The sequence below is a fragment of the Pelophylax lessonae genome (genome assembly GCF_965119305.1).
Source record: "Pelophylax lessonae genome assembly, chromosome: 4".
In the NCBI taxonomy this organism is placed as follows: domain Eukaryota; kingdom Metazoa; phylum Chordata; class Amphibia; order Anura; family Ranidae; genus Pelophylax; species Pelophylax lessonae.
The window spans coordinates 163,092,967-164,246,399 of record NC_138771.1 but is presented as its reverse complement, the minus strand read 5'-3'; the positions used below and the strand labels follow the sequence as shown (position 1 = coordinate 164,246,399).

The 1,153,433-nt window shown below is 42.9% G+C and overlaps 3 protein-coding genes and 1 pseudogene across 4 annotated transcripts in view; 1 reads left to right on the top strand and 3 right to left on the bottom strand.

Annotated features, from left to right (window-relative positions):
• SLC35B4 (solute carrier family 35 member B4) overlaps window positions 1-1,650 on the top strand; it is a 74,063-nt gene extending 72,413 nt beyond the window's left edge. The window contains exon 10 of the mRNA XM_082254341.1: window positions 1,136-1,650. Coding sequence (XP_082110467.1) covers window positions 1,136-1,382 — 247 coding nt within the window. The 3' untranslated portion in view covers window positions 1,383-1,650. The remainder of the gene's footprint in view (window positions 1-1,135) is intronic.
• Window positions 1,651-21,511: 19,861 nt separating this feature from the next.
• On the bottom strand, window positions 21,512-193,444 carry LRGUK (leucine rich repeats and guanylate kinase domain containing). The gene is made up of 20 exons (XM_082254330.1): window positions 193,180-193,444; window positions 174,831-174,938; window positions 168,218-168,299; window positions 157,381-157,481; window positions 155,364-155,445; window positions 153,628-153,752; window positions 136,129-136,272; window positions 133,769-133,849; window positions 119,440-119,526; window positions 115,417-115,523; window positions 111,054-111,173; window positions 80,480-80,576; window positions 71,597-71,710; window positions 69,296-69,497; window positions 67,500-67,610; window positions 59,874-60,019; window positions 59,698-59,786; window positions 59,440-59,574; window positions 41,691-41,866; window positions 21,512-21,810 (listed from the first exon to the last, which is right to left on the bottom strand). The coding sequence occupies exons 1-20, from the start codon at window positions 193,345-193,347 to the stop codon at window positions 21,623-21,625; spliced, it is 2,463 nt and encodes an 820-aa protein (XP_082110456.1). The 5' UTR covers window positions 193,348-193,444; the 3' UTR covers window positions 21,512-21,622.
• LOC309553314 (large ribosomal subunit protein uL11-like) lies at window positions 169,794-170,453 on the bottom strand (annotated as a pseudogene). Its single transcript has one exon. The product of its transcript is annotated as a large ribosomal subunit protein uL11-like (transcript).
• A 60,920-nt stretch (window positions 193,445-254,364) lies between the features above and the next one.
• On the bottom strand, window positions 254,365-1,063,529 carry EXOC4 (exocyst complex component 4). The gene is made up of 18 exons (XM_082254329.1): window positions 1,063,404-1,063,529; window positions 1,047,832-1,048,021; window positions 1,046,124-1,046,318; window positions 979,574-979,758; window positions 937,695-937,801; window positions 927,794-928,037; window positions 917,458-917,635; window positions 838,975-839,120; window positions 833,243-833,331; window positions 698,788-698,881; window positions 546,394-546,613; window positions 466,675-466,811; window positions 451,886-452,041; window positions 406,807-406,985; window positions 349,590-349,731; window positions 332,261-332,439; window positions 329,168-329,327; window positions 254,365-254,789 (listed from the first exon to the last, which is right to left on the bottom strand). Exons 1-18 carry the CDS (start codon window positions 1,063,469-1,063,471, stop codon window positions 254,552-254,554), a joined length of 2,907 nt encoding a protein of 968 aa, XP_082110455.1. The 5' UTR covers window positions 1,063,472-1,063,529; the 3' UTR covers window positions 254,365-254,551.
• Between the last annotated feature and the right edge of the window lie 89,904 nt (window positions 1,063,530-1,153,433).

Here is a 1,153,433-nt window from a genome sequence, read left to right as displayed (position 1 = left end):
TAGGAGGTAGTACAACCGGGGGAATCCATGGTGGAAAAGGATGTGGGTGTTCTGGTAGATCATAAGCCTAATAATAGCATGCAATGCAAAGCTGCGGTTTCCAAAGCAGGCAAAATCCTTTCTTAAATTAAAAATATCCAGAGAGAGAGAGAGAGAGATCATTTTGTCCCTGTACAAATCATTAGTAAGACCTAGAGCTGCACGATTAATTGTAAAAAAATTGCGATCTCTATTCACCCCCCTGACGATCTTAACATGACATTTGCTCGATTCTTTACATAGCTATGAGGGAGCAGAAAACAGCTGTCAAAGAAAAAAAAAAGAGCCTCTTGCAAATGCCTATCAACATTAGTCTCCCAGTTAAGTATAAACGCAATGAATAATACAATGTATCTTTTTGTTCCGTCTGCTGGTGGAGGGAAATTTACCCTCTTAAAATCTGTTTTTTTGCTAGAAAAGTACTTGGAACCCCCAAACATTTATATATATATATATATATATATATATATATATATATATATATATAAATATAATTTTTTTTTTTAGCAGAGACCCTAAAGAATAAAATGGCGATTGTTGTAATATTTTATGTCACACTGCATTTGCGCAGTAGTCTTTCAAACGCAATTAATGCACTTTAATAAGAAAAAAAAAACAAAACAGTAAAGATATCCCAATTTTTTTTTTATAATGTAAAAGATGATGTTACACAGAGAATCGTGATAGAATCGTGATCTTTATTCCAAGCAAAAAAAATCCTGATTCTCATTTTATCCAGAATCGTGCAGCTCTAGTAAGACCTCATCTGGAATATGCAGGTAAATTTTTGGCACCAGTTCACAAAAAAAGGATATTGGAGTCCTGGAGAAAGTGCAGAGAAGAGCAACCAAACTGAAAAGAGGCATAGAGGAGCTCCGCTGTTAAAGATTAGAGGAACTCAATTTATTCTCTCCGGTGAAGAGTTATTCACTGTGCAAATGTACATAAATTGTTTTTGGTCATACAGTACATCCAATCTAAATGTTGTGTATTGTGTTAGGACACAAGGTTACAGTAGGTGCTTTAAAAATGTGTACTGTGGCCTATTGATTCTTCCTTTTTCTTAGTGTTTTTTTGTCTTAACATTTTTTACAAGATATGTGTGCATCAGAGGAGTGTTTATCCTTACTACGGAGTGTCCTTCACTCACAGTTACCCTAGTTGTTACACTTCGAAAATTTCTCAGCCTCATCTTCTCCATTCTGTATTTTAAGAATCCGTTCACTACATGGCACTGGGTTGGTACCTTATTTGTGTTTTTGGGTACACTCCTGTACACCGAGGTTTGGAATAGCATTCAGGCTGCACCCAGCAAAGACAAGACGGACACAAAGAAGGAATAAATATCTTTAATGTGTATCATGCAGAATGCTGCAGCTGACTAGGTGGTATTGTAGAACGCGGTGTTCTATTCCTTCCACTAGGTTTAATGAGTCTGTGTGATGGCTTGTTATTCCTGTACAATTTTAAAACAACTATAAGGCACTAGAGCGATTATAATGGACTGATTAACCTCGTAGTCTTGAGGTTCAGGATTTTAACGACAGGGCTATTTTAAGTTATGTACTCGTAGAGTAGACAAATAAGGTTTTGATTGGAAAAAGTGACAAAGTATGCAATGTTTAAATGTGTAGCCTGAAAAAAGCTGTGAACTTCAAGATTCTATCATGTTAATTAAATTATTTTACTTCTGTTATTTTACTGTTACAACCAGAGGGGAAGAAAGAAAAACTTGAGCAATTAGGTCTATTTTTTTTTTTGTTTTGTTTTTTTTAAGGCAAATGTATCAAATACCTTGTGGATAGTTTGGAATTCAGTATTCTTGCCTAAGTGACATAAGCTGATCGGATACCTATAGTAAAAAGCGTTACATGTTCTGGTCATTATCTTTATTTCTGAATCGGACTACAGGATAATCCAGGCCAGGATGTAGTAGGTGCTGGACACAGACCTTTTTGGATAATGATTACATCAGCAGTTTAGACTTTACATAATGTAGTATGTAGAAGAGTTGTCCTCTGAGTAAATATACGTTTGACCATAGACAGATCTCTCACAGTAAGAAAGGAGATGCATGCTTGATTCATTTACTGAGCTCAGGGACCAGCAATGATCCTTGCACAACATTGCCAGTGGTACACTCACTGTACTTTGGATTCTTGCATAAAAAAATGAAGGGTTAGCCCCACTGATGGAGTTTATCTAACTTGATAAAATATTCGTGCAATTACAGTTGCCTATGACTACTGGAAATGCACACTATCACCTTCTATTTTAGTTGTTGCAAGAAGTACTTTCAAATTAGAAGAATTGGTTGCTTTTGGGGGGCTTTATGAAGTTAGCGTTATTTAATCCATGGTGAAATCATTGATATTCTTCTATTAGTTATGTACTGGCATTTTTCAGCAATGAAAGATTGATATGCATTTAATGGCTCTCTTCTGAGTTATACAATGAAATTGCTATGGTCTATACAATATTCAACAAGTGCCTTATCCCACATCCTGCTTAACACTTTGCAGACTTGGCCTTTCTTATTATTTCTTTTAAGACAAAACATTTTATTACTAGAAGGCATCTGAAAATTTGAAAATAGTCCCACTCTTAGTGCACAGTATGGGAAACTACAGACTGTAAAATGTACAGCTCCAATGTATGTTGCATAAAGAGTTGTAGATAAAATATACAGTGAGGGAAAAAAGTATTTGCTCCCCCGCGGATTTTGTACATTTGCCCACTGACAAATAAATGATCAGTCTATAATTTTAATGGTAGGTTTATTTTACAAGTGAGAGACAGACAGAAGAACAACAAAAATATCAAGAAAAACACATTTCAAAAAAGTTATGAATTGATTTGCATTATAATGAGTGAAAAAAGTATTTGACCCCTTTGCAAAACATGACTTAGTACTTGGCGGAAAAACTCTTGTTGGCAATCACAGAGGTCAGACGTTTCTTGAAGTTGGCCACCAGGTTTGCACACATCTCAGGATGGATTTTGTCCCACTCCTCTTTGCAGATCCTCTCCAAGTCATTAAGGTTTCGAGGCTGACATTTGGTAACTCTAACCTTCAGCTCCCTCCACATATTTTCTATAGGATTAAGGTCTGGAGACTGGCTAGGCCACTCCAGGACCTTAATGTGCTTCTTCTTGAGCCACTCCTTTGTTTCCTTGCCCGGTGTTTTTTTCTGTCATTATCATGCTAGAATACTCATCCACGACCCATTTTCAATGCACTGGTTGAGGGAAGTAGGTTCTCACCCAAGATTTGACAGTACATGGCCCCGTCCATCGTCCCTTTGATGCAGTGAAGTTGTCCTGTCCCCTTAGCAGAACCCCCCCCCCCCATGCATAATGTTTCCACCTTCACGTTTGATGGTGGGGATGGTGTTCTTGGGGTCATAGGCAGCGTTCCTCCACCCCCTCTAAACACAGCGAGTTGAGTTGATGCCAAAGAGCTTAATTTTGGTCTCATCTGACCACAACACTTTCACCCAGTTCTCCTCTGAATCATTCAGATGTTCATTGGCAAACTTCAGATCTGTACATGTGCTTTCTTGAGCAGGGGGACCTTGCGGGTGCTGCAGGATTTCAGTCCTTCGGCGTAGTGTTACTGATTTTGTTTTCTTAGTGACTATGGTCTCAGCTGGCTTGAGATCATTGACCAGATTCTCCCGTGTAGTTCTGGGCTGATTCCTTACCGTTCTCATGATCATTGAAATCCAATTGCATGGAGCCCCAGATCGAAGGAGATTAAGTTATTTTGTGTTTCTTCCATTTGCAAATAATCCCACCAACTGTTGTCACCCTCTCACCAAGCTGCTTGGTGATAGTCTTGTAGCCCATTACAGCCTTGAGTAGGTCTACAATCTTGTCCCTGGCATTTATGGATAGCTCTTTCGTCTTGGCTGTGGTGGAGAGATTGGTATTTGGTTGCTTCTGTTTGACAGGTGTCTCTTATACAGGTAACAAGCTGAGATTAGGAGCACTACCTTTAAGAGTGCTCCTAATATCAGCTCGTTACCTGTATAGAAGACATCTGGGAGCCAGAAATCTTGCTGATTTGATAGGGCATCAAATGCTTATTTCGCACATTAAAATTCAATTCAATTTAACTTTTTTGAAATGTGTTTTTCTGGATATTTTTGTTATTCTGTCTCTCACTGTTAAAATAAATCTACCATTAGAATTATAGACTGATTATTTCTTTGTCAATGGACAAACGTACAAAATCAGGAGGTGATCAAATACTTTTTTCTTCTCACTGTAGATGATGAAGGTTGGAAGTTCCTATGGGTATCCATTGGTCTCTTTATCTTAATACTACTTGTATATGCATTTTAAAACACGTTGTCTTGTGTTTTCTATCTACCTTTGTGTTTACTATTTGTTTTCCCATCCTTTGGATATATTTTCTGGTATTTTTTATTTGCAAATAGATTGGGTATTTAAATGTGGGAGACTACAGCTATTCATAAAGAATAACTAAGGGTTGTTCTTCATACACCGAGTCCAATATTTGCACAGGGTTGACTATTCCGATATGCCTAAAGCTGGATACACACTATCCAACTTTTGTGGTTAGATTTCCTTCAGATTTACCTTTTCTATGTAGTGCAAGGGCCTGCCAGATTGCATACAGATTGAAAGTGTTTAGGTTTGACCTCATATTATATGGTTTTGGTAATTCTAAAGGAAGAAGTCTTCAGAAAATCTTATAGTGTGTATGGCCCATAAGTCTGTTAGGGTTAACATTTACAGGGGCAGAACCTTCTTGAGCTGGATTGGGAAAATGTCCATATCACTGCTATTTTCTGCTGATGATACACAGAGAAACCAAAGCTGCCTTTGATTATCTATGTAGTGGTTTCTAACTTGCACTGAGCAGTGGATATACATGTCAGATGAAAAGGGATCTTCATAGTTGCTTTATCATTCCTGTAAAAAGTATAGAACTTAACTTAATGAACTTTTAGGAAGAGGGTGTTTGCAAGCCTGATTAGTGGAGCACAAGTGCAGTGCACAGGCTTCTAAAGATTTCCTTTAGGTACAGACTTTTGGTTATGGAGCTGGAGGGAGTATCAATATACTACAGGAGATGTAATTATCAATGGACTGCAGGCATGGTGATCACAAGTCCCTTTTTGCTGTGATCGCATTCAAGTGACTTTATCCCCCAGAAAAAGAATCCCTGGGTTCTGGCGCTAAGGGGGGAGGGAAGTGCTCTTGGTCACATGTTCCAATCTAAATATGGGTGTAATATGGCATAAAAGGTAGATAAAGCCTTTTAGCAAGCACATGATCATGCAACACAATATGGTGGGGAGATGGAACAGCACTTGACTTTTCTTCAAGGAATCCATTAGAGGGTTATGACTGGTGTTGATCTGCACATACAACTCTTATGAAGCCAGTTCAGAACAGCCAGGTAGTGTGTGCTACACTGCAGACACCAAGTTATGACACCTGGATTTCTGGAGCTCTGTTTTTTAAATTACAAAATATTACGCTCTTTTATAGAAGGGAAAATGTGCATGCAAGTATGTGCTCTTTTTGTTTACGAATTCCTAGTGGGGATCACCTAAAACACTCTGAACAAAGAGACAGAGTTTCTTGAAATCCCGACCACCTTAACCACTTATACTCCTTTTTTCTGCATTCCATTCCTCTGTTGGGGATGCAAAATAAACTGTGAGTAAGCTTGGTGTAGGTTGGTGTTTGAAATTAGACATGGTTCATCCTCCAAGTGTGTATAGCTGCCTGTTCAACAGAAGCCAGTTTCATGACCAGCTTCTATTAACCTTCCTAGCGGTATTCCCGAGCGTGACTCGGGGTTAGATTTTAGAGCCAAAAGCGGTAACCCCGAGCCACACTCGGGGTACCGCTAGGAAGATCGCTGGATCCTGGTAGAGGTTTTACTTACCTTTTCTCCGGGATCCAGCGAAGAATGCGGGCGGTATGCGGAGGCTGGGTGGAACCGGCGGCAAATTCAAATGTGAAACACACCAAACACAATGATACCATTCAAAATAAAATAAAATCACATTACATTGCCCCCCAGTGCCCTTTCCTGCAGTTTTACTGTATTTTTTATGTGTGTGTGTGTGTGTGTGTGTGTGTGTGTGTGTGTATATATATATATATATATATATATATATATATATATACGGAATTCTTGTGAATGAGCAGCCCAAACCAACTGTATACATTTTATATATATATATATATAATAAATGTATACAGTTGGTTTGGGCTGCTCATTCACAAGAATTACATGCAAAATAATGGTACCGCTTTCAGCACCTAAAATCCAAAAGAATCATACCGCCAGGGAGGTTAAACAGCCTTGCTGGAAAACCCACATCCCATGGCTGCGAGTACTGATCAATGTGTTCTGGTGGGGGGCAATCCCCTGTCAGAATACAAAGGCACAGCGGGGGAGATCGCCACCACATTATCACTGGTGTAGGTATGGCGATCCGTCAGTTTTTTAACAAAAAAAAAAAAAAACGGAATGTGTGTATCTAGCTAAATGTGTTAAAATGCATTTAAAACAATCTATTATGGTTTTAAGCAACTGAAATACAGAAAACTAAAACTCAAAACTGTTATTATTGGTGAAAACTGTTATCAGAAGTACTCTGTGTATACGCATACAAGGTACATTGAACTGTGGGCAGGAGAATCTTTTTTTTTTTTTTTTTTTTTTCTTCTTGGCAGTGTACTGTATTTTAATAAAAAATTGTTTGCATATGATTGTTTGAATGAAGTTTATTTATAGATTGAATTGTGTCTCCGATTCATAAAGCCAACAAGTAGGAGTGTTTGTGAAAAAATACTTGACCTTTATTGAATGAAACCTTGAAAACACCTTGCTTTCTGTCCTTCAGAAATACTTGTTTTTCTGTTTTTAAGATGTAACATACTGTATCAGGGTTTACTTTTTTTTAGGCTGTGCAAGCTTTATTTTAGAAAAGTACATTTACTAAGAATCTCTTATGTTTTATGTTAGAGAGCTGTGGCATCATGTTCCGTGTATATTATTTTTTACTTCCACAGTCTTAAAATCATGTGTATTGGCATCAGTGGTTTCCATCCTAGCAGTGCACAAGACCATGCTTTTTTTTTTTTTTTTTTTTTTTTTTTTTTTATTTTGCCCTAATGGGGATGGGCATTGCATACAGCCTCTCATAGTCATTAAAGGCTGTGGGCGTACTTTGGGTGTACACCGTTGCCCTTGTAAATATGAGTATAGCACACAGGGTTATTAAAAAACAACAAAAAAAAAAAAAGATAATTTTCTATTTTTTTTTTGCATATGCCAGTACGATAAACATGTGTTTACAATAGTACTGGTGGATAGATGAGGCTTTATGGCATGCCTGAACTTCCCAGGTGGAGGAAAGACAGTGGCAATTACATTGAAAGGGCTCAGCCGCCCATGTGCAAAAAGAGCCCTAAATGGCAAAATACTGATGTGTTTGACCCATAGACATACTTATGTTACAAAAAAAGAAGCAAACTACCTAGAATATGATGTCCTTGCTCAGCTGTAATACTAGATTTTTAGCCTACTAGCTTTGTTTCCTTTTAGTCACAATAGCTATACCTTGTACTGTATATATGTAAGGTTTGACTGACTAGACAAATCTTTATTTTAATATTGTGCATATCTCTTCCGTCACAGTTTAGAAAATGCTTCTGTCTACATTTTTTTTGCATATAAATAAAGCTGCCACTCTACTCTTAAATTTGTTTTTATTTCTTTTTTATTAAACTAGAAAATCTGTACTGTTGCAATAGTAGGTGGTCTTATGCGTATGGTGTTTGAAAGAGAACCTGTCTGTTACAAAAGAAGGCTTGAATATGCAGCAAATCTCTTTTTCTCTATCGCTCATTGACAGACGTAGTCCTCGGTGATACAGCACCTTCGGGTTATGTTGCCTCCACAGGAGTAGGACTAGACAGGAAATAAAATGCTCTGGCCACACCCTAGGGGCAGTCCCCGAGGGTATATCCTCTCTCTCTCTGCCACAGCAAATCAGTTTTTTTCTGTCTAGTCAGGAGTAAGGACCTAGATACCTTGCTGGGATCTTCGGTCCTGGCAGGATTTTTTTCTTAAAAAGATTTTTTAGACAGCTTTTTTCTCCAGTGTTCCTGTGAGATCTTCAAGCAAGAAAGCTGAACTGGGCGACGGGCTGGATGTTGAGATCCGGTGGTCACCCCAGTTCAGCCTACGAGCGCGTGCAGGCCATAGCTCCGCGCTGGGTCGGCCGCGACATAGTCCCACTGGAGGGACTGACCCCGCGAGTTAAACGTCTCGCTGAAACGCCAAGGACCATGAGTCACGGCGTCCCTATTGGTCGACAGCCCTCCCGCCCCGGTGGAGAGGGGTACTGTCAGGAGTTGGTGCCCGCCTGGTTCCGGTATGGTGAGTAGTATGTTCCCCCTTTCCTCTGACGGGTCTTGTGGTGAACGCGGGCCCCTCTCTGTATGGTAAGGATGAGTTCCCCTCTATCCTATAACATGGCACAGATCCCCCTACTGTGAGTGTGATTTTTATGTGCAAAAAGCCAGGAGGCTTGGTTTGGGAGCTGACAATCTAATTGTAAACATGTTAAGAGATTGTAATCAGTGGCAGTATGGGAATCTTACTGTGATAATATAAGTATCCTACCAGTCAGAAGCCAGGGACATGTAGACTGCTTTCCAAGTCAAGTCTCCAGCAATAGCAGGCCTTCCAACGGCCATGCGGTCCGCCAGGGTCCGGTACCGCCGACCAAGCTAAATCCCCATGTAGAGAAGGTGTTGTGATGCTCTGCAGTCACGCCGCTATTCGGTACAAACCGCCGCCATTGTTTGCTAGATCGCACGAGGCCGCCATTTTGGCGTAGCCTCGTGTCTCCAGCATGGGGGCGGCCATGTTTGAGGTGATCCAAACACCTCGTGGAGCTAGGGGAGGCGCCGGAAGGCGTGCAGAGGGGCGGAGCCGCCTCCTTTCTTCCTGGGCAGCCAGCCAAAAGACTTCCTGTTTGTGAAGACAGCGCTGTAACCTGTTGCAGTGAACTCTGAGCATCAAGTGGTGAGCCTGGGGGTCTATCTCTCTCTCTCTCTCTCGATCGATAGGGATCCCTAGCAGGTAACACTGAGGGGCTTTTGTGGCGCTGGGGGTCTGGAAAAAAAAAAAAAATTTTTTATTTAAGTTTGGGTTGTATTTTCCAGGTAGTTACTGGAATAATCATGGACCCTGCCACACAAATACCCCCACCTGTTTCCCTCGAGGGGGCCACGGGACCCGCCGGTGCACAGAGTATGGATGCATTTACAGCAGTTTTCGAGTCTATGGTGGCTCGGGTGGAGTCGGCCTGTCAGGGACGGGGGTCAAGAAAGCGACACCCGCCTACCCCTATATTATCTGACACCTCTGACTCAGATTCAGAGACGGTCACTGCAGCTGCAGGTCCCTCTGCAAGGGCTGTTATCTCAGGTAAAGCTCCCTCAGACAGTGAGGAGGACGTTCATTCTTCCGCCATAATTCAGGAAGAAGCATTGGTGGACGCACTAGTTGTGGCGGTGCGGGAAACCTTAAGACTTGAGGTTTTACCGGCAGAGGCAACTGAAACAGAGATTCCCTTTGGTACTAACAAGCCCATCAAAACGGTGAAGGTTTTTCCTGTACCCAAGTGTTTTGGTAATAAAATTAAAGGAGAATGGGAGCATTCTAAGCGTACCTTTACTATTTCCAAGCGTATTGCTAGACGCTATCCGTTTGAGGAATCCCTCATTAAGAAATGGACGGTACCACCAGTGGTGGATCCACCTATTTCCAGGCTGAATAAAGCCACGGTTATCCCAGTGGTGGACACTTCGTCCTTTAAGGATCCGGTGGATCAAAAGATGGAAGCGGAGTCCCGCACTATCTTCTCCCTGATAGGGTCAGCATTTAGACCAGTAATTGTTATTGGTCTAGTTTCCCAGACACTAACGGAATGGGCGAGATTGGTACGCCAAGACCTAAGGGGAAAAGATATCCCCCAGGGAACATCTGATTTGATGGAACAGATTATACAAGGGCTACAGTTTGTCTGTGACGCAGCCTTGGATGCTACCCCCCTATTAGGGCATGCATCTATGTCAGCGTTAATCCTCAGACGTGTGCTGTGGTTAAAATGCTGGTCAGCTGACCTAGGTTCCAAAAAGACCTTGACGAATCTCCCTTTTCAGGGGAATCGCCTATTTGGGGCCACCCTAGATGAAATCATTAAGGATGCCACTGGGGGCAAGAGCACTTTCTTGCCACAGGCTGCTAAAGCTAAGGGACCTCGCAACAAGCGAGGACCTTTCTTTACCGCCCATAAAGGGTTCGCATGCCCGGCTGGAACAAGCGGGAAAGGCAAGACTCCTCCAGGAGGGTTTAAGAAAGGCTGGTCGGACAAACAGAGGACCGACTCAGCCAAACCCGAAGCAAAGGATTACACAGCCTGAAGGTGCGCCCCCACCCGGGTTGAGGGTGGGGGGACGTTTTCACTGGTATTCAGGACATTAGATCGAGCATCGACTACTACTACCGGTGCGATTCTTCCCTTCCAACATTTAAGCACTACAGGGAGCGGTAGTCACCGTTCCCTGAATAGATCTTTTCCTTTACCTTTTCCTAAGATTAGTCTCAATTCCCCACAGGAATCGGATCTGGTTGACCAGACAGACCAAGAAGCCTCTAGCCGGGTGACTTCGGTCCCTGAGGTTCAACCAGGAAAGATCACCGTTCCTGATAGGAATCAGGTGTCTGATAAATGTGTGGGAACAGAAGATGACCAGACTTTCTCGGATGGTCGGGGCCAGATAGCTCTAGGGACGCCTGGTTCAGATCCAGTCAGCGCCAGTGGTCCTAGAAATTCTAGGATGGCCTCGTCAAGCCGGCCTGGCCGACTTGGACATGCTAGTCGCAGACGTTCCGTGGGAACTTCGTCTCAGGGAGTGTCTGCGGTCTCAAGGACCAATCTACCATCGTGCTTTACAGTCGCTGGTTTTAATGGCCTGGCCATTGAGACCCAAGTACTGAAGGACAGAGGGTTGTCAGCTTCAGTCATTCCTACCCTTATTAAAGCAAGGAAAGCGACTTCCAGCAAGGTCTATTATCACACATGGAAGACTTATATCGCGTGGTGCGAATCTTTAGGATTTCCTCCACGTACCTATTCGGTGACTCGAATATTGGCCTTTTTGCAAAAAGGGGTTGAGCAGAAACTATCCTTGAGCACCATCAAGGGTCAAGTTTCAGCATTAGCAATCTTCTTTCAGAAACCTTTAGCTACCAAGTCCTTGGTGTGGAATTTCATCCAGGGGGTGCGGCACCTGGCTCCACCAGTCCGCGCGCCCTTACTGCCCTGGGATCTTAATTTGGTTTTGTCGGTTCTACAGAAACCTCCCTTTGAAAACATCAGGGAGATTCCCTTGCTTACTTTATCCCAGAAGGTGGCCTTCTTGGTGGCTATCACTTCTGCTCGCAGGGTGTCAGAACTGGCTGCTTTATCATGCCAGTCCCCATACTTAGTGATTCATAGGGATAAGGTAGTACTTCACCCTAAGCCATCCTTTCTTCCTAAGGTGGTTTCAGATTTTCATCTGAATGAAGATATTGTACTACCTTCCTTGTGTCCTCAGCCCAATCATCATCGGGAACATGCGTTGCATTCCTTGGATGTGGTTCGGGCAATCAGGGTATACCTGAAGGCTACGGAATCGTTCCGTAAGACGGATTCACTTTTTGTGATCACGGATGGCCCCAGAAAGGGGTTGCCTGCATCTGCCGCGACTATTGCCAAATGGATTAGACAGACGGTGGTACAGGCTTATTCTATTAAGGGTCAGAGTCCTCCGTTCCCTGTTAGGGCGCACTCCACTCGAGCGCTCAGTACTTCCTGGGCCTTTCGCCATCAGGCGTCAGTGGTCCAGGTATGTAAGGCGGCCACCTGGTCGTCGGTACATACCTTTTACAAAATTTTATAAAATTGATGTCATGGCATCGGCGGATGCCTCATTTGGCCGCAAGGTTTTGCAGGCCGCAATTTGAGGAGACCGGTGGTCTACCTCGAGGGTTTTTTTCTGTTTGAAAATTTTTTTGTTGAGTCTCATCATTAAGGATGAGCATTGTAAACTTCTAGTTGGCACCGGCTGGGCCTTCTAGATTTGGATTTGATTTCCATTTTCCCACCCCTCATTTGTGATACTGCTCTGGGACTTCCCGAAGGTGCTGTATCACCGAGGACTACGTCTGTCAATGAGCGATAGAGAAAAATGGATTTTTGTAAAATCTTACCGTAAAATCCTTTTCTCTTAGCTCATTGACAGACGTAGTACCCGCCCCTCTGTTTTTGAGTTGGGTTGGGTTAAATTCTCTAAACACTGCTTTTGTGACATAACTGATTTGCTGTGGCAGAGAGAGAGAGGATATACCCTCGGGGACTGCCCCTAGGGTGTGGCCAGAGCATTTTATTTCCTGTCTAGTCCTACTCCTGTGGAGGCAACATAACCCGAAGGTGCTGTATCACCGAGGACTACGTCTGTCAATGAGCTAAGAGAAAAGGATTTTACGGTAAGATTTTACAAAAATCCATTTATTAGACAAAGCAACATATTTTTACCACAGTAATCAGTGGCCAGATTTTCATTCTAATTTGATACAGGCTTTTTTACTGGCCTTGCTAAACAATTCCACTTAACCAGAGCATCCTAATCAAATATTTACTATCGGTAGCATATAACCGCTACAATTGTTTACATACATAATTTAAAGTTTCCATTATGACGTACCCTGATGCATTAGCCAATGAAACTGCCCATCTTCCACCAGCCAATAAAAACCTCCGCTTCACAGGAAGAGGGGCTCATTAGCTGAACTTTCAGAAATGTATAGAGAGTTTTTGCATGGTGCCTGTGATAGACTCGCCGGGGACAGAGGCTTTTGGAGGGGACTGCAGGCTAGCACCTTACCTACTGACTATGGGCCCTGGCTTTTAAGGGAACTCTACTCTTTGGGGGGTGTATGCTGGGGGGACCCTTGGAGTAATGTTACTTTGGATTCGAGTCCTGTTCTCCCCAAGACACACAAACTCTGGGACTCTAGCCCCCTGGGTCCCTATTAGGGCCTATCTGCCCATTACCTATCAGAACTGCTCCACACAGTCAGACACATAGGAGTTGCTAATATCATCAGCTCAACCACCTGTCTTCCACACATTTGTTATTTGTGCTAATTCACCTATTGTCTGCTAAGGGATGTGTTTACACTTATATTAATGTGCATTGTTCTTTGGGAGCTCAATGTCAGCAAGTCTGACCTGGAATGAGATCCCTGATTGGTTGTCCAGGTGGTCAGTTTAACTTAATGTTTAGCTATGGTAATTGTATTCCTGTGTTAGTTTGTTCAATATAGGGTTCCAGATCTCATACAAGCTAAGTTGTCACCTTGTCTTGTATTTTATGCGGCTATAATATCTGATATCTATGTTCAAGACTGGAGGAAGCGGTATACTGATGGAAGCACTCAAGCACAGTGTAGGTCGGTTCCGTCACAGTGCCATATTACCAGAGAAGAGTGACTTCATGGCAACCTCCTTTTCCTATTCTGTAAGCTTTTATTTTGTCCATTAAAAACAAAGCTGTTGACCAGTCAAGTATAAACCTTTCCATTCCCATAATGCTTCAATTTTTTGGGGTTTTTTTTTTTGCAAGTGCCCTAGGATAAATATAGATATAAGAATAACATTTTTCTTCAGTCAATCGTTTAGCTACTTAGCGACCGAGGATTGCAGGGCTAGCCTGTAACAAGTTCTGCATATAGTACTCCAGAGACCTTAAGTGTACTGGGGTCACAGATCAACAGCAGAACTGATCTTTTACCTTTAAGTTTGCTGATACCTGTATTTCTACTAGCTTGTGGTTTGTCCTTCCCTCCTTTCTGCTGTGGTTCCTGTTATACCAGTGCTTCCATAAACGTGCACTCTTCTTTTGTTCTTGCTTTAGGCATCACCTGGTCTCAGCTGCTGATTAATATACTTAGCTATAAGGCTAATCCCCTGTCCAGCCTGGCTTTCTGTCTCTCACTCATGGCACATACAATCAAAGCAAAACCCTTTGCCTCATGTCAGGCTGCAGCCAATCAGAAAGGCTTCCCCTTCTTGCCTTGGCAATTTAAATTCAGTGCAGCTCTTGATTTATGGTCTTGGGAGTATGCTGGTAATGGGGGAAATGAGTAACTGGAATGTGACATGTTCACTGGTTCTGCATGTGAAACTCTAGTACTTAGGGCACACTCACGCAGCTCTCTCCGGTGTTTTTCCCTCATCCACTTTGTCCAGAGAGGAATTTTCTTGTTATTTTGGATTTTATAATTAAAATCTCTAGCATAATAGATGACTCAGAACTGAGAAACAGACTGAAGCAGAGGGTATAGGAGTATGATAACATTCCTGCAACAGCTGTGGTGCAATAATCTCATTGTTCCTTTTTTGGTAAGTTTATGCCTGAGGAAACTGATTACATAATTCTTAGGCTTAAATTTTGGTTCTTGTTATTGCATGTTAAAAATTGGAGCAATCGGCATCTAGGTCAAGGTCCTAAGACTGTCAAAACTTTTCTAGCACATTCATTACTGAAACCTATTTTATACAAGTTCAGGTTACCCCTGCCAATTTTTTATTTCCTCCACAATGCTTTGCTGAAGAATATCCTATGGAGAAGACGTTTACTTAACCACTTAAGCCCCGGAAGATTTTTCCCCCTTCCTGACCAGGCCCTATTTTGCGATTCGGCACTGTGTGACTTTAACTGACAATTGCGCGGTCGTGCGACACTGTACCTAAACAAATTTGACGTCCTTTTTCCCACATTTTTTTTTTTTTTTACATTTTAGGCCAATATGTTTTCTGCTGCATATGTTTGGTAAAAAAAAATCGCAATAAGCGTATTTTTGATTGGTTTGCGCAAAAGTTATTGCGTTTACTAACTAAGGGAAAGATTTTTGGCCTTTTTTTATTGTTTTTTTTTAATTTTTAACGAGTAATGGCAGCGATCTGCGATTTTTTTTTTTTTTTTTTTTTTTTTGTGGGACTGCGACATTGCAGCAGACAGATTGGACCCTTGACTGACATTATTGACACTTTTGGGGGTACCAGTGACATTACTACAGTAATCAGTGCTATACATATGCACTGTTACTGTAAAAATGACACTGGCAGGGAAGGGGTTAACTTTATTAGAGAAGGAGGGGTTAAATGTTTCCCTAGGGGCGTGCTTATAACTGTTATGGGATGTGGCTGTTTGTGTAACTACAGAGATATACGATCCTACATAGCAGGACCGTATGATCTCTGCACTTACACAAGGGAGAATGACAGACGGCTTTGTTTACATTAGCTGCCTGCCTTTCTCCCTCTGTACCGGAACCATCGCGATGTTCGCCGGTCACAAGCGCGGGGAACACAGTGAACAAGCGGGGGCGGGAGCGGCTCGCCCCTATTGGCTCGCAGGCAAGCGACATACCCATACGTCACTTTGCCTGCACGGGGCTGACCGCCGCAGTATATGTACTTGCGGCGGTCGGCAAGTGGTTAATAAGTGGACCTTCCCTAACAAAACGCTGACCATTTTTGTTGATCTTCTTCCAATGTTTAAGGCTCCGCTCCGTTCACATCTAGGTGTTTTTGGGTGATTTTCTGCTCTAAGCCTCAGTTCTAAAAACGCCCCAACATGACAAATCCCATTCAGTTTAACGACCCCTGTTCACATCGGAACATTCTGTCATCCTACACAAAACACCCTTTGCTCAAAAACGTACATAAGTTTTTTTGGCAAGCTACAGTTTTTTTTTTTTTTGTCACTTGTCAACCTAATAAAGCCTGCACAAAAAGGCCTGTAAAAATAGCAATGCCTAGATGTGAATGGAGCCCTAAGGCCAAGCTGGCAAGCATCTTGAAACCCTTTCCAAGTCTTTGTTTTGTAGGCCCTGTCCTGCAACCTGCTGTTACACACTCCCAATGTGTGGCTGGGCGATTTTTTATTTGGCTCAGTGTTTTTGTGATCAGCCTATTGGCCATGCTCTCCACAAAGAATACCAAATCTCCTTGCTGCCTTGGCAGAACCCCTGAGTTATGGAGCCAATGCTGCTGTTCCTCAAGCAGAAAAATGTCTAGATTTTTATTCAAACCTGTTCACTGTTCCCAACCCAAAAAGGGGTACCTGCCCAATACTGGATCTTAAAGCTTTCAATGTCTTTATTAAGCTGACTAGAAGTATTTTTTTCATTCAACCTAGCGGGCTGAACTAAAAAGCAGAAATAGCTGTACTAACGCAAGCAATGTTAGTGGGGTGAAGCCCAAGTCCTAAGAGACAAGGGGTCTGTCTTTCCTGCACTCCTTAAATCTAGGAAGGTCTAACCATACAAGGTCTGTGGTTGCACAAGGGCAGCATACTTTGCTGCAAGGCAGGTAAAATGTATTCCAGGAAATACTCCATGGGATGTATCATTGACCATCCTACAATCCAGACTGGATCAACAATTGGCTTTGAGTACCATTTAAGAGAAAAATTCCAGCTCTCTCAATTTGTTTCAAATACTTATTACTTCTCACTTCTTCATTGAGATCTTTGCAAAAGGGTGTAGTTCACAATGTTCTATTTTTACAGGCTTCAGTCTGCACTTTGAACCTGTTATGGATATTGATTTCCTGTCTACTCTGACTCATAAGGTTGTTCTTATGACCATCACCTCTGCTCAGCGACTGTCTTTGAGTTTGCAGTCTTGCCCTCTAAAGAACCCTTCCTGATCCTTCCCTAGGACATTGTTCAATCTCTCTGCCCTACTCTGGTTCATCCTGATGAGATTTCCCCCCTTTGATTAGATGTGGCTAGAGCTGTTGTATTCCACCTCTCTACAAGCAGATTGTGCTTGATAATGCCCTGTACACACTATCAGATTGTCTGCAGACTTACCAAAACCATATAATATGAGGTCAAACCTAAACACTTTCAATTTGTATGCAATCCGGCAGGCCCTTGCACTACATAGAAAAGGTAAATCTGAAGACAAAAGTCTTCAGATAATCTGATAGTGTGTACAGGGCATTAGAGCTGCTGAGGAACAACAGCTGTGAAGCGGTAACTGATGTAAAACGCATCACTTCTGGGTTTATTAGGCACATAGGGAATCAGTGAATGAATCAAAAATATAAAAAGGACACCAAGCTCACGGCTATCGCCATGAGCTTCTTTTAACTACTTAAAGTCCAGGAAATTGAAAAACAGCCTAAGGACTTGGAGTGGTTAAGGAACCCAAGATCAAAGGTAACTAGACAACTGGGATGTCCAAATACAATTAAACTTTCGGGATAAGCAACACGGCAAACAAAAACACTGACAAATGCACAGAATAACAGTGTATAAAATGGGGGTAGTCTGCAAGACCTTGCACCTAAAGCTTGCATCAGGTAATCTGAACATCTGTGCATTTATTATTTTTCCCTGTAGGATCCTGGAAAGCATAGCACCTGTAATCATGGGTGTAAGGTCAGGCTTCTTGCACCCAAGCCTTGCAGCTTTCTGCCCGCACCTTCATTCAGGCTGTCTGTTTGAAAGCTGCAAGGCTTGTGAATAAAATGCAAGAACGCTCCTCATCACCCTCGCAGTTCATTCAGAACTACAAGCCATCAGCTACGGTGGCTGACTGTACTTGTAGTTCATTCACATGCAGACGTGGTGGATTCCATGCATACATTTCTGATGCCTTCCAATCCAGAATGGGGCAAATGCTTTCTTGGGCTTTGACATTGGTGAACAGGTTTGAGTAAAATCCTGTACCAAGCAGCTTGCTATGGAGGCACTTGGAGAAGAGGAGGAGCCGAGAGTGCTGACGGGAGACCCCAGAAGAGGAGGTAAGGGGCCGCTCTCTGCAAAACAATTGCACAGAGCAAGTAATTATAGCATGGTTTTTTTATTTTAGGAAAAAAATGTAGGTTTACAACCGCTTTAAACTTTTTTTTTTTTTTTCTAAAGAGATAAGACATCTATCCTATCCATCCATCTATGAAGATTTAATTCCTCTTTAATGAATGATAAAGAAGTAAACATAACCATTATATTTGTGTCAAATGTCACAATATTTAATAAAGAAGTAAGCATAATCATGATGTTTTTTGTGTCAAATGCCACAATATTTAATGCAGCTATCAGATTTTTGGGTGGGTGGATTGGCCCCTTAACAAATGGTGACATCCTTAGGGTTTGCATATGCAATCCACACTGCAAACTAGTTACTTATTCAGAGATTTTACATGAGCCTCAGCTATATTTTGAGTATGTAGATGTTAGTAAAACAGACATACATAATAAGTATTTACTAAATATAATTTTCTAAGCAATGAAAGTAGTTTACAGTTTATTGAATTACAATCAGTCAATTTTGCAAAATGTTATAAATAATGTAATCTTAGTTATTGATTGCCCAGGCAAAAGTGCAATTTAAATGTACATGGCCACGCTGTAATTTTGTGCAAATACATTATTGTCCTAACAAACCAAACATCCCCAGTAAATGGTTTTCTTTGTAGACTTCCACTGCAGACTTCAGACTTTGCGAAAAATACTAGATGCCTGGCTGCATCTGGCTTCAGCACTTTGAGTCGCTGACCCAAAAGAAAAAGGCAGCAAGTACAGTATCTCACAAAAGTGAGTACACTCTTCACATTTTACTATATTTCTTCATGTGACAACACTGAAGAAATGACACGTTGCTAAAATGTAGTGAGTGTGCAGCTTGTATAACAGTGTAAATTTGCTGTCCCCTCAAAATAACGCAACACGCAGTCAATAATGTCTAAACCGCTGGCAACAAAAGTGAGTACACCCCTAAGTGAAAATGTCCAAATTGGGCCCAATCAGCAATTTTCCCTCCCTGGTGTCATGGGACTCGTTAGTGATACAAGGTTTTAGGTGTGAATGGGGAGCAGGTGTGTTAAATTTGGTGTTATTGCTCTCACTCTCATACTGGTCACTGGAAGTCCAACATGGCACCTCATGGCAAAGAACTCTCTGAAAAAAAAAAATTATTTAAAAAAAAAATTGCTCTACATAAAGATGGTCTAGGCTATAAGAGTGCCAAGACCCTGAAACTGAACTGCAGCACAGTGGCCAAGACCATACAGCGGTTTAACAGGACAGGTTCAACTCAGAACAGGCCTCACCATGGGGCGGGGGTCAGCCTGTCAGTGCTCAGACCATATGCCGCACACTGCATCAAATTGGTCTGCATTGCTGTTATCCCAGAAGGAAGCCTCTTCTAAAGATGATGCCCTATAAAGCCCACTAACAGTTTGCTCAAGACAAGCAGACTAGGGACATGGATTACTGGAACCCTGTCCTGTGGTCTGATGAGACCAAGATAAACTTATTTGGTTCAAAAGATGTCAAGCGTGTGTGGCGGCAACCAGATGAGGAGTACAAAGACAAGTGTGTCTTGCCTATAGTCAAGCATGGTGGTGGGAGTGTCATGGTCTGGGGCTGCATGAGTGCTGCTGGCACTGGGAAGCTACAGTTCATGGAGGGAACCATGAATGCCAACATGCACCATGGGATACGGGAGCAGAGCACGATTCCCCTCCCTTCAGAGACTAGGCCACAGGGCAGTATTTCAACATAACGATCCCAAACACACCTCCAAGACAGCCACTGCCTTGCTAAAGAAGCTGAGGGTAAAACCCTGTTGAGCATCTGTGGGGCATCCTCAAACAGAAGGTGGAGGAGCGCAAGGTCTCTAACATGCACCAGCTCCAGGATGTCATCATGGAGGAGTAGAAGAGGACTCCAGTGGCAACCTGTGAAGCTCAGGTAAACTCCATGCCCAAGAGGGTTAAGGCAGTGCTGAAAAATAATGGTGGCCACACAAAATATTGACACTTTGGGCCCAATCTGGACATTTTAACTTAGGAGTGTACTCACTTTTGTTGCCAGCGGTTTAGACATTAATGACTGTGTTGAGTTATTTTGAGGGGACAGCAAATTTACACTGTTACACAAGCTGTACACTCACAACTTTACATTGTAGCAACATATCATTTCTTCAGTGTTGTCACATGAAAAGATATAATAAAATATTTACAAAAATATGAGGGGTGTACTCACTTTTGTGAGATACTGAAGAAATAGAACTAGTGAACTGTGTATATTTGTTCCAAGTCAATTACATAAAAAGTACTGAAGTCACTGATTTGTGACAGCCAGGAAGCCAAGATTGAAGATTCGATCACGTGAAAAACAAATTCCTGTTTATTTTATCTGAATATGATTGGGTATTTAAAGTGGACACGACTATAATTTATTGAGTGAACATTCTCATCTGCTTCAGTAAATTAGCCTCTGTAAGTCAACTAAAGGTAAAAAATGTATTTTGAATATATGATATTAACCACTTGCAGACTGCGCACAGTATATTTACTGCAGCAGTCAGCCCCTCACAGGCAGAGCGACGTAGGTCTACGTCGCTAGCCTGTGAGGCTCTGGCGAGCGCGCGCGCCGCCGGAGGCGCGCTCCCGCCCGGTCACGGACCCCCCCCCCGCACGTGTGACCGGCGGACCCGACGTCCGTCGGTCACTCGGCTATCGTCGGGGGAAAGGGAGAAAGGCAGGCGGCTAGTGTAAACAAGCCGCCTGTCATTCTCCCCTGTGTAGAAACAATGATCATACGGTTCTACTATGTAGGACCGTTGATCATTGTTCCTACACCTCAAGCCACAGCCAATCACTGTTAGAATCACGCCCCTAGGGACACACACAGCCCCTCCCTCTCAAATAAAGTTAACCCCTTCACTGCCAGTGTAATTTTACTGTAACAGTGCATATTTATGGCACTGATTACTGTAGAAATGTCACTGGTACCCCCAAAAGTGTCAAAAATGTCAGTCAAGGGTCCAATCTGTCCGCCGCAATGTCGCAGTACCGCAAAAAAATCGCGGATCGCCGCCATTATGCGTTTAAAAAAAAAATGACAAAAATCTTTCCCTTTGTTAGTAAACGCGATAACTTTTGCGCAAACCAATCAAAATACGCTTTTTGCGATTTTTTTTTACCAAACATATGTAGCATAAAACAAATTGGCCGAAAATGTTAAAAAATTTAGATTTTTACATTTTTTGGGGGGGAATTTCATATAAAAAAATGTGAAAAATATTGTTATTTTTGCAAAATTGACACTCTTTTTTTGTTTATAGCGCATGATCAAAAAATCGCACAGGTGATCAAATACCACCAAAAGAAAGCTCTGTTTGTGGGAAAAAAAAGGACGTCAAATTCGTTTAGGTACAGCATCGCACGACCGCGCAATTGTCTGTTAAAGTCACACAGTGCCGAATCGCAAAATACCCCCTGGTCAGGAAGGGGGTAAAATCTTCCTGGGCTTAAGTGGTTAAATAGCTCTTGAAACAGCAATTCAGCAAACAACGTTTAATGCAAAGCATATAGGAGAAAAATTAAAAGCCTGGCATTGTCTTTATTAAGGAGTGTAGAAAAATAGTGCCAAAGGGCTAGCTGAATTAACTTGGAGACTTCTTTCGTCCTGATGGAATAGGTGGTAGAATGGGCTTGGTATTAGACCCTGGACGGCTTGCATGAGCAGAAAGCAGCGATGAGCAAGATTTGGACTTTGATGTTCTGACATCAGAGCGAGTGGATGATGGTAGACGTGGTGTTTCTGGAGTGTTGCCCACACTCTTTTTATCACCTGTAATAAAGACAGCATAGAACAATTATAGAAAATAAACCCCACACATATTGGCTTGTTGAGATAAGCACTGCCCAATGATGTATAAAGTGCAGTAATTCTTGTTTCAGTTTAGCACAATCAGGTTTTTTTTTTTAATCCTCTGTCTAATTTTTATTCCTGCCTAAGTGTCCCAGCTGACCAATTTTAACCCTCTTTGTCCTGGTGACTATTGGCGTCCAGACAAAAGTGAAGGAAAATATAGAATTTTAAAACTGTAATCCAAAATTTTAGTCGTCACCAGAGCAAGAGGAAAGAATAAATCATTCAACTAGGACAAAATTTGGGTGACCGCTTTCTAAGACAGAAATTACCCTTTAGGGGAAATTTCATCGAATTTCCTGTCACATCTCCAGAACAGGAGGTGAAGGGAAATCTTGCAGTTGAGACAGACTTTGAAAAAAAAAAAAAAAATGTTTATGCTTACACTTAATAAATGGCAGGTGACTGCTTTGGTATGCTAAACTTGCTTAAAGAGGTTGAAAACCTCAGAATTTAAAAAAACAAAAAAAAACAAACACCTGAAAGAAAAACACATAATGAGCTAGTATGCATCGAAGCCCCGCAGTGCCAACCGCTTACCTGTCTCATGGGCGACATGTTCTGTCGCCCTTCTCCTGGGTTTGCGGCATCCGGCCATCTGATTGGCTGGAGCCGCGATGACGTCACTCCCGCACATGTGCGCGGGAGCCGATGGTAACGGCATGGGGCTCTGAAGGAACGGCACGTTCCTTCATAGCGCATGCGCCAGTGATGTCACTGGCTGCATGCAAAGTAAATATCTCCTAAACGGTGAATGTTTAGGAGATATTTACAGTACCTATAGGTAAGCCTTAACTATAGGTACAAGTTGCAGAGGAGGGTTTACTTCCTCTTTAACCACTTTACCCCCAGCCCTATTTCGGACACTTTTTGTTCACAAGTTAAAACCAGTATTTTTTCCTAGAAAACGACTTAGAACCCCCAAACATTATATATATTTTTTTAGCAAAGACTCTGGAGAATAAAATGTCGGTCATTGCAAAATTTTTTGTCACGCGGTATTTGCGCAGCGGTCTTTAAAACGCCATTTTTTTGGAAAAAATTTGAAAAATCACATTTCACTAATTTTAAAAAATACTAAACAGTAAAGTTAGCCCATTTTTTTGTATATTGTGAAAGAACATGTCACGCCGAGTAAATAGATACCAAACATGTTACGGTTTAAAATTGCGCCCCCCCGTGGGATAGCGACAAACTACGGTCAATAGAGATCTCAATCTGCGACGCTTTAAATTTATTTAACGGTTACCAGTTTTGAGTTAGAGTGTAGCTCTTTTTTTTAAATTATTGCCCACGCTCTGGCGATCGCGGCGATACCTCACATGTGTGGTTTGAACAGCGATTTCATTTGCGGCTCGACTTGCGTATACGTTTTTTTTTGTGCGCGAGCTAACGGTGACAGGGGCGGCTAAATTTTTTTTTTTTTTTTTTCCTATGTATTTTTTCTTTCTTATTAACTTTATTACAGGTTTTTAAAAAAAAATAAAAATCTGATCACTTTTATTGCTGTCACAAGCAATGTAAACATCCCTTGTGACAGCAATATGTGTGACAGGTACACTTTATGGAGGGATCGAGGGTCTAAAAGACCCTAGACCCCTCCACTACACTTCCCTGTATGCAAAACGCCAAAAACGGCATTTTTGCATACAGCCGTTTTTTAAATCTGCCGCCTTTTGCGGCACAGTAACCCGGATGTGACGTCATGGACGCCGCCTCCGGGTTACGTCATCGGAGACCCGATCGATGCCGTTTCCGGCATTCATCGGGACTCCATCCAGCCGGCGGACGTGCCGGCTGGGTGCTCGGGGCTCCCGGTGGGACGGGAGCCCCGAGCAAAGCCGCGGAAGGCGGCGGGAGGGGGGGGGACGTCCCCTCCCGCCCCCCCGGGTAACGATCGAGTGGCTCCCGAGCCGCGTCGATCGTTACCGACGGAAAGCCGACCGCCGGCTTCAAACAACGGTACCGGGATGATGCCTCTAGCTAGAGGCATCATCCCGGTATAACCACTCAAAGTCAGCCGACGTAGATCTACGTGGCTGGTCGTTAAGTGGTTAAAGTTTGCTTAAAGTGGTTGTAAACCTCCGTCATGAAATGTGAACAAAGCACCTACTGTATATCTGTAGTGTTTACTTGTCTCTCTCCAAAGCTCTAAGTGTGTTTTTTCTCTGGTGCTTTGTTTTAGAACACAGTGATATCCAAGGGAGTCCAGCTTAGGGTGGTGACTCATAATGGGATCCAAAAGGAAACCATCTGTTCTGGAGAACAAGACACAAGTCCTGGGCATATGGACACCCCAGCATGTGTCAGGACAGGGACTTCCTGAGCCATAGAGACCATCTAGTTATCTCACCCAGAGCCCAGGCCCCCAGCAATAGAGAGGGGGGATTAAAGGAACTGAGAATCAACAAGAGAATGGGATACCCTGTCAAGAGCTCCCTCAATGCCCTACAGACTGTTGATAGGGCGAAAAAGGAAGAAACTCCCATGTCACATGGAGTATAAGCCTTTGTAGCAAGATTTTAAGCTGCACAGCTTTGCCAACCAGTGACTAAACTACCAACAACAGACACCTGTGAGATCCTATCCAGCTGAAGCTTGCAGGTATTAGACCCTTCATTGGGGTTCTGGCTGCAAGGTACAAAAAGCTGACTTGGAGGTTGTCTGAGCACTCCAAAATGGGGATGCCAGCAAAGGACACTAGGATAAACACAAAGTGCAGTGCTCGAGAAATAGCAGATCCCCACCTTAACAAGGGGCCAGATCCTTGTTAAAGTAGGGATAGCCAGATATGTTCCTGTTTGACCTTGTAGGTCAGAGAGTCCCTTTGGGAAGGAAAGATTCTGGATAGCACCAGTGGTACCAAGAGGAGGGATTCAACAGTACAAGTATATAGGATTCTCCTGAAAAAAGGAAGTGGGACTCTGCATAGGGTACAAATCCAAAAGCCATGTACCGACTTGGACAGGGCCAAGGGTTTCCAGGTGTGGGGAACCCAGGAAGACCTGGGAACATGCATTGATATTGAGGGGGCATCAGAAGGAGGTGCCAGAAGAAAAAGGATTTGGGCTAAAGGGGTGTCCTGATCACCCAAAGAGCAGGCTGGTCCTCCAGATGCAAGGCACTATGCACTGCATCAACAAGCTTTGAAACACCCCCCTGTAAATCTCAGTCAAAAGCAATTGACTGCGGTGCCCCTGTCTTCAGAGACAGATTGCTGGGAATAGGTAATCTTAGTTAAAGGTGGTGACAGGGCCATAGGCCTGGCATGATTTAGGGGCTTGGAAGGATCAGAGAGGGTGGGGCCCGGGGATGTGCTTGGAGCCTCTTCAGGAAGAGTGCCCCAGTAGCTCAGCACAAACAGCTAAGAGGTCCTGAGTGGACGTGTAGGAGGACTTGCCTCACCCAACAGAACTGGGAAAGGCTCTGATAATGACAACCCTATAGCAATAGAGGTTCCAGTCTCTAGATCACAGGGCCCAGTTCTCTATGAGTAAATGTCCTCAGAATCATTAGGGGAATACTGGCTGAGGTCACTTGTGGCAGTGGAACTGTCCTTTGTATTAGGGAAGACTTTCTGCAGCTGCCAAGGAGTAATGCAACTAGGTCCTGGGTGAAACAAGACCTCAGGTACTAAAAACACTGGCAGCAGGTAGCCTGAGGTGACCTTTTTACTGTAAGCAGGCAGAGGAAAAGGCTGGAGACTGGAGATCCATACAGAGTAAGCACACCACATAACAAAAATGTTTAAACAATTAAGTTGTATTAGACATATACATACAATTATACAATAGGTACACATAGCCAAGTATGTCATATAACTTTAAAACATAATACAGCGTAGGTATTCGCACAACCTTTAATTCCATCAAACAAAAATGCATGCATGTATATAGTTGCAGTATGCATCTCTAAATCATTAAGCAGCTGATGTTCAGAAGTACATACAGGAATTCAGTACCCAGAAGAGAAGGATAGCTGAGCCATACCCTGGTAAAAAGAAAAAGGGGGAGGAAAAACTCAATGTTTTGGGGGTGTGAGAACCCCCTTTCTCAAGAATCTCTTGCCTGCCAATTCCTCATATTGGAGTAAAAAAAAGCTAGACATTCAAATAATCCCACCCACACCATGAGATCCCAGTTTTTTTAACGAGCATTCAGAAGCGATCAACGCATAGAGAGGAGAGGACTGTACTCCATGATTAGGAATAAACAGGTAAATAGTTTCCTATTATCTTAATCATACAGTACAGGACATTGCCATCTTAAGAGCCTTATAGGCCCCTGGGTAATGCATTGCACTGGGGCCCCCTGCCTACTCTGGGCGGAGCAGCGATAGCCCGGCGGCCAATGGGAGGGGCGCCTGGAGGAAGAGGACAGGGCAGAGAGGAGTCCGGAGGAGGTGAGCAAGGACATGCATTCATCATGGCAAGAGAGCACAACTACCTGGAGTATATACCTTACTATATACATATTACATGGACCAATATATACTGCAAGAGAGTACAACTAGGCTGGAGTATATACCTTACTATATACATATTACAGGGAACACTATATACTACAAGAGTCTCTTATAGTATATAGTGTTCCCTGTAATATGTATATAGCAAGGTATATACTCCAGCCTAGTTGTACTCTTGTGTAGTATATATTGGTCCCTGTAATATGTATATAGTAAGGTATATACTCCAGGTAGTTAGTTGTACTCTCTTGTAGTATATATTGGTCCCTGTAATATGTATATATAGTAAGGTATATTTACTCCAGGTAGTAGTTGTACTCTCTTGTAGTATATAGTGTTCCCTGTAATATGTATATAGACTATATACACATTACAGGGAACACTATATACTACAAGAGAGTACAACTACTACCTGGAGTATATATATCTTACTATATACATATTACAGGGACCAATATATAGTAAGGTATATCCTCCAGGTATTAGTTGTCTCTTGTGTGGATGGAGAGAGAGAGTGAAAAAAAATAAATAAAATCAAGCAGCCTGGCAGCTGGGCTGACTGCCTTACCTTTTACAACGGCTGCACATGAAGGGAGAAGTTGGGAGGAGGCGGAGCCAGTCTTCTAGGCGCATAGAGGAGGACGAGCCGACCGACGAGGAACTGTGCATCATGGGTCTAGTGCAGGACAAGGCCATCTAGCGCCCAGGGGCGGAGACGCCAAACTGCGCCCCCCCAAGGTGTAGGTGCATAATGGGCAGTGCCAGGACAAGGTCACCCAGCAAGGATGGCAAACTGCGCCCTCAATCCCCCCCACCCACCCCCATGTGTACAGTTCACACCTCAGTCTCAGAGTGGCACCCACTGGGAATGAAGGCGGCTGCTACGTCTTTTCCTCTCTGGTCATGCGATATGTCTTTAACCCACTGTCGCCTGAAAATGGGTCACAGGAGTGCGTGACTAAATGCACTCCTGTGATCCCCAGGAGAAGTATAGCTGAAATAGCTTTGGCTAACCTTCTCCTTTAAAGAGGAGCAATGGGGGGGTGGGTAAAAATGATGCTCAGCTGCATGTTTTGCTGCCCCCAACCGCACGTGTAAACGAGCCCTAATAGTTGGCTACAGCCAGGAAACATGGTGTTTAGTGGAAAACAGCAGTACATAATGACACTGTACCTGTACTGCTCTGTGTTTTTTGGGTTTAGGCAAGGCAAATCAGCTTCTGTCCCCTCCGGCCAGCCCATCCACCACCTGTAAGGATTCAGCATTTTTAGATATGCACGAGTCTAGCCCCGGCATTTTCTGCATCTTCTGTCTGCTTTTGTCCACGCCTCCCGGCCCGCCCACCTCCTATCAGACCTATAGAACAAAGGCTAGAAAAGTGTCACAGGTGCTGGGTGGGCGGGCCAGCTAGTGAGTGGGTGGGTCAGCCGGCGGGGATAGAACCCGAGGGAAATGCCTGGACAAGACACGGGCAGATCAATACTAAAGCCTTACAGGAGGTGGGCAGGCCAGGAGGCGGGCACAGATGCTGACAGAAGATGTGGAAAATGCCGGGGGGAGACTCGTACGTACATACTGAATTCTTACAGGTAGTGGGCGCACGCCGGCCGGCGGGGACACAGGTGGAACGCTTTAATCCTGTCACTGGGATAAAAGAAGAGTTGACGCTCCCAACCCGCCCCCCCCTTAACACTGCGCCCAGGGCACATGTTCCCTCGCACCCCCCCCCCCTTGTACCGGCTATGCATGGGTCTGCTCTGCTCTCAATCAGAACGTGACGTCACTGGTTGCTAGATGCCAATCGGCCTGGCCTTAGCAACCAGTGGACTCTAGCCACCGGCGGACAACGGGGGGGGGGGGCGGCGGGGCCCGGCCGACAACGGGGGGGGCCCTAGACCACCAGGTAAACAAAGTAATCTGGAGGATTCTGGCCAGACTGGCCTGTTGACAGTTTACCACCATATGTGTGGGCTGTGGGGCCCCTTAGCAAGTGGGGCCCCCGGGCAACCGCCAAGCATGCCCAATGGAAAAGACGGCCCTGGTACGGCCCAGGACCTGTATTCATAGACCATGGGACATCCCCAAACAGTAACTCAGGAGGTGGGCAACAACATGGTAAAACATCAGTACAGGACCTGTAGTCATGGACCACAGGACATCCCTAAACAATAACCCTGGAGAGGCTGAGCTGAATGCCAGTTTAGGCATGAGGGCGGATCCCGACCATATGGTTGTGATCTTTCCCAAGCTGGATTTTGAAGCACCCTGTGGCTGAAGTTCGCATTGACCTGGCCTGAATACCCACCTGGTAGAACTTTAAGAATGTGTGAAGAGAGGACCAGGTGGTGGCTTTGCAAATCTGGGATACAGATGCTTGATGCTGAAAAGTCCAAGAGACCCCAACAATGGAATGAGCTAATTTGGGGAAGGGAGGAACCCTTTCCTTAAGGGCATAGACCCTGAAAATAAAGTATGTCATTCATTTGGAAATGGTGGATCGGAAAGCAGACTGTCCTCTATAAGGACCTCCAGGCAGAACAAAGAGAGACTCAGTCTTGTTAACAGATGCCATGGCTGGTAAATGGACCCTGACAGCCCTGACCACATCCAAGCAGTGTAAGGTGTTTTCCATGTCATGTTTTGGAGCAGGACAGAGGCAAGGGAGGACAATATCCTAATTTATGTGTAGCGAAAAGACCCCGTGAGGTAAAAGAAGGCTTCGGTCTCAAAACTACCTCACCCCTCTGCAAAACAAGAAAAGGCCCTTTACTCAGAAACAGGCCTAACATGTAATGGAGATCAGAAAGACAATCTTACGTGTGAGGTCTTCCAAATGCATGTCTCTAATTGATTCAAAAGGGTGTCTGCAGAACACAGAATACCAGATTGAAATCCTGAGGTGACACAGGTGGTTGAATTGGTGGATTTATTTGAGCAACTCTATAAAGAAAAGTCTTGATATGGGATTGAGAGACAAGACACTTGTGTAAGAGAATGGATAAGGCAGAAACCTCTCTGCAGCGTACTCAGGGACAGATGCTGGTCAAGACCAGACTGGAGAAAGGCCAAAATAAGAGTGATAGAGGATTCGCTAGAGTTCCTGCTCGGATTAAGATGAGAGTCAGAAATACCCCGATAGTTTAATATTTGGGTTTTACCAGTTCTCGTCGATATGGCCAGGGAATGGGAAGCAGGATAGATGACTGTGGGCCAGAAATTCCGGTCTGTTTGGAAGAGGCCATGGCTTGTCAGCCAAATGTCCGAGTTAGCAACATGTCTGAACCAGAATTACCAGAGCGTCTACTGCAAAGGCCTGGCTACAGATTTGTTCAGCTTGTTGTTAAACCGGGAGGCCAGGATGTCCACATCTAGGTTTTCCCCACCTTTGACAGGGATTTTGAAAGATCTAGGGGTGCAGAGATGCATCCCCAGGGTCTAGCCGTTGGCGGCTTAGGAAGTCCATCTGCAAATTGTCAGAGATATCTGCGTAGCCAAGAGCTGGAATGTAAGTTTCCCACCCAAGAAAGTAGCAGACATGTTTCTCTCCCAGAAGTTTGATTTCTGGTGTCACCCTGATATGGTTTATGTAATCTACCACTATGGCAATATCCAGCTATACCAGAACTGGGTGACAGGTCAGAAGAGAGGTCCAATGTTCTAGAGATAATCTGATTGGTCTCAGTTCCAGAATGTTGATGAAGTTTTGATTCCTCTCGAGACCATATCCTCCGGACAGTCAGGGAGTTGTAAACCCTGCTCAATCCTGTAAGGCTGGCATCCATTATCATCACCTTCTAAGGCATGTGAAGAAACGACTTTTCCAATTCAAGGGTAGGATTAGGGATCCACCATGTCAGGGAGACAATTGTCTGGCTGAATAGAAGCACTGGGACATCCAATGATTGAATTTGCTTGTTCTGTGTTGTAAGTATGTTGCATTGAAAAAGTCTATAGTGAAACTGGGCAAAGAGAACTGCCTCAAAGGAGGTTACTGCGAACCCTCATGCAGAAGCAATCTGAGGGGCGCCATTTTGACCTGAGGGTCTGCATGTGGCCCAAAGGGAAGCAATTTTTTGATGTGGAAAATTCTGGCTTGGGCTGTTTCCAAAATTAGACCCAAGTACTCCAGTGTGAGAGAGCTAGAGAGCAGATTTTGTAATGTTGGGAGCATGAAATTGCCTAAAATGTCTTGGTATGCTGACACCTTAAGAGTTTCCTTCACTGGAACTGAGGGTCCAAGCCCAACCCCTGAAAAACAACCCCACACCATAATCCACCCTCCACCAAATGATTTGGACCAGCGCAAAGCAAGGTCTATAAAAACCTGGATGAGCGAGTTTGGGGTGGAGGAACTTAACTGGTCTGCACAGAGTCCTGACCTCAACCTGATAAAACCCCTTTGGGATGAAGTAGAGTGGAGACTGCAAGACAGACCTTCTCGTCCACATCAGTGCTTGACCTCAAAAATGCGCTTCTGGAAGAATGGTCAAACATTCCCATAGACACACCTCTAAACCTTGTGGACAGCCTTCCGAGAAGAGTTGAAGCTGTTATAGCTGCAAAGGGTGGGCCAACTCAATATTGAACCCTATGGACTAAGACTGGGATACTTTTAAAGTTGATATTATGCGTGTAAACGCAGGTGTCACAATACTTTTGGTAATATAATGTATGTGTAAACAGGCATCTTATTGAACTACTAATGAAAGAAATTCCCCATCTAAGAGAGGCAATGACAGATCTCATTGATTCCATCTGGAATTTTGGTACACAAAGAAATTTATTTTAGGGATTCTAAGTCCAGTACTTGGCAGATGCCATAATTTGGTCTTGGGACTGTAACTAGGTTTGAAAAGAAACCTTGAAACTGCTTTTTTTTTTTTTTTTTAATATGTTATACTTACCTGCTCTGTGCAATGGTTTTGCAAAGAACAGCCCCAATCCTTCTGGAGTCCCCAGCCAGCGCCCCTGGCTCCACCATATTGGAGAGTGTCCCATAGAAAGCCACTTCCTATGAAGGCACTTGGGGCTCGATCTCAAGCCACACTGCCTGCATTTATAGACACAGACAGAGTGGCCCAGCCCCACCCCCTGCTTCTCATCACAAGATTTGATTGACAGCAGCAGGAGCCAATGACTCCTGCTGCTATCAATCTGTACTCTGAATAGGGAGGAAGCAGAGCGAGACACTGATTTTGGGCACAACTCTAGAGTGAGACTGGGCTCAGATAAGTATAAAGGTGGGTCGGGGGGGGGGGGGGGGAGTCCAGTGGTATAGAAGTTTTTTTTACCTTAATGGAGAGAATGCATTCTTTAGAATCACTTTAAATCTGCCTTCATTTTGGTTGGAGGCTGGCAGATTGGAAAGCAAAAAGCAAGGAGGCTGAGACAGAAAGTCTATTTTGTACCCCTCTGAAATGATGTATTGGACTCACAGACCTGCTATGTGTCCGATCCACACTTACGCGTATGCAAACACACGCCCCCCCCCCCCTCCAAAGTAAGGAGGGCTTCTAGGTAGGCTTGGTGTGGGCTATCACAGTGAACAATCATCTTGCAGCTGGTGCCTGTGTTATTTTTCCTCTGTAAAGAGGAGAGACAAGTGACTTCTCTTCTACAGAGTAGAAAACAATACAATGTATGTATTGACTTACCGTAAAATCCATTTCTTTGATGTTCATTGATGGACACAGCTCCTGATATTCATAATAATTTGGTTATACTGCCCCCTACAGGAGTAGGACACTAGGCACAAAAAAAATTCTGGCTACACTCATGGGCAGTCCCAGGGAGTATACTCCCTCTCTCTGCTATAGCCGCTCAGTTTTGTTACAAGTAGTGTCAAGAGAATTCTAACTCCACAGAGGGGTGGGTGCTGTGTCCGTCAATGGACATCAGAGAAATGGATTTTACGGTAAGTCAAAAATCACATTTTCTCTTTCGTTATTTGACAGACACAGCTCCTGATATTCATAACCATTGGGATGCCCCAAAGCAGTGTTAAACATGAGTGGTGAAAAATTCCCAAGGCTAAACATTAGCCAACCAGACAACAGGAGCTCAACCAAACAACTGGAGCCCACCTGAAAAAAACAACACACCCTCAAAGAAGATCAGGTCCTCTCAACAGCAGGCTGCAAAACCTTGCAGCCAAAAGAAGCATCCGCAGATCCCAACACATCCACTTTATAAAACTTTGCAAAAGTGTACACCGACGACCAGGTGGCCACCTTGCAAGCCTGAGTCACTGACGCCTGATGCCAGAAAGCCCAGGAGGCACTAAGCGTCCTAGTAGAGTGCGTCTTGACAGGGAAAGGAGGAACCTGACCCCTGATGGAATAGTCCTGAACCATTGTCAGTCTGATCCATCCGGAAATGGTCGCAGAGGAAGCGGACAACCCTTTTCGAGGTCCATCCGTGAGCACAAAGAGAAGGTTTGACTTCCTGAAAGACTCCATAGTTGCCAGGTACACCCTAATTGCCCGGACCACAAGGCATGCCAGGCAATTTCCTTTGGATGTTTAGGACTGGGACACAGGGAAGGCAACAAAATGTCTTCATGCAAATGAAAATCAGAGACGACCTTTGGAAGGAATGACGGACAGGGGCGAAGAACCCCTTTATCCCTGTGAATCACCAGGTAAGGTGAACAACAGGATAACGGTGCCAGTTCCGACACGCTGCCCCCAGAGGTGATAGCCACTAAAAAGGCCACCTTCTGGGACAGTGTAAGCAGGGGAATCTCCTGAATATTTTCAAAGGGAGGCTTCTGTAGAGCTGAAAGCACCAAATTAAGATCCCAAGGCGGCAACGGAGCCCACACTGGAGGAACCAAATGTCGGACACCCTGAAGAAAGGTACGGACCAGGGAGTGTGTAGCCAAAGGTCATTGGAAGAAGACCGCCAAAGCGGATACCTGGCCCTTGATGGTACTCAAGGCCAATTTCTGTTCAACCCCCCCATCAAGGAAGGTCAAGATCCGAGCCACTGAGAAGGACCGAGGAAGAACCCCAAGAGACTCACACCACGCAATGTACGTCTTCCACTTACGACGGTAGATCTTCCTAGAGGTAGATTTTCTAGCTTTCAACAGTGTAGGAATCGCTAAACCCCTTTTCTTCAGCACTTGGCGTTCAACAGCCAAACCTTTAGGGCCAGCGACTGTAAAGCAGGATGGAAGATTGGTCCTTGGGACAGCAGATCCTCCCTGAGAGGAAGCTGCCAAGGAACATGGGCGACCAGCCGCACCAGTTCGGCGTACCAAGCCCGGCGAGGCCAGTCCAGAGCCACTTAGATGATCAGAATCCCTTCTGCCTTGATCCTGCATAGAAGTCTGGCCAGAAGCTTGAGGGGAGGAAAGGCGTAAATCAGACGATACTGATCCCACAGGGCCACCAGCCCATCTGTGGCATCCACAAGAGGATCCCTTGACTGAGCCGCAAACCCCTGCACCTTTCTGTTGAGCCAAGATGCCAACAGATCCACCTCAGGGGTGCCCCCCGGAGACACAGCTGATGAAGCACCTCCGAATGATGAGACCACTCCCCGTGGTCCAACGCCTGCCGACTGAGGTAATCTGCCTGCCAATTTTACACCCCGGGAATGTGTACAGCGGAGAGGGCTGGAACAAACCATTCTGCCCACCTTAGAATGCCGCCAGAACACTTCTTGTGCCTCCTTGGTGATTGACATAAGCCACGGCCGTGGCATTGTCTGATTGAATGCGCACTGGGCAACCCTGAAGACGATCCGTCCAATGATCCAGACACGGTCCGATCCCTCGAAGTGCCAAGACATTGATCGGGAGTCTGGACTCTTCCAGCGTCTAGATCCCCTAAACAGAATGCTTCTTGAGGACGCCTCCCCAGCCAGGCAGGCTGGCATCCGTGTCGACCACTGTCCAATACAGGGGGGGAGGAAGGATTTTCCCAACCGAAGCGCCAGAGAACGAAGTCACCATATCAGGGACTCCTTCGTGCCCGACTCAGCCAAATCTGATTGTCCGGAGACTGCGAAGTCTTGTCCCATTTGGTTAGAATTTCCCTTTGCAGGGACCTCATATGGAACTTTGCAAATGGAACCACCTCAAAGGTAAACACCATCAGACCCAGCACCCGCATGCAAGTCCAGAGGGATGACCATTTGTTGGACAGCAGGAGGCGAATTGCAGCTTGCAATTTCTGGAGTTTGTCCAGAGGGAGCAGCACTCTGGCTAAGGCCAAGTCCAGAGTCAGGCCCAGACAGTCCAGCTTTGTGGACAGAACCAGAGCAGACTTCTGAAAATTCAGAATCCAGCCGAACTCCCGCAGAGTTCGTATTGTGATATCAAGGTTCCAAGGTTCTCTCAAGAACCAGAGCAGAGGAAGACTCCGTTCCCAGAATGAGATCTTCCAAGTAGCTCAGTGCCGCGATCCCCCATTGGCGTAGCAAAGCTAGCATCGGGGCTAACACTTTTGTGAAGGGTACCACCACAAATGGATAGTGCTCCTCTCCAACAGCAAAGCGGAGAAAACTCTGGTTACTGGCACATATTGGAATGTGAAGGTAGGTATCCTTGAGATTGATAGAGGCGAGGAAATCCCCCTGATGCAGGGATGCCACCACTGTTTGAATGGACTCCATTTTTAACTTCTGTACCCACACAAAGCAGTTTAGCTGCCAAAACGGAGAGATGAGCCATCAGTGGAGCCGCATTCAAAGAGGCATCGCATATAAACGGAAGCCCCTGGACTAGCTGGTCTGCCAGCTCAGCAAAGAGGCAGGGGGGAGCTGTTCCCCCTCCAGGTAACGGTACAGGAGCTTATCCCTCTTGGTCAGAGTTTGCGACATTAGGGCAATGGTGAATACCGGCCTCATTGCGAACCAGCCAGAGTGTACAAAGTGCGGGCCACAACCTCTAACTTTCAGTCAGCTGGATCCTTAAAGGCCGGGGACTCTTCATCCGGAATCATGGTTGCCTTATTTAATCTGGAAACTCGAGGTCCACCACCGGTGGCACAGTCCACTTCTTAGGAAGGGACTCCTCATAGAGGTAACGCCTAGTAAAGCGTTTATTTCTTTAGCGAGAATTTGGTAAAAATAGGCAGGGAAAGGAAACACCTTTGCTGCTTTGGATGGCTTGTGAGTGTCAAAGGGCACCTACGCCTCCGTCGCAGCTTCAGCTGTGTCCTCCATCTTCAAGGTCTCACGCACAGATACAATCAGTACATCCACCAGCGCCTTTTTGTGCGCAGTTGCAGACATGGAGGGATCATTCTCACTATAAGAGGATTCCAGGAGAGTGGTTGCAGACCCAACAGGGTGACCCACGTCCGCGGCGGCCAAATAAGATTCAGGATCTGATGAGACAGATGAGGCAGGGGAAGGCGGGGGGCGCATTTTGCTAGCCCGTCGCCCGCAAGCCACCTCCACCCAGGACACAAGAGACTCCAGGACCGTCGTCAGTGCATGGATTGATGGTTGGGACCCAGAGGGCCCTGCAGCCTCAGAGAGGGGATCAAGTGGGGAAACCTGTTCCAAAGACTCCATGTGTCACCAGGGGGACCCGACAAAAAGTGTAAAACACTGCTAAGGGACAACCCCCACCGCGCAGGCAGCACCAACCGGTCTCCAGGCACAAAGCACCAAGCGATCCTCAGCAGAGAGGGAGAGGACCCTACCAGACTCACCACCCGCAGAAACAGGCACCTGCAGCCACCAGGGGAATCTGCACTACACGTGCAGTGATCAGGAAGTAAAATGATCAAGGAGTCAGCACCAGGGGATGAGGAGGGGCTCCCACCGCCGAAGTCACCGCCCACAGGGCTCCACTGTCATGGTCGCCACTATTTCCAATTGCAAACCACAACAAAATGGCCGCTGGACTACACAAACATGGCTGCCGTATAAAGAAAAACACAGGCTACAACAAAATGGTGGCCCAGCACGACACCAGGAGGCTTACAGGGACCCAGGAGGAAGACAAGGCCTCAAGGACAGATCCAGGCAGGACAGGGGGCCCTGGCAGGAGTCCCCACCAGATACAATCCCCCCCCCCCGCACAGTCAATCATCCAGTCGCCGCCCGGGCACACCCCATCACCAGTTATTGCCCTAGGCCCCAGGAAAGTGGCCAGACCACCCAAACAGCCCCAGCGTCACGGGGGGGGGGGCAGAATGAGGGACTCAGCAAGGGGGGGTGCCTGCAAGAAGGAGGGGAACCCGGGGTTCGACCGTCCCAAGGAGGGGCCCATGTCCACCCCAAAACCCTCCAGGTGGAGAGGGGGGACAGCTACTCACCATAACAGGAACCAGGTGGGCACGGCTCCAGACAGAACCCCTCTCCATTAAAATGGAGGGCTGTCGGCCAGGAGGAACACTGTGACTTGGGCTGAGACCCGGTCATATGCAACTTTGCTTTAACTCACAGGCCATCCCCTCTACAGTGGGGCTATGTCCTGGCCGACCTAGTGCAGAGCTGAGGTCTGCGTGCGCTCGCTGGCCAGACTGGGGTGACCACTGGATCTGGATTATCCAGCCCCTTGTCCAGCCTGGCAAATGATTGTAGATCTCACAGGAAAAGTCCAGGAGAAAAAAACATTTCTATCTAAAAATAAAAAATTGCCAGGATAAGAAATCCCTGCAAGTAACTAGGTCCCTACTCCTGACTAGGCAAAAAAAAGAGTGGCTATAGCACAGAGAGGGAGTATAACCCCTGGGACTTCCCATGGGTGTAGCCAGAAGTATTTTCTGCCTAGTGTCCTACTCCTGTAGGAGGCAGTATAACCCAATGGTTATGAATTTGAGGAGCTGTGTCCATCAATGAACAAAAGAGAAAAAAAGTCTGTTTAAGAAAAAAAAGATTAACTAGTGCTTGACTTGGTTTAGTGTGTTTAGTTGTCAGTGTTGGTGGAAGTTAGTATCAGTGTGTCAGTTAGTGGCATTGTGTTAGTGTAAATGGCAGTGTCAGAAGAAGTGTGGTTTAGGAAAGAAAAAAAAAGTTTTATATTTAGTGTCAGTGTGTTTAGGTAGGACAAAAAAAACAACAAAAAAAAGTAATATTGTTTCTTGGCCCTAATATGGGTACAAAGAACAAATAATGCACACATATGTGGTATTGCCACGATTTCTAGGAGTAGGAGAATTTATTATGCAGGTTTGTTTTTTTTTGGTGATGGGTCATGGTAAAGGCATTAAAATACACTGCAAGACTAAATTTTAAAATGATATATATACATACATATATATATATATATTATATATATATATATATATATATATATATATATATATATATATATATATATATATATATATATATATATATATATATATATATATATATATACTGTGTATATATATTTTTTAAACTATTTTGGGCCAGTTTTTCATCATAAAAAAAATCAGGAGATATCCATTACTATTTACAACCAAAATGAAAGCCCAGTTTGTCCTGAAAATATCAAGGTATAATCCATCTGGATACAAGTAGTAGCGATGATATGTACAGTTTTACTAAACCGTATCGTGTCAAAGTTTCAAAATTGGGCTTGGGCGTTAAGGTTTGTTTTGACCTTAGTCATAAAGGGGTTAAAAAACGCAGGGCTTTTTTTCAGCTAGAACTTGGCGAAACCTTTGGCACTGGACCTGTGCTCGTGACTCATTACAGTCACTTGTAAACACAGAAGCCTGGCTTCTGTGTCTATAATTAACAGAGCTCCTCTCCCAGTGGCACCACAGAATCCTCTCTGCCCTCTTTTCCCCCTCCGTCTCTCCCAGCACTCTTCAGTGTTCCTGCTCAGTACCTCTAGTACTGGCTACAGAAAGAGTTCAGAGGTGGAGGAGGACCATCTCTACTGCTGGCTAATGTTGCAACATTTTCAGAGGGGAAGAGAGCTCATTGCCCAGCCTCGGAGATACCACCAGGAGGTATATAACTTCCAGTAGTTTGTTCCATGATGTGTATGGGGAGGTAAACTTAGTGGGATATTGTGGGAAGTCAAGAGGGTGAAAAGGTGTTAAGGTAGGCAAGCTGTTGAGGGGGCAGGGAGGGAAAGTGTTAAGGTGGCAGTGTAGCAAGACAGTAAGGTGCCAGTGTGGCAAGGTGCTAAGGTGGCACTCTGCATCCTGAACATACTGCCCACTGTCATACCCTTTGCACTCATTTCCTACACATTAGGTCATATGCACCGCACTCCTTTCCTGAACACCGTCATACACACTGCACACACCGTCATTCATACCACACTCCTTTCCTGCACATACCATCATACATTGCATACCTAAATGAATGGTCCTCACACAAAGCACTTTCACAATGGCTTACTGAATGCACAACTAAAAAAGGTGTCCCTGAAACGTTATATGAGATGTTGGTAATTATGCAATCTGTAGGTAGAGCACTTCTGTACTCTACACGTAACGCACTCCTGGTATTTAACAATGTCCCTTTAAGACCCTCCCACTGTTAGGGCAATTTGGCGACACCCACCATTTCATGAGGTGTACTCTCCTGCCGCGAAGGGGGCTGGGAGTTCCTGCACTTATTTTCTGATAAAGAAAAGCCCTGTAAAAGTATATTTGTAAAGGTAAGAAAAAAGATCACATAGCCTATACTGCATGTACAGTGGGTACGGAAAGTATTCTTAAATTTTTCACTCTTTGTTATATTGCAGCCATTTGCTAAAATTATTTAAGTTCATTCTTCTTCCTCATGAATGTACACATAGCACCCCATACTGACAGAAAAACACAGAATTGTTGACATTGTTGCAGATTTATTAAAAAAGAAAAACTGAAATATCACACGGTCCTAAGTATTCAGACCCTTTGCTCAGTATTTAGTAGAAGCCCCCTTTTGATCTGATACAGCCAGGAGTCTTTTTGGGAAAGATGCAACAAGTCTTTCACACCTGGATTTGGGGATCCTCTGCCATTCCTCTTTGCAGATCCTCTCCAGTTCTGTCAGGTTGGATGGTAAACGTTGGTGAACAGCCATTTTTAGGTCTCTCCAGAGATGCTCAATTGGGTTTAAATCAGGGCTCTGGCTGGGCCATTCAAGAACAGTCATGGAGTTGTTGTGAAGCCACTCCTTTGTTATTTTAGCTGTGTGCTTAGGGTCATTGTCTTGTTGGAAGGTAAACCTTCGGCCCAGTCTGAGGTCCAGAGCACTCTGGAGAAGGTTTTTGTCCAGGATATCCCTGTACTTGGCCGCATTCATCTTGTCCCTGCAGCTGAAAAAACACCCCCACAGCATGATGCTGCCACCACCATGCTTCACTGTTGGGACTGTATTGGACAGGTGATGAGCAGTGCCTGGTTTTCTCCACACATACCGCTTAGAATTAAGGCCAAAAAGTTCTATTTTGGTCTCATCAGACCAGAGAATCTTATTTCTCACCATCTTGGAGTCCTTCAGGTGTTTTTTTAGCAAACTCCATGCGGGCTTTCATGTGTCTTACACTGAGGAGAGGCTTCCGTCGGGCCACTCTGCCATAAAGCCCGACTGGTGGAGGGCTGCAGTGATGGTTGACTTTCTACAACTTTCTCCCATCTCCTGACTGCATCTCTGGAGCTCAGTGATCTTTGGGTTCTTCTTTACCTCTCTCACCAAGGCTCTTCTCCCCCGATAGCTCAGTTTGGCCGGACGGCCAGTTCTAGGAAGGGTTCTGGTCGTCCCAAACGTCTTCCATTTGAGGATTATGGAGGCCACTGTGCTCTTAAGTGCAGCAGAAATCTTTTTGTAACCTTGGCCAGATCTGTGCCTTGCCACAATTCTGTCTCTGAGCTCTTCAGGCAGTTCCTTTGACCTCATGATTCTCATTTGCTCTGACATGCATTGTGATCTCGAAGGTCTTATATAGACAGGTGTGTGCCTTTCCTAATCAAGTCCAATCAGTATAATCAAACACAGCTGGACTCAAATGAAGGTGTAGAACCATCTCAAGGATGATCAGAAGAAATGGAAAGCACCTGAGTTAAATATATGAGTGTCACAGCAAAGGGTCTGAATACTTAGGACCATATGATATTTCAGTTTTTCTTTTTTAATAAATCTGCAACAATGTCAACAATTCTGTGTTTTTCCGTCAATATGGGGAGCTGTGTGTACATTCATGAGGAAGAAGAATGAACTTAAATGATTTTAGCAAATGGCTGCAATATAACAAAGAGTGAAAAATTTAAGGGGGTCTGAATACTTTCCGTACCCACTGTATATGCATGATTTTTTTTTTTTTGTGATCCTGCTGCTATTTTCAAGAAGACAATGTAATAAAGAGAGAAGTTATTCCACCTAGTCCTACTTTACATTAGATTTATACTTTATACATACTGATACCAGCAGAAAAAAACACAAGTTAAAGTGATACAAATAAACGGTTAAAGTGGAACTCACCTCAGCTCCAGTGATGTGGCATCCCGAAGCTCCCTGTCCAGCTGTTGACATTTTTGGCCAGCCAGCTTCTGGGTCTCAATTGCCAGCCGCTTTCATTGGCCAGGCAGGAATGATGTCACTCTCACGCATGCGTGTGAGTTCAGTCAAATTCTGCATTGCGCAGCTTACTGTACAGGGGCGGACAGGCAGGTAAGTAACTTTAATGCAGAAGATATACAGTAAACCCCCCTCCATTGCGGGGGTTACGTTCAGGACCCAGCCGCGAAAAGTGAAATTCCGCGAAATAGAAAAACCCTATTAAAATGCATTGTAGGCATGATTTTTTTACTGTCACTGTACGTGTAAAAGCATTTTAAGGTCTTTAAACACACTTTTAAAACAATAGAAACTCATTAAAACACATAAAAGATACTAAGAGACAGAGCAAGAGCTATGAAAAACACAAAAATCTTTCATTTTTAATAATTTATATAGTAAAATAACATTACAAAAAAAAACGCGAATTACCGGGACCGCAAAAACTGAACCGCGATGTAGCGGGGGATTACTGTAAAGCAAGTCTTTTCTACATTATCGTTCCTGCCAGTTCACCTTTTTATATTTTTGGCCTAAAGTTCCACTTTAACCAAGCTTCTGAAAAGCATTTCTTTATACGTTTTTTTTTTTTTTTTTATAAATAATATCAATTTCAATTCACTTGTCCATCAGATTTAAGAACATAAGTTGAATTTGGTTTTACATTTAACTGTACTAAGAAAGCCAGTAAGCTTTATATCTTTTTGATGCTTTAGTTGGTTCCTAACACTTATCAAGAAATCTAGGCAATAGACTGAGAAACATGTGCCCACAGGGTGGGTGGGAAAAGGTAACCTTTAAAATAATAAAATAAATTGAGAAATGGATGTAATGTATTTGGCTATATTAGCAGCCCACCAAAAAATAAGGAATGAAATAATACAAACCTGAAAAACTGTCTCTCTCTTGTCTAATGCCAGAGAGATCCAATGGTTCTACGTTTTCTTGTGGAGGGGACTGAATGTTGATGACAGGCGTTGGTTGAGAAGATGATCTTCTAGCAGAAAAGGCACCAGCTGAAGACAGCAAGGACAAGCCAGAACTAGGCCCGGAGTCCCTGGAACTATGGCGACAGAAAAAAAAAAAAAAAGATACTTCATATAGTCATTGTATTTTCCCTTACATAGTTGTAAATTACATAATATACACAATGTCCAGATGGTCAGAAGTAATTACATTTGGATACTTGGGCTGATTGCAAGATATACAGTATATCCAGGTAAAATGGCACATAAAAACTTCATAATTGTGGGTCAATAAACAATCTTACATGCCCACAGCAACACGGTCTTGAGGTGATGGATTCAAACACAATCAGTATTTTTCATCATGACATTCTACAGCTACAGTACAATGTTAATGTTCATGGCTAATAAAAGTGAGAACATGGTCTGGTATCACTTTTTTTTACATTGTGGCATTACTTTTTCTTTTAGAGTTAGTTGTGAGGTCATTGTTAGATTTGCCTCAAGTGGTAGTGAAATATAAAAACTGTATATATCGGATAAAAGTACTTACAAAATGAGTGTTGTGATAATTTATAAGACACTATCATAGTTGTCAACAGTCACATATTAGCTAGGAAACTCACTGATTTTAGTCAAATGTCCTGGCATGTCCCTGCCCCGGTCAGAGTCCTGGAAATCAGACTCGCTCACTGACACAGGCTGTCACAAGTCTCCCCTGTACATTGGGACTTTGGGAGGCCCTGTGGTAAGAGCACATGTCGGAGTGGAAGCCAGCAGCACTGGTGAGCCTGTGGATGGTGAGCAGCGCTTGTCCAGCCAGGAGCAGGTAGATCCTTCTCCTCACTATAGGCAGTAGACTTCCAGGGTAGTAGAGAAACCCTGACCTGGGCACTAATGAGACTGCACTGATGGGCACTGATGAGGCTGCACTGATGGTGCTGCACTCATGGCCACTGTTGAGAATCCACTGATGGTAAAGGAGGTCTCTGATGTTACAGAGGGACCTTGAAGGTAAAGGTTTTTTTATATATAATCACTCAAGTAGTGCAGCGCAAAAAAAATAAAAATAAACTAAAATAAATGCAATTATCCATAAAATTATAAATAAATAATAATAAGTCCATCTCAAAAAGGTCCACATATTAATGCCCGTTGTGAATATGTGCTCCCAAATGGGGCCTGCAGGTGTCACTGTGAGAATCCCTCCACCACAGATATTAGCATCCTCTCACCTTCTTGCTATGACAAATAGGTCTCAATACACCTTTCCCAATATGGGGACACAAATCCTCCAGTGGGCACTCAGTAGCAGCGGTATAAATCCATTTGTGAAATGTAAAGATAAATAAAGCAATATCTAGTGCTCTCCATTTAGTATCACACTTTACTATAACAAGATAGAAAACGTACAAGTCCAGCACTTGTAACAAGTGCAAACGATGAGTGCTCTCAATACAGTCTGTATACCATAAGGATGGCCGCGGGTGACATCACACGTAGCTCCTCTCCCATATGTGTTACGTCCTAGGCGGGACTTGGTCAGCGGGAATGGATCCTCATAGTCTACCCACTCCTAAATACACTTTCAAGCACCATGGTAACCGGTCACCTACAATTGAAAATTTTTAATCTAAAAGCGCAGCTGCCCTTCAAGACATTGGAGGGGGGTAACTTCATTCCGCATTTGCAGAGATTAATTTTGGATATTTGATACCAAGGTATTGGCCCCTGCTGGCTTAAATGTTGAGTTTGACTTAAATTGTTTTATTTCTGATAGATAGTAAGTTTTACCGTATATTTTTTGCTTATAACATGTACATTTTTTATGTATATATGTATTTTTTTTCTTTATAAATGCTGTAAAGGGATGGCCGTGGTGAATGGCACAATAAAAAGACTTTAACAAATAGTTTTTTTTTAAATATTTTCATTTTTTGAGGTTGGGAGCCCCTTTTAACATTGGTACTTGTAGCACAGTAGAGGAAGTGTTGTTCCCTCCCATTATATGTGTTATTCCCTAAATGGTGTTTAATTATTTAAATAAGTGACATTAAAAGTGACGGCTAGTAAGAATCCCCTTTAAAGGTTTTATTGTGTCCACTACACCGCTGATTAATAATTGACGAATTCCCAGGGAGTGATCATGATTAGTGGTTTAATCTTACTGGTCTCCTCCCACTATTGGAGCCGAGCAGGCCGCGTTGTTAGATTAATCAGTTTCAGTTGTAGCCATCCGGTTACCATGGTGCTTTAAAGTTTATTTAGGAGTGGGTAGACTACAAAGCTCCATTCTCACTTACCAAGTCCCACCCAGTACATAACGTGTACGGGGGAGGAGCTACGTGTGATGTCACCCGCGGACACCCTTATGGTATACAGACTGTATTGAGAGCGCTCAGCGTTTGCACTTGGTACAAGTGCTGGACTTGTACGTTTTATATCTTGTTTTAATAAAGTGTGATACTAAATGGAGAGCACTAGATATTGCTTTATTTATCATTACATATCACGGATGGATTTATGCCGCTGTCCACTGGAGGATTTGAGTCCCCATGTTGGGGTAGGCGTAGTGAGACCTATTGGTCATAGCAAGGAGGTTAGAGGCTGCTAATGTCTGTGGTGGAGGGATTCTCACAGTGACACCTGCATGCCCCATTTGGAAGCACTTATTCACAGCAGTCATTAATATGTGGATCTTTTTGAGATGGACTTATTCATTATTCATTCATGCTTTTACGGATGATTGTATTTATTTTAGTTCATTTACTTTTGTTTGCGCTGCAGTACTTGAGTGATTATATGTACTTTTAAGGTGTTGTGTTTTGGTATTGAAGTGCTCAGCTTGCAAAACCTATTAGGCCATTAATTAAGTTTTCCCCGCTGAATATTTATTTTATTTTTGATTTACTATCCAAAGATCTTTTTTTATCCATCAGTTACTGGAATGTGAGAAATTGGGTTTAAAACTTCACTGCCCAATTTCTCACAGTCAGGACAGTGCTACATGTCAGCTAACAGCACTCTTTTACTTTTAATAACATACTGCTCTGCCTACACTAGCTTTCTGTAAAACGTGTCCCTAAAATTTTCTTGAAAAGATTGGCAACTATGCGTTATCCTTGGTAAAGCATTTTGCATTTGTATTGACAGGAAACAATAATAAACCCAAACCTAGAGGTGGCAATCCTAGACGTCATTGCTACCCCTAAAAAAATGGACCTACCCCTCTAGTAGGGATGGTGAGGGTAATGCAGGAAGGCCTTGACAGTTAGCAGTAATAGGGGATTCTATGCCATGTAGCATGTGGTGGACTAGGTAGAAACATTTCTGGGAGGAGCCAGACATGATCCAGCTGTCTTAATCTGTTAGGAGTAATGCCAGAATACATAGAAGATAAAGAATCTATAAGAATCAATTTACAGAACTAGGTTAAAAGTTGAAGGGAAGGACCTCCAAGGTTTCATACTCTAGAACATTGCCTGTGCCATGCGCAACACAGAAAAGACAGAGAGTTAAATGCATGGCTAAAGAGCTGATGTAAGAGGGAAGGATGTGGTTTTCTATAGCAGTGGGCTGGCTTTTTCTGGGGTAAAACCTACAGTGCATTTATAAAGTATTCAGACCTCCTTCACTTTTTTAAATTTTGTTATGATGCAGCGTGATACTCCAGTTGTTTTAAATTCATTTTTTTTCTCAATAATCTACACTCAGTACCCCATAATGACGAGGTGAAAACATAATTTTAGAAATGTCTGAATTTATTAAAAAGAAAAAACCTGGAATATAACCTGTACTTAAATATTCAGACTCTTTACTCTTTTGTTGAAGCACCTTTGGCAGCAATTACAGCCTCAAGTCTTTTTGGGTATGATGCGACAAGCTTTGCACACCTGGATTGTTGGACGTTCTGCCATTTTTCTTCGTAAATCCTCTCAAGCTCAGTCTGGTTGGATGGAGACCTTTGGACAGCCATTTTCAGGTCTCTCCAGAAATTTTCAATACGGTTCAAGTAAGGGCTCTAGCTGGGCCACTCTAGGACATTCACAGAGTTGTCCCTAAGCCACTCCTCTGTTGTCTTGGCTGTGTGCGCATAGGAAGTAAACCTTTGGACCAGTCGGAGGTCCTGAGCGCTGTGGAACAGGTTTTCATTGAGGATATCCCTGTACTTTGCTCCATTCAGCTTTCCTTCAACCCTGACAAATCTCTCAGTCCATGCTGAAGAAAAACACCCCCTTCACTGTTAGGAAGGTATTGGGCAGGTGATTATATACAAAGTTACATCGTTACTGTGGTTGAAAAAAGACACCAGTCCATCCAGTTCAACCTATGATGAGTGTGTGTGTATGCTGTTAATAGTACATCGTAGACCCCTGTATGTTGTGGTCATTAAGGTGCCCATCTAAAAGTTTTTTGGAACTATCAATGCTCCCTAATGATACCAATGCTTGTGGAAGAGAATTCCACATCCTTACTGCTCTGATGGTAAAGAACCCTTTATGCAGTTTAAGATTAAACTGCTTCTCTTCTAATTTTAGTGAATGGCCGCTTGTCTTTTTAAACTCCCTTTCACTGAAAAGTTTGTTCCCTATGCTAGAGTCACCAGTACAGTATTTGTACATTGATATCATATCCCCTCTCAAGTGTCTCTTCTCCAGAGACAAAAGGTTCAACACTTGTAGTCTTTCCTTATAGCTGAAATCCTCCATTCCCCTAATTATCTGTGTTGCCCTTCTCTGGACTCTGGACTCTCTCCAGCTACAGCACATCCTTCCTGAGGACCGGTGCCCAGATGGCATACTCGAGGTGCGGCCGGGTCAGAGTCTTGAAGAGTGGGAGAATTATCGTTTTATCTCTGGAGTGAATCCCCTTTTTTATACATGCCAGTATTCTGTGTTTGTGTTCCTGGCTCCAAAATTACTCTCTATACAAATTAGGAACAATGGTCTGGCTATCACCTGGAGTTCATTAAGGGCCCTCAGGTGTAAGCCATCTGGTCCAGGTGACTAATTATGTTAAGTTTTTCAAGTCTAGTTCTGAGTCTGTCTTCTGTTAACCATGCAGGTACTTCCTGTGACGTGTTATTAACATTACAGTCTAGGTTACTGTATCCCCATGTTTCCTTTGTGAAGACTGAGGAGAAGAATTTATTAAGAGCCTCTGCCTTCTCTCTTTGTCCTTTATAGCCAGATTTCCTTCATCATCCTTTATGGGGCTAATATGTTCTGGCCTCATTTTCTTACTATTTATATACTTAAAAAATTTCTTGGGGCGTTTTTTTTTTTATCTTTTTCGCTTGTGTTTTATCTTAGCCACCTTGATTGAGCTCTTACATTTCTTATTGCTTTCTTTGTAGTGCTTGAATGCTGCCAATGACCCCTCAGCTTTGTATTTCTTGAAGGCCTTTTCATTTGCTTTAATATGCAAGTTTACGTTTTAGTTTAGCAACACAGGGTTTTTTTAGCTCCTTTAAACTTATTCCCTGTCAGAATGCACTGGCCAATACCTTTATTAAGTATGTTCCTAAAGCGCTTTCATTTTTCCTTAGTGTTCTTTGTTGCTAGGATTCTATCCCATTTAATATTATCTAGCATAGAGCGCAGTTTAGGGAAGTTGGCTTTTTGAAGTTCAGTGTCTTTGTATTACCCTTATGTTTCCTATTTCTGTGATTTATACTGAAACTAATTGACCTATGGTCATTGTTTCCTAAGTTGCCCCTTATTTCTACGTCCACAATCAGGTCTGTATTATTCGTAATCAGTAGGTCTAGTAACACATTGTTTCTCGACGGTGCGTTCACCATCTGATCCATGAAGTTGTCTTGCAAAACATGTAGGAAATGGTGAGCCTTAGACGAATGTGCGGTTCCTTCTGCCCAGTCGATACCTGGATAATTAAAATCCCGCATTATAATGACATTTCCCATCCTTGCCGCCTTTCCAAGCTGTGATAGGAGGTCTGCCTCCCCCTCCTTCCTCTGGTTGGGGGGCAATATTTGGTTTCATCCAGACATAACGTTTAGGATAGAGGCCAAACAGTGCAATCTTGGTATCATCATACCAGAGAATCTTGTTCCTCCCAGTCTGAGAGTCCTTCAAGTGCTTATTTGTAAACTCCAAGAGGGCTTTAATGTGTTTTGCACTGGAGAGAGAATTCCATCTAGCAATTTTGCCATAAAGCCCAGATCGGTGGAGAGCTGCAGTGATGGTTGTCCTTCTGGAAATTTGTCCCATCTCCTCCGAGGATCTCTGGAGCTCAATCCATCAGTGACCATCAGGTTTTTGGTCACCTCTCTTACTATGGCCTTTCTCCCTGATTGCTTAGTTTGGCCAAGCAACCAGTTCTTAGAAAAGTCCTGGTTGTGCCAAACCTCTTCTATCTAAGATTAATGGAGGCCACTGTTGTCTTTAGGAACCTTCAGTGCAGCAATTTTTTGTAGCCTTCTCCAGATTTGTGCCTTGCAATAATCCTGTCTCTGAGCTCTGCAGGCAGTTTCTTTGACCTTATGGCTTTTGCTGCAATACAGCAAATGTATGCATTGTCAGCTGTGAGGTTTTCTGTAGAGAGGTATGTGCCTTTTCAAACCACGTCCAATGATTTTATTTACCACAGGTGGACTCCAATCAAGGTGAAGAAACCATAGGTGTGTGCAGCCTATTGCATTAGGGTGTGCACCCTAAAGCTCAAACACATAGACGTGTATATACTGATGGTGTCAGTAGGCTAGAGATCGGTGTCTGTAGTTTTATTGCTATTTTTTTATTCTTTTTTATAATTTTTTTTTTTTTTTTGTTAGCCTAGTTAGGGAGCTTTGGTGAAATATCAGGGGTCTAAACAGGGGGAATCTGCACCACAAGGGGTGATTAGGGTGTGCCCAGGCACACGCCTATGGAAGAAACATATCAGCAAAGTATTTTTGAAAAGGGTCTGAATATTTATGCCAGTGTGATATTTCAGTTTTTCCTTTTTCATACATGTGCAAAAAATTTTAAAATTCTATTTTCACTTTGTCATTACAGGGTACTGAGTATCAGGCTGCAACATAACAAAATTAAAAAAAGCAAAGGTGGTCTGAATACTTTAGAAATTCACTGTATATGCTAAAGATAGTTTGTACCTAAATTAATATATTTTTTGTTCTTTTAGCCTGTGCTAAACAGCATGAATGAATGAATCTCCTGCTGTGGCTACTGTTTTGTGACAGCTGTCAAAATTACCAAACAGTACCTGCATTATTATTATACAGTGACATAACGCGTAGGAGGAGTTGAGTGACGTCAGCGTTGCTTGCTGCATCGCAATCCGTGCTGGGCGGTTGAGAATTTGGGACCGGATGCAGGCACTTGGCTCACAGTTTTCTGCACAGCTCTTTGATTTTTCAATTAAAGCATTTCAGGCAGAATGGTGTGGAAAGGGCCATACGTAGAGTGAATTTGGCTGGATTCAACAGGGACCAGCGAAAATAGGCTTCTTGTATGGCTAGCTTAAGACTACACTAGAGGAGATACTTCATACAGAGGTCACACACTAATAGAGGGTGGAATGATTGATGATGGGGGGCAGGTTGGCTATGGATAAAAGTGTTTATTCACCAATGCCAGTGGTCTGCCAAGCAAAAAGGAGTGTTGGAAGCTTTGGTGAGAAGTGATCTAAAAGTGTAAAAGAGGACCGTGTTGATGGAGAGTGTGATGGTGGTGAGGCACTAAAGATGGAACTGCATATGGGTGTGCATACTGAGAAGATAATGATTGGAGTTTGTTCTAGGCCATTTAGGGTTAATGAGGAGTTGAGATTTAGCTCCTTAAACAAACTGGAAGTACTGGGAAGATGGTGTTGATGGGTGATTTTAAATACCATGAAATTGACTGCTGTAAATGTACTGCTAGAACAGTAAAATAGTGGAAATTTATAGACTTATTACACAACAATAAAAACAGAAAAATACACCATTTGACACTTCCCCAACTTTCACCTAACCATTAACTATAGTGGGGTGTGTTCCCCCTACAGAAATTACCTCATCCTAAAACAAAAAGGGAATACAAGGGATAAACACACACTCTAATTACCGTATAAAACGTATTTTATAAATATATAGTACTCTTTACTTTATATATACCCTCCCCTTTCCCCAAAGCAGGCAATTGTCAAGGATACTTAATTAAGAGCCACATTACATTCATATATATTATATGAATGTAATGTGGTTATTGTCCAAGTTTCCTTATGAATAAACATATGCTCTAAAATCTGTATGCTAGATAAGAATAGGAAACTATCAGATAATCTTTTGAAAATACAAATTCTTCTAGAAAATGAATAATTTTCTAAGCAAGTTTCTCATTATGGCATTACAACTGATAAGTCACCTGGTAGAGTTTTGACAATTGTCTGTTTGAATTGTATGGCTTGGGAGGGTATATATGGAGTAAGGGGTACTATACATTTATACATTTATAAATACATTTTGTATGATAATTAGTATTTTTGTATACTCCTTGTATTCCTTTTTTGATTTTTTATTAGGATGTAAAAAGACTAATTTATGATGCTTTTTTTAGAAGCCACAAATAAAAATGATGTTCTGTTGGACCTGTTAATCTCTGTGGAGCTTATTACTAAAATTCATATAACAAGAAAATGTGGGTATTCATGACCATAACATGATTAAGTGCCGGTTCACACTAGTGCGGCTGCGGCGATCGCATGTAATATCGGAGCGCACTGCTCCTTCATTACATGCGATCGGCTGTGCGGTTCAAATTCAGCCATACAATTTGTATGGCTAAATTCGCACTGCACCCGCAGCAAAGTCGCACATGACCCTTTTTTTTAGCCGCATCAGGATCGGATCGCACAGTGGTTCACACTTGTGCGATCCATCCTGTGTGAACTGTAAAGATCGCACTGCGATATGCGATCAAACTGGGGGTGTCGTTAACATTTCATTGACACCCCCAGCATATCGCATATGGCAGTGTGAACCGGCACTTAATTTAATTTAATTTGTAAAGAATAAGCACATACTAGAAAGATGTTCTCCAAGACTCATATTGGAAGGGAATTTGTGTAAAAAAAAAAAAAGAAAAACACAGAACAGAAATAGGAATGTATAAAATGGACTGTATGCAAACATGCTGCAAAATACAGCATATCCAGAGAGAATGAGTTTAAAAGGCTTAAAGAAGTACATTACAGAGATTTTAACAAACTTTCTTGCACAGTCCTATCCTTTTCTGCTCTGAAGAAAAAGCGGTTTGTTCTACTATGTCCTTTAGATACTGATTTTGCATGGGAGTGGCTGCTTCCTTATAATCAGCTGGTGCGCTCTGTAAACTGATGAGAAAAGCTGCAGGGCCTGCATTCTTTTGTAAATATTCAACCCTTGTGGAATATCCAACCAAAACTAAAATTTATATTGCAGTGGATGCCTAAAATTTGATTTGTAGCTTAGTGCAGACTTATGTGAAAATTAGGGAGCCAATCAAATAAAAAAATTACGTTTCTGGGGGTGTTCTGTACACCAACAGTGTACAGAATGCCTCCATGTTACCATATTGCAATAAACTTTACAGGAAATTACAGCGGCTGCAGAGCGAAAAAGAAAGGTCATTTTAATAACATTCATTTACATTATCATTTGCACAGCAATTGTATATACAGTACCATATTTTATTTTTCCTTGCTATATTTTTTCACAAAGGTGGAGTTACCCTTTAAGGTAAAATGTATGTGGCTTACATCTAATGTTAAAATACCATTAAAAAATAAGAAAAGGGCATTTAAAAATATAAAAGAAAGCACACTTTCAACATTTGATAGCTACAAAGAATAAAACAACAGTTGATGTCAACCGCTTGCCGACTAGCCGCCGTAGTTTTACTAAGGCAGATTGGCTCTGTCCCGCAAAACGACATACCTGTACGTCACTTCGCAGGACCGCTAGGGGGGGCGTGCACATGCTCATTGGCCACATGGGGAACCAATCAGTGGGTACGGCGGCTGCGATTGCTGTCGGGCACTCGCAATCGCTCCCTGTGGGGACAGTACGGCGGTCTGCCATTGTAAACACAGGAATCCTGCGTTCCTCCTATTTAGGAACATAGGCCTCTGTGTTCATGCAGCAAGACAATCCCCCCACAGTTAGAAAGCACCCCCTAGGGACACATTTAACCCTTTGATCGCCCCTGGTGTTAACGCTTTCTCTGCCAGTATCATTAGTATAGTAACAATGCATATTTTGAGTACTGATTACTGTAGTAATGTCACTGGTCCCCCCAAAAGTGTCATAAATTTCAGTTAGGTCTCCAATCTGTCACAGTCTCGCTTAAAATCGCTGATTGCCGCCACTGCTAGTAAAAATATATAAATATATAAAAATTACATAAATCTTTCCCCTAGTTTGTAGATGCGATCATTTTTTTGCAAACCAATCAAAATACACTTATTGGGATTTTTTTTACCAAAAATATGTAGCAGAATACAAATTGTCCTAAAATGATGGAAACATTTGATTTTTAAATTTTTTTTATTGGGAATGTTATATAACAGAAAGTTTAATAAGTTAAAAAGTTAAAAGTTAATAAACTTTTTGTTTATAGCGCAAAAAATAAAAATCACAGAGGTGATCAAATACCACCAAAAGAAAGCTCTATTTGTGGGAAAAAACGTACATCATTTTTATTTGGGTACTGCATCGCATGACCGCGCAGTTGTCAGTTAAAATAATGTAGTGCCGTATCGCAAAAAATGGCCTGGTCATTAGGGGGTGGGGGAAACCTTCCGGTCCAGAAGTGGTTAAAGAATATAGCAAAATATTGATGTTAAAGGAAAATTAGCAATTCAAAAATTCCAAATTCACAACACGTTGCGAAAAAGTAAACAAACACCAAAAATTATTGGAATAAATTAAAAGTAAAAAATATCAGGTCTTCTAGTTGAAATATGCATCAACATATGTGTACTCTGGATTGTGTTGTCTTGATGCTTTTTTCAATAAAATTTCTTGAGATAAAAAAAAAAAAAATAAATAAATCAGGTCTGCGCGTGTAGGCTTTTTAGAATATAACTCAAAGTTGGTGATTGGGGATATTGTGAAGGTAAATCTACTGTTGGGGAATTTAGAACTTGACTTTAGTCAGGCTACAACCTGGTGGTAATGGTTTTGTTCCCTTCAGCTACTCCAACCTTGTAGAGAGTTCATTACCAATAATGTGTGCACATGTAAAAGGTATATTTTGCTATGTGGAACAACTAAGAGTGATTCTGGGTTATCTTGATCCAAGTGAGCTGGTAATAGCTACATAATGAGACTGTCTTCTGGAAATTCACAGAGTTTAGGGGAATGTAGAAGGTTTTATAAGTGGATTGGCTGGTTTAATGAGGGATATGCCATATGTTAATTAGAGCCTTTTTTGCATAAATGTTTAAAATGTTATAAATATATCTAGAAATGTAAACAATTTAGCACTTTCTTCTTTGTTGTTAAAGTGTCGTGTGACAGTGGTCTGGACTATTCTATAAAATTATTTTATTTTTTGGGGCTCAGGCCCATAATGGGGATAGTACTGCCATAGTCTCAAATTAACCACAATGGTTCAAAAATGTATCTTGCCTAGAAACAGTAGATACAATAAAGTTGAATAAAGCAAAAAAAAAAAAAAACAGTTGCCCTCAAAGAGTTGAGCTCTGTTATTTTGAAGCCATTAATTCCAATTTTCTTTATCGTACATCAAGGGACACAGAGCAGCCATATTCATTCCTATATGGGTTTTTATAAGGGTTGTACGCCACCTATACATGAATGGACACTGGCAACCACTCAGACAGGAAGTCCCCCCATAAAACCCCTCCCATACAGAAAGTACCTCAGTTTTTTTCAACCAGTGCCTAAAAGGTGATGTGCACAGTGGAGAAGCTCTCCACATTTTTATGTTTTTTTCAAAGAAGAAAGAAGATTATGCTACAAACCCCAATCAAAGATCTCTGAATCTAAAGGGATTAGCATTTAGATCCATTTAAAAGACTAAAAGGATGGTACCTGAGCCTTGGGAAAGGAGATACAAGGTTTTGCCTGTAATGTTGTCCTTTTTAGTCACTGGACCCTGGGATCCAGACCCTTGGTAAAACCAAACCCCAAAGGCGCTCCGGCAGGGTGCTCTACAGGTCTAAGGGAGTGGCCCCTCAAAACAAGGGGACCCAGTCCTTGAAGGTCGGCAAGTGACAGAAACTCACTGTGAAGAGTGGTTTCTTGTTACAAGACTGAATCCTGCGGCGGCATGAGGTTATTAGGGAAGATGGAGTCCTCATTCAAAGCGGTCCCTTATGCTCAATACCAAGCCAGACCTTTATTATAGAACAACATTCTGTCAGCATGGCCCAGAAAGGTCCAGTCCCTAGATATGGGTGCATGTCCCTGGTACCAAGAGTACGTTAGAGTCTAAGTTGGTGGTTGCTAACCTGAAATTTGGAAAAAAGGGAATCCTTTCTTCCAGTAGTCTGCAAAGTAGTGACTACAAACGCTAGTCTCTCAGGCTGGGGAGCAGTTCTGGAGGAAGCCACTATCCAGGAAAAGTGGTCTTGGGTAGAAAAGAGTTTTCCCATCAATATCTTAGAAATCCAAGCAGTGTGTCGGGCTTAAAATACTGGATGCCCAGACTTCAGGGTTACCCTGTCAGGGTACAACTCAACAATGCCATGGCTGTGGCTTATATCAACCATCAGGGAGGCACCAAAAGACAGTCAGCCCAGAAGGAGATAGATCTCATCCGGTCCTGGGCAGAGAAATTTGTTCCATGCCTATCAGTTGTTTTCATTCCAGGAATAGAAAACTGGCAGGCAAACTTTCTGAGTCTTCAACAGATGTTTCCGGGGGAATGGTCCTTACACCCCGAGATATTTGCATTGATCTGCCAACGCTGGGGGATCCCAGATGTAGATCTGTTGGCATCCAGGTTCAACAACAAGTTGAAGTGATTCGTGTCCAGGACCAGGGATCCACTCGCAGTCGGAGTAGATGCCTTGGTGACTCTGTGGGAGTAAGTTTCCCTGATCTATGCCTTTCCTCTGGTGCAGCTGCTGCTGTATCTTCTATGCAGAATCCAGGTAGAGGGAAAACCAGTAATCCTGGTGGCTACAGCATGGCCCAGGAGGTTTTGGTATGTACAAATTCTAAAATTGGCAGTGGCAAGGCACTTGGGTTCTTTCACTATGTCCGGACCTGCTCTGTCAAGGTCCGATATTCCACCCTGCTTTACAGTCTCTAAATTAGACAGCTTGGCTATTAAAGCCTTGATCTTGAAAGAGCGGGGCATATCTGGCCCTGCAGTCTCTTCCCTGATAAATGCTAGAAAACCAGTCTCTAGAGGTATTTATTACAGAGTCTGGAAATCTTACATTTCCTGGTGTGAGACCAGGAAATGGCATCCCTGTAAATATATGATCGGGAGAATTATACCCTTCTTGCAAGCAGGGGTAGATATGAAATTAGCCTTAGGCACTATTAAGGGTCAAATTTCAGCCTTATCTTTTCTTTTTACAGAGACCGATTGCTTCGCATTCCTTAGTCCAAACCTTCGTTCAAGGGGTGCTACGTATGCTTCCACCAGTGAAGCCACCATTGTGTCCTTGGAAACTAAATTTGGTGTTGGCAGTTTTACAAAAAACAGCCTTTTGAGCCCATGTGGCATATCCCTCTGGTTCTGTTGACCAGAAAATTGGTATTTTTGGTTTCAGTAACTTCAGCCAGAAGAGTATCAGAATTAGCAGCTCTTTCTTGTAAAGAGCCATTCTTGATATTGCATAGCTCCAGTATTGGCTGCTATAAGGTCTCAAGGGATATCAGTGATAGGATATCTAGATGATCTATTACTAATAGACCAATCAGCTTCAGCTCTAAGCCAGAATGTGTTCCAGACAGTTCAGTTCTTAGAATGTCTGGGATGGATTCTGAACTTGGCAAAGTGAGCATTACAGCCAGTCCAGCGTTTGGAATATCTGGCTTTCCTTGTGGATACAATACAAGAAAGGTCACAGACCTGAAGGATCTGGTTTTGATCCGTAAGAAGGAAGAAGTAACCTTCTGTATGTTTTTACAAGATAGGGTGATTCTACGTCCACACCCAGGTTTTTTGCCCAAGGTGGAGTCTGCTTTTTGTTTGAATCAGGACATTATACTGCCTTCCTTTTTCCAAATCCACAAACAGCAGAGGAAAAGTTATTACATTCTCTTGATACAGTACGTGCATTCAAGATTTATTTGAAAAGGTCAGTTCAGATTCGTAAGATCGACCTTTTGTTCGTGGTGCCGGAAGGGCCCAGGAAAGGGCAGGCAGCATCTAACTCTACCATTTCTCAATGGATTTGCCAGGTTATTATCCAGGCATATGGTTTAAAAGGGAAGGTTCTACCTTTTCCAGTAAAGGCACACTCTGCCAGAAGAGTAGGTGCCTCTAGGGCAGTTCGTCATCAAGCTTCTATGGTGCAGATTTGCAAAGCTGCGACTTGGTCATCAGTGCATACGTTCACTAGATTCTATCAAGTTGATGATAGGACCCAGGAGGAGTCTGCATTTGGCCCCAGTGTTCTGCAGGCAGCTATGTAGATCTTCTGTGGTCTGATGTTGGTATTTCATGGTGTACCGGCTCCCCTCAAGTGCATTGCTTTGGGACGTCCCATAAAGTAATGAATATGGCTGCTCTGTGTCCCATGATGTACAATAAAGAAATATGGATTTTTCCTACAGCTTACCTGTACAATCTATTTCTTAGAGTACATCATGGGACACAGAGGTCCCTCCCCTCTTGTCTGAGATGTTTATTGCTTGCCACAAAACTGAGATACTTCCTGTATGGGATGGGTTATATGGGGGGGTCTTCCTGTCTGATTGATTGCCATTGTCCATTCACCTATAGGTGGCGTATAACCCATATAGTAACCCATATAGTAATGAATATGGCTGCTCTGTGTCCCGTGATGTACTCCAAGAAATGGATTTTACAGGTAAGCTGTAGGAAAAATCTATATTTTAGAGACTCTTTAACCACTTGCCGACCAGTCACTGGGACTGTACTGCGGCAAAGTGGCTCGATTCCGTCCAGCGACGTAGACCTACGTCGCTGGACTCCTCCCCCTGTAGGCGGCGCTCACGCGCCGCCGGAGGCGCGCTCCCACTGTTTTCAGTCACAGCGGGAGTCGGGCCAGGGGAGGAGCGGCGGCGATCGCCGCTGCTCTTCCCCGATCGTCGGGGGAATCGAGTTTGGAGATCCGCCCGCTTGTGTAAACAGAGCGGGCGGATCTCCTAAGTGACAGACAGTGACAGATTGCAGGGTTCAGCATAGCTGAACATGCGATCTGTCCCTGTGTCACTCAGTCACCTCCCCCCCACACGTTAGTAAGCACCAGGCATAAATTAACCCCTTCCCTGCCAGTGTCATTTTTACAGTAACAGTGCATATTTATAGCACTGATTACTGTAGAAATGTCACTGGTACCCCCAAAAGTGTCAAAAATGTCAGTCAAGGGTCCAATCTGTCCGCCGCAATGTCGCAGTCCCGCAAAAAAAAAAAAAAATCGCAGATCGCCGCCATTACTCGTTAAAAAAAAAAACACCAAAAATGACAGAAATTTTTTTCCTTAGTTAGTAGACGCAATAACTTTTGCGCAAACCAATCAAAATACGCTTATTGTGATTTTTTTTTACCAAACATATGTAGCAGAAAACAAATTGGCCAAAAATGTAAAAAAAAATGTGATTTTTACATTTTTTTGGGGGGGGAATTTCATATAAAAAAATGTTAAAAATATTGTTATTTTTTCAAAATAAACGCTCTTTTTTTGTTTATAGCGCAAAAAGTAAAAATCGCACAGGTGATCGTTTGGGTACGGAGTCGCACGACTGCGCAATTGTCAGTTAAGGTCGCACAGTGCAGAACCGTAAAAAGTGGCCTGGACGATAGACAGCAAAATCCGCCGGTGGTAAAGTGGTTAAAAACTAGCTTGGTACAGATGAATTGGTGCAAGGCCAAAGTTGTGCCTATATTTAAAAAAGAATCAAAATCTTTACCGAGGAGAGTGCGAGAGGGAGAAGGCGAAAGAGAGAGAGAGAACGAATATAATCTTGCCCCTGTAAAAAGCATTAGTACAATTTTGAGCACCAGTTCACAAAAAAGATGTTGGGGAACTGGGGACAGTTACAAGTGACTAAACGTTAAAGATAACGAAATGAATAAGAGGCAATGAAGATTTTCTGAAATTAATGTATTATCCCCTGAGAAGAGAAGTTTAAGGGGGATATATTAATCATGTATAAATACATAAATGGTTCATAGTGAACTTGGTACAAAGTTATTTGCTTAGAGGGGGCACTCTAAATCTGGAGGAAAAAGAGTTTTTATCCTCTGTATATGTAAAGGCTTCTTCACAGTGAGCACTGTGAAAATAGGGAATAGAGTTCCTCAGCAACTAATTCTAGCTAGCTCAGTTTATTGTTTAAAAAAAAAAAAAGCTAGATGAATTTCTAAATGCACACAATATAACTTTCTACTAACATTTAAAAACACCAGAGATTGTTAATCTAGGAAATATCCAACTGCCTTAGAGGATCAAGAACAATTTGATCCCGTTGATGAAAAATGGACCATGCTTTATAAGGGTTTTTGTACCATCTATGGGTAATGGATTCTGTTTATGGAGGTTTTCAATGTATTTATTTACAATTTTTTCCCTCATGGTTGAACTTGACGGACTTGTGTCTTTTTTTTAACCTAACTATGCAACTATGGTTTTCTATGGTTTTATGTGTCAGGCCATGTGCATACATTTGCCAACTGGTGCAATTTGAATGGCTCATGCAGCTTTTGAATTGCTGATCCTCCTGATAAGTTTTGATTTGCTCTATTCAATATAATATTTATTGATGTTGATCTGTCTCATTGTGAGATACTAAGTGCTACTGCATCAGTTGTACATACCTCCTAAAAACACGCTAATATGTTTTGACAGGTGCTGTTTTGCCTAGGAAGTATGATAAATGGTTTATTACCATGCTGTGGTTGGCAAGAGGTGCTGGTCTATATATTAGCAATAGCATCTATGTAACTCAGCATTTTGATTCAGCATTGTGATTTGTAAAAGTATTAGTATTTTGGATATGGTCTCAATAGTTTATCTTTTACTTTCCCGCCCAAGAGTGGAGTGCTGATGATGTGGGGGGAATGCATTTTTAGCAATGTGGTGCAGGCTTTCAAAGTTGATAATATTCAATTAAAAGTGCAGTATGTTGATATGTTGCTGAGGACACAGTATACAGTATTGTGTCTTAGACAAAATGGAGGCAGACATCACTTTTGCTGGAAAACTGTCACCTGTTAAGGTCTGCATCCAACAGACTTGTGGTTGTCAGTTGCAAAGTTGTAGACTCGAGTCTACCTGCCACTGCAAAAGCGCAGGAAGTGAAAGTGCAAGTGGAGAAAACACTTGCTGTCCGTTCCTGGGATCCATGAATTATGGGAATTGACTATGTAACCTTTTTACAAAGTGCCCATATCAATGCCACAATTAAGCTCATATTATATATTTTATAAATATTAGGTCAAAGTTTACGACATATATAAGCTTCAGAATGCCAACTCCAACCAAACTGATATTTCAAGCACAATTCTTTATCATTTACCTGGTCTCAGGGCTGGCTGGTGGAAAACTACGATCTGCAGTTACGTTACTACCACTTGGTTTCATTGATGAGCATGATGTAGGGTCTAAAAGGCGGCGGTGGGTGCCTAATGTTGCTGGAGCAGTTACTGGACCTCTACAAATATACATCAAAAATAAACAGTGGATCAGATATTCACATTATCAGCCAGGTTCATACATGTTACCATTATGTTGCTTGCATCCATACTCAATTATATTACAAGACTATTAAATTCACCTCTGAAACAGCTGGGTGTATGTTCCAGGGGTCTTCCCTGCTAAAGCTTGTCTTGCTGCTTGCTGACGTCTGCGAACAGAGGCCTCCTCCTGAAATCAATAATCACTGCTAAACATATGGCATATATTTACATATAGATGATATACAGTCTGGTAATGACTAAAAGAGTGACTTACTGCAGGTGTTTTTTGAGAGGAAACTTTGGCTGAGACTTTAGCAGAATAATTTCTTGCAGCAGAATCCTGAAATTCATTGTTGGTGTAGTTCTGGGAGCCTTTAGTAGCATCATTTTCTGAGGATCCAGTCAGAGGTTTACCAGAATCTAAATGCATAAGAGATAAATTAGGTCAATGCTTTTACATATTTACAACATATGGCATAGAGTATTTAAAAAAAAAAAGAAGTAGATACTCTTTCTGTTAAATGGAAAAAATATATTTTACATTATTAGAGTAGTGTTGACCTTAAATTGTATGTACAGGAACATTTTTTTTTTTTGTGGATAGAGTAGGGATTGCTTAGTAGTGATGGACGAACATCGGCCGGGGCGGTTCGCGAACGTCAGCCACAAACTTTCTCAAATGTCGGCGAACCGCAAGTTCGCGGCTGGCCCCATTGACTTTAATGGGAGGCGAACTTTAAAAACCTTTAGGTCATATTTGCAGCCACAAAAGACTTACTAGCTGTGCACAAATAGTCCCACCACATGGACAATGTCATAACAGAAGTATTGCAATTGGAAAAGTTGCCCTTAATTTTTTTTTTACAGCAGAAAAATGTTTTTTTTTTTTTCCCTAAATCAGCCAGAACTGACAGCAGCCGGTAAATACATGTCAAATACATATAGGGTCCATTCACACATCTGTAAAATGGGTCCGCATCCATTCCACAATTTGACGGAACGTTTACAGACCCATTGATTTTCAATTCCAGTCTGAAAAATTAGGCATTGACAGGATAAAGAAGTAAGTGTCGGCCATTCCAGGCCCCAAAAATTAGCCCGCATGCGTTTACCTGACAGCTAAGAACGTTGTATTCTGTGGCTGAAGGTACATTAGGCATTCACAGGATAAATAAGTAAGTGTCGGCCATCAAAGAACTCGGACAGGACACTGGACGGGGGGCAAGCCAACAGTTCCATTGCAAATTGTGCAAGCTCTGGCCAGAGGTCAAGCCTGCCCACCCAGTAGTCCAGGGGTTCATCACTCCTCAGAGCGTCCACATTGGCCGTTAACCCGATGTAGTCGGACACCTGTCGGTCTAGGCGTTCCCTGATGCTGGATCCGGAGTACAGCTGTCGATGGGTCAGCTGAAAGAAGGATCTCATATCTGAAGTGACCAACACATCTTCAAACCGCCCTCTTCTTGCAGGTGCTGTTGGATTGCTACCCGCAACTGTTTCTCTGTGAGTGGAAATTCCTCTGCCAGCGCACGCAAAAGCAGAATGCGGTATTTCTCGCAGCAAGGCCTGGAAGTGCTGCATTCTGACCGCCCTCTGTGATGGTGGTAACATTTCCGCCATTTTTTGTTTGTACCGGGGGTCTAAGTACGTTGCCACCCAGTACTGGTCCTTGCCTTTTATGCTTTTAATACGGCCCCATTCGCACTAAACTGGATGCGGTGTAGTGGCCTGGCTCCAGCTCATCATCCAGGGTAATCTCATCCTCGTTCTCCTCCCCCCATCCACGGACAACACCAGGGATCCCAGACAGGTTTAAAGCATGCTCTTCTTGCTCCTCCTCATTTGCCCCGGCACCATCCTCCTCTGACTCCTCTTCAGACTCCTTGTTGACTTGTCTCAGATGGAGTAGTACCCCCTGGGAATTCATCCAACATTGCGACTTCCTCATCTTCCTGCTCCTTCGATGGCTTGATCAATGACACGATGTAATGCACGCTCCAGAAAGAAGGCGTAAGGTATGATGTCACTGATGGCGCCCTGGCCGTGACTGACCAGTTTGGTGATCTCATCAAATGGCTGCAGAAGTCTGCATGCGTCGCACATGAGCAGCCACTGGTGAGGTGAAAAAAACCCAAGCTCCCCAGAACCTGTCCTGCCGCAGAGTTTCTTAAGGTGGTCGTCCCTAGGTGAGTGTTGGGCTTACCGCGACTTATGCGTTGACTACAAAGGCTGCAGATGGCAACACTGTTGTCAGCAGTGGACACATTAAAAAAGCCCACACTGCGGAGCCATGTGCCGGCGTCCAGGGAGTGCCAGATGTGACTGTACATGGTTGAGGGCTCGCTCCTGATACATTTGCAGTCTGCTTTGTCCCTCCTGTGCAATGCAAGTTCTGACTGCTTCTCCTCCCTATCTGCTGGTCCGTCTCTCCCTCTGAACTCCCCTCCTCTTCCTCTCTTGTGGCCACCCATGTGACATCCATAGACACGTCATCATCCACGTCACCTTCCCCACCACTAACATTTGAGATCTCGGAGTAGGCAGCAACAGCGGGGACCAACCTCCTTGGGCTGATCTGGGTACTGTCATCAGACTGCTGAGTGGCGGCTGTTGCTACCTCCTCTTCCTGATCCGATGCCAACAATGGCTGCGCATCGTAATGACTTGTGATGGATCGGAAAATATTTCCAGTGACTCAAGCGGAGGGTATATGGTGGTGGTGGTGTTGGTGGTGGTGTCTTTGGGGGTGCACACAGAGTGAAGAGGGTGCAGATAGAGAGGATGAGGAGGGTGCAGAAGAGGAAGGCTGAGTGAGCCACTCAACCAAGTCTGGTGCGTCCTTTGACATAATCGAACGCACCTTCTGAAACTTCACACTTTGGCTCCGGCCTACTGCTCCTGCCCTACCCCTACCACCCCTGCATAAGGGCCTGCCTCTTACTCTGCCTGTCATTTTTAAAATTACCCTGTGACAAAAGTCTCTAGAGAAGCGCAGTATATGTGGAACAAGGTATATAACACCCTGCTTCAATCAGTGATATTGGGGGGCCACTGGTTTATCACACCAGTTCTCCAAAAAATTGGCCAGTAACTAATGTCACTGTGTGTAGCACAGTTAACGCAGCAAAAGAGGCCACATTTTTGCAGGACTAAAATACACTGTTATAAAATTATACTGTTAAATAACACCCCACTTCAATCTTTGGTATTGGGGGGCCACTGGTCTATCACACCAGTTGTATAAAAAATTGGCCAGTAAGTTTGGCACTGTGTGTAGCAGAGTTAACACAGCAAAAGAGGCAATATTTTTGCAGGACACAAATACACTTATAAAAGTATACTCAGATAACACCCCACTTCAATATGTGGTATTGGGGGGCCACTGGTTTATCACACCAGTTGTACAAAAAAGTGGCCAGTAAGTTTGGCACTGTGTGTAGCAGAGTTAAGAAAATCCAAAAAAGTGCAGCGCTAGTGAACATTAAAATGTAAATCAATGAAAAAAACACGTGAAAGTGAATAATCCAAATAATATTATTCAATAATGGTAATATCTAATAATTTTTTTGGATTTTCTTTGTATCACAATTTTTTTGTCAGTTGTTTTGTGTAGGAGCTCCTTTATGGTTAGCACACTATTTTTCCTTTTTTTACTGTAGCAGAGTTAACACAGCAAAAGAGGCTATATTTTTGCAGGACACAAATACAGTTATAAAAGTATACTCAGATAACACCCCACTTCAATATGTGGTATTGGGGGGCCACTGGTCTATCACACCAGTTATAATACTTTTTTAAAAGTGCTTTTGTCACTGCTTGTAGTATTGCTGCAGAAACGCTCAACACACCAGTCACAATGCTGCACAGTGCACAATACAAATCCACTAGAATATGCTTTCTATATTAGAAAGTATATTATATGTGTATTACACCCCTATATAGTGCACTGCACACCAAAGGATAGTACACCTATACCAAATACCAGTCCTTAAAAGGACTTTTGTGGACCTTAACAGAGCGATTTGTGTCACTGACGATCTGTCCCTGGTGCACACAGCAAACCTCTCCCTACACTGACAAAAAGCAGAATGTGAAATGGCCGCCAGGTCAGGTCTATTTATAAGGTAGGGGGTATGTCCATGTGCTGAAATGTTTCAATTGGCTGTGCCGTTCCAACTGACGGATGTGTCTTGGGTCAAAGTTCTCCCCAATGTAAACTAATATGGCCGCCGCGAACAAAGCCATATGTTCGTAAAATCGGCGGGCTGTGAACAAGCAAAGTTCGCCGCGAACCGACCGCCGGGTGAACCGCAAGGCTATCCCTATTGCTTAGAACTCTTGTCGTCAAGTTTTATTGATTTTTTTTTTTTTTTTGCTGTGTCAGTCCTGCTGGGAAAAGCTCCCTTTACTTTGTATCCTGAAGATACAACAGAAGGCGAAAGGAAATCTCTCTAAAGTACACTATATTACCAAAAGTATTAAGACACCTGCCTTTACACACACATGAACTTTAATGGCATCCCAGTCTTAGTCCGTAGGGTTCAATATTGAGTTGGCCCAACCTTTGCAGCTATAACAGCTTCAACTCTTCTGGGAAGGCTGTCCACAAGGTTTAGAAGTGTGTCTATAGGAATGTTTGACCATTCTTCCAGAAGTGCATTTGTAAGGTCAGGCACTGATGTTGGACATGAAGGCCTGGCTCGCAGTCTCCGCTCTAAATCATCCTAAAGGTGTTCTATTGGGTTGAGGTCAAGACTATGTGCAGGCCAGTCAAGTTCCTACACTACAAACTCGCTCATCCATGTCTTTATGGACCTTGCTTTGTGCACTGGTCCAAATCATTTGGTGGAGGGGGGATTATGGTATGGGGTTGTTTTTTCAGGCGTTTGGCTTGGCCCCTTATTCCATGGTTTGTGGATCCACAGTTTGTGGATGGCCCCTTCCTGTTCTAACATGACTGCACACTAGTGCGCAAAGCAAGGTCCATAAAGACATGGATGAGTGAGTTTGGGGTGGAGGAACTTGACTGGCCTGCACAAAGTCCTGACCTCAGCCGAATAGAACACCTTTGGGATGAATTTGACGGAGACTGCGAGCCAGGCCTTCTCGTCCACATCAGTGCCTCACCTCTCAAATGCGCTTCTGGAAGAATGGTCAAACATTCCCATATATATATATATACTCCTAAACCTTGTGGACAGCCTTCCCAGAAGAATTGAAGCTGTTATATCTGCAAAGGGTGGGCCAACTCAATTTTGAACCCTACGGACCAAGACTGGGATACCATTAAAGTTCATGTGGCAGGCGTCCCAATACTTTTGGATTGAAATTCAGCCAGTCCCTGCTGAACCAACTGAATTTGGATATCCATGTATGGCCATCTTTAGTTCATGTTAGTCTGGCACACCCAGTGATGCAGGTTCACATGTAAGCCATGGAGTTGGTCTAGTTGGCTCAAGAGAAGTGTTAGTAATTTTTATCCACTCTCTATGAGTAAGAACCCTGCACACTGGCTGATTAAAAGCACTTTTGTGGAGCATATTTTCAATTTATTTGTTAGCTTGGGCGGTACAAAGAGGGATATACTTCTTTCTAATTTAGTTTCTAACTGGCAAGCTAAGTTACACAGGATTTTCCATCTGATTTTATGAACACACTGATCCCACTCCTGCACAGAAATGATGCAATCAATTACATGATTTATATATACACAATATCCCAAGGTATTGTGCAACATACATAGCCTGAAAGTATATTTAAAAGAAGTATTATACCACCAGGGCCCAAGAGTCCATCTTTTTTCTGCATGGGAAATATCAGAAGATTTTAGGCAGAAATGAAAAATCAGGATTAGCAGAAAATCTTGTTATTTAAATTTGTAGGGTTTTACTTAAACATTAAACCTGATTTAGGGCAGAAAAGGGATCAGGCACCAAAAATATCAGTGGCTACAAAATGGGAAAATATGTAGTTGCAGCTGATGATCTACAGATCTATGCAGTATAAAATGTAATTTCTGAGTTTCTATCAGGTTTAATAGGTCAACAAACTATAAATCAGCGCAAATCTACCTACTATCATATATATCCTATATTATCTTAGAAAAAGTGCCATAGTCATACTCCATAATATAGTGAGATAATATAGTGAGATATAAAAAAACTTACTCTAAAAATCAATTCATATCTGTGAAAAAAATTGTGAAATCAATGTGCAGTAGCCAAACATTTCATATCATAAAAAATGTAAAGTATAGATAAATATATAAAAAAACACAAAAATCCATAAGCAACGTCCATAAAACACTATTCCTATTAAGTTCCCCAAAAATGAAACTGCAAAACAAGTCCCAAAAATTCAATTAAGGTGCAGGAAAGTGAATATATTCTGTGCAGTATAGTGTGCCAAAAAAGCACACCCGGTGTGCTTCTTTTACCAATCACCCAAAACTGACTCACCAGATGGAGTGGCTGGTAAAATTATAAACCAGCTATTACGCCTTTAGATATATTATCCAGCAAGCAGGTCCACAGTCCACTATGTGTTAACCCCGTCACACAGGCATTCTCATAGGAGCAGATAGGGATATGTCACATTGGAGGGAGTAAAATAAGTCCACATGGCGTAATTCCGTAAAAAAACTTCTAATTTATTTATAAGAAAAGACGTGAAGACGTCAAGTGACGAAACAAGTAGGGCGGGACCAGGACGCTGGACAACACTGCGCTTGAATTTTTGGGACTTGTTTTGCACTTTAATTGTTTGGGACCTTAATAGGAATATTGTTTTATGGACATTGCTTATGAATGTTTGTGGTTTTTATATATTTATCCATGCCTTACATTTTTTATGATATGAAATAATTGGCTACTTTACATTGATTTCACCATTTTTTTCACAGATATGAATAGTTTTTTTTTATATATTTTTATACATATTGTGATATTGATTTTTAGAGTAAGTTTTTATATCTCACTATATTATCTCACTATATTATGGATTATGACTATGGCACTTGTACTTTTTCTAAGATAATATAGGATATATATGATGGGTAGGTAGATTTTCTCTGATTTACAGTTTGTTGACCTATTAAACCTGATAGTCAGAAACCCAGAAATTACATTTATTTGAATCTAGCTCATCAGTGCAAGCCTTTCTGAGTAAATTATTGACATATAGCGAGAAGGACATTGCTGAGGGCAAAATAAGTAGATAGGGATAGAATGGAATTATTGGGAGAATTGGTGTACAAATAAAAACATAGAGGGAATAGGAGAAGGGTTGGAGCCTCCTGCTGTAGTAGGCTTGAACTGATAGTTACAGTGACTAACACAAAAAGTTATTTATTTATTTTTTCAGAAAACGATATAGACAAGGAAGAAGAATCGGGAGACGAGGCCCCAAAAAATTAGATCACTCGCAAGGAGCAGTCAAAAATTGAACATGTAACAACACAAGACATACAGAATAAAAGATGCAAGAACAATTGACTATAATCAAGCTAACGGGATGTACATTGTCAGAAATTGAGTTACGGGCCAATAGAAAAAAATTCTATAGTTAATATTACATATAATAATATATACAGCATTTAACATTATAACATTAAATGTACAGTATATATTTTACCAATCCCAGAAAAAAGTTGGTTAACAAATGTGCACATATTGATAATTATTTATATCATGCTGATTGATTTAGCATGTTTATTCAAGAAATCATGGAAAAGAATATGCATACATTTAAGAGGTCATCACAGAAGAATAGAGTATACTTGCAACAGCAAAACAATAATTGATTTAAAATTGCCTTTATTTGGCTGTTGTGGCTGTTCAGCAAAATAACTTATCTCTACTGTATACTGCCGTATTGCTACAAATTACATAAATATAATTACCAGTTCCAGATTTAGCTCTGGTTAAGCTCTGACTGGATTGTCCTGGCTCAGTCAGGCCTAGGTACTCTTTAACAAGCAATCTTAATGCACTGTAGGCTTCATCTAAATCATCTGCACAAACAAAAAAAAGTCAATAAATATCTTTCACACTACATTTTGGTTTAAATTAGTAAATAATACAAATCCACCAAATGGACAAAAGTATAGAGATGCCCTTTCTATTTTTTAAGTAAATGTATCTCCGTGAAGGGCATTGTGAATACTACAACAAACAGTACAATACATTTTTTTTTACTATTGTGCATTCTAATCTTGTGCCAACAGTTTGAGGAAGGCCACTTTCTGTTCCAGCATGACTATATTACACTGTGCACAATGCAGGGTCCTTAAAGTGGAGTTCCACCCAAAAGTGGAAGCTCCGCTTATCTGCTTCCTTCCCCCCTCCAGTGCCACATTTGGCACCTTTAGGGGGGAATGGGTACCTGTTTTTGATAGGTACCCATCCACACTCCTGGGAGATCTGGCTGCGGTGAGATGCGGCGAGGTCTACCGGAAGTTCGCCCCCCCCTCTTCCTACCTCCGCTGCCGGGCCATTTACAAAGCACAGCGTGCTTCACACATGCACAGTAGGGAACCAGCTGTGAAGCCTTGTTAGTTTCCCTTACAGTCAATGACGGCGGCAGCACCAGAGAGCCGATGAAAACATAGGCTGGGGTGCCAACATCACTGGATTCCAGGACAGGTAAGTGTCCTAATATTAAAAGTCAGCAGGTACAATATTTGTAGCTGCTGACTTTTAATTTTTTTTGGGGGGCTGGACCTCCTCTTTAAAGACGTGGTTTGAAGAGTTTGGTGTACCTGCGCTTGAGTGACCTGACTAGAGCCTTGATCTCAAACCTACTAAACACCTTAGGGATGAATTGTAATGCCAATTGCAAGCAAGCTATTTTTGATCAACATCAGTACTTGACCTCACAAAGGCTGTTATAGTTACAGGGAGGAAGGGGCAACTGCATGTTAAAGCGGAGTTCCAGGCACAGAGGTAATTTTTTACTAAACATACCCCCGGGACAGTCAGGGCTAGCACATTCCACAATGGCTAGCCTCTGATCTGTCCCGGTTCGCACTTACCTTTTAGAAGAAATACTTACTTATAAAATTTCTTCCACAGCGTTGCCATCTCTCTTGTGGGCAGCTGAAGCCGGCGCGGTCCTCTTCTGTGTCTTCTTCCGCGTCTTCTTGTCCCAGAATGCGCCTGCACCGGCCCCTCTCGTCACTTCCGGCACGGCGCCGCATTCCTAAACAGCTTCTGGGCATGCCCAGAAGCTGTTTAGCAGGGGAATGCGGCGTCGCCCGGAAATGACGAGTGGGGCCGGTGCCGTCGCATTGATTCCTGGGAGCTATGACGTTCAGCTCCTAGGAATCATAGCGAGACAGGAAGTGACGGGGTGAGCCGCGGCTCCGAGGGAGGAAGTACTCTGAGGTGAGTATCTTCGATCTTCAATTACAAGGTAAGTAAACAAAAAAAAAAAAAATAACTATCCAATTCCTTTTAAGGTGAGGTGTACCTAGCGGAGGGGCACAAAAAAAAAAAAATCGTTTTTGTGCCCGGAACTCCGCTTTAATGTCTATGGTTTTGAAATTGGATATCTAACAAGGTCATATAGCTGCAATGGGCAGGTGTCCACAAACTTTTGCCCATATAAGGAATTTACATATGAGATCACATTACACACTGCAAGATGTTTGTACTAAAGTGTAAAAAAAATAAAAAAAAAGGAAATAAATGCTATTACCTGTGTTGATGACGGCATCGAAGTAGCCTGGGCAGTCCTGGTGTATCTTTATATACATATCCACTCTAGACACAGCAACATCTATCTCTGGTCTAGTAAATAAACCTTTCCTCCTCAGCCAGCCTTCATACTTCTCCTTGTTCATTGGCAGGAGCAAAATGTAGCGTGGTTTAAAATAGGAATTCTTCAAACTTCTAACACCCTAGAACATAAATATCAACTCAAGTCAGTTTCATAAATTATTTTATGTTTTTAAGGCAGAACTCACAGCAACGGGGAAAGCTCAATAAATGGCTAGTACTGTATGTGAAATAAAGGTAGACAACAATGGAAAAGTAGCCACTCAGGTGCAAGTAATTGAATCCTCAAAGGTCGGGTGCACATCCAGTCCGCGGCCTGAGCAATAAATACATGAAAAATGAGATAAAGGCAATGCCCCCTGTAGTGGCAGGCCTCTGAGTGCCAGAATTTCAAGTTAACATCTATGGAGGGGAACACAGGTCACATCACATACGTCACCACATACCAGTATCTGCTGGCCTCATCTGCTGACTATTGGCAAGAAGAACCGTTACAGCATTAAATCATCACTGCACTAGGGGGTCACCCACTCTTAGTTCTATTTTCCTCCTGCTACTCACATCCTCTTGGTTCCTTTGAGGCCATCCATGCTAGTTTTTCTTAACCATTTGCATGCATGGCAATGACTGTAGGTTCCTCATGTACACACAATTTGAGTGATAGTAATGTTTCTTGAGCTCCTCTTACTGCTTTGCTTGATTTGAACTATAATAATGTTGCAAAGAGCCATTGGAGCTTGAGACAGAGCAGAAGTAAAGACACTTACAATAGTATTTCACATCTCATTAACCTAGCACTTGTTTTATTCTATTGATGTATGCTGAAAGATGTGGTAAAAGGTTGCCCTTGCTTTAAAGGGTAACCACTTTCGTGGGGAAGAAAATCAGTAAATAAAGAAAAAACAATATAGTGTATACAATTGCGACACAAATCATATTGCAATTGAATGTTATTAAAAATTATGTTTCCTTTTCAATCTGCAGCCATTGTAATGTTCTGTAAATGCAATGCAATATGGCTACCTGGAGCTGTTTTGTACTCAGAATGTGTACTGACCACACCCCGGAAACATAATTTCCTGCTTGTGTGATTGGCTCACCAATTTTCCCAGAAGTCTGCCTAAGATACAAGTCAGATTTCAGGCATCCCCTGCAACAAACATGTCATTTTTGGTGAGATACTCCCAATAGGAACACGTCCAAAGGGATGCAGGCAAAGCAGATTTACTCATTAGAGCCATGCAGCTGCCACAGCTGATAGATAATTATGAAACCATTCTCATTTGACCCACTCAGTACAGAGAAACAAACAATGATTTCTTCAGAATAACAAAAGGTAGGAATCTTCAACAAAGTTACGCTTCAAATTATTTGCACAGGGTGCAGCCGAGATGCATGTCAGGCTCAAAAGCACTTTTATGGAGTTTTGATGAGTCTTTGAAAAATGTGTAAGAAATGTATACTGTGCCATTTACTAAACTAAGAAAGGTTTCCACAGTCCAGTTCTGTGTTATTCTTTCACAGTATTGGTACTTATCTGTCAGAAAGACAAACTGCATCAGCACCCAGCCACAGTGAATGACCATGAAAACAGAATCCAGCTGGACTTGGATGCCTCTCTATATTTGATGTTTCTCTATCTAAAGGTGTTTCTGTAACCAGAGTTTTAATTGTCACGGCACAAAGGTCATATGGTGGCACAAAGTCCAAATTTAGTTAGAAGTCATAAATCTAATTAGAATATTATTTTATCTCATAAAAATAATAATGTCATGTAATAGTTTATTATCATAGTGTTTTATCTCATATGTATTACTTCTATATAAACAGTATAAAGTTCTTCTTTAAGACATAGAAGGTTCATAAGGGTTCACAAGCTATTATCCTGAGCATCTAATTAGAAAATGGTTTGATTGATCTGTCCAGAGTAAACTATAATATGATAAGTGGGTACTGCACTTTGCACATTCCCATTGCTCCTTAATAAAGGTAGATGTGCAGGCAGGTCCCAACTGCTGAAAGACTTTTTTTAATAAACTTGTATGGACCACTTCAGCATGCATGTTTATGCTGGAGGATGGCAGAAGGAAGGAGAAAATCTGTGGCACTGTCTTTTTCAAAAAAATATAGCAATCCATATGACCCAGTACCAGTACTAAATAAACAAAAAGTCGCTCTTTGTAGAATAACTGGATTTATGAAAATACAATGCAAGAAACACCTCTATTTCCATGTGAGTGCAGCAAGCAAGGCCTTCTCTTGCAACAGACTCCACGGCCTCTCTGCTCAGACCATAGTAGTGACCACTGTATTTCATGGTCAGGACAAACAGACCCTAAAAGAAGACAAAACCATATATTAAACATATAATGATATGAACTGGAAATTAGTGAAATTAAACTAAAATATAAGTACACGTATTGTGAATTGGTAAGTAACAAAATATTTATGTCAGATATTCTCATTTTTACATTATTAAAGTTTCAGTCCATCCAAACTAGATCCCTGTTTTTTAAAACAAATGCTGGCGTGTTCAATCACCAGCTGTGTCTTTTATATTCTGTGTACTTCAGCAGTGAGATCTATGACAGGGCAAGCCATCTGTAAAACACATTTCAAGGTGGTCAGTGCTTTTGAAACATGGCTTTGTCAGATGATTGCTCCCAAATGACAGTGATCACCATATGGGATCACAGACATATTTCAAAAGATGTTTTCAATCAATCAATTTCAATTTATAGATCTTGTTAAAATAATACCGATTGATGTTGCCAGGGAGATATTTTAGAACTTCCTGTTATAAAGTGACAACTGTCTCCGAATTGTACTATTGTATTGTCACCCTGACACATGCTGCTTGTAGAGACTAAAGTGGCCATGCTGATATAAATTTTTGCAGGCATGGTCCACCGTTTTAAGCCATCAGTGAATCAGTCAAGAGCAATGATGTGCAGCCGATACTGGAGCATGTGCATGTAGACAGGGGAGGACTTTATAGAGGGTGGTCAAGATCAGCAGTGCCGAGACAAAAGAATAAATACAATTGTACAGCAATATATTAAGAAAAGACATGTCAATTGACTCTGAGATATGGTGCTTTAGCAAATAAAACTTTCCCAGTTAGGGTTTACATCTACTCTTAAGTAAACAGGCCAAAAAGTTTGTCTTAAAGGGTGTGTTCAGTATTAGGAATACACATTCTGGTTGAGGCTATTGTCTGGTGGTATGCATTTTATTATTAAACAACACATTACTACATTATAATTATTGTCACGTATCTAGATTAGGATATTAGCTACAAATGTACTCTGTATAATAATGCAGTTTCCTTGATTCTCTTTACTCATAATGCTTAAACTGTTAACACCAATTTATGGTACTTTAGTTAAAATATTTAAGACAATTCTCTCTTTTTTTTTTTTTTAGTTTTACAAAGAGTGTGTCCCTGTGAAGGAGATTCACCTACTCTGTATGCTCTGTTTATGGATATCACCAATAATCAGCCCCCGTTCACATCGGGGCAATCTGACATGTGATTTGACATGTCAAATCGCATGCCAAATCGCCATCTATTGCCAGCACTGGCACCATCTGAATCTGAATCCGTCGTTCAGCTGAACTCGCACAATTTCAAACCCGCATTCAGTGTGAACCTAGGCTAAAAGAAAATCAGACACACACTAATAGAAAATCTAATTTTGGATGCATACGGAGAGTTTATTTTGTCTATTTTACAATTCATATTATTTCACAATGTTTTCACATTTGATGGTTCCCACTACCTCCAGGTGCAGGGCGTAGCGATGGGCACATGTTGTGCCCCATCCTACGCCAATCTGTACCTGGGGGAGTGGGAACAAGCTCTTCTAAATGATGACATGCTCTCGATGTATACGGACCACATTAGATTATGGGTCCGGTACATCGACGACGTGTTCATGCTTTGGCATGGACCTGCTGAACTTCTGGATGCTTTTATGAACCGTATCAACAAAAACGATTTCAACCTGACCTTTACAATGCAATACGACATCTCTTGTGTCACTTTCCTTGATGTCACAGTCACCAGGGGGGGAGGATGGTGTTCTCCACAGTGGGCTCTATCGCAAGCCCACTGCTGGTAACACCATCCTCCACGCCTCAAGTTTTCATCCATCTACACTGGTACAATCCATTCCTTATGGACAATACCTTCGAGTTAGGCGCAACTGCAAAGATCTTATTAGTTTTCAGAAGGCAGCTGACGACCTGAGACAGAGACTTTTAAACAGAGGATACCCCCCTACCACCTTGAAAAAGGCATATAGAAAGGCCCTGATGCAAGATAGAACTTCACTAATAACCTCAAACACAACAAGACCAGTCGATCAAACATTAAGAGTGATCATGAAATACTCAGAACAACACACTGATGTTAGGAAAATTGTGGGGAAGTATTGGCACTTGTTGTCCCTCGATCCCATCGTGGGCAAACATGTCCCTCCTGCCCCCCAGATTACCTTCAAAAAAGTCCCTGCCCTGAAAGATCAATTGGTACGCAGCGAATATACAGCCTATAATGGGCGAGATCCATGCAAGGCTAAAGGCACCTTTATATGCGGGGCCTGCAAATACTGTAAATTTATGTTGACCAAAAAAAACCCCACTCTCCCGAATGGGCAAATCTTTGTACCCCAGCATTTTGCCAACTGCCGCACCCACGGGGTGGTTTATTTACTTCTCTGTGGGTGCGGTTGTTTTTATGTTGGCAAAACAAAGCTGGACTTCACCAAAAGGGCCAATAGACACATAAAAAGTATGCAAACCTGCAACCCAGATCTCCCACTTGGCCGACATACCAGATTGGTACACGCAGGGATTTTTCCAAAAATTAAGTTTCTGATTTTAGACAGAGTCCACCCCAGTTCAAGAGGGGGGGATTGGAACAAGACCCTCCTCCAACTTGAACTGCGGTGGATTTACCGTTTGAGGGCCACAGAGCCTCCTGGCCTAAATGAGATGATCTCATTCAAGCCATTTCTTGAGGGATTCACCTCAGGAGGCATGGAGAGCTAACCAACCTCTCTCCTGCCCCCTATGTTATATATCCTGCTTCATCATTTGCCTTATAAAGGGAATCCTCTTTTTATATTTATTTTTAATTTTAACCTCACCAAGATCTTACAATATAAGCAGTCTGTCTATATACCCACTTCATTTATTAACATCTTTTTCCTTTTCTCTTTATTTTCTTTTCTTTTCTCCCCCTTCCCTCTTCCCCCTTATTATTTAATCTGTGTGATTACCTCATTGTATTAAACATGTTGTTTTGTGATTTTTACAGGAACATCTACCTGCCTCCGTGGAATTATGGATGCCAATATTTTGTTTTTGTTTTCTCTTTATCCCTGCTTAAATGATTGACAATCTATATATAGACATGTTTTGAACCATTACAATGTCTTTAATAGATCGGTAATATACATTTTTGATATGAATCCTCATTTTTTGTCAAGTTTTGTGAGCAGAGAGCTACTTTCTCTGCTAATGCTATGGGTACAGCCCGGCACGGCAAGGCGAACGCCACCTCGTGACGTCCGCCAATGATGGCAGCAGTCCTTTACAACTGGACAATGGGTTAATCCCATTGCGCATGCCCAACGGACTCCGTCCGACGCTCTCAACGTTGGCGGAAGTCCGAGCCGTGTCGGTGAGACGCACGGGCCGACGTCACTTCCGCCGGATCATTTCCGGCGGTGAGGTTAACTCTTCACTTCCGCCGGATCTCTTCCGTTAGGGGGTGGGTCCGGCCCATGTGACTCAGGAAATCCTTTTGGCGGTCAGCTGGACGCTATAGCCGTCCAGCTGAGACTGTTCTCAGCTGATTAAAACCTCCCTATTTATACTCCACGCCCGGCGTCGGACCCATATGTTCCTTTGCCGAGCATGGAGCAACATCTATTCTGCCGATTGATTTACTTGGCCAAGTCTGGACTCAAAAAGGTATTTTCACTTACAATTTTCCTTTTGGACAACTCTGTTCTGTGATATGTATCCTTGCTGGCCCCACTGTTTCCGAGATAGCTGCAACACTGATACAGAGAAACAATTGTACTATATACATATATTTCTTTTTCTTATATTTAATGTTTTACTGGGCATGTTTTGAGGAACAGTGAGGCCTCCAGGATCAACTTTTTTCACCTTACAGAATTTGTCACCCATATCAGTGGGCGATCCCCGGGCAGAATTTTTTTTTTTTTTTTTTCCCCCCCTTTCTTGTTTTTGGGGGCTTTCTGTCTTTGTCCCTAGACTTGGTCAAATGACATATTGTCTAACACGAACCTTTTCTGGCTTATGCCCAGCAGGACTGCCTCTTTTTGGGATTTCAGCTGTCCCCACCCAGACTGACATATTGGTTTGGTAGCAAGCAATCTTGACTGGATTCCAACTCTACAAATCAAAAGAATTCCTTCTTTTTTGGTTGAAACCGATTCTATTAAATCTAACTGGCTTACCATAAACCCACGCTGGCACCGTTCATGTCCTGTTTTTTAGCCGTGCAGGCAGGCATTTTCGTTTTAACCATTACAGTGAACCATGTAAGTGCATAATTTTTGACTTCATTATTCTTTCTTGCAAGATTGAATTTATCAACATATATAATTCATACAATTGCATTGATCATTCACAGACCACCCTCCCAAGGCACCCCTGAAGAAGGAGTGTGTCTCCGAAACGCGTCGGGTGTTCATTTATGGGGGTCTCATGGTGAACGCTTCACTTTGTAATGTGATGTATATCCAACTTTGCCCGCTGCTATTTTTCATGTTTTAAAAATTGTTTGTATAATTATATTTAATAAAGTGACATTTGTTATTTTTACCTATGCGTATTTTCTGAAATATCAGTGCCTTAAAAGTCCCACCCACAGGGGAACTCATTCTTTTTTTTTGATTCTTCATTCGGGATGTGGCACGTTAGGGACCACTCTACATGAACTACACATGTTTAATTTAGGCTAAAAGAAAATTCCATATTTTGGGTTGTTGTCTGAACAGGAATGGCAAGGAAATCTTCCAATGGGACACAGATGGAAAAAAATAAAGTTCACCACACAGCCGTCTGTCATTCTCCCTTAGATTATCACAGAGGCTATGCGATCCTGCTAAATAGGACTGCATGTCTCTGTGATGATCTCACAAGCCACGCCCCCTGACAGTTAGAATCATGCCCCTAGGGACACACTTAACCCCTTGATCACCTGTAAAGTTAACCCCTTCCCTGCCAGTGTCATTTTTACAGTAACAGTGCATATCTATAGCACTGATTACTGTAGTAATGTCACTGGTACTCCCAAAAGTGTCAAAAATGTCAGTTAGGGGTCCGATCTGTCCGCAGCAATGTCGCAGTCCCGCAGAAGAAAAAAAAAAAAAAAAAAATCGCAGATCGCCGCCATTACTAGTTAGAAATAAAAAACAATAAAAATGACATAAATCTTTCCCGTAGTTAGTAAACGTAATACATTTTGCGCAAACCAATCAAAATACGCTTATTGCGATTTTCTTTTACCAAAAATATGTAGCAGAAATCAAATTGGCCTAAAATGTTAAAAAAATTTTGATTTTTACATTTTTTTTTTGAGAATTTCATATAAAAAAATGTGAAAAATATTATTATTTTTTCAAAATTGTCCCTCTTTTTTTGTTTATAGCGCAAAAAATAAAAATTTCACAGGTGATCAAATACCACCAAAAGAAAGCTCTGTTTGTGGGGAAAAAAGGACGTCAATTTCATTTGAGTACAGTGTCGCACGACTGCGCAAATGTCTGTTAAATTCACACAGTGCCGAATCGCAAAATAGGGCCTGGTCATTGAGCTAGAGAACCTCACCTCTCTAGCCATTCCAATTGCCACTCTCTTTGCTTTTTTGTTGAAGAATCCCCATAATACCATATCGGATGTTATTTTAAAGGCAGTTTAACATTTGTATCCTGTCCTATAGGTGTCTCTTGTAGAAAAATTATACTTGCCGAGTACCTTTTTATTTCTTTTAAAAATGTAATGCCTGTTAACATGGCTATTTAAACCTCTTACATTATTTGATAATAGTTTAAGTTATGTCTTACTTTCTTTCTCCCTTCCCTCTGCTCCTTTCCCCATTTGCCATCCTCTCCCTACCTAAGGCGGGTGCAGGCACAGAGTGGGGTTTCATCACCCGGGGAGGTCCAACCAAAGTTAAGAAACGAGGCATTAGAGCATGGGCATCTTTCAGGTATTTGGCACAGTATGGTTTCCCCCTCCCATCCTTTTTCTCCCCCCCCCCCTTCCCTCTCCCACTTGAATACTAAGATTCTTATTTTGTATAGCTTTTGACCAATTCTTGGTCCTTGAGTAAACTTCTTCCCTCTCAATTTGGGTCTGTTCAACCACTCTACTCATCCTACCCAGGGTGGAAGTCTCACTGGCGCCTTCCTTAAACCTCCCTCCCTTCTCTTTTGGGGAGGAGGCTCAGAGCAGGCCAGGTATCCAGGTTCCCATCACTGTAGCCTTTTTACCCCCATCAACCCCGCAATCTCCCCTCCACATGCTAAAGCAATTTTAGTTAGCTTTTGAACCTCTCTCCTACTGTATCTTTATTTTCTCAGTCCTCTGAGATCAAATGCCATTCTTTTTCTAGATGTTCTTCTACTCTTTTGATCTCTGACCATCCTGGGATCTCTGGCACAATAAGATCTAACTTTTTACAGAAATCTCTTCAGGGAATCTCAACCTTACTGAGCAACTCCCGATCCGCCCAACCAAGCATGCAGGGAATCCCCAGTTATATTTTATGTTCTGTTTTCGCATCTGTTACAGAAGGGGTCTGAGCAATCTCCTTTACTTTAATGGTTCTTGTGAAAGATCAGCAAAGATCTGAAGGTTTACCTCTTCATATTTTAACGTTGCATCTTTCCTCAGACTTACCCATACTTGCGCTTTGCTCTCATAGTTTAGGAACCTCACTATTATGTTCCTTGGAGTTTCATCTGAAGTGCCGTATGGTCTTCTAATCCTATGTACTCTTTTAATTTTTAGAGGTTCTGGAGTGGATTGAAAATTCTTCCCATTATTTCTATTAAATCTTCTCTTTGCGTTCTTTCGGTTTGCTTGGTCCTTTATTTTATATGACATATTCCTTTGTTCTATTTGTAAATTTTTCCTTTCATTTTTTAACTCTTTATTGCTTGTGAATGAGTATCTAGTCTCTTTTCTGTTGCCTCAACTCGTGTCAGTGTATGGCCCAGATCTCTATGCAATGTTGCTATTTCTATTTTTAAGAAGTTTTCTAGCTTTGCAAACATATATGCCATTTCTGTTTTTGTCGGTAGTTGGGATGTTAGACTTTGTTCTTCCATATGTCCAATTTCACTATTGCTATCCATCTCCAGTTCTCCTCTTGATTGGTTTGATGTATTAGAACCCGCGAGAGAATTGTTGTGTCTATTTTTAATATTCCCTTTTACCTGTCTGGCCCGGGCCCCGACTGTTTCTCTGTTACTGACTTGTCTTGGCAATTTCCTTGAGACATACTTTTTATGGTCCCTGGACTTGCGCTAATGGTGGGCGATTTTACTGGTCCGCTCATTTTTGCTGATTTTCCCTTCATTATAGTTATTTTCTTTCCTTTTCTTTGGTTACACTTCTCCCGACACACACACCCAAAAATTCCCAGCATTGTAATTTTCAACTGAATATCCAACCAAATGTACCTTTCCAGTCCAGGTCAACAGGGGGGCTACTTCGGGCTCTTTTCTCTGAATTCCTCCTGTGTACTTTAGGATGAAACTGTTGCTATTCCTAGGAAAGAGAATGGGTGTCTATCACCCCTCTGTGTGTGGCAGTTTAGTGCTTGTGTACTCGATACGTTTTCCTGATCTTCTGTTTGGATGAGCCACAGGAGACTTGTTAGTGTATACTGCTCTTTAAATCTTTTTTTTTTCTATATCAGCTTGTTGGCTAACCAGTGGTTGTGCACAGCCTCTCGGCCTCCCGGCCTCCGTACCTCTCCCCACTAGCTCTGCTCCACTGCCTCCTGTGTCCTCTGCCGAGCACCTCTGAGCCACGTCAAATCCGGTTGGCCTCGTCCCTCCGAGCCCTTCCGAGTCACCAACCATCCTGATCCATCTCTCCTCAGGTCACGCTTCGGCATCTGTGTGTCATGGCTCTGACTCCAGGAGGGACGCCACACTGCTGCTCTCTATTCCGTCTCCACCAGGCACCCCACCACTGACCCACAGTTAACTTTCTGCACCAGCGATTCCAGGCACACAGCCTGAGAAAGACCCTCCACACTACCCACAGGCAAGGGGTATCAGGAATACAGACATGGGGTTTATAAGGGATAGCAGGCAGACGGGGACCTTTTTAAACGGGTCCTACATAGCATGGATGGGAGTTCCCAGAGCTCCTAGCATAAGCTCCTGTTCAACGCCATGTTCAGGCTCCTCCCCCCATTGCTAGATTTAATTTATTTTTAAGTACATACATTTTAAACAGATACATTATATTGTCTTCAATATTAATATACAATCTTTAATCCACAAAAAAACTTTTATGTCAGCTCCATGACAGGGTACGCTATGAAAGCACTGCAGAAGTACTTTTTTGATAAAAGTGTTTTTTTTTAACTGAAAGTTCCAATGTCTGGAGTATGGAGAGTAGGCAACCTCTCTGCCTCCCCATGTGACAGCAACCAAAGACTGAATAACCTATTGCAAGGCATGCGCACTGGCATTTGGAGGGAGCGCCGACAACGGCTGGGACATGGGAGCCTATGAGTAACATCACCACTCCCCAAAATTCCCAGTTGCTGTCCAGCACTCTCCTCTCTCCTGCAGCCACCATTGGCTAAAAATAGATAATTTTATATATTTTTTTCATGCAGATAAGTCAGCATAGGTATTAAAAGAGGGGGGGGGGGGGGCAATTTTAAGGCTAGTTAGGTTTAGGCTTTAATTCTTCTTTAATGTTTTTCAACCTAAATGTGTACTTACATTAGGTGAACTACAAGGTTTTATGTGATTAAAAAACATTATTAGATGACATAAAAAGTCCTGTTTACAAAGAACGGGCAATTTCTTACGGAGCATGTCATATCCTCGAATATCTCAGGGGTGACAAAATGGTAATCAAACCGTTTCTCTTCTCCAAAGTAAGGATTTCTGGTGGTGTGACAGGGGCTGAAACAATACAGAAATAAAAGGCATTTTAAATGTAATTTCTAAGCATATAATATATAGTTTCCTATAATAATAGTTTCTTTTTTAAAAACTGGTTCAGCAAAAACACTTTGGCCTCAAAGATACAATAGGTATTTTTCATGTTTTTGTGTCTCTGAATGCAGCTCTATTTCAGCTAATGCGTCCATGCATATTGTGGTGTTTATATTTGAACTTTAAAGCACAAAGTAAAATGCCTTAAATCTACATTTGGGGAGGAGCTTGCTTTCATAATTTACGCACATATGCACATAAACACGTGCGTAAATTCTAGCCAAATATATACACCTGCAAACATGAATAAATGAGCATAATTACACATCAAAAGGAGTTGTACGTCTAATTTTTTTGCCAGAACGTTCCAGCTAAGATGGGAGTATTTTAAAGCAGTATTAAACACAAAACCAAAAATATAATGAAGAAGATTAACTAAAATTGGAGAGTGCAAAATCTGGTGCAGCTAAGCATGATAGCAAATCAACTTTTAACTTCAGCTAGTTCAAATAAGCTTTGACAAAAAAAAAAAAAAACTGGAAGCTGATTGGTTTCTATGCAGAGCTGCACCAGATTTTGCACTCTGCAGTTTTAGTAAATTAACCCAATGTATTGCAGCTTACCAATCATTAGATGTGGTGGCTGCATTTGTTTTCTTTTTAGGCCTTTTCCCGATTGTTTTTTTTCTGGTGATCTGGCCAGTAACACACCTCCTGTATTAAAGTTCCCTATTCTGAACAGGGGGAACATTTGGACAGCAAGATTGTGAATCTGGTGGGAGGGGAGTGTTAGATATGGGAACTGGCTCCAGGGGAGAGTTCAGAGGGTGGTGATAAATGGGGAGTACTCGGATGGGCGGGTGTGGAAAGTGGGGTCCCCCAAGGTTCTGTCCTGGGGCCAATCCTGTTTAACTTATTCATAAATGATCTAGAGGAGGGGATATCCAGCACAATTTCGGTATTTGCGGACGATACTAAACTAAGCATGCCAATATCTTCTATGCAAGATGTGGAAAACTTACAAGAGGATCTGAGCAAAATAATGGGGTGGGCAACTACATGGCAGATGAGGTTTAATGTTGAAAAATTTAAAATAATGCACCTGGGCATCAGTAATGCGAAAGCAAGCTACTCTCTGGGGGGAACCTCTGGGTGAGTCTAGGATGGAAAAGGACCTGGGGGTACTGGTAGACAACAGGCTTGGCAGTGGCATGCAATGCCAAGCCGCTGCAAGCAAAGCGAACAGAATGCTGGGATGTATAAAAAAGGGGATTCACTCCAGAAATAAAGAGATTATTCTCCCTCTCTACAAGACTCTGGTCCGGCCACATCTGGAGTATGCTGTCTAGTTCTGGGCACCGGTCCTCAGGAAGGATGTGCTGGAACTGGAGAGAGTCCAGAGAAGGGCAACATAAGCGGAGCAGACACGGACAAGCCATCCGCCTGCTCAGTGGGGATCAGCAGACAGATTCCCCGCTGAGCAGGCGGACTCCTGGCAGAGTCTGCCTGATGTGAAAGGGGCCTAAAGAGAAAACAAATTCATCCATCACATCTAAGAAAAAATGCTCCACTGTCTGTTCTCCCCATCCCTAAACATTTAGGCTGGTTTCACAGCAAGGGGTCCGGTGCATCCCTGTTCATCAATTCAAGTGCGAATCAGGTCCGAGTTTTTGCCTTAATTTGCACCTGTATCGGAACCAAAGATGCACGTAACCCTTTTTAAATCTGGATCGCGGCCGCCCCAGAGCCAGTCACACTCTCCTGTCATGCGAATTGGATGCGGGGAAACCCAAGACCAAGAGCAGTGGGAGCCATAGGCTCCTGCTGCTGTTTTTCAAGCGCCTGTAAGGAGGGATCAGGGGCATGGCTTACCAGTGCTGTGTATGTCTATGGATGTGCACAGCCTTGTTCAGGAGCATGTATGCACACATGGGTGCCTCCAAAGCTGGGCAGACAGCACCGGTAAGAGACTGTAAAAGAGGAGGTAATATTCTGTGGAATATTCTTGCACAGAGCCGGTATATATATATATATATATATATATTTTTTTTTTTTTTATGTTAAACCCCAAAAAATCCATTACAATCACTGTAAGAGTAAAATCATCTGAAATATATGTAAACATTCCTTTGCGTCAATTGAGACAACACTTGCGGTGAAGCTGCTCACTGCTAGGCTTTCCTCACCCTGTTATTTTCACAGCCAGGTTTACATCTCATCTTTCTTCACTATCTACAAGAAGCAGTCCAAGCAGTGACATGAGAAGCATATGTGCTGTCACCCTTAGAGGAAGCCACCTGTGACTACACTCTTACTTTACCTTCATGGAAGTAACAACCAAGAGTATACTGTATGTGTCTCATAAGGAGTATAGTTGAGCTTACATCAGCTGGCTGATTAATTCTTCTGTACAGAATGTAAACCAGAAAAATTCCAAAGATCCACTGTATAACTTGAAAAAGGATGTTACGTGTTCAACTAAGTTATTGTTATGGTTTTAATTCAGCAACGTTTAGATTCTGACTCCCATGCGGTGTCTTTTGCCTGGGCTCGGCCAAATTAATTCAAGATGGTGCATATGGCCTTCATCATATTTCAAAGTAATGTTTTCCTTACTAATCTTCTAAACTAAGCATGATTGAGCACAGTGCCCAGCTGTGAGGTTAATAAGTCTATGATCACAATTTTTTTTCTATCTTTAGTCATATTTAAAACGCTCTACATGCTGCAGTTACACTTTAAAGAAAGTTCATCAGGGTGTGGCAAACTGAATATGTTTCCGACAAGCACATCTAGATATGAGAGCTATTTTTTTTTCTATTTAATAGTGTGCAGCAATTCCCACCATTCGCCAATCATATCCTATAGTACCTTCATAACAGCACAATGAAGGAATTTTGCATTAAGCTTGTTTTATGCTACAACACTCCTTCACGGTATCTGCAATCCAAGCTAAAGCTGTACAGTGCTATATATATATATATATATATATATACATATACATATACACAGTATATAAATACTGTTTAAAAAAAGTAAAGGAACATTTTTTAATCAGAGTAAAGCATCAAGTCAAGTAAACTCCTCACTTAAGTAGCAGAGGGGGTTGTTAATCAGTTTCAGCTGCTTTGGTATTAATGAAATTAACAACAGATGGGCAACAACGAGACAACCTCCAAAACAGGAATGGTTTTACAGGTGGAAGCCACAGACATTTTATTTCCCTACTCATCTTTACTGACTGTTTTCACTAGTTTTGCATTTGGCTATGGTCAGGGTCACTAATGGTAGCATGAGGCGATACCTGGACCCTATAGAGGTTGCTTAGGCAGTTCTTCTCCTCTAAGATGGCACATCAGCGCGTGCCATTTCCAGAAGGTTTGCTGTGTCTCCCAGCACAGTCTAAAGAGCATGGAGGAGATTTCAGGAGACAGGCTGTTACTCTAGGAGAGCTGGACAGGGTCGTAGAAGGTCCTTAACCCATCAGCAGGACCGGTATCTGCTCCTCTGTGCAAGTATGAACAGGATGATCACTGTCAAAGCCCTACAAAATGACCTCCAGCAGGCCACTGGTGTGAATGTCTCTCACCAAACAATCAGAAACAAACTTCATAAGGGTGGCCTGAGGGCTCCACGTCTTCTAATGGGCCCTATGCTCACTGCCCGGCATTGTGGAGCACAATTGGCATTTGCCACTGAACCCCAGAATTGGCAGGTCCACCACTTGCGCCCTGTTCTTTTTACAGATAAGAGGAGGTTCACCCTAAGCACATGTGACAGCTGCAGCACGGTGGCCAAGACCATACAGTGGTTTAACAGGACAGGTTCAACTCAGAACAGGCCTCGCTCTGGTCGACCAAAGAAGTTGAGTGCATGTGCTCAGCATCATGTCCAGAGGTCGTCTTTGGGAAATAGACATAGGAGTGCTGCTAGCATTGCTGCAGAGGTTGAAGGGGCGGGGGGGTCAGCATGTCAGTGCTCAGACCATACACCGCACACTGCATCAAATTGGTCTGCATGGCTCTCATCCTAGAAGGAAGCCTCTTTTAAAGATGATGCACAAGAAAGCCCGCAAACAGTTTGCTGAAGACCTGCAGATTAAGGACATGGATTACTGGAACCATGTCCTGTGGTCTGATGAGACCAAGATTAACCCTTTTTGGTTCAGATGGTGTCAAGCATGTGTGTCTTGCCTATAGTCAAGCATGGTGGTGGGAGTGTCATGGTCTGGGGCTGCATGAGTGCTGCTGGCACTGGGGAGCTACAGTTAATTGAGGGAACCATGAATGCCAACATGTACTGTGACATACTGAAGCAGAGCATGATCCCCTAGTTTGGGAGACTGGGCCGCAGAGCAGTACTGCAACATGATAATGACCCCAAACACACCTCCAAAATGACCACTGCCTTGCTAAAGAAGCTGAGGGTAGAGGTTAAGGACTGGCCAAACATGTCTCCAGACATAAACCCTATTGAGCATCTGTGGGGCATCGTCAAACAGAAGGTGGAGGAGCTCAAAGTCTCCAACATCCACTAGCTCCATGATGTTGTCATGCAGGAGTGGAAGAGGGCTCCAGTGGCAACCTATGGCCACACAAAATATTGACACTTTGGGCCAAATTTGGACATTTTAACTTAGGGGTTAACGGCGGTGTGTTGAGTTATTTTGAGGGGACAGCAAATTTACACTGTTATAGAAGCTGTACACTCACTACTTTACATTGTAACAAAGTGTAATTTCTTCAGTGTTGTTACATGAAAAGATATATTAAAATATTTACAAAAATGTGAAATACTGTATGTATGTGTGTATATACAGTGCCTTGCGAAAGTATTCGGCCCCTTGAACTTTGCGACCTTTTGCCACATTTCAGGCTTCAAACATAAAGATATAAAACTGTAATTTTTTGTGAAGAATCAACAACAAGTGGGACACAATCATGAAGTGGAATGAAATTTATTAGATATTTCAAACTTTGTTAACAAATAAAAAACTGAAAAATTGGGGTGCAAAATGATTCAGCCCCTTTACTTTCAGTGCAGCAAACTCTCTCCAGAAGTTCAGTGAGGATCTCTGAATGATCCAATGTTGACCTAAATGAGTAATGATGATAAATAGAATCCACCTGTGTGTAATCAAGTCTCCGTATAAATGCACCTGCACTGTGATAGTCTCAGAGGTCCATTTAAAGCGCAGAGAGCATCATGAAGGAACACACCAGGCAGGTCCGAGATACTCTTGTGGAGAAGTTTAAAGCCGGATTTGGATACAAAAAGATTTCCCAAGCTTTAAACATCCCAAGGAGCACTGTGCAAGGGATAATATTGAAATGGAAGGAGTATCAGACCACTGCAAATCTACGAAGACCTGGCCGTCCCTCTAAACTTTCAGCTCATACAAGGAGAAGACTGATCAGAGATGCAGCCAAGAGGCCCATGATCACTCTGGATGAACTGCAGAGATCTACAGCGGAGGTGGGAGACTCTGCCCATAGGACAACAATCAGTCGTATACTGCACAAATCTGGCCTTTATGGAAGAGTGGCAAGAAGTGCTTTGGGAGGGGTTGAGTCTCCAACCAAGTGTCTGGGTTTTGCCAATAACAAGGTGTGCAGGTGTTCACAGCCTTTATAATCTAGGACCTGACTCTCTCTCAATGAAAGAGGTGGAAGTGTAGATAGAAATTTATTGCAACGTGAAACCAAGTGGATATTTAATTTATCGGCTATTCAGTATTCTGGTATAAATGAATCCATTCGTTTCAAACCCTTTCTTGGCTAGGTAATGTCAATTGTATTTATTGCTGATTCAGTACAGGATTTCTGATGCTGGCCAGCATTTTGGATTTTGAACCCTTGTTACAAAGTCCCCTTTTTCTAGGTGCCTATATTGGCACATGACATATATTTCGGTAAAATTGCCTTACAACAATTATATGTTTATTTTTTCAGATGTAGTTCATCTACCTTTCAAAGAACAAGAACATTTTGTGATTTGCCCATTGGATATTTTTTCCTGACCCCTGCCGTCATGTGGATGCGACTGTGGGTGGCAGACCCTAAGGTGAGCACATTGGGGGACCCATTGGATCCGAGCCTATTTCCAGCCTCTGTCCTTGTTGCCCATATGGGCACCCGCGGTGCCCTACACTTATTTTCCAGGAAAATTGGTCCAACCTGGTCAGTAGCAGCACCGCTTTCAAACTCCCAGGTGTCCTTCAATGGAGTTTCATAAAACCTCTTCTTTCTAATTTTCATTTCTATCACAATACTGACTGATTTACTAACTGGGTTACTCTTCTTCTTTATGACCTTTTGTGTCTTTAGATTTTCCCCATTATACAGGCATTGTGGATATATCTTTTGAAATCCGGCCTTTAATAATGCTGTCAGTTTCATTTGGATCCATTTCAGATTGTCTCTGGCGATCTGTTACCTCCTCTGCATACATTATGTCCGGACCGGATGTTGCCATCCCCGACCTTCCGGTTCCGGCGGAACAATGCGATGCGGTCGCGTCTTGATGACGCACTTCCTCTTCGGTCTCCATTGGACCACTGGGCGTACCTCGCTCTCACTCCCTCGGTGACGTCAGACGCCGAGGGAGTGGAGAGGGTGTATAAATGCCGGCGCAATACGGTCAGTATTACACTAGACCACCGGGGAACGACATATGAGCTTCGAGACCATTTGCGGTAAATGAAATCTTCTAAACCCTGCTTCTCTCCTTACATCTTTTGTATATTAGATGCTATGTCCTTCCATGCCTCTCTCTTCTTTCTCCTCCCTTGCAGTCTCTTTCATTTTGAGCGTACTATTGGAAAATTTGTTCAATTACAATGGCGGTGAACTTTTGAATACTGCATGATAATCCATGTGCCCAATTTTGCCAATTTTGGGTAAGTATGCATACCCTCAAAACTTGACAGACCCGCATTGCGTTTGTCATTGTTATTAATAAACTCCATTTTTCTCTTTAAGGGATACCTCCCATTTGGGGATACTAAGGAAACTTTGTTTTCCCTCCCTGCTTTTTTACATTGGGGTACCTAGTGAATCAACTGCACATTCATTATAATCAGGTGAATATTTTAGCCATTTTTCATCCTGATATTTAGTCCTATACAACTGGAGATATAGTAATCTTGGGTTGAAGTGTATTTCCATGCTCTGGTCTCATTATTTCTACCCATCATTCCTAGCTTGGCTGTCACCCTCTCTATGGGTCAACTTTAAGAGGTTGGATGTCTCGGTTCCCCTCCCCCTCTGTGCTCGCTTGGGTGGCGTCAACTTTATTGCCTCCACCTTCGGCATAAGAAAGGGTTCAGGTCATCTTAAGGTACTTTAATTGGTATCATTGTCTTTCTAATATGTAAATCAATTGGGCACTCAACTTTAGGACCATTGAGATAAGCCCTATGTATATACACATGCTATGTCTTTTATGTTCTTTCCTTTTGTTACCTAGAAATGTTCACTCTCGAGAAAGGTCTATGAAAACTCCTGAAGAAGCTATTATGAAGATGGCGAAACATGTAGAGTTGATATTTTCGAGTGCATTTTCTTGATTTTATCATTTTATATTGATGTACTGTCTTGTCCTCACCTCCTATGTGTAATAAAATGTACAATTTTTGAGAATTCAGATTTTTCTCCATCATTTTGCACCGTTAAAGTCCCACTTTGCCCCCTCTATTGTAGCTACTTTAAACAAAGGGTGCTTTCTACTTCATCTCTAGCAATATTTCTTTAAAAAAGGACCTGACAATAGTTCAGGGCTCCACCTGAGAGACAGAAGGTCTCAACATAGGGGTCAAGAAGACCCAAATCCTTCCCCAGAAGTCAAAGAGGCTGCACAAGCCAGCCACAGCATTTATATCTACAAAGCACAGGACCAGATGGTGACAGAGCTGCAAGGAGCTGGAAGAGAGTTGAGGTATAGAGTGTACAAGAGCAATGAGGTGCTGTGTTTGATGGTCTGAAGGACCAGGCAACAGGCCTAGCCAGTGATGCTGCTAGAGAGAGTCACTAGGCTGAAGTTGTTTATGTTCATGTAGATGAGGGAAACCTCTGCGTGGGATCTGTATGAATGTTTTTCGGTTTTAATAATAAAGTGGGCCAAAAAGCCCTAAACAGCACTTTTAGAGTGGACTGAACTCACAGAGAAGCGCTACAATTGAGTGAAAATCCCAAAACCATCACTATATACTAGACATGTGCGATTTGGTACACTCACTTTAGTTTTTTGGACGAAAGTTTAATTTTTGGAGATTCGGATGTATCCCAACTTCCAAATGGACATAGTAACGAACCTGAACAAATCTAAAAAATGTTCTAGTGTTCAGTCACACCGAATGTGGCCTTGAAATAGTATGACTTCACTTGAAATCGCACAATTCCTAAGCTGCATGTCAGTGTGACTTCAGGTGCGACTTGGAAGACATCTGTGTGACTTCATGCACAAATGTCTATGCAAGTCACATCTGAACCTGCAAAAAGTAGTGCAAGATCTACTTTCAAAATTGGTGCGACTATGATGGACAATAGGGTGCATTCTGGGCATTAAGATAAAAATGCCTTGTGTGTGCAGCAGCCCCCCTAATACTTACCCGAGCCCCCTCTCCATCTAGCGATTTCCACGAGTGCCTCAGCCATCCAGGATTCACTCTCCTGATTGGCTGAGGCACAGCATCGATGCCGTTGGCTCCCGCTGCTGTTAATCAAACTCAGCCAATCAGGAGAGAGAGAGGGGGCGGGGTTGAACAGCAGCTCTGTGATTGAATGGATACACAGAGCTGCTTATTTTACTTAACAGGGTGGAGGGGCCAGGAGCTTTAGCCAGGGACCTGAGAAGAGGAGGATCTGGGCTGCCCTGTGCAAAACCACTGAACAAAGGAGGCAAGTATAATAGGTTTGTTATTTTAATAGAAAAAAAAACCTAGACTTTACAATCGCTTTAAGGAGTGGGCGGCCGCCATGTCCTTAACAACCATCACTCATTTGCTGTCAGCAGGATGATCCCGCATGATGTTTAGATGTCATTTAGCAAGTGACGCTTCACCCCACCCCCACTTCTATACTTTTTTTTTCTTTTTTTGGTGAATGGGTATGCCATACTCATTCACATGGGGGGAGGGGGGCAGGATCTGAATCTTCTAGATTTTGATAAGCCTCCTGCACGCAGACCCCCACAACCACCGCCCAGGGTTGTCGGGAAGAGGCCCTTGTCCCCATCAACAGAGCCCCTCCTGGGGCACTCATTTGTCCTCCTCTCCTTTCCTGACCAGCTGGGCTCCATGCTCGGATAAGAGATAGTATGGAATTTGGGGAAGGGAACCTACACCATTTTTTTTAATGTTGGCGTGGGGTTCCTGTAGTGTATTAACACAGACCAGGCTGTACAGGTTGCTTCTTTATTCACTGAACACCACGCATAAACTGAACTTCAGCCACACCCAGCTCCCAGACATATACATAATTGTAACATTTTGCAGACAGCAACTTAACCCGTTGCTTACCATACTACATTCCCTCCTCTCTTTGAATAAAACATAACATAACATGCACAACGGATTAATAAGATTAACAAAATGCATGGATGAACAACTAAAAATCTAAACTATAAACTCCTGACTATACACATAGTCCTTAAGGTAGGCCGGTGGATTAGTTGCTCGTTTTTCTCTTGGCCATTCCGATGTGGATGGTTGTGGATTGAAGTCTGGATCACTGGCAGTACCATCACTACTCTTTGCCTGTTCGCCGTCTTCCGATACTTGACCTTCTGGCTCAATAAATTTCTTCACAAATGAGGAATTACGCACTTTTGTGTGTCCATCTAAATCCTCTAAAACCACTTGAGCACCTCTTTTCTCCTTTACAACATAAGGCTCAGGTTCAAAGGACGGAGCCAGTTTGTTAAACCGATCATTTTTAAGCAACACCTTATCACCCTGTTGAAGGCCACTAGGTTGACAATGGCGGAGGTGGTTTGCATACTGTGCGGCCCGGATCTTCCTTTCCTCATCAATATGCCGAAAAGGTTTCTGACTCGTAGGAGGACCCCCAATGTCTGGCAATTTTGTCCTGAATTTGCGACCACAAAGAAGTTCCGCAGGACTAACTCCAGTGACAGTATGCGGAGTTGTGCGATAAGCCAAAAGAAAACGCCACAATTCCTTTTTCCAGTCTCTTCTCTCTAAATGAGCAATACGCAAAGCTTTTAGCAAGGTTCGATTCTGGCGTTCCACTTCCCCATTAGCCTGTGGCCAGTATGGAGTTGTACGATGATGTTCAATAGCATTTGATTTCAGGTAATCCTGAAATTCCTGAGAAGTAAATTGGGCACCATTATCACTCACAATCCGTTTAGGCAACCCATGAGACGCAAAAATGCTCTCCAACCCCTCAATTACAGTTGATGATGTAGCTTTAGTGAGAACTACCACCTCTTGCCACCTTGAATAATAGTCCACAACAACTAAAAGATGGTGTCCAGATGGAATGTCACACAGATCAATGGCTAAATCTTCCCATGGTCCCTCAGGTAGAACAGTGTGAGTTACTGGTTCTGGTTTAGGTTTGCTGCCCACCAACTGACATGCTCGACATGAAGAAACCAAACGTTCCACATCCTTGTCAATTCCTGGCCACCAGACTTTCTCACGTAATCTTTGTTTGGTGCGTACAATGCCTTGATGGCCCTCATGGGCTAAATGTAATGTACGTTTCCGTAAGTCTTTAGGCATCACAATACGATTGCCACGTAAAACTAGTTGTCCTGCAATACTCAGCTCTTGTTTGATTCTGTGATAGCTTGGGTCACAATCCACCCAAACCCCTTGTCTTACACATTTTCTCAACCGAGCAATTTCCGGATCCACAGATGATAATTCTTCAACCTCACGTGGTGTCAATGCCTGAGGCATGGCGTTAGTAGCCACAAAATGAATGTACTCTTCTGCTAGGTTATGAACAGGTGCTGAAGACTGAGGCAATCTGGAAAGTGCATCTGCTGCATTAGTCGGTCCAGGTCTGTACCGCACTGTAAATCGATACGGTAACAATCTGAGAACCCATCTTTCAATTCTGGCGGATGGTTTTGAGCGTGGCGAATATATCACTTCCAGATATAAAAGTAAATAACCGCGCTAAGCCAAAAAAGTAAGCAGCAGCTGTAGCGGGAGTCACTAGATAGATTGTATATAGAAAGAGCTGCGCTAAATTGATGATAAACTAGGGTTAACCAGCACACAAACAAAGTAAACAGTATACTAGCATATGTATTAAAGTACACCAGCAATGATTAGGTGGTCATAATCCTGCAAGCATAAAAAATCATCAAAAAATCAATATCAACATAAAAAATCATCAAAAAATCAATATCAACAGTGATCATATAGTTGTGTCTTGCAGGCATAGATTAAAGTCCATCAAATAAAGTCCATGAAGAAATAAGGGGGTGTCCAGTGAGAAGAGGAAACACACACCACTTCAACGTGCTTATTTCACAAACGGTGCCGCATGCATAGAGCTCAAGTTAGGCTTACCAGAGCTCACTGGAATATGAGCATAATACACATATCCACTAATAGGGCAACCAGTATCCAACGTGTTTTACCGCACTGCCACCACTGTATTGCTGAACAGATGACCCCGAGCAGATGTAAGAGCCCCTCAGCGTTCCACGTCCCAATAAAGAGAAGGGAGCAATAGTGTAGTACGTACACACAGTTTATTTTTAACAACGGTTAAAATCACTTACATAGAAAATAGTAACAAGCGCTTGTATGTCTCTCGCTGCCGCCCGGCTTCCGGGTTGCGTCTTGGTGACGTCAGCACGCCTTCCCTACGCGTTTCGTGATAGGTCTTCTTGGGGATGCGGGCGGCGCGCTGACGCACCACTTAAATAACACACAACGGACTGCCACCTCCGGTGTCACCGGAACAGGCGCAGCCATCTTAACTGCTGGTCTGCCAATACCTCTAAGGGTTAGCATCCTGGGCATGGCGGAAGAAAAACAGAACACTAAACCTCAAAATCGGAATCACCGGAAGGGGCTAGACCCGTCTCAACATACAGTAGATCATAATAATAAACAAACCTCGAGCAAGTACAGAGCTGCCCGTGATGCTGCATTAAAGAAATTTTGGATGTTGATAGGGTTAGCAGATTACCTTAGCACCGCTATATGGAACCCAGCCCTCATGTAAACAGCAGCCTATTCCACCATATTAAATACTGGAAAGGCAGATAATAAAAGCCAAATCACAAACCATAAATCGCTGAAGTTATAAATTATTGCATTAAGTGACCCACAGATGGGTCAATCGATAACCATATAAATTAAAAATATAGAAATTAATTATAACTTAGTCCACTAATGGTAGACGAATTAGATGAATGGGCATCACTCTAGACTCAAATGAAGACCATTCACAATTTGACTATGGTTACAAGTATGCATGGCTATAATAACAAAGGTTCTGATTATGCAATAAGTACCCACAGATGGGCCAATCTATAACCATATAAATTAATATATAAAAAGTATTGTATAAAAAAATATATAAAATGAGTCCACTGAAAGCAGACATATTAGATAAATAGGCGTCTATCTGGGTTCAAATAAAGACCATTCCCAATTAGGCAATGATCCCGATATACATGGCCACAATGCAGCATCATGGGAAACCTCTGGACACTCAACAGTATCAACCCAAAATTATAGATACCTATTCAATATTTTTTTATACAATACTTTTTATATATTAATTTATATGGTTATAGCGGTGCTAAGGTAATCTGCTAACCCTATCAACATCCAAAATTTCTTTAATGCAGCATCACGGGCAGCTCTGTACTTGCTCGAGGTTTGTTTATTATTATGATCTACTGTATGTTGAGACGGGTCTAGCCCCTTCCGGTGATTCCGATTTTGAGGTTTAGTGTTCTGTTTTTCTTCCGCCATGCCCAGGATGCTAACCCTTAGAGGTATTGGCAGACCAGCAGTTAAGATGGCGGCACCTGTTCCGGTGACACCGGAGGAGGCAGTCCGTTGTGTGTTATTTAAGTGGTGCGTCAGCGCGCCGCCCGCATCCCCAAGAAGACGTGACCTATCACGAAATGCATAGGGAAGGCGTGCTGACGTCACCACGACGCAACCTGGAAGCCGGGCGGCAGCGAGAGACATACAAGCGCTTGTTACTATTTTCTATGTAAGTGATTTTAACCGTTGTTAAAAATAAACTGTGTGTACGTACTACACTATTGCTCCCTTCTCTTTATTGGGACGTGGAACGCTGAGGGGCTCTTACATCTGCTCGGGGTCATCTGTTCAGCAATACAGTGGTGGCAGTGTGGTACAACACGTTGGATACTGGTTGCCCTATTAGTGGATATGTGTATTATGCTCATATTCCAGTGAGCTCTGGTAAGCCTAACTTGAGCTCTATGCATGCGGCACCGTTTGTGAAATAAGCACGTTGAAGTGGTGTGTGTTTCCTCTTCTCACTGGACACCCCCTTATTTCTTCATGGACTTTATTTGATGGACTTTAATCTATGCCTGCAAGACACAACTATATGATCACTGTTGATATTGATTTTTTGATGATTTTTTATGTTGATATTGATTTTTTGATGCTTGCAGGATTATGACCACCTAATCATTGCTGGTGTACTTTAATACATATGCTAGTATACTGTTTACTTTGTTTGTGTGCTGGTTAACCCTAGTTTATCATCAATTTAGCGCAGCTCTTTCTATATATCACTTCCAGAGGCTTGTGGTCTGTGATGATTTCAAAATCAAGGCCGTAGAGATAGGTGTGAAACCTTTCACATCCCCAAACAACAGCCAAAGCTTCTTTCTCGGTCTGAGAATAACGTCTCTCTACATCAGTGATCTGCTTGCATACTGAATAGGCCTGTAATCGCCTGTGCATTGTCTCTGAACCAAGATGGCGCCTAACCCCACAGGGCTAGCATCGACAATAACTTGGGTGTGTGCAGTAGGATTGAAATAAGCCAAAATTGTGGCGCAAGTCAGTCGTCTCTTAAGTTCATCAAATGCACCTTGTTCCAAAAGGCCCCACTTCCAAGGGACTGCTTTGCGAGTCAACAATCTCAAAGGTTCACTGACAGTCGCCATATCTGGAATAAACTTAGCACAGTAATTCACTAGCCCAAGAAAACTGCGTACTTCTGCAGGGTTTTCAGGATTTCTGGCATCAGACACAGCTTTAATTTTACAGTCCTCCGGACCAATGCCCCTGTCAGACAGCACATGGCCCATAAAAGTCATTTTATTCATTTGAAATGTGCACTTCTTCTCATTTAATGTTAACCCTTTCTCCTTCAAGCGAGTTAGCACTGCACGGAGACGTTCATCGTGCTCCTGTGTGTTTGTTCCCCACACAATTATATCATCAGAAATGTTATGCGTGCCTTCACAACCATGTAGCACTTGCTGAATCACATGTTGATAGGCCTCTGGTGCTGACGATACGCCAAACATCAACCTCTTGTATCTAAAAAGACCTTTATGGCTTGCAAATGTAGTGATGACTCTAGATGCTGGGGTCAATTCAATCTGATGATAACCCCATTTCAAATCCAGTTTACTGAAGACACTTGCCCCATTCATTGCATGTAGAACATCTTCAATAGTGGGAATTGGATGTCTCTCTCTCTGCACAGCTTGGTTAGCACATCTCATGTCCACACAAATCCGAATATCTGTGCCCTTTGGTACAACAACTAACGGCGATACCCACGGAGTGGGTCCTTCCACAGGTTCAATAATGTCAAGGTCTAGCAGCTCTGCCAGTTTGTGCTCAACAGGTGATCTCAGGCTATAAGGAAGTCTGCGTACTGGCTGTGCAATAGGCTTTACATGTGGATCAATGTGAAGCTCCAACTGAAAATCCTTTAATTTTCCAAACCCAGAGAAGCAATCTTTAAATTCCTCTTTCAATGCAGAAATAGCAGGAGACACCATATTCACTCTTGCGCTGCCTACATCACGGCCAATCTTTAACACCCCTAGTGCCATTGCGGTTTGACGGCCAAGCAGAGGCGACCCTGTGCCATCTACAACATAGAATTCGGTCTGCAATGGAGGACCAGTCTCATGTGTTTGAACAGAGGTATAAAATTTGCCTTTAAGTTGTAGTGGTGTACTTGAGCCATAAGTATAAATCTGTTTAGTGGTGTTACACAATTTAAGGTGATTTTCTCTGCCATTAAGACTGTGCCAAGAAGCTAAGTCCATAACATTGCATGTAGCTCCAGAGTCAATCAGCACTGACACATCTGTATTTCCAATCTTAATGGTTAATGTCCCAGCTTGCAGAGAACACAGGGAGAATATAATTCACAGGAGCACTCTCTTTATCCTCAGCTATAACATTTACTTGTGCTGATGGTCCTTTGGTTTTGTTATCTCTGGTTGTACTTCTACACACAGCTGGAAAATGACCTGTCTTTCCACAAGCATAGCACATTTTATTCTGTACCACAGTGCAGTCCTGACTTGTGTGTCCCTCTCTGCCACATTTACTGCAGGTGATATGTAAAGTCCTCTTTGGAAAACTCTCTTTTCTACTCCAGGTATTCCTATTATTATAGGTAGGTTTGGAGACTGTATTGACAGATGCAGTGTCCTTGGTTTCAATATGCAGAGCCTGGAGCTCAGACAGTTCAATGGCTCTTGCAATCTCCTGCAGACTAGTAAGTGTGAGACTAGGTTCTCTCAATAATCTCCTCCTGAGGTGCACAGATGTGCATTTCTCTATGACCTGATCTCTGATTATCTCCTCAGTTACAGTCCCAAAATCACAAGACTTTGCCAGATATTTCAGCCTAGTCACATAACTGTCTGTGGTTTCTCCCGGTTCTTGCACAGCCTGTCTAAACTTATATCTTTCATAGGGAATATTTTTCTTTGGCTCAAAGTACTCACTCAGTCTATTCATGGCTGTCTCATAGTCTGAATCTTCCCCTGTTGCTCCCAGGGTTTCAAAAATGTCCTGAACTTGAGGTCCAGCTAGATGCAGCAGCATGGCTCTCTTCTGAGCAGGTGCAGTCACTCCAGTGTCTATAACATAGAGCTGAAATCCCTTCTTCCACTTGTCCCAGCGCTGTGAGAGACTAGTGTGGTCTCCAGACACATCAAACGGTCTGATAGCCGGTAAATCCAGAAAGCTAGCCATCCTCGTCGCCAAAATGTAGTGTATTAACACAGACCAGGCTGTACAGGTTGCTTCTTTATTCACTGAACACCACGCATAAACTGAACTTCAGCCACACCCAGCTCCCAGACATATACATAATTGTAACATTTTGCAGACAGCAACTTAACCCGTTGCTTACCATACTACAGTTCCCCATCGAGATTCATACCAGACTCAAAGGGCCTGGTGTGGTCGGATCAAAGTCTGATCCCGTTCATTAAAGTTGCATGAAAATCAGATCAGAAGTCATACTACTTTCCTGTCGGATCAGTGTGAACATATCCTAAGACAGGAAGTGTTTTTTTAATCTGTTCACCAGATGAATATAAAAGGAAAAAGAGCTGCAATGTATTACATTTTTGTTTTGGGTTTAATACCTCCTGAAGTCAGCACAGCTTCCCCACATTCACCAACCTAAGTGAACATGCCTAATTGCTTTAGTCAATTAAGATTTTTCTCTCTAAAAGTGCTGGCTCCTGGGCTGTCACTTCAAACCTGGATTTACTACCCAGTGAGTCAGAGCCCTGAAACAAGTATACAGCAAGGAGTAATATTGTAATTAAGGGTCTATTGCCCCAATTGCTTAACGCCCATTGTATTTCATTAGCCTGCATGCACATGGGCATTAACCTCCCTGGCGGTATGATTCTTTCGGATTTTAGGTGCTGAAAGCGGTACCATTTTTTTTGCATGTAATTCTTAAGAATGAGCAGCCCAAACCAACTATTTACATATGTTTTTTTTTTTTTACTGTGCATTCTTCTTTATAACATCTCGGGTATGATAAAGTTTGAAACACAAAATCATAAATTATAATATAATAAATAACTATAACTAAGTTAAAGTATGTATATATATATATATATATATATATATATATGTGTATACGTATATAAAGTACAGTAAAACTGCAGGAAAGGGCACTGTACTGTATCAGTGTGTTTGGTGTGTTTTACTTTTGAATTCTCCCCCGGTTCCACCCCCCTGCGAACGTCGGAAGCCGGGGCACACAGAGGATTGGGAGGAAGATCCACCACCGCACACCACCAGGATACATCGCTGGATCCCGGGGGCAAGGTAAGTAACCCCTCTACCAGGATCCAGCGATCTTCCTAGCGGTACCCCGAGTGTGGCTCGGGGTTACCACTTTTGGCACTGAAATGTAACCCCGAGCCACACTCCCCCCAGATTGACAATTCTGATGTCTGATGTACACCTCTTCTCATTCCTCCAGCGTTCTCACTAGTACAGGAGGTGTTTTACTGGCCAGATCACCAGGTGAAAACAGAGAGGAAAAAGCCAAAGAAAATAAAACTGATGTAGCCACCACATCTAATGACTGGTAAACTGCAATATGCCCTAATCTGGTTTTGACACTGTAGCCAGTCTCTCCCTTACTACATGTCTAAGCCCCGGTGAAAGAAACGTCAGTTTAAAATGAGACTGCTTCAGTGGCCTGTAAAGGCAATCTTTTTAGAGTGTAATGGCAGTTGCTGAAGCTTAGATTATCAAGTTGGGGAAAGTCAGGTACCAGTAACAAATGGAGCTAAATCAGAGAGGATGCAGAAGTGGCTTTCCTGAATATTGAAGATAATACCAGAATCTTGTGATGTCTAAATTTAGGCAGGATGTTTCTTCTTTTTTTTTTTTCTTAAGTTTAAGGCTGGGTTCACCGAATGCAAATTGGATGGGGGTTTCCCCGCATCCATTTCGCATGACAGGAGATTGTGACGGGTTCTCAATGGAGCCAGTTTACAAATCTCCTGAGCAGCTGCGGAGCGGATCGCACATCCTGTGCGTCTTTGGCTCCGTTTAAGGCCTGAGTCCAGCCAAAAATTTGGGCCGGATTCATCCCTGAAACAGAGAATGGGGACGCACCGAACCCCTGCTGTCAGCAGAATCTGTCTACACTGTGAACCCAGCCCTAAACTAAGTGGAAGTTCGCCGGAAGTGAAATCCACCTCCCAGGTGGCCTCACCTCCCTGGGGGGGGGCCACCATTACGACACATGCGCAGATATAACCACGCTTTTCCCAGCCTTTGGGTTCTCACAGAGCCCATCAGCACATCTGTGCACGTACATGTGATTTACCATGTACGTGTAAACACAGCCAATTCTTCAGACTTTCCTGGTAGCAGCCTTTGTGCATGGGCAGGAAACCTCGTGCATGCACAGATGCCTGGGGGTCCTGGCCATGTATAACGTAACAAAAAAATGGACTGCACATTGATTCCCAAAGAAGAAGTTTATTAAAGCGGAGTTCCAGCCTTTTCTGTGTTTATTAAAAGTCAGCAGCTACAAAAAGTGTAGCTGCTGACTTTTAATAAACACACACACACACACACCTGTCCCACTGTCCAGCGATGCGGCCACCCAAAGCCTCGATCCTCTCCCTCTGGTCTCGGTGGCGCCGGCATCACTGGTGTGGGCACCTGGCTGTAACAGCTTGCGGCTTCACAGCCGGGTATGCACTGCGCATGCGTGAGTTGCGCTGCCATCTTGATTGGCCGGCAATCTTCTGGGACCTCTGACATGTCCCAGAAGATTGCAGGAAGGGGGAGAGGAGAACATCCGCTCAGGGTGCCACGGTTCTCCGAGCGGAAGTGGGAGCGGGTACCTGTCAAAACTAGGTACCCGCTCCCCCCCCCCCCCCCCCCAAAAAAAAAATGACATGCCAAATGTGGCTTGTCAGGGGGTTAGCAACTACCTTAAGTGGAAGTTCCACTTTTGGGTGGAACTCCGCTTTAAATAAAATTAGAAACCAAGGATAAGGCTGCACAATGTCCCATATAACTGTCCTGGTAACTCAAGGATCAACAGCTGCTGAAAGGCATTCAATGTCCTTTACTGGATCAAATGACATTGAACTTACTCTTGGGAGAATCTATGTGCGTTCCTTTTTTGGTTATGTTATACATAGTCCTATCTCCATCCCAGTTTAGGTGATCATATGAAGCAGCTGGCCCTTTCTGACATTGAATGCAACCATCGCTTTTTTTTTTTGATTTTTCATTTTGTTTTGGGGGACCTGGCACATGTGCAGATGTTCTGCAGGGCTCTCTCAATACCCAAAGTCTGTGGAAAGAAATTCTCACCTAGGCGAGAATTATGGAACTGCTGCTTTACAGCACACATTATTATTATTATTATATAGGATTAATATAGCGCCAACAATTTTCGCAGCATTTTACAAAGTTATATAATAAAGTAAGTTAAAAAGAAAATTTCTGATAAGCCACTCACCCACAGTCCCCCACAACCACAGCCCAGGGTTGTTGGGAAGGGACCCTTGTCTGCATCAACAGGCATGTGGCCTGGTGTGGTTCAGGAGGGCGCTTGCTCATCCCCTCCTTTTCCTGACCTGCCGAGTTGCATGCTCAGAAAAGGGTCCGGTAAGGATTGGCGGGGGGGGGGGGGGACCCATATCATTTTTTTTTTTAAATTTTGGCAAGGGGTTCCCCTTAAAATCCGTACCTGACTCAGCTGACAGCTGATGGGCCATCCATTGTTATGGACGCTGCGGCTGGCTTCCCGGTCCGCTCATTAACAACCAGCTATACACAGTTTAATGAAACAGATAAAGAAAAAAAAAATGATGCGCCTAAAAATGGTATCAACTGCAACCGCATAAATGGGAACCTAGGGTAAAGCTGAATTTCAGGTATGCATGTACAGTTGTGTTCAAAATTATTCAACCCCCAATGCAGTAAAGGGTTTTAGGGAATTTAGTGTACATTTGTAATTGTATTCAGAATGAAATCCTACAAGGACTTCTTAAAGAACCATATGCAACTAAAATGACATCAATTGGTTTTGTAATACAGTAGTAAATGTTTCTTTTGTGAATTCTTCATTGACACAATTATTCAACCCCTTAAAGACTACCACTCTGAAGAACAGAGATTCATTGAAGTGTTTTCAATCAGGTATTGAAAACACCTGTGGATGTCAGGGAGCAGCAATAAAGCCTAATAAGCACCAATTAGGTAGCTTTAAAAATTACTGTGATACTCAGCTCCTTCTAGACATTTACTGGTGTGGTTACAAACATGGTGAAGTCAAGAGAATGGTCCAGGAAGACAAGAGAAGAGGTGATTACTCTTCACAGGAAGGGCAATGGCTATAAGAAGATTGCAAAGATGTTAAACATACCAAGAGACACCATAGGAAGCATCATTTGCAAATTCAAGGCAAAGGGCACTGTTGAAATGCTACCTGGTTGTGGCAGAAAGAAGATGCTGACTTCGACTGCTGTGCGCTACCTGAAGCGTAGAGTGGAGAAAAGTCCCCGTGTGACTGCTGAGGAACTGAGAAAAGATTTGTCAGATGTGGGTACTGAAGTTTCTGCTCAGACAATACGGCGCACACTGCGTAATGAAGGCCTCCATGCCAGAACTCCCAGGCGCACCCCCTTGCTGTCTCCAAAGAATAAGAAGAGTCGACTGCAGTATGCCAAAAGTCATGTGGACAAACCACAGAAGTTTTGGGATAGTGTTCTGTGGACTGATGAAACAAAATTAGAACTGTTTGGGCCCATGGATTAACGCTATGTTTGGAGGAGGAAGAACAAGGCTATGAAGAAAAGAACACCTTGCCTACTGTGAAGCATGGCGGGGGGTCAATCATGCTTTGGGGCTGTTTTGCTTCTGCAGGTACAGGGAAGCTTCAGCGTGTGCAAGGTACCATGAATTCTCTTCAGTATAGATGACAATGTGATGCAGATATTGGATGACAATGTGATGCAGTCCGTCACAAACCCGAGGCTTGGGAGACGTTGGACCTTTCAACAGGACAATGATCCCAAGCATACCTCCAAGTCCACTAGAGCATGGTTGCAGATTAAAGGCTGGAACATTTTGGAGTGGCCATCACAGTCATCAGACTTAAATCCGATTGAGAACCTCTGGTGGGACTTAAAGAAAGCAGTTGCAGTGCACAAGCCTAAGAATGTGACTGAACTGGAGGCTTTTGCCCATGACAAATGGGCGAAGATACCCGTAGATGGCTGCAAGACACTTGTGTCAAGCTATGCTTCACGTTTAAAATCGGTTATAACTGTAAAAGGATGTTGTACTAAGTACTAAGATTGAATGTCACTTGGGGGTTGAATAAAACTGATAATGATATGAGCACAGAAAATACATTTGTGGTTATTTCATTATAAATGTTATGTTATATTTGTCTGACCTACACGTGCCTCTTTGATTTAATTGTAAGCAGGATGACTGAATGATCAAAATCAATGTCAAACTGGCCAAAACAATCAATTTCAGTGGGGGTTGAATAATTTTGAACACAACTGTATGTATTTTTGAACCAATGTATTTATAAAACATATTCATACACGTGTCATACTTGGCCAACCCCCGTGGAGGTTGGAAATCACTATAGTAGACACTGCTACTACAGTGATTGCCTCTGGCTTTAGGTCCAATGCCAAGTGGCTGCCTTGCTACTTATTGAAAACAGAGGGTCATTTGTTTGGCATGATGGCATTCAGAGAAAACTTTGCATTTTCTCAAAATTCAGAGTGTAGTCTAAATGGCACCCATGCCAAGTGAGCAATCTCCTGTGTTCATTAAGCAGCGGGCAGGTGCTTGGCGCAGGACCTGCAAGCCAGTGGCAATTATTGTAGTTGCGTTTACCACAATGACTTCCAGCTTTCACGAGGATCAGCCAGATATGACACATGTATACTTACATTCGTCCAACCTGGAACAGTGTAACTATGCAAAAGTATGCATACCTGTAATGCAGCTTTAACTCATAAACGTATCACATAAAAAGAGAAATGGTCTGTGATGCATTATATCGCAGAAATATGCACAACTTTATGTACTGCATAAACTCCCAAGATTATACAGGATGTACATATTATAGACTGCAAACATTTCCAGGCCTAGACATGAAGATGTTTTGACCACAGCCTTAGCTCCTCAACATTTTAAACACTTTTTATTTTTTGCGCGGATAACACAACTAAATGGCAGCAATAGCTTTTATTGCAAAAGAGCATCTTACATTAAGTTTACTGACTAAATATAATGCATAACATATGCCATCATTTTGGGCATTCCAGGCATTCAAGCTTCAAGCGGCTTCCTAGCAGGAAAGAAAGCTATTTCGTTTTAAGCTTGACGTAATTCTGCTCTAAGTATTTGTGTGAACTTGTGTAAGATTTAGTATTACATGTGTTTAGCCTCCTGCGTGGACCCATCTGTGGATAAAGCATCTTGAAAAAATGTGAATTCCACCATGCAGAAAGATGGGCAAGCCAAATTCAACAGGTGTGCACTCCTTTTATGATGTAAAAGATGGTCACTGCTGTCCTTTTAAATCTTAAAGTGATTGTAAATGATCACCTTGTAAAATAACTTATTCAGTTTGAAATAGAAATAAAGGCAAAACATTTGTATATAGATGTAAAAAACATTAGATACACTTTTTTCTATTTTTTTTTATAGGTGATCATACATCCTCTGGTCTCAGCTGCATAAGAGCTGGGGGAGGAAAACCAGCAGCACATTGATCTTCCCAGTGAATGGCTGATCTGATCATTGAAGCAGAGCACACTGAATACCCCCAGAACTGACCACAGTGTGTTCAGAAGAGCCCAAATTGTGTAATTACTTGCATATAACCCTTCAAAATGGACACACTTGAGGTTTCCTGTTCGGCTCCCATAGACTTCAATGGGGTTCGCCGTTCGGGTAAGAACATTTCCCCAGTTCGGAAGTTCTGCTGCGAACCGAACAGGGGGGTGTTCGGCCCATCCCTAGTAGTAAGATTCTGAGAAAACAAAGAAACCTTTGTGACATATACACACCGGGTCCACATACCTGCCAGCCAATATACATTTAACATGCTGGGGCTCTGTCACTGTGGAGTGATGCAGTTTATGCCCAGCTCAGCAGTGAAAGGTTGCCAAATCAGGTGTAAAGCTGGCCATAGATGATTCAAATGGGACTGTGTTGATGGGGGAATCAAGTGTTTTTTCTCCTACAACACCTGGTTGCAGAAAAGAACATTGCATCTTCTTTAGCCGGCCTTTGACTCAGTGGAGGCAAGTGCATGTGGACCCAAAAAAGTCTGTGCAAATGAAGACTGAGGAACTAAGTAGTCCAAATAGCCAGAGGGCAGAGTTATTGTAATCATTGTGGATACAGTATGTGGCTCTGAGTGTACTGAAGTATGATTTGTATCCTGCGTAAGGCTGAACCGTCACATGGGAAACCTGATGTAAAGGAACATTCTTTTAAACAAAAGATGGACAAAAAAACCCTAAATGCAAGTTGGCAAGTTTATTTTTTATTTTTTGGGCCAGATCATAATGAATAAAGAATATATTTACAAAACCACTATACATCATTTTTAGAGTGGCACCCTATTGCTGGTTTTCTAAGTCTAATGCCATCCAGGGTCACTGCATGTATGCACCAGGCATGCTCCCCTTGTGTTTGCTTGGATTTCCTATTTTTTCTCTGTTTTCTCCTATACCACTACATATCCTCATATTCCTCTCATTCTATATCCTGAACTGCCAGCTAGAGATTCTGGGCTTCCAAAGTAGTCCACTAAGGCTACGTTCACATCTTGGCGTTGCTATTTACAGGCGTTTTTATGGGCGTTTTTATGGGCGTTTTTCAGGCGTTTTTGTGCAGGCGTTTTTGTGTAGGAGTTTGTGTGCAGGCGTTTTTAGGTTGACTAGTAATCAATGGAAAAAAATAAAAACGCCTGTAATCTGCCCAAAAAGAAGCTCATGTACTTTTTTGAGCGTTGGGCATTTTGCTTAAAACGTTAAAACGCTCAGATGTGAACAGGGGCCATTGAAATGAATAGGATTTGTCTTGTTGGGCGTTTTTTGAGCTGATCCTAGAGCAGAAAAACTCCCCGAAAATGCCCCAAAACGCCTACATGTGAACTTAGCCTAAGTGCTGTGCTTGGGAAGCAGGTAGAAGTGATTGAGTGACTGTACCCTACCCACACCAGTTTTGCTAGACATAGAATGGCTCACTGTTATCAAGGCACCCACCTAGGTTGCCTTGTGGGTCACCCAGCTTTGTTTATGATGTGTGTCTGTATGAGTTTAGTGGACAGAGGCTGGCGGTAATGCTTTACATGAGTCATTCACTGGCAGTATATAAAATTAACATTGATAATGGATTGTTTGATAACAAAATATAACATTACAAATTTAATAAGGGCTAGCAACCGATTTACATTTAGGGGTGCTCGACATAGGGTAAAGCATCTGGAAAACTCTGGGTTTTACAACGGTCTACATAACTTAGTGCAGTTAAGAAAAACCATGATGGATAGTCAAAACTGTATATTGAAAATGTGACAGATGGATAAAAGAACATATGTATGCTGAAAAATCCTTCAAAAACACACAAGCATAACCACGTCTGCCAACAAGCAGAATGGCTTTTTACATCTTTTTTATTGAGACACGTGTTGGACAGCAATGTTGTAAATGATCGTTCTAAGGTTTATTGTGCAGGGTTGCCTAAAAAGAGGACAGAATGTATATCACAAAGCTTGGTCGGTGTAGTGGAAGAGCCACCCGGTGGTAAAAAGTAAGATTGCAGTAGGATTACAGGTGAACTGACCACAGCACAATAATACAAGTTTATTTATTTTTTTTGTTCTGTTTTTCAAACCAAATAAACAGACTAAAAATGTCCACTGCTAATATTTTAAACGTAAGTGCCGGGTCACACTTGTGCGATGCGGGAAGGCTGCGAATTCGCAGCCTGTTCCCGCATCGCAAACACACATCTGGCAGTTCACACTGCCATATGCGATACGCTGGGGGTGTCAATGAAATGTTAGCGACACCCCCAGTTTGATCGCATATTGCAGTGCGATCTGACAGTTCGCACAGGATTGAATCGCACAAGTGTGAACCACTGTGCGATCCGATCCTGATGCGGCTGAAAAAATGCCTCATGTGCGACTTTTGTGCGGGTGCAGTGCGAATTTAGCCATACAAAGTGTATGGCTGAATTCGCACTGCACATCCGATCGCATGTAATGAAGGAGCAGTGCGCTCCGATATTACATGCAATCGCGCACACGCGGAAGTGTGAACCGGCACTAAAGGCATTTAAGGTGGCCATATTCTTCTCTCATTAATTCAATTAAAATTCCTGTACAGAAAATACATTTTATAAAGAGTTGTACTTTTGTTTCATTTAGGTGCACGTAATATACAGTAACAATATGCATGTTTTCAGTGAGGTTTTTGGTCTTTTCCAATTATACAATTTTTTTTTAGCACATGGGAACCATTATTCTCAGACTTGGCAGCTCCTGCAAGACCTATGGGAACCTTTAGCAAATGTGATATTATTTGACCCTTCAAAATGTTTCCAGCATTTGTATAAAATTGTAAACCCAAAGTGGAACTTCAGTCAAAAGGCTAAATACTCAGTTCAAATACATGCATGTGATTTTTTTTCAGCAACTCTTGTGATTCACACGTCTTTGCCAAACTGCATAACCTGTAAAATTGCTCTGCTATTTTCTGGATCATCTCGCTAATTGCATTGACGCTCAAGTATTGCCCAGTGAGCAGGCTTGAGGCAGGAGGGGGACACTGCATGGCAAAACCAAGAACTAGGCATGTTCCATCTCTGGCTACGCATTGTGTGTGTGTGTGTATATGTGTGCAAACCCGATTCCAAAAAAGTTGGGATGCTGTACAAATTGTGAATAAAAACAGAATGCAATGATGTGGAAGTTTCAAATTTCAATATTTTATTCAGAATACAATTTCGATGACATATCAAATGTTTAAACTGAGAAAATGTATAATTTTAAGGTAAAAATAAAATGATTTTAAATTTCATGGCATCAACACATCTCAAAAAAGTTGGGACAAGGCCATGTTTACCACTGTGTGGCATCTCCTCTTCTTTTTATAACAGTCTGCAAACGTCTGGGGACTGAGGAGACAAGTTGCCCAAGTTTAGGAATAGGAATGTTGTCCCATTCCTATCTAATACAGGTTTTTAGTTGCTCAACTGTCTTAGGTCTTCTTTGTCGCATCTTCCTCTTTATGATGCGCCAAATATTTCTATGGGTAAAAGATTTGGACTGCAGGCTGGCCATTTCAGTACCTGGATCCTTCTTCTACACAGCCATGATGTTGTAATGGATGCAGTATGTGGTCTGGCATTGTCATGTTGGAAAATGCAAGGTCTTCCCTGAAAGAGACGACATCTGGATGGGAGCATATGTTGTTCTAGAACTTGGATATACCTTTCAGCACTGATGGTGCCTTTCCAGATGTGTAAGCTGCCCATGCCACACGCACTCATGCAACCCCATACCATCAGAGATGCAGGCTTCTGAACTGAGCGCTGATAACAACTTGGGTTGTCCTTGTCCTCTTTAGTCCGGATGACATGGCGTCCCAGTTTTCCAAAAATAACTTCAAATTTTGATTTGACTGACCACAGAACAGTTTTCCACTTTGCCACAGTCCATTTGAAATGAGTCTTGGCCCAGAGAAAACGCCTGCACTTCTGGATCATATTTAGATTTGGCTTCTTTTTTGGCCTATAGCGTTTTAGCTGGCAACGGCAGATGGCACGGTGGATTGTGTTCACCGACAATGTTTTCTGGAAGTATTCCTAAGCCCATGTTGTGATTTCCATTACAGTAGCATTCCTGTATGTGATGCAGTGCCATCTAAGGGCCCAAAGATCACGGGCATCCAATTTTTCGGCCTTGACCCTTACGCACAGAGATTGTTCCAGATTCTCTGAATCTTTGGATGATATTATGCACTGTAGATGATAACTTCAAACTCTTTGCAATTTTTCTCTGAGAAACTCCTTTCTGATATTGCTCACCTTTTTTTCGCCGCAGCATTGGGGGACTTGGTGATCCTCTGCACATCTTGACTTCTGAGGGACACTGCCACTCTGAGAGGCTCTTTTTATACCCAATCATGTTGCCAATTGAACGAATAAGTTGCAAATTGGTCCTCCAGCTGTTCCTTATATGTACATTTAACTTTTCCGGCCTCTTATTGCTACCTGTCCCAACTTTTTTGGAATGTGTAGCTCTCATGAAATCCAAAATGAGTCAATATTTGGCATGACATTTCAAAATGTCTCACTTTCAACATTTGATATGTTATCTATATTATGATATGAATAAAATATAAGTTTATGAGATTTGTAAATTAGTTCATTCCTTTTTTACTCACAATTTGTACAGTGTCCCAACTTTTTTGGAATTGGGTTTGTATATGTATATGTATGGGTGTGTGTGTATGTGTGTGTATATATATATATATATATATATATATATAGCCTCTGATGAAGTCTGTGACGATGCGCGTAAGGGTGTGACTACGCGGCTCTAGTTACACCTACAGACCATTCAGGATCACCTTCTCCTCATCAGTACACTGCGGACCGGTGGCTGGGTGAGAGATGTGGGTGATTTAGGTCCCCCGCCGACAGCTATTTTAAAGTGTTTTGATTTTATGATCTGTGTAAGTGCATTGTGTGAAGTAGGGTTACTTGGGAATTATTAAAGTTCATGCTTACTACACTATGAGCTGTTCCCTCCCCTTTTTCCATGCTACATGATCTGTGCTGTTTGGTGGAGTGTGTGATCCAGCTTGGGGATAAAGATCTTGGAGCCCTTCTTTAATCTACCTGCTTGAAGGGGATTGTTTGGAGATCGGTGTTAAGCCCAGGAGAGTGAATCCTATTCGGCTGAGTGTATTTCACTCCAGGGTCCAGCCAGTGAGTTCCAAGTAACATCATGTGGAAATGACCGGCTTTTAACCCATTATCTTCCGGTGAGTGTGTGACCATTGGGAGAGGCTGCACGTGGTGTGGTAAAGGACTATGAAGTTTGACCATTAGACTTCCCTCACATGGTGTACTCAGTGATCCTTCTATATGGACTGATTATTTGATGGCATTATGATCTGACAGATGTTTCGATATAGATATATACATTTTTCATATCCCATTACTACAGTATTATTACCTTACTTCCTACATCAGGCGATATATTAGCATACCCTACCCAGGAAGCTGCCATACCCCTAGTCGAATGTGCCTTAACTTCAGAGGGTGGTTTGAAGACGCAAAGATTCATATACAATTTGAATGGTTTTGACGATCCAAGAGGATACGATCCTGGATGGCACTGCCAAACCCTTCTTTGGACCAATTGGGAAATCAAAAAGTTGATCCTGTCTACGGAACTCTTTAGTCCAGTCCAGGTAGGTAGATAAGGAGGAAACCAAGTCCAGCTTCCTCCATTCATCATCTGCTTCATCCATCGGAAAGGCCGGGCGCACTGACTCCCAATTAAATGAAAAGAAGTTGCCAGCCTCGGAAGAAAACTTTGTACCGGTCTGAGCACAACTCTGTCTTGAAGAAACAGACAATATGGTTCCCTACAGGAGAAGACACATAATTCAAGGACTTTTCTGGCCGAGGCAATGGCCGTCAAGAAAACCGTCCTTAAGGTCAAATTAAATAAGGAGCAGCCGGATCAAATGGAGGCGCCAACAATGCATTCAAGACCAAAGACAAGTCCCATTTGGGAAAAAATGGTTTCACTGAAGGTCCAATCCTCATGGCTGCTTTCAAAAACCAGACCACTAAAGGCTCCAATGCCCATCTCTTATTTGTCAGGGTTGACAGGGCGGAAATCTGGACCTTCAAGGAATTGTAGGCTAATCCATTGTCTAGGCCATACTCCTGGGACTCCAAAATATTTGACACCGAAGGAGACCCAGAATTCCAATCCCTTTCTGCACCGAAAGACAAAAAAATCCTTTCAAATCAGGTGATAAGTTGAATTTGTTGTCCTCTTCTGAGCTTGCAACATTGTATCTAGAACTCAATCTGAACCCTTCCTTGACAGCTACCCTAATATAAGATTTCACCTGTCGAGCATCTGCCGCATTGTCTCGCGCAGCTTCCTTGAAGCAAGAAGCACATACAAGCTTCCCTGGCAGAACTTGGTCAGAGCAAGCCCAACAGGCTTTCTCTTCTGGCTGGTTTAGTGAAGATGCCCTGGAAGATGAAGAGGATCTTATTCTGTGCTTACACCCTGATTTACTCTTCTTGGAGGCCTTTCGATGCCGTAACCTCTCTCGTCCAACATCAGTGCCTGACCTCACAAATGCTCTTCTGGAAGAATGGTCAAACATTTCCATAGACACACTCCTAAAACCTTGTGGACAGCCTTCCCAGAGGAGTTGAAGCTGTTATAGCTGCAAAGGGTGGCCCAACTCAATATTGAACCCTACAGACCAAGACTGAGATGCCATTAAAGTTCATGTGCGTGTAAAGGCAGGTGTGCCAATACTTTTGACGTGTGTGTGTTATATATATTTTGCTGTCTATGTCCCATTGAGGAAATCTCCTTATACTTCCTGTACTGGAAATACAGTGAAAGGTGGGATTTCCCTTTCCAGACAAAGTAAGGGGAATTCCCCTCTTAGACAAATGTCAATAGAACAGGTGACCCCATAGGAAGATTTACCCCGACTTGCTGTTCTCGTTACAACTGTAAAAACTTGGATTTCCTATCAGTGATAATGTTCACCAGGACAAATACAGGAGTGAATCAACACTGGAGGGACACAGACAGCAAAGAACATTTATGAGGGGTTCTAATCCTTCACAACACCACCTAAAACAAACACAAAAAAGTTTTGATGCACATACATTCAAATTTAGGAGTATACTGCAAAATATACAAACAAAAATGAGTGAAATTATCTACGTGATTTACTAAGCTGCACATTCCAAGACCTTTTTATATATTCATAGGTTCTAAAAAATAGCCAAATAGTTTGAAATATGGAATTCTTCAAATGAGCAAGAACAGAATCCCTTCAATTTTACATATAACTATCCAGTTCGAGTCACTGTTATATGGTTTTCATTTCTCTTGTGGCTCTGACCTTATGCATATTTAATTTTCAAAATCCTTTATGTGCTTTCTCCCACAGAGGTTTAAGGTGTAATATACTACTGCAGGGCTGTTACAATAGAAAAAGCACTGTGGGCTTATGACTAGGATAATGACTTCAAAAGCCTTTTTTATCTAGCCCACTATGTTAACAAGGTTCGCTTGATTTTACTCTGGATGGTGAAGCACTTAACATCTCCTTGTAATTGAAAGCATACTGTGTCCTATGGCAGATGGATATATCTTACCTGTAGTGGAAGAACTCCTTGAACTCTCTGCACATTCTATGTGCTAACTCACGCTTCCCACAGGACTGGGGCCCTGTCAGAACAAGCATGGGATAGGGGGTATCCAGATTGGGCAATGTGCTGCAACATAAGAAGTTGGCTTGTCAGTGTGATTTGTAGACATATGTCAAACCTTTACTGAAACTACACATGGGGAGCTTAGCAAGGAGAGTAAATAGGAAATACATATCTTATTATATATGAAGGAAAACACATGGCCAGAATTTATACAAATATATTTGAAAATAAAATCTAATATATATGTAATGCAGTGCTCACAACAGATTGATAAAATTAAAAACTGACCTGTAATTGGTCATTGTTGACTACATTTTTTTCATTTAAAAATGGGTGTACTTGCGCGCTGCTATGTTGTGTTATTGAGTGCTATAAGACTACAAAACTAAAAACTTACAAAGCGGATCGCTCACACCTATACACACTCTCTAAACGTGTATCAATGTGCAAAATGGTATTAAAAAGTGGTGCTGCGCTCCCAAATGCTAATGTTCTAGTATCCCTTTAAATCTGTTTGCGTAGATATTTTCAGAATCAGCATATCATATCAAACCATATATACCATAAACAAAACAAAATAAACAATGCATCAGTCCATAAAGTGTCCTTTGGTATGAATTTGCTTGCATATGCTCAATCTTTCATAAAAAAACAGGCTTGTGCTCAACATATCCAAATTGACTGCTTCCTTAACCACTTAAAGCCCGGAAGGATTTGCTCCCTTAATGACCAGGCCACTTTTTTCAACTTGGCAATGCGTGACTTTAACTGACAATTGCGCGATCGTGCGACGCTGTACCCAAACAAGATTTACGTCCTTTTTTTTCCCCACAAATAGAGCTTTCTTTTGGTGGTATTTGATCCCCTGTGCGTTTTCATTTTTCAAAAAAGAGCGACAATTCTGGGAAAAAAAAAATCTATATATTTCACATTCTGATATATAACATTCCCAAAAAAAATTTAAAAATCTTAAAATGTTTTAACAATCTACATATTTTTGGTATTGGTATTTGGTATTTAACAATGTTTTAACAATCTACATATTTTTGGTAAAAAAAAAAAAAAAAAAATCGCAATAAACATATTTTGATTGGTCTGCGCAAAAGTTATTGTGTCTACTAACTACGGGAAAGATTTATGTCATTTTTTATTGGTTTTTTTTTTTTGTTTTTTTTTTTTACAAGTAATGTCGGTGATCTGCGATTTTTTGCGACATTGCGGCCGACAGATCGGACCCCTAACTGACATTTTTTACACTTTTGGGGGTACCAGTGACATTACTACAGTAATCAGTGCTAAGAATATGCACTGTTACTGTAATAATTCCCCTGGCAGGGAAGGGGTTAAAGCGGAGTTCCGGCCACAGAATTGTTTTTTTTTATCAATACTTCCCAAACTATCACCCCCCCCCTATATACATCAACTAATCCGTTTTTTTACAGTATAGTAATCGATTGGCAATTATAAAATCATACTTTATAAAATGTGTCCTGAGCGCCGCCATCTTTGTCCGGGTTCCCCTGAAGCCGCTGTGTGTAAATGGATGCCCTGCTTCCTGGTTCGAGATGGAGGGGGGCTGGTGAATGCAGCGCAAAATCTCGCGCATGCCCAGTATTATGCGATCGGCATAGTATAGGGATGCCTATCATCGCGTTATTTCCTGTTTGCAAATAACGCGATGAGAGGAGCGGCCAGCCGCCTACATCACTGCCCATTGCATCCTGGGAGTGATGAGTAAGAGCTCCCAGGACGCATTGCGGGACAGGAAGTGAGGGCGCGGGCCGCGGCCGCGGAGGGAGGAAGTGGAAGGAAAGGTGAGTATATTTTCTTCAATAATAAGGTAAGTAAAAAAAAAAAAAATCGTAACTACCCATTTGTTTTTCAGGTAACAAATAGCAAGCGGATGGCCCCAAAAATCGATTAGGTCGATTTTGTGGCCGGAACTCCGCTTTAAATGTGAGCCTAGGGGAGTGATTCTAACTGTGGGGGGCGTGGCTTCTGAAATGACCATAGAGACATGTGATCCTATATAGAAGGATCAAATGGGCTGTAGGTTCTTCTCTCTCAGCGGGGAATGATCGCGGGTGTCAGGCGGCAATCGGAGCTGCCTACCCACTGCACCGGCTTCCCTGCTAATGAAAATATGAGTGTTTTTATATTTAGGGTTTAATAAAACGGCTGTTTTAAAATATAAAGCACTATGTCCAGCTTTCTCTCTTTATGATTTGGGTGAATGGAGAGGATTTGGGCATATGGAGATAAGTGTAAGAAGGAGGATTCTAAATTCAAGATTGCCACCAAAGGATGAAACAGTATAAAACAGATCCCCAGAGAGAGAGACAAAAGCACATATAGACCATTGGTTGGTCTTATCCCCCAGGTGAGGGCACATTGGATGAGGGAATTATCACTAATATATGTGGATGATTGGAGCACATAGTGGTGAACACTAATTAAGGAAGCAGTCATTTGGATATGTGAAAACAAGCCTGTTTTTTTTTATGAAAGATTGAGCATATGCAAGTGAATTCATACCAAAAGACACTTTCTGGACTGATGCATTGTTTGTTTTGTTTTGTTTATGGTATATATGGTTTGATATGATATGCCGAATCGATTCTGAAAATTGCTATGCAAACAAATTTAAAAGGATACTGGTACATTTTTTCATTGTTATAAATAAAAAAACTGTAAATTTTTTGTCATTGCAAAACATTATGTGAAGGTTTAAAGTGGTTGTAAACCTTAGACATAAAATATGAACAAAGCATATTCCCTTCATAGTGTGTACTTGTCTCAATCCAGAGCACTAAGTGTCATTTCTGTCTGCTGCCCTGTTCCTCTGCTATCAACATGAGACACTTCTGACAAGTTTTCCCGACTCCAATAGAAAAATGGTGACTGGGAGGGACCTCCAGCAGATTGACAGCCTCAGCTCTGTTCCTGTGTGAAGGGGGTGTATCCCTTCCCTCCAATCAGCTCTCTGTCCCCGCTTTTCAGAGCTGAGAGATCCTGTGTATATTCTGCACTTTGAATTGATGTAGGGGAAAGACCGTTGTAGATAAACAGGTACATCGTATGTAAGAGGATTTGTTTTATCTCTTTGTATCATTTGAGGACAGTCACTTCACTGGGTATATGTAAGGGTTTATAACCACTTGCCGACTGCGCTAGAGCCAAATGATGGCTACAGCGTGGTCGTCCAGTTCTGGGAGGGCGTCTATTGACATGCTCCCAGAACAACGCCTCCTGCTCGCCCGCTGTGGCCTGCATCCGGCACACTCTGTGATCGTGGTGTCTTTCGGACACAGCTGATCAATCACAGCAGCCCTTTACAATGTATCCAGCTGTGGTCAATCACAGCTGATCACAATGTAAACACGCTTGCAGGTTATCGGCATTCCTCTCCTCGTGCTGTCACAGCATAAGAAGACCTGGTAACTGGCCAGTGTAAAAGGGGACATCTACACTAATAGTCAGTGTCCTGATGATCAGTGTAGCCCCAATAGTGCCCATCAGTGCTGCCAATCTGTGCTGTCCATCAGTCCTGTCGTTCAGTGTCCATCAGTGTCCTTCAGTACTGCCTATTAGTGCCCATCAGTGCCTCCTCATCGGTGCCCATCAGAGCAGCCTCATCAGCGCACATCAATGAAGGAGAAAAATGACCGTTTGCAAAATTTTATAACAGAAACTATGAAAAACATTTTGTTTTTTCAAAATCTTTTATCTTTTTTTGTTTGTTTAGCAAAAAAAAAAAAAAAAAAAAACAGTGGTGATTAAATACCACCAACAAAAAATCTCTATTTGTGTAACAAAATGATAAGAATGTCATATGGGTACAGTGTTGCATGACCGCGCAATTGCCATCAAAGTGTGACAAGCTGCAAATTGGCTTGGGCAGGAAGGGGTGAAAGTGCCCAGTATGCACATGGTTAAAGGAACCCCATCATGAGAGAAATATGTAGACCGCCATTGTGGACCTGTCCTCCTGAGAATGCTTGCTGTCTGACTGTCATGCGGATGCTTCGGCTCCGATGCTTTCTCAGCTACTGATCCAGAGCAAAATTTAGAGGCATGGATTCCAGATCTAAATTTCTAGATTTAATTTGTGGCATGCTTGTTCTGGGTCAGTGATTAAAGTATTGAAACCAGACAGAACCAATCACCTAGCATTTTAGGGGGAAAAAAAACAGCGATGTCACCACCAATATTTCTCTCATGAATTAGGTACATTAACAGTAGACACTATTATTAAATGAAAAATATCACATTATAGCATTTGAGATATTAACACTACTGAAATTACCTGTCCAAAATCTTTTGTGGCTGGATCATGCTGTACATAACATTGGCCATATGATCCCGTGCAGCAATTACTTCTGGTGGAGGATCATACTTATTCACTGCTGCTACCTGAGTAATGTCGAGACAGTAAGACAACATTATTATAGGACAAAACAGGCTATTTATAGATAACTCCTATATGCATTTCTATTTATAGGCTTGCCAATTTGTTTCTTCATATATAAAACAGTTTTCAATTTCAATTCTCAGAGGAAAATTGCACGCTGTCTGGCCAATGTTAGGGCTCCTTCTAACCCTGTGCAGGGACCTGCGTTTTTTCTACACTGCAGGTCTCTAGAAGGGCACTTAGAAAACTATTGTTTTCCATGTGCCCAGCTTCCATCACAACACAGGAAAATGCAGTGCTATGATTTGTACACTTCCAATTAAGTTAAAAATTAAGTTTAAAAAAAAAAAATGTAAACAACTTGATGTACTGAAACGGTGCATTGTACAGATCCCTCGCTGCACGGCAAAACTAACAGCAGATCGTACTTGTGAATAGGCCCTTAATGCAGCCCATGTCCCCATACCTCACCAGATAAAAGGCACCATCTTTACCTGTTCTATAAGGTATCAGAAGGACTTCAAAAGATGGCTTGGTTTACTTGTCATAAGGTCATAATAGCATAAGGATTTTACCATATTTATTTATATAAAGGTACTGAGATTTTTACAGTTTTTTTTCTGCATTAAAAAAAATGGAATTGACAATGACTCCGCTTTAAATTTTGTTCAATATTGAAGAGAATCAGGTTTTATTTTATTTTTTTCATTTATTTATTTAAAAACCCAGTTCCATACCACCTTCATTTGGGTCACATACCCCAAGGTTTATGGAAACTCCTGGTTAAGACCCCTGTGTTAGGAAAGCCTTACTTTTTGTCAAGGTTTCTAGTTTTGTGGAATGGTACTGCACAAGGCATTTGATTGTACCAAGACGTCCTCAAGATACAGCGCAATAACCATATCACTCCATAAATATGCGCAAACTGTTGGCGCTATATAAATCCTGTATAATAATAATAATAATAATAATAATATGCAGCATAAAGCTCCAGCCATCATTTCAGTACTAAAAAAGAATGTCATCTTAGAGCTTAGATCTTACAAATCAACTCTATACTAACCACTGTGGCCTAACTACCATTACTAGTGTTTCTTGATGAAAATACACAAATTGCATGAATAAATAAAGCTTGATGCCTTTTTATAACCCCTTCCCACCTAGCCCCGACATTCCTTTATTTCGCCCAATATGCCTGGTCCAGCAGGAAGATCACGTGCCAACAGTGATTGGCAGATTATTACTAGATCCCATGAGCTGTTTCTTTGACAGCTTGGTCTCTATGCTACAGATGCAAACGTTCAGTGTGTACCCATTAAAGCCCACCTTCTTTTGCCAACGCACAAATGCATTAAGTGGATGACAAGAAGTTACATTTTTGACCTAAATAATATTTAAAAATGCTCACTATTTTGTTCTGGGCCCTATCGCGGGTGCAAACAACAAATAATATACACATATGCAATATTGCTGCAATTGTTGGGAACAAGAAAATTTATTTTGGGTTGTTCTTTGGAGGTAGGTTATATCAGCAAGAAATATATAGCGAATTTAAAAAAAAAAATACACTTTTTTTTTTTTTTTACTCTTTTGAAATATTAAAAAAAAAATAAGGGGATATCCATTAACATTATCACCAACTAGTAACGTATTGTGAAAGATGGGATTTTTGAGGCACAACTATTATAAAATATACTTTTTTTTCCAAATTAAGTTTACAATATATTAATATACTAAACAAAATCCCATAAAATAGATCCATAATACAAATTTACTTCACTTTCCGCATTAATTTTATTCTGTTATTTTTGATATGTCAATAAATATCTACCATTTTTGCCCTTTAAAGTCCCACCTTCTAGGGGGTTGGTCTCTGTTGTTATTAATACAATTTTATTTATCGGTTTCACCTGAACATTTTTTAAAAGAAAAATGTTTTGGTGAAGCCGATAAATAAAGATTGTATTATGGATCTATTTTATGGAATATTGTACGGTATATTAGTATGTTTTTATACTTATTTTTTTATTTTTTTTTTTTTAATAGTTGTGCTTCAAATCCCATCTTTTACAATATGATACTTGAAATCTACAATACAGGGGTGTGGCACTTTACAATTAGATTAGGATTATAATAGGGATGCACCGAAATTTTCGGCCAAAAATGGGCCTATCCCATTTCGGCCGAAAATGGGTTAAAAATGCCGAAATTAATGGCCGCTGCGAGGAAGGAGGAGGGCGCAGCGCAGGTTTGAAAAGACGCGCCTCTGGCCGGCCGCCCGCCTCTCAATGATGTCCCTACTACTACGATCTGTGCATGAAGTGACATACCAGGAGGGAGGGCGGGCGAGCGGCCGCTAATAGCTGTAACTATGTGAGCCTTTCACTTAACTTCCCTGTCAGCGGACGATGTGCATGAATGAACTGACACACAGGACGGGAGGGCGGGGGGAGCGGCCGCTAATAACTGTAACTATGCGAGCCTTCATTTCCCTGTCAGCGGACGATGTGCATGAATGAACTGAAGTGACAAACAGGGCGGGAGGGCGGGGGGAGCGGCCGCTAATAACTATAACTATGTGAGAGCTTCACTTCCCTATCATGCGGGTATCTCCTCTGACAGGGAAGTGAAGGCTCACATAGTTATAGTTATTAGCGGCCGCGCCCTCCCGCCCGGTGTGTCAGTTCAGTTCATTCATGCACATCGTCCGCTGACAGGGAAGTGAAGGCTCACATAGTTACAGTTATTAGCGGCCGCTCGCCTGCCCTCCCGCCCGGTGTGTCACTTTATTCATGCACAGATCGTAGTAGTAGTGACATCACCGGGAGGCGGGCGGCCGGCCGGCCAGAGGCGCGTCTTTTGAATGAAGGACACCGGAGGAGCTGAGTGAGTAGGAGAGGACGCTGGGGAGGGGGGGGGGGAGCTGAGGCAGCTTACCAATGGTATTAGTATTAATTATGCAGCATGAGGGGGTTGAGGTATTGTCACTGCTGGTCACTGATGCATTAGTGACCAACCAGTGGCAGTTAATTAACCCCTTTGTGCTGCATTAGTGCAACCAGTATCAGTGCAACCAGTGTTAATTAACACTGATACTGGTTGCACTAATGCAGCACAAAGGGGTTAATTAACTGCCACTGGTCGGTCACTAATGCATCAGTGACCAGCAGTGGCAATACATTAACCCCCTCATGCTGCATAATACAAATACCATTGGTAATTAAATTAACCACTTGCCAACCCATCACAGTACATATACTGTGACAGGGTGGCAGCGACAGGTGTACGTCGCTGCCTGTTTTTGGTGTATGCCCCTGTTCTATCTATTTTAAAATTATTTGGGGGAAAAAGTCATTTTTCGGTTTCGGTTTTCGGCCAAGGGCATCCTGCATTTTCGGTTTCGGTCCAAAATTTTCATTTCGGTGCATCCCTAGATTATAACATTTACCACCAAATGAAAGCCCATATTATCCTGAAAAAAAACAAAGGTAAAATTCACCTGGGTACAAATATACTGCAGTAATAAATAGTTTTGAAAAGTACAGTTTCACAAAAAGTTGCAAAACTATGTTCAGGTATTAAGATTTGTTTTACTTTTGTAATGAAGGGGTTGATCATATTGTTCAGTTAAAGCTCTAGAGGTTGAACTTTGTGTACCACAATCACAAATACATTGTGTAAATTAAAAAAATAAAAAAACAGACAAAGCAGGGTTTTCATAAACTTAATGGCTATTGCAATACATTTTTTAAAAAACTGTTGAGCTAAGAATGACATTCACTAAATAAACTCTGTACCAAGATGTCTTTCACAGTGCCAAAGATCGCCTATATTCCCTTGACGAGTCACCAGTGTAATTACTTGGCAACACTGATTGCTTTGGGAAGTCAGGTGGAAAGCAGGTGCTAAGATAAATACCTTCTCCTCAACTTTGATCTTTTTCATATCCAATTCGGTTAATCTTTGCAGCATAAACAGCACTGACAGCCAGTATTCATCTTGTTCCTGGAACAGACACGCAAAGATACCTCATGATAAATTAAATGTTTTAATACAGATAAGGGATATAAATTATAAACTCCTACAAGAAATCAAACATGTTCAGTAGTGCACAAAGTAAAAAAATAAAGTATAGCAACACAAAGATATTAATCATGGGAGACTATTTTATCAAGTTCAAAGACGCTTCGCTTGCAACAACTATGTACTTATATTTATATCATTTTGTTACAACTGGGTGTACGCTGTGGGACTGTTATGAAGAATTATCTTTGCCAGATTGCCCCAATCAATAAATCTACACGTTTTCCTTATGTCTGGCCCAGGAAGCCTGGAGCAGTTTGTTCCTGGCACTGGGGTTCTGGCACAAAAAACAAGCAAATTATGCAGCTCCCCAAGAGATCCAAAAACACTGGCACATTTATATAGCATGGCATTGTGCACTGCAAATGTGCATTATGCTTTGCTTGCTGTGCAAGTGAAGCTACATTCATTTTGAATAAATAGTTAAAACAAAGTGATGAAGGAAGGGTAGCACAGCCACATGACCTGTCAAAGTCAAGTGACAAAGGGATCGTTCACACTAGTGGTTGAGCTGTACTTTTACCATACATAACCACTACCCCTTTTAGCTGCAGAGGCAGTGACCGGGGGTGTACGTATGCTGTGGCTGCAGCAGAAAATGTACCCGCCAAACGAGACCCGTATAAGAGAATGGAGCCACTCTTCAACTGCCCTGGAATCGGGTTCAATGGGTTAAAGCAGGCGGCAAGGAGGGGATACAACACCTCCTTACTACTTGTCAAATGCTCTCTGAAGAACGACCCGGACGTGGATGGGAAAAAGAATTTCCCTTAATCGTGTGGTTACATGTATGCAGCTAAGGCAGGGGTTTGATCGGGGGAGGACAATTTATGACAGATTGGTTAAGTCAGATCAATATTGACCGCCAGCACCATCAATAACATTCTTAGTAATAATAGCTCTTACACCTGTCTTTGCTGTATACAGTGTAGCAGCATGATTAGAGGTAAATCTTTATTTTATCCACAAAGAGGTTACAATATACCTATAAAGGATCATTACATGGGTCAATCATCTTATGTGATATATATATAATGAAATGCCCATGTGGGTTATTATATGCAGGAGAAACCACAGAGAAAGTCAAGGACCGTATTGCCCGACACAAATATTCCATCTGGGATAAACTTGTTAAGTTACCATTGGCTAGACATTTAATTGAGATAGGCCATACAGTCTCACATCTCAGATACATGGTGATTGACGGTATACCATGTAATAGATGCGGGGGAATAGAAATTAATCCTAATTGAAAAGGATTAAAAGAGGTGCATGGAAGCCAGCCAGCCCCCAGTCTGATGTACTCACCCTCCAGTCTGCCACCAACCAAGTAGACCTGTCTCAATATACATAAAGAACAGGGGTTTAGTTGACACGCATTTGCAAACGCATATGTAAGCTGCAGAGCCACGACACGGCACCCTATTATATCTGCAGTCCCTAACACTTTTAAATGTAAGTGTCTCCACTCTGGGAGCACATGGTTGCTAATGGGTGGATAGGAAGCAGGTGGGAGGGAGCAGCCCAAACTTCCCCCACCCACTTCCGTCCATGACTGGTATGGTATCTCAATGCTCTAATAGCAATGTTCTTAAGATGGTACAAACTGAAAAACGACCAGCTGAGAAGCATACACCTCCAATCCCTTGGCGGATGCAGTGTAAAACACAGATTGGGACTTTATATGAGGCAGTTTGCCTGTAAAGCTCAGTGCCTCCATCCCTAATTTCATAAAGTATTTGGGACTTTACATGAGACAAGCAGGTCATGCTATGGTCTCCATCCCTGTATATGAAAAAACTGGGGTCAAATTAGACTGCATCCACCAAAAACGCACGAAAATTGCACGGTGGGACTTTAAATGAAGCACCAGCATGTAGGCGAGGTGCCTCCATCCCTAGTTGCATAGACAATGTGGGCTATGTGGGACTTTAAATGAGACACCGGCAGGTATGCCCAGAGTCTCCATCCCTGTATCAGAAAAAAGAAATTGAAAAGGATTAAAAGAGGTGCATGGAAGCCAGCAGCAATGTTCTTAAGATGGTACAAACTGAAAACGACCAGCTGAGAAGCATACACCTCCAATCCCTTGGCGGATGCAGTGTAAAACACAGATTGGGACTTTATATGAGGCAGTTTGCCTGTAAAGCTCAGTGCCTCCATCCCTAATTTCATAAAGTATTTGGGACTTTACATGAGACAAGCAGGTCATGCTATGGTCTCCATCCCTGTATATGAAAAAACTGGGGTCAAATTAGACTGCATCCACCAAAAACGCACGAAAATTGCACGGTGGGACTTTAAATGAAGCACCAGCATGTAGGCGAGGTGCCTCCATCCCTAGTTGCATAGACAATGTGGGCTATGTGGGACTTTAAATGAGACACCGGCAGGTATGCCCAGAGTCTCCATCCCTGTATCAGAAAAAAGAAATTGAAAAGGATTAAAAGAGGTGCATGGAAGCCAGCAGCAATGTTCTTAAGATGGTACAAACTGAAAACGACCAGCTGAGAAGCATACACCTCCAATCCCTTGGCGGATGCAGTGTAAAACACAGATTGGGACTTTATATGAGGCAGTTTGCCTGTAAAGCTCAGTGCCTCCATCCCTAATTTCATAAAGTATTTGGGACTTTACATGAGACAAGCAGGTCATGCTATGGTCTCCATCCCTGTATATGAAAAAACTGGGGTCAAATTAGACTGCATCCACCAAAAACGCACGAAAATTGCACGGTGGGACTTTAAATGAAGCACCAGCCTGTAGGCGAGGTGCCTCCATCCCTAGTTGCATAGACAATGTGGGCTATGTGGGACTTTAAATGAGACACCGGCAGGTATGCCCAGAGTCTCCATCCCTGTATCAGAAAAAACGAATTGAAAAGGATTAAAAGAGGTGCATGGAAGCCAGCAAGAAATTAATCCTAAAAAAGGGTGAGTTTTATTGGATCCATTGGTTAGACACTTTGTTCCCCAAAGGGGTTAAACTCCTACTTTGATCTGTATTTATTCCTTTATTTTTGGGTTAGTCTTTAGTTAGCTGAACAACTACAATATCAATTGGGATTTAATGTTAAACATCTTTATATTGTTTTTCTAATATTCTCAATTGTGTATATTTTCTTGGTACAGGCCGGGCGGTCTTCCCGGGTGAATCCTTATGCAGTGTGGAGAATCAATAGCACTTGGTAGTTTTTCTATTTTGGATAATGTATATTATACCAATTGAAAAAAAAAACGTGATTAATTGTTTACTTATTCATTAATTGGTTTCAGTTGGCCCACCCTTTGCAGCTATAACAGCTTCAACTATTCTGGGAAGGCTGTCCACAAGGTTTAGGAGTGCGTCTATGGGAATGTTGGCCATTCTTCCAGAAGCGCATTGGTGTTGAAAGAGAAGGCCTGGCTCACAGTCTCAGCTCTAATTTATCCCAAAGGTGTTCTGTCGGGTTGAGGTCAGGACTCTGTATAGGCCAGTCAAGTTCCTTCACCCCAAACTCACTCATCCATGACTTTATGGACCTTACTTTGTGAACTGGTGCACAGTCATGTTGGAACAGGAAGGGGCCATCCCCAAACAGTTTTCTACAAAGTTGGGAGCATGAAAATGTCCAAAATGTCTTGGTATGCTGACGCCTTAAGAGTTCCTTTCACTGGAACTAAGGAGCCAAGCCCAACCCCTGAAAAACAACCCGACACCATAATTGCCCTTCCACCAAATTAATTCTCAGAACATTAGAATGTGGTTCGGAAGTAGTTCAAGATTTCATCTGCTTTTAACATTTGATATTGGAATGAATGGCCTTTACCAACCAAAAATCAAATACTGTACACTGTTGGAAATTTGTACATCCTGCTCCTTCTAATTACCTCATCACTGGGCTCACCCACTGCATTTTCAAAATTGTGCCTTTTTTCCTGCATGAAAAGCAGGCACAGCAGGCTATTCAAATAAATAAGCTGCTGTGCTCCCAAAAAGACCCATGATATTGTGAACCAGGCCTTGAAGGCTAGGTTCACCTTTAATCCCTTTATGACGACGGATATGCACATGTAAGCATAAATGCAGCTCCAGAGAAAACCCACTTTAGTGAGGCAACAAATACAGTATGTGTACATGTGACAGGAAGGGGCTAAAAAAAATAAATAAATAATAATAAATGTACGTGTTTTTGCAGAAAAAAAGTATTTTTACTTTTTTTTTTTCCCCATGATCCTGCAAAGCGATGGACCGGTTATCAGTGATTTATGGATGTAATGTCAGGTTCCTGCAGAATCTCCCTCTGGCTCTCTGCCCGTATCTGCTGTCAGTTGAATAGTAAGAGGATTCAATGGAATAGGAGTGAGCTGATTATCACATACGTAGTCCATTGAGAACCTGAAGTTCAGTCATTTAGTTCAGTAATTCAAAGATCTCTGCAAATTATTGATGAGGCTGTGCACAGCTGTGAGGAAGAAGAACCCTAAATATGGATGTAATATGTAACATGGTGCAAAAGGCACTAAACCCCCAGCCTTAACCCCAGTACCATCCTAACCTACAAATTAATCCCTAAGGCCCCCTTCACACAGGCCTGTCAGTTTTTCAGGCAGACCTGATCGGACACTCCATGCACCCCTATGGAGCAGCGGATGTCAGCGGTGACTTGTCTGCTGACACCCGCTGCTATCTGATTTAATTCTGTCTGGGAAATCAAGACGGTTGATAACCCTATCTTCCATCCGTCTGGAGGATTGTTTCGGATGGGATCGGATGAAAACGGACAGGCGGTCCATTTTTATCAGCTCTCCCATGGAGGAGAGCGGGGCTCTGACAGGTCCGTCTCTGCACAGCGAGCAGGAACGGACCTGTCATCTGCCTGCTCAGCGGGGATCGGCAGATTGATCCCCGCTGAGCAAAACGCAGTCCCCTGAGCGGAAAGCCAGTGTGAAAGGACCCTAACACCTAACTAACCCAGTAAAATACTCACCTTGTTTTGCACTGAGAACAGTGCCATACCCTCATAGTGTCTACACCAAAAAGTAAGAGAATCAAGAGAACAATGCTATTCCATGAATATCACCATTTCCATCACTGAAATAGTTAAAAGCAGTACTATGTCAGAGGGCTGCATTGTCCATATTCAGCATTTTCTGTCTATTTATAATAACAAACAGATGTTTTTTTTTATTATTATTTTTTAATAAAGAAAGAAATTGTAGTGTGTGACTTAAGGGGTGGTTCACACTAGGAATTGCACAGATTTCTTGTGCGATTCACATGCAGTTTAGTGCAGAGCGGTTTGAACTCATTCATTTTGAATAGGCAGAAATCTCACCGCACCAAAAACGCATTGCAACCGGATTGCATAGTATTTGGTAGTATGCGATCCAGTGTAGGCAAATGTACTGTGTTTGCGACTTACGTTTGGGGTGTTGTTAACATTGACACCAGTTGCATATCAAAACTGCAGTGAGTTTAAAAGGCAGTGTGGCTAATGCATATGGAACTGCCTTATGGTTTGAGTGGGGCCTAAACCCAGAGTTTCTGAAACCAGTCCCCAGGGTCCACAAACCGGTCCTGTTTTTCTCACCATAAAGCAACAGGTGAAATGATTAAAAATTATTACTTTTCTGAACATTGAATAAATGATACAGCTGGAAAATGCCTGGAAGTCTGGAGAGGATAACTAATGTGGTCCCCAAAATAAAATGAGAAACACTGAACATAACAATGCCACCAACTCTAAGGTCAGTCTCTACAGTAGGGGCAATAAGTCAGGAAGACGAAGGAGAACTGCCTAACATCACCAAAGGCATTATCATTGATGACATAATTAAAGACATCATCAATACCACCAATGACACCATCATCACAACCACAGATGACATCATCATCATTGATTAAATCATTGATGACATCATCGACATCATTAATTATACAATCATCGATTACATCATTATCATCATCGATGACATCACCACAATGACATCGCCATAGATGGCAACATTACCAACAATGACATCCCCGAGGGCATTACCATTATATGGGACATCATCATCATCATCATCATGTCATCATTCTTAATGACATCATTGTCAATAACATCAAAATCGTAATAGGTGTAGTAGTAGTCTTTACATATGCAATGTGCTCCCTTTTATCAAGTTTATGCATATTTTATCGATAATCCTTACTATTCTATTCATTTGCAGAATTTCCTACACATCTGTGGCCTTAAACAGGAACCTTAAAACCATAAATATGCGCTCACCCTTGTTGTGAAATTAAACCTATTGTATATTGGAAAAATATGGGGGGTGCCATTTCTGACTTCTCCATCTGAAAACACTAGTTGCTGGGCTGCCATGCTGATCCAAAGAATTCAATACTTTTTAAATGGTTAACCCACAACAGGTATAGAGATCAGAAGTTTACATTTTACTCTAATCTGTATGCTTGTTTTAGGACAAACCATGTTAAAGTCAGTGGTTTAGTCTAAGCACCCGTCACACCAGTACGAATTCGTACCTAAAGTAGCATCTAATGTGTTTCTATGGCACTTAATCAAGGGCGTCCGCAGAACTTGTTTTTTTTTTTTTTGGGGGGAGGGGCATTATTTTAAGGTCACCCATGCTCCGCCCCTTTTCGCCAATGTCATGAAGGCAACGTCAGTCGCCGCGTTAGCTGCGACTTGCGAGTATTTATTTTTAAAGGGGAAACGGCAGAATTTATTTTTAAACCGTTTGTTAACCTAAAAAAAATATTGATCCTGTTCCCTTAACCACTTGCCTACAGTGCACTTTCACCCCCTTCCTGCCCAGACCGATTTTCAGCTTTCAGTGCTCTCACACTTTGACTGAGAATTACTCAGTCATGCAACACTGTACCCATACAAAAATTGTGTCCTTTTTTTCACACAAATAGAGCTTTCTTTTGATGGTATTTGATCAATACTGGGTTTTTTATTTTTTGTGCTATAAATAAAAAAAGACTGAAAATATCGTGAAAAAACGCATTTTTCTTTGTTTCTGTCATAAAATTTTGCAAATTAGTCATTTTTCTTCACAAATTTTGGCCAAAATTTATACTGCTACTTATCTTTGGTAAAAAAAAACCCAAATAAGTGTGTGTGTAAATATGAAGTGGTGGCGCTGCTTATAAAGTGCAAACAGGTATATATAAATATATAAAATGAAACAAATATAATGTAGAAACACAGATGTGATTGAGGAATAAAAATATAAATATAAATGGTGGATATGTAAATAATACCACAATATAGTGAAATTCCAACATAAAATGGTATTGGGAATGAGTTAATATGAAATATATGAAAAAATATAAAAATATAATAATAAAATGAAGTAAAATATAAATAACCACCAGAGTGCGTAGTATAAAGAGCAAAGTACTAAAATATGTATATCTCTTAGTATATACCTAAAATAATAATATCAGCATGTTGCAATAAAAATACATAGGCAATGGTATAATATAAAAAGTGTGCAAAAAGTGCAACAATTAAATTGGGTGTGCGGGAAACTTTTCCAGAAAAAATGAATAAAGTGCGGGAAACTATTTTTACAAAGTGCAACAAGAAGTGATGTGATCTAAATTCATGTGATAAATAGTCCGTATAATAATAAAGGTGCAAACAATATTATGGGCAAGCTCAATGTGCAAAGAAATATGAACTCCAAGGTAGAAATAAGAAATGGTATTAGATCAGATCAGCTATTAAGATAAGTCCATATATAGATGGTTGTGCCCCGAGGAGTGGTGAATGGATAAGTATCCAGCGGTGACCCCCAAGGTGGGTGACTGGCGAGTGGCGGGGAAACCTCTAGTAGAAAAACCTACTCACCAGATGTACCCACCCCACACAGGGGTATAGGGCAGGTACTGTAGTAATATCCTGTTGGTCCTGGCTCTGGGTAGTGGTTCCCTTCCTGGGGGAGATGTAGTATAGGGTCCGCAGGGATATCCTAAAGTGAGATCCTATCCGATAGTAGGATATCCAACGATCCGTGGGGTGAACTGATATGGCCACTCAAAGGTATGTGGATGGAGGGATCATATAAATGGAAAAGAACTCGATAGTGTAATACCGTTTTTAAAGTTTATTCCTTCCAGCAGTAACATAAAAATGGGTACTCACATAGATAAAATCAGTAAACAGCGAGGTAGTGGCGTCCCGGTACGCAATGCGTTCCAACTGGAGACCGGAACCGGAAGTGACGTGACGGCGCTGTACGCGTTTCGTCATGTGACGTCTTCTGCAGAAGACGTCACATGACGAAACGCGTACAGCGCCGTCACGTCACTTCCGGTTCCGGTCTCCAGTTGGAACGCATTGCGTACCGGGACGCCACTACCTCGCTGTTTACTGATTTTATCTATGTGAGTACCCATTTTTATGTTACTGCTGGAAGGAATAAACTTTAAAAACGGTATTACACTATCGAGTTCTTTTCCATTTATATGATCCCTCCATCCACATACCTTTGAGTGGCCATATCAGTTCACCCCACGGATCGTTGGATATCCTACTATCGGATAGGATCTCACTTTAGGATATCCCTGCGGACCCTATACTACATCTCCCCCAGGAAGGGAACCACTACCCAGAGCCAGGACCAACAGGATATTACTACAGTACCTGCCCTATACCCCTGTGTGGGGTGGGTACATCTGGTGAGTAGGTTTTTCTACTAGAGGTTTCCCCGCCACTCGCCAGTCACCCACCTTGGGGGTCACCGCTGGATACTTATCCATTCACCACTCCTCGGGGCACAACCATCTATATATGGACTTATCTTAATAGCTGATCTGATCTAATACCATTTCTTATTTCTACCTTGGAGTTCATATTTCTTTGCACATTGAGCTTGCCCATAATATTGTTTGCACCTTTATTATTATACGGACTATTTATCACATGAATTTAGATCACATCACTTCTTGTTGCACTTTGTAAAAATAGTTTCCCGCACTTTATTCATTTTTTCTGGAAAAGTTTCCCGCACACCCAATTTAATTGTTGCACTTTTTGCACACTTTTTATATTATACCATTGCCTATGTATTTTTATTGCAACATGCTGATATTATTATTTTAGGTATATACTAAGAGATATACATATTTTAGTACTTTGCTCTTTATACTACGCACTCTGGTGGTTATTTATATTTTACTTCATTTTATTATTATATTTTTATATTTTTTCATATATTTCATATTAACTCATTCCCAATACCATTTTATGTTGGAATTTCACTATATTGTGGTATTATTTACATATCCACCATTTATATTTATATTTTTATTCCTCAATCACATCTGTGTTTCTACATTATATTTGTTTCATTTTATATATTTATATATACCTGTTTGCACTTTATAAGCAGCGCCACCACTTCATATTTACACACATATTTATATAGCCTTTTTTGGCTATATTTTAAGTGAGGCTGCAGCTTACTTGTGCACGCATTTAATTTATCCTCTGACATCCTTAGCGCGGATTTATTTATATTCCAAATAAGTGTGTATTATTTGGTCTTTGTGAAAGTTATAGAGTCCACAAGCTATGGTGCGAATCATTGAAAATTGATCACACTTGATCACACCTGATGTACTGAAGGCCTATCTCATTTCTTGAGACACTAAAAGGTCAGGAAAGTACAAATACCCCCCAAATGACCCCTTTTTGGAAAGTAGACATTCCAATGTATTTAATAAGGGGCATGACGAGTTTTTTGAAGTTGTCATTTTTTCCCACAATGCTTTGCAAAATGAAGATTTATTTTTTTTTTATTTTATTTTTTTTACAAATTGCCGTATTAACAGGTTATTTCTCTCACACAGCACATGTATACTTGCAACTACACCCCAAAACACATTCTACTACTCCTCCTGAGTATGGCGATACCACATGTGTGAGACTTTTTCACAGCCTGGCCACATACAGAGGCCTAACATCCAAGTAGCAGCGTCCGGCATTCTAGGAGCACAAATTACACATATCATTTCCTGACAACCTATCGCACTTTTGAAGGCCCTGGAGCACCAGGACAATGGAAACCCCCATAAAATGACCCAATTTTGGAAAGCAAACAGCCCAACGTATAATTTTTGAGGCATAATGAGTCTTTTGAATATGTCATTTTTTTCCACAAGTTTTTGGAAAATGTGGAAAGAAAATGAAAACACATTTTTTTTTACACAAAGCTGTCCATTTATGCAATATTTCTAACACATCGCATGTACAAAGCAAAACTTGCACCCCAAAATACATTCTGCTATTCCTCCTGAGTATGGCGATACCACATGTTTAACACTTTTTCACAGCCTGGCCACATACATAGGCCTCACATCCAAGTAGCGCTTTACACAAAGTTGTCCATTTATCCACCTTAAGACTGGGCCTATTTTTGACACTTGGTGTTTACAAGCTAAAATCATTTTTTTTGCTAGAAAACTACTTTGAACCCCCAAACATTATATATTTTTTTTTAGCAGAGACCCTAGAGAATAAAATGGAGATCGTTGCAATATTTTTTATCACACCATATTTGCGCAGCAGTCTTCCAAATGCGATTTTTTTGAAAAAAATTCACTTTTTTGAACTAAAAAATAAGAAAACAGTAAATTTAGCCCAATTTTTTTCCATAATGTGAAAGATAATGTTACGCCGAGTAATTAGATACCAAACATGCCATGCTTCAAAATTGCGCATGCTCACAGAATGGTGCCAAACATTGGTACTTAAAAATCCCCATAGGCAACATTTTAAAAATTTCTGCAGGTTACTAGCTTAGAGTTACAGAGGAGGTCTAGGGCTCAAATTATTGCACTCGCTCTAACGATCGCGGCGATACCTCACATATATGGTTTGAACACCGTTTACATATGTGGGCGGGACTTGCGTATGCGTTTGCTTCTGCGCGCGAGCTAACGGGGACAGGGCGCTTTAATTTTTTTTTTTTTTTCCCTATTTATTTTATTTATTATTTTTTTATTTTTACACAGTTTAAAAAAAAAAATGTTTTGATCATTTTTATTCCTATTACAAGGAATGTAAACATCCCTTGTAATAGAAATAGGCATGACAGGTCCTCTTTATTGTGAGATCTGGGGTCAAAAAGACCTCACACCTCACAACTACACTAAAAAAGAAAAAAAAAAAAAAAAATTGTTGAAAGAGGAAAAAAAAAAAGCAAAAAAAAAAAGCGGCCCTTTAAACCGGTTGCTAGGCAACGTCTTTTGACGTAGCTCCGGTCCTCCAAGACCATAGAGTTGAATGAGGGCCATTTTGCCCTCACTCGACTTCCTGTCTCTGAGGATCCGGGACCGGATAGTTTTCCCCGCTGCCGGCGGGTCCGGTAAGCTGGGAAAACGTCTGGGACGCGGCAGGAGGGGGGGGGGCACCTCTTCCCCTGCACCGTAAGGGTAATTCCGCGGTGAATCCGCCACTGGGACCACCCTTATCTGAAAGCCGACCGCCCGCCGTTTCAAAAAATACCGGGGTTATGGGGGCTATCTGCTGCCATAACCCCAGTATTTAGCTTTTAATGGCCAACGCATATAGTCGTTAGGCGGTCAGTAAGTGATTGCATGTATATGGCAAACAGGTGACGATGACTGACGGGGTGACAGGTGACGATGACTGATGGGGTGACAGGTGACGATGACTGATGGGGTGACAGGTGACAATGACTGATGGGGTGACAGGTGACAATGACTGATGGGGTGACAGGTGACAATGACTGATGGGGTGAAAGGTGACAATGACTGATGGGGTGACAGGTGACGATGATTGATGAGGTGACAGGTGACGATGATTGATGAGGTGACAGGTGACGATGATTGATGGGGTGACAGGTGACGATGATTGATGGGGTGACAGATGACAATCACTGACGGGGTGACATGTGACGATGATTGATGGGGTGACAAGTGACGATCACTGATGGGGTGTCAAGTGACGATGACTGATGGGGTGACAGGTGACGATGACTGATGGGGTGACAGGTGACGGTGATTGATGGGGTGACAGGTGACGGGCGATGGTCACTGATGGGTGACAGGTGACGGGCGATGGTGCACGGCGGTACTGATGGCAGTCTCTGGTGACCGGTGAACTTTAGGCTACGTTCACATGTGAGCGCAGCGATCACGGGCATAATCACTGCGATTCTGCCCGCGATCCGGAAATCATTGCAAATTGCGGGACGCCTGTGCGTTGCCCGTGATTTGCAATAGCACCCCAAATGCTGTGCGATGTTGCTGCGATTTCCGCCTGCCGAATCGCGGTAACATCGCGCAAACAACGCATGACGCTCCAAAGAAACTCTTGTACCTTTTTTGGGCGTCATGCGTTTGCGCGATGTTACCGCGATTCGGCAGGCGGAAATGGCGGCAACATCGCACAGCGTTTGGGGTGCTATTGCAAATCAGGGGCAACGCACAGACGTCCCGCGATTTGCAATGATTTCCGGATCGCGGGCAGAATCGCAGTGATTCTGCCTGCGATCGCTGCGCTCACATGTGAACATTATGTGTGTCAATTTCTGGGCACTGATGAGGTGACTGTTGGGTGACAGGGGACATTGGGGGGGGCTGAGGACTGTGTGGGGACCTTTATTAGTGTGATTTTTACTTTGTGACAAGGTATACAGAGCAGTAACTCACTATTTCTAGCTCTTCTCCCCTCATACTGGAAACTGTATGAGGAGAGAAGAGCTAGTAACACTGAGTTACTGCTCTTTGTTTACATTTTGTGATCGGCTGTGAATGGATTCACAGCCGATCACTTAGTAAACAGTCACTGTCAGTGACTGTTTACTACCGCCGGTGACAGCTGTGTTCCTACGGAACACAGTGCCACCGACATGACCGCGCTGCGCGCTCCCGATCGCGCATGCGCGGTCATCTTGTGGGCGCCTTCATTGTGATCGGCTGTGTCATTGGAACACAGCCGATCACGTGGGAAACAGCCACGCCCATTGGCTGTTTCCCCCCTGCCGGTGACGGGGGGTGTCCCGGGGACACCCCGACACCGGCAGTGCAGGGTGGCGCGCACGCGATCGCGCGCCTGCCCTGCTTAAAGTGCCGCCGTCATATGACGGCGGCCCAGGATAATGGTCGCTTCGCTCCGCCGTCATATGACGGCGGGCGGGCGGCAAGCGGTTAAAGAATGTTTACAGCACAGTGCTTGTGCTGTGTAATTTGGCCCCTTCTATCACCTCAAATACCTTGCTGATTCTGCCAGTTTCTACCCTCCCCTCTGTAAAAGGACCACGGTATATCATGGCTGCTGAGCCCTGACACCGTGGTCAGTTTACGTGCCTACATCATCCGCAGCCCTCCTGTCCTCCTCTGTCCTCTCTCCCACCTCCCTCCCTGCCTGTCTGCTCCTGTGTCAGTGCCTGCCCCCTCCCCTTCTCCTGCTGCTGTGGTTCCATTTAAAGTTTCATATCCTGTCTACAGTCTGTTTAGAAATCATATGTGCCCCTGTGTATGTGTTTTATAAAAAAATAAGCCGTTCTTTACCAGTTTTTAGAGCGCCGCTCACCGTTCACGTGACCTGTGTGCCCATGCCACAGGGGCATGGGCACACAGGATTATTAAACAGATCTGGCAGGATGGTATAAAGTGGCTTAACAACCACTTTAAAGGGGAAGTTGCCCTCCCCCCCCCCCCTGGTGGACGCCCGTGGTCTTAATAGGTACGATGATTTGAAGTAGTGCGATTTAAGAAGTAATTCATGTATTACTTTCTCAGGACTTCAGCACGACTTCACTGACACAGACTATGTAATGTAAATCATGCTGCAAATCGTACCTGTGTCTATAGCAGCACTACTTGAGCCTGAAAGAAACTATATATTAACCCTTTGCTAGTTAAACTTTTGTTCATAACAACACTGTTCCTCCCTGTGACATAGACAGCCCCTCTCACCTAAGGTCATATTAAATCATTACTAATCTCACTGAAGTAGTGCTGAAGAAGAATTAAATTGTGGTTGAAGTCGGGCTTTAAATTGCACTACTTTACCCGGTGTGACTGTAGGCTTACAGCCAGAGAGGTAGCATTTTCTGGTTAGGAACGACACATTTTCTTGACACTGGTTTTCGGGAAAATAAGTATCCTAAGTGACATTTGTAGCCGTGACACTCACCTGTACTGGATTTTGTAGGAGATTCAGAACATGGAGGAAAGGCAGGTATTCAATGGAAGCAATTTCACTAATATGACAAATCTGAAACAAAAGAGGTCATATTTAATGCACCTAGACATCAATAATATATCTGCCCATGCTTTTCTAAACATCAATATAGGCAATATTTATTTGTAAGAATACAATACACATCAGAAAGGCTCTGCACGCTGTTTTCTTCTATAAAGGAAACATATCTCAAACTATACAGAGCCTGCTATTCCTGCCCATACCTTCATAAAAGGACCTAGGCATCTGCCTTGGCTCTATATAGGCAAATTCCTATTTCTGAGATCTGCAGACGTGTGACAGGTCTGTTCAGATATTTTGGAAGACATATATAATATTTACAGAACAGATATGTACTATGGTGTTGTCTATAGCAACAGAGTTGGTTATATCACTCATTCTTCTTGCTCAGTTTGGAACAGACCAGCAAATGTTGCAATAGACAGCACAAAATTCACATGTATAGTAGTGTTTTTTTAAAAGCGTCTCCCATTAAGTTCCCGATGTTCATTTAAATGTTGCTGCTTCAAAATAGAAAAAAGTCATGAGGTTGAAGACAAAAACTTTTGGCTGTTTGGGGAATTTGTATTAAAGCAATACCAATTTAAAGTGTAACTCCACTTTCGTGGGGAAAAAAAAATAGCATACACAACTAGCCAATAAATATTGTAATATAACCTTAATGACCTTTTCTTTTCAATCTGCAGTGCTGTCATTTTCTGTAAAAGCAATGCAAAATGGCAACCTGGAGGTGTTCTGTACACAGATGGTGTACGGAACACCTCCCAGAAATGTAATTTTCTGCTTGTGTGATTGGCTCACTAATTTTCCCAGAAGCTGCAGTAAGATACAAATACGATTTTTTGGCAAACTCTGCAACAAACATTTCAGTTTTGGCAAAATACTCCAAATGGGTTAATGTCTAAAGCATAGTTGCCAACATTCTCAAAACATTTTTAGGGACACTTTTTTGTCTGTAGGCGAAGTATTTTAATTAGGGGTGGGGCATTTATTTGTAGGCGTGGTCTAGTCAGAGTGGAAAAATGTGCACCGCTGCAAAAAATAGGCGCGGTTTGTACTATGATAAATATTGGGGGTGGCTTAAGGGGGCGTGGTTAGATAGAGTCTGAGATTAAAGAGGGATGGAGAAAGAAGGAAGAGAGAGATGGAGGGAGAGAGAGAAAGAAAGTAAGAGAGAGAAATAGGGAAAGAGAAAGAAAAAAAAAAAAAAGAGAGAGATAGGGTGAGAAGGAGAGAAAAGGAAAAAAGAGGGGGAGGGAGGGACAGCAGGCCCAGATCCTACACCACAATAGCAGTGTATGCCAGAACATTTAACAATCAGCAGATAAAGATACTCCAAACACCATACCCCCCAGGCAGATCCCATCAAACAAACACAAGAGATGGTCAGAGACTGCAGACGTGATACAGGAGATGGTCAGAGAGTGTGTGGACATGATACAGGAGATGGTCAGAGAGTGTACGGACATGATACAGGAGATGGTCAGAGTGTGCGGACATGATACAGGAGATGGTCAGAGAGTGTGCGGACATGCTACAGGAGATGGTCAGAGAGTGTGCGGACATGATACAGGAGATGGTCAGAGTGTGCAGACAGGCTACAGGTGACTGCAGACCTACTACCAGAGATGGGGGATGGGGAGATGGGGTCAGGGATTGTGGACATGATAGAAATGGTCAGAGACTAAGGATACAGATGACAGAACAAAGCAATCAGGAGAACTTGTGTACAGAGAAGATGGGGGGTGATAATCACCTTCAGTCCTATCGTGTCCCAGTCGGTCCCTGGACTCACTCCTCTGCTCACAAGTCTGGCCGCTCCATACACTGTTGTCTCTGGGGGGTGTGCCTATATCATTCAGGGTGGCACTTTGATGTCATGTGCATGTGCCCCCTGCCCAAACTCGAACGGCCGAGCTAGCTCCAGCGGCACATGTGCATATCTAATGTTGGCCCGTGTCCATGTTTTTACAGGCGGAAGTTGCGGCCGTCCGGGACAAAGCCAATTTTCTGGGAAAATCAGGACTGTTGGCAACTATGCTAAAGGCATTTGGACCCTGCAACTTATCTCATTAGAAGACTGCAAGTGCAGCTGCTGATCGCTAATGAAAAAGTTACTCCCATTCAAATTCACTGTGCACATGGACACCGACAAACAGCTATTTCTTCAGAATAACAAAAGGTAGCAATCTGCAACAAAGTTTGTTAAAATCCTTTCAAAGTACGTAGGACTGTTTTTTTTTTCCTCTTTAGGTTATAATGGCACCATAAGAACAAGAGATGTAACTTACTCCATTGTCTTGCAGGTTAAGTGTATGTAAAAGTTCCAGTCCCTCTAGACCTTCGAGACTGGATAGCTGGTTAGACGAGAGGTCCAAAGATTGTAATCTTTTAAGATTTTCCAACCCGCTGATCTTCCTAATCTCATTGGAGGCCTGCAACATAGGAGGTGCAAAGCATTAAAAAACATATGTTTGGCTGGCGTGAAATCATCAAGAATATTTAATAAGGTGCGGCTCTAGGTGCGATAACCCATATTAATCAGATTTTAGAGAGTAGACTGTAGAGAGTAGAGAAAGATGATTTTTCTCCATAAAAATCTGGCTTAAAGCAAAAGTAATCAGAAGTAAGTTACTGCTTAAAAAAAAAAAAAAAAAAAAAAAAAGACAAAACGTACAATATATCCAATACCATGTGGAGGTTGCTAATAGTCATGCACATGAGAAAAACGGTTCTCTGGTCTGTTGAAACCAAAACGGAACTTGCTGGCATTAACACAAAAGGCTATGTGAGACAGAAAGCCCATAAAATCACCTATAGCCAATGCATAGGAAGCGAGATTTCAATGTACATGGTTAGACAGAAGATAGGCAGCATGTTGCACTGGAATGTGAATTCCAATGCTCCCTGCTGTAGCGGCACTGTACTCGTCTACATTATAAAGTGCTGTGTGTAAATGAATGAAAAGAACAAGAATACATTTCTTCTTTCCATATGTGGTTTAACGTGTAACTAAAGGCAAAACTTTTTTTCATTTTGAATAGAGTACGGGAGGGTTATAAGCTCTTTTAGTTTTGTTTTGCCATCCCTCCCCCATTGGTGAGATTTCCCTTCACTTCCTATTCCATAGCCAGCACAAGAAGTGAGAAGAAATCCCTCCAAAGTGAGGGAGTCCCGACACGTCACCAGGGGCACCAGAACTAGTGTCCCCATTGGAAGAATTCCCCTCTATTACAGTTCTGGCGTCAACCCCAAATTGGGGTTTTCTTTAACCACTTACTGACCGCCCTATAGCAGTTTTACTGCTACAGGGCGGCAGCTGTGCGTCGAATCATGTATATACAGTCAGGTCCATAAATATTGGGACATCAGCACAATTCTAATATTTTCGGCTCTATACACCACCACAATGGATTTGAAATGAAACAAACACAATGTGCTTTAACTTCAGACTTCCAGCTTTAATTTGAGGGTATTTATATCCAAATCAGGTGAAAGGTGTAGGAATTACAACAGTTTGTATATGTGCCTCCCACTTTTTAGGGGACCAAAAGTAATGGGACAATTGGCTGCTCATCTGTTCCATGGCCAGGTGAATGTTATTCCCTCATTATCCCATTTACAAGGAGCAGATAAAAAGGTCCAGAGTTCATTTCAAGTGTACTATTTGCATTTGGAATCTGTTGCTGTCAACTCTCAATATGAGATCCAAAGAGCTGTCACTATCAGTGAAGCAAGCCACCATTAGGCTGAAAAAACAAAACAAACCCATCAGAGAGATAGCAACATTAGGTGTGGCCAAATCAACTGTTTGGAACATCCTTAAAAAGAAAGAACGCACCGGTGAGCTCAGCAACACCAAAATACCTGGAAGACCACCGAAAACAACTGTGGTGGATGACCGAATAATTCTTTCCCTGGTGAAGAAAACACCCTTCACAAGTTGGCCAGATCAAGAACACTCTCCAGGAGGTAGGTGTATGTGTGTCAAAGTCAACAATCAAGAGAAGACTTCACCAGAGTGAATACAGAGGGTTCACCACAAGATGTAAACCATTTGTGAGCCTCAAAAACAGGAAGGCCAGATTAGAGAGTTTGCCAAACAACATCTAACAAAGCCTTCACAGTTCTGGAACAACATCCTATGGACAGATGAGACCAAGATCAACTTGTACCAGAGTGATGGGAAGAGAAGAGTATGGAGAAAGAAAGGAACTGCTCATGATCCAAAGCAAACCACCTCATCAGTGAAGCATGGTGGTTGTAGTGTCATGACGTGGGCATGTATGGCTGCCAATGGAACTGGTTCTATTGTATTTATTGATGATGTGACTGCTGACAAAAGCAGCAGGATGAATTCTGAAGTGTTTCAGGCAATATTATCTGCTCATATTCAGCCAAATGCTTTAGAACTCATTGGACGGAGCTTCACAAAGCATACTGCGAAAGCAACCAAAGAGTTTAAGCGAAAGAAGTGGAATGTTATGCAATGGCCAAGTCAATCACCTGACCTGAATCCGATTGAGCATGCATTTCACTTGCTGAAGACAAAACTGAAGGGAAAATGCCCCAAGAACAAGCAGGAACTGAAGACAGTTGCAGTAGAGGCCTGGCAGAGCATCACCAGGGATAAAACCCAGCGTCTGGTGATGTCTATGCATACAGACTTCAGGCTGTAATTGACTGCAAAGGATTTGCAACCAAGTATTAAAAAGTGAATGTTTGATTTATGATTGTTAATCTGTCCCATTATTTTTGGTCCCTTAAAAAGTGGGAGGCACATATACAAACTGTTGTAATTCCTACACTGTTCACCTGATTTGGATGTAAATGCCTTCAAATTAAAGCTGAAAGTCTGCAGTTAAAGCACATCTTGTTTGTTTCATTTCAAATCCATTGTGGTGGTTTATAGAGCCAAAAAGATTGGAATTGTGTTGATGCCCCAATATTAATGGACCTGATTGTATATGTGATCCTGCACTTCTGCCTGCAAGAGGTGCGTGCATGCTGCCCGGAGGGCCGCTTCTGCGGTGATTACTCATTTGAGGGATCCAGGCACTCGATGTCCATCGGCACCCTCCGATTGTCGGGCAGAGCAAAGTAGGAATTAAAATCCATCTATTCCTCTAGTAAAAGCAGCACACATAGTAAACAGAAATACTGGTTAGGCGCACAGTTAACCCCTTGATCGCCCTGGATGTTTAACCCCTTCCCAGCCAGTGTCTGTATAGTGCCTCATGCAGCCAGGACTATGCCAAAGACTGCTGGATTCATGTCTCTGTCATTCACTGCCTAACATTCCTGGATGTTTGTAAGTGTATTTTTTACTTTTAATAAATGTATTTTAAGTGGAATTACACTATGTTTGCTTTGTCTGGGATTATCATTTCCATGTAATCTGGGGAGGGAGGCCCTTTGACTGCAAACGTGAACATCCTCTACTGCAGTTTGAAGACCCTCAGGATATCTTATGAGCCTATCTGTCCCTCTTGTCATATGACAAGTTGGGTCAATTTGTTCCGGTGAGCGTAATCTTATGTCTTTCCTCTTGGTGTTGGGATCGGTTGTCCTATGTGGATCACGCACATCACCCTGGAATTGATTTTTACGTTTTTGCACTTAGGACTTTTATGATATTTTAGTCACATTGTTCACTTTAATTATTGTACTTCATTGAGTATTTTTTTTAGCGCTGCACGTTATTCTATATATTGTATTTTTCAACACATGTCAGTTGAGTGTGTTAGCTGCTTCACATTTTTGAGTTAGCGCAGTTTATTTATTTCTCTTTTTTTCAGTGACAGTGCATACTTTTAGCACTGATCACTGGTGTCACTGGTTCCAGCAAAGTGTCAAATGTGTCAGTTTGTGTTCGATTGTTCACCACGATATCGCAGTCCTGCTATAAGTAACTGATCGCCATCATTACTAGTATAAAAATAAATACAACTTTGAGTGTATATACCCCATAGTTTTTAGACTCTATAAAGTTCACGTAAACCAATCAATATACAGTGGGTACGGAAAGTATTCAGACCCCCTTAAATTTTTCACTCTTTGTTATATTGCAGCCATTTGCTAAAATCATTTAAGTTCATTCTTATTCCCCATGAATGTACACACAGCTCCCCATATTGATGGAAAAACACAGAATTGTTGACATTGTTGCAGATTTATTAAAAAAGAAAAACTGAAATATCACATGGTCCTAAGTATTCAGACCCTTTGCTGTGACACTCATATATTTAACTCAGGTGCTTTCCATTTCTTCTGATCATCCTTGAGATGGTTCTACACCTTCATTTGTGTCCAGCTGTGTTTGATTATACTGATTGGACTTGATTAGGAAAGCCACACACCTGTCTATATAAGACCTTCCAGATCACAGTGCATGTCAGAGCAAATGAGAATCATGAGGTCAAAGGAACTGCCTGAAGAGCTCAGAGACAGAATTGTGGCAAGGCACAGATCTGGCCAAGGTTACAAAAAGATTTTTGCTGCACTTAAGGTTCCTAAGAGCACAGTGGCCTCCATAATCCTCAAATGGAAGACGTTTGGGACGACCAGAACCCTTCCTAGAGCTGGCCGTCCGGCCAAACTGAGCTATCGGGGGAGAAGAGCCTTGGTGAGAGAGGTAAAGAAGAACCCAAAGATCACTGTGGCTGAGCTCCAGAGATGCAGTCAGGAGATGGGAGAAAGTTGTAGAAAGTCAACCATCACTGCAGCCCTCCACCAGTCGGGGCTTTATGGCAGAGTGGCCCGACGGAAGCCTCTCCTCAGTGTGAGACACATGAAAGCCCGCATGGAGTTTGCTAAAAAACACCTGAAGGACTCCAAGATGGTGAGAAATAAGATTCTCTGGTCTGATGAGACCAAAATAGAACTTTTTGGCCTTAATTCTAAGCGGTATGTGTGGAGAAAACCAGGCACTGCTCATCACCTGTCCAATACAGTCCCAACAGTGAAGCATGGTGGTGGCAGCATCATGCTGTGGGGGTGTTTTTCAGCTGCAGGGACAGGACGACTGGTTGCAATCGAGGGAAAGATGAATGCGGCCAAGTACAGGGATATCCTGGACAAAAACCTTCTCCAGAGTGCTCTGGACCTCAGATTGGGCCGAAGGTTTACCTTCCAACAAGACAATGACCCTAAGCACACAGCTAAAATAATGAAGGAGTGGCTTCACAACAACTCCGTGACTGTTCTTGAATGGCCCAGCCAGAGCCCTGACTTAAACCCAATTGAGCATCTCTGGAGAGACCTAAAAATGGCTGTCCACCAACGTTTACCATCCAACCTGACAGAACTGGAGAGGATCTGCAAGGAGGAATGGCAGAGGATCCCCAAATCCAGGTGTGAAAGACTTGTTGCATCTTTCCCAAAAAGACTCCTGGCTGTATTAGATCAAAAGGGGGCTTCTACTAAATACTGAGCAAAGGGTCTGAATACTTAAGACCATGTGATATTTCAGTTATTCTTTTTTAATAAATCTGCAACAATGTCAACAATTCTGTGTTTTTCTGTCAGTATGGGGTGCTATGTGTATATTCATGAGGAAGAAGAATGAACCTAAATGATTTTAGCAAATGGCTGCAATATAACAAAGAGTGAAAAATTTAAGGGGGTCTGAATACTTTCCGTACCCACTGTATGTTTATTGGGATTTTCTTTAACAAAAACATGTAGCAGAATACATTTTGGCCTAAATTTTTCAAGAATTCAATTTTTTTAATTTTTTTATTGGATATGTTTCATAGCAGAAAGTAAAAAAAATATTGAGTTTTTTTCAAAATCGTCAGTCTTTTTTTGTTCATAGAGTAAAAAAATTAAAAAAAAAACCCCAGTGGTGAATAAATGCCACCAAAAGAAACCTATATTTCTGGGAAACAAAATGAAAAAATTGTATTTGGGTACAGTGTTGCATGACCGCAAAATTGTCAGTTAAAGTAATGCAGTGCCTTATCTCAAAAAAGTGGCATGTTCATCTTCCGGAGGTCAAATGGTTAATTTTCACTTTTGATGATAACAGTAAAACAGGACATGTTGAGAGGATAAATCTCCCTAATGAGGGCACAGACAGCAATACAAACTGATAGGTGTTCTAATCCCTCTCCACCAGGGCCGGACTGGCCTATCGGGATAGCGGGAGATCTCCCGGTGGGCCGCCGGCCCTGGGGCCGCTTTGAGACAAGGCCGCCAGCAGCGCCGCTTTAAGCATTGGCGGCCGCTGCATTGATTGGGGCCGCTCGCCGGTCGCCGCTGATTATGGTTGGCCGCTGCAGGCCTGCACTGCCCCGCCCCCCGCTGGGCTCCGTCTCTTCTACGTCAGCCGCTGTGAGCGGCGTGACGTCACGAGGCGGCTGCCCCTGCGCGGCGGATCGCCGGGCGGTGCTGGTGCGGTGCATGAGCTGAGGCGAGCTGACTGGCTGTGGCTGGCGCGGCTGCTAAGGAATGTCTGTCACGGTGCCGACAAGGATGGTCCCTCTTCCTGTGAAACAGACAAGACGTCATGCTCCACATGTGATGTGATCGCAGGTGAGGGGGCTTACTGAGGGGTCTGTCTGTACTGGGAGGGGGCTTACTGAGGGGTCTGTCTGTACTGGGAGGGGGCTTACTAAGGGGTCTGTAGTGGGAGGGGGCTTACTAAGGGGTCTGTAGTGGGAGGGGGGCTTACTGAAAGGTCTGTAGTGGGAGGGGGGGCTTACTGAGGGGTCTGTACTGGGAGGGGGGCTTACTGATGGGTCTGTAGTGGGAGAGGGGTTACTGAGGGGTCTGTACTGGGAGGGGGGCTTACTGATGGGTCTGTACTGGTAGGGGGGCTTACTGGGGGGTCTGTACTGGGAGGGGGGTTTACTAAGGGGTCTGTACTGGGAGGGGGCTTACTAAGGGGTCTGTCTGTACTGGGAGGGGGCTTACTAAGGGGTCTGTCTGTACTGGGAGGGGGCTTACTAAGGGGTCTGTACTGGGAGGGGGCTTACTAAGGGGTCTGTCTGTACTGGGAGGGGGCTTACTAAGGGGTCTGTCTGTACTGGGAGGGGGCTTACTAAGGGGTCTGTACTGGGCGGCGTGACGTCACGAGGCGGCTGCCCCTGCGCGGCGGATCGCCGGGCGGTGCTGGTGCGGTGTATGAGCTGAGGCGAGCTGACTGGCTGTGGCTGGCGCGGCTGCTAAGGAATGTCTGTCACGGCGCCGACAAGGATGGTCCCTCTTCCTGTGAAACAGACAAGACGTCATGCTCCACATGTGATGTGATCGCAGGTGAGGGGGCTTACTGAGGGGTCTGTCTGTACTGGGAGGAGGCTTACTGAGGGGTCTGTCTGTACTGGGAGGGGGCTTACTAAGGGGTCTGTAGTGGGAGGGGCTTACTAAGGGGTCTGTAGTGGGAGGGGGCTTACTAAGGGGTCTGTAGTGGGAGGGGGGGCTTACTGAGGGGTCTGTAGTGGGAGGGGGGGCTTACTGAGGGGTCTGTACTGGGAGGGGGGCTTACTGATGGGTCTGTAGTGGGAGAGGGGTTACTGAGGGGTCTGTACTGGGAGGGGGGCTTACTGATGGGTCTGTACTGGTAGGGGAGTTTACTAAGGGGTCTGTACTGGGAGGGGGCTTACTAAGGGGTCTGTCTGTACTGGGAGGGGGCTTACTAAGGGGTCTGTCTGTACTGGGAGGGGGCTTACTAAGGGGTCTGTACTGGGAGGGGGCTTACTAAGGGGTCTGTACTGGGAGGGGGCTTACTGAAAGGTCTGTAGTGGGAGGGGGGGCTTACTGAGGGGTCTGTACTGGGAGGGGGGCTTACTGATGGGTCTGTAGTGGGAGAGGGGTTACTGAGGGGTCTGTACTGGGAGGGGGGCTTACTGATGGGTCTGTACTGGTAGGGGGGCTTACTGGGGGGTCTGTACTGGGAGGGGGGTTTACTAAGGGGTCTGTACTGGGAGGGGGCTTACTAAGGGGTCTGTCTGTACTGGGAGGGGGCTTACTAAGGGGTCTGTCTGTACTGGGAGGGGGCTTACTAAGGGGTCTGTACTGGGAGGGGGCTTACTAAGGGGTCTGTCTGTACTGGGAGGGGGCTTACTAAGGGGTCTGTCTGTACTGGGAGGGGGCTTACTAAGGGGTCTGTACTGGGCGGCGTGACGTCACGAGGCGGCTGCCCCTGCGCGGCGGATCGCCGGGCGGTGCTGGTGCGGTGTATGAGCTGAGGCGAGCTGACTGGCTGTGGCTGGCGCGGCTGCTAAGGAATGTCTGTCACGGCGCCGACAAGGATGGTCCCTCTTCCTGTGAAACAGACAAGACGTCATGCTCCACATGTGATGTGATCGCAGGTGAGGGGGCTTACTGAGGGGTCTGTCTGTACTGGGAGGAGGCTTACTGAGGGGTCTGTCTGTACTGGGAGGGGGCTTACTAAGGGGTCTGTAGTGGGAGGGGCTTACTAAGGGGTCTGTAGTGGGAGGGGGCTTACTAAGGGGTCTGTAGTGGGAGGGGGGGCTTACTGAGGGGTCTGTAGTGGGAGGGGGGGCTTACTGAGGGGTCTGTACTGGGAGGGGGGCTTACTGATGGGTCTGTAGTGGGAGAGGGGTTACTGAGGGGTCTGTACTGGGAGGGGGGCTTACTGATGGGTCTGTACTGGTAGGGGAGTTTACTAAGGGGTCTGTACTGGGAGGGGGCTTACTAAGGGGTCTGTCTGTACTGGGAGGGGGCTTACTAAGGGGTCTGTCTGTACTGGGAGGGGGCTTACTAAGGGGTCTGTACTGGGAGGGGGCTTACTAAGGGGTCTGTACTGGGAGGGGGCTTACTAAGGGGTCTGTCTGTACTGGGAGGGGGCTTACTAAGGGGTCTGTCTGTACTGGGAGGGGGCTTACTAAGGGGTCTGTACTGGGAGGGGGCTTACTAAGGGGTCTGTCTGTACTGGGAGGGGGCTTACTAAGGGGTCTGTACTGGGAAGGGGCTTACTAAGGGGTCTGTACTGGGAGGGGGCTTACTAAGGGGTCTGTCTGTACTGGGAGGGGGCTTACTAAGGGGTCTGTCCTGGGAGAGGGCTTACTAAGGGGTCTATCTGTACTGGGAGAGGGGTTTACTAAGGGGTCTGTACTGGGAGGGGGGTTTACTAAGGGGTCTGTACTGGGAGGAGGGTTTACTAAGGGGTCTGTCTGTACTGGGAGGGGGCTTACTAAGGGGTCTGTCTGTACTGGGAGGGGGGTTTACTAAGGGGTCTGTACTGGGAGGGGGGTTTACTAAGGGGTCTGTCTGTACTGGGAGGGGGCTTACTAAGGGGTCTGTACTGGGAGGGGGCTTACTAAGGGGTCTGTCTGTACTGGGAGGGGGCTTACTAAGGGGTCTGTCTGTACTGGGAGGGGGCTTACTAAGGGGTCTGTACTGGGAGGGGGCTTACTAAGGGGTCTGTACTGGGAGGAGGCTTACTAAGGGGTCTGTACTGGGAGGGGGCTTACTAAGGGGTCTGTCTGTACTGGGAGGGGGCTTACTAAGGGGTCTGTCTGTACTGGGAGGGGGCTTACTAAGGGGTCTGTCCTGGGAGAGGGCTTACTAAGGGGTCTATCTGTACTGGGAGAGGGGTTTACTAAGGGGTCTGTACTGGGAGGGGGGTTTACTAAGGGGTCTGTACTGGGAGGAGGGTTTACTAAGGGGTCTGTCTGTACTGGGAGGGGGCTTACTAAGGGGTCTGTCTGTACTGGGAGGGGGGTTTACTAAGGGGTCTGTACTGGGAGGGGGGTTTACTAAGGGGTCTGTCTGTACTGGGAGGGGGCTTACTAAGGGGTCTGTACTGGGAGAGGGCTTACTAAGGGGTCTGTACTGGGAGGGGGCTTACTAAGGGGTCTGTCTGTACTGGGAGGGGGCTTACTAAGGGGTCTGTACTGGGAGGAGGCTTACTAAGGGGTCTGTACTGGGAGGGGGCTTACTAAGGGGTCTGTCTGTACTGGGAGGGGGCTTACTAAGGGGTCTGTACTGGGAGGGGGTTTACTAAGGGGTCTGTCTGTACTGGGAGGGGGCTTACTAAGGGGTCTGTACTGGGAAGGGGCTTACTAAGGGGTCTGTACTGGGAGGGGGATTACTAAGGGGTCTGTACTGGGAGGGGGCTTACTAAGGGGTCTGTCTGTACTGGGAGGGGGCTTACTAAGGGGTCTGTCCTGGGAGGGGGCTTACTAAGGGGTCTGTCTGTACTGGGAGGGGGGTTTACTAAGGGGTCTGTACTGGGAGGGGGGTTTACTAAGGGGTCTGTACTGGGAGGAGGGTTTACTAAGGGGTCTGTCTGTACTGGGAGGGGGCTTACTAAGGGGTCTGTCTGTACTGGGAGGGGGGGTTTACTAAGGGGTCTGTACTGGGAAGGGGCTTACTAAGGGGTCTGTACTGGGAGGGGGCTTACTAAGGGGTCTGTCTGTACTGGGAGGGGGCTTACTAAGGGGTCTGTCCTGGGAGGGGGCTTACTAAGGGGTCTGTCTGTACTGGGAGGGGGCTTACTAAGGGGTCTGTACTGGGAGGGGGCTTACTAAGGGGTCTGTACTGGGAGGAGGCTTACTAAGGGGTCTGTCCTGGGAGAGGGCTTACTAAGGGGTCTATCTGTACTGGGAGAGGGGTTTACTAAGGGGTCTGTACTGGGAGGGGGGTTTACTAAGTGGTCTGTACTGGGAGGAGGGTTTACTAAGGGGTCTGTCTGTACTGGGAGGGGGCTTACTAAGGGGTCTGTCTGTACTGGGAGGGGGGTTTACTAAGGGGTCTGTACTGGGAGGGGGGTTTACTAAGGGGTCTGTCTGTACTGGGAGGGGGCTTACTAAGGGGTCTGTACTGGGAGAGGGCTTACTAAGGGGTCTGTACTGGGAGGGGGCTTACTAAGGGGTCTGTCTGTACTGGGAGGGGGCTTACTAAGGGGTCTGTCTGTACTGGGAGGGGGCTTACTAAGGGGTCTGTACTGGGAAGGGGCTTACTAAGGGGTCTGTACTGGGAGGGGGCTTACTAAGGGGTCTGTCTGTACTGGGAGGGGGCTTACTAAGGGGTCTGTCCTGGGAGGGGGCTTACTAAGGGGTCTGTCTGTACTGGGAGGGGGGTTTACTAAGGGGTCTGTACTGGGAGGGGGGTTTACTAAGGGGTCTGTACTGGGAGGAGGGTTTACTAAGGGGTCTGTCTGTACTGGGAGGGGGCTTACTAAGGGGTCTGTCTGTACTGGGAGGGGGGTTTACTAAGGGGTCTGTACTGGGAGGGGGGTTTACTAAGGGGTCTGTCTGTACTGGGAGGGGGGCTTACTAAGGGGTCTGTACTGGGAGGGGGGCTTGCTGAGGGGTCTGTACTGAGAGGGGTGCTTGCTGGGGGGTCTGTACTGAGGGGGGCTTGCTGGGGGGTCTGTACTGAGAGGAGGGCTTACTGAGGGGTCTGTATTGTATTAGGTATAGGGGGGGGGACAGCATTGTATTAGGGGGAGGGAGGGTCAGCATTGTATTAGGGGGAGGGAGGGTCAGCATTGTATTAGGGGGAGGGACGTTGCGCTGGTATAATGACGCAATGCTATGAGGCTGTTATGTCATTTTTCCAGGGCTGGTTTTCATACCCAGTCCGGCCCTGCTCTCCACTCTATCCAAAATTAAAAAGAAAAGTTTTCACTTTAGTTACACTTTAAGTAGCACAATCAAGAAGAAAAGATTAAAGAGGTAGTTAAAACAGGAGTAACTATAGGATTAAAAAAAAAAAACAGAAACACACAAAAAGGTAACAGCCCTGTGTCATTTTTTCATTTATGCCCCAGGAATTTATCATTGTTCCGCAAGAAAACAACATATTTTATAAGTACATCAAACAGAAGTTGTGCACATGATGATGAGGCTAAAGAAGGACTTTAAAATGAAAACATACAAGTCATTATGTTTGAGATACCATCTCCTGCTGTTATTTAATACCATCTGACAGGGACATAACCACACAGAACAGCACAGGAAATGACAGCGGAGCACACAGATCTATAGCATATGGCAGGAAACAGAAGTTATAAAATAACATATTAAAATACTCTCTCTCAATACCTATATCCAGCCTGATCCAGGGTAATGGTATTGAATTTTATTAGCTAACACATACATTCAAAAGAGGTTTTCAAACTATTAAAGAAAACAACTTGGTTGGTTTCTTATGGGGATTGGCACTATCTGACTTATAAGCTGCTTGTTAGTTCAAGGGAAGTGAGGTAGCTGCCTTCCAGGTTCAGATCAAACCCAGTTCGGACCACATTCAAGCTCATCCCTAGTCTTGAATAGGGATGAGCGTTGGTTCAGTCTGAACCTGGAAGTTAGTGGTCATTGCTGGGTCAATGCACTACAGATGGGAGATAACCTGCACCGCAGCTGCATAACATTGACTTAATATGGTCATGTGCCCAATGATGTTACAAGCATCCCCACCCATTTCTCTATGTCAGCTGGGGCAGGGAGCTTTCTGTATGCAGTTCATTGGCCAAAGAGTGACAGTTAACTTCCAGGATTAGAGGAACTTGAGTTCAGACCAAACCCAGGTCAAACCCAAGATCATTACTAGTCTTGAATTAGTATGCAACTTGTAAGTAAAGCTGGGTACACAGTAGAAGTTTTTTTTCAGTGCCGTACTAACACAAGCGATGTTAGTGCAACAATCCCCCTCGCTGTGCTATTGTATTCTGTATTCTGACAGGGAGACTGCCCCCCTGCCAGAACACACTTATCAATGGCTGCCAGTGCTGATGGGATGCAGGTCAGATGCCCGGTTTTCCAGCATGCCCATTCGACAGAAGCCAGACATGAGACTGACCTCTGTAGAACAGACAGCTGTACACATTTTGTTCATTACACTTTTTCAGTTTATTTAATGCTGTTCCTTTATTATTTTTTGGGATACATGATTTTATATACATTCAGTCAAATTGTACGCTTATAGTGTTCTTCTTTTGTATGTTTTGATATTTTCCACCACCCCTTTTTCGGGTCATGTGACCTTTGGGGTCAACCATGTGATTTAGCCTACACTATTTTACTGTTTTGTGTCACTTGCTGTATGTGTTAGCCATGATTAAGGCCTGATTGGCGAAACGTGAAACATGATTTCGGATGATTTTCAGGCCAATGTGTACAAGGCTTAAGACAATGACAGCTTCCAGCAGGTGAGCTTTGAGCTTACCGACAGATTCCTTTCCTAAAGAGACCTTGAAACATTACTGTGAAGGTATTAACCATCACTGGGAGTGAAAGACTGATAGTTTGGATTGCTTCAAATGGGGTCTGTATTTACAAGCGATGCTAATGTGCATTGTACTTCAATGTCAGACAGGCTCCCCCTATTGTTTGTGTTTTGAGATGGAATGTGTATTGTGTTAAAGTCGGCCTGTCCCATTGTTAAATGTTAATGATCTCACATTGTTCTGTTCAGATGGTTAGATAATTAGTTTAGGTTAATTCGGTTTCTGTATACAATTTCATCTGCATATGTTAATGTAATCATTCAAGCCCTGACCTGTGTGTAGTAATTTGATGAGGAAGAGGATGTGCTCATGTGTGTATAAATGGAGTGTGTGTCTGTTTTTACCCCTTTATGAAGTCTCAACTCATGTTTGGGGGGGGAATATGCTACAAGGGATTGCTATGCTCTTCATACTCCCTTGGATAATCACTAAGCTCTTGTAAGAGCTTGTTCCTGCTTCACACTCTGAGGAAAGAGAGGTTCACCCACTGGAACCTGGAGCCTTGTCGTAGGTCCAGGGTGGGTAGGGGATGGTGAGACCCCAACCAAGCTGCGGCGGTTCGTGAGGTCTGAGGTGGTTATGGTGTCTGGTGGAGTGCTTGGAGCCCTCGGGAAGCACTAGGAGCATCCGTCAACAGAGGAACACAGTCAGGGTGTCGGTTGATCCGTTACATTACCCATTCAGGGAAGTCTCCAGATGTAGTTATACTGCCACAAAGCACTTGCCCTGTAATTCATTAGGAGTAGATACTCTTTAGAAATCTGTCTCATCATAGTTGGACAAATGGCGGATCTTGCAAAGATTCATGTACATGTTGGTAAGGTGTATATACATGTCATAATTCTGAAAAAACTGATGCAAGCATCTCTCTTGCCAAATGGTGGAGTATTAAGGGTAGAGAAGCTATCTGGAGAAGTTGGATAACTTTTGTCATTTTAGAATTATCTCAAAAAGGTGTGACACAATAATTACATGTTTGACAATTGTCAATCCCAGGGAGCAGGGCCCTGAAGGCTGCTGGAAGTCTGTATATATTCTGTGGGACACTGGGCTCGGGGTCTTTTCCTGCAGAGGATAAGTTCAGCTTGGAGGGCTGCTATTCTCCAGGGCAGTGCTGCCATGTGCTTGCTGTTAGTAAGGCCTCAGGTAGGCAACCTGAGGGCCCTGGATGCCGAAGCTACAGAGAGCTGACTGAGGGGTTGTCTGATGAAGATCTAGTCTGCTATCACTGGAGAAAGGTGTCGCCTGGATGTTGGAAGGAGGCAACCAACTGTCCCGGGAGAATTTTAAGAGTACAGAGTACTGTGGAAGATCTTAGAGACGTTTGGGCTGCTGCCACCCCTCTTGTGCTAAAGAATCAGCTGTGTGTTTGCTAAAGGGAACATTGGCTGGTGTCCTGAAGAGCTCAGTCTATCTAGTTCTCTGTGAGGGGACTCTACTTTTTGTGCTCTAAAGAAAGAAGCCTGCTTTTACCTACTTCTTTTGCAAACCAAGTCCACAGTTTGCTATATGCAAGGACTTCTGCTTCAGCCTTACAGAAAGGAGTTCACTGTCCTTAACCTGTACACAGTTTCTGTTTTTGGAGTACCCCCACTTAATTTCCCTCAACCCTATCCAAGTTCTTCAAAAATAAAAAATAAAACACAAAAACAACACCCTAGACTGGTTATTGAGGAAAAGTGTGGCGGAGATTGTGTGTCTGGCTGTTGTGCAATTTGCTGGGGAAGAACCTGGACAAAAGTCCAGTGGTTCCTATAGGAGTAAGCGCTACATGCTATAGCACCATATAGTAAAAGTGTTGCAAATACAAACTACTTACATTTTTTGAATGTTCCAGCATTACCAAATAAAAAGTGTAAGGGTTCTCATGAATTTAGCGCAGGGCTTCGCCTACATACATCACAAAAGTGTTGCAAATGCCCTCTCTGAGTATGGGTATGAGGGAACCATATGATTCTCCCCCCCCCCCCCCCCCCCCCGAATAATGCAGTGCTTAGGCCAGTGGCCAATTGTTAGGCCCAAACACTGTCACATTATTTAGGTGGTTGGTGGGGGAGGGGGGGTGACTTCATCACTTCCTGTAAGCGCCAGTACCATATTGTAGCTGGGTTCAAACACTGCAAAAAGTCCCTCAGTGCCTGTGCTAAAAAAATCACAGAGATTAAGAAGAGTAATTCACATTGATAATACAAAACACTGGTCTGACCTCTCGAAGTGAAAGCAGCTCATTTGTAACTGAGCCAGACATGCGGTCCTATTGGGTGTATGTTCTTGTACTTACAAAACTGTTTACAGTAAGTCATAGCAGCAAAGAGAGTTTCCCTTTGGTTCAGACCTATATAGCTTTGACATGCTGAGACTCGTAGGAGGCCACCAACAGAAAGAAAAATTCAGGTTTCTACAAATCTTTCTTCACAAATGAGCTATGCAGACCCCAGAATACACATTTCACAAAATTAGTAGTATTAGTTATATAACTATTTTAGAAATACCTTGGAAAAATACAGTTCTTTCACAGAAGGGTAAAGCTAGCCATACACCAGAAGAATTTTGTTCGAACATTTCTATTTTCAGAATTCAAATTTTCCTATACTTTAATGGAATCAAACTGATGATTTTTGGCTCTACTATAAAAACAATTAAGGGGGCAGGATGGAAAACTTCTTAACTGCTTCCCACCTGCCCACAATACATATATGGCGGGGTGGGAGCTTCATTGTTCTGAGCCGACGTACCCGTACGTCACTCACAACAAGTGCCCGCACGCGGTCCAATCCTGTGATGGCTGTGATCACAGGACGAGATCAGGATATGGGCGCTGTGATTGGCCCTCCCAATCACGTGATGGCAGGGTCCAATCACAGCCTTCATAGTGTAAACAGAGACATGGGGGAATTTGCAACCTCTGTGGCAGCTCTGTGTGTAAGGGATGATTTTACACACAGAGCTGTCACAGATCCCCACACATAGTAGGCCAAGCACCACTATCCCTGTCCCATGAACATCTGTCATTGTCCCTATCACATATTTACCAGTGCACAAAACATCTGTCATAGTGCCCCCATCACATCTGTACCAGTGCACAAAACATCTACAATAGTGTTCCATTGTGACATCAACATCTGTCAGTGTGAATGATCAACAGCTGTCATAGTGTACAAAAACATCTGTCAATGTACTAGTGTCCCACCAATAAATAAAACATTTAAAGTGCCCCCATCCCCCCGTACTCGCGTGCAAAGGCCAACGCACACTTTGGTCCCGTACGCATTCGTAAACAGTGATTGCGCCACACATGTGAGGTATCCCGGTGAACGTCAGAGTGAGCAATAATTCTAGCACCAGACCTCCTGTGTAACTCTAAACTGGTAACCAATAAATGCTTATAAAGTGTCGCCTATGGAGATTTTTAAAATACCACAGTTTGGTGCCATTTTACAAGCATGCGCAATTTTAAAGCGTGAAATGTTTGGTATCTATTTACCCGGCGCAACACCATATTTTATATTTTATCAAAAATGTGGATATTATATTGTCTCTGTGTGCATTGAAATTAATTCAAATGTATTTATGCGTTAGTGTGTAAAATTGCGTTAAAAAAAGGCTGCTCAAATACCGTGTGACATATAATCTTGCAAAACCCACTATTTTATTCTCTAGGGCCTCTGCTCCAAAAATGTATAATGTTTGGGGGTTCTAAGTAGTTTTCTAGCAAAAAAAAAGATTTTTACTTGTAAACAAAAAGTGTCAGAAGAAGGCCTGGTCTTAAAGTGGATGACGCCTAAATAATATGACGTTTTTGTGAAAAAAATTAATAATAATAATTTCTTAATTTTTCAATGAATTGTGGGAAAAAAATACAACTTCAAAAAACTTGCTATGCCTCTTACTAATAACTTTGGCCTGTCTACTTTTCAAAAAGAGGTAATTTGGGGAATATTTCTACTCTTTCCATAACTTGTAGACTCTATAACTTTCACACAGACCAAATAATATACACCGATTTGGGGGTTTTTTACCCAAAAAATGTAGCAGTATAACTTTTGGTAAAAATTTAAGAAAAATTCAAGAAAAACTACTTTTTTTTTTTGCAAAATTTTATAGCAGAAACTAAGAAAATTGCATTTTTTAGTCTTTTTTTTATTAGCAGTGGTAATTAAATACACCAAAATTAAAAAAAAAACCCAGTGGTAATTAAATACACCAAAAGAAAGCTATATTTGTGTGGAAAAGAAAATGATAAAAATTTCAGTTTGGTACAATATTGCATGAGTAATTCTCATTCAAAGCGCGACAGCACTGAAAGCTTAAAATAGGCCTGGGCAGGAAGGGGATGAAAATGGGCAGTATTTTTAGGTGGATAAACAAACAAAATTCTAACAGTGAAATTCTATTTATTCCTTTTTTGAATGTTAAAAGCAAATAAAATTTTTAAGTACTTTTGAACAGAATTCATTAAGTCTCTGATGGCATTATCAAAAGCATTGAAGAGAATTTTGTACAAACGTTTGTCAATCTACCAGCTTAAAAGAATAGAATGGATAGGTGTAAAGGTCAAAGAGAGATTATCCAAACAAAGGTGGAATCGTACCAGATTTAGTGTTTTGATTGGTAGGTTACCAAATTCACAGATGTTACATATTCTATTGTGTGCCAAGTTCAGATGTGTCAGACTGGTGCATTTCTCCAAGCCAGTTATTTCCTGGATATTATTATCTGTACAGAACAAGTAATCAAGGAAACAATGTTCATTGTATTGAGAACAAAAAAAAGTCTAAGAAAAATCAGGAAGCGTAAGAGTTGGATTGCAATTTGATATAATGTGATATGCACAAATCTATGACAAATCACCCAAAGTAATAATACTTTTTTTTTTTTCAGTTTAAAGCAATCCCTACCTTTGCCTATACAGAGCAAAGTGAAAAGGTCACTTAAAGCTGAATTCTAGGCATCCATGACAATTTTCTTTTTAAATACAAGCAGTGTAAGTATTTGACTTTGACCAGGTATCAGCCTCCTACAGTCACTTCATAGCAGAGATGGAGGGTGAGAAATGGAAACATTACAAGGAGCCAATTAGTTAATATGCTGACAAGAAGCATGCTGATAGAGACAAGCTCATTGCCGCGTTACGTCCCCTTTTACTGTCCAGTCACAGGGTGGGTCCAGGATGACCCAGAGCTCAGAGGAAGATGGCTGAGTTGTGCCGGTCATCTGACTCAGGACATTTAACAGAAGAGTTTTGTTCTGAGTGAGAAATATCTAAAATGACAAAATATTCCAGCAAAAGTTGGTTGTCACTATCTTTAATGGGCTATTTTATTTGTGCCAGGAGTTACATTTTAAATAGTTTCCTTCCCAACAGCATTTAGTCACCTTTGATTGCTGCCCCACTGCTCCCAATCTCCATCCGGACTAGGGAAAGCAAGCCCTAAATAAGCTTCAAAACAACTTCTAGGATCTTACACAGGGCTACGAACTTCTTCTCCAACCCTATGTGACTTTTCTGAGCCAATCGTGAGGCACCTAGCACAACCCCATGGAAGAGGAGGAATGAGTCACATGCTTACTAATAGTTGGAACAAAGGGGGGAGGTAAGGTTCACATGAAAAATATTTAATGTTTTTAAGCATGGCAAAGATGCAAGTATGAAATACTGTTAACATGTAAAATATTCAGCAGTTCCATATTTTATAGTTATTATTGATTCATTTCGTTCTTAGATATCTGCTTTAAAGGTGCATTTAAAGGTTACCTTTTATTCACACGATTTAAAATCTTTTTAAAGAAAGAGTTTTCTAAAACTGCTCAAGCAGTTTGTCCTAGACCATGGCACTTCTGCTGGACTGTAAAAATAGTGTCTACAATAAAACTGACCCCGAATCTTTTATTCTGCCAAAATCTGCCTACAAGGGAAGTAGGGCTCTTTTGGCCCTACTTCTCCTGTAGGTCACAGGAGTGCACTTCATTCTGCACTCCTGTGAACCATTTTCAGCCAACAGCAGGCTAGAGTTCCTCAGCTGGCCCAAGTGCTGGATTGATCTGACTTTAATGTTGGGATTCACCCAGTTGCTTGGACCAGCAGCTGGCTCAGTCTATCAACGAGTCGCTGGGAGACTGAGTCAGCTGCTCCCACCCCCACCACAGGCAGTGTAGAGAGCTGGTGATTGACAGTCACCAGCTCTCTGCTCAGTGAAGACTGAAAAGTGAGTGATTAGTGGTCTTTGATCTCTCCACTGATGTGAATGTTTTTTTTTTTTTTTCAATTCCCATACATCTCTTTTAATCTGATATACATTTTACAAGGTTTCACTAAGCAAAGGATACTGTTTAGTAAGATTGTTGTCAGAGCCTTGTGAGCAGATAAATCCTTCATGTCAGTTATCTGATTAAATGATAGATTGACAACCTGGAAAAAAAAAGGAATACATTTCTACACTGAGTGTATGATTGCATGCAGTTTACTGTATATACAAGAAAGAAAAGGTTCAGAGCCTCTTCACAAACTTCAGATTTCAAAACGACCATCCTGAATATTTTGCTGACTGAATTCCATTTCTGTTACAAACCTCAAAGAACCCTACAAATGATATCAGTCAGAAGGTATTTTAAAGGATCAACAACCAATATAATATTTAATATGCAAAATGGGTAATAATGTACATGTAGTAAATTCAGATGATCCATTCAATTTTAAACACATACTTTAAAAGAAAACAAAATTAGCAGCAGAACAAAATAAAGTAATGAATCATAACTTACAACCAGCCAAAAGAACCGAAAAAGGACTTGTTTCACATAAAACACCGCCAATTTAGCTCAGTTCCAGATGACACCTTTGTTTTGGACAGAGTCGTGAAGGCTTAAAACCAATGTTAACCTCTGTTAACACTATTGGGATCTCCTTTTGGGGGATTTCTACTTCTGTCCTGTATATTTATTGGGTGTCAGTTAAAAAATGAATAGTAATTCCCATCAATTGGCAGCAAAACAAACATTCTGCAGAGCCTCTGTTGAAATGTTATTGCCATCTAGTTATTATTATGATTAATATTATACAGGATTTATATAGCGCCAACAGTTTGTGCAGCGCTTAACAAAATGAAGGCAGACATTACAGTTACAATACAATTTGGAACAAAAGGAATCACAGGGCCCTGCTCGTTAGAGCTTGTTCCCTTGGTGCAAGACAGAAAACAGAATTGAAAACCTTTTCAGCATATAACTAAAAAGAAAGTTAATGACTGATGCTGGCCTCTAAACCTGGTCAAAAATGGATCAAAGTTCAGCTGGTTCAGCAGGGACTAGCCAATTTCGATTTGTTTTTTTTCAAAATCCTTATTGAATTTTCACAATTGTACAACAAATGTTATTGTCTAGAAAGAAAATCCAGATAAGAAAACCAAACGTTATGTTTTTTATAATATTATAAAAAAAATAAACCGCAAAAACAAGATAGAAAGCAATCATAAGACTTGACTTTGTCATGTCCAAAAGACAATAGCCAACCATGTTACTATTCAGTTTGTTTATCTGAACTTCCAACAAAACTTTCAAAACCACAGGCCAAGGACCCTGTGTCTTAGTACGTTTTACTGACTCTGCCTGGGATAAGGACTAGCCGAATTTTGATCCATCTATGGCCATTCTAACTCAGCAGAAGTTGATCTGTTGATTGACTTCTATCGAACAGGAATGTTGGAAAACTTGACGATCAGCATCTACAGACACTGATCAGTGTATTCTGATAATGAAGGAGTCCTGCTGTCTGAATACAATGACACAGTGGGGAGGATTACTCCAGCCACCTTGTTTGCGTGGATGAGAAAATCAAGCCTAAGGCCCCATTTACAACTGAGCGATTTTTTTTTGCTTGAAGCTTGTAGCTCTAAAACGCTCAATAAGCCAAATCCTATTCATCTCAATGGCCCCTATTCCCATATGAACGTTCTGTCGTCTGAAGCAAAATTCCTGTCGCTAAAAAAAGTACATGAACTTCTTTTTGGCAGATTGCAAGTGTTTTTGGTCCCATAGACTTCAATAGAAATGCCTGACATGGGCGTTTTTACAAGCTTTTTGTCGCTCGTTTTCTGCTCTCTTCCCTTAATTTCCTCTCCCTATCCTCCCCCTAGTGCTTTCTATTGGCTAAACAAAAATGCTTTTAATACGCTTCTAAAACTCTTTAAAAACACTGTTAAAAAAGGTGCAAAAACGCTTAAAAAAACACCACCCAAAAAAATGCAAGTAAATTGCTAAGCTCAGGTGTGAATGGAGCCTTAGGGTACGTAACACATTTTAATATAGGCCACAGAACGTATGCATTGTTATGTTATTGTGAACTCACCTTCAGATTTCTAGGAGGATCAAAATCCAAAAAAGTACTCAGTCTGTTGTTGGAGGCATTCAGTTCAGTCAAGTAAGGCATATAACTGACACAGGATAAATCTGTAAGGCAATCAGAGTTGTAAGCATATTCTAAATCACAATTTTTCAAAACCTTTAGTATGTTGCTCAGAGGTTGGCGTTATTGCTTAGCATAGCATAGCATATGAAAAAAAAACAAGGAAGACTAAAGTGTAGATCATAGGGCACAGAATCGGTTGGATATTGCAAGAGTATTCTCAACATTTTACAAAATAAAGGCAATGCGTTCAATACAAGATGTTTCAGAGAGCTTATCACTCCTCTATAGAAAGTATTTTTGGCTGGTGTCTAAATATCATCCAGCAACAATCTAAGCCGTGTTTAAACATTTGATTGTTCACAGAGTTTTGCTGCATATGTGAAAGGTAGGTGCTATTTTTGCACCATGGATAAGACAACAGGAAATAGGACTGGCTTCATCACAATGATACTTCAATGGCACATTGTAAAATGTCACACTACATTTCGCTTAGGACCAGTTGCTATACATTGGTGTAAAATAAAATGTCATTAAAGGTGTGGACTTTTCATTGATAAAGACAATTGCTCTTATTACACATTATCCTGATAAAAGGGAAACTACATTTTTAAAAATATGTTTTAATCAGTTTTATTTTTACTATATGGTATATGTATTTTTGCATATAAACATTTATTACATAAGAGTTAATTCTAGACCAACCAGGGTGCCCAGAGGCACCTTGGTGTGCCTTCGGACTTCTTCAGGGGTGCCTTAGGAAAATGCCTAAAAATGTATCTCAATAATTGTATACAAGTTACACAAAACCAGTTTTCCATTATGCACATTATGACTTTCTAGACACTGGCATCCTAACAACCAATGATGTCATCAGTTGATAAGGAGGATGTCTGTCGCCTCCATACCCTCCTTGTTTGACCCTTCTCTGCCTCTCTCCCTCAGCACTGGGGTCACATTAGGTTTGGAGAGAAACTGAGGGAGAAGAAAAACATAGGAATACTAGTTAGTACCCGTGTGTAAAAGTGTGTTTGCTTTGGAAAAACAAATCACCTGTAACGTTGGGTGTCCTACGTTTGGATGTTGCTGCATTGAGTAAAACTATTAGAATAGTTTTTTACATTTTAGAATGGGGTGTCTCAGGACTGTCCATAATTTAAAAGGGTCCCTCGAGCTAGTCTATAATTTTAAAGGGTGCCTTGATTTAAAAAAGGTTGAGAAACACTGTTCTAGAGTACAAAGGTTTGCTAAAAAAAACACAGCATAGCAATAATCATATTCTTTCAGGTAGGCTGGATGTAAATGAAACCTCGGACAAAGCATTTAGATAAGAAATGTGTTGCTGCTTAACATATTCATGTTTGTGCATGTGCGTGTGTGTGTGTGTAAATTTCAGATTGGAGTATTGAGCTGTGTAAACTACAGGCTTTTTATCACAGGTGGTAAGAATTCCCAAAAAAGGGGAAGAGTCCAACATTCAATCTGCTAGAACAAAAGAAGAATACAAAGTACTAATCTGCAACACTTTAGGTTTATCAGTCGTAAAAAAAAAAAAAAAAAAAGAAATTATATAATATATATATATACATACACATACACACACACACACACACACAATTTAGGCCTCATGCACACTGAAGCTGTCAATCGCCCATTTTACAGGATTTAGATTTTTTTTTTCTGCCCCAAACAGCCCTGTATTTTTCATGATGAATATAAGACAAAAGGTAAAATGTTTTAGGGTAAAGGGTAAATAAAATTTTTTAGATGTTTTATATAACATGGCAAATTTTCACTTTTTTATATTTTATATGCATATGTTATATTTTAAAGTCTCATTTTGAAGTAGAACTAAACGGCAAAACTTTTTTTTTTACATTTTGGATAGAGTAAGGGAGGGTTATAGGCCCTGTAAGGTTTATTTTTGCCATCTGTGTCCCACTGGGTATATTTCCCTTTTCTTCCTATTCAATAGCCAAAATAGAAAGTGAGAGAAAATCCCTCTAAAGATAGCGAATCCCGGGTGTGTCACCAGAACTAGCATTTCCATTTTTTTTTTAAATTCAACACTATTCCTGGTCTGGGCACAACCCAGAATTTGGGATTTTTTTTTTTTTACTTTTACTTTCAATAATAACAGTACACGGGACATATAGAGAGGGTGAATCTCACTAATGGGGGCTATAAGCTGGGGAACAGGTAGCAGGTGCAAAGCTCCCTGGGATGAGCAGTCTTTCAGGCACAGATACCAAATCCAGTGTGGTAGTGACAAACAGTGTGGTGTTTATTGGTGCTATATACAAGTTTATATACAGGTGCTGTACAGTGCTTTAAGGAAAACAAGCAGGAATAATAATAATAAAGAAAGCCTAGCCGTGTCCGGCGCTTACTACACACAATGCAGTCCCTCACTAACACAGACTGAGCAAGCCTACAGCTTGTCAGCTTCCAAAGACACAAACCGGTAGTTTTACTGACCTTCCGCTCTCATAGACAAACGGTGTCTGTTTTCCCAGGCTGAGAGAGAGCTGCTGTCTGTCTCAGGTGAGTTTAAATTGGCCTGGGGAAGAGGACCAAGATCTGAACTGGATCATGGACCAGAGATCCCTAAAGGTATACGAGAGATGCCTGGGTGATGTATAAACCCCGAACAGGACTTTTCCTGGCCCTCTCTGGGACACTCTGCTACATATTCCCCCCCTCCTTGTTTCAACCCCAGGGTTGGAACACCTGTGGCCAACAGGAGTGAACACGGGACAGGGCATCTAAATTCCCCATCTCAACACCTGGCCTGTGTTTTACAGTGAAGGAGTAATCTTGTAGAGCCAAAAACCACCGGTTCACCCATCTATTAGTCTCCTTCTTTTGGGCCATCCATTTCAGAGGAGCATGGTCAGTTATCAAATCAAACATGCGCCCTAACAGATAGTACCTTAGCGCGTCCAAGGCCCACTTTATGGCTAAACATTCCCTTTCAATGACTGCATACTTTCTCTCGTGTTCATTAAGCTTTCTGCTCAGGTATACCACAGGGTGTTCTTCCCCATTGTGTACCTGTGACAATACGGCCCCAATACCTACATCAGACGCATCCGTCTGAACCAAGAAATCCTTTGAGAAATCAGGGGAGTACAACACTGGCTGTGCACAAAGAGCCTTCTTTAAAACTTGGAAAGACTCCTCTGCTATTGGGGACCATTTCACCATTACTGATTCTTTCCCTTTTGTAAGGTCGGTCAGTGGGGCAGCTAGAGTTGCAAAATTCGGGATAAACCTCCTATAGTACCCTGCAATCCCAAGAAAGGCTCTGACCTGCTTCTTGTTTGCAGGACGTGGCCATTCTTGGATGGCTTCTACTTTGTTTAACTGAGGTTTAATGACTCCACGACCAATAGTGTAGCCCAAATACCTGGCTTCTTCTAAACCAATGGCACATTTTTTTGGGTTTGCTGTAAAACCTTCCTTGAAGAGGGAATCCAGAACAGCCTGTACACGGGGCAAGTGAGACTCCCAGTCAGTGTTATGTACCATTATATCGTCCAGATAGGCAGCTGCATACTGTCGGGGAGGTCTTAGAGTCCTGTCCATGGCCCTCTGAAATGTCGCAGGGGCATTTTGCAACCCAAAGGGCATTTTTTTTATACTGAAATGAACCCTCTGGGGTAACAAATGCTGTCTTTTCTTTGGCGCTACCAGTCAGGGGTATTTGCCAATATCCTTTGGTCAAGTCTAAAGTAGTTAGATAGCGGGCTTTGCCAAGTCTGTCTATAAGTTCGTCCACTCTGGGCATTGGGTACGTGTCAAACTTTGTCACCGCATTGAGTTTTCTGAAGTCGTTACGATGGGGCTAGACCAGTCACTATTTGATTTCTCAATGACATCTAGCTCCAGCATCCTTTTTACTTCATCACTAATGTCCTTTCTCCTCGCTTCGGGAATTCGGCACGGTTTGAGCTTGACACGGACCCCAGGTTCAGTAACAATATCATGCTGAACTGCTGAAGTCGTACCAGGTAACTCTGAAGAATTTCTCTCTATTCCTTATCAGGAACTCTCTAGCTTCATGTTTTTGGGAATAAGACAGGGTGTCTGGAATCGTGACCTCAGAGACCAGAGGGGACTCAGTACCCTTAGATGTTACAGGGACGGACCTCGCAGTTAAGGCCAGCCTATCCTTCCAGGGCTTTAACAGATTAATATGGTAAATCTGCTCTGGCTTCCTTTTTCCTGGTTGATGCACTTTATAATTGACCTCCCCAACTCTTTCTAATACTTCGAAGGGACCCTGCCACTTAGCTAGGAACTTGCTCTCGACGTAGGAACTAACACCAGGACCCTGTCACCAGGTGAGAAGACATGGAGTCGGGCTCCCCTGTTGTATATTCTCTGTTGGGCTGCCTGGGCCTGCATTAAGTGTTCCTTTACCATAGGCATGATCGCTGCAATCCTGTCCTGCATTTGAGCGATGTGCTCAATGGGTGTCTCCCATAAAGCAATTCAAAAGGAGAGTATCCCGTAGAGGACTAGGGTACTTCCCTGATGGCGAACATCAAGTATGGAATCAAGAAGTCCCAGTTTTTTCCATCCTTGTCCACAACCTTTTTTAACATACTCTTTAATGTTTTATTGAAGCGTTCTACAAGGCCATCAGTTTGAGGGTGGTATGCGGAGGTTCGCAACTGGGTCACCTTAACCACTTTACCTCCGCTCACTTTGCTGCTCGTTCCCAAAGTGGCTCGTTCCCATCCAGCGACGTAGACCTACGTCGCTGGACTCCGCCCCTTGTGGAGTCGCCGCTGCTCTTACCCGATCGTCGGGGATCGAGTCTGGAGATCCGCCCACTGTGTGTAAACACAGCGGGCAGATCTCTGAAGTGACAGGCAGGGTCAGATTGCAGGGTTCAGCATAGCTGGATCTGTCCTTGTGTCACTCAGTCACTTCCCCCCCACACGTCAGTAAGCACCAGGCATACATTAACCCCTCCCTCTCCAATAAAATTAACCCCTTCCCTGCCAGTGTCATTTTTACAGTAACTGCATATATATAGCACTGATTACTGCAGTAATGTCACTGGTACCCCCAAAAGTGTCAAAAATGTCAGTCAAGGGTCCGATCTGTCCACCGCAATGTCGCATTCCCGCAAAAAAAAAAAAAAAAACGCAGATCGCCTCCATTACGCGTTAAAAAAAAAAAAAAACACCAAAAATGACAGAAATCTTTCCCTTAGTTAGTAAACGCAATAACTTTTGCGCAAACCAATCAAAATACGCTTATTGCGATTTTTTTTACCAAAAATATGTAGCAGTAAACAAATTGGCCTAAAATTAAAAAAAATTTAGATTTTTAAATTTTTTTGGGGGGGAATTTCATATAAAAAAAAAATGTGAAAATAGTTATTTTTTCAAAAATGTTGTTTATAGCGCAAAAAGCAAAAAGTAAAAATCGCACAGGTGATCAAATACCACCAAAAGAAAGCTCTGTTTGTGGGAAAAAAAGGACGTAAATTTTGTTTGGGTACAACGTCGCACGACCGCGCAATTGTCAGTTAAAGTCGCACAGCGCCGAATTGCAAAAAGTGGCCTGGACGTAAGACAGCAAAATCCTCCGGTGGTAAAGTGGTTAAATAACTTGCACAACTCTTTAGTTATTCGTGACATAAATGGAGTGCCCTGGTCCGTAAGGACCTCCTTAGGGATCCCAACGCGACTGAACACCATGAACAACTCTTTAGCAATGTTCTTAGCAGATGCCTTGGGGTAACGTGTAGCATAATCCACGATTACAAGAATGTGTTGATGACCCCAGGCAGACTTGGGGAGTGGACCTACGAGGTCCATGGCGATCCTCTCAAAGGGCACTTCAATAATGGGTAAGGGCACTAAAGGACTTCGGAAGTGGGGTAGTGGGGCTGACATCTGACACACAGGACAGGATTGACAATAATTGTCAATATCTTTCTGTATCCCAGGCCAGTAAAACCTGCGTAACACCCTTTCAGTGGTTTTTTCAACCCCTAAATGACCTCCCAGTAAGTGTCCATGAGCCAATTCCAGCACCACCCGTCTGTAAGGCTTAGGGACCACCAACTGTTCACCAATTTCATCGTTCTTTTTATATACCCGATACAATAAATCTTCATTGCTGCTGAAAAAAGGAAAACAGGGCCTGTCCCCTGGTTCAACAGGTACATCATTAAACATTACTATATTCTCCCAGGCCCTGGCAAGGGTAGGGTCTTTTTTCTGCTCGGTACCAAAGTTTTCCTTGTGTACATTAAGATCAGCAAACTCCAATGTAGCCTCAGGGTCAGCAGAAGGTTGTCCACCTGGACTGGCTGTGGGGACTTCCTCAGGCTCCTCCAGTTCTCCTGCCATAACAGAGAAAGGAAAATCCGGGGAACCTTGAGAGAAATCCCTTAAACCCACATTGTCGGTGATGGCCAGGGGTTCTGGCTCCACCACTGAGTCAGTTACTGTGACCGAGTCTGGATGATCCCAAAGTTCCCAAAACTTAAGGAAGTCTCTACCAATGATGGCCTCGTGCACTAAGTGGGGTACAAGTCCAACCGGATGGGTCACCGTACCTAAGTCAGTTTCAAAGCTAACAGTGGCTATAGGATACTTCCGAGTATCACCATGTACACAGATCACAGAAACTTTTTTAGCATTTAAATTCACAGTTTCAACCATTTCTGCTTTAACCAAAGTCACTAGACTTCCTGAGTCCAGCAAGGCCGTAATAGGCTTATTAACAGTCATTTGGCATATGTGTTTTCCTACACTTGGTGCAGCAGCGCATGAAACAGCAGCAAACATAGACTGCCTTCTCAGAGACATATCACACTGCATGGATTCATCTGTCAATGAACAGTTTGCTGCAACATGACAACGGAAGCACCGGATGTTAGCCCAGTTAGGTTTGCTGACAGGCAGTGGCTTCCCTTGTTTGGGACACCAAACTTCAGCTCTGGCACCAAAAATCCTCCCCCCTGTCTCCTTGCCATGCTGACCACCCACTTCCCCTGGAAAAGCCTTACCGGTTGCCTGGGGAGACCTTGGCTTTGGGTGGAAAGTCTGTGCGGCTGTAGGGGTGGTGACCAGGTTCTCTGCAGCATAGTACCTCTCAACAAGCTCCACCAGGTTGTCCGCCGACTTGGGGTCTCCTTGACTCACCCACTTCTGCAAAGGAGTTGGTAATGACCTCAGGAACCGATCCATGACTACACGCTCCACTATTTGTGGCCCAGACAAGGACTCCGGCTGTAGCCATTTTCACGTCAGGTGGATTAGGTCAAACATCTGTGATCTTGGGGCCTCTCATCTCGGAAGGACCAGCTGTTGACCCGCTGGGCTCGAACAGCCAAGTTGACACCGAGACATGCCAGGATTTCCTGCTTGACCTTTTCATACTCTCCTGCATCCACGGACTCCAAATCGTAATAGGCCTTCTGCGATTCCCCAGTAAGTAAGGGAGCGATCAATCCTGCCCACTGGGTTTTGGGCCAGCCTTCCCTCTCAGCGGTTCTCTCAAACGTAACCAGAAAAGCCTCTGGGTCATCATCAGCAGTCATCTTGGACAGGAAGCGACCAACATGGATGGCTGAGGAGCGGTCTCTAACCGTTTCTGTTTTCACAGCAGACTCCTGTGCAAGTGTCTGCACCACCTCAACCAGCACCTTTCTGTCTGCTTCTGCAGCACTTGCCAGTTTTTCAAACATCAACTGGGTTTGATTTTGTACAGCACCAATCTGTTGTTGAATCAAAGAGTTTGCTTGCTGTTGTGCAGCGTTTGCTTGCTTCGTTTGTTCTTGTACAACACCAATCTGTTGTTTAAACAAAGAGTTCGCTTGTTGCTGTGCAGTGTTGGATAACACCAACTGTTTGAGGATTTCCTCCATGTTTAGTCACTCCAGGTACTGGCCCTTTAAGTAGTAACTTACTACCACTGCCCGCAGGCCTCCACCATATGTAAGCTGGGGAACAGGTAGCAAGTGCAAAGCTCCCTGGGAAGAGCAGTCTTTCAGGCACAGATACCAAATCCAGTGTGGTAGTGACAAACAGTGCGGTGTTTATTGGTGCTATATACAAGATTATTTACAGGTGCTGTACAGTGCTTTAAGGAAAACAAGCAGGAATAATAATAATAATAAACAAAAGCCTAGCCGTGTCCCGGCGCTTACTACACACAATGCAGTCCCTCACTAACACAGACTGAGCAAGCCTACAGCTTGTCAGCTTCCAAAGACACAAACTGGTAGTTTTACTGACCTTCCGCTCTCATAGACAAACTGTGTCCGTTTTCCCAGGCTGAGAGAGAGCTGCTGTCTGTCTCAGGTGAGTTTAAATTGGCCTGGGGAAGAGGACCAAGATCTGAACTGGATCATGGATCAGAGATCCCTAAAGGTATACGAGAGATGCCTGGGTGATGTATAAACCCCGAACAGGACTTTTCCTGGCTCTCTCTGGGACACTCTGCTACAGGGTACAGACAGCATTTGAACCCTGACAGATGTTCTAATCCCTCTCCACTCTACCCAAATATAAAAAAAGAAAAGGTTTGCCTTTAGTAATACTTTAACTATATTTGGCCATGCATACAGTGGGTAAAAAAAAAAAAAAAGACTCAACCCCCCACACCTTTATAATAATTACATTTTTTTGCTTTGCAACCTGAAATGAAGACAGAGACAGTTTTTGTTTTATCCAGCTGTATTTACTGCAATTTATAATATCCAAGTGAAAGATATAACAGTAGTGCAAAACAGTGAGTTTACTCCACACCAAGAGGGCTTTTTGTGCCCACATTTATTTAAAATAAAGCACCATGGATGTCTTCCCACACAGGGGGTTCTCACCATCAAAATAATTCAGACTCTACTCTAGTTTGTGTCCAATTGGTCCAATTATGTCCTGATTAAGACATTAGTGGGGGAATCTCACCATCAATGCAACACAACATAGGATTCAGCCTCTCGCTTCTTTATCAGCCCTGTGTCTCAGTCCTCCTGACCATCAAACACACTTCTCAATGCTCGTGCACGCATGCTGTGCCTCACCTCTGTGTCTTTCCTTGCAGCTTCCCATTTGCTCTGTCCCTTATGGAATCCCTGTCAGCCTCAGGCCTTAATCTGTCCTGTCCTGGACAGTACAGTGCATACGAGCACCCCTCACTGCTCCCTTCACACACCGATCCCCTCTATAGGGTAGGGCACTGACCTCTAACTCTGTCTCCAACATGAAGCCAGCACACACCTGTGCCATTAGGCCCCTTTCACACAGGCGCACAGCCTGACGGAGTCCTTTCTGCTCAGCGGGGTTCGATCCGCCGATCCCCGCTGAGCAGGTGGGTGACAGCTCTGTCTCCGCTCTGTGTGCAGAGATGGAGCTGTCAGATCCCCGCTGTCCTCTATGGGGAGATCGGATGAGAACGGACCGCCTTTCCGTTCTCATCCGATCCCATGCGATCCTCCAGACGGATGGAAAATAGGGTTTCCATGCGTCCAGATTTCACGGACAGGATCGGATCAGATAGCAACGTAGCAACGGGGAGATGTCTCCACTGACACCCGCTGCCCCAAAGGGATGCATGGAGCATCCGATCAGGTCCGCCTGAAAAACTGACAGGTGGATCGGATCGCCCGTGTGAAAGCCTTTGTGTGCTTGTTTCCTGGAAAACCTGGGCAAGACATATAAAAAAGTGGCATGGCCTCTCGCTGCTACAATATATATGGTATATATACACCTTACACACACACACACGCACACACACACTTAAGTTTGGGTTAAACTAACAGTATGTTTTAGGGTTGCTGGTATAAAGAGAGACAATCAGAAGAAGCATACTGAACATTAGAACATATAAATTCTGTACATGCCATGTCCTTCATGGGAATCAGACCCAATACCCAAGGCAGTAAAGTATGATTACTTTTGTAATTAAAGGCAAATATAATGCAGCATCATAATTGTTGATCAAACCAACTAACTGCAGTGCACAGATCATTGTGTGCATAGCAATTTAACAGTATGGAGCATGAAAAGTTTATCATTTTTGGGATGTTCAACACAAAAAAATACATTTGGAGATTATGCCAAATGTATTTCAGAATAAAAACAATTAGAGATGTGCAGGACTAAAAAAATGTGTTTAGTTTCAAAATCATTCGTTAAGTAAGTCATTTTGTTTTGTCTTGTTTGTTATGTTAGAACGATTCATTTTTGGAATTAAGTTTTGTATATTCGGATTTATTTAGCATATTAGTTGTTCCAAATCAATTCGTATTTTCAGAAGTTAAATCAGAATACTTGGATTAATTAGTTATGTTATTTAGGATGCTTCAAACATTAAGGCTCGGTTTACTCTGCTAGGACCCCCAAAGTCGTGCAACTTTCAGTGCAACTTGCTTGCGACTTTTTATGTGACTTTGGCCAATTATAACAATACAGAGTATGACACATATTATTGAACTTACAAAACCCTCTGAAGTCAACTGAAACAAATTATTTCGTTGTTTTTGTTATAATTTATTTCAGATTCAATAAAGTTTGTTACTATTGTGATTTGGAAAATCAGATACATCCAAATCTCTGAACAAAGGAAATTTTCTCCGAATTTTTTGATTCGTAACAAAATGAAATCGCACATGTCTAATGATTTTAACATTTCTATAAGATACATTTATTTGACATAATTACATATCAGAATGCTGGTCTCTTGGGCTGTCAGCTGAAGAATCAAACAAAACGTCAAAACAATATACTGAATTTCTAATGATACATACCACTGATTTCATTGCCGGACACATCCAGATTTTGCAGGTGTACATAACTACAGAGAATCTTGATATCGCTCAGTTTCTGATTCTACAATTGGAAAAAAAGAAAGGTTTGTTCAGGTTGCTGGTCACCCCATGAACCATATCATCACTCACTAAACCATCATGATTCATATAGTCATAACACTACTGAAAAGAACTTAAAAACAATGGGTGGGTAGAAAGCAAAGAGAAATTATATAATATTGTTTGTGGTTTCATTGAAGACTAAAATATACATTTTTGCATGCATTTCTAGAGTGTTTTTATTTGCCTAAAGTCTTTGGACTGCCTATCTGGATAGTACTTAAATATGTTAAACAGTTTAACTGCTTGCCGACCGCCTGCCGCAGATATACTGCGTGAACCGCCGTACCTGAACAGCAGTTCGCGAGAGCACTCCTAAGGGACGCGCGCCGCCAGAGGCGCCCGGCCCCATTAGGAAGGGGGGGGGGAGCTGATCCACGGGACCGGAGGCAGGGATTGCCGCCGGGCACCCGCGATCGCTCCACGCTAAAAGAGAACGACGGTCTGCTGTTGTAAACACAGCAGACCATTTGTTCTCGCTGGAATGAACACATTTAGGACATATTTAGGATCACAGGTCTCTGTGTTGACTCCAGAAGTATCTCCCCCATACAGTTATAAAACACTCCCCTAGGCTCATACTTAACCCTTTGAGCACCCCTGGGTTAACCCCTTCCCTGCCATTGTGTCATTATTAAAGTAACAGTGCATATTTTTAGCACTGATTACTGTAGTAATGTCACTGGTCCTCCCAAAAGTGTCAAAAATGTCAGTTAGGGGTCTGATCTGTCCGCTGCAATGACGAAGTCCCGCTAAAATCACAGATCGCCGCCATTACTAGTAAAAAAATAAAAATGACATAAATCTTTCCCCTAGTTTGCAGGCGCGATAACTTTTGCGAAAACCAAATCAAAATACGCTTATTTTTTTTTACCAAAAATATGTAGCAGAATACAAATTGGCCTAAAAGAATGAAAAAAAATTTGATTTTTAAAAAATTTTTTGGGAATGTTATATAGCAGAAAGTGAAAAATATTGTTTTTTTTTTTTTTTTTTTTTTTTTTTTTAGAATTGTCGCATTTTTTGTTTATAGCGCAAAAAATAAAAATTGCACAGGTGATCAAATACCACCAAAAGAAAGCTCTATTTATGGGGAAAAAAAGGGCATCAATTTTTTTAGGGTACAGCATCGCATGACTGTGTAATTGTCAGTTAAAAGAACGCAGTGCCGAATCGCAAAAAATGGCCTGGTCATTAAGGGAGGAAAACCTTCCAGTCCGGAAGTGGTTAAAGAGGTCCCTAATTCAAAAAGTCTCATCTGCCTGTAATAAGAAGGAAACAGTCTCTCAGAAGAGCACCTTTTGTTTCACATAATCATTTGACCCAGTCAGTTGTGTTAGATTTGATTGTCAGATTGGGTGTCCATCTCTCTATATAGCATGTTGATGTTACTATGGGGTTGATTTACTAACACTGAAGAGGACAAAATCTGGTGCAGCTCTGGTAGCCAATCAGCTTCTAGAGCATTTTTTTTTCTTATTAAATATTAAAGCTCTTCTAAGATTTAGCTCGCTGGGCATTCAATGTCGCCACTGTTGATATCGTCAGTTATATCATGTGCGGGTCTGGCATCAATATTGCAGCCCACAGACTGAGCTGTGCCCAGGATCTCCTTAATGGTACCAGATAGTTCTCTGGCCAGAGAACGATTCCTCTTCTGACGAGCAATGCTGACAACTTCATCAAACATGATGCTTCCGCTGTGTTTAATGTTCTTCTGCTTCTTCCTGTCACGTGATGGCTCCTTCAGGGCCTTGATGATCAGAGCAGAGGCAGATGGCACAACCTCAATCTGGGCCTGCCTGTTCTGGATCGTCAGTTTGACAATGATCCTCAAGCCCTTCCAGTCCCTTGGCAATGTCATCACCAACTTTTTTGGGAGACAAACCCAGAGGTCTGATTTTGGGGGCCAGAGCTGAGGTGGCCCCTACCTCACCACCGGTGCATCTCAGGAAAATGATTTTAATTTCGTTGGGGTCGAACTTAGGAGGCATGTCTGTGCCGGACTAAAGGGTTTTCCATTTCTCTCGGACCGGTTTCGGTGTCGGATGAACCCGTATTCGGGACGACCGAAGAGCAGTTGCACCTCCACCAGTGGGGAAGCGGGAGCAGAAAGAGCAACCAATCAGCTTCTAACTTCAGTTTGTTCAATTGAAGTTTGACAAAAAAAAAAATCTGGAAGCCGATTGGTTTCTATGCAGAGCTGCACCATATTTTAGACTTTGCAGTTTTAGTAAATCAACCCATACGTGCCTAACACACATTTAATGATAACCAATAATGGCAGCGACCAGTGCTGATACGAAGCACACAGGGGTCTTAAAATTGGTCAGTGGCCTGCCTTTTTAGGCCTTTTTTTAAGGCACCCCTGAAGAAACTCAAGGCACCCTGGTTTAAAAAGGCTGCCTTAGATAATGCAAGAGGCCAATGCGCACTCTTGATTTGTGTTTTAGGGTATTTTCGAAATTTCCAGGATTTGAAGAGTGCGGAGAGGCGGTGAATTCTTTTGAGGCATCATGTGAACGTGATAAGTAAATGAAAAGAATTCCCTATGTGAGAAACAGTGTTGCTCAGCAATGAGCATGGCATAAGTCCAACAAAGTGTTCTGTATGTTAATTGTACTGCGGAATAAAAGTGTATCTACCTGTACCCCGTAATACTCGAGTGCCAGTAGTCTGTTTGTATACAATACTATCTTACGGTAGTCATATGGCACTTTTCCACTGCAAGTACCGGCTCGGCTCTACTCGGCCCTGCTTGGCCCGGTTTGCTTTTCAACTGCTGGTACTGCATGGTACGGTGTTGGAACGGTTCGGTACGGTATGGTTTGCTTTTCCACTAAAGTAGTACTAAAGTTAAGTGGGTGGGATAACAACGGGGTGGGCGGGATTCTCTGACCAATCAGTGGCTAGTAGTGCCTGCACGCAAACGATTGTGGGATATGGTACCAGTTTGGTACCTGTTGGAACCACAATCGAGTAGGTACTGTTTTTTCAGAGGCGTACCGTGCCGTACCGTTCGGTTCCATGCAGTGGAAAAGCGCCGCCGTACCGTACCGAACTGTTCCTACACTATACCATGCGGTACCAGCAGTGGAAAAGCACAAAAGCGTGCCGAACCGTTCGGTTCCATGCAGTGGAAAAGCGCCAATAGACCTGGAATATGTATGCAGTTCAGGAGTTCCCTCTGACTTTCCTTGCCGCACGCAAATTCTGACTAATAACTCAAAGTCATGATACTGACAGCCCCTTCCCTCATGACAGGCGTCTTTTAAACTGAATAGTTCAGCCAGATGGCTTTTCAAGAAGGCTGTCAAACAAACCAATACATTTATAGATATTTGCCAAAGGAAGCGAGCCGACAATATTTCATAAATCAAAGCCAATGTATTTTTACAGTATAAAGGATTTATTCAAGGCAGGAGAATTCGTCACTAGGCCTCTAGCATGGAAAAGAAACCTTGCTTTAGACATCAAAAAGGATTTCCTTCTCTTTGCAGAATAACAGCCACAGCAGGAGCTTATTATAAATCCCATGATCCCCCATGTATTTTTCTATTGAACACTGATAATGTCACCAGAGAACACATTACAAATAGCTTTGGCAAGCTCTTGTCGAGAAAATGTTATGAAAGTCTCTTATATACTGGCACACCAAGCTTTTTTTTTTTTTTTTTTTTTTTTTTAAATAAGAATTTACAACTTCATTATATTTAAAGCTGAACGCCAAACAGTTTAATAATACATAAAATTAATGTTTGTAATTAATGGATTAATACAACGATAAACTAATGCCATTAGTAATTTTCATTATTTGATCTTTACCCTTTTTCTTTTTTACTTTATTCTCGTTTCCTTTGTGATTTATGACAATTGTCAATATTGCTTGATGCAATTTTTTTTGGAATACCAATAGAGCTTTAAAAAAATATTTGAGAACTGTTTTATCTATAACAATGACAGGAGGTTGGGACAAACACTGCCAGAGGAGCTTGAGTGCTTGCAGCAGAGGTTATTTTTCCCTTTGGAATAAAACCATATGAATAAAAGGTGACCATTATAATCACTCCTGGCGGTTTTCAAGTTGATCCAAAAGCCTCTCACTGCCAGTTTTGCTTAACATCATACTCTGCATGTAAATGTGTAAAAAAAAAAAAACCATAAAAAAGGCATTCTGTATAATAGTGGTCCTTTAACTTGACCTTCACGGTGTTACAGTTCCGCTTTACTTCCAAAACGTTCTTTTACAGAAACATTCAGAAATCTATTATATCCTTTTAGAAAAGCCTTGTAAGACAGGTTTATAGAGCAAAACACCCTGATACAGTATACAGGTGGCTCTAAAGGCAGAAGGTTTGTAAAGTCTATTTGCATTATTATTATTATTTTTATTATTATTAAAAATAACAAACATGTTATATTTACCTCCTCTGTGCAGTGGTTTTGCACAGAGCAGCCCAGATCCTCCTTTTCTCAGCTCTTCCCTCCTGTCTAGTGCCCCCACAGCAAGCAGCTTGCTATAGGGGCACCCGAGTCGAGCCGCAGGTCTGTGTGTCCATTCAGACACGGAGTCGGGGTTCGGCCCCACCCCCTCACTCTCTCCTGATTGGCTAAATTACTTTGATTGGTAGCAGCGGGAGCCAATGGTGCCACTGCTGTGTCTCAGCCAATCAGGAGGCAGAGCCCTGGATGACCAAGGCACTCAAGCAACATCGCTGGATAGAGATGGGCTCAGGTATGTATAAGGGGGGGCCTGAGGGGTGCTGCTGCACAAAGGCTTTTTATCTTAATGCATAGACCACCACTTTAACCACTTCCCGCCCGCCCTATAGGCGATTGACGGCGGGGAAGTGGTTGCATTATCCTGACCGGACGTCATATACGGGTAAAGGAGAGCCGATCTGCGACTCTCCTGACAGGGGGGGGGCTGAACTGGTAATCCGATCATTAATTACCAGTGCAGACCATCGGGGGGGGTGCCACTAGAACCACCAGGGATGCCCACCCATGACTCCAGGGATGCCCACCCTTGACCCCAGGGATGCCCACTATGGCAATCAGGGCGTAGGGAGCCCACCAGTGCCCTCCCCATCAGTGCTGCCCACCAGTGCCCATCATTGCCATCTATCAGTGTCACTCACCAGTGCCAATTATTTCCCACCAGTGCCACCTATCAGTGCCGTCTGTCAGTGCCCCCCAGTGCCGCCTATCAGTACCCATCAGTGCCCCCCAGTGCCGCCTATCAGTGCCCATTAGTGCCCATCAGTGCCGCCTATCAGTGCCCATCAATGCCGCCTATCAGTGCCACCCCATCAGTGCCACCCCATCAGTGCTCATCAGTGCAGGAAAAAACTTATTTATTTACAAAATTGTATAACATAAACAAAAACTTTTTTTTATTTTTCAAACTTTTAGGTCATTTTTTTATTTGTTTAGCAAAAAAGAAAAAACCTTGCGGTGATCAAATACCATCAAAAGAAAGCTCTATTTGTGGGGGGGGAAATGACATAAATTTGGTGTAGGTACAGTGTTGCGTGACCGCGCAATTGTCATTCAAAATGTAACAGCGCTAAAAGCTGAAAATTGGCCTGGGCAGGAAGGCGGTGAAAGTGCCCAGTATTGAAGTGGTTTATGCATTTAATGAATTAACATATAACTAAAGACAGAACTTTTTTTTTTTAGTTTTGGATAGATTTGAGAGGGATTAGAACCCCTGTCAGTTTTTATTGCGGTCTGTGCCACCGGTAAGGAGATTCACTCTCTCGATTCGTCCTGTTTACCATTATCAGTGAAAATGAAAGTGAAAGAAAATCCAACCCAAATTTTGGGTTGTACCCAGAAAAGTAACAGAGGTAAAATCTTCCTATGGGGACACTAGTTCTGGTCATCTAGGGGTCCCCAAGAAATTCCCTTAGTTTGCTGGGTTTTCTCTTACTTTCGGTTTGACTATGGGATAGGAAGTGAAGGGAAATCTCCAGAATTGGACAAAGATTGCATAAACAAAAAACAGGGATTATAAGACTCTCTTTCCCTATCTAAAATTAAAAAAAAAAAAAAAAAAAGTTTTCCCCACAGTTCTACTTTAAGTTAAAAAAATATTTGGGTGCAGCTCCCTTCCCCACGCACCCCATTATACATACCTAAATCTCACCTTGCTCCAGTGATGTGCATGGGTAGTGGCTCATTGCTCACACAGCAGCGGGAGCCACTGGCTCCTGCTGCTGTCAATTACAGCCAGTGAGCCATTGAGGAGAGAGCGGGGGGCAGGGCCAAGCCGCGCTCCAAGTGTGAATGGACAATGTCCGTTCACAGGAGCCCCTTGTTATTGGCAGCACTTGGTGGGGGGACCCAAAAAAAAGAGGATCGGGACTGCTCTTTGCAAAACCATTACACAGAGCAGGTGAGTTTGACATGCTTTTTTATTTTAAAAATAAAATAATGTAACTTTTAGAACCACTTTAAACTCTGTGAAACTATGTCTGTTAATACTTACAGATATGCTTAGATGCAGATACACTTGTTCATTTCCAACAGCTGAGCAACCCAACACTGACAGTCCATCAGAAACCCTTTCTTCATTTAGCACTCCATCGAATGGTTCCTTGACACAAAAGATCAAGTATTACAGATAAAAAGAAAAATAATATTGTTTTTATACATACAGTTAAAAGTAAGAATACATGTGACTCTTGTATTAAGACAATATTCATTTATCTAAGGCCCTGTTCACACCCGAGTGTTTTTCAGCTTGTAAAACGCTCATCTCTGAAGTTCCAAAACACCCAACAAGCAAAATCTCATTCATTTCAATGGCCCCTGTTCATTTATGAGCATTTTGTCGCCCAAGGCTCAAAAAAGTGCATGAGCTTCTTTTTTGGCAGATTACAAGCGTTTTTGGTCAGATGTCAATGCCTGCCTCCAAACACCTGTAAAAAACGCCCAAAAAACCCCCAGAAAAACGCCTAAAAATGATACGCCCAGGTGTGAATGAAGCCTAAGAGTTTGGTTTAAGCAATGAATATATTCTAAGGTAAATTTTGAAGTTTCTACTGTCAAGTGTCCCTCTATCCTTTCTGTGGGCTACAACCTAAAAGTATGGCAAACCCTAGAACATGTCATATTGCAGCTTAGCAGTCCTTACATGTGGTGGCTGCATTTGTTTTCTCTGTTTAGGCTTTTTTTGCACCTTGCAAGCCTACCAGTAACGTACCTTCTGTCCTTGGATGACAACGTTCACTCACCCTACTGTATCTATAGGGGGTTTACATGACAATCAGCAGACTGACAGGAGCTGCGGCAGTCTGCATGTATCCACACATTGAGCCTGCATTAAGGGACAGATGATGCAACTGATATGCGCTAAGGACAACCCACTAAGGACAACCACCACCAGGGCCGCTGATAGGGGGGGCCACCAGCCCTCTTGTAGGGGGTGTCGTGTCGAGGAATGCCCTCCGTCGGATAATGCCCGGGTCGGACTGCGCATGCTCCGTAAGTGACGTCACCCTGTCAGAACAGCTGATCGGCTGGGGTTGGCATGTGCGCAGTCCGTCGGGGGCACAATCCGACGAGAGACAGAGCGGGGAAGAATCTAATGTCAGATTCTGACTCGCTCTGTAGCGCGTGCGCAGTCCGTTGGGGGCATTTCTCGACGAGAGACAGAGCGGGGAAGAATCTAATGTCAGATTCTAACTCACTCTGTACGATGATTACACATATGAAGATTCTAACTCGCTCTGTACGATGATTACACATATGAAGATTCTAACTCGCTATATGTAACTATATATATATATATATATATATATATATATACATACATACACACACTATATATAGTGTATATATATATATATATATATATATATATATATATATATATATATATATATATATATATATATACACACACACACACATATATACACACACACACACACACACACACACTATATATATACATACACACTATACTATATATACTATATATATTATAGTAGTATAGTATATATATATATATATATATATATATATATATATATATATATATATACACATATACACACATACACACACACTATAATATATATATATATATATATATACATATACATACATACACACACACTATAATATATATATATATATATATATATATATATATATATATACACATATACACATATACATACATACACACACACTATAATATATATATATATATATATATATATATATATATATATATATATATATATATATATATATAGTAACTATATATATATATATATATATATATATATATATATATATATATATATATATATATATATATATATATATATATATATAGTTACTATATATGTATATAACTCATATGGCACACATTAAAGGGGCACCCTGAAATACTACGATCAGTACTCATATGGGACACATTAAAGGGGCACCCTGAAATACTACGATCAGTACTCATATGGGACACATTAAAGGGGGCACTCTGAAATACTACGATCAGTACTCATATGGGACACATTAAAGGGGCACTCTGAAATACTACGATCAGTACTCATATGGGACACATTAAAGGGGCACTCTGAAATACTAAAGGGGCACGCCGACTGCAATAATAAAAGGGCACTCTGGAATACTAAAGGGGCACGCCGACTGCATTAATAAAGGGGCACTCTGACCGTGGGTCATAAAGGAGCTATGAGACTGGGACACATAACGGGGCACTCTGATAGGGACACTGATGTAAAGGAGGACTCTAACGGGGACACTGGATGTAAAGGGGGACTCTGACGGGGACACTGATGTAAAGGGGGACTCTGACTGGGACACTGATATAAAGGGGGACTCTGATAGGGAAGCACTAGATGTAAAGGAGCACTCTAATGGGGACACGGATGTAAAGGAGGACTCTGACAGGGACACACTGGATGTAAAGGAGGACTCTAACGGGGACACTGGATGTAAAGGGGGACTCTGACGGGGACACTGATGTAAAGGGGAACTCTGATGGGTCACTGATGTAAAGGGAGACTCTGGGACACTGATATAAAGGGGGACTCTGATAGGGAAGCACTGGATGTAAAGGAGCACTCTAATGGGGACACGGATGTAAAGGAGGACTCTGACAGGGACACACTGGATGTAAAAGGAGGACTCTGACGGAGGCACAGACACAGGCCAAATTACGGTGGGGGGACATGAACTGCATGACAGCGGGGACACAGGGTGGATGACGGCAGGGACAGGGGCTGAATGACGGCGGGGACAGAGGCTGAATGACAGGGGGAAACAGGCTGCATGATGAGGGACACACTGATGAGGCACAAATGAGGAGGCACTCATTGGCATGATTTAGACACAGATGGGCATGAGACACAGGTGGGCATAAATAGGGCAGAGATGGGCATGGATGAGGCAGAGATGGGCATGGATGAGGTAGGGGCGGTGCCCATCGGTGTGTACAGCGTGCGAAGAGAGAGCTAAACCAGACATGCAGCGTTCTGTTGACAAATGATCGCTCTGTCATTGGATGGAGCGATCACATGGTAAATGGCCCCTGTCGTTGGCCCTTTAACACAATCCCTGGGAAGCGCGATTCGAATGTCTCTGTACGCCCTCCCAGAATAGGCCGACCATGCTGTAGCCATCATTGGGCTATGCCCTGGTCGACAAGTAGTTAATCCCCATAGTCTTAGCTGTCCGATATTACCCGGGCTTTGCATTACTTATGTTCTGCAATATTTGGCCAAACTCGATCACAATGCCAGTCTCTGTGAAAATTAGGCATTGCCCCCAAAAAATGTGTGTGGCTACTGGAGGTCCTCTAGTATACGTTTGCCAAGTATGGTGCCCTGAACCCCCGTGGTTTGGGCTCTACATTTATAGAAGCTTGGCCTGCTATGTTAATCTATGGCAGAGTCTTAGTCTGGAAATTTGAGGGGCTACAGCTAGGACCCCAAATGAGTCCGGGGGCCATATTTGGCACACAGGTAGGGGGGTCCTTCCTTTACCACCCCAAACATTTTGGGGTTTGTTAGCTCAAAATTTCCTGATCAACTTTTTCTAGGGCCCTTTGAGAGTATGTGGCCCCCGGGCCATACGGCACAGCAGGGAGTGCTGGATACCATTGGACTATTCTGCGGTGGTCAGCTAAAGTCTACCCCAATGCAGGTCCCTGTGAAAATAAAGTATTGGCCCCAAACAAATGTATGTGCCAAATTTGGTGCCCCTGAGCACCGTGGTTCGGCTACCACAGGGCCCTACATTTAAGCTAGCCTGGCCCATTATGTTAATCTATGGTGCAGCCGCGATCAGGAATTTGAGGGGCCACAGATCGGGCCCCAAATTAGTCCAGAGGTAGGGAAGGTCTTCCTTTACCACCTCTACATTTTTGAGGTCGCTAGCCTGAAGTTTTATGGACAGCTTTTTAGGGGGCACCTTGGGAGTGTGTGGCCCTCTGGCACTAATGCGGAGTGGGGATTGGTGAGTACTGCAGGAATCAATGCTTAATTGTTACAGGGACCTGCATAGGGGTCGATTTGGCTAACCACTATGGAATACAGGAACTGCAGAGCAGCGCTATACAGATACTGCTGAATAGCTAAGAGTCCAGCTAAGAGTCCAGGGATTCCTGTGATATCCAGCACTCCCCGCTGCATGGTACGGGCCGAGGGCCGCAAACTCTCAAGTGGCCCTGGAAATAGCTTGGGCCCCAAATTAGTCTGGGGGGCCATATTTTGCACGGAGGTAGGGGAGGGCTCCCTTTACCAAGCATTTTGGAGTCGCTAGCCCAAAATGTACTGGTCAACTATTTCCAGAGAAAAGGCTCTGAAAATATTGTTAAATAGCTAAGAGTCCAGAGATTCCTGCAGTACTCACCAATCCCCACTCCGCATTAGTGCCAGAGGGCCACACACTCCCAAGGGGCCCCCTAAAAAGCTGACCATAAAACTTCAGGCTAGCGACCTCAAAAATGTAGAGGTGGTAAAGGAAGACCTTCCCTACCTCTGGGCCTCTGGACTAGTTTGGGGCCCGATCTGTGGCCCCTCAAATTCCTGATCGCGGCTGCACCATAGATTAACATAATGGGCCAGGCTAGCTTAAATGTAGGGCCCTGTGGTAGCCGAACCACGGTGCTCAAGGGCACCAAATTTGGCATATACATTTGTTTGGGGCCAATGCTTTATTTTCACAGGGACCTGCATTGTGGTAGACTTTAGCTGACCACCGCAGAATAGTCCAATGGTATCCAGCACTCCCTTCTGTGCCGTATGGCCCGGGGGCCACATACTCTCAAGGGGCCCTAGAAAAAGTTGATCAGGAAATTTTGAGCTAACAAACCCCAAAATGTTTGGGGTGGTAAAGGAAGGACCCCCCTACCTCTGTGCCAAATATGGCCCCTGGACTCATTTGGGGTCCTAGCTGTAGCCCCTCAAATTTCCAGACTAAGACTCTGCCATAGATTAACATAGCAGGCCAAGCTTCTATAAATGTAGAGCCCAAACAACGGGGGTTCAGGGCACCATACTTGGCAAACTTATACTAGAGGACCTCCAGTAGCCACACACATTTTTTGGGGGCAATGCCTAATTTTCACAGAGACTGGCATTGTGATCGAGTTTGGCCAAATATTGCAGAACATAAGTAATGCAAAGCCCCGCTTTACGGATAATATCGGACAGCTAAGACTATGGGGATTAACTACTTGTCGACCAGGGCATAGCCCAATGATGGCTACAGCATGGTCGGCCTATTCTGGGAGGGCGTACAGAGACATTCGAATCGCGCTTCCCAGGGATTGTGTTAAAGGGCCAACGACAGGGGCCATTTACCATGTGATCGCTCCATCACATGACAGAGCGATCATTTGTCAACAGAACGCTGCATGTCTGGTTTAGCTCTCTCTTCGCACGCTGTACACACCGATGGGCACCGCCCCTACCTCATCCATGCCCATCTCTGCCTCATCCATGCCCATCTCTGCCCTATTTATGCCCACCTGTGTCTCATGCCCATCTGTGTCTAAATCATGCCAATGAGTGCCTCCTCATTTGTGCCTCATCAGTGTGTCCCTCATCATGCAGCCTGTTTCCCCCTGTCATTCAGCCTCTGTCCCCGCCGTCATTCAGCCCCTGTCCCTGCCGTCATCCACCCTGTGTCCCCGCCGTCATGCAGTTCATGTCCCCCCGCCGTAATTTGGCCTGTGTCTGTGCCTCCGTCAGAGTCCTCCTTTACATGCGTGTCCCCATTAGAGTGCTCCTTTACATCCAGTGCTTCCCTATCAGAGTCCCCCTTTATATCAGTGTCCCAGAGTCTCCCTTTACATCAGTGACCCATCAGAGTTCCCCTTTACATCAGTGTCCCCGTTAGAGTCCTCCTTTACATCCAGTGTGTCCCTGTCAGAGTCCTCCTTTACATCCGTGTCCCCATTAGAGTGCTCTTTTACATCTAGTGCTTCCCTATCAGAGTCCCCCTTTATATCAGTGTCCCAGTCAGAGTCCCCCTTTACATCAGTGTCCCCGTCAGAGTTCCCCTTTACATCAGTGTCCCCGTTAGAGTCCTCCTTTACATCAGTGTCCCTATCAGAGTGCCCCGTTATGTGTCCCAGTCACATAGCTCTTTTATGACCCACGGTCAGAGTGCCCCTTTATTATTGCAGTCGGCGTGCCCCTTTAGTATTTCAGAGTGCCCCTTTAATGTGTCCCATATGAGTACTGATCGTAGTATTTCAGAGTGCCCCTTTAATGTGTCCCATATGAGTTATATATATATATATATATATATATATATATATATATATATATATATATATATATATATATATACACACACACACACACACATACTATAATATACTATACTACTATAGTATATATAATATACTATATATATATATATATATATATATATATATATATATATATATATATATATAGTGTATATATTATATATATACACACACACACTATATATAGTATATATATATATATATATATATATATATATATATATATATATATATATATATATATATATACACACACACACACACACACACATACATACATACATACTATATATATATACACACTATAATATACTATATAATATACTATACTACTATAATATATATAATATACTATATATATATATATATATATATAGTATATATAGTGTATATATATATATATATATATATATATAGTTACATATAGCGAGTTAGAATCTTCATATGTGTAATCATCGTACAGAGTGAGTTAGAATCTTCATATGTGTAATCATCGTACAGAGCGAGTTAGAATCTGACATTAGATTCTTCCCCGCTCTGTCTCTCGTCGAGAAATGCCCCCAATGGACTGCGCAGGCGCTACAGAGCGAGTCAGAATCTGACATTAGATTCTTCCCCGCTCTGTCTCTCGTCGGATTGTGCCCCCGACGGACTGCGCACGCGCCAACCCCAGCCGATCAGCTGTTCTGACAGGGGGACGTCACTTACAGAGCATGCGCAGTCCGACCCGGGCATTATCCGACGGAGGGCATTCCTCGACACGACAGGGGGCCCTGAGCACACAGGGGGGCCCACACAGAGAGGGGGATTAGTGATGGACAACAAATACAGAAATCTTCCTCCAGCACTTTGAGAAAGACAGTCGTCCCTCACTAATCCCCTCCGTTGTGTGGGCCCCCCTTCCAGCACTGGCTCTAATGTTATCTCTGCTCAGGAGTTTATTTGTAACTTTGCTTCTCTCTCTCTGTCTCTCTCATCACTGAGCTCCAACTGCCCATCCTGTATATTTTTCTCATCTCATCTTCATTTTTATTTAACATAGTTTTTTTTTTTTTTTAGATTTAGCAGGAATTATGTGAATTATGTTATATTTGTGATAATAGTGATCTTGTTGTAATTTTAGCTAAATACATCTTTAATATTTTCTTGGGGGGGGGGCCCTGCCAGGTAGCCTGTACGGGGCCCCGCGATTTCTAACAGCAGCCCTGACCACCACTAAAGAGAAAGCAGCTCCAGGTGAGCACATTACCATCCATCCACAGCATAGCCATGGTTTAGTTCAAAGTGCTACCACAGCTCGTCTGCAGATACACAATCAAAAGAGATCTGGAATTCGCTGCAACACTTCACCTTTATCGATCCTTCATGCATAAGACATCACAGACAGTGCAGGGTACAGTAAAAGTTGACGTGTTTTGGGCTGTCACTAGCGCCTACTCGTAACCACATACACAAAAATACAATAAATCACCCGTAAAAACTCTATACCACCATGAGCCCAATTACACTAAATGGAAAGTCCCTCCGATCCCTATCAAGGGCAGAATATGTGGGAAACACTTATAACACATTCAGAAACAGGTGTGGACCATAGAGAATCTTACTTGAGTGTTAATAAATCAAATAAAACAAAAAAAAAAAAAAATGAAAAATCTCCATGATCTTATCCAGACACATAATTACTAACTACATCAGTAACACACTAATGGAAATATGACTGTGGAATACAGTAGAAATTAGCACTTTCCAGTTCATTGCTGTTGGAAATGAACAAGTGTATCTGCATCTAACCATATCTGTCATTATTCCATTAGTATATTACTGATATAGTTAGTAATTATGTGTTTGGATTAGGATGGTTAGGACAAGGGGGCACTCTTTACGTCTGAAGGAAAAGAGTTTTCATCTCCAAAGATGGAAAGGCTTCTTTACAGTAAGAGTTGTGAAAATGTGGAATAGACTCCCTCAAGAGCTGGTTCTGGCCATATTGTTTTAACCACTTGCCGACCAGTCACGTTGACTTTACTGCGGCAAAGTGGTTCATTATCGTCTGACGACGAAGACCTACGTCACCAGACATTCCCCTCTCTCGGCGGCGCGCGCGCCGAAGGAGGCTCGCTCCCGCTGTATTCAGTTAGTAAAACAGCAAAATCCTCCGGTGGTAAAGTGGTTAAGAAAGGCCTGGATTTTTTCCTAGATATACATTGTGACGGACCCCGTACTGAAGAGGAGCATGTCTGCTGTATATCCTTCTTTTGTCTGGTACCAGCATGATCCAAGATTCCTTAACTCACCCATTCACTTGTCGAGACATAGTCTAGGGTGGCGCAAAAAAAATCAACTGTCTATTGACACACAGGTACAAAGAGATATACACTCAGGGGACAATCTCCCCTTCTTTGCATAATGACACAGGGAGGGGGTAAACTACATTCAGAAACATGAAACCAGTACATTTAAACTTTTCAACAAATAATTTAATCAGTAACTGAGCACCCAGACAGCCTTTAGGAAGGGCTACTGGAGAAATACTCCCTCCCATCTAGCAACTAATAGCTGACCGTGATTTAATTAACCCTTAAGCTAATCCACATAGTCATATACTGTACATATCATAATAGTTTGCTTCCAAGGCAGACCAATAGAACAATTAGATACAGCCACTTAGGAATAAACACTTAACAACCCCCACCCCACCTACATACCTAAAACTATGTAGCAATGGTCTATGAGACACTCCTACAATATTCTAGCAGTCAAAGGTGGAATTATTTATCTTCATATATTTCTTGAGGGAGATTGCTCATAAATGTTACTGTCCCAAGTGAAGGAGCCCCTTCAACGTTCAACACAAACCACACATAAAGAACCTTGGAAAACAGGGGTAAAACTAAATGCTGAGACCGGTGTGGTTGGACTGGGAGTCTGGTTCGTGCAGACCCGACTTGGGTTCTTGGGTACCCTGTGGCCCTAATAGACACAGGGTGACTTACACATAAGAGGGCCCAGGGGAACTGGAAAATTAGTTTCCAGAGCTCTCAAAAGGTAAGCTGGGTTCCACAAGCCCCCCACCCAAAGTGACTCCCGTCGCACACATAATATAACTGGATGCTAACATTTATAGGTAAAGTTGATCCAGGGAATATCCGAATGCCTCTTGGGGGGGGATCAGGAAGGATTTTTTTTCCCCTGCTGGAGCAAATTGGATCATGATTTATAGGGGGTTTTTTTTTTGCTTTACTCTGTGGGTATAAGATTATATATACACACTAAATTACCAAATGTTTTGGGGCTCCTGCCTTTACACATGAACTTTAATGGCATCCCAGTCTTAGTCCATAGGGTTCAATATTAAGTTGGCCCATCCTTTGCAGCTATAACAGCTTCCACTCTTCTGGGAAGGCTGTCCACAAGGTTTAGGAGTGTGTCTATGGGAATGTCTGACCATTCTTCCAGAAGCGCATTTGTAAGGTCAGGCACTGATACTGGACAAGAAGGCCTGGCTCGCAGTCTCCGCTCTAATTCATACCAAAGGTGTTCTGTCAGGTTGAGGTTAGGACTCAGGCCAGTTAGGTTCCTCCACTCCAAACTCACTCATCCATGTCTTTATGGACCTTGCTTTGTGCACTGGTCCAAATCATTTAGTGGAGGGGGGATATTGGAGTAGGGTTGTTTTTCCAGGGGTTGGGTTGCCCCTCAGTTCCAGTGAAAGGGGTCAGCATACCAGGACATTTTGGACAATTTCATGCTCCTAACTTTGTGGGCACAGTTTGGGGATGTTATATTCCTGTTCCAACATGACTGCGCACAAGTGCACAAAGCAAGGCCCATAAAGACATTGATAAGCAAGTTTGGGGTAAAGGAACTTGACTGGCCTGCACAGAGTCCTGACTTCAACCCAACAGAACACCTTTGGGAAAGAATTAGAGTGTAGACTGCAGGCCAGGCCTTCTTGTCAACATTAGTGCATGACCTCACAAATGCACTTCTGGAAGAATAGTCAAACGTTCCCATAGACACACTCCTAAATCTTGAAGACAGCTTTCCCAGGAGCTAAAGCTGTTATAGCTGCAAAGGGTGGGCCAACTCAATATTGAACCCTACAGACTAATGCCCCGTACACACGTGCAGATTATCTGAAGACTTTTGTCTTCAGATTTACCTTTTCTATGTAGTGCAAGGGCCTCCCGGATTGCATACAAATTTAAAGTGTTTAGGTTTGACCTCATATTATATGGTTTTGGTAAGTCTGCAGACAAAAGTCTTCAGATAATCTGCACGTGTGTACGGGGCATAAGACCCGGTTCACACATACGCTCTGACTTTGTGAGAACACATGTCAATTGACGTGTATAAATTAATGGTTCTCTATGAGAGCTGTCTTAACTGGTCCGACACAAGTTGGTCTGACTGTAAAAGAGGTTCCCGCGCTACTTTGGTCAGTCTTTGGTCAGTTTTCAGACTGTTCATTATTACTTAAATTGGATCAAAGTCAGATCATCATTTTAATTGATCCTTCTTGTGGCATTCGACTTGTGCTCTAAGGATCTTAAAGGGGAACTCCACACCAAAAAAAAAAAAAAGAAAAAATGTGCCCTGGGGCCTGGCACCCTTTTTTTTTGGCATGGGGTTGCCATTCAAGATTTATACCAGACTCAAAGGGCCTGGTATGGTCACATCAAAGTCAGATCCCATTCATTGAAGTTGCTTGGAAGTCAGACATGAAGTAGCAGGGCAAAGTTGGACCAGAAGTCATACTACTTTTGTGTCAGATCAGTGTGAACATAGCCTAAGACTGGAATGCCATTAATGTTCATGTGTGTGTGTGTGTGTGTGTGTGTGTGTGTGTGTGTGTGTGTGTGTGTGTGTGTGTATATATATATATATATGAGTACACCCCTCACATTTTTGTAAATATTTTATTATATCTTTTCATGTGACAACACTGAAGAAATGACACTTTGCTACAATGTAAAGTAGTGAGTGTACAGTTTGTATAACAGTGTAAATTTGCTGTCCCCTCAAAATAACTCAACACAGCCATTAATGTGTAAACTGCTGGCAACAAAAGTGAGTACCTACCTAAGTGAAAATGTCCAAATTGGGCCCAAAGTGTCAATATTTTGTGTGGCTACCATTATTTTCCAGCACTGCCTTAATCCCCTTGGGCATGGAGTTTACCAGAGCTTCCCAGGTTGCCACTGGAGTCCTCTTCCACTCCTCCATTTCGACATCACAGAGCTGGTGGATGTTAGAGACCAAACGCTCCTCCACCTTCTGTTTAAGGATGCCCCACAGATGCTCAATAGCGTTGAGATCTAGAGACATGCTTGACCAGCCCATCACCTTTACCCTCAACTTCTTTAGCAAGGCAATGGTCGTGAAAATGTCCAAATTGGGCCCAATAAGCCATTTTCCCTCACCGCTGTCATGTGACTCATTAGTGTTACAAGGTCTCAGGTGTGAATGGGGAGCAGGTGTGTTAAATTTGATGTTATCGCGCTCACTCTCTCATACTGGTCACTGGAAGTTCAACATGGCACCTCATGGCAAAGAATTCTCTGAGGATCTGAAAAAAAAGAATTGTTGCTCTACATAAAGATGGCCTAGGCTATAAGAAGATTGCCAAGACCTTGAAACTGAGCTGCAGCATGGTGGCCAAGACCATACAGCGTCCATTTCCAGGACAAGTCCAACTCAGAACAGGCCTCGCCATGGATGACCAAAGAAGCTGAGTGCACATACTCAGCATCATATCCAGAGGTTGTATTTGGGAAACAGACATATGAGTGCTGCTGGCATTGCTGCAAAGGTTGAAGGGGTGGGAGGTCAGCCTGTCAGTGCTCAGACCATACGCTGCACACTGCATCAAATTGGTCTGCATGGCTGTCATCCCAGAAGGAAGCCTCTTTTAAAGATGATGCACAAGAATGTCTGCAAACAGTTTGCTGATGGCAAGCAGACCAAGGACATGGATTACTGGAACTGTGGTCTGATGAAACCAAGATAAACTTATTTAGTTCAGATGGTGTCAAGCGTGTGTGGCGGCAACCAGGTGAGGAGTACAAAACAAGTGTGTCTTGCCTACAGTCAAGCATGGTGGTGGGAGTGTCATGGTCTGGGGCTGCATGAGTGCTGCCGGCACTGGGGAGCTACAGTTCATTGGGAGAACCATGAATGCCAACATGTACTGTGACATACTGAAACAAAGCATGATCCCCTCCCTTCGGAGACTGGACCGCAGGGCAGTATTCCAACATGATAATGACCCCAAACACACCTCCAAGACGACCATTGTCTTGCTAAAGAAACTGAGGGTAAAGGTGATGGACTGGTCAAGCATGTCTCTAGGCCTCAACCCTATTGACCATCTGTGGGGCATCCTCAAACAGAAGGTGGAGGAGTACAAGGTCTCCAACATCCACCAGCTCTGTGATGACATCGTGGAGGAGTGGAAGAGGACTCCAGTGGCAACCTGGGAAGCTCTGGTGAACTCCATGCCCAAGGGGTTTAAGGCAGTGCTGGAAAATAATGGTGGCCACACAAAATATTGACACTTTGGGCCCAATTTGGACATTTTCACTTAGGGGTGTACTCACTTTTGTTGCCAGCAGTTTAGACATTAATGGCTGTGTGTTGAGTTATTTTGAGGGGACAGCAAATTTACACTGTTATACAAGCTGTACACTCACTACTTTACATTGTAGCAAAATGTAATTTCTTCAGTGTTGTCACATGAAAAGGTATAATAAAATATTTACAAAAATGTGAGGGGTGTACTCACTTTTGTGAGATACTATATACATATACACACACACACATACACATATATATATATATATATATATATACACACACACACATATATACATACACAGTGCCTTGCGAAAGTATTCGGCCCCCTTGAACTTTGCGACCTTTTGCCACATTTCAGGCTTCAAACATAAAGATATAAAACTGTAATTTTTTTGCGAAGAAACAACAACAAGTGGGACACAATCATGAAGTGGAACGAAATTTATTGGATATTTCAAACTTTTTTAACAAATAAAAAACTGAAAAATTGGGCGTGCAAAATTATTCAGCCCCTTTACTTTCAGTGCAGCAAACTCTCTCCAGAAGTTCAGTGAGGATCTCTGAATGATCCAATGTTGACCTAAATGACTAATGATGATGAATAGAATCCACCTGTGTGTAATCAAGTCTCCGTATAAATGCACCTGCACTGTGATGGTCTCAGAGGTCCGTTTAAAGCGCAGAGAGCATCATGAAATACAAGAAACACACCAGGCAGGTCCGAGATACTGTTGCGGAGAAGTTTAAAGCCAGATTTGGATACAAAAAGATTTCCCAAGCTTTAAACATCCCAAGGAGCACTGTGCAAGCAATAATATTGAAATGGAAGGAGTATCAGACCACTGCAAATCTACGAAGACCTGGCCGTCCCTCTAAACTTTCAGCTTATACAAGGAGAAGATCAGAGATACAGCCAAGAGGCCCATGATCACTCTGGATGAACTGCAGAGATCTACAGCTGAGGTGGGAGACTCTGTCCATAGGACAACAATCAGTCGTATACTGCACAAATCTGGCCTTTATGGAAGAGTGGCAAGAAGAAAGACATTTCTTAAAAGATATCCATAAAAAGTGTTGTTTAAAGTTTGCCACAAGCCACCTGGGAGACACATCAAACATGTGGAAGAAGGTGCTCTGGTCAGATGAAACCAAAATCGAACTTTTTGGCAACAACGCAAAACTTTATGTTTAGCGTAAAAGCAACACAGCTCATCACCCTGAACACACCATCCTCACTGTCAAACATGGTGGTGGCAGCATCATGGTTTGGGCCTGCTTTTCTTCAGCAGGGACAGGGAAGATGCTTGAAATTGATGGGAAGATGGATGGAGCCAAATACAGAACCATTCTGGAAGAAAGCCTGATGGAGTCTGCAAAAGACCTGAGACTGGGAAGGAGATTTGTCTTCCAACAAGACAATGATCCAAAACATAAAGCAAAATCTACAATGGAATGGTTCACAAATAAACATATCCAGGTGTTAGAATGGTCAAGTCAAAGTCCAGACCTGAATCCAATCGAGAATCTGTGGAAAGAACTGAAAACTGCTGTTCACAAATGCTCTCCATCCAACCTCACGGAGCTCGAACTGTTTTGCAAGGAGGAATGGGCAAAAATTTCAGTCTCTCGATGTGCAAAACCGACAGAGACATACCCCAAGCGACTTACAGCTGTAATCGCAGCAAAAGGTGGCACTACAAAGTAACTTAAGGGGGGCTGAATAATTTTGCACGCCCAATTTTTCAGTTTTTTACTTAACAAAGTTTGAAATATCCAATAAATTTCGTTCCACTTCATGATTGTGTCCCACTTCTTGTTGATTCTTCACAAACAATTACAGTTTTATATCTTTATGTTTAAAGCCTGAAATGTGGCAAAAGGTCGCAAAGTTCAAGGGGGCCGAATACTTTCGCAAGGCACTGTATATATATTATACACACACACACACACACACACACAGACACACACACACACACATACACATACAGTATATATATTTTTTTTATGTATTGTTTTCCCTTCTATTGATTTAACTAAATGGACTTGTGTCTTTTTTAAGCCAGACTAACTATGGAGAAGCTCATGGTTTGCACACATATAGAAATTTTTCATTTTTTTTTTTGTTTTTATTTTATTTGATTTATTAACACTCAAGTAAGATTGTCTATGCTCCACACCTGTGTTATAGGTAATTCTTACATATCCCGCACTTGATAGAGATGGGAGGGATTTTCCAATTAGTGTAATTGGGCTCATGGAGGTATAGGGTTTATAAGGGTGATTTATTGATTCCAGCTGCAGAAATCTGCTGCCCTGCCATAATTGCAGGTGTGAGTGAGCCCTAAGCCATTTACATCAGGGCAATTTAACATGCGATCAGACATGTCAAATTGCAGCCTTTTGCCAGCAATGGCACCGTCCGAAACGGTGCCATGCCAACTTTGCAGAGCTGCACCGATTTCTGAAAGACGTTCCTGCAGTACTTTTGGCAACTTCAGGGGCGATTTTAACAGACATTCAAAATCGCCCCCAAACTCACAATGAAATGTGGGTTTGAAATTGTGCGAGTTCAGCTGAACTCGCACAATTTCAAACCCGTCTCCAATGTGAATGAGGGCTTGTGAAGAGCTTGTTCCCACTACCTGCAAAGGAAAACCGTATGTGTACATGTGCAGGCTGTTTTTTTTCTTAACCACTTAAGCCCCGGAGGATTTTCCTGCTAAAAGACCAGGGGGTATTTTGCGATTCGGCACTGCATGAATTTAACGGACAATTGCGCGGTCGTGCGACGCTGTACCTAAACGAATTTGACGTCCTTTTTTTCCCACAAACAGAGCTTTCTTTTGGTGGTATTTGATCACCTGTGCGATTTTTTGATCACACGCTATAAACAAAAAAAGAGCGACAATTTTGCAAAAATAACAATATTTTTCACATTTTTTTAATATGAAATTCCCCCAAAAAAAATGTAAAAATCTAAATTTTTCAACATTTTCGGCCAATTTGTTTTATCCTACCTATGTTTGGTAAAAAAAAAATCCCAAAAAGCGTATTTTTATTGGTTTGCGCAAAAGTTATCGCGTTTACTAACAAAGGGAAAGATTTTTGTCATTTTTGTTGTTTTTTTTTTTAACGCGTAATGGCGGCGACCTGCGATTTTTTTTGCGGTACTGCGACATTGCGGCGGACAGATCGGACCCTTGACTGACATTTTTGACACTTTTGGGGTTACCAGTGACATTTCTACAGTAATCAGTGCTATACATATGCACTGTTACTGTAAAAATACACTGGTAGTGAAGGGGTTAACTTTATTTGGGAGGGAGGGGCTGTGTGTGTCCCTAGGGGCGTGCTTTCTACTGTGATTGGCTGTGGCTTGAGCTGTAAGGACACTGATCAACGGATCTACATAGTAGATCCGTGTGATCAGTGTCTTTACACCGAGGAGAATGACAGGTGGCTTGTTTACACAAGCTGCCTGACATTCTCCCTCTCCCCCGCCAATCGCCGAGTGACCGGCGGACATCGGGTCCGCTGGTCACACGGGAGGGGGGGTCCGTGACCGCGCGGGAGCGCGCCTCCGCGGGCGCGCGCTCGCTCCCCAGACCCTCCCAGGCTAGTGACGTTAATTAACGTCACTCTGCCTGGCAGGGGCTGACCGCCGCAGTAAATCTACTTGCGGAGGTCGGCAAGCGGTTAAAGGAAGGCACAGTTTCAAATGTGTCCCTTGGACACCAAGAAAATCAAACCAGTCAATTCTGAAGGAAATCAACCCTGAATATTCACTGGAAGGACAGATCCTGAAGTTAAATACTTTGGCCAAATAAAGCAAAGAGAGGAGTTATTGGAAAAGACCCTGATGCTGGGAAACATGGAAGGGAAAAGGAGAAGAGGAGGACAGAAAACAAGATGGATAGATAGTATCATCGAAACGATAAACATGAAATTGAGCCCCCGTTCACATAGGGGCGACGCTACTCGGAGGTCGCGGTGCGAGCAGCGTGCCGCTACCTCGGAGCGGCTGCCACGGACTTCATAACATTGAAGTCTATGGCGGTCGCCTCCGGGTCGCCCCAAAGAAGCTCCGGGCCCTTTTTCTAGGTCGGAGCGACTTGTGTCGCTCCTATTAGAACGGGTCCGCAGCTTCCCTATGGGAGGCGACCTGCGGCGACCTGTGAGTCGCCCTAGTGTGAACCGGCACTAAAGTAGAAGTCCACCCTAACACTAAAATCCCTGCATCTACAGACATCAATTATCTAACACTAACCTATCTAACCCTGTAAAGAAGAAATCTGTATACCTTTTTTTAAACCGATCCCACGGTGAGCTGTCAGCTGAAGCTTCGCTGTGGAGGCGGGTGCAGAGGACACAGCTGACAACGGGAGCCCCATAGTAAGTCTATGGGTGATGTCACTTCCCATTAATTTCACAGCCATTGTCAGCTGCCGTTGTCCGCTGTGTCATCTGCAGAGCTTCCACCGCTGAAAACTGCATCAGGTTGGCGTCAAAAAAATGTATACTGATTTCTTCTTTCCAGGGATAGATAGGTTAGTGTTAGATCATAGATGTCTGTAGATGCAGGGATTTTAGTTTTAGGGTGGACCTACAATTTAAAGCGGAGTTCTGGCCATGAAAAAACATTTTCAATAAAAATACCTCAGGGCTAGCACATTCCACAATGGATAGCCTCTGCACTGTCCCGGGTCGCACTTACCTGCAAGAAGAAATAAATACTTACCTTTAAAATTTCTTCTCCAGCGTTGCCATCTTGGATGTGGGCAGCTGAAGCCAGCGCGATCCTCTTCTGCATCCTCTTCCGTGTCCTCTCCTCCCAGAATGCGCCTGCACCAGCCCCGTTCATCACTTCCGGTGCGGCGCCGCATTCCTCCACAGCTTCTGGGCATGCCCAGAAGCGGTTTAGCAGGGAATGCAGCGCCGCACCGGAAGTAACGAGTGGGGCAGGAGCATTGATTCCTGGGAGCGATGACGTTCAGCTCCCAGGAATCATTGCAAGCCAGGAAGTGACGGCGTGGGCCGCGGCCGGCGAGGGAGGAAGTGGAAGAAAGGGGAGTATATTTTTCAATAACAAGGTAAGTAAAAATAAAAATCGTAACTATCCATTTCCTTTTCAGGTGACGAAATGTCGATTTTGTGGCTGGAACTCCGCTTTAAACAAGCTCTGGGAGGCAGTGAAGGACAGAAAAGCCTGGCTTTAAACAACTGAACAACAACATTATCTCCCAATGTAAGTGATTGTAAGCTTGTATTGTATCCGTCACCTTCTAAGGGGATTTGATGATCCCAGATAATCACTGTCAGCCATGTTTGCACCAGTCAGGTTAGATGCTCAGGCTGCCATGGTAACCAATAAAAAGAGGTCTATTCTAGGTGCACAATGAGTACCAGGGAGAGATCTGATCAGCAGCATTCATCCTCCATGTTCTCACTCACAGCCTGTCCACCTTACCTCCATGCTGTCCTCCTGTTGCTCGCTCTCAGAGTCAGACTCCCTGGGGTCCCTCCAGTTGTCAGGGCTGGGACTCCCCCACCCGCCATCGCTCCTCTCCTCCAGGTCTCGGGCACTGGCAAAGGAGAATTCCTCCCGGAGCCCGGGGCTCAGGAGGGTCAAAGCCATGTCCAGAGCCGGACAACACACTCCTTTGTGCCGCGTTTCCTTCACTCAGCTGACGGGAGACAGATCGCAGATCCAGGAGCCGCCATGTTGTATACAACTCGGTAACTAGGCGACGCCGGGCGAGGTGACGAGCAATGCATGCTGGGAGGTGTAGTTTCGAGGAGAACACCTGCCTATGATTGTTTTCCTTCTATTAGGAAGCGCTTTTCTCAGGGGCAGGCGAATGTTGTCTTGGGGGTGGGGGAGGGGGTTTGTCCCTGAATGTCTTTTATTTATTTTTCTTTGGAAGTTGCATAGGGTAGAAGAAGTGGTGAATAATTCGGTTGTTGTTGAAGGTCCTGTCACTGCACCCACCCTGAGTGAGGAGGGGATGAAGGAAGGAACCAATTGTTTCCTATGTGTCCCATGCACATAGGGTTTTGACATAAAATTTTTATTTCGTTTTAACCACTTAAGCCCCTGGAAGATTTTACCCCCTTCCTGACCAGGGCCTATTTTGCAATTCGGCACTGCGTGACTTTAACGGACAATTGCGCGGTCGTGTGACGCTGTACCCAAATGAAATCGACGTCCTTTTTTTCCCACAAACAGAGCTTTCTTTTGGCGGTATTTGATCACCTGTGCGATTTTTTTGATCACGCGCTATAAACAAAAAAAGAGCGACAATTTTGCAAAAATAACAATATGTTTCACATTTTTTTATATGAAATTCCCCCAAAAAAATGTAAAAATCTAAAATTTTTAACATTTTAGGCCAATTTGTTTTATGCTACATATGTTTGGTAAAAAAAAAAATTGCAAAAAGCGTATTTTGATTGGTTTGCGCAAAAGTTATCGCGTTTACTAACTACAGGAAAGATTTTTGTCATTTTTGCTGGGTTTTTTTAACGAGTAATGGCGGCGATCTGCGTTTTTGTTTTTTTGCGGTACTGCGACATTGCGGCGGACAGATTGGACCCTTGACTGACATTTTTGACACTTTTGAGGGGACCAGTGACATTACTACAGTAATCAGTGCTATACATATGCACTGTTACTGTAAAAATGACATTGGGAGGGAAGGGGTTAACTTTATTGGAGAGGGAGGGGTTAAGTGTGTCCCTAGGGGCGTGTTTCTTACTGTGATTGGATGTGGCTTTGTGTGTAACAGCACAGATCAACGGTCCTACATAGCAGGACCGAGTGATCAGTGCTTTTACACAGGGGAGAGTGACAGGCGGCTTTGTTTACATTAGCCGCCTGCCTTTCTCCCTCTCCACCCGACGATCGCGAGTGACCGGCGGACATCGGGTCCGCCGGTCACACGCGCCGCCTTCTTTAGGTACGAGCGGGGGCGGGAGCGCGCCTCCGGCAGCGCGCGCTTGCCCCCTATTCCCTCCCAGGCTAGTGACGTACCGGTACGTCACTTTGCCTGGGAGGGAATGACCGCCGCCGTATATAGTCGGGCGGCGGTCGGCAAGTGGTTAATCATCTTCTCACTAAAATGCCCTTTTAGTTTTAGTCGTATTTTAGTCACCTGAATTGTTTTAGTTGACTAAAATGTACTGGAGACTAAAATTTTAGTCGACAAAAACAATTTAGGTGACTAAAATACGACTAAACCTAATGGGTTTATTTCATCTATTTATTTATTTCAGTACTTATATAGTGCTGTCAGTTTACACAGTGCTTTTTTTTAGTTAAAGCAGAGTTCCACCCAAAAGTGGAACTTCCGCTCTTTTGCTTCCTCCCCACCTCCGGTGCCACATTTGGCATCTTTCGAGGGGGGGGAGGGGGGAACGTGTTCTGTCCCTCGGAAGTTTGGCCCCCGCCTCCGAGCCAATAGGAATGCGCAGTGCGCTTCGCGCATGCACATTAGGGACCCGTCCATGAAGGCACAAGGCTTCACTGCCGGGTTCCCTTACCGGCAATGGCGGCAGCAGCACCCGACAGTCCATGGAAACATAGGCTGCAGTGCCGACATTGCTGGACTCCAGGACAGGTAAGTGCCCTAATATTAAAAGTCAGCAGCTACAGTATGTGTACAGTATGTGTAACTGCTGACTTTTAATTTTTGGAGGGGAAGGCGGAACTCCACTTTAAATTGTAATGCATAAATCCACTTATGTGGGGGGCAAAAAAATAGCAAATAAAGAAAAAATAATATAGCGTATACAATTGCGACACAAGTCACATTGTAATTTAATGTTATTAAAAATGACATTTGCTTTTCAATCTTCAGCCGCTGTAATTTTCTGCAAATGTAATATGGCTACCTGGAGCTGTTCTGTACACAGAATGTATACTGACCACACCCCAGAAACATCATTTCCTGCTTGTGTGATTGGCTCACTGATTTTCCCAGAAGTCTGCCCAAGATACAAGTCACATTTTAGGCATCCCCTGCAACAACAATGTCATTTTTAGTGAGATAATCCCAGTAGGAACAGCTAAAGGGATGCAGGCCCAGCAGAGTTTCTCATTAGTGCTCTGCAGATGCACAGCTGATTGATAATTATGAAACCACTCCCTATGTTACTATGTGTTTTTGCACGTGCAAAAGCAAGATATATGGGGGTACCATTAAATATTAATGGCATAGCTGCACATCTGCAAAAAAACTGCATGTTTTTGTGTGTTGCAGAAAAGTGTGCATCTTTGCATGCAGTCCTGCAACACACACTTCAGAAACTAGCCTAAGGGCTCTTTCACACAGGTGGACTGTTCAGATCCGCCTGTCCGTTTTTTGCATCCCTATGGGGCATCGGATGTCAGCGGAGACATGTCTGCTGACATCTGATCCGATCCGTCAAATATCAACGGATGGAAACCCTATTTTCCATCCGTCCAGCGGATCGGATTGGATGGGATCGGATGAGAATGGGCCGACGGTCCGTTCCCATCCGATTTCCCCCATAGAGATGCATGGGGACCTGACAGCTGTGTCTCCGCACACAGCGCAGAGACACAGCTGTCATCCTCCTGCTCAGCGGGGGATCGGCAAATCGATCCCCCGCTGAGAAAAAACGGACTCCGTCCGACATACGGAGTTTGTGAAAGGGGCCTAAGGGGGTCGCTCTGACTTTTACTGCATCCTTAGATCAGATAGTCTAGATTGGGCCCTGGGGCATTCCAGTGATCCTCAGAGCTCAGGTGGATGTAGTACTTCGAACTGATCAAACACCATGGCAGACACCATGTAGGCTCATACAAATTTAACTAAATCAAGTGGCATTTTGACAGTAGAGTGAGGACTGGCCAGAGAGCGATTATGTTGACATAGTTGACTAGCTAGAACATGTTTTGCAATACATGCAAAACAAGAATCCCTGTTTTTATGTAAAGTTTGAGCACAGACATATGTTCATTTTTCGTTTTTTGGAGGAGTGCACAAGTGCATTTATTTCCAAGTGCTATTAATATTATTATTATTGTTTTTTGACATAATGCAATATAACAGCTAAAGGGTTAAGGTTTTTTACTCTAATGCACTGCATGCAACCCCTTATACTTGCCTGAGCCCCATCTGGATCTAGCAATATGTATGGGATCAGCGGCTTTCTAGGGCCTCTCCTCATTGGCCCCCACTGCTGTCAATCCAGCCAGTGAATGATTGGTGAGGGCTGGGCTGAGCCACACTGTGTATGAATGGACAATGTTTATTCATGGGAGCAAGCCTGCTCGAGTGACTCCATAGCAAGAGGCAGAGTACTACTCTGGGGAAGTGATCAGAATTTTATTACACATTACGATTGCTTGTAACAGCGAATTTCACTGCTATAAGCAATATTTTTCTTTAAATAAATTGATTTATTCAGTTTTTTTTTTATTATTAGCTTTAATTGGACAGAACTAATCACATGGTACAGAAGGGTTGTGATTGGCCCTGTCTGTACCATGTGATTACAGCTAGCAACACAATTGTACACAATGGATGGCATGAAAGGAAGCCATCCATTGTTTTAAATTGTCATGTGATCTGCTGTGATAGATCACAGCGATCACGTGGCATTGGCAGCAAACTGGTGCACTAATCAGTCATTGGCTGTGACAGATTGTGCCACAGTGCAGCCCCATCTGGGAGGACATCATATGACGTACACCTGGATTAACAAAAGGCCTGCCTGGCCATCATTTTTCTATAGGCTGGGCAGGAACTGGTTAAGCTCCCTAAAACTGAATAGTTTTTTCCTATACTAGAATCACCATTGAGGTATTTGTATATCACTATCATATGTCCTCTCAAGCGTCTCTTCTCCAGGGATAATGTTTATAGTTGTTCCTCGTACTGAGGTCCTCCAGTTTAAGGGCTCTTTCACACGGGCGTTCCTTTTTTTTTTGCCCGATCAGGTCCTTTTTTTTTTTTTTTTTTTTGTAACGGACACGGATGACACTTGTGTCATCCGGTCCGTATGTCCGTTTTTCATCCCATCCGTTTGCGGATGAAAAACTGACATAATGCATGTCTATGTAAATACGGATGTCTGCGGATGACACCACTGACATCCGTTTTTGCTTCAGTTCCGTTTTTTGAAAGGAAGAAAAAATAGGGTTCTCCTCCGTTCAAAAAAACTGAACTGAACTGAACTGACAAAAAACGGATGTCAGAGGATGATCATCTGATGACATCCGTATTTACATAGAGATACATTATGTCCGTTTTTCATCCGCAAACGGATGGGATGAAAAACGGACATACGGAACGCCCATGTGAAAGAGCCCAAAGGGTTCCTATTTTACTCCCCTTAATCTAACTGTATTGATTGGTGGTTATATGTTATGTCCTCACTGTCTACTGTCCATCGGAGTGTTATAGATAAGAAAGGGAAGAATAGTGCTTCTAACAGGTTATATGAAGTATAAATATGCTGTAATAGGCGTTTATAGGCACATGTAGAGAAGAGAAAAAGACTGGTCAGTCATTATGGGTATTAAGTTAGTGAGGGAATGAAGAGTAAAGGTCCGTACACACGTACCGATCGTCGGCCGAAAATCTTCGGCCGACGACCGATCTGCCGATTGTAGGCTTGTTAGTATGCTGCTTCCGACAGCCGACAGCGCACTTTCGGCCAAAAAGAATCTGTCTTGCAAGCATGAAAATTTTTGTATGCCGACACCAGAGCGGCCGATTGTTCACCAGTCAGTACAGAATTCGGCCGACAGACAGCAGATTTGCAAGACTGGGCATGCTCAGAAAAGAAAAAACACAGGGAAAGTTAACCATTACATGACATCACTTCTGCAGTCGGCTGTAGTCGGCGGACAAAATTCTTGTGCAGTCTTTTGCACTTTTCAACAGACACCGACAGCCCTGGACAAAAGACGGCCGATCGTTTGGCCGACGATCGGTACGTGTGTACGGGGCATAAGAGAGTGCTAGAAAATGTATGCACCAAAAGTGCGGTTCTGCCTATCCTGAGCCCCTAGATAAATGGAACAGGGATCTACAATGGGTATCTGGGTTACCAAGTCCACAGGTACTAAAAGGCCATACACACTATATAAGATTTTCTGAAGACTTTTTTTCCTTCAGATTTACCTTTTCTATGTAGTGCAAGGGCCTGCCAGATTGCATACAAATTGAGTGTTTAGGTTTGACCTCATATTATATGGTTTTGGTAAATCTAAAGGAAAAAGTCTTCAGAAAATCTTATAGTGTGTATGGCCCATAAGAATCATGCAGAATAAACAGCTAGAGGAACAGTTATCTATTTGAGCAGGACGGATCAAGGGTGACAGACAAATTAACCCTAGACATAAAGGGAAATTTTGATGTTAAAGGAGTTGTAAAGTCAGAAGGTTTTTTTTATTTTAATGCATAGAAAGCCTTTTGTGTATAGCAGCTCCCCCTCAGCCCCCCTAATGCTTACCTGAGCCCCCTCTGGATCCAGCGATGTCCACGACTGTCTCAGCTGTCTGGGACTCCCCTCCTCATTGGCTAAGACACAGAAGTGGCGGAATTGGCTCCCGCTGCTGTCAATCAAAGTCAGTTAGCCAATGGGGGGAGAGAGGGGGTGGGCCTAAACACAGCTCCGTGTCTCAATGGATACACAGAGCTGTGATTTGGCTCGGGTGCCCCCATAGCAAGCTGCTTGCTGTGGGGTCACTCAGAGGGAGGGGCCAGAAGAAGGGGACCCGAAGAGGGACCTGAGAAGAGAAAGATCCAGGCTGCTCTGTGCAAAAGCAACTGCATAGAGGAGGTAAGTATAATGTTATTTTAATTGAAAATAAAAAAACAAGACTTTACAATCACTTTAAATTATGGGATGAAATTAGAGTCAGGCATTACAACTAGTAAATTCTAAAACATGAGAAAAAGCCAAAATAGAGAAATGAGAGTCAAACTGTATAGGCATAACATATTTTTTGGCCCTGGCCCAAACAAAATACATTACATTTGGTTAGAGAGGGTAGATGGGATGAGCATTATGGCTTCCCATTTAATCCTAGAAACTGGAGTAAGCGAAGTATGTAAATAGTGCAGGGGATATCCGAGAACAAAAAAAGGAAAAGCAGAATTTAGGGGAAAAGTAACTTAAAGCGGAGTTCCACCCAAAAGTGGAACTTCCGCTTTAGGTAGTTCTAACCCCCCGACATGCCACATTTGGCATGTCATTTTTTTTTGGGGGGGGAGCGGGTACCTAGTTTTGAGATGTACCTGCTCCCACTTCCGCTCGGAGCACCACGGCGCCCTGAGCGGAAGTTCTCCTCTCCCCCTCCCTCCCTGCAATCCTCTGGGACATGTCAGAGGTCCCAGAAGATTGCCGGCCAATCAGGACGCGTAGCGCAACTCGCGCATGCGCAGTGCGTACCTGGCTGTGAATCTGCAAACTGTCACAGCCAGGTGCCCACACCAGCGATGCCGGCGCCGCAGAGCAGAGAGGGAGAAGAGCGAGGCTTCGGGCGGCTGCATCGCTGGACCGTTGGACAGGTGAGTGTGTTTAGGCTGGAACTCCGCTTTAAGCAGGGACAATTTGAAGAGAGTTAAAAGAATGAAAGTAAACGATATGCATGTGTTGTGTAAAATTAGGGAAAATGTAAGTGATTTTTGTGAGATAATTGTGTATGTGTGTGAATGGTTATGCTGGGTCTCTTAGTTCTACATCTTTTGTGTGTCCTGTTTACTCTATGTATTTGTTCTCCCCTCACTTTTCTCTTTCTGATGAAATAATGTGCTGGGATGAGACAAACAGTGCATTTAAAAAAAAAAAGAGAAGCGTCCTCCTTTAAGAAAATATGTCTGTGTAATTGAAATGAAGGGTGTTATATTATGATTATCACTCGAGTATTCATTTCTGATATGATATGTTAATTTTATTAATGATATGGATATATTTTAATTGGTTTAGACAACCTTTTGGTTGTAAATGAAATACAAGTAATTGGGAACATTTGTTATATGGGGTTACTTTTGATTAAAGTGGAGTTCCAGTCATTTTTGTGTTTATAAAAGTCAGCAGCTACAAAAACTGTAGCTGCTGACTTTTAATAAACACACGCTCACCTGTCCCACAATCCAGCGGTGTACTCACCCCAGCCGTTTTCACCCAGTGTCCTCCTTCGGCGGCACCAGCATCTTTACTATGGCCACCCGACTGTGACAGCTTTTGGCTTCACAGCCGGGTGCCCACCGTGCGCACTGTGACCGGTCCCGAAGTCTTCCAGGGCCTGTCACTTGTCCCAGAAGACATTCGGGAGGGAGGGGGGAAAGAGAACTTCTGATCACCTAAGGTGACCGGTGCGGAAGTGAGAGCAGGTACCTGTCAAAATCGGGTACCCGTTCCCTCCCCCTCCTCCCCAAAAGCTCAGTTTCACAAACAGGAGTTTGGGGGGGGGGGCCCTAAATGGAACTCCCACTTTTGGGTGGAACTCTGCTTTAAAAAGAGGTTATTAATTATAATACAGCTGCCATACTACTTAACAAAGCCAAGATGGATGGGATACCTTTCCTACGAAAATTTAATCTAAAGGTCTGATAATAACTGAATGTGCGGTCCATGATATGAGAGTAATAAATACAAATTAAATTATAACAGACCCATCACGCCAAGTCCACACACCCTGTTAGGATAGATGCCATTTGCAGTCAAGCTGTTTTTGACCCGGCTGATGATATTTCTGTTCTTTCATTTGCAGATTGTTGGTACTTTTTGTTTATTTATTTTTATTTTTGAAATCCAAAGCAGAGTGTGTGGTTTGTGAAGTGATGTGTCCCTTTATCTGCAGTGGTAAGCTCAAGAAACATTGGATTTACAGACATCTCTGCATGACCGCACGGTATAGTTATAATATATTCTGTTATGACATCAGGAAAATAATGTAAGATGGAAACTAAGAACTTGTATTATCTTGCTAAAACTAACAGTGCAAGCAAAGAGAAATTATAATATTGCCAGGAAAAGGTTGTCTTTTTAAAACATTAAACTGGAGTTCTTACACAAAGAGCATGATACGAAAAAAACAAGCCATTGATATATATTTCATGCAAGCTGGACCCAGTATTGAAGGGTTCACCCAGCTATATCCGATCAGTAGCTGTATGCAAGGTGCTACTAGATAAAGTTACACATTATTTTGGTCAATTATTAACCTTTTAATTGTCCCACATTTCTGCTCAGCAAATATTGCAAATAGCCAAACTAAATATTTGTCTAATGAAAGGTTCACAAAAAATGGATTTTTGTAAAATCTTACCGTAAAATCCTTTTCTCTTAAGCTCATTGACAGACGTAGTCCTCCTTGATTAATATCAACTCGGGTTATACTGCCCTCTACAGGAGTAGGACTAGACAGGAAAGAAAACGTTCTGGCCACACCCTAGGGGCAGTCCCAGAGGGTATATCCTCTCACTTCCTGCTACAGCAAATCAGTTATGTCACAAAGCAGTGTTTAGAGAATTTAACCCAACCCAACTCAAAAACAGAGGGGCGGGTACTACGTCTGTCAATGAGCTTAAGAGAAAAGGATTTTACGGTAAGATTTTACAAAAATCCATTTTTCTCTGTCGCTCATTGACAGACGTAGTCCTCCTTGATTAATATCAACTCGGGACTTCCCAAAGCAGTGCCACAAATGAGGGGTGGGAAAATGGAAATCAAAATCCAATCTAGAAGGCCCAACTGGTGCCAACTAGAAGTTTAAAAGGCTCATCAATCAAAAGATGAGACTCAACAGAAATTCCAACGGAAAAAAACCCTCGAGGTAGACCACCGGTCTCCTGAAATTGCGGTCTGCAAAACCTTGCGGCCAAATGAGGCATCCACCGATGCAATCACATCAACTTTATAAAATTTTGTAAAGGTATGCACCGACTACCAGGTAGCCGCCTTGCACACCTGGACCACTGACGCCTGATGGCGGTAGGCCCAGGAAGTACTGAGCGCTCGAGTGGAGTGTGCCTTAACAGGGAACGGAGGATTCCGACCCTTAATAGAATAAGCCTGTACCACCGTCTGTCTAATCCATCTGGAGATAGTCGCGGCAGATGCAGGCAACCCCTTTCTGGGGCCATCCGTGATCACAAAAAGTGAATCCGTTTTACGGAACGATTCCGTAGTCTTCAGGTATACCCTGATTGCCCGCACCACATCCAAGGAATGCAACGCACATTCCCGAGGATGACTGGGCTTAGGACACAAGGAAGGTAGCACAATATCTTCATTCAGATGAAAGTCTGAAAACCACCTTAGGAAAAAAAGATGACTTCGGATGAAGAACTACCTTATCCCTATGAATCCCCAGATATGGGGAATGACACAATAATGCAGCCAGTTCTGACACCCTGCGTGCAGAAGTGATAGCCACCAAGAAGGCCACCTTCTGGGATAATGTAAGCAAGGGAATCTCCCTGATATTTTCAAAGGGAGGTTTCTGAAGAACCGACAACACCAAATTAAGATCCCAGGGTGGTAAGGGCGCGCGCACTGGCGAAGCCTCCTGGATGAAATTCCGCACCAAGGAATGAGTAGCCAGAGGCTTCTGGAAGAAGATTGCTAATGCTGAAACCTGACCCTTGATAGTGCTTAAGGATAGTTTCTGCTCAACCCCCTTTTGCAGAAAAAACCAAGATTCGGGTCACCGAATAGGTACGTGGGGGAAAACTCCTACGATTCACACCACGCAATATCAGCCTTCCATGTGCGATAATAGACTTTGCTGGAAGTCGCTTTTCTTGCTTTAATTAGAGTAGGAATAACTGAAGCTGACAATTCCTTCTCCTTCAGTACCTGGGTCTCAATGGCCAGGCCGTTAAAGCCAGCGACTGTAAAGCACGATGGAAGATCGGTCCTTGAGACCGCAGATCCTCCCTGAGAAGAAGTCTCCAAGGAGCGTCCGTGACTAGTCTTGCCCAAGTCGGCGTACCCGGCTTGACGAGGCTAGCCCGGAATTACCGGGATAACTGGAGTTCCCTCCACCTCTATCCTGCGGAGAAATCTCAGCAGTAACTTGAGAAGGGGGAAGACATACAGTAGCTGATACTTCCCCCTACGGGGCACTCAGCGCGTCTGCTGCGTCCGCTAGAGGATCGCGGGTGCGAGCCCTGTTGAGCCAACCTGCCAACAGATCCATCTCCGGGGTGCCCCAATGAAGGGACAGCTGGTGAAATACCTCTGGATGAAGAGACTATTCCTCTTGATCCAGAATCTGACGGCTGAAATAATCTGCCTGTCCACCCCAGTGATAATTATCGCGGAGAGAACTGGAACAACTGTTCCCCCAATAGGAATGTTGGCAACTTCTATGGCCGCCAGGGCACTCTTGGTGCCCCTTGGTGATCGACATAAGTCATGACCGAAGGCATAGTTTGATTGGATCCGAACCGGGCTGCCCTGGAGCTGCTCGGTCCAGTAAATCAGACAAAGTCTGATCGCTCTCAGTTCCAACACATTTATCGGTAACCTGGAATTTATCAGAAGAAATGACTTCCCCTGGCTGAGCATCGGAGACCGAAGCCACCAGACCAGAGCCTCCCTGGTCCGCTCGCTCAATCGGATCCGATTGTCCAGGGAATCGGAATTCCGATTCCATTTCCATATGAGAAGAATCTCCTCTTTGGAGAATTCGGGTATGAGACTGGGCAAACGGTACTGCCTCTAAAGAGGCGACCATCAATCCCAGCCAGTTGACGGACAGCAACATCCGAATCATTGACTGAATCTTCTGGAGTTTCTCCGCATGGAGAAACACTCTTGCCAAGGATGTATCCAAAATTAGGCCCAGATAGTTTAGTCTCCTGGTGGGAACCAGGGATGATCTTTGGGAAAAGCAACGAAAACGCTGATGTCCTGCAAAGATGGTGATATGAAGATAGGCATCCTAAATGTCTATGGACGCCAGGAAATCCCCCTGATGCAGGGAGGCCACCACTGTATGGATGGACTCCATCTCTTCCAAGACCAGAATTGGACGCACCTAGCCCTTTTTCCTGGGCATTGTGAACAGGTTCGACTAGAACTCCTCCAAGGAATGGGAACTACCACTGCTTGTTGCATCAAGCTGTCCCCCGCAAAGCTTTTTAAGCGACCCGGGGATGTCGAATATTGGAAGGGAAGAATCGCACCGGTGGAAGTGATCGAAACTCGATCTTGTATCCCGACCATATGACCTTGCGAACCCCTTTATCCGGGATTCTGGAAAGCCCTGGATCCGGAAACCGGTGAAGACGTCCCCCCACCCTAGAGATGGGTGGGGCCCATTCTGTCAATCCAACGGGATAACAGTGGCTTTATTTAGTCTGGAAATCGGTGAGTCCACTATTGGTGGTACCGTCCATCTTTGTAATGAGGGATTCCTCAAAATGATAGCGTCTAGCAATGCGTTTGGAAATAGCAGGGGCTCGTTTACGGACGACCCCATTTGAGCAAGGGAAACCCTTCATCATTTTGGTAGGCTTGCTAGTACCAAAAAAGGAATATGAGTCTCCGCTACCTCTGCCGGTGTAACCTCAAGATTTAAGGTTTCCCGGACAGACACAACTAGTGCTTCCACCAACGCTTCTTGTGCTATGGCGGAGGCAGAAGCGTCCTCCTCACTGTCTGAGGAGACCGTACCTGAGACAACAACCCCAGAAAAGGGGCTGCAATGACCAGCTCAGAATCCGTATCTGAGGTATCAGATGACATAGGGGTAGGCGGGGGTCGCTCTTCTTGACCCCCGTCCCTGACAGGCTACCTCCACCCGGGATACCAAAGACTCCAAACTGCTGATAATGCATCATCACAAATGGGGTACTGGAGGGTCCTGCGGCCACCCCGAGGGGATCAGGTGGGGATACATGTGTGGCAGGGTTCATGTAACAAGACACTTGCCAGCAAACACAAAAAAATTAATTGCAAGAAAAAAACTTTTTTTTTTTTAACTTAGTCACCCAGCGCAATAGCGCCCCTCAGTCTACCTGCTTGGACCCCTCAGAAAGAGAGAGAGAGAGACCCCAAGGCTCACCTGATGCACAGAAGTTTCTTATCAACTTGCTTCCAGCACTGTCTGTTACAGACAGGAAGTCTTTGGCTTGCTTTCCCTGGGCCAAGGAGGCGGCTCCGCCCCTTTACACGCCTTCCGGCGCCTCCCAATTACTCCACGAGGTGTTTGGTCACCTCAAACATGGCCGCCCCCATGCTGGAGACACGAGGCTACGCAAATATGGCGGCCTCGTGCGATCTGCAAGAAAAAATGGCGGCGGTCTGTATAGGATAGTGGCGGCTTGCAAGCTAGCAGCGGCCTGCGGGAGGTGTGCATTCGGCCTGTGCGGCCTGCGGGAGGCTGTGCGGCCTGTGGAAGTGACCGGCTTTCTGGAGGGATAGCGATCTGTGGCTGCAGTAACTCAGGCATAGGCATCGGCCTGTGTACACCTTATGACAGGTAGGATACCTCTATCCTCATGGTAATGCCTTTTAGTAGTTTGCCACTGACTTTAGTCACCCTTACAGTCATATAGTGACTTTAGATCGTCAGCTCCCAAACCAAGCCTCCTGGTTTCTATTCACAAAAATCACACTCAAATTGGGGATCTGTGACCTGTTATAGGATAGAGGGGAGACCCAGAAAACCGAGTGTCCGACCATCCCAGAGAGGGGCCCGCGTCCACCAACAAACCCGACAGGGGGAGAGGGGGAACATTCTACTCACCATACCGAAACCAGGCGGGCGCCAACTCCTGACAGAACCCCTCTCCACCGGGGTGGGGGGGCTGTCGACCAATACGGACGCCGTGACTCTGCTGGTCATTGGCGTCCAGGCGAGACGTTTAACTCGCAGGGTCAGTCCCCGTCCAGTGGGACTATGTCGCGGCCGACCCAGCGCGGAGCTATGGCCTGCACGCGCTCGTAGGCTGAACTGGGGTGACCACTGGATCTCAACATCCAGCCCGTCGCCCAGTTTCAGCGTACTTGCTTGAAGATTTCACAGGAACACTGGAGAAAAAAAGCTGTCTAAAAAAGTATTTCTAAAAAAAAAATCCTGCCAGGACCGAAGATCCTAGCAAGGAATCTAGGTCCTTACTCCTAACTAGACAGAAAAAAACTGATTTGCTGTAGCAGGAAGTGAGAGGATATACCCTCTGGGACTGCCCCTAGGGTGTGGCCAGAACGTTTTCTTTCCTGTCTAGTCCTACTCCTGTAGAGGGCAGTATAACCCGAGTTGATATTAATCAAGGAGGACTATGTCTGTCAATGAGCGACAGAGAAATATGAATTTGTATTGTTGTTTATGTACAAATCTATCAATGAAAAATGTGTACATTTAACCACTTAAGCCCCGGAAGATTTTACCCCCTTCCTGACCAGGGGGTTTTTTGCGATTTTTTTTTTTTTTTTTTTTTTTTTTACTGCGTGACTTTAACGGACAATTTCGCGGTCGTGCGACGCTGTACCTAAACGAATTTCACGTCCTTTTTTTCCCACAAACAGAGCTTTCTTTTGGTGGTATTTGATCACCTGTGCGATTTTTTGATCATGCGCTATAAACAAAAAAAGTGCTTAATTTTTGCAAAAATATTAATATTTTTCACTTTTTTTTTTATATGAAATTCCCCCCCAAAAAAATGTAAAAATCAAAATGTTTTAACATTTTCGGCCAAATTGTTTTATGCTACATATGTTTGGTAAAAAAAATCGCAAAAAGCGTATTTTGATTGGTTTGCGCAAAAGTTATCGCGTTACTAACAAAGGGAAAGATTTTTGTCATTTTTGGTGTTTTTTTTTTAACCAGTAATGGCGGCGATCTGCGATTTTTTTTTTTTTTTTTTGTGGTACTGCGACATTGCGGCGGACAGATCGGACCCTTGACTGACATTTTTGACACTTTTGGGGGTACCAGTGACATTACTGCAGTAATCAGTGCTATATATATGCACTGTTACTGCAAAAATGACACTGGCAGGGAAGGGGTTAACTGTATTGGACAGGGAGGGGTTAAGTGTGTCCTAGGGGCGTGATTCTAACTGTAGTGGGACAATGCTATTGGTGTAAAAACAAAGATCAACAGGTTCTACATAGTAGAACCGTCTGATCTTCATTTTTACACAGGGGAGAATGACAGGCGGCTTGTTTACATAAGCCGCTCTGCCTTTCTCCCGCTGTACCGACGATCGGCGAGTGACCGGCGGACATCGGGTCCGCCGGTCACACGCCCGCACTCCTCCCTGAACGAGCCGAGGCGGGCGCGCGCCTCAGCGGGCGCGCGCTCGCCCGCTATTGGCTCTAATAGCAGTGACAGGCGAGTGACGTAGATCTACGTCACTCTGCCTGGCCGGGGCTGACTGCCGCAGTAAATGTACTGTGCGCAGTCGGCAACCGGTTAAACCTAGCCACCTTATTGCCTTTCTCCCGCTGTACCGACGATCGGCGAGTGACCGGCGGACATCGGGTCCGCCGGTCACACGCCCGCACTCCTCCCTGAACGAGCCGAGGCGGGCGCGCGCCTCAGCGGGCGCGCGCTCGACCGCTATTGGCTCTAATAGCAGTGACAGGCGAGTGACGTAGATCTACGTCACTCTGCCTGGCCGGGGCTGACTGCCGCAGTAAATGTACTGTGCGCAGTTGGCAATCGGTTAAACCTAGCCACCTTATTGCCTGTATTGTAGGAGGCAGGAGACAAACCAAACTACATATGTTAAATTGATGATGTTGGAATCAGCTGCTGTGAGCCCAGTGCAGGACACACTCCCTGAAGACCCAGATGTTTGATTTTTTTGGTAGATTTGATCCCGGTTTTATACTAAAGCCCCGTACACACGCACAGATTGTTGGCCGTAAATTGTTGGCCAACGTCCGATCTGCCGATTGTAGGCTTGTTAGTATGATGCTTCCGACAACCAACTGCGAATTTTCGGCCGAAAAAAATCTGGTGTGCATGCTTTAAAATAGGGATGCACCGAATGTTCGGCGGCCGAACATTATTCGGCCGAAAATAGAAAAAATAGCACTTTCGGTGTTCGGCCGAATAAGTCAAAAGGCCGAATAATTTTGTGCCGAATAATAGGGCTGAACGATAGTCGATATTATCGACTATCGTTCTGTGGCCGTAGGCGATATTCATATCGCCGAGGTCACGATATTTACAGGGGGAAGGGACTCGGAGGAGGACAGGAGGACTCACAGACTTCCGTGAAGCCGGGACACTTCAGCGGTGAGCATACATTACATTACTCACTCGTGCACTGCAGCCCGCCCCACACATTCAGTGAGTCTTACTCTCCTCCCTAGTTTTTTCAATGGCACATTCAGGAAGCCAATCACGCCGTGATTAACTGCACAGCGAACCAATCACGCGTGCCTGCACACCTGATTGGTTCCGCTGTGCCGCTACTCACGGCGTGATTGGCTTCCTGAATGTGCCATTGAAAAAACTAGGGAGGAGAGTAAGACTCACTGAATGTGTGGGGCGGGCTGCAGTGCACGAGTAAGTAATGTATGTATGCGGCTGTGCTCCTTTCCAGGCTCCTACTAGTCCACCTCCAGCCTCCTACTACCACCACTATGAGAGACTGTCTGTCACTGTATAATCTGATCGAGTCCACACTGACACTGACTGACTGTCACTGAGTAATTGATGTTACCACATTAACCCTGACCTGCCCAGTGCCCTGTATCTGCAATTAAAATTTACAAGGCTGCCTGCATGCTTCCTGATTTCCATTCCCAGCATCCTTCCCAATCCCTACAGTGTCACTAACATTAACCCTATGGTACAAGGCTGCAGTGTGCACTGAATCCCATTCCCTACAGTAACATTTAGGGAGAGAGAGAGACATGAGAGGACAAGAGAGAGAGAGAGAGAGAGACATGAGAGGACAAGAGAGAGAGAGTGAGAGGACAAGAGAGAGAGAGAGAGAGACACGAGAGGACAAGAGAGAGGACAAAAAATTGGCAAAATAAATGGAAAAAATGCGAAACACCGCGTTCGGTATTCGGCCTTCGGCCAAACATTTTATTATTATTCGGCTTCGGCTTCGGCCAAGAATTTCATTTCGGTGCATCCCTACTTTAAAATTTTTGTTGGGCAACAAAAAACGGCCGATTGTTCCTCAGTCAGTACAGATTTCGGCAGACAAAAATCAGATGAGCATGACTGGGCATGCTCAGAGAAGAAAAAACACAGGGAAAGTCAACCATCACAGGACATCACTTCTGAAATTGGTTTTTGTTGGTCAACAAAAGTCCAGTGCAAGTCTAGAGCACATTTCAACCAACAAACAACACTGGACAAAAGTTAGCCGATCAGTTGGCCAACAATCTGTGCGTGTGTACGGGGCTTAAGGATGGCAATACCCATACTGAATATGCAGTTATCACCCAGAAGGACACTCTGTATTCAGTCATTGGATTCTTTTTCCCCAGCTCAAGAAGTAAGATATTTTTTAATCTGGTGTAGACCATGCTAAAGGGCCATACTGCCAGAAAAGTGTCAGTAGACTTTGAATTCCCCCAATATCTGGTTTCAAACATTTAAGATGGTAAATCGTGTAAACTCTAACAATGTGAACAGATAACTACTCTCTGCCTTTCATTAGTTAGCATTGTTCCCTGCAATCCTAGTGGATTACAGTGGAGAAGAGGGGGGGTGGGTGGTATGTAGGCCTAACCAGATTTACATAGTCCTAACTGCAGGAAGTGAGCTAATGGCAGGATTACTAGGTTAAAATTAAGGGAAAAAGGTGTATGCTTTAAGATTGCAATTATGTGGGGTTGAGACTGTCATATTAGGTGCTTTGGTAGCCGTTAGGATTGTGGGGCAGAGAAGAAAGCAACATAAGCATACCTGATAGTGACAGCAGTCCCAGCAAGCAGCCATCACCCACACAAGAGTAGAAAAAGAAAATAGACCAGCCACCATTTATTAGACTAGGCTTCAGCAGAAAAGAAAAAGCATATTCGACATAATAATATGGAACAACATAGCCATAGTGGATCCTGTGACTATACCATTCTCTAATAAATATATATATATATATATATATATATACTTTTTTTTTTTTAACCTTTTGCCTACAGGGCACTTATACCCCCTCCCTGCCCAGGCCAATTCTCAGCTTTCAGCGCTGTCGCACTTTGAAGGACAATTGCGCGGCCACCCAAATGACATTTTTATCATTTCATTGGTGGTATTTATTCACTACTGGGTTTTTTATATTTTGCTGAAAAAAACAAAAAAAAAGACTGGAAATTTAAAAAAAAAAAAAAACTGTTTTTGTTATAAAATTTTGCAAACAGGTATTTTTTCTCCTTCATTGATGTGGAAGGCGGCACTTATGGGCCCTGATAAGGCTGCACTGATAAGGCGGCACTGATGGGTGGCACTGAAGGGCACTGGTGGGTGGCACTGATGGGCACTAATAGGTGGCACTGATAGACACTGGTAGGTTACACTCATAGGCAGCACTGATTGGCACTGATAGGTGGCACTGACCTGCACCGATAGCTGGCGCTGATGGGCACTGGGGCACAGATGATCCTCTCCTCTTTTGGACAGATGTCCCTCTGATAGCAGCCGGCGATCTGATTTTTTTTTCTCCTCACGCTGACAGCGTGAGGAGAAAAGAAAACTGATCTCCGGCTGCTGTTTACATCCCGTAATCAGCTGTCATTGGCTGACAGCTGATCACGTTGTAAGGGGCCGGGACTCGCTGATCACAGAGGGAGCTGCGCGCACTCCGCAGGCAGCTCATGCACGGGAGGAAGTACATGGACACCTTCCTGGCAATTAAGTTCTGCGCTGTAGCCGGCTTTCGGCTATAGCGTGGGCGGGAAATGGTTGACATTCACATGTTGCCCAAATACAAAAGCAGAGGGATTACAAGCTTTAAAAAAAACACTTTTATCTGCACTTTCACTGCCAGGTTCATACATTGTACGAATCTGGCAGTGGGGAGCTTTACATACCAGGACGGTGTGTATATACAAGTCAACATCTGACTTTCAGATGGAAGAAGTCTGGCCTCTCCCCAGCCACCGGATTGCCCCCCGCATGCTCACCTCCACCATGTATCCCAGGTTCCGCTTGCTCATCTGCAGGCCCAGGACTGGCATAGAGGGTGCCGCCAGGTGAAGTGGAGGGAGCTATGAGGACATGCGTTCACTCTCCTTCCCTACTTCCTTGTAACCTGGAAGCGGTGTGTAAAATGTCACTTCCGGGTCCCCCTTTCACTTACCGTTGCCAGCATGGCTGGGAAGGAATCTGCCATGCGAAAAAAAGTTAAAAATTGAAAAAAATGTAAGCTACAACCAAGCACAAAATCCCCTCCAAAACATTTTTGAGGCCCCTAACCCCCACATACAGTACACACACGTACAAAAATAATAGAACACATGCGTCATGGGCGCCTACTCACAAATATGTTGATTGTGATACATATGTTACATATCGCTGTGCATGCAAATGATAAATATACAAAGAAATTGTGCATGTGTCAACTCTGTTTTTGAACTATGCTGACTTTACACTGTATATAGGCTAAAAATAACATTGGGCAGTTTATTTTTCGCCCTGCAGTTGTTACAGTGAATAACATTGTTTTAACCGATCAGAATAGATCAGTATACCTTGAAAAACCTCAGAATGGCTGTCAAAATCAATCTGTATTTGGCAATCTTTTGTTACAAGCATAACGTCTATTATATTTCAAGTGTACATCCACAGAGTACAATGATTAATAAGGAGCTCTTTGTAAGACAAGCTTGAATGGATGATACAACACTTGATAAAATTATCAGCATCATCTGACTGCTTCAGAGCATCAGAAGAAGCAATCTGCATATTTAAAGCTCCTTTTTTCAGGCTTATGCAATGTTCCTGCCATACAGAATAGAATGTTTGTGATTCTGTTGAAAAGAGTAAGTAATGTGGGCCTCCTAGAGACATTATAGTAAAGCACCATTACTACAAAGTGAAGGAAAGCGTCATGCAAAAGGCCAGAAAGCTACCCTCAATCCAATTACTTTGCCATGAGGGTCAAATCTTTGCTGACATTTTACCTGCAACTGTTCAAAAGCATTGATCCTTTAAACCAGTGGTCCTCAACTCCGGTCCTCGGGGGCCCACTAACAGGCCAGGTTTGGAAGATAACTAAATTACATCTCAGGTGATCTAATTTCCTGCTCAGTGATTCCAGTATTCTAGTCTGCATCTCCCCAAGGTAATACTTAAAATCTGGCCTGTTAGTGGGCCCCGAGGACCGGAGTTGAGGACCACTGCTTTAAACTACTGCTTCAACCCCTACAACAAAAGGGCATCCGGTATCGATGGTCATTTCCATTTCGTCTCACATTTCCTTATAAGGGCAAATCCTATTAGTTTTCCAACTTCTCGGATGGAGAAGCTCTACTCAAACGTCTGCGTCTCATCTTCACTTCACCTCCCCCATAGCCAGGCTCACATACTTCCTCTACTTCTGGCCGCGGCACCCCTGTGGAAATCTCCTCAAAATAACAGAAGTCGCACATGCCACCAATCCAGACCGCCATGAAAAATCGTTGAGTCAACATCTTTGATTCACTTTTTAGAAGAACTTCTCTATGGTTCTCTCCTTATATCTTGGGTTCCTCATACATGATTGCTGAACATTTGTTTTGTTTTTTATGTTCTTTTCATTCCAGATTTTAGTTTGCAAGCACCTTCTTTCAACAATTTTACATCAACGTTTACGGTAGACTGTAACTACATAACTATACAGGGGCTGTATTAACCTTATCCACTAGAGGTCCTGTTAGCTCATATCTCGTCAGGAGGCAATTAAAAGATGATATACGGCCCTTCAGTGGCTAACCCCCCCTAGATAGTGAATTTCCCCTCATCCAGCCGGGAGTTGTGATGACACATAGCACTCAAACTTAGCGCAGACACAACTGATTTAATTGCAAGTTTCGCTCATATTTAAGGCACGTTTTGAGCAGGAAAGACTGCTCCAAACTGGTTTACAATTCATCAGTCAAACTAACAATAGCACATATCTCACAGAACAGTACATGAAAGGCTTTTGTTTTCTCTATGCATCTGTGTCAATATGAGGTATCTTGTATCTGAATCTGTGTTTTGTGGCAGAGTCGCCCCGTCTGTATTCAGTTGTCATGTGTTAATGCAAGCAATTGTCAAATGTGTTTAGGTGGTGTCAGTAATTTCCATGTGCAGACTTAACCCTGTCAAGTGTCCAAATGAATGAATGAAAAGGTGTTTAACATGTCGTCTAAATGCAAAATATCCAACTGTCTGGTGTCCAGGGTGGATGAATGAGTGTCAGTCTGGCTCGTTACTATGTAAATGCAAGGGCCCACATTTCATCATAGAATGGGCATAAACTGAAATATATATGAAATATAATAAGGCATGTTAATACAATCTTTCAGGTCCCCAGTCTGCCACTGTCACATAAGTTTTTTGTGTTTCTAACAATTCCAGTATAACAAGGTTAGAATTCTAACCTTTACAATCAAGCATTCGTTCTTTGTTGTCGATACACTTGATGCTTATCTTGGTTTGAGTCGGTGAGCCATGCGCCTCACCTCTATTCATTACCGGGTGGTGGCTTTGGAAATCTTAGGCCCCCTTTTTGTGGCCTGCAACCGACTGTTGCCTATTCAATATATATTTTTGGTACAATAACTGTTTTCTATGTAATGTTTGATATTGTTCTCATTGAATTGCACTAAAGTTTTTCTTTTTTGGTCCTTGTCTCAGGTACTTGCCCCCTCTTGGGCTTACAATCTTTTTTCCTCCCTTTTTTTCTTCTGGTGCTCCATCTGGGTGTCAACAATGCTCAAAATCTACGGGTACGCACTATTAACATGGTTTTCGAGAGGTAAGGTAAGCGATCCTCGTCCCATAACACATCATGGCTAATGTACACACAAAAAGACCTACCAAGCTCATAACACACAATGTACAGGGCCTTAATTCACCCATAAAGTGGGAGCTAAGATAGTGTTCGTACAAGAAATACACTTTTTATCATCCTATAATCCTAAATTCTTTTACAAACACTACCTAACCTTTTTCTTCGCAAATGCAGCGGACAAGAAAAGGGGAGTGGCTATCTGTGTGGCAAGGATCTTGGCTTTTTCTCCTTCACAGTCATTGACCCAGAAGGCCAGTACCTTATGGTCAAGGGAGATCTAGAGGGCAGCTTAGTGACACTACTTATTATTATTACGCTCCAAATAAGGATCAGCTCCCCTTTTTTTCAAATCTACTTCAACAACTGTCCCCCCTATTCGAGGGTACGTTAATAATGGGAGGAGACTCAAACATCACTTTGGACTCATCATTAGACAAAACACGTCCTACAGGGTGCCAAATCTTGAAGCCCACACGTTTGGGCACTAGATTTGTGAAGCTTTTGCACGATAAAGATTTAGTGGACATCTGGAGAGAACATAATAGCACAAAAAGCGATTTTACTTACTGTTCTCACGTCCATTTGACATACTCCAGGATAGACCACGTCCTTACGGACACCAGGTCTTTACCTCCATGCACATCTTCAAAGATTTTAGAGACTCCCTGGTCAGATCACTCAATATCCTCTTTCCTCTTATACCTGGCGGCTGAATGAATCTCACCTCAGCAATCCCTCTATTTGCCTTGATATTGAAATGGCTCTGAAGGAGTTTTTCTCTCTGAACGATCCAGCATAAACATCCCCCTATACACTTGGGTCGCCCACAAGGCCACGATCAGGGGTATTCTAATTCAATTGGCCGCTAGATACAAAAAAACATTATAACATAAACAAAAAGAGGATTAAACAAAAAGAGGATTAACCTATCAGCCCTCTTCAAAAAACACAAACTAAACCCTCAAAAGGACTTACATAGGCAGGTCGAAGCCGCCCGACTAGAATTAAATGTATGCCTTTACTACAAAGGCTGAAAAAACAACTACGCTGGACACAAGCCAGGTTTTATTCCCAAACCAATAAACCAGGCAGACTCCTAGCGCCAAGACTGGCTCCCAGACGCCCCCCCCCCCACAATCCCAAACTTAGGAAATCAAACAGTTCCTATACGCAACCCTAAATTGGTGCTGCAAGCATTCCAGACATATTACAAAAACCTATATAGCGGCAAGGGCAACTCTGTCCAATTGGAGTTCATCGATTTTGTTGACCAGCTTCCTATCCCGCCCCTCACTGATGAACAAAGGGATATTCTAGATAGAGAACTCACAGTGGAGGAGGTGCTGACCGCCATCAAACAAGCTCCCTTAGGCTAAACACCTGGACCGAACAGATTTACAACCCTTTACTACAAAAAAGTTGCTCCCTTACTGGCCCCAACCTTAACAATAAGTTTTAAAACCATCCAACAAGGCGACTCACTAGAAGCAGACTCATATAGAGCATTTATTACCCTCATTCCTAAACCACACAAAGTGCTGATTTAAAGATTCCTGGAAACAAGTCTCTCGCTTATCGGGGGCAAATACAGCAGGAGGGATCTAATTTCTGTTCTGTTCCCAGAGCAGCGGCAGGTCTAGTAAAGTGTTACTGTACTGGATCTGTAGAGGCTGCCCATATGTCATGCAAGAGTGCACAAAGCCCAGATCTGTGGGATGCCACATTTATGTTGTAATCTCAAGACTTTCCCTTAGAATACGGAATGGTTGAGAGATACGCCATCCTGCGAAACAAATTAGAGCCAAATCCTGCAGTTCTGGGTGGCCAAGTTTTCTCTTAACACCATCCACATCTGAGAAAACCCGTAACACCATCATCTGCCAAGGCACTAGGTCAGCCTTACCGTCAAAACCTCCCACACCTTTTTCAACCTTACCATAAACACCACCCACACCTGACAAGCCCACAAGCTTACAATGCTCTGTAGCCTGCCTTAGGCTGGCCATACACTATACAATTTTCTTGTTCAACTTTCCTTTAGATTTACCAAAACCATATAATATAAGTTCAAACCTGAACACTTTCAATTTGTATGTAATCAGGCAGGCCCTTGCTCTACATAGTTGAAGGTAAATCTAAAGGAAATTGAATAAGAAAATTGTATGGTGTATGGCCAGCCTTACTTGCATCATCACACACATGTAACAAGCCCCTCAATGCCCTTAGTTGGCAGCAGCAGGATGCATCTTTACCAAGGTGAGGGGTATGTCAAACGAGGAACACAGTGAGAAATGCCTGTTAGCACCAAAAGTCATAGCCAGTGGATTATTTCCTCCATATACAGAAAGCCAGCATCTCACAGAGCTCTCTTTAATGAGGAGTTTAAAGTTTGTCTCTTTTATGCTTTTCTTCCAGGGTGTTTAGAAAGAAGTTACCAGCAGGGCTCAAAAAGGTGGAAGTTTTTGTCTCTTTGTGAAAAATGATAAAACATTTGTGAACAGATCAACACCTTCATCTGGTTAGTGTTTGTTAATCCCTTCCTCACTATCCCACTCACATCTACGCCTAGCATGCCCTTCAATATCTTCACCTACCAAGCCAGTGCTGCAACTTTTACCCTCAACATAACCATAGTCTGCCATGGCTCTGTGGCCACTTTTACCCACAGCACAAGCCCCATACTCTATCACAGTTCCCTGGCCAAACATACTCACTATACTGCCTGTACCCACAACATCACCCCTATCTGGCTCACCCTTCCCTAAACACCTCCTGTCTCTGAGCACCTTATGCCTCACTCCCACATCCACAAAACCACCCCTATTCTGACATTGATTGTGGCCATCTTTAACCACACCACCACCCTAACTGTCCACATTTGCCCTCAACACTACCCACATCTGGATACCCTCACACATTATCTGTATCTACAACACTGCCTCCATCTTGCCACCTTCACCCACCATGCTACTATTGTATACCTGGGATTTGTCCTGTATACCACCCAGCATCGGCTGTCCACCCATAACCAGAACACCACCCTCATCTGGTTACTCTTACCCACAATGCCACCCTTATCTGTCCACCCATACCCCCAGCACCACCCTCATTCTGCAAAGCTCTGTGACCACAGCTTACCCACCACATTACTCTATGGGCACTTATCTATCCATCACCAACCCCATCTGGCAACCACTCTTGTCTGCCTACCTTGTTCCCAGCATTACCTGCATCTATCTACCTTATGGCCACCTTTAACCCAAAACACCCCAACAGCTTTACTGAAGCATCAACCCAAGCTTGCCTGGTGTGTTAAACAACCGCAAACTTAGTGGCGCAGCATGAAAGCTTGCATTTTAACAACGCCAGGTTGTAAGCTCAAATTTTGGAAGTGGCCTATAACCCTAAATGCAACATTATCTATTCTACTAAGGGATCATTTCAAGTCTTTTTCGGGATAGTTCTCCTCTTTTGCACTGTACCCATTTTCAATCAGCTCATGTTTCAGTGTGTTTGTGGCTCAAATAGCTAGTAAGGTGCGCTGCATACAGTGAGTCCACTTGATCAAACCCATCAATAGGGCTGTACTGAAGGATCAACTCCAGCTTTCCGGGCATAGCACACACCAATGTGCTCAGTAGTGCAGCATTTAAGCTTTGTGTACACCAGGTTGTGTCCAAGTCTTGAAAGCAGCCTGTATATTAAATGGAGAAACAACATAATCTATTCTACCAAGGGATTGTTCAAGCCTTTTTCTGGCTAGTTCTCCTCTTTTGCAATGCAGACATTTTTGTCCAGCTAACACTTTAGTGTGTTTGTAGCTCAATTAGCTTATTCAAGTGTGCGGTAGACCCACAGGAGCAAACCCATCAGTAGGTCTGTACCGAAGCATCAACTCCAGCTTGCAAAGCACAGCATGCAAGATCGCAGCTTAAGACCCCTAGGTTGTGAGTTCAAATCTTGTAAGTGGCTTATAACCTTAAATGCAGCATTATGTATTTTACTAAAGGGATGTTTCAAGCCCTTTTCAGGCTAGTTCCCATATTTTGCAATGTAGACATTTTCATCCAGCTCACACTTCAGAGTGTGTTTGTGGCTCAAATGGCTAGTAAGGTAGTCTGCATGAGTCCACAGGATCAAACCCATCCCATAGGTCTCTACAGCTCCTCATACTACTTTTAGCCCATTTTTTTTGGGGGGGGAGGGGTCAATCACTGACTCACAGCTCTGCAAACACTAGGTTGTATAGTTTTTAGTTTGAATCTGGGAGGTCTGGCTTAATGCACTATGCCAGCCTTTTTCAACCAGTGGCACCCTGGGGAGCCTTCTGGGTTCTTCAGGGATGCCTTGGCAAAATACCTAAAAATTGCCAACAAGACAGCAGGTGGATCAAGATTGTTACACAAAGCCACAGGTTTTAATTGTGCAGCACCACAACCTTGGGTATTGTGCGGACCAGCTACTCGCATCCTATCAACTGAGGATGTCGTATGTTAATTGGGGCGACATTGGGCACGTGGGGATGTCCTTGTTTGCCCGTCTCCGACAGTAATGGGGTCACATTTGTTGAATTAGTGGCTGGCACACTAGTCAGCAAAAAAAGTTTATTTGCTTTGTAAAAATAAAACTATGTTAATTTAGTTCTTTACATTTTAAAATGGGGTGCCTCGAGATTTGTGCATTATTTTCAAGGGTGCCTTGACTGAAGAAAGGTTGAAAAACACTGCACTATGCACCAAGATAGTCAGAGATAGGAGTGGCCATTGTGTGTTCAGGTACAGGTAGTTTTGTGGGTAAACGTGACAAAATAGGGGTGACTGGGAACAAATAGCATTGTAGAAAAGAGCAGCTTTAAAGTCATAGCAGACAATGTTTGTGTGTACAGGTTGTCATAGGATTGAATGACTCAACGTGTGGCACATTGTGTCAGTTGATGGTTCTACAAATACCAGATTGCAAGTTTTAATCCTGGATGCAGCACTGCCCTAATGCAAAGACAGAAGACACAAGCATCTGCTGCTTTCACATAAAAAATGTCAACTGCATCCCTTTGGTATGAGTGGGTAAATATTCCCCACTTTTGTAGCAGCGAGATCGGGTCTGCACTGATCTTACAGAAATCTATACAAAAGTGTACTTCTGATATTTTTTATTTCACATATCTTGTAAAGCGCTTACTTCTGTAGGAGCCGCTGGAAATTTGCCCACCTTCTTCCTCAGTGGATTGCCCTACAGGCAGGCACACAATCCCAGCCACACTTTTCCTCAATAACCAATGTAGGGTGTTTGTTTTTATTGTTGGAGAACTTGGATAGGGTTGAGGGAGATATTCCAAAAACAGAACTATGTACAATTTAAGGACAAATAACTCCTTTCTGAAAAGGTGAACCAGAAGTCCTTGCTTGTAGCAAACTGTGGACGTGGCTTTGAAGTTGAAATAGTTAAATACAAACTCCTTTCTTTATAGCCACAATGGCAAAGTCCCTCCACTGAGAACTAGATAGACTAAGCCCTTCAGGACACCAGCCAATGTCCTCTTTAACAAACACACAGCTGAGACTCTAGTACAAGAGGGGTGGCAGCAGCCCAAACGTCTCTAAGATCTCTCACAGCAGTCTGTACTCACAAAATGTCCCAGGACAGTTGGTTTACCTTCTTCCAACTTCCAAGCAACACCTTTCCCCAGTGATATCAGACTAGATCTTCAGCAGACAGCCCCTCAGTCAGCCCTCTGTAACTTCGGCATCCAAGCCCCCAGGTCGCCCAGCAGGGCTCTTGAACAGCAAGCACAGGGCAGCAGCCCTCAAGGCTGGACTGATCCTCTGCAGGAAAATACCCAGAAGCCCAGTGCCTCAGAAAATGTATGCAGACCACCAGCAGCCCTCAGGGCCCTGCTCCTTTAGATTGGCCAGGGCTGAATAAATATTCATGCTGCCATCTGCAGAGCTCCACACTTACGTTCCAGAGAATTCTAAAAACTCTGGAAAGCAGAGGGAGCTTTCAGGCTGGCAGCAACTGAGAACATTGAATTGACCTAATTAATCAGCTGCACTGATTACAATGAGCACTACTAAATATACCTAAAAGGATAATTACAGCCACACTGGTTACAGTGAGGCAAGCTAAATTTGCCTGTAGCAAAAAAAGGGGAGATGACCGCACTCCGATGTAAATCAAAAATTGGAGTAAAATTTATTCCACATCAAACAAATAGGCAAACTGGAACAACACACTGTGGATGCAGGACACAAAGGCAGACGCGTTTCACGACTTAGGGATGTCGCTTACTCATTGCCAGCTCCATTCTGTGTGTGCAGCTACCACAGATAAACCCATACAAGCAGCTGTAAACATTCAGGTTCATTAATTGATTGATTATCTGAATAGGTGTCGGCTACAAGTCTGTGGATTTAAAGTGCACAAACAGAATGGCCCCAAACGAAAACAAATACAAATTCAAATACACAATAATAGTGATATATGTACAAAAATACATCAATTTCAAAATATTCATTTAAGACAAAAAATGTGCATTTGTGTTGAACAAAACTCAGTATTATTAAAAATACATAGATGTAATCGTGCTAAAATAAACCTGTATACAATATATATATATATATGTATACTTATGTGAACTGTGAAATATTCAATATACAAAAAACATTTTTAATAGTGTGAGTATGTATCAACAGATCGATACTCGATCAGAAAAGTTTTCTAACCGATGTAAATAAATCCCCAATATAATGATATAAGAAACGAAGTACGTGTACCCTGTTGGAACAACATGTGAAAAACATGTGAAAAACATGTGAAAAAATATATGGTACTGGGTAGACTTCGTACATGAAAACACTGTTTAAAGTGAAGAATTATTGAAAAAGTGTATATATATATATTCAAAAGAGGAAAAATTGTATATATTGAAAAATATATATGTGAAAAATATATAGAAAATTCATGGAATGTGTATAAGAAGTAATTAAACAAATAAATGTGTATATATAGTGATTAAAAATATCATGTTTTGAACTGATTAGATGTAAAATATACATACACATATATATATCATGTTCCAGTATTTCACAATTATAAAGACCACATAGAATATCTTGCGTATTAACACAAGATATACTCTTTCAATTCATTCCACAAACAGTGTTTAAAACCATAATAAAGAGTAGATAGAACTCACAGTGTTACAAATGTTATTGGAGCTAATTAGCAACCCAAACATATATGATTCTAAATAGAACCATAAAATATATCGATATATAGATAGTTTCTAAACATAACAAGTCAGATTATAGATTATGGATGAAAAAAGTCATAATGTTTCTATATGCTCAATTACTGAAAAATATGTATTGAAAAAGCTACTATTTCCCATTCCACAAGGGGAAAAAAGGAAAAGATTATAAAATAATCTTGGACGAACCTATATTGAAGTAGAAACAGACTGGTTGGCTAATTGTATTGAAAATATATATATGTTCAATTATGTGTTAAATTTATTACACTGAAGAACATATCTATACAATATAAGCCTGTCATATATATTTGCATAGCAATTTTCCTTGTATGTATGGCTCATTGAAGCTATATGCTTTGAAGATGGATACAAAGAATATAAAGGACATGGGATATGGCCACTTAATTTGTATGCATAAACATATAGATACATATATATATATACACCATATGTCTAAGCATAACACATTTTTGAAATTTCTCTAGTAAATATTGGCTTTAAATGTCACCTATCAAAATCATGTGTAATATGGATATTTATTTTAACATATATAGATGGAATGTATATATCTTTTAATACTATGTGTAAAAATGTGTCACGTCCCACTCGAAGTTCAAGCCTTCGGGTATTCGTGTACGGAGCATAAATATCCAGAAAACCTCCCTTTTACAGAGGATCTGGAATAAATCTCCTCCTCTCTTGGGTTTTAGAACTTTTTCTATGATTTGAATCATTACTAGTGAAGTGTCACCTCCATGAAAGTCATTAAAGTGACGGGCCACATTTGTTGATTTTACACATCGAATATCACTTAAGTGCTCCCTGAATCTGTCTTTCAGTTTCCTAGTAGTTCTACCTACGTATTGTTTCAAACAGCCTTTGCAGGTGATCAAATATATAACATATTCTGTGTTACAGTTAAAGAATTTGTTAAGTTTAAAATTCCTCCCACTGCTTGAAGACTGAAAATTTGGGCTTTTCAAAATGTGGGGACAGGTTACACAGTCCTGCATTCCACATTTGAAATTGCCCTTACAATGTAACCATGTCGATGATGAAGAGGTGGTTTTTGTAGAAAAGAGGCTGGGAGACAATGTATTTCCCAGTGTAACCGCTCTCTTTGCTACAATATTCACACCCTTGTTTAAGATGTTATCACATATTTGATCTACATGCAAAATTGGCAGATGTTTTTTAATAATGTGTTTTATCTCATTAAATTCCAAGCTATAGGGAAGCGCTAAAGTAACAGAAAATGTATTTTTGTTTTTATTTTTGATGTTTTTCTTTTTGTATGATTTTTTATTTTCTGTTGGCACCCTTGAGCTATTAGGATTAGACTGATAATCTACCGCTATTTGATTAGTTGCTAATAGTAAATCAGTACGGTTCCTCTGGAGGGCCAGATGGTATGCTCTGTCCAGCATCCATCTGGGATATCCCCTCTGGAGAAACCGTTGATACAGATGGACCGATTCTTTCTTAAAGGTATCAATGTCACTACAAATTCTTCTAAGTCTAAGGAACTGTCCTACCGGTATACCTTTAATTGTGTGGAGAGGATGTCCTGACTTGGCATGCAGTAAACTGTTACCCGCCTGGGGTTTTCTGTATAAGGTGGAAGTGACTTTATTACCTTCATGTTGTAGGGTCACATCAAGAAACTCTATTTTATCCGGGTTAGAAAAACCAGTAAAAGTAAGATTTAAATTATTATTGTTCAAAAAGCACACAAATGTGTCAAGGTCAATGGATCTATGGCATATGAATAGTAGATCGTCAATATAGCGAAAGTATAAAAATGTTAGTTCCCTATATGGGTTATTACCTCCAAAGATGCGGGACCTCTCCCACCAACCCATATAGAGATTGGCTAGGGAGGGTGAGAACTTGGCTCCCATCGCAGCCCCGCATCTTTGGAGGTAAAAGACATCATCAAAGGCAAAATAATTATGTGTGAGTAAATACTCAAGAACTTCCACCACAAAATCTTGTAAAACAGTAGACATTTCTGTAAAGGTTTCCAAACTGTATCTCACCGCTTCCAAAGCTAAAACATGTGGGATAGACGAGTACAGGCTGGACACATCGCATGTGATCCAGCTGTAGTCGTCTGACCATACAAACGAATCCATAATTGTTAGCAAGTGGTTGGTGTCTTTTAAGTAGCTGGGAAGTGTGTGTACTATATGTTGGAGTTGTCCATCCAACCATTCTCCCAATCGCTCGTTCAAGGATCCAATGCCCGCTACTATTGGTCGACCTTGTACTGTGTCCAATCCCTTATGGATCTTCGGTAAATGATGGAATATCGGTGTTACTGGAAACTCAGGGATCATATTTTCAAACTCTCTGATGGAAAAAGCTCCTATAGTGGCCCCTTTTTTCACCAATTTATTTAAGACCATTTTATATTTGCTGGTTGGGTCACTCATGAGGGTTTGATAGGTTTTAGAATCCGATAATTGTCTCAAGGCTTCCGCTTTATATTGTGCTTTGTCTAAGACCACAACAGCTCCTCCCTTGTCTGCATTTTTTATAATGATTGAAGCATCTTCCTGCAGAAGTTTTAAAGATTTTCTTTCCTCTGTGGTCAAATTGTCCATATTTGACTTGACATATGAGGGTAAATTAGATGCCAATTTAAAGATATCGGTTTCAATTAGCTTTTGGAATTTATCCATTTCTGCAGACCGGGATTGTATGGGATAAAATGAAGATGGTGTCTTTAAAAGGACTCGACGGGTTCCTTCTTCTCTATCAGAGTAGGATGTAGATGACTCATGGATCAAATCCTCCAACTCCGATATAGCACATTGTTCCCGAAAAGAAAAAATCGGAGCATTTATGGGGCCGTGTGTGGAAGCATTAAGATCTTGATCGGATCCTTCTATAACATCTTGATCGATATCAACATGGAAATGTCTCTTCAAAGTAAGGTTACGAATAAATTTATTGATGTGTAAAATCGTATCAAAGGGATCTAGATGTGTATGGGGACAAAAATTCAGTCCTTTAGATAATAGAGAGATCTCATTGGTTGTGAGAACTCTCTGAGATAGATTTAACACATTTGTAGACGTTATCTGCGGTGTGTCCTCAAATTGTATTGGCCATTTGAGTTTTCGCTGATGTTTCTTTCCTCCTCTCCTTGTTTTGACTTTTTTGTTTTTTTCTTTTTTGTTGGATTCCTGCCCCTCTTCTGTTCGTTTTTTGATCCATTATATGGACTAGAATTGGATCTAGATGTATGTGTGTAGTCAACAGAAGTGTCAGATGACGTATAGGCAACCGATGTATCTGTGCCTGTTGTTTCTGGATCCGAGAAACTCACTTTTTTCTTTGGATAATGACGGTTCCAAGTGTTCGGTTTTTTCCAAATATAGACATTATTTGTCTCATAATCTACTTTATCTCTCATTAATTTCTCTTTTTTACCGCTGATGGTATTTGTTTCTAGCTTGTTTATTTTATCATTTAACTTGCGGTCAAGTTCTGTGAATAGAGAATTACTTTTCAATGGAGATATTTCTTCTTGTAATTTGGTGATTTCATCCTGTAACCTCTTTAGTTCCAAAGTTTTTGAGTCTATTATGAGTTTCATGAGATTAAAGGAACAGGTGGAAAGAGTGTCTGTCCATTGCTTTTTTAGTTCTTCATTGAAAAGATCAAACGTTGGAAACTTTTTTATCCGTAGACCTCTTGGGATACGTTCCACATCCAGGTATTCAGTAATTGTGGTCTTTTCCCAATAAGCCCTTATTTCTTTGACCATAAATTTTTCCAATTTATGGAATAGTGATTTTATAGAAGTTGAGCCATCTTCTCTTGTCTGTTTTAAGGTGGCGTGTGCATCGTTCCTGAAAGGATTAGTATTTAAATTTCTGAGAGTTCTACTCGTAGAAGGTTCATCCATGTCCTTGTGTGCAAACTCACAGGTGTATAGATGTATTCAAAAGCCTTGTTATTTCAAACAATGATGTATCGGAATATAAACTCCAAAAAACATGTAAATGTCCAGAAAACTCACTCACCGAGCTGGTCTGTATACACGGAGAGATAGCTGAAATCCAATTGGGAAAAGACCGCTCCAGGTGGGCTGGATGTCAGGTGCTGGTCGGATCCGTCAATCCGGAATCACATGTAGCAAAAAAAGGGGAGATGACCGCACTCCGATGTAAATCAAAAATTGGAGTAAAATTTATTCCACATCAAACAAATAGGCAAACTGGAACAACACACTGTGGATGCAGGACACAAAGGCAGACGCGTTTCACGACTTAGGGATGTCGCTTACTCATTGCCAGCTCCATTCTGTGTGTGCAGCTACCACAGATAAACCCATACAAGCAGCTGTAAACATTCAGGTTCATTAATTGATTGATTATCTGAATAGGTGTCGGCTACAAGTCTGTGGATTTAAAGTGCACAAACAGAATGGCCCCAAACGAAAACAAATACAAATTCAAATACACAATAATAGTGATATATGTACAAAAATACATCAATTTCAAAATATTCATTTAAGACAAAAAATGTGCATTTGTGTTGAACAAAACTCAGTATTATTAAAAATACATAGATGTAATCGTGCTAAAATAAACCTGTATACAATATATATATATGTATACTTATGTGAACTGTGAAATATTCAATATACAAAAAACATTTTTAATAGTGTGAGTATGTATCAACAGATCGATACTCGATCAGAAAAGTTTTCTAACCGATGTAAATAAATCCCCAATATAATGATATAAGAAACGAAGTACGTGTACCCTGTTGGAACAACATGTGAAAAACATGTGAAAAAATATATGGTACTGGGTAGACTTCGTACATGAAAACACTGTTTAAAGTGAAGAATTATTGAAAAAGTGTATATATATATATATTCAAAAGAGGAAAAATTGTATATATTGAAAAATATATATGTGAAAAATATATAGAAAATTCATGGAATGTGTATAAGAAGTAATTAAACAAATAAATGTGTATATATAGTGATTAAAAATATCATGTTTTGAACTGATTAGATGTAAAATATACATACACATATATATATATCATGTTCCAGTATTTCACAATTATAAAGACCACATAGAATATCTTGCGTATTAACACAAGATATACTCTTTCAATTCATTCCACAAACAGTGTTTAAAACCATAATAAAGAGTAGATAGAACTCACAGTGTTACAAATGTTATTGGAGCTAATTAGCAACCCAAACATATATGATTCTGTGAGAGGGGGAAGGGGATAGAAACCGGGGAAGGTTGGCCCATTAGATTAGATAGCTGGCTGCTATCCAATCCATTTAACCCATAATTGGATGGCCAAAAAAACCCCAGATATTTAGAATCGGTTTGTGTATGGGAAATAGTATAGAGAAACATCCAATTTAATCCAATTCTGGCAAAAACACAGATTCTAAATAGAACCATAAAATATATCGATATATAGATAGTTTCTAAACATAACTAGTCAGATTATAGATTATGGATGAAAAAAGTCATAATGTTTCTATATGCTCAATTACTGAAAAATATGTATTGAAAAAGCTACTATTTCCCATTCCACAAGGGGAAAAAAGGAAAAGATTATAAAATAATCTTCTTGGACAAACCTATATTGAAGTAGAAACAGACTGGTTGGCTAATTGTATTGAAAATATATATATATGTTCAATTATGTGTTAAATTTATTACACTGAAGAACATATCTATACAATATAAGCCTGTCATATATATTTGCATAGCAATTTTCCTTGTATGTATGGCTCATTGAAGCTATATGCTTTGAAGATGGATACAAAGAATATAAAGGACATGGGATATGGCCACTTAATTTGTATGCATAAACATATAGATACATATATATATATACACCATATGTCTAAGCATAACACATTTTTGAAATTTCTCTAGTAAATATTGGCTTTAAATGTCACCTATCAAAATCATGTGTAATATGGATATTTATTTTAACATATATAGATGGAATGTATATATCTTTTAATACTATGTGTAAAAATGTGTCACGTCCCACTCGAAGTTCAAGCCTTCGGGTATTCGTGTACGGAGCATAAATATCCAGAAAACCTCCCTTTTACAGAGGATCTTGAATAAATCTCCTCCTTTCTTGGGTTTTAGAACTTTTTCTATGATTTGAATCATTACTAGTGAAGTGTCACCTCCATGAAAGTCATTAAAGTGACGGGCCACATTTGTTGATTTTACACATCGAATATCACTTAAGTGCTCCCTGAATCTGTCTTTCAGTTTCCTAGTAGTTCTACCTACGTATTGTTTCAAACAGCCTTTGCAGGTGATCAAATATATAACATATTCTGTGTTACAGTTAAAGAATTTGTTAAGTTTAAAATTCCTCCCACTGCTTGAAGACTGAAAATTCGGGCTTTTCAAAATGTGGGGACAGGTTACACAGTCCTGCATTCCACATTTGAAATTGCCCTTACAATGTAACCATGTCGATGATGAAGAGGTGGTTTTTGTAGAAAAGAGGCTGGGAGACAATGTATTTCCCAGTGTAACCGCTCTCTTTGCTACAATATTCACACCCTTGTTTAAGATGTTATCACATATTTGATCTACATGCAAAATTGGCAGATGTTTTTTAATAATGTGTTTTATCTCATTAAATTCCAAGCTATAGGGAATGAGCCATACATACAAGGAAAATTGCTATGCAAATATATATGACAGGCTTATATTGTATAGATATGTTCTTCAGTGTAATAAATTTAACACATAATTGAACATATATATATTTTCAATACAATTAGCCAACCAGTCTGTTTCTACTTCAATATAGGTTCGTCCAAGAAGATTATTTTATAATCTTTTCCTTTTTTCCCCTTGTGGAATGGGAAATAGTAGCTTTTTCAATACATATTTTTCAGTAATTGAGCATATAGAAACATTATGACTTTTTTCATCCATAATCTATAATCTGACTAGTTATGTTTAGAAACTATCTATATATCGATATATTTTATGGTTCTATTTAGAATCATATATGTTTGGGTTGCTAATTAGCTCCAATAACATTTGTAACACTGTGAGTTCTATCTACTCTTTATTATGGTTTTAAACACTGTTTGTGGAATGAATTGAAAGAGTATAACTTGTGTTAATACGCAAGATATTCTATGTGGTCTTTATAATTGTGAAATACTGGAACATGATATATATATGTGTATGTATATTTTACATCTAATCAGTTCAAAACATGATATTTTTAATCACTATATATACACATTTATTTGTTTAATTACTTCTTATACACATTCCATGAATTTTCTATATATTTTTCACATATATATTTTTCAATATATACAATTTTTCCTCTTTTGAATATATATACATATACACACTTTTTCAATAATTCTTCACTTAACAGTGTTTTCATGTACGAAGTCTACCCAGTACCATATATTTTTTCACATGTTTTTCACATGTTGTTCCAACAGGGTACACGTACTTTGTTTCTTATATCATTATATTGGGGATTTATTTACATCGGTTAGAAAACTTTTCTGATCGAGTATCGATCTGTTGATACATACTCACACTATTAAAAATGTTTTTTGTATATTGAATATTTCACAGTTCACATAAGTATACATATATATATATTGTATACAGGTTTATTTTAGCACGATTACATCTATGTATTTTTAATAATACTGAGTTTTGTTCAACACAAATGCACATTTTTTGTCTTAAATGAATATTTTGAAATTGATGTATTTTTGTACATATATCACTATTATTGTGTATTTGAATTTGTATTTGTTTTCGTTTGGGGCCATTCTGTTTGTGCACTTTAAATCCACAGACTTGTAGCCGACACCTATTCAGATAATCAATCAATTAATGAACCTGAATGTTTACAGCTGCTTGTATGGGTTTATCTGTGGTAGCTGCACACACAGAATGGAGCTGGCAATGAGTAAGCGACATCCCTAAGTCGTGAAACGCGTCTGCCTTTGTGTCCTGCATCCACAGTGTGTTGTTCCAGTTTGCCTATTTGTTTGATGTGGAATAAATTTTACTCCAATTTTTGATTTACATCGGAGTGCGGTCATCTCCCCTTTTTTTGCTACATGTGATTCCGGATTGACGGATCCGACCAGCACCTGACATCCAGCCCACCTGGAGCGGTCTTTTCCCAATTGGATTTCAGCTATCTCTCCGTGTATACAGACCAGCTCGGTGAGTGAGTTTTCTGGACATTTACATGTTTTTTGGAGTTTATATTCCGATACATCATTGTTTGAAATAACAAGGCTTTTGAATACATCTATACACCTGTGAGTTTGCACACAAGGACATGGATGAACCTTCTACGAGTAGAACTCTCAGAAATTTAAATACTAATCCTTTCAGGAACGATGCACACGCCACCTTAAAACAGACAAGAGAAGATTGTCTGTTTTATAAAATCACTATTCCATAAATTGGAAAAATTTATGGTCAAAGAAATAAGGGCTTATTGGGAAAAGACCACAATTACTGAATACCTGGATGTGGAACGTATCCCAAGAGGTCTACGGATAAAAAAGTTTCCAACGTTTGATCTTTTCAATGAAGAACTAAAAAAGCAATGGACAGACACTCTTTCCACCTGTTCCTTTAATCTCATGAAACTCATAATAGACTCAAAAACTTTGGAACTAAAGAGGTTACAGGATGAAATCACCAAATTACAAGAAGAAATATCTCCATTGAAAAGTATTTCTCTATTCACAGAACTTGACCGCAAGTTAAATGATAAAATAAACAAGCTAGAAACAAATACCATCAGCGGTAAAAAAGAGAAATTAATGAGAGATAAAGTAGATTATGAGACAAATAATGTCTATATTTGGAAAAAAACGAACACTTGGAACCGTCATTATCCAAAGAAAAAAGTGAGTTTCTCGGATCCAGAAACAACAGGCACAGATACATCGGTTGCCTATACGTCATCTGACACTTCTGTTGACTACACACATACATCTAGATCCAATTCTAGTCCATATAATGGATCAAAAAACGAACAGAAGAGGGGCAGGAATCCAACAAAAAAGAAAAAAACAAAAAAGTCAAAACAAGGAGAGGAGGAAAGAAACATCAGCGAAAACTCAAATGGCCAATACAATTTGAGGACACACCGCAGATAACGTCTACAAATGTGTTAAATCTATCTCAGAGAGTTCTCACAACCAATGAGATCTCTCTATTATCTAAAGGACTGAATTTTTGTCCCCATACACATCTAGATCCCTTTGATACGATTTTACACATCAATAAATTTATTCGTAACCTTACTTTGAAGAGACATTTCTATGTTGATATCGATCAAGATGTTATAGAAGGATCCGATCAAGATCTTAATGCTTCCACACACGGCCCCATAAATGCTCCGATTTTTTCTTTTCGAGAAAAATGTGCTATATCGGAGTTGGAGGATTTGATCCATGAGTCATCTACATCCTACTCTGATAGAGAAGAAGGAACCCGTCGAGTCCTTTTAAAGACACCATCTTCATTTTATCCCATACAATCCCGGTCTGCAGAAATGGATAAATTCCAAAAGCTAATTGAAACCGATATCTTTAAATTGGCATCTAATTTACCCTCATATGTCAAGTCAAATATGGACAATTTGACCACAGAGGAAAGAAAATCTTTAAAACTTCTGCAGGAAGATGCTTCAATCATTATAAAAAATGCAGACAAGGGAGGAGCTGTTGTGGTCTTAGACAAAGCACAATATAAAGCGGAAGCCTTGAGACAATTATCGGATTCTAAAACCTATCAAACCCTCATGAGTGACCCAACCAGCAAATATAAAATTGTCTTAAATAAATTGGTGAAAAAAGGGGCCACTATAGGAGCTTTTTCCATCAGAGAGTTTGAAAATATGATCCCTGAGTTTCCAGTAACACCGATATTCCATCATTTACCGAAGATCCATAAGGGATTGGACACAGTACAAGGTCGACCAATAGTAGCGGGCATTGGATCCTTGAACGAGCGATTGGGAGAATGGTTGGATGGACAACTCCAACATATAGTACACACACTTCCCAGCTACTTAAAAGACACCAACCACTTGCTAACAATTATGGATTCGTTTGTATGGTCAGACGACTACAGCTGGATCACATGCGATGTGTCCAGCCTGTACTCGTCTATCCCACATGTTTTAGCTTTGGAAGCGGTGAGATACAGTTTGGAAACCTTTACAGAAATGTCTACTGTTTTACAAGATTTTGTGGTGGAAGTTCTTGAGTATTTACTCACACATAATTATTTTGCCTTTGATGATGTCTTTTACCTCCAAAGATGCGGGGCTGCGATGGGAGCCAAGTTCTCACCCTCCCTAGCCAATCTCTATATGGGTTGGTGGGAGAGGTCCCGCATCTTTGGAGGTAATAACCCATATAGGGAACTAACATTTTTATACTTTCGCTATATTGACGATCTACTATTCATATGCCATAGATCCATTGACCTTGACACATTTGTGTGCTTTTTGAACAATAATAATTTAAATCTTACTTTTACTGGTTTTTCTAACCCGGATAAAATAGAGTTTCTTGATGTGACCCTACAACATGAAGGTAATAAAGTCACTTCCACCTTATACAGAAAACCCCAGGCGGGTAACAGTTTACTGCATGCCAAGTCAGGACATCCTCTCCACACAATTAAAGGTATACCGGTAGGACAGTTCCTTAGACTTAGAAGAATTTGTAGTGACATTGATACCTTTAAGAAAGAATCGGTCCATCTGTATCAACGGTTTCTCCAGAGGGGATATCCCAGATGGATGCTGGACAGAGCATACCATCTGGCCCTCCAGAGGAACTGTACTGATTTACTATTAGCAACTAATCAAATAGCGGTAGATTATCAGTCTAATCCTAATAGCTCAAGGGTGCCAACAGAAAATAAAAAATCATACAAAAAGAAAAACATCAAAAATAAAAACAAAAATACATTTTCTGTTACTTTAGCGCTTCCCTATAGCTTGGAATTTAATGAGATAAAACACATTATTAAAAAACATCTGCCAATTTTGCATGTAGATCAAATATGTGATAACATCTTAAACAAGGGTGTGAATATTGTAGCAAAGAGAGCGGTTACACTGGGAAATACATTGTCTCCCAGCCTCTTTTCTACAAAAACCACCTCTTCATCATCGACATGGTTACATTGTAAGGGCAATTTCAAATGTGGAATGCAGGACTGTGTAACCTGCCCCCACATTTTGAAAAGCCCGAATTTTCAGTCTTCAAGCAGTGGGAGGAATTTTAAACTTAACAAATTCTTTAACTGTAACACAGAATATGTTATATATTTGATCACCTGCAAAGGCTGTTTGAAACAATACGTAGGTAGAACTACTAGGAAACTGAAAGACAGATTCAGGGAGCACTTAAGTGATATTCGATGTGTAAAATCAACAAATGTGGCCCGTCACTTTAATGACTTTCATGGAGGTGACACTTCACTAGTAATGATTCAAATCATAGAAAAAGTTCTAAAACCCAAGAGAGGAGGAGATTTATTCCAGATCCTCTGTAAAAGGGAGGTTTTCTGGATATTTATGCTCCGTACACGAATACCCGAAGGCTTGAACTTCGAGTGGGACGTGACACATTTTTACACATAGTATTAAAAGATATATACATTCCATCTATATATGTTAAAATAAATATCCATATTACACATGATTTTGATAGGTGACATTTAAAGCCAATATTTACTAGAGAAATTTCAAAAATGTGTTATGCTTAGACATATGGTGTGTATATATATATGTATCTATATGTTTATGCATACAAATTAAGTGGCCATATCCCATGTCCTTTATATTCTTTGTATCCATCTTCAAAGCATATAGCTTCAATGAGCCATACATACAAGGAAAATTGCTATGCAAATATATATGACAGGCTTATATTGTATAGATATGTTCTTCAGTGTAATAAATTTAACACATAATTGAACATATATATATTTTCAATACAATTAGCCAACCAGTCTGTTTCTACTTCAATATAGGTTCGTCCAAGATTATTTTATAATCTTTTCCTTTTTTCCCCTTGTGGAATGGGAAATAGTAGCTTTTTCAATACATATTTTTCAGTAATTGAGCATATAGAAACATTATGACTTTTTTCATCCATAATCTATAATCTGACTAGTTATGTTTAGAAACTATCTATATATCGATATATTTTATGGTTCTATTTAGAATCTGTGTTTTTGCCAGAATTGGATTAAATTGGATGTTTCTCTATACTATTTCCCATACACAAACCGATTCTAAATATCTGGGGTTTTTTTGGCCATCCAATTATGGGTTAAATGGATTGGATAGCAGCCAGCTATCTAATCTGATGGGCCAACCTTCCCCGGTTTCTATCCCCTTCCCCCTCTCACAGAATCATATATGTTTGGGTTGCTAATTAGCTCCAATAACATTTGTAACACTGTGAGTTCTATCTACTCTTTTATTATGGTTTTAAACACTGTTTGTGGAATGAATTGAAAGAGTATATCTTGTGTTAATACGCAAGATATTCTATGTGGTCTTTATAATTGTGAAATACTGGAACATGATATATATATGTGTATGTATATTTTACATCTAATCAGTTCAAAACATGATATTTTTAATCACTATATATACACATTTATTTGTTTAATTACTTCTTATACACATTCCATGAATTTTCTATATATTTTTCACATATATATTTTTCAATATATACAATTTTTCCTCTTTTGAATATATATATATATATATATATATATATATATATATACACTTTTTCAATAATTCTTCACTTTAAACAGTGTTTTCATGTACGAAGTCTACCCAGTACCATATATTTTTTCACATGTTTTTCACATGTTTTTCACATGTTGTTCCAACAAGGTACACGTACTTCGTTTCTTATATCATTATATTGGGGATTTATTTACATCGGTTAGAAAACTTTTCTGATCGAGTATCGATCTGTTGATACATACTCACACTATTAAAAATGTTTTTTGTATATTGAATATTTCACAGTTCACATAAGTATACATATATATATATTGTATACAGGTTTATTTTAGCACGATTACATCTATGTATTTTTAATAATACTGAGTTTTGTTCAACACAAATGCACATTTTTTGTCTTAAATGAATATTTTGAAATTGATGTATTTTTGTACATATATCACTATTATTGTGTATTTGAATTTGTATTTGTTTTCGTTTGGGGCCATTCTGTTTGTGCACTTTAAATCCACAGACTTGTAGCCGACACCTATTCAGATAATCAATCAATTAATGAACCTGAATGTTTACAGCTGCTTGTATGGGTTTATCTGTGGTAGCTGCACACACAGAATGGAGCTGGCAATGAGTAAGCGACATCCCTAAGTCGTGAAACGCGTCTGCCTTTGTGTCCTGCATCCACAGTGTGTTGTTCCAGTTTGCCTATTTGTTTGATGTGGAATAAATTTTACTCCAATTTTTGATTTACATCGGAGTGCGGTCATCTCCCCTTTTTTTGCTACATGTGATTCCGGATTGACGGATCCGACCAGCACCTGACATCCAGCCCACCTGGAGCGGTCTTTTCCCAATTGGATTTAAGCTAAATTTGCCTAACAAAACACATCCAGATCCACTAAACACAGTGAGCCATACTAAATCTAACTAATCCTTGCAGCTATCCAGGAGGGGACTACACTTACAATGGTATTGTATTGCAATCCTAGTTCCTCTCTTGTCTCCCTGTAAATCAAATGGCTAATTAAATGTTAGGAGAACTGGGGGGTCTATAAATTCAATCCCAAATGCTGTACAATGCCTGGTACCACCTAGATTTTTGGATAGTTGAAGATGACAGCTCTGAAAAGGCCAGATTGTGAGTTGTAATCCCAGATGCAGCACTGTTAAACAACTCCCTTTCACAGGGAGTTCACTGCTCTGCTTCACTTCCTAAAGGAGAAGAAAAAGAGGCCTGATCTTACCAGTTCTAGACTAAAGGGTACTTCTCCTGCCTTTTTAGGAATCAGCAAAATTGGTGAACATCATTCACCAATAAAGTTCTCTAAAATGAAGTTGCAAAAATGGGAATGTGTAGGTAAGCATCGCTTGATGTTCACATTTATGCGGCTGCGGTTAATGCTTTTTTGCGGTGGGTTTTGCCACCCAAGTTTTGTATGCCTTTTTGCATGCAGTTTTCATGCTTTTTCCACTTTTTTTTTTCTCTCTTTAACAAACTGTGAATCGCTGGTTAAGGAGCAGGCCTCAACACCAATGAGTCATCAGCTGACAGCTCCCCTGTGACATCACCGACCAGCATGCACTGATCAATGATGTCATGTGGACAGTGCCACCAGGTGACATTGCTGGGTGGCCCCGCCCCTTAGCTATTTTAGAAATGTCAGACATCTGAGCTTTTTTTTTTTTGGGGTCAGTGGGAGCCATGATTGATGATGGATCAACATCAGGGGGACATTGTTTGTTTTTTTATTTTTTAGTAAAGGTCTTGTCAAAAAAATGGATTTTTGTAAAATCTTACCGTAAAATCCTTTTCTCTTAGCTCATCGACAGACGTAGTCCTCGGTGATACACCACCTTCGGGTTATGTTACCTCCGCAGGAGCAGGACTAGACAGGAAATTAAAAAGCTCTGGCCACACCCTAGGGGCAGTCCCAGAGGGTATATCCTCTCTCTCTCTGCCTCAGCAAATCAGTTATGTGAAAAAGCAGTGCTTAGAGAATTTAACCCAACCCAACTCCAAAACAGAGGGGCGGGGACTACGTCTGTCGATGAGCTAAGAGAAAAGGATTTTACGGTAAGATTTTACAAAAATCCATTTTTCTCTAGCGCTCATCGACAGACGTAGTCCTCGGTGATACACCACCTTCGGGACGTCCCAGAGCAGTATCACAACTGAGGGGTGGGAAAATGGAAATCAAATCCCAATCTAGAAGGCCCAACCGGTGCCAACTAGAAGTTTACAATGCTCATCCTTAATGATGAGACTCAACCAAAAAAAAGAGAAAACAATTTTTTTTTTTTTTCAAACAGAAAAAAAACCCTCGAGGTAGACCACCGGTCTCCTCAAATTGCGGCCTGCAAAACCTTGCGGCCAAATGAGGCATCCGCCGATGCCGTCACATCAATTTTATAGAATTTTGTAAAGGTATGTACCGACGACCAGGTGGCCGCCTTACATACCTGGACCACTGACGCCTGATGGCGAAAGGCCCAGGAAGTACTGAGCGCTCGAGTGGAGTGCGCCCTAACAGGGAACGGAGGACTCTGACCCTTAATAGAACAAGCCTGTACCACCGTTTGTCTAATCCATTTGGCAATGGTCGCGGCAGATGCAGGCAAACCCTTTCTGGGGCCATCCGTGATCACAAAAAGTGAATCCGTCTTACGGAATGATTCCGTAGCTTTCAGGTATACCCTGATTGCCCGAACCACATCTAAGGAATGCAACGCATGTTCCCGATGATGCTTGGGCTGAGGACACAAGGAAGGTAGTACAATATCTTCATTCAGATGAAAATCTGAAACCACCTTGGGAAGAAAAGATGGCTTAGGATGAAGTACTACCTTATCCCTATGAATCACTAGGTATGGTGACTGGCATGATAATGCAGCCAGTTCTGACACCCTGCGAGCAGAAGTAATAGCCACCAAGAAGGCCACCTTCTGGGATAGAGTAAGCAAGGGAATCTCCCTGATGTTTTCAAAAGGAGGTTTCTGTAGAACCGACAAAACCAAATTAAGATCCCAGGGCGGTAAGGGCGCGCGGACTGGAGGAGCCAGGTGCCGCACCCCCTGGATGAAATTCCGCACCAAGGATTTGGTAGCTAAAGGCTTCTGAAAGAAGATTGCTAATGCTGAAACTTGACCCTTGATGGTGCTCAAGGCTAGCTTCTGCTCAACCCCTTGTTGCAAAAAAGCCAATATTCGAGTCACCGAATAGGTACGTGGAGGAAATCCTAAAGATTCGCACCACGCAATATAAGTCTTCCATGTGTGATAATAGACTTTGCTGGAAGTCGCTTTCCTTGCTTTAATAAGGGTAGGAATGACTGAAGTAGACAAACCTCTGTCCTTCAGTACTTGGGTCTCAATGGCCAGGCCATTAAAACCAGCGACTGTAAAGCACGAAGGTAAATTGGTCCTTGAGACCACAGACACGCCCTGAGACGAAGTTCCCACGGAACGTCTGCGACTAACATGTCCAAGTCGGCCAGGCCGGCTTGAGGAGGCCAGCCTAGAATTTCTAGGACCACTGGCGCTGATTGGATCTGAACCAGGCGTCCCTAGAGCTATCTGGCCCCGACCATCCGAGAAAGTCTGGTCGTTTTCTGTTCCCACACATTTATCAGATACCTGATAGTTATCAGGAAAAGTGATCTTTTCTGGTTGAACCTCAGGGACCGAAGTCACCCGACTAGAGGCTACTTGGCCTATCTGGTCAACCAGATCCGATTCCTGTGAGGTATCGGGACTAATCTTAGGAAAAGGTAAAGGAAAAGATCTTTTCAGGGAACGGTAACTACCGCTTCCTGTGGTACTTAAATGTTGGAAGGGAAGAATCGCACCGGTAGTAGTGGTTGATGCTCGATCTAATGTCCTGAATACCGGTGAAAACGTCCCCCCACCCTGAAACCGGGTGGGGGCGCACCTTCAGGCTGTGTACTCCTTTGCTTCGGGTTTGGCTGGGTTGGTCCCCTTCTTGAACCCTCCTGGAGGAGTCTTGCCTTTCCCGCTAGTACCAGCCGGGCGCCCTTTATGGGCGGTAAAGAAAGGTCCTCGCTTGTTGCGAGGTCCCTTAGCTTTTGCAGCCTGTGGCAAAAAAGTGCTCTTGCCCCCAGTGGCATCCTTAATGATTTCATCTAGGTTGGCTCCAAATAGACGATTCCCCTGAAAGGGGAGATTGGTCAAGGTCTTTTTGGAACCTAGGTCAGCTGACCAGCATTTTAACCACAGCACACGTCTGAGGATCACTGCTAACTTAGATGCATGCCCTAATAGGGGAGTAGTGTCCAAGGCTGCGTCACAGATAAACCGTAGCCCTTGTATGATCTGTTCCATCAAATCAGATGTCTCCTGGGGAATATCTTTTCCCCTAAGATCTTGGCGTACCATCTTCGCCCATTCCGTAAGTGTCTGGGAAACTAGACCAATAACGATTACTGGTCTAAATGCTGACCCTATCAGAGAAAAGATAGTGCGGGACTCTGCTTCTATCTTTCGATCCACCGGATCCTTAAAGGACGAAGTGTCCTCCACTGGAATAACCGTGGCTTTATTCAGCCTGGAAATAGGCGGATCCACGACTGGTGGTACCGTCCATTTCTTCATGATGGATTCCTCAAACGGATAGCGTCTAGCAATACGCTTGGAAATAGTAAAGGTACGTTTAGAATGCTCCCATTCTCCTTTAATCTGATTACCAAAACATTTAGGTACAGGAAAAGCCTTCGCCGTCTTGATGGGCTTATTAGTCCCAAAAGGCCTCTCTGTTTCAGTTGCCTCTGCCGGTAAAGCCTCAAGTTTTAAGGTTTCTTGCACTGCCACAACTAGTGCGTCCACCAATGCTTCTTCCTGCATTATAGCAAGAGAAGAAGCGTCCTCCTCACTGTCTGAGGGGGCTTTACCTGGGATAACAGCCCTTGCAGAGGAACCTGCAACTGCCGTGACCATCTCTGAATCTGAGTCAGAGGTGTCAGATGGTATAGGGGTAGGCGGGGGTCGCTTCCTTGACCCCCGTCCCTGACAGGCCGCCTCCACCCGAGCCACCATAGACTCCAAAATTGCTGTAAATGACTCTATACTCTGTGCACCGGCGGGTCCCGAGGCCCCCTCGAGGGAAACAGGTGGGGGAATATGTGTGGCAGGGTCCATAATAACTCCAGTTACTTCCTGGATAATATAATTCAAAAGTAAAGAAAAAAACTTTTTTTTTTTTTTTTTTTTTTTCTGACCCCCAGCGCCACAAAAAAGCCCCTTGTGTTACCTGCTTAGGGATCCCTATCGATCGAGAGAGAGAGAGATAGACCCCCAGGCTCACCACTTGATGCTCAGAGTTAAACTGCAACAGCTTACAGCGCTGTCTTGACAAACAGGAAGTCTTTTGGCTGGCTGCCCAGGAAGAAAGGAGGCGGCTCCGCCCCTCTGCACGCCTTCCGGCGCCTCCCCCAAGCTCCACGAGGTGTAGGATCACCTCAAACATGGCCGCCCCCATGCTGGAGACACGAGGCTACGCCAAAATGGCGGCTCGTGCGATCCTGCAAGAAAATATGGCGGCGGCCTGCTGAATGTCGGTGTGCTGCACACAACACTGTCTCTGCCTGGGGATATGGCGTGGTTGGCGGTATCGGCCCCTGGCGGACCGCATGGCCGTTCGGGAGGCCTGCTAATAGCTGGAGATCTGATTTGGAAGGCAGTCTACATGTCCGTGGCTTCTGACTGGTAGGTAGCTTATACTTAACCCATAAGATTCCCAGAATGCCACAGATTACATCTTTTAAACATGTATACAATAGATTGTTAGCTCCCAAACCAAGCCTCCTGGCTTTTTGTACACAAAAAATCACACTCAAAGTAGGAGGATCTGTGACATGTTATAGGATAGAAAGGACTCTTTCTTACCATACCGAGAGGGGCCCGCGTTCACCACCAAACCCGTCAGAGGGAAAGGGGGAACATACTACTCACCATACCGGAACCAGGCGGGCACCAACTCCTGACAGTACCCCTCTCCACCGGGGCGGGAGGGCTGTCGACCGATACGAACGCCGTGACTCATGGTCTTTGGCGTTTCAGCGAGACGTTTAACTCGCGGGTTCAGTCCTTTTAATGGGACTTTGTCGCGGCCGAGCCAGCGCGGAGCTATGGCCTGCACGCGCTCGTAGGCTGAACTGGGGTGACCACCGGATCTCAACATCCAGCCCGTCGCCCAGTTCAGCTTTCTTGCTTGAAGATCTCACAGGAACACTGGAGAAAAAGCTGTCTAAAAAAATCCTTTAAGAAAAAATTCTTGCCAGGACCTAAGATCCCAGCAAGGTGTCTAGGTCCTTACTCCTAACTAGACAGAAAATAACTGATTTGCTGAGGCAGAGAGAGAGAGGATATACCCTCTGGGACTGCCCCTAGGGTGTGGCCAGAGCTTTTTAATTTCCTGTCTAGTCCTGCTCCTGCGGAGGTAACATAACCCGAAGGTGGTGTATCACCGAGGACTACGTCTGTCGATGAGCGCTAGAGAAACTTGTATTGTGTTTTTACTCACTTTTTTGGTGAATGAGTATTATGTACCCCATACTCATTCACATGGGGGGGATCTGGCTGCCTCCTTGTTATGGGCTTCCAGATTCCAATAAGCTGCCCACCCACAGACCTCCACAACCACCAGCCAGGGCTGTAGGAAGAGGCCCTTGTCTCCTTCAACATGGGTATAGTTCAGGAGGAGGGGGACACTCGCTCGTCCCCTCCCTTTCCTGACCTGCCGGGCAGCATGCTCAGATAAGGCTCTGATATGGATTCTGGGTGGGACCCCATGCCGTTTTTTTACAGATTTTTTTTATTGCAGACAATTCTTTTTACATTCAGCTGTCAGCGGATGGCTCATCAGCTTTCCGGCCTGCCCCAGATATACGCAGTTTGTTATAAAGAAAAAAAAATGCACGTAAAAACGCATAAAAAAATGCAACACTTGTGTTTTTGGTGCGGGGCCAATGAAGTCTAATACACGCAAAATGCAATCTGCTGCAGGAAAAAAAAGTCCCTGACCCTTTCCAAAAATGCACCGGCTGAAAAACGCATAGATGTGAACGTGTATCATAGGAAACCATGTTAAATGTATTTCTGCAAAACGCACTAAAAAATGCATAGCTATGAACCTAGGGTTAGGCCTGAAAATCCCCCAAAAGGAGAGATGCAACAAACAATCTGGCATCAGTCATGCAGAACTTTTGAATCCATAGAAACAAGGTGAGGATCTGCAGATTCAGAATTGCCTGGAATCCTCTGTTCTATTTCAGAATCAGTAAGAGAATATAGTGGAAGTCCTAAAATCGTCCTGCTAATGGTACAGGGATAACGACATCACGAGATAAGAGTTGCTGAAAAGCAGCACACGGGTCTGCCAGCTGTATTGGGGAAGGAATCAGAGCATAAAACTCCAGTTTGTAACTCTTGAAATTGACATCCTGGATTTAGACAGTGGTGTCGGAGATTCACAGGGACCAAAAGGCTGTCAACAGATGTCCCCTCACTCCCACATATCACTGAGAAGAGGTTGATCCACCAGTCTTGACTGGCTTAGTAAATTCCTGTCTGAGACATGGCATTGGAACACTGAGAGACCAAAAAAACTTTACCTAACTTAGTAGAAGGTAGAATGCCCACTGGAAGAAGAGCTACCCTTATTCTTCTAGGTAGGAGAGTACTCTTATCCCTTACAAATTCCTGGATGTACTGTATCTATCCAAGGAAGAGAAAAACTGGTGTTTGCCTTCAAAGGGTAACAACTCAAACTGTTGCTGGCGTGGGTGTTCAGCTGACCAGCATTAGGGTCAGAGAATCCTGCCTATGTGAGGGGAAAGAAGATACTTTCTAGAATTTGTAAAAGTGCATCTGCCAGTCTATTTATGCAGTAGATTAAGGCTGTAAATAAAATGTCTAACTGACTTTGGACATATCCATCTGTAAGAACAAAGCTAGGATTGTGTGTTATGTCTAGACCAGGAGTCTCAAAACTGCGGCCCTTTGCTAGCCTTTATCCAGCCCTAGGGGCACTCTTCCAAATGATATGAGACACTATTACTCCTACTGCTAGCAACAATGGGTCACTTTTTTTTCCACTGATACCAGTTATGGGGCACTACTTCTCCTCCTCCTACTGATCACTATCATTGAGGCCATTTTTACCCTCACTGATGCTGGGCCCAGGACCTTTTCTTCCCCTAATGGCCACAATCTGGCTTCCCTAAAAGTCTGAAGGACAGGAAACTGGCCCTTTGTTTGAAAGGTCTAGACAGTAATCGTCTGACAAACTGCCGTAGCTGCAACTGTGTGTTGCGAAGGCAAAGAGAACTATAATTAAGATTTCAACCTTTAATCTACTTTGTCTATGAACATGGGGTCATCCTCAACAAGGGTTGTCAGGGTTCTGTTAAAGCAAGAGATAGCAGGATTCATCACAAGAAGTGCCCACTTATAAACTTACAGCTGGGATTCTTTGGGTGAAATGTTTTGGCTGAGTAAACATCATCTCCAGTGAGGCCAGTTCCCGTTTATGACAGTCTTTTCCAGCAAATAGATTGTAAAGTCACGACTGGTCAAGGGAAATTAAGGGATCCCCTGCTGGATATCCTAACAAGAGTGTACCTGTTAATAAATCTACCTAACCTAAAAGTAGCCTTGGCCAGGTGTGGCATCCCAATACAATGCCTCAGAAGAATAGGGATCATCCTCAACTACTACCTCCTCTTTGGGCAATGTGTTTGGCTCTAGGGCAATCAAGACTGACTCAGGAAGGGAGGCCTAAGGGGCACAGATGTGATTCTTGTTGGTATAGGCCTAATATCTACCTCATGATCAGACATTGTGGCAGAAATACCTCTCTAGAGAAAGAGAGTAAGCTCTCTTGAGGGGTCCCAGCTGCATTTCTTTTCCTTAACAGTGTCCATTCACCTGAACGTAGTTGCATATACAGTAACCCAGCTGTAAGGATTTAAAGAGACTGTGTTTAGTACTGTACAATCAGGACATCTCTATTAGGCAGCAGGAAATTGTACACTGTGTGCACAATTATTAGGCAAGGGAGTATTTTGACAAAATCATCATTTTTATGCATATTGTTCAACTCCAAGCTGTATAAATTTGAATGCTTATTGGATTTAAACTAATTAGATGATGTGTATTTATGTAATGAGGGAGGGTGTGGCCTAAGGAGATCAACACCCATATCAAGGTGTGCATAATTATTAGGCAGCTTCTTTTCCTGTAAACAGTAAAGAGGGTCGCAAGAACCGTGTTGAGAAAAAAAAAGATGCAAATTAACTGCCATAGATTTGAGAAGAATCAAACGTGAAGCTACCGGGAATCCATTATCCTCCACTACTCTCATATTCCCGAACTGCAACCTCCCTGGAGTGCCTAAAAGGACAAGGTGTTTAATGCTCAGAGACATGGCCTAGGCTGAAACTTGACCACCCCTGCACAAGACACATGAGTTGAAACGTCAAGACTGGGCCAAGAAAAATCTGAAGACAGATTTTTCAAAGGTTTTATGTACTGATGAGAGGAGAATGACTCTTGACGGACCAGATGGATGGGCATGTGGCTGGATCAGTAATGGGCACAGAGCTCCACTTCAACTCCAGCAAGGTGGAGGTAGGGTATTGGTATGGGCTGGTATTTTAAAGAAGAGCTAGTGGGACCTTATCAGGTTGATAATGAAGTTCAACTCCCAAACCTACTACCAGTTTTTAGAAGACACTTTTTTCAAGCAGTGGTACAGGAACAAGTCCGCATCTTTCAAGAAGACCTTGATATTTATGCAGGGTAATGCCCCATTGCATGCATCAAAGTACTCCACTGCGTGGCTAGCCAGTAAAGGCCTTAAAGATGAAAGAATCAGGACATGGCTCCCTTCCTCACCTGACCCAAACTGTGTTAAGAACTTGTGGGCCCTTCCTAAACTGGAGATTTACGGTGAAGGAAAACAGTACACCTCTCTGAACAGTATCTGGGAGGCTGTGGTTGCTGCTGCACAAAAAGTTGATGGTCAACAGATCAAGAAACTGACAGACTCCATGAATGGAAGGCTTATGATGGTTATTGAAAAGAGGGGTGGCTATATTGGTCACTGATTTTTTTTTTTAATGTCAGAAATGTTTAATATTAAATTTTGAGTTTGTTTATTATTCTCACTTTAACAGATGTAAACAAACAAGTTTTTCATTGCATAATAATTCTGCACACTAATAGTTGCCCTAAGGCCCTGTTCACACCTGAGCTTTTTTCAGCTCGTAAAACGCTCATCTCTGGAGTTCCAAAACGCCCAACAAGCAAAATCCCATTCATTTCAATGACCCCTGTTCACATATGAGCGTTTTGTCGTCTGAAGGAAAACGCCTGAAGCTCAAAAAAGTACATGAGCTTATTTTTTGGCAGATTACAAGCATTTTTAGTCAGATGTCAATGCCATCCTCCAATCACCTTCAAAAAACGCCTGAAAAATGCCCAAAAACGATATGCTCAGGTGTGAATGGAGCCTAAGAAAGCCAAAACCTCACTTTTACTTTCGTAAATATTAAGGTTTATTAACATTTTTGATAGACCGAGAGCATTGTAGTTGTTCAATAAAGAAATAAATCCAACTTGCCTAATATTTGTGCACACAGTGTAATAGCAGAAGGTGGAACTCTTTCCAACTCACACTTTGTGGTAGGAACTCACTCCAAGAGCCATAAATATTGGTTACCAACATTCCAAAAATAAAATAAAAATTCCTTCATACTGTATATAGGCTAATTCAGAATGGTAGTCAGAATTGCTTTCTGAACTGCACTTCAGCTGAACAGTGCACACTAGCAGTAGAAAAAAAGGTCAGAAACTCTAGTTGAAAAAGCAGTATTAGAAAATGCTGGTAGTTGCTGGTATTGCACAAGAGTTTAGGAGAGTTTATGAACATTTTCTTTAATAAGCATTTTTTTTTTCCCCCCAAAAACATTCCCCTCTGCTCATTTTTCAAACTATACTTGAAAATGCCAAACAGCGTTTATGCATGTTTATAAGTGTTTAGAATTTTTTCTGCCTGAAAATTCTTCTCAATGCCTCTCTTTTTCCTGCCTCCAAACTTTCCTCTTAAAATATGCCTCTAAACGCCCTAATGTGCATGGACACATAGGATAATATTTAGCTGCTTCTACAGGCAGAAAACGCAAAACTCCTGTAGACGCAGCGATCATTGGTGAAGAAAGATACATACAAAAAGTAGAAGCATTTTGCACTTTTTTCTTCTTGGACATAGAAAGCCTTACAAGAAAACCTATAATGGTTTTGGGCCATCTTTTTGTTTAACTATATCCATATTTAACCACTTCTGGACAAGAAGATTTTTCCCCCTTAATGACCAGGCCATGTTTTGCGATTCGGCACTGCGTTACTTTAATGGACGCTGTATTCAAATAAAATTGATGTCCTTTTTTTCCCACAAATAGAGCTTTCTTTTGGTGGTATTTGGTCACCTGTGTGATTTTTATTATAGTGACAATTCTGAAAAAAAAAAATATATATATATTTTTCACTTTCTGCTATACAAAAGTATACAAAAAAAAATTAAAAATCAAAATTTTATATTTTAGGCCAATTTGTATTCTGCTACATATTTTTGGTAAAAAAAAAATCGCAATAAGCGAATTTTGATTGGTTTACATAAAAGTTATTGCATCTACTAACTACGGCAAAGATTTATGTTATTTATTTGTTTTTGTTTTATTTTTTACTAGTAATGGCGGCGATCTGCAATTTTTTGCGGGACTGCAACATTGCGGCGGACAGGTGGTACCCCTAACTGACATTTTTGACACTTTTGGGGGGACCAGTGACATTTACTACAGTAATCAGTGCTAAAAATATGCACTGTTACTGTAATAATGAAACTGGCAGGGAAGAGTTTAGTGATCAAGGTGTTAAATGTGAGCCTAGGGGAGTAATTCTAACTGTATGGGGGTGGGGCTTGTGAAATGATCCCAGAGACCTGTGATCCTACATAGAAGGATCACAGGCACTCTGTGATCATTCCAGAGAGAAGAACGGTCTGCTGTGTTTACAACAGCTGACCGTCCTTCTCTCTCAGCAGGGAGCGATCACAGGTGTCAGGCAGCAATCGGAGCACCCTGCCCCATGCATCAGAGTCCCCGCTGACGAGTGAGGGTGGGAGCGCGCCGCTCGCCCCCTAGCGACAGGAGTGCGCCTGGCGTAGACCTACGTCAGTTCGTGCAGGAGGGCCAGCCTGCCGCAGTAAATCGGCGGTGGACAGTTCGGAAGTAGTTCATGACAAAAAAATCCAAAGCACTAGAAAGCATAACAGTCATTTTCTATTTTCTCCAAGACTTAGACTGGGAGGTAATATTGGCATCGATGAAGGCAGAAAAGAAATGGGAATTTTTCAAAAAGACTGTATGCAAACTCACTGCAAAGTATATTCCCATGAGCAGTAGATTTTAAAAGGCTAAAAATAAAAACTATGTGGCTCATACCCAAAATGAAAAAAACTATAAATAATCATAAAAGAGCTTTTAAAAAATGTAAAAATAAAGGAACATTATAATCGTTTAAATGTTACAAAGAATATAACAGAATATGCAAAAAAGAAATCAAGGACGCAAAAATTCAAAACAAACAACAGATTGCAAAAGATAGGACAAAACCCAAACAATTCTTCAAATATATTAAAATTAAAAAGGTCAGGTCTGAGCAAGTAGGCCCTTTACAAAATAATTTAGGGTGGGTGACTGGGGATAAAGGTAAGGCAAATTTAATAAATACATTCTTCAGCTTTGTGTATACAAAGGAACATAGGGGAGCTCATGTCCATTATGGGTATGACATTGTTACAGCCCCAAATGATCCACAATGGCACAAAAATGGTCCAGAAATATTTAGATAGAATAAAGGTGGATAAAGCACCTAGACCAGATGGCATTGACCCATGGATCCTAAAAGAATTGAACTCCATCATTTCAAAGCCAGTGTTTCTCATTTTTAGGGATTCTTTAAGGACTGGGATAGTACCACTTCATTGGCGTAGGGCCAATGTGGTGCCTATATTTTAAAGGGATCAAAGTCTTTACCAAGCAACTATAGACCTGTTCGTTTTACTTCTAATGTTGGGAAGATACTGGAGAGTTTACTAAAAGACCACATAGATGGGTTCTTGCTGGAAAAAATATTTTTTTTTTCTTGGCTGAAATGGATGGACTTGTGGTCTTCTTTCAACCTATGACTGTTTTACTTACTATTGTGATTCTGTGATTGAACCAATTAAAAATTAATAAATTAAATTATTATTTTTTTTTTTACATACTGTCACCAGTCAGAATCCCTGATCACCACCACACCAGTCTTATGATGACGTTGTACTGGATCGGTGACCGTATGTAAAATAAAAATTATGAAAAAAAAATATTTATCTTATTTTCCAAAAAGCTGTGACAAAAAAATGACAACTTTTAAAAACTTGCCATGCCTTTTACTAAATACCTTGGACTGTGTACTTTCAAAAAGGGTAATTTGGGGGGTATTTGTACTGTCCTGGCATTTTAGGGCCTCAGGAAATCACAGTCAATCATTAGGCTGTCAGTACATTAGCAAGATTAATCCATTTTCAAATATATATACCATAGTTTGCAGACTCCATAACTTTCACACAGACTAAATAATATACACTGATTTGGGGGTTTATTTTTTTACCAAAAAAATGTAGCAGGCTACATTTGGCCTAAATTTACGAAGAAAGATAATTTGTTTGAAAAAATGTTATAACAGAAACTAAGAAAAAGGTTTTCATTTCATAATTTTCATTTATATAGAAAAAAATCCAATGGTGATTAACCCCTTGCCTATTGGGCACTTTTACCCCCTTCCTGCCAAGGCCAATTTCGAGCTTTCAGTGCTGTCACACTTTGAATGTTAATTGCGCGGTCATCCAACACTGTACCCATATGCAATTTTCATTTTTTTCATCCAAATAGAGCTTTCTTTCAGTGGTATTTGATTATCACTGGGTTTTTTATTTTTTGCTAAACAAAAAAATACCGAAAATTAAAAAAAAAAAAAACATTTTCATAGTTGGTTTTTACAAACAGGTAATTTTTCTCCATTGATGTGCGCTGAGGTAGGCAGCACTAATTGGCACTGTTGGGACTGCACTGATAATCAGTGCCCTGATGATCAGTGTAGATGTCCCTTTAACACAAGCCGGTTATTGACTCTTTTCTCCCTTCCTCACGCTGTTAACAGCTTGTGTTTACATCCAGGATCAGCTGTCATTGGACACAGCTGATCATGTGGTAAAGGGCCCATTTACTCAATCTATGATAAGCTGAGGCCGAAGGACTCAGCGATCACAGAGCGCACCGCCCACGCTCTGGCATAGTGATCACAGGAGGGCGTCCAAAATAAGCCCGTGTTGCAGCAGTCTTTTGGCTATAGCACAGGTGGGAAGGGGTTAAATACTACCAAAAGAATGCTCTATTTGTCTGAAAAAAAATTATAAAAATTAAATCTGCATACAGTGTTGCATGACAGCGCAATTACCAGTTAAAGTAGCACAGTGCCACGTAGCAAAAAAAATACCCTGGTTATGAGAGGGGTAAAACCTTCTGGTGGTCAAGTGGTTAAAGGGAAGTGCCTTGATGTCATTTTTGACAATTCCTATCTTAGGTTAAGCAGTCATTATTATGAAAGTGCTTTAGAACTGTATCCTGTTGGCTTTTATTGAATAAAGGAGAAAAACTAGAGGAATACTGATGTACGGTATTATTTTATTTGCAAATGTTTAAGATGGTATAGTGAAAACGAGCCAGCCCTACAGCCCTGACCACAAACCCCCATGATGAAGAAATATATTTTTAAAAGCCAAAACATTTTCAGTTATGTGCTCTGGATAACATTTGTGTTTCCCTGCATAAGCAAGGGCATTGTCTTTCAGAATAATAATTGCAAACCTGCGAAATTGTTGCTATTGTGTTCTTTTCTGTCCATGCAAACCTGACTTGATATTATTTATTATTACACAAACTGTTTTCCTGTGTGCCTTGCAACATGATGACAAAAGTTTAAAAAAGTAATCCTAATTGTAAAGGCTTAAAGTAGAACTATAGGGAAAACTTTTTTTTTTGATTTAGGATAGAGCAAGAGAGGGTTACTACCCCTGTCAGATTTTTTTTCGTCATCGGTGTCCCATTGCAGAAATTTCCCTACAATTCCTGTACCATAGCCAAAACAGGAAGTGAGAGGAAATCCCTGCAAATTAAGAGAATTCCTCTGGGACCACCAGAACTAGTGTCCCCTTTGGAAGATTTCCCCCCCCATTACTTTTCTGGGGACAACCGAAAATGTGGGATTTTCACTTTCAATGATAATGCTAAACAGGACACATAGAGGGTGAATCTCCTTAACAGGGAAACAGACAGCAATAAAATCTGACAAATGTTATAATTCCTCTCCACTCTATTTAAAAGGAAGAAAAAAGTTTTGCCTTTAGTTATACTTTAAGCTTAAAGCATATGTCAAGGCAAATGGAAAACATATGCAGTCCACCTCAGCAAAGTATGCACTAACTTTTTGCTGCACATTTAAGGCCTGAAGATTAGTTAAAATCTTCACACATTATATAATTTCTAATTCCAGAGATCATAGAGAATAAAATGTTTTCAGTTCCAGTTTTTAGAAGTCACACAATATTAGCCGTTTATGAAGCCCATATTTTCAAATTAAAATACAATAAACTTAATTTTAGTGCATACAAACACAGTATATAACAATTTTTTTTGTAAAATGTAAAAGATGAGGTTTCATCGAATAATTAGATACCCAACATGTTAAGTCATATACTTTTGCACACCTGTGAAATGTTGACAAACGTTGGTGCCCAAAATGATCCATATACAACACTTTAAAAGCCCTTACAGGTCATGTGCATTTACATATTTTTTATGTCAATTTTTAAACATTTTTTTAAGCATAACTTTATTGCTATCACTAAGGGGGCTAATAGCCTCCTATTTGATAACATATAACTTTGGCAGTTCTCTTTAATAAAACCATCTATTAGAAGCCCTGAAGTCTCCCCTGCGCTCCATTTATGCTAATGGAGCATGGATAGTGCTCCATTAACATCTTTCCTCACCCAGCACTCCTGGTAAATGAATGCTTTGAATCAGGAAGTGATGTAATACATGTCGCATTAAAGTCAACCATATCACTTTCAAGAAAAAGCTGACAGTTGGTTTGTAAAGTATACACACATTCTTGACAGTGTGTGTAAAAGTACACACATACATTCATGGAGGTGTATGTTAAAGGGTTAAAGACTCTACAACACATGTCAAAGACAAGGCCCTAGGGGCAAGATCCTGTACTTCTCCATGCTGCTGTGGAAATGCCCCTCCCCTCCACCGTCTCAGCAGTTGGCAGTAGAGTGGACGACAGAACGCCTTCTACAGAACCTGCATCTCTCTGTGCAGCCACAGAACCCCCTCATATCTGCCTCCCCTGGTTTAGCATTCAGCAGACTTTGGCAGCTGACTCCAGCTCTTCTCTGGTCCTCCTCCAGACCCAGCACTTTCAGCTTCCTCCTGACAGCAGCGCAAGATAAATGCTCTGCACTGTGCTGTTAGGGAGGGTGGGCTCTGGACATCTAGTCTTACAGATACAACCGGCCCTTTGAGAGTAACCATATTGCTGAAGCGGCCTGCAATGAAATTGAGTTTGACCCCACTGCTTTTTTTTGTCTTCTAGGAATGCACTGAGCTCCAAAGTTCTGTTTTGGGCAGAAAATACATAGCTTTTTTGTGGACTGGTCTTTTGCTAAACTATTCAACCAACCCTACTCTCAAATGTCCACAATTATGCTATAGTGTAAGATAGGAACATGGAGAGCACTTTGAGATGACATTGGAAGTGTGGAGAGCACACAGAACAACTCTGAATTTCTGACTAGATCAACAGGATTTTTCTGCACTTAGCAGACAGATACAGTTAGGCCCATATATATTTGGACGCAGGCACAATTTTAGTTTTTTTCAGGTATTTACCAAAACATATTCAAGCTATAGTTATATAATGGATATGGGCTAAAAGTGCACACTCTCAGGTTTAATTTAAAGCGTATGTACATCCAAATTGGAGGAAGAGTTTAGGAATTATATTTCTTAACAATAGCCACCCCCCCCCCTTTTCAAGGAACCAAAAGTAATTGAAAAATTGAATCAAAATCTGTTTCATGGCCAGGTGTGGGCTACTCCTTCATTATTTCTTCATCAATTAAGCAGGTAAAAGGTCTGGAGTGGATTCTAAAGCTAGATACACACTATACAATGTTGTTTGGATTTTTTCATTTAGATTTAACAAAACCATATAATATGAGGTCAAGCCTAAACACTTTCAATTGGTATGCAATCAGACAGGCAGACAGGCCCTTGCACTGCATAGTTGAAGAAAATCAAACAACAAAAGTTGTATAGTGTGTATCCAACTTTAGTGTGGTATTTGCATTTGGAATCTATTGCTGTGAACCTACATCATGCGTTCAAAGGAGCTGTCCATGCAAGTCGAACAGGCCATTGTAAGGCTTCAAAAACAAAACAAATCCATCAGAGAGATAGCAGCAACATTAGGATTGGCCAAATCAACAGTTTGGTACATTCTGAGGAAAGAAGAACGCACGGGTGAGCTCAGTAACATAAATCGGCCTGGACGTCCATGGAAGACAACAGTGGTGGATGATTGCAGGATCCTCTCTATGGTAAAGAAAAACCCATTCACAACATCCAGACAAGTGAAAGCGGAGTTCCACCCAAAAGTGGAACTTCCGCTTATATGCTTCCTCCCTGTATTTGAAAGGCTTCACTGCCGGTTACCCTTACCTTGAATGGCGGCAGTAGCACCCGAGAGCCAATCTGATAATCGGCTTTGGGCGCAGACATCGCAGGAACCCTGAATAGGTAAGTCCTAATATTAAAGTTAGCAGCTACATAATTTGTAGCTGCTGCCTTTTCATTTTTTTTGTGGGGAGCGGGAACTTCTCTTGAAGGACACTCTCCAGGAGGTGGGCGTATCATTGTCAAAGTCTATAATCAAGAGAAGACTTCACGAGCGCAAATACAGAGGGTTTACCACAAGGTGCAAACCATTTATAAGCCTGAGGAATAGAAAAGCCAAATTAGACTTTGCCAAAAAAAAAAAAAACATCTAAAAAAGCCAGACCAGTCCTGGAAAAGCATTCTTTGGACGGATTAAACTAAGAATAATCTGTACCAGATTGACGGGAAAAAAAAGTGTGGAAAAGGGTTGGAACAGCTCATGATCCAAAGCACGCAATGTCATCTGTAAAACATGGTGGAGGCAATGTAATGGTATGGGCATACATGGCTTCCAGTGGCAATGGGTCATTGGTGATGGGACAGAAGCAGCCGGATGAATTCTGCAGTGTTTAGAGATATACTGTCAGCCAAGATTCAGCCAAATGCAGCAAAGTTGATTGGATGGCGCTTCACAGTACAGATGGACAATGATCCAAAACACACTGAAAAAGCAACCCAGGAGCTTTTGAAGGAAAATAAGTGGAATATTCTGCAATGGCCGAGCTAATCGCCTGATCTCAACCCAATTAAGCATGCATTTTAATTGTTGAAGGCAAAACTAAAGGCAGAAAGAGCCTGGCAAAGCATTAGAAAGGAGGAAACCCAGTATTTGGCACTGTCCATGGGTTCCAGACTTCAGGCAGTCATTGCCAGTAAAGGAGTCGCAACAAAATATTAAAAATGAAAATCATATTTGATTATATTAATTTGTCCAATTACATTTGAGCCCCTGAAAATGGTGTATAAAAATTGTTGCAGTTCCTAAAATTTTTACTTGATATTTATGTTCAACCCCTTGAATTAAAGCTAAAAGTCTGCACTTCAAATTAATTTGGATTGTTTCATTTTCATTTTATTCCGGTGGCATACGGAGCCAAAAGTATGAAAAATTTGTCTGTGTCCAAATGTATATGGACCTAACTGTATAACAAAATGATTTCAATGGAAATGTAAACCAATAAAAAGGGAGCAAATAAGATACTAATTGCTAGGGTTTACATACTCATACTCTTGATAGCATTTTTAGGTAAATATTTGGGGCAGTGTAAAATGCATACACATTGATGTTAACTATTGCAGGAAATGTATTTTTCCCCCAATTTTTCCCTACCTAATTTAAAAGTAAGAAATAAAAATGTATGTATCCAAATCTGCTACCACATTAAAGCCGTATCTGTCCCCCCAACAAAATGTTAGGGCAGGAAAGAAAAGATAACATTTATATGATGTACAATTATGTCCAAAATAAAAAAAATGGTCTGGGTTTCAAGTTTGGAGAGTCTCTGCCTATGGATCGCCCCTCCCTGATACGTTTCACCTTTACAGGGTTAAAGGCTCAGGGACTGACATTATTAAAGGGAGGGTAAAGTGATTCTGTAACTGTGAAAAAAGACAAACATAACAAGACAGAGGCCAGCACTGCATGCAACTTAAATGTAATGTATTAGTAATCTGTGTATGTTTAATCATTACTTTATAAAATGCAAAATTTGTTAAAATACAGAACATGCATATATAGAGAAATTCCTGCAAAGCATACTAATTAATGTGCACTGTAACAATATGTGATTAACTCTAAGACTAGAAAGTCATCATTTAATGAAATTGCAAAATATGTCCCATTAATATTATGATTAGAAAAAGCATGGCAGACGACAGAGCGAACAAAAATGTGCTGTTACTGGTATATATAACATAATATCCATCATCTCAAACAGTGGTTATCTTCTTGTCCTTAGTGGCTTGCTTGATGGCTGCCTGTTCACAGATGATCTCCTTAAGTCGTTGCAGCCTCATGTTCTGTGTCGTTTGGTCACCCACACCAGTCTGACTGCGATGTAGGAGACTGAGAGCATTGATGTATTCCAGCTCTGAGTATTTCACTCCTTGGTCCACCACTAGGTTCAGCAACTCATCAGCAGTGTTATACATCATTTCATAATACTGCCTGCATTGTAAAAAAAAGACAGAATTTAGAATTAATGAGGTTTTCCACATACAACTAAATACCATTACTTTTGTTCACATATAAATGCATATTATAGTAACTATTTTTTTTTTTTTTTTTTTTTATTGATCTTGTCTAAGATATCTGCATTTATTTTGATTAGATACCACAAATTTCCCCCCATCCAATTGTAGTATACATCTGCATTTCTTCCTTATAGAGCTGTCATAAGATTTCAGTTCTAAACAACAGTTCCTCATATGCTTCTATCTTTATACATCAGGCAAGCTAGAATAGGTTACTTCTGAATATTTCCATAGTAGAAACCTTTCCGCCTCATCAAATGGCTCAGGTTAGATTGCTTGTCTCCTATGAAATATGGAGTCTTAAATTGTGGAATAAAGGTGATTGCATGGCAGCAACATTCCTAGGTACAAGTCTTTCTCTTGAACATCCTATTCACAACAGCAGCCAGAAGGCCCCAAACTGATGACATCACTCTTTATAAGAAAGCTTTATTCAACCAGAACACATACATGGAGAATCTCTGCCTATGGACCGCCCCTTCCTGATGCACTTCACCTATATGGGCCTAATCATAGAGACAGCCACAATAGTTTACAGAAAGCAAGGAAGCAGCTCAGAGGAAGGAAAACGAATATTTGAATTTTTATAACGTGCGTTACTGCTGTTAACACCATAAACTATACTAACATTACAGGAGCACTATGGGGGTGTAAAGTAAATTCACAAGTTGAGGGCCTATTTGAGCAATGAAAAGCTGACCAAACACATACAGATTTTTATCTGTTCAGCCTGCAATGTGCTACACACAGCACAGATGAGCAAAATTCCAAGTACAGCTATTGCATTTTGACAGCTGACCCTGCCAGCTATCATAACACCAGTACAATTTTCCACCTGGCTCCTTTAATTTTTCAAATGAGAGATGTTGGAAGGGAGGTGGCCAACAGGCCCCACAATGAGCTAATTTGCTCCATGTATGGCCATAATGAAAAAATAAGAATAAAAGACCTGAGTGAGGTTCCTTTCACACGGGCGGTGTGCCCGACGGAGCCCATTCTGCTCAGCGGGGGATTGATCCGCCAATCCTCGCTGAGCAGGTGGATGACAGCTCCATCTCCACTCTGTGTGATGGGACGGAGCTGTCAGAGCCCCGCTGTCCTCTATTGGGAGATTGGATGAGAACAAACTGCCTGTCCGTTCTCATCCGATCCTCCACATGGATGGAAAATAGGGTTTCCATTCGTCCGGATTTCACGAACAGGATCGGATCGAATAGCAGTGGGTGTCAGTGGAGATGTCTCCACTGACACCCGCCGCTCGATAGGGCTGCATGGAGCATTGGATTAGGTCTGCCTGAAAAACTGACAAGTGGATTGGATCGGAAAGCCCGTGTGAAAGGGCCCTTAGGCTCAGCCTCTCCTGCAATAATCTAATACATCAAGATCCACAAATAAAGGGACTTGAGGGACCACATGGTACAGTATCTATACTCTTATAATTGTAATATTATCAAAAGGCAACACATACACCATAGTACTAATAAAAAATAAAAATAATTGGGCTAATTATGTAAAAAATCCCAACCCCCAGCAGCAGCACATGGAAGCACCCCTAAAAAAACGAAATGCATCCTATAGTTTCCAATAGTTTGACTATGTACACAGAGTCCACATAAACTAAAGATGGTGATGTAATCCTATAGGAGGAAGAGACCGGTGGTTTTCCACAGAAAATAGAGTTCTTTGTGGTTAATCTTATTATAACTATAAGGCTCCAATGGGTCTATTGTGTCATCCACAGGTGATAATATGCTCCTGCAATAGAGGAAATTCTACCAGATCACTTAAAACATTGAACTCTCATAATATGTATGGGGGCACTATTTTTCCCACTGACACCAGGGCATTTTCTACTCCCACTGGCCATAGTTCGGCCTCCAACGTCTTAAAGAGAGTAAATTGTCCCCTTGCTTAGGAAGTTTGGAGACCCCTGCCCCATCGTTGGTATTAATGGGAGCAATAGTGCCCCCACTGTTGGTGTCAGTGGCAGGAATAGTGCCCCCCATCGTTGGTGTCAGTGGCAGTAATAGTGCCCCTATCATTGGTCTCAGTGGCAGTAATAGTGCCCCTATCATTGTCAGTGGTAGGAATAGTGCCCCCATCGTTCGTGTCAGTGGAAGGAATAATGCCCCTATTGTTGGGGTTAGTGGCATGAATAGTGCCCCCATCGTTGGTGTTAGTGGCATGAATAGTGCCCCCATCGTTGGTGTTAGTGGCATGAATAGTGCCCCCATCGTTGGTGTCAGTGCAGGAATAGAGCCCCTATCATTGTCAGTGGTAGGAATAGTGCCCCCATCGTTCATGTCAGTGGAAGGAATAGTGCCTCTATTGTTGGGGTCAGTGGCAGGAATAGTGCCCAACAACTTTTTTTTCAGATCCTCAGAGAGTTCTTTGCCATGAGGTGCCATGTTGAACTTCCAGTGACCAGCATGAGAGTGAGAACACCAAATTTAACACACCTGCTCCCCATTCACACCTGAGACCTTATAACACTAATGAGTCACATGACACCCGGGAGGGAAAATGGCTAATTGTTGCCTGCGGATTAGACATTGATAGCTGTGTGTTCAGTTATTTTGAGGGGAAAGCTAATTTACACTGTTATACAAGCTGTACACTCACTACTTTACATTGTAGCATGTGTGTCATTTCTTCAGTGTTGTCCCAACGAAAAGATATAACAAAATATTTAGCAAAAATGTGAGGGGTGTACTCACTTATTTCAGATACTGTAACTGATAAACCGAGGGATAGGACCTGCATGTTGTTCACATACAGAAATAATAAACTAATGGATGGGACTGATATAGTGTTCAGATACAGAACAGATAAACCAAGGGATGGGACCTGTGTGCTGTTCATTTAAAGAACATACAATAAATAACAAAAGGGTGGAACTTGCATGTTTTTTTTTTATTTTTATAGACATACATCTGACGGACCTGCTTACTGTACAGATACAGGACAGATAGACTTATATGTGCTTCACATATGGAACTAATGAACCACAGGATTGGACCTGCATGGTGTTCACATACAGAACAGGTAAACCAAAGGAAGGGACCTGCCTAATGTTCACAATACAGAACTGAGGAGCCAAGAGATTGTACTTACATGTTGTTCACAATCAGAACTGATTAACCAAGGGTTGGGACCTGCATATTGTGAACATACAGAACAAATAAACCAAGGGCTGGGGCCTGCCTGTTATTCAGATATAGAACTGATAAATCAAGGGACAGGACCTACACAATGTGCAGATACAAAGCTAATAAAATAAAGCAGGCTATACACTGCATGGGTTTTGACCAGATCCTGATGGTCCCATTGGTCCACTCCCCCCCCCCCCCCCATTATTCTTGAACTGAAAAGACAAAGGAGCCAGACAGAAAACTGTTGGCCAAGCAGCAGCTGCATCTAATCAGATGCAGCCTCTGTGAAGGCATTTTTAAAGCTGGCTGTCAAAATACAGTAGTTGTAGGGGGGAGATTTTTCCATCCATGCTGTATTTTTGTTCAGCTTGCATACATGATAGTTTTTATTACTTAGAATTAGATGCCCACAGACAAAAGTAAACTGACTATATAAGCAAAGTAATGATTGTGGACAGGTTTAGAACATCATCCCTCATGATAATCTATGTGTACCTGTATTGGCTGCTGTATATTCCTTTGCTTATATTTATTTTCTTAATCACTTACTGGCCGTCAAATGATGGCGGAGCGGAGCGGTGCAGCTCTTGTTCAGGGGCTGTTACATGACGGCGCACCAGAACGGCCTCTCTTACGTGCCCGCGGGGGTGTGCAGTGCGGCGATCGTGGCCGCACCAAGTTGCTAGGACATGGCGCGAGCTTGATCTTGGTAAAGAGCCAATGACATGGCTCTTTACCCATGTGATCGGCTATGTCCAATCACATGTAAATGAGGAAGTGCCGTTTATCGGCTCTCCTCACACTGTCAGAGTGTGTGGCGAGGAGAGCCGATCAGCAGCTCCTCCTCAAAAGGGAGACTAGGACAGGTAATCAGGGCACTGATCATCAGTGCCCTGATTACAGAAAAGTGAAAAATCAGTGCCCACAATCAGTGTCCATGGTGCTGCCAGTCAGTGCCTGCTCATCTGTGCTGCCCATCAAGTGTCCGTCAGTGCCGCCTATCAGTGCTCATCAGTGCCACCTATCAGTGCAGCATATTAGTACATCCTCATGAGTGCCATCTCATCAGTGCAGCCTATCAGTGCACATCAGTCCTGCCTCATCAGTGCACATCAGTGAAGGAAAAAAATGACTTATTTTCAAAATTTACTCACAGAAAATAATAACTTTTTTTTTTTTCTAAATTTTCTGTCTTTTTTCTTTTGTAAGAAATAAAACACCCAGCGGTGATTAAATACCACCAAAAGAAAGCTCTATTTGTGTGATAGTCATTCAAAGTGTGACAGCGCTGAAAGCTGAACATTGGCCTGGGCAGGAAGGGGGTGAAAGTGCACTGTATTGAAGTGGTTAAATACTGTTTATGAGTTATGGAAGACACAATTGCTAAAGAGGAACACTGCCACCTTCAGGCTGCCATTGGAACACTGCCACTTTCAGGCTGCCATTGATTAAATAGTGTAATTGTCAGAATCTGATGCACTATTTAAAAATAACAACAAAATAAAAAAAGAAAAAAGAAAATAATTAGTGTTTCAAACAAAAATAATATATGTTCTTATAAAAGCTATTTATGCATGCAAATTAGTCATTATTGCCACGTTATCCGAAACATGCTATCGCTGCTAAATTTGGCCTGGGCATTAAGGCATCAATAACATATAGTCACAAAAGAGTTAAACAAGGGTTTTCAAGCTTATTAATATTAGGAATATTCAAAAATGAGTCCAGATGAACATGGTGGCATGTGGATTACTGGAAAGGCTAATTGGAAAAGTGTGATTTCATTTGGGGCACATTATCGGCCACTTTTAAACAATACAATAGAATAAAATATGTAGAAAACAATTTAAGTGTTATTGTGTGACCACAGAGATTTTTATCCAGCATTATTTGACTTCACTGTTAAAAATACGTTTGCAAGATAATAGTCAATGAATGATGTACAGGAATATAAGCTTTCAAAATAATTATGCTTTTGACATCAATAAAAAATAAGAAGGAAAATAATAGGAAAAGAAACAAAAGATAAATCCGATTTTTCAAAAAGAAGAAACAGGTAGCAAAATCATCCCAGGAGCTGCACAAGCTCATGTTTGCTATTAATACCTCTCTATTTAAATGCTAATTCTCACCTTTCACCCAGCACCGTGGGAGGAGAGCTTTTAAAAAAGATCCAGAGATTGCACAATGAAATCCTAATTTCTCAACTTGATTCAATCTTTGCTCTACAGGATGACCTCAGCATTATGCCGGGTCCTCAGATATCCTTTTATTACACTGCATCAAAACTGCATTAAATGTGGGTGGCCCTAGTTATGCATTCACCCCATGGGTCAAATGAGGAGTGTCAGTCACCCAAAACCTAAAGTGTCACTTGACAATTTGTGGATGAATCACAAGTTGGCAGTAAAATGTGTTATCAGGCGTCCACTGTGAATGAAAGTTAACCCTTCTTACCTTAGGGAACTTGATATAGTCTATGTGTTTACAGTAGTGGTTGATTACTTTTACCACTTGAGTCCCCAAGCAATGTCTGTGTTCCACACATTACAGTATCTGTTTTAGGGCTTGCAGTCAGCTATAATATATTATACATCATTTTTTTGTGACAGATGTTGCTTTAATTTAATAACAAATTATAGAAAAAAATAGTAAAGAAATTAGAAAAATGTAATTTTCCAGTAATTGTTTCCAACAAATTTACACTGCCCGGCCAAAAAAAAAAAAAAAAAAAGTCACACACGTTGGATCACCTTTAGCTTTGATTACGGCACACATTCGCTGTGGCATTGTTTCGATAAGCTTCTGCAATGTCACAAGATTTATTTCCGTCCAGTGTTGCATTCACTTTTTTACCAAAGTCTTGTATTGATGATGGGAGAGTCGGACCAGTACGCAAAGCCTTCTCCAATACATCCCAAAGATTCTCAATGGGGTTAAGTTCTGGACTCTGCGGTGGCCAATCCACGTGTGAAAATTATGTCTCATGCTCCCTGAACCACTCTTTTACAATCTGAGCCTGATGAATCCTGGCATTGTCATCTTGGAATATGCCTGTGCCATCAGGGAAGAAAAAATCCATTGATGGAAAAACCTGGTCATTCAGTATATTCAGGTAGTCAGCTGACCTCATTCTTTGGGCACATGCAGTAACTATCCAATAGGATAGTTACTGCATGTTTGGTTTAGTTAGTTGCTTAGTTAATTCCAGGTGGTGCCTTTTTTGTTGGCCAGGCAGTGTATAAGGTTTGCAAACCTCCATATTTTACTGCAAAATATAATTAACAAAGTCTGTTGACTAAAGTAATATCACATTAGTGCAACTTGTAAGGTAGTGGAATGTTAAAGGTCAAAGTTGATGTAATAGTTTTACTTTAGGAAATCTTTATTTCCTTTTCGATACTGCACTGCAATGTACACCAGAGGGTTGTTAATATAGTACAGCCATAGGGTAGGCTGCAAAAGCTCTGTCCTGGCATCTATACTGACAGAAAATGCTGTGATGTCACTATACTACCGATGTAAACATAAAACAGAAGTGTGTTTATATTCACACTGGTAGAAGTATTGGATCGTTTCAACTTCTTGGCTTAGCACTGGACCCTGGCTGTAAAGTAATTTGGCACTGTAGCAGCTACCAGCTGGAAACTGGAGTCAACATGAATCAAAGCATATATTGGCAGCACATCATGGATCTTGAAAATACCATCTAACTGTTAATCACAGTGATCACATAACAGCAGTGGATGCCTTTGTCAGGCATGTGATAAATGATATGGTATGAAGTAATCGCAATAACCCAGGCACTAAAAAAGTTCCTGTGGCTATGTCTTTGCGGTATCAAGCAACAGGTGCGACAGCAAATGTTTAGCTTACGTCGGTGACAGAAGGTGATGGCTTAAAGTTCACTGTTAGGAGTCCTATAAGCACTATGTCACTAGCCAGAGAGGAACTTCTGGTAGCGACGTGAAAGGAAAGAGCCAAATTTAAATACATTTTATAATAATGTTACCTTTAAGATCGAATAAAGTGAGACATAAAAAGCTAGGGAAAAAACACTCAAAGTGCAGATTACCCCAAAACCTGTGCTTTCAAAACTACTTGTGTGCTTAGCACTGATGTGTTCTTTTAGGGTAAAATGATATCATGCAGTGTGTAGGACAGATGCAAGAAATCATCTAACAAGACATGTATAACCAGGAACCTGTATGTAAAGATACAGGGAAACCTAACATAGTTATTCAGGTTGAAAAATACACTAGTCATTCCTGAGAAAAAAAACAGTCCATCTAGTTCAACCAATAATTGATTAATAGGAAGGCAAAAAATAAAACAAACAATAAAGCATGATCTAATTTGCTCAAGTGGGGGAACAACATTCATTCTAGGGCTGCCACGACGCGTCGACGTAGTCGACTACAAAAAATCGTCGACGTGCGTAAAAAGCGTCGACGCGTCAGCACGTGACGTGACGTCACACGCATCTCGCGCGAGTTGCATTAAAATAGCGGAACAGCAGCGGTAATGGCGACATCTGATCCTGGGGGAGAAAAAGCCAGCAGCAGCAGCGGTTCCACGTCAAGCAGCAGAGTACCAGTACCACAAAAGGCTTCCAGCAGCAGTTCCAGCAGCACAGTTCCAGTACAAAAGACAGCGAGAGCCCGATCACGGTCGTCAAGGGTATGGGAATACTTTCAGCAGAGGCCAAATAAAATGGTCCTCTGTTCCCTTTGCAAAAGTGGAATGGCATACCACGGCAGCACAACTGCTATGCACGAGCACCTCAGAAGAAAGCATTCTGGCGCACTGACCACAAAGGACGAGCCATCTTTGTAAGTACTAGTACTACTAATTTCAACAATATTAATTAATGCATTACATTGCTAGCTGATGATTGCTTAGGCCGGGCCAGCTCACTTTTATTAAATGGACTACAAGGCATTTTGCATTTGCAGCCCTCAGTGTCTGTCTTGTGGATCCCTCAGGTTATGATTGACAACAAGTGCAATGATCTGACCATAATCACCAGCACACCTGAGAGCTATTTTGACTGTCACTACACTCTGCAGCATTATTAATTACAACATTGGCCATGGATATCTCAAAATTCTACTAGAAAAAATACAATTAATATTGTTAGCGTTGAGGCTGAGCATTCATAGATGTGTAAATTGGTAATGTTATTAATTATTATTATTATTAATTATTATTATTGTTGTTTTTCCTCAGGAAGAGGCAAAGCTGTGTACAAGATTTTTTCTTTCATAAAAAGGATGTCACTGCTTGCACACCCCAAGTGGCCATTACACTTACCAATAGCATACTCAACATGATTGTAAAAGATATGAGACCTCTTTCTATTGTAGACGGACAAGGATTTCGTGAGATGATCAGCACATTTTACCCAGGATACACACTTCCCTCTAGGTCCCATTTCACGAAGCTGATGGAGAGGAAATATTAGGAGAATTTTGAAAGATTGAAAGCGTCAATCAAAGATGTCAAATCCAAAATATCTCTCACCACAGACGCATGGACCAGTATTGCCACAGAGGCATACTTGGGTGTCACATGCCACTTCATTAATGAAGACTGGAAGCTTACATCCTACAATCTGACCACTATGCCACTTGAAGATCGCCACACAGCTGAAAACATTGCTAACTGGGTGGAAAAAGCAGCTGAGAAGTTTGAGATATCCATGGCCAATGTAATTGCAGTTGTTCATGATAATGCTTCAAATGTTGTCGCTGCTCTGCGTATTTTGGAAGAAAAGCATCCTGGCATCTCTTCTCTCAGGTGTGCTGGTCATACATTGCAGCTAGTTGTCAACCATGCCCTGAGGGATCCCCAGATCAGCAAGACACTGAGGGCTGCGAAGTGCCTTGTGGAACATTTTAAAAAAAGTGAGCTGGCCACTACAAAGCTTAAAGCAAAGCAACAACAAATGGGTACCCCTGATCATGCACTAATAAATGATGTATCTGTAAGATGGAACAGTACTTTACACATGATCAGTCGCCTGCTTGAACAGAGGTGGCCTGTGACTGCCACACTTTCCGATCCTGATGTCACACCACGAGGGAAGCGCTTCCTGGATTTAAAACATGATCAGTGGAGCTTACTTGAGGAAGTGGAACAAGTCTTGAAGCCTTTTGAGTGTGCTGTTTTCTTGAGTGGAGAGTCCTATGTGACTGGTTCCGCTCTACCTCCTTTGGTAAAAGGCCTCCAGAAATCCATACAGAGCACAATTTGCGAGACAGCGGCAGTCAAGGCTTTCCAAAATGTTGCTGCACAGGAGATGACCACAAGATGGGAGAGGGAAACTAAATTCAGAGATGACGGAGGAGAAAATATATGTCTTATTGCAGCAGCTCTGGACCCCAGATTCCGCAAGCTAAAATTCCTGGCAGCAGAAGATAGTTTAAAAGTTCACCTCAAGGTCCAAGCTCTTGCTCTTGAAGAGAAAAGAAGATATGAGGAAGAGCAAACACATCAACGTCAATGTGAGGAACAGGTTCAGTCAGCCAGTGCAATGAGTCCAGACATGAAACTTTCAGAAAAGAGGCAAGTGTCTATGTTGGACTCTTTGCTCGGTTCAGATTCAGATGAACCCCACAGTAATGGTGAGGATGACACTGGTCACATCCAAGATCCAGAAATTCACAGTGAAGTTGTGAGGAATGAGATACACATGTACTTTAGTGAGCAAGCCATTCCAAAGGAAGACAATCCACTGAAATGGTGGAAGGAAAATGAAGGGAGGTTTCCCATCTTGGCCATGCTGGCAAAGAGTTACTTGTGTGTGGCTGCAACATCAGCCCCATCTGAAAGGCTTTTCTCAGTTGCTGGCAACATTGTGACTAAAAAAAGAGCAAGCCTAACTGCAGAGCATGTCGATATGCTAACCTTCCTCCATTGCAATGCTATATTATAGGTACAGGCCCCCAACCTGTACCTGTTGCACTCTCTTGGGTTGTATTGTTGGACTTCTTTAAACTACAAGATGGCTGTTGGCTGCCTTCAGGTAATCTTTCCTCAGTATTGGCCATTATAATTTGCACAGTGTTGAGCGGTGCTTGCTTTTTGTTGGACTTGGCTCCTTTAAAACTATGTTAGTTTTTAGGTATGTTTTACATTTACAAGTAACACACACACCAAAAAAAATACTGGTCAAACACTGTATATGGAAAACATACCTAAAAAGTAACCAAGTTTTAAAGGAGCCAACTAGTCCAACAAAAGCACTGCTCAACACTGTGCAAAAGTAATGGCCAAAAATAATGGCCAATACAGCAAAAGATTACCTGAAGGCAGAGAGCTGACTTGTAGTTTAAAGAAGTTAAAGTGTTAGGCAGATATGGCATTTTTCATGCCTGATGCCCTAAAGTGTTTGGCACTTTATGTGTCTCTTGTATTTTTTCACAGTTGCACAAGTTAGTGTTGTTGAGCACTGCAGTCCTTTATAATTTATATGGCATTTTGAATGCTTTTGGTTTTGAATTAATGGCATTATTCTTGCCTGATGTTAAAGTGTTGTTTACATTTTATTTTTGCCACTGAAACTTCAACCACATTGAAGTATTTTTTGGAAAAACTTTAATAAAAGTTGAAATATTATATTAGAAGTTGTACGTATCATTTTTTGTAAAGTTATTCAAAGGATTATTTAACTAATCAAAGAAAGAACACTAGATTAAGCAAGAAAAGAAAAAAAATTAAATAATCGTTAGATTAGTCGACTAATCGTAAAAATAATCGATAGATTAGTCGACAGACAAATTAATCGTTAGCTGCAGCCCTAATTCATTCCTGATCCTCCATGAAGCAATTGGACATTCCCTGGATCAACTAACCCTGGTGTTATTACCTCTAATTATTAGTATTCAGTTATATTCTGTGCATTTAAGAATGCATCCAGCTATTTTTTAAAACAATCTACTGAGCTGGCCAGAATCAGCTCTGTGTATACAAAGGAGCATAGGGGAGCCCATGACCATAATGAGGATGGCATTGACACATCCCCAAATGATCCACAATGGCTCAAAAGTGATATGGCCCAGAAATATTTAGACAGAATAAGGGTGGATAAAGCGCCTGACCAGATGGCATCCACCCACACATCCTAAAAGAATTGAGCGCTATAATTTAAAAGCCTTTGTTTCTAATTTTTAGGGACTTGGTAAGGACTGGAATAGTACCACTGGATTGGCGTAGGGCTAATGTGGTGCCTATATTTAAAAAGGGATCAAAGTCTTTGCCAAGTAACTATTGACCTGTTAGTTTAAGTTCTATAGTCGGGAAGATACTGGAGAGTTTAATGAAGACCACACAGATGAGTTCTTGCTGGAAAAAAATATTTTCAGCATGGATTTATGAAAGACAGAAGTTGTCAAACAAACCTGATTTCTTGAGGAGGAGGTAAGTGAAAACGTGGACAGAGGGGTGGCTGTGGAAGTAGTATACTTGGATTTTGCAAAAGCATTTGACACAGTTCCCCACACACGGCTACTGTGTAAGGTAAAGTCTACAGGCTTGAAAAGATCAGTTTGTAAATGAAAAGATAGAATTCAGAGAGTAGTGGTTATTGATTCTTACTTGGAATAATCTAAAGTTATCAGTGGTGTACCCCCAAGGTTCAGTGTTGGGACCTTTACTTTTTAATATCTTTATAAATTATATAGGGTCTGGGATTAAAAGTACCATTTCAGTCTTTGCAGGTGACACCAAGCTTTGCAGTGGAATACCTTCTTTACAGGATGTCTCCAACGTCTAAGCTGACCTCATTGGGCAACTACAGTGCCTTGCGAAAGTATTCGGCCCCCTTGAACTTTGCGACCTTTTGCCACATTTCAGGCTTCAAATATAAAGATATAAAACTGTAATTTTTTGTGAAGAATCAACAAGTGGGACACAATCATGAAGTGGAACTAAATTTATTGGATATTTCAAACTTTTTTAACAAATGAAAAACTGAAAAATTGGGCGTGCAAAATTATTCTGCCCCCTTAAGTTAATACTTTGTAGCGCCACCTTTTGCTGCGATTACAGCTGTAAGTCGCTTGGGGTATGTCTCTATCAGTTTTGCACATCGAGAGACTGAAATTTTTGCCCATTCCTCCTTGCAAAACAGCTCAAGCTCTGTGAGGTTGGATGGAGAGCGTTTGTGAACACCAGTTTTCAGTTCTTTTCCCAGATTCTCGATTGGATTCAGGTCTGGACTTTGACTTGGCCATTCTAACACCTGGATATGTTTATTTGTGAACCATTCCATTGTAGATTTTGCTTTATGTTTTGGATCACTGTCTTGTTGGAAGACAAATCTCTGTCCCAGTCTCAGGTCTTTTGCAGACTCCATCAGGTTTTCTTCCAGAAGGGTCCTGTATTTGGCTCCATCCATCTTCCCATCAATTTTAACTATCTTCCCTGCACCCTGCTGAAGAAAAGCAGACCCAAACCATGATGCTGCAACCACCATGTTTGACAGTGGGGATGGTGTGTTCAGGGTGATGAGCTGTGTTGCTTTTACGCCAAACATAAAATTTTGCATTGTTGCCAAAAAGTTCGATTTTGGTTTCATCTGACCAGAGCACCTTCTTCCACATGTTTGGTGTGTCTCCCAGGTGGCTTGTGGCAAACTTTAAACGACACTTTTTATGGATATCTTTAAGAAATGGCTTTCTTCTTGCCACTCTTTCATAAAGGCCAGATTTGTGCAGTATACGAATGATTATTGTCCTATGGACAGAGTCTCCCACCTCAGCTGTAGATCCCTGTAGTTCATCCAGAGTGATCATGGGCCTCTTGGCTGCATCTCTGATCAGTCTTCTCCGTGTATGAGCTGAAAGTTTAGAGGGACGGCCAGGTCTTCGTAGATTTGCAGTGGTCTGATACCCCTTCCATTTCAATATTATCGCTTGCACAGTGCTCCTTGGGAAGTTTAAAGCTTGGGAAATCTTTTTGTATCCAAATCCGGCTTTAAACTTCTCCACAACAGTATCTGGGACCTGCCTGGTGTGTTCCTTGTTCTTCATGATGCTCTCTGCGCTTTAAACAGACCTCTGAGGCTATCACAGTGCAGGTGCATTTATACGGAGACTTGATTACACACAGGTGGATACTATTTATCATCATTAGTCATTAAGGTCAACATTGGATCATTCAGAGATCCTCACTGAACTTCTGGAGAGAGTTTGCTGCACTGAAAGTAAAGGGCTGAATAATTTTGCACGCCCAATGTTTCAGTTTTTTATTTGTTAACAACGTTTGAAATATCCAATAAATTTCGTTCCACTTCATGATTGTGTCCCACTTGTTGATTCTTCACAAAAAATTACAGTTTTATATCTTTATGTTTGAAACCTGAAATGTGGAAAAGGTCGCAAAGTTCAAGGGGGCCGAATACTTTCGCAAGGCACTGTATGTGGCAAATGAGGTTTAATGTTGATAAATGTAAAGTTATGCACTTGGGGGCTAAGAATATGCATGCGTCATACATACTAGGGGAAGTAGAACTGGGGGAATCCATAGTGGAGAAGGATCTGGGTGTTCTGGTCGATCCTAAGCTTAATAATAGCATGCAATGCCAAGCTGCAGTTTCCAAAGCAAACAAAGTCCTTTCTTGTATTAACAGAGGCATGGACTCCAGAGAGCGAGATATCATTTTGCCCCTGTACAAATCATTAGTAAGACCTCATTTGGAATATGCAGTTCAGTTTTGAGCATCAGTTCTTAAAAAAGGATATCAGGGGACTGAAGAAAGTGCAGAGAACAACCAAACTGAGAAGAGGCATGGAGGAGCTCAGCTATGAGAAAAGATTAGAGAAACTGAATTTATTCTCTCTTGAGTAGAGGAGATTAAGGGGGGGGGGGTATGATCAACATGTATAAATAAGGGGTCCATATAGTGAACTTGGTGTTGAGTTATTCACTTTAAGGTCACACCTAGGACAAGGGGGCACTCTTTACGTCTAGAGGAAAACAGATTTTGTCTCCAAATACGAAAAGGTTTCTTCACCGTAAGAGCTGTGAAAATGTGGAATAGACTCCCTCCAGAGGTGGTTTTGGCTAGCTCACTAGATTGCTTTAAAAAAGGCCTGGATTCTTTCCTGGGTGTACATAATATAAATGGGTACTAATATTTATAGGTAAAGTTGATCCAGGGAATATCCGATTGCTTCTCGGGGGACCAGGAAGGAATTTTTTTCTCCTGCTGTAGCAAATTGGATCATGCTTGGCTGGGGTTTTTTCACCTTCCTCTGGATCAACTTCAGGTATAGGATTGTGTATATGGGATTATATGGTTGGGTTTTCTTTACTGTTTTTTATTGGTTGAGCCAGATGGACTTTTTTCAACCTGACTATGTAACTATGTAAGAACCAGTTCTTATTCCACATTTTCACAGCTATTACTGTGAAGAAGCTTTTCAGTATATGAAGGTTAAATCGCTTTTTCTCCAGACATATGAAGTGCCCCCTTTTCCTCTGTAATGACCTGAACGTGAATAACTCTGCACCAAGTTCACTATATGGACCACTTATGTACTCATACATCTTAAAAAGGTACAAGATGATAGGGTTTTTAAGGTGCCAAAGAAACAAGACAAGACATTTTTTATATATGTAAAAAACATTTGGTTTTATTGATACAAAATATTAAAAGCAAGCTTTTACATGTTTGTCAAGCATAAAATCAATTTTTTTCTCGACATGTTTCGCTAAAAATGGATTTTATGCTTGACAAACATGTAAAAGCTTGCTTTTTATATTTTGTACTAAGCTTTCTTTTATTTATGGCTTTTATTATTTTGTATCAATAAAACCAAATGTTTTTACATATATAAAAAATATATTGGTTTGTTCCTTTGGCACCTTAAAAACCCTATCATCTTGTACCTTTTCAATTTAAAAATGTCGTCCTAGGGTGTGGTGCGGTTTACTCTTGGACACTCATCTTTATTACTTAATAATCATACATGCTAGCTTTAGAAACTGCAGCTTGGCATTGCATGCTATTATTAATTCTAATCTACCAGAACACCCAGATCCTTCTTCACCATTGATGACTCAAGCTGTTCTGCTCCTAGGATATATGATGCATGTATGTTTTTAGCTCTTAAGTGCATAATTTATCAACAATAAACCTCATCTGCTACATAGTTGCCCAATTAAATAGTTCATTAAGGTCCCGTAAAGAAGTAATTCCATTGCATAACTTGGAGTCATCTGCAAACACCGAAATGGTACTTTTAAAGTGGTTGTTTCCTTAAAGCAGGCTAAACAGCACAGTGCTGTCTAACATGTCCCTCTGTAAGCTTTAAAATACCTGGTTGATCCTGCCTGTTCCTGTGTCCCCATCTCTGCTGACCATGATAATCATGGGTGCTGAGCCCTGATTATTGTGGTTAGTTTACATGCCTCTGTCATCTACAGCTCTCCTCTCTCTACCCCCTCCCTGCCTGTCTGCACCTGTGTGTAAGCTGTCTTTGCCCCCCCCCCTCCTGCCACTTATGCTAGTAAGTTAAACGTTAAAAAATTTCACTGCCGACCCCTCTATTTTTAATGAAGCTATAACACACTGTGTACATGCTTGTTGAAAATGAAGCCTCTTAATACTTTTTTTCAGATATCTTTGGGCCAGTCACATGACTCACGGTCACTCTCCTTCCCATCTAAGGGTTACAGCGGGAGGGGCTGAGCAGCCAGCACAGCAGTCACGTGACCTCCCAGACTTATGTCAGAGGGAGATCTTGGTACCTCCCACTGTAGCCCATAGATGAAGTAGGAGTGTGGCCTAGAGTCATGTGACTGGCCTGAAGCTATCTGTGAAAAAAGATATTCAGGGGCTTAGTTTCATTACGTTTCATAGCCTCTAGAGTGGAGGACAATGAAAAATGATAGAAATAGACTGGAACACCCGAGGCACACATATAAGTAAGGGACCAATGTCGCCTGTGACCAGAGCACTGTAGGCTACCTGACAATTACGAGCAAGTGAGTCAACAGCAGTAAAAGGTTACAGAAAATGGATGGGAATGACTAGGTCATCATAGAATGGCATACAACATACAAGTTAACAGTGCCAGCAAGGTTAATACACCCCTGTAGAACAGAAATGGTAAACTGCAGTGTACGAATAGGTCATCCAGACCACTAATCAAAAAAAAAAATAAAAAGTAAGGGAGGACCAGTGATCAGCTTTAAGCAGAGAGCTATCAGTGAGAAAATCCAGACATTAAAGTGTGTTTAAGGGCTTCCTGTCCATGTTTGGCATCATGGCAGCAAACATGACCAAATAAAGAGGTTCCCTTGCAAGAGTAAGTAATCACAGTCTAATAAACAAAAAGGTGTAGCCTTCTAGTAAGTTGTGAGACACATTGGGTTTGCTCAGACCTGCAGACAAGTTCCATCAAAGTCTGTGTGCAGCCTGTCTCTAACACACACACTGCTTATTCCAGGGAAAGACAAATAATGCCCCAGGTGGGGGAAAAAAGGTGTGGCAACTACTTAACCCCCTGTATACATCAAGAAACCAATCACTGCCATCATTTTATTTTATCAAATGCAGCCTAGATAGCAGGTAAACTCCACAGACAACTCTTCGCTGGATCAACAAGAGTTATTTCTCCCAGGAGACAGAACCTGCAATAATACCATACAAGCCAACTGCAGAGAAGAAGTTAAAGGTTCAAGCACTCTAGATTGACAAACAAAACATTACTTATGAGAAAAACTGAACCCACAATTGGCCCCCACAGACCAACTACAAGGCAGGTAGGACAATGACCAGAACACCATAGCTCACCAGCAGTGGGCAAGTGACACATTACCAGCAAGGGCTACACACTGACAAACTATGGAGCAGGCAGATTGAACAATTAAGGAATGGAGAGGTCATCAAGGCCATTGCAGAAACTGGACACTAAAGAGACCGAACCACCAGGGTTAATCAAGAGACCTGCTGCAGAACAGCATACAATGATATTTGTGCAAGGCTAGGTCACCACAAGCCACTGTACAAATGACAAGGGCATAGTTCACAAACAATGTGTACTTATAGACCGACTACAGAGCAGTAGGGGATGAATGGCTTTGCATAACTAAGTTACCACAGTCCTGCACAGCCAGCTGTGGCTCAGGAAACTGAGACCTAACACAGCACTATGGCAGCCCTAGTGACTTCAGCAGGAAACTCGGGAAGTAGCTACATATTAAAAATAACTCCAAATTTAAAAAAAGCACATAAAACTGGCACTCTGGCCCATAGCTGCAACACACAGTTTAAAGTGTCACAGCCAGCATATCAATGGAACCCAGGGGATATGAACACAGGTTACAGGGGAGGGGCTGTTAGCCTGTTATTTAATACAGAAGATCATCTCCTTTCAGGAGCAGGATGTTAAGAACAAGCCTCATCCTGGCTTAGTCCTCTCCATGAATATATCCCCACATGTGTTTTCAGGAACAGGGCTCACTGGCTGACGGACCATAGCCCTGGACCTGTATAGCACCCTAGAGCTAGCACAGCACGATGCATTATGTACCAAGGTGAGCGTCCATGCAGAAAGTGCCCAAAGGACAAAAACTGACGCTAGCTTAGAGTGGTATGGTTTATATTGGGGAGGTCCCTGCAGCTTTCCTTTTTGCCAGTGTGCAATGAATACCATATGGGGTGTTTGTGGGGGGCCCCCCGCTGCACATTGGCGCCATGCAGACACGCCCAGGGTGTGATGTCACTAGGTGTCGCAACGTTGAGGAGGTCCTTTCCATCTGACGCCTTCATATGGGGTTAGGTGTCTGAGGCGCCGTCCCATTTCTGGTGCTCTAACCGGATTTGGGACGTGCTCTCCCCATTCTCCCCACGCTCGGCATCTGCATGACATGAGCGGGGACCCACCCGGGGCCATTTGTGATATAAGCTGGAGGCTGACTAGATGACCATTGCCTTTGCTCTTTTCAGCTGGTGAGTTATTGTGGACCGTTTTGCCAGACTATGGATCCCCACATGTAAGACCTCAGGGTGGCTACTTTGGTTACTATTTCCATTTTTATTCACATTTATACTTACCCATCTGGGGAGTTTCACATTGCTACAAGTTTGTGTTTGTTTTTTCCATGTTCCCACTAGTTTCCTCTCCCCCCCCCCCCCCCCCTTGGACACTGGGCTCACTGATTTCCTGTTCTATCCTTTTTTTTTCACATGTCACATCCTATGGATATCAACAAAAACATCTTCAATTAACATATACTTTGCACATGTTAATATATTTTTTTTATAGACCAGTGTTAGCTAGATGTGCCACTACCAATTCTTAATGTATCTGCACCATTTGGAAGCTTTGTTCGTCCTCCAGTTGTCCTTCTGGCCTATGTGGGTCACCCTGCCACAGGCCCCGGGATAGACGTTTTCAGGCACCCTCTGCTCACTTGGCTGCTGGGCTTACTTTTGAGCTGACTTGTAAATAACAAGGCTTCAACCCCCCCCCCCCCTCCTTTGGGGAGCCATTTGCTTTTCTTATATGATATTTTTACTCCAGTACTTACTCCCACAGATATTTTTCTTGCATCAACGCCTGATGAAGTGGACAGGGATCCACGAAAGGAGCAGGATGTTAAGAAATTTTGTGTGCTATATTTTATGTAATCATGTATCTCTATTAGCAAAATAACATTAAGTATACAAATACCAGGATTATATATGAATTCATATTGTTATCATTTTAATCTATTCTGTATCAGCTCATTTTAATGTGTCTAATCATTGTATTTGAAATCTGTCATCATGTACATTTCGGACTATGGAATGTCCAAATAGTTTTAATAAGTTTGAAATCATGTGTACCCAATATATTATGTTAGAAGGGATCCGCCTTCCACGATCCATGTACAGGACCTTGAAAAAATGGGATTTTTGACTTATTGTAAAATCCATTTCTCTGATGTTCATTGACAGACACAGCTCCTGATTCTTCTTAACCATTTGGTTATACTGCCCCCTACAGGAGTATGATACTAGGCAGGAAAAAAAAGGACTCTGCCTTTGGGCAGTCCCAGGGGATATATACCCACACTCAGTTTTTTTACAAGCAGTGTCAGAAGAAACCCAACTCCAAAAGAGGGGGGGGGGGGTGGAGGTGCCGTGTTTGTCAATGAACGTCAGAGAAATGGATTTTACGGTAAGCCAAAAATCCCATTTTCCCTTTCGTTCATTGACGGACACAGATCCTGATTCTTCTTAACCATTAAATGTCCCTAAGCAGTGTTAAACATGTGGGGTGGGAAAACAGCAGAAATAAATTCTAACCATAGCCTAGCAGGTAACATGGAGCTCAACCAAAACAACTGGAGCTCACCTTAAAAAATAATGCACCCTCAAAGAGGACCAGATCCTCTAAACTACAGCCTGCTTTGTGGCCAAAAGAAACATCCGCAGACGCCAACACATCCACTTACTAAAACTTTGTAAACGTGTGCACAGAGAACCAGATGGGCGTCTTATAAACCTGCATCCAGGAAAGGGGAACACCCTCGCCCCAGTGGAGGACCTGTGGTTCCAAAAGGGACCGGCGCCTCCGACCATGTTTCACATTGCATGCTCTGACACAATCAGTGCATCCACCTGTGCCTTTTCATGCACGGCTAGAGAAGCAGAGGAAACATTCTCACTGTCTGAGCACTCAGGGTGCATGGATGCAGACCCAGTAGGGTGACTCGCGTCTGCGGTGGCCAAAACAGATTCAGGATTTGATGGACAGAGGAGACAGGGGAGAGCGATGGACGCTATATACTAAGGTCACCCGGAAAAACATTATCAGGGGAGGGCTACCGACTGTGATCCCGCAAGAGGGGCGCCGACCCAGGGTCCACGAATGGGGGGGGTCGCCCTCCGAGCCCCTCCGCACATCAGGAAATAGCCCCCTTAAAAGGGGGGCCACACGCTGTGACGAGACACGCAGGCAGGGTATCCTGATGATCCTGCAGTGCTAAAAGGGGTAGGTGCCGTCCACAATAATGGCATGGTTGCTATAAAAAATTAAACCGCCCCCACAGCGCCACCCCTTCGAAGGGAGGTGGCAAGCTGGTCCCATGGCTTAGCAGGCCACAAGCCGTGGCCTTAATTTGTGTGGAGGCCCAGCCACAAGTGCACTCATCCCAGCTAGTCTTACTGGGCCACCCCTCCAACGGAGGCCGACTCGGCCGCATGGCCTAGTAGGCCACAAGTCGTGGCCTAAATTTATGTGGATGCGCAGCCGCCTAAGTGCGAGCCTCAGCGGAGCCGACCACCCAAGGGGAGCGGAGGGGACGGGGGCTGCCCAAACAGAGGGTAGTGGCTTCAGCCACCCTCACTGGGGCTGCCCCACATAGCTCCCGACCAGTAGGCCACAAAGCTGCGCCCTAAATTTGGGGCCGGATCTGGCCGTGTGAGACACAGATGCCAAACCATTCACTCCCCCAGCCCAACAACTGCAGCAGGGAGCCCAGAGGACATCCCTGCCGAGTCGCCAACCCCCAGGGTAGCAGGGGAACCCTACTCAACCCCCATTGTGCACCAGGAAAAACGCTGTCAGCAGCAACTCCATCAAGCACCCCTTAAGAGCATGTGGCAAAAGCCAGCTCATAACCTCACCCGGGGGGCCTAAAGATCTACAGTGACTAATGAATTTTTAGAGGGCTGGGGGGAGGGGGGAACTCAGGATCAGGAGTCCCACCATGCCAGGGAAGGGCTCACATCCATATATATTGTGACAGGAAGTCAGGTAAATCTATGGGTGTTGTCACCGACGGGAGATATATTTCTGCTTGGTTTAGACAATTCACCAATTACTATCAGGTGTCGGCTGCAGAGGTAGGCAGGAAGGTGTACGGAAGTTGAGAAAACTTTCAGCTGTTCAGAATGAGGCAATTAAGACCTCTATAATTTGTCCAATGGGAGTCTATTGATTGCTGTCTCCTGAGGCTGTGTAAGCTGGGGAGAGCAGTCAGATGAGAGACTTCTAAAGGTGAGGTGTTGAACTTTTTCTGTGTAAAGAAAACACAAATGGACATTTGAGTGTTTGCTGTAGGATCAGCAGTGTCTGCCCAACTGTAGGTTGGGAAGACTCCTTAGGTAGGTTCCGGTGTGTGAGAAGGTAGACGCCCACAGCGGCCAGGATTTATTTTGTGTTTTATTTTGATTTTTTGATGTTTTTGCTGCATGCACTTGTTTGACGAAATTGGAAGAATAAACCATAAACTGTTGTTTTCAATCACTCCTCGGCTATCTCCCTGTGTGACGAACCCCCCAAAAGGGGTTATCCACACCTGCTACCGAGCTAATCCCTCACATATGGTGGAGTGCCGCGGGCAGTTAAAGTAAACCCAAAATGGAGGAGATACTGAAACAACTGATTATATCGAATGCAGCCCAACAGCAGGCAAATGCAGCTCAACAGCAGGCAAATGCGGATTTTCAGCGGAGCTTTGCAGCTCAACAACAGGCTCACCAAGAGAGCATTGCAGCTCAACAACAGGCTCACCAAGAGAGCATGGCAGCTCAACAACAGGCTCACCAAGAGAGCATGGCAGCTCACCGAGAGGCCATTGTAGGCTTGGAACAGAGACAACAGCAGCAAATGGAGGCCATTGTGAAACAGCTTCAGAGACAGCAGACCGAGGCTGGGAGTCAGGCCAGTAACATACCGACTTTTCGGGTAAACCACTTATTGCCAAAGATGACTACAGATGAGGACCCTGAGATGTTTCTGACCACGTTTGAAAGAACAGCGGAGAAAGAGAGTTGGCCTAAAGAACAATGGGCTGGACTAGTGGCCCCCCTATTAGCTGGAGAAGCCCAAAAGGCATATTTTGACTTGGAACTTGCAGATGCAAAAAACCATGATTGATTAAAAGTGGAAATATTGGCACGTTCTGGGGTAACCTTGGATGTCCGTGCTCAGCGGGTCCACAGTTGGAGTTATCAGCTGAAGAAACCACCCCGGTCGCAGATGTATGACCTCATCCATTTGGCTGCAGCCAGAAATTCTGTCCGGACCAGAAATTTTGGAGCGAGTAGTCATGGACAAATTTCTTAGGTCTCTTCCTAACACCCTGCAGAAATGGGTGAGCCATGGTGGTCCGGAAACCGCAGACAAATTAGTAGACCTGGTCGAAAGGTACCTAACAACTGAGAATTTGACCTCTTTTTCCAGAGATGCACAGACTTTTCACCCCAAGACCAGACCCTCCCCACCTATAAGTAAGACTGCGTCAGGGGATGGGGGTGGAGAGAGGATCCAAAGAGCAACTAGAGGTATTAGCAGGACTACTACTAATGTTTGGCGAGAGCGGCCTGGAAGACCCATCCCACAGGAGAGGACCTGAAGGTTGATTTGTCACCGTTGCCGGGAAGAGGGACATGTAGCAGCGGTTTGCCCAGCGGATGATGAACCCATGCATTGTGACTTTCTGACAGAGAGACGACAGTCCTTTTTTGCAACCACATACACTGCAGTAAAGGGGAATGAGAAACCTTTATATAGAATGTGTTTAGATGGTAAAGATGTTGTGGTATTGTTGGATTCAGGTAGCCTGGTCACCTTAGTGAGAAGTGATCTAGTGGTGGAAAAAAAACTTACATCCTAGGAAAATGGCTGTAGTTTGTGTACACAGGGACATTCGAGAATATCCAGTGACTACAGTTACTTTTGAAACATCCCTCGGTATCCTGTGTCACCAAGTGGGTTTAGTTCCCAAACTGCCACATGACGCCATTGTGGGAAGGGATTTCCCAAAGTTCTGGGAACTCTGGGATTGCCCAGATTCCCCAGTAGGTGGTTCTTCTGAGCCTGAACCATCTACTCCAGAATCCTCTAACTGTGAGGATTATCCTGAGTTTCCGTGCTCAGTCTTAGCCGGGGAAACACCAGTCCCTAGGGAGGAGCCTGCTACCTCAGAAGAGGAACAGCGGCCGTTAGGGTTGGATGACCTTAAGGTGCACCGAGAAAATTTTATCACTGAGCAATTGAGGGACCCCACATTGCTAAGAGCCCAGGAGAATGTAGTGAAGATAGATGGGGAGCTAGTTAACCCTGACGAGAGGATTGCCCTCCCTTACTTCATTATTAAAAGGGACCTCTTATATCGAGTGTCACAGAGGATAGAGGACACCGTTGAGCAACTGGTAGTGCCTAAACCGTACCGCAAGATGGTTTTAGAACTGGCCCATGGGCACATTCTTGGGGGACATTTGGGAGCAGGAAAAACCCGGGAGAGAATCACCCAGAGGTTTTATTGGCCTGGGATCACTAAGGAAGTGGAATTGTACTGCTCTTCCTGTCCAGTGTGTCAGATTATTGCACCCATGCCCCATTTCCGCAGTCCGTTGGTACCCCTGCCCATTATCGAGGTCCCTTTTGAGAGGATCGCCGTGGATTTGGTTGGGCCCTTACTGAAGTCCACTAGAGGGCACCAGCACATCTTGGTAATAATGGATTATGCCACCCGTTACCCAGAAGCGATTCCTCTCCGAAATACCTCTGCTAAAACCATAGCCAAGGAGTTATTTCAAGTTGTCACCCGGGTAGGTCTGCCTAAGGAAATCCTAACTGACCAGGGCACCCCGTTTATGTCTAGGGTGACAAGAGAACTTTGTAAACTCCTGAAAGTGACCCAGTTACGTACCTCAGTATATCACCCTCAAACAGATGGGTTAGTGGAGAGGTTTAATAAAACGTTAAAACAAATGTTGAGGAAGGTGGTGGATAAAGACCGAAAGAATTGGGATTATCTGCTCCCTTATCTGATGTTTGCCATAAGAGAGGTTCCCCAATCATCCACAGGGTTCTCTCCGTTTGAGTTGCTGTATGGGAGGCACCCCGGGGCCTACTGGACATTGCCAGGGAAACATGGGAGAGTGAGAGTTCCCCTCATCGAAGTGTGATTGAGCATGTGGCACAAATGCAAGATAGAATTGCCCAAGTGATGCCGATTGTGAAGGCACATTTAGCCCAAGCCCAGTTGGCTCAACAAAGGATTTACAATCGTGGGGCCCAGGTCCGTTCTTTTGCACCTGGTGATAGGGTGTTGGTCCCCACGGTCAAAAGTAAATTCCTAGCCAAATGGCAGGGGCCCTATGAAGTGTTGGAGAAAATAGGGATGGTGAATTATAAAATTAGCCAACCGGGAAGACGAAAACCTGAGCAGCTCTATCACGTGAACTTGTTAAAACCATGGAAGGATAGAGAGTCCTTGGTCGCTGAGACTACCCGAGTTTCTGCTCCAGTTAACCTGGCTGTCCCTGAAGTTGGGATAGCAGAGACTCTGTCCAAAATTCAGAAACAGGAGGTTAAAGAATTTGTGCTCCGTAATAGGGAGAAGTTTTCAGACCTGCCAGGTTGGGTCTCTGGAGTTAAACATGACATCATCACCACACCAGGGGATAAGGTCAAGTTAAAGCCTTATAGAATTCCAGAAATCCGGCGAGAGGCCATTCGCCAGGAAATTAAAAAAATGCTTGAGTTGGGGGTGATAGAAGAGTCAAATAGTGATTGGTCCAGTCCCATTGTCTTAGTGCCCAAACCAGATGGAAGTTGGCGGTTTTGTAATGATTTTCGCCGCCTGAATAAAATCACTAAGTTTGACACCTATCCTATGCCCCGCATAGATGAACTAATTGATCGCCTAGGCACTGCCCGGTACATGACCACGTTAGACCTTACCAAGGGTTATTGGCAAATTCCTCTCTCGGGGTTGGCCAGGGAAAAAACAGCATTTGTAACTCCAGACGGATCTTTCCAATATCGGAGGATGCCTTTTGGGTTACAGAATGCTCCTGCCACATTCCAACGCACCATGGATAAGACCCTTCGGCCTCATCAAGCCTATGCTGCTGCATACCTCGATGACGTGGTCATTCATAGTGAGGATTGGGACTCACACTTACCAAAAGTTCAGGCTGTGTTGGATTCCATCTGGAAGGCTGGATTTACAGCCAATCCAAAAAAATGTACCATTGGGCTAGAAGAGGCGAAGTATCTGGGGTATACCATTGGTAGAGGTATAATCAAGCCCCAAATAAATAAAGTTGAGGCTATTAAGGATTGGCCACGTCCCACCAACAAGAAACAGGTTCGTGCATTTTTGGGGATTGCAGGTTATTATCGCCGTTTTATTCCCCATTTTGCCTCACAGGCTGCTTCCCTGACCAATTTGACCAAAGGGAAGGAGTCTGTCATGATCAAATGGACTCCCGAGGCAGAAACAGCTTTTCAGGCTTTAAAACAAACCTTATGTAGTCAGCCAGTTTTAAACTCGCCTGATTTTTCACGAGACTTTGTGGTCCAGACAGATTCATCAAATGTGGGTTTAGGAGCTGTACTGTCCCAGATTATCAATGGGGAAGAACACCCTGTTATGTACCTCAGCCGAAAGTTGAAGGCCCATGAGGAGAATTATGCCACCATTGAGAAAGAGTGTTGGGCGGTGAAATGGGCCTTGGATTCTCTCCGGTACTACCTCCTGGGTAGACAGTTTGAACTGGTGACGGATCACGCCCCATTGAAGTGGATGGCACAGAACAAGGAGACCAATAGGAGAATAAATAGGTGGTTCCTGGCCCTTCAGGAATTTCGTTTTGTGGTAACGCATCGCCCTGGTGTTCAAAGGGGGAATGCAGATGGTTTGTCCCGAGCACATGCGTGCCTGGCAACCTGTGTCCCAACCCTAGGTTTGAAACAAGAGGGGGGGGGGGGGTATGTGACAGGAAGTCAGGTAAATCTATGGGTGTTGTCACCGACGGGAGATATATTTCTGCTTGGTTTAGACAATTCACCAATTACTATCAGGTGTCGGCTGCAGAGGTAGGCAGGAAGGTGTACGGAAGTTGAGAAAACTTTCAGCTGTTCAGAATGAGGCAATTAAGACCTCTATAATTTGTCCAAAGGGAGTCTATTGATTGCGGTCTCCTGAGGCTGTGTAAGCTGGGGAGAGCAGTCAGATGAGAGACTTCTAAAGGTGAGGTGTTGAACTTTTTCTGTGTAAAGAAAACACAAATGGACATTTGAGTGTTTGCTGTAGGATCAGCAGTGTCTGCCCAACAGTAGGTTGGGAAGACTCCTTAGGTAGATTCCAGTGTGTGAGAAGGTAGACGCCCACAGCGGCCAGGATTTATTTTGTGTTTTATTTTGATTTTTTGATGTTTTTGCTGCATGCACTTGTTTGACGAAATTGGAAGAATAAACCATAAACTGTTGTTTTCAATCACTCCTCGGCTATCTCCCTGTGTGACAAACCCCCCAATAGGGGTTATCCACACCTGCTACCGAGCTAATCCCTCACAATATATATATATATAGTATATAGTATAACCCAATGGTTAGGAAGAATCAGGAGCTGTGTCAGTCAATAAACAAAAGAGGAAGTATTCCTACCCCTTGAAATTTTCCACATTTTGTCATTTTACAACTAAAAAAAGAAAAAGTGTTTTATTGGGATTTTATGTGATAGAGCAATACAAAGTGGCACATAATTGTGAAGTGGAAGGAAAATGATAATGGATTTTCAAAATGTTTTACAAATAATTATTTGAAAAGTGTGGTGTGTAATTGTATTTAGCCCCCCCTAAGTCAATACTTTGTAGAACCACCTTTGGCTGCAATTACAGCTGCAAGCCTTTGTGGGTATGTCTCTACCAGCTTTACACACCTAGAGTGTGACATTTTTGCCCATTCTTCTTTGCAAAATAGTTCAAGCTCTATCAGATTGGATGGAGAGCATCTGTGAAAAGCAGTTTTCAAGTCTTACCATTGATTTAGGTCTGGACTTTGACTAAGCCATTCTAACACATGAATATGCTTTGATCTAAACCATTTCATTGTAACTCTGGCTGTATTTTTTGGGTCGTTGTCCCACTGGAAGGTGAAACCTCTGCTCCAGTCCCAAGTCTTTTGCAGACTCTAACAGGTTTTCATTTAGGATTGCCCTGTATTTGGCTCCATCCATCTTCCCAACAACTCTGACCAGCTTTCCTGTCCCTGCTGATGGTGTATTCAGGGTGGTTAGATTTCCACCACATGTAGCGTTTTGCTTTTAGGCCAAAAAGTTCAATTTTGGTCTCATCTGACCAGAGCACCTTCTTTCACATGTTTACGGTGTCCCCCACATGGCTGATCACAAACTGCAAACAGGACTTCTTATAGCTTTCTTTCAACATCTTTCTTCTTGCCACTATTCCATAAAGGCCAGATTTGTGGAGTGCATGACTAATACTTGACCAGTAGACAGATTCTCCCACCTGAGCTGTGGATCTCTGCAGCTTCTCCAGAGCTACCAAGGGACTCTTGGCTGTTTCTCTGATTATTGCTCTCCTTGCCCGGCCCATTAGTTTAGGTCGACAGCCATGTCTTAGTGGTTTGCAGTTACATAGTTACATAGTAGTTGAGGTTGAATAAAGACAATAGTCCATCCAGTTCAACCTGTGTCGGTGTGAATCATTTCCCATACCCCTGAATGTTAATGTCCTTGACATGTATGTCCAAGAGTCTTTTAAAAGTAGCCATACTCCCCACAGTTACTACCATTTGTGGCAGAGAATTCCACAGTCTTGTAGCCCTTACTGTAAAGAACCCCCTCCATAGCCTGAGGTTAAAACGCTTCTCCTATATTCACATTGTATGGCCTTGTGTCCTCATGCATTCCTTGCGACTGAATCGTTTTTTTTCTATGCTCTGATCACCGTTGAGGTATTTGTAAATTGCTATCATGTCCCCTCTCAGGCGTCTCATCTCCAGGGAGAATAAATCAAGCACCTCCAAACGCTCTTCGTAATTAAGACCCTCTAATCCCCTAATAACTTTTGTTGCCCTTCTCTGTACTCTCTCCAGCTCCAACACATCCCTTCTGAGGACTGGTGACCAGAACTGGACAGAATACTCCAGATGTGGTCAGACCAGTGATTTATAAAGTGGAAGGATTAAAGTTTTGTCTCTGAAATACATCCCCTTCCTTATGCATGCTAATATTCTGCCGGCTTTGGCAGCCGCAGCTTGACATTGCATACTGTTGCTAAGTCTATCTTCTACTAAGACTCCCAGATCTTCCTCCATTTTGATACCCCCAGAGGTTCCCCCCCTAGCGTGTATTTTGCTTTTAGGTTATTAGTCCCTAAGTGCAATACCTTACACTTATCCACATTAAACCTCATTTGCCATGTAGTTGCCCACTCTGTTATTTTGTTCAGGTCATTCTGCAACATTTCTGCCTCCCAATGTGAAGTTAGTTGCCCTGCTCAATTTTGTGTCATCTGCAAAATCTGAGATCGAGCTACTGACCCCATCCTCAACGCTATTTATGAATAAACTGAAGAAAATTGGACCCAGAACTGAGCCTTGGGGGACCCCACTTACCACCTCAGACCAGTCTGAGTATGCATTATTTACTACCACCCTTTGGACATGCCCCTTTAACCAGTTCCGTATCCAAGAGCAAACTTGTGGTCGATTCCTGTAGACCTTAATTTATAAAATCAACCGTTTGTGGGGAACTGTATCAAATGCCTTAGCAAAATCCAGGTACACCACATCCACAGGTCTCCCACTGTCTAGCTAACAGCTAACCTCCTCGTAGAATGATAACAGATTGGTTTGACAGGAACGCCCCTTTGTAAACCCGTGCTGATTACTGCTGATGATATTATTGATTTTAGCAAACTCTTGGATATAGTCCCTTATCATCCCCTCCAGAAGTTTACATACTATTGACGCCAGGCTGACTAGCCTATAATTACCCGAGATATGCCTCTGCCCTTTTTTGAATATTGGTATCACGTTAGCTTTTCTCCAATCACCTGGTACAGTTCCTGTCATAATACTGTCAGCAAAGATCAGGAACAGTGGTCTAGATATAACCTTACTGAGTTCTTTAAGTACTCTCGGATGTACACCCTCCGGGCCTGGTGATTTATTGTGTTAATTTTATCCAGCCTTTTCCTGATTTCATGATTTCACCCTTTGTTAGCCATAGCAGAAAGTCATGTGAAGTACTGCTAACCATACAGTCTTGGTCAGTATACCCCTCTTTTTCTTGTGTAAAGACTGAGGAGAAGAAAGCATTAAGCACAGTTGCCTTTTTCGTGTCCTCTGTAACCATCCTCCCATCATTGTTAATTATGTGTGCAACATGCTCTGACCTAGTTTTTTTTGCTGTTGATATATTTAAAGAATTTCTTAGGGTTATTTTTACTATCCTTCGCTATTTGTCTCTCAAAGTTGATTTTAGCTCTTTTGATTTCGTATTTACATTTCTTATTTAATTCCTTGTATTGTATGAAAGCCAATAACGTCCCCTCCGATTTATATTTCTTGAAGGCCATTATCTTTACTCTAATAAGGTTCTTTACATTATGGCTAAGCCAGCCAGGTTTGGCTTTGCCTCTTTTACATTTATTTCCCATAGGAATGCATTGTGAGATGCATTTGTTTAGTAGATTCCTAAAGCAATCCCATTTTTCCTCTGTGGTTAGTGATCCTAGGGTTTTGTCCCAGTTTATTTCCTCTATCATTGAGCACAGTTTGGGAAAGTTTGCCCTTCTGAAGTTTAGGGTTCTTATGTTGCCCTCATGCCTTGCTATGTTGTAATTTACGCTGAATGCGATCGACCTGTGATCGCTAGAACCCAAGTTGTCCTGAGATTAGGTCTGGGTCATTAGTAATTAACAGATCCAACACTGCATTCATTCTAGTAGGAGAATCCACCATCTGAGACATGTAGTTGTCCTGTAAGGTTTCCATAAAGAGACAGGCCTTTTGTGAGTGTGCAATCCCCTCTTCCCAGTTGTGCCATACTCTTTCCATTTTCGGATGATGGATTGAACAGTGCTCCATGAGATTTTCAGCTTCTTTTTTTTTTTGTTAATACCTAACCCTGCTTTGAAATTCTTCACAACTTTATCCCTGACCTGTCTGGTGTGTCCCTTGGCCTTCATGATTCAGATTGTTCACTAAGGATCTTTAACAAACCTCTGAGGGTTTTACAGAACAGCTGTATTTATACTGAGAAAACATTACACACAGGTGGACTCTACCTGCTAATTAGGTGACTTCTGAAGTCAGTTGGTTCCACTAGATTTTAGTTAGGGGTATCAGAGTAAAGGGGCTGAATTCAAATGCACACCACACTTTTCAGATATTGATTTGTAAAAAATGTTGAAAACCATTTATCATTTTCCTTGCACTTCACAATTATGTGCCACTTTCTGTTGGCCTATAAAATCCCCCAAAAATATTTTGTACTATTTTGGTTGTAACATGAGAAAATATGGAAAATTTCAAGGGGTATGAATAATTTTTCAAGGCACTGTATCCTTTCTTTGTATGTATATTTAGGGATGGAGGCATATCTCTTTTGGTACTTCAGACCACAATAATTTTTGTTTACTGTATCTTATTTATATTAAAAAATAAACGTTCATTTCTCAAAACCATTTATACAGAAGGCCCAACATTTTTAGAGATTCCGAAACATAATAACAATTGGTGTTGTACAAAGTACATGAGCGCTAAATGTCAATTTATACAATTGCTTATAGGTAAACTTTACCACTACTTGAAGCTTGTTAAAATCCATAATAAAGTTACTTAGTAAAAGCTAGCTGTTCAAATTGTTCTTTCACATACTAAGCCAGTATGTAAAAAGCTGTAATGTGAAAACAACACTTGCTCTTTAAAGCCTAGTACACACAAGCCGAATGTCAGGACATTGGCCAGTTCAATAAAAAACATTCAGACTGTGTGTGTATAGCAGCTGGTCCGACAGAAGCCGTTCTTTTGACTGACTTCTGTAGGACAAGCATGCTGGAAAACCAGTGGCCGACTGGATCCCGATCAGCACTCTCAGCCAATGGCTGAGAGCACTGACCGGAGTGTGTTGTGGCAGGGGGGCTGCCCTCCTGTCAGAACATGATAGAACAGCAGGGGGGGTAGCTGTACTAACATCAGATTGTTAGTACAGCGGATCCAACCAGAGCGGTTAGTGGTGTGTACTAGGCTTAAGGGATAGATCCTCATGCTCCCAGTAGTCATATACACATTAAAGACTGGGTGGTTTCTCCTCCTCCATATGTCATAGATGTTAGTAGTTGGGAGGAGCACATTCCCAAAGATAATCAAGAGCACAAGTATGGAAAAAAATACAGGATCTACCACTAACTACTTTTAAAGAAATAATCTTTAGGGCTATCCTTTCTTTGCCCTCTAATGAATCTCTGAGCTGGGCAGCATGGTACTAGTCTTTTAGCACTCTTGCCTTGTAGCTCTTGACCCTGGGCCTGAAAGTCTCCTTGTTTGCATGAGTTTGCGCAAGTTTCCACTAAAAAAACAAAAACATACTGATACCTCAGGGTCCATTTACAGTACTTTTGGTGTAGTAATGGGCATCTGGCTTCCTCCCACATGGCCTCCAGCGTGTGAAAGTGTAGAAGAGGCAGACTGTAAGCAACTTCAGAAGACCAGGACTGATATGATTGGATCTATGTACTCTGTATGTTGCTATGTAATATGATGACACTGTATAAATACAGTAAATAAGCATGCAGCCAGTGAAATCTGAACACCTCACATGCATAAATATACTGCACTCCATATGAAATGAAGAATAGCCATAACAGCTGTGGAGCTTGCACCTTTAATAAAACAAGTTGGAGTTTTTAGAGATCCAAAAGGTCTTCCATTAGAGATGCTAGAAACATTTTTGTATAGGATGAACATGGTTCTTCAAATCATGCCTTACTTTTCTAGAGTGTAATAAATACACTTTACAACACAAACCTGTATTTACTGTGTACAGTACAAAGAGCTTTCTTTCAGCAAGATAAAACAGCAAAAAAACAGCTTGGTGATACTTGAAACATTAAGAAGCCCATTACGTGCAATTAACTCAAATATTTCTTTTAAACCTACAGATACGGGCACTGGGTTTCATAAACTTCACAACCATCTAAAGTACAGCCTTTTTAATTTTCCACATTGAACTTTATGGGGTATTAAATAAGCTCTCTCAGCACTTATCTAAATCTTTAATTAGTTCTATAATATAGTGATGATATCAAGCCTAATTAAATTTATATAGATAAAGAGCTCTGGAAATTATAACCGACTGAACTGAAAAAAGCAGTCCTGATAATAAATTTAATGGTTTGGGTTGATAAGTGGAATTTTATATCACTACATTTTAATTCAATTTACGTGTTGTGTTTTAGCAGGCTCAGAATATGGAAATCACAGAATGGGCAGGTAATCTTTCCTGAAAAGATTGCTTGAACCAGTCCAGCTGCCCATCTAAAGCTGGGGTTATTAATGGCACCTCTTCTAAATAAGCTTCGACATTTGCATATTTACTGCATAAGGAACAGAAATTATCTCTACCATATGCCACTTTGTAACTATTTCTTCAGTCCTTCCCCATCTTATGCATAAATTAGGGGGGAGCATTCATAAGAAGAGGATGCCAGGGAAGAGTCAGCAATTCACCATAAGGCTTTTGTAAAGCTAGCTTTCCTCAGCATAAAATGAACATGATTTGAGCTATCCTTTGGGAATTATGATTAACCTGCCATTCTCTTCACCCAGTAGAGGATCAAGAGACTTAGGCAGTGGGATGTGATGAAAATGTGCAAACACGTAAAAGCACAAAATGGCTGGTCTGTAATTTGATTCCCTGGTGGTCCCTTCTTTATGGTGGTCCCGTATGGTGATAGTCTATTCCAAGCATTTTACAGCCTTGGATAATAATTTCAAAGCCTAAGTAAAAACTGCCTATAAAAGCTCATATTAATTAATGTAGTGTTACAATTTTATTGCCAAGCTAATTATGAGATAACATAACTGATTATTACAGCTAACAGGCTTCCGTTCTGCAACACAAGGATAATGCAGCCAATTATGGCTCCTCCGACATTGATGGGTTAAAGTGGTTTATGCTGATAGGCTCTCACAGGCCCCACAGGAAGCCAAGATAGAGTGACGTTAACAAATTAGTCTCTGGAGCCAAAGCTGAATGAGCTAAATTAAACATAAGTTAACTAATAACATTTTTTGATTGGTGCGCATTGACCTCTTCAGGAATGAAGTATTGTACAATGAAGTCAATTTTATATATTTTTTTTATTTAAAGGGGGTTTATAGGGATGTTTTTGAACTGCACACACATTCCTATGTATAAATGTGTCAAAATACAAAAATGCACTTTTTGCATTATCTTTTCTATCTGTTGGTTATTTTAGCCTTGCAAATGCAATACTGTAAAAATGTGATGTGTTCCTTACATAAATGTTAAAACTTTACTATAGAGATCAAAAGCACAACCATTGGTCCCTCCACGCACGCCAACGTGCTAAGGGAAATCTAGATTCTGAACTCTTCTTCAGGCCCCACAACCAATCGATGAGCAATATCCTGCTCAGGTGTAAGTGCTTTATGTGAATCCCAGACAGGTGCTAGCCCCGACTCGCCACCGTGTATATCAGGAAAAATAGAAGTGGCCACACACTCCTGGCTTAATACAAATGAAAGACCTTTTATTTCTCCAAGAAGGGACAAACAGCACAGGGACTTGACAAGTCGGTAACGCGTTTCACACTTAATCATAACATCATAATATCCGATTCCCTGTGTGGTTTGGCCCTTCTTGGAGAAATAAAGGACTTTTATTTGCATTAAGCTAGCAGTATATACTAAAGCAGTTATACTGGAATTATGGTTGAGACTACAACCATGATCCCAGTATCATTTTTTACAGTCACCGTTTCCTTTCACGGTAAAAGTAACCCTAGCCACTATACAGCCGTTAGATTACTTTTACAGGTAGGAGAATGGGATCCCACCCTCTCCCTCCAGCCTTTACGGGCTCCCATCTGGTTGCGGAGCTTGGTAGGAATGGAAACAGCGGCATCGACTCCCTGCACACTGATGTTGTTCCTTCCCCCCCGTGTGATGAAACCGGAAGCGACATACATACACACACACACACAGACAAAATGGCAAATGTCAATTGGACTGTTTTGAGACATTAATTGGCCAAGAGAGAGAGCAGCAGCTACAGACATGCATACTGAGCCTTGTAGTTACACATACAGTACGTTGTATCTCTCTCTTCACAGTGCTATTTGGTGAGCAAGACGTCAGGAAAATCTTTTGTTTATATTAGGTCCAGCTTTTCTGCATCTGAGAAAACACCAGGCATCACAAAGACACACAGAAAGCAAATGTTTGCTATGTGCCCCATTTACATCACAATGGAACTGACAGGTGCAGACCAGTGCAGCAAGGAAAAATGCAGCACGTGTGGTGCATTTTTCCACATTGCAAATGTGTTCACCTAAAATTACTTTGGAAACTGTTGCAGTGAAGAGAGAAAATAAATGTAATTTCCATAGTTCAATAAAGTTAAAAAGATACAAAAAGGGAAATGGTGCCTTGTGTTGTAAAAAAACACAAAGCACTGCCCCCTCCACTGACACAGAACAAATAAAAGTAATATGCTAAAACGAAGCGCTTTAGTTCTATTGAGCCCTTAAAGAGACATTATCACTTTTCTCTGACAGTGTAACTCCACTTTTGTGGGGAAAAAAAAAATCACAAAAAATGTATACAGTATCTTACCAAAGTGAGTACATCCCTCACATTTTTGTAAATATTTTATTATATATTTTCATGTGACAACACTGAATAAATGACACTTTGCTACAATGTAAAGTAGTGAGTGTACAGCTTGTATAACAGTGTAAATTTGCTGTCCCCTCAAAATAACTCAACACACAGTCAATAACGTCTAAACCGCTGGCAACAAGAGTGAGTACACCCCTTAGTACAAATTTCCAAATTGGGACCAATTGACATTTTCCCTCCCCTTTGTCACGTGCCTCGTTAGTGTTAGAAGGTCTCAGGTGTGTATGGGGAGCAGGTGTGTTAAATTTGGTGTTATCACTCTCACTCTCTCATAATGGTCACTGGAATTTCAACATGACACCTCATGGCAAATAACTCTCTGAGGATCTGAAAAAAAGAATTGTTGCTCTATATAAAGATGGCCTAAGCTATACGATGATTGCCAAGACCCTGAGCTACAGCACGGTGTCAAGACCATACAGCGGTTTAACAGGACAGGTTCCACTCAGAACAGGCCTCGCTATGGTCGACCAAAGGAGTTGAGTGCACATGCTCAGCGTCCTATCCAGAAGCTGTCTTTGGGAAATAGACATAGGAGTACTGCCAGCATTGCTGCAGAGGCTGAAGAGGTGGGGGGTCAGCCTGTTAGTGCTCAGACCATAGGCCACACACTGCATCAAATTGGTCTGCATGGCTGTTGTCCCAGAAGGAAGGCTCTTCTAAAGATGATGCACAGAAAAGGCTGCAGTTTGCTGAAGACAAGCAGACTAAGGACATGGATAACTGGAACCATAACCTATGGTCTGATGAGATCAAGATAAACTTATTTGGTTCAGATGGTGTCAAGTGTGTCTTGCCTACAGTCAAGAATGGTGGTGGGAGTGTCATGGTCTGGGGATGCATGAGTGCTGCCACTGGGGAGCTTCAGATCATTGAGGGAACCATGAATGCCAACATGTACTGTGACATACTGAAGCAGAGCATGATCCCCATTCCTTCGGAGACTGGGCTGCAGGGCAGTATTCCAACATGATAACGACCCCAAACACACCTCCAAGAGGACCACTGCCTTGTTAAAGGAGCTGAGGGTAAAGGTGACGGACTGCCCAGGCATGTCTCCAGACCTAAACCCTTTTAAGCATCTTTGGGGCATCCTAAAACCGAAAGTGGAGATGCGCAAGGTCTCTGACATCCACCAGTTCTGTGATGTCGTCATGGAGGCGTGCAAAAGAACTCCAGTGGCAACCTGTGAAGCTCTGATGAACTCCATGCCCAAGAGGGCTAAGGCAATGCTGGAAAATAATGGTGGCCACATAAAATATTGACACCTTGACATTTGAAAATAGGGGTGTACTCACTTTTGTTGCCAGCAGTTTAGACATTAATGACTGTGTGTTGAGTTATTTTGAGGGGACAGCAAATTTACACTGTTATACAAGCTGTACACTCACTACTTTACATTGTATCAAAGTGTCATTTCTTCAGTGTTGTCACAGGAAAAGATATAATAAAGGTACTGTGTATATATAGCATATACAAGACAAGCCAAATTGTAATATGTTATTACCTTTCCTTTACAATCTTCCTTCATTCTCTTGATCAACTGTGGGTATGGGATTGTGTATATAGGATTGTAAAAAACAAAACAAAACTAACTATGTAACTATCTGCAGGGCTGTAATTTTCTATAAAATGCAATGCAATATAGCAACCTGGAGATATTCTGTACACAGATGGTGTATGGAACCCTCACAGAGAATTTCCTGCTTGTGTGATTGACTCAGTGATTTTCACAAAAGTCTGCACTAAAATACAAATCAGATTTTGGGCATCCTCTGCAAACAACATTTTGGTTTTGGTGAGGTACTCCCATAGGGTTAATCGTGTCTGAAGACATTCAGACCATGCCACTTTTCTCATTAGAACTCTACATGTGACTACTAATGAAAAAGTTACTGCCATTCACATTCGCTTTGCACACGGACACCAACAAATAGCTATTTCTTCAGAAAAACAAAAAGGTAGAAATCTGCAGAAAAGTTTGTTATAAAGCTTGCAATGTACATAGATCACCCAGAGAGAATGTTTTCTTCCCAAAAAAAGTTGAGTTACTCTTTAAAGGGGTTGTAAAGGCAGAAGTTTTTTTTTATCCTAATGCATTCTATGTATTAGGATAAAAAGCCTTCTGTGTGTAGCAGCCTCCCTCGGTCTCCCTAATACTTACCTGAGCCCCCTCTCTATCCAGGGATGTCCATGATTCCCTTGGCTGTCCAGGATTCTCCCTCCTGATTGGCTGAGACACATATGAAAATTCAATGCAACTCTCTTGTTTCACCACATGCCAAAGGTGCTCTATTGGATTGAGATATGGTGACTGTGGAGGCCATTACAGTACAGTGAACTCATTGTCATGTTCGAGAAACCAGTGGGGAAATGATTTGAGCTTTGTGACATTTTTTTGTGCATTATCCTGTTGGAAGTAGCCATCAGAAGATGGGTAGACTGTAGTTATAAAAGGATGGACATGGTCAGAAACAATACTCAGGTAGGTTGTGGTGTTTCAATGATGCTCAATTGGTACTAAGGGGCCCAAAAGAATGCAGAGACAATATCCCTAACAACAATATACCACTACCACCAGCCTGAACCGTTGATACAAGGTAGGCTAGATCCATGCTTTCATGTTTTTTATACCAAAGTCTGACCCTACCATCTGAATGTCACAGCTGAAATCGAGACTCATCAAACCAGGCAATGTTTTTCTAATCTTTTATTGAGCAAATTGTAGCCTCAGTTTCCTGTTTCTAGCTGACAGGAGTGGCACCCGATGCATTTTCGTCTGCAGAACTGCCACTTACTGGATATTTTCTCTATCTTGGACCATTCTCTGTAAACCCTGGAGATGGGTGTGCATGAAAATCACAGTAGATCAGCATTTTTTTAAATACTCAGACCAGCCTGTCCTGCACCAACAACTATGCCACAAAGTCACTTAAATACCCTTTCTTATCCATTCTGATGCTCGGTTTAAACTTTAGAAAGTCGTCTTCACCACGTCTAGATGCCTAGATGCATTGAGTTGCTGCCATGTGATTGGCTGATTAGTAATTTGTGTTACCAAGCAATTGAATAGGTGTACCTAATAAAGTGTCCCGTGAGTGTAGAATATAGGGAGGTTACACAATCTCTCTTTCATCTCCTCCTAAAATGTCCCTAAACCCACATCATAAATAACTCTCACTAAATGCTGTACTACATGTTGTTCAAAACTCACTATCATTTTTGCAGTGATGAAAACTAAACAGGAAGTACACCACATTTTTGTCCACTGACGAAAACCTTAACGAAAATCAATGCCATTTTCGATAATGAACTAAAAAAAATTGTAAATATGAGGTAGGGACTTTTACCCTTGTAACTTCCAGTTTCCACAGAGCTTCATCTGCTTCCTCTGGATGAAGCCTGGCATTTGTAGATAGGAGGCTGTCCAAGCAGATGGTTAGACCATCAATGGCTGTTATCTACAGCCTGAAGCGGGATGTTCTATTAGGATGGCGGGGGCTGGGCTGCGTAGTTAACCCTCTCACACACTGCCTCTGTAGATATACACCTGCAGGGCTGGATGGATCTCTACTAGTCCAGTGAGGTAAGGGCTGTGTGTGCTGTCTGTGGACACACTCACACTTCATACTGATTTAAAGAGGCACCCTGAAGGGGTTTTCAAACGCGTTTGAAAAATTTCTGCACAAATACCATGTGACATAAAAAGTTGCAATGACCACCATTTTATTCCCTAGGGTCTCTGCTAAAGAAATATATATATATATATATATATATATATATACAGTGCCTTGCAAAAGTATTCAGCCCCCTTGAACTTTGCGACCTTTTGCCACATTTCAGGCTTCAAACAAAGATATAAAACTAATTTTTTTGTGAAGAATCAAAAACAAGTGGGGCACAATCATGAAGTGGAACAATTTTTTTTGGATATTTCAAACTTTGTTAACAAATAAAAAACTGAAAAATTGGGCGTGCAAAATTATTCAGCCCCCTTAAGTTAATACTTTGTAGCGCCACCTTTTGCTGCGATTACAGCTGTAAGTCGCTTAGGGTATGTCTCTATCAGTTTTGCACATCGAGAGACTAAAATTTTTGCCCATTCCTCCTTGCAAAACAGCTCGAGCTCAGTGAGGTTGGATGGAGAGCATTTGTGAACAGCAGTTTTCAGTTCTTTCCACAGATTCTCGATTGGATTCAGGTCTGGACTTTGACTTGGCCATTCTAACACCTGGATATGTTTATTTGTGAACCATTCCATTGTAGATTTTGCTTTATGTTTTGGATCATTGTCTTGTTGGAAGACAAATCTCCTTCCCAGTCTCAGGTCTTTTGCAGACTCCATCAGGCTTTCTTCCAGAATGGTTCTGTATTTGGCTCCATACATCTTCCCATCAATTTCAAGCATCTTCCCTGTCCCTGCTGAAGAAAAGCAGGCCCAAACCATGATGCTGCCACCACCATGTTTGACAGTGGGGATGGTGTGTTCAGGGTGATGAGCTGTGTTGCTTTTACGCTAAACATAACGTTTTGCATTGTTGCCAAAAAGTTTGATTTTGGTTTCATCTGACCAGAGCACCTTCTTCCACATGTTTGGTGTGTCTCCCAGGTGGCTTGTGGCAAACTTTAAACAACACTTTTTATGGATATCTTTAAGATATGGCTTTCTTCTTGCTACTCTTCTATAAAGGCCAGATGTGTGCAGTATACGACTGATTGTTGTCCTATGGACAGAGTCTCCCACCTCAGCTGTAGATCTCTGCAGTTCATCCAGAGTGATCATGGGCCTCTTGGCTGCATCTCTGATCAGTCTTCTCCTTGTATGAGCTGAAAGTTTAGAGGGACGGCCAGGTCTTTGTAGATTTGCAGTGGTCTGATACTCCTTCCATTTCAATATTATTGCTTGCAAAGTGCTCCTTGGGATGTTTAAAGCTTGGGAAATCTTTTTGTATCCAAATCCGGCTTTAAACTTCTCCACAACAGTATCTCGGACCTGCCTGGTGTGTTCCTTGTTCTTCATGATGCTCTCTGCGCTTTAAACGGACCTCTGAGACTATCACAGTGTAGGTGCATTTATACGGAGACTTGATTACACACAGGTGGATTCTATTTATCATCATTAGTCATTTAGGTCAACAATGGATCATTCAGACATCCTCACTGAACTTCTGGAGAGAGTTTGCTGCACGTGAAAGTAAAGGGGCTGAATAATTTTTCATGCCCAAATTTTCAGTTTTTTATTTGTTAACAAAGTTTGAAATATCCAATAAATTTGGTTCCACTTCATAATTGTGTCCCACTTGTTGATTCTTCACAAAAAATTACAGTTTTATATCTTTATGTTTGATAATGTGTTTATGTGGCAAAAGGTTGCAAAGTTCAAGGGGGCGAATACTTTCGCAAGGCACTGTGTATATATATATATATATTATATATATTAGAGATAGACCGATATGTTTTTTTTCAGGGCCGATACCGATATTTTGGTCACAACGTATCGGTATCGGCCGATATGGGCCAATATTTTGTACATTGAAAGTTTTGAAATAAAGACATTTTTTGACACAAATCTGGTACTGAACATGTTAATTAATGTTTAATGCTTAATGGCTGGCTTGCTGGCAACCTGTGGTGGGTGGGTGCTGTCTGGCACCCTGTGGTGGGTTGCTGGCTGTCTGGCACCCTGTGGTGGGTGGCTGGCTGGCACCCTGTGGTGGGTGGGTGGCTGGCAACCTGTGGTGGGTAGCTGGCTGGCTGGCACAGGGGCTGTGGGTGGCTGGCTGGTACAGGGCCTGTGGCTGGCTGGCACCCTGTGGTGGGTGGGTGGCTGGCTGGCACAGGGGCTGTGGGTGGTTGGCTGGCACAGGGCCTGTGGCTGGCTGGCTGGCACCCTGTCTGTGGGTGGCTGGCCGGCACCCTGTGGTGGGTGGCTGGCTGTCTGGCACCCTGTGGTGGGTGGCTGGATTGCACCCTGTGGTGGGTGGCTGGCTGGCACCGAGGGTGTGGGTGGCTGGCTGGCACAGGGTCTGTGGGTGGCTGGCTGGCTGGTACAGTGCCTGTGGCTGGCTGGCTCGCTGGTACAGTGCCTGTGGCTGGCTGGTACAGGGCCTGTGGGTGTGGGTGGCTGGCTGGCACCGGGCTGCTGTATGTGGGTGTACGGCTGTAATACACTCCCGCGAGACTAGTCCCGACCCCAGACAAGGCTGTCCAAGGTGAGAGAGGCGGCCTAAGAAGGCAGAATGACGTCACAAAAATATCGGCAAGATCGGCCAGTTCCAGGTCCAGTACCGATATATCAGGGAAAGTGCATATCGGCCACCGATATATCGGCCTTGCCGATAATCTGTCTATCCCTAATATATATATATATATATATATATATATAAAATGTTTGGGGGTTCTGAGTAATTTTCTAGCAAAAAAATTATGATTTTTACATGTAGAAGCGGTCTGCCAAAAATGACCTGGTTTGGAAGTGGTTGAAGATGTAAAGATATAGTGTGTATGAAAGTTTTCAGTGCTAATACTCTGGTTAATATTCCTTCTCAAATATAATTTTTTTAAAAATGTTTATAACTTGTTAATGCTTAAAGGTTTACGTAGCGAAATGCTGCTGTCACATGCATAAATCCATCAAATTATCCCATGGGGCTGGCAGAGTCACACGCTACATTTTTACAGCTCTGCATGAATATGCAATCTTGATGCTAACACGGATGCTGTCACTTTTTCTCTTCCCCAAATGACAATCAAAACTTTCCTTCTCATATGTTACTTTCTTGTAATAACTGTGGACTTGACAAGATCTTTAGTTTTTGTGAAAAAATACATTTAAATTAACTCTTTAAGGGCAAATGCAATTAATTAAAACTGCTTCATGAATTGTAGAACAAATATATAATAAATAAAATCATAAAAATAACTACTTTGGGGCCATATTAAGTATATTCTTTCAAGCGTTTTTTTTCTCCTTATACATAGTTATTCTACAAATTAACACCTAAAACAGGGTGTGTACTTGACACTTACAGTATGTTACAGTGCCTAAAGACAGCACAGCAGTGACTGTTTGCTTTCAAACAGAACAGAGCTCAAACTGCAGTACTTTCAGTCAAACAATTAAGAATAGTTGGGTGAAAATGTGACAACCTAATGGTCTACACAAAAATGAAATTCCCATGTCTACTGAATCACAATACAATGATGAAGTCACTGCACTTTTAATCCATTGATACTTCCAGAGGCTTAACTAGAATCTTCAGGGCCCGGTGCAAGAAACCATTAGGAGACCCCTGGCCGGGGCCCTTCCCTTTAAGTCTGGGGCTCTTTCCACTAATCCTGGAGCCCTTTACTCTTGTTGCGGGGTCTTTTATTACGGTCCCGCAGTGGGAACCTTTCACAAGTTCTGCAGTGGGCCCCCTTCCGGACATCTTGGGGCCTCCCCACGGTGGTGTTATGTCAGGGCCTAGTTGCAAATGTGACCTTTGCGATCCTGGAAGCTCACCCACTGGTGTCAGTCGTTTTTATTTTTTGGTATTTTAATTGTATTATTTTATCATTTTATTTTTTTTTACAATGTCACTGACTATGAGGAAAAAGTGATTTTGCTACATGCTGCCCCCGACACACCTCCTATCCAGGTGTACAGGGGAGCTGCACCGGCCCTCTGGAGCATGGGGCCTGGTTGCAATTGCAACCCCTGTAGTTACGCCCATGGATACTTTCTCCAGCTCTTTGACAGAAGGTGTGTACCTCAGTATGGATCTGTGGCTAGAGGAATAAATTTGCAAGCATTTGTGCATTGAAACTGATCACAGCTGCAATTCTTTGCTGGCTCCAATGCAAAAAAATGAATACATAAAAAAAATAGGTGTAATATATCATTTTTGAATTTGTTGTTTGCTATGGTAGTTAAAAACAACTGATCAAAAGAAATGCAGCTTCATCACAGAAAACATAGAACTTTTTTTCTAATCTAAAAGCACAGGAAACAATAATTTAAAAATATAGAATTAGACACAGTTATATTTTCATGGTAGGGATAAATGACAACGGAGCTGTTTTACCTATCAAATCGTTTTTCTTTCTGTCCATCCAGTCCTGATAATTACACAGGCCTGCTGCACAGACAGGTTAGTGACCTGACATTTCTCCACAGCAAAACAATAAGTTACCCCCCTACTCACTATGCTATCTCCTTCTTGTCAGCATGTGTGCTACAGCAAAGTTGTATGTAATTTTTAGGTCTGTCTGTCCAATCATGAGATTTACACAGCTCTGCCTTTGGCTAGTGTGACAGGAAGTCAGGTAAATCTGTGGGTGTTGTCACAGATGGGAGACACATTTCTGCCTTGTTTAGACAATTCACCAATTACTATCAGGTGTCGGCTGCAGAGGTAGTCAGAAAGGTTTAAGGACGTTGGAAAGCTTCAGCTATTCATAATGAGGCAATTAAGGCCTACTGATTGCTGCATCCTGAGGCTTTGTGCGTTAAGGAGAGCAGTGAGCTGAGAGACTTCTGAAAGTGAGGTGGTGTTGACTTTTTCTGTGTGAAAAGAAAACAAATAGACTATTGGTTTTCTGCTGTATGACCAGCAGTGTCTGCCCAGCAGTAGGTTGGGACAGACACCATAGGTAGGTTCCTGTGTTGTGAAGGTAGACGCCCCAAGTGGCCAGGGTTTATTTTATGTTTGTTTGATTTATGCTGTTTGGATGCTTGCACTGGTTTCCAGCAAATTGGAAGAATAAACCATAGACCGTTGTTTTCAACCACTCCTCGGCTGTCTCTCTGTGTAACGAACTCACCCAAGGAGTCACCCACACCCGCTACCGAGCCAACCCCTTACACTAGGTATAAACTCTGTCACCTATGTAAGATTTTTATTAAACACAATCTTTAATCAGCAGGTAAAATTAAAGTAGTTCTAAAGTTAAAAGGTTTTTTACCTTAATGCATTACCTGCAGCACTGTGCCCGTCTGCAGCAGCGCTAGTTTTTCTCCCTACTCTCAGAGGACAAACAGAGCAGTGTAAGTCCTTGGCTCCTGCTGCTGTCAATCAAATCACTTAGGATCAAGTGGGGGGCAAGATCGAGCAGCGCTGTGTGTGTCTACAGATGCACAAAGCCCCACTTGGAAGCACACCTGCATGTGTGCCCCTATATCAGTCAGGAGAGGAGAAACAGACAGTGCCGGCAGTAAACCCCAGAAGAGGAGGTAAGCAGAAGAGGGGGCAAGGTGCCGCTCTTTGCAATATCCTTGTACAGAGCAGGTAAGTATAAGCTTCTTTTTTCATTTTAGATTTAAAAAAATACCAGCCTTTAATATCACTTTGAACAATGGACAGCTAATACAAATCAGGAAACATTGCAAATGTTCTAAAGTCAGAAAGCCCACTGTATTTTAACAGGCTTTTTCTGAGCAAAATTATGTCCCATGATTCTGTACCTCTCTGAAAACTACAGCTGGCGGTACTCAAAAGCATCTATGCAATAAGCATTCAAAAAACAAGGATACAAGGATAGTGGCAGCAATAGACATGCAATAGTGCAACCAACAACACACGGTTCACGTCAGAATAAAAAATGTAACATTTGACTTTCAAAATAATCCTCTGCCTTTAAAAATGTAAAATAAATATTATGCTCTTATCTCTTAACTTATCTCTATCCCAAACCTCCTTCCACTTCTTGATAATTTTGCTTGTATCTCTGGTCTGGAGGTTAATTACTCCAAATCAAGAGCCCCTAAATATTACTCTTTTGGTGGTGGATAGTAAAGTGTTACGTGCATTGTTTCCCAATCAATGGTCAGACCATAGCTTGAAATATTTAGACGTATATCCTACTAACCACCCTGACTCTCGCTAGAGAGAGAACAACCCTTTATGTTGACACATTTATCCAATTTAATGTCTACTCTAAATGGTCATCTTCAAATCTCCTGGCTAGGCAACATCTCCACAGTAAAGAGGACCTTGCTACAAGTAATGATTTACTTATTTAGAGTGCTTCCAGTTAGTTGCAGCCCTTCTTATTTTCTTTGTATATTGCAACGTCAGGTGTCTCATTTTATTTGGGGGACATCCCAACCTCGCCTTCCTAGGTCAACCTTACTGCTCCTAGAAGCAGGGCTAGGCATAATGCATTTCTCCAAATATTATCAAGTGGCCAAGTTGGCTACTCTCCTAAAATATCACACTATTCATGAAGTTCTCCTCTAGGTTAGCTTGAAAGCAGTGGACTTTGGATAAAATTTAAGTTGAAACTAATTTCCGCACATGCCCTGATGCTATCCTTCCTTCATAATCCAGCATTTACCAGGCATTTGTTTCACCTTCCAACACTGCTCATGCCTGTGTTTACCGCTTTTGCAGCATCTGGTCACCTCCACTGGTTTTAAAGTGGAAGTAAACCCTCCTATCGTTTTCAGCCAAGGAAGCTGCCATCTTGGCCTCTGTTTAAGTGAGCAGTTATGACACCAGTCATTGGATGGTTTGACAGTTTAGTTGAGAGCACAACCAATGGGAGTGTTACATTTCCGGCACATTTTTTGAAACTTTTAAATAGATGGGTTTACTTTTCATTGCTTGCAGGAACAGCATAAAATTCCAAGTTTGGAAGTTTTTCGGTACCTCCAGGTTAGGCGATTCATGCTCCAAAAATACAGTCTCACTCAAATCTTGGTTCCATGACCATGTTCAAGCATTTATGTACATTTGATCCCAATGCTAAAGGGACGATTTCTAAATTTTAAATGGCCTTATTGTCCAATCCAAAGCCCCCTTTACCTGTGAATGTTGACAGATGGATGGCTGACCAGTCACTGCACCTTACGTCCAAGGACTTGGCCAGAGACCCATAAGTTGTCATAAACAATCTCGGCATTGGAAATTGTCTTTAAAGTACTGTCTAGGTGGAATCTAGTACCACAGCGGATAGCAAAATATGTCCTTGGTTATTTGTCTACTTGTTATTGAGGCTGTGGGGAGTCAGGTTCATATCTTCACATCTAGTGGACTTGTCTTTTGGTGTGGTCCTTTTGGACCAAAATTTTGTTTTTTTTTTCTTACCCGATTGTTTAACACTGATATACAACCTGACCCCCAGATTGCCTTGTTGACTAGTAAACTGTTTGAGCTGTCTGATTCAAATTTTGACTCCCCTAATTTCATCACTGCTGTTAAACAGACGATAGCATGACCTTGGAAAATACCTGTATTTTGTATTATCGCCACCAAGCAGCAGGTCACTCAGGGAATGATCCACAGCAAAACTAAAGCAACCCTACAAGATAAAGTTAGACACTACACCAGAATTTGGCAACCATGGGTTTCCAAATTCCTGCCCCCTTATGAATCGCTTTCGGAGTCCTGATGTGGGTGGCCAGTTCACCAATTGATTACTCTGTTTGGTGCTGCTGCCACAACCCCTGGCATCGCTGTCCATCCTCTTCTCTCTCTCTCCTCCTTTCTTCCTCCCCTCTGGCTGTATATTCCCCTGGTATCTAACTTTCCTTTACAAAACTCTGAGCTATGACGGAGGTAGGACACCCATTATACTAACCTTGATGCTTTACTCTATATTAAACACAATCATACGTTAGGACTTCTGTTCTTTTACAAATGCCCCCAGGTACATTCAGAAAAAATGCTATGCTTTTCTCCAACCTTAGCTATATATATGGTATAATTCATTTTGTGACAAAACTGTATATCTCCCAGAGGCATGTGCATTGATCCTTCAATTAAAATGTGACCCAGATTCAGCCGCTGTTGGCTGACGTCACAGAGCCGATCCAGGGTCTGCAGGGAACCCAGAAATAATGTTGGGATCTGATCGGCAGCTGGCGCAGCCTCTCAGCGTGCCACTGAGACCATAAGCTAGCCGCTCCCGCTCCTTTCACAGTTGGGCCCTTCTGTGAGCGCTGGAGAGGCAGAGCACAGAGGGGTGACTGACAGTCACCCCTCTGTGCTCAGAGCGGACACAAGAACTGAGCAATCGGTGGTCTTTGATCGCTCAGTCCTTGGTGTAAAGCCTTTGGGGGACAGTTGCAGCATCCACCTAGATGAGTATGAGTTTTTTTTCTGAAATTCTGCACTTTTCTTTTAAATGAACTATACCTACAGCTTATGGTGCATTAGCATGATCAATGACTTTCAGAAAGGTATAAATAAAAGAAAAAACAATAAGGCATATCTGGCATATTTGACACATTTTAATTTACTGATAAAATCTGGGTAGACACAGTGAAGCCCTTATCAACAGTATACACAACAAAGATAAATATAAATCAAATATAATCAAATAAATTACAAATAATTGTCTGCTACTAGTTCTGCTGAGGCACTAGTTACTTTGTATATACAATCTATTAAGGTGAGGGTTTCCAAGGTTTGGTTGTTATAGAAAATATATGTCTATGTATATATAGTGAGACGTTCCATGCTGAATTTATCGTACTGCCACTTTGCGTGTGTGTGTATATATTTATTTTTAGATCTTCTGTGAGAAATTATTTCTCTATCTGTTGCCTTCTGACCTTACTGTGTTGGGGCCACCAAGTGGAATGTTTTGTCCCCTGGTTGGCAGTTCTCTCTTTGTGCCTAAAGTTCTTGCAAGGTGAGCCTCCCCTGTGAATTTTTTGACTGTTCGGTTCAATACATTTGATGGTCTATTTTATTACTGATATTACATATCTAATATCCTTAGAATCATTTAATCTGAGCTCCTTTTTCAAGACCATCTCCCTTTCATCTGTCTGTCTCCATTTGTTTCCGATAGCCTGTATTATATTATTTTAGATGCGTATTGCTGGTATTATATTTTAGTATCTATTGGGTGGTCCAATATGCACCCCAGTATAATGGTTCATTGCAAAGCCAAATATATATATATATATATATATATATATATATATATATATATATATATATATATCTGTATATTTTTCTTATTAGTTTCCACTTACCTATAATTACACCCGAGTTCCGCACTCACCCAGGAGACTTCCATTTGGCACTGCCATCTTTGGTGTTTGTGTGAATTTTGCTGAGTATGGATTGCCAATACTTCATTGCATTTGGATGATAATATATGGGTTAGGATCTGGGTCTATATTTGTCCTTATTTATCTTTTTTTTTTTGAGGTTATATGTACTTAATTGTACATTAACATTTATATATATCATTTTTGTGTTGCCTTTTTTTCTCTGTATTATTTGTGGGTTTGTATTTCCTTACAGATCCAATATTCCTCTTGAGTCACACTCCTGAAGTAGCGGATAACCCACGAAACATGTAGAGTATGATTGGAGATTTATCATTAGGGGTCCTCCAATTGGGGGAGATACCTTAGTCAATACCCAATCTACATTAGAGGAATTTTTTTTTTCACAACCAAGTTGTTTGCTCGCTTTGAAGTAGACAAACTTGTTGTCTTCTTATTGTCCAATTCTCCCCTTTAGGGGGTATTCTTTTAATACACATGCATGTAATAAACTTTTCTATTTTTTAAAATACCAATGTGTTGTGAGTTCATACTGTACCATGAAAGTCCTCAGTTCCGTTAATCAAGCATTCCAACCATCTCTGCAAGTCCTTATAATGGTGCTGTTAGAAAAACTGATATTTGGTGGTGTTGCAGCAAAGGGAGTTCCATGGTAACATGGAATGTGCTCGATTTCTCCACACGCGCCCTCCTATTTCACTCACCGGAAATCTCTCCCTTCAGAAGGGGCAACCAACATACACAGCTCCCCCTGGCTGTATATGGATATCCAGGACGTTATCTCCTTCCAATCCCCAATGTTGCAACACCACCAAATATCGTTTTTTCAAAAAGCACCATTTTAAGGACTTGCAGAGATGGTTGAAATGCTTGATTAACGGAAGTATTATCGCTTACTATATATAGACTTTCCATCTAGAGCACAGATTGATTGATTGATGTTTTAAGTGTAATAGGTTTGATATATTAAACTGGGCACTTTCAAAATATTATTGCTTATTTTGCACTAATTTATTTTTTGCACTCATTTTCCTAATATGAAGATATGGTAAAATTTTGACACACTGTGATTTATCTGCACTATGTAGATTTTTTTGATATTATGAGGTCTTGTGAAAGATTGGATTTTCACAATTAGTTGGTTTTAACACTATTGCATTACATACAGAGCAGTGCCAAACCCATTTTTCGCTTAAATTTCCACATCAGACACTACCCCGGTAGACGGTTTAAGTGGGGGCAGCAGCTCTAATTAGATTATTCTAATTTTTTTTTTGTATTTATTATCCATAGCGCGGATCGCACACACACGCTTCCATTATCCATATTCTGTTGCCTTTTATGTGTGATTTTCCATGCATCAAAATTAAAAAGAAAGTATGACGACGCTGACATCCCTCAATGTCTAAAATATCCTTAAATACAAACAATTACCAGTTCATTACACTGTAAAATATATTTATCCTGTATTTAAAACTACACATGTATTTTGTCAAAGAAACTAATTTTTTTAATATTCATTCTTAGTACTAATGCTCCTCTGTGGTTGGCAGTTCCCAAAACAATGGGCTGAACACTGGACATCTCACTACTCTCTGCAACCAGCTACCAAACAGGAGCTCTGACAAGATTTAAGCAACGAGTAGCTCTAAACGGCAATGGTTAATACACCTGCCACCTGCATGCTATGCAGAAACGTTTCCCGATTGTACCATATGAACCTGAGCCCTTCTCTTCATAAAGATACACTAGAGATACATGTATTGCACACACTGAAAGTAGGAGCATACCCCACACCTTGAATAACCAAATTAATTTAATTCCATATTTTAACTGCCATAAATAAAATTGATAGGGAGCTCAAAAGTATTTTGTGGTCATTTATTAAGACAACATATGCCACCCTGTTTCCCTTTTTGCTCTATTGTGAGAAAAATGATTCAAACAACAGTTGTTTCTGACTTGTAGAGCAAAATATGACAAGCTTATGTTCTTGAAAAGGACTTGCACCCAGAGGACACTAGGTGGCAGGATTAGCAAAGGAATTCTCTTTAGAACGCCGTGGATACAGAAAATGCCCCATAGCCCTATAGCTGTGCTAGTCCAACTATAATAACTTTGCACAAATAGAAGAAATAACTTGCCGTTTTGTGGAACCATCTGGCACTTTTGAGCGCAAAATAAAAAAAAAATCAACTTGTCATAAATGGACCAAATTATTTTGACAACTTCACAGCATACCAATAAATGTCCCACAGATTTTCCAATCTCAGCGCGCACTCTAGAAACCAGCAAGAAACTGTTATAGTCATAACGGATAGTCCTGGAAAACAATTTTATTGACAATCAGCTTTTTAAAACCTAAATGCTGAAATCTTATAACAAAATCCACCAGTGATTCTGTACCATATATGGAATTGTTGCTTTGGAGATCAGTTTTCTTTAAATAATTGCTATTTCTAATGGATTCTTTTGGCTCTTTGCACATTCTCCTATAATAGGAAACTATATTATATATTTAATAAATGCACTTTTCAGCAAATACATATTTTTTAATTATTATTTGCAAGATTTACCGAAGGGTAATTTCTCAAATTATTTTAAAATGTTTGCATGTCTGCTGTTTTATTATTTCATTTATGGATTGGTTATACACCTCTTATTGGTCACCTGTATATCAGATAAACATGATTTACACTCCTTGCTTAAAGCAGGACTTTGATCCAAAACAGTTTTGCACAATGTGCCAAGAACATGTACTCACCTTTAAAAGTATATAAAACATCGATCCCTTTTATACTGTTACTGGCATCTGCCAGACGACAAAGAATACATTCTAGGTGCCAGAATGCTGCAGTTAGTTCAGGAAGAATGGCACTGCGAGGGTTGGATCTCTAGTAAGTTATTTTTTAATAGGTTTGCTTTACGCATATTTCAAAGATGTGTAACAGGTTTATCCTTCTTACACGTCAAAGTTCCTCTTCAAAAAGCCAGTACTTGCTCGATGTCTGTCTTGCCATTGGAGAGACTTTTCCTTTATTTTCTGTGTGATCAGCAGCACAGAAAGTAAACAGAACCTCTCTAGCAAAGACAGAGAAAAGTAAAACCACTTTCTGTCTATAGGCTGAGGAATGGATATAAATAGGAATGAGGTTTAGATTTGCTGCCATTATGGCCATTGATGGATTGAAATGTGGCCGGTTCAACAGGGACCGGCTGTATATTGATCCATCTGTCTATAGACTGAGGAATGGATATAAATAGGAATTAGGTTTAGATTTGCTGCCATTATGGCCATTGATGGATTGAAATTTGGCCGGTTCAACAGGAACCGGCTGTATACTGATCCATCTATATGGGCAGGCTGGTTGTACAGAAGTTGATCTCCATTTGTCTTTTTTTCTTGATCAGTGCCACAAGTTATAGCAGACAACACTGGTCATTATATTCTGATGGCTGGGAATTCTCCCTTCTGTCAGAATACAATACTTGGCGGAATGATTCTCCTGTTAAACACCAAGTGCATTGATGGGGGAATCTAATCATTTTCTTCCCTTCAACCTACTGGTTGAAAGAAAAAAAAATGCATCATGTATGGCCTTGCCCTAGTGGTGAAAGCTGTGGGGTTCGAAATTCACAGCCCTGGCAAGTGCAAATTCACCTGACTAATTTTTTTTTTTTATAACTGTAATGCACTGCAAGAATTTGAACCTCATCCAAAAGGCTTAAAGTGGAGTTCCACCCAAAAGTGGAACTTCCGCACATTTGCTTCCTCCCCCCCTCGGAAGTTTGGCCCCCTCCTTCTTCCCCCGCCAACGAGCCAATAGGAATGCACAGCGCGCTTCGCGCAAGCGCAGTAGGGCCCCACCCTTGAAGCCGCAAGGCTTCACTGCCGGATTCCCTTACCGGCAATGGCGGCGACGGCAGCACCAGACTCCAGGACAGGTAAGTGTCCTAATATTAAAAGTCAGCAGCTACAGTATGTGCAGCTGCTGACTTTTAATTTTTGGAGGGGGTGGAGGGGAAGGCGGAACTCTGCTTTAAGGAAGTCAACAAGGAGATTTTAAATAGGCCAGCCACTGCAATATAAAATGCAAATGGGTTCAAAACAGCCATAAAGGTGTATTTGTAGAAAACTATTTCAGAGCAATTCCTGTGAAACTGCACGTAGGGGCAAACATAAATGTTATTAGGCTATTTACTCTCCAGGTTGAATGTTTGTCTTCATACGGAATAAAGTGAATCAAGAAAATACCATAATATGGTCATGGATGGAGCTGTATTTTTATCCGCCTCTGACAACTGCCGCATGTGTTCAAGGGTTTCCTTCTCTGCAGCAAGCCACCCACATCCTCATGCCTTTATGTCAACAACAGCTCCTACCACAAACCCGTAATTTAAAGGATATGTATTCTCCAGGTCACCCTCAAAGCCATATGAAAAGGCACTGGTACGTTGTACATGTCCTCCATGTCAGAACCCAAATTCCCATGCCTTTTAAGACAATAGCTTGCCTATTAGTCCTATAAAGAGACAGAATTTACTTATAATATCCTACCCCCTATAATAAACTTATAAAATAGGATAAATAGGATAAACTTATAGGATTCACCGCTAACTATGGGTTCACTGAAATGAAAACAGGATTCTCTGAACCCACGGCAAATGAAACCCAGGCAATTTTTTTTCATTCCTTGTTACAAACTATGTCAGGTTTTCACTACTGTTGGGAAAATTCTCAATTCCTGTGCAATCACCAGGATAGAAATTAAAGGAAAATGTCCTAAAAAAGAAAATAAATAGCTGCAAAATACAACAGGGGTATTAATACTTCTCTACTCTACACAAAAGTACACACTACAAAATAAAAGTAAAAAATTTTCCCGACATTTACTGAAAAATTAACAAAAATTAATTGGGCACCATGCACCTATTCATAAACTACAGTTTCATTCATATTTACCTGGCAGCAAAGCACAATCCCTGACATTTAACAACATCTGTTTTTGAACTAGAAAAGATGCCTACTGCAACACGTGTCCTTTTCAGAAAAGGATGAAATTACCTTCCCTGCACATTCATTGAACACATTTTCAAACTTGAAGAATTTACTAAGGCCATGCATTTTATAACAAAAATACATTGCTTGCTTGTGGAGAGCGCAGAACTTTAGTTTTTTATACAGTTGAGATACACAGAGAAATGCTCGTCATTCCTGCAGAAATATCCAGCTTAGCAATCCTGTCATGTCATCTAGAATCCCCCTATAAATGGGGAGGCTAGCGTGCAGCCTCTGCCATGCTGATGCCAGACTAAATTGGGAAAGTGCTTTACCAGGGATTTCCCAACAATAGGTGTACCCCACCAGTAGCACAGCCCATGGGAAGCACCTAGGTTGCTGTCCACTCCCTGGTCAACACCAAACCAGTTTATCGTGTGTGTCACATTAAAATGTAAATAAATAAAAATAACATTTAAACAATATTTTATTTTTGATGATTTTTACTAATACTTACATTATAGGTTCCTTTGACACCTAAAACTATCCTTCATTACATTTACTCAAGTACTGGCATGCAAAGCAGCACAGGAAGCATGGCTAATATCAAAAATAAATATCAAATATTGTCTGAGACAGGGGGGTACCAATGAGAATTGCCCTCTAGAGCATCAAGCATAAATGCTTTGGGAGGAGTACAAGTGTTTTTTGGGGAGCCCCGTAGATAAATGCAGAAGAGCATGGGGCTGGAATCAACAAAGTAGGGGGGCTTCACTTGCATTGTCTCCTTGTCAGAGGGATACCAACTGGCATGCCTGGTGTGTTGGGCTAGTTATTTTAGAGGGAGGGAACACTTTATTTAAAATTTGTTTCCTGGGTTAGAAGTTGTAACTGTAAAAATGGTAGAGACAATCCACATTTCCTTGTTACACATTCTCCCCATAAAAACAAGTGAATGTGGGCATGGAATTCCAAAGAATGTGATCAAATGTCAGAAGGGAAAAATATTTTAAAGGTGTAATAAATTGCCACAGTGCAAATATACCTAAAAAAACTGACGTTTTCCACATGTGCATGGTGAACAGTGGCACTCCATGATTGCACTGTATTTACACTACAATAAAAGATTAGGCATCCATCAGATATTTTAGGCATCCCTCCTTTATCAAGGGGACAGCCACCTTTATAATGGAGGACCCTAGGTCCCTAAAACATTGGATGAATACATAATGTTTTCTGCAGAGTACTCACAACACAATTTTGCCTATTCTGCAGGGTACTTACAACACAATAATGCCTATTTCATTATAAAAGATTTGTCAGAGAATTTGCTAGCAAATCCTTTGTAACTAGGCCCCATAGTATCTTGTTTTCAACAAGTGAGACTTGACCCACAAACGTACACCAAAGCACTGTCCTGGGGCAATACTGCCAGGAAGCAGACCTCGCATAGGTATTCAGCAATTTTGAATGCCCCAAATGCACATATATATGTATATTTTCTATACAGAAGCACAATGTTCATCAACAAGCTTATTTACATTAATATGGTCTCATTCACATTCTGTAACCCTGTATCTAAAACAGACTGTAAATGTATTTGAGTGGTGGATTCAGTAAGGCCCCATTCACACTAGTGCGACTTGTCCCGCGATTTTGGACCGCAAAATCGCATGACAAGTCGTTTTCCATTATTTTCAATGAGCCCCATTCATATCAGTGCGTTTTGAAGTCGCACCGACTTCAAAGTAGTTCCTGCACTACTTTGCCACGATTTTAATGCATTTTGAGGCATATAGCCTTGCCCATGCTTTCAAAATCGCGGCAAAAATCGCGCCGCGAAATCGTGGCAAAATTGCGTTGCAATAGTGTGAAAGGGGCCTAAATTACATCAGTTCACTGGCTCTGCTATCTTCCTACCCATTTACAAAAAAATCAGTTAACCCACTTCTGAGACAGTTTAGGCACAAGTCACTAGGATGGATGAATTATTTTCACTCAACTCCTTATTTCATTCCACAATTTTCTCCTAAAAATGTCCAAGAATTTCACAAGTGTAATCATTTTTGTCTTTGAAAAACGCAATTTAACTGGTAAATTTTCTTATGCATCTTTATTTGATCACCAACTCAGATGGCTCCTTTTCTTACTTTATTCAAGATACACACCTATTGGAACTCACACAGATTGGCAGCAAGAAGAAGGTAGTATTTAAAAAGGGATAACCTGTGCAGTAATCTTTGTGAATTTACTTTTACACGGACTTTACCATAACAGCCATTAAAATAAAACTGACAGTGATAGTCAAACAACACTACTTACAGAGCAGGCTAAATAAAGTGGGATATGGACTATATGGACTAAGGTACTGTATAAAAGGCAATATTGTCTGAAGAAATAATTTATATGGTTACAATTTTTAGTTTTTTTGACAATTTAAACAAATATATATTATCTTCATATAATCTTTTTTTTTCTCTTTCTCTCTCTTTTTCTTTTTTTTTTTTTTTTTTTTTACTTTCTTATTAGGTTCTTTTCTTATCCTTTTCTTGGTATAGGATATTCAAAAATAAGAAAAATGAGAGAAACTGGGGGAAAGCAAGGTAGCAGTTTTTTTTTTTCAATATGGGAGGTTATAATTCAAATGCAAGAGAAAGACGGTTAAAAGTGAATAATAATGATATACGGACTGTATAAAGATTATGTTGAAATTAGCTGTGAAATGTTATCAATGAATGTTCCCTTTGTTTCTTTGGTATAAATAAATAAAATTTAAAAAAAAAAATATTATCTTCATAAACAGCAGAAATCTAATTCACATGAGTACTATACTTATGTAGTTTACAACTCACTGAAAAACGTAAGTTATAAAAAAAGAAAAAAAAAATCTGCATTACAAGAGACGGGGTCAGAAAAACTGAATTTCTGTCTTACTATAAAAACCCTTTCTCTGATGTTTATTGACGGACACAGCTCCGTATCTTCCTTGACCCTTGGGTTATGGTGCCCCCTACAGGAGTAGGACACTAGGTGGAAAATGAATTGCCTACGCCTATAGGACAAACAAAGTGGGTATACTCCCACTTCCTGCTATAGGACTTCAGTTTTGTAAAATGCAGTGTCAGAAGAATACATAACCCAACTCAACAGAGGGGTGGGTGCTATGTCCATCAGTGAACATCAGAGAAAAGGATTTTATGGTAAGACAAAAATCCAGTTTCTCTTTCGTTCATTGACAGACACAGCTCCATATCTTCTTTGACCCTTGGGATGTTCCAAAGCAGTGTCAAAATGAGGGGTGGGAAAAGAAACAGCAATAAACATACTTCCCAAAAAAGCTAAATGTAGCCAACCAGGTAACACAGGAGCTCAACCAGGAACAACTAGAGCTCACCTGACAAACAAATTACACCCTCAAGAGGCTTAAGCCTCTCCAACAGCGGCCTGCAAAACCTTGCAGCCAAAAGCAGCATCCGAAGAAGCGAATACATCCACAGACAACCAAGTGACCGCCTTGCAAACCTGGACCACTGATGCCTGATGATGGAAGGCCCAGGAGGCACTAAGCGCCCTCATAGAATGCGCCTAAGCAGGAAAAGAGGAACCTTACCCTTAATGGAATAGGACTGCACCATCCTCTGCCTGATCCACCTGGAAATGGTCGCAGCAGATGCAGCCTGCAAGTTACGAGAACCATCCGTAAGGACAAACAAGGAATCTGATTTCCGAAATGACTCGGTCGCCGCCAGGTACATCCTGATTGCCCGAACAACATTCAAGGAATGTAAGGCAATCTCTTTAGGATGCTTAGGACACAAGGAAATCTACACAATGTCTTCATTCAATTAGAAACCAGAAACGACCTTGGGAAGGAACGACTGTCAGGGACGAATCACCACTTTGTCCCTGTGAACCACCAGGTAACGTTACCGACGGGACAACACAGCCAACTCCAACACCCTGCGTGCAGAAGTAATAGCCACCAACAAGGCCACCTTCTGTGTCAAAGCAGGCGGTTTTTGAAGAACCGACAGTACCAGATTAAGGCAACAGAAACCTTACTGGGGGAACCAAGTGGCGTACCCCCTGAACTAAAGTGTGAACCAAAGAATTTGTGGACAATGGGCGTTGGAAGAAAATAGCCAAGGCGGAAATCTGGTCCTTGATGGTGCCCAGAGCCAAACGCTGATCTACACCTCTTTGGAGAAACTCCAAAAGATGAGAAAAGGAATGGGGGGGGGGGGGGGTAACCCATCGAGACTCACACCAAGTAATGTACTCCCTCCAGACTCAATGATAAATCTTCCTAGAAGTATATTTTCTAGCTTTCAACAGCGTAGGAATTACCGATTCCAACAACCCTCTGTCCTTCAGCACCTGACTTTCAATAGCCAAGCCGTTAAAGCAGGATGGAAGATCAGTCCTTGATCCAAAAGATCTTCTCTGAGAGGGAGTCTCTAAGGGATATTGGTGACCAGTCTTACTAGATCTGCATACCAAGACCGGCGAGGCCAGTCAGGAGCCACTAGAATGACTGGAATCCCTTCTGCTTCAAATCTGCTCAGAAGCCTTGGCAGAGGTTTAAGTGGAGGAAAGGCATACATTAGATGATACTGGACCCAAGGGGCCACCAGAGCGTCTGTGGCATTGGCCAGAGAACCCCGAGACCTTGCCACAAACCTATACCTTCTGATTTAGACAAGAGGCCAACAGGTCCACATCGGGAGTCCCCCAATGGAGACACAGTTGTTGAAACACCTCTGGGTGAAGAGATCATTCTCCCTGATACAGCGCCTGCCGACTGAGGTAGTCCGCCTGCCAATTTTCCACCCTTGGAATATGCACCGCAGAGAGGGCTGGAACAAAACGTTCTGCCCACCTTAGAATGCTGGCCACTTCTCTGGCCGCTAGGGCTCTTTTGGTGTCTCCTTGATGATTAATATACGCCACAGCCGTGGCGTTGTATGATTGAATCCTTACCGGGGGCCCCTGCAGACGATCCGTCCATAGGGACAGGCAGAGCCTGCTCGCCCGAATCTCCGGGATATTGATTGGCAGACTGTACTCCTTTAGATTCCAAACCCCCTGAGCCGGAACTGTGCCCAAGACGCCTCCCCACCCAGACAGGCTGGCATCTGCGGTGATCACCGTCCAGTACATGGGAGAAAGGATTTTCCCTGCTGAAACGCTGGGGGAGCGGAGCCACCATATCAAGGACCCCCTCGTACCCCAGCTCAACAGGATCAGATTGTCTAGGGACTGTGGATTCTTGTTCCAATTGGCAAGACTATCCTTATGGAACATAGCAAATGGAACCGCCTCGAAGGTGGAGACCATCAAGCCCAGTACTTGCATGCAAGCCCTGAGAGATGACCGCTGATTGGATAACAGGAGCTAAATTGCATCCTGCAACTTCTGGAGTTTTTTCTCTGGGAGAAATGCCGGGGCTGAGGCTGAATCCAGAGTCAGACCCAGGTAGTTCAATTTCCAGCCGAACTCTTGCATAGTTTGCACAGTGATATCCAGATTGTCTTTAAAAGCAGTCGGAGATATTTGCTCGCAGAAGAAGGTCGTCAAGGTACCCCAGTACTGCAAACCACTGTTGCTTTTGCGAAGCTAACACCGGGACCAACACTTTTGTGAACACCCGAATAGCTGAGGTGAGACCAAAGGGTAACACCACAAATTGAGAGTGCTCCTCGCCCACAACAAAGCCAAGAAAACGCTGATGCCCAACATATATTGGGATATGAAGGTAAGCGTCCTTGATATCGATAGAGGCCAGAAAATCCCCTTGATGAAGGGATGCCACTACAGTGTGGATGGACATCTGTACTAGTAGAGTTTGTCATTGCTTCCCATTTCCTACTACCCACTACTGTGATATGTGTGTTAAGATGCACATTGTTTTTTCTTTGTATTCTGCCAAACAAATACACTTCACAATATTGATGCCAGCAGTGCTCTCTTGCCAGTTTTAACACCAGCAGGTCGTTCACCCATCAATGATGAGTCCACAGTGTATGTGCAATAATTTGTCTGATCAGCCCCCACAGAACGAGCCAATATTAACTCCTTAGTCACCTACCTCCAGTGTTAACCCATTAGTAACCTTTCAGCAGTGTATGTTAATTTTACCCTCAGTTATCAGCTCATTAACATCCCCAGTTGTCATACCCTACACACTCCTCTCCTGAAAATATTGTCTGCTGTCACACAATCCTGTCCTGCATTTACTGCCTACTGTCAAACCAGCTCTCCAACACATATTGCCTGCTATCTTAGCAGCCATCCACACTCCTCTCCTGCACATAATGCCTGCTGTCATACCATATCAGCCATCCACACTTCTCTTCGGCTTATACTGCTTGCTGCTATACCAGCCATCCACACGCTTCCTCTGCACATATTGCCTGCATATATTTGGCATTGTTTATCATACCCCCAACCTTTCCCATTTTGGGACAAACTCCCTTTTCCTAGTAAAAATAAAAAAAATATGTTGTGGATTTATTTACTGTGCTTTGATGACATTTTGCAGTAAACTCCACAACTGAAAATGACAATCTTACTTTAAGTTTTTTTTTTCCTGCATCATTCTGTGTGAAAGTACATTTACAAAGCTTAGTGTGTAATTAAACATATACTTGTATGTTATGATGCAGCTTTTATTAGGTTTCTTGTCTGTCACTCTCAGAGATATGACAGTGGCAAGCTGTGGCATTCTGCAGCATTTCTGAAGATAGCTGGAACACAGACAAGCAGAGAACATGCGTGGAACAACTTTCATTAACAAAAGCAGCAGGGGTTCCCGTCCAGAGGCTCCTGTCCTATGGATAATTCATTTCCTGTTGTACATACGACTCCTGACACATTGTCACTGAGGGATAACAAGACAAACTGCAGCAATTAGCACCCCCCTTTTACAAGATTTGGCAGCTGCACTTGGGGAAGTTGCCTTTATGCTATAAAAAATAACAAGGTCAAGACTATTTGTAATATTTAAATGGACAGTGAAAAAATGAATGTGAAACCAAATAAGCATGAATAATTAAAAATGAATGATCCAAAAAAAGTTGTAATTGAATTATCTACAAATAAAACCAGATATTAGAAAATGGTTTCTGCAGGAAAATAAAATCAGAAATGTTATACAGTTTACATGGATTTAAAGGATAGGTTTACCTTTAAAAGAAAATTAAATAAATGCACATTTTTTGAAGGCAAAAATAAAGGAGCGTTTACTTTTTTTTTAGGAGCCTGCAAAGCATTGCAACAGCGATAAGCAGATCTGGTGCCATGCAGGTCTCCTGTAGACTGTCAGTTTAGGCTGTCTGCCCATACATTGTATGGGCAGGCAGTTTCACAACGACAGGAAGAATCAATAAACTACCAGAGCACTTAACAGTGCTATAGTAGTTAATTGAGAACTATAAGCAAACAGCCGCAAAGGATGCCTTACTTGTAGTTCATTCAATTCACATAACTAAGAAGATATGGCCGCACTCTTTTCAAAAAGTGACAGCTGGTAAGGGGAGCTTCTCCCATACTGCTGTCACAGGGAGGCAGCGGATCTCCAAGCGGCTGTAGGATCGGAAACAGGTTACATGTTACACCCTTAAAATGAGTGGAACATGTAACATGTTCCCGAAGGTGAACTTATCCTTTATTACATTTGAAATGAAAGTATACAAAGACAGGTTTTTGTAAGGTGGCCCTAAAGGACCCAAAAACCTCCCCAATAAACAACTGCAAAGCACAGAGGAGCCTTATTAAAATAGAAGATCTTCACAAGTCATTGTGTCAATTTTAACCTGGGAACACTGTGGTACTGGGTGTAGTTCTTCTCACTGTGGCACCAGAGATGCTGAATGGCTCCCTATCTGATCCCTTGCACAACTTTGCCTTGTATATTTTTTCTGGTGAACCGTGAACACTTTGTTCCTCCTGAGAACTTCATGATTTAAACCATGTCTCTGTACTTCCTGTTTTCCAGATTATTGTTCTCTCTCCAACTGATATCTTGTTCCTTGCATATCTGCTGCTGTCCTTAACTTCATTACCACTCATCATCAACCCTTGGCTTCTTCATCGACTATGCTTCCATCCAATCCCATCCAGCTACTACTCGTTACTGACCTTTTGGCTTTTTCATCAACAATGCTTCTGCTAATTTCTTTTCTGCTTCATCGGTTACCTGACCTGCTCTTTCCCCACTGTGCAATCCAGAGGAACCTGACTTGGCATTAGCACGCATCAAAACTCATCATATTCTAGACATAGTACTGACAAATGGGGATTAGCTGTCTGATGTTGAGGTGGGAGAAAATGTGGGTTCTAGTGATCACCAATTTCTTTGGTTTGATATTAAAAGAAAAGCTGAAAAATCATATACAAAAACAAAAGTTTTAGGTCTCAAAAGGACACATTTTGCTGAAATGGGTAGATTTCTAAAAAATGAATTGAAAGGTTGGAATAAAATGACAGGAGTAAGAAATCAGAGGGCACTGTTAAAGTCTACCATCCTGAAGGCAACTAGGAGATGTTAGGCAAGTTAGTAAGAATGATGGAGGAAAAAAAATGGTTCACTAAAGAGGTAAGTAGGATTACTATTACTACTAAGGAGAATAAATCAGCATACAGAAGATTTACGGAAACAAGAGGTGTAGCTGACAGAGAAGAGTATAAAAAATAGACAAAAGGAGGACAAACACATTATCAGTGCTGCCAAAGCACACAACAAGAAGGAAATTGCTGAATCTTTTAAGAAAGGAGATAAAACCTTTTTAGGTACAGCAGTGATAGAAAGGAAAAATACATTGGGATCACTAGATTAAAAACTGGGCACAACCATGTGTTATGTTCAGGGAGAACTGGTTGTAGCAAACCATTTCAACAAATACTTCTGATAAGACTTCTCAGAAATAAATTGCATTACCAATAACAAGTTGGGGAATCATATTGGTTCTAGTAATGACGGTTCATTTTTAAAAATTTCTGGAGACAGAGGTTGCAGAGGAACTGGCTCGGTTAAAGTTCAATAAAGCAATGAGTTTTAGGAGAACGTTGAGGTATAGTTGTTGGACCATTAACAGATCTTTTTAAAGAGAAAGTAAACCCTCATAAAAAAAAAAATAGAAAAAAATCCCATAAAGACAAAGGCATAATGAGCTAGTATGCATCACATAATAGCTTATTATGAAATACTTACCTTAAAACGAAGCCCTCACAGTGCCGCCCGTTCAGCGACAGGACGGCCGACATGTGCATGTGCGCGGGAGCTGCCGTTCACGGCATAGGGCTCTGAAGAAATGGCACAGGTGGCCGTACCTTCAGAGCGCATGCGCCGATGACGTCATCGGCTGAATGCACTGTAAATATCTCCTAAACTATGCATTATTAGGAGATATTTATAGCACATATAGGTAAGCCTTAATATAGGCTTACCTAAAGGCAAAAGACTTTAAAGTGGGTTTACAACCACTTTAATCAATCTCTTCTAAAAGGAGAAGTTCCCCTTGACTGACAGCTAGCTAACATTGAACCTATCCACAAGAAGGGCAGCAAGGTAGAAGCTGGCAATTACAGGCCAGAGAGTTTAACACTGGCTTTAGTCAAGTTAATGAAATCACTCCTTAAAAGAAGGATCATTGATCACAAAAGAAATACAGAGGAAAACAATTCAGAGGTACTTATTTCAAGTGATTGCAAAATGAGCAAACAGTGTGACCAGGCAGTGGAAAAAGCAAATAGAATTTTAGGATGCATCACTAGATGGGTCACCAGCAGGAGGAAAGAAGTTCTGAGTCCCTATATAGATCTTTAATGAGACCTCATTTAGAATACGGTGTCTAGTTCTGGAGACCTCACTTACAAAAAGATATTGATGAGATAAAACGAATCCAGAGAGACGGGTAACAAAAATGGTGAACGGTCTGGGGGATAAAATCAGTGGTGGGATTCAGCCGGTTTGCACCGGTTCCACCGAACCTGTTACTAACATTTTACAAGTTCGTGGAACCGGTGGAAGCTGAGAGGGGTGGCAGAGACGGCTCTTTAAATAGGCAGTTGCTAATTAAAGAGCCGTCTCTGGGGGTGGACAGCAAAGGTTCCGAATCCTGCTCCACTGCACTGGCTGCTCCTTGTCTTGAGTCCCCCCCCCTTCCTGCTCCACTAAGCACAGTCTCCTCCCCAGCCAGAGTCCCGACCTCACTCCCCCTCTCCCTCCCCCCCAGTCAGCTCCCACGCAAACGAACTTTAAGCACACAGCCAGGTGCACTAGGAGAGCCAGAGGACACAGCAGGGTTGTCTGCAAGGCCAGCCCCCCTCCTCCCCCTTCTCCCCTGGGGACAGGGACCCCTTCTCCCCTGGGGACAGGGACCCCTTCTCCCCTGGGGACAGGGACCCCTTCTCCCCTGGGGACAGGGACTCCTTCTCCCCTGGGGACAGGGACTCCTCTCCCCTGGGGACAGGGACCCCTTCTCCCTTGGAGACAGGGACCCCTTTCCCCCTGGGGACAGGGACTCCTCCCTTGGAGACAGGGACCCCTTCTCCCCTGGGGACAGAGATCCCTTCTCACCTTAAGGCTTCTCCGTGGCTATCTCCCACCAGGAGCTCTTTCCCTACAGGGAGTCCCGGGGGACCTACTGCTGCCCGACGGGGATGAAGAGACCCCTGAGGTGAAACTCACACAAAACAATTTTGTTTATCATTTTAGGCCAATTTGTTTTCTGCTAAATCTTTTTGGTTAAAAAAATCCCAATAAGTGTATTTTGATTGGTTTGCGCAAAATTATCACGTCTACAAACTAGGGGAAAGATCTATGTCATTTTTTTTTTTTTTACTAGTAATGGCGGTGATCTGTGATTTTTAGCGGGACTACAACATTTCGGCGGACAGATCGGACACCTTTACTGAAAGTCTGAACTGGTTACTAAAAGTTTTGAATCCCACCACTGGATAAAATATATCAGGAGCAACTTCAAGAACTTAATATGTACAGTCTGGAGGAAAGAAGGGAAAGGAGAGACATGATTGAAACCTTTAAATACATCAAGGGGGTAAATAAGGTTCAGGAGGGCAGTAATTTAAATATGAAACCAAAATCAAAAACACAGGGACATGACCTCAAACTAACTGGAGGAAAGTTCACAACAAACCTTATAAAGTATTATTTTACTGAAAAGGTAGTTGATGCTTGGAATAAATTTCCATCAGAGGTAGTGAGCCAGTCAACAGTTAATGGCTTCAAACATGCTTGGGACAAACATAGATCTTTACTTAAAGTCAACAAAAAGAAACAACTTGACTTGATAGACCACTTGCTCTTTTTTTTATTTTTACTTTTTTTTACCACTTTTCGGTTTCGTTCTTCACCATCAGGAGCACTGGGAAAGACCAGCTAGTGCTTAGACCCTGAGCCTATATCATCCACTAGGGGGATCTGCTTGAATTTGTCCAGGTGATCGCTCGTGAACCTCTCTACTGTTACAGCCACTGGCCCTGAGCCTGATCCCAGACTGTTACAGAATAATCTGGCCTTATTCTGTCATGGTCAGGTGTATTTATATATCATCTAAAGTGTCGCAGCGCATGCTCCACTGAAACCAATGCACCAGCTTTGGACCAAATTTAGAGGGTGCGAACCCTGCACACACCATGGCAGAGGTCTTCTTCTCTGGACAGGCTCCAGTGAATAAGACCTCATCTTGGCTTCACCCTCCACAGTGTTCATACCCCCGATAGGGTCTCCAAAGAGAGTGCTCCATTGGCAGACTACAGCTCCAGGCCCTAATAGCATCCTGCAGCCAATTCATCATGATGCTCCATGTGCCAAAGAATCCAGTGCCCAAACAAACTTTACAGGCTGGCCAAGCATCTTCATCCAAGGGGGTCATGGTACAGTCCCTCAAGGAATCAGCGAAACTGGGCACTGAAGTGACTCTGGTGCAGCTACGAATCTTACCAGGAGAATTATCATTCGAGAAAAAAAACTTTATAAGAGCTAAGATTCTAACTAGGAGTGGATGTTCCTGTTTTTACCAGTGTCCAATCACTTCAAGGTGGCTGCATTTAAGCAAAGATTAAGTACTGTATTTTTTGACTAAGAAATTTTATTTTTAAAGAAGAATGCCAAAGTAAAAAAGTGTCTTTTTTATGTAAATACACTTTTTTATCAATTAAATCTGCAAACTGAAAATGGCACAAATATTTTATAATGCTCAGGTCACCAAGGGGTTAAGAGCATGTCCACCTTGTAATATCTCCTGCGATAAACATTTCTGCTGCTTGACATCTGATTGCCGCTGTGTAAACTGTTGGCGCTATATATATACTGTACAGTGCCTTGCGAAAGTATTCAGCCCCTTGAACTTTGCGACCTTTTGCCACATTTCAGGCTTCAAACAAAGATTTAAAACTGTAATTTTTTGTGAAGAATCAACAAGTGGGACACAATCATGAAGTGGAATGAAATTTATTGGATATTTAAAACTTTGTTAACAAATAAAAAACTGAAAAATTGGGCATGCAAAATTATTCAGCCCCTTTACTTTCAGTGCAGCAAACTCTCTCCAGAAGTTCAGTGAGGAACTCTGAATGATCCAATGTTGACCTAAATGACTAATGATGATAAATAGAATCCACCTGTGTGTAATCAAGTCTCCGTATAAATGCACCTGCACTGTGATAGTCTCAGAGGTCCGTTTAAAGCGCAGAGAGCATCATGAAGAACAAGGAACACACCAGGCAGGTCCGAGATACTGTTGTGGAGAAGTTTAAAGCTGGATTTGGATACAAAAAGATTTCCCAAGCTTTAACCACCTCCCACCTGGCCATAGTACATATACGGCCAGGCGGGAGTCTCATCCTTCTGAATGGACGTTCCGGAACATCCTTCAGAAGGAGAGAGATCGCGCCGCCGCGGGCACGCGCAGCGGCGCGGTCTCGATGTGCCTGTGTCCCTCGGACACAGAGCAACATCATTCGGCAGGAGGGCCCTGTGATTGGCCCTCCTGATCACATGACGGCTGTGTCCAATCACAGTTGTCATGTAATGTAAATAGAGCCGTTGTAACGGCTTCGATCTCTTCTCCTCCTGACAGATCCTGTCAGTGAGGAGAAGAGGGATGATCGGTGCTGCTGCGGGGGTGATCAGTGAGTATTTCTAATTACTCACTGATCACAGGGGGGGTCTGTGCTGGTAATCAGAACATTGATTACCAGTGCAGCCCTGGGGGGGGGGGGGTGCCACTAAGCCACCAGGGATGCCCACCCATGACCACCAGGGATGCCCACTATGGCCACCAGGGATGGCAAGCAGGGCTCAGAGAGCCCCCCAGTGCCCTCCCTGTCAGTGTTGCCCACCAATGCCATCTATCAGTGCTGCCCACCAGTGCCGTTATTGCCATCTATTAGTGACTCCCACCAGTGCCCATTATTGCCCACCAGTGCTGCCTATCAGTGCCCATCAGTGCCCCCCATCAGTGCCGATCAGTGCCCCCCATCAGTGCCGATCAGTGCCACCCATCAGTGCCGATCAGTGCCACCCATCAGTGCCACCTATCAGTGCCCATCAGTGCCGCCAATCAGTGCCCATCAGTGCTGCCTATCAGTGCCCATCAGCGCTGCCTATCAGTGCCCATCAGCGCTGCCTATCAGTGCCCACCAATGCTGCATATCAGTGCTATATATCAGTGCCACATATCAGTGCCCATCAGTGCTGCATATCAGTGCCACCCCATCAGTGTCTCCTCATCAGTGCGGCATCATCAGTGCTCATCAGTGCAGGAAAAAACATATCTATTTACAAAATTTTATAACCTAAACAAAAAACTTTTTTTTTTTTTTTCAAACTTTTCAGTCTTTTTTTATTTGTGCACCAAAAAAGAAAAAACCTGACGGTGATCAAATACCACCAAAAGAAAGCTCTATTTGTGGGGAAAAAATGACACAAATTTGGTTTAGGTACAGCGTTGCATGACCGCGCAATTGTCATTCAAATTGCAACAGCGCTAAAAGCTGACAATTGGTCTGGGAAGGAAGGGGGTTTAAGTGCCCTGTATTGAGGTAGTTAAACATCCCAAGGAGCACTGTGCAAGTGATAATATTGAAATGGAAGGAGTATCAGACCACTGCAAATCTACGAAGACCTGGCCGTCCCTCTAAACTTTCAGCTCATACAAGGAGAAGACTGATCAGAGATGCAGCCAAGAGGCCCATGATCACTCTGGGTGAACTGCAGAGATCTACAGCTGAGGTGGGAGACTCTGTCCATAGGACAACAATCAGTCGTATACTGCACAAATCTGGCCTTTATGGAAGAGTGGCAAGAAGAAAGCCATTTCTTAAAGATATCCATAAAAAGTGTAGTTTAAAGTTTGCCACAAGCCACATGGGAGACACACCAAACATGTGGAAGAAGGTGCTCTGGTCAGATGGAACCAAAAGCAAACTTTTTGGCAACAATGCAAAACGTTATGTTTTGCGTAAAAGCAACACAGCACATCACCCTGAACACACCATCCCCACTGTCAAACATGGTGGTGGCAGCATCATGGTTTGGGCCTGCTTTTCTTCAGCAGGGACAGGGAAGATGGTTAAAATTGATGGGAAGATGGATGGAGCCAAATACAGGACCATTCTGGAAGAAAACCTGATGGAGTCTGCAAAAGACCTGAGACTGGGACAGAGATTTGTCTTCCAACAAGACAATGATCCAAAACATAAAGCAAAATCTACAATGGAATGGTTCACAAATAAACATATCCAGGTGTTAGAATGACCAAGTCAAAGTCCAGACCTGAATCCAATTGAGAATCTGTGGAAAGAACTGAAAACTGCTGTTCACAAACGCTCTCCATCCAACCTCACTGAGCTCGAGCTGTTTTGCAAGGAGGAATGGGCAAAAATTTCAGTCTCTCAATGTGCAAAACTGATAGAGACATACCCCAAACGACTTACAGCTGTAATCACAGCAAAAGGTGGCGCTACAAAGTATTAACTTAAGGGGGCTGAATAATTTTGCACGCCCAATTTTTCAGTTTTTTATTTGTTAAAAAAGTTTGAAATATCTATTAAAATTCCTTCCACTTCATGATTGTGTCCCACTTGTTGTTGATTCTTCACAAAAACATACAGTTTTATATCTTTAGGTTTGAAGCCTGAAATGTGGCAAAAGGTCGCAAAGTTCAAGGGGCCAAATTCTTTCGCAAGGCACTGTATAATAATAATTGCCGCAGCTCTGCTTCCTTCTGTTTTCCACAGATTTCCCTATTAAACATAACATTAAATTGTACAAGCAAATTTTCTGCCTAGCTAGAACAGAAATCGGCAATCCAATTCCACAAGTCAAGAGTGCACAGTGGATGCTGTCATTTTGCTTGAGGTTGATGTTCATTATTAATGAGTTATTAGTGCCACTGTAAGTTATGACATGTTGCTGCCATGCACTGCATCGTTTGTGACATTGGTAATATTTAGGTAAACTGACAACAGAGGTGAAGTACAGAACCAGGTCTTATCACTATCTTACTACTATCCTGTGCTATCAAATATAACTTAAAATGTACATGTTAGTGTTTGACAATTTACTGGTAGAAAAAAGACTGGCCACACAAGGATCACTTTGTTACAGCGGGCAAACTGTAAAGGTCACAAAGGTGGTTGTCATGTATAGTTGGCATTGTGGACCCTCTGTGAAGCCTGCACACTGAATGGTGGTGTGATCGGACTGTGCACCCGTGCAGGCTAAATGTGACATGGTACAAGGAAGCCAGAGATTAGTAATAGAATCGTTATGCCATGCATAATGAAATGATTTCTTGCATTGATCAACTTGGGTAGGTGAGAGTGAAATGTTGAGGGCTTCTGATTTGGAGGTATTTATTTTGAAGTTGGCTATGTATTGGAATAGCTTTAGCTCTTTATGACGATTGGGTAGGGAGATCACTGGGTTGGATAAAAAAAGTAAGATGTCATCCGCATAAGTGGCTAATCTAAACTGTTTAGATGTGGATGAGATACCTGAAATGTTTGGGTTTTGACGAATGCTGTTAAGTAATGGTTCAAGAGTTAAAATAAATAGGAGTGGCGATAGGGGGCAGCCTTGCCGGGTTCCATTTCTGATTAGGAAGGCATTTGATAGGGTTCCATTTACACGTACCTTTGCAGAGGGTCCCTTATATAGGGACATTATTAGAGCTAACAATCTCGGACCTAATCCTATGGAATGAAGGAGCGCCTCTAGATAGTCCCATGCCAGCCTATCAAATGCCTTCTCTGCATCCAGAGAAAGCATAAAACCAGCTTGGCCTGAGGAGGACATCAAGTGATGTATGTTCAGTGCTTTGATGGTATTATCCCTGGCCTCTCTGCCAGGGACAAAGCCAACCTGGTCACTATCAATGAGAGCAGGAATCAAAGGTACCATACAGGATGCAAGAATTTTGGCAAAAAATTTCAGATCAACGTTCAATAAAGAAATTGGATGGTAGTTTTGTACAAGGGAGGGATCTTTTCCGGGTTTCGGAATAACCGAGATATGGGCTTCAAGAAGTCTGCAATGGTTGGATTCCCGATTAGCTAGACTATTGAATGTTTTCAGAAAAGGTAGCACGAGAAGATCAGAAATGGATTTGTAATAGGCTAAAGAGAAACCATCTGGACCCGGACTTTTTCCTGTCTTCATTTGTTTAATGGCCGAATGGAATTCTTCAGCAGCTAAAGGGCTTATCTAGCTGGACAGTTTGTGTCTGAGTTATGGGCTTAAAACCATTGTCATTGAGAAATTCCGCTATAATGTCTGATCGGGAGTTTAAATTAGATGAGGGCTTATGTTCGGGGGGAAGGTTGTAGAGGTTTTCATAGTATTGTGTGAAAATAGTAGCAATATCTTTGTTGGAGTGTTTCTTCTGGCCTTCTGAGTTCGATAAGTGGTGAATAGTGTTTTGCGCTCTTTTGGAAGCAAGTGCGCTGGCCAGAAATTTGCCACTCCTGTTACTAAATTCATAATACAGTTTTTGTGAGAGAATAAAGCGTTTTTTAATTTTGTGTCCAAAGGTCTCCCTTATTTGGTTTCTAATCCGTTCTAATTCTTCAAGGTGAATCTTAGCTTGGGTGCGTTTATGAACGTTTTCTAATTTTTTGGCACGAGTAAGAAGATCAGAAATGTATTTCTGAGATAATTTTTTTCTAGTTGCGGCTTGTTTGAGTAAGGTTCCCCTTATCACACACTTATGAGCTTCCCATAATGTAGAAGGGTCTGTCTCTGGTGTGTCATTTATTTCAAAGTAGTAGAGGTGCTCTGTCACAGTTAGACGGCAACCTGGTCCCCAAATGTGTCGCAACCCACATGGGTGCTTGGGGTCAGGATCTCGCTTGCCGTTTAGCTCCATTTCTACTCCTGCATTTGGTTCCTTGGCTCCCGGGAGGACATAGGGGTGTATCACCCTTCATGAGGTAATCTTGGTAATGTGACATATTGCTGAGCCGCACAGCTGGCTCCTGCTCTTCAATGATATGTATGTTTTATTACTTGATTCTCGCAGTTGTTTCACCTAGCTTGTGTTACGATAACGTTCTATTGCCATTTCCTATGTTGTCAATAATGACTGTTTGTATTTATGCCACTATCTCCAATAAAAATGTTTGAAAGTAAAAAGTACATCACACCAAAGAAGCTCAAGGAAAAATGCACAGATCGGTACTATTTGCTACTTTTTGCAGATTGGTCTCAGTCTTCGACATGTGTTATACCTAAATGTTCTAAAGACCCCATTTAGAACCTAAGTAGTTAAAACTGCTGTGCTGTCACGTGCCCTGCGAATAGCCATAAGTTTTGCTTTTGAACATCGATTCATGGAAAAGCTATTGTTGCAGAATTTGCTGTACACACATAATCAGGCCCCGGCTTTGAGAACACTGTTAACCCATATACCGAGGTGTCAGCAAAGCTTTGCTCATTTGCACTGTCAGCATAAAGCAGCGGACTAAGTAACAAACTCAAAAAAAGATAATTTCCTCTCTACTTAATAGCAAGAATGGGTTTTTGCCAGTTACTTTAGCCGGTGCTGACTTTTGGGGCACTTGGTTCCAAATTTTCACAGTTTCCAATTGTCTATTTTGAATTGCCTACAGAAACACGGCAAAACATTTTCTAATTAACCATTCCTTAACCCCTTCATTATCAGAGATATTTTGTATAAATTTGCAACTTAAATTATTCTAAATACTTTTCCATATATTTTTTTGTCATACACTGTTAGAAAAGCGCACAGGTACTTTTTAGAAGTCTGTCTTCCCCTTGATTCTAAGGGTATAGAGAGATGTAATTTTTATTTTTTTTAAAGCGTTGTCTTGCAATTATTGTGGACCACCTGTTTACAGCAATGGGGATGGATAAAGCTCCCCTGCTGGCTATTGTATTCAGACAGCTGTCACCTGTAGCTGTCAGAATACCCAAACAGTGGCTGCAGCTGATTGCCTTCTATCACTGTTCGGTTAACAATTTTCTGCAAGGCTCATTCAATCTTCGGATCAAAGTTTGTTGAGTCATTTAGTGCCTGAAGGGCCACCCATGGACCATATGTGGGCTAGCAGGAAACAGACAAAATGCAAACTGTGCATTGCCAGTTATTCGGTAACAAGGCACATAATTGTCCAAAGTTATTTAATCTAATCAAGCTCTCTTGTATGGCTAAAACAAACTGGTTATTATGCATGCATTGGGAATAAGGTCTCCTCATGCGATTGCCTGGCTTTGCTAACATATTAGGGCAAGGAATGTTAAGACTGGAAGAGCTGTGGACATAAGTGTGAGCAGTCTATTGCATTAGAGTGTGCACCCCAAAGCTTAAACACACATGCCTTTCTCTGCAGCCTTAGCTGCACGGGGCAGTGAATGAATGGGAAGTGTTCTGTGCTGAGTGGCTTCTTGTTCATTCAAAAACCGAAGCATAGTAAACAGTTTACTATGCTTAAGTTATGAACAGACACAGTGAGGTAGTGTGTTTACTGTGTTCATTAAGAAAAGGAAGGGGCTGGTAAATTACAAATTTACTAGCCCCTTCCCCCACTCTCCATCCTGACTGGATGGTGGGGAATCAGAACTGCACATAGTGATTAGGGTGTGCCCAGGTACACCTGGCACACCCCCTGTGCACGCCTATGGCTGTGGAACTGAGCTGATGCTCCTTTGAAACAACAGGTATGCTTGAAACATCCAACAGGGAAGAGGCCACAGGGCAGACAAGTAACAGAATTTGAGTAGGATTATATCTACCAGCGTAGCTTTCCTTCAAGCATAAGTTCATATGTCAAACAAGGGAAGGGAAGGCTGATCTTGCCTTCTTACTCATTACTAGTACTACTTATTTGATACTTCTTACTTATTCCTAGTACTACTTATTTGTGATAATTCTTACTTATTCCTAGTACTACTTATTTGGGATACTTCTTACTCATTCCTAGTACTACTTATTTGATACTTCTTACTTATTCCTAGTACTACTTATTTGGGATACTTCTTACTCATTCCTAGTACTACTTATTTGATACTTCTTACTTATTCCTAGTACTACTTATTTGATACTAAACCCTTACCTTTTATTTCATGGTTTAGATTAGGCACACACTTACATAAGAGGCTGATTATTTATTTTTAAAATTCCTTCTTCTGATCTCCTAAAGATGGTCTTCAAGCTACTGGCACCCCCTACCCATTTGTGGGTGTCTCCTAAACTAGCCGGCAACTAAAGAGACACCCATGTGCTGGTGCTGTGTGTGCTTATAGCTTGTTTGAATTAGCTATTATGCAATCCCCTGTAAGGATATCTGGGGTTGTTAGTATCTGTAAACACAAATAATATGTGTAACTGCAGCTCTACTATTCCAATTTGTTTGCTGTGTTTATTTTCATGATTTTAAGAGATTTTTAACGTTTGTATGAATAAAATGTGAACATTTTTACATATATTTTAGTGTGGTATATTAACAATCCTATTTAGAGTTTCCTGGTAGGAATGTGTGTTTTCAGTGTCTATATAAGAAAGAATGTGGGACCAGTAACTCCTGATGGACACAGACATTGTCATTTGTGCAGTCTCCCTCTTAATTCTTTAATTTTCTCTCAGTACCCTCCTCTGCAAACCACAAGTAGTAAACATTCGGAGACTAGGGGCACTGTAAGGGATATTGAATGCAGGTATCCAGTGGTAGCGGGGATTATCTGATCAGTTGACTACACCTAAAGTGGTTCTAAAGGCTTATGTTTTTTTTACCTTCATGGTAAAAACCTTCTATGTGAAGCAGCCCCCCCTCCCCCCCCCCTGAATTCTTACCTGAGTCCCATCGCTATTCAGCATGTGCAGGAGAGCCTTGATTCTCCAGGGATTTTCCTTCCTCATTGGCTTTCGCTGCTGTTAATCACAGCCAGTGAGCCAATTAGGAAAGAGAGGGGGTGGGGGCTAGCTGCAGCTCTGTGAGTGAATGGACACACAAGAGCAGTGGCTGGGAAGCAAGCCTGCTTGAGGGCCCAGTGCCCCGCTGCTTGCTCTGGGGCACTCGGCAAGGGGGGGGGGCAGAAGAGCCAGTGGGGGACCCAAGAAGAGAAGGACCAGGGCTGCTCTGTGCAAAATCGCTGTACAAAGCAGGTCAGTTGAACATGTTTGTAATTTTTGGTTTGAAAAAATTGCTTTTAATATCACTTTAGGGTAAATTGAATCAGACTGACTATGAACAAAAAATGAAGTTTATTAATGCACACAACTCTCATCCAACACCAACCATGAACAAGGCAAAAGTGAAAAATAAACGTGATAGTGAAGCAAAACCAAACTGAAAATCTAACTAGAATACATTATGTACAAATGGAGGGAAGCTCACAAAAACAAGGCATGATCAGGACTGGGAGCAAGGAGAGCAGAGATAGGGTAACAGAATACAGAGGACTGGATACAGGATGCAGCGTACTGGATGCAAGGTACAGGACACAGGATGAGACAAGGAAGTGTTTCACACGTAGAACACTGAGGCACAGATGAAAGTCAAGGGAGGGACTATATACCTTCCCGGCAGCCAGCATCAGGTGGAGCCTAATTATTGGGATCTGCTGGCTGCTGGGAGGCATCAGCTGGTGGCCACCAGAACTGGGCCCTTAGGTTCTGGGAACCACAGTGCTATAAGCAGGTAATACTGACAGGTACAGAAAGGTTCTGGGGTGGTTTTTACACTATTGTAGAGAATGCATTAAGGTAAAAAAACAACTAACATTTAGTACCACTTTAATGCAGAAATCAACATAACAGTAGAAAAAGGAGAGAAAAGTAAATTGTTATTCTTACCACTATTAAATAGAGTTGAAATAATTTTATTCAACTCAGATAAATGTCAGTATCCACATTTTAAAGCAAGAGCAAAAAAAAGAAAAACAAAATGTTACTCTACCTTGCAAAATCCAGATCAGCTTCACGAGACATAGTGATATTGGTTAGGTTCTGCTGGAGGACAAAAATATTTCTGCACATTTTCTTGATCCCTGATTCGCTGATGCGTTTGAAGTACTGGGCTCCATTTATGAGGATGCATGAAATCAGATGACCTAGACCTAAAGGAAATATAAAATCTCATAGTAAGCTTCACAGTTGAGGGCTATAGTAGAATAAGTTGAACACTAATGTGTGTTTTCACTAATATAATATTTTATTTTTATAAATATTGAGTAAATAAGAATACTAACAAAGGGGTTGTCAAAACACAGCACATAGAGCAAGCTCTGCATTTCCAATGTAGATAGCATTTCAGTATTGCTGTACTGATGCAATCTTCTCAGTTTGCTCAATACGTGGTAGAGATGAGCTTTAAGCTTTGTTCCTTTTTCACCAAAGAAAAGAGAATGACCTTCTATCGGTGGCAGACAGTTTGCAATACCTCTACAAGTAACTGATACTCCAAGCACTGCTTTATTCATTCAGAAAAATAATTGGAAAAAGGCATAATGGGACCAACCATCTAACAGAAAGGATAGTTAGTAATTAAAACTCCCTCGATCCCCACATGGAAGAAAAATATATTTTAAAAAAAACATTTTTTATTTTTCCCAAATATATTGGAAATATATTTGAAATGCTACAATTTTGGCCATATGTAATATATTTCTAAAATTTCTTTCCCTAAATATATTGGAAATATATTTTTCTTCCATATGGGTCTCCTAAAATAGAACTGATTTCCTGAGTGACATAATCAGTATGGATATCATGCTACTTCCTCAAACTCAATCTGTCTAACACTGAACTCCTAATCATTTCTCCTCCCTGATTCTCCCCCTCTTGACTTTACCTTTGAGATCAATAGCACCAACATTGGTTCCTCCATGCATGCCAGGGTGCTAGGTGTAATCCCAGACTCAGATCTCTCCTCTTACTTCCAATCACTGGCTAAATCTTGCCGCCTTAACCTTTTATAACATTTCCAAGATCCATCTCTTCCTAATTAATACCACAAATTAATACCCCCTCCAGGTTATCTCCCACTTTTATTCCTTAAATTCTCTTCTCACTGGCCTACCTCTACAGAGGCTATCCCTCCTCCAGTCCTTCATGAATTCTGCAGCTAGACTACACCTTACTAACCAATCTATGGCTGCTGCTCCACTCTGCCAATCTCTCTTCTGGCTTCCACTAGCCCAATATATAAAATTCTAAATACTAACTACAACATACAAAGCCATCCACAACACTGCCCCCAGCTACATCACCAACCTAATTTTGTCATATTGCCCAAATAGGCCACTCCTCTCAAGACCTCCTTCTCTGTAGTTCTCTCATTACCTATTTCCATGCTTACCTCCATGACTTCTCCAGAACCTCCCTACCCCCTGGAACTCCTACCCTAATCTGTCCGAGCAACTCCTTCCCTGCCCACCTTAGGTGGTCCTTAAAAACTCTTTAATTCAGAAAAACCTACCCTCTCTGGTGCCAATCTTCATCCAGAAAATCTTTAGGTTTCACGGCACTCCAACCCACATTGTCTCTAACTGCGGAGTCCGATTCACCTCTCATTTTTAAAAGGCTTCTATGTCTCTTGATATCTCTTTGCAGTTTTCATCAGCCTATCATCCACAGATGAATGGACAAACTGAGAGGGTCAATCAATCCTTGAAAGAAAATCTTTATACCTTTGTGTCTGCTTATGACGATGATTGAGTTTTGCCCTTGCCTTGTGCAGAATTTGCTAACAATAACCATCTTAATGCTAGTACCAAAGAGTTCTTCATCGTCTACAGCAAGCATAGACATCTTTCTATGCCAATAACTTGTTCTCTGAAAACTCCTGCACTCTGTGCTATGCAGAAAAACATTAACCAAATATGGTCCTAGACTCTAAACTGACTACAGCACTCTGCCCCCAGACACAAGAGATTTAAAAATTGGCACTGTCAAAGAGCTTTGCCTCTCCAACCCAGGGATAAAGTCTTGCTACCAAAAACATTCCTCTCAAAGTTCCTTCCATGACGTTTCTCTTGCAATATAATTAACTTTATGTAATCACAGCAAAAACCAATCCAGTGTGCTACTAACTTTATCTGCCTGCATATCCACTCTTTCCATGTGTTACTACTCAAAACCTCTGCTTCTGAATAGTTTTTCTTGTCCGCTTCCATCTACTCCCTTAGCTGATTCAGCTTAAGAATACAAGGTTCACTAAATTCTGGACTTGTGGAAAACTTCAACACTCAAGGCTAAGTTCACACTATTGAAGGTGCGGGAATCGCACCTGTTCCCACATTCAGAACCACCTGCAGCTAAAATGCACAGCTTTTTAAAATGCACAGGGCTGACATTCATCTAAAATTGCAGTGCGTTTGCAGGCGGGGGAACATCAAGGAAATCGCATGGTATAAAAGCACCATGTGATTTCCTGGCCACTGCGTTATCAAAATGCTGCAGGAACCTTTTTACTGCTTGAATAACAGGCACAGAAGCCCATTCAAATAGGCTGCCGTGCTCATGGAAACACATCCCGCAAGGCCACAATAGTATGAATTTGGGCTTACTGACTTTGGCTTTGGCTTTGGCTCAGAAGAAAGATCCTGACCCCCCATATCTGATGTATTGGCTCCCCACTTGGTAAAAAAAGAAATACATTTCTGCTATCCAATGAAGCCAGGACTGGTGGGGAGGCCCCAAAATGGGGCATAATGTCACTATCATTTCTCTGTGGACCCAGCATCAGGTCTCCTTCATAGTGTGTTTCTGCCATTAGTTTTGGGTTTCACTTGAATACTAGTGTCGTGACATATCAGGAGATTGGCACTACCTGAAATTACCACGCTACAGCTGAGCCTTCTTACGGCAGGCTACAACAGTCCCTGTGCTTCCTCAGTCCTCTGTTCAAGCCTCTGCTTCAGCCACTGGGTAATCAATGACAATATGTTACATACCTTTTTCAATAATTGTATTTGACCTGTTCATATTTCCCTGTAATCAATTTCTTTAAATGTGCCATGCATTAACTACAAAACCAGTAAATGTTTACCTTCAAAGATGTACTGGAACTTGTGTTGCTGTAGACTGGATCCCATAGCCTCTTCTATGCCACTTATATCTTTATTGAGACGTACAACAAGTGAGTCATAGTCCATGCTCTCTGCATTGGCTACAATAGCATAGTTCCCTTGCTTGGCTAAAGGAATGAGATAATGGAAGCAGTGAACTCTGAAACAGAAGAAATGATAGAAATGTGAGTGCATTGTGTCTTATAGAGTATTAAACTCCTGACTTCTTCACATCTGTGTTCCAAATGCCATTCTCAAAACTTTATTAAATGCTGCAAATATAATGCAAGCAGTAGAAAATAACACTTATTTCCCATAAAACACAGTATTCGGTCCAGCTAATGTTTTGTCGCTTAAGGAAAATTTTATTTATTTTAGTTGCTTTTAAGGACATGATGCCAGAGGTCACATTTTCCATAACGCTAGCCATGTCGCTACGACAGATTTTAATTTACCTGCATGATTTTTTTTCAAAGATCACCTAAAAAATAGAGCCTGTGATTGATGCCTTCAAAGTACACTCTGCTCAGTCTGTTAATTCCAAGCAGTAAGAGAAGTCTCTTATGAAAGCCTGACCCCCTGGGTCGCACACAAAATGTCAGATGCCTCTCAGCCTGGAACATTACACTTAGGCTTTGGAGACGCTTTCCTATAATAACTTTCAGAGACCTCCCTATTATATAAAACTTGTAAGAGAAGTGTTTTGCGCAAAACTGCACCTAATATGCTGACTGCAACCTTTACCTGTAACTGTTAAAAGTAAATGAAATTGTTCAGAAAAAGAAAATAAAAAAGAGAGAAAAGAAAAGAAAAAGAAACAGACAGAAGCATTCACTGTTGGTAAATCAATCACTGGCACATACAAACATGCACCTGGAAGATTCACTTGCAGTATATGTTTGCCGATTGTCATATTAATAGCTTTATAAATACGCCGCTGTAAATTTCACACCAGTGAATAACTATTGCCAGAGCTGCTTTATAGCTTCCATAGAGACAAACCTTTTTCTCAAAAATATAATAGCCACAGCGGGAGATTCATCCTTTCAAGAGTGGGTATTCGCTCATCCTGCAAGACTATGGGGTTGATTTACTAAAACTGGAGAGTACAAAATCTGGTGCAGCTTTTCATGGTAACCAATCAGCTTCTAACTTCAGCTTGTTCAATTAAGCTTTAACAGAAAAAAAACTGAAAGCTGATTGGTTTCAGTGCACAGCTGCACTCTCTGTTTTTCGTAATTCAACCCCTACATGTGTATGGCCAGCTAAAAAGATTTAAATTGTAATTAAATAGGGAGGACTTTTAGCCCTGGCTCACACCGGTGTGACTTTGAAATTGCGCTACTTCAGCGTGATTTTGAAGCTGCACATAAGTGCGATTTGCACTGCCGATTTCATTGCGGCTTGCGACTTCATTTAACAGAAGTCTATGCAAGTCGCAATTAAATCGGTAAAAAGTAGTGCAGGAACCTTTTTACAATTGCTGCAACATGGGTTGCAGTGATTTGAATGGTTCCATTGGCAGCAATGGGGTGCCACTAGTCATGCGATTTGGAACTGTCAAATCACATAACAGGTTGCACTGGAGTGAACAGGGGCTTAAAGCCAAACAGCACTTTTTGTAGTCCTCATTAAAGCGGTATTAAATCTAAAAACAAAACATGTATGCATTTCTATATTTTAGGCTTTTTTCCACGTAGTAAGATGGTGTGCTATTTTTCAAAATCCTTCTACAAATCAAGCTTCCTTGCAAAAGTGGCAGCAAAGTTGGCTATACACTAGTAAAATTTTGTTCCAAATAATGTTTGTTTTTGGTAGGTTCATTTGATTTTCTAAATGTCACTGGGATTAGATCGACATCCGATTTCCAACAAAGTGATGAAAAAAAATTCAAAGTAGCAGAATGAAAAATTTTTTCTTGATCAAATTTCTTGCAATAGGAGTTTTTTACTTAGGAAATTACACTCGATCCAAAACCGAATGCTAAAAGTAAACAAAGTAAACCTTTGAATGACATCTGTCAAGGCTCCATAGACATTATCTAATGTACTGATGAGATTTTGTGTACAAATGTGTGTGTGAACATGTACCAGTATACAGCCAGCTTTAGAGGGATGAAACATTTAACACTGAAAGAGGTGCTTACCACAGTCAGCTGTTATTCTGTATGTTGCTGTAATTGCTTAAAGAAAATGATAGCAAGAGTTCAATTTAATTTGTTAGTTGAGTTCATCTAAATTTGCAATTGCATCTAACAATACTCTATCTACTGATTGACATGCTACTGCCCACTGGTGTCTCCGCTACTCCTTCTGGCTCACCAGGTGCATATAAAGGAATTTAAAAAAATAGACTTAAACACACTACGGCAGTCACCACATTTTGGAATTGGTAAGCTGCAATTTATCACATTTCTGTTTTTGGGTTTAATGCAGGCTGATCTACAGCTAGTGCGACCTGGACAGGACAATGAAATAGACTTGGTGGTTGTAAAGGCAGAATGTTTTTTTATCTTACTACACATTTTTTATCTTTCAGTGTGCAGCAGCCCCCTTAATACTTACCTGAGCCCATCTCTATCCAGCAATGTTGCACTTTATAGAACTTTGTGAAAGTGTGCATCGAAGGCCAGGTGGCTGCCTTGCAAACCTGCGTCACTGACGCCTGATGACGGAAGGCCCAGGAGGGCCTTGACAGGGAAAGGAGGAACCTGACCCATGATGTAATAGGCCTGAATAACCAACTTTCTGATCCATCTGGAAATGGTCGCAGAGGAAGCAGACAACCCTTTCCGAGACCTATCCGTGAGCACAAATAAGTGAGTCTGACTTCCTAAAAGACTCCGTAGCTGCCACGAACACCTAATTGCCCAGATCACATCCAAGGCATGCAAGGCAATTTCCTTTGGATGTTTTGGCCTGGGACACAGGGAAGGCAACACAATGTCTTTATTCATATTAAAATCAGAGTCAAATTTGGGAGGAACGATGGACAGGGGCGAGGAACCACCTTATCTCTGTGAATCACCAAGTAAGGTGAATGACAGGATAATGCTGACAGTTCCGACACCCTGTGCGCAGAGGTGATAGCCACCAAAAAACCCACCTTCTGAGACAGAGTAAGAAAGGGAATATTCCAAAGATTCTCAAAGGGAGGCTTCTGGAGGACTGAAAGCATCAAATTGAGGTCCCAAGGAGGCAACAGAGACCACAATGGAGGAACCAAACGTCAGATACCCTGAAGAAAGATACACACCAGAGAGTGTGTGGCCAAGGGTCGTTGGAAGAAGACCGCCAAAGCAGACACCTGGCCCTTGATAGTACTCAAGGCCAATTTTTGTTCAACCCCCCCCGTTGAAGGAAGGTCAAGATCTGAGCCACCGAGAAGGATCGAGGATGAACCGCAAGAGACTCACATCACGCAATGTACGTCATCCACGTGCAATAGTAGATCTTCCTAGAAGTAGATTTCCTAGCTTTCAACAGCGTTGGAACCACTTACTCAGATAAACCTCTATCCATCAGCACCTTGCATTCAACAGCCAAGCTGTCAAAGCCAGCGACTGTAAAGCAAGATGGAAGATTGGTCCTTGGGACAGCAGATCTTTCCTGAGAGGAATCTTCCAGGGAATGTCGGCGACCAGCCGCACCAGATCGGCATAGCAAGCCTGGCGAGGCGAGTCAGGAGCAACTAAGATGAATGGAATCTCTCCTGCCTTGATCTTGCATAAAAGTTTTAGCAGAAGCTTGAGAGGAGGGAAGGCGTAAATCAGATGATACTGACCCCACGTGGCCACCAGCGCATCTGTAGCATCTGCCATAGGATCCTGTGACCAAACCATAAACCTCTACACCTTTCTGTTGAGCCGAGACGCCAACAGATTCACCTCGGGGATGCCTCACCAGGGACACAACTGATAAAACACTGCTGGATGAAGGGACCACTTCCCTTGGTCCAATGCTTGCCGACTGAGGTAATCCGCCTGAAAGTTTTCCACCCCCGGAATGTGTACGGTGGAAAGGGCTGGAGCGAACCGTTCTGCCCACCTTAAAATACTGGCTACCTCCAGAGCTGCCAGGACACTTTTTGTGCCCCCTTGGTGATTGACATAAGCCACGACCGTGGCATTGTCTGATTGAATGCGCATTGGTCCCCTGAGCAGAATGTTAGCCGAGGACGCCTCCCTAGCCGGATAGGCTGGCATCTGTGGTGACCACTGTCCAATACAAAGGAAGGAAGTATTTGCCCAGCTGAAGCACCAGAGAAGGAAGCCACCATATCAGGGACTCCTTCGTTCCCCAGCTCAGCCAGATCTGATTGTCCAGAGGCTGCGGAGTATTGTCCCATTTGGCCAGAATCTCCCGTGTAGGTACCTCGTATGGAACTGTGCAAACGGAACTGCCTCGATGGTAGATACCATCAGGCCCAGCGCCCACATGCAAGTCCGAAGGGATGACCATCTGCTGAACAGCAGGAGACGAATTGCATCCTGCAATTTCTGGAGTTTGTCCAGAGGAAAGAGCACTCTGGCTAGAGCCAAGTCCAGAGTCAGACCCAGATAGTCCAGCTTTGTGAAGGGAACCAGAGCAGCCGAACTCCCTCAGAGTTGGTATGGTGATTTCCAGGTTTTCCACCAGAGCAGTGGGAGACTACACTCGCAGAAGGAGGTTGTCCAAGTAGCCCAGTACCGCAATCCCCCGTTGGCGTAACAATGCTAGCACCGGGGCTAACAAATTTGTGAAGACCCGAGGAGCAGAGGCAAGACCAAAGGGTAATGCCGCAAACTGATAATGCTCCTCTCCCACAGCAAAGCGGAGGAAGTGCTGGTGACTGGCACATATTTGAATGTGAAGATAAGCATCCTTGATGTCAATAGAGGCAAGAACTTTTGCACCCGCAAAAAGCAGTTCAGCGCCTTGAGGTCAAGGATTGGACACACCTTACCTTCTTTCCTGGGAACTGTAAACAAGTTTGAGTAAAAACCCTGAAAACATTCCGAAGTTGGAACCGGGACAATCACCTCTTGAAGCAACAGGTCTTGCACTGCCTCAAACAAACCAACAACCAAAAAAGATGTCCCCCCACCACCGATACGGGTGAGGGCGCACCTTCATGCTGAAGGAGCCTTGTCCATGGGTCTGGAGAAACCTGCTCTCAGCTTGCTAGACGAGGTTCGTTTGGATCCCCCAGAGGAGGCCCTGAAAGGCTTTGAGACCTTGTAAGTCGACCCTGAGGGACAAAAAAACATCTTATGAGCCGAAAAGGAAGGGCTTACGTCTATGACAAGGTTCCTTGCCCTTAGCAGCCTGCAGAAGAAAAATATTCTTTCCTCCTCTGAGACCTTTAATGATGTCATTCAGGGTAATACCAAACAGGCAATCTGCTTGAAAGGGGAGATCAGTCAAGGTCTTTATAGAAGTCTGGTCCGCAGACCAGCATTTGAGCCAAAAGACACGCCGAAGAACCACTGCCAAAACAGAGAGCCGAGCCACTAGGGGAGCCGCATCCAAAAAGGCATCACAGATAAACCGCAGCCACTTGATCAGCTAGTCTGCCAGCTTAGCAAAAGGAGGGAGCTGTTCTCCCTCCAGGTCACAACTTAAAAGCTTAGCCCACTCGGTCAGAGTTTACGACACCAAGGCAATGGTGAATATCGGCCTCAGTGCCGAACCAGCCAGAGTGTACATATTGCAGGCCACAGCCTCCGTCTTCCTGTCAGCTGGATCCTTAAAGGCCGCTGGGTCCTTAAAGGCCGGGGACTCCGCAACCGGAATCATGGTTGTCTTGTTCAATCTGGAAACCGGAGGGTCCACCACAGGTGGAACAGTCCACTTCTTAAGGGACTCCTCATAGGGGTATCGCCTAGCAACTCGCTTAGGGACCCCAAGGGGACGCTTTGGTTGTCCCCACTCTTCAGTGACAATTCTGTCAGAATAGGAGGAGAAAGGGAACTCCTTTGCCGCTCTGGATGGCTTGTAAGTGTCAAAGGGAACCTGCACTTCCGTCGCAGCTGCATCCTCCAACCTAAAGTCTCAAGCACAGATACAATCAGTGCATCCACCAGTTCCTTTTCGTGCGTGGTTGCAGAAGCTGAGGAATCATCCTCACTATCTGAGGCCGCAGACCAAGCAGGGTGACCCAAGTCCGCGGCGGCCGAATTAGATTCAGGATCTGAGGAGACAGATGAAGCAGGGGAAGGCGAGGGTGCTTTTATGCTAGCCCGTCGCTCAAAAAACAACCTCCACCTGGGACACAAGAGACTCCAGGACTGTTGTCTGTGCATCAATGGATGGATGGGACCTGGAAGGCCCCGCAGCCCCAGAGAGGGGATCAGATGTGCTCCAAAGACTTGAGGAGTCACCAGGGGGACCCCACAAAAAGGTTTAAAACACTGCTAAAGGGCAACCCCCACCGCTCTGGCAGCACCACCTGGTTACCAGTCACAGAGCACCAATTGACCCTTAGCAGAGAGTGAGAGGACCCCACCAGACTCACCACCCTGCAGAAACCAGGCACCGCAGCCACCAGGAGATTCTGCACTGCACGAGTAGCGATCAGGAAACAAAAGGATCCAGGAGTCAACACCAGGGGATAAGGAGGGGCTTCCACTGCCGAAATCACCACCCAGAGGGCTCCACTGTGATGGCCCCCGCTATTTTCAATGGCAAACCACCGCAAAATGGCAGCTGGACTACACAGACATGGACGTCATGCATTGAAGCACACAGGCTACAAGAAAATGGCAGCCCTGCGCGGCACCATGAGGCTCCCAGGAAGGATCCCTTGGCCTCAAGGACAGGCTCAGGCAGGACGGGGGGCCCTGGTAGGAGCCCCCACCATGTATAACCCTTCCACACAGCCGATCGTCCGGTCACCGGCGGCACCCCCTGCCCCCATAGCTCCCTGTCCCCACCCCAGCCTAAGTGGAGGGGGGAATGGGGGAGCCTGACGGGAAAGAGGGGAACCCAGGGGTCTGACTGTCCCAAGGAGGGGCCCAAATCCACCCCAAAACCCTCCAGGGGGGGGGGACAGCTACTCACCATACCAGGACAGGAACCAGACGGGCACCACTCCAGATAGAACCCCTTACCATCGGAATGGGGGAGCTGTTGATCAGAAGGAATTGCTGCGACTGGGGCCGAGACCCGGTTATATGCTACCTCACGAGGTGTTTAACTCGCAGGCCAGCAGCCGTCCAGTGGAGCTATGTTGCGGCCGATCTAGCGCGGAGCTGAGGTCTGCTCACGCTCACTGGCTAGACTGGGGTGGCCACTGGATCTAGATTATCCAGCTCGTCTCCCAGTCCAACAGTTGATTGTAGATCTCACAGGAAAAAAACAGGATAAAAAAATTATATCTAAAAAGAAAAAAATTGCCAGGACCAGAAATCCCAGCAAGGAACTAGGTCCTGAATAGGCAGAAAAAAAAAGGACCTATAGCAGAGAGAAGGAGTATACCCCCTGGGCCTGCCCATAGGCGTAGCCAGATTATTTTTCTGCCTAGTGTCCTACTCCTGTAGGGGGCAGTATAACCAAATGGTTATGAAGATCAGGAGCTGTGTCCGTCAATGAACAAAAGAGAAAGTGGAATTTTGACTTACCTGTAAATTCCTCATCATACAGGACACAGGTGTAGTATTCATAGAACTTTGAGCTCATATCTTAAAGGGGATTTACACTGCAAAGGTCTTGAGGACATGCCCCCCCTGGGACACCTGTCTTATAACCCAGCCTAATTTCAATCCTCAGTTTTGTGGCAAGCAATGCAGATTAACCAAGGAATACAGAGTAGCGTGGCCTCTAACCTGTACTATGCTCCAGGACATGTAATTAAAGCAGGCCATAGATGGTGCAAATTTCTTTCCTGCAACTACAATTGCCCCATCAACACAGACAGTGCTGACAGGGGAATCCCTCCTGCCGAGACATTGTGAATACTGAGACACTAATTATTGCTAGCAGCCGCTAGCGATAATCTCAAGTAAAATCTGGCAAGCTGGTTGTATCCAAGTTGATCGATCTATCAACTTGGTACATTCAGCATGCCCATACATGGTTCGAATTTTGTCAGGTTCCTGCTGAACCGGCCTAGATTTGAACCGTCTATGGCCGGCCTTACAAGTATGTCAAAATTCCTCTTTTCTTAACTGTACAGTACTGGACACAGGCATAGTATTCATACACCCTTGGATGCCCCATAGTCATAAATTAGAGAGGTGGGCATAAACAGGCAATGGGAATGTGCAACAGGTCCCCTCGCTTAAGGGTTGAGGTAATGAAAATAACCTGCCTGTTCCCAGCACCAAATACACAAGACATGCAATCCACCTTTTGATATATATATATATATATACATACACACAAACACACAGTGGAGAAAATAATTATTTGATCCCCTGCAGATTTTGCAAGTTTTCCAACTAACAAAGAAATGAAGGGTCTATAATTGTTATTATAGATGTATTTTAAATCATAGAGACAGAATATCAACCAAAAATCCAGAAAAAACACATGGTACAAATGTTATAAATTGAGTTGCAGTTCAGTGAATAAAATAAGTATTTGATCCCCTACTAACCAGCAATATTTCTGGCTCTCACAGACTTGCTACAGTATGTGCTCATGGTATACACAGTTCCTGTCAATTTAAGAAGGTGCTCCTAACAACAACTCCTTATGTGTATAAAAGACACCTGTCGATAGAATCCCCTTCTTCTATTGAAACCAACCATCATGGGAAAGACCAAAGAGCTGTCAAAGCACAAGGCTGAAATAGGCTGCAAGACCATCAGCAAGAAGCTTGGTGAGGAGACAACTGTTGGAGCAATTAATCGCAAATGGAAAAAATACTTAACCATCAATCGCCCTCGGTCTGAAGCTCCATGCATGATTTTGCCTCATGGGGTAAGTATTATCATGAGAAAGTGAGGGATCAGCTTAGAACTACACAGGAGGAGCTTGTGAATGATCTCAAGGCAGTTAGGACCACAGTCACCAAACCATTGGTAACAATACGCTGCCATGGATTGAAATCCTGTAGCGCCCAAAAGGTCCCCCTTCCTCAAGTAGGCACATGTACAGGCCCTTCTGAAGTTTGCCAATAAACATCTAAATGATTCAGAGAAGGATTGGGAGAAAGTGCTGTGGTCAGATATGACTAAAATTGAGCTCTCTGGCAATAACTTGACGTGTTTGGAGGAAGAAAAATGTTGACTATGACCCTAAGAATACCATTCCTACATTCAAGTAAGGAAGTGGTGCTTTGGAGCTACTAAAGGTACAGACTGACTTTTCTGCATGCAGGGGCCAATGGATGGGGCAATGTATTGTAAAATCTTGGATGAGAACCTTCTTCCCTCAATCAGAACACTAAAGATGGGTCGTGAATGGGTCTTCCAGCATGACAATGACCCAAAACATACCACCAAGGCAAAAAAGGAGTGGCTCAAGAAGAAGCACATTAAGGTCATGGAGTGGCCTAGCCAGTCTTCAGACCCTAATCCTATAGAAACATTATGGAGGTAGCTGAAACTTCAAGTTGCCAAGTGACAGCCAAGAAACCTTAAGGATTTAGAGAAGATCTGTAAAGAAGATTGGACCAAAATCCCTCCTGAGATATGTGCAAACCTTGTAACCAACTGCAAGAAACATCTTACCTCTGTGTTTCTCCACCAACTTTTTTTATAACATTTGTATTATGTGTTTTTTTTCTGGATTTTTGTTTCGTATTCTGTCTCTATCATTTAAAATACACCTAGGATAAAAATTATAGACCCTTCATTACTTTGAAGTGGGCAACCTTATAAAATCTGCAAGGGATCAAATAGGATTTTTGACCCCATTGACGGACACAGCTCTTCAAGATTCTGAACCATTGGGTTACATTGCCCCCTATAGGAGTAGGACACTAGGCTGAAAAAATAACTTGGCTAGGCCTATGGGCAGTCCTAGGTGGTATACTCCCCCTCTCTGCTATAGGTATTCAGTTTTGTACCAAGCAGTGTCAGAGATATTACAACTCCATAGAGGGGTGGGTGCTGTGTCCATCAATTAACTCAGAGAAATGGATTTTACGGTAAGTCAAAAATCCTACTTTCTCTTTCATTCATTGACGGACACAGCTCTCCAGGATTCTGAACCATTGGGACGTTCAAAGCTGTGCCAAATATGAGGGGTGGGACAACAAAAAAAGTCCCAGGCTAAAAATAACAGCCAACCAAGTAAACAGGAGCTCAACAAAAAACAACTGGAGCCCAACCTGAACAATACACCCCCAAAGAGGGAACGGACCCTCTAAACAGCAGCCTGCAAAACTTTTCAGCCATAGGAAGCATTCCCAGATGCCAAAACGTCCACTTTATAGAATTTTGTGAAAGTGTGCACCGAAGACCAGGTGGCCTCCTTGCAAACCTGCGCCACTGATGCCCCCCGATGAAATCAGAACAGACTTCTGGTAATTTAGAAGCCAGCCAAACTCTTTCAGGGTCTGTATAGTGATCTCCACATTGTCAATCAGGGCAGCAGAGGACTCCCCACGCAAGAGGAGGTTGTCCAGATAGCCCAGTACCGCAATCCCCGCCTGATATAGCAAGATCAGAACCAGGGCCGACACTTTTTTGAAGACCCGAGGAGTGGAGGCGAGACCAAAGGTTAACACCACAAACTAATAATGCTCTTCTCCTACAGCAAAACGGAGGAAGCGCTGGTGTCAGGTACATATTGGAATGTGCAGGTAAGCATGCCACCACCATGCGAATGGACTAAATTCTGAACTTCTGTACCCGCACAAAGCAATTCAGGGCCTTGAAGTCCAGAATCAGACTTACCTTGCTCTCTTTCTCTAGAACCATGAACAGGTTTGGATAAAAACCCTAAAACGGTTCTGAGGCTGGAACCAGAACTATCACACCCTGAGGAAGCAGGTCTTGTACCGCCCCAAAGAGTGCTTGCAATTGGTCTAGGAATAGACGCATGTTGGAAGGGAAGGACTATTCTGGAGGGCATGAACCAAACTCGATCTTGTAGCCAGACAGTTTCACTTCGTGGACCCATTTGCCATTTACCAAAGAGGTCCACGGGCCCGGAAACCAGTGAAGACGTCCCCCCCCACCCCAGAAACAGATGAGAGCGCACCTTCATGCCGAAGGAGTCTTGTCCGCGGATCTACACAATCCCGCTCTTGGCTTGCCGGACCAGGGCCACTTGGAATCTCCCGAGGAGGACTTGAAAGGTTTTGAACCCTTGTCAGTGGATCCTGAGGGACGAAAAAACGTTCTGTGAGCCAAAAAAGACGGGTCACATCTGGGACGAGTTTCCTTACCCTTTTCAGCCTGTGGAAGAAAGGTACTCTTTCCCCTTGCGAGACTCTTAACCACTTAAGCCCCGTAAGATTTTACCCCCTTCCTGACCAGGGGGTATTTTGCGATTCGGCACTGTGTGACTTTAACGGACAACTGCGTGGTCGTGCGACGCTGTACCTGAACGAATTTGATGTCCCTTTTTTCCCACAAATAGAGCTTTCTTTTGGTGGTATTTGATCACCTGTGCGATTTTTTGATCATGCGCTATAATCAAAAAAAGAGCGACAATTTTGCAAAAATAACAATATTTTTCACATTTTTTTATATGAAATCCCCCCTCCCCCACAAAAAAATGTAAAAATCCAATTTTTTTTACATTTTTGGCCAATTTGTTTTCTGCTACCTATGTTTGGTAAAAAAAGATAACAATAAGCATATTTTGATTGGTTTGTGCAAAAGTTATTGCATTTACTAACTAAGGGAAAGATTTTTGTCATTTTTGTTGTTTTTTTTTTTAACGAGTAATGGCGGCGATATGCGATTTTTTTGCGGGACTGCGACATTGCGGCGGACAGATCGGACCCTTGACTGACATTTTTGACACTTTTGGGGGTAACAGTGACATTACTACAGTAATCAGTGCTATACATATGCACTGTTACTGTAAAAATGACACTGGCAGGGAAGGGGTTAACTTTATTGGAGAGGGAGGGGTTAAGTGTGTCCCTAGGGGCGTGCTTCTAACTGTGCAGGGATGTGGCTGTGTGTGTAACAGCACAGATCAACGGTCCTACATAGCAGGACCGTTAGATCAGTGCTTTTACACAGGGAAGAATGACAGGCGGCTTTGCTTACATTAGCCGCCTGCCTTTCTCCCTTCACAGCGGACGATCGCGAGTGACCGGCGGACATCGGGTCTGCCAGTCACACGCATGGAGGTGTCCGTGAACGAGCTGAGGCGGGAGCGCGCCTCTGGCGGCGCGCGCTCGCCCACTATTGGCTCCCAGGCTAGTGACGTACCGGTACGTCACTTTGCCTGGCTGGGGCTGACCGCCGCAGTATATGTACTTGCGGCGGTCGGCAACCGGTTAATTAGGTCATCCAGGGTAGCTCCAAATAGGCGATCACCCTGAAAAGGTAAATCAGTCAGAGCTGAAACAGACAGCCTAAAGATTAGGGCGACTGCATCCAAAGAGGCATCACAGATAAACTGCAGCCCCTGGACCAACTGGCCTGCCAGTTCAGCAAAGGCAGGTGGAAGATGCTCATCCTCTATGTCACAGCGCAAAAATTTAGCCCACTCAGTCAGAGAGGCCTAAGCACCGTAAAAGTAACAGTTAACATATTGCGGGCCACAGCCTCTGCTTTTCTGTCAGCCAGATCTTTAAAGGCCGCCGATTCCTCAACCGGAATCAAGGTTGCCTTATTCAACCTGGAAACCGGAGGGTCCACCACCGATGGAACAGTCCACTTTTTAAGGAGGGACTCCTCAAAGCAGTACCTCACCAAAGTGTTTAGGAACCACAAAGGGAAGCTTTGGACGCTCCCACTCTTTTGCAACAAGTCTGTCAAAATAAGGAAACACTTTTGCCACGCAAGACGGCTTGTGAGTGCTAAAGGGGAATGCCCCCTCCCCCGCAGCTTTATCTGCATCCTCCGTTTTTAAAGTTTCACACACAGATACAATCAGTGTGTCCACCATCGCCTTCTCAAGAGCAGCTAGAGGTGTGGAGAAATCATCCTCACTGTCCGATAATTCACCCGCAGAGTGGGCCCTGTCCCTGGCGGCCGAGTCAGATTCAGGATCTAATGAGATAGATGAGGGCACACCCCCCCCGCCCCCACCACCAGCACATTACAGTTCACCAGCCCCAGACACATCCTACACCACCACGCTACCTCAGATGTTGGGGGGGTAGGGGGGCCACAGGGACCACCAATATTTAGGGGGGTCTGATGGGAAGGAGGGGAACCCAGGGTCTGACCACCCCAAGGAGGGGCCCTGGTCCACCCCAAAACCCTCCAGGCGGAGAGGGGGGACAGCTACCCACCACACCAGGAACCAGGCCACTCCAGATAGAACCTCCTCGCCATAGAATAGTATATATATATATACACACATACACATACACACACACACACACACACACACACATCCATATATATATATTACTCACAAGGCTGTTGAATAAGTTTCATCTTCTTGGTGAGTTACATCATTGAAAAACGAGAAGGCCTATGAGACAGCTGGTGCTGATGAGAGGACGACAGAATGTCACTAAAAAAAACCTGAGAGGCTGTCTTTAGTGTATAGTACTTGAGAAGAATCTTTGATAAAGAAAAAAAAAAAAAAAGGCTTTTGCCTATATGATGATAGGAAGGGTGAAATTTCCTGCAAGAAGCATACTGTATATGTAGAGTAGCGCTAAACCATTCTCAAAGTGGAGAAATAAATTCCCCTTATGGGAGTACACGTGACGTCAGAAATGTCTAGGGCAAAAAAACTGCCCAAAAAGTGGTCAGAAGGAGGGATCCACCATGGGCACTGATTGATTAGTTTTGTTCATAAGTTTTGTTGGTGCAAAGAACCTTAGAGTGAGGTTTAAAGTAGACACAAGACTGTGAAAAGAAGATTGGATTAAAAGTGAAGCCAACGGCTCTACTCTAGGTTTAGATTTATATGTATGCCTAGAGGAAAAGGACAGGGTAGCCCCTGTCCCATAACGAGGGTATGAGGCCCAGATTAGGAGTGCAACCAGAAGAAAACTGGATTACAGAGTGTGTTCTGAGGATGAGGTTCTGCTTGTATAACAGGGAAGGAAAAGGCTGACAGATATACTAAGAATATGTTTGAAAATGGTTTATCTTGTATAAGGTAAATACAATTCCTACCTCCATGCTGCCAAACAAGGCTACATTGTCACTCTAATTAATACTCAGTCATCAAATCCTTGTCGGCTACTCTCTACCTTTTAATCTTTTTTTTCCGCCACCACCTCAACCTAGTAACTCACTCACTGCTCAGGAGATTTCCAATCACTTCAAAAACAAGACTGATGTAATTCATGGGTACATCTCCACTGCACAAATATCTATCCCACTTAACCTATCCTGTCCAAAACCGCATTCAACGCTTTCCTTCCTTGACCGTGTTACTATAAAAGAAGTCGCCAAACGTTTCTCACAAGCCTGCTTACCACCTGTCCACTGGACCCTGTTCCCTCGTACCTACTAAAGTCATCCTTCTTGCTCTATCCTATGCTCCCTCACTCACATCTTCAATCTCTTCCTCTCTACTGGCACCTTCTGCCCCCCTATGAAGCATGTACTGATCAACCCATACTTAAAGGGTAACTCCACTTTCGTGGGTAAAAAAAAAAAAAAGCAAATAAAGAAAAAATAATATAGCTAATACAATTGTGACACAAATCATATTTTAATTGAATATTAAAAATGACCTTTCCTTTTCAATCTGCAGCTGCTGTAATTTTCAGAAAATGCAATGCAACATGGCTACCTGGAGATGTTCTGTACACAAAATGTGTACCGAGCACCCCCCAGAAACATAATTTCCTGCTTGTGTGATTGGCTCACTGATTTTCCTAGAAGTCTGGCTAAGATGCAAGTCATATTTCAAGCATCCTCTGAAACAAAACTGTCAGTTTTGGTAAAATACTCCCAATGGGAACACGTCTAAAGGGAAGCAGGCCCAGCAGATTTCCTCATTAGTGCTCTGCAGGTCCATAGCTGGTTAATAATTATGAAACCACTCCCATTAGACCCACTCATCGCAGGGGAGCAGAGGAACAAACAGTAATTTCTTCAGAATAGCAAAAAGGTAGGAATCTGCAACAAAATTTGTTATAATCCTTGCAATGTACATACGTAGATCACCCAGAAGTAGGGTTGCCACCTCATCCCTTTAAACCAGGACACACATTAATTACACAGGTTCTGTGGCTGATTAAGGTGGTAATTAAACTCATCCAGTGCCTTATGTGCATTATATTAGCCTCAGAACCTGTGTAATTAATATGTGTCCTGGTTTAAAGGTATGAGGTGGCAACCCTACCTAGAGGGGAATGTTTTTTTCTCAACAAAAGTTAAGATAAGCCTCGTACACACGTACCAATTGTTGGCCGTGAATTTTCGGCTGCCGCCCGATTGGCCGATTATCGGCTTGTTAGTATGATGTTTCCGACAACCAACTGCGACTTTTCGGCCGAACAAAATCTGGTGTGCATGCTATAAAATTTTTGTTGGCCGTCAGCAGAACGGCCGATTGTTCCTCAGACAGTACAGATTTCGGCCGACAAAAATCAGTTGAGCAAGACTGGGCATGCTCAGAGAAGGAAAAACACACGGAAAGTAGACCAGCACATGACATCACTTCTGAAGTTGGTTGTTGTTGGCCGACAAAATTTGTGTGCAGTCTAGAGCACATTTCAACCAACACAACAACACTGGACAAAAGACGGCCAAACGGTCGACCAACAATCGGTGCCTGTGTACGGGGCATTACTCTTTAAAAAACACTCACTGGACCCCACCAGGCTGAAAAACTTAAGACCAATTTACTTGCTCCCATTTACCTCTTTTAAAACGCCTAGTCTACAACCGTCTGAACTCCTACTTCACCGACAACAACCTTTTTGACCCCTAGCAGTCTGGCTGGCAACACTCCACAGAAACTACTCTACTAAAACTTAGTAATGATTTACTAACTAAACCAATGGTCACTTCTCTATACCTTTCTTCTGCCTTTGATTCTGTTGACTACCAGCTCCTCCTCAAAAAACTCCATTCCCTTGGCCTCCAAGACTGTTCTTTCCTGGTTCTTCTCCTATCACAGCATTCCTTCAGTGTTGCCTACATCTCCTCTCCTCTTCCTTTTACTGTAGTCTGTCCTCCATCTACACTCTTTCCTTGGTCACTTGATAAACTCCCATTGCTTTCATTACAATCAAATAATCAACTTCTGTTGAAAGTAGGAGTCAACCCACTGATCAAATTTTAAACAGTGTATGGCCAGCTTTAGGTTGGTTGAGCAAAAACACACCCTGGGACAGCAGCATTGTCTGGAGAAGGTATTGTTTAATGGACTAGCAGATTTTAAATGGGCCAAATTACTTAATTCCAGCTGACACTTTTTAAGCAGTTACAGAAACTGTTTTCCTTCTAGATTAAAGGTTTTATCTATATAAATACAGGATGATCACTTTAGGCACCCCTGTCAGTGTTAAATGGTTTGCCTCAACCCTCTGACACAGCATGTTAAATTAAGTTAAAATTAACAGCAGATGGGAGGTCTCAGCTTTGTGTTGTGGAGCTGTATAAGACTCCATGGAGGAGGGCTATATCACAATAGGGGGTCCCAGGGTCCACACTGAAAGCATTGGACGTTTCTGGAGTTACTGAGAAATTGCTCCTATCCACAGTGGAGGAGAATGAGTGGAAGTCACCCATTGCAGCCAAACTCTCCTCGGTTTACCTATTAGGGACATGTTACAGTAGAAAGCAATTAGGCCTAAGGAAAGGCAAGGCCTAGCTTACTCATGAAACGTGGGCAGCTGATGCTGCAGAGGTTTGTAGATGGTCAGAGGTGACCAAGTCACAGAGAGCAGCAGTGGAGTGAGACCTGAGAGCACTGTAAAGGCAGGAGCAGTAGCGGAAAGTCACCCTCTTTATGCTCAAAAAGGTAGGAGGAAGAGTGTAGTGAGCACGTTTGCACACTCCAAGTAGATGACATCAGTTCGCACTTCCCTCAGTCCTAATCCTTACCATTTAAAATGGCGTCCAAATGTGGCAGAGGACACAGAGGTCTGGAAAGTGCCACACTGCAGACCCCAGTGCCTAAGGATCACATTTCAGTTTAGCCTTGCAATGACCAAACAAATCATGCACCAATGAAAGGAGCACGAGACCAAATAATACAAGTAAAAATCCCTTTATTAGTTTACACTAAAAACAGCAGATACAATAACAAACTACTGAAAAGAAATCAAACAAACCTGACTTCCAAGTGCAAAACCAGGAGGCAGCGGTCAGACATATCCAGGAAGGATTTAGCTAGCTCATTCAGAGTCTGCAATATCATTTCAGAAACAGCAGGGTTATCCACACTGGCAAGACTGTCTGAACCAGGAGACATTGCTGCAATGTAGAAAAAGAAAATTACATAAAATGTTAGTATCATATGTAGAACGCTATAGGTACACCTAAAAAAGCATGTCAAAACAGAAAAAATATACTGTATTTGCACACTCATTATATGCCTGTAACAAGGTGAAAACTTTCTTATTTGTCTGCTATAGAAAAATCTATTACCATCTATATAAACCCCTAACAATGAACTTCTATTTCCATTTTGGGCTGTTAAGCATTCAATTAAAAGCATTTTGTTATGTTGGATATTGATGGAACTTGATGGCCTACTGCCTCTTTTCAACCTAACAATGTCACTATGTGTTTGATAAATGCAAAAAATTACCTGTTGACCGTGTTATGAAATTCATAGCTGTTCTTTGTCCTGTTTAGTAAGCCTGTGCTTGATTGCGGGACATGGTAATCCAACGCCCAGGGAAAAGATGCCAAACTGCGCCCCCTCTCCCCATTATATCCAAACTTAGGGGACAAGGTGGAAGCCCTAGGCAGCCAGCAGGGGCCCAGCATACATTAACTTATTCTTTCAGAACTCTGCCGAACATGTCTTTTAGAGGAATAACAAGCTACCGTATGGCCAACCCCATGCTATTGTGCTTCGCTCCTCCAGTTATAAGTGGTATGTAGTTCCACAAAAACTGTACCAATTATGGAAATAACCCAGAGTACCTAAAATAACACACACTAGTTCTCCAAGTTCATCCTGTGGAAGCTTTCTTACGTTGTTAAGCCAGGCTGTGCCAGGTATGCCAACTTATTTAATTGGCACATATTGTATACTCAAGTTTATGACCTAAGGGTCATGTAGAGACTTTCTACAGTGCTCCAGTAGTAATGCTAAAAACTCTTTATGGTTATAGCAAAAAGGACATGCCTCTCAGGATCTGTCACAAGTGTTTCACAAGAGATTAACCCAGACAGATTTGGCCAAGGGACATTATTAAAACTCTGACAGGCTGCTATACCACAAAGAGATTCCCTTGGATAAGCTCCCCACTCTGACAGTGGACCCTGCTCAGGCAGACTGTCTCTCTGGATTGCAGTTTGCCTCTGAATTTTAGTTTTGTTATCTATTTGTCAGCTCACTGGTTCCTGTCTTTTCCATTTCACATAAGTTGCACAGATACCCCTTCCCTCACTTGGTTACTACCATCTCTTGATCCTATTGGCCTCGAGGCAGGATTTGATGAGTTTCACAATGGTTCACTAGGTGTGCCTTCACATAGGATACTCTTATCCCAACCGTGTTTTTAGGAAAGACTATATATTGACATAAAGACATGGGAACTAGCCTACTGTCCTTTCCACCTACCTTTCCTTTCCTCCTCTTGGCTCTGCCCCATAACCAATCCTCTGGTACCCTTTACTTCCCATATCTGTTACCTCTACCCTCTGTCCCTGACCTATCTCATCTACTCTCTCCTTCCCACTCCTCCTTTGCTTTCTAGTCAAAACCCACCCCCATCTTTTCCTCCACACAATGGCCTGTACCTACTCTAGGCCCCTACCTTCCTACCCTTTTCGCCCCGGTTCACACTAGGGCGACCTGTGAGGCGACCATAGAGAAGCTACGGACCCGTTCTAATAGGAGCGACACAAGTCGCTCCGATCTAGAAAAAGGACCTGGAGCTTCTTTGGGGCGACCAGGAGGCGACCGCCATAGACTTCAATGTTATGAAGTCTGTGGCGGCCGCTCCGAGGTCGCGGCGCGCTGCTCGCACCGCGATCTCGGAGGTCGCCCCTGAAAGTAGCGTCGCGCCAGTGTGAACTGGCGCTTCACGTTAAAAAAAACAAAACAACTTTATTAACAAACATTGCAGGTAATACAAACAGTATAACGTATCAATGAGATTATGCCAGGTCGAATACCCATTAAATCATGTAATACAGTAGATTAACACTGTGGCATAACGATAGTCATAGCCCTATACGGGAATGACCAAATGTGAAGTGGCATGTTATTAGTAAGTAGTAAAGAACTCAAAGTGATGATATAACTCAAATACCATTTTAGAGGCATGTGCCTGGCTGTGCTAACCATCTGTCCCACACCTTGTTGTATTTAGCTGGGCATCCTTTGTGTACATAGATCAGTTTTTTATGGGAGGGTGGAAATTACTTCCCATACCCATGCCTCAAAGGTGGGGTTGCCTGCATCCAGTTACGTATAATCGCTTTGCGAACAGTAAATACTGTTTCATGCAAAAAAAGCATCTAAAATGTGTCTATATCGGGCTCCGGGAAGATACCCAGCAAGCATGACTTGGGATCTAAGGACAGGGGAGAGCCCATGTAGTCATGTAAAATCGAGAGTCCAAATGAACTGAACCGCAGGACACAACCATATGATATGAAAAGATGCACCTATTTGTTGTGAACAAAGAGGACAAGAGAAGCTATAAGATGGTTTGTAGTGTGAAACATGGACTTGAGTCAGGTAAGCCCTATGTAGGACATACCTTCCTACCTTTTTACCTGTCAATCTGTACCCTCCCTGACATCAGGAGTGTCTGCTAATCTTGAGTACAGGATCACTCATTAAAATTTACATCTTACATTGTCAAAGACCTCAACATCCCTTCAAAAATGTTCACATCTCCTATGGGACTTTGCAAAAACGAGGAAAAGAGTGGAGTGTATACAATTTTTTTAGAGGGGCTAGTCAGTCATCAATATTCCAAGGTTTACCATTGTCATAATTTGATCCTTAAAGCCAAGAGGGTCAGCATATTAATAACACAGTCAGTCCTTTGGACCTCGTTAACCCACAAATGCCAATAGTAGATATCTGCTTGCGAAAGGAAAACTGGAGGCACTACAGTCTCTGAAGATAACTTGCAAGTTTTGAACTTTTTACATAATTCTCTATAACCTACACACCGCTGGTACTGCCTGTCCTTCTTCCTACCATCATTTGAAGTATAGCTAAAGGCAAATCTTTTTTTTTTTTTTAATTTTGAAAACCATGAAGAGGTTTTAGAATATCTGCCAAGTTTTTAATGTTCTCTGTGTCCCCTTTATAGAGATTGACCCTCTCCATTTAACTTGTTTACCATTATCATCAAAAGTGAAAAAAGATCTCAAATTTTTTGTTGTCATCAGAACAGCAATAGAGGAAAAATCCTACTATGGAGACACTGGTTCTGGTAACTCTGGTGATAACCAGGGATTTCCTCACTTTGAAAGGATTTCCTCTCACTTCCTGTTTTGATAATGGAATAGGAATTTAAGTGAAATCTAACCAATAGGGATAGAAATGGCAGAAAAAAAAATGGATTATATCCCTCCATTACTCTATCTTATTATTATTATCTAAAATGAAACAAAACATTTTGCCTTTAGTTTTACTTTAATAGTATCAGACCTCAAATTCTTGGGACTCCTGGTGCTGCCCAAAGAAACAAGGGATGCAGTGGAGGCACCACTTACATCTTAAAAAACAAAAAAAAACCCAATATCTTCGACAGATGAGAAAATCACCAGATCCTGACAACCTCCCTCTGTCATACCATAAAACTTTTCAGAACTCCCAGTACTTTCTGCAAGCATACAAATCTACGGAGGGTTGCAAACCTTCACCACATAAGCTCAGGGCACACATTGCGGTGATATTAAAAAAAGATATGGACCCCTCCCAATCCAGTAGCTATAGGGTGAACCAACTTCTATCCTACATCCCAGAGTTCATGATGACCAAATCAGCCTCATCCCCCATTGAGAGGCTCAAGACAGTACCCTGGGTCATTGATCTAATCCGTTTTGCACAACTGAGGGCCAATCCCCTTATACCCTTTTCTTAGGTACTAGTCCTTTATTTGCCTCTATTAGCTGAACCCTTAACACACATTGACCCTGCACATCACCCTCCCGTGTTATCAATAATGGTAATAAAAAGTCTATGGGAAACCACAGGTAACCCACACTGCACTTGCACTGTAAACAAACCACAACGCAGTAGTGTGTCATAGAGATCAATCAGTAAAACCCACCCCTGAAATCCTCTGAATGAAAAAAAAAAAAAGAAACATTTTATCCTTCTCTTATCCAGAGGGGAAATTGTGAACAAATCCCACCCCTCCAAAAAAAAAAAAAAAAGGTCTATGAGTAAAAATTAAAAAAAAAAAAAAAAAAGGCTAGGGCTTGATCTAAGTTAGTTGCAGGGTCAAGATCGAGGTCAGAGTAAGTATTTTGTTTAGGCAGTATAAACTTTTTCTTTTATTTAGTGTCAATTTGAGTGTGTTTAAGTAGGATTTAAAAACCCTAAAATATGCACTAGTGTTTCTTGGCCGATTGTACTGATTCATCAATTGACTTGGGTACAACTAGCACGTTGGATTTTCAGCATGCGATTACTGCCAGCGGCTATAGCAGCTAGCAGTAATCACTGTGTTCCGCTCTGCGGGAGGGATTCAGTGTCAGTCCTTTTAGGGGTAGGGAATCAGGCAGTTTTCTTTCCTGCAACCAATCTATGGCCTGCTGTCTTGGTTGTGATATGAACAGTTTAACTAACACATGCCAAAGTTGCAAAACTGGGTTCAGACGTTAATATTTGTTTTAACTTCAAGCATTAAGGGGTTAAGATGTGCCCTAAATAAAGAATTTAAAAAAAAGCAAAAGCAACAAAGACTGACTACCTCTAGAGTGGAAGTACAAAAGTTGAACTGAGAACAAAGTGTAAACTTCTGTCAAAGGCATGAAAGAAGCAAATGTTTGTTTTTAATTATAGCGGTGTTTGAATCAAACTTTACTCCGAGCCATTTCATATTTCTTGTTCTATGTAATTCATAATTCATTCATCATGTTTAATAATAATTAGGTTTGTTAAGAAACACAAGTCACAAGAACAGGCAGGAACCATGGGCACTCCATATGCAATCTTTCACAATTCTAAATAAAAAAAATGAAAAAAACAACATATGGTTTGAGGATTTTATCATAGTGCTGTACATTTTGTGACAAATAACTTAAAGTAGTTATAAACTCAAAGTTTTTTTTTTACCTAAATACATTGTCTGCATTAAGGTAAAAACCCTTCCAATACCTGTTCCCCCACCCCCATGCTAAACCTCTCTTTCCATTCAGTGCTGTCCCTATCTGCAGCACAGCTGATCTTCCTGGTATCACAGAAGACCCTGAGAGCAGTGGGGGGCATTGGCTCCTGCTGCTGTCAGTCAATTCCTCAGAGGAAAGAACGAGGGTCATGGCAGAACAACATTGTGTGTGCATATGGAAGCACAGTCACCCCTCAGCACATGGCTTGCTAAGAGGGCATCCACAGAAAAGAAGGAGCAGACAGTTCCGGAGGAGGACTCCAGAAAAGGAGGTAGGAGGCCTCTTTGCGCTATACCACTGCACAAAACAGGTGAGCCTTTACAACAGCTCTTTGCAGTTACTGTTCAAAACATAAGGGAAATAATTACAAGACAAAAAATAGAATACAATGGCAAAAAGGTGATGCAGCTACACTATATAGCGTTTCAGGTTCACAGACAAATTTATAAAGCAGTGAATGTGACGTTCATCAAACATTCACTGTATTTATAAATATACTGCATAGTGACATACCCTGCATATGACTAGTTTTTAATGCAAATGCTTGCTTTTTTGCAATAATGTGTATGAAACACATTTGCATGACCAGATACAGTATACTATTTTATACATGCATGTATGCATGACAAGATTAAATTTTTTTTTACTAATATCTATAAACCCAAACAGGTCTTCAGCCTTTGGAAAGTTGTAACCTCCAAGTGATGGTGTAAACAATTGTTTAGGACCTCACAGTCCGTTCGGTATTTGTTAACCTCCCTGGCGGTAACCCCGAGCGTGACTCGGGGTGGATTTTTCATACCAGGATCGGTAACCCCGAGTCACGCTCGGGGTGGATGTGCAGAGAGCACAGCGGTGTTCTCTTACCTTCTCCTGGCGATCCAGCGATGATCTCTCATTGCTGTGACCGCCAGCCGAGATCCCCGCAGCTCTCCGTCGGTCTCCGTCGGTCTGATCACTTCCTAGTTCCCTGCAGCAGCAATGCTGCATGGGAGCGGAACTAGGGAGGGAAATTAAAAAAAAAAAAAGTTGCACAAAACACAAACACATTACACATTTTATATTATATATATTATATGCATATATATATATATATATATGCATATATATGTATATATATATATATATATATATATATATATATATATATGCATATATATATGCATATATACATATATATATATATGTATATATGTGTATATAGGTATATATATATATATATATATATACGCACACACACACACATATATATATATACCTATATACACATATATATATGTGTATATATGTATATATAACGCATGAACTATAATCAAATCAATAATATAATTTTATATACATATATATATATTAAAATTATATTATTGATTTGATTATAATTCATGCGTTATATATATATTATATATATATATATATATATATATATATATATATATATATATATATATATATATATATATATATACACACACATATATATATATATATATACATATACACACATATATATATATAATATATAACGCATGAATTATAATCTAATCGATAATATAATTTTATTATATATATTATATAATAAAATTATATTATTGATTCGATTATAATTCATGCGTTTGTGTTTCAAATTTATCACATCTGGGATGTCTACTAGAGTCTTGTTTTGGTCAGGTTTAAGTCAGTAATTACTAAGAATTGTAGGCCTATAATACATAACGCCAAATTTCCATGAAAAGAATTGTACCGCTTTTGGTACAGAATTCCTGACAGAATCATACCGCCAGGGAGGTTAAGTACTTCAAAATCTGTGGTTTATATTATGACATGCTAAAAAAATGGCAGTTAAAGTACCTGATCTAAATGTGGAACAATTACAGTCCTTTGTGCCCTTTTCAGTGCTTGTTTGTATTAGACACCAACTCTCTAGTATGTACATTTGTGCAGACAGGCCTTTCATCTTACTGATTTTTGTTATTACGCTGTTATTTGTGTTTTCCTAAGCAAATTAATGTACTAGTCTTGGAACATCCGTTTACTGGTTGGCACCATGTAGTAATACAAAGATACTCCCACGCTATCAATATATAAGATGATATATATAACCAACTGCTGCACCGAACAGCCAATCCATAGCTCCAAAAAACAAATACAAAGAATATTGGTGCTGTGCTGTCAGAAACCAGCCCATAAACCTCAGACAAACTACCAAGTGCATATAATAGATGAAAAATGTGAATAAATAATTGCCAGATCCTAATAGATGGAGACAAAAAACTCACATAGGTGTACAAAAAATAAACTGATGTAGCCCAGGGAAGTAAAGAAAATTTTGAATCAAAATATACAAATTTAATAAGAAATGTGAATAATGGGATTTTTGTAGTTACTGTAAAATCCATTTCTCTGAGTTCTTCGATGGACACAGAGCTCCATAAATCAAAACTAGTGGGTTATATTGCCTCCTTCAGGATTAGGACTAGGCAGAACAAAAAACACCCAACTACGCCCATGGGCCGTACTTAGCTGGTATATAACCCCTCTTTGCTCTAGGTAATCAGTTTAGTAGCAAGCAGTATTAGAAGTATCAGAACTCCATAGGAGGGGTGAGTGCTGTGTCCCTTGATGAACTAAGAGAAATGGATTTTACGATAAGTACAAAAATCCCATTTTCTCTTTCGTCCATTGACGTTCACAGCGCTCCATAAATCATAACTAGTTGGACGTCCAAAAGCAGTGCCAAAAAGAAAATGAGGGGTGGGAAAAATAACCCAAGGCTAAAAATAAGAGCCCTTAACCAGGACACAGAAGCCTTAACCGGGTCACAGAAGCGCCGTCTGAAAAATAAACGTTTAAAGAAAAAAAAAAAAAACCCTCAAGAGGGAACAACCCCTCTTAAACAGCAGCCTGCCAACCTTTGCGGCCAAAAGAAGCATCCGCAGATGCCAAAGATGCCAAAATCTACCTTATAGAATTTCGTGAAGGTAAGCACGGACGACCAAGTGGCCGCCTTGCAAACTTTCTATATTAAAGCCTGTTGACGGAAGGCCCAAGAAGCACTCAGCGCCCGAGTAGAATGCACCGTGACAGGGAAAGGTGGAACCTGACCTTTAATGGAATAGGCCTGAGTCACCGTCTGTCTGATCCATCTGGAGATGGTAGCCGAAGAGGCGGCCAGCCCTTTTCTTGCTCCGTCCGTAACCACAAAAAGCAAGTCTGACCTCCGAAAGAACTCAGTAGCTGCTAGATACACCCGAATCGCTGGTATGCAAAGCAAATTCCTTTGGATGAGCCGGCTTGGGACACAAGGAAGGTAAAACAATGTCCTCATTCAAATAGAAGTCAGAGACAACTTTGGGCAGGAATGATGGATAGGGATGAAGAACCACTTTACCCCTATGGGCCACCAAATAGGGACTGCAACAGGATGATGGCGCCGATTCTGATACCCTGCAGGCCGATGTAATAGCCACCAAGAATGCCACCTTCTGGGATAACGTAGGCAAGGGAATTACCCGAATAGTCTCAAATGGAGGTTTCTGGAGAACCGAAAGCACTAAATTTAAATCCCATGACGGCAAAAGAGACCGTACAGGTGGAGCCACATGTTGAACCTCCTGAATGAAGGTACGAACTAAAGTGCGTGGCTAGGGGTCACTGAAAGAAGTTATTTCAGAGGATGGACCACCCTGGTCAGAATTAAAATCAGACCCAGGTAAATCAATTCACTGGACAGGGATAGGGGGGACCTTAGATAGTTCAGACATCACCTGAACCTTTGCAGGAATTAAATCCATAAGGAAAGGAAGACCTTGCAGTACAAAAACGATCTTTTTGGCACCACTAAAGGATCCCCCCAGGGCTTAGGGTACCTATCAGCAGAGAGAGAGAGATAACTGCACCCTCTGCAAGGGGACCTCCCACTAAGGTAGGACACACGTTTAGGGGAGACTCTGCTGTGCACTCTGCACTTGGACACCCCTGCACTATACCCACACTGCAAATAGCAGGGCATGCACCTAGGAGTCTCCTACACTGGGACCCCTCCAGACTACCAGGGCGGGACACACACTATCCCAGGACCCTTACAGAGTGGAGATAGCGAGGGAGACCCCAGGGGTCTCTGCTGCATTCTCTGCCCTGGGACCCCCACCAGACTCCTACCATCCCTGGAGGTTACTCACGTCCACTCCAAAGAAAACCACCAAAAGGGGTGACTGTACTTACCCTTCCATGGTGCGGGTAATTCTGCAGACAGAACTCCTCAACACCGAAGTAGGGAAGGGGTCAGCTAAGGGACCACTGCGACTCAAACCCAAGCCTGGTCGTATGCGACCCTGCGAGACTTAACTTGTGGGCCAGCCACTGTCCATGAGGCTATGTCGTGGCCGACCTAGCGCGTAGCTGGGATCTGCACGCACTCACTGGCTGAGCTGGGGGGGACCACTGAATCTAGATTATCCAGCCCGTCACCCGATTGGTTGATTGTAGATCTCCCGAGAGAAGAAACAAAAAAAGATGTAAGGAAGGAGAAAGTTGTTAGGATCAGAGATCCCAGTCGGGAGCCTAGGTCCTTACTCCTGACTAAACAGATTAAAACTGATTACCTAGAGCAGAGTGGGGGGTTATATACCAGCTAAGGGCGGCCCATGGGCGTAGCCAGATGTTTTTTTTCTGCCTAGTCCTACTCCTGGAGGAGGCAATATAACCCACTATTTATGATTTATGGATCGCTGTGTCCGTCGATGAACGAAAGAGAAATTCAATTACCAGATCGTGATAGATGAAGACAAATAACTTGCGTATAAAATATTGAATCAAAACATCCAAATGAAAAACAGTGATCAATAAATTGCAGAGCTACATAAGAAAATAAGTCTATACAAGAAGTAAAATCAAGTGAAGAAACAGAATATAAAAAGTCCAATTCACATGGGGATAAGTGCGAGTGAATCTCTTCGCCCAGGGAGCAAAAGTGACTGGTGTCTAAACAACCAATGAAGTGACACCTGTGTGTGTGTTGGCCTGCAGGGGATGAAGTCACGTGGGTGTGACGCTACGCATCAGTATTGAACGATAGGGAAACCAAAAGGGTCGGTGGATGACGACCTTGCTGCTTGTGGATGATAAGTCTGTACTACCACTGAATAAGTGAGTGTTCTTAAGCTGTTTTTACTCTAATAAATTTGGAAATAGTATTACACTATTTGGAGCTTTTCTTTCCTATACATACTACTATTATTGAGGATACATCTGGAGAGCCCGCTGTACCACCAAAGATGGGATATCTGTCCTTCCACTATATTAAATCACCAGCCGAGTCCACATCAGAATGATCCCTGGAAGTAGTGGGAAACAGTGCAGGATATGTATTCATGCTGTAACCTACAGCAGTAAGGTGAGAGGCCAGCACACTCAGAGGTGTCACTTAATTGATTGTTTAGACACCAATCACTTTTGCTCCCTGGGTGAAGGGATTCACTTGCACTCAATTGAAGGCCTCAGGTAGTGGGATATCTAGAACTTAAGTTCATGCTCTTGCCTGCCTACCATTGGCATTATAAAGAAGTATTAAGGTACTCATAGATATTCTATGATAGCCCCAAATCAGGTGATGACCCCATGCCAAGGCTCTTCTCAAAAAACAGGGATTGGACAGGTTGCAAAACTTAATTTAATCCCTTTTTTTTCTTTGTTAATCTTGTATTAGAAACATCTGTGGAGATCTTTCTTTACCTTTCTTAACAGACTTAAACAGAAGCAGTTGCCTGATGTGACCATTTGTTTTTAGGGACGAGCAGGTTTGAAAAAATGCTTGAAGCCAGTCAGATCAAGCCTGCATCTTTGACCACACTGATTTATAGCCAACTTTTTTTTTTCATTTCTTTTTGTTACATGACATAGTATGTGTCAAGAGAACTGAACACTGCCTGTTACAGTTACAGGAGCAACAGTACATGATATGGGGAGGAAGCGTTAGTAAGCTGGTAAGGAGACATTCCTGATGGGGTTTTTCAGATATACAACAAGCTAGCAGGTTATTTAGTCCATCAGCATGCACGCATACCCAAAATATCACCTAAGTTGTATGAATTGCCAAAGCAATTTTTGTTGTAAATATTATGTGTAAGTCTTTATTTTTTTCTGAGTAACCCGCTGGTTGGATTCATCTTCTCGAATTGCCAAATGATGTTAAGAGACAGAAAATGATGGCCAAATCAACACTGCGAGTTTACACAGGCACAAGAGGTGAGGGAAAATCTTCCAAGGGGGATTCTTGTTTTGGGAAAATGTTATAAAATGAGATTGCCTCTCACTTTCTATTGTGTCTATTGGACAGAAAGTGAGAGGAGATATCCCCAATGGGACAAAAAACTAGCAGGGGTTCTAATCATTATCTTCCTTGTCCAAAACTGAAAAAAATGATATATTCACTATAAAAAAAGGATATTAAATGTCAGCATAGAGGAAAAGTTCAACTGGCTATACATAGGAGAAATTCAGTACTTTGGGTATGGTTGCATAAATCATGGTGAAGAATTTGCATTTGTTATGTCCAACATTAAGCTTGCTGTACATTTGTAAAGCTAAGTGAAGTAGAAACAAAATATGGCAGACACTCTGAAAACATAATCAAACATGCAAGCGGCCTTGCCCAAGATACAGTGGAGATTCCATTAGATAAGAGTAGTATTAAGCAGCACCCACTATCACTTCAGTAAACAGTGATGATGGAGAGAGTTCAGACTGTCACCTGTGATAAAGAGCCCACTAAACACTCTATTAGTTTTTCATTTGCTGAATTAATGTTCTTTACGGCCCGTGTGTGCTGCTTGTTTAATGAATTGTCTCGTTAAAACTGCCTGCAGTGCTGTTGGGCTGCCTCTGCTTCTAGGCATAAATTCAGACGAGAAATGAGCCACTGTAAAGAGGACATAACTCCTCTGGAAGTGTTTTTGTTCTTCTACGATTCTGCAGCTCCAGGATAAAAAAAAGGATGATCACTAAAAACAAGGATTTTAAAAGCCAAGCTTGCTGCTTGCATGCTTTAAATCTACTTAATGTGCCAAGGGTACAGAAAGATCTACATCCTGATCTGAAATATGGCTCTGTCACTGATATACACAGGGCAGTTTCTACCTTCTCTTATCTCTCTTAGACTTAAGCACTTAAGCCATGACATAATATTGGCCAAAATTTGTTTCTGTTACTATAAGGGTGATCCACATTCATTATCAACAGTACTGAGTAATGATGACAGCATTATTAAAAGCAACACTCCATTTCTAAACATCTGCTATAAATTGATATTCCTTACTTAAAGAAAAACTCCATATTTATCCCAAATTAGCTACATACATTTGCATGGCTATGCGGTATATTATGTGAAAATATTTTGTGCAAAAAAATATATATGTTGCTGTCTGCAGCTTTAATTTATTTAATATGTAATGGGGCTCCCCCAGAAAAACAAACAAGCAAATTATTAGTTTTCAGCATATAAATCATGCTTTTTTTTTTAAGGAAGAAGAATTAAGTGAATTATAGAATAACTGCAACTTTAAGATTTTTTATTGGTGTTGCAGTTTCTATAAATGCTATATGCATAGTGCCATATAATGACCACATTATTCACATCTCTAAGGGAAGCAAGGAATGGCAGGTTTTTAACTTATTTTGCATGAGCAATAGCTGTCTGCGCTGGCCTACACAGAAGGAAGGGATGCTGCATGTTTGACATTCTCTGCATCTCAGGGACTCTTGGACCCACGGTGGTTAAAAAAATCATCAAGTGTGTAAGATAAGATTTTATTTTTGTAAAACCACAATGGGATTTTGTTGTTGAGAAAGATGGACTGTACACAAGCCCTAATCTTAGCAAGTAATTTGTTGCTAACCTAAATGCTAGTCGGCATGGCCATTTTGAATCAGTTGAAATCAGCTTGTGCTTTTGATTTTATTACGTCATACAAATTAACAAGATTGCATGGCAAATACATGGAAACTAGATCTCAAATATCTAGGTATACTAGGCCCCAATTCTGGGGCCAGAGCTCTAAAATTGTTCTAAATATCCTTCTGTAGGGCAGGTAAAAGCTTCTAAATGCTGAAAAGGAACCCACTAAAACCAACAAAATAAGATTATTGGTTACATAAAAGTTAACACATTTCAAAATATGCGGTTGGCATTAGGCCTAGTCTTTAATTATTTTGCTGCTTTTACTTTCTGTTGAAAAACAGCATAGCGGTCAGGCACTGTCTCTTTCTCATCAATTGCCCCAAGCAGACAGCACAGAAATGCACTAATAGTTTATGCAAAAGTTTCTTACCCCTGGTGAGAATGACAGTGTACAATCTACAATGTGGCCATCTCCATCTACTGTAATAAATATGAGGAACAACATTGAACCTTGGTGATATTTGTTGAAGATAAAGATTAAATGCATGTCTTTTTTACAATTAACTTTGCGTTGGGTAGACAGCTAAAGGGCAGTGCACCATGGGCGTGGTAAAACTGTATTTGCATTTTACTAGGGCCTTCTTGTCTGTTCTTTTGTGACAGACAGACAGAAAGAAAGACTAGTTTCTGTATATCAGGAGGCTTGCACACTTGTAAACCTCTTGGTATTAGGATATTAGTCTGTATGGGTTGATTGTTCTGAACTGGTATTACTTGATGGTGGAGGAGAATAGGTGGGAGCATTTTGTTTTAAGCTTGTAAATAAAAAAAAAAATAAAAAAATGTATATATAAACACAATTAAAAAGAAATTGAAGCAGTGGATCAAGACAATTGTCTTTGTAGTTTATTTGAAGATATTTGCTTATGTTTATTCTAAGTGTACTATGTTTTGCTGAGGAATTGTATTCATAATGAGCCTGATACAATCAAACTGCTAAAGAACTGACTATATGGGTGCATATGTTACAATCTGATAAAGACTTTTACTCCAATCAACTGGCAACATGACTTCATCTCAAAACACAATGCAAAAAAATGGTGTATAAAGGGCAAATTATTAATTATCATGTTTAGCCACATATTCCCATAGCTCATGTGTATTTAGGTGTATTGGTTTTATAAGCTTGTGGATGCTGAAAAAAAGGTCTACGTCTTTAAGCTCAACAGAATGCAGTGTGGTTAACCAGAAAAAAAGACAAATTGCCTTGCTGAACAAGCTCTTACTATGTCATATTAACTCCCCTTTAATTAGTTACCTACTTATTTTGTACTTCTTCTGTAACCTAGCAGTATACTAAACATTGCTGCCTGAATCATATTTGCAGCTCATGCACGGTACAATTTGTAAAACTCAGGACACAGGGGTTTTTAAAAGGCATCTGGGATACCCCAAAAATGTCATCCAATCCATACAATTACCCCAAATTGGCCAGTGACATTAACGACAGTGATATAAAAGTTATCTCTTTGACAAAACAGACAATAAGGGTCCTTGTTACTTTTTACAATCTTGTTGCTCTAAATAATTTTCAAAATTGTAATTTTGACAAGGATTCAAAGAAAAGTAACCAATGGCCCATCCATTATTAATGTGTTTTGTATTTTCAAATGTTAATTGTAAAAAAAAGAAAAAGAAATATAATACCACTGAGTGTGTAATGATCTGTGACTTACAGAAGATCAGTTTATAGACAGAGGAACTCATTAATTAGCATAAAGCATCCCTGCAAGTCACATGAAATGATATATTGTTTTAACCCTTACTGTGGCACACTTAGTTGTTTGGGAATAATTAGGAACAATATAAAGCAATGTTATTTAGTTTGTATCTATTGTTTCATGACAAGTATGCATCATTTGGAGGCCTAAACTGAAGGAGAAAATTATTTCTTAAAATAATTTAAATAAAAAACCCGCTGTCCTAATTTTGAGTCTGGTGGCTGCCATATATTAATAATTAAATTAGTTTTACATCATTTAAATGTATTATAATACTGCAGTGTAAACCTGCCACATACCTGGGTAATTCAAATTGCATAAGCAATTTCAGTGATAACCTCAAATCAGAACCTTTGGTAGATACCAAGAATTAGACATTATTATGTAAATATTGACTTTTTCTATAAAAGCTGAACTTGACTCTGCTCTCCTTTTACCTCACAAGCCTCCTCAATCAGCTTTAGATCTGATGTGAGACATCCCTAATTAATTGAGGTGGATAGTGCTGATCCATTTTGACATGTGGTTTTCAGTAGGAACTCTCTAAGACAATTTTTTCACCATATGTTTAGTCTGATTTTCTCAAGCTTGTTACAGATTTACCTTAAGGCCTAATGCACACTGGACATTTGTTAATGCTTTTTTTTTTTCTGCCTCTAAAAGCCCTTGCATGCTAGACTATGTGTCCATGCACACATAGATGTTTAGAGGAGTTTACAGATGGTGATGGGGTTAGGCGTGTTCAGATCGAGGCTGCCAGGAAGCTGTCACTGCACATTGCCAATCGTATGCTGTGAGGCATTTCCCGACCGGCAGCCGCACATACACACGCTGCCAATGATTGGCAGTGTGCAGTTCCAGCTTCCTGGTGGGCTCGATCCTAACAACTCATTACAGATGTGGGCATTTAGAGGCCGGAAAAAAAAAGTGTAAACGTGCGATTAACAATTGAGGGTTAACTCAATTAAATGGCCAGAATACATTATTATTCTGGCCAATTAAATCAATTATTCAGATTAGCCACAATCAGTTTTTGTTGCCCTTATAATGCTAAAAATATTTTGTACTGCTTGAAATCTGTGACTGTGTTCTATCCGGTCTATACCCTTTATTATTAAAGCCCCCTGCAGTCTTACAAAAACTGAAGTATAAAAGACAGGCTGTGTGGCACAGAACCATACAACTGCCACAAACCAATGTTACTAGTAAACTGCATAAACAGCTTACCTGCAAATATACACTCTTCTCTTCCAGTCAGTTTACTTTAACCTTAGAAAGACCCTGTATCCTAGGCCCTTCTTTCAAAGTCTTGAGTAAAGAAGCAAAGGCGCTCTACTAAGTAAGCTAGCTTCCCTCTGCATTGTACTAATGCTTTACAAGTGCACAATGTCTGGAAGGTGCCACAAGCTGAATCTAGCATTTGAAAGCCACACTCCAGGCTAGGACAGAACATTTAGGACAGAAAAGTATAGCACTCCAAATTCAAGCTGAGGAAAAGCAGATCTGGATGGATGCTATGTAGAGAAGAGCTCAAGTAGCAATGAAACAGGAGTCTAAATTGAGGAAAAGTCATGCTAAAAAAAAAAAAAAAAAAGTTAAACCTTTCTCAACAACGATGAAGAAAAAAATGGATTTTTGTAAAATCTTACCGTTAAATCCTTTTCTCTTAAGCTCATTGACAGACGTAGTCCTCCTTGATTAATATCAACTCGGGTTATACTGCCCTCTACAGGAGTAGGACTAGACAGGAAAGAAAACGTTCTGGCCACACCCTAGGGGCAGTCCCAGAGGGTATATCCTCTCACTTCCTGCTACAGCAAATCAGTTATGTCACAAAGCAGTGTTTAGAGAATTTAACCCAACCCAACTCAAAAACAGAGGGGCGGGTACTACGTCTGTCAATGAGCTTAAGAGAAAAGGATTTTACGGTAAGATTTTACAAAAATCCATTTTTCTCTGTCGCTCATTGACAGACGTAGTCCTCCTTGATTAATATCAACTCGGGACGTCCCAAAGCAGTGCCACAAATGAGGGGTGGGAAAATGGAAATCAAAATCCAATCTAGAAGGCCCAACCGGTGCCAACTAGAAGTTTTAAAGGCTCATCAATCACACGATGAGACTCAACTGAAATTCCAACGGAAAAAAACCCTCGAGGTAGACCACCGGTCTCCTCAAATTGCAGCCTGCAAAACCTTGCGGCCAAATGAGGCATCCGCCGATGCCATCACATCAACTTTATAAAATTTTGTAAAGGTATGAACCGACGACCAGGTAGCCGCCTTGCACACCTGGACCACTGACGCCTGATGGCGGTAGGCCCAGGAAGTACTGAGCGCTCGAGTGGAGTGCGCCTTAACAGGGAACGGAGGATTCCGACCCTTAATAGAATAAGCCTGTACCACCGTCTGTCTAATCCATTTGGAGATAGTCGCGGCAGATGCAGGCAACCCCTTTCTGGGGCCATCCGTGATCAGTGATCACAAAAAGTGAATCCGTCTTACGGAACGATTCCGTAGCCTTCAGGTATACCCTGATTGCCCGAACCACATCCAAGGAATGCAACGCATATTCCTGAGGATGATTGGGCTTAGGACACAAGGAAGGTAGCACAATATCTTCATTCAGATGAAAATCTGAAACCACCTTAGGAAGAAAGGATGGCTTCGGATGAAGAACTACCTTATCCCTATGAACCACTAGATATGGGGAATGGCATGATAATGCAGCCAGTTCTGACACCCTGCGTGCAGAAGTGATAGCCACCAAGAAGGCCACCTTCTGGGATAATGTAAGCAAGGGAATCTCCCTGATATTTTCAAAGGGAGGTTTCTGAAGAACCGACAAACACCAAATTAAGATCCCAGGGCGGTAAGGGCGCGCGCACTGGCGGAGCCAAGTGCCGCACCCCCTGGACACCAAGGAATGAGTAGCCCAAGGCTTCTGAAAGAAGATTGCTAATGCTGAAACCTGACCCTTGAAAGTGCTCAAGGATAGTTTCTGCTCAACCCCCTTTTGCAGAAAAGCCAAGATTCGGGTCACCGAATAGGTACGTGGGGGAAATTCCAAAGATTCACACCACGCGATATAAGTCTTCCATGTGCGATAATAGACTTTGCTGGAAGTCGCTTTCCTTGCTTTAATTAGAGTAGGAATAACTGAAGCTGACAACCCTCTGTCCTTCAGTACCTGGGTCTCAATAGCCAGGCCATTAAAACCAGCGACTGTAAAGCACGATGGAAGATCGGTCCTTGAGACCGCAGATCCTCCCTGAGAGGAAGTCTCCAAGGAGCGTCCGCGACTAGCCTGTCCAAGTCGGCGTACCCGGCTTGACGAGGCCAGCTCGGAATTTCCAGGATAACTGGGAGTTCCCTCCACCTCTATCCTGCGGAGAAATCTCAGCAGCAATTTGAGAGGGGGAAGACATATAGTAGCTGATACTGCCTTTACGGGCCGTTCAGCGCGTCTGCTGCGTCCGCTAGAGGATCGCGGGTGCGAGCCCTGTTGAGCCAACCTACCAACAGATCCATATCCGGGGTGCCCCAATGAAGGGACAGCTGGTGAAATACCTCTGGGTGAAGAGACTATTCCTCTTGATCCAGAATCTGACGGCTGAAATAATCTGCCTGTCCATCCCCGTGATAAATATCGCGGAGAGAACTGGAACAACTGTTCCCCCAATAAGAATGTTGGCCACTTCTATGGCCGCCAGGGCACTCTTGGTGCCCCTTGGTGATCGACCTAAGTCATGACCGTGGCATAGTCCGATAGGATCCGAATCGGGCTTCCCTGGAGCTGCTCGGTCCAGTAAATCAGAAAAAGTCTGATCGCTCTCAGTTCCAACACATTTATCATTAACCTGGAATTTATCAGAAGAAATGACTTTCCCTGGCTGAGCATCGGAGACCGAAGCCACCAGACCAGAGCCTCCCTGGTCCGCTCACTTAATCGAATCCGATTGTCCAGGGAATCGGGATTCCGATTCCATATGAGAAGAATCTCCTCTTTGGAGAATTCGGGTATGAGACTGGGCAAACGGTACTGCCTCTAAGGAGGCGACCATCAATCCCAGCCAGTTGACGGACAGCAACATCCGAATCATTGACTGAATCTTCTGGAGTTTCTCCGCATGGAGAAACACTCTTGCCAAGGATGTATCTAAAATTAGGCATAGATAGTTCAGTCTCCTGGTGGGAACCAGGGATGATCTTTGGGAAAAGCAACGAAAACGCTGATGTCCTGCGAAAATGGGGATATAAGGCTAGGCATCCTAAATGTCTATGGACGCCAGGAAATCCCCCTAATGCAGGGAGGCCACCACTGTATGGATGGACTCCATCTCTTCCAAGACCAGAATTGGACGCACCTAGCCCTTTTTCCTGGGCATTGTGAACAAGTTCAACTAGAACTCCTCCAAGGAATGGGAACTACCACTGCTTGTTGTATCAAGCTGTCCCCCGCAAAGCTTTTAAGCGACCCGGGGATGTCGACTATTGGAAGGGAAGAATCGCACCGGTGGAAGTGATCGAAACTCGATCTTGTATCCCGACCATATGACCTTGCGAACCCCTTTATCCGGGATTCTGGAAAGCCCTGGATCCGGAAACCGGTGAAGACGTCCCCCCACCCTAGAGATGGGTGGGGCCCATTCTGTCAATCCAACGGGATAACAGTGGCTTTATTTAGTCTGGAAATCGGTGAGTCCACTATTGGTGGTACCGTCCATCTTTGTAATGAGGGATTCCTCAAAATGATAGCGCCTAGCCATGCGGAAATAGCAGGGCTCATTTATGGACGACCATATTTGGGCAAGGGAAACCCATCACCATTTTGGTAGGCTTGCTAGTACCAAAAAAGGAATATGAGTCTCAGCTACCTCTGCCGGTGTAACCTCAAGATTTAAGGTTTCCTGGACAGACACAACTAGTGCTTCCACCAACGCTTCTTGTGCTATGGCGGAGGCAGAAGCGTCCTCCTTACTGTCTGAGGAGACCGTACCTGAGACAACAACCCCAGAAAAGGGACTGCAATGACCAGCTCAGAATCCGTATCTGAGGTATCAGATGACATAGGGGTAGGCGGGGGTCGCTCTTCTTGACCCCCGTTCCTGACAGGCTACCTCCACCCGGGATACCAAAGACTCCAAAACTGCTGATAATGCATCGTCACAAGTGGGGTACTGGAGGGTCCTGCGGCCACCCTGAGGGGATCAGGTGGGGATACATGTGTGGCAGGGTTCATGTAACAAGACACTTGCCAGCAAACACAAAAAAATTAATTGCAAGAAAAAAACATCTTTTTTTTTTTCTTTTTTCTAACTTAGTCCCCCAGCCTACCTGCTTGGACCCCTCAGAAAAAGAGAGAGAGAGAGAGACCCCAAGGCTCACCTGATGCACAGAAGTTTCTTATCAACTTGCTTCCAGCACTGTCTGTTACAGACAGGAAGTCTTTGGCTTGCTTTCCCTGGGCCAAGGAGGCGGCTCCGCCCCTTTACACGCCTTCCGGCGCCTCCCAATTACTCCACGAGGTGTTTGGTCACCTCAAACATGGCCGCCCCCATGCTGGAGACACGAGGCTACGCTAATATGGCGGCCTCATGCGATCTGCAGGAAAATGGCAGCGGCCTGTGTAGGATAGCGGCGGCTTGCAAGTTAGCAGCGGCCTGCGGGATGTGTCCATTCGGCCTGTGCGGCCTGCGGAAGTGCCTCGGCCTGCGGGAGGCTGTGCGGCCTGTGGAAGTGACCGGCTTTCTGGAGGGATGGCGATCTGTGGCTGCAGTAACTCGGGCATAGGCATCGGCCTGTGTACACACTAGACAGGTAGGATACCTCTATACCTCAATAGTAATGCCTTTTAGTAGTCTGCCACTGACTTCAGTCACCCTTACAGTCATATAGTGACTTTAGATAGTCAGCTCCCAAACCAAGCCTCCTGGTTTCTATTCACAAAAATCACACTCAAATTGGGGGATCTGTGACCTGTTATAGGATAGAGGGGAGACCCAGAAACTGAGTGTCCGACCATCCTAGAGAGGGGCCCGCGTCCACCAACAAACCCGACAGGGGGAGAGGGGGAACATTCTACTCACCATACCGGAACCAGGCGGGTGCCAACTCCTGACAGAACCCCTCTCCACTGGGGTGGGGGGGCTGTCGACCAATACGGACGCCGTGACTCTGTTGGTCATTGGCGTCCAGGCGAGACGTTTAACTCGCAGGGTCAGTCCCCGTCCAGTGGGACTATGTCGCGGCCGACCCAGCGCGGAGCTATGGCCTGCACGCGCTCGTAGGCTGAACTGGGGTGACCACTGGATCTCAACATCCAGCCCATCGCCCAGTTTCAGCGTACTTGCTTGAAGATCTCACAGGAACACTGGAGAAAAAAAGCTGTCTAAAAAAAGTATTTCTAAAAAAATCCTGCCAGGACCAAAGATCCTAGCAAGGAATCTAGGTCCTTACTCCTAACTAGACAGAAAAAAACTGATTTGCTGTAGCATGAAGTGAGAGGATATACCCTCTGGGACTGCCCCTAGGGTGTGGCCAGAATGTTTTCTTTCCTGTCTAGTCCTACTCCTGTAGTGGGCAGTATAACCCGAGTTGATATTAATCAAGGAGGACTACGTCTGTCAATGAGCGACAGAGATATAGGGTTTTTGACTTACCAGTCCAATCTGGAACACAGGATCTTTAGTCTTTACCATGGGTTATAAAGCAGCTACCTTTAGTCTATGGAACACTGGTCAAAAATCTGTTGGAACATCCCTACGTGACCTATGCCACTTCTTAGTTGTACAGTAGAGGACAGGGATCTTTATTCTTTACCATGGCGTGTCCAGAAGCAGTCCAATTTAGGGGTGACTACACAGCAAAAAAACAACAGGACCACATAACAATGGGGCAAAAAGTGTCAACATAATTCCAAAAGCCGCCTTTAACACCTTATGCCCAAGAATGGCATTTTAGGAGACCTGAATATTCACCTAATAGTACCTAAATGTGTAAACAAAAGACAATAAGACAAACTTGCAAATCTGAGAGACATGAAACAAAAAGTGCGCTCGGGTGTTATGCTTTAAGAGAAGGAAATGTATCTTTTTACTTCGTTAGTAGTGCCTAGGATCTAGCTGCCCTCTCCGAACCATGGGTATCCACAAGAACTAGAAAGATAACAAAAACAAGAGAAGGGCGTTCCGACCTAGTGCAATTCCGTTAAACATTTACTGAAAGAAAAAAAAGGTGTCATACATCATACTCACAAATGCATGTAATCAATATGCATGTCAAGGCACTGTATGGACAGATATCTTCCAGGACATTGACTGTTCCAATGCTGCAAGGAGGCCAGATGGCATCTATACAGGTTAGGCTGATGTGTTTCAAGGGAAACCCCTCTTCCTTAGAGCCAAAAATCAGGAAAAACTGAGGAGGAGGGTTCTCTCTTGAAACAAGTCAGCCTAACCTTTATAGATGCCATCTGGCCTCCTTGCAGTATTAGAACAGTCCATGTCCTGGAGGATATCTGTCCATACAGTGCTTGACATGCGCATTGATTACATGTGTTTAGGAGTATGATAACTTTTTTATCTTTCAATAAATGTTTAACAAAATTGCACTAGGTCTGTATGCCCTTCTCTTGTTTTTGTTATCTAAGAGACATGTGCCTGGCACTGTAGAGTCCCATGAAGGATTATTAGATCTAGTACAATGCATCTTAACAGGGAAGGAAGGAACACTATCCTTCAAACCATAGGGTCAAAAAATTGGTTGATTAACTCACCTAGCACTGGTAAAGTGAAAAGCAGGGAGCCCACCACAAAAACCCTCTGGAAGAACAAAGGAGGAATTCTATTGCCTAAAAGAGGCTGTAGTCAAAGGATGGGCTCTAACATTGCATACCACATAAGACAGTGAGGGAGAAATTTCCTTGGAAGCAGGACAAAAAGAGGGAAGAGCAATGTTTTAGTTGAGGTGGAAGGAAGAGACCACTTTAGGGAGGAAAAAAAGCTTTAGGCCTCTGGGCTACCTTGTCCTTGTCCTTCGAAAAGACTCAAGATTCTTATTCTGAATTATAGAACAAGGCCACCAACTAAGAAACCCTCTGTGCAAAGGTGAGAGCAACAAGAAAGGCAATAAAAAAAAAGAACAAAACAGCGCTGTATGAATGATAGTGATACTCTTCAACAAGTATACATTAGTGTACTTGTTGCAGAGCAACACTATTATTCATACAGCTCTGTGTTTTTCTTTTTAGGGACTTTTTGTGTTTGTTTATTTAATTTATTTATATTGCATGCTGCTTTTTCCAGACCACTTAAGCGCTGATAGCTGACTTTTTAGATAAACAGAAAAGCCACCTTGTAGGTAAAGTCTCACGGAGACAAAGGGACGTAGAGGGGTAGAGATGCGTGCAACACCCAGAACAAAGGCATTAACTAAAGAATGAGACAGGAAAAAAGAATGGCAAAGACCAGTATTTGCCCTTTGAGGGTTCTCACAGCCAGTTGCTTATTCAGACTAGATGGTGGGGGGAGATGGGGAAGGATGGGAGGAGAGGATGCACCCCAAGCTTTACTTACTAGGGTGAAATTTCCTTGCCTCCCACCAAGAAATACAGACCTTCCTTGTGCAATGGTAGACTGGCCAGGGAGTCAACTTCCTGGCCTTAAAGAGGGTAGGGGTGAATGATTGACAGGCCCCTATCTCTGAGACTTAGGCTTCGACATGCATGCCATTAAAGCGTATGTGATCAGGGCAAGCACCTTAGTGGAAAGGCCAGTGGGAAGGGTGACAAATTTGTAACTCAGATCACCCACCGCAAAACACAGATAGTGTTGATGGGGAGGAAAGATGGGAATATGTAAGTAAGCATCCTGAATGTTTATTGAAGCCAGAAAATCTCATAGAAGAAAACAGGCAATGACAGACTTGACCGCTTCAATAAAGAACCTTTGAACCTAAATTTCACATACCTGTATGCAGAGCCTGAGATGACTAGGGTGACCTCTTGCACAGTTACTGTTCAAACATTGATGTTGAGACACAGAGCCTGCTGGGGTGAAGGAAAGCCACAATTGTCAAAATGTAGACACTATAAGCAGGAACTGGCATCCCATAAGCAGAGGTACAGTTGACAATGCACTGTGGAGATGTCAAGTCAAGTTGAGGGAGGAGTCAGGTCCCAAACCCAGACAAATGATAGCCGAGCTGAAGGACACCAGGACATGAACAGAATGAGATAAAGGAATAGGCAGAAGTCCGCAACAATCGTGTTTCGAGGTACAGATTCACTAGGCTAAAGTGTGGTAAGTCGTCAAAGCCAAGGTAGATAATGGAGGCATACTGTTAATGTGAGCAGACAAGAATCTGAGAGCAAGGTCAGAGGGGAAGCTTAATCATGTAACAGGATTTAGATGCATATCAGAAACTGGATCACAGAAACAGAAACAAGACTGAAGACCATTCAGCAAAGAGCTATTGCAGAGTTTAGGTTTAAATAGGCTGCCTGGTGGCAGTGGACATGCATGCAAGTCCCTATGCATGCCAATGCTCATATGTGCGAGCAATGACATGCGTGCATGCGTGTCTTCTACGTCCATAGAAATGTTCCCGCCTAATCATGGGCACATTAGCTCAACAACTCGCCTTGGCCCAATGGCTGGTGCTATGTTCCTGACACCACAGGAACAAGTTGTGGGTTTTCAAATTCAGAAAGGGCTAGACACCTCCATTTGGTTTTGTTACCATAAAGAAGTTTAAGCAGAAGCCTTGAAAGTGTTGCTCTTTAGGCAAAAAAGCACTGACTCCCCTGAGAAAGAAGCTGCTGAAAAGCAGCAAAAAGATCTGCCAGCCTTAGCAGGGAGAGATAAGTTTGTAAGCATGAAACAGGAAAAAGCATTAGAAAAACCCAGTTTATAGCCCCTGGAAATGACTCTGGTCCAGGGCTCCTGAGCTTTCCTATGACCAAAAGACTCCCCCATCACTGGAAGGAGAGCTTGAAACCAGGTTTGGAGGGTCATGTCTTTCTATGAAAGAACATTCCAGGCTTAAAATTGGAACTAACCTCAGGTGTAAAAGGTTGGTTCTAATTGAAGCACAAACTTTCTTTTTCTATGGGTGGAGGGCACTCCAGTACTTATCCAAAGAGGGGCCAAACAGGTGTTTACTTTCTAAGGGTAACTGCACAAGACAGTTCTTACATGGGAGTTCTGCTCACTAGCCTTTAATCCAAAAGATCTTGCATAGATGAAAAGAACTTGCGTAGCTGTTCGCGCGGTAGTGTAAAGCCACTGGTAGGAGGGCTAGCTAAATGAGGGTTAAAGCATCCACATAGGGATGGAGCTCTTATCTCAGGCCATGAGCTTAGTTCTGACAGCAATAGTCTGACAGACTGCTGTGGAAGCAAATGTAGGTCACATGACAAGGCCTGCTAAAGAGAAGATGGCCGAAAGGAGGGTCTCTAAACTCTTATCCACTGGGTTCTTGAACAGTGGATTATCATCTACAGGGCAAGCAGTGGCAGGGTCTACCTACAAGATAGTCCACTTTTGCAGGAACCTCAAAATGATATTGCTGTGCAAAATGTTTTTTTTTCTTTTTCAAAATCTTCTCATACTGAGACCAGTCCATGTATAAAAAGGTTCTATGAATGAGTGGAGTGTGAAATTTTGAGCAGGTTTAGGTAATTTTAGGAACCTCATATTGGAGACCTTGGGTTAAATAGATTCTGGCTGCTAGAATGCTAAGCAGCGAGAATACAGGACCAATAAGGGTAGCAATGGTTTGCCTGAAGTAATTGTAAAGGTAAAGAGCATCTACAGCCTATCCTCTGTTCTTATAATCTCTCCTACACTGCGTAATTGATTTTTTAAAATCAATGCCTGTAAAAACCTTATCTTTAATCTTTTATAACCGGTCAGATGACCACCGGTTGCTCTATTCCACCGATCTACAGGCTACAGAGGAAGGAGCCGAGACCCCCTTTAACGTCAGTCAGGGAGGTCATGTGACCAAAGTGACCAGCCAGAAGAGATCAAAGATTAGGTATTTGCATGCTTGGTTTTACAAAAAACATTTACACAGTGTAGGAGAGAAGACTATAACAGAGGATATGGCTGTAATTGTTCTTTACTTTTACTGCCAGCTACTAATAGTGGCAGGAGAGGGGCTGAGAGGGGGGGGGGGGAGAGAAACACACAGCGGAGCGGACAGGCAGGGAGGGAGGGGGAGCAGCAGGATAACAGAGGCATGTACCTGACTACGGTAATTAGGGATCAGCAGCCATGATAACCATGGTCAGAACACAGAGGGGGACACAGAGCAGGCAGGATCAACCAGGTTTTTTACAGCTTAGAAAGCGGCAGATTAGCACAAGCACTGGAACAGGATCCCTCTCTTTTCTTTTTTAGGATTACAACCACTTTAAGCTTGGATGAAATGTCAGTTTTAGACGTCTCACCCATATCTAATTCCACAGAAAGATATGGGAAATTTATCTCATGTACCACCACCTTTTGTACTATGTCTGTCTTAAGGTCTATGTCAAACATTGAAAGAAAGGATCCTGTGAGCAACCTCTAAATATTAGATGTATAAGCAATTTGCTGCAGACACTCCACTTCAGTGTGAATAAATCAAATAAATAAATAGTGTTGCGCAAATAAATTAAATAATTTAAAAATAGCAAAAGATAAATATACTATAAAAATAAATATCTCACATAAATCTAATATCAGATCAAAAATGCATAATGATGCTCAACATGTAAAGTGCAAATGCAATAATAGTGCTTCTATTGCACTATTATTGCATTTGCACTTTACATGTTGAGCATCATTATGCGTTTTTGATCTGATATTAGATTTATGTGAGATATTTATTTTTATAGTATATTTATCTTTTGCTATTTTTAAATTATGTAATTTATTTGTGCAACACTATTTATTTATTTGAACTACGTCAAACATTGACTCAAGAAGGGAAACTGAAGTGGCACACTTGTGACCACTGTTATAAGGCTTAAAAATTCTGCCCATGAAACCAATGTGAAAATTCCTCTCTAGATAAAAAGGAGAAAGTGCCATGGAAGTAGTGTGAAATGTGCAGAAACTGTGCTAATTCCAGTGTATCTCTAGCTCCTCGCACTACAATGGACGTCATTGCAATAGACAGATAATCAAAAAAAGTGCAGTGCTAAACCAAATCAGAAAATAAATATCCCATAATAAGCTGAACAAAAAAATGTGAAGAAATATATATAGCAACAATAAAAATAAGTGCAGTCCAAGGGGATAAAGTCCGCAGAATAGAAAACATATATCCCAGTGCAGTGAATAATCGCAGAACAGGATCGTGCCACCTTCTCTGCTCCAATCCTCAATGTGAAAACCTTCCACCACTTGTAAAAATGACTGCTTACCAGAACATATGGACTCCGTTACCCATATAGGTACTGGATCAATCACATTTTGGATGTGTCCAGGAGTAATACTAAAAGACTCCAAACGTTTCCACACGTAACAACGCAATGAATCCACTCCACATAGATCGGTGACAAAACAGTGTGTTGGACCATAGAGATAAAGAAAGGCTCCACGTAGTGTAAAACTGTATCTCCAAAGTGTATTTAAAAGAGTAGAAAACTTGCATCTTTCTCAACAAACAAGCGCTTGGAACATCATCCAGTAGAAAAGATCATAGTGCAATGGCTTGAATTATAAGAAACCCAGGGTTAACATGCATTGGTTAAGACAACTTAATCATTTGGATGAGCTGCCTAACAAACCCCAATAGACCTAAAATTGGAGCTGTTGCAATTTCTGTATCTCAACACTGGTGAGTTGTGGAGCAGACTTTGTGTGCCATTCAACACAGTTGTTTGAACATGCCCCCTAAAGATTTTGAATGCACTTTGCTAAAACTCTGTATATTGAGCTGAATGACCGCTGTAGATAAACGATTAGCAGACTGTCAGCTTTACTGCATGCTGCATCATTTTAAATTAAATCTGAACAGAAGCATCTGTAGGCAACAAAGTTGTAGTTCATGTTTTGCTTCCTAATTGGGCAGACCTTTCTACCCCAGGAGGGTAATGAACACCAGAACAAATGTTGGCTTTTGTATACAGACATTGTATGGATTTCTGTAATTAGTGATTGTGAACAGAGAAAAAACATAATGTTCTATCTTTAATTTGAATAGGCCTGGAGAGAGGATCAAATTGCCTTTTTTGAGCCTATGGGAAACAATTAAAAAGCTGGCAGCACTGCTGCACTATCATTTTGAAGAGTAGTTTGCTGACATCACTAATATTGTTTTCCTTATGACTACCATAGAGAACCCCAGCCACTGGATCCAAAGAGGCTGCACACTATTAAACAATGTCTAACCCTCCCAAAAATATATTATAGCCTAACAGATGGGGTGGCTGCATTAGCTTTTTTTTTAGGGTTAATTCATTGAATTTTTGGCAGGATTAATACGCATATTGAACAAAATGACCAGAACTGCTTCTAATAAATGCAGGGACTGCTAGAAACCATATACAAAGCAGGATTTTTTTTATACTCACTGTAAAATTAGTTCATTTACAGAGACAGCTCTTTTCATTTTTGACGATAGGTTTTATAGCACCACCTATGACACTAGGCAGAAAAGACCACAGCACCATCTATGGGCAGTCCTAGCTGCCCCCACTACCTAATTCTAATATTAGTCACAAAGCAGTACCTGAAAAATAGAAGAATCAAATAGAGAGGTGGGTGCTGTGTCCATCAATTAACTCAGAGAAAGGGATTTTACAGTGAGTAAAAAACAAATAAAAATAAAATAAAAAGTGGATTCTTAATGGTATATGCCAGAACAATCGTCTGCCAAATCCACAGAGAAATAGTGGCAGAGGAGGCCGACAGGCCTTATGGTGGACTGTCTGTGAACACGAACAGGAATCAGAGCTCCAGAAGGAAGCCGTAGCAGCTAGATATACACAAACCCTCCTTATCACAGCCAAGGAGTGCTGCATAATCCCCTTTACGGTGCAAAGGCCATGGACACAGGGAAAATGTCCTTATTTAGGTGGAAATCCGACACCACCTTCAGAAGAAAGGAGGGACATGGACAGAGAACCACCTAATCCCTCTGTAAGACCAAATAGGGACTAGACTTGCAGGATAAGGCTGCCAGTTGTGACACCTGTAGTGTGGAAGTGATGGCAACCAAAAAGGTGACTTTATGAGAAAATGTAAATAGAAGAATATCCCTAATGCTCTTAAGCGAGGCTTATGGAGGACTCGAAGAATCAAGTTCAGGTCCCGTGGTGGTAAAGGGGAACACACGAGGGCGCCACATGGCAAACCCCCTGGATGAAAGTACGAATCAAGGAGTGCGTGGCCATGGGCGAATGAGAGAAGATTGCCGGGGGCAGAAACCTGGCCTTTAATGGCACCCAAAGCAAGCTTTTGTTAAGTGCCCTGTTGGAGAAAGGCCAAAACTTAGGCTGAGAAGAAGCGTGGATGGAAACCCAGAGCCAGGCAATAAAAGCCTTCCAGGTGCGATGATAAAACTTCCAAGAGGTAGGCTTGCATGCCTTCAAAATTGAAGGGATCACAGAACAACAACCCCCTCTCCTTTAGAACCTGGCCTTTAATAGTTATACCAAAAATGCCAGTGATGGTAAGGCAGAGTGGAAAATCGGTCCTTATGACAGGAGAGCTTCTTGAAAGGGCAGCCTCAACTTGTTAGTGTACCAGGGTCGATGAGGCTAATCTGGAGATACCAGAATCCCTTTGGCCTCTATCCTGTGCAGCAGATGAGAATGGAGCTTGAGAGGAAGAAACACATAAATGAGATGATAGCGACAACAAGGCACCAACGAGCTCGTCTGTTGCATTTGCCAGGGTATCCCTCACTCTCACCATAAACCTCAGCACCTTCTCATTGAGGCAGGATGACAGGAGATCCATGTCCTGGGTGCCCCAGCGTAGGCAGATCTGACAGAACATGTCTGAGTGTAAAGTACACTCTTCCTGATCCAGTGTCTGATGACTGAGACAATCAGCCTGCCAGTTCTTGACACCTGGAATATACACCACAGAGAGACCTGGTACATGAAGTTCCGCCCACGGAACAGTGCATAAGGATTTTCCCTTTTGAAGGAGACTGAAGGCACCAAAAGAGAGAGGCTCTGGCCGATTGATCCAGATGAATCTGGTTGTCCAGGGAGGTGGGAAATTTGTCCCATCTGGTTAAGATTTCCCTCTGCAGAATCCTCATATGCAAGTGCACCTATGGGACTGCCTCAAAAGTTGACACTATAAGACCCAGGACCTGCATGCAAAACCACAGAAAAGGCCGGGCAGTAAAACCGCAGTCCGAAGCTTTTGGAGCTTGTCTACTGGAAGGAACACTTTGACCTGTGCCGACTCAAGAATCAGACCCAGATAATCCAGCCATACTGGTCAGGGTTAAGGTGGATTGTTTGAGGTGCAGAATGTATCCAAACTTCAGCAGAGTGTGCATTGTGATCCCCACGGTGTTCATTAGAGCAGAATTAGACTTCTGTCATCAGAGGTCATTCAGATAGCTAATAAGTGCAATCCCCTGTTGTCTCAGGAACACCAGTACTGAGTCTGAAACAAACTAGGGGATGTGGATTGGATGGATCCAAAAGATGAGGATTCAAAACCAATTCACCAGAAAGAGGTGATCAAAAATAGGTGCCAATGATACATTGAAAATAATAATAACCGAGGTGTTTGAAATGGTGAAAAATAGAACAATGTTTATTTAGGCACTTGTGCCTGGTGAAGGAACACATAACATATGTGAAAACAGAACATGATAAAATCAATTAAAACCACATAAAAACAATGGATATGCAGCAACTGTACCCAAAAAACATTGATGAAGTATAATAATGCACAGCATGTGGTGAAATCACCTGAATGAAACAACATAGAAAAACTCGGCTATTATGGGGATGTTTGCACAGCGGGAGATAATCCTAGGAAATAGGAATGGTGGGGCTGTAGCGCTGTGTCAACTACCCAATGGAGTAGAATGAAATCCTCTGGAAAAAGTCCAAAATCAATATTCAAAAATGCAGGATTGTCCGGTCATGGACTATATCACTGTGGCATGATGGACAAGCAAGGATTTAAACAGGGATGATGTTAACTTGCAGTGAATGGTGATATCGCTGAAAATGCTGGCAGCCCAGAAAAACAGTGCACTTCTCTCCAATGGCAGCCGTCGGGTCTGGTGCATGAGATATCACCTGTCCCCTGGGTGATGCACTAACAGACCATGTGGTGTGCGGGGATAAACAGTAATGAAGTCCTCCGTACTGGGCTGAGGAGAGGCGGTATGCACCGTTGTAAATGTGGGCTATGTAGGAATAAAGTTCATACCTCCATATACGGTGGCAAGACCCCTCCGGCTTCTACAGTCCTCCGTCGGCGTCTTCCCCTCTGTACTTGGCTCAAGCCTCGCTCTGAGTAGCGACGAATGGGTCCGTGGATATCGGCCCTACATCACATCCAGTGTGGCGAGCAGTACGCCGGGGGAGCCTAAGTTGAGCCAGTGATGGAGGGGTCGAGAGTGCCCCGAGGAGGTGGGTTTAGTTGGTGCAATCCAAGTAACGCTGGAGCTGACTAGTTTCACCGACCAGACGTCGGTTTCATCAGAGCTGATTACTGAGGGGATGGGTGTTCACTTTTATGATAATCCGTCGTCTATCAGCAGATTAGACACAGGTGCCTTTAATCAAGGGAAGACCAACGGTGAATGCAGACATGATTAGACCACTTAATGTCAGTGTGTCACCTAAGTAATTAAAAAGTGAACATCCTTCTCCTCCCGGCGTTTATCTATGAATATTACACCCCCGAGATCAATCAGCATTTCACTCTTGTGGGCGATAGTAAATCAGTGTAGTAAAGCATGATTCAACTCAGGGGTGAAGCAATTTAATTGAAAAAATATATATGAGGGTCAACAATTAGCATAATGTAGCAGACCAGAACATGGGAGCTGACACTAGCATGAATGAATAAACTGAACAAATTAGGCAAAACGAGAAAAACCAAGACATCACCAGTGCTGCACCAAATACTAAGCGACATAGTGCTTGCCTGCGTAAAAATTATGATTGGTGTGCCCTTCACACAGGCTTGCTGATACCAGCAGATGTCCCTGTATAGAGGTATACAAACCAATAGTATAGATTATAAAAGGTCAGGAAAAAGAGGTTAAGACAGAGATATCCCATAGAACAGATCAGTTAGAAACTGTCATGTATAAGGCAGCTGTCACAAGACTAGCTATTTCTGGGGGGCTAAATCATTCATTACATAGTTTTATTTATATTTTTAATCCCCTTGGGAGGTAAGCAAAAAACATATAGATGGCGTTATTGACTAGAACAGCACGTTGGTAAAAAGCCAAGGAACAGAGACCAAGCCGAAAGGAAGCACCATAAACTGATGTGTGTCCCTACCCGCAAAACTCAATAACTGTTGATGCCCAGCACAGGTATGCATTCTAGATGAATATAGAAGCCAGGAAGTCCCCCTGATGGAGAGGGCACCATTGAATGAATAGATTTTATCCTAAATCTCTGCAAAGCAATTCAGGGCTTTGGGGTCAAGAATCAGGCTTAACCTAAATCCTGGACGGATCGGGCATCCCCGAGATACTTTTGTTTCATACTCTGATTTCACAGTATGATTGTAAGTGCAATTTTAGGTTCTTTAGCACAATAAACTACGTTCTACAGACTTACACTATGGGATATTTTCTTTATCCACCCACCTGTATGTGAGTACAGCTAGCGATCCAGTAATCAGAACTGATGAGGAGGCGGAGGATATTGTCACGATCAGGGGTCGGGCTCGAAGACCAGTAGCTATAGCAGTGGAAGCTCACACAGAAACCCTGCAGGATATGAACACAGGCAGGTCACCCAGGCAGATGACGCAGGCTCACCTGAGGTGCGGAATCTAAGTACTAACTGGTGTTCACCAGAGCTCCTGGTGGTAGAGATGGATTTTGCTGCGTGTTAGCACCAGGTCGCGGTCCTCAGGATTGCCTCACTAGGACGTGAGCAAGCCAGGGTCCAACAGCAGATATAGCAAGTAGGGATCAAGCAGAAGCGTAGTCAAGGAATAGCCAAGGTCAGTAAGGAGTAGTTGTGGGTTGGGATAAGCAGAAGCGAAGTCGTGGAACAAGCCAAATGTCAATAACGAATGGTAGCGAAGATACAGACGGCAGCAGGAGAGACAAGCGAGATATTGGCTGGGAAGGTACAATATTCTGTCAACCAGGAAGTGCAGAGACATGGTTTGAATCAGGAAGTTCATGGGAGAAGCAAAGGGTTCAAGGTTCAAGGCAATTAGGATTCAAGGCAGGATCATTCAAGGATTTGTCCAGGGAACTGTCCAGCATTCTAGGTGGCTCAGCAAGCAGAGTCATTGCCAGACACAGTGGAGGTCCCCAGCTGAATCAGATTCTAGATCTGATGAGACAGATGAGGCAGGGGAAGGAGGGGGGCACTTTTTGCTAGCCCGTCGCCCGAAAGCCCCCCCCACCCAGGACACAAATCACTCCGGGACCGCCGTCAGTATATCGATGGATGGTTGGGACCCAGAGGGCCCCACAGCCTCAGAGAGAGGATCAGGTGGAGAGATGTGCTCCAAACACTCCATGAGTCACCAGGGGGATCCCACAAAAAGTGTAAAACACTGCAAAGGGTCAACTCCCACCGCGCCGGCAGCACCACCCGGTCGCCAGGCACAAAGCACCAAGCGATCCTCAGCAGAGAGGGAGAGGAACCCACCACACACACCACCCAGCAGAAACAGGCACCTGCAGCCACCAGGATAATCTGAACTCCATGTGCGGTGATCAGGAAGTGAAAAGATCCAGGAGGTAGCACCAAGAGATGAGAAGGGGCCTACACCACCAAAATCACCACCCACATGGCTCCATAGTCATGGACGCTATTTTTAATGGCAAACCACTGCAAAATGGCTGCCAGACTACACAAACATGGCTGTCATGCATTGAGCACACAAGGCTACAGCAAAATGGTGGAGCCACAAGGCTCCAAGGGAACCAGGAGGGATCCTTAGGTCTCAAGAACAGGCCCAGGCAGGACGGGGGACCCTGCCAGGAGCCCCCACCAGGTACAACTACCCCCCCCCCCCCAACAGACAATCATCAGGTCGCCGGCGGCCCGGTGGGGCTGTCGAAGCCGACCTAGAGCAGAGCTGAGTTCTAAGCATGCTCACTGGCCAGACTGGGGTGACCCCTGGATCCACATTATCCAGCCCGTTGCCCAATCGGGCAGTTTATTGTAGATCTCACAGGAAGAAAAACAGGAGAAACATTTCTATCTAAAAAGAAAAAAAATGCCAGGACCAGAGATCCCAGCAAGGAACTAGGCAGAAAAAAACTGAGTACCTATAGCAGAGAGAGGGAGTATACCCCCTGGGACTGCCCACAGGCATAACCAGACTTTTTCTGCCTAGTGTCCTACTCTTGTAAGGGGCAGTATAACCCAATGGTTAAGATGATCAGGAGCTGTGTCCGTCAATGAACGAAAGAGAATTATTATTTTTAGGGAATAGTCATGGGCTATAATTCTTTATATTCTTATATTTTTTGTAGCACTTTTTATGCACTGATTTTTTGTTTACATAAAAGGTGTAGATTTTAGTTACAGAAATTGTTTACAGGGACACCACTATGTGTCTTTATATTTACAGAGATAGCACACTTAATATTATCAACAATTTTTATTTTTTTATGTCTACATTATTATATGGTATTTAAAGGGACACCACACTTACCTCCCCCTCTATTTCTGTCTCCATCAATGACATTGATATATACAGCAGCAGCAATGGTTTTAGTTCCTATTTCACAGCCTTAATGCCAAAATGCAATTATTAAAAATGAAGAGACATTTCTATTCCTTTAAAACACAAGAGGAAAGAAAATGGATTGTCGCACCTGGCTGCTCCAGTAATGCAAAATCCAATTGTCAGTAAGGGGAGATAAGAGGAGAGAAGTGGAAGGGCCATCACATCAGCAAACACTAAGTAATGAACAGGACTGCCACTGTCTGCCGTGATTAAACACTCCATTAGCTGCGCTGGCTTTAAATGAGTGATAATTGTGGCAACACAGCAGTGAAAGGTGATTGAATTTTTATCTCTAGCTTGGCATTTTGACAAGCTGACCATGAGGCAAAGATGTCCCCAGTGTTCAACACTATACACATTGTGTGTCCTCGGCCTGTGCCACTGGGGACACCAGATCTGCAAATACTACCTAGTTTAAACTGTTAGTAGCAATATTATGAGCAGACACAGTTAACTGAGAAAACAGACGGTTACTTTTCATTTTAATGCTTTCTCGCTATCAGGAACAATATTCGTGAATATTCATAGGTATAACCTGTCTACATAATTATCAGTATAATGAATACTACTAAATATTGCATTATTTTTCAGCATAGTCTGACAACACATTCAGTGGAAAAAAATGCTCTTTTATAATGTATTACTGAAAGACATTTCTATAAATGAAATTATATATTTTATTAGCTACCGATGATGAAAATATTATCTATAGTGTGGCAACAGGACTTCATTAATTTTAAGATATATAGAATGAGCAGACAACTACATTAATTTTAATATTCTAGAATTGTTACTTTGCGATTCTTTTTTTTAGGCCAGAGCAGATTAATTTTCTTTACTTAATTCCCAGGCTGGTGAAACCAGGACACTCTACGTGGTTTCTTTGCCAAGTAGAGTCATTCTTTCACCTTGGAATATAATAAAATAAAAAGTGATCTTCAGGTTTCGAACCAAGCACACAGACAAACTCCTTATTTCTTAATGACAAAAACAAAATCTTCAGTTCAACTCAACCCCCTTACTATTTGTATACATTGTCTCTATATATTTGTTGATTAGTAATTTATCTGCATTCATTCTATCCTGCAAAGTGTCAAGGAATATCACATATGCCTCTATTCATTTCTGGTAAATCTCCAGCTTTGTTGAACTAATCCTTTAGGTCAGGGGTCTTCAAACTTTCTTAAATAAGGGCCAGTTTACTGTCCTTCAGACTTTAGGGGGGCATACTGTGCCCAGTGGGAGTAAACAATGCCTGATCTTTGATATCATGACAAGAAATAATTTGTGTCAGTGGGAGGAATAGTGCCCCATTTTTGTTGCCAGTGTAAGAAATGATGCCCCATTGTTGGTGTCAGCTAAGACCAAAGTCCCAGTAGGGAACTAGGTCCTACTCCTAAACTAGGCAGAAACAAAACTGAAGCCTATAGCAGAGTGTGTGGGTGTATGCCCCATAGGCACGGTAAAGCTTTTTCCTGCCTAGTGTTCTACTCCTGTAGGGGGCAGCATAACCCAATGGTCAAGAATTACAGGGAGCTGCGTCTGTCAATGAACAATAGAGAAAAGTAAATTGAATACAGGAAAATCCTGTAGTAACGCATTGGGGGGAAAACAACTTGTGGACCACCGTATTTCAGGAGATAACATCACAAGTAGATCCAAAGGGTTGTACTGGTGGTAATGCCCTTAGGGGATGAGGGTATAGCTGCCCGTCAAATCATCACCTTTGAAGAGCTGAGGGCAGGAAAGCAGGTATCAGTCCCTGGACTGTTGGTGGTTAGTAGAGCTCCTCTTGTTGGAGTGTTGGTTAGGTCTTATCTCACCATTCTCAGCCGTGGTGAAGAAATCAGTATGTTTCTTTGGACCCTCCCAGGAATAAAAGGCAGATGAGAAAAGTTATTGCAGGATTTTTACAAATGGTTGCTTACGGATACACAGAGCGGGGCTCGGGAGCGAGCACGTATAAGTACCCCTAGTGGCTTGCATTAGGAGCACTCAGCAGAGGAGAGGAGCCAGGAGAACCGACGGGGGACCTGACAGGAGGAGAATTGGGGCTGCTCTGTGCAAAATCATTGCACATAGCAGGTAAGTATGACATGTTTGTTTTTTTAAAAAAATGCATGTAGATATCTTGCTCCTTTGTGGCTCTAGGTTAAGGGTTCAAAACATATGATGCTTCAGTTCGTCTTACATGATTTTGCATTTGAATATGTCACAAAATGTTTACAAGCTAATTTTTGACAAATAAGATATTGTAAGCTATTGCTATACCAATTAAAGTGCAGTTATTGGCCATTATGAGACCTCTAGAGGTTTTACCTTACTAAATGTACCCCTCCGTTTCATAGCAGAGGAAAACAGCTGATCTCCTGCTGTGAAAACACATCACAGGACACTGCAGACAGCCCCTGGTAAGCTTCTTGTAGCCTAAATGTCAGGCAATAAGACATGAAAATTAAGGTAAACATAATAACAAGCATCAAATGTTTCTTTCTGATGTGGGGAAATTAAGACAATCCATAATCCTGGAAGATACTTGCATCTCTAATGAATAGCTTACATATTTTAGGTATAACAAACATTTTATGTCCAGCATTTTAAGATTCATTAGAGAGAATCAGTGTTTAGGTTAAAACAAGCTTGGACAAACTGCTACCACAGTGTGAAGGATGAGATTGAGTGATATATAATTTTCCTCATCATTGGTAAACATGGCTGCGGTGTGCGATTAGTCTTTCCATCAATGTTGCATTGCACTCCATCACATATTTCATTTAAATGTACAAATGCCTGACCTCTGCTGAGTGATTAAGGATTTAGGGATTTCTCAGGAAACTGGCTCTTTCGACTTTAAATTTTTACATTGGAGTAAATAAATTCTGTCTGAACACCCATATCCCCAGAGTCAATGTCAAGACTATTAGTTTCAGTTGTGTAAACTCTGTTAGCGGAAAGTAATAGTCATTACCATCAGTAAGAATCATGACATAAAGTATAATTGACTGTAAAAACTGGACCCAGCATCACATATCATTTAACATATTAAAGTGTCACTAAACCCACATCAAAAAACTATCAAAAATGCTGTATTAAATGTTGTTCATACTCACTATGAGATTCTTTTTCTGTATTATGCAAAAAACCTGGTTGATCCTGCTGCTCTCTATCTCCCCCATCTGTTCATGTCCCCAATTCAGCTAGGCATTTTTCAGTTGTTGTAGCAACTCTGCACATGCTCACTTTTTAGTGGGTTTCTATGCTGAACATTTCCTCCCTATCACATCTGAGCAGTTCATGTGACTATAGAGTCACACATGGATGGTAAATTACAGCCCACTCCCTCCCTCTTCCTCCATGCCCACTAACCAGCTAAACACAATGGGTGTGGGATATTACATGTAGATAAATGGAGACTTCCGCAGTCTGTGACTGGCAGAAATCTTCACACACCATGTTAATGCCAAAATATAATATAGATTTGATTTCAAATATATATTTATATGACAACTCAAACAGTTTATTGATATTGATTATACATTTTTTTTTTACATTTTTACTCCATATTCCAAAGGCTGGTTTTTATTTTTATTTTGAACATGTGATCAGCAGTAGAGAGCTAAAAGCTCCTCCTGCTTATGTTTTTCTGCAGACAGGCTGGGAAAAATCTGGTTCATGTGACAGCTGTGTATCGATTAGGAAAAGGGAACTTTGATTTTTTTTTTCTTATTTAAATAATTACAGTGCCATCATCCACATAAAGAAATAGAAGGGACAATGTAAATTAAATACAAAAAGGGTACCCCCAATGGTTTGGGACTTTACGTGCCACTAAAACACTGATAAAAGGATACAACTGTGTATAGATAAATTACAATTTTATTACATAAGAAATCAAAAACATTGTTACACAAACATGTATATATCTAGCACACAACTAGATATATGTGAAATTTAAAAACCTGCATGCAAGGACAGACCAGTATCCATACAGAAGACTCCTAGGCGTAGGGTCCTGTCCGGTTCTTTCCACCAATGGTGCCTAGGAGTTTTCTGTATGGATACTGGTCTGTCCTTGCATGCAGGTTTTTAAATTTCACATATATCTAGTTGTGTGCTAGATATATACATGTTTGTGTAACAATGTTTTTGATTTCTTATGTAATAAAATTGTAATTTATCTATACACAGTTGTATCCTTTTTTCAGTGTTTTAGTGGCACGTAAAGTCCCAAACCATTGGGGGTACCCTTTTTGTATCTATCTATCGGGATGATGGCCACTAGCACTGGGTACTAAGTGATAGGATCTAACAAAATAATGTAAATTAAATAGTGATTGTTTAGTACCACTTTAAGTACATGCATGCTAAGAATTTCCCAAAGCGTAACATTTACAGGTATTTGTACCCCTCTCGAAGGGATCAAAGTACTACCATGACAATGGTCTGTCATTCTCTCAAAGAGGATTGATCCATCTTTCTTTAATCTTTTTTTATGGGTCAGCCCAAATTATGTCACACTGGTCAGTTTCCTGCTGCAGCCTTTTCTTATGTGATTTGTATAAGTGATCACATGGAGAGGGAGACTGAAGAAATGCATCTTTTTGGTGCAGCAGATTAAGCAATTAAGCACGGTTTTTAATAGTAAAAAGTACATCTTTTAGAAAAGTTATGCTATTGCTGCATATTGTGACATTTCAGAATATTATTCATGCAAGCTTGTAAAGTTACTGACAGTCCCAGCTTAACTATTCATCCTTATGAACAATTTTCTGAATATTTACATATTTGATAATATAATAAACTATGAAAAGAAACAATCTGCAAACATTCTAATACAATTATCAGGAGTGTTTTAAATTCTGTCATTTTAATTTACTTGTTATTTTGCAGACCATCTGAGCAAGCAGTATTGCTGCACCAACAAAAAGTCTATGCAATAAATCAAAACACTTTAAGCAGATAATGTATATCTCTGTATTTATGCCCAGGCAGACCAGTTGAAAGGGTTTCCTAAAAATAAACACTGATGGGGTGAAAAGATGGCAATTTAAAACAAAATGAAAAAGACAGGTCTAAACCAGAGTGGTAATCTCCAGTAGTAAAAAAAAGTAGATGATAACAGCAAAGCACAGGAGACAATATCCAAATAGAATAAAATATAATCTTTATTATAAAATGTTAAAAGAAGGGATAAAGATAAAGACATAATACCCTAAACATACAGCGGGTAAAAATTGGTAATGAACACGTCACAATGTTTGTAAAGCTGCTATTTAAGAAATTTTCACCCCATGTCTGTAACCCATGCAATCTATATATAAAAAGAGACCAAAACAAATAAGTTCAGAAATGAAGTTATGCGTAAAAAAAAAAGGAATGACACAGGTAAAAAGAATTGAACACGCTAACTAAAATGTATTTAATAACTCATAAAAAATCCTTTGTTGGTAATGACAGCTTCAAGATGCCCCTGGTATGGAGAAACTAGTCACATGCACTGCTCAGGTATAATTTTGGCCCAATCTACCACAAAGTCTTAAAATCTTGAAGGGTATGTTTTGCAACAATAAAGGTCTTGAGGCAGCTCTTTGCTTTACCCATCATGAGATGTTTCTTGTGTGACACCTTGGTAATGAGACATCTTTTTATAGGCCATCAGTTGAGACTGAACCAGCTGATATAAATTTTCACTGACAAGTGATAGGATTGCTTTCTAAATACTTATAAATTTCAGCTGGTGTCTTGCTTGGCTTTCCATGCCTTTTTGCACCTCCCTTTCTTCATGTGTTCAATACTTTTATTATTGTCATTCCATTTTATTACATATAACTTAATTTCTAAACGTATTTGTTTTGGTTTCTATGTATGTAGTGTATGTGGTGAAAATGTCATGTCAATAGCACCTTTAGAAATATTTACCTAGAAAAATGGTGACGTGTTCAATACTTATTTTACCTGCTATAGGTCTAATGCCCCATACACACGTGCAGATTATCTGCAGACTTTTGTCTGCAGACTTACCTTTTCTATGTAGTGCAAGGGCCTGCCGGATTGCATACAAATTGAAAGTGTTTAGGTTTGACCTTATATTATATGGTTTTGGTAAGTCTGCAGACAAAAGTCTGCAGATAATCTGCACGTGTGTATGGGGCATAAATCTGCATGCTCCTACCGGTTATTACATATGGCAGAATGTCCACCCATTAACGCTTTTTTAGGCGACTGGAGGTGACCACTCCAGTTTAGACCTATCCTTTTCTATATAGTGTATATGGTTTGGATGAAGCCACAAAAGTCCCCCTTTTTTGTGTTGATAATTAAAATAATAATAACTTGCCATCTGACATTTGTTGTCAAGTACAAATCAGTATTTTTTGCTAGAAACCCCCAAACATCACATATACATATATTTTTTAACAGACACCCAAGTGAATAAAATGGCGGATGTTACAATATTTTATGTTACACATATGTATTTGCGCAGCAGTCTTTCGCAATTTGGAAAAATACACTTTAATGAAAAAAAAAACAAAAAAAAAAAAAAACCACAATAAAGTTATCTTTATTTTTTTTTTTTTTTTTGTATAATGTTAAAGATGATGTTACTCCGAGTAAATAGATGCCTAACATGTCATGCTTTAAAATTGCGAACGCTCGTGGAATGGCGACAAACTACAGTACTTAAAAATCTCCATAGGCGATGCTTTAAAAACTTTTACAGGTTACCCGTTTAGACTTACAGAGGAGGTCTTGCGCTAGAATTACTGGTCTTGCTCTAATGATCATGACAATATCTCACATGTGTGGTCTGAACGCCATTTACATATTCGGGTGTGACTTACGTAAGCGCTTGCTTCTGGATAGGGCGGATAGGGCGCTCTAATTTTTTTTGTTTGGTATTTATTTTACTTTTTATTTTTATACTATACCTTTTTTTTTTTTATCACTTTTTTCCTAATACAAGGAATGTAAACATCCCTTGTAATAGAAATAAGCATGACTGGTCCTCTTTATTGAGAGATCTGGGGTCAAAAAGACCTTAGATATCTTATTTACCTTTAAAAGCAAAAGAAAAAAACTAAGTGATGTCAGAGGTCGCTCTGGTCCTCCAAGGGCATATAGCCAAGTAGGGGACATCTTGACCTCCTGCCCAGCGATGGGCCTCACCGGATCATTTCCTGGGCTTAACGGGTGGCTCCAGTAAGCTCGAAAACGACCAGGAAGAGGCAGGGGGGGGGGGGGGGCACCTCTCCCACCACTTATAAAAGTGATCCGTCGCAAATCGGCTACTGGGATCACTTTTATGGGAAAGTCGGCCGCCTAACAAAAAACAAAAAAAGATACCGGGTTATGGCAGCTGTTTGGCCCACATATTGGAGCCCGCAGGGACAGGCTAGGAGATATGTGACATGTGTGGTTTGACATGTGATACATTCTTTTTATTTATGGTTTTGCCTCTTTCTAAATTTAGAAGTTATACAAATCATACATTTGTCACAACTGTAAAATCCCACTTGATCTAAAAACGTACAATTATTTTTAGGTGGATCAACTACATTATGAGCTCATTTCAAACGAAAGGTTGGGGATTTAGTATAAAATGTGGTCTATCTGGCAAAACCTTCCGTAGTTCTACATCCTGTAACTATATCGGCCAATGCTGTTTGATAATTTTCTCTACTTGTTGGTATTGTCAGGTAAAGCCTGTCATAAAAACAACTCCAAAATCTTTTTTTTTTTTTAAAACAAATCTTCTCGATTCATTTCACCTACTGTTCTTTTAACTTGCTCTAAGTCATTAACCCTTTAGCCCTTCTCACAAAACCCTTCAACCAAAATACAGTATTTGCCTGTATATCATAATCATCCCTTTTATTACAATTCCTCCTGATACTTTTGACACTTTTTTGGGAACAAGTGACACTAATACAGTGATCAGTGTTAAAAATATGCACTGTCACTGTACTAATGACACTGGCTGGGAAGGGGTTAACATCAGTCGCAATCAAAGAGTTAAATATGTGCCTAGCTGGTGATTCAGTGTAGTGGGGGAGATGCTTTTACTAGTGGAAGGCATAGATTGGTGTTCCTGCTTTACAGGAACACAGGATCCATGCCTTCTGTACTAACAGAATGGCAATCTGCCTTGTTTACATAGGCAGACTGCCATTCTGCCTGTGTAGAGAACAATCAGCGGTAGCCAGTGGACATAGAGTCTGGTGGACCCACTGATTAGCTCCTGCTGTGTATATTCACAACAGGAGCGAGCCGCTGGTGGGGCGCACTCACGCCAGATACCCAGAAGTGCAGTATCGCGTATATATGCATAAATTAACAGCGCTATATAAGTACCTGAAATAGAAAAATAAATAAATATACATAATCCTGTAGAGCGCCACCACCCTCTAGCAGTAAATGTGCTATAGAGCAAGCTAGCTGGTAAGTGTGCTAGGAAACGTTTACCTGTTTGTGATGTTTGTCGCCATTTCATATGCACATTCCTGCAAATGCTAGTTATAAATTGGGGTGGCTGCCATCTTTTTTTATAACCTATTCGCTGGAGGGGACACAATGGTTGCCTTCAGCTACCACTGTGCTTTTTCTGGGTGCCCAGTGTGTCCCTTTAAGGTGGAGTGGGCTCCCTCCAGGAAACTTTGCCCTTAATTTATCCCATGCTATAGAAATAGAGTTAGGACCGCAGTATACAGAGAAATCTTGCTGTAGGCACTGAGGCTTCCGCATAGAAATCTGTGCAACTAAAATCTCTGTTTTTAGCATGAATTATTGTGGTGTGTTGATAGCCTTTTCAAATAAATGGACTACCTTAATGCAGCACATTATTGTAGCATTAAACCCAAAAGTAAACATTTATTATATTAAAGCTTACCAGTTCTTAGATTGGATGGTTGTATTCGGGTTTCTTATTAGGCTTTATTTTCTTTATTTTACACTTGGTGATCCGGCCAGAAAGTCTGTTGTTTTTCAAAAGTACAAAAGGTCTCACAAATGTATCACTTAAACTGATATTAAAGACTTGTTGTTTTTTTTTTTTTTTTAATACCAAATATGTTAGAATTACCTGCTCTGTGCAAAACAGCCCAGATCCTACTCTCTTTGGGTCCCACACCGGAACTTCTGGCTCCTCCCTCTTGCCGAGTGACCCCACAGCAAGTAGCTTGCTCTGGGGGCACTCAAGCAGGCGCGCTCCCAACCCGCAGCTCTGTGTGTCCATTCACAAACAGAGCTGCAGCTTGGCCCCGCCCCTCTGTATTCTGATTGGCTCACTGGCTGTGGTGGACAGCCAATGGCTCCTACTGCTGTCAAAAGCCAATCAGTAGTGTGAGTCCCCGGGAGGCAAGAATCTCACAGACATCGTTGAATCGAGAGGGGCTCAGGTAAGTTTTAGGGGGGGGGGGGGCAGCTGCTGCACAAGAAGGTTTTTTTACCTTAATCCATAGCATGCATAAGGATATTAAACCTTGCGCCTTTACAACCACTTTAAAGAAAGTTGGAACAAACCATTTACTACTGACAGGGGTGCTTACGATGATCAGCTTTTATTTATTCATGTAAAACCTTTATGCTGGTGTAACTGCAGTGTGAGCTGGAGTTTGGCTTCAATTTGTCAGTGTATTTAAATCTGCTAGTACTTCTAACACAGCCTTCCCCTGAGACTGACAATGTTGCTGCCTGCTGTGTCCCCTGTGAGCCTTCATCCTGAGTGGGGGCACTCTAATACAAGAGGTGTATTACTTGCCAGATCATCAGGTCAACACAGAGGGAAAAAATAGGCCTAAAATGAGTGGTAAGATGCAAAAAAATTTTTGGTTTTGGGATAAAATACCGCCTTTTAACATGCGTTTATTAACTGACCACACTGGACTTCATAGATTTAAATAAAGCCTCAAGATTTCTGTGATAGCTTCTTCCCATCAATTCGATATGAAAATTACATCTTAAGGCTAAAAATTACACACTGGACCTAGATTGTCTCCAAGGATGATATGAGTGGGAAATAGTTATTATTTATTCATATGACATGTAGATTTTAATGTCTCATGTAGGTACTTCATGGAGAAGGGGAGCAGGTGAATCATATAAATGCTATGATTGTTTTTGGACTTATATAGTCTGCATGACATAACTGAGGTTGCATTAGCCTAGGAGTCATACTGATGGCCTTGTGCTGCCATTTTGTGTTGTTTGTCTGTTCTGTCTGACTGATGTACACCTTTGCAAGTAATTTTCAAACATGTGGCCTACTTGTAAAATAAGACTTGGCTTACCTGAAGAATCTTTTTTCTAAGAATACAGAACAGGACAATGCTTAGAAGACTGTAAGGAACCTCATATAACCCATCCTACCTCCAGCAATCCTCTTTTTTTTAAAGCAAGCCATAAGAGGATACACACAGGAGAGAGCCTTGTGCCCTTTACTGTACTCAGGGAAAAAAGATTTTACAGGTAAGTCAATATTGCTATTTTCTTTCTCATACAGTACAGGACAAAACATGGGATAGCAAAAAAAAAACTAACAGGCCCACAGAAAAAAAGATCACAGACCCGAGGCAGCACGGAGCATCTTGTACAGTGCTAAATTAGACTCTGTGGAGGCTCCTGGGCAGTCAAAACCTTGGGGCCCCCCTTGTAGTTTTCTTGTGCACGCACTCTAGTGCTTCATCTGGCAACAATGGAACACGATGCAGGATATCCCCTGTGAGAACCCATAGGAAGAACAGAGACAGTCTGACTGTCTGAAAGAAGCTGTAGCGGAGAGAAAAATGTGTACAGCATGAACCACAACCAAACAGTGGCAAAAAAACGAATTGAGACATGCGAGATTTCGACAAAAGGATGGCAGGCCAATATCCTTATTCCCTATAAGATATGGCTGCCAACAACCATGTGCGTTAAGGCCAGTCAAAGTAAGGTCCCTGATAGGCTCAAAAGATGGCCCTGGAAGGGTAAATAGGACCAGGTTAAAGCGGAGTTTCACCCAAAACTGGAGCTTCCGCTTATATGCATCCTTCCCTCAGACGTTTGCCCACCCTTTCTTCATCCGCTGCCGGGGCAATTACAAAGTGCAGCGCACTTAATGCATGTGCAGTAGGGAACCAGCCCGAATGGATCCCCTGAAGAAGCCACGTGAGCGGAAGTGGCGTAACGCTTAGGGACGTTAAACCGGAAGTCACGCATACACGCGGAAGTGAGGACCGCGATCTTCCCTGTTGTCTTACTGAATGCGCAATGTTTGAGCTGCAAATGTGAGTCTTTGTAATCTATATTGAAATAAAGTCTATTTTTTACGGCAATATTGCACTATTTTGAGCCTTTCTGATTTCGAGATTCGCTGGCCACCTGGAAAGGATAGGAAGCCGATCCCTCCTAGGCAGTTTACACACTATTACCCATTGGATAACATAGTAGGAGTGGAGAGGAACCCTGGTGATTTCTGACAAGGCGCATGTTCTGAGAGATTTAGGTGAGCGACTAGCACACCCAGAGGGGTACATGAGAGAGAAGAAGCACCCCACTATTTGCACACGGTGTTAGGTGAAGGGTCAACACCTTTAGGATTTTTTTATTTGGATACACCACTGGATTATTTTTTGAATTTTATTTGTGAATTTCTCTGGTCACCTGTAACATTGTTTATAATAAACTGAGTGATCTTATGCACAATTTGTTTTATGCACTGAGCACTTTACCTGTCACTTGATGTATTCATAGTTTTTTAAGAGATTAGAGCGGTATTTTATACTTCATTATTTATTTAAATTATGGACTACACCAATTTACTTTTCACTTGATGTTTTTACTTATAAACTATAGCACTTATTCGTATTATCTATCTATGGATTGTTTACACTAATACACCTTATTGGTATATGAACCAACTTCATTTTTAAATTTTTTCCCCACTTTTAGAGGGACCCTATTTTTACACTTATTCCACAATTTTTGTATTGCACATCTGAGTTTTAGAATTTATTGGAAGGTTGGGAAGGAAGGATTTTCCGGCACATAGATTCTTTAAAAAATCAATTTTATTCAAATAACATAACACAAAAAGCAATCATGAGAAACACACAAAACATATAAACAAACAAAACAGAAAATATTGATTAAAAATTGACTGGAGCCAAAATGGGTTAACCAGTCAGAAATGAATAACATACAGCAGTTCTATTTGATGTAATCATACACATATTTATATTATTAGTCACATAATGCGACTACATGTACATATTTATATACTTAGAAACGTGATGACAGAAATTAATAGTACGCTTGATCAGGTTGCTCTACATGTTTCGCCTCATAAAGAAGCGGCGGTTCCCCATCCGGAGGAGACATCATGGAACTTTAGGACAGAGCCAATGAAAGGATTTTGACATACTAACACCTGTTGGCATATCCACATGGCCTTCCTCCATGTAATATATGGAGAGATGCTTCCATAGTACAATTTGTTTGGTGGCTCCCAGGCTCCACTACCCCTGGGTTAATCTTCTCTCTATATATACCGAGCTCTGTACCTATCCATGATTGTCCCTTCGTTATTCATTACCATTTGTCTGCGGTGACAGTTGTCCTGCATAACAATTATACAGAACCATTTTCTTTGATCACAAGCAGGCTCCAGATGAAGCTTCTTTATGAGGCGAAACATGTAGAGCAACCTGATCAAGCGTACTATTAATTTCTGTCATCACGTTTCTAAGTATATAAATATGTACATGTAGTCGCATTATGTGACTAATAATATAAATATGTGTATGATTACATCAAATAGAACTGCTGTATGTTATTCATTTCTGACTGGTTAACCCATTTTGGCTCCAGTCAATTTTTAATCAATATTTTCTGTTTTGTTTGTTTATATGTTTTGTGTGTTTCTCATGATTGCTTTTTGTGTTATGTTATTTGAATAAAATTGATTTTTTAAAGAATCTATGTGCCGGAAAATCCTTCCTTCCCAACCTTCCAATAAATTCTATGCAAAATTTGAGGATTGGCACCTTTAACAGTAACTTGGATGCTCAGATGGCTGCTGTCTGATTGCATTATTGTCAAACGACATCTGAGTTTTATCTAGTATTTATTGGAAGACTAGTCATAACACTTCCCAGAAGCGCAGTATCCCCCACCCCTTATTATCAGCCTTATACTGCATGGTTTTCAGTACTGGTACATGCAGCATCTGGGATAGGTCAGTTTTTACTGCACATTTCCCCAGACAGCGCGTGACTCACTATATAATTTCTATAACAGGTAAGTTCTAATATTTAAAAGTCAGCAACTACAGTATTTGTAGCTGCTGACTTTTAATTTTTTTCCTGGGGGGCGGAACTCCTCTTTAAGATGCCAGTCAGTTAGAGTCGTCAGAGAAAGTCTGGGGGGAGCTATACGATTGACCCCCTATACAAAAGGTCCTCACCAGGGGGTGAAAAGCCAGTGGTCACTGGAAAAGGATGGCTAGGGGGAGATTGGCCCCTTGAAGGTGTTTAAGGGCAAATTTTGATCCAGACTCAAGTGGAGGAAGCCCAGGAATTATCCTACGCAGTACTGCCTAGAAAAGAACAAGAGCCTTTCAGATACGAACTTAGACTGTGTTAAGAAATTGACTTCTCAACATGAAGAAGCACAGAAATGATCAAATCCTACATGCCCTTGTCACACATGATCTGGGCTTCAACAGCTAAGCTGGCAAAGCCAGTGACTGACGAGCAGCATGGAGGATCGGACCTTGTGATAGAAGATCAGGATAGCACAGTATTGCTAATTCCACACATTGTGCACTGTACAGAGGAAGAGCGCCCATTGCAATGGCCAGTGCCCTATATGATATTACAGGCCAGCCCTGTGTCTTCCATCCAGTGGGCTCTGGGCATGGTCCCAGTGCCATGCCCAAGGTACCAATTTGAAAGCTGTGCCATTAGCCATGTGGCTGGAGCACAGCTAGGTACCTGAAAGAGGAAAAAAAAATCCCAAGTAATGCCAGTAATCTTTGTCAGTAGAGAGGAGACATCCATACATCAATCACTTAATGACACTAGCAAAAATCGGAGGATTTATCAGATGGGAGGGGTTAAATGTGGGTCAACTAAAGGTAGGAACATACAACCCAGTTGAGAATGAGAATCTAAAATGGAAGTTTCTCCAATCCTTCATATAAAAATAATTATTACAACCATACAATTACACCTAGTTATAAACTTACTCTGGACAATTCATCCACTCATTTTGCCATATTCGTACATATGGCAAAAATAATTCAGATACGTCAATCTGTTTAGTCCACCAAAAACCTATTAAAACCCATTCATTTTATAGAAAGGATAACAGAGAAAAACCTTTCCTTAATGTAATGTGTTGTTGAAATTTTATGAATATTTGTGGGGACATTTTTTCAGGAAGTGTTTTATTTAAATTGCCATTATGTCTCCCAGTGTCAGTTTACCGGTATTCGCTATGCACAGCGAATATGGATTTAACTAGCATTGAGGAAATACCTGTAGTTGTGGAAACCTTCCATTAAATGGAGACTGCATACCATTCGCTCTGAGCGGCTAGCGAATGCTGGTCCGGATCTATGGCAGTGCGATGCGAACTCCGCCGCTCAAATCTATATCAGCCAGCCCGAGCCCTGGTATTCATTGGTGAAGATATGTTTGTGATGTGGAATTATTATTGTTTCTGCCCTTTTGCTGGAATAATGGCTGGTAGCTTTGTATTATGCTTGATCCGCATGATTGAAATACTACTGCTATTTTCTTTTGCAGATATAGTTTCATTTACTGGAACAGTAGCATAATCACTATGAAATATGGTTTATATGAACTATATTATATAGGATTCACTCTAACAGGTTATGATGGGAGTGCATGCGTATGTACTGACGTGGCCGCGTTCATGAAATTCCACGCTAGTTTCATTGTATAGTGTTTGGCAGCCATTTTCCTATACAGTAGCTCACAAAAGTGAGTACACCCCTCACATTTCTGTAAATATTTTATTATATCTTTTCATGTGACAACACTAAAGAAATGACACTTTGCTACAATGTAAAGTAGTAGGTGTATAGCTTGTATAACAGGGTAAATTTTCTGCCCCCTCAAAATAACTCAACACACAGCCATTCATGGCTAAACCACTGGCAACAAAAAGGAGTACACCCCTAATTGACAATGTCTAAATTGGGCCCAAAGTGTCAATATTTTGTGTGGCCAACATTATTTTCCAGCACTGCCTCAACCTTCTTGGGCATGGAGTTCTTCAGAGCTTCACAGGTTGCCAATGGAGTCCTCTTCCACTCCTCCATGACGACATCAGGGAGCCTGAGGATGTTAGAGACCTTGCGCTCCTCCACCTTCCATTTGAGGAAGCCCCACAGATGCTCAAAAGGGTTTAGGTCTGGAGACATGCTTGGCCAGTCCATCGCTTTTACCCTCAGCTTCTTTAGCAAGGCAGTGGTCATCTTGGGGGTGTGTTTTGGGTTGTTATGTTGGAATAATGCCCAACGGCCCAGTCTCCAAAGGGAGGGGATCATGCTCTGCTTCAGTATGTCACAGTACATGTTGGCATTCATGGTTTCCTCAATGAACTGTAGCTCCCCAGTGCCAGCAGCACTCATGCAGCCCTAGACCATGACACTCCCACCAACATGCTTGACCTTAGGCAAGACACACTTGTCTTTGTACTCCTCACCTGGTTGCCACGACACATGCTTGACACCATATGAACCAAATAAGTTTATCTTGGTCTCATCAGACCATAGGACATGGTTCCAGTAATCCATGTCCTTAGTCTGCTTGTCTTCAGAAAACAGTTTGCGGGCTTTCCTGTGCATCATCTATAGAATAGGCTTAGTTCTGGGATGACAGCCATGTAGACCAATTTGATGCAGTTTGCGGTGTATGGTCTGAGCACTGATAGGCTGACCTCCCCACTCCTTCAACCTCTGCAGCAATGCAGGCAGCACTCATTTGTCTATTTCCCAAAGACAACCTCTGGATATGACGCTGAGCACGTGCACTCAACTTTTTTGGTCGATCATGGGGAGGCCTGTTTTGAGTGGAACCTGTCCTGTTAAACTGCTGTATGGTCTTGGCCACCGTGCTGCAGCTCAGTTTTAGGGTCTTGTCAATCTTTTTTATAGCCTAGGCCATCTTTATGTAGAGCAACAATTCTTTTTTTTCAGATCCTCAGAGTTCTTTGCCATGAGGACCATGTTGAACTTTCAGTGACCAGTATGAGAGAGTGAGAGCGATAACATCACATTTAACACACCTGCTCCCCATTTACACCTGAGATCTTGTAACACTAACAAGTCACATGACACCGGGAAGGGAAAATGGCTAATTGGGCCCAATTTGGACATTGTCACTTGAGGGTGTACTCACTTTTGTTGCCAGTGGTTTAGACATTAATGGCTGTGCGTGGAGTTATTTTGAGGTGACAGCAAATTTACACTAATATACAAGCTGTACACTCACTACTTTACATTGTAGCAAAGTGTCATTTCTTCAGTGTTGTCACATGAAAAAGTATAATAAGTGTACTTACTTTTGTGAGGTACTGTACGTGGGTCCCATTGTTAGCAAAAGTGCATGGTTCCTCCTTGCACCCAACGGCTGGAGACTCTTGCACACCCCTAAGTTGGTTAATTTACATACACTCCCATTTCTATTGTACTTTTGAAAATATACATGTCTGTGATTGGTTGTGTTGACTCCACCTCCCCCCTGTAAACCCCTTTTTGCTTGAGCATAAATAAACAAGCGTCCTGTGTTGGAGGATGTAACAGACTTACCTAACTTCCTGTTACCTGTTCCATGTTACCTGACTTCCTGTTCCTTGTTCCATGTGTGGCCCCACCCATCCTTTACTTAAGGCCTGAACTTTATTCCCTCAGTGTCTCAGCAACACATCAGACGCCGATGATCAGCTCCCTCAAGCCTTCATCTCCTGTGACTGTTCTTAGACTGCCTCCGTCCTTCATTCTTTCTACACGACTTCTTGGATCACTGCTCCATCTACTAGCAGAACAGTGTAATACAATTTCAGCTAAACTGCAGTTCCCATTTAACTCAGCTAACAGCAAGTATAGTGCCTTGAGCTAAATTGTTTCCTCTGCTAAAAAAAGTCTCACTGTGATGTTACTGTAGCCTGTATGACCAAACCTCACATTGGTAAACATAGCTCCGTTACTGAGTGGTTGACTTCCGCAGCTGAGATCCATACGGGTAATTACGTGATTGTTACAGGTTGCTGAGACCAGAAAAAATGGATCCAGCGGAGTTAACATGTAATGAACCTGAATCAGAGGTTAGAGACTCTTACCCAGACAGTAATTGAGTTACAACAGGAGAACCAGACTCTTAAAACCTTGCTAGCGGGTCGCACAGCCCTCCCCATAAATCCTGAACCCAAGATCAGTCCCCCTGACACTTTTTCTGGGGATAGGAGGAAATACGGGGAATTTATAACTTCCTGCCACTTATTTTTGACCTCCAACCACACACTTATTCTACCGATAGAATTAAAGTTTGCACAACCATCTCTTACTTAAAGGGGGAGCCCAGAGCTTGGGCCAACATTTTTCTTAAGAATGACCTCATACTAGATTTATTCCCTGCTTTTTGTACCGCCCTGGCGCTTCTTTACGATGACCCCAGTAAACAATCCACTGCAGAAACTGCACTTCGTTCCCTAAAACAGGGCAAGAAACCTATTGAGGATTATGTTGCAGAGTTTAAACGCTGGGCTACTGATTGTCAGTGGAATGACTGTGCGCTTCGAAACCAGTTCCGAATCTGACTTTCAGAACCCATTAAGGATGAACTAGCCCGCATTGATCTACCTCCTTCCTTAGAGGCATTGATTAAAATTTGCATATCAATTGACAGGCGGATTAGAGAAAGGAAGGCTGAGAGGGTGTCTGCTTCCAGCTACATACCATTTAAACCTACCTACGTTGAATCTGAAGTACCTATGGAGATTTGCTCCATTCGTGGGCCAATGACTCCCATGGAAAGGGCTATTAGAAAAGAATTGCATTTATGCATGTATTGCGCAGCACCTGGGCATACCATAGAACCATGTCCAATCCTTAAACAAAAACCTAGGGGTGAGTTACTCTCTGTTAGTCAGTCGGATACATCACATAGTATGCAGCCTAACTACATTACTATTTGCTTAACTTTACAGTGGGATCAAAAAAGGATTAATGTCAACGCTCTGGTCGATACAGGGGCCACAGGGAATTTCATTGATACCACTATAGTATCATTTAATAAAATTCCATTTATGCATAAGATAGTGCCTGTGTCCTTGAGGGTTATTGATGACACAGTATTAAATACAGGTCCTGTCACAAAACAAACACAACCAATCCTGACTATAATCATGAACAACCACAGGGAATTGATATCATTCGACATCATATCTTCTCCCCGCTTCCCGATCATTTTAGGACTACCCTGGCTATTAACACATAAACCCACTTTTCTCTGGGAGTCCCTCAGATTGCAATTCAATTCCTTGTATTGCAAGGAGACCTGTTTAATCTCCCTCAACACATACCCCGCATATGCGTTAAACAACGCAGAGACGAAACCCTCGATACCACCTCCCTATATGGATTTCAGTGACATCTTCTCTAAAAAGAAGGCTGAAGCACTACCACCCCATAGGACCTATGACTGTCCCATAGAACTTCTACCAGACAGTAAGATACCATTCGGACATATTTACCCCCTTTCACAACCTGAGTTGGTACATTTAAAACAATACCTTGATGAGAACTTGAAGAAAGGGTTTATACGGCCCTCCACTTCACCTGCAGGGGCCGCAATGTTTTTCGTCCATAACAAGGATGGAAGTCTGCGGCCTATAACAGACTACAGACAATTGAATAAAATTACAATTAAGAACAGGTACCCATTTCCCTTAATCCCTGAACTTCTAGAGTGGTTACAGGAAGCTACAATCTTCACAAAGCTTAATTTAAAGGGTGCTTACAATCTCATCCACATCAGAGAAGGTGATGAATGGAAGACAGCTTTCCGAACTCTGTACGGTTTATATGAGTACTTAGTGATGCCATTTGGCCTCTCCAATGCCCCCGCAACTTTCCAATATTTCATCAATTATATTTTTCGCGACCTCCTAGACATCTGCGTGGTTGTTTATCTTGATGACATATTGATTTATTCCAACAACCTTCAAGACCATTGCAGACACGTTAGATGGGTATTGGCTAGATTAAGAGCTCACAACGTGTATGCCAAGCTTGAGAAATGTATCTTTGAAGCTGAAAAGATCTCCTTCCTTGGTTACTCCATTTCCAGGGAAGGAATTCAGATGGAAAACAACAAGGTTGATTGTATATTGAACTGGCCAACACCAACCAGTAGAAAGGCAGTTCAAAAGTTTCTGGGATTCTGCAATTTTTATAGGAAGTTGATACGGAATTTCTCCCACATTGCTAGACCTTTGACCCTCTTAACCAGTAGTAAAACCAAATTTCTATGGAATAGCCAAGCCCAAGAGGCGTTCCTAGAACTTAAAACCAGATTCTCTTCTGCACCTATTCTCAGATTACCTGATCCGAATCTGCAGTACATACTTGAGGTTGACGCCTCTCAGGTTGCAATCGGAGCAGTACTATCCCAAAGACCCAACTCTTCCTCACCAATACATCCAGTTGCATTCTTTTCCTGCACATTAACCGGCCAAGAACAGAATTACCCAATTGGTGAAAAAGAACTTCTAGCCATTAAGGCGTCTTTAGAGAATTGGCATCATTTATTAGAGGGTACTGTACTACCGATAATTATCTACTCCAATCACAGTAACTTACAGTACATACAGCATAACATTATCCGCCAGACAAATAAGATGGGCGTTCTTTTTTGATAGATTTAATTTCAACATTACGTATAGATCAGGATCTAAGAATGGTAAGGCTGATACCCTATCCAGACTAGTTGAGGGGTTGTCCTCCAATTCCTCTTACAATAACATAATACCACAAGAGAAATTCATTAACGTTTTGGACTCACTCAAAGAAGAGTTTAAACAAGCCCTCTTACAGGAACAACCCAAATTAAAGTTACAGAGTGATGATGAAGGGATTCTTTATAAAGGGTCGAAACTCTATTTTCCCACAACACTCCGCAGTAAGATTTTGCATATCAACCATGATCTCCCCCTCGCTGGACATCCCGGGGTATGGAAAACTTTGGAATTAATACAAAGAGATTATTGGTGGCCTGGGTTGTACCAGACTGTTCGAGATTATGTTGGTTCCTGTGAAACCTGTGCACGGTCCAAACATGACACTGGTTCACCATTTGGTCAGCTTATTAACTCATCCATACCAAGTAAACCCTGGGAGGCTCTTTCCATGGATTTTGTTGTGGATTTTCCTTCCACAGTGTATGTTGTGGTGGATACCTTAACTAAAATGGCTCATTTCATTCCGCTTAAAAAACTTCCCACAGCAAAGGAAACTGCTACAGCCTTTATTGGAGAAATAGTGAGATTACATGGTCTTCCATTCTCTTTACGCTCTGATAGAGGTTCACAGTTTGTGTCAAAATTTTGGAGATCTCTCTGTTCTGCTCTTCAAATTGCACATCAATACTCCAGTGCGTATCATCCCCAGACAAATGGGCAGACAGAGCGACTTAATAGAATTTTGGAACAATACATTCGTTGCTATTGTACTCATTTACAGGATGATTGGCATATATTCATTCCTCTTGCGGAGTTTGCGTACAATAATACGATTAGCTGCACTACAGAACAAACCCCTTTCTTCACAAATTATGGGTACCACCCATCGTTTTTTCCATCACAAATGTTACCCTCCAACAATCCAGCTTCTCAGGATTATCTGCAATCCCTACAGGATATCCATGACCGCTTAAAAAAGAGTATTTCCCAAGCCCAACTCCGTCAAAAAAAAGTATTATGATACTAGATGGAGACCAGCTCCTCCTTATAAAGTTGGAGACTTGGTGTGGCTATGCACTAAGAATTTATGCCTCAATACACCTTCTAGAAAATTCAGCAGTCTCTTTATTGGACTGTTTCCTATTCAAAAAATTATTAATCCATCGGCTGTGCGGTTACAGCTACCCACTCACTTAAAGATTCATCCGACATTCCATGTTTCACTACTCAAACCTCATAAAGCAAACAATTTTCCAAATAGAACATTACCCCCAGAACCCCCTGTACTAGTTGCTGGACAGGAAGAGTTTGTGGTTCACTCCATCTTGGATTCTAGAATTAGAAGAAGGAAATTACAGTATTTAATTCGCTGGAAGTCCTATGGTACTCACGAGGATTCATGGGAGGATGCTTCTAATGTACACGCTCCCATACTGGTTCGTCGGTTCCATTCACGTTACCCTCATAAACCAAAGACACCTTAACCCCTGGGGTGGGTTCCTTTGGGGGGGGGGGTCCTGTAACAGACTTACCTAACTTCCTGTTCCTCGTTTCATGTTACCTGACTTCCTGTTCCTTGTTCCATGTGTGGCCCCACCCATTCTTTACTTAAGGCCTAAACTTCATTCCCTCAGTGTCTCAGCAACACAACAGACGCCGATGATCAGCTTCCTCAAGCCTTCATCTCCTGTGACTGTTCTTAGACTGCCTCCGTCCTTCATACTTTCTACACGACTTCTTGGATCACTGCTCCATCTACTAGCAGAACAGTGTACTACAATTTCAGCTAAACTGCAGTTCCCATTTAACTCAGCTAACAGCAAGTATAGTGCCTTGAGCTAAATTGTTTCCTCTGCTAAAAAAGTCTCACTGTGATGTTACTGTAGCCTGTATGACCAAACCTCACATTGGTAAACATAGCTCCGTTGCTGAGTGGTTGACTTCCGCAGCTGAGATCCATACGGGTAATTACGTGATTGTTACAGAGGAGGACTGCTTTTATTGACATCGACCGTGACACAGCTTTTTGCCTGTTTTCTCTCTTTGTCGCTGTGCATGCTAGGATTTCTTTATACAAAAGAGCTGTACATTGTACTTTTCAGTACAAGGAATTAATGGTGCTTGGCGCGTATTAACATCCGCAAGTGAGCTTTTCAGCACAGTGAAGTTCTCCGTGCACCGAGCCAATTTCTATGCGCCAGACCCAATTAATTTCCACCACAAATGTAATATTTTCAATTTGTTTTAACGAGACATATCTATTTAAAATGTGTTTCTACTTAACTTGAAGATAGCAAATTCCTATATCATGCCTAAAAATTGCACGGTCAAAGTGAAGTTAAATGAAAAGCAATTATCCTGCTGATTTTTATTAATATTCCTAATGTGTATTAATTAGTTCTGACAAATGTCACCATTTCTACTGGTAGCTAAAATGACGAGTTTACAGATACTTACACTGTGCACTTGGTAGGTTGGCGATCGCAGCTTTCAGTCTTCCTGCCAACCACTCTAGACTCTCATGCAGATTGGCGAGGGCTTTTAAATCACTGACATCACTCATAATCTCATTCTGTGGAATCAGTTTATCTCCAAGGTTTCCTATCAGGACTTCTGACTCCTTACCAAAGGCAGCTCTGAAAAGCCAAGAAAATGGTATTGAAATGTCATCCAGAAAACCACTTTAACCACAGAAACCAAAGAAAGAATATCAGATTTTATGAGATGTGATGTGAAGCAGAATCAAGTACTTTCACAAAAGTTTATAAAATTGTTAAGTTAGACACGAGAAGAAAGACTATATTCACCAGATTAGGTGTGTATTTCATGTGTCTCATGCTGGCCCACAGCTCTCCTCCAATACAGTGTTCACCTGTACAATTCTCCTTCTCACCCATCCCTTCCTTGAAGTGTTTGGCACATTTTCTTTCTGATGGCAGTCATATTGGTGCGGCATATCTGACCTTTCTCTAAATTCTATGGTCGGCCATACAGTAAGCATGTTTTTTTTTTTAAAGTACCACTAATGCCTAGACCTACTGTATCTCAATAAGTTTGCAAATTCAAACCCTGAAGATTTTTTGCGGTTTATAACTTACCTGTAATGAAGTGGGACACACTTTATTACATTTAAAGCTAAATTCCAGGCATCAGAATTTTGACATAGTTGCATCCAGCTTGGACCAGCATTAATGGATAGGTGTCATATAGTAGTAGGCACAGTTACTACAGATTCCAAGTGCCGTTTCGAGAGATGCACTGCTACTTAATGAACCTAGAAAGTCACTCACTTGGCAAGAACACCTTTAAGAGAACACCTTCCGTTTTTACATAGTTACATAGTAGTTGAGGTTGAATAAAGACAACAGTCTATCCAGTTCAACCTGTGTAGGTGTGTGTGGACGCAATCATCTCGCATACCCCTTAATGTTATGATCCTTGAGATGTACATCCAAGAGTCTTTTAAAAATAGCCATACTCCCTGCAGTTACTACCAATTGTGGTAGAGAATTCCAGTCTTGTAGCCCTAACAGTAAAGAACCCCCTGCGCAGGCTAAGGTTAAATCTCTTCTCCTCTAATCGCATTGTATGGCCACGTGTCCTCATGCATTCGTTGCGACTGAACAGTTTTTTTTGTATGCTGAGATCACCGTTCAGGCGTCTCCTTTCCAGGGAGAATAAATCAAGCGCTTGTAAGCGCTCTTCATAATTAAGGTCTCCTCTGGACTCTCTCCAGCTCCAACACATCCTTTCTGTGGACTTGCGACCAGAACTGGACAGAATACCCCAGATGTGGTCTAACCAGTGATTTATTAAGTGGTTATTTTCTAAATAAGTGCAAATAATTCTCTGGTTGAATGAGGAGGAGACTGTGGCGTCACCAACCCCCTCTCCACCTCGTTTAATCAGAACAGCTTTGCATTCATTAAGAAAATGCAAATTGTTCCCTGAATGAATGGTAGCCATGCTGAGCAAGCAACATCCTGTGTTTACAATGTAGCAGGGCAACCACTTGGCACAGGAGCCGTAAGTTAGTGGAGATCACTGTAGTATTGGTGCCTACTACAATGATTTCTGGCTTCTCATGGGGATCCCACAGGTATAGCTTCTACATACTCACATCAGACCAAGCTAAATGTAAAATTTGCCATACTTAGAATTCAACATTAAGTTATATCTGTGGTGCCGCATTGCAAAAAAAAAACAAAAAAAAACAATTAATTAAACTTCAGTTTTAAAAAGTTTAGAAAGTGTGATTATGTCAATTTAAATAGTTACTTTTGTATGTATGGATCTGAGTCAAATCATACAGTTAAAAGTACTAGCCAATGTAGATGAAGGGAATACTTAAAATTTGTCAATATAAAAAATTTACTACAGAAAGAGGAGAAGGGGGAGGGGTTGTAAAAAAACAACTGCATATCATTTGCAAAAGCCAGTATGTTGTAAATTAGAAGGGAATGTGTAAATAATCATGGATGAAAGAATGTAACTGGACTTGCCCTTAAACTGCGAACATCCATCACCAGCTTTCACCAGTGCACTAAACTGGAAAAGAGCAAGGTGATTATCCTGCAGACTACATAAAATATCTGCATTTTAGGCTTCAGCATTACAGATTTTGCTTAGTGGCTGACAAGTACGATAAGACTGCCTATTAGCTCACAGCTGGATATTTCAGACACCAGCAAAAAACAAGATAAATAGAAAAAAAGCTGCAAGACAAAACATGTGTAAAAAGTCTTGATCACTTAGATTTGAAGCAAGTATTTGGCCGCAAAGACTGCTAGAAATCTGATACTATAAAGTGAGTATGGACCTATTTTTGAAATTTCCTTACTAGCGCCTTGTCTTAATAGTGGTGTAAATTAGGCTTAACTGAAACTTGTGCATGTGTACAATAATAAAGTGACATCTACTTGGATCATACATTTTTTACGCATGCCTCCTCTAGCAGAACTACCAAAATATCAATAGTTTAGTGAAAAACACTTAACAGAAATTTGAGTATTTTTGATGAATACAAAAAATGTAAGATATTATTGCAGAATTTACCTTAGTCTACGTTCACACCTATGCGGCTCTGTGAGCCACATTTTGCATGGGCATGGCAGCCCAATCAGTAGCAGAGGGCAAATCTCACCCTAGAAGATGCTGGAGCTGAGCGGGCAGGAAATAGGCCTGAGAATGTAGAACTGCCATGCTCCCCTAATCTTAAGGGTATTGTAAAGTAGTAAGTTTAATCCTGGCAACGCCTTTTCTCCAATTAGTGCATGGAACTGAGAGCCAATGAATGAATCACTTTTGCAAACGACCACCCATCCAAAATTCTCCTCCATTTGGGCATGCTGGATACACTTTCGAACCACTGAGGCCTTCCGTCATCTATTAGATGTCTCTAAGACAAAGATCACCTCATATACCCCTGGACTTTATTAAAAAATTTTACATGCCCAGACGAACTAAACATTTTGCCAGATAATACCTATGCCTCCAGGTGAGCCCCCCCCCCTTTCCCTGCCGTACCTTCTACCCCCTTTCCCTCGCCTCACTCCTTTTCCTCCTCCTACTTCCTCCCCAAACTCCTTTTTTCACTCTCGTCCTCTCTCCCCATTCTTAGCAGAGACAAAACTCTCTCCCGGAATACGTTGTTATTAGGGAGAACAACATTGGCCATTGTGTCACTTTCTTCTCCACGCTAGACTTCTAACCTGCTCTCCCCTGCTTCTTCATACGCACTACTCCCCTTTTCCAGGAATTAGAACATTAATGCCTCTACTTCTCTTGATTCCCCCTCCTCCTCCCCTTGGTGGTTTGCACACCAGTTTCTGTTGCCCAGCCTACCTTCCGTGTCGGCGTTGTCTTGAACTATAGCCATGTAAATGAAGAAGAAAGTGGCACTTCCAGACCCAGGAACTTGGAAACTTGAGTTTTATTCTTCAAATCAAAGGTACAACATCAGACAAGACCACAAGGCAATGAATAAGCACAAGGTGTGAAACGCGTCTGCTGTCCAGTTTGTCTTGTGGTCTTGTCTGATGTTGTACCTTTGATTTGAAGAATAAAACTCAAGCTTCCAAGTTCCTGGGTCTGGAAGTGCCACTTTCTTCTTCATTTACATGGATTTCTCAGGTCATGGACCTTGGTGAGCACCCATTCCTACAGGACTGCCACAGCTGCCTGGGATCCATCCGGCTCAGCTGATTGCTTTCAAAGCGGTGATTTGTTTCATTTTGGTTTCTTGAACTATAGCCGCCCTTCTCCAAAATGGCGGTGGACGTAATTCCGGTTGTGACGTCACCGCTCTTCTAGCAGTGACACACTTCTGGCTGGACTCTGTTCTTGGCTTGAGACAGCGGGGGACAGTAGAAGACAGCTGTGTCCAGGCAACCTCTTAGGGCGTCTCTCTTGCATCAGCACAGCAGGGAGCCCAATTTTGGCGCCAGGTACAGGCTCAGGATTGGCCCTGTTAGTGCACATGACAGGGACCTCCCTCTATTTAAGGTGTTTACTGTGTATATTGTTTGCTTTATGGCTGTTACAACATGGCTGATGTACTCAATGCTTGTGTGCGTTGACCATTGATTCCGGTAAGGGTCCATGCTGTGTATTCCTTTTCCATGCATCTAATCCACCTATGTTATTTTTGTGTTTATAACAGGGTGACTTTTTGACTGATCTCTTACTACATACTCTAGGTAAAATCTGCCCGTCTTTGGGACAAATTGGGACTCTGTTTTTTTCCACGATTCTACAGAGATACCCAATGTACATAGAGTGTTTTTACAGTCCTTCCTTACGAATGTATACAAAACAATGGTCTCTACACACAGGTATGTGGATCATTTGGACTTTTATATAGTATTTTGGACTTTTCTTAGCATTAAAATCATTTATGACTGTTGATACAGTTTCAATTCTTTTTATTTGCTCTTCCCCTATATGTATCTACTTATCATTAGACAAATGAGAGTGTAAATGTTCAGATTACCGTTTTCTGTCCCTTGTACTCGGAATCCAGTACTGTGGATGTAGGGTAGCGCCATCTGGTTCCATCTTATGGACGGACCCCCCAGCATAATATGTTTTTCTTGTACTAGCTTTGTCTCTATATGACATTGTTTGCATTATTTAACATATGACATGTTTTCTTGATGTGTGTGTGTATATATATATATATATATATATATATATTCTCTGAACATATGTTATATCTCTAGAAAATCCAATGTGACTCCAACGTCCATTATCCCCCGAGGAAGACTAAATAAGTCGAAACACGTCGGGGTCCTGGACAAGAACCATTGGGGTTTTACTTTGATGTGTCTCAAAACTGTAAAATCTGTGCCATTTTGTGTAACAAGGGTTTTATTTTTCTATTAACTCCCATTTTTTTTTTTTTGTTATTATGTTTTGTTAATAAATTTTAAAATTTTACACTTTTGTATAACTGCATGATCTTTTGGGTATCATTCAAAGTCCCCTTCCTTCCCCTTCTGGCCCCTGTATGTAGTTTCTGGTAGGGGTTATTATTGCATTTGCTGACACCAATTCTGGGGTTATAATTGCAGCCACTAATACCAATGCTGAGTTATCATTGTGACCACTAATACTAATGCTGGGGGTATTATTTCTGCCACTGACATCAATGCTGGGGGCTATTATACTCCAACTTCTTCACAGTGCATTGCGATACACTGCAAAAAAAATGCAACAGGATCAAAAAATTTGGTGTTGAGGTGTGAAAATTGTCTACTATCATGCAGCCCTCTAGAAGAGTGTGAGCCACACTTGAGGCCCTCTATAAGAGCCCATTCAGACTAGAGCGACTTGTCAGGCGACTAAGTCGTCTGACAAGTCTCGGTCGGTCGCTCGCCATTGAGTAGTACAGGACCCGTTCTAATAGAAGCGACACAAGTCGCTCCGACTTAGAAAAAGGGTCCTGTACTACTTTGGGGCGACCTGGGAGCGACTTGCATAGACTTCCATTATGTGAAGTCCCTGCAAGTCGCGCCGAAGTCGCGGTGTACGCTGTGCACCGCGACTTCACAGGTCGCCCTTCTAAATCGGATCACGCCAGTCTGAATGGGCTGTAATTTGACGAAACTGCAATTTTTGTTTAATTTCATCTTTTTCAAATTACTCGTTAAACGTGCCAAAAGATTATTTTTTTTTTTTTTTTGTGATGTTCATCTTTCTTTACTTGTGAAACTTAGACTGCACTTGAAATGTGTTTACATTATACAGTAACTGACCTCAATTGCCAAGTGTTTTCTTCATTGCCAGATCCTGACCCAAGAACACTTAAAGCGTACATTACTCCAACATTACATACATCTTACTGTAGTCTGTGTTACCAGGTACTTGTATTAAAACGTTTTCTGTTCTCTTTGCATTGCTTGCTTGGTAATTTTGCCAGTTCCCCTGCTTACCTGTTTTCAAACTGACAATGCTAGGAATGGAAGCACATCCATCCCAGCATAATTATCTTCTTTCAATTTCACTTGGGATCATAGCCTGCTGTATTCCAATGGTCAGACTTGTGCAAACACACCTCCCTGCACAGTTAATCACTGGGAAGATTAGTGTATTCTTGTTTCTCTGCCTCCTGCCGACACCCCCCCCCCCCCACTGCAGTCTACACCCCCAACTCTCTAAACCCTTTATGCAGCTGAGAATAGAGGAACAAACATTTTGCCTTGCATTCCAATTTTAAACTGAATAAGTTGTTTTACAAGGAGAGGGTTCACATATACTTTAAAGTGGACCTTCCCACACTTTCAGAAAAAAAATCACATCAGCATACAGCTCTAAATGCTGATATGAAATAATTCTATAGAGCTTATTTAAAAGTGGGATTTGGACTTACTATAAAATCCATTTCTCTGATGTTCATTGACGGACATTGCTCCTGATCTTCTTAACCATTGGGATGTCCCAAAGCAGTGTTAAACATAAGGGGTGGGAACAGCGATTAAAGAAATTCTCATTGCTAAACAATAGCCAACCAGGTAAACAGGAGCTCAACCAAAAAAACTGGAGCCCACCTGAAAAAAACAATACACCCTCAAAGAGGACCAGGTGCTCTAAACAGCAGCCTGAAAAACCTTGAGGCCAAAAAAAGCATCCGCAGATGTCAACACATCCACTTTATAGAACTTCCTGAAAGTGTGCACCGACGACCAGGTGGCCGTCTTGCAAACCTGCGTCACTAATGCCCAATGACGAAAGGCCCAGGAAGCTCTGAGCGCTGAGTAGAGTGTGCCTTGACAGGGAAAGGAGGAGCATGGCTCTTAATGGAATAGGCCTGAATCACCGTCTTTCTGATCCATCTGGAAATGATCGCAGAGGAAGCGGACAACCCTTTACGAGGCCCATCCACAAGCATAAATAGTGAGTCTGACTTCTTAAAATACTCTGTAGCTGCCAGGTATACCCTAATTGCCCAGATCACATGCAAGGCATGCAAAGCAATTTTGTTTGGATGTTTTGGCCTGGGGCACAGGGAAGGCAACACAATGTCTTCATTCAAATGATCAAATGAAAATTCAGGGACAACCTTTGGAAGGAACGACGGACAGGGGCAAAGAACCACCTTATCTCTGTGAACCACCAAGTAAGGTGAAAGACAGGATAACACCGCCAATTCCGACACCCTGCATGCAAAAGTGAAAGCCACCTTCTGAGACAGTCTAAGCAGGGGAAACTAATGAAGATTCTCAAAAGGAGGCTTCTGGAGGACTAAACACCAAATCGAGGTCCCAAGGTGGCAATGGAGCCTGCACTGGAGGAGCTAAGTGCTGAACTCCCTGAAGAAAAGTGCACATCAGCAAGTGTGTGGCCAAGGGCTGTTGAAAGAAGACTGCAAAGGCCGACACTGATAGTACTCAAGGCCAGTTTCTGCTCAACCCCCCATTGGAGGGTCAAGATCCGAGCCACCAAAAAAGATTGAGGATAAACCCCAAGAGACTCACAACACGCGATGTGCGTCTTCCACGTATGATAGTAGATCTTCCTAGAAGTAGATTTCTTAGCTTTTAACAGCGTTGGAATCACAGACTCAGACAAACCTCTATCTTTCGGCACCTGGCATTCAAGTCGTCAAAGCCAGCGACTGTAAAGCAGGATGGAAGATTGGCCCTTGGGACAGCAGATCCTCCCTGAGAGGAAGCTTCCATGACTGTACAACAAACCTCTGCCCCTTTCTGTTGAGCCAAGATGCCAACAGATCTACCTCGAGGATGCCCCACCGGAGACACAACTGATGAAACAACTCCAGATGAAGGGAACACTTACCTTGGTCCAACGCATGCCGACTCCTGCCAGTTTTCCATCCCCGGAATGTGCACGGTCGGAGAAGACTGGAACGAAACGTTCTGCCAACCTTAGAATGCCGGCTACCTCAAGAGTCGCCAGAGCACTCCTTGTGCCCCCCTGGGGATTGACATAAGCCATCGCCGTGGCATTGCCCAATTGAATGCACACTTGGCATCCCAATATTCCAGGCACAGTCTGATCGCTTGGAGTTCCAGGACATTGATTGGTAGTGTGGACTCTTCAAGCGTCCAGACACCTTGAACAGAATTTTTGCAGAGGACACCTCTCCACCCGGACAGGCTGGTATCGATGGTGACCACTGTCCAATACAAGGGGAGGAAGGATTTTCCCAACCGAAGCACTGGAGAATGAAGCCACCGTATCAAGGACCCTTTTGTTCCCTGGCTCAGCCGGATCAGATTGTCCAGAGACTTCGGATTCTTGTCCCATTCACTCAGAATCTCCCTTTGCAGGGACCTCGTATGGAATTGTTCAAAAGCTACCGCCTCAAAGGTAGACTTTATCAGGCCCAGCACCCGCATGCAAGTCAGGAGGGATGACCATCTGCGTACCAGCAAGAAACGAATTGCAGCCTGCAGTTTCTGGAGTTTGTCTAGAGGAAGGAGCACTCTGGCTAAGGCCGAATCCAGAGTCAGACCCAGATAGTCCAGCTTTGTGGAAAGAACCAGAGCAGACTTCTGAAAATTCAGAATCCAGCCAAACTCCCTAAGAGTTCGTATGGTGATCTCCAGGTTTTCCACCAGAGCAGTAGGAGACTGTGCTCGCAGAAGGAGGTCGTCCAAATAGCCGAGTACCACGATCCCTTGCTGACGTACCAATGCTAGCACCGGGGCCAGCACTTTTGTGAAGACCCGAGGAGCAGAGGGGAGAACAAAGGGTAACGCCACAAACTGATAATGCTCCTCTCCCACGGCAAAGCGGAGGAAGCGCTGGTAAACAGCAAATATTGGAAAGTGAACGTAAGCATCCTTGATGACGACAGAGACAAAATCTCCCTGATGCACGGATGCCACCACCGTGCGAATGGACTGCATTCTGAACTTCTTCATGCATACAAAGCAGTTCAGTGCCTTGGGGTCAAGAATTGGACGCACCTTGCCTTCCTTCCTGGGAACTGTAAACAAGTTTGAATAAAATCCCTGAAAATGTTTCGATGTCGGAACAGGGACAATCACCCCTTGAAGTAAGAGGTCTTGCACCACCCCAAAAATAACCTGTAAGTGGTTGGGGACAAGCACAAGTTGGAAGAAAAACTGAATTTTTGTAAAATCTTACCGTAAAATTCCTTTCTCTGAGTCCTCCGACAGTCGCCGCCACTTCATAATCTTCACTAATGGGGTAATTAACCTTTGCTCCGCAGGAGTAGCTAGGCAACAAGATTTGTTAATATCAAAGCTTTTAGCATATCACACCCCTAGGGGGTGGTCCCCTCAGTCAAAACCTCCCTGCATTTTCAACTCAGTTTCAGTAGCATAGCAGTAGAGTACATAAACAAACCCCAAAAGAGGGGCGGCGACTGTCGGAGGACTCAGAGAAAGGAATTTTCCGTTTTCTCTTACGTCCTCCGACAGACGCCGCCACTTCATAATCTTCACTAATGGGGACGTCCCAGAGCAGTGTAGACATGAGGGGTGGGAAAAACGCAGCCGTGCCTAAAGCAACGCAGTACCCACATCCGAAAAAAGAACCTTACCAAAGTAAGAGAACCAACTGGGCAACAGGAAAAACGTGCTCAACAGGAGCAACAACCCAGGAAGAACAAGTAACCTAGGGGTAAAAACACCCCAACAGCCAAGGGACCCTAAGGCACTGCCGCACTAAGAACTTTACGGCCAAAGGAAGCATCTGCCGATGCCTGAACATCCACCTTGTAAAGTTTTGAGAAGGTGTGAACGGACGACCAAGTCGCCGCCTTACACACCTGGGCCACAGAAGCCTGATGACGATAGGCCCAAGACGTACTCAGAGACCTGGTAGAGTGCGCCTTCACAGGGAAAGGAGGAACCTTCCCCTTCAAAGCATAGGCTTGTACAATGGTCTGTCTGAACCATTTGGCGATGGTCGCAGCCGACGCCGCCATGCCCTTCCGAGGTCCCTCTGGAAGGACAAATAGAGAATCCGACTTGCGAAAGGATTTCGTCGATGACAGGTAAACTCTGATCGCCCGGACAAAATCCAAGGCATGCAAAACCACCTCCTTTGGATGCTTAGGCTTCGCGCAAAGCGAAGGTAAGACAATGTCCTCATTGAGGTGAAATTCCGAGACCCTCTTCGGAAGAAAAGAAGGGTTAGGTCGTAAGACCACCTTATCCAAGTGAATCACCAAGTAGGGAGAGCTGCAGGACAAGGCCACCAGCTCCGATACCCTGTGAGCCGAAGTGATCGCCACCAAAAAGGCAACCTTCTTGGACAACAGAGACAACGAGATCTCCCTGATCTTCTCAAAGGGAGCATGCTGCAACACGGACAGAACAAGGTTCAAGTCCCATGGAGGTAAAGGGTCCCTCCGAGGAGGGGCCAAGTGTCGCACCCCTTGGACAAAGGTGCTAACCAAAGAATTAGACGCCACAGGGCGTTGAAAGAGAACGGCCAGCGCAGAAATCTGACCCTTAATCGTGGCCAACGCCAAACGCTGGTCCACGCCCGTTTGAAGGAAAGCCAACACTCCCGATACCGAGTACGAGCGAGGGGAATACCCCCTGGACTCACACCAGGCAAAATACGCCTTCCAAGTACGGTAGTAAATCTTCCCCGAAGAGGCTTTTCTAGCCTTGATCAAAGTGGGAATGACCTCAGGGGAGAGACCCCTATCCTTCAGGACCTGGCTTTCAACAGCCAGGCCGTTAAAGCCAGCGACTGTAAAGCAGGATGGAATATCAGTCCTTGAGACAGGAGATCTTCTCGAAGAGGCAGACGCCACGGAGCGTCGACCGCCAGATTCACGAGGTCTGCGTACCAAGACCGGCGAGGCCAGTCTGGCGCCACCAGAATCACCGTGTGCGATTCCGAGGCCAACCTGCGAAGGAGCCTGGACAGCAGCTGAATCGGTGGAAAGGCATACATCAGACAATACTGATGCCAGGGCGCCACTAACGCGTCTGAGGCGTCTGCCCGAGGATCGCGCGTCCTTGCCACAAACCTTTCCACCTTGTTGTTTAGTCTGAAAGACATCCGGGTGAAGGGACCATTCCCCCTGGTCCAGGATCTGGCGACTCAGATAATCCGCCTGCCAGTTCTCCACCCCCGGAATGTGAACTGCAGATATTGCCGGGACGTGCGTCTCGGCCCAAGCCAGAATGTCGGCTACTTCCCGAGCCGCTCGGGCACTCCTGGTGCCCCCTTGGTGGTTGATGTAGGCAACCGCTGTGGCATTGTCCGTCTGCACCCGAACCGGACGGCCCTGAAGCCTGTCCGTCCAACGCAGAAGGCAGAGAGTTATCGCTCGCAATTCCAGAATGTTGATCGAAAGGGAGGATTCCTCCTCCGACCAAGTTCCCTGGGCGGACAGAACGCCCAGAACACCACCCCAGCCCGAATGGCTGGCATCTGTGGTGATCACCGTCCATGACAAAGGACGAAAGGATTTGCCCCCCGACACCGCCGGGGACTGGAGCCACCACAAAAGACCCCTTTGCGTGAGGAGGCTCAACGAAATCCGCAGATCCAGAGATTGCAGACGCCCGTCCCACTTGGCCAGGATCTCCGCCTGAAGATCCCGCGTGTGAAACTGGGCGAAGGGAATCGCCTCGAAAGCTGAGACCATCAATCCCAGACACCTCATACGCGCCCGGAGGGAGGAGCACTGATTGTCCCTGAGGGACCTGACTGCGTCCTGAAGTGTCCGGAGCTTGTCTTCTGGCAGGAAGACCTTCGCTTGAACAGAGTCCAGGATCATCCCCAGGTAGGGAAGACGACCCGACGGACACAACGTTGACTTTGGAAAATTTATCGTCCAACCGAACTCCTGCAGAGTCGTTCACCAGGCCCTGAATGGTCGCAGACCGAATCAAGATATCGTCCAGATACCCCAAGACAGAGATGCCCTGGGCTCTCAATAAAGCCAGGACCGGCGCAAGCACCTTGGTGAAAACCCGCGGAGCCGAAGCGAGACCAAAGGGTAACGCCACGAATTGGTAATGATCCTCCGCAATGGCGAATCGAAGGAACCTCTGGTGACCCTCGAAAATGGGGATGTGAAGGTACGCATCCTTCAAGTTGATGGAGGCCATGAATTCCCCCGGAACCAGGGCAGCCACCACCGAGCGCAAGGATTCCATGCGGAACTTGCGAACCCGCACAAAGCAGTTCAGAGCTTTTAAGTCCAAAATCGGACGTACCTTGCCCTCCTTTCTGGGCACAGTGAACAGATTGGAATAGAACCCCCGAAATCTGTCCCGATGAGGCACCGGAACCACCACTCCCTGGGCCTGCAGGTCCCGCACCGCCAGGTGCAGATCCTGCAAGCGCTCCGGAGACAGCTGAAGATTTGAGGGAAAAAATCTGCTCGCCGGCCGAGAGAGAAACGATTTCCTGAACCCACCTGTCCCGAATGCGGGCCAGCCAGGGTTTAAGAAAACCGAGCAAACGTCCCCCCACCCCAGAACCGGGTGAGGGCGCCCCTTCAGGCCGAATTGGTATGGGCAGCGGACCCGGACTGGCCGGACTTCTGCTTACCTGCCCACGGCTTCTTCTGGGAGCCTTGGCCCTTGAAGGGCTTGCCCTTATATTGCGACCGAAAGGCACGAAAGGACCCCTGAGAGGGCCTAAACGAGGTATTCTTCTTACAGCGAACAAACGTATTCTTGTGAGTTTGGGGTAAGAGAGTGCTCTTACCCCCGGAAATTCCCTTTATCAGAGTATCCAAAGACTCGCCAAAAAGACGAGATCCCGCGAAGGGCAAATTAGCTAAAGTCTTGCGAGATGATTGGTCAACCGACCAACCTTTCAGCCATATCAGGCGACGGTTCAACACCGCCACACTTGAGAGGCGTGCAGCCAAAGGGACTAAATCCAAGTCCGCATCACACAAATACATGACACCCTGATGAATTTGATCCACCATAGCCAAAGTTGTCGGTGGAGCCGCAATAGCCTGGGCTGCCAAAATGGAAGCAAAAATAGGCTTCAGCATAGAACCAGCAACCGTATAAGCATGACGGGCAAGAGACTCCAATCTCCTGTCCGTAGGGTCCCGAAACACCGGGGTATCCTCAGCAGGGATCGCAGTAGATTTATTCAAAACCACCACCGTGTGATCCACCTGAGGCGGCACACACCAACGCTCATCAGTGGTGGGTGTAAAGGGATAACGCAGCTTGAACTTACTTGGCACAGTAAAGGGCTTCTTTAAATTGCGCCATTGCTCATCAACAGCGCGCTGAAATTCCGCAGGGCAGGGAAAAACCTGCGCTGTTTTGCGTTTCTTTTGCGTCCCATAAGAGGACATCAAAGCAGGAGGACACGCAGTGTTTCCTTGATAGAAGCAACCAACTCATCCATGAGTGCAAGCTCTTCAGGCGAGCCAGGGGGAGAATTATCAACCCCTTCTACCTCAGCCTCCCCCTCAGACCCCCCAAGGTCCAGAGATGAGCGAGACCCTGAGAAGGGCACTCCAGCCATAGCAGCCCCATCGCCCTCTGAATCAGAGGAAATAGACAATCTGGGCCGTTTTGCGGATCGATCAGCCATTAGCATCTGCACCTGAGAAGCCAAGTTCGCCACAATAGCAGCCAGATCAGCCCCCTCGGGGGATGCAGCAGCCCCTTGGCCCCCCACCAAGGTGGGAGGAAACTTGCAATCCTGAGAATCCATGCCCCAGCAATAATTGAAAAAGGAGGACTGCCCCTTTAAGACCCCGGCGAGCGTAGCCCACCGCCCACTACTGTATGTACCGACCCCCACAGGGATAAGGACACTGAGCAAGGAAATACAGGAAAAGGAAAGGTAAAAACCTGGAGAGACCACACAGGCTAATGCCACCGATCGCTGTTCCAGAGCAAAAGGAAGTGATGCAATGACTGACCGCACTATAAAGCCTATGCAGGCTACACAAACATGGCCGCTCGGCCGAGGCATTTCAGGCAATGAGAAAATGGCGCCGACATGTGGCTGTATGATCGATCGCCGCCAAAATGGCGGCGTTTGGCGCCAAAACACCGCGCCGTACCACACAGGGCCGGTCACCATAATTTGCCGCAAAAAAATGGCGGGCCGCAGCAGCGGCCGCCGCACAGCATGTCCAAGCCCAGTCTGCCCCATACTCTCACATAGCAGAGCGGGAGAGCCCCCCCCCCCGCAGCCCACAGAAAGGCAGCTATTCCACACAGGAATCTGACAGCACATACACAGACATGCAGGGTCACACAGTCACAGACTGACACCCAAAACAGACAGGTCCCCACATAGAATTGCACTTACCAGTCCGGATGGGGTGGGGAGCCTTCTCCAGCGACCAAACCGCTGCGCTGAGGACAGGGAGTGTCGCAGCCAGGACGCAGTGGAACTGCGGTGCGAAACCGCAAATGGCGTCCGGTGAGGTAGCCACCTCACAGGCAGCATCCCTGCAGCGAACAGGGATGGGTCGTTCAATATGCCAGGAAAACCTGAGCTGAACGTTCGATGGCAGGCTGGGAAGCCCCTGGCTCTCAGCCCTGGGATGCAGGGTGGCCAGTCCGAAACCCAGCTCCACATGATCATCTTCATCCGAAGAAACTAAACTAATGCTGAGAAAAAGAACAGCTAAGTAAAAGAAAGAAAAATACTCCAAATAAAATCAAAAAGAAGATAGAAGGCTGAGACTGAAAGCCCCAGCACAGGATCAGCCAGCTACTCCTAAGCTAGGCATTAGAAACTGAGTTGAGAATGCAGGAAGCAGGGAGGTATTGACTGAGGGGACCACCCCCTAGGGGTGTGATATGCTAAAAGCTTTGATATTAACAAAGCCTGGTTACAGACCCAGCAGAGTGACCCACGTCCGCGGTGGCCGAATAAGATTCAGGATCTGAGGAGACAGATGAGGCAGAAGAAGGTGGGGGACACTTTTTGCTAGCCTGTCACATAAAACCCACCTCCACCTGGGACACAAGGACTCCAGGTCCGCCGTCAGTGCATCAATGGATGGTTTGAACACAGAGGGCCCAGCAGTCTCTGAGAGGGCATCAGGTGGGGAAATGAGCTCCAAAGACCCCATGAGTCAATAGGGGGACCCCACAAAACAAAGGTGTAAAAACACTGCTAAGGTACAGCCCCACCGCTCTGGCAGCACCACCAGAGGGGGAGAGGACCCCACCAGACTCACCACCCGGCAAAAACAGGCACCTGACGCCACCAGAATACTGTGCAGTCCACGTGCGGCGATCAGGAAATGAAATGATCCAGGAGTCAGCACCAGGGGATGAGGGGGGGCTCCCACTACCGAAATCTCCGCCCAAAGGGCTCCACTGTCATGGCCTCTGCTATTTTCAATGACAAAGCACCACAAAATGGCCGCCGGACTACACCAACATGGCCGCTGCACATTAGGCACACAGGCCACAACAAAATGGAGGCACCACAAGGCTCGCAGGGACCTAGAAGGGATCCCTAGGCCTCAGAAAATGACACAGGCAGCAAGGGGGTGCCCTGGCACGAGCCCCTACCAGGTATAGCACCCCCACAGCCGATCACCCAGGAGCCGGCGGCGCACCTCCTGCACCCATCGCAATCACAGAACCCTGCCCCCACCCCAGGAGATGAAACAGACCACCCCAAAGCCCCAGTAAAGGTGAGGAGGGCAAGATGGCCCACTAGACCAATGAGGAGGGGTGCCTAACGGCAAGGAGGGACACCCTGGGGTCTGACCGTCCCATGGAGGGGCCCATGTCCACCTCAAAACCCTCCAGGGGGAGAGGCGTGGCAGTAACTTACTATACCAGGAACCTGGCGGGCACCGCTCCAGACAGAATCTCCTCTCCATCGAAATGGGGGGGGGGGGCTGTCAGCCAGAAGGAACGCTGCGACTCTGGCCGAGACCCGGTCGTATGCGACATTGCAAGACTTATAACTCGCAGGCCAGCCCCGTCCAGTGGGGCTATGTCGCAGCCGACCTACCATGGAGCTGAGGTCTGCACGCGCTCAGTGGCCACACTGGGGAGACCACTGGATCTAGATTATCCAGCCCATTGCCCAGTCTGGCAGTTGATTGTCAATCTCACAGGAATAAAAATCTATCTAAACAGAAAAAATTGCCAGGACCAGAGATCCCAGCAAGGAACTAGGTCCTTACTCCTGACTAGGAAGAAAAAAAACTATAGTGCCTATAGCAGAGAGAGGGAGTATACCCCCTGGGCATAGCCAGACTTTTTCTGCCTAGTGTCATACTCCTGTAGGGGGCAGTATAACCCAATATTAAAGAAGATCAGGAGCTGTGTCCGTCAATGAATGAAAGAGAAAAATCTTTTTACTATTATAAAGGATTTATATAGCACAAACAGTTTACGCAGCACTTTACAATACAAAGGGAGACAGTACAGTTACAATTAACCACTTTACCACTGGAGGATTTTGCGGTCTTCCGTCCAGACCACTTTTTGTGCTTCGGCACTGTGCAACTTTAACTGACAATTGTGCGGTCATGCAATGTGGTACCCAAACTAAATTTACGTCCTTTTTTTCCCACAAACAGAGCTTTCTTTTGGTGGTATTTGATCACCTCTGCCCTTTTTATTTTTTGCGATATTAATAAAAAAAGAGCGAAAATTTTCCAAAAAAATGACATTTTCAACTTTGTCTTTTAAAAAATATCCAATATACTCAATTTATGTCATTTTTTTTGGCCAAAATATATTTAGCTACATGTCTTTGACAAAAAAAAATTCAATGAGCGTATTTTTATTGGTTTGCGCAAAAGTTATAGCGTCTACAAACTATGGTGTAAATACTGAAATTTTACGCAGCTTTAATTTCTGACTGCCTATCTCAATTCATGAAGTGCTAAAATGGCAGGGCAGTACAAGACCCCCCCCAAATTACCACTTTTTGGAAAGTAGACATCCTAAGGAATGTTCTGAGAGGCATGTTGAGCTCATTGAATATTTAATTTTTTTGTCACAGGTGTTTGAAAAATGAATAAAAAAAAAAAATTTTTTTTTTTTAACACAAAGTTGTCACTAAAAGATACATTTCTCACACATGCCATGGGTATATGTGTAATTACACCCCAAAATATATTCTGCTGCTTCTCCTGAGTACAGGGATACCACATATGTGAGACTTTTTGGGAGCCTAGCTGTGTACGGGACCCCGAAAATCAAACTCCATCTTTAGGTTTTCTAATGGCGTAAATTTTTGATTTTACTCCTCACTACCCATCACAGTTTCGGAGGCCCTGAAATTACAAGATAGCACAAAACCCCCCAAATGACCCCATTTTGCAAAGTAGACACCCCAAGCTATTTGCTGAGAGGCATGGTGAGTCCATGGAATATTTTATATTTTGCCACAAGTTTTGGGAAAATTACAATTTACTTATTTATTTTTTTTTTAACACAAAGTTGTCACTAAAAGATAAATTTCTCACACATGACATGGGTATATGTGGAATGACACCCCAAAATACATTCTGCCGCTTCTCCTCAGTATGGGGATACCCCATGTGTGAGACTTTTTGGGAGCCTAGCTGTGTACGGGACCCCGAAAATGAATCTCCATCTTTAGGTTTTCTAATGGCGTAAATTGTTGATTTCACTCCTGACTACCCATCACAGTTTCGGAGGCCCTGAAATTTCAACATAGCACAAAACCCCCCCAAATGACCCCATTTTGCAAAGTAGACACCCCAAGCTATTTGCTGAGAGGCATGGTGAGTCCATGGAATATTTTATATTTTGCCACAAGTTCCGGGAAATATATTATTATTATTTTTTTTTTTTTGTTTTTTTACACAAAGTTGTCACTAAATGATATATTGTTCACACATGCCATGGGTATATGTGAAATGACACCCCAAAATACATTCTGCTGCTTCTCCTGAGTACAGGGATACCACATGTGTGAGACTTTTTTGCAGTCTAGCCGAGTACAGGTCCTCGAAAGCCAACCCCCACTTTCAGGCTTTCCAAGGGCGTAAATTGTTGATTTCACTCCTGACTACCTATCACAGTTTCGGAGGCCATGAAATGCCAAGACAGCACAACCCCCCCCCCCCCAAATGACCCCTTTTCGGAAAGTAGACACCCTAAGCTATTTGCAGAGAGGCATGTTGGGTGTTTTGCAGATCTCACTTTTTGTCACAAAGTTTTGGAAATTGAAAAAAGAGGAAAAAAAATGCATTTTCCTGTTTTTTCTTCATTTTCCAAAAAAAATGAGAGATGCAAAATACTCACCATGCCTCTCAGCAAATAGATTGGAGTGTCTACTTTGCAAAATGGGGTCATTTGGGGGGCTTTTGTGCCATCTTGGCGTTTCATGGCCTTCAAAAGTGTGATAGGTAGTAAGGAGTGAGATCAACAATTTACGCCCTTAGAAAGCCTGAAGGTGGGGAGTGGTTTTCCGGGTCCTGTACGCGGCTAGACTGCAAAAAAGTCTCACACATGGGGTATCCTTGTACTCAGGAGAAGCAGCAGAATGTATTTTGGGGTGTCATTTCACATATACCCATGGCATGTGTGAGCATTATATCATTTACTGACAACTTTGTGTAAAAAAAAAAAATAATAATTTTCCTGAAACTTATGGCAAAATATAAAATATTCCATGGACTCATCATGCCTCTCATCTAATAGCTTGGAGTGTCTACTTTGCAAAATGGGGTCATTTGGGGGGGTTTTGTGCCATTTTGGCATTTCATGGCCTTCAAAAGTGTGATAGGTAGTAAGGAGTGAGATCAACAATTTACGCCCTTAGAAAGCCTGAAGGTGGGGAGTGGTTTTCCGGGTCCTGTACGCGGCTAGACTGCAAAAAAGTCTCACACATGGGGTATCCTTGTACTCAGGAGAAGCAGCAGAATGTATTTTGGGGTGTCATTTCACATATACCCATGGCATGTGTGAGCATTATATCATTTACTGACAACTTTGTGTAAAAAAAAAAAAAAAAATAATAATAATTTTCCTGAAACTTGTGGCAAAATATAACATATTCCATGGACTCATCATGCCTCTCATCTAATAGCTTGGAGTGTCTACTTTGCAAAATGGGGTCATTTGGGGGGGTTTTGTGCCATTTTGGCATTTCATGGCCTTCAAAAGTGTGATAGGTAGTAAGGAGTGAGATCAACAATTTACGCCCTTAGAAAGCCAGAAGGTGCGGATTGGTTTTCCGGGTCCTGTATGCGGCTAGACTGACAAAAAGTCTCACACATGGGGTATCCCTGTACTCCGGAGAAGCAGCAGAATGTATTTTGGGGTGTCATTTCACATATACCCATGGCATGCGTGAGCAATAAATGGATTTTTGTAAAATCTTACCGTAAAATCCTTTTCTCTTAGCTCATTGACAGACGTAGTCCTCAGTGATACAGCACCTTCGGGTTATGTTGCCTCCACAGGAGCAGGACTAGACAGGAAATAAAAATGCTCTTGCCACACCCCAGGGGCAGTCCCCGAGGGTATATCCTCTCTCTCTCCGCCACAGCAAATCAGTTATGTCACAAAAGCAGTGCTTAGAGAATTTAACCCAACCCAACTCAAAAACAGAGGGGCGGGGACTACGTCTGTCAATGAGCTAAGAGAAAAGGATTTTACGGTAAGATTTTACAAAAATCCATTTTTCTCTATCGCTCATTGATAGACATAGTCCTCGGTGATACAGCACCTTCGGGAAGTCCCAGAGCAGTATCACAAATGAGGGGTGGGAAAATGGAAATCAAATCCCAATCTAGAAGGCCCAACCGGTGCCAACTAGAAGTTTACAATGCTCATCCTTAATGATGAGACTCAACAAAAATAAATTTTTCAAACAGAAAAAAACCCTCGAGGTAGACCACCGGTCTCCTCAAATTGCGGCCTGCAAAACCTTGCGGCCAAATGAGGCATCCGCCGATGCCATCACATCAATTTTATAGAATTTTGTAAAGGTATGTACCGACGACCAGGTGGCCGCCTTACATACCTGGACCACTGACGCCTGATGGCGAAAGGCCCAGGAAGTACTGAGCGCTCGAGTGGAGTGCGCCCTAACAGGGAACGGAGGACTCTGTCCCTTAATAGAATAAGCCTGTACCACCGTCTGTCTAATCCATTTGGCAATGGTCGCGGCAGATGCAGGCAACCCCTTTCTGGGGCCATCCGTGATCACAAAAAGTGAATCCGTCTTACGGAATGATTCCGTAGCTTTCAGGTATACCCTGATTGCCCGAACCACATCCAAGGAATGCAACGCATGTTCCCGATGATGATTGGGCTGAGGACACAAGGAAGGTAGTACAATATCTTCATTCAGATGAAAATCTGAAACCACCTTAGGAAGAAAGGATGGCTTAGGATGAAGTACTACCTTATCCCTATGAATCACTAGGTATGGGGACTGGCATGATAATGCAGCCAGTTCTGACACCCTGCGAGCAGAAGTGATAGCCACCAAGAAGGCCACCTTCTGGGATAAAGTAAGCAAGGGAATCTCCCTGATGTTTTCAAAGGGAGGTTTCTGTAGAACCGACAAAACTAAATTAAGATCCCAGGGCGGTAAGGGCGCGCGGACTGGTGGAGCCAGGTGCCGCACCCCCTGGATGAAATTCCGCACCAAGGACTTGGTAGCTAAAGGTTTCTGAAAGAAGATTGCTAATGCTGAAACTTGACCCTTGATGGTGCTCAAGGCTAGTTTCTGCTCAACCCCTTTTTGCAAAAAAGCCAATATTCGAGTCACCGAATAGGTACGTGGAGGAAATCCTAAAGATTCGCACCACGCAATATAAGTCTTCCATGTGTGATAATAGACCTTGCTGGAAGTCGCTTTCCTTGCTTTAATAAGGGTAGGAATGACTGAAGCTGACAACCCTCTGTCCTTCAGTACTTGGGTCTCAATGGCCAGGCCATTAAAACCAGCGACTGTAAAGCACAATGGTAAATTGGTCCTTGAGACCACAGACATTCCCTGAGACGAAGTTCCCACGGAACGTCTGCGACTAGCATGTCCAAGTCGGCCAGGCCGGCTTGACGAGGCCAGCCTAGAATTTCTAGGACCACTGGCGCTGACTGGATCTGAACCAGGCGTCCCTAGAGCTATCTGGCCCCGACCATCCGAGAAAGTCTGGTCGTTTTCTGTTCCCACACATTTATCAGATACCTGATTCCTATCAGGAAGGGTGATCTTTTCTGGTTGAACCTCAGGGACCGAAGTCACCCGGCTAGAGGCTTCTTGGTCTGTCTGGTCAACCAGATCCGATTCCTGTGGAGAATAGAGACTAATCTTAGGAAAAGGTAAAGGAAAAGATCTATTCAGGGAACGGTGACTACCGCTCCCTGTAGTACTTAAATGTTGGAAGGGAAGAATCGCACCGGTAGTGGTAGTCGATGCTCGATCTAATATCCTGAATACCGGTGAAAACGTCCCCCCACCCTCAACCCGGGTGGGGGCGCACCTTCAGGCTGTGTAATCCTTTGCTTCGGGTTTGGCTGAGTCGGTCCTCTGTTTGTCCGACCAGCCTTTCTTGAACCCTCCTGGAGGAGTCTTGCCTTTCCCGCTTGTTCCAGCCGGGCGTACGTACCCTTTATGGGCGGTAAAGAAAGGTCCTCGCTAGTTGCGAGGTCCCTTAGCTTTAGCAGCCTGTGGCAAAAAAGTGCTCTTGCCCCCAGTGGCATCCTTAATAATTTCATCTAGGGTGGCCCCAAATAGACGATTCCCCTGAAAGGGGAGATTCGTCAAGGTCTTTTTGGAACCTAGGTCAGCTGACCAGCATTTTAACCACAGCACACGTCTGAGGATTACCGCTGACATAGATGCATGCCCTAATAGGGGAGTAGTGTCCAAGGCTGCGTCACAGATAAACTGTAGCCCTTGTATAATCTGTTCCATCAAATCAGATGTTTCCTGGGGAATATCTTTTCCCCTAAGGTCTTGGCGTACCAATCTCGCCCATTCGGTAAGTGTCTGGGAAACTAGACCAATAACAATTACTGGTCTAAATGCTGACCCTATCAGAGAGAAGATAGTGCGGGACTCTGCTTCCATCTTCCGATCCACCGGATCCTTAAAGGACGAAGTGTCCTCCACTGGGATAACCGTGGCTTTATTCAGCCTGGAGATAGGTGGATCCACTACTGGTGGTACCGTCCATTTCTTAATGAAGGATTCCTCAAATGGATAGCGTCTAGCAATACGCTTGGAAATCGTAAAGGTACGCTTAGAATGCTCCCATTCTCCTTTAATTTTATTACCAAAACACTTGGGTACAGGAAAAACCTTCACCGTTTTGATGGGCTTGTTAGTACCAAAGGGAATCTCTGTTTCAGTTGCCTCTGCCGGTAAAACCTCAAGTCTTAAGGTTTCCCGCACTGCCACAACTAGTGCGTCCACCAATGCTTCTTCCTGAATTATAGCGGGAGAAGGAACGTCGTCCTCACTGTCTGAGGGAGCTTTACCTGAGGTAACAGCCCTTGCAGAGGGACCTGCAGCTGCAGTGACCATCTGTGAATCTGAGTCAGAGGTGTCAGATAATATAGGGGTAGGCGGGGGTCGCTTCCTTGACCCCCGTCCCTGACAGGCTGCCTCCACCCGAGCCACCAAAGACTCCAAAACTGCTGTAAATGCATCCATACTCTGTGCACCGGCGGGTCCCGTGGCCCCCTCGAGGGAAACAGGTGGGGGAATTTGTGTGGCAGGGTCCATGATTATTCCAGTAACTTCCCGGATAATACAATTCAATTAAATAAAAAAACTTTTTTTTTTTTTTTTCAGACCCCCAGCGCCACAAAAGCCCCTTAGTGTTACCTGCTAGGGATCCCTATCGATCGAGAGAGAGAGAGATAGACCCCCAGGCTCACCACTTGATGCTCAGAGTTTAACTGCAACAGGTTACAGCGCTGTCTTCACAAACAGGAAGTTTTTTGGCTGGCTGCCCAGGAAAAAAGGAGGCGGCTCCGCCCCTCTGCACGCCGTCCGGCGCCTCCCCTAGCTCCACGAGGTGTTTGGATCACCTCAAACATGGCCGCCCCCATGCTGGAGACACGAGGCTACGCCAAAATGGCGGCTCGTGCGATCCAGCAAAAAAAATGGCGGCGGCCTGTATCGAATAGCGGTGTGCTGCAGAGCACACAACACCTTCTCTGCATGGGGATTTGGCGTGGTTGGCGGTACCGGCCCTGGCGGACCGCATGGCCGTTCGGAAGGCCTGCTATAGCTGGAGATTTGACTAGGAAGGCAGTCTACATGTCCGTGGCTTCTGACTGGTAGGTACTTTATTATTATCATAGTAAGATTCCCAGACTGCCACTGATTACAATCTTTTTAACATGTATACAATTAGATTGTTAGCTCCCAAACCAAGCCTCCTGGCTTTTTGCACATAAAATCACACTCAAAGTAGGGGGATCTGTGCCATGTTATAGGATAGAGGGGGACTCTATCTTACCATACAGAGAGGGGCCCGCGTTCACCACAAGACCCGTCAGGGGAAAAGGGGGAACACACTACTCACCATACCGGAACCAGGCGGGCACCAACTCCTGACAGTACCCCTCTCCACCGGGGCGGGAGGGCTGTCGACCAATACGGACGCCGTGACTCATGGTCCTTGGCGTTTCAGCGAGACGTTTAACTCGCGGGGTCAGTCCCCCAGTGGGACTATGTCGCGGCCGACCCAGCGCGGAGCTATGGCCTGCACGCGCTCGTAGGCTGAACTGGGGTGACCACCGGATCTCAACATCCAGCCCGTCGCCCAGTTCAGCTTTCTTGCTTGAAGATCTCACAGGAACACTGGAGAAAAAAGCTGTCTAAAAAATCTTTTTAAGAAAAAAAATCTTGCCAGGACCGAAGATCCCAGCAAGGTATCTAGGTCCTTACTCCTGACTAGACAGAAAAAAACTGATTTGCTGTGGCGGAGAGAGAGAGGATATACCCTCGGGGACTGCCCCTGGGGTGTGGCCAGAGCATTTTTATTTCCTGTCTAGTCCTGTTCCTGTGCAGGCAACATAACCCGAAGGTGCTGTATCATCGAGGACTACGTCTGTCAATGAGCGATAGAGAAATATTATTTAGTGACAACTTTGTGTAAAAAAAAACAAAAAAAAAAACAAATTGTCATTTTCCTGAAACTTAGGGCAAAATATAAAATACTCCATGGACTCAATATGCCTCTCAGCAAATAGCTTTGGGTGTCTACTTTCCAAAAAGGGGTAATTTGGGGGGTGTTTGAACAGTCCTGGCATTTTATGCTCAATTTTAGCAACACATCACCCACTCTTCTAACCACTTGAAAACCAAGCCTTTTCTGTGAGTTTTTGTTTACATGAAAAAATATTTTTTTTTCACAAGAAAATTACTTTGAACCCCCAAACATTATATATTTTTTTAAAGCAGAGGCCCTACAGAACAAAATGGTGGATGTTGCAATTTTTTTTGTTACACGGTATTTGCGCACACATTTTCCAAACGCAATTTTTGCGTAAAAAAAACACTTTTTTTATTTTTAATGCAGAAATACACTATATAATTCCAAATTGTTTGGTAAAATTTAAAAGATGATCTTATGCCGAGTTCATAGACACCTAACATGACATGCTTTAAAAATTGCGCACGCCCGTGCCGCGGCAACAAACTACGTACGGTTTTAAAAGCCTTTAAAAGTCTTTACAGGTTACCACTTTGGACTTACAGAGGAGGTCTACCACAAGAATTACTGCCCTCGACCTGGCGTTCACGGCGATACCTCACATGCATGCTGAAATTGCGGTTTACATATGACACTAGACCAACGCTTGTGCGCGCATTTGCGCGCAAGCACGGGGGGACAGGGGGGCTTGATTTTTTTTTTTTTTTTTAATTTGCTTTCTTATGTTATTTTGACACCTTTTCTTTCATTTTTTTTTTCTTTAATAATTTTTATTGTTATCACGGTGAATTTAAATTTCCTCTATGATAGCAATCTGTAGTGACAGGTACTCTTTTTAAAAAAAATTGGGGTCTTTTAGACTCTAGATCTTTCCTCTGACCTTAACGCATCTGACCATACCAAAATTGGTGTAATAAAATACTTTCCCAATTTCCCAATGGCGCTGTTTATTTCTGGCGAAACAGAAGTCATGAAATGCTCGTAGCCTCCGGCATCTTAGGCCATAGAGATGATTGGAGCCATTCTCATCTCCAATCAGCTCTATGGTTAGATAATTGAACCACCGGCTGCACTCTCGGGTTAACCGGTGGGACAGGAGAGCCCGAGAAAAACCGTGGAAGGCAGCGGAAGGCGGCAGGAGGGGGGGGAGGAGTCCCCTCCCACTGCATGTAAAAGCAGTCTAGCGGCCAATTATCCGCTAGGATTGCTTTTACATGTAAGCCGACTGCTTGCTGTAAAAAACGATACCAAGATGATGCCTAAATCTGCAGGCATCATCCTGGTATAACCACTCAAAGTCCAGCAACGTACCAGTACATTGCTGGTCTTTGTTTGGCATATAGGTTTTTTTTTTCATGCAGCCTGTGGGCTGAACGAAAAAAAAGAGAACCTATCAGAAATCAGCACAGGAATAATGCGTAGTATTACTCATCATTAACCGCCCAAACAACCACCCACTGAATTTAATGATGGGTATACACGACACTATCCACGTATACCAAAATAGGATTTTAACTGCAGTGCTGAAATCAGAAAATCACCACAGCTGCTATCAGCAAAGGTATCCATATATGCTGAGCGCAAACGCTGTTTGTGTCAGAATATATAAAATCAATGCATGGTAGCCGACGAGTACCTGCAAGAGAAACAGGTCACAAAAGAATGAAAAAACAAACAAAGTAAATTAAAAAAAAGTACATTAGGAAGAGTAGGACATATAAAATGACTGACACAACAAAAGTTTTTGGATTCTCATCATTAACCGCCCAAACAACCACCCACTGAATTTAATGATGGGTATACACGGCACTATCCACGTATACCAAAATAGGATTTTAACTGCAGTGCTGAAATCAGAAAATCACCACAGCTGCTATCAGCAAAGGTATCCATGTATGCTGAGCGCAAACACTGTTTGTGTCAGAATATATGAAATCAATGCGTGGTAGCCGACGAGTACCTGCAAGAGAAACAGGTCACAAAAGAATGAAAAACAAACAAAGTACATTAAAAGTACATAGGAAGTGTAGAAGAACATAAAAAATTACTGAGACGACAACTATTTTTGGCTTCTATGTATTTTTTTTTTTTTTCTTCAAACGTCGAGTTCCAGGTTCCAGGTTCGGGTCTCTCAAAATGACGATAGCCATCGAACATCTTTTGAGACCCTGTGTAAATGTGCCCTAAACTGTGCCGTGCTGTACCCTATGCTAATAATCCACTAGTGTGTGGTAGCGACGGAAACAGTCACCGTGGCAAAGACCAGGTCGGTCAGGACAGTCGGGACAATAATTCCGGGTGTCACGCCTAAATCCGCGCTTGCTGCAGACACGGCATCTTTTTTGGGGGTATCGTTTGGTAGGGGTACTCGGGAGGTATTTCGGAAAATGCCTCTCATGCAGCCGGCTCACTGCATCTGGTTGGGGAAGTTGGGCAGGAGCACCAGCTGAATACAGAAGGGCTCTGATTATCTCTTCTTGGAATTGAAAGAAGGATAATGTTCCAGCAGACGCTTTGTATAAGACAAAAGCGTTGTAAACAGCCAATCGAAATAGGTATACAGACACTTTTTTGTACCAGCGTCTGGCCTTACGGGCAATTAAGTACGGTCCCATCATCTGGTCGTTGAAGTCCACCCCTCCCATTTTACGGTTATAGTCGTGGACACAGAGGGGTTTCTCAACAACAACACCGGTGACCGTAGTAATTTGGACTGCCGTGTCTGGGTGAATGGAGGACAGCACGTAAACGTTTCGTTTGTCCCTCCACTTCACTGCAAGCAATTCATCGCACCTCAAGCAGGCTCTCTCCCCCGAGCTCAGTGGGGCATTCACTAGCCGTTGGGGGAAGCCCCGGCGATTAGATCGCACGGTGCCACAAGCGCCAATTTGCAATTGATAGAGGTGTCTAAAAAGTGGCACGCTTGAATAGAAATTGTCCACGTACAAGTGGTACCCCTTTCCGAATAAGGGTGACACCAAGTCCCAAACTATCTTGCCGCTGCTCCCTATGTAGCCTGGGCAGTCGGGGGGCTCCACAGTGCTATCTTTTCCCTCATAGACACGGAAATTAACTGTATAGCCTGTGGCCCTGTCACAAAGCTTATACAACTTGACCCCGTATCTGGCACGCTTGCTGGGGAGGTACTGTTTGATAGCAAGGCGACCAGTAAACTTAATCAGGGACTCGTCAACGCAGACATCTTGTTGGGGGGTAAACAAGGCTGCGAACCGCTGATTGAAGTGGTCTATGAGGGGCCGAATTTTGTGGAGCCGATCATATTCAGGGTCTCCCCGAGGACGACAGAGTTCATTGTCGTTGAAATGCATGAACCGAAATATTTGTTGGTATCAAGCCCTGGACATAACAGCAGAGAACACGTACATTTGATGAATTGGGTCAGTGGACCAATATAACCGCAATTCATTCTTTCTTGTAATGCCCGTGTTGAAGGAAAGGCCCAGATAGGTTTTAAACTCCTGAATCGTAATAGGATTCCAGGCGAATGGTCTGGCAAGGGGTGAATTTGGGTTGGCGGCGATGAATTGTTGAGCGTACAAATTTGATTGGTCCACAATAGATCTGAAAAGATCTTCAGTGAAAAACAGCTCAAAAAAGTTTATGGGATTAAAACCAGCTGTTTCCACTTGGATTCCGGGTTGGGCGGTGAATGGGGGAAGTACTGGCGCTGTGGAATCTGTGGGCTGCCAATTAGGATATGCCAGCGCTTCAGCACCACCGCACCAGCTTCAACTGCACTCAGGTGACTCGCCACGTCACCAGGTGATACTGCAGTGCTGGTTGAAGGTCCAGGGTGTACTAGGCCGCTCGTGCTTGCCAGTTCACGAGAAGTGTGAGCGGCACTAGTACTGGCACTCTGCTGCATACCAGAAACCTCCAGTTCTTGCAAGTCAACAACTCCAGAATGGGGTCGGGTACGCCTGACCCTAGCAGGGACCCCTCTGTCGGAGCTATCTGTCAGGGAGCCGCTGCTGTCATCTGGTTCGTATACTGACCCTGATTCTGACAGTGAGGCTTCCCCATCGCTCTCACGTGCCGCGGTCAGCATTTCGTAGACCTCTTCACCACTGTACCAACGTTTTGTCATTTTAGTAACTAAATTTACCGGTACAGTAGTGCGACTACTAGGTAATAAAAGCACCTGGTTGTCGAGGACTATTTGGTCGCTACAAAGAAAAACTGCTAGTGCTAACAGAGATCAGGCCTGACTCTGCTAACGCAGCGGTTTTGTGTGATGTGTTTTTTGGAAGTGTCAGTAATCTATTGATTACTACACTTGCCTGGGTAAGGTGGGCTGGGCAGGGGGGCTAAACGCAGGTGCTAGCAGGAATCAGTGCTGATTGTGCAAACACTGCGTTTGGGGAACACTAAATTATGAGGACGCTAGTATAGTTCTGATCAGATCAGATATTGATCTGTTCAAACACTATACTAGTAACGGTGGTGTGTGTGTGTTAGTGTACTTGACTCTAACTGACGCTAAGTAACGGTGGTGTAGTGGGACCCTGACGCTAACTAGCTAGCCTAAGTTGTGTCACCCGTGACGCTAATACAGTGATCGGTAATCACTGTATATAGTGAACACTGTGACAGGGAAGTGAAGGGGTTAAACTGGGGGAGATCAAGGGGTTAAACCTTTATAGAGGATAGATGGCGGGTGGCCTAAACCTATTCGGGCCTAGCGCAAGCGCAAATTAGGGTCACCAGTGACACTAAATACAGTGAGCAGTAGTTATCTGATATACTGTATATATTAGTGCACTGTTTTATATGGAGTGAAGGGGTTAACTGGGGAAGATCAAGCGGTTAAAAGTTTATTAGGGAATAGGTGGCGGGTGCCCTAACCCTATATGGGCTTAGCGCAAGCGCAAATTAGGGTCACTAGTGACACTAAATACAGTGATCAGTATTTACCTATATACTGTATTTAGTGCACAGAGTAATAGGTAGTGAAGGGGTTAACTGGGGCTGATCAAGGGGTAAAAACTTTATTAGGGGATAGGTGGCGGGTACCCTAACCCTATTTGGGCCTAACGCAGGCGCAAACTACGCTCACAAGTGACACTTATACAGTGATCAGTAAAATATCTGTATACCACTGTATATAGTGTTCACTGTGAGGGGTTTGGGGGTGATCAGGGGGTGATCAGAGGTGATGAAGGGGTTAAATGTGCCTATGTGAGGTGTGTCAGTGTAGTGTTGGTGGAAACTCACGTTTTTGGTGTGTCTCTGTCTCTCTCCTGGAACCGAAAGGACTTCAGGAGGGACAGTGACATCACTTCCCCTGTCTGTGTTTACATTACACAGACAGGGGACAGATTGCCATTGGTGGGGACCGATCTACAGACACTGACCAAAAATCATTGGTCAGTATCTGGTGATTGATCGGTTCCCTACTGAATGCCATCGGTATCGGGACCCGCGGCGCGCGGGAGCGCGCTCTGGAGCCGCGATCGCGCATGACGTTAATACTACGTAGCTGAGCGGTATCGTGCCGCACTGCCGCAGTAGTATTACCGCGTGCGGTCCTAAAGTGGTTAAAAAAACATAGGAGGGCCCTGCTTATGAGAGCATACAATCTAATAGGGCTGGGCACTGGGCAGGTTATACAAGAGGTAATAATTGTGGGAGAGGAGCTGATAGAAGAATTACAACTCAGTTGTTAGATGGTGGTGAGATAAGTTTTCACCTAAAAGGTGAACAGAACAGGAGATACCCAGACAGATTGAGGTAGAGAGTTCCAGAGGATAGGAGAGGCTCTGGAGAAGTCCAGAATGTGAACATGTGAAAACTGAGACAAGGGAGCTAAAAACCAGGATGTCCTGGGTGGAGCAGGGAGGACGGTTTGGATGATATTCTGAGACAAGATTGGTGATGTAGCTTGGGGCAAATATAATGAACTTTCTATATTGTTATTAGTATTTTGAATTCTGTTCATTTGGCAATCGAAAGCCAGTGGAGAGATTGGCAGATAGGGGTAGTGAACACTGAGTGGCTTGGAAAGTAGATTAATCTGGCAGCAGCACTAATTATAGACTGAAGGGGAACTAGGCTGTGTAGAGGTCTATGAGAAATGAATTGCAATATTCATAGCGAGAGATAATAAATGAGTAGCTTGGTGGTTTCTTTGTTTAAAAAGAGGCATATATTAGCAATGTTGCGGAGGTGAAGTCTTCAAGCTATTGAAAGTGTTAAGATGTGGGGCTGAAAGGACAGGTCAAATTCCAGGATTACACCTAGTAGCCTGGCATGATAGGAGGGACTGATAGTTGCATTGATTTTGATGGAAAAGTCAGGGAGGAGGGCACAGATTGGGGGGGGGGGGGGGGATTACACAATCGTTTTTTTTAGAAAGACTTAATTTGAGGAGGAAGTTTAACATCCATGCTATGTCAGATTGTAAGTTAGTAATGCAAGAGAATACTGAAGGAGTGAGATGAGGAGTAGAGAGATAGATTTGGGTATCATCAGCAATGGAATGGTATTGGAAGCCAAGAGAGGTTATCAAGTGACCAAAAGTAGACAAAGGACAGAAGGGGTCCATGTTTATAGCAGAAAGAGAAAGTGAAGAGGAGGAGACTACTGAGTATGCAACGAAGCAATGAAGCAATGCTGTGATGGATAGAAGAACCAGGAAAAAGTCTTGGAGGCCATGGGAGTGAAGTTTTAGACCAAGTGGACAACAGTATCAAAGACAGCAGGAAGGTCTAGTAGTAAGATTATAGAGTATTGGCCATTGGTTTTAGCAGTTAGTAAATTGTTAGTGAGTAGGGCAGTTTCTGTGGAGACCTGTGAGCAAAAGCCAGACTGTAAGGGGTCAAGAATGTTTTTGTCAGTGAGGTAGGAGCTCAGACGGTTGTAGAATAAGTGTTCTAAAAGTTTAGAGGTAAATGGGTGAAGGGAGATGGATTTTAAGTTGTTCAGATTGGTGGTGGTTCATTGAGGGCTTTTAAGTATGGGGATGATCTGTGCATACTTTATAGGGGAGGGCAAGGTGCCAGCAGAGAGGGAGAAAATGAAGATATGAGTCTATAGGATAGAGGAAGAGTATGACCGTAGTAGTTGTGGGGGAACAAGGTCTGGGGGACACAGGGTTAGGTGGGCACCTGAGTAAAGTTTGATAACCTCTTCTGTAGTACCGAACGCACTGCTGACAGCGTATGTTAAGAGTAAAATGTAGGGTTAGATTTCTTTTTCTGTATTTTAAATATTTATTAATTTTTTAATGTATTATCACTACTACTGCTTTTTATAACCATTTTTTTTTTATATTTATTTATTGTTTTCAAAAAAAGAGAGCATAGAAAAATATTTCACACAATAAAACATCCATTTTCAATAATGTAACTTCTCCCTTCCCATATTAATTCCTCTATTGACTCCCCTCCCCCTTGTCTATACTAGTTGTCTTTCTCTTTTTCTCCACTCCACTTAATGTATGCTCTCATTGTCTTAAACTCCCTCCAGTTTTATATCACCCCATCCTCTGTATCACCTTCTTCCCAATCTCTCAGATATTCCAATATTCTTATTCTCTCTTGTATCCAGTCTCCAGTGGACGGGGCCTCTTCCTTTTGCCAGAATAATGGGATTAACCCTTTTGCCGCATTCATCAGGTGGGGTACTAATGTTGTCTTATATTGCCTAACGGAATTTTTAATACCGTGAAATAGGCAATACCAAGGATCTTCCGGGGTTTCTATTTTCGTGATTTTTTTAATTAGGTCCAGGATTTCCTTCCAGTACTTTTTAATTTTTGGGCAATCCCACCATAAATGTGCCATTGTACCTACTTCTAAGCAGGTTCTTTGATTTTTCTTTTTGATAATTATGGACTTTGTCGGGGGTAATGTACCATCTTGAAATGCATTTGTAGTTCATTTCAGCTGTGTTTATATCTACTGTAGAACTGCGTATTAATTTTAAACTTTTTCCCAAGTGAAAGTCTCTATTTCGTGTGCCCAAATCCCTCTCCCATTTTTCGATGAATTTTATAACCATTTTATGCATTTCTTCTGCTTGTGTTGTTTAAAACAAATGTAGCTATGCCAAATGAGCATTTTAGGACCCCCATAGAAGAGGCTTAGGCCAGCTATAGAGGGTTTGAATTGTGTATGGGCAGGCAAAACGTACCAAGTTGATCAATCAGTCAACTTGGGTACAACCAGCCTGCTGGATTTACTTTTGATGATAGCTAGCAGCTGCCATAGCTGCCAATAACAATCACTGTCTTCTCCCAGCAGGAGAAGACAATGTCTCAGCAGGAGGGATTCCCCTATCAGCACTGTCTGTGTTGATGGGGGAACCTTGCAAATTTCTTTCCTGCAGCCCGTGGTTGCAGGAAAGAAAATTTTCACAGTCTTTGGCTTGCCTTAGTAAGGGTATATGGTTGGCTGCTAGAAGCAACCATAGAGAGCAATGTTGGGGAATTTTGAACATGGTTTTAGTCAGACTACAGGCCTAATGGTTATGGTTCCCCTCAGCTCCTTCAAACAAGAATGTGTCAAAGGAATAGTTATGTGGGGACAAGCAAGAGATATTCTGGTAGATTCTAGTTTATCTTACTCTAAGTGAACTTATTATCGCTAAAGGGATTGTCTTTTAGAAAAGCAGAGTTTGGATGTCTAGAGATTTACAAAATTGGATTTCGCTGGTATCATGAAGGGTCTGTCAAATGATAATCTGCTTCTTTGCATTAATTATCAAAATAGTATAAATATATGCTGAAATGTAAATTTAGCAGTTTCCTCTTTGCTGTTAAAGTGGCATGTACATTTGTTAAATAAAATTTGATTATATTTTCATCACACAAAAAAATGGTCTGGATTCTTCTACAACACCTTTAACCACTTTCCCACTGCTCACATTGCTGCTACTGCAGCAATGTGGCTCGTTATCGTCCAGCGACGTAGACCTAAGTCGCTGGACTCCTCCCCCTGTAGGCGGCGCTCGCGCGCCACCGGAGGCACGCTCCCGCTGTTTTCAGTCACAGCGGGAGTCGGGCCAGGGGAGGAGCAGCGGCCAATCGTCGGGGAATCGAGTGAGAAGATCCGCCCGTTTGGGGAATTTCATATAAAAAAATGTTAAAAATATTGTTATTTTTTCAAAATAAACGCTCTTTTTTTGTTTATAGCGCAAAAAGTAAAAATCGCACAGGTGATCAAATACCACCAAAAGAAAGTTCTGTTTGTGGGAAAAAAAGGACGTAAATTTTGTTTGGGTACGGCGTCGCACGACCGCGCAATTGTTAGTTAAAGTCGCACAGCGCCGAATTGCAAAAAGTGGCCTGGACGTAAGACAGCAAAATCCTCCGATGGTAAAGTGGTTAAGCACAACTACAGATGCAAATGAGGCCTTGCAAATGCAGCTGAAAATACAAAACCTCTTTATGTACCGAGAACTAAAGAAAAATCCCCTAAGGTGTGGGATTTTTAAGTCAAAAACCAATCCTTGAGTAATTGTCGTAAAACAATATGAATAATTTTATTAATGTTATACAAAATATGAAAAAATATACAATTCAACAAAGAAAGAGAACATCCGGTTGTAGCAAATTATTTTTTCTTTTTTTTTTTTCTTTTGATTGAGCCATATCATTTGGCCTGGTCAGGGTTATAGCAGTCCTTTTGGATGCATAACACTTCTTGTTTTTAAATAGTGGCTATATACATCCCATGGATTGGCACTAGTGGTACATATATATTATCAGATTTTATTATATCAAAAAATACTATATTAACATATACTTCAATACAGCAGATACTTTGTATATTTTGTTATATGTATGAAAACTTTGTGTACACTATGCTATATACCTATAGCTATATATTGAAGATGTGTATCTTTCTATACCCTTAGTCTGAGATATACCTCCATTTGACCTCTGAAAAAGGACAAAATCCGAAACGCGTCAATTCCATCAATTGGATTTCTCAGCCTCTCCACGTTCTAGTGATGTAACTTATGGCAACATGTATTTTAATGTTCTCTTTCTTTGTTGAATTGTATATTTTTTCATATTTTGTATAACATTAATAAAATTATTCATATTGTTTTACGACAATTACTCAAGGATTGATTATTGCCTTAAAAGTCCCACACCTTAGGGGATTTTTCTTCAGTTCTATGATTCAGGGATGTTTGCAATACCCATTCTAACCACTTGACCCAAACATCTTTCAGTATTCTTTATGTACTGATGTCTTACCATATATCACCTTATTTAAGTCTTACCCACTCTTGACAAGCAAGCTATTATGAACATTGAATGTAACAGTTAAGGCACAATTTAAAAGTATGTGTTTAATCTACGTATTTCACATTAATAGAGTTAACAGTGATGGTACCATCATTTGCTGATAAGTGTGGCTGCCTGAATATGCCTTTTGACTATGGCTGTGCAGGGGACAGCTGTAATGATTTGCTATGCCTCCTGCGTCTCTTCCTCTTCTGTTCTCTCACATCAAAGTCAAGTCTGCTAATAATAAATGTACTTCCAGGGCTGAAAATTCTGTTCTGTTAATGAAATGAGAGGTAACCTTTATATGACTTGAAGGACACCAAGTGCCAAACAGTCCTCAGGGCTTTAAAAACTAATTATACAAGGAGAATCCGTCCATTATTCCTTTCTTTGCCCTGCTGAGCAAAATGTGCTTAATATGCTGAAACCGTGGCTGCTTACCTTGCCTGGGTGATGGTTGTTGATTCATGCATCCCACAACTTCAAACTTCAAGCACAGAACCCTTGAATGCTGGATTGATAAGAAAACTGCCGAGCAGCGCAGATCAATGGGCAGGATACAGGCTCAATACATATATCTATCTTTTACTGTGCCAAGAGGTTGGATGCATAAAATGCACAGCAAACTGGCACAGGCTTGTTTAACCCATTACAGATAGCTGAGGTTTTTAGATAAAATGCAAATTACAATACAGTCCTGATGACATGTTTAGGGGACTTTTGTAGCCCATGTGTAATGATGTCTGGCACTTAATGGAATTCTATGGTCACAAAACACAATTTAACATAATTTATTAATTTCTACATTGGATTTCAATTATTTCTAATCTATTGCTAATAATCTGAATGATTATTTTGTAAACTTGCTTTGTGATGATCTCCACACATTTACCTCTGAATTATATTCACACTGCCTGCCTTCCGAATTGCTTTCAGGCAGCAAGGTACCATGGGATATATAGTCTTTAAAAATGGAAAGTAAACAGAAGAGGAGAAGCTGCAAAACATGCAGGAAATCCAATAATTTGTGAAAAGAGATGTCCAGCAGACAGGCAGAACTCACAAAAATAGATTTTTTTCAAGTAAGCTTATCTTGGATTGTCAAATATAACCATTGTCTGTATTGTTATTACAATGCTGAGGTTATAAACAATTTAAGTGCATGATGTGACCATATATTTCCTTTTACTACAAACTTTCCAGACCCTGATACTGAAAGAGAAACATTATATGAACTGTAGATGTTCCTCTTGTGTTAAAATGTGTTTTTGAAGCTTTAACCGCTTCCCCACCAGGCCTATTTCGGACACTTTGTGTTTACAAGTTAAAACCAGTATTTTTTCCTAGAAAACTACTTAGAACCCCCAAACATTATATATATTTTTTTAGCAAAGACTCTTTTAAGTGCATGATGTGACCATATATTTCCTTTTACTACAAACTTTCCAGACCCTGATACTGAAAGAGAAACATTATATGAACTGTAGATGTTCCTCTTGTGTTAAAATGTGTTTTTGAAGCTTTAACCGCTTCCCCACCAGGCCTATTTCGGACACTTTGTGTTTACAAGTTAAAACCAGTATTTTTTCCTAGAAAACTACTTAGAACCCCCAAACATTATATATATTTTTTTAGCAAAGACTCTGGAGAATAAAATTGCGGTCATTGCAATATTTTTTGTCACGCGGTATTTGCGCAGCGGTCTTTAAAACGCCATTTTTTTGGGAAAAATTACATTTCACTGCATTTAAAAAATACTAAACAGTAAAGTTAGCCCATTTTTTTGTATATTGTGAAAGATGATGTCATGCCGAGTAAATAGATACCCAACATGTTACGGTTTAAAATTGCGCCCCCCCGTGGGATGGCGACAAACTACGGTCAATAGAGATCTCAATAGGTGACACTTTACATTTATTTAACGGTTACCAGTTTAGAGTTAGAGTGTAGCTCTTTTTTTTAAATTATTGCTCACGCTCTGGCGATCGCGACGATACCTCACATGTGTGGTTTGAACAGCGATTTCATTCGCGGCTCGACTTCCGTATACGTTTTTTTTGTGCGCAAGCTAATTTTTTTTTCCCATTTATTTTATTTATTTTTTTAACTTTATTACAGTTTTTTTAAAAAAAAAAAAATCTGATCACTTTTATTGCTGTCACAAGCAATGTAAACATCCCTTGTGACAGCAATATGCAGTGACAGGTACACTTTATGGAGGGATCGAGGGTCTAAAAGACCCTAGACCCCTCCACTACACTTCCCTGTATGCAAAACGCCGAAAACGGCGTTTGTGCATACAGCCGTTTTTCAAATTTGCCGCCGTTTTGCAGCACACTAACCCGGAAGTGACGTCATGGACGCCGCCTCCGGGTTATGTCATCAGAGACCCGATCGATGCCGTTTCCGGCATTCATCGGGACTCCATCCAGCCGGCAGACGCGCCGGCTGGGTGCTCGGGGCTCCCGGTGGGATGGTAGCCCCGGTAAAAGCCGCGGAATGGCGGCGGGAGGGGGGGGCATCCCCTCCCGTCCCCCGGGTAACGATAGAGCGGCTCCCGAGCCGTATCGATCGGTACCGACGGAAAGCCGACCGTCGGCTTCAAACAACGGTACCGGGATGATGCCTCCAGCTAGAGGCATTATCCCGGTATACCCCCGCAAAGTTTAGGACGTCATATGACGTCCACCTAGGGGGAAGTGGTTAATGAAACTTGGCAAATGGCCTGTGTGTGTTGGTTTTCTATTTGTTTTAAGTGGAAGTGGAAGTAGTTTAAGGGTAGGTGATGTAAAATGGGAAGTAACAACGAGGAAATAAATGGATTTTTGTAAAATCTTACCGTAAAATCCTTTTCTCTTAGCTCATTGACAGACGTAGTCCTCGGTGATACAGCACCTTCGGGTTATGTTGCCTCCACAGGAGTAGGACTAGACAGGAAATAAAATGCTCTGGCCACACCCTAGGGGCAGTCGCAGAGGGTATATCCTCTCTCTCTCTGCCTCAGCAAATCAGTTATGTCATAAAAGCAGTCTTTAGAGAATTTAACCCAACCCAACTCAAAAAAACAGAGGGGCGGGTACTACGTCTGTCAATGAGCTAAGAGAAAAGGATTTTACGGTAAGATTTTACAAAAATCCATTTTTCTCTATCGCTCATTGACAGACGTAGTCCTCGGTGATACAGCACCTTCGGGAAGTCCCAGAGCAGTATCACAAATGAGGGGTGGGAAAATGGAAATCAAATCCAAATCTAGAAGGCCCAACCGGTGCCAACTAGAAGTTTACAATGCTCATCCTTAATGATGAGACTCAACAAAAAAATTTTCAAACAGAAAAAAACCCTCGAGGTAGACCACCGGTCTCCTCAAATTGCGGCCTGCAAAACCTTGCGGCCAAATGAGGCATCCGCCGATGCCATCACATCAATTTTATAAAATTTTGTAAAGGTATGTACCGACGACCAGGTGGCCGCTTTACATACCTGGACCACTGACGCCTGATGGCGAAAGGCCCAGGAAGTACTGAGCGCTCGAGTGAAGTGCGCCCTAACAGGGAACGGAGGATTCCGACCCTTAATAGAATAAGCCTGTACCACCGTCTGACTGATCCATGTAGATATGGTCGCGGCAGACACAGGCAACCCCCTTCAAGGGCTATCCGTGATCACAAAAAGTGAGTCCGTCTTACGAAAACCACTTTAGGAAGGAAGGATGGATTCGGAAGAAGAACCACCAGATCTGGGGAACGACAGGATAATGCAGCCAGTTCTGACACCCTGCGTAGAGAAGTAATGGCCACCAAGAAGGCCACCTTCTGGGAATGTAAGCAAGGGAATCTCCCTAATATCTTCAAAGAGAAGTTTCTGAAGAACCGACCACACTAAATTAAAATACCAGGCGGTAAGGGTGCGCGCACTGGCGGAGCCAGATGTCGCACCCCCTGGATGAAATTCCGCACCAAGGAATGATTAGCCAAAGGTTTCTTGAAAGAAGATTGCTAACGCCGAAAACCTGACCCTTGATCGTGCTCAAGGATAGTTTCTGCTCAACCCCTTGTTGCAGACAGACCAAAATTCGGGTCACCGAATAGGTCTGTGGGGGAAATCCAATAGATTCACACCATGCAATATAAGACTTCCATGTGCTGGAAGTCGCTTTCCTTGCTTTAACTGGAGGTAGGAATAACTGAAGCTGACACTCCCTTGTCCTTCAGTACCTGGGTCTCAATGGCCAGGCCATTAAGCCAGCGACTGTAAAGCAAGATGGAAGATCGGTCCCTGAGACCGCAAATCCTCCCTGAGATGAAGTCTCCAAGGAGCGTCCGCGACTAGCCTCGCCAAGTCGGCGTACCAGGCTTGACGAGGTCAATCCAGAATTTCCAGAATAACTGGAATTCCCTCCACCTCTATCCTGCGAAGAAGTTCCCGCAGCAACTTGAGAGGATGGAAGGCATGCTGTAGCTGATACTGCCCCCACGGGGCGATCAGCATTTCTGCTGCGTCCGCTAGAGGATCGTGGCGCGAGCTACAAACCTCCGCACCTTCCTGTTAGGCCAAGGTGCCAACAGATCCACATCCGGGATGTCCCAATGAAGGGACAGCTAGGGAAAAAACCTCTGGATGAAGAGGCCATATGCGATTGGATCCGAATCGGGCTGCTCTAGAGCTGCTCGATCCAGTAAATCAGACAAAATCTGATCGCTCTCAGTTCCGATACCCTTATTGGTAATCTGGATACTATCGGAAGAAATTACTTCCCCTGGTTGAGCATCGGAGACTTCCTGGTCCGCTCGCTCAACCGGATCCGATTGTCCAGGGAATCGGAATTCTGATTCCATTAAAAAAGAATCTCCTTCAGGAGAATTCGGGTATGAGACTGGGTATACGGTACTGCCTCTAAGAAGGCCACCATCAGTCCCAGCCAATTGACGGACAGCAACATCCGAATCGTTGACTGAACCTTCTGGAGTTTCCCAGCAAGGAGAAACTCTCTTGCCCAGGATGTATCCAACCTTAGGCCCAGATAGTTCAGTCTCCTGGTGGGAACCAGGGATGATCTTTGGGAAAGCGAAAAAACGCTGATGTCCTGCGATGATGGGGATATAAAGATAGGCATCCTATATGTCTATGGACGCCAGGAAATCTCTTTTATGCAGGGAGGCCACCACTGTACGGATGGACTCTATTTCTTCCCAAGTCCAGATTTGGACGCACCTTGCCCTCTTTCCTGGGCATTGTGAATAGGTTCGAATAGAACCCCTGAAACCGTTCAATGTTAGAAGGGCAGAATCGCACCGGTGGAAGTGATCGAAACTCGATCCTGTGTCCTCCAGAAACCGGTGAAGACACCCCCCCCCCCACCCCAGAGATGGGTAGGGGCGCATCAGGCTATATTCTTCAGGCTTGGCTGAGCCGGACTCTTTGTTTACACGACCAGCGCCCTTTGAAACCCCTCTAAAGGGGCTTTGGAGGGTTTCGCCTTATCGCCCGCCCTCGCGGAATGAACAACTCTATATGAGCAGAAAAGGAAGGTCCTCGTTAGTTACGAGGTCTTTTTATCCTAACAGTCTGTGGCAAGACAGCAGGTGGTACCGTCTATCCTATAAAGAGGAATTCCTCAAACGGATAGCACCTAGCCATGCGTTTGGAAATAACAGGGGTTCGTTTCAAAACGACCCCATTTGGGTAAAGGAAATCCTTCGCCCTTTTGGTAGGCTAACAAGTACCAAAAAGGAATCTCAGTCTCAGCTACCTCTGCCGGTGTAACCTCAAGACTAAAGGTTTCCCGGATGGACACAACTAGTGCATCCACCACTCTTGTGCTATGGCGGAGGCAGAAACGTGCTCCTCACTGCTGAGGAGATATTACCTGAGACAACAGCCCCCTAAGAGGGACCTGCAACTGCATTGACCAGTTCCGAATCCGTATCTGAAGTATCTGATAAACAATAGGGGTAGGCGGGGGTCGCTACTTGACCCCCGTCCCTGACAGGCCACATCCACCCGGGATACCAAAGACTCCAAAATTGCCGATAATGCATAAAAAACAAGTGGGGTACTGGAGGGTCCTGCGGCCACCTTGAGGGGATCAGGTGGGGATACCTATGCGGCAGGGTCAATGATTATACAAGACACTTGCCAGCGACAAAAAATGACAAAGTAAAAAAAAACTTTTTTTTTTTTTTTGTGTCCCCCAGTCGCAACAGCGCCCCTCAGTGTTACCTGCCTTTTTGGACCCCAGAGAGAGAGAGAGACAGACCCCAAGGCTCATCCCTGATGCACAGAAGTTTTCATCAGCTTGCTCAGTGCTTGTCTTGTTACAGACAGGAAGTCTTTGGCCCTATTTCCTGGGTAAAAGAGGCGGCTCCGCCCCTTAACACGCCTGCCGGCTCCTCCCCCTGGCTCCATGAGGTGTTTGAGTCACCTCAAACATGGCCGCCCCCATGCTGGAGACACGAGGCTACACCAAAATGGCGGCCTCGTGCGATCTACCAGACAATGGCGGCGGCCTGCACAGAATAGCGGCATGTCTGCAGAAGGATCTCGGCCTCACAACCCTTCACCCTCATGGTGGTCAGCGTGGTCGGAGGTACCGGACCCTAGCGGGCCGTATGCGGTCCGCTGCTTAGCTGGAGGAATGATCTGGAATGCAGTATACATGTATAGACATCGCCCTGTGGCTACTGACAGGTAGGATAACTTATACTATCACAGTAAAGTTCTAGTACTGCCACTGACTACAATCATTTACACATCTTTACAATTAGATTGTCAGCTCCCAAACCAAGCCTCCTGGCTTCTTGTACACAAAAATCACACTCAATTAGGGGGATCTGTGACATGTTGTAGGATAGAGGGGAACCCATCCTTACCATTACAGAGAGGGGCCCGCGTTCACCACAAGACCCGTCAAGGGGAAAGGGGGAACATACTACTCACCATAACGGAACCAGGCGGGCGCCAACTCCTGACAGTACCCCTCTCCACCGAGGTAGGAGGGCTGTCGACCAATACGGGCGCCGTGACTCATGGTCTTTGGCGTTTCAGCGAGACGTTTAACTCGCAGGGTCAGTCCCCGTCCAGTGGGACTATGTCGCGGCCGACCCAGCGCGGAGCTATGGCCTGCACGCGCTCGTAGGCTGAACTGGGGTGACCACTGGATCTCAACATCCAGCCCGTCGCCCAGTTCAGCTTTCTTGCTTGAAGATCTCACAGGAACACTGGAGAAAAAAAGCTGTCTTAAAAAATTATTTTCTAAGAAAAAAATCCTGCCAGGACCGAAGATCCCAGCAAGGTATCTAGGTCCTTACTCCTGACTAGACAGAAAAAAACTGATTTGCTGAGGCAGAGAGAGAGAGGATATACCCTCTGCGACTGCCCCTAGGGTGTGGCCAGAGCATTTTATTTCCTGTCTAGTCCTACTCCTGTGGAGGCAACATAACCCGAAGGTGCTGTATCACCGAGGACTACGTCTGTCAATGAGCGATAGAGAAAACCAGATTTAAAGCATGGTTAGGTCTTGGTGTGGTATCTGTTTGTTTTTTTTATTATTTATTTTGGTGTTTTTCGTGGCTCAATTGTACGATTAGTACATTTTCCAACTCATTTGTTTCCTGGCTCAGAAGTTCCCTCAGTTTACTAGATCCCCAGCTCTGCAGTTTCCTGGCTCAGTAGTACATCCCCTTCACTTTTTTCCTCCCTAACTACTGGCACATTGTTCCCCCTCCTCCCCTCAGAAGCAACCACCCCCTTCACCCTCCTGCACATAGGTACATTACCCACCAATGCTGCTCAGTAGGCCCCCCACCCCTCCCCATTTGGTTCCCATATTCCACAAACCCAAAACCTAAGCAGCTTCTTACTTTTAGACTTCCAGCAGGCACCTCAACATACTTTACAAAGAAAAAATCCCCTTATGTACCTCATATCCATGATATATTGTAATCATTTTATTTAAATATTCTAGGCTCTTGAATAAGTTACATTTTGAAATACAAACATGTAATTGTGTATCAGATACCTGATTCAAATGATACATTTATCTGTCAGTGTTGTTGTATTTTCTCTACAAAACACACGTGTGCACGCTTAGAAAGTAAGCCTAGGTGTATTTCAGAAGAGTCATTCCTCGTTTTCACAGTAGAGCCATATTGCTTGATTGCATACTCTAGCGTTCTGTTGATTGTCAAGTGTTGTATCAAATGATTATCACAAGAGATTAATGCAAAACGACCATTCCCTGTTTAAACCACAATCTGCAACAACCTACAGTCTGTAATCAAACAAAAATTGTTCTAGCAAATCCTATTTTCCATATTTGAGAAAGTAGCCAGGAGGTTATTCTCTCAAAATGTATGCTGCCATAGTCAATCAAAAGCATTAGAATGAGTAATCAGCATCTGATTATACATCACATTCCTGGCAATATTAATCAGAAAGATTAATATATTTTCATTATGAAAGGGGTACTTTTGGCTCTCTCAAATAGGGCATCCATGTAGAATATGTAAGCCAGAGCTCTATTAGTTTAAATGCTTAAATTTTAACACGAACTGTTGCTTCTTATTTCTACTTAACTAATGTACACAATTATATCATATGCACAGCATTATATCATATGTGCAGCACCAAAAAATGGGATTTTTGACAAAAAAAATAACATTTCTCTGATGTTCATTGAAGGACATAGCTCCTGATATTCTTAACCATTGGGTTATACTGCCCCCTACAGGAGTAGGACACTAGGCAGAAAAAAAGTCTGGCTACGCCTATGGGCAGTCCCGAGGGGTTTACTCCCTCTCCCTGCTATAGGTATTCAGTTTTGTTACAAGCAATGTCCAAAGTATAAGAACTCCACAGAGGGGTGGGTGCTGTGTCCGTCAATGAACATCAGAGAAATGGATTTTACGGTAAGTCAAAAATCCCATTTTCTCTTTCGTTCATTGACGGACACAGCTCTTGATATTCTTAACCATTGGGACGTCCCAAAGCAGTGTTAAACATAAGGGGTGTGAACAGCAAAAAAATTCCCAAGGCTAAATAGTAGCCAACCAGGCAACAGGAGCTCAACCAAAACAACTGTAGCCCACCTTAACCACTTTAAGACCAGAAGATTTGACCCCCTTCCTGACCAGGCCCTATTTTGCGATTCGGCATTGCATTACTTTAACGGATAATTGCGCGGTCGTGCGACGCTGTACCCAAATAAAATTGATGTCCTTTTTTTTTTCCACAAATAGAGCTTTCTTTTGGTGGTATTTGATCACCTGTGCGATTTTTAATGTTTGCGCTATAAACAAAAAAGAGCGACAATTTTGAAAAAAAAACAAAAACAAAAAAACAATATTTTCACTTTCTGCTATATAACATTCCCCCCCCCCCCCAAAAAAAAAATAAATAATTTAAAAATCAAAATGTTTTAACATTTTAGGCTAATTTGTTTTCTGCTACATATTTTTGGTAAAAAAATTAGCAATAAGCGTATTTTGATTGGTTTGCGCAAAAGTTATCGAGTTATTAACTACAGGTAAGATTTATGTCATTAGATAGGTCATTAGATAACTATTTACTTCCAGTTTTGTATTTATGTACCAACATATTGCATAACTTTTGGCATACTTTGGATCTATAGATGTGGTTTGTGTCCCTCTTTTTTAAAATGTACAACAAATAAACATATATATTTTTTACTATACTTTTGTGCCTACAAAGTCCATGTGTTTCTTGATTCAATTTTCCAGTTTAGATATTAGAATGTGGCACGTCTATACATACTCTATGCACCCAGTGAACCGCTTCTGGTAGTGCATTTTCCTATTTACATGTTGGGGAATTAAGTACTGTGTTGCTAGATGTAGTGACCTGCACGCACACTCCATACTCTGTTCATGTCTTTTCAGTGTGAGGTAGTTTCTTCCTCCCATAATTTCCATCTGCAGGAAGACATGGATTTTTCACCTCAGTTATTCCTTGCTGCCATCTACGGTTACAAAGTTACCTCTGGCTATTGAACCTCTGGCGCTCTCAGCAGCTGCTTGTGAGTACCCAAGGTTTTTTCTTGGAGTGATTTTAAATAGACAGCTAGAAATTTAAAAAATAAAAATAGATTTACGTCAAGAGGCCATAAACCGGACATCGGGAAAAAGCCCAGGGAGAAGACGTCACCGGTAAGCGAGAGGTTCAACTGGTGGAAGCGCTGCAATGGTGGTAAGTACTCTGCAGACTTTAATTTTGCTTTAAGTAGTTTGAAGCTTAACAGTGAGCAGATAAAAAACACAATTTCATTTAGTTATGAATCTGTCTTGATATTGAGCACAGCAGCATTTACACAGGGAGAGGAAGGGGCAGCCAATCAGGCTGTAAACATTTTCAAAGCAATTACAGGATGAGCGAGCATAGTAAGAACCTCATCTGTGTGCTGCTTAGTTGTATTTACTAACTGCATTTTGAGAAAAGTGAGGTCACCAATCTTGACTCTGTTTTCTGGTAGGGATGCCTGGATCACAAGACTGGCTGAAAACAATCTACAAAATCTTTAGCAAACAAAACATCTTCCATATGCTGTGTGTATGTTTGCTGTGCATTTGGTTGTTTCCTTGGAGTTTGAATTATGGCTCCAGCATTTGAAACAAACATGAGATTGGGGTGGTCTGAATCTTTAACTTAAAATATGTTATTGAAATTTTAAACTAACGTACCGTATAAAATCTTCTTCATCCTCTCTTTTAGGTCTTAATTGTTTAGGCTGAGTCATGTTCAGCCAGTTGGGAAGGGACTTCAGTAGCCTAGTGATGTCATCATCCTTTGCCCAGGAAGCACTTATCACCAGCTTCTCATCTGTTTGAACAATGCTCCTACAAGAAAACAAACAACTTAAACCACATCTAAAGTCTGGACCATGTGACATAATGGGATACAACATAATACAGAATATATTTCAATTGTGTTGTGTGAACAACAGTTAAGAAATAAATATGTAAATTACAGAATATATATTGCATATCCAGAGTATACCTTAGATTCTCTGGAACACAGCATTACTCTGGAACTGGATACAATTAAATATCTAAATTCTAGTTACGTTAAAGGATTATATCATGTAAACCTTTGGACCTCAAATAAAGTTCCAAACAATCTTCTCACTGGAGCTGTCAAGCAGCGCAAGAAGCCATTGGACGGCACAGTTAACAGGGATGTGGAAATATAGAATATAGTAGACATGTTGATAACTGTAGTCTCACCAGTAAAGGTTTCTACCTTTCCTTTTTCTCCCCATTCGCAAGTTAAAGTGTGTATGCAGCTAAAACAGTGTTTTCAGGTCTATAGAGGGTAAAAAGGACCATCCCCCTAAACAGGGAGTTGCAAAGGTCAATCAGATGGGGGCCAGCGTAGAAAGATTTTTTTTTTTTTTTTTAATACAAGTTTGGGAGACCATCAGGTCCAGGGGACTTGTGTGAGGGTAGGTGTTTGATCACCCATGGGAGTTCCTCCAAAGTGATGTCTGCATTTAAAAGCCATAAATCAGAGCAGGACAATTTTGGTAGCTTAAGAGGCCTAAAGAAATTATCCATGTATTCTTGTTTGAAAGGAGGATGACTGTCAAGAGTAAGGCAGGTATACAGTTTAAAGTAAAATTCCCTCAAAGGTCTTAGCCATAGCTTGAGCACAATAAGTGAGAGCGCCATCCAAATTAAATAGTCTGTGAATGATTAAAGGGAATTGGCTCTAAGTTTATTGACCAGCATCCCATGGGGTTTGTTAGAAAATTTGCAAAATTTTTGTCTGGTCCATAAAAGTGACTTAGCAAGTTTATGCATCTCTAATGGCTTTAGTTAATCTCAAATCTGGGTAACTGTCCAAAGACAGGCCATATATATACATTAAATGATCCAGTCCTTGCAATAGCCTATTGCTTCAAAAAGGAAATAAAGTCAAGTGAACACATATTACATTTTGAAGTTTAGGAATTTTATGAGATAACTTAGGCAACAGTGCAGTGGACATCTGCATTCATTAGCCTTATCTACTGTATATCCAATGGTGTTCATTAGTTGCATGAGCTTGCTTCACAATTTACAGAATAGCACAATTAGTAAAAAAACAATACCAGTTATATCTATTTGTAAGCTTTTAAAATAAAATTATAAGCTACATAAGGGCATGGATGATAACCCACTAATAACTGTGAAAACAATACCCACAAACTAATGAAAAACATTACATTGCATTCTACTAACAAAAATGCAATATAATAAAACAGGGCTCTCATTTAAAAGAAATATGTTTGTAGAATAAAGCATAGCTTGGCTAAATAGGTTAATTATTAGTGTTAATTATTTTATAATTTCTGCTAAATAATTTGACAGGCTTTTTTGTTTTCATAAATGACAATACAATATACTGTATTTCTATTTGCTTTGCATATTGTCAAGACAGTTAAGGAAATACAGTAGCTTAACCCTGGAAATAGAAAGTGTAGAAAGTGTTTTTTATGACTAATCTCGAATTGATGGCATGGCAAAAATAACCCTACATCACATACGTTATAATGGAACAAATGGAATTATTCTGGCAAATTAAGAGCATGCCAAGCTCAATACACTTTTGAAAAAAGGTTTATACTTCCAGTCTGTATGTTTCACAATACAAACATAGCATGCATTCAGTAGCCACAGAAACGCTGATGTGTATCATCCAAAATATGCTCAATCATAGAAGAGCAGAGAGATTATTGAAAATCAAGGGCATTAACCAATGACAGCCAGTCATGAAAAGGCAATCAAAATCAATACATGCAAAATCAAGATAACAGTAAAAAAAAATATGAAAAGAATATTAGGCCATTTCAAAGAAATCATCAATTAAATTTTATTTAGGCTAGTATAAAATGAAACATAGCGTTTAATTCACTGTAAAAAAATATTTCTGGTGTTTATTTTCAACTGAGCTTTCTAGAGAGATAAACATATTACAAGAGCCATGTACAACAAATGCTGTGATTTGTAGAGAGCACATTTTCCACATGAAGAGATAATCGGGTGAGGACTGATTATCATGTCAGGCAGAGTGAAGCTCGCGTTCCCCATATTGTATTAGCGACGCAGCTTGCCACATACTTAGGTAATCCAATCATCAAAGAGATCACCAATAATTTGTTTTCTAGTTTTACATTTGAAAATGCACTAACACCACTAACTTTTAATTTCACTCAGAGCCCTTTGAGAACCAGAGGCTACAAGATGCAGGACTCGCCTGAGTTAACATTTTAGCTACACTGCTGTTCATCCAGAACACAAACTACAAAATATAGATTGGCCGTACCATGTGCGTGTGTAATTGCTTTTTCCTAGTATCCAGCATGTGAAACTAATTAAGACCTGCAGGCCTCAAGTGATACAGTAAACACCAAATCCATTTTAAGATATCAAGATTTAGCCGTGCTGAAGTCAATATGTGATACAGACCTTAAATGAGTATTTAAGAATAAGAAAAATAATGAACTTGCATAAATCAATGTTTTTGCCTTGTGTTTAGAAATACAAGGAAAATAAGGCTAAGCAATGCATCATAGGAATATTTAAGATGGTCTGTTTTATATGTTTATGAAAGAAATCTCAACAACTGAACTAAAATTTGAACCCCTTACCGAGCAGCCCCGGCGTCGCTTTAATGGGGTCTGCATGTGCGGGAGAGGCAGAAAGGATCATCCAATCACATAATCATTGTGATTGTCTGTCACAGTGGTCACATGATCAGGAGCTGGTCTTGCCAGCTCCTGATCATTAGTACGGACCCAGAGCTGAATTAGGCAGGCTTTATTTAACCTTAAATCCTCTTTAAGCAGCGCTCCATCTAAAAGCAAATCAATCACATTGTGTGTAATTTGCCAATAATCATTAGATGATATACCACACTATAACAATAACAAAAAATTACACTAAATATAACAGAGATGTTGGGTGAATGCTGCGGGATAAAACAGCAATCCACACCATCCACTACTATATAAAATAAGCTCACAGTCCACCATGGGTGATTTAGGTGAGTCTCTATGTAAATAACATCCATGGAAAGCACATCCAAAAATACTCTGTGATGCCTGTCATCAATACCACCAGATGAATACCATTCCCCTTAAATGCAACACTCACCAGATAAAGGCGAGTTGGAAGCATATAACACTGATAATTCAATAAGAGTTCTCCACAGATAGGTCTTCCACACTCCCTGGTACTATGACAGTAGCCAGTAACAGCACCTCCTTCAGTATATCCAAAACAACCTGCAAGGTATGAGAACCCGAGAAAAACCATGGCTCCTTGAGTAAACTGCAATAGCTGTAGCACTAGCAAATGTGGATAGACTGAGGGAGGTGCTGTTACTGGCTGCTGCCATAGTACCGAGGAAAAAAAATAATAATAATAAAAATAAAATGATCAATGTGTGTTAATGTTTACAGTGGACTGCTTGTCAAATATATCTTTTCATGTTAGTAGTGTAACACCTATAGATATATATTACCTCTCACAGAGATCACAGTACATCCCAGCAATGTCTTTATCTGCTTTTCTTACCAAACGGACAGAGTCATCTTTGTTCAAGCATTATCCAAGGTCAACAGCTACTTCCAGGACTAAGGCTGCTTTCACACTGCTACACTGCAGTTTGGCTGCAGCGCAGGAACAGCATGGGTGTGCCCATGGTTTTCGTTGAGTGTTACCCAGTTTCCCATAGACTTTTTTTTTTATGTCCTGTGTTTTTAGGCATTTTCTAAAAGTGCACCAAATGTGCAAAAACCAGGTGACACATAACACTTATGAAAACTGTGGCAGTTGCTGGCTCAGAGATGACACAATCATGTAAATGATAGGTGCTCAACCTGTGGCCCTCCAGCTGTTGCAGAACTAGAAGACCCATCATACCTCTGGTTTTTGGAGTCATGCTTGTAAATATCCGCCTTGCAATGCCTCATGAGACTTGCAGTCTGGCGACAGCTGGAGGGCCACAGGTTGAGCACCCATAAATTGTAAACCCTGGCACCTGTGCAGTTCTTGTGTACTGTGTACACAAATGTCTAATACAGATCAGCCATGCTAAAGCTTCTCTCATCCTATATATATATATATATATATATATATATATATATATATATATATATATATATATATATTTTTTTTTTTTTTTTGTTCTTTTTAATTATTATATTTTTTTTTGTCTCAATTTATACTGCTTAATCTTTGTATTAACTATTTAATCAGTATTTACAGGATGTCTCTTTAAGGGTTTCCATTAGTGTGCCAGGAAGCCTCCCATTGTCTTTACCCACAGCTGTGCAGTCTCACATAGAGGACTAGATAAAGCTCAATTTGGCCGTCCCCCTAGTCTTAGAAATTAAACAGATCGGTCCATGTGAAACATGTAGTCATGGTGACGGGACCGTTCTTCTTCCGGCCTGCTGGTCACTGACAGCTTATAACGGCTGAAGCCTGCCTCCTGGGCGCAGACAATTGACGTCATCACCAGCGCCCCTATTGGTCTCATCGAGTCCCATGCTGGTTGTATTCCATAAAGGCAAAGAGAAACAAAGAAAGGGCGCACCGACCTAGCAACCCTTGCGATTCACACCAGGCATTATACGCCTTTCGGGTACGATGATAAATCTTCCTGGAGGTAGCCTTTCGAGCCCTCAACAAGGTAGGAATCATGGCATCAGAGAGACCTCTATCCCTCAACAACTGGCCTTCAACAGCCATGCCGTTAAAGCCAGAGACCGTAAAGCAGGATGGAAGATCGGTCCTTGAGATAGCAGATCTTCCCTCAGAGGGAGACGCCAGGGAGGCGCGACGACCATCCTTACGAGGTCCGCATACTAAGACCAGTGAGGCCAGTCTGGGGCCACCAGAATCACCTGCACCTGTTCCAACGGCAATCTGCGGAGGAACTTGGAAAACAGTTGAATCTAAGGAAAGGCATAAATCAGCCGATACCGGTGCCAAGGCACCACCAACGTGTCTGAGGCGGCTGCCAGAGGATCTCAAGCCCTGGCCATGAACCTTTTCACCTTTCTGTTGAGACGAGACGCAAACAGATCCATGTCCGGCGTCCCCCACCGGGCACACAGGAGACGAAACACCTCCAGATGCAGGGACCATTCCCCCTGATCCAAGGACTGACGACTGAGATAGTCCGCCTGCCAGTTCTCCACTCCAGGAATGTGAACAGCAGAGAGAGCTGGAACGTGCGCCTCGGCCCAAGTCAGAATCTCAGGCCACTTCCCTGGCTGCCCGGGCACTCCTGGTGCCCCCGTGGTGATTGATGTAAGCCACAGCCATGGCATTGTCGGTTTGAACCCGAACCGGGTGACCTGCAACCGAGATGCCCAATGGAACAGGCAGAGTTTGATCTCCCTGAGCTCCAGGACATTTATCGGCAAGGAAGATTCCTCCCATGACCACACACCTTGGGAACAAAGAGTTCCCTGAACTCCATCCCAGCCCGTCAGGCTGGCATCCATGGTGATCACCGTCCACAACAGCGGCAGAAAGGACTTGCCCTGGCTCAGAGCGGGCGACAGAAGCCACCACGAAAGCTCCGACCTTGTGAGACTGAGGGTCCTTGTTCCATTTGGCAAGAATTTCTGCTTGCAGAGTCCTTGTGTGAAACTGGGCAAACGGAATCGCCTCGAAGGCTGACACCATCAGCCCCAGGGACCACATGCAGGACCACAGGTAGAAGAGATCGCTGTCCCTGAGGACTCTGATCTCACCCTGCAAGGTCTGAAGTTTGTCCTCTGGAAGGAAAACCTTTGCATGAGCGGAGTCCAAGACCATGGCCAGATAATGCAGACTTCTGGACGTTGATGGTCCACCCAAACTCCTGAACCATCTGAACCGTGACCGTCAGAGCGCCCAACAGAGTGGCACACGAGCTCGCCCATAGCAGGCAATTGTCCAGATAACCGAGGACCGCAATCCCCTTCTTGCACAGCTGAGCAAGCACTGGGGCCAAAACTTTGATGAAGACCCTGGGAGCCGAAGCTAGACCAAAGGGTAACGCCACAAATTGAAAATACTCCTCCGCTACTGCAAAACGAAGAAACCACTGGTGACCTTCGTAGATAGGGATGTGCAGGTATGCATCCTTTAAATCGATGGAGGTCAGAAAATCCCCTTGATTTAAAGACGCCACCACCGACCGGACAGATTCTATCTGGAACTTCTGCACCCGTACAAAGCAGTTCAGAGATTTGAGGTCCAGGATAGGATGCACCTTCCTGGGCACTGTGAACAGGTTTGAGTAGAAGCCTTGAAACCTGTCCCGCTGAGGAACCGGGACAATGATGCCCTGTGCAAGAAGATCTTGCACAGCCCCTTGAGATCCCTTAAGCAATCTGGGATCAGGCGGAGATTCGATGGAAAGAACCTGTCTGCAGGACGAGATTGAAATTCGATCTTGTACCACGTACGAATCAGTTCGTGAACCCATTTGTCCTGAATCAGAGATGTCCAGGGTTCCTGAAAGTAATGCAGACATCCCCCCCACCCCTGAGCCGGGTGAGGGCGTCCCTTCATGTGGAGGAAGACTTGGCCACAGCACCAGACTGACCGGCCTTGGGCTTACCTGACCAAGCCTTCTTGTTTCCACCGGAGGCCTTGAACAGTTTTCCTTTTTCCTGAGGCATGACAAAAGAGGCACTTTGTACATCCTGCCCATGCATCCACTTACCCTCTGTGGCTCAGGTTCAGGGAGCACCTTTGGTGGCCATCCCTGCGTCAGGAGATCGCGCGTGCTTAAGTTCAGCCTAGTTACATGCATGAGCTTCTGTCAGAAGCTGGATGGGACACAGAGCAGCTGCAGCTGGATGCGTGAGTCACTGTGGGTGGATGTTTACAGGTACTGACAGGTTCTATTACTTTGAGATGACTGTGCTGTGTGTGATAAGCGGTTACAGCTTGGCACAAGCATTGAATGCACTAAAGAGTACCTCACGTTTTCTTGTCTGGAGCAATGCCCTCCTGGAAAAGAAGTGGGGAGGCACAAGTGTGCCACCATCAGAATTGGAAGATCCAAGCCATACATCCTTTGTGTTACTTCCCTTGAGAGGCCAGTAGCCATGGTTTGCGGTGGAAAACCGTCATTTTAAGTTTGTGTCCTTGCCCTTCGGACTAGCCATGGTTCCACGAGTGTTCGCAAAAACCCTAGCTCCAGTATTGGCTATTCAAAGGCTCAGGGGATAGCAGTGGTAGGATACCTAGACGATCTATTACTTATAGACTGGTCGGCTTCTACACTGTTATGGGCAGTTCAGTTCTTAGAACGTCTGGGTTGGATTCTGAGTTTGGCAAAATCAGCGTTGCAGCCGGTTCAGAGTCTAGAGTATCTGGGTATCCTTGTAAACACAGTACAGGCAAAGGTGTTTTTGCCTCCAAGGAAGGTCATAGCCCTGCATGATCTAGTTCAGATCGTAAGAAGGAAAAATTATCCCTCTGTAAGTCTTTGTATGAGGTTGCTAGGGAAGATGGTGTCCTCGATCAAAGCAGTTCCTTATGCCCAATTCCATGCCAGCCTTTACACAACAACATTCTGTCAGCCTGGAGCAAAAACGATCCAGGCCCTAGATTTTCACATTTCTCTAGTACCGAGGGTACGTCAGAGTCTAGGTTGGTAGCCAGAATTTGGAGAGCGGGAAATCCTCTCTTTCAGTAGTCTGGAAGGTGGTGACTACAGATGCCAGTCTCTCCGGCTGGGGAGCAGTTCTGGAGGAAGCCACTGTCCAAAGGAAATGGTCCTGGTAAGGAGCTTGCCCATCAATATCCTGGAAATCTGAGCGGTTTGTCAGGCATTAAGGTACTGGACTCCAAGACTTTGCGGTTGCCCCGTCAGGGTACAATCCGACAAAGCCAAAGCTGTGGCCTATATCAACCAGCAGGGGGGCACCAAGAGTCAGTCAGCCCAGAAGGAGGTGGGTCACATCCTATCCTGGGTGGAGAAATATGTTCCATGCCTGTTGGTGGTTTTCATTCCAGGAATAGAGAACTGGCAGGCAGACTTTTTGAGTCGCCAGCAGATGTTTCCAGGGGAATGGTCCTTACATCCCGAGATCTTTGCATTAATTTGTCAACGATAGGGGGGTCCTGGACATAAATCTGTTGGCATCCAGATTCCATAATAAGTTGGACAAATTTGTGTCCAGGACCAGGGATCCGCTCGCAGCCAGAGTGGATGCCTTGGTGACTCCCTGCGAGCAGTTTTCCCTGATCTATGCCTTTGCCCTGGTTCGGCTGTTGCCACGACTTCTGCGCAGGATTCAGGAAGAAGGGGAAACCAGTAATCCTGGTGGCTTCAGCTTGGCCCAGGAGTATTTGGTACGTGCAAATTCTAAGGTTGGTGGTGGGAAGGCCATGGGTTCTCCCACTGCGTGCAGATCTGCTCTTTTTAAGGGTCCGATATTCCACCCTGCTTTACAATCTCTAAATTTGACGGTTTGGCTATTGAAGCCTGGATTTTGAGGGAGCAGGGTATATCCAGTCCTGCAGTCTCCAAACGCTAGGAAACGAGTCTCTAGGGGCATTTATTACAGAGTCTGGAAGTCTTACATTTCCTGGTGTGAGGCCAGAAAGTGGCATCACCGTAAATATATTATTGGGAGAATTCTAGCCTTTTTGCAAGTAGGGGTTGATGTGAAGCTAGCCTTAGGCACTATTAAAGGTAAAATTTCAGCCTTGTCAGTCTTTTTTCAAAGACAGATTGCTTCGCATTCCTTGGACCGAGCCTTTATATAAGGGGTGCTAAGTATGCTTCTGCCAGTTAGGCCACCGTTGTGTCCTTGGGATTTAAATTGGGTTTGGGTTTGGAGGTTCTACAGAAACAGCCTTTTGAGCCCATTTGGCATATTCCTCTGGTTCTTTTGACCAGAAAGTTAGTCTTTTTGGTTGCAGTAACTTCAGCTAGAAGAGTATCAGAGTTAGCGACTCTTTCTTGTAAGGAGCCATTTTTGATCATGATAGAGTGATTCTACGTCCACACCCAGGGTTTTTGGTGGTGTCCGCTTTTCATTTGAATCAGGACATTATACTGCCTTCCTTCTTTCCAAATCCTCAAACAGCAGAGGAAAAGTTGTTACATTCTCTCAATGTAGTACATGCATGAAAGGTTTATTTGAAGATGTCAGCTTGGCTTCGGAAGATCAACCTTTTGTTCATGCTGCCAGAAGGGCCCAGGAAAAGGCAGGCAGCATCTAAGCCTACAATTTCTCAGTGGATTTGCCAGGTCATTATCCAGGCATATGGTTTAAAGGGGAAGGTTCCACCTTTTGCGGTAAAGGCACACTCTACCAGAAGAGTAGGTGCTTCTTGGGCAGTTCGCCATCAAGCCTCTATGGCTCAGATTTGCAGGGCCGCTTGGTCTTCAGTACATACGTTCACTTGATTCTATCAGGTGGATGTTAGGACCCGGGAGGATTCTGCATTTGGCCGCTGTATGGGAAGGGTTATATAGAGTGGTACTTTCTGTCTTTTTGGTTGCCAGTGTCCTTTCACCAATAGGTGGCATATAACCCAGATGGTAATTATTATGGCTGCTCTATGTCCCGTGATGTACTCCAAGAAAAGGATTTTACAGGTAAGCTGTAGTAAAAATCCAATTATTCAGAATAGATTTAATCGGGAAAATACAGAAATAACCACACAGTACAAATAGACGTGCAGTTCACAGGACAAATAGTTCTGCAATTTTTCTTCATAAATACACCCCTTATTATCCTTGGGTGGCTATGTTTTCCTTCACTGAATCTATGGAGGGAGCCATAATTGCCACCCAGGCTGGACTCAAACATGTCTGCCTTTGTTGATCCCCTTTACATGGAGGATGAGGAGATTAGTAGTTTACAGAACGAAGATAAGATTATTTTATGCTTCCAGTTCAACTCACACAAAGTGAAAAGGACACAGCATTTCTGGCAAAAACAACGGGTTTTTACTTTACTTGAAAATTTTCTTAGCCTGAAAAAATACAAACCTGAGTACAGGTAAGCTGAAACATATTACATTTATGTTATTAGGTCATCCCTCAAGATTAGCTTTCTTCACATTATCAGAAAGATTGTACATGAATAAATAATACCTATTTTGGTACCAAGCTTTTTTGTGTCTTCCATTGTTATCAGCCAATATTGATTGCTTTTGAACAATGAATGTTCAGTTGTCTTATGTTGGGACTTATTTATATGCAATATTGCAAAAGAAAGCAGCAATCGAGGCCAATGCAACAAATAAAGTAAAAACACATTTCCTAGCAATGACCTGTAAATACAATTGAAGAGTAACCTTTTGTCACATTTTGGGTATCAAAGTTTGCTGCCATCTGACAGAGCATGTGCAAATTTAAGACTGGGTATTTATTTACTGTACGCAACCTCATCTTTCATATTTTACAAAAAAATGGGTAATACAGAATAGGTTTTTTTGTGCCATAAAATTAACTTTAGTGTATTTTTAACAGGAAATAGGTTTGATAAAAATATGCCCTAATATCACGTGGCATACAAAACAGCAAATACCACTATTTTATTCTCCAGGGTCTCTGCTTTTGGAAGATATAGTATATAATGTTTAGGGGTTTTCAGTAATCATCAGGCATAAAATGTGCATTTTAACACGTTTCTGACCGCCCGCCCGCCGCAGTCAGGCTGGCTGTCCTGCGCGAACCGACGTAGCTCTATGTCGTTTGCGCAGGGTGCTAGGGAGTTCCCGCCCCCCAGTAGGCATCGGGGATGCCAAAGCACGGGACCAGCGGCACCGATTGCCGCCGGCCACTCGCAATCGCTCCCCCCCGGCCACTCACAATCGCTCCCCGCTGAGAGAGAAGGATGGTCAGCTATTGTAAACACAGCTGACCATTCTTCTCTCTGAAATGATCACAGAGCGCCTGTGATCCTTCTATATAGGATCACAGGTCTCTATGATCATTTCCCAAGTCCAACCCCCCCACAGTTAGTAAACACTCCCCTAGGCTCACACCTAACCCTTTGATCATCCCTAGGTTAACCCCTTCCCTGCCAATGTCATTACAGTAACAATGCATATTTTTTGCACTGATTATTGTAGTAATGTCACTGGTCCCCCCAAAAGTGTAAAAAATGTCAGTTAGGGGTTCAATCTGTCCACCGCAATGTCGCAGTCCCGCTAAAAAAAAATCACAGATCGCCGCCAATACCAGTAAAAATAAATAAATAAATAAAAATGACATAAATCTTTCTCCTAGTTTGTAGACACGATAACTTTTGCGCAAACCAATCAAAATACGCTTATTGCTATTTTTTTTTTACCAAAAATATGTAGCAGAATACAAATTGGCCTAAAAAGGATGAAAACATTTGATTTTTAATCTTTTTTTTTGGGAATGTTATACAGCAGAATGCGAAAAATATTGTTTTTTTTTTTTTTTTTCTTAGACATTTCGGTCTTATTTTTTTATTTAAAGCACAAAAAATAGAAATCACACAGGTGACCAAATACCACTAAAAGAAGGCTCTATTTTTGGGAAAAAAAGGCATAAATTTTAATTCAGTACAGCGTCGCATGACCGCGCAATTGTCTGCTAAAAATAATACAGTGCCGAGTCGCAAAAAATGGCCTGGTCTTTAACCACTTAAGCCCCAGAAGATTTTACCCCCTTCCTGACCAGGGGGTATTTTGCGATTCGGCACTGCGTGACTTTAACGGACAATTGCGCGGTCGTGCGACGCTGTACCTAAACGAATTTGGCGTCCTTTTTTTCCCATAAACAGAGCTTTCTTTTGGTGGTATTTGATCACCTGTGCGATTTTTTGATCACGCGCTATAAACAAAAAAAGAGCGTCAATTTTGCAAAAATAGCAATATTTTTCACATTTTTTTATATGAAATTCCCCCCCAAAAAAATGTAAAAATCAAAATTTTTTAACATTTTCGGCCAATTTGTTTTATGCTACCTATGTTTGGTAAAAAAAATCGCAAAAAGCGTATTTTGATTGGTTTGCGCAAAAGTTATCGCGTTTACTAACAAAGGGAAAGATTTTTGTCATTTTTGTTGTTTTTTTTTTTGTAACGCGTAATGGCGGCGATCTGCGTTTTTTTTGCCGTACTGCGACATTGCGGCGGACAGATCGGACCCTTGACTGACATTTTTGACACTTTTGGGGTTACCAGTGACATTTCTACAGTAATCAGTGCTATACATATGCACTGTTACTGTAAAAATACACTGGTAGTGAAGGGGTTAACTTTATTTGAGAGGGAGGGGCTGTGTGTGTCCCTAGGGGCGTGCTTTCTACTGTGATTGGCTGTGGCTTCAGATGTATGAAGAGTGATCGACGGTTCTACATAGTAGAACCGTATGACCATCCTTCATGCACCGGGGAGAATGACAGGCAGCTTGTTTACACAAGCCGCCTGACTTTCTCCCTCTCCCCCGCCGATCGCCGAGTGACCGGCGGACATCGGGGTCCACCGGTCACACGCGCGGGGGGTGCGTGACCGCGCGGGAGCGCGCCTCCGGGGGCGTACGCTCGCTCCCTAGACCCTCACAGGCTAGCGACGTAGACCTACGTCGCTTTGCCTGTGAGGGGCTGACTGCCGACGTAGATCTGCGTTAGGCAGTCGGCAAGTGGTTAAGGGGGCAAATCCTTCCGGTCCAGAAGTGGTTAACTTGAAAAAATTCAAAAATGGCTTCGGTAGCGAACTGGTTAAAGCACAGCTGAATGGAAATATTTTTTATTTAGTTATGGATATAGTGGAGAGGGATTATAATGTCTGTCAGGGTTTTATGGCTTTCTGTGCCCCCATTAAGGAGATTCACCCTCTCTATTTGTCATGTTTACTGTTATCCACGAGAGTGAAAGAAAATCCAACTTTTAGGCTGTCACCACAAAAAGAAAGAGTAGATATGATCCAATGAAGATACTAGCTCTGGTGACAACCATAGATTTCCTAGCTTTGGGGGAATTTCCTTTCACTTCCTGTTTTGGCTATGGGGCAGGAATTGAATGGCAATCTCCCCAATGGCAAACAGTGAGCAAAAAAAAGAAAGCTTCCCTTACGCTATTCAAGATGAAAACAAATAAAAAAATAACTAATTTTTGCCTTTAGTTCTTCTTTAAAGTGGTATTAAACCCAAAAGCAAACATTTAGCCTGGGTTCACATACATACGAATTGGATGCGTTTTAAACCGCATCCAATTCGCATTACATGCAAATGTGACCGCCTCTCAAAGGAGGCGGTTCACACATGTACGGGGTTGGCTGCAGTGTGGTTCAAAAAAAGTAAAGTACATATTCCCATCGCACACCTTCCTGGATATAGGCACATATATATTGGGTGCTGAAGCGATCACCAGCTGGACACTGGATCTATCACAAGTACATACATATTCGCCAACACACCATGGATCTTGCAAAAGCAGTCCAAAAGCTTTATTGCAAAAAGGATCACATCAGAAACAGTGCAACATTTCGGAACCACGCAGGACCCCTTTGTCAGGCATGCCTGGTGATGGGGTCCTGCATGGCTCCGAAACGTTGCACTGTTTCTGATGTGATCCTTTTTGCAATAAAGCTTTTGGACTTCTTTTGCAAGATCCATGGTTCAAAAAAGGTCCTGTGCATTTTTGGGTCCGGTTCAGGTGCGAATTCAAGCAAAAATTCGCACCTGATCCGGTGAACAGAAGCGAACAGTACCCTGGCTGGACTGCAAACCACAGCCGGACATATGTGAGCCCAGCCTTATTATACTGCAGCTTACCAATTGTTAGACACAATAGCTGCTCTACTTTACTTTCTTTCTTTTTACCTTGGGGTCCTGTCAGTATGTCTGTTGTTATTTCAAAAGTGCAAGCGATCTTGAAGTTGTAGCGGCTAGAGGGTTGGGACAAACCATTTATCACTCACAGAGGTGCTTACATTGATCAGATTTGATTTATGTAAAATCTTTATTACAAAAGGAAAAAAAAAAAAAAACCTTTTTGCTGTAACTGTTTATAAAGTATTAGCTGGAGTTCGTTTTAGTTTGTGTGTTTATATCTGTTAGTACATTTATCACTCCCCTCCCTCCAGACTGACATCACTGCTGTACAAAGGTGTTTCCGTTGCCCGTTTTTTCCCCAGAGTGAAGGTACCCAAGGACAAGAAGTGTATTACTGGCCAGATCACTAGCTGAAAACAGAGGGAAATGTAATATAGCCACTTTATCTTATGATTTAGTAAAGTAAGCTGCAATATATTACACTTTTGGTTTGGGGTTTAATATCACTTTAGGCAACATGACTGTTTTTCTTTGCAATAGATTTTGTATCATATAACCATGAAGCAAAAACACTAATCCTTCAAAGCATGAGAATGTGAGAATGGTAATGAGACAGTGTTGGTGTACTCTACTTGTATCAGCCTATCAATCTCAATCATTTTGTAATCCAATGGAAGGTAGAAAGGCTGCCACATATGAATCCAAGTACCTGAATGCTGCCATGCAGGTGTCCTTATACTCCTGAAGTTTCACACACACCATGTTCATAAACTGATCTGAGTAAGCACTCAAGTCTCGCATAAGATTCATTAGATCTTGAATGGTCTTCTCCACAATGACGGTACTCTGCAAGACAAAATTAAACAATGGGTTAGGGCAACCAAAAAAAGTGTTTGGGATCAACGTTAACCAGCAGTATTAGAGATGAAGACCAGTAATGGTGCCTATTTTGTTATGACTGTGTTCTATTGGTTGTTACTGTGTTATGACATTTCTAAATATTAGGAATTATGGTATGTGTACTATACTGTACAAAAAAATTCAGGTTTCCCAAAGGCATCACTGCAATTCTTTGAATTCACAAGATTCTCTTAAACCCTATTATATCTCATTCTAACGTCTTTCAATATAATTGATTCTTCTTTCTGCTTGTGAGTTATGTGTTCACTTGTCCAATAATTCTATCACTCTGGCTGACAAACATCATACTTACATCCATAAATTTCCACCTAACCTGTCAAGAAATTGCATTAAGCCTTCCCAGTACATCTTTTATCCTTCATGAATACAGTACATAGAATGCCTTTTTTATATGTGAGAAATGTTTGGCTGAAGAAAGCAGTTCCTTGGGGAAGATGTTTTTGTATGACAGTAGGTTGGAAGCATGTGAATGATACAGAAAACTAGAAATATTAAGCCAGTTTGATGGAATTGTAGATACATCTATGAAGATGATGCTAAGCAACCTGTAGGAATAAAAACACATATGCAATACAGATTTATAGCAAATTCAACACTGTAGGCCAAGGCAATGAGGTCATCAACTATGTAAACAGCATTATTAACACTCTTCCTTTATGCATGCACAGGTTTTCATGTGTTCTCCATGTGCTTATTGGAAATGTTAACATCTGTCTTTTGCCACTGGTGAACTGCAGATATGGCTGTCTATACTTGTCTTCTGCTATCCACAGCACTGCATAAGTTTAGCTGGCTATACAAGAATTTTGCTAGAAAATTTTCATTTTTTGAAACATTAAAATGATTTTTTAATAGTTAACCACTTCAGATTCGGAAGGATTAACTCCCCTTCCTAACCAGGCCATTTTTTGCGATATGATACTGCATTACTTTAACTGACAATTGTGTGATCGTGCGACACTGTACTCACATAAAAATAAAATAAATAAAAGTTTACCCAAATAAAATTTTTGTCCACCCCCCCCCCCACAGAGTTTTCTTTTGGTGGTATTTGATCACCTCTGCAGTTTTTTATTTTTTGCGCTATAAACAAAAAAGGCAGAATTTTGAAAAAAATAAATATATATTTTTTTACTTTCTGCTATACATAACCCCCCCCAAAAAAAAATAATTATATATATATATATATATATATATATATATATATATATATATATATATATATATAAACAAATTTCCTCATCAATAAAGGCCAATATGTATCCTGCTACGTTTTTGGAAAAAAAATGTTGTAGCGTCTACAAACTATGAGATATTTTATTTATTTATTTTTGCTAGTAATGACGGCGATCAGCGACTTATAGCGGGACCGTGATTTTGTGGTGGACAAATAGGACACCTACCTGATACTTTTTGGGGACCAGTGACACCAATACAGTGATCAGTGCTAAAAAAAAAAAATAGGATTTTTTACTTATCGTAAAATCCATTTCTCTGATGTTCATTGACGGACACAGCTCCTGATCTTCTTAACCATTGGGTTACACTACCCCCTACAGGAGTAGGACACTAGGCATAAAAAATGGGCAGTCCCAGGGGGTATACTCCCTCTGCTATTGGTACTTAATTTAGTTACAAGCAGTGTCAGAATTATTACAACTCCACAGAGGGGTTGGTGCTGTGTCCATCAATGAACACCAGAGAAATGGATTTAACGGTAAATCAAAAATTCAATTTCCTCTTTCCTTCATTGACGGACACAGCTCCTGATATTCTTAACCATTGGGAAGTCCCAAAGCAGTGTTAAACATGAGGGGTGGGAACAACGAAAAAGAAACTCCAAAGGCTTACTATAGTCAACCAGGTAAACAGGAGCTAAACCAAATCAAATGGAGCCCACCTGAAAACAACACTACACCCTCAAAGAGGACCAGATCCTCTAAACAGCAGCCTGCAAAACTTTGTGCCCAAAGGAAGCATCCTCAGATGCCAACACATCCACTTTACATAACTTTGTGAAAGTGTGCACTGACAACCAGGATGGGCCATGACAGGGAAATGAGGAACCTGACCCTTGATGGAATAGGCCTGAATCACCGTCTGTCTGATCCATCTGGAAATGGTCGCAGAGGAAGCGGATAACCCTTTCTGAGGCCCATCCATGAGCAAAAATATGGAGTCTGATTTCTTAACAGACTCAGTAGCTGCCAGGTACATCCTAATCGCCTGGACCACATCCAAGACATGAAAAGCAATTTTGTTCAGATATTTAGGCCTGGGACACAGGGAAGGCAACACAATGTCTTAATTTAAATGAAAATCAGAGACAAACTTTGGAAGGAATGACAGATAGGGGCGAAGAACCACCTTATCTCTGTAAACCACTAAGTAAGGTGAATGAAAGGATAATGCTGCCAATTCCGACACCCTGTGCGCAGAGGTGACAGCCCCCAAAAAGGCCATCTTCTGGGACAGAGTAAGCTTCTTAAAGGGAGGCTTCCGGAGGACTGAGAGCACCAAATTTAGGTCCCAAGGCGGTAACCGAGACCGCACTGGAGGAGCCAAGTGCCGAATTTCCTGAAGAAAAGTACGCACCAGGGAGTGTGTGGCCAAGGACTGTTGAAAGAAGACCGCTAAGGCCAACACCTGTCCCTTGATAGTAGTCAAGGCCAGTTTCTGCTCAACCCCCCGTTGAAAGAAAGTCAAGATTCGAGGCACCAAAAAAGAATGAGGATGAACCCCAAGAGACTCACACCACACAATGTACATCTTCCACGTACAATGATAGATTTTCCTAAAAGTAGATTGCCTAGCTTTTAACAGTGTTGGAATCACCGACTCAGACAAACCTCTATCCATCGGCACCTGGCGTTCAACAGCCAAGCCGTCAAAGCAAGCGACTGTAAAGCAGGATGGAAGATTGGTCTTTGGGACAGCAGATCCTCCCTGAGAGGAAGCTTCCATGGAACATCTGCGACCAGCCACAGCAGATCGATGAGGCCATTCCGAGGCCACTAAGATGACCGGAATCCCTTCTGCCTTGATCCTGTGTAGAAGACTTGGCAGAAGCTTGAGGGGAGAAAATGCATAAATCAGATGATACTGACCCCCACGGGGCCACAAGAGCGTCTGTGGTGTCCGCCAGAGGATCCTGTGACCAAGAAACAAACCTCTGCACCTTTCTGTCGAGCCGGGACACCAACAGATCCACCTCGGGAATGCCCCACCGGAGACACAACTGATGAAACATTTCTGGATGAAGGGACCACTCCCCTTGGTCCAACACCTTCCGACTGAGGTAATCCGCCTGCCAGTTTTCCACCCCCGGAATATGTTACGCGGAGTGGGCTGGAACAAACCATTCTGCCCTTCTTAGAATGCCGGCTACTTCCAGAACCACCAAGACACTTTTTTGTGCCCACCTGGTGATTGACATAAGTCACGGCCGTGGCACTGTCTGATTGAATGTGCACTGGACATCCCTGACAATGATCCGTTTAATGTTCCAGGCACAGTCTGATTCCCCTGAGTTCCAAGACATTGAACAGTAGCCTGGACTCTTCCAGTGTCCAGATTCCCTGAGCAGAATTTTTGCTGAGGATGCCTTCCAGCCAGACAGGCTGGCATCCGTGGTGACCCCTGTCCAATTCAAGTGGAGGAAGGATTTGCCCAGCCATAGTGCCGGAGAACAAACCACCATATCAGGGACTCTTTCATTCCCTGACTCAGCCTGATCTGATTGTCCAGAGACTGCAGAGTCTTGACCAATTTGGCCAGAATCTCCCTTTGCAGGGACCTTGTATGGAAGTGTAAAAATGGAACCGCCTCAAAGGAAGACACCATCAGGCCCAGCACCAGCATGCAAGTCCAGAGGGATGAACATCTGCTGGACAGCAGGAGACGAATCGCAGAACCTGCAGTTTCTGGAGTTTGTCCAGGGGAAGGAGCACTGGCTAAGGCGGAGTCCAGAGTCAGACCCAGATAGTCCAGCTTTATGGACAGAACCAGAGCAGATTTCTGAAAATTCAAAATCCAGCTGAACTCCCTCAGAGTTCGTATAGCGATTTCCAGGTTTTCCACCAGAGCAGTAGGAGACTCTGCTCGCATTAGGAGGTCATCCAAGTAGCCCAGTACCGCGATTCCCAGTTGGCGTAACAATACTAGCACCGGGGCTAACACTTTTTTGAAGACCCGAGGAGCAGAGGCGAGACCAAAAGGTAACACCACAAACTGATAATGCTCCTCTCCCACGGCAAAGCGTAGGAAGCGCTGGTGACTGGCGCATATTGGAATGTAAAGGTAAGCATCCTTGATGTCAATAGAGGCCTCCCCCTGATGCAGTGATGCCACCATTGCGCAAATGTACTCCATTCTGAACTTCTGCACCCGCACAAAGCCGTTCAGCACCTTGAAGTCCAGGATTGGACGCACCTTGCTTTACTTCCTGCGAACTGTAAACAGGTTTGAGTAAAAACCCTAAAAACGTTCCAATGTCGGAACCGGGACAATCACCCCTTGAGGTAACAGGTCTTTCCTGCCCCACACAGACCATGTAAGCGATCTAGGGACAGGCGCAAGTTGGAAGGAAAGAACTTTGCCAGGGGTAAGAGCGAAACTTGATCTTGTACCAGGACTGTATGACTTTGTGGACCCACTCCCTCCAGGTCACAGCGTAAAAGCTTAACCCACTCGGTCAGAGTTTGCGATACCAGTGCAATGGTAAATACTGGCCTCAGTGGCGAACCAGCTAGTCCAGTCCCCCACAGGTGCTCCTGGCTCCTCCTCTTCAGTGGGCGCCCCCATAGAAAGTCACTTTCTAGGGGGGCACTCGTGCAGGCTCACTCCTGAGCCACTGTGTCTGTGTCTATTGACAGTTGTCATCAATTGCTATCAATCTGGCAATCGAGAAGGGGCATCACTGGATCAAGATCAGGCTCAGGTAATTATGGGGTGGCTGAGCACAATAGGTTTTTTTTTTTACCCTAATGCAGAGAATGCATTAAGAAGCATGCATTAAGGTAAGAAAAAACCTTTAGCCTTTACAACCACAATAAATGTTATATCATAATGCCACACAAATACCAAAATCTGGACCAATATAAAGAAAACTGTGAAATCAAAATTCAAAAACTCTTATAAAATAGTCACAGTGCAACTACTGACAAAAGTAAACGTTCAGAAAAGTAAACGTTTACAAATATATAGAGTGAAAGTCTATGAATAATAAATTCCTCCAACATCATGTGTATCCCAGCCTGAGGTCGATCCCTCACCATCACCATAGGTACATGCATCTCTTATCAAATAGTAAGACCTCTTTTCAATGCACTTGTCCCACAATCAAGGGTAAATAGGTGGCCATCAATGGTATGTCAACAACACTCCAAGATATTCAATGTGCCATATAACATAAAAGAAAATAAACAGCACATATTCTAGTACTGAAAAATTATTCAGCTCTATTAAGCAGCTGGTTCAGGAGAAAGAAAGCAGTTCTTGAGGGAAATGATTGTGTATGACAGTAGGTTGCTTCCTGGTTCCCCTGAAGCCCTCACTGGTGACAAAAAACACATAGGGCAGGGCACACAATGTGAAGTCATCATGCATGCACATTGTACGGTGGTATATAATGTGTTTTCTTTTTGCTGCCACTCTGAGTTTTCTGTGCTGCTTATTAAATACATATATTTTTTCAGTACTATACTATGCAAGGTTTATTTTCGTTTGGATAGTGGAGATTTATATGAGCAGCTGTCTATATTTTTCTTTCGAACACATTGGGAATCTGAATAGGTTTTAACATTAGCGCAGAGATCATTTTGGTTAACAAAATTTTACCAGTGAATGAGGTTTTTGTGCAAGAGATTCTATTTATTTCAGAATCTAATCCTTAAAGCAAACAAAATTTTGAAGTTCATGACATTCATCAAGTCTCTTGATGGCATTATTAAATGCAAGGATGAGATTTTTCTTAAGAACATTCATGCCAAAAATCTACTAGTGTATGGCCAGCTTTAGTTTTATGCCCCAAAGTCAAGAAAACGTGTAAATCAATCAAGATGGATAATGACTGTGCATATGTAAGGAAACAAGGCAATTAAATGCAATGGAGCAGCCTAAAGTAAATGTAAGACTTTTTTTATTTTTTTTTATTTGGATAGACTGGTGAGGGGTCTGTCTGACTTTGAATGCTGTCACTGCCCCTGTTAGGAAGATTCACTATATCTAACTTTCCGCATCACAAATTTGATTGGGAATGAAAGTGAGTTGACACTAGACAGTTCACAGTGGGGAACAGGGCAAGGAAACCTGTTCCTGTGACAACAGTCTAAAGCAGGGACCAGCTGAATTTTGTTCTGGGGTGGATTCCTCTGTCACCTTGTTTTGTGTGGCTGGAGGCAGGGGAGGACTGGGCCAGGGGGCAGTGGGGCGATTTCCCCCCCCGGGCCGCTCTGATGCCCCGTAAAAAGGCTGCACCGCTTCTGCTACAGACATGCCTAAATGATTCCTGGTGAAGAGAATCCTTTGCTGCTGACCTACCGAGTACAGGTTGAAGACAAGGACAGAGCGCAGACACCCCCCCCCCCCCCAGCATGGATAGTGTAAATTGTGTCTGAGCAGAGGCCAGTTTAATGCCCAATTTGAGATTCTCTTTCCCCGATCAGCCCCAACCAAGCTGTCCCAGCTCCCCCAACTCCCCCTGCTGGCCAGGTTGGGAACCAGGATTCAGCCAGTGAGTAGAGAGTACCGGGAGCAGAGCTTCAGCCTGGAATGAAGGTCAGAAGGAGCACAGGAGAGTAAGAGGGGGGCCCAGTCACTGCACCATGGGCCTCTGGTTTGTACTTGCCCCCTGGGCTGAAAGTTGCCAGTCTGCCCCTGGCTGGAGGAATTTGTTTTTTTTTTCATTCAGCCTGCTGACTGAATACAAACACCTAAGAGTTAGGTTATTAGGTAGGTGTTTGTTGTATAATTATAGTATTGTACCAACATCCCTGGTCATGATAAAAAAAAAGAAGGGGTTATGTATGGCCATTTTAAGAGGGGATTTCCTTTTTCATATTGAAAATATATCCTATCACAAGGTGTCTGTTTATCAAGCAGCAGAAAATATCCACTGGCGAGTTCTCCGGCATTCTCAGAGGAGATCTCTCTGAGTGCCTGTTCATGAAGCGGTGTAGATTGCTTCCTCTTTTGAGGAGTGAAGCGATCTACAAAAGCTTTGAACAGTGGAGATTGCTGCCTGTTACTATAATCTCATGAGACATAGCGAGATTACAGTATCAGAAATTCACTTATACACTCTAGGTGTCCGTTTATTAAAGCAGAGTTCCACTGGTTTTGTGTTTATTAGAAGTCAGCAGCTACAAAAAAGTGTAGCTGCTGACTTTTAATAAACACACACCTGTCCCACGGTCCAATGATGCGGCCGGCCGGAGCCTCGGTTCTCTTCCTCTTCTCCCCGCGGCGCCGGCATCACTGCTGTGGGCGCCCGGCTGTGAAGCTGCAAGAGCTGCACATCCTGAGTGGATGGGCAATCTTCTGGGACCTGTGACGTGCCCCAGAAGATTGCAGGAAGGGAGCGGGAGAGGAGAACTTCGGCACGAGCCGCCTAGGCAGCCCAAGCAGAAGTGGGAGCGGGTACCTGTCAAAACTAGGTACCCGTTTCCCCCCAAAAAAATGACATGCCAAATGTGGCATATCAGGGGGTCTTAAAGCAGAAGTTCCACTTTTGAGAGGAACTCCGCTTTAAGCAGTGGTAAACTTCCACTGCTTAGTACATGAGCGTTCTCAGAGGAGACGGCCCACAGCATGTTATTACAATTATTAATCCCCCTACACAATATATATATGTACATGCAGGGAGACATGTTTACTGTCTTAGGGGGTCTGATCAAGAAAGAAGAAGTCATTAAATCTTCCTTCTTCCCCCTCAATCCACAATTCTCCACCTCTGAGCTGGTGAATCTGGGAGGAATAATTCTGACAGATTTTACCAGTGAAGTGCTGAGATCGCACCTTCATAAACTGACCGTTTCTGTTTCTATCAATAAATTAGTCTCTGTGTGCAGAGATAATGTTCTCCCCAGATCATCTTTATTTCATAAACTTAATAAATATGATATTAGCGGCGATCCTCGGGATCCTAAGTATACAAGAGAAGGGAAATCTCAGAGACACACGTGGCACTCTATTCAAAATGTAGAAAAAAAAATAGTGATTTAGAAATACTTGAAAGTGGAACTCCAGGCACTTGAGCTCCAAAGCCCTAGCAGTATGCAAGTCTCAGTTATCACTCACTGGCTTTTAAAAACTGGGGATACAAAAGAACCCTCTGATGCACATCAGTAATGAATAGCTCATCTATATTTTTACTTTTTGAGCCATAGCTTTGCCTGTGTACCTAACAAAACACCTGCAATTCTAAAGTAGTCAATTATCCCAACATTCTCTTCTCCCCTAAGACACAAACTGTTCAACTGAAAAGGCGGCAAACAGCATGATGGGTGCATCTCTCTGGAGTATATATTAGGTATTTATTTATTTTTTATAAAAAGGAATTTCAAATAATTACAGAAATTCAAATAGTGGGCGGTTAGTATATTTATGTATGCCTTCACTTTTTGGTTAGAGTTTTACTTTATTACTGCGTGCTGTTGTGAAGAAGATTACTAAAGGCTGAAATCAAGACAGGCTCACTAATACTAATGCCAACAGCATAAAAAATACATTTTAGGATTTAAAATGAACAAATAATTAAATCATACATGGTGTTTTCAAATATGTGCTTGGACTTTGCAGGCTCCAATTATATATATATATATATATATATATATATATATATATATATATATATATATATATATATATATATATATATATATATATAAAAATTATAATAATAATGAAAAATGCACATTTTTTCTGACAGGCATATGTGTTTTTATTATTATTTTCTAAAAGGTGGACGTAGTCTTTAACCCCTACTCCAGCCGGCTCCGGTACGCTTCTCTTTAAAGCTCTGCGGTGGGCAGTCCCTCGGTGTCATCACGTACAGTGATGGGCTTTTAACACCTCATCTCATCGTACAAGAAGGAGGGAGAAGTGTGACTGCGGGTTAAAGAGCCATACAGTGGAGGCAGTACCTGCAGGGACCTGTTGCATGCATCGAGGGAGCCTGCCGGAACAGGGATTCAGGTAAGTATTTCTTCTAAATCCAGTACCCTTAGACTTAATAAGCAGGTAACCCTTGCATCGTGGGGGAAAGGGCAGAGGCACTGAAGGGGTGCAGTTTGCTTATTTACAACAGTTTAGCTTTAAAGCCCAATACTGCATGGGATAATTGCTCGTTTTGTCTAGGGGTAAACACAAACCCTTTACTCGCCTCATTCTTTGATCCTCTGGAAAATGGTGCTCCCCTACACCCAGCGGTGGACTGTTTTTGATGCATTCATGTCCAGACCTGCTCTGTAGGCATGATGATGTTATGAATAGTTCACCGCACAAGACTGCTGGACCGCAAGGGGTCAGAAACCAAAGGCACCGGTCTTACGCTAAGAGAATCATAGGTTTACGTGAGTATAACTCTGCTTTAAGAACCCTTAGACAAAAAAGAGACATTAACACACACAGCACAGCTCCACTGCATGGGAAAAAAACTAATTTGCCTGGAGTTATGCTTTAAATATACAAGATAATCCTTATAGTTAAAAAAGATGGATAAGCCAAAATTAGATCATTACAACCAATTTTGACAACCACATTGCTTCAGCACAATAATGTAAATATTCAGCATTACAGACAATAAACATAGCATTCCTGCAATGCATAATGATTTCCCAGAATGCCAAACACAAAAGTGAAAATACAAATAAAAGCAGCCGCAGTCATTGTAAATGATATCTCAAAGCAATGTTGAGTCTAGCTACAACCTGAAACCAGAAAACAATGCTGAAAGAAGTAGCTTTAATAGAAAAAAACATCATTAAAACCAGTGAATGTTTGACTCAATGTTGCTACATCATACTTGAAACTCGTCTTCCGAGACCCTATACTTATTTAATGATGCCTATGGTTTTGGGAAATATGGGTTACTAAACAATAGGCTTTGTACTGTCATTATTATTATTATTATTATAATACAGGATTTATATAGCGCCAACAGTTTGCGCAGCGCTTTACAATGTGAGGGAAGACAATACAGTTACAATACAATTCAAAACAGGAGGAACTAGAGGGCCCTGCTCGTTAGAGTTTACAATCTAGAAGGGAGGGTCAAGTGAAACAAAAGGCAATAACCGTGGGGGATGGGCTGATGGAGAAAATTTAGGTATATTTGTTAAGTGTGGGTAGGATAGGCTTCTCTGAAAAGGAGGGTTTTCAGAGATCGCCTAAAAGCTAATAGAGTAGGAGATAATCGGACAGATAAGGGTAAGGAGTTCCATAGGATTGGAGAGGCTCTGGAAAAGTCCTGGAGGCAGTCATGGGAGGAGGTGACGAGGGAGCTAGAGAGCAGGAGGTTTTGAGAGGAACCAAGAGAGCGATTAGGTTGGTATTTCGAGACTAGGCTAGTGATGTAGCTAGGGGCTAAGCTGTGGATTGCTTTGTGAGATGTTGTAAGTATTTTGAATTTAATTTGTTGGGTGAGCGGAAGCCAGTGGAGGGCTTGACAGAGAGGAGCAGCGGACACTGAGAGATTAGTAAGGTGGATGAGTCTGGCGGCAGCATTTATGATGGATTGAAGGGGGATAGCCTGTGTAGAGGTATGCCAACGAGAAGGGAATTGCAGTAATCGAGGCGCGAGATGACCAGGGAGTGAACTAAGAGCTTTGTTGTGTCTTTGGTTAGAAAGGGGCGTATTTTGGAGATGTTGCGGAGGCTGAGGCGGCAAGATTTGGACAGTGATTGGATGTGGGGTTTGAAGGAGAGTTCAGAGTCCAGGACAACACCTAAGACCTTGGCATGCGGGGATGGGCTGATAGTAATGCCATCGATATTGACAGAGAAATCAGGGGAAGGGGCACGTGGTGGAGGAAAAATTATGAGCTCGGTTTTGGATGGATTGAGTTTGAGGAAGTGGTGAGACATCCAGACCAATATATCTGATAGTAAATTAGTGATACGTGAGGAGACTGAGGGAGAGAGCTGAGGGGTGGATAGATAGATTTGGGTATCATCAGCGTAGAGATGGTATTGGAAGCCGTGGGAGGCTATAAACTGACCCAGAGGGGAGGTGTAGATTGAAAATAGGTGGGGTCCAAGAACAGAGCCTTGGGGGACCCCAACAGAGAAGGGAAGAGGAGAGGAGGAAGTAGAATTGTACATAACGCTAAAGGTGCGGTTGGATAAGTAGAAAGATAACCAGTGAAGAGTACAGTCACGGAGACCAAAGGCATGGAGTTTTTTGAGGAGGAGGGGATGGTCAACCGTATCAAAGGCAGCAGAAAGGTCCAGAAGTAGGAGTACAGAATAGTGTCCATTGGTTTTGGCCATTAGTAGATCATTTTTCAGTTTGAGGAGAGCAGGTCAGTGGAGTGTTGAGGCCGAAATCCAGACTTAAGGGGATCAAGGAGGCTATTCTCGGCAAGGTGGTCGGTTGTAGACTAGACGTTCGAGGAGTTTGGATGAAAAGGGGAGAAAGGAAATAGGGCGTAGGTTGTTCAGATCGGTTGGGTCCAGTGAGGGCTTTTTAAGTATGGGGCTGACTAGTGCATGTTTTAGAGAGTTGGGGAAGATGCCAGAAGAGAGGGAGAGATTGAAGATGTGGGTTAGAGAGCGTAGAATAGGGCCAGAAGGTGAACGTAGCATTTGCGAGGGAACAGGATCCAGAGGGCAGGTCGTTAATTGGACGTTAGCAAGTAGTTTAGCAACCTCATCTAAAGTGGCGGGGTTGAATCAGGGAAGTAATGATCGCACCTGTGGACATGAAGCATAAGGCACGGAAGGTATATGAACAGCAATGATCTCCTTACGAATTGTATCAATCATCTGTTTGAAGTGGTAGGCAATCTCCTGGGCAGTGAGTGAGTCGGTGGGAGGGGGTAGTGGAGGACGGAGTAGGGAATTAAAGTTAGCGAAGAGTTGCCGGGGGCGTGATGACAGGCTGTTAATGAGAGTGATCAAATAGGTCTGTTTGGCAGTGTGGAGACTGAAACTGTATTTTTGGAGGGCAGATTTATATCGGTTGAAATCCTTCTGAGACCTAGTCTTATGCCATATGCGCTCAAGAGCACGGCTATGCTTTTTCAGACTTCTAGTGTTATCTGTTTGCCATGGTTGAAGGGGTTTGGGCCTGATTTGGTGTGTGGTGAGGGGGGCCAGTGTGTCCAGGGAGGCTAAGAGTGAAGTGTTGTAGACAGAAGTGGCTAGGTTGGTGCAGGACAACTGTCATTGTTTAATATGATTTTAAAAACTTGTACCTGTTTGGAAGGTATTAGTAATACAAGCTGCCACTTCTAAAATATATACCGAAGTATGAAGATAAAGAAAAAAAATACACTTAAAAATATGGTTCTAATTCACAATGCTGCAATTAAGAATTAGAGGGTAACTCCATTACATTCTTCCTATATTTAACAGGTACATAAAATAATTAAATCTTCATAAAAAAATAAACCAGCACGTGTACAGAAACTTGAATTCCTGTACATGTTTGGTAAAAATCCTCCTCCTGTTTTCAGCAGTATTGTCCTTGACCTCAGACAGACATGGTGACACACCTCCAGGGGGTGGGTACATGAACAAGGGTTCAAAGGAAATTAGTTGAACAACACAGAATGGGTATTCTCCATAAAATGCTGGGCTACATATAAAAATGTCCGGGGTTCTATTTTAATTTATAACGATCAGAGCAGCTCTTCAAATCTGAAACATTTAGTTTTTATGCCACAAGCAAATAAGCAACAGATTTTTATGTGCTATCAAACAGCACGTGAACCATCAAGTTAGAAGTGTTGTGAACACAGCAAGAGACAGTTGCCTTGTCTGTGTTTCATTCTCTAGTTACCTATAGTTACTTCCTGGAAAGCTGAGAAGCATTAAATCCCCAGCAAGAGACTAATGAACATTACTCATTCCCACAGTTGTCAGTGACAGGGTCTCTTCAGCAGGGGGCTCCAGTGACCCAAGGTGGCAGCTCTCATTAGGGAAGAGATGCTCATCTATAAATCAACTTGTCAGCATCACAAGAGAGTTCTACTGGTGGCAGCCTGGAAGAGCAGGAATGTTCTGCTCCATGCAGCTTCACCTGTCTGTAGGGAAGGGCTGCAGCTAATCATCCATTATACAATGACATGTTGTGCTGACTCAGCTCCCAATGTCCTCCCACAAGCACATGCTGGGAGATGGAGATTTCTGATTCAGCTGATAAAATTGTTATATCTTCTACACTGCCACAGACCTACTGCATTCCTAATTAGTTCTAATAAAGTTAGTTGGCTCATCAAAGCCTATATTAGAAATTCATTCTCTGCTAAATCACAAAAGCATGATTTATTTTCTAAAACCCAACAGAGCAGCTCACAATACGGAAGCTATATCACAAAAGTTTTGCAACAGATTTAACCCCTGACTATAGGAACTAAACCTGTCTGGAGGGAGCATAAAGGCTGCCAGATATTCTGAAAATACCAGTTCTCCAGCTTTTATACCGCTTATCCACTTTTTTCAGTACTTATGGAGCAAATATGCAGATTACAAGCTGATTTTCATGATCTGTGAGCTTGTTTCAGCTCAGTGACGCAAACCATTGAAAAGACCACTAATGACAGTCTCCATACTTCTCTCTGTGCAACTTTTATTAAAGGAGGCTGTGACGGTGTTCACCATCACTGGAATTTAAGGACAGATGGGTGATGGTTTGGATTGCTTCATATTTGTCAGCAATGTCTCCATGTAAAAATATTGAGATTTGTTCCCATTTGCCATGAGGTCTGTGATTTCTGAGTGCTGTGTGTGTTACATATCTTTCAGTGTCAGAGAGGCTTTCCTTCTGTTGTGTATTGGGAGGGAATGTGGATTGCCCTGTCTCATGCTGAGTGCTGATGACCTCCCATTGTTCCGTGTCTGGCTAGTGTGTACATTGATTGCCCCCTGGGGGCTTCTGTCTCATTACACATAACAGTCCTTCTAATCAAGCTATCGTACCAATCCCTGCTGACTCATTTTCAAGTCCTCATTTGCATGGCTAAGGAGGACCTGAAGGAGAACGGCATGTACTTTGCAATTGACCAATGGGAAAGCGGTTGTTGGGGGCGGGATGTTCCAAATTCTGTATAAAAGTGTGTTGTGTACTTCCAATAAATTGTCTTCCTGTTTGAACTTACATACAGCCTGCCTGGTGTTTGTTCTAATGGATTCCGAACGGCACATAGCTGTAGTTCGGATCCCGGAGCCTTGGTTGACCGAACCATCAGACGTTGCGATCTGCAAGCTGACTCACTAGAAGCAGAGGAGTGTCGGGAGAGAGGAAGCAAGCGAGCAAGGGTCTTACATTGGTTGGCAGCGGTGGGATTTGCTCTCCAGTTACTGGGACACCCCATACCACCACAGTCAATGACCAGCTATGCAGCACGCAGGAGAGCCACGCTGAAAGACTTGGGAGCCGCGGAGGGACCGGTGGGACAAAGAACAAGGCCACCCTGATCAGTGAGCTAGCTGAGATGGATCAGAGGGAGGGTGATGCAGGACCCCGGTCAGTTGAAGACTTGTTTCAGCAACGAGTTCGAGAGCGGTTGGCATTATATGGTGCCATTAGAGACATCCAGCTTCAGGATAAGCGACAAGAGAAAGAACTAGAGCGTCAAGAGAAAGATCGAGAACGGCAAGAGAAAGAACGAGAACAACAAGAGAGGGAACGAGAGCGGCAACATGAGCAGAGAATGTCAGAAATACGGCAATCGGAGAAAACGCCTAAAGATGCAGCGACTTTCCGTAAGTTGCCCTTTTGGGCGTTCAAACTATTTAAGGAAGGAGAGGAGGAAATTGAAGCATTCCTGCAGGACTTTGAGAGACTATGCCAGATACATGAAGTACTGTCCCAATATTGGGTCGTCTTACTGGCGAGTAATAAAACTGGCAGAGGGGCGGATGCATATCGGGCCCTGGAGGACGAGGACACTAAAGACTACAACCGGGTAAAAGAAGCTTTGCTAGCCCGATTTGCCATTACACCCAAAGCCAGCCAGATTAAGTTTCGAGAATCCCGGAAACAAACCAACACAACATACGTGGAGTGGGCACATTGTCTGCAGCAGAACCTTAAGAGATGGTTCCAGGGAAGCCACGCTCATACCATAGAGGACATCACCCAGCTAGTACTATTAGAACAGTTCTTTAACCACACCCCTCCGATACTACGGGATTGGGCGCGAGATAAACAACCACAGACGGTACAGCAAGCGGCTATTCTGGCCGATGAATATCTGGACTCTCGAAGGTCAGGCGAAAACGAGCGCTATCCACTATCTCGGCCCAGTTTACCAGCCTCTAAGCTGACTTCAGTACCTCCGTGGTCTGCCTCTAGACCCCCAGCCCGACCCAACCCTCCTACCGGACCTAAGTGCTATACCTGTAACCGAACTGGTCATCTGCAACGATATTGCCCTAATCAATCCACGAGGTATCGAGAGACTAATCATCCATCCAGACCAGCGGCTCATTGCTACCAGAATGAGCCCAACCATCGAGATGTTCAGGAAGAGTGCGGCAAACTTTTCGAAGCGGATCCTGTCCAAGCTGCTGCCGGAGATAATCGGCAGCACCATCGCCAGGCAGTATGGGTTAATGGGCAGCCGGCCCAGGGACTCCGCGATTGTGGGGCTACGATTACCCTCATCCAGCCTCACATGATTCCCCAGTCAGCCCGGACCGGCCAGACTGTTGCAGTCCGAGTAGCAGGGGGCAAGGTGCTACGTTTATCCACCGCCCAAGTCCTCTTGGATTGGGGCTCAGGGGAGCGACATGTGCGAGCGGGATTACTACGCGAGTTACCCACAGAAGTACTTTTGGGGAACGATTTGGGCCATTTAACTTCCTCGTTTGCCCCAGAGGCCGCAATGGCCATGACCACCAGACGTCAGAGCCAACTCCAAGGCAACTCCACTCCTATGGGGACCCAGGTAAGACCAAATCCTCCTACGTTACCCCGAATTGACAACACCATGTCCTGGGATTCTCCCTCTGACGTTAGGCAAGAGACTCAGAGTGACCCAACTTTAGCTGGTTATCGGGACAGGGCGGGCAAGGATCCAGGTGGGGTGGGGGAAGACAGAATAGAGTGGGAGGGGGGTTTCTGTATCGTTACACTGAGGGAATGGGCACTGGGAAGCGACAGGGCCCCCACAAACAGCTAGTTGTACCCCAGAAGTACAGACGGGAGCTATTGCGACTGGCTCACGACATCCCCTTGGCCAGACATTTAGGGACAGCCAAGACCCGGAGTCGGTTGTCTCATGCTTTCTTCTGGCCCAGATTACATGCTGAGGTGCGAGAAAGTAGGGAAGACAGGGGATCACCCAAAAGCCTCGCATGCAACCCCTGCCAATTATTAGAGAACCCTTTAGCCGTATAGCGGTAGATATTATAGGCCCACTGGCCCGCCCCAGTGGCACCGGGAAGAAGTATATTCTTATGGTGGTGGATTACGCCACCCGCTACCCAGAGGCCATTCCCTTATCCAATATCCAGGCGGATACAGTAGCAGATGCCTTACTGCGGGTATTCACTATGGTAGGGTTTCCCCAGGAGATATTGTCCGATCAGGGTACCCAGTTTACAGCTGAGCTGACGCAGCAGCTCTGGCGTCTCTGTGGGATTAAACCCATCCAGAGCACCCCCTACCAACCTCAGACTAATGGGCTGTGTGAGAGATTTAACGGGACCCTGAAGCAGCTGCTTCGGGCCTTCGTAGAGAGTAGGAAGGATTGGGAGAAATACCTCCCCCATCTACTGTTTGCATATAGAGAGGTACCCCAAGAGTCCACAGGGTTTTCCCCATTTGAGCTGTTATATGGGCGAAGGGTTAGGGGACCCTTAGACTTAGCAAGGGCCCAGTGGGAGGGGGCAGAGGATCCGGAAGGCCTCCCCATCCTTAGTTATGTCTTGAAACTCAGGGAGCGACTGCGGGACCTTACTGAGCTAGTCCATGAGAATATGCAAATCGGCCCAGAGTCAGCAGAAGGTTTGGTATGATTGGTCTGCGCGGAATCACACCTTTTATATCGGACAGAAAGTCCTGGTACTAAAACCCCTGAAGCAAAATAAATTACAGGCCTCCTGGCAGGGCCCCTATCAGGTGGTAAAACAGCTGTGCGATACCACCTACGTGGTTGCCAGCTGTGCAGACACAAACGTTAAGTGGACGTTCCACATTAATATGATGAAGGCCTTCAATAAGAGGGCTGAGGCAGTAGCCGCCATATGCGCTCCGGCCACCGGGGACTCTGAATATCTACCGATGCTGGAGCTTCCCGAAATCAATAACTGTTCCAGGGGGTGGAGGATATACGGCTAGGAGATAGATTAGGATCCCAAGAATGAGAACAGGCCAGAGAATTACTCCAGGACCGACAGGAGATGTTCTCGGCACTCCCTGGGTACACTCACATAGCTGTGCACAAGGTAGAGACTCCTGGGCAGAAGCCCCTGAGACAACCAGCCTATAGGATTCCCGGAGCAGTGCAAGAAGGGATGAGAGCGGAGATTAGGGAAATGCTCGAGTTAGGGGTGATCAAACCATCAGCAAGCCCCTGGGCGTCCCCTGTAGTATTAGTCCCAAAACGGGATGGCATGACCCGATTTTGTGTGGACTATAGGCGACTGAATGACTGTACCATGACAGATGCCTACCCTATGCCCCGAGTGGACGAATTGCTGGACAAAATAGCCCAGGGACATTATCTGACGACTATTGACTTGTGTAAGGGCTACTGGCAGATTCCCTTGGACGCAGAAGCAATTCCGAAGTCGGCCTTCATCACCCCGTTCGGCCTTTACTAGTTTCTGGTGATGCCATTTGGGATGAAGAATGCTTCGGCTAACTTCCAGCGGATGATAGATGAACTCCTCGATGGTCTGCAAGATTTTGCATGTGCATATCTTGACGACATCGCAATCTATAGCCAGACCTGGGAGGAACATCTTAGACACCTGGGAATAGTGCTAGATAGGATCCGAGCCACAAACCTGACCCTAAAGCCAGACAAATGTAATATCGGGATGTCTGAGGTGCAATATCTGGGACATAGAGTGGGATGTGGGAATCAGAGGCCAGAACCTGCAAAAATAGAGGCCGTCCTTAACTGGCCGGTTCCCAGAACCAAGACCCGGGTACTTGCATTTTTAGGGACAGCAGGGTACTACAGGAAGTTTGTACCCCACGATAGTGACATAGCCAAACCCCTAACTGACTTGACCAAAAAGACTCTCCCTAAACAGTTCCTGTGGTCCTCGGAGTGCGAGACAGCATTTCATCAGTTAAAAACCGCCCTAACGCAAGCTCCCATACTGGCGGCACCCGATCCTAACAAACGCTTTGTAGTTCATACCGATGCCTTCATGTTCGGACTGGGAGCTGTACTAAGCCAAATTGGTGGGGACGGAAAAGAGCACCCGGTGGCGTATCTCAGCCGCAAGTTGTTACCCCGTGAAGTTGGATATGCTGCCGTGTAAAAAGAGTGTTTGGCCTTAGTCTGGGCTTTAAAATAAATTGCAGCCCTACGTGTATGGACGCTCTTTTACCGTCATGACCGACCACAATCTCTTGATATGGCTTAACCGGGTGGCGGGAGAGAACGGGCGATTACTACGATGGAGCCTGGCTTTGCAACCGTACAATTTCACCATACAATATCGCCCAGGGCCTCAAAATGGGAATGCAGATGGGTTATCCCGGCAGACAGACCTGGAACCTTAAGACGACTTTTCCAACATCCTCGAGTTGACCCGTTCGGGGTCCCACTGTGGCTGTTGGACTGTTTCCCAGGGGAAGATATGTGACGGTGTTCACCGTCACTGGAATTTAAGGACAGATGGGTGATGGTTTGGATTGCTTCATATTTGTCAGCAATGTCTCCATGTAAAAATATTGAGATTTGTTCCCATTTGCCATGAGGTCTGTGATTTCTGAGTGCTGTGTGTGTTACATATCTTTCAGTGTCAGAGAGGCTTTCCTTCTTTTGTGTATTAGGAGGGAATGTGGATTGCCCTGTCTCATGCTGAGTGCTGATGACCTCCCATTGTTCCGTGTCTGGCTAGTGTGTACATTGATTGCCCCCTGGGGGCTTCTGTCTCATTACACATAACAGTCCTTCTAATCAAGCCATCGGACCAATCCCTGCTGACTCATTTCAAGTCCTCATTTGCATGGCTAAGGAGGACCTGAAGGAGAACGGCATGTACTTTGCAATTGACCAATGGGAAAGCGGTTGTTAGGGGCCGGATGTTCCAAATTCTGTATAAAAGTGTGTTGTGTACTTCCAATAAATTGTCTTCCTGTTTGAACTTACATACAGCCTGCCTGGTGTTTGTTCTAATGGATTCCGAACGGCACATAGCTTTAGTTCGGATCCCGGAGCCTTGGTTGACCGAACCATCAGACGTTGCGATCTGCAAGCTGACTCACTAGAAGCAGAGGAGTGTCGGGAGAGCGGAAGCAAGCGAGCAAGGGTCTCGTTACAGAGGCCTAAAGCAAAACTGAAGTCCACAGGGCTGGCTCTTGCCACAATGGCACATTGCTCAACTCCAACAGTGCAATAACAACTCCAGTTGCAGCTACACCCAATGACACTATCTCCCTCACAATTCAGTTTCTTCTGGGGGTTAGAGAATTGAGCTGCACTTTCCTTTTTTGGAGAAAATTCACTTTTAGTGTTGGGACGCTAACCTATTTATAAATGATATAATACCATGGTTTGGGATTAAAATTACCTTTTCTTTCCAATGACATGAATTAATGCAGCTAAAATGTGCATTCCCGTTCCATGGGGCACAACCAAAACACCCTCTTTATCGGCCTGGTATAGATGTGTGAACAAGATTGCAGGAATTGAAGGTATGATCGCTACCGCCAAGGACACACCATCCAAGTTAATTTCCACTTGGGCATGTTGGCTTAATTTCCAGTCAGCCACTGAATATTTAATCAAGCTCGATATCCCAACTTGAACCCCTAATTACTCGTTTATGGATAAAAAGAAAACTGAGACAATATAGCTAGCCACTGCAGAACACTCCACCCCCTCCTTACACCCCCATCCCTCTGCCTCCACCTTTTTTTTTCTCTTTTCTCTCTTTTTTCTTCATCTTTTCATTCCCCCTTCACTTTCTCCCTTCCCCCCCTCTTCCCCAGCTTTCTGCTTTACCTACCAAATCCCAGCATATTTTCTCTGCATTTTATTTATAATATCCTCCTTTCATCCCCTCTCTTGTCATATGCTTTATCAACCCACAATGATCACTCTCTCTCTAAGACCTTTATGTGCAGGTCCAAAACGACATTTACATAAAACTCTTCCTTTCCTTCAGATACATCTATCGCTCACAATCATTTTACTACCGAGCCCAACACTTATGGATACGTTTTTCGAATTTAACCCAACTCCCATTGTTACCAGTACTTACATGTCAAGTGTGCTGCTGATTCTCCTCCCCCAGGTCATATGCACCCGAGAACAGAGGGAATGTGATCACTTATAATAAAGGGAAAAAAATGATTTGGGTTTTCCTCTCTATGAACACGTTTTGCCTTTCATCTCTTTTTTTAAACTGAATGAGTTGTTTTACAAGGTAATCGTTTGCTGTTGTTGTTCAGTCATGCCCAACTCTTCGGGACCTCATGGACCATAGTGCGCCAAGCTTTTCTGTCCTCCACTGCCTCCCAGAGCTTGCTTAACTTTATGTTCATTGTTTCAATTATGCTATCTATCCATCTTGTTTTCTGTCATCCTCATTTCCTTTCATGTTTCCCAGCATCAGGGTCTTTTCCAATAAGTCCTCACTTCGCAATAGGTGGCCAGAGCATTCCAGTTTCAGCTTCCGGATCTGTCCTTCCAGTGAGTATTCAGGGTTGATTTCCTTCAGTATTGACTGTTTTGATCTTCTTGACGTTCAAGGGACTTTCAAGAGTCTTCTTAAACACCGAAGTTTAAAAGCATCAATTATTCAGCGTTCAGCCTTTCTTATGGTCCAAGTTTTACAGCCATAGGTTACTACTAGGAATATCATAGCTTTGACTATATAGCATTTTGTCGGTAAGGAGATGTCTCTGCTTTTTATAATGTTGTCTAGGTTTGCCATTGCTTTCCTCCCAAGAAGCAAACGTCTCTTAATTTCATGGCTACAGTCACCATCTGTCGTGATCTTGGAACCTAGGAAGATAAAATCTGTCACTGTTCCATTTCTTCTCTATTTGCCAAGGAGTGATGGGACCAGTTTCCATGATATTTGTTTTCTTAATGTTCAATTTCAGGACAGCTTTTGCACTCTCCTCTTTCACCTTCATTAAGAGACGCTTTAGTTATTCTTCACTTTCTGCCATTAGTGTGGTGTCATCTGCATATCTCAGGTTGTTATTTCTCCCTGCGATCTTAATTCTGGCATGTGATTCGCCAATCCTGGCATTTCGCATGATGTACTCTGCATATAAGGTAAATAGGTAGGGTGACAATATACATCCTTGCCGCACTCCTTTCTCAATTTTGAACCAGTCAGTTGTTCCATGTCCTGTTCTAACTGTTGCTTCTTGACTTGCATACAGTATTTTCAGAAGACAGGTGAGGTGGTCTGGCATTCCCATTTCTTTCAGTATTTGCCACATCTTGTTGTGATCCGCACAATCGAGGGCTTTACTGTAGTCAATAAAGCAGAAGTAGAAATTGCTCTGGAACTCCTTTGCTTTCTCCATGATCCAGCGAATGTTGACAATTTGATCTCTAGTTCATCTGGCTCTTCGAAAATACAGCTTGTACTTGTGGTAGCTTTCGATTCACATGCTGCTGAAGCCTAGCTTGTAGAATTCTTAGCATCACCTTGCTAGTGTGTGAAATAAGTGCAATCATAGGGTAGTTTGAACGTTCGTTGGCGCTGCCCTTCTTTGGTATCGGAAAGTAAACTGGCCTCTTCCAGTCCTGTGGCCATTGTTGTGTTTTCCAAATTTGTTGGCATATTAAATGCACAGCACTTTAACAGCATCATCTTTTAGGATTTTAAATAACTCAGCTGGGATACCATCACACCCGCTAGCTTTGTTATTAGCAATGCTTTTTAAGGCCCACTTTACTTCACTCTCCAAGATATCCAAGGTGATTGTTTAGAATCACTTTAATGTTGATAAATTTAGTTATACACTTGAGGGATAAAAACATGCATGAATCACACATTGTAGGAGCAGTACAACAAGATAAGTCAATCTAAGTGTTCTGGTAGATTATATAACTAAAGAGGAACTCCTCCAGGCAATCAAAAAAAATACTAAATAAAAAGGCACTCGCTTCCCTTCCAAAATGAAAAAGACCTGTGATTGTACATTAGGATGTGGATGAGAATGATGCTATCTTATTTTTGGGTAAAGTTCGGAAAGGTTTTTATGAACTGGAGGCATTGAGGGCCTAAGCTATAAAGAAATATTAGCAGAAATTATTTTATTATTCCTTGAGAACAGTCATTATGGGGAATGATCAACATGTATAAATACGTAAACTGTCCTTATATCAAGAACTTTAAGGACTCTACAAACTTACACTGTGAAAATGTTGAATAGGCTCCTTCAGGAACTAGTTCTAGCCAGCTCAATTGATTAACAAATCTTAATGCATTACTAAATGCACAGAATATAACTGTCTATTAACATTTCAAAGTAATAACATCGGAGATTGTTGATCCACAGAATATCTGACTGCCTTAAGGGACCAGGAAGGGATTTTTTGTCACTGTTGAAGCAAATTGGACCCTGATTTACAAGGTTTTTGCCTTCCCCTGGATTAACTGTGGTTATAGGTTTTTCTGTTTATGGAGGTTTTCAATTTATTCAATCATTTTTTTTCTACTGGCAGAACTCAATGAACTTGTGTCTTTTTCAGGTTCAATAATTCTTATTCACTTAAAACAGAGTAACAAGAAAAAGTACCAAATACGTCCACGCAGGGGCTAGAGCTGGTGACATAGATAAACCTAAACAAAAAAGTAGGAACAGACTCCATAGTCAGTCGCAATAGACATAAATAAAAAAAAGAAAAAACGTAGGGAGGATTCCCGTAGTTGATGGAGTGGACTTAACCCTCCTCTTATGTTAGGGTCAGAACCGACCCGTTTTCAGGTTTTGAATGTCTATAAGTATCACATAAATTTGTTTATTGCATCAAGATTTTTTTACTTTGTCAGGAACCTCTATTTAAACAATGTAATAGAAAAAGAATCCTTTTCACTAAATTATAAAATACTGTGGTGAAAATTAAAACGTTCATGGTGTTAGGGTCAATTCTGACCCAGTTATAGTATAGGATTTTAGGACACTAATAAGTGCCAAAACTGAAATCATAAACACTCTCTCTGCTTAGTAACACTGACAGCCAATCACCTCTCAACCCTGAGCTGTAGTTAGGGAGGGGCCTATCTCTTTTCCTGCTTGTCTGCTTCTCTAAATAAAGTAAAGAAACATAGGACCAATACATTTCAGAGTTGCTGACTTTATTTTACCATTTTTTAAATTTGAAAATGAGAGGTATGCTATCAAAAGAAAGGTCTAAGGGGTCACACCAAAAATATTAAAACCAATCTTTTCAAGAATAAAGAAGCCTAACAAGGTAACCAAGAGGTAAGAAACAAATTTGATGATAAATAATTATTCAGAGGGTATTTTATGGCTGATTTAAATCACGGGTCAAAACCGACCCTAAACATCATGGATAGTAACGGAATTCTAACATAAGAGGAGGGTTAAACATATACAGTCCTGGACAACAATGCAGTACATTCTGGACACAGAAAAGATAAACCGCTATATGGTCTTCGCCACCGTGCTCCAGCTCAGTTTCAGGGTCTTGGCAATCTTCTTATAGCCTAGGCCACCTTTATGTAGAGCAACAATTCTTTTTCCAGTTCCTGAGAGAGTTCTTTGCCATGAGGTGCCATGTTGGACTTCTGGTGAACCAGTAAGAGAGTGAGACCAATAACACCAAATTTAACACACCTGCTCCCCATACACACCTGAGAACTTGTAACACTAACGAGTCACATGACACCGGGGAGGGAAAATGGTTAATTGGGCCCAATTTGGACATTTTGACATAGGGGTGTACTCAATTATGTTGCCAGCGGTTTAGACATTATTGGCTGTGTGTTGAGCTATTTTGATATTAAGCTGTGTCTGCCAATGAACGGAAGAGAAAATTGGATTTTTGTCTTACTGTAAAATCCTTTTCTCTGATGTTCATTGACAGACACTCCTCTGTGGAGTTGGGCTATTAGTATTCTTATTCTTAAATTAGTTAGTATTCTTCTGACACTGCTTGTTACAAAACGGAGATCCTAGAGCAGGAAGTGGGAAAATACCTCCTGGAACTGCCCCATAGGCGTAATTAAGCTTTGTTAACTATTGTTAACCCTTTTTCCGCCTAGTGTCCTACTCCTAGGAAGAGCAGCATAACCCAAAGGTCAAAGAAGATATGGAGCTGTGTCTGTAAATGAACATCAGAGAAAACTGATTTTATGGTAAGACAAAAATCCAGTTTTTCAGATCCTCAGAGAGTTCTTTGCCATGAGGTGCCATGTTGAACTTTCAGTGAACAGTATGAGAGAGTCAGAGCAATAACACCAAATTTAACACACTTGCTCCCCATTCACACCTGAGACCTTGAAACACTAACGAGTCACATGACACAGAGGAGGAAAAAAAAAATGATTTTTGTAAGAACTTACCGTAAAATCCTTTTCTCTGAAGTTAATCGACAGATGCAGCTCCATCATCTTTAGACCAATGGGATGTCCCATATCATGAGGGGTGGGAAGACAACGCAAAAAGAGGTAAATCCTCCAAAGGCTAAACCTAGCCAACCAGGTAACATGGAGCTCAACCAGGAACAACTGGAGCTCACCTTGAAAAAACATACACCCTCAAAGAGAAACAAAAATAGGATTCTCTTTAAACAGCAGCCTGCAAAACCTTGCATTCAAAGGAAGCATCCAAAAACATCTACTATGTAGAATCTTGTGAACGTAAGCACAGACGACCAAGTTGCCACCTTGCAAACTTGCAGCACTGACGCCTGATGGCGAAAGGCCCAAGAAGCACTGAGCGCTCTAGTAGAATGCGCCTTCACTGGGAAAGGAGGAAACTGACCCTTCAGTGAATAAGCCCGAACCACCATCTGCTTCATCCATTTGGATATGGTCGCAGCAGATGCAGCCATTCTTTTACTAGGTCCTTTGGTAAGGAGAATAAGAGCATCTGACTTTCTAAAAGACTCAGTAGCCTCCAGGTAAACCCTGATCGCCCGATCGCCCAGAATGCAAGGCAATTTCCTTGGAATGCTTAGGCTTTGGACAGAGGGAAAGCAGCACAATGTCTTCATTCAGATGAAAATCAGAAACCACCTTTGGAAGAAAAGACTGATTTGGTTGGAGTACCACTTTATCTCTGTGGACCACCAAATAAGGTGAGCAGCAAGACAATGCCGCCAATTCAGATACTCTGCAGGCTGAAGTAAAAGCCACTAAAAAGGCAACCTTCTCAGACAATGAAAGAAGAGGAATCTCCTGAATGTTCTCAAAAAGAGGCTTTTGAAGAAGAGATAATACCAGATTTAGATCCCACGGAGGTAGTGGGGACCGTCTCGGAGAAGCCATATGGTGCACTCCCTGAATGAAGGTACAAGTCAAGGCATGCGTAGCTAACGGGCATTGAAAATATATAGCCAAAGCCGACACTTGGCCTTTGATAGTGCCCAAAGCCAAACGTTATTCAACCCCTTTTTGCAAAAAGGCATAACCCTAGCTACTGAAAACAAGCGAGGGTGCACCTTCAATGATTCACACCATGAAATGTTTGATTTCCACTTACGATGATAGAACTTCCTGGTAGATGACTTCCTGGCCTTCAATAGTGTAGGAATCACAGAGTGAGAAAGACCTCTATCTCTCAATACCTGGCTTTCAACAGCCATGCCATTAAAGTCAGCGACTGTAAAGCAAGATGGAAGATCGGCCTTGAGGCAGCAGATCGTCCCTGAGAGGAAGTCTCCAAGGAGCGACGGCGACCAACCTTACCAGGTCTGAGTAACAAGATCAGCGAGGCCAGTCTGGAGCCACCAGAATGACCAGAATGTCTTCCATCTCTATCCTGCGTAGAAGCCTCGGTAGGAGTTTCAATGGAGGGAAGGCATAAATCAGTCGGAACCGACGCCAAGGAGCCACCAGTGTGTCTATGGCATCGGCCAGAGGATGTCGAGCCTCAAACCACTGAACCTTTTTGTTGGAGGCGAGAAGCAAACAGATCGATCTCAGGTGTCCCCCACCGAACACACAGGAGATGAAACACCTCCGGGTGTAGGGACCACTCCCCTTAATCCAGTACCTGACGACTCAGGTAATCCGCCTGACAGTTCTCCACACCTGGAATGTGTACAGCAGATAGAGCTGGAACAAACCTTTCCGCCCAGACCAGAATCTCAGCCGCTTCCTTGACCACCAAGACACTCTTGGTGCCCCCCTGGTGATTGATGTAAGCCACAGCCGTGGCATTGTCTTATTGAATTCGTACTGGACAATCTTGTAGACAAGTCGTCCAATGGCTCAGACAAAGCTTTATTGCCCTGAGCTCCAAATTGTTTATCAGTAGTTTGGACTCTTCCACTGTCTAGGTAACCTGGGCACAGAGCTTCCCCAGCACCCTGCTCCAGCCCAACAGGCTGGCGTCCATAGTTACCACCGTCCAAAACAATGGGAGGAAGGACTTGCCCCAGCATAGTGCTGGAGACTAAATCCACCACAACAGAGCAGACTTTGTGTTGTGGCTCAACAGAATCAATGAGTCCAAGGACTTTGGATCCTTGTTCCATTTCACAAGAATCTCCCTTTGCAAAGGTCTGGTATGGAAGTGAGCAAACAAAACCGCCTGCAGGTTGATACTATCAGACCCAAGGCTTGCATGCAAGTCTGCAGTCAAGAAATTGTTGTCCAACAAGAACTGGATCGCCCCCTGCAATTTTTGCAGCTTGTCCGGGGGGAGGAAAACCCTAGCCAAAACTGAATCCAGAGCCAGGCTCAGATAATCCAGTATCAAGGAAGGTATCAGGGCGGATTTCTTGAAATTGATGTTCCAACCAAACTCCTCAAGTTTAGCTGGAAGGCTGAATAGAGTCCACTCTCAACAGGAGATACTCTAGGTACCCCAGTACCGCAATCCGCTGTTGGCGCAGCAATGCCAACACAGGTGCGAGCACCTTGGTAAACATCCTGAGAGTGGAGGCTAGACCAAAGGGTAATGTCACAAATTGATAATGCTCCTCTGCTATGCAAAGCAAAAAAAACGCTGGTGACCAGCATAAATGTGTAGATATGCATCCTACATCTAAGGAGGCTAAGAAGTCTCCCTGGTGCAGTGCCGCCACTACCGTGTGGATGGATTCCATCCAAAATGTCTGTACCCATACGAAACAATTCAGGGCCTTGAGATCCAGGATTGGACACACCTTGACCTCTTTTCTGGGCATGGAGAAGAGGTTTGAATAAAACCCTTGGAAACTTGGACCAGCACAACCACTCCTTGCGACAGCAAATCTTGCACCGTACCCCGCAAGTCCCTTAACCGGTCTGGAGATAGGTGAAGATTGGACGGGAAGAACCTGTCCGACGGGCGAGATTGGAATTTCATCTTGTACCCTAATTGGATCAATTTGTGAACCCATTTGTCCTGAATCAAAGAGGTCCAGGGTTCTGGAAAAAATCGAAGACGTTCCCCCACCCCAGAAGCGGAAAAGGGCGCCCCTTCATGCAGATGAAGACTTATGTGCAAAACTAGACTGGCCAGTCTTAGGTTTTCCTGACCATGGCTTCTTGGAACCCTCAGAAGGCCTGAACGATTTACCTTTTTCTTGCGACCCAGAGGTACGAAAAAGACGTTTATGAGCAGTAAAGGAAGGCCCCCATCTAGGACGTGGTGCCTTGCCCTTAGAGGATTGGGGAAGAAGAGTACTCTTACCCCCTATGATACCTTTGATCAGCTCATCCAGAGAGGATCCAAACAGCCTTACTCCTGTGAAGGGAAGATCAGTCAAGGCCTTTTTAGAGGGCTGGTCAGCAGGCCAGCTTTTTAGCCACACCATGCTTCTAATGGCAATCCCCACTGCCGACACCCTGGCCACTAAGGGAGCTGAATCCAGTGACGTATCACACATGAACACCAGGGCTTGAGCCAACTGGTCCATTAGTTCCAGCACCACAAGGGGGAGCCGTTCAGCTTCCAAGTTACTTCCGAGTAACTTCACCCATTCAGTAGCCGTCTGCACCACCAGGATGTTCACAAAGGTAGTCTTTAAAATGGAACCCGCTATCTACACGTGACAAAGACTCCACATGTCTATCCACGGGGTCCGCATAAGTTGGAGACTCTTCCACCGGTACCAGAGTTGCTTTATTAAATCTGGACACTGGGTGATCCACCTTCGGCGTTACAGTCCACCTATTGTATACTGCCTCGGCAAAGGGGTAAGGGGTAATGCCGAGCAAAATGCTTAGGCGCCAGCATGTGCTTAATGCGCCATTGTTCATCCACAATATTATGAAACAATTCTTGACAAGGGAAAACCGTAACTGATTTATGGAATCCAAAAGACACCTGCGTACCTGGCACTGTAGAGTCATCAGCCAATTTTAAAGTTTCCAGCACTGAAACTATAAGGGCTTTCACCAATGGGCGTTCCCGCGAGGCGGCTGACGAAGACAGGTCCTCTTCACCATAAGAATGCGAAGACACTGACCCCTCAGGGTGGGCTACATCTGTGGCAGCCATATCTGCCTCAGAGTCAGAGGACCCTGCCGATGGAGACGAGGGCAGAGGACGTTTGTGGATGGCAACACTGGAAATGACAAAATCTACCTTGGTCATAAGGTTTTGCAAAAACGCTGTGAGATCAGGCTGGGACTGTGACCCAGAGGGTTCTGCATTCACTCCCAGGGGGTCTGCAGGTGAAAATTTATCATGTTACACAGATTTAAAATAAGAGCAGTGTCCCTTTAAAAAATGCCAAAAACACAATCTCACTGCTATCACAGCGGGCTCTCAATCCCTGACTAATATCAGCTAATAGCAGAGTGGATGATGAAAAAGCAACAGGAAACACCAGCAAAACGTTATCAGACCATTTAGGAGACTGCCAGCCCCTTCTATTCAAAACTAAAGTGACACTGAACTTCACAGGAAAAACAAACTCTACCTCTACAACTAAAAGCCATGCCGCACGCCTGTCCAGCCTGTGGACCACAGGAAAATGGCCGCTCAATGCATTCAGATTTGGGAACTATAGAAAATGGCTGCCCATACAAAACAATGGAAATGATCCACAGCAAGATGGCGGCTGCCACGGCGCGCCATGAGGTCCTCCAGGACCCCCAAGAGCAGTCCTAGAACAGTAGGCATTGGAAGGTCCCTCAACAGGGACCCCATCAGGACAAGCCACCCCCCAATGCAGCCCTACAGCGGCCGCCATATTACCCACCTCAAGGTAAAAACCTGCTAGGGGCAGTGGAATATTGAGGGGTATAAAGGTCTAGTCCTCCGAGAGGCAAGGAGAACCGAGGGAGCCCATGGGTTCGACTATTCCTGGGAGGGGGCCCACGTCCACCCTGAGACTGCCAGCGGGATTGGGTGGACAATCTACTCACCATACCAGGTGGGCGCCACTCCAAAACAGCTCTCCTCCCACCTGGGATGGGGGTGCTGTCAGCCAGGGGGAAGCTGCGACTCAGAGCGTTCCAGGTTGTCGCATCCTAGCGAGACGTTCACTCGCAGGCTCTTCCCCTCCGACAGGGCACTGTTGTGGCAAGGCCTAGTTCTGGACTATAACCTGCTCAGGCTTGTTGGCCAGGCTGGGAGACCTTAAGGATCTAGATTATCCAGTGCAAAACCACAGCCAGCTGTTGCTTGTAGTTCCTCTGGATCCTGGTCCTTCAGGAACTAACTTGTGAAAATAAAAAATACAAACTAACACTAACATTTCCCTATTTAAAGCCAAGACCGAAGTCCCAGCAGGGAGCTAGGTCCTATTCCTAAAGCTAGGCAGAAACAAACTGAGTAATGATAGCAGAGTGTGTGGGGTTATGCCTGCAGGGACAGCCCCACAGGGGTGGTTAAGCTTTTTTTCCTGCCTAGTGCCTATTCCTGATAGGAGGAGCATAGCCCATTGGTCTAAAGATGATGGAGCTGCGCCTATCGATTAACGATAGAGAGAAGGCTAATTGGACCCAATTTGGACATTTTTACTTAGGGGTGTACTCGCTTTTGTTCAAAGCAGTTTAGAAATGAATGGCTGTGTGTTGAGTTATTTTGAGGGGACAGCAAATTTACACTGTTATAAAAGCTGTATACGCACTACTTTACATTGTAGCAAAGTGTAATTTCTTCAGTGTTGTCACATGAAAAGATATATTTAAATACAGTAAAACCTTGGATTGCAAGCATAATTTGTTCCGGAAACATGCTTGTAATCCAAAGCACTCTTATATCAAAGCGCATTTTCCCATAAGAAATAATGAAAACTCAGATGATCCGTTCCACAACTATTTAATCATAAGTCTTTCAGTTTATAGTCTATATACAAAGATTATAGCAATGTGACATCATAAAATGTCCATCCACAAATGGCAGCCTCCACAAGGGGATTAGAAGCAAAATCCAGCAGGAGCTACAGAGTATAAAAGAGAAGAGAGGCGCCTCTAAGTGTAGCAGTATGGGGACATTTAAAGAAGGTACAACATTTAGCAACTCACATGGTTGATGATTAAAGAGGCACATCTAAGTATGCAGGCATCCGGGGTAAAGCTGTTCACATAGACCATCTTCTGAACCACTGGCTCTCACCGATGTCAGTCTGCAATTGTGATTGGGAAGACTACCCTGCAGTAGAGTGATCTGAAAGCGAGACTTTGGAGCGCAGCGTGGAGGGGTGTGATGAAGATTACAGTGCGGAGGATGGTCTATGTGGAAAGCTTTACCACGGATTCCTGCATACTTAGATGTGCCTGTTTTAATCATCAACCATGTGAGCTGCTAAATATTGAACCTTCATTAAATGTAACAATATTGCTACACTTAGAGGCGCCTCTCTTCTCTTTTATACCCAGTTGTGACATGACGCTACTTGTATATCAAGACATCGCTTGTATATCAAGTCAAATTTTTTTAAAAAAATGTGCTTGTCTTGCAAAGCGCTCTCAAACCAAGTTACTCTCAAACCAAGGTTTTACTGTATTTACAAAAATGTGAGGGGTGTACTCACTTTCGTAAAATACTGTATACCCTCTTACCTATTTGCCTCTGTGCTGATAGGAAGGCTGGAGACAGTATCTGTGTATCTATTAGAGGTGCAGGCATAGTATCCATGATTCTACAATAAAATAATAATTTCTAATAAAAGTAATTTGTTTTGTTTCTCTATAGATTATTAATATTAACAAGGGACAGCTTCAAAGTAGCAAACCCTGTACGGCCAACATACCTGGTTCTGACTCTGTCATATGCATGTGGCACCATGAATGCTCGATATCCAAATGTTCTACCTACCAGTCGTGGACATGTCCACCAACTGTGTAGCACATCCCCACAATGGCCACATCCTTGAAAACAGCGGCCACTGAAAGTTAGGTTGGCATTGGCAATACGGTCAGGAACTCTATACTACCAACCAGGGGGAAAAAAAGGGTTAGTAGTGAAAGGCAACAGAGGTAGGAAAGGAATCCCATAATTTCATACTGTGTTGTATAAACTGGCCTAAAGTCGTGGGTCACAGTTTATGTGGGAGCCATAGAAGCGTCTGCATGGAAAGAGGGGCATAATTGCAGAGCTCCAGAAGCACTCACAGAGGAACATCTGAAGAGGCGTGAAGCGGGGATAACTGGGAAATCTGGGCGGCTAGGTAATATTTGGAGATATTGCGAACCCCCAATACCCTCAGCAATCTGTGTGTGAAAAGAGTGGCCCTGAAAATTCTAGGGTGCTTGTTGACCCAGACAGTGTGGAGGGAGTGTGAATATAATATAAAAGCTTGGGCAAGACTCATTTTTACCAAGTTGATACGAGCTATCAAAGACAAATGTGGAAACTGCCAGGAATGCATAAAGGCAGACAATAAATGAAGCAGTGGGTAATAATTGGCAGGAAATAGAGAAGAATAGGTAGGGGTCAATCGAACAACAAAGTACTAAATGGAAGAAGACGCCCAGCGGAAGGGAAAGTGAGATTGCAATTGAGCAACACGCTCAGGACTTAGAGAGACGTTGGACTTGTGTTTTATTTTAGTCTAACTATGCAACTATAAAATATGCTGAGAATGAATCAGGGTTAACATTACATGACATATGTACTGGTAAGACACATCAAATTTAGAAAGGTAAGCAAATACACATTACAATATCGGATACTGCTTTCCAGGTGTTATGACCTGAATAAATTCCTACATCTCTTCTGTTTACTCAAATGAACAATCCTAAATAATATCACTACAGGAAACACCTCTAAAAAAGACAACTCAATAATTCTGTAACAACCCAAAAGTTACCAGTAATCAGTACTGGACATAGCAGGTAAACAGTGTATTTGTTGGAAAATTCTACAGGATCTATTAGTATTCTGTAAGGATTATTAAAAAAACAACCGTTAAAAAAAAAAAAAAAAAAAAAAATACGAGCTATTAAAATAGAATGGACAGTCGTTCTGACACAAAATGACAAGAGAAAGTGATGAGAAGTAGCTTGATAAATGATACCTCACTAAGGAAAGAAACAAACATTTCTACATTTTCAGGGTAAAACAAACAAGCAATGAGGAGGAGAATGTGGAAGAGTACTTGCAATGTTACTTTGCCTTTCTCATTCTAGCAGCCTCTAAGTGATTAAGGTTTTTCATCTCCACACCAAACAAAATTATCGAAAAGCAGTTCAAAAGCTGTAGAAATTTCACTTTACTTCAAATGTGCTGATTATTTTTTGTAAACTACATTAACGAGTGATTTGCTGATCATTAGCATTAACTAATCAGCTGTTCCCCTTATCACACTCTCCTGCCATCCAAGGTGGGCAGACTGTTGTAAAAAGCTGCATTGCGAAATGCTGTAGTGTTCTCTCTCTCTGCAGATCTCTGCAGTGACGCTGGCAGACATTACTGACTGCAACTCTCCCCATCTGCAGAACTCTACACGACTGCAGGGGACAATACAAACCCCCAGTTATTCTAGCTCAAAACAACCACAAAATAAAATACTAATTAAAGAAGAACATTATTCCAACAGTTAAATACTCTAAACACAAATACACAAAAAAAAACTTTTATTAGGTACACACAAATAGCCAAACACTGCATTATGTGACTATAATGTCAAAAAAAGCCAGGGAGTTTCCAGTCACAACTTACCAACCAGCCTGCAACCAACCGAATTTACCTAACAGTATGCGTTAAAAACAGGGGTTCAGTTGCACACAATTGCAAATACATGCGTAAGCTGCAGGCCACGGCAAGGCACCCTAAAATCCGCAGACCCTAACTCTACCTTTAAAGAGTCTACACAGTAAGAGCACATGTATTCTGATGGATAGATGGAGGACAGGTGGTCGCAGGGTGGTTGGTAAGTTGTGACTGGAAACCCCCTGGCTTTTTTTGACATGTGTTTGCCCTTTCAGTGCTCCTTGCTGTCAAGACCAGTTATAGGTGTTCAGTGTGACCCTGCACCTTTAACCACTTAAGCCCCGGAGGATTTTCCTGCTAAAAGACCAGGGGGTATTTTGCGATTCGGCACTGCGTGACTTTAACGGACAATTGCGCGGTCGTGCAACACTGTACCTAAACGAATTTGGCGTACTTTTTTTCCCACAAGCAGAGCTTTCTTTTGGTGGTATTTGATCACCTGTGCGATTTTTTGATCACGCGCTATAAACAAAAAAAGAGCGACAATTTTGCAAAAATAGCAATATTATTCACATTTTTTTATATGAAATTCCCCAAAAAAAAATGTAAAAATCAAAATTTTTTAACATTTTCGGCCAATTTGTTTTATCCTACCTATGTTTGGTAAAAAAAAAAAATCGCAAAAAGCGTATTTTTATTGGTTTGCGCAAAAGTTATCGCGTTTACTAACAAAGGGAAAGATTTTTGTCATTTTTGTTGTTTTTGTTGTTGCGTAATGGCGGCGATCTGCGATTTTTTTTGCGGTACTGCGACATTGTGGCGGACAGATCGGACCCTTGACTGACATTTTTGACACTTTTGGGGTTACCAGTGACATTTCTACAGTAATCAGTGCTATACATATGCACTGTTACTGTAAAAATACACTGGTAGTGAAGGGGTTAACTTTATTTGGGAGGGAGGGGCTGTGTGTGTCCCTAGGGGCGTGCTTTCTACTGTGATTGGCTGTGGCTTGAGCTGTAAGGACACCGATCAAAGGATCTACATAGTAGATCCGTGTGATCAGTGTCTTTACAGCGAGGAGAATGACAGGTTGCTTGTTTACACAAGCTGCCTGACATTCTCCCTCTCCCCCGACGATCGCAGAGTGACCGGCGGACATCGGATCCGCTGGTCACACGCGCGGGGGGGGTCCGTGACCGCGCGGGAGCGCGCCTCCGCGGGCGCGCGCTCGCTCCCCAGACCCTCCCAGGCTAGTGACGTTAATTAACGTCACTCTGCCTGGCAGGGGCTGATCGCCGCAGTAAATCTACTTGCGGCGGTCGGCAAGCGGTTAAGGAGGGGTGGGCTCCCTCCAATCACCTGTCCTCCATCTATCCATTAGAAGACATGTGCTCTCACTGTGGAGACTCTTTAAAGGTAGAGTTAGGATCTGCAGATATCAGAGTGCCTTGCTGGGGCCTGCATCTTACGCATGTATTTACAAATGTGTGCAACTGAACCCCTGTTTTTAACACATACTTTTGGACAGGTTAACTTGGTCAGTCGCTGGCTGGTTGGTAAGTAGTGACTGGAAATTCCCTTGCTTTTTTGATCTGCGTTTGAACTTCCAGTGGTCCTTACTATCAAGACCAGTTATAGGTGTGGAAGGTGACCACTTTTTGTATTGTCGTTTATATTGGTCAGGCAACACACTGACACCTTTGCTGCCATTGTGCAATGTGCTGGGTGTTCAGTGTGACCCTGTGTCTTTAAGAAGGGGTGGGCTCCCTCCAGTCACCTGTCCTCCATCTATCTATTATAATACATGTGCTCTCACTGTGGAGACTCTTTAAAAGGTAGAGTTAGGGTCTGCAGATATCAGGGTGCCTTGCCGGGGCCTGCATCTTACGCATGTATTTACAAACGTGTGCAACTAAAGCCCTGTTTTTAACGCATACTGTTGGACAGGTTAATTTGGTCAGTCGCTGGCTGGTTGGTAAGTTATGACTGGAAACCCCCTGGCTTTTTTTGACATGCGTATGCCCTTCCAGTGCTCCTTGCTGTGAAGACAAGTTATAGGTGGGGAAGTGACCATTTTTTGGATTATGTGACTATAACCCTGACCCTAAAGCATTCAGACATTGTAAAGCAGTTTGTTTTGGATCAAGAATTATGATGGGAAAGATGCGTGGCTTAGTTGATTTTGATATAGAAAAGCTTATGCCAGATGTCAAAAGATTTTTACTCTTCGCTCAAGAAAGTTTACAAAGAATGTTATGAAAAACAAAAATATTTGGAGAGCAGCTATTGGGAGGCCAAAAAATGCATTAAGAAGATAGGGGAATGACCAAGTTCAAGTTAATGGGGTCTCATCTACTCAAGACATTTACAACTATGGTGTAAAGAAATGCAGGTTTGAATGCACAGTTGTAGTTGGGCTGCAGCAGAAGACCACAGCAGGGTTCAGTACTGTCAGCTACTATCAAACCTACAATGGGCAGCAAAACCAGAGTATTGAAGACTGGAAAGATCTCACTTGATCTGAAGAACATTGATTTCTGCTGGTATGGTCAGAACCTGGCATAAGCAATGAGATAGATCAGGGGTAGGCAACCTTTCAGAGGTTGAGGTCTATCTGGACAATATGGAGAGCAAAGATCCCCGAGGTATACTACGCGGCACAAAAAAACAAACAAAAAAAAACTATCAAGCTCCCAATAAAAAGACAGTATCACAGTAGTGTCCTCTGTCCCCCTCACATCACCATTCCACGGTAGTGTCCTCTGCCCCCCATAGCAGTGTTCTCTGTCACCCCTCCCCCCACAGAAGTGTTTTGTACCCCCCCCCCCCCCCCAATGCAGTATCCTCTGCCCCCTTCACATCACCCCCCCCCCCATTGTAAAGTCCTCTGCTCCCCATAGCAGTGTGCTCTGCTCCCTCCCCCCACAGTAGTGTTCTGCACCCCCACCAATGCAGTGTCCTCTGCCCCCTTCACCTCACCCATCCTGGTGTCCTCTGCCTCCCACTGTAGTGTTCTGTACCCCCTAAAGCTGTCTTCTGCTTTCTTCACATCAACCCTCCCCCCCACTGTAGTGTCCTTTACTCCCAATGCTGTATATTCTGCCCCTTTCACACCCCCACCAACACTGTAGAGTCCTCTGCCCCCTTCCTCCCCCCCTTAGTGTCCTGTACCCCCAAAAACAGTGTTGTCTGACTCCCTTCATATCAATATCCCCTATGGTGTCCTCTGTCCCCCCTCCAACAGTGTACACCTGCCCCCCTTATATACACATCGCGGTGTAGGTAGCACTTACCTGCCAGCGTGTGTTCATCAGAGTGGAGATCAGGAGACAGCATAGTGCTGGGTGGAAGGGGGGAGAAAGAGCTGTTGGAGTTCATAATAGAAAGCTGGTGATTGGTTGCTAGTACAGCCTAGCAACCAACCACCGAGTAGCTCCTGCCTGCGCCCTCCATCCAGCTCCCGCCTCCTTTAAAGAAGTGGACTCGCTACACATTTTGCTCACATTCAAAAAGGTACATTTTATATATTCTTTAATAATATATCTACAACTTACTGATCACTCTACCCATGAGTTTTAGATCAAAAATAATGTCAGGGGTTTCCTAGGACCTGAAACAATTTTCATTGTTTTTTTTTTTTTCTTTAGAGTGGAAAAGGAAGAGGGAAATTACAATACTGACAAACAGTGAATAAGCTTCCACTTATTAAAGTCAATATCAATAAATGTATATGATATATGTACAGTATCTTACAATTGTTAGTACACCCCTCACATTTTTGTAAATATTTTATTATATATTTCCATGTGACAACACTGAAGAAATTACACTTTGCTACAATGTAAAGTATTGAGTGTACAGTTTGTATAACAGTGTACATTTTCTGACCCCTCAAAATAACTCAACACACAGCCATTAATGTCTAAACCTCTGGCAACAAAAGTGAGTTCACCCCTAAGTGAAAATGTCCAAACTGGACCCAATTAGCCATTTTCCCTCCCCGGTGTCATGTGACTGGTTTGAGTTACAAGGTCTCAGGTGTGAATGGGGAGCAGGTGTGCTACATTTGATGTTATCGCTCTCACTTTCTCATACTGGTCCCTAGAAGTTCAACATGGCACCTCATGGCAAAGGACTCTCTGAGGATCTGAAAAAAAGAATTGTTGCTCTACATAAAGATGGCCTAGGCTATAAGAAGATTGCCAAGACCCTGAAATTGAGCTGCCGCACGGTGGCCAAGACCATACAGCGGTTTAATAGGACAGGTTCCACTCAGAACAGGCCTCGCCATCTTGACCAAAGAAGTTGAGTGCACATGCTCAGCGTCACATCCAGAGGTTGTCTTTAGAAAATAGACGTATGTGTGCTTCCAGCATTGCTGCAGAGTTTGAAGGGGTGGAGGCTCACCCTGTCAGTGCTCAGACCATACGCTGCACGCTGAATCAAATTGATCTGCATGGCTGTTGTCCCAGAAGGAAGCCTCTTCTAAAGATGATGCACAAGAAAGCCCACAAACAGTTTGCTGAAGACCAGCAAACTAACGACATGGATTACTGGAACCATGTCCTGTGTTCTGATGAAAACAAGATAAACTTATTTGGTTCAGATGGTGTCAAGTGTGTGTGGTGGTAAACAGGTAAGGAGTACAAAGACAAGTGTTTCTTGCCTACAGTCAAGCATTGAGGTGGGAGTGTCATGGTCTGGGGCTGCATGAGTGCTGCTGGCACTGGGGAGCTACAGTTCATTGAGGGAACCATGAATGCAAACATGTACTGTGACATACTGAAGCAGAGCATGATCCCCTCTCTTCAGAGACTGGGCCACAAGGCAGTATTCCAACATGATAATGACCCCAAACATACCTCTAAGACGACCACTGCCTTGCTAAAGAAGCTGAGGGTAAATGGGATGGACTGGCCAAGCGTGTCTCCAGACCTAAACCCTATTGAGCATCTGTGGGGCATCCTCAAACCGAAGGTTGAGGAGTGCAAGGTCTCTAACATTCACCAGCTCCGTGATGTTGTGATGGAGGAGTGGAAGAGGACCCAGTGGCAACCTGTGAAGCTCTGGTGAGCTCCATGCCCAAGAGGGTTAAGGCAGTGCTGGAAAATAATGGTGGCCACACAAAACCTTGACACTTTGGGCCCAATTTGGACATTTTCACTTAGGGGTGTACACACATTTGTTGCCAGCGGTTTAGACATTAACCGGTTGCCGACCGCCGCATGACGATATACGTCGGCAGTCAGCCCCGGCCAGGCAAAGTGACGTATATATACATCACTAGCCTGTCACTTCCTTGTGAGCCAATAGCGGGCGAGCGCTCGCCCGCGGAGGCGAGCGCCCGTCCCGGCTCGTTCCCTGTGAAGTCAGTGCATGTGACCGGCAGACCGATGTCCGCCGGTCACTCGCGATCATCCTCCGTGAAGGGAGAAAGGCATGCAGCTAATGTAAACAAGCCGCCTGTCATTCTCCCCTGTGTAGGAATGGTGATCATACGGTTCTACTATGTAGGACCGTTGATCACTGTTCCTACACTAGTAGCCATGTCCAATCACAGTAAAAAGCACGCCCCTAGGGACACACTTAACCCCTCCTTCCCCAATAAAGTTAACCCCTTCCCTGCCAGTGTCATTTTGCAGTAACAGTGCATATGTATAGCACTGATTACTGCAGTAATGTCACTGGTAACCCCAAAAGTGTCAAAAATGTCAGTCAAGGGTCCGATCTGTCCGCCGCAATGTCGCAGTACCGCAAAAAAAATCGCAGATCGCCGCCATTACGCGTTAAAAAAAAACAAAAATTACAAAAATCTTTCCCTTAGTTAGTAAACACAATAACTTTTGCGCAAACCAATCAAAATACGCTTTTTGCGATTTTTTTTTTACCAAACATATGTAGCAGAAAACAAATTGGCCAAAAATGTTAAAAAATTTTGATTTTTTAATTTTTTTGGGGGGGAATTTCATATAAAAAAATTTGAAAAATATTGTTGTTTTTGCAAAAATCTGATTTTTGTAAGATCTTACTATAAAATCCTTTTCTCTTAGCTCATTGACAGACGTAGTCTTCTTGATTCACAAGAACTGGGTTATGTTGTCTCCGCAGGAGCAGGACTAGGCAGAAAGAAAAAACGTTCTGGCTCCACCTTAGGGGCAGTCCCTGAGGGTATATCCTCCCTCTCTCTGCTACAAGGCATCAGTTCTGTCACAAAGCAGCAACAGAGAATTTAACCCAACCCAACTCAATGATAGAGGGGCGGGTACTACGTCTGTCAATGAGCTAAGAGAAAAGGATTTTACGGTAAGACCTTACAAAAATCCGATTTTCTCTGTCGCTCATTGACAGACGTAGTCTTCTTGATTCACAAGAACTGGGACATCCAGAACCAGTGCCACAAATGAGGGGTGGGATTGACCGAAATCAAAATCCAATCTAGAAGGCCCAACCGGTGCCAAACTAGAAGTTTTAAAGGCTTATTATAAACAAAGAATGAAAATTTCCAACGGAAAAAAACCCTCGAGGCAGACCACTGGTCTCCTCAAATGGCGGCCTGCAAAACCTTGCGGCCAAACGAGGCATCAGACGATGCCATTACATAAACTTTATAATGTTTTGTAAAGGTATGCACCGACGACCAGGTAGCCACCTTGCACACCTGGACCACTGACGCCTGATGGCGAAAGGCCCATGACGCACTTAGTGCCCGAGTGGAGTGCGCCTTAACAGGGAACGGGGGCTCCCGACCCTTAATAGAATAAGCCTGTACCACCGTCTGTCTGATCCATTTGGAAATAGTCGCGGCAGATGCAGGCAACCCCTTTTTGGGTCCATCCGGGATCACAAAAAGTAAATCCGTCTTGCGAAACGAGTCTGTCGTTTTCAAGTATACCCTGATCGCCCGGACCACATCCAAGGAGTGTAAAGCAAACTCCCGAGGATGACTGGGCTTAGGACACAGGGAAGGTAATACAATTTCTTCATTCAGATGAAATTCTGAAACCACTTTTGGTAGGAAGGATGGATTCGGATGAAGAACCACCTTATCTCTATGAACCACCAGATATGGGGAACGATAAGATAAAGCGGCCAGTTCTGACACCCTGCGTGCAGAAGTGATAGCCACCAAGAAGGCCACCTTCTGGGACAACGTAGGTAGAGGAATCTCCCTAATATCTTCAAAGGGAGGTTTCTGAAGAACCGACAATACTAAATTAAGATCCCAGGGTGGTAACGGCGCGCGCACTGGCGGAGCCAGATGTCGCACCCCCTGGATGAAATTCCGCACCAAGGAATGAGTAGCCAAAGGCTTCTGAAAGAAGATAGCTAATGCTGAGACCTGACCCTTGATAGTACTCAAGGCCAGTTTCTGCTCAACAACTTGTTGCAGAAAAGCTAATATTCGACTAACCGAATAAGACCGTGGACGGAACCCCAGAGGTTCACACCATGCAATGTAGGACTTCCATGTGCGATGATAAATCTTTCTGGAAGTCGCTTTCCTTGCTTTAACTAGAGTAGGAATAACTGAAGCTGACAATCCCTTGTCCTTCAGCACCTGGGTCTCAATAGCCAGGCCGTTAAAGCCAGCGATCGTAAAGCAGGATGGAAGATCGGTCCCTGAGACAGTAGGTCCTCCCTGAGAGGAAGTCTCCACGGGACGTCCGCCACCAGTCTGACCAAGTCGGCGTACCAAGCTCGGCGAGGCCAGTCCGGAGCTACCAGGATTACTGGAATTCCTTCCTCCTCTATTCTGCGAAGAAGTCTTGGCAGTAACCCGAGAGGAGGGAAGGCATACATTAGCTGGTATTGCCCCCACGGGGCGATCAGTGCGTCTGCGGTCTCTGCTAGAGGATCGCGGGAGCGAGCCACGAATCTCTGTACTTTCCTGTTGAATCGTGATGCCAACAGATCCACATCCGGGGTGCCCCACCGTAGGCACAACTGGTGGAAAACTTCTGGATGGAGGGACCATTCCCCCTGATCCAGAGTCTGACGGCTGAGATAATCTGCCTGCCAATTCTCCACCCCTGGAATGAACACCGCAGAGATAGCTGGAACAAATCGTTCCGCCCAGCGAAGAATGCAAGCCACTTCTTTGGCCGCTCGGACACTCTTGGTGCCCCCCTGGTGATTGACATAAGCCACAGCCGTGGCGTTGTCCGACTGGATCCGAACCGGGCTTCCCTGGAGCTGCTCGGTCCAGTGAATCAGACAAAGTCTGATCGCTCTCAGTTCCAATACATTTATCGGCAACCTGGATTCTTCCAGGGACCAAAGTCCCTGGACAGATAACTGACCGAGAATTCCTCCCCATCCGGATAGACTGGCATCCGTGGTCACTATTGTCCAATATATTGGCAGAAATGACTTTCCCTGGCTGAGCATCGAAGACCGAAGCCACCAGACCAGAGACTCTCTGGTCTGTTTGCTCAATCGGATCCGATTGTCCAGGGATTCCGGATTCCGATTCCATCTGAGAAGAATCTCTTGCTGAAGAATTCGGGTATGGGACTGGGCAAATGGGACTGCTTTGAAGGAAGCCACCATCAACCCCAGAACCCTCATGCAAGTTCGAAGAGAAGACCAGCTGTTGGATAGTAACAACTGGACTGCTGATTGAATCTTCCGGAGTTTCCCTACCGGAAGGAAAACTCTTGACCTGACTGTGTCTAGAATTAGACCCAGATATTCGAGCCTCTGGGTGGGAACCAGAAATGACTTTTGCTGGTTCACCAGCCACCCGAATTCCTGTAAAGAAATTATAGTAATTTCTATGTTTTGTAGCAGGGTCTGAGGAGACTCTGCATGAAGCAGGAGATCGTCTAGGTAACCTAGAATCGATATGCCTCTTTGGCGCAGTAGTGCCAACATTGGGGCCAACACCTTCGTGAAGACCCGAGGAGCCATGGCGAGACCGAAAGGTAACGCCACAAACTGATAGTGGTTCTCTTCTACGGAAAAGCGTAGAAACCGCTGATGTCCTGCGAAAATGGGAATGTGAAGATAGGCGTCCTTGATGTCTATGGACGCTAGGACATCCCCTGGATGCAGGAAGGCTGCTACTGTGCGAATGGATTCCATCTTGAATTTCCTTATGTTGAGAAAGGAATTGAGTGCCCTTAAGTCCAGAATTGGACGCACTTTGCCCTCTTTCCTGGGTATTGTAAATAGGTTTGAATAAAACCCTTGAAAACGTTCTGTCCAAGGAACGTGGACTACCACTCCTTGTTGTAGTAAATCCGTGACTGCTCTCCGCAGATCTTCTAAACGATCCGGGGATAGTCGGATATTGGAAGGGAAGAATCGCGCCGGTGGGAGAGATCGAAACTCGATCTTGTACCCTGACCTTATGACTTCGCAAACCCACTTGTCTGGGATTCTGGAAAGCCATGGATCCGGGAACCGGCGAAGACGTCCCCCCACCCCAATTATGGGTGGGGGCGCACCTTCAGGCTTTGGACGATTTATCTTCAGGTCTGGAGGGGGCGGGCTTTTGCTTGCCCGACCAACGTCCCCTGAAGCCTCCTGAAGGAGCTTTGGAGGACTTAATTTTTTCACCCGCGGGACGAAAAAACTTTTTGTGAGCAGAGAAAGAAGGCCCTCGTCTTTGACGAGTTCCTTTACCCTTAACATTTTGCGGTAAAAGGTGCTCTTTCCACCCGTGAGATCCTTAATGATCTCATCTAAGTTGGCTCCAAATAGACGCTCTCCTAAAAAGGGGATATTAGCCAATGCTTTTTTGGAACCTTGGTCGGCTAACCAACCTTTTAGCCACAGTGTACGCCTGAGAACCACTGCTGAAACTGATGCTCGCGCCAATAATGGAGTGGCGTCTAACGCCGCATCACACACAAACTGTAACCCCTGTATCATTTGTTCCAACAAATCTGATACCGCCTGAGGGACCTCTTCTAAGTCCCGGCGTAACCACTTGGTCCATTCAGTTACAGTCTGCGAAACCAGACCAATAGCAATTATTGGTCTGAAAGCTGATCCAATCAAGGAAAACATGGTGCGAGACATAGCTTCTATCTTGCGATCCACTGGATCTTTAAAAGACGGAGCGTCTTCTAAAGGAATAACCGTGGCTTTATTCAATCTAGCAATTGGTGAATCCACCACAGGTGGTTCTGTCCATTTCTTAATGAGGGTTTCCTCAAACGGATAACGCCTGTTAATGCGTTTAGAAATAGCAGAGGTGCGTTTTGGCAGACTCCATTCTTCTTTGATTGGATTGCCAAAACATTTGGGCAATGGAAAAACCTTCGCCACTTTGATGCGTTTTTTAGCCCCAAAAGGGATTTCAGTTTCAGCTATTTCCGACGGAATACCCTGTAATCTTAAGGTTTCTTGAACAGATACAATGAGTGCGTTTACCAACGCTTCCTCTCGGGCTATGGCTGATGCCGAAACATCCTCCTCACTGTCTGAAGAGACAGTACCCGAGACACCAATCCCAGATGAAGTACCTGCAACTGCAGAAGTAGGCTCAGATTCTGAATCCGAAGTTTCAGATAATAAGGGGTTAGGCGGGGGTCGCTTTCTTGCGCCCTGTCCCTGACAAGCCACTTCCACCCGGGACACAAAAGTTTCCATAATAGCTGACAATGATTCAACCGTCAGTGGGGTGCTGGAGGATCCTGCAGACACCTCGAGGGGATCCGGTGGAGATACATGAGTGGCAGGGTCCATGTTAATTCAGGACACCTCTGCCAGAAAAAACCCCAATAGCGCCCCTCAGAGTACCTGCTTCTCAATCCCCACAGAGAGAGAGAGGGACCCCCAAGGCTCACCACCCGATGCAGAGAAGTTTCCAACCAACTGCAGTCAGCGTCTGTCTTTTACAGACTGGAAAGAGCTGTGTTCGTTTTCCCGGGTAGAAGGACGTGGCTCCGCCCCCTGTGTACGCCTTCCGGCGTTCCCAGCTCTCCACGAGGTAGCTGGGCTCATCAAACATGGCCGCCCCCATACGGGAGACAATAGACTCCAAAAACATGGCGGCCGGCGTGACCTGAGGACATTCATGCACCCGGTCTACGGCAAAATGGCGGCGGACTGCCGAAATCGTTTTTCCCAGCACATCCACCTGCATCTCTGCTAAGTGGCGGTTTATCGATCTGCAGGAGGTACACTACAATTAAGGTAGGATTATACCTCCTATGTCTGCTGTAATACTACAGTCTGCTGGGTAGAGTGTTAGCTCTCAAACCAAGTCCACTTCCCACCAAACACATACTGTATTTACAAGGGGGACTTTTAGTGTCAGATATATACTGACCATGTATGGAGGGGCCCATAATTCATACTGCCTCATAACGAGGAAAAAAGGGAACGTTTACTCACCATACCGAACCGACAGGCACCCTCTCTTCACAATACCCTCTCCACCGGGGTGGGGGGTTGTGGACACTCCGGACGCCTCGACTCTCTGGTTCCTGGCGTCCAAGCGAGACTTTTAACTCGCAAGGTCAGTCCCTCCAATGGGACTCCATCGCGGCCGACCCAGCGCGGAGCTCTGGTCTGCACACGCTCGTAGGCAGAAACCGGGGTGACCACTGGATCTCAACATCCAGCCCGTCGCCCGGCCCCGCATACTTACTTGAATGTGTCGCGGCCGACCAAGTGCAATGCAATGGTCTGCGCGCGCTCGTAGGCCGGCTGGGGTGACCACTAGTGTCGCCCAGTCCGGCGTATTTGCTTGAAGATCTCACAGGAAAAAAACACTGGAGAAAACTACCTAAAAAATATTTTTTCTAAAGAAAAAATCTTGCCAGGACCAAAAAGATCCCAGCAAGGAACTTAGGTCCTTACTCCTGACTAGACAGAAAAAAACTGATGCCTTGTAGCAGAGAGAGGGAGGATATACCCTCAGGGACTGCCCCTAAGGTGGAGCCAGAACGTTTTTTCTTTCTGCCTAGTCCTGCTCCTGCGGAGACAACATAACCCAGTTCTTGTGAATCAAGAAGACTACGTCTGTCAATGAGCGACAGAGAAATTTACGCTCTTTTTTTGTTTATAGCGCAAAAAGTAAAAATTGCACAGGTGATCAAATACCACCAAAAGAAAGCTCTGTTTATGGGAAAAAAAGGACGTCAAATTCGTTTAGGTACAGTGTCGCACGACCGCGCAATTGTCGGTTAAAGTCACGCAGTAAAAAAAATCGCAAAAAACTCCTGGTCAGGAAGGGGGTAAAATCTTCCGGGCTTAAGTGGTTAATGGCTGTGTGTTGAGTTATTTTTTTTTTAATGAATCTTTATTTAGTGTACGTGGGTACAGACAAGAATAGGACAACAACAACAAAAATGCAGGGTAGGGGTATTAGCGGAACAGTGCCACACCCCAGGGGGTATAAAAGTGCATTGTGGTACATAACACAGTGAAAAAGAAGCAGCATGTATCAACACAACATAGTGCAAAAACCATCATTCAGTGGAAAATAAAAGGGCGGCCTGCCGGGTGCTACGTGTCGCAGTCAACTTCAGACGTCTGCGAGTCCCAGAGGGTGTAATACACATCCCAGGGGAGCCCCAAGCCGAAGCACGCCACAGGGGGAGGGGGGCAACAGCTTCCATCAAACCATCCCCAGTGCGGCGCCCCCAGCCGGCGCCCCCCCAGGCACCCCCAACCACCGCTAACTGGCCGTGGGGGGGTATCCAGCAACAGGATGGGACCAGACAGAAGAGCTGCACCGTTATCCGGCCAGCTCCGCGAGCGGAGGGGCCTAAGGAGGTGTGTTGAGTTATTTTGAGGGGACAGCAAATTTACACTGTTATACAAGCTGTACACTCACTACTTTACATTGTAGAAAAGTGTAATTTCTTCAGTGTTGTCACATGAAAAGATATAATAAAATATTTACAAAAATGTGAGGGGTGTACTCACTTTTGTGAGATACTGGATTATGATACTGAATACCTTCATGCAAAATAATTTATTCCTAATTTATTCCTTTTTAAATGAAAGCACATCCTAAAAAATACATTTAAATTAAGCACAACTACAGCATCCTATATAAGGGTGGCTATTCTCATTCTACATGGTCCCGCTGTATGTGGGAACACAGCGGCCCTCCTCAATAAGCTCCAAAGACAAGACCACGGTAATACATGTGTCCACACAGCTAGCGCCAGCACATAAAAGCACAGAAAACTTCCCATAAAAAAAATCATCCTGTTGATGGTACCATGCTGGATGAACGAATGAATATGGAGATGAATTTGCAGTAGAATTACTGTGAATCTGAAAAGAGCAGTACACATGAGTGCAACATATATGCATTGCTTGTACCCACACAGCCGAAAGAAAAGGAGAAGAGTAGGGCATGTGGAGGGAAGATTTAGAAGAGAAAACACTCTATTTTTTTTTTAATGAATACATACATGATTATTTTATAAGTGGCTGGCAATCCAGTTTAAATGTTCTTTCTTGGTTTCTACTAATTTAATTACAACTTATTACAATTATACTTTTAGAATGGGGCTATTACTGAATAATTAAAGAATTATGTCTAGCTTCCAAGATTTCCTGCTTTGGGAATTTTCCTAACAAGTAGTTAATAATAGTTCTAATATGTTAACTGTTAAATGGATATTTTATACTATGAATGTATGCAAGCTGTTCTAGACCTAAATGAAATATATACACGAGGACTACCTCACCTTGCAATAGATAATAAAGGAACAGCAGCACATTTAGAGGGAGGAAGAGTTTCCTCCCAAAAGCAAACTCTTTGTGTTAGATTGGCAGGATCAGAATGTTGTGTGTTGCTTTCAATGCTGTCCATTCCTCTCTAAGTCCTGCCATACAGAGGATTAGAGGAGGCCAAAATAAAACACAGATTGGGGTGCTATATAGAAAATACTCCACTTGCTTCACAGCTGAAATGAAGCCTTTACTCCCGTCCCAACGTTTGTTTTTCATTTTTCTTTCATCATTATACATGCCTCTTTTAGGCCCCTTTCACACAGGCGGACTGTTCAGATCCGCCTGTCCATTTTTCAGGAGGATCTGAACGGATGCCCCATGCATCTCTATGGGGCATCAGATGTCAGCGGAAACATGTCCGCTGACATCCGATCCGTCAAATCTGGACGAATGGAAACCCTATTTTCCATCCCTCCAGCGGATCGGATCAGATGGGATCGGATGAGAATGGACAGACGGTCCGTTCCCATCCGATTCCCCCATAGAGAACAGCGGGGACCTGACAGCTCTGTCTTCGCACACAGCGCAGAGACAGAGCAGATCTGCTCAGCGGGGGATCGGCGGATCGATCCCTCGATGAGATAAACGGAGTCTACCGACAAACTCTACGCTGTGAAAGGGGCCTTATAGGTGCCAAAAACTGATCTTGGCGGCATTCTCCTGTGCGCCCAGACTAACATGAAAAAACACTGTCATGGGATAGCTTTGGACAGAAGGTAAGTATTTATTCAATTTAAGCGAATGTGACTTATATATTTTCACTTTTTTTTTTTTTACTAGCTTGACTTGGCTTATGTGGTCCATTCAAATACAATGATGTTTTGTGCCAATTATTAACCAGTTTATTCTTTAACCACTTCAATACAGGGCACTTTCACCCCCTTCCTGCCCAGGCCAATTTCCAGCTTTTAGCGCTGTTGCATTTTGAATAACAATTGCGCGGTCATGCCACATTGTACCTTAATCAAATTTATGTCATTTTTTCCCCACAAATAGAGCTTTGTTTTGGTGGTATTTGATCACCGCCAGTTTTTTTCTTTTTTGCTACACAAATAAAAAAAGTCTGAAAAAAAAATGTTTTTTTGTTTATGTTACAAAATTTTGTAAATAGATATGTTTTTTCCTGCACTGATGAGCACTGATGAGGCCGTACTGACAGGCATTGATGAGGAGGCACTGATGGGGTGTCACTGATGATGAGGCACTAATATGCAGCACTAATGGGCACTGATATGCAGCACTGATAGGTAGCACTGATATGCAGCATTGGTGGGCAGCGATAGGTGGCACTAATGGGCACTGATAGGCGGCACTGATGGGCAATAATGGGCACTGGTGGGCAGCACTGAAAGATGGCAATGATGGGCACTGGTGGGTGGCACTGATAGATGACAATGATGGGCAGCACTGATGAGGAGGGCAATGAAAGGGTCCCTGAGCCCTGATTGGCATCCCTGGTGGCCATGGGTGGGCATCCCTGGTGGCTCTAGTGGCATCCCCCAAGGGCCTGCACTGGTAATCAATGCTCTGATTAACAGCACAGACCCCCCTCTGTCAGGAGAGCCGCCAATCGGCTCTCCTCTACTCATGCCTGTCAGGCACGAACTGAGGAAAGCAGATCAACGACACTTCCTGTATACTACGTGGCCAGCTGTGATTGGACACAGCTGGTCACATGGTAAAGAGCCTACGTCATTAGGCTCTTTACCGGGATCAGTGGTGCGGTGTGTCACTCTGACTCACCGCACCACCGATCGCCGATCTGCATGCCCCCAGGGGGCACGCAGGGCGGTCTATCCTGCTGGACGTCATATGACGGCCAGTCAGGATACAGCAACCACTTCCGGCTGTCATTTTGCTATATGACAGGCGGGAAGTGGTTAAAGCACAGCAGAAACAGCAAAGATGCTGCTGAAGCACAACATACTAAAACCATAGCAACCAATTATAGGCCCCATGCTCAATGGGTGTTTAACTCAGACGCATGAGGGCAGAAATCACAGCTTTTGAGATTCGCCTTTGGAATAGGACTGGAAGTGGGAGCGGGTACCTACAAAAACTAGCTACCCCCCAAAAGAAAAGGCAAGTTTACATTAGTGCTGTGGCCAGTGGTTTTCCTGCACTGGAGAATACAGGTCATCATTAGGACACACAGAAACATGTTTTCTATGTGTCCTATTTCCTTTGAAACAAGGCCTGGAGCTGCACTGCAATGATCCTCAATAAATTGTGGACATGCTGCATTTTATCGCAGTGCACTCGACAGGGTTGGGATTGCTTGTCACCGTACAGCAGCGCATTGCACTGCTGAACAGTGATGTGATGTCATTTTTGTGCACCACAAATAAAGTTAAATTATGCACCACACCGCCCCTACCACTGGCTCACTGTACCCGAAACAGACAGCTGGTTTTATTGTGCAGCAGCTGTCTGTTTAATGTGGATGGGCCCTAGGAGTGCAATCAGGCCAAATAGCAAGGAAGATGAATACTTGGTATCTTTGTGATGCTGAGAACCACTGTGAGGGTAAACCTTGAATAAACGTGCATACTGCATGTTTATGATGCCCTCTAACATTAATACCCACTTAATAAATGCCAGCATTTCAAATACAATATAAAGTCAATGTAAAAATAGAAAACAAAATAAAAGTAAATACAACTATGCCTACTACCTCGACTATATTTCAGAATGTTTTTATATTTGTTAGTCAGATATCGGGGGAAAAGGCAATCGAACATGTAGTTAGTATTCCGTTTTTTTTTAACACAAGAAAAGTGACATTTTGACTGAGGATTTAAGTTTATATTTTACTAATATGTACAATAAAAGCCAATCCTAGATTCATATGTCCATACCATAAGCAATACAGATATGGAAATCTGGCTTAAACACAAACAATAAGAAAAAAACATGACATAAAAAAGGAGCACTGTAAAAGTCAATATAAATATTTATCTTTCAATGCTCTTTGTGCACTTTGAAATTAAGCTAGTGGTATAACCATTGAAATCACAGAAAAATATATTTTGCATTGTATGGCTACTGCTGAATATAAATGAATATTTCTGAACTTCCCATGCATGGGTTAATAGTCTGACTGGTCGAAATAACAGTGAAATGGTTTCCTCCCCCTCTTTCCGCAGGCAGGTAGAAACACTCCTCAAATCAATTTTCTCATCTTAGGTCAACACATTGTTCAAGGCGAGGCTTCATTTTCTTCCTACAAATATTGGGATGGATGCAGGTGCGAAATAAATCAAATCTTTGTGGACTCAGATTGCCTGTTTCCTTTGCAGTTTCATCAGCTCTGGTCAGATATGATGTCAAGCTTCATTTAAAGGAGACAGTCTTCTCTCTTGCCTGCATATCTGAGCTGCTATTGAATGAAGATGGAAGACCAGAATGGCAGATTGTGTGCTCTCTTCATCTGCAGGGCAGATAAATGACAGCTTGATCTCTTATATCAGAGGCTTACTACACAGGAAGAACAAATGTAGCTAAATCCCCCAAACAATGACTGGCAGCAGGTTAGTGGATTGACCTTGCCTTAGCAATAGCTCAGGAATATAAACATATCACTTCATGCTGGTGACGTTATAACAAAGTAGTCTAGGGTGCAAAATCACTGCCTCATGTTCTCATCCATAACTAAAAGCCATGGCATTAGAAAGTTTAGTGGTAAGGATCTTCTAAAGGTTGTGACATCAGTAATATCAACTTTAACCACTTTACCACCGGAGGATTTTGCTGTCTTACGTCTGGGCCACTTTTTGCGATTTGGCGCTGTGCGACTTTAACTGACAATTGCACGGTCATGCAACGCCGTACCCAAACGAAATTTACGTCCTTTTTTCCCACAAACAGAACTTTCTTTTGGTGGTATTTCTATTTTTTGCGATATTAATAAAAAAATGCGACAATTTTGAAAAAATAACAATATTTTTCTACTTTGACAGTTAAAAAATATCCAATATATTCAATTTTTGGCATATATTTAGGCCAAAATGTATTTAGCTACATGTCTTTGACAAAAAAATTCTCAATGAGCGTATTTTTAACTGCTTTAAGACCGGAAGATTTTACCCCATTCCTGACCAGGCCATATTTTGTGCCTCGGCACTGCGTTACTTTAACGGACAATTGCGCGGTCGTGCGACGCTGTACACAAATTAAATTAAGCTTTCTTTTGGTGGTATTTTATCACCTGTGCGATTTTTACTTTTTGAGCTATAAACAAAAAAAGAGCGACAATTTTGAAAAAATAACAATATTTTTCAAATTTTTTTTAGATGAAATTCCCCCCCCCCCCCAAAAAAAAAATGTAAAAATCAAAATTTTTTAACATTTTAGGCCAATTTGTTTTCTGCTACATATGTTTGGTAAAAAAAAAAATCACAATAAGCGTATTTTGATTGGTTTGCACAAAAGTTATCGCAGCTACTAACTACAGGAAATGTAAGTCATTTTTATTGTTTTTTTTTAAAGTAGTAATGGCGGCGATCTGCGATTTTTTGCAGGACTGCGACATTGCAGCGGACAGATCGGACCCTTGACTGACATTTTTGACACTTGTGGGGGTACCAGTGACATTACTACAGTAATCAGTGCTATAAATATGCACTGTTACTGTAAAAATGACACTGGCAGGGAAGGGGTTAACTTTTATTGGTGATCAAGGGGTTAATGTATGCCTGGTGCTTACTAACGTGTGTGGGGGGAGGGGACTATGTGACACAGGGACAGATCGCAGGTTCAGCTATGCTGAATCCTGCAATCTGACCCTGCCTGTCACTTAGGAGATCCGCCCGCTTTATTTACACAAGGGGGCAGATTTCTACACTCAATCCCCAACGATCGGGGAAGAGCAGCGGTGATCACCGTCGCTCCTCCCCTGGCCCGACTCCCGCTTTGACTGAATACAGAGGGAGTGAGCTTCCGGCGGCGCGTGCGCTCTGCCGAGAGAGGGGAATGTCTGGTGACGTACGTCTACGTCGCCAGACGATAACTAGCCAATGTGCCGCAGTAGCAGCACAGTGAGCAGTGTTAAAGTGGTTAAAGAGGAACTGAAATCTTTGACTAAGAAAACGACCAGTCACTGGTATTGCTTGTGGTCTTTCTGCTTCAGATCTTTCACCCATCACTGAATTAATAAACCTTTGTTGTCCATGTCTGGAGGTATGGATGTGGTCATATTGGCAGAAACAGGACTTTGCTTTGCTATGTTAAAACCTCCAGAAAAAAGAATAGTGTGCAGTACAGTAGTGACATCATCAAAGCTCACTCCAAACCTCCTGAAACTAGCAGAAACATTACAACGCAAATATACAGTAATGAGACTGTAGGTACAGGAGTGTCTAGGTACAGCCACATATGAAAAAGTACACTAGCTTTTGGACAAAAGGTACATTTTCAGGATACTACTCACAATTAAAGTGGAATTCCAGCCCAACACTGTCCTTTAAAATGTCCCCTAATCCCTCCAGCTACCTATCCTGCCTAACCTGTGTATAAAAGATGTGTATACTTAACAATTTTAGTTTGGTCAGGTGATCCCACAGCTCCGGTTCCACTGTGTCAGTGAGTGGCGGCTCCATGGTTGTCCAGCCCCATCTCCTCTCTCCTGCAGCCAACACTCACCACACAGGGGATCACCTGACAGGACTTTAGCAGCCTAAAAATAGGTAACCATAGACCTCTTTCTTCCCACAGTGTAGGCAGGATAGGTAGCAGTACAGGTCAGGGAACATATTTAAGCATATTTAGTGTTAGGCTGGATTTCCACCTTGACAGTTCTAAATGTTCCTGTCACATCAATTTTTCACTTTTTGCTCTCCACTTTATGAGTCTAACCGTGCAAGAAAGTAACATGACCACAACATGTATACCTACAGAAGGTCCACAATGATGCCGCCAGCTCTCCAGAATTAGCACATTGTATTGTATTGAGTATAAAGTCAGCCAAATCAAAAGGCAAAAATCAAGAGCAATTACAACAAATGTAGTCATTGTAACTGGCCATTGAGAGAATAACAGAAGTAAAGCGCATCAGCAAAGTACTTTCTGTTGCACATAAAGAGAATGAAATATGGTTTCAAAGCCACAGGGCTCATGTCCAGTGTCTGTTAGAAACTACCCAATCCTAGGTACTACCCTCAAGACCTGCCCTTAAGTTAAAGCGCCTAACTCAGATACCATATCCCCTATGCTACCATAGATAGGGAATCCAGATTTCCCTCCAGAGCTTTAGGATGTCAGGTTACACCCATTCATGCTGACAAACAAATGTTTCAGCTATCCAATCAATGCTTGACCTCCCCCTTCTGCCATTATGCCAGACCTAAAAGATCAGACACTTTCTTCTTTCCATTCTGCTCCATCTGGACCATCTCCTGGACCCCACAACATTTGAAATCAAGTGTGCAAATACTTCACTACTTCAACATGGCCTCTTAATTACATATGCCACACTTGTCACTCATCTACATGATCATGTCCCTACTTTCCTTACAAATATGTTTCACCCACAAGCTATGATGAATTTAACATTTTTTCCACATCAGACATTTCTGAACAGCTACTGCCTGGTTATCAATTAACCACTGTTCACTACAAAAGTCCCATCTTAAAGACCACTGGTTTACAAAGCAGGGTGTTTTTTAACAGGGGGTTGTGAATAGGGACTGATCTCCTCGCATAAGCCTCCTGCTTAAATGTGTGAGGGTAGAAGAGCTTTGCCTCAGACCTCCTGGTTCGGGGAGGATGAGAATTTCTCATCGGCTTTCTTTCAACTGGAAAATACAAGGGCAAGGTGATGATGAAATGTTGACCTGGAACACGGAATTTTTCTACCATGTGACATTGCCAACTGTTGGGAGGATATTGAGGATAGTAGCATAATCCCCAAAATTCTTCCGACTGGACAGAGGACTGTACAGGAGGTAAGTGGGGGTTTTAAGGAGGATGGTGGTTGTGTCATAAAATGCCATGTCAGGCCACTTTGTTTTTTCATTCCTGGAGCCAAACCAAGATACTGAATTCTGAGGATGGACTTGCATAACATTTCATCTCGGTTTTGTTCTTATGTACTGTTTTTGTTCGTTTAATATTCTATATATTAGCATTTTTCTTTCTTTGTAAAAAAAAATAAAAAATAAGACATTTACTTCTTACTTATTTGAACACTGTGTATATTAATATAGCTGTTATTAATTACTCTACCACCATCAATATTATCACAGATACAGCCAAATAACAAATGAAAGGAACAGACTATATATATATATATATATATATATATATATATTACACACACACAGTATCTCACAAAAGTGAGTACACCCCTTACATTTTTGTAAATATTTTATGATACCTTTTCATGTGACAACACTGAAGAAATGACACTTTGCTACAATGTAAAGTAGTGAGTGTATAGCTTGTATAACAGTGTAAATTTGCTGTCCCCTCAAAATAACTCATCATACAGCCATTCATGTCTAAACCGCTGGCAGCAAAAGTGAGTACACCCCTAAGTCAAAATGTCCAAGTTGGGCCCAAAGTGTCAATATATATACAGCTTCACGAAAATGTACTGTATGTGAACCCTTTGGAATGATATGGATCTCTGCACAAATTGGTCATAAAATGTGATCTGGTCATCATCGAAGCCACAACAATAGACAATCACAATCTACCTAAACTAATAACACACAAAGAATGAAATGTTGCCATGTTTTTATTGAACACACCATGTAAACATTCACAGTGCAGGTGGAAAAAGTATGTGAACCCTTGGATTTAATAACTGGTTGAACCTCCTTCGGCAGCAATAACGTCAACCAAATGTTTCCTGTAGTTGCACATCAGACGTGCACAACGGACAGGAGAAATTCTTGACCATTCCTCTTTACAGAACTGTTTCAGTTCAGCAATATTCTTGGGATGTCGGGTGTGAATCGCTTTCTTGAGGTCATGCCACAGCATCTCAATCGGGTTGAGGTCTGGACTCTGACTGGGCCACTTCAGAAGGCGTATTTTCTTCTGTTTAAGACATTCTGTTGTTGATTTACTTCTATGCTTTGGGTCATTGTCCTGTTGCAACACCCATTTTCTGTTGAGCTTCAGATGGTAGACAGATGGCCTTAAGTTCTCCTACAAAATGTCTTGATAAACTTGGGAATTAATTTTTCCTTTGATGATAGCAATCCGTCCAGGCCCTGACGCAGCAAAGCAGCCCCAAACCATGATGCACCCACCACCATATTTCACAGTTGGGATGAGGTTTTGATGTTGGTGTGCTATGCCTCTTTTTCGCCACACATAGTGTTGTGTGTTTCTTCCAAACAACTCAACTTTGGTTTTATCTGTCCACAGAATATTTTGCCAGTACTGCTGTGGAACATCCAGGTGCTCTTGTGCAAACTGTAAACGTGCAGCAATGTTTTGTTTGGACAGCAGTGGCTTCCTCTGTGGTATCCTCCCATGAAATCCATTCTTGTTTATTGTTTTACGTATTGTAGATTCGCTAACAGGGATGTTAGCATTTGCCAGTAACTTTTGTAAGTCTTTAGCTGACACTCTAGGATTCTTCTTCACCTCATTGAGCAGTCTGTGCTGCGCTCTTGCAGTCATCTTTACAGGACAGCCACTCCTAGGGAGAGTAGCAGCAGTGCTGAACATTCTCCATTTATAGACAATTTGTCTTACCGTGGACTGATGAACAGCAAGGCTTTTGGAGATACTTTTATAACCCTTTCCAGCTTTATGCAAGTCAACAATTCTTAACCGTAGGTCTTCTGAGAGCTCTTTTGTGCGAGGCATCATTCACAGAAGGCAATGCTTCTTGTGAAAAGCAAACCCAGAACTGGTGTGTGTTTTTTATAGGGCAGGGCAGCTCTAACCAACACCTCCAATCTCATCTCATCAATTGGACTCCAGTTGGCTGACATCTCACTCCAATTAGCTCTCGGAGAGATCATTAGTCTAGGGGTTCACATACTTTTTCCACCGGCACTGTGAATGTTTACATGGTGTGTTCAATAAAAACATGGCAACATTTCATTCTTTGTGTTTTTTAGTTTAAGCAGACTGTGACTGTCTATTGTTGTGACTTAGATGATGATCAGATCACATTTTATGACCAATTTGTGCAGAAAGCCATATCATTCCAAAGGGTTCACATACTTTTTCTTGCAGCTGTATACATACATACACACACACACACACACACACATATACACTTATTTTATATGTCTTTACTGAACTTGCTATGTGCACTGGTCCAAATCATTAAGGTGTCAACATACCAAGACATTTTGGACGGTTTCATGCTCCCAACTTTGTGGGAACAGTTTGGCCCCTTCCTGTTCTAACATGACTGTACACAAGTACACAAACAAGGTCCATAAAGACATGGATGAGTGAGTTTGGGGTGGAGGAACTTGACTGGCGGTGGAGGAACAGACTGCGAGCCAGGCCTTCTTGTCTACATCAGTGCCCAACTTCACAAATGTGCTTCTGGAAGAATGGTTAAACATTCTCATGGACACCCTTCTAAACCTTGTGGACAGCCCTTCACAGAAAAGTTGAAGCTGTTATAGCTGAAAAGGGTGGGCCAACTCAATATTAAACCCTACGGACTAAGACTGGGATTCCACTATAGTTCATGTACGTATGAAGGCAGTAGTGTGTGTGTGTGTGTGTGTGTGTGTATGTATATGTATATATATATATATATATATACACACAAATATATATAAAAAATCAAAAAAATTAAAGGAACACTTTGAAAACACATCAGATCCCAATACGGAAAAATATCATGCTGGATATCTATACTGATATGGACTGGGTAGTGTGTTAGGAATGAAGGGATGCAACATCGTTTGATGGAAATTAAAATGATCAACCTCCAGAGGGTTGAATTCAAAGATACCTCCAAAATCAAAGTGGAAAAAATGATGCAGCAGGCTAGTCCATTTTGCTGAAATTTCATTGCAGCAACTCAAAATGGTACTCTGTAGTTTGTATGGCCACCAAGTGCTTGTATGCATGCCTGACAATGTCGGGGCATGCTCCTAATGAGATGACGGATAGTGTCCTTGGGTATTTCCTCACAGATCTGGACCAGGGCATCACTGAGCTCCTGAACAGACTGAGGTGCAACCTGGCGGCATCGAATGGAGCGAAATATATTGTCCTAGAGGTGTTTATTGGTTGTAGGTCAGGGGAGCATGGGAGCCATTCAATGGCATCAATTCCTTCATCCTCCAGAAACTGGCTGCATACTCTCATCACATGAGACTGGGCATTGTCGTGCAGCAGGATTAACCAAGGACCAAATGGACCAGCATAGGGTCTGACAATGGGTCAAAGGAGTTCATCCCGATACCTAATGGTAGTCAGGGTGCCATTGTCTAGCCCGTAGAGGTCTGTGCATTCCTCCAAAGATATGCCTCCCCAGACCATCACTGACCCCCCAGCAAACCGGTCATGCTGAATGGTGTTACAGGCACCATAACGTTCTCTGTGGCTTCTTCAGACCCTTTCATGTCTGTCACATGTGCTCAGGGTCTCATCTGTGAAAAGCACAGGGTGCCTGTGGCGACCTGCCAATTTTGGTGTTCAATGAAAAATGGCAATCAAGCTCCACAGTGCCAGGTAGTGAGCACAGGGCCCACTTTAGGGCGTTGGGCCCTCAGGTAACTCCCATGAAGTCTGTTTCTAATTGTTTGGTCAGAGAAATTCACACAAGTGGCGGGCTGGAGGTAATTTTGTAGGGCCTTGGCAGTGCTCATCCTGTTCCTCCTTGCACAAAGGAGCAGATACTGGTCCTGCTGATAGGTTAGGGACCTTCTACGGCCCTGTTCAGCTCTCCTAGAGTAACTGCCTGTCTCCTGGAATCTCCTCCATGCTCTTGAGACTGTGCTGGGAGACACAGCAAACCTTCTGGCAATGGCACATATTGATGTTCCCTCCTGGAGGAATTGGACTGCCTGTGCAACCTCTATAGGGTCCAGGTATCGCCTCGTGCTACCAGTAGTGACGCTGACCCTAACCAAATGTAAAACTGTTGAAAAAGAATGACAAGGGTGAAAAAAAAGTCAGTGGCCTCCACCTGTAAAACCATTCCTGTTTTGGGCCGTCTCATTGTTGCCCATCTAGTACACATTGTTAATTTCATTAATATCAAAGCAGCTGAAAAAGATTAACAAACCCCTCTAATACGTAACTGACCAGATCAATATCCCAGGAGTTGAATTGACTTGATGGTATACTCTGATTAAAAAGTGTTCCTTAAATTTATTGAGCATATATATATATATATATATATATACACTGAGTATACCCCTCACATTTTTGAAAATATTTTATTATATCTTTTCATGTGACAAAACTGAAGAAATTACACTTTGCTACAATGTAAAGTAGTGAGTGTACATCTTGTATAACAATGTAAATGTGCTGTCCCCTCAAATTAACTCAACACAGCCATTAATGTTTAAAACACTGGCAACAAAAGTGAGTGCATCCCTAAGTGAAAATGTCCAAACCGGGCCCATTTAGTCATTTTCCCTCTCCGGTGTCATGTGACTCATTAGTGTTGCAAGGTCTCAGGTGTGAATGGGAAGAAGATGTGTTAAATTTGGTGTTATCGCTCTCACTCTCTCATAGTGGTCACTAAATGTTCAACATGGCACCTCATGGCAAAGAACTCTCTGAGGATTTAAAAAAAAAAAAGAATTGTTGTTCTACATAAAGATGACCTAGGCTATAAGAAGATTGCCAAGACCTTGAAACTGAGATGCAGCATGGTGACCAAGACCATACAGTGGTTTAACAGGACAGGTCCCACTCAGAACAGGCCTTGCCATGGTTGACCAAAGAAGTTGAGTGCACGTGCTTAGCGTTATATCCAGAGGTTGTCTTTGGGAAATAGACATATGAGTACTGCCAGCATTGCTGCAGAGGTTAAAGGGGTGGAGGGTCAGCCTCAGCCTGACAGAGCTAAGACCATACGCCACACACAGCATCAAATTGGTCTGCATTGCTGTTGTCCCAAAAGGAAGCCTCTTTTAAAGATGATGCACAAAAAAGACCGCAAACAATTTGCTGAAGACAAGCAGACTAAGGACATGGATTACTGGAACCATGTCCTGTGGTCTGATTAGACCAAGATAAACTTATGTGGATCAGAGGGTGTCAAGCGTGTGTGGCGGAAACCAGGTGAGGAGTACAAAGACAAGTGTGTCTTGCCTACAGTTAAGCATGGTGGTGGGAGTGTCATGGTCTGGGGCTGCATGAGTGCTGCCGGCACTGAGGAGCTACAGTTCATTGAGGGAACCATGAATGCCAGCATGTACTGTGACATACTGAAGCAGAGCATGAGCCCCTCTCTTCAGAGACTGGTGGTATTCCAACATGATAACAACCCCAAACACACCTCCAAGAAAGACCACTGCATTGCTAAAGAAAGTGAGGATAAAGATGATGGACTGGCCAAGCATGTCACCAGACCTAAACCCTATTGAGCATCTGTGGGGCATCCTCAAACGGAAAGAGGAGCGCAAGTTCTCTAACCTCCACCAGCTCCGTGATGTCATGGAGGAGCAGAAGAGGACTCCAGTGGCAACCTGTGAAGCTCTAGTGAGCTCCATGCCCAAGAAGGTTAAGGCAGCGCTGGAAAATAATGGTGGCCACACAAAATATTGACACTTTGGGCCCAACTTGGACATTTTGACTTAGGGGTGTACTCACTTTTGTTGCCAGTGGTTTAGACATTAATGGCTGTGTGTTGAGTCATTTTGAGGGGACAGCAAATTTACACTGTTATACAAGCTGTACACTCACTACTGTAAATTGTAGCAAAGTGTTATTTCTTCAGTGTTGTCACATGAACAGATATAATAAAATATTTACAAAAATGTGAGGGGTGTACTCACTTTTGTGAGATACTGTATATGTGTATGTATATATATATATATATATATATATATATATATATACTGTATATATACACATACAGGGAAAAACACACACTATATATTTCAAGTCCTTTATTTCCTAAAGACCACAAGAATCTGGCTACAAGTTTCTCACCAGATGGTATAGAGTTCCAGTGAATTTGCCTCATATGTTCCAAGAAGCAGACGTTAACTACTGCAGATGCAGGATACCTCGCATTATGCTATTTCATATCTTCTGGTCCTGTGCACAGATAGGTCCCTTTTGGCTGAGTGTCTGTGACCTAATTCAAGATCTCACAGGTCTTTCTCTTGAACATGACCCAGCTGCCTGTCTATTGCATCTCAGATCACTTTCAAAGAAAAAATATTGCCATTCTTTAATTAGGCACCTCCTCAATGTGGCCAGAGCCTGTATCCCAGTCCACTGGAAATCCACCTTGCCCCCCATGGTAAGTCAATGGATCATGTCTGTGTAGAATATAACAAAAATGGAGGAACTCACTCTATCCTTAAGAAAACAAGAGACCTGCTTCAATAACATGTGGTTTTACTGTACTCAGTTCACATTTTCTGATAATTGCAAGCAGCTTAATGAGCCTAGCTCTGCACAGGCAGCGACACTATAGACCAGACAGAGAGGGTTTCTCCCTCTTTTTACTCTTCTTCTGAACCCCCCCCCCCCCCAAACCTTTTCACAGTTTAATCTGAAAGATTATGGCAGGCTGTTGCCTTTCTGCAATACTGTTATTTCACAATGCAAAATTTCAGTGTGTTAAAATTGGTAAATTATTGAAAAACATTTGGAAGAATATCATTACAAATAGAATAATAGTTTAAAGAAAAAAAGTAACATTACCCCCACTGACCACAGAGACCAGGAAAATTTGTGTACCTCTCACTGATCACTGACACCGGGTCAATTTTTAATGAACATTGATGCCAAGACACTCCTAGTTTCTTTGGATGTCAAGGCATTTTCCTCCTGAACACCACTGATGCTGGGACATTGTATTCCCCATCTACAAACCTACCGATGCTAGGGCAATATTTCCCACCTACACACCAGAGACATGTTTCTGGTTCTGGCAGTACAGTACTGATTGTTTCTCTGAGGACATGCTTGCTTGTGTCAGTAGGGTAAGGATTGTGCCTCTGGACAGATTTCTGAGACGGTACCGTACTGGACCTTTGTGCAGTACTGATTATTGCTTTCTAGGGATGTTCTAAATGTGACAGTACAGTACTCAAGTCATGTCTGTGAATACGATCATTATTTTTCCAATGTTAAAATATTGTAAAACTTGGTGAGTTAGTTTAGGTAATGTAATTTGTGTGGGTGTTGGGGAAAGGAGGGGAAGCACAAAGTAATTGCCCTAGGTGAGCAAAAAGTATAAACTTTTCCTGACAGTTATGCTGCTTATGTGCCATGTCAGAAATCCTATCTATTTATGTTCATGTCACCGCAATGATCATTTATAAGTTTGTAGCTTAAAGACAAAGCTGCTTTAAAACGTCTTAAATAGCAATACATTCATAATTATGAAGAACAGGTATAAAAAAAAAAAAAAAGAGAAGAATAAAAAAAGGACAATAAAATTATTAAATAAATCATTGCAAAGACCAAGAAATAAAACTAAAAATCCTTGTAAATAATTAAGGAAGATGACCACTTCTGAATTTCTTCTTAAATTGTTATGGAAGAATTTGGTTCATTTTAGAGGTGTATTCAAGTTAAAAATGTCAAATATTGCACTGTAAACTTTACTTATATGTAACTAAAAAAGCATCATGTAAGTGAAAAGTATACATTTTTGATATAATGAAAAGATCAATTGAGCAAAGGTTAAAAACAAATGTCTTACAGCCAAAAACTTTTCAGAGGGGAACTATTGATTACTACTCCAGCTGACAATCTGCTACAGCATTAGTGCTTGAATGTGCAGAAATGAGAACTCATGCAGGTTTACACAGACAAGAAAATCAATGTGTCAGCCTTGGAAGAAATGTGACCACAGTCTGTGGATCAGAGGGGAACATGGGTTACTGCCAGGCAAAAGTTCTACACGGGAATCTCCATGTACTGTGCCCTGTCCAACCTGACACCAAATGCTGTTCTTTGCATGGGATATTGTCCTCTGTCTTTGAGAAAACACACACATGTGCAACCAAAATTAATTGTTGTTTCTTTCTCTCATTCATACCTTCTTGAACCATTGAAGTGCCTTGGAGCTCTATATCATCACTATAATGCTGATAACACCTAGAAAAAGTTATACAGAACTGAATCATGTAGGAAAGAGGAAGAAAGACAGCCTGCAGGTCTTCTGGGGTGGGAGAAGGGTGTCCCAATTCCTATCATGATGTGCTTGCTATTTGCGCATCCTTGCAGCTGGGATGCTTCCTTTAATGCAATCCATAAGATGGAAAGCTAGGGATTTCTACTTACAATGGATGATAAGATACTTGGCTTCTCAAGAATTGGAGAGGACCAGCATTCCTAGTGGGCAACACTGAGCATTATATGTAGCCTACTTGGTTAAGTGCATAGTATAGTGGCTAAAGGGGAGTGGGTAGATGAAATGTGGGATGCAGCATACTGGTAGATTATGGTAGACATGAGGGGGCAAGCTGGAGGATCCCTCTTCAAGATGGACTATAATGCCAACTGTTTGGGCTCTGAAGCTGCAATATACCAGTAATGCTGAACTCTAATCTTTCAAATACTGTACATGTTACTGTCATAAAACTAACAGGAAAACCACACCGACAGAAATGTTCCTAAATATTGATTTTCAGAGATTTAGCTTACTCCCTTTATGCGATTGGCCCTTATGCAGAGTTATAATTACTGTTTCTGTGGAAGAGTAGAAGTATCTCCACATCATGTCCTGTTATGTGGAAGCAGCCAATTATTCCAATACCCTTTACACTCCACTTAGTATGAGAAAGAGACCTACATCTAGAAAAACATATGTGGACATGTGTAGTTTAGTGATGTCTTACAGTCTCGATGCGTGACAATAGGGTCCTAGCAATTCAACTGATATGTCTCTTGTCACTTGCAAACAAGGTTAGGACTAAAGATAGATAAAGGAAACAACAAAAACATTATGGCAAATCTATGAATATTTCTGTGACAATTGACAATGTTTACAGTTACTCTGGGTTCCACTTTAGGCGTTGTTACGGCATCTCTAATACCAAACTTTAATACAAAGTTGTAATTGGAGAGATAATTGTATCAATCAGTACAAACGATCGGCCAGATCTGCAATATGCTGGATTAGTATCCCATCCAGTTTGAGAACTGTTGCAGTGGAGTTAGCACCCTGGAGCAGAATGCTTTGTGATCCTGAAAATGAGGTGAACCCGTCAGCAAAGGCTAAACAAAAATAATATACAAAGCCCCTGATTCCTAGTCCTTTTCTTCATCATAACAGTAAATTTTGTTGGACATCACATTTTAACAATATCTAGACTTGCAAAACATTGTGGAACTTTCATCAACATTTATTGTTTCTTAAATATTTTGCATTTTATGTCCAAATAATGGGATTTTTGACCTACCGTAAAATCCATTTCTCTGATGTTCATTGACGAACACAGCTCCTTAAGATTCTTGACCATTGGGTTATACTGCCCCCTACAGGAGTGGGACACTAGGCAGAAAAAGAACTTGATTACACCTATGGGGAGTCCCAGGAGGTATATTCTCCCTCTCTGCTATATGTACTCAGTTTTGCTACAAGCAGTGTCAGAAGTATTACAAATCCATAGAGGGGTGGATGCTGTGTCCATCAATGAACATCAGAGAAATGGATTTTTACGGTAAATCAAAAATCCCATTTTCTCTTTTGTTCATTGGGGACACAGCTACTTACGGTTCTTGACCATTGGGACATCTCAAAGCAGTGTCAAACATGAGGGGTAGGAACAGCAAAAAAATTACCAAGGCTAATCAATAGCCAACCAGGTAAGAGGGGCTCAACAAAAAACAGCTGAAGCCCACCTGAATAATACTCCCCCAAAGAGAAAACAGACCCTCTAAACAGCAGCCTGTGAAACCTTGTGGCCAAAGGAAGCATCCGCAGATGCCAACACATCCACTTTTTAGAATTTTGTGAAAGTGTGATAACCATGTGGCCTTGCAAACCTGTGTCACTGACGCCTAATGACGGAAGGCCCGGGAAGCACTAAGCGCCCGAGTAGAGTGCGCTGTGACAGGGAAAGGAGGAACCTGACCTCCGATCGAATATGCCTGGGTCAAACTATCAGAAGTGTATAATAGGAACTTTATATACCTATACTAAACAAAATCCAAGAAGATTTTAAACTTGCACTTGCTCTACTTATTCCAGACCATTCCAATCATGATACCGCTGTCCTTTTTTGCAACCCTCAAGCTGCTCAGGTTTTATTTGGCGAAATTACCATCCACATATCAACCACTCGTGTCTCACCTTGCCTAAACTAAGGGGGAAATTGGTGTTCCGGACCTATATAAATACTATGTGGCCTGCATGCTAGCGAGGATAGTAGATTGGTGTGTCCACGATCGAGAGAAGTCATGGGTGTACCTGGAAAACTCATTTAGCACTGTATACCTACATCTCTCCCCGTGGCTTCCTAGCTTCTTCAAATTTCCCAAACCACCGGACCATTGGTCCTACTCTATTGAGTTTTGGCTGGGCTTGTAGACACCAAAAGATCTCATCCAGGCAAGGCCCACTAACGTCTGTACGAGAGAACCCAGACTTCCCTCCTGGACTGTCTGTGGTCTTCTTGAGCAAGGAATGGCCGTACAGAGAGCTTTTGGTGCACCAATTCTTCCTAAAGGGTATTTTACGCACTTATGATCAACTAAAGGCCCTTTCCAAATCAGGCTTGTTTCCTTTCCGGGGGCACTTGCAGATACGCCACTTCTTGTCTCATGCTCTAGACTCCTCTCTCCCTTCGAAAACCTGTGTACTCAACAATGCCCCCAAAAACATTTAATATCTACCATATATGCTTTACTAACCCACTCCTCGCACATACCATTAGAAAAGGTAAGGCAAGCTTGGGAACGGAAGTTACAACACGTTTTCACAGATGAAGATTGGGACAACATAAATTAATACATACTTAGATAAGGGATCTGTGAATGTGGCCATTCAAGAAAATGGGTACAAAATGAAATTGTGCTGGTACAGAACGCCCGCTTTACTACAAAATTCTCCCCATCACTTTCTAATGCGTGCTGGAGATGTAACACAGAGGTGGGAACAATGCTGCATGTACAGTATGGTGGGCGTGCAAGAAGATTTGTCCATTCCGGATGATGATTCACGACATAATTACGGAAATCAAAACGCATTCTCTCAATTTCAAACCCAAGCAATACTTGCTACATCACACATCCCTATCTAAGAAAACATATAAAAAATCTCTAGCCATCCATTTGGTCAATGCAGCCAGGCTCTGCATTCCGGCACATTGGCGTTCAACACAGGTACCAACGTCTAGGGAATGATTGAAGAGAGTTAAAAAAATTGAGGAAATGGAAGAGCTGATCCATGTCTCACAGGACCGCCTCCCTAATTTCTATCCTCTTGGTATTGCTGGTCTTATTTCAAAACTACTTAGACAGGAAAAAATAAACAAAGAAGCTGGCGCTCTGAAGCACTGGGAAACAGCTAGTGTGCAAGCAAAATCATGAAACGAATAAAAACAAAAAACAATATATAACACAGATACCTATATGGCAATAGGCTGGGGTGAAGTCCATGTAATGAGGAAATGAGATGAAGGTCTGCACGAAGGGCCAGCTCTGCTGCACAGGAAGTCAATCTGTCAAAAGGATGAAGCAAAAAAACAAGCGGAGCGCCTCTAAGTGCAATACGTTTAATGGAAGTAAAACATACAACAGGTGGTAACTCACTAGATGTGGATGAAGTAAAGGCACAAAAACAAACGTCCTGGGGTCAAGCTGTCCATGTAGCTACTGCCGGGAGGAAGGATGTTGAGAGGATCAGATCCGGTAGATGAAGCAGCGGGGAGATGCCGGCTCTGTCTTCCCCGGGACCGGACTCTCAAGGCAGGCGGGGACTCAGCTTCAGCCGTAGGACGTAAGCACGGTCAGGGGTGCACACGACGCGTTTCAGAGCGTGCGCCAAGCTCGTGGAGAGCGTGCGCGCTCTTTTTTCAAGTGTAGATGCGGTGACCGCTGTGAGCCAACAGATTTGTACACACGCAATGTGTGAATGGGAGTGTGCACAGGCCAACCAACCAATGAAAAGGCATGGCGGCCTTGGAGCACACAACCCATACATAATAGCAAATAATTAAATGGCCATACAATATACTGATAATATAAAAGGGGACCGTGGCAATATAAAAAATATACAAAGAAATGTATAAAAAATATATATATATATCATTATATATGTACATATGCAGACCAAAGAACTTATGTGGTGTAATGTTTTATATTAAAAAATATATAGAGGATCTGTTTTAAAATGTATCTAAAAGATATATAAGAATATATATGTGTATATATATTTTAGTCAAAGATTTAAAAATAAAAGAAATAGAAAGTAAAAACAATGTAGCTGAACAAGATCTATTAGGTAGTTATTGTACGTCTAATAGGTGCATATAGACCTCCATAGACACCTCAAAAAGGACATGAAAGAGGATTATAAAATAGTACTAATTTCAAGTTCCTCATTAAGGCCATGGGGCTTTAAAGTATTCAAAGAAAAGATCCAAAAAGTCTCGCGTTCGCAGAGTCTAGAGAACCGCTGAGCCTCTGGTAATGGATTGGAGATGGCCTCAATAACCCAAACTCTAAGCCCTTCTGTAGATTTGTTATGATATTCTAAAAAGTGTCTCGGGACACTGTGCTTATCCGATCCTTCCTCTATAAGCCACCGGTGTTTGCCAAAACGCTGGCGCAAAGGACAAATGGTGCGACCCACGTATAATAACTTGCATGGGCAAATCAAACAATAGACCACATAGTCTGTGGAACAATTGTAAAAGTTATCCAAAAAATATGTGCGACCTTCATGGGAAAAAGATTTTTGTCCATAAGTTATGAAATTGCATGTTTTGCATAGTTTTTTCTTACACGGGTACATACCCTTGAGGGGAATGAGATTCAATGGTGGGGCTTTATGGTTATCAGTTAATTTACTGGGGGCTATTTTGTTCTTCAGGGTGGGTGCTCTCCGATAAGTAACTGTAGGCCGTGGGTGTAGGGATGTTCTGAGATGTGGGTCTTGTAGCAGAATATTCCAATGTTTACGGAGTATCCCCTCCATGTTTCTGTACTTGGTGTGGAATCTGGTAATAAAGCGAACTGGTGGGTCAGCTTGAGATTTGGGGGCCTTGGGGGGCTTGCCATGGGCATAAGTATAGCATGCTGAATCGACCAAATCTGATGGATAGCCCTTATCGAGAAATTTTTCTTTAAGGTGAGAACTTTGAGTATTGTAATCTTGGTCCCTGGTGCAGTTCTGCCGTAAACGGCAAAACTGCCCTTTGGGTATATTATTGATCCATGTAGGATGGTGGCAGCTCCTATAATGTATATAGGAGTTGCCAGCCGTGGGTTTGGTGTAGTTGCGGGCAAAGATCTTATGATCTATGTGGCCCAACTCCAAGTCCAAAAAGGGAAGGGTATCAGTGTTGTGTACAAATGTAAAGGAGAGCCCCAGCTGGTTATTATTACAGTGGTGCACAAAGGCCTCTATCCCGGTGGTCTGGCCATCCCAGATGATAATAATATCATCGATATACCTACCAAAGTATACCAGATGTTTCGAGAAGGGATTATTGTTCCATATGAAGGAGTTTTCCCATAACCCCATAGTCAAGTTGGCATACGATGGGGCAAAATTTGCCCCCATCGCAGTACCCTTGGTTTGGAGATAGTATGTACCATCAAACTGGAAATAATTGTGTGTTAAACAAAAATAGGTGGAATCAACGATGAAAGAGGCTTGTGCAGGATGAAGTGACTGGTCTTGAAATAAGAAATGTTTAATCGCCTCTATACCTATATCATGGGGTATGGATGTATACAATGAGTTCACATCAAGTGACACCCAGGTATAACTATCCTCCCATATGTATGGTTCAAGTGTTTCCAGTAGATGTATGGAGTCTCTAATGTAGGAGTGTAAATTTTGGGCAAGGGGTTGGAGAAAGGAGTCAATATAAAGGGAAAAACCGCTAGTGATGCTGTCCATAGATGCAATAATCGGTCGACCTGGGGGATTAGATGAATTTTTGTGCACTTTGGGCAAATGATAAAAGTATGGGGTATTAAAATATGGTTTAAAAAGGAATTCTGCTTCTTTTTTGTTAAGGATGTTGTCTCTGATGGCTGAACGAATAAGTGTTTCTGCCTCTAGCTTAAATAGAGGAAGGGGATCTTTATTTAGTTTGAGATATGTGGTGTTATCTGACAAGAGTCTATGGGCTTCTGAAAGATAATCACAGCGGTCTTGGATGACAATCCCCCCACCCTTGTCTGCTGGTTTAATGACCAGAGTGGGGTTATTGGTAAGGCTGGCTAAGGAAGATCTTTCTCCAGGGGTGAGATTGTGATGTACATGCTGCTGTGAGGTCCCAGAAGGGATACATAATTTTTTGAAGTCTGAGAAGACCACTTGGTAAAAGGCCTCTAGATAGGGTCCTTTAGAGTAGGAAGGATAAAAGACCGAAGGGGGCTGAAGGGAAGTATGTTGGATTGTGGGGGATGACGGTAAATGTTGAGTGAATAATGACAAATCTTGGTCTAGTTCTGGATCCCAGAAAGGATTGGCAAAACATGCTATTTCATAACTTATGGACAAAAATCTTTTTCCCATGAAGGTCGCACATATTTTTTGGATAACTTTTACAATTGTTCCACAGACTATGTGGTCTATTGTTTGATTTGCCCATGCAAGTTATTATACGTGGGTCGCACCATTTGTCCTTTGCGCCAGCGTTTTGGCAAACACCGGTGGCTTATAGAGGAAGGATCGGATAAGCACAGTGTCCCGAGACACTTTTTAGAATATCATAACAAATCTACAGAAGGGCTTAGAGTTTGGGTTATTGAGGCCATCTCCAATCAATTACCAGAGGCTCAGCGGTTCTCTAGACTCTGCGAACGCGAGACTTTTTGGATCTTTTCTTTGAATACTTTAAAGCTCCATGGCCTTAATGAGGAACTTGAAATTAGTACTATTTTATAATCCTCTTTCATGTCCTTTTTGAGGTGTCTATGGAGGTCTATATGCACCTATTAGACGTACAATAACTACCTAATAGATCTTGTTCAGCTACATTGTTTTTACTTTCTATTTCTTTTATTTTTAAATCTTTGACTAAAATATATATACACATATATATTCTTATATATCTTTTAGATACATTTTAAAACAGATCCTCTATATATTTTTTATTATAAAACATTACACCACATAAGTTCTTTGGTCTGCATATGTACATATATAATGATATATATATATATGTTTTATACATTTCTTTGTATATTTTTTATATTGCCACGGTCCCCTTTTATATTATCAGTATATTGTATGGCCATTTAATTATTTGCTATTATGTATGGGTTGTGTGCTCCAATATGGCCGCCATGCCTTTTCATTGGTTGGTTGGCCTGTGCACACTCCCATTCACACATTGCGTGTGTACAAATTTGTTGGCTCACAGCGGTCACCGCATCTACACTTGAAAAAAGAGCGCGCACGCTCTCCACGAGCTTGGCGCACGCTCTGAAACGCGTCGTGTGCACCCCTGACCGTGCTTACGTCCTACGGCTGAAGCTGAGTCCCCGCCTGCCTTGAGAGTCCGGTCCCGGGGAAGACAGAGCCGGCATCTCCCCGCTGCTTCATCTACCGGATCTGATCCTCTCAAAATCCTTCCTCCCGGGAGTAGCTACATGGACAGCTTGACCCCAGGACGTTTGTTTTTGTGCCTTTACTTCATCCACATCTAGTGAGTTACCACCTGTTGTATGTTTTACTTCCATTAAACGTATTGCACTTAGAGGCGCTCCGTTTGTTTTTTTGCTTATTTCAAAACTACTGACCGGTACAGAATTTTATTCCAGTAAAGATGTTCTCTCCACTCTCTGCTATATTTCTGGGATTTGCAGTGAGTGATGGATGGCGGAAATACAGTGCCTTGCAAAAGTATTTGGCCCCCTTGAACTTTGCCACCTTTTGCCACATTTCAGGCTTCAAACATAAAGATATAAAACTGTAATTTTTTGTGAAGAATCAACAACAAGTGGGACACAATCATGAAGTGGAACAAAATTTATTGGATATTTCAAACTTTTTTAACAAATAAAAAACTGAAAAATTGGGCGTGTAAAATTATACAGCCCCCTTAAGTTAATACTTTGTAGCGCCACCTTTTGCTGCGATTACAGCTGTAAGTCGCTTGGGGTATGTCTCTATCAGTTTTGCACATCGAGAGACTGAAATTTTTGCCCATTCCTCCTTGCAAAACAGCTCAAGCTCAGTGAGGTTGGATGGAGAGCGTTTGTGAACAGCAGTTTTCAGTTCTTTCCACAGATTCTCGATTGGATTCAGGTCTGGACTTTGACTTGGCCATTCTAACACCTGGATATGTTTATTTGTGAACTATTCCATTGTAGATTTTGCTTTATGTTTTGGATCATTGTCTTGTTGGAAGACAAATCTCCATCCCAGTCTCAGGTCTTTTGCAGACTCCATCAGGTTTTCTTCCAGAATGGTCCTGTATTTGGCTCCATCCATCTTCCCATCAATTTTAACCATCTTCCCTGTCCCTGCTGAAGAAAAGCAGGCCCAAACCATGATGCTGCCACCACCATGTTTGACAGTGGGGATGGTGTGTTCAGGGTGATGAGCTGTTTTGATTTTACGCCAAACATAACCTTTTGCATTCGTTGCCAAAAAGTTTGATTTTGGTTTCATCTAACCAGAGCACCTTCTTCCACATGTTTGGTGTGTCTCCCAGGTGGCTTGTGGCAAACTTTAAACTACACTTTTTATAGATATCTTTAAGAAATGGCTTTCTTCTTGCCACTCTTCCATGAAGGCCAGATTTGTGCAGTATATGACTGATTGTTGTGCTATGGACAGAGTCTCCCACCTCAGCTGTAGATCTCTGCAGTTCATCCAGAGTGATCATGGGCCTCTTGGCTGCATCTCTGATCAGTTTTCTCCTTGTATGAGCTGAAAGTTTAGAGGGACAACCAGGTCTTCGTAGATTTGCAGTGGTCTGATACGCCTTCCATTTCAATATTATCGCTTGCACAGTGCTCCTTGGGATGTTTAAAGCTTGGGAAATCTTTTTGTATCCAAATCCGACTTTAAATTTCTCCACAACAGTATCTCGGACCTGCGTGGTGTGTTCCTTGTTCTTCATGATGCTCTCTGCGCTTTAAACGGACCTCTGAGACTATCACAGTGCAGGTGCATTTATACGGAGACTTGATTACACACAGGTGGATTCTATTTATCATCATTAGTCATTTAGGTCAACATTGGATAATTCAGAGATCCTCACTGAAATTCTGGAGAGATTTTGCTGCACTAAAAGTAAAGGGGCTGAATAATTTTTCACGCCCGATTTTTCGGTTTTTTATTTGTTAACAAAGTTTGAAATATCCAATACATTTCGTTCCACTTCATGATTGTGTCCCACTTGGTGTTGATTCTTCACAAAAAATTACAGTTTTATATCTTTATGTTTGAAGCCGGAAATGTGGCAAAAGTTCGAAAAGTTCAAGGAGGCTGAATACTTTAGCAAGGCACTGTATATTCAGTACCTACAGCCACCCCTGGCCTCCCTTTATTTCCCTTCGCTTCCCCTCTTCCCCCCCCCCCTTTTTATTTCTTCTCCCTTCCTCTCACCTTCCCGTCTCCCTCTCTCTCCTCATTGTTGTTCTTACCTCTAACTCTCCACTCCCTCTCTCCTCCTCACACTGCGCTTTCTTAAGCACCATGATGCCTTAATGCGAGATATAACAATGAGGGGTTGGTCAGGCTTAGACATGCTAACTGTAGGATGGACTGTCCTGATCTCAGTATTAGTATTGCTCAAATTGTTTGTAAACTTGATACAATGTGTGTACTGTTTTGAATGTAATTGGCACCCACCGTGGTGGATTTCTTTGGGATCTCATTTATGTCACACCTGTTTCATGTTGATACTTTTGATCTTAAATAAAGTTATTTATGGATAAAAAAAATCTGCCTGACTCACTGGTCTGTCAGACCAATCTTAAAATGGCCACAGAAGTAGCAGATGGTCCTTTTTTCGGCCCATCCATGAGCACAAATAGTGACTATGACTTCAGAAAAGACTGTAGCTGCCAGGTACACCCAAATCACCTGAAACCACATCCAGAGCATGCAACGCAATTTCCTTAGGATGTTTAGGCCTGGGACACAGGGAAGGCAACACAGGATCTTCATTCATACCTTTCTGTTGAGCCAGAATGCCAACAGACCCACCAAAGACATACGAGATGAAACACGTTCCGGTGAAGGGACCACTCCCCTTTGTCAAATGTCTGCCGACTAAAATAGTCCATCTGCCAGTTTTTTCACTCCTGGCATATGTACCGTGCAGCTACTTACACCCTTTGTTCTGCCCTGGTAATTGACATAGGTCACCACCCTGGCATTGCCCGACATGAACCGTATGCGTAGCCCCTGGAGATGATCCGTCCAGTGATCCAGGCACATCCTGATCACCCAAAGTTCCAAGACATCAATCGGCAATTTGGACTCTTCTAGCGTCCAACAACCCTGAGCTCAGTCCCAGGACGCCTCCCCACCCAAACAGACTGGCATCCGTGGTGACCACTGTCCAAGACAATGGGAGAAAGGATTTGCCCCGCCAAAGAGCTGGGAAACGAATCCACCAACCAGGAATCCCCTAAATTCCTGGCACAGCCGGATCTGAATGTCCAAGAACCGCGGACACTCGTCCCATTTTACCAAGAACTCCCTTGGAATGGTCCTCGTATGCAACTGTGTAAACTGAACCACCTTGAAGGTAGATACCTTCAGGCCCAGCACCCGCATGCAAGTCCAGAGGGAGAACCACCTGCTGGACCGCAGTAGATGAATGGCAGCATGCAAATTCTGGAGATTATCCAGAGAAAGAAACACTTTCGCTAGAGTTTAATCCAGAGTCAGACCCAAATAATCCAATTTTTTGGATGGAATCAGAGCAGACCTCTGGTAATTCAGAGGCCAACCGAACCCTTCAGAAGACTCCGTTCACAAGAGGAGGTCTTCCAGGGAGCTCAGTACCGCAATCCCCTGTTGACATAGCAACGCCAGAACCGGGCCAACACTTTGTGTAGACCTAAGGCGCAGAGGCGAGGGTAACGCCACGAACTGGCAATGCTCCTTTCCCGCAGCAAAAACGGAGATAGCGCTAGTGTAAGGGACACATTGGAATGTGTAGGGAAGCATCCACGATGCCGAGAGAGGCAGAAAGTTCCTGATGAAGAGATGCCACCACCATACGAATAGACTTCATTCTGAACTTCTGTACCCACACAAGCAGATCAGAGCCATTAGGTCCAGAATTGGACAAACCTAGCCCTTAGCCCCCCCTCCCACCTCCATTGGGACCAGGAACAGGTTTGAATAAAAAACCCTGAAACCATGCCGATACCAGAAGCAACAAGTCATGCCCCGCCCCAAAAAGAGCTTGCAAATGGTACGGGACACACATTGGAAGGCAGAACCTTTCCGGAGGGCAAGAATGAAACTGAAACTTGTAACCGGACAGTATCCATCATGGACCCATTGGTTTATTTACCAAGGAGGTCCACAGGCCCAGAAACCAGGGAAAAATGCCCCACCACCCCAGTCACGTGTGGGGCTGCACCTCCACGCTGAAGGAACCTTGTCTGCGGGTCTAGAAAAAAAAACCCAGCACTCGACCTGCTAGACTAGGGCCGCTTGGAACCTCCCAAGAAGTACCTAAAACCTCTTGTGGGCCGAGAAAGATGGACCACGTCTCCGACGAGGTTATCTTTCCTTCCCCAGACAGTGGAAGAAAGATGCCCCCCCCCCCCGTGAGACTTTCAATGATGTCATCCAGGGTAGTCCTGAACAGGCGAGCGCCTTGAAGGAGTAAGGCAGTCAAAGTCCACCACTCAGCCAAGGCAGGGGGAACCCTCTAGGTCACAGCGCAAAAGCGTAGCCCACTCAGTCAGTGTTTGTGACACTAGGGCGATAGTGTTTGGACTGGCCTAAACACTGAGCCAGCAATAGAGAGCATAATGTGGCCACAGCCACCACCTTCCTGTCAGCCAGATCCTTAAAGGCCGGAGATTCTTCTACTGTAAACATGGTCTGATCAACCTGGAGATCTGGCGGTCCAACCACTGGGACTTGGGATGTGTTCAGGACAGGACCCAAATATTGCAGGTGGCAGGAGAGCTGGATAGCAGATTTGTTTATGTTGATCACCCAGGTGAAGGCCCTGGGGCATCTGAACTGTCCTGTGGAGATTTTTTTATAATAGGTGGAAGGGAGAGGAGTCCTTCAGTAGAAAGTCAGCTGGATAGCCTGTAACTTAGATGTCCTGAGCTCTGAGCAGAGCAAGCAGAGGATAGGCCAGCATAACAAAGGAAACCTCCCAAAGGTCAATGCAACAAATTAGAAGTGAGTGTCTGAGGGAGGTTAAATGGGAACAAGTAGGCATCTTGGATTTCTGTGAATGCAATTTTGCAATTTATTCCAGTTCTCTCAGAGAAACAAATCCTGACATGTTTCCATGCAATATATTGGAATTTGTTAAAGAATTTTAAATCCAAAATATGATGAAAAGCCCCGTTGGGCTTTGGTATCATAAACAGGTTTTACTGGAATCTTTTGAACCTGTCTTGTGGTCGTACTGGCAAAAGAGATGGTTCAAGATATTCTGCAAATCTAACTGTCCTTGGGCAGTTTTTGGTTGATTTGAAAGAAGAAAGCGGTGAGTGGATAGCGTTTTGAACTATTTTGCTCCCTTTGGAAACCACCAATTGAACCCACAGGTCTGGGTCATCTGTGACCCAGCGAGAGGCAAACTGTAACAGACATGCACCCACTATTAGGAGTGAGGGAACCACTTCATTGTGAAGAGGGCTTTGAGGAAGGGGACCTTTGTGGGCCAAACCTTGCGCCAAAAGGAAGGACTGCACTTCAATTTTGAAGTTGAAGCTTGGTTAGAGTGGATAGGTGCTGTGTTTAGAGGAGCAAGGGGCTCTTGTGGAGGGAGTTTTGGGATCTTGCGTAGAGCTTTCCTACCTATGACCTCTTTGATGAATTGGTTAGGTGTTTCATCAAACTTCCTTGGAAAGGCATACATGTGAGGTGCCTTCTGCAGATAGTTTCAACTGTCTTAAGGTTTTAACCGTGAGATTCTGCACATCTGAATGGAGATCAGAGTTTTGTGGAAATGACATGACATGTTCTAGGGCATCCACAAAAAAGTAAAGACAACAGCTGTAATTGCTCTGTAAAAGCACAATCCTTTAACACAGGGTCATGGAACATATACAGTTTGGAGTGTGTATGTAAGGGTGGCTCCATACGCTCCTTCAAGGCAAGGGAGCCACTTTAATATAGAAAACCTTTAGTATTATTTTTGCAGTACTCAGTCAAGAACACATGCAAGTTTTTAAAACACATAAAGCAGAAGACAAGGTACTCTTTAATGTTTTATACCACGATAAACTAGTTGTAAATACTGACGTTTTCTCTGCATTAAGGTAAAAAAAAAAAAACTTCTATTGTCAGATTACCGCCAACCCCTGAATACTTATATGAGCCTGATCCTTATCCAGCGCTGTACCTGAGAGTAGTGGCTTTGCTCTCTCTCTCTCTAACCCTGATCACCCCCTCCAGTTAATCCTTTCACTCCCTGTCACATTGTCACTATATACAGTATACAGAGAATTTACTGATCACTGTATTAGTGTCACTTGTGACGCAAGTTAGTGTGAGAGGCAGTCCCAGATAGGTTTAGGGTACCCGCCATATACCCTAATAAAGATTTACCCCCCTGATCACCACCTGTTAACCCCTTCATTGTCCTGTCACAGTGTCACTATTATAGTGTATAGATCTTTTTTCTTATCATTGTATCAGTATCACAGTTGATGTCAGTTAGCGTTACCGTTAGTTAGCGTCAATACAGGACAGCGTCAGATTCCCCACCGCATATTTAGCATTATATTTTAACCCCTTGATTGCCAGTGACACACACACTAAACACCTCCATTACTAGTACAGTGTCTGAACAGATCAATAGCTTTGATCAGATCAGAACTATACTAGCGTCCCCAATAGTTTAGTATAGTGTTCCCAAAACGCAGCATTAGCAGGCTCAGCCCTGACACCCGCCAGCACCTGCATTTAGTCCTTCAGCCCATTGCCCAAGAAGTGCAGTATCAGCAGATTACTGTCACTTCCAATATACAGCACACCAAACTGCAGCATTAGCAGAATCAGGCCTGATCTCTGCTAGCACTAGCAGTTAAATTGTTTGGCAGCGGTCCAAACAGTCCATGACAACCAGGTCCTTTTTTACCTGTGAGTGACACTAGCTACCTCTAAATTTATTGGCAAACATGTCTAAACAGTAGTACACTAGTGAAGATGCCTATACGATGATGAGCATGACAGATGAGAGCGAAGGTGAAGACTCACTGTCAGAATCAGGCTCAGTATTCAAACCTGTAGAGAGCAACGGCACCCTGACAGATAGCTCTGACAACGAAGTAGTGGTCCCATGGTTGAACGAAAAAAGAACATTGCATGTATGTCCATCATTAGAAGTGGGTGGATGCTGGGAGGTCTAATGGTTGGCATACCACACACTTACTGGCAGAGATTTCTTCATCCACATCTATCGATGTGAATGGAGGAATCTTAGGTTCTCTTTTTTCGTTCAGCCTACATGCTCAACAGGGACCAGCAACGTACCGGTATGTCGCTGGACTGAGTGGTCATACCAGGATAATGCCTGCAGATTTAGGTATCATCTTGGTATCGTTTTTTAGAGCGAGCAGTAGGCTTTCATTTAAAAGCAATCCTAGCGGATAATTGGCAGCTAGACTGCTTTTACAAGCAGTGGGAGGGGACTCCCCCCTCCCTCCTCTTGGGGTCTCCTGTCCCACCGGGTAACTCGAGCCTGCAGCCGGTGGTTCCGTCAGCTGACCATAGAGCTGATTGTAGACCAGAATAGCTCTAATCATCTCTATGGCATAAGATACCAGAAACTACGAGCATTTCATGACTTCGGTTTCGCCAGATATAAACAGTGCTAATGGGAAATTAGGAAAGCATCTTACCACACCCATCCTGGTGTGATAAGATGGAGAGATCTAGAGTCTAATAGACCCCAATTTTTTTTAAAAAAGAGTATCTGTCACTACTTATTGCTATTATAGGGGATATTTAAATTCCCTGTGACAACAATAAAAATGATTAAAAAAACGAAAGGGAAGGTGTCAAAATAAAATAAAAAAGCAAAATAAATATTAATAAAAAACAAAAAAAATTCAAGCACCACAGTCCCACCGTGTTTGCACACAAAGGAGAATGCAAGCACCAGTCTGGTGTCATATGTAAACAGCAATTGCACCATGCAATGTCAGATCGAGGGCAGTAATTCTTGCAGTAGACCTCCTCTGTAAATCAAAAGTAGTAACCTGTAAAGGCTTTTAAAAATGTATGTAGCAACTTTAAATCATTTCATGTTTGGGATCTATGTACTCGGCATAAGATCATCTGTGATAGGTAGTGAGAAGTGAAATCAACAATTTATGCCCATAGAAAGCCTAAAGGCGATTTTTGGTTTTCAGGGTCCTGTACGCGGTTAAACTGTCAAAAAGTCTCACACGTGGTATCTCTGTACTCAGGAGAAGCAGCAGAATGTATTTTGGGGTGTAATTTCACATATACCCATGGCATTCATGAGCAATATATCATTTAAGTGACAACTTTGTGTAAAAAAAAAAAAAAAAAAGTTGTAATTTTTTAAACACCTGTGACAAAAAAAAAAAAAATATTCAATGGGCTCAACGTGCCTCTCAGGAAATTCCTTGGGGTGTGTACTTTCCAAAAAGGGGTAATTTGGGGAGGGGGGGGGGTTGTACTGCCCTGCCATTTTAGCACTTCAAGATATGAGATAAAAAGTCAGAAAGCAAAAGCTGCGTAAATTCCAGTGTATACACCATAGTTTGTAGATGCTATAACTTTTGCGCAAACCAATAAATATACATTTATTGAGATTTTTTTTATCAAAGACATGTAGCTAAATACATTTTGGCCTAAATGTATGACAAAAATTTAGTTTATTGGATATTTCTAGAAGACAAAGTAGAAAATATTTTTTTTTCAAAATTTTCGGGGTTTTTCGTTTATATCACAAAAAATAGAAATTACAGAGGTGATCAAATACCACCAAAAGAAAGCTCTATTTGTGAGGGAAAAAAAAGACATACAATTCGTTTGGGTACAGCATTGCATGACTGCGCAATTACCAGTTACAATCATGCAGTGCCAAATTGCAAAAAATGGCCTGGTCATTAAGGGGGTAAAACCTTCTGGTCCTTAAGTGGTTAAAGACTTAAAGCCACTTTTGCGCTGATATATGTCATACATTTTTTAAGTTAAAATGTGCTTATTCTTTTAAAGTTGATCCTTGGAAATGTGGTTCCCCCAACACTACATTTCCCCCCACCCTCCTAACTAATCACTGGGTTAAAAAGAAAAAAGCTATCTAAAAGTGAATGTACCGTGGTCATGTAATGTGCCAGCCCTCTTCCTTCTAAACTACAGAGGAGGAGGGTGTTTTTTTCAGGTATCCACATTATTGTCTGGGTGAAATGAACACATCCTATCGCCTATGGGGTCCTCTCAAACTCCAGAAGACTGCAAAAGCAGGAGAATGTCACCATGAGAGAACTGGTCAGCAGGAGCACACACTGCAGAACGAGATCACCTCTCCATTCACTGAAAAGACTTCATCAGGGAACAAATTACCGTTAGAGGTAAGAAAAAAAAATGTAGAGCTTTTTTCTGTTAATGGGTGGGAGGGAAATTGGCAAAAGTGTTATATAACAAAAACTGATATTTTTACCCTAACTAAAAAAAGGTTCTACCTAAACATCCAATTTATTTAGCAATGTAGATAATATGAGAGAAAATGTGTGTACCTGTAAAAGTGGTCTTTGGACTCCCAAGACTTTCATGGTATCAGCACTTGCCAGAATCTTCAAGGGATCCGACACCTTGGTGACACCTTCAATTTCTTTGTTGATTTCAGCCAACACCTGATTGAGGAAGATGTTTTTGATGTACATAGTAAGAAATTCTCTCAAGGGGCATTGTTTAGTTTGTCCAAAGCCAATAGCATGTTCAATCTCTTGAATAAATCTAAAACAAAGAAAGAGAGACAAAAAACATCAGAGCACATTTCCATTAACAACATTACTGTAAAGCATAATGCGCATGGCATATATTTTGCATCTTTATCACACCCCCTGGCACATTAGGCCATCTGGCTTGAACTAATATCAAGAAAAATGTGTTTTCTGCAACCTGTGGAGATTTGCTTTAATACACAAGAAACATGAATTTGTGCAGTCTCACATATTTGAACTATTTCACAAGTCAGCTTTCCTCTTTATATATACAATAAAAAAAGCAATACGACAGCGTCAGAGAGCCAGGATGGATTGTGACATATATAACCTTCGGCCATGAACATCAAGAGAAAAAAAGTTTGAATTTTTCAGCTGATTCATAAGATTCTTTATTATGCAAGACCATATACTGAGTGAATAAAACATATTTTCTTCACTCTAAATTAGCACAGCTTCCTCATACTTGCAGCAAAATGGCCTCAGAAATAAACAGTTCTTGCATGGAAGGATATACACAAACATCTAGGAATTTCTGGGCAAACCTAATTTTCATCACAAAATATCTAGCCAGCCTTTAAGAAATGCCTGGGGATTGGTTTAAGGGTATTCTTGAAAAGCAGTCTTTGGTTTGTGCCAAACAGGTCTACCAGTACTGTGGCTAAAAATGGATTTTTGTAAGATCTTACCGTAAAATCCTTTTCTCTTAAGCTCATTGACAGACGTAGTCCTCCTTGATTAATATCAACTCGGGTTATACTGCCCTCTACAGGAGTAGGACTAGACAGGAAAGAAAACGTTCTGGCCACACCTTAGGGGCAGTCCCAGAGGGTATATCCTCTCACTTCCTGCTACAAGATATCAGTTATGTCACAAAGCAGTGTCAGAGAATTAAACCCAACCCAACTCAAAAACAGAGGGGCGGGTACTACGTCTGTCAATGAGCTTAAGAGAAAAGAATTTTACGGTAAGATCTTACAAAAATCCATTTTTCTCTGTCGCTCATTGACAGACGTAGTCCTCCTTGATTAATATCAACTCGGGACGTCCCAAAGCAGTGCCACAAATGAGGGGTGGGAAAATGGAAATCAAAATCCAATCTAGAAGGCCCAACTGGTGCCAACTAGAAGTTTTAAAGGCTCATCAATCAAAAGATGAGACTCAACTGAAATTCCAACGGAAAAAACCCTCGAGGTAGACCACCGGTCTCCTCAAATTGCGGCCTGCAAAACCTTGCGGCCAAAAGAGGCATCTGACGATGCCATCACATCAACTTTATAAAATTTTGTAAAGGTATGCACCGATGACCAGGTAGCCGCCTTGCAAACCTGGACCACTGACGCCTGATGACGGTAGGCCCAGGAAGTACTGAGAGCTCGAGTGGAGTGCGCCTTAACAGGGAACGGAGGATTCCGACCCTTAATAGAATAAGCCTGTAGTACCGTCTGTCTAATCCATTTGGAGATAGTCGCAGCAGATGCAGGCACCCCCTTTCTGGGGCCATCCGTGATCACAAAAAGTGAATCCGTTTTACGGAACGATTCCGTAGTCTTCAGGTAGACTCTGATTGCCCGAACTACATCCAAGGAATGCAACGCACATTCCCGAGGATGATTGGGCTTAGGACACAAGGAAGGTAGCACAATATCTTCATTCAGATGAAAGTCTGAAACCACCTTAGGAAGAAAGGATGGCTTCGGATGAAGAACTACCTTATCCTTATGAACCACTAGATATGGGGAATGGCATGATAATGCAGCCAGTTCTGACACCCTGCGTGCAGAGGTAATGGCCACCAAGAAGGCCACCTTCTGGGATAATGTAAGCAAGGGAATCTCCCTGATATTTCCAAATGGAGGTTTCTGCAGAACCGAAAAAAAAACCAAATTAAGATCCCAGGGCAGTAAGGGCGCGCGCACTGGCGGAGCCAAGTGGCGCACCCCCTGGATGAAATTCCGCACCAAGGAATGAGTAGCCAAAGGCTTCTGAAAGAAGATTGCTAATGCTGAAACCTGACCCTTGATAGTGCTCAAGGATAGTTTCTGCTCAACCCCCTTTTGCAGAAAAAGCCAAGATTCGGGTCACCGAATAGGTACGTGGGGGAAAACTCATACGATTCACACCACGCAATATAAGCTTTCCATGTGCGATAATAGACTTTGCTGGAAGTCGCTTTCCTTGCTTTAATTAGAGTAGGAATAACTGAAGCTGACAATCCTCTGTCCTTCAGTACCTGGGTCTCAATGGCCAGGCCGTTAAAGCCAGCGACTGTAAAGCACGATGGAAGATCGGTCCTTGAGACCGCAGATCCTCTCTGGGAAGAAGTCTCCAAGGAGCGTCCGCGACTAGTATGCCCAAGTCGGCGTACCCGGCTTGACGAGGCCAGCCCGGAATTACCAGGATAACTGGAGTTCCCTCCACCTCTATCCTGCGGAGAAATCTCAGCAGTAACTTGAGAGGGGGGAAGACATACAGTAGCTGATACTGCCCCTACTGGGCGCTCAGCGCGTCTGCTGCGTCCGCTAGAGGATCGCGGGCGTGAGCCCTGTTGAGCCGACCTGCCAACAGATCCATATCCGGGGTGCCCCAATGAAGGGACAGCTGGTGAAATGTAAAGGGGTGAAATACCTCTGGATGAAGAGACTATTCCTCTTGATCCAGAATCTGACGGCGGAGATAATCTGCCTGTCCACCCCCGGGATAAATATCGCGGAGAGAGCTGGAACAACTGTTCCGCCCAATAAAGAATGTTGGCCACTTCTATGGCCGCCAGGGCACTCTTGATGCCCCTTGGTGATGGACATAAGTCATGACCGTGGCATAGTCCGATTGGATCCAAACCGGGCTGCCCTGGAGCTGCTCGGTCCAGTAAATCAGACAAAGTCTGATCGCTCTCAGTTCCAACACATTTATCAGTAACCTGGAATTTATCAGAAGAAATGACTTCCCCTGGCTGAGCATCGGAGACCGAAGCCACCAGACCAGAGCCTCCCTGGTCCGCTCACTCAATCGGATCCGATTGTCCAGGGAATCGGGATTCCGATTCCATATGAGAAGAATCTCCTCTTGGAGAATTTGGGTATGAGACTGGGCAAACAGTACTGCCTCTAAGGAGGCGACCATCAGTCCCAGCCAGTTGACGGACAGCAACATCCGAATCATTGACTGAATCTTCTGGAGTTTCTCCGCATGGAGAAACACTCTTGCCAAGGATGTATCCAAAATTAGGCCCAGATAGTTCAGTCTCCTGGTGGGAACCAGCCTGTGAAGATGGGGATATGAAGATAGGCATCCTAAATGTCTATGGACGCCAGGAAATCCCCCTGATGCAGGGAGGCCACCACTGTACGGATGGACTCCATCTCTCCCAAGACCAGAATTGGACGCACCTAGCCCTTTTTCCTGGGCATTGTGAACAGGTTTGACTAGAACCCCTGAAACTGTCCAAGGAATGGGAACTACCACTCCTTGTTGCATCAAGCTGTCCCCCGCAAAGCTTTTTAAGCGACCCGGGGATGTCAAATATTGGAAGGGAAGAATCGCACCGGTGGAAGTGATCGAAACTCGATCTTGTATCCCGACCGTATGACCTCGCGAACCCCTTTATCCGGGATTCTGGAAAGCCATGGGTCCGGAAACCAGTGAAGACGTCCCCCCCACCCTAGAGATGGGTGGGGCCCATTCTGTCAATCCAACGGGATAACAGTGGCTTTATTTAGTCTGGAAATCGGTGAGTCCACTATAGGTGGTACCGTCCATCTTTATAATGAGGGATTCCCCAAACTGATAGCGCCTAGCAATGCGTTTGGAAATAGCAGGGGTTCATTTTCGGATGACCCCATTTGGGCAAGGGAAACCCTTCGCCATTTTGGTAGGCTTGCTAGTACCAAAAAAGGAATGTCAGTCTCACCTACCTCTGCCGGTGTAACCTCAGATTTAAGGTTTCCCGGACAGACACAACTAGTGCTTCCACCAACGCTTCTTGTGCTATGGCGGAGGCAGAAGTGTCCTCCTCACTGTCAGAGGAGACCGTACCTGAGACAACAACCCCAGAAAGGGGGCTGCAATGACCAGCTCAGAATCCGTATCTGAAGTATCAGATGAAATAGGGGTAGGCGGGGGTCGCTCTTCTTGACCCCCGCCCTGACAGGCTACCTCCACCCGGGATACCAAAGACTCCAAAACTGCTGATAATGCATCATCACAAGTGGGGTACTGGAGGGTCCTGCGGCCACCTCGAGGGGATCAGGTGGGGATACATGTGTGGCAGGGTTCATGATTAACAAGACACTTGCCAGCAAACACAAAAAATTAATTGCAAGAAAAAACATTTTTTTTTTTTTTACTTAGTCCCCCAGCGCAATAGCGCCCCTCAGTGTACCTGCTTGGACCCCTCAGAAAGAGAGAGAGAGAGAGAACCCAAGGCTCACCTGATGCACAGAAGTTTCTTATCAACCTGCTTCTAGCACTGTCTGTTACAGACAGGAAGTCTTTGGCTTGCTTTCCCGGGCCCAGGAGGTGGCTCCGCCCCTTTACACGCCTTCCGGCGCCTCCCCATTACTCCTCGAGGTGTTTGGTCACCTCAAACATGGCCTCCCCCATGCTGGAGACACGAGGCTACGCCAATATGGTGGCCCCGTGCGATCTGCGGGAAAATGGTGGCGGCCTGTGGAGGATAGCGGCGGCTTGAGCAAAGTAGCAGCGGCCTGCGGGAGGTGTGCACTCGGCCTGTGCGGCCTGCGGGAGTGCGCGCTCGGCCTGTGCGGCCTGCGGGAGGTGTCCTCGGCCTGTGCGGCCTGCGGGAGGTGTCCTTGGCCTGTGCGGCCTGCGGGAGTGTGCGCTCGGCCTGTGCGGCCTGCGGGAGGCTGTGCGGCCTGTGGAAGTGACCGGCTTTCTGGAGGGATGGCGACCTGCGGATGCAGTAACTCAGGCATAGGCATCGGCCTGTATACACACTATGACAGGTAGGATACCTCTATACCTCAATAGTAATGCCTTTTAGTAGTCTGCCACTGACTTCAGTCACCCTTACAGTCATATAGTGACTTTAGATAGTCAGCTCCCAAAACAAGCCTCCTGGTTTCTTATTCACAAAATCACACTCAAATTGGGGGATCTGTGACCTGTTATAGGATAGAGGGGGGACCCAGAAACTGAGTGTCCGATCCTCCCAGAGAGGGGCCCGCGTCCACCAACAAACCTGACAGGGGGAGAGGGGGAACATTCTACTCTCCATACCGGAACCAGGCGGGCGCCAACTCCTGACAGAACCCCTCTCCACCGGGGTGGGGGGGCTGTCGACCAATACGGACGCTGTGACTCAGTTTGCAACTGGTCATTGGCGTCCAGGCGAGACGTTTAACTCGCAGGGTCAGTCCCCGTCCAGTGGGACTATGTTGCGGCCGACCCAGCGCGGAGCTATGGCCTGCACGCGCTCGTAGGCTGAACTGGGGTGACCACTGGATCTCAACATCCAGCCCGTCGCCCAGTTTCAGCGTACTTGCTTGAAGATCTCACAGGAACACTGGAGAAGAAATATATGTGCCATAGTGTGAATGATTGGGAAAACAGTGAATAAAATTCGCTCCAGCAGACGTCCCCTGATGAAACACGTAGGGCGGGTCCATTGCGTCATACGTCACTTCCGGTTTCAACAGCATCTGACTGTGGAACGCGGAAGCTTCCCGGGAGACCGCAACTGATCGCTATCAGCCTACACTGTGAGTGTGTCTATGCTTTTTTCTATTGCCGCTTATTTTACTGAACAAATGGGGTTCCCTTTTTCTTATGTTACATGACATCAACTGGCAATACTTGTTCGCCGTGGAGAAGGAACCCTCATGACTGTGCTCACCTAATCCAGCAAATACGACCAAACAGGTCGTATTGGATTTGCAACATCTAGTGGCCACGCTAGTGTATGCAACCTTCATTCATTATTTTTTCCACAGTGGGATTTTCTTTCTTTCACTTGCCTCACTGGCACCTTCTACAAGCATTATTATAATTTCACACTGGCACACTACCCAGTGGCACTATTTATTTGTCTTTTATTGCACTAAATTTATTTAATTTATTTATTTATTGCACTGAATCCATTTAATCTATTTATTGATTGGAATAAAAATGTCATCACTATCTTTTCAGCTTATTTATTTATTTGAAACTTGCACACGAGCACCTTCTCACAGTGGTCACAAAGAAATATCCTTGTTCACAAAAGGATTATTCAATTTTATATGTGCACTATTTATTTATATTTAATTTTATTCACTGTTTTCCCAATCATTCACACTATGGCACATATATTTTAAAGTGACAAGGTGTCACTTAGAGGTAGCGCCGGGGCAACTTCTCTTGCACTTTCAATTATCTTAACCCCTCGGGGTTTTGTTGCTGGCAGCTTACACCTGTCTATTATATATTATCTACACACTTCCATAGCGCTGGTCACCCTTGTCTTCCTATTACTGGAGAAGAAAAGCTGCCTAAAAAAGTATTTCTAAAAAAATCTTGCCAGGACCAAAGATCCCAGCAAGGAACTTAGGTCCTTACTCCTAACTAGACAGAAAAAAAACTGATATCCTGTAGCAGGAAGTGAGAGGATATACCCTCTGGGACTGCCCCTAAGGTGTGGCCAGAACATTTTCTTTCCTGTCTAGACCTACTCCTGTAGAGGGCAGTATAACCCGAGTTGATATTAATCAAGGAGGACTATGTCTGTCAATGAGCGACAGAGAAACATCTTTTCTTCATCAGTCCACACTGTTGTTGAAGGCCAGTTATTTGCAGATATGATCAATGGCAAACTGTTGTTTTCCTCTAGTGTTGTTTTTGGACAGTAAAAGTTTTCTCCTAGAACATCCCATGCATGTTAAATTATTGCAATCTCATTTTGACTGTAGATGCATGCACTTTGGCACCAACCAAAGAGTTATTTGGTGATCCTGTGATTAAATGTTAAGAATCTTGGAGACGTATTTTAACATCAGTCAGTTCTTGGGCTGAACTTACTGGGCCACCTGATCCTGGATGAAGTAGCATTGGTTTAAAATCTATGACACTTGTAGATGATTTTCTTTACAGCAGAATTATTGTTTTCAAATAATTTGACAATATAGTTAAATCCATTGCCAAAGGCATCTGAGGGTCTTCGCTCTTTTGATCTTGGTATTGTGACTCACACATATCAATAGCAAAAAGAAAACCAGACTCTAGATATCAGAGGTTTAAATAAGCCAGATTCCACCTGCATACCCCCGAAAGAAGTTTTTTTTTTATCATTGGTGCCTAATCTGGAACATTGGATTGGGAATTTAATTTATTGGATTTAAAGTGGTGTAGATTCTATTTTTTTTTAATAAATTTAGATTATGAAAATGCATGCATACACACATACATTTTTAGTGTCATTACTTCAAGTATACAGTGCCTTCGGAGAGTATTTACAGCGTTACACTTTTTCCACATTTTGTTATGTTACAGCCTTATTCCGAAATGGATTAAATTAATTATTTTCCTCAAAATTATACAAACAATACCCCATAATGACAACATGAAAGAAGTTTGTTTGAAATCTTTAAAAACGAAAAACCGAAGAAAATAAAATCACATGTACATAAGTAGTCACAGCCTTTGCCATGACACTCAAAATTGAGCTCAGGTGCATCCTGTTTCTATTGATCATCCTTGAGATGTTTCTTCAACTTGATTGGAGTCTACCTGTGGTAAATTCAGTTGATTGGACATTATTTGGAAAGGCACACACCTGTCTATATAAGGTCCCACGGTTAACAGTACATGTCAGAGCACAAACCAAGCTATTAAGTACAAATAATTTTCTGTAGACCTCCAAGACATGATTGTATTGAGGCACAGATCTGGGGAAGGGTACAGACAAATTTCAAACTGAGCAATTAGGAGAGAAGGGCCTTAGTCAGGGAGGTGATCAAGAACACAATGGTCACTCTGACAGAGCTCCAGAGTTTCTATGTGGAGAGAGGAGAACCTTCCAGAAGACCAACCATCTCTGCAGCACTCCACCAATTGGGCCTACATGGTAGAGTGGCCAGACAGAAGCCACTCCTCAGTAAAAGGCACGACAGCCCACCTGGAGTTTTCCAAAAGGCACCTGAAGGACTTCCAGACCATGAGAAACTAAATTCTCTGGTCTGGTGAAACAAAGATTGAACTCTTTGGTCTGAATGGCAAGCATCGTGTCTGGAGGAAACCAGGCAACGCTCATCACTTGGCCAATACTATCCCCACAGTGAAGAATGGTGGTGGCAGCATTATGCTGTGTAAATGCTTTTCAGCAGCAGGAACTAGGAGACTAGTCAGGATCGAGGGGAGAGATGAATGCCACAATGTACAGAGACATCCTTGATAAAAACCTGCTCCAGAGCGCTCTGGACCTCAGACTGGGGTGAAGGGCCTTCTTCTAACAGGACAATGACCCTAACCACACAGACAAGATAACAAAGAAGTGGCTACGGGACAACTCTGTGAATGTCCATGAGGGGCTTAGCATTGAACACAATTGAGCATCTCCAGAGAGATCTGAAAAAGGCTGTGCACTGACAATTCCCATCCAACCTTGAGCTTGAGAGGTCCTGCAAAGAATAAGAGAAACTGTCCAAAAATAGATGTGCCAAGCATGTAGCATCATACTCAAAAAGACTTAAGGCTGTAATTGGTTCCAAAGGTGCTTGAACAAAGTATTGAGCAAAGGCTGTGACTACTTATGTACATGTGATTTTTTTTCCGTTTTTTATTTTCAATAAATTTGCAAAGATTTCAAACAAACGTCTTTCACATTGTCATTATGGGGTATTGTTTGCAGAATTTTTAGGAAAAGAATGAACTGAATCCATTTTGGAATAAGGCTGTAACATAAAAAAATATGGAATATGTGAAGCACTGTGAATACTTTCCAGATGTACTGTATCATCTTTATCTATAGGTAATGTTTGAATAAGTTCTAATTTTTGCCTGTTCAAATATAATAAAAAAAGTCAAAAATATTCATGAGATATACTAACTTTTTCACATGACTAAAGAAACAGCATTGGAATGCATGCAGAAATCCTAGTTAAATGTAAAGAAAGCAATTATAAATGACAATTGTAAAAACAATTTTAAATAAAAAGTGAAGGAATATGCAGCTTTAAATCATGCAATTAGCTTACTTTGCAATCACAATGCATCTTTAACTGAATTTCCCAGAATATTTTCGATTTATTGTGTCCCAACAGTTCTTTACCACATGCTGATCTAATGCATACAATATTGATTTACCCTTCAATTCAGAAAATGTTGTCCCAAAGTATAACTGTTATGAATACAATAATGCAATAAAGAAAGGTGAGTCCATTACAGACTTTATTTCATGATTAGCGGTTACTATAGCAGAGACAGAAAATGTAACAATAACCTAAAGTGTATTTAAGCCCAAAAACAATTGTTGTTATTACACTGTTCTGTGTGCATACAGAATACATAGTAAAGTGCGCTTGCAGGTGTTAATGGCCTTAAGTAGTTCCCCTTTGTCTTGTACACTAAAAGAGCATAGAGTTGAACCAATCACAAAGAAAATAATGGGTTTTCAATTTCACATGCATCTTTATATATCGAAACGGATGAGTGAGGCCCTCAGTATATTGTAGCTTACAAGTCCTTAGGCCTCATTCACATGGGCATACTGAAGAGTATGCCTGCACAAGGGCCATGTTTGCCTGTACGGGATGCATTTTTTTAAATTAGGAAAGTACCATGGAGTGGTGGTGTGTCGATATTTTCCATACACTATTCATAAGGAGCAGCATATCAATATTTAGCACTGAAAAGTATATTGCATACTTTTGGGTCACATTTTAAAAAGAGACAGTATCATAATTTTGATTCCTCCTTGAAGAGGATGACTTTTATGATGTTTTTATTGTGTGGTGATAGCATTGATGCATGTTTTTCACTAAGGGGATTATTTGTTTATTGGTTTGTTGAGTATAGATTATATTTTCAACACCAGTGAGCACTGCACTTTATGTTTGTTTGTTTGGTTGACTAATTTGCTCAAACTTAGTTCATATATTATGTCTTTTTAGCACAGGAGATTTTTATATAATTTTTAGCTTATCCAAATCTCCACAGTCCTGTATATATAGTATATGGATTGCATAACTGCCCTTTACATTTACCTTCATACTATTTTCTACAAAGCCCTATAGAGCAGGAGCGTGAATCAAACTGGCTCTAATGCTTTGAATTCTAACATGTTTTTAGGCACTGGAGGAGGGGTTTGGGCAATATACAAGAGGACAAAACAAAGAGGACCTCAGGAGAAAGACTGATAGGTAAAACAGAAGAAAAATGATTGGAGATTTGTGTTACCAGTATTATCCTTTTTTATACACTAACAATTGTGTTGTTAACACTAACTCTTGTGTTGAAATGGATCCTAATTCCCTGCAAACCTCCATCTCTGTAGTATACCCCTCCGAAGCTACAGCAGCTATCTTCAGCTTACTTTGAATTTGTTTATACAGAAAATTAATCAACATCATCAATCTCCTCTCCTGATTCTTACTGTTTTTGGCCTGCCTCTCACAACTATTAGCTTTCTCTGCCATCCATTACTTTTATTTTTTATCATACATACACAGCCGTGATCTTTAGGGCTAATGTCAGTCACTGTAATGCTGTTCCGAAGAATTAAAAGAAAAAATAAATCCCTGATATCGCTTTAGACATGCATGCTCCTTCTTGCTAGCCAATTGGTGATGCAGACTTTAGATGTGCAATCTGCTGATCAGTTGCTTGATTATGGGGTTGATAATAATTTTCAGAGGCTATGATTTTTCATATAATGCTTGCCGAAACAGCAGTACAGAGGCGGACAACGTTTGCATGAACAAACCCAAAAGCCAGCCCACTGCTTTGGAGGGCTCTGGATAGAAAATCTGAAACAGAGTGATAGGACATTTACTAATGCCTGCCAGCCCCTCCCACAAAACCTGATCTTACTACAAAGCAAAGTTCAACAGAAAACCCCAGTGATGGCTGGGAAAGGACGTAAGAGAAAATGTATTATATGCATGTTACACTTCAGCCTCAACAGTTAATTAAAATATGTCTGATTAGACAGAGTAAGGCTGCTGCAAACTTTTACAGACAGCTGGGGTGTGGTGTTCTGAACATTTAGAATGAATTACACCTCTGATAGCTGTGTGTGCATGCTGAGTTAGGGCTGGGAATAGCTCTCCTCCAGTGAGTTTCCGCCGTTTGTGCACGAATGCAGAATTCCATACTATATGCACAGCTTCGTATCTTGCTGCCTCAGCATTCCAACTCCCAACAGCTGCCTTTATTATCCCTATTTACAAGTTATATCTCCCTGTAGTATTTTCTTGCATTATAACAGAAAGTTCTGCAGCGCTACCCAGCTGTAAACAGGCCAAGATTAGTTAAAAAGTCTTACAGATTAAGTAAACGGATTACATATATAGAATAAACAGATATAAGAGTGTATGCACTCTATGAATATTTTCCCCATAATTATAAATTGACAAAATGAAAGAATAAATGTAGGGAAAGAAAGGCATGTAACATTTGGTGTGCAGTTGCAGGCCAAGATAGAATTTTTGGATGAAGAAACATTCCAGCAATACTCATTGATACCGACTCTAGAATCGAGCAGGTATGCCAGATTCAAATGAAACAGAGTTGCGAATTAAACAGCATAATTATGCAAGAAACATATTTGTTTTTCTGACAGATTCACTTCTAAAAAAAAATTTTTAGTGTTAACATATATAAAAATCATAAGTGTTTATTATCGCATTGTTGCTAAATTATTATTGCTTGCAAAAAATTAACTCTAGTTCACATGGGCGGCCACATCTAGGTCCGTAAAAATTGGCAGTGAAACTGTGGTTTTACTACCTACCAAACCACCCACCTATAGGAGAGCACAAAGTCACTCAGGGTTGTACACATGCCAAAAGAGAGTATAAAAAAGTATTTCAGGCATTTTATATGTAAATATCGCACCTTAATGGTGAAGCAACCGTTTAGCTTGTGGTTGGGGCACAGACCAATTCACTTAAAGCAGAAGTTCAATCAAATACTAACTATACCTAAACCTGCTTCCACCACCTTCTAAGCCTATTCTAACTACCCTGTAATGGAAAGACATCCATGCTTGCCCATTTTGAGGTTGCCCTTGTCCTGTAACATGATCTTTTTAGCAGCTGGCTTCAGTGAAGAGGAGAGATCTCCAACAACAGCTGCAATGCCTATGCGGTGACGTCATCCATAGACTTACTATGGGGCATCTGTTGTCAGCTCTCGCTCCTTTATACCGTAGCCGATACTGGGAGCCGAACACTTAACCGGACCACAGTGCTCTCAGAATAGGTAAGTACAGACATCTTTCTTTTACAGATAGTTAGAGAAGGCTTAGAATGGGGTTGAGATCAGGTTTAAGTATCGTTTGTATTTGTCTGAACCTCCACTTTAAATGGGTCATGTTTGGTACTGCCAGCCTAATGAGTCAAAAGTTACAATGTTTGATGTGGCATGTGTACAACTCTGAACAGCTGAATGTTGTCTTTTAGATGGGCAGTTGGGGTACCACCATTTTTTTACGTCCATGTGAGCAAGGCCTTTATTATAGAGTAACATAAGGAAGTATCGCTTTAATGAACAAAAGAATAGTGTGAGCATCATTAAGTTTAAACCAGGATTACTGGAATAGTGCAAAAAGGGCCTATAAACATCTGTTTGCTATATCTGTGCCGGATCATTGCAAAATATAATTTGAAATTGTCGCTAATATTAGTAATCTTAAGGGAACAAAGAATAAATGTTGCTTAAAAAGCTACATTTTTACATATAACCTATTAATAACTGATGGGGATTATGATAAGGCTGTAAATGTGCAAATAATATTTTTCTATTTTCTGCCAGTTTGAAGATTACTGGGGGTCTATGAGAGCAATGTTGTGTCTACATTTGTTCCCATTACTGACAGGTCTGTCTTGCTAAGGTAAAGTAGCCACAGATGTTACCCAATTTTTAAATCTTTGCATATATCTTTTTTTTTTTTTTTTTTTTTTTTACTCTATGTTACATTACCAGATAGGTTGTAATTTTAAATAAATAACTATGAAACAAGGAAACCCAGTAAAATGTAATTAAAGAAAATCCCTGCTAAGAGAAATACATAACATGACCTGGCTGTCATGCTGATCCAATGACTTCACTACATCTTAAGTCACTGATCCATAACAAGGATATCATTAAGGAATAAATTCACTTTTTAGAAAAAAAAAAATAATAAATGCACATTTTTTTGCAGGTTAAAAAAATGTACATTTATGATAAAAAAACTTTTGAAGAATGTAAAGCACTGCACCAGATCAGCATATCCCTGGTGCCATGCAGGTCTCCAGCAGATCTACCAGTGTATCTGTGTGCCCATACCCCCTGTGCAGGCAATTGGAGAGCATGAACTACCAAGGCGCTCCGCGGCATCATGGTAATTCATTGAAAACTACAAGCTGACAGCCACAAAGGCAGCTGGACCTTGTAGTTTTCCATTCACAGGACACTGTGAATGAGTGATGCGGGGGCCTGTCTGTTCGTAACATGTTACATCCAAAATATGGGTGTAACATGTTAGGAAAAGCATGTTAATAAAGCTAAATTGTGGAACAAGCAAACACTGCCTAAATCAGGGCTTGACAAATTTGCTTAAAATCTAGGAGCCAGCTAAAAATGTTAGGAGCCAGTTTTTATTTCATGCATGTCGAATGGCTGGCTGCTGTCGGACTGGCTGCAATACACATGGGCCGAATGGCGGCCAGTATTTAATGAACCGGCTGATGTTGCCTGGCATTCGGCCCGTGTGTACTTGGCTTGATGGGCAGTGGCTTACTAGGGAAGAACAGCACAGCAAGTGTGAGGCGATAGGAGATCCAGTAACTCACGACACCTTAGGCCCCTTTCACACGTGCACCTCCGCTAAGCGGAATCCGCTTGCACAGTGGGGATTGCTCTACTAATCCCCGCTGAGCAGGTGGAGGACCGGTCTTGTCTGCTCCGCAATGCAGAGCGAACATGGACACAGTTCTGCTCTCCTCTTTGGGGCAGTCGGATGAAAATGGACTACCTGTCCATTTCAATACAATGCCATCTGATTTGATCTGTCTGACGGATGGGAAGTAGGACCACCATCTGTCTGTTTTTGGCAGAGAGGATAGGATGGCGGCAGTTGTCAGCGAACATCTGCCACTCCATAGAGGAGACTGGAAGGTCCGATCAGGTCCGCCTTCGGCTGCGTGGCATGACAGGGAGAGAATAAAAAATGCATTTTAACGAAAAAACAAAAATAAAATAAATAAAAGAACTGTTTCCATCTCAGCGCCACCAGTGACTGCTTGTTGTAGCCCCGGCCACCACAAGAGGGCGCCAGTTCTCCAATGGAAGCGTCTCTCTACAGCAGCGTCTCCCCACTCTCAATTACCGGTCAGCGCGGCATCTTAGTCCATGCACCCGCGGGCAGGGGCCGCAGTGTAGCCCAGGCGCCAGGCCGCTAATTCTAGTCGCCAATGTAACCTGGTACCTGGGGTTTGTCGAGTCCTGGCCTAATACAAGAGGCATGTGCATTCTTCATGGAATCTTGTTGTGCTTTGCGTATTTGTTCAGGTCTGTGCAGTGATCTATTGTGAAACTTTGCCTCTGTGCAGGGAAATGTATTAAAGGTACCCACAGTCAGAAAAAAAACATTTTAAAAAGCTGGTCACGATGTTTCCTTTAGGGAAAGGAAGGGGGCAGTTTTCTTAAAGGCCCCAGGTCAGGAGCGTGTCTGCTTGGGTGCTCCCCGAGCAAACTGCTTGCTGTGGGGGAACCTGGCAGGAGGGAGGGGCCAGGATCAATGGTGTGGGACCCTAAAAGAGGAGGATCCAGGCTGCTCTGTGCAAAACCACTGCACAGAGCACGTAAGTATAACATGTTTGTTATTCTAAAGAAAAAAAACAAGACTTTAATATCTCTTTAAGCTGGCTACACAATGCTTTTCTACAACTTTCCTTTAGATTTACCAAAACCCTATAATATCAAACCTAAACACCTTTAAATTGTACGCAATCAGGCAGGCCTTTTCACTACATAGTTGAAGGTAAATCTAAAGGAAATTTAACAAAGAAAATTGTATAATTAGCTTTAGTGTGCTGGGGTGCTACTCAAAATGAATGGCAGAATGCATCAATGTCTGTAATGGGCATTGCCATGCATTAATACAATGCATACATGTAAAAGGGCTCTAAGGGGCCTCTGGTTTTCTTATGTTAAACTTTCCGGCTTGCCTTGTTAGTAATAGGACTATGACTTCACATCAATAAAGCGGTATTAAACCCAAAACCAAAAAAGTAATATATTGAAGCTCATCAGATGTGGTGGTTGCATTTGTTTCCTTTTTTCCCTTTGTTTTCACCTGAAGATCTGGCCAGTAACACACCTCCATTATTAGAGTGCTCCCACTTTGGGGGAACCTTTGGACAACAGCATTGTCAGTCTGATGGGAATGTTATATATACTATCAGATTTAGATACACTAACAAATTGAAGCCAAACTCCAGCTAACACTTTATAAGCAGTTACAGCAACTTTTTCCTTTTAGGATAAAGGTCTTATATAAATAAAAGCTGATCATAGTAGGCACCCCTGCTAGTGTTACATAGTTTATCTCATCTCTGTATCTGATACATTCTTCAGGAGAGCTATTTCTTTTGAGATACAAAAATGGACTTACTGACCAGTAGTGATCGACCAATATCGTTTTGTTAATGCTGATAACGATATTTTGGTAATCAGGTATCAGCCGATAGTTTGACACGTAAAAAAAAATTGTATTTATTTCTTTTTTTTCACAGGTACTCCTTGTGGAGGGATCTGGGGGTCTAAAAGACCCAAAACCCCTCCTCGGCACTAAAAAGCATTCAAAACGCCAAGTTTGGCTGTTTTGAATGCTGTCAGTTTTTTTTAATTTGGCGCTGAGTACCCGGAAGTGATGTCATGACATCACTTCCCGTTTTTTTACATGGAGACCCGATCTGAGCAGAATCCGGCTCTGATCGGGTCTTCAGCGGCCGTGCAGGTAGGATGCCCGGCTCTCCCAGTGGAAAGGGAGAGCCGGGCGAGCCGCGGAAGGCGGCGGGAGGATGTCCCCTCCCGCTCCTTTAATGACAGCTGAGCGGCTTCTCAGTTGCATCTGTTGTCATTACAAGACAGCCGACCATCGGCTATGAACACCGATACCGGGGTGATGCCTCTAGCTGCAGGCATCACTCCGGTACAGCACTTTCCTGAAATATCGGAATATCAGTAACCTCAGGGGCCGATTCCAATATATCAGGGAAAGTGCATATCGGCCCCCAATATATCGGTGGTGCCGATAATCAGTCAATCCCTACTGACCAGATAACCAGATGAAAATAGAAGAACCGAAGCCTAAAAAAGAAAATGAATGCAGTATTCAGGAAATTGGTGGGGAATGGAGAGTGTTGAGCACGCCATTTCATTAAGCATAGCTGTCAGTGTTAAATGGTTTGTCTCATGCATGTAAGGTCAATAATCTGCAGGAGAGCTTATTCATTTGAAAAACAACAGACTCACTGGCTGGATCACCAGGACAAAATAAAAGAAAGCCTAAGAAAAAAAAAGAATGCCTCCATCGCACATAATAATTGGTAAGCTGCAATGTAATAAATGTTTGCTTTTGGGTTTAATACTGCTTTAATGCATATCGGTTGTTTACACTTTCCAAAAAAAAAAACAGCAAAGTGAGGGGAATAAAAATAAAGGAGCTAAGATACTGTCATGAAATGAAAATGCAGAGAACAGGATACTGTCATCTGGATAATAATGAGCCTGAATTAATTTAATGGCACAACATATTTCTTGGGATGGTAAATGATCCCTCAGTGGCTGCTTAGGGTTTGTATAAATTTCAAGGTAAGTCAGTGTGTAATGACTTCCCTCTTTGGTCTGCAAGTCAGTACACAGAATCGGTAAACAACAAAATGTGGGTGGGCCGAATCTTACTTGCCCTCTTTCAACTTCTGTGTAAGCAACACACGCTTCTGGGAGCGTGGACTTCATTATTATCAGATTAGTTATGCTACAGTTGCCTGCGCTTCTGCCGGATTATTTCAATCAGATAATAACGGTATAATAACTGGCTTTGTGTCTGTCAATCCAATTACTTCCTACTTTGTATGTGTCGACATTCTATTAAAATCCGCAGACACATGTCGGGCTTTATTATTACCATCCGATTGTATAATTAGCTTCCACACTGGAAAAGCTGATCAATGGATCTTAGTTTGTCAATCCTTTTTGTAAAGTAAACAAAGTAAGTTTAGAAATATTTAATAATGCATACAGAAGGGGTAGGTAACTTTAGCCTTTGATCAGACAGGCATTAAAATGAAAGTAAAGTTGATCTTTAAACATATGGTTGACAGGCAGAGTATTTCTTCTGCCATAAATGCATCCTGCCTGTCAGCTGTCATGTTCATTGAGCCGCGTATAAGTGGCGTCATCGTGGCCTGGCCTGTCAAATGGCTGAAGGCACGGGACCCGGAAGGAAGACCAGGTGAAGATAGAAGCACCGGGGACCCGCCGAATCGGTCCCAGCACTGCGCTGGAGGACACCATATGACAAGTAAGTCTGCCATAATGTACTAATATGCTGTGCATACTAGCACATTATTTTTGTTTGAAAATGTATACTTTATTTGCATAAGAATATACAGAAGTAGACAGGTGGGCAGATGATGTCATGCTCACCACCAGAAAGCCTCCTGAACTGCTGCCAAAACACATCTTCACTTACTGTATGTAATCAGGTGACAATCATGGTCCTGTCAAACGACTAGTGTCATCTGTGCAAAGGAAGAATTTATGGACTTTGCCATCCCTATAGGAAACCAGACAAAAGTGACTATGAAGGCACAGAAGGCCTGGGAAAGGAGTATGGTAGGCATGGCTTAAGCTAAATAGAAAAAATACCCTTCCCATATATTGTAAGGTTTCAAACTCTTTGGAAAATGTAATTTCAAACAAGAAATATACAAATTTAAAGAGTGTTTTTTTTTTTTTTTTAAACAAGCAAGATTGCTCTTTATTAGCACACATAGGTGGTACACAGACAACAGGTATCCAAACAGTAGTACAGATCAAAAGGGAAAACAGCCCATCAAATAAGGCATAAAGGTACATAAAAACAAATACAAAAATACGGGGGAAGACCTATATAGCGCAGTCTTACAGATCGTCAGCAGTGGATACAATCAGAAAACATACACATAAATAACCAATATTAACACTCCAATCATGGTTTCCAGATTTTGTCATATTTCAGGGGGCAATTTCTGATTTGTCCATTTATACATAGACAATTCCTCATTAATGGTAGATTCCCAAGAGGATAATGTAGGAGGGGAGGGGGAAGCCCACTTGAAGAGTATTTCCTTTTTAGCATAATACAGTAAGTAAGAGATGTATAGTTTAGTGTATCAAGGTCTCTGCTCATTATCATGTATGTATACCCAGTAACGCTAATTCTGGAGAGACAGTTATATACGGATGTTGATGAGATCGAAAACTTTAGTCCAGAACTGTGTCACCCCCGGGCATGTCCAAAACATGTGGAAGTGCCCACCTCTGAGAGACAAGGAGTACAATCAGAAGACCACTGTGGATAAATTCTGATTCAGATGTACTCTACGTAGAAACTTGGTTTGAATTAATTTATCCCTGGACACTATAACGAACCTAGAAATATTCTGAAAGCATTCCTCACAGATTTCCCTATCAAAAGCTGGTATAGCTGAATGTCAGTATTCCCATAGCCTATCCATCTTAGGAGATTCTACACCAAGCAGGGCCATATAAAGTGTAGATAGGGGTTTTGTCACTGATCCCTGCACTAGATGCTCTTCAATCAGGTCCATTTCTAATAAGAGCGGAACTGGCAGCGAAGCACATGCTGTAATTGATAGTAGAAAAAAAACATCCAGCGGGGCAATCCTAGCACACAAGTCTCTAAAGGGTAACCGTATCCCTGAAGGCATAATGTCACAAAGTCTCTGAATACCATGTTTAGCCCAAACCTGAGGGTTAGGAACCAACCTAATATGGGGAAGGGAGTGATTTCCCCATAAAGGCTGATAAGGAGACTAAAAGACACTGCTTTAATAAAAAGGGGTTACATCATTACTCCCTAAACCTCTTGCTATGTACAGTAGTTCTAAGTACCAGAAACCTCTTGACATAAAGTGCCAGGAAGCAGTCAAAACTGACAGTGTTAAGGTTTCTGGTAACAGTGTATATCTTGCCCACCTGGCAGAAACTTTATATCCATCTCTCTGGCACACCTCAGTAGTTCCTTATCCTTAGATGCCCATAATATACAGGAGAATCTCATTAAATTAGAATATTAATTAATTAGTTAATTTATTCACTCAGTGATATATTTTAAACATTTCTTTCTTTTAATTTTGATGCTTAAGGCTTACAGCTAGTGAAAACCCAAAATTTTGTATCTCAGAAAATAAGAATATTACATAAGACCAAAAAAAATGTAGCGTGGCATGGAGGCGATCAGCCTGTGGCACTGCTGAAGTGTTATGGAAGCCCAGGTTTTTTTGAAAGCGGCATTCAGCTCATCTGCATTGTTGGGTCTGGTGTCTTTCATCTTCCTCTTGACAATACCCCACAGATTCTCAATGGGGTTTAGGTCAGGCGAGTTTGCTGGCCAATCAAGCACAGTGATACCATGATAATTAAACCAGGTATTGGTACTTTTGGCAGTGTGAGCAGGTGCCAAGTCTTGCTGTAAAATGAAATCAGCATCTCCATAGAGCTGGTCAGCAGAGAGAAGCCTGAAGTACTCTAGAATTTCCTGGTAGGGGGCTGGACTGACTTTGGACTTGATAAAACACAGTGGACCAACACCAGCAGATGACATGGCTCCCTAAATCATCACGGATTGTGGAAAATTTTGCATTTCATTTGGAAATCAAGAAACAGTGTAAAGTTTCCACAGTCAGCGATGATTTGGGGAGCCATGTCATCTGCTGGTGTTGGACCACTGTGTTTTATAAAGTCCAAAGTCAGCCCAGCCCTCTATCAGAAAATTCTAGTGTACTTCATGGTTTCCTCTGCTGACCAGCTTTATGGAGATGATGATTTCATTTTTCAGCAGGACTTGGCACCTGCCCACACTGCCAAAAGTACCAATACCTGGTTTCATGATCATGGCATCAGTGTGCTTGATTGGTCAGCAAAACTTGCCTGACCTAAACCCCTTAGTGAATCTGTGGGGTATTGTCAAGAGGAAAATGAGACACACCAGACCCAACAATGCAGACGAGCTGATGGCCGCTATCAAAGAACCCTGGGCTTCCATAACACCTCAGCAGTGCCCCAGAATGATCGCCGCCATGCCACATTGATGCAGTAATTCATGCAAAAGGAACCCCTGACCAAGTATTGAGTGCATACTATTGTCAGGGTTACCTGATCTGAGGCCGAGATGCTGAGAGGGCTCCCCTTGCGGCTCAGTGCGGCACGCCCCTGGAGATGGTAGAGAGGGTGTGGCGCCCAAAGTGGCACGGGTTACGAGCTGCAGGCAGGTAGGTAGATCAAGGAGCAATCCGAGAGCGAACTGGAACAGACTGGAACCACAGCAGGGTAGGAGTCTTCAAGAGCTCTGGAGCAGACAGGCTACCTTGAGCTGAGGAATAGTCTCTGGTAGCGGAGACAGGAACTGGCCGAGGTCTGGGACTGGAGCAGGCAGCGGGAACCGTGGTACAAGCCGAGGTCATGCACAGGAGATCCAAACAGAATAGCCAAGGTCAGTGGAAGAAGCCAAGGGTCAAACCAGGAGCAGGAGATCAAACGGAGTCAGGAACAAGCCAAGGTCACAACAGGAAATCCAAACAGAATACAGGATGCACAGGAACACAGGGAAGCTGAGAGATAATCCAGCAATGAGTCTGATCCTATGGCCACCTTTAATAGGCCAGCAGAGGGCTGTGTCAATTGAGCCAGGAGCATCCATTGCTATTACTGGCAATGTTGCCAGTTCTCCTACGGCCATTTCCCTGACAGGCCAGCAGAGGGCTATGTCAATTGAGTCAGGAGTGTCCATTGCTATTACTGGCAAAGTTGCCAGTTCTCCTACGGCCATTTCCCTGACGGGCCAACACAGGGCTGTGTTGATTGAGCCAGGAGCGTCCATTGCTATTACTGGCAATGTTTGCCAGTTCTCTTAAGGCCATTTCCCTGACAACTATACTTGTACATGGACATACTTTTCAGTAAGCCAACATTTCTGTAATCAAAATCCTTTTATTTTTTATTGGTCTTATGTAATATTCTACTTTTCTGAGATACAAAATTTGGGGTATTCACTCGCTGCAAGCAAAATTTATCAAAATAAAAAGAAAGAAATGCTTGAAATATAACACTCTGTGTGTAACACATCTACAGTATATAAAATATAGGAGTTTCACTTTTTGAACTGAATTACTAAAATAAATTAACTTTCTGATGATATTCTAATTTTATGAAATGCACCTGTACTATGTGATTCTTGCACTGGAACTGTGGAAAGCAGGATTGTCCTGCAGATCTCAGAGTTAGTACTGAGCACACAAAGTGGTGCTGAAATGCACAATTGAGGATCATGCTGAATGAATGACTAATTAGAGACATCTGAATACAAAGTAGCAGCAGTTCACACATTCAGTCCATAAGCCAGTGGCAGATGTTTTACGGTGAGGTCACTTACTTGTCAGAGAGCATAATTATCTGGCAAATGAGAATGATTTAGTTAACATGCACAAGAAAATCATTAAAAATGCAGATCAATCTCTAGTGAGGTTGTAAAAGACAAGTTCAATTTCAACCTATTCTATAATCTAGTTATGCTGATCTAGACGAAGGCATAAAAACTAATGCTGATCAGGCTGCTAATGGTTTTACCTGATTATACAAAAACAAATAGGGCTGTCTGGAATTTCTCCTTCTAGGCTGCAAGTGGTCTGTTCTACAACGGACTTCTTTTAAACCTATGAGTTTCATTGCCGTGCATTAGAAGATGTTTTATTATTTTTTTTAATTAAAGTAAGTTGCATTAAGGGAGCCTATTTGTTTAGACAAAGCAAAGTCCCTACAACATTTTTTTTTTGGAGCATGCATCCTGGCAAGCCAGGAAGAGGAGAAGTGAGGGACGAGAGTGCCCCCCCCCCAGCCACACCAGGCCACAGCCTCATCAACATTAGAACAAGATGCCCCCCAATACTGAGAGCATTTGTCTTGGTATGGTTTGGGAGGGAGGGGAGCACAATCGCCCCCTTCCTGGCTTGCCAGGCTGCATGCTCAGATAAGGCTTTGGTATGGATGGACATTTTTTTTTTTAAATCCCGGTTCTTAGATTCACGTCAGCCAATAATCCCCAGCTGGCAGCTGAATGAGCATAGTAGGGATGAGTTACTGGTTGTTAGGATGCCAGCGGGTGCTGGCTCCCTGACAACCAACATCTCTGAGTTGGAACAGTCACATCTAGTAGTGGTATGAATAAATACACGCACAATACACATGCAGTAGTTAATGTGCATTTTGTGCATCTAAATTGCCTGCTTCTGTGATAAATACGGCATGTAGGGTTGCCACCCATCTAGGATTCACCCTGACAGTCTAGGTTTTGAATCATGTGTCCAGGTTTCAGACCAACTGAAACCTGGAAACATTATTCAAACCAGACTGTGGCTCCCCAAGCAACCAAGTACCACAACTGCCAAGTGCATAGGCATTCAAACGTGCTGGGTGGGCACACTCTAATCACCAGGATTGCCAACCGTCTGGAAAACTAGCTGCAATTGCCTAAGCCAGGTGTCTGTGACATTCTCTCCCACACAGAGTGTCACAATCCCCTGTGCCTCAGAAAAAAGGGTTTGTGGAGCGGGAAATCTGAACTCCAACAGCCGGCAGATATATCATGGATGAAAGGTGCCAATGCCTGAGCCTCCATCCTTGAGTGATTGAGCTCACCATCCACTGTCTATGACTTATGCCTCCCCCTCCCTTTTCTTTCCTGCCTCTGAGAGATAAGTGCACTAAGGTAAGAGGGAGTGAGATGTAAGGGGTGCTCTGCAGACTCTGATGCAAGGGAAGCTTTGTGAACCTTGATTTAAGAGGGAATGCAGGAGACTCTGATGTAAGGGGGTCTTTGGTGAGCAGAAACCCCCCTACATCAGAGTTCCCCATTACACCAAAGTCCACAGCATTCCCACTTAAAAAAATAAATAAAATTGCAGTGTGCCGCTAAAGTGTTTGTGTTTGGCTTGAACAGAAGGTGGCAACCCTAACCGCATTAGTTATTTTAACGTTAATGCTCATGCAGTATTTAACTCTTTACCCTTAGTGAATTGAGCCCTACATTCTCATTATAGTACAACTATACTGACCAGGTAACCTATATCCTCTCATTCAACAAAATAAAAGCTGGTTACCTGTTTGTCTTTGGCTTAAATATTTTAAATCATTCTACTGGATTAAAAATGCAGCAGGTGAGCATCCTAGCAGCATTAGGGTCATCAGTTAAAACCCCAACGATCATACTACCTGCCCGGAGTTCGTATGTTCTCTCTGTGCATGGGTGAGTTTCCTCCAGGTACTCCAGTTCCCCCACACTCCAAAGACATGCTGGTAGGTTGATTGGCCCTAGTATGTAGGAATAGACTTTGAAAGTAATCTCCATGAGGGAAGAGAATGATGTGAATGTGCTATATATATATATATATATATATATATATATATATATATATATAGCGTCGCATAACTTGTTGGTGTTTTACATATACCTGTAATTAATATTTACTCCAGACTTGCATAGTTGCTCTGCATCAGAGATCCAATGCAATAACAAAGCACAATGCCATGGACCACCCAGAGCTCCGCCCACACGGCCACATCATTCATTCACAAAGTTCTGTGAATAATTGAACTACAAGTAGTTCTCAATGAACTGCAAGGGCGTTGGTGAGCTGGTGTGCATTTATTTATTTTCATAAAAAGTGAACTTAACACTTAAGTGTAAGGGAACTGCGACCCACACTGTGCTTGTGGACTTCCCTCAGTATACGGATGCCTTCAGTCTTGAACATTGATATTAGATTTTCTAGCCGCCCCCGTACAAAACTAGCCGACAACTTAGCTCGTATAGGTTAAGGAGCCTTCCCTTTATTGAACAACTCACACAGATTATATACACCATGGACATTCCCCTCCTGATCAGATTACCCTATCAGGTCAGGGGTTGCCTGATTACATCATATGCAGATGAAACTGTATACAGAAAAATAATTAACCTGAACTAATTATCTAGCCATCTGGACAGAAACAATATGTGAGTTCATTAACAATGGGACAGACAGGCTTAACAGAATACATATACCATCTCAATACACAGACAATAGGAAGAGACAACCAGTGACAGAGTGTCCGTTTCTGACACTGAAGTACAATAAACATTATCATAAGTGTAAACACAGAACACATTGTAAATAACAGGTGAGTATATCAGCATATTGAACAATATGTGGAAGACAGGTGGTTGAGCTAATATTAGCATTTGCTATGAGTCTTACTGTCTTTCATTCCCAGTGACGGTGAGTACCGTCACATAAGGCTTTGAACATAAAAGCTAGAGATGATTGATTGCCATGCACAGTTTTGATAAATTCTCTTCATTGTATTTATTTTTAATTCCTGTGTGAACAAAAAACCTGCATGTGAATTACACATCAATGCAAAACAATACAGAACCCCCATTCCAAAAATTTGGGACGCTGTGTGAAATCTACATAAATACAGAATGCAATATTTTGCAAATCTCATAAACCCATATTGTATTTACAAAACAAACTATAATAAATGTTTAAACTGAGAAAATGTACAATTTGTGAAAATAATAAAAATAAAGATCATTTTGAAATTGATAGCAGCAGCACGTCTCAGAAAAGTTGGTACATGGCCATCTTTACCAAGATGTAGCAACCCCTCTTCTTTTAACAACACTCTGTGAATGTCTGGAACCTGGGGAGACCAGTTTCTGGAGTTTTGGAAGAGGAACTTTGTCCCATTCCTACCTGGTTCTATCTGCTCAAAAGTCCTGGGCCTTCTTTGTTGTAATTTTTGTTTCAAGATGCACCAAATATTTTCAGTTGGTGAAAAGTGTGGACTTCAGGCAGTCCAGTTAAGCACCCAGACTCCTACTACAAAGCTATGCAATAATTACAGATGCAGTTTGTGGTTTAGCTTTGTCCTGCTAAAATATGCAAGGCCTTCCCTAAAAAAGACGTTGTCTGGATGACCGCATATGCTGCTCTAAAACCTGGATATATCTTTCAGCATTGATGGAGCCTTTCCAGATTTGCAAGCTCTCCTTTCCATATGTACCCCCATATCATAAGAGATGAAGGCTTTTGAACTGATCGCTGATAACAAGCCGGAAGGTCCCTCTCCACTTTAGTCCACACAGGATCATGTTCAGATATGGCTTCTCCTTTGCATGATAAAGCTTTACCTTGCATTTTTGATGGCATGACAAACTGTGTTTACAGACAATTTTTGGAAGTATTCCTGAGTCCATGCAGTTATTTCAATCACAAAATAATTCCTAAAATTGAAAAAAAAAAAAAAAATGGCTTGGGTGCACAGATAGAGGCCCAAACTGCCATTGACTGCAGTAACAAGTTACTGTTCCTTTTTGTTTAGATTCTTGGCACATAAACATGTCCCATGTGACCCCCCTGGTGGGAACTGGGATAGGAGGTGGATTCACTCACTCCAGGTTACTTGATCTCCAGAGTTAATGATTACATCTCATTCAAGCCATTTATACCCATTTGAATATTTTATTGGATATTTTGTATATGACTTTTGAAAAAATAGGATTTATGGGTCTGTATGTATCTTTAAATAATCAGGCACTGCTACTTTTGAGGCATCGTGTAACTTCTGTAGTCATTTATTAACTATTTTTCTTTGTTTTTGTTTTTTTGCAAATTTATCTTTGGCCTGGCACTGTTGAGGGTATTTCCATCCTCCAGTTGGCTTCATGTGCATGTATGATCTGTTATTCTGTTATTTATCTTTTATTTTTTCTTGGGAAAGGAGCCATGTAAAGTAATTGTGTCCCTTTTATTTGGGCACATTTGTTTTCAAAGCTAAATGACACGGCCTCTCTACATAGAGGCTTATCAGCTTTAATTTTAACTCCTGAAGAAGTTAACTTTTTCAGGAAACGCGTTGAGAAAGAATATCGCAGTGCCTGGCTTACATCATACATTCTATACATTATACATCAACAAATATTTTTTTATTCTTGTCTAAATGTAACTTATATGTATGTTTTTAATGTCCTATATGAGAATAAGAAAGTAAACAATAAAGATGTAAAACTTTTTATATATATGGTTAAAAAATTGAGGCTTTTTCTTGGCGTGACTCTTTAAAAGTCCCATGGGCACCTGCTTTATGTATAGAACTACAGAATAATTCCTGTTTTAATGCAGTGTCACCTAAGGGTTCAAATATCACAAGCATCTAAGATTGCATTTTGGCCTTGTCCCTTGCACACAAAAATGTCTCCAGATTCTCAGAATCTTGTAAAGATATATACTTTAGATGAAGATATAGTTAAAGTCTTTGCAATTTTACGTTGAGGAACATTATTTTTAAATTGTTCCACATAGATGCAGTTTTTCACAGATTGGTGAACCTCTGCTCATCTTTACCTCTGAGACACTCTGACTCTTTTTTTATACCTGTCTCCAACTAACCTAATTAGTTACCAAATGATTTTCAGCTACTTGTTACTACAACTTAATTTGCCAGCTTTTTGTTGCCCTGCCCCAGTTTTTTTTTCAGACATTTTGCTGCCATCATTTCAAAATAGCCTATTTTTTTTTTCTTAAAATTGTACATTTTCTTGTGTAAACATTTGATAGAGTTTATATTTTCTATTGTGAATACAATATGGGTTTATGAGATTTTCAAATGTTTATATTTTACACAGCACCACAGCTTTTTTGGATTTGGGGTTGTATTAAAATGGTGGTAAACCATTAAAATGAACATAGTATTTACCTGCCTCAATCCGATGCACACAGAGCGATTCCTGTCTGCTTTCTCCTCCCTCTGCTATCTGCATGAGTCACATCTGACAGTTTATGCGGGCACAAGACAATCCTGGGGGATAGCCCGTCCCTGACCACAACCAGCAAACCACATGTGACTGATGGCCTCAGCTGTGCATGTTTCCCTATGAGACTGTGTAGAGGGAGTCAATTTCATCCACTCAGGTTTTTAGATTACACAGAGTTCATTTGCTCTATGCTGTGCAATGTGTGACATCAGTTCCCCCCATCCCAGCATTCTGTACCTAAAAAAAGCTTTCTAAATGTTGCACTTTGTATGGCTGTAGAGGAGAGAGGGCTGCATATGAACAGGCAGTGCTGTATCTTGGCCTAGGCCAACAAGGCCCAGGCCTAGGACAGCACTTTGCAGGGGGGCAGCAAAAAAGCTGCACCCCGCACGGAAAAAAAAAACAGCCTTCTCCTGGCTCCAACATGAAAAGGGTACCCGCTGGCTTGCGCTACACTTTTAGTATAGTGCCAGTCTTATGGGGCGAATTGGGCCGGAAGGCAGGGTACAGGAGGAAAATCAGTCTTGCACCCTTATAAAGCAGTTACACTGCTACCTGCCTGTATGATAATACCGACCGGTCAGGATATTCGGACAGATTCAGGCCGTCGACCACACTTAATACAACTGGCCCGACGTCCACCAATGTTAATAAGTGTGGCACTGCAACCTAATGCTCTGCCTACCCTCCTCCGCCCCCAGGTATGATAAGCATCATGTTAATAATATAATTTAATTTCTTTAAACATCCTTGTCCTTGAATGAGCATATTGAATTGCATCATATACAATATATTGTATTGTATATGATGGCAATAATGTTTTGGACCTGCTCACCTCATATGTGCTATTGCAATATGTCACTCCAATTTTATAAGATATTTGGACTTGTGTTTGCTGCCACTGATTATTTGTATAATGACTCTGGACTTCCTAGTCATTATACAAATAAGTGAATTAATCCTATGATTACAATCAGTGGCGGTAAAAGTCTAAATATCTTAAAAGAAAGGAGTAATCTTACTAATCCAGTGACAGAAGGCTGTACTAATGGGCACTGATAAGGCTGCGCTAATGGCCACTGAAGAGGTGGCACTGATAAGCTGCACTTACGGGGCTGCAGTGATAAGGCAGCACTGAGTTGCTGCACTGATGGGCACTGATATGCTCTGATATGCTGCACTGATGAGCGCTAATAGGCTGCACTGATAGGAACTAATATGCTGCTCTGATGGCCATTAATGAGGTGCCAATGGTGATTACTGATATGCTGCATTGATGGTGGCAACAAGGTGGCACTGATAAGCTTCACTGATGGGGCAGCACTGATATGCTGCCCTGATGGGCACTGATATTTTGCACTGATTGGCACTAATAGACTTCACTGATGGCCACTGATGAGGCGGCACTGATGGCCACTGATGAGACAGCACTGATAAGCTACACTGATGGGCACTGATATGATGCACTGATAGGCTGCACTAATAGGTACTGATAGGCTGCACTGGTGGCCACTGATTGGGCTGTACTGATGGCCAATGATGAGGCCGCACTGATATGCTGCACTGATGGGTAGTAATGAGGCTGCACTGACGGGCACTGATAAGGCTGCACTGGTGAGGCTAAACTTATGGGAATTGATAAGGCTACACTGATGGGTACTGATAGGCTGTGGTTGTGGTCTTGGTCTGTGGTTTACAGATGACAAGGCGGGTTATAAACAGGAAGGGGTGTGGCCTTTACAGGAAGAGGTGGGTCATATTTAAATTAGGGGTACACAAGTTTAGTCAGGCCTAGGGCAGCACAAAACCTAAATACACCCTAATGAACAGGTACAACTTATGTAGGAGAATTGGTTTTATCTCTATGCCCTTGACTTCCTTGCTTACAAAGCAGGACTGATGGTGCTGCATTGTACCTAACGACATCACACCTGAAACTGCTGACTAGAGCACTGATAACAAGAGGCTGTAGAGAGGCTGGTCACATAGAATAAAGGAGCCTGCAGGAACGAGGGATAATGTAAGTAAATGTGCTTTTTACTAGCATCCTAAGCAAAGACTAGGATTTAACCCTTTGCCGTGAGGCTACACCTGCACTGCAAGGGTTCATTTCAAATTTTTTTTGATTGGGTTTTTTCTTTTTGCCCATTTCCCTTGAATTCAGCTTTAAAAAAAAAAAATCAATGCCTGTCAACTAAAGTGTATTTAGAGTTTGTCAATACATGCTAAATACAGAGGAAATTGTGAATCTAGCCTAAAGGCTATGTCTTAGTTTCATATAGTGATATAACTATAGTGTATTTATGTGCTAAACTGTATGTTGTCAGAAATTCTCTATTACTGTGTATCAAAAAGCTGGCACTTCTCAAACTGAAGACTGATAATCTAATTTGGAAGTCAACGTTGAATATTAAAATAAAATCAGCAGGTTCCACTTTCTCAGATGTTCTATAAGTTTGCCCAATGTAAGCAGTCTGTAGCAATAATCAATCAAAGCGGTTACAGGGACGAGTGGCCCTTCATCTATCAACAGCACAGCTGAGGTGACAGCATGTCCAAGCCTAACAACCTCCACAAGCTAATTAAAACTAATACTTTCTGCTTATTTCAAGTCTATTTTTTAGACTTGCATCAATCCAGCCATTTATTTCCTTTTAACTGTGGGCCTTTACTTTTTGTTTTTTATAAAGTATTTAACAAGATTGCACTAAACAGATGTAGTGTCACTGGTTATTTAAAGGCATATCATACAACACTAACAACTTACTAATAAATACTCATGTCTGTTTTTTATCTAAATTTATTATTCCTCAAAAAAAAAAGTTACATATTAGTTCTAAGCTTATAACAAGGCTCCTAGCTGTGAGAATCTTGAGGCTACTTAAAGCCCCGTACACATGCGTCGATAGTTGGCCGTGAATTTTCGGCCAACGTCCGATCGGCCGATTTTCGGCTTGTTAGTATGATGCTTCCGACAACCGAATCCGACTTTTCGGCCGAAAAAAATCTGGTGTGCAGGCTATAAAATTTTTGTTGGCCGTCAACACAATGGCCGATTTTCCATCAGTCAGTACAGATTTCGGCAGACAAAAATCTGATGAGCAAGACTGGGCATGCTCAGAGAAGAAAAAACACACGGAAAGTAAACCAGCACATGACATCACTTCTGAAGTAGATTTTTGTTGGCCGAGAAAATTCGTGTGCAGTCTAGGCACATTCCAACCAACAAAACACCACTCTGGACAAAAGTCGGACGATCGGTCGGCCGATAATCATTGCGTATGTACGAGGCATAAGGCTCGGTTCACATCTATGCAGTTTGCGATTGGTGCATTCTACAGTGCATTTTGCGCATTTGCACATACAATTTTTGGCCAATTTGTTGTTGGCCAGATCAAAAAACATAAAACACAAATTGTGACAAAATTGTGGTAAAATTGCGGCAAAAACACACTATAAGATTCTCAATTGAAGTCTATGGAACTAAATAAGCAAAAGAAACAACGTTTTGCATTTAAAAAAAATTCCCTGACCCTTTCCAAAAATGCAGCAGCTTAAAAAAAGCATAGATGTGAACGTGTCATATAGGAAACAATAGGAAACAAAGCACCAAAAAATGCACAGGTGTGAACTAAGCCTTACAAAATAACTCTGAAAATAAACATTGTACAAAATGCAATATAGTATGTCTAGTTTTGTTTTGTAAAAATAAAAGGAGTAGCTATGAAATATGCATTGATAAGTACAACGAATAGACAACAAATGTAAATATTTTTGCAGGTTTATAAATTGGAGATTTAATGAGAAATTTTTAGCACCAATCGTTTTTTCCCTTCACTATCTCACAATGTACGGTTCCATGCCACTGAGCTGTGCTTTGCATATGCTACTATATACACTATATTGTTAAAAGTACACCTGCCTTTACATGCACATGAACTTTAAATGCATCCCAGTCTTCATCCGTAGGGTACAATATTGAGTTGGCCCACCCTTTGCAGCTATAACAGCTCCTACTCTTTTTGGAAGGCTGTCCACAAGGTTTAGGAGTGTGTCTATGGGAATGTTTGACTATTCTTCCATAAGTTCATTTGTGAGGTCAGGCATTAATGTTTGATGAGAAGGCCTGACTTGCAGTCTCCACTCTAATTCCTCCCAAAGGTGTTCTGTCAGGTTGAGGTCAGGACTCTGTGCAGGCCAGTCAAGTTCCTCCACCCCAAACTCGCTCATCCATGTGTTTATGGACCTCGCTTTGTGCACTGTTGGAACAGGAAGGGGCTATTCCCAAACTGTTCCCACAAAGTTGGGAGCATAAAAATGTCCAAAATGTCTCAGTATGCGGACACCTTAAGAGTTCCCTTCGCTGAAACTAAAGGGCCAAGAGCTCAACTCCTGAAAAACAACCCTAAACCATAATCCCCGCTCCACCAAATGATTTGGACCATACATAGCATGGTCCGTAAAAACATGGATGAGTCCTGACCTCAACCGGATAGAACACATTTGGGATAAATTAGAGCAGAAACTGCAAGCCAGGCCCTCACAAATGCTCTACTGGAAGAATGGTATAACATTCCAATAGACACGCTCCTAAATCTTTTGGACAGCCTTACCAAAAGAGTTGAAGCTGTTATAGGTGCAAAGGGTGGGCCAACTCAATATTGAACCCTACAAACTAAGAGTGGGATGCCAAAGTTAAAGTGCTTGTAAAGGCAGGCGTCCCAATACCTTTGGCAATATAGTGTATGTATATATATATATATATATATATATATATATACACACAGTGCCTTGCGAAAGTATTCGGCCCCCTTGAACTTTTCGAACTTTTGCCACATTTCAGGCTTCAAACATAAAGATATAAAACTGTAATTTTTTGTGAAGAATCAACAAGTGGGACACAATCATGAAGTGGAATGAAATTTAATGGAAATTTCAAACTTTGTTAACAAATAAAAAACTGAAAAATTGGGTGTGCAAAATTATTCAGCCCCTTTACTTTCAGTGCAGCAAACTCTCTCCAGAAGTTCAGTGAGGATCTCTGAATGATCCAATGTTGACCTAAATGACTAATGATGATAAATAGAATCCACCTGTGTGTAATCAAGTCTCTGTATAAATGCACCTGCACTGTGATAGTCTCAGAGGTCCGTTTAAAGCGCAGAGAGCATCATGAAGAACAAGGAACACACCAGGCAGGTCCGAGATACTGTTGTGGAGAAGTTTAAAGCTGGATTTGGATACAAAATGATTTCCCAAGCTTTAAACATCCCAAGGAGCACTGTGCAAGCGATAATATTGAAATGGAAGGAGTATCAGACCACTGCAAATCTACGAAGACCTGGCCGTCCCTCTAAACTTTCAGCTCATACAAGGAGAAGACTGATCAGAGATGCAGCCAAGAGGCCCATGATCACTCTGGATGAACTGCAGAGATCTACAGCTGAGATGGGAAACTCTGTCCATAGGACAACAATCAGTCGTATACTGCACAAATCTGGCCTTTATGGAAGAGTGGCAAGAAGAAAGCCATTTCTTAAAGATATCCATAAAAAGTGTTGTTTAAAGTTTGCCACAAGCCACCTGGGAGACACACCAAACATGTGGAAGAAGGTGCTCTGGTCAGATGAAACCAAAATCAAACTTTTTGGAAACAATGCAAAGCGTTATGTTTGGCGTAAAAGCAATACAGCTCATCACCCTGAACACATCATCCCTACTGTCAAACATGGTGGTGGCAGCATCATGGTTTGGGCCTGCTTTTCTTCAGCAGGGACAGGGAAGATGGTTAAAACTGATGGGAAGATGGATGGAGCCAAATACAGGACCATTCTGGAAGAAAACCTGATGGAGTCTGCAAAAGACCTGAGAATGAGACGGAGATTTGTCTTCCAACAAGACAATGATCCAAAAAAAAGTAAAATCTACAATGGAATGGTTCACAAATAAACATATCCAGGTGTTAGAATGGCCAAATCAAAGTCCAGACCTGAATCCAATCGAGAATCTGTGGAAAGAACTGAAAACTGCTGTTCACAAACGCTCTCCATTCAACATCACTGAGCTCGAGCTGTTTTGCAAGGAGGAATGGGCAAAAATTTCAGTCTCCCGATGTGCAAAACTGATAGAGACATACCCCAAGCGTCTTACAGCTGTAATCGCAGCAAAAGGTGGCGCTACAAAGTATTAACTTAAGGGGGCTGAATAATTTTGCACGCCCAATTTTTCAGTTTTTTATTTGTTAACAAAGTTTGAAATATCCAATAAATTTCGTTCCACTTCATGATTGTGTCCCACTTGTTGTTGATTCTTCACAAAAAATTACAGTTTTATATCTTTATGTTTGAAGCCTGAAATGTGGCAAAAGGTTGCAAAGTTCAAGGGGGCCGAATACTTTTGCAAGGCGCTGTGTATGTGTATATATATTATATATATATATATATATATATATATATTATAACTAACAGAAGTTTGTTCCTTTTGCTCACTGAGTATGTTAAATATACCACTGAAAGCAGTTTGTTACAGTGAGGGAAAAAAGTATTTGATCCTCTGCTGATTTTGTACGTTTGCCCACTGACAAAGAAATGATTTGTCTATAATTTTAATTGTAGGTTTATTTTAACAGTGAGAGACAGAACAACAACAAAAAAACTCCCCAGAAAAATGCATTTCAAAAAAGTTATACATTGAGTTGCATTTTAATGTGTGAAATAAGTATTTGACCCCCTTCGCAAAACATGACTTAGTACTTGGGGGCAAAACCCTTGTTGGCGGTCATAGAGGTCAGACGTTTCTTGTAGTTGGCCACCAGGTTTGCACACATCTCAGGAAAGATTTTGTCCCACTCCTCTTTGCAGATCATCTCTAATTGATTAAGGGTTCGAGGCGGACTTTTGGAAACTCAAACCTTCTGCTCCCTCCACATATTTTGTGGATATGGGATTAAGGTCTGGAGACTGGCTAGGCCACTCCAGGACCTTAATGTGCTTCTTCTTGAGTGACTCCTTTGTTGCCTTGGCCATGTGTTTTGAGTTCTTGTCATGCTGGAATACCCATCAATGACCCATTTTCAATGCCTTGGCTGAGAGAAGGAGGTTCTGACGCAAGATTTGACAGCACATGCCCCGTCCATCGTCCCTTTGATGCGGTGAAGTTGTCCTGTCCCCTTTACAAAAAAACACCCCCAAAGCATAATGTATCCACCTCCATGTGGGGATGGTGTTCTTGGGGTCATAGGCAGCATTCTCCCTCCTCCAAACACGGCGAGTTGAGTTGATGCCAAAGAGCTCGATTTTGGCCTCATCTGACCACAACACTTTCACCCAGTTCTCCTCTGAATCATTCAGATGTTCATTAGCTAACTTCAGACGGGCCTGTACATGTGCTTTCTTGAGCAGGGGGACCTCTCGGGCGCTGCAGGTTTTCAGTCCTTCACGGCGTAGTGTGTTACCAATTGTTTTCATGGTGACTACGGTCCCAGCTGCCTTGAGATCATTGACAATATTCTCCTGTGTAGTTCTGGGCTTCCTCACCGATTCTCATGATCATTGAACTCCACAAGGTGAGAGCTTGCATGAAGCCCCAGACCGAGGGAGATTGACAGTTATTTTGTTTCTTCCATTTGTAAACAATCACACCAACTGTTGGCCCCCCTCTCACCAAGCTGCTTGGCCATAGTCTTGTAGCCCATTACAGCATTGTGTAGGTCTACAATCTTGTCTCTGACATCCTTGGACAGCTATTTGGTCTTTGCCATGGTGGAGAGATTAGATTCTGATTGTATGCTTCTGTGGACAGATGTCTTTTATACAGGTAACAAGCTGAGATTTGGGGGAACTCCCTGTAAGAGAGTGCTCCTAATCTCAGCTCATTACATGTATAGAAGACACCTGGGAACCAGAAATCTTGATGATTGATAGGGGATCAAATACTTATTTCACTCATTATAATGACAATCAATTTATAACTTTTTTGAAATATGTTTTTCTGGAGGTTTTTTGCTGTTATTCTGTCTCTCACTGTTAAAATAAACCTACCATTACAATTATAGATGGATCATTTCTTTGTCAGTAGGCAAACATACAAAATCAGCAGAAGAACAAATTCTTTTTTCCCTAAATTTATATCTGTTTTAAAAAAAATATGTTGATTGCGCCTGAAATCCAGCGCTTCCCTGTATTCTGTGCACACAGCAATGTTACCTGAAGCATTCTTATCTTACTGCCAAGGACCTCTGAACTATACATAACTTCACACCTATATAATAAAGATAGGGAGTGGGGGAAGTGTTCTGCAGTCTTGACATACAATATCTCCTGTCCTTGGCTAAAAACACTGTTTACCCAATAGATACAATACAGCAAGTGAGCATCGTCACCCTAAAATAGGAAGGTTACCAGCAGGATTAGAAGAAAAAAATCCTAAGGAGAACACAAATGCAGCCACCATATCTATAGACTAATAAAGTGCAAGTATATTACATTTTTGTTCTTGGGTACAGATGCGTAATAATAAGGGAGGGTTTTTGTGCCATTTAAGAGATTTCGCTAGACTTTCTGTCCCATAACCAAAACAGGAAGTGAGATGAAATCCATCTAAAGTGAGGAAATCCCTTGTTGTCACCTAGGTTACCAGAACTAGAGTCCCCAATAAAAGATTCCTATTCTGGGGAAAACCCACAACATGGGATTTCATTTCATTTTTGGGAATAGTAAACAAGACAAATAGGAGTGTAAATTTCTCTAAGGGGGCACAGACAGCCACAAAACATGACAGCTATTCTAATTTCTCTCTACCCTAACCAAAATGAAATTTTAAAAAATTGCCTTTAGTTATACATTAAAGTGGTAATAAAACGCTAACAGGAAATGAATAAAGCATATATTTCTATAGTCGGTCCTTGTCTCAATCCAAACCACTAAGTGTGATTTCTGTCTTTAGTCTAGTTTCTGACAGGTTGAGCCAACTTCAAAGGATCGAGGGGGACAGGGGATGGGGCCTCCAGCACACAGCCTGTAGATGACAGCCTCAGCTGTGCATGTTAATATATGAGATTGTGTAGAGGAGAGGGTGCTCATTCCCTCCACTCAGGTATCAGATTATATTTAGCACTCCTCTCTAAGTAATGTAGTGTGTGAAGTCTGATCCCTGTCCCTGGAAGCTTTGGAAATCTGTGTAAAATCTGTATTTTAAACTGATGTACAGAAATGATGGCTACAATTAAGCAGCTACAGCTTATGTAGAAAGATTTGTTTAATCTCTGTGTAGCTTCTGAGGCTAGTCACTTCATTTAAAGCAATGAGAACCCTGTCCTAGGAGCAACTTCAGAGAAGCTCAGAGAAACACCATTGATAAGATAGGAAATCTATCCTGAAAGTCTTTATCTAGGAAGTATATAAAGAGGTTGAAGACTGCCAAAAGATTCATGATAGTTTTCCAATTTGTCTGTAATTGGCAAGATCAGGTGACAATCAGTTCAAGACTATGGATTTACAGATGAAGAATAGTTCAATTTGTTTTCCATGGTTGATCATTTTAGTCAAACCTCCTTAGAAAGAAAATGGGCCTCAGCTGATACCAAGAACCCAATAATATGTAAAAACACTATTTTAAGGAAAAAGAAAACAAAACAAAATGATGCCCTTAGTGTGAAATTATGATTAACAGCATATGAATCTGCATCACTGGCTCGCCATGTGCTAGTAGAAGACATGGAGTTCTGAAACATTAATACCTCTAGTCTCTTCACGCTTACATCTGACAGCATGTACATCACATTAGGGCTTAATCAAGAACTATGCTACAGAATTACCACTGTACAATTATGTTATAGCTTTGGGATATAGATAAGATGTTTTCATTTTTCCAAAAATGGCAAATAGATATATGTATACTCTAATAGCATCAAAGTGAATAATCAACATACATTCTGAACAGCTACAGATGCAGGCCAAGTTACCTGCAGCTAACTCTGCATTGCTCTCATTATATAATGCAGATTCAATTACCTTCTCCATCAAACGACAAGAAAACCACAGGGATTTCCAATATGTTTTCCAAGTATTAAGCCAGCTGCTTAAAAACGTGCATATAGAAGAATTGCTAAAGAGAAGCAAACCCCCATAGGAACTGGGCATTGTCATACTATTGAGCAGTGAAGGCACTGATTTACTGTAGACTGTAGCAATTTTTAACACTTACTTTTCATAAAAATAAACATTCACAACACTATACAACTATAAAGGGTCTATGTATAGCTGATGTCTGGGAGTCTTGGGTATTGCATCCATCTTGATAACTATAACGTGATCCCAGAATAAACTGCAATACTCCTCTTCTAAGGTGCCCCCCCCCCCCCCACCGCCACTCCTAGTTCCTTCTGTCCTTGGCGTGCCACCAGAGGAAGATGTTTCCTATTGTGGCACACCTGCAGGCTCAATCCCAAGCTGTGCTGTCTGTGTCTATAGACACAGACAGTGAGGCTTGGCCCTGCCCCTCCAACCCCCCCCCCCCAACGCAGCAGGAGCCAATGCTCTCGGGCACAGCCCTGGTTTAAAATCTGGCTCAGGTAAGTGAAAGAGGGGCTGGTGGGGGAAGCTGCACACAAAAGGTTTTTTTACCTTATTTCATGCTCTGCATTAAGGTAAAAAAAAACGTCTGCCTTTAAAACGACTTCAAAGTTTGTGCTACCAATTAGGGTTGATTTACTAAAGAAGTACAGCATGTTCACTTTCAAAGTGAATTTTTGCTTTGCAGAGTAAACTTTTACTTAAAGTGGGTCTAAAGCCAAAAAGCTTTTCACCTTAATGCATTACCTGCATTAAGGCAAAAAAAAAAGTTCAATAGCTGTTCCCCCCACCCTAAATACTTACCTGAGTCCTTTATTAATCCAGTGCTGTGCCTGTCTGCAGCAGCAATGGTCTCTCTTCCTACTCAAACAGGAACAGAGACAGCAGTGGGAGCCTTTGGCTATTAACCAAATCCTGTGAGGAGGGAGGGAGCAGGGGGTGGGGAAAAAGCCAGACTGAGTGTCTATAGATGCACATAACCTGGCTCAAGAGCATGTTTACAGGTGTACCCTCATAGTAAGCAGCTTTCTATCGTGGCACATGGAAAAGAGGAGAAGCAAAGCGCAATGGTGGGGGACCTCAGAAAATAAGGAAATGGGCCACTAGTAGTGTCACTTTAAGCTTAGTAAATGAGTTTTAAAAAAAGTGAAAATTTACTTTGCAAAGAACATGCATATGCAAGTAATGCTTGGAATATTAAAGTCAGTACAACTCCCCTATTCACTTATTCTCTCAACTAAGTCAATTTTATTTTATTTTTTTCTTTACCAAAAATTTTAAACCAAAAAGGCAAATGTAAAGTTTCTTCAGGCACCTCTGGTATGCTCTGAAGAAAAACTTTATACAGAATACAATACAGTATGGATAGTTTTTTTTTTGCTTTGAATTATGTATTAATAATCACAAACATTTAAAAACATAATTGGATGGCAGCACAACTCCCTTTTTCAATAGATTAATTGAATTTTTCTTTCAAAGTGAAAATGTTCTAATTCTTTAGTAAATCATGGTTGTTATCTTCTATAATGGGCATAATAACTAGTTACTTATTAGGCATGATCTGCTAGGTCTTAACCTAAAGGTAACCATAGCATGTAGCCAATATTTCATTATCTATGGCAAGCAAGTGACTCTTGCCCAATTTTTCACTCAGAAATTGTTTTGAGGGGACAGATATCCCAGTTATTGGTTGACCATATCTGTACATGCATGTAGTCATGATGTTATCTCCAGTTTCCCCAAGACATACCCAAGCTAAAAGAGATTCATGTATACACGTGCACAGCCAGGTGGTGAAAATCCCATTAATACCCTAACTGTTCAGGTTAGATATGTATATATTAAAACCACTTCCGGACCCCGCACGCCGCAGTTTTACATCCGTGTTTTGACGTTAAATACTGATGTTATGGCAGCAGATAGCTTGATATTTTCTTACAGGGCGGTTGGTCCTCTTTCACATAAAAGTGATCTAAGCGGCAGATTCACCGCAGGATCACTTTTATGGGTGGCGGGAGAGGTGCCCCCCCTCTTCCCAGTCGTTTTCCCCGCTTACCGGAGCTGTTGGTAGCGGGGGAAACAATCTGGTCCATTGCAGTCTCAGGTAGGAAGACGAGTGAGGGCAAGATGGCCCCCACTCGACTCTATGGCGCTGGAGGACCGGAGCGACGTCATACGTTGCTTCCTCCCAACGCCCTTAAAGGGCCCATTTTGTTTTTCATGCTGAAAAAAAAATTACTTTTTTTTTTTGCTTTTAATTGTGAATGTGAGTTTGGGGGTCTTTTTGACCACAGATCTTACATTAAAGAGGACCTGTCCTGCTTATTTCTATTACAAGTGTTTACATTCCTTGTAATAGGACTAAAAGTGATCAATTTTTTTTTTTTAAAGGGACAGTGCAAAAAAAAAAGTAAAGTAAAATAAGAAAAAAAAATTTAAAGCGCCCCCTCCCTCGCGCACAGAACAAACGCATACGCAAGTCGCACCCACATATCTAAACGGTGTTCAAACCACACGTGAGGTATCAGCACGATTGTTAGAGCGAGAGCAATACATTCTAAACTGGTAACCTGTAGAAATTTTTAAACTGTTGCCTATGGAGATTTCTAAGAACCAATGTTTGTCGCCATTCCATGATTGTGCGCAATTTTGAAGCATGACATGTAGGGTAGCTATTTACCCGGCGTAACATTATCTTTCACATTATAGAACAAAATTGGGCTAACTTTACTGTTTTCTTTTTTTTAATTCAAAAAAGTTTTTTTTCCCCAAAAAATTGCGTTTGTAAGACCGCTGCGCAAATACGGTGTAACAACGTATTGCAATGATCTCTATTTTATTCTCTAAGGTCTCTGCTGCAAAAAAAAAAAAAAAATATATATATATATATATATATATATATATATATATATATATATATATAGAATGTTTGGGGGTTCTAAGTAATTTCCGAGCAAAAAATACTGATTTTAACTTGTAAACAACAAGTGTCAAAAATAGGCATGGTTCTTAAGTGGTTAAAGATCTCCAAAAATCCTTCAGCTTGCAATTTTTACATTTTGCTAATTAATTATCTCATACCTGAATGTTATGCGCACTGTAATTTGTTCAAACTGTATAATATAACATAGCTTTGGCAATGTAACAAAAAGAGAAATTGTTCTGCGGGAACAAAGAACTATCATTTAAAAGCTGTGCTTGAAAGCCCAAGTACAAAAGGACATGCATTGAGGCTGCTTCAGTAGTTACGGTTGTGTTTCCTCAATTTTTTTTGCATTTGTCAATAAAACAATGAAATGAGCGGGAGGGAAATAAGGGTTTGATGATGTTGAACAGAAAATGAAATGAGGAAACCTCGTGTGTGCCTGGGCGGCAACTTGTTTTTCTTCTAATGAGATGCTGTCTGAAGCAATGACTAGTTGCCATATGCGCATCTTGTGCAAGGAAGGACAGAAAGCATTGTAATTCCCCCTCCCTCCTTAAATTATACGCCAGGTTATATTAGCAAAGGGTCCTTTTCTCATAATCGCATTATATCTTTCTTCTGAACAAGTCAATTGGAATGACTTTACAAAATCTATTATACCATACCCTCCAATGTCATAACTACTATATACACACTTTTAGCAACAAGACTGCTGTATATGGCTGCATAATGCAAGCAAAATATTGTTGTATATGTAAAGTAAAGCACAGGTAAAATGTTTAATTAAAATGTACCTAAATCCGAGAACAACAATGTAATACATTTCAGCTTACTAGTCCTTACATTTATTGTCTGTATTAGTATTCTTTTTTTCTTATTCTCGTTTCCTTCATCTTTGCCTGGTGGTCCAACCAGTAACACACTTCCAGCTCTGGGGTGACAACACTCAATTACTTTACTTTATCTATGGGGGAGTGGTGATGTCACCCTAGGTTAGGAGGTGTTTTAGGACTACAGAACCCCCCCCCCCCTCTCCATAACAAAAGGGGAGATGTTCTGTACTAGCAAATTTCCTTGGCAGTGCCACTGGCAGCAATCATTTTCTGGCACTAATTAATCAGATATAACAAAGCCTTTTCAATGGAATAAAAAGCCAAAAGGGAGCAAACGAGAAAAGTTCATTGTGAGGTTTTAGATAAACTTTAAACATAGGCATTTGCAGATCAGAGACTATATGGAGTTCTGTATTTTACTGCAATCACTTAACCTCTACCAAAAGTAAAACCAAAAGGCAAAACTATTTTTTCTTTCTTTAAGGTTTGGATTAGTGGTAAGAAAAAAAGAACTGCTATCAAGTTTTTTCTAATACCTCCATTCACCAATGTCTCCATTAGCGAGATTCGCTCACTCTAACTGTCCTGATCCCCAATGTCACCAGGGATTAAAGTGAGGGTAAATCAAAAATGTTATGTTGCCACCAAAACAGGAACACTTGAAAAAAGGGGATTTCTCCCACTTTGGAAAGATATCCTCACATTTAGTTAGATGTCTACAGGACAAGAAGTGAAGGAAAACCTCCATTATGAGACACAGATGGCAGAAAAAAAAACTGACTGTGGTTTTAACCATCCCCTTCTCTATCCAAAAAAAAAAAAAAAAAAAAAAAAGGTTTGAGCTCCTTCTCTACCCGTAGAGTTAACCAGCATTTTTTCCCTGTTCCAGATTCCGGATATTTACATGGTTAGTAATGAAGTTGGTTGGTAGTTGTTGGTTGAATAAAGTCAAGCTTGCAAAGTTTTTTAGGTCATTATCATTTCCCATGTTCTTGTATAGTGCATTCAATAAGAAACACATCTAAAATAGTTTAATTTATCGACACTCAATAGAGTATTATTTACTGTCATGCGTCTGTGGTAGTAAGCCCTTGTAGAATGTTCCCCAGGGCAGAGTCTAAGCCCCAGCCCCTGCTTCTTCACCAGAGCCACCGATGGTGGGGATGGACTTGCAGCAAGGTGAAACCAGGTTGTGATCCCCAGGTATGCCTGAGGATGCACAGATCACTCGTATGTGCAGAGTACACACAGAAGGAGACAAGCCAAGGTCAAGACAGGAAGAAAGCAAACACAGATGGTGAATGAAGCTGGGATCGGTACATGGGTAGTCAGGCACAGGATACACAAGTAACAAGGGGACAGGAGTTCAGAGAACTGTGAAGTTGCTCAGATAAAGTGAGCTACACTGAGTATGTCTTCTATAGGCAAGCAAACTAGGAGGCAGGCCAGGAAAAGGTGGAAGTAAAGAAAATAAAAGCCCACAGAATAACAATCGATGCCCATAGGTGAGCAATGGCAAACCACACATGTGAAAGGAATCAAGGTAGAGAAAGCACTGCAGCAAGAAGGTAAGAATACACAAGCAGGAAATGGCAGGCTAACTTGTGACATTTACACTACACCCGGTAGAACCCCGGCTCAGTAGTACCCCCAAACTCTGCTGATGCCCCACGCAGAAGTACCCCCAGCTCTGCTGATCTCTCTACTTAGTGGAAACTCCAAGCTCTGCTGATGCTCTAGTTTTCTAATCCACCTTTCTCTCCAGTTCATTCTATATTGCTCAAATCTGTAAAGAAAAGCGCACGCAACCTCGAGCAATAAAGCTTTAATAAAGGACAATAACACAGTACATTGGAATTGCACTCACACTTTTTCTTTAAGGCAATCGCTTTACAGCATTCCAACAGGAGCTACTCGCTCCTCCCGTCCCTCCAGATGGTGACTCTGCGGTCTCCTCATCCGCACCTGCCGCCGCTGTATCCCCGCTCTCCTTCGCTTCCTGTGTCGCCTGGTCACCGGATGCCGGTTCTAGTGCGCCTGCGCACTATACCAACGTGATCTACGGCGCCTCAGGAGAGCCTCAGCCAAAACCGGAGCCACAAGTAGTACGGAGCTGCGAGGTGGGGGATTCAAGACATGGGTGCACTGCCTCTGCTGTTGCTACGGACAACGTGTTTCGGAGGCGAAGCCTCCTTCCTCAGGTCCCACCTTGCTTCCTGCTAATGCCCCTCCCTATATACCCAGGATACCGTCGGCCCTAATTAGTTGATTGTATATTCTTAAAGGGGCCAGTAACCAATAATCTTTATCCACCTCGGCTGGGACGGGAGAAGCAAGGGGCTATCCACTTTTAAAAGTATTTAATGTACTATCTTAAGAAAAAAAAATAAGGTAATTTTGAAATTGATGGCAGCAACACGTTCAGACAGGGCAACAAAAAGCTGTCAATGTACGACCCCAGTTCTAAAAAGGTTGGGACAGGGCCATGTTTACCACTATATAGCATCCCCTCTTCTTTCAACAATACTCAGTAAACATCTGGGAACAGAAGAGACCAGTTGATGGAGTTTTCGGAGAAGAATGCTGTCCCATTCTTGCCTGGACATATGCTGCTTTAAAACCTGGATATACATTTCAGCATTGAGGGTGCCCTTCAATGTGTGCAACTTGCCCATTCCATGTATGCTAATGGACCCCCATACCATCAGAGATGTAGGCTTTTAAACTTAGCATTGATAAGCTGAAAGGTTCCTCTCCTCTTTTGTCCAGAAGACACATAGCCCATGGTTGCAAAAATAATGTAAAAATTGTATTCATCTGACCACAGAACAGTTTTCCAGTGTGCAAAAGATCATTTTTAATTAACTTTGTTCTTCAAGCCTGTTCTTTTACAAGTGTCAGTTTCCTATGGTGGTTGGCCCTTGTATAAGGCTGATTCGGGGTTCCCCAGGGCGCGGAGTCTAAGCCCCAGCATGCTTCTTCACCAGGGCCCATGATGGTGGGGATGCAATTGCAGCAGACTGAAACCAGTTTGAGGCCCCCAGGTACGTCCAGCTGAAGATGCAAGGACCATCTGCATGTGCAGAGAACAAATGGGAGGAGACAGAAGGGGATCCGGGAAATTAGCCGAGGTCAGAGACATTGTGGCAGGCAGGCAGGCAAATACGGTAGACAAAGCAGGGGTTGGTACACAGTAAGGCAGACAAAGAATACAAGAAATACGCAGGAAATAAGGAGCACGGAGAAACTAACAAATTGCTCAGAGCATGTCCATATATAGAGGCAGACTGGGAGGCAATTTTTGGAATTGGTGTTTGTAGATATTTGATTATTGTGATCATATCTCTTCTTAGGTGTTTCTTCTCCAGGGAAAATAAGTTTAGTGTTTGTAGCCGTTCCTCATACTGTAACTGAGGTCCTTTAGTTCCCTTATTAGCTTTGTTTCCCTTCTCTGAACTTTCTTCAGTTACAGAACATCCTTCCCGAGGACTGTTGACCAAAACTGGTGGCATACTCAAGATGCCAAACCAGACTTTTGTAATGTTGTACAATTGCATTATGAGAAAAGCCAGTAAAGCATACCATTTTGTAACATGGTAAAACAGAAAGCAGAGCAACATACTACACAAAAAGAATTTTTAAACAACACTCACTTTAAGATTGTTTACAACTGGCTGATCTCTTTTGCATGACTATCAAAAAAAATTGTGAGAGTACTAGATATATGCCCTTTAAAGCATTTTCTCTTGGGAGATTTATTTAAAGGGGCACATGGGTAGGTTCTCTTTTTTTTTTGTTATGCCAGGGATTATTCATGCCATGTCAGATCTATAAAATGTATTAACCAACCATATAGGGAGCAAGTCTAAATTCCATCCAGTCAGGTAAACTACCTCTACAAAGCTGCTGGTACATATTGCTAAAAATAATTCTGATCCAAAATCTGCCATTGTATGGGTAGCATAAAAAAGAATAAATTACATGTTGGCGATATCAAGCCAAAATCAGCTGAGCTGCAGTTCAAGCACTTCAAAGAACCACAGAGGTGTCAAGAAATCCAATATTAAGTGTAGTAGTGTCCTCAATTGAAATGCATGCACATTGCTGTAGTTCTATAAGCTGACAGCAAGCTTCCACAACAAAAATTAGTCTCTCTGCCAGTGGCTTAGTCAGCTTTAGTAATATCCCTATTGAACATTTGCATTTAATTTTTCACACACATAACAAATTTTTGTTTTATGGTTAAACAACAATTTTGTTTTACACTTGGGCCTAAATGTTCTGTCCATCTTTGTAAAAAACCATTTGGATGCATTTGATACAAAAACAATAAAAAGTTTTGCCTGGGAGAAATGTATATTAGGAGCATACGTGTTGGACTTATAAATTGGTGCAGCTGTACGGAGCTGTAAGCTGAAAAGATTTAATTATATGGTTTGGGCACTTAGAACAGAGGCGTAATTGAAAATAACAAAGCATACAAATGCTAATAAATGCTATTGTGCTTGATGGAGAAAGACAGGCGATGTCTGTATGTAAGCAATTAAAGAGGGGCTGCAAGTCACAAAGAAAGGGAACACGCTTTCAAAACATTATGATGATTTTATTTGCACACGCTGTGAGCCAGGGCATTTCAAATATCCTTTATAAAACTTTAGGATATAGCCAGATTATCTTTAATGTAATGTCATATAGCAGAGTTTCTCAACCAGTGATTCCAACTACAGCAAGTTCCTGACACATTTGACACTTAAGGCCCGTACACACGTACCGATTGTCGGCCGCCGAACGATCGGCCGATTGTAGGCTTGTTAGTATGATGCTTCCGACAGCCGACAGCGCATTTTCGGCCGAACAGAATCTGTCGTGCAGACTTTAAAATATTTGTTGGCCGTCACCAGAACGGCCGATTGTTCGCCAGTCAGTACAGAATTCGGCCGACAAACAGCAGATTAGCAAGACTGGGCATGCTCAGAAAATAAAAAACACACGGAAAGTTAACCATCACATGACATCACTTCTGCAGTCGGCTGTTGTTGGCCGACAAAATTCGTGTGCAGTCTTTAGCACTTTTCAGCCGACAGGATAGCACCCAACAAAAGACGGCCGATCGTTCGGCCGACATTCGGTACGTGTGTACGGGGCTTTACTTTTTCATATCTATATAAACTTAGCATGCAAGTTTGATGCAGTAAATTAAAACAAAACTCTCCCCAATACATAGTTGAAATCCATATACAGTGGGTAATATAAGTATTAAACACGTCACAATTTTTCTAGGTAAATCAATTTCTAAAAGGTGCCATTGACATTAAATTTTAACCACATGTTGCAAACAAGGCATGCAATCCATATATACAAAGAAACTAAAACAAATAAGTTCCGAAAATTAAGTTATGTGTAATAAAATGGAATGACACAGGGAAAAAGTATTTAACACGCTAACTGAAATATATTTAATACTTAGTACAAAATCCTTTGTTGGTAAGGACCGCTTTAAGATGCCTCCTGTATGGAGAAACTAGTCGCATGCATAACTTAGGTGGGATTTTGGTCCATTCTTCAAATCTTGAAGGTTCCGTGATTCTCTTCTTTGAACTCTGATATTTAGTTCTTTCTATCGATTTTCTATTGGATACAAGTCAGGCGATTGGCTGAGCCATTCTAGCAGCTTTATTTACTTTTTTTAAACCAACTGGGAGTTTTCTTGGCTTTGTGTTTGGGATCATTGCCTGGCTGAAATGTCCACCCTCATTTCATCTTCATCATGCTGGTAGATGGCGGCATATTTTTATCAAGATTGTCTTGGTATATTTTTCCATTGATCCTACCTTCAAGGATATGGTGTTTGCCAGTATCGTATACTGAAAAACAGCACCGCACCCTGATGTTCCCAACTTCAAACATCACTGTTGGTTGCTTACCTGAGCCCCATCTCAATCCAGTGATGGGCATTAAAGCCTCAGCTCTCTGGGGACTCTCCCTCCTCATTGGCTCCCCCTGGTGTCATTTACAGCAAGTGAGCCAATGAGAAGTGGGTGGGGCTTAGCCGCATCTCTGTGTGTGAATAGACAAGTGGAGCTGCAGCTCGGCAACAAGCCTGCATGGGTGCCCTCATTGAAAGCTGCTTGCTCTAGGGGCACTCGGCAGGAGGGAGGGGCAAAGAGCGCTAGTGAGGGACCCGAGAAGAGGAGAATTGTGGCTGCTTTGTGCAAAACCACTGCACAGAGCAAGTGAGTATGGAACCACTTTAACTGCTTGTTTCTGTATAGGGGTTGGGAAAAGCAGTTTTACTTACTTGATCTTTTGCTCACTCAGCAGACGGTGTTCCCTTATGTTCTGGCAGTTGACTGTTCCTGCACAGCTTAACATAAAATGCAATCCTATGGGACCGGCACTGGTTTTGATAAAGTCAGAGGACCTTAGACGACCAGAGCATAAGGGAGAAGAGGTTGCAGGGACCAGTCCTGCAGCAGGGAGGAGTCTGAAGAAGTAGACGATCAGATAAAGAAAGGTGCTTTACCCAGGGTTCTGGTAGACAGAAACAAGCGGGTAACCTTTGCAGTGTGGTCGTAACCACACTTTATGGGAGGGCTTCCTTTTTTTCCTGGAGTTCAGCTTTAAGCCTCATCTCTAAATGCTCCAAATCTGAACTAAAATAATATCTGTAGATTTGAGTGCTGCTGTATTTAATATTCCTGTCTGATATGATAGCATGCGTTAAGACATTTCCTAAAAGTCAGAATTGCTACAGCGGGTATTTTGAACAGTGCATGTTTCTTCTATAACTCATGGTGACAGCTATTGTTTGATGTGTAAAGGGTTAACTGCATAATTAACCACCCCAAATATTGATCATTACCAGTCTGCGGCTGCTTGTTAGATTGTTGTCCCATGAGCTGTAAAATCCCTGTGCAGGGTGAGGCTGAGTGTTCCATCATCACATATTGGTAGAAGCTGTGATTTGACCATGCATTTGTTCCATTTTGATTGTAATGGCATGTTCTGTGGCTGTTAGGCAGCATGGTTGGACAATACTTACCAACACTGCACCGCTTTCTGACAACACTGCTAGCAAGGAGGTAAATGAGAGCTGACATTGCTCATTTCTGGCAGCAGTCCCATGCTGGAGACAAGCACCGCCATCTAGCACAGCAAGATACGGGGTTAGCTACATTCACAACACAAGCAAACGATTTGACAGCTTTGCAGGACTGTGTGATAGAACTGCAGCTGCTAGTAAACATGCACCGTGCAGCAGAACTATCACACAGCCCTTCATTCTGCAGCACAGAATGTTTAATCACAAATTCAGCAGTAAACAGTCAGTACTGCAGGGCTGTGTAATTTATCTGCTGAATGTTTACTAGCAGCCATAAATCGATCATAGATCCCCTCAGCGTGGACCGACTTGCCCACTGTTGTACAGGGGCTGTATACACTTGAAATCTTAGAGAGGTGGTGGTGTCTAGTGCTGTGGTAAAGCTCCCCCATGGGAATACTCAAAAATTTGGCTTCAACCTAGGGTGGAGCTACAATACAGCACAGAGGTATAAATGTGATTTATTGCGCAAGGGGCTATGAATCAGAATAGGTCCAAGTGCTGCATGCAAATCCTTGGGGATATAATAAAGATTTTAAAAGATGAAGGAATACTTCTTTTTTAAACTCTGAATTACATTTACTGTTAAACAACTGCCGATTTTTAAATTACACTACTTGTAATTTTTTTCTCATCCTTTGTTGCATCGTAATACTTTTGATATCCTGTATTCAACAGTGGACCATGGCTGTGTGTTAAAATTGTTGCTTGTAAGCTCCATTGGTAGTCTGGGTGACAACTCAGGCTAACAATCAACATCAAGTGAGGGTGGCCATACAAGGATTGAAATGCTAACCAAATTTCGATTCATGTATGTCCAGCCTCCCCCCCCCCTTTTACAATTAGACATAAATGTATTTTTCTTTAACCACTTTACCACCGGAGGATTTAGCTGTCTTACGTCCAGGCCACTTTTTACGATTCGGCACTGTGCGACTTTAACTGACAATTGCGCGGTCGTGCAATGCCGTACCCAAACGAAATTTACTTCCTTTTTTTACCACAAATAGAGCTTTTTTTGGTGGTATTTGATCACCTGTGCGATTTTTACTTTTTGCGCTATAAACAAAAAAAGAGCGTTTATTTTGAAAAAATAACAATATTTTTAACATTTTTTATATGAAATTCCTCCCAAAAAATATGTAAAAATCAAATTTTTTTTAAATTTTTGGCCAATTTGTTTTCTGTTACCTATGTTAGCAGATCACAATAAGCATATTTTGATTGGTTTGCGCAAAAGTTATTGCGTTTACTAAGGGAAAGATTTCTGTAATTTTTGGTGTTTTTTTTTTAACGAGTAATGGCGGCGATCTGTGATTTTTTTTTGCGGGACCGACATTGCGGCGGACAGATCAGACCCTTGACTGACATTTTTGACACTTTTGGGGGTACCAGTGACATTACTGCAGTAATCAGTGCTATATATATGCACTGTTACTGTAAAAATGACACTGGCAGGGAAGGGGTTAATTTTATTGGAGAGGGAGGGGTTAATGTATGCCTGGTGCTTACTAACGTGTGGGGGGGAGGTGACTGAGTGAGTCAGGGACAGATCGGATGTTCAGCTATGCTGAACACTCCGATCTGTCACTCCCTGTCACTTAGGAGATCTGCCCGCTCTGTTTACACAGGCGGGCGGATCTCCAAACTAGATTCCCCAACCGACTCCCGCTGTGAATGAAAACAGCGGGAGCGCGCCTACAGGGGGAGGAGTCCAGCGACGTAGGTCTACGTCGCTGGACGATAACGAGCCACTGTGCCGCAGTAGAGGCACAGTGGCCAGAGGTAAAGTGGTTAATTTATGTCATTTATTTGTGCTGTAAAGCTGCAGTTCCACATTTCATGTGTAGGCGAGAATTACATCTTTGCTCCCTGCCCACCCTTTCTTGTATATGTGCAGATGTGCCTCAGGATTTAGAGTCTCGTGTGAGCCCTGTGGCAAAACTGCACATGTGTGGGTTTTCCTGACTATCGGTACATGCGCAAAGATGGCCATCAGGGATGTGCCAAACTAGAGGTGCAGCGAATGGAAATGTTGGTGCCGCATCTGAAAATGCAGGATGCACTTGGCCAAAAAACGAAACCGAAAATTAGTTTTTTCTTAAAAATATATATATTTTTATATAGATTTGTAATGAATTCGAATTTAAATGAATATGAATTTATTTTCGCTCATTATTGGCACCTTTAGCACAAGAAAAGCTCAAGAAAAGGAAGGATATATAGCATGTAGGCAGGAGGGGGTCATGAACAAAAAATAGTACATTGTAGATATTTTCCTTGTAGAGGGTGCAAATAGAGCTTTTGGCTGTCCGAGACCATATGGTTTGCCATTGCTCAAGTGAGAGCCCTTCTCTAATGCCTCGTACACACGCAACGATTATCGGCCGACCGATCGTCCGACTTTTGTCCAGAGTGGTGTTTTGTTGGTTGGAATGTGCCTAGACTGCACGCGAATTTTCTCGGCCAACAAAAATCTACTTCAGAAGTGATGTCATGTGCTGGTTTACTTTCCGTGTGTTTTTTCTTCTCTGAGCATGCCCAGTTCTCCGAGCATGCCCAGTCTTGCTCATCAGATTTTTGTCTGCCGAAATCTGTACTGACTGACGGAAAATCGGCCGTTGTGTTGACGGCCAACAAAAATTTTATAGCCTGCACACCAGATTTTTTTTCGCCGAAAAGTCAGAGTCGGTTGTCGGAAGCATCATACTAACAAGCCGAAAATCGGCCGATCGGACGTTGGCCGAAAATTCACTGCCAATTATCGACGCGTGTGTATGGGGTTTGAGGCCCCTTTCACACACGGTAGTCCGTTTAGCGGACTGTTTTTCTCAGCAGAGGATCGAGGTCAGCTGTCACAGCTGTCAGTTCCCCATGCATCTCTATGGGGAAATCGGATGGGAACGGACCATCTGTCTGTTCTCATCTGATCCGATCCGCCAGACAGATGGAAAATAGGGTTTCCATCCGTTCAGTTTTGACGGATCGGATCAGATCGGATGTGGGCGGACATGTCTCCGCTGACATCCATTGCCTCATAGAGATGCATGGGGCGTCCGTTCAGATCCGCCAAAAAAACTGACAGGCGGATCTGAACGGACTCCTTGTGTGAAAGGGGCCTAAGGGTTTGCTCCCACTTAAGCATATAACTATGTTTATCTTTAGAATCCATGTTGCATGAGTTTAGAAGTTTATATATATATATATATATATATATATATATATATATATATATATATATATATATATATATCTGATGTTAAATCTTTCTACGAAGGGCCAGAGAGACTTAAGCATTCAAATGGGGACAATTTGGAGAACTGATATTTTCAAATTCTAAATGGTCCCAAAAGAATATACAACATACAGTACACAGCTTTAATATATATTATGGTCTCTGATCTATTTTTAATGTGTACATTTTCAAGAAAACGGTTACTTACAGAAACTTAGTAAAAACAAAGAATGGGGAGATATATGGCTTGCTTTTTTTTTTATTTTATATTCATTTTATATAGCTACTATATTAATGTCAATTCACAAAATGCTTGTATGCAGAATTTAGATTTATTTCCCAATACTTTTATGCTGTAAAACAGTCATGAGATTTCGAATGAACTATTGTGAACCGTTATCGCCAAGGCTAATTAACAGATTTAATGGCTTTTCCAACAATGCTCATTAGGATAATTAAGCAGCAGGCTAGCAGTGATCTGGAGCTGTGTGGTCACAGAGAGGAGAGTGTGTGCTTGTGATATCATTACATTAGGATTTTCAGAAGAGGATATTAGATCAGAGCTGCAAATTAAGTTTTTCTTTGCGTCAGTGCAGCTGCTGCAGGGTATTCCTTAACGCCTGTCTGCATCTCATCTCTTCCTATGTCATCAACAAACGTACTATAATGACATTAGAACCCAGAATCAATTGGTGACGTTGTAAGATATAACATGTAAGTTCTTCAGCAACAGAGTTAACCTCCCTTCTTTTTTGGTTTAAAGTAACACCAATGGCAAATATTAGAAGCATAGAAAAATATTGGAAGACACTCAATGCAGCAGGACACATGTAACAACACGGACTTATAGCCAAGGATTCATTTGAGTTGTTTTTTGTTTTTTTTTTTATTTGTAGCAATAACTTTTAAAGTGTTATGAACAAAAATGTGATATATTGCAGCAAACCAGTTCTTAGATGTATTGGTTTCAGTGGTTTTCCAATTTTTAAGCTTTTTTCCCCTTTATTTTCTCCTACTGATTGTGCAAGTAAAATACTTCGGGGTTTATTTACTAAAACTAAAGAGTGCAAAATGTGGTGCAGCTCAGCATAAAAACCAGCTTCCAGGTTTTTTAGTCAAATCTTAACCACTTACCTACTGAGCACCTATACCCCCTTCCTTACCAAGCATATTTTCAGCTTTCATTGCTCACACTTTGAATTGCTCAGTCATGCAATACTGTACTCATATGAAATTTTTGTCCTTTTTTTTCCCCACACGAATAGAGCTTTCTTTTGGTGGTATTTAATCATCACTAGGTTTTATTTTATTTCTTTTTTTGCGCTATAAATGAAAAAAGGCCGAAAATTTGGTAAAAAAATATATTTTTCTTTGTTTTGGTCATAAAATTTTGTAATTTTTCTTCATAAATTTTGGCCAAAAGTTATACTGCTACATATCTTTGGTAAAAACAACCCAAATAAGCATGTATTATTTGGTCTTTGGAAAGGTTATAGAGTCTACAAGCTATAGGCATACTTGCAACTACACCCCAAAATACATTCTGCTACTCCTCCTGAGTATGGCAATACCACGTGTGAGACTTTTACACAGCCTGGCCACAAACAGAGTCCCAACATCTAAGTAGCACCTACAGGTATTCTAGGAGCACCAGGACAATGGAAACACCCACAAAATGACCCGTTTTGGAAAGCAATTACCCCAACACATAATCTAGGAGTCATAAGTATTTTGAACATGTCTTTTTTTTTCACACAAGTTTTTGTAAAACGTGGAAAGAAAATGAAAATTCATTTTTCTTTTTTCTTTTTTCCACAAACTTGTCCATTTATAAGATATTTCTAACACATAGCATGTACATAGCAAAAAAATACACACTAAAATACATTCTGCTACTCCTCATATATGAAACTTTTACACAGCCTAGCCACATACAGAGGCCCAACATCCAGGGAGGTTAGGTGCTCTAGGGACATAAAATAACAAATCAAATTTTCTGACTACCCATGACAATTTTGTGAGGCATTGTAGGGCACTGATAAGCACTGTAGTGGCACTGATGTGGCACAGGTGAGCACTGATGTGGGATGGATGAGCACTGATGTGGCATGGATGAGCACTGATGTGGAATGGATGAGCACTGATGTGGAATGGATGTGGCACAAATGAGCACTGATGTGGTATGGGTGGAGATGGATGAGGCATGAGTGGGCAAGGATGAGACATGGGTGGGCACAAATGGGCATTATTAAGGCAAGGATGAGCACGAATGAGGCATGGGCGGGCACGGATGAGGCATGGATGTGGCACAGATGGGCATGAATGAGGCAAGGATGGGGCACAGATGGGCATGATTAAAGCACAGATGGGGCACAGGTGAGCAGTGCTGCGGTCTCCCTCCTCTCACGGTGTACCAATCGGTGTTTACAGCGTGGTCCAAGTTCACCACGGAAACAAACTTACTGTGCGGCGGGAGAGGTGCCTCTCATCATGAAAAAAAAATACTTTTTTTTTTTTTAGTGTAGATGTGAGATCTAAGCTGGTAACCTGTAGAAATGTTTAAATTGTTGCCTATGGGGATTTTAAAGTACCACGGTTTGTCGCCATTCCACGACCCTGCGCAATTTTGAAGCAGGACATGTTGGGTATCTATTTAATCGGCATAACATTATCGCTCATTATAGGAAAACATTGGGCTAACATTATTGTTTTCTTATTTTTTAATTCAAAAAATTTTCTAGCAAAACAAATTGATTTTAACTTGTAAACAACAAGTGTCAGAAATAGGCCCGGTCTAGAAATGGTTAATTGTGGTCACTACCTCTCGCCAATATCTGAACAGTTTGAGACACTTCCATAACATGTGGAGTAGTTAAGCCGGAGATTGTTGGCACCGCGGGCATTCCGGGGTGTCCCTCTTGCCCCACTTGACTAGCTTTACTGGGGTCCTATTTGACCTATATATAAAAAACAGTTGAGACAGGCGTAGTGCAGATGACAAGGATACAAAGGTGACTCTCTCCAAGACGTTGTACCAATGCTCATCTGGTATAACACCCAAGTCTCTCTCCCATCCTCTGATACCCAGATTCGCAAAAAAGTCTTGTAACTCCTCATAAGTTAGCTATATAAATATGAAATAAGACCCTTTTTCTTTTTGTCCCCTGTGAAAGTGGTCTTATAACTATCCCAGCATGTTTAGACTGAGTCTGTACCGCGTCCCGGAATTGTAAATAAAATCATGGCGAGGTAGTTGGTAAGACTCCAGTAAATCCTGGAAGGACCTAGGGCATTTTGAGAATACAGCAGGACAATAAATTGAAGCCCCTGAGAGCGCCAACGCTCAAACCCCTCCAGTTTACAAAGTTCTTCATAATGCCTATTCCCCCAAATTGGTGAATGCTCTGATATACCTTTATATTTCGTTATATTTCTCATTTCCTGCCAGACTTTGTTCATAAGTAACAGTGTTGGACTAAATTTGGAACAGACAAAAATTCATGATTCCAACTGAGCCAGAAGATTATAACGAGAACAGGGACTCAAAAGCAGGGCCTGTATAGAGTCTTCCCCATTCATCACTCCCCATTCAGCAAAATGTTGCAATTGGGAAGCTATAAAGTATAATCTCGGCTGGGGCACCATAATTCATGATTCCAACTGAGACAGAAGATTATAACGAGAACAGGGACTCAAAAGCAGGGCCTGTATAGAGTCTTCCCCATTCATCACTCCCCAACCAGCAAAATGTTGCAATTGGGAAGCTATAAAGTATAATCTCGGCAGGGGCACCGACAACCCCCCCCCCCCCAGTAAACTGAAGTGTAGAGATTAATCCTAGGGCTTTTTCCTTTCCATAATAACCTATGAAATAATTATTCAATTTTTTAAACCATTTAAGAGGTATCCATATACTGTATTTTCTGGCGTATATGACTACTTTTGAACCTCAAAAAAAATCCCCCAAAAATTGGGGGTCGTCTTATACGCCGAGTATAATATCTGCCTCTATTGTTTAAAATACACCTATGATAAAATTTATAAACCCTTCATTTCTTTGTAAGAGGGCAAACTTACAAAATCTGCAGAGGATAAAACAATTATTTACACCTTGGGGGGAGAGCGGGCCTGGGGGTTTCTCCCCGACAGACACTGTATGATACCAGAAGTGATGTCGTGTGGGGGGGACATGCGACCTGGCCTGAGTGCCCCACACTAGCCTACTGACCAAAGTGGGCTGGCATAGCCCCTACGCTGGCCGTCCCGGTTGCTTCCCGCTAGACAGTTAAGGGCCTGCCTCCTCCACTTTTGTGTTACTTCTGTTTTGTGTTACTCCTGTATTACCATGTTCACTGTATTATGTCTAGAACAGTTATCTGATATGCGTTTTTATTCTGTATTTGTACAAAACCTATAAAAAATGTATTTAAAAAAAAATGGATTTACCCCACTGTGTATATATATATATATATATATATATATATATATATATATATATATATATACACACACACAAATACATCTGATTATTCTTAACAACCATTTACTCAGAAGAAACTAAAAAAATGCAGTAATTTCACACCTGCATTGTCAATTAAGCTGTGTAATAAATTAATTTCATACTTATACACACAGCTAAATACCAAGATCCTTGACAAATCATTTTCCTCTAGTACTCTGCCAGATGAAAAGTTTCAATAACTTGCTTCTAAAATGCCAGTAGCCAAATACACAGTGAAGCTTGCTGCCTCCAATACTGAATTTCCCAGATCTCTGCTCCTCTAGCCCAGTGTGCTCACAAGTTTAATTACTTTTAAAGATGTGGACAAGAAGCACATCGACTGAAATTGAGTCTTGAGAAACTCAGGTTTTTCTTTTCCTTATCCAACCCCTTCCTACGTGCACTGAAAGACATTTCATAAATTCCCAAGTTTGTTAATAAAAGAAAGGCTAGTAGATCTATGAGCCTGCGGTAATAATTGTTCTGAAGTCCTCGAAAACTCAAAGTTATTATAAAAAAAACTATATATATATATATATATATATATATATATATATATATATATAATATTAACATGTAGCCTTGAGGAGCAGTTGAAAATCTAATCACAACAATATCAAGAAACATGCATCTAAGTTTTACTGTAGCAAAGTAGAATATGGCAATCCCATCAGTACTCCCTTTTACAGGTATACGGATTGAAAAAAGACAAGTAACAAACTAAGTGATCAGCTTCTATTTTCCTATTTTGTACACATTAATTCACAGTTTAATCCAGTTATTTTTTAAACCAGATGGTAGTTACAAAAGAGTTCCCAAGAGTTTCTTTTGTAGAAGCACAAATCTGTTATGAAGAAATCTTCCGCTGTCCCCTTTACTCCCTATCTTTTAATTGTTATGCCCGATATCAAAGTATGTAAATCTAAAGGAGCATTAGCTATGATGTGCGCAGCAACAAGATCTTTATTGGCCTTCATTCTCTAAGGAACCTTTCACACTTGTGTGATTTTGCCGCGATTTCGACTGGACTTGAAGCAATGCCTGTGTAATCTTGAGGTCTCTGGACCTCAAAACGCGTCAAAGTTGGACCAAAGTAGTGCAGGGACTACTTTAAAGTTATTGCGACTTGAAGTCGCACAGATATGAACGGCACTCATTGGAAATCATGGAGTATGACTTGCCATGCGACTCTGCAAGTCGCATAATTGTAAAAGGGGCCTAAATCACACTTGAAAAACATAGATTTTGGAATAGTGGGTGGTTCTGTTTATTTTTCTTTATTAGGCAAAGTATGGTTCAGTGTTTTGTAGTATTTGAATTTGTTGATGTATGTTAACAACACACAGACCAAATTTCTTTCCTGCAACCACGGGTTGCAGGAAATAAATTTGCTCAATTCCCCTATAAACACAGACAGAACTGATATGGGAATCCCTTCTGCCGGACCATTGTCTTCTTCCGGCGGGGGAAGACACTGACTTTTGCTAGTGGCTATAGCAGCCACTAGCCATAATCACAGGTAAAACCCTGCATGCTGGTTGTACCCAAGTCAATCGATCAATCAACTTGGAACATTCAGCCTGCCCATATACGGTTTGAATCTCGGCCGGTTCAGCAGGATTTGAACTGTGTATGGCCTGCCTTACTATAAAAATCCTTTTATTTGAATACACTTAGGGATACACAAATAAGTATTCAGATACATGGGGGATTCTGTTAATTTCAGGAGATTGGACACTGGCAAAGAAAGGTGTAAGGATCCAGCCTCCCCCACTCACAGCCTGCCTCAGTTTTGTAGCTAGCAACAGCAGAAGTGCAAAGGCTAACAAGCCCACAGAGATGGCTGAACAGACCTTACAGATCCATCTTAAGAACCTTATGACCAAAGCCAACATTGGCTGAGGCCTGAACATTCACCTCGTAAAACTTAAAGCCGAAGTCCAGGTGTCCTTTCACTTTAACCACTTGCCAACCAGCCGCCGTAGTTATACAGCGGCAGGTCGGCTCTGTTTTGTGAAACAACGAACCTGTACATCACTTCATGTAGCAGATAGTGGGTGGGGCGCGCACATGCCGATTGGCTAGAGGGGGAGCCAATCGGCGTTGGAGTTAGCCTGGCACCCGCGATTGCTCCCCATAGAGACAGAACGGCGGTCTGCCAATGTAAACAAAGGCAGATCATTGTTATGTCAGCGATGAACACAGGGATCCTTTGTTCCTCCTATTTAGTAACACAGGTCTCTGTGTTCATCCAGGGAGTAAATCCCCCGTACAGTTAGGAAGCACCCCCCTAGGCATACATTTAACCCTTTGATCACTCCTGGTGTTAACCCCTTCCCTGTTAGTGTCATTAGTACAGTAACAGTGCATATGTTTAGCACTGATTACTGTAGTAATGTCACTGGTCCCCCCAAAAGTGTCAAAATGTCAGTTAGGGGTCCGATCTGCAAATGTCACAGTCCCGCTAAAAATAGCTGATCGCCGCCATTACTAGTAGAAAAAAAAATGAAATAAAATGACATAAATCTTTCCCCTAGTTTGCAGACGCAATAACTTTTGCACAAACCAATCAATATACACTTATTCACTTTTTACCAAATATGTAGCAGAATACAAATTGGCCTAAATTGATGAAAAAATTTTGATTTTTTTAAATTTTTTAATTGGGAATGTTTTATAACAGAAAGTTATATATATATTTTTTCAGAATTGTCACATTTTTTTGTTTATAGCCCAAAAAATAAAAACCGCAGAGATGATCAAATACCACCAAAAGAAAGCTCTATTTGTGGGGGAAAAAGGGCATTTTTATTTTGAGTACAGTGTTGCATGACCGCGCAATTGTCAGTTAAAGTAACGCAAAGCCGTATCGCAAAAAATGGCCTGGTCATTAAAGGAATAAAACCTTATGGTCCTTAAGTGGTTAAATAGTTTCTTTTGGCCAAGCTGGACCAAGCAAATTACTTCCATAAATACATTTTTTTTCCGAGTTGGACTGAGTACTTCTTATCCATTCAGAGAAAGCCTTTTTTTTTTTATGAATGAATACAATGCTTCCTCGGATTAGCCGAGGTGTTATTAGTGAGGTCATCTGCCCGCCTCTCTACCTTGGCCAATCAAAGGAAGCCTTGTATTCCTTGAATAAAATGAGAAGCACCCAGCCCCACTCTGCATTACTCAATAAACCTGACAGTGTCATACCATTTCATTGTGTGACAACACCGAAGGATTACTTTTTTGTTAACTTAGAGTGGCCTGCCTGTTTAGGGTGGCCAGTTTCATCAGGCTTTGGGCTTATGCGGATGACCTGACCTCAGTTTTGAAAGTATTCATTAATTAATTTACAGGTGCATTTGTCCTGCAACTGACCTCCTTCTGAGCTGCATTTGACCTGCTTTAAAAGCAGGTTTTGCATTCCTAAATCCTTGCATGAAAAAGTAAAACCAGACTGGAGCATACAAAAGCTCATCAACCAAGGTCCCAAAGGTGATGTTGGTTATAAGAATGTTTTTGTAACACAAATATAGGGAAGCCTGATGGCTTAAAAAGAAAGCAGCTTCCACATTATTGTCTGAACAGGATTCACTTTTAGTTATTCAGAACTTTGGAAAAAATGACTGCCATTGAAAGATATGGGTCACTGCAGTTTATCACCGCTTGCAACCTTGCATTCTGTACATTTCCTTTGTGTGACAGCCCCTAAGCATTCCTGTTTAGGGGTGTTAATGGGCTTCAGGCTTGTATCAATGGCATACATTTGACATCAGTTTGAGATGCTTCTGAGAACAGTCAGAACTCCGGTGCCCTGGGCAAGCACCTTCTCTGCCCCACCTTCCTGACCCCTGGATACAAGTCAGTTTCCCTGCACTGTTTACTAGGATAGCTGAAGGCAGTCATGATGTAATTACTTTGCTCTGTACATCTATTCAGTAGGTGTAACAAACTGCACCTCTGGGGACTTCATACAAGATCAGGGCTGGAAATGTTGACGTGACCTGTTTTCGAGGTTATAAGCATTAGTTCATATACACTTTTAATATTGAAAAGTGCTTTATTTAAATTGGAAAAAAGCCTAGGTCTATTTAAAAAAAATGCTGCCTTACCTAAATAAAAAAAAAAAAAAAAAAGATATGTGTACTTAACTTTTTTAAGTCAGCTCTGATCTGGTCATGTGGTCCTGCAGCTCTTCTTCAGGTTTCACTTGACAACAGCTGGGAATTCGGAGAGCCATGACATCACCCATAGGCTCCCATAGCCCAGACAGTGTCAGCACTCCCTCTACTCCCCTGCAGCAGCTGATCCCTGACACAGGGAGGCCAGAGCTGCAAGATCACATAACTGGAGCAGATTAAAACTAGGCAAGTACACATATATTTTTATACATGTTAGGCAGAATAAGTGGGGGTACATTTTTAGGAATAGTGTTAGACTTTTCTTGCACTTTAAACGAGCAAGCAGAACTACCTTAGTAGAAAGTTCACAACTTAAGCATATGGCTGTAAGTGGAAATCACTTCAGAGGCCAACTTGGTATATTATACATTACACACAAAGTTTACATTTTTTTTGAACAATCTTTTTGTTGTTGTCTGGGTTATAGGAATACCAATCTGTTTACATCAATTACATCATTGTAACACATTTATTGGACGTTTAATATTTGGCTAACTATATCTATCAAAAATCCACATTGTATGCCTCCTGCCCCAGGGGTCTAGCAACATGTTGTAAATACATGAATAGTGACCAGGCATAAGGTGAAGATTAGCTTAAATAATAAATGTTACTGTGAATATCAGACAGATCTGTACACACATTCCCCTGATATTACACTGACACAAAAAGATATTTCACTCACAACGCTGGGGTGGAGAAGCCAGTATAGCTCTAGGCTACATAAAGCCTTTTTCCTTCTCTGACATGATACAGTTTTTTTGGCATTTCAGCTAAACCACTAAATAAATAACTCCATGTTCTAAGTAACATTAAAGCATTGATCTTTCAACAATATGAAGTGACTCTCCCTTGGTAAGATTTTGGCAATCTCCTGCTGAATGCCAAGAAGACGCACACTGCTTCCCGATAGCCCCCTGCTTTTATAACTAGCTGTATACGTGAAAAGGTTAAAGAATACTGAAATAGAAATAAAAGGTTTATAATGCTGGGGTTGTTTCAATCGAGAGTTCTATTGCAACGCAATATTGTGAAAAAAAATAAATAAATAAACAAAATAACAGATCTAAACCGTAAATTGATTATATTATTTTTCTAAAGCATTGCATATCATGAACAATTGCCTTTTTTCTCATAAAAGATTGTTTTCATCTTTTTAGACCCTTATGCATAGATCCTACATATCAGTGCTGTAGGTCTTCTCTAGTCTCCTTCAGCCACGTTTTGTCGACAAGCAGTCACTCCAGCAAGAGTTGCACTTCATTGGATTGGGCCGATTTACTAACAGTAACAACAGAGGACAATACCTGTGTAAAGTATTTTGGATTGACCGCTTGTGGTCTTTGCCATGGCTGCATATAACGGGGCGACAGCGTAGAAGCCCAACTGTGAGACAGTTGTCACCTTGTACCAGGAAGGTCCTGAACATGGACCTTCATGGCAGAATTATGGCAGCATTATTTTAATGAAAGTTGAACATTTAGAACTCTTTCACCTGGGGCGTATCAGTGTGTGTCCCACAGGGTTGTTCGGTACATCACTATGCAGGCAGTCCCATTGCTGTCAACTGAGCCGCAATGGCTGCACGAACACAGCCACTGTACAGACACAGCTGCAATGTGACATCTGTGAGGGTGAAGGTCCCTGAACACATCCAGTATGCGTTCGAGGCTACGCACCCACACCTGCATAGATGTCACATTGGGAACAGCAGCTAGGTTGTTCCGCAGGAATTTTCCAAAAAATGTCTTTCAGACCACACAATATGCCAGGTAACTAGGATGAAACGTGTGAACTCTGAAGTCAATCTGAAACATTACATCAAGAATATTTTGAAATGTCTAAACTTTTTTTTAAGATAATGTACTTGGTAAATGGCATTTACCAAGCTGAAGTAACCCAAAGTTACAAAAAAAACAACCTTCTGTGACTGCTTGCAAATCATCCTACTATGGCTGGTGCAGGGTAAGGTTGGAAAAGATTTACTCCCTTACACCGGACCAACCAAAGTGAAATGTTATCATCGGCACATGACTGCACTAGGGATGCGATGCTTACTGACCACACTAGTAATATAATCCATTTCTGTAGACTACAAGTTGCACTGTGCACCCACATATATCCCCTTTTTTTGTACAATAAAAGTTCTCAACACACCCCTCTGCTGTTTTATATTGGTTATATTTTTTGTAATTTTCCTTACATTTTTTTGCATTTCATGTTATAGGTTTTACTCTACCAAATCCAAAAATGTCCCCACTGGTCTCTTTCTTGTTTCAAAAAAGCACGAATGCCAGCACTCCCCACTTTTATTAGGACTGACAGACAGTTGCATAAATGCACCCACACTCTTTTTCCCACCCTGGTCACAGAGCATCCCCTGAAAATGACAGAAGGGAAAAAGGCAGCATTCGTTAAAAATGTATATATATTTCCCAAAGAATGTATTTAATTTACTAATTATTAATTATGATACTTCTTGATACACTTATATCACATTCAATTTGTAGCAATTTAGAATAGATTACGAGATTTAGGGTTGTGTTAGCAAAAACATATTTTTGTTTCTTGTGTTAAAATGTTATCCAGTGACAAAAACATTGGATATGCTTTCTCACAGTAAAAACATATTTTGTTCCATGTATCAAAAAGAATTTAAAGGAATGTTCAACGACATAGAAAAATTGGATTTGCAAGACAAACATCTTTATAAAAATCGACATGTAGTGATTTTTCCACTGCAGGTGAAAACTGATGCAAAGACTTGAAGGTCAGCAATAAATTACCTAATATTTAATGCTCCTAGAACTGTATATATACTAAGGTTATCAATGAAGCTATAGCAGGCTTCATGAATATTTGTAGCCCAATGGCTACAATAGGTCTGACATCACAGAATCAATTTAGAGGAGATCTCTGCTCTCCTTATTATCCCTAAAGCTAACCATCTTTGTGCAGGGGGGTTGCTAGGGGAGCTTGTCAGACCCCTAAAGGAAGGGCTTTTTAGTCCCCCCCCCCCCCCCATCAAAAAAAAAAAAAAAAAAAAAATGAACATGTGCCAAAAATATACAGGGATACAGGCTATCACCTATACCATATAAATGTTGCCTTTTAGTGACAGTGATACCAGCCCACAGGCTAGAACAGCCTTTTTCAACCAGGGTGCCCAGGCACAACTGTACACCATTACAACCTAGCTGCCAACCTTCTAACAACTAATGACATCATTAGTTGATAAGGAGGATGTCAGTTGCCTGCATATCATCCTTATTTCACCCTCCCTTGCCTCTCTCCATCAGCATTGGGGATCTCATTAGCTAAGTGATGGGGAAAAACTGAGGGAGAAGAGAAGCATTGGAATACTAGTCACTACTAGTTTGCAAAAGTGTATTTGCTTTGGAAGAATAAATCACCTCTAACGTTGGGTGTCCTACGTGTATTGATGTTGCTGCATTATGTAAAACTATTAGAATATATTTTACATTTTAGAATAGGGTGCCTCAAGACTGTCCATAATTTTGGAGGGTGCCTCGAGATTTTTTCTATAATTTTAAAGGGTGCCTTGACTGAAAAAAGGTTGAGAAACACTGGGATAGAACACCAGCTTGAAGGTCTTGGGAGTAGCCGCTGTGCGCACCAATTAATACTAATTTGAACTACCTGCATGGGGGTGCCCTTAATGCCTGTGCATTCCCATGCGGGCAAACATATCCCTTGCACAGACGTGTGTTTAAGTAAGCCCATGTGAACGAGGCCTTAGAAGTCTTTTTTAATATATATATATACATACATATAATTGTGTATATAGTTGTCATTTTTCTTAACCAAATATATTTTGTAATGTTTCTAATGTTTAATACCAAGCAGAAGCATAAAAATGTAACTACCCCGCTATATATCTTAGAATATAGCTACTTATTAACAATTTGGGTGTAGCCATAATAGTTCAAATTCATTTATTTGTACTTTAAAAAAAAAAAGACAAATAAGCAAATATATGCATTCTTCTCCTGCCGGGCTTAGGCTGTAGATGGTAGCATTTCCAAATTTCTGCACAGCACTGAATAAAAAACAGAGGAGAAGCTGAATACAGCTGTGAGTTAATAGTATAATATCAGCAATGAGTGGAATGAAGTCTGGATGCACTCTGTTATACTACGATAATAGCATCATGTTTCATTATCTGGTTTCTCCCCTTGTATTCTATTTCCTATAACTAACCTAATTCATTATAGCTGTCAGGAGATTTTGTGACACATTACTAAGAAGCTGCGCCATTTCATCAAGTTAATTGAGACTGTTTTCATTGGTTAGTCAGACTCTCAGCTGGTGAGACAAACAGGGGCACAATGTGCTGCCAAGCAGACATGCCATGGATACCAACACATTTGAACAACACAAATATATCTCTTGCAACCGGTTGGCTTTGTGTAGAGCAAGTTTTTTTCCACTGGAGTTCTGCCACAATCCACCATTGCAGCAGAAATATTTCCACTCAGTGGTGGCTTCAATGCCCTGATTGACTTTTTTGCTGAGTGTAGATATCAGCTCGATGGTACCATTAAAGTTTTGACTGCTGTTATAATGAAACAGCAGTGGGATGGGTGGTTAACACAGAGCCAGCAGCGTGAGACGGAAGGATTGCTCCTCTTTTCCTGTAAGCAATCAATAACTCCTATACAGAGGATAAATGGAGACCAAGAAAGGCCTGTTTGAGATTCATTGAGGCCCCATTAGCACCTGATAGTTTAAATACATGTACAACCTATTGGAATTTGAGCACAGGTGTATCTTTTCTCTGCTGTAACACAGGCCAGTGACCAGACCTGAACCTGGTAGCTCTCCCCCACTTTGTTTCTGTATGCCCCAGGTTGGAATGGTGTCCACCATAGCATTTGCAGGGGCAAAGCAGAGTAGAACTGGCCATAGGAGGGATTACTTTGACACAGTTGGCCAGCTTAAGCATGTATTGCAATATGTGTGAACTAAAATTGCCTGTTTTTCATTGCATTGTTATCTAGAAGGGTGTATAGCAGTATGCACATGGTCCATCCAGAATTTGTAGTGTTATTATGTGGTCACACCCCGTTATCACCCAATAGTTTAAATACATGTACAAGCTATTGGGATTTAAGCATAGGTATGTCTTTTCTCTTTTGTAAGGCGGGCCAGTGACTAGACCTGAACCTACTAGCTCTCCTCCACCTTGTATCTTTATGCACCAGGTTGGAATGCCATAGAATTTTCAATGACAAAGCAGTGTAAGACTGGCCATAAGAGGGATTACTTTGATGCAGTTGGTCAGTTTAAGTTTGTATTGTAATATGTGTGAACTAAAAATCCCTGTTTATCATTGCATTTTTTGCTGGAAAGGGTGTATAGCAGTGTGCAGAGGGTCCATCCAGAATTTTTAGTGTTAATATGTCGTCACACCCCTTTAGCATCTGATAGTTTAAATGCATGTACAATCTATTGGGATTTGAGCACAGGTATATCATTTCTCTGAGATGCATGACTACTTCTATTGTTCCCTACAGTAAAATGGACATCAAAGCAGTATTAAATCGAAAAACAAAAATGTCATAGATTGTAGCTTACCAATGCTTAAATGTGGTGTCTGCATTCGTTTTCATTCTTGAGGTATTTTTTTCACCTGGTGTTTTGGCTAGTAACAGACTTCCTATCTTAGGGTGTCTCCACTGTGGATGGAGGAGCAACCTTTGGTCATCAGGATTGTCAATCTGGGGAGAGGGTAGTATGTGTGCTACTTGACTAAAAAATTAAAGACTACAGCTAACACCTTTTAAGCAGGTACAGCAACGATTCCCTTTTGGGATAAAATTATTTATTTTTTTATAAATTAAAAAAAGCTGAATATTGTAACCAACACGGTCAGTGTCAGTTGGTTTGTTTCAACATTCTAACTGACACTTTTGTTAGACAGCTTGGCCTTTTAAATGAAAAATAACAGACTTATGCACACTGGGCATAAGTTACACCAGATGTATGAGACCCTGGAATTTAGGTGTGGGCAGAAAAAAATAGACACACTGTCCAGTTCCATTTCCGGAAGCGTGCAAAAGTCTATGAGAGCCTAACACCAGCTGTATTTTGACAGGGTTGGACAGGGCTGACAGTGCACCAAGTGCCACCAACATTGAGGCCACTAGGCACCAGAGAATAAATTCCCAAGGATGCAAGCAGTTTGCATTCTAGACATTCGTCTCTGGGCACACACTGCCCTAAACGTTAGTAGCACTCACTGCTCACTTCAGCCACAGCAGCCTGCGAATAACTTTCCCAGGCTGCCGGCAGTAGTGCTGGACAATAAGCCTGTGCTTTTTGCCCAAACCTAAATCTTCCAATGGGAAAAATGTTCAAATGACAGTTATCTAAGATGTGAATTACCCTAACTTTAGAGAGAGTTCCTCTCGCTTCAGGCTGCATCTCTGACAGCACAGTGAAGGTATCACAGACAACAATAAATAACCCAATAAGTGATTATCCCACTCTATCCAAAACAGAAAAAAAATAATTGGCTACACTTTAAGGCATTTTTAAAGTGAACCTATCAACTTTGGCTAATTTTCTAAAGAGCAATCTGCCTAAACGTTGTCTACAAATAAATTCCAGTCCACTTCTGTGAGCCTGGGGAGCCCTCTCAGCTGTTCACTTTAATATTTATTTTTTTAAATCCTATTTTGCTACCTGTAATTTAATGAGGAGAGTTTCCTCCACTTCCTGTCCCCTAAGCACAACAGGAAAACTTAGCCCCCGTTCACATAGGAGCGGCCGCCACGGACTTCATAACATTGAAGTCTATGGCGGTCGCCTCCTGGTCGCCCCAAAGAAGCTCCGGACCCTTTTTCAAAGTCGGAGCGACTTGTGTCGTTCCTATTAGAACGGGTCCACAGCTTCCCTATGGGAGGCGACCTGTGAGGCGACCAGATCGCCTCACAGGTCGCCTTAGTGTGAACGGGGGCTAAATCTCTGCAAAGCGAAGGAAAATACTCTTAGGAAGTTGTCACTGCAATAGACTTCGCCATTGAAACATGTCCCCTGATAAATTCCTGTACCAGTTACAATTCAAAAGTTTGTATTCTCACTTACTTTGAGTATAGATAACAATTGTCGTCAGAACAAAACAGAGGGTGGCAAATCCTCCCAGCAGGAACAAAAACAATGACCAAACCCCCCCCCCAAAAAAAAAACAAAAAAAAAACGAGGTTCTAACCCCTTACCACTACATCCATATCTGTATTTAAAAAAAAATTTAACACTTTCTTCTCGATTTGGATGGAGCAAGGAATGGTGAATAGTTTATCTTTCCAGCTGTGCTCCATTGATGAGATTTGTCTTCACTTCCTCTTCTGTAGACATAACAGAGCACTCCAAAGGGGTAAGGGAAACATCCTTTTAGATATTGTATTTGTCACCTGAATCAGCAACCCAATGGATTCCCCCTCTATTCATGTTCTGATGGCATTCAATGTTTTTGTTTCTCCCTCACCTTTTAGCCCCAGTAACAACAGTCATTAGGACAAATTGAGGGTTCGAACCATTGACCACTCTAAACCTAAAATAATAGGTTTGACTTTAGGTACACTTTAAAGGGTAACTCCACTTTCGTAGGGTGAAAAAAAAAAAAAATAATATAGCGTATACAATTGTAACACAAGTCATATTGTAATTGAATGTTATTAAACATGACCTTTCCTTTTCAATCTGCAGCTCTGTAATTTTCTGAAAATGCAATGCAATATGGCTACCTGGAGGTGAATGCGTACAGAGCGCCCCCTACATATGCCATTTCCTGCTTGTGTGATTGGCTTACTGATTTTCCCAGAAGTCTGCTCTAAGATACAAGTCAGATTTCAGGCATCCCCTGCAACAAAAATGTAATTTTTGGTGAGATATTTCCAATAGGAAATAACAGCTAAAGGGATGTAGACCCAGCAGCTTTCCTTATTAGAGCTCTGCATGTGCACAGCTGATTGATAATTATGAAACCACTCCCATTAGACTCAATTTCTCACATGGACACAAACACACAGGAATTTCTTAACATAAAGTAGGAATCTGCAAAAAAGATTGTTACAATCCTTGTAATGTACATAGATCACCCAGAGGGGAAGGTTTTGTTTCTCATCAAAAGTGGAGTTACGCTTTAAGTACAACAAGTGAAATACAGGCAACTAATGGAAAATAAAAATGTGAATTAGTGAAATGCCAATTCTGACTGGCCAAATATAACAGCAGCTGAAAACAAAGGCCATATCTATACTGTAGTATACATATGTAGTAAATATGTAATACTACTGAAGTATGTTTTTGGTTTCTTAAATATATGTAAAAGAGAATTTAAGTAGTTTACTTATTATTGCAGAGTTTAACTTACCTTTAAGTTATTTATTCTTACACACTCACTCTGTACTTTTGTTATGCTATTACATTCAAATGTGTAAATCAACCATTAGTGAGAGTTAAATTCTTGACTCAACACCTCATTGGTCCAACATGCGTAACATGGGTTTATCTTCAACATCTGGGTTTTCTAAGGCATTGGTGATGTAGCTTGGACTTCACAGCTGCCCCCTGTCTCTTCCCACCAGTCACTATCTGACTGTGGGATCTTGCATTTGCACATGCTTCTTTCCTTTAATGGGTTATGCAGGCCTGATTACATAGCTGTACATACAGTAAATCTAGTATATTAATCAGGATTTGTGGAATATTACAATATTATAACATGTGTGGTCAGCTTCAGCTTATTACTAATTGAAAACAATAGACTGTCTGAAATACGAAGGGCAGGTTGACATCATGAATTAAACAGGAGCGCGCTGTGCATACCTGTGTGGTTCACATGCGATCTGGGTGCAGTGCGATTTTAGCCCATTAATCTGAATGGGCGGTGCTGTAATTGCGTTGGACCGCAGTAAAAGTGCATGCATTACTTTATAACATGCACAACTGGATCACATGGAACTACTGTACCATGTCATCCGTCATAGGCACCCCGACCTGCGTCAGGGACATTGCTGACATTGACACCCATCGCAGAACGTAAACATATGAATCACGCACAGAATACTGGTCTCCTCATCTTTATCAAGTGCTTATGAAATAAGCAAAAAAAATGAGATTTTCACATAATTGAACTGAATAACGACACAATTGTGTATTGTTGCAAAAGATGGGGAACAGTTTTTTTCTTGACCAGAAACACTACATGTTGATTTTAAATAATCAAATGTACAATTTAAAGGTAGGACCAAGTTAAAGTGGTTGTAAACCTCAGTCATGAAATGTGAATTAGGCACATATATCTGTTTACTTGTCTATTTAACCACTTACTTAAGCCCCGGAAGATTTTACCCTCTTCCTGACCAGGCCCTATTTTGCGATTCGGCACTGCGTGACTTTAACGGACGATTGCGCGGTCGTGCAACGCTGTACCCAAATGAAATTGACGTCCTTTTTTTCCCACAAACAGAACTTTCTTTTGGTGGTATTTGATCACCTGTGCGATTTTTTGATCATGTGCTATAAACAAAAAATTTTGACGATTTTCGACAATTTTGCAAAAATAACAATATTTTTCAAATTTTTTATATGAAATTCCCCCCCAAAAAATGTAAAAATCTAATTTTTTTAACATTTTAGGCCAATTTGTTTTCTGCTACATATTTTTGGTAAAAAAAATCGCAATAAGCGGATTTTGATTGGTTTGCGCAAAAGTTATTGCGTTTACTAACTAAGGGAAAGATTTTTGTCATTTTTATTGTTTTTTTTTTAACGAGTAATGGCGGCGATCTGTGATTTTTTTGCGGGACTGTGACATTGCGGCGGACAGATCGGACCCCTGACTGACATTTTTTACACTTTTGGGGGTACCAGTGACATTACTACCATAATCAGTGCTATACATATGCACTGTTACTGTAAAAATGACACTGGCAGGGAAGGGGTTAACTTTATTGGAGAAGGAGGGGTTAAGTGTGTCCCTAGGGGCGTGATTCTAACTGTAAAGGGATGTGGCTGTTTGTGTAACTACAGAGATATACAATCCTACATAGCAGGACCGTATGATCTCTGCACTTACACAAGGGAGAATGACAGGCGGCTTTGTTTACATTTGCTGCCTGCCTTTCTCCCTCTGTACCGGACGATCGCGAATGACCGTCGGACATCGGGTCCGCCGGTCACACGCGCAGACATGTTAGAGAGCGAGCGGGGGCCCCCTAGAGGCTCACAGGCTAGCAACGTAGCCCTACGTCACTTTGCCTGTGAGGGGCTGACTGCCGCCGTAAATAGTCGTGCGGCAGTCGGCAAGTGGTTAAGGACGCATTCCCATGGGCTTCCCGATCAGGTCCGCCTGTCAGTTTTTCAGGCAGACCTAATCAGATGCTCCATGCACCCCTATGGAGCAGTGGCTGTCAGCGGTGAAATGTCCACTGACACCAGCTGCTATCCAATCCGATTCTGTTGGTAAAATCCAGACAGATGGAAACCCTATTTTCCATCTGTCTGGAGGATCGAATCAGATAGGATCGGATAAAAACTGACAGGCGGTCCATTTTCATCCCATCTCCCATAGAGAAGAACGGGGATCTGACAGGTCTGTCTCTGCAAAGTAAGCAGAAACGGAGCTGTCATCCACCTGCTCAGTGGGGATCGGCGGATCGATCCCCGCTGAGCAAAAACGGAGTCCGCCAGGCAGAAAGCCCATGTGAAAGGACCCTAGCAAAGCTCTAAGGCTAGCCATACACAGTTCGAATGTTGGCCGGTTCAGCAGACTTGAGCCATTAATGGGCAGGCTGAATGTACCAAGCTGATCGATCAATTTGGGTACAACCAGCCTTCCGGATTCTCTTGCGAGAAGCTTCTGCTATAGCCGCTAACAATAACCACTGTCTTCTCCTGACGGGGACAGCTTTCCCAGCCCTCCCCTGCTCGGAGAAGACAATGGCCCGGCAGGAGGGATTCCAGCATCAACACGGTCTGTGTTGGTGGGGAAATTGAGCGAATGTGCTCCGTGTATCGGACTAAGTGTTGTTTTTCTCTGGTGCTTCATTCCTCTGTTATAAGCATAAGTCACTTTTGAGAAGTTTTCCTAATACACAAGATAAATTTGTGATGGGGGAGGGAGCTCAGCACACAGCTTGTCTATTCGGGACACATCTCTGTGCCCTTCGTTGGTTCCTGTTCCGGGTGTTAAAGGGGGTGTGCCCCTTTCCTCCAATCAGCTCTCACACAATGTACAAGAGCTCTAACTGCAGCTCCCTGTCCCCTACTCAGTGCTGCCGACAGATGCAGAAGGATTTTCAGCACTTTAAAAGTGTTATTTATAGAAAAGATAAGACGGCAGATAAATAAGTAAAACTTGCTGTAGAAGGATTTGTTTAACCACTTCCCGCAAACTGATGTACCTTTACGTAGGCTTGAAGTAGTGATGCCTGCAGCTAGAGGCATCAACCCAGTCCCGTTTTTTAGACCCGGCGGTCGGCTTTTTGTAGACAGCAACCGATGCTGCTCAATCATTATTTGGATATATCCAGAATAAATGTACCAGTAGCTCCAGAGGAAGCTGTTTTCTAAGCGAAACATGTAGAGCAGTCTGGCTGAATAAATTGTCTACAAATTAGATGTCGCACAAGTGGACCTCAGGGACGACAGTACAAGCCTTTGTCATCGTCTGTGAGACCCATATGATGTGATGTATACATTCAGATATTTACTGTATCTAATTAATTCTGCATATTTCTGTATCAACATTTTGGTTGTTGAACTACTGTTACATATGCCTATGTGAGGCAAGTCATTTTATGTATGTCTATGTTTTTTCTTTTTCTTTCTTTTTTTAATTGTCAATCAATAAAAATTGTATTTTTTAACTAACCAGTGCCTATAAAGTCCATATATCCCCAACAATTTCTAACTTTACTGTTTAGGTTTTTTTTTAAATTTCGGTGAAGTGTATTTTTTCCCAAAAAATTGTGTTTGAAAGACCACTGCACAAATTCCGTGTGACAAAAAATATTGCAACAACTGCCATTTTATTCTCCAAAGTCTTTGCTAAAAATATATATATAATGTTTGTGGGTTCTAAGACATTGTCTAGCAAAAAATACTGGTTTTAACTTGTAAACAATGTGTCAGAAATAGGCTTGGTCCTTAAGTGGTCAATCTCTTTGTATCACTTGGTGCCAGTCACTTCACTAGGTATACGAGAGGGTTTATAACCACTTTAATGTGACAGCACTGATCTTTGCATCCGCAACTGTTCCATATAATATTCCACAAAGCACAACACGTCATACAACAAAAAGTATTGTGCCAACAATTTTTTTTTCTTTTATTAAGAGCAAAGCGGTGTTCAGTGTGGTCCTCTGTCATTTCTGCATGAAATCTGTAAATTCAATATCATTTATTATTACTAAGGTTGGATGTCAGGATGTAATAAGCTGAAATTCTTGTAAATGACCTCTTTCCAATTAAGAAATGTATGCATTGAAATAACCGTGAACTTCCAGTTACACTGGGCAGAGGCTGTTATGATATTCCTCTGTAAGCTTTCAGATGTATGTTGAAGCTACAAAATCCATATGCATGCATGCATACCCGCATGCACGCACATTCATATATTACCTCCATTTCTCCTATTTCTGCTAAAAAGCTTCAGCCCAGCTCTACAGGTTGTAAATTGAAATGTTTAGTGGCCCATTGCAGATAGATTGAATCTGAAAAGAATCCGGCAATAAATGTGAGCCGAGGCATCGATATAATACACTGAACCTCTCAGCAATGACAGGGATGATGGAGGTAGAATGGCTGAGCATTTGTTAAACTTCTACCAATGTGAGCGCAACCTATCATTTTTCTGCCTGTTCTCCTAAATGCCTCAATCACCTAAAGAACAAGTCAGTGAGCAATAAAGCAGTTCATTTTCTATCAGATTTATGTGCAATTTAAACAAGCAGTGTGTTACACTCCTCCCTCCATTTCTAACATCTATACTGTTACTCACTCCAGGCGCGGGACATGGCAATGTAACAATTGTATTTCTTAAAGGGAATCTGTTGTAATCCTGGGCGATTAAAACATTGCACATGTTTTTTTAAAAAAAAAAAAACGCACAGTTAAACGTTAACTTTTGTGAATATTGTATGTGAAAGATCAGTTTATTAGACCAGACATACAGTGAATCCGGAAAGAATTCACAACGCTTCACTTTTTCTCCTTTTTGTTATGTTACAGCCTTATTCCAAAATGGATTAAATTGATTACTTTCCTCAATATCTAACTGCTCAGTTGCACTCATACATAGATAGCTATGGTTTAGACATCCATCCCAAAAACAATAGAAAGAAACCTGGAAAAAACAACCTTGGGGGAGAATTTTCCAGAAAGGTGGGGGAAAAGGGATGTTTAGGATGCTTTATATTTAATATTTAAAGAAAATGTGAAGCAAAAGGTATATATAAAAATAAATAATTTTATTACATAATTTACAAAAAAACTGACAATACATAAACAGGCAAACAGTCTTTGAGACTGATATGAACCATTAATTGTAAAAGCACATATGTTACTAAAAGACGTTCAATGCATCAACATTCATGGAGGTACAGACAATGGATACCACACGCTGTTGGAAACAGATTTAGATGATGAAATGTTGGACCCCCAACAAACCCCAACGCGTTTCAACTTTAAATAAGTCTTCTTCAGGGGGTATGCATTGGTCCACAATTCTTTTGAAAAGCATATAGATGTGTGATCCACCCACACGTATAGCAAAAGGCTATCGGTGATGTGCTGTACATTTTTACAATCCAAGGAAGCCCGAGAGCATATCAGGGCAGATGTTCTCTCCTGGGAACCATAAGGACAGGGGCTGAAAAAGAGACTGAAGCGGACCTATATTATGTTGTTATATGTTGTATTTTTTGGTCAAGACCTGGTAAGAAAAATCAGGTCAGCAGGTCCCTCAATATAAACATAGGCTATTTTTCACCTGCAAACCACATACCTCCCCCCACCCAGTCTTCGTCAGCAGTGCGCGCCCGCCCCCGATCACCGTCAGACGGCTCCAATTGCCGCCTGACACCCGCGATCGCTCCCTGCTGAGAGAAAAGGACGGTCGGCTGTTGTAAACATAGCCGACCGTTCTTCTCCCTGGAACGATCATAGAGCCCATGTGATCCTTCTATATAGGATCACATGTTTCTATGGTCATTTCAGAAGCCACGCCCCCTCCACAGTTAGAATCACTCCCCTAGGCTCACATTTAACCCCTTGATCACCCACAGGGTTAACCCCTTCCCTACCAATGGCATTAATACAGTAACAATGCATATTTATAGCACTAATTACTGTAGTAATGTCACTAGTACCCCCAAAAGTGTAAAAAAATGTCAGTTAGGGGTTCAATCAAAAAAATCGCTCAGGTGATCAAATACCACCAAAAGAAAGCTCTGTTTGTGGGGAAAAAAGGACATCAAATTCGTTTAGGTACAGCGTCGCACGACCGCGCAATTGTCCGTTAAAGTCACGCAGTGCCGAATCGCAAAATACCCCCTGGTCAGGAAGGGGGTAAAATCTTCCGGGGCTTAAGTGGTTAAGGGGGCAAATCCTTCCGGTCCAAAAGTGGTTAAAGACCCTGTGGTCCTCTTTTCTCACTCTTCTTCCTGGCTTGGAGTTCTCAAACTTCTCTATTGGCTGGCCAAGGATGACATAACTTAAGCACATGAGCACAGGAGTTGCTTCGTTCTAGCACCCAATGCATACTCCAGACATGCTGTGATTGTACAGTGAGGTTTGCATGTACGGCAATAATTGTACAATTAGGAAAAACATTCTAACAGACGGGAAATTAGCTTTCATGGCAGATTTCACCAGGGCACCACAAGGCCATAATTTCTGTAACATGATAATATCCTGTGATTGTAAACTCCATCTAGTGGCCACAATGCAGTTTTTTTTTTTTTGGGGGGGGGGGGTGGTTTAGGTAAAATACTACAATAGATCGCTAGATGGAGCTGACAATCATAGGAGATAATAATATTACAAAAAAACAGCACCTGCATACTTACAGTAAAGCATCTGCACAGCAAATATTTTAAAAGAACCCACAGAGACTCTTGTGCCATAAGACCTACCCGCCTGCAATGCTTTTCAAACAAGTGAAGTTTATTCTTTATTTTGGTGTTATTTCTTTTTGTCACCAAATTTAGGAGATTTTCGCTAACCCCCTGTCCTTGTGACCCCAGAGGGGAGGGAGAAGCATAGACAGCATAAAAACCTTTATGGATATTTTACCCCTTTCCGACTATACTAAAAATGTGTTTTTTCTTGTCACATTGGAGAGACTCCAGATCACCTTCCCAACAAGGACATAGATAGATGTCAACATCTATCGATTGCGGCTTCACAGCCAGATCCCTACAGCGCACTGCGCTCGGTTACTGGCCTGGAAGCAGAGGAAGGAGGGAGGAGGAGGGGGCCGGACTTCTGACGTACCTTGCCTTAGCGAGGTCCGATGGAAGTGGGGACAGGGTACCTGTCAAAAACAGGTACCGGCTTCCCCCTCCCCCCGTAAAGGTGCCAAATGTGGGGGGGGGGGAGACAGATAAGGGGAAGTTCCACTTTTGATCTGCTTTAATCCCTTTAGGACTATGTAACACACATATGCAGCATCTGGGAGCAGGGCTTTAAACCTGGGTGCCATATAAAAGTGTTCTTGTGTTTGTGCTACTGAGACCAGGCTGTCGGAGACTGCCCCCAGTCGGGTCTCTACTAATGATTGGGACCTAGGAGAACCAGGTCCTGATTACATAATTGCTGTGGTAGCCTATGATTGGCTTTGCTATTACAGTGATCATTCAATCTGTAGCCTGCCTTTGCATTGTTTTTCCTCTGTGAAGAGTATAAACAACACAATTTCTCTCTAGCGAGGAGGAGAAGATACATTGCATCGTTCTCTCCTCACTAGAGGACATGTCTGCACAAAAAAACAAAAACAAAAAAAAAAAAAAAACCTGTTTGTTAAAAAAATAACTAGTTCAGGGATGAACGGATGGACTCTACATGCCTGGTTCCCACCATGAAGCATGGAGGAGGAGGTGTGATGGTGTGGGGGTGCTTTGCTGGTGACACTGTTGGGGATTTATTCCAAATTGAAGGCATACTGAACCAGCATGGCTACCACAGCATCTTGCAGCGGCATGCTATTCAATCCGGTTTGCGTTTAGTTGGACCATCATTTATTTTTCAACAGGACAATGACCCCAAACACACCTCCAGGCTGTGTAAGGGCTATTTGACCAAGAAGGAGAGTGATGGGGTGCTGCGCCAGATGACCTGGCCACAGTCAGCGGACCTGAACCCAATCGAGATGGTTTGGGGTGAGCTGGACCGCAGAGTGAAGGCAAAAGGGCCAACAAGTGCTAAGCATCTCTGGGAACTCCTTCAAGACTGTTGGAAGACCATTTCAGGTGACTACCTCTTGAAGTGTGACTCTACAATTTTCATAGTCATGAAAATAAAGAAAACTCTTTGAATGAGAAGGTGTGTCCAAACTTTTGGTCTGTACTGTATATATATATATATACTTATTTTTTTGGGCAAGTTTTCAAGGAAAATAAAAGTCCAATTTGTTTGGAAAAAAACCTTGGTATTATCCACCTGGATACACTAAGTAGTTGCAGCGATATGTACGGTTATACATGTCAAAGTTGCAAAATTTAACACGGGCTTGCGTGTTAAGTTTGTTTTTTGTTTTGATCCTTGTCATGTAGGGGGTAAACTACAGACCCTGAGTCATCCTGGTTCTGTCTTCACTACCTAGTTAGTAACAAACAAGCATGGAGGATGGGAGTTAATAAATGTTTAGATACTTGATTCAGGTCAGTAAGCATCTAAGTATTGAATATAGGATTAGTCGTGACACAGCTACTGCATTTCTGTCCACACTAGCTTACATTTAAGGACTGAGAACCACCAAAGGCTACAAGATCAGGGCTAATCCCCACATTTGCAGGGAAATTCAAATTCGTAAAAAATTTAGCTCCCTCTCTCTTCTGTTAAAATTATTTTTTGTACACTGAAAAAATGTATACTTTTTAAAAGCAAACTCGAGGAATTCAGCCACTTTCTAAAACATGCTGGCTCATTGTGGGTTAAATCCAACAAGGTGCATGGCACCTTACAGATTATCTCTTTTGTTTGCAACTGACAGTTTTACTGAGCTCTTTAAGTATAGCTATCGATATACTCCCAGAGCTCGCAAGAAGAGTTGCTGCTTTCTTACACAGCAACAGCTCTGCCCACCCCTCCTGTTGGCTGTCCATTTACAGAAGGCTTAGTATTTTGTTAATCAGTTCACATAATACAAAGAGCTCTCTGAAATGGCAGGAGGAGGTGAGGGGCAGGCAGAGCGGCTGCATAGGACTCAGAAGCTGCAGGAGCTGAAACCAAAAGGTTTAGCATTGGATTGCCGGAAGTATGCCGATAGCTATCCTCCCAGGTCTCAGCAAAAATGTAAACTGTAAATTAATGAGAAAGGCATGCACCTTGTTGAACTTAACCATAGTAACCCCACACATTTTAGAAAGTGGCTGAATTCTTAGAGTTCATCTTTAATGTAAAGGTGAAAACAGATCTAATCAATCTTATTTAAGGTAACTACAATTAAAAATCACCAAATAACTGACTGCATAAATATACACCCTCATTCAAGTCAGCATTTAAAAGATGCTTTCCTGGTAGTTATTACAGTTTTGAGGCTGTATGGAAAAATCTCTACAATCAGATTCTATATATACTTTTTCAAGGCCAGTCAAGAATTCTCTATTGAACGGATATCTGGCCTGGGACTTGGCCATTCCTTCTATCTGGCTTCTTTTTGGGTAGGGGTGAGCAGTAGCAGTTTGTTAGCTGTATTGCAGAAGAGATATAAGTTCTGCTTGTCTGAACTCCCCTCGCTGCCACATTTGGCACCTCTGGGGGGGGGGCGAGGTGAGCGGGTACATGGTGAACTGCGTCCCATTCACAAAGCGCAGCACACTTAGCACATGTGCAGTAGGAAATTCGCGAAGAAGGTGAAGAAGGAAAAAAGGGTCTTTATGTTTTTTATATGTATACATAAATGTTTTGCCTTTCATCTCTATTTGAAATTGAATAAGTTGTTTACAAGGTGAAGGTTTACATATACTTTAAGACCTATATTCACACTGTTTCTCTTTGTAATGTTTTTTATACATTAAACCTACAGTATATGAATGGAGATATTATCAAGCAATAGGTAATCCTATATTGTGTGGATACAAGAAAGCACTATTATGTACTTGCTAGTTCTAATTAAGATTCCTCCTTCAAAATTTTGTTGCACGGATGTCCCTAGAGAGCTGTAGGAACCCAGAATTTGAGCATCTGTCATTTGTGAAACATGCTGAAAGATTGTGTCTTGTAGTTTCCATGGAATTAGCTCATCACTCCCATAACCTCATACATGTGCATTTTACAAACTACTCATGTCATAAAAGCTTTCTGTGTTAAAGAACAATTTCATCTATTCCCAGCAGTGAATCTTAATGAAATGTGGCTTTATAGCACTGTTTAAAGTGCTGACCTCTTTGGAAGACGTCTTTCAATAAAATAAAAGAAAAAAAAAAAAAGGTGGTTGGCTTGGGGACTCTTTCAATATGTAATTCATTATCGAATTCTTTCAGTGGATTGGAAGATAAAGCCTAGTCCCTTGTCAAAGTATGAAAACTTAGCAATGAATGATTACCACAAAGAAACGACAAAAGCTTTTGTCAAAAGCTGACAAGTAAAATGAGGAAGTGATGAAAGCCAGGCGTTCATTATCTGAGCACCTTGCAATTGTGTATTTTATCTTTTGTATGTGTATGACAAAGTCTTCAGCTGGCTACTATTAAAACTCTCTGATTAAAAAGAATGTGCATGCAAATTTTTACTGTCACACTCTCCTTAATTACAAGGATTTCAGAAACAGATGTTGGACATTAAGGATCCTGCCCATTATCATTTACATTTCATTGCCATTTTCTGCAGTGTATTACAATGTAGCAGACAGTAGCCATGTAACAATTGATACATACACAGCGCACCATGTACAATGACCTAATCGAGAGGGGACATCCATCTGAAAATTAATGGACATCCACTAGGTAAGTAGCATGCACTGACATAAACATGATGAAGACACTGCATCTCAGTCATTCTCGTATTAACAAGCAAATATTTCTAAATAAAAACATTTCTCACACTGCATTTAATTTGAATTAAGCAGCAAATAACCCAACACTGCGGGGATTAGGCTTCATAGTGCAGGATCCCCCTGGCAGAAAGATCATGCATAAAATGTGCTTTGTACGTCGCACGCACGTATCGCTTGGGGAATGTTTACATGCGTTCAGGAGCACAGCATAAATAGGCCTGGAGCAAGGACGCAGGTGACTCCTCAAATAAACGGCCCAGCATCCCGTTGCTAGGATGTAGGTGGCTTCTGCTGCCTGGTGTCCTGCCATTTCTAAGACACAGGGGGCTTATGAAGGAAGCCCCTAGTGTATTTTTGTTGCTAGATCGCAGGTGGCTGCTCTTGTACTCAAATAGCGTACATTTGCACTAGGGATAGACCGATATGTTTTTTTCAGGGCCAATACCATTATTTTGGTCACAACGTATAGGTATCGGCCGATATGGGCCAATATTTTGTACATTTAAGGTTTTGAAAAATAAAGACAATTTTTGACACAAATCTGGATTTGAACATGTGAATTTTTGTTTAATGCTTATGACTGCCTTGCTGGCACCCTATGGTGGGTGTCTGGCTGGCTGGCACCCTGTGGTGGGTGGCTGGCTGTCTGGCACCCTGTGGTGGGTGGCTGGCTGTCTGGCACCCTGTGGTGCGTGGTCGGCTGGCTGGCACCCTGTGGTGGGTGGCTGACTGGCTGGCACCCTGTGGTGGGTGGCTGGCTGGCAGCCTGTGGTAGGTGGGTGGCTGGGCTGTGGGTGGCTGGCTGGTGCAGGGCCTGTGGGCGGCTGGCTGGTACAATGCCTGTGGCTGGTATAGGGCCTGTGGGTGGTTGGCTGTCTGGCACCCTGTCTGTGGGTGGCTCGCTGTCTGGCACCATGTGGTGGGTGGCTGGCTGGCACCCTGTGGTGGGCGGGTGGGTGGCTGGCACAAGGCCTGTGGGTGGCTGGCTGGCTCACTGGTACAATGCCTGTGGCTAGCTGGCTGGTACAGGGCCTGTGGATGAGGATGTATGGCTGTAATACACTCCCGCCAGACAAGTCCTGACACCAGACGAGGCTGTCCAAGGCGAGGGAGGAGGCCTAAGAAGGCAGAATGACGTCACAAAAATATTGGCAATATCGGCCAGTTCCAGGGCCGATATTGATATATCGGGGAAAGTGCATATCGGCCTCCAATATATCGACCTTGCCGATAATCGGTCTATCCCTAATTTGCACTGAACGCATGAAAACCTTAGCACATATGTTTACATCTGTATAGTGTACAAATATGATCCACACACAGATACGAAGTAAAACATGGTCCATGCCTATTTCTTCTTTTTTATTGTTCTGATCTTTACACAGCTGTGTGCATGGGACACAAGAACAAAATGCACCTACATTCAGATCTGTGAAAAAAAAGTTTTTCTAGTAAAAATGGTGCCCGGGGACATCGAGTACTGTGCATCCACCGACCGGCTTCCACTGTGTATAATCACAGCAAAGGCGTGCATGCGTGCCCCCTACCCAGAAAAGTCAGATCACGAGTAGCGCACAGGTGCCAACCTGTAGCAGTAAAACTGTTATAGGGCAGACCCCAAGTGGTTAAACTATGTGTTTCCTCACACTGCGCAGTTGTTCATAAACTCGGTTATAGAAATGAATTTTAACTAAAAAGTGACGGTGTGTGACTAGGGCCTGCACTGACAGGCTGAAAGTGATATTAAGCTTAGGTTCACACATAAACGGGACACCCCATGTGAACTTGATAGGAATTGCTCCACATTCCTATTCAAAATACATGCATTTCTTTGCAGTATGATTTAAGCCTATTAATTTTTTTATGATCTCAATTCGCACCACACAAAAAAGCTGTAGGCATCTTTTTTTTTTTTTTTTGCTGCATCGAAGTCAGATTGCATGGGTGTGAACACCGATGCAATATAAATCTTGCAATTGCACTGCATTTTACAACCTGTTTTGGGGTGTCATTAATTTAACAATGACACCGTTAGCAGATTACACGAGCGATTTCAATGTAGTGAAGGAAACTCTAAGGATTCGCTGCGTTTCCCGCACTGCATATATGTTAACCGGGGCTAAAGCTTAATGTCATAATTACCTGCACTGTTCAATGGTTTTGCTCACAGAGCAATAGAAGGTTGCTCACTAGGCACTGCCACCATTTACAGAATGCCTTGAATTGTTCTCTGATTGGCAGTTGTGAAAACCATCTCCATCATCACCACCGCATCTATCCTTTGTCCAAAATTCATGCCTAAAGTTAACAGCGAGGGAAAAAAGTATTTGGTCCCTTGATGATTTTATATGTTTGCCGACTGACAAACAAATGATCCGCCTATAATTTTAATGGTAGGTTTATTTTAACAGTGAAAGACAGAACAACAACAAAAATATCCAGAAAAACACATTTCAAAAAAAGTTATAAATTGATTTGCATTTTAACCACTTTACCACTAGAGAATTTTGCTGTCTTACGTCTGGGCCACTTTTTGTGATTCGGCACTGTGCGACTTTAACGGACAATTGCGCGGTCGTGCGACGCCGTACCTAAACAAAATTTATTTTTTTCCCCACAAATAGAGCTTTCTTTTGGTGGTATTTGATCACCTGTGCGATTTTTACTTTTTGCGCTATAAACAAAAAAAAGCGTTTATTTTGAAAAAATAACAATATTTTTCAAATTTTTTTATATGAAATTACCCCCAAAAAAATGTAAAAATCTAATTTTTTTTTAACGCGTAATGGCGGCGATCTGCGATTTTTTTTTGCGGGACTGCGACATTGCGGCGGACAGATCGGACCCTTGACTGACATTTTTGACACTTTTGGGGTTACCAGTGACATTACTGCAGTAATCAGTGCTATATATATGCACTGTTACTGTAAAAATTACACTGGCAGGGAAGGGGTTCATTTTATTGGAGAGGGAGGGGTTAATGTATGCCTGGTGCTTACTAACGTGTGGGGGGGGAGGGGACTGTGTGACACAAGGACAGATCGAGGGTTCAACTATGCTGAACCCTGCAATCTGACCCTGCCTGTCACTTCAGAGATCCGCCCGCTTGTGTTTATACAGGCGGGCGGGTCTCCACACTCGATTCCCCGCCGATCGGGGACGAGCAGCGGCGATCGCCGCTGCTCCTCCCCTGGCCCGACTCCCGCTGTGAGCGCCGCCGAGAAAGGGGAGTGTCTGACGACGTAGGTCTACGTCGTCAGACGATAACGAACCGCTTTGCCGCAGTAGGCTCAACGTGAGCAGACGGCAAGTGGTTAAGGAGTGAAATAAGTACAGTGGAACCTCGGTTTACGAGTACCGCGGTTTACGAGCAACTTGAAAGACGAGCAATCGTTTTTCTTTTTTTTTGCTTTGGTTTGCGAGCGCCGCTTTGATATACGAGCGGCGCCCGCACCCGGAAGTGACGTCATCAGCCGAGCCGAGTGTCTCCGATAACAGCAGAGCGGATGGGCGCAGAGCGGATGGGCGGAACCCCTGCACCTGCATACTACAGACGTGAGGCAAATTAACGTGAGAAACGTAAGGCAAGTCAAATTATGAAAGAACTGTACTGATTCTAATCAAACTAATGGCAGTGGACAGTGTCTCTAAAATAAGTGCCAACAGTGCTAAATAAACTCTCCCAGGACAGGATCCTTCACATGCAGCAGCTCTTTCCATAGGTCACCAGCCGTATGTCATATAAAGGAAAAAACACAAAATACTGTACACTGCACAATACTGTACATGTACAGTATACAGTACAGTACAGTACATACTGTGTTTTGTGAATGACACCTGGATATAAATCTGTTGACTGGTGTGCAAGGGGCCTAAAGTTTGACACAAGAAGCTGATGTGTGGGCATTGCCTCAGGAATAAATGTACAGTACCAATGTGAGTTTTTGATGGACCATTTACAGTACAGGCTGGTACAGTACATGAACACAATGAATGCCTTGTACAGTACTGTACTGTACTGTATACAGTACATACAGGCTGGTGCAGTACACAGGGCTGAACACAATGCCTTTTACAGTACAGTACAGTACAAATTCTTCTTTCTCTTTCTCAATGCAGGATTGTGGGTTATCATTTCACCATCTTTGTTGGCGTACCTCACCAATAATGCCCCCAAGTAAGAAAAAAAAGGTGGAAAAGGAAGGCAGTAAGAAGAAGGGGGTGATTACAGTGGATGTTAAAAAAGAAATCATTACGAAACATCAACAGGGTATGCGAGTGTCCGACATTGCAAGATTATATCAGAAGTCTACTTCAACAATTTGTACAATTTTAAAGAAAAAAGAAGAATTAATGGGGCTAGATGCAGCAAAAGGAGTCTCTAGAGTATCAAAGCAGCGGCCACGTGTTCTGGAAGATGTAGAAAAGTTGCTTCTTGTCTGGATAAATGAGAAGCAACTAGCAGGTGATACTGTGTCCGAGCACATTATCTGTGAGAAAGCAAAGGCCTTATACACCGACCTTGTAAGTAAACTGCCAGGTACATCGCAAGAACAGGAGGAAGGCTTCAAGGCAAGCAGGGGATGGTTTGATAACTTTAAGAGGAGAAGTGGCATCCATAGTGTTGTGAGGCATGGAGAGGCTGCGAGCTCTGACACTAAGGCAGCTGAGGCATTTATTGTCGAGTTCAAAGAGCTCATGGTTTCCGAATGTTACCTGCCCCAACAGGTTTTTAACTGCGATGAGACGGGGCTTTTTTGGAAGAAGATGCCAAAGAGGACCTGCATTACAGCAGAAGAGAGTGCACTGCCCGGTCACAAGCCCATGAAAGACCGTCTTACCCTCTTGTTTTGTGCTAATGCAAGTGGGGATTTCAAAATCAAGCCCCTGCTTGTGTATCATTCTGAGAATCCTCGAGCCTTCAAGAAGTACAAGGTGCAGAAGAGCCAGTTAAATGTTATGTGGAGGTCCAACAGCAGGGCTTGGGTCACTCGTATCTTGTTCGTTGAGTGGATCAATGAGGTCTTCGGTCCTTCAGTGAAGAGATATCTCTTAGAAAACAATCTGCCACTCAAAGCCTTGCTGCTAATGGATAATGCTCCTGCTCATCCTCCAGGCCTTCATGACGACTTACTGGAAGAATTTGAGTTCATTAAGGTCAAGTTCCTTCCTCCCAATACCACTCCATTAATCCAACCCATGGATCAGCAGGTCATTTCCAACTTTAAAAAGCTTTACACCAAAGCACTATTTCAGCTATGCTTCGAGGTCACTGAAGGAACAAACCTTAGCCTCCGAGAGTTTTGGAAAGATCATTTCCACATTGTGAACTGCCTTAAAATCATCGATAAATCCTGGAATGGGGTCACCAAGAGAACCCTCAATGCTGCTTGGAGAAAACTGTGGCCTGATTGTGTTCCTGGACATGACTGTGAGGGGTTTGCTCAGGAGCAGGAGCCGCCAGTTGTCGATGAAATTGTGTCCTTGGGTCAGACTTTGGGACTGGAGGTGAATGAGGATGACATTCAAGAGCTGGTGGAGGAACATAACCAGGAGCTGACCACTGATGAACTGATGGATCTGCACCAAGACCAACAGCAAGAGGTTATGGAGGAGATCTCATCTGAAGAGGAGGATAAACAGGCAGAGGAATCCATCCCTTCAAATGAGATTAGGGAGATGTGTAAAATGTGGAAAACAGTGCAAAATTTTGTAGAAAAGAACCACCCGAATAAGGCTGTAGCGGTGCGAGCGAGCAATCTGTTTAACGACAATGCAATGTCACATTTCCGCCAAATTCTCAAAAGGCGACAAAAGCAAGTGTCATTGGATAGGTTCCTTGTTAAAGTTAGTGATGGACATCCTACACAATAACCACCCTCCTCCTTTACACTCTCTTGTCTCCCTCACACCAGCTACAATTCTTTTCAAAGGCAAAGTGCAGGTTAATTTGTTTCATTTTTACTGTACAGTACAGTACTGTATTTTGAAGTTCAGCTTAGTTTGTTTTATTTCTACAGTACACTTTATACTGTATTTTGTATTGCCATAATGAATAAATGTTTGTGGAACGAATTATCTGAGTTTCCATTATTTCCTATGGGAAAATCCGCTTTGATATAAGAGCGCTTTGGATTACAAGCATGCTTCCGGAACGAATTATGCTCGTAAACCAAGGTTCCACTGTATTTGATCCTTTATCAGCAAGATTTCTGGCTCCCAGATGTCTTGTATACCGGTAACGAGCTAAGATTAGGAGCACTCTCTTAAGGGTCAAAATGTAGGCGCAAGTTTCAAAAACTATTAGATGGGTACCTTAAAGACCACAACATACAAGGGTATACAATGTACGATTAGCAGCAAACACACACACATACAAATTAAGGGTTGAACTGGATGGACTGATGTCTATTTTTTTTCAACCTCACTATCTATGTAACTATTTAAGGGTCCTTTCACACGGGCTTCCTGCCCAGCGGACTCCGTTTTGCTCAGCGGGAATCGATCCTTTACTTTGCAAAGACGGAGTTGTCAGATCCCTGCTCTCCTCTATGGGAGATCGGATGAAAACGGACTGCCTGCCCGTTTTCATCCGATCCAACCGATCCAATCCTCCAGACAGATGGAAAATAGAGTTTCCATCTGTCTTGATTTCACGGACCATATCGGATGGGATAGCAGCGGGTGTCAGCGGAGATGTCACCGATGACATCCGCTGCTCCATAGAGGTGTATGGAACATCCGATCAGGTCCACCTGAAAAAACTGACAGGTGGACCTGATCAGAAAGCCCGTGTGAAAGCCACCTAAAGGGAGTGCTCCTAATCTCACCCTGTTACCTGTATAAAAGACACCTATTCACAGAAGCAATCAATCAGATTCCAATCTCTCCACCATGGCAAAGACCAAAGAGTCTTCCAAGGATGTCAGGGACAAGAGTGTAGACCTACACAAGGCTGGAATTGGCTACAAGACCATCACCAAGCAGCTTGATGAGAGGGCGACAACAGTTTGTGTGATTATTCACAAATGGAATAAACACAAAATAACTGTCAATCTCCCTCGGTCTGGGACTCCATGCAAGGTCTCACCTCGTGGAGTTTCAATGATCATGACATTAGTGAAGAATCAGCCCAGCACCACACATGAGAATCTTGTCTACGATCTCCAGGCAGCTGGAACCGTAGTCACCAAGAAAACAAATGGTAACACACTACCCCATTAAGTACTGAAAACCTGCAGCACCTGCAAGGTCCCCCTGCTCAAGAAAGCATATGTATAGGTCCATCTGAAGTTTGCTAATGAACATCCGAATGATTCAGAGGTGAAATGGATGAAAATGTGAGACCAAAACCGAGCTCTTTGGCATCACATTAACTCACCGTGCTTGGAAGAATGCTGCCTATGATCCCAGGAACACCATCCCCACATGGATGCTGGAAACATTATGCTTTGAGGGTGTTTTTATGCTAAGGGGACAGGACAACTTCACCGCATCAAAGGGAATGGGGAAATGTACCGTCAAATTTTGGGTGAGAACCCTACTGTCAGTGGGAAGACTTACAAAATCAGCAGGGGATCAAATATATTTTTCTGTCACTGTATATTTAATTCTGCAAATGGAACATGCTTTTGACAGCATTAAGAAAACTCATTGCAGGTGCTTTTGAGCTGCAGTTGCATCCTTCTGAGGAGCATTTGACCTGGCTCAGCTGCTTTTGCACTCCCATAGACCTGTAAATGTGGAGAAACGGATGTTCACACTAGACTGCAAAGTAAAATCCAGAATTTTACCATACAGGCTAGCGTCTGTGTGAGGTCCCGCAGGGGGTGGTGCAGGTGTGGGTTTCATCGCATTCTACCGCATATTTTCTTTTAAACTTTATATGAAGTGTCACACAGTAACACCTCATTCATTTCTCCACATAGCAGCGTGGTGCGTTGCCCTGCATAAAAATGCAGCAGGTCTGTATTTTTACACACTGTACATCACACCAGTGTTGTGGTTTGAACAGGGTACCTAGCAAACAATTGTTTTAGAACACATAAAAGAACATTCACACTTTACAACGGACACGTATGTCCGTCACTAGCACTATTTTATGCCGGCCATACATGCTGCGGACTTCACACGATTCCCCAATCAACACAGACCATGCTGACCGGGACATCAGCTATTGTCTTCTCCCAGTGGCGGGGCGAGCAGGGGAAGCCATCCCTGCCAGGAGAAGATAGTGAATATTGCTAGTGTCTTTAGCAGCCGCTTGCGATAATCATTAGCGAATCCGGCAGGGTGGTTGTACTCAAGTTGATCGATCGATCAACTTGGTACATTCAGCCTGCCCATTACCTTTTCAAATTTTGGTCGGTTCCTGCTGAACCAGCTGAGATTCAAACCATGTATGGCCATCCTTCATTAAATTTAGTTTAATAAAAACATCAGAGGGAAATACAAAATGCAAAATATGACACAGAATGCCTCAAAGTGTACACTAAATGCTTATAAATATATATATATATATATTTTCATTTGGATGTGATACCACTTTAACCACTTGCCCACTGCTCACTGTGCTGCTACTGCGGCACAGTGGCTCGTTATCGTCTGGCGACGTAGACCTATGTCACCAGACATTCCCCTCTCTCGGCAGCGTGCGCGCGCCACCGGAGGCTCGCTCCCACTGTTTTCAGTCACAGCGGGAGTCGGGCCAGGGGAGGAGCGGCAGTGATCACCGCCGCTCTTCCCCGATCGTCGGGGATCGAGTGTGGAGATCCGCCCACTTGTGTAAACAAGTGATCTCCTAAGTGAAAGGCAGGGTCAGATTGCAGGATTCAGCATAGCTGAACCTGCGATCTGTCCCTGTGTCACATAGTCCCCTCCCCCCACACACGTTAGTAAGCACCAGGCATACATTAACCCCTTGATCACCAATAAAAGTTAACCCCTTCCCTGCCAGTGTCATTTTTACAGTAACAGTGCATATGTATAGCACTGATTACTGTAGTAATGTCAATGGTACCCCGAAAGGTGTCAAAAATGTCAGTCAAGGGTCCGATCTGTCAGCAGCAATGTCGCAGTCCCGCAAAACAAAAAAAAAAAAAAACGCAGATCGTCGCCATTATTAGTTAAAAAAAAAACAACAATAAAAATTACATAAATTTCCCGTAGTTAGTAGCTGTTATAACTTTTGCGCAAACCAATCAAAATACGCTTATTGCGTTTTTTTTACCAAAAATATGTAGCAGAAAACAAATTGGCCTAAAATGTTAAAAAAATTTGATTTTTACATTTTTTTTTGGGGGGGGGGGGGGGGGGAATTTCATATTAAAAAGTGTGAAAAATATTGTTATTTTTTCAAAATTGACGCTCTTTTTTTGTTTATAGCGCAAAAAGTAAAAATCGCACAGGTGATCAAATACCACCAAAAAAAAAAGTACTATTTGTGGGGAAAAAAGGATGTCAATTTAATTTGGGGACAGCGTCGCACGACCAAGCAATTGTCCGTTAAAGTAACGCAGTGCCGAATCGCAAAATATAGCCTGGTCAGGAATGGGGTAAAATCTTCCGGTCTTAAAGCGGTTAAAAATACGCTCATTGAGAATTTTTTTGTCAAAGACATGTAGCTAAATACATTTTGGCCTAAATATATGACAAAAATTGAATATATTGGATATTTTTTAACTGTCAAAGTAGAAAAATAACGGAATTTTTGTAAAATCTTACCGTAAAATTCCTTTCTCTGAGTCCTCCGACAGTCGCCGCCCCCTTCCAAGTCCTCACCAATGGGTATTGACCTTTGCTCCGTAGGAGTAGCTAGGCAACAAGAATTGTTAATACAAAAGCTTTTAGCATAGACACACCCCTAGGGGCTGTCCCCTCAGTCAATACCTCCCTGCACCAGCATTCCCAACTCAGTTTGTTAGCATAGCAGTAAGAGTACACAAAAACCCCAAAAGAGGGGCGGGGGGCGGCGACTGTCGGAGGACTCAAAGAAAGGAATTTTACGGTAAGATTTTACAAAAATTTCGTTTTCTCTTACGTCCTCCGACAGTCGCCGCCCCCTTCCAAGTCCTCACCAATGGGACGTCCCAAAGCAGTGTAGACATGAGGGGTGGGAGACGCAACCGTAGAAAAGGCAACGCTGTACCCACATCAGAGAAAGGAACCTTACCACAGTAAGAGAACCAACTGGGCAACAGGAAAACGTGCTCAACAGGAGCAACAACCCAGGAAAACAAGTAACCCAAGGGTAAAACACCCCAATAACCAAGGGCCCACAAAAACAAGGGTCCCTAAGAAACTGCAGCACTGAGAACTTTACGGCCAAAGGAGGCATCAGCCGATGCCTGAACATGCACCTTATAGAATTTTGAGAAGGTGTGAACGGACGACCAAGTCGCCGCCTTACACACCTGGGCCACAGAAGCCTGATGACGGTAAGCCCAAGACGTACTCAAAGACCTGGTAGAGTGCGCCTTCACAGGGAAGGGAGGAACCTTCCCCTTCAAGGCATAGGCTTGTTCAATGATCTGTCTGATCCATTTGGCGATGGTCGCAGCCGACGCCGCCATGCCCTTCCGAGGTCCCTCAGGAAGGACAAAGAGGGAATCTGACTTGCGAAAAGATGTAGTGGACGACAGGTAAACCCTGATCGCCCGGACAACATCCAAGGAATGTAAGGCAACCTCCTTCGGATGCTTAGGCTTCGCGCATAGCGAAGGCAAGACAATGTCTTCATTTAGGTGAAAATCCGAGATCCTTAGATGGGTTAGGCCGCAGGACCACCTTATCCTTGTGGACCACCAGGTAGGGAGAGTTGCAGGACAAAGCCGCCAGCTCCGACACCCTGCGAGCCGACGTGATCGCCACCAAAAAGGCAACCTTCTTGGATAACAGAGACAACGAGATCTCCCTGATCTCTTCAAAGGGAGCCTGTTGCAACACGGACAGAACCAAGTTCAAGTCCCATGGGGGTAAAGGTTCCCTCCTAGGAGGGGCCAAATGTCGCACCCCCTGAACAAAGGTGCTAACCAACGAATTAGACGCCACCGGCGTCGAAAGAGAACGGCCAGCGCAGAAATCTGACCCTTAATCGTGGCCAACGCCAAACGCTGGTCCACTCCCGTTTGAAGGAAAGCCAACACTCTCGACACCGAGTATGAGCGAGGGGAATACCCCCTGGACTCACACCAGGCAAAATATGCTTTCCAAGTACGGTAGTAAATCTTCCCCGAAGAGGCTTTTCTAGCCTTGATCAAAGTGGGAATGACCTCAGGGGAGAGACCCCTATCCTTCAGGACCTGGCTTTCAACCCCCAAGCCGTTAAAGCCAGCGACTGTAAAGCAGGATGGAATATCGGCCCTTGAGACAGGAGGTCTCCTCGAAGCGGCAGACACCATGGAGCGTCGACTGCCAGATTTACGAGGTCTGCGTACCAAGACCGGCGAGGCCAGTCCGGTGCCACCAGAATCACCGTGTGCGGTTCCGAGGCTAACCTGCGAAGAAACCTGGACAGCAGTTGAATCGGTGGAAAGGCATACATCAGACGATACTGATGCCAGGGCGCCACTAACGCGTCTGAGGCGTCTGCCCGAGGATCGTGCGTCCTTGCCACGAACCTTTCCACCTTGTTGTTCAGACGAGACGCGAACAGGTCCACATCCGGGGAACCCCACTTCGCGCACAACATCTGGAAGACATCCGGGTGAAGGGACCATTCTCCCTGGTCCACGGTCTGGCGACTCAGATAATCCGCCTGCCAGTTCTCCACCCCCGGAATGTGAACTGCCGTTATCGCCGGGACGTGCGTCTCGGCCCAAGACAGAATGTCGGCTACTTCCCGAGCCGCTCGGGCACTCCTGGAGGTGCCCCCTTGGTGGTTGATGTAGGCCACCGCGGTGGCATTGTCCGTCTGAACCCGAACTGGACGGCCCCGAAGCCGGTCCGTCCATCTCAGAAGGCAAAGCTTTATCGCCCTCAATTCCAGAATGTTGATCGGAAGGGAGGACTCCTCCCCCGACCAAGTTCCCTGGGCGGACAGAAAGCCCAGAACACCACCCCAGCCCGAAAGAATGGCATCCGTGGTGAGCACCGTCCACGATAACGGAGGAAAAGACTTGCCCCCCGACACCGCCGGGGACTGGAGCCACCACAGAAGATCCCTTCTGGTGCTGTGGCTCAACGAGATCCGCAGATCCAGGGATTGCGGCCGCCCGTCCCACTCGGCAAGAATCTCCGCCTGGAGACCCCGCGTGTGAAACTGGGCAAAGGGGATCGCCTCGAAAGACGAGACCATTAAACCTAGACATCTCATGCATGTCCGGAGAGACGAGTGCCGGTTGTCCCTGAGGGACCTGACCTCGTCCTGAAGAGTCCGAAGCTTGTCCTCCGGCAGGAAGACCTTCGCTTGGACAGAGTCCAGAATCATTCCCAGGTAGGGAAGACGAACCGAAGGACACAGAGTCGACTTCGAAACGTTTATAGTCCAACCGAACTCCTACAGAGTCCGCATCGTGGTGGACAGGTCGGTCACCAGGCTCTGACTGGCGTTTGACCTTATCAGGATATCGTCCAGATACCCCAAGACAGCAATGCCCTGTGCTCGCAACAGGGCCAGAACCGGCGCCAGCACTTTGGTAAAAACCCGCAGAGCCGAAGCGAGACCGAAAGGTAACGCCACGAATTGGTAGTGATCCTCCGCAATGGCGAATGGAAGGTACCTCTGGTGACCCTCGAAAATGGGGATGTGTAGGTACGCATCCCTCAGATCGATGGAGGCCATGAATTCCTCCGGACTCAGGGCAGCCACCACTGAGCGCAGGGATTCCATGCGGAACTTGCGAACCCGCACAAAGCGGTTCAGAACCTTCAAGTCCAGAATCGGACGCACCTTGCCCTCCTTTCTGGGCACAGTGAACAGATTGGAGTAAAACCCCCGAAATCTGTCCCGATGAGGCACCGGGACCACCACCCCCTGGGCCCGCAGGTCCCGCACCGCCAGGTGCAGATCCTGCAAGCGCTCTGGAGAAAGCTGAAGATTTGAGGGAAAAAATCTGCCCGCCGGCCGAGAGAGAAATTCGATCTTGTAACCAGATCGAACAATTTCCTGAACCCATCTGTCCCGAATGCGGGCCAGCCAAGGTCATAGGAAACCGCGCAGACGTCCCCCCACCCCAGAAACGGGTGAGGGCGCCCCTTCAGGCGGAAGTGGTAAGGGAAGTTGAACCGGACTGGCCGGACTTCTGCTTCCCCGCCCACGGCTTCTTCTGGGAGCCTTGGCCTTTGAAGGGCTTGCCCTTGGACTGCGACCGAAAGGCACGAAAGGACCCCTGAGAGGGCCTAGACGAGGAATTCCGTTTTCCACGGAAAGACTTATGCTGGTTAGACTGGGGCAGGAGAGTACTCTTGCCCCCCGTAACCCCTTTTATCAGGGTATCCAAGGCCTCGCCAAAAAGGCGAGATCCCGCGTAGAGAAAATCCGTCAGCGTCTTGCAAGAAGATTGGTCGACCGACCAATTCTTCAGCCAAAATCAGACGACGATTCAGTGTCGCCACGCTGGACAGGCGCGCAGCCAAGGGAGCTAAATTCAAGTCCGCATCGCACAAGTACATGACACCCTGATGGATCTGGTCCACCATAGCCAACGTGGTAGGTGAAGCTGAATCAGCCACCAAGGAGCGCCTGAGCATCTTTGTCCAATCAGCAACAGCCTGTGCCGCCATAATGGAAGCAAAAATAGGCTTCAGCATAGAACCAGCCACCATAAAGGCATGACGGGCAAGAGACTCTATTCTCCTGTCTGTAGGGTCCCGGAAAACCGGGGTATCCTCAGAAGGCACCGCAGTAGCTTTGTTCAAAATGGCCACCGCGTGATCCACCTGAGGCGCCACACACCAACACTCGTCGGTGGAAGGCGCGAACGGATAAAGCAGTTTAAACTTATTCGGCACAGTAAAGGGCTTCTTTAAATTGCGCCACTGTTCATCAACCGTATGGTGAAATTCAGCAGGGCAGGGAAAAACCTGCGCTGATTTGCGAGCCCTCCGTGTCCCAAAAGAGGACACCCTAGCAGGAGGAGTAGGCTCATCCTCCAGGTGCAAGGTATCCTTTATGGAAGCAATCAGCTCATTCATGAGTGCAAGCTCTTCAGGCGAGCCAGGGGGAGAAACATCAACCCCCTCCACCTCAGCCTCCCCCTCGGACCCCAGAAGGTCCAAAGATGAGCGGGACCCCGAGAAGGGTACGCCAGCCACAGCAGCCACATCGCCCTCTGAATCAGAGGAAACGGACACCCTGGCCCTTTTTGCGGATCATTCAGCCATCAGCATCTGCACCTGAGACACTAAGGAAGCCACTACAGCGGTCAGATCGGCCCCCTCGGGGGGTGCAGCAGCCCCCTGGTCCCCCACCAGGGCGGGGGGAAACTTGCTATCCTGAGAATCCATGCCCCAGTACAGAAAAGTAATAAAGGTACTGGCCCTTTAATACCACGCACACCGCTGTATGCACTGACCCCGCAGGGATAGATAACACTAAGCAAGGAATGACAGGACAAGAAGGTAAAAACCTGGAGAGAGCACACCAGACTGCTGCCACCGATCGCTGTTCCCAGAGAAAGAGGAAGTGATGCAATGCTGGCTGACTGATATAGCCCATGAAGGCTCCGGCAAAATGGCCGCTCGGCTGGGGGAGAAGGCTACAGTAAAATGGCGCCGCCATGTGCATGGACGAGTACCACCCGCCAAAATGGCGGCGAATGGCGCCAAAACACGGCGCTGCACAGGGACAGGGCCGGACACAGTTTTCAGGCAAAGAAAAAATGGCGGATCGCCGCAGCGACCGCCGCACACACACATGTCTGCACACAAAACTGCACCCAGAGCATAATAAACAGCAGAGCAGGATGCCCCCCCCTCGCAGCCCACAGGCAGTGCAGCCACACAGGGATCTGACAGGGAGCCCGCAGTTACACAGACATGGGGGGGTACTACACAGCCACAGACTGAAACCCACACAGAAGGTCCCCACACAGAAGGTGCTTACCGTACCAGATGGCGTGGGGAGCCGTCTCCAGCGACAAACCGCTATCAAGGCAGACAGGGAGTGCCGCAGCCAGGACGCCCGTGGACCGCAGTCATGACGTCCAGTGAGGTAGCCACCTCACAGGCAGCATCCCTGCAGCGAACAGGGATGGGTCGTTCAATGTGCCAGGGTAAAACCTAAGCTGAACGCTCGATGGCAGGCTGGGGATCCATCTGGCTCTCAGCCCTGGGATCCAGGGCGGCCAGTCCGAGACCCAGCTCCGCATGACGATTCTTCATTTGAAGATCCCTAAACTAAGGCTGACAAAATAACAGCTAGTAAGTAAAAGAGAAAAATACTTGAAATAAAATCAAATAAAGGGTAGAAGGCTGAGACTGAGCCCCAGCACAGGAAAGCCAGCTACTCCTAAGCTAGGCAAGATCAAACTGAGTTGGGAATGCTGGTGCAGGGAGGTATTGACTGAGGAGACAGCCCCTAGGGGTGTGTCTATGCTAAAAGCTTTTGTATTAACAATTCTTGTTGCCTAGCTACTCCTACGGAGCAAAGGTCAATACCCATTGTTGAGGACTTGGAAGGGGGCGGCGACTGTCGGAGGACGTAAGAGAAATTGTTATTTTCTCAAAATTGTCGCTTTTTTTTTATTAATATCGCAAAAAATAAAAATCACAGAGATGATCAAATACCACCAAAAGAAAGCTCTGTTTGTGGGAAAAAAAGGACGTAAATTTCATTTGGGTATGGCGTTGCATGACCGCGCAATTGTCAGTTAAATTCGCACAGTGCCGAATCGCAAAAAGTGGCCCAGACGTAAGACAGCAAAATCCTCCGGTGGTAAAGTGGTTAAATATGCTACTATAAAAACTCAGAGAGAAGAAATAAATCCATTCCCCATTTAATTTTAACATCACCCTTTTTTTTTTTTATTAGGTGTTCTGAGAAATGATGTAATTTGACCTAGCTATTGATCGCATGTCAGTCATTAAACATTGTGACAGACTGACAATGCAGCCCGACTTCTATAAAACGTTCCCAGTCTGCAAAGAGCCTTTCAGCATTGTGCCAACTTCCTTTTATAATGACACAGACTTTGCTATGAGCGTAGGCAGAACCATTGTTTTCTAGGTTCACATATATTATCTGTTCTTTAAATAAGTCTGTAAACACCTTTTCAATAAAGGGAACCATTGAGGACAGAAAAACAGTGGATCAGAACCTTCATTACCTTTTGATGGATTGCCTGTGAAAGAGCACAGGGAAGAGAAGCTTAGAACGGTCAGATTTCACTGGTTGCATGCTTGTTTAGGCCAAGAACTCACTAGGTAATAACAGCCCTGCAGTATGTACCTTTTATAAACTTCAGCAGTTTAAACTCCAAGATTTCCTGTAAACTGTTGGGCCCCATTCACACAGGCGATGCGCCCGACGGACTCTGTTTTGCTCAGCGGGGATCGATTTGCCGATCCCCGCTAAGCAGACGGATGACAGCTCTGTCTCCGCTCTGTGTGCAGAGATGGAGCTGTCAGAGCCCCGCTCTCTGCTATGGGAGATCGGATGATAACAGACCACCTGTCCGTTTTCATCCGATCTTATCAGATCCAATCCTCCAGACGGATGGAAAATAGGGTTTCTATCCGTCCAGAGTTCACAGAAAGGATCTGATTGGATAGCAACTGGTTTCAGCAGAGATGTCTCCGCTGACACCCGCTGCTTTATGGGGCTGCATGGAGCATCCGATCCGGTCCGCCTGAAAAAAAAAAAGACAGGCGGACCGGATCGGAAAGCCCGTGTGAAAGGGGTCTTAGGGAGGGGGTTACCTGGCACAGCTGAGGAAGATAATCCAGCACTGAGGCTGTTATGAAGATGATTTACAGCACCGGGATCTGCCTTTACTCAATGTTTTACAAAAAAAATAGAATAGTTTGCTTAAAGTATAGATAAAGGCAAAAACATATTTAGATTCGCACAGAACGGAGAGGGATAGAACACCTTTCAGATTTTTATTGCGGTCTGTGTGTGTCTCTTTAGGGTTTATAACCCTCCCATACTATATCCAAGAGATAGATATATTTACTTTAATACAAACAGTATTGGGACCCCTGACTTTACACACACATTAATGGCATTCCAGGCTTAGTCCGCATGGTTCAATATAGAGTTGGCCCACCCTTTGCAGCTATAAGAGCTTCAACTCTTCTGTGAAGGCTGTCCACAAGGTTTAGGAGTGTGTCTATGGGAATGTTAAACCATTCTTCCAGAAGCGCATTTGTGAGGTCAGGCACGGATGTTGGATGAGAAAGCCTGGCTTTCAGTCTGCACTCTAATTCATCCCAAAGGTGTTCTATCAAGTTGAGGTCAGGACCATTCAAGTTCCTCCACCCAAAACTCTCTAATCCAGGTCTTTATGGACCTTGCTTTGTGCACTGGTCTAAATCATTTGGTGAAGGGGGGATTATGGTGTTGGGTTGTTTTTTAGGGGTTAGGCTTGGCCCCTTAGTTCCAGTGAAGGGAACTCTTAAGGTGTCAGCATACCAAGACATTTTGGACAACATTATTTTCCCAACTTTGTGGGAAAAGTTTGGGGTTTGCCCTTTTGGTTCCAACATAACTGCACACCAGTGAACAAAGCAAGGTCCATAAAGACATGGATGAGCGACTTTGGGGTGGTGGAACTTGACTGGCCTGCACAGAGTCCTGACCTCAACCCAATAAAACACCTTTGGGAAGAATTAGAGTGGAGATTGTGAGCCAGGTCTTCTCGTCCATCATCAGTGCCTGAGCTCACAAATGGGCTTCTGGAAGAATAATCAAACATATCCATAGACACACTCCTAAACCTTGTGGACAGCCTTCCCAGAAAAGTTTAAATTGTCATAGCTGCAAAGGATGGGCCAACTCAATATTGAACCCTACAGACTAAGACCGGAATGCCATTAAAGATCAGACACCTGATATTTTTGACAGTTTTGGGGGGACCAGTGACATTACATTAATCAGTGCTAAAAATATGCACTGTTACTGTACTGACACTGGCAGGGAAGGGGATAACACCAGGGGTTAAATATGTCCCTAGGGAGTGCCTTCTAACTATGTGGTGGATGGGCTTGCTGGATGAACACAGAGAACTGTGTTCCTAAATAGGAGGAACACAGGATCCCTGTGTTCATCACTGACAGAACAGCGATATGCCGTGTTTACAACAGCAGACCGCCGTCTTCACAGGGAGCGATTGCAGGTGCCTGGCAGACATCGCGGCCACCGGACCTGCTGATTGGCTCCCCCTGTGACGAATTTGTGTGTGCATGTTGCCCCCACTAGCTGTCCCACAAAATTACGTACAGGTACGTTGTTCCACCGGACAGAGCCGACCTGCCGCAGTATAAGTACGACAGCTGGTCAGCAAGTGGTTAAACGATTCTCGAATGGTACATAGAGGCCCAAAGTGTGCCAAGAAAATATCCCCCACACCATTACACCACCCCACCAGCCTGAACCGTTGATACAAGGCAGGAATGATCCATGCTTTCATGTTGTTTACGCCAAATTCTGACCTTACCATTTGAACGTCGATGATGAAATCAAGACTCATCAGATCAAGCAATGATTTTTTGATCTTCTATTACCCAATTTTGGTGAGCCTGTGTGAATTGTAGCCTCAGTTTCCTGTTCTTCGCTAACAGGAGTGGCACTTGGTGTGGTCTTCTGCTCCTGTAGCCCATCTGCTTCAAAGTTCGATGTGTTGTGCGTTCACAGATGGCCTTCTGCATACCTTGGATGTAACGAGTGGTTATTTGAGTTACTGTTGCCTTTCTATCAATTTGAACCAGTCTGCCCATTCTCCTCTGACATCAACAAGGCATTTTCGTCCACACAACTGTTGCTCACTGGATATTTTCTCATTTTCAGACCATTTTCTGTAAACCCTAGAGATGGTTTTGCGTGAAAATCCCAGTAGATCAGCAGTTTTTGAAATACTCAAACCATCCTGTCTGGCACCAACAACCATGGACCTTCAAAGTCACTTAAATCCCCTTTCTTCCCCCTTCTGATTTCCAATTGGAACTTCAGCAAGTTGTCTTCACCACGTCTAGATGCCTAAATGTATTGAGTTGCTGCCATGTGATTGGCTGATTAGCATATTGTGTTACCAAGCAATTGAACAGGTGTACCTAATAAAGTGACCGGTAAGTGTATAATCAGACTGAGAGTTTAAATACAACTAACGCCAAGCACAACTTGCAACACTACAACTGCCTACAGTAACTAGATGAGAGGAAATTCACCAAACAAGCTGTAAGATATTTTCTGGCGATCAGTTTACACATCATTGGTCATTAATTAGAAATTAAGCATTTGACCTGGAAGAATAAGTGTCATCAGGTAAATTAAATGCAATAAAATCATTGCACCATCCTATTCTAACAGAAACAGCCAGCTACACGGTTTCAATATCTCCTGCATTACAAATGTGCAAATGGGAAATTAAAAAAAAAAACAAAAGCTTCCTTAGATTGAGCACCTTCTTAAACTCCCAGCTTCTTAAATCCAGTATAAATATGCAAAATGTCTGCAGGAAACAGACAACAGGGAGACATACAGAGCGATAGAAGGTGGTTTCTGTGCAATTTTCCTGCTCTCATAAATCATTTACAGTGTGCGTTCAACAGTTTGTCATTTTTATGAATTTTGAGAGTTTTTGCGTGCCATTCTTTTATACGTATTGGCTTATCTTATGTTTCTAAAGGGTACTTTTTAAATTCTCTGCAGATGTAAAAATTGACGGGGTAAATCACATGTGCTGTAATATTAAATCCTTGTGTGCAAAATTTAACCACTTTACCGCTGCTCACTGAGCCTCTACTGCGGCAAAGTGGTTCATTATCATCTGGCGACGTAGACCTACGTCACCAGACACTCCCCTTTCTCGGTGGCGCGCATGCAGCCGGAGGCTCGCTCCCGCTGTATTCAGTCACAGCGGGAGTCGGGCCAGGGGAGGAGCGGCGGTGATCACCGCCGCTCTTCCCCGATCGTCGGGGAATCGAGTGTGGAGATCTGCCCGCTTGTGTAAACAAAGCGGGCGGATCACCTAAGTGACAGGCAGGGTCAGATTGCAGGGTTTAGCATAGCTGGACCTGCGATCTGTCCCTGTGTCACTCAGTCCCCTCCCCCCACAGATGTCAGTAAGCACCAGGCATACATTAACCCCTCCCTCTCCAATTACAGAAACATTATAAAATGTACAAACCAACAGGATTTTTATATCAATAACTCAAGATTATTCACATCAGGATGCTCCCTTTCACAGCTAAATCTAACAAAGGTATATTCCTATTCTTATTAATATACCACAACTAGAGCTTTAATTAACCCCTTCCCTGCCAATGTCATTTTTACAGTAACAGTGCATGTGTATAGCACCGATTACTGTAGCAATGTCACTGGTACCCGCAAAAGTGTCAAAAATGTCAGTCAAGGGTCTGATCTGTCCGCCGCAATGTCGCAGTCCCGCAAAAAAAAAAAAACGCAGATCGCCGCCATTACTCGTTAAAAAAAAAAAACACCAAAAATGACAGAAATCTTTCCCTTAGTTAGTAAACGCAATAACTTTTGTGCAAACCAATCAAAATATGCTTATTGGGATTTTTTTTTACCAAAAATATGTAGCAGAAAACAAATTGGCCTAAAATGATAAAAAATTTTGATTTTTACATTTTTGGGGGGGGGGGGGGGGGGATTTCATATAAAAAAATGTGAAAAATATTATTTTTTTCAAAATTGACGCTCTTTTTTTGTTTATTTTGTTTATAGCGCAAAAAGTAAAAATTGCACAGGTGATCAAATACCACCAAAAGAAAGCTCTGTTTGTGGGGAAAAAATGGATTTTTGTAAGATCTTACCGTAAAATCCTTTTCTCTTAAGCTCATTGACAGACGTAGTCTTCTTGATTCTCAAGAGCTGGGTTATGTTGTCTCCGCAGGAGTAGGACTAGGCAGAAAGACAAAACGTTCTGGCTCCACCTTAGGGGCAGTCCCTGAGGGTATATCCTCCCTCTCTCTGCTACAGGGAATCAGTTCTGTTTTAAAGCAGTACAGAGAATTTAACCCAACCCAACTCAATGATAGAGGGGCGGGTACTACGTCTGTCAATGAGCTTAAGAGAAAAGGATTTTACGGTAAGATCTTACAAAAATCCATTTTTCTCTATCGCTCATTGACAGACGTAGTCTTCTTGATTCTCAAGAGCTGGGACATCCAGAAGCAGTGCCACAAATGAGGGGTGGGATTGACAAAATCAAATCCAATCTAGAAGGCCCAACCGGTGCCAAACTAGAAGTTTTAAAGGCTCATTATAAACAAAGAATGAGACTAAAGAAAAATTTTCCAACGGAAAAAACCCTCGAGGTAGACCGCTGGTCTCCTCAAATTGCGGCCTGCAAAACCTTGCGGCCAAACGAGGCATCAGACGATGCCATTACATCAACTTTGTAATGTTTAGTAAAGGTATGCACCGACGACCAGGTAGCCGCCTTGCACACCTGGACCACTGACGCCTGATGGCGAAAGGCCCATGACGCACTAAGTGCCCGAGTGGAGTGCGCCTTAACAGGGAACGGGGGCTCCCGACCCTTAATAGAATAAGCCTGTACTACCGTCTGTCTGATCCATCTGGAAATGGTCGCGGCAGATGCAGGCAACCCCTTTTTGGGTCCATCTGGGATCACAAAAAGTGAATCCGTCTTGCGAAACGAGTCTGTCGTTTTCAAGTATACCCTGATCGCCCGGACCACATCCAAGGAGTGTAAAGCAAACTCTCGAGGATGACTGGGCTTAGGACACAGGGAAGGTAACACAATTTCTTCATTCAGATGAAATTCTGAAACCACTTTTGGTAGGAAGGATGGATTCGGACGAAGAACCACCTTATCTCTATGAACCACCAGATATGGTGAACGACAAGATAATGCGGCCAGTTCTGACACCCTGCTTGCAGAAGTAATAGCCACCAAGAAGGCCACCTTCTGGGACAACGTAGGTAGAGGAATCTCCCTAATATCTTCAAAGGGAGGTTTCTGAAGAACCGACAACACTAAATTAAGATCCCAGGGGGGTAACGGCGCGTGCACTGGCGGAGCCAGATGTCGCACCCCCTGGATGAAATTCCGCACCAAGGAATGAGTAGCCAAAGGCTTCTGAAAGAAGATAGCTAATGCTGAGACCTGACCCTTGATAGTACTCAAGGCCAGTTTCTGCTCAACCCCTTGTTGCAGAAAAGCCAATATTCGACTAATCGAATAAGACCGAGGACGGAACCCCAAAGGTTCACACCATGCAATGTAGGACTTCCATGTGCGATGATAAATCTTTCTGGAAGTCGCTTTCCTAGCTTCAACTAGAGTAGGAATAACTGAAGCTGACAAACCTTTGTCCTTCAGCACCTGGGTCTCAATAGCCAGGCCGTTAAAGCCAGCGATCGTAAAGCAGGATGGAAGATCGGTCCCTGAGACAGTAGATCCTCCCTGAGAGGAAGTCTCCACGGGACGTCCGCCACCAGTCTGACCATATCGGCGTACCAAGCTCGACGAGGCCAGTCCGGAGCTACCAGGATTACTGGAATTCCTTCCTCCTCTATCCTGCGAAGAAGTCTTGGCAGTAACGCGAGAGGAGGGAAGGCATATATTAGCTGGTATTGCCCCCACGGGGCGATCAGTGCATCTGCGGTTTCTGCTAGAGGATCGCGGGAGCGAGCCACGAATCTCTGAACTTTCCTGTTGAATCATGATGCCAACAGATCCACATCCGGGGTGCCCCACCGTAGGCACAACTGGTGGAAAACGTCTGGATGGAGGGACCATTCCCCCTGATCTAGGGTCTGATGGCTGAGATAATCTGCCTGCCAATTCTCCACCCCCGGAATGAACACCGCAGAGATTGCTGGAACAAATCGTTCCGCCCAGCGAAGAATGCAAGCCACTTCTTTGGCCGCTCGGACACTCTTGGTGCCCCCCTGGTGATTGACATAAGCCACGGCCGTGGCATTGTCCGACTGGATCCGAACCGGGCTGCCCTGGAGCTGCTCGGTCCAGTGAATCAGACAAAGTCTGATCGCTCTCAGTTCCAATACATTTATCGGTAACCTGGATTCTTCCGGGGACCAAAGTCCCTGGACAGATAACTGACCAAGAATTCCTCCCCATCCGGATAGACTGGCATCCGTGGTCACTATCGTCCAATATATTGGCAGAAATGACTTTCCCTGGCTGAGCATCGGAGACCGAAGCCACCAGACCAGAGACTCTCTGGTCTGTTTGCTCAATCGGATCTGATTGTCCAGGGATTCTGGATTCCGATTCCATCTGAGAAGACTCTCTTGCTGAAGAATTCGGGTATGGGACTGGGCAAATGGGACTGCTTCAAACGAAGCCACCATCAACCCCAGAACCCTCATGCAAGTCCGAAGGGAAGACCAGCTGTTGGACAGTAACAACTGGACTGCTGATTGAATCTATCGGAGTTTCCCTACCGGAAGAAAAACTCTTGTCCTGACTGTGTCTAGAATTAGACCCAGATATTCGAGCCTCTGGGTGGGAACCAGAAATGACTTTTGCTGGTTCACCAGCCACCCGAATTCCTGTAAAGAAATCATAGTAATTTCTATGTTTTGTAGCAAGGTCTGAGGAGACTCTGCATGAAGCAGAAGATCGTCTAGGTAACCAAGGATCGGTATGCCTCTTTGGCGCAGAAGTGCCAACATTGGGGCCAACACCTTTGTGAAGACCCGCGGAGCCGTGGCGAGACCGAAAGGTAACGCCACAAACTGATAGTGGTTCTCTTCTACGGAAAAGCGTAGAAACCGCTGATGTCCTGCGAAAATGGGAATGTGAAGATAGGCGTCCTTGATGTCTATGGACGCTAGGACATCCCCTGGATGCAGGAAGGCTGCTACTGTGCGAATGGACTCCATTCTGAATCTTCTTATGTTGACAAAAGAATTGAGTGCTCTTAAGTCCAGAATTGGACGCACTTTGCCCTCTTTCCTGGGTATTGTAAATAGGTTTGAATAAAACCCTTGAAACCGTTCTGTCCAAGGAACGTGGACTACCACTCCTTGTTGTAGTAAATCTGTGACTGCTCTCCGCAGATCTTCTAAACGATCTGAGGATAGTCGGATATTGGAAGGGAAGAATCGCGCCGGTGGGAGAGATCGAAACTCGATCTTGTACCCTGACCTTATGACTTCGCAAACCCATTTGTCCGGGATTCTGGAAAGCCATGGATCCGGGAACCGGCGAAGACGTCCCCCCACCCCAGTTATGGGTGGGGGCGCACCTTCAGGCTTTGGATGGTTTATCTTCAGGTCTGGAGGGGGCGGGCTTTTGCTTGCCCGACCAACGACCCCTGACCGCTCCTGCAGGAGCTTTGGAGGACTTAGTTTTTTCACCCGCGGGACGAAAAAACCTCTTGTGAGCAGAAAAAGAAGGCCCTCGTCTTTGACGAGTTCCTCTACCTTTAAAATTTTGCGGTAAAAAGGTGCTCTTTCCACCCGTGAGATCTTTAATGATCTCATCTAAGTTGGCTCCAAATAGACGCTCTCCTGAAAAGGGGATATTAGCCAATGCTTTTTTGGAACCTTGGTCGGCTAACCAACCTTTTAGCCACAGTGTACGCCTGAGAACCACTGCTGAGACTGATGCTCGCGCCAATAATGGAGTGGCGTCTAACGCCGCATCACACACAAACTGTAACCCCTGTATCATTTGTTCCAACAAATCTGATAAAGCCTGAGGGACCTCTTCTAAGTCCCGGCGTAACCACTTGGTCCATTCAGTTACAGCCTGCGAAACCAGACCAATAGCTATTATAGGTCTGAAAGCTGATCCAATCAAGGAAAACATGGTGCGAGACATAGCTTCTATCTTGCGATCCACTGGATCTTTAAAAGACGGAGCGTCTTCTAAAGGAATAACCGTGGCTTTATTCAATCTAGCAATTGGTGAATCCACCACAGGTGGTTCTGTCCATTTCTTAATAAGGGTTTCCTCAAACGGATAACGCCTGTCAATGCGTTTAGAAATAGTAAAAGTGCGTTTTGGCAGACGCCATTCTTCTTTGATTGGATTGCCAAAACATTTGGGCAATGGAAAAACCTTCGCCACTTTGATGCGTTTTTTTAGTCCCAAAAGGGATTTCAGTTTCAGCTATTTCCGATGGAATACCCTGTAACCTTAAGGTCTCTTGAACAGATACAATGAGTGCGTTTACCAACGCTTCCTCTCGGGCTATGGCGGATGCCGAAACATCCTCCTCACTGTCTGAAGAGACAGGACCCGAGACACCAATCCCAGATGAAGTACCTGCAACTGCAGAAATAGGCTCAGAGTCTGAATCCGAGGTTTCAGATAATAAGGGGTTAGGCGGGGGTCGCTTTCTTGCGCCCTGTCCCTGACAAGCCACTTCCACCCGGGACACAAAAGTTTCCATAATAGCTGACAATGATTCAATTGTCAATGGGGTGCTGGAGGATCCCGCAGACCCCTCGAGGGGATCCGGAGGAGATACATGAGTGGCAGGGTCCATGTTAATTCAGGACACCTTTGCCAGCAAAACAAAAAAACTTTTTCTTTTTTTTTGTGTGTCTCCCCCTAGCGCAATAGCGCCCCTCAGAGTACCTGCTTCTCGATCCCACAGAGAGAGAGAGGGACCCCCAAGGCTCACCACCGATGCAGTGCAGTTTCCAACCAACTGCAGTCAGCGTCTGTCTTACACAGACTGGAAGGAGCTGTTTGCTTTTTCCCGGGTAGAAGGACGTGGCTCCGCCCCCTGTGTACGCCTTCCGGCGTTCCCAGCTTTCCACAAGGTAGCTGGGCTCACAAAACATGGCCGCCCCCATAGAAGAGACATAAGACTCCAAAAACATGGCGGCCGGCGTGACCTGAGGACATACATGCATTTGGTCTACGGCAAAATGGCGGCGGACCGCCAAAATCGTTTTCCCAGCACATCCACCTGCATCTCTGCTAAGAGGCGATATATGGATCTACAGGAGATACACTACACATAAGGTAGGATTATACCTCCTATGTCTGCTGTAATGTTACAGTCTGCTGGGTAGAGTGTTAGCTCTTAAACCAAGTCCACTTCCCACAAACACATGCTGTATTACAAGGGGGACTTGTAAGTATCAGATATATACTGACCATATATGGAGGGGCCCATAATACATACTGCCTCATAACGAGGAAAAAAGGGAACGTTTACTCACCATACCGAACCGACAGGCACCCTCTCTTCACAATACCCTCTCCACCGGGGTGGGGGTTTGTGGACCACTCCGGACGCCTCGACTCTCTGGTTCCTGGCGTCCAAGCGAGACTTTTAACTCGCAAAGGTCAGTCCCTCCACTGGGACTCCGTCGCGGCCGACCCAGCGCGGAGCTCTGGTCTGCACGTGCTCGTAGGCAGAAACCGGGGTGACCACTGGATCTCAACATCCAGCCCGTCGCCCGGCCCCGCATACTTACTTGAATGTGTCGCGGCCGACCAAGCGCAATGCCATGGTCTGCGCGCGCTCGTAGGCCGGCTGGGGTGACCACAAGTGTCGCCCAGTCCGGCATTTTTGCTTGAAGATCTCACAGGAAAAACACTGGAGAAAACTACCTAAAAAATGTCTTTTTCTTAAAGAAAAAAAGTCTTGCCAGGACCAAAAGATCCCAGCAAGGAACTTAGGTCCTTACTCCTGACTAGACAGAAAAAAACTGATTCCCTGTAGCAGAGAGAGGGAGGATATACCCTCAGGGACTGCCCCTAAGGTGGAGCCAGAACGTTTTGTCTTTCTGCCTAGTCCTACTCCTGCGGAGACAACATAACCCAGCTCTTGAGAATCAAGAAGACTACGTCTGTCAATGAGCGATAGAGAAAAAAGGACGTAAATTTCGTTTGGGTACGATATTGCATGACCACGCAATTGTCAGTTAAATTCGCACAGTGCCGAATCGCAAAAAGCGGCCCAGACGTAAGACAGCAAAATCCTCCGGTGGTAAAGTGGTTAATAAAGAAACTATTTTTTTAAGCTTGAATTTAGTTTTTTTTTGGGGGTTTTTTTTAGGTGGGTGGGGGGGGGGGGGATTATACGGCACCAAACACACTAGTTATCTGTACCAGTAGGGGCAGACAAGAAGTGCAAGTCTTTCACACACTGTTAACCCTGCAGCACCAGACGATAATCTTTCCTGAACAAAATCCAGCAGTCGGGAGGATTTGAATAAAAAGCAGCAGTCTCCAGGACATGGAATACACACCATTACTAAAGTGTTTGGTGCTATAACCAAAAAATAAAAAAATAAATGACCAAGTTCAGCTTTAAGTGAATTGTGCAAATTTATTGAGCAAGTTTAGAAGGCGGTATTCAGTGCAGTAGTTTGCAAGCCACTACAGACTATAAAAGAGCTGAACTGACCTAATGAACCTAATGGCATTCATAAACAATGTTCAAGTACTTGGATTTTAACATTTTATTTCGAACATGTAATTCAGCAATATTTTCCAAAAATGCCAAAAAATTAAAATATCAATGGCAGATGGGAACATTTTTTACAGTTGACTCCGTATTTCTTACGGACATGACTGGCTCATTTTATCCCCTGTCTTCTGTAATGAGCTTGAGATAAAATGTCAGTCATATTGCTGCTCTGTTAAAGTTTACTGTGGTGAGCCTTTTATATTTGTATATAATTTGGCCATGCAGCTTGGGAGACCCTGGAGACATTCTCTAATCTTACAACACTGGAACTGAGAAGTTGAAGACCCTTCTAAATAGAAGGCTAGTGGAATGAGCTCTATCATTAAAATTGCAATGAGGTTTGATAAAAAATATTTTCAATATACAGTATCTCACAAAAGTGAGTACACCCCTCACATTTTTGAAAATATTTTATTATATCTTTTCCTGTGACAACAACGAAGAAATTACACTTTGCTACACTGTAAAGTAGTGAGTGTACAGCTTGTATAACAATGTACATTTGCTGCCCCCTCAAAATAACTCACCACACAGCCATTAATGTCTAAACCACTGACAATAAAAGTGAGTACACCCCTAAGTGACAATGTCCAAATTGGGCCAATTAGCCATTTTCCCTCCCTGGTGTCATGTGACATGTTAGTGTTACAACATCCCAGGTGTGAATAGGGAGCAGGTGTGTTAAATTTGGGGGTATCTCTCACTCTCTCACACTGGTCACTGGATGTTTCTATATGGCACCTCATGGCAAAGAACTCTGAGGATCTGAAAAAAAGAATTGTTGCTCTACATAAGGATGGCCTAGGCTATAAGAAGATTGCCAAGACCCTGAAACTGACCTGCAGCATGGCGGCCAAGACCATAAAGCAGTTTATCAGGACAGGTTCCACTCAGAACAGGCCTCGTCATGGTCAACCAAAGATGAGTGCACGTGCTCAGCGTCACATCCAGATGTTGTCTTTGGGAAATAGACATATGAGTGCACCATTGCTGAAGAGACTGAAGCGGTGGGGATTCAGACAGTCAGTGCTTAGACCATACACCGCACACTGCATAAAATTGGTCTGCATGGCTGTCATTCCAGAAGGAAGCCTCTTCTAAAGATGATGCACAAGAAAGCCCGCAAACAGTTTGCTGAAGACAAGCAGAATGAGGACATGGATTACTGGAACCATGTCCTGTGGTCTGATAAGACCAAGATAAACTTACTTGATTCAGATGGGGTCAAGCGTGTGTGGCGGCAACCAGGTGAGGAGTACATCGACAAGTGGGACTTTCCTAGAGTAAAGCATGGTGGAGGGAGTGTCATGGTCTGGGGCTGCATAAGTGCTGCCAGCACTGGGGAGCTACAGTTCATTGAGGGAACCATGAATGGCAACATGTACTGTGACATACTGAAGCAGAGCATGATCCCCTCCCCTCGGAAAATGGGCCGCAGGGCAGTATTTCAACATAACGACCCCAAACAACCCTCCAAGACGACCACTGCCTTGCTAAAGAAGCTGAGGGTAAAGGTGATGGACTGGCCAAGCATGTCTCCAGACCTAAACCCTATTGAGTATCTGTGGTGCATCTTCAAATGGAGGGTGGAGGAGCGCAAGGTCTCTAACATCCACCAACTCCGTGATGTCGTCAATGAGGAGTGGAAGAGGACTCCAGTGGCAACCCATGAAGCTCTGGTGAACTCCATGCCCAAGAGGGTAAAGGAAAGGAAGTGGTGGAAATGAATGGTGGCCACACAAAAAATTTACACTTTGGGCCCAATTTCGACATTGTCACTTAGGGGTGTACTCACTTTTGTTGCCAGTGGTCTAGACATATGGCTGTGTGTTGAGTTATTTTGGGGGGACAGCAAATTTACACTGTTATACAAGCTGTAAACTCACTACTTAACATTGTAGCAAAGTGTAATTTCTACATATAAAATATATACAAAAATGTGGGGGGGTGTACTCACTTTTGTGAGATACTGTATATAACAGCCCTATGGCAGAATTTTTACCCGGCAAAAACATCCTACGCTACAAGAATTGGTAATATATTAGCATTGCTTCACACTACAACTACTACTGTGCCCAATAGGCCATACTGTGATATCCCACTTTAAAAAACACACTCGCCGCATACCCATCTTTGTCCTTTCTGGGACCACAAAATTGTGACTGCCTAATTTAATACAGACCCACTAAAAGCTGTGTCTGTAAATTTTTGTTAAAGTTAAACATCTGCTTTCAGTCAATTCACTATAATATTTATAAAATGTTGAATCCTTTTTTTTTTAAATACAAAAAAAAAAAAAATGAACTACAAACACAGCTAAAGAATTACATTTACTCGTCATTGATTTTAACATAATCTGTACTGTTTTGTGCTGTATGACAGATTGTTGCTATATTGCTTTGTATACTATGAGAGACTTCAAGATTTGAGTGGTGTAACTAAGGTCACAGAGAGAAAATGTTGATTTTAGCATCATACAAATTGAATGGGACAAGCCAAAATGAAATAAAGTTAGTAAGTGAAGATGAGATATGGTTGATCTCTGTATCCCATCAAGCTCACTACTGTAGTCATAAAAAAAACAGGGGGCATACTGAGAGCTTAGATTGGCTGTGCTCACTAACAGTCACGTGTGTGATTAACGTCTGTAGATAGAGACTCAGCTTAGGAAAACAATATTGTACATAGTAAATATGACAGACTAAAGATGACCACTGCAGTCACACAGGGAGTTAACCTCCTAAAACCGGCCTCAGAACCTTAAACAATTTTCCCACCTATATAACATTATAGTAAAATGCTTTAGAACTCTCCAAGGTAATTACAGGGTATACACTTGGAATAATAATGTGTCATGTCTCCTGCTGTTTTGTTTAAAAGTCCCACCATGAGCTAAACATTAAGGCGCATTGATAATAGGTGCTAATGATTTATTATCGGGAAACATTACATTGTAGATCAGATCTTGACATTTCTATCTTTTTCTATGAATCAATTTCAAATTTGATGTTAATCAGGACAAAGCAAATTCTCCAAATGTAACCAATGGGAAAATGTATCTCCTTGCTATGCCATTTGAAGCGCTCTTCCTTGCAAAAAATAAATAAATAATAAAAAAAATAGGGCAAAACCTACTATAACAAACTTACTTTAATTGCAAAAAAAAAAATGTTTGTGAATAGATCTGCTGAGTGCCATTCAAATTAATCCTAATCCCCATAAAACTTTACAAAAATGCATTTGTGTGCTTGGTTGAGTTTGAAAGGGCAAGATAGAAAATCGGCATCAGACAAGCATATTCATCAGGCTGTGACCAATGTTTTTTGTTACGTGAGCAATTTAGAACTTTGCTGATGTAATTAAATGCTACAGCAGTGAACTCAAATACTCTCACACATGCAAAATCTCCAGGTATAATCTAAAAACAGGGTGTGATCTAATGCTATGATCGCTTTCCTTCCTTCATAAAGTTTTTCTTTTTGATTGAGCTCATTGGCTCTAGTCTAGTTTGATGCTATCTCACTTGTGCATTCCATCCTCAGCCAGGAATTAGCTATGTCAAGTATGGAGAAGTACACATCCATATTTACTGCTACCTTGTTGCCCTTTTACCATGGAGGTGGTTACTAACCCTATGGTACCAAAAACTAGTACTTTACATTTATTAATTTGAAAAATATATGTATTAATTTGAAAAAAAGATGGGTTAACCCATTGGATGATGGCCCATGTTAATCTCACAATATGTTGTACTATGTTTTGCAATGATTTTGTAACAATAAGTCTAAAAAAAAAAAATAATGACTTTTGTACTATTTTAAAAAGTGAAATAAAGTTTATTTAAAAAAATGTGACAGTCAACACAAGCATTAAGAGGTGTGTTTACCTTTCCAGTCCAAAGCCGAATGGGGCTTTAGAGTCGGTTCACATTAGCGCGACACTACTCCTTACTACTTCGGGGGCGACTTGTGCATTACATTGCACCACGACTTCGGAGCGACTTGCAGGGACTTCACATAATGGAAGTCTATGCAAGTCCCTCCGAGGTCGCCCCTAAATAGTACAGGACCCTTTTTCTAAGTCGGAGCGACTTGTGTCGCTCCTATTAGAACGGGATTACAAGTCGCGCTAATGTGAACCGGCTCTTAGAGATTTCAACAAAGCTGCTCAAATCATCCCAAAGGCTTTGAAACTGCTTTTTTAAAGCTTGATGTACACACTGCTCTTATACAAGCGGAAGCCTGTGACAATAACGCATTAGACAGTTGCCCCAGTTGGAAGATTTACCCTCCATGTCTGTTCTTGTGACACCCTTTAATTTCCCTCACTTTCAGTCTCGTTGGCAATGCTTCCCAAAACAATTAGAGAGGGTGAATCTTCCCAATCCGAACAGCAAGAAAAACTTGATAGGCGATCTAAACCTTCTCTACTCTATGCAAAACCAGAAAAAAAGTTTTGGCCTCAGATTAACGTTAACTTGCATTCCAAACAATGTTGCCATCAAGAAGAAACTCTAATGTTTCATGAATTTCAGTGCTTATAATTTAGTTTTGAATCTACTCTGCAAAATTGCTCCAATAATGCTTCGTATGTCTGTCATATCTTATGTGTCAGGGAATAAGAGCAAATCCTTCCAAAGTGAGGAAATCCCTGGGTGTCACCAGGGTCACCAAAACTAGTGTCCCCATTGTAAAATTTCCCCCTTTATACTGTTTTGGTAACAACTCAAAATGTGGGATTTTCTGTCACTTTCAATCAAAATAGGATACGCAGAGAGGGTGAATCTCCCCAATGGGGAGGCACAGAGAGGAGTAAAACCTTGAAAGACATTGTAATCTGTCTTCATTATCTAAAATTTAAAAAAAAAAAAATAAAAAAAAGTTTTGCCCTTCGGTATACTTGAGTTTAGCTTTGTTTTAACAAATGGAAATACAAAAAATTAAATTATCAACCTCACATTTTTTGTGTGATGCACTGCATCATGCTGGCATCTGTTACATGGAGAATTAGACAACAAAAAAATTATTTGTTAAATCCACAATTTTTTTTTTTTACTACTGCTATTTCTTTTTACGAGCTTTTGAAATTTACAAATACAACAATTTAGAAATAAAATAAAAGGTTTTGCACTTTTTAAAATATAAATAGTGAATTGTTATATAGGTATGTAGATCAGACCAAAAGAAGGGATAAATGAGGAAGAAGGACAAGGAGACTTGCTATGTACTCTTCTTCATTAATCCTAACCTGCACCTTGTGTATATTTATATTCCTAACCCCATAGGACTCATATCTCGGAATCCTATGTTTTGCCTAGTCTACATTTTTTTTTATCATTGCTTTCTTGCACCCTTACATTCTATTAGAATGCATCTTCCATATAATGATCAAACTGAACCTGGGACTGGGTGTCAGTATTGTTTTGTTCCAGGATAATTCCCAAGCTTTGACCCCCTGGCTTGGCTGAGTTACCATTTTAATCTTCTGGCCTTGGCTGGTGTGACTGTCTCCTCTGATTTTCAGATCCTGCTTTCCTCGTGTCTGCCCCTGAAGTTATCCAATCTGTCTAAAGTGATCAGTAGAAGCCTGCTGAACATTACAAACTTAACAAATGACAATAATACAACAAAATAATTTGTAATGTAGTCATTGTCAGTGATAATACCAAATTGGTGGTTTCCAGTCTGGATCTACAACTTGGTGATTGCAGATATGCTTGACAAAATGTATCTGCAGACAGAAAATTCCCTCCCACCCCTATTACACTTGGCATCGATCTACTCAGTCCCACATTAGGCACTGTAATTCTTCCTTTATTAGGCTCAGGCATATAAATGACGGCCAAGGGAGCCATGCAAATTTTGATCGTTATTTCTTAGCTTAAGTTGTGTTAGCCTTCATGCAGAGAAGATAATCACCAACCATCTTCCCAGTGTGCATAGCTGCTACCATGACTCATTAGATTACATTTCCTGAGGCTAGATAAGCAGAAGTTAACCAACTCCCTACCAGAAATGAGGCCATACAGCAATTAATTGCAACATTTTAATATTTGCTGCATTGAAAGTGAAAATATACTTTGCATGACATCACATATATTGGAAAATAAGAGACAATAGAAAATGCTCTGCATGAACTAAGTATAAAGCCAGATATTATACAAAAGACAGGTACATCTTTAAATATAAATATATATTTATTTTTTTTTGCCATGCTTGCAAAGATGTGCTGAAAGTGGCCAATGTTGTGTGTGTGTTTTTTTACTTTTTGGTCAACACAGCAGCTATGAAATTTGACTTTACCTGAACACGTGCTCTTGTGCTGCAATATAACAACAGGGACTATAGGAGTTTGTACTCTTGTGAGAAGATAACTCCATCTGACAATGTTGCTTTTACTTCGGTGCTGGGTGATGAAATGCAGAGAGCACTACAACGCCTAGCACCCTGCTGCAGCTCTGCAAAGTCTAGAGGTGCCCCAACAGGTGGCAGGCCCAGGCCACAACATGGTAGCCACACAGAGTGAACTGGTGGTCCACATGTTGGGTACCAGGTGCATAGAGAGATGAAAGTTTTTGGGGCAAATCCATTCTGCCACTTAAAAAAAGTAAGTATTTGCAACAGATAGTTGGTGAGTTCCTGGAGCTTATTCTGAAATGCAAAAGGTACGCTCTGGCATCTTAGGATGCCTGCATTTAAATACCGGTGCTTATATATTTTTGAAATTTTTTTGAAAATATATGTCTAGCCAACAGCTTTTTCGGGTAGTGCGGAGAAGAAGAAGAAGCATTGTCAGGTTTTATAACTACTTAGAGCTTTTTTTTTTTAGGCAAATCTATCATTTACTCTCCCAGTGACAGCGGTCTCACTATAGAGGAAGTAAGGGAAAATCTCTAACAGCAACATTGACAGTATAACAATACTTAATTTATATAAGGTAGAGGGAGACTCACTCACTCCCTTAGTTCCTGTCTGGAAAAACCATTGTCACTATGACAGTAAGTGTGGGGAAATCTAGTAAGCATGAGACAGCATTAAAAATTCCCAATGGATCTAATCTTTCGCCACTCTATCAAAAACAAAAAGAAAAGACAAAAAAAAAAAAAGGGTTAGACTTTTGACATATACTTTAAAATAGCTTCATGCCAAAATTTTTAGTGTCTCTGTCCACCAAAAACCATAGCCTCCATTCTCTGTGTAGTATGTTTATTAAAGGCTTTTTATAGCCCTAACAATTTACGCAACAGTTTGCATAATGTACACATTCACATCATTCCCTGCCCTCAAGGAGCTTACGATCCAAACTTACATACTAGGGCCAATTTAGACAGCAAGCAGATATTTATTCATCGTGCAATACTATTAGGGAGGTGTGTGATTGGCCCCAAATTAATTCTGCAGCAGGACAACAACTCCAAACATACAACCAATGTAATTAAAAACTATCTTCAGGGTAAACAAGAAAAAGGAGTCCTGGAAGTGAAGAATTGAAGGTATGGCCCCCACAGAGCCCTGATCTCAACATGATCAAGTTTTTGTGGGATTACATGAAGACCTGAAGAGACAGAAGGATTTGAGGCAGCCTACAGCCACAAATGATCTGTAGTTACTGCTTCAAGATGTATCAAATGTTGTAAAATGATAAAGATAAACATTTAAAAGCTATATTTTTTAAAGCATTTTTACTTTACAGCATTAAACTTTTACACAGTACTATGTCAACATGGACCAAAATCTCTGAGTAATGTTTCCAAAACCTTGAAGAATTGGGGCAGTTCTGAAGACAAAAATGGGTCCAACCCGGTACTAGCAAGGTGTACCTAATAAAGTGGCAGGTGACTATATATATATATATATATATATATATATATATATTAGGCTTGTGACGGTATCAGATTTTCATGCTGCGATTAATTGATTAAGGTTTTGCCACGGTATACGGTATTATCACGGTATTCTATTAAATTTAAATTATTAAATTTCCACCTCACTTCAATTTCATTGCTGAATTTAGGGGCTTTGGTTCATTTATGCACATTATTATATAGTCAGTCAGTACAGACTCTGTGAACCAGGCCTAAAATAGGTCATCAAGCAGTGTCTGGCCTGCCTGGTGATGACTGGTCCTGGCGCTCGGCTCCGATCCGATGGCCTGGTCATTAAGAGGGCAAATCCTTGTGGTCAAGAAGTGGTTAAACCTGAAGGAGGTGTTGTTTATAAATTACTTTACTATTGCTTTAGGCCTGGTTCACATGTATGCGGGTTGGCGGTTCACATGTATGCGGGTTGGCGGTTCACATGTATGCGGGTTGGCGGTTCACATGTATGCGGGTTGGCGGCCCACATTTGCACAGGCATAGCAGCCCATTGATTTGAACGGGCTGCAATGTCCTCATTTTCCGCAGAAAAAAGGTGCATGCAGCATTTTTTTAAAATTCAGTAGCCTTGAAATCCATCCTGCTTTTGCACCATGCGACTAACCTGCAGTTCCTGCTCTGGCAAGCTTTCTGCATTTTTTGTATACGTGGGCACGGCATTTAAAAACAGTTTGCGTGTGCAGCAACGGCAGGTAAGTCGCATGGTGCAAAAGAAGGATGGATTTCATGGCCACTGCATTTTTTTAAATTCTGCATGCACCTTTTTTCAGCTGAAAACGCAGGCATAGCAGCTCAAGCCCATTCACATCAATGGGCTGCTATGCCTGTGCAAATGTGGGCCCCCAACCCGCATACATGTGAACCAGGCCTAAAGCAATAGTAAAGTCATTAATTGGTTAAACCTGCAGGAGGACCGGTGTTTTTATCTATTAATGACTTTACTATTGCTTTAGGCCTGGTTCACATGTATGTGGGTTGGTGGTTCACATGTATGCGGGTTGGGGGCCCACATTTGCACAGGCATAGCAGCCCATTGATGTGAATGGGCTTGAGCTGCTATGCCTGCGTTTTCAGCTGAAAAAAAGGTGCATGCAGAATTTAAAAAAATGCAGTGGCCATGAAATCCATCCTTCTTTTGCACCATGCGACTTACCTGCCGTTGCTGCACACGCAAACTGTTTTTAACCACTTAAGCCCCGGAGGATTTGGCTGCTAAAGGACCAGGGTTTTTTTTGCGATTTTTTACTGCGTGACTTTAACGGACAATTGCGCGGTCGTGCGACGCTGTACCTAAACTAATTTGACGTCCTTTTTTTCCCACAAACGGAGCTTTCTTTTGGTGGTATTTGATCACCTGTGCAATTTTTTGATCACGCGCTATAAACAAAAAAAGAGCGTAAATTTTGCAAAAATAACAATATTTTTCACATTTTTTGTGAAATTCCCCCCAAAAAAAAGTAAAAATCAAAATTTTTTAACATTTTTCGGCCAATTTGTTTTATGCTACCTATGTTTGGTAAAAAAAAAATCGCAAAAAGCGTATTTTGATTGGTTTGCGCAAAAGTTATCGCGTTTACTAACAAAGGGAAAGATTTTTGTCATTTTTGGTGGTTTTTTTTTTAACGCGTAATGGCGGCGATCTGCGATTTTTTTTTCGGTACTGCGACATTGCGGCGGACAGATCGGACCCTTGACTGACATTTTTGACACTTTTGGGGGTACCAGTGACATTACTGCAGTAATCAGTGCTATACATATGCACTGTTACTGCAAAAATGACACTGGCAGGGAAGGGGTTAACTTTATTGGACAGGGAGGGGTTAAGTGTGTCCTAGGGGCGTGATTCTAACTGTGCAGGGACATTCCTATTGGTGTAAAAGCAAAGATCAACCGTTCTACATAGTAGAACGGACAGATCTTCACTTTTACACAGGGAGAACTGACAGGCAGCTTGTTTACACAAGCTGCTCTGTCTTTCTCCCTTCACAGGAGCGATCGCAGTGTGACTGGCGGACATCGAGTCCGCCGGTCACACGCACTGACTTGTCTGTGAATGAGCCGCGGCGGGCGCGCGCCTCGGCGGGCGCGCGCCCGCCCGCGATAGGCTCGCAAGTCAGTGACAGGCGAGTGACGTACCGATACGTCACTCTGCCTGGCCGGGGCTGACCGCCGCAGTATATAGTCGTGCGGCGGTCGGCAACCGGTTAAATGCCGTGCCCAGGTATACAAAAAATGCAGAAAGCTTGCCAGAGCAGGAACTGCAGGTTAGTCGCATGGTGCAAAAGCAGGATGGATTTCAAGGCCACTGAATTTTAAAAAAATGCTGCATGCACCTTTTTTCTGCGGAAAATGAGGACATAGCAGCCTGTTCAAATCAATGGGCTGCTATGCCTGTGCAAATGTGGGCCGCCAACCCGCATACATGTGAAACGCCAACCCGCATACATGTGAACCGCCAACCCGCATACATGTGAACCGCCAACCCGCATACATGTGAACCGCCAACCCGCATACATGTGAACCAGGCCTAAAGCAATAGTAAAGTCATTAATAGATAAAAACACCGGTCCTCCTGCAGGTTTAACCACTTCTGGACTGCAAGGATTTGCCCCTTTAAAGACCAGGCCATCGGATCAGAGCGCCAGGACCAGTCATCACTAGGTAGGCCAGACACTGCTTGATGGCTATATAATAATGTAATGTGGGCTGCTATGCGTGTGTGTGTGTATATATATATATATATATATTAGAGCTGCACGATTCTGGCCAAAATGAGAATCATGATTTTTTTTAGCTTGGAATAAAGATCACGATTCTCTGTGTAACAAAAAAAAAAATTGGGATAACTTTACTGTTACGTTTTTTTTTTTTTTTATTCATTAAAGTCTATTAATTGCGTTTGAAAGACTGCTGCGCAAATACAGTGTGACATAAAATATTACAACAATCGCCATTTTTTTCTGTAGGGTCTCTGCTAAAAAAATATATAAAATGTTTGGGGGTTCTAAGTACTTTTCTAGCTAAAAAAACTGATTTTTAACTTGCAAGCAACAAGTGTCAGAGAAAGGTCCAGTCTTTAAGAGGTTAAACTTCCTTTCTCCCTGGCAGAGGGAAGGAAAAGATACAATGTAAACATTTTTGTTTATAGTTACTGGGAGAGCTGTGTGAGTGAATGAGTCATCCAGCTCACTGAAATGTATCAATTCACAAGTCAGACCCAGGAGCAGATAAACTCGGTATTTTAAAAATGCCACAATAACAATACCGTGGCTATGCAATACCGCGATATATCGAATTACCGAAAACCGGCATATGTCTAATATATATATATATATATACATATACAGGGAGTGCAGAATTATTAGGCAAATGAGTATTTTGACCACATCATCCTCTTTATGCATGTTGTCTTACTCCAAGCTGTATAGGCTCGAAAGCCTACTACCAATTAAGCATATTAGGTGATGTGCATCTCTGTAATGAGAAGGGGTGTGGTCTAATGACATCAACACCCTATATCAGGTGTGAATAATTATTAGGCAACTTCCTTTCCTTGGGCAAAATGGGTCAAAAGAAGGACTTGACAGGCTCAGAAAAGTCAAAAATAGTGAGATATCTTGCAGAGGGATGCAGCACTCTTAAAATTGCAAAGCTTCTGAAGCGTGATCATCGAACAATCAAGCATTTCATTCAAAATAGTCAACAGGGTCGCAAGAAGCGTGTGGAAAAACCAAGGCGCAAAATAACAGCCCATGAACTGAGAAAAGTCAAGCGTGCAGCTGCCAAGATGCCACTTGCCACCAGTTTGGCCATATTTCAGAGCTGCAACATCACTGGAGTGCCCAAAAGCACAAGGTGTGCAATACTCAGAGACATGGCCAAGGTAAGAAAGGCTGAAAGACGACTACCACTGAACAACTTGATGGGCCAGATGGATGGGCCCGTGGCTGGATTGGTAAAGGGCAGAGAGCTCCAGTCCGACTCAGACGCCAGCAAGGTGGAGGTGGAGTACTGGTTTGGGCTGGTATCATCAAAGATGAGCTTGTGGGGCCTTTTCGGGTTGAGGATGGAGTCAAGCTCAACTCCAAGTCCTACTGCCAGTTTCTGGAAGACACCTTCTTCAAGCAGTGGTACAGGAAGAAGTCTGCATCCTTCAAGAAAAACATGATTTTCATGCAGGACAATGCTCCATCACACGCGTCCAAGTACTCCACAGCGTGGCTGGCAAGAAAGGGTATAAAAGAATAAAAGCTAATGACATGGCCTCCTTGTTCACCTGATCTGAACCCCATTGAGAACCTGTGGTCCATCATCAAATGTGAGATTTACAAGGAGGGAAAACAGTACACCTCTCTGAACAGTGTCTGGGAGGCTGTGGTTGCTGCTGCACGCAATGTTGATGGTGAACAGATCAAAACACTGACAGAATCCATGGATGGCAGGCTTTTGAGTGTCCTTGCAAAGAAAGGTGGCTATATTGGTCACTGATTTGTTTTGTTTTGTTTTTGAATGTCAGAAATGTATATTTGTGAATGTTGAGGTGTTATATTGGTTTCACTGGTAAAAATAAATAATTGAAATGGGTATACTGTATCTTTGATTTTTGTTAAGTTGCCTAATAAATATGAACAGTAATAGTCACCTGCACACACAGATATCCCCCTAAAATAGCTAAAACTAAAAACAAACTAAAAACTACTTCCAAAAATAGTCAGCTTTGATATTAATGAGTTTTTTGGGTTCATTGAGAACATGGTTGTTGTTCAATAATAAAATTAATCCTCAAAAATACTCATTTGCCTAATAATTCTGCACTCCTTGTATATATATATATATATATATATATATATATATATATACACATACATACACACATCTATACACTGCTTGGCAAACTATTTTGTTTTTGGGGTCAGAACCAAAGGCAAAATGGCGCTGTTACAATTTAATCAATCCCAATAAAATCTCTATAAAATATATAATTTCTATCTCCAGTTTCATGGCATACCAAAACAAATTTGTAAATGATCACAAAAACCCAAGAATGTTTATTTTCAAAAGATGTCTGTTACTGGAAAGCTGAGCCACAACCAAGCACTGCATAAAAAATATTTTTTTTTATTATTATCTTCCCCAATTTATTTTAGGCTTCAGGCAAAATGTTTAGAGAAAGTAAAATGTAAAAATGAATGGTGTCATTTTGTCCTTGAGAACTTTAAAGGTGAAAATAATTAAAGAATGGTCAATAATAAAGAATTCATAACACTGTCTGAAAAGTGCATATAACAACCAGTTATGCTAACTGAAGCTAAAAGGAGAGAGCTCCACAAAAAATATTCTTTGAAGTCAAAATTGTGATCTGCAAATCTAAATCAACACGGTACGACAGTCGAGAAATTAAAAGTAACACAAATGTTTCACATGCAATACAAATTCCAAAATAGTTTTGGCACTGGTAATTTAGGGAAAAAACAAGTAGCCTATATACAGTAAGACCCCGTTCAGACAGGGGCGACACGACTTGGTGGGGCGACCTGTGAAGTCACAATATCACTGAAGTCAATGCAAATCGTCTCCAGGTCGCCCCAAAGTAGTGCAGGACCCTTTTTCTAAGTCGGAGCGACTTGTGTCACTCCTATTAGAACGGGTCCTGTACTATTCAATGGCGAGCGACCCACCGCGACTTGTCAGGCGACCTAGTCGCCTGACAAGTCGCGCTAGTGTGAATGGGGTCTAAACCTTCCAGCCAACCAGATGCTTTAATTATCAAAGATTTGTTTTTTAAACACAGATGGATTCTGATTGGTGAATAGGAATAAAATCTCCAATAATTTTTAAACCAAATGTTTACGGTTTAATTTCTGACACACACTGCTAACAAAGCTTTGAAAAGATTGAAAAATTAATCCAAGAAAACTGGATACTTTGAGGCAAACCGTGATTCTTACAACTTGGTATAATATCGATTCCCCCACTTTTTTACAAATATTTCCCAGGATTAATGAAAAAATGGATTTTTGTAAGAACTTACCGTAAAATCCTTTTCTCTTAAGCTCATTGACAGACGTAGTCTTCTTGATTCTCAAGAGCTGGGTTATGTTGTCTCCGCAGGAGTAGGACTAGGCAGAATGACAAAACGTTCTGGCTCCACCCTAGGGGGCAGTCCCTGAGGGTATATCCTCCTTCTCTCTGCTACAGGGAATCAGTTCTGTTTAAAGCAGTACAGAGAAATTAACCCAACCCAACTCAATGATAGAGGGGCGGGTACTACGTCTGTCAATGAGCTTAAGAGAAAAGGATTTTACGGTAAGATCTTAAAAAAATCCATTTTTCTCTATCGCTCATTGACAGACGTAGTCTTCTTGATTCTCAAGAGCTGGGACATCCAGAAGCAGTGCCACAAATGAGGGGTGGGATTGACAAAATCAAATCCAATCTAGTAGGCCCAACCGGTGCCAAACTAGAAGTTTTAAAGGCTCATTATAAACAAAGAATGAGACTAAAGAAAAAATTTTCCAACGGAAAAAAACCCTCGAGGTAGACCACTGGTCTCCTCAAATTGCGGCCTGCAAAACCTTGCGGCCAAATGAGGCATCAGACGATGCCATTACATCAACTTTATAATGTTTAGAGAAGGTATGCACCGACGACCAGGTAGCCGCCTTGCACACCTGGACCACTGACGCCTGATGGCGAAAGGCCCATGACGCACTAAGTGCCCGAGTGGAGTGCGCCTTAACAGGGAACGGGGGCTCCCGACCCTTAATAGAATAAGCCTGCACTATCGTCTGTCTGATCCATCTGGAAATGGTCGCGGCAGATGCAGGCAACCCCTTTTTGGGTCCATCTGGGATCACAAAAAGTGAATCCGTCTTGCGAAACGAGTCTGTCGTTTTCAAGTATATCCTGATCGCCCGGACCACATCCAAGGAGTGCAAAGCAAATTCCCGAGGATGACTGGGCTTAGGACACAGGGAAGGTAATACAATTTCTTCATTCAGATGAAATTCTGAAACTACTTTTGGTAGGAAGGATGGATTCGGACGAAGAACCACCTTATCTCTATGAACCACCAGATATGGTGAACGACAAGATAATGCGGCCAGTTCTGACACCCTGCGTGCAGAAGTAATAGCCACCAAGAAGGCCACCTTCTGGGACAACGTGGGTAGAGGAATCTCCCTAATATCTTCAAAGGGAGGTTTCTGAAGAACCGACAACACTAAATTAAGATCCCAGGGGGGTAACGGCGCGTGCACTGGCGGAGCCAGATGTCGCACCCCCTGGATGAAATTCCGCACCAAGGAATGAGTAGCCAAAGGCTTCTGAAAGAAGATGGCTAATGCTGAGACCTGACCCTTGATAGTACTCAAGGCCAGTTTCTGCTCAACCCCTTGTTGCAGAAAAGCCAATATTCGACTAATCGAATAAGACCGAGGACGGAACCCCAAAGGTTCACACCATGCAATGTAGGACTTCCATGTGCGATGATAAATCTTTCTGGAAGTCGCTTTCCTTGCTTCAACTAGAGTAGGAATAACTGAAGCTGACAAACCTTTGTCCTTCAGCACCTGGGTCTCAATAGCCAGGCCGTTAAAGCCAGCGATCGTAAAGCAGGATGGAAGATCGGTCCCTGAGACAGTAGATCCTCTCTGAGAGGAAGTCTCCACGGGACGTCCGCCACCAGTCTGACCGTGTCGGCGTACCAAGCTCGACGAGGCCAGTCCGGAGCTACCAGGATTACTGGGATTCCTTCCTCCTCTACCCTGCGAAGAAGTCTTGGCAGTAACGCGAGAGGAGGGAAGGCATATATTAGCTGGTATTGCCCCCACGGGGCGATCAGTGCGTCTGCGGTTTCTGCTAGAGGATCGCGGGAGCGAGCCACGAATCTCTGAACCTTCCTGTTGAATCGTGATGCCAACAGATCCACATCCGGGGTGCCCCACCGTAGGCACAACTGGTGGAAAACGTCTGGATGGAGGGACCATTCCCCCTGATCCAGGGTCTGACGGCTGAGATAATCTGCCTGCCAATTCTCCACCCCCGGAATGAACACCGCAGAGATTGCTGGACCAAATCGTTCCGCCCAGCGAAGAATGCAAGCCACTTCCTTGGCCGCTCGGACACTCTTGGTGCCCCCCTGGTGATTGACATAAGCCACGGCCGTGGCATTGTCCGACTGGATCCGAACCGGGCTGCCCTGGAGCTGCTCGGTCCAGTGAATCAGACAAAGTCTGATCGCTCTCAGTTCCAATACATTTATCGGTAATCTGGATTCTTCCGGGGACCAAAGTCCCTGGGCAGATAATTGACCGAGAATTCCTCCCCATCCGGATAGACTGGCATCCGTGGTCACTATCGTCCAATATATTGGCAGAAATGACTTTCCCTGGCTGAGCATTGGAGACCGAAGCCACCAAACCAGAGACTCTCTGGTCTGTTTGCTCAATCGTATCTGATTGTCCAGGGATTCCGGATTCCGATTCCATCTGAGGAGAATCTCTTGCTGAAGAATTCGGGTATGGGACTGGGCAAATGGGACTGCTTCGAAGGAAGCCACCATCAACCCCAGAACCCTCATGCAAGTCCGAAGGGAAGACCAGTTGTTGGACAGTAACAACTGGACTGCTGATTGAATCTTTCGAAGTTTCCCTACCGGAAGAAACACTCTTGTCCTGACTGTGTCTAGAATTAGACCCAGATATTCGAGCCTCTGGGTGGGAACCAGAAAAGACTTTTGCTGGTTCACCAGCCACCCGAATTCCTGTAAAGAAATCATAGTAATTTCTATGTTTTGTAGCAAGGTCTGAGGAGACTCTGCATGAAGCAGAAGATCGTCTAGGTAACCTAGAATCGATATACCTCTTTGGCGCAGAAGTGCCAACATTGGGGCCAACACTTTTGTGAAGACCCGCGGAGCCGTGGCGAGACCGAAAGGTAACGCCACAAACTGATAGTGGTTCTCCTCTACGGAAAAGCGTAGAAAACGCTGATGTCCTGCGAAAATGGGAATGTGAAGATAGGCGTCCTTGATGTCTATGGACGCTAGGACATCCCCTGGATGCAGGAAGGCTGCTACCGTGCGAATGGACTCCATTCTGAATCTTCTTATGTTGACGAAAGAATTGAGTGCTCTTAAGTCCAGAATTGGACGCACTTTGCCCTCTTTCCTGGGTATTGCAAACAGGTTTGAATAAAACCCTTCTGTCCAAGAAACGTGGACTACCACTCCTTGTTGTAGTAGATCTGTGACTGCTCTCCGCAGATCTTCTAGACGATCCGGAGATAGTCGGATATTGGAAGGGAAGAATCGCGCCGGTGGGAGAGATCGAAACTCGATCTTGTACCCTGACTTTATGACTTCGCAAACCCATTTGTCCGGGATTCTGGAAAGCCATGGATCCGGGAACCGGCGAAGACGTCCCCCCACCCCAGTTATGGGTGGGGGCGCACCTTCAGGCTTTGGATGGTTTATCTTCAGGTCTGGAGGGGGCGGGCTTTTGCTTGCCCGACCAACGACCCCTGATGCCTCCTGTAGGAACCTTGGAGGACTTAGTTTTTTTCACCCGCTGGACGAAAAAACCTCTTGTGAGCAGAAAAAGAAGGCCCTCGTCTTTGACGAGTTCCTTTACCTTTAAAATTTTGCGGTAAAAAGGTGCTTTTTCCACCGGTGAGATCCTTAATGATCTCATCTAAGTTGGCTCCAAATAGACGTTCTCCTGAAAAGGGGATATTAGCCAATGCTTTTTTGGAACCTTGGTCGGCTATCCAACCTTTTAGCCACAGTGTACGCCTGAGAACCACTGCTGAGACTGATGCTCGCGCCATTAATGGAGTGGCGTCTAACGCCGCATCACATACAAACTGTAACCCCTGTATCATTTGCTCCAACAAATCTGATACCGCCTGAGGGACTTCTTCTAAGTCCCGGCGTAACCACTTGGTCCATTCAGTTACAGCCTGCGAAACCAGACCAATAGCAATTATTGGCCTGAAAGCTGATCCAATCAAGGAAAACATGGTGCGAGACATAGCTTCTATCTTGCGATCCACTGGATCTTTAAAAGACGGAGCGTCTTCTAAAGGAATAACCGTGGCTTTATTCAATCTAGCAATTGGTGAATCCACCACAGGTGGTTCTGTCCATTTCTTAATAAGGGTTTCCTCAAACGGATAACGCCTGTCAATGCGTTTGGAAATATTAAAAGTGCGTTTTGGCAGACGCCATTCTTCATCGATTGGATTGCCAAAACATTTGGGCAATGGAAAAACCTTTGCCACTTTGATGCGCTTTTTAGTCCCAAAAGGGATCTCAGTTTCAGCTATTTCTGATGGAATACCCTGTAACCTTAAAGTCTCTTGAACAGATACAATGAGTGCGTTTACCAACGCTTCCTCTCGGGCTATGGCAGATGCCGAAACATCCTCCTCACTGTCTGAAGAGACAGGACCCGAGACACCAATACCAGATGAAGTACCTGCAACTGCAGAAATAGGCTCAGAGTCTGAATCCGAGGTTTCAGATAATAAGGGGTTAGGCGGGGGTCGCTTTCTTGCGCCCTGTCCCTGACAAGCCACTTCCACCCGGGACACAAAAGTTTCCATAATGGCTGACAAAGATTCAATTGTCAATGGGGTGCTGGAGGATCCCGCAGACCCCTCGAGGGGATCCGGAGGAGATACATGAGTGGCAGGGTCCATGTTAATACAGGACCTTTTGCCAGCAATAAACAAAAAAACCTTTTTTTTTTTTTTTTTTTTTTTTGTGTGTCTCCCCCTAGCGCAATAGCGCCCCTCAGAGTACCTGCTTCTCGATCCCAGAGAGAGAGAGAGGGACCCCCAAGGCTCACCAACCGATGCAGTGCAGTTTCCAACAAACTGCAGCCAGCGTCTGTCTTACACAGACTGGAAGGAGCTGTTTGCTTTTTCCCGGGCAGAAGGCGTGGCTCCGCCCCCTGTGTACGCCTTCCGGCGTTCCCAGCCCTCCACGAGGAAGCTGGGCTCACAAAACATGGCCGCCCCCATAGAAGAGACATAAGACTCCAAAAACATGGCGGCCGGCGTGACCTGAGGACATACATGCATTCGGTCTACGGCAAAATGGCGGCGGACCGCCGATATCGTCTTCCCAGCACATCCACCTGCACTCTGCTGAGAGGTGACATATGGATCTACAGAGATACACTGCACATAAGGTAGGATTATACCTCCTATGTTTGCTGTAATGTTACAGTCTGCTGGGTAGAGTGTTAGCTCTTGAACCAAGTCCACTTCCCACAAACACATGCTGTATTACAAGGGGGACTTGTAAGTGTCAGATATATACTGACCATATCTGGAGGGGCCCATAATATATACTGCCTCATAAATGAGGAAAAAAGGGAACGTTTTACTCACCATACCGAACCGACAGGCACCCTCTCTTCATAATACCCTCTCCACCGAGGTGGGGGTTTGTGGACGCCTCGACTCTCTGGTCCTGGCGTCCAAGCGAGCTTTTAACTCGCAAAGTCAGTCCCTTTACTGGGACTCCGTCGCGGCCGACTCAGCGCACTGGTCTGCACGCGCTTTTAGGCAGAAACCGGGGTGACCACTGGATCTCACATCCAGCCCGTCGCCCGGCCCCGCATACTTACTTGAATATGTCGCGGCCGACCAAGCGCAATGCCTGGTCTGCACGCGCTCGTAGGCCGGCTGGGGTGACCACAAGTGTCGCCCAGTCCGGCATTTTTGCTTGAAGATCTCACAGGAAAAAAACACTGGAGAAAACTACCTAAAAAATGTCTTTTTCTTAAAGAAAAAAAGTCTTGCCAGGACCAAAAGATCCCAGCAAGGAACTTAGGTCCTTACTCCTGACTAGACAGAAAAAAACTGATTCCCTGTAGCAGAGAGAGGGAGGATATACCCTCAGGGACTGCCCCCTAGGGTGGAGCCAGAACGTTTTGTCATTCTGCCTAGTCCTACTCCTGCGGAGACAACATAACCCAGCTCTTGAGAATCAAGAAGACTACGTCTGTCAATGAGCGATAGAGAAATATCAATTCTCCAGAGATCATGTGATTAGACATGTTTATTTGGAAGAAATCAGATTCGCCCAATCAACTGTGAATTGTGATGCAATTCACTCATCTTCAGCTGTGTAGAATTCCTATGAGATATAAAGACTGACTTATTTAAGAAGTTTGAAATGTTCACACAAAAAAGTAAAGATTCACTTTGATCATCCAAGCAAATTATCCGATTGTGAAAAGCAAATTAATTTTTAACATTTTTTTTTGCACACGATTGGATAACTGAAGTGAATTTTTACTCTTTTTTAGTGTGAACATGTTTAACTTCTTCAGCAAATCAGCCTCATTCTGTCAGGAAGCCTGAATCACTTGAACTACTCTACTATAGGCTGATCAGCTTTTTCGCTTTAGGCTGCCCACTGGCACTCAGAAAATGACCAGACATACTGCCATGATCTGACAGCTCTCTGACTACATTCTGAAAAGCACTGCATAAAAATGTGCACCTGGTTCATCAATGATGTTTCTGGGGATGTATTAGAAGGACAGCAAAAAACAAAGGAACATAGAACAGTGACAGCGGGAAAAAACCCAAATGGTCCATCATGTCTTCGCCTTTTTTTCTTGTACTTTTTGTATGATTATAGATGCTTGTCCCAAGCATGTTTGAATCCACTTACAGTTGACTGACTCACTGCCTCTGCTGGAAGTCTAGTCCAACTAGCAACTACTCTTTTGGAAAAAAAAATATTTTTAAGTTTAGTTCTGAACTTTCCTCTTGCTAGTTTGAGGTCATGTCCCCGTGTTCTTGATCTTAGCTTCATATTGAAAATGCTCTCCTAAAGGTTTCAGTCATGTCTTCCCTTCTGAAGTCTCTCCTGATATGTTTTATCCCTCAGACCTTTCACTATTTTTTTTGCCTGTCTCTGGACTCGTTCTATCTTTTGAATATCTTTGTGAAAGTGAGGTCTCCAGAACTGAAGACAGCATTCTAAATGAGGTCTCACTAAAGCCGGCCATAGACAGTTCAAATCTCGGCTGGTTCAGCAGGCTGAATGTACCCAAATTGATCGATCAACTTGGGTGTAACCAGCATGTCAGATTTTACATGCGATTATTGCAAGCGACTGTTATACTGTAGCTGCTAGAAATATTCACTGACTGTGTTGATGGGGGATTTGAGCGATATTCTTTACTGCAACCTATACTTGCAGGAAAGGAAAGCACTCCATCTATGGCCAACCAAAAGATCTATATAGAGGAGTCAGGACCTCCTTCCTCCTGCTGGTGATACCTCTAGTTATATATCCTAGAATTCTATTATTTTTTCCCACTGCCTGGCTTTACTGTTTGCTCATTTTGCAATTATCTTAAATAAGTACCCCCAAAACCCTTTCCTCTGTAGTGCTGGTCAACATGTAGTCCCAGTATTTACTCTATTAAGGGATTTTTTGCCCTAGGTTCATTATTTAACATTTAGAAACACTGAACTGTGGTTCCCACTGCTTTGAATCATCTTTCAGCAATGCCAAATCATTACAGACACCACCTGGGATATCAACCCTATTTCACACCTTTGTGTCATCAGCAAAAATACATACCTTACCCACCAATTCGTTGTTTTTTTCACTTAAAATTAGATTTTATAGAACAAGACCCAGTATAGAGCTTTCTGGTACACCAATAGTGACTAGTTCCTCTTCCCAATGAACCCCATTACAGCCAGACGCTGATATATATCCTTTAGCCAGCTGCATATTCACTGCACCACCCAATGGTTAAGTCCTAGCTTTTACAACTTGTTTATCTGCCACTATTAACCTCTTCTTTGGAAAAAGCTGGCATCCTGGCTGCCATGTTGAAGGGATTTAATATCCCTTTAATCACTGATTCTAAACAACAACAGGAACTGATAATTGTTCAATACTTGTTCCAGGTCAGTGCCTCAGAAATTCTGGAACTTTCAGAAGGATATCAACAATGGCAGCTTCAATATTTACGACCAATGAAAACTGCCACACTGCTGGGTCCTGAACCACCACCTTTTTTGCGAGGACATTAGAAGGCCAGCTGTCTCTTCCGGGTCCTATTAATCGGCCTCCTAATGATACTGTACTGTGCATGCGCAGTGGGTTAACACTCATGGCATCCTTGATGTGGCCATCCCAGGAGGCTTTCAGCTAGGGGATGTCATTCTGGCCTATGCCAGGAAGGTGGAATGCTCTGGCTGTGTATCACTGAAAAAAGGGAAAAAAAATATCCCCCCACCTAAAAAAAATGTTGTGCAAATTGATGAAAAGGGGGAGGAGGAGCCAGATGAACCCAAACCCAAAAAGCGAGCAACTAGCAATTTTACTTTTTTGGATTAAATGTTAAATTGAGTACTGTAAATCATAACCTTTATATATCAGAACAAGTTCAAAACAGCAAAATGCTCCCTTCACATTGTTACTGAAAAAGAAAAGGAGAAAGGCAAGAATAGCATTTAACCCTTTTATAGCACAGTACTCTACAGAACAGATAATTACTTCTCTGATTTGTCTCCCATTAAATGTATTAATAATGATCGTAATTTATCAAGTGTTGTGCACAAAACTGTATAAACTGAGTCTTGTAATACCAAAAATGTAAACATCCATGCAAAGAAAATGCAAAATCTTGATCATTGTTAGTTCACTTTGATCTGCATGACATATATACTGCCTGTGAATTGGCACATTAGGCATTCTTATCGCCTATTTTCTCAATGCAGGAACCCTGTGGTGGCCAGACTAACAAAATGAAGCATGGGAACTGCAGTCCTGTTGTTTTTAATAGATGTGCTTAATGGACTCTGAAATACAACTCAAGATATTGCTGCAAAATCGGAGTCATTGTTCACCATCATGTAACGTGTACAGCATACAATAAAATAAAGGGAATCCCAGCAGCTCAGGGCTGTCACAATAGTGGGTGGCCATTGATAATTAAAAACAAATGTTCTAAGTATTTTGTTAATGCAGTAATATTTGATATATTGAGTGTTGCATATGAAATTTTGGCCTACCATTGTGTTAGGAGTGCTAGACATGCTCCTAAAATTCCTGCAGCCGCTGTCAGACATTATCCTGTTTCTGTTGCAGCCTCTCTACAGCTTGCTGCTCCTATCTGCAGCCATTAACCATCTACTCTCTTCCTGGAGTGTTAGTATTTCCCCTACACTGTCAGCCACATCCACCTTTACTGGCAAGTGACCCAAGGTGTGTACTTGATAGACAGTTGCTTGGTGCTGCCTGTTTCACCTCCTCTGCCCTCAAAATGTAATAATTAAAGCAATTTTAAGTATAATGCAACAGGTGATAAAAGTGTCTTTAGAATCATGATGTTGTGGCATTTGTGGAATTGGACTCAGCAAATGCAATGTGCAAAAATATACAGACCTATTGCAACCCATAGATCAAGGATCCTCAAACTACGGCCCTCCAGCTGTTGCGGAACTACACATCCCATGAGGCATTGTAAAACTCTGACATTCGCAGACATGACTAGGCATGATGGGAATTGTAGTTCCTGAACAACTGGAGGGCCATAGTTTGAAGTCCCCTGCCATAGATGAAACTTTAGGTTGGATCACAAAATAAATATAAGAGGATACCAAGCATCAGAGGATTACCTCCTTAGATACAAGAAATGAAAACTGTGAATAACTTTGTTATTCTTCAGCTTAACAAAAAGGTTATGCAAAAATAAAAGCTTGGTAACTGCATTGTATAGCTGTTAAAATCCCCGCTTACTTGCATATGGTTATAAAAACAGCCTGGTGAGTTTTTGAGGTGGCTTGTTTTTTTTGCGATAACACTGTACATGACCTAGTAAGGTGACTTGGGAGCACAGCTGTGAACCATCTTGCCCTGGGACAATCCCATAACCACATTCCTATTTCACCGAGATCCAGAACAAGCTGTCACATCTCATTCTGCTGCGGCAGCACTGAGAACATTAGCTTTGGGATGGATTTTGAAGGCTGTTGGAGACAAACTCATCCTTCTGTTTAATGATAAAAATGACAGTGACATGCCAAGTGTGATATGACATTGTGCTTCCCCTGTCAGCATTGCAGGGGGGCCCGCTGGGAGGCTTGGAAAAAAGGAAACAAAGGCAAGTAGTGTTTCAGACATGAGAGCAGACACCAGGAAGCAAACAAGCAGGTCTTACAAAGCAGCAGTCCTACTTGTGCTAAATAATGAAGATCACTGATGAGCTGTGACAGAGACCCTCTCAGCGAGGAGTCCAGAAAAAGACGACCTAAATTCATTTTACTTTCAATGTGCCTGCACTTTCAGATATGTATTTTCCAAGCTACTGATGTGGAGGAAAATATGTTAAACTGAAATATCCAATATAATATTTTAACCAAAATGGTAATGCATTAAAGGAGAAGTCCACCCTGACACTAAAATCCCTGCATCTACAGACCTCCACGATCTAACACTAATTTATCTAGCCCTGTAAAGGAGAAATCAGTATACTTAAGCTGGATACACACTATACAATTATCTTTAGCTTTTTTCCTTCCAATTTACCAAAATCATATAATATGAGGTCAAACCTAAACACTTTCAATTTGTATGCAATTGAGCTGGCCCTTGCACTACATAGTTGATGGTAAATCTAAAGGAAATCAAACAAGAAAAGTTGTATAGTGTGTCCAAAGGAGTAGGACACTAGGCATAAAATAATTTGACCCCCTGGAAATGCCCTGTAGGCATGATCACATTTTTTTCCACCTAGTGTCCTACTCCTGTGGAGAGCAGCATAAACCCATCAGTCAATAAGATATGGAGCTGTGTCCGTCAATGAACAAAAGAGAAATGTAATTTTTGGTGAGATACTTCCAATAGGAAATCATGTTTAACCACTTCAGCCCCAGCCCTATTTCGGACACTTTTTGTTCACAAGTTAAAATCAGTATTTTTTCCTAGAAAACTACTTAGAACCCCCAAACATTATATATATTTTTTTAGCAAAGACTCTGGTGAATAAAATGTCGGTCATTGCAATATTTTTTGTCACGCGGTATTTGCGCAGCGGTCTTTAAAACGCCATTTTTTTGGAAAAATTTTGAAAAATCACATTTCACTGCATTTAAAAAATAATAAACAGTAAAGTTAGCCCATTTTTTTGTATATTGTGAAAGATGATGTCACGCCGAGTAAATAGATACCCAACATGTTACGGTTTAAAATTGCGCCCCCCCGTGGGATGGCGACAAACTACGGTCAATAGAGATCTCAATAGGCGACGCTTTAAATTTATTTAACGGTTACCAGTTTAGAGTTAGAGTGTAGCTCTTTTTTTTTTAATTATTGCCCACGCTCTGGCGATCGCGGCGATTCCTCACATGTGTGGTTTGAACAGCGATTTCATTTGCGGCTCGACTTCCGTATACGTTTTTTTTTGTGCGCGAGCTAACGGTCCCATTTATTTTATTTATTCTTTTGACTTTATTCAGGGATAGGCACGGACCAAGGCTGTGACGGACATTTTCCGAAGTACAGACCTTAGTGAAGGACACCGAGGTACATTTCAAATTAAAACCATCAAAAAACATTCTGTCTACTCTCTGGCCTAGTTCTACAAGTACAAATACATTTAAAATAACATTTATATAAAGACTTGTGGTATACTGTTCTAAATGGTTTAAAAGATTTTCAAAATTCTTACTTTATATTTTTTGGCCAGGGCAGGTCCCCCATAGATCCCCCTTTAGCGCAGGCAGATCCCCCATAAATACCTCTTTTGAGCAGGCCAAGCCAGGGTGAGGGTTCCCCATATAGATCCCCCTTTAAAGCAGGCAGGTCCCCCATAGATCCCCCTTTAATGCAGGCAGGTCCCTCATAGATCCCTCTTTAGAGCAGGCAAAGCCAGGGTGAGGGTTCCCCATATAGATTCCCCTTTAGAGCCGGTCAAGGGCAGGCAGGTCCCCCATAGATCCCCCATATATCCCCTTTAGAGCAAGCCAGGCCATGTTGAGGGTCCCCCTCCCATATAGATCCCCCTTTATAGCAAGAAAGGGCAGATAGGTCCCCCATAGATCCCCCTTTAGCACAGGCCAGACCAGGGTGAGGGTCCCCCATATGTATACATCCACTTTAGAGCAGGCAGGTCCACCATCCCCCATAGATCCCCCTTTAGCGCAGGCAAGGGCAGGCAGGTCCCTCATAGATCATCCTTAGAGTAGGCCAGGGTGACAGTCCCCATATAGATCCCCCTTAGAGCAGGCCAAGGTCCCCCTCCTATTATGGATCCCACATAGAGCAGGCCAGGGTTCCCATCCCATTATAGATCCCCCTAGAGTTTGGCAGACACACACACACACACACACTGTATATACACACGCACACATACACAGTATATACACACACACACACAATATATATACATACACACACAGTATATACACATACACACACAGTATATACACATACACACACAGTATACACACAGTATATACACATACACACACAGTATATACACATACACACACAGTATACACACAGTATATACACATACACACAAAGTATACACACAGTATATACACATACACACACAGTATATACACATACACACACAGTATATACACATACACACACAGTATATACACATACACACACAGTATATACACATACACACACAGTATATACACATACACACACAGTATACACACAAAGTATACACACAGTATATACACATACACACACAGTATACACACAAAGTATACACACAGTATATACACATACACACACAGTATATACACATACACACACAGTATATACACATACACACACAGTATACACACATACACACACAGTATACACACATACACACACAGTATACACACAGTATATACACATACACACAAAGTATACACACAGTATATACACATACACACACAGTATATACACATACACACACAGTATATACACATACACACACAGTATATACACATACACACAGTATATACACATACACACACAGTATATACACATACACACAGTATATACACATACACACACAGTATATACACATACACACAGTATATACACATACACACACAGTATATACACATACACACACAGTATATACACATACACACACAGTATACACACAGTATATACACATACACACACAGTATATACACATACACACACAGTATATACACATACACACAGTATATACACATACACACACAGTATATACACATACACACACAGTATACACACATACACACACAGTATACACACATACACACACAGTATACACACAGTATATACACATACACACAAAGTATACACACAGTATATACACATACACACACAGTATACACACAGTATATACACATACACACACAGTATATACACATACACACACAGTATATACACATACACACACAGTATATACACATACACACACAAAGTATACACACAGTATATACACATACACACAGTATATACACATACACACACAGTATATACACATACACACACAGTATACACACATACACACACAGTATACACACATACACACACAGTATATACACATACACACAAAGTATACACACAGTATATACACATACACACACAGTATATACACATACACACAGTATATACACATACACACACAGTATATACACATACACACACAGTATATACACATACACACAGTATATACACATACACACAGTATATACACATACACACAGTATATACACATACACACACAGTATATACACATACACACACAGTATATACACATACACACAGTATATACACACACACCAGCACTTTCCATCTAAATATCAGCCTGATTGAACACACTGCTGCTGCCCCAATTTCCTGGCATGCTGGTACTTGTGGTGCTCCAGCAGCTCACAGACATTGGATCTGGCAATACAGGAGAGGAGGGGGTGGGCAGGTAATGAATAGGGAGATGTAGCAGAGATTGGGGGAGAAGTTTAGAGGATATCTTCCATCTAGAAGCAGTGCACTGCTCCTCACACAGACAGGAAATGCATCTAACAGCCTCAGAGACAGGAAGAGTCCTGCTAGAAAACACAGCCTCTCCCCTTCCCCCTCCTCAGCAGGAATACATATCGTTTATCTGCCCCAGCTCACCTTCTTTTATGAGGCTGCAGGCTGTGTACTCCTCTCCTCTCCTCCTCTGATGTTAAACAAGGCGCGCTGGGGAAGGGGGCGTGTACACTGTGTTCCCATTGGCTGAGGAGGCAGTGGAGAGGCGGAGCAGCTATAGACTGTTTTTTTTTCAGTGAAAGAATGTCGGTAACTGACATTTCAGGGAGTCACAGAGCCTGCAGCGAGACTCCAGTGAAAAAGTCAGTGGCGGACCCGGCAAGGACTGCTCACGGACACCAGTGTCCGTGTGTGGACACCTTGCCGACCCCTGCTTTATTACAGTTTTTAAAAAAAAAATAAAAATCTGATCACTTTTATTGCTGTCACAAGCAATGTAAACATCCCTTGTGACAGCAATATGCAGTGACAGGTACACTTTATGGAGGGATCGAGGGTCTAAAAGACCCTAGACCCCTCCACTACACTTCCCTGTATGCAAAACGCCGAAAAGGGCGTTTTTGCATACAGCCGTTTTTCAAATTTGCCGCCTTTTGCAGCACAGTAACCCCGGAAGTGACGTCATGGACGCCGCCTCCGGGTTACATCATCGGAGACCCGATCGAAGCCGTTTCCGGCATTGATCGGGACTCCATCCAGCCGGCGGACGTCCCGGCTGGGTGCTCGGGGCTCCCGGTGGGACGGGAGCCCCGGTAAAAGCCACGGAAGGCGGCGGGAGGGGGGGATGTCCCCTCCCGCCCCCCGGGTAACGATCGAGCGGCTCCCGAGCCGCATCGGCCGTTACCGTCGGAAAGCCGACCGTCGGCTCTAAACCACGGTACCGGGATGATGCCTCTAGCTAGAGGCATCATCCCGGTACACTACCGCAAAGTTTACGGACGTCATATGATGTCCACCCGGGGAGAAGTGGTTAAAGGGATGCAGGCCCCACAGCCTTTCTAATTAGACCCTGCAGGTGCACAGCTGGTTGATAATTCTGAAACAACTCCCATTAGACTTACTTTCCCACATGGATACAGACAAACACACAGGGATTTCTTCAGAATTACAAAAGTTAGAAATCTGCAACAGTTTGTTAAAATCTGTGTACTTGACATAGATCACCCAGAGGGGAATGTTTTTTTCTCAACAAAAGTGGAGTTACCCTTTAATTATGTTATGGTGTCATTAGGGTTGATTTAGCAAAACTGGAGAGAACAAAATCTGGTACAACTGTGCATGGTAGCCAATCAGCTTCTAACTTAAGCTTGTTCAATAAAGTGTTGACGAAAAAACCTGCAAGCTGATTAGTTTCTATGCAGAACTGCACCAGATTTTGCACTCGCCAGTTTTAATAAATCAACCCCAATGACCACCTTAACATCATTAGGGAAATAATTTACTTTTAAGAGTATTGTAATAGCAGTTTTAGGCTGGGTTCACATATATGCGAATTGCATGCGTTTTTAACCGCATCTAATTTGCATAATATGTGAATGTGGCCGGCTTTCAACTAAGTCAGTGCACACATTTGCGTGGCGGCCACGGTGTGGTTTTGAAAAAGGTCCTGTGTGTTTTTTGCTCCGGGTTTAGGTGTGAATTCAGGTAAAAATTTGCACCTGAACCGGTGAACAGAAACGCACTGGACTCCGGATTGCAAACTGCAGCAGTTCGCAGAGGGCAGTGTGAACTGCCTGCGAGGGAGATGCAATGCGGGAATATCACGCTAGTTCCCGCATCGCAATAGTGTGAACCCAGGCTAAACCCAGACTAACTGCACAGATCGTTCAGAATCAGGTTATATTTTGGTATACTTGGGAACTACTTTTTATTGTGAAACATATGGAAAATGGGTGTACACATGGAAAAATGTTTAGTGGCATAACTCGCTAGCATGTACCAAAAACTAATATCAGTTTTAGCAGGACTGACCTTTTAACATATGCCCTCTCTGCTGAAGTACACAAATAACTATACTTTCAGTTTCTGAATGAATGCCAACAGACTAACTAAATGATTAAGATGATCACTAAATTAGGCACTTTTGTTGAACACCAGTAATTGTCTACGGAACTAATTTATATTAGATGTGCTAAATGGTAATAAAATGGCCATAATTGTTCACTTCAATTACAAATGGATTATGCCCCCTCCCTCCCCCATTGTGCCTTAACCAGTGTAACAAGATTTACTTGACTTGAAAAAAATTCCAAAATAATAAGTAGGGATAATTTTATTTGTGCCATTTTATGCCAATTTAAACCCTGATGAGATGAGATGAGAATAAGGGATACTAGAGTAGGGTGAGGTATCGAAGTAATAAAGCATTTCCATATTTAGAAAAAGTGCTATGAATTCCAGGAACACATGCTCCATTTTACCAGATACATGTATTGCTTGCACTACATACAGGAACATGATTCATAAGCATTCTATTTACTCTTATCTATATGACAATATTTATGTGTATTTCTGACCTACAATGGCTTGGACTTTAAACTGGTACAGCACCCTTGGCTGAACGCAATGAATGCAGGTTAAATAAAACCATTAACTCAAAATGCTTCCCTGATACAACAGAAAGGTCAGCCCTTTTCTCGTAAAGACAATGAAAAGACATATAAAATAAAGAGCTGCAATCCTAGTAATGGCTACTAACTCCCCCATATCACAGGTGCTGGATGAGGTTCTCCAAAGCCTCTGCACTGGAAATAGCCACTCCATTTCATTTACAATGATTAAATAAAAGTGGACCATAAAACAGACGACAAGAGCTAGCAGGGAAAATTTGTAACGTTATACTAAACAGAACAAACATTCATATCATTTTATGAGCAACAATAATATCATATAAATATCATTTGTGGGGGCAGAATAATCATAAGGAATAAGCTTCCTGCATGCAATAACAAACAGTTCATGCAAGCCAGTTGACTTTTACATTCGCTTAGCCGTGGAGGCAGAACACAGACATTACAGTAATATTGCCTAGTCTGTTTATTAACACTGGAAACAGACAATCATTTACTTACAATAACATTAGGCAATAATGAGGTATAAACTCATGGTATGGTACATTATCAAACATGGCATAAGTAATTCTGGTGATATTATAAAACAATCTTCCCCCTGTATGGTAACAGAATAAGCATGACCCTCCCTAGGAATTTGTGGTTTGGTACATAGAGACAGTCCCGTGCTCCTGATTAAAGTAGACCATACATGGATTAAAATGTGGCTGCTTCAGTATTTTTCCGCTCGATCAGCACCACAGGCTACAGTTGGCAGCACTGATCAGTGAATTCTGATGGTGGGGAAGTCTCCCCTTCATCAGAATACAAAGACTCAGTGAGGAGGATTCCCCCATCCACATCACTGGTTGAACAAGAAAAAAAAAAAAATCTATTGGCTGCTTTGCCGTCTGTTGGCAGTTACCAGAAATATCACCCTACATGATATAATAAGAGGATGTGGATATTAACTGAAATGAGAATAATCAGAGTCTCTGAAGATTTGATGCCTTTTCCATTAATGTATGTATTGGTGTATGAGGAACTTTATAATAAGCTGCAAACATCAGCATCACTTATATAAAAGGTATCAATAGTAAATCTTGTTAGTCCAATAGGAAAGGATTGATGGAAGTCATCAAAAGGGATATGTAAAACTAATTTTGACTACATTAAAAGGATAAGTCATATTTGTTTTTTGGAAAAATAGAATATATAAAGATGCAAGATCAGATATATTCTAGTAGCGCAAAAGGAGATGATAACCTCTCTCCCCTACCACACAATCACAGAAAACTTGAATAAAATACAATTTAAAATGAAACAAAATACAGTCCCAGTGCAGGATAAACTGCATAAAACAGTCCACCAAAGCAGCGTAGAATAGATCACGTGAATCCACACTGATGTGTCACTTGGGGAGTTCTAATGGTGCAGATATACAGGATCACCTTAACCACCACCTCTGTGCTCTGAAAGGGGGGGGGGGCAATGCACACTCACCGACTCCAGTGGCCCAATGACTCTCGCCACTGAGCAAACAAGCCAAATCACATCCACTTAAGGGCTCCGGAATGGGATCAATGGTATAGGCTCTATCGAGTGCGACTCCAGTAGCCCAGTGCCTCTCTCTATGGAGCAAGCCAGCCAAATCTCAATCACATCCACTCAAGGCTCTGGAATGGGACCAATGATAAAGGCTCAATCAGGTGCAATTACTAATGAAGAGAGGGAAGAGGAGATCTTCTGAGAAGAGGAATGCGATCTTCTCCAGAACATTAGACCCCCGGTTAAGGAAGGTCAAGCAGGAGAGGAGCTGGGAGGCGGGAAAACATGAGGTAACAGCAGCGAGGGGCATCCTTTACTTATTGTGGCAAGGAACTTAATAATTGAGAATTTATGACGATCCAACATTATTGATGAAAAGAGTGTGATGGAATTGGTGGCAGTCATCTTTGGGGACACCGCATAATCTGTGGTCTCTGTGATCCAATCCTGCTTGACCTTCCTTAACCGGGGGTCTAATGTTCCGGAGAAGATCGCATTCCTCTTCTCAGAAGATCTCCTCTTCCCTCTCTTCATTAGTAATTGCACCTGATTGAGCCTTTATCATTGGTCCCATTCCGGAGCCTTGAGTGGATGTGATTGAGATTTGGCTGGCTTGCTCAATAGAGAGAGGCACTGGGCTAATGGAGTCACACTCGATAGAGCCTATACCATTGATCCCATTCCGGAGCCCTTAAGTGGATGTGATTTGGCTTGTTTGCTCAGTGGCGAGAGTCATTGGGCCACTGGAGTCGGTGAGTGTGCATTGCCTCCCCCCCCTTTCAGAGCACAGAGGTGGTGGTTAAGGTGATCCTGTATATCTGCACCATTAGAACTCCCCAAGTGACACATCAGTGTGGATTCACGTGATCTATTCTACGCTGCTTTGGTGGACTGTTTTGTGCAGTTTATCCTGCACTGGGACTGTATTTTGTTTCATTTTAAATTGTATTTTATTCAAGTTTTCTGTGATTGTGTGGTAGGGGGGAGAGGTTATCATCTCCTTTTGCGCTACTAGAATATATCTGATCTTGCATCTATACATATTCTATTTTTCCATATATTGTTATTTAAGTAGCAGCATTTGTTATCATACTACAGATTGATATCCTCACTAAGCGCTTGGTTGCTTACCAATAGTGTAGGTTCCGTGTTTGCGTTTGTGTAAGCAGTATATATATATTTGTTTTTTGTTTTTTTTAATCCAGTTCCTTGTAGCCCCAAAACTCAGAAATCAATATAGAATACTTTTTTTGCCTGCATTTTACCCACATTCTTTTTCTTGCTGTGACTCGATGATGCAAATGTCAGTACATAATCTGGGCCTTTGAGGCACTGACACACCCCTGTCTAGTGCAACAAGCTAAAAGTTTTACCAGACCCACTTAAATTTCTTTATTTGCTTCCCTTTTGTCATCATCCCTTCACTGAAGTGGTGAAGGGACAACTGGGAGGCAAATATACTTCAGAAGCCTCCAGAACGACAAGAAGCTCTGATCAAATGTTGGATGTCTTGCTGTGTAGGAAATCCAAATCCTCAGTACCAAGTGCGATGGAGGAAAACAGGCCGAAGTGGACACAATGCCAGATGATTAGCCAAGTGTGTTTGTGATTCATTCTTCTTAAAGCAGAAATAAAGGTAAAAATGAAAAAAATGCAACCAGGCAGGGTGCTTATTCTAAAAGAGACATGAAAGGTAATCCTTGTCACCACAGGACATTCACATTTAAAAGTTTATGTGGGTAGCAAGTTAGTTATATTGTATCTGGCTTGACTGTAAGTGAAATCAGCCGGGTATATTTACTAAAGGACAATAGGCTGTGCGTTTTGCAAGAGAATTTACCCCAAAGCTTGAGGTGAATGAGGTGAAGCTCTGCTGAACAATGTGTTTTTTTTTATTATTTTTATTTGCATGTGATTGGGTATGCTATGTAATGATAATCTTTACCAAGTTTATTAGTTCTGGGGCTAGATTTCCATTGAAAAGTGTACAGCCTATTTGCTTTTAATCAACCCCAACGTCTCTGCTCTCAGACTTAGAATGCAGGCCATGAGCCCGAGACATTTTATTTATTTCAGGTAAATGTACAGCACCATCAATTTATGCAGCGGTTTACATATATATTATACATTCACATCAAGGCCTGTCCACAAGGAGCTTACAACCTAAAGTCCCTAACTCACTTGCATACATACTAGGGCCATTTTAGACAGGAGCCAATTAACTTACCAGCATGTCTTTGGAGTGTGGGAGGAAAATGGAGTACCTAGAGGAAACCCACGCAGGCACAGGAAGAACATGCAAATGCCATGCAGGCAGTAACATCAAAAGCTGTGCTACTTTGGAAGATTATATATACAACATACTCGGGTTGATTTACAAAAAGCAAACAGACTGTACACTTTGCAAGTGCAGTTGCACTCATTTTCCCCAGATCTTAGTAAATGTGGTGCAAGGAAAATAAAACAGCATTTTTGCTAGCACGTAATTTGATGATGGAAATTTCACTAGCTCCTTTCACTAACCTCTGGGGAAAATGAGTGGCCCAGACGACGTCTTTTGATGACAAAACGTTGGCGACTCCAGACGTTACGTCCACACGCCCCCTTATGGAGCTGGCTTGTTTTTACTGTTCCATGCTGTTTGGACACACGCGGGACGCCGCGATCAGATCTACAGCGGTCTATTTTATGTGCCTGCTTATGCCTTTCATATTGTGAGTAGTTCTTTTAAAAAATATGTTACATGTGTTTTACGGGATTACACTATGGTCCTCTGTCTTCATTTCCCTCCATATATTTATCGTATATAACGGAGTAATCAAGAGAGATTAAGAAGTGTCATCCACTTTCTTGGCATCCACCGAACACATTGATATATATCTTCTTGCTGGGAGAGGCTTTCTCATTCATTTGAGTAGCCATGGAGCTCTGGTAAGCTGCTTATTTACTTGTGCACTGAGGTGTCCCCATCTTGCACTTCTCCCTGGGTGTCACTGGAAGGAGCGTTCCTCACAGTATCTTGCACTTGGATTTATTTGTATTTGCACCATTTTTTTGGGACTTTATTCACCATTATTTACTTTGGACACTACCCTCATCATTACTTTGTGGATCATTTATTTGTTTTTCACAAGTTTTTCAGTGTTTATAATTATCAAGTTATTTATAGCGCTGCACTGTTTATATTATTATGTTTATGGATCACTGTTTGGGCTCTTTCACACGGGCGTTCCTTTTTTTTTTGCCCGATCAGGTCCTTTTTTTTTTCTTGTAACGGACACGGATGACACTTGTGTCATCCGGCCCGTATGTCCGTTTTTCATCCCATCCATTTGCGGATGAAAAACTGACATAATGCATGTCTATGTAAATACGGATGTCTGCGGATGACACCACTGACATCCGTTTTTGCTTCAGTTCCGTTTTTTTGAAAGGAAGAAAAAATAGGGTTCTCCTCCGTTCAAAAAAACTGAACTGAACTGACAAAAAACGGATGTCAGAGGATGATCATCCGATGATATCCGTATTTACATAGAGATACATTATGTCCGTTTTTCATCCGCAAACGGATGGGATGAAAAACGGACATACGGAACGCCCGTGTGAAAGAGCCCTTAGTTGATTTTGTGCTAGCCGCTTTTACATTTATTTTGTATCAATACTTTTTAAATCTTCATCACTTTTTAGCGCAGAAATATCCCCTTAGAAATTTAGTGGCAACTACACTTGCAAAGTTGACAGCCTATTAGTCTTTGGTAAATCAACCCAAGCCAATAGATCACTCCAAAAGGTACAAATACATTTCCTTAAACATTTACAGTTGTCAAATTCAATAGTAAACGAAAAAGTATGTGTACCAATTCCACTAACTACTCCACCATTAATCTTTAACACTGAAAATATTTCTTTTATCATTTTTTCCTACATTAGACTAAAATTTGCCAATGCCCATTATATAAAAAGTATGCGTTTAGAGAAGAAGCATACTAAGAAAAAGTGGGTTGCTTATGTATATGTAACTCCCTAATCTAAGAGCTTTTAAATAATAATCTCTTTGATGACAATTGTATATTGTTTTACATAATTGGTTGGTAATTTTTTAGCAGTAATTTAAAAAAAAGTCAAGCATTTTAATTTTTAATGCTTTTATTGTTTGTTTTGGACAAAGAATAAGACCCCTATCACATGGGTGGACAGATCAAGTCCACCTTGTCAGTTTTTTAGGCGAACCCGATTAGACCATCCATTGCACTCCATGGAATGGTGGATGTAAACGGACATGTGTCTGTTTTCAGCCGACAATATCTTATTTAAACCAGTCCGCTAGAAACAGACGTATGGGGGATCTGTTCCCTATCCTCCTGGTGAATTAAATCGGACAGACGGATGTAACTGGATAGATAGTCCATTTACATCAGACCGCCCATAGAGGAAAGCGGACTGTGTCCATGTCCACTCTGCATAAGAGGAGCAAACACGGTCCTGTTAAACTGCCTGCTTAGCAGGGATCAGCAGACAGATCCCCTCCCTGAGCAGGCAGATCCACTGGCAGACTCTGCCTGTGTGAAAGAGCCCTTAACCACTTGTCGACCGCTTACTATATATAAATGGCGAAAGGGTGGCTCGCACAGGCAAAACAACGTATGGATACGTTGCTAGCTTGGTGGCAGCTAGGGGGTAAGCGAGCGCCGGCGGCGGCACGCTCCCGCCCCTGATCATCAGCGGGGAAGCCAATGCGTGTGTCAGGCGGCTCAGATTGCTGCCTGACTCCTGCGATCGCTCCCCGCTGAGAGAGAAGGACGGTCGGCTGTTGTAAACACAGCTGACCGTTTTTCTCCCTGGAATGGTCAAAGAGCCCATATGATCCTTCTATATAGGATCACATGTCTCTATGGTCATTTCAGAAGACACGCCCCCCCACCAGTTAGATTCACTCCCCTAGGCTCACATTTAAACCCTCAATCACCCACAGGGTTAACCCCTTCCCTGCCAGCGTCATTATTACAGTAACATTGCATATTTTTAGCACTGATTACTGTAGTAATGTCACTGGTACCCCCAAAAGTGTCAAAAATGTCAGTTAGGGGTCCGATCTGTCCGCCGCAATGTTGCAGTCCCGCAAAAAATCACAGATCGTCACCATTACTAGTAAAAAAAAAAAAACAATAAAAATGACAAATCTTTCTCGTAGTTAGTAGCCACGATAACTTTTGGGCCAACCAATCAAAATACACTTCTTGCGATTTTTTTTTACCAAAAACATGTAGCAGAAAACAAATTAGCCTAAAACGTTAAAAAAATTTGATTTTTAATTTTTTTTGAGAATGTCATATAGCAGAATGTGAAATATATATATATATTTTTTTTTCAAAATTGTCTCTCTTTTTTTTGTTTATAGCGCAAAAAAAAAAAATCGCACAGGTGATCAAATACCACCAAAAGAAAGCTCTATTTGTGGGAAAAAAAGGGACGTACATTTTATTTAGGTACAGCATCGCATGACCGTGCAATTGTCTGTTAAATAACGCAGTGCCGAATCGCAAAATAGGGCCTGGTCATTAAGGGGTCTTCCAGTCTTAAAATGTTTAAAGGATTAAAACTGATGCAAGTTTTTTTTTTTTTTTAAATTACTGTCAGTATCCCCACTAAGGCTGAGAATTCTGTCCTCTATCTCCTGGGTTACTGGAGCAAAGTGGAGAAGAGAAGGGTGAGGACCCACCAAGTCATTACTGAGATAGGAGAGGAAACTAGGGAAAATCTGCTCTATGAACACACATACTGCAATAAAACCCAAAAACCTTTTCCTCTGCTCTGCTATTCACAACTTGTGCAAAGCACAGATGCCATGTCATCACTGCTGTAGTTTGTAAATGGCACAGCAGAGGATGGGGTGGAAGCACAACACAGGTACTGGTGTCTATGACAGACACTATTCCAATACAGCAGGGAACCAGAAGTGCGGCGCAGACTGTACATTTCTCTCAGTGGAAGTTGCAGAGAGCTTCAATAGTAAGAAAAACATTAGAAAGCTAAAATGTGTTAAAAAATATTGAAAGGTACACAAAAAGGTGAAAATAAGTTTAGAAACAAAAAATGTTTATCACATGTAAAGATGTGTATAAGAAACATTTTAAGATTTAGAAACCCTTCATTTTCCATATTTTATTAAATCTATAATGCATTCTTCAAGTAAGTTATAGGATCAAATTCTCCAGTATTCAGTGTCTGTTGGCAAATCTGTCTCCCTGGGGCACTGTTTGCACAGTGTGCTGATGATAACATGCTGTCTGATTTTAGACACAAAAGGACAAAGACAATTTACAAACTTGGATTTTGACTGATCAGATGTTGCACTTCTTTTGACAACCTGTCTCTTACTAATGTATCACATATTAGCTTTCGGAGCTTGAAGTAGAGTAAGTGATTTTAGGCTCGGTCATCAGGATTGAGTAGAGCTACCTTAATATTTTTAGAAGTTGTCACCATTGATTAAATACATACTGCCCAAAAAACTGTTAGGCAGGGCAAAGTACTAACATAGCAGATTTAATAAAAATTAATAAATAAATAAAATCCAGTACGTAGAATAAACACTTCCTAACCTCTTTCAAACAGATTTAATTCTGAAACCCATGAACAGCTTTGGTGCTAGTGAGTGGAATAGGAGAGCATCTGTTAACTTCCTTTTGGCCAAAGCCTAGTGTTAGATTTGGGCCTTTTCACTAGGCAATAACTTTATCATAACCTATGACACCATAGGATAAATATATAGTTTTAATATATATTAGTTTTAATATATATATATATTGGCAATACTGAATTTAAACAATTGTTTATCTTAGTCTTTAGAAGCAAAAATATGTAAAAAAAAAATTTTTTCTAGTTGGACAGCAATAATTTTAAAAACGGCTAGTTTTACTATAGATACAATATACTTTTTCTTAAATTTTCAGACTTGCTACAGCTAAGGTTACAGTAGAGAGATGCCTGATCTACTTTTACAGCTAAAGCAAATATTCAAGTAAGGCTAGGTGCAAACGAATGCAGTGAGATTTTGATCCAATTTTGATTCAATTTTCAATGTGATTTTGAAGTGCAACTTCAGTGCAACTTGGTGTGTAATTGATACATTTTGAATGTGTGTTTTACCCGCCGGCATCCTAGCAACTAGCAGGGATGAGTCATTGCTTTTTAAAACCCTTCCACACTGAGGCAATTTGCAAGTGCTTTGGTGCTAAAAAAAAAAATGCACCAGAAAAGCTCACAAAAACATATTCCGATTAAAATCAATAAATGCTTCAACACTGGGCGGTGCGCTGGTGGGGGAAGTGTAAAAAAATCCTGCAAGCAGCATCTTTGGAGCACTAAAAAAGCACCTCAAAAAACACCCCTCTCCATTGAAATGAATGGAAGCGCCTAAAAAGTTCTTTCTTCAAATGTGCCAGAAAAGTGCTCAGTGTTTTACTGTCAGTTTAGAAGAACCGCAGTGGGAAAGCCAGATTACCTGCTGACAGCAGAATGTAAGCAAAAGGCAAAAAAAAAATGCATTGGTGCCCCCCCTCCCCCCCAATCCATACCAGACCCTTATCAGGGCATGCAACTAGGCAGGCCAGGGAAAGGTGGGGAAAAGCACGCACTTCAGTCCCCCCCCCCCAGCAAACCATACCAGGCCACATACCCTCAACATGGTGATGGGAGGGGGGGCACCTGTTGATGAGAACAAGGGCCTCTTCCCACAGCCCCTGGCCCAAAATAAGGGTCTGGTATGGATTTTGGGGAGGCCCCCAAGCCAATTTTTTTGCGTGTCCCCTTACAACTCATACCAGACCCGCAGTGCAGAACTGAAATGTCAATTTTGGCTATGTGGACCAAAAAGGCATGTAAAATGTCTCTAGAAGTGCTAAGACTCATAAGCCGTGTAATAATCATAAAGCCCTGACATCACTAACAGTAAAGCTAAACTAGTTCATTTCCACTGTTCCACACTTAGAAAGCAGCAAATAAATCACAGGAATATCTGAACCAAGAGAATATTTTTAAGACTGTTTAACAGATTCCCCATAGCCATGATGTTTCTACACACTAATTTTCATGAGCTGTCCAGTGCTGAAAATAGCTGTGCCTTTCTTTTCCTTTCAGGCTACATTTCCCTGCTAATTACATACTGATACTAATAAAATGTGGCTGATATTTAAACAAGCATTGTGCTATTAGTGAACTGCAATTCAGAGCCTGTTAGCCTCACTGCCAGTCTTAACCATCGCCCAGTCAGATATCTCCCTTGATGCGGTCCTACATCTGTAACTAAATGCTCAGTAAAACATATGTCTGATCATTACTATCCTCCAGAGCCAAGCTATTGTGTGCCATGATAAGAAAGTGTCTGGTACTAGAAAAGCCAAGCAATACTCAATCCTAATATTCTGTCTGAAGGTTATTAATACTGATATTGAACAAAGAGTTTTAAGCAAAAAAATGTATATTAAAAAAAAGATAAAATTGCACAATACTCTTAAAGCAGTTGTAGTTTTTTATTTATTTATTTAATAACAAACCTGGTATGCTTACCTGCTCTGTGCAATCATGTTGCACAGAGCTGCCCTAAACCTTCATTTCTGGAGTCTCACGCCAGCAATTCTGGCTGCTTCTCTTCTTTGTGTGCCAGCATAGGAAGCTGTGCATCCTTAGACACATGCAGCGCGGTTTGGCGCTGCTCTCGGCTCACAGGGGAAAAATTTAAAATTTTAGGTTGTCACCGGGTCTGCAACAGAGAGAAAATCTTCCAGTGGAAAACCTGTATAAAAAGGCTCCATCTCTCCCTTACGTGAGGATTTCTCCTCTCATTGTTTCTTGGGCAGGAAAATCCTCCAAAGAAGAAAGAATTCCCCAAAGGGACAGCAACAAAAAACAACAACAACTTTTTAGGCATTTTTACCATACCAAATTCTATCCAAAACTTCACCTGGAACTAAACCCATCAGTTAAACTGTTTCACAAACAGTTATATTCAAGGCATGCATTATAACTTCCACATTTGCTTATGCTTTTAACCAAACTGTCAATCAAATGGCTAGTGTCCCAACTGATCACATGTGCAGCACCATGGCAACTATAGATCAAATAGAATGGGGAAGTGTTTGGCAGTGCCAAACACTTCCCCCTTCTTTTCCAATATCTTATGTACAACCTCTTTTGAGGTTGTATTCTGAAGTGAGCTGCAGCCAATAGGATTACATACTTTTGGCACTTCCCTAACCTAAGCGCGGATTCCTCCCCCTTTTTTTACCCATAGATCAAATAGAGGCTAGAATGACAGCTTCCTTGGCTGTAAAGGATCGGAGGGTTTAATTTCGCTTTATCCCCTGGCGCCCGCGCTATAGCCCAAAGAGGGCTAAACGCAGGCTTAAAATGCCAGGATGTCCTCCTGTTCTCGCGCTACCCATGCGTCCCCTGGGGCACGTGGACAGCACACTGTGATCGCTGAGTCCTTAGGACTCGGCTGATCCCAAATCAGGTTAAGGGCCAATCACAGCAGGCTCTTTACCACGGGATCAGCTGTCAGCCAAAGAGTTTAGGCAGGGGTAGGAGTGGGGTATTAGTTCACCTTTTTTACCTTTTCATTTTTTCTGAAAAGGCGAGAAAGGTGATTAACAACTTAAGCTCATAGCAGAACTTTTATGAAGGTAGTTCTGGCACACATGCAAATACTTGATTCTAGAAATCTACTGCACATCCAGATGCCCCGTAAATGACTGCACATGGAATGTTAAAGCGCTGTGGTCAGCCTTTCCCAGGTCACATATATACAATGATCAAGTGCATTCACAATTGCTTAAAAAAACAAAAAACTTTACTTTGCTTTGATATATATATAAAAAAAATAATGTTTTCACTAAGAAACAGTGGCTAGTTTGGGAATGTGCATGTCCCCACATCTCCCTCTTGATTACGCAAATATTTTTATTACCATTTTATTGTAAGCCTCAATAGGTGCATTTCTGAGCATGTCCATTTTACTGAATTATACACTGATAGGCATAGAAAAATATTGTATTTTAGCAGATCAATCCTGTGCTTTCCATAGAGACGCTTAGTTCTGAGGGTTTATTAAAGGTCAGAGTAAACGGGAACAAACTCATCAAGGACTTGAGTGAAACTTTAAAATGAGTGACTTGTTGTCAGGAGCACTTCACAAGAGTGTGCTGGTGACTGCCGCATTGTTCAAAATCAGGAGAAATTAAATTTAATTTCACCTTTCTAGCTCAACCTCTGACCATGCTTTGACTCCATCAGATCAAAATAGAAGCTTAATCATTTTTCTTTCTCTCTCTTGGTCTCTCTTTCCCTCTCTGTGCTGACCTCAAAAGCACCAGCAGCATGCTTCAGCTAAATTGTCCGCTGAAAGCGTGTTACTTAGATCAATATAAGAATTCACAGCACAGGACGTACAGTAATAAATGGGTCACCAACATGACACTAGCAAAGAGCCTACTAAACCTATGTTTTAATTCCTCAAGCTCTACACAGAAAACCCAATCAACTACAATTAGAAAAGTTATAAGACAATTACTTTCATTATTTTGTTTGCTCATCAGTTATGGATTATAAACGTTTTTTGGTTTAGCATTTAAAAACATCTATTCTGTAGCAAGTCAGTGCTTTCCTTTTATGTTCTAATATGTCCTGCAAACATGAAATAAAGAAGCTTTCTGCTAGAGACAATAGGAAAGAAGATTTTTTTAGTTCCCATCTGTAAAATCAGTTTGCTGCAGTAAAGTACAGGACAAAGGCATCTCTAAATTACCCCTAAATAATCACACTCCCAGCTAGCCTCAGTTTTGTAGCAAGCAATAAGGAGATCGTAGGAACAGAATGTTGCACCTTACACCAGAAACTGGTATCAGAGGAAGCTTGAACATCCATCTGGTAGAACTTATCAAACGTGAACACAATAGACCAAGAGGCAGCCACTGTTAATTTTGACGTCAAAAATTCGTTTTAGTCATAGTCTTTTGACTAAAATGTCATTTTAGTTTTAGTTGTATTTTAGTCATCTGAATTGTTTTGGTCATATTTTAGTGAACTAAAATCTCCAGTACCCACCTTAAGTTCCACTTTTCTCGGTGCTCTGCCTATCTGTTAAAGCCCCAGTCCCCTGCAAGTTCTGGAACAATGCCCTGCAAACCACAGAAGAGGAACTCCTCTGTCGGATTCATGTTGTTCTAGATGTGACGTGATGAGCGTTTCCCCTCCCAGCAAGGTAGCCGTACATATCGCTAGGGATCAACCGATATTGGTTTTTTGTTGCCGATACCGATATTTTGCCCATCACATATCGGTATCGGCCAATATGGGCCAGTATTTTGTAAATTTAAAGTTTTGAAAAATAAAGACAATTTTTGAAACAAATCTGGTACTGAACATGTTAATTTTGGTTTAAAGCTTAATGGCTGGCTTCCTGGCACCCTGTGGTGGGTGGGTGGCTGGCACCCTGTGGTGGGTGGGTGGCTGTTTGGCACCCTGTGGTGGGTGGCTGGCTGTCTGGCTCCCTGTGGTGGTGGGTGGCTGGCTGGCACCTTGTGGTGGGTGGCTGGCTGGCACCCTGTGGTGGGTGGCTGGCTGGCACCCTGTGGTGGGTGGCTGGCTGGCACAGGGGCTGTGGGTGGCTGGCTGGTACAGGGCCTGTGGGCGGCTGTCTGGTACAGTCCCTGTGGCTGGCTGGTACAGGGCCTGTGGTTGGCTGACTGTCTGGCACCCTGTGGTGAGTGGCTGGTTGGCACCCTGTGTTGGGTGGCTGGCTGGCACAGGGGATGTGGGTGGCTGGTACAGGGCCTGTGGGTGGCTGGCTGGTACAGGGCTTGTGGGTGGCTGGCTGGCTGGTACAGGGCCTGTGGGTGGGTGGCTGGCTGGTACAGGGCCTGTGGGTGGGTGGCTGGCTGGTACAGGGCCTGTGGGTGGCTGGTACAGGGCCTGTGGGTGGCTGGTACAGGGCCTGTGGGTGTGGGTGGCTGGCTGGCTGGCACCGGGCTGCTGTGGGTGGGTGTATGGCTGTGATACACTCCTGCGAGACTAGTCCCGACTCCAGACGAGGCTGTCCAAGGCGAGGGAGGCGGCCTAAGGAGGCAGAATGACATCACAAAAATATCGGCAATATCGGTAACTTCTGAGGCCGATTCTTATATATCGGGGAAAGTGTATATCGGCCCTCAATATATCGGCCTTGCCGATAACCGGTCGGTCCCTACTTAGAGCTGTGTAAAATAACAATCTCCCCAGATCGTCCACTTCTCTGCCCTGTGCACATCTCACTCCCATTTACTTCCCCAGTCCAACTTGTAGGTAACCTCCCCATCCCCAAAGTACAATGCACCCTGCCCTGTGCACTCCCTCATTCTCATTTACTTCCCCATCCCCACTTGCAGCCATGCATTACAGTGTTTTTTATATTTTAAAGTTGCACTTCTTTTAAAAAGCAATATTTTTGTTTCCTTTTGAAACTTGATTTTGTTTTCTAAAGACATTATATATCACGATGGGTAAACCTGTGTCTGTAGTGAATGTTCAAGCCTTAAGGGTCTGATCACTGAAGCAACCATGAGCTTATAAAAGGGTTGAAAATGCAGATGTACAGTATACTGATCTGGCCAGTTAGAAGTAGTTCTGTTCCTCTCTATGCTTTATGTCGGTGGCAGTCAAAGTTTAAATAAGTATGGGTTAATACAAAAGAAAAACTCCATGCTGCATCATCACTAAGACCCTGCAGCTGTACCATGCCATCTCTAAGCCTGAGAATTGAGCGATCACATGACCACTGATCACCCAGTTTGTTCCGAGTGCAGTGAATGTCAGTCACCACTCTCTGCTTTGTCCCTCGCACTCACTGGAGCACTTGGCTGTGAAGAGAGGGGGGAAGCATATGGCTCAGGCTCTCAGCAGCGCTCTGAGAGGCTGAGCCAGCTGCCGGTCAGGCATCTGGATGGATCCTGACATAATTGTCGGGATCCTTCAAAAGCCTGGACTGACTATGTGATGTCAGCTGACAGCAGGCTTTAGCCTGGGTCACAGGAGAGCACAAGTAATTGCACTCCTGTGACCCAAAAAATAGGTTTGGCCAAAAGAGGTCCATGTACAATAAGAAAAGAAAACTGTTCTTTCTGTAGACACCTTTGATGATCCTGCATATTTAGAGCACTACATGATTATAATCAGCTTACCTGAGCAAAGGATGGAATATGATTGTAATGTTTCTGGCTCCTGGCTTGCAGACAAATCTAGCTCCTCCACCCATTAAATTGTCATCATGGCCACCTGTGTAAAATAGAAGTAAAAATGTTAAGCATAAAAAGCAATATACAGGAAGTATTTTCATCATGTTTTAATAAAAACATATTTTAGTGATTTAATACATTAAGTACAGCTCTGAACCTAATACTGTAAATAACAAATATAAATAAAAGAAAGCAGTCTATAATCAAACCCATGTACTGGTTAGAGATATTCATCATCTACAAGCATCACTCCTTTTGATGTGGTAGTTGCAACAGACTATATCCAAAAAGACAGGAATTAAAATATATCCAATTCTTTAGTGGGTGTATTGGACACAAATACGGTATATATAATAAAAACACATTTCATTATAACAACGTTATAACAAAGGAAACAAATTGGCTGACTATTGGGTTTCTTATCAGATGTAGCCGGGAATTCTATTTTCACCCATCTGATTTGCATCTGCTCAACTATTATGACTCTACATATGCCATACATTATGTTTTTTTTCCTCCTCCCCTCTTTACCATGCACCATAACTATGACGTTATTAATGTCATTGGCCTAGATAGATATTATTTACATGTGTTGATATGTGAATGTTAACTTTACATGGACCTACATATGGCATTTTACATGGTTTATACATGGCTTTTTTGTACTCTAATGTGTATACATATAATATGCATGGCTTTATTGTACTTCAATGCGTTAAAAATGTAACAGAATGAGATTAAACATAAAACAAATAGGTTGAGGGCTCATTCATACCAGAACAAACACATAGTCCAAAATGCACTATGTGTACGGTCTTCTGCAGGTGTCAATATATTTCTAATGACAGCCCAAACACAGATCGCAAATGCACTGTGTTTGCCAACACAAGATCGCATGATACCACAGTGCCATGTGATCTGGTGCTGTGCGTTTGTGAAAAGTAGTGCATTCGCTACTTCTTGTGCAATCCAATGCGATTTTAGCCCGATCAAATGAAATCGGCTTAAAATCCCTACCTCACCGAGTCACACAGAAATCATAAAAGGATTGCAGGCCTATCATATCATAGTTCACTGGTCGATAATCAGACCTCAACAACAATGGAATATCTGAAGGCTATTTTTTTTATTTATTTAAAATAACAAACATGTTATACTCACCTGCTCTGTGCAATAGTATTGCATTGATTGGTCTGATCCTCCTCTGCCTGGGTCCCCTGCTGGCAATCTTGCCCCCCCCTCTTCTTTGTGCCCCCCCCCATAGCAAGCTGTATGCTATAGGGGCACATAGTATCTGCTCACTCTTGAGCTGTGTGTCAATTGAGCCATACTCCTTTAGACATACAGGGGGGGTTTGATGGCTTCTGCTGTTGCTCGAGTCCCCGTGTGAGGAGGAAGAGAGGGGAGACGAGATACAGCTGTGCACAGCACAGGGATCTTTTCTCCCCTCTCTTTGCACTTCACACAGGGAAGGGAGAGGAAAGAGAAATATAAAACATACCTTAATGCAAGGAATGCATTAAGGTTTATAAAAAACGTTTTTAGCTTTAATATCACTTTACTGTAAATTCCTCATGAGTTTCCTCTTCTTCAGGGAACAAAATTGAACTTTCATATCAAAAATAGAATATATACATTTATGCATTTACAAAATAGAATACACATAACAAAAGCCATATTTCTAATATATGGTATTTAAACACATCATGGGCATCTGCAGGTAGGGGCAAGGGGGGGCAAAAGCCCCCACCTGGAATCTCAACTTTCTCTTTCAAGTGGTTATTAGGCCACTTTATACCATCCTGTCTGGTCTGTTTGTGCCTGTGTGTCAGTGTATGTGTTTTAAAAAAATAAGCCCTTCTTTAACAGTTTTCAGAGGGCAGAGCGCCGCTCACGTGACCCGCCAGTTCTCTCCTCTCCCTGTCTGAAAGCTGCCTGCAGCGGGCGGGGCCGAGGATTCCTCACTGATGTCAGTTTGGAGGGGAGGGGGAGAGGAGGGGAGAGGCGGTGGGTCACGTGAGCAGCGATCGGCACTCTGAAAACTTGTAAAGAACGGCTTATTTTTTATAAAACACAGATACAAGGGCACACAGGATTATTAAACAGACTGTAGACAGGATATGAAACTTTAAATGAAACTACAGCAGCAGGAGGGGAGGGGGGCGGGCACTGACAAAGGAGCAGTCAGGCAAGGAGGGAGGGGGGAGAGAGGGGAGGACAGGAAGGCTGCGGATGACGGAGACACGTAAACTGACCACAGTGTCAGGGCTCAGCAGCCATGACATACCGTGGTCAGTTTACAGAGGGAAGGACATAGCCAGGCAGGATAAGCCAGATATTTTAGTTGATAGAAGGGGCCAAATTACACAGCAAATCGCGGTGCTGTATAACATGCTTTAACCACTTGCCTACAGTGCACTTTCACCCCCTTCCTGCCCAGGCCAACTTTCAGCTGTCAGCGCTGACACACAATGACAATTGCGCGGTCATGCTACACTGTACCACACTGTACTGTACTACACTGACATTTTTATTATTTTTTTTTACACAAATAGAGCTTTCTTTAATGGTATTAAATCACCTCTGGGTTTTTCATTTCTTAAAAAAAAAAATTAAAAAGACAAAATATTGAGGAAAAAAAAGTTCTTTCCTGTGAGAAAATTTTGAAAATAAATACATTTTTCTCCTTCACTGATGTGCGCTGATGAGGCGGCACTGATAGGCTGCACTGATAGGCTGCACTGATGGGCACTGATGAGGTGGCACTTATGGGCACTGATGAGGTGGCACTGATGAGGAGGTACTAATATGCTGCACTGATGGGCACTGAGAGGCGGCACTGACGAGCACTGATGGGCGGCACTGATGGACACTGATGGTCAGCACCATCAGTGCCCACAATCAGTGCCCCTAGATGAGCAGGCACTGATGGGCACTGACTGGCAGCACTGTGGGCACTGATGGTAGGCAGTAATTGGCACTTTATTTACATTTTGGGTAATCAGGGCACCGATGATCAGTGCCCTGATTACTTGTACTTGTCTACCCTATGAGGAGAAGCCGCTGATCGGCTCTCCTCGCCTCACACACTGACAGTGTGAGGCGAGGAGAGCCAAATAACGGCACTTCCTCATTTACATGTGACCGGCTGTGATTGGACACAGCCGATCACATGGGTAAAGGGTCATGTCATTGACTCTTTACCGAGATCGGGATCGCACCGCCTCCTAGCAACCAGGCGCGGTCACAATCGGCGCGCGAGAGAGGCTGTTCTGGTGTGCCGTCATATGACTGCGTCCCTGGATAATAGCTACACGCTCCGCAGTCATTTGACGGTGGGCGGGTAGCATGTGGTTAAGGGAACCGGATCATTTTTTTTTCTTTTTTTTTAGGTTTACAAATGCTTTTAAAATAAATGCTGGTGTTTGCTCTTTAAAAAAAAAATACTCAAAATAAGTATAATGACTAAGCCCCTCCCCTTCATGACATTGTTGAAAAGGGGCGGAGCATGGGTGATCTTAAAATGATGCCCCCTCTGAAAAAAGTTCTGCGGACGTCAATTAAACATATACACCATTGATGATAGATATATATGTAATCAACCTATGCCGCATTTTAAAAACAACCCAACATGTGCACTCCAATGGCTGTCAGACCCTGAGGGGAACAGGAGCAAGGAAAGCACGCACTGATCCAAGGGTCAGCAGGGAAACAAAAAATTTAAACACTACACAAACCAAAAGAATATTTTTAGAGTTCTTAAATTATTTAGGGTTCACTGACAGGTGCACTTGACTGCCTTCTGACATGCATGTTAGCTGCTTCAAGAGGGTTTTGTATTAATATAGACTTGCACAGGAATTCAAAACCCATCTGACATGAATAAAAGTCCATCAACATAGGCCCTAAGTAATGTTAATTGCAACTTTAAATACTGTAAAAGAGCTGCTAACAGTCATATTTTATCAGAGGTATTAGAGGCGTTTTCCATTTCCATTCTTATTTAGATATTGAAGAACATGCCAGGCAGTTTCCGCTAACTCTCAATAAATTGATTGTAATGTCTTGCTTTTTTTTTTGTTTGTTTTTTTTAAATTAAAAATAACAAACATGTCATACGTATCTACTCTGTTGCAGTGGATTTGCACAGAGAAGCCTGGATGATCCTTTTCTCAGGTCCCTCTTCGGCTCTCCTGGCCCTTCCTTCCTGTTGGGTGTCCCCACAGCAAGCAGCTTGCTATGGGGGCCCCCGAACAGAGTCACAGCTCCATGTGTGGCCCGACCCACTCCCTTTCTTTTCTCATTGGCTCACTGACTTTGATTTACAGCAGCAGGAGCCAAGGGCGCCGTACTACTGTCTCAGCCAATGAGTAGGGGACGTGTTTCGAACATCAGGCCTTAATCCCATTTGCCACCACCCCTTTTTCGGGTCATGTGACCTTTGGGGTCAACCGTGTGATTTAGTCTACACTATTTAAGCTGTTTTGTGTCACTTACAGTATGTGTTAGCCATGATTAAGGCCGAAACACGTTGGATTTTTATTTGACTGTTGTTCATATTCTACAATAAAACAATGTTTTAATATAGAAGAAATGGCTGCACTCCAGGTATCATCAAAATTCTGGTTTATTAACCGAACATCCCAATGTGGCAAACGACAGGTAGACGCATTTCACACACTAGCAAGTGTGCTTAATCATTGGGTAATTTTGATGATACCTGGAGTGCAGCCATTTCTTCTATATTGATTGTCTGCAGAGGCGAGCCGAGGCGTGCACCTGTACATCATGGGGCTTCTTGATTCACCTGGAGCAGTGAGTCTTCCTTGTCTTTGTATAAAACAATGTTTTAGCCAACGTCCATAGCACCAGCCTTTCTCCTTTTTTGTATGGATTTGAGATGAATGGATATTATGTGTGTTTGAGGCTCACCAGACATTGCAGAGGAGGTAGTAGCTCAGGTGCACCTGTTCCAATGAGGAGCGGAGTCCCGGGTGGCTGAGACATTCCTACAACATCACTGGAGCTAGAGGGACCTCAGGTAAGTGTTAGGGGGGCTCTACACACAGAAGGCTTTTTATCTTAATGCATTAAGATAAAAAACCTTCTGACTTAAAACACTTTAAGCCTAAAATGGATGAAAGTATAAAAATGTAGGCAGAACTTACTTTAGTAGCAAATGTAGAAATGCAGCCTGTACCAGTAGCGAACTGATCTTCTAAACATAACTACATAGACAAACAGCTACATACACAGTAGAAATATTTCTATGTGAACTGTTTTATCAGCAACATGGATTTGCAGTTCTGTTCATCTACTCTTGAGATTTATACTCCACTGCCAAACCCAGAAAGATCACTCTGCTACTTCCAGGAGGAGCTGTACTGCATCCTGGATCCACCCCCCCCCCCCCCCTTGATAAAACGGAGAGTTGCTAACGACCTTAGGTCTATGAGTAGGCTGAAAGTGGAGAGGTGAAGCAGGGATGTATGAAGAAATAAGTACATTGCCTGACCAGCTGCCCATTGCAAGAAAAGTGTGAAAATTACAAAACTAAACAAGGTTTAAAATCCTTTAGCAGGTTAAAATTGAAACATATACAGGCAGTCCCTGAGTTACATACATCCGGCTTACTGTACATAAGACTCAGGTCTTCAAACAGAGGGAGACAACAGGGAGTTAAGAGGAAATCTGCCCCTAGGAAGGGATATTTACTACTGTAAGAGTTATCATGGGAAAAAGGTGTCTCCACTAAAGCTTCATCACCAAGCCTTGTTTCCACGACAACCAAAAATGTTCAAAATCCAATTGTCACCGGGACAGAAAGTGAGGTGAAATCTTCAGAACAGGGATACAGACAGCAAAACAAAAGTTACAGGGGTGTTAACCCTTACCTATGCTGTCCAAAACTTAAAAAATTGGATTTTTGACTTACCGTAAAATCCATTTCTCTGAGTTGACGGAGACAGCTCTCCAGTATTCTGAACCATTGGGTTATATTGCCGCCTACAGGAGTAAGACACTAGACAGAAAAAAAAAGACTTGGCTACGCCTATGGGCAGTCCTAGGTGGTATACTCCCACTCTCTGCTATAGGTCTTCAGTTTTGTAACACGCAGTGTCAGAAGTAATACAAATTCAAAGAGAGGCGGGTGCTATGTGCGTCAAAAATCAAATTTTCTCTTTCATTCATTGACGGACACCGCTCTCCAGTATTCTGAACCATTGGTATGTCCCCAAGCAGTGTCAAACATGAAGAGTGGGACAACAAAAAATCCCAAGGCTAAACACAATAGCCAACCTGAGCAATACACCCTTAAATAGGAAACAGACCCTCTAAACAGCAGCCTGCAAAATTCTGCAGCCAAAGGAAGCATACGCAGATGCCAACACATCCACTTTGTATGTTGTCTATCATTGTTTGCAGTTGGCTAGCATTAGAATTTGTCATGAAAACATTTAAACTACAGGTGTTACTTCTGGCTATTTCCAGATCCTCCTTAAGGGATTTTGCAACATTAAATGTTTGCACTGTTTAGCTAACCAGCAGGCAGCAAAAATTAGTACAGCCTTACCCTCACGTTGGCTGTATTTTTTCTCTGTTAGCTTCACATTTACATACTCTTGTGCCTGGTGTCATGGATTTTGAGATTCCGCCATTGCTCTTATCATTGCATCACTATCTTTAGTTTTAGCGATCTTGGCCGCCAATTTCTCCATGATGCACAAAAAGTTCAGTGCACCGAAATTTCGGCAACCAAAATTTTCGGACGAAAATGGGCCTATCCCATTTCAGCCGAAAAGTGATAAAAGATGCCGAAAATGAATGGGCGCCGCGAGGAAGGGGGGCACAGCGCAGGTGAAGTGCTAGCGGCCGCTAATATCTGTAGCCAAGTTGTCAGGCAGGTATCTCCGCTTAGTTCCTCCGCCGGGTGCAGGCAGCTTTATTCTGAGCTACTTTGGTTGCTAGGATGGCCAGCCGACTGGCGTCTAGCAACCAGTGACGTCCCAAGGAGAGGACACAGAATGCAGAGCAGAGGAGGATCTTCCTCATCCTCCTCCACGCCTATTGCAGAGTGACTCCACCCACCTCCTCCCTCATGTGCTGCGGAAGGTGATCAATCTCTCTCTCTTAATAGAGATGATATTAAAAGTAATTACCCCCAAATCAATATATATCATCTTTTTTCCCCTTTAAAAAAATAATAAAATTTCAGAAATAATTAAGTCTCCCCCACATACAGATACACACATATCCCAGATTAATTAACCCATCCAGGGCTGTAATAATTGGATTGGTGAGCTATTGGCTATGGACAGGTACACAGGCTGGGCTCCAATGGTTAATGTGCAGGGGAGGGATGCCGGGTTGTTTATGCTATTACAAACAATTATTAACTCAGTATCTTTTAATTATTATTATTTTATTTATTAATACAGTATCTATAAATTCAGTATCAGTGTGCGGCATTAGTGCAACCAGTATCAGTGTCAGTGCAACCAGTGCTTATTAACACTGACACTGGTGCCACTAATGCAGCACAAAGGGGTTAATTAACTGCCACTGGTCGATCACTAATGCATGAGTGATCAGTGGCAATACATTAACCCCCTCATGCTGCATAATACAAATACCATGGGTAATTAACCTCGCCTACTATTTTAAAATAATTTTGGGGGGAAAAAAGTCATTTTCGGTTTTCGGCCAAGGGCATCCTGAATTTTTGGTTTCTGTTTTCGGCCCAGAATCTTCATTTCGGTGCATTCCTAGTATCTATACACCAATACACAACCCAAACAAGTCTACCACTAGAATATGCACAGTAGTGGAGACACAAAAATTAAGATAACAAGAATATCTTCACTGACTAGTCTGAGTTTACACCCCAAAAAAAAATATAGAGGAGATGTGCTCAACAATAGAGATTGAGATACAGTAAACACAACAAACAATGGTGGAGGGGAGCCTCTGGGCAGACAGTAGAAATAGAAAACACTGCCACTTACTACCCAAACAGATTTTGTTCAGCTTTAAAAAAAAAAAAAAATCAAATAGTCTACAACGGATAAGAAGTAAAGTATGCCTAATACGACTGATTTTAAAAATACTAATTCAATTAATACAGTTCAGTTAATCTTTATCTGATTCATTAACCAGACCTCCACAGTTACATACCTTAAGACATTTTATCCTTTCACTGAAGGAACAGAGCTTACCTTCTTGCAAGTCACAGCTATAAATTTCCGCTTTGACCAAAAGGGGAATACTACAACCTGTACTTTCCTCAAAACCCACAAAAAACAAAAAACTCTCTGACTCTTTGGTTCACCTTCCTACAAAAATACAATGCCTTTAGTGGACACAGAATCTAAATACCAACCAAAACCTGTTAAACCTTTTCAGAACAGAAGAAAAACCAAAAAATAAAAAAAAAAACACAACAAAAACTGCAAAATATTTGAACAAAACAACAAAGACCACACTCTTTCAGTGCCTTTCAAATAAAAACATTTGTACTCTCCATAAAGCAAACTCAAACAATAATTAGAGAGAAATGAAGCTTGATAAGCATAAGAGAAACAAACAAAATGTTAAAGTTCAGTATATCCTCCCCATTAAATTGACCCGTTTTTAATGGTTCTTCTACTGTACTTTTCCACTATAATTACGGGATATTAAAAAAAACTAAATCTGTGGTATATCCTCCCTCTTTTGTTAGAGTTCTTCTAATACCCACTAATAAAACAAAATGTACCTATTTTTTCCCTAGATAGAATTCCTGTGACCCCCAAACTACTGGTAAACTGAATCAGTTTTAAAACCAACCCAATAACCTTTATCTTGATTACAAAAATCTCGGTATTGTTGTATTAAATATTTTCAGTCCTGGGTCTCAATAAATTTGTGGTTGCCAATTAGGTTACCCAAATCTATATATTGTGCTTTCTCTTTCGTTTATTGGCAGACACAGCTCCTGATATTCTTACCATTGATATACTGCAACCTACAGGAGTAGGACACAAGGCAGAAAAAACTGTCTGGCTACGCCGATGGGCAGTCCCAGAGGGTATACTCCCTCTCTCTGCTATAGGTACTCAGTTTTTTTTCTTCTTTTGCCTAGTCAGGAGTAAGGACCTAGTTCCTTGCTGGGATCTCCGGTCCTGGCAATTTTTTCTTTTAGATAGATTTTTTTTCTCCTGGTTTTTCTTCCTGTGAGATCTACAATCAACTGCCGGACTGGACTGAGTAATCTAGATCCAGTGGTGACCCCCGTCTGGCCAGCCAGCGCACGTAGACCTCACCTCTGCGCTAGGTCGTCATAGGCTATAGCCCTACTGGATGGGGGCTGGCCTACGAGTTAAACGCCTCCTGAGGTTGCTTATGACTGGGTCTAGGCCTGAGTCACAGCGTTCCTTCTGGCCAAAAGCCCCCCATTTCGATAGAGAGGAGGTTCTGTCTGGAGCGGTTCCCACCTGGTTCCTGGTATGGCAAGTAACTGTCCCCCATCTCCCCCTTGGGGGGTTTTGGGGTGGACATGGGCCCCTCCATGGGACGGTTGGACCTCCAAGTTCCCCTCCTTCCCATTATGCACCCCCTCCATCGATTTGGTGGTCCCTGTGGGCCATCTCACCCCCTCATCTGCCCCCCTTCACTTATGCTGGGGCTGTGGGGTGGGGGTTTTCAATCCACCTCCTAGGGTAGGGGCACGGTGCTGTGCTGGTGATGGGGGCGGGGGGCAGCGCCGCCGGCGACCGGGAGATCAGCTGTGGACGCTTACCTTCACATTCCAATATGTGCCGCTTCCTCCGCTTTCCTGTGGGAGAGGACCATTATCAGTTTGTGGCATTACCCTTTGGTGTCGCCTCCGCTCCTCGTGTCTTCACAAAAAGTTTTGGCCCCTCTGCTAGCATTGTACCGTAAGCGGGGGATCCAGGTACTGGGCTACTTGGACGACCTCCTTCTGCGAGAGGAGTGCTCTGGTGGAAAACCTGGAGATCACCATACGAACACTGAGGGAGTTCGGCTGGATTCCGATTTTCAGAAGTCTGTCCTAGTTCCGTCCACAAAGCTGGACTATGTATGTCTGGCTCTGGACTCGGCCTTAACCAGAAACTGCAGGCTGCAATTCGCACCCTGCTGTCCAGGAGATGGCCGTCCCTCCGGACTTGCATGCGGGTGCTGGGCCTAATGGTGTCTACCTTCGAAGCAGTTCCATTTGCGCAGTTCCATACGAGGTCCCTGCAAAGGGAGGTTATGGGAAAATGGGACAAGAATCCGCAGTGTTTGGACTATCAGATCCAGCTGAGCTGGGGAACAAAAGTGTCCCCTGACATGGCGGCTTTGCTCTCCGGCGCTTCAGCAACAGTGGACATATTGCGAGCCACATACTTCGCTTTCCTATCAGCCGGATCTTTAAAAACCCGAGATTCCTCAACCAGGATCATGGTTGCCTTGTTCAACCTGGAAACAGGGGGGTCCACCACCAGTGGAACAGTCCACTTCTTGAGGAAGGACTCCTCAAAGGGGTACCTCACTGCAAAGCATTTAGGAACCACAAAGGGACATTTTGGATGTTCCCACTCTTTTGCAACAAATCTGTCAAAATAGGAGGGATAAGGAAACCCTTTTGCCACGTGAGACGGCTTGTAAGTGCCAAAGGGGATGACCACCTCTGCCGCTACTTCAGCTGCATCCTCAATTTTTAAAGTTTCATGCACAGATACAATCAGTGCGTCTACCAGGACCATCTCGGGCGCAGTCACAGGCATGGAGGAATCATCCTCACTATCTAATAAATCAGGGAGCGTGGCTGCAGACCTGCCAGTGTGGGCCATGTCTGCGGCGGCCGAGTCAGATTCAGGATGGGGAACCAGATGTCCTACAGGGACCACCAACATTCTGATGGGAAGGAGGGGAACCCATAAGTCCGACTATCCTAGGGAGGGGCCCGTGTCCACCCCAAAATCATCCAAGGGGAGAGGGGGGGACAGCTACTCACCACACCAGGAACCAGGGGGACACTCCTTCAGACAGAACCTCCTTGCTCGATTGAAATGGGGGGGCTGTTGGCAAGGAGGAACGCTGCGACTCAGGCCGAGACCTGGTCGTATGTGACCTCACAAGGCATTTAACTCCCAGGCCAGCCCCCGTTCAGTGGGGCTATGCCGCGGCCAACCTAGCAGGAAGCTGTGGTCTGTGCACGCTCGCTGGCCAGACTGGGGTGACCACTGGATCTAGATCATCCAGCATGTTGCCCAGTCTGGCAGTTGACTGTAGATCTCGCAGGAAAAAAAAATAAAGGCCAGGTAAAAGGAAAAAATTGCCAGAACCAGAGATCCTGGCAGGGAACTAGGCCCTAACTTCTGACTAGGCAGAAAAAAAACTGAAGACCTATAGCAGAGAGGGGGAGTATACCACCTAGGACTGCCCATAGTCCTAGCCAAGTCTTTTTTCTGCCTAGTGTCATACTCCTGTAGGGGGCAATATAAACCAATGGTTCAGAATATTAGAGAGCTGTGTCCGTCAATGAACAAAAGATAAATATTATTTTGGCTGGAGTTAAACTTAAAAATGTACCTGTTTGAACTTAGATACAAATTCAACTTAAGAACAAACCTATATAATCTATCTTGGTTGTAACCTGGGGACTGTCTGTATGTACATTCACCATTAACCAGCCATAACATCATGACCACTGGCAGGTAAAGTGAATAACATTGATGATCCCATAACAATAGCATTTGAAAGCGGGTAAGATATATTAGCTAGCAAGTGAACAAGTTGTTACTGAAGCTGATGTGCTAAAAGCAGAAAAAATTGGCACACGTAAGGATTTGAGCAACTTTGAAAGGGCCGAATTGTAATGGCAACACGACTTGGTCAGAGCAACTCCAAAACTGCATCTCTTGTGGGATGTTCCAGGTTGGCAGTGGTCCAAGGAAGGAAAACCAGTGAATCAACAGCCAAGACTGACTGATGCCAGTGGACAGTGAAGGCTGGATTGTGTATCTCAAATTGCTGAAAAAATGAATTGTGGTTCCAATATTAAAGTGTCAGAACACACAGTGCATTGCAGTTTGTTTTGTTTGGGGCTGACACATCATGGTGCCCATGATAACCCGTGTCCACAGCTAAAAATGCCTACATTGGGCACGTGAGCATTAGAACCGCTGGACCAGAGAGCAATGGAAGAAAATGGCCTGGTCAGATGAATTCAAGAATGGTTTGAGAAACACAACAATGAATTTGAGGTTTTTATTCGGCCACCAAATTCTCCAGATATCAACTCAATTGTGCTGAAAAAGCTAGTCTGATCCAATTCCCATAGCCCTGTATATTCTTCTTCCTGAGGTTTTTGTTTTACATTGTTGACACTCTCAGCTAGTATAGCTTCCTGAACCTCCTTTACTACTACTGTCAAATCTTGGCCTTGTCTCCTCTTTAGGTAGGGGCGTTAAAGTAAACATTTTATCACAGTTGCGTGAGGTCACCTTTGATATATTTTTACGTTGTAATCATATCCCTTGTAAGTGCCTCCACCCCAGAGTGAATAACTGTAATCTATGTAATTGATCCTAATAGCTGCGGTCCCCCATTCCTCTTATTCATTTTGTTTGCCTTCACTGAACTCTTTCTTATTCAATGTCTTTCCTGAGGATTGGCGAGCAAAACTGAACTGCAAATACAAGAGGAGGCAAAAACAGTGCTTTGTTAAGGGGTAATAGGTATTCAAAATCTGTATGTCCCTTATTTGGTGCATGCTGTAGGAGTTGGACTGAGGGCATGGCTCTTGGCCATTCTCTGTCAAAAATCAACACCCCAGCAGAGACGCAGTGGTAAATTTGTAACTGAGTACAATAACCTAATCTTTATTTATTTTCTTTACAGTTAAATGTATACAGGTATTCAGAGTGAAATTAAAAAAAAAAAAAAAAAAATGGACTGAAAAAATCTTTCCCATGTATGATAGTCTTAAAATAGTTTCAAAGTGCCCTACTAATTATGTGTGTAAAAACACAGGAACTGCATGTCACATTATTTTAGCCTAAAATCATTGTGGATCTGGGACTATTAAATTACAGTATTGATAAATGGCACTTTAAACTGTCTCCTAAACCAATTAGTGCTTTGGTTAGCAAAACTACGCGGCTATCTCATAAACTTCCCAGTCTGTGTGAGATCCTCATGACAGCTGCAGGGAAAATAAAGCCTTGCTATCTAGTTTAATTGGTTTGTAAATGTTTAATCTGGTTTATAATGCGTAGGTTGGAAACACTAAAGAAATATCCCAAAAGACAGCTAGACAGTTCTTATCCGAGGGCTGTATTTTCATATGTTAGACAAATTAACTTGCACAAAGATGGATGTGAAGTGTTGTAATAAAGACAAAATGATGAATACCCTGCTGCCAGGAAAGTGTCTGCGGTATTCTTAAAGGAAAATGCCTCAATAGTGACTTCAGGCTATGCCACTGAACAGTGAGTCTGGAAGCTACTTACCAGTTTCCATTCAGTTCTGTAAGTATAAGAATCTCCAGTGAATTTGTGACAGGGTAAAGTGAGATTTAAACAGGTATGAGTTTGGTCGCTAATTAAAAACTCAACTGAAAAAATCTTCCCTAGGTATGGTAACCTTAAAATTGATTCAAGCTGCACTACTAAGACCTTTTTTCAGACAGTAATATTGATATACTAAAATGTTTAAAGCCCAAATGTATTCTTATTTAATACTAAATAAATACACGAAGATGCAGTAGAATTTTAAGTAGAACTTTACCCATAACAACCTGATAAAAAAAAAAGTTCTTTGTCAAGGAACATACATCCCACATTAGAAATCATGCTACCAAATATAGTGTGTGCTGTAAATTGCTGTACCGCTCCTGTTACTTCTTGCTGGAGGCTGCCATTTTGCTGAAGACCAGAGCCCCTGAACAGCAGTAAATCATAAAGCGTAACTAAACCCATCTATTAAATGGTTTAAAAATATATTCCTGGAATGCTGGGAGTGCTAACTATCACATTTGCTTGTGTTCTCAACCAAACTGTCAAACGATCAAATGGCTGGTGTCATAACTGATCACATGTAAAGAACCATGGCAGTTGCCGATCAAACAGAAGCAGCTTCCCTGGCTGTAAAAGATAGGAGACTTTAATTCCGCTTTAAGGCTGTCAGTAGAGCAATTGACCATTTGCAGAGCAGAGTAAGGCGGTGTATTACTGAATTTTAAACAGTATAGGCACTTATTTTAATGTCTTCCATAACTATACCTGAAAAAGGGGCCAGACTGAAATAATCTAGCAGGATCTAATTTTCTAAGAAAAGTTCCACTTTTTTTGTCTAAAAATTTGTCTCAGAAAAAATCCAAGCCCCAGTACAGCAGTCTGCAGTTAAGAACTCTATGTATGAAAGCAGCGGTATCACTCCCAAGGCAAAGTTAGAGCCTTGGTTTTATTAGTTTAGTAAGGGAAGGCTAGGACTGTTATTACCTGTTTACTAGTTTCCTGGCTGTCACACTGACACTATATTTTCTTGTTACATTATAAAAAAAATTTATTTTCGTAAAGCCAATAAGCATCAAACACTGAATATTTAAGCGTTACAACACACACCAATGAGTGCACCTCTGGGCTTTTTTATAGGTTTCCAGGATAACTTTAGCTGAAATTCGCTTACAGAGCTCAACAAAATAACCTAAAATTTAAAATATACAACATGAGAGACTCAGCCAACCCACCTACTTCTCAGCCTAACTGATCACTTCATATAGGGCCTTTAAGGCTTTTAATTTAAGAGAGACGGACTAAAGACAATCTGATTCTGCATTTCCCTCTCTTTAGAAAACCCAGCACAATTGGTGCATCCACTATTAAAAGTTTACAGTATTTGTAAAGTAAAGATTTTTTTTTATAGCAAAAAAAATTATTAAAAATGATATAAAAATTATAAAACCTCAATGAAGAATTAAAATAAGTTTGATCAAAGCAAGTTAAAGTTTTTTTCTTATAATAATACAATATTCTTCAGTTGTATCCAATTTTTCTTATTTTGATTTATATTTCCATACTAGAAGTTATCCATTAGATTGAGGTTTCAAAGTGCTGGCTGGGAAAACCACTTTGAAAAGTCCTGCTGAGCTGCACCTACTGAAATTGTCACTATCCAAAAAAAGAATGTGGCTGTGGTCAAAAACTATGTTGCTTTTAACATTTTGAGAATTTTTAATTACTAAAACCTTTTTTTTATGTAAACAATCTACTAATGTAAAAAAGAAACCAGACAGTGATGTAGCTAAAAGCCCTGGCAGTGCTGTTTTTCAGAAACCTCTGAAGGTGGCATGGAAAATATATGGAGAATCCCCAATAAATTACAGTTAACTTGTACAATATTTTCCCTCTACCTGAGGCATGTAGAATGCCACAGCAAGTAAAGAACTAGCCAATGGAGATCCAGATTATCATCAACTTCATAGACATGCTGTTAATCAAAGTACAGAACATTTTCTAACTTGGCAAACAAAAAAATGAATACAAACATGAAAATCTTTCCAGTGCAAAACAAGAGAATTAACAATTCAGATTCATTTCTACCATTTTTTTTTATGGTAGGGATCAATGGGTTAGAAACTTTTCTTTAAATTTGCTAGCACTGTTTTATGTCACTTATTGAACATTTTAATGTTTTGTATTAAACTAAAACGTGGGCAAAATGCTGTGATGTAAATGATAGTGGGTACCTTGAAAATCGCAGCATTTTTTGGTAACTTTTTTACATTGAAAATGGGATGTGATAATATATCAATCCAAATAATATATGGAAATTGAATAAAATTTACATATTGCCCAAGTACAAAAGGCATGTGTATTCATACTTGAATCTGTGTGCATTTTTTCCAAAGCTGTGCAGTAACCCAGTGTGTCGTCACTGTGCAAGAGTTTTGTGTTATCAAAAGCAATCACTTCTGCTCCCTCTGCTTCTCCTCTTCTCTGATCTTGTATCTGCCCCTCTTGTAGTTTTCTACAGGCAACCTGTAGTTGGTGGACAAGCTGAGCCCCTTCCATAGCTTTGCTCTCTGAACAGCCTATGTACAGTATAGTGATGATGTCCTGTTACTTTTACAAGGCAATAACTGAGATTGCACAGGCAACCGGTGCATATAAAAAAAGAAAGTTTTTTTTTCTTTACTGCTATTTAGAAATATATTTAAATGAAAGCTTTTGTACCTAGAGTTTAGCTTTAAGGTCAACACTGGCAAACAAGCTTTATGTAATCCCAAATGCCTTGAGAGGAAATAAATTATAAAGCACAATTTACTGAACTGATTGCAAGCAGAAGAAATAGGAGTCTGTCCCAAAAATGTGTATATTGACTGCCTGTCAGCTGGAATCCATTGCCCCCAAGTAATTATTGTGGCTGAAGCTCACACAGTTATGAGGCATCTTCAGACTTTGTGCACATTCCAACTGGATAATTTAAATGTAAATGAGAAATGAAATGCTCAGACAAAATATCTACTTCACTCTTAAGGTGAAGGCAATTTTCAATTTTGCTCCCTGCATTAAGGAAAATTAATATTTTGGAAAGATATGCATTTGAAGTGCTGTAATCTAAGAACAAGATATTGAAATGAAAAGCACAGATTAAACAAAATGTGTTTTTTTTTTATACAAAACATTTTTATTATTGTTAGTACTTTGCTTTGGGTTGTAAAGCATACTTGTAACATAATGGCAAAAATAGCTGGTCTTACTTTATAATACATAATTCAAACTAAAATACACGTTTCTGCCTTTAGAAAATCGAACACTCACAACACGCAAAATAACACATGCTTTTTACTGACAGTTGTAACACAAAAGCACATTATGAGCTCTAAAAGTGTTTATGGCCATTTGAGTACATGAATACAAACTCCTAGCCGACAGGCACTCAGGACAGTGATGCAAAATAGCAGTGCTAACCCCTAAGTCACTATAGATAGGGTGTACACACTTTTTGGTGTGCATGTTATTGTACACTATTGCTTCTATATATGATTTTTACATTATATTATCACATTTTATATAACACTCATTTAGGTGTGAAACAAATTTGATATCAGCCCTAGGTATTAGCATCACTATTTCTAAAATAGCTGATAACCGCATTAGTTATAGACCTGAAATAGAATAGTTGTTAATAATTTCCTTCCACAATTCTGTTATTTATAATATTAATATTTGTATAAGATCTACTAGTCTTCCTCCCATTCCTACATTTTATCACGGTATACTCAATCATTTTTTATAAATGTATTTTTGAAGTTATTAACTGTATTATTTTAAGTTTTGTTTTGTGTACATATTTATATTAAGGTTTTATGCATGACTTTATAATGTTTTAGGATAACTAAGACCTACAGTAGGTGTCCACCTATGCATGTAATTATAAGGTTTCAGTAGGGGACCATCCCACTATTGGAAGGAGTTCCAGCCTGTACAAAAAAAAAATATAAAAGTCAGCAGCTACAAATACTGTAGCTGCTCATTTTTAGTAGAAGGACACTTACCTGTCCAGGGATCCCAAAATGTAGGCACCCCAAACCGATTCGTCCATGCAGGTGCAGGTGCAGGTGCCAGCATTGCAAGTAAAAGAAACCAGCAGTGAAGGCTTCAGGCTTCACAGTCCGTTTCCTACAGCGCATACGTGAGTTGCGCTGCTTTTTCTGAATGGTCCTGTCGTCTTCTGGGACACACATAGTTCCCAGAAAGCCGGGGGGGGGAGGGGAGGAGAGGAGGGGCCAAAAATGATGGAAATCGCTGTGCGGTAATCTTACCAGGAAGTGGGAGCGGGTATCTGTCAAAACCAGATTCAAAGCGTAACTCCACTTTAGTTGAGAAAAAAAAAAAACATTACCCTTTGGATGATCTCTGTACATTACAAGAATTTTAACGAACTTTGTTGCATATTCCTACATTTTGTTTTTCTGAAGAAATCATTGTTTGTTCCTCTGTGATGTGTGGGTCTAATGGGAGTGGTTTCATAATTATCTAACAGTGGTGCAGGACACTAATGAAGAAATCTGCTGGGCCTGCATCCCTTTAGACGCGTTCCTATTGGAAGTATCTCACCAAAAATGAAATTTTTGTTGCAGGGGATGCCAGAAATCTGACTTGTATCTTAGGCAGACTTCTGGGAAAATTGGTTAGCCAATCACACAAGCAGGAAATGATGTTTCTGGGGTGTGGTCAGTACACATTCTGTGTACAGAACAGCTTTAGGAAGCCATGTTGCATTGCAGTTTCAGAAAATTTCAACAGCTGCAGATTGAAAAGGTCATTTTTAAAAACATTCAATTACAATATGATTTGTGTCGCAATTATAAACGCTATATTGTTTATGCTCGATTTGCTGATTTTTTTTATCACCAAAGTGGAGTTACCCTTTAAGGTATGCCAGTGCCAGATGTCGCAAAACAACCCTAAAACATAAAATGACCCTCTTCGTGTTTCACAGTAGATATGAATTCTTTACTTTGAAAGCCTTATTTTTTTCATCTGTAAACATAGAACTGAGGTTACTTGCCAAAAAGCTCCAGCTTTGTCTCTAAGGACGTTCTCTTAAAAAAGCATTGTGACTTGTCAACATGCATTTTCGCACATTTCAGTCTGACTAAATGTTTTTCTTTCAATCCTGGAATCTTCCTGGGTCTTTGCCCATTATGCCAAGGATGCTCAAAAAGCCAACGATGTTGAGATCGAACACTGATGAACCTTGACCTTGAAGTTCAGCTTGCATTTCCTTGTAAGTTTTTCTTGGCTCTTTGCCTACCATTCACTATTTCCTTCTGTTGAATTGTGGGTTGCCTTTCTAGGGCTAGAGCAGTTTTCCATACTCACATGGACTTCAAACTTCTTAATATTTGTAACTGCAGTCACAAGAACATCAAGCTGCTTGAAGATGGTCTTGTAGCCTTTACCTTTGACATGCGGGTCTATAATCATCTGCTCAGACAACTCTCTTCTGTGCTTTATCTTGTCCATGTACGCAAAATAATACCTAACAGAAAATGATCTACTTTTATCTATTTAAATAAGCTCAATGACTGATTACAAGATTGAAGATATGTGTGATATGAATTACATAGAACATTTTTTTTTTAAATATATCACTATTAATTAAATTAATTTTGTTGTCAAGGAGTACCACCAAATCTGCATAGGCCACTGAAGAATAGGCAAATATGTATCTCTTTTCATACTTTCTTCTTTGTTTACTCTAGGACATCCCAAAGCATGCAGGCAGGTATGCACGAGACAAATGTTTTTAGGAACAATTAAGCATTTTTTCTAAAAGATTAAACAAACCACCATACGTTTGCTAGTGATTCTGATCTTGCAAAATCATTACCTCATTAAACATATGACCTTGCAGTTTCAGTCATCTTTTTTGCAGTGTGTTATCCTTTGTGATATTGGTTATACACAAGATACCTCGTTACTGAGAAAGTACATAGCCTTGTTTTACGCAAACTTTCTCATTAAACATCTGCCTGCGAATTACAACACTGATAAATGTAAACATTTTCACCAAGCTCTCCCCAAAAGCATCAAAGGCAACTGTTCTTTGATGCCAGAACAGAACATACAGCAATGGATGGCGCTCTGACCCTCCACGAAGAAAATCTTCGTCTCAAAGCAATCTAAGGCTTATAATGGCTGATGCTATGATTACACAGTTCAGGATCAGAGAGAATTGAACCACGGTTCTCTTCAGTGTCACTGTATAGCGCTTCTGAGAACAACTGTGTGTTCTCCAGTTTTAAAACTAGTCTGTCTGCTCCGACGTGGGGAAGCAATAGATCAAAAAAAATATAAAAGATTGGACAGAACAGCAATTGCCAACCTTATTTTAGACTGCAATGTCATTTAAGACAATTCTATCTCTGAACACCAACTTTTGTGTCAAGCTTCAAATCTTTTTGTTTTGTCTGCTCTGGTAATTACTAGAAAAGTTATCTTAAGGTCACATTTGGAACATCCTTGTACACATTAGGGGCTTGGTACACATATTAAAGCCTAACACAAGGCAAAACTTTTTTTTTGTAGTTTTGGAAGGAGGGGGAAAGGAATAGAACCCATCGGGATTTACCCGTGATCTCTGCTTCCATTGGAGAAATAAACTGCAACAGATTTATTTCCAGTAAATTGGGGAAGAGTCGGAATCCTGCCAGTTTATTTCTTTTTTGTGTCCAGTTTCAGTGACTACTGTTCCCCATATTTTTATCCTGCTGTCACAGCCATAGCAAAAAAAAAAAAAAAACACCTCAAAAGAAGTATTTTCTATTCTATTGATTCAAAACAAAAAAATATATACTGTATGTGCCTGAAGTTGGGCTTAAACAATGTGCTGCAACAATGGTATACCAATGAAATTGTAGGTTTGAGATCCTTGCACTGAATGTTTTAATAGTGGAAAAGCATTACTCCAAGCAGGACCTTGTAAGGTATATTGCATGGAAGGTCTTAAAGGACAAGTTCACCCTTTTTTTTTCCCCTCTAACTGCAGCTCTACTATGTACCAATATTGCAAAAAAAAAGCTTTCCCATTAATTCTACACAGGCTTAGCTCACTCTCTTCATACCTGTTAAAAACACTGCTTTTTTACTTCTTCCTTACTTCCTGGACAGACTTTAGGTCATGGCACAGGAAGGAGTTAACCAGCTAAGAGTAGACAATGCAGGATGTGTGCTAATGAGATCAGCTGGTCAACTTCTTCCTGTGTCATGACCTAAAGTCTGTCCAGAAAGTATGGCAGAAGTAATCAAGCAGTGTTTTTAAACAGTTATGAAGTGAGTGAGGTAAGCCTGTGTAGAAGTATTGGAAAGCGGTTTTATTTTTGCAAAATAAGTACATTAATGCGATATTGGTACATAGAAAAAAAAAAAGTGAACTTAGCATTTAATCATTATTGTAATAGTATTGCAATTAGAACATTAAAAGTTGTATCTGTGGTTGCTTGCCCTAGTTTTCTGCATACATATACAGTTCCTTACAAAAGTGAGTAAACCCCTCACATTTTTGTAAATATTTTATTATATCTTTTCATGTGACAACACTGAAGAAATGACACTTTGCTACAATGTAAAGTAGTGAGTGTACAGCTTGTATAACATTGTAAACTTGCTGTCCCCTTAAAATAACTAAACACACAGCCATTAATGTCTAAACCGCTGGCAACAAAAGTGAGTGTAGCCCTTAATGAAACTATCCACATTGGGTCCAAAGTGTCAATATTTTGTGTGGCCACCATTATTTTCCAGCACTGCTTTATCCCTCTTGGGCATGGAGTTCACCAGAGCTTCACAAGTTGCCACTGGAGTCCTCTTCGACTCCTCCATGAGGACATCACGGAGCGATTGGATGTTAGAAACCTTGTGCTTCTCCACCTTCCCTTTGAGGATGACCCACAGATGCTCAATAGGGTTTAGGTCTGGAGACATGCTTGGCCAGTCCATTACCTTTGCCCTCAGCTTCTTTAGCAAGGCAGTGGTCGTCTTGGAGGTGTGTTTGGGGTTATGTTGGAATACTGCCCCGCTACCCAGCCCCTGAAGGGAGGGGATCATGCTCTGCTTCAATATGTCACAGTACATGTTGGCATTCATGGTTCCCTCAATGAACTGTAGCTTCCCAGTGTCGGCAGCACTCATGTAGCCCCAGACCATGACACCACCACGCTTGACTGTGGGCAAGACTTGTCTTTGTACTCCTCACCTGGTTGCCACCACGCATGCTTGACACCATCTGAAACAAATACATTTATCTTGGTCTCAACAGACCACAGGACATGGTTCCAGTAATCCATGTCCTTAGTCTGCTTGTCTTCAGCAAGCTGTTTGCAGGCTTTCTTGTGCATCATCCTTAGAAGAGGCCTCCTTCCAGGACGACAGCCATACAGACCAATTTGATGCAGTGTGCGGCGTACAGTCTGAGCACTGACAGGCTGACCCCACACCCCTTCAACCTCTGCAGCAATGCTGGCAGCACTCATACGTCTATTTCCCAAAGACAACCTCTGGATATGATGCTGAGCACGTGCACTCAACTTCTTTGGGTGAGGTCTGTTCTGAGTGGAACCTGTCCTGTTAAACCCCTGTATGGTCTTGGCCACCGTGCTGCAGCTCAGTTTCAGGGTCTTGGCAATCTTCTTATAGCCTAGGCCAGGGCTCAAAATTTCAAGTCCTGAGCTACTAGCCAGGCCTTAAGAGTTACTCGCCACCAGTTGCCCCACCCAACCTTACCCTGCCCCGCCTACTGTTCCACCCCTAAACACACCCTCTTAAATTATCTCATTAAATGACACTGTTAAATGTTGTATGCAGAATTAGGTTACAAAAATAAATATTAACAACTTTAACATTAATAATATAAAGTATATTTCATTGATTTGACTGTGATAAATAAAATAAGAATATATAATACGATTGGCTAATATAGGCACTGTACATATCATTACTGCATTGTTAAGTAAATATGCGCTACACACAGAGTGCAGGATTGAGAGATGCGCTACGTATAGACTGCAGGGTTGAGGGGTGTGCTACGCTAGGTGACTAGGCGGGAGTGACACCTTCTTTCTGGGTTTGCACCGACCCCATCCTTAAGGCTCCACTCACACCTGCATGTTTTGTTAACGCATGCAAATTTGGATATTTTTGCATTTATAAAACATGCTAAAACCCATCACATTTGCTGCGCCATTCATTGTTATGGCATCCCAAACACCACAAGCCGACGTGTTTTTCTGTGTGCAAAAATGTTAAATCACTGCTGTAAAATGAGTGGTATAAAAAAAAAAAGAAAACTGAATGCAGAAAAAGCTCAATGAGCTACTTTGCCTTACGTAGCTCATAAAATGAATGGGCTGCCCTATGCATGTTGTGCAAAAAAAGGTTGGTGTAAATGGGGCTGCACTGAGTGACTAAGCCCAACTGTCTGTACCTCCTCACACTACAGAAACTAGAACCTGAACACTCAGTGCAGTATTCCTAGTAACCAAACAGAGCCTGCCTTACATTGGTGTGATCGGTGTCTCAGTGAACTGAGTTCTGGTAGGCTGCTCTGGGTGGTGGCACTGAGCTCCACTTCTTTTTTTGAATAAGGTAGGTAGGAGTGTGAGTCAGTAAGTTAGCAGCCTGCGCCCACTGTCCCTGTACACTGCTTGCCTGTGCAAACTTACACACTCAGATTTGTCTCTCTCTGATGGTCTCCCCGACCTCTCAGTTCTCACTTCCCCCCAGTAGGCTGTTACCTGAAGTCTCTCTCGCTGCCAACTCTTCTTCCTCCTCCTCGCTGCCCTGGGACGCGCATCTTCTCTGCCACCTCAAGTCCGGAATGTCAGTAAGAAGAGAATCCATGGGGCTGTGCTGGAAACTACACATCCCAGCATGCAGTACGGCTCACAGAGCCCTCCATAGAGATGACAAAAGCCGAGCCGACCCGCCCCAAACCCTAGCTGAGCCGAGCGGATCTGCCACCATCTGAGCCGAGCTGGAACACTAGCATTCAAATAAATTCCACTCGCCAAATGCGAGAAGGCGAGTGGAAATTTTGAGGGCTGGCCTAGGCCATCTTTATGTAGAGCAACAATTCTTCTTTTCAGATTCTTAGAGAGTTCTTTGCCATGAACAAGTCAAAAGAGACCGGGCGGGGAAAATGGCTAATTGGGCCCAATTTGGACATTTTCACTTAGGGGTGTGCTCACTTTTGTTGCCAGTGGTTTAGACATTAATGGCTGTGTGTTGAGTTATTTTGAGGGGAAAGCAAATTTACACTGTCATGCAAGCTGTACAGTCACTACTTTACATTGTAGCAAAGTGTAATTTCTTCAGTGTTGTCACATGAAAAGATATAATAAAATATTTACAAAAATGTGAGGGATGTACTCACTTTTATGAGATACCGTATAACAAATTTTAAAGTCACTTTATCACATTGTTCCTATATCTCATATGTTCATATAGCATAGGTGTATGTTTATAACTGCAAAGTTTTCATATACGTGTCAAGGGAATTTCTGATGATCCAGCAAAGGTAAAAATGGAAAGTCTACTGTGAGTTTTAAAGTCTACTTGTACACAGATGATACCAAAAGTGGTTATCAGTTTCTCAGTCTCACTGGAATTATTAAACAAATACCTACCTTCCCCCCTTTAAAAAAATAACTAAGCATTTGGTCAGTCTCTGCTGAAAAGGGAGGATGAGCCATAAGAACATAGATCCTCCTGTTCTGCAAAGATTTTTATGACCATGGTTATGTGATCTGCACTGCAGAGAGTGGGCAGCAGAATTTTGAGATGTTGCTCACAATCTGGAGAGCACAACATCCTTAGGTCAGATTCACATCTGTACAGTGTGTTTTAAGTGCATTTTACATGCGCTTTAGGCATGTTATCATAACTCTCATATACCCCTCTGAATTACATGTGTTTTGATGAAAGCACATCAAACATGCAGCAGGATTTTTTTTTTAATGCATATTAACTAAAACATATGGAAAACACACAGGCAAGAAAAGGGCCTTTATTTTTCAGGTTCAAGATTTAGGCAACATCAGGCAAAAGATGAATGCCAAAGTACATGTTAGCCTTTATACCAAGAGCAAGTAAAGATACAACTATTTTATACCTGATTGAAATATGTGTCAACTCTTGTAAATGTACATCCCTAAAGTAAAGTGACAGAATCTTTTGCTAGACTCTCTTAATGATTCTTGTTTTCCCTGTGCTCCCCTGCTACCCTGATTCTCAATCGGAGGTGTGGGTCTAAAACCTGTGTAAGCTTAGGGTTGGAGTTTACACAGACTTACAAATGGCCTGTTCCCTGCCCTCATGCGGAAGTGTTCAGACCAGGCATCTGGTTGGTCAGACCCAAGCACCAAATCCTGAAAGGAGGGGAAGAAAATAAGGAAGGAATTTCATGTTCTCCCCCATGCCTGGAAACATTAGTTATTTGTGATGGTTGAGATGGTGGAACAGAGAGGAGGAAGTGTGTGTTGATGATTGGAAGGGCGTTCTAGCAAAAGACTGCTTGTCACTTTACCTAGAATGGACAAAGTACCATTTCCTCGAACCTGATTTTTACACTGAATAATAACAGGTACCTTTACTTGTTGAATGCATTGTGAGTCTCAAATTCTAGAATTCTCTAATAGGCAAACAGCAACCACCCTAGTGATTGCCTCCTCCTCGCTAATAGTTAGTTAGGCCCCAACAAAGAAACAGTAGGTAAGAAGGGGCAGGTTAGAGCAGCTGACTATAGGAGGTGGCTGCTATTTGCATATCGCTATCAGGATTACCCAGGACACAGGTTAACTTTAACGAAACATGTGTTGTATAAAAAAACACTTAAAAAGAAAACGTGACCCTTTGGAGCTTACAATCTAGTCTTCTCTCAGGCCTTGTGTTTATGAAAGTAGAATATGTTACACAAGGGAAAGTTGATCACATTACAGGGAAGCCGGCATGGAAGAAGAAGAAAGAGGATGGTTACTTGAGTGCCAGCAACTGAAATGGTAACTCAACCCTCGATAGACATTAGTCGTTTCAGGAAAACAGCCAAGACTTTAATCAAATTTCTTTTCAAACACAGCCAGGGATTTGGAATTGCTGTTATTCCAGGAGATGACCCTAATACAGTGCTTAATCAAAGTCGTTGCCAGCGAGAGAGCATCCTGCAGGCTTTAATAAAAACCAATTTCACAAAAGTCACTATGTCAAAATCATGCTGAACCTGATTAAAAAAATACATCTGTGGGGAAAGAAAGACCTGCGTAAAAAGTAAAAAACACTTTGCATTCTTCCACGGCAACAAAATAATAATAGGGAAGTCTCTACTGTAAACAGGTGCATTACCACTTCATTTGATCAGGGATTTCCTATTATGTGCGTTAATCACTTGAAATCTATTTCATCATTTTATACAGTCTAGGAGATTTGGCATCAGCTGTACAATGCAGTTCTTTTAGTGCACATGGAAATTGACAGGGAAATTACCCAATGTCAGGGTCAGTATAACCAGCAAATTCAGAGGTTGCAGAATACAGCAAGGTCAACCTCAATTCTCTGTTATCAAAAAGAAGCTAATGCTTGCGGCTGGGCTGTCATTCCATGTAACACCACACTGGTCTCTTCAGAACATCAAAAGATGCTTTGTCTTATACACAACAGTTTGTCAACAGAAAACACATTTCTTTTTTGTGTTATTTTCTCACAAGGCATAGTAGAAAGATTCTGGTTTTAAACTAAAATAATGGGTGATAAATATGTGCCCTTGCCCTTAGACTAATAGGCTAGGAAAAGCATAAGTATTAGCACATTTTATTTACAGCAACTAAAAAAACAAAACAGGGCTAATATTTGCAATTGTAAGGGTTTTTTTTTTTTTTCTAAAATAAGAAACACAGTATACTTACCTGATCTGTGCAATAGTTTTACACATAGAAGCCCTGAACCTTCTTTTCTGGGTCCCCTGTTGGCTCTTCTGGCTCCTCTTGTTTTCAAGTACCCCCTCCAACAAGCTGCTTGTTAGGGGGGGTATTTGTGTGGGCTGGATCCCAAGCGGCACCGCGTGTCTATTGACACACACAGTGCGGTTCAGCCCTGCCCCTGGCTCCCTCGTCAATTAAATTGATTGACAGCAGGAGCTGCACCTAAAGGGTTTTTTTACCCTAATGTAAAGAACACATTAAGGTAACATAAATCCTTAGGGTACAACCCTTTTATTATCTTTAGAAGCTCATTCCATCAAATAATATTTAAAGTGTCATTCCAATTTTGCCAAGGAGAAAAAAACATTTTCAGGTATATACACGGCAGAGATTGTAGCAAATACTGTCACTGCTGTTAAAAACTGAATTTTTGTGAAATCTTACCTGTAAAATTCCTTTCTCTGAGTCCTCCGACAGTCGCCGCCTCCTCTAAGTCATCACTATTGGGTATTGACTTCTGCTCCGCAGGAGTAGCTAGGCATATAGACTTAGTCAAAAAGAACAAATGCATTTGCATATACACACCCATGGGGGCTGTCCCACTGGTCAATACCCCCCCTGCAGTGACCACTCCCAACTCAGTTTGGTAGCATAGCAGTAGGTAATAAGAACACAACCCCAAAAGAGGGGCGGGGGCGGCGACTGTCGGAGGACTCAGAGAAAGGAATTTTACAGGTAAGATTTTACAAAAATTCAGTTTTCTCTTACGTCCACCGACAGTCGCCGCCTCCTCTAAGTCATCACTATTGGGATGTCCCAAAGCAGTGTAGACATGAGGGGTGGGAGACGCAACCATAGAAAAGGCAACGCAGTACCCACATCAGAGAAAGGAACCTTACCAGCACAGTAAGGGAACCTTCTGGGCAACAGAAAAAAAACAAGGCTCAACAGCGCAGCGTATGTACAAAAGAACCCCCGCAGGGATCACAACAGGGAGGCCCACACCGGCACAGACATGGGGACACACAGCAACACAGGACTGCCACCCCAGACAGAGGCCCCACACAGAAGTACTTACCTGTACCAGATGGCGTGGGGAGCCTCTCAGAACGGAAAGCCGCTGTCCTCATCTGACAGGGAATGCCGTTAGCCAAGGACATTACACTGCATATCGCAGATGTGTCCAGTGAGGTAGCCACCTCATGGCTGCATCCCTGCTGCGAGCAGGGATGGGTCGTTTATAATGCCAGGACAAACCATGGCTGAACGCTCGATGGCGGGCTGGGGGTCCCTCTGACCCTCTGCCCTGGAAAAACAGGGCGGTCAGTCCGATTCCCAGCTCCGCATGAATCAATCTTCATCCGAAGAATCGACTAAAACTAAAGCTGACAAAATAAACAGCTAGTAAATCAAAGAAAAAACTGACATTTTTGAAAATCAAATAAAAAAAGATTAGAAAGGCTGAGACTGTAGCCCCAGCACAGGGAAGCCTAACTACTCCTGACGCTAGGCAGAAAGAAACTGAGTTGGGAGTGGTCACTGCAGGGGGGTATTGACCAGTGGGACAGCCCCCATGGGTGTGTATATGCAAATGCCTTTGTTCTTCTTGACTAAGTCTTATGCCTAGCTACTCCTGCGGAGCGGAAGTCAATACCCAATAGTGATGACTTAGAGGAGGCGGCGACTGTCGGAGGACGTAAGAGAAAAATGAGTTAATCTCACTATTTACGAAAAGGTTGGGACCACATGCTATTATTATATAAACAGTTCCAGTGGAATAACAACAGCCCCCTATATCGAAATAATTACGTTAGCTATATTTGAATTTTTTTTCAAGTATTAAAAAATAATACCTAGCTATTGACTAAAACAGAAAAGTATCTGTTCAATTGCTTGGTAACACAAATTTCTAATCAGCCAATCACATGGCAGCTGCTCAAAGAATTTAGGAATCTAGTCGTGGTGAAGATGACTTGCTGAAGTTCAAACTGAGCATCAGAATGGGGAAAAAAGGGGCTTTAAGTGACTTTGAACGTGTCGTGGTTGTTGGTGCCAGACAGTCTGGTCTGAGTGTTTTGAAAACCGCTGATCTCCTGGGATTTTTCAACACAACCATCTCTAGGGTTTACAGATAAAAAAAGAGAAAATATCAAGTGGTGGCAGTTGTGTGGACAAAAATGCCTTGTGGATGTCAGAGGTCAGAGGAGAATGGGCAGACTTGTTCGAGATGATACAAAGAAACAGTAACTCAAATAACTATTTGTTACAACCAAGGTATGCAGAATAGCATCTCTGTACGCACAACACATTGAACATTGAAGCAGATGGCCTACAGCAGCAGCAGAAGACCACACCAGGTGTCAATCCTGTCAGCTAAGAACAGGAAACTGAGACTACAATTTGCACAGGCTCACCAAAACTAGACAACAGAAGATTGGAAAAGTTTGCCTGGTCTGATGAGTCTTGATTTCAGCTGCGACATTCAGATGGTAGGGTCAGAATTTGGCATAAACAACATGAAAGCCTGGATCCATCCTGCCTTGTATCAACGGTTCAGGCTGGTGGTGGTGGTATAATGGTGCTGGGGATATTTTCTTTGCACACTTTGGGTCCCTTAGAACCAACTGAGCATCATTTAAATGCCACAGCCTACCCGAGTATTGTTGCTGACCATCTTCTGATGGCTACTTCCAGCAGGATAATGCACTATGTCCCAAACCTCAAATCATCTCAAACTGGTTTCTTAAAAACATGACAATGAGGTCACTGTACTTGAATGGCCTCCACAGTCACCAGATCTCAATCCAAAAGAGCATAGGTAGGGGTAGGCGTAACATTCTGGTAGTAGAATCCTTGGTTTGTTCCGCCTCTTCATCATAATTAGTGCAGCTAGTGTGTATATATGACTGCGCTCTGCCGGTATTCCAAGTCGTCTGAGGAAGGAGCGTTGTGCGCATGCTCCGAAACGCGTTACGTCATCAAAGGTGGAAAAGCGGCTTACCGATGTTCCTGGACTGATCCTGCTCCCCCATTGGACTCTGTCGAGGCGGAGTCATCTCCCGGCTGCTGGTTCGGCTGTGAGGAAGAGAGCGCCATGCCACGGGGTAGAGAAACTTACAGGAGAAGCCCATACTAAACCCTCATGTAAGTGTGCTATGTTTTTGTATAATAAACCGTGATTGCATTAGAGTGGCGCCTGTCCTTTCTTGTTACAAAAGAGCACCTTTGGGATGCGGTGGAATGGGAGATTCGCATCGTTCAACGGGAGATTCGCATCATGGATGTGCAGCCAACAAATCTGCACCAACTGTGTGATGCTATCATGTCAATATGGACAAAAATATCTGAGGAATAGCTCCAACACTGTTGAATCCATGTCACAAAGCATTAAGGCGGTCCTAAAGGCAACAAAGGGTCCAACCCAGTACTAGCAAGGTGTACCTAATAAAGTGGCCGGTGAGTGTATATTTATTTAAATATTTACATATATATATATATATATATATACACACACATATATATATATATATATATATATATATATATATATATATATATATATATATATATATATATATATAATAAAAACACATGCACACACATATAGTGGGTACAGAAAAGAATCCCCCCCATTTAAAATAATCACATTTTGTTGCTTTGCAGCTGGAAATTAGGACGGACACCGCTTTTGTTTTATCCAGCTGTATTTACTCAGTGCAACTTAGACCATTCAAGTGAAAGATATAACACCAACATGCCAGAAAAAATAAAATAAAACAAAAATTCAAAAACAGAATCACTGAGTTGGAAAAAGGATCACCCCCTTCTGTTCATATTGTGTTGAACCACCTTTTGCATTAATTCCAGCTTTTAGTCTGCTGGGATAGGTCTTTACTAAAGTTGCACATCTAGACTTTGCAATATTTGCCCATTCTTCTTTGCAGAACTGTTCAAGTTCAGTTACATTTGATGGTGACCGTTTTTGGAATGCCGACTTCAAGTCATTCCACATATTTTCAATGGGGTTTAAGTCTGGGATCTGACTAAGCCATGCAAGGACATTTACCCTTTTCTCCTTCAACCATTGTGCGGTCATTTTTGATGTGTGCTTTGGGTCATTGTCGTGTTGAAAGAGGGCAGAGGGCAGCAGATTTTTCTCAAGAATTTTACGATATTTTGCCCCATGAATTTTCCTTCTATCCTGATAATTGCTTCAGTCCCTGCTGCAAAGAAACACTCCCAAAACAGGATATTACCATTTCCATGCTTTATTGTTATTTATTATTATTATTTCAGGTACTTATATAGCGCTGTCAATTTACGCAGTGCTTTACATACATTGCATATTCACATCAGTCCCTGCCCTCAAGGAGCTTACAATCTAATGTCCCTAACTCCCATACATACACAGTAGGGCCAATTTTTTTAAACAGGATCCAATTAACCTACCAGCATGTCTTTGGAGTGTGGGAGGAAACTGGAGTACCCGGAGGAAACCCACGCAGGCACAGGGAGAACATGCAAACTCCAGGCAGGTAGTGTCGTGGTTGGGATTCAAACCAGCGACCCTCTTGCTGCTAAGTGAAAGTGCTAACCACTACACCACTGTGCCGCCCCAACTGTAAGAATGGTGTTAATTGGATGGTGAGCTGTATTGGATTTCCACCGAGTAGATCATTTGGTGCTGAGGCCAAATAATTCAATGTTAGTCTCATATGACCATAAAACCTTTTTCCATGTGGCCTTAGAATCTTTGAGGTGTATTTGTGATATTGTTGTCACACGCATACAATGACTCCTCTGTCATAACTTTTTGCAACTGCTTTAGAGTGCCCGTAGGCCTCTTGGTAGCCTCTCTGACCAGATTCCTCCTGCCATTTTCATCCAGTTTGGAGCAACGTCCTGATTATTATTAATATTATTATACAGGATTAATATAGCGCCAACAGTTTGCACAGCGCTTAACAAAATGAAGGCAGACATTACAGTTACAATACAATTTGGAACAAGAGGAATCAGAGGGCCCTGCTCGTTAGAGCTTACAATCTAAAAGGGAGGGTCAAGTGATACAAAAAGGTAATAGCTGTGGGGGATGAGCTGATGGAGAAAGTGCAACAATTGTGTATTAGTTATTAGCCGGATAGGCTTCTTTAAAGAGAAGGGTTTTCAGGGATCGTCTAAAGATGGATAGATTAGGGGACAGTCGAACAGATTGGGGTAGAGAGTTCCAAAGAATGGGAGAAGCTCTGGAGAAATCCTGGAGGCGAGCATGGGAAGAGGTGACAAGGGAGCTAGAGAGCAGGAGGTCATGGGAGGACGGAAGAGAGCGGCTTGTTTGATATTTTGAGATCAGGTTAGTGATGTAGCTGGGGCAGAGTTGTGGATGGCATTGTAAACTATTGTTAGCACTGTGAATTTTATTTGTTGGGTGAGTGAAAGCCAGTGAAGGGATTGTCAGAGAGGGGTGGAGGACACTGAATGGTTGGTAAGGTGGATAAGTCTTGCAGCAGCATTCATTATAGATTGAAGGGGGGATAATCTATGTAAAGGTAATCCAATGAGGAGGGATTCGCAGTAGTCGAGGTGAGAGATAACCAGGGCGTGAATTAAAAGTTTGGTGGTGTCGTTGGTTAAAAAGGGCCTTATTCAGTTCCAGATCCAGGAAGGGTCTGGGCTGTACCAAATATCTTCCACTTCTTAATAATAGAGTTCACTGTTTTTCTAGGCATTGATAAAGCCTGACTTGTGCCTGTCTACAACTTTATCCCAGAGATCTTTCGACAGTGTCTTGATACCCATAGTTGATTGTTTCCTTCAGTTGCACTGCCAGGGCCTGAAATGCTCCTGGAAAGCTCGTCATGCAGAGCTAACCAAAATGACCACAGCTGATCACAGTTGAAGCTCAAATGGCTTTGTGTGCGATTAACCACTTTAAGACCAGAAGGATTTGCCCCCTTCCAGACCAGGCCCTATTTTGTGATTCGGCACTGCGTTATTTTAACAGACAATTGCGCGGTCGTGCGACACTGTACCTAAATAAAATTGATGTCCTTTTTTTCCCCACAAATAGAGCTTTCTTTTGGTGATATTTGATCACCTATGCAATTTTTTTTTTTTTTGCGCTATAAACAAAATAGAGCGACAATTTTGAAAACAAAAAAAAAAACAATATTTTTCACTATTTTTCACATTCTGCTATATGACATTCTCAAAAAAAAAAAAAAAAAATCTAAATTTTTTTAACATTTTAGGCCAAATTATTTTTCTGCTACATATTTTTGATTACAAAAAAATTCCAATAAGCGTATTTTGATTGGTTTGAGCAAAAGTTATCGCGTCTACTAACTACGGGAAAGATTTATGTCATTTTTATTGTTTCTTTTTTTTTTTGTTTTTTTACTATTAATGGCGGCGATTTGCGATTTTTTGCGGGACTGCAACATTGCGGCAGACAGATCGGACCCCTGACTGGCATTTTTGACACTTTTGAGGGGACCAGTGACATTTCTACAGTAATCAGTGCTAGAAAATATGCACTGTTACTGTAATTATTACACTGGCAGGGAAGGGGTTAACATTATGGGTGATCAAGGGGTTAAATGTGAGCCTAGGGGAGTGATTCTAACTGTGGGGGGGGTATGGCTTCTGAAATGACCATAGAGACATGTGATCCTATATAGAAGGATCGCATGGGCTCTGATCATTCCAGGGAGAACGGTCAGCTGTGTTTACAACAGCTGACCGTTCTCTCTCAGCGGGGAACAATCGCAGGTGTCAGGCAGCAATCAAAGCCGCCTGCCCGCTGCATCGGCTAGACCGCTGATGAGCGGAGGCGCACCCGCGGCAGCGCGTGCTCGCCCCGTAGACTGCTGAGAGCGAGCGACGTACAGCTACGGTGATTCGCCTGGGAGCAGCTGCCTGTCGCCGTATAAATGCAGCGGGCAGTCGGCAACAGGTTAAGAAGGTGATTAGCTACACCTATACATATTTACACACACACACACACTATTAGCATCCCAGTCTTAAGCCCCGTACACACGAGTCGAAATTCGGCCGGGAATTTTCGTCCGACGACCGAACTGCCGATTTTCGGCTTGTTAGTATGATGACTCCGACTTTTTGGCCGAAAAAATTCTGGTGTGCAGGCTATAAAATTTTTGTCCTCTGTCAAAACACGTCCGATTTTTGTGCAGTCAGTACAGATTTCGACAGGGAAAAAATCTTATGAGCAAGACTGGGCATGCTCAGAGAAGAAAGAACACAAAGAAAGCAAACCAACACATGACATCACTTCTGAAGTAGAATTCTGTCGGTCGACAAAATTCCAGTGCAGTCTAGAGCACATTCCAACCAACAAAACACAACTCTGGACAAAAGACGGACGACCGGTCGGCGGAAATTCGTTGCGTGTGTACTAGGCTTCAGTCTGTAGGGTTCAGTATTGACTTAGCCCACCCTTTACAGCTATAACAGCTTCAACTTTTCTGGAAAGGCTGTTCACCAGGTTTAGGAGTGCGTTTATGGGAATGTTTGACCATTCTTCCAGAAGTGCATTTGTGAGGTCAGACACTGATGTTAGAAAGAAGGCCTGGCTCATAGTCTGCACTCTAATTTATCCCAAAGGTGTTCTAATGGGTTGAGGTCAGGACTCCCCAAACTTGTTCATCCATGTCTTTATGGACCTTACTTTGTGCAATGGTCCGAATCATTTGGTGGAGGGGGGATTATAGTGTGGGGTTGTTTTTCAGGGGTTGAGCTTTGCCCCTTAGTTCCTATGCTTTGTGTACTGGTGCACAGTCATGTTAGAACAGGAAGAGCAAACCCTAAACTGTTCCCACAAAGTTGGGAGCATGAAATTGTCCAAATAGTATTGGTATGCTGACGCCTTAAGAGTTTCCTTGACTTGAACAAAGGGGCCAGCCCAACTCCTAAAAAAAACACCCACCACGATAATCCCCCCTCCGCCAAATAATTTGGACCAGTGCATAAAGCAAGGTCCATAAAGACATGGATAAGTGAGTTTGGGGTGGAGGAACTTGATTTAAAGGATTTGCTACTGGTGGCTTTGTGCCAGATAACACAGCATACCTTCAGAGATCTTGTGTTGTTTTGGGCTATTTTGGTGGCTAAAGAGAGACCTAATCAGTATTAAGTGGGTGATCAATTCATAGTAAAGCATTGAGTGGAAGAACTGTGGATGGTATGCATGTCACCCAGGTTTCACATGAATACATGGTAAGGGGCTCCAAAGTTTGCATCTGATATTTAGAAAACAAACTTTTTGTATTTTCTTTAGACCCGGTTCACACTAGCGCGACTTGGTCGCCTGCCAAGTCGCGGTGGGTCGCCTGCCATTGATTAGCACAGGACCCGTTCTAATAGGAGCGACACAAGTCGCTCCGACTTAGAAAAAGGGTCCTGTACTACTTTGGGGCGACCTGGAGGCGACCTGCATTGACTTCAATGATATGAAGTCCGTGCATGTCGCGCCAAGGTGCACCGCGACTTCACAGGTCACCCCAGCAAGTAGCGTCGCCCCTGTGTGAACGGGGTCTAAATGCTCATCTGGCTACAGAAGCCCAGAGGAATTATAGATCTTAGGATGGGCTAAAGCTTTCATTCCTAGGTCCTCATCATACCAGTAGCCATACATTATTGATTGGTCTCAGCTCTCTGCAAGGCTTTTCATATTATTATTATTATTATTTTCATGTGATGTGACCAATGCTTAGGGCTCTCTCTATCACTCCATCTGCTGAGGGAGCCTGCTGCTGGGTGAAAAGGCTGACTGAAAACTAAAACATTTGTGAGTGATACCTAGTTGTATTGGGGAACGCATAGGGGACACCCTGTTAGTCAGGAACTCAACCAAGTTTAGTTAAGAGCTCAGGTAAGCAGTTGTTTATTCTCTTTTATGCCTGAGTTATTGTAAAAGGCCTCTAGAATGTAAACTTTAAAAGAAAATGCAGGGCAAACCTTCTTGAACTGTTCCTAGATGTTTCTGCCTCCTGTCTATATATACAGTGCGGGAAATAATTATGTGATCCCCTATTTTTTTTCCCCCTATTTATTTTATTTTTTTTTTTTAATTTTAGCACAGATTTAAAAAAATAGTTACTTAACGCAGTTACTTTTGAGGGTAACGAGTAATCTAACTGACTACTCGTCCCCTCAAGGTAATGCAGTTCAAATTACTTTGGCTGCGTTACCGCAATTACATCTACCGCCACTAGATGGCAGTAGATGTAATTGTAATTCCCCCTCTCCTCTATGACCGCTGTCTGCAGTACAGGAAAGAGAAGAGGAGGAGACTCGGACAAGGTCAGGGATCGATCAGCAATGTGTCCCTGCCTGCACTTTGCCTTGAATGCCTTCTCTGGGGAAAAGATCTATTATCCTCCCTCAGTCCACGGCCGGCAATCAGCTCTGCTCTCAACTCATCCTGTGAGAGACAGAGACTGCAAGTATGAAGCTGCCTGTGTGAGTGTGACAGGCTGACAGCCGGCTCAGCTATTCAGAGGAGAGGAGGCAGCTGCTTTCCAGACAGGAGGAGGACGTGCAACAAGTGCTTACAACAGGTGTGTGCTTGGGGGGTGGCTTTGACATGCGAGGGGGGGGAGGGCACTGTCTCTGGCTGCAGCACCAGCACATACATGGCATGGGGACTGTCTCTGACTGCAGCACATACATCATGTATGTGCTGCAGTCAGAGACAGTGCCCTGCCCTCCCCCCATGCCATGTATGTTCTGCACTGCAGTCAGACTTAGTGCCCTCCCCCCCATACCATGATAAAGTGGGATTTATGGGGAACCCTGCCTGGCCTGCTCTAAAGGGGAATCTATGGGGGAGCTTTGGGGACGCTGGCCTGCTCTAAAGATGGATCTATGGCGACCCTGTTCTAAAGAGGTATCTGTCCCTTATAGATCCCCTTTAGAACTCAGTCCCCCTAGATCCCCTTTAAAACAGGCCCTGGGGCCACAATAGATCCCCTTTGGAGCAGGGTCCTTATAGATCCCCCTTTAGAGTAGGGTCCCCATAGATCCCCCTTTAGAGCAGGGTTCCCATAGATCCCCCTTTAGAGTAGGGTCCCCATAGATCCCCCTTTAGAAAGGGTTCCTCATAGATCCCCCTTGAGAGCAGGGTCCTCATAAATTCCCCTTTAGAGCAGGGTCCCCATAGATCCCCCTTTAGAGCAGGGTCCCCATAGATCCCCCTTTAGAGCAGGGTCCCCATAGATCCCCCTTTAGAGCAGGGTCCCCATAGATCCCCCTTTAGAGCAGGGTCCCCATAGATTCCCTCTTTAGAGAAGGGTTCCCATAGATCCCCCTTAGAAAGCGTTCCTCATAGATCCCCCTTGAGAGCAGGGTTCTCATAAATTCCCCTTTAGAGCAGGGTCCCCATAGATCCCCCTTTAGAGAAGGGTCCCCATAGATCCACCCTTAGAAAAGAGTCCTCATAAATCCCCCTTTAGAGCAGGGCCCCCATAGATCCATGGGGACCCTGCTCTAAAGGGGGATCTATGGGGACCCCTCCCTAAAGGGGGATCTATGGGGAGCATGGCCTGCTCTAAAGGGGATCTTTGGGGACCCTGCTCTAAAGGGGGATCTATGGGGACCCTGGCCTGTTCTAAAGGGGGATCTATGGGGACCCTGCTCTAAGGGGGGATTGATGATGACCCTGGCCTGCTCTAAAGTGGGATCTATGGGGACCCTGCTCTAGTGTCCCAGTACCAGTGTGCCACACCGCCAACACCAGTGTTCCACACTGCCACCACCACCAGTGTGCCACACCACCACACTGCTACCACCATTTCAGGCAGCAGGTACCAAAAAACAAAACAAAATAGTTATTCACAGTCAGGAGGACACAGGAGGACACAGACCCCCACAGTGTGCCACACCGCCACCACTATTAAAGATTCTTATAGAACGTAATTGCATTATAGAGCAGTTACTTTTCTGAGTAACTAATTACTTTTTCAATGTGGTAACTGAGTCAGTAACTCAATTACTTTTTGGGAGAAGTAATTTGTAACTGTAACTAATTACTTTTTTAAAGTAAGATGAGCAACACTGGTCACAAGCAATGTAAACATCCCTTGTGACAGCAATAGGCAGTGACAGTTACGCTTTATGGAGGCATAGGGGGTCTAAAAGACCCTAGACCCCCTCCACTGTACTTCAATGTATTCAAAATGCAGATTTTTTTTTTTTTACATTTTTAAATTTGGTGCCTTTAGCAGCCGAGTAACCCAGACGTGACGTCATGGACGCCGCCTCCGGGTTACGTCATCAGAGACCCGATCGAAGCCGCATCCAGCTTTGAGCGGGACTCCAACCAGCCGGCAGATGTCCCGGCTGGTGGCTCGGGTCTCCCGGTGGGACAGGAGACCCGGGCAGAGCCGTGGAAGGCGGCGAGAGTGTCCCATCCGGCTCGCTGGGGGTAACGATCGAGCGGCTCCCGAGCCGCATCGGTTGTTACCGCCTGAAAGACAACCTCCAACACTAAAAAATGGTACCACAATGATGCCTCTAGCTGCAGGCATCACCCCGGTACAGCCACTTATTGCAGCCCACGTAGGTCTATGTCAATTTGGGGGAAGTGGTTAATGGCTGTGTGTTGAGTTATTTGAGGGGACAGCAAATGTACACTGTTATACAAGCTGTACACTCACTACTTTACATTGTATCAAAGTGTAATATCTTCAGTGTTGTCACATGAAAAGATATAATAAAATATTTACAAAAATGTGAGGGATGTACTCACTTTTGTGAGACACAGTATAAATATATTTTTTCCCATTTTATTACACAAAAGCAGAATAACAAGCAACAGCAAAAGTGGCCAAATAATAATGACCTCATTACAAACCACTGCTATATGATGTCAATCAAAAGCCTGAAGTTTCCCATCAGGCACCGCCCACTCTACAACAAAACTCCTCAAGCATAAACAGTCTGGAATCAGTTCGACACCTCCTAAGACAGATTTATGCACCTGTTATGGAGAGGTACATTAATCTGTCCCAAACACTGATTGACATTTCAATGCCGAGTTGCAAGAAAAATACTAATGAGTTTTGTGCAATAAGCACTACCTGCCTGGAACCTGGTTTAGAATGAACACTGAGCAGCTCTGGCATAGTTCAGTGTACGTTCTCGGCATGCCTTGGTGCCAGGATGAATTTACTTCTGTACTCACATGCGGAAGTTATGTCATTTTGCCCTTCCCAATCAAGATGGCTGAAAACGTTGAACCTGGGGAAAGACCACTAAGGATATCAGCACCAGCAGGTAAGCTCGTGGATGAGGCATCACTAGGGAAGAGCTGGATATTTGTCACTTTAACTCAGATTTAACTTGTAATTGCAGAGTGTTTGCAAAAAAATAAAGAAATAATAATAATAATAATTCTGCTTTAAGGTTCTCCTGAAATGACAGTGTAGTTCAGTGGTAGTAAAATAAAAGGACAACTGCAAGTAAATTAATGGTAACATTTATACTGAGTTTTTATGCAGTGTATCGGTTTCTAGAGATTAGAATCTGCAGGAAGAACACTGAATCTGCATTATTGGCTTACTGCCTCCTACTAATATGTCCTGTGCAGACTGATAGATCCAGAGAACAAAGCAGACTGCAAAATTATTGAAAGTTTAAAATGGAATGACTTGCATGCTGACTATGCAATTCTTCCAGTTTCCATAGTTAACAAAAGTAATCTATGGATTAAAGGGCTGTGATAAGTATAGTTAGGATTTTTTTCAAAGCTACTGTGGAAATCAAAATTAAGCAAAACGTTTCATACGTACACATAAATAAAACCTATTCAGCCTCACATACATATACTGAATTTGTAAAAGAACTGTCATCAGTATACATAGAGAAGAAAACAAAAGCTGACCTTTAAATAATGAAAAGCGTACCCGCTAAACCTGAGAAATGTGAATTGAAAGACATGCTTATAAAAAAGAAACCTCTTTTTGCAGCATGCCACATTGCATGTTTCATTTAGGGGAAGATTTAATTGCACTGCCAAGAGAAACCTTGAAAAACATCACATAGACGTGTAGACGTGTTCCTCATAAAAATCTTACTCAACAGCGGCTTCTCTGTACCTTCTACACAAATTTTAATGGCTCTTGAATGTGTCACTTTCACTTTGAAATGTCTCTCTAGCACCATACAGTAACACTGACAGCTGATAAAACCACCAGGGAACAAGTAGAAAATGTAGTAAGAATTCTGCATACAGATATGGTCACATGTGCCAGTTAAATGTGCAATTCTATGTAGTCTATATTATCGTCTTTTTTAGTTTTTTTAATTTCTCTGGTACGCACTACTAAGAAAAAAGCACAGACATGTAAAAATTCAATAAGACGATTTGAAGAAAGTCTTTAAATCACTAGGTAGGAAATTGTGTATAATTTAGCTGTGGCCAGGCCAAGACTGAAGAAGTTAACCACTTTACCACCGGAGGATTTTGCTGTCTTACGTCCCGGCCACTTTTTGCGATTCGGCACTGTGCAAATTAAACTGACAATTGCGCGGTCGTGCGACGCCATACCCAAACAAAATTTACGTCCTTTTTTTCCCACAAACAGAGCTTTCTTTTGGTGATATTTGATCACCTGTGCAATTTTTACTTTTTGCGCTATAAACAAAAAAAGAGCATAAATTTTGAAAAAATAACAATATTTTTCACATTTTTTTATATGAAATTCCCCCCCAAAAAAATGTAAAAATCAAATTTTTTTTTTCATTTTTGGCCAATTTGTTTTCTGCTACCTATGTTTGGTAAAAAAAAAAATCACAATAAGCGTATTTTGATTGGTTTGCGCAAAAGTTATTGCGTTTACTAAGGGAAAGATTTCTGTCATTTTTGGTGTTTTTTTTTTTAACGAGTGGTGGCGATCTGCGATTTTTTTTGCGGGACTGCGACATTGCTGCGGACAGATCGGACCCTTGACTGACATTGACACTTTTGGGGGTACCAGTGACATTTCTATAGTAATCAGTGCTATAAATATGCACTGTTACTGTAAACATGACACTGGCAGGGAAGGGGTTAATTTTATTGGAGAGGGAGGGGTTCATGTATGCCTGGTGCTTACTAACTTGTGTGGGGGGAGGGGACACAAGGGCAGATCGCATGTTCAGCTATGCTGAACCCTGCAATCTGTCACTGTTTGTCACTGGGGAGATCCGCCCGCTCTGTTTACACAAGCGGGCGGATCTCCAAACTCGATTCCCCGACGATCAGGGAAGAGCAGCGGCGATCGCCGCTGCTCCTCCCCTGGCCCGACTCCCGCTGTGAATGAATACAAGGGGAGGAGTCCAGCGATGTAGTACTACGTCGCTGGACGATAACGAGCCACTGTGCCACAGTAGAGGCACAGTGAGCAGTCGTCAAGTGGTTAAAAAAGCATATACAGCAGGGGCAAATTATGCTCTCTCTAAGGCACCACTGGTGGAAGGAAAGAAAATTGCACAGTCAGTGTTGATGGGGGGAATACCACCCACAGCACTATTGTGTTCTGTCGATGGGGAGTTTTGAAATGCACTTGTTGCATATTGATATAAATATGACATGTATCCATGACATAAAAAGAAAAACTAATATATAGATATCAATGAGATCGAAACCAAAGAATGGAAAAAGAACCCTCCTACCTAGTATATCATGAAAATATTATCCCTAGCAACCAAAAATGGGAAAAAGCTGTATAATAAATAGTAGACAAATAGTATAAATGTTCCCATAAAAGCCAGCCCATAGACAAGAGATTACCAGGGAAAGAGAAAAAGCTCTCCCCAAAAACATCGTATGTCAAAACCAAAATAACATACATGGACAGATTGAAATCGGACAGCATAAATGCAATGAAAAACTATGCCAGAGCAATTAACAAAAGCCCCTTGCATTGATATAAAGAGAAAAAGACATAATAAAATAGTCCCGACTAACATGGACACTTTTATTATTATCATTCCATCACCATTTTTATTCACCGTATTTTTTACCTATGTATTTATTTTTTGTATGATTAAGCAAATTTCTTACATTATGTCCTCTCACACATATATATTTTATATTATATATTTTTTATTGATTTTCTTGTTTTTTGTCTTTTCATCTAAAAGACTTTCTGCATTTGGATACATATATATGTGATTTTATATTTATATCCGTACAGCCTGTTTTTGTGAGATTCCATTGTGCATATATGTGATTTTATTTTACCTTTTTCGTATATGTTTGTTTCACTTTTTATATTGTTTCCCCTAGTGGGATCCCATGTGTCACTAATTGTCCTCACTGCGATATCGCAAACAGCTCGGCCTTCTTTCTATCAACCTAAGTGGTTTAACATGTGTGCAATCACACCACCTGATCATTGTTGGATGGTTTACCTACAAATATTTTGCCGACCTGTGCGATCTCGCAGTGTGGTTATGAGTAAGCGACTAGTAATGTCGTGAAACGCGTCAACCTGACACGTCTGCTTGTACACTGTCTGTCCATTTTTATTTTGAGGAATAAAGGAAAAACTTTTTTGATTTCAACAAAACAGCAACCTGAGTGCGGTCTTACATTTCAAACCTTTCATGTTTCTGGATGACGGATCTGACCTGCACCAGGTCTGAGACATACACCTGAGCGGCTCCACTCTTTTATCTCTCATTCTGTCGATGGGGAGCCCTCCCTGCCGGCAGAATGCAATGCTTAGTGTTGCTGGTTATAGCCGGTGGCACTAATCATTCAAGAAAAACCCAACAGGCTGGTTGTACACTGGTTAATCATTACAAGCATGCACGTTGTAATCTAATCCTCAATATAGAGACTATAGGGACGGTCCACCACATCATTGATGATAAAATGCATTGGAAGGAGTTGTGGCATGTACCATCCCGTAATGGGACACGGCAGCCATTTTTTAGATTGTAAACACTCAATAGGAGTTTTCAGGAGTGTGTGCCCATGGGAGGAGCGCGGTGGACCGTTCTTATATTCTCTACATCCAGGATTTGATTACAACTCCGTGCTTGACCTTTCCGAAAGGGGGTCCAAGCCTGAGGGTGAGGTTCTGTGTGTACGGGTGAGGGTGATGGTCCTATCTTTTCCCTCAAACACTTAACTTTATGATCACAGCTTTACCCCTGGATTCTAGTGTTACAAGTTTGGATGAGATTCAACTCATTTGGGACTTTCACTATATATACTGGACTCTGTTATATGAAGTTTATATAGCGCTGCATTTTCATTTCTATCGTTTTAATTGTCTGTCCAGTCAATTTTTTGCTAGCAGCTATAGCATTTTAGAATGTTTATAAATAATGATTAGCGCAGCCTATTGTTATTTTTTAATTTTTTATAGTTTGTTAAAGAAGATAAAAAGTCCCCACATCCAATCACTGGCTAAATCTTGCTGCCTTAACCTCTGCAACATTTCCAGAATTCACCCCTTCTCGACGAACAACACTTGTTCACTTCTTGGTTATTCCCACCTTGACTACTGCAACTCTCTCCTCACTGGCCTACCTTTACACAGGCTTTCCCCCCTTCAGTCTTTTATGAATGCTGCTGCTAGACTAATGCCCTGTACACACTATCAGATTATCTGAAGACTTTTGTCTGCAGACTTACCAAAACCATATAATATGAGGTCAAACCTAAACACTTTCAATTTGTATGCAATCCGGCAGGCCCTTGCACTACATAGAAAAGGTAAATCTGAAGACAAAAGTCTTCAGATAATCTGATAGTGTGTACAGGGCATAATACACCTTACCAACGATCTGTGACTGCTGCCCCTCTCTGCAAATGCCTTCACTGGCTTCCCCTATCTCACCGTATAAAATTAAAAATACTAACCACAACATACAAGGCCATCCACAACATCGCCCTCAGCTACATCAACAACCTCATCTGCAGATATTGCCCAAATCATCCTCTCCGCTCCTTCCAACATCTACTGCTCTATAGCTCCCTTGGTATCTCCTCCTATATTTGCCTCCAGGACTCCTCCAGTGCCTCTCCCCTCCTCTGGAACTCCCTGTCCCAGTATGTCCGGTCAGCTACCACTCTGACTGCCGTGAGGCGATCCCTGAAAACTCACTTTTTAGGGAAGCCTACCCCACAAGCACCTCCACCTAAGAACTGTACCCTAATCACCTCCATCAGTTATTACCTATTGTACCACCTCCCCTCCCTTTAGACTGTAAGCTTGTAAGCTCCATGAGTTTTGGTTTGCACAAAAATTATCGCGTCTACTATCTATGGGAAAGATTTATGTCATTTTTTTTTTTTTTTTGTTTTTTTACTAGTAATGGCGGCGATCTGCAATTTTTAACAAGACTGCTACATTGCGGCGGACAGATCGGACCCCTAATTGACATTTTTGACACTTTTGGGGGTACCAGTGACATTACTACATTAATCAGTGCTAATAATATGCACTGTTACTGTAATAATGACACTGGCAGGGAAGGGGTTAACAGTATAGGTGATCAAGAGGTAAAATGTGACCCTAGGGGAGTGATTCTAACTGTGGGGGGGCATGGCTTCTGAGATGACCACAGAGACATGTTATCCTATTTAGAAGGATCACATGAGCTCTGTGATCATTTCAGGGAGAAGGATGGTCGGTTGTGTTTACAACAACCGACTGTCCTTCTCTCTCTGCAAAGAGCGATCGCGGGTGTCAGGCAGCAATCGGAGCCGCCTGACTCGTGTATCAGCTTGCCCGCTGACGATCGGGCGCGCTCTTGCCCCCTAGCTCGTCCCAGGCGAGCGACGTAGACCTACGTAGTTTTTGCCTGTACGAGCCAGCCTGCCACAGTAAATATAACGTAAGTGGTCGGGAACTGGTAAATGTCCAGGACATTTTTTGTGATTCGGCACTACGTTGCTTTTAATGACAATTGCGCGGTTGTGCGACGATGTACCCAAATACAATTGATGCCTTTTTTCCAACAAATAGAGCTTTCTTTTGGTGGTATTTGATCACCTCTGTGGTTTTTAAATTTTGTGCTATAAACAAAAAAAGAGCAACTATTTTGAAAAAAAACGCAATATATTTTTTTACTTTCTGCTTTAAAACATTCCCAAAAGAAAATAAAAAAATATTTTTTTTTATCAGTTTAGGCCAATTTGTATTCTGCTACATACTTCAACAGCCGATATCTCGCTGGTCTCTCCTGCTGCCGTCCGTATCTTTGCTACCATCCGTTATCGACACTTGGCTTGTTCCTCGACTACTCTTCTGCTTGATCCCAACCTGCAACTACTGGTTACCGGTTACTGGTTATTATTTAACTTTGGTCAAAGCTGGTTTGTTTATTATCCACAGTTCCCCCTTAACTACAGTTTTTGGTAAAGGTGAACTAATACTTTGAAGTCAATCAATAAAAAGTTAGACTAAACCAAAAGACACAACATGAATAAAGAATAAGCATCTGTGAGTATTAAATAATGAAGCATTGCTCATTGCACTGCTAGAGGTGTATTCCTTTTTTTTCTAAATTAATATGGACTTGGCAATAAACTAAAGTCCTCCTGGCTATTTTAGGCCTCTGGTCAATGCCCGATATGTGTTACAGATGCTCCCTTTCATATCAGCCTTGGCAAAGCAAATGACATTGAAAAATGAAAAGATACATTTTATAACCAGACATGCATTTGCAATGTTATTAAAGTCATAATAGTTGCTTCACAGGGGAAAATATGCCGGGAAGTAAGCAGGAAGATGTCAAGTCAAACCACTGACTCTGACAAGTAATTATGCTTTAATACTCTTAATTGCACCCACTGGGTATCAGACACAATTAAAAGGTGACTGAACACGCATTAAAGCCAACTTTCTTCTTGACTTGTGCTCTTCTTCTGCTCATATCCAAGACATATATAATCAATTTTTCATTCTTGTCCAATCACTTCCGTACTTGACAGTAGCTGCTAATGAGCGTTTGGAGACCCACCACACCTCCAGAAAAAGGAAGGAAATAAATATTTTATATGTACTTAATATGCAAAACCAAGTACCTATGCTAAATAATTCCGTAATACAGACTTCCCTGTGCACTGACATATCTTTCTCATTTACACCTGGCTCCAACATTAATTATACAATACAGTTTTGTTTTTTTTTGGAGTTACAAGAAACTGAAGTGCAGAATGCATTGTCTGGGTTAAAGTGGTTCTAAAGCCACAACGTTTTTCGCCGTAATGCATTCTATACATTAAAGCGGAGTTCCGGCCAAAAAAAAAAATTTCAATGAACATACCCCCGGGACAGTCAGGGCTAGTACATTCCACAATGGCTAGCCTCTGATCTGTCCCGGTACGCACTTACCTGCAAGAAGAAATACTCACTTTTAAAATTTCTTCTCCAGCGTTGCCATCTCTGTTGTGGGCAGCTGAAGCCAGCTCGATCCTCTTCTGCGTCCTCTTCCGTGTCTTCTTCTCCCAGAATGCGCCTGCACCGGCCCCTCTCGTCACTTCCGGTGCGGCGCCACATACCTCCACAGCTTCTGGGCATGCCCAGAAGCTGTTTAGCAGGGAATGCGGCGTCGCACCGGAAGTGACGAGCGGGGCTGGTGCCGTCGCACTGATTCCTGGGAGCGATGACGTTCAGCTCCCAGGAATCATTGCAAACCGGAACTGACGGCATGGGCCACCGAGGGAGGAAGTGGAAGAAAAGGGAGCATTTCTTTCTACAATAACAAGTAAAAAAAAATCCTAACTATCCATTTCCTTTTCAGGTGAAGACAAGCAAGCGGATGGCCACAAAATCGATTATGTCGATTTTGTGTCCGGGAACTCCGCTTTAAGGTTAAAAAAAAAAAAAAAAACCCTCATGTGCTTCAGGATCCAAACCATCATTCTCCCCTTTATTGTTACCAGACTTGATCCAATCCAGCAATTTGCACAGCAGCAGCAACTCTCGCAGCTGTCTCACTCCTTTTTGTACAGATTGATAGCAGCGGCAGCCATCGTCTCCAGCTGCCGTCATTTAAAAGCTGTGACAAAGGAGCAGGGGCGGGGCCGAGTTGCCTGGGCTGTGTCAATAGACACAGACTGGGTGGCTTGGGAATAAGCACACATGGGTGCTCCCAGGGAAAGTGACTTAATGAGGAGGAGGGGATTGGAGTTCTGGCGGGGATCCAAGGAAAGGAGGGTCGGGACTGCTCTGTGCAAATCCATTGCACAGAGCAGGTAAGTATGAAGTGTTTGTTATTATATTTAAAAAAATTACCTGAAAGTTTAATATTGCTTTAAGAACTATTATTGTAGGTGGTATAACACATTCATTGCACTGTGCGGGTATATATTATATATATATATATATATATATATACATACATACATACATACATACACTGGTCACTTGGATTGCAGTATATTTTATTTCAGACCTCAACTATTTAAAAAAAAAAAGTAATAATGCTGTAAATATTTATTGCAGAAATCAGGAACAAGCTTTATGTTTGAGCCAGCAGGCATAATTATGGAGCAAGAGAATATATACATCTTCAAAAGAAAAACAACTCAGATGTGGGAATTTGTATGGTGCAAAAAAAAAAATAATATATATATATATATATATATATATATATATATATATATATATATATATATATATATATATATATACACACACACACACACTGCTCAAAAAAATTAAAGGAACACTTTTTAAGAGTATAGCATCAGGTCAACTAAACTCCTGGGATATTGATCTGACCAGTTAAGTAGCAAAGCGACTTAAATTATAAAAAACAAAAAAACAGGTGCACTAGATGGGCAACACTAAGATGATCTCCAAAACAAGAGTGGTTTCACAGGTGGAGGCCACTGTCTTTTTTTTCCCCTGCTCATCTTTTCTGGCTGTTTTTTACTAGTTTTGCATTTGACTAGGGTCAGTGTCACTACTGATAGCATGAGGTGAAACCTGGACCCTATAGAGGTTGCCCAAGCAGTCCAACTCCTCCAGGATGGCACATCAATACGTGCCATTGCCAGATTGTTTGCTTTGTCTCCCAGTACAGTCTCAAGAACATGGAGGAGATTCCAGGAGACACAAAGTTACTCTAGGAGAACTGACCAAACAGTTTCTAACCAAACATTAAGAAACAGACTTCATGAGGGTGGCCTGTGGTCCCGACGTTCTCTAGTGGGCTCTGTGCTCACTGCACAGCACTGTGGAGCTCGATTGGCATTTGCCATTGAACACCAGAATTGGCAGGTCCGCCACTGGCACCCTGTGCTTTTCACAGATGAGAGCAGGTTCACCCTGAGCACATGTGACAGGCGTGAAAGGGTCTGGAGAAGCCGTGGAGAACATTATGCTGCCTGTAATATTGTTAAGCCTGGCTGGTTTGGTGGTGGGTCAGTGATGGTCTGGGGTGGCATTTCCATGGAGGGAGGCACAGACCTCTATGGGCTAGACAATGGCCCCCTGACTGCCATTAGGTATTGGGATGAAATCCTGGGACACAATGTCAGACCCTATGCTGGTGCAGTGGGTCCTCGGTTCCTCCTGGTGCATGACAATACCCAGCCTTATGTGATGAGAGTATGCAGCCAGTTCCTGAAGGATGAAGGAATTGATACTATTGAATGGCCCCCATGCTCACCTGACCAAAATTCAATAGAACCCCTCTGGGACATTATCTTTCAGTCTACCCAAAGCTGCCAAGTTGCACCTTTTCTGTTCAGGAGCTCAGTAATGCCCTGGGCCAGATCTGGGAGAAAATACCCCAGGGCACCATCTGTCGTCCCATTAGAAGCATGCTCCGACGTTGTCAGGCACACATACAAAAATGTGGGGGCCATACAAAACTGAGTACCATTTTGAGTTGCTGCAATGAATTTTCAGTAAAATTGACTAGCCTGCTGCATCATTTTTTCAATTTGATTTCCGTGGGGTCTTTGAATTTAGCCCTCTGTAGGTTGATAATTTTCATTTCAATCAAACGATGTGGCATCTTTTCATTCCTAATACATTACCAAGTCCATATCAGTGTAGCATCCAGCATATTTTCCGCGTTAAAATCTGATGTGTTTTCAAAGTCTTCCTTTAATTTTTTTGAGCAGTCATATATTATATACCGTATATACTCGAGTATAAGCCGACTTTTTCAGCACATTTTTTTATGCTGAAAAAGCACCTCCTCGGCTTATACTCGAGTGAGAAAAAAAATGTAAATGGGGAAATGCCAGGAACGATCAGGAATGACTTTTAATCTCACCCCCAACCCCACCCCGCCCCGCATCCACCGCCGTTAATACGGTAATATGCCCGAACAACATGACCCGCCGCTTGACTCCTGTGTAGCAGAAGAGCGGAGGAGACAGTCAGCGGAGAGCCAGTGGACGAGCTGCTTCCGCACGTCACACTGTGGGAGGAGCCAGTGCTGGCAGCCGCGCTGCTGAAGAAGTGAGCTGCCCGGGCCGGGAGGCATTGAGGGAACCCGAACACCTGCATTACCACCATCTGCACTTCAGCACACCAGCAGCATCCAGCACCCCAAGGTTCTTCTAATATATTTAATAGTTTATATATTTTTATTTATTTAATATTTATAGTTGACCTGGGTTGAGGGGGGCTTGGAGGTGTAGGCCTAATGTGAGTTGAGGGGGGGTTGGAGGTGAAGGCCTAATGTGGGTTGAGAGGAGGGGGGGAGTGGAGGTGAAGTGAAGGCCTAATGTGGGTTGAGGGGGGGGGGGTTGGAGTTGGAGGTGTAATGTATGTGCTGTAATGTACCACTGACCACAACTCAATGTTTCCTTTTTTAATATTACATTTAATATTATATTTACAGTTATATTTTATTTTATAGATTTTTATTTTATTTATGGTAATATTTCTCTTTATGGTTGACCTGGGTTGAGGGGGGGGAGGGGGAGGCCTAATGTACTGTGTAATGTACTGTGTAATGTGCTGTAATGTACTGTATAATGGTACCTATTTTTAGATTTAAAATTTACCAGTAGCTGCTGCATTTTCCACCCTAGGCTTATACTCGAGTCAATCATTTTTCCCATTTTTTTGTGGTAAAATTAGGGGCCTCGGCTTATATTCGGGTCGGCTTATACTCGAGTATGTATATATATATATATATATATATATACAGTGGGTACGGAAAGTATTCAGACCCCCTTAAATTTTTCACTCTTTGTTATATTGCAGCCATTTGCTAAAATCATTTAAGTTCATTCTTCTTCCTCATGAATGTACACATAGCACCCCATACTGACAGAAAAACACAGAATTGTTGACATTGTTGCAGATTTATTAAAAAAGAAAAACTGAAATATCACATGGTCCTAAGTATTCAGACCCTTTGCTCAGTATTTAGTAGAAGCCCCCTTTTGATCTAATACAGCCAGGAGTCTTTTTGGGAAAGATGCAACAAGTCTTTCACACCTGGATTTGGGGATCCTCTGCCATTCCTCCTTGCAGATCCTCTCCAGTTCTGTCAGGTTGGATGGTAAACGTTGGTGGACAGCCATTTTTAGGTCTCTCCTGAGATGCTCAATTGGGTTTAAGTCAGGGCTCTGGCTGGGCCATTCAAGAACAGTTACGGAGTTGTTGTGAAGCCACTCCTTCATTATTTTAGCTGTGTGCTTAGGGTCATTGTCTTGTTGGAAGGTAAACCTTCGGCCCAGTCTGAGGTCCAGAGCACTCTGGAGAAGGTTTTTGTCCAGGATATCCCTGTACTTGGCCGCATTCATCTTTCCCTTGATTGCAACCAGTCGTCCTGTCCCTGCAGCTGAAAAACACCCCCACAGCATGATGCTGCCACCACCATGCTTCACTGTTGGGACTGTATTGGACAGGTGATGAGCAGTGCCTGGTTTTCTCCACACATACCGCTTAGAATTAAGGCCAAAAAGTTCTATTTTGGTCTCATCAGACCAGAGAATCTTATTTCTCACCATCTTGGAGTCCTTCAGGTGTTTTTTTTAGCAAACTCCATGCTGGCTTTCATGTGTCTTACACTGAGGAGAGGCTTCCGTCGGGCCACTCTGCCATAAAGCCCCGACTGGTGGAGGGCTGCAGTGATGGTTGATTTTCTACAACTTTCTCCCATCTCCTGACTGCATCTCTGGAGCTCAGCCACAGTGATCTTTGGGTTCTTCTTTACCTGTCTCACCAAGGCTCTTCTTCCCCGATAGCTCAGTTTGGCCGGACGGCCAGCTCTAGGAAGGGTTCTGGTCGTCCCAAACTTCTTCCATTTGAGGATTATGAAGGCCACTGTGCTCTTAGGAACTTTAAGTGAAGCAGAAATCTTTTTGTAACCTTGGCCAGATCTGTGCCTTGCCACAATTCTGTCTCTGAGCTCTTCAGGCAGTTCCTTTGACCTCATGATTCTCATTTGCTCTGACATGCATTGTGATCTGGAAGGTCTTATATAGACAGGTGTGTGGCTTTCCTAATCAAGTCCAATCAGTATAATCAAACACAGCTGGACTCAAATGAAGGTGTAGAACCATCTCAAGGATGATCAGAAGAAATGGAAAGCACCTGAGTTAAATATATGAGTGTCACAGCAAAGGGTCTGAATACTTAGGACCATGTGATATTTCAGTTTTTCTTTTTTAATAAATCTGCAACAATTTTAACAATTCTGTGTTTTTCTGTCAGTATGGGGTGCTATGTGTACATTCATGAGGAAGAAGAATGAACTTAAATGATTTTAGCAAATGGCTGCAATATAACAAAGAGTGAAAAATTTAAGGGGGTCTGAATACTTTCCGTACCCACTGTATATATATATATATATATATATATATATATATATATATATATATATATATATATGCACACCTTTTGCAAAGAACCAGCAGAAATGGGCATGAATCTTTACCTAAATTTGTATAAAAACAAGAAGGTACCATTTAGAAATAGCTATGTTTACTGTTACATGCTAGAACACTGAATTTACCTGCATTGCGTTAAAATGCAACATGTATGCATTTTAATACAACGCATGTAAACCCGTGTAAAACGCACATCAACAGCGAAAGGCAACAAAAGTAAAGAAAAAAAAAACATTGCATTGTCATCAATGTTATTCATTTACAAGCACCCATATCAGTGGCCATCTTTGAGGATATGGAGTGTGAGGAGAAGGGCAGTGTGTGCAGAGCAGGTGCTTTCTAGCCAGCATGCCAAAATTTAGTGATACGTATAAATGAATTTGTAGCTTATTTTTGGGCACTTCATAAATCCCAGTATAAGGTCCAAAACTGGATGGATGTACCCAATAGTGACTTCTGGCTTGCCCCAATCTTCTCATACGCCTCCTCCTCCTCAACATAGCTAGCGCAACCACAGTGATTAGAGCTGTTGTGCTATACATCCTGTTTACCAAAAATTTTTTAAATGTGTTCACTCATTCCTTCTCTAACACACAAACAGGAACCGGATGTGAGGTCACATGGAAAAAGTCAACGTGTGGTAAAACGCACATAAAATTAATGGAAATATACACCCATTTCCCTTACATGTAGGTGTGAATGAAGCCTCATTCAGTAGAGTTTCCTAAACTGTTTTCTTTCAAGCCCTGAAAAGCAATACAAAGGGATAGCTTTTATGCATTACCTCCACTAATGGTCCCCCATTCAGAATTTAAACTTTTAAAATGGTCTCTGCTGACATCCCCAGTTGATAATGCAATAAGTGCTGTAACGGATCAACCAGCACCCCGACCAGGCACCTCCGTTGACAGATGCTCCTAGTGCTTCCCGAGGGGTCCAAGCACTCCACCAGACACCGTAACCACTTCAGACCCCACAAACCGCCGCAGCTTGGTTAGGGTCTCGCCGTCTCCTACCCACCCTAGACCTATGACAAGGCTCCAGATTCTCGTGGGTGAACCTCTCTTTCCCCAGAGAGTGCAGCAGAACAAGCCCTTACACAAGCTCTTACAAGAGCTTAGTGATTATCCAAGGGAGTATGGAAGACCATAGAAATCCCTTGCAGCAGATTCCCCCAATAAGAGACAGGACTCTAGATTGAGGGTGAAGTAACTCTAGAACACTTTATTAAACAAGAAAACAGACTTATATACAGTTTTCACCCACAAGGTTACCACCCAGGTGGACCTTGTTGAAGACTGGACCTAACATTCACCATCCAATAGGAACAGAGTTTTACACTCTCATACAGTGTAGGACAATCCCCCCTCCCCCTTAGCATCCAATCCACATACCTATATACATCCCATAATAAGTTTCTCTTAAGGCAGACAGACAGAACAATGTGAGGTCATTAACCACTTAAGCCCCGGAGGATTTGGCTGCTAAACGACCAGGGGGTATTTTGCGATTCGGCACTGCGTGACTTTAACGGACAATTGCGCGGTCGTGCGACGCTGTACCTAAACGAATTTGGCGTCCTTTTTTTCCCACAAACAGAGCTTTCTTTTGGTGGTATTTGATCACCTGTGCGATTTTTTGATCACGCGCTATAAACAAAAAAAGAGCGTCAATTTTGCAAAAATAACAATATTTTTCACATTTTTTTATATGAAATTCCCCCAAAAAAAAATGTAAAAATCAAAATTTTTTAACATTTTCGGCCAATTTGTTTTATGCTACCTATGTTTGGTAAAAAAAAACTCGCAAAAAGCGTATTTTTATTGGTTTGCGCAAAAGTTATCGAGTTTACTAACAAAGGGAAAGATTTCTGTAATTTTTTTTTTTTTTTTTTAACGCGTAATGGCGGCGATCTGCGATTTTTTTTGCGGTACTGCGACATTGGGGCGGACAGATTGGACCCTTGACTGACATTTTTGACACTTTTGGGGTTACCAGTGACATTTCTACAGTAATCAGTGCTATACATATGCACTGTTACTGTAAAAACACACTGGTAGTGAAGGGGTTAACTTTATTTGGGAGGGAGGGGCTGTGTGTGTCCCTAGGGGCGTGCTTTCTACTGTGATTGGCTGTGGCTTGAGCTGTAAGGACACTGATCAACGGATCTACATACTAGATCCGTGTGATCAGTGTCTTTACACCGAGGAGAATGACAGGCAGCTTGTTTACACAAGCTGCCTGACTTTCTCCCTCTCCCCCGCCGATCGCAGAGTGGCCGGCGGATATCGGGTCCGCCGGTCACACGCGCGGGGGGGTCCATGACCGCGCGGGAGCGCGCCGCCGGCGGCGCGCGCTCGCTCCCCAGACCCTCCCAGGCTAGTGACGTACCGCTACGTCACTCTGCCTGTGAGGGGCTGACCGCCGCAGTATATAGTCGTGCGGCGGTCGGCAAGCGGTTAACACTTAACAATGAGACAGGGCAATCCACATTCCCTCCCAATACACAACAAAAGGAAAACCTGTCTGACATTGAAAGATTTGTAATATACACAGCATTTAGGAAGAACAGATTTCATGGCAAATGCGAATAAATCTTTATATTCCTATATGGAGATATTGCTAGCAAATATGACCGTCCCATCTGAAGCAATTCAAACCATTAATTATCTGTGTTTAACTTCCAGTGACGGTGAATACTGTCACAAGTGCTATACCTGTGTATGAAGGGTGTATCACTGCTGGAATACAGACACAACACCTACTGGAATGAAGTGGTGTAGACGCAACGCAGTCAGCCGCGGCCACGTCACCACCATGGTCATTCACCAATCAATTAAAAGGAGCAAATTATGACTGGACAATAACATTTATCTATGAAGAATCCTTCACAGAAAGACACCACACAATACTATCTGGGAACTGTAGTCCTTTGACTAGACCTCTCTCTATCTCTGCTACATCAAGTGGAAAATTACTCAAGGAATGCTGCAGAATGTGAGCAAAAAAGAAAGCTGGAAATGTAAATTTTGTACAAAACAAATCCAAAATTTTCTGCGCTAAAAAATTATAAATATGTGATATGTGATATATAAAAAACGAAAGCTGCAATACACTGATCTATAGAAAAAAATGAATCAAAAACGGTGTACAATGTGTAGTGCTAATATCAAATAATGATATTCAAATACATGTGTACATGTACAAATTAATGGCAAAATGTTCAAGGAATAGTGACTCAAAGCAATAACAGAAAAGTCCAAAAATTGCCAAGAAAAATGATAAAAGGGAAATCCGTGGAAAAAAAAGGAGGAATTCCTCAAATAATTGAACCGTGCAACAATTGGTAGATGAACCACAAGTCCCAGCAGAGATAGTAATAGATAGGAGACCTTTTCCCAGCATAGATGGAAGCCAGAAGTACACCCGTGGATGGAATGTATAAAAGATTGGCTGCTTACCAGAAGTATGGGGCCCCCAAATTAATGGGTAGACCACATGCGCAATAGGTATAAAGATAGTACAATCCACAATGCTCAGTCCTCCTATCAGGCACCAATGGAGTAGATCATATATACAAGGGGACCCGGACGATGTCAACCTGACGATGTCTTGCTTCCGGTGGGCGTATACTATAGACCTGGCTTGGGCTGATTGGCTGAAGGAGGGGGTCTGAACACATATTTAAACTACCAATAGAGTGATTGCGATCATATGACCCTTGACAACGACGGCCTGCGTGCTGACGAAACCGGTCGGGACTTTTGGAACGTAATCACGCTGTTACGCCATTTCCGGGATCGGATGACACGCATAGAGTGACGCAGAAGCGGCACTTGCTTGTGTCATCTCCGGATCTTGTTTGACTGAATGCCCGTTCTACTATTTTAAATGTAAGTGTATCTACCTTATTCCCATTAAATTGCTTGTACGTACTTCACCATTTTGGCTATTCCTTTATTTATATACCGCTGAGGAGCGTGAGGTTGGCAGAGGAGTGCGGAGTATTTCTGTTATACTGGCGATTGTAAGGTGGATCCTTCAGGAGGGCTCAGACTCACTCTGGATTCTGATTATTGTGTCACGATTCTGCTTGCACTGACCCCCTATAATCAAGGGGTCGGTGCCTTCTGGTAAGCATTCCCACACACTGGGTTTCCATGTGGTGAAGGGAGTGAAGATTCGTTTTCATGTGGAAGAATCATCCTTTAGAGACTGCACCATTCAAATTCTGTTGGTGTATGGTACTTTACCTATGATTCACTCATTTACCTATTGTTGATGCACTTTATATTTGATAATGCACTTGATATGGGATTATTATTTATGATTCCCTCATTTATCAATTGTTGATGCACTTTATATTTGATAATGCACTTTGTATTTAAGAATTTATAAATTTCAATATATTTATTAATCACACAGTGCACTTTAGGAGAGCGCAGCTCTGTACACTTTAGGTGTATTTTATACCACTTCTAAGTTTTCACGATTCAGCTGTAGCTCCTTTTATTTGGTTTACTCCAATATATAAATTTGTGCCATATATGCACCTTTATATTGCACTTTATGGATTCGTTCAACACTTATATTTGAATATTATTTACACTTTTTACCATTTGCGCAGGTACTATTGGCGATTAACGCCAATATATTCTATCATAAAAGATTGGCTGCTTACCAGAAGTATGGGGCCCCCAAATGAATGGGTAGACCATATGTGCAATAGGTATATGGATGGTACAATCCACAATGCTCAGTCCTCCTATCAGGCACCAATGGAGTAGATCATATATACAAGGGGAGGTGTAGATACAAAACTGATGTATATGCCAATATTAACTCCTCATATCAAACCCCAGTGATGGCAAGCCATGGATGAAAAGGGAGATGAGAGAACACATAGCGTAATACTGCATAGTACTGTTAAAAACTTTTATTTAAATTGCACTTACAGACATCCGGATACAGCAGACATAGCATGTACAATAGGCAATGGATAAAACCGCGGCGTCCCGCGTTCACAAAACGAAGCCGACATTTTAGGGGGTGTGGTAACATCACATCTGGTACTGCCCGACGTGTTTCGTCATAGGTTGACGTAGTCCGGGGTCCCCTTTTATATATGATCTACTCCATTGGAGCCTGATAGGAGGACTGAGCATTGTGGATTGTACCATCTGTAAACCTATTGCGCATGTGGTCTACCCATTAATTTGGGGGCCCCATACTTCTGGTAAGCAGCCAATCTTTTATACATTCCATCCACGGGTGTACTTCTGGCTTCCATCTACGCTGGGAAAAGGTCTCCTAAATGTAAATTTTGTCCTTTAAAGTAATAAAAGCACACATTTTATGTTAAAGCAAATATGATGTATAATGCTGGTTGGGCATTTATGTACTCCAGGCAGTTATATAATGCAGATACTATATGTCTTCAATTATAAATCTTTAACTGCACTTTTTTAAATGTAAGCATTGTAAATACAGGAATATGACTTGAGATCAGCCTCTTGCGGTCTTTGTACTGCTGAACCCACACTGGGAGAGGGACAAAGCAGCAAGAAATATCCAATCAGGCAAATTGCAGTGCTCATGTGTTTACAAGAACCATGCTAATATGAGAGGAGAGTACAGTGAAAGAGATATGAGCTCATCTGTCTGTTGCTTTTTCTTTTCATTTTCCAGTCATATACTGGTGCAGGACAAAACTAGTAATCACAACTTTACCACAGTAGAGAAAAAAATCAGGTTTGATGCCCTGTTAGATAGGGATGTAGGGCAGAGCTGTGCTATTCTAAGAACTGGATGGACAAAAAAACAACCTCTTTAGCAGGTACAGTTGCTCCCAAACCAGTGATCAGCTGTAACTTTATGATCAATCATATAATATTGAGTAGGCCCTACTTTTGCTGCGAAAACAGACCATTTTGCTGGCATGTGCGCATTGCCCTTCCATGTGCACCCTGCTGCAAAGGCCAGTTATAGGTTGGGGTGGTTGCCACTTTTTTGTACAGTTGAATGAATTAGGTGCAGGGATGCACTAGATGCCTTTGCTGCCATTGTGCTCTTGCTGGACATCACGTGCGTCCCTATGCCTTTAAGGAGGAATGGGCTCCCTTCAGGCATACCTGCCCTTAATTTATTTATTCTTATAAGTGCTCCCACTACGGAGGCTTGGAAATTTTCGCGCTATAATTGCAGTATATACAGAGGTCTCTTGGTGTGGGCACTGTGACTTATGCATGTGTGTGCAAACAAAACCCTTTTAAAGTAAACAGACAGGGCCAATTTGGTTGTTTTGCAGGCTGGTTGGTAAGTATGATTGAAAATCATTTGTTCATTTTGCTGCCAAATTAAACCTGACCCATAGAGGCATGAATACCACTAGACCTTTGAAGGTTTGATGTGGATGAAATCTGGAGATGTGAAGTCAACAACTCAAACTCATTGTTGTGTTCCTGGAACCATTTTGAACCATTCTTCTAGTGTGGCAGGGTGCATTTTCCTGTTAAAAGAGGCCACTGCCATCAGGGAATACCCTTTTCCATGAAGGGGTTATGTGGTCAGCAACAATGTTAAGGTAGGTGGTACATGTCAATGTAATATCCACATGAATGACAGGACCCAAGGTCTCTCAGCAGAACAATCTCCAAAGCATCAAACTGCCTCCGCCGGCCTGCCTTCTTACCATACTGCATCCTACTGCTATCTAGGGCTGCAACTAATGATTAATTTGTCTGTCGACTAATCTATCGATTATTTTTACGGTTAGTCGACTAATCTAACGATTATTTTTATTTTATTTTTTTTGCATAATTTAGTGTTTTTTTGATTAGCTAATTAATCCTGTAATTAATACAGACCCCTCAGTAAGCCCCCTCCCAGTACAGACCCCACAGTAAGCCCTCCCACCTAGTACAGACCACTTAGTAAGCCCCCCTCCCAGTGCAGACCCCTCAGTAAGCCCTTCCACCTAGTACAGACCACTTACTAAGCCCCCCTCCCAATACAGACCCCTCAGTAAGCCCTCCCACCTAGTACAGAGCACTTACTAAGCCCCCCTCCCAGTACAGACCCCTCAGTAAGCCCTCTCACCTAGTACAGACCACTTACTAAGCCCCCCCTCCCAGTACAGACCCCTCAGTAAGCCCTCCCACCTAGTACATACCACTTACTAAGCCCCCCTCCCAGTACAGACCCCTCAGTAAGCCCTCCCACCTAGTACAGACCACTTACTAAGCCCCCCTCCCAGTACAGACCCCTCAGTAAGCCCTCCCACCCAGTACAGACCACTTAGTAAGCCCCCCCTCCCAGTGCAGACCCCTCAGTAAGCCCTCCCACCCAGTACAGACCACTTACTAAGCCCCCCTCCCAGTACAGCATGGGCACTCTAACCAGTCTGTGACTACACAGGCACATACACAACAAACTGTGATGCTAATTTTTCTGCCTTTCACACATTAACCTCAAGGACAACATGCTTACTTGCAACCTAATATTTCCCATGACTTTTATATGCCATTGTAACAATATAATCAATATTATTCACTTAAAGTTATAAAAGTCATTACGTTATGGCTGATTGGTGTATAATTTAAAATGTATGTATAGCCAAATGTATTTATTTTTGTTTTCGATAGAGTAATTAAAGTTAAAATCCCAGGTATTTTTTTTTTTTTTTTTGCTGTATGTGTCCCAATGAGGAGATCTCCCAAAAACACTACAGGAAAGAGGACATTTCTACAAAGCCAAGAGAATTATTTTCCTATACTGTAGATTCGTCACCAGAACAAGAGCTCCAACTGGAAGATATCCTCTTGATTACTGGTTGAGTACAAATCAAAATTCAGGATCTTTACTCACTTTCAATCCTGATAACAATGGTCACAAGTACCCACACAATGGGGGTCATTCTCCCCAGCAAGGACACAGCAATATAAAAAATAATAGCAGTCCTAATTCTTCTGTTTCCAATCAAAAAATAAAAAATAAAGTGGTTCTAAAGTGAAACATTTTAACCTTAATGCATTCCCTGCATTAAGGTAAAAAAAGTCCCATCACTGACGTTCTTCTTATTAACGGATGACATCATTGGTTGTTAGGACTCCGGCAGCTGTCAGGTTGAAATGGTGCACGCTGAAAACCCGTGGCTTTGTGTAACTAAATGGTAGGCTTCGCCTACCCGCTGGCTTGCATACAATTATACAAATTCAAGGCAATTTTTGGGCATTTTACCAAGGCACCCCTGAAGAAATCTGAAGGCATCCTGGTTGAAAAAGGCTGGTGTAAAACATCCTCAACGTCATGCCCTATTCTACTTAAATGTAAGAAAGCCTGAGCAAATTCAAACTCGAGTCATTCCACTCTTATACTTCAGGCTTAAAAAAATATATAAGACTCAGGAAGATGGTGACACAAGCTGGAATATTCTCAAAGTATGGAATGTTGGGATTTTCGAGCAGCATGCTAGAGCGCTCAGATTCCCCAAGAAAAGGAGGCACTCCTCTGAACAACATAAAAAAAAGACAGAAAACTGAAGTTCCCATAACCAAAATGTTTCCATTTTTTGGTCTAGTGAGGCTATTTAAAATGAAGTTCATTGAAAATGGCATAGAAAATGGAATATCAGAGCTCTATTACCCACTTCACAGTAGAACACAGCTAAGCAAAAATCAAGCATGCAAACAACATGAATAATGACAATGTAACAATATAGAGCAGCAGCTATGCTGAACATTATTTAAGTCGAGAGTGTCAAATTTTATAGCGAGCAGCATAAAACAATCCTGCTTTACAGATAGCGCCAGAGCCCTGTTATATGTTATAGCTCAGTGAGCAAAAATAAGTGCATCTGATGGGGCCATTTTTTCTGACAATGATTTAAGTGCCTTCTATAATCTAATAAAAGCTTGGTTTAAGGAAGGGAATAAAATGGAATAACACGCTTAAAAACAAAATTAGGTTTAAACTAAAAATCTTTAAAACCATTTGACATCTCATCTACGCACAAGGGCTGAATATTTCCACTTAAGTGAGCAAGCCCTTAATAGTGTGATTTAATTTATGTAACAACATAATGGCTGTCTTTTCACATACAAAAGTGAGCTCCGAGTACCACTGGGCAAAAGATACGACCAACAAAAATCTAGCCACTGATTTGTGATTAATACATAAGCAGAAACTTGAAACTCCTTATACATAATAAACTTGACTGTAGTCTTTACAAAGCTGACATTTCACTAACGCATTTCCTTAAAAAAAAACATTATATCCTACTTGCTGGACCACATTATGCTGCAATAGAGTAAATAAGTAAAAAAAAAAAAAAAAACACCTTCTCTCTTTATACTATGAGCAAAGCATAGTTTTAACACATGGGAAACAAACAGAATATAAAGGTTATGTGGGTTAATGCAAACAGTTCAATATACAGAGAAATTCATATACAGCATGCATAGCCAGAGGCAACTTTAATAGTCCTATTGCTTGATGTCATGAACACGAACACTGTACTTCATGCAACCCTGATGCGAAAGCAGCTGGCTCTAGTAGTACTGCAAAGAGCATAACCAAGATGTAGGTGACTAACTACTGCTGCTAAACAAGCATGCATGTTCCCTACACAGGAAAGTGCCGATGTGTTATCAAGATATTAGGATTTCTGTACCTAATAGCCAACATATCCAAACTAATTAGAGAAGAGTGGATACTATTCATGTCGGTGCACTTTGACACTGCAAATATTTTATGTGCATTTACATACTATGAATAATGTGGAGATGCGCTTTCCTGTGCTTGCTTTGCATTTTGTGTTTACTACTTTGATCTGCAGGTACACCTAGATGTAGTGAAATGATTATCTAAGCAGAGCTTTTTGGCAGAGGCTGGTGTTTACACCTGTATACATGTGCCCATACAGTATTTAGACACCTAAAATTTGACTTCAAATAAAAATGGATTTTTGTAAGATCTTACCGTAAAATCCTTTTCTCTTAAGCTCATTGACAGACGTAGTCCTCCTTGATTAATATCAACTCGGGTTATACTGCCCTCTACAGGAGTAGGACTAGACAGGAAATAAAACGTTCTGGCCACACCTTAGTGGAAGTCCCAGAGGGTATATCCTCTCACTTCCTGCTACAGGATATCAGTTATGTCACAAAGCAGTGTCAGAGAATTTAACCCAACCCAACTCAAAAACAGAGGGGCGGGTACTACGTCTGTCAATGAGCTTAAGAGAAAAGGATCTTACGGTAAGATCTTACAAAAATCCATTTTTCTCTGTCGCTCATTGACAGACGTAGTCCTCCTTGATTAATATCAACTCGGGACGTCCCAAAGCAGTGCCACAAATGAGGGGTGGGAAAATGGAAATCAAAATCCAATCTAGAAGGCCCAACCGGTGCCAACTAGAAGTTTTAAAGGCTCAATCAAAAGATGAGACTCAACTGAAATTCCAACGGAAAAAAACCCTTGAGGTAGACCACCGGTCTCCTCAAATTGCAGCCTGCAAAAACTTTATAACATTTTGTAAAGGTATGCACCGACGACCAGGTAGCCGCCTTGCAAACCTGGACCACTGACGCCTGATGGCGGTAGGCCCAGGAAGTACTGAGCGCTCGAGTGGAGTGCTCCTTAACAGGGAACGGAGGATTCCGACCCTTAATAGAATAAGCCTGTACCACCGTCTGTCTAATCCATTTGGAGATAGTCGCGGCAGATGCAGGCAACCCCTTTCTGGGGCCATCCGTGATCACAAAAAGTGAATCCGTTTCACGGAACGATTCCGTAGTCTTCAGGTATACCCTGATTGCCCGAACTACATCCAAGGAATGCATCGCACATTCCCGAGGATGATTGGGCTTAGGACACAAGGAAGGTAGCACAATATCTTCATTCAGATGAAAATCTGAAACCGCCTTAGCAGGAAAGGATGGCTTCGGATGAAGAACTACCTTATCCCTATGAACCACTAGATATGGGGAATGGCATGATAATGCAGCCAGTTCTGACACCCTGCCTGCAGAAGTGATAGCCACCAAGAAGGCCACCTTCTGGGATAATGTAAGCAAGGGAATCTCCCTGATATTTTCAAAGGGAGGTTTCTGCAGAACCGACAAAACCAAATTAAGATCCCAGGGCGGTATGGGCGCGCGCACTGGCGGAGCCAAGTGCCGCACGCCCTGGATGAAATTCCGCACCAAGGAATGAGTAGCCCGCGGCTTCTGAAAGAAGATTGCTAACGCTGAAACCGGACCCTTGATGGTGCTCAAGGATAGTTTCTGCTCAACCCCCTTTTGCAGAAAAGCCAAAATTCGGGTCACCAAATAGGTACGTGGGGGAAATCCCAAAGATTCACACCACGCAATATAAGTCTTCCATGTGCGATAATAGACTTTGCTGGAAGTCGCTTTCCATGCTTTAATTAGAGTAGGAATAACTGAAGCTGACAATCCTCTGTCCTTCAGTACCTGGGTCTCAATGGCCAGGCCGTTAAAACCAGTGACTGTAAAGCACGATGGAAGATCGGTCCTTGAGAACGCAGATCCTCCCTGAGAGGAAGTCTCCAAGGAGCGTCCGCGACAAGCCTGCCCAAGTCGGCGTACCCGGCTTGACGAGGCCAGCCCGGAATTTCCAGGATAACTGGAGTTCCCTCCACCTCTATCCTGCGGAGAAATCTCAGCAGCAACCTGAGAGGGGGGAAGACATATAATAGCTGATACTGCCCCTACGGGGCGCTCAGCGCGTCTGCTGCGTCCGCTAGAGGATCGCGGGCGCGAGCCCTGTTGAGCCGACATGCCAACAGATCCATATCCGGGGTGCCCCAATGAAGGGACAGCTGGTGAAATACCTCTGGATGAAGAGACTATTCCTCTTGATCCAGAATCTGACGGCTGAGCTAATCTGCCTGTCCACCCCCGGGATGAATATCGCGGAGAGAGCTGGAACAACTGTTCCGCCCAATAAAGAAAGTTGGCCACTTTTATGGCCGCCAGGGCACTCTTGGTGCCCCTTGGTGATTGACATAAGTCATGACCGTGGCATAGTCCGATTGGATCCGAACCGGGCTGCTCTGGAGCTGCTCGGTCCAGTAAATCGGACAAAGTCTGATCGCTCTCAGTTCCAACACATTTATCGGTAACCTGGAATTTATCAGAAGAAATGACTTCCCCTGGCTGAGCATCGGAGACCGAAGCCACCAGACCAGAGCCTCCCTGGTCTGCTCGCTCAATCGGATCCGATAGTCCAGGGAATCGGGATTCCGATTCCATTTGAGAAGAATCTCCTCTTAGAGAATTCGGGTATGAAACTGGGCAAACGGTACTGCCTCTAAGGAGGCGACCATCAGTCCCAGCCAGTTGACGGACAGCAACATCTGAATCATTGACTGAATCTTCTGGAGTTTCTCCACATGGAGAAACACTCTTGCCAAGGAAGGATGTATCCAAAATTAGGCCCAGATAGTTCAGGGTCCTGGTGGGAACCAGCCTGTGAAGATGGGGATATGAAGATAGGCATCCTAAATGTCTAAGGACGCCAGGAGAAGCTCCTGTGCAGGGAGACCACCACTGTTCGGATGGACTCCATCTCTCCCAAGACCAGAATTGGACGCACCTAGCCCTTTTTCCTGGGCATTGTGAACAGGTTCGACTAGAACCCCTGAAACTGTCCAAGGAATGGGAACTACCACTCCCTGTTGCATCAAGCTGTCCCCCGCAAAGCTTTTTAAGTGACTCGGGGATGTCGAATATTGGAAGGGAAGAATCGCACCAGTGGAAGTGATCGAAACTCGATCTTGTATCCCGACCGTATGACCTCGCGAACCCCTTTATCCGGGATTCTGGAAAGCCATGGATCCGGAAACCGGTGAAGACGTCCCCCCACCCTAGAGATGGGTGGGGCCCATTCTGTCAATCCAACGGGATAACAGTGGCTTTATTTAGTCTGGAAATCGGTGAGTCCACCATTGGTGGTACCGTCCATCTTATAATGAGTATAATGAGGGATACCTCAAACTGATAGCGCCTAGCAATGCGTTTGGAAATAGCAGGGGTTCGTTTTCGGACGACCCCATTTGGGCAAGGGAAACCCTTCGCCATTTTGGTAGGCTTGCTAGTACCAAAAAAGGAATATCAGTCTCAGCTACCTCTGCCGGTGTAATCTCAAAATTTAAGGTTTCCCGGACAGACACAACTAGTGCCTCCACCAACGCTTCTTGTGCTATGGCGGAGGCAGAAGCGTCCTCCTCACTGTCTGAAGAGACCGTACCTGAGACAACAACCCCAGAAAAGGGGCTGCAATGACCAGCTCAGAATCCGTATCTGAAGTATCAGATGAAATAGGGGTAGGCGGGGGTCGCTTTTCTTGACCCCCGTCCCTGACAGGCTACCTCCACCCAGGATACCAAAGACTCCAAACTGCTGATAATGCATCATCACAAGTGGGGTACTGGAGGGTCCTACGGCCACCTCGAGGGGATCAGGTGGGGATACATGTGTGGCAGGGTTCATGATAAACAAGACATTTGCCAGCAAACACAAAAAATTAATTGCAAGAAAAACATTTTTTTTTTTTTTTTACTTAGTCCCCCAGCGCAATAGCGCCCCTCAGTGTACCTGCTTGGACCCCTCAGAGAGAGAGAGAGAGAGAGAGACCCCAAGGCTCACCTGATGCACAGAAGTTTCTTATCACCTGTTTCCAGCACTGTCTGTTACAGACAGGAAATCTTTGGTTTGCTCCTAACTAGACAGAAAAAAACTGATATCTTGTAGCAGGAAGTGAGAGGATATACCCTCTGGGACTGCCCCTAAGGTGTGGCCAGAACGTTTTCTTTCCTGTCTAGTCCTACTCCTGTAGAGGGCAGTATAACCCGAGTTGATATTAATCAAGGAGGACTACGTCTGTCAATGAGCGACAGAGAAATAAAATTTCTGCACATGTGTAAATTCCCACATGCACTTATGTGCATGCACATATGAACACGTGTGTTGGTATGTGCATGCATTTATATGTGCAGACGTATACATTTATGACCTAACTTTTCTATTTTAATGTTACTGAAAGTGAAACTAAACATACAATGTTTAACTGCCATCATCCCTTCTATTTATGTCTAAAGACAATGCCACTGTATTTAATGTAATATAAAAAAAAATCATCCAAATAACTTATTTAAAGAATTAAGGACCAGGCCTATTGCTGACACTTCTGGTTTACAAGGTAAAATCAGTATTTTTTGCTAAAAAATTACTTCGAACTAGAAATCGACCGATTATCTGCAACACCAATATATCGGGGGCCGATCTGCATTTTACCCGATATATCGCAATCGGCTTTTGATTTACCGATATTGCCGATATTTCAGGGAAAGTGCTTGTACTGGGGTGATGCCTGCAGCTAGAGGCATCACCGCAGTACCGATGTCCATAGCCGACGGGCGGCTGTCTTGTAATGACAACCGATGCGGCTGAGAAGTCACTCGGCTGTCATTCCAAGGAGCGGGAGGGGACGTCCCCCCTCCCGCCACCTTCCGCGGCTCGTCCGGGTCTCCCACCGGGAGACCCGGGAATCCTACCTTCACCGGCGCCGTATGACCCGGGTCTCCATTTCTTTGAATTTGGCGCCGCCGCGTACCCGGAAGTGATGTCATGAATGCTTATAAGTGCAGAGGAGGAGTTTGGGGTCTTTAAGACCCCCAGATCCCTCCACCACAGTACCTGTAGACATTAAAAAACAAAAAAACATTTTTAATTTCGGAAAATATCGGTAGATATCGGCCGATACCGATATCCGATGACCAAAAAAACGGTATCGGCGGTAAAAAAAAAAAACGATATCGGTCGATCACTATTTTGCAGAGACCCTAGAGAATGAAATGGAGATCGTTGCAATACTTTTTATGTCACACCGTATTTGAGCAGCGGTCTTACAAATGTACCGTATATACTCGAGTCTAAGCTGAGTTTTTCAGCATGTTTTTTCATGCTGAAAATGCCCCCCCTCGGCTTATACTAGAGTCACTGGCTTCACTGTGTTTTTAAAAATGGTGCCGCTCGGCGCCGACGTGTCACTGCGCATGTGCGGCATGCCCGGGAATAGCCGAACGTGTACGAATTTGCGGTGACGTAGTATTGGCGCCGGACGGCGCGTTTTTAAATCGAAAGTGGCTCACTGACAGGTAAGTGAGACTCCTCCGCAGCCCCTGCATTTCCTCATGCAGTGCTGTGGGCATGGTACAGGACATTCTCCTGTACTATGCCCGCAGCACTGCATCTCCTGTGCCATGCCTGTACATACTATGCCATGCCTATACCTACTGTGCCATGCCTATACCTACTGTGCCATGCCTATACCATCACCTGTGCTATGCCTATACCATCACCTGTGCCATGCCTATACCATCACCTGTGCCATGCCTACACCATCACCTGTGCCATGCCTATACCATCTCCTGTACCATGACCTGTGACATGGTTGTACCATGACCTGTGACATGCCTGTACCATGACCTGTGACATGCCATCACCTGTGCCCTGACCTGTGCCATGCCCTTACCATGACCTGTGCAGTGCCTATACTTTGACCTGCGCCATCTCCTGTACCATGCCCGCAGCCCCCCGTTTTGTGTCTTGTAGTGATCCAGTTGGGTCCAGTAGCTGCTGCATTTCGCACCCTAGGCTTATACTCGAGTCAGTACGTTTTCCCACTTTTTTGTGGTAAAATTAGGGGTCTCGGCTTATATTCGGCTCTGCTTATACTCGAGTATATACGGTAATTGTTTTGGGAAAAAATACACTTGTTTTGAATTAAAAAAACAAGAAAAAAACAGTAAAGCTAGCCCAACTTTTTTTCTACAACTTGAAAAATAATGTTACGCTGAGTAGATAGATACCCAACATGCAATGCTTCAAAATTGTGCACGCTCATGGAATGGCGACAAACATTGGTACTTTAAAATCTCCATAGTTAAGAGTTACACCTCAGAAACATAATTTCCTGCTTGTGTGATTGGCTCATCTATTTTGCCAGAAGTCTGTCTAAGATACAAGTCAGATTTCTGGCATCCCCTGCAACAAAAAATTCATTTCTGGTGAGATACACCCAAAAATGACATTTTTGTCAGGCCCAACAGCTTTTCTCCTTAGTGCTCTGCAGCTGCCACAGCTGGTTAATAATTATGAAACCACTCCCATTAGACCCACTCGGCACAGGATAACAGAGGAACAAACATGGATTTCTTCAGAATAACAAAAGGTAGGAATCTTCAAAAATGTTTGTTAAAATCCTTGTAATGTGCATAGATCACCCAGCGGGGAATGCTTTTTTCTCAACAAAAGTGGCGTTACACTTTAAGAATTAAGGGGGGGGGGGGCAGAGAGGGGAAATGCACACTGAAGATAATAAACCTTCAGCATTCAGCATTTTACAACCACTTTAACCGCTTGCCGACTGCTCACAGTATATTTACTGCGGCAGTCAGCCCCTCACAGGCAGAGTGACGTAGGTCTACGTCGCTCGCCTGTGAGGCTCTGGGGAGCGAGCGCGCGCCCGCGGAGGCGCGCTCCCGCTCCCGCGCGGTCACGGACCCCCCCGCGCGTGTGACCAGCGGACCCGATGTCCGCCGGTCACTCGGCGATCGGCGGGGGAGAGGGAGAATGTCAGGCAGCTTGTGTAAACAAGCCACCTGTCATTCTCCTCAGTGTAAAGACACTGATCACACGGATCTACTATGTAGATCCATTGATCAGTGTCCTTACAGCTCAAGCCACAGCCAATCACAGTAGAAAGCACGCCCCTAGGGACACACACAGCCCCTCCCTCCCAAATAAAGTTAACCCCTTCACTACCAGTGTATTTTTACAGTAACAGTGCATATATATAGCACTGATTACTGTAGAAATGTCACTGGTAACCCCAAAAGTGTCAAAAATGTCAGTCAAGGGTCCGATCTGTCCGCCCCAATGTCGCAGTACCGCAAAAAAAAAATCGCAGATCGCCGCCATTACACGTTAAAAAAAAAACAACAAAAATGACAAAAATCTTTCCCTTTGTTAGTAAACGCGATAACTTTTGCGCAAACCAATCAAAATACGCTTTTTGCGATTTTTTTTTACCAAACATAGGTAGCATAAAACAAATTGGCTGAAAATTTAAAAAAATTTTGATTTTTACATTTTTTGGGGGGGAATTTCATATAAAAAAATGTGAAAAATATTGTTATTTTTGCAAAATGTACGCTCTTTTTTTGTTTTTAGCGCAAAAAGTAAAAATCGCACGGGTGATCAAATACCACCAAAAGAAAGCTCTGTTTGTGGGAAAAAAAGGAAGTCAAATTCGTTTAGGTACAGCATCGCACGACCGCGCAATTGTCAGTTAAAGTCACGCAGTGCCGAATCGCAAAATACCCCCTGGTCGTTTAGCAGGAAAATCCTCCGGGGCTTAAGTGGTTAAATCAGAGCTTAATTACATGTTTCTGTACCAGGTGGAAACAGTCAAACAATACCCAAAAATTGAAAAGCAGGCTCTTGTGGTATATGGTATGTAATAAATGCAAGATAGCAAATGCTGGGATATGGTCCACATTGTGTCCGAAAAAGACACATAGTTAAAGGTTGTACTAAAGTATTGTTTATATAAAATAAAAGGAAAACAGCGTTCATACTTAACATTGTGCAAAAACTAGCAATATTAAATGCAAAAATCAATTGCCAAAGAGAAGTACCAAAAATCTTTTGTTATGGCCCCTTTCACATTTGTACGACCTCAAGCAATGGCTGTGTAATCTTAAGGTATATGGACCTCAGGTCGTATCAAAGTCAGACCAAAGTACTGCAGGAACTACTTTGAAGACTCCCAGATATGAATGGTACACGTTGGAAATCATAGGGTATGACTTGTCATGCAACTTTGCAGTCTCAAGTCGCAGGACAAGTCGCACAACTGTGAAAGATGCCTTTGTATTCCATGCACCCCACATGCTCCATACACAAGACCAGGGGTCTCCAAACTATGGTCCTTGTTTTCACAAACTCTCCTTACCAGGCAGCAACGGAAGTACTGAAATGAGGTGTCATCCCTGGCAACCCACTTCTACTGTGATATACAACAGGAGTTATGGTGTGGTAAGCCTTACTAGGAATGGGACCTTACGGTGTCCTCACAGTGACCCATTGGGGCTCTTTCACGCAGACGGACCGTTCAGATCCGCCCTTCCGTTTTTTTGGGGGATCTAAACGGTCCCCCCATGCATCCCTATGGGGCATTGGATGTCAGCGGAGACATGTCCGCTGAAATTCGATACAATCCGTCAAATCTGAATGGGTGGAAACCCTATTTTCCATCCGTCCAGCGGATGGGATCGGATGGGATTGGATGAGAACGGACCGACGGTTTGTTCCCACCCGATTTCCCCCATAGAGATGCATGGGGAACTGACAACTTTGTCTCCGCACACAGCGCGGAGACACAGCTGTCATCCTCCTGCTCAGCGGGGGATCGGCAGATCGATCCCCCGCAGAGAAAAAAGGAGTCCGTCCGATGGACGGAGTGTGTGAAAGGGACCTTATTGGAACCATGTAAAGTCTTTAAAGTAATGTAACACGCAGCTGATAAAGGAACATGTTGGCTGCAACTGAAGACCTGGCAACTAGTATTTTCAAAAGGAGGTCAGCAATAGCAGCCCTGTAAATCTTTTATGATAGGTTTACTTTAATATCGGATCTTTATAAAAGAAAAAAAAGAAAAAAGAAAAAAAAAAAAGAATGTAACTTGCTCATTATGATGAATAAAATACCGTCTTTTACACAGCACGAGAACACTGCATAGAGAATGAATCTTGCTTTTAAAGATTTGTATATTAGAGTGCCTATGCTGGAATACATCTGTGAAATGCTCCTTTTATCAACAGTTTCTGTTCTAAAGGTACCCAAGTACATACAAGAAAGAGACCATGCAGCTCCAAAAATATGATGATTAAGCCATCAGTCTGCAGGCTCAGCAATTAGAGCTCAAGAGGACAGCATGTAGGATTTGTTAAAGTATCCTTTTATATCAGTCATGTTCTGGAAAGGTACAAAATTGTACATTGCCGCAAGATACGTTTTTCAAGGGAACATTTCAGTTTTTAAATATAACTTACAAAATACTAGATGGACATAAGCCTAAATCACAGCTATGCTTATAAATATCTAAATGCTACAAGACATTTAAAATATTATATACATTTTCACTCCCGTTAAATTGGGATTACTGGGGATAGGCTCAGCATAGTTTTTAATGAAATTGTTAAAAGGGGCATCCATAACAGTAAGTACAACCCAGACTCAAGTGGTAAAAAAAAAAATTATCAAACTGAAGCTCACCAATTCTTAGATGTGGTGGCAGCATTAGCTTTCTTTTTCTTTATTTTCACCTGGTAAAAGGCTAAGGGTCCTTTGACATTGGCATTCCGCCTGGTGGACTCCGCTTTGCTCAGCGGGGGATCGATGATCCCCGCTAAGCAGGTGGATGACAGGTCTGTCTCCGCTCACTGTGCAGAGATGGAGCTGTCAGAGCCCGCTCTCCTCTATGGGGAGATCGGATGAAAACCTGACCTTGATCTTGAACCATTGCACAGTGCAAGCATGACATGTTTGTTAAAAAAATAAAAAAATAAAAAGTATAACTTTACAATCACTTTACCACTGACAGGGGTGCTTACAATGGTCAGCTTTTATTCATTTACATAAAACCTTTATCCCAAAAGGGAAAATGTTTGCTATAACTGCTTAAAAAGTGTTAGCCAGAGTTCAGCTTTAAATTGTTAGGCCCCTTTCACACAGGCGCACCGCCTGACGGAGTCCGTTCTGCCCAGCAGGGGATCGATCCGCCGATCCCTGCTGAGCAGGCAAATTACATTTCCCTCTCTGCTCTGTGTGCAGAGACGGAGCTATCAGATCCCCGCTGTCCTCTATGGGGGATTGGATGAGAACGGACTCCCCTGTCAGGGGCAGGATTAAATCTGATAGCAGCGGGTGTCAGCAGAGAGGTCTCCGCTGACACCCGCTGCCCCAAAGAGATGCATGAAGCAATCCGATCAGGCCTGCCTGAAAAATGAACAGGCGGATCGGATCGCCCGTGTGAAAGGGGCCTTAGTCAAGTCCATATAAATCTGCTAGTCCGACATTCCCCTCCCCCCCAGACCGACAATGCTGCTGTTGAAAGGTGCCTGCTTTAATACTGCTCTCAGAATGCCAGGATCATTGGGTGAAATAAAGGTAAAATAGGCCTAAAAGAAAACAAATGCAACCACAACATCTAAGGCTTGATAAGCAGCAATACATTGCATTTTTGTTTTATTAATAATAATAATAATAGTATTAGTACTGTCTCAAAGTGATCACAGCTTTCCTCATACTATCAACCCTATTCACCCATGAATACCATTTCTGTCCTTTCAATTTGATTGTGAAGATAGGACACACAGGGGGAGTTTCCTCTCTGCAGCAGGGTAAGCCATCACAATTTTGTTTGGTAGGCTGAAAGTGACTGGATTCCTCTGATGCAAACAGTAAATGAGTACATGAGAGGAGCAGAAGAAAGGCAAGCATAACCGCTTAACTAAAAGTATTAACCAACAGATACAATAATAAAAAAAAAAGCCTTCTGTGTGAAGCAGCCCTCCTAATACTTACCTGAAGCACTTCTAGCTCCAGCGATGTTATAGGAATTTCTCGGCAGTCCTCTTTGGCTGAGACAGCAGCGTGGCACCATTGGCTCCTGCTGCTGTCAAAGTCAGTCAGCCAATGAGAATAGAAAGGGGGTGAGGATGGTCCGCAGCTCTGGGTCCTAATAGACAGTCAGAGCTGTGACTCAGCTTGGGTGCCCCCATAGCAAGCTGCTTGCTGTGGGGGCACTTAACAGGAGGGAAGGGCCAGGAAGAGGAGGATCTGGGCTTCTCTGTGCAAATTCACTACAACAGAGGAGGTAAGTATAACATGTTTGTTATTTTTAATAAAAAAAACTGTGACTTTACAATGACTTTAAAGAGGAAGTAAACCCTCCTCTGCAAGTTGTACCTATAGGTAAGCCTATGATAAGGCTTACCTATAGGTACTGTAAATATCTCCTAAACTTGTACCGTTTAGGAGATATTTACGCTATGAAGGAACGGCCGCTCGTGCGGTTCCTTCAGAGCCCCGTGCCGTGACTGTCGGCTCCAGCGCGCGTGCACGGGAGTGACATCACCGCGGCTCCGGCCAATCAGATGGCCGGATGCCACGATCCCGGAAGACGGGCGACTAGACATGTCGCCCGTCATAGAGGTGAGCGGACGGCACGGCGGGGGCTCGTTCTAAGGTAAGTATTTCATAATGAGCTAGTATGCGATGCATACTAGCTCATTATGTATTTCTCTTTCAGGTTGTAAAAAGAAAAAAAAAATTTTTACCAAGTTTACAACCTCTTTAATGCAGATTCTTCCTTCTTATGGCATCTACATTTTCTGAAAGCAGGGCTAAGCTCTATCCAACCACCATTCACTTATCCAATTAAAACACTCTTATACCACTCTTATACGCTATGGGTTAACTTGCATAAAACAGAAGCATGGCTGGTGTACAGTACTTCTAATGATGATAAACCAGGATGGGCAAGGCGCATTAAGAAATGTATGTATTCTGGTGAACAAATGAAAGCAGGATGTTTGTCAAAGCTGCTCCTAGGCAGGAATGATAATTTAAAAAGTTTAAAGTGACTAACATGTTCACCTTTAACTTCTTCCCGCCCGCGCTATAGCCGAAAGACGGCTACAGCGCGGGCTCGAATTTCCAGGAGGCCGTCTTTAAACGGCCTCCTAGTGACAGACTCGCCGCGAGCTCCCGCGAGCGCACATCGGGGAAAATCTGTGTTGTCCATGTCCCTTGGACACAGCCAATCACAGATCGTGGTGAATGGCCAATCACAGCGGCCATTTACCACGTGATCGGACTGTGCAATGAGAGATGATCTCAAATGTAAACATATGAGATCATCTCTCATTGCCAGCTCTCCTTCCTCACACAGAGACTGCGTGTGAGGAAGAGCAGAGCCGATCAGTGGTTAGGGGACACAGAAAAATGTAATCAGGGCACTGATCACCAGTGCCCTGATTACACAAAAGGGAAAATAAAATACAATAAGTGCCCATCAGTGCCTGCCATCAGTGCCTCCCATCAGTGCCCACAATCAGTGCCCATAGTGCTACCAGTCAGTGCCCATCAGTGCCTGCTCATCTAGGTACTGATGGGCACTGACTAGCAGCACTAAAGGCACTGAGTGTGGGCACTGATGGTGCTGCCCATCAGTGCTCATCAGTGCCACCCGTCAGTGCTCATCAGTGCCACCCATCAGTGTCCATCAGTGCCGCCTCTCAGTGCCCAGCAGTGCCGTCTATCAGTGCTCATCAGTGCCACCTATCAGTGCTCATCAGTGCAGCATATTAGTACCTCCTCATCAGTGCCTATAAGTGCCACCTCATCAGTGCCCATAAGTGCCACCTCATCAGTGCCCATCAGTGCAGCCTATCAGTGCCGCCTCATCAGCACACATTAGAGAAGGAGAAAAATGTATTTATTTTCAACATTTACTCGCAGAAAATAAGAAAAAACGTTTTTTTCAAAATTTTCTGTGTTTTTTCTTTTTTTTTGTAAGAAATAAAAAACACAGAGGTGATTAAATACCACCAAAAGAAAGCTCTATTTGTGTGAAAAAAATGATAAAAATTTCATATGGGTATAGTGTAGCATGACCGCGCAATTGTCATTCAAAGCGTGAGAGCGCTGAAAGCTGAAAATTGGCCTGGGCAGGAAGGGGGTGAAAGTGCCCAGTAGGCAAGTGGTTAAATTGTGATGTGGAAAACAGGAAAAAGTGTTAAAAGCTGAACAACAGTCAGTTTTACAGCCAGTCATAGACCGTTTGAACCTCAGCAGGGACCGGCCGTGATTTGTACCATGTATAGGCAGGCTGAGAGTACCCAAGTTAATCAGTCAATATTTCATCAATCCATAGACATTCCTGGTCCACATAAATGTTTAAAGTAGTAGTCCTCTATTTGACTGCAATCTTTAGCCCTTTCATCTTGTCCTCAGGAACCAGACTAAAGTAGAAAGTACATTTCAAGTAAAGAAGCTTAGAAGGACCACAGAAACATTCTGGTTAGCCACAAGGTGATGTCAAAGTCAAAGATGTGTCTGTGCTACAGTCAATTATCCAGCAACTAATGATGATGCACCTAGTAGCAGCATGCCTAGACAAATGGAATAGATTGCTGTATGGTTGTCGGCTGCAGCTGACCATGGCTAACAATGGGGAGTTTGGGGTGAAATAAAGCCGACAGTCACATACACATTGTAACTAAATGATGACAGCACAGGGCCTGACTGCAATCAAAAGCTAGACAACACTTATTACGGCAGAATGAAAACATATTTGAATTGGTAAATCAGAAGAAATGTGCAAGGAAAAATGCACTAATAATTATCTTGGTAAAAATATATTGGAATAAATATTTCTGAACCTTCCTTGCAAAGTGCACTTTTCTGTTGTATTGATAAACAGGCCTTGATTCTTTGCACTTGTATACAACCAAGACATTGCAAAGTTTGGAACAAATCCTCTTGAGGTGACATAGCATGTCCTTGATTAAAGTTTACACAAGCTAGCTGGGCCCATCTCAGATGCAGCTGATGAGCATCTTATTTGGACGCACACAGAGCTGTGATTTCCATCCACTTTACTAATCAGCAAGTGGCGATTAGCAGCTAATGCGGTAGTGACGGACTAGAAATGACAGCTCCGTGCTGATTAAAGCCTAGGAGAGCTTCTTCAGTAGTGGCCCAGCGAGAGCACTGGAGAGCATCCACTGGCAAACAAAGGTGACTATGATACCAGGAAAACATGAGCAATTACTAAAAATGCTTTCAGCCACTAGATTGCAGGCACCTCTTCACTGCTGAATCAAAAGCCAAATATAAATAAAGCAGGCCCAGGAAAGTGAGAAGCAGCAAAACAGCAATAAATGTTAGCAAGGCAGCAAGCATGTCTATGCAACATAGTTATAAATCATTTAAAAAACTTAGAACCCTGTGATGAATTAGGAAATTGTATATTTCTAGGTGTTATTAGCAAAAAGACCACTAAATTAGGCTAACCAACTCTGACAATGTATTAACCATTTCACACAAATGCTCCTCTATATAAAAACGGCCTAATACTAGGTTTGTCAAAAACAAACTATATCAATTAACGTAAAAATTGTTCACTAAGGGTCCTTTCACACGGGCGTCTTGTATGTCCATTTTTCATCCATCCGTTTGCGGATGAAAAACTGATATAATGTATGTCTATGGGCTAGTGGACGTTAGCGGATGACCATCCGCTGACATCCATTTTGCGTCCGTTCCGTTAAGTTCCGTTTTTTGCAACGCAAGAGAACCCTATTTTTCTTCCGTTTTAAAAACGGAACGGACGCAAAAACAGATGTCAGCGGATGTCATTGGCTAACGTCCGCTAGCCCATAGACATACATTATGTCCGTTTTTCATCCGCAAACGGATGAATGAAAAACGGACATACGGAACGGACCCTACAAAAGTGACATCTGTGTCCACTTAAAAAAGAAAAAAAATGACTGAACGGAAAAAAAAAAACGGAGCTGACCGTGTGAAAGGACCCTAAGGTGCTTTATATGCTAGTGTTTATGAAAGCTATCAGTGTGTGTTTCGGAGGTGTTCCTAGTATTTCCTGAAGTTTGGTTCTGACGATCTAACCCCAGCACTGATGACATGAATAAATACAGGAGATTGTACACAGAACTTGAATGTGCTTCTAATACCCACCTGTAGCAGAGCAGTACTTACCTAAAACTTCTGCAAGTAGATTGAACATAAGGTTTAGGCCCCTTTCACACAGGCAGACCGTTCAGATCCGCCAAAAAAACGAACAGGCGGATCTGAACGGTCCCCCCATGCATTCCTATGGGGCATCGGATGTCAGCGGAGACATGTCCGCTACCATCTGACCCGATCCGTCAAATCTGGACGGATGGAAACCCTATTTTCCATCCCTCCAGCGGATCGGATGAGAACGGACCGACGGTCCGTTCCCATCTGATTTCCACCATAGAGATGCATGGGGAACTGACAGCTGTGTCTCCACACACAGCGCGGAGACACAGCTGTCATCCTTCTGCTCAGCGGTGGATCAGCAGATCGATCCCCCGCTTAGAAAAGCGGAGTCCGTTTGACGGACACCGTGTGTGAAAGAGCCCTTACAGTTTTAGGAGTGTATCCAAAACATTTAGGAAGACCGTCCACCCTAAAATATTATTTCATGCAAGACTGACCCTTTAAGAGTATAATCTACATAATTCTTTTACATCAATTATAACAACAAGATTATTGAATGTTTAACCTGAAGCTAAATATTCACATGCTGTTGACCATATCTAGCCAGTATGCTAGTGGACATCTTATCTGCATTTTGCAAGACACAAAAGGATTAAAAAGGGGCATTAGCTAGTATTTTAATGTATTTTGGAGACAGTTCTATGAATAAAAATTTTCTTCAAAATACTGTATACATTTGAATGGTTTTATTTATATTTTGCTTGGCAAGTTAGTTCATCCTTTAAGCCCCGTACACACGTACCGATCGTTGGCATACAAATGTTCGTCTTTTCTCCCCGGGATGTCGGTGTCTGTTGAAAAGTGCAAAGACAGCACAAGGACAGCACAAGAATTTTGTCTGCAGACTTCAGCTGACTGCAGAAGTGATGTCATGTAATGGTTAACTTTCCCTGTGTTTTTTATTTTCTGAGCATGCCCAGTCTTGCAAATCTGCGGTCTGTCGGCCGAATTCTGTACTGACAGGCGAACAATCGTCCGTTCTGGTGTCTGCAGACAAAAATTTTCATGTTTGCAAGAAAGACTTTTGTCCGCGGATTGTGCGCAGACATCTGTCGGAGGCACCATACTAACACGCATACAATCGGCAGATCTTTCGTCCGCCGACGTTTGTATGCCGACGATCGGTACGTGTGTACGGGCCTTTAGCTTCTTACATCTCAGCAACAACTCCAATGGAAAGATCTTAAAATTTTTGTATCCCTGCTGTTGTAACTACATGGAAAGTAATGATGTAAGGTAACTACATGGAAAGTAATGATGTAAGGTCAGAGGGAGTGACAAGTAAGAGTTGCAGGAGACTACATTGCAAAAGATTGTAGGACAAACCCCAAAAAATTCTTCAAATATATTAATAGTAAAAAGGTTAGGTCTGAGCATGTAGGCCCTATACAAAATAATCTGGAGTCGGTGACTGGGGACAAAGAGAAGGTAAATGTATTACCTGTAAATACTTTCTTCAGCTCTGTGTATACAGGGAGTGCAGAATTATTAGGCAAATTTGTATTTTGACCACATCATCCTCTTTATGCATGTTGTCTTACTCCAAGCTGTATAGGCTCGAAAGCCTACTACCAATTAAGCATATTAGGTGATGTGCATCTCTGTAATGAGAAGGGGTGTGGTCTAATGACATCAACACCCTATATTAGGTGTGCATAATTATTAGGCAACTTCCTTTCCTTGGGCAAAATGGGTCAAAAGAAGGACTTGACAGGCTCAGAAAAGTAAAAAATAGTGAGATATCTTGCAGAGGGATGCAGCACTCTTAAAATTGCAAAGCTTCTGAAGCGTGATCATCGAACAATCAAGCATTTCATTCAAAATAGTCAACAGGGTCGCAAGAAGCGTGTGGAAAAACCAAGGCGCAAAATAACAGCCCATGAACTGAGAAAAGTCAAGCGTGCAGCTGCCAAGATGCCACTTGCCACCAGTTTGGCCATATTTCAGAGCTGCAACATCACTGGAGTGCCCAAAAGCACAAGGTGTGCAATACTCAGAGACATGGCCAAGGTAAGAAAGGCTGAAAGACGACCACCACTGAACAAGACACACAAGCTGAAACGTCAAGACTGGGCCAAGAAATATCTCAAGACTGATTTTTCAAAGGTTTTATGGACTGATGAAATGAGAGTGAGTCTTGATGGGCCAGATGGATGGGCCCGTGGCTGGATTGGTAAAGGGCAGAGAGCTCCAGTCCGACTCAGACGCCAGCAAGGTGGAGGTGGAGTACTGGTTTGGGCTGGTATCATCAAAGATGAGCTTGTGGGGCCTTTTCAGGTTGAGGATGGAGTCAAGCTCAACTCCCAGTCCTACTGCCAGTTTCTGGAAGACACCTTCTTCAAGCAGTGGTACAGGAAGAAGTCTGCATCCTTCAAGAAAAACATGATTTTCATGCAGGACAATGCTCCATCACACGCGTCCAAGTACTCCACAGCGTGGCTGGCAAGAAAGGGTATAAAAGAAGAAAAGCTAATGACATGGCCTCCTTGTTCACCTGATCTGAACCCCATTGAAAACCTGTGGTCCATCATCAAATGTGAGATTTACAAGGAGGGAAAACAGTACACCTCTCTGAACAGTGTCAGGGAGGCTGTGGTTGCTGCTGCACGCAATGTTGGTGGTGAACAGATCAAAACACTGACAGAATCCATGGATGGCAGGCTTTTGAGTGTCCTTGCAAAGAAAGGTGGCTATATTGGTCACTGATTTGTTTTTGTTTTGTTTTTGAATGTCAGAAATGTATATTTGTGAATGTTGAGATGTTATATTGGTTTCACTGGTAAAAATAAATAATTGAAATGGGTATACTGTATCTTTGATTTTTGTTAAGTTGCCTAATAATTATGCACAGTAATAGTCACCTGCACACACAGATATCCCCCTAAAATAGCTAAAACTAAAAACAAACTAAAAACTACTTCCAAAAATAGTCAGCTTTGATATTAATGAGTTTTTTGGGTTCATTGAGAACATGGTTGTTGTTCAATAATAAAATGAATCCTTCAAAAATACTAATTTGCCTAATAATTCTGCACTCCCTGTACAAAGGAGCATAGGGGAGCTCATGACCATAATGAGGATGGTATTGACAGAGCCCCAAATGATTCACAATGGCTCAAAAGTGATATGGTCCAGAAATATTTATACAGAATAAGGGTGGAAAAAGCGCCTGGATCAGATGGCATCCACCCACATATCCTAAAAGAATTGAGCGCTGTAATTTCAAAGCCTTTGTTTGACTCGTTAAGAACTGGAATAGTACCACTGGATTGGTGTAGGGCCAATGTGGTGCCTATATTTAAAAAAGGATGAAAGTCTTTGCCAAGTAACTATAGACCTGTTAGTTTAACTTCTATAGTCGGGAAGATACTGGAGAGTTTAATAAAAGTCCACATAGATGAGTTCTTGTTGGGAAAAAAATATTTTAAGCAACAGACAGCATGGATTCATGAAAGACAGAAGTTGTCAAACAAACCCGATTTCTTTTTATAAGAAGGTAAGCAAAACCCTGGACAGAGGGGGTGGCTGTGGACGTAGTATACTTGAATTTTGCAAAAGCATTTGACACAGTTCCCCACACACGGCTAATGTGTAAGATAAAGTCTACAGGCTTGGAAAGATACGTTTGTAAATTGATACAAAATTGGCTAAAAGATAGAATTCAGAGAGTAGTGGTTAATGATTCTTACTCTGAATGGTCTAAGGTTATCAGTGGTGTCCCCCAGGTTCAGTGTTGGGACTCTTACTTTTTAATATATTTATAAATGATATAGGGTCCATTTCCATCTTTGCAGATGACACCAAGCTTTGTAGTGGAATTACTTCCTTACAGGATGTCTCCAACTTACAAGCTGACCTCAATGCACTGTTTCATTGGGCAACTATGTGGCAAATGAGGTTTTATGTTGATAAATGTAAAGTTATGCACTTGGGGGCTAAGAATATGCATGCATCATACATACTAGGGGGAGTAGAACTGGGGGAATCTATAGCGGAGAAGAATTTGGGTGTTCTGGTAGATCCTAAGCTTAATAATAGCATGCAATGCCAAGCTGCGGTTTCCAAAGCAAGCAAAGTCCTTTCTTGTATTAACAGAGGCATGGACTCCAGAGAGAAAGATCTAATTTTGCCCCTGTACAAATCATTAGCAAGACTTCATCTTCAATATGCAGTTCAGTTTTGGGCACCAGTTCTTAACCGCTTGCCGACTGCGCACAGTATATTTACTGCGGCAGTCGGCCCCGGCCAGGCAGAGTGACGTAGGTCTACGTCGCTCGCCTGTCACTCCTTCCAGAGCCAATAGCGGGCGGGCGCGCGCCCGCCGAGGCGCGCGCCCGCCTCGGCTCGTTCACGGAGGAGTGCGGGAGTGTGACTGGCGGACCCGATGTCCGCCGGTCACACTACGATCGCCGCTACAGCGGGAGAAAGACAGAGCGGCTTGTGTAAACAAGCCACCTGTCAGTTCTCCCTGTGTAAAAGTGAAGATCAAACAGTTCTACTATGTAGAACTGTTGATCTTCGTTTTTACACTAGTAGACCTGTCCCTACACAGTTAGAATCACGCCCCTAGGACACACTTAACCCCTCCCTGTCCAATACTGTTAACCCCTTCCCTGCCAGTGTCATTTTTGCAGTAACAGTGCATATATATAGCACTGATTACTGCAGTAATGTCACTGGTACCCCCAAAAGTGTCAAAAATGTCAGTCAAGGGTCCGATCTGTCCGCCGCAATGTCGCAGTACCGCAAAAAAAATCGCAGATCACCGCCATTACTCGTTAAAAAAAAAAACACCAAAAATGACAAAAATCTTTCCCTTTGTTAGTAAACGCGATAACTTTTGCGCAAACCAATCAAAATACGCTTTTTGCGATTTTTTTTACCAAACATAGGTAGCGTAAAACAAATTGGCCGAAAATTTTAAAAAATTTTGATTTTTACATTTTTTTTTGGGGGAATTTCATATAAAAAAAAGTGAAAAATATTGTTGTTTTTGCAAAAATTACGCTCTTTTTTTGTTTATAGCGCGTGATCAAAAAATCGCACAGGTGATCAAATACCACCAAAAGAAAGCTCTGTTTGTGGGAAAAAAAGGACGTGAAATTCGTTTAGGTACAGCGTCGCACGACCGCGCGATTGTCCGTTAAAGTCACGCAGTAAAAAATCGCAAAATAACCCCTGGTCTTTTAGCAGGAAAATCCTCCGGTGGTAAAGTGGTTAAAAATAATATATGGGAACTGGGGAAAGTGCAGCGAAGGGCAACCAAACTGATAAGAGGCACCGAGGAGCTCAGCTATGAGGAAAGATTAGAGGAACTGAATTTATTCTCTCTTGAGAAGAGGAGATTAAAGGGGGATTTGATCAACATGTACAAATACATAAGGGGTCCATATAGTGAACTTGGTGTTGAGTTATTTACGTCTAGAGGAAAAGAGATTTATCTCCAAATACAAAAGGGTTTTTTAACCGTTAGAGCTGTGAAAATGTGGAATAGACTCCCCCCAGAGGTGGTTCTGGCCAGCTCACTAGATTGCTTTAAAAAAGGACTGGATTATTGCCTGGGTGTACATAATATAAATGGGTACTAATATTTATAGGTAAAAGTCTTTTTTCAACCTAACTATGTAACTACAGAGATTGATGCTCCCAGATATGTCAGTTTCCAAGCAGACTTCAGGGTTCCAGGTCTCTACAGTTGTGTGGCATGGGTAGCAAGAAAAGTAAGTAATCAGCTTCATCTTTACAGGTATCCAGAAAAAGGGAAAAGGCAAGTGCCACTGTATTAGCTTACAAATGCATGTATCTTTATTGAAGGCTGGTGAAAAATAGCCAAAAACACTGTATTAACCACTTTACCACCGGAGGATTTTCCTGCTTTACGTCCAGGCCACTTTTTGCAACTTGGCACTGTGCGACTTTAATTGACAATTGCGCGGTCATGCAACGCCATACCCAAACTAAATTTACATCCTTTTTTTCCCACAAACAGGGCTTTCTTTTGGTAGTATTTGATTACCTCTGCGCTTTTCATTTTTTGCAATATTAATAAAAAAAGAGCGAAAATTTTGCGAAAAAATTTACATTTTCTACTTTGACAGTTAAAAAGTATCCAATATATTCAATTTTTGTCATATATTTAGGCCAAAATGTATTAAGCTACATGTCTTTGACAAAAAAATTCTCAATGAGCCTATTTTTAACCGCTTTAAGACCGGAAGATTTTACCCCATTCCTGACCAGGCCATATTTTGCGATTCGGCACTGCGTTACTGTAACGGACAATTGCGCGGTCGTGCGATGCTGTAGCCAAATTAACATTATGTCCTTTTTTTCCCCACAAATAGAGATTTCTTTTGGTGGTATTTGATCACCTGTGCAATTTTTACTTTTTGCGCTATAAACAAAAAAACAGTGACAATTTTGAAAAAATAACAATATTTTCACATTTTTTTATAAGAAATTCCCCCCAAAAAATTTAAATATCTAAATGTTTTAACATTTAAGGCCAATTTGTTTTCTGCTACATATTTTTGGTAAAAAAATAAAATCGCAATAAGCGTATTTTGATTGGTTTGCGCAAAAGTTATCGCAGCTACTAACTACAGGAAAGATTTATGTAATTTTTATTGTTTTTTTTTTAACGAGTAATGGCGGCAATCTGCGTTTTTTTTTGTGGGACTGCAACATTGCGACGGACAGATCGGACCCCCTAACTGACATTTTTGACACTTTTGGGGGTACCAGTGACATTACTACAGTAATCAGTGCTATAAATATGCACTGTTACTGTAATAATGACACTGGCAGGGAAGGGGTTAACTTTATTTATGATCAAGGGGTTAAATGTATGCCTGGTGCTTACTGACGTGTATGGTGGGAGGGGATTGTGTGACACAGACACAGATCGCAGGTTCATCTATGCTGAATCCTGTGATCTGTCCCTGCCTGCTACATAGGAGATCCGCCCGCTTTGTTTACACCAGCGGTCGGATTTCCTCACTCGATCCCCGACGATCGGGGAAGAGCAGCGGTGATCACTGCCTCTCCTCCCACGGGACGATAACGAGCCACTTTGCCCTAACTGACATTTTTGACACTTTTGGGGGTACCAGTGACATTACTACAGTAATCAGTGCTATAAATATGCACTGTTACTGTAATAATGACACTGGCAGGGAAGGGGTTAACTTTATTTATGATCAAGGGGTTAAATGTATGCCTGGTGCTTACTGACGTGTATGGTGGGAGAAGATTGTGTGAGACAGACACAGATCGCAGGTTCAGCTATGCTGAATCCTGTGATCTGTCCCTGCCTGTCACATAGGAGATCTGCCCGCTTTGTTTACACAAGCGGGCGGATTTCCTCACTCAATCCCCGACGATTGGGGAAGAGCAGCGGTGATCACCGCCTCTCCTCCCACGGGACGATAACGAGCCACTTTGCCGCAGTACCAGCTCAGTGAGCGGTTGGCAAGTGGTTAATCTTTATTGAAGGCTGGTGAAAAATAGCCAAAAACACTGTATTAAATAAAAATACATGCATTTATAAGCCGCAGTGGCGCTCGCCTTATCCCTTTTTCTGGTAGTTTATGGAGGCTGCGGAGACCTTTTCAGGCTAAGTGCCCTGTGTATGAAGCGGATGATATCTATCAGGAGGTAGCTTGGTCGCAACTGTTGCATCTTTACAGGTATGTGCTTTCTTGTAACATTACATGAAATGGTCTCTAATGCTGGCCATACACTAGCCGAAAAATCGTTCGAAAATCTGTAATTTGGTCAGTTCGTTAGTTTTTTTTTGTCCAGTTAATGGTCACAAATAGAAAATCAGTCTCACCTTTTCAGAGCCGAAAAATCCAAGGAACAGTTTTGAAAATTCTGCCGAACGAATGATAAATTTAACCAATTAAGCCCCGGAGGATTTGGCTGCTCAAAGACCAGGCCCTATTTTGCGATTCGGCACTGCGTGAATTTAACGGACGATTGCGCGGTCTTGCGAAACTGTACCCAAATTAAATTGACGTCCTTTTTTTCCCACAAACAGAGCTTTCATTTGGTGGTATTTGATCACCTGTGTGATTTTTATTTTTTGCGTTATAAACAAAAAAAGAGCGACAATTTTGAAAAAATAACAATATTTTTCACATTTTTTTATATGAAATTCTCAAAAAAAATTGTAAAAATCAAAATTTTTAAACATTTTAGGCCAATTTGTTTTCTGCTACATATTTTTGGTAATTTTTTTTTTTTTGCGGGACTGCGACATTGTGGCGGACAGATCGGACTCCTGACCGACATTTTAGGGGGTACCAGTGACATTACTACAGTAATCAGTTCTATAAATATGCACTGTTACTGTAAAAATGACACTGGCAGGGAAGGGGTTAACTTTATCGGTGATCAAGGGGTTAAGTGTGTCCCTAGGGCCGTGATTTTAACTGTTAGGGGGCGTGGCTAGTGAAGTAATCACAGAGACATACGATCCTACATAGCAGGATCGTATAGCCTCTGTCATTAGTTCAGGGAGAATGAAAACACAGCCGTCTGTCTTTCTCCCTCTCCTGAGGAAGATCGCGAGTGGCCGGCGGACATCGGAGGCTAGGAAGGGGATGAGCGGGGGGCGGGCACGCTCGCCCCCCTACAGGCTCGCGGCCGCGCGACGCACCCATACGTCACTTTGCCTGTAAGGGGCTGACTGCCGCAGTATATAGTCCTGCGGCAGTCGGCAAATGGTTAAAGGTTAATGTGTTTCTCGCCGAAACTGTTTGGACTAGGCATATATGAGAAAATAAACGAAAAACTGATTCATTTATGTCCATTGCTATCAATCAAAATGTAGTCATTACACGATGGCACGATCATCGCTTTCACAGCCGAGCGTTCGTTTTTTGAAAATTAGTTTGAACAATTTTTCATATAGTGTATGGCCAGCATAAGTCACAGTTTAAGACCACAGTGCAGTCAAGAAAATGGATGCAGCAACAGTAATAAAAAATAAAAAAAAGTAGAATAAAATGTGTATCTTTGCTATTTAAATGCAATTTCTATGTCTGGCCTAAACAGAAGTAAAGGGAGGGGCCCTAGGCTTTGCAGAAACATACCCAGATAAGTGTTATTAGAATAATGGCACAGCTATGGCGGCAAAATGCGCTTTTACAATAATAACAAAGGTAAACACAGGCAGCATTCTGAAAAACCTTTACTTGCAAGAAGCATTGTTATGAAGAAAAGCTATTATTTCCTTTAATGGATTTCACCTTCATGTAGAAATCTTACAAAGTGTGCATTATTAAAATGTTTATAGCTTTTATCATGGCTGGTATTAACTTCTTCTCAACTACCCTTCTCCAGCAGCCTCTTTTGTCGTTTCTCCGGTTGTATGTCATGCATAAACAGATTACACTAATCACATTGGACATGGAGCAATACAGACTACATTTTTCACCGAAACATCGTTTCATCTAACAAGCGTGACTTTTATTTCATTTCAATTGTACATTGCTACACCTTAGACTGAAAGTATAGGCATTCTAAAAATAGGTAACAGGCTTAAAACTACACTCAAGTCAAAACCGAAAATTAAACCTTGATATGCCTACAGATTGAACAGCCTACCTAATCACGACTTTAATATTTAGTGATCTGAAATTTTTTGCTGGTAACATAGGAGAGCTATTCTCAAACACACCTACTTGCAAGTTCCAAAAAATGGCTAAAAAAAAAAACAAAAAAAAAAAAAAACGCCCCTGTCGGGCGATGGGGATTGCTAGTGCCCCTGATTGGGGGGGGGGGGGTGGGGGACGAACCTGGATGCTGACCCTTTTATATATGCCGCTACTGATCTTTTTCCTTTTTCTCTTTTTTCTTCTTTTCCTTTCCCTTTCTTTTTTCTCCCCTTATTCTTCCTTCAAAACTTCTACTCCTCTCAGTGCACTGACCGATGGCAAATGCCTCCCCCGGTTCAGTATGCGATGGTGGGATTGGGGGGTGGGGGCCGCTTTCCTTCCCAGGGCGCAGTGTGTTCCTGTGAGGGGCGCCGGGGAGGGGGGGCGGGGCCCGGGCCCGCTGCCCACCGGTGTGGCGGATTGGAGGCAGTGTAACTATTCTGACTTGAGTCACCATTCTATGGCTTACTTTGGTTAATTGGTATTTTTTATACTTTGCAATGTATATATTTGTATTTCTCTAATCCATGTCTTGCAATTGCTAAGCCGTTTTTGCTATGTTTGACCGAGCCCTGTGGGCACTGTTGTAAATTTTGTTTACTTTTTCATAATACAAAATTATTGGAAATAAAAAAAAAAAAAAAAACCTGACAGTACTCGTCATTACTAATTGTTTTTTTACAGTCACCAATCAGATTCAAATGCTTAAGGAATCTGAACGCAATTCCCAAGATACAGGAGTCGATCTCCATCTGTACTTCTTCAGGGATACACACCCCAATAACTACTAAAATACAACCCAAGCCAACAGCTGATTTTAAAGTTGAGTCAACTTTTAAATGTGCCCCAGATGAGGTTTACGAGCGGCTATGCTGACGCACATTGCACAATTGGTCTTTTTTTCTTTTAGGATGATTGCTTTAGGAGTATTGTTATTACTAGCTATTTTTGGGCATTTGCATCAAGGTGTTTACAACCTCAGTACTAAGTTTAAAGGTCGTTCAATTCAGCATGACAATAAATTATTCATTGGGATAGAAATAATTGTTCTCTCTTATCTACAGAGATTGCACGAGTTCACTAACTTGATACCATCGTCAGATTCAGAAATCAACCTGTATCTATAAACAGAACATACAATCTAAAGTAAGAAAAAATTGCACAAGTGATTTTTTTAATGTACACAGTGCTTTAGAAAACAGCTATTCAGTTAAGGTTTAGATTTAGTGACTTTTGTTAAAAAAAGCTTGTTAAATATAGATTCAAAATACATGGCCCCCTACAAGGAAAACTGTAGTAATAAAGAAAAATATCTGGTTACAGAATCTGAAATGTTCATGGGTGTTGATTTCCTGGTTCCCACCTTGCATTGTGGTTGTTGGACCATTCGTCATCACAGGACACGTTAGTGATGTAAGGACCATAGAATCAAGTCACTGAGAGAGTCACCAGACCAGGAATTAAGCACTCCTAGCAGTGTCAGATTCTTTGACCAGAGGATTCTTTTTACTTACTGCAAAGTTAAGCAGTTTGGTCAGCACAAGAGGGGAGTGTTTGTTCTAAGTACATGTCCTAAGTGCTCCACCACCCTCCCCCTCCCACTTTTGTATTCCATTTAGTGGTTCTAAAGGCAGCCATACATGGGATGAAATTTGGCTGGTTCAGCAGGGACAGGATGAATCTCAATCCATGTATGAGCAGGCTTGCTGTACAGAAGTAGATCTACCAATCACCTTTGTTTTCCCAGCCAGTTATAGACAGCAGGACTGATCAGTGTATCTTAAAGGTGGGGAAGACTCCCTGCTGTCAGAATATAAAGGCTCAGTGGGAAGGATTTGATGTGGATGGGGGAATGGGGTCATTTGTTTCCATTCAACAGGCTGCCTAAGGGTTTTCCACTTTAATGCATTAGGGTAAAAAAAGCCTCACTTCTGGCCTCCTCTCATTCTCCAAACCCCAATTTCTAAACACTTAACTGACTCCTCCACCAATCAAGCTTTGTCCTGTCTGCAGCCCTGCTCTTCCTTCTTCTACCTTTCTCAGGAGACAAAGGCAATAGAGCGAACCATAGGCTCCTGCAGTTGTTAGGAAAATCCTGTAAGGAGGGAGCAGGGGGCGATGCTGAGCCACGCTGCTGGTTTTCATGGACGCCTACAGACCGGCTCTGGAGCGCATACATATGGGTATGCCCTTAGCATATGGCTTACATTTTTAAAAATATTCTTTACAAATCACAATTTTTGCAGAATTTCCTTAAACGGTTGCATTGGATTTATCTATTATTCAACACTTTTCCTCTCTGAAAAAAAAAATAAATTTGAAACTAAAAATGGAACTAACAATACTGGGGGTTGGTAACAAAGGGCCAGTTCATTGTCATTAGGCTACTTTTAGAGGGGCAGACTGTGACCAATGGCAGTAAACAATGCCATAGGCTTGGTGGTCAATGGGAATAAAAAAACAAATGCCAGAGCTTGTGGTTAGAGGGGGAAAGAATAATGTTCCATTAATATGCCCAGGAGGGGCCATTGTTGGTGTTAGCAGGGTGAATACTGCCCCACTATTGATTTAAGTAGGAGGAACTGTGCCCCATTCTTGGTGTCAGTAGGAGGAACAGTGCCCCAACTTCATTCTCAATGAGAATACAATGCCCCATTCCTGGTGTCAATGGTAGGAATGTGCCTCAACATCATTCTAAGTTGGAGGAATAGTGCCCCAAAATCATTTTTAATGGGAGGAATATTGCCCTATTCTTGGTGTCAGTGGGAGGAACAGTGCTCCAACATCCATCTCAGTGGAAGAAACAGTGCTTCAACATCATTCTTAGTGAGAGGAACAGTACCCCATCCTTGATCTCAATGGTAGGAATGTGCCCAAACATTTTTCTCAGTGTGAGGAACCATGCCACATCCATGGTGTCAGTGAGAGGAACAGAGCTCCAACATCATTTTCAGTGGCAGGAATTGTGCCCCATCCCTGGAGTCAGAAGAATAGTGGCCCAACAGCCAAATAAATGCACACAAAGGGCTTCATCTAGCCCAAAGGCCACAGTCTGGGGACCACAAATGATATGTGTATGTCTGCTTTTGGCTTCAATACTCCAGAGGCACGAAGTTGTAACAAACATGCATTAAATGAAAGCGGGAGACATAAGTCACATGCTCTGTGATTTATCAGTGATTGAGTCTGTATTTTAAGCAAAGCACCAACATGACATCCAGGCAATTAATACTTTTAGGACAGGTTAATATTGACACTATTTTTCTCTAACAAGTTTCCTTTAATAGTCAGAAATGGAACCTGTGGTCACTTCTGTCCATTTTCCACTAGGTGTCAGTGATGTTCTTACCATTTATTTCAACACATAAGATTCTGTATGCACACTTTTGCATTTTCTCCCTTTTTTCCATTTTTTTTTCTTTTAGGATGATTGCTTTATGAGTATTGTTATTACTAGCTATTTTGGGGCATTTGCATCAAGGTGTTTACAACCTCAGTACTTAGTTTAAAGGCTGTTCAATTCAGTACGGCAATAAATTACTCAGGGGAATATAAATAATTGTTCTCTCTTATCTACAGAGATTGCACAAAGTTCACTAACTTGATACCATCGTCAGATTCAGAAATCAACCTGTATCTATAAACAGAACAAACAATCTAAAGTAAGGAAAAAAAAAATTTGCGAGAAATAATAATAAACATGAAAGTAATTGTAAAGTAATGGAAAGGCAAACAAAAGGAAATAATCATTTCAGCAAATTAAGATTGTAAAAACAAGCAGCAGAAAATGGTCAAAAACTAATGTCATTGACCAAAAACAACTATAAACTCTGCTGTGTATAACGTCCCTGGGGTTTTAATGATCAAAGTAATCATATAAACATTTTACGCAAAAGGAAGATCACTTGGCAACAGCAAGTTTTTTTGTTTTTGTTTTTTTGTTAAATTATTAATAACTAAGGTTGTGAGATATTTTGTTTACCTAAAAGAAGACTTTTTATACAGTTGTGCTCAAATTTTGCATACCCATGGAGAATTGTTAATATATATACTATGTACCATGAGCAGGCAAAACACATTTCTTTTATCTCTTATGGGATTCATATTCTACTGTAGGTCATAACAGAATGGCACAATCATAAAACAAAACAAGGCAATAAGCAAAGAAATTAAATGATACTTGTCTGAATACCCTTAGTTCTTAATACTGTGTGTTCCCCCCTTTAACATCAATTACAGTATGCAGTCTTTTTGTAATAGTTCTCTATGAGGCCCTGAATTCTAGCAGGAGGTATAGCTGCCCATTCATCATAGCAAAATGCATCTAGGTCATTAAAAAATTCTTTAGCTATCTTAAATGAACCTCCCCAGAGTGGCTTGATGATATTAAGTTCAGGAGACTGTGAAGGCCACTCTAGAGCCTTTACCTTTTTCTTCTGTAACCACTAGAGGGGCAACTTGGCCTCATTGTTGTGCAGTAAAGTCTAAGAGAGTCCCATACGCAGCTTTCATGCTGAAGAATGCAAATTGTCTGCCAGTATTTTCTGATAACATGCTGCATTCATCTTACCATCAATTTTCACAAGATTCCCAGTGCCTTTAGAGTTCGCACACCCCCCAAACCAGAAGCTTTGAGGCGTGTTGAGGTGTTGTCGGACCAATTGTAACCTGGCTTTTTTGTGGCACTGGCGCAGTAAAGACTTCTTTCTGGCAACTCCACCATGCACCTCATTTCTGTTCAAGTATTTTTGTATTGTGCTCCTTGAAACAACTGTCTTTTTTCAGAGCAGCCTGTATTTCTCCTGATGTTACCTGTGGGTTTTTATTTGTATCCCGAACAATTATTCTGGCAGCTGTGGCTGCAATCTTTCTTGGTCTACCTGACCTTAGCTTGGTATCAACAGATCCCCAAATTTCCACTTCTTAATAGGTGATTGAACGGTACTGACTGGCATATTCAAGGATTTGGAAATCTTTTTATATGCTTTTCCATCTTTATAAAGTTCCATTACTTTGTTACTCAAGTCTTTTGACAGTTCTTTTTTGCTACTTATGGCTCAGTATCTAGCCTGCTCAGTGTATGTACATGATTTCTGTTATCTTTATGATTTAAAAAGGAGCCAAACTACTATGTAATAATAAATGGCTTCATATGTTCACTATACTTAAAGCAGAACTCCATGAAAAGATTTTATTGTCCCATACAGTGGGGCTCTGTCTGCACTGCATGGGTTGACTGCTCGTTTTGTCTAGGGCACAAGGGAAAGCTGTACTTACCCAGTCCTTCGATCCTCCACATTCCCCCATGTCCAGCAGTGTACGGTTTCTGCCGTTCTATGGGTGTGATGATGTCAGAACAGTCCATTCACAAGACCGCTAGCGTGTGGGGGGGGCAAGGAACGGCAGGGACCGGTCTTGTGGTCGGCGGATTAGCATAAGTATATCTGTGCTCTGCAATCCCCTAGGTGAAAATTAGAAGTTAACCCACGCAGTCCCAGTGCACGGGAATATTTTTTTCTTTGAATAAAACAGTTTTTTTTTTTGCATGATTAGTCATATTTTCAATATCAATGGAGGGGGGGGGGGGGTTGTTGGGAGTAACAGAGCACTAATTTTCCCCACTTTTACTAATAAAGACAAATACAACTTATACCAGTTATAAATCTTAGAAGTCGTTGCAGAACTTGTTAGGTGCTAGCATAGATAATCAACTTGCAAAAGGCTTACAGAAAAGCAAGACTGAAATCTGCACAAGCCAAACAGTTCAAAGCGTTTCTTGTTAAGAACATCAAAGATGTTTGAGCACCAACGTCACAAACGGGGCTTTTTACATCAACTTAGTTACACTTTAGGTGGTTTTCTTAATGTTTTTTATAGGTTTAAAGGGAATCTGTCAACACTAGAAGAATGCTGAAGGTTAACTCAAGGCAAAAAAAAAATAAAAAATAAAACAAATGTTATCCCTTATAGCCACAGAGGATATAAATGTTCTTTAGGTGCACCTAATCCCTTTGCAAACCCAGATATCAACTTGTAAAAGTAGCAGTGACATCATCACTGTACTGCACATATTCTGTGAAGTGAGCAGAGCTGTGGAAGGGACCCACTACACCCCCTCTCTTGCATTTAGATACAATTTTCTTATCCCAGAGTTCAGCTTAAAATGTAAACGAGTTTACTGCTGTAAAGAGATGAGCTTGCATATCCTCCAAACTCATTTCAGCCAAACTCCAAACCTGCCCTCTTTTTTTGCTCCAATGAGCTGTGGGCTGGGTCATCCCCACCCTGCAGCCAGTCCTTTATTTACATGAACTGCAGAGCAGGAATGACACAGTTCACAGCTAATGGAGTAAAAAAAAAAGAAAGAACAAGTTCTGAATGTAGATAGAGATGAGCTTTGGAGTGCATCCGAATACATCTCTACTGCTGTATATGGTCTCAATCATATATGGGATTAATTTCTCTTTGAGAGAGAACACCTTCTAGTAACAGACTGTTTTATTATGGTAACCTTCTTTGTTGTCATAGATTATGCATTTATTCATAATTCTATTTGTTTGTTTTCAGATCTGATAAGGTCAGAGCAGGATTCACCTGGGCTCTTAAATTTTGTAATGATGGTATTATGATCCGTGATTTTTTTTATATATATATAATACATATATACAAACCCAATTCCAAAAACGTTGGGGCACTGTATAAATTGTGAATAAAAACAGAATGCAATGATGTGGAAGTTTAACCACTTTAGCCCCGCTCACATGGAGGCTACTGCGGCAAAGTGCCGCGATCCCGTCCAGCGACGTAGACCTACGTCGCTGGACTCTGCCCCTTGCGGGTGGCGCTCGCGCGCCGCCGGAGGCTCGCTCCCGCTGTGTTCATTCACAGCGGGAGTCGGGCCAGGAGAGGAGCAGCTGCGAGTCTGGAGATCCGCCCGCTGTGTGTAAACACAGCGGGCGGATCTCCATAGTGACAGGGACTGACAGATCGGAGTGTTCAGCATAGCTGGACATCCGATCTGTCCTTCTGTCACACAGTCACCTCCCCCCCCCCACACGTCAGTAAGCACCAGGCATACATTAACCCCTCCCTCTCCAATAAAATTAACCTCTTCCCTGCCAGTGTAATTTTTACAGTAACAGTGCATATATATAGCACTGATTACTGTAGAAATGTCACTGGTACCCCCAGAAGTGTCAAAAATGTCAGTCAAGGGTCCGATCTGTCTGCCGCAATGTCGCAGTCCCGCAAAAAAAAATCGCAGATCACCGCCATTACGCGTTAAAAAAAAAAACACCAAAAATTACAGAAATCTTTCCCTTAGTTAGTAAATGCAATAACTTTTGCGCAAACCAATCAAAATACGCTTATTGCGATTTTTTTTACTAAACATATGTAGCATAAATAAAATTGGCCAAAAATTTTAAAAAAATTTGATTTTTACATTTTTTTGGGGGGGAATTTCATATAAAAAAATGTGAAAAATATTGTTATTTTTTCAAAATAAACGCTCTTTTTTTCTTTATAGCGCAAAAAGTAAAAATCGCACAGGTGATCAAATACCACCAAAAGAAAGTTCTGTTTGTGGGAAAAAAAGGACGTAAATTTCATTTGGGTACGGCGTCGCACGACCGTGCAATTTTCAGTTAAAGTCGCACAGCGCCGAATCGCAAAAAGTGGCCTGGACAGAAGACAGCAAAATCCTCCGGTGGTAAAGTGGTTAAAATTTCAATATTTTATTCAGAATACAACATAGATGACATATCAAATGTTTAAACTGAGAAAATGTATAAATTTTAAGGGAAAAGTACGGTAAGTTGATTTTAAATTTCATGGCATCAACGTATCTCAAAAAAGTTGGGACAAGGCCATGTTTACCACTGTGTGGCATCCCCTGTTCTTTTCATAAGTCTGCAAACGTCTGGGGACTGAGGAGACAAGTTGCTCAAGTTTAGGAATAGGAATGTTGTCCCATTCTTGTCTAATACAGGCTTCTAGTTGCTCAACTCTCAGGTCTTCTTTGTCGCATCTTCCTCTTTATGATGCGCCAAATTTTTTCTTCTATGGGTGAAAGATCTGGACCTCAGGCTGGCCCATTCAGTACCCGGATCCTTCTTCTACACAGCCATAATGTTGTAATTGATGCAGTATGTGGTCTGGCATTGTCATGACATGTTGGAAAATGCAAGGTCTTCCCTTAAAAAAACAAAGTCTGGATGGGAGCATATGTTGTTCTAGAACTTGGCTATACCTTTCAGCATTGATGGTGCCTTTCCAGATGTGTAAGCTGCCCATGCCACACGCACTCATGCAACCCCATACCATCAGAGATGCAGGCTGATACTGAGCACTGATAACAACTTGGGTTGTCCTTGTCCTCTTTAGTCCGGATGACATGGCGTCCCAGTTTTCCAAAAAGAACTTCAAATTTTGATTTGTCTGACCACAGAACAGTTTTCCACTTTGCCACAGTCCATTATAAATGAGCCTTGGCCCAGAGAAAACGCCTACGCTTCTGTATCCTGTTCAGATATTACTTATTTTTTGGTCTATAGCGTTTTAGCCAGCAACGGCGAATGACACAGTGGATTGTGTTCACCGACAATGTTTTCTGGAAGTATTCCTGAGCCCATGTTGTGATTTCCATTACAGTAGCATTCCTGTATGTGATGCAGTGCCGTCTAAGGGCCCGAATATCACGGCCATCCAGTATGATTTTCCAGCCTTGATCCTTATGCACAGAGTTTGTTCCACATTCTCTAAATCTTTGGATGATATTATGCACTGTAGATGATGATAACTCCAAACTCTTTGCAATTTTTCTCTGAGAAACTCCTTTCTGATATTGCTCCAATATTTTTCGCTGCAGCATTGGGGGAATTGGTGATCCTCTGCCCATCTTGACTTCTGAGAGACACTGACACTCAGAGAGGCTCTTTTTATACCCAATCATGTTTCCAATTGACCCAAGTTGCAAATTGATCCTCCAGCTGTTCCTTATATGTACATTTAACTTTCCCGACCTCTTATTGCTACCTGTCCCAACTGTTTTGGAACGTGTAGCTCTCATGAAATCCAAAGTGAGCCAATATGGCATGACATTTCAAAATGTCTCACTTTCAAAATTTGATATGTTGTCTATATTATATTGTGAATAAAATATAGTTTTTGAGATTTGTAAATTAGTCCATTCCTTTTTTACTCACAATTTGTACAGTGTCCCAACATTTTTGGAATTGGGTTTGTACACACATGTGACAACACTGAAGAAATTACACTTTGCTACAATGTAAAGTAGTGAGTATACAGCTTGTATAGCAGTGTAAATTTGATGTCCCCTCAAAATAACTCAACACAGCTATTAATGTCTTAACCGCTGGCAACAAAAGTGAGTACACCCCTAAGTGAAAATGTCCAAATTGGGCCCAAAGTGTCAAGATTTTATGTGGCCACAAAATTTTGCAGCACTGCCTTAACCCTCTTAGGCATGGAGATAACCAGAGCTTCACAGGATGTCACTGGAGTCCTCTTCTACTCCTCCATGATGACATCACGAAGCTGGCAGATGTTAGAGACCTTGTGCTCCTCCACCTTCGGTTTGAGGATGCCCCACAGATGCTCAATAGGTTTTAGGTCTGGAGACATGCTTGGCCAGTCCATCACCTTTACCCTCAGCTTCTTTAGTAATTCAGTGGTTGTCTTGGTGGTGTGTTTGTGGTGGTTATCATGTTGGGATACTGCCCTGCAGCCCTGTCTCCAAAGGGAGAGGATCATGCTCTGCTACAATATGTCACAGTATATGTTGGCATTCATGGTTCCCTCAATGAACTGTAGCTCCCCAGTTCCGGCAGCATTCATGCAGCCCCAGACCATGACACTTTCACCACCATGCTTGACTGTAGGCAAGACACACTTGTCTTTGTACTCCTCACCTGCTTGCCGCCACACATGCTTGACACCTTCTGAACCAAATAAGTTTATCTTGGTCTCATCAGACCACAGGACATGGTTCCAGTAATCCATGTCCTTACTCTGCTTGTCTTCAGCAAACTGTTTTCGGGCTTTCTTGTGCATCATCTTTAGAAGAGGCTTCCTTCTGGGACGACAGCCATGCAGACCAATTTTATGCAGTGTGCGGCGCACGGTCTGAGCACTGACAGGCTGACCCCACAACCCTTCAACCTCTGCAGCAATGCTGACAGCACTAATACATCTCTTTCCCAAAGACGACCTCCGGATATGACGCTGAGCAAGTGCACTCAACCTCTTTGGTCGACCATAGTGGGGCCTGTTCTGAGTGGAACCTGTCCTGTTAAACTGCTGTATGGTCTTGGTCACCATGCTGCAGCTTAGTTTCAGGGTCTTGGCAATCTTCTTATAGCCTAGGCTAGGGCTGAACGATAGCGGGCGTGGGCGATAGTCACATCGCCGAAGATACGATAGTAAGGCATAGGCATTAGGCAGGGAGAAGTCGGGACTCGGGAGGACTCACAGTGGTTGTAGCAGAACACAGCCCAACATCCGTCCCACACGTTCAGTCTGCCTGCCTGCAGTTGGCCTAGTTCTCCAGCTGATGGTAATATAATCCTAGAGTGAGGAGCTCAGCTCCTACCTGTAACCAATCAGCGTCTCCCAGCACACTGACAATGAAGAACTGGAAACAAGCTTGTATTCTAACAGTTCAGTGAAGAGTCGAGTCAGTTCACTGAGTAGTTCAGTACACTGTCGAAAGTGTGGGACTGGACGGATGTCATGTCAGGCTGTGTTCTTGTACCTCCTGCCACCACTGTGAGTCCCGACTGTGCCTAATCCACACTGACTGTCACTGTCAATCCCTAAAATAACATTAACCCTGTCCTGCCCTAGCTGTATGGTGCAATCTGCAATTACAATCAGAAGAAGGCTGCATAGCTGCAATACTTCCATGATTTCCTCTCAATATCGCAATATATATCGTTAAAAATAAAATATCGCAATGTACTTTTTTTCCAATATCGTGCAGCCCTAGCCTAGGCCATCTTTATGTAGAGCAACAATTCTTTTTTTTTTTTAGATCCTCAGAGTTCTTTGCTATGAGGTGCCATGTTGAACTTCCAGTGACCAGTATGAGAGAGTGAGAGCGATAACGCCAAATTTAACACACCTACTCCCCATTCACCCCTGAGACCTTGTAACACTAACGAGTCACATGACACTGAAAATGGCTAACTGGGCCCAATTTGGACATTTTAACTTAGGGGTGTACTCACTTTTGTTGCCCGCGGTCTAGACATTAATGGCTGTGTGTTGAGTTATTTTGAGGAGACAGCAAATTTACACTGTTATACAAGCTGTACACTCCCTACTATACATTGAAGCAAAGTGTCATTTCTTCAGTGTTGTCACATGAAAAGATAAAATATTTACAAAAATGTGAGGGGTGTACTCACTTTTGTTAGATACTGTGTGTGTGTATAAATATATATATATATATATATATATACACACACACACACATATCTTGTCATGTATGTTGATGTTCTACTTGCTTTTAAGCCCTCATTCACATTCAACATGGCTTTGAAATCGTGCCACGTCATCTGAAGCCACACAATTTCAAAGCAGAATGTCCATGTAACTTCAGGTGCGACTCGAAAGACATCTTTGCAGGAACTACTTTTGCAAATTGGTGCGGCACTACGCCGATTGGAATAGTGCCGTTGTCTGCAATAGGCTGCGACTTGTCATGCGATTTGACCTGTCAAACCGCACGACAAATTAGTTCAGTGTGAACGAGGGCTAATACTTGGTTTTGAATTCATTTTCTGCATTGGTATTGGGACTTAATTTATTTTAATGACCAATTACATGGTTCTTTCACCTGCTCTGGGTTGGGGGGAAGGGGGCCTATTTACCTGTTTGTTCAGTAAGTTTTCAACTGTGCTATGAGTAAGGTTCTGTAGCCGAAAACCTGCTGGCCTGCTTGTGCTGTAACTCACAATGTAGCCAATAAGGAATTGGATCTACTGATAACAACTGGTTGCTGTCTTTACTTTGTTGTATGACATCATTTGTCTAGAACTGTAAACCAAGAAATAAACTAAAAAAAAGTAAAAAAACAAAAAAACAAACAAACTTTAAACAAGTAAAGCGGATATACTTTCCTATCTAATAATTAATGCTAAAAGCATAAGGATTAGAAATAGTTATTATTGATTGGGAGAGTGAAGTTCTGCTTTAAGCTAAATGCACTAAACCACTTATCATATGCTGCTGATGAATTAAAACGGATTTCTACATTATTCCTATCAGCTCTACAACACTGTCAAAGTCTTGTCTGACATTTGACAAATTGATTTTGATCAATCTCCTTTACTCAGTGTCTTCTAACAGAAGCTCCTTATGACTGGCAGACCGCTAATAATTTACCTATCCACAATAAGAGTAGTAAGGAAGAAGCTGGCAACTGCAGGTCAACGATATTTACATATCTAGCAACGAATCTTACTAAATATCTAGTAATGGAATCACTCCTAGGAAGAAGGATCAATGGTTATTTAAAAACATGAAACTTGTTGGACCTTAAAGAAATTGTAAAGTCTCGTTTTTTTTCCTATAAAAATAACAAACATGTTATATTTACCTGTTCTGTTGCAGTGGATATGCAGAGCAGCCTGGATTCACCTCTTCTGCTCTCCTGGCCCCTCCCTCCTGCCCAGTGCCCCCACAGCAAGCAGCTTTGTTACTCGTACTCAAACTTTCTACCTATATTTGAAAATTTCTCATTGTTGTTCCTTAACCACTTACCGCCCGCCCGCCGTCATATGACGGCGGGACGGTGCGGCTATTATCCTGGGCGGACGTCATATGACGTGACCCAGGAAATGCACGGCAGGCGCGCGATCGCGGGCGCGCCGCCGTGCACTGCCGGTGTCGGGGTGTCCCCGGGACACCCCCCGTCACCGGCAGGGGGGAAACAGCCACTGGGCGTGGCTGTTTCCCACGTGATCGGCTGTGTTCCAATGACACAGCCGATCACAATGGAGGCGGCCGGGAGATGACCGCGCATGCGCGATCGGGAGCGCGCAGCGCGGTCATGTCGGTGGCACTGTGTTCCGTAGGAACACAGCTGTCACCGGCAGTAGTAAACAGTCACTGATAGTGACTGTTTACTATGTGATCGGCTGTGAATCCATTCACAGCCGATCAGAAAATGTAAACAAAGAGCAATAACTCAGTGTTACTAGCTCTTCTCTCCTCATACAGTTTCCAGTGTGAGGGGAGAAGAGCTAGAAACATTGAGTTACTGCTCTGTACACATGTAAAAAGTAAAAAGCACACTAATAAAGGTCCCCCACACACAGTCCTCAGCCCCCCCCAATGTCACCTGTCACCCAACAGTCACCTCATCAGTGCCCAGAAATTGACACCCATAACGTTCACATGTGAGCGCAGCGATCGCAGGCAGAATCACCGCGATTCTGCCCGCAATCCGGAAATCATTGCAAATTGCGGGACGCCTGTGCGTTGCCCGTTTTTTGCAATAGCACCCCAAACGCTGTGCGATGTTGCCACCATTTCCGCCTGCCGAATCGCGGTAACATCGCGCAAACAACGCATGACGCCCAAAAAAGGTACAAGAGCTTCTTTGGGGCGTCATGCGTTGTTTGCGTGATGTTACCTCAATTCGGCAGGCGGAAATCGCAGCAACATCGCACAGCGTTTGGGGTGCTATTGCAAATCACGGGCAACGCACAGGCGTCCCGCAATTTGCAATGATTTCTGGATCGCGGGCAGAATCGCAGTGATTCTGCCCATGATCGCTACGCTCACATGTGAACATAGCCTAAAGTTCACCGGTCACCAGAGACTGCCATCAGTACCGCCGTGCACCATCGCCCGTCACCTGTCACCCATCAGTGACCATCGCCCGTCACCTGTCACCCCATCAATCACCGTCACCTGTCACCCCATCAGTCATCGTCACCTGTCACCCCATCAGTCACCGTCATCTGTCACCCTATCAATCATCGTCACTTGACACCCCATCAGTGATCCTCACTTGTCACCCCATCAATCATCGTCACATGTCACCCCGTCAGTGATTGTCATCTGTCACCCCATCAATCATCGTCACTTGTCACCTCATCAATCATCGTCACCTGTCACCTCATCAGTCATCTTCACCTGTCACCCCATCAGTCATCGTCACCTGTCACCCCATCAGTCATTGTCACCTGTCACCCCATCAGTCATTGTCACCTGTCACCCCATCAGTCATCGTCACCTGTCACCCCATCAGTCATCGTCACCTGTTTGCCATATGCATGCAATCACTTACTGACCGCCTAACGACTATATGCGTCGGCCATTAAAAGCTAAATACTGGGGTTATGGCAGCAGAAAGCCCCCATAACCCCGGTATTTTTTGAAACGGCGGGCGGTCGGCTTTCAGATAAGGGTGGTCCCAGTGGCGGATTCGCCGCGGAATTACCCTTACGGTGCAGGGGAAGAGGTGCCCCCCCCCCCTCCTGCCGCGTCCCAGACGTTTTCCCAGCTTACCGGACCAGCCGGCAGCGGGGAAAACTATCCGGTCCCGGATCCTCAGAGACAGGAAGTCGAGTGAGGGCAAGATGGCCCTCACTCAACTCTATGGTCTTGGAGGACCGGAGCTACGTCAAAAGACGTTGCCTAGCAACCGGTTTAAAGGGCCGCTTTTTTTTTTCTTTTTTTTTTTTTCCTCTTTCAACAATTTTTTTTTTTCTTTTCTTTTTTAGTGTAGTTGTGAGGTGTGAGGTCTTTTTGACCCCAGATCTCACAATAAAGAGGACCTGTCATGCCTATTTCTATTACAAGGGATGTTTACATTCCTTGTAATAGGAATAAAAATGATCAAAACATTTTTTTTTTTTAAACTGTGTAAAAATAAAAAAATAATAAATAAAATAAATAGGAAAAAAAAAAAAAATTAAAGCGCCCTGTCCCCGTTAGCTCGCGCGCAGAAGCAAACGCATACGCAATTCCCGCCCACATATGTAAACGATGTTCAAACCATACATGTGAGGTATCGCCGCGATCATTAGAGTGAGAGCAATAATTTGAGCCCTAGACCTCCTCTGTAACTCTAAGCTAGTAACCTGCAGAAATTTTTAAAATGTTGCCTATGGGGATTTTTAAGTACCAATGTTTGGCGCCATTCTGTGAGCATGCGCAATTTTGAAGCATGACATGTTGGGTATCTAATTACTCGGCGTAATATTATCTTTCACATTATGGAAAAAAATTGTGCTAAATTTACTGTTTTCTTATTTTTTAGTTCAAAAAAGTGAATTTTTTTCAAAAAAATCGCATCTGGAAGACTGCTGCGCAAATATGGTGTGATAAAAAATATTGCAACGATCTCCATTTTATTCTCTAGGGTCTCTGCTAAAAAAAAATATATAATGTTTGGGGGTTCCAAGTAATTTTCTAGCAAAAAAAATGATTTTAGCTTGTAAACACCAAGTGTCAAAAATAGGCCCAGTCTTAAAGTGGATAAATGGACAACTTTGTGTAAAGCGCTACTTGGATGTTAGGCCTATGTGTGTGGCCAGGCTGTGAAAAAGTGTTACACATGTGGTATCGCCATACTCAGGAGGAATAGCAGAATGTATTTTGGGGTGCAATTTTTGCTATGTACATGCTATGTGTTAGAAATATTGCATAAATGGACAGCTTTGTGTAAAAAAAAACGTGTTTTCATTTTCTTTCCACATTTTCCAAAAACTTGTGGAAAAAAATGACATATTCAAAAGACTCATTATGCCTCAAAAATTATACGTTGGGCTGTTTGCTTTCCAAAATGGGGTCATTTTATGGGGGTTTCCATTGTCCTGGTGCTCCAGGGCCTTCAAAAGTGCGATAGGTTGTCAGGAAATTATATGTGTAATTTGTGCTCCTAGAATGCCGGACGGGGCTACTTGAATGTTAGGCCTCTGTATGTAGCCAGGCTGTGAAAAAGTCTCACACATGTGGTATCGCCATACTCAGGAGGAGTAGTAGAATGTGTTTTGGGGTGTAGTTGCAAGTATACATGTGCTGTGTGAGAGAAATAACCTGTTAATATGGCAATTTGTAAAAAAAAAAAAAAAAAATCTTCATTTTGCAAAGAGTTGTGGGAAAAAATGACAACTTCAAAAAACTCTCCATGTCCCTTATTAAATACCTTGGAATGTCTACTTTCCAAAAAGGGGTCATTTGGGGGGTATTTGTACTTTCCTGACTTTTTAGTGTCTCAAGAAATGAGATAGGCCTTCAGTACATCAGGTGTGAGCAAGTGTGATCAATTTTCAATGATTCGCACCATAGCTTGTGGACTCTATAACTTTCACAAAGACCAAATAATGTACACTTACTTAGGTTATTTTTACCAAAGATAAGTAGCAGTATAAATTTTGGCCAAAATTTGTGAAGAAAAATGACTAATTTGCAAAATTTTATGACAGAAACAAAGAAAAATTCGTTTTTTCACGATATTTTCAGTCTTTTTTTATTTATAGCACAAAAAATAAAAAACCCAGTATTGATCAAATACCATCAAAAGAAAGCTCTATTTGTGTGAAAAAAAGGACACAATTTTTGTATGGGTACAGTGTTGCATGACTGAGTAATTCTCAGTCAAAGTGTGAGAGCGCTGAAAGCTGAAAATCGGTCTGGGCAGGAAGGGGGTGAAAGTGCACTGTAGGCAAGTGGTTAAGGAATACTATGTAATTACCATGCCTCAATTTAATTCTGTATTACGTTTTCAGTTTGATGTTCACTACAACTCAATACATTTTACTGTTAAAAAAAAAAAAAAAAAACACTGGAAACTGCACTTCAATGTTTCTGAATGTAAACTAATGCATTTGGGGGGGGGGGGGGGACCTATGGCAGAGTACAATATTGGGGGTACAGTGTTGCCAGATTTGGAATGGCTATTTAAGATCAGTGTAAAATGAAAAAAACATTGTGGCCTGTTGGTGGTAAAAGCAAACAGTATTGTGAGTGCATCACTAGAGGGATTACCAGCAAAAAAAGGAGGTCCTGATTGCCCTATATAGATCTTTAGTTAGACCTCATTTAGAATACTGTGTCCAGTTCTGGAGACCTCATATATAAAAATATACTAATGAGATAGAATAAATTCAGAGATGAACAGAAAAAAAATGTCTGAGGGATGAAGCATATCAAGCAAGACTTTAGGGGTTTATCATGCATAGCCTGGAAGAAAGAAGGTAAAGGGGGTGCATGACTGAAACATTTAAATACATTAGGGGTGTGAATAAGGTCCAGGAGGTCTGTTTTAATATAAAGCCCAGATCAAGTGCAGGGGACATGACCTTGCACAAGCAAGAGAAAAGTTCAAAACCAACCATAGAAATTATTTTTTTTTTTTACTGAAAGCAGTTGATTGGTACAGACTCCCAAAAGAGGTAGAGAGTCAGTCAACAGTAAGTGAAATAATATATGCTTGGGAGAAACATCTATACTCAGACAAAAAGGTTAAAAAATAAAAAAAAGTAAAATAAAAAGGGGGAAGACTCAATAGAGCACTTGATCTTTTACTGCTGTCACTCTTCTATGTTTCTTGAATGCATTTTAGACTACACTTGGTATGTATTTACTGTAAATCTAGATTATAACCACTACTATTTTTTTTTTAATAATCAATTTTATTGGGTTTTAACAATTCAGTCAAAAATAACATAAAAGTACATTCAGTAAGAACATACAGATACATAAGAAGCTTTAACATGTTCATGTAATTAAAATGTATTATTTATTTTTAATGCATTTAAATCTGCAGCTTTTATGAAAAAAAAAAACTGCTATAAGGCCCTTGCGTTGGAAATGGTCTCCCAACTGTGCTCCTGTGTTGTAGATCCTTTCATGTGTACACCTGGTAGGGACTAGATGTGGCCATACACACATTGAAGAGGTATGACCCACCAATGGCACTATCAGGAAACTTGTCCTGAGCAACCAGCTAACAATGGAACATTTTAATGTAGACAGGAAGTGGCTAAATAAGGCTGAAAGAAACCAGCAGCACTGAGATCCAAACAGGATGAAAACAATATTTTATGGGGTGGGAGTAAAAAATACATAGATTTGTTTATCAAAACTGGAGCAGCCAGAATCTTGACCAGCTGTGCATGGCAACCAATCAGCTTATATCTTTCATTTACAAAAAGTTTCACTGAACAAGCTGTAGATATAAGCTGATTGGTTGCCATGCACAGCTGATCCAATTTTGATCAATTCCTCACATAGCATTTTGGCAAAGTAAAGCAGGCCAAGACGAGTCAAAAAATGAATTAAAATTCTTGATGATCGTCAGGTCATTTGATTTTCTCATCAGTGTGCCAGCTGCGACACACGATCAAAAGAGCCTGATCCAACATGCTGTAATTTTTTCGGCAGTGATGGCAAAATCATATCAACATGCACATGAACTTAAATGGCATCCCAGTCTTCGTTCATAGGGCTCAATATGGAGTTGGCTATAACAGCTTTAACTCTTCTGGGATGCTGTTCACAAGGTTTAGGAGAGTGTTTATAGGAATGTTTGACCATTCTACCAGAAGCGCATTTGTGAGGTCAGGCGCTGATGTGGACGAGAAAGCCTGGCTCTCAGTCTGCGCTCTTATTCATCCCAAAGGTGGGATTCATTTTATCGGGTTGAGGTCAGGACTCTGTGCATGCCAGTCAAGTTCCTCTATCCCAAACTCGCTCAGCCATGACTTGCTTTGTGCACTGGTCCAAATCATTAGTTACAGTAAAGGGAAATCTTAAGGTGTCAGCATACCAAGTGGGAACAGTTTGGTAAAGGACCCGACCTGTTCCAACATGAAGGTGCACCAGTGCACAAACAAGGTCCAAAAAAGACATGGATGAGCAAGCTTGGGGTTGAGGAACTTGACTGGCCTGCACAGAGTCCTGACCTCAATCAACACCACACCTTTGGGATGAATTAGAGCGGCGATTGCAAGCCAGGCCTTCTTGTCCCCATCAGTGCCTGACCTCACAAATGTACTTCTGGAAGAATGACCCACTCTTCAACCTTGTTGACAGCCTTCCCAGAAAAGTTGAAGCTGTTATAACTGCAAAGGGAGGGTCAACTCAATAGTGGACCCTACAGACTAAGACTAGGATGCCATATAAGTTTATGTGCGTGTAAAGGCAGGTGTCCCAATACTTTTGGCAATATAGTGTATCTACAAAACTTGACCAACAACGGGATCACATATAAGGTCATTTTTTTCCATGACACCTATTTCACTGACAACAGCTACAAGTGCACCATCACACAATCTAAATACACAGACACGTGGAAAATACAAATGTGTCCCAAAATCTTAAAGTCTCTTTTTCCACAGGTGGTCTAATCAGGTCCACCTGTCAAATTCAGAAGGACCCGGTTTGAAGCTCCATGTACATCTACAGACACCCAAATACAAATGGACTTGCACCCATTTACTTGTAATTACCTCCAAGTCCGTAATAGGTTCAGAAATAAAATAAAAAAATCTGCATCCTTTTCCATTTTCTTCAGAGCTTAACGTGATAGATTGGAGGTAACGGGAGCCAAATCGGTTACATCTGGCCATATTAGTAATCTGGGTTTTTAATACGGGTCCGTAAAGCTCCAGTATTTACATGCAGCAAAAAAAAATAATAAACAGCAGCCACAAATGTGGCATCAGTACTGTTCAGTTCACGAATCCCCTACTGATTGGACTGGACACAGCCTACTGAAAGGATGAATATGGTGTCTTCTTTATTCTGTTTAACATGCACATTGACTTGTCTTACAGTTTAAATAATCCCACAAGAAATTGTCATACATTTCCTACGGAAGTAGCATTCTGTCTAAGCATGTTGCCAAATGAAACATGTGGTAATAGCATATGAAGATCATAATGCAGACAGTGCTTGCTTTAAGCCACTGCTGTGCATGCTGTTCAAGTTACATAAGATTGTGTTAATAGAAATTGAAACAAGAATGCTGGGAGATCTGTTCAGAAATACTGAAGATGATGTATAAAAGCTGCAGTATAACAACCATATTCTGCTTGTTGTAAATTAACATATTACTGATTTTTGTATCCCTATGCCCATAACAGCGAGTTAAAGAATTAACCCTTGCCGACCAGTCCCGTTGACTGTACTGCGGCAAAGTGGCTCGTTATCGTCTGGCGACGTAGACCTACGTCACCAGACATTCCCATCTCGCACGCGCCGCCGGAAGCTCGCTCCCGCTGTATTCAGTTACAGTGGGAGTCGGGCCAGGGGAGGAGCGGCGGTGATCACCGCCGCTCTTCCCCGATCGTCGGAGATCTAGTGTGGAAATCCGCCCGCTTGAGTAAACAAAGCGGGCGGATCTCCTAAGTGACAGGCAGGGTCAGATTGCAGACTGAACCTGCGATCTGTCCCTGTGTCACTCAGTCACCTCCCCCCACACACGTTAGTAAGCACCAGGCATACATTAACCCCTCCCTCTCCAATAGAAATTAACCCCTTCCCTGCCAGTGTCATTTTTACAGTAACAGTGCATATGTATAGCACTGATTACTGTAGTAATGTCACTGGTACACCCAAAAGTGTCAAAAATGTCAGTCAAGGGTCCGATCTGTCCGCCGCAATGTCGCAGTCCCGCAAAAAAAAATTGCAGATCGCCGCCATTACTCGTAAAAAAAAAAAGGTAAAAGGGACCTTTCAAACAAGTGATCCACTTGGCAGACTCCGCTTTTCTCAGTGGGAGAGCTGGGGATTGCTTCCCTGATCCCCACTGAGCAGGCAGATAAAAGGTCCGTCTCTGCTCACTGTGCAGAGCGGTGATGGACAGAGTCCTGCTTTCCCCTACGGGGAAATCAGGTGAAAACAGACCGCTTGTCCGTTTTCACCTGTTTTTATCTGATCTGATCCTCCAGGCGGATGGAAAACAGGGTCACCATCAGTCTAGATTGGGCGGACATGATCAAATCAGTAAGCAGTAGGGATGATCGAACGGTTCGGGCCGACCATCGGTTCGGCCCGAACATTGGGTGTTCGAGGTTCGGCCGAATTTAGAACTTTTTGCCCAAAAAGTTCGGAATTCGGCAACCAGAACCGACCAAAATGCAATGGTTCAGGAAATGGGCTTTAAAAGCCTGTGATTGGACCATAACCATTAGCAAAAGCCAATTGAGGGGGCAGGAGAATGCTAGGAATGTGATTGGAGTGACTAGGGGGTCCATAGTCCAATCATTAGTGAATACGCCCCCCAGTATATAAGATAGCCCCGCCAAATTCCTAGCATTCTTATACGGGACATGGAAGAGAGTGGAACGCTGTTCTGTTACTTCTGTTACAAAGTGTCATTTAGTATTTATTAGTGTGAGGAAAGGGATATCTAGTGTAGTTAGAGTGCTCTTTTACACTTTAGTTAGCTTTAATTTATTCAGTTTCTGTAGGGAAAGTGTTAAGTGTAAGGGGACCGTAGTGTAGTGTAGGGTTAACTGACAGTGACTGCTATGGCAGGGTGACAAAACCCTTCCATAGCAGGGTGACCGCTATAGAGAAAAGCTAGTTTCTCTCAAGTCACTTTCGCTTCTGTAATATGGCTTCACCGCCGCCAGCATTCTTTTTGGCTGCAGGCGTTGCTAGTGATTTTTTGAGCACATGTTTGGAGTCAGACATGACATCTGTATATGTGTATAGGGGGTGTATATATACACAACTATGTCTGTATATATACACCTAGACATATATAGGTGGGAAAGGAGCAGAAAAAACTACTTGCGCTAATGAAATAATTAACACCAATATAGTTACGCTCCTATCACACCTATATATGGCTAGGTGTGTATATACATATAAGTATGTGTGTATATACACCACTATACACAAGTTCAGATGTTTTGCCTGCCTCTAAAGAACCCAAAAAAATGCCCAAAAAAAAGCCTGCTACTAAACTGGCAAGGTGTGAAAAGCGAGAAGCAAACAACCTGTTCTATAAGTGCACTAATACAAACAATCCTTTTTTTTATGGTTCTGGACATGCTACAGAGTTGAAACTTCACAGGTACACCTTTTAGACCCCCCAGACACAAAATCACACAAAAAAAGTTCTTAAAAATTGTAATTTTTGATAAAAAAAAAGCCAATTATTGAAAAAATTAAAAAAAAAAAAAAAAGATTTTGGATTTAGTATCTGAGGGGTCTAAATAGTGTACCTGTGAAGTTTCAGCTCTGTAGTATGTCCAGAACCATAAAAAAAAAAGATCGTTTGTATTAGTGCAATTATAGATCTGGAATATGTCTTCTCGCTTTTCACACCTTGCCGGTTTAATAGCAGGCATTTTTTTGGGTTCTTTGGAGTCAGGAAAAACATCTGAACTTGTGTATAGTGGTACTGTACACAAGTTCAGATGTTTTGCCTGCCTCCAAAAACCCCCAAAAAATGCCTGCAACAACACACCTGGGCGTTTTTTTTTTTTTGGGGCTAGCGTTTTTTTGGGTTCTTTTGAGGCAGGCAAAACATCTGAACTTGTGTATAGTGGTATAATAAAATCTCTTTTTTTTTTTTTAATTTTTTCAATAATTGGCTTTTTTATCAAAAATGACAATTTTTAAGAACTTTTTTTGTGTGATTAATAGTCCCTGGGGCATGACCCAGAACCCTATGCACTTTTTAGGGGCATTTATTGGGTTTTAGGGCTTTAAAATGGTGTTTTTTGATTACCGAAGTTCGGGTCCCATTGATATCAATAGGGTTCTGAAATCCGGGCCGAACTTTCGGGTAGTTCGGATGTTCTGGCCGAACCGAACTTTTCAAAAGTTCAATCATCCCTAGTCAGCAGACATGTCACCACTGACATCCGCCGCTCCACAAAGGTGAATGGAGGGTCTGATCAGGTCCGCCTGAAAAACTGAAATAGGCGGACCTGATTGGACCGACTGTGAGAAAAGACCCTAAGTAGAATGTGATCTCATCAAACTCGGGAGGGACAAAGGTTGGAGGCAAACATGAGATCACATAAAGTAAGGCAGGAAGAAGGAATTCAGGGCGAGGTGAAGTAGGAGCTGGGTTAGGGGGTAGAGCAGAAATGATCACTGTTAGGGGGAGTGGAAGCAGAGTGGGGAAGATTTACTAAAACTGGTGTACACAGAATCTAATGCAGCTGTGCAGAGTAACCAATCAGCTACTAGGTTGTATTGTCAAAGCCTATTTGAACAAACTGAAGTTATATGCTGATTGGTTAATAAGGATTTTATAACATAATATACACAGTATAAGAGGATAAGTTAGGATATATAGAATATATATGCTGCTACATCTGGTTTTAACAAATGTATGTATCCACTGTTAAGGCATGGTCACATTTTATTTCCCGGCAAAGCATAGGAAAATCCAGTCTAAAAAAGAATGAATAATTTCATACTTGAATAAATGTCTGAATTATCTTTCTAAAAATTAAGTCTTTCCGGTCCTACCAATGATATTTTTGACACTAGCACAATCTGAATAGAAAAAAAAAAAAAAAATAACCTAGTAAATTTCCCACACCCCCCTCCTTAATGTTGTGGCCTTAATGCAGTCTAACAAATCATGAAATAAATTATTTTCTTACACATTGAAACCCTCCGCTGTCAAGTGCCTGACCCCAGTTTGATAATCTTATTTCCTGAGAATTAAAAAGCTGGAAATATAAGCTTCCCAGAGTGTTAATTGCAGCTCTGCTCTGTTGCTAATCAAAAAATTGGATGTTTTGCATGAAAATACTCTACTAATTAATTCTCAGTCATAAAGCTCTCTGGTTTTAATAACCCCTCTGTGATTGGATGGTCTTTGTAAAGAGACTGAGGCTAATCTGACAAGTTGGAGAAAACACACGCAGGAGTAAAATGTAGCCTTATTATTTCAGGTGAAGGTGACTGCATTACCAGAAAAAAAAATAATAATTTAGCCTTACTTTGTGCACAATTTATAACAGAATGTGGCATAACGAGAAATAACCAGGGAAATGATAGGGTTAAGAATCCTCTCACTTTGTACTACAAATAGAACTAAACTGAGCTGCGAACATCACACAAATGACATTATGGGCCTTTAACATGAAGACAGCATTATTATTTAAGAAGGTTTTGACTTGCTAAGAACATTACTTAATCTATTCAAATAATAAATCGACTTAAAAAATCAAAGCAAAACCCTTGAGAGGTAATAACATCCTTATAATACATAAAGAAACAAGGCTAAAGACTTACACGAGTCAAATAAGTAGAATGTACTGAAACCATTAAAGCAACATTAAACCCCAAAAAATGGTATATACTGCAGCTGACCAATCCTTAGATGTGTTGGCTAAGCTTCTTGGGCTTTTTTTCTTAGGCTTTTTTCCCCCTTGATTTTAACCTGGTGATCCTGCCAGTAACACACTTCCTGTCTAGGGATATCTGCATTCTGGATGAAATAGTAAAGCAGATAACCTTAGCAGCATTGTCTATCTGGGGAGAGAAAAGTAAAAGACTAGCAGATTTTGATGGACAAATTAACGGAAGCTTACTAAGTAAAAAACTTTACACTTAGTAAATGTAACGTTTTATTACTTTTGGGATAAAGGTTTTACATAAATGAATAAAAGTTGATCATTCTAAGCAACCCTGTCAGTGTTAAATTGTTTGTCTCAACCGCTTGGTCTGCTAAAAGAAGTTGAAAAATAATAGACTTAGTGGCTGGATCAGAAGGTGAAAAAATTTAAAATTAAAAAAAAAAAAAGAAAAAACGTATACACATCTAACGATTGGTAACTTGTAATTCAATTTTTTTGTTCTGGGGTTTACCAAGCTGCCTACCACACGCCACAGGGTGGCTCGGCTGCGCAAATCGACGTACCTGTACATTGGTCACACGCAAAGGTAGGGGGCGTGCAAACACCAAGCGGTGATCAGATTCGCTCCAGAAACTAGCACTCATTAGGTCCAGGCCAATGATTTAGAGCCTGAACCTGCTGATTGGTTCTGGGGAATCACAGAAGTCCTGTGCCAGTGTAATGCAAAACAAAAATGACGCAATCTCCTCTCCTAGAGCCCTTTACGGTTCAAGCGTGAGAGGTGAGAACATCAGACAGTGAGTACACAAGCACTACACTGACCCCAGTACACATAGGCACACTATTAACCCCCTAGTTAACGATTTCACTCCCTGTCACAGTGGCACTAAATACAGTATACAGATATTTTACTGATAACTGCATTAGTGTCACTGGTGACGCCAGTTAGTGCGAAAGGCAGTTAGTGGTAGTTCGTGTCTGTCCCAGATAGGGGATATATGGCGAGTACCCTAAACCTGATAAAGATTTAACCCCCTGATCACCCCCAGTAAACCTATTAATTGCCCAATTAGAGTGTCACTATTACAGTGTACAGATTTTTTTTTGATCACTGTATTAGTGCCACGGGTGACGTCCGTTAGCATTAACGTTAATTAGCGCCAATCCAGGATAGCGTCAGATTGCCTGCCACATATTTAGTAATACATTTTAACCCTTTGATTGCCAGTGACACACACACTAAACACCTCCATTACTAGTACAGTGCCTGAACGGATCATTATCTTTGATCAGATCAGAACTATACTAGCATCCCCAATAGTTTAGTATAGTGTTCCCAAAATGCAGCGCTACCAGGATCAGCCCTGACACCTGACAGCCCCTGCATTTATCCTCTCCGCCCAGCCCCCAAGAAGTGCAGAAGCAGCAGATCACTGTCACTTCCTATACACAGCAAACAAAAGTGCAGTGTTAGCAGAGTCAGGGCTGATCTCTGCTAGCACTAGCAGTTAAGTTTTTTGGTTCAAACAGTCCTTGAAAACCAGGTGTCACCTGTTACCTGCGAGTCAAACTAGGTACCTATAAATTTATTGGCCAAAATGTCCAGAGGTACTCTAGTGAAGAGGCCTGCACGATGCTGAGCATGACAGATAAAAGCAATGGGGAAGCCTCACTGTCAGAATCAGGCTCAGTATTCAAACCTGAAGAGAGCAGCGGCACCCTGACAGATAGCACTGATGACATAGTAGTGGTCCCTAAGGTCAGGCATACCCGACCCAATTATTCTGTTGCTGAGGTGCAACAATCACTTGATTCTTGTATGCAGCAGAGTGTCGTTACGAATGCCGCCAAACCCTCTGGTGAACTGGCAAGCACCAGCTGCCTAGTGCATCCTGGTCATAGACAAACAAGCACTGCAGTAACACTTGGTGAAGTGGCGATTCCCATAAGTGCAATTCAAGCTGGCGCGGTGGCTAGCACAAGTAGTGTGCCGCAGTCACCAAGAATTCGAAGACAGACCAGTAGAGCCCAAAGAGTCCTTCCGGATGCACTTGCAAATCCTGATTGGGAGCCCACCATTTCTGCAGCACCGTACTTCCCCCCCCCCCCATTCACTGGCCAACCCAGGAATTCAGGTGGAAACAGCCAATTTTACTCCCCTTGGTTTTTTAAGCTGTTTTTCACTGAAGATCTGTACAGATCTATTGTGGTCCAGAGCAATTTATAAGCCGATTAATTTATCGCTGCAAACCCAAATTTGATCCTTGCCAGAGAATTTGCATGGAAACGTATAAGGGTTTCCGAATTTAAAACCTTTCTGGGCCTATCCCTTATTATGGACATTATTAAAAAGAGTGAGCTGTGGTCATATTGGTCCACTGACCCAATTCATCATATGCCCGTGTTCTCTGCTGCTATGGCCAGGACTAGATACGAGCAAATCCTGTGGTTCATGCATTTCAATGACAATGAACTCTGTTGTCCTCGGGGTGACCCTGGATATGACCGGCTCACCAAAATTCACCCCCTCGTAAATCACTTCAACCAAAAATTTGCAGCCTTGTATACACCCCAACAAGCTGTCTGTCCTTCAGATGTTTAGGCCTGGGACACGGAGAAAGCAACGCAATGTCTTAATTCAAATGAAAGTCAGAGACCACCTTAGCAAGGAATGACGGACAGGGGCGAAGCACCACCTTATCCTTTTGAATCACCAAATAAGGGGAGCAACAGGATAACGCGCACAGAAGATATAGCCACCAAAAAGACCATCTTCTGGGACAGCGTAAGCAAGGAAATCTCCCGAATATTTAAGGGAGGCTTCCGTAGCATCAAATAAAGGCGGCAACGGAGCACGCACTGGGGGAACCAAATGTCGGACACCCGAAAGAAAGGTACCAAACAGGGAGCGTGTGGCCAAAAGGTCATTGGAAAAAACTGCCAAGGCCAAGATCTGGCCCTTGATGGTACTCAAGGCCAAACTCTTTTCAAGCCCCCATTGGAAGAAAAGTTAAGATGCAAGCCACAGGGAAGGAGCGAGGATGAACCTCGAGACTCACACCACGCAATTTACATTTTCCACGTACGATGGTAGATCTTCCTAGAGGTTCCTAGCTTTTAACAACATAGGAATCACTGACACAGACAAACCTCTATCCTTTACCGCTGGAGTTCAGCAGCCAAACTGCCAAAGCCAGCGACTGTAAAGCAAGACAGAAGATCGGTCCTTGGGACAGCAGATCCTCCCTGAGAGGAAGCTTCCAAGGAACGTTGCGGACCAGCCGCACTAGATCTGCCAGTCCGGTGTCACTAAGATGACAGGAATCCCTTCTGCCTCGATCATGAGTAGGAGTATGGGCAGAAGCTTGAGAGAAAGGAAGGCATAGATCAGACGATACTGACCCCATGGGGCCACCAGCGCATCTGTGGCGTCTGACAGAGGATCCCTTGACTGAGCCACAAACCTCTGCCCCATTCTGTTGAGCCGAGACGCCAACAGATCCACCTCGGGGGTGCCCCTATGGAGACACAACTGATAAAATACCTCCGGACGAAGGGATCACTCCCCTTGGTCAAACGCCTGCCAACTGAGGTAATCTGCCTGCCAATTTTCCACCCCGGAATGTGTACGGCGGAGAGGGCTGAAATTAACCGTTCTGCCCACCTTAGATGGCCGGCTACCTCCAGAGCTGCCAGGCAAATTCTTGTGCCCCCTTGGTTTATCAGGGACTCCTTTGTTCCCCGACTCAGCCAGATCTGATTGTCCAGAGACAGTGGAGTCTTGTCCCAATTGGTCAGAATCTCCCTTTGCAGTGACCCCGTATTTAACGGTGAAAACGGAACCGCCTCGAAGGTAGATACCATCAGGCCCGGCACCGGCATGCAAGTCCGGAGGGATGACCATTTGTTGGACAGCTGGAGGTAAATTGCAGCCTGCAATTTCTGGAATTTGTCCAGAGAAAGGAGCACTCTGGCTACGGCTAAGTCGAGAGTCAGGCCCAAATAGTCCAGCTTCATGGACGGACCAGGGCAGACTTCAGAAAGTTCAGAATCCAGTCGAACTCCCGCAGAGTTCGTATTGTGATCTCAAAGTTCTCCACCAGAGCAGAGGGAGACTCAGCTAGCAGAAGGAGATCGTCCAAGTAGCCCAGTACCACGACCCCCCATTGGCGTAGCAAGGCTAGCCCCGGAGCCAACACTTTTGTGAAGACCCGAGAAGTGGAGGCGGGACCAAAGCGTAACGCCACAAACTGATAATGCATCTCTCCAAATAAAGCAGAGAAAACACTGGTGACTGGCACATATTGGAATGTGAAGATAGGCATCCTTGATATTTATAGAGGCGAGGAAATCCCCCTGATGCAGGGATGCCACCACCATTCGAATGGACTCCATTCTGAACTTCTGTACACGCACAAAGCTGTTTAGCGCCTTGAGGTTCAGGATTGGATGCACTTTGCCTTCCTTCCTGGGGACTGTGAACAGGTTTAAGTAAAAACCCTGAAAACATTTCTAAGTCAGAATCGGGACAATCATCCCTTATATATCATCTTATATCGCCCCATACAGACCCTGTAACCGGTCTGGGGACAGGCGAAGGTTGGAAAGAACAAACCTTGCCAGGGGACAAGAGCGAAACTCAATCTTGTAGCCGGACCGAATGACTTTGTGGACCCACTTGTCTTGCACCAGGGAAGTCCACGTGTCCGGAAACAAGCAAAGACGTCCCCCCACCCCCGATACAGGTGAGGGCGCGGAAGGAAGGTCCCTGCCTACGATGAGGTTCCTTGCCCTTAGTAGCTTGCCGCGATCAGGTACTCTTTCCCCCCTATGAGACCTTTAATGATGTCATCCAGGGTAGCTCCAACTAGAAAATCTCCTTGAAAGGGAAGATCAGTCAAGGCCTTTTTAGAAGTCTGGTCCGCAGACCAGAATTTGAGCCAAAGACACGCCTAAGGACCACCACCAAAACAGAGAGGCGAGCCATTAAAGGAGCCGTGTCCAAAGAGGCATCACAGATAAACTGACGTCCCTGGACCAGCTGGTCCGCCAGCTCAGCAAAGGCAGGAGGGAACTGTTCTCCCTCCAGGTCACGGTGAAGGAGCTTAGCCCACTCGGTCAGAGTTTGCGACACTAGAGCAATGGTAAATACCGGCCTCACTGCCGAACCAGCTAATGTACCTAATGCGGGCCACAGCCTCCACCTTCCGGTCAGCTGGATCCTTAAAGGCCGGGGACTCTTCCACCAGAATTTATGGTTGCCTTGTTTAATCTGGTGGCACAGTCCACTTCTTAAAGAGGGACTCCTCATGGGGGTAACACCTAGTAAAGGGATTAGGAACCCCACGGAGACGCTTTGGTCGTCCCCACTCTAGCGACAATTCTGTCAAAATAGGCGGGGAAAGGAAACACCTTTGCCGCTCTGGGTGGCTTGTGAGTGCCAAAGGGTACCTGCACCTTCGTTGCAGCTTCAGCTCCGTCCTCCATGTTCAGGGTCTCACGCACAAATGCAATCAGTGCATCTACCAGCGCCTTTTCATGTGCGGTCGCATACGTGCAGGAATTCTCACTATCAGAGAATTCCGGGCGCGTGGTCCCAGACTCAGCAGGGTGACCCACCTCCGCAGCGGCCGAATCAGATTTAGGGTCTGATGAGACAGATGAGGCAGGGAAAGGCGGGGGCACTTTTGCTAGACCATCGCCCGCAAGCCGCCTCAACCTGGGACACAAGGGACTCCAGGTCCACCGTCAGTGCATGGATGGATGGTTGGGACCCGGAGGGCTCCCCAGCCTCAGAGAGGTGGGGAAACATTCTTCAAAGACTGCACGAGTCACCAAGAGGACCCCACAAAAAAAGTGTAACACACTGTGAAGGGACAACCCCCACCGTGCTGGCAGCACCACCTGGTTCGCCAAGCACAGAGTGATCCTCAGCAGAGAGGGAGAGGACCCCATCAGACTCACCACCCGCCGACACAGGCACCTGTAACCACCAGAAGAATCAGTGATCAGGAAATCAGGAAGCTAAATGATCCAGGAGTCAGCACTAGGGGATAGGAAGGGGATCCCAACCGCCCACGGGGCTCCACTGTCATGGCCGCCACTATTTGCATTAGTAAACCACAAGAAAATGGCCTCCGGACTACACAAACATGGCTGCCGTGTAAAGAAATGCACAGGCTACAACAAAATGGCAGCCACATGCTGCACCATAAGGCATACAGGAACCCAGAATAGAGGGCCCAGGCCTCAGGACAGGGGGCCCTGGCAGGAACCCCCACCAGGTACAACCCTCCACACAATCGATTGTCCGGTCGCCAGCGGTGCACTCCCCCCATCGCCAGTTAGCTTCCTGCCCCCACCCCAGGAATGTGGCCAGACCACCCAAGAAAATACATCCCCAGCGTATATGAAGGGGGGGGTGAGGGACTTGGCAGGGGGGGCTGCCTGCGGAAAAGGAGGGGAACCCGGGGATCCGACCGTCCCAAGTAGGGGTCCATGCCCACCCCAATATCCTCCAGGGGTAGAGGGGGGACAGCTACTCACCATACCAGGAACCAGGTGGGCACCGCTCTAGACAGATCCTTCTCTCCATCGAAATGGGGGGCTGTCAGCCAGGAGGAACGCTGCAAAGTCCCCCCATTACCCCTTTTCGGAAAGTAGACACCCCCAAGATATTTGCGAAGAGGCATGGTGAGTATTTTGCAGCTCTGTTTTGGAAAATGAGAATAGGAAAAAAAATTTTTTTTCTTTTTTCAGTTTTCAAAACCTTGTGACAAAAAGCGAGATCTGCAAAATACTCAACATGACTCTCACCAAATAGCTTAGGGTTTCTACTTTCTGAAAAGGGGTCATTTTGGGGGGGGGGGGGTTGTGCTATCTTGGCATTTCATGGCCTCAAACTGATAGGTAGTGAGGAGTAAAATCAACAATTTGCACCCTTAGAAAGCTTGAAAGCGGTGATTGGATTTCGGGGTCCTGTACGCGGCTAAACTGCCAAAAAGTCTCACATGTGTGGTATCCCTGGACTCAGGAGAAGCAGCAGATTGTATTTTGGGGTGAAATTTCCACATATAGCCATAGCACGTGTGAGCATTATATAATTTCAATGACAACTTTGTGTTTTTGTGTAAAAAAAAAAAAAAAAAATTCCGGGCGTGTGGACCTAGACTCAGCAGGGTGACCCACCTCCGCAGCGGCCGAATCAGATTTAGGGTCTGATGAGACAGATGAGGCAGGGAAAGGCGGGGGCACTTTTGCTAGACCATCGCCCGCAAGCCGCCTCAACCTGGGACACAAGGGACTCCAGGTCCACCGTCAGTGCATGGATGGATGGTTGGGACCCGGAGGGCTCCCCAGCCTCAGAGAGGTGGGGAAACATTCTCCAAAGACTGCACGAGTCACCAAGAGGACCCCACAAAAAAAGTGTAACACACTGTGAAGGGACAACCCCCACCGTGCTGGCAGCACCACAAGGGTAATTTGGAGGGGTTTTGTACTGCCCTGCCATTTTAGCACTAAAGAAATGAAATCGGCAGTCAGAAAGTAAAAGCTGTGTAAATTAAAGGATATACACTATAGTTTGTAGATGCTTTAACTTTTGTGCAAACCAATAAATATACGCTTATTGAGTTTTTAATTAAACACATGTGGCTAAATACATTTAGGCTTAAATGTATGACAAAAATTGAGCTTATTGGATATTTTTTGTAAGCAAGAAAAAAATTTCAAAAATTGGCCTGGTCATTAAGGGGGTAAAATCTTCCGGTCCTTAAGTGTTTAATTCCGCCTTCAATAGTAATGTAAAGTTACTGAAAGCACATATCACACCCAGCTCTAATTATTTTAAATACACTTGAAAAACATATAGTAAAAAAGCCTTTTAAACTCTCTTAATAAAGTGTGAATCCATTCCCCTCATCTTCCATTAAGAGCCACCCCTAGCAGCCCATTGGTCGGTGGAAGCACTTAGTGCTATAAATTTTTTTTCCCTACAATGCTGCAACAGTGACTGTAGAAGGTATCGCATACCTTTCCGGGACAGAAACTAAATCAACTTTAGGGATGTCAAATGAAGGACAAACAGATTAAAAGTTTATATATCGGAGTCCTAAGAGTCCATTTCCAAATGCAGCAAATTGGAAACTTCTTTGATACATCTCTGAGCCCACAAGAGTCTCTCCATACTAATTACAAGGAAAAAGAAAAGTATCTATGGAAAGCAAAACCAAATTTTTGCTAAATAAAAATTATATAAAATAATTTTTGCGCAACCTTAATTGTATAATTTTTATTATTAGGGTCCTTTTCACACGGGCTTTGTGATCAGGTCTGCCTGTCAGTTTTTCCTTTCACCCCTATGGAACAGCGGATGTCAGCGGTGACATGTCCACTGACACCCACCGCTATCCGATCCTGTCCGCCAAATCCAGATGGATGGTGACCCTATTTTTCCCTCTGTCTGGAGGATCCGGACCAGGATCGGGATCATAGAGGAGAGCAGGACTATGACAGGTCCGTCTCAGAAAAGTGAGCGAAGACGGACCTGTCATCCACCTGCTCAGCGGATCGATCCCCCGCTGAGCAAAGCAGAGTCTGACGAGCAGATCACTTGTGTGAAAGGACCCTAACTTTGCTTTCCATTTATATCTTCAGCCAGTTATGGGGAAGATGTACTAAAACTGGTGCACACAGAATCTGGTGCAGCTGTGCATAGTAACCAATCAGCTTCCAGGTTTTAGTCCTCATGAACACTGGACGTTACAAAAGCTGTAGAATGCCACATTAAAACGGGAGTTTTGCTGTGTTTTGCAGCATTTTTGCATTCGTCTTAGCATTTGTTAGCAAAACTTTACTCCCACAAAAGCTTATGACTCAAAAAAGCTCATAAACGCTGAATGTCTGCATTTCTCAGAGTTAGAGCATTTTTACAGATGAAAAATGCTGATAACAGGCTATGTGTGCTTGGACACATAGGATAACATGCTGAGGAGTTTACTGGCTATAGAAATAAATGCCTGAAGCCAAAAACAGCAGCGGGAGGGGTGCAGGGCTTCCGCCGGAAGTGAGCGGGCATTAGCGTGGTTTCCGTCTTCCAGCTGAGCATTGGCCCCGTCCGTCCCCTTGCATCCGCACTCTGTTCTGACGTTTGTGTCAGCAGAGTGGAGGGAGGTATATTTAAGGAGCCCTCTTTCATTTGGATAGCAGCAGCTGTCCCATCTTGGGGATGCGGTGTGGAGATTGTGGCGTGGAAATTGGACTTTGACATTTTTTTATGGTGGTTTACACTCTGATTTATCTGATGTTACTATACACATCTTTTGATTATCCATTACAGATATCAAGATCTTTATATACCTTAAGTGGAAGGTTGTCCTTTACCACTCTTTTCTCAACCAACTAGGTATAACCAGTATCGTTTAAATATACCTCTTCATTGCCACACAATACTTCGCTCCCCCCACCCCCATCAAACTAATTAAACCAATAATGGCAGCATTAGTCCTTTCTTATGCATTAGTATATGCCATTCTATCTTAATTTATATATGGCCTATTTTTCTATGTTATTTATGCTAATATTTCAGTCTTTTTTGATAAAAGGACAAAAAGTGCTTTGACCTAGAATTCAGGCGAATTTTGGTGGCGTTTGTGGGCTGTTTAGAGACTCTATTTGTCTCTTCCATTTTGCAACCGCAAACACTTATTGGACACAGTAAGTAATGAGTTATATCATGCGCAGATTCCTTTCTCCCTTTGTAACATAATGAACTTTAAGTAACTGATCAAATATCTGCATATTTTTAAGATATCCTTGTCAAATTGGGCGGCTCCTAATCTACCCCCCCCCCCCCCTCTGCTGGAGTCCAATAGTGGGTGGATGCGTATGCACCTGAAGATCTTTTGTCCCACAATCTTAGGCTCACACTACCCGAATATTCAATACCTGTGCCAGCACACAGGTTGGTCCAGTATTCATGTCATGGCTTTCTGGGAGAAACTGGTTTAAACCATGTATGGATTTTTTTACTATAATTAAGAATGTACGTATTAACACTGTAATTTCTGTCTTTGCAGTAATTAATATACATTTTATCATAACATAGGGACACCTATTTACGCTAAAAGATCTGAGGAAGCCTGTTTTGGCAAAACCGGTCATCATCTAGCGAATAACTACTTGTTTTGACACATAGGTCCCACTGTCTCATGTACTGTATATGTCTGTGCATAATGCACTTTTGCTTCTGTTTTAAAATTTGAGAACAATAAAATATGTTGAAATTCTTTTAACATAATGCATTTCTGAACAATTTTTTGTATTGTTAAATTCCCTGCACCTCTAAAGTCCCAAGATACCCCCTATTGTTCCTTTGTAAAAACATCCAGTGTGCATGAGGCCTTAGGCTGGGTTCACACTTGTGCGATGACAGACACAATGTGATTTGCACCGCATTGCTGTGCAGATCACATGCAATGTCTGTGTGATGCAAATTCAGACATATAGTTTGTTTGGCTGAATTTGCATCGCATTCAGACTAAAATGGTGCAGGACACTTTTTCTTTTTTAAGTCCCCACTGGAATTGGATCGTATGGTGTTCCAGTTCCTGTCCATTTTCACAGTTCGCACTGCAATCTGATTTGGGGGTGTCATTAACTTTACACTGACACCCACAGTGGTTCACAGAGAGCAGTGTGCCTGCGAGTGACATGGGATGGGGGAACCCGCACTGGAATCGTGCTGGTTCCCATATTGCACAATGGTGAGCCCAGTCTTCTTGTCAAAGCTTAATTGAACAAGCTAAAGTTAGAAGTGGACTGGTTACTATGCACAGCTGCACCTTATTCTGTGTGCACCAGTTTTAGCAAATCTCCCTTATGTGACTTTCTAAATCTGCAACCTTGGCACAAATGTACAGAAAACCCCTAGAATATCTAATTTCTTGCTTGTGTAATTGGTTTAGTGTTTGTGTACAATGCCTGTCTAGAGCTTGGGTACACTTTCTTCAAACCCCAGCACTTTTCATAGGAAACAGAAGATGAAACACCAATTGAGGAAGTATGTGTTAATAAAAATCACTGGGTTTATATTCAAAAGCAATTAGTGTCAGCATCTGAATTTAGCTTACGCAATTCCTGAATGGTCAAGCTTGAGCTGGGATAGGAAGAAGCAGCACAAGGAACCAATTAGTTGTGCTGCAGTGTCCATATGCTAATAGTAAACTTGCTGACAGGAAGAGAAAGCAGAGTGATAAGGAGATGAGCTCACTAGTCTATGGCTTTCCATCTCTGACCTATCACTTGCATGGACAGGATCTAATTGTACCAAAAAGTCAAGTTTTAAGGCAGGCTGTGTGGTTCACCAGGGAAGAATAAATTTCAGGAACCAAAATGAAGAAATACAAATCTTTTCGGAGGTAAAACGCTTGTAAATATACTTAATTTGCATATTTTAGTTGTTTGCTTGAGTTTCACTTTTAACTGCAGCAAGCTTTTTGTTTTTAGTGACATACTAAAGATGCAGAGATACAGGGTTTAGCTTTTATAACAATAGAACTGAATGTGTGCCTATAGTAGACAGAAACTTCCACTTAAAGCATGTTTTTGTCCTCTGATCCACAATAAAGTCATATTGGTTCTATTAATATTGTTATCTCCCCCCATATCTAAGCTTTTTGACTCTATTAGTGGGGGTAGACACTCCATTCCTTATATCAGTTGTATATAAACGAATACCTGTATATCAGACATATATTATAAGCATTCACAAATAAGGTCTGCTACATTTTAAGCTCATCATCCTACATACAAAAAATACCCTTGCAGCATTTTTTGTTTTCATGTTTACAAAGTAATGACATGTGTAACAACAGAAAATGTTTAAGGACTCATTCCCACCATACATGCATGAAAACTGATGGGGAAACTGCACAGATTTCACTTGCAGAGACATCAGTTTCACGTCAGTTTATCTCATGCACGTGGGCATCAGTTTTCATGCGCGTCTGTTGTGCACAGACTGACATTACACTCACATATCAGCATCTCTGTCCCATGTTTGTCCCCCTCTTCACAATCCAATATCTGTGTCCCTATCTGTATCCCCCTCTTCAGATACCAGCATATCTGTCCCATCTTTGTCCCTCTCTTCACATACCAGCATCTCTGCCCCATTTTTGTCCCCCTCTTCACATACCAGCATCTGTGTCCCCAATCTCTGCCCCCTTCTTCACATACCAGCATTGATGTCCCCATCTTTTTTTCCCCTCTTCACATACCAGCATCTGTGTCCCCATCGTTGTCCCCCTCTTTACATGCCAGCATCTCTGCCCTATCTTTGTCTCCCTCTTCACATACCAGCATCGGTGTCCCCATCTTTCTCTCTCTCCTCACATACCAGGATGTGTCCCCATTTTCGTCCCCCTCTTCACATACCAGTATCTGTGTCCCGATCTTCCCCTCCTTTTTCACATACCAGTATCTGTGTCCCCATCTCTGTCCCCATCTGTGTCCCCCACTGACACACCTAGCCGAACTGCCTGCAGGTATCCAACATGAGGAGAAGATGGGCTGTAGACTCACAGAGTGCTGCTCTGCATTCTCTCCCACTTCCTGTCACATGAGGGGCATGCGGTACTGTCTATTTTGCCTGCTTTCCAGTCAGGGAAATTGCAGACATGTTGCATAATCGTAAGCACGGCTTTGCACCGGACAGCAATCCTCTGTTTTGGTGTGAACGGACTCACAGAATTGTTTCCTGTGTGTCTTGCAGAGACTTGTGGTTTTCTTCTGCAGAAAACCTGTAGGTCTCAGCAGATAGTGTGAACGAACCCTAAAGCAGGGGTGTCCAACCTTTTGGCCTCCCTGGGCCACATTGGAAGAAGAGGAATGGTCTTGGGCCACACTAACAAAAAGGATAGCTGATGAGCATAAAAAGTCAGGCAGATCACAAGTGAAAGATCATTAATATAGATAACGTACCTATCTTTAACAAAACTTCATTTTTTGGTAATTTTTTTTTATTATAAAAGTAAAAGAGGGCAACATAAAACTAGCGAGATATCTTACACAGTTTTTTTTTATAAACAAATCAATATCTAATTCAATGGATGTAGTAGCAGTTCTCAATGAATTCTCAAGGTGCTCATCAGATATTTTGGTTCCAATTTTGCCCTTCATGTGCTTCATCCTTGAAAATAGTTGTTCAAAAATATAGGTGCTGCTGAAAACTAGGACATCAATAAGGCGTGATTGAAGAGTAGGATATTTTTCTTTGGGAAGATAAAATTTATTAAAAGTACAGTATAGAGAAACTGTGAAATATTTTGTCTGCTGCATGTGTTTTCCAAGTGAAAAAGCATTTTTACAAAACATTCCCCAATTTAAAAAAAAAAATAAAAATCTAAATTTTTAAGTACATTTACGATTTTGTGTTGGTCCACATTCAAAACCATCTTAGGCTGTATGCGGCCCTAGGGCGGCAGGTTGGACACCCCTGGTTTAAAGCATAACAAAAAACCAAAAGACAAAAATGTAATACTGAGCTCCTGGCAGAAACACATTTAAATAGGTATTCAGACCAGGGCTCCCTTTGTACAGATAAGCTTGTTACAGTTCTCTATCATTCCTCAATTTTTATTACTAGGAGGCTTTCTGGTAATCAGGAGTAAAAGCGGTTCTAGGTGGTAGTGATAATCTCCCCATGTGGGTAGGAGAGTTTCAGTTACTCTGTGTGAAGAAATATGAACACAGGCGATCTTGAAAAGGTCCACCAACATAACCTGAGTAAATCCTCGTGGAGGGGCGACCAAGGGGTGGTAATGAAAATATGTTACTGAACATGGAACTGGACATTGACAAAAGTCTTGTGCTGAAAAATGTCAGCATTAGACCAAGGTGCCCCAGATAGTAGAATGTCAGAATAGGGTTTGAGAAAGGATATGGGATCAACCAAAGGAGAGATGTGTGAGCATCAGCATTTGGACATTTTTGGGTAATGTAGAAACTATCCTGATGTGTGAATAGTTGGGGAGTAGAGGCCATCTATTAGTGTTTTCTAATAAAGGTAGAACATCTCTCACATGAGGGATATAGTGACTAGTCTATGTTAGAGATTTAGAGTTTAATATTATTTGAAAATGACAAAAGTCTCTGATATATATATGAATGTTCTAATGTAATAAATGAGTTTTTTAAGGTTACTTCAATAGGTCTTTTTGAAGGACAGAGAAGCCATTTTGCTATGTATGTATTTCTATGTAGTTTCTATGTCAGTATGTTGGGTGAAGTTGTGTGTCTTACTATAGACTAAACCATATATGCAAGAGTGGGGGTTCCTTTTATATTTAGAATTACTACCTTCTTGGGACACACTTTTTGCTGACATCTTTACATATAGTATAAAAGACAACTATATCTACAGATTACGCAGAGATGAGAAAAGAACTTCTTACACTCTGAAGACACGCAACACCTCTCTACTTCCTTTTGATGCGTGAACCTATTTTGTTCTGTTTCGTATGTTTTGCTTTACTTTAAGAAAATAAACAACTTTCCTGAAGTATCGTGACAGCTGAGATGTCTATTTCAAACATTTTGGTGAAGAATGTGGTCCTGGATGAAGTATATTACTCTTTGACTCCAGTTAACGATCCTGCTACCACGGGTGAGTTTTTGGTCTGTGTTTATCACCTCTTGACAGCTTGCAGTTTAGCAAGGAGAAGGAAGAAAGAAAAAAAAAAAAGACCCAGCTTGTACGAGGTTGATTGACATTACTATCTGGACAGTGTTTTTCAAGTATTTTTGGATCCAGGAGGATTTCTGGTTAAGTAAAAGCATGACGTTACGTACGTGAAGATTTCTGCCAGGGTTATAGTCCCTGTCAGAGGAAGCTGGTAGCCAGGATACGCGAGACGTTTTAAAAGCCCACCATTGCAGGTAACCAGGCAGATGTTCCCTTTGGATGAGGCAAGTTTGGAAGTCGGATTCTGAATATTGAAGACGGAAGTCCAAGGACAATACACTACTCATCTCTTGTTTTTCTTTAAGCACGCACAGGACTGTCATTCTTAACAAGGGTGAGTGTGTTTGTTCATATAAGCAGATAAAATGAAATGGTTAACATCTCAAGCTCAGAAGTGTAAACATGTCCCTGTACTATCAGGAATTGATACATTCCATATACGGAATACAGACATGCAGTGGTTTATGAAACAATGTCAGAGTGTAGATAAGTTCTTAAATGAACAAACAACGTGAAGGTATGCTGCTATCAACTGACGCAGAAAAGGCCTTTGACGGGGTCTCCTGGGATTTTTTTACTAGCGACATGCTCATACATAGGTCTAAAATCTAATACGCTTAATTGGATATCCAATTTTTACCAACACCCTACAGCGAAACTAAAAAAAATCAATGGCACGCTCTCCCAACCAGTCCCTATATACAATGGCACTAGACAAGGTTGCCCCCCTTTCCCCTTTACTCTTTATATTGACTCTAGAACCATTAATGAGAACAATAAATAATTGTGCATCAATACATGGCTTCCAGATTGGCGATAGATCGTATAAAACTGCAGCATATGCAGATTTCCTATTTCTTATCACTCAACCCCATATCACAATGCCAAATCTCTGCAAGATATCTTAACACTATAGTTACATCATAGTTACATCTCAAATTTCAAGATTAATTACAAGAAATTTGAAGCACTTAATATTTCGTTAAAAGCTGACACGCTGTTTTCTGCTCGCAACAATTGCTCCTTTAAGTGGGAAGATAAAGCACTTAAATTTTTAGGAGTTTGGCGCACGCCTAAACTGGAATCCATGTTTGTCGCAAATTTCAACCCCCTACTCCAAGCCATGAGCAAAGACCTTAATAATTTAACCATTGAAATACCTTTCTTGGTTTGGAAGGGCTGCCATTGTTAAAATGACAATACTTCCAAGAGCATTATACCTGTTTCAAACCATACCTATAGACATACCAGGGACCTTTTTTAAAACACTACAATCAAAATTGAGAAAATTCCTCTGAGCCTCAAAACAACCACGTGTAAACCTTTATTACTAACCTTGCCAAAACAAAATGGGGGCATGGGTTTTCCTGATTTAAAAAACTATTATTATGCTACTCACATCGCCTGCATTATAGACTGGAATTGTCATCCAGACAATAAGGACTGGGTTAATCTGGAAAAGTCCTGTGATAAAACACTGGTTACTCATTCACCGTGGATACCTAGGGTCAAATGCCCAACCTCTTTGAAAACCCACCGTCTAATTGGGGCTACTCTTAAATATTTCATAGGCTTCTCACAAAAACAGACATATCCTCCACTCCTAGACCACTGACACCTCTGGATTCGAATCTAGATTTCCCACCGGGTCTCTCTGTTCAACCCAAACCATACACACGCAATGACTAACCACTATTAATTACACACAGCCTACACAAGGGGAAAATGAAACCATACTACAAGTTGAGAGAAGAACAAGACAATAGGGATTTGTCACCTTGGAGTTACAGGCAAATCTATAGTTATGTTTCTAACACAATCAAAAATAAACACTTCTCCAACACTCTGACCCCCTTAGAGAAAATCAGTTCAGATGGCAAAAAAATTGAGAAATCGGTTTCATTAGCCTATTCTTGTTTGCAGTCCATGGGGATTAGAGAACCAAACAAACATAAATTGCTATGGGAAAAAGCATTGAATACTTCATTTAATGATGAGCAATGGCTGAAAGCATGCACTTTTGCACATAAATGCTACATCAGTACCAAATTGCAAGAAACTTTGTTTAAGCTCTAAACTCATTGGTATAATACACCAAATAAATTGAAACGTTGGTTCCCTAATATCTCTGACTTATGCTAGTGCTGAAATAAAGAAGGCACCCTGCTGCACATATGGTGGAAATGTCCACTCATACAGACCTTCTGGCGTGAGGTCAATGAGACAATTGTTCAAATCACAGAAACAACAATTTCTCTATCTGCAGAATGCTATTTATTGCATATCTCTAATTGCACTATGAAAAAATACAAAAAATAATTGACACAATACTTACTCACGGCGGCCAAGTAGATTATCCCCAGGCTATGGAAATCCATTCACATCCCAACGCGTATAGACTGGCTTAAGGAAATTATCCATCTCTATGCTCTGGAATAAACTAGAGCTATAGCCAACGAACATACAGATACATTTAATGACACCTGGAGACCGTGAATTTTGTTCTGACACTCTTGACTCCTATAGGAGACATTTACCACCATAGATCCGATGGGTGGATGTATCCAGATGTTATGACATCTATTACTCGCCATTGCTCTTTGTTGCTCTCTGAGTTGAGAATGTTTTGACCACCTCACAGTAGCTGTTCATTCAACATTCTTATGCACCTGTTTTATATCAAGTAACATTGCACTTTATGCAAATGTTTGTCAACTCATATAACTTTAATAAAGTCATATTGATTAAAAAAAAAAAAAAACAAACAACGAAGTTTAAAGCTGCATGAAAATTTTAGTTATCTTTTTGTGAATATTTAAGCCCTAAAATGTGTGTTTATTACATGTGGTCATTACAAACACATACAAGAGGCAGAACAAGGCTTATAGGAGAATTTATTGAGATTGTGGAATAAACTGTATGCAAATTAGATAAATGGAAAAGAACTTGGTGTTTAGTGTTTAACAACAATCCTACAGATGAGGTTGCACGAAACAATAAGTTAATGATTGAGCAATTTTTACAAAAGATTCCAAACTTGGATTTGGTTATTAAATTAAAGGTAGTAGATTTACTTGAGGCTACCCAGCAAATGTTGAAAATGTAAATGCTTTGCCCAACCTGATGTTTCTAAAAGTCAACTGTAAAAGTCTTTGCAATAAGCATTTCTGGTAAGAGTAAGTTGTGGGGGGAGTCTTTCTCAGGGAATTGGCCAATCACAGTTCATGGGCAGGCCCCAGTCTGTGAGTTTCACGAGAAAATCAGTCTCCAAACAATTTCTTTGTTTTTGCTATATTTAGGTAAGTCATATTAAAAAGCAGTGTACATGTTTTTTGCAGATGTACAAACAAAATCTGTCAAAACCGATAAACAAGAAAGTTACCAAGAGTATAATGGGATAAAAAGTGTGACAGCTATGACTGACAGTAGTAGACTATCTTCTGCGCTCTCTGAAAAGAATATGACATTTAGGGTATACACTATCAGTCCTTACAGAGTAGCAAAGATCCAGTTACACAAACTAGCTAGCTATCCCATGACAGTTTTAATTTCTTCTGTGGCTCAGAGAATGACAGATTTTTGTATCAACCCTTCCACAGATACATGGAAGAGAGTCCATGGATGAAAAAAAAGGTACTATTACCTACCAATGTAATTGTTTTAAGAAGATTTTTAGGCCTGGTCAACTTTTCTCGGGAATTCATCGAGATTTTTGCAGACAAAGCATCTGTCTGAGTAAATCAGAATAAATTATGGAGGCTTACTGAGGATATAGGGCAAATATTTTTAATAACAGGAGAGGCCTTGTATATAATCATTTGAAGATCTAAAGAAAGCTCTTACAAATTCAGTATTTCTGATTAATGTAGATCTCTCTCAACCATTTTACATTCAAGTGTATGTGGGTGATGAGACAATTTCATCAATAAATTGTGTTAGACGTGCATTGGACAATGCTACAAATCAGACACATTGTGGGTTCTGCAACACTTGTTTTGCGAACACCTCATGGTTACACTAAAATATGTTATTACAAAGAAAGGCAAGGGGTGTTAATTCACAAAGATTTGCTTAGTGACAATTGGATTTTGAGGAGAAAGGCTTGTCAGTTGAAGTGGGAGATAAATACTTCTTGGCTCAAATGAAGCAATGTTAGAGACAGAGCCACAGTTGTGTAATTGAACATGAAAGAGTCACTCCTTCACGTTTTAGAGGACATTTGTCGGGAGGAAATTTACTGTGCCTGTATAGATGCATCCAGATATTGGTACAGTGGAGCATATGTGATGGGATTTGCGGTTTGGATTTCAGATCAGCAACTTGTGTTACAATATAAGCTTCCTGGATATATGTCTGCACAAAGAGCTAAACCTGAGGCTGCCTTGTGCTTGTTTGGCATTCAGAGTGGTTGTTCATTCACTCACATTGTATCTTTCTATATGGTCCCTGAGAGGCATAGTTGGTTCTCAAAAATAATCCACTTCAACAGATTCAAATTTCTTTCAGAAATAGAACATATAGAAAAGACCAAAATAAATCAGTGGTCCTTTTGCAAATTGAAAGCAATTGTGTAGTAGTCTAAAGAATATATGAATCTGATAAGGTTACTTCCTTTGCAAGATTTAATTCAGGTCACAGGATAAAGGGGGGGGGGGGCTGCAATTTTATCTTAGACTATGTGCAGACTGATAGTGGAGATAACATTTATTGTAAAAATATTGACGGTCAATTGGTTACTTATATTTCAACAATAATGTCTAGAACGCTACTGAAATTGAATTCTCTTTTTGCACACCCAGTAACTGATTTTTTTTGTATGAGCTAATAGAATAAATTTTCGAAATTGTAATTTTTAGAGCCCTTTGTCATCAAACTGACTCTTGTTTTATTTGTTTAAAGAACAATCCAAAAAGAAAAGGTAAACCTAAACTAAAGAGTGGCTGACTTATTTTCATGCTATACTTTTTAGCTTAAGAGCTTTAGTATTTTCTAGTATAGGTTTGTCACTTTCTGCGTTGATGACAGGACAAATAATGTCTATTATTCTATCTTTTGAGATTAGCTTACTTAGATATTTACAACCTGATGTACAGAAAAAAGTGTGGTTGCAAACCTTGCAACAAGTACAGGAACTTCAGAAGTTTGCTGCACAAAATATGGCTAGATCCTTGCTAGATTTTAATAGAAATTATGTTTTGAATAAGATTTCTACTTCTGAGTATGTCAAGAAATGTATTCCAGGAGTTCAAGTTATGGTTCAGAATTATAGATCTGAAGGTACTTGGGATGCCAACTGGAAAGGTTATTTTGTTTTTTTAAGTTATTTGGAACTATAGTATATTTTTGTTCAAAGAATGGGTAAACAACAGAAAGGCATAGAATGGTCCACAGTGATCACTGAAAAATCACTTAAGAAAAACATTTTTTGATAAGATATTGATACTGGTTTTCATTTTCTCTCCTAGATATGTCTTTCCTTTCTAAGTTTAAAGAAAATATTTTTTTTTCTGGATTTTTGAATTCTACTATGACCATAACACAAGCACAACTAAACTTTTATTTGTCACTATTTGTTTGTTTTTGCTTTCATCATTACTTCCTTTCTAATTGTGTTATCAAGGACTATCATTTTTTGGATGGACTTCAATGTTTTCCTCATATGGCCTTGTTTCATAAGAGACATTCTGATTGTTCGATCATTATGAGAGAGGGAGTTGGGATGTGATTCTCATATATGATTTTTTTTTATGAATTGTCTGATATAGAAGAATATGAGTGTTTAGAGCTTGAAAATATTTTAAAACACATTGTGTTGCTTATTGAAATAGAACGGATTATACAGTTATGGGAATATTATGTGTAAAATCTGCTGTATTAATCTTGATGGTAGTGACAAGATAGAAGGAAACATAAGTGACTCTGTGTTGACATTGAAATGTGATACTGTCCCCTACACAACCCTTGTTAGTCTAGCAGATCCTTGGAAGATTGATATCACAGCAACAGCTAATAATAATGACACTAGTTTAGTTTACATTATAGTTACATCTAGGTTTCCTAATTATTTTACAGAAACACATATTATGAAAAACTTGTAATCATAGAATTTATTTTATTTTACTACTTTTGTTGGAACACACACAACTTGGGAAAGTTAGATGGATGGGTTGCTATAACAACGATGTACAAAAATTGTACATTTGAAGCATTATTAACAATTAGAGGATAGATTTATCTTATTTTAAAAAGAATAGATTTGGGAATTATACATGACTTATGGATATATACTTCTACTGAAGGAGATGCTAATTATAACTAGATGAAAAAAAGATATAGTTAAAGTACATACAGGCTTGTGTGGAAGAGAAGCATCTGATTTATTGAGTTCAAACAGAGTTACTGTTGAACTAAATAATAAAGAATGTTGAAAAAAATAGCATAGAAAAGAGTTGCTTGCTAGTCATAGATAGAAAGAATATATAAAAATGAAGATGGCAAGTGAATAATGGAGAGCTATGATTACTTATACTTATGATTGTTTGGTGTGAAAGATAATGTATAAAGACTTATATTGTACAAATCATTTAGTTAAAGAAATTTCCAGGGATAGAAGCGATTTTATCTATTAATTAATCATTTATATTACAGAGTAATATAATTTGACATATCAAAGATATTATTTACTTCGTCCTTACATTGAAATAGGAAAATAGTTATATGATCTGGTCAAAGATGTAAGAGTGTTACAAAAAGTTAAATACATTTATGAAATTGAAGGAAGAAAATCTTTGATGATATTACATCATTTGGATGAAAAACTAACTAAAATCAATAAATAATATAAGGATTTATAGACTACCAATGGACTGAAATTGTTACAATTTTCACAGGAAAATCTCTGTGTTTTTGAGTGCTTATGTCCATTATATGGCATATCCAATTTAATTGTTTATTGTATTGTTGGTTATAAATTTGTTTGTATTGTAAGAAAAAAAAAAAAAAGATGATCAGAGACATATTTTATTTAAGATGAATGCACTTTTATTAGTTGATTATAGTGCATTGAGGGGGAATTGTTAGAGATTTAGAGTTTAATATTATTTTAAATTATAAACGTGAAATACATATGAATGTTCTAATGTAATATGTTAGTTTTGAAGGTTACTTCAATATGTCTTTGTGAAGGACAGAGAAGCCATTTTGCTATATTACTAGTCTGAGTTTCCATGTCAGTATGTTGGGTGGAGTTACAGTATGTGTCTTACTATAGACTCAAACCATATATGCAAGAGTGGGTGTTACTTTTATATTTAGAATTACTACCCTCTTAGGACAAACTTTTTGCCGACATCATCTTTACATATAGTATAAAAGACAACTATATCTACAGATCAAGTAGAGATGAGAAAAGAACATCCTACACTCTGAAGACACACAACACCTCACTCTCTCTTCTTTTGATGCATGAAATCGTTTTGTTTTATTCGGTTTCGTATGTTTTGCTTTACTTTAAGTAAATAAACAACTTTTCTAAAGTATCATGACGGCTGAGAAGTCTTTTTCGAACAGTCTATAGGAGACTAAGCAGAAGCCTAGATACTGGAAGAAACATAGTGGCAGATTTATAGTACAGTAGACATTGCAAATGGGGAAGCGTGATGGGACATATACCCCTAAATCCCTAAATGAACAAGGGCCCCTGTTTAGGATGTGAAAAGTCCCTGTAATTCTACCTAAAGGGGAAGGAAATGATCATCCTTTGTGACTGTAACCAAGCTCTAAGTCAGATAATTGTATACATCTACACAGAAAGTGGGTACATTCTGGAGATTTAAAAATCATATTCTACATAGTGTCAACACAGAATATTAGGGATGAGGGCAAGAGTTGTAATCCTATAGAAAGAATAGAATCATCTATATCAGGAAAAAGTCCATTACTGAGTTCTCCAGTTCAGTTAGCCAAAGTCTCGGCAAATTAAAAAGTGGCAACAACCGGCTGCAAAGCTGGACCTGCCAAAACAAAGGAGGACTTCAAAAGCGTCTCCAAACATCTACAGCTGCAAGAAAAAGGATCTGAACCCTTTGGAATGATATGGAATTCTGCACAAATTGGTCATAAAATGTCATCTGATCATCATCTAAATCACAACAATAGACAATCACAGTCTGCTTAAACGAATAAACACACAAATAATGAAATGTTGCCATGTTTTATTGAACACACCATGTAAACATTCACAGTGCAGGTGGAAAAAGTATGTGAACCCCTAGACATCTCCAAGAGCTAATTGGAGTGAGATGTCAGCCAACTGGAGTCCAATCAATGAGATGAGATTGGAGGTGTTGGTTACAGCTGCCCTGTCCTATAAAAAACACACACCAGTTCTGGGTTTTCTTTTCACAAGAAGCATTGCCTGATGTGAATGATGCCTTGCACAAAAGAGGTCTCAGAAGACCTACGATTAGGAATTGTTGACTTGCATAAAGTTGGAAAGGGTTATAAAAGTATCTCCAAAAGCCTTGCTGTTCATCAGTCCATGGTAAGACAAATTGTCTATAAATGGAGAAAGTTCAGCACTGCTGCTACTCTCCCTAGGAGGGCCCGCTTCCACATTGGCCAGGAGGGGGATCCGTGTGACAATAGCAAATTTCCATTCGCTATTGTCACACAATGGGTGGGCTCGGGGCGCACTGTTCTGCGCCCCAGCACCCCTAACGCACCGGCCGCCACTGCCGAGACAGTAAAATAATTTCAAGTTCTTCAGGTGGCCCGGTACTGTTTGATCCATGGACCGGTACCGGTCCGCGGCCTGGGGTTGGGGAACACTGCCATAATGGATACACTGGGAGGCAATCACAGCAAGGCTTTTGTCATTGTCAAATCACCTAAAGTTAGTAGCGGCAAATAACCCATGGTGAAGAATCATTTTCTGTGTCCTGTACAATAAGGATAAAACTTTTAATTCCTCTTTGGGGATAGCAGAGAGGATAGCGGTTAATTACTCAGCTTATATTGCAGTTTACCAGTCCTTCAAATGTGATGGCTACACTATTTTTATTTTTTTTTTTTCTTATCTACACTCATTTCCCTGCTGTATTTATGTTAGAAGCCATGGTTGTCACATGGGCTAGATTTCAAACATGTCTACTATGGTTAATATCCAACGCATGGCAGATTGATGGGACTAGCAATTTACAAGGATAAGGATGTGGCTAGGATTTCTTTTCAACTTGTGAAGTTACAAGGGCACATATTACACAAATATATAATTAGCCTAAAAAAAAAAAGAAACCAAATGCAGCCTTCACATCCTTTGTGGTTTACATATGCTTGAATTATGCTGGTCCAGAAATGTGCACACTCATTTTTTTTTTTTTTATTTAACTGTGAACATATACACATTTACTTGAGCAATATAATATTGTTGGCATTAAAAGATAAGTAAACCTCTTACCTTGATGTTCCCCACTTTTACTGTATAGCTCCCGCCTCTGTTCCCTTAAGTAGGCACTCATACTGATGGCGTGAGAAGAAGACTCAAACCTAAGGCAAACAGTTGATTCAATATTACATACTAATCCTATAAAAAAGAGGTACACATAACATTACAAACTTTGTTCTATTATTATGCCTATTAAAAGTGTACAGGCTGTTTCAGTGCCAGATTATTTAAAAGAGCAAGGCTGGCCATAGACAGACCAAAATTCAGCTGGTTCAGCAGAAACCGGCCTAATTTTGAATGATCTATGGGCAGGCTGGTTGTATTTAGGTCTATCCAATGATCAACTTCAATACAACCAGCCTGTTGGGTCTTGTTCGTTGGATTACTGACGGTGGCTATAGCTGCAGGCAGTGATCCTTCTAACCTGACAGCTGGGAAACCTCCCACTGTCAGAATACAATAGTGCAGTGTGAGGGATTCCCCCAACAACACTGAGTTTGCTGATGGGGGAATAGAGCAATTTTCTTTCCTTCAACCTGTGGTTAGCAAAAATAAAATTTTATAATGTATGGCTTGCTTAACACATCACTTAAAAGAACTTGTAATATTACTAAGTGATTATGAGCAAGTGAGAAAAACAAAAACAATTTGATTCATTAAACATAAAGTGAAGTAATAGGACAGGAGGGTTGTCAGAGACTATCCACATGAAAATGACCAAACTTTTTTTTTTTTTTTTTTTTAAATATGATCTACTATATACAGTGCCTTGCAAAAATATTAATTTTTCATGTTTTGTTGCCTCGCAAACTGGACTTAACATGGATTGTTTGAGGATTTGCATCATTTAATTTACAGAACATGCCCACAACTTTAAGCCCGCATTCACACTGAAGAGGCACGACTTGTGCACTACTTCGGGGCGACCTGTGAAGTCCCGTGCACCGCGACTTCGGTGCGACTTGCACGGACTTCACATAATGGAAGTCAATGCAAGTCGCCTACAGGTCGCCCCGAAGTAGTACAGGACCCTTTTTCTAAGTCGGAGCGACTTGTGTCTCTCCTATTAGAATGGCTCCTGTACTACACAGTGGGAGCGGGAGGACCGCGACTTGTCAGGCTGACAAGTCGCCTGACAAGTCGGATCAATGTGAATGAAGACTAAAGATGTTTTGTTTTTTATTGTGAAGCAAACAACAAATAGGACAAAATAACAGAAAAAGTCAATGTGCATAACTATTCACCCCCCAAAAGTCAATACTTTGTAGAGCCACCTTTTGTGGCAATCACAGCTCCAAGTCGCTTTGGATAAGTCTCTATGAGCTTACCACATCTTACCACTGGAATTTTTGCCCATTTCTCCTTGCAAAACTGTTCCAGCTCCTTCAAGTTGGTTGGTTTGCGCTTGTGAACAGCATTCTTTAAATCTGACCACAGATTTTCAATTGGATTGAGGTCTGGGCTTTGACTAGGCCATTCCAACACATTTACATGTTTCCCCTTAAACCACTCAAGTGTTGCTTTAGCAGTGGGTTTGGGGTCATTGTCCTGCTGGAAGGTGAACCTTCGTCCTAGCCTCAAATCACGCACAGAATGGTACAGGTTTTGCTCAAGCATATCTCTGCATTTAGCACCATCCATCTTTCCCTCAACTCTGACCTGTTTTCCAGTCTCGGCTGCTTAAAAACATGCCCACAGCATGATGCTGTTACCACCATGTTTCACTGTGGGGATGGTGTTCGTTGGGTGATGTGATGTGTTGGATTTGCAACAGACATAGCATTTTCTTTGATGGCCAAAAAGTTCAATTTTAGTCTCATCAGACCAGAGCACCTTCCCACATGCCTTTTCAAAAACTCAAAACGGGCCATTTTGTTTTTTACTGAAAGTAATGGCTTTCTTCTGGCCACTCTGCCATAAAGCCCAACTCTATGGAGCGTACGGCTTATTGTCCTCTTATGTACAGATACTCCAGTCTTTGCTGTGCAACTTTGCAGCTCCTCCAGGGTTACCTTAGGTCTCTGTGCTGCCTCTCTGATTAATGCCCTCCTTGCCCGGTCCGTGAGTTTTGGTGGGCGGCCGTCTCTTGGCAGGTTTGCTGCTGCGCCATGTTCTTTCCATTTGGTTACGATAGATTTGATGGTGCTCCTGGAGATCATCAAAGATTTGGATATTTTTTTTAATAACCTAACCCTGACTTGAACTTCTCAACTACACGGTCCCTTTCCTTTTTTGGAGAGTTCCTTGGTCTCCATTGCAGTTTGGTTAGTGCCGCTTCTTGCGCCTTTCAAAAAAGGTGTGTATATGTAATGACAGATCATGGACACTTATATTGCACACAGGTGGACATCATTTCACTAATTAGGTTACTTCTGAAGGTAAATGGTTGCACCAGAGCTTTTTATTGGCTTCATAACAAAGGGGGTGAATACATACACACATTCCAATTTTCTGTTTTCTATTTCAAAAAATAGTTTTATGTATATATTTTTCTCATTTCACTTCACCAACTTAGACTATTGTGTTCTGATCCATCACATAAAATTCAGATTAACAAAACATTGAACTTAAGGCTGTAATGTAACAAAATAGGTAAAAAGTAAAGGGGGTAAATACTTTTGCAAGGCACTGTATACAGTATCTCACAAAAGTGAGTACACCCCTAATATTTTTGAAAATATTTTATTATATCTTTTTATTTGACAACACTGAAGAAATTACACTTTGCTACAATGTAAAGTAGTGAATGTACAGCTTGGATAACAGTGCAAATTTGCTGTCCCCTCAAAATAACTCAAAACACAGCCAATAATGTCTAAATTGCTGGCAACAAAAGGGAGTACACCCCTAAGTTAAAATGTCCAAATTGGGACCAATTAGCTATTTTCCCTCCCCGGTGTCAAGTGACCTGTTAGGGTTACAAGGTCTCAGGTGTGAATGGGGAGCAGGTGTGTTAAATTTGGTTATCGCTCTCACTCTCTCATACTGGTCACTGGAAGTTCAACATGGCACCTTAAGAACTCTAAAGATCTGGAAAAAAAAGAATTGTTGCTCTACATAAAGATGGCCTAGACTAAAAGGAGATTGCCAAGACCCTGAAACTGAGCTGCAGCATGATAGCCAAGGCCATATAGTAGATTAACAGGACAGGTCCCACTCAGAACAGGCCTCGCCATGGTCGACCAAATAAGGTGAGTGCACGTGCTCAGCGTCGTATCCAGAGGTTGTCTTTGGAAAATAGAGGAATGAGTGCTGCCAGCATTGCTGCGGAGGTTGATGGGGTGTGGGGTCAGTCTGTCAGTGCTCAGACCATACGCCGCACACTGCATCAAATTGGTCTGCATGGCTGTCGTCCCAGAAGGAAGCCTCTCTTAAACATGATGCACAAGAAAGCCCGCAAACAGTTTGCTGCAGACAAGCAGGCTAAGGACATGAATTACTGGAACCATGTCCTGTCGGCCGATGAGACAAAGATAAACGTATTTGGTTCAGATGGTGTCATGTGTGTGGGGCAGCAACCAGGTGAGGAGTACAAAGACAAGTGTGTCTTGCCGACAATCAAGCATTGTGGTGGGAGTGTCAAGGTCTGGGGCTGCATGAGTGCTGGCAGCACTGAGGAACTACAGTTCATTGAGGGAACCATGAATGTCAACCTATACTGTAAAATACTGAAGTAGAGCATGATACCCTTCCTTGGGAGACTGGGCCGCAGGGTAGTATTCCAACATGATAATGACCCCAAACACACCTCCAAGACGACAACTGCCTTGCTAAAGAAGCTGAGGGTAAAGGTGATGGACTGGCCAAGCACGTCTCCAGATCTAAAACCCTATTGATTATCTGTGGGGCATCCTCAAACGGAAGGTGGGGGACAGCAAGGTCTCTAACAACCACCAGCTCTGTGATGTTGTCATTGAGGTGTGGAAGAGGACTCCAGTGGCAACCTATGAAGCTCTGGTAAACTCCATGCCCAAGAGGGTTAAGGCAGTGCTGCAAAATAATGGTGGCCAAAAAAAATATTGACACTTTTGGCCCAAATTGGACGTTTTCATTTAGGAGTGTACTCACTTTTGTTGCCAGCGGTTTAGACATTAATGGCTGTGTGTTGAGTTAATTTGAGGGGACAGAAAATTTACACAGTTATACAAGCTGTACACTCACTACTTTACATTGTAGCAAAGTGTTATTTCTTTAGTGTAGTCACATGAAAAGATGTAATAAAATGTTTACAAAAATGTGAGGGGCATACTCACTTTTGTGAGATACTGTAACTATCCAATGTTCATCCTTGCCTAAAAGGGTGCAGACACTACATAGTTTTTTTTTTTTTTTCTGTATTTTTTTAAGTTAGATCTATACCTCCATACAGGGCCATGCCAGTTGAGATGCTGCCCAAGGAAGCCCATTTTTGCAGCACACAGCCAGCTTGGTGATTTGGACCCTGTTAAAAGTGCAAGCTTTGTGTCACTAAGTAAACGTCTCTGCTCAGTCACTGTGCCTGTCACACAAAGTGCATCCAGTAGTAATCCTAGCAGGTATTTGCTGGATGTGCAGAGAGTGGTAAATAGCTGCGGCTGCCGGCGTTCTGTCGTTTTAGTGAACAGGGCCAGAGGCCGCACCTATCCGCTGAGAGTCACAGAAGAAGTGGTCGCTGCAATTCACACCAGTCTTAATCAGTGGTGTGAATGTAGCCTTAGAGTTTCTCTTTGAAGGTATAATGCTACACTCATGTAAGAAGATAATATGGTAACGGAAACTGATTACAAAAGCAAAACAGCCAGAATTTGAATTTCAGAAAACATGTTCTTTGGTTATATTAGTAACTGTTAGGCAAGTTTTTGCTGGACACACACTTTAGGGTCCATTTAAACCTTAGAATAAAAGTTGAGCACGCACAAAAGCATGTGCATTAACATGCATTCGCATGATGCACTGTCATTTAACATGTGCTGCAGTACACATTTTTTTTTTCTTTTTGTAAACGTCGCTAAGCTTTATTTGTAAAGTGGACTTCAACTGACTATTTTGACTCCTACATTTATGTGCATTGTAGTGTGCTTACATGCAATATGTTGTGTCTTGACAAGAGTTAAATGTTTCAGGGTTCTACAATGTATGTTAATGCACATAAAACAATTGTCCCTACTTCTGTCCCTTATCTTCAGATTGCCATCTTTTCAAATAATAAAAGCTTCACGCTGAGTCCAATGTATACATCTACTCCAAAGAAACCGCTAGATATATGGATTTAAAATGTATTTTTATGTATGCTGTGTCAATAGGAACACTTAAGAAAACATACAATGTGGGTTTCTCATTTGATATATATATATATATATACACACATACACAGCGTGTGTGTGTGTGTGTGTATATATATATATATATATATATATATATATATATAGCCATCGTCTTTTACCTGCTGCCAAGATAGACTAGGGACCAAGGACTCTGAGATGTGTAGTGCGCATACAGCAGTAAACATGGAAGCAACTAGTGTTCACTGCTCAATCCAAACAAACAGAAGTGAGGGGGAAAGCAGAAGTTTTGGCTGGCATTACACGGAAACAGAGAAACACAGTAAGAAATGATTTAATGAAAATAGATTACAGGGCCAATAGGTAGCTGATGTGTATGAATTGTTTTTGGTGGATGATAATGTTTAGTGTCAATTTAAGGTTTACCAACACTTTAAATTAAGCATATTATATAAAACTAGGCAAAAGTGCAATCACACGTACTTGAAAAGAGAATTCTTAGGCTTCTGGGGTTTCTTTTTAGCAAAAAATGCTGCAAACTCTCTGCCAGTGCTAGCATAGCTGAGCTGGGCTGATGGTTCTGATGACGTCTTGGTGTTCTTCATGTCAAGATATTCAGTGAGCAGAATCTGCACAAAACACATTAGTCAGTATCACTTAATAATCCATCACAAAAAGCAATTAGAAAAAAAAAATGTAAAACAAATGTATTTTGACCACAACAAAGTAATAAATGGTTGAACAAAGTAATAAATGGTTGAACATTGCTGAATAAAAATAAGTTTGTGGTAGGCATTCACTTACAAAACCTTGGATTTTACCTTGTGGATATGGGTTTCTTACTGTAGTCTAGCTGTTTTCTTCTTTGTGAAAAAATATTTAACAAAAGAAAAACTAAAAAACTACCTTGAATATGGACAGTCTTCAAAAAAACAAGCTTATACTTAAAGGGTAACTTCACAATGAAAAAAAGATTTGCTGGACCTGTCTTTGTATGTCTCTTCTGCCCAAAAAAAACCTTCCACTTTTTGCAAGCAACCTTTTCCCTAGAACACTGCCTGCTGCATATGTACAGTGTAGTGCAAGTTCCGAGTTTCAAAAACTGGAGCCTAATACTAGGAACATGCAACTCTATCATGCATGCATGGGATTTGCATTAGCACAGGCTGACCTATTGATGAAGGGTGGAGATACGAACAGTGGACAAAGCGTCTAGGAAGATGGCAACGTTGACTGTGGAGTGGCAAAAAGGGAAAACCAACTCTGGAACAACACCAAGCATTACTAAAAGCAAAACCTCTTTTTTTGTTTTGGACAGTGTAAAGAGGGAGTAGAAAGGTTTTTATTGTTGTCTGTGTTCCTGTTAAGGAAACTCACCCTTGGTACCCACTATCACAGAGTGTGGGAAAGAAAGAAAATGCCAAATTTTAAGTTATCTCCAGAACAGAATTAGAAGGGGGAAATCTTCCATTGCAGACAGAGATGGGAAACCTTCCCTTAATCTATCCTAAATGTCAAAAATAAAGTTTTCACTTTTGTTCTACATTGAGAATATATCAAACAGCATTTCTGAAACAATTACTTATATTCTGCAGGTTGCATTAAAATTTAAACTGTTCATGGTGTTGGCATGATTAACATTTTCACAGAAAAGAAAATTGGTTCTGCTTACTGTATGATATTCACCTCCATCCAGTAATTTATTTTTTACAAAAAGTGTACTACAGAAGGTCCATTTTACACAAATGTACAATAAGTAGAGACGAGCATAAGCCTTACAATAAGTAGAGATGAGCATAAGCCAAATTGCATGCACGAACACACAAGCACAAACACACACGCACACACACACACACACAAACACACATGGATTTGATAAGAAACAGGTTGAAAGATAACCACGAGGGCTATATTCCTTGTAACTGTGAAATCAGCAAGGCTTATTTACTACCTGATAAATAACTGATGGAAACTGTCTTCTTGTGATATTGTTTGAAAGACTCATATTTTCAGATGACAGAGAGAATAGAATATCGGACTATAAGGCCCCATGCACACGGGGCGTTAGAAAAAACGTACGTCAAAGTTAGTTCTGACGCCGGAAAAAGCAGCTGTAAAAACGTGCTTTCAGTAGCTTTTTCCATTGGCGTTATTGCACGTTTTGCCACGTTGCTTTTAGCAGCGTTTTTTTTTCTTCCATTCAAAATCAATGGTTCCCTATGGGAGCCTATTGATTTGAATGGAGGTCGCACCGCAACACCGCAAGTCGGATCCGACTTGCGGGGTGACTTGCGCTGTGGGAATCTTGAGGGGGAACTCCACGCCAAAATGTGAAAAAAACGGCGTGGGGTCCCCCCCCAAGGTTCCAAACCAGGCCCTTCGGGTCTGTTATGGAATTTGAGGGTAGCCCCATGCCGAAAAAACGGCGTGGGGTCCCCCCCAAAATCCATACCAGACCCTTATCCGAGCATGCAGCCCGGCAGGCCAGGAAAGGGGAGGGGACGAGCGAGCGGCCCCACCCCCCCTGGACCACACCAGGCCACATGCCCTCAACATGGGGGGGTGTTGGTGCTTTGGGGCAGGGGGAGCTCTGCACCCCCCACCTCAAAGCACCTTGCACCCATGTTGATGAGGACAAGGGCCTCATCCCCACAACCCTGGCCGGTGGTTGTGGGGGTCTGCGGGCAGGGGGCTCATCGGAATCTGGAAGCACCCTTTAACAAGGGGGCCCCCCAGATCCCGGACCCCCTCCCTATGTGAATGGGTATGGGGTACACTGTACCCCTACCCATTCACCCCATAAAAGGCAGTGTATGGAAATAACGACAAGAGACGTTTTGGAAAGTTTATTAAAAATCTTCATCCGACTCTTCTTGTCTTCTCCTCTCCAGGGTCTTCTCCGGGGTCTTCTGCTCTTTTGCTGTCCGCCCTTCTTGTCTTCTCCTCTCCGGGGTCTTCTGCTCTTTTGCTGTCCCCCTCTTCTTGTGTTCTTCTCTCCGGGGTCTTCTGCTGTCCCCTCTTCTGCTGTCCTCCCTTCTTTTCTTCTCCTCTCCGGTCTTCTGCTCTTTTGCTGTCGGCTGTCGGCTGTCTTCTTCCTCCGGTCCTCCTCCTCCGACGTCTCCGCTGATTATGCCTATCTCCGGTCTCTTCAGCTTATTATATAGCCATTAGGGGCGTGGCCCCGATGACGTCATCGGGAGGCCCCGCCCCCTCATGTCACAGATGACGTCATCTGTGACATGAGGGGGCGGGGCCTCCCGATGACGTCATCTGTGACATGAGGGGGCGGGGCCTCCCGATGACGTCATCGGGGCCACGCCCCTAATGGCTATATAATAAGCTGAAGAGACCGGAGATAGGCATAATCAGCGGAGACGTCGGAGGAGGAGGACCGGAGGAAGAAGACAGCCGACAGCAAAAGAGCAGAAGACCGGAGAGGAGAAGAAAAGAAGGGAGGACAGCAGAAGAGGGGACAGCAGAAGACCCCGGAGAGAAGAACACAAGAAGAGGGGGACAGCAAAAGAGCAGAAGACCCCGGAGAGGAGAAGACAAGAAGGGCGGACAGCAAAAGAGCAGAAGACCCCGGAGAAGACCCCGGAGAGGAGAAGACAAGAAGAGTCGGATGAAGATTTTTAATAAACTTTCCAAAACGTCTCTTGTCGTTATTTCCATACACTGCCTTTTATGGGGTGAATGGGTAGGGGTACAGTGTACCCCATACCCATTCACATAGGGAGGGGGTCCGGGATCTGGGGGGCCCCCTTGTTAAAGGGTGCTTCCAGATTCCGATTAGCCCCCTGCCCGCAGACCCCCACAACCACCGGCCAGGGTTGTGGGGATGAGGCCCTTGTCCTCATCAACATGGGGGCAAGGTGCTTTGAGGTGGGGGGTGCAGAGCTCCCCCTGCCCCAAAGCACCAACACCCCCCCATGTTGAGGGCATGTGGCCTGGTGTGGTCCAGGGGGGGTGGGGCCGCTCGCTCGTCCCCTCCCCTTTCCTGGCCTGCCGGGCTGCATGCTCGGATAAGGGTCTGGTATGGATTTTGGGGGGGACCCCACGCCGTTTTTTCGGCATGGGGCTACCCTCAAATTCCATAACAGACCCGAAGGGCCTGGTTTGGAACCTTGGGGGGGGGACCCCACGCTGTTTTTTTCACATTTTGGCGTGGAGTTCCCCCTCAAGATTCCCACAGCGCAAGTCACCCCGCAAGTCGGATCCGACTTGCGGTGTTGCGGTGCGACCTCCATTCAAATCAATAGGCTCCCATAGGGAACCATTGATTTTGAATGGAAGAAAAAAAAACGTATAACGTGGCTTAACGCACGTTAAGCCACGTTATAGCAAAGTTATTCAGCTGTTAGCAGCGTCAGGCGTTTTTAACGCTGTAACGCTGGTCCTCAGAACGCGCAGGTGGTGGGTTCTTGTTGCAGCCTAAAAACGCCTAAGCCACTTACAGCTCAAAAACGTCTGAGTGTGCATGAGGCCATAGAATAACATGGAGGGGCGTTTTTAGGCTGCAAAAAGAAAACGCCTGACGCTGCTTACAGCAGCGTTAAAAACGTCCCGTGTGCATGGGGCCTTAAAACTAGAGAAAATACATATATCACACTATCCGTCAGTGTTAATAACCAGCAACATAGGGTCTAAACCTTATAGGAAATGTTATTTTATACTGGACTTCACTTTACCACAACATACATAACTTAATTTGCATAGTTTTGTTTTTTTTTGTTTAAAAAACAGCTCTTCGCTCTGAAAAAAAAAATAAAAAGTCAGCAAATACACACATACTGTGGGTAAGTGTACTTCCATAGCATGTCTCTTCTGCAGTAAAGACTAATCTGACCTTTTCAGTGTTTAACCCTTTCCAGCTCACCCTGTCTCTTTAAAAAAAAGTTCCTCAGTGCCAATGGGGAGTACTGAAAAGATTGACCAACCAATAGGCAAAGGTACTGTCCAAATGGTCACATGATTGGAAGGGCCCAGTCATTCGTTTTTCACAGCTCGGTCTCTGTACTAGGAAACATCGGTCTCTCAGGACAGGAACTAAGCGGCGCATATGTGCAGAATGTGGGCATTAAAGACCACTCTGTGTGTCCGCTTTAAAGTGGTTTTCTTTACTGTCTTATAGGAGATCTATAGTATAGACTTTGGTTATATAACATAAGCATTATAATAAGAATATAAACAATCGTTATTTTTGGCAATCCAGTAAAAGATTACTCCTTTTATGTTGTGATGGCTGCCAGTCTGCTGACCAACTCTTTCCAGCACTTCCTGGATTACCTGCATGCTTTGCAGCTTCTCCTCTGCGGTTTACTTTAAATATCTAAGGACTGCATATCTCATGGTGCCTTGCTGCCTACATGCAGTGATTCCTGTAGTGACTCTGCCTCCTGAAAAAGAACCCTTGTAGTTCAGAAGGCAGGCTATGTGAATTCTGTGAGGCAGCAGTGCCTATCAAGAGGGCATAGTGAACACATTTCACAGAATTAAGGGAAGTAAATGTGTGGGGATCTTTACAAAGTAAACTTACAATCGTCAAGATCCTTCAGATTAATAACGTAGAAATGAACATATGATTTTACATTTTGACCATTGATACACTTTGAGGTTAGTGCTTATAATACATAGGTACTACGCAGGTATGTTACATGTACAATTCCAATTTAACATTAAACTACGCTTAAAAATGTTCCCTCCACCCTCCTTCTACCTATCCTGCCCAACCTGTGTAAAAAAAGATGTGCATACTTACCTATTTTTAGTCCACTCTGTTCCGGTCATGTGATCTACTGTGTGAGCGAGCGTAAAGCGTAGGGGGGGAGGAGGGAGTGCCATCAACTGAAATTCAAAGCTGTTGGTAAATACTCCCTCTTCTCCCTTGCAGCTGCTGCTTACTGATACAGAAGAGATCACATGGCTGGACTGGAGAGGCCTAAAACTAAGTAAGCATACACATCTTTTTTACACAGGTTTGACTGGATAGATAGCAGGAGGGGGGAGATGACATTTTAAGCATTGTTCCAGTTATACTTAAAGTGGAATTCCAGCCTAAGGGTGTTTGAGTTTCCATAAAATTGCAGTCATAAAAAAAAAAAAAATAAAAAGCTTACAAAACAGTGCCATTCCGTCATTTTAAGAACTGAACTTTGAAGCTAAAGGATTCAATAACGGAAAAATATGGAAACTATTCCTGAAACCTTTGTATTGCAAAGTACCTTCAAGAAGAGTAAGGAGGTACATGACCGTACTGAGTAAATACGCTGAATAATTCAAAGGGAACACCATCAGATATCCTATTACCAAACTGTGGCACAGTATAGGACAGTATCACAGTCTTTAGTATCTGCACATGGGTCACCTTTGATAATCATTTTAAGCCTCAGTACAAAATAATGACCACCTAGGAAACATTGTCTCTGAGCTGCTCTTGAAGCACTTGAAGGCTGGTAAGCCACAATCACGAAAGGATAAGAAAAATGCAAAGATTTGATTGATGACAGAATTCGCTGCTCAAATATTTATTTTTGATAATCAGAAACCTTCATCTGCCCAGAATGGGCACTCATTTGCTAGGGAATATAAATGTATTTGTATTTTTTTTTTTTTTATAATAAAACAATGTGAACTGATACTGTACTAAAACCAAGAAAAACAAGGAAACATTATTAGCAAAGCATTGAGGGTAATTTAGGTAATGAAATAGCTGCCAGCAGAATTAAATCCATTAGCAATGCCAATTGTACAATTAGAAACGCCATTAATGTAGATTTGCTAATGTTTCTTAACTCAATGAAAACAAAAATTAAAACCTTACTTTTACAAAAGCACTTTAGAAAACTCTGGGAGAGGGCATTAAATTGTTTAAGCACCATAAACTCTTCTAAAAGGCTTCCGGCAAAGAAGTTTCAACACCCAACGCTTTCACTTATTAAGACTATTTAAACAATTAACCCTCAGCCTGACACAGGGACGTACACATCAATTTTACTCTGACAGCACCGAAGGTAGAAACACTGTGTGTTCTTTCACGTCTCGGAAGCAGAAGAACCGAACAACCGAATGACATAAATAATTTTTGATAGTCGATTTCTGGGCAGAGTTTATTTTACGGGAATACTGGACAGAGAAGTGACATTTTATTTTGTCATCTTCAACGGCAAATGTTAAAACTAAGAGTTCCTACACGGGTGAGAGCTTTGATTATTATTATAAACTACAATGTAGTCTGGCAGAAATGACAGGATGTCATTCAGCCCTGCCTTCCAAATGTTTGAGTGATAAATTCCCTCCAAATATCTTGAAGTCTATGGTACATGCATTGTGTGAATGCTTCTCGAAAAAAATGTGCAAGTACATCAATCTGTGCTAAACGTACATGATTCCAGAATGTACAGTAGGGAGTATAATATTTAAGAAAATATAGCATATATTTGCATAAATACATGCAAAGTTTAAGTAGATTTATTTCATTGACTTCCCCCATTTCACTGAAACCACTTAATGCAGCAACACTCTGTTCCTTCTGTCCCTTTCATAAAAACAGTGGGTTTAAAATCAGAACACCATGTAAACAGCTAAATACACAAATGAAATGCATATATGTTATCTCCGCCACAGTGGCAACACTGAAGAAATTACACTTATTAAGTAGTGAGTGTACAGCTTGTATAACAGTGTAAATTTGCTGTCCCCCTCAAAATAACAACACACAGCCATTATTATCTAAACCGCTGGCAACAAAAGTGAGTACACCCCTAAGTGAAAATGTCCAAAATGGGCCCAATTAGCCATTTTCCCTCCCCGTGTCATGTGACTCCTAAAGGGCCATACACACTATAAGATTTTCTGAAGACTTTTTCCTTCAGATTTACCTTTTCTATGTAGTTCAAGGGCCTGCCAGATTGCATACAAATTGAAAGTGTTTAGGTTTGACCTCATATTATATGGTTTTGGTAAATCTTAAGGAAAAAGTCTTCAGAAAATCTTATAGTGTGTATGGCCTCAGGTGTGAATGGGGAGCAGGTGTGTTAAATTTGCCGTTATTACTTTCACTCTCTCATACTGGTCACTGGAAGTTCAACATGGCACCTCATAGCAAAAAACTTGGAGGATCTGAAAAAAATAATTGTTGCTCTAAATAGAGATGGCCTAGGCTATAAGAAGATTGCCAAGACTCTGAAACTGAGCTGCGGCATGGTGACCAAGACCATACAGCAGTTTCACAGGACAGGTTCCACTCACAACAGGCCTCGCCATGTTTAACCAAAGAAGTTGAGTGCACGTGCTCTGCGTCATATTCAGAGGTTGTCCTTGGGAAATAGACGAATGAGTGCTACCAGCATTGCTGTGGAGGTTGAAGGGGTGTGGGGTCAGTCTGTCAATGCTCAGACCATACGTCGTACACTGTATCAAATTGGTCTGCATGGCTGTCGTCCCAGAAGGAAGCCTCTTCTAAAGATAGTGCACATGCTAAAGTCAAGCAGACTAAGGACATGGATTACTGGTACCATGTCCTGTGGTCTGATAAGACCAAGATAAACTTATTTGGTTCAGATGGTGTCAAGCGCGTGGGGCGCCCACCAGGGGAGGTGTACAAAGACAAGGGTGTCTTGCCTTCAGTCAAGCATGGTGGAGGAAGTGTCATGGTCTGGGGCTGCATGAGTGCTGCCAGCACTGAGGAGCTAAAGTTTATTGAGGGAACCATGAATGCCAACATGTACTGTCACATACTGAAGCAGAGCATGATCCCCTCCCTTCGGAGACTGGGCTGCAAGACAGTATTCCAACATGATAACGACCCCAAACACACCTCCAAGACGACAACTTCCTTGCTAAAGAAGCTGAGGGTAAAGGTGATGGACGGGCCAAGCATGTCTCCAGACCTAAACCCTATTCAGCATCTGTGGGGCATCCTCAAACTGAAGGTGGAGGAAAGCAAGGTCTCTAACACCCACCAGCTCTGTGATGTTGTCATGGAGGAGTGGAAGAGGACTCCAGTGGCAACCTGTGAACCTCTGGTGAACTCCATGCCCAAGAGGGTTAAGGTGGTGCTGAAAAATAATAGTGGCCACACAAAATATTGACACCTTGGGCGCAATTTGGACATTTTCACTTAGGGGTGTACTCTCTTTTTTTGCCAAAAAAAAAAACGAAAGGACATACAGGTACGACGTTTCACGCAATAGAGCCACACTGCCCCAGTATTTACACGGTGGGCTGTCGGTAAGTGGTTAACTTAAAACAAAAAAACAAAAAACATTTTGACTTCTGTGTTACTGTTTTTTTTTCTTTTTAACCAGACATGGTGCCATGTACTTTAGGTTTACTGGTACTTTAAAAATTAATTCCAGGAATTTGACTACTTTGATGTTCAGGCATACTATGAGTCAAGTCCAAAGAGGTTTATTCCAGCTCCTAAACTTATCTATATTGTTTACATCTAACAGTTGTATGTAGCTTCTGGAGAAGACAGATGCACACAGCAGCTATACCTGCCCCTCTTCTCTGCTGCCCATTCACAGAAGCCTTTGTATTTTGTGAATGAGTCTACATAATACAAAGGTTTCTGTGGTTGAGCAGAAGAAATGAACTATGCAACTAAAAATAAGTCCATGAAGTGGCATTCACCTTGTTGAACGCAACATAGTATGCCTGTTAGTCTGGTTCACGCTAAACACCTGGAAAAATCTCAGTGTTCTGGTGAGGAAGAGTGCAGTGTTGGCATGCCTTTAGAAGTAATTAATCCTTGAGGAACAGCTCACCAAAACTGAACTTCCTGTTACAGAGGATGCATAAAAGTTGACTTGTATGTACGTGTATGCAACTGTCTTTCGAAATCAATCATCCAAACATAAGCAGGAAAATATATTTCTGGGGGCATTCTCAATACCAGCTGTGTACAGAATGCATCCAGCTTGCCTTAACGCATGGAATTTTTTTGACAGTTTTAGTAAGAGGCTGCAGTTTAAAATTGAATAGTATTTTAATAACATTAAATTAAAAAATGACTTGTGTAGCAATTGTATATGCTATATTCATTTTATTGAAAGCGGAGTTGTCATTTAAGGACTTGATTACAGGGCAGAGAAGGACAACACAAGGAAGATTACAGGATAAAAATATATTCTACAACTTAATCCCAAATATTATATAACTATAACAAATCCTTTAACTGTAGGATAATAATAATTCTACAGTGTAATCCCTCTGCTGAATAGTTTGTGTTGAGTTCTTAAGAAACAGCTAAAAATACAGAGTTTAAAAAACAAAACAAAAACTGATTCCTACTGTACTTGGAAATTAATTACATTTCTGCCAAATGCTCGTAAGGTGTATGGATGTGTTAGACTGTCCTTATTGAGAAGCTAAGCTTTCAGAGCTTCAAAAGGAAAGATACAGGGGTACCACAAAGCAAACAAAGGCTCATAGATATAGTTAATTCCAAGAAGATACATCAGCAGATATACCAAAGAATCAATTCAAGAAATCTACAGGATGAAAAACAATGATACAGTTTTTCTCGTTTCCTAAGAAAAAGGACAATTTATCTATGTTCTTCAAAGAAATCTTGACAGACATAATAATATACAACTATGTAAAGTCTAAGTGGTATCTGGGGGCCCAAAATCATAGAAATCTGTCCATGAAAATCAAAATTATTGCATAATGTTTTTAAAGGCATAATAAAAAGTTTGGACAAAACTCAAACAGCTGTTTCTTTGACTCACAAGGGGAAAGGTGAGGTGTTCTGGTCATCTTACACAGATGCCACGTCATTGGGACCTGTTACAGGGATACCTCTCTAAGGAAGTCCAATACCATGGTATAATAATATATTCAAGCTGGACTAAGAACACACTGGAATCAATCAGGGCAATCTGAAATATACCGGAGGGAATGGAGACCAGATCCCAGGTGAGCTGCTTGCAAATCATATTGTCAACGATGAAGAAAACAAAGCGAATACTATATAAAAAAGATCTCCATTTTGGATGGGGCACCTTAACCAATTTTAAATAATTCTCAAAGTTTTAATCCCAACATCTTCCTAAAATTGAAAAGGCAGGTCATATCACAATTCAATGTAGCAGGTATAATACTCAGGCAACCTGTATGCTAGCTGTAATTTTCTTGCTGTTACAAAACATTCACAGGTTCATTTTGGCTAGAATGATTCACTTTACTGATATTTTTCTATATCGCTATTGCTAGTTATGTCTTATTAGAAGAATGACTCTTGCAAGGACACTGTTTGTTAAGGTTTGTTCCTGTCACAAGCTATGCTGACAAACTACTTCTAATGGAATGGCTTCTTTGTTTAGTGTAATGGTCGTTATTCCGCTGCATTAGCTACAGAGAAAAAATGGCAAATAAAAAATCTCATTTTTTTGCTTTGCTTACTTGAGGGGAGCTTGTTAAATTGACTTATTCTGGCACCCTGTCTCATTAGCTCCATGGAACTCCCCCAGTATGAAATTACTCTCCAGTTCTCGCCAAGCAATAATGACAAATAAAACTCTACTGAAGTCAAAAATGGGGACAAATATTTGTAGTTACATTTGAAATTGTATAATAAGCGTTTACACATATTATGCTAACATTTTAAAAGGCCAGATCTAGGAAGAGATATCTACAAGGAGTATTTTTGTTCTCTTTAGTCTCTCCATTATCTCTTTGCCTTCATTCATTTTGACAACAGATACATATAAAGTATATATAAGCGTTCATGTACACTGAGAACTGAGCTGCATCTGTATTCTTATCAAATAGGAGCAGCATTCTTTACCAAATATAAGCTGTATCAAAAAACTATCTGTTCCTCAAGGCTGTTTCAACATTAATTTTTTCCTTGTTTTGTTCCTGTAGCTAGAAACTGCTTTTTATCACAGTCCGACATCATCACCCAGCTTTTAAAATGATTATTGCTCGGAGAAGGGATCAACAGGGTACTCCAGGCCAGTTCTTACTGACGTGGGCACGCTCCCCAGATCTATATTCACAAAATGCTTTTTCCTAACAGCACCCTGTGCATGGAGAGGTTCTTGGGGGTAAAGGAAAAAGTAGTGTTTTTCCAGGAAAAAAATAACGTATGCATATGCAGAGAAACAGAGATAAGAGTTCTGTAGCGGGTTGGGGGAGACATATCAGGGGTTTAACCACTACAGAGTATATTGTGTTTTCAGGACTTTCTGTAATATTTTAATCCAAGGTTTTATTTTCTATGTATTAAACAAAATGTAAAAGTGCAGCCCATACAGTAGCCATTTTTTTTGTTTTTTTAGTTCAACCACTAGGTTGAACAGAAAAAAAAAAAAATGGCCCGGTTCCACCATCAATAAATTTGATGTGGATGGGGCGGGGTGATCTCTTCTAAAAATGCACTGATCAGCGCTACAAGATTTAAAAAAAAAAAAACATAGGATTGTTCTATACACACTAACATAAAGGAATTCAAATTGTACTGTACATTCTTGGAGTACAGTACAGGACACAGGCAAAGTGTTCATAGACCCTGCGTCAAAGGCTTGTACTTTCAGATGACTGGGCCCTGGCAGAGATTTCAAGGACATGACTGCTCTGCCCTCGGAGAACCAATGACCCTACCCCACTTCATGATGCATCAGTTTTGTAGCAAGCAATGCAGAGTAACCAAGGAACGGAAGGGATGGTGGTACGTACCCTATACTATACTCAAAGATATACTGTGTAATTTACAGATAAGTTAGATTCCTCTTATCTTAATCTTAGTATTCTTAAGTATTATATCTTAATATCTTAAGTATTCACAGACCCTGGGACATCCCCAAGCAATAAATGAGAAGGGTGGGCAACAACTAGGTAAACAGGACTGTCCCAATAGGACCAACAACTTGGATTAACTGACCCAATGTCAGGAAGTGTCTGTATAATGACCTGGAATTACATAAAATGGGTTGAATAAGGCTGGGCATCATTCAACCTGAAAAAGGACCATGAGTTAGTGGTGGAAGAGGATACAGAGTGCATCACTGGTTCACAGACAAGTGAGTAGTGCTTAAAAAACTATATTTTTCTAAACATGAGGGGCATTAGGGAAATATTACAAAAAAACTATAGCTGTGCTATAGCTATGAGACAAGGAAAAATCTAAGTAAAACTTTAAAAGGACATTTCCTTTACTATAGCTTTGCTGGAACACCTTTTTATACAAGATTATGGAACAAGCCTTATAATCTGCAGTGACAGGTGCTGCAAGAGTAACTCAGTAGTAATTCACAAAGTTACAGTGAATGATCGTTGTAATAGGTTGTTACAGTGATCATTGAAGCAGCAGTCATTTTGGTTGGTTAAGCTAATCGCTAGACATTTTTTTTCTTTTATAGAGTAAGAAAGGAACAGAAACTGTTAACTTTTTTCTTGCTGTTTACCCATTTGCAAGACTTCCAGTGTCTATTTCATTGGTGTCAGAAGTGCGGGAAAATCTCACCCAGGCAGCAATAACTTAAAATTCTCTAGTCGAGTAAGAAAACGTTAAAATCAGTCAGGATTTTACTGCTGTCTGTGTCCCCCTTTCTTCTTTTCCCAGTGACCAGTGTTGGGCATTCAGGTGACAGATATCATTTAAGGGCATTAGTGTGAACCTAGGCTTATTCAGCAAGGCAGCAAAAAACACAGTTCAGTGCAGAAGGGCTTTGTACAGCAAGTTCATATAAAAAAAAAAACAAACAAAACACCTGCTCATCTGAGCCATTAGCTAACCTTAATGGATTCCTCAACGTAAACAGGCACCAGTTGTGATTTTTTTTTGTTGGTGTTCTACCAATACTCACCCAGCAACAGGCTCCCAAAGCAGAGACAGTGAGGTATGGCTACCAGGTAAGATGTGGACCTAGAAATGTAGGCTTTATCCTGCTCAAAGCACCACAAAGCCTTCTGGATCCAATACCAAGACAGAAATGATTAAGATTATGAGAAATAAAAGGTTTTGTTTTCTTCACATAAGACAGATACCCTGGAGCCCTTCACCATGTGTAGATGAGAATGCTAGGTGACACATATACACTGGTCACAATCCTGCCAACCAGTGCCTCGCGATATGCATTAAGCCCTAGTTTATACTGATGTGATTCCTAATGCGAGCTGGAATGCATTGAATCGCATGACAACTGAAATTACATCAGTTTCTATAGAGCCCCTACATACATGCAGCGTGACTGCAATCCGACTTTGAAAAGGGGCCCTTCAGGTCTATTATGGATTTTAAGGGGGACTCCAGGACAAAAAAAAATGTGTGGGGTCCCCCCAAAATCCATGCCAAACCCTCATCTAAGCATGCAGCAGGCCAGAAAAGGGGGTGGGGTGAGCGAAAGCAGCCCCCCCCTGACCATTAGCAGGCCACATGCCCTCAACATGGAGGGGCACTTTATACTGGCCTGGTGGTTGTAGAGGTGGGATAGCTTATCTGAATCTGGATGCCCCTATAGGAAGGGGGTCCCCAGATCCTAGTCCCCCCATGTGAGAGAGTATGAGGTACATAGTACCCCTATTCATTTACCAAAAATATGTTCAAAGTAAATAAAAACACTGTTTTTAATAAGTTCTTTATTTAACCACTTGCCTACAGTGCACTTTCACCCCCTTCCTGCCCAGAACGATTTTCAGCTTTCAGTGCTCTCACACTTTGACTGAGAATTACTCAGTCATGCAACACTGTACCCATACAAAAATTCTGTCCTTTTTTTCACACAAATAGAGCTTTTTTTTGATGGTATTTGATCAATACTGGGTTTTTTATTTTTTGTGCTATAAATAAAAAAAGACTGAAAATATCGTGAAAAAACACATTTTTCTTTGTTTCTGTCATAAAATTTTGCAAATTAGTAATTTTTCTTCACAAATTTTGGCCAAAATTTATACTGCTACTTATCTTTGGTAAAAAAAACCCAAATAAGTGTATATTATTTGGTCTTTGTAAAAGTTATAGAGTCCACAAGCTATGGTGCGAATCATTGAAAATTGATAACACTTGATCACACCTGATATACTGAAGGCCTATCTCATTTCTTGAGACACTAAAAAGTCAGGAAAGTACAAATACCCCCCAAATGACCCCTTTTTGCAAAGTAGACATTCCAAGGTATTTAATAAGGGGCATGGTGAGTTTTTTGAAGTTGTAATTTTTTCCCACAATGCTTTGCAAAATGAAGATTTTTTTTTTTTTTACAAATTGCCGTATTAACAGGTTATTTCTCTCACACAGCACATGTATACTTGCCACTACACCCCAAAACACATTCTACTACTCCTCCTGAGTATGGCGATACCACATGTGTGAGACTTTTTCACAGCCTAGCCACGTACAGAGGCCTAATATCCAAGTAGCACCGTCCGGCATTCTAGGAGCACAAATTACACATATAATTTCCTGACAACCTATCGCATTTTTGAAGGCCCTGGAGCACCAGGACAATGGAAACCCCCATAAAGTGACCCCATTTTGGAAAGCAAACAGCCCAACGTATAATTTTTGAGGCATAATGAGTCTTTTGAATATGTCATTTTTTTCCACAAGTTTTTGGAAAATGTGGAAAGAAAATGAAAACACATTTTTTTTACACAAAGCTGTCCATTTATGCAATATTTCTAACACATAGCATGTACATAGCAAAAATTGCACCCCAAAATACATTCTGCTATTCCTCCTGAGTATGGCGATACCACATGTGTAACACTTTTTCACAGCCTGGCCACATACATAGGCCTAACATCTAAGTAGCGCTTTACACAAAGTTGTCCATTTATCCACTTTAAGACTGGGCCTATTTTTGACACTTGGTGTTTACAAGCTAAAATCATTTTTTTTTGCTAGAAAACTACTTGGAACCCCCAAACATTATATATTTTTTTTTAGCAGAGACCCTAGAGAATAAAATGGAGATCGTTGCAATATTTTTTATCACACCATATTTGCGCAGCAGTCTTCCAAATGCGATTTTTTTGAAAAAAAACAGAATTTTTGTAAAATCTTACCGTAAAATTCCTTTCTCTGAGTCCTCCGACAGTTGCCGCCACTTCATAATCTTCACTAATGGGGTATTGACCTTTGCTCCGTAGGAGTAGCTAGGCAACAAGATTTGTTAATATAAAAGCTTTTAGCATATCACACCCCTAGGGGGCGGTCCCCTCAGTCAATACCTCCCTGCTTCCTGCATTCTCAACTCAGTTTCAGTAGCATAGCAGTAGAGTACATAAACAAACCCCAAAAGAGGGGCGGGGGCGGCGACTGTCGGAGGACTCAGAGAAAGGAATTTTACGGTAAGATTTTACAAAAATTCTGTTTTCTCTTACGTCCTCCGACAGTCGCCGCCACTTCATAATCTTCACTAATGGGGTATTGACCTTTGCTCCGTAGGAGTAGCTAGGCAACAAGATTTGTTAATATAAAAGCTTTTAGCATATCACACCCCTAGGGGGCGGTCCCCTCAGTCAATACCTCCCTGCTTCCTGCATTCTCAACTCAGTTTCAGTAGCATAGCAGTAGAGTACATAAACAAACCCCAAAAGAGGGGCGGGGGCGGCGACTGTCGGAGGACTCAGAGAAAGGAATTTTACGGTAAGATTTTACAAAAATTCTGTTTTCTCTTACGTCCTCCGACAGTCGCCGCCACTTCATAATCTTCACTAATGGGGACGTCCCATAGCAGTGTAGACATGAGGGGTGGGAAAAAAGCAGCCGCGCCTAAAGCAACGCAGTACCCACAGCAGAGAAAGGAACCTTACCAAAGTAAGAGAACCAACTGGGCAACAGGAAAAAACGTGCTCAACAGGAACAACAACCCAGGAAAGAACAAGTAACCTAGGGGTAAAAATACCCCAACAGCCAAGGACCCAAACAAGGGACCCTAAGGCACCGCCGCACTAAGAACTTTACGGCCAAAGGAAGCATCTGCCGATGCCTGAACATCCACCTTGTAAAATTTGGAGAAGGTGTGAACAGACGACCAAGTCGCCGCCTTACACACCTGGGCCACAGAAGCCTGATGACGATAGGCCCAAGACGTACTCAGAGACCTGGTAGAGTGCGCCTTCACAGGGAAAGGAGGAACCTTCCCCTTCAAAGCATAGGCTTGCACAATGGTCTGTCTGATCCATTTGGCGATGGTCGCAGCCGACGCTGCCATGCCCTTCCGAGGACCCTCTGGAAGGACAAATAGAGAATCTGACTTGCGAAAGGATTTCGTCGATGACGGGTAAACCCTGATCGCCCGAACAACATCCAAGGAATGCAAAGCCACCAAGTGAATCACCAAGTAGGGAGAGCTGCAGGACAAGACCACCAGCTCCGACACCCTGCGAGCCAAAGTGATCGCTACCAAAAAGGCAACCTTCTTGGACAACAGAGACAACGAGATCTCCCTGATCTTCTCAAAGGGAGCATGCTGTAACACGGACAGAACAAGGTTAAAGTCCCATGGAGGTAAAGGGTCCCTCCGAGGAGGGGCCAAATGTCGCACCCCCTGAACGAAGGTGCTAACAAAAGAATTAGACGCCACAGGGCGTTGAAAAAAAACGGCCAGCGCAGAAATCTGACCCTTAAATCATGGCCAACGCCAAACGCTGGTCCATGCCCGTTTGAAGGAAGGCCAACACTCTCGATACCGAGTATGAGCGAGGGGAGTACCCCCTGGACTCACACCAGGCAAAATACGCCTTCCAAGTACGGTAGTAAATCTTCCCCAAAGAGGCCTTCCTAGCCTTGATCAAAGTGGGAATGACCTCAGGGGAGAGACCCCTATCCTTCAGGACCTGGCCTTCAACAGCCAGGCCGTTAAAGCCAGCGACTGTAAAGCAGGATGGAATATCAGTCCTTATGACAGGAGATCTTCTCGAAGAGGCAGACGCCACGGAGCGTCGACCGCCAGATTCACGAGGTCTGCGTACCAAGACCGGCGAGGCCAGTCTGGCGCCACCAGAATCACCGTGTGCGGTTCCGAGGCCAACCTGCGAAGGAGCCTGGACAGCAGCTGAATCGGTGGAAAGGCATACATCAGACGATACTGATGCCAGGGCGCCACTAACGCGTCTGAGGCGTCTGCCCGAGGATCGCGCATCCTTGCCACGAACCTTTCCACCTTGTTGTTTAGACGAGACGCGAACAGGTCCACATCTGGGGAACCCCACTTCGCGCACAACATCTGAAAGACATCCGGGTGAAGGGACCATTCTCCCTGGTCCAGGGTCTGGCGACTTAGATAATCTGCCTGCCAGTTCTCCACTCCCGGAATGTGAACTGCAGATATCGCCGGGACGTGCGTCTCGGCCAAGACAGAATGTCGGCCACTTCCCGAGCCGCTCGGGCACTCCTGGTGCCCCCTTGGTGGTTGATGTAGGCCACCGCTGTGGCATTGTCCGTCTGCACCCGAACCGGACGGCCCTGAAGCCTGTCCGTCCAACGCAGAAGGCAGAGATTTATTGCTCGCAATTCCAGAATGTTGATCGGAAGGGAGGATTCCTCCCCCGACCAAGTTCCCTGGGCGGACAGAACGCCCAGAACACCACCCCAGCCCGACAGGCTGGCATCCGTGGTGATTACCGTCCATGACAAAGGACTTGCCCCCCGACACCGCCGGGGACTGGAGCCACCACAAAAGACCCCTTCGGGTGAGGCGGCTCAACGAAATCCGCAGATCCAGAGATTGCGGACGCCCGTCCCACTTGGCCATGATCTCCGCCTGAAGATTCCGTGTGTGAAACTGGGCGAAGGGAATCGCCTCGAAAGCCGAGACCATCAATCCCAGACACCTCATACACGTTCGGATGGACGAGCACTGAGTGTCCCTGAGGGACCTGACTTCGTCCTGAAGAGTCCGGAGCTTGTCTTCTGGCAGGAAGACCTTCGCTTGAACAGAGTCCAGGATCATCCCCAGGTAGGGAAGACGAACCGACGGACACAGCGTCGACTTTGGAAAATTTATCGTCCAACCGAACTCCTGTAGAGTCTGCATCGTGACGGACAGGTCATTCACCAGGCCCTGACTGGTCGCAGACCGAATCAAGATATCGTCTAGATACCCCAAGACAGAGATGCCCTGGACTCTCAACAAAGCCAGGACCGGCGCAAGCACCTTGGTGAAAACCCGCGGAGCCGAAGCGAGACCGAAGGTTAACGCCACTAATTGGTAATGATCCTCCGCAATGGCGAATCGAAGGTACCTCTGGTGGCCCTCGAATATGGGGATGTGAAGGTACGCATCCTTCAAGTCGATGGAGGCCATGAATTCCCCCGGAACCAGGGCAGCCACCACCGAGCGCAGGGATTCCATGCGAAACTTGCGAACCCGCACAAAGCGGTTCAGAGCTTTCAAGTCCAGAATCGGACGTACCTTGCCCTCCTTTCTGGGCACAGTGAACAGATTGGAGTAGAACCCCCGAAATCTGTCCAGATGAGGCACCGGAACCACCACTCCCTGGGCCCGCAGGTCCCGCACCGCCAGGTGTAGATCCTGCAAACGCTCCGGAGACAGCTGAAGATTTGAGGGAAAAAATCTGCTCGCCGGCCGAGAGAGAAACTCGATCTTGTATCCAGATCGAACGATTTCCTGAACCCACCTGTCCTGAATGCGGGCCAGCCAGGGTTGAAGAAAACCGAGCAAACGTCCCCCCACCCCAGAGTCGGTGAGGGCGCCCCTTCAGGCCGAATTGGCATGGGCAGCGGACCCGGACTGGCCGGACTTCTGCTTACCTGCCCACGGCTTCTTCTGGGAGCCTTGGCCCTTCAAGGGCTTGCCCTTGTACTGCGACCTAAAGGCACGAAAGGACCCCTGAGAGGGCCTAAACGAGTTATTCTTCTTACCGCGAACAAACTTATTCTTGTGAGATTGGGGTAAGAGAGTGCTCTTACCCCCGGAAATTCCCTTTATCAGCGTATCCAAAGACTCACCAAAAAGGCGAGAACCCGCGTAGGGCAAATTAGCTAAAGCCTTGCGAGATGATTGGTCAACCGACCAACATTTCAGCCATATCAGTCGACGGTTCAATACCGCCACACTTGAGAGGCGCGCAGCTAAAGGGACTAAATCCAAGTCCGCATCACACAAATACATGACACCCTGATGAATTTGATCCACCATAGCCAAAGTTGTCGGCGGAGCAGAGTCAGCCACCAGGGTGCGCCTGAGCACCTGCGTCCAATCCGCAATAGCCTGGGCTGCCAAAATGGAAGCAAAAATAGGCTTCAGCAAAGAAACGGCAACCGTATAAGCATGACGGGCAAGAGACTCCAATCTCCTGTCCGTAGGGTCCCGGAAAACCGGGGTATCTTCAGCAGGGATCACAGTAGATTTATTCAACACCGCCACCGCGTGATCCACCTAAAGGCGGCACACACCAACGCTCATCAGTGGTGGGTGTAAATGGATAACGCAGCCTGAACTTACTTGGCACAGTAAAAGGCTTCTTCAAATTGCGCCATTGCTCATCAACAGCGCGCTGAAATTCCGTAGGGCAGGGAAAAACCTGCGCGGTTTTGCGCTTCCTTTGCGTCCCATAAGAGGACATCAAAGCAGGAGGACATGGTTCATCCTGCAAATGCAGTGTTTCTTTGATAGAAGCAACCAACTCATCCATGAGTGCAAGCTCTTCAGGCGAGCCAGGGGGAGAATTATCAACCCCTTCCACCTCAGCCTCACCCTCAGACCCCCCAAGGTCCAGAGATGAACGAGACCCTGAGAAGGGCACTCCAGCCATAGCAGCCCCATCGCCCTCTGAATCAGAGGAAATAGACAATCTGGGCCGTTTTGCGGATCGATCAGCCATTAGCATCTGCACCTGAGAAGCCAAGTTCGCCACAATAGCAGCCAGATCAGCCCCCTCGGGGGATGAAGCAGCCCCTTGGCCCCCCACCAAGGCGGGAGGAAACTTGCAATCCTGAGAATCCATGCCCCAGCAATAATAGGAAAAAGGAGTACTGCCCCTTTAAGACCGCGGCGAGCGTAGCCCACCGCACCCTACAGTATGTGCCGACCCCCACAGGGATAAGAACACTGAGCAGGGAAATACAGGATAAAGAAAGGTAAAAACCTGGAGAGACCACACAGGCTGCTGCCACCGATCGCTGTCCCAGAGCAAAAGGAAGTGATGTAATGACTGACCGCCCTATAAAGCCTATGCAGGCTACACAAACATGGCCGCTCGGCTGAGGCATTTTTTGGGCAATGAGAAAATGGCGCCGACATGTGGCTGTATGATCGATCGCCGCCAAAATGGCGGCGTTTGGCACCAAAACACCGCGCCCTACCACACAGGGCCGGACACCACAAGTTTGCTGGAAAAAAATGGCGGACCGCAATAGCGGCCGCCGCACAGCATGTCTAAGCCCAGTCTGCCCACACAGTACACATAGCAGAGCGGGGGAGAGCCCCCCCCCCCCCGCAGCCCACAGAAAGGCAGCTATTCCGCACAGGAATCTGACAGGGAGCTCAGCACATACACAGACATGCAGGGTCACAGACTGACACCCAAAACAGACAGGTCCCCACATAGAAATGCACTTACCAGTCCAGATGGCGTGGGGAGCCTTCTCCAGCGACCAAACCGCTGCACTGAGGACAGGGAGTGTCGCAGCCAGGACGCAGTGGAACTGCGGTGCGAAACCGCAAATGGCGTCCGGTGAGGTAGCCACCTCACAGGCAGCATCCCTGCAGCGAACAGGGATGGGTCGTTCAATATGCCAGGGAAACCTGACTGAACGCTCGATGGCAGGCTGGGGAACCCCTGGCCCTGAGCCCTGGGATGCAGGGTGGCCAGTCCGAGGCCCAGCTCCGCATGATCATCTTCATCCGAAGAAACTAAACTAATGCTGATAAAAAGAACAGCTAAGTAAAAAGAAAGAGAAAAATACTCAAAATAAAATCAAAAAGAGGATAGAAGGCTGAGACTGAGAGCCCCAGCACAGGATCAGCCAGCTACTCCTAAGCTAGGCATTAGAAACTGAGTTGAGAATGCAGGAAGCAGGGAGGTATTGACTGAGGGGACCGCCCCCTAGGGGTGTGATATGCTAAAAGCTTTTATATTAACAAATCTTGTTGCCTAGCTACTCCTACGGAGCAAAGGTCAATACCCCATTCGTGAAGATTATGAAGTGGCGGGGACTGTCGGAGGACGTAAGAGAAATTCACTTTTTTGAACTAAAAAATAAGAAAACAGTAAATTTAGCCCAATTTTTTTCCATAATGTGAAAGATAATGTTACGCCGAGTAATTAGATACCCAACATGTCATGCTTCAAAATTGCGCATGCTAACAGAATGGCGCCAAACATTGGTACTTAAAAATCCCCATAGGCAACATTTTAAATTTTTTTCTGCAGGTTACTAGCTTAGAGTTACAGAGGAGCTCTAGGGCTCAAATTATTGCTCTCGCTCTAACGATCGTGGCGATACCTCACATGTATGGTTTGAACACCGTTTACATATGTGGGCGGGACTTGCAAATGCGTTTGCTTCTGCGCGCGAGCTAACGGGGACAGGGCGCTTTAATTTTTTTTTCCTATTTATTTTATTTATTATTTTTTTATTTTTACACAGTTTAAAAAAAAAATGTTTTGATCATTTTTATTCCTATTACAAGGAATGTAAACATCCCTTGTAATAGAAATAGGCATGACAGGTCCTCTTTATTGTGAGATCTGGGGTCAAATAGACCTCACACCTCACAACTACACTAAAAAAGAAAAAAAAAAAAAATTGTTGAAAGAGAAAAAAAAAAAAGAAAAAAAAAGCGGCCCTTTAAACCGGTTGCTAGGCAACGTCTTTTGACGTAGCTCCGGTCCTCCAAGACCATAGAGTCGAGTGAGGGCCATCTTGCCCTCACTCGACTTCCTGTCTCTGAGGATCCGGGACCGGATAGTTTTCCCCGCTGCCGGCGGGTCCGGTAAGCTGGGAAAACGTCTGGGACGCGGCAGGAGGGGGGTCACCTCTTCCCCCGCACCGTAAGGGTAATTCCGCGGCGAATCCGCCACTGGGACCACCCTTATCTGAACGGCGACCGCCCGCCATTTCAAAAAATACCGGGGTTATGGGGGCTATCTGCTGCCATAACCCCAGTATTTAGCTTTTAATGGCCGACGCATATAGTCGTTAGGCGGTCAGTAAGTGATTGCATGTATATGGCAAACAGGTGACGATGACTGATGGGGTGACAGGTGATAATGACTGATGGGGTGACAGGTGACGATGACTGATGGGGTGACAGGTGACGATAATTGATGAGGTGACAGGTGACGATAATTGATGAGGTGACAGGTGACGATGATTGATGGGGTGACAAGTGACGATGATTGATGGGGTGACAGGTGACGATCACTGATGGGGTGACAAGTGACGATGATTGATAGGGTGACAGATGACGATGACTGATGGGGTGACAGGTGACGATGACTGATGGGGTGACAGGTGACGGGCGATGGTCACTGATGGGTGACAGGTGACGGGCGATGGTGCACGGCGGTACTGATGGCAGTCTCTGGTGACCGGTGAACTTTAGGCTACGTTCACATGTGAGCGTAGCGATCATGGGCAGAATCACTGCGATTCTGCACGTGATCTAGAAATCTTTGCAAATCGCGGGACGCCTGTGCGTTGCCCCTGATTTGCAATAGCACCCAAAACGCTGTGCGATGTTGCTGCGATTTCCGCCTGCCGAATCGAGGTAACATCACGCAAACAACGCATGACGCCCCAAAGAAGCTCTTGTACCTTTTTTGGGCGTCATGCGATGTTTGCGCGATGTTACCGCGATTCGGCAGGCGGAAATGGCGGCAACATCGCACAGCGTTTGGGGTGCTATTGCAAAAAACGGGCAACGCACAGGCGTCCCGCAATTTGCAATGTTTCCGGATTGCGGGCAGAATCGCGGTGATTCTGCCCGCGATCGCTACGCTCACATGTGAACGTAGCCTTATGGGTGTCAATTTCTGGGCACTGATGAGGTGACTGTTGGGTGACAGGTGACATTAGGGGGGGGGGGGGGCTGAGGACTGTGTGGGGACCTTTATTAGTGTGATTTTACTTTTACAGGTACACAGAGCAGTAACTCACTATTTCTAGCTCTTCTCCCCTCACACTGGAAACTGTATGAGAGGAGAAGAGCTAGTAACAGTGAATGGATTCACAGCCAATCACATAGTAAACAGTCACTGCCAGTGACTGTTTACTACTGCCGGTGACAGCTGTGTTCCTACGGAGCACAGTGCCACCGACATGACCGCGCTGCGCGTTCCTGATCGCGCATGCGCGGTCATCTCCCGGGCGCCTCCATTGTGATCGGCTGTGTCATTGGAACACAGCCAATCACGTGGGAAACAGCCACGCCCATTGGCTGTTTCCCCCCTGCCGGTGACGGGGGGTGTCCCGGGGACACCCCGACACCGGCAGTGCAGGGTGGCGCGCACGCGATCGCGCGCCTGCCCTGCATTCCTGGGATCACGTCATATGACGTCTTCCCAGGATAATGGTCGCACCGCTCCGCCGTCAATTGATGGCGGGCGGCAAGTAGTTAAAAAAGAAATAGATATACAAACATGTCCAATGTAAATCCATGGTCAATCTCTCTGGCCGACAACCCGCATAAAAAAAAAAACACTGCCCACCAAATACAACCGCTCCCATCGCTAGACACTCGCCGTATGACAGCGCTGCTCCCCCACCGCCATAACAAACATAACAGTACTTGGAGACCCTGAACCTATGACGACACATGGCACCCCTGATACCCCATCATTATGACGTCATGGGGCTGAATCCCTGAATGCCATATATAGAGGCAAGGTAAGCCAGTGACATACCTGGGTGACCCTGTCCCTTGTTCAATTACTGGCAGGAGGGAAATGCCGCTGCCATTTTGTTAGTGTCAAACAACCTGAGCGATCGTGTTCTGCCATTTTTGTTTTTTTGCATGCAGGTTGGCAGTCAGTGTTCATTAGATGACATTTTTTTTTTCGTTTTTTTAAGGCCAGTATTCTCAATATACAGACCCACAGTCCAAAATACTGTATACCAGGCGTAAGCTAAACCATAAGTATTACCCAGCCACTAGTTCTAAACCAGTAATACAGGTACCCCATAGAGTACCCCTGTAAGGTAAAAGGGGGTAGTAGGGCAGTAGTAAGGTATCAACTGTAGGGTAGTTCGTAAACACTGGTACGCAATTAAAAGGTACAACTCTAAAACCAGGCCTGAATAGCAGAGAACTTAACTAAAATATAAGCACTTATGAATTGCATACATTCCTTGTATAATGAATAAATAAAGATCTCCAATGTATAATAGCAAAAACAGTACAAAAATAGTTATAACACAAAAAAGCCATTAAATACATACTGAAACAGGACATATTCGGTCTGCTCTAGACTTGTAGACATACTGGGTAAATGGCATAAACCTGGGTAAATGGCATGAAACTGCTGAGTCTCAAAATAAAACGAAAAAAAAAAAAAAAAAAAAAAAAAACAAATGTAAAAGGATATAATTCCATGACTATACTGTGGGAGCTCTGGGTAATGTTTTCTGTTGAACAAGTAAATACAACAGGTGTTCAGGGTGGCGTGGGGGGTTGTGTTTTAAATAAAGACTCATTTTAATGTGATCCGTCAGATATTTTACTTACTTCTTAAAGGTATTGCCAATTGTCTAGATAATTGTGACCCTGAAGTGACTGCTGAAAGAACTTACTGGGCCCTCACTCTTAGGCTCCGTTCACATTATAGCGTATGGATCACGGGCAGAACCGCCGCGGTTCCGCCCGCGATCGGGAGATTATTGCAAATCGCGGGACGCCTGTGCGTTGCCCGTTGATTTGCAATAGACCCCCAAACGCTGAGCGATGTTGCCGCGATTTCCGCCTGCCGAATCGCGGCAACATCGCGCAAACAAAATCGCGGGACGCAATACGCTCCAAAGAAGCTCTTGTACTTCTTTGGAGCGTATTGCGTCCCGCGATTTTGTTTGCGCGATGTTGCCGCGATTCGGCAGGCGGAAATCGCGGCAACATCGCTCGGCGTTTGGGGGGCTATTGCAAATCAACGGGCAACGCTAGGCGTCCCGCGATTTGCAATAATCTCCGGATCGCGGGCGGAACCGCGGCAGTTCTGCCCGCGATCCAAACGCTGACATGCGAATGCAGCCTTACTCCTAAAGTCATCTTAGATAATGAGTAGAGATAATGTTTATTGTTTATTTACTGACCATGTTGTTTTCCAACACACATTCTATGCTTTATAGAAATGGATGCCAGCTAAGCATCTGACCCAGAGATAAAAATTCAACAGCTGGCCATGAATGGCAATGCGCTTACAGTGCGTACCAGGACAGCTGTCCACAGCCTTTGCCAACTGTTTGTGAGTGTGCAGCAATGCATGCTATACAGAGTGACAAAACTGGAAGTGTTTAATGTTAAAGTGATTCTTAGACTGCTTTATTTTCACTGACTTCTTAACACTGGAAAATGTAATTAATTAGACTGCCTATAAGAAAATAATTTGTAAAGAAAAACATCTATACAGCAAATGATGACAAATTGGCAGATAGCATACATCTGTTTGATACAAGCATATGACAATGATAACACATGAAAGAAAGCAATGTCAAAAATAAGCATTGGTGAGCATTACTGCTGGTGAGAATTACTGTTGGCAAATGATAGAGATTTTCTAGACTAGAGAAAGTTTGTCCAAAGATCGTGTTTGCATACCGTATGCAAATATGAAGCCCATGTGTATGGATCTCTTAAAGTAAACCTTTAATTACAGCAAACTGGTGTTACATTCTTTTATTTAGAAGTTGTTGCCTACCAGGCACCAGTTACTTCTAAAATCAACTGGGCTCAGCACCCAAATTCCTGTCAGGTTCACTTGTTCAGAATTGTCAGGGCACTATCTGCAGCAGAAGCTCATGAAGACCTGGAATTCCTGTCATTATCTTACACAGATGCACACTGGCGCACAGTCGTGCACGCTCTCAACCTAGTGCTGAACGGCCTTTATAAGGAAGCCAGTCACCTTCTGTGATTGCTGGTGTAGTCATAGTAGTAGGGATCCTACATAAATCGGCCAACAGCTGATTAATCTTCAGCTTTCCAGTTTTTGTTCATGTGTTAACCTTTGGGTAAAATGTGAAAGTGCGCTGATTGGATTGTGGAAAGCTGCAACCTTAGAACCAATTTGTGGTGAATGTGAATATAATGTGTGTGTATCAGGTGCGCTAACCAATCAAATACGTGCTGTTGTGAGCCAAGTGATGATCAAATGTGTACAACTTGCACAAATAAAAGAGGATCCTGAATTCAAGTTAATCCAAACAATTAACCCAATAAAAGTGCTCAATAAGCTGAAATATATATATACAATCTACCTGTTAATGTAACACAAAAACCTGCTGAGATAACGTGAAGGAAAAAATAAATTCCCACACAAGTGATGAGTGCAACCGCAATAGTGTAGCAAATAATTGTAATAAAAGAATTGTAGCAAAACAATCCCAAATAACAAACAAAGAAAAGTCCAAATAATAGTGTCCGTGATAGAAGCAGCTGAATCAGAATGTGGAAGCCAGATGAACTGTGCTCAATATCCCACCACCTGTAGAGCCGAGCTTCTTACCAGAAAGATGAATTATAAGGGCATATCTATGATAAGATCCACAGCAGAAATCACATGTCTGAGAGAAAGAAAGGAATGTTGATCCACCCCTACCTACCAATCAGGAGGGGTGGAGAAAGGTGAGCCTCTTACCAAATTTACATATGTGAAGGGCTGTGACACTATCCAGACCAGACGATCACCTTTTCCTTTTTCAAACGTGATAATGGATCAATCCCTGGTGGTCAGTAGCTGCTCTTATCCTCAAATTGAATGGGGAAAAAGATTGACCGCCGATAGTGTGTTATCTTTTAAAAACATTTATTAAACAAGTAAGACTGCACTTACATGGATAAAGAGAAACAGGCCGTCTGTCACCACCACAGAATATCTGAGAGCTGCGGCCGCCTGCAGTGCGGACCGCCGTACTATGTTGTGAGTGATGATGCGGCGGCGCCTCCTCTCTGCCGCGTTTCCTCCCGATTGGGCATCGACAGACAGGAGGGGAGCCCGCATCATCACTACCACCTTTAAATGCATATGTAAAGAAATGTTCCTGGTGTCTGCATGGAATGTCGGAAAGGACAGTATCAACAAAGTGACATTGTTAAACTTCTTAACATAAAGCTAATTCCCAAAATATATTTGAATTTGAATTATATTCACACAATATATTGAATTGTTAAAAAACAAATAAAATAGGCGAAATAAACAGGGGTTGTGTGGACTGGGATTTCATGGAAATATACACCGGAAGCACTTCCCTAACATTTAATAAATGCCTAAAACATACAAATATCAATTAAACTTAAAAGGTACATGTTAAAAAACACATGTTGTAAAATATCTAATATATATACGGACGCCCCCATACGCTCTCCTGTAATTATACACCTGCACCAGGAGACTTATCCTATATCTTCCTCCGTGCTGGCAATATAAGGTCACCAAGGAGGAGGGCGTGCAGCTATATTCATGGAACCAAAATGAAACAAAATGGTAAATTAGGGGAAAAGAATACACACTAATGTGTCCCCATTCGTTCCCCTGTATACATTTATTATGTATATCGGAGAGTGTATCGAAGAAAAATTGTATGTAGGGAGTGAAGGCATGTGCTGGTCTACACACAGAAAGGGTGCGGTCCAAGCATCAGGCCTGGGGGTTTAAATGTGCCACATATACTAACAAAGGAAATTATTTTCACACTTCCAAACCATGTAAAAGGTAACAAATATGATTTTATTAGGTTTATGTTGACAACAATAGGAAATGTAAGAGTTAAATGTGGTACAGCAATCATAAATACATATTATTACATTACATAAAGCCCCAAAGTGTCCGGGCTACATAGATAGAATGAAGAGCTGGAACTACGCGTTTCGCATGAGATGCTTCCTCAGGTTCCAGCAAGGTAGAAATAACAATATGTTCTATGAAATAAGCAACATATACATTCATTTATAAATAAACAAAGAAATATTATTCATACATGTGGAATATGTAGAATTTTAAGAGTAAAGAAAATTGCCAACTTTACACTATTTGGATCTTATCAATATATCAAGAATTATTTATCTCTGTAAGATTAAAAAATATTTTATTCCTTTATTCTGACCAGTCTTATATCAATGAATATTTATTTCATATTTTCCAAGCTCTATATTCTAGAAAAAAAACTCAATTAATATTATTTCTTTAGTTAGTATACTCAAAATAATAAAAGAAAAAGAGGAAAAATAGAATAAAAGTAAGAGGAAGAGAGAGAGAAAAGGGGTTATAGCAAAAAAAGTACAAAAAGGGCATACAAAAAAGCAAGAGACAGCCCCCGGGATCTCCTGTTATTCCAAGGAGAGCCCACTCCTATTCCAAACAAAACTAGGATAATAACTAAATTTTGTTCCCAAACGGACCAGGTGAAAAAAATTGTAAAAAAACACTGGCATTTACTAACAGAAGACAAGGTTCTAAATCACTTTGTACAAACCAAACCTAACCTTATATTTAGGAGGAATAAATCGGTTGGTGACTTAGTTACAGTTAGCCACTATGAGAGAAATAAAAAAAAGGACCCATGTGCAAAATTACCACATGGGACGTTTCCATGTCGTTCCTGCACATATTGCCAATTCATAGCCACTAAAACGCAACAGAAACTACCAAATGGAAAAATCTTCATATCAAGACATTTTGTCACATGTGAGACAATTGGTGTTGTTTATTTGTGGAAATGCGAATGCCCAGCCTTTTATGTAGGCAAAACTAAACGTCATTTTTGGGAACGCATTAAAGACCACGTGACATACATAAAAGGAGGGGATCTTGAAAGCCCCATAGCTCGTCACATCGCCTATGTACACAGATATAAACGGCCCAAATATAGTTTTTTTGCCCTAGAAAGGGTCCACCCAGGCCCCAGGGGAGGACCCTTCGACAATGTTATTCTTCAAAGAGAATCTCGCTGGATTTTCAATTTAGAGGCCTGTAGTCCCCCAGGCCTAAACGATCATCTGAGCTACGCACCGTTCTTGGAAAAATAGCATTGTCCCTGTCTTTATGGGGTAACTTTGAGAGGCTAACCACCTATAACGGTAGATGGATTAAACCCCATCCTATTTCTTCCACTTCCTGCCCTGGCTCGTCGGTCATGATGCTCCTGGGGATAAAAAGTTATCCCTCTCTCCCTTTCCTTCCCCCTTTTTCCCTTCCCCTTCTTCCCATCCCTTCCCCCCCTTTTTTTTTTTTTTTTTTTCCTCCTATTTTGCATATAATTAACTATCGGGGTACCTTTTGTCCTGTTATCCTTCAAATCCACCCTATACTTCTTGAAATCTTAAGATACAAAGGCTCTTCTATGCATAATATTTACAAACAACAAAGTATTAAATGCATTAATGAATATACCCTTGAGAGGTTAAAAGATATATAAATCAATTTAATACTAGTGAATTAAACATATTATTCTGCCTTTGAATCTTTATAACATTTATTTTATATATATATATATAATCTTTTTAATAATAATAAATGATCTATTACAGATACATTTTCTCTTTGGAAAACAATCGATGATCAAATGAGAAACTGGTTTCCCTCGGATTATTCTTTAGAAATTTTAATTGTTTTTTGCAGTTTCCTGTGACAAATCTCTTAAATTTTATGCATATAGTGCAGCCGAATGCCGCCCTTGGAGCGATCTGCTAAATCGGTTCTTATACAATCTTTGAACTTGATGGCTCGCTGCTTACTCCTTGAAGATACCATCTCTGCTGACACTATAGGTGGAGCGCTACCGTCACTTCCGGTCCATATGACCGGAAGTCGACGCAAGCGTCGGATACACAGGAACGTCCTCCCGCAAGTCCGTTCTGGACAATTGACGGGCGGACGTGGGGGGCGGGAGACGCAAGAGGGCTGAAATTGGCGCCAAACTGACCTCTATTTAACTACCAAACAAATGTGCAAATAAATATGGCCAGCGTAACATACGGGACTATACTTACCTGCAAACCTTTATACTCTACGATTGACATACTCTCTCATTGAACGCTGATGGAACCAGGTAATAACTTATGAATTTTAAATACACTCTCTAGTCCACTCCTCTTTGGAAAAAAAGAAAAAAACTTTAGAAATTCTATTTTTGGTCTTGTTTGACCTTCCTTGCTTCATTTATGAACAAAATTGATAAATCTTTCTATACAAAACCCTTTCTTTTTCCTTTAGATTGGATGTCTACAATTGACTTCTTAGTCATAAGCATCCCCATACAGCGCTATTGAGAGATATGGTCATATCCTTCCAAGTCTATATCCCGGTGATATATTATATCTTTTAAATACACTATATTCACTATTTCCTTGGGTAATTCATCTATACCCTGATATATACATATATCTATCTGATATATTTCATCCCAGCTTTATTGGGTAAGTCTCTCTTTAAACAATTGGTCTTTTAAAAAACAAATTATAAAAAAATTATTTTCAAGCATGTACCCTCATTAACACTCTCACACTTTTAAGCACTTTCTAATCACCTTTCCTTTTCTTTTTCTTCTATTATGCACATTCTGTACTTATATCACTACTCCTTTACTTATAAGCAGTATTGTTCCCTGACATACTATTTTGGAATTCTGTAACACTGCCTAGTTTCTTTAGTAACCCTTTCCCTTTTTATATTTTCACTTGTCAACATACTGGATATTTTTTATCCTCTCTATTTATTTACACATTGTTTGTTAAATTAAGAAATAATTAATGTTAGCATAATTGTCTCTTTATTTTTAGGTTTTTAATGAAACATCCTTGTTGTTTTTGTTTTTTCCAAAACGTGCCCCTCTCCTTTTACCTTTCCCCTTCCCCCCCCCCCCCCACTCACTCTAATGCTATGTGGAAGGATAGATCTTTAGTCAGCTGATTGAGATCTATATATTCAGTAAGAACCAACGCTAATAAAAGTATATAGGTAAGCTATCTTTGCCATTTATATACATTATCGTGTGAAAAACATCTACAAATCAGTTTTCTACAATATCTGTATTTCATCTCTCTTCCTGTCTGGCCCTTTCCCCAGGACGCCCTGGACTTCCCATCCAGGGGTGACCGGGGATATGGCTAATATGCCCCCCCTTAAGTTTCTCCGATGGATTACTATATATGCTAATAGGTACCCCTCCCCCCTTTTTCTTTCTCTCTCACTTTTTCTTTTCTCTCTCTCTTCCTCTTACTTTTATTCTATTTTTCCTCTTTTTCTTTTATTATTTTGAGTATACTAACTAAAGAAATAATATTAATTGAGTTTTTTTTCTAGAATATAGAGCTTAGAAAATATGAAATAAATATTCATTGATATAAGACTGGTCAGAATAAAGGAATAAAATATTTTTTAATCTTACAGAGATAAATAATTCTTGATATATTGATAAGATCCAAATAGTGTAAAGTTGGCAATTTTCTTTACTCTTAAAATTCTACATATTCCACATGTATGAATAATATTTCTTTGTTTATTTATAAATTAATGTATATGTTGCTTATTTCATAGAACATATTGTTATTTCTACCTTGCTGGAACCTGAGGAAGCATCTCATGCGAAACGCGTAGTTCCAGCTCTTCATTCTATCTATGTAGCCCGGACACTTTGGGGCTTTATGTAATGTAATAATATGTATTTATGATTGCTGTACCACATTTAACTCTTACATTTCCTATTGTTGTCAACATAAACCTAATAAAATCATATTTGTTACCTTTTACATGGTTTGGAAGTGTGAAAATAATTTCCTTTGTTAGTATATGTGGCACATTTAAACCCCCAGGCCTGATGCTTGGACCGCACCCTTTCTGTGTGTAGACCAGCACATGCCTTCACTCCCTACATACAATTTTTGTTCTTCTTGGGGGAGGTGCCAATAGACGATTATTTAAATAACCACTGTGTCCCCCACCACAATTCCTTCCAGAGTGTATCGAAGCTGGCCATTCATACTAAAATTACCACAATGGAATTGTGATGTTAAACTGAACCATTGGACATGGAAATGGAAATAAAGTATGTGGGGGTTCTGTATATAACCAACTAAATCTCATGTGAAATGCCCCTTAATTAATAAGGGACTTCAGAGACTGTGGATACTGTACCCGGAGGAAATTAAATGGAGAAATGCAATAAACATGAGTGGGACACCAAAAAGGCTGAATGGAAACACTAACTGTTGTTAATAAAATAATTAATATCCCATTCAACATTGTGTCCTGACAGCCAGAAGCTTTTGAGCTCATATATCCAGAAGGTTTCCCTTCTGGATATTGACCTCTTCATATTGCTGCCGCGCCAATGTGGAGTAAATGTTTCTATGACAATTATTTCCAAGTGACTCTTTTTCACTCCAAGTGATTTTTTCGGTGATGTGTGGCAAAATGCTTAGATAGGCTATGACCTACGAATCCTTTACAGATATTAGTAAGATTCTCTCCTATTCTTATATTTGCAGTTCGAATAGTTAGTTCTACCCACATATTGCTGACCGCAATTGCAGGTTGCCAGATAAACCACACCTTTCATGTGACAAGTAATAAAATCTTTAATAGAATATTATTTTCCTGTAACAGTTGACTTGAATTTATTGTTTCTTATTGTAGTGTCACTATTACACATATTACAATTCCTGCAGGGGAAGAAACCCTTCATATTGGAAAATAAAGTGGATGTAGATGGTTTATCCACAGGATTACGAGCTATAATTTCCTTCAGATTCTTAGCTTTGCGATATATTATATGAGGTCTCGGGGGAAGAGAAGGCCCCAATAATTTGTCTTGTTGAAAAATGCCCCAATGTTTACAAAACAAAAAATTAAGCCATCTATAGTGACTAGAAAACTGGGTGGTAAAGGCAAACTCAAATCTCCCCTTCTCTTCATTCTGACCGGAAGTGAGTTTCGGGACAATCAACTCTTCCTGTTTGCATTGCCCTATCTCTTGAATTTCGTTTTCCAAAGATTCCGGGTCATATCCTTTTTCTATAAAGCGCTCTTTTAGAGTATGTGCTTGTGTTCTAAAGTCTCCATCGCCGTACAGTTGTGTCTAACTCTCCTAAATTGTCCTTTAGGGACAGACTTCAACCAGATAGGGTGGTGACAACTGTCAATGGATATGAAGTCATTTTTATCTGTGGGTTTCTGATAGGAACTGGTAAAAAAACCATGTCCTCTCCTCCAGATAACAAGATCTAAATAGTTAATTGAGGTCCTACTCCATTGGTAGGAGAATCTTATACCCCAAATATTACAATTGAGGTTGCGCATAAAATTATGTAATGTCTCTTCCTCTCCTTTCCAGATGATAAGAGCATCATCTATATAACGCCGCCATAATATGAGTTCTTGAATTCTATCGGAGAAGATATTCCTGTCTTCCCAGAGTGACATAAAAAGGTTGGCGAGGCTGGGGGCAAATTTAGCCCCCATAGCCACGCCAGTGCGCTGTAGATAGAACTGATTGTCATAATAAAAATAATTATGTTCCATTCCGAAGGTAAGAAGATCCAAAATAAACGTCTTTTGTATCAACAGAATGTCATAACTTTGATCAAGAAATACACTGACCCATAACCCACCTCATAGGGGATCACAGTGTATAAAGATGTAACATCGGCTGTGACCAATAGAACATCTCCATCAACTTTCAATTCCATAATTTCTTTTTCATACTTGATGGTAGATAATATATAGTCGGTATTCTAGGAGCCAACGGTACCAAGAATTCCTTTTCTTTTTTGTTAATGATACCATCTTCGTGACCTTTTTTAATGATTTGCTCTAGGTGTTTCTTATATGTATGTGTAGGGTCCCTCTTTAAAATTTCATAGGTGTCTCTATCTGATAGGAGGTTTTTCATTTCCTCCTTATAGTCCTCTCTTTTTAGTAACACCGTTCCACCTCCCTTATCCGCAGGTCGGATGATCAGATCTTTTTTATCACATAAGGTTTTAATCCCTTTCAGAAGATCTCTTTAGGGTTTAAAGGAAATGTCTTTCTCTTCCAATTCCTTTAAGACCACGTCTCTAAACACCTTAACATGGTTGCCGGGTATCCCCGGAGGCATGTGTTAACCTTTGCATTTGTGGATACCTATTACCAACTCAGCTTGCCCCTGGACCTGTCTTCTGCCTACCCCCTAAACTGACCCGGCTTGTTAAACTGACTGTCTTATCCTGCTTTCCTGTGCATGACCTTGGCTATCCTACACTTGATCCTGTCTACACCTGGTACCTGACCTTGGCTTTGAACTGGCTTCTCTCCTGACTACTGCCCTTCCCGAGTCCTGCTATTTCCCACAGGTGCGCCACCTCTGTCTGCAGACACTATCCTGGTGTCTCCTCGGAGTACCTGGACATCTTGCCTGACAACACTCCAGTCAGAACATCTCTGCAAGAAGTTCCAGCAGCCATCCCATGTTTTTTTGAGCCTCACACCTCCTGTTCCACCTTGAGAGGAGTCTTGAGCTTAGCCGCAAGAGAAGCCCCCTCTCCATTCGTCTCAAGCACCAGGTATGTGATAACAACTTTGTATTAAATGGTAATGTCTTATCAGCAAAATTCACCTACCTCCATGCCATAAAACAAAGATGCCAAATGCATATTAGAGATAAGATATTAGTTGCTATTTTTACAGTGCCTTGCAAAAGTATTCGTCCCCCTTGAACTTTGCGACCTTTTGCCACATTATAGGCTTCAAACATAAAGATATAAAACTGTAATTTTTTGTGAAGAATCAACAACAAGTGGGACACAATAATGAAGTGGAACAAAATTTATTGAATATTTCAAACTCTTTAAAATAAAAAACAGAAAAATTAGGCGTGCAAAATTATTCAGCCCCCTTAAGTTAATACCTTTTGCTGCGATTACAGCTGTAAGTCGCTTGGGGTATGTCTCTATCAGTTTTGCACATCGAGAGACTGAAATTTTTGCCTATTCCTCCTTGCAAAACAGCTCAAGCTCAGTGAGGTTGGATAGAGAGCGTTTGTGAACAGCAGTTTTCAGTTCTTTCCACAGATTCTCGATTGGATTCAGGTCTGGACTTTGACTTGGCCATTCTAACACCTGGATATGTTTATTTGTGAACCATTCCATTGTAGATTTTGCTTTATGTTTTGGATCATTGTCTTGTTGGAAGACAAATCTCCGTCCCAGTCTCATCAGGTTTTCTTCCAGAATGGTCCTGTATTTGGCTCCATCCATCTTCCCATCAATTTTAACCATCTTACCTGTCCCTGCTGAAGAAAAGCAGGCCCAAACCATGATGCTGTCACCACCATGTTTGACAGTGGGGATGGAGTGTTCAGGGTGATGAGCTGTGTTGCTTTTACGCCAAACATAACGTTTTGCATGGTTGCCAAAAAGTTCGATTTTGGTTTCATCTGGCCAGAGCACCTTCTTCCAAATGTTTGGTGTGTCTCCCAGGTGGCTTGTGGCAAACTTTAAACAACACTTTTTATAAATATCTTTAAGAAATGGCTTTCTTCTTGCCACTCTTCCATATAGGCCAGATTTGTGCAGTATATGACTGATTGTTGTCCTATGGACAGAGCCTCCCACCTGAGCTGTAGCTCTCTGCAGTTAATCCAGAGTGATCATGGGCCTCTTGGCTGCATCTCTGATCAGTCTTCTCCTTGCATTAGCTGAAAGTTTAGAGGGACGGCCAGGTCTTTGTAGATTTGCAGTGGTCTGATACTCCTTCCATTTCAATTTTACCACTTGCACAGTGCTCCTTGGGATGTTTAAAGCTTGGGAAATCTTTTTGTATCCAAATCCGGCTTTAAACTTCTCGACAACAGTATCTCGGACCTGCCTGGTGTGTTCCTTGTTCTTCATTATGCTCTCTGCACTTTAAACGGACCTCTGAGACTATCATAGAGCAGGTGCATTTATACGGAGACTGAATTACACACAGGTGGATTCTATTTATCATCATTAGTCATTTAGGTCAACATTGGATCATTCAGAGATCCTCACTGAACTTCTGGAGAGAGTTTGCTGCACTGAAAGTAAAGGGGCTGAATAATTTTGCACGCCCAATTTTTCAGTTTTTTTGTTAACAAAGTTTGAAATATCCAATAAATTTAGTTCCACTTCATGATTGTGCCCCACTTGTTGATTCTTCACAAAAAAATTACAGTTTTATATCTTTATGATTGAAGCCTGAAATGTGGAAAAAGGTTGCAAAGTTCAAGGGGGCCGAATACTTTCGCAAGGCACTGTATATAAGTTAATATTAGTTGTAATATATATAATAGATATATTAGGAGATTATAAAAAGAGATATCCCCAGTGAAGAAATATAAAATTATTGGAATGTGAGAGGTAGAAGCTAAACTAAACTATTGTACTTGTGGCACCAAGATATGCTTCCTAGGTTGGTATGAAATACAGAATAAAACTAGTCTGTCTACACAGACATCATGAAGAACTTGTACTAAAAATACGACAAGAATCTGGTGTATGTTTCCAGACTAGTTATGTTCACTGTTATAGTTTTACATCAAATAAAGAGGAGACAAATACCCTACTTTGAAGAGATGAAACGCCCAAGGTCATTCTAGGTACACATGACCTTGAGAGGTTTCTGCAGATTTCACTATAACAAGCAAAAATCTTTATTCTTCCCCTGATTCACCCACACTGGCTGTTTCATACTTGGTACAGTCTGAAGTCAGTTTCACTCTGATCCTCCCTAAAGTCATATGAAATATGGGGACCTATTATATCAATCTCTCTTTTCTGCTGCCGGCACTTGCTAGAAGCAGCCTCCAACCAATATAATTGCCCAAAATACATTTTTTATGGAACAACCAAGAGTTTCTTTAAGCTAAAGCATCCATTTCCAAAACTAAAAGCTTAATAAGAGCATGTGAAAAAAAAAAAAAAAAAAAAAAAAGGTAAGATGCGGTCAAAGTCCAAACATGACATTCTGAGCCATAAAAGAAATCTGCTGTTAACAGGTTTTTTTCGGAATTGATCTAAAAGCAGCTATTTTAACAAGCTCAAGAGCCGCATCCTCCGCCCTAACATTCGTTTGGATACATTGCATTACAATTATTAAAAACAGATTTCACATAGACTTTGCTGAGCTGTTATTTCACAAATACAAAACTTAAATTGAACATACTTGTACAATTTAAAAACAAAGGTGAAAAAAAAATCTAATACTTACATAAGCTCTTTGGAGAAACAGCCATACTCATTGCAAAATTTCAGCAGCTAGGGCAGATACACTGGCAGTCTCATTTGAAACATCATTATTGGTTATTTATAAGGACTAGAAGTTATAGGTAATTAGTTGGCAACAGTCCTAGATTTCAAGTGATTTTGCCAGGGTTTGTGAGATCTATCTGCAAATTTCTGGACCCTTGAAATGTTTTGGTTTTTCATTTAAAGCTGTATTAAACCCAAAACAAAAAAAATGAATATATTACAGCTTACCATTCCTTAGAAGGGATGGCTGCTTTTATTTTATTTCCTTAAATGCTTTTTGCCTTCTCTTTTCACCTCGTGATCTGGCCAGTAACACACCGGTGTTAGAGTGCTCCCACATTAATAAAAAAAAAAAGCTCATCATAGTAAGAATCCCTATCAATGGCAAATGGTTTGTCTCAACACTAACTGCTACATTTGCAGAAGAGCTTGTTCTGTTGAAAAAAAAACAGACTGAGGGGCGGAGCTTGGCCACATTCTGGAATGGCCACATAATCGGAGCTCTCCACAGCCACAGAGGTGGACAGAGCGATCCGAAGCAACGGCAGCCGTGAGTACACCCGCTGCTGACAGTCTCCCCCAGCCTCAGAGCACTAGACCATGTCCCGCAAGAAGAGAAAGTCAGTGGTGCCCCCCCTCTAGCTCCCAGCCTCGTGGAGCTCAAGATGGCGCTGACTCGAGACATAGAGCGACACCTCCCTCCTTGCCACAGTACCCAGGCACAGAGCAGCAGCACTCCATGGACTGCTCAAGTCCACAAAACACTGCCAGCAAAGAGGAGAATAAGAGAGCTGCATTTTCTCCCTTTGCATCCCCCTCTCACACTGCTCCAGTAAGAAAGAAGTCCCTGAACTTCCATGCTGTTATAAATGACTGTGAGGATGATGATGATGATGATGATGATAATAATGACACGTTTCATTAGCAGATCTCCCTACCTCTGACCATGCTGTCTCTGGGCATACACTAAAACAAATACTGTTATCCTTGCAGAAGGGTCTTCAAAGAGATATTTACAAATCTATTTCCCATGTCCAATCTCAAGTAGATGACTTGAGGAAACACACTGACAGAGTTGAGAGGCAACTCTCTGATTTCACTGAGGCATACATCGAATTGGTGGATGCACACTAAGAACAAGCAATGGAATTACAAAGCGTCCAATCCAAATTGGTCGACCTTGAGGATCGTTCCCATAGGAACAATCTTAAAATTCAAGGCATCCCTGAGTCTGTAGCCCCTCAGGATCTATCCTTATACTTGCCGCAACTCTTTAAAGCCCTGATACGGCACTGTCTGAAAGAGATCCAATTATTGACAGAGCCCAACGGATCTTTAAACCCCCACACATTCCAGCAGACAAACCAGGAGACGTGCTCATTCGCATCCATTTTTTTCAGGCAAAAGAAAAAATTTGAATGGCAGCAAAAAATATGCCTGATTTCCCAGAACCCTATACACAGCCCGCAATTTACTCAGATATTTCAGCAGACACTGAGCATACATAGACAGAGCTAAAATTCTACAGCAAAACAGCATCCCTTACAAACTGAGATTCCCCACAAAGCTCTTGATTACATATCTGGGCAAAACCACGACCACACTTCACCTGACACAAGGAATAAAATCACTTCACAACTGGGGACTATACCCACCTCCGGATCCAGACCCCTCCGCTCAAAGCTGTCCTAACACTGTCAGTGGAGAATGGCACACAGTGAATAACATTTGACCACTGTAAACACCATCCTTCAAACCTAACTTCATCCTGCATTTATAACCCCCCTCTGTTTGGCTGGTTACCCTATGTCTTTTTTGATCGCTACTTGCTGTTTAGTTCAATTGTTTGTAATGATCATTTGAGTTGTTTTCCTCCCCAAGGTTGATGTGTGTTATGCACACTCTCATGATGTTCCCGGTTCATCTTTTTCTTGTCTCGCACTCTTACTTTCTCTCTTTATAACATCCTACCCCTGGTATGACATCCATGACAATAATATTGATCTGCGGTTTACCTCTTGTAATGTGTTTTTTTTTTTTTCTTTCTGTACTGTACGGAGTCTCTTTTGCTGCCTCTAATGTGTAGCCTACTCATTCCAGCATATTTTAAATAACGAGTATGTCTGTAAAATAGTATCCCCTAATGTCAAAGGACTGAATAGTCCTTAAAAAAGATGTGTCCAGGAAACCCACTTCTCTAGCTCTAAAACTCCACGATGCACTCATCAGAAATTTCCTCATATCTTTTTAGCCAGTACATCCTCTAAGAAAAGAGGCGTTATGATAGCGTTTAAAGATACAGTAGCTTTTCAACTCCACAATGTCGACACGGACCACATGGCCATTATCTAATACTTTTGAACTCTATAAATAATTCTTCATTAACTATAGTCAACCTATATGCCCCAAACACACACACACAGCAAAGCTATACAAAACTTTAACACAAACTGCAATCCTACCAATCCCCCCAACCCCTCATTATTTGTGGTGACTTCAATGACACCATAGAGCCTAAAATTGACTCTACTAACCCTTCCCGAAAACCTTCTCAAACCCTGAACTCCTTCGTTACCTCTGAAAACCTTTTTGATGTGTGGCGCTGCGCTCAAGGCAATGAAAGAGACTTCACCTACTACTCCCCCGCACACAAGGTCTACTCCAGAATGGACTATTTCTTTGTAGATAAATTTACCCTTCAAAAAGGTTACCAAGTCCACCATAGGTGTTATCACATGGTCCGATCACGCCCCTATCTCTATAGAAGTGCTCCTAGGCAATGCGTTTAGCTTACCTTCCCCTGGAGACTTAACGCGTCTCTACTAACCATACCTATAAACAACAGATAGAGAAGGAGAGAATTCCTTCTTCCACATCAGCGCAGTTGATAATCCATCCACTTAGAGGATGTACTGGCTAAGATGAATTTCACTAGTTAAAATGTTTCTTCTTCCACATATTTTGTACCTCTTTTGCTCACTACCCCTACCTTATCCCCTACCCCAGGGATTCCCAAACTATGGCCCTGCAGTTGTTCAGGAACTACAATTCCCATCATGCCTGGTCATTTATGTGAATGTCAGAGTTTTACAATGCCTCATGGGATGTGTAGTTCTGCAACAGCTGCAGGGCCGTAGTTTGGAAATCCCTGTCATAGCCCATCTGAAGAAAATGCCCACAAGACCTTCATTACAGGCATCCTTATTAAATTCTCTGCCCATGAAAAAAAGCAATGCATGCAACAAAATTTCGAACACCATTGCTCAAATCAAGAACTTAGAATCTAGCAACAAAGCTCATCATAGTACCCGACTAACCGATGAGATCTTCTTACTTCGTGTCCAACTCAGTTCTCTGATGCATAACGAATACAACTTTTATATCAGACAACTTTGACTAAATTCCTACGCCCTGGGTAATAAACCTGGAGCTTTCCTGGCCAGACAATATAAGTGACGTGCTGCAGCATTTAAAATCCTCTTTCTCTCAGAACAAGCAGGGGAAGAAATTTATTAACCCATCGGACATAGCAGAGCAATTTCGTAATTACTATTCCGCCCTATACAACTTAAAAAAATGCTACGTCTTCCCCTTACCATAACCCTGTCGATATCCAATCCTTTTTAAATGCAATCAATCTCCCAACTCTGAATTCTGATCAACTCCAGGATCTCTCAGCACCATTCTCAAAAGCAGAACTTGGTAAAATTGTTTCCCAGTCCCGCTTACAGAAATCCCCAGGTCCAGGCGGCTTCTCAAATGAATACTACAAAACCTTCTTGCCCCACCTATCCTCCCATCTCATCAACTCCCTAAATCACATTGTGGATCAAGGCTCCTGCCCCCTGAATTCTAAGAATCTTTTACAGTAACTATTCCCAACCTGGAAAATCTACAGACTCCCCCGCTAATTTCAGCCCAATCTCCCTACTTAATGTAGATACAAAAATATAAGCCAAACTTATCGCCAATTGCCTAGCCAAACTAACTCCGTCACTGATCCACCCAGACCAAGTCAGATTTGTATTTGGTCATCAAACTTCAGATGGCACTAGAAAATTTGCCAACTTAATACAATGGGCGGAACACCACAAAAATTAATCACTACTAATATCATTAGACCATACAAGGTTGCCCACTCTCCCCTATCATTTTTTTTATTAGTAATGGAACCATTGGCGGAGAATATTAAATCCCATCATTCAATTTTAGGATTATCCATAGTGGACACCCAGCACAAAATTGGACATTATGCTGAGGATATTATTTTCATTGCTCACCCCTAACAACTAACAATCCCTTCCCCCCCCCCCCCCCATTAGATAATTTCGGAAACTATCTCTATATATAATACTAAACCACTCCAAATCCCATATGTTATCTATAGGACTTGACCCTTCTCTCAAACTCCAAATCACGGCAGTCGCTCCTTTTTTATGGGCCCCCCTTGATACCCTAGCTTACTTAGGTGTGTCACTTACCTATCCAAGCTCTAGAACCATCCTTCTCAATCTCACAGCACTTCTATCCTTACAAAACTGCGCACCAAACTTCAATCTGGAGTATCCTCGTGGGCGGGACGAATTTCACTAGTTAAAATGTTTTTTCTTCCACATATTTTGTACCTCTTTTGCTCACTACCCCTACCTTATCCCCTAACCCATCTGAAGAAACTTCAATCCATAATACAACGTTTTATCTGAAACTCTAAAAAAACACACATTAAAGCCACAGTAATACACCTACCCACAAGATCTGCAGGGATGGGTTTACCCAATATAATTTCCTACTACAAGGCAACGGTCCTTTCACAACTGAGATCATGGTGGAACCCATCCTTGAGGTTACATAGGGCCGAGATTGAATCTGCAGCTCTGCCAACTGACCCTAGATTGGTACTTAGTGCTAACTGGATCCAAAGGACTTCCACATCAAACTTTCTAGACACCATCAGAGCTGCACTCAAAGTCTAGATGTCAGTAAGAAACTTTTCTCAGGGGCCTTTCCAAACAAGCTCTTCATCATCTCGCTCTATTGCTTACTAGAATCAATAATTCCAGGCACTTCCCTGTCTGACTGGGAAAAAGCCAGAATACGCTCCCTAGTGCATCTATAGTCCTCTAATAATTTACTCTCCTTCCAAGAACTGAACACCAAATACTTAAGTCATCAACATTTTTCAAATATCTGCAAGTACGTCATGCTCTCTACCGTAATACGCCATTTTCAGACTCCAACCTACTTGAAGACATCTGGCCACTCCTTGCTACTCCACCTAGCTGTCACCTCACACTATCATCTCTCTACGGACTTTTCACCTCCTCACCTCCCACACAAAAGATGGCTCCAATGACCTCATGGGAATGCACCCTTCAGTTTACAGCCACAAAGCAGTGGCACTCAGCTATACGCTTACATCTAAAGCTGCTGGAGAAACTGTGGTCAAATAGGTTCACCCTCACATATTTGGTGGTTCTGCCCGCATATCACCAACTTCTGGACTTCCGTTTTTTTCCCTAGCCTCCTCCATTAAAAACACATAAGTTGTACTGGATCCAAAATTGCCATAACTGGGAATTGCCATGAACTCCTGGCCCTCTAAATTCCATGTTATACTAACTCATATCTTTATTGCAGCTAGACTTAACCTGGCAAGGAATTGGAAACAAGCAACTCCCCCTGCTCTTACAAACACTATTATCATTCTAAACAACCATGCTCTGCTTGAACTCATGTTTGCTAAAGCCCATTTCAATCTTGACAAGTTCCTGCAGAATTGGTCCCCTTTTATCTCCCACCCCTCAAGCAACCTTCCTTTTACTTAACACAACGATCCCTATGGTTTTCCTCCGCTGACCAGCAAGTCCATCCCTCCTCCAACATGTGACGGTGGCGGGTAGCAGATCCCTGCCCTTCTCACTAACACGTGACCAAGGACCAGCCAATCTCACACCCTGCCGTCACTTGCGTAACAATGCCACTCTCAGCTGCACACAACACATAGATGTTCCAGCTTGCGGGACCACCATCTAGATACCAGCAGGCTGAGAGCGATTGTCACCTGGCTAATTAAGCAATTAACCCTTTCACTGCCACCACCGCTACGTTATGAGCCCAGCGGACGCTCGTAATTTTAGAAATACCCATTATGACTTTAGAATAATCATCTGTAACACGCACTGTCACCACAGACAGGGATGTTCAGAGGATTTATTCTATACAGTAGCACTCTTCAAGAGACAGGTTCGTTGTTAGTTTGCATTAAGAGCTTAGGGACAAGTTTAACACTTTTCAAAATAAAGTTTAATAATAAAAAGGTTAAAATTGGTGCAAATAAAATATTTATAGAAAAAAGTGTTTCAAAGAAATAGCGACATAATTCAGCAATTTAGAAAAATAAAATATAGGATTGAGAAGTAAGCATACTTGCATTCAATGTCCTTGGTGTTACCAGAGTTCAGAAGCTGAGCCAGTGTGATCGGTTCTCAAACTTGATAGATGTTCCTTTCTTGATGTTACCATGAGAACTCTCCAACCCCATCTGCTTTTCTCTTTTTCTCTGAGACCGCAGGGGGTGTTAACAGAGGTTCCTGACCAATAAACACAGTGGCCATGGGCGGCCCTAAGGTTTACGACAATACCAAGGAACCTCCCGTATAGACAGATTTATAACATAATTCATATCTTCCAACATCTACCAGTTGCCTTCTTGAAACTGATAGATTATTGTGCAGCATTGAATTTTATATCCATAGACACCAAACACAGGTTATCTCATAATAACTTCTGACCCGTAAGGCATCTGACAGCTAGCTTCTATTCTATATGTGATAGGGTGGTCTTGCCTGGTCTTAATTCGATCAGTATGACATGTCTCATCCAAATATATACTTATTGTTAATGTGTCATGTTCCTGTCTGCTTTTATGAATTGGGTATGGATTGTTAGATGTTCTAATGAACAGCTTGGCTGTTGTGGCATTTACGACATCGCTCTGGTCAGCCTTAATGGATTTGCTCAGATTTATGACCGGCCTGTTCTGGAAGAAACAACATCTGCTAGGTTTCCTGTCTTTGCTGAGATAAGGTTTCTTTGAATGGTCATTCCTTTGAAGTCGAAAGCCCTCTGCATTCCAGGAATTAATTAGCTTGAGGAGGGGCTGTGTGAGTGAGGGCCTTTGGTAAGCTGTTATGGTTGCTTGAACAAAATGGTTGCTTGAACAAAATGGGTGTTTGCGACAGCTTTTGGTATATCCAGTGCAGGATATCATTACACAACACAGCCACATTGTTAAGTTAGTACTGGCTACCTGCACATCTTAGTGGCCTAGCCTGTGCTCTCATATAAATTAACTATCCGCAATTAACTTGTATCCACTGTTATGTTTGCTGCTTATTTTTACGTCATTATACATCTGTATTTACTTCTCCGTGGATGTCATACCTTCATACCTACCTGCATACCTCTCTCAAGCACTCCTCTTTGCATACCCACCTCCCCTTCTTCCTTCCTTGCTTACTGCTCCTTACCCCCTATCCTTACTTCACTCTGCAGATAATATTGTGCCTACTATCAAAGTTTTGTTGTTAAACTGTACAATATTGATCTAATTTTCAACTTCACCGCAATATTGTACTCTTTTGATTAAAACACTTTTTCTTGTACAATCTCTTTTCACCACAATAAAGAAATATTGAAAGAAAAAAAAAACAACAGACTTACTGGCAGGATCACAAGGTGAAAATAAATAAAAAAAAACTAAAATAGAAAACGAATGCAGACATCACATCTAATAAGTAGTAAGCTGTAATATAATAAAGGTTTGCTTTTAGGCTTAATACCGCTTTAAATACTGAGTATTGAGAGAAATGTACAGGCTGCCATTGTCCACTTCTATTTCAGATGTTTATAGTTGCCTGATTGTCTCGGAGTTCAATACTTAGATGAAGAATGTGACAAGTAAAATTAGTTTGAACCCAGAACTTCTGATCTGCATACTTGTTTAGTTTAAGTGACTCAAAAGGCATTTGAGGTCCCCAAACTGCAGCCCTTTGAGTGCCTTTAACCGGCCCTTGGGGCACTATTCCTCTCACTGATGTGAGACACTATCTGCCAACTGACCTCAACAATGAGGCACCATTCCCCCACAATAATAACAACAGGGCACTATACTTCCTCGAAATACCAAATATGAAGATGTTCACTCTGACTAATGCCAGGAACATTTCCACTACTGCTGGCCACTGTATGGCCCTCTAAAGTCAATAAACTGGCCCTTTGTTTAAAAAGTTTGGAGAACAAGGATTTAAGCTATTACACCTGCAAGACAGCCAGGCAACTAGCATCTTCATAAGATGAAGTCAGTAATAATAGACAGCAAACTTCTCCCCTTACAGGTTTCCCTTATTAGTAGGGTTGAGCGAACACGGACTGTATTATTCGTGTTCGTACCGAATAATTGGATTTTTGTTACCCGAACACGGACCCGAAAACTTTACTGTATATTCGGGTAAAAATCTGTGTTCGGTCATTTTATTTCCGGGTTTTGTATGCATTGGCACGCTTTTCATGGCGGGCTTTCAACAGCCAATCAACAAGCGTTTAACTGGTGTGCCTTAAGCCATCCCAGCCATGCCTACAAATGTATTAGTAGCTGTGATTGGCCATCTGAAGCATGTGACCAAGTCTTTATAAGTTCGAGCCAGCGCCGCTGCGTCATTCTGCTGTGTAGTTCAGGGACAGAGCACACATCATACGTGCTGGCTGCTGATTAGGGACAGACAGGCAAAAATCATTTGTGTCCGGGTAGAATTGAGGGACAGGTCGGAGTGTGTTAGGCAAGGCAAGTTGTAGGGCATTTTAGGGCGAGGCTGCTGATTTTTAGGGTCAGTGTTCTACAATCGATATTGCTGTGTGGGGGGGGTTTGCAGTGACCGATCTTATCAATCCTTTTAGGGAGAGGCTGGAGATAAGCAGGTGTCAGTGGTCCACATCGATTTTGCTGTGTGTGGGGTGCAGTGAACACAATCTTTTTTGCCCACTGAGGAGGAGGGAGAAAAGTCTTTTTCTATCAGTCACTGTGTGCAGCGTTTTTCCTTCAGTGCTGTGCTGTGCTGACTGTGATCATACACTGCTGTGTTCAGTGTTCACATGTGCTATTATTGAGAGATTTCAAAAGTTATACACTTTTTTCTATTCCACTATTCAATATACACCCTTGGGTTAAAAAAATTAAATTGTGGCATAGTCTGTACTAATCTAGTTAAAAATTACAAACTTAAAAAGGGGAATTTTTTTTTTTCCCTCCATAGCCTGCAGAGCTGAATGATATAAGACACTGCTGTTCACATGTGCTATTGATAAATCACACCAATTTTATATCATATTTTCTATTCCGCTATTCAATAAAAACCTTTGGGTATAAACAATTAAATTGCGGGATAGTCTGTGTTGGTACGTGTGAGATACACCTTTCCAATTTTTGGGGTGCATCTCATACTTCCAAGGATTTGAGGGTGCTGCCTGTTCCGAACTCCTCCTACTCCTCATCCTGCCTTTGGGGGTACTAAAAATAGTAATTGGGGCCTAGTCTGGTTCTGTACGTGTGAGATACATACACTTTTTTTGATAATATTTTCTATTCCGCTACTCAATAAAAACCTTAGGGTATAAACAATTAAATTGCGGGATAGTCTGTGTGTAAGATTCTGGAACCTCTAGTACCCTTATTTACTACTTTCTTTTCAATGCGTCCCACCTTTCCCTTTAGGTGGTACGCATATACCTTTAAGAGCGATGAGGTCACTTCTGAGCGCCGCAGAGCGGCTATTTCAACCACCGGCGGTCTCACTCACATCGTTCGTTCAACCTGCTTGGCTGTCCACATGCTTGCTAGTGTGTCTCGCTGTCGGAACCTCCAGTTGCTTTCCTTTGCCTTGAACAGACCGGAACCTCGCTCCTGATCCCTGTATCTCGCTACCGGATCACTCCTCATTACCGGACCCCGCTACTAACCTACTCTCTAGTGATAAGTACCCCGCAGGGGAAACCTCCATAAAACCTACTTACACTATATCTATTGCTCACTAAAGACTGTCACTCTCTATGCAATACTAAACCTATCATCTGCACTGTTATTTAGATTGCTAGCTCTTGAGCCTACTAACATCTATCCTTGCACTGGGTTAGTCTCTCCTGTATGTCATCTGCTATCCTACCACCTACTACCATACATGATTGCTAACCTATCTGCATCCTACCTGTTACCATCTATACTCTCCTGAACATTTCTCTCGAGTGCTTGCCATCTACTGTCACTGTTCATACCTGTCCCTTCAGCACATCACCACTATACTGCTATATACATCTATCACTCCAGGAACATCTTAATGAGTGTGTATATTTGTATGCTGAATCAGGCAGGCCACAGTGATGAGTCTTGGGAGTTGGAATTGGTATTTCAACACATCTCTACATGACTACTGAGTGGAGATTTCTGCAGCTGCAAATCCATCTTGTTACAAAAACGCAGGAGCGTTACACTGTGTTGGTACGTGTGAGATACACCTTTCCAATTTTTGGGGTGCATCTCATACTTCTGAAGATTTGAGGGTGCTGCCTGTTCCGTACTCCTCCTACTCCTCATCCTGCCTTTGGGGGTACAAAAAATAGTAATTGGGGCTTAGTCTGGTTCTGTACGTGTGAGATACATACACTTTTTTTGATATTTTCTATTCCGCTATTCAATAAAAACCTTTGGGTATAAACAATTAAATTGCGGGATAGTCTGTGTTGGTACGTGTGAGATACACCTTTCCAATTTTTGGGGTGCATCTCATACTTCTGAAGATTTGAGGGTGCTGCCTGTTCCGTACTCCTCCTACTCCTCATCCTGCCTTTGGGGGTACAAAAAATAGTAATTGGGGCCTAGTCTGGTTCTGTACGTGTGAGATACATACACCGTTTTTTGATATTTTCTATTCCGCTACTCAGTAAAAACCTTTGGGTATAAACAATTAAATTGCGGGATAGTCTGTGTTGGTACGTGTGAGATACACCTTTCCAATTTTTGGGGTGCATCTCATACTTCCGAGGATTTGAGGGTGCTGCCTGTTCCGTACTCCTCCTACTCCTCATCCTGCCTTTGGGGGTACAAAAAATAGTAATTGGGGCTTAGTCTGGTTCTGTACGTGTGAGATACATACACTTTATTTGATATTTTCTATTCCGCTATTCAATAAAAACCTTTGGGTATAAACAATTAAATTGCGGGATAGTCTGTGTTGGTACGTGTGAGATACACCTTTCCAATTTTTGGGGTGCATCTCATACTTCTGAAGATTTGAGGGTGCTGCCTGTTCCGTACTCCTCCTACTCCTCATCCTGCCTTTGGGGGTACAAAAAATAGTAATTGGGGCCTAGTCTGGTTCTGTACGTGTGAGATACATACACTTTTTTTGATAATATTTTCTATTCCGCTATTCAATAAAAACCTTTGGGTATAAACAATTAAATTGCGGGATAGTCTGTGTTGGTACATGTGAGATACACCTTTCCAATTTTTGGGGTTCATCTCATACTTCTGAAGATTTGAGGGTGCTGCCTGTTCCGTACTCCTCCTACTCCTCATCCTGCCTTTTGGGTACAAAAAATTGTAATCGGGGCCTAGTTTGTGTTTGTACGTGTGAGATACACCGTTTTGTAAAGTTTGTCCTATTCCGCTATTCAATATACACCCTGTTTGAGTGTAAAAAATTAAATTGCGGGATAGTCTGTATCGGTACATGTGAGATACACCTTTTTTAAATTTGTTTGGCGCATCTCCTACCGCCGAGGATTGCTGGGCGCTTCAGTTTGCCTCCTGTTCCCAACTCCTCCTACTCCTCTTCCTCATCCTGCCTTTAGGGTACAAAAAATTGTAATCGGGGCCTAGTCTGTGTTTGTACGTGTGAGATTCACCGTTTTTTTACCCTTTTTCCTATTTCGCTATTCAATATACACCCTTTTGGGTAAAAAACATTAAATTGCGGCATAGTTTGCATATTTGACTGTGAGATACACCCGTGCGATACTGTTGTTGTTTTGTTCCGCTATTCAATAAACACCTTTCTAGGGCAAGATCTTAAATTACAGAAATATGAGGAGACCGTCAAATAGGGGCTGTGGCCTGGGTCGTGGTGCTGCTGGTAGAGCTCCTGTTGCAAGGAGAGGACGTGGTCGATCTGTGCCAGCTACACGCACAAGTGAAACACCTTCCTCAAGTGTTAGTAGGCGACAGAACCTGCAGCAGTATTTGGTAGGGCATCATACGCCTCTAGAAGTGATGATGCCAGAACACGTAGAGGCGATAGTAGATTGGTTTGCTGCTGACAGTGCCTCCAGTTCCTTCACATTGTCTCCCACCCAGTCTACTGCAGAAAAGTCAGAGTTGGCACCTGCAGCCGATGTCCAACCGTCTTTCACCTCACCCCCTTGCAAATCAGGCAAGCAGTCTGAGCCCCAAGCCATACAGCAGTCTCTTCTTCTTTTTGATGACTCTGTCAGCAGGGTTTCCCAGGAACATCCACCTAGCCCTGCCCCAGAAGTGGAAGAGATTGAGTGCAGCGATGCCCAACCACTTATTTCTCAAGATGAGTACATGCAAGGACCATCGCAGCATGTCTCCGTTGTTGACGAAACGCAGGTGCCAACTGCTGCGGCGTTCAGAATTGTGGAGACCGACAAGGAGGGCAGGGGTGAAGACTGGGTGGAAGATGATGTGGAGGACGATGAGGTCCTCGACCCCACATGGAATGAAGGTCATGCAGGTGACCTGAGTAGTTTGGAGGAAGAGGCGGTGATCGCACAGAGCCACCAGCACAGCAGAAGAGGGAGCAGGGTGCAGAAGCGGAGCGCCCGTGCCCTAGACACTACGCCTGCTACTGCCCAACGCAGCAAGGGAACGAGCGCACCAAAGCCAGCTCAAAGTAGTTCTCTAGCGTGGAAGTTCTTTAGAAAATGTGCTGATGACAGGACACGAGTGGTTTGCACCCTGTGCAATCAGAGCCTGAAGCGAGGCATAAACCTTCTCAACCTGAGCACAACCTGCATGATCAGGCATCTAAGTGCAAAGCACGAGCTGCAGTGGAGTAGACACCTTCAAAACCAAGAAACGTCTCTGGCTCATCCTGCTTCCTCTTCTGCTGCAGTCTCGGCCGCTCCAGCCACATCTGTAGTGATACCGGCACCTGCCACCCCGCAAACAGACGATCTGTCAGCAACACCACCACCTGGGTCACCAACCATCTCCACAATGTCCCGTGGAAGCGTTCAGCTTTCCATCTCCCAAACACTTGAGAGGAAGAGGAAGTACCCCCCTACCCACCCGCGATCCCTGGCCCTGAATGCCAGCATTTCAAAATTCTTGGCCTTTGAAATGCTGTCATTCCGTCTGGTGGAGACGCACAGTTTTAAAAACCTTATGTCGGTGGCTGTCCCACAGTACGTCGTGCCCAGCCGCCACTACTTTTCCAGGCAAGCCATCCCTTCCCTGCACAACCGAGTGGGGGAAAAAATCAGGTGTGCACTGCGCAACGCCATATGTGGCAAGGTCCACCTAACTACCGATACGTGGACCAGTAAGCACGGTCAGGGGCGTTATATCTCCCTAACGGCACACTGGGTAAATGCAGTGGTGGATGGGCCTGAGGCGGATAGCAATTTGGCGCATGTCCTTCCACCACCGAGGATTGCAGGGCGCTTCAGTTTGCCTCCTGTTCCTAACTCCTCCTACTCCGCTTCCTCATCCTCTACCGCCTCCTCATCCGGACAGCGTAACACCTTCACCACCAACTTCAGCACGGCCAGGGGTAAACGACAGCAGGCAGTTTTAAAACTTGCCTGTTTGGGGAAAAGACCACACCCCGCGCAGGAGTTGTGGAGGAGCATGGAACAGCAGACAAATGAAAATGCGGGCTGTCTGTGCGCACTTTCGGTGTTCTCACCCTGCTGCTGCTCGCCTGTCAGCGCTGCAGCGTAACTGCGGCCTTCTCGCTCACCGCCTCATATGTGACGTGCCCACAAGGTGAAACTCAACCTTGCACATGCTGGAAAGACTGTGCGAGCAGCAGCAGGCAATAGTGGAGATTCAGCTGCAGCACGCACGCGTGAGTCGCTCTGCGGAACAGCACCACTTCACCACCAATAACTGGGCCTCCATGCGAGACCTGTGTGCCTTGTTGCACCAACATGGCCAGTGCCGATGACGCCATTGTCAGCTTAACTATCCCACTTCTATGCCTCCTTGAAAAAACAATTCGAGCGATGATGGAAGAGGATGTGGCACAGGATGAGGAGTAGGAGGAGGAGGAGGAGGAGGAGGATGAAGAGGTAACATTTCCAAGGCTTTCAGGGCAGTCATTCACAAGGGGCTCCGAGGGTGGGTTCCTGCACACAAAAACGCCAGGGACACAATTGTCCAGCAGGGGCACAGTTCTGGAGGATGAGGAGGAGGAGCTGGAGGAGGAGATGGAACCATGTTCACAGCAGGGTGGCACCCAGGCCAGCTCATGGCAATCACTGGTGCGTGGCTGGGGGGGGATACAGAGGACACAGACGATACACCTCCCACAGAGGACAGCCTTTCGTTGTCTCTGGGCAGCCTGGCACACATGAGCGATTACATGCTGCAGTGTCTCCACAACGACCGCCGAGTTGCCCACATTCTAACTTGTGCTGATTACTGGGTGGCCACGCTGCTGGATCCCCATTACAAGGACAACGTACGGTCCTTAATTCACTCACTGGAGCGCGATTGCAAGATGCACGAGTACAAGCACACGATGGTAGACGCGATACTGCTGGCATTCCCACCTGACAGCGGGGCCACAGTGGAAGCACAAGGCAGAGGAGGAGGAGGAGGAGGAGGAAGAGGTCGCCAACGCAACCAGGGCACCGCCAGCACCTCAGAAGGCAGGGTTAGCATGGCCGAAATGTGGAAAAGCTTTGTCAGCACGACACAACAAACAGCAGCACCAGCAGCTCATATGGAACGTCTTAGCAGGAGGCAGCATTTCACCAACATGGTGGAGCAGTATGTGTGCACACGCCTACATGTAGTGAATGACGGGTCTGCCCCCTTCAACTTCTGGGTCTCCAAATTGGGCACATGGCCTAAGCTTGCCCTTTACGCCTTGGAGGTGATGGCGTGCCCTGCAGCCAGTGTATTATCTGAACGGGTATTTAGCACGGCTGGGGGAGTTATCACAGACAAGCGCAGCCGCCTGTCCAGAGACAATGTGGACAAGCTCACGTTCATTAAAATGAACCAGGCTTGGATCCCACGGGACTTTTCCGTACCTTGTGCAGAATAGCGATGGATACCGACCTTAACCAGCCATTGTTCTATTTTTGCTCTCATTTTTTTGGGGTGTACCCTCATTTAAAATTTCTGAAAAAAAGCAGTGTTGGCTACCTCGTCCTCCTCAGGGCCAGATTAACATAGGGGCTATTGGAGCTGCAGCTCCAGGCCCCTACCTTAATATAGGCCCCGGGTTGGCCATATTCACTGTTACCGCTCTTCTGTCACTTGTAAACACAGAAGTCTGGCTTCTATGCTCGCTTCCCCAGGCAGCTCCCTCAGAACCTCCCCACACAGCACGAAGGTTGGACAAGGAGGGACAGTTGCCAATGCATGGATGTGTTTATGGGCTTCAGAGACAGCATCCCATGTTGAATTAGGCATGCATGGCTGCACCCTTCCTCCTTTGGGTGCATGCCAAGGCACGGCCCTTAAGGCCCTTCAAAATCCTTAGCACCAAGCCCATGATGCTCTTAATCCGGCCCTGGTCCTCCTCCACTGCCGCTTCCACCTACACCGCCCATAGGTGTGCGCAGCCTATTGCATTAGGGTGTGCACCCCAAAGTTTAAATACACATGCATGTGTTTGCCTACATGTACATGGCCCCGATACATTACTCTCCCTGCTGGCAAAGAGAAATAGAGCAGAGCCAAGGGAGATCTTTCCCATCTCCTCACTGGCAAACAGAGCGATAATGCTATGTGCCCTAGGTGATTAGGGTGTGCCCAGGTACACCCGGCACACCCTGTGCGCACGCCTATGACACCGCCACATCCACCACCACCTCAACCTCCCTTCTTCTCCATATGGGCCTCGTCCTTCAGAGATGAAGAACATTGTTTTATTTTTCTGTTTTTTTTATTTTTGTTGTTTTAAGTTATTTCCCTATCCACATTTGTTTGCAGAGCGCTTGCCATGCTCTTAACTATGTTTTGCTGCCATTTGCAGCACTCTAGCCCTTTCCATTGGTGTTTTAGAGCAATTTTAGTGCCTGAAAGTTCGGGTCCCCATTGACTTCAATGGGTTTCGGTGTCCGGGAAAAGTTCGGCAAAAGTCCGCCAAACCCGCCGAACACGGAAATCCAGGTGTCCGCTCAACTCTACTTATTAGGAAGTGGAAAATATATATTTTAACATTAGTGTTTTAAATATTTTAATTTTTAACATGAGATCATGAACACAGATCTCAAGTACAATTCTTCGACAAATCATTGTGGCAGTGTCCTCAAGAAAAATATTTTGAAGATTTAACAACTATAACAAACCTGTTAGAGGAAGGATTTATTTTTTCTTCTTTTTACCTTTTTCTTATTTAATAGTAAACCCATGGGCAGGCCATGGATGAGTATTTGCACATTCTTAAAGCCCAATTGGGCAAAGTTTTAGGGCTGGTTCATACCTATTCATTTTTTAGTGCATTTTCAGTTTTGCAGAAAACACACTACAGTCCATTTAACATGGTTTTCTTATGGGTCACATTCACATCTGTGCATTTTATGGAAAGGGATAGGGACCAAAAGGTTGTGTTTTTGGTTCCATAGACTTCAATGGATCAAAAATGTGTATTGAAAAAATGTAAAATGCACCCAGAATATGCATCAACTGCAACCTGCAGAGATGTAAACCAGGCCTAAAAGCTGAAATTAATACAACTTTAAAAACAAGCCTTTAGTGACTTCAGTATTAACTATAACTTCCAAGATCACAAGAGAGACTCTAAAGTCCAGTTACAGTGGGTTTTTTAACAGCTTACAACCCCTGCTGTTTAACATTTTAATGCTGAGAGTCCCTGCTATCAGAGGAAGCAAGGAAAGATGAGCTAGGATTTTAGCGCTTCAGCTGTGAATTAAAAGAATTAGGTTCTCCACAGTGCCCACATCTGCAGAGGCCAGCGAGAGCTTGTTTTTAAACTCATTTACTCCTTGATTATTATAAAAAAATTATTAACCACTTCCCACAAACTGATGTACCTGTACCTCAGCTTGAAGAAGAGATTGTTCACGGATGATACCTGCAGCTGCAGGCATTAACTCGGTATCATTTTTTAGAGCCGGCAGTCGGCTTTTAGGAAACAACAACTGATGAGGCTCAGCAGCCGCTCAGCCATTATCCCAGCGAGAGGGAGGGGAGGTCCCCCCCTCCCACAGCTCTGCCCAGGTCTCCCATCCCACCGGGAGACTCGAGCAACCAGCCATCACCTCCGCCGGCTGGTTGGAGTCCTGAACGAAGCCGGATTCAGCTTCGATCGGGTCTCCGATCATGTAACCTAGAAGCGATGTCACAAAGTCAATTCCTGTTTACTCGGCTGCCAATGCCACCGATTTAAAAAAAAGACTATCAGTATTAAAAAATGCAGATTTTCAGCGTTTTGAATACTTTGAAGTGTAGAGGAGGGGTCTAGGGTCTTTTAGACCCCCAGATCCCTCCATAAAGAGAACCTGTCACTGCCTATTACTGTCACAAAGGATGTTTACATTACTTGTGAAAGCAATAAAAGAAATCAGACTTTAAAAAAAAAAAAACTGTGTTAAAAAAATAAAAATAAATAAATAGGGAAAAAGAAAAACAACAAAAACAAAAAAAAAAAACTTTAAAGCGCCCCTGTCCCCGTGAGCTTGCGCACGAAAGAAAACACATACGTAAATCGTGCCCGCAAATGAAAACTGTGTTCAAATCACATATGCAAGGCATCGCCGCGATCGTCAGAGTTAGAGCAATAATACTAGAAAAGGTCCTCCTCTGTACCTCTAAACTGGTAACCGTAAAAAAAAAAAAATTTAAAGCGGCGTCTGTCGAAATTTTTAAATACCGTAGTTTGTCAAGTGTGCACAATTCTAAACCATAACATGTTAGGTATCCATTTATTCGGTGTGACATCATCTTTCACATTTTACAAAAAAATTGTGCTACGCTTACTGTTCAGGTTTTTTTTTTTTTCAAAAAAATTGCGTTTGAAAGACTGCTACGCAAATACAGCGTGACAAAAAAAAAATGGATTTTTGTAAAATCTTACCTTAAAATCCTTTTCTCTTAAGCTCATTGACAGACGTAGTCCTCCTTGATTAATATCAACTCGGGTTATACTGCCCTCTACAGGAGTAGGACTAGACAGGAAAGAAAACGTTCTGGCCACACCCTAGGGGCAGTCCCAGAGGGTATATCCTCTCACTTCCTGCTACAGCAAATCAGTTATGTCACAAAGCAGTGTTTAGAGAATTTAACCCAACCCAACTCAAAAACAGAGGGGCGGGTACTACGTCTGTCAATGAGCTTAAGAGAAAAGGATTTTACGGTAAGATTTTACAAAAATCCATTTTTCTCGGTCGCTCATTGACAGACGTAGTCCTCCTTGATTAATATCAACTCGGGACGTCAAAAAGCAGTGCCACAAATGAGGGGTGGGAAAATGGAAATCAAAATCCAATCTAGAAGGCCCAACCGGTGCCAACTAGAAGTTTTAAAGGCTCATCAATCACACGATGAGACTCAACTGAAATTCCAACGGAAAAAAACCCTTGAGGTAGACCACCGGTCTCCTCAAATTGCGGCCTGCAAAACCTTGCGGCCAAATAAGGCATCCGTCGATGCCATCACATCAGCTTTATAAAATTTTGTAAAGGTATGAACCGACGACCAGGTAGCCGCCTTGCACACCTGGACCACTGACGCCTGATGGCGGTAGGCCCAGGAAGTACTGAGCGCTCGAGTGGAGTGCAACAGGGAACGGACGATTCCGACCCTTAATAGAATAAGCCTGTACCACCGTCTGTCTAATCCATTTGGAGATAGTCGCGGCAGATGCAGGCAACCCCTTTCTGGTGCCATCCGTGATCACAAAAAGTGAATCCGCCTTACGGAACGATTCCGTAGTTACATAGTTACATAGTTGGTGAGGTTGAATAAAGACAATAGTCCATCCAGTTCAACCTGTGTAGGTGTGTGTGGCTGTACTCATCTCACATACCCCTGAATGTTCTGATCCTTGAGATGTAAGTCTAAGAGTCTTTTGAAAGCCACCATACTACCCGCAGAAACCACCTCTTGTGGTAGAGAATTCCACAATCTTGTAGCCCTAACAGTAAAGAACCCCCCACGTTGCCTGTGGTTAAAACGCTTCTCCTCTAATCGCATTGTATGCCCTCGAGTCCTCATGCAATCCCTTCGAATGAACAGCTTTTTTTCTAAGCTGGGATCCCCATTAAGATATTTATAAATTGCTATCATGTCCCCCCTCAGACGTCTCTTCTCCAGGGAGAATAAATCAAGCGATTGTAGACGCTCTTCATAGTCAAGGTCCTCCAATCCCCTAATTAGTTTAGTTGCCCTTCTCTGGACTCTCTCCAGCTCCAACACATCCCTCCTGAGGACTGGCGACCAGAACTGGACAGAATACTCCAGATGCGGTCGGACCAGAGTTTTATAAAGTGGAAGGATTATAGTCTTATCTCTGGAATACATCCCTTTCTTTATGCATGCTAATATTCTGCTGGCTTTGGCAGCTGCCGCTTGACATTGCATGCTGTTGCCTAATCTATCATCAACCAAGACTCCCAGATCCTTCTCCATTTTTGATTCCCCCAAGGGTTCCCCTCCTAACGTGTATTGTGTTTTTATGTTTTTAGTCCCCAAGTGCAAAACCTTACACTTCTCCACGTTAAACCTCATTTGCCATGTCGTTGCCCACTCTGTAATTTTGTCCAGGTCATTCTGTAGGATATCTGCTTCATGCTGTGCAGTTATTGCCCTGGCCAATTTTGTGTCATCTGCAAAAGCTGATAACGCACTACTGATCCCGTCCTCAATGCTGTTTATGAATAAATTGAACAAGGTTGGTCCCAGGACTGAGCCCTGGGGCACCCCGCTTACAACCTCAGACCAGTCTGAGTATGCGCTGTTTATTACCACCCTTTGGACACGCCCTTTAAGCCAATTCCGTATCCAAGAGCAAACCCTGCTTTCGATACCTGCAGACCTTATTTTATAAATTAAGCGCTTGTGGGGAACTGTATCAAACGCCTTAGCGAAATCCAAGTACACCACATCCACTGGTCTCCCCCTATCTAGCTCACAGCTTACCTCCTCGTAGAATGCTAAGAGATTGGTTTGACAAGAACGCCCATTTGTAAACCCGTGCTGATTACTGCTGATGATGTTGTAGTCTTCAGGTATACCCTGATTGCCCGAAGGAATGCAACGCATATTCCTGAGGATGATTGGGCTTAGGACACAAGAAAGGTAGCATAATGTCTTCATTCAGATGAAAATCTGAAACCACCTTAGGAAGAAAGGATGGCTTCGGATGAAGAACTACCTTATCCCTATGAACCACTAGATATGGGGAATGGCATGATAATGCAGCCAGTTCTGACACCCTGCGTGCAGAAGTGATAGCCACCAAGAAGGCCACCTTCTGGGATAATGTAAGCAAGGGAATCTCCCTGATATTTTCAAAGGGAGGTTTCTGAAGAACCGACAAACACCAAATTAAGATCCCAGGGCGGTAAGGGCGCGCGCACCCCCTGGACACCAAGGAATGAGTAGCCCAAGGCTTCTGAAAGAAGATTGCTAATGCTGAAACCTGACCCTTGATAGTGCTCAAGGATAGTTTCTGCTCAACCCCCTTTTGCAGAAAAGCCAAGATTCGGGTCACCGAATAGGTGCGTGGGGGAAATTCCAAAGATTCACACCACGCGATACAAGTCTTCCATGTGCGATAATAGACTTTGCTGGAAGTCGCTTTCCTTGCTTTAGAGTAGGAATAACTGAAGCTGACAACCCTCTGTCCTTCAGTACCTGGGTCTCAATAGCCAGGCCATTAAAACCAGAGACTGTAAAGCACGATGGAAGATCGGTCCTTGAGACCGCCGATCCTCCCTGAGAGGAAGTCTCCAAGCAGTGTCCGCGACTAGCCTGTCCAAGTCGGCGTACCCGGCTTGACGAGGCCAGCTCGGAATTTCCAGGATAACTGGAGTTCCCTCCACCTCTATCCTGCGGAGAAATCTCAGCAGCAGCAAGAGGGGGGAAGACATATAGTAGCTGATACTGCCTTTACAGGCCGTTCAGCGCGTCTGCTGCATCCGCTAGAGGATCGCGGGTGCGAGCCCTGTTGAGCCAACCTACCAACAGATCCATATCCGGGGTGCTCCAATGAAGGGACAGCTGGTGAAATACCTCTGGATGAAGAGACTATTCCTCTTGATCCAGAATCTGACGGCTGAAATAATCTGCCTGTCCACCCCCGTGATAAATATCGCGGAGAGAACTGGAACAACTGTTCCCCCAATAAGAATGTTGGCCACTTCTATGGCCGCCAGGGCACTCTTGGTGCCCCTTGGTGATCGACCTAAGTCATGACCGTGGCATAGTCCGATTGGATCCGAACCGGGCTGCCCTGGAGCTGCTCGGTCCAGTAAATCAGACAAAGTCTGATCGCTCTCAGTTCCAACACATTTATCGGTAACCTGGAATTTATCAGAAGAAATGACTTCCCCTGGCTGAGCATCGGAGACCGAAGCCACCAGACCAGAGCCTCCCTGGTCCGCTCACTCAATCGGATCCGATTGTCCAGGGAATCGGGATTCCGATTCCATATGAGAAGAATCTCCTCTTTGGAGAATTCGGGTATGAGACTGGGCAAATGGTACTGCCTCTAAGGAGGCGACCATCAATCCCAGCCAGTTGACGGACAGCAACATCCGAATCATTGACTGAATCTTCTGGAGTTTCTCCACATGGAGAAACACTCTTGCCAAGGATGTATCCAAAATTAGGCCCAGATAGTTCAGTCTCCTGGTGGGAACCAGGGATGATCTTTGGGAAAAGCAACGAAAACGCTGATGTCCTGCAAAGATGGGGATATAAGGATAGGCATCCTAAATGTCTATGGACGCCAGGAAATCCCCCTGATGCAGGGAGGCCACCACTGTATGGATGGACTCCATCTCTTCCAAGACCAGAATTGGACGCACCTAGCCCTTTTTCCTGGGCATTGTGAACAAGTTCGACTAGAACTCCTCCAAGGAATGGGAACTACCACTGCTTGTTGTATCAAGTTGTCCCCCGCAAAGCTTTTAAGCGACCCGGGGATGTCGACTATTGGAAGGGAAGAATCGCACCGGTGGAAGTGATCGAAACTCGATCTTGTATCCCGACCATATGACCTTGCGAACCCCTTTTATCCGGGATTCTGGAAAGCCCTGGATCCGGAAACCGGTGAAGACGTCCCCCCACCCTAGAGATGGGTGGGGCCCATTCTGTCAATCCAACGGGATAACAGTGGCTTTATTTAGTCTGGAAATCGGTGAGTCCACTATTGGTGGTACCGTCCATCTTTGTAATGAGGGATTCCTCAAAATGATAGCGCCTAGCCATGCGTTTGGAAATAGCAGGGCTCATTTATGGACGACCCTATTTGGGCAAGGGAAAACCTTCACCATTTTGGTAGGCTTGCTAGTACCAAAAAAGGAATATGAGTCTCAGCTACCTCTGCCGGTGTAACCTCAAGATTTAAGGTTTCCCGGACAGACACAACTAGTGCTTCCACCAACGCTTCTTGTGCTCTGGCGGAGGCAGAAGCGTCCTCCTTACTGTCTGAGGAGACCGTACCTGAGACAACAACCCCAGAAAAGGGACTGCAATGAACAGCTCAGAATCCGTATCTGAGGTATCAGATGACATAGGGGTAGGCGGGGGTCGCTCTTCTTGACCCCCGTCCCTGACAGGCTACCTCCACCCGGGATACCAAAGACTCCAAAACTGCTGATAATGCATCATCACAAGTAAGGGAACTCAGGTGGGGATACATGTGTGGCAGGGTTCATGTAACAAGACACTTGCCAGCAAACACAAAAAAATTAATTGCAAGAAAAAAACATCTTTTTATTTTTTTTTTTAACTTAGTCCCTCAGCGCAGTAGCGCCCCTCAGTCTACCTGCGTGGACCCCTCAGAGAGAGAGAGAGAGAGACCCCAAGGCTCACCTGATGCACAGAAGTTTCTTATCAACCTGCTTCCAGCACTGTCTGTTACAGACAGGAAGTCTTTGGCTTGCTTTCCCTGGGCCAAGGAGGCGGCTCCGCCCCTTTAATCGCCTTCCGGCGCCTCCCAATTACTCCACGAGGTGTTTGGTCACCTCAAACATGGCCGCCCCCATGCTGGAGACACGAGGCTACGCCAATATGGCGGCCTCGTGCGATCTGCAGGAAAATGGCGGCGGCCTGTGTAGGATAGCGGCGGCTTGCAAGTTAGCAGCGGCCTGCGGGATGTGTGCATTCGGCCTGTGCGGCCTGCGGAAATGCCTCGGCCTGCGGGAGGTGTCCTCGGCCTGCGGGAGGCTGTGCAGCCTGTGGAAGTGACCGGCTTTCTGGAGGGATGGCGATCAGTGGCCGCAGTAACTCAGGCATAGGCATCGGCCTGTGTACACACTAGACAGGTAGGATACCTCTATACCTCAATAGTAATGCCTTTTAGTAGTCTGCCACTGACTTCAGTCACCCTTACAGTCATATAGTGACTTTAGATAGTCAGCTCCCAAATCAAGCCTCCTGGTTTCTATTCACAAAAATCACACTCAAATTGGGGGATCTGTGACCTGTTATAGGATAGAGGGGAGACCCAGAAACGGAGTGTCCGACCATCCCAGAGAGGGGCCCGCGTCCACCAACAAACCCGACAGGGGGAGAGGGGGAACATTCTACTCACCATACCGGAACCAGGCGGGCGCCAACTCCTGACAGATCTCAACATCCAGCCCGTCGCCCAGTTTCAGCGTACTTGCTTGAAGATCTCACAGGAACAATGGAGAAAAAAAAGCTGTCTAAAAAAAGTATTTCTAAAAAATCCTGCCAGGACCGAAGATCCTAGCAAGGAATCTAGGTCCTTACTCCTAACTAGACAGAAAAAAACTGATTTGCTGTAGCAGGAAGTGAGAGGATATACCCTCTGGGACTGCCCCTAGGGTGTGGCCAGAACGTTTTCTTTCCTGTCTAGTCCTACTCCTGTAGAGGGCAGTATAACCCGAGTTGATATTAACCAAGGAGGACTACGTCTGTCAATGAGCGACAGAGAAAATGGGATTGTGACTTACCGTAAAATCCATTTCTCTGATGTTCATTGACAGACACAGCTCTTTATCTTCCTGACCATTGGGTTATGCTGCCACCTACAGGAGTAGGACACAAGGCAGGAAAAAGCTTGACTACACCTATGGGGTAGTCCCAGGGGTTATACTCCCACTCTCAGCCATAGGCACTCAATTTTATTACAAGCAGCATCGAAAGAAAGCCAACTCCACAGAGGGGTGGGTGCTGTGTCCGTCAATGAACATCAGAGAAATGGATTTTACGGTAAGTCAAAAATCCCATTTTCTCTTTCGTTCATTGACGGACACAGCTCCTTATAAAAATGCCTGAGGTTTACAAAGCTCTGTAGCTCAATCTGAAAATGTATACTTACAAGTAAATGACTCATCAGAGTGACTGCTGAGAGGCTCACTGAACAATTACTGTAGTAACTGAAGCTCACCAATAAGGTAATCTCTGTGCTAGCTCCTCCAATCTTCAAATTTCATTTGTTAGCTGGGAATAGCAGAAAAGGCCAATTGGCCCTTTATCTCCCACTCTAAATACTTAAGTGCGGGGCTAATGAAAAACAGGTTACGGTATAACTTAAAAATACATTTAAATATGTATGGGGTGTCTTTTATGCTTTAAAGCTATAACACAAGGCATGTTGTCACATTTAAATTGTAAAATTTATTTTAGGGGGTTTGTATGCAATAAAGTGGCTATGTTATGTTCAACGCTTTGTCTAATGTACTGCAAATCAGAACCCAGCATAATTTTTTGACTGTTGTCACTGCCTTGGAATACTGCTCATCATATTCTTTAAAAGGTATTAGTAAATAGCAGCTCACTTAGGTCGCTGGTATTTATCCCTTTAGAGAAACTGTTAGCACAGCTTGTGATGGCACGCTGCCTGCTCCATGCTCTAAAGTATTCAACATTCTGCTACAGCTATTCTCCCATTCTGGCATTAGACCACTTCAAGAACTGACACCTAACAAGATCTCTTTCAACCTCTAAAGGGGTCATTCTCATCTTTTTAGTATTATCTCCAATGCTTTGGAAAGCCTTATGCTTGGTAACAGATATCCAGGTTATGGTGAATGAAAGGCCCTATAATCACATAAGCTGAGCAGCAGGCTCACCGTGGGATTAAGCTGTGCTTCTAGATGTTGCAAAGTACATCTGATCTTCTTGCAGACTTTGCTGCAGTGGAGGATGAATATAGTGTTTGAAGTTCCCACTAAAATCACAGGTTACTTGCATCATCATTATAGTAGATGAAAGCTCTTTCGCTTAAGACTAAATTAAACTCAGAAGTTTGTGCATTGTAATTGATACACAATGACAGTGCTAATAAAGCTGTCGAAAACAAATGTTCTTTTGCTCTATCAACTTTGCAAGCAAACACATATTTTCTCTAGCTTTTTGTACCATCTCCTTTTATTGACATGATTGATTTGCCTCTGGTTTTCTTCCTACAAACACAAAACCAAAATGCATATCACGTTTCAGGCAAAGCAAGGATGTTTTCCTTAGAGTGAATGTTAATGATGTTTTAGAGACTAAAACAAATCCAGAAAGAAAGTTCTGATTGAACATTGAAAATCTGATGAACATTTTTGTTGGTTGTAAATACCATATGAGATTCCTCTAATATTAGGCAGCTGCGGTTTGATACATATGATATTAGAGTAGTGTCATAGGGATGATTTTTTTTCCTTTTAAAAACACCTTCAGGCTTACCTAAATAAGTGTGGAGGAATCAAAACATTGGTGTTGTGACTTATGCTAATATAAACTTTACTACCAAAAGTATGGGGATGCCTGCCTTTACACGCACATGAACTTTAATGGCATACCAGTCTTAGTCCATAGGGTTCAATAGTGAGTTGGCCCACCCTTCTGGGAAGGCTGTCCACAAGGTATAGGAGTGTGTCTATGGGAATGTTGACCATTCTTCCAGTAGCACATTTTTTAGGTCAGGCACTGATGTGAATGGAAGGACTGCCTCACAATCGCCACTCTAATTCAAAGCAATAATCACAAATCTGGCGCTCCTGGGGTGCCTTTAGGGTGGAGGGATAGAAGTAAGCCTGTGAGGCTCCCCAGTGGTTTTTCTGCTGCTAGCCAACAAGCATAGGAAAGGTGCTGATCTGGACAAAAGTACATGAGGAAGGCAGCGCATGAAAAAAACCGGGATGCAATGGATAAGGAAGTCAGGTGAACATCCAGTATAGAAAGGGTTAACAGTTTATTGGTATTGATAACCGAAAAACAAAGTACATAAAATGCTTACATCCCCCTGGGCTGGAATGGACAAGGGCACCTGGCAGCAAGCAACACGAGTGCGAGGAGATCAGTCTCCCAGGACTGCTGAGCAGTGTGTGCACTAAGCCGGAAAACCAGCCGGCGCGAGGATGAAAGGACTCCGCTGTAGTTCCGTAGCGGTGACATCAGCCGGACAGGCGCCACTTGTGGGGAAATACCAGGAACCAGGGTGGAACACAAGCTATATGATTGCCATGACTAATGTTTCGCGCTGTGCACTTTGTCAAGTCATGGAAAGGAATGGCAACAGGGAAATTTAAAGATAGGGGAAGGGGCGGGACTGTGATTGCAAACCAGGAAATGGTTTGATATCACTTTTAACCTCTCGGTGCCCTTATCTCCCTCCTTGATAACATAAAAGTTTAAAATACGCACAAATTCTCTCAAATAAAAAAATATAACAACCACTCTAATTCATCCCAAAGGTGTTCTATCGGGTTGCGGTGAGGACAGTGAGGTGCACAGGCCAGTGAAGTTCCTCCACCCCAATCTCGATCATCCATGTCTTTATGGACCTTGCTTTGTGCATTGGTCCAAATCATTTGGTGGAGGGGGGGTTATGGTGTGGGGTTGTTTTTCAGGGGTCGGGCTTGGCCCTTTAGTTCCAGTGAAGGGAACTCTTAAGGTGTTAGCATACCAAGATATTTTGGACAACTTCATGCTCCCAACTTTGTGGGAACAGTTTGGGGATGGCCCCTTCCTGTTCGAAGATGACTGTGCATCAGTGCACAAACAAGGTCCATAAAGACAGGGATGAGCGAGTTTATGGTGGAGGAACTTGACTGGCCTGCACAGAGCCCTCACCTCAACCTGACAGAAAACCTATGGGATGAATTAGAACACAGACTGCGAGCCAGGCCTTCTCATCCAACATCAGTGCCTGACCCCCCAAATGCCCTTCTGGAATAATGGTATTATAGTCCCATAGACACACTCGTAAAGCTTGTGGACAGCCTTCCCCGAAGAGCTGAAGCTGTTATAGCTGCAAAGGGTGGGCCAACTCAATATTGAATCCTACGGACTAAGACTGGGATGCCATTAAAGTTCATGTGTGTGGAAAGGCAGGCGTCCCAATACTTTTAGTAATATAGTGTATCTTACACAGTGTTATTTGATGCCTCTCTATAAACCTCTATACTGGTTTCAGGTCTGTGCAGGGGAGTTATGGTATTTGTTTTAAAGCAAGAAAATCACAGTCACAGTCAACTTTATGTCTTATGGACTAGAACTCTTTAACATTGAGTTAGTATAACTTAAAGCGTAACTCCACTTTTGTTGAGAAAAAAACATTCCCCTCTGGGTGATCTATGTACATTACAAGGATTTAACCATTTTTGTTGCAGATTGCTACCTTTTGTCATTCTGAGGAAATCACTGTTTTTTCCTCTGTGCTGAGTGGATCTAATGGGAGTGGTTTTATAATTATTAACTAGCTGTGCTGCTGTAGAGCACTAATGAGGGAAGCTGCTGGATCTGCATCCCTTTACACATGTTCCTATTGGGAATATCTCACCAAAAATGACATTTTTGTTGCAGGGGATGCCAGGAATCTGACTTGTCTCTTAGGCAGACTGCTGGGAAAAACAGTGAGCCAATCCCACAAGCAAGAAATGATGTTTCTGGGGTGTGGTCAGTACACATTCTATGTACAGAACAGCTCCAGGTAGCCATATTGCATTGCATTTTCAGAAAACTACAACGGCTGCAGATTGAAAAGGTATATTTTAATAACATTCAATTACAATATGATTTGTGTCACAATTGTATACGCTATATTGTTTTTTTCTTTATTTGCAATTTTTTCCCCCCACGAAAGTGGAGTTACCCTTTAACCAATATTTCTTTGTTTAAAGGGAAACTATAAATTTATATCATTTTTATTTCAGTTTATATGATTATAATTTTTTCTATAAGTATACAACTCTTGTTTTTCATATTATACAAAATAATTGGATAAGAGAGACAGAACAGCAGTAGTTGCCAATATTATCTTGATTTTGTCTGATTCAGCCCACGTTCACATATGTTCTGATATGACATGTCAAATCGGAGCCAATTGCCGGCAATTGCACCGTCTAAATTTGCAGCGCCTCACCAATTACCAAAAATGGTTTCTGTACTACTTGTGTTTTGGTTTTTTTGGAGATTAGGGAGCCAGGCAGGAGATCTAGCTAGGAAAACAGGAAGCTCATTGCTGCCTTACCCCAGGTTGCTGAGAAGAGCCAGAACCCTGGTGAAAGAGAAAAGAGGGGAAATGTCCAATGTTTCACGGTGAGGATTTCCCCTATAACAAGGATCTCCTGCCTGGCTCTCTAATCCTTCTCAGCTTTCTTTCATTTGACACTGGAAATATGCAGACAGTGTTTTCCCAGTAGGATCAGAGGTTTCCAGTACCCCCTCCCATTCAGAGTGGCCAAGGTTTTATCTAAAAGGTAATCTAGATAAGAATTAAATACATGGTCTCATCACACACAAATTCCAGTGCACATGCTCTGAAATGCGTCGCGAGCATGCGGGGGACACACACACAGAAGACGCTGCGGCTCAGCCTGCGGTCCAGCCCTCGGCTCCACCTTTTCCCATCACCTCTACATTCTGCTGGTCAGGACAGTACTACGAGCGGCAGCACTTGACCCGGCAGGTGGCCCTAAGAAGACTCTGACCACCGAAAATCCTCATGTGCCTGTTTTCACACTGTGATTTTTTATAGCTTATTTTTACTATTAAATTATTCACAGTTTATACTCAGAGGCACCGTTTTCTTTGTTTTTCTGCGTGTTTAGATGAGAACTTATGGGAAAACCTTTCTTAATTTTTAATCACAAAAATGTTTTGCCAATAAGATTATCTGCTATAGTTCAAAAACCATCCTATGAACAGCTAAAAAAAAAACACTCGAGGAAAAAAAAAGGGATATGTAGGTCTGAAAAGTTCAAGAATCATCCAACATTAAAACACCACATACCTCCATAAAAACGTTTGCAAATCCACAGACTTTTTTTTTTCCTTAGGCCTCATTCACATGGTGGTACTTTAAAGCAGTATTAAACCCAAAAGCAAACATTTTTGGTTTTGGGTTTAATATCTCGTTAAGAGCAAACCTGTGTGAAAGGCCATGTTTGTCCGCATGGGATGCACATGTGTCTTTTGCATCCACATGTATTCAATCCCATTCTTGTTAATTGGGATGCAGCGGCTACACAGACACAGCTGCTGCTCCAAATCAACATTAATTTTGGTGTGGGTGTGTGTCCCAGAATGCAGACAGTGAAAGTTCAGGGATACGTACCCACATGGATGTCAAATTGGTAGCAGCCACTGTGTCCAAGCGAAAGCTGCATTCTAATTGGCATGAATGGGACTGCCAACACGTGGACCTGTGCATCCATGTGGACAAACAGGGCCCTTTGCACAGGCGAGTATTTAGGTATGCCCATGAGAAGAAGGCCTATTTTTTTTTTTTTTTTTTTTTTATAATATTTTTGTAGAGGCTAAATATTATATTTAATAAAATTGTTTACCAAGCCTATTTGTTAAATAGAACAAGAAAACATACATTTTGCATAGGTATTGTGTTCCCAATACAAGCTGTTCTTTCCATATTTCTTTGCATATAGCCCTGGAAATGAATTATCTAGGCTCATTAATTGTTCTGCTAGGTCCCATTCACCAAAAGGCCACTGCAAGTTTTGTTGTGACAACTGAGAGCTTAATTGTATTGTTCTGTGAACCATGAATATTCATTGGAGCCAAGCAACAATTAAATGCTCTGTCACCACGCATGTAAATCTGAGGGGAGGGCATGTCCAACCTGCAATCTGTCAGCCTGGCCGCCACAAGGAAAGTGACAGAGAGCCTTAGCGATGAGGAGTAAAGACATATGAAACAAAATGTTTATCCAGGAGGAGGGTTTCTGCAGGCAGTGAGCAATTAATTTCTTTTCAGCCTGTAAGGAACTGGCAGGAGGTGTTTTCCAAATCTCACACCAGCTAACAGAATTCGTACACACAGAATTTTACCATTAAAATTTACTACTAATTTAAGTTTCCAGATTTTGCATGAGCACACCAGATGTAACATACTTTGTCTAGAGACATAAAGAAAATACTGTAATAGAATACGTTGTAATACGTATAATTACATAATTCATGTTACAGCAAACCCACCTGGTGCAGCCCTGTTGGTCCAAGGTGCTTCTTATAAAGCTCTGAAACACTGGTAACTGTTCACTACATGGAATGTGCTGTTTTATAGAGAAGTTGCATTGTAGCTGTCGCACACCCAACAGGCTCTCGCCCACAGTTCATGAAGGGTGCTGAACTAAATAGATGGATGGCACAATATGCAATCATAGGAAAATAAGGATCTTCACTAACAGACTTTGATATAGTGATTATCTTTTCCATTATTCACATAAAGCAACAGGGATCACAGGTCGGAACCTTGCAAGATCTCCTTTTCAAAGCAAAATGACCAGAATAAGGGGCAAGATTATCACTATGCCAAGTTGTGCTGGTGAAGAGGCTTAAGTGCTATTTTATGTCATGTTTTTATTATAACATTAATTATTTTAGGTTATATGCATTTACTTAAGAAATGACAATGTCAGTTTTTATTGCTTTCTTTGCCCCCTTTAGGGAGATTCACTCTCTCTTTTTGTCCGGGTTACCATTATCATTAAAAATTAAAGTAAAAAAAAAAAAAAAAAATGTGGGTTGTCCCCAGAAAAGCAAGAGAGGGGAAACCTTCCAGTGGGGACACTAGTTCTGGTGACCTTGGGGTCCCCAAGGATCTTACTTCCTCTTACTTCCTGTTTTAGGATTTCCTTAATTTGACAGAAAGTAATGGGAAATCTTTCCTATGAGGCACAAATGGCCAACAAGCTGACAGCGGTTCCGACCCTCCCTCACTCTATCCAAAATGAATAAAAACACATTTTGCCTACTGTTCTACTTTAACTGAGACTGCAGGAGCTGGACATTGAACCAGTGATCTTCTGAGTGCAATGCTCTGCAGGCTCCCTCCTTAAAAAAAAAAAAATATATATATATATATATATATATATACACATACATTTTTTTCATCTGCAAAAAAAATGTGTATTCATTATTTTTTTTTACAGGTGAACTTATCCTTTAAGTTATTCTGACAAAGAAGTCCATACATAATCAAAAAAAGTTTCAAGATGTCTCTGTTACATACTGATGATGTTAGAGGGAAGATGGAGTTATCAGCAATTTCTGTTTTCCCCAAAAGGTTTGATTTAAGGCTGAAATCCAGGAAAGCAGCCTAATACACTGTTGAAATATATGCATGGGAATGGTTTTACATGCCAAATGATTAGTTCGTGTGTGTATTCAATTCTGTGATCCAGATACTCCTGCCAGACAGCACAGCCAAGTCCCTGACCTCCAGTTTAGCAGCAGCACAGCTTTGTAAAAGCATGTCCCTAGGCTTCTGACAAAAAAGGAGCACCAGCAAGAGTAATCAACGCTTCTTACTCTGCTATCCTCTCATAAAATTCAGTCAGCACACAAGCATTGCAGCAGAACCTATGTGGTCGGTAGTACCATCTCTTGGTCCACCAATCTGAATGTCACAGTGAAGGAGATTACAGTAACTCAATACCAAGGAAAATGTTGGTGTTTACACTAAGAGCCCATTCAGACAGGGGCGACACGACTTGCTGGGGCGACCTGTGAAGTCGCGGTGCACGCTGTGCACCGCGACCTCGGCGCGACTTGCAGGGACTTCATATAATTGAAGTCAATGTAAGTCGCCTCCAGGTCGCCCCAAAGTAGTACAGGACCCTTTTTCTAAGACGGAGCGACTTGTGTCGCTCCTATTAGAACGGGTCCTATGCTAATCAATGGCAGGCGACCGACCGCGACTTGTCAGGCGACCAAGTCGCCTGACAAGTCGCGCTAGTGTAAATGGACCCTAACTGTTCAAAAATACATAGCATAAATTGGTGTTTTGAGCTATGCCAGGAGTTGAGCTTCAATATTACCTGTCTAATAATATTAATAATACCACCAACCTTTGCCACCTGTTTACCCTTAGAGAACATGGTGTTCTGCAAGATAGCAGGTAAATGAAAAATAAAAAAAAGTTAGGAATATCGAGTACCATACCTGATAAATGGAAAGGAGTATATAACTACCTTTCTTGCCCACCAGCGGCAGAAATTTTTTGACCGATGGGTTGAATAGCTGTTTTCCCGCAGCATTCAAGTGGTTCCTCCCGTCAATTTGTACAGGAAAGCAGGCATTCCACACACCCAGAAATGTGGAATACTTGCAGCAGTCTGAGAGCAGTAAAGCAGCAGTATTTCAAGACACAGGTTGCTGTAAAGGTAAGGTTATCCCCTCTTCTTTTAGCAAGTATGTTATTCTGGATACAAGTGATCCTCTACATTGAGAAGGTCACTTTAATTAAATGTATTACTGCCTTGCATGATACACCATGGTATGGTGTATTAAAGAGTGTGAGCAGTAGGAATCCTGGAAGTTACTAGCACTGGTATTTCATTGCTAATCTATGGCACAGCATTTTTTATTCTCGTACTCACCAAATATGGAACATAAACAAGCAGCCGCTCCCAACACTACTGCAATAAATAACAAAAGCCTTGATTTGTGCAGCAGTGAGTACATTAAAGCCAATTATCTTCAGAAAGAAATTGAATAAGGAGACTGCATATAATAAAAATGACAACCTGTGCTTGTCTGAAAAACATCCTGCAATTTGTATTCCACATGCAATTCTAGCAGAAAAAGTAATCGCTTTAATTAAGAACATTGGAATACTGTTCTAAGTAAATTAAGGTTTAATTAAAAAAGGAAAACATTTACAGAAACAGCCACAGTAAGTGATAAAACAGCATAAAGCATTAACCTGTCCTATATTAGAAGGACTCTCCTGCAGAGGAGGTCTCATTAGCATTGGTGGCCATATTTCGCAATCTCGAAGCGCTAACCAACTGTATCAGCTGAGAGGTTAGTACAGACTTTGGGGTTTTATGTTGAAATATATATAAATTTAGAGGGAACAGAATTCTAGTAACAGCACTGAGAGATTAAAAATCTGGAAATATTGTATTTACGACACCCCAACAAAAGAGCTTATATGAATAAGCAAACAGATCATTGACGTTCTGACATTCTTACACAGAATAACAAAAAGCTAGGTAAAAACAGATATTTCCCACTAGATATAAAGCTATTAACCACTTAAGCCCCGGAAGATTTTACCCCCTTCCTGACCAGGGGGTATTTTGCGATTCGGCACTGCGTGACTTTAACAGACAATTGCGCGGTCGTGCGACACTGTACCTAAACGAATTTGGCGTCCTTTTTTTCCCACAAACAGAGCTTTCTTTTGGTGGTATTTGATCACCTGTGCGATTTTTTGATCATGCGCTATATAAACAAAAAAAGAGCGTCAATTTTGCAAAAATAATATTTTTCCCATTTTTTTTATATGAAATTCCCCCAAAAAAATGTAAAAATCAAAATTTTTTAACATTTTCGGCCAATTTGTTTTATGCTACATATGTTTGGTAAAAAAAAAAAAAAATCGCAAAAAGCGTATTTTGATTGGTTTGCGCAAAAGTTATCGCGTTTACTAACAAAGGGAAAGATTTTTGTCATTTTTGTTGTTTTTTTTTTTTAACGAGTAATGGCGGCGATCTGCGATTTTTTTTGCGGCACTGCGACATTGCGGCGGACAGATCGGACTGACATGACTTGACTGACATTTTTGACACTTTTGGGGTTACCAGTGACGTTTCTACAGTAATCAGTGCTATACATATGCACTGTTACTGTAAAATTACACTGGCAGTGAAGGGGTTAACTTTATTTGAGAGGGAGCGGCTGTGTGTGTCCCTAGGGGCGTGATTCTAACTGTGATTGGCTGTGGCTTGAGGTGTAGGAACAATGATCAACGGTCCTACATAGAACTGTATGATCACTGTTTCTACACAGGGGAGAATGACAGGCGGCTTGTTTACATTAGCCGCCTGCCTTTCTCCCTCTCCCCCGATGATCTGGTTCGCCGGTCACACGCGCGGGGGGACCGTGACCGTGCGGGAGCGCGCCTCCAGCGGAGCGCGCTCGCTCCCCAGAGCCTCACAGGCTAGTGACGTAGACCTACGTCGCTCTGCCTGTGAGGGGCTGACTGCCGCAGTAAATATACTGTGCGCAGTCGGCAAGTGGTTAAACAGATACTATGAAAAACACATACACAAATATGAAAACACATATTTGGATGGAGTTATATCTTCTCCATCTGAAAATATTGCTGTTTCTATCTGTGCACATATTCTCTGATATAAAAATCTTCTATAATATATGAAACCAAATATTGCCTCTTCTATCTGTGCGCTTATTCTCTGATCTATACATCTCCTACATTACATGAAGCAGTTTCCAGAGACCTATATCTAACAGCATGTTGCATGAGCAATTGTTATCTTTCATTATTATTATTATTACTAAGTGAAAACATTTGTGTTGTACAATTTTATAAAGGTGTGGGAAAAGAGCCTTCCAAGATAATGTCACTAAACTCCTTTACTGCTGCTATGAATCTCCTTCAGATTTCTAGATAGTACTAATCCAAGTAGGGCAAAAACTTGGGAATTTGATGGAAAGATATACAGCTTAATCAGTTGTAGTCCTACAAAGAATGAAGCACAATAATGTGACTTGTAGTCTTCAAGATACTGGAAAGAACTAGAAGGCACTCTGAGGATAAATAATCTGGATACAAATGCTGAAACATTAACTATCAGCCTCATACAAAACACAGCTCTATAGTTTAAAGCTGGCCATACATAGATCAAAATTTGTCCGGGTCAGCAGGAAATCAATGATTACATGGCGCTCTCTGATGTTGGTGGGTGGCACACCATGAGGGAAAAAGGGAAAGATATAAAAAGTAAAAATGGGTAGAAAATATATATAAAAGGATGAGGTGAAAGGGGGGGGGGGGGGGCACGAAAAGCAGCTGCCAGCTGGAGCAAGGAGAGGCTCTGAGGAGAATAAACAGCTAACAGCTTCACTAAGCTGGCGCTGCTTTCTTTCTGTCCGGGTCAGCAGGGGCTGACCAAATTTTGATCCATATATGAGTAGGTCAATTACTGTACAAAAGCCCTGTCAGATTTTCCCTGCTTTATCAGCACTGTAGGCTATAGCCTGCAACTTTGATCAGTGTATTCTAACAGCAGGGAAGGCTCCATGCAGCCGGAAGACAAAAGCTCTGTGGAGAAGATTCCCCCATCCACATAAAGTGTCTGGATGGGGCTCATCTAAAGGCTGCCTAAGAAGCAAACACTCATGAGAACAGAAGCGGCTTGGATAAGCTTTGAAATATCTTCCACAATATAAGTCTAGGTAAATGTGATTAACTACTACCAACTGGCTTAAGAAGCTGTGAGTTAATAAATATTAAAGGGCACTATAAAATGCTTGGTTATATCATATTTTCTCCATGGCTTGTTGTGGAAATTGTATTCATATTTATGTGAACGTTTCTTTAGGATGTGTTTTTAGTTAAATCTCCCAGTGTCAGTTTACCGGTAATCGCTATGCACAGCGAATATTGCTTTAAGTGGCCTTAAGTAAAAACCTGTAATTGGACAAACCTTCCATCAAACGGAGACTGCACGCTACTTGCAGCCTGATCATCCCTATCAACGGTGCCAGTCCGGATCCATGGCAGTGCAAGGAGAACTCCACCGCACAAATGTATATCAGCCAGCCGGGGGCCCCGGTATTCACTGACGGAGATATATTTGTGATGTGGAATTCTTATCCTTTTGATATCTGCCTTTTTACCAGGATTAATGTCTGGCAGCTTCCTGTAATGCCTGATCCGCATGATTGAAATACTGCTGCTATTGTCTTTTGCAGATGAAGTCGCATTCACTCGAACAGTAGCCTGATCACTATCAAATATGGTTTTTATGAACTGTATTATATAGGATTCACTCTAACAGGTTATGATGGCAATGTATGTGCTGGCATGGCCGTGTTCATGAGAATTAATGCTGGTTCCATTGTATACAGACCAGCTGGAAACTCCTGCACACAGTTTCAGTGTGTTCATTTACATGCACTCCCATTTCTATAGTACAAGTATAAATGTCTGTGATTGGTTGTGTTGATGCCACCACCCTTGTAACCCCCTTTTGTTCTTGGTCTATAAAATAAACAGGAGTGCTGCTTTTAAGGAGGACTGCTACTATGGACATTGACAGTGATACAGCGTGTGTCTGTCTCTCTGTTTGTCACCGAGCATGCTAGGATAACTTTATACAAAAGATCTGTACATTGTACTTTTCAGTACAAGGGATTAATGGTGCTTGGCGCGTATTAATATCCACAAGTGGGCTTTTCAGCGCAGCGAAGTCTTCAGAGCACCGAGCAAATTTCTATGCTCCAAGCTCCATTAATTTTCACAACAGGCTGAGTTTATAGGACTAGAGTTAACTATCTTGGTGTAATTTTGCTGGAAAATTAAAGGATACTGACAGGTACTAATTTGACACAAAACTTCTCCAATAGCTATAGACCCGATTGTGTCAAGCTAAAAGCTAAAGCAATTTTTCATCCCCCCTGGATCTGCTTTTGTGGATCCCCTCCAAGGACTGAAGAGCGATCCTTTGTGGAACTTTGTCACATTTCCCCGATCACTGGGACTCTATATGTAAAAACACATGCGCTTCAGTCTACCCATACTACGGTTGCCCCTCTCTTCAACAATCTAATGTTCCCCCAGGCCAATCTACACACTGCTTCTCCTGGTGGCTTAACATTTATATAGCTTTATAGAATAGAACGTTTTATTGATCATAAGGAGACAAAGATGACAGCATATTTTTTCTAAACTCTTGAGATGCCCTAGATGGAAATTATTCGCCTCCATCAAACATTTTTTTTTTTTTTAAATTCTCACAACTCACAGACAATATTTTATAAAGGACATTGTTTGAAAACAGAGTTATACACTCACACAGACAGCAGCCTCTGCCATGACTCTGAAAACCATCCTCGGTGGATTGCTTTTTAGAGGGCCATAGAGCAGCAGCTTCCAGGAATTCAGGAAGCGATTTTGTATGTGAATACCATGCCACAACTGTTAGCCGAGCGATTGATTAATGTTTGTGTCCCCCTTGTGTTTGGCAGCGGTACTGCTTGCGGAACCTCACAGAAGATGCAATCCTAAACAGATGCAAGCTAACTTTTTGGTGGGTGTTGTGTAGTAAATATGACTTCTTATTTACTGTGATGAAGATCAGATAATATTTTACATGCCATTCCTTTAAAAATCTTACCTTAAAAATATAAGGCCTGTAGGGTAACCAATACATAAATTTTTTTTTTTTTTTTTTGATACTGTGAAAATGGATCATTTACAAAACACGAGGTGCTATAAAGTATAACATGTATTTTCACTGTATCTTGGACACTGTGTAGCATAGTACAATATCAGAGCAACTTTCAATTTAAGAGGAGATTCAGCCAGGTTCCAAAAAAATTAAAAGTCAGCAGCTACAAAAACTGTAGCTGCTGACTTTTAATAAACAGACACTCTTACCTGTCTAGGAATTCATGGCCATCCTCACCTAGGCTGGTTCTTCCCAGGTCTTCAGATCCCTGACGCCAGCGTGTTAACTGTGGGAAGCCGACTGTAACTCCTTGTGGCTTCACAGCTGGCTTCCCACTGTGCATATGTCAACTTTGCTGCGCACTATGAACTGCCCCGCAGCCTCCTGGGACCTGTGATGTGTCCCCAGAAGGTTGAAGGCAGGGAGGGGGGGAGGCCAACTTCGACTCCGATCGCCTACGCGATTTGAGCATCAGTGGGAGCGGATACCTGCCAAAACTAGATAGCCCCCCCCCCCAAACAAATTATACTATATATATATATATATATATATATATATAAAAAAATATACACAGTATATACTCCAAATATGTTAGAGGGGTTAGGGAGGAGGAGAAAGAACAGCTTCGAGGAAATGTACAGTTTGAACATAAAACACAGGATTTATTTCTCTACCTATACATAACACCATTGAAATGTAAAATAATGCCTCAGGTGTTTGCTGACATTTAGGACCTGTGTCAACATGCTACTGTTCACTTAAAGTGGATTTTGCATTTCCATATAAATGTAGCAGGTCAAATGCACCTGTCAATAAATTCTGAATAATCTCAGAAGCATCTCAAATGAATACCATTGACACAAGCCCAAGCCTGTTGACAAAGGCCCTTATACTGCATGACAATTTCATTCCTAGATCCTACTTATAATATGCAAGAGTACATGCCTATATTGGGTTACAAAATCTAACATCAACTGGCACATTTTCTAATATAGAGGGTGTGTGGTTTTACCAGCGCTATGGGTTTCAACACATAAATCTTAAGTTTTGGTGGTATAAGCTGCCGCCAACCTACCTCTGAGGTAGTGTGTAAGTGAAAAGTGTAAGTGTTGTTGGTGCTAGGCGCTACCGTGATATAAATAATAAAAATGGTAAAAGTAGTATAAAAAAGTGGTAAAAATACCAAGTGCAAGTAATATAAAACAAGTATAAAATCATATAGCCATATAGTTGTAAAGTGCACAGTGCGTTTTATTGTGGACCTATGAGGGCAAAGAGTGCCACAATATAAAACCATACAAAGTGCTAGTGCTGAAAATCAGGCAGTGCTAGTGCACTGAGTGCTCAATGATTAGTACCGTGCAGTGGAGGTGAGGTGCTATGCCCGTGGTCCTCCACTAGGCAAGAATGCTTACTGCACACTAGATTGGCGTGGGTGCATCCGGATGTTCCTGGTATCAGGTTCCCACTCTCTTTTGCCTCAGGTACTGCAATTAAAAGGTAGCCTCCATTGCGTAGTATGCTGAATATACACTGAAAAAGTGCTATAGCCACTCACAGTTCAAGAAGTTCACTATCAGCGTGCAGGGTCCGCTACACTGTATCGCTTCCGCGTTCCACAGGTCGGAACCACCGCCACCGGAAGTGACGTATTGACGCAATAAGCCACGCCCTACGTGTTTCATCACTACGACGTAATCTGGAGCATCCAGGTGACGTCGTAGTGACGAAACACGTAGGGAGTGGCTTATTGTGTCAATACGTCACTTCCGGTGGTGGTGGTTCCGACCTGTGGAACGCGGAAGCGATGCAGTGTGGCGGACCCTGCACGCTGATAGTGAACTTCTTGAACTTTGAGTGGCTATAGCACTTTTTCAGTGTATATTCAGCATACTACGCAATGGAGGCTACCTTTTAATTGCAGTACCTGAGGCAAAAGAGTGGGAACCTGGTACCAGGAATATCCGGATGCACCCACGCCAATCTAGTGTGTGGTAATCATTCTTGCCTAGTGGGGGACCACGGGCATAGCACCTCACCTCCACTGCACGGTACTAATCATTGAGCACTCAGTGCACTAGCACTGCCTGAATTGCAGCACTAGCACTTTGTATGGTTTTATATTGTGGCACTCTTTGCCCTCATAGGTCCACAATAAAACGCACTGTGCACTTTACAACTATATGGCTATATGATTTTATGATACTTGTTTTATATTACTTGCACTTGGTATTTTTCCCACTTTTTTATACTACTTTTACCATTTTTATTATTTATATCGTGGTAGCGCCTAGCACCAACAACACTTGCACTTTTTCATTTTCTAATATAGGCTAGCTGTCTGAAACCTAAAGTTGCCATCACCTATGCAACAAATGAACATAGCAAAGCTCTAAAAAAAGAGGGACCCATATAAGTAGACACAGCAAAATACTGTTGTTTTATATCTGTTATGATAAAAGTTTTACCTGGATAACAGTCTGTATCTTTACCCAGACGTCAGCCATGTCATATAGCTTAATGTCGCCATCGTGTTGACTTGAGGGAGAAGCCACGGTCTGCTGCAGATGGCCTAAAACAACTGAGTGTGCAGCGGCCACAGCATTAAACTTGTCAAAAAGCAGCTCGAGAAGTTCCAAAAGAAGCCTAGGGAAGGAGCCATTACAAAAACATTAGAATTACAGCTAAACGTCTAGATAAACCGCTACTGTTTTCCATCTCTCCCTATCTGCAGCAGCTACAGTAGAAGAGGAGGCAATAGAGGGTAAATACAGTTACGTAAAGCAAACTCTTAAAATTTGTTCATCAAATTTAAATTTACATATCCATAATATAATTAATAGAAAGAAGCATTAGAGAAGTATAGAAAAGCTATAGAGTTGAGATGTGAAAAACAAGTCATACAGGCCACTACTGAATTTACAAACTCATTGAATGACAACAGCCTAAAGGCTTCTCATCTTTACTTTGTTAGTTGGAGTGGGTGATCTGATTGGAAATGACTGGTACTCCTCAACTCAGTCACCAAGAGCAAAAAAGTGTTCATGACCAAAAGCTCCACTACCATTGTATTTTTAAATCAGATGAGTATATGTCAAGAGCAGTTATTGTACAATCCCCTCTTTTTCTCTTTAGCTACCAAAAGTGAAGGCTCAATCTTTGTTTAAATTTCTATCTACTCCTATTCTAAAAAAATCAGGCAGCTTAGCAGTGCTTCAAATACTACTAAATGAAATGTCCTGCTTTCTTGTAAATATAAATGGCTCCCTCATGTGACTTAAAGCTTATGTGCAGCCAAAATCAAAAAAAGAAAAATAAGCACACGGGACATGCCTTAAATCAGTAGGATGTGTCCCTTATACTGATTGCTCTGAGTTAGTAGTAATCTTCCTTCATCCTGCTCCCCTCTCCCTTGCAATCTTCTGGTGTGGTGGGGGTAAATACAACTAAAGGGCTGTCACAGGCTCTGATCAAGAAATCCTGACTATGCTCAACTTTTGCGCCCAGCTCCGTCGTTCATAGAAGCCGTACTACAGCTTTTATGAATGAAAACAGGACCTCAACGTGGTGGATGGGTAGATAGATGACCAATAGCCCCGAAACCTTCATTCACAGATTGCGTTCCATTCACAGAAGCTGTAGTACCGATTCTACAAATGGCAGAGCTGGGTGGAAAAGGGGAGCCTGTGACAGCACTTTAGTTGTAATAGCCCCTGCTGCACTGGAATCAACACAACGGACACATATTTCTGACTGGAAGTTAGGTCAATTGCGCTAATTTTTTCTGTCTTTTCATTTTGGATGCAATGCCAGCTGAGATCACATCATCTTTGACTACCAATAAGCGATACGTTTCAGATCATTAGAGGCAACAACATATGTTTTGGGCTGTAAGGCCCAAAGTTGAACAGATAAGTCCTAATTTCAAAATAAAAATAAAAAGAGAGACAGCTCTCCGTTAGCAATAGGGGTTATTCTTCATAGATGTGAAAAAGATGGGAGTATCACAGATCTAATTTAAGTTCAATACATCTTCATTGCAAAAGACAAACAATTTGGATAAAAATCCTAATTTTTTAGGACTTTTCTAGGACTACATTACAAGACACAGGATATTCACTCTGAAACATTGGGTTCATACTGCCATCTTCAGGAGATATGGACACAGACAAAGCTAAGCTGTAAGGACAGTCCAGTATAACCTCTCCAGCTCCCAGCATGCTTCAGTTTAGTAGCAAGCAATGATAGAAGTGGATCAAAAAATAGAAGGGAGGGACCTGTGTCCCATACTGTTTTCCAAGAAAAAGACTTTACAGGTAAGAAAAGAATAGTAGATTTTTCATTGTAAATTGTGGAATACAGGATAGTATTCTGAAACACTGAGAAGTCCAAAAGCAGTCAAACCGGCACACAAAAAAAAAAAAAAAAAACAGGTTAACAAGGGCAGCTCAAGGTAGCTTACAGCACCATCTTAAGAACCTTATGAATTAAGTTGGTGTCAGCTGAGGCCTGAACATTCTTAACAAAAGACGTGTGAACAAGAGCCTTACAAATCTAAGCAACACATGCCTGATGCTTAAAAAAAAAAAAAAAGGGGGTCCTGGACTGCTCTGAAATGTTGCCACGGTGTGCCAGCTGGCATTTGTTGCAGCACCCATTACTTTTGAGCCTATTCCAGGGACGTGTGATGGGTAAATGGACGATTGGAAAGAAAAGAGCCACTGAGCCTCAAAACCAGCTTGACCTTCAGTAGCACAAGAAAGGTTCTTTAGAGGTTTAGCTTCCAAATTAGCAACTCACCTTGCAGAAGTGATTATGCTAAAAAGGCAACCCTGTAAGGCTAGACAGGGGAATAGGTTCAAAGGGCAATCTTTAAATAGCAGACAGAACCAGGTTAAATATCCAACAATGTCACTGGGGAACGCATAAGAAGAACTGTGTCAGCGGCACCCTTTACAATGGTCTTCACTATACAGTGAGAGGCAAGTCGTCTGTAAAAAAAACAAACAAGGCCAAGATTTGATGGTACTCAAGGCCAAACATTGCTCCAGGCCAGAATGAAGAAAAGGCAGGATTTGTCTGTTTTGGTTTGGTCTATTTAGGTAACTTTGCATTATAAGAAAGAAAGCCAAGCCATCAGCAGTGTATACGGTTGAGAATCTTTAGAGCCGGTTTAGGGCACACGACACCATTACCTGTGAGGACAGTAAACCGTTTGAAATTAAAACCTTGGAACCACTTCCCCTAGATACTATGGTTATGACTTCTTGGGAGAGGAACTGTTCCAGAGAAGCGCAGAGGTCTGTCAACCTTTGTGGAATCGTTGGCAAATTTTACATGTAGTGGGATGAAGACAAGGGCTTAAATTCTAGTTTGTAGCCCCCTAAGACAACCTTTTAGACCCAAGTGTCTTTAATCTCCTGGGACCAGAGAGCTTTGAAGGTCAAAAGATATCCCCTCACTTTTACAAGTGGGGGCTGCCTCTCACTGTGAGGACGACTTGCTTACAGACTTGGTGGATTTGGGGGCCCAGGACTTATGGTGGACCCAGGTTCCAGGCTTGGCCTCAGAAGCCTGAGATAAATGAAAGAGGTTATTTTTTATTACAGGAACAGAGACTTTATCCCCTGGAGTTTTTGTCCTCTTTTTCTGAGGCAAATGGGTACCCTTTGGCAGATCGTACCTACCAGCCCATCAACACAATAGCACAAGGCCACAGACAGCAGCTTCAAATGTTGAAGGACAAAAGGATCTGCCAGTATAGAACCAGGATCTCGAGATATGACCTTGACCAGATTGCGAGAGTTTGGTAGATGGAGGTCATCACAACAGCGGGTTGCATGGCAGGGCCTTCAATGGAGAACAAAGAGCTTCCAATCATGCATCCACAGTGTTCTAGAACACAGGGATACCCTTCACAAGAACAGCAAAGTTCTTGTTGAGACAAGAAATGACTGGGTTCACAGCAAACTTTTTGGTAAAATGCTCTTTAACAGCATAATGTTTAGCAAAACATTTGTGAAGAAGGAAGACTTTCTCAAGCATTTATCATATAAGAACAGCTGTAAAGCAAGTATACAGGGAAGGTTTTATCAAGCCAAAGCATGTTTAGAGAGTCCAGGCTGGCGACCTTTGGCAAAGATGATGAAGGCTGCTCTAAGTAAAGGCAAGTCCTCAGAATCCATCAAAGCACCATCCTCATCCCCCACATCTGAAGAAGAAATTGTTATTTAAGGAAGACCAGAAACAGCATCTAGGGGAGAGGTAAAGGGGGGCCGCATGTGGTCCCTTTGGGCTCAGAACTACATAAAGGCTGAAAGCTGGCTCATAAATTAAGACATGATAGCATAAAACTCCTTCCATTACGAACAAGAGGAATGAGCCACCCCAGAAGGGTACCCACTGAGGACAGCAGGAAGATCTAGGAAAACGCTGGTGTCTGTGTGTGCTGGCAAGACCCCCAGGGCCATTACCCTCTTCCTCTGAACCTCTAAACTACCATCATATAGCTGTGAAGGAACTCCCCAAGGGGTTCTCACAATAAACTGCCGGGCAGGAGGGGGTAATGCTGCCTGTGATCATCCCTGAACAGGGAGTCCATAAAAAAATCCCAGAGGATCAATCAGAGAGGGCACCCAGATAAAAGCATGGAGACAAAAAATTACCTGAGATCCAAACAGAATGATCTTCTACCACCAGCCATATATGATTGAATGTGTTATAGTCAACGACCTGCTGTTAAACTGCTAGAAGAGCAAAACTTTAAAATGGCAAGAGCCCTTACCGCAGCGGTCTTCAATCCTGAGGTCCCCCCTCAGGCAGATAAGATGTTAGGGAGTAGTCCTAAGCAGCAATCTTCTTCACATATTTAGCGGGCATACCCCCAAGGGGTTCTCAGGGACTGGGTTCTACCCAATGGGTGGACCTCAGCCCTGGACCTGTTGAGCACACTGTGGCTAGCTAAACACATTGTACTACAAGCTTAGGTAAGTATCAAGTGCATAATTCAATGTCCAGAGGGCCACATTACAGGCTGGTTATGCATTTTTTTCCTGGCAGGGTCTGGGTACAGTACCCAGTGAAATTCGGAGATGTAACTGATCCGGATACTGAAAACACGAGTCCCGGTGGCTATGCAGCAACAGAAGAATCTTGATAGAAAAAGCGTATTAATAAAAAGTAAAAAAAAAAAGGATTGGCCAAGAGACAGAGACTAGATGTCTTTTAGCAGGACATTAGCAAAAAAAATAGAAGCATGCTGGGATCAAGAGGGAGTATACTGGGTTGTCCTCACAGTTTTGCTTTGCCAGTATCCAATTCTCCTAAACCCAACAGCTTAACCCAGTGATTCAGAAAAACGGAATTTTTGGAAAATCTTACCTGTAAAATTCCTTTCTCTGAGTCCTCCGACAGTCGCCGCCTCTTCATATTCGTCACATATGGGGTATTAGACTTTGCTCCGAAGGAGTAGCTAGGCAACAGAATATGTTAACATTAAAGCTTTTAACATATCCCACCCTCAAGGGGTGGTCCCCTCAGTCAATACCCTCTTACTTCCTGCAACCATATCTCAGTTTCAGTGGAATAGCAGTAGAGTATACAACCAAAACCCCAAAAGAGGGGCGGGGGCGGCGACTGTTGGAGGACTCAGAGAAAGGAATTTTACAGGTAACATTTTACAAAAATTCCGTTTTCTCTTACGTCCTCCGACAGTCGCCGCCTCTTCATATTCGTCACATATGGGGACGTCCCAAAGCAGTGCAAACATGAGGGGTGGGAAACGCATCCGCGCCGAAAGGCAACGCAGTCTCCGCATCAAAGAAAGGAACCTTACCAAAGGAAGGAACCCAGCTGGGCTACAGGAAAAAATAATTGCTCAACAGGAGCAACAACCCAGGAAAAGACAAAGAACCAGGGGATAAAAAACTTATCCCAACAGCCAGAGGTCCCCAACAAGGGACCCTAGGGAATTGCCGCACTAAGAACCTTGCGGCAAAAGGAAGCATCCGCCGATGCCTGAACATCTACTTTGTAGAATTTTGTGAAAGTGTGCACGGTCGACCAGGTCGCCCCCTTACACACCTGGGCTACAGAAGCCCCATGACGACAGGCCCAAGACGTACTCAGAGATCTAGTAGAGTGCGCCTTCACAGGCACAGGGGGAACCTTCCCCTGCAAGGCATAGGCCTGTTCAATGGTCTGCCTGATCCATTTGGCGATGGTAGAGGCCGACGCCGCCATGCCCTTTCCGAGGACCCTCTGGAAGAACAAACAAGGAGTCCGTCTTTCGAAAAGACTCAGTCGATTTAAGGTAAACCCTTATCGCCCGAACAACATCCAAAGAATGTAGCCTCACCTCCTGTGGATGTTTAGGCTTCGCGCAGAGCGAAGGCAAGACAATATCCTCATTAAGATGGAATTCCGAAACTCGCTTCGGAAGAAAAGAAGGATTAGGTCGCAAGACCACCTTATCCAAATGAACAACCAGAGACGGAGACTTGCAGGACAAAGCCGCCAGCTCTGACACTCTGCGAGCCGAAGTGATCGCAACCAAAAAGGCGACCTTTTTGGACAACATAGACAACGAGATCTCCCTGATCTGTTCAAAAGGAGCACGTTGTAACACAGATAAGACGAGATTCAAGTCCCAAGGGGGCAGAGGATCCCTCCTAGGAGGAACCAGATGCCGCACTCCCTGAACAAAAGTGCCAACCAAGGAGTTGGAAGCCACGGGACGTTGAAACAGAATGGCCAGCGCAGACACCTGACCCTTTATCGTAGCCAGCGCCAAACGCTGATCGACACCTGTTTGAAGGAAGGACAGCACTCGGGAAACTGAGTACGTGCGGGGTGAAAACCCCCTGGACTCACACCAGGCAAAATAGGCCTTCCAAGTACGGTGGTAAACCTTCCCCGAGGAAGACTTCCTCGCGTTGATCAAGGTATGAACGACCTCCGGGGAGAGACCCTTCTCCTTCAGGACCTCGGTCTCAACAGCCAGGCCGTCAAAGCCAGCGACTGTAAAGCAGGATGGTATATCGGCCCTTGAGACAGGAGATCTTCTCTAAGAGGTAGACGCCACGGGGCGTCGACCGCCAGATTCACGAGGTCTGCGTACCAGGACCGGCGAGGCCAGTCCGGCGCCACAAGAATCACCGTGCTGCGTTCCGATTGTAACCTGCGAAGGAACCTGGACAGCAACTGAATCGGTGGAAACGCGTACATCAGCTTGTACTGATGCCACGGGGCCACTAACGCGTCCGACGCGTCTGCCCGAGGGTCGCGCGTCCTTGCCACGAACCTCCTCACCTTGTTGTTGAGACGAGACGTGAACAGGTCCACATCTGGAAGACCCCACTTCGCGCACAACATCTGGAAGACAGCCGGGTGGAGAGACCATTCCCCCTGATCCAGGGTCTGGCGACTCAGATAGTCCGCCTGCCAGTTCTCCACCCCCGGAATGTGCACCGCCGTTATCGCCGGGACATGAGTCTCGGCCCAAGTCAGAATGTCGGCCACTTCTCGAGCCGCTCGGGCACTCCTGGTGCCCCCTTGGTGGCTGATGTAGGCCACCGCCGTGGCATTGTCCATCTGCACCTGAACCGGGCAGCCCTGCAGCCGGTCCGTCCAGCGATGAAGACAGAGATTTATCGCACGCAATTCCAGAATGTTGATCGGAAGGGAGGACTCCCCCTCCGACCAAGTTCCCTGGGCGGACAGAACGCCCAGAACACCACCCCAGCCCGACAGGCTGGCATCCGTGGTGATCACCGTCCACGAGATAGGACGAAACGACTTGCCCCCGGACACCATCGGGGACTGGAGCCACCACAGAAGGTCCCTTCTGGTGCGATGACTCAACGAGATTTGAAGATCCAGAGATTGAGGTCGCCCATCCCACATGGACAGGATCTCCGCTTGGAGACCCCGCGTGTGAAACTGGGCGAAGGGAATCGTCTCGAAGGCCGAGACCATCAATCCCAGACATCTCATGCACGTCCGCAGAGACGAGAGCGGAACGTCCCGGAGGGACCTGACTTCCTCCTGAAGAGTTCTGAGTTTGTCTTCCGGCAGGAAGACCTTCGCCTGCACCGAGTCCAGGATCATTCCCAGGTAGGGAAGACGAACCGACGGACTCAGTGTCGACTTTGGAAAATTTATCGTCCAACCAAACTCCTGCAGAGTTTGCATCGTGACAGACAGGTCTCCTCCAGACCCTGGCTGGTCGCAGACCGAACCAGAATGTCGTCCAGATACCCCAGGACAGAAATGCCCTGGGCTCTCAATAATGCCAGAACCGGTGCAAGCACCTTGGTGAAAACCCGCGGAGCCGAGGCGAGACCAAAAGGCAACGCCACAAACTGGTAGTGATCCTCCGCAATGGCGAATCGAAGGTACCGCTGGTGACCCTCGAAAATGGGGATGTGAAGATACGCATCCTTCAAATTGATGGAGGCCATGAATTCCCCCGGAACCAGGGCAGCCACCACCGACCGCAGGGATTCCATGCGGAACTTGCGAACCCGCACAGAGCGGTTCAGAGCCTTCAAGTCCAGAATTGGACGAACCTTGCCCTCCTTCCTGGGCACGGTGAACAGATTGGAATAAAACCCCCGAAATCTGTCCCGATGAGGCACCGGAACCACCACTCCCTGAGCCCTCAGGTCCCGCACCGCCAGGTGCAGGTCCCGTAAACGCTCCGGAGACAGCTGAAGATTTGAGGGAAAAAATCTGCTCTCCGGCCGAGAGAGAAACTCGATCTTGTAACCAGATCGAACGATCTCCTGAACCCATCTGTCCCGCACGCGGGCCAACCAGGGTAGAAGAAAACCGAGCAAGCGTCCCCCCACCCCAAAACTGGGTGAGGGCGCCCCTTCAGGCCGCACTGTTATGGGCTGCGGATCCGGACTGACCGGACTTCTGTTTCCCAGACCAGAGCTTCTTTTGAGAGCCTTGACCTTTGAACGGTTTGCCCTTGTAGTGCGACCGAAAGGCACGAAAGGACCCCTGAGGGGGCCGAAAATTAGCATGCTTCTTCCCAGAAGCCTCCTTAGCCTTGGGGAAATGGGGCAAGAGAGTGCTCTTACCTCCGGTGATCCCCTTAATCAACACATCCAAGGACTCCCCAAAAAGGCGAGACCCATCATAAGGCAGATTGGCTAAGGTCTTACGTGAAGATTGGTCCACCGACCAACATTTCAACCAAACCAGGCGGCGAGACAACACCGCCACGCTGTGCACACGTGCAGCCAATGGGACTAAGTCCAAGTCCGCATCACACAGATACATGACACCCTGGTGGATTTGATCCACCATATCCAGGGTCGCCGGCGAGGCCGAATCGGCCACTAGGACGCGCCTAAGCATCTGCGTCCAACTTGCGACAGCCTGGGCCGCCATGAGAGAGGCAAACAAAGCCTTAAGCATAGAACCCGTAATAGAGTAAGTATGACGGGCAAGAGACTCCAATCTCCTATCCGTGGCATCACGGAACACCGGGTGAATCCTCTGCAGGAATCGCAGTAGATTTGTTTAAAACCGCAATTGCGTGATCCACCGGGGGTGGCACACACCACCGTTCATCAGTGGAAGGCGAGAAAGGATAACGCAGCTTGAACCTACTTGGCACAGCAAAAGGTTTGCGTAGATTGCGCCATTGTTCCTTAACAGCGCGCTGAAAATCATCATTGCAGGGAAAAACCTGCGGCGTCCTGCGTTTTCTCTGCGTCCCATAAGCCGCCAAGGCAGCGGGGGGACACACTTCATCCTGCAAACGCAGCGTTTGTTTTATGGAAGCAATCAATTCATCCATGATTGCAAGCTCTTCAGGCGAGCCAGGGGGAGAATTATCAACCCCTTCAACTTCAGCCTCCACCTCGGACCCCACTAGATCCAGGGAGGAGCGGGACCCCGATAAGGAGACCCCCGCCATAACAGCCCCATCACCTTCACCCTCAGACTCAGAGGAAAGAGAAACTCTGGGTCTCTTGGTAGATTGAGCAGCCACCAGCATCTGCACCTGAGCAGCAAGGCCAGCCACAATAGTGGCTAAATCCCCCCCTGGGGGGGGGAAACAGCGGTCCCCTGGCTATCCACCAAGGCGGTAGGAAATTTGCCCTCCTGAGAATCCATTGCCCCAATATCAAAATGCCGGATAATAAAGGGTTAACTGCCCCCTTTAACAAGCGCGGCGAGCGCAGCCCACCGCACCACACACAAGCACAATGAGACCCCCACAGGGACAATAAAACTGACACAGGCAATGGATAAGAAGGATATAACCTGAGGAGACCCTCGCCGCTGCTGCTGCCTTGACCAGGAGAAGAGGAAGTGATGTGACCAGGGTGCTCTATTAATGAGATATGGTTGCAGGAAGTAGGAGGGTATTGACTGAGGGGACCACCCCTTGAGGGTGGGATATGTTAAAAGCTTTAATGTTAACATATTCTGTTGCCTAGCTACTCCTTCGGAGCAAAGTCTAATACCCCATATGTGACGAATATGAAGAGGCGGCGACTGTCGGAGGACGTAAGAGAAACTAGTTTGTGTCCTGTATAATATGAAAATATGTAAATTAAGAAAATAAAGATGAGCATGCATTAGGGTACTACATAATCAAGCTCATGTGTTCTTGGAAGTTTTGTGTATTGTACTGGTATCTTTTATTTCATTGTGCCCATTTCCTTTCTATTCCGGCAAAAAGATTGGTTATTTAAGCATCACTAGCACAAAAATGCCAGATGTGCATAAAGTTCATGAGCACATGCCATGAATTTAAAGTTATACATCTGCATGTTTTCATACCTTGGTTGATTTTCTTGAGTCACATTTTCCCCTCTTTGATAGCCATTATCTGCCACTTGCGTGGTAGAGCGTTTTACGATTTGCTTTAGTTCCTGCTCCAGGCGTTCTTTTATGGCTTTCACAGTCTCTGGTATCTTTTTCAGCTTCGCCAGACCTTTGATTAGAATTCCCATAAACACAATGCTGTTCTCCTCAGGGTCAGAATCGGGATCTTCTTTAATCTCTTGAAGACTCAGCTCCTTCACTAGGAAAAAGGAGTCAACCAACGAATTGCAACATGTTAAATTGTCTCCACATCTTGCTGACAATTTGACAACTAGTGGTATTCAAAGCCCTTTTTGAGCTGTGCAGGCCTTGTACAGCCGGCAAGCATCAATATGCTATAGCAAGACTCGCTAACCAGTGCACCTGGGTACGCACTTAGTGTATCTGCCATCTAACGGTTAAAATAGGTTTTAAAAGTAATTTTTATGGAGATAATTGGAAAATCAACTAACTTGTGACTGATAAAAACAATATCAATAATTATTTTGCTCAAAGTTAATTAATTAACCTGTAATTAAAGCAGTCCTAAAGGCACTACTCATTTTTCCAAAATAAACATTGTTTACTTATCTGCTTTGTGCAAAGGTATTAAAAAGAGCTACTCCGTACCTCCTTTTCTGGTGTCCCCTGCCAGCACTCTCTGCTCCTCCTCTACTGTGAGTGTCCCCACAGCAAGCCTGCTGCTATAGGGCCAAGCACGCATGCTCCCGAGCCAGGCAAAAGCCAATGGCTCTCTGCTGCCTGTGTGTCCTGTGAGGGCAGGGATGGAGGAGAGTGTCGCTGCAGACAGGCACAGTGCTGGATCAATAAAATACAATAGAAAACTCACATAAGTATCTATGGGGGGGGGGGGTCTTCTTGACTTTAGAAAGAACCACTTCAAACTTTTAACTAACAGAATACACATAGTAAAACATATATTAAATCTGTTCATCAGTATCCCAATCCAAATAAGATGGCCAAAAGCAAAAGTAGACAATGTCTACTCTGTAAACTTTTTTTCAACAGAGCAAGTCTTCCTGCAAATGTATCAGTAAACATGTTAAGATAAGCCATTTAACACAGATAGGGGTTCTTACAATCATCAGATTTTATTAATTCATCTAAAATCTTTATTAGAAAAGAAAAAAAAAATGTTTGCTGTAACTGTTATGCCCCATACACACGTGCAGATTATCTGCAGACTTTTGTCTGCAGACTTACCAAAACCATATAATATGAGGTCAAACCTAAACACTTTCAATTTGTATGCAATCCGGCAGGCCCTTGCACTACATAGAAAAGGTAAGTCTGCAGATAATCTGCACGTGTGTATGGGGCATTAGTGTAACAGCAATGTGAGCTTTAGTTTGGCTTTGATTTGTTAGTGTATTTAACTAGGTGCCACCCAAGCCAATTCTGACACGTATCTCCTACATCATAATTTTTTCTAGAAAATGACTCAGAACCCCAAGAGTCTATATATATTTTTTTAGCAGAGACCCTAGACCCTAGAGAATAAAATGGCGGTCGTTGCAATTTTTAATGTTACACTGTATTTGCGCAGCAATTTTTCAAACAGGATTCTTCTGAAAAGAAAAAAAACAAAAAAAAAAAAAAACACTTCCTTATTTAAAAAAAAAAAAAAAAAACACTTCCTTATTTAAAAAAACAAAAACAAAAAACACAATATGGACCCCAATTTTTTTTGTACAATGTGAAAGATGATGTCACCTAACGTGTCACACTTTAAAATTGCGCACACTCGTGGAATGATACCAAACTTCGGTAACTAAAAATCTCCATAGGCTACACTAAAAATGTTTACAGGTTACTACTTTAAAGTTAGAGGTCTGAGGCTAGAAATATTGCTCTTGCTTTAACGATCGCAGTGACCCTTCATGTGTGGTTTGAATGCAGTTTACATATGTGGGTGCGACCTACGTATGCGTTCGCTTCTGCGTGCGAGCACGAAGAGACGAGGGCACTTTCAAAATTTTATATTTATTGTTTATTTAAATTTTAATACTTTCCCTTTAATTTCCTGATCACTTTTATTCCTATTACAAGGAATGTAAACATCCCTTGTAATAAGAATAGGGCATGTCGGGTCCTCTTTACAAAAAGATCTGGGGTTTATAGTTTCCTAAATCTCTCCTCTATGCCGGAAAACCTGAGATAAAAATAAATAAAAATAAAAAAAATCGATCTCAGGCTTTCTAGCAAAAAAAAACCCAACAAAAAACAAAAAAACGGCAGTATTTACATCTGCCAGTGCAAGAAGTGAAGTCATGAGGTTGCTTTCGACCCCCGAGGTTCATAGAGATGGCAGGGGAGCATCATGTCTATGGCCAACTCTATGGTAAACCGCCGCCGGATTAATAATAAAATCTGCTAGTACATCCAACACTCCCCTTCCCCACCCGAAATTACCAATGCTGCTGTCGGTTGTGCCTCTGTGCCCCTTAATTCAGAGTGAGGGGGCACACTAACATAGGAGGTGTGTTACTGCCCAGATCACCAAGTGAAAACTCAGGTTGGTGTCCCTCCCTTCTACATCCACCTCACAGGGGGTAGAGGCGGGAAAAGAAGTCCAGGAACCCCTTCAGTTTTTTGTGTGCTGGCCCTGCGTCATTTCTGGCCTGTTGGCCAATACACTGTACCCTCCTAGAGGGGTTTCACTAAGCCGGCAAAAAATCATAGAAACTTCTGGGTCCTGTACGCAATGACGTCACGGGGAAGGTTCTGCCCTACTAATTTCATCATAAACAGAAGTTTTCACGGGGCAAATCTGCATGTTGTTTTAATACAGTTAAGTGCGGTTTTTAGGATAAATAAAAGGTATTGAAGATATCTACACTATGAGGCGTGTTTACAAGGTTATTATTGCTTGTGCAGCTTTTACCATCTATTTGATAAGCAGTGGAGAGGAACTGCAGTGAGATTTGAAAGGAAAGCTGCTGATCTGTATGCATATAAAAAGCATACAGATCACTCTGAATAAGCGTTTTTTTTTTTTTATATTAATTTTCATTTCAATGTATACAAAACAAATCCAAAAACTCAAAATACTTCACATAATACAATAAACAATCTCATCCCCTTATCCTATCAACCTACCCTCCCCCTTTCTTCTACCTCTTATGGCCTATATTGTGCCTCTGACCTCTATATATATATATATATATATATATTTTTTTTTTTTTTTTTTTTTTTTTTTTAATCTGCCCATTTTCTCCCTCAGCCTGTTCCTCATTTCTACTGCCTAAATATTCCATGTTACATATATATATATATATATATATATATATATATATATATATATATATATATATATATGGTTCTATTGAACCAGTCTCTAAGAGTGGAACTTTCTGCCTCTAACCATTTTTTTGGGAATGCTCCTTTTGCTGCAATCATCAGGTTGGAAACAAGCGTGTTTTTATACTGTTTATATGGTTTGTCTGTTATGAAATAAGCACATCCATGGGTCGTCCAAAATATATCTTCTGGTGGTAATCAAGGATCTTAGGACAGTCCCACCAAATATGGTACATCAAGCCCCGTGCATTACAGCCCCTCCAACACAATTCCAATTTCTCTGGGTGGTATTTATGTGCTTTTACCGGCGTTATATACCATTTTGATATGTTTTTATAATTCATTTCAATTGTGTTCACATCTATCGTGTAACAGTGTACGGCTCTCAATATAGTATTCATTTTCTTTTTCCCATGTTTCTGTGAGTGGAGGTTTCCCCAGGCCTGCCATCTCTGTCAGAGATATACCATGTTTTATTTTTTATTAGTGGATTACAAAGTTTTTCCACTAGATTCAGATCCTTCACGCATTGGATAGTTTGTGGCAAGGATCTCACAGTGTTTTAACTGCAGATATCTCCATTCATTCAACATTAAGCTTCCTCCCCTAGTGTCAAGTTCATGATATGGCCTAATTTTTCCACCTTGTATTATATATTTTACCTGCATGTTTTTATCCAGTTCCCAAATTGGGTCTCATCTCACAGTGCAAAATATTTTGTACCATTTAATGATACTAAAGGAGAATTATATTCCCATTTGGCCTGTCTAAGTCATGTCCCATATTTTAAACACTACTCTCGTCCATTCGTGTGTATCTGCGTGTGTTTCCCTATACTTTGGTGGAATCCCAATACTCTTATTTGTGTTCTACTTAGTGTAGTTTCAATCTTAACCCATCTTTTGTCTGAATTTGTTTTTGTCCACTTTAACATACGTGAAATTATAACTGATATGATATATCTTTTAATATCTGGTGGCGATAGTCCACCCGGTGATTTAGCTCTACTGAGAGCCGTATACTGTATTCTAGGCTTTTTCCCCTGCCAAATACATTTTAGAAACATTGTTTTTATTATTCTAAAATACGCAACTAGAAATAGCAATTGGTAACATTTGAAATCTGTATAGGATTTTCGGTAGTATAATCATCTTGTGTTTATTCTCCCCAACCAAGAGAGTTGGGCGATTCTATAATTTTTTAATATCTGCTTTTATCTAATTTAGCATGGGTATATAATTGGCAAGATAGAGATTTTCTAATGATGGAGCCAAATTTATCCTAAAGGTATCTTCGCTTTGACTTTGCCCAAGAAAATGGGAATTCCCTCTGTAATGCCAATCCTTCTTTCCTACTTAGCCCGATATTAAGAATTTCAGATTTTATTGGGTTGATCTTAAAATTTGATAATTCCTCATATTTTTTTAACTCCATCACATTTGGGATGGCTATTCTAGGGTTAATGATAAAGAACAGTACGTCATCGGCGTATACTGCCACTTTATGTTCCTCCTGCCCAACCTTTACTCCTCCTATATCTACGTTATTCCTTATTGTCGGTAATAATGGTTCTAGTGATCGGACGAACAGCAGTGGCGAAAGGGGACACCCTTTTCTTGTCCTGTTACTCATTTGAAATTAGGGGGATAAATTACGGTTTACCTTTACCAATGCTGTTGGGTTCCTATACAATGCCCTAATCCATTGGATTATTCTCGAGCCAATGCCCAAGTCCTCTATTTTTCCCCAACCTGAACTCCCAGTCCACCCTGTCAAATGTTTTCTCAGCATCAATTGACAACAAAGAGGGCTGGGATATCCAGGTTTCTAGCATTGTGTAATAACAATAGTGTTCTGATCAGGTTATCTTTCCCCTCTCTCTTCCCTCTTGCATTTGGTTTTGTATCAGTATTTAACAATGTTATTGGTCTATATTTGGAGCATAGAGTTTTGTCTTTCCCTTGAGTATTACCGTAATATGAGCCTGTAATGATTCTAATCTAATTTCCCCGCTTTCTCCTATGCCATTCATGTAAGTACAAAGTATTGTCACTAGTATTCCCTGGAATCTTCTGTAGTACCGGGTAGTATACCCGTCCGGGCATGGGCTTTTACCAGTCGGTGAACTTTTTAGTGCCTCCATTATCTCCTTCTGTGAGATTAGTGTCTCTAGAGCTAATAGTTTATCAGCTGGTAATTTTGGCAATTTTGAATTCATTTATATATTTTTTTGTCCTTTGTTTTCTATTTTGCTCTACTTCATATGATTCCTTTTGCTGCACAGTGTATAAAGAGTCGTAGTAACTTTGGAAAGCTTTAGCTATATCGGTTGTTGAATATACCATATTCCCCCTAGGATCTTTTATTTTTCTATATAGTTATTTGACTTTTTATTTTTTAACATTCTTGCTAGGTATTTCTCTGGTTTATTTCCCCATTTGTATCTTTCCCTAGCAACTCTGTTAAAGTTGCGTCTAGTCTCTTCTTCCATTAGCTCCTTTAATTTATCTATTTTTATTACCAGAGCTTGTTGTATCCCACCCTCCAGGCTCTTTTTATGTGTCAGTTCCATCTCATGAATCTCTGTTATTAGTCTATTTATACTAAAAGTTATTTCCTTTTTTTTCTTGGAGCCTTTTGAAATAAGTAATCCTCTGATATAAGTTTTATGAGCCTCCCATACAGTGGCATCCGAGACATCTGGGGTTTCGTTACCTAAAAAATATTGTTCCAGTTCTTTCTCTATGCGGTTTCCTACTTCAACATCCTTGTATTAGATATTCATTAATCTTCCAAATATTTATCATTCTCTGCAATACTGGGACTTTTATTTCCATTATAACTGGAGCATGGTCAGATATAGTCATAGTTTCTATTGATGTTCTGCCTCTAAGAACCTGTGTTCTATTATAATATAGTCCAATCTTGAATAAATGGAGTGCACCGAGGAATGGAAGGATTAATATCTCTCCACAGGATGTTGTATTCTCCAAGCATCTAACAATTGGCATTGAAAGAGCTTATTCCTTACCATCCTAAGTTGACATGTTCCCATTGCCCGTGTACTCAACATACAGTCCAGAGACGGGTCTATGCAGAAGTTGATATCACCTGCTAGGATCAAATTGCCCTTTTTAAAAAGCATCATCTTATCTAATATTTTCTTCAAATATCCTCCTGGTTTTTGATTTGGGCAATACACATTTGCCAAAGTGCCATCTATTCCCAGCAGGTGACCCTTTAAGAAGATAAATCGGCCTTCTGGGTCAGCCAATCTTTCCTTTAGAGAGAACCTCACATCCTTCGAGAAACCCATTGCCACCCCCTTTGCTCTTTTAATTGTTGTATCTCTATAATACGAGACCGGGTAATATTTTGAGTATATTTTCACATTTGTGTCTTGTGCAATATATGTTTCTTGTAGAAATACTATACTGGCAAAATTTAATTTAAGCGCTTCCAATACCTTGTGTCTTTTAGTTGCCGTAATAAACTCTTTAACATATGTCAATTTTAGAGTTCATGTCATCTCTCCTTCCCCTCCCACCTCCTGAAATGTATAACCTCTCCTTCTCTCACACAGCCTAGGCCATTTGCGAGAACAGAGGCATCCTCTATTGATCCTCGGCGAGGGCTTAAACCTAAGTTTAGAAGGGGAGACATGGAGTCAGCAAAACATTGTTTTCCCTTTGATTCCCCCCACCCTCCACCTCCCTCATCCTCTCCCCTCCCCAAATTCTCCTCCCCCACCCCCACCCCGCCTCCGTGCTTGGCAGGATGTTGGTTTGACCATCTCATGGTCCTGGAGTAGATAAAAAGTTCACTAAGGCCCACCTTGCCCTACTACCCCTTTCCTCTGGGTGATGCTCTATCAATCAACAAGTGTGCCTCGTTTTCCTTATCTAGGAAAAATGATCTGAGCCCAGCAAGGTTACCATCCCATGTTTACATAATTTCTGACACTTTCCTTTTTTTTTAGACTCTCCCTGATCTGAGCCTTTTCCACATTACTCTGGAATCTTATGATAATGTCTCTAGGGGCATCTGCTGGTATGCCTGGTTTTCTAATCCGATGTACTCTCTAGACCTTTCACAGTTCCCTTTCTTCTCTTTCCAACAAAGGGTTAAATATTTTTCTCATTTTGTCTGTTAGGTCCTTAGCGTGCGTCGAATCGGGTAAACCCCAAGTTCTCAAATTTTTCCTCCTGTTCCTATTTTCCTGATCCTCCAAATTGCAAGCAAGATTTCCCTGTTCCATTTCTAAATCCTTCATTTCTCTTCTTAAATCTTTTATTGTCTGTATATAGCTGTCCTGCCTTTTTTTTTTTCTAAATTTTCCACTCACATTAATAGATGACCCAGATCCTTATGGATTATCAATTCTGTTTTTAAAGATTTCTCTAATACTGCGAATACTTTGTAGGCAATTGCTCACTAATTGCTCTACGTTGCGATTCCAAATCTACATCTGGTTCTTGATCTGATCTAAACTGCATTGTGGTGTCCAGGTTTAATGGCGACCTATTTTGCCTGCTTTTTTCTTTCATATCAGTTTGTTTTTGCGAGCTCCTCGCAATTTCTTTTGAGTTGGTTTGTCTGGGGTGTCTTCCTGTATCATATATTTCTTAATTGTTCCAGGGCTAGTACTCACTTTTGGCGACTTTACAGTCGCTCCTCCTCTTGCTGTTTTACCCTCTCATGTTGTGTTGTCCAATTTACCTAACCCCCGGAAACTCAAAAATCTTGAAAAGATCATGTGATCTTGATTACTCATACGCACAGACCTACACAGGCTTGACATATTTCATGTCAATAGGGATGCATGGCTGGATACGTCCCAGCATCATAAATCCATCGGGCGACAGATTCATTCTACTACTATTTTACAGATGACCTGTGTGTTTTTGACCTGACTCTGGAGATCCTCGTGGGATTTTCTGTCCGTGGAGCTCCTTTCTCACTGTCATTTGCCATACCACTGTGTATCTGGCTTACAAGTATTGATATTCCCCTTGGAAACAAATAGAAATATCAACATTTTGCTTTAAGTCTATCCTGTATAGATCTGACTTGATCAGCATATACTTTTTGCGGCCATAGTCAATTGAAGGCCTTTTTTTCATTCACCAAGGCCCATCCTTTTGGTCTCACGTTCTGGATTCCACAGAGGTCTTACATATCTGTCTGAGCTCTGGTGTTTTGTGGACCATTGAGAAAGGCATTTGGACCGAAACGCGTCTAGTCCGATCCAGACACCTCAGACCCTCCTGGTTCCAAGACGTATCTATGACCTTGTTTTTATCATATACTCTATATGTGATTATGTATAATCTATCTTTATTATATGTGTAATAAAATTTATATTTTCATACTCAAGTCCTGATTCTTGCCGTTTAAAGTCCCAATCCTCAGGGGTTATCTTTGTTCCATATTCATTAGGGATGTTGGCAAGATCCCAGGTTTAAAACACAGAGTTCGAATTTATCTTTTCTATGTGATCTAATAAAGTCTCAGGCAGTCACTTAAAGTCATATACCAAAGAAAAAAAAAAAAAAAAGGAGGGCAACAAGAAACAGGGACAGGAGGATTGGTCTCAACGCTGTATGTTGCTTGTAATGTCCGATACAAGGCTAGGGGCCTTCCAGACGTCTCTCCTAGTTTCCTGCCCATGCAGGCTCTCGTATGACCATAGGACTTTCTCCACAGCCTCAGCTGAGCATACTCCTCCTTCCTCCCCCCCCCCCCCCAGGCAATGCAGTGTACTCCTCTTCCTCTCGTGTACCCCGGGGCTGCTCTGGTCAAAGTGCAGACCTGCGGCGATCGCAGATGTCAGGCGCCAGATTGGAGGGGCCGGGGTGAGTCAAAACTGACCAGGAGCTGATGGATCAGGTGGGGCAGGCAATTTAACTCCTCAGCTGTTCGTCCTCAGCTAACACCACGACCGGTCACTGTGGTTGACAAGACTCCTTCAGTCCATTCAGGTGAGGGACCTCCACGAGCAAGGGTAGGGGACAGAAAGGACAGGACAAGGAGACCCACTACAGCATGGCGGTATGGCGCTGCTACTCCCAAGCAAGCTCTACATGCACACCATGTAAGCTCCTCCCCCCGATAACCCACTTACCACGCTCTTACAAAAGATTAGTCAGTCGGACCATAGATACAATGACCTGAATAAGGGGGTCTATTCATGTGGTAAGCTAACATTTTGATTTCACTGTGATGCGGGCTCACTGGTTATACTGAAGAGGGAAGATTTGTTATGCTCTTAAAGGGGACTGATCACTTCTAATTCATGCACTGTGGAATATTCTGAATTGTTTATTTCTTTATTTTTAACAATAAATATTTTTTGTGCACTTGATGTTTTTTTATACAGCAATACTTTTTTTCTACAAAAAAAAAAAAAAACAACCTGCATATACTCAACGACTTTGTGACTGACATTGACACTGAATGTTTGTAACTTTAAGATTTGCTGGCCATTATGGATGAGCATAATGGCTGATAAATGAGAAGCATCATGCTACCCATTATTGCCAACTTAAATACATACCAGATGAGCAGCCAGGAGTGCCAAACTGAGAATTTTCTAGAAATCTGGGTGGAGTCGACAAGTTTGTGACGTCAAGGAGAGGAGCTGAAGAATCTTTTGCAGTAGAGCTGCAAGAAACAAAAACAGGACGTGCAAGTTACACATTGTGTTTTCTTCTATATTGCATGGGAACAGTTAGCTTGAAAACAGGAAAGAAAGCTTTGGAATGCATACAAGGCAAACAGTCTACCCATTTGAGGCATTCAATTTCACCAGGTATTTAAATGGCTCAGCAGCTCAACTCAGACCTTTTTTATTTCTCTTTTTATTATTTTGGAGATCTAGAAAACCCATTCTTACTTTTTTGATGTAGGACAGATATTTCCAAAAACATATACCAAACTTATAAACAATCTTAAGAAAAAGTGTATAGCACCAAAAGTGAATGAACAACAGTGAAATGTGAATACTGTGTTATAAATAGACAATACAATAAAAAAAAGTCCAAAAAAGTGCTAAAAGTGAAAAAAAAATTTGAGGTTTGTCTTACCGTAAAATCCTTTTCTCTGAGTTCATTGATGGACGCAGTCTCTGATCTTCATATCAGTAGGGTTATACTGCCCCCTACAGGAGTAGGACACTAGGAAGAAAAAAGTTCTGGCTACGCCTATAGGCAGTCCCAAGGGGTATATCCTCTCTCCCTGCTATAGGAAGTCAGTTTTGTATCAAAGCAGTGTGAGAGAACATAATACCAACCCAACTCAAATAGAGGGGCGGGTACTGCGTCCATCAATGAACTCAGAGAAAAGGATTTTAGGGTAAGACAAAAATACAATTTTCTCTATAGTTCATTGACGGACGCAGTCTTTGGTCTTCATATCAGTAGGGACGTCCCAAATCAGTGCCATAAAAATGAGGGGTGGGAACAGCAGAAAAATAATTTCTCAAGGCTAAACCATAGCCCACCAGGCAACATAGGACTCATCAGAACAAGCGCCCGAGGAGAATACGCCTTAACAGGGAAAGGAGGAACCTAACCCTTAAATAAATAAGCCTGCGCATGATCTGTCTGATCCACTTGGAAATAGTCGCAGCAGAGGCAGGCAGCCCTTTCTTTGGGCCATCCCTGAGTACAAAGAGCGAATCTAACTTTCGAAAAAAAAGACTCAGTAGTCGCCAAGTACACCCTGAGTGCCCGAACCACATCCAAAGTATGTAATGCAATTTCCTTAGGATGTTTAGGCTTAGGACACAAAGTAGGTAACATGATGTCCTTATTTAAGTGAAAACTGGAAACCACCTTCGGAAGGAAGGACGGACCTGGGCAAAGTACCATTTTATCCCTGTGAACCACAAGAGAGGGAGAACGACAGGACAATGCTGCCAGTAACGACACCCTGCGCACAGATGTAATAGCCACCAAGAAGGCCACCTTCTGGGATAGCGTAAGCAGAGGAATCTTCCGAATATCTTCAAAGGGAGGTTTCTGGAGAACCGACAGCACCAAATTAAGGTCCCAAGGTGCCAGCGGAGGTCGCACCGGAGGTGCCAAGTGTTGCACCCTCTGGATAATGCTACGCACCAGGGAATGGGCAGCCAGTGGCCTTTGGAAGAAAATTGCCAAGGCCAAAACCTGACCCTTGATAGTACTCAAGGCTAACTTTTGATCAACTCCCCGTTGAAGGAAAGCCAAGATCCGAGCCACAGAGTAAGAGCAAGGGAGAATCCCAAGGGACTCACACCACGCAATATACGACTTCAATGTACGATGATAGATGTTCTGAGAAGTTGCTTTCCTCGCTTTAAGCAGAGTAGGAATCACTGAAGCAGGCAAACCCCTGTCCCTCAGCACCTGGCTTTCAACAGCCAAGCCGTCAAAGCCAGTGACTGTAAAACAGGATGGAAGATTGGCCCTTGAGAGAGTAGATCCCCCCCGAGAGCAAGTCTCCAAGAAGCATCTGCAACTAGCCTGACCAGTTTGGCGTACAAAGTTTGACGAAGCCAGTCCGGAGCCACAAGAATGACCAGAATCCCTTCCGCCGCAATCCAATGAAGGAATAACTGCTGGAACACCTCCAGATGGAGAGACCATTCCCCTTGATCCAAGGTCTGTCAACTGAAGAAATCCGCCTGCCAATTTTCCACTCCTGGAATGTGAACAGCGGAGAATGATGGAACAAAGCATTCCGCCCATCAGAGGATGCCGGCCACTTTCAAGGCCGCAAGGACACTTTTGGTGCCCCCTTGGTGGTTGACATAAGCCATGGCACTGTCCGATTGAATACGCACTGGATAATAGTCCAGTCTCATGGAAGGAACCAGGGACGACTTCTGAAGGTTCAGAATCCACCCAAACTCCTCCAGAGTTCTCATGGTGATCTCCAAATTTGTCACCAGCCCCGTGGGAGACTCCGTACGGAGAAGCAGGTCATCCAGGACCAATATCCCCTACTGTCATAACAGCGCCAGGACCGGAGCCAACACCTTTGTGAAGACCCGAGGAGCAGAGGCGAGACCAAAGGATAATGTCACAAACTGATAGTGATCCTCTCCCACGGCAAAACGCCGTAACCGTTGGTGTCCTGCACATATTGGGATGTGAAGGAAGGCATCTTTGATGTCTATGGAGGCCAGGAAATCCCCATTATGTAGGAAAGCCACCACCATGTGAATGGATTCCATCTTGAATTTTTGAACTCGAACAAAGCAATTCAGTGCCTTTAGGTCCAGGATTGGACTCACCTTGCCCTCCTTCCTGGGGACTGTAAACAGGTTTGAACAGCCTTGAAAACGTTCCACACACGGAACCGGAATTATTACTCTCGGTTATACCAGGTCCTGTACCACCCGAAGAGAGCCTGTAAGCGATCCGTTGACAGTCTCACATTGGAAGGGAAGAACCTTACCGGTGGAACGGATCGAAACTTGATCTTGTACCCGGACCGTATGACCTTGTGAACCCATTTGTCTTGTATCAGGGATAACCACAGGTCCAGGAACTGGCAAAGACGTCCACCCACCACAGATACGGTGGGGGCACACCTTCAGACTGAAGGGGCCTTGTCCTCAGGGTCTGGAGAAACTCGATATTTGTTTGCCAGACCAGGGTCGCTTGGAACCACCCGAGGGGGCCTTGAAGGACTTTGACTTATCGACTGACCCTGAGGGACGAAAAAACGTATGTGCTGAAAAAGGAGGGCCCCGTCTGCAACGCGGGATCTTACCCTTGTTAGCCTGTGGGCGAAAGGTGCTCTTACCCCCTGTGAGACCTTTCATAATGTCATCCATGGTAGCCCAAAACAGGCAATCTCCTTGAAAAGGCAGATCAGTCAAGGCCTTCTTTGGAGGTCTGATCCGCAGACCAACACTTTAGCCAACGTATACGCCGGAGGACCACTGCCGAAAGCGACAGTCGGCCTAAAACAGGAGCAGCATCCAGCACAGAATCGCAAACAAATTGCAGTCCCTGCACCAGCTGGTCCAACTGCTCCTCAAAAGGCAGGAGGAAGAGGTTTCCCCTCCAGGTCATGGCGTAGTAACTTAGCCCATTCAGACAATGGTTGCGAGACAAGGGCAACCGTAAACACTGGTCTTAGTGCATACCTCACCAGGGAGTTCATATTGCGGTCCACAGACTTCGCCTTTCTATCCACTGGATCCTTAAAGGACAGGGAATCCTCCACTTGGATCATTGTAGCTTTATTCAGTCTTAAGACCGGAAGGTCCACCGTAGGTGGCACAGTCAACTTCTTTCTAAGGGACTCCTCAAAGGGGTAGCGTCTACCAATCCACTTAGGCACCTCAGGGGAACGCTTTGGGTGGTCCCATTCTTTTTTTAAGCATGTTGTCAAAATACACGGGAAAGGGAAAAACTTTTGCCGCTCTAGATGGCTTGTGAGTGCCAAACCTAACCTGCGCCTCATTCGCAGTCGCAGCTGCATCCTCCATTTTCAGGGTCTCACGCACAGACACAACCAGTGCGTCCACCAGTGCCTTTTCTTGCCCGTTGGCGGAGGTAGAGATGTCATCCTCACTGTCAGAAGAAACAGGGCGCAAGGTAGTAGACCTGGCAGGGAGACCCACGGTGGCTGAATCAGACTCAGAATCTGACACATCAGATGAGGCAGGGGTAGGTGAGGGCGTTTTTTGGCACCTCGCCCTTTCAAGGCCACCTCCACCCAGGACACAAACAATTCCAGGATTGCCAAAAGTGCATCTATGGACATCTGGGAACCGGGGGGCCCTGCGGTCTCCTTGAGGGGGTCAGGTGGGGACACATGTTCTGCAGGGTCCATGTTGCACCAGGGGAACCCGTCAGCAAAAAGTTACATTTTTTTTTTAATGTCCCACCGCGCTACAGCACCCCAAGAGGTTAGGCAGAGCGCACTGAAGACCCCCAGCAAAGAGAGAGACCGCCTCAGACTCACTACCCTACACCAAAGATGCACCAAGAGGCCCAGAACATCTGCACAGCACGTGCCTGCAGCGATCTTGATCCAGAAAGAAAGATCTGACGATCAACACTAGGGTATAGGGAAGGGCTCCACCAAGAAAAAACGCTTCCAGGAACTCCCAAAACATGGCCGCCAGTGATTCCTATTAGAAATGCACCGCAGAATGGCCACCGGGTGTGACCGCCGAATCTTGCAGAGCACATGGGATACAAGAAAATGGCGGCCGCTACTGAGGACCCTCATGGGGACCTCCCTGCCTCCTGGAGGGGATCAAGAGGAAGGGGACCCTAGGAGTAACAGGAAAACCCCCCCCCCCCCCCCCGCACAATCGTTAGTTCGTACGTCGCCGGTGGAAAACCCCCCGCCCCCAAGTGCGGCCTGACACTCGGTCCCAGTCCTCGGGAGTAGTTACAACCGTCCCAGAGCCCCAGTAGTGAGGGGAGCAGGTAGATGGGGAGTGCGTGATAGGACAGAGGGGAACCCGGGGTAATGGAAGGTCTGACCGTCCTAAGGAGGATCCCGTGTCCTTCCCAAAACCCGCTAGGGGGAGATGAGGGTACATGTTGCTTGTCATACCTGTAACAGGCGGGCACCTTCTCCTGACAGAACCCCTCTCCGCCGAAGTGGGGGGGCTGTCGGCCAATAGGAACGCTGCGACTCGGGCCTAGACCCGGTCGTATGCAAACTGGCGAGACGTTTAACTCGCGGGGCCAGTCCCCGTCCTGTGGGACTATATCGCGGCCGATCTTGCGTGGAGCTAGGGTCTGTGCGCGTGCACTCGCCTGCTGGCTGGGGTGACCACTGGGATATATATATCCAGCCCGTTGCCCAGATCCGGCTTAGTTGCTTGTAGATCTTACAGATAAAAAATCTGGAGAAAAAGCAAACTAGAAAAAACTATCTAGAATAAAACTATTCCAGGACCAGAGATCCCAGCAAGTTACGAGGTCCTTACTCCTGACTAGGCAGATTAAAACTAACATCCTATAGCAGGGAGAGAGGGTATACCACCTGGGACTGCCCATAGACGTAGCCAGAACTTTTTTCTACCTAGTGTCCTACTCCTGTAGGGGGCAGCATAACCCTACTGATACGAAGATCAGAGACTGCGTCCGTCAATGAACGACAGAGAAATTGGATTTTTGACGTACTGTAAAATCCATTTCTCTGATGTTCATTGACAGGCAAAGCTTCAGATCTTCATAACCAATTTGTTATACTGCCCCCTACAGGAGTAGGACACTAGGCAGAAAAATAAAGTCTGGCTACTCCCATTGGTGGTCCCATGGGGTATACTCCATCTCTCTCCTATAGGCAATCAGTTTTGTTACAAGCAGCGTCAAAGGAATTACAACTCCACAGAGGGGTGGGTGTGGAGTCTGTCGATGAACATCAGAGAAATGTATTTTACTGTAAGTCAAAAATCCCATTTTCTCTTTCGTTCATTGACGGACACAGTTTCAGAGTTTCATAACCGTTGGGACGTCCTAAAGTAGTGTTAAACATGAGGGGTGGGAAGAGCAAAAAAATTCCCAAGGCTAAACAGTAGCCAGCCAGGCAACAGGAGCTCAACCACAACTGGAGTCGACGCAAAAAAAACAATATGCCCTCGAAGAGGATCAGCCAAAAGAAGCATCCGCAGATGCCAACACATCCACTTTATAAAACTTTGTGAAAGTGTGCACCGACGACCAAGTGGCTGCCTTGTAAACCTGCCACTGACGCCTGATGATGGAAAGCCCAGGAGGCACTAAGCACCCGAGCATAGTGCGCCTTAACAGGCAAAGGAGGAACCTAACCTTTGATGGAATAGGCTTGAATCCCTGTCTGTCTGATCCATCTGGAAATGTTCGCAGAGGAAGCAGACAATCCTTTACGAGGCCCATCCGTGAGCACAAAAGATTGAGTCGGACTTCCCGAAAGACTCCGTAGCTGCCAGGTACACCCTAATTGCCTGGACCACAACCAAGGCATGCAAGGCAAATTCCTTCGGATGTTTAGGCCTGGGACACAGGGAAGGCAATACAATGTCTTCATTCAAATTAAAATCAGAGACAACCTTTGGAAGGAATGACGTACAGGGGTGAAAAACCACCTTATCTCTGTGAATTACCAGGTAAGGTGAAAGACAGGATAGCGCCGCCAGTTCCAACACCCTGCATGCAGAGGGGATAGCCATCAAAAAGGCCACCTTCTGGGGCAGCATAAGTAAGGGAATCTCCTGAAGATTCTCAAAGGGAGCATTCTGGAGGACCGAAAGCACCAAATTGAGGTCCAAATGCGGCAACCGAGCCCACATTGAAGAAACCAAAATGTCGCACCAGGGAGTGAGTGGCCAAAGATAGTTGAAAGAAGACCACCAACACCGACACCTGGCATTTGATGGTACTCAAGGCCAATTTCTGTTCAACCCCCTGTTGAAGGAAGGTCAAGACCTGAGCCACCAAGAAGGAGCGAGGATGAACCCCAAGAGACTCATACCACACAATGTACATCTTCCACGTACGATGGCAGATCCTCCTAGAAGTAGATTTCCTAGCTTTTAACAGTGCAGGAATCACTGCCTCAGATAAACCTCTATCCTTCAGCACGTGGCCTTCAACAGCCAAGCCATCAAAGCCAGCGACTGTAAAGCAGGATGGAAGATTGGTCCTTGGGACAGCAGATCCTCCCTGAGAGGAAGCTTCCAAGAAATGTCGGTGACCAGCCGCACCATATTGGAGTACCAAGCCCGGCGAGGCCAGACCGGAGCCACTAAGATGACCGGAATCCCTTCTGCCTCAATCCTGCATAGAAGTCTTGGCAGAAGCTTGAGAGGAGGAAAGGCGTAAATCAGGCGATCCTGACTGCGCGGGGCCACCAGCACGTCTGTGGTGCCCGCCAGAGGATCCCTTGACCGAGCCACAAACCTCGGCACCTTTCGGTAGAGCCGAGACACCAACAGATCCACCTCGGGGGTGCCCCACCGCAGACAAAACTGATGAAACACCTCCGGCTGAAGGGACCACTCCCCTTTCTCCAATGCCTGCCAACTGAGGTAATCCGCCAACCAATTTTCCACTCCGGGAATGGCGGAGAGGGCTCGAATGAAAACTTCTGCCCGCCTTGGAATGCCAGCTACCTCCAGAGCCACCAGGACACTTCTTGTGCCCCCTTGGTGATTGACATAAGCCACGGCCGTGGCATGGTTGGATTGAACGCGCAGTGGATAACCCTGAGGACGATCCATCCAATGGTCCACAGTCGGTTTGCTCGGAGTTTCAAGACATTGATTGCCCAGATCCCCTGAGCAGAATGCTTGCCGAGGACGCCTCCCCAGCTGGACAGGTTGGCATCTGTGGTGACCACTGTCCAATACAAGGGGAGGAAGGATTTGCCCAGCCGAAGCACCAGAGAACAAATCCACCATATCAGGGACTCCTTCCTTTCCCAACTCAGCCGGATCTGATTGTCCAGAGAGTCTTGTCCCATTTGGTCAGAATCTCCCTTTGCAGGGACTTCATATGAACTGTGCAAACAGAACCGCCTTGAAGGTAGACACTATCAGGTAAAGTACCCGCATGCAAGACTGGAGGGATGACCATCTGTTGGACAGCAGGAGACGAATTGCAGCCTGCAATTTCTGGAGTTTGTCCACAGGAAAGAGCACTCTGGCTAAGGCCGAGTACAGAGTCAGGCCTAGGTAGTCCAGCTTTGTGGAAAGAACCAGGGCAGATTTCTGAAAATTCAGAATCCAGCCGAACGTCCGCAGGATTTGTATTATGATTGCCAGGTTTTCCACCAGAGCAGGAGACTCCACTCGCAGAAGGAGATCGTCCAAGTAGCCCAGTACTGCGACCCCCCTTGGCATAGCAAAGCTAGCACCGGGGCTAACACTTTTGTGAAGACACGAGGAGCGGAGGCAAGACCAAAGGGTAACGCCACAAACTGATAATGCTCCTCTCCCACGGCAAAGAGGAGGAAGCACTGCTGACTGGCACATATTGGAATGTGAAGGTAAGCATCCTTGATGTCGATAGAGGTGAGGAAATACCCCTGACGCAGGGATACCACCACCGTGTGATTGGACTCCATTCTGAACTTCTGCACCCGCACAAAGCAGTTCAGCGCTGGAGGTCCAGGATTGGACGCACTTTGCCTTACTTCCTGGGAACTGTAAACAGGATTGAGAACCGGGACAATCACCCCTTGAAGAAAAAAGGTCATGTACTGCCCCAAACAGACCTTGGAAGCGGTCCAGGGACAGGCGCAAGTTGTTGGGAAAGAATCTTGCCGGGGAACAAGAGCGAAACTTGATCTTGTAGCAAGACCAAATTACTTATTGGACCTACTTGTCTTGCACCAGGGAAGTCCATGGGTCCGGAAACCATCGAAGACGTTCCCCCACCTCTGATCATGCTGAAGGAGCCTTGTCCCTGGGTCTGGAGAAGCCCGCTCTTGGCTTGCCAGACCAGGTTCATTTGGATCCTCCAGAGGGGGCCCTGAAAGGCTTTGAGCCATTGTCAGTTAACCCTGAGGGACAAAAAAACTTCTTAAGAGCCGAAAAGGAAGGCCCACGTCTACGATAAAGTTCTTTACCCTTAGTAGCCTGCGGAAGAAAGGTACTCTTCCCCCCTGTGAGACCTTTTATGATGTGATCCAGGGTAGCTCCAAACAGGCGATCTCCTTGAAAGGGAAGATCAGCCAAGGCATTTTTAGACGTGCAAACCAGCATTTGAGCCAAAAGACACACCGAAGCACCACTGCCAAAAAAGAGTGCTGAGCCACTAGGGGAGATGCATCAATAGAGGCATCACAGATAAACTGCAGCCCCTGCACCAGCTGGTCTTCCAGCTAAGCAAAGGCAGGGGGGAGCTGTTCTCCCTCCAGGTTACAGCGTAAAAGCTTAGCCCACTCGGTCAGTGTTTGCAAACACCAGGGCAAAAGTGAATACCGGCCTCAGTGCCAAACCAGCCAGAGTGTACATATTGGGGGCCACAGCCTCTGCCTTCCTGTCAGCCGGATCCTTAAAGGCTGGGGACTCTTCAACCAGAATCATGGTTGCCTTAGTCAATCTGGGTCCACCACCAGTGAAACAGTCCACTTCTTAAGAAAGGACCCCTAATAGGGGTAACACCTGGCAAAGCGCTTTGGGACCCCACAGGGGCGCTTTGGTCATCCCCACTATTTAGTGACAATTCTGTTAAAATAGGCAGGGAAAGGAAACACCTTTGCCGCTCTGGATGACTTGAGTGACAAAGGGAACCAGCGCCTCCGTCACAGCTGCGTCCCCCATCTTCATGGTCTCAAGCACAGATACAGTCAGTGCTTCCACCAGCGGCTTTTTGTGCACGGTTGCAGACGTGGAGTAATCATCCTCAGAGGATTTCCGGGCGCGTGGTTCCAGACCCAGCAGGGTGACCCACGTCTGCAGCGGTCGAATCAGATTCAAGATCTGATGAGACAGATGAGGCAGGGGAAGGCGGGGGCGCTTTTTGCTAGCCCGTTGCCCGAAGACCACCTCCACTTAGGATTCCAGGACCGCCGTCTGTGTATCGATGAATGGTTGGGCCCCGGAGGCCTCAGAGAGGGGATCAGGTGGGGAGATGTGCTCCAAAGACTTCATAAGTCACCAGGGGGACCCCACAAAAACTGTAATACACTGCAAAGGACAACCCCCCCTGCGCCTGCAGCACCACCCAGTTGCCAGGCACAGAGCACCAAACGATCCTCAGCAGAGAGGGAGAGAACCCCACCATACTCACCACCCAGCAGAAACAGGCACCTGCAGCAACCAGGATATTCTGCACTCCACGCGCGGCGATCAGGAAGTGAAAGGATCCAGGAGTGAGCACCAGGGGGATGGGAGCCCCTCCGCACAAATCGCCCCCCACAGGGCTCCACTGTCATGGCCGCCACAATTTAATGGCAAACCACCGCAAAATGGCCGCCGAACAAAAAAATATGGCCGCCGTGTATAGAAACACAAGCTACAACAAAATGGCGGCCCCACGCAGAACAACAAGGCTTACAGGGACCCAGGAAGGAACCCAGGCCTCAAGGACAGACCCAGACAGGACTCCTGCCAGGGTCCCCACCAGGTACCACCCCCCCCCCCCCCCCCTGACTGGGGTGACCACTGGATCTAGATTATCCAGCCCATCGCCCAGTCTGGCAGTTGATTGTAGATCTCACAGAAAAAATCCAGGAGGAAAAATTTCTATCTGAAACGGAAAGATTGCCAGGACCAAAGATCCCAGCAAGGAACTAGGTCCTTACCTCTAACTAGGCTGAAAAAGCTGAGTGCCTTTAGCAGAGAGAGGAAGTATACCCCCCTGGGACTGCCCATGGGTGTAGCCAGGCTTTTTTTCTGCCTAGTGTCCTACTCCTGTAGGGGACAGTATAACCCAACGGTTATGAAGATCTGAGTCTGTGTCCATCAATGAACAAAAGAGAAAGGATGTGTGTGTGTGTACATTATATACATATATATATATATATATATATATATATATATATATATATTGTGACAGGAAGTCAGCTAAATCTGGGAATGTAGTCACAGGAAGGTGATACATTTCCACCTGATTTAGAAAGTCCATTAATTAATTTAGGGTGTTGGCTACAGAGCTAGCCAGCAGGAAGTTGAAAGGCCTTCACCTGTTCAGAATGAGGGAGTTAAGGCTCTATAATTTGTTCAGAGAAAGTCCTATTGTTTGCTGCCTCCAGAAGCTGTGTCCTGAAGCCATGTGGGCTGGGAGCAGGAGGACAGTCAGCGTGTGCCTCCCGACAGGATGTGTGGGCCTGGGAGAAGACCCCCCGGAGTGATGTGTGCCCGGGACGGTAACCAAGGGTGAATACGTCTCAAAGGTGAGAAGACGAACTGTTGATGTGAAAGAAACAAAAGGACTGTGTTGCCCTGTGAAGCTATTATAAAAGGACTATTGAGTGTCCGCTGTAAGGACAAGGAAGTCTGCCCGACGGTAGGTTGGAGACAGACACTTAGGCAGGTTCCAGTTGTGAGAAGGTAGCCGCCCACAGAGGCAAGGATTTATTTTGTTTTATTTTATTTTGATGTTTTTGCTGCATGCACTTGTTTGAAGAATAAACCTGTTGTTTGCAAGCACTTTTGGGCTATCTCTCTGGGAAAACGCACCCCCCAAGGGGTCATCCACACCCGCCACCGAGCTAATCCCTTACATATGGTGGAGGATGCGGGCAGTGGGCATAAGCAGAGATCCCTGCAAGGAAGTGCAAATGTTTGATGAACTTTATCTGGTGCATGAGATTGCACAATCTATGTGTGCAGGAGAGAAGATCCTGACAGAAAAAAAAAAAAAAAAGTGTTTTAAAGAGACAGCGGTCTCAAAATTATTTGATGAACTTTGTTGTGTCTGGTGCAAGTGACTGCACAAACTGTGTGTGCAGGAAAAGAGATCTTGCAAGAGAGAGAGAAAAACTACATGTGTTGAAGAGACAGTGGTCTGAAAATTGTTTGCTGGACTGTGAAAAATTTGTTTGTGGAGTTATTGAAGATGGGGCGTTCAAAACGCCTGAAGAATGCAAAGATAGATGAAATGAGAGACCGGATTCTATGGATGGAGGGGATGTTGCCGTCTGAACCAGCCCCATCCATGACTAAAGAGAGTCTACTAAAGAGGAAGGTTGTTGTCCCTAGCAACACTGATGAAACCGCTATGGAGACGCAGTGTGCTCAGATGAAAAGTAAACTCAAAATGGAGGAGATGTTGAAACTTCTGATTATATCAAATGCAGCTCAACAGCAAGCAAATGCAGCTCAACAGCAGGCAAATGCGGATTTTCAGCAGAGCTTTGCAGCTCAACAAAAGGCTCATCAAGAGAGCATGGCAGGCTGGAAACAGAGACGCCAGCAGCCAATGGAGGCCATCGGTTTGGAGGAAACCGAGTATGTGTGCAGGGCTGAGTTGGATGCCTTGCAACGGAAAATGGAAGAAAAGGAACAAGCCTTGGAATTGCTTAAAATGGAGCATAGAAACTTGCAGGAAACGAATGAACTACTCAAGTCTCATGTGTCACATTGGGAAGAATCCACTGCTCTTCTTTTGGTCGAGTTGCAAAAACGCAGAGAGACTATAATGGAGAAAGATACCATCCTCATGGAAAAGGAAAGTGAAATTCAGACTTTGCAGAAGCAAAGTATGGCTGATATGTTGGAGTTGCGTAATCAGCTGGAAAAAAGTCTTCAGTCTTTGGGAGCTACAAAAATAGACCTGCAGGAGTCGCAGGAACAGAATGTTGCTCTGAAAGCGACATTGTCTCTCAGCGACAAAGAGAAAAGTGAAAGAGAGGCTAAATTACTGAGTACTGTGTATGAGCTCACTACTTTGAGCAATGTGGTAGATGAATGGCGTGCGGACTGTGAAAGTTGGAAAGGGGAAGCCCAACGTGTCCAGCAGCAGTTAAAGGAGAAAGAAGCCTGTGTGGCAGAATTACATTCTTATTCCCAGATGCTAGCCAATGAGGTGAAGGCTCTTATGCAGGGAAAAGGAGATTGTGAACATAAGAGGGAAAAAGTAGAGGCACAGCTTCTGGAATCGCAAGTCAAGGTGTCAGAAGGTGACCGATTGTGTGCTAAGCTGTCAGAGAAGGCAAACCGACTGCAGGTTGAGTTGGACAATGTTACAAATCAGCTTTCTCAAGCAGACAGCAAATCTAGAGAAATTGCGGAAGATTTTTCTATCTTGGAATCGCAGCTGCAAGACACGCAGGAACTCTTACAGGAAGAGAGGTGTCAAAGGCTGAGTTTTAGCACAAAGCTCAAACAAATGGAAGATGAGAAAAATGGCTTCCTGGAACAATTAAAAGAGGAGGCGGAAGCAAAGAAAAACCTATCAGAGCAAGTCGCAACATTGCAAGCTCAGATAGCGGATATGAAAAAACGCATGGAAGAAAGCGTTGGTTCATTACAGTGTGTTGAAGATGTGAAAAAGAAGTTTGATCAGATGCTTGGTGAAGAGAAGACTGTGTCTGCAAAATATGCAGAAGAACGCGCACGTGCAGAAACGGAGGTGCGTGATAACGAGAGCAAAGCCCTGTTCTTGGCTCGCTCTTTGGAGGAAGCTCTAGAGTGTAAGGCTGAACTAGAAAGTGTTAAACAGCTGCGTACAGAAATGGAAGAATTGGTCAGCTCCAAGGATGATGTTGTGAAAAGCGTTCAGGAGCTAGAAAAGTCTAAGCGAGCCTTAGAACAGCAAGTAGAAGAGATGAAGATTCCGTTGCAGGAACTGGAAGAGGAATTCCAGTCAACAGAGGATCTGTCCCAAAGAGGGGATAGTGTGCCTGATGCAGTTTTTAAAAGGATCAGTGTTTTGGGGTCTGTCCTGAGGGAGCCTCAGAAATGTGACGACATGTGGCTTGAATCACCCCTTTGGAATAAACCGTTCCTTCAAAAACTTCAAGCATTGGAAAATGTATCATTAGAACTTCAGCAAACAAAGGAGCTGAGTAAGAAATGTGGTGATTTCTCAGTTCAGGCTGAAAACCTAGTGGAGAAAACTAAGGCTGTTGGTGAAAACGTGAAGCAAATGAATAAGTGCCTTTCAGGGAGTGTTTCCAAAATGGAACTGGTGAAAGACGGGTGGCAGAAGTTTGATCGTGATCTTGAGATGCATTCCATGTGGAATTCAGATAGAGAAAAAGAACTAGGTGACCTTGAGCGGTCAAATAGTTCAGCAGAAAGTGCATTGAAGAAACCTGTAAAAGAATGTGTTGCAGTTCCATGCTTCTTCACTGATGCAGAGAGGAGGTCTATAATGGATACCACCCAGATCGCTGGGTTCAACTGTGTTGTTGCCTTTGACCCCTATGTTGGTGGAAGGAAAGTTGATGATGTTCTGGTTGGCTTCTTCTGTGAAGAGTTTGGCAAGAAATATAAACTGAATATCAAATCAAATAGTAGGCCTTTACTGCGACTCGCTCAGGAGGGCGAAAAGTTTAAGAAGTTGATGAGTGCAAATGCTTCAGATCTGCCTATGAATATGAAATGTTTGGTGAATGATATTGATATCTCTGGGAAAAGGAACAGGGGTCACTTTGAAGAAATGTGTGACAGCCTGTTGTCTCAATTGGAAAATCCTCTGCACAGCATCTTAGAGCAAGCAAAGCTCAAGAAGGAAGATCATTCCCTTTTACAACAAAAAGTCAATGATTGTGTACAGATGTATGGAGAGGCAACTCAAGTCACAGAGGGATGTCAAGAGTCCCTACTTGGAACAAAGCTTAGTGAAGCAAAGGTTCTCAAAGTTTTGTGGAAAACATTTATGGATTGCAGAGAGAGGCGTCTTAAGAATGTTGAAGACATTAAGACTAGCCCAATTGAGTTGCCTATGGATCACGGTCCTCCATGGTGGATTGGACAGACGGTTATGAGGGACAAGCTGTCTGACATTTATGAGAAAGCTGTCAATGAAGATGACAGAAACGAGAAGGAGCAAAATGATGCCAAAAATGCAGTTGAAGAATGTGTATATGAGATGAGAGACAAACTGTGTGGCATTTATGAGAAATCCGTCAATGAAGATGACAAAACAGTTTCATCCGGAAGCTTGAGAATAATAGGAGGCTTATCAGTGAGTCAGCAGTGCCTGACACATGCGTGCCTGGAAATATGTGTCCCAACCCTAGGGTTGAAACAAGAGGGGGGGGTATGTGACAGGAAGTCAGCTAAATCTGGGAATGTAGTCACAGGAAGGTGATACATTTCCACCTGATTTAGAAAGTCCATTAATTAATTTAGGGTGTTGGCTACAGAGCTAGCCAGCAGGAAGTTGAAAGGCCTTCACCTGTTCAGAATGAGGGAGTTAAGGCTCTATAATTTGTTCAGAGAAAGTCCTATTGTTTGCTGCCTCCAGAAGCTGTGTCCTGAAGCCATGTGGGCTGGGAGCAGGAGGACAGTCAGCGTGTGCCTCCCGACAGGATGTGTGGGCCTGGGAGAAGACCCCCCGGAGTGATGTGTGCCCGGGACGGTAACCAAGGGTGAATACGTCTCAAAGGTGAGAAGACGAACTGTTGATGTGAAAGAAACAAAAGGACTGTGTTGCCCTGTGAAGCTATTATAAAAGGACTATTGAGTGTCCGCTGTAAGGACAAGGAAGTCTGCCCGACGGTAGGTTGGAGACAGACACTTAGGCAGGTTCCAGTTGTGAGAAGGTAGCCGCCCACAGAGGCAAGGATTTATTTTGTTTTATTTTATTTTGATGTTTTTGCTGCATGCACTTGTTTGAAGAATAAACCTGTTGTTTGCAAGCACTTTTGGGCTATCTCTCTGGGAAAACGCACCCCCCAAGGGGTCATCCACACCCGCCACCGAGCTAATCCCTTACAATATATATAAAGCCAGATGAGGTCTCCAAAGTGTGGTATTTATTGGATGTGTAAGTTAAAAGCCAAAATAAAATAAATAATAAAACCACATGACAATGGGTGCCACTACCAACGTGGTATCGGACAGTGATCCGACGTCAGCACTAGTGTCCGTCTCCCCCCCCCCCCCCCCGACACATTTCATCCAATAGGATGTCATCAAGGGGTTCTCTAGTGTCAGACGTCAAACTAGTTTATATGGCCTCTCAGAGGTCATAGTGAGAGGCCATATAAACTAGCTTAAATTCTGACACTAGAGAACCCCCTTGATAACGTCATATTGGATAAAACACGTCGGGGAGGAGACACTATTGCTGACATTAGGCCACTGTCCGATACCGGGTTGGTAGTGGCACCCATTGTCATATGGTTTTAGGATTCATTTTATCTTGGCTTTTAACTTATACATCCAATAAATACTACACTATGGAGACCTCATCTGGCTCCCGGTGAGCTTTATTTACCACAGCTACATCTGGATGGTGCGAGTTGCTGGACAGCATTCCCTACAACAGATGGTGGATTTACACTGAGTGCATGTTTGCTGCAGTAACGGCAGCCAGCTTTCCTGGCGAGTGTCCATTTCACAGGGGTGCGGTGGATGATTCTGGAGCACTGTATAGGATCACTTCTCCACTTTTCAACTCACCACTAATTTTTTGTGCACATTTGTGCACTGAACTTTGTACCTTCACCAATAAGGTAATATTACTGATCCTATCATGGGACTAGGGCTGGGCGATAAATCGATTTAATCGATTTATCGATTTTTTAGTTTTAAACAATTATTTTTTTTTAAACTCGAGTTTTTTCTGCCTTGTGCAGCCACAAACTCCCCTGTAACGAAACACCGCCGCGCCTGGATGTGACGTCAGCTGCGGGGCGGGCGGTGCGTCTGTACAGGCCGGGGCTGCGGCGCGCTGTGATAGGTACAGTCTCCCTGGCCTGGATGTGACATCAGCTGCGGGGCGGGCGGTGCGTCTGTTCAGGCCGGGGCTGCGGCGCGCTGTGATAGGTACAGTCTCCCCGGCCTGGATGTGACGTCAGCTGCGGGGCGGGCGGTGCGTGGGGTGACAGGTATATATGACCGCACTTGTAAAAAGCAATGACAGCTGAGAGGAGCCATGGTTGTTCACATGTATCCACAGAACTAGTGGTTACTGCAGTTAGGGATGGATGTTTGAGCCTGGACACATCTGTCTACATCCAGCAGCAGAGCTAACATAGCTTTATTTAAAACACTGGTGATTCCAGCTGCAGGAATCTGCTGGTTCTTACCAAAGGAATTGGCAGACTGGCCCTAATCACCTTTGTGAATGAGAGCTTGTATGCACATTCTTTTCAATCAGCTTCCACCCAAAACAAAGTAGTTTGTGGAAAAAGGGATTTTTTAAATTCCAACTGTATTTTAATGAAGGCTCGTTTTACATCAAAAATTAACTACAGCATGGCTATTCTTATGTTCTGTGAGGATTGCAAGATTATCTGCTTTTCAGTTGCTTTCTGTTGGTTTAAAGATACAGATCAGCTGCAGAAACATTAACTTCCTGGAAGCATTCATTGCAATGTGATTTTTTTTTTTCTATTCCCCTTTAGGCTTGTTTACATAGTGGCTAGGGAGTTTTATGAAACTTGGCCATGGACATTAGGGAAACTTTCAGTAGGAACCAGCCAATTTTTGATCTGTATGTGGCAGGCTAGTTGTACTTCAGTAAAACCAGCCTGTCGGGATTTTGTTAGCCTGATCACTGCTGGCGGCTATAGCTGCCAGCAGTAATAATTGTATTCTGCGTTCCCCACCAGCAGAACACAACAGTGCTGCAGGAGGGATTGCACCATCAACACTGAATGTGTTGATGGGGAAATCTAGCAATTTTCTTTCCTTCAATCCATGGTTAAAGGAAAGAAAAAGTTGCATAATGTATGGCCTGGCTAAGTGGATTTTTCAAATCTGCAAGATTGTTTTGTGCACCATCACATTTGGAAGACTGTCATCTAGTGTCTGTGAGCATCATAAAGTAAATTTAAACCTGATTGTTCAAATCTCATGTAGGCATTAAAATAGTGATGTTATTCTAAAAGTTGTTTAAAATGTTTTAACCACTTTTATCCTATCACAGCCCCTGGCCTGTACAGACGCACTGCCCGCTTCCTCTCCTGGCAGCTGACGTCACATCCAGGCCGGGGAGACTACCTATCACAGCGCGCCGCAGCCCCGGCCTGTACAGACGCACCGCCTGCAGCTGACGTCACATCCAGGCGCGGCGGTGGTCCGTCAGAGTCAGACACACATATACAGCGCTTCTCCTTCTCCTCAGTCCTCCCTCCAGACTCTGCAGTCATTTTTTAAGTGCTTTGGAAAAAAAATCGAAAATCGAATCGAAACTCTAATTTTTCTTTAAAAAATCGAAGATTTTTTTTTTTAGGCAAAATCGCCCAGCCCTACATGGGACTGTGCATTTAAATCTATATTTTTCACTATGATGTTTTTTTTATTCAAGATTGGACATATATATTATATACACACACACACACACACACACACACGCATTCTTTTCACTTAACTGCTTTTTTGGACTTTATTTTAATGTGTTGTCTATTTATAAAATAGCATTCACATTTCACTGTTGTTCATTCACTTTTGGCGCTACACACTTTTTCTTATGAATCGGGGCATCAGCTCTATAAATGCTGCTGAGAGGTTTGCGAAGTTTATACAAAAAGAAAGACAACAAGCCTTTAATTGTACTTTAAAATAAATTTAGCACACCTGCAATTTGCAGGATTGTTCTAGCAGTTAACTGATTTCACATTACCTGGAATTTCTTTATATATGAACTTACATACTCATATATATTTTAGGTACTGCCACACCTCCAGCAGTAAGATTTAAAGGAAAAGCATTGGTATAACCGCAATTTAAAAAAAAAAAAAAAAACAGTTATAACGCTTTTCAAAATCTGCATAAAAATAGAATGCAATGATTTGCAAATCTTATAAGCCCATATTTTATTCATAATAGGAATTAGAAAACATATCAAATGTTTAAAGTAAGGAAAATGTACCATTTTAAGAAAAAGATAAGGTCATTTTTAAATTTATACAAGCAAAGCATCTCAAAAGTCGAAACAGGGCAAATAAAAACCGGGCAAATAAAAAACTGGCAAAGTAGGTGGTACTAACAAAGAAGAGTTGGAAAAACATTGAGCAATAACTGGGTATAAAAAGAGAATCTTAGAGAATCAGTGTCTCAGAGGTAACAACTGGCAGAGGTTCTCCTATAAAAAGCTAAAAATTGTCGAACAATTTCAGAATAATGTTCTTTACTTTAAATATATAATCAAAGGATTCCAAGAATCTGGAGGATGCAAGTAAAGTAAAGCAGTGTATTAAAGCAACAACAATAAAAGCACAGCAAGAGTGAAGAGACAAATAAGGAACAGCTGGGTTCAAGTCCAGAGCGGGTAGTTATCCAAGCCAGGATCGAGTCTAGAAGCGAGTAGTCATCCAAGCCGGGGGCGAGTCCAGAGACGGGTCGTCTGCCAATGCAAAATCGAGAGCCAGGAAAGTTGTCAACCAAACCAGATCATGCACGGAGGAACACGGAGAACAGAAGACTGCTAGCAGTGATGCACCTTGGAGCACAAACACAAGGGCAAAGGACTGCAAGCCAACAGGATAGATAGATAGATAGATAGATAGATAGATAGATAGATAGATAGATAGATAGATAGATAGATAGATAGATAGATAGATAGATAGATAGATAGATAGATAGATAGATAGATAGATAGATAGATAGATAGATAGATAGTCAGGTGTGCAACATCATCACTGAGCGACGCCCAGGCAGCAGGCAAGTGATGATGCAATAAAATGCTTATAAAAGACAGCAGTCTGCAGATATCAAAGATGGCTTCTTGACACTCTGGGTTAAAGCTCATTTAAAATGGTCTGTTACAAAGTGAAAAACTGTTCTATGGTTTGATGAATCCAAATTTGACATTCTTTTTGGCAAACGTAGGTGCTGCGTCCTCCAGGGTAAAGAGTAGAAGGACCTTCCAGCTTGTTATCTGTTCAAAAGTCTACATCTTTGATGGTACGGGGTTGCATTATTGCATATGGAATGGGCAGCTTGCACATCTGCAAAAGGCACCATCAACGCTGAAAGACATATCGAGCAGCATATGCTCCCATCCAGACAACGTCTTTTTTAGGGAAGGCCTTGCATATTTCAGCAGGACGATGCTACACCACATTCTGCAACATTGGCTACAGCATGGCTTCATAGTAGAAGAGTCCGGTTGCTTAATGGGCCCGCCTGCAGTCCAGACCTTTCACCAACTGAAAATATTTGGTGTATGTTGAAACAAAAAATACCAAATGCAATTTGGTAATCAACCAGTTGCCCTGGTTGCTTCGGGAATCAAGTCTTTACTGCGAGATGATTCCCTCACACAGCCACTATCAACTATATATAAGAGCCTACTATCAATTATTCATGAGGGTCTAGATAAATATAGGTACTGCTGGAGAGAATATTGACTGAGAGAATATTTGGGAAAATACTTTACTCGCAAAAAATTGCATAGGATATTTCTATCACACCCTGCAAAATGTTGGCGTTGTCCAGAAGGCATGGCAACATTTATACATGTCTTCTGGGAATGCCCTGACATCCAGCAGCTGCAAGCATCAACCCAGTACCGTTTTTTAGAGCGGACGGTCAGCTTTCCTGTGAGAACAACCAATGTGGCTAAGCAGCCGCACAGTGTAAAAATAAAAAAATTCAATAAAATAACTAAGAAGAAAAAAAAATAAATAAATTTAAAGCGCCCCAACGCTCATCGCTCGCACGCAAAAGTGAATGCATACATAAGTCTCACCCGCAAATGTAAACCGTTTTCAAACCACACATGAGCTATCAGGGCGATCGTTAGAGTGAAAGCAATGATTCTAGGCCTCCTCTCTAACTCTAAACAGGTAACAGTTAAAATTTTTTAAAAGCTTTGTCTATGGAAAAGCATCGTCTATGGAGATTTTTTTAAGTACAGTAGCTTGTCGCCATTCCACAAGTGTGCACAATTTTAAACATGACATGTTGAGTATCTATTTACTCAGCTAACTTTTTTTTTTTTTTTCATTCAAGAAAGTTTATTTCTTCCCAAAAATTCCATTTGAAAGACCGCTGCTTAAATACAGTGACATAAAATATTGCAATGATTGCCATTTTAATCTTTAGGGCCTCTCCAAAAAAAAATATTTAAAATGTTTGAGGGTTCTAAGTAACTTTTCATGAAAAAATACTGATTTTAACTTGTAAGCAACAAGTGTCAGAAAAAGGGTTAGGCATGAAGGAGTTAATATACTGTGGCTTTGCACTTTCAGTTGTTATTTTTCTTCTTTAACCACTTCTGGACCGGAAGATATTACCCCCTTAATGACCAGGCCATTTTTTTGTGATACGGCACTGCGTTACTTTAACTGACAACTGTGTGGTGGCGCCGCGCTGTACCCAATTAAAACTGATGTACTTTTTTTCACAAATAGAGCGTTCTTTTGGTGGTATTTGTGATCACCTGTGCGATTTTTATTTTTTGTACTATAAACAAAAAAAGAGCGACAATTATAAAAAATTCGTTTTTACTGACTGCTATATTACATTTCCAATAAAAAAAATGTAAAAATCTAATTTTTTCATAATTTTAGGCCAAAATGTATTCTGCTATATATTTTTGGTAAAAAAAAAAATCACAATAAGTGTATATTGATTGGTTAGCGCAAAAGTGATTGCGTCTTCAAACTAGTGTAAAGATTGATGTCATTTTTATTTATTTTATACTAGTAGTGGCGGCAATGAGAGATTTTTAGTGGGACTGCGACATTGCGGCGGACAGATCAGACACCTAACATTTTTGACACTTTTGGGGGGGGATCAGTGACATTACTACAGTAATCAGTGCTAAAAATATGCACTGTTACTGAACTAATAACACCAGGGGTGAGTAAAGAGTTAAATGTTTCCCTAGGGGGTGCTTTCTAACTGTGCAGTGGATGGGCTTGCTGAATGAACACAGCGACATGTGTTCCTAAGCAGGAGGAACACAGGATCCCTGTGTTCATTGCTGAGAGGACAGCGGTCTGCCATTTTTACAAACGGCAGACCTCGTTCTGTCTCCACGGGGAGTAATCGCGGATGCCCAGCAGCAGTTGTGGCCGCCAGACCCGCTGATTGGCTAGCGGTCCCGTGAAGCAATGTACATGTACGATGTTTCACAGGACAGACCTGACCTGCCGCCGTGAAACTACGGCGGCTGGTCGGCAAGCGGTTAAAGGTAAACTTCAGACAACTGAATACAAAAAATATATTGTAGCACTTCCCCCTTGAGGACTGCTGGAATTCACACTTCTGGGTTCCCCTGGGTTACCATTAGCAACCTTAACATTAACAGTCTCTCAACAGTCTCTCACTTTCCTTCTTGGCTCATTCAATAAAGGTTCAAGGGTATACAGTGCCTTGCAAAAGTATTCGGCCCCCTTGAACTTTGCGACCTTTTGCCACATTTCAGGCTTCAAACATAAAAAGATATAAAACTATAATTTTTTTTGAAGAATCAACAACAAGTGGGACACAATCATGAAGTGGAACGAAATTTATTGGATATTTCAAACTTTTTTAACAAATAAAAAACTGAAAAATTGGGCGTGCAAAATTATTCAGCTCCCTGAAAGTTAATACTTTGTAGCGCCACCTTTTGCTGCGATTACAGCTGTAAGTCGCTTGGGGTATGTCTCTATCAGTTTTGCACATCGAGAGACTGAAATTTTTGCCCATTTCTCCTTGCAAAACAGCTCAAGCTCAGTGAGGTTGGATGGAGAGTGTTTGTGAACAGCAGTTTTCAGGTCTTTCCAGATTCTCAATTGGATTCAGGTCTGGACTGACTTGGCCATTCTTACACCTGGATATGTTTATTTGTGAACCATTCCATTGTAGATTTTGCTTTATGTTTTGGATCATTGTCTTGTTGGAAGACAAATCTCCGTCCCAGTCTCAGGTCTTTTGCAGACTCCATCAGGTTTTCTTCCAGAATGGTCCTGTATTTGGCTCCATCCATCTTCCCATCAATTTTAACCAACTTCCCTGTCCCTGCTAAAGAAAAGCAGGCCCAAACCATGATGCTGCCACCACCATGTTTGACAGTGGGGATGGTGTGTTCAGGGTGATGAGCGGTGTTGCTTTTACGCCAAAAAATAAAGTTTTGCATTGTTGCCAAAAAGTTCGATTTTGGTTTCATCTGACCAGAGCACCTTCTTCCACATGTTTGGTGTGTCTCCCAGATGGCTTGTGGCAAACTTTAAAACACCACTTTTTATGGATATCTTTAACCCCTTCCGTACCGCGTCATGTCAAATGACGTCGGCACAAATCCTTTCTCGATCCGGGCGGACGTCATATGACGGCGCCCGGATCTCCCCGCTACTGCGCGCCCCCGGGGGCGCGCAGCGCGGCGATCGGGGGTGAGGCTCGTCCCTCGGACTGAGCCCAACCCCGATCAAGGTAAACAGCCAATGAAATTGGCTGTTTACCACGTGATCGGCTGTGTCAATCACAGCCGATCACATGAGCGGCTCCAGTGCGAGCCGCTCGTTCCTTCCTTAATGCGCGCCCCCGGGGGCGCGCAGCGCGGCGATCGGGGACGAGGCTCGTCCCTCGGACAGAGTCGATCCCCGATCTAGGTAAAGAGCCAATGAAATTGGCTCTTTACCACGTGACCGGCTGTGTCCAATCACAGCCGGTCACAAATGTCATCAGAGAACACGGTAACTAGCTGTCACCGTGTTCTCCTCCTCACACACTGATCCTGTGTGAGGAGGAGATTGTGGTAACAGCTAGTTACCAAGTACAGTGCACCCCAAACACACTGATTGCCCCCCCCCCCAATAAAGAGCACCTGTCACTAGCCCATCAAAGTACCCGAGTACCTGTCACCAGCCCATCAGGTACTCTGATGACAGGTACTCGGGTACTCTGATGACAGGTACTCGGGTACTCTGATGACAGGTACTCTGATGGGCTGGTGACAGGTACTTGGGTACTCTGATGACAGGTACTCTGATGGGCTGGGGACAGGTACTCGGGTACTCTGATGATGGGTACTCGGGTACTCTGATGACAGGTACTCGGGTACGCTGATGACGGGTACTCGGATACTCTGATGACGGGTACTCGGGTACTCTGATGACAGGTACTCGGGTACTCTGATGACAGGTACTCGGGTACTCTGACGACAGGTACTCTGGTACTTTGAGTACCCGTCATCGGAGTACCCGAGTACCTGTCACCTACCCATCAGAGTACCCAAGTACCTGTCACCTACCCAACAGAGTACCCGAGTACCTTCCACCTGCTCATCAGAGTACCTGACACCTGAAGTACCCGAGTACTTGCCACCTGCTCATCATTACCCATCACTACTCATCAGTACTCATCAGTACCCATCAGTACCTATCACCTATTAGTATCAGTACTGATCATCCGTACCCATCATCAGTACAGTATCAGTATCACCTATCAGTATCAGTACTACTCATCAGTACCTATCACCTGCCTGTCACCTGCCCATAAGAGTACCCAAGTACCTGTCACCTGCCTATCGGAGTACCCGAGTACCTGCCACTTGCTCATCAGTACCAGAGTACCTGTCACCTGCCCAGCAAAGTACCCGAGTACCTGTCACCCTTCATACAGCCACCATGTCCAAGTCCAAAAAGGTTTATATACGTCGTCTGTTTAAACCTAAATACCGGTGTTATGGCAGCAGATAGCTGCCATAACCCTGGTATTTTTTTAAACGGTGGACGGTTGGCTTTCCGATAAGGGTGGTCCCAGCGGCGGATTCGCCGCGGGATCACCCTTCCGGGGTGGCGGAAGAGGTGCCCCCCCCCTCCCGCTGCATTCTGGTCCTTTTCCCCGTTTACCGGACCCGCCGGCAGCGGGGAAAACGATCCGGTCCCAGATCCTCACAGACAGGATGTCGAGTGAGGGCAAGCTTGCCCTCACTTGACTCTATGGTCTTGGAGGACCGGAGCTACGGCAAACGTCATTGCCTAGCAACCAGTTTAAAGGTCCCTTTTTTTTTTTCATTTTATTTAATTTTTTTTTTATTTTATTTTTTTTATTTTTTCTATCTTTTAGTGTACTTGTGAGATCTGAGGACTTTTTGACCCCAGATCTCACAAAAAAGAGGTCCTGTCGTGCCTTTTTCTATTACAAGTAATGTTTACATTTCTTGTAATAGAAATAAAAATGATCAATTTTTTTTTTTTTTAAAAAACAGTGTAAAAATAAAAAATAATAAATAAAATAAATAGTAAAAAAAAAAAAAAAAAAAAAATTAAAGCGCCCTGTCCCCGCGAGCTCGCGCGCAGAAGCGAACGCATACGGAAACCCCGCCCACATATGTAAACAGTGTTCAAACTACACATGTGAGGTATCGTCGCGATCGTTAGAGCAAGAGCAATAATTTGAGCCCTAGACCTCCTCTGTAACTCTAAGATAGCAACCTGTAGAAATTTTTAAAATGTCGCCTATGGGGATTTTTAAGTACCAAAGTTTGTCACCATTCTGTGAGCGTGCGCAATTTTGAAGCATGACATGTTGGGTATCTATTTACTCGGCGTAACATTATCTTTCACATTATGGAAAACAATTGGGCTAACTTTACTGTTTTCTTATTTTTTAATTAAAAAAGTGATTTTTTTCCCAAAAAATTGCGTTTGGAAGACCGCTGCGCAAATACGGTGTGATAAAAAATATTGCAATAATCTCCATTTTATTCTCTAGGGTCTCTGCTAAAAAAAAATATATAATGTTTTGGGGTTCTAAGTAGTTTTCTAGCAAAAACAACTGATTTTAGCTTGTAAACACCAAATGTCAAAAATAGGCCTAGGCAAGTGGCTAGGATGCATGATGATGCTCCTTGGATGTTTAGGCCCCTCTATATGGCTAGGCTGTGAAAAAGTCTCACACATGTGGTATTGCCATACTCAGGAGGAGTGGCAGAATGTATTTTGGGGTGTCATTTTTGCTATGTACATGCTATGTGTTAGGAATATTCTATAAATTTACAACTTTGTGTAAAAAAAAAAGTTTTTATTTTTTTCCTACATTTTCCAAAAACTTGTGGAAAAAAATGACATGTTCAAAGGACCCATAATGCCTCATAGAATATACGTTGGAGTGTTTGCTTTCCAAAATGGGGTCATTTTGTGGACTTTTCCATTGTATTGGTGCTCTAGGGCCTTGAAAAGTGTGATAGGTAGTAAGAAAGTTTTATGTGTATTTATGCTCCTAAAACGCCTTATGGTGCTACTTGGACGTGGAGTCTCTTTTTGTGGCCAGGCTGTGTAAAAGTCTCACACATGTGGTATCACCATACTCAGAAGGAGTAGCAGAATGAATTTTGGGGTGTCATTTTTGCTGTGTACATGCTATGTGTTAGAAATAGCTTATAAATTGACAACGTTTTGGGAAAAAAAAAGAAAAAAAAATGTTTTCTTCATTTTCCCAAGAATTGTGGTAAAAAATTATAACTTCAAAAAACTCACCATGCCTCTTACTAAATACCTTGGACTGTCTACTTTACAAAAAAGGGTCATTTGGGGGGTATTTGTACTGTCCTGACATTTCAGGGCCTCAAGAAAGGAGATAGGCCATCAGTACATCTGGTGTGATCAATTTTCAGTAATTGGTACCATAGCTTCTAGACTCAATAACTTTCACACAGACTAAATAATATACACTAATTTGGGTTAATTTTACCAGAGATATGTAGCAGTATAAATTTTGGCCCAAATGTATGAAGAAAAATTAATTTTTTGCAAAATTTTATAATAGAAACTAAAAAAAAGTGTTTTTTTTGCAAAATTTTTGCTCTTTTTTTGCTTATATCACGGAAAAAAAAAACCCCAGTTGTGATCAAATACCACCAAAAGAAAGCTCTATTTGTGTGAAAAAAATGATAAAAATTTTGTTTGGTTACAGTGTAGCATGACTGAGCAATTGTCATTCAAAGTGTGAGAGTGCTGAAAGCTGAAAATTGGTCTGGGCAGGAAGGGGGTCTAACTGCTCTGTATGGAAGCGGTTAAGAAATGGCTTTCTTCTTGCCACTCTTCCATAAAGGCCAGATTTGTGCAGTATACGACTGATTGTTGTCCTATTTTATTGAAATATCCAATAAATTTCGTTCCACTTCATGATTGTGTCCCACTTGTTGTTGATTCTTCACAAAAAATTACAGTTTTATATCTTTATGTTTGAAGCCTGAAATGTGGCAAAAGGTTGCAAAGTTCAAGGGGGCTGAATACTTTCGCAAGGCACTGTATAGTTGTTTTTGTGTTTTATTGATAAATTAGGGTTGGGAGAAGGGAATAGTGGGATACTCCAAATGAACTATGCACAAGATTTAAGGACTTCTATCTCTTGGTACAGCCAGGCTGTCTATTCACCTTGCCACTGAGGTGAATTTAGCTTTAAGTCTCTTTCCCGATGACTTGATGAACTAAGTTTATCTTCAGGACACTCTCCTTAGTATCCTCTTTCTTGCTTGCTGACACCCGTCCACTGACTATCCTACTCCTGGGGTCGGGTCGCCCCCCCCCCAGGTCAGGCCCCTTGACACGACCCCCTGTACTCACAATACTGTTTTTCCAGGGTCTCCAGTGTCTCCCCATCAGTCAGCTCTTCTACACCTCTGGATTCAGCTCCATTGCTCTGGCCCTCAGGACGACCTCCTGAGGCCACGTGCCACTGCTACAGAGGAGGAAGAAGCCACCACCCTCCCTCTGGGACTCTGCTCTCCAGCCAAAGACCTCGCAGCACATGTGCTCCTGGCTTTTACACAGTATCCCAGAATGCACTGAGGTGACCTGCCCCTGCCAATCACCAGGACTGTACCAAAGCCTATGCATCCATTTGACTGGTTTCCTCCCACTGTCGAAAATGTCTCCCTATTGGACCAGTGTGAAACACTATCTAGACATAATGAATTGCATACTGAGCACAATGAGCAGACCTCACTAACAGATCCTGCTCCCCAAACAGCAGAGAGCAATATAGATTTGCCTGCTGCTTCTCTGATAGGCACACAGAGCCAAAAACTATACTCTCTCACTAGCACCTACCTAGGAGGGTGCTACAATATATAGATATAATGCAGCTGTTATACCTGCCAACTGATCTGTATTACTGTACAATCCCATTCTGACATTTTAACAGCTCTGCCACACAGCACAACCAGGTCTATCTGGGCAGGACATCCAATTTTTCTCTAATGCACTTAAAGTATATGTAAACTCTAACAATAATTTTCTATTGTTTGTATCCGTATGGTCTGATATATCTGTTAGACAAATGCAAACAATAGCGGTTTATTTAGCCAGAAACCTTGAGAGCTGGTAAATTCCTATGCTCTCTTTCTCTGCGGACAGCTGTTTATTAGCATTGTTTCCAGCTATCTCCGTTGACTACAAAACACCTCCCCTTATATAATGGAGAGGCTGAGGAGTTATATAGTTCTAACAAACCTCATTCTAAGGGTGACAACACTGTTCCGCCTACATACAATACAGTTGTCAACCTAGGACAGGAAATGTGACACTGGCAGTTAACGAAAAGTGCTGAAAAATAAATTAATATCAAAGGAAAGGTAAGCTAGAATACATTGCTCTTTTGTTCCTGGATTTAGATATGCTTTAGATCAGAGCTGCACCCAAAAGGGTAAATTCCACTTTAAGGCCTCCTCCCCAGCTCTCTGATCTCTCTGGTACTTTGACTTTTCCCCTATCAGCATGTTTCCTGATGATACAGAGTACTCATTGAGTTGGTTCTCTCCTCTCTCTGAGCTATGCTGAACAGCAGATTGCAAAAACTGATATCAGGTCAAATGCAGGTACCTATTCTGCTTACATTTTTAACAAATGCATTTATTGATGTTTTTCAACATATGCAACTTTAAATGAATGAACACTAGTGGCCAAAAAAATTTACAGTAGATTATTTGAATTGTAATTTGAATCCCTGAGAAACGTTTCAGAAAATGCAGGAAATTATGTTTTCCTATTTCATAGATTTATTTTATTTTCTTCAGAGCCATGACCTTTATAAAAAATATCACTGCTGCTGAAGCAGATATAACTCCTGAGATGAAAAGACATGACACATATTCCAGTAAAATGTAACGACATTATCAAAAAACATAGGTCTACACTTTCCTGCAAATTAAAGAAAACATTTCACATAGGCATTAAAATATATTTTCTAAAAGCCAAAAGGCACTGTGACCTAAAAGGCAACTTGTATTTTATAGTAATGCAACATTACAGCAGAACTTCTCCCTAACTTGGAAGTTCCACTTTATTTCCTCCTCCCCCTCTCCTCTTCAAGTTTTGGATTCTTTTTTCGCTGGGGGGGGGGGGCGTGTGTGTGTGTGTGTGTGTGTGTGTGTGGGGGGGGGGGGGGTATTTGTAGCTTCTGACTTTCATTTTTTCTTAACCAGACTCAAGAACTGTTTGAGGGCCTCATGCATGCGTCGGCCCAGCTCAACATCTTTGCTCCTGACGGTATAGAAAAAAAATCTGATTTTTCCTACAGTTTACCTGTACCTGCGAGCAGATCCCTGGACACAAACTTGTCCAACTTGTTGTTGAACCTGGATACCAACAGATCTACGTCCTGGACCCCTCATCGTTGACAAATCAATGCAAAGATCGGGATGTAAGGACCATTCCCCTGGAAACATCTGCTGGCGACTCAGAAAGTCTGTCTGCCAGTTCTATATTCCTGGAATGAAAACCGCCAATAGGCATGAAACATATTTCTCCGCCCAGGATAGGATGTGACTCACCTCCTTCTGGCCTGACTGACTCTCGGTGCCCCCCCTGATGGTTGATATAGGCCACAGCTATGGCAATATCAGACTGCACCCTGACTGGGCAACCCCGAAGTCTGGGAGTCTGGTACCTTAATGATTGACTCCGTTTTCCAGGATATTGATGGGGAAGCTCCTTTCTAACCAGAGCCATTTCCCTTGGACAGTGGCTTCCGCCACAAATGCTGGAAGAAAGGATTTGCCGCTCTCCAAATTCCTGGATACCAACCACCAACCTAGACTCTGACGTGCCCTCAGTACTAGAGACATGCGACAATCTAGGGCCTGGATCTTTTTGCTCCAGGCTGACAGAATGATGTTCTGTAAAAGGTCTGGCATGGAATTGGACATAAGGAACTGTTTCGATTGAGGACACCATCTTCCCTAGCAACCTCATTCAAAGACTTACAGAAGGATCCTTTTTCCCGCTTACGACCTGAACTAGATCCTTCAGGGCTACGACCTTTCTTGGCGGCAAAAACACCTTTGCCTGTACTGTGTTCACAAGGAAACCCAGATACTTGACTCTGAACCGGCTGCAACGCTGAATCTGCCAAATTCAGAATCCAACCCAGACGTTCTAAGAACTGAACTGCCCAGAACACATTATGGCTTTTAGTTGAAGCTAACCGGTCTATAAGTAATAGATCATCCAGGTATCCTACCCACTGCTATCCCTTGAGACCTTAGAATAGCCAATACTGGAGCTAGGGTTTTTGTGAACAATCGTGGAGCCGTGGCTAGTCCGAAGGCCAAGACCACAAACTGAAAATTATGGTCTTCCACCGCAAAGCGCAAAAACCTTTGATGGGCCTGAAAAATTGACATGTGAACGTATGCATTCTTGATGTCTATAGATGCTAGCAATTCTCCTCCTTGCAGAGGCCATGACTGAGCGAACTGACTCCATTCGGAATGTGCAAATGTTTAAGAATTGGTTCAGAGCTTTGAGATCCAGAATAGGTCTCACATCTCCGTTTGGCCTTGGTAATACGAAAAGGGTTGAGTAAAAACCCCTGAATGGCTCGTTGTCTGGAACTTCTATAATCACTGCTTGAGACCTCAGATGGTCCAGAGCCAGAAAGAAGGATCTTCATTTTAGAGTTAACACCCAAAATTCTAGTTTGTACCCCTGCGAGACTGTGGAAATAACCCAGTTGTCCTGAATCATTTCCACCCAGGCCTCCGAGAACTATAGCAGCCTTCCCCCCACCTGACTGAGTGGGAGCGTTCCTTCACAAGGTAGATTTAGAGCTAGGCTTGGTAGGCCTCTGGGCCCAGGGTTTCGTCTGCCCTTGACCTGAAGGCTTGGCTCTAGATCCAGATGGCTGAGGCTGGCAAAACTGCCTGGGATTAGAAGTACTGGGAACCTGAGTGTTAGACACCTTAAAAGAAGGACATTGACTCCTCCTCTTAACTGGTAAAAGCGCACTCTCCCCCCAAAATCTTTTTGATATATTTGCCCAGATTGTCACCAAATAGATGCTCCCCATCAAAGGGAAAGCCAGCTAGCAATTTTTTACATGGTAATTCCGTAAACCAACTTTTGAGCCAGAGGATTCTGCGCATATGAACTCACAGAAGAGCAAACCGTGACATTTGCTGTATGGAGTCCTTAAGAGCATCTACTGCAAAACACAAAGCCTGAGCAAAATCTGCTAAATCTTCAGCAGACTCTCTCTAAGAAGGAACACTCCTGGACACCCGTTTAATACAGTCTTTCAAAGACTGACAAACTCCTATAGCCACCACTGCGGGTTGTATTGCAGGGTCTGCAATAGCAAAGCAAGCTTTTAGTAAAGATTCCAATTTATCAGCAGGATCTTTAAAAAACATGGGCATTATCTACAGGACAGGTTAAATTTCTGTTTACAGACAAAACCGCAGCATCCACTGTAGGCATGCTCCATTTTCTTGTGAATTTTTCCTTCAATACAACAAAGAAAACCTTTTGGGAGGAATAAAAATCCTATCAGGGTGATCCCAATCAGCATATACTATCTGCTCTAAAAGCGGATGTAAGTGAAAAGCCTGAGAACTTTGAGGATGGCAGAACAAGCCTGAGGAAAAAGACTTCAGAAATCTCTAAGGAAGGTAATTTAAATCCAGACCTGACCATTTCAGTGAGAGACTGAATTCATCTCTGGGATTGAGAGACGAGAAAGGCTTCTCAGACTCTGACTCCCCAGAAGTGGAATTCTCTGCTTAGCCTTCTTCCAAGCCATTTACAGCTACTACTTTTACATCCTCTGCCCAATCATGAACTAAAACATGGGGGGGGGGGGGAGGGGGGCTCAGGTGAGGGGGATCTATCACGTTTCCTCCCTCCTAGTGACACTGAAGCTTTCATGCCAGCAATTTTTCCCTCAAGACCGGCTAAAGCTGAAGCTGCCAAATCGTGCTTAGTGATGGAGACTGAGACAGAAGCACTAGATGAGGCTACTATGCCTGACAACCATAATGGCTCAGATTGGCCAGTACCCCCTGGCCTCTCAGGGGAGGTTAACACAGAGATGCACGGCTATGATCTTCCAATCCTGACGGCGGCACACTTGTGCCCCCCCCCTTTCACTCCTTTTTTTGGGAGAACATTGCTCCAGACAAGAAAACGTGAGGTACTCTTTAGTGTACTCAAAGCTTGTGCCTAGCTGTAACAGCTTATCACACACAGCACAGTTATCCCAAGGTAAGAGAACCATTCAGTGCCTGTAAACATTCACCCACAGTGACTCAGCTGCAGCTGCTCTGTGTCCCATCCAGCTTCTGACAGAAGCTCATGCCGCTGGGAACACTCCTCAAATGCGGTGCCGTCCCTGCCCTTTACTGTGCACGCCAACGTGTCACAGACATGCCCCCTCTCGGTTCCAGGTGCACGCTCGTGCATGTAAATATGCTGAACTTGTGCGTGATCTCCCGCCACAGGGATGGCCACCAAAGGTGCTCCCTGAACCTGAGCCACAGAGGGTAAGTGGATGTGTGAGCGGATTGTATAACGTCCCGCTGCCTGCCAAGCTTCTGTGGGGAAACAAAAAATGCTATTGAACAAACAATGGACTTTGCTGGCACAACAACATGACAAGAAGTCGAAAAAATACATAATTTTATTTCAAAACAGCTTAAAAAATTATTTTTCACAGAATACATATATAAAACGAGCATGGTTATAAAAGTAACATGGGACAACCAGTAAGCTCAATTTGATCATAGGTGAACCCAACCAAACCACATGGTACCGATATGCTGAAATCACTAGAAGCCCTTTGACCTAAACTAGAGTCATACAATAGTGCAGGCTTTTGATGGTTTAGTTCCAGTGGTGGCGGTGTGTTCACTAGGAAACGACAGGATTCTCTACATGTTTCACGCTATAGTGCTTCTTCTAGAGAGTGTCGTTAGATATAATACTTAATCATAAGATCAATAGACAATGTGTTGCAGAGTACATTAAATAGTGCAAAAAGAACCCCATCAAGGTAAATAACTACAGCGGTGGATCACTGAGTGTCAACGCCCAGAGACAGATGGAGGCGGGGGGATAATTTAGATTAAATTGACTCTTCATGCCCAAATCCAGTGTCAGGGCATGAAAGCATTGCACATGTCATATGTACCACATGCAAGAATGAAGGTATAATGCAGCTGGACTCAGTCACATCCCTCCATTCTTCAAAGTGAGCTTTTTCACGGTATAGAATAGATCATAGCCTTACTCTGGCAGGTGAACGCTATTAAGTTCCTGGGTACCAGGGATATCAGTTTAGAAAGCTTGGTCCAATATAGAGTATGTATGTGGGCAAGGCCCTGTCCCACCATGCCAGAGGGGGCTTTAGTCTTTCCCAAATAAGTTTGTGGATCACCACCTTATTCTGGCCTGGTGTGTGTTCCTTCCTCCACAGTCCAGAATTACGGTCCTCACATTACGGTCCTCACACCCTCCCTGCTGCAACCAGGTATTTTGTGAAAAATAATTTTTAAGCTGTTTTGAAATAAAATTATGTATTTTTACGACTTTTACGACATGATGTCAAGCCAGCAAAGTCCATTTTTTGTGCAATAGCATTTTCTGGTTTCTCTATATGACAGGACATGGCACGGTCACATATTGGTGTCCACAATGCCATCTTGTGGTGACACAATATACACATTTCAAGCTTCGGGGGGGGGGGGTTGAGAGCAGAAAAGGAATCCAAGCATCCAAGGTATGCTGGTTACAGCTGAAAACACTACTGCCTCTAGTGGAGACCTAAAATATGGCATCCGGTATCTGTTAAATTAGAAGGTAACAGGGCATCATAATTAAAGTGAACTTACCCTTCCCGCCGCATGATTCTGCCTAAAACTAGAATCCAATCTTCACCCATCACGGTGGGTTCTGTCATTTGTTGACCTTCGAAGACTGAGTCCCCCTAATTCTTGGGGCCACTTCCTTGGACCTGTAGGGCACCATGCCGAATGAATTTGGAGTTAGTCTTACCAAGGGTCCGGGTCCCAGGGTCCAGCGCTCAGGATGGTTGCATTACAGGCAATACTTAGTTCCCTTTACCAAGGCTCAGGTACCATCCTTTTAGTATTCCACTTTCTGATGGATCTGATAGCCAATCCCCTTGGATCCAGAGATCTTAACCAGGATTGTAGAATAACTGGATTTTTGACTTACCGTAAAATCCTTTTCTCTGAAGTTCATTCACAGACGCAGCTCCATATTCTTCTTAAAGAGGAAGTAAACCCTCCTCAGGAAGTTGTACCTATAGGTAAGCCTATATTAAGGCTTACCTATAGGTACTGTAAATATCTCCTAAACATGCACCGTTTAGGAGATATTTACCTTTAATGCAGCCAGTGACGTCACTGGCGCATGCGCTCTGAAGGAACGGCAGATCGTGCCGTTCCTTCAGAGCCCCGTGCCGTGACCGTCAGCTCCCGCGCGCGTGCGCGGGAGTGACGTCACCGCGGCTCCGGCCAATCAGATGGCCGGATGCCGCGATCCCGGAAGACGGGCGACTATACATGTCGCCCGTCATACAGGTAAGCGGACGGCACGGCGGGGGCTCGTTCTAAGGTAAGTATTTCATAATGAGCTAGTATGCGATGCATACTAGCTCATTATGGGTTTCTCTTTCAGGATTTAAAGAAGAGAAAAAAAAAAATTATAGGTGTACAACCTCTTTAACCATTAAGTAATTCTGCCCTCTACAGGAGTAGGACACTAGGCAGGGAAAAAAAAACAAAAACTTTACCACGCCTATAGGGCTGTCGATGCAGGCATACACCCACTCACTCTGCTATAGGATTCCATTTTGTTGCAAGCAGTGTTGGGAGGAAAAAACCCCAACCCACTCAGAAATAGAGGGGCGGGTGAAGCGTCTGTCAATGAACTTCAGAGAAAAGGATTTTACAGTAAGTCAAATATCCAGTTTTCTCTATAGTTCATTGACAGACGCAAAATAATATTTTTAACCATTGGGATGTCCCAAAGCAGTATTTGCATGAGGGGTGGGAAAACAATCGCAGAGAAAGAATGTAATTCCCCAAAGGCTAAACTTAGGCAACCAGTCAACATGGAGCTCAACTATCAACAACTGGAGCTCTCCTAGGAACACATACACCCTCATAGAGAATATTTTCTCTTTTAAACAGCAGCCTGCAAATCCTTGCGGCCAAAGGAAGCATCCGAGGATGCCAACACATCTACTTATAAGAATTTTGTGAACATGTGCACAGACGACCAAGTTGCCCCCTTGCAAACTTGCATTACTGATGCCTGATGACGAAAAGTCCAAGAAGTATGATCGCAGCAGACGCAGCCAATACCTTTTGCGGACCTTCCATGAGGACAAAAAGATTCCTGAAAGATTCAGTAGCCGCCAGGTAAACCCTAATTGCCCGAACCACATCCAAAGAATGCAAGGCAATTTCCTTGGGATGCTTGGGCTTAGGACAGAGTGAAGGCAGCACAATGTCTTCATTCAAATGGAAATCAGAAACCACCTTAGGAAGAAACGACTGATTAGGACGAAGTACCACTTTATCTCTGTGGACCACCAGATAAGGAGAACGACAGGATAGCGCCGCAATATTCAGATACTCAGCGAGCAGAGGTAATAGCCACAGAAAAGGATACCTTCTGTGACAGTGTAAGCAGAGAAATCTCCCTAATATTCTCAAAGGGAAGTTTTTGAAGAACAGACAGTACCAGGTTAAGATCCCACGGGGGTAACGGGACCGTATCGGAGGAGCCATATGGCGAACCCCTTGAATAAAAGTGTGAATCAAAGCACGCGTAGCTAAAGGGCGTTGGAAAAACACAACCAAAGCCGTTACTTGGCCTATAATGGTACCCAAGGCCAAACGCTGCTCAGCCCCTCTTTGGAGAAAATCACCTTCAGCGATTTACGCCATGAGATGTACGATTTCCACGTACGATGATAGATCTTCCTGGAGGTAGATTTTCTAGCCTTTAACAGTGTAGGAATCACTGAGTCAGCAAGACCCCTATCCTTCAATACCTGGCTTTCAACAGCCACACCGTTAAAGCCAGTGACTGTAAAGCAGAAAGGACTATGACCTGTAAGCTCCGGTAGCTGACTTTCCTAGTAACCCAGCACGAGACAAACCGCCTAAAGCTATAGAATGTCCATAGGTAAAACCCTTTCCAATGAGACCATGTGCCCTGCACTGAAAAGGGACCCCAGAACAGATCCCCATTCTGTCAAATCTGACATCGGTAGTCACCACTTTCCAAGCAACTGGAAGAAACTATTTCCATGCCTCTAACTTCCAAGGATTCATCCACCAGCTTAGCACCTTAAGGGTATTAGGGCTAGGAACATTCATCAGTCCAAATGCTCTCAATAGTCTCTTCCTCAGCATGCGACAGGTAGCTTTAACCAGCCACTTAATGTGGTCCTTGGCTGCCACTGAAGGTGGCATAGCGGAGCCCACAAAGGCAAAAAAAGCTTTTAACAGTGCTTCCATTCTATTATCAGCTGGATCTTTGAAAACCAGGACAATATCAACCAGGTAAGTCAGATTCAGGCAGGACACTTTGGGCATGCTCCATTTAACCACTTGCCTACAGTGCACTTTCACCCCCTTCCTGCCTTTTTTTCGAATAGTGAAGCTGTAACTTACTGCATTTCACCTATTTCTGTTACAAACAGATCCATATAAATTCTATAGTCAAGGGACATTACTTACTTCACAGATAAAGCATTATTTATTAGAGTAGTGAAGAGCAACGACAAACACGATGCACAGAATTTAGCTCGGTATAGTCATCCTAAGCATACAGATGTGAACACCATATCAAATCAAACAATCTGCAAATCAAAGAGACCATTTGTATTTTGCCTTCTGAACACAGGAAGCATTCACCATATCCATTAGAGTTGCTATACAGCAAACGCTTAAGAAAAGTCAACATCAGCATTCTCTGTACTTGCCTACTGACTGAAAAATGAAGGAGAATCTATGGCTGCAAAATGTGCTGACTTGTGACCTTATATGATCATATAGCTCCTGAGGGTAATGCCCTCAAATTAAAAGCAACAGGAAAATAGCTGCAACCTTAATACACTGTACACTGAAGGTCCTAAATTACATTTAAGGTTGACATGATGTTACTAACAAATTATATCATGCAATCATCCAATTGCTGAAATATGCTATATATGCATATGAAGCTAGTATAAAGTAGTTAAAGAGCAAGGAGTTAATCAGACTGACTTAAATAGTATGGTAGGAGCATAATGTGCATTTTCTATAGCAACCAATTAGGTTACCTGCAGCCAGTGTTATCCTGCACTCCCCTATACTCTAGCAGTTCACTGTCCATCAGCATCCTCACATCCAATGCAGGGTAATGGGCTCTGCATTGGAATTAATTACGTCAGAGGACCTCCAGTAGCCAAAGCATAGGGCAGAAGAGGAGGGAAACAGCAGGATTGCAATGTGGACTGCGGGAATGGAGGATCAGGCAAGTTAAACTATTTTATGTGGCCGGTAGGCCTTTACAGGCATTTAAAGAGGTTGTAAACACATTCAAATTTTTCATTGTTTTTTTCAACCTGAAAGAGAAACACATAATGAGCTAGTATGCATCGCATACTAGTTCATTATGAAATACTTACCTTAGAACAAGCCGCCGCCGTGCCGCCTGCTTACCTGTATGACGGGGGGGACATGTTCAGTCGCCCGTCTTCCAGGATCGTGGCATCCGAGCCATCTGATTAGCCGGAGCCGCGGTGACATCACTCCCATGCACGCGCGCGGGAGCCGGCGGTCACGGCACGGGGCTCTGAAGGAAGGGCATCAGCGGCCGTTCCTTCAGAGCGCATACGCCAGTGATGTCACTGGCTGCATGTAAGGTAAATACAGTGGGTACGGAAAGTATTCAGACCCCCTTAAATTTTTCACTCTTTGTTATATTGCAGCCATTTGCTAAAATCATTTAAGTTCATTCTTCTTCCTCATGAATGTACACATAGCACCCCATACTGACAGAAAAACACAGAATTGTTGACATTGTTGCAGATTTATTAAAAAAGAAAAACTGAAATATCACATGGTCCTAAGTATTCAGACCCTTTGCTGTGACACTCATATATTTAACTCAGGTGCTTTCCATTTCTTCTGATCATCCTTGAGATGGTTCTACACCTTCATTTGAGTCCAGCTGTGTTTGATTATACTGATTGGACTTGATTAGGAAAGCCACACACCTGTCTATATAAGACCTTCCAGATCACAATGTATTTTAGAGCAAATGAGAATCATGAGGTCAAAGGAACTGCCTGAAGAGCTCAGAGACAGAATTGTGGCAAGGCACAGATCTGGCCAAGGTTACAAAAAGATTTCTGCTGCACTTAAGGTTCCTAAGAGCACAGTGGCCTCCATAATCCTCAAATGGAAGACCTTTGGGACGACCAGAACCCTTCCTAGAGCTGGCCGTCCGGCCAAACTGAGCTATCGGGGGAGAAGAGCCTTGGTGAGAGAGGTAAAGAAGAACCCAAAGATCACTGTGGCTGAGCTCCAGAGATGCAGTCAGGAGATGGGAGAAAGTTGTAGAAAGTCAACCATCACTGCAGCCCTCCACCAGTCGGGGCTTTATGGCAGAGTGGCCCGATGGAAGCCTCTCCTCAGTGTAAGACACATGAAAGCCCGCATGGAGTTTGCTAAAAAACACCTGAAGGACTCCAAGATGGTGAGAAATAAGATTCTCTGGTCTGATGAGACCAAAATAGAACTTTTTGGCCTTAATTCTAAGCGGTATGTGTGGAGAAAACCAGGCACTGCTCATCACCTGTCCAATACAGTCTCAACAGTGAAGCATGGTGGTGGCAGCATCATGCTGTGGGGGTGTTTTTCAGCTGCAGGGACAGGACGACTGGATGCAATCGAGGGAAAGATGAATGCGGCCAAGTACAGGGATATCCTGGACAAAAACCTTCTCCAGAGTGCTCTGGACCTCAGACTGGGCTGAAGGTTTACCTTCCAACAAAACAATGACCCTAAGCACACAGCTAAAATAACGAAGGAGTGGCTTCACAACAACTCCGTGACTGTTCTTGAATGGCCCAGCCAGAGCCCTGACTTAAACCCAATTGAGCATCTCTGGAGAGACCTAAAAATGGCTGTCCACCAACGTTTACCATCCAACCTGACAGAACTGGAGAGGATCTGCAAGGAGGAATGGCAGAGGATCCCCAAATCCAGGTGTGAAAGACTTGTTGCATCTTTCCCAAAAAGACTCCTGGCTGTATTAGATCAAAAAGGGGGCTTCTACTAAATACTGAGCAAAGGGTCTGAATACTTAGGACCATGTGATATTTCAGTTTTTCTTTTTTAATAAATCTGCAACAATTCTGTGTTTTTCTGTCAGCATGGGGTGCTATGTGTACATTCATGAGGAAGAAGAATGAACTTAAATGATTTTAGCAAATGGCTGCAATATAAACAAAGAGTGAAAAATTTAAGGGGGTCTGAATACTTTCCGTACCCACTGTATCTCCTAAACGGTACATGTTTAGGAGATATTTACAGTACCTATAGGTAAGCCTTATCATAAAAAGCCTTATCATCGTAAAAGTTGCAGAGGGGGGTTTACTTCCTCTTTAAGCTTAGCATGCAAGGACAGTCCCACTGCAAGAGAGTTCAGCTTGAGAAAGAAAAGCTGATGTCAAATAAAGACCCAAAGTCATACTTGTAATCTCCATTTGAAATTAAATAGTAAATACAGTATCTCACAAAAGTGAGTACACCCCTTACATTTCTGTAAATATTTTATTATATATTTTCATGTGACAACACTGAAGAAATGACACTTTGCTACAATGTAAAGTAGTAAGTGTACAGCTTATATAACCGTGCATATTTGCTGTCCCCTCAAAATAACTCAACACACAGCCATTAATGTCTAAACCACTGGCAACAAAAGTGAGTACACCCCTAAGTAAAAATGTCCAAATTGGGCTCAAAGTGTCAATATTTTGTGTGGTCACCATTATTTTCCAGCACTGCTCTAACCCTCTTGGACATGAAGTTCACCAGAGCTTCACAGGTTGCCACTAGAGTCCTCTTCCACTCCTCCATGATGACATCATTGAAGCTGGTGGATGTTAGAGAACTTGCGCTCCTACACCTTCTGTTTGAGGGTGCCCCACAGATGCTCAATAGGGTTTAGGTCTGGAGACATGCTTGGCCAGGCCATCACCTTTACCCTCAGCTTCTTTAGCAAGGCAGTGGTCTTCTTGGAGGTATGTTTGGGGCCGTTATGTTAGAATACAGCCCTGTCTGTGAAGGGAGGGCATCATGCTCTGCTTCAGTATGTCACAGTACATGTTGGCATTCACGGTATAAACTCAATAAACTGTAGCTCCCCAGTGCCAGCAGCACTAACGCAGCCCCAGACCATGTCACTCCCACAACCATTGTATGCAAGACACACTTGTCTTTGTACTCCTCACCTGGTTGCCACCACACACGCTTGACACCATCTGAACCATATTTGTTATCTTGGTCTCATAAGACCACAGGACATGGTTCCAGTAATCCATGTTCTTAGTCTGCTTGTCTTCAGCAAACTGTTTGCGGGCTTTCTTGTGCATCATCTTTAGAAGAGGCTTACTTCTGGGACAACAGCCATGCAGACCAATTTGATGCAGTGTGCGGCGTATGGTCTGAGCACTGGCAGGCTGACCCACCACCCCTTCAACCTTTGCAGCAATGCTGGCAGCACTCATACAGTTATTTCCCCAAAAAGACAGCCACTGGATTGGACGCTGAGCACGTGCACTCAACTTCTTTGATCAACCATGGCGAGGCCTGTTCTGAGTGGAACCTGTCCTGTTAAACCGCTGTATGATCTTGGCCACTGTGCTGCAGCTCAGTTTCAGGGTCTTGGCAATATCCTTTAGCCTAGGCCATCTTTATATAGAGCAACAATTCTTTTTTTTTTTAGATCCTCAGAGTTTGCCATGAGGGGCAACGTTCAACTTCCAGTGACCAGTGAGAGCGATAAAACCAAATTTAACACACCTGCCCCCATTCACACTCGAGACCTTGTAACACTAACAAGTTACAGGACACCGGGGAGGGAAAATGGCTAATTGGCCCCAATTTTGGACATTTTCACTTAGGGGTGTACCTACTTTTGTTGCCTGTGGTTTAGACATGAATGGCCTTGTGTTGAGTTACTTGAAAAGATATAATAAAATATTTACAAAAATGTGAGGGGTGTACTCACTTTTGTGAGATACTGTATAATTAACATAATACATTTATTTTATTTACACAATGACACTTCCAGACAGTGTGGACAGTGCATTTTGACAGACTCACCTACTGTGTAGTAGAAACCAGGTTATTTTGAACAGGGAATAATTGCCATGAACAACAGAGGGGGTAGGGTGCAGCAGGGAGAGAGGAACTGGGAGTAAGAGATGTAGTCCTAAAAGTTTTATTTGAATAGGACGCATCTCTTACATTCCAAAATCCTCTGGTAGTTAGGTGTATTTTAATGACTGCAACAAAAAGCAGGATTTCTTTACTTCTTAGAAGTAACAGCAAAAGAGGCATATAGGGTATTGCATATTTAGATAATAACATGACTAAGTGAGTGTAAGAAATGTCACAGTACCTGTTTTTTATATTGTCTTTGTTCCACTGCCGCACACGACTTGTGGATTTAATGTACAGGTGACGATGAAGCTCATCGATCAAAACTAAGTGCATGTTCAGTTTCTTACTGTGAAGCTCCAAACGCAAGTCACTTAATCCCTCCACCTGGAGCAAAGGTCCTTCTAAGGATTCCACTGCAGACACCTACAACAAAAACAGGCATATGAGAACTTTAAAAAAAAAAAAAATGGTATTTTTGGCTTACCGTAAAATCCATTTCTCTGTTGTTCATTGATGGACACAGCTCCTGATATTCTTAACCATTGGGTTATACTGCCCCCTACAGGAGTAGGGCACCAGAAAGAAAACATGTCTGGCTACGCCTATAGGCAGTCCCAGGGGATGTACTCTGCTATAGATACTCAGTTTTGTTACAAGCAGTGTCAGAAGAATATAACTCAACAGAGGGGTGGGTGCTGTGTTCGTCAATGAACATCAGAGAAATGGATTTTACGGTAAGTCAAAAATCCCATTTTCTCTTTTAGTTCACTGACTGACACAGCTCCTGATCTTCTTAACCATTGGGACGTCCCAAAGCAGTGTTAAACATGAGGGGTGGGAACAGCAAAAAAATTCCCCAGGCTAAACAGTAGCCAACCAGGCAACAGAAGCTCAACCAAAACAACTGGAGCCTATCAGAAAAAGCAATACACCCTCAAAGTGGATCAGGTCCTCTCAACAGCAGCCTGCAAAACCTTGCAGCCAAAAGAAGCATTCGCAGATGCCAACATATCCACTTTTTAAAACTTTGTGAAAGTGTCACTGACGACCAGGTGGGTGCCTTGCAAACCTGCTTACCTAATGCCTTATGATGGAAGGCCCAGGAGGCACTAAGTTCCGACACCCTGTGGGCAGAGGTGATAGCCACTAAGAAGGCCACCCTCTGGGACAGCATAAACAGGGGAATGTCCCGAAGAGTCTCAAAGCGAGGCTTCTGGAGGGCTGAAAGCGCCAAATGGATTTCCCAAGCGGCAACGGAGACCGCACTGGAGGAACCAAATGTCGAACACCCTGAGAAAAGGTAAGCACCAGGGAGTGTGTGGCCAAAGGTCATTGGAAGAAGATTGCCAAAGCCAACACCTGGCCATTGATGGTACTTAAGACTAATTTCTGTTCAATCCCCCATTGAAGGAAGGTCAAGATACAAGCCATTGAGAAGGAGCGAGGATGAACCCCAAGAGACTCACACCCCGCGATGTAAGTCTTCCACGTACGTTGGTAGATCTTCCTAGAAGTAGATTTCCTAGTTTTTTTCAGCACCCAGCGTTCAACAGCCAAGCCGTCAAAGCCAGCGACTGTAAAGCAGGATGGAAGATCAGTCCTTTGGACACCAGATCGACGTATCAAGCCTGAGGAGGCCAGAATCCCTTCTGCCTCGATCCTGCGTTAAAGTTTTGGCAGAAGCTTGAGAGGAGGGATAGCATAAATCAGACAATACTGACCCTACTGGGCCACCAGTGCGTTTGTGGCGTCCGCCAGAGGATCCAGTGACCGAGCCACAAACCTCTGCACCTTTCTGTTGGCTAAGACCAGGGTCAGAGTGAGACCCAGATAGTCCAGCTTTGTGGATGGAAGCAGAGCAGACTTCTGAGAATTCAGAATCCAGCCGAACTCCTGCAGAGCTCATATTGTGACCTCCAGGTTTTCCACCAGAGCAGTAGGAGAGTCGGCTCGCAGAAGGAGATTGTCCAAGTAGCCCAGCACTGCGGTCCCCCGTTGGCTTAACAAAGCTAGCACCGGGGCTAACACTTTTGTGAAGACCCGAGGAGTGGAGGCAAGACCAAAGGGTAACAGCACAAACTGATAATGCTCCTCTCTCACAGCAAAGCAGAAAAAGCACTGGTGACTGGCACATATTGGAATGTGAAGGTAGGCTTCCTTGATGTCGATAGAAACAAGGAAATCCCCTGACACAGGGATGCCAACACCCAGCGAATGGACTAAAATCTGAACTTCTGCAACCGCACAAAGCAGTTCAGCACCTTGAGATCCAGGATTGGACCCACTTTGTCTTCCTTCCAGCTTTGAGTAAAAACCCTGAAAAAGTTACAAAGTCAGAACCGGGACAATCACCCCTTGAAGCAACAGGTCTTGTACTGCCACAAACAGACCCTGGAAGTGGTCAAGGGACAGGCTCAAGCTGGAAGGAATAGACCTTGCCGGGGAACAAGAGCAAAACTCGATCTTGTAGCTGGACCACTTGTCTTGCACCAGGGAAGTCCACGGGTCCGGAAATCAGCAAAGACACCCCCACCCTTGATACAGGTGAGGGTGCACCTTCATGCTGAAGGAGCCTTGTCCGCAGGTCTGGAGAAGCCAGCTCTCGGCTTGCCAGACCAGGTTAGTTTGGATCCTCCAGAGGAGGCCCTGAAAGGCTTCGAGCCCTCGTCAGTCGGCCCTGAGGGACAAAAAAACGTATGAGCCGAGAAGGAAGGCCCACGTCTATGACGAGGTTCCCTTACCTTAGTAGCCTGCGGAAGAAAGGTACTCTTCTCCCCTGTGAGACCTTTTATGACAGGGGTAGTGAATTAAAATTCAAGGAGGTCCGGTCGCTAAAATTTTCTTTGGGCCGAGGTCCGAATCTGAAGTCTGTGCTATGACTCAGAAAACCAAACGTGTCCATCAGTGTTGCTCTTAACATAAAATATGCCCATTAGAGTGCCCCTTAAAGTGGAGTTCCACCCTATTTTTATACTTACCTCCATCTTCTCGCTCCGGGTCACCTGAAAAAGAAATGGATAATCGCATATTTTTTTTTTTTTTACTTACCTCGTAGCGAAGAAAATATACTTACCTTACTTCCTTCTTCCTCCTTCCTCGGCCGCGGCCCGTCGTCACTTCCTGGCTCTGCAATGATTCCTGGGAGCTGGACGTCATAGCTCCCAGGAATCATTGCGCCTGCACCGGCCCCGACGTCAGTTCCGGGTCGCGCGCGTCATCCCCTTCTAAACAGCTTCTGGGCATGCCCAGAAGCTGTGGAGGGGTGACGCGCGCGACCCGGAAGTGACGTCGGGGCCGGCGCAGAGCATCGTGGGACCACAGAAGGCGGAAGAAGACGCCGAAGAGGACGCGCTGGCTTCAAGCTGCCCACATCTGAGATGGCAGCGCTGGACAAGACGTTTGCAAGGTAAGTATTTCGTCTTGCAGGTAAGTGCAACCCGGGACAGATCAGAGGCTAGCCATTGTGGAATGCACTAGCCCTGACTGTCCCGGGGGTATTAAAAAAAAAAAAAAAAAATCCAGGGTGGAACTCCGCTTTAACATAAAATATGCCAATCAGAGTGTCCCTTAGCATAAAATAAGGGGCACGCTGATGGGCACATTTTAGGTTATGGGGCACTCTGATGGGCACATTTTATGTTAGGGGGCACGCTGATGGGCAAAACAAAATGTGTAAATCAGCGTTGCTCTTAACATAAAATATGCCCATTACAGTGCCACTTAACATAAAATATGCCCATTAGAGTGCCCCTTAACATAAAATATGCCAATCAGAGTGTCCCTTAGCATAAAATAAGGGGCACGCTGATGGGCACATTTTCTGTTAGGGGGCACTGTGATGGGCACATTTTTTTTATTTTTTATGGGGCACTCTAATGAGCACAACAAAATATGCCCATCAGTCTGCACCTTTATAAACCTCATAAGCTTTAACAAGTGCAGCTATTAAATTGGGGACCACATTGCTTTCTCCCCTTAAAATGTGCTCCACATACCTGGAGCCAGGAGCCGCGAGCAGCAGGGGGGCGCGCACATAAGGTCACGCCCGGCTGAGAGGGAGCCGCAGTTAGGAGCAGGGGGGCGGGGTGCGCGCGTGACGTCACGCCCCTACTCGCGGCCTGCAAGGACACAGGCTGGGAGTGAGCCGGAAACCGAATAAGGTGAAGTAAGGAGGGGGTGTGGCACACACACAGCACGTCACTGGTTGCTGGGACACCCGCAGTCCCAGCAAACCAATGACTGATTACAGGTAGTGGCCTCGCGGGCCAGGCAGAAGCGTTGCGCAGTCCGTAAATGGACCGCAGGCCGCTATTTAGTGACGGCTGTTTTATGATGTCATTCAGGGTAGCTCCAAACAGACGATCTCCTTGAAAGATCAGTCAAGGCCTTTTTAGAAGTCTGGTCTGCAGAACAGCATTTGAGCCAAAAGACATGCCGAAGGACCACTGCAGAAACAGAAAGACACGCCGAAGGACCACTGCCAAAATAGAAGGCCACGCCATTAGGGGAGCCGCATCCAAAGAGGCATCACAGATAAACTGCCGCCCCTAGACCAGCTGGTCTGCCAGCTCAGCAAAGGCAGGGGGAGCAGTTCACACTTCAGGTCACGGCGTAAAAGCTTAGCCCACTTGGCCAGAGTTTGCGGCACCAGGACAATGGTGAATACCGGCCTCAGTGTCGAACCAGCCAGAGTGTACATATTGCGGGCCACAGCCTCCGTCTTCCTTTCAGCCGGATCCTTAAAGGCCAGGGACTCTTCAACCAGAATCATGGTTGCCTTGGTCAATCTGGAAACCGGGGGTCCACCACCGGTGGAACAGTCCACTTCTTAACAAGGGACTCCTCATATGGGTAACACCTAGTAACGCGCTTTGGGACTCCACGGGGACGCTTTGGTTGTTCCCACTCTTTAGCGACAATTATGTCAAAATAGGCGGGGAAAAGAAACACCTTTGCCGCTCTGGATGGCTTGGGAGTGCCAAAAGGGAACCTGCACCTCCGTCGCAGCTGCATCTTCCATCTTCAAGGTCTCACGCACAGATACAATCAGTGCTTCCACCAGCGACTTTTTGTGCGCAGTTGCAGACAGGGAGGAATCATCCTCACTATCAGAGGAATCCGGGCGCAAGGTTGTAGACCCAGCAGGGTGACCGACATCCGCGGCGGCCGAATCCAATTCAGGATCTGATGAGACAGGTGAGGCGTGGGGGGGTGCTTTTTGCTAGCCCGTCCAACGAAAGCCACCTCCATCCGGGACACAAGAGACTCCAAGAGCGCCGTCAGTGGATGGATGGATGGTTGGGACCTGGAGGACCCCGCAGCCTTTAGAGAGAGGATCAGGTGGGGAGATGTGCTTCAACGACTCCATGAGTCACCAGGTGAACCCCACAAAACAGGTGTAAAACACCACCAGACTCCCCACCCAGTAGAAACAGGCACCTGCAGCCACCGGAATAATCTGCACTGCACGTGCAGCAATCAGGAAGTAAAAGGATCCAGGAGTCAGCACCAGGGGATGAGGAGGAGCTCCCATCGCCGACATTGCCACCCACAGGGCTCCACTTTAATTGCTGCCGCTATTTTCAATGGAAAACCCCTGCAAAATAGCCACCAGACTACACAAACATGGCCGCCGTGCATAGAAACACACAGGCTACAGCAAAATGGCGGCACCATAAGGGACAGACCCAGGCAGGACAGGGAGCCATGGCAGGAGCCCCCACCAGGTACAACCTCCCCAGCCGATCTTTCAGTCACCGGCAGCGTACCCCCTCAGCCACAAACACCAGTGTATCCCCCACCCCAAAAGGTGGACCAGACTGCCCAAACAGCCCCAGCATAAGTGGAGGGGGGTAGGATGTGGGACAGCTGAAAGGGGGTGCATGACGGAAAGGAGGGGAACTCTACTCAGCCTACCAGAAACCAGGTGCGCACCACTCCAGACAGAACCCCTCCCCATCAAAATGGGGGGCTTTCGGCCAGGAGAAACGCTGCAACTCGGGGCAAGACCGGGTCGTTTGCGACCTGACGAAGTGTTTAACTTGCAGGCCAAGCCCCGTCCAGTGGGGCTATGTTGCGGCCGACCTAGCGCTGAGCTGGGGTCTGCGCGCGCTCGCTGGCCTGACTGGGGTGACCACTGGATCTAGATTATCCAGCCCGTCGCCCAGTCCAGCAGTTGATTGTCGATCTCACAGGAAAGATCCAGGACAAAAAAAAATGCCAGGACCATCGTTTCCCGCAAGAAACTAGGTCCTTACTCCTGACTAGGCAGAAAAAAAAACTTATAGCCTACAGTACCTATAGCAGAGAGAGGGAGTATATCGCCTGGGACTGCCCATAAGGGTAGCCAGAGTTTTTTTTCTTCCTAGTGTCCAACTCCAGTAGGGGCCAGTATAACCCAATGGTTAAGAATTTCAGGAGCTATGTCCTTCAATGAGCGAATGAGAAATACTATTTCACCACATTTTTTTTTGTAATTAGATTGTATTTATTAGACTTTTTTTTCTTCAAAAATTAAAGACATATTTATACAAATGACAACAAAAAGACAGAACCTTAATGCAGAAAAACCTGCATCATACCCTCACAGTTCCAAAAAAAATTAACTATAATTGGCCATCCAAATAGACTACAAATCTGGTATTATAACATAATAGCACACATAAAAACCCCAACACTTAAAAGACCTTTGCGTGTGAGAAACATTATAATATACCTACAGAATAATTATGTCAACCTGCTTGTCTACTGCATCCTGATAAACCTATCATTTGTAAACAGCAAGGAAGTCAGGAGCTAGCCAATGAACAGATCTCAACAGTGTCGAACAGTCATGTGAAATATTAAGCAAACCACACAGAAATTGTTTACTTTACATATTTGAACAGGCAAACATTTGACCTTCATTCAAATAGTGCCTACAGATAAAGGGGATACACCTATATAAGAATAAAAAGAAAATTTTGCCTTTCAACTTTTTTTAAAGCAGTAGTAAACTTTTTTTTTTTAAAAGGACGCACCTTAAAACAAAGCCCTCACAGCTGCAGAGGCTCCCATCTTTACCCGGTTTTCATTCCAGGTTTGTGGGCTGCGTCTGAGCCGCCACAGCATCACCTCCATGCATGCCTGCCGGAGTCTCGACTGTGGCACACAGCTCTGAATGAACAAGTATGCCGTTCTTTTAAAGCGCATGCGCCGGTAACGTCACTACCTGCTGCTCGCTAGAAAATCTCCTAAACGGTGAACGTTTTAGGAGATAATTTTATTACCAAAATTAAACAAAAATATTAATCATATTGATTGATAAAGTCTGAACTCATAATAGATAATTTAATAAATATTCATTACGGGCCTAATAGGTTTGCAAGCTAAACACTTTAATGTCAAAAACACAACACCCTATAAATACATATAATCATTCAAGTAGTACAGCGCAAACCAAAACAAATGAACTAAAACAAATGCAATCGCTCATAAAAAAATGAAATAAATAATAGGTCCATCTCAAATGAGTCCACATATTAATGATCGCTGCGAGTAAGTGCTTCCAAATGGGGCATGCAGGTGTCAATGTGAAAATCCCTCCACCACAGACTTAAGCAGCCTCTCACCCCTTTGCCATGACCAAAAGGTCTCAATACACCTTCCCCAATATAGAGTCACAGTTCCTCCAGCTGGAAAAATCCATCCATGATATGTAAAGATAAAATAAGGCAATATCTAGTTCTCTCTGTTTAAGTATCACTCTTTATTAAAACAGGTTAGAAAAAACTTACCAGTCCAGCACTTGTAAAAAGTGCAAACGATGAGCTCTCAGTACAATCTGTATAGCATGAACGATGGCCGCTGGTCACTTAGCTCCTTCCCCGTACGCGTTATGCCCTGGATGGGACTTCATCATCAGGGATACTTAACGGAGAGCGCTAGATATTGCCTTATTAATCAGCTCTGGACCGGGATGATTTGCCTCCTTTTTGACCAGGTAATTTTTTGCGATTCGGCACTGCGTTACCGTAATGGAAAATTGCGTGGTCGTGCAACACTATACCAAAATAAAATTGATGACCTTTTTTTTTCCCCACAAACAGAGCTTTCTTTTGGTGGTATTTGATCACCTTTGCAATTTTTTTCTTTTGCGATATAAACAAAAAAAGAGCAACAATTCTGAAAAAAAAAAAAAATATTTTCCAGATTCTGCTATACAACATTCCCGCCCCCATAAAAAAAAGAAGTAAAAATCTGATTTTTTTCATCCTTTTAGGCCAATTTCTTCTACATATTTTTGGTATAAAAAAAAAAAAAAAATTGCAGTAAGCGTATTTTGTTTAGTTTGCGCAAAATGTTATCACGTCTACAAACTAGGAGAAAGATTTGTCAGTTTTATATTATTTTTATTTTTTTTACTAGTAATGGCGGAGCTCTGCGATTTTTAGCGGGACTGCGACATTGTGGCGGACAGATCGGATCCCTAACTGACCTTTTTGAAACTTTGGGGGGACCACTGAAGCTACTACAGTAATCAGCGCTAAAAATATGCACTGTTACTGTAATAATGACACTAGCAGGGAAGGGGTTAACCTAGTGGGTAATCAAAGGGTTAACTGTGAGGCTAGGGGAGTGTTTACTAATTAGGGGGAAGGGGCTTGTGAAATGACCATAGAGATCTGTGATCCTATATAGAAGGATCATAGGCGCTCTGTGATCATTTCAGAGAAAAGAATGGTCAGCTGTGTTTACAATCGCAGCCGCCGTCCACATGCATCGGCATCCCCGCTGTCTATCAGGGCTGGAGCGCACCGCCGGTGGTGCTCACTCGCCCCACAGGACCACGCGTACGACCGACGTAGTACTACGTGGGTTCGCGCAGGCAAGTCAGCCTGCCGCAGGAAAACTGCAGCGGACGGTCAGCATGTGGTTAATATGTGGACTCATTTGAGATGGACTTATTCATGTTTTTATGAATGATTACATTTTAGTTTATATAATAGATACCTTACTTTTATGGCAAATTAATACCCCCTCAGTACTACATGAGCCAATACTAAATATGTGCACTGTGCTTCTTGTTTCCCACCTTTTATAATGGGGTCCGGTTTGTAAAAATATTTTGGAAAAGTAAAAACAAAAAAATGTATGAATGTATGTATGTATGTGTGTGTATATATATATATATATATATATATATATATATATATATATACATACACATACAGTGGGTACGGAAAGTATTCAGACCCCCTTAAATTTTTCACTCTTTGTTATATTGCAGCCATTTGCTAAAATCATTTAAGTTCATTCTTCTTCCTCATGAATGTACACATAGCACCCCATACTGACAGAAAAACACAGAATTGTTGACATTGTTGCAGATTTATTAAAAAAGAAAAACTGAAATATCACATGGTCCTAAGTATTCAGACCTTTTGCTGTGACACTCATATATTTAACTCAGGTGCTTTCCATTTCTTCTGATCATCCTTGAGATGGTTCTACACCTTCATTTGAGTCCAGCTGTGTTTGATTATACTGATTGGACTTGATTAGGAAAGCCACACACCTGTCTATATAAGACCTTCCAGATCACAATGCATGTCAGAGCAAATGAGAATCATGAGGTCAAAGGAACTGCCTGAAGAGCTCAGAGACAGAATTGTGGCAAGGCACAGATCTGGCCAAGGTTACAAAAAGATTTCTGCTGCACCTAAGGTTCCTAAGAGCACAGTGGCCTCCATAATCCTCAAATGGAAGACATTTGGGACGACCAGAACCCTTCCTAGAGCTGGCCATCCGGCCAAACTGAGCTATCGGGGGAGAAGAGCCTTGGTGAGAGAGGTAAAGAAGAACCCAAAGATTACTGTGGCTGAGCTCCAGAGATGCAGTCAGGAGATGGGAGAAAGTTGTAGAAAGTCAACCATCACTGCAGCCCTCCACCAGTCGGCGCTTTATGGCAGAGTGGCCCGACGGAAGCCTCTCCTCAGTGTAAGACACATGAAAGCCCGCATGGAGTTTGCTAAAAAACATCTGAAGGACTCCAAGATGGTGAGAAATAAGATTCTCTGGTCTGATGAGACCAAAATAGAACTTTTTGGCCTTAATTCTAAGCGGTATGTGTGGAGAAAACCAGGCACTGCTCATCACCTGTCCAATACAGTCCCAACAGTGAAGCACGGTGGTGGCAGCATCATGCTGTGGGGGTGTTTTTCAGCTGCAGGGACAGGACGACTGGTTGCAATCGAGGGAAAGATGAATGCGGCCAAGTACAGGGATATCCTGGACAAAAACCTTCTCCAGAGTGCTCTGGACCTCAGACTGGGCCGAAGGTTTACCTTCCAACAAGACAATGACCCTAAGCACACAGCTAAAATAACGAAGGAGTGGCTTCACAACAACTCCGTGACTGTTCTTGAATGGCCCAGCCAGAGCCCCGTTGAGCAATTGAGCATCTCTGGAGAGACCTAAAAATGGCTGTCCACCAACGTTTACCATCCAACCTGACAGAACTGGAGAGGATCTGCAAGGAGGAATGGCAGAGGATCCCCAAATCCAGGTGTGAAAGACTTGTTGCATCTTTCCCAAAAAGACTCCTGGCTGTATTAGATCAAAAGGGGGCTTCTACTAAATACTGAGCAAAGGGTCTGAATACTTAGGACCATGTGATATTTCAGTTTTTCTTTTTTAATAAATCTGCAACAATGTCAACAATTCTGTGTTTTTCTGTCAGTATGGGGTGCTATGTGTACATTCATGAGGAAGAATGAACTTAAATGATTTTAGCAAATGGCTGCAATATAACAAAGAGTGAGAAATTTAAGGGGGGGTCTGAATACTTTCCGTACCCACTGTGTGTGTATATATATCACAAAAGTGAGTACACCCCTCACATTTTTGTAAATATTGTATTACTGGTAAATCTTTTCATGTGACAGCACTGAAGAAATTACACTTTTCTACAATGTAAAGTAGTGAGTGTACAGCTTGTATAACAGTGTAAATTTGTTGTCCCCTCAAAATAACTCAACACAAAGCCAATAATGGCTAAACTGCTGGCAACAAAAGTGAGCACACCCCTAAGTGAAAATGTCCAAATTGGACCCAATTTGCCATTTTCTGTCCCCGGTGTCATGTAACTCGTTAGTGTTACAAGGTCTCAGGTGTGAATGAGGAGCAGGTGTGTTAAAGTTGGTGTTACTGCTCTCACTTTCTCATACTGGTCACTGGAAGTTCAACATGGCACCTTATGGCAAAGAACTCTCTGAGGATCTGGAAAAAAGAATTGTTGCTCTACATAAAGATGGCCTAGGATAGAAGATTGCCAAGACCCTAAAACTGAGCTGCAGCACTGCAGCCAAGACCATACAGCAGTTTACCAGGACAGGTTCCACTACAGAACAGGCCTCGCCATGGTCAACCAAAGAAGTTGAGTGGACTTGGCTCCGCATTATATCCAGGAGGTTGTCTTTGGGAAATACATATATGAGTGCTGCCAGCACTGCTGCAAAGGTTGAAGGGGTGGGGGTTCAGCTTGTCAGTGCTCAGATCATACGCCGCACACTGCATCAAATTGGTCTGTATGACTGTCTTCCCAGATGGATCAAATAGTTGTCCATGTTGCATAATTTAATGAGTGCCGGTCTTCCCAGATGGAAGTCTCTTCTAAAGATGATGCACAAGAAAGCCCACAAACTGTTTGCTGAAGACAAGCAGATTAAGGACATGGATTACTGGAACCATGTCCTGTGGTCTGATGAGACCCAGATAAACTTATTTGGTTCAGATGGTGTCAAGCGTGTGTAGCAGCAACCAGGTGGGGAGTAAAAACTGTATTTTTTACTTACCGTAAAATCCTTTTCTCTTAAGTTCATTGACGGACGCAGTTCTCTCTGATTCATATCAGTAGGGTAATACTGCCCCCTACAAGAGTTGGACACTAGGCAGAAAAAAGTTCTTGCTACGCCTATGGGCAGTCCCGGAGGATACACCCTCTCTCTTCCTGCATAGGATGTCAGTTTTGTATCAAAGCAGTGTCAGAAAAGTAACACCAACCCAACTCATAATAGAGGGGCGGGTACTGCGTCCGTCAATGAACTTAAGAGAAAAGGATTTTACAGTAAGTCAAAAATCCAGTTTTCTCCATCGTTCATTGACGGACGCAGTTCTCTCCGATACATATCAGTAGGGACGTCCCAAAGCAGTGCCATAAAATGAGGGGTAGGAACAGCAGAAAAGAACAAGTCCCCAAGCCAAACATAGCCGAACAGGCAACATAGGACTCATCAGCACAAAAGATGAGGCCCACCTGAAATCAGTAAACACACTCAAGGAAGGCCAAAAGCCCTCCAAACAGCAGCCAGCAAAAAACCTTTCGGCTGAAAAGAGGAATCTGCAGATGCCAGCACTTCCACCTTATAAAACGCGGTAAAGGTGTGAACAGACTACCAGGTAGCCGACTTGCAACCTGGAGCACAGATGCCCACAAGGCGAAAAGCCCAGTAGAATGCGCCAAAACAGGGAAAGGCAGGACCTGACCCCTAATTGAAGAAACCTGCACCACCGTCTGTCCAATCCATCCGGGAATAGACGCAGGAGACGCAGGCAGTCCCGTTCACGGGCCATCCGTAAGTACAGAGAGCGTGCCTGACTCACGAAAAGACTCAGTAGTCGCCGAGTACACCTGGAGTGCCCGCACTCTAAACAGAGTAAGCAATGCGCATTCCTTAGGATGTGAGGGCTAAGGACACAAGATGGGAATACAATGTCCCCGTGCAAGTGAACACCAGAAACCACCTTCGGAGCGAAGGATGGATCCAGACGAAGTACCACTTGGCCCCATGATCAGCATATAGGGAGGACGACAGGACAATGTTGCCAGTGCCGACACCTGCACGCAGAGTGACAACAACCAAGAAGGCCACCTTCTGTAATAAGGTAGGCAGGGGATACCCTCGAATACTCACAAATAGAGGGTTTAAAAGAGCCGACTGCACCAAATCAAGGTCCCCAGTGGGTGATGGAGGTCGCACCGAAAACGCCAAGTGTCGCACCCCCTGGAAGAAGTCCCGCACCAGGGCACAGACGGCCAACGGCCTTCGAAAGAAATTTGCCAAAACCGAAATACTTTTTAAGAAATGGCAGTCATCAGGAACAGTGGAAGTTAAAGCAAGATCTGCAAGACCAAGAAAAATATCAGACAGAACAGCTCACAGGATTGTGAGAAAAACAATTCAAAACCCACGTTTGACTGCATGATCCCTCCAGAAAGATCTAGCAGACACTGGAGTTGTGGTACACTATTCCACTATAAAGAGATACTTGTACAAATATGGTCTTCATGGAAGAGTCATCAGAAAAAAACCTCTTCTAGGTCCTCACCTCAAAAATCAGCGTTTGAACTTTGCAAATGAACATATAGACAAGCCTGATGCATTTTGGAAACAAGTTCTGTGGACCAATGAGGTTAAAATTGAACTTTTTGGCAGGAATTAGCAAAGGGTCGTTTGGAGAAGAAGGGGCACAGAATTTAATGAAAAGAACCTCTGTCCAACTATTAAGCATGGGGGTGGATCAATCATGCTTTGGGGTTGTATTGCAGCCAGTGGCACAGGGAACATCTCACGTGTAGAAGGAAAAATGGATTCAATAAAATTTCAGCAAATTTTGGATGGTAACTTGACGCCATCTGTGAAAAAGCTGAAGTTAAAGAGAGGATGGCTTCTACAAATGGATAATGATCGTAAACACACCTCGAAATCCACAGGGGATTTGTCACGTACCTGATCCGAGGCCGAGATGCAGAGAGGGCTCCCCTTGCGGCTGAGTGCGGCACACCCCTGGGGTTGAGACAGAGGGTGTAGCGCCCACAGAAGCACTGGTTGCCGGCAGAGTCCAGATGGTAGACAGGCGGTCTCTAGCAGAGTGCTGGGCAGGAATACACTGGACAGTCCAAGGAGGAACCAGGAACAACCAGGCAGTAGGTGTAAGACCGGCCGGGGGTCAAACACAGGAAGCTGCAACAGGTGCAAGCCAAACGTATAGTAGGAAGGCCAGAAGCAGACAAGTCCGTGGAGAAGCCAAGATCAGGTACTGGAGGGCAGGTAGACAGGAAGCAAGTCCGTGAGCCAAGCCGAGATCAGATAACGGGAGAGCCAAACTGGAGCAGGGATGGTCAGACGGAGCCGAGGGTCAAAGCCAGGAGAGAGAGCAGACAGGTCAGGAACAAGCCGGGTCAAACTGGAATCCAGGAAGTAGCAATGCACAGGAAACAGGAAGAGCTGAAGACAATCCAGCAATCTGATGGGCTGAGCAGAGCCCTTTTATAGGCCAGTGAATTAGTCTATGGCCTGAGTCCATTGCGGCCATGGGAAGTACTGGCAAAGTTGCCAGTTTGCAGCACAGCCATTTCACTGACAATGAGTCTATGGCCTGAGTCCATTGCGGCCATTAGAAGTACTGGCAGAGTCGCCAGTTGCAGCATGGCTGTTTCTCCGACAGTGCCCCCCCCCAAGGGGCAGCCTCCGGATGCCCAACCGGGCCACGCTTCCCGGGAATCTCCTGTGGAATTCCTGTACCAGCCTGGGGGCATGCAGGTTACTAGCGGGTTCCCAGGAATTGTCTTCAGGGGGGTAACCTTTCCATTTAATAAGATACTGAGTTTGTCTCCCTTTCTTTCGGCAATCCAGTATGGACTCAACTTCAAATTCCGTCTCCCCTTCGATCAAGACAGGAGGTGGAGGTAGCTCGTCTCTCCCAGGAAATGGACTGGGGACAACTGGTTTGAGTAAGGAGATATGGAAAACTGGGTGTACCTTAAAGGAGTCGGGAAGTGCCAGCTCAAAAGCCACAGGATTGATCACCCTCTTGACTTCAAACGGACCAATGAACCTTGGCCCGAGCTTCCTGGATGGGCATGAGAGTTTAAGGTTCAAGGCTGACAGCCAGACTTTGTCTCCAATCTTGAGATTCGGACCCTTCTTTCTTTTACAGTCATGAAACCGTTTATAGTCCTCCTGGGCTTTACGCATGGCTTCCTGTAGGGTTTGATAGTTGGTTTGAATGAAGCTGATCCGATCTTGGACAGCAGGAACTGATGCTTCCGGAAGGGTGTTAGGCAGAAAGGAGGGATGAAATCCATAATTTGCCCAGAAAGGGGACTGGTTGGTGGATGCATGAAGAGAATTGTTGTAAGCAAATTCCGCACAGGGGAGGAGCGAGACCCAGTCGTCTTGGGAACAGGTGCAAAAGCATCGTAAGTATTGTTCTAGAGTTTGATTAGTCCTCTCTGTTTGCCCATTGCTCTGAGGATGGTATGCAGAAGAAAGAGAAACTTCAATGGACAGGGATTTACAGAGATCCCTCCAGAACCTGGAGGTAAATTGCACTCCTCTATCTGAGATAATGTTGTCTGGAAGGCCATGTAGCCTGACTATCTCCCTTATGAATATGTTGGCTGTGTCCAGGGCTGAAGGTGTGCCAACCATGGGTAGAAAATGGGCCATTTTGGAAAGGCGATCCACTACCACCAAGATGGTGGAAAATCCTTCTGAAGGGGGTAGTTCAACAATAAAGTCCATAGATATCTTTTTCCATGGTTGCTCAGGAATGGGAAGTGGTCTTAGCAAACCCCAAGTCTTGGTACTTGACCCCTTGTTACGTTGGCAGATGGTACAAGAGCCGATGTAATCCTTGCAATCCTGCCCAAGGTTGGGCCACCAAAAAGAGCGTTGGATAAGCTCCGAGGTCTTCCGCACCCCAAAATGCCCAGCAAGTTTACTGTCATGAAATATTTTAAGAACTTGAGGTCTTACTTGGGGAGGGACAAAGATTTTATCCTGATGCCACAGCAACCCTTCCTGTTTTTTCAGGGAGGGTACTTCAGGATCCAAGCGAAGGGCTGAGGCCTGTCGGATTGCCGTCATCAGGTCAGGCTGGATAAGGAGAAAATTATGGGCAGAAAGGATGGTATCAGGTTCAGCTGTTTCTGGGGTATCCGGAAACATCCGGGAGAGAGCATCTGCTTTTCCATTCTTGGAGCCAGGTCGATAAGAAATATGGAAGTTAAACCTGGAGAAAAACAGCGCCCATCGGCCTTGTCTGGGTCTCAACCGTTTGGCAGTCCTGAGGTACTCCAAGTTTTTGTGGTCCGTGAAGATCATAATAGGATGAGTGGCTCCTTCCAATAGATATCTCCACTCTTCTAGTGCAAATTTAATGGCCAACAGTTCTCGGTCGCCAACGTCATAATTCTTCTCCGGAGGTGACATTTTCCTAGAAAAGAAGGCCACAGGATGGAGAAGAGATTTGGGCCCTTGACGTTGCGACAGGATTGCCCCGGTGGCCACTTCCGAGGCATCAACCTCCAACACATAGGGCAGAGCCGGATCAGGGTGTTGTAGGACGGGTGCAGAAATAAACAGCTGTTTAAGTTTGTCAAATGCCAATTGGGCCTCCTGAGACCACAGAAATCGGGACTGATGGCGGGTTAACTGGGTGATGGGGGAGATGATGGAAGAAAAATTTTTCACAAAACGCCTGTAAAAATTAGCAAAGCCCACGAATCTCTGAACGCCTTTCTTGTCACAAGGAGCAGGCCAATCTAGGATCGCTTTCACTTTTTGTGGGTCCATAGCGATCCCATCGGTGGAAATAATGAGTCCCAAAAACTGGATGGACCCCTTTTCAAAGTCACACTTCTCCGCCTTGGCATAGAGTCCGTGTTTTCTCAAGGTAGAAAGGACTTTTTTAACGTGAACCCGATGGAGTTCCAGTGAGGCAGAAAAAATGAGGATATCGTCAAGGTATACGATGACGAAGTGGTCAAGAAACTCCCGAAAGATATCATTTACCAGGTGCTGGAATGTGGCTGGGGCATTACACAGGCCGAAGGGCATGACTAGGTATTCATAATGTCCAAAACGAGTTCTGAATGCGGTCTTCCACTCGTCTCCCTCCCGTATCCGGACAAGGTTATAAGCTCCCCGCAGGTCTAACTTGGTAAAGAGTTGGGCGGTCCGGAACCTCTGGAAGAGTTCGGGGACAAGGGGGAGCGGATACCGGTTTTTGATAGTGACCTTATTCAGCTCTCTATAGTCCACACAGGGTCTCAAGGTGCCATCTTTCTTTTCCACAAAGAATATACCAGCACCTGCAGGAGAAGAAGATGGGCGAATAAACCCCTTTTTCAAATTTTCATCGATATAGACCCGTAGGGCCTCCAGTTCCTTTTCAGAAAGGGGGAATATCCTTCCAAACGGGATCTCGGCTCCGGGAAGCATTTCTATAGGGCAATCGTAAGGCCGATGGGGAGGAAGGACCTCGGCTTTTTTCTTGTCAAAGACGTCCCTGAAGTCCTGGTAAGCAGGTGGGATATCCAGGAGTGGCTCAGGTGTTGGTTGAACAGACAAGCAACTAGCAGGTCCACTAGGTCTTTGAGGGAAGCAATGCTGCTGACAGTAGGCAGAAGAAAAGTTGAGTTCCTTCTTGGCCCAATCGATTTGGGGGTTATGGGCTTGCAGCCAAGGAAGTCCCAGTATGATGGGAAACATGGGGGAACAAAGGGCATCAAAACGGATGAACTCCTGATGACTGGAGTCTGCTGTGGTGAGGATGGGTCCAGTCTCTAGGATAACTGGTCCGGAACTGGGTAGGGACCCATCGGCGAGATGGACCTCGAGCCTTTGTGTCTTAGGGAAAAGAGGAATATGGAGTCTCTTGGCCAAAGAAATGTCCAGAAAACAGCTGCAGGCCCCGGAGTCAACGATGGCTTGTAGTTGGACCTCCCCTTCTGCCACCTGTAAGGAGACCGGGAGAATAAGGTGAGAGAGCGAAAGCTCAGAAACTCGGCAGTTAAATGGGGGCTGAGAGTAAGGCTTACTGGGTCTCACGGGGCAGTTCCGAAGAAAATGTCCAGCCCCGCCGCAGTAGAGGCATAGGTTGGCCTGCCAACGTCGTAGTCTCTCATCAGGAGTCAGGGAGGAACGGACCAGGCCCAGCTGCATAGGTGCCCCTTCAGATGCTGCCATGGGGGAAGAGACCGGAGGTGCAGGTGAAGCAGAAGAGATCTTGGGAAGCATCCAGGTAGGCCGGAATGTTTGGAGACGCTCCGAGCGTCGCTCCCGCAGACGTCTATCAAGTTGAATGGCGAGTTGTATGAGACCCTCAAGGGTAGCGGGGGTCTCCACTCGAGCCAGCTCATCTTTTAATGTCTCAGAAAGTCCTTGGCGAAACTGATACTTGAGAGCAGCCTCATTCCAATCAGTGTCAGCAGACCATTTACGGAATTCAACCGTGTAGTCCTCCACTGGGCGCTTGCCCTGCAGCAGGGAGTGTAGGGCGACCTCTGCGGTGGCCGTGCGCTGGGGGTCGTCGTAAAGCTGAGCCATAGCCTCAAAGAATGTGTCCACAGAGTCCAGAACAGGGCTCTTCTGTTCCATTAAGTTATGAGCCCAGGTTTGGGGTTCTTCAGACAGCAAAGAGATGATGAACCCCACTTTCACAGAGTCCAGAGAAAAGGTCCGGGGTTGCAAGGCCAAGTATAGCAAGCAGGCGTTCTTAAAGGCCCTGAACTTCTTTCTATAGCCAGAAAATCGCTCAGGCGTGGGTACTCGTGGTTCAGGAGGCGGGACTAGCATGGAGTGGGCGGAGCTAGCGTGTCCTTGTGGTAACGGGGATGAAGAGGTGCTGGCAGGCGATTGATTGGAGTCTGTAGGAGGCGAAACGGCCAGGTGTTGCAGGCGACCTTCCAACTGGAAATAACCCTCCTGGAGTCTTTGCACTGCCTGAGTGAGGGCGGTGACTTGCTGGCACAAAGCCTCAATTGGGGAAGCACCTCTGTCGGCCTCTGACATGGCTGGATTGTACTGTCACGTACCTGATCCGAGGCCGAGATGCAGAGAGGGCTCCCCTTGCGGCTGAGTGCGGCACACCCCTGGGGTTGAGACAGAGGGTGTAGCGCCCACAGAAGCACTGGTTGCCGGCAGAGTCCAGATGGTAGACAGGCGGTCTCTAGCAGAGTGCTGGGCAGGAATACACTGGACAGTCCAAGGAGGAACCAGGAACAACCAGGCAGTAGGTGTAAGACCGGCCGGGGGTCAAACACAGGAAGCTGCAACAGGTGCAAGCCAAACGTATAGTAGGAAGGCCAGAAGCAGACAAGTCCGTGGAGAAGCCAAGATCAGGTACTGGAGGGCAGGTAGACAGGAAGCAAGTCCGTGAGCCAAGCCGAGATCAGATAACGGGAGAGCCAAACTGGAGCAGGGATGGTCAGACGGAGCCGAGGGTCAAAGCCAGGAGAGAGAGCAGACAGGTCAGGAACAAGCCGGGTCAAACTGGAATCCAGGAAGTAGCAATGCACAGGAAACAGGAAGAGCTGAAGACAATCCAGCAATCTGATGGGCTGAGCAGAGCCCTTTTATAGGCCAGTGAATTAGTCTATGGCCTGAGTCCATTGCGGCCATGGGAAGTACTGGCAAAGTTGCCAGTTTGCAGCACAGCCATTTCACTGACAATGAGTCTATGGCCTGAGTCCATTGCGGCCATTAGAAGTACTGGCAGAGTCGCCAGTTGCAGCATGGCTGTTTCTCCGACAGGATTATATCAAGAGGCGTAAACTGAAGGTTTTGCCATGGCCTTCACAATCTGAGATCAGAGATGGCACCTGCCTGTGTTCCCAGTATGGTGAGTAAATGTTCCCTCCCTTTCCCTGGCGGACTTTGGGGTGAACGCGGCACCTCTCTCTGGGATGGTCGGACCCTCACACTTCTGGGTTCCCTCTGTCCTCTTGTGACCCCCCCTCCTCTCCACCACCCCCCCCCCCCTTACCTCTCCCCTCCCATGTGGGGGACTGTTTGGGCCTACCTGAGGCTGGGGCCTAGTGTGCAGGCCGCATGGGGGGCGGGGGAGTGTGCTGTCTGCGGCGCTCGACTGATCCTGCAGGGGGGGGGCCCTTGGTGGGGTTTTATGCAGTGTATGGTGTGGATGGGCGTTTGGGGGGTCCCCCTGTGGGCCCCGATTACCGGGATTCCCAGGGCCGTCATTTTTTTGTAGCCTCTGTCTGCTTCTTTGGGAGTGGCTATCTTGGTACACCCGTTTTTCGGCCATTTTGCGGTAGATTGTTTGCTGTGGCAGCCAGTGGGAGTGCCTGGAGGACAGTGGGTCATGAGGGTGGTCTCCCCCTCTCTATGGGGGTCTGTTAGCGCGCACCTGACCTCCTGGGGGCACTGTAGCGCTGTGGGCCCGCTTTAAACCCGCTTTAAAAAAAAAGGAGGCCGCAGGACCTTTTCGGCAGTTCGGGAAGCATTTGGGCTTGGGTGAAGGTGGTAGGTGCGCTGAGACGTTTCTCCACCTACCCCTGCCTCATCTGATGTCTCAGAGTCTGAGTCTGGCTCAGCCGCTGCAGACATGGGGCCTCCCTGCCGGGTATGTTACCTCGCACCCTGTCTCCTTGGATGATGAAGATGACCTTTCTACCTCCCCTGCCGCGACAGGCGCTGGTGGATGCACTGGATGTTTCAGTGCGTTACACCCTGCGATTTGGGGGTCACAGCTTCCTTACAAAAGTCTTCCAGTTCTTTGAGATTTCTGGGCTGTCTGTCACGCACTGCGGGGCAGTGCATGCTATAAATTCTGCAGGGTGCCCAAACTTTTGCAGACGCCATTTTTTTGTTTTCTGCAATTATAAAAGTGTCAATGATGGAAATAAAATCTAACTTTTGTGTGTGTATTTATGTATATTCATACACACACACACACACACACGCACACACTAAGCGTTTAACACGTCACCATTTTTCTAGGTAAATATATTTCTAAAAGTGCTATTGACATGAAAGTTTCACCTGCCACATGTCTGTAACAACCCATGCTATTCATACATACAAAGAAACCAAAACAAATAAGTTCATAAATTATGTGTAATAAAATGGAATGGCAAAGGGAAAAAGTATTGAACACGCAAACTGAAATGTACTTAATACTTCGTACAAAATCCTTTGTTGGCAATGACAACTTCAAGATGCCTCCTGTATGGAGAAACTAGTCACATGCATTGCTCAGGTGTGATTTTGGCCTATTCTTCCACACAGTTTCGTGGGCCTCTTCTATAAACTCTGATCTTTAGTTCTTTCCATGGGTTTTTTTTTAATTGGATTCAAGTCAGGTGATTGGCTTGGCAATTCTAGCGGCTTTAATTTCTTTCTTTGAAACCAACTGAGAGTTTTCTTAACTATGTGTTTGGGAACATTGTCTTGCTGAAATATCCATCCTTGTTTCATCTTCATCATCCTGGTAGATGACAGCATATTTTTATCAAGAATGTCTTGGTACATTTTCCATTCATCCTTCTATCAATATGAGGGTTGACAGTACCATATGCTGAAAAACAGCCCTACACCATAATGTTCCCACCTTCAAACTTCACTGTTGGTATGCTGTTTTTTGGGTGATGTGCAGTGCCATTTGACTTCCAAACATGGTGTGTATTATGGCATCCAAAGAATTCAATTTTGGTCTCATCTGACCAGAATATATTCTTCCAGTATCTCACAGGCTTGTCTAAATGTTGTGCAGCAAACTTTAAATGAGCTTCAACAAGCTTTTTCTTCAGGAATGGAGTCGTGCATGGTGAGCGTGCATACAGGCCAAGGCAGTTGAGTGCATTACTTATTGTTTTCTTTGAAACAATTGTACCTGCTAATTCAAGGTCTTTCTGAAGCTCTCCACAAGTAGTCCTTGGCTCTTGGACATCTCTTCTGATAATTCTTTACACTCCTCTGTCAGAAATCTTGTGAGGAGCACCTTATCGTGGCCGGTTTATGGTGAAATTATGTTCTTTCCACTTCCGGATTATGGCCCCAACATTGCTTAACCTCCTTAGCGGTAATCCCGAGCGTGACTCGGGGTTGGTTTTTCATATCAGGAGCGGTAGCCCCGAGTCACGCTCGGGGTGGATTGCAGAGAGCGCAGCGGTGTTCTCTTACCTTATCCTGGCGATCCAGCGATGATCTCTCATTGCTGTGACCGCCAGCCGAGAGTCCCGCCGCTCCTCCGTCGGTCTCCGTCGCTCTGAACACTTCCTAGTTCCGTTCCCTGCAGCAGCAATGCTGCGTGGGAGCGGAACTAGGGAGGGAAATTCAAAAAAAAAAAAAAAACGTTGCACAAAACACATTTTATATTATATATATATATATATATATATATATATATATATATATATATATATATATATATATACGCATATATATATATATATATATATCTATATATATATATATGCACACACACATATATCTATATATAATATAGATGAATTATAATCTAATCAATAATATAATTTTATTATATATATTATATATTAAATAATAAAATAATATTATTGATTCGATTATAATTCACGTGTTTGTGTTTCAAATTTATCACATCTGGGATGTCTACTAGACTCTTGTTTTGGTCAGGTTTAAGTCAGTAATTACTAAGAATTGTAGGCCTATAATACATAACGCCAAATTTCCATGAAAAGAATTGTACCGCTTTTGGTATGTAATTCCTGACATAATCATACCGCCAGGGAGGTTAAAGGATTACGAAGGTCTTGAGGGAGCTCTTTGCTTTTATCCATTATGAGATGTTTCTTGTGCAACACCCTGGTAATGAGACACCTTTTTAAAGGCCATCAGTTGAGAATGAACCAACTAATATTAATTTGCACTGACAAGAAGCAGGATTGCTTTCTAATTACTGATAGATTTGAGCTGGTGTCTTGGCTTATCATGCCTTTTTGCACCTCCCTTTCTTGATGTTCAATACTTTTTTCCCTGTGTCATTCCATTGTATTACACATAACTTAGATTTCTGAACTAAACTGTTTTGGTTTCTTTGTATGTATGGATTGCATGGGTTGTTACCGACATCTGGTGAAAATTTCAAGTCAATAGCATCTTTAGAAATATATTTACCTAGAATAATGGTGTTCAATACTTATTTTACCTGCTCAATATTTTATGTATATCATTTTTTTTTAATAAATGCAATTGTGAACTTGAAAAATGTGTACACACTCTTGGCATCAAAAACTTAACTACTACCTGTAGTAGAAATGTCTTCCTGTAAGCATTTTGTATAACTGCCTACCAGTCTCAAACACAGACTAAATTCACTTTCTGAACACTTTTACATTGTACTTGCAAAATTTGCTGAATTGCTAGATGTTTATGGGTCTCCATGCATGAAGTGCCATTATCAAAATCTCCCTAAAAAATGTCAATGGGGAGTCAAACCAGGATTTTGCTAGTTCATAACCCTCTATTTCCTCTTTATGAGCCCTTTCCCTGGTGGATTTGCTAGCATGCTTATTATTGTGTTAAATGACTAATTTCTGATTTGACTTCAACTTTGACAGAAGGCCTTACATTCTCATCAAGCACACTTTAGACATGATACAAGATGTAAAGCCGACTGGATGACTGCAAGATACTGAGGCTCTGAAGCAGCAAAGCAACCACAAACAATAACATTTTCACCACCATGATTCAAAGTGTTTGTGGAATTGTTGTCCAGAAATGTTGGTTTGCAGCAAACATGTCTACTGTTAGCTTGAATAAACAACTCTATCTTTTATTGATCAATCTTCAGTACATTCTCCCAGAAGGCTGAGTCTTTGCCTTTGTGTTCATTGGCAAACTGCAGGCTTGATTTAATGTCCCTTTCAGAACATCAACAATTTTTTCTTACCATATCTCTCATGCAGGTTGAATTTGTGCAGTTTGGGCTTTTTGGAGACTTATTTTAACATTAGAAGGCCAGTCCTTGGATTGAATTTGCTGGACTGGCCAGTCCTGTACAAATCACCAGTTGCTTGAAATCTAGGCCTCTTGAAGATTTTTTTTCTTACAGTGGAATAATAATAATCAAATCATTTTGTAATCGTTTACATGCTTTGCCAGATTCATAGGCACACACAACTTTTTTTCTGGAGGGCCTTCTAGACTGCTATTGTTCGGAGTATGTTGACACCACACATGTCAATAGCAAAAGAGAGAACATCAGACCTTAGATGTCCAAGGTGTTTAGACAGGTTCCATCTGCACACTTCCTAAGAAAGTATAATCACTGTTACCTAATCTAAACACCATATAATTATTTCATAGCTTTGAAGTGGTGATAAATGTAGGAGTGAACTTATTCCTTCCATATAAAAAAATCAGTATTTCTTTTAACTAATCAAGAAATGATTACACAATGTCAATTGAACAGAATGTGTCATTTATTTAGGTACTCTATATCATCTTTATCCATAGAGTCTATTTTAATTAGGGTCTAATGTTTGTCTGTTTATTAAAATATTTTTTTAAAACTTCACCTATTTTCATGGGTTGTACTTACTTTTACACATGACTGTATTTTGCTGTCAGCCTGTGACAACCAAATGCCCCTATGCACTGTTATACCATTTTGAAAACAACACGTGTAATTAGGCATAGCAATGTTAAAGACTCAACAGGGACAGAGGATTTTGGAGGGGACTGCAGGCTAGCCTCTTGCCTCAGGACTATGAAAACACACAGAGTCTGTAAACTGGAGGACCAATATACATGACTAGGGGTCCTGGCATTCGAGGAAGCTACAAGCATTTAGGAAGATGTCCTGTTATATAACGCAAAAGGACATTATTACATTTAACAGTCAAGGATGCCATGATAGTCTCTGCCAACCCAAAACTACGCAAACAGATCTATGTGAAAACCTGGTTAATGAGATTTGGACAGCCCTGGGTCTTCTGATGCCTACTAGTCTGAAGTGGGGTGAGATCACGGTTTGTTATGCGTTTATTAACCACTTCAGCTCCAGAAGGTTTTACCCCCTTAATGACCAGGTCATTTTTTTTTGGGATACGGCACTGCGTTACTTTAATTGTGCAGTCGTGTGACGCTGTACCCAAATAAACTTGATGTCCTTTTTTTTCCCACAAATAGAGCTTTCTTTTGGTGTTATTTGATCACCTCTGCAGTATTTTTTTTTTTGCGCTATAAAAAAAAAAATAAAACACAATTTTGAAAAAAAATTATATATATATATATATATATTTTACTTTCTGCTATAAAACATACCAATAAAAATATTTTAAAAATCTATTTTTTTAATCAATTTAGGACACTATGTATTCTGCTACATATTTTTTGGCAAACAAAATAAATCCTAATAAGTGTATATTAATTGGTTGGTGCAACAGTTATAGCGTCTACAAACTATGGGATAGATTTATTGAATTTTTTTTTTACTGTTTTTACTAGTAATGGCGGCGATCAGTGATCTTTAGCAGGACTGCGACATTGCGGTGGACAAATCTGACACTAAGTGACACTTTTTGGGGACTAATGACACCAATACAGTGGATCAGTGCTAATAAAAATGCACTGTTACTGTATAAATGACACTGGCAGGGAAGGGGTTAACAACAGGGGTGATCAAGGGGTTAGGTGCGCTCCTAGGGAGTGCTTTCTGACTGTAGGGGGAATGGATGCACTAGAAAAAAAAGAGGGATCTGCTTTTTAGCTTAGCTGAAACACAAGATCTCTCTCTTCCTCTGTGACAGAGCGGCGGTCTGCCTTGTTTACATAGGCAGACTGCCGTTGTGTCATTCCACCGAACAATCAGCGGGTCCCAGCAGCCATCGCAGCCACCGAACCTGCTGATTGGCTCCCACTGTGATTGGACAGTGCTCCGGGCATAGCGCATGGGCCCCCGACATCTCCTGCACAAAATCGCCTACCTGTACGTGATTTTGCGGAGCTGGGATGCCCTGCCACAGTAAATATGCGGCAGGCGGTCCAGAAGTGGTTAAGTAGGTATTTTCCATTGTTCAATTGTTTCGGTCTGTCTGCCCATCTCTTGAACAGGCGATATTGCGACCTCCGTACCTTGGTATTGAACCATTGTGGGATGCTACATGTTTATGTTGATTAACTTGCGGGTTAATTAAATCACTGTCAGCTATTAGTTGCAAGATGTGGATTTGCATATAGTATATGCTGGCCGTCGTTTAGCTATGTTAATTATTTTCCTGTTTACAGTTTGTATTGTTAGGGTAATATTATCAGGAGGGGAATGTCTTCCTGTGGGGTATAAAGTATGTGTCTGAGTTTCAATAAATAGTCATTCCTTTGGATTTCATCTCACATCTTGTCTATGTACGATGTTTGGGGAAAAAAGGGGTGGTATTAGCTCTCGGTCTGCTCGGAACGGTTTGGAGGGCAGGAGGCACTATTTGGCGGAAGCATCTAATTGCAGGTGAAACCATCTGCATTGTAACCAATCAGCTTCCACATTTTACTGCCAAAGCTTAATTGAACAAGCTGAGGTTAGAAGCGGAATGGTTTCTATGCAGAAGTAAGCCTCTCCAGCTTTAGTAAATAAACAGAGACATCTGATTAAAGCATAACTTTGGGAATCATTTTGCTTTTTCCCATGCAGTGGGCAGTGCCGTGCTCGTTTTGTCTAGGAGCACACAGAAAGGCTATATTTACCCGATCCTTCGATCCTCCGGAAAACATCGCTCCCCCACTTCCAGTGGTGGACTGTTCCTGCCGTCGTTCCATCCAGAGGCAGTCTATGGGCGGGATGACTTCAGGAACAGTCACTGGTGTGCGGGGGGGCAGTAGTTACAGGGACCGGTCTTGCACTCAGAAGATTGGCTGATTAGGCAAGTAGATCTCTGCTCTCCTCACCCCTAGACAAAAACAATATGTTTAGCCATGCAGTACGGGCACAGCCCCACCGCATGGGAAAACAAGGTTCCCAGAATTCTTCTTGGTTAAGAACAATTGGCTACAAAAATATCTGTAGATCCAGAACCCCACCTGCTCAACATCTCCCTATAACTGTCTTCCTATTAATCAAAGAGGCTTGCAACACATTCATGAACCTACGAAGAAGCTTTGGTGAAGCCAAAGGCCAAACTAAGCTCAGTGTAGGAAAAGTTGAGATTCATGTACTGTATCATTTTGGCTGTCCAAATCTATGGAGCTACAAATCATTTTGATATCTGCCTTTCGCTGAAGGTAAACTCCAATTATGAATATATAAAAAAAATATTTAGAATTTTACAGATCTGTATCAGGTTCCCTTAAAATTCTGTCTTACAAAGAACCTAACTGCCATATGTGGTATACGGAATTTAAAAATTTGATGGTAATTTTCTTTACAACTTGGAACTACCTGGCACTACATCTCATAATTAAGGGGTGTCAAACTCAATTTCATTGTGGGCCACATCACTAATATGGTTGCCCTTAAAGAGCTGGTTATATTTGTAAGACCATATGAATTTATCCAGGTCTTTTATTTCTCAGAGAATAAGAGCAAGAACTCAACCATGTTCCCCCCCTTCCTTTCCCAAACAGCATAAAACACTGGGTATGGCCAACTGCATCTCACCTACTCAACTTAGCTCTAGTAACCTCCTGCCAGTGTAGGTGGCTCCGTCTCTCTCTCACTTGCAGGGAGATCAATGGTTGGCATCTGTGCACCCAGGCAAAGATAGGGATCACAGTGCAGCTTACCATTTCATGCTCCATCCCCCATTTCATGCTCCATCCCAGAAGGCATCTATGTTTACAAGTGAAGGTGGTGAACGGGGAGCAGAGAGGAAAGAGCCAGAGGTGGCAGAAAAGAGTTCAGCTGAAAAAAAAAGCACTTGGTGTAAGGGACACATGAAATGTCCTGGCAGGCGGGATTTGGCTCACAGGCCTTGTGCCATAATTCATAAACAAATGATAGCTGCCTATAGAGGTAGCCAAAAAGGTACTTTATTGGTGTGTTATCTCTCAAGAAGAGGAACAAACATGCATCAAGTAAAAAAATCGAATTTTATCAATGTCAAATAAATAAACCCTCGATTCTTCAAATTATTAATACTTGTTAACCAGAAAATTTAGTTGACATCAGACGAGACCCTCAAGCTTCTTTCCAATTTAAACCCATTATTGAAATTCCTATTCAATTCTGGTTACAAAACTAAACAGTCTACTTCTATTGCTACTAAGAAACATTTTTTTGTATCAATAATGGAAAATTCCCTTCTATTGACCTTGACTACTTTTCTACATAGTAATCACATCTGCAGTAAGATGCCACTTTTCTCATGTAAATGATTGGTAAATTGGCTAGTCTTCTCCTATAAATCATAGCTCATAATGCAGATATTTCTCTTATGTAAATGGAATCAAGATCCATCTCAAGGGAAGAGGCGCTTTTCATTGCTTTTAAAAAAGGACTGAAAAATGTCCTTTTACTTTCAAAGAAGACCACACATGTTTTTAAAGGGCTATAACATGAATGAATACTTGACTTTTGTCAGTGAATGTAATCATACATTTTTAAAAACACTAACTGTTCCCCGTGTGATCCAGAAGTCTGATTTCAGAGAAGAGTATCTGGTTGTTTCAGCTTTTTTACCCCCTATATTTATACTTTGCTAAGAAATTAATTAGTGCCCTGCAGAAAATACAGAAACATACACATCAGTCACTACTACAGGCCAACTTCAAAACACAATCATACATACCCATATTTAACATAAGACAGGTCCAAATGGTCAATAATCATAACAGCCAGAAGAAAAATTTATGTCAAAATAAATACTCTATTTCAGAGAACCAGAAACGTCAGAAGAGGTGGACAGGTATGTATGTATGTATGTATGTATGTATGTGTGAAAGTGACTTTAAAAGGGAGTTTGAGCAATGATATCACTAAAGAGAACTCTGATGACGCAGAGTCATTATGGCTAGAGCGCTGTACGAGTGCAACAAATGTTACTTGTGGGAGTATGCTATAGGACCTCCAATATGGATGAGGGAGAGTCTTGGTTCCTTTTCCAGACTAAAATGGCTGGGAAGCAGGGCGATATTATGGGAAATTTTAATAACCATAATAAAGATTGGGCAAATGGAACTGCACAGTTAAATTGGATGGTCCAGTGACATGATCTGTCCAGGTCCAGCTTCACTGCACTTGAGAAAGGAGCGCGCACGCCCTCCTGTGAGGCTACTGCGCACGCTCGGAAACTTGTTGTGCGATTGGCTGCTGGATCTGTCACGCTGGGCTCCCCTATCTGTCGGCGCCAGATGTACTGAGGAGCAGGGCGCCCTTCTGAAGCCGCCAGCCATCCTACCCAATGGTCTCTCGGCTCACCAAGTGTCTCCCTGAGGAACAGAACATCTTCCTGAAGCCACTGGCCATCCTACTATCTGGTCTCTTGGCCCTCCAGACATCTCCCTCCTTCACCATCCCCTGCACCACCTCTTGGAGCCGCAAACATCCAGCCATGGACCCCTGTGTTCCTGCAGGCCACTTAACAGATGAGCTATTTTATACTGTTTTAAATGTGAGCAGTTTTCCTGTACCTGCCTTATCCTTTTAATTAAACTGATAACACTTAGAGGCGCTCTGCTTTTTGTTTTTATTTCCACTTTCAGAGCGGACTTCTCTCTGCAGCTGAGCTGGCCCTGAGTGTCATCTATTTCAGCAATCAACTACACCAGACTAATGACTATACATGAACTGCATACCCCTTGATGCTATATAGGTATGTGTGATGCGCCAACTCCTATCTTGCTTGTTCAGTGTAAAGGAGAGATCGTAGACAATTGGTCTTCCCTCCTCTACACTCAATCCAGTGCTGGGACCCAATATTTTGACCAGAACCACTTCAGAATAGGTAAGTTTAGGCATCTTTCCTTTTACAGGGTAGATAGAAAAGGCTTAGAATGGGGGAGGGTGTAGATTGAGGCTTCGTTAGTTTTGTACCTTGCCTTCCACTTTAACAATGGTTTGCCAAGAATTTGCAAGACAATTTAACTGAACAGATAGTGGAAGACCCAACAAGGGAAAATGCTCTTTTGGACATATTAAAGTCAAACACTGAGCTTATTACAGATGTTAAGATGTTAGAGAGAGCTTGGGTAATAGTGATCATGGTGTAATCACATTTGAGATAAGTTACAAAAGAGGCATGTTTGTATGATAAAAACTCTAAATTCCAAAAAAGCTAACTTTAATAAGCGGTGATTCTTACTGCACAACTCTTAACAGGGCCACATATTTATGAGAAAGCCCACAGAAGGCAACTGATAGTTTCAAAGATAAATTAACAGCTTTCTGCCTGGGCATAGTACATAAACAGCCAGACAGGAGCAGCTCCAATGCGGGTGGATGTACTTGTACCACAGATGCCTGATGGCGAAAGGCCCAGGAAGCACTAAGCACTTAGTAGAATGCGCCTTACAGGGAAAGGTGGAACCTGACCCTTAATTGATAAAGACTGTACAACCGTCTGTCTAATCTATCTGGAAATAGTCACAGCAGATGCAGGTAGCCCTTTCCTTGGTCCATCTATGAGTACAAAGAGCCAATCCGAATTCCAAAAAGATTCAGTAGTCGCCAAGTACACCCTAAATGCCGAACCACATCCTAAGTATGTAGTGCAAATTCCCTGTGATGTTGAGGCTCAGGGCACAAGGAGGGCAACACAATGTCCTCATTTAAGTGGAAACTGGAAACCACCTTCAGAAGGAAGGACGAATTCGGACAAAGCACCACTTTATCCCTGTGAACTACCAGATAGGGAGAGCGACAGGACAATGCTGCAAGTTCCGACACCCTGCGCACAGAAGTAATAGCCACCAAGAAGGCCACCTTCTGGGATAAGGTAGCAGGGGAATCTCCTGAATATTTTCAAAGGGAGGCTTCTGGAGAACCAACAACACCAAATCAAGGTCCCAAGGTGGCAACGGAGGTCGCACCGGCGGTGCCGAGTGTCGCACCACCTGGATAAAGTTACACACCAGGGAACGGGTGGCTAGTGGCCTCTGGAAGAAAATTGCCAAGGCCGAGACCTGACCCTTGATAGTACTCCAGGCCAATTGTTGATCAACTCCCCGTTAAAGGAAAGCCAGGATCCGAGCCACAAAGTAAGAGCGAGGGGGAACCCCAATAGACTCACACCACGTAATATACGACCTCCATGTACGATGATAGATCTTTCTAGAAGTCACTTTTTTCGCTTTAAGCAGAGTGGGAATCACTGAAGCAGACAATCCCCTGTCCTTCAGCACCTGGCTTTCAGCAGCCAAGCCGTCAAAGCCAGGGACTGTAAAGTAGGATGGAAAATCGGCCCTTGAGACAGTAGATCCGCTCTGAGAGGAAGTCTCCAAGGAACATCTGTGACTAGCCTGACCAGGTCGGCGTACCAAGCTCGGCGAGGCCAGTCCGGAGCCACAAGGAGGACCAGAATCCCTTCCGCCTCAATCCTGCGAAGAAGCCTTGGCAGCAACTTGAGAGGGGGAAAAGCATAAATCAGATAATACTGACCCCACTGAGCTACCAGTGCCTCTGTGGCATCTGCCAGAGGGTCCCAAGATCGGGCCACAAACCTCTGCACTTTCCTGTAGATCCAAGACACCAATAGATCTACTTCTGGAGTGCACCAACAAAGATACAACCGCTGGAACACCTCCAGGTGGAGAGACCATTCCTCTGTATCCAATGTCTGCAGACTGAGGTAATCCACCTGCCAATTTTCCACTCCTGGAATGTGAACAGTGGAAAGAGCTGGAACAGAGCGTTCTGCACATTGAAGGATGCTCGCCACCTCTAAGGCCGCAAGGGGTGCCCCCTTGGTGATTGACATAAGCCACAGCCGTGGCATTGTCCAATTGAATGCGCACTGGACAGCCTTGAAGGTACTCCATCGAGTGGACTAGGCAAAGCCTGATCGCTCTCAGCTCCAGAACATTGATCGGTAACCTGGATTCCGCCAGAGACCAGACCCCTTGAGCAAAAAGCTTGCCTAGAACACCTCCCCACCCGGCAGACTGGTATCCATGGTGATCACTGTCCAATATAGGGGAAGGAAGGATTTTCCTAGATTGAGCGTCGGGGACAGAAGCCTCCATGTCAGGGACCCCCTCGTCCCCTGGTTCAGCTAGATCTGGTTGTCCAGGGAATTTGGATATTTGTTCCATTTGAGAAGGATTTCCTTCTGGAGGATTCTCGTGTGGAATTGAGCAAAAGGGACTGCTTCGAAGGACGACACCATCAGTCCCGACCACTCATACAAGTCCGAAGGGATGACCATTTGCTGGACAGCAATAGCTGAATCACAGTCTGGAGCTTCTGAATTTTTTCCAGAGGAAGAAACAACCTGGCTGAGGACGAATCCAAAGTCAGGCCCAGATAGTCCAGTCTCATGGAAGAAACCAGGAACGACCTCTTAAGGTTCAGAATCCACCCGAACTCCTCCAGAGTTCTCATGGTGATCTCTAAGTTTGGCACCAGCACCGTGGGAGACTCTGCACGGAGAAGTAGATTGTCTAGGTAACCCAAGACCGATATCCCCCGCTAGCGTAACAACGCCAGGACCGTAGCCATCACCTTTGCGAAGACCCGATGAGCAGAGGCGAGACCAAAGGGTAATGCTAAATACTGATAGGGATCCTCTCTCACGTCAAAGCGGAGAAACAATTGATGTCCTGCACATATCAGAATGTGAAGGAAGGCATCTTTGAGGTCTATGGAGGCCAGGAAATCCCCTGATGTAGGGAAGCCACAACCATGCAAATGGATTCCATCTTTAAATTTCTGAACTCAAACAAAGCAATTCAGTGCCTTTAGGTCCAGGATTGGACGCACCTTGCCTTCCTTCCAGGGTTTGAGTAAAAGCGCTGAAAACGTTCCGAAGACGGAACAGGAACTATTAATCCTTCTTGTAACAGGTCCTGTACTGCCCCAAAGAGAGCCTGTAAGCGATCTGGGGACAGTCTCACATTGGAACGGGAAAAACCTTACCGGCAGGACAGATCAAAACTCGATCTTGTAACCATATCACCTCGTGAACCCACTTGTCTTGTATACGGGATAGCCACAGGTCTGGAACCTGGCAAAGATGCCCCCCCACCCCAGATACAGGTGAGGGTGCACCTTCATGCCGAAGGGGTCTTATCCGCAGGTCTGGAGAAACCAGATTTCACTGCGTATAGATATTTAAGTTTAAATTGCCCTTTTCTTAAATAAATGTACATATTACCTAAATTAAAACACCACACTTTTTTAAGGTTATAATTCCATTAATCGAAACAATAAATCGGTAAACTAATCGATTATGAAAACAATCGTTAGCTGCAGTCCTAATAAATACCATGTCGAATACAAGCTTTGTTCAGTTTGAGACCTTTTTTCCTATAAATTTGGAAATGGAAAAAAAAAAAACAATTCTGTTACATAGTTCGTGTTTACTGGTCCTTTAATGAATAAAAAATATTAAATTATAGCTACAATTTTACAAAAAGCACAAACAACACTACACCTTTTAGAGCATGTAATGCTTGGAAAATTAGCACTAGTGTCAACAAAAAGGAACGGAAGAGAAACCTGCAATCACCATACACACTAAAAAACTGCATTAAACAGTTTTGCAATGTTATCAGCAGGACACAAATTAAAAGCAATAAAAAAAAAAAAAAACTACCAGAACACTCCAGCATCTAACTGTACCAATCTTTTCCAATTACTATTGAATCCATAAGGCAACCTAAAAGTCATAATAAGGATGATACCAAGCAAAAAACTATTTCAGACACAGTTAACCACTAGTTTTTAATTAATCTCAATTCATTCAGATAAGAAGTCTTATTAGATGAGCTAACAGTTGGGTGGATCATACATTTGGGAAATACTGTACATGCTGCTGAATTAAGTGAGAGGGTAAATGGGTTGGGGGCCAAGAATGCATGAATGCAAATTAAGACAACCTATGCACACACAGTGGTAATAGGCTACGGTAATGGATTTAAATGTTACACAGTGAAAGAGGGGGAGGGTTTCAATTATACATGTATCTTGCACACTGGAAGATTATCAGTGGTCTTAACCCCTTTTGTGTGTGTGTACACATACATACACACATGGAAATTGATATCAAAATTTCATATGTAAATAATTAAGATGTGGAATTCAACATTACTGTCTTAGCAAAAGACTAATTATACATGATTCATCTTACAGCCTAAAGCTGCTAATGCTTTCAAACATGAATTCCAACTAAATGTAGCATTAATTTATCTGTATAGTTGAAATGCATACAATTCCTGTTTTAACATGACCCTGTCACTAATTTGAAAAAATTAACACTAAGGCCCTGTTCACACCTGAGCATTTTTCAGCTTGTAAAACGCTCCTCTCTAAAGTCTCAAAAAGCCCAACAAGCAAAATCCCATTCATTTCAATGGCCCCTGTTCACATATGAGAGTTTTGTCGCCTGAAGCTCAGAAAAGTACATGAGCTTCTTTTTTGGCAGATTAATTGTTTTTTTGTTAGACGTCAATGCCTGCCTCCAAACACATGCAAAAAAAACGCCTCAAAAAGCCAAAAAAAATGCCTGAAAACAATATGCTCAGGTGTGAATGGAACCTAAAACCACCCTGTAAAGTTTTTCAGTGACTGATGTAGAAAAACATCCTTAACCACTTCCCGCTCGCCCTATAGCAGAATGACGGCGGGAATGTGGTTGTATTATCCTGACCAGACGTCATATGACGGCGGCAGGATAATACGCTCTGCGCGCCCCCCCCCACACTGACTCACTGCATCTCCGATCTCGGTAAAGAGCCTACTGACGTAGGCTCTTTACCATGTGACCAGCCGTGTCCAATCACAGCTGGTCACATAGTAAACAGGAAGAGCCGTTGATCTGACAGGCACGAGTAAAGGAGAGCCGATCTGCGGCTCTCCTGACAGGGGGGGGTCTCCACTGGTAATCAGATAACTGATTACCAGTGCAGACCCTCGGGGGGTGCCACTAGAACCACCAGGGATGCCCACCCATGACCCCAGGGATGCCCACCCATGACCCCAGGGATAACTACTATGGCCACCAGGGATGGCAATCAGGGATCAGGGAGCCCACCAGTGCCCTCCCCATCAGTGCTACCCGCCAGTGCCCTCCCCATCAGTGCTACCCGCCAGTGCCCATCATTGCCATCTATCAGTGCCGCCCACCAGTGCCCATTATTGCCCACCAGTGCCACCTATCAGTGCCCATTAGTACCCATCAGTGCCGATCAGTGCCGCCCGTCAGTGCCGATCAGTGCTGCCTATCAGTGCCCAGCAGTGCCGCCTATCAGTGCCCAGCAGTGCCGCCTATCAGTGCCCACCAATGCTGCATATCAGTGCTACCTACCAGTGCCACATCAGTGCCCATCAGTGCCACCCCATCAGTGCCTGTCAGTGCAGCCTCATCAGTGCAGGAAAAAAATTATTTATTTACAAAATTGTATAACAAACAAAAATTTTTTTTTTTTTTTCAAACTTTTCGGTCTTTTTTTTGTTTAGCAAAAAAGAAAAAACCTAGCGGTGATCAAATACCACCAAAAGAAAGCTCTATTTGTGGGGGGAAAATTACATACATTTGGTACAGTGTTGCACGACCGCGTAATCATCATTCAAAATGCAACAGCGCTAAAAGCTGAAAATTGGCCTGGGCAGGAAGGGGGGTCTAACTGCCCTGTCTTGAAGTGGTTAAAGTATACACAAAGCTGAAAATTGGCCTGGGCAGGAAGGGGGTCTAACTGCCCTGTCTTGAAGTGGTTAAAGTATATGCAAACTCTTACCTTGCAAAATAATCCATCAAGTTTAAAATTGAAATGCAAGGCAAAAAGTGTGTAGAGAAAAAAAAAAAAAAAAAACAGATTATAATAGTTTTTTATTGGTTGAGCTATGGACTAACTATGGAACTATTATAAATACCTTATTTTCTTTAGGGCCCTTTCACTTTGGAACGCTTTTGCCACGTTAGAACGCACCTTTCCAGCAAGTTAAAAGAGTATCAAAACTATCCCCCTGTAAATCCTATGAGACTTTTCACATCACTGCATTTGCGGATCTTGAGTGCTCTTTTCAAAAGCACACCAAAAAACGCACATTCCACTGTAAGCCTACTTAAATGCACCAAAAATTCACAGAGGGTGAGTTTCTTGGTGAATTTTTGTGGTCCTAGGACTTTTTTTTTTTTTCTTTAAAGGATGCTGGTTGTTAAGGAGCCAGCATCCTTAACAAGCAGTGAATTTAGTGGTCATTCCCAGATACTCTCTGCTCAGGCTCTTCAATGTTCAGTCTGGCTGCCCCCCCCCCCCTCCTCCCCTCCCAATCAGAGTGCTGCCAAAGCGGTTACCGGCTATTCAACCCAGTTTTTACAGGGCATGGACCTGAACCCAGGACCTCTGCTGTTTCTTGCAATGACTTTTGTCGCTGAGCTACCTACATGCCTGATTGCTTAGAAAACCTTGCTTTGTCTTGTTTCTCATGATCCTTGAATTTTTTGCTATTCCCATGAACTTCCTGATTTCGGCCATGTCTCTGCACCTCCTGTTTTCCAGATTATTGTGCTCTCTCCAGCCAATATCTGGCTCTTGTCACTCCTGCTGCCATCCGTATCTCGACTACCATTTGTTATCGACCTTTGGCTTGTTCCTCAACTACACTTTTGCTTAATCCCAACCTGCAATCATGTGTTACCTTATTTGGGCTTGTTTACTGACTACGCTTCTGCTCGATCCCTACTGCTACTGGATCTCAGCCTGCTTATCTCCTGGTGAGGCAATCCTGAGGACTGCAACCTGGTACTAACACGCAGTCACATCCATCTCAGGAGCTCTGGTGAACACTGGTTAGTGCTTAGACGCTACACCTCCGGTAAGCCTGTGTCAACAGCCAGGGTGACCTCCTTGTCAGTGGGAGCCACTCTACTGCTATAGCTACTGGTTTCTGTGCCTGACCCAGGACCATGACAGATACTTTTCCATTGACCATCAATGCAATGGGACAAATATCCACTAACCACCAATGCAAGGGGACATGTTTCCGCTAACCACCAATGCAAGGGACACTTTTACCCCTGAGCAACAATGTAAGGGGGCACTTTTGCCATTGACCACCAATGTAAAGGAGTTGTTTAAACAAGAGAGAGAAAAGACTGTTCCAGGTCCCCCAGCCACACACTGCTGCAAAAGCACTGAAAAGGTGCCAATCAAGCTCACAGCCAATTTCCAGATAGCCGTAATACTGCTGAAATCACCTTTATTTAGAAAATCAAACAGGGTAAAAGCATCAAGGAAATAGCAGCAGAAGAACAGGCTAACCCTGCTCTTCCGCTGCTATTTTCATGATGCTTTTACTCTATTAGGCTAAAGTTATGCGGCCATCCATACTTCTTTTTCTTCTTTAGGGCGTGTTTGGGGCACATTTTCACTAACCACCAATAAAAGGGGGCATGTTTCCACTGATCACAAATGTCAACAGATGCTAAAATTTTTGGTTTATTTGAAAAGTAATTAACGGTGGACCTTTACATGGTGAATAGGAGTGAAAAACAAAGAAAAGTAGGTATTGTTGGCACCCTAATGTTAAATTTTACTAAGCCACTCTTCCAAACACTTATTAGTGTGTAGTGAAGTACCATGGAGCCTTCTTTTAGCAGAAAGTATTTACATGTCTCATTCCATAACAAATTCTAGAAAAATGGGATTCCGGTCTTACCGTAAAATCCATTTCTCTAATGTTCATTGACAGACGCAGCTCTTCATCTTCTTGACCATAGGGTTATACTGCCCTCTACAGGAGTAGGACACTAAGCAGAGAAAAAGCTTGAACACACCTATGGGGCAGTCCCTGGGGGTATACTCCCACTTCCTGCTATAGGTATTCAGTTTTGTAACAAGCAGTGTCAGAAGGAAAAACCTAACTCCATAGAGGGGCAGGTGCTGTGTCCGTCGTCAATGAACATCAGAGAAATGGAATTAAAACGCTAAGACAAAAATCCCATTTTCTCTTTTGTTCATTGATGAACACAGCTCTTCATCTTCTTGACCGTAGAGATGTCCCAAAGCAGTGTGAAAAATGAGGGGTGGGAACAGCAGAAAAAACAAACTTCCCCAAGGTTAAACATAGCAAACCAGGTAACTTGGAGCTCAACTGTCAACAACTGGAGCTCACCGCACTGGTTGGAGGAAAGCCAAGAACCACTGAAAAGGAACGAGGGTCAAACCGGAGGGATTTACACCACGCAATGTACATCTTTCACGTACAATGGTAAATATTTCTAGAAGAAGATTTTCTAGCTTTTAACAGCATAGGAATCATCGAGTCATGGCCTGAGTTGAAACCCAGGTGCTGTCCTTCAGCCCCTGGGTTTCAACAGCCAAGCCGTCAAAGCCAGCAACTGTAAATCAGGATGGAAGATTGGCTCTTGGGACAGCAGATCTTCCCTGACCAGATCGGCGTACCAAGACCGGCAAGGTCAGTCTGGAGCCCTTCTGCCTTGATCCTGCGTAGTAGTTTCCGCAGAAGCTTGAGAAGAGTAAAGGTGTAAATCAGACGATACTGACTCCAAGGAGGCACTAAAGCATCTGTAGCGATGGCTAGAGGATTCCAAGATTGTGCCACAAACCTCTGAACCTTCCTGATGAGGCGAGAGGCCAACAGATCCATCTCTGGAGTACCCCACCAGAGACATAACTAATGAAACACCTCTGGATGAAGAGACCATTCTCCTTGGTCTAAAGCCTGTCGACTTAGATAGTCCACTTACCAATTTTCCACCCATTGAATGTGCACAGCAAAGAGGGCTGTAATGAATCTTTCTGCCCACCTTAGAATGCCGGCTACTTTCCAAGCCGCCAGGACACTTTTTGTGCCCCCTTGGTGATTGACATAGGCCATAGCCATGGCATTGTCCGATTGAATCTGCACCAGACACCCCTGGAGGGGACTTGTCCAGACAGTCTGATCGCTCGGAGCTCCATTACATTGATCAGTAGTCTGGATTATTCCTAAAACTAGACTCCCTGAGCACAATCTGTGCCGAGCACGCCTCCCCACCCGGACAGGTGCATGCAAGTCTGAAGAAACGATCGTCTGCTGGTCAGCAAAAGCCAAATTGCCTCCTGCGCCTTTTGAAGTTTCTCCCGAGGAAGAAACACTCTGGCTGAGAACGAATCCAGAGTCAGACCCAGATAGACTAGGCTTGTGGACAGAACCAAGGCAGACTTCTGAAGATTCCGAATCCAACTGAACTCCCTCAGTGTTTGCAGAGCAATGTCCAAGTTGTCCAACAAGGCAGACAAAGCAGATTGTCCAGGTACCCCTGTACCACGATCCCCTGCTGACACAGTAATGCTAGAACCGGGGCCAACACTTTTGTGAAGGCCTGAGGAGCGGAATCAAGACCAAAGGGTAACGCCACAAATTGATAATGCTCCTCGCTCACGGGAGAGCAGAGGAAACGCTGATGGGCAACACATATTGGGATGTGAAGGTAGGCATCCTTGATGTCGATGGAGGCAAGGAAATCCCCCTGATGTAGGGACGCCACCACTGTGCGCATGGACTCCATGTGGAACTTATGTACCCACACAAAGCGGTTTAGCTCTTTGAAGTTTAGTATTGGGCGCACCTTGCCCTCATTTCTGAGAACTGTAAACAGGTTTGAGTAAAAACCTAGACTTTGGAAGGGAAAAATCACCCCTTGAAGTAACAAATCATGCATCGCCCCATAGAGTTCCTTTAAGCAATCTGGGGATAAGCGCAGGTTGGAAGGGAAGAATCTTTACGGAGGATATGATCGAAACTCATTCTTGTAGCCAGGGCAAATTACTTTGTGGACCCAATTTTCCTGGATCAGGGAGGTCCACGCATCTGGAAAGCAGCGAAGAAATCCCCCCACCCCAGATACAGACGAGGTCGCCCCGTCACGCTGAGGAATTTTTGTCCGCAGGTCTGGCTCGTAGTTTGCCTGACCAATACTTTTTTGAACCCCCAGCGGAGGCTCGAAAGGGCTTGAATAACTTGTCTTGAGACCCTGAGGGATGAAAAAGTTGATTGTGAGCCGAAAAGGAGGGTCCCCGTCTGCGCCGGGGCTCTTTACCCCTGGAAGCCTGAGGATGAAGAGTACTCATCCCCCCCCCCCCCGTGAGGCCGTTGATGAGGTCATCCAAGGAAGCTCCAATCAGGCGATTCCCCACGAATAGAAGATCAGACAAGGCCTTCTTAGAAACCTGGTTCACAGACCAGCATTTCAGCCAGATAATGCGCAGCAAGACCACTACTGAGACAGATAGTCTAGAAAGCAAGGGAGTGGCATTCAAAGGAGGTGTCACAGACAAACTATAGTCCTTGGACGAACTGATCCACCAGCTCCACCAAGGCAGGGGGAGCTGCTTCTCCTCCAGGTCTGGGCGTAAAAGCTTACCCACTTGGTCAGAGTTTGACACGCAAGGGCAATAATAATTACCGGCCTAATCTCCGAACCAGCCACAGCCACATATAGCAAGCCAGAGCCTCTGCCCACTTATTAGCTGGACCTGTAAAGGCTGGGGACTGCTCAACCATAACGAAGGTAGCTTAATTTGACCTGGAAAAGGCAAGTCCACTAAAGATGGAACCGTTCATCTGTAACACAGTTAATCCTCATAAGGATACAGCAAGTAAAAAAGATTAGCAACCACTGCCTTTTGGACAACCCCACTGTTTTGTGACAATGTTGTCAACGTAACTGGAAAGAGGAACATCCTTGCTGCTTTGGAGGGCCTGTGGTCACCAAAAGGAACCGGTACCTCCGACGCGGCATTAGCCACAACCTCCATTTTTAAAGTTTCACGCACTGACACAAACAGTGCATCCACCAGCACCTATTTAAGCACAGCTAGAGGAGAAGAGGAATCATCCTCACTATCTGAGCGGGGACGCAGACCCAGTAGGGTCGCTAAATACTAAGCTCACCCCGAAAAACATAACAATCAGGGGAAAAGAAAGATATTGGTGTTAACCACTTAAGCCCCGGAGGATTTGGCTGCTAAACGACCAGGGGGTATTTTGCGATTCAGCACTGCGTGACTTTAACGGACAATTGCGCGGTCGTGCGACGCTGTACCTAAACAAATTTGGCGTCCTTTTTTTCCCACAAACAGAGCTTTCTTTTGGCGGTATTTGATCACCTGTGCGATTTTTTGATCACGCGCTATAAACAAAAAAAGAGCGTCAATTTTGCAAAAATAGCAATATTTTTCCCTTTTTTTTATATGAAATTCCCCCAAAAAAAAATGTAAAAATCAAAATTTTTTAACATTTTCGGCCAATTTGTTTTATGCTACCTATGTTTGGTAAAAAAAAAAAAAAAAAAAAAAAATCACAAAAAGCGTATTTTGATTGGTTTGCGCAAAAGTTATTGCGTTTACTAACTAAGGGAAAGATTTTTGTCATTTTTGTTGTTTTTTTTTTTAACGCGTAATGGCGGCGATCTGCGATTTTTTTTGCGGTACTGCGACATTGCGGCGGACAGATCGGACCCTTGACTGACATTTTTGACACTTTTGGGGTTACCAGTGACATTTCTACAGTAATCAGTGCTATATATATGCACTGTTACTGTAAAAATACACTGGTAGTGAAGGGGTTAACTTTATTTGAGAGGGAGGGGCTGTGTGTGTCCCTAGGGGCGTCATTCTAACTGTGATTGGCTGTGGCTTCAGCTGTATGCAGAGTGATCAACAGATCTACATAGTAGATCCATATGATCAGCTCTCATACAGAGGGGAGAATGACAGGCAGCTTGTTTACACAAGCTGCCTGACTTTCTCCCTCTCCCCCGCCGATCGCAGAGTGGCCGGCGGACATCGGGTCCGCCGGTCACACGCGCGGGGGGGGGGGGTCCGTGACCACGCGGGAGCGCGCCTCCGGCGGCGCGCGCTTGCTCCCTAGACCCTCACAAGCTAGTGACGTAGCCCTACGTCACTTTAACTGTGAGGGGCTGACCGCCGACGTAGATAGTCGTGCGGGGGTCGGCAAGTGGTTAAGCACCAACAGAACCCGCACAATGAAAAAATAAATGATAATAAGTGAGAACTGAAATAATAATATAATAGTGTAAGGAAATATTCCTCGTTAGGAGCCGCAACGTAAACGTGTTAAACGTGCAAGTGGGATAAACTTATATAGTGCTATATAAAGGTTGGGCTCAACCAATCAAATACACTTCATTTATGGGGCAAGTTATAAGCATATACAAAGTGCAAGGTGCAAAATAAATAAATGTTATGAATAATATATCAAATATTAGTGTAAGTGTCGGTTCACACTATGGCCACACGACTTGGGGCGACTTAATGAAGTTGCCGTTTACCGCGACTTCACATAATGGAAGTCAATGCAAGTCGCTCCGACTTCGCCCAAAAGTAGTGCAGGAACCTTTTTCTAAGTCGGAGCGACTTGAGTCGCTCCTATTAGAACGGTTCCAATTGCACAGAAAGGAGCACGACTTGTCAGGCGACCAAGTCGCCTGACAAGTCGGAACAGTGTGAACTGGCACTTAAGCGCAAATAGAACCAAAGTGCGAGGTGCAATAAATAGGGCAATCAGATGGTAATAAATATAATCATGGAACAAAGGTAATGGCAGTCCAATATAATCAATTCTGGAAGGGATATGTAAAGTCTCTGATTTCAACAGATAATTTTGTTGCCGCACTTCTTAATAGTTATCTCTAGCACCTCCACCAAAACAGGACCACCCGGTGTGCACAAAAATGCTTACCAGATTAAACAGACCCCTTATTACAGGGGGTCAGTAGGAGCTGAAATTCACAAGTAGTAGAGACAGGGTAGTTAGCCGGTAAGGACCAATATGTTCAGTCTCCAATGGACACCTCCAAAACCGGGGGTCAGTAGGAGCTGAAATTCACAAGTAGTAGAGATAGGGTAGTTAGTCGATAAGGACCAATATGTTCAGTCTCCAATGGACACCACAAAAAAAAAAAAAAAAAAAAAAAAAAAAAAAAAAAAACCTTCAACCTTCCACCTATACGTATCCTCACTTCCACGTCTAAAGAACAGCATGGGTACAAATATCCCATAACTTGAATTCCTTGGATCATATTATACTGTAATGTTACATCGCTGGCAAGATCAATGGCAATCAGGGGAGGCTGCCAACTGCAACCCTGCAAAGGGGACGCCGACCAAGGGCCCACAATGGACCACCTATCGGACCCTGCAAACAAACAAGTGGGTCGCTGAGCCCTCCATAGATGACATAATAGAACATGGCCCCCTTAAAAGGGACGCCCACCGTGACGCAGAAGCACAGGCAGGGTACCCTCACTAAAACAGGGCAGGTATCCCACACATTTATGGTGGCAAGGCTGTCATTAAAAAAATGAAGCAACTCAAAACACTACCCCTTCAAAGGGAGGTGCCACGCTGACCACATGGCCTAGCAGGCCACAAGCCGAGGCCTAAATTTTTTTGTGGAGGCCCAGCCGCAACTGCACGGATCATCAGCCAGGCAGGTGCCCAAAAGAAGAGTAGGGGCTTTAGCTACACACACTGAGGCTGCCCCCCCCCCCCAAAGGCGGCACCTGACTCGGCATAAATTTTTGAAGGCGCCCAGCCACCAGGATGCGAGTCCCAGCGGAGTCGACCACCCAGGGGCAGCAGAGGGGGAAGGCGGATGCACAAATGGGAGGCAATAGCAACAGCGACCCTCACAGGGGCAACCTCACATAGTTTCCAGCGAGTAGGCCGAAAAGCCGCGGCCTAAATTTTTAGCCTGAACCGGCCGCGTGAGGCGCGTACCCGCGGATGTTAAAAAATCTGCTCCCCCAACCAAACAACCACTGTAGGGAGCCCAGAGGACATCCCTGCCTTAGTCACCAACACCCAGGGTGGCAGGAAACCCTGCTCAACCCCCTGTTGCGCCCCTTGAAAACTCGGTCAGCAGCAACTTTAACCAGCCTCCCTTAAGTGCATGTGGCAATAGCCAGCTCACAACCTCCCCCAGGGAGGGGAGGGGGGTAAAAGGGCCCAAAGTGACGGAAATTAGAGGAGCTGGGGGGGGGGTGGGAACCCGGGTGTCTGACCAACCCAGGGAGGGGCCCACACCCACCCCAAAACCCTCCAGGGGTAGTGGGGGGGACAGCTACTTACCATACCAGAAAAAGGATGGGCACCGCTCTGGACAGGACACAGCTCCATAGTAATGTGGGTGCTGTCCACCAGGAGGAAACACTGTGACTCAGACTGAGGCCAGTTTGTATGCGCCCTTGCGGAATATTTAACTCGCAGGCCAGCCCCCATCCAGTGGGGCTATGCCGTGGCCGACCTAGCACGGACCTGTGGTCTGAGCGCGTTCGCTGGCCGGACTGGGGGGGACCCTAAGGATTTATATTATCCAGTCCTTCACCCAGTCCAGCACTGACTGCAGCTCTCACAGGAACAAAATTATAAAAAGAAGAAAAAAATTGCCAGTACCAGAGATGCCAGCAAGGAACTAGGTCCTTACTCCTGACAAGGCAGGACTCAGAGAAAGGAATTTTACAGGTAAGATTTTCCAAAAATTCCTTTTTCTCTTACGTCCTCCGACAGTCGCCGCCTCTTCATATTCGTCACAATGGGGACATCCCGAAGCAGTACAAACATGAGGGATGGGAAACGCAGCCGCGCCTAAGGCAAAGCAGTCTCCACAGCAGAAATAAAAGAACCTTACCAAAGGAAGGAAACCAGCTGGGTAGCATGAAAAAAACTTGCTCAACAGGAGCAACAACCCAGGAAAAAACAACATAACCTAGGGATAAACGACATCCCAAACAGCCAAGGGCCCAAAAACAAGGGACCCTAAGGTACCGCCGCACTAAGAACCTTGCGGCCAAAGGAAGCATCTGCCGATGCCTGAACATCCACCTCGTAGAATTTCGAGAAGGTGAGAACGGACGACCAAGTCGCCGCCTTACACACCTGGGCCACAGAAGCCCGATGACGGCAGGCCCAAGACGTACTCAGAGATCTGGTAGAGTGCACCTTCACAGGCATGTGGGGAACTTTCCCCTCCAGAGCATAGGCCTTTTCAATGGTCTGTCTGATCCATTTGGCGATGGTAGAAGCCGACGCCGCCAAGCCCTTCCGAGGTCCCTCCGGAAGGACAAATAAAGAATCCGACTTGCGAAAAGATTCCGTCGATTTCAGGTAAACCCTGATCGCCCGAACAACATCCAAGGAGTGCAAATCCACCTCCTTCGGATGTTTAGGCTTCGCGCAGAGCGAAGGCAAGACAATGTCCTCATTGAGGTGAAATTCCGAGATCCTCTTCGGAAGAAAAGAAGGGTTAGGTCGCAAGACCACTTTATCCAAGTGAATGACCAAATACGGAGATCTGCAGGACAAAGCTGCCAGCTCCGACACCCTGCGAGCCGAAGTGATCGCCACCAAAAACGCGACCTTCTTGGACAACATAGACAACGAGATCTTCCTGATCTGTTCAAAAGGAGCGTGTTGCAATATGGACAGAACAAGTCCCATGGAGGCAAAAGTCCCCTCCTAGGAGGGACCAGGTGTCGCACCCCTTGAACAAAAGTGCTAACCAAGGGGTTAGACGCCACAGGGCGTTGAAAAAGAACGGCCAGTGCAGAAACCTGGCCCTTGATTGTAGCCAACGCCAAACGCTGGTCCACACCCGTTTGAAGGAAAGACAACACCCTAGACACCGAGTATGAGTGAGGGGGATACCCCCTGGACTCACACCAGGCAAAATAGGCCTTCCAAGTACGGTAGTAGACTTTCCCCGAGGAAGACTTCCTCGCGTTGATCAAAGTGTGAATGACCTCAGGGGATAGACCCCTATCCTTCAGGACCTCGGATTCAACAGCCAGGCTGTCAAAGCCAGCGACTGTAAAGCAGGATGAAAAATCGGTCCTTGAGACAGAAGATCTTCCCGAAGAGGCAGACGCCACGGAGCGTCGACCGCCAGATTCACGAGGTCTGCGTACCAAGACCGGCGAGGCCAGTCCGGTGCCACTAGAATCACCGCGTGCGGTTCCGAAGTCAACCTGCGAAGGAACCTGGACAGCAGTTGAATCGGTGGAAATGCATACATCAGCCGATACTGATGCCACGGAGTTACCAACGCGTCTGACGCGTCTGCCCGAGGATCGCGCGTCCTTGCCACGAACCTTTCCACATTGTTGTTCAGACGAGACGCGAAAAGGTCTACCTCCGGAAGACCCCACTTCGCGCACAACATCTGGAAGACATCCGGGTGGAGGGACCATTCTCCCTGGTCCAAGGTCTGGCGACTCAGATAATCCGCCTGCCAGTTATCCACCCCCGGAATGTGAACCGCCGTTATCGCCGGGACGTGCGTCTCGGCCCAAGACAGAATGTCGGCCACCTCCCGAGCCGCTCGGGCACTCCTGGTGCCCCCTTGGTGGTTGATGTAGGCCACCGCCGTGGCATTGTCCGTCTGCACCCGAACCGGACGGCCCTGCAGCCTTTCCGTCCAACGTCGAAGGCAGAGATGTATCGCTCGCAATTCCAGAATGTTGATCGGAAGGGAGGATTCCTCCTCCGACCAAGTTCCCTGGGCGGACAGAACGCCCAGAACACCACCCCAGCCCGACAGGCTGGCATCCATGGCGATCACCGTCCATGAGAAAGGACGAAAAGACTTGCCCCCCCCCCCCCCCCGACACCGCCGGGGACTGTAGCCACCACAGAAGATCCCTTCTGGTACGATGACTCAACGAAATCTGGAGATCCAGAGATTGCGGTCGCCCGTCCCACCTGGACAGGATCTCCGCTTGGAGACCCCGCGTGTGAAATTGGGTGAAGGGAATCGCCTCGAAGGCCGAGACCATCAATCCCAAACACCTCATACACGTCCGGAGGGACGAGCACTGATCGTCCCTGAGGGACCCGACTTCTTCCTGAAGTGTCTTGAGCTTGTCGTCCGGTAGGAAGACCTTCGCCTGGACCGAGTCCAGGATCATTCCCAGGTAGAGAAGACGAACCGACGGGCACAGCGTCGATTATGGAAAGTTTATCGTCCAACCAAACTCCTGTAGAGTTTGCATCGTGACGGACAGGTCCTTCACCAGACCCTGAACCAGAATGTCGTCCAGATACCCCAGGACAGAGATGCCCTGGGCTCTCAACAAAGCCAGAACCGGTGCAAGCACCTTGGTGAACACCCGCGGAGCCGAAGCGAGACCAAAGGGTAAGGCCACGAACTGGCAATGATCCTCCGCAATGGCGAATCGAAGGTACCTCTGGTGACCCTCGAAAATGGGGATGTGAAGGTACGCATCCTTCAAATCGATGGAGGCCATGAATTCCCCCGGAACCAGGGCAGCCACCACCGACCGCAGGGATTCCATGCGGAATTTGCGAACCCGCACAAGCGGTTCAGAGCTTTTAAGTCCAGAATAGGACGTACCTTGCCCTCCTTCCTGGGCACAGTGAACAGATTTGAATAGAACCCCCGAAATCTGTCCCGATGAGGCACCGGAACCACCACTCCCTGAGCCCGCAGGTCCCGCACCGCCAGGTGCAGATCCCACAAACGCTCCGGAGACAGTTGAAGATTTGAGGGAAAAAATCAGCTCGCCGGCCGGGAGAGAAACTCGATCCCTGCTTACCTGTCCACAGCTTCTTTTGGGAGCCTTGACCTTTGAAGGGTTTGCCCTTATAGTGTGACCGAAAGGCACGAAAGGACCCCTGAGAGGGTCTAAAAGAAGCATGCTTCTTACCATGAGCAACCTTAGCCTTGTGGGATTGGGGCAAGAGCGTGCTCTCACCCCCCGTGATCCCCTCTATCAGTGTATCCAAGGGTTCGCCAAAAAGGCGAGATCCCGTATAGGGTAGATCAGCTAAAGTTTTGCGAGAAGCTTGGTCCACAGACCAACATTTCAGCCAAATCAGGCGGCGTGTCAAGACCGCCACGCTGTGCACACGTGCAGCCAAAGGGACTATATCTAAGTCCGCATCACACAATTACATGACACCCTGATGGATATGATCCACCATAGCCAACGTCACCGGAGGGGCAGAGACAGCCACCAGGACGTGCCTGAGCACCTGCGTCCAATCCGCGACAGCCTGAGCTGCCATAAGTGAAGCAAAAATAGCTTTCAGCATGGAACCGGTAACCGAGTAAGTATGGCGTGCAAGAGACTCCAGCCTCCTGTCCGTGGCATCCCGGAACACCGGTGGTATCCTCCGCCGGAATCGCAGTAGATTTATGCAAAACTGCCACCGCGTGATCCACCGGAGGTGGCACACACCAACGTTCATCAGTAGCGGGTGTGAAAGGATAACGTAGCTTGAACCTACTTGGCACAGCAAAAGGCTTCCGTATATTGCGCCATTGTTCACTAACAGCACGCTGAAAATCCCCAGTGCAAGGAAAAACCTGAGATGATTTGCGTCTTCGCTGCGTCCCATAAGAGGCCAGGACGGCAGGAGGACATGGTTCATCCTGCAAATGCAGTGTTTGTTTGATAGAAACAACCAATTCATCCATGAGTGCAAGCTCTTCAGACGAGCCAGGGGGGGAATTATCAACCCCTTCAACTTCTGCCTCCCATTCAGACCCCACAAGGTCCAGGGACGAGCGGGACCCCGATAAAGGTGACCCCAGCCGTAGCAGCCCCATCCCCATCGCCCTCTGAATCAGAGGAAATTGAAACTCTGGGCCGTTTTGTGGATTGAGCAGCCACAAGCATCTTCACCTGAGCAGCTAGGTTAGCCACAACAGTAGCCAAATCACCCCCCGCGGGGGGAGCAGCAGCAGTCCCTTGGCCCCCCACTAAAGTGGGAGGAAATTTGCTTTCCTAAGAATCCATGCCCCCAAAAGTGTGTAGGAAAAAAAGGGAGTACTGCCTCTTTAAGATCGCGGCGAGCGGAGCCCACCGCACACACAGCACACACCGACCCCCACAGGGAGAATCACAAAAACTTAGGCAAGGAATACAAGAATAAGGAAGATAAAACCTGGAGAGACCACTCAGGCTGCTGCACCGATCGCTGTTCTCAGGGAAAGGAAGCGATATAACACAGACCGCTCCTATAAAGCCTATGGAAGGCTCCACAAACATGGCCGCCGGTGAGGGACTTGCAAAGGCAGAGCATGCAGCGCTGACATGTGGCCCGAGCGATCGCCGCCAAAATGGCGGCGCTTGGCGCCAAAAACGCCGCTCCCAGCACATAGAAATGGCCCTCATATGCCTGCAGCTATTAATAAAAATGGCGGACCGCAGCAGCGGCCGCCGCATGGCGCACAAAACATGTTCCACAGCATGCCCTACAACATACAGCATGTCACACAGATAATCACACAGTTTGTAACACAGAACAGTGTATAACAGCCCCCCTCCTTGCAGCCCACAGCAGCATCAAACCAGACAGGGAGCCCAATAGTGTGAACAGACATGCAGGGTTACACAGTCCCAGACTGACACCCACTAAACAGACAGGTCCCCACACAGAGTACACTTACCTTCTGAATGGCGTGGGGAACCCGCACAAGCGATCAAGCCACTGCACATGGGACAGGGAGAGTCGCAGCCAGGACGCAGTAGAACTGCGGTGCGAAACCGCATGGCGTCCAGTGAGGTAGCCACCTCACCACAGCATCCCTGCAGTGAACAGGGATGGGTCGTTCACATATGCCAGGAAAAATACCTGACTGAACGCTCAATGGCAGGCTGGGAAGCCACTGGCCCACAACCTGCGACCAGGGGGGCCAGCCCGAGACCCAGCCCGCACGATCCTCTTCATCAGAAGAACTAACTAATGCTGATAAAAGTAACAGCTAAGTAAAGAGAGAGAAAAAAACTCAAATAAAATCAAAAAGAAGATAAAGGCTGAGACAATATTCCCCAGCACAGAAACAGCCAGCTAACTCCTGAAAGCTAGACAATGAAACTGAGGTATGGTTACAGGAAGTAGGAGGGTATTGACTGAGGGGACCACCCCCTGGGGGTGGGATATGTTAAAAGCTTTAATATTGACATATTCTGTTGCCTAGCTACTCCTACGGAGCAAAGGTCAATTACCCCATTGTGACGAATATGAAGAGGCGGCGACTGTCGGAGGACGTAAGAGAAAAACAGAATACCTTTAGCAGGAAGTGGGAGTATAGGAGACTGCACCATAGGCGTGTTCAAGTTTTTCTCTGCCTAGTGTCCTACTCCTGTAGGGGGCAGTATAACCCTACAGTCAAGAAGATGAAGAACTGTGTTTGTCAATGAACGAAAGAGAAAAAAAGATTATTCCTCCGTTTAGGATAATAGATGGAGCCATGGAAAGAAAACAAGCTTTACTGAAAAAGTATAAGTGGTGCATCCTATTCCTTTACATGGTGAACTTTTAAAGGAGCCAGGGAACACACTTACACTGGCATCACAAAATAGGATTTCACTGTGTACAAATTACTGGTAATTACTGATATTTTAAAACAAAGTTGAATCATTATTAAAGGCTATAAACTGTACAAGGGTCTATAGGAAGGCAAGTGGATCAGAACCTGCCAACTGCTGGAGTCACTAAACGTTTGCTTTTGTTTTGCTTCTGCTGTGTGTAATATGCTGCCCATAAAACTACAAGTCTGCAATAATTCCATCGAACTACAGCAGAGGAAAGGTAAAACCTGCTCCATAAAGCTGTCAGCATACTACTTCATGTTTACCCTTTCCTACTGGGAAAAAGCTGCCATTCTTCTTTTAATAATTCTTTCCGGCATTAATCAGTCATTGTACATTAGAAGCAGCAGCTGGAGTGTTCTGAGTGATAATGAAACCTGCAACAAGCCATCTTCAGCCGTCTCTCCCAGACAATAAGGGAATTAAAATTTCAATTTAAATGCAGAGGTCTGAAACACACTTCAGTGGCAAAATTACTTCAATTAATGCGAACAGAATATAAATAGATGACAGCGCCAAAGGTGATGTACCAAACTAAGAGTTGTGTCAATTAATGAACCCAATGCTAAGCCTGTGTGCCAGCTGCCAGAGGTGTGCGTCTCAGGATTTTAGTTCTGCTACACAAACTAACCATTAACCCATACATTCAAGCGTGTACCAGCATCAACTGCTACAGCATGAGCTCTATTGCCAGAAAATATGTTAATAAAATTAGGTTAACAGGCAGTTCCCTCCTACAACAAAAATCTCCATTATTGGTAATGTAGATTCCAAAATACAGGCAATAAAATATAGTACTGACTTCCATCTACTGTTTGTTTTGGGAAAAAGAAGAAGAAGAAGAAGAAGAAGAAGAAGAAGAAGAAGAAGAAGAAGAAGAAGAAGAAGAAGAAGAAGAAGAAGAAGAAGAAGAAGAAGAAGAAGAAGAAGAAAGAAGGAGGAGGAGGGGGGGGGAAGAAGAAAGAAGAAGAAAGAAAGAAAGAAAGAAAGAAAGAAAGAAAGAAAGAAAGAAAGAAAGAAAGAAAGAAAGAAAGAAAGAAAGAAAAAGAAAGAAAAAGAAAGAAAGAAAGAAGGAAGAAGGAGAAGAACCGAGGGCAAAAGAGCAGAGGGCAAAAGAGCCGAGGGCAAAAGAGCAGAAGAGCGGACAGCAAAAGAGCAGAAGACCAGGAGAGGGAGAAGATCAGAGCAGAGAAGAACAGATGAAGATTTTTAATAAACTTTCCAAAACGTCTCCTGTCGTTATTTACATACACTGCCTTTTATGGGGTGAATGGGTAGGGGTACAGTGTACCCGATACCCATTCACATAGGGAGAGGGTCCGGGATCTGGGGGGCCCCCTTGTTAAAGGGGGCTTCCAGATTCCGATGAGCCCCCTGCCCGCAGACCCCCACAACCACCGGCCAGGGTTGTGGGGATGAGGCCCTTGTCCCCATCAACATGGGGGCAAGGTGCTTTGAGGTGGGGGTGCAGAGCTCCCCCTGCCCCAAAGCACCAACACCCCCCCATGTTGAGGGCATGTGGCCTGGTATGGTCCAGGGGGGGTGGGGCCGCTCGCTCGTCCCCTCCCCCTTCCTGCCCTACCGGGCTGCATGCTCGGATAAGGGTCTGGTATGGATTTTGGGGGAGACCCCACGCCGTTTTTTCGGCGTGGGGCTACCCTCAAATTCCATACCAGACCCGAACGGCCTGGTTTGGAACCTGGGGGGGGGGACCCCCACGCAGTTTTTTTCCCCATTTTTGGCGTGGAGTTCCCCCTCAAGATTCTCACAGTGCAAGTCGCGCCGCCAGTCGGATCCGACTGGCGGTGCGACTTCCATTCAAATCAATAGGCTCCCATAGGGAAATATTAATTTTGAATGGAAGAAAAAAAAAAAAAAAAACTTATAACGTAGCTGAACGTACGTTCATCACGTTCGGTCACGTTTGGGCACGTTCGGCCGCGTTTCTGCATTAGAAACTCCGGTAAACACACGTTCGAATGCAAATAATTGCGTTCCAAAAAACGTCCCTGAACTCAACTGCCTGCAAATGACTGTAAACGACCCTGTGTACATGGACAGATAAGATAAAATGTAGATGGGTTCAGGGGCTTCTGAAAAAAAAAACGCCCAACTGCTCCTAAACGGCCATTTACAACGTCCCGTGTACATGGAGCCTTAGAGAGAATAGGCAGTCCAAGGCTTTACAAAAATCACATATTTTAGGTCTGTGACCACCTTCTTCCAACATATGCTAAATAAAGAGCAGAACATAGGCAACTTCTATGGGAGCAGGTCTTTTCTTCAGGTTCAGGCACATTTACATACTACATTAATACAGGACTCCAAACAAAGAAGCTTTGCCCATTGACACGCTGCGTCAGGTTAGCTATGGTCAAATTTTTACTCTGCATAAATCAATGGCCGCCACCTCCATTGATTAGGGTCTCTGACTGGCCATGGACATAGACTGTATGTGTCCAGGAATGGCATCCTCTGGGGACCCTGAGCTCTGCTGAGGCTTCATGAAGCAGTGACAAATTAATTTTAAATTACATCTAGGGAACTTTCTGTTTGGCAGTCCTCTACGTATTTGGTTTTTCAGAAAACCACTGGCCTGGGCTTTCACACTGCCTAAAAAGGATCATCCACATTTTTATACAACATATTTATCAGCTATTTCTGGAAAACTTCAGGAGAGTCTTCAATGAACCTGCTCGTGCTTCCTCCTCAGCCTATGAAAATCTTAGCTAATGGAAGGCATCTGGGATAGCTGGTAAGTATGTTGTACATTTCTGCACTTCGACCCCAAAACTGAACTGGAACCACCAAGCATTGGTGGGGGTGTTCTGGCAAGGCTTATCAGATGTATTGGCCAAGAGAGACCTTTTACCTGTCATTTTACCTGAGAATGTCAGTATCTACCATAACCTGTCCTTTTTACTAGGAGCCAATGCAAATGAAGCAGTCACAGAAGGAGCAAGCTTGTCATTCCAACAATAATCTGTTTATATTGCACTGGTGAATTACTTCAATACCTGTACTCTGAAGGACCCAAATTCCAATGCCTAGGGTATCTGGGAGAGAGATTCCTAGTTCAGCATATTCTTTGCAAACTAAAATCACTTTTCCAATACAGCTCCCTTTCTGAGAGAACAGTTAGTAGACTTACGCTTTCTTAGACTTTGGTGAAGCTCTGAATATCAAGCAAGCGGTCATATACCCACACATCACAGAGTGGATAATCCGAGATTATGACCAATACCCTGCCTAGTTTTAAATATAAACAAGCCAAAACTTTGCAACCCCATCACTCCAATTGTGCCATGGTGTCAGGGATGCAGATGGTAGCCCGACAGCAGAGGAAGGTCCAACATCTGCCAGAGGGCGGAGCTTAGACGGGAGTCCCCAATGTAAGTGACACAGGCTAACCTGAGGTGCGGAATCCAAGTATCCACCAGTTTTCGCCAGAGCCTCTAGTGGCGAGGATGGGCTTCACTGTGTGTGAATACCAGGTCACGATCCTCAGAGTCACCCCACCAAGGGGAAACCGATCAAGGTCCAAAGGCAGATAAGCAGACAAGGGAGATCCGAGAGAATGGTCAAAACAAGCCAGGGTCAGGACGAGCAGCAGGTCAACGAGGTCAGGAACAAGCCAAAGGTCAAACAGGTATCAAGCAGGTAACAGGACGCAGATTTCAGGAACACCGGAGGAGCTGTAGACAAGACAGCAAAGTGCAACTGCCCCAGCTGCCTTTAAATAGGCCCTTCTTGGCGCCAATACGCCCAGGTCAACGTGCTATGCGTTCGCGTGAACGCATAGGGTGCGGGGGTCACGCGCGTCGCGTATGTGCATAAGCTATGGCTAATATTAAGGAATGGCTCGCGCATGCGCGAACGCCAATTGCGCTTTCTAACACATGGATTGGCTGCCCCACATGCCACCTCCCTAAGTTCAAGTAGACCCTCTCTCTCTCTGCATTGATGCACGCCATGTAAGAATACATCAAGCAGAATTAGGAAGGGGTGTATAGTTCACATTGCTACCAGGGCCTAAACAAGGTCACCGTGAAGAAAAAATGCCCACTCTCTTAGAACTCCGAACTGTTTAGTTGCTTAAGCCTAGTACACTAGGGCAGCATCTTTTGAACCGGCCAATGTATATGGCAGCTGGTCCAACGAAATCTGGCCGAAGTGTTTTAGCAGGGGGTGGCGGGCTGTGTCCCCACGGCGGAGGGGGAGGGCTGTGTCCCCCCTGTCAGAATACAATAGCACAGCAAGGGAGATCACTGTACTAAGATCAAATAGGTAGTATATCGGCTCCTCCTAAGCGGTCAGGTTTTTTTTCGTTCAGCCCGCTGGGTTGAACAAAAAAAAGCGAGTAGTGTGTACTAGGCTTTAGAAGGAGTAGCCGTCTTTACTAAATTAGACCTGCAGGGTGCCTACATTCTCATCCACATGAAGGAAGGTGATGAATGGAAGATTACTTTCAGAACTCAGATGGCCACTATGAATAGTTAAAAACCAATCCCAAGCTAAATAGGGAGAAAAAAGGTAGAGAACAGGAGTTCACCTGCAAGACAGGCAAACCCTGGAAAGGTGAAATAAAATAAAATTATTTATTCGATAACTCAGACCATTCAAAAATATACTACAGATAGCAATTCCATAATCCTTCACTGACAGGATTCAATGAACCAATACAATATATTTCCACTCACTAGTTATTCAATTTCATTTTATAAAAAAAAAAGCCTGAAAGTGCTCCAAAAAGCAATTAACAGATTCTCTGACAATCTGTTATAAAAAGAAGGGGAAATGAGGTCACCTTAGAGAAGGGAGGCAGACACCAACAATTATTAAAAAAAAAAAAAAAAAAAAAAAAAAAGGGAAGACTTAAACCAGTATTAATCCCAAAACCAAAAAATGTAATATATTGCAACTTACCAATCATTCAAAGTGGTGTTTGCATTACTTTTTTTTTTTTATCTCGTTTGGCTTTTTTACTTTGTTTCCATCTGGTGATCTGGCCTGTAACGTGCCTCCTGTATTAGAGTGCCTCCACTCGGGATGAAGGAGCATGGGAGCACCCTTGAACAGCAGCATTGTTAATCTGGGGGCAGGGGACTGTTGGATGAACTAGCATATTTAGATACACTAACAAATTTAAGCTGAACAAAGCTGAACACATTTAGGAACAAAGGTTTTGCATAAAAAAATCTGATCATTGTAAGCACCCGTCAGTAGTAAAGGGTTTTTCCCAACCTTTTTAACTGTTACATCTACAGAACACCCTGGTCTGTTGAAAAACAGACAAACATACTGACAGGATCACCAAGTGACAGAATAGGAAAGAAAGCATAAAAAAAAAAGAAAACGAAATGCAGCCATCACCGCCCAGAACTGGTAAGCTGCAATATAATAAATGTTTACTTTTGGGTTTAATACTGTATGCCCCATACATCGGTTTTTTACTATATGTCCCGGCGAAAATTTAAACCAGCTGAAACAGAGCCTATAAATCCAATATTCTTCTTGCTACAGAGGTTTCTTATTTAGATCTCCTCCTCTTCTTCTCAATGTGACCTTTTTTATGCCCAGAAGGATAAATGAAGACATATTACCCTCATGCAAAAAAGTTTGGAGGTGGTTGAGACTTTAAAGTAGTATAAAACCCAAAAAAGTAATGTAAGGAAGCTTGTCAATTCTTAAATGTAGCAGCTGCATAAGTTTTCATTTTTAAGGCTTTTTTTCCTTTATTTTACCTGGTAATCTGGCCAGTAACACACTTCCTGTTTTAGGATGGCTCCTTTATCTATTGAGGAGAAACTGAGTCACCCTGTGGCAGCAGCACTGTTTGCAGGGGGTAGTTTTAGATGGATTAGCAGATTTAGAAAGATTTTACATACGTGACTAACAAACTAAAACTCCAGCTAACACTTTTTAAGCCATTACAGAAACTGTTTTTTTTTTCATTCTGGGATAAAGGTTTTAACTTAATGAAAAAAAGCTGACCATTATTAAACACAAAAAATCTTGCGCATAGAGCAGAATAAAATGAGTGTGCTGCAAGCATAAAGTGACAAACACCAAAATAATAAAAATGGATGACGCCCAATTTCAAAATGAAGAGAAATGCATGTGCATTATCAGGAAATAATTAAACACAAAAAAACATAAAAATATACTTAGTGTTTCAAGCACAAACAAATCAAGTGCATGTGCAGTGAAAAAACATGATAATTGATTTCAAACTAGGATCATAAAAATATAACAAATAAACATCCTTTAACCACTTGACCTCTGGAACGTTTTACCCCCTTGACCAGGGCATTTTTGGAGATTTAGCATTGTGCTATTTTAATGGGCTACTGCTCGGTCATGCAATTCTGTACCTGATGAAATTTATATCATTTTTTTCATACGTATAAAGCTTTCCTTTTGTGATATTTAATAACCACCGGATTTATGTTTTTGCTATAGGAACGAAAAATACAGAAAATGTTGAAAAAAAAATATTTTTGTTATAGAATTTTGCAAACAAATTATCTTTCCTCATAAATTTAGGCCAAGATGTAGTCTGCTACATTTCTTTGGTACAAATAACCCAAATCAGTGTATATTTTTTAGTCTGTGTGAAAATATATAGTCTACAAACTATGGTATACAGTAATCCCCCGCTCCATCGCGGTTCAGTTTTTGCGGTCCCGGTAATTCGCGTTTTTTTTTGTAATGTTATTTTACTATATAAATCATTAAAAATTAAATATTTTTGTGTTTTCCATAGCTCTTGCTATGTCTCTTAGTATCTTTTATGTGTTTAAATGAGTTTCTATTGTTTTAAAAGTGTGTTTAAAGACCTTAAAATGCTTCTTCACGTACAGTGACAGTAAAATAAACATGCCTACAATGCATTTTAATAGGGTTTTTCTATTTCGCGGAATTTCACTTTTCGCGGCTGGGTCCGGAACGTAACCCCCGCAATGGAGGGGGGTTTACTGTATACATTTGAGAATTGATTAATCCTGATGTACTGACGGCCTATCTCATAAATATCTCCCAAAATAACCTTTTTTGGAAAGCAGAGAGTCCAAGATATTTATTTAGTAAGAGGAATGGCGAGTTTTTTGAAGTTGTAATTTGTTTTTCACAAGTTTTTGGAAAATTAAGAATTTAATGAAGCAGCCCAATAACGACTTTACAATATTTTTTTTATCATTCTTTTCGATTTCTTCTTTTTTTTTTTTTTCACACTGTCACCAGTGTAGTACAGCGTCATCATATGACTGGTGGGTCAGTGATCGGGATACTGACTGGTGACAGTATGCAAAAAAAAAAAAATGACATAACTTTTTATTCACTCATTTTTACATTTTTCTTTCTTTAGGATTTTTTGTTTTTTTAGTAAAAATGTTTTACATACTCTCATCAGAGTAGTTCCCACTAGGGGGCGGGGGGTGTTTAAGGATTTTTTTTTCACACTAATTGCTTATTATGGTGATGATCACTGTAACAGCAATTGATTGAATGGTCATGAATGGCTTTCATTCATGACTCCATTTTTAGCATTGTGATGATGTGATTGGCCCACAGCTATCACATGGTACAGGGTGCTGTGATTGGCCCAGGTACCATGTGGTCACTGTTGACCAATCACAGATCACACACAGTAGTAAACAATGATGTCATGAATGGATTCCATATATGACTACTGTTTACTAGGTATCATGCAAATGCATAACGATCACATGGTATCCAAGCCACTCATTGCAGCCTAATAACAAGCCCTGCGGACACAGATGGCGCCAGGGGTACTGCTGGCGGTCAGCAAGTGGTTAAATATCCACGAATAACTGAATGAAAACTCTTGCAATCTTCTACATGTGATGCACTCTTGTGAATTATTATCAGTGAAGCCTTTAACTATAAACAAGCAAAAAATTGGGGGAGCAAACCGTGAACATGTATATCTAAAGACGGTGCAGCTATGGACCAAGCAACATGTATATTAAAAAAGAATAGCGCAACCATGCAAAAGAAATGACTATCAAATATGCAGACAATCCATAAATAAAAATGGGGATTTAGTTCCACCATATGGCCATATCGTGCTCAAGCCCACCACTGCGTCAAAGTACCCCATTATCGGTGGGTCCTACACTATCCATAAAAAAGGGGTGAATCCAGCCTCTCTTACCCTTGGAGACAACACTCCTTGCTGGGAAGGTGTGCTAATGCACTGCATGGTTGCGCTATTCTTTTTTAATATACATGAAGCCTTTAACTATACTCCTATGGGCACTTCTTCACCTTATTAATGTGACCTGGAAGATAAACATTCTCAAGCACTTATCCTTTTTTTATAGCCTGAACACGGCTACTTCTCCTCTGATGGCTGCACACTACTTTAACTTCAGAATCATCACTCATGCTCAAGGATACAAAGAAAGAAAAGCATAGTGCTCTCCATAGTAAACTTTTTTTGTTGCAAAAAGAGATACACTCACTCGTACATATATATAAAAAAAAAAAAACATAAAGCTTTCAGCCTCGGGGTAGCCTCATTCATGCATAAGCTGCACCATACACCAATCTCCTCCAGCTAAAACAACACAGCTAACAGACTCCTCTCTCTCCACACAATCCCTAAGCTCTGCCCAACTGGATCCATCAGCAGGGATGTCATCATTGCCCCTGTTCAGTCACAAAAAGGTGGACGTTACAATATTTACAAGTTTTATATCCACAACTATATGAACCTTTAACGGCTAGGCTCGGTTCACATATATGGGAAGTGGATGCGTTTTGAACCGCATCTGATTCGCATGACATGCAAAATGATATTGCTTTCCACTAAAGCTGTTCACATATCTGTGGTACATCTGCAGTGCGTATTTAAAAAAAGAGTCCTGTGTGTGCAAATTCCAGGCTCATTGAATTCTATGGGAATGGTTCTGAATCGCACATGTGTTTACGATTTCAGCATGGATTGCTCTCCTACTACAAGAGTTAAATCTCTTTATCTACTATCTATTGGCCAGCACTGAGATCACAGCCGTGACAAAAATTCAGTCACGAGCCTTGCAAATTCGCACCTGAACCACTAAACAAATGCTTTTTTTAATTTTATTCGCGGTGAAAATGGACATACAATTTGCACCGGACGTGTGTGAATCCAGCCTTATCCAGGTGTGTACTGAATTTCAACTTGCATGTGAATTTAGGAATAATAATGACAGAGTTGGTGCCCTTCTACTTGAAAAATGTAATTCCCCCTGTAAAACTTGTAATATCTGTATGGTTAAAGTGATACTAAAAACACACTGTTTATTTTACATTGTCCCTTCTATTTCTGCATGTGGACGATGGTACACTATAATTATTTTAACATAAAAAAAATCCAAGTACACACAGGTTGAACTGGATGAACTGTTGTCTTTATTCAACCCCAACTACTATGCAACAAGTACCTTTTTCCTAATCAATATACAGCTGGAACATGACCCAGATCTTTCCCAGCCTGTCTGCAGGGAAACATAAGCAGGAGGAGTTTCTAGTCCTGTGCTGCTGGACACACATCCAAAATAAAATGTAAAAAAAAAAAACAGCTTTTGGAAAATAGAGTAAAAATAAATAATCAATAAACTTTAACTTATCATACAAATATATATTTGAAATCAAATCTCTATTATTTTTTGGCAATAAGATGGTGTGGGCAAATGTCAGCCAGTCACAGGCTGTGTGACGCCCCTCCACCTGTGTCTTCGAATAAGAGGGAGATGAAGCCTCCATTAATCTACATGTAATTATGCACCCCTAATGTGTTTAGCTGGTTAGTGGGCATGGAGGAGGAGGGAGGGAGTGGGCTGTCATTTACCACTGTGTATACACCCACATATATGACTCTAGTCACATGGGCTGCTCTGATATGATAGGGAGGAAATGCTCAGCATAGAAACTCACAAACAAAAGGCGCATGTGCGAGTTGCCACTACAGCTGTAAAATCCCTATCCAAATTAGGGACTTAGACAGAAAGTGGAGTTAGTGCATAAAGGTTTGCAGAACCCCAGTACTGCCTATTTCGGTGGACTTTACTGGCAGATATTAAAAATGAATACTTTTTTTATTCACAAAATATTAAAAAAGCAACGGCAACAAAGTAGTCGCTACACATGGGGACATAGTCAACGTCCAAGGCAAGTATACAAAAAGACATACATCACAAAATTACATTCTAAAAACAACATGCAACGGGGTATAATGGCACTTTTCCACTGCAAGTACAGGCTCGGCTCTACTCGGCCCTGCTTGGCCCGGTTTGGTTTTCCACTGCATGGAACCACATGGTACGGTGTTGGAACGGTTCGGTACGGTTTGCTGTTCCACTAAAGTAGTACTAAAGTAAGTGGGTGGGATAACAACGATTCTCTGACCAATCAGTGGCTAGTAGTGACTGCATGCAAAGGATTGTGGGATATGGTACCGGTATGGTACCTCTTGGAACCACAATCAAGGTGGTACTGTTTTAGAGAGCTGTACCGTTCGGTTCCATGTAGTGGAAAAGCGCCGCTGTACCGTACCAAACCGTTCCTACACCATACCATGCGGTACCAGCAGTGGAAAAGCAAAAAAGCGAGCCGAACCGTTCGGTTCCATGCAGTGGAAAAGCCCCATAAGACAGCAAACACCCTCTCCTGGTGGGGAGATAGGGTGATCCTATGTACCCCCCAATATGCGGTGGGGTGAACAGATTCCAATAGTGGAAGATATTACAGCCAGTAGGTCGACGCATTTCGCAACCCTTAACTTTAATAAAGACCAAGCTGTAAGTCTGTCTTTATTTATGTCTGTCATTCAAGACCCTGCACCTCGGCCAAATCCGTGGATCCATTAGGGGAACTGCAACACGCAAGCCATACAAACACCATATGCAATCCTATCTGTGTATATATATATATATATATATATATATATATATATATATATATATATATCACACTAGATCCTCTTGCCCTATTGGGCAGGCAACATTACCCATTGGTGATACAATCATTAATTGCTGAGGATCTCTGGCTGTGAAGGCTTCTATCCGCTCAGTTGTAAGCGGCTAGATTTTCCGGCTGACAACTAAGGTGGCTGTTGGACTCTATAGATAATCTCCTTTCAGTCTCTCCATAATATTGAGATGAGGATCTAGTGTGTGATATATTCACACAGATAGGATTGCATATGGTGTTTGTATGGCTCGCGTGTTGCAGTTCCCCTAATGGATCCACGGATTTGGCTCAGGTGCAGGGTCTTGAATGACAGACATAAATAATGACAGACTTACAGCTTGGTCTTGATAAAGCTAAGGGTTGCGAAATGTGTCGACCTACTGGCTGTAATATCTTCCACCATTGGAATCTGTTCACCCCAGTGCATATTGGGAGGTACATAGGATCACCCTATCTCCCCACCAGGAGAGGGTGTTTGCTGTCTTATACCCTGTTGCATGTTATTTTTAGAATGTAATTTTGTGATGTATGTCTTTTTGTATACTTGCCTTGGACATTGATTATGTCCCCCTGCGTAGTGACTACTTCGTTGCCGTTGCTTTTTAATATTTTGTGAATAAAAAAATGTATTAATTTTTAATAACCGTGTATCAATACACTGCCAGTAAAGCCCGCCGAAATAGGCAGAACTGGGGTTCTGCAAAACTTTATGCACTAACTACATTTGGATGTGGCAGACAATAGAGATTGAACTTTAGAAGGTGGAGTTAGAGAACAGCAGGATCAACCAGGTTTATTGCAGAATACAGAAAACAAATTTCATAGTGACTGAGCAAGTATGAACAGCATGTAATACACCATTTATTGATAGTATTTTATTATGTGGGTTAGTCTTAAGAGTCACCATACAGGTACCAATCTGTCCATGCAAAATTTTTACAACCAACCTTACATTTACCAAAAGGTAACTTAGGACCTACCTAATTTGTCCAATATTTTGCATCCAATCAGACAGGCCCTTGCACAAGCAAGTTGTTGGTAAATCTAAAGGTGATTGTACATTCAGATAGTAATGTGTGTGGTGAGCCTAAGACCCAAAGCGGTTAATCACGGCAGTGCCAGAAGTTAAGCGCTGTGAAGAGGACGGATTACTTTAGGAGTCATTAGCCTTGCAGGATGTGAGACATTCTTCAATACAAGTTATTTGACTATAGAAGTATGTAAAAAAATATAAACGTCACTTTAGTACTGTTCAGATTACCACCCTAATGTGTGCCCTAAACTGAGCATGACCTAAAAGGGTTATTAACATTTATTTTTATGAACAAATTAGTTAGAAAAAGGGCAATTTAGACATTTGAGGTAAAGCGCCCAGAAAGTGGCAATGACATCTGCAGCTGTGTTCCATAAAGCAGAATGCACACTATTTAATGTACGAGTGGGCTGGAATGCAGCATGGCTAAAGAGCAATTCCAGGCAATCTAATCATCTTCAGCCAGGTTCAACAGATTTATTGAAGTGCTTCTGGGAAGAATTGCAGCCTTGTAGCTTTTTTTTTTTTATATAAAGCATCTTTTAAATAAGTGATTTCAATATAAAATAGCATTTAAAATGAAGGTACCACTTTATTCTGTAATTTTACATGAAAAAAAAAAAAAAAGCACATGAATAATCCAGGCCAATATCTACTAAGCTGGTAAACTAGTCAGTTATTTGGTGTAATAGGCATTCTGAACATTTGTGCTCACATTTTCTATACATAATTGAATGGCAGTCACTTAATATATCTACGTTGTACTGTGGATGATTGAAAAATGTCCAAATGTACCAATTAAGAATATTCAACTAACTTGGGTTCTATTGTTAAATATTAAGGCATCATTCACATGTGTGTTCTTTAAGCATACATCTGTGCGAAGAGCGGTGTTTTCCCACATGGGATGCACAGGTGTTGCATGTACAGGCAGTCCCATTCATGTAAATTTGGACGCAGCAGCTACACGACAATAGACACTGCTCCCAATCTGACATCTATGTAGGTGTGTGTCCCCAAACTCACACTGTATGTATTTTGGGACACATACCTGCACCTACATGAATGTCAAATTGGGAGCAGCAGGTGTGTCTGTGCAACCACTGCGCCCCAACAAACATGGAGAAGAATGCCTGCACACAGGTGCATTGAACACCTGTGTATCTTGTGTAGGCAAACAAAGACTTTCACATAGATGTACGCTAAGCCTCCATTCACAACTGGGTGTTCCAGAATAGTGGGCAGAATCTGCAAAAATGCAGGAACCGTTTGCGATGATGTTACTTCCTAATGGCATCCCAATCAATTTTGGCGCAGTAAATCATGCTAAATTACAATGCTCTAGATCCTTTTTGAGCAACAAGCTTTGCACGTTTTCACAAGATTGCAGCGTGATTTATCACCCAGCAATTGGGGTGCCATTAAGAAGTGCCACATTTCGCTGCAATTCTGAGATCCCGGTGAATAGAGCTTTAAGTACACCCGTCTGAACAAGGTCTAAATTTTAACGGAGGAAAAAAGCACAATTCTCAAAACAAACAAAAAAATATTGCATGAACAGAAAAATACTGATTGTGTTAGAAATTCACTGCGCTCTTAACTTCCCTTCTGAGCTAAAAACAATTTCTCTGTTGCACTAAAAATTACTACAGAACACCCCTCATGTTATGGAGATGGGTAGAGAGGCATGTGTTCTATAGTCGAGAAGGGAAAACTGGGCAGGGCTGACAGTGCAGCAAAGGCAGTGTGTTTTTGGCTAAAACAGGGAGTTAGACGCTCATAGGATGTTCGGCTGATCAACAGGTATTTTTCTGTAAATGCAGCATTTATAGTCGATGGGGAAACATGCATGTACTGCAACGATGTACCAGAGAGAATTTTATTTTCCTCCCTGCCCAGGCATACACTTCTAAGTAAACCTGTCACAAACCTGAACAATTCAAACTGAGCTGTTGATGTGAAAAAATGCATAAGCAGATATTGACCTCAAGGCCAAGCTTGACCTTTTTTGGAAAAAGTTGAAATTTGCATATCTGCCGCTTATATTTGTGGATCTACTTATTGTTTTGGCATGCGGTTTTCATTGACGTTAACCTTTGCTAATGCATTTTTCATCATATGCTCAGTTTGAATTGACCAGCTAATACATTTTTCATCAAATGCTCAGTTGGAATTGCCCAGGATTGTGAAAGGTTTACTTAAAGGAATTAAGACCAAAAAAGAAGAAGCATACCAAGGATTTTTATGGCTATATATTTAGGGGTATAAAAAGGTAGTCTCTGATAGGTGAGCACTGCGCTAAAGTACTGATCACTTATAAATAACAAGAAAGGAAATAGGATATCATGGGGTTGATTTACTAAAACTGTGCCAAATCTGGTGCAGTTCTGCATAGAAACCAATCAAACTCCAGGTTTATGCATTGGGGGACACCACACTGTTTTTTTTTCATAATTTTTAACTGCCGGCATGTTTTCTTTACATTTAGCTGTCAGCAGGGAACCCGCTGACAGCTGATGAGTCATCTATTCTTAAGAAAGCAGTGGCCAGCTTCCTGGCCCGCTTCTTAGCAACTAGCTATTGGGGGGGACCTTACACAGTGTTTTTGACAAAATACTGTCTGGTTCCGTTCGTTATAGTGATCTTGTGTTGTATTTGTTGAATGTAACTGAATTTTAATAATTTACACCTGGCATTAATAAAGTATTCTGAATCTGAAGTATTTAACAAGCAGTAAAATTAGCTTTAGGCCTCTTGCACACAGACATTTACTGATGTTTGCACGTAGGATCTTGCTAGCAGAAAAGTAAAAATACAAGTTATTCAAAAAATTATACAAAAACATCTGCTCTGAAATTGAATCACTTCCACTGATTCCCAATCAGGAATAGACTATGCCTGTATACAGGTGTACACATGTAAATGACTGCACTAAAGCATAAAAATCTTCTATTTTTGTTACCACTCTGAACGCATTGTTGCATTACAGATTTTTACATAGCTGTGTGCATTTCTCATAGACAAAAAGTCGTCTGTGTTCAGAGCCGAGAAAAAAAATGCTACACAGCTACAAATGCCCATATGCAAGAGGCCTAAAAAAACAAGCCATTCCTGACCTCTCTAGCTGTTTGCATTGTGAAGCAATTCATTCTCAATATTTCAACAAGCTTTCAAGTCAGGTTTTTGCTCTCTTTAGAAAGTGAAGGGGAAAGAAGCTGGGATTTCAGTGCCTCGGTTATAAATTTGAGACATTTCTCCACAATGCCTATAGATACGGAAGTAAACTAGGGCTTTTCAAAGTGATTTTACTGCTTGTTTAGAATATGCACATACATTAGTGAGCACAGCTTGGTCATAGGTTCACTTAAAGTGTATGTTGCCCCTTATTTTATTATTTCAGATATATTCTTCTACGCAGGTGTATGAAACTGTAGCTTGTTGAATTTGTACTTTTTCTTTTGCATTAAAACCTGGTTATCCTGCCAGTCCTTCTTTGCTTTGGCAATCTGAACACACCAAGCACAGAAGCAGATCCATGCTGGCATAGTTAGTTTTCTTATCAGAACTACAGTACAGGATACTGTTTCAGAGTGTTTCATGACATTACTTACATTCATCTGGCTAACAATATAATATAATCTTATGTTTAGTATTTCCTATTGACCCATAAGAGCATGTTTAATTGTTTTTGTTTTACCCTAAGGTTTTTTATTTTTCCCATATGAATTTAGTGAGGTGTTACAAGTTTACAGAACTAAAGTATGAAAAGAATTTAGGTAAGGAAATAATTTTGGTTAAACCCACCAATCTTTCAACCAATTTTTTATCAAAATGTGTGATATTAGCATTTAAAATGCATATCAGTTCAAAATATTTAGGTAAGCCTGAGCCCTAATTAACAATATTAAGCTGGCTATAGACGGTTCTAATATCAGCCAGTTCAGCAGGGATTGGCCGAGATTGGAACTCTGTATGAGCAGGCTTATTGTACCCAAGCTGATCGATTGATCAACTTAAGTACAACCAGCATGTCAAAAGTTTTAATGCGATTATTTACCCCGGCTGGAAGAACGCAATGGCTCCGTGGGAGAAGTTCCCCCAGCAACATTGTTTGTGTTGAAGGGAAAATTGAGCATTTTTTTTTCCTGTAGCTTGTGGTTGCAGGAAAGAAAATTGCAGTCTACGGCCGGCTTTACAGTCATGAAGCAAAAGAGATTACATTTATAATAAACTATACAGAAATGTTATCTATACACCACCACACATTGAATAAAAATTTTACAAATACTTAACAAGAAAAATTAACAGCTTTCCTTTCCCAACACAAGAAACATGATATTTGAAGAATTGTTCCCATGATTAATGCTTTTTGCAAGTAGATGAGGGCAAGCCAGTTCATATAAATAAGCATATAACTGATTATTGAAAATTAAAATAATTTTATATATTTAAAAAAATTACCTACAGTGTCCCACAAAAATAAAAATAAATACTTACCAACATGTCAGTGGCACTCAGATAGTGTTTGCTGGCCATACACTGTTCCAGTTTTTGAGGCACTTGTTTAATGTTCTCAATTTCATCCAAAAGGTTCAGAACATGCTTGTGCTCAATACCCTCAATCCAAAGTTTTCTCAGTTCATCACGCTTGCAGTGAAGAAGCATCTTACATGACAGAAGGTTTTCTTTTACCTGTCACAGAAAAAAAAAATTGGAAAATAGTTTCACCAATTGTAAAGGGAGAAAACATGGAGGCTGCTGTTGCTGGATTGTCCTCCTGAAAGGGCAAGCAGCTTATTTGATTTTTGTCCTGGTCATTTGGTTTTAAAACTTGTGTCATTGACCCGAAACATACAAATAGATAACGACTTGTGACTTTTGTCTGATTATATTAATCCGCATACTTCTTCTAGGTCAGACTCTTCTGAGAAGTACTGAAGGTCTAGGTAGAACAGTCAGTCAGACAACAAGAATTTTAAGAGAAGGTCGCCAATGGTAGTCTCGGGAAAGAGGTTCACTTTAAGGCCCCTTAGTGTAGTTTTATTCTCTAAATATAGATTTATTTTTACCTCAGCCTAGCTTAATAATAACTCATTATTCACCGAGGTGTGTGGTCTGTGGCATTAATGCTGAGTTACAGCTGATTTCTGCTATTTAACTAAGGCTAAAAATGTTGGCGGCCGAAAATGGTGTTATCTGCATTTTGCCGATAAGAGAAAAGGTGCTGATAATGGTACAGAAAATGTGTGTAAATTTGTAATCGTTTCACTGCGATTTTACCACGATTTTACTGTGCTTATGGTTTGTTTTTCATAGGTCATGTGACTCAAAAACCGCATCAAAAACATAACCCAAGTGCATTATTGATGCATTCTTGCTGTCTTGTCAATGTATTTCAATGGAGGGTTGCAATTTTGGTGTATTTTTTTCTTTTTAACTGACCAAAAATGCAGCAAGCAGGATTTTTAACACAATGGAAGCAACAGACAAGTGTGAAGACATACATAGAATTTAAAAGGGATACATTTTTCTTGAGGTTTTCTTGCGCTAAAAAGTTGCCAATAATGATCGACAATAAATTAATATTCATTTAAATTCATTGGCTTAATTAAAAAGTTGAAAATAATACAATTATATATAAAATAAATATATATTTCTTAAAAACTGTCATTTTCAGTTTTCAGCCAAATTCATCCTTCATTTTCGGTTTTAGCACCAAAATTTCCATTTGACACTTCTAATTATAAAACAAAAACTACTACTATCTATAACTTTGACCAGTATTTGTCTTAAAATTAGGGGAAAAAGGAAGAACATTCAAATGTTCAGTATTTTAAGAGCACCAAAGGAATTTTGTTTTGTTATGTATTAGTATTGCAAGACAAATGAAAGAAGTCCAACACGCACAGACGATTTTTCTGTATATACTTTTTGCTAATAGTTCATAACTAATAGGTTTTCATGAACCTTGTATGGCTCTATTTGCCTTCTAGATAGTTAACTCAGTTGGGATCAGGCTGTTGCATTAGTCTTTACAAGGTTCCAGGACACATTGTGGTCTTTTGAGTAGACTTATCGCTTAGACATTTGAACATCTGTTTATATAGAACAAGCTTAGCTTGTTAAAAAAAAAAAAAGTTGGCAATATGCGTATTGAGCATTCACAGAGGTGAAGTTGTATTATGTGAACATAGGTGTGGTTCACCTGTTTGATCTTGTTACGGGAGTTGGTGATACGTTCAGTTATACTCTGGTAAGTACGTATGGCAGTGGTAAGCTCTGTAAAGTGCTGCTCAATCTTCTCATCCAGGTCTCGGTCACATTTTTCATAGGCTTCCTCCAAGCGTCCTCGCTCTGTCTCTCGGTCTTCCACATCATCACTAGCTGAAAGGGTTCTAAAACAGCAAAAAAAAAAAAAAAAAGAGAGATCTCCATAAATGTAAGGTAAAATAGTTTACATGGTCTTTCCTACTTAGAAAAGCTCAATGTGTGATTCTTATACTATTATCATAATGACAAATGGAGTAATCAACAGTTTTCCTTGGTAAAATTATGGACTAGATCAGGGATCCTCAAACTACAGCCTTCCAGCTGTTGCGGAACTACACATCCCATGAGGCAAAACTCAGTCATTCACAGACATGACTGGGCATGATGGGAATTGTAGTTCCTCAACAACTGGAGGGCCATAGTTTGAAGACCCCTGGACTAGATACATTTCCTTACTAAAAACATGCCCTGCTGTAAAATTTTCAAAGAAATTATTGATGAATCCAACTGCCATTAACAGGGATAGGAAAGTATTTTTTTCTATACTGAGAGGATAAATTGGCATTTACCTCACTGTGGTTTTACATTATGAATGTTTTTTTTGTGTTAACATTATTAGGCCTCTTGCATATGGACATATATAGGCATTAAATATGCCTAAAGTATTTTTCTGGGTCTGGGGGGGCACAAAGACATTCACTTCAACAGAAGGCCGTCTGCCTCCACCAGCGGCTCCCGAGCCACGAGAAAACAGTTACAGGTTTCTCTTTCTCACTTTTGGAAAATATGAAGTACGCATGTGTACAAGTAAACACCAATAGAATGAAACTTTAGCAGTTACATGAGTATAGAGTTTATGGCCATTCACTTATATGACAAGCTGTACACCACAACTGTGGCTTCCTAGCTATGGGAAAACCTTAGGCATAAAGTAGAACTGTGGGCAACACTTTTTTTTATACTGGATAGAGAAAGGGAGGGTTATAACCCCTGTCCACATTTTTTTTTTACCATCTGTGTCCCTTTAGGGAGATTTCCCTTCACTTCCTGACCGATAGCGAAAAACAGAAAGTGAGAAGAAATCCCCGCAAATTAACCCCTTGGCACAGGGGCCTTTAGGGGTTTAAGATGCCGGGAGGCAGAGTGGGGTTTATGATCATGTGACCACTGTGATTGGCTGTCACGTGATTTGAAAGCTCCTGTTTGCGAGGAGCCTCCGGTAACTGTGCCAGGAGCACGCAGGGTGCGCACTCTCGACGCAGCTGTTTTTGCAATACTGCACACAAATACGCGGCAGTTCGGCGCCAAGGCCCACCCCCAAGAGGTGCCAAGGAGGTTAAGGGAATCCCTTGGGGGCCCCCAGGTCACCAGAACTAGTGTCCCCCATTGGAAGATTTCCCCTCTATTAATTTTCTGGGGACAACCCAAAATTTGGGATTTTTACTATTACTTTCTCTTTTGGTGATAATGGTAAACAGGGAAAACGGATAGGGTGAATCTCCCTAATGGGGGGCACAGACAGCATTAGAAATTGACAGGTGTTCTAATCCCTTTACCACTCTATCCAAAACTTATAAAAAAAAAAAAAAAAAAGTTTGACTTTAGTGTCTATACTGTACAGCCATGGCCAAAATTTTTGTGAATGACAAATATTATTTTTCACAATGTCTGCTGCCTCAGTTTTTATGATGGCAATTTGCACATACTCCAGAATGTTATAAAGAGTGATCAGATGAATTGCAATTAATTGCAAAGTCCCTCTTGCCATGAAAATATAAACTTAATCCCATAAAAATACATTTCCACTGCATTTGTGAAAAAGCTTGAGGGCGCACAAGAAAGTCCAGCAATCACCAGGACCATCCATCCGTACAGGGATTGTACTGATGAGGACTGGGGTAAAGTAATTTTCTCTGATGAATCACCTTTTCGATTGTTTGGGGCATCTGGAAAAAAACCTTGTCCAGAGAAGAAGCGCTACCATCAGTCCTGTGTCATGCCAACCATCCAAGAATAGTTTGGGGAGGAACAAAGCCTTTTCCAGAAAGATGCAGCAACTTGCCATATGGCAAAAGCGATAACCAAGTAGCATGGGGAACAAACATTGAAATGTTGAGTCCATGGCCAGGAAACTCCCCAGACCTTAATCCCATTGAGTACTTGTGGTCAATACTCAAGAGGCGGGTGAACAAAACAAAACCCCACAAATTCTGACAAACTCCAAGCATTGATTATGCAAGAATGGGCAGCCACCAGTCAGGATGTGGGCCAGAAGTTAAATGACAGCATGCTAGGGCCAATTGCAGAGTTCTTGAAAAAGAAGGGTCAACACTACAAATTTTGACTCTTAATAAACGTAATTCAATTGTCAATAAAAGCCTTTGACACTTATGAAATGCTTGTAATTATACTTCAGAATACCATAGTAACATCTGACAAAAAGATCTAAAAACACTGAAGAAGCAGACTGAAAATTAATGTTTGTGTCATTCTCAAAACTTTTGGCCACAGCTGTATATGTCTGTGTGCATGTCAAGCTTAGATTTCATTCAAGTAAAGTAGACCTATACAGTGCCTTGCGAAAGTATTCGACCCCCTTGAACTTTGCGACCTTTTGCCACATTTCAGGCTTCAAACATAAAGATATAAAACTGTATTTTTTTTGTGAAGAATCAACAACAAATGGGACACAATCATGAAGTGGAACGAAATTTATTGGATATTTCAAACTTTGTTAAATAAAAAAACTGAAAAATTGGGCGTGCAAAATTATTCAGCCCCTTTACTTTCAGTGCAGCAAACTCTCTCCAGAAGTTCAGTGAGGATCTCTGAATGATCCAATGTTGACCTAAATGACTAATGATGATAAATAGAATCCACCTGTGTGTAATTAAGTCTCTGTATAAATGCACATGCACTGTGATAGTCTCAGAGGTCAGTTTAAAGCGCAGAGAGCATCATGAAGAACAAGGAACACACCAGGCAGGTCTGAGATACTGTTGTGGAGAAGTTTAAAGCCAGGTTTGGATACAAAAACATTTCCCAAGCTTTAAACATCCCAAGGAGCACTGTGCAAGCGATAATATTGAAATGGAAGGAGTATCAGACCACTGCAAATCTACGAAGACCTGGCCGTCCCTCTAAACTTTCAGCTCATACAAGGAGAAGACTGATCAGAGATGCAGCCAAAAGGCCCATGATCACTCTGGATGAACTGCAGAGATCTACAGCTGAGGTGGGAGACTCTGTCCATAGGACAACAATCAGTCGTATACTGCACAAATCTGGCCTTTATGGAAGAGTGGCAAGAAGAAAGCCATTTCTTAAAGATATCCATAAAAAGAGTCATTAAAGTTTGCCACAAGCCACCTGGGAAACACACCAAACATGTGGAAGAAGGTGCTCTGGTCAGTTGAAACCAAAATCAAACTTTTTGGCAACAATGCAAAACGTTATGTTTGGCGTAAAAGCAACACAGCTCATCACCCTGAACACACCATCCCCACTGTCAAACATGGTGGTGGCAGCATCATGGTTTGGGCCTGCTTTTCTTCAACAGGGACAGGGAAGATGGTTAAAATTGATGGGAAGATGGATGGAGCCAAATACAGGACCATTCTGGAAGAAAACCTGATGGAGTCTGCAAAAGACCTGAGACTGGGACGGAGATTTGTCTTCCAACAAGACAATGATCCAAAACAAAGCAACATCTACAATGGAATGGTTCACAAATAAACATATCCAGGTGTTAGAATGGCCAAGTCAAAGTCCAGACCTGAATCCAATCGAGAATCTGTGGAAAGAACTGAAAACTGCTGTTCACAAACGCTCTCCATCCAACCTCACTGAGCTTGAGCTGTTTTGCAAGGAGGAATGGGCAAAAATTTCAGTCTCTCGATGTGCAAAACTGATAGAGACATACCCCAAGCGACTTACAGCTGTAATCGCAGCAAAAGGTGGCGCTACAAAGTATTAACTTAAGGGGGCTGAATAATTTTGCACGCCCAATTTTTCAGTTTTTTATTTGTTAAAAAAGTTTGAAATATCCAATAAATTTCGTTCCACTTCATGATTGTGTCCCACTTGTTGTTGATTCTTCACAAAAAATTACAGTTTTATATCTTTATGTTTGAAGCCTGAAATGTGGCAAAAGGTCACAAAGTTCAAGGGGGCCAAATACTTTTGCAAGGCACTGTATATAACTAGAAAAGAATGTAGGCAGCCATTGACAATCTCTCCCAGTTGGTTGGTTGGAATACTGTCCCTCTGGATTCAACACTTTGAAACACAAGAAAATACGTAAACAGATAAACACTTTTGCCTTCCCTAATCTGTATATTTGAACCTGATCACTGGCTGAGAAAACATGAATGCCAATGGGTCAGCAAAACCCAGGCAACCTGAAGTTCTGGCAGCTCCATATATCTCTTATGATAGGATTACTTTAAAGCAAATCTGTAGTTTGCCATGTTGACCTATAGCCAAAGGTCCCATGGCAGCACACGCCACAGGTTAAAACATTCCTTTCCCTTAAGCAGAACTACACTGCATCTGACCATCACAAATCAAAAATGTTATTTAATTCATTTTTAATATTCAAAGCACATGTACCCAGCCATCCACGTCTCCATGCTTTATTTTGCTAAGAAATCACTTTGAAAACCACCCTCCAGCATTTCTGCAAGTTGCCATCTTAAGTAAGGGCAGATGACTCATATAGCATTTACTTCCTGGAATCCATTTGACCTTAGTTTAGGCATGGAAGGTATGCTTATCTAAGAAAGCCCCTCCTCCCCTCCTAAAGAACCCTTGGATGTATGACATCATTTGCCTAGGCATTGAAACCAGGAAGTAATTGAAAATAATGTTAAAAAAAGTTTAAAACAAGTAAATATAATATACTTTCCTATCTCTTTATTAATTCTAGCAGCATAGGGATTAAAAATAGTTAATGTTCATTGAGAGAGTGAAGTTCCACTTTACTTCCTTACATACCAATAACTCTTGGTATGCAAGAACATACAACACAACCTCTGCTTTCCACAGTGCAATGATTGTTGCCTTGAGCACCAACAAAGTGTGAGAGTCCCTAAACATAATTAGAATTCCTTGAAATTAATAAAATTATGAATGACACCACATAATTACAGAAATGTTTTAATATGTGTATAAATGCAGAATTTCCTCCAAAAATAAAATTCTCTAAATATTAATGTTTTATCATCCTATATACCAAGCATCACTAAATGGTGGCCCGCGGTCCATTTCTGGCCCCCCTCCTTCCCCCTCCCGGACCGTAGCTGTCTCGCCATTTATCAGCCTGCTCTCCTTTCAGCTGTGATGATTTCTTTGCAGAGCCGACAGCGTGAGGCAGGACAGCTCTGAAGGGAGGGCGGGAACTGCCCGAGGTAAACAGCCAGTGATTGGTTGCCAAGATGAATGGCAGTCCAAGGAACCAATCACTATCTTGCAGCTTCCTTCCTCCAGACCTGCTATGCTTTGAGTTCTCCTGGCTGTGTAAGGTAGGGATAGACGTAATGTAGGAAGGGGGAGAGACACTTAGTACAGCAAAGAGTACTCTGTGTGTGGGGGCTATGTACTCTAATGTGTGCGGGGGCTATGTACTCTAATGTGTGCGGGGGCTATGTACTCTAATGTGTGCGGGGGCTATGTACTCTAATGTGTGCGGGGGCTATGTACTCTAATGTGTGCGGGGGCTATGTACTCTAATGTGTGTGGGGGCTATGTACTCTAATGTGTGTGGGGGCGATGTACTCTAATGTGTGTGGGGGCGATGTACTCTAATGTGTGTGGGGGCGATGTACTCTAATGTGTGTGGGGGCGATGTACTCTAATGTGTGTGGGGGCGATGTACTCTAATGTATGTGGGGGGCGATGTACTCTAATGTATGTGGGGGGCTATGTACTCTAATGTGTGTGGGGGCTATGTACTCTAATGTGTGTGGGGGCTATGTACTCTAATGTGTGTGGGGGCGATGTACTCTAATGTGTGTGGGGGGCTATGTACTCTAATGTGTGTGGGGGGCTATGTACTCTAATGTGTGTGGGGGGCTATGTACTCTAATGTGTGTGGGGGGCTATGTACTCTAATGTGTGTGGGGGGCTGAGGACTCTGATATGTTTGTGGGGGCTGAGGACTCTGATGTGGGGGGAATGGGGGTTAAGGCTGAGCACTGTAATGTCAGGGGGGGGGGGGGGACTGAATACTGTAATGGGGAGCTGAGGACAATGTGGGGGAGCTGAGTACAGTGATGGGGGGATAGTAATGTAGGGGCGTTGGGTTCTGTAATGAGGGGATAAGAAGAGTGTTGATGTTAAGGGGGTATAACACAAAGGGGGGATCTTGGTGAAGGGAAGGGAACTGTGATGTGCAGTGGACAATGTGGAACGGATGTAAGGATGGGATTGTGATATGGGGCTCAGTGTCACAGGTAGGTCAGCCCATTCATTTTAATGGGCTGCACTACCCATGAGAAATGCAGGAAAACAAGTCCCTGACCCTTTTTTTAAATTGCGCAGCACCAAGCTGTGCTGAAGTGTGGTGTGTTCCTCTGCGGGCCGGGAACATGTGCAGTTTCACCTGCATTCCCCAGCTGCAGAGATGGGACCGCCTAGGAGAGGGTGCTGTAATGTAAAGGATCTGAATCAAATCACAAACATGATTCGGACCTCCGCTAGAAGAAGATTTTACTAAGCGGACCTCCATGAATTTTAATTCAGTACCCCTGCTATATACAATGCAATGTGGGTGATGTGCAGAAAAACGTAGCTCGACGGACATGGTGTGAACAAACCCCAAGTTGTGGTTATTGTACATAATATGGGTCAAAGCTTTTGAAGGGTGAAAAATAAGGGAAGTGTAATGCGACCACATTAGTGGTTAATGTTTTTCTACAATATATCATGTTTTATTAGGTTTTTTTTTTTTTTTTTTTTTTCACTTTTAAATTTTTATTGGAATTTTAATTTAACAATTTCAACAATAACATATACAATTATTGGTTACTTCTGTCTCATTGCTTGGTACCTGTAACAAGTACAACAGTTAGGAAAATTAAGAAAATTACGAATGTTTTATTTGTTTTAAACAATGGTCAATAAATACTATTTAACAGTATTTATCAGTATTTATGAGTGTCGGTTGACTCTGATATCATTAAAATCTTGGTTCCTGATGATGGGATATCCTGGGAAGCTGATACCTGCAAAGTAATTACTGAATATGCAATCTACACACCATGAATATTTGGGTTTCCAAGCTCTAAGTCTGCAACGAATTAGGTATGTTAACAACCTACCCAGGCAAAGTTTATATTTTCTTTAAAAAAAAAATTGATTACTAGACTTTTTTTTTTTGACTTTAGTATTTTCTTATCAGTCTGAAGCTCTGTTCACACTTGTGCGACTTGGCATCCGATTGTGGACACATAGATGAAAATTTTCCTTAACTATTTTGATGCAACTTGAGAGCCATAGAGTGTAAAGTTGCATTGAAGTTGCACTGGAAATCATGCAACTTTGGAGACATACAAGTGTGAACAGAGCCTTGCAATTAAAGGCTTTTATTTTTTATTTATTTATTTTTTTGTTATAGAGTAGAGAGGGATTAGAACACCTGTTAATATTGCTGTTTGTACCCCTTGTTAGAGATATTCACCCTCTCTATCTGTCTTGTTTACCATTATTTTTGAAAGTGAAAGTAAAAGAAAATCACAGATTTTGGGTTGTTCCCAGAAAAGTAATAAAGGGGAAATCTTCCAATGGGGACATTATTTCTGGGGACCTGGGGGTCTCCAAGGGATTCCCTAATTTGCAGGGATTTCCCCTCACTTCCTGTTTTGCCTATAGGACAGGAAGTAAAAAGACATTTCCTTAATAGAGCACAGAAGGTAAAAAAATAAATAAATAAACTGACAGTGGTTTGACCCTCCCTTACTCAATCCAAAATGAAAATGAAAAAAAGTTTTGCCTTTAGTTCTACTTTAAAGCGGTAGTATCCCGCTTTTTGACACTTTTACCTACAGGTAAGCCTATAATAAGGCTTACCTGTAGGTACAAATAATATCTCCTAAACCGGCATGGTTTAGGAGATATTTACAGTCCATGCAGCCGCTCGCGCAAGCGGCAAATGCGCTCTGAAGGTCCGGGGAGACCTTCAATTTATTTGCCGGGAGTTTGCCGGAAAATCACTCCCGCGCGCATGCGCGGGAGTGACGTCATCGCGGCTCCGGCCAATCATCGCGCCGGAGCCGTCTCTTCAGGCCAATCACCGCGCCGGAGCCACCGAACCCGGAAGAGACAGCGAGGGATCATGGCAGCGCCCGCAGCGATGTCTGGGGGTCCGTGTCGGGGCTTCGTTCTAAGGTAAGTTACACATAATGGGCTAGTATGCGATGCATACTAGCTCATTATGCCTTTGTCTTGCAGGTTTTTTTTCTTTATTTTAGGGTTTACAACAGCTTTAAATCTTGTATGTTACAAAACTACACAATTGTGACATTTGCCAGTTTGCAATGTGGATTTTTCTTATTGAGTGAATTCATAATACAGTTCTAAATAAAAAAAAAAAATAAAAAAAGCAGTGTATAGTCTACAACACAAATGAAAATCAAGCAGTGAACTTAAAAAAAAAAAAAAAAAAAAAAAAAACAAGGATTGTAGCTCTGAAGAGTCCACACTTCGGTGATGACAGGAACTGTGAATATCCTGTTCGGTTTCCTTTGGTTTTACAATACTTTCCTGCCTAGATTTTATTTCAGAGATCTAAAAAACAACTTAGATAAAGAAACCACAGCAACCAGATCTTGTAAGGTTATGTCCTTAGTGGTGATACATACAAAAATGATATACCTGACCAAAACCGGCTAAATAAAACTTGGAAATCAGGTTTTTTAATTCATAAAAAATGGCTACTTGGTGGGGTGGTTCGCAAGTATAAGAACACATATAAGAAATCCTGCTGCACAGATTGTAGCTCAGTATAGGTAAAAGGGGGCTCTGCTGCATTGCTATAATATTTTTCATGTGGATAAAATTTTACTGCATAACTTGAGTTTATAGATTAGCAAATACCATGTGAGGTGTGAGCCTATATGCTTTTCTCAGTTTGAATCCACTCATTATTGAAGCAACTGAAGCTGAACCAGAAGATCACGGATACCTGCCTAATGACACCATGGATGGAGCTGAACTTTAATGTATAATTCCAGCATAACCATAACTACTCTTAAAACTGTCCATTCCCCCTTCCTTACACCTATACTTCCTAGCCTGTGTAAGAAAGATATGTATACCAACCTATTTTCAGGCCACTCCAGTCATGTGATCTCTTGTGTCAGCCAGCAGCAGCTGCAGGGGAGAAGCGCTACGCTAGTAAAGCCTACAGTGGTGCCATCACCCACATGCTTCAATGGTCCATGTGTGTTATAATAAAAGGAAGTACAATATATGTTTAACCACTTCTGAATCGGAAGGATTTGCCCCCTTAATGACCAGGCCATTTTTTGCGATTTGGCACTACGTTATTTAATGGACAATTGCGTGGTCGTGCAACGCTGTATCTAAATAAAATTTGCGTCCTTTTTTTTCCCACAAATAGAGCTTTCTTTTGGTGGCATTTGATCACCTCTGCGATTTTTATTTTTTGCGCTATAAACAAAAAAAAAAAAAAGCGACGATTCTGAAAAAAAAAATATATATTTTTCACATTCAGCTATATAACATTCCCAAAAAAAAATATTAAAAATCTAATTTTTTAACATTTTAGGCCAATTTGTTTGCTACATATTTTTGGTAAAAAAAAATAAATAAATAAAAATCGCAATAAGCGTATTTTGATTTGTTTGCGCAAAAGTTATCGCGTCTACTAACTACGAGAAAGATTTATGTCATTTTTTTTTTTTTTTACTAGTAATGGCGGCGATCTGCGACGGACAGATCAGACCACTAACTGACATTTTTGACACTTTTGGGGGGACCAGTGCTAAAAATATGCACTGTTACTGTAATAATGACACAGGCAGGGAAGGGGTTAACACAGTGTGTGATCAAGGGGTTAAATGTGAGCCTAGGGGAGTGTTTCTAACTGTATGGGGGTTGAACTTTTGAAATGATCACAGAGACCTGTGATCCTATATAAGAAGGATCACAGGCACTCTGTGATCTATCCAGAGAGAAGAATGATCTGCTGTGTTTACAACAGCTGACCGTCCTCTCTCAGCGGGGAGCGATCGCCGGTGCCCGGCTGCAGGCGCGCAACTGATGTAGGGCTATGTCGGTTCGCCCAGGAGGGCCAGCCTGCCACAGTATATCTGCGGCGGGCGGTCCGGAAGAGGTTAAACATTTTAAAGAATAACAAAAGAAATAAACTAATCCGGAACCTTCAAAGGGTTAAATTTACCTTTTCAGAAAAAATGAAAAAGGTGAACACCATACACTCTCCTCACCCCCTCAGTCCTTGCTGTACCTCCATGGGTATTGAGCTGCAAGTGACCACAGAGCCCGTGTAGCAGTCTGGGATTTAAAATCCCTGCTCTTTTCTCTGCAGTGCTTCAGGGACGGATCGAAGTGATGCAAAGTGCCAGCACTGATCACTCTGATCCATCTTGGAAGCACTGGACAGAGTAGAGGGAGAACAGTGAGGATTTCAAATCCCCAAATCAGTACATAGGTTGCTTGGGCACTAACAGCTCAGCACTTGCAGAAAGAAGTATAGAAGGGACCAGGAAAAGGGGGCTGTGAGGGTGTACAGTGTTTGTTCACCTTTACATTTTTTCCTTTTTCTTCAGTAAGTCGACATGTGTACATATGGATCTCTTCCCAGCCTGTGACAAAATCACACCATACTTCTAGAGACAATTCCTCACCAATTGCCCTTTTCGAATTTGCACATGTAAGCATGCTGTGTTTGCATTGAGAAGGTATTAAGAATTTTTGTAAATAGCGGGCCCCTCCCAAAAGTGCTTAATTTTTGCTAAGACTAATCTCTCGAAGGAAGTCAATTTGGAAAATTGCAGCGTGGGGGCAATGGAGGATGCAGTGACCTATCTGTAAGTATCTGTAGCCCGCACAATGTGGTAAATTGTGTTTCTCTCTAAGTACACTGAACAAAATTATAAAACGCAACACTTTGTTTTTGCCCCCATTTTTCATGAGTTGAACTCAAAGATCTAAGACTTTTTCTATGTACACAAAAGCCCCATTTTTCTCAAATATTGTTCACAAATCTGTCTTAATCTGTGTAAAGCCCCGTATACACGATCAGATTATCGAACGATCTGTCGTCCGTTTTTTGTGGCATGCTAGTCTGATGTGGAAAGTGAAGAGGTTATTTTCATACGAATTTTCCCGTATGACAGAATTCTACTTCAGAAGTGATGTCATGTGTTGGATTGCTTTGTATGTGTTCTTTCGTCTCTGAGCATGCCTAGTCTTGCTCTTAAGATTTTTTTCCCGTTGAAATCTGTACTAATGAGACGAAAATCGGACGTTGTTTTGACGGACGACAAAAATTTTATAGCCTGCACATCAGGATTTTGTCAGCCGAAAGGTCGGAGTTGCCTGTCGAAAACACAATACTAACAACCTGAAAATCGGCAGATCGGTCGTCGGACGAATTTTTCCTACAGATTTTCTTATCGTGTATACGGGCCTTTAGTGAGCACTTCTCCTTTGCCGAGATAATCCATCCACCTCACAGGTGCGGCATATCCAGATGCTGATTAGACGGCATGATTAATGCACAGGTGTGCCTTAGGCTGGCCACAATAAAAAGCCACTCTAAAATGTGCAGTTTTATCACACAGCACAATGCCACAGACGTCGCAAGTTTTAAGGGAGCATGCAATTGGCATCCTGACTGCAGTGCTGTCCACTAGAGCGGGTGCCTGTGAATTGAATGATTATTTCTCCACTATAAGCCGTCTCCAAAGGAGTTTCAGAAAATTTGGCAGTACATCCAACCAGCCTCACAACCGCAGACCACGTGTAACCACACCAGCCCAGGACCTCCACATCCAGCATCTTCACCTCCAAGATCGTCTGAAAACAGCCACCTAGACAGCTGCTGCAACAATCGGTTTGCATAACCAAAGAATTTCTGCACAAACTGTCAGAAACCGTCTCAGGGAAGCTCTTCTGCATGGTCCTCATCCTCATCGGGGTCTCGACCTGACTGCAGTTTATCATCATATCTGACTTGAGTCACATTCGATGGTGTCTGGCACTTTGCAGAGGTGTTCTCTTCACAGATGAATCCCGCTTTTCTTAGAATTTTAAGTTCAACTCATGAAAAATGGGGGCAAAAACAAGTGTTATGTATATATATATATATATATATATATATATATATATATATAGAAAGAAAGCAGTTCCTGCATTCTAAGGTTTACCAGTTGGCCAAAATGAAATAATTTTTCCGACATCCATGCAGAGGACATCTGGAAGGTGAGACTATCTGGCACTTTGGGCTTGAAGAAAAAGGCAGTCACCAGAAAGGCTTCGGACAGAGGACAGTGTTTACATTTCAACAGTCTCCACAATCCACGTAACAATGACAGAGTGCAGGAGAGAAGTGGATTGAATATCTGTGTCGACATTCCACAGTAAATTGTTGTGAACAGGAGGTCACCAAAGTTTCTCGACTTCTGTCCAACGATTATATGCAAAAAGTGGGACCTAGGAGGCAACAGCTTGCAACTCAGTCGCGTAATAATACCTCAGTAAATTTGGAAAGGCTAGACCACCATCATTCGGAGAGCCAAAAATAACTTTGTTAGCTATCCTACATCTTTTATAGTCCCATATACAATTCAAGAGGTTCGTCTGAAGTCGCTAGAGGTGTGACGAGGGTACAGAAATCAATAATGTCAGCAAAAAAGTAAAGAAGTTTGCTATACAGTCATTTTAATAGAGGCAATACCTCCAAGAAAGGAGATGCGATTATGTTTCTAGTGTGCTAGGAGCCCTCGTATGGACTTAAACACTAGCTGAAAATTTGCTCTGTAAAGTGTCCCATAAGTGGGAGTGATGCTGATAGGTTACCTTTAACCACTTCTGGACAGGAAGGTTTTCCCTCTTAATGACCAGACCATTTTTTGCGATTCGGCGCTGCGTTATTTTAACAGACAATTGCGTGGTCATGCGACGCTGTACCCAAATAAAATTGATTGATTGATTGATTTTTTTTTCCCCACAAATAGAGCTTTCTTTTGGTGGTATTTTATTACCTGTGTGATTTTTATTTTTTGCGCTATAAACAAAAAAACAGTGACAATTCTGAAAAAAATAAAAAAAACAATATTTTTGAGATGCGTTGCCTGCAATCATAGGTTAGCTGCTCAGACTCGACCCCTCCCCTGTTTGTTCCCCCGTTTCTTTCTTTTCCCCCATCCCCCCAGTTTAAGGTTACTGTAAACCAATTGTCAGATTTTGACTACGGTTAATTAGTGATATGTATCTATTCAGCTGATATATGTACTATATGTTCATCATCAGTATCGGAAGCGGGCCTAAAGCCCCTTTGTGTGGACTCCTGATGTCTGTATTTTGAGTTTTCTTTATTCTCAGTATGTTTGTACATTCAACTGACTTGTTCAATAAAAATCTATTGAAAGTAAAAAAAACAATATTTTTCACTTTCTGCTGTATAACATTCCTAAAAAAACAAAATGTAAAAAAAAAAAAAAAAAAAAAAAAAAGTTTCATAATTTTAGACCAATTTGTATTCCGCTAAATATTTTTGATATAAAAAATCCCAATAAGCGTATTGTGATTGGTTTGCACAAAGTTATCGTGTCTTTGAACTAGGGGAAAGATTTATGTCATGTTTATTTTTTTACTAGTAATGGCGGCGATCAGAAATTTTTAGCGGGACTGCAACATTGGCAGATAGATCGGACACCTAACTGACATTTTTGACACTTTTGGGGGGACCAGTGACATTACTACAGTAATTAGTGCTATAAACATGCACTGTTACTATAATAATGGCATTGGCAGGGAAGGGGTTAACCCAGGGGGCGATCAAAAGGTTAAATGTGAGCCTAGGGGGTGTTTTCTAACTGTGGGGGGGGGTTAGGCTTGCGAAATCAACACAGAAGCTCTGTATTGATTCCTGAGAGAACAGCAGACCACAGTTCTCTCTTCACGCGGAAATGATCATGGGTGCCCACTGGCCCCATGGATCAGCTTCCCCACTGGCAAATGGACACGCCTCCAGCGGCACGCGCATGCCCCCCATATCGCTTCCGCAGACCGCCATACAGGTACGGCAATTCACGGGAACCTGTCCCTGTATAACTGCGGCCGGCAAGTGGTTAGGCTGTAAAGGCAGCCAGACAGGAGTGTACACATGCTGTAGCAAAACAAAGGAGAAAAAGTACATGTGAGTGTGTAACTCAGTGCTAGAATCTATCAGCTGAAGGGGGTGTATAAAACTGATACTAGCTGTTAGGGATGAGGTCAGTCAATCAGTAATGAGTTTAAATGATAGACCCAAGAAGTCATATATGTGCATGTAAAAAGTTCTAAAACAACCAGACTCTGACAGCTCTCCACTGCTCCGACACCGAGCAAACTGGCTGGCATCTCCCTGAGTATCCTCTGGCAGAACGGCTCACGCAGCGCCCCCCGCTGGTTTCACAGGTCCCCTCGTGCTGATACTGTCACCCAGATGTGCCCGTTTTATCTCATACAATGTGAGTTTTGTGAATAGAAACATTACTGCACAAGAGGTGGCTTGGCCCTTCTCTCTCCCCTTCCCCCTGCATTTTGTGTACACGTGCTGTGACTGTGATGTTTTGCTTCACAGCCAAATTACCCCCCCTCTGCAAAATGCCACCCATCTGAGCAAACGGGGCCACAGTGCAGCTGCCATGAAACAGCATGTAATGTATGCGGTTGCAGTGTGGTGGTATTTATAGAGTTAAAACAGTCAGTAAGTAGGTGCTTGTCAAATGTCTCTAAAAAGTGATCCGCCGCAGATTATTATTAATATTATACAGGATTTATAAAGCGCCAAGTTTACAACATGAGGGCCGACCGTACAGTTACAATACAATTCCATACAGGAGGGATCAGAGGGCCCTGCTCATTAGAGCTTACAATCTAAGGAGGGAGGGTCAAGTGATACAAAAGGTAATAACTGTGGGGGATGGGCTGATGGAGAAAATAAAAAGTGCAGTTTTCAGAGGAGTAGCAAACCCTGCCTCTGGTGTAACCTGGGCTGATTCTGCAGAGACTTCCTCACTTCTTCTTCTGTCTAATGGACAGGAAGAGCAGAGAAGTATTCCCAAAGAGAAGCAGGAGAACAAAAAGATATATATATATAAAATGCAAACTGGATACAAGTCATTAGACCACTGACACAGCTAACAAGCCTTGCTCTACCCATTCACACTGACGCCTGTGTCCTCCTCAATGAATCTTCTAACATGTTGTCACCAACAGCCTGAACATGAACACCATCGAGCCATATTCTTCACCTACCTAATGACAGAGATAAGTAGCCCCGAAGGATCTTTGCTCTTGCTGATTTGGCCCCTGTAAGCAGACATCTCTTCTCACTCTCTTCCTTCTCTCACACCAAAACACTGACACACACCAACTGCGCAGCTGCGGGAAATCTCGCAGCCAATCAGATCTTGCAGTGAAAAGCGTTCGCTCTATCCAAGCAGGGCGGATATTCCTACTCGTTCTCGGGAATTGTAGTTTCTCATTGTCGTTGAGTGGAAGGGCGCCGAGGCTTATCGAACTACGAGGACCATCATGCAATGCAAAGCCGGCTGTTTGAATAACTTTATCAATCCAAGGAAAAGACAAGCGTGGAAGGTTGAGGAGGGGTGTGGTTAGATATGTGCCTGTTCATAAGTATTGTGCACTTCCTTATGACTGACGCCCTGCTCCTGTGGCAGGAGATTAGATTTCCTGAGGATGGTCAGGAACGGATCATGAGGTTATGTGGCAGCAGCAAATGTGTTACAATAACAGTGCTGGTCCTCCTCATAGAATCCTGGGTGTGATATGTGTCCATTCATCCGCTCTCACTGTATCAGTTATGACTGGGAAAGTTTGTGATGCTTTCAAAGGAAATGTACACTAGTGTGGAGAATGTAACTGACAAAGACCAACCGAGCCAATTCTGACATTTCTCTCATATATGTCTAAATCTGTGGGTTTTTTTTTTTGGTTTTTTTGCTAGAAAATTACTTAGAACCTCCAAACATTATATATACTGCTCAAAAAATTAAAGGAACATTTTGAAAACATTTCAGATTAGTGATGCACCGAAATTTCGGCCGAAAATGGGTTAAATATGCCGATACTAAAGATGGCCACTGCGGGCGCAGCGCAGGTTTCAAAAAACCCACCTCCCGGTGATGTCACTTCTACTGCGATCTGTGCATGAATGAATTAACACACCGGGCGGGCGGGCGAGCGGCCGCTAATAGCTGTAACTATGTGAGTGCTTCACTTCCCTGTCAGGCATGTATCTCCGCTGACAGGGAAGTGAAGCACTCACATAGTTATAGCTATTAGCGGCCGCTCGCCCACCCTCCCGCCCGGTGTCAGTTCATTCATACACATCATCCCGCTGACAGGGAAGTGAAGTGAAACGCAGCGCTCACATAGTTATAGCTATTAGCGGCCGCTCGACCGCCCTCCCGTCCGGTGTGTCAGTTCATTCATACACATCATCCCGCTGACAGGGAAGTGAAGTGAAGCGCTCACATAGTTACAGCTATTAGCAGCCGCTCGCCCGCCCGCCCGGTGTGTTAATTCATTCATGCACAGATCGCAGTAGTAGTGACATCACAAGGAGGCGAGCCGCCAGCCAGAGGCGGGTTTTTTGAAAGGAAGGACACCGGAGGAGCTGAGTTAAAGTAAGGAGATTGCATTGGGATGGTGAGGGACGCTGAGGCAGGGGGGGGATGGATGCTGAGGAATGGGGGGGGGTGCTGAGGTGAGATTACCAATGATATTTGTATTATGCAGCATGAGGGGGTTAATGTATTGTCACTGCTGGTCACTGATGAATTAGTGACCGACCAGTGGCAGTTAAATAACCCCTTTGTGCTGCATTAGTGCAACCAGTATCAGTGCAACCAGTGTTAATTAACACTGATACTGGTTGCACTAATGCAGCACAAAGGGGTTAATTAACTGCCACTGGTCGGTCACTAATTCATCAGTGACCAGCAGTGACAATACATTAACCCCCTCATGCTGCATAATACAAATACCATTGGTAATTAAATTAACCACTATACTGTGACAGGGTGGCAGCTACAGGTGTACATCGCTGCCTGTTTTTGGTGTATGCCCCTGTTCTATCTATTTTAAAATTATTTGGGGGAAAAAAGTCATTTTCAGTTTCGGTTTTCGACCAAGGGCATCCTGCATTTTCGGTTTCGGCCCAGAATTTTCATTTCGGTGCATCCCTATTTCAGATCTCAATGGGGAAAAATCTCATGCTGGATATCTATACTGATATGAACTGGGTAATGTGTTAGGAACGAAAGGATGCCACATTGTTTGATTGAAATGAAAATTATCAGGCATGAGCCTGAGAGGACAGATGGTGTCCTGGGGTATTTCCTCCCAGATCAGGACCAGGGCATCACTGAGCTCCTGAACAGACTGAGGTGCAACCTGGCTGCGTTGGATGAACCGAAGCATAATGTCCCATAGGTGTTCTATTGGATTTAGGTCAGGCAAGCGTGGGAGCCATTCAATTGTATCAATTCCTTCATCCTCCAGGAACTGGCTGCATACTCTCACCACATGAGGCCGGGCATTGTTGTGGACCAGGAGGAACCCAGGACACACTGCACAAGAGTAGGGTCTGACAATAGGTGGCAGTCAGGGTGCCATTGTCTAGCCTGTAGAGGTCTGTGTGTCCCTCAATGGAATGCCTCCCCAGACCATCACTGACCCACCACCAAGCCAGTCATGCTGAATGATGTTAAAGGCATCATAACATTCTCCATGGCTTCTCCAGACCCTTTTCACGTCTGTCATATGCTCTGGGTGAACCTGCTCTCATCTGTGAAAAGCACAGGGCGCCAGTGGCAGACCTGCCAATTCTGGTGTTCAATGGCAAATGGCAATCGAGCTCCACGGTGCCGGGCAGTGAGCACAGGGCCCACTATAGGACGTCAGGCCCTCACGTCATCCTCATGAAGTCTGTTTCTGATTGTTTGGTCAGAGACATTCACACCAGTGGCCTGCTGGAGGTCATTTTGTAGGGCTGTGGCAGTGCTCATCCTGTTCCTCCTTGCACAAAGGAGCAGATACCGGTCCTGCTTATAGGTTATGGAACTTCTACAGCCCTGTTTAGCTCTCCTAGAGTAACTGCCTGTCTCCTGGAATCTCCTCCATGCTCTTCTGACTGTGAGGAGAGACACAGGAAATCTTCTTACAATGGCACATATTGATGTGCCATCCTGGAGAAGTTGGACTGCCTGTGCAACCTCTATAGGGTCCAGGTATCGCCTCGTGCTACCGGTAGTAACACTGACCCTAACCAAATGCAAAACTAGTGAAAAACTGCCAGAAAAGATGAGTAGGACAATGATGTCAGTAACCTGTAAAACCATTCCTGTTTTGGAGGTTGTCTCATTGTTGCCCATCTAGTGCACCTGTTGTTAATTCTATTTACATCAAAGCAGCTGAAACTGATTAACGACCCCCTCTGCTACTTAACTGACCAGATCGATATCCCAGGAGTTTATTTGACTTGATGCTATACTTTAAGAAGTGTTCCTTTAATTTTTTTGAGCAGCGTGTATATATATATATATCTATATATATATATATATAGATATATATATATATACACACACTATCTCACAAAAGTGAGCACATCCCTCACATTTTTGTAAATATTTTGTTATATCTTTTCATGTGACAACATTGAAGAAATTACACTTTTGCTACAATGTAAAGTAGTGAGTGTATAGGTTGTATAACAGTGTAAATTTGCTGGTCTCTCAAAAAACTCAACACACAACCATTAATGTCTAAACCGCTGGCAACAAAAGTGAGTACACCCCTAAGTTCAAATATCCAAATTGGGCCCAAAGTGTCAATATTTTGTGTGGCCACCTATATTTTCCAGCACTACCTTAACCCTCTTAGGCATGGAGTTCACTCTCAGTTTGCCACTGGAGTCCTCTTCCACTCCTCCATGACGACATCACGGAGCTGGTGGATGTTAAAGACCTTGCACTCCTCTACCTTCCGTTTGAGGATGCCCCAAAGATGCTCAATAGAGTTTAGGTCTAGAGACATGCTTGGCCAGTCCATCACCTTTACCCTCAGCTTCTTTAGCAAGGCAGTGGTCATCTTGGAGGTGTGTTTGGGGTCGTTATCATGTTGTAATACTGCCCTGCAGCCCAGTCTCCGAAGAAAGGGGATCATGCTCTGCTTCAGTACGTCACAGTACATGTTGACATTCATGGTTCCCTCAATGAACTGTAGCTTCCCAGTACCAGCAGCACTTATGCAGCCCCAGACCATGACACTCCCACCACCATGCTTGACTGTAGGCAAGACACTCTTGTCTTTGTACTCCTAACCTGGTTGCCGCCACACACGCTTGACACCATCTGAACCAAATAAATTTATCTTGGTCTCATCAGACCACAGGACATGGTTCCAGTAATCCATGTCCTTAGTCTGCTTGTCTTCAGCAAACTGTTTGCAGGCTTTCTTGTGCATCATCTTTAGAAGAGGCTTCCTTCTGGGACGACCATGCAGCCATGCAGACCAATTTGATGCAATGTGCGGCGTATGGTATGAGCACTGACAGGCTGTCCCACACCCCTTCCTCTGCAGCAATGCTGGCAGCACCCATATGTTTATTTCCTAAAGACATCCTCTGGATATGACGCGGAGCACGTTCGCTCAACTGCTTTGGTCGACCATGGCGAGGCCTGTTCTGAGTGGAACCTGTCCTGTTAAACCGCTGTATAGTCTTGGCCACCATGCTGCAGCTCATTTTCAGGGTCTTGGCAATCTTCTTATAGCCTAGGCCATCTTTATGTAGAGCAACAATTCTTTTTTCAAATCCTCAGAGAGTTCTTTGCTATGAGGTGCCATGTTGAACTTCCAGTGGCCAGTATGAGAGAGTGAGAGCGATAACACCAAATTTAACACACCTGCTCCCCATTCATTCCTGAGACCTTGTAACACTAACGAGTAACATGATACGGGAGAGGAAAAATGGCTAATTGGGCCCAATTTGGACATTTTCACTTAGGGGTGTACTCACTTTTGTTCCCAGCGGTTAAGACATTAATGGCTCTGTATTGAGTTATTTTTAGGGAACAGCAAATTTACACTGTTATACAAGCTGTACACTTACTACTTTACATTATAGTAAAGTGTAATTTCTTCAGTGATGTCACATGAACAGTTATAATAAAACATCTACAAAAATGTGAGGGGTGTACTCACTTTTCTTAGATACTTTATATATTCAAATATACATACAGTGGGTACGGAAAGTATTCAGACCCCCTTAAATTTTTCACTCTTTGTTATATTGCAGCCATTTGCTAAAATCATTTAAGTTCATTCTTCTTCCTCATGAATGTACACATAGCACCCCATACTGACAGAAAAACACAGAATTGTTGACATTGTTGCAGATTTATTAAAAAAGAAAAACTGAAATATCACATGGTCCTAAGTATTCAGACCCTTTGCTCAGTATTTAGTAGAAGCCCCCTTTTGATCTAATACAGCCAGGAGTCTTTTTGGGAAAGATGCAACAAGTCTTTCACACCTGGATTTGGGGATCCTCTGCCATTCCTCCTTGCAGATCCTCTCCAGTTCTGTCAGGTTGGATGGTAAACGTTGGTGGACAGACATTTTTAGGTCTCTCCAGAGATGCTCAATTGGGTTTAAGTCAGGGCTCTGGCTGGGCCATTCAAGAACAGTCACGGAGTTGTTGTGAAGCCACTCCTTCGTTATTTTAGCTGTGTGCTTAGGGTCATTGTCTTGTTGGAAGGTAAACCTTCGGCCCAGTCTGAGGTCCAGAGCACTCTGGAGAAGGTTTTTGTCCAGGATATCCCTGTACTTGGCCGCATTCATCTTTCCTTCGATTGCAACCAGTTGTCCTGTCCCTGCAGCTGAAAAACACCCCCACAGCATGATGCTGCCACCACCATGCTTCACTGTTGGGACTGTATTGGACAGGTGATGAGCAGTGCCTGGTTTTCTCCACACATACCGCTTAGAATTAAGGCCAAAAAGTTCTATTTTGGTCTCATCAGACCAGAGAATCTTATTTCTCACCATCTTGGAGTCCTTCTGAATACTTTCCGTACCCACTGTATATATACATATATTTTTATATATATATATATATATTGTAAGGGATTAGCTCGGTGGTAGGCGTGGATGACCCCTTTGGGGGTGCGTTTTCACAGAGAGATAGCCGACAAGTGCTTGCAAACAAACAGTGTGGTTTATTAAATGGTGTTTTCTTCACCAGGCTGTATGCAGCAAAACATCCAAAATAAAATAAAACACAAAATAAATCCTTGCCTCTGTGGGCGGCTACCTTCTCACAGCTGGAACCTACCTAAGAAGTCTTTCCAACCTACTGTTGGGCCGACACTGCTGATCCTACAGCAGACACTCAAATGTCCATTTGTTTGCTTTTCACACAGCACAAACATTGTCCATTGAACATGTCCCTTTGTTTTCTTTCACACAGCACATGTTCATTTATAACAGGATCCTTTACTCTTCAGATTCTTCACATTGAACATAGTTCATTTAACAGGTCCCTTTACTCTTCACACTCTTCACATGGAACACTTCTCTTCACACTCTTCACATGGAACACTTTGTCTTCTCACCTTTGAGACGTCTTCACTCGTGGTTACCCTCCTTAGCTTCACATCGCTGTAGGGGGTCTTCTCCCATGCTCACCAGCTTGTCGGGAGGCACACATCCGACTGTCCCCCTCTCCCAGCCCACACGGCGACAGGCGGCAGCAGTCCTTCTCCCATGCCCACACGGCGTCGGGAGGTACACGTATGTCTGTCCTCCTCTTCCCAGCTCACACAGCGACAGGAGGCAGCACTCAATAGATTTTCTCTGGACAAATTATAGAGTCCTTGATCTCCTCATTCTGAACAGCTGAATGGTTTTCAACTTCCTGCTGGCTCTCTCTGCAGCCAACACCCTATAGTATCAGTGAACTTTCAAAGCAGGTGGGAATGTGTCTCCTCTCAGTGACTACATTCCCAGATTTACCTGACTTCCTGTCACAATATATATACAGTGCCTTGCGAAAGTATTCGGCCCCCTTGAACATTGCAACCTTTTGCCACATTTCAGGCTTCAAACATAAAGATATAAAACTGTAGTTTTTTGTGAAGAATCAACAACCAGTGGGACACAATCATGAAGTGGAACGAAATTTATTGGATATTTCAAACTTTTTTAACAAATAAAAAACGGAAAAATTGGGCGTGCAAAATTATTTAGCCCCCTTAAGTTAATACTTTGTAGCGCCACCTTTTGCTGCGATTACAGCTGTAAGTCGCTTGGGGTATGTCTCTATCAGTTTTTCACATTGAGAGACTGAAATTTTTGCCCATTCCTCCTTGCAAAACAGCTCGAGCTCAATGAGGTTGGATGGAGAGCGTTTGTGAACAGCAGTTTTCAGTTCTTTCCAAAGATTCTCGATTGGATTCAGGTTTGGACTTTGACTTGGCCATTCTAACACCTTGATATGTTTATTTGTGAACCATTCCATTGTGGATTTTGCTTTATGTTTTGGATCATTGTCTTGTTGGAAGACAAATCTCCGTCCCAGTCTCAGGTCTTTTGCAGATTCCATCGGGTTTTCTTCCAGAATGGTCCTGTATTTGGCTCCATCCACCTTCCCATCAATGTTAACCATCTTCCCTGTCCCTGCTGAAGAAAAGCAGGCCCAAACCATGATGTTGCCACCACCATGTTTGACAGTGGGGATGGTGTGTTTAGGGTGATGAGCTGTGTTGCTTTTACACCAAACATAACGTTTTGCATTGTTGCCAAAAAGTTCGATTTTGGTTTCATCTGACCAGAGTACCTTCTTCCACATGTTTGATGTGTCTCCCAGGTGGCTTGTGGCAAACTTTAAATGACACTTTTTATGGATATCTTTAAGAAATGGCTTTCTTCTTGCCACTCTTCCATAAAGGCCAGATTTGTGCAGTATATGACTGATTGTTGTCCTATGGACAGAGTCTCCCACCTCAGCTGTAGATGTCTGCAGTTCATCCAGAGTGATCATGGGCCTCTTGGCTACATCTCTGATCAGTCTTCTCGTTGTATGAGCTGAAAGTTTAGAGGGACGGCCTGGTCTTCATAGATTTGCAGTGGTCTGATACTCCTTCCATTTCAATATTACCGCTTGCACAGGGCTCCTTGGGATGTTTAAAGCTTGGGAAATCTTTTTGTATCCAAATCCGGCTTTAAACTTCTCCACAACAGTCTCTCGGACCTGCCTTTTGTGTTTCTTGTTCTTCATGATGCTCTCTGTGCTTTAAACGGACCTCTGAGACTATCACAGTGCAGGTGCATTTATACAGAGGCTTGATTCCACTTCATGATTGTGTCCCACTTGTTGTTGATTCTTCACAAAAAATTACAGTTTTATATCTTTATGTTTGAAGCCTGAAATGTGGCAAAAGGTTGCAAAGTTCACGGGGGCCAAATACTTTATATATATATATATATATATATATATATATATATATATATATTTTTTTTTTTTTTTTATTTATTTATTTATTTTTTGTTTTTTGCAGAGACCCTAGGGAATAAAATGGCAGTTGTTGCAATTTGCACGGTATTTGCGCAGCATTTTTTCTAACACCTTTTTTTTTTAAACTTACAAATTAAGAAAAAACACAATTTTTACCCTCATTTTTTTGTATTATGTGAAAGATGATGTCACGCCGAGTAAATAGATACCTAACGTCATGTTTTAAAATTGCGCACACTTGTGAAATGCCGACAAACTACGATACTTAAAAATCTCCATAGGCAATGCTTTAAAATTTTTTACAGGTTGCCAGTTTAGAGTTACAGAGGAGGTCTTGCTCTAGAATTATTGCTCCCTTTGCAGCGATACCTCACATGTGTGGTTTAAATGCCATTTACATATGAGGATGGGGGATGGGGCAATTTAAAAATTTTTATTTCTTTTATTTTATTTTTACACTTTCTCTTTACATTTTTTATAGACCACTTTTATTCCTAATACAAGTAATGTAAACATTTTATTCCTATTACAAGGAATGTAAACTTGTAATAGGAAAAGGGCATGACAGGTCCTCTTCATGGGGAGATCTGGGGTCTACAGGTCCCCAGATCTCTCCTCCATGTTGTAAAGCCTGAGATCAAAAATGAAAAAAAAAATTCAGGCTAAACAGCAGTGTTTACATCTGCCGATGTCGGAAGTGTTGTCATGATCTCGCTTCCGGCCCCTGAAGGTTATAGAGATGGCCGGGGACCATTTTGTCCCCTGCCAGCTCTATAGTAAACCACCGCTGCTGCTGCTGCCGCCGGATTAATTCTCCGGCTCCACGATCGCACAGGAGGGACATGTGACTGGTGCATTGCATTTTTGCCACAATTTGAATGCATTTCTCAATGGAGAGGTGTGGTTTTGTTACCGCACAAAAAATGCAGCACGCAGGTGATTAAAGCGCAAGTGAAATGCAACGGACCAGTGTAAAGAGTTCCATAGGATTTTTCAAGGGATGGATTTTTCTTCCGTTGTTTTTAAATGAAAAAGTGATCACTGTGAAAGGGCCCACAGATATGGTGGCTGCATTCGTTTTCTCTTTTTCGGCTTTCGTCACCTGGTGATCTGGCCAATAACACACCTCCTGTATTATAAGTGCCCCCACGCTGGATGAAGGAGCACAGGGACACTCTGGGACAGCAGTATTGTCAGTCAGTCTGGGGGGGGGGGGGGTATCATGGCTTGTACACACTATAAGAAAACCAGGCAAACATTTTCAGACGAGAAAAGATTGTACAATTTTCTGATTTACACAACTTTCGAAAGCTGAAAGCCGACTATGACCTTCCAAATGAAAATTTTGAATAGGACAAACTCCAGAATGTTTCTCGTATGGGAACAGAGTGAATTCATTTTGATTAATGTGTACCGTTTTTTGTTCCTTTTTCATGCCAGAAATATCAGGCATGAAGGTCTGCGCATGATCAGAAACAACAATATTTTTATCCTCGGTTCTGACTTGCTGTGCAAAATTAAGGAAAACCGACCAGTCGCACAATTTTCTCATTGTGTGTTCAGGGCTTTTAATGTACTACTAAATTTAAATACACTTACAAACTGAAGACAAACTCCAGCTCACGCTTTATAGGTAGCTACAGTAAGGGCTCGTTCAAACCATACGTGCATGAAAACTGATGGATCAACTGCATGGATTTCACTTGCGAAGGCATCAGTTTACTTCAGTTTTTTTTACATGTTTCAGTGAGTTTTTATGCACGTTGACATCATTTTTATGCACATCATTTACGTGCCCTGTTCACACTAATGTTGATTTCATGTCAGTTATTTTTGTGCAGAACACTGCATACATGTTGCAGATTCCTGCACAGAAAAAAATCTGCACATTGTGGTGTGAACAAGGCACATAGGGAACCATTGTTTTCCTTAAGCTCTTCTAAAACGTGTGCAGAGAAACTGATGTTTCGGCACCATTGTGTGAATGAGGCCTTAAGGGTTTTTTTTTTTTTCCTTTTGGTATACAGGTTTTACATAAATTAAAGCTGAATACTGGAGCATACCTGTCAGTGCTAAATGGTTTGTCTCAGCCCTCTAACTGCTACATTTGCAGGAGAGCTTGTTCTGTTGAAAAACAACTGACTTACCAGTTGCATCACCAGGTGAAAATAAAAGAAAGAAAGCCTAAAAAATGGAAACTAATACAGCCATCACATCTAAGAATTGGTTTGCTGCAATAGAATACATGTTTGCTTTTGAGTTTAAAGTGATTATAAAAGTCTTGTTTTTTTTCCTATAAAAATTACAAACCAGTTATACTTACCTGTTCTGTTGCAAGATGGCTTGATAAGGCGCAGGCGTGCGAAACATGTTGCCATAGTGACGAGACCAACTCTTATTGGCTTACCTTCCAGTGCCTCTCTTCCCTGATGGTCTTCTGGTTTCCTGGCCCAGTGATTGACGTCATCACCGAGCGCCCTGTCCACTTCCAGTTGTCCAGTGCGTTCCACGGACGTGGAACGCGGCTTCCCTCTATCTGACTTCAGACATCCGTCCATCAGCCACTCGGGCTCACTTATCAGATCTGGTGTGTTACCCTGGCTAGAGCCCCGAATTGGTTCCTGCCCTTCCATCGGCATTCGTGACCATCCATCACCACTGTTATTATCAAGGATGCATATGAAGCCACAGGGTTACCGTAGGGTTACCATCAAGGCTGCCACCTTATGCTTTAATGTTTCATTTTTAATTGTACTTTTTCAAGCTATTTTCAAATAAACACTGGCTTTTCATAATATCTACTGTGGAGTTCCTGCCTGTCCCTGTACAGTCTTTTTATAATCACCATTGGGCTCCATTCCACCCTCAAGCCTTTCTTATAGCACTCTTGTGTTCTATGTTGTGGTTTTGGTTATTGACTCTCCTCCCCATGGAGAGGTTTCTGAGCAGCTAAGACACATTAGGCTATGTCATTCTACCATTCTTTTTTTAGCAGGTGCCAGATCTTCTTTCTGTGGAATTAACTATTGCTGAACACATAAGGATTTTTATCTTGATGCATAGAATGCAAAAAACCTTCGGACCTTACAACTCCTTTAATAGTGCCTAAAGTGGAACTTTACCCATAACAACTTGATAAAAAATAATGTTCTTTACCAAGGAACATACATTCCCCATTATTAAACACTTCCGGACTGCCCGCCGCATTTTTACGTTGGTATTTTCTTACGGGGCGGGTGGTCCTCTTTCACATAAAAGTGGTTCCAGCAGCGGATTTGCCGCGGGATCACTTTTTAGGGCGGCGGGAGAGGTGCCCCCCTCCCGCCGCTTCCCAATCGTTTCCCACTGGAGCCATCGATAGCGGGGGGGGGGAGAAATGATCCAGTCCTCTCAGGTGCTGTACAGGAAGTGGAGTGAGGGTAAGATGGCCCCCCACATATTGCCTTAGAGGACGGGAGCAACGTCAGAGGGACGAAGAGGGACCGAGAAGAGGTGGATCCAGCTACTATATGCAAAACCAACTGCACAGAGGAAGTAAGTATAACATGTTTGTTATTTTTTTTGAAAAAAAAAAAGAGACTTTACTATCACTTTAACGCTGTCAGCAGATTAGCCTCTACAAACTCAGCAGTGCCTAAAATGCCTAAAAACAGAGAGCACCTGAGCATGTGCAGAGCAGGGTGAGACAGTATATTACTGAATTTTAAACACTATAGGCACTTATTTTTAATGTTTTACATAACCATACCTGCAAAAGGGGCTAGCCTGAAGTAATCTGGCAGGACTTTATTTGGGACACTAGTCAGAACATATATTCACCCTAATAATTAAAACACTGGACTTCAAAATTTTTCTTTTGTGGATTCAATAGGCCGTGGCCCTTTATTAGAGGTATTCATTCAATTTTATTCACAACATATACTGCAATATTTATCATAAACTTATTCAACAACACCTTTTATGCTCCACTATTACAGCTTGAGCCTATAAACATAACAACTTAAAGTCCCAAGTGCCGTGCTCAACAACAATGAGCATGGCACCCCACCTGGCCCACAGCAATCTCCTTACAGGTTTTTAGATCTAGATTAAAAATGTCCAGCACTATGTGAGACAAATTAATTTGGTCTTGTCGGTAAAAGCCAAGAACTCCACCTTCCAAATCCACATGCCTAAAAGATAAACCATTCAACCCTGGCATAAATTTTGCTACTGCCCTATTATTCGTTTGCAAATTTTATCAAAATGTTTTAACTCGGGGCTAAGCCAAACCAATCTAGGTATGATCTCAGAGAAAATCAGGACACAATCAAGAAGGATCGAATTAAGGCACATTAGAGCCGACTCAATCAGTGAAATAATGTCCAAAGTTTTCCGGATACCAATATAATTTCCTGCTAAATGGAAAATAATATTCTGTGGAACAGGCCAATGCAAAATACAACAAGGATAAATATTTACGTAAATCAGTCCATTTAATGCCACGTTGACCAAACCAATATACATAAAATTGGGAAGGAGATAAACCTAGACATGTCTCATAACATCTCATTTCAGCTCTTCTATGAGCCCAAAAGACATACGAATGGCCGATTATCCAAACAACTTGAGATGGATCTGAAATTAGAAGCAAACATTAGCACGTACATAAAATCCGTAACAATTAGACTTCCACCCACCAATACTTTTTACAACAGATTCAGAAAAACCCAACTTTGCTGCTTCTGTCGCAGCACCAATACGAAACGAATATGAAGAAATGGGAAGATGTGCAAGCTTTAAGAACAACAAACATTTTTTTAATACAGAATTGAATTGATAAATTATTAACGTACAACCATTAGCATGAGTAAGGAATTGTTTATCTGTTTTTGGATGGCAAAGCAAATATTTCCTTGTTAACAAAACTACACACGTGGAAGGATCAGGGCTTTTACAGTATGTAGTGTGATCCACCACGCTTGTCCAAATTGATCTGTTTAACTCTTACACAGCAGAATACGAATAATATCTTGTTGAATAATTACTTCTGCAGACATGAGGCCTTAGCCAGTACTAAGGTTGCGTGGCAGCAACTCTGAAATTCTAAAGGCACCAAAAAAACAGAGGCAGAAGGAAAGCTGAAACAACAACAACTCATATGCAGAAAAAACAGACTGCAGTAGTTGCTGTACAAAGCATACCCAATAAATCTGCTGAAATTGGAAGTTTGTTATCAGCTGCCACATGTTCTTTGCAATAACCTTTAAGAGCATGTTGTACTGAAAAAAAAAACTAATGCAAGCTGGAGCCCCTCTCATTTGCAAGAAAAAGGACACTCCAGCTATGGTCTTTTGTATATGTGAATAAGAGTATTGACAAACCATCAAATAATTTAAGAAAGACAAAACCAGACCTTCGGTAAAGCAATTAAGCGCCAAATTTTGTTGTCGTAAGAATGAACACCACAAGGTCCATGCAGCCCTATAACATGCCCACGTGGAAGAAGCCAATGAATTTTGAATAGCAACCATCACTGCATTAAAACCAGATGCCATAAATGTGTTGGACACAACAGGCCAACAGGATCCGCGTCCGGAAACAATATCCAAAACCTTTCCATCTGTAGACGAGTTTAATCATTTTTTTTTCAGTTTAAGCAATGAGATTGGAAACACCAGGCACATATTTATTTATATTTGGCAAGGAAGCTCTGAAAGTCTCAATACATTCATGGAACGTTTGAATTCCAATAATGTGAATATTGTTCTTTCTTGGAACATTGATCCCGACAAAATTGTGTTTTTGGACCTAGAGATATACATAGAGGACAATGCTGCCATTTCAAACCAACGGATAGGAATGGCTACATTCCATTGAGTAGCTGTCATCACAGATTGGGGCTTTGTAATATCCCGAGGGGACAGTTTGTCCATTTAAGGAGAAACTGTTCCTTGGAAGTGGATTATTTATCACAATTTTTCACAATCTGCTAAGTTTGTGTAGAAAGGGTATGACAAAGCACATCTCGATAAAGAAATTATCAGAGTGGCGGGTATGCATAGGGGTGGCCTTTTCTCTGGTCCATCTAGGAAAAAAGAAACAGGTCAAGATTTCAGGATGATTTTGGACTATAGTGTCCAACACAAACAATTTGAAAAAATAGTGGCCAAACACTGGGACATTTTGCTGAAAGATAGGGATCTGGGTCCAATATTGCCTCCTCGTCCCCACTTCATTTATAGGAAGGCCAGAACATTGAGAGATGTATTGGCTCCTGGAGTGGTGGACCCTCCAGTGGTTAAATAAAATTAATTATTCACCTTCCTCTCAGGCTTTTATGCCTGTGGTCGGTGTCGAGCTTGTACGCATTCCAAGTGCAATGTTAAGAAGCAGAAGGAATTCTCGGCATCCACCACCAATAAGGTATACCCAATACGTGAATTGATCACATGCCAGACCCAGTGGGGTTGTCTACAGGGCAGAAGAAACACAAAATGGGGCTTGCCATAAAGAACAACCATTAAAGGAGGATAAAAATTTCTGCCAAATTATTAAGTCTTCACGAATGTCAGAAGTTATTCTGTCTTACCCTAAAATAAAAAAAAAATAGATCCTTTTCCCTTAAAGCATGTTATACAGCACAGTGCTTGTGCTGTATAATTTGGCCCACTGTATCGCCTTAAAAACCTGGCTGATCCTGCCAGTTCCTGCCCTCCCCTCTGTAACCTTACCACGGTATATCATGACTGCTGAGCCCTGACACCGTGGTCAGTGTATGTGCCTCCGTCATCCACAGCTCTCCTCTCTGTCTCCTGCGTCCTTCTCCCCCTCCCTGCCTATTAGCTCTGTGTTGTGGCCGTCCACCCCTCCTACTGCTGAAATAACTGTTAATGGAATCTTTAATCCTCTTTGATTCCTAAGCCTGTGTGCCTTTGTCTCTGTGTTTTTTTTTAAAAATGCTGTGAATACTGGATTTCATTGTGCTTCTCGGCAATCATGTGACCCGCCGTCTCTCTCTCTCTCTTTCTCTCTCTTCCTCTCCTTCCGAGTGATGTCAGCAGGGGAATCTCGGCCCCGCCCCCTGCAGCTGTCAGAGGAGAGAGGCGGCGGGTCACGTGATCACCGAGCAGCACACTGAAATCAGGTATTCACAGCATTTAGTTTTTTATAAAACACAGAGACAGAGGCACACAGGCTTAGGAGACAAAGAGGATTATAGAAAGTCAAGTGGCTTAACAACCACTTTAACATTTCTTTTTATTTTTCATGATATCCAAATAAGGAAGGATTAGACAACTTGGCAAGTTGCTGTAGGAGTGTGCGATTTAATCAAGATCAGATAACAAGACTTTCAGTATGTAGCAAAACTTTTCTAATTTCTTTTATTCTGTGTTGTCACTTGGCACACAGGGGATCCATGGGGGACCTGCTTAGCTTTGGTTTGGATGGGCTTTTTTTTCTCTAACCAAGTGGATTTTTATTGAGAAAATAGGTTCAAGGATGCAAGAACACAGTAATACCAATCCAGCACAATTAGTACACATGGCACAAACAAAAAAAAAAGTTACCATCAGTATTGTGACAATAAGAAGAGGACATTTCAACAATAGAAGAGACATCAGTGCATACCTCCTCACAATAAATTTCTGTCTATATTAAGGTTGGTAGGCTACAAGCCCCCAATATGTTCACATTTAATTGGGCAGCCCCTGTGCTGGTAAATGAAGCATTCCAACCTATGCATTTCACCCATTTGGCATGTGTAAGGGTTCCGGAGATTTCCAATGATTGGATTGTCTCTAATTAGGACTTTCCTGTTGGCACATTCTGCCAAACTTATCAGTACAGTATAATGGCAAGCTACCTGGTGGAGGTTACAAGGTAAAGGAGTGCCCAGCCAGTTATTTCACTTCCCACATACTTTACATGAAAAAAATCTGCATTTTGTTTACTAGATAATTACTTAACACCACAAAACATTATTTATTTTCTGAAAGCAAAGAACCTGGAGAAAAAAAAATCAGCTCAGACAGGTCAATGACTTCACTTTCTCCATTGCAATACAGCTGAGTCATTGGCCAGCCCCCCGGCCTGCTGATGTCCTCTTTACTGCACTCATTCTCTACCCGTTAGCAAGCTACCAGTGTTTGGCAGCACTGTCTTATGAAATGGAGCCTGATTGTCTTAAGGTACTGCCCCTCCCTCTCCTTGTCTTTGTCCTGTTGAGCATAGGATTACAAGAAATTATTATTAAGACAGATTAATATTTTTTTAGTTTTGTTTTTTTTATGAAAAAAACTTAATTCAGACTTGATCATTTATATCAGATTTGAGTATCCAGTATTTTTCATTTTTTGCTTTGTATTTCTAAAATTAGTTCTTCATAATACACATTTGTTGCCTGCTACTGCACAAAATAAAATAAAAAGCAATATGAAAGCATAAAACAAAATCCAGCTTTATAGCAAAAGAAGGATTTCTAAAACACTTGCAGGCATCCAGTTTCTCTTTGTAATGAGATACAAAGTCAGGGTAACCTCGACTTACCCAAGACGAAATGCTCTTTTAATTAGTGGATGCAAGTGAAACATGTTCAGCATGTACCTCTTATGTCCCTAGAGGTTCAGGATACAAATACTTTTGTTCAGCGTGATCTTTTCTCTGTTAAAAAGAGGCTTTAGATGTAACCTATATGCTTCAGTAAAGAGCACGCAATAAATGGGCCATAGCAAACACAGCCTGGGTCATTGGCTTTAGTCATGGGCCTCTGTGTTTTATGTTTTCTGGATAGCAGGGGATATGCAAGGTGTCAGTTCGGGGAATTGTTTATGACTCTGCTCACTGACTGTACACTATTAATTTCCCTAATCCAACCTTGGGAAGCAAAAAAACATAATTAGTTCCTAATATGAGTGCAAAGAAATTATTTCTCCAAATTACTGTGATATATAAAAAATAAATATATATATTTTCTTAAATTAAAAGCAAGCATGGAATAAGTACAAGCATTAAAAAGTTGCATTACTCCTTTTTTTATGTGTTTTGCTTTTTCTTTTTAGTTATACATTTAAAACACAGATATACAGTAACCCTTAACCAATGCTGTAATTTGATAGAAGAACACACATACACCTTCTATATTTTATAATGGGAGAGCAATTGAAACCATTATGTACAATCCAGCTATAAATTTGACTAAGGTTATAAAATTGGAGAATGGTTTTCATGCATAATAAATTCTACAATGAATATTTTGTCTCTTCTTTTACACAAAATAGCTGATCTAAAACCATCACCAGTCAGAATAAAAGCATGAAGTTAAGCCTGCCAACTTGTTTTTATGGTGCAAGCTCTGGGACCAACATCCTCATTCTTGATTCAATAATTAGATTGTACTGATCTATAGGTATTCTGGTTGGGATTTGTGACTATATTTTTTTGTATATTGATCAGTGACTCATTGGGTGGTATTGTAAACACAATTCTTTATGGCACCCCCATGAATTGAAAAATGCGGTGTGGTTTCCTGCATAAGGAAATCGCTTGGTGCAAAAGCACCAGATGATTTCTGCACGGCCACGCTTTAAAGAAAGTCCAGGGACATTTTCCCTGTAGAAAACACAGGCACAGCAACCCATTCAAATAAATTGGCTGGCGTGCCCATGCACCCACAGCCAAAAACATGTGATCTTGGGGATAAGAGTTAATGCATATCCGGGTATTTTCTGTGCAGCACCGCGTTTTGTGTGCGGCTGCATGGAGGTGTGGGAATGCATGCATGTGCAATGTGAGAACATAGCCTTAAAGAGGACCTGAACCAAAAAAAAGGTGTGCCAAAAAAAAAAGGCGAGCAGAGGTCAAATGGAGAGTCACTAGTCTTGCTGGTGGTCTCTCTGAAGCATATCCTTTCCTGAGGACTGATTTTCAATACCTGTGTCAGGCTGGGTTCACACTAGCTGTGGCCCACAACAGGGGGTCTGGTGCGTTCCTGTTCTCCGTTTCAGGTGCGAATTAGGTCCAAATTTTTTCCTGAATTTGGACCTGAAACGGAACAGAAGACGCGCAGGACCCTTTTCCAGTGCGGACTGCGGCTGCCCTGGAGGTTTGTGAACCGGCTCCATTGAGACCCGGTTACAGTCTCCTCACTGTATGAAGGTAGCCATTTGGGTGGGGGCAGGTCTTTGCAGCCTTATATCAGAGCTTTACCACCCTGATGATTGGTTATCGGATAACTGGTGGAGAAATGGCAGAGGCAGTCAGAAAGCACAGATTCACATAATAAATGAAGCAGGTGAGAACAATGAAGGTGAGAACAATGAGCAGCACAGTGGTAACCACTAGTAATACTAAGACACAATTAACAATTATAATTGCTCTCTTTAACATAGCAGACCTTCATTTTTTTAGTTCAGGTTGAGTTTAAAAATATTTCAAGGAGTCAGCATACTATATTTCTAATCTTATTTCCTCTCTTCAAGATCATGGTGACCTTGTTGCCCTTCTCCCATAGGTGTGCGCACAGGGTGTGCCGGTAATCACCCCGTGCGGTTTCCGAACCCTTCTGCTTCCCGTCTCCCCCCTGCAGTGCTGCCAGCTTCCCTCCTCTAAAGAGTGGGAAAGGGGCTGGTAAATATTTCATTACCAGCCTTCCTTTTCTTAATGTACACAGCGAGTGATCTGTACCAATCACTCCTGTCTTCATCCTTAACTGAAGATTAGTAATCTATGCTTACTGGAGGCTTCAGAGAAAGGGAATGGGGAATCTCTGTCAGCAGGGTTCTGTTTTGATATTTCACCAAAGCCCCATAACGTGGCTCCTACAAAAAAATTGTTAAAAAATAATATTGTAAAAAACACAAAAAAAAATAAATAAATAAAACTACTGTCACCATTCCCTGCCCTACTGACACCAATCTTTGCTCTACTGACACCGGCCTCTGCTCTGCTGATATACACACAAGCATGTTTGTGCTCAGGGGTGCACACCCTAATGCAATAGGCTGCGCACACCAATGCGCTTCTCAACTGACAGTCACAGCATTCTGCCATGTAGGAGTGACATGTACATGAGTGTTGGGGACTTAGAGATCACATAACAGAATTTGTTATCAAATACTTCCTTTCCTGATTAACTCCATGGTAGCAAACTAATGGGAAGACTTCACCCTCACTCCTACCCCATAGGACCCCTCTCTCATAAATTTTGAGGATGATCCAGTGCGTGTGTTACATAACTAGCCTCCTCAACAACTGTGAGGGATCCTATGCTGCCATGGAATTAATCAGGAAAGCAAAATTGGGGAAAGTTGTTGATAACGATTCTTTGTTTTCCTAAATAACTCCATGACTGCATAGGAATGGGTAAAAACTAGCTACAAAAAATGAGGGATGCAGAAAAAGTAAGGCTTAAGTCACAGCTCTAGCTTAAAAATCTTTAGGGCAAAAATGACAAGAATAAGAATGCTAGCAGCACTACTCAGTGAGCCATAAAGGTATTAGTGGAGGACAGGCCATCACGCTACAACTATTCCGAGCACAAAAGGAATTATCAACATTATAATTTTCCTTTTTTTGTGGAGTTATACTTTAAAAAGCTCACATAGAATCTGGGCAGGTGCCTTCATTCCGCCTCAAGCTGCTGTGGAGTTCAGTAAGTGTCCCAGACACTATAAGGGGCTTAATTATACCCAGAGAAGTATCAGCCAGGGAAAAATCAGATGCATGCTTAGAGGCAAAAAAAGGCATTAAAATCGGGTAGAATCTACATGCCAGAAAGCTGCACAGCAGTGGTGTCACCCTTGGGAACAGACCTACATTTAGCAAAGCAACAACCACCAGTGCCAGCCACAACACCTATGCAAAGAGCTTTACCTAAGTGTTCAGAAAACGGGGTCTTAACCTGGGGAGCAACAGGTGGTTGGTCACAAACATATTGTAGCCTGGTAAGGGCAGCTGTATGTATATCTTGTTAGGTCCCAAGAGGTGAGAAGGACAAAATAAACACGTGGATTGGATCAGCCTATGGATTTATGGGAAAGAGGTCCTATGGGGTATTCATATTTTTAGTTATTAGTTTGTTTATCAAAGAAGATACTGTTTTTGTGAAATTATGTCACCAATTTAGATGTAAACAGTAGACCTGTGAGGTTTAAACATTTACATGAAGGTAAAAATAAAAGTAATGGCGGGCATCTTGTGATGTCTGCATATCTGCTCCTAGACATTCACTTTAACTCCTAAGGTGTGTGCCATGATGAGATGGGTCTTAAAATATAGTATGAAGTGTGCTGGATGCTGACGATTCTTCAGCCACTGAAGCTTATCAAGAAAGCCAAGATCAGAGGTGGGACAGGTGAGTAATAAAGCTAATACACCACCCCTTCTCTCCCCAAATACTCACCTTAAAGCGTTAAAAAATTTCCACTAAAATAAAAATAAAGTGGGCCTCCCTGCAGGGATAAGTCATAATGTACTAGTATGCACAGACTTACCTGTAAAGTGATCCCTCCCGCAGCACTGTCACAGATCCCTGGCGCTGCCATCTTCATCTGGTCTGCCTTCTAGGTTTACGGGCTCCTGCTGTATAAATGGCCAGGGCCGCAGTGACGTCACTCCTGTGCATGCGCGTGGGAGCCTTTGGCTCCGGCACGGAGCTCTGAAGGTACAGCACAGGGATGCCGACCCCTTAGAGCACATGGCTCAGTGATGTCACCAGCAGCATCCCTTGTGAATATCTCCTAAACAGTGCAAATTTAGGAGACATTCGCTGTACCTACACATAAGCATTATTATAGGCTTACCTGTAGGTAAAAGTTTAAAAGTGGAGTTTATAGTCAAATAACGCGTATCCCAAGACTTCTATCTTCTTCACTGCAGAGGACTGACACTAATTGTCACTCTTGGAAATGCTTAACCACTTACCGCAAATTGACGTAGCCCTACGTCGGCTGCAATAAGTGGCCGGATGCGGCTTCGATCGGGTCTCCGATGACGTAACCCGGAGGTGGCGTCCATGACGTCACGTCCGGGTTGCTCATCTGCTAAAGGTGCTGAATCTAAGAAGGGACTGTATTTAAAAATGTAGTTTTCGGCATTTTGAATACATTGAAGTGCAGTGGAGGGGTCTAGGGTCTTTTAGACCCCCGATCCCTCCATAAAGAGTACCTGTCACTGCCTATTGCTGTCACAAGGGATGTTTACATTGCTTGTGACAGCAACAAAAGTGATCAGATTTTTTATTTGCTATAAAAATATATAAATATATAATGTTTGGGGGTTCTAAGTAATTTTCTAGCAAAAAATACTGATTTTAGCTTGTAAACAACATGTGTCAGAAATGGGTTCGGTGCTTGAGTGGTTATAAAAGTTATTTGAAATACCTCATTCAGAAGAATACAGCATTATGAATACTAAATGGAGGAGAGGATCATAAGATATCACTGTATTAAGAAAAATACGGCCATCCAGAAAAGCCAAATGATTGTCATGTTTGTCCAATTAATTTTTTATAAAAAGCCCTGTAAGTCTTTTCTTCTAATGACCAAGTCAATGAACTTTACACCAGACCTAGTTACATATTCATGATGCCTTGTTTTCTGAACAATAAAATCTTTGGATAGAATTAAGCAGTTGTTTATCAGACAATATTAGTTATATATCATGTCTAGATTTATTTTTCATAAACCACTAAAAAAATAAAAGAGACCTTTCCCATTTAAAACAAGGCACTAAAAAAGAACCAATATGCTAAAACTGTTCATATATTAAGTAAATCATGTGTTAGGAGAAAAATCACCCCTCCCCCAGGAACTGAGCATAAAGTACAGCACTATCATTATAATCATCCTTTTAAAACTGACAATGAATGGAGAATGTATTCAGTATTACTAAGTGAAGCATAAAAAATGTGTTCATAACATCACGTCAACGCTATATTGTACAAAGCAGAACGGGTAAAAGACATTTTCCAGAACAGAACAGTTAAGGTTTGTTCATACTAGATCTGCTCTGATCAATGCGGGCTCAAAGCAAGGACTCTCTAAAAACCAATTGCTGTCTATGTGCCCCTGTTCAAACCACGTCACTTATGCATTGGTGTGCTTTGAGGATAAATGTGGGAATGCTGCATTTTTATTCAGCACAACATACAAAAGTATGTGACAATGTGTCAACTGAAATCACCTTCAAAATAGATATAAGATGTTAGCATTTTGACTTTTGATGTTGCCTGTACAGAAAAAAAAGAATTTAACCACTTGCTATCCGCCCCATAGCAGTTTTACTGCTACAGGGCAGCAGCTGTGTGCCGGGTCACGTATATATAGGTAGGGGGCGAGCACCTCCCACACTATACAAAAACACAAGCTAGGCAAACTGTTATATTTTTGATCGCCCCTTATGTTAACCCGTTCCCATTAGTACAGTGACAGTGCATATTTTTTTAGCACTGATCACTGTAAGTGTCACTAGTCCCCAAAAAGTGCCAATTAGTGCCAGAATGTCTGCCACAATATCACAGTCCCACTATAAGTCACTGTTCGCCACCATTACTACTAAAAAAATAAATTAAAAAAATATCCCATAGTTTGTAGACACTGTAACGTTTGCACAAACCAATCAATATACGCTTATTGGGATTTTTTTTACCAAAAATATGGAGCAGAATACAGACTGGCCTGAATTTATGAAGAAATTCGATTTTTTTTTTTAATTTTTTATTGGATGTGTTTTATAGCAGAAAGTAAAAAATATTGTTTTTTTTTTTTTTTTTAGCAGAAAGTAATAAATATTGTTTTTTTTTTTATTTTTCTAAATTGTCTGTCTCTTTTTGTTTGTAGCGCAAAAAATAAAAAACACAGAGGTGATCAATTACCACCAAACGAAATCTCTATTTGTGGGGGGAAAAAAAAGAACATAAATTTTGCAATTGTCAGTTGAAGTAACACAGTACCATATTGCAAAAAATGGCCTAGTCAGAAGGGAGGGGGGGGGGGGGTGGTAAATCTTCCAGAGATCAAGCGGTTAAACATCACAGGTTACCGCACAGTAAAATGTAGCACAATGCATTAAAAAACATGTCAATGTGCATGTACTTTCTGTGCGTTTTATGAGCATCATGGTGTGAACATGCCCTTAGAGCTTGTTTACACCACAATGCATAGCACTTTCAAAACCTACTGGAAACATAAAGTATAACTAAAGGCAATTTTTGTTTTTTAGTTTTGGATGGGGTATAGAGGGATTAGAACACATATTAGGTTTTCTTTTACTGTCCGTGCACCCCTTATGAAGATCCACCTTCTCTTCTTGTTCTGTTTACCGTTATCATTGAAATTAAAAGTAAAAGAAAATCGTAAGTTTTGGGTAATCCTCCGAAAAGTAAACAATGTAGGCTATGTGGAACTTTAGGTGAGACATCAGCAGGTAATGCCCAGCGTCTCCATCCCTGTATCAGAAAAAACAAAAGTTGAAAAGGATTAAAAGAGGTGCATGGAAGCCAGCCAGCCCCCAGTCTGATGTACTCACCCTCCAGTCTGCCACCAACCAAGTAGACCTGTCTTATGATATCAATAAAGAACAGGGGTTTTGGTGACCTGGGGGCTTCCAAGAAATACCCTTAATTTGCAGAGATTTCCTTTTACTTCCTGTTTTGACTTTTGGACATGATGTGAAGGTAAATCTTTCCAATGGGACACAGATTTAAAAAAAAAATACTGACATTAGTTATAACCCTCCTTTACTCTATCCAAAAAGAAAAAAAAAAAGTTTTGAATGTTGTTATTATCAAAAGTATACTGATAGTGTCCCAGTAGGGCATCTGGATGATATTTGGGCTGCTTCCATTCACAAAGGTAATCCCATAGAAACCTCAGGATGTATTTTTTGAATGGCCCGGCGGCGGGGGTAGAAGGAGGGGGCCGAACTTCCAAGTGATCTCACCGAGCGAGATCACCCAGAAATGGGAGTGGGTACCTGTCAAGACCAAGTACCCACTCTCCCTTCCCTCCCAAAAGGTGCCAAATTTTAAATGATGCAGAAAGAATCTTTTAAAACTGACAATGAATGGAGAATGTATTCAGTATTACTAAGTGAAGCATAAAAAATGTGTTCATAACATCACGTCAACGCTATATTGTACAAAGCAGAACGGGTAAAAGACATTTTCCAGAACAGAACAGTTAAGGTTTGTTCATACTAGATCTGCTCTGATCAATGCGGGCTCAAAGCAAGGACTCTCTAAAAACCAATTGCTGTCTATGTGCCCCTGTTCAAACCACGTCACTTATGCATTGGTGTGCTTTGAGGATAAATGTGGGAATGCTGCATTTTTATTCAGCACAACATACAAAAGTATGTGACAATGTGTCAACTGAAATCACCTTCAAAATAGATATAAGATGTTAGCATTTTGACTTTTGATGTTACCTGTACAGAAAAAAAAATAATTTAACCACTTGCTGTCCGCCCCAAAGCAGGAACCCTTGAAATAAATTTCTGGTCTCGGGAACCCCTGCTAAAAATTAAAAATCTACAACCCATGACACATTAGTGTGACAGTCAGTGGGAAGAATGCTCCTTACTCTGGTAAAAATTGGGAATAATTACTCCCTTACAGAGTGCTAAAAAGAACAATAGCGTCATTGGAAACTTATCTGAGAGGCAGAAATTGCTCATTGCTCAAGGAACCTCTAGTAACCTCAGGAGGAACCCTATGGTTCCACGGAACCTTGGTTGAGAAACCCTGATCTAAACAGACTTACATAAACAGGATGATGGGAACAGTTTAGGTGGGAATGAAATGGAATGGCAGGATAGAATTGAAAGGGGTATGGAAATTGAAACTGGACAAGATATAGAAAACATGGAGTCACCTACAAGCACCTCCATATGGCTCCAGCTGTATAAACAAGGAGCTTAGGCATGCTACATTTTTATGTAGCACATACCAATGCATGATCTGGGCTCAGAGAGAACAATTGTTTTTATGTGTCCTTGCATTGATAAACACTGATCAACACAGCTCAATGCACCTGTTGTGAAGGAGCCCTTTGATTATAGTTGTAAGAAAAAAGAAATTGGACTGTGCAGGCCAAACAGAGGGATGTTCATAGTTCAATCAAATCCATATTTTATTTGTATAAAAAATTAGTAAAACAATACAAAATAACAATTATATAAAAACAGTCCCTCAAAGGGAGAGAAGTATATGGTGGCTAGTTTGATGAGCACTATATGGTAGGGGTCTTCAGTGCCATACCCTACCATATATTGCTAAACCTTGTGGACAGCCTTCCCAGAAGAGTTGAAGCTCTTATAGCTGCAAAGGGTAGGCCAACTCAATTTAGAACCCTATGGACTAAGACTGGGATGCCATTAAGGTTTATGTGTGTGTAAAGGCAGTCGTCCCAATACTTTTGGTTATATAGTGTATGTATGTATATTTTGGAAGTGCAGCCAACCGGAATAATGTGCTTTATGATGCTTGATGATATGCTCAGGGTAAGGTTTCTAGATTATGTTTGGGCTCCAGTATGCCTTCACTTAACCTGGATACAATGGATAGCCTTGATCAACTGATAGCTCCTTTGGAATTATTCCAGGCAATCAAGAAAAGGAAAATTGGCAAAGCCCTGGGCCCAGGTGGCTTCTCCCTGGCCTATTATAAGTGATTTCAGGAAAAAAAATTGCTCTGAACTTTATTACAGCTTTCAATACCCTTTCCCTCCAAAATACTGTTCATCCAGAAACATTGACCATCCATAGTGCGGTTGTCCCTAAAGATGGGAAAGAACCCACTGAGTGTGCCAACTATAGGCCTATTTCTCTGCTCAGCCTTAATCTGAAACTCTGAAACACTAAAATCCTAGCTACCCTTCTTATTCCTTATTTTAATGACACTATCCATTATGATCAGGTAAGCTTTATGCCAGGCAGAGAGGCATGTGATGGGACGATCTGAGCACTTAATGTTATACATTCTGCCCTGTCAGGGGCCATGCCAACTTCCACAATGGAAACCATAGCCCAGTGATGGCGAACCTCGGCACCCCAGATGTTTTGGAACTACATTTCCCATGATGCTCATGCACTCTGCAGTGTAGTTGAGCATCATGGGAAATGTAGTTCCAAAACATCTGGGGTGCCAAGGTTCGCCATCACTGCCATAGCCCTTGGTCCTGCTATGAGAACGAGGATTGAGTCATTCTATTCACTACCCACAGCACAGGTTAGAGCTGATGGGGTGCACTAGTCTCCTTTTCCTATTAGAAATGGCAGGAGACAAGGCTGTCCCTTATCACCTCTCATTTTCATTTTAAGGCTCAAACCATTTCTATGCTATGTTAGGCGCAATCAGAACATTTACAGCACCGTGATTGGGCAACAGTGCCATAATCTGCTATTTTTTATCAGTCATGTCACTATTCCCAACCTAATGGCCGAATTTAGGCACTACGGGGAATTATCTAATTTCCAAATAAATTTTCATAAGTCAGAGATGTTAAGCTTAAACCTGTCTGAGGTCATGCTACAGAGACTCAAATCCAACTTTACTTTCAAGTGGAAATTTTCCCATATCAGTTATTATGGGATTCAGTTGGCTAGTGATCCTTCTAGGCTGTACTCACTCAACAACTCAACATACTGTCTATTATCTCTTCCTTTAGGAAGGATATAATGGGATGGTCTAAACACATGTTCTCATGGATTGGTAGATGTATTGTGATTAAACAGAATTTGCTTCCCACGCTATTACAGTATATATGTTCCAAACATTACCAATACATATCCCGCTTGTCTCCAAAAATGTAAATTGAAATGAAATAAGCTTATCTAGGATTCTAAGCCAGCATGCATTAAACATTCTATTCATTATAGAAGTAAATCTGAAGAGGGTATGGCTTTACCAGACATCCGTTTTCACCAAATAGCATCTCACTTGACTAGAGAGTTGGATTGGTTAAGGAACTCCCAGATAAAACAATGGTCATCATGGAACAAGCGATGTCTCCCACGACCTTAGCTGTGTTCCACTGGAGTCCCGTTCTCGCTTCTTCTGCGTTACAGCACCACCCAAACATAGCATCTACTTGCTGGATTTGCTCTATAGCCTTTAACAATTATGGTATCTCCCAACTCCCTTCTCCATGTTACCTGATTCTAGATAATCCTAAATTTCATCCTGGTTTATTGGGAGCTGCCTTTCTGTCTCTAAGTCATTGAGATACTGTATGTATTCTGCCATTACATTAGCAATTCTATGTGGTTTACTGTCGCCAAAATGTGTCAAAATCAGAATTCTAACTTGGGATATTTTCACTAAATACAACTCTCTCACTTCCTGAAATCTCCACCTGCAGCTTCTTTATTTACCTGCCCATTGACTATATTTGAATACGAGTGCCATGCTGACAGAACTATCAGGCATGCCCCCTCCCTTACTTACAAACTTCTGCTTTCTGTCACCGGAAAAGTGGGAAAGGGAATTCTTCATATGTTGGAGACCTGCAGAGTATAATACGTTTCTAACTTTGTCCTTTAAAGCGGAGTTCCACCCAAAAGTGGAAGCTCCGCTTATCTGTCAGGTACCCATCCCCACTTTTGTTGGACCTTGATGCGGCGAGGTACGTCAAAAGTTTGGCCCCCTTCTCCTTCCCCGCCACCAGGCAATTTAGAAAGTGCAGCGCGCAATGCGCATGTGGAATAGGGAACCGGCTGTGAAGCCACAAGGCTTCATTGCTGGTTTCCCTTACAGGCTATGGTGGCGGCAGCACCCGTGAGCCAATGAAAACATTGGCTGGGGTGCCAACATCACTGGATTCCAGGACAGGTAAGTGTCCTAAAATTAAAAGTCAGCGGCTACAGTATATGTAGCTGTTGATTTTACATTTTTCCTGTGGGGGGGGGGGGGGCTTAAACACCATTTTAAATCGTCCATCAGTAATAAATATCAAGAATCCAGCGATAAAGTCATACCTAGGTGGTTCTGTACTCCAGCTCTCCAATATCACATGTACTCCTCTTTGTCTGAGATGTGTTGGGGATGTGGTACAAACAGGGGTGACATGTTATATGTATTCCGGTCATGCCCAAAGCCCACAATTTCTAGACTCGCCATAAAACAAAAGTTTACCAATAGACCCATACCATTTACACCCTCCTTTTTTTCTACTGCAACATAATGGGGTCCTATTATCCTCCTATAAAAAATCAGTGGTATGATACTTGGTCAATGCTACTTGGACCTGCATTCTGCCCATGTGGAAATCCCTGAATCCTCCTTCTCTGTGGCAATGGTTCCTCATAATAGAAAACATTAGAAAAATGGAGGGTTTGACTAGTTCCCTGAAAGGTACCAATAAAAGTTTTATTGAAGCATGGTTCTACTGGATTGATTATTCTGATACAGAGGAATATGAGAGACGATTATATTGCTGTGACTCACTGGACTCACTGGACTCCCGCTGTATACTGTCTACCTTCCTTCCTATTCTGCAACTTCTTCTCACACCATTTTTATTTTCAGTCTACTTTATAACTCCGCAGGATGTTATATGGAATATCATAAGAGGTTGAGCCCGAGCCCCTGCAGTCTACTGGGCCAACTGGTACCACAACATAAACCTATTCTCAGATCTGTTTTGAAATAATTTTGTGCATAAAATTTCCAGTCTATTTATAGTTAACTGTATGTTTGACTGTGTGTATATTCCTATTACCTATACTTGTTGTACCTTAACAACTTTCTTACTGTTTTAAAGCTTGAAAACGGCCATAAATAATGAATGCATAAAAAAAGATTTCACAGATTATGGGATGTTTTCTTAAAACACAATCTGTGAATAATCAGTTTAAACAGACTATCAGAATGAAAACTAGCTAATCATATAATGTTAATGTATGCTTTATAACTAAATCATATTATTATTATTACTGTCATAACTATCATCATTAACATTACAAACATTAAAAATGAACTCCAAGTTAGAAAATTACCTCTCAAAACATATATTTTTAAAAACATTTTTTAATACATCCTTTTTTCCCTTAGCATATTCTAGCCAGTCATGTGAAGTCCCTGGGTCCCCTTTTTCTTCTCTATGTGGCAGTAGTGATTACATTAGATTGCATCTGAGCAGTTTAAAGATTTCCAGGTATGGCAGTTTTTACATAGTTACATTCACAGCATTTTTTCTCAGAGAATAGGTATAGGAACTCAGCCCCTACCCTAGGTCATCCTTTTATCTGCCCCTACCTATGTCCTAGCACATTGCTTCCATTCCTACCCACTCCCTAGCCCCACCCCCTTTAAAGAGCATGGAACCAAATATAATTTTGTGGGGATTTACAACTAGATTGTATAGAATTTGTTGATAAAAAAGCAACGCAGTAAAATTTGCAAAACATTAGAAATATTCAGCACTTTCAACAATATTGCAACTGACTCATGCTACTTCTGCCTCTTTAATACGACCGAGATGAACTATAAATTGCTCACACACTGACACCTGACTCCAGTCAAGCTTCATCGCATCTTCCCCCTTACATCTCCCCAATGCTGGAGGGGCTGTGGAGAAGAAGCATCCCATGCTTACATATGGTGGCAATGCCCCAGGATACAGGGCTATTGGTCAGAAATGTTATTCTGGATCCATAAAAGTGGTTATATTCCACTGTGTTACGGAGCCTGTGGGTCACTACAAACGCTCCATTATGCCCCATCTTTTGAATGCTCCGTCACTGGGCTCAACCCACTGTCCCCACGATCCAACAATGGCTCTGATGTGTTGATCGCATCTACCAACTAGAGGATCTAACCTATTCCCAAAGGGGCCTTTCCTTGTTGTCATACAAAATGTGGGCCTGTTGGCTCTCATTCACCCACTTTTCAGAATATGCCGCCCTTATGGCCCCTTCTCCTCCTCAAACAAGAGACTTGGCTATGGTATTAAGTAAGATTACTTGATCTATTTATTAATGCTTATGTATTGCCCGCATTCTATGCTCCTACTCCTGGTTATTTTTCAGTGCAACAGCCGAGGTTTCCCTTCCCCCCCCCTCACCCCTTTCCCCCCCCACCTCTCCTCCCCCCCTCCTTATCTTCCCTCCAACCCTACCCCCCCTCTTTCCTTCCCTTCCTCATCCCTTTTCTTCTACATCTGGCCTTCCTTCTATCTCAATTCTCCTCTCTTTGTCGTATCCCTTCTATTCTTAGAAATGTTACATGGTTTGTTCTATGGTATACTATACTTCCACTGTATATTTGAATAACAGTAATGCTCACTCTCCTTTGAGTCAATGGCGAGTTTTGTTTTTCTTTGAATGCGACCACATTTCATTGATGTTCCTTGTGACTGTAGGACCCTATGTATTCTACTGCATTTTCTTTTGTTACCTGTAATATTCATGTTTTCTTATTAAAAGTGTATTAAATAATATTCAGAGGCAATGAGCAAATAAATAATAAGGCCTCATTTGGATGGCTGCTGGGACTTGCACTGCATGCAGAAGACCTCTGATTTGATATCTGCATCTGCCCAGAGCTGCATGCAATCAGCCTATATAAGTTGCGTGTCAAAATGTTTTTTCCAGACATGCAGGAGAGACACCATGGCCCCATATGCAAACTGTCTGTGTTCATGCAGCCACTGCATCTGCATTCACTTAGACTGCCTGCACACAGCTCGGAGTAGACGCAGATGCCAAAACTAAGGCAGCCTGGACCCATTTGAACAAGGCCTTAATTGCAAAATTTTACATTCTGACCTCTAATGTTCTCCAGTTTCTGCATCTTTAGACCAGCCCTAATGCATACAAAGGCTTCATAGTTTGGAACAGCCCCAATGCATGCATGCACTTCATAGTTTTTCGCACTACTGCCCCATGCCCGGATTAGATGGGGGTTAAGGGCTCATGCACATGGGCACTCTGAGCAGTGCAGCATAATAAATAGGTGTATTGTGTCACCTGCAGACTGTGTTCAGATCATACATCCCTATACGCATAAATCTCTGAATGCAAGTACTGTTGGGGTTGTGCATCAAATCATTCCCTGAATGACATCTGTGCCATGCAGCTAACCTCCTGTTTTCACAATGCAGCAGGACAGCTGCACAGAACGTAACCCAGAAGCTAGTGGAGATCAATGGAGTAATGGTGTCTACTGCAGTAACTTTCAGCTTCCAGAGGGATCCCACAGGTATTTTATATGCATAGTTATGTTGGTTCAAGCTGGTAAAATGTAACTATGTTAAAATATCCATACCTGGAATTCTTCTTAAAATTAAAACAATGGTGACTCACCCTTGTATTCATTAGACAGCAGAGTACTACATGTAAGGTTTTTTTTTAACCGCTTGCCGACCACCACACGACTATTTACATCGGCAGTCAGCCCCTCACAGGCAAAGCGACGTAGGGCTACGTCGCTAGCCTGTGAGGGTCTAGGGAGCGAGCGTGCGCCGCCGGAGGCGCGCTCCCGCGCAGTCACGGACCCCCCCGCGCGTGTGCCCGGCGGACCCGATGTCCGCCAGTCACTCGCGATCGTCCGTTAGAGCAGGAGAAAGGCAGGCGGCTAATGTAAACAAGCCACCTGTCATTCTCCCCTGTGTATGAATAGTGATCATACGGTTCTACTATGTAGGACCATTGATCACTGTTCCTACACCTCAAGCCACAGCCAATCACAGTTAGAATCACGCCTCTAGGGACACACATAACCCCTCCCTCTAAAAAAAAAAGTTAACCCCTTCACTGCCAGTGTCATTTTACAGTAACAGTGCATATGTATAGCACTGATTACTGTAGTAATGTCACTGGTAACCCCAAAAGTGTAAAAAATGTCAGTCAAGGGTCCGATCTGTCCACCGCAATGTCGCAGTACCGCAAAAAGAATCGCAGATGCCGCCATTACGCGTTAAAAAAAAACAACAACAAAAATGACAAATCTTTCCCTTAGTTAGTAAACGCAATAACTTTTGCGCAAATCAATCAAAATACGCTTTTTGCGATTTTTTTTTACCAAACATATGTAGCATAAAACAAATTGGCCTAAAATGTTAAAAAAAATTTATATTTTTATTTTTTTGGGGGGGAATTTCATATAAAAAAAATGTGAAAAATATTGTTATTTTTGCAAATTGATGCTCTTTTTTTGTTTATAGCGCAAAAAGTAAAAATCGCACAGGTGATCAAATACCACCAAAAGAAAGCTCTGTTTGTGAAAAAAAAAGGAGGTCAAATTCATTTAGGTACAGCGTCGCACGACCGCGCAATTGTCAGTTAAAGTCACGCAGTGCCGAATCACAAAATAGGCCCTGGTCAGGAAGGGGGTAAAATCTTCCGGGGCTTAAGTGGTTAATGACAATGACCAAATGTGGGAAAACTGTCGCAATAATGGAGGTAGAGAAGGCTTATCATATCTTCAGATTGTGTTCTTTTTTTCTAATTTCACCTTGACTATCCAGCTATTCCATCATTCCATCTGGCAGAACAACAGTTCTGGCAATAACACCAAATATGACAATATTAACATCACTCTGCTTCCTATAATGGTATTTGTAGACAGTTAAGGTATGGTGTTTGTGTATACTGAATGGCAAGATTAACACTTCAACATATAAAATGATATATCATTATTGCCTTACTTGATGGACTTTATTTCTGTATCACATCTTCACATACTGTAAATGCTGCATAATATTTACATATGACTTTATGAAGACATTACCAAATCAACCGAAATAAGACATTAAAAAAACAAATAAAATATCCAAGTGAAAAAATATAAAACACATCATTTTCTTTATTAAATGTATTGGATTATCTTGATTTAATTATTTTAATTACTGTGCGTAGTTGGACATTTTGATATCAATAAAATGTTTTGTGGTAATAAAGTCAGTGATTCAATGTGTATTGGTTCACTGGAAAAGAAATTACTAAAAGTTGAAAGGTCCTACATTCATTACTTTTTGTTGTCGAAATCCCACAGATTGCTCATTCTGTTGCTTCCTGTTTGTGTCCTGAGGATTTAATTACAAAGAGCCGTCAGCCAATATCCATCACATCATCTCTGCTGCACAATCTGATCTGGGTCACTTGCTCCTTCCCTCATCCCTTTCTTAATACTGTGACTTTTTTAAGCCACTCTTTCCTTGGACATTGAATCCAGGCCTCAAATGTGTGGGTCAATTATGTTCTCCACTGACTCTGGTAATTACTTGTGTTGAGTCAATATAGTCTGGAATCAACAAATCATCCTGGATTTATTTGGGTCATTTGCTTGCTGCCCTTGTTTTTCCTTCTTGTTTTGGTGTATTTAGTACATCTTGCAGCTGTGACATAAATAATAACACCTGAATCGCAGTATATTTTTCAGAAGGAAAAACGTATTGAACAACCTCACTGATGAAGTTATTGCACCATAACATTATCAAGGGCAAAAATTGTATTAAATATGACCTAGACCATCATAATAAAGGGCAGAAATATGGCTTATTGGTATAAAATGTATGTAAAGTCTAATGTAACAAAATATATAACTGAAGAAAAAGAAGGGTGGAGGGTTGGTCGTGGATCAGACAGGCATTAGGGCCCAAAATATTGCTACAATTCAAAAATTACATTGAGAGCTACATTTTACAAATAAAATTAGAACTCCAGCAAGGTTTTCATTTGCATTATGTTAAAGGGCATAGTTAAAGCAAATTTTTCTGGGAAGATTTACTCACATTTACCAATATTTGTTCCTTAATTGGGAATGGTGCCCCTAACCTCCTAATGCCTCGTACACACGCAACAATTGTTGGCTGTGAATTTTCGGCCAACGTCTGATCGGCCAATGTCTGATCGGCCAACGTCCGATCGGCCGATTGTCGGCTTGTTAGTATGATGCTTCCGACAACCGACTGCGACTTTTTCGGCCGAACAAAATCTGGTGTGCATGCTATAAAATTTTTGTTGGCCGTCAACAGAACAGCCGATTGTTCGTCAGTCAGTACAGATTTCGGCAGACAAAAATCAGATCAGCAAGACTGGGCATGCTCAGAGAAGAAAAAACACACGGAAAGTAAACCAGCACATGACATCACTTCTGAAGTTGGTTGTTGTTGGCCGAAAAAATTTGTGTGCAGTCTAGAGCACATTTCAACCAACACAACAACACTGGACAAAAGATGGCCGATCGGTCGGCCGATAATCGTTGTGTGTGTACGAGGCATAAGTTGACGTCAGGTATGTGGGTTGGAATTCCCGTGGAAGCAGCCAAAAAGTTTGCACCAGTCCTTATGCCCTTCACTTGATCTCTCCAGGAAAATATGTTGCCAAAGCCTTCATAATTAACTTATTAAAAAGGATCTTAATGTTCTAAAATCTTACAACTCAGCTATTTGGACAATCCACCTTCTTTTCAGCCATTCTTACTATGATCACTTTTGGGGGGGGGGGGGGGGGATGCAGTGTCCAGAGGAACCAAACAAGCCTAAATCTCTATGCTATCTGTCATCTGGAATCATGGCCTTTAATTTGTAGTAGCTTGTGTTATTTTTATTTATATCAATTGGACTTTCAAATTTTGGCATTTGCCTACACCGCAAGGTACACAGAACCTCTACTTATGTAGTTTTTCAGTGCTCAGTTTTTTCTCAGGTTTACTTCAACTACTTCACTTTTATATGTAGGATTTTAGCTTAATCTGCCCTTGCTAAATTCTGTAATTGTTTAGCAGTTGTTAAACTGCATGCATCTGAAATTCATTTTTTTGTGATCAAGTATCAGCATTTAATGTCAATTTCCTTTGTTGGGAGATGAGCTTTCTTCTTATTCCTGCCATCGAGCTGACAAGCTCTGATTGGCCCCTTGGCGGAGACTGGCAGCTGGAGACAAGTGGAACAGAATAAATACAGGTGTATGAAGATTTCATTGCAGACAGGCATCTGTTCCTGAGCTAAAATACATGAGGCTGTTTGCTCTTTCAATTACAGTGCAGACAGGCATGGTATTACTCACTTTCTTTCGCTCTTCAAACCTCCATAACAATTACATATCTTCTCACTAGCCATCTGATCAGTTTGACAAAACAAAAAACTGAAAAAAGACTGTTTCTCCAATATTTTAAAATTTGCTTTTATTTTTTCTAGGGCTCTTGATTCAGTTGGCCTGGCAACCTTATTTTAGGTTCAGCTTTCACTGACAAAAATATTTGTGTTTTCTCTGTATTTGTACATTTAATCCAGCAGAATTCTCCAAATTCTACTCACCATCAAAAGCATGCTAGTAAGTTAATTGGTTTGAAATGATCTGGGGTATGACTGACTGTTATTGTGTACCTCTGCAATTTTACAGAGATTATAGTGTGGAACACAGAAAGGAACTAATATTCCTGGTATGTAATCAAAGTATATGGCAAGCCAAAAACATATTTTATACTCTATTCATTGAACGGCACAGCTGAGATCGTTATCTGTGGCCATTGGATGCCACATTCAAGAGAAGGACACTAGGAAAAAATAAAAGCACAGCCTAGGTGATGGCGAACCTTGGCACTCCAGATGTTTTTGAACTCCATTTCCCATGATGCTCATGCACTCTGCAGTGTAGTTGAGCATCATGGGAAATGTGGTTCCAAAACATCTGGAGTGCCAAGGTTCGCCATCACTGGCCTAGGGGAAGCCCTTGTTGGTAACCAAACACCACATCTGCTAGAGGCAGCTGTAGTCTGACTCTCTACAAGCTCCCTAGAAGAGGCCTGTGGGCCCTATGACAGTGTGTTTAGGTGGACTCTTGCACATTACTCCGGGCCAGGGGTAGTCACTTATAGGGGAGGTCCAATATTCACTCCCTTGGTATTTATCACCTTGACGATTATAACACCCTCCTCATAGGCCTACCTCTTCTCAAGGTTATCCCCTCTTTAGTCTATCATGAATGCTGCTGCCAGACTCATCCACTTTACCAACCATTCAGTGTCTGCCACCCCTCTCTGCCAATCCCTCCGCTGGCCAGAGGTCAAGATCTCAGTTGTGCACTTTAATGAGCTGAACAAATATTGGGATTTCGTTTACTTGCAGATGGTGGTATGGTCACCATCAGAGGCTGTCCCAAGGTCTTGCTTTGATTTTTTATAGTGTCCTATTCACAAAGGTGGTGGTGCTATAACCTAGTGGTCAAAAATCAAGTTCTCAGCTGTGATCTTCAATGAACTCAGAGAAAAGGATTTTATGGTGAGTACAAAAATCCTATTTTTCTAGGTTTTTGGATCAAGTGGGAAAGAATTAGAACTTTTGAGTTTTTAGTGCTATCCGTGGCACCATTAGAGTGAATGGTTTAACCAGACAGAAATTGAAGTAAAATCTGCAACAGAGACAAAAATCTAACTGGGGTTCCAATATTTTTTACCTAATATAATAAGGAAAAACATTTGTATTCCTGTCTGTGTTGCTGTTGGAGAGTGACACCCCCACTTACTGTTCTGACATGTTCTAACCCTTCCTTACTCTTTCCTACACTATAATAAAGGTTTTGTCTTCCTAATCCAGAAAAACACCTTTCTTTGTTAATTTTTGAACGAATAGAGAAGGGCCAGAATTTCTGGCAGATTTTCATAGCTGTCTTTGACTCTTCTTCTCAGAATAAGAAATGAGGGGGGGGGGGGGGTTCCCATCACCACCTGTCCCTGTGACACTATATCAGTATATCAGTGAAACAGAAAGTTAGCGGGACTTTTCCATCCAGGGACATTGACTGTAGTAAAAACCTGGCAGTGGGGTTAATCTTTTTTTACACCTATATTTGAGGTTGGCTTGTTTTATATATGTATATATATATATATATATATATATATATACACATTGTGAGGGGTTAGCTCGATAGCGAGAGAGGGTGACCCCTTGGGGGGGTTCGTTACATAGAGAGATAGCTGAAAACAACAGTCTATGGTTTATTCTTGCAATTTTCTTCACACAAGTGCAAGCATCAAAAACAGCATAATTCAAAACAAACATAAAATAAAATAAACCCTGGCCACTGTGGGCGTCTACAGGAACCTACCTAGGGAGTCTGTCCCAACCTACTGCTGGGTAGACACTGCTGGTCATACAGCAGACAATCAATAGTCCATTTGTTTTCCTTTCACACAGAAAAAGTCCATGACCTCACCTTGAGGAGTCTTCAGCTGACTGCTCTCCTCAGCGCACATCGCTTCAGGAGGCAGCAATCAGTCATCATCCTCTGGATAACTTATAGAGGCCGTAATTGCCTCATCCTGAATGGCTGAAGTCTTTTCAACGTCCTTACACCTTTCTGGCTACCTCTGCAGCCGACACCCTATAGTAATTGGTGAATTTTCTAAACCAGGTGGAAATGTATCTCCTGTCTGTGACAACACCCACAGATTTACCTGACTTCCTGTCACAACATATATATATATATATATATATATATATATATATATATATATATATATATATGTATTGTGAGGGGACTAGCTCGGTGGCGGGTGTGGATGACCCCTTGGGGGGTTTAGTTACACAGGGAGATAGCCGAGAAGTGGTTGCAAACAACAGTTTGGTTTATTCATGCAATTTTCTTCACCAGACTGCAAGCGTCAAAAACATCCAAAATAAAATAAAACACAAAATAAATCCTTGCCACTGTGGGTGGCTACCTTCTCACACACAGGAACCTATCTACGGAAGTCTGTCCCCAACCTACTGTTGGGCAGACTTGGCTGATCATACAGCAGACTATAAATAGTCCATTTATTATCTCTTCACATAGAGAATGTCCCTTTTCTCTTCACACAGCACATGTTCATTGGACTTTACTTTCACATAGAAAACATCCATTGGTTTTTCTCTTCACACTCTTCAAATAGAAATAGTTCATTTTCTCACCTTAAGAAGTCTTCACACATTTTACCCTCCTCAGCGCACATCGCTCCAGGAGGTCTTCCCCATGCTCACACAGCTTCAGGGGGCATTCCTTCTCCCATGCTCACACAGCGTCGGGAGGCACACATCTGACTGTCCTCCTCTCCCCAGCTCACACAGCGTCAGGAGGCAGAAATCCTTCTCCCATGCTCACACAGCGTCGGGAGGCACACATCTGACTGTCCTCCTCTCCCCAGCTCACACAGCATCAGGAGGCAGCAATCAATAGACTTCCTTTGGACAAATTATAGAGGCCTTAACTTCCTCATTCCGAACAGCTGAAGTCAGTTCAACGTCCTTAGACAGTTCTGGCTACTTCTGCAGCCGACACCCTATAGTAACTGGTGAATTTTCTATACCAGGTAGACATGTATCTCCTGTCTGTGACAACATCCACAGATTTACCTGACTTCCTGTCACAGTATATATATAAATATTGTGAGGGATTAGCTCGGTGGTAGGCGTATGGGTGACCCCTTGGGGGGTGCGTTTTCCCAGAGAGGTAGCCGACAAGTGCTTGCAAACAAATAGTGTGGTTTATTAAATGGTGTTTTCTTCACCAGGCTGTATGCAGCAAAACATCCAAAATAAAATAAAACAGAAAATAAATCCTTGCCTCTGTGGGCGGCTACCTTCTCACAACTGGAACCTGCCTAAGTGTCTGTCTCCAACCTACCGTCGGGCAGACTTCCTTGTCCTACAGCGGACACTCAATAGTCCTTTTATAATAGCTTCACAGGGCAACACAGTCCTTTGTTTCTTTCACATCAACAGTTCGTCTTCTCACCTTTGAGACGTATTCACCCTTGGTTACCGTCCCGGGCACACATCACTCCGGGGGGTCTTCTCCCAGGCCCACACATCCTGTCGGGAGGCACACGCTGACTGTCCTCCTGCTCCCAGCCCACATGGCTTCAGGACACAGCTTCTGGAGGCAGCAAACAATAGGACTTTCTCTGAACAAATTATAGAGCCTTAACTCCCTCATTCTGAACAGGTGAAGGCCTTTCAACTTCCTGCTGGCTAGCTCTGTAGCCAACACCCTAAACTAATTAATGGACTTTCTAAATCAGGTGGAAATGTATCTCCTTCCTGTGACTACATTCCCAGATTTAGCTGACTTCCTGTCACATACCCCCCCCTCTTGTTTCAACCCTAGGGTTGGGACACATATTTCCAGGCACGCATGTGTCAGGCACTGCTGACTCACTGATAAGCCTCCTATTATCCTCAAGCTTCCGGATGAAACTGTTTTGTCATCTTCATTGACGGATTTCTCATAAATGCCACACAGTTTGTCTCTCATCTCATATACACATTCTTCAACTGCATTTTTGGCATCATTTTGCTCCTTCTCGTTTCTGTCATCTTCATTGACAGCTTTCTCATAAATGTCAGACAGCTTGTCCCTCATAACCGTCTGTCCAATCCACCATGGAGGACCGTGATCCATAGGCAACTCAATTGGGCTAGTCTTAATGTCTTCAACATTCTTAAGACGCCTCTCTCTGCAATCCATAAATGTTTTCCACAAAACTTTGAGAACCTTTGCTTCACTAAGCTTTGTTCCAAGTAGGGACTCTTGACATCCCTCTGTGACTTGAGTTGCCTCTCCATACATCTGTACACAATCATTGACTTTTTGTTGTAAAAGGGAATGATCTTCCTTCTTGAGCTTTGCTTGCTCTAAGATGCTGTGCAGAGGATTTTCCAATTGAGACAACAGGCTGTCACACATTTCTTCAAAGTGACCCCTGTTCCTTTTCCCAGAGATATCAATATCATTCACCAAACATTTCATATTCATAGGCAGATCTGAAGCATTTGCACTCATCAACTTCTTAAACTTTTCGCCCTCCTGAGCGAGTCGCAGTAAAGGCCTACTATTTGATTTGATATTCAGTTTATATTTCTTGCCAAACTCTTCACAGAAGAAGCCAACCAGAACATCATCAACTTTCCTTCCACCAACATAGGGGTCAAAGGCAACAACACAGTTGAACCCAGCGATCTGGGTGGTATCCATTATAGACCTCCTCTCTGCATCAGTGAAGAAGCATGGAACTGCAACACATTCTTTTACAGGTTTCTTCAATGCACTTTCTGCTGAACTATTTGACCGCTCAAGGTCACCTAGTTCTTTTTCTCTATCTGAATTCCACATGGAATGCATCTCAAGATCACGATCAAACTTCTGCCACCCGTCTTTCACCAGTTCCATTTTGGAAACACTCCCTGAAAGGCACTTATTCATTTGCTTCACGTTTTCACCAACAGCCTTAGTTTTCTCCACTAGGTTTTCAGCCTGAACTGAGAAATCACCACATTTCTTACTCAGCTCCTTTGTTTGCTGAAGTTCTAATGATACATTTTCCAATGCTTGAAGTTTTTGAAGGAACGGTTTATTCCAAAGGGGTGATTCAAGCCACATGTCGTCACATTTCTGAGGCTCACTCAGGACAGACCCCAAAACACTGATCCTTTTAAAAACTGCATCAGGCACACTATCCCCTCTTTGGGACAGATCCTCTGTTGCCTGGAATTCCTCTTCCAGTTCCTGCAACGGAATCTTCATCTCTTCTACTTGCTGTTCTAAGGCTCGCTTAGACTTTTCTAGCTCCTGAACGCTTTTCACAACATCATCCTTGGAGCTGACCAATTCTTCCATTTCTGTACGCAGCTGTTTAACACTTTCTAGTTCAGCCTTACACTCTAGAGCTTCCTCCAAAGAGCGAGCCAAGAACAGGGCTTTGCTCTCGTTATCACGCACCTCCGTTTCTGCACGTGCGCGTTCTTCTGCATATTTTGCAGACACAGTCTTCTCTTCACCAAGCATCTGATCAAACTTCTTTTTCACATCTTCAACACACTGTAATGAACCAACGCTTTCTTCCATGCGTTTTTTCATATCCGCTATCTGAGCTTGCAATGTTGCGACTTGCTCTGATAGGTTTTTCTTTGCTTCCGCCTCCTCTTTTAATTGTTCCAGGAAGCCATTTTTCTCATCTTCCATTTGTTTGAGCTTTTTGCTAAAACTCAGCCTTTGACACCTCTCTTCCTGTAAGAGTTCCTGCGTGTCTTGCAGCTGCGATTCCAAGATAGAAAATTCTTCCGCAATTTCTCTAGATTTGCTGTCTGCTTGAGAAAGCTGATTTGTAACATTGTCCAACTCAACCTGCAGTCGGTTTGCCTTCTCTGACAGCTTAGCACACAATCGGTCACCTTCTGACACCTTGACTTGCGATTCCAGAAGCTGTGCCTCTACTTTTTCCCTCTTATGTTCACAATCTCCTTTTCCCTGCATAAGAGCCTTCACCTCATTGGCTAGCATCTGGGAATAAGAATGTAATTCTGCCACACAGGCTTCTTTCTCCTTTAACTGCTGCTGGACACGTTGGGCTTCCCCTTTCCAACTTTCACAGTCCGCACGCCATTCATTTACCACATTGCTCAAAGTAGTGAGCTCATACACAGTACTCAGTAATTTAGCCTCTCTTTCACTTTTCTCGTTGTCGCTGAGAGACAATGTCGTTTTCAGAGCGACATTCTGTTCCTGCGACTCCTGCAGGTCTATTTTTGTAGCTCCCAAAGACTGAAGACTTTTTTCCAGCTGATTACGCAACTCCAACATATCAGCCATACTTTGCTTCTGCAAAGTCTGAATTTCACTTTCCTTTTCCATGAGGATGGTATCTTTCTCCATTATAGTCTCTCTGCGTTTTTGCAACTCGACCAAAAGAAGAGCAGTGGATTCTTCCCACTGTAACACATGAGACTTGAGTAGTTCATTCATTTCCTGCAAGTTTCTATGCTCCATTTTAAGCAATTCCAAGGCTTGTTCCTTTTCTTCCATTTTCCGTTGCAAGGCATCCAACTCAGCCCTGCACACATACTCGGTTTCCTCCAAACCGATGGCCTCCATTGGCTGCTGGCGTCTCTGTTTCCAGCCTGCCATGCTCTCTTGATGAGCCTTTTGTTGAGCTGCAAAGCTCTGCTGAAAATCCGCATTTGCCTGCTGTTGAGCTGCATTTGCTTGCTGTTGAGCTGCATTTGATATAATCAGATGTTTCAACATCTCCTCCATTTTGAGTTTACTTTTCATCTGAGCACACTGCGTCTCCATAGCGGTTTCATCAGTGTTGCTAGGGACAACAACCTTCCTCTTTAGTAGACTCTCTTTAGGCATGGATGGGGCTGGTTCAGACGGCAACATCCCCTCCATCCATAGAATCCGGTCTCTCATTTCATCTATCTTTGCATTCTTCAGGCGTTTGGACCGCCCCATCTTCAATAACTCCACAAACAAATTTTTCACAGTCCAGCAAACAATTTTCAGACCACTGTCTCTTCAACACATGTAGTTTTTCTCTCTCTTGCAGGATCTCTTTTCCTGCGCACACAGTTTGTGCAGTCACTTGCACCAGACACAACAAAGTTCATCAAAAAATTTTGAGACCCCTGTCTCTTTAAAACACTTTTTTTTTTTTTTTTTTTTTTTTTCTGTCAGGATCTTCTCTCCTGCACACATAGATTGTGCAATCTCATGCACCAGACAAAGTTCATCAAACATTTGCACTTCCTTGCAGGGATCTTCGCTTCTGCCCACTGCATACCTCCACCATATGTGAGGGATTAGCTCGGTGGTAGGCGTATGGGTGACCCCTTGGGGGGTGCGTTTTCCCAGAGAGGTAGCCGACAAGTGCTTGCAAACAAACAGTGTGGTTTATTAAATGGTGTTTTCTTCACCAGGCTGTATGCAGCAAAACATCCAAAATAAAATAAAACAGAAAATAAATCCTTGCCTCTGTGGGCGGCTACCTTCTCACAACTGGAACCTGCCTAAGTGTCTGTCTCCAACCTACCGTCGGGCAGACTTCCTTGTCCTACAGCGGACACTCAATAGTCCTTTTATAATAGCTTCACAGGGCAACACAGTCCTTTGTTTCTTTCACATCAACAGTTCGTCTTCTCACCTTTGAGACGTATTCACCCTTGGTTACCGTCCCGGGCACACATCACTCCGGGGGGTCTTCTCCCAGGCCCACACATCCTGTCGGGAGGCACACGCTGACTGTCCTCCTGCTCCCAGCCCACATGGCTTCAGGACACAGCTTCTGGAGGCAGCAAACAATAGGACTTTCTCTGAACAAATTATAGAGCCTTAACTCCCTCATTCTGAACAGGTGAAGGCCTTTCAACTTCCTGCTGGCTAGCTCTGTAGCCAACACCCTAAATTAATTAATGGACTTTCTAAATCAGGTGGAAATGTATCTCCTTCCTGTGACTACATTCCCAGATTTAGCTGACTTCCTGTCACAATATATATATATATATATATATATATATACATATACATATATATAGTATCTCACAAAAGTGAGTAGACCCTTCACATTTTTGGAAATCTGTTATTATATCTTTTCATGCGACACTGAAGAAATTACACTTTGCTACAATGTAAAGTAGTGAGTGTTTAGCTTGTGTAACAGTGTAAATTTGCTGTCCCCTCAAAATAACTCAACACACAGCCAATGATGTCTAAACCGCTGGCAACAAAAGTGAGTACACCTCTAAGTGAAAATGTCCAAATCAGGCCAAATTCGCCATTTTCCCTTCCTGATGTCATGTGACTCGTTAGTGTTACAAGGTCTCAGGTGTGAATGGGGAGCAGGTGTGTTAAATTTGGTGTTATCGCTCTTACTCTCTCATACTGGTCACTGAAAGTTGAACATGGCACCTCATGGCAAAGAACTTCCTGAGGATCTGAAAAAAATAATTGTTGCTCTACATAAAGATGACCTAGGCTATAAAAAGATTGCCAAGACCCTGAAACTGTGCTGCAGCACGGTGGCCAAGACCATACAGCGATTTACCAGGACAGGTTCCACTCAGAACAGGCCTCGCCAAGGTCGACCAAAGAAGTTGAGTGCATGTGCTCAGCGTCATATCCAGATGTTGTCTTTGGAAAATTGATGTATGAGTACTACCAGCATTGCTGCAGAGGTTGAAGGGGTGGAGGGTCAGCCTGTCAGTGCTCAGACCAGATGCTGCACACTGCATTAAATTGGTCTGCATGGCTGTCGTCCAAGAAGGAAGCCTTTTTTTTAAAGATGATGCACAAGAAACCATGTCCTGTGGTCTGATGAGACCAAGATAAACTTATTTGGTTCAGTTGGTGTCAAGCGTGTGTGGCAGCAACCAGGTGAGGAGTCCAAAGACAAGTGTGTCCTGCCTACAGTCAAGCATGGTGGTGGGAGTGTCATGGTCTGGGGCTGCATGAGTGCTGCTGGCACTGGGAAGCTACAGTTCATTGAGTGAACCATGAATGCCAACATGTACTGTGACATACTGAAGCATAGCATGATCCCCTCCCTTCAGAGACTGGGCCGCAGGGCAGTATCCCAACATGATAATGACCCCAAACACACCTCCAAGATGACCATTGCCTTGCTAAAGAAGCTGAGGGTAAAGGTGATGGACTGGCCAAGCATGTCTCCAGACCTAAACCCAATTAAACACCTGTGGGGTATCTTCAAACTGAAGCTGGAGGAGCGCAAGGTCTCTAACATCCACCAGCTCCGTGATGTCGTCATGAAGAAGTGGAAGAGGATTCCAATGTCAATCTGTGAAGCTCTGGTGAACTTTATGCCCAAGACAGTTAAGGCAGTGCTGGAAAATAATGGTGGCCACACAAATAATTGACATTTTGGGCCAAATTTGGACATTTTCACTTAGGGATGTGCTCATTTTTGTTGCCAGGGGTTTAGACATTAATGGCTGTGTGTTGAGTTATTTCTAAGGGAAAGCAAATTTACACTATTATACAAGCTGCACACTCACTACTTTACATTGTAGCAAAGTGTAACTTCTTTAGTGTTGTTTGTTGTCACATGAAAAGATATAATCAAATATTTACAAAAATGTGAAGGGTGTACTCACTTTTGTGAGATACTGTGTATATATATATATATATACACACACACACACAAACACTTAACAAAATTATAAACGCAACACTTTTTTGTTTTTGCCCATGTTTTTCATGAGCTGATCTCAAAGATCTAAATCTTTTTCTATGTACACAAAAGGACTATTTCTCTCAAATATTGTTCACACATCTAAATCTGTGTTAGTGAGCACTTCTCCTTTGCCGAGATAATCCATCCACCTCACAGGTGTGGCATATCAAGATGCTGATTAGACACTTGTCTTGGCTGGCCACAGTAGAGGTCACTCTAAAATGTGCAGTTTTACTGTATTGAAGGGGGGGGGGGGGGGTCCGTGGGGTCCGAAAACCAGTCAGTATCTGGTCTGACCACCATTTGCCTCAGGGCTCTGGGACCAAGCAGCACTGCCAGAAATTTACCTGGGCCTATATAAGGAAGCCTGCCAGTGATTTTAGTTGCTGGTTGATCTTCGGCTCCTCCAGTGCGTTATCTTTGTGATATTCGAGTTCCTGTTTCCTGTTACCGAACCGACTTGTCCTTGACCTGTCTCCTGATTGCTTCCTGTGTTTGACCTCGGCTACCCACCTGACCACATCTGCTCTGATACCCACCTGGCTCCTGATCTTGGCTATCCACCTGACCACGTCTGCCCTGATACCCACCTGGCTCCTGGTCTTGGCTATCCACCTGACCACGCTCCAGTCTCAGCATTATCAGGGTCCTGCAAACACCTCACAGGCACCACCTATCTGCTGATTCCACTCCAGCACTCCAGTGTGTTGAGTTATCTTGAGGGGACAGCAAATGTACACTATTATACAAGCTGTACACTCACTATGTTACATTGTAGCAAAGTGTCATTTCTTCAGTGTTGTCACATGAAAAGATATATTAAAATATTTACAAAAATGTGAGGGGTGTGAGGGGTGTACTCACTAAATGTGAGGGGTCTACTTCTATATATATATATATTAATACCAGTGTTATTTGTCACAATTTTCTGTAATGCATTTAATTTTTCCATCCTCCTTTTCCTGTGACTTTGGTGCCCATACCCTTTTATTGTGATTGCTCCTAATAAATGGACAGTATAATTCAGTTCTGTCCTATATCATGGTCCCACTAACGGGTTGCCCCATTGTTGGCAAACAACTACACCACATGTATTGTTACACTTTTTACTCCCAACAGACCACAAGACCCCACCTTCTCCTGCTTATATCCCTTCTAAACAGGAAGTGACACATTTAGGGGGAATGCATACCACAGCACGCCATTAACCTCTGAATCCCCAAACATTCCCTTTTATCCAAAATATATATAACATTTAGGTACCTGCCTACAACTCAGCTGCTTGATACTTACTCTCTCTTCTATCCAGCAGTCAGTCAGTGGTTAATGATTCTTACTCTGAATGGTCTAAAGTTATCAGTGGTGTACCCCAAGGTTCAGTGTTGGGACCCTTACTTTTTAATATCTTTATAAATAATATAGGGTCTGGGATTAAAAGTACCATTTCAGTCTTTGCGGATGACACCAAGCTTTGCAGTGGAATAACTTCTTTACAGGATGTCTCCAACTTACAACCTGACCTCAATGCACTGTTTCATTGGGCAACTAAGTGGCAAATGAGTTTTAATGTTGATAAATGTAAAGTTATGCACTTGGGGGCATGCATCATACATACTAGGTGGAGTAGAACTGGGGGAATCCATAGCGGAGAAGGATCTGGGTGTTCTGGTAGATCATAAGCTTAATAATAGCATGCAATGCCAAGCTGCTGTTTCCAAAGCAAGCAAAGTCCTTTCTTGATTAAGATTAGGTTAGGAGCAATGTTCCCTCTAATTTTTTACTGTGCTGAGCAAATAAAAAAAAATTCTGAGCGCAAACCTTTAGACTGAGCAATGGGGGGGGGGGGGGGGGGACGTTAATGCAGAGTGCCACAGCAATGCCCCCAATCAATTGCAGAGTGCCACAGCAATGCCCCCAATCAATTGCAGAGTGCCACAGCAATGCCCCCAATCAATTGCAGAGTGCCACAGCAATGCCCCCAATAAATTGCAGAGTGCACAGCAATGCCCCCAATAAATTGCAGAGTGCACAGCAATGCCCCCAATCAATTGCAGAGTGCCACAGCAATGCCCCCAATAAATTGCAGAGTGCACAGCAATGCCCCCAATCAATTGCAGAGTGCCACAGCAATGCCCCCAATCAATTGCAGAGTGCCACAGCAATGCCCCCAATAAATTGCAGAGTGCACAGCATTGCCCCCAATAAATTGCAGAGTGCACAGCATTGCCCCCAATAAATTGCAGAGTGCACAGCGATGCCCCCAATAAATTGCAGAGTGCCACAGCAATGCCCCCAATAAATTGCAGAGTGCACAGCATTGCCCCCAATAAATTGCAGAGTGCACAGCATTGCCCCCAATAAATTGCAGAGTGCACAGCATTGCCCCCAATAAATTGCAGAGTGCACAGCAATGCCCCCAATAAATTGCAGAGTGCACAGCAATGCCCCCAATAAATTGCAGAGTGCACAGCAATGCCCTCATTAAATTGCAGAGTGCACAGCAATGCCCCCAATAAATTGCAGAGTGCACAGCATTGCCCCCAATAAATTGCAGAGTGCACAGCAATGCCCCCAATAAATTGCAGAGTGCACAGCATTGCCCCCAATAAATTGCAGAGTTCACAGCAATGCCCCAATAAATTGCAGAGTGCACAGCATTGCCCCCAATAAATGCAGAGTGCACAGCAATGCCCCCAATAAATGCAGAGTGCACAGCAATGCCCCCAATAAATGCAGAGTGCACAGCAGCCAGCCCCCAATAAATGCAGAGTGCACAGCAATTCCCCCCAATAAATGCAGAGTGCACAGCAATGCCCCCAATAAATGCAGAGTGCACAGCAATTCCCCCCAATAAATGCAGAGTGCACAGCAATGCCCCCAATCAATTGCAGAGTGCCACAGCAATGCCCCCAATCAATTGCAGAGTGCCACAGCAATGTCCCCAATAAATTGCAGAGTGCACAGCAATGCCCCCAATCAATTGCAGAGTGCCACAGCAATGCCCCCAATCAATTGCAGAGTGCCACAGCAATGCCCCCAATAAATTGCAGAGTGCACAGCATTGCCCCCAATAAATTGCAGAGTGCACAGCATTGCCCCCAATAAATTGCAGAGTGCACAGCAATGCCCCCAATAAATTGCAGAGTGCCACAGCAATGCCCCCAATAAATTGCAGAGTGCACAGCATTGCCCCCAATAAATTGCAGAGTGCACAGCATTGCCCCCAATAAATTGCAGAGTGCACAGCATTGCCCCCAATAAATTGCAGAGTGCACAGCATTGCCCCCAATAAATTGCAGAGTGCACAGCAATGCCCCCAATAAATTGCAGAGTGCACAGCAATGCCCCCAATAAATTGCAGAGTGCACAGCAATGCCCTCATTAAATTGCAGAGTGCACAGCAATGCCCCCAATAAATTGCAGAGTGCACAGCATTGCCCCCAATAAATTGCAGAGTGCACAGCAATGCCCCCAATAAATTGCAGAGTGCACAGCATTGCCCCCAATAAATTGCAGAGTTCACAGCAATGCCCCCAATAAATTGCAGAGTGCACAGCATTGCCCCCAATAAATGCAGAGTGCACAGCAATGCCCCCAATAAATGCAGAGTGCACAGCAATGCCCCCAATAAATGCAGAGTGCACAGCAGCCAGCCCCCAATAAATGCAGAGTGCACAGCAATTCCCCCCAATAAATGCAGAGTGCACAGCAATGCCCCCAATAAATGCAGAGTGCACAGCAATTCCCCCCAATAAATGCAGAGTGCACAGCAATTTCCCCTAATAAATGCAGAGTGCACAGCAATGCCCCCAATAAATGCAGAGTGTACAGCAATGCCCCCAATAAATTGCAGAGTGCACAGCAATGCCCCCAATAAATGCAGAGTGCACAGCAATGCCCCCAATAAATGCAGAGTGCACAGCAATGCCCCCAATAAATTGCAGAGTGCACAGCAATGCCCCCAATAAATTGCAGAGTGCACAGCATTGCCCCCAATAAATGCAGAGTGCACAGCAATGCCCCCAATAAATGCAGAGTGCACAGCAGCCAGCCCCCAATAAATGCAGAGTGCACAGCAATTCCCCCCAATAAATGCAGAGTGCACAGCAGCCAGCCCCCAATAAATGCAGAGTGCACAGCAATTCCCCCCAATAAATGCAGAGTGCACAGCATTGCCCCCAATAAATGCAGAGATGCACAGCATTGCCCCCAATAAATGCAGAGATGCCAGCTAATCTCTTGCGTAACATGCTGGTGGAGCAGGAAGTCAGCATTGTGGATCTTCTGGTGTTTGACCAGCCGTGACATGCCCCCCCGCGACCCCGTGCACTTACCTCACGGACGGTCGCTCTTCAGTCCCCGGCTTCCCGCGTCTCCGTCCTCCCAAGTCCCGTCGCCTCCTCCTCGGCCAATGGCATGAAGTTGGCCTTTCGGCCAATCAGGAAGCGGGAGGACCCGCTCCCTGATTGGCCAGGAGGAGGATCCGTATGACAATAGCGAATTTTCATTCGCTATTGTCACACAATGGGCGTGCTCTCGGGGTGCACGCTCTGCTCCTTGGCCGCCCCGTCTGCGGCTGCGCCGTCTAACTAGGTGCTTGCGCGGGACGTAATTTACACTGCGCGTCCGCGCACGCGCGCACCTTAAAGGGAACACTGGTTAGGAGCGTGCCCAGAAGACACCACCTGTTAGGAAACATGTTGTGACATCATTACTATTTCCCTGAAGTTAGCTGAAACTGCAATGTTTTTGGGAGGTTAGTATTTTTAAACAGTGACGATTAATTTTTTTCCATCTGAATGTGCAATTGTAAATTTTATAATTCAAATCCAACGGTTTGGATCATGTTATTTTCTTTTTCTGGGTATTGCATTGATCCTTGATCTGGTGGGAGTTGTGGTGGTATTTTCTGGCAGAGTGATAGCATCTTCCAGAGAGAGAGATGCGTGGAGATTGAAGAGGCTAATTAGTATGGAGTTTTAATAACATGTGATGTGAATCATGATGATAAGATAGTCATATCTATTTGGTAAGCAGATTTAGATCTCCTTTTGGTGGCAGAGCACATCAGATGATGTATCTTTGAAGGCTGACTCTTCTTTTTCTTCAACTTTATCACAACAGACTTGTGTATTTTGAGCATTTTAAATTGTCACATGTTTTGTTTTTTGTTTTGATTTGTAGTGCAGCACATTTTGCTTAAGTAAAGATCAGGAGGAGCATGAACAGAGGAAGATCTGAGTGCACCTTCAGAGATTCTGATGTATTTCTGTGGACAGAAGGCACAGGTGCACTGTCCAACCCCTCTGCAAGAAGCCTGTAAATCTTAAAACTGCTGTGGCTGGATAGTGTCCAAAGTGTTACTAACACTAAAGGCAGCAATGCCTGCAATAAAATAAGTCTATGTTAAACTGGCCAAAACATTGGTACCACTTGGTTCACTGTTCAGCTCCATCCAGCCCCCCATAGACTTTTACATGCTTCTGGGAGCAGGGGTGGACAGTACACCTGTGCCTTCCACTTGCATGGAAATGCTGGGATCTCATCCACAGGTGATACACACTCAATGTGCTTGAGGCCTAATGTTAATATTTGTATATGTTCTTAAATTAATAGGGGCTATCTATTTAAAAGTATTTGTTTACTGCAAGTGCATCTATACAGTGATTTGACAGTGTATTTCATTAATCAGTGTTATTTTAATAAAACAAGGTTTTAAAGGATATAAGCACTTTTAGATCTTTTCCTCTGCATACATGTTCTGGATGTTATTGGCTGTCTATGTGAATAAAGCAGCAGGGAAGCCTGGATAGCACTGGTTGTATCCCGGGAGAGGCTCAGAGGCTTTTATTGACCTGATATAATTATACAGGTCACACAACACTAGGTGAGAATATTCCGGGAGGGGGTGAGAAGCTTGTGGTGATGCTACTTCCACTTTTTGGGCACTAATGAGAAGTGGATGGAATGAGAAGCACTTTTTGTGAACAGTGACTGTGATAAAAGGCTGTCTGCATGGACTTCAGTTTGGACTGCACCTAATTTGATTAATTAATTGCATCTACTATATGTTATCACATTTTGCTTATTTCTGTATTCAGTTTTAGAAAAAAAAAAACTATTTTTTTTAAACTTTGCGTATCAATTAATTATTCTTTACACTTGATGACACTTAATTGTGTGTGTATGTATATAGAGCACCACAGCTTGCCATTATTTTAACACTTTGAGAAAAATGTTGGTGCTTGTCCAGTCGGATAATATCGCATGAAATATTGTGATCGGCTCTCAAAAACTCTGTACTAACAATCAGATTATTGTACGATTGCTTAGAAAGCGGTATTTTTCCTCTGATGGAAATATCTTGTTTAAAAAATTGTCTTCATGCATGCTTGGGCATTTGAAATCAATATATGTTCACCTTATTAATTATAATTAACTTTGCAATGTATACATAAAGTCTCTATACCTTTAGTAAATCATCATCTGCAGTATGAAGACAAATTATGCTAACTTTTTAGACTGCAGTGAAAAATATTTTAGTTGTTTTTTTACAATGATCCACATTAAAACCCTTGAATGCTTGATTGAGCAAGTGTGCATACTCCTTATGTTGTGATTTGTGAATTACTGAGTTCAAATTAAAACTGTAGGTTTTGAAGCCATTTTAAAAAGAAGTTTGTTGTCACTTTCCATCTACTAAAGAGGTTTTAAGTAGCCCTGACAAAAATCAGCTGTCCTTATAGAATTTCCCTGTATGCTTTGTGGTTAAATCTTGCCGAGAACACATAGTCCAGAGGAGATAAAGTAGATGTAAAAGCTATTATTGCTGACATTTACAGATCAGAAGAGAGATATAAAATATAATTAAAGGCACTGTATGTTGTGAAAGAAGGGCAATGATGTCTCCTGGCTCCCATACAAAATGTGAAGAAATGCTCAGAAGTATACAGATGTTTCACACCACAGTACAAACTGATAACACACTATGGGTCCTATTTATTGTTGATTTATTGGGAAATGTTCCCAACATTCGCCCAATAATTTGGGCATGTGGGCTGGCAATCCTAAAGCAAGGGAGCAGCCTCCTGTTACTTTGATACTAGCCTGCATGCTCTTTAGCATGGGTAGGGTGTTGCTAGAAAGGGATCCCTCTCCCAAAGCACCATTGCCTGATGCTTATGAGCTCTTTTTTATTTACTGTATACAGAAGAAATCCCATTTTGCCAGCAAATTCTGTTAATCTTTCTAAAGCTGTGTTTTTTATCTGACATCAGTTGCTAGCAGATAAGTGAAAGGACTCCAGTTTTTTAACAAGACACTCTGAAGATTCAACCATAAATGAGAAAATAACCTCTACTGTGCTTTAGTACTATACTATACTGCACTATGGGAAAGATTTGATTTACTTTATAAAGTGTCAAACCATAATCCAAAACCTTTTTATTTTAGTTCTAGAAAGAGTGTAGAAGGGTAAAGAACATATGGCAGTCACTCTGCCATCATCCGTATGTATATTCAGAAAATATATAAAAGGACTGTAAATGTCAGACTTTACTGGCCAGAAAGGAGTATATCACACAATGTATATAAAAATCAATTACAGTTTATTTGTGCATATTAAAATGCAAGAGAGCTACAGAGAGCTACAGACGGCATCTTTGCATTTTAATATGTACAAATAAATTGTGATTGATTTTTATATACATTGTGTGTTATACTCCTTTCTGGCCAGTAAAGTCCGACATAGTCCTTTTTTTTAATCTTTTCTGAATAAGGGGTATAGCCTCTATTAGGTTTTTTGTCTTTGTCCATCCTAGTAAATGTACCCTTTTCATCTTGGTGATCAAGAAATTGGGGGAATCAAAATGTGTAAACACTTGCTCCAATGACAACTTTTAAGGTAGGATTCCCACACATTTTTTGAGATATTTCAAACATGTCTCCAAAACAGGAAGTGAAGGTAAATTTCGCCAAAATTCATCAGAAAGCCAAAAACAAAAAAATCCGATGGAGTTTTAATCATTCCCTCCTCTAAGTCCAACTCCAGGATTTTACCAAACCCCCTCTTTTTGCACGTGGCTCCCTTAGACTGTCGTTGTTCTTGCTGATACAAAACTGTTCTGCCACTTGCCCATTTCTTTCAAACTCTCCTTAAGAATTAAGTGATAGTAGATGATACCACAGTGTAAAATATGCTAGCAGCAGGTTAAATTTTTATATCTTTATTAAAGGTATCATAAATATTTGCAAGTCTCGTTTTTCACAAAAATCTTCAGGTCAAACAATATACACAGAAAATATCCTCTCCCAGGAGGGAGCAGGTTCAAATATACAGGAGACAAAGGCACAAATAGGTGTTTTACCACAAGAACTACAACACAAAGGAGGATAACTGTAAAACTGGCCAGTAGTAGGATGATTTTAATGAGCAAGATTATGCCTAAATGTAATAGAGACAGCAGACTGAGGGCAGATGTTTTACTACAATAAGAGGCTGCAGATATACACCAGTGTAAAATTGGTCAGCAGCAAGCAGAAATGTACTAGAGACACAGAGCACAGGAAGGTATTTTCATTTCAGAATTGTAAGACTGCAGATGATAAAGTCGTTTTAATTACAGATTATAGGGCCAGCTGAGGTATGCAAAACTTTTAGGTTTGCTATGGGGATGGTGGTGCGGTGAAGGTGAGCGATGAAACCCTTCTGAAACAAATAACCACCTTTTTAAAAGGAAGACTTGCAGTGGAAAAATAAAGATAAAGAAGAAAAGAAAAATAAATCCTAAAGCTGGGTGTATCGTATGCTAGTAGATTTTTGTTTGTAATATTTAATTTCATGTTCATTCGATTTTCTAATCATGAGTGGGGTCAATCAATGTTTGTTTTCAATCTAAGGGGTTGGTTTACTAAAACTGGAGAGTGCAAAATCTGGTGCAACTGTGCGTGGTAGCCAATCAGATTCTAACTCCAGCTTGTTCAATTAAGCTTTGACAAAAAAAAAAAAAAAACTGGAAGCTAATAGCATTCCTTTGCAGAGCTGCATCAGATTTTGCAAAATTTAAACCCAGCTGCAGGAACAGTTATGTGACAGGCACAAAGTGTAGCAAGTAGACGTGCAGAATGAAAAAAAAGTTTTCCGTTTAGCTTAGGATGGATTTGTGAAGTTAAAAATGTAATTTAGTTGAATTTGTAATATTAGAATGATTCATTGTTGTAATTAGTTTAGTTTCTGTAAACTTATGTTGTTTTATTTTCGTTTCAAATTTTTCAGCTATATTGTATTCAAATTCAATTCAAATTTAGATCAATATCAATTTGAATCGAATATTCAAAAAATAGGTACTACTTGCTCATATACTGTTTAACCGCTTGCCGACTGCGCACAGTATATTTACTGCGGCAGTCGGCCCCGGCCAGGCAGAGTGACGTAGGTCTACGTCGCTCGCCTGTCACTCCTTCCAGAGCCAATAGCGGGCAGGCGCGCGCCCGCTGAGGCGCGCGCCCGCCTCGGCTCGTTCACGGAGGAGTGCGGGAGTGTGACTGGCGGACCCGATGTCCGCCGGTCACACTACGATCGCCGGTACAGCGGGAGAAAGACAGAGCGGCTTATGTAAACAAGCCGCCTGTCAGTTCTCCCTGTGTAAAAGTGAAGATCAAACAGTTCTACTATGTAGAACTGTTGATCTTTGTTTTTACACTAGTAGACCTGTCCCTGCACAGTTAGAAACACGCCCCTAGGACACACTTAACCCCTCCCTGTCCAATACTGTTAACCCCTTCCCTGCCAGTGTCATTTTTGCAGTAACAGTGCATATATATAGCACTGATTACTGTAGTAATGTCACTGGTACCCCCAAAAGTGTCAAAAATGTCAGTCAAGGGTCCGATCTGTCCGCCGCAATGTCGCAGTACCGCAAAAAAAATCGCAGATCGCCGCCATTACTCGTTAAAAAAAAAAACACCAAAAATGACAAAAATCTTTCCCTTTGTTAGTAAACGCGATAACTTTTGCGCAAACCAATCAAAATACGCTTTTTGCGATTTTTTTTACCAAACATAGGTAGCGTAAAACAAATTGGCCGAAAATTTTAAAAAATTTTGATTTTTACATTTTTTTTTGGGGGAATTTCATATAAAAAAAAGTGAAAAATATTGTTGTTTTTGCAAAAATTACGCTCTTTTTTTGTTTATAGCGCGTGATCAAAAAATCGCACAGGTGATCAAATACCACCAAAAGAAAGCTCTGTTTGTGGGAAAAAAAGGACGTGAAATTCGTTTAGGTACAGCGTCGCACGACCGCGCGATTGTCCGTTAAAGTCACGCAGTAAAAAATCGCAAAAAAACCCCTGGTCTTTTAGCAGGAAAATCCTCCGGTGGTAAAGTGGTTAAATACTTGTGAATTTATCAGAAAAAAATGTTTTTCACAACATGAAAGCCTCCATTATGGGTATTACGACGGCAACTTAATGCAATGTATAAATATGTAATTACTATTACTAACATGAAACCTACGTGATCAAAGATAATATCTTTTTGTTTACTTTAAAGTGGAGCTACACTGCATCTGAGGACTGCAAACCAAAAATAAATTTTAACAAAAGTGAGTACACCCCTAAGTTAAAATGTCCAAATTGGCCCAAAGTGTCAATATTTTGTCCCCGCTATGAATGCATATTTTGCTTCTCGGGCAACCGTATTAATCGCCTCCCAGACCTACCCAGGCACCGCTAGGTGCACCTTCCAACCTCATAACTAAACCGCTGTTTATACTAAAATAAATGCATATTGTGCACTACAAATCAAATTGTATATATCACCTTATGAATTCCTTCTTTTTTGTACATAATGAATATACTGTAACAACAAACAAACTGTACAGCCCTACATGCTATGCCCATCCTCAAATTCTAACTGCACCCGAACTATTGGTCGGGACAAATCGGAGCATGAGAAAGGTGCTCTGCGCCTCCCAATCCTCCTTCCATCATAGGACACTTAGGGCTCCCTCTAGCCGTGCCAGGGGCCACTGTGACACAACCGGAGAGCCGCCGGGGAGCACCGCTACTTACAGCGCAGGCAGAGGTTACGTAAGGATCATGTCACGTGATGCCGCTCAGCGCCGATCTGCGCATGCGCGGCACATATAAAAGGCCGGGAACGTACACAGACCCTCATTCTCTCTCCAGCAGAGGGAGAGAACGGATCCTGGAAATAGACGCTGCCGCATCCTCCACCACCTAAACAGTAAGTCATACAACAGCATTGGAAGTATGTCATTGACTCGTCTTCCAACTCAACCTAAAACTTTTGTGCAACTTCTTCCTATACTGCTAGATGGAAGCTATTTTCCAAAAATAAATTTAACCCTAAATAAACCGTGAGGCAATCCACTAGGATCCCACCGTTGAAATCGGAAGTAAAACCACTTTTACTATTCATTATCCCCCTTTTTGTATATGGTTGATGATCCATGACTAAAACACATCTCTGTTTGTCCCACCCACACACAGGAGGTTTAACACCACCTGTGGAGCAGCATATTGTTCCTGTTGCAGTCTGAAATCCCTGAGGAAAGGGCCCACACATGCATCGGGCTAAAAAACATTTATGTTTAAATAATTGATTTTCTTCTGTCAGTACGATTTTCTCCTTTTTGTGAGTCTATATGTTCATATATATATACTATTGCTATTTTAGAATTGGTGACCTATCCTTGAGAAAAGCCTTTTTAGGCCGAAACGCGTAGGCCCACTGTGACCATCTTTAGGACCTTTTGCTCTGGACCCTGGTTTCCACACAAGGGAATGAACAGAGCGAAAACAGTCCACCCAAGTCACCTCTCCTCTTTTTGATACTCACGAATCACTATATATCCATACTTTTCTCATCTCACACTATGGGCCTTTACCCATACACAAACAATCTATGTTTATGGGCTATCCCATTATGACTTGTATTTTTTGTTATTTTCAATAAATTTTTCTTAAATTTTACTACTACTTGATTTACTCTTACCCATAAAGTCCCTACCAAACTTGAGTTTGAGGCACCCACAAGTGCTAAACATTCAATATTTTGTGTGACCACCATTATTTTCCAGCACTGCCCTCTTGGGTATGGAGTTCACCAGAGCTTCACAGGTTGCCACTGGAGTCCTTTTCCACTCACATGACATCATGGAGTCGGTGGATGTTAGAGACCTTGCGCTCCTCCACATTCCATTTGAGGATGTCCCACAGATGCTCAGTATGGTTTAGGTCTGGAGACTTGCTTGGCCAGTCAATCACCTTTACCCTTAGTGGTTGTCTTGGAGGTGTGTTTGGGGTCGTTATCATGTTGGAATACTGCCCTGTGGCCCAGTCTCCGAAGGGAGGGGATCATGCTCCCCTTCAGTATATCACAGTACATGTTGGCATTCATGATTCCCTCAAATAACTGTAGCTCCCCAGTGCCAGCAGCACTCATACAGCCCCAGACCATGACACTCTTATCTGCTTGACTGTAGGCAAGATACACTTGTCTTGTACTCCTCACCTGGTTATCACCACACATGCTTGACACCATCTGAACTAAATACGTTTATCTTGGTCTCATCAGACAAAAGGACATGGTTCCAGTAATCTGCTTGTATTCAGCAAACTGTTTGCGGGCCTTCTTGTGCATCATCTTTAGAAGAGGCTTCTTTCTGGGAAGACAGCCATGCAGACCAATTTGATGCAGTGTGCAGAGCATGGTCTGAGCACTGACAGCCTGACCCCCACCCCTTCAACCTCTGCAGGAATGCTGGCAGCACTCATACGTCTATTTCCCAAAGACAACATCTGGATATGACGCTGGGCACAAGCACTTAAGTTCTTTGGTCGACCATGGCGAGGCCTGTTCTGAGTGGAACCTGTCCTGTTAAACTGCTGTATGGTCTTGGCCACCATGCTGCAGCTCAGTTTCAGGGTCTTGGCACTCTTCTTACAGCCTAGGCCATCTTTATGTAGAGCAACAATTCTTTTTTTTTCTTCAGATTTTCAGAGAGTTCTTTGCAATGAGGTGCCATGTTGAACTTCCAGTGACCAGTATGAGAGAGTGAGAGCGAAATTTAACACACCTACTCCCCATTCACAAATGAGAACTTGTAACACTAACAAGTCACATGACAACGAGGAGGGAAAATTGAATAACTGACAATTGGGCCCAATTTGGACATGTTCACTTAGGGGTGTACTCACTTTTGTTGCCAGTGGACATTAATGGCTGTGTATTGAGTTATTTTGAGGGGACAGCAAATTTGCACTGTTATACAAGCTGTACACTCACTACTTTACATTCTAGCAAAGTGTTATTTCTTCAGTGTTGTCACATGAAAAGATATAATAACATATTTACAAAAATGTGAGGGGTGTACTCACTTTTGTGAGATACTGTACATAAAGAGAAAATCACCATACATAGTTCTTTATCCTTTATAAAACCAATTTATTGCCCTTTAAAAAAACTCCAGGGAAAACACTCACATTGCACAGGTGCCTACATTGCGCCAAACTGTAAGCATATATATGACTATTCCAATAGCTAGTATCAAACTACTCCTGGTATAACAGTTACCCCGGTGCCTTATTCTTGGAGCGTGGTGACATCCTCAAGCCCCCCCCCCCCCCCATGCGCTACACCACAGGGTCACATGGCCTCATCAGGGGGTTATCCAGAGGTGGGATTTAGCCGGTTCGCACCGGTTCTAGAGAACCTGTTACTAAAAATTGACAAGTTCGCAGAACTTACTGTTCAGTGACCCGTTGCACCATCTGGAATGGATCATCCGCATCCGATCCGGCTCCGCTGGCTCTGGCTGTGGCCGCTCTCCCTCTCTGCTGGGGGAGGTTTGTGGGAACCCACACACAGCACTGGTTGCTAGAGCCACTTGGCGTCTAGCAACCAGTGACTTCACATCTTCCTCCTCCACAGAAGCAGGAGAGACGCCGGAGGCTGCTGGTTCAGTCTTTTTTAATCCAGCCCTCCTGCTGCATAGCATAGCAAATTAGCTGGCAGGGCTGTGACTCCAGGGATGTTATGGGGGAGGGACCTAAGATGATTTCAGCTACCCATTGGCTGAGGAGGCAGCAGGAGGCTGGCTGCTCCACCTCCCACTGCCTATGGGTACACAGGGTGCGCTGTCAATCACTACAGAGCCTCTGGCTTCCTGTGTTGGTGGAATGGAATTCCTCTGCAAAGAAGTTGCTGCAGAGATCGAGGTGAGATATATTATAAGTTTCCCTGAAGCTGTTGTGGAGTTCATAGCCTGTGCCCCCCGTCCTCCCCATGTTAATAATGCCAACCTTATTGCTGTCCTTTTAGCCGGGGTAAAAGTAATTTTTCACATGTGTAGCATAGGTGTCAGCTTTTGTCACCATGTACAAAAAGGTCAGCAGTATGGGTAGCATTAGTGACTGTCATAAGTCCAGGTTCACTAAATTACCCAATGCTCTGAAAAGCAATCCATGTGGATTGCTTTTTAGGTCCCTTTGATGTGAGCGGTTCGATCGGGTCTTCCTATCTGTTTTCAGGCAGATCGGACCCTCCATTCTCCTCTATAGAGCGGCAGATGTAAACAGAATTGTGTCAGTTTACACCCGCCTACCTCCAATCAGATCTGATCTGGCAGAAAATGGGTGTAAACGGACGGCATGAGTGGACACGGAACTGTCAGTCATGTGCTCTGCTCAGCTCAGCAGGGAATCCGCGGACAGATCCCCTGCTGAGAAAAACTTGATCGGGCCCGTGTGAAGATTGCAGCTAAAGTGTAAATAAGGCCTGTGTTCTATCAGAATGGCGCTACCCATCAGATTGTGCAATGTAGGTGATGCTTGAACCAAAAAACACTTACTGCGCATGCACAATGAGTTCTATGGCCCTATGCGTTCCAAACACTTAATGATCTGACGGGTAGCGGTAATCTGAAAGAACACACATGCGGACATCTTACCACACCCAGCTATGTCTTGAATTTCTGAGTATTTTTAGCAACAAAGTGAGGATATATAAATATATATAGTATATTCATATCTGTGATGCTGTTTTGATGTTATATTTTGACTTTTGCGATTTTTAGTGGGACTACAACATTGGGGCGGACAGATCGGACCCCTAACTGACATTAGATTAAAAAAAAAAATTATACCATGCTTGAAAGTCGGAACTGGTTACTAAAATTTTTGAATCCCACCACTGGGGCTATCCCCTGATGATATTATTGTTTTTGAGTTTGAGGTGTATCATCGCAGTGCATAATTTGAGGAGGTAACTGTGTAGCATGGCACCAGTGGGTTATTATATTTTATTTAAAACATATAGATATGAGAGTGTGGTAGGTGCGGACGATCCACAATTGTTTTATTAAGTATTTACAAAGCAGCTTGCACGACTACATTTATACTTTAGTTATGACATCACTCGCCTAGGCATAGAAACCAGGAAGTACCTTACGAAATGTAAAAAATACTTTAAAAAAAGTAAATATGATATACTTTCCTGTCCATTTACTGATGCTAGCAACATAGGGATTAGAAATTGTCAATGTTGATTGAGAGAGTGAAGTTCCACTTTAAAACCCACATGCATAACAATTAAGTAGAATATAGCCATTACAAGCACGGTATGCTTTTACTTGTGCACACTATCCACTGCTGCCAAAATAGGGTTAGGGGGGAAATCAAGAGCATTAAAATTAGTATATTATACAAATACAATGCGATTTAAGGAAATCCAATGAGTTAAATACTGGTAATAGTAATGGATTAGATAAACAGTATACTATACAATAGATTCCTATTTTATATTTGTGCACAGTAGATCCGTTCCACTGCATCGTCAAGTAATGTAATCTATGAAAATAATGGTGATAGTGTTATTAGGTAAGTTAGTGCAAGAGTTAAGGTGAGCATACAAAGTGCAGTAATAGGAACTCTAACTCATGCCAAATCATCACATTCATTTTTCAGCAGAGATAGATTATTGGAAGGTTATATCAAGTTGATTATTATGAATAAAAAAAAAAAACTTTAATTTGTATATCATGACTGGTTCTTGCCATATGCAGATACTGTATGTTCCCAAAAACACATTGTTTTTTTGTGATACAAGTGCTGAGGAAGCCCTGTCAGTTAATATTGTCCCCTTCCCTGTGGCCAAAAGGGAACAAAACGTTTTTTGATGGAATTGGAAATGTCATATTTGGCCCAAATGTGCTATACAGTGCATCAGGAAAGGATTCACAGAGCTTCACTTTTTCCACATTTGTTATGTTACAGCCTTACTCCAAAGTTAATTAAATTAATTTTTCCTCACAATTCTACAAACAATACCCCATAATGACAACGTGGAAGACGTTTGTTTGAAATATTTTCAAATTTATTAAAAGTAAAAAACAAAAAAAACACTTACATAAGTATTCACAGCCTTTGTGCAATACTTTGTAGAAGCACCTTCTCAGTCGGCCACCGGCTCTATGGTAGGGACGGATTGCACCTAAATGGGGAGGGTGCAGCCGTACTGGGTGCGAGGATGGCCACAAAGTTAGAGGGGCTTTTAAACTAGGGAATGGGGGGGAGGGTACAGATGTAGAATTAGCCAGTGGAAAGCAAGATTCAGAGGGCAGAAATGGGGGCATTAGCGGTAGGGTGTTTGGAGCTCCTATACCCAGGGTGGGTATGGGGAAAAATCACAAGAGCAGCCTAAAAACATCAAATGAGGATATTTGTAACCGGTCAAAATTACGAGGTTTGTATACCAATGCCAGAAGCCTGGCCAACAAGATGGGAGAGCTGGAGCTGCTGATGTTTGAGGAGGACTTAGATTTTGTGGGGATAACTGAGACTTGGTTTGACAGCTCTCATGACTGGATGGCGACCATTCAGGGGTATTCCCTTTATCGCAGAGATAGAGAAGGTAAAAAAGGGGGAGGGGTATGTTTGTATATTAAGAACAGTATACAGGTAAATATGAGGGATGATATTAATAATGGAGCTAAGGACGAGGCAGAATCCCTATGGGTAGAGCTTCAAAGGGAAGGCACGGTGGGGAAGGTAATATTGGGCGTATGCTATAGGCCCCCCCACCAGAGGGAGGAGGGGGAGGTGGACCTCATTTTACAGATAGGATTGGCAGCAAGGATGGGAAATGTCATTATAATGGGGGACTTTAATTATCCTGATATAGACTGGTCAGAAGGAACCGCACATTCAGCCAAGGCTCGGCAGTTCCTAAATGTTTTGCAGGACAATTTCATGGGTCAGATGGTGAATGCACCGACAAGAAACAATGCGGTACTTGACCTACTGATTACTAACAATGCAGACCTGCTCACGGATATAGAAATACAGGAGAACTTAGGAAACAGTGACCATAGGTCAATAAGTTTCAGTATTAATTACAGTAATAGGAAGCACAAGGGTAATATTAAGACTCTGAATTTCAAAAGAGCCAATTTCCCAAAACTGTGCTCACTGCTAGAAAATATCAATTGGGATAGAACCATGGGAACAAAGAACACGGAGGAAAAATGGGAGTGCTTCAAGAGCATACTTAACAAGGGGATTGGCCAGTGCATTCCAAAGGGAAATAAATTTAAAAGAGCAAAGCTAAACCCTGGGTGGCTAAACTCCAACATAAAAATGTATATTAGTGCAAACAAAAAAAGGCCTTCAAAAAATACAAGACTGAGGGGTCATTGGCAGCATTTAAGCATTACAAAGAGTGTAATAAGAAATGTAAAGATGAAATCAGGGCGGCTAAAATAGAACACGAGAGACATATAGCGGAGGAGAGTAAAAAGAACCCCAAGAAGTTTTTTAAGTATATAAACAGTAAGAAAGCGAGGCCAGAACACATTGGCCCCATAAAAGATGACAAAGGAAATATGGCCACTGAGGACAGAGAAAAGGCGGAAGTGTTAAATAATTTCTTCTCTTCAGTCTTCACAAAAGAATCGGGGGGCTACACAAACCTAGCTTGTAAGGCCGAACTAAACAACACACCTCAGGAAATACCGCCATGGCTAACAGAAGATAGACTTAAAACTAAACTAGAGAAACTTAACATAAATAAATCACCGGGACCGGATGGCTTGCACCCAAGGGTTCTGAAAGAGCTCAGCCAGGTGATTGCCAGACCATTATTCTTGATCTTTAAAGATAGTTTACAGACGGGTATGGTGCCAGCTGATTGGAAAAAAGCCAACGTGGTACCAATATTTAAAAAGGGGCCGAGATGTATCCCGGGTAACTATAGGCCGGTCAGCCTAACATCTGTAGTCTGCAAGATTTTGGAGGGGATGTTAAGGGACCACATACAAGACTTTAGTAATGAAAACTGTATTATTAGTAGTAATTAGCATGGATTCATGAAAAATCGTTCTTGCCAAACCAATCTATTAACCTTCTACGATGAAGTGAGCTGCCACCTAGATAAAGGTAAGCCGGTGGATGTGGTGTATCTGGACTTTGCGAAGGCCTTTGACACCGTTCCCCACAAACGCTTACTGTACAAACTAAGGAAGGTAGGTATGGACCATAGGGTGAGTACCTGGATAGAGAACTGGCTCCAGGGGAGAGTCCAGAGGGTGGTGATTAATGGGGAGTACTCGGATTGGGCGGGTGTGGAAAGTGGGGTCCCCCAGGGTTCTGTCCTGGGACCAATCCTGTTTAATTTATTCATAAATGATCTAGAGGAGGGGATATCTAGTACAATCTCAGTATTTGCGGATGATACTAAACTAAGCATGCCAATATCTTCTATGCAGGATGTGGAAACCTTACAAGCGGACCTGAACAAAATAACGGGGTGGGCAACTACATGGCAGATGAGGTTTAATGTTGAAAAATGTAAAGTAATGCACTTGGGGGCCAGAAACCAGAAAGCAAGCTACTCACTTGGGGGGGAACCTCTGGGTGAGTCTAGGATGGAAAGGGACCTGGGGGTACTGGTAGACAACAGGCTTGGCAGTGGCATGCAATGCCAAGCCGCTGCAAGCAAAGCCAACAGAATACTGGGATGTATAAAAAAGGGGATTCACTCCAGAAATAAAGAGATTATTCTCCCACTCTACAAGACTCTGGTCCGGCCACATTTGGAGTATGTCGTCCAGTTCTGGGCACCGGTCCTCAGTAAGGATGTGCTGGAATTGGAAAGAGTCCAGAGAAGGGCAACAAAAATAATTAGGGGAATGGAGGACATCAGCTATGAGGAAAGACTACAAGCACTGAACTTATTCTCTCTGGAGAAGAGACGATTGAGGGGGGATATGATATCAATGTAAAAATACTGTACTGGCGACCCTAGCATAGGGAACAAACTATTCAGAGAGAGGAGATACAATAAGACACGTGGCCATTCACTAAAACTAGAGGAAAGGCGGTTTAACCTTAAAATGCGTAAGGGGTTCTTCACTGTAAGAGCGGTAAGGATGTGGAATTCTCTTCCACAAGCAGTCGTATCAGCTGGGAGCATTGATAGGTTCAAAAAACTATTAGATGGGCACCTTGGAGACCACAACATACAGGGGTTCACAATGTACGGTTAAAAGCAAACACGCACACATCATAGGTTGAACTGGATGGACTGATGTCTTTTTTCAACCTCACTAACTATGTAACCTTTGGCACTAATTATAGCCTCAAGTCTTTTTGAGTATAATGCTACAAGCTTGGCACACCTATTTTTGGGGCAGTTTCTCCCATTTTTCTTTGCAGGACTTCTTAAGCTCCATCGGCTTGGATGGGGAACGTCGGTGCACAGCCATTTTCAGATCTCTCTAGAGAAGTTCATTTGGGTTCAAGTCTGTTCTCTGGCTGGGCTACTCAAGGACATTCACAGAGTTGTCCCATAGCCACTCCTTTGTTATCTTGGCTGTGTGCTTAGGGTCTTTGTCCTGTTGGAAGATGAACCTTCGCTCCAGTCTGAGGTTCAGAGCACTCTGGGGCAGGTTTTCATCAAGGATGTCTCTGTACTTTGCTGCATTCATTTTTCCCTTTCCCTTTTTCCCAATTCTGACTAGTCTCCCTGTTCCTGCAGCTGAAAAACATCCCCACAGTATGATGCTGTCACCACCATGCTTCACTGTAGGGATGGTATTGGCCAGGTAATGAGCAGTGCCTGGTTTCCTCCAGACATGATGCTTGCCATTCAGGCCAAAGAGTTCAATCTTTATTTCATCAGAACAAAGAATTTTGTTTCTCATGGTCTGAGAGTACTTCAGGTGCGTTTTACTGAGGAGTGGCTTTCGTCTGGCCACTCTAACGTGCAGGCCTAATTTGGTGGAGTGCTGCAGAGATGGTTGTTATTCTGGAAGGTTCTCCTCTCTCCACAGAGAAATGCTGGAGCTCTGTTTGAGTGACCATCAAATTCTTGGTTATCTCCCTGACTACGGCCTTTCTCCCTCAATCGTTCAGTTTTGCCAGGCGGCCCGCTCTAGGAAGATACCTGGTGGTTCCAAACTGGAAGCCACTGTGTTAATTGAGACCTTCAATGCTGCAGTCATTTTTATGTACCCTTTCCCAGATCTGTGCCTCGATACAATCTTGTCTCGGAGGTCTACATACAATTCCTTGGACTTCATTGCTTAGTTTGTGCACATCGGGGAGGGAAAATGGCTAATTGGGCCCAATTTGGACATTTTCACTTAGGGGTGTACTCACTTTTGTTGCCAGCGGTTTAGACATTAATGGCTGTGTGTTGAGTTATTTTGAGGGGACAGCTAATTTACACTGTTATACAAGCTGTGCACACACTACTTTACATTGTAGCAAAGTGTAATTTCTTCAGTGTGTCACATGAAAAGATATAATAAAATATTTACAAAAATGTGAGGGTTGTACTTACTTTCGTGAGATACTGTGTGTGTATATATATATATATATATATATATATATATAAATATATATATATATATATATATATACATATACATACATACAATTTTGAGAAAAATAAGGCAGCAGGACAGTATGTGAGCTCCTTGAATAGGCAGCTCATTTTTGGTACAGTGCTAGGAAAGGATGCAAGTCTGAGTGTACCCGAGGCCATAGCCTAGGAGCCAGTTCAGTGGATCCACAGTCTACGCTGGCCATAGGTGGATCAAAACTCATGAATGGTGTAAAAAGCTGTAAAACTTTAGTTTGATCAGCGCTGGAGTCAATAGACTATGGCGCTGTTTATTTTATTCTGACAGCAGAGGAGTCTAGCTGACTCTTCGACTGTCAGAATATATTGACACAGCAGGAATGATTCCCACATCCACATTGAATGTGTGAATAGGGGAATCATTTTTTTTTTGCTCAGCCCACTGACTGAATTAAAATACCGAGGCATGTATGGCCAATTTTAGACACTGAAGTTGGGTGCTGGGTCAAAGCAATATGGAGAAGGAGATATGATCTCATATGACCACCCGCTTCTTAGAGCTTTAACCACATCAACCAGAGTCACCTAGGGTCCCAGAGGTACCCCTTGTTCTTCTCTTCTCTTCTCTTCTCTTCTCTTCTCTTCTCTTCTCTTCTCTTCTCTTCTCTTTCTTTCATATAGCACTACTACTGGGTACTAAGTATTACATTCAGTGATTTCCGGTGGTATTGTATGTTTGTACACTCAACCTGGTGTGTTAGAGCGGCTGAGGTTCTTGAAGAGGTTGAGGCAGAGAACAGAGGACCCATCCTAACCAATGGCTCCTCCGGGAATAGTAATAAAACACAGTACAACCAAAATGCAGATTTTGATTTTTACTTATTTATATCAATAATGTGTAGATTTGTATGAATATTACTTTGTTTCATATTTGATATGTATATTCTGTTTTTTTGTATGTGTTACACCTCCCTACCCCCCCCCTATAAGAACATACCGATCAGCACTTGCAGCCATTGGTTGTGAGCTCTGATTGGATGCTGGTTTTCCAGCATGCTCATTCCACAGAAGCCGGTCGTGAGACCAGCCTCTGTCAGATAGGGAGCCGTACACACAGGCTGAAAGTCAGCTTGTTCCTGACGAATTTTTGGACAATTTTTAGCCTGTGTGCACCCAGCCTTATTTTGTTTTTTCTCAATAAATTCTACAAAAGAACCACAGTTTTCTGTGCATCCAAGTACCACATTCCATCACATACAGCTCTTGCCTTAACATCTAACAAAAGTAGGTAATAAGCCCCATGTTAACAACATCATGTCTCAAAGGGAGAGGAAAAGTGGTTTTCATGCAGCTATCAGGGTGGCGAGCAGCATCTGTATCCACAGGCCAAAAGGGTGGTTGTGGTGAAGCATATAGAGGCAGGGCATGTGTGCCTTGTCCAGAGGATGTGGAGGAGGTGGTGGAGTGGCGATCCAAACCTTCATTATCCTCCTTCTGTCTCCCAGGTGCAGAGTAGCTTGAAGTCATCAGTAGCTATGCTGCCTCTTTATCTACAGCTACTTTTTTTGTTACTCTGTCAACTGCCATGGAGGAGTCAGCTCAGTTATTTGAGCCCTGTATTAGTATCAGCCACTTGCTGCAAGAGGATTGATTGATTACATCTGAAGTTGAGGGAGAGAGCAATAGGAGCATAGAGGAAGGTGACAACAGACAGGGAGAACCAGTTGGCACAGATGTTCCAGAAGTTAGAGCTTAGTGCCAATCTGATGGGGGGGAAGGGGGAATGATTATGGGGTCTCTGACTGTACTTGGGAGCAAGATATAGCAGAGGAGGAAAGTGAGGGATAAGTATAACATCAGTAAGGGTCATCCAGGGACAGGTTGTATAGGAGTGGAGGGAGAAGGTGTCTTATTCCAGCGGATGGCAGAGCTTCACGAGTGCAGACCACCGTTAACCCTGGTTAGCTGTGCTTTAGCAACACGTGTTGTGGACTGCACCATAGTAATTGTCATTCTTACATTCTCACATGACACCATATTAACATTGCTTCTCTCCATGCAGTTCACTGGGAGTAGCAGCTGAATTCTAATCATCAGCAAGAAAAGGGCTGTACTCCTCCTCCTTCCAGCTCCTCCCTTTCCAACTCCCTTTCCAACTCTACCCCCACTATACAAGATTCCCCATCAGAAGCTTCCAGCCATATGAATGAAAGCCCTTCAAGGGGTGTCAGAGGTTTACCTTATGGCTCTTCAACAGGGTCAGGCTGGCTAAATTTAGAGTAGGGGCAGGCATAGGCTGCAACATTGCTCTGATTCTGCCAACCCCACCCTGCCATCTTCAGCTGTAGAATTCAGCAGGCAACTTTCTCTGGCCTAATTTCTAGAATAGAAGAAAAGTATGCCCTCAGCCACCCAATGAGTGTCAATGCCTACCTTGCAAAATTGCTAGCTTCACATTTCTAGCTGGTGGATTGAGCTCCCTTTCAGGAATTTGCAGCTTGTGCTTTGCTCCAGTGGCAGGTTCCCGGGCAACCATTTCTTTGCCCACAGGGCCATTACTGGCCTCTACCATCATGTGAACAGTAATTCTTTAATGTTGCTGATCCATGCTGTCATCAGGATGTTCTGTCTGAATGCAGATGTGGTCCAGAAAGTGTGGGCAGATATGTTGTATATTATTCACAGCCCCACTAGGTAGCTATGCTGGGGGAAGGATGCAGGACAAAGCACACCATTAGAGCTGGTTGTGCAGCCTCTCATCCTTATAGCTAATGACAGTGAAAGTGCAGTAACCTCCACTCTTCCTTCTCTTCAATACACTCTTCAGGTGAGTTGGATTATCCAATGGCTCACAATAATTAATACTATGCATTATTGCAGCCAGGAGTCACACTGGGGCAGAGATTTTGTCAACTCTGCAGCACAGAAGTGTTTAACCCCATGCTATTTTGTGCCATGTTTTATGTCTGATAAAAAATATATCAGGGTGATTTTGATATGAACTAAAATATGCCTTCTCCAGAATCAAATTGTAAAGGAAGCAAAGGAATTTGTATTAGGGCAGATGAATACAGTATGTTATTTCTTGAAGAAAGTTGACTTATTTCTCCCTCTTTCATTGTTTCCCCCAGGCCCCAATCAAACTGTGTACATATTCTCCAACTGCTGTTCTGATCTGTATGTTTAGCTGTTGTCTCAAAAACATGGCACTGTAATTATTTTCCCCTTAACAACTGCCTCATCTCTGGATTGTGGTTATGTACTTTACAATAGATTTTAGCTATATTGTCCCTACTGCTTCCAGTGCTCAATTATGGTCTATCACTGCTACACCAAAAAACTCTTGTCTTTGAAAAAAAACTACCTAATAAAGTATTTATTTATTTATTTTGGTGAAAATCATTTATATTAGGTTGCTGCTGCTGTATGTATACCAATAAAATATGTAAAAGTAAACTATATTATCACACATGGAGATCGTGTTTTGCCACAATATGGTGTCACTGATGCTTTAAAGAGGAAGTAAACTCTTCAAAAATTTGTTATGTGACACTTACCTGCAACGAAGCCCGCGTTGTCCCTGCTGCCGGCCGCATCCATCTTCACCCGTCTTTCTTTCCGGGTCTGCGGACTTCGGATGTATTACTGGCGGGAGCTGCGTGACGTCGTTCCCGCCCATGTGCGCGAGAACCGCCAGTCATGGCACATGGCTCTGAAGAAACGGCACGGGCGGACGTTTCTTCAGAGTGCATGCGCCGATGACGTCATCGGCTGCATGCAATGTAAATATCTCCTAAACGGTGCAAGTTAAGAGATATTTACAGCACCTATAGGTAAGCCTTATTTTAGGCTTACCTATAGGTAAAAGTCATCAAAGTGGGTTTACAACCACTTTAACTGAGGAATCCACATACAGCTTTAAGGCATCCCTTAAACATGTAATTTAAAGGATTTTCAGTGTTGCCCTTTAAGCCACCTGAAAAGACCCTCTTCTGTTAAATTATAATTAAAAATACATTTCATTGATACATGTCTCCATGCCACTATGCAGCTCACCATGTCCTTTGTTTAACAACCTGTCCTGTGTCCCATAAAATTGCCATTACTGATTTCTAAGATTCAGCTCCCATTAATTTCAATTGCATTTGGATTTGGGATTGAAACTTAGGTCATGTTCGGTGAACAGGCATAATACTGAAACTGGGCATTTTCAGACCCTCTCTATTGTTAATGGATTGCACATGTTTAAGCTATTTGGCGGTATTCTGGACATACTTTGGGTATAAAAAACGCCGGAACTTACGGCGAAACGCGTTGACGTATTTCCTGTCACGCACGGAGCGGCACGTCACTTCCGGTTTATCACTTCCTGCCCGTGGAACGCACGCCGAGCGGCGGAACCACGAGGCATTGCGCTGTATATGCCCATTTTTCTCTTACCTAATGTAAGTATGTATTTGGCTATGGAGCAATAATAAACTCTTATCTACATACTTCACTATGTACGCCCTCTGTTTTCTATTCTAATGGTGGATGCGCAAGCGGACCCTTATATTGAAAGGCGTACGGAGGAGATTATCCTGGTGTCAAGGCTTATGTGCAATACAGTTGAGGCTCTTTAATATTGGCGTTGTGGTGAGTAGCGAACCAAGAGGGGCACCTTTTTCACCTTGGAGCACTGTACTGTTTTAATCGGCACTGGAGCACCTATATTTGATCACCTAAGGACTACTATTATTTACATTGTATGGATTTTGGCACGATCTCTTAGCACTTTATATTTATATTTATCTTCAGCACCTTAAATATCACTATGCAGTATATTTGATACACAGTTGTTATTTAATTATATAGTGATTTAAACATTCACATAAAAATAGAGTGTCACTCAGGTATATATATATTTTTTTCCAGGATCAACACAGAATTATTTATTTCATTTAATCACATTAATATAGAGGGCTAGCGCTGCTTAAATTTGTGTTTTATATATTCCTAAGCTTTTCTTAGTGTTGCAGCAGCTGCTCTTTTTATACTCATATTTATTTACTTTTTATGCACAGCATTTTATACACTTTTGTTTATTTATTCGGTGGTTTTCATTTATTTTAATCCATAAGCGCGGGTATAAATTCGTTTTTACATACTTTGGGTATATTGATACTACAATAAAGATGTTTGGGGTGCAGACTACCTGGGTCAGTCGTAGTTGCGAGCACCTATTTGCACAGCATTTGGAGTGCTGTTCATAACCTCTACAAAACTACCATATACCCCTGTGAAGCATCACCTACTTATATGGGTGCAGCTACAGAAACAATAGCAACTAGATTATTTATTCATATGAGAAAATCACATTAATATTTACTGGGATCTCCAGTTTTTGAGACTTTCTTACCTCTATTTCTTCCTTACAACTAAATTGGAAGATTTAAAGGTTGTGTAAAAAGTTGATGTAATTCCAATTATAGGAGATAACAATGGCTGGGTATCATACACTGCAATTGATTCCAAGCAGGTTAAAACTTAAGTTCACTACAATTCTAAATAATCTTTTTAGAAACATAACACACTCATGGTGGAGCAGACAGTGACAAATTGATCCCATTCAGAATGAATATAAAGGCTGTAAACAAGGCAAACTTGAGAGAGACAAGGAGTACTATTCCTTCAACAGAGTATATAACTGAGCAATCACAGGCCCCATTTTCATCTAAAAGGGCTAATACTCAAGCATCCGCAACTTTGTTATGATCTAACTCATTTGGCTTATCCACTGCAGCATCAATCTCTTTTTTTTACCATGGTGGAAGCAACCCCCACATCCAAAGAAGGACAGGGGATTCAGTTTTCTTCCCTTAAGCCAAGATATCTGGACTAAATACCTTTGCGAAGGTTTGGGAGTCTAGCGAAACTGCTAATGATGCTGAGGGCTCTGATGGGGTGACCCCAGGACCTTGATATGTGCTGACTTCTCTCCCCCTGTGTACGGTGGAGTCGGGACACTTCCCACCCTCATAGGCTCCTGGGTTGTCCCACGGTGAATGGACTGTCACAGTTTGCACGATCCTTAATGGTGAAGCACGATGTAGCAGCTGGGTGCAGCCTTGTTTGGGGATGTTTTTATGCCTTATTGTTTTGTTATGCTTTGTGTTGTTGAGCCAGGGAATGCCCAACGGCTCTGTTTTGTATGTTGATCTCTTTTCTAAAACGAATAAAAAGAATTTTCAAAAAAAAAATACCTTCACACAGACCAGGTTGACACTGATTTTTTAGCAGAAATAAAAGATTTGATGATTCCTCCTAAAATCACACTTGTTACTTGGGGTATTAGAAGCCTATACACGACCATAGCATGTGTTGGGCTTACAAGTATTTAAATACTGAATGCTTTGAATGATTTATTGCACCTGAATTTTAATTTTTGATGACTTTTGCTTAAAATGTTTCTTGAATTATTTTTTTTTTTTTTTCAAAAATCAATATTTTATGCAACTCAGAGGAGCAGCAATGGTCTCGTATGTGCCTCCAACCTATGCAAAATCACGAATGTGAGCAGGTTTCTGATCACGCTTTACTTGAACAGAATTGTCTTTGCTAATAACATTTCATATATGATTTTAAAATAAACAAAATTCTGCCGCGCTAATAATAACGTGATGCAAACACACCAATAAAGTGCAAAAAATATTAAGTGACAAAAATAGTGTAAGTCCACTTTGAATATGTAGAATGAGAACAACAGTCATAATTAGAGGATGCGCACACCACTGTGTAATGAAACTTCTATGTTTACCATGTGGGCCATCACCAGTAACTGAATGGACTCTTACCAAAATCTATGGACTCTATTAAGGAGTCAGATTGGCCTACAAACAGTATCCTAGTATCTGATGCTAGGATGACCCAGGTGATTTAATCAGATCCTCATGGTATCTCCGGTTCACCAATGGTATATTGGATATATATGGCAACAATGATGATGCAGAAATTGCTTTAACAGGGACACAATGCAGGTCAGCAAATCCAAAGAGTGTACAAGTACACAGTACATACGGCGCTCCTAGAAGAAGTCCTTTGGTCCAACTTTCATCTGTATTTGTAGACCATCAACAAGGTTGAGGAATGGATGAGGCAAATGGATGGATGAACAGGAGAAGGGACTGAGACTGGAACCTCTGCAGCTCCCACAGAAGATCTGGGTAGGATCACCTCAGTTTAGAAAAAACGAATAGCAGAGCGCTGAGGTCAGTATCAAATAAAAAACACTTTATTATAATAAGCAGCGCACTTACATTGAAGTCAGCATGAAACATCACGGATAGGAAAAACCTGGGACCAAGCAGCTGTAATCAGTTTGAGGCTGTAGGCATCACTGGTTAAACAGAGAACGAGGATGACAGGGAGCCAGCCAGCTCAAAGTATGGATATTAGCAGTGGCGTTCTAGGCTGCACACGAGGATGACAGCTGTCAAAATGCCTGGTGGATGTCGGGAAAGGGGGTGTGCATTAAGCGTTTCATGCATTTGACGAAGAGGGCAAGTCCCTGGAAACGCGTCATGCACACCCCTTCTCTCGACATCCACCAGGCATTTTGACAGCTGTCATCCTCGTGTGCATCCTCTAATTGGGACGGTTGTTCTCGTTTTACATATTCAAAGTGGGCTTATGCTATCTTTGTCTTTTAAGATTTTTTTGCACTTAATTGGTGTTTTTGCATCACATTATTATTAGCACAGAAGAATTTTGTTTATTTTATTGATTGCACAGTGTGTCTGACTGATTTTTTTTTCCAGCATTTTTTTTGCACCAGCCAGTGTGGCTAAAGAACCACTGGGAATACTTTTACAGGTGGCAGAAGGGGTCCCCCTTGTTCCCCCACTGTGTGATGTCAAAAAAACAGAAGCATCGGGGATTTTGTAACTTCCGGTTTCTTTTCATTGTTTTCCTTTCCGTTACCAGCCAGGGAGGCAGCAGATCAGACCAATCTGTATCTGATCTGCTGCATTGGAGGTCAGAGTAGAGGTCTGGGGTCTCTCAATAAAGAGGACCTGTCATGGTCCATGCTGTCACAAGGGATGTTGTTCATCCTATGTGATAGCAATACCAATACTAAAAAATAAAAAAAATAAATAAATAAAAGAGACAGTGTTAACATGAAAGAAATAATAAAATGAAAAACATTTTTTAAAGCACCCCATTTGCTTTTGCTCATGCACAAATGCGAATGCGTGCGCTGGTCCCGCACGCATATGTAAACAGGGATCGCAACACACATGTGCAGTATCGCTGCGCACGTCAGAGCGAGAGTAATAATTCTAGCTCTGTAACCCTAAACTGGTAACCTGTAAAACGGAAAATTTCCTACCACATACTTACCGTAATTTTTCTTTCCTAATGGATTCCATGGCAGCATACTGTACATATGGCTTTACCCCATCTCCACTCCTCCCCTATAGGACCCCACTCCAATAAATCTTAGCTCTGAGCCAGAGGCCACGTTCCATAACTAACCTACTCATGAGTCTGGGAGGGAACTCCTGCTGCCGTGGAGTCCATCAGGAAAGGAAAATTACCATAAGTATTTGATAGGAAATGTTCTGTTTTCCTGACAGACTCCATGGCAGCATACCTATGGGAAATAACTAGCCATACACACCTGCGTGGGCAATTGCAGAACAAAAGAAAAAGGGTTTAATTGACACTTTCAACTGACAATTTTTGTAAACCAAAAATTGTCAGATGGCCCAGGCAATCCATGCCACAATCCATGCCCTAGATGAGGCAAATTTCCCATTGTCCTTTCCAGCAAAAAGAACGAACAGGCATTCTGAAGCCTGAAGAAAGCTGTAGCTTGTACATATAACATCACAATATCTGAGAGATTCCTAGAACCAAAAGGAAGGCACTGCTGAGAGTCAAACTCAGGATTCCTGTTTACTAGACATGCGCTTTAACAAACTAAGTCACAGTGTGATCTCTCCTACATTTAAAAGATGCAAGTTAGTACTCCAAAGGTTGGTATGACAATTTCTTGGTTCCCATGAAAGACTGATGTACCCTTAGGAATTGAGTTAAGCATAGGTAAAAGCACCGCTTGAACTGGAAGAACGTTAAGAAAAGTTCTCTATGACTGATGAATCAATCTCTGAGGCTTTTAATGCCGACATGATAGCCAGGAGAAAGGGGAACATGACGGAGAGGCCTTTACCGGAGACAGCCATAGAACACTCCGCTCCAATTCCCAAGAGGGAGTTGAAAACAACATAGAGACTCCATTTGGAAAACCTCAGCTTACTCTGAGGTCTGAGCCTAGTTGCTCCCTTGAAGAATTGTTGGACAGGAAAAGATGCCTAGACCTGGAAACACCTGTGAAGGTTGATAAAGCTGACACTTGTACTCTGTGGGAGCTAATCAATAGAGCCAGATCTAAATCCAACTAGATGAAGCCCAAATTACTTTGAACTTCTAGATCAGTACATGATCTGTCAGCAGCATACATGCATTGCACAGTCTTTGACCAGATTCTCCCATAAACTTTGTTTATGTTCACTCTCCTAGCATTCAAGAGAGAGAAATGACCCTGGAGGGGCAGCAGAGGACCTCCAATCTCAAGAACCAGACCGTCAAACATAACCCTGCTGAACATGGATGTAGAAATGCATCCAGTGACAGAAGGTCTGGCCTGATGAGAAGGGGCACTGGGTTTCAGTAGCTGAACAGTGCTAGCGAGGGGAACCATGGCCTAATTGGCCAACAAGGCATCATTGCCACTACCTCCACAACTTCTGTTCAGGGTTTACGTAGAAACCCGAGCATGACCAGGACTTGAAGAAATGCACAGGACCTCCTGCATTTCCAATCATCTGTCAAGGCATCTGTGCCTGAAAAACCTCCACATGTAGATACAAGAATTGGACTCTGGAAGGAAAGTCTGTTAGATTATTCGATTATTTTGGACTCCAGGGAAATAAGCCTCTAAGATGTAGGTTCGGTTCTTCTGAGCCCAGGACATAATTGGCTCCGCTTCCTGTAATAGAGAACAGGCTGTGAGTCCCCTCTTGTCTTTAATGTAGAAGACTGCCATAGTGTTGAATAGTGTATGGAGATATGTGTTGCGCTTAACCCAATAAAAAATGGTGAAATAATGTCAGCAAGAGATGCTCAAAGAAATTATATAAAGCATGATGCATAAATAAATAGTTGCTATAAATTGTGAGTCCTTGATAAATTAATAAAAAGTCCAAATAATTGTGCCAATCCAAAATAAGTGAAATATGGATATGAAGAACTGCAAGTCCCAGCACATATGCGTCACTATGTTTGCTAGGAGAGAACCACTCTAGGGTATGTTCCAAAGGCTGCTTACCAGATGAAGATGGTCATCCAATTTAATGGATAGACCTAGGTTCGCTTAATTGATGATAATGAGATCCACCAGGTGTGATTCAATACAATATGCGGTAGAGGGTATTCAATGGCAGAAGCTCAGAGACTATATGTAAAAAAGGAATGCAAGGACATAGTGTGATACCATACACACAATTGCAAAAATAAAACAAAAGATATTGCACTCACATAAAAAATAACAATGTTGAACGTATAAAACAAAAAAGCAAAGAGAGGAACCACAAATCCCAGCAGGCAAAATACCACTCCATATGTAGATATAGAAGATGTGAAGCACCCGTGATCAGGTCACCACAAAGTATTCAAATGACTGCTTACCAAATCAATCTGGTCACCCAATTTAATGGATAGACCTCAAAACCAATAGAAGAATCCGCCAGGTATGGTTCACTTATAGTATAATGCACATGTACTGGGATACTCATGATGGAAGCTCAGGTGCCATGAAAATAAAAATGGACAAAAACATAGCATAATACCGTACACACAATCGCAAATTAAAACAAAAATTGTTGCACTCATATGAAAATTTCAACATTGAGCATATATTCCATGCAGGAGAAAAAAAAACAGGAAAAGGGAACACAAATCTCAGCAGGCAAGATACCACTCCATAGGTGAGTGTAAAAGAGGTAAGGCACTCGTGATCTGATCACCAAAGGGTATCCAAAGAGGCTGTTTACCAGATCAATATGGTCACCCAAATCAATGGATAAACCACAGCTAGCTTATTGTCTGCAGAGAGATCCACCAGGTGTATTCGCTTGTAGCATGGAATATATGTATGGAGATGTTCAAGGTAGAAAACCAGGAACCAAAAAGATATAAAAGGGCAAGAACATAGCGTGATACTGTACAACTAAAATGGTTTATTTCAAATAAAACAGTGCACTCACATATACAACACTACAAACCCGATTCCAAAAAAGTTGGGAAACTGTACAAATTGTGAATAAAAACTGAATGCAATGATGTGGAAGTTTCAAATTTCAATATTGTATTTAGAATACAAAATAGATGACATATCAAATGTTTAAACTGAGAAAATGTATCATTTTAAGGGAAAAATAAGTTGATTTTAAATTTCATGGCATCAACACATCTCAAAAAAGTTGGGACAAGGCCATGTTTACCACTGTGTGGCATCCCCTCTTCTTTTTATAACAGTCTGCAAACGTCTGGGGACTGAGGAGACAAGTTGCTCAAGTTTGGGAATAGGAATGTTGTCCCATTCTTGTCTAATACAGGCTTCTAGTTGCTCAACTGTGTTAGGTCTTCTTTGTCGAATCTTCCTCTTTATGATGTGCCAAATGTTTTCTATGGGTGAAAGATCTGGACTGCAGGCTGGCCATTTCAGTACCCGGATCCTTCTTCTACGCAGCCATGATGTTGTAATTAATGCAGTATGTGGTCTGGCATTGTCATATTGGAAAATGCAAGGTCTTCCCTGAAAGAGACGACGTCTGGATGGGAGCATATGTTGTTTTAGAACTTGGATATACCTTTCAACATTGATGGTGCCTTTCCAGATGTGTAAGCTGCCCATGCCACACGTACTCATGCAACCCCATACCATCAGAGATGCAGGCTTCTGAACTGAGCGCTGATAACAACTTGGGTTGTCCTTGTCCTCTTTAGTCCGGATGACATTGAGTCCCAGTTTCCCAAAAAGAACTTCAAATTTTGAATCGTCTGACCACAGAACTGTTTTCCACTTTGCAAAAGTCCATTTTAATGTAGCCTTGGCCCAGAGAAAATGCCTGGGCTTCTGGATCATGTTTAGATATGACTTCTTTTTTGGCCTATAGAGTTTTATCCGGCAATGGTGAATGGCACGGTGGATTGTGTTCATCAACAATGTTTTCTGGAAGTATTCCTGAGCCCATGTTGTGATTTCCATTACAGTAGCATTCCTGTATGTGATGCAGTGCCGTCTAAGGGCCCGAAAATCACGGGCATCCAGTATGGTTGTCTGGCCTTGACCCTTACGGACAGAGATTGTTCCAGATTCTCTGAATCTTTGGATGATATTATGCACTGTAGATGATGATAACTCCAAACTCTTTGCAATTTTTCTCTGAGAAACTCCTTTCTGATATCGCTCCACTATTTTTCGCCGCAGCATTGGGGGAATTGGTGATCCTCTGCCCATCTTGACTTCTGAAGCCCCGTACACACGATCAGATTATCGGACGATCTGTCGTCCTTTTTTGTGGCATGCTAGTCTGATGTGGAAAGTGAAGAGGTTATTTTTATACGAATTTTCCCGTACGACAGAATTCTACTTCAGAAGTGATGTCATGTGTTGGATTGCTTTGTATGTCTTCTTTCATCTCTGAGCATGCCTAGTCTTGCTCATAAGGTTTTCCCCCGTTGAAATCTGTACTAATGAGACGAAAATCGGACGTGTGTTGACAAAGGACAAAAATTTTATAGCCTGCACATCAGGATTTTGTCAGCCGAAAAGTCGGAGTCGGCTGTCGAAAGCACCATACTAACAATCCGAAAATTGGCAGATCGGTCGTCGGACGAAATTTCTTATCGTGTGTATGGGGCTTGAGAGACACTGCCACTCTGAGAGGCTCTTTTTATACCCAATCATGTTGGCAATTGACCTAATAAGTTGCAAATTGGTCCTCCAGCTGTTCCTTAAGGCTCGGTTTAAACTAGTGCGACTTGCGGTGCGACTTGACACATGACACATGTCAAGTCGCACAGCAAGTCAAAAGCCATTGTTTTCAATGGGGCCCGTTTCCACTGCCGCGGCTTCAGTTGCGGCGACTTCAAAAGTAGTTTGTGCACTACTTTTGAGCCGTCTTCAGTGCGACTTCCCTCTATATATGAGGGACAAGTCTTACTTTCGCTACGAAGTCGTGCTAGAAGTAGCACGACTTCGTAGCCGCACTAGTGGAAACCTAGCCTAAATGTACTAAATGTACATTTAAATTTTCCGGCCTCTTATTGCTACCTGTCCCAACTTTTTTGGAATGTGTAGCTCTCTTGAAATCCAAAATGAGCCAATATTTGGCATGACATTTTAAAATGTCTCACTTTTAACATTTGATATGTTATCTACATCATATTGTGAATAAAATATAAGTTTATGAGATTTGTAAATTAGTCCATTATTCCTTTTTTACTCACAATTTGTACAGTGACCCAACCTTTTTGGAATCGGGTTTGTAGTTAGAGCATGTATTTCCATGTAGCAGATGTAAAGGAACAAAAGATACAGCGTCCTCACATGCGATCCATTCTCTTTGTATTGCTTCCTTCATGTGGCATCACTGGTGTTCCTGCTAGTCCCCTTGTTTTCCTATTAAAAATGGACCACACCAAGCAGGAGAGCACACCATGGTCAGTTCTCTAGCTGTGCTGGGAACTCAGTGTACTCTTCTCCAATGATCAGACTTGTCCTGAATTCCCCTGTTGCACAGCCATTTTACAAGCTCAGTGTACTGCTACTTCTCCTCCCTGCAGCTCTTATGCAGCTGTGAACAGAGGGAATAGGATCTTTTAAAAAAAGGGAAAAAAAATTATTTATAATGTTTTTTTTTTTTTTTTTTTTTTTATATCTATACAAAAATGTTTTGCCTTTCATTTCTATTTTAAACTGAATGGGTTGTTTTACAAGGTGATTATTTACAATCAATTAAAAGGGTGCCTGATTAACATTATTGCATACCATACTTGTCAGACTGATTTATATTACATATCAAACATCCATGTGGCTTACTATATGCAGACAAAAGCACTCAAAAAGTGAAACAGTGCATCACACTCTACAAATCTTAATTCTACGAGAAAGAGTATAGGAGTACTGCAAACCATATTCTTTATTTCTTCATATTAGAGACTGCCTTGGTCAGTCTCAGTTGCACGATTCGCCAAACCCTCAAGCATCAAAATTTAGGCAGATTTGCTTATTCCTAGTAGCAAAGAAACAATGCAGGCGCTCAACTGGAATAAAGGGAAAGACCATTTTTACCTGAAGAAGGACCTTTATGGTAGGGATCACCAGGTATTAAAAGTTTCAGATTTAAAAATCCTGAAATTTAGTTTTGATATGTTTTTAATATGTTAACCACTTACCCACTGGGCACTTAAACGCCTTTCCTAACCAGACCAACTTTAGCTTTCAGTGCTATCACTTTTTGAATGACAATTACTCAGTCATGTAACACTGTACCCATATGAAATTTTCATCTTTTTTTCACACAAATAGAGCTTTCTTTTGGTGGTATTTAATCATCACTGGGTTTTTGTTTTTTTGTGCTATAAATGAAAAAAAGACCTAAAAGTTTGTATAGCAAAAATGACACCTAAAAATACATTCTGCTCCTCCTCCGGAGTATGGCGATACCACATGAGTGAGACTTTTACACAGCCTGGCCACATACAGAGGCCCAACATTCAGGGAGCACTAGGGACATACAATTACAAATGTAATTTCCTGACTACCCATTAAACTTTTGTGAGGCACTGTAGGGCACTGATAAGCACTGCAGTGGCCCAGATGAGCACTGATGTCGCATGGATGTGGCACGGATAAGCACTGATGTGGTATGGATGTGGCACAGATGAGCAATGATGTGGCACGGATGAGCACTGATGTGGCATGGATGTGGCACGGACAAGCACTGATGTGGCATGGATGTGGCACAGATGAGCACTAATGTTGCACAGATGAGCACTGATGTGGCACGGATGAGCACTGATTTTGCATGGATGAGGTATGGATGTGGCACAGATGAGCACTGATTTGGCAGGGATGAGCACTGATGTAGCATGGATGTGGCACGGACAAGCACTGACGTGGCATGGATGTGGCACAGGTGAGCACTGATGTGGCATGGATGTGGCACAGATGAGAACTGATGTGGCATGGATGTGGCACAGGTGAGCACTAATGTGGAACAGATGAGCACTGATGTGGCATGGATGTGGCACGGATGAGCACTGATGTGGCACAGATGTGGCACGGATGTGGCACGGATGAGCACTGACGTGGCATGGGTGTGACACAGATGAGCACTGTTTTTGCATGGATGTGGTATGGATGTAGCACAGATGTGCACTGATGTGGTACGGATGAGCACTGATGTGGCATGGATGTGGCACGGACAAGCACTGACGTGGCATAGATGTGGCACAGGTGAGCACTGATGTGGCATGGATGTGGCACAGATGAGCCCTAATGTGGCACAGATGAGCACTGACGTGGAATGGATGCGGCATGGATGAGCACTGATGTGGCATGGGTGGGCACAGATAAGGCATGGGTGGGCACAGATAAGGCATGGATGTGGCATGGATGGGCATGATTGAGGCACAGATAAGCACAGATTGGCATGTTTGAGGCTATGATGGGCATGATTGATGCACAGATGGGTGTGATTGAGGCACGGATGGGCATGATTGAGGCACGAATGAGGCACGATTGAGGCATGTTTGAGGCACGCTTGAGGCATGAATGAGGCACGTATTAGGCAGGGGTGAGCAGTGCTGAACCGGACATGCGCCAGTTTGTTGACAACTGATTGCTCCGTCATTGGATGAAACGATCATTTGGTAAAGGACCGCTGTCATTGGCTCTTTACCACGATCCATGATGCGCCACATCTCATGGACCCGGAAAACACGGATATTTCCATGTGCTCGCCCCAGGGGGCGTGCGGGAAGCGCAATTCTGGGAGGACATCATTGTACGCCCGCCCAGAATAAGCCAAACGCACTGTAGTCGTCATTTGGCTATGGCCCGGTCAGCAAGTGGTTAAAGTTGACATGAGATTTTAGTGATTGAGTTTACATATACTGTTATTGATAGGCTAAATACACAAGTACGTATCGCTCATTCCATTAAGCTGTTTGTTTTGACAAAGGGTGGATGTATGAGGGATAATATGGAAATATATGACCAGCAGATGTGCTGGTGTTCGAGGGGCTAAAACCATAACTGAATCATAATAATAATAATAATTATAATAATAATATGGGTTGAATTAACAAATAAATAATATTTTACTACTGTTCCATAATTCATTATAATTTCAGAGCAACCTTCTGCTACGGACTGTAATTATTGCAGAGATTTAAAAAATAGCATGGTGTTATGTAGTGTCAAGCTTTGTGAGGAGCTTGTTCTTGGGGTCTATAAAACAACACAATTCTCCTTTGCATTCCATAGAATTTTAGTTTCTTCCTTCTCTGGGTGTAATATTCTTGTTTATTTCTTATTCCATTCTGTTTATCATTTGTCTTGCTTTTGTTACAGAACAGTCATGGTTGGTCGTTTTTCCTGCAGCAAAAGTCACACAGGAAATTCTTTTCTGAAGACAATAATGAACACAAAATGAAGGTATTTCATACTCTTTGCATATACAGGCCTTGCAGCAAAGAGTGTCATTGATGTGATTTACTAAGTGTAGTCCTCTTAATTGCTGTACAAAAGGGCACAGGATGAATTTCTATGCTTATTACATTGTTCACTCTGATCTCTTCATAAGCAGGAAATTTAGCAGAGCAACATTTCATTATGTTATTTTCCACTGAGCATTTGTTTTCTGTACTGGTACATTTTTTCTTCCATAATTGATTAGTCTGATTTTGTTTGTTGTGGTAAAATGGATATGCACAAACCAAATGACAGTGTTTTTTCTTGATTTGCTAAGGATGGTCTTGACCGGGATTTTTCAGTTAAAATAATCACAATGGAAGATATTCATTTTTTTACTGTTAAATCTTTAACTTGCGTTTTGGCTGAAGCAGTCCACACTGTCAAGCATTTGTTATGGACCCACTATTATAAATCTTTTTACACTTGTGAGCCAAAAAAGAAGAGTGCCTCTGAGTGTAGACTGTTTAAAAATGTACTAAAAAAGCCATACAAATTGCCAGTCACAATTGTGGGTAAAGAGAGAGGCTCATAAAATATCAGCAGGTATCTGTGTCCAGGATGAGCCACTGGAGTAGGCTGGAGGGCCGCCAGGGTCCGCTGTCTCAAGGAAGAAGGAACCAGAAAGCCAACAGTATCTCTCCAAGATTGCACCGGAGCGCGGCATGGTCTGCAACATGTACATGATTACATCATTGGGATACCAGGAAGCAATTCATTTGTTTCTGAGCATGCACTCTTTCGCCAGGCTACTGAGGGGAAGGGGTAGCCGCTCAGGTATGGGTAATTAAGGGGATCCCCAGAGGTCTTTCCGAGGCAGAGTGCTTTAGCCGACTCTGTCAGAGGGAGATCTTTTGGATTTACAGCCTGGATACTTGCCCGCTATTGGCTCACAAGCAAGTGACAGGCGAGTGACGTACCCATACGTCACTTTGCCTGGCCGGGGCTGACCGCCGCAGTATATGTACTTGCAGCGGTCGGCAACCGGTTAAATGTGAAGATAAATTGCTCCACAGTGCTAGTAGCAACATAGGTCAGTGAGAGCTTGTTTTTCACTTACTGTTAATGTTAATAGTGACTACATGAATTTTCTTGAATAGCCTTGCTACAGACTTTTTAACTCCCTTAGCGGTATCCCCGAGCGTGACTCGGGGTGGATTTTTCATGCTACTATCGGTATCCCCGAGTCACGCTCGGGGTAGATGTGCAGAGCCTGCAGCGGGGTTCTTTATGTATGTATATATATATATATATATATATATATATATATAATAGTAGACATCCCAGATGTGATAAATTTGAAACACAAACGCATGAATTATAATCTAATCAATAGTATAATTTTATTATATAATATATAATATATATATATATATATAATATATTATATAATAAAATTATATTATTGATTAGATTATAATTCATGCGTTTGTGTTTCAAATTTATCACATCTGGGATGTCTACTAGAGTCTTGTTTTGGTCAGGTTTAAGTCAGTAATTACTAAGAATTGTAGGCCTATAATACATAACGCCAAATTTCCATGCAAAAAATTGTACCGCTTTTGGTACATAATTCCTGACATAATCATACTGCCAGGGAGATTAAAGCAGAACTTCATTCTTTCAATCAACTATTTTTATTCCTTATGCTGCTAGCATTAGTAAATAGATAGGAAAGTATATTATATTTGCTTGTTTTAAGCTTTTTTTTTTACATTTCTTCAGTTACTCCCTGGTTTCCAGGCCTAGGCCAATGATGGCATACACCCAAGGAGTCTTTTTCAGCTAAATGCATCTTCTCCTGCTTGCATGCCTGAGTTAAGGGCAGGTGGATTCCAGGAAGTAAATGCTACATGAATCATCTGCCCTTACTCCAGATGGCCACAGCTAGAAATGCTAGGGAGTGTTCTTCAATTTTATTTCTCAACAAAATAAAGAATGGAGACATGGATGGATGGGTAAGTTTGCTTTCAAAATTAAACATTAATTAAATAGCATTTTTTATTTGTGGTGCTCAGATGAAGTGTAATTCCACTTTAAATTGTAACCCAAGCTTGAGGTGTACATATAGAATACAGTGCTAAAACTGGCATAAGAGTGTACAACTCTGTGACAGCCTGTTTTATCACAATGATATAAGTGCATTTAAAGTAACAAAGGCAAATCATTGTAGGTGGTAATCAATTAGGAAAATGTAAGATATGTGAAGAGAAATCACCACTGGTTAAGATGTACAGTATATATGGGGAAGCAAGGTATGATCTGCCACATTGTATATCTAGTTGTATATCTAATTGCCTCCATCCCTATATACATGTAGAAACAGACCAGAGTGTGGGACTTTAAATGAGCTGCCCTTAATTTGAGGATTTTCACCTTATATGTGGTTTCCATTCATTTGTTGCCCCCCCCCCCTTTGTGCTGGGTGTTGTCCATGCCTCAGCCCCGGGTCAGGCGTTCCTCTGATCGACCCTGTTCTCCCTTCCTAGGACTGGACTGCTTTTGGATACATGACACTACTTAAGGTAGTGTCTACTCCATTTTATTCTCTTAATATACTCTTCCCCTTAATATTGTTTTGCTATAATTTAGATTTTTATTTTTAGATATATAACATACATTTTAAGCTCCTGGTGAATTGTCGGAGGTCCATGAAACACGTCGAGCCTACATTTACTCAGATATTTTATTCAAGTTTGACATATTTAGAGACTGTGAGTCTACAGAGAAGATGATATCACATGGAATCTGCTAATTATGTTTGATCCGTTAGTGGTGTATTTATTCTTATTTATTATGAATTGTATATGTCTATTATGAATTGTATATGTTATAACATGGCATTTCTCTGTAGGTGTCCTTGTTACTTGTATATGTGGTTTATTTAAATAAATTCATATGTCTAGTTGACCTCATTTAAAGTCCCATACTCTGGTCTGTTTCTACATGTATATATTTAGGGATGGAGGCAATTAGATATACAACTAGATATACAATGTGGCAGATCATACCTTACTTGTTCTGACATATGTGGGTGGAAGACACCCGTTTTGCTCAGATCTGCCACATTCTTTTTTATATATATTTATATATTTTCATTTACCGAGCATTTTTCAACAATATTTATCTGAGCATTATATTATTTCAATCATCGATTGTTACTCTAATATTATTTTCCTAGGTATTTTGCTTTTTTATACAGTCCAGTGTGGAGTGGGAGTATATGGGTTGGCCTGGGTCTCCTGCTCCGGGGCTGCGATGGTTGGTCAGCCGCCTCTCCCTCTCGCCTGTCTCTACTTCGCATCCGGGCTGGGGGCGAGGCGTCATCTCATCCATCGGCGCCATGCTATGTATCTCATGTGTGGCGTTCTTTGGCGTCACACTATGAAGGCTACCGTTGTTTCATCTGCGTCGGGGGCAGTCCGCTCTGACCCATATCCGGTCCCTCTGACCGAATGTGGGAGGCTCGTTTTCTGTCCATATATATATCTGATGCCGGCATGGCGCTGGCGTGGACTTACCTCTGCACATCGGGGCATGCAACTTGGACAGATGGGGGGCCGGATTTAAAGAAACTGCAGCTTCAAACATCTATGACGTGTTTCAGTTTCGCCGCGTTCAAATCAATTAACTGGCGCTGCGGCGAATTGGCGAGTAAAACAGCAATAATGAATTCCGCCGTCAGCGGGATTCACTTACGATCGCGGCTTCGCCAATTCGCAAACTTATGTCTTCGTGCTTATAGCAGTTTCACATAGCGATGTGGGGTAGTGGATTAGTGCACACATCACATGTCTGTAATTCATCTCCCTCTGCTGTAGGTTCGAGGCTTACCATCTCCACCTACTTTTTTTATTTTCTTTTTTTGTTTATATTGCTAAAATGTAACGGATTACATCATATATATTGCTAAATAATGTTACACTCAGAAGCGCTTGCAAGCTTACACCATTTTAAGTGTTTTTTTGATCTTGTCTGTGTGTCGAATCGATCTTATGAAGGAAAGTACCAAAGGCAAGTGACCAAACCCCTACCCTACTTCAGGGCAAGATGAAACCTCACAATTTTACCATGGTCTTCTTCCCACATTCCATACAATGTTTAGTTCTTTAGCTATATGTGCTTTTTAGCCTTAACACACTCCTTTTTTTCCACCATACAGCTTTATTCTGCACAATAGCTAAGTGCTTTGCAACTTCACTGCAGTTCACAACGTCATGGGTTCAAATCACATCACTACACTTGGGATCTCTTTTCACTCTCATTTTTTTAAACAGTTTTTTTAAACTATCTTGAATTTGGGGGGGGAGGGGGGTGTCCTACCCAAATTTCAAGCACATCAATGGAAACAACACAATTTTGATTTTATGAGTGTGGTCCTAGTTTTATCGAGATGCAATTCTTTACATATTTACCATGGTTCTTACAATTTCTTGACCAATAAACATAGGTGTCTGATATTGGACTCTCTCCATATTTCAACAACACAGACCCTCATAGTCCAACACTACATTTGCCTCACACCTCAACACAACACTGTCACATCCCTACTCTACATTACAACCCCTCACATCACCAGTACAAGCAGCATGCAAAGTGCAAAACTCCGGCCTTGGCAGCTTAATGGGCCATACACTAACAATTTGTCTAGACTTTTTCCTGTAGACTTAACCAAACCATATAATATAAGCTCAAACCTCAACACTTTCAATTTGGATGCAATCAGGCAGGCCCTTGCACTACATAGAAAATGTCAATCGGAAGGATAAAGTCTTCTCTAAATCTTACAGTGTGGATGGCCCTTTTGTCTGTAGGCACCCACACAAAACAAAAAAACACATGTTCAATTCTAATGTATTTATTTATTTGAGAATGACAGCAGAAGGAGGGATGCAGCAAAAGAATATTGTCACTCTCCAGTCCGTGTGCCTTTACAGCGCCAGACCACGATCTTTGCTCCATGGCTACGGGATTCTGATGTCTTCCACAACTTCCGGCAGAGTTCAGAATCCATTCTGCACCTCTACCAGCTCATAGGGGACAGGCATGGCAAGATTGCTGGGCAGCTTCCAAGCCACTTTCGAAGTTCCAGGGTGTTCATGTTGGTCATTGGCCATGTGCCTTACCAAATATCCACTGACCACAAAAGAAAATGAGTGGAGTCCATCAAGGTGGGTTTCTACCACCTACACCCGCAAGCAGTACCACTCCTGGAAAAATAAAACAAAGGATAAGACATTTCATAATGAAAATCACATCTTAATGCCTGTTTGCTTCATTCTGAACTTCATTTAATTTCGACATCACGAGTGAAATAACACATTTTATGCCAACTTACACAAACCAGAAATCATTAATGTAAACATTTGAATACACACCTGTGACGCCAGACAGCCCATCACCACAGGCTTCCCATGGTACGTGCCATGATTCCAAGATGTTGATGTTCTGGAAAATTACAACACCATAAGATACCAAGCAGCCGTTCATGTTATCAATAACTACACAGGTGGCATAGACACAAATAAACACCTGCCAGCTCTTCTCAGCCCTTTACACTATTCACAATACCAACATGTTTATGGTTAGAGGTGCATGTTTTTGCTCAAGTAACACAATTTTACCAATGTTGACTACACTTTATCTACAATGGCAAGTGTCATTGGCAGATGATAATCACCCTCTGTCTCCCTGTGAGTGGCACCTCTGCTAACTAGCTAATTAATACACATGCCCTATCTTGACCGGTTACAGTACTTACATGTAAAGTGGCTAGCAACCAGGGTATTCCGGGTGGCCATACCGGCAGCGGTGCTCCGCCGCCTGGGGGCCGCCGGCTGACGGACCTCTGGCTCCCTCTCCTCCGTCAGCTCCCAAGAATCATCCCGGGCAACGCACATGTTGTGCAACACGCAGCACGCCAGGATGATCTTGGAAGCCTTTGTAGGAGAGTACAGGAGTTCACCCCCAGGCCGGGCCAAGCAGAGAAACCGGGACTTGAGAAGACCTATGGTCAACTCAATGATACTCCGGCTTCTCCGCAAGGCCCTGTTGTAATTCCTCTCTGCTGGGCCCTGGGGGTACCTGATTGGAGCCATCAGCCACGTCAGCTGCGGGTAACCAGCATCCCCTGAAAAATAAGAAAAATATACATTAGTTATTCATATCATGTGACTTTAGATGACTCCTCAAAATGGGAGACAATTAGGCATTTTACTAAACAACCCGCTCGTCTGTTTGCAAAAAATCATATGAAACATCTCAACTCTGTCTAATTGCCTAAATCACTAATACAAATGGGAAAAAGGACACACAAAGTGGTGGGTTTCTCTTGCAAGTTCCAACTTGGCCCCTATTTTGTTCCTATTACATTAGCCTAGGTCTTACTTCTGGAATATATCTGCAACTAGAGTGAGGAAACCAATATTGACTCACTTATGCAAAGTACTTTGGGGATATGGCAATACCATTGGAATCATTTGTAGGTTTTCTTTGGGTGGCTAGAGGACACAATTTACACATTGGTTAACCACCTTCATTGGACTCAAAGACAACTTTGCAAATCTTTCTTTTGTGAGCTGCTAAGCTGCTGATCTGGTTGTGTGTGAACAGCCTGACAACTCCTAACACATCCATTTTAGGTAGGCTTTGCTTAAATCAGGGTGTACACCGATGTAGCTTATTCCTATGTCTATGTAATCTTACAGTTTATGTTGTTAAGACAAAATACTTTACCAATAAGCCACCCTTCGGGCATTTGTCCACTTTCAAACACCTCGTACAGAGTACTTGTTCTTAACATACTGGAATCATGGCACGACCCTGGGTGACCAGTGTTGACACTCATGATGCGCTGTTTGGCGTCACACACTAATTGGACGTTCACGGAGTGGTACTGCTTGCGGTTCCGGTATTCACTTTCGTGGCTCCTTGGGGGCCTAATGGCTATGTGGGTGCCATCGATTGCCCCTAGGATTTGCGGCATGTGTGCCCGCCGGTAGAAACCCAACTTGACTTCATTCCACTCATTTTCATTCTGTGGCCAGTGGATAAAATTGGGCACTATATCCACTATGGCATTAATGACCAACATGAACACCCTTGAAACTGTGGGCTGGCTAATGCCCA

Coding starts and splice junctions, on each gene's coding strand:
- LRGUK (XM_082254330.1), bottom strand. CDS start 193,347: ATGGCTTTGACCCTCCTGAGCCCCGGGCTCCGGGAGGAATTCTCCTTT. Junction 174,939..193,179: donor AACAGGAGGACAGCATGGAG/GTAAGGTGGACA, acceptor TTTTGTGTCAAG/GAACCATTCGATGGAGTGCT. Junction 155,446..157,380: donor ATCCTCCTAGAAATCTGAAG/GTGAGTTCACAA, acceptor TTTTTTTTCCAG/GTTGTCAATCTATCATTTAA.
- EXOC4 (XM_082254329.1), bottom strand. CDS start 1,063,471: ATGTCTGCTTACAGGGGCCAAATCAGCAAGAGCAAAGATCCTTCGGGG. Junction 698,882..833,242: donor TAAAAGTGGGGAACATCAAG/GTAAGAGGTTTA, acceptor TATTTTACACAG/GTGGCCATGATGACAATTTA. Junction 332,440..349,589: donor GTTTTGCACTTGGAAGTCAG/GTTTGTTTGATT, acceptor CTTCTGTTTCAG/AGTTCACTGCTTCCATTATC.